The 1153433-nt window shown below is 40.0% G+C and overlaps 1 protein-coding gene across 3 annotated transcripts; it reads right to left on the bottom strand.

The window, feature by feature from the left end:
- Positions 1-567032: 567032 nt before the first annotated feature.
- On the bottom strand, positions 567033-1047186 carry SORCS1 (sortilin related VPS10 domain containing receptor 1). Of its 3 annotated transcripts, none has more exons than XM_053922501.1 (27): positions 1046540-1047186; positions 872664-872731; positions 793059-793158; positions 744667-744825; positions 727179-727252; positions 700022-700086; positions 685493-685611; positions 682752-682841; positions 676078-676257; positions 666651-666797; positions 659141-659243; positions 658843-658919; positions 656838-656929; positions 655456-655563; positions 653870-653987; positions 652267-652397; positions 649027-649140; positions 635906-636077; positions 617555-617741; positions 609881-610014; positions 607556-607679; positions 601491-601603; positions 597226-597357; positions 588518-588617; positions 572355-572460; positions 572081-572241; positions 567033-567248 (listed from the first exon to the last, which is right to left on the bottom strand). In XM_053922501.1, exons 1-27 carry the CDS (start codon positions 1047095-1047097, stop codon positions 567169-567171), a joined length of 3612 nt encoding a protein of 1203 aa, XP_053778476.1. In that variant the 5' UTR covers positions 1047098-1047186; the 3' UTR covers positions 567033-567168. The 3 variants fall into 3 exon arrangements, with proteins under 3 accessions (XP_053778476.1, XP_053778475.1, XP_053778477.1); XM_053922500.1 differs by lacking the exon at positions 567033-567248 and adding an exon at positions 568888-570304; XM_053922502.2 differs by lacking the exons at positions 567033-567248; positions 572081-572241 and adding an exon at positions 568888-570576.
- Between the last annotated feature and the right edge of the window lie 106247 nt (positions 1047187-1153433).

Raw genomic sequence — 1153433 nt, 5'->3', positions numbered from 1 at the left:
AGAGAACATCAAACCCAAAGGGATGTGGTTACAAAGTACATTACTACAGAGAGGCCACCCAGTCTTTTACCTGCAGGAAATAGAAAAAGGCAATAAGTGACTAAAGACCATTCCTGGGTGACTAAATTAAAATTCCTTTTCAATGGCCTTCTAGGGTTTTTGTGCTGATTAAACGAACGATGTGGATAAGAAATTCCTGCACAGGGCAAAGCATTTAGCAATAGCATAAATGCTATTTCCCTTCCAGGCATGTAAAGTCAAAACCTAAAATGTAAGTGAAACTCAAACTTGGTTCAGAATTTTCAACGGCATCAACCTGACCAACAAGAAGTAAAATACACAGCGTGTTGTTTTCGTTCAAGACCTAAGTGAGCACAGGGACTAAGAGGGCTCTGAATCCAATCAACTTTTGGCTTTATCTCTGTTGCCTGGTGCAGAAATGGCTGATCAAATTAAGTTGCAGCATTTTGACAGAAAAATAATGACTTATTGACCAAGATTACTAAAATGTGAAGACAAGTGAAAACCCCACAGTGAACGTCTGGTGGAACACTGAGCTCCGCCGCTTGTCTCCGTAGCTGTGGCTCATCACACATAATCCACATTCCAAAAAAGAGTAAAACTCGATCCCGAGGTGGGTGGAAGGGTCGGGTAAAAGAGGATTGATTCTGAAGTGATCCCTTTAAAGGTAGCCTTCGCTTCTTCCTTTCTCTCTATGGACTTTATTTTCACTCCTAATATTGGAATATTTTGCTTCTATTTAACAACTGAACAACACTTAGACATCATGACCATTCCTGAATTATTACGAATTTCAGTTACTTGAGAAATAATGTTTAATATATGTATATATATGTATATATATAATCCTTCTAATTAGTGTCCACTATTTAGAATGTTAGGGAAGTATTTTCTAAAGTGCTAGGATTCAGCCTCAAGATGCTCTCTGCAAACCTGAGTCCTTTATCACAAATGTCTGGGATTGTTTTTCTCTTTGGAGCTTCGCAAAGCAGGCATAGCAAAGCTGCCTTTCATTTCATCCATCACATTCCAAATTATTTGACCACACAACCTTTTCTTTGCCAAGTAACTATGGACATATTATGATGTGCCCTGCAGAGCATGCTTTTGGAAATGCTTATTTAGGTATCAGATCGAGATGGATTACAATTCTCCTGTAAGTTATGAGAGCTGCATGAATCAGGATATTATCCTCATTTCACTGTACTATTGTTCCAATATCTAAACAGAGAAGATTGTAACAGAAGTCAAGAGAGAGTATTCTATTTTCATTAAACTTTCAGTATTGCTCTTGAAAGCCCGGTGGAATTCCCCAGTATTATAAACTGTGTAATGCTATGCTTTCCTTGCATGTGTGTGTGTGACCTTGAGAGTTTAGAGGATCACTGAAAAATATTTCATAGAATGACCTTTATTTGGCATTTGTCTGATGTTTTTCTTATTGTTAGACTGAGGTATTCTTTAAAATACCACAGAAGTAAAGTGCTACTTTCATCATATCATATCATATCATGTCATGGATTTATGCCGTGAACATGACTCATTATTGCTTATGTTAACCTTGGTCACCTAGCTAGGTTTTAGTGCTTCTCAGGTTTGTCCACTGTAATGTTACTTTATTTTTTCCCCCTTTTCATACTGTACTTTGTGGAATAAAGCCACTGTGCTCAGTCCATGCTTAAGGACTGGGAGTGATGTTCTGCCTCCTTAAGCATGAGTATCTGCATAAATTAGTATTTCCAATTCTTCTGCATGGAAGATTTGTCTATTCTCCCACATTTATTTATTTAATAATTTATATATAAATATGAATTCATGTGTATTTATTTTATACATTGGATTATAATGCAACATTCTTCTTTGTTCTTTAGAACATTGGCCATTGGGAGCTTTTTATTTTATTTTTTTAATTTAATATTTATTGTATTTTTCCCATTACCATTTAGTCCCCTTAGCAATCACCCCACTGTTGGTTGTCCATGAGTCCTTTTTCCTTTTTCTTCAGTCCCTCCATTCTGTTACCCCTGCCCCACAATTAGCTGTCATCTGCTCTCCATCTATGAGTCTGTCTCTGTTTTGCTTGTTAGTTCAGTTTGTTCATTAGATTCCACATATGAGTGAAATCACATGGTATTTGTCTTTCTCTGACTGGCTGAGTTAACTTAGCATAATGTTTTCCAGGTCCATCCATACTGTCACAGAGGGTAAACTTTTCTTCTTTTTTATGTTTAAGTAGTATTTTATTGTGTAAATGTCCCATAGTTGTTTTATCCATTCATCTATTGATGGAGACTTGGGCTGCTTCCATATCTTGGTGATTGTAAATAACACTGCAACGAACATAGGGGTGCTTATGTTCTTTCAAATTAGTGTTTTGCATTCCTTAGGATATATTCCCAGAAGTGGAATTGCTGGGTCAAAAGGCAGGTACATTTTTAATTTTTTGAGATATCTCTATAGTGCTTTCTGTAGTGGCTGCACTAATCTGCATTCCCACCAAAGTGCAGAAGTGGTCCTCTCTCTCCACATCCTCTCCAGCATTTTTTTAATTTGTTTACTGATGGTAGCCATAGGTGTGAGATGGTATCTCACTGTGTGGTTTTAATTTGCATTTCTCTGATGGTTAGTGATGGTGAGCATCTATTCATATGTCTATGGGCCATCTGTATGTCCTTTTTGGAGAAGTGTCTATTCAGGTCCATGACTCATTTTTTAATTGGGTTGTTGGGTTTTATTTTATTTTGGTGTTGAATTTTGTAATTACTTTATAAATTTTGGATATTAAACCCTTATCAGACTTATTGACAAGTACGTTCTCCCATTCTGTTGGTTGTCTTTATTTTGTTGATGATTTCCATTGCTATGCAAAAATTCTTTAGCTTGATGTAGTCCCATTTGTTTTCTTTCTTTCTTTCTTTCTTTCTTTCTTTCTTTCTTTCTTTCTTTCTTTCTTTCTTTCTTTCTTTCTTTCTTTCTTTCTTTCTTTCTTTCTTTTTTTTTTTTTGTTTCTCTTGCCTGGGAGATATATCCAATAAAAAACCTCTATAAGCAATGTGTGAGATTTTGCTACCTATGTTTTCTTCTAGGATTTTTATGGTGTTGTGCCTAAAATTTAAGTCTTTGATCCTTTTTGAATTTATTCTTCTGTGTGGTAAACGAAGGTGGTCTAGTTTCATTTTTCTACACATATCTGTCCAATTTTCCCAATACCATTTATTGAATAAACTATCTTTATCCCATTGTATGTGCTTGCTTCCTGTGACAAAGATTAATTGTCTATAAAGGTGTGGGTTTATTTCCCAGTTCAGAATAGTGATTCTGTTCCATTGATCTGTGTCTGTTTTCACATCAGTACCATGCTGTTTTGATTACTATGGCCTTGTAGTATAGTTTTATATTAGGTAGTGTGATTCCTCCAACTTCATTTTCTTTCTCAGTATCACTGTTGTTATGTGGGGCCTTTGGTGGTTGCATAAATTTTTTTGAAATGCTTGTTCTAGTTCTGTGAAATTATTCATTGGAACCTTGATAGGAATTCCACTGAATCTATAGATTGCTTTTGGTAGTATGGACATTTTAATGATGTTAAGTCTTCCTATTCATGAACATAGTATGTATTTCCACTTATTTGTATCTTCTTCAATTTCTTTCTTCAGTGTCTCATAATTTTTTACATATAGGTCTTTTATATTCTTTGTTAGATTTATTCCTAGTATTTTATTCTATTTGAAGCAACTGTGAATGGGATTGTTTTCTTAATTTCCCTTTCTGTTAGTTTGTTATTAGCATATAAAAATGCAATTGATTTTTGGAAATTAATTTTGTATCCTGCTACTTTGCTGAATTCATTTATAAGTTCTAGTAGTTTCTTTGTGGGATCTTTGGGGTTCTCTATGTACAGCATCATGTCATCTGCAAATAAAGACAGTTTTACTTCTTTCTTTTCAATTTGGATGCCTTTTATTTCTTCTTCTTGTCTGATTGCTGTGGCTAGGATTTCCTGTACTATGTTGAATAAGAGAAGTTAAAGCAGACATCCCTGTCTTGTTCTTGATCTTAGGGAGAACACTTGTAGTTTTTGCCCATTGATTATGATGCTGGCAGTGGGTTTGTCATATGTGACCTTTCTTATGTTTAGCTATGTTCCCTCTATTGCTACTTTGCTGAGAATTTTTATCATAAATGGGTGCTGCATTTTGTCAAATCCTTTTTCTGCATTTATTGATATGATCATGTGTTTTTACCCTTCATTATGTTTAGGTGTTGAATCATATTTATTGATTTTCAGATGTTATACCAACCTTACATTTCTTGAATAATTCGCACTAGATCATGGTTGTATGATCTATCTGACGCGTTGCTGTATTTGGCTTGCTCATATTTTGTTGAGGTTTTAGTATCTCTGTCCATCAGATATATTGGCCTATACTTTTCTTTTATTGTAGTGTCTTTATCTGTTTTTGGAGTTGGTATAATGCCAGCCTCATAAAATGAGTTTGGGAGCTGTCCCTCCTCTGGAATTCTATGAAATAGTTTGAGAAGGAGAGGTGTTAGTTCTTCTCAGAATGTTTGATAAAATTCCCTGGTGAAGCCATCCGGTCCAGGGCTTTTGTTTGTTGTGAGTTTTTTTTATTACTGCTACAATTTCATTGGGTGTAATCTATTTATTCAGATTCTCTGATTCTTCCTGATTTAATTTTGGAAGGTTGTATGTTTCTAGGAATGTATCCATTTCATCCAGGTTGTCCAGTTTGTTGGCCTATAGTTGTTCATAATATTTTCTTACAGTCCTTTGTATTTCTTTGGTGTCCATTGTTATTTCTCCTCTTTCATTTCTGACTTTATTTATTTGGGTCCTTTCTCTTTTTTTCTTGGTGAGTCTTAACGGTTTGGCAATCTTGTTTATGTTTCAAAGAACAAGCTATTGGATTCATTGATCTTTTGTATCATTTTTTAAGACTTGATTTTGCTTATTTCTGCTCTGATCTTTATTATTTCCTTCCTTCCACTCAGTTTGGGTTTTGTTTGTTGTTCTTTTTCAAGTTCCTTTTGGTGTGAAATTAGATTGTTTGTTTATGCTTTTCTTGTTTTTTTTTTTTTTATATAGGCCAGTAACGCTCTGACTTTCCCTCTTAGGACCGCGTTCCCTGTGTCCCACAGAGTTTGGATTGTTGTGTCCTCATTTTCATATTTTCATTTGTTTCTTGGTATCTTTTGATGTCTTCCTTGATCGTGTCATTGACCCATCCATTGTTTAATAACATGTTAATAGCAGAAACCTTTTCTTTGCATGTTTTTCAGTGTTCTTCTAGTGATTGATTTCTAGTTTGTTAGTATTATGGTAAGAGATAATGCTTGATATTATTTTAATCTTAAATTTATTGAGAATTCTTTTGTGCCCTACCTATCAAGTGGTCTATCCTAGAGAATGTTCCAAGTGCACTTGAAAAGTATGTACATTCTGCTGCTTTGGGGTGAAACACTCTGAAGATGTCGATCCAATCCACGTGATCTAGTGTGTTGTTTAAGGGCACTGTCTCCTTGTTGACTTTCTGTCTGGAAGGTTTATCCATTGAACTCAGTGGGGTGTTAAATTCCCAACTATAACTGTGTTTCTGTTGATCTCTCCCTTTATTTCCATCAAGATTTGCTTTACATATTTAGGTGCTCTGATGTTTAGATGCAAAAATGTTTACTAGGGTTATATCCTCTTGTTGGATTATTCCCTTTATAATTATGTAGTGTCCTTCTTTGTCTTTTACTATAGACTTGGTTTTAAATTCTATTTTATCAGATACAAGTATTGCTACCCCAGAACTTTTCTTTCTTTTCCATTTGCATGAAGTGTCTTTTTCCACTCCTTTACTTTTAATCTGTGTGTATCTTTCAATCAGAGATGGGTTTTCGGAGGCAGCATATATATGGGTCTTGTTTTCTTATCCATTCAGCTACACTATGTCTTTTGGTCAGAGCATTTAAGCCACTTATATTTAAGGCGATTATTAATTAGATACATATGTAGTGCCATTTTATTATTAGAGTGTTTTCCTCTGTTTTTTTTTTTCCCCTCTTTCTCTTTTCATTCTTCTTAAATCAAGCCTTTTAACTTTTGCTGTAGTAATAGTTTGGTGTTAACAAACTCCTTTAGCTTTTTCTTGTCTGGGAAGCTCCTTATTTCTCCTTCGATTTTAAATGAAAGCCTTGCTGGGTAAAATAGCCTTGGTTGTAGGACCTTGCTTTTCATCACCTTGAATATTTCATGTCACTCCCTTCTGGCCTGAAATGTTTCTGTTGAGTAATGAGATGCCAGTCTAATTGGTACTCCCATGTATGTAAGTATTTGCTTTTCTCTTGTAGCTTTTAGGATTCTCTCCTTGTTTAAGCCTTGTCATTTTAATTATGATGTGTCTTGGTGTAGGCCTCTTTGGGTCCAAATGTTTGGGACCCTGAGTTTCCTGGACTTTTATGTCTTTTTCCTTCACCAAATTAGGGAAGGTTTTGGTCATTATTTCTTCAAATAGGTTCTTGATTCCTTGTTTGCTCTCTTCTCCTTCTCGTATTCCAGTGATGTGGATGTTGCTACTCTCCATGTTATCCAAAATTTTTCTTGAGCTCAACTCATTTTTTTAATTTTTTGCAGCTCTGCCTGGGTGTATTTTTCTACCTTGTCTTTCAATCACTGATTTGATCCTCTGTTTCATCTAACCTACTGTTTATTCCTTCCAGTATATTATTTATTACAGATATCACATTCTTTATTTCTGACTGGTCCTATTTTATGGTTTCTATGTCTTTTTTCTTGCTGTTGAGTATACTTATGATCATTACTCTAAACTCTCTATCTGATATATTGCTTGCCTCCATTTTATCTAGTTTTCCTGGAGAATTCTCCTGTTCTTTCATTTGGAGCCTGTTTCTTTGTCTTCCCATTTTTGCTGCTTCTTTGTATTTTCTACCTTAGTTGTTAAATTAACCAGCTATTAGAATGATTGGTTGTTAATCTTATCATGCTGTAACAAGCAGTCAGGCTTAACCACCACAGGATGGGGCAGAGTAATTCCTGCAGGTGGGGCTATTGCTTCCCCTCAGCTTGATGCTCCTTGGAGGGTAGTGTTCTGTCTGAGAAAGACGGCTTCTGCAGTATGGGGAATGAGTCAGCACAGGAATTCTGATAGCTGTTCCTTCCATTCTCTCCCCAAGCCGCTAATCCCAGACTCCCCTCAAACATCTCTAGTCCACTCTGCCCTCCCTCTGCTGAGCCCAAGATAAGTGCCTGCAGATGAAAATTTGTACATTGGCTCTTTAAGATGATTTCTGTGTCTCTAGCCATCTTTCCCTGGCAGATAGAAGAAACCATACTGCTTTTTACAGCTAGATGTTATCTGGATTTCTTTCCAGTTCTGGTGCTATGGGCTGGGGATCCCAGCTTGGTGTTTAGACACCACACTTCTCAGGGGGAACCGCCCCCCCAGCTGCTGAAATGTCCCTCCAGAACTTCAGCTGCCACCCATGGGAGCCCAGCCAGCCTTCTCGTGCTTCTACCACACTGCCTAGGAGTCTTTTTTGGTGAAGTGTTTTTTTCTGTCTGGCTTTGGTTATAAGGATTCTCTCCAGCTAGTGTTTGTTTGGCTGTTCTGGATGATTTCTCTACGATTTATTTGTAATTCTAGATTGGCCCAGGGAGGAGGTTAATGTAGCTTCCACTTACTCCTCTGCCATCTTGGATCCTCTGGGAGCTTTTTCAGTTGGCCCTTGTATCCCTTTGACATACCCTCATCATTTTATGTGTGTGTGTGTATATGTGTGAACACTACATGACTTTCTGGCACTATGTGATGCTCCAGGCTCATCTTATATATTTCTGGCCCAAGACCTAGAATCATCTGTTTCTCCAGGGTGCTTTGGTTGCTTTTATTCAAACCGAATTCCTTAACTTAGGAATATGCATTTAAGATTCATCCATATCTTCTCACGGCTGACAGCTCATTTGTCTTTTTTAATTACTGAACAATGTTGCACTGTATGAATATGTGACATTTTGCATATCCATTCTCTTAAGTGCATTGTGGCTGCTTCTGTTTAGGTCCTTTGCAAATAAAGCTATAATAAACATTCACAGAAAGATTTTAATGTGGAAATATATCCTCATATCATCTGGGTAAAGCTAGGCGCACAATTGTGGATCATATGGTAAGACTGTCTAATTTTGTAAGAATGTGACAAACTGCGTAAGTGGCTATATCATCTGTATTTCCATCAAAAGTGAACAAGAGTCTCTGTTGTTCCAAGTCTTACCAACATTGGGTGATGTTAGTGTTTTGGATTTTCAATATTCTAATAGATGTTTGGTGGCATCTCATTACTGTTTTAATTTGCAGTTCCCTAATGACAAATGATATTGAGCATTTCTTCTTGTGATTTTTTGCCATATGTAAATCTTCTGCCAGGTGTCTCTTTTGAGCTTATGTTCATTTTTCAATTGGCTTATGTGTTTAATTATTGTTCAATTATAACCATTTGTATATATTTTGGATACAAATTCTTCATGAAATATATATTTTGCAAATACTTCTAGCCGTCTGTGGCTTGCATTTTCATTCTATTAACTGTGTCTTTCATAGAACAGACTTTTTTAGTTTTTGTAAAATCCAACTTTCAAGTTCTTCTTTCATAGATTGTGCTGTTGGTATTATATTTGAAACCTCATCACCAAACCCAAGATGTTTTACATTTAGATCTATTTTTTGTAATTTTGTAAGATGTAATTTCTATTTTTAGGTTTCTGGGTTGTTTTTGTTGTTGTTGTTGTTGTTGCCTATATATTGTTTCAGCACTTTTGTTGAAAAAGCTATCTTTTCTCCATTGAATTGACAATGCTTCTCTGTCAGAGAACAGTTGACTATATTGGTACAGGTCTATTTCTGGACTATTGACACTGTTCCATTAATGTATGTTTCTATTTTTTCCCACACTATGCTCTCTTGATTACTGGATTATAATAAATATTGAAATTAGATAGTTTGGGTCCTTCAACTTTATTCTTCTTCAGTATTCTGTTGGCTTTTCCTCATCTTTTGCCTCTCCACTGAACTGTAGAATCGGTTTGTCTGTATCTATGAAATAGCTTGCTGGGATATTAAGTCAGATTGTGGTTAATATTTAGGTTAAATTAGGAAAAATTGACATCTTAAAATATTAAGTTTTATAATCCATGAATATAGAATAGCTCTCCATTTATTCTTCTTTAATTTTATTAGAGTTTTATAGTTTTTTTACATATAGATTTGTTAGATTTATACTTATATTTTATCCACTTAATATATCTCGTTTTTCATGGTTTTGGTACAATTATATATGGTATTGCTTTTTAAATCTAAAATTACAACATTCCCTTACTAGTAATTTTAGAAAGCAACCTACTTTTGTATATTAGCCTTACATTCTGTGACCTGGCTGTATTTACATATTAATTCCATGGATATTTTTTCATCAATTACTTAGGATACTTTACACCTAAGAGATCATTTTATTTCTTTCTTCCCAATGTTGGTACACTTTATTTCATTTTCTTGTCTTATCATATTACCTAGAATGTCCAGTATAACACTGAGTAGAAGAGATGAGAGAAGACATCATTTCCTTGCTCCTAATCTTAGGCAGAGAGTGACCAGTATCTTACCATTAAGTGTGAGGTAAGATGTAGGTTTTATGTAGATATACATAGTCAAGTAGACGTCCCTCTATCTTCCTACTTTGCTATGAGTTTTTATGATAAATGAGTGTTTCTGTTCAATGTATTTTTGCATTCAGTTGGTATAACCATGTAATTTTAGTTCTTTAATCTGTTGGTGTAGAGGATTGCATTGATTACTTTTCTAATATTGAACTATCCTTGTGTACTTGGAATTAATTTCACTTTGTGGTGGTGAATAACTCTTTTTCAAAATATTAGAAAATTGTTTGATACAATTTTCTAATATTTTGTTCAGAATATTTTTGTTTATGTTCGTCTGTTTTTTCCTTATAATATCTTTGTCTGGTTGTGGTCTTAGAAGAAAGTAATCTCATAGAATATGTCACAAAAATGTATCCTTCGCTTCTATTTTCTGGAAAAGATTGTGGATCATTGGTATTATTCCTTTCTTAAGTGATTGCAGAATTCACCAAACACTCCTGAAATATTGACCTTGCATTTTCTTTTTTGGTAAGTTATTCATTATTGATTCAATTTCTTTAATCGATAAAGGGCTATCCAGACTATCTGTTTCTCCTTGCATGAGTTTTAGTAGTTTGCCTTACAAGGAATTGGCCCAATTTATATACATTATTAATTTTATCACTATATAGTTATTTGTAGTATTTATTATTATTTCAATATTCAAAGGATGAGTAGTGATGACTCCTTTTCCATCCTCAAAATTAATTTTACTGACAATAAAAGAGCTAGCTTTGTTTTAGGTGACTTTCTCAACAGTTTTATTCTTTTCAGTGTCACTAATATCTGCTCTCATTTTCATTAGTTCTTGTCTTCTGTTTGCTTTAAGCCAAGATTTTTCCTCTTTATCTGTTGATAGTTTCCTACAGTAAAAGGTTAGGTTATTGCTTTTATATATTTTTCTTTTTAAATTATATATTTTCATGTAAGCATTGCTTTCTCTACATTCTTAAAATTTTGATGAGTTGTGTTTTCATTTTTTTAGCTGAAAATGGTTTTTAGTTCTCTCAACATTTATTTAACTAATGCATTATTTAGAAGTGTATTAGTTAAACAAATTTACTTTCCAGATATTTTCCTGTTATTATTTTCAGTTTATTTCTACAATGGTCTGAAGATATACTTTATATAATTTCTGTTCTTTTAAATATGTTAAAATGAGCTTTATGTCCCAGAATATGGTCCATCTAGATGAATGTCCCATGTGAGCTTGGACTTCCTTAATTATTGTTTCTCAGGGAGAATTTAGTTTTATAGCTCTTTTAGCTGTAATCCATTATTATTTTTAAGAGCCCTGTTAGTGTAGTGGTAGGTACAGGAGAAGGGAAGTGTTTTATAGTTCTCTACTTAGATCCCAGTCTTTTAGAGGGCCTATGTCTCTGGTCTGTGACCTTTATAAGTGTTTCTCCTTGTACAGCTTTTCTACTTCTTTTTTAGTTAAAACAGGAAGGTTGAGAGAGTTGGGATGAAAGGAATCTTTTTCCGCAGCTTCGGATAAGCACTGGTAAAATTCTGTGCGCCCTGGAGAGCTGGCTTTTGGTATAAAGAAAACCATGGACATATTTCACAAGGACTATTCTTCCCCTTCCCCTGCCAAGGCTGTAGTCTTGATCAAATCTTCACCAGTCACACGAAGCTGGTGATGTTCTTAAGGATAAAGGCCATGAAAATAGGGGTTCTGTTTAAGATTGAGGCTTCCAAGAGCTTCTGATTCACAGGCAAGTCCACATTCAGGCTCAAGCAATTTATTAATATTACTTTATAAGTATACCTACCAATTTATCCTTCCAATAGCTTCTGGTCTATGTGGATTTGTCTGTCTCTACAAATATCAGAGTCTAAGTAACCATGCAAACTCAGTTTTTGCTGGGGCTAATTTTTCAGTTTGTTCAGCTTTTTTCTTGACATAAGGTTGGAATGATGACTTCCAAACTCTGGAGCTACAGTGAAAAGGGACACTTTTCATTCTGAAAAATAATGCCCATTAGTTCCAAGAATTTTCACATAGTTGATGAAAATGATACCTTCTATTTCTGTTATCCTGGAATTTCTGTTAGAGTTCAGCCCCTTAAATTTATCTTCCAACTTTCCTATACTTTTTTCTCCTGTGTCTTTTTCTCCCTGTGATGGGTTGAATGCTGGGCCCCCAAAAGATCTGTCCTTATCACAGCACCTAGAACCTGTGCATATGACCTTATTTTTAAAAAAGCTCTTTATAGATGTAATTATGTTAAAGGTTTCAAATCACAGACATCCTGGATTATCCAGGTAGGCCCTAATTTAAATGTGTCCTTATAAAAGACTCAGAAAGGAGAGCCACAGGGTGAAAGGAGACCATGTGAAAATGGAGGAAGATATTGGAGCTTAGTCACAGTCACCGAATGCCTGCAGCCCCCAGAAGCTGGAGGATGCAAGGAAGGATTTGCCCTTAGGCCCTTTAGAGAGACTGGGACTCTGCCAGCACACTGATTTCTGCCCTTCAGAACTGTGGCAGAATAGATTTGTGTTATTTCAAGCCTCCAAGTGTGTGGTCCATTGTCATGTCGTCCTAGGAAACTAATACACTGCAATTGTTCCATTCCTAGTAATATTTACCCAAGTTTATCTTTCAACCCCTTTGTTGCCTTTTAGGTTTCTGCTATCCTGTATTTGACATATATGATATTAGTATCTTTAATTTGTCCTTTTTATGTATCATTTGGTTTGTTTTGCTTGTGGTAATTATCTTATTTTGGGGGTTCTATTCTATTCTTTTCATTGGCACTATTCTTATCATTTCACTTCTTTTTGATTGGTGAATCTATGTCTTTCTTTTCCTTTTTTTTACTACTAAAACAATGATTATAATTTAATATCATACAGCACACATCTTTCTTATTAAAACTCTATTCAAGCATCTGGTATAATCTGGCTATATTCCTAGCTTATGATTTGTTACTAAAAAGTTGACTGAAAGCTCCATGGTTATTGATGACGGGTCCAGTTTTGGGATAATGAGGAGGCCAGTTCATTGGAGAAAACTAAATGTCAGTGTGCGGGATGATTTTTGTTTTGTTTTGTTTTGTTTTTTCTTTTCTTTTCTTTTGGACTAATCAGTTTCTGAAGAGGAGAATTCTGAATTTCTTTGCCTAGACATGTGAACCTCAGGCCAGTGTTCTGTGAGCTGAACAACAACAGCAAGGGTTCGGAGGTCACCCTGTTCAGAAACTGAGTGTTAGTCAATTCCTGAACGTCAGTGAACCTTGTGTAAAATGTCGGGGAACGTTGTGTCGTCCTGTCCTCCAATGCCTCATTTCCGTATGTCTTCAAGGACTTTCTAGTTACTGTTCTCCAGGGCATGAAACATCCTTCGCTGGTATGCAGTGAGGAGGTGTGTTTCTCCGACTGAAGCGAAGGAGGACATCTCTCAAAACTTGATAGATGTCTGGTAGCTTTATACTGTCTTTCAGGGATTTCTTTTGCTCGTGGCGCACTCCTCACACATGCCTTAGGAGTTTCGAAACGTTCCCCTGTCTGAGACCTTTCCAGTGTCCTGAGCGTGATTAGAACTCTTATTTGTTGGTACCGTGCCGCTGCCAGCACCTATAGCTCCACTGTCTCCTTTCTGCTGAATTACTTTGCACTCCTCCACCTGCTTCCACCAACCCAAAACTGTTTCAATTGCTCAGTTACTATTGTCTGTGCTCCCATTCTATTAGTCATTTATGATTTATAGCTTTTATTAAAATTTTTGGTGCAATGTAACTGTGGTAGACAGGATAAGGCTCATGCCTCCAAAGAAGTCCCTGCCCTAATCTCCAGAAACTATGACTATGTTACCTTAAATGAAAAATGGAAATGCTCGGATGTGATCAACTTAACATTCTTAAGGTGGGAAGATTAAATCTGAAAGATATAAAATTTACCCTGGCTTGTACGGCTCAGTGGATTGAGTGCCAGCCTGCAAGCCAAAAGGTCACTGGTTTGATTCCCAGTCAGGGCACATGCCTGGGTTGCAGGCCAGGTCCCCATTGGGGAGTGCATGAGAGGCAACCACACATTGATGTTTCTCTCTCTTTCTCCCTCCCTTTCCCTCTCTCTAAAAATAAATTTAAAAATTCTAAAACAATAAAAATAAATAAAAGGAACATTCCTTAAAAAACAAGCAAAAAAATAAATAGAATATTAAGGGTCCTTATAAGAGGGAGGTAGGAGTATGAGGGTCAGAGGAGATGTGATGGTGGGAGCAGGGGTGTGTGTGTGTGTTTGTGTGTGTGTGTGTGTGTGTGTGTGTGTGAAACAGAGATACTGTTGATGGCTTTGCAGTTGGAGAAAGGAATCACAGACAAGGAATGTAGGTAGGCTCTGGAGGCAGGCAAATGCAAAGAAAGAGGTTCTCTCTTAATCCTCCAGAAGAAATGTAGCTCTTTCATCACTTTTATTTTAACCCCATAAGATCCACTTCCAACTGCTGACTTCCATAACTACAGGATATTAAATTTGTGTTGTTTTAACCTACCAGGTCTCTGGTAATCTGTGTATGGCAGAAATAAGAAACTGCTATATTAAGTTTTTTAAAAGGTGTCATTAAAAGGGGTGTGCAGCAACTAATCCTCTTTTGTTTAAACATCTATACATGCCCAAATATACACATGTGTCCATAAATACACACACATACATATGTACATACACACATGTAAAATGGGAAAGATAAGATTACATTCACCAAAATATTCATAACGGACCAAAATGAGTTTATGAAGGGTTGTGCAGGATTTTAACTTTATTATACTTAATTCTTTGGTGTTTTTAAGTAGCCCAAAAAAGAATTAGCTTTATAATTAAAATTAATATTTATATTTTATTTATATTTATTTGAGAGAGAGAAAGGAAGAGGGGAGAGAGAGAAATACTAATTTGTTGCACTCATTTATGCATTCATTGGTTGATTCTTTTTAATAAGAGAGTTTTAATTATTTTTAGAGAGAGAGGAAGGGAGGAAGAGAGGGAGAGAAACAATATATTAGAGAAACATTGATCAGTTGCCTCTTGCACACCCCCAACAAGGGACCTGGCCCACAGTCCAGGCAGGTGCCCTGACTGAGAATTGAATGGGTGGTCTTTCATTTCACAGGAACATTCCCAACCTACTGAGCCACACCAGTCAGAGCTAAAATTAATTTTTAAAAAGTTAAGATTTTTTTTACCTTAAAGTATTATGATGTTCCTTGCTATGGAGGAAGGGACATTCATGGGAATCCTTAATTATTGTACAGTCTGGAGAACACTAACAGTTACTTGGAACAAATATTTTGAACATAAAACACTCAAGAACTCATACAAAGAGAATACATTTAAGGAAGTCCAGTCCATATACATTTGGCATAAAACCACTAATGTCCACATGAAGTCAATGCATAATAAAATCCCTAAACAATGGCTATAATGCTAAGAAAAACTGACAAATAATGTGCCTCAGTGACTCCATTTTCCCACCGTGTTCTCATAGCATCCATATGATCCTTGACGTCAGTAATGAATCTTGGTGCTGATTAGTCCAGAATATACATTAGAATATTTCTCAACATATTGCTCTTGGCAACCATTGACATCTCTTTAGAATTTGCAAATAAAATAACATCTATTTGTAATATCACTTCTAGAACAAAAGTCTTAAAAGTCCCTGGGGTCAAATCTGGCTAAAGTTCTTTTCAGTGTCCTGACTCAGCAGCCGGGTCCTACAGAAATTTCCTCTATGCATCCTCTGACCCCAAAAAGTACTTTGAACTGGGAAGTATTTCCATCTCTTATAAATTCACTGGTTCTTACTACTTCAATATATATCTGTCCAGAACTTTGTAACTGTTGTAAAAATATTCACATATGATAAGGTGGTATGTTATGTATGCCCTGCTCCCATGCCCCAAACTTTCCATTTTAAGTAAGGATTGAAGTTCACTGAGGTTAAGTAACTTGTGAGAGGTAATATAACTAATGAAAGGTCAGCTTAATATTTGAATCCAGGCAGTTAAACTTTAAAGCTTGTAGGAAAAAAAGAAAGATTTCATGACTTATATTTAAATATTTTATTCACCTTGAGTTTATTTTTGTGTATGGTGTAAGTTGGTGATCAAGTTTCTTTTTTTTTCCATGTAGCTGTCCAGATCTCCCAACATCATTTGTTAAAGAGGCTATTTTTACTCCATTTTATGCTTCTGTCCCCTTTGTTGAATATTGACTGACCATAGAGACTTGGGTTTATTTCTGGGTTCTCTATTTTATTCCATTTATCTGTGTGTCTGTTCTTATGCCAGTACCAGACTGTTTTGATTACCATGGCCTTGTAACATAGCTTGATATCAGGTTGTGATCCCTCCTACTTTGTTCTTCTTTCTCAAAATTGCTGCAGCCATTTGGTGTCATTTGTGGTTCCATATAAATTTTTGAAATGTTTGTTCTATACCATAGAAGTCCTAGAGGAGAACACAGGAAGGAAAATCTCAGATATTCCATGCAGCATTATTTTCACTGATATATCCCTAGAGCAAGGAACATAAAGGAAAGAATAAACAAATGGGACTTCATCAAAATAAAATACTTTTGCATGGCTAAAGAAAACATCAGCAAATTGAAAAGGGAACCAACTATATGGAAAAATATATTTGCCAATAACACCTCGGACAAGGGTCTGATCTCCAAAATATATAAAGAACTCACATGACTCCACTGCAGGAAGACAAACAACCCAATTAAAAATGGGTAACGGACCTGAACAGGTACTTCTCCAATAAGAACATATGGAGGGCCCAGAGACATGTGAAAGGATGCTCAGCATCACTAGTCAGCAGAGAGATGCAAATTAAAACCACAATGAGATACTACTTCACACAGGTCAGAATGGCCACCGTAAACAAATCAACAAACAAGTGCTGGCAAGGTTGTGGAGAAAAAGGATCCTTAGTACACTGCTGATGGGAATGCAGACTGGTGCAGCCACTGTGGAAAACAGTATAGAATTCCCTCAAAAAACTAAAAATGGAATTGCCTTTGACCTGCAATTCCATTGCTAAGATTATTCCCTAAGCATCCCGAAACACCAATTCAAAAGAATCTATGCACCCCAATGTTCATAGCAGCACAATTTACAATAGTCAAGTGTTGAAAGCAACCTAAATGCCCATCACTAAATGAGTGGATCAAAAAACCATGGTACATTTACCCAATGGAATACTACACAGCAGAAAGAAAGAAGGAGCTCCTACTCTTTGCAACAGCCTGGATGGATCTGGAGAGCATTATGTTAATTGAAGTAAGCCAGGTGGTGAAACTGATCAACAAAACAAACAAGCAACAAAATGCAACCAGAGACATTGAAATAAAGAACAAACTGACAGTGACTTGAGGGGAGGGGGGAGAAGGATCATGGGGGGAATTAGGGGAAGGGTCATCAAGGAACATGTATAAAGGACACATAGACAAAGCCAAAGGGGGTAGGATTAAGGATGGGGGTGGGGATGGGTGGGGCAGGGGAGAGTAGTGGGGGTAAAATGGAAACAACTCTACTTGAACAACAATAAAAAGAAGAAGAAGGAGGAGGAGGAGGAGGAGGAGGAGGAAAGAAAACAAAAGATTAGGAGAGTGGATGCAAATTGTGGACAAGTTTCTGAAAATTAATCCCCAAGGGATAGAGCTTTGAGATAAAAGTAGAACATCTTATTGAGACCAGTTTTTTCTTTTAATTATTTTATTGTTGTTTAGTTACAGTTGTCTGCATTTTCTCCCCACCACTCCTCCCCACCCCAGCCAAACCCACCTCCCTCCCTTGATTCTACCCTCCCCCTTGGTTTTGTCCTTGTATCCTTTATAGCAGTTCCTGAAAACCCTTCCCCCATTGTCCCCTCCCCCCTCCCCTCTGGTTTCTGTTAGATCGTTCTTAATTTCAATGTTATTGAGACCAGTTTTGTGTGGGTTTCTGAGGCCACAGGTCATACAGCCATTGATAGTGCCACCACTATTTGAAAATGAATGAATTATAAAACTATGATTCTGTAGAGCTGGACTCAGTATAGCTGGACATTCAACTCTGCCCTAGCACACATGACTTTACTACAATATTAGAATGATTTGAGAGGAGTATCTGGCTAAATCAGTCATGGTCTCCCCTTCATAGAAAATTTTTCTTCCAATTAAAAATTTAAGAGTCACAAGAATAATGATAAAATCTGTTCTTTGTTGCCTGGCCATTCCTAGAAAAGTGTAATTCTGCAGCACAGAGGTTTCTTCACTGACAGAATAACTTGAAAACAAAAGAAAGGTTTCCTGGCTTTTTTTTTTCTATGTCTGTGTGTGTGGTAGATTTTTATTTTTTATTTTTTAGCTGGAACTGAGCAATGACAGTATCACTGCCAGATTTTCTTCTGATGAGCATTTCTCTGGTAGTGAAAGAAATCCAAATCCCGATGTGCCTTGTGCCATTAAATTTGGCATTTCCATTTCTAAAGTGTTTATTACAGAGATTCAAACTTAAACATTGTGTTAGGATTTCAAGCACACTAGGAAGAAAGAAACAAAATCAACCTTGCTCTGAAACAAATTTGTATGAATAACAAATTGATAACGCAGTAGAAATTGGATGAAAAAATATGTCCCCAGTGTCCCAACACAAAGGTCTAAACCAAAGAAAAGAGTCTTACAAAATCTACAGACTAGGTAGGGTGATGTTGGATACCAAGACTACACCCAGGTTGAAGGCCTCATGATATTCCAATCTTTACCCAAATTCTTGGTATGCAACATGCTTAGAGTAGCTCATGCACAAATCGATTAACTTTTTGACACCTCTTTCTCACGTATCCACATCTAATGCAGTGGTATATCCTGTTGGCCCTAACTAAAATATATTCAGACTTTGATCGCTTCTTACCAATTCTATTCATATTTTGCATCAAATCATATTACTACTCAAAACCCTCCAAGACTTTGGCTCTTACTCAGCCCAAAATACAAAGCTCTCCCATAGCTTGCAGGGTCCTACGTGGTTTCTCCCTTGACTGTCTCTCTGACCTCATCTCTTACTTTTTCACTAGGCAATACTCTTCAGTCATTATAATGCAAATCTTTGCTTTTTCTAAATACTCCAGGTATTGTCCTGCCCCAGGGCCTTTGTACTTGCTGTTTCCTCTGCTCACTCATTTAATTCATCTCTGCTCAAATGTTATGCTTGAGAAAGACCTTCCAGACAAACCACAAAAACCACCACAAACACAGCCTTGGCTCCTTATTCTCTATCCCTATAGTGATTTACATTTCTCCGTGGTGTTCTTTGCTGCCCAACATAGAATTGTTTCTTTATTTTTGTACCCCACCCACTGAAATAGAAGCAACTTCTGGGTAGGGCCTTGTTTTCTCCAGTGCTCTAGTCTAAGACTTTGGGAGGCATGTAAAATAGCTATTTAAGAAAGGAAGGACCGAAAAAAAGGAGGGAAAGAAAGAAATAGGCTTTTGAAAATTCTAATTTGACAGATGAAAGGACACTTATCAGTTCCCAGTGATTATGTCAGCTGCTTTTCTCCAGTCTTGAAAATTATGTTTATGTAAGTGCATAGGGATATTTGGTTTCAAATCTTGCTTGCTAGCCCTCAGTTACATGATCACGATTAAATAACTTTATTTCACAGAGGCATCTTTGCCCTTTTGTAAAAAGACTGATAGTAATTTATGCTTGTTTTTGGGATTAATGTATCCGATGGTGCCTGGAAGAGTTCCCCACACATAGCAGGCATTCCAAAGATTAGTGACCTCTCTTTTTATGTTTTAAAAGTTGTTATTTATCTGTTTCTAGAGAGAGGGAAATTGAGGGATAAAGAGAGGCAGAGAAACATTACTGTGAGAGAGAAACAAACACTAATCAGTTGCCTCTTGTAAATGCCCCAATCTGGGGCCGAATCAGCAACCCAGGCATGTACCCTGACTGAGAATCAGACCAGCGACCCTTAAGCTTTGCAAGATGATGCCCAACCAACTGAGCCACACCAGTCAAGGCAGTACCCTCTTTTTAAAATGTGACACTTCTCTTTCAGTTTTAAGGGGTGAAGGAAGTGGTCACCATTTTCTCAAACTTTCAGGTTTACTTGGCAAGAATAAAAACACTGCATTTACAAAGGCAGGAACTCGAGAAAAGAAAAAACAAACAAAAATAAAAAGGTAAAGGAAAAGTAATCTCTACCTTCCCTCCCACTTTTAATAAGACCAGTGTTCGTCACATGGTATTTAAATGGATCGAATTTCTTGGGCACCTTTCTAATTCTACCACCACTTGCATGATCTACTGCCATCAGAGGACAATCTTGGGTGTTATTCTTCTATGAGATCCTACTTACCTTTCAACAGAAGACTCTTGAGCTTAGCGATGGATACGTCTTCAAACTTTAAGAGAAAGCAACTGAGATGGATCAGTATTACACTGCTTTTTCCTCTTTGGGTCTCCACCAGGCATTGTCTGGGAGCAGAGCTGTGGTGTCCTTCAGTTTTTACCGTGGAGATGCTCACCCAGGAAAGAGGAAATTTTCTCCTCTGTAAGACAAATATTGCATTTTTGTCTGTGTCCCTGAAAGAGCATCAATTCTCATTATAATAAGCAGCTCACCCTGGAATGATGAGGGGCAGGCGGATTTGTAGCACTGGTGTTACGTGATCAGGTGGGTATCACATTCTCTGTTTCATTTTCCCCCATGTGGCCTCATCAGTAGAGGTGACTCTACTGGCCTTCCTACCTGTATTTGCTCTGGGGCCTCTGAAGCCACATCATGTATCCCTAATTGTAAACCTCACTCATGCTAACGTAAGTCCTTCAGAGACTCCCTCCTGTTCTTGCTTCATGTTTGACATTCTCTCCTGTTCTTTGTTTTATGCTTGACTGTTTCTTAGAGAATAAGGCTTGGAACATTCTGAGAGATATGTTATAAATAATTAAAGTTCACAGAGCCCTCTTTCCCCTCCTTGGTGTGTACTTTTTTTCCCTAAAAAGCTTAGGATCTAATGTTGCCACCGAATGCCTTCAATCTTAATGGTGCTTTGTTTCCCCTGCCATTGGATGATTTCCTTATAATTATTATTTTGGAAAGTAGGTAATCTTTCTTTGTAAGAAAAGAAAGAAAGAAAGCCAAATCAAATCACACAGAAACCTCTGGGCTCTATTATGGCATTAGGCTTTATGTCTCAGAGCAGGTCAGAGCATACCTTTGATATATGAAAATTTGTCATTCCCGGGTACATTTCATTTACTGAAATGCAGTTTGAGAGCAACTTTATTAAAGATGCAAGGCCCTGGTACAATGCCACTTTATTTTGTGTCACTGCTTTTATATAATATCCTTTCTCCAAACACTTTGGAGAATTAAATAATACAAGACAGCAGCGAGTGTTCTGTATAAATTATACAACACTATGCCATAAGGAGTAATTTAAAGAATCGGAAAGCCAATAGCTAAGGCGCAGAGAAATTGAAAAAATAGAAAAGAGTTTTCAGAGTTTTTGTTGTTGTTTTGTGTGTGTGTGTGTGTGTTTAAATCCAAAGGAGAGTTTCTGCTGTGGAGCGTGGTTGGAGTAGTCAGGCAAAATGCAATCCCTGATGGAACATGCAGTCGATGTTTTATGATGCAAAAAATGCAACCTTCTCTTCTACTATATCACTTTCTAAGTTGTCCCCAGCACTTTTATTTTGTGAAGAAGCTATAACTAATACTAACAGGTGTTAATTACCTGTTTTAATTTAATTTAATTTTCTTGAATATCATAAAGTTCAAGGTTATTATCACATAAAAAAGTGAGACTTACAGAAGTAAAATGGCCTATACCTGTGGCCGAACAGCTGCCAAGTAGTAAATCCTTGAGTCAAACCCAGGTACAATTGAATTCAAGGCCTGATCCTTGCTACAAGCCCAGTGAATTTGGCATGAACTGGAATTAATGAGTCACATCTCTCACTGAGCATATTTCTACGGTTTTCCAATAATGCTATGCAGTCAAGCACTCTCAGTCTTTGTTGTAATATGACTCAAGAGCCTTAATTCATAAAAAATAAAAGTAGCTAGACTAGCATGAACCTCTAGAAAAGGGTCCTATAAACAATTTTCCTCGGTGTAAAGAGTTTTCTATTTCCATACCATTTGTCAGGTGTCCTGAGGTGACATCATCTTCCATCTTGTGACCTGAAACAAATGTGAATAGATGGTATAACAAATACTGTACTTATTCTCTTCTTTCTTGCTAGCAAAAAGTCTGATTTTGTTCTGGAAGAGAATATGCTTACTTTCAAGTGATGGATTAGTTTAAGCCAATCATGAAAATCTTGTGCACAGTTTCTCAGCATCTCTTGCCCTGAGGAGTGGCCATAAGTCACTGTCTTGACCAATGAGACTGAAGGAAAGTATGTCAGTGCTGTTCCCCTTTCTTCCCCCCTTTCTACACACTCTAAATGGGGCTGTGATGACTGGAGCTGCAGCATCCATTTTGCAACCATAGGGCACAAGCATAAAATGAAGGAGAACATGATTAGAATTGAGGGAAGAAAGGACCTAGACTTCAGAAACATCATGCAGTAGCTACCAACCTCAAAATATTTGATATGCATGGGAAAACAAAACCTTACATTTGTTTAAGTCACTTTTATTTTGTTGGTGGTTGTTATTTCCAGCTGAGCTCAATCATAACAGATAAATATAGACAATCTCAGAAGACACATAGATTTATATGGGGAAGGAGGTTAGGGTTGAATTATAGAGAGAGATAAATGCAAAGCTAAAGAGCAACATGATAATTTCATCTGTGATCATAATTCTGGGCAAGGTTACATTTCTCCACGACAGCAGGCTGACAGCTGTCTGGGGTGGGGGGGCTGGGTTGGGGGGAGTAGAGAGATTGAGTAAAAAGGAAAAAAAAAGAAAGAAAGAACTCATGGGCATGGACAACAGTGTGGTGATTGACTGAGGGAGGAGGGAGGTAAAGAGGGATAAATGGTGATGGGAGGAGACTTGACTTGTGGTGGTGAACACACAATACAGTGATATGTTGTAGAATCGTACACCTGAAACCTGTATAATTCTGTTAACCAGTATCACCCCAATAAATTCAATAAAAATGAAAACATAGATTGTAGCCATGACTACAAAATTTCAAAGAAGCCATATACATCACTGATCTAGAACATGTAATTACTGCTGTATTTCCTTGACCACCTGTGATGGGGCACATGTGCCGGTAAGCGCCTTTGCATATAGCTCTATATCGTAGGCCAAGAACTAGGCTTGCTTGTAGTAAGTATTTGGTTCTATCACTGGAAATTCTACTTACCAGATGAATATATCGATCAGCATAACTTAGGTAGTGCTGCCATTAAAAAAGGATATACAACACAATAAATAATCCTTGAGTTTATGTGGCTTAAAAGCATGAAAGACTTCTTATAGGCTCATACCACCTTGTCCATCATAGGTCAGCTACAAGACTTTGTTCCAAGTTGTTCTCACTCAGGAATGTAGGCAGAGGAAGCCCCATCTCCCTGCTTCCACATTTTCCCTAATGGGAAAGTGGAGAAGTCAATTTACTTATGATTCTTAACACTTCTAACAGAAAGTAACATACATTATTTTGCTCAACTTTTCATGCTATAAAACAAGTTACATGACCTTACCCATCATCCTGAAAACAGACACATAAAATCCTAACATAAAAACATAAGAACAAAAAACATGAGGCAAAAAGTGCTAAACACATAGCAACTCTAAATATGTCATTTCCCATTTCCACAATCACTTCCTGCATCCTTAGCAAAAATCAATTTCAGATCTTTCCTTGACTGCTCTAAACATACATAACCCTGAAAATGGATTTGTTTGACTTTCACCCCTCTTTCGCTAAGCTTGGGCTAACCTAAGCAGCTGTTTGCCCACAAGGAGACAAAGCCTGAGTTACTCATTTCACCCTCAGGTCTCAGTAATTTAAAAGAGCTTGGGCAGCGTGGGCAGAGACCAGAGGAGCACGAGGTTGGAACACCTGTGCCTTCTCTGCCTCAACAAAGTGGTGAGATGTGACATTTCTGCTTAAACTCAGTGTCTCTGGCTTGCAAATATATGAAGGCAACAAAACAATGATTTCTGTGGGTTCCTAGTGAACCCTCTGCAGAACAGTCGTTGGCAAATTGTGCTGTTTAACCCCGCTGGGGAAATAGCATGGTGGGATGGATGGGAGCAAGGAAGAGTGTCTCTGCTCTAAATTCAGTGAGAAGGCCGGATTTGCCCGGGAGGCACAGACTCCATGGGTACCTTTTCTATAAAGCTCAGTGGAAACTGTGTTTCCTAATGACTGCCTGTAGCTGCCATCATCTTTGCCTAAAATTCTGCACTTTGTAAGGAGAGAAAGCCCATGTCTCATGTTGATAGAGCTTGTCACAATTCATCACAGAATCTAGAAATAACTTCTAAGCTTTTTATACTTTCGTGTGGTTCTTTAGAAGCTTCTGTGGACTTCTCACAGAAAATCTTACTGCTCTTCCAGCTCAAATATGACTTGCCTGAGGTGAGTGTACGAGTCACTTTGTCACTCAAGTTTACATTGAGGAGACACGTCACAGACTTGAGACCAACATTTCATTTGCCAAGACTAAGGCAAGAAGAGTTCTGAAGCAGCAAGTTCAGCGAGACCAAACTTTATTGCCAGTGTTACCTGATATTGTCTATTTTTTGCCTCAAGGAAAATAAAAATCATTACCCACATGTTTACAGGGCATGAGATAAAAACTTGGCCTTGAAAATTTTATAGTCAGAATTATTCAATTGTTTTGTTTTATGTCCAAGGTTAAGCAAAGCCCAGAATGATTCCACCTCTACACGTTTATTTTTCAGAGCTCATCCTTGCCTTTTTTCCTCAGTTAAACATAAGGACTGATTCTAAATGTGAGTGACAATATGCCAAACAGTGACAAATTTTTCTTTTAATGCTGATAAAACAATCTCTCCATATCATCATCCGACCAATCACTGCAGACTCTGAATGTAATTTACATTATGTGGAGTTTTATTTGTTTCAATTTACAATGAATGGAGTTTTTTGAATGGAAAATGAAAGCAACAATTGATTTATTCTAAGAGCACCAAGCCAGGAATAAGAAGGAAAAGAGTCTCACGCAATCTGTGGTCTTTGCTGTGTGCTCCTTGGAGAATGCCAGTTCTTCCTTCACTTGTTCCTAAGCAGGTGAGTGTTATAGATTAAGAATGGAAGGGAGGAACTTTGATGAGTAACGCCCCAGGAAAGCAGTGCGGATACAGTAGCACATACTGTATGTTGCTGTGTGTAATGCACACCCACATTTTTATTTGCATCATACATGGGATAATTGTACCCATCATTATACCCATGGTATGTATACCCAAACATATATAATGCACATCCTTATTTTTCCCTCAAAAATTTGGGCAAAAATGTATGCATTATGCACAGCAAAATATACTAAGTTTTAATCTAATGTTAGCCAATAATTCCTCTTGCTCTACTTTTTGTGTTACTTCCAATCAAATAGTTCTCCTTTACTTTGTTGTTTTCTTGCTCATTACATAGCATTCTTCTTCCTAGGATTCCATGTTAAGCCTCTCTATTTCCCATGTAATGTACTATTCCTGGTTGATAACATGTTTTCTTCTATTTTGAGATTCTTAAAGGGCACACAAATAAACAGTTTAAGTTTAACAGGTTCAAAACTGAATGGACCTTATTTTGCATATCCCTACCCTATTTCCTGTTTTCCTGTTTTCACATGTTCAAAACTGAATGGATCTTATTTTGCATATCCTTACTCTATTTCCAAACAGGAAAAATGTTACCATCATCTTTTCAAAAGTGCAAGTCATAAACCCAAAGAAATATCTTTGATTAAATATAAAGAATGAGGAAAAAAGTAGATGCATATATGACTCTAAATGTTTTATTTTTAATCTCCTTTTTTCTCTCTCTTCCCATCTCCTTATTAGCAATTCCCCACCATAGCTCAATCTTCATTTACTTGTTTATTAAGGAAAAATATATAAGATTGTGTTCGTTCTATTTCCTGTATTACTGAAAGAATCTCCCAATTGATCTTAACTCTAGTCATCACCATTTAAAAGCCATAGTCCATTGGTCCATGTCACATAGGAACACTAGGAAACACGAATCTGTTCATATCACCTTCCTCCATAAAAGTGCTTTTGTCTACCCAGTGCTTTCAGGATCAAGTTTAAATGTATTAGCTTCTTATTTAAGAGCAATTTAGAGCAAATAAAAACATGGCCCATTCCTTTATAGGGAGTAGAGTGCAGTGGGAGGAAAAACAAACAAGTAAATCAACGGATACATCCTAGTGTGGTGAATATGCTGAGAAAGGCGTGCTTTCATGTTATCAGAGCATAGCAAAGGGACTGCTAAATCAGACTGGAGGTCAGGAAGGGGTCCTGGAAGAGGGAAGGCTCGAGTTTAGTTTTATCAAGTAAGTAGGGACTAACTAGACAGAGAATAGGCAAAAGGCATTCAGTAACTGGTACATAGTAGGTGTTTGCCAAAAACAACAACAAAATGAAAAAACTATTTAGGCTAAAATATGTTTGTATTATGTATGTATGAATAATTACACAATATCTTATGGGCATTTATCTTGATTAATTAGGTCATTTTCCAAACACTTATGAGACGTGGTTATTCTAGACATCTTCTTTAAGAAGCTGAAGTTATCCCTGGCTGGTGTAGCTCAGTGGATTGAGTGCAGGCCTGCAAATCAAAGGGTCGCTGGTTCGATTCCCAGCCAGGGCACATGCCTGGGTTGTGGGCCAGGTTCCTGGTGGGGGTGTGCGAGAGGCAACCACACATTGATGTTTCTCTCCCTGTCTTTCTTCCTCCCTTCCCCTCTGTCTAAAAATAAATAAATAAAAATCTTAAAAAAAAAAGAAGCTAGAGTTAGATTCAATGATCTTTCTATCATTCAAATGTTAGAATCCAAGGAGAAATATTAACAAGGACAAGACATTTATTTTCAGGTAGAGATGAGCAAAGGACATGTGGGTAATTGAAACAATCAGTAAGGATTCTAATGATGTGGTTGGGGATCCCCTCATAAGGAATGGAAATCTGGAGTCAGTAGTTCCAAACCATATATCAACTCCCTGTCATTTTTGTAGAAAGTAATTTCAGAGTTCTCCAGCCTGTGTCTCATTATTTATCAAGCACAGTCCAGTATGACAGGCTTCTCTTTTGCTGTCTTAGAATATGTCATCATTCTTCTGGTGGAGGTGTGTTACCCATGGCATTCTGAATATTTGATTTCTCAACTAGAATCTTCAGTGTTTACGTGCAGATTGTGAAGAATATGGAGTCAAAAATTTATATGGATTTCCCAGAAGTAAAAGTTGGTTTTTGTATAAGATATGAAATACACAGACCTGATAATATCGTATTCATCTTTCCATTTCTACCACCTAGGGATGCTACGTCTAGAGGTAGAGGTAGATTTTTTTGGGGGGTGGGGTGGGGTAAGGGGCTGAAATGAGAGGAAATTGAGAACTGCTGGACAGGGAGAAGATATTTCTTGTGAGCTCCATAAATATCAGACAAAAGTGAACCTCTGTGGCTGTTATCTAACTCATTGTTTGCATAGGTGAAAATAAAAATTCCCAAGTATCTAATCAGAGTGTATAAATCACCCTATGACTCTAATGGGCCAGACTACTTAAAAGGGAGTCAGTAATATAAGATTCAGTTTGATCTATTGAAAGAAGGATGTTTTGCGTCTTTATTAATATATCTGCCTCCTGTTAGGGGTCTTTCTAGAACTAATTGAAGCTGAGGCAATAGTACACTCAGCGCTGGTATTCCCTGGTACGGGAGATTCCCCCATATTTCCCCAAATTGATTATTATCTACCAAGTGAATCTCTGGAGTGATCACATGACTTGAGAAATATGCTCCATACTAAATGAAGCAAAACCTAAGAAACAGACTTAAGTAGTCTATATCTGCTCTTCTCTTTTGCCTGGTGACTGGTGACAATGTCTTGGTTTATCAATTTACTTGTCAATTTATAAACCAGTCTCTCTAGAAGACAGTAAGGTTTGACTAGCTAATATTTGTAAAGGGCATCAAAGAAAAAAAGTAAGGTTATTATTCAAGATTTTGATGAAGACACAAAGAGAAAAATATTCTATATCTGTAACTGTTAAAAACAATGACAGCCATAAAAATGTTGAGTAATATTTCCTAGTCATATACCCCTTTCCCCCCAAAGGAAACCAAAGGACTTGGGAGGTATACCAAAATGAAATATTGCATATATGGGAGAGAAGGATAAAAAAGAACCCTAGTGATATTGACTGGCTTTATCATTTTTGTTTTTCTTTTATAATCCAGGAAAATGACATTTCTCATTAAACTGCCGTGTTTCATTTTGTTAGACATAAAGTGAACTAAGTACTTTCAGTATAATTTTTAAAAAATGCATGAGAACTTGACGTAATGCCAACTTGCTTTGATTTTTCAATCTTTCAAGATATATCCATAATGTTATTTACTTTACCACAGTCAGAAATACAGCTTTCTGCTTCCCTTACAGATGGAGCTAGGAAAGAAAGCACATCACCCTTTCTATTGAAGTCTAGAAGGAGCTTTAAAATCAATTCTCCATGCTTCTTTTCTTTTCTATCTAACATTCCTTGTCATTTATGGAGCTTCATAACGTGGAGGGCCATGCACATACTTATTTTCTGTAACTGAGCTCAGGCCGTTTTGTTGATAAAAGAGAGCCTGCGTCCTACATAGGCCAAGACCTCTCGGGGCGTCGTGGCATGACATAAAGCAGATGGGGAGCCACCTCCCGTGCTACACTTCTCACTCAGTGAAAAGCCCAAATCCTGCCATCTTCAAAGCGGTTCATGCTCTGGCCCCATTTTATCTGTCTTATCTTTTTTTTTCCTATTACTCTCCCCTTTTTGTCACTCTAAACATAAAAAGGTGATGTTTATTTAGGGTGTTAAAGGTCCACACAATAGGCATACTGCAGGATAAACCCAGTTAGGATAAGGTGAAAGTTCCTGAATCTCTGATAATAAGCAGAAGAAATAATTCTAGGACCAAAATGCTATACTTCTTCTGGTACCCACTTCACTTTTTCCTGAATCTCTGGTTTCTGTTCTCTAACACTGTTTTGTTAACAAGTCACTTTTGATCTCGTTTAACCTGTGATTGTAGCAATGTCTATGATATGGGTTACCTATGAATATACTGGGTCCGGCAGAAGTAACGCCTGCTTGAGTGTGCTTGGCAGGGTATTAATATGGGTGTCATAATGTATAGTTTTAATGTGAACATTTCACCCAAAATTCATATGCTGTGATTGAGTGTGATATTGTTATGTTACAGAATTGCATGCTTATGATTTTGCAATAAAAGATTTTGCAATAAAAAAGGGGTGTTCTTTGTGCCAGACCCTGTATTAGAAGTTTAATTGGAGTTTCTCATGCAGAGACACGTCTATATAAAGAAAAATGAGGTAAGCACACTGCTCAGTAATCCTTGGACCTATTTCTCTCATATCACTTATCACAGGAGCCATCCGAAACTCTTCACCGGTGACATGAAGCTGTTCATACTGCCAACCTCATAGGGTTTCTGTGAAAATTGCACGATATATTAAAAGTAAAATACCTGAAATAATGCCTGGCGTGTTATACAACAGATGTTAATTATTATTAGTCTTACTGTTATTACTGTAATCATTGATATAATTGGACTTAGTTTATTAGATTCTGAAGTCCTTGAGAGCAAAATGCATGGTCATTGCGTGGCTCACCAAAAGCACTCTGGGATTCTACTGAGCAAATGATCACTTTTTAAATTCAGGGGGATGCAAATTTATTCAACAGGTCTTTGTTTACATTTTGCTTTGGTTTTTACACTTGTACAAAAGCAAGGATGATGCTCTTTATTCTTAAGACATGACATGCTGTATAGATAAGATCTAGAATTTTAAACTTGATAGCTGATTAAAACAATACAAAGCCCTCTTCAAAGAGAGCTTAGAGAACATTCATGGTAAATATAAGAGGCAGCCCATTTGTTCTTTGAAGTGGGCATGTGGTACTCAAGAAATTCTCAGGGTTACCATTGCATCCATGGTTGGACCCAATATGTAATGATAGCAATAACAAAATTAGTAATAATATCTCCTCGCTATATTTCTATAGTGCTTTATAACTTTAAAATGTAATTTACATTTATCAGCCACGAATCTCATAGGTTTGGGGGGAAGATTTAATTAAAAAAATTTAATCTTCTCCAAAGAGCTTGTTAACAATAAATATCACTTTCCTTTTGCTTATTTGAACCCTATTAAAAGTATAGGAAGAATCTAGAGTCAAGTGTAGTAGGTACTGTTTCCTCATCACCTCCAATGATACCACCATAGTCCAGGCCAGCACCACAACTTGCCTGGACCATGCAGTAGCTCCCTATTTTATCCTTCTGCTTCCTTTCTGGACACCCTAAAAACCTTCATCATACAGCAGCAACCTGTTAGAAACATGTAAAGATGAGCCTTTGTTGGCTGGAACCATTTAATGCCTATTCATTGAACGTATTGTTTTGGCCAAAATGTTCGTTCTGTTTTGAGTAAAAAATAAAAGACACATTTTTCATCTTCACCAGTAACTTTATTGAGCAATGCATTCACCATTGTGTTCTACTACCTTCTGCCATTTTTCAAGCAACTTCATAATTTCATCTTTTCAAAACTTTTTATCTTTTTTGAACAAAGAACTATTACAGGTATCTTTTGCAATCTTCATGGAATTGAATTTTTTTCCATTTAGAGAATTTTGTAAAGACTGAAATACAAGAATTCCAAATGTGCACTGTCTGGTGAATACGGTGGATGAATCGGAACTTACCAGCCAACCTGTAAAAGTTTTTGCCTGGTCATCAAAGAAACGTGTGGTCTTGCCTTATCCTGAGAGAAGATTATATGTTTTCTGTTGACTAATTGTGGACAACTTTTTTTGAGTGCTACTTTCATTTAGTCTAATTGGGAGCAGTACTTGTTGGAATTAATCATTCAGTTTTCCAGAAGGAGCTCATAAGAGAGGACTCCCTTCCAATCCCACCATTTACACAACATCACCCTCTTTGGATGAAGACCGGCCTTTGATGTGATTGGTGGCGGTTCATTTTGCTTGCCCCATGGCCTCTTCCATTCCACATTATTGTAAAGTATCTACTTTTCATTGCATGTTACAATTTGTTTTAAAAAATAGAACATTTTCATTATGTTTAAAAAGATAACCACATGCAGAAATACAGTCAAGAAGGTTTTTTTCACTTATGTGGAACCCAAACATCAAATCAATTAACATAACCAAGTTGGTGCAAATGATTTTCAGTGCTTGATTTGGATCTTTTGAGTATGTCTGCTATCTTTTACATGGTATAACATTGATTGTTCTGTTACTGTCTGGATTTGATCACTGTCAACTTCAACTGGTCTACCTGCCTGTGGAGCATCATCCAGCAAGAAATCTCCAGCATGAAACTTTGCAAACCACTTTTGACACATTTGATCAGTCACAGCACCTTCTCCATGCACTGCACAAATCTTTTTATGCATTTCAGCTGCATCATTACCTTTCTTGAAATAAAGCAAAATATGATGAAAATGTTGCTTATTTTCTTCCATCTTCGAGATTAAAATGGCCACACAAAAATTCACCAATTTTGGTATTTTTAAAAAATGCACACTGATGTGACAGCTGTCACAATACAATCTAGCAAAATTGTTTCAAATACAGTTAAAGTCACATAAATGCTACTAGAGCCAGCTTATGGAAAAACCAGACAAACAAATTTTGTGGCCAATGCACAATGTCTTACAAGGCCCTACATGATCTAGCCCTTGACTTCTTCTTAGGTCTCTTCTCATAATCCCTCTCCCCCTGCTCAGTCTGCTCCAGCCTCTTCAGGTTTCTTTCTGTCCCTCAGCACAGCAAGTCTGGTCCAGCCTTATGGTCTGTCCAGGGGCTTACCCCCTCCACCTAGAAGGCTCTATGCCCAGATTTTTATTGCCTGCCTCTTTTGCAACATACAGGTTTTAGCTCAAACATCACATCCTCAAGCACACCTTGACCACATAATCTCAAGTAGCTCACTGTACCCCATTGCTATCACAGTACCCTGTTTACATGGAGGACTCTCAGCAAATATTTGATTTTTCTTTTGTACACGTAAGAAAAAAATTGCCCAGAGAGATTGAATGGCTTGGCGAAGCTTCTCAGAGGTGTGTGCTTGCATAGAAGCAAGGTCTCAAAAGCCCTAGTAAAGAGTTCTCTTTGTACATGCACATCATAATACATTACCTTTCCTCTAATTCAGCTTCAAGTGCCTAAACTATCAGAGAAAATTTTCAGTGCAACTCTCCAACGATGCCCATTTTTCTTCCATTGCTCAGGAGACTTCCTTTAAACTTGATACAAGAATAACAATGGCCAAACTTTGGCCAGTGAGGACTCCCCATGAGAAATGGTACCAACACTCCCAAAAGATAACCTGGATTTTTTTGTGTTAGAAAAATACTTTGCAGTTTGCAAAAAGTTAGAAAAAACACATCCAGGATTAAATAGTGTTGATTGTCGCACACTCTGTGACTATACTACAAAGCACTGAATTGTATTCTTTAAAGGAATGACTGTTATGGTATGTGTATTAGATCTCAATAAAGCTATTATTAAAAATAATCATAAAATGTGTTATCCTTATAATCCTACCCTTTAAATTAAATTCGATAACATATTAAATTTATTTGGGGTACTGAAAACCCATTAAGCTGTGTCTCCATTATAAAGTTGATTCTATTCATTACTGGTAGGTCTCAGGGCTGGGAAAGCTTCTCCTCATGCAGTCTTTGCTGGATAGTTCTTTCTGGATTTTTTCATTATAACCCACTATCACACACATTCTATCCTTTGGGGAAAGCTTTGTGTATTTTGTATATAGTGTCTATTGTTATGTTACTTTGTTAGGCAGCTGCAGAAATATAATTGATTGTTTTCAGATCCCCAAAGAGAGGAGCAGATACTTATTTACCAAACAACAGTGTTAAGCTTGGGGCTATTTGAGGACAACACTCATTAATTGTCTAAAACAAGCCACTTATCCTCACCTGGGGTGTTTCATCTTGGGTGGCACCAGCATGCCAGATTCTGAGTGGCAGTGGGTGACTCGGCCATAAAATCCAGACCCTGACCCCTTCCTGTTTCTGAGGTCCATACATCTCCGTGCTTTGTATGCCTGTTATTGTCTGCCAAGGACGAAACCAAGACCCTCCTGAGCACTGGACTTGGTCCAAGAAATCCCACCATGACCTGGGCATCTTTCCGAATTAGCCATGACTCCAATGGGAGATCTGTAGAGCCGCTGCACAGTCACTCCCTGCTAGATCGTCAGTCACTATGGTTTCTCTGCATCCGTTTTGCTATAAACACCTACTTCCCTTTGTTACTTATAAACTTGGAAATGGTATCTTCACGTAGTAGGCCAAGAGACTAAAATGCTTCCTTTCTTAAGAAAGAGGCAGATTAACTCAGGTTTGTGAATTACTTCCAAAAACAACAGCTTCAATAACTAGAAAAGGAGTGCTAATTTTAAATGAGGTCTTGGTTGCCATGGAGAAAGCTGAACAATAATAGTAAAGCCATCTACCTACACTTCGTGACATTTTCAGGACTAAGCAAACCCTCCAACACCAACCACGTACACGCACTTGCAAACACATTGCAGGTCACATGTTACCAAACACTGTAATTTTGTATCCTATGTCTGGATTGGAACCCCTTACCTGGGCCAGCCAGAATCCCTGTTGCCTGCCGAATGCAGGTGTCAGGGTTTCAGGATGTAAACATACCACCTCACACGCCAAGGTTTTACGTGTGAGTGTGATGGCAGGAATGTGGGAGCTGCCTTCAAACATGCCAGCGCTGAGTGTTTTGGTCTTTGTCAAGTACTTACTACTTTTAGCTTCGTGGTCTGTATCGTTTTCTTAGGTGAGGGCTCTTCCGCCCAAGAATTGGGTGGTTCTATTATATCAGTTACCACGTAGTCTCCAGATATGGGCCCAGTTTTACGACACCAGTGTCGTGTCGTATTCAAAGAGCCCTGTAAGACTGATTCCCCAAGGTTTGCATTTTGTATGGAAAGCTTCAGAAAGAAGGTTACTTAAATATTCTAGTAATGTCATATAGGGAAAGAAATGCAGTCATGTTGTGAGTTTTGCAGTAAGTATCGTTTTACTCAAAATTAAGTTATTGTATTAAGCAGTTAGCCCAGAATAAATATCTGTATGATGTATAATGATGAATACATGACCCTACCTTTGTATAAAACCCCGTTGAACTGCACGCCACAAAGAGTGAGCCCTAGTGTAAGCCATGGACCTTAATCAATAATAGTGTGTCGATGCTGGCCCATCAGTCCTACTAAGTGCACCGCACCAATGCAACACGGTAAGACCAGGGGGAACTGTGTGTGTTGGGGGGAAAGGGAGATGAGGAACCTGTACTTTCTGCTCAGTTTTTTCTGTAAACCTAAAAATGCTCTAAAAAATAAAATCTATTATATGTATTAAAAAAAAGAATACGTATCTGCTGGGAAGGGAATGAATCAACTGCTGGCCTTTCTGAAACAAAAACCATAGGCACGTTTTTCTGAGCCACAGAAAATCTCCTTAGATGTAGGTTTCTTCTTGGTAAGACGGTGACTTTTACTTTTAGTTTTCCTGTGCTGTATTTTGAAGTCTCTCAGCTTACGCACCAATAAATTTCTCTAATTTCATTCACTGATTTCCTTTCTTGCAAAATTAACCTTTTGCATTTAAGCATCCTCTTCCTACTCTTCTCTCCCGTTCTTAGCTGCAGCCCACCTGGGGTGTCTAAAATAACACCCACCCTATTAACACTCCTCTGCGGAGATTTTGATAACAGACACCTGTGTAGTCCAAGTAACTCTTGACTTATTTCTTTGAGAATGTGTTCATACTTGAGGCCACATTTATTTTTTCTCCAGAGTTGTATTTAAAGCAAAGCAAGGGCCAATTTCAGTGAAAACTCCAAAGAAGATTATGCTGCTCTTTGCCCTTTACTCTCCCCAACACCTTTTGCCATCTTTCTGGTGCAGCACACAGCACCTCCATCAATCAGAGAGCTGCTGGGCATTCTGGGAGCAAACCGCAGGTGGCGAGCTTTACCACACATGTCTTAAAGTTCATCCTCACCTAACTGTTTGTGTCAATAAACATTTTGCTACTTAATCAGCTACCATTGCCACTTGCAAATATAACAATGTCAACTTGACTCAAGTATTCAAATTGATCCCCAAAGTAGGCCTCAAAAACTAACAAGGCAACCCCATTCTGCGGTTTTCATCCTTTGGAAACATTTTAAACCAACATTTGCAGCCTTACCAATATTTACCTTTATCTAGGTTAATATTTAAAATAGCTAGTCTGTGTTAACTTGTGAGGCAGTGAAGCTGTCATTAAAATACGTTACTCTCTGTTTCCTCTAAATTTCTTTGATGTAGCCCAACCCTAACCATTGGGTTTGGCTCTGTATTAAACATTTCTTTTAAGGGTACTTCCCCCGCTTGGAAGCAGCTTTGCAGTGTTCTACCCATGTGAGACCAGATCTCCTTTTGTTGGTTAGCTCACAGCCACAGCCTCTATTGATTCTAAAAGCTCATAAGGGAAGAAATACAGAGAAACAGCTGGGTACTTAAATCAAGACTCTTCCCTCTTGGTTGTGTTGTTAAATCAACTTCAAGAACTGCTGTCCTCATGCATTCATCCATTTACTAACATGGCCATATCACACGTACCTCCTCACACCTCCCCACCACACACACACACACACACACACACACACACACACACGGACCCCTAAATATTAAAAAGCTGTACACGGCCATAGGAACTGAAAACTAAGCCATATAACACTGTCAGGCAGGCACTGGAGCGGTCAGTTAAAAAAAGCAATAATAATAGATTAAGACAATGAAATGCTCGCTCTTTCAAAGGTCTTTACCCCTTTTAGTGCAGCAGGGTTCTATTTAGTAAATGACCTCCTTCTAGAAAGGAAGAAAAATAATGTCCAGGGCCCAGAATGATAAATTACATCTTTCGCTCAAGAAAAGCTAAGAACTCTGCTTGCCTTGTGCCATACATATAAGAGAAGTAGACACACGACACTCTATTTTTACAACCTTCCTTATGGTTATGATAACGTAGCGATTTTTATAATTTGCTATTCCATCCTCACCCTGGGGAAGAAGAGGTCTGAGCTCCAAGAGCTAAATTCATAAAAGAAACTTCATTAATGTAACTATTGGATGTTCCATTCTGCAGGTTTTCTGCAGAGCTGACCATTGAAAGAAAATCCTTTCCCCATGAACGAGAAGCACCCTCTGATAAAGATTATTCAGCTACATTTATGAGAACTGGCTACAAGGAGTTCTAAGGTAAGTAAGGTTAAAATGAGTTTGTGACACAATATTCAATGGTGCTAAGTGCAGAATATATATTGGATTAGTGTTGGTTGACTTTTTAAAATACCTTTGTTCTGTTAAAAAGTTTGTACTCCAGGTCAGCCATTTGGGACACTTAGGCCATCCCTCCTGGGCCATAGTCATCTTCGAGGAATTACTTGGAATGGCAGCCTCCTCAATGGACCCCTTTAATCCAGACTTCACTCTCTTTGATTTCATCTGCATGCTGCAGGCAGGGTAATGCTTCCAAGATACTCAACTGATCTTGTCGATCTTGAGTTAAAAACCCACCAGAGATTCACAAAAGGCCAAGGTTACCATTCAGATTCCTCATCACATTACACCCATGGCTTTCTAACCTATTTTTCTAATTTTACCTTTTCCCTTTGAGGAAGAATAAAAGGACCAGGTGGTGAAGCATCCAATAGGCTGAAAGATCCTTCCCTGTATATTTGTCCTGGTGGTTACCCATTCATCCTTCAGATCTCATGTTAAAATCAGAACTTATGGGACGGTTGTCCTGATGCTCTGAAATCAGACGGGGTTTGTCTCATGTGTGCACCCCAGCCCATTGCACACCTATCATTGTTCCTATGGCATTTTAGCCTTATTGTCCTTTTTTAAAAATATTCTTTCTTTACCTTCTTTCCTGACCGTAAGTTCCCTTGGGGTAAAATACATGTTCCCCTGTATCTGTTCTGCTCAAGAATTATATTGTACTATTTTGTATATTCTCAGTGCCTGGCACAGATGGTAATTGAACAAAGGAATGAATGAATGAGTAGATGGATGAACGAATGGAGCTAGTGGCAGAAAAATTGAGAGGGAAAAGTAGGCGGAGATACATGAGACTGTTGCAGCCTGGAAGGACTGACTTTGTAGAAAATTTAATATATCCCTACATGGAATCACTTCAGGCATCACAGAGGGCATCCCGCCCAAATATTCAGGCTTTATTTTCCCCATTGAATAATTTTCCTATAAGATTTCTGACATTTGAAGTTTTACAAATAGAGATTCATTGTGGGATTTAAGATTCTGTCTTCTGTAAAACATCCCTAGGAAATAACATTCAAGCAGCCAAAGGTTCCTGGGAGCAGCTTGGAGAAATCAGGGGAAATTATTTTAATTTGTGTGTGAGGGCAGCAGGAAGACTGAGAGGGTCCTGCTTTTTAAGAGCCATACACAAAAGCTGCAGATAAGAGCAAATTAGCCCAAACTCTGAACACTATTGCTTTCTCTACCTGCCTGGGAGAGAATCATCAAGCTTTAAAAGGAACAGACATTTCAGAAGTTTATTTCTGACTTCTTTCATCACATTTTTTCTACTCCAAGGTCCATATTCCATGCAGAGAGACTTCAGGAAATGAGTCTCACTCACTCGATTCTATCAATATTCCACGTTGTGAAAAGTCCAGCACCCCTTCCTTGGATTCCCAGTTCATTCCTTCAGCAAATACTTAGTGAAGACATGCTGGGTGCCAGGCACTCTTTTAGTCTGGGAATTGAACGGTAAAAATGCTTGCCTCTCCTAGCTCATGATGCTTATATTCTCGTAGAATTCTCCCTGGATATGAAGTAGAGGCTGGTTGAAAGCTTATTAAATAAATGCCTTAAAAGAAGTTTGAATAAAATAAGCGGCTATTATTAAGGAACAAAAAATAAAATGTACTTCCTTTATCTCCTGGCTTTCCACAAATACAGTATAAAATCATGGTTAAGAACTTGCTCCTGGAGTTACAGACAAACCTGGGTTTCAATTCTCGTCTCACCATTTACTAGCTGGGTGAACTTGGGCAAGTTACTTGATTTTTCTAGACCTGAGTTTTCCCGCTGTAACATGGGGCAATTGTATAGGACTTTGCTCTTATACAATTGTAGTAGGAGTTAAAAGAGAATAAATAAGAAATCACCTGGCAAATGAGATGTCAGCACAATGTCTGGCAATCAGCAGAGATTTTAACAACGGTAGCTATTATTTCTTTTCTTCAAAGTTTCTAACCTGTGTCAGTAAGAGGAATGTTGATTATTATCAGCGTCTTTTGCTTTTTATAAAAAGAAATTTATGTAGTCCTCAGGGTGAGATTTTCATATTCCCAATTGTTAGATCTGATTCTCAAGGCAAAGCACACTAACTCCCCCTGCCTTCCTGTTGAAAGCCACCCTGTTGGACAGAGGAGCACACATCAGGGAATATGAGGCAAATCAACCCAGTTTCAGAAGGATGCCACTTCCACAGCATGACGTACGGGGAGGCAGCATGCCCTCAGAATAGCAGGCAGTGCAGAATGCTCTTTGAAAACTACTGTGTAGGCAGCAGTGCTGTGCGCTCACAGAGCAGTACTGTGCCGACCGCCCTGTCAGAAAAGGACAAAGGCATGTCCGATACAAGCATCCCAGTCACTCCAAGTAAGTGAGTGTTTATCTTAAGCCACGCTTACCCCTTCCTGTCAAGGGGTACTGGTTTTTCTTTACTAATTTTACCTGGGTAATGCACACATACACCCGCAAATACAAACATGTATAAGCATTTTTCTCCCCCCCAAAAATGGTCTTAGAAGAGAAAGAAACCATATTCCTCAGAATAAAAAGGGCTCAGAGAAGTTGATTCCATTTGCGATGCATGACATTTGAATTTAGAATAGCTCTCTGATCCCGACCAAGACTTTTCACGAACGTTCATGTTCTTAGAATCGCTTGTCTTCTCAAAAAGTGGGAAGACCAGCAGAGGACATCTCCACTTTTAAGTATGATTTACTTGTGGTTCTTATTGGACCATTGTATTCATTTCATTGCTCTTCATTAAAATATCCTCTTACTATATTCTATGCATCATATATATGTATATATGCATGTTTCTTATCTTTCTTATGTGTACTCACACACATACATACATATATACACACATATACATGTGTATACATATATATGTGTGTGTGTGTATAAGTACATATAAGAAAGAGAAGAGAGAATGTTACTGAATTTAAGAACCTAAAGTTCTCTACTCTTATCAGCCAAGAATCTTACTGGAAAAGTTGTATAAAACTCTATAGTTAGTGTAATTTAATCTCTAAGAGAGAGACACAAAGACAACTTTTGTTTAACAAGTGAAATGAAAGATGAGATGAAAGACATACTAAATTTCTTTAATGAGTAGACTTGAATTTTTTAAAAATGAGCAGTGAATCCATGATTGTTCTTTCTCTAAGCCTGCATCACGAAAAGTTAGGTATTTTATAGAACTTAACTTGTTGGTAGAATTTTAGTTATTTGAAAATTATTTTACTATATAACAATGGTCTTAAAATGATTAAATGCTATGTAAGCTTTAATTCTACCACATTTTAGCAGAATGCTTCTTGCCAAAGCTTCTTTTCAAAAGAATTAACATAGAGATCTCGCTTCATGAGGACTTCTAAGGATTTCTCTATATGGCTCTGCCAGGCCAGCCAACCCACTTCCCAGTTTGTTACATGAGCAGAAGGTGACGGCTGGTCAGCTTTCAAGTGTGCTTCCAGCTATTAAAATTCAACAGCTTCAAAGATTTTCTTTTGAGGCTTCCTGGATATTATTCTGTAGTTTTTTTTATTTTATCATAAAGCAACATTAACATCAATCACATTAATTTTTTGGTCCACATAATAAGCATAAATGAAAGAAAAAATACTTGGCAAAAAGGTACTATTAAAAGATTTATAACTGACTCTGTTATAGTCTTAGGATGTAGACCATTCCAAAACACTCAAGGGTAATAATCAATGAGATAAACTCAAGGGTTTGAATCCATTCGAAATACAACCAGGAGTGTACAAGGGTAAAAATAAAATTAAAGGCTCAGAATTTTATTTTACACTTAAAGATTCTTAAATATTTTATTTGTACCTAAGTCCTAAATAAGATAACCAGGTTTTTGAACTAGAGTTACAGTGAGCTGGAATTGATTTATACTAATAAGTATTACCATTTTACTACTAAATGTATTGAGCCGAGCCCCAGAAAGATCAAGATTTATATCTTTTCTAGTACATCATTGCTAGTACTTGCAGGGCTTTGGTTTTTTATGACTGTCTCCCAAACTGGTATTATACAGCACACTGCTTTGGATGATGTTAATAAAAACACCCAGAGAAAAATATTTTTAAGTGATCCAAGGTCAGATACATTTGGGAAACATGGCATTCTCAGCTTCCCTTGGAGACATAATTCCTATTGACACAGTAAATGCTCTGAGTAGCCCTGAAGAAAGGAGGCTTGCTCAAATTGTTGAATCTGATGTTTTTGAAATTATTTTATTCCTAAACATGTTTTTCTTGACATACTCCTTAATACTTAATGGAATAATTTTCTTTAAAAATAGTTTGGATTATACCAGAGGAAAATATGGCTAAGAATGTTTATAGTCTTTCTTAACCCGGCACATAAAATGACAAGCTACCCAAACAAAATACAACCAGAGACATTGAAGTTGGGAACAGTCTAGCAGTAGCCAGGGAGGAGTGGGGTGGGGACAGTGGGAAGAGGGGATTGCAGGAACTATTATAAAGGACACATGGACAAAATCGGGGGGGAGGGTGGAGGTGGGGGAGGGAGGTGGGTTCAGCTGGGGTGGGGTGGAGGGATGGGGAGAAAAGGCATACAACTGTAATTGAATAACAATAAAAATTTTAAAAAAATGACAAGCTACCTAGGTTTTACCTCATGAATGAAGATAAAGTTTGAAGATGTATGATTAATTTGAAAAGCCATCTGCAATGCTGTGGTAGACAAAAGGCTAATATCACTAAAACACAGAGGTCTTACGAATCAGTTAAAAACAAAATACTGAACACTTTAATAGACTCTATAGCCAAGCATCTGAAGGAAATTGGAAAAGTATAATAGTCAATGGACCATATGAAAAAGATGTTTACTCTCATGAATAAACAAAGCTAGACAATGTCTGATATTAGAAAGACTGACAGAGCTCACTGTTACTGAAGATGATGTAAACTGGGCACATTTATTCACTTTGAGTGACTGTATAAATTGTGGAAACGTTTCTGTTGAATGATAGAATATTTATTTTAAAATATGAATACACACTGATCCAGCAACGTAATCTAAGAAAAGTGCAAAGAAATATACCAAAATATGTCACGGCACTAATATCTATAATAATAAATAACTGGAAGCAGTCTAAGTGTCCGTCAATAGGAGAATCAAACAAATTGATTGTAACACGCACCTGCTAGAACATCATGTACTGCTGACAGTTACAGAGATTTTTCATTCAGAAATTGTAGTCTTCCTTTCTTCCTGGTTCTTGTTTATAGTTTCTATTTCCTTTTTCACGCTGTTGTAGTTCTCACTCAGTTCCTTGTAGCTGTCTGTGAGTTCCTTGAGCATCCTTATAACCATTCGTTTGAATTCTATATCTGATAGTTGACTTACCCCCATTTCATTAAGCTGTTTTAGTGGGGAGTCTTCATTCCTTTTGAGTGCAGGTTCTTTTTTGCCTCCCCATTTTAGGTGACTCCTTGTTTCTGCACTTCCTGATGTTCTGCTTTGCTAGCTGTCTCTGTAGGGTGAACTGCTATGGTAGGAGTTCTATGGGGCTCAGTGGTGTGGTGTCTCTGATGGCCTTGTCTGGGTGCTCCAGGGTTGCCCCTTCTTCCGTTTGGGTGGGCTCTCTTGTTGTACTTGGGTTTTCGCCTGTTGGTGGCTCCTTTGTTGGTGGGTTCTCTTCCAGCAGGTATATTGGTGTTCGCAGCTCCCACCTAATCTTGTTGAAAATTACAGAGATATTTTTTATTCAAATGGATGACTAAGGCATACATTTTGAGCAAGCTAATACAAATCTATCCTAGAAAAACAAGGCTAAATGCATTTATTAATAGAAGACCAGAAGGAAGTTTATCCGAATTTTGACTGTGGTTTTCTGTGAACGGTGGACGGGGGTCTTAGCAGATGCTGTCAATGCTCCTATTGTGCCCCTTGGCTTTCATTTTCCTGTGGAAGTTTGACAGTGTTCTGCAAATTTCAGGAACACTGCCTCTGGTCTTTCTCTAACCATATCTATGCAGCATCTGGAAGTAATCTCAAAGCAGATTTGAACGCACTCCTTAAGACTGTAATCAATGGTAGCACAGTGCATGACACATAGACAGTGCTTATAGTTGGTACCTATATAAAATAATGAATGAATGATGCCAAAGCTAAATACCGCAGCCTCTAAACTCCCACCCCTGGAATCTCCTACATCCTGGAAGTAATGAAATTATGCTGTGGGTAAGATACCTTTCATCAAGATGGCATTCATCATATATCTGACTGAGCAGCTGGTTGTTACGTGTAGATTGGCCTCTGTCCTGGGAAAGCTATTTAAACTCTACAAGGTGCATTTTCTTCTCCTTTACAACGAGGTAGTGTTAACAGGGAAATTACAGGAGATCATTTGCATAAAGCGCTTAGAATACATAGTAGGAGCTTGAACAATGGTAACTCCTACAGGAGAGAGATTTATGAATATGTCCAGTTCTTCAGAGGTGTATCATGACATATTTAGCCTTTGAAAACTGGCCAATTCTATATTGTACTGTGATGTAGTCTTTTGTTAGGAAAGTTTGATGGCAAGGCAACAAATTGAAACTTATAATCACAGATAATCTGAGAACTGCCTCCGTATTCTCACTCCTAACCTATAAATCTAATGGCTTTTTGCCCTTTGTTAATGCTACAGAATGGATTCCCCAGATTTAGAAGTTCTACACTCCCCATTTCTGCAGGCTTCTTACTGTTCTGAGCTTTGGTTTTTAAAAGCTGATTTTTTCTTCTTTTTTTTTTAATGTTGGAATGTTCCCTTTGCCTTAGACTATAAGGAATCAAACTTTCAATTATTTTAAAATCTTCTTAAGGAGAAATAAATAAATAAATAAATGTCGTATACTTTCAGAAAACTTCTGAATACATGTTTGTTTACAATTAGAAAGGGCAGAAGCATCTTTCTTCAACTATATAAAATTACCACTAAATAACAGTTATTAAGTACTGTCTTTGTCCCTACAGTGTATGTAAATGGGCAGATATGTCCTCCATAATTTGAAAGGCATCTTTAACTAGCTTGTCTAGAAACTGATGTTATGTAAGAAACCCCATTGAGAGAGAGAGGTCTGGTTACATAAAGAGAAATCTTGGCTCCTAAATATGCTTTCTGGGTGCCAATAGGCTTTGCCTCACCTGCCTTTGTGAGTCAGGCGCTCTCTCTCTCTCTCCCTCTCCCTCTCTCTCTCTCTCTCTCTCCCCCCTTCTTTCATTTCCCTCTCCCTTATTTGTTTGGCATCTATCTCTGTGCCTGTCTTTCTGCTCCCTCCTATTTTGACCTTTCTGTTTGGAAATGAAAACATCACATTTGTCACCGGCAGATGTGTGACCTTTAGAGTTAGTGCACCCAGGTTTTTTTGTTTGCACTTGAACTACATTTTCAATATTCTTTTCTCCATTGTCTCAATTTCTGTGGAATACACACAAATGTATACATACCTGAAAATGCTATGTGCATTTCAGGGAATATTGATTTGTACATAGACTTAATTATTTTTTAAGGAAGAACAGAAAAATTGAAATCGTGTGGAAGACACCTTTTAAAGCACTGTTCCATAGGTCTACACACTGATAAAGGGATTTTTACTTCAGACTTTCAAAACATTCCTCCATTTCCCAATTAATTCCATATCAGAGTCCCCAAAATTTGGGGGGTGGGCACAAAAGGTTTGGAAAGGATTCAGAGGAGATTATTCAAATGAGCTAAATCTGCAGAAAAGGAGCTGGATGGCTCATCTAATATTGGCGCTGTGTGTATAGAGCATGCTGAATGATGGGGACAGGGTCACCTCATCTACAGATTCACTTCTGACACAGGGGAGACATTTTTCTGGAATGCTGGGAAAAAAGCAAAACTATTATATTGGTCATTCCAAACTCTCAAATTTCATTTATTTTAAATTGTAAAGTTTATTTTATTAGAAAGGTAGTATGTTTAGGTTTGATGAAAGGCACAGGGATGGTTAGTTAACCCCTTAGCAGACGTGCCCGTTTTTGAACTTTCAGCTGGTTTATTAAAGCCTCGAGACAGTATGAATAAATACCTGTAAACAGGTGGCCAATATACAGGAAAGCCACAGGGCCTGAGATATATTATATTTTGCATTTTGGGGGAGTAAATAAATGTCTTCTCTTCTTTCCCTTCTCTCTTTACCTACTGAGCCCCTGGGAAGACACACGTATTTTGGTCCAACTTAGAAAAGAAATACAATCCGTGAGTATAAGGCTATTTCATGATCCTTAAATGCCGAAGAAATGTCTGAGTCCATGTTGTCAAGCTAAAGGCAGACAGACCCCTGTGGTCTGCAAATGACATTCAAAACTCATCCGCCTGATTCTGCCTTCATCTGTGGCTGCGACAAATTAAGCAGCAATTGTACGAGGCAGTCCTTTGTCTTCATGAAGAACTCAGATGTCTTTTATACATGAACTGATGTTTCATTATCTTGTGTTCTCGCACTTTAATTTAATGGCCTAGTTAATTATGGTTGAATTCAAGTCAAACATTACATAAAGTGCTACTGAGTGGCATCCATATTAATACCAAAGAGTTCATCAGGATTTGTGTTCTGAGAGTAAATACCAAGAAAATTAACTATGATTGGACTATTATCTTAAAGTGTCCTAATTTCAGCATTTTTTCTCTTCTACACAGTTGTGTTTTTTAAGAATTGAGTAATTTGGATATATTAGATAGGATCTTGCAATCATGAATTAATGAAATGCTGAGAGAGGGCATGGAGATTTCCAAAGGGGAAGATAATCCAAGACACATGTTTTAGGAATAGTTGAAGTATGGTGATTACCAGAGGGAAATGGGGATGGGGGGAAGCTGGTGAGTGTAAAGCAGAGATAAATGGTGATGGAAAGAGATGTGACTTGGCGTGGTGAACACAATACAATATATAGGTAGAATTGTACACCTTAACCCTATGTGATTTTATTAACCAATACATTCAATAAAAAAGGAACCACCTAAAATCCCTGAGACTGAATGTGCAATAAACATTCAGTTTATGTATAATCACAAAAATGATTATACATAAAGAAAAATACGGGAATGGTTGAGATGTGAAGAACATTAGGTCGCTTTTGTTGAAACGTTCATGGATTAAAAACACTCTTTAATGGAATTCTATCCCACCCAAATTAGTATTATTGTTGGTTGGGGTAAAGGTAATGGGCATGCGGAAGAGGATTTAAAACACAGTGTGATTGCTACAGGTCCCCCAGGGCTAACTTGGAATCAGGTTGCTAAACTTGGCCTTTCCTCCATAGAACATGTGGAGACACCACCCTTTACTACAGTGCAAGGGGTCACTCAGGATGACGCCTTCACTAGTACTTTTGTGAAGACTGCCTGGGAGCACCCACCAGTCAGGCGTGCACTCCAGGTTGAGCTTATGTGCATAAGCAACACTGGCGATAACTTGAATTCAGCTTTCAGTGACATGAGGGTCATCTCTTAATGCTCTTTACCACTCCTCATTTTTTTTACACTCTTCCCACTGGGGACAGCAGACACCACAAGGCATGTCCACACTGTGACAGGAGGTGGGACGGATGCCAAAGTGTGAAGTTCTGGGCCTCGTTCCCCACCGTACACAGAACAGTTCCACTTATCTATTTTATGCATCACCACTCTGTGTAAAGTTGCATTTAGACTGCTCTTAACTTCAGTGTCTCTGGTTATATTTTGTTTGCTTTTTTCTTTTGTTGATTATGTTCCAGTTAAAGGTGAGATCATATGGTATTTGTCCCTCACTGCCTGGCTTATTTCACTTAGCATAATGCTCTCCAGTTCCATCCATGCTATAAGGGGAGTGGGGAGGGGATAGTGGGGAGAGGGGTTTTCAGGAACTACTATAAAGGACACAACCATGGGGGAGGGTGGAGGCGGGGGAGGGAGGTGGGTTTGGCTAGGGTGGGGTGGAGGGGTGGGGAGAAAATGAAGACAACTGTAATTGAACAACAATAAAATAATAATAATAATTCAAAAAATAAATAAAATTATATTTTGTTGATTATGATAAAAAATTGCATTTAGAAAAACATCCAACACTAAATCTAATGGTATTTCATGTATAATAGTTATAATCGTTATGTTAATTATAATAATAATAATATATAGTCTAAATATAGGACATATTTAAATGCAGTTGGTGAATTTTAAATAAAATATAGTATATAATATAGTATACAAATATTACATATCACTATATATGATTTTATTATTTCAAATTACATATATTTCAATTAAGATGGGGATTGGCAGACTTAGCACATATAGTTTCATTTCTCCAACTCACTTTACTTAATGTAGCAAGAAAAAATATTTAGAAAAAATTAAGCCACAACATTATAGGTGGGCAGGGGTCCAGTATAGGATCACAGAGCAGAAATTATGGGAAGTATTTGTAAGATGGAAGGCAAATTGGTAAATTTATCCCACTAGTAATTTACTTTAATTCTTACTACTCTAGTGCATTTTTTCTCTTTTTGTTTTGGCTCATAAGAGTATGAATTTTGTGTCCATCAGTGATTTTTGACCTTTGTGTGTCTTGTTTGTTTGTATGGGGTTTTTTGCAGTTATTTCTCAATTTTCAGCTTGTTTTTAAAGTTCAGTTGGGGGATTTGTGTTTTTAATTGGTAAAATGGGAGAGACAGTTTTGGACATTTATTGGGCTTAGTGCCATGGTTTTAAAAACACTGAACAAAATAAAAGTAGCATAAAGCATTCACAACTCCATGGTGGGAAGTTATATTCCAAATTCATGGTGCATGTAGTTATTGTATCAATAACTTTGGTGAATTCCAAGAATACTTATTATACCCGATTCCTAAATTGTATAGAGAGGTTAAATTGATCATCCTCTCTCTCAACATTTTTAATTACATGTTACTATCCAGATTTTGGACATCTCATCTATCATGGAAAAATAAATGTAATACTTTAGATTTTCCAAGCCTTCAATTTGACAGTATCTTTCATTTTTTTAAGTGAATGTAATTATCTTTGGTTATGAAGTGTGATAATGCACTCATACTGTACTTTAAAATTAAAGGCATGGCAAGACAGTTGTGGGCAGCTCATTGGTTATAAGAGGGATGCTGAGGTGAGAACTAAATCTAATCATTATTGTTTGAATTACTGCACATAGATTGTATTAGTCTTCTGTGAAAGGAGCTCTAAAATGCTTTTGGTTTTTAAGGAAGTTCTGAATGGACTGTAAAAAGCACATTTTTATGTTAAGAAATACTTTATACGTGTTTAGAAATAGTATATAATATTACTGAGCTTTGCAGTTATAGCCAAAATTAACAACCAATAATTTGAGTTCCATTTATGCTAGAATCCACCTAACATCTATTTATTATTATTATTATTATTATTATTATTATTATTATTATTATTATCAGCAACAGCAGCAGATTTTGAAGAACAATCTTCCAGATAAATGAGTACTATTGTTTGGCCATAAAATTAGCTATTATGAAGCTTTGGATAAATCAATTAAGCAAATTTTTGCATCTCAAATCTTTATTTATAAGTGAGATTGAATAATGCCATGTGCATTTTATTTTTTGTAGGATTCTAATCCTATTAGAAATTATTTTTATTTACATTTCTATTTTCTTTAAGTATATTAGTTAAATTAGGTGTCTTCCACTTGTAGCTAAAATAACTCAGGATATCTTACAAGCAAGATAAGTGGAATTAATTAATTTACAAATTACATTCAGATTCTCATTCAATGTCATCAGAGGGTATTCTTTTTTTATCGCTTCACTGTATTTTTCTGGGTTCCGGTTCTCTTCTCAGACAACCTAGGTGGCCAAAATAGCCCCAAACTTAGGGTTGACCTTCTAAGCAATCCAGTGGAAAGAGAGCACCTCTCTTTTTGAGAAAACATCATAGGAGTGGCTTTGAACCAAATGCTGTCCTTAAAACAGTCACCGTGGCCAAGAAGTTGTGGTAGTTCGGCCAAACCTACACCTCTGTCCACTTCTGAAGACAAGGGATGATTTTACGTGAAGAGAGAGTGAGTTCCCTAAAGGAAGATTGAGGTGCTGATATCAAAAGGGTAATAGATAATGAGCAGGCAAAAGCACCAAATATTCTCAATAATCAATCAGGTAGCTCCTGATGGGTACCATAGGACAGCCCTTGACTATTTAAAATAAATAAAAACCATAACTAAATAAGTTCACCATTTATTCCTTTAACATACATATATTCAGCAATGACTCATAATTTATACCATGACATTTAACCTGTGAGATCTCTACTTGATTTTTAATAAGTACCCAACACGCTCATTTGAAAGAACATAAGCACCCCTATGTTCATTGCAGCATTAATTACAATTGCCAAGATATGGAAGCAGCCCAAGTGTCCATCAATAGATGAGTGGATAAAACGACTATGGAACATTTACACAATGGAAAACAACTTGGCTGTAAAAAAATATGAAAATTTTACCATTTGCGACAGTATGGATGGACCAGGAGAACATTATGCTAAGTGAAATAAGCCAGTCAGAGAAAGACAAATATCACACAATTTCACTCATATATGGAATCTAATGAACAAACTGAATTAACAAGGAAAATGGGGACAGACTCATAGATAGAGAGCAGGATGGCAGTTATTTGGGGGTAGTTAGAGGGTGGAGGGATTGAGCCAAAAGGAAAAAGGACTCATGGACATGGACAGCAGGGTGGTGATTGTGGGGGGCAAATAAAGGGGGTAAGTGGTAATGGAAAATATAATAAATGAATTAATTGCTAAATTAATGGGTAGTAAATAAAGAGAAGTATTTATGAATCTTTAAGTGTAACATAAACTCTCTTTTGAAGGTGATAGTCTAAAACAAAACATTTTTTATGAGACTGAACAATGGCTTCCTCTCTACCCCAGATCTCACCCCAAATTATAGTCACCCATCTATTGCCAGCCACAAAGTAATCTGCTCAATGGGAAATGTAAGTAAATTGCCTAAAATTCTGCTTGGAAGACAGTAAATTGTAACAAATATTAGTTATTATTTAATGTTAATTATTGTTTTTTGCCATATTTTGTTGGCAGTTGGGGAGAGACTCCAGTTAATCCCAACCAAATAAATTCTGCATCTTAAAGTCCCCCATGTTTTCCCTGTTCACACCATTACAAATACATAAGGCTTCCAAGGTGTGTGTTGTACTCCATGTGACCAGCAGAGGGTGTAAGGAGTTCTTTATAAAAGTTTTTCTTTCTTCCTTTCTCTCTCTCTCTCTCTCTCTCTCTCTCTCTCTCTGTCGCTCTCGCTCTTTCTTTTATTTTGGTTAAGATTGGTTTAATAAAGCATAATTAGTAACATCAGCAGAAAAATGTGCATATAATTAAATCACTTTAATCTTTTTTTATTGTTATTCTACTATAGTTGTCTCAATTTTCCCCCTTTGCCTTCTTCTGCCCCTTCTACCCCCCAACTCCCCTCAATTCCCACACTGTTGTCCACGTCCATGAGCCATTTGTACATGTTCTTTGTCTAGTCCCTTCCCCTTCTTTCCACCACTGTCCCCCTCTGTCCTCCCCTCTGGTCACTGTCAGTCTGCTCCATGTTTCCATGACTGTGGTTGCATTTTGTTCGTTAGTTTATACTCATTAGATTCCACTTATAGGTGAGATCATATGGCATTTGTTGTTCCCTGACTGGCTTATTTCACTTAACATAATGCTCTCCAGTTCCATCCATGCTGTCATGAAGGGTAGGAGCTCCTTCTTTCTCTCTGCTGTGTAGTATTCCATTGTTATTAATGTACCACAGTTTTTTGATCCACTCATTTACTGGTGGGCATTTAGGCTGTTTCCAACCCTTAGCTATTGTAAATAGTGCTGCTATGAACATTGGGGTGCATAGGTTCTTTTGAATTGGTGACTCAGGATTCTTAGGATATATTCCCAGCAGTGGAGTCATTGGGTCAAAAGGAAGTTCCATCTTTAATATCTTGAGGAAATTCCATACTGTTTCCCACAGTGGCTGCACCAGTCTGCATTCTCACCAACAGTGCACTAGGGTTCCCTTTTCTCCACATCCTCGCCAGCACTTGTTGTTTGTTGATTTGTTAATGATGGCCATTCTGAGAGGTCTTTCTGCCTCAGATTGGCAGAATGGAGGTAAAATGCTCACCTTTGGGGCCATCACCATCTCACAGAATAGCTTCACAGAGAACCCGTGTTTTTTATTTCCAACTATGGAATTAGAAAAAAACGATTGTGTCTCCTCTTGTATCACAATTTTATGGACCAATGCCTTCTCTCCATAGAATTTATTTTGAAAAGTTAGTTCACCACAAACTGTTCATTGCTTCAATAGCCAACTCATTTAGCTTACAGATAATTTATCTACACATCTATTTATTCATTCATACAGATATATATTTTGCATAGACTCATAATATTCTAACCCTATGTTTGCAAATGTGAGTCAGGTTTGGAAGGGTAAAAGGACACTTAAGCCAAATAATAAAAAAGAACAGAAATTAGAGGTTTAGGTATATTTTTGGATGCCAGTGTGAAGCCAGCCCCAATATGATGCTAACAAGTTATTTAATGATCTGACCTCTAATTAGTGGTAATTATTATCATGTTCATATTATGCATATCTGTTAATCACCTCCTGGATATGGCTCCCTATGGAGGACCACAAATGAGATTTTTAGTTTTTTTAAATAGCTTTCGCTCTTTTCCTCTTGAATTTGCTTAATACATTATGCTTGTCAAAGTGGGTTGGCAAACATAATCCCATTTGATACTTACAATGGACCTGAGAGGCTTGAAGAGTCATTATTATTAAGTTTCCATAGATACGGGTCCTCTGTTGTCCATTGAGTAGGGGGAAGGTAAGTACAGTAGTTAAACTGGAATTTAGGGTCCTGATTTTGAACCCCATTTGCTAGTCATAGTAAAACTATTCATAGTAGTTGTTCAGTAAATATTTGCTGGATGAATATCTTGTGGTATTCTGCCTTCCTTTGTTTTATCGGTAATCTCTGATACGTGCTGATCAATTAGCGAGGGAGAGACAGAGAGAGAGAGAGAGAGCATACAGGCAAATCTGGCTTGCAAATGAGATGACTACATTTTTCTGGAAGTCAATAGTGCTAATGGTATACAACATTATGAATGCATTTCAGTACTTAATGGCACTGAATTATACACTTTAAAATAGTTACAATGGTAAATTTTATGTTCGGTGTATTTTATCACAGTGTTAAAAGTGGTATCAACAGAGGGGTCGTTTGCAGTCTGGAGGCCACAAAGGCTGCCAAAGAAAGGGAAAGAGGTGCAGGTACCCAGGAAGTCACTGTGAAGAGGATTCGCCCATACTCTGATGGCAAGGTGGCTTAGATGATATCTCAGAGTCCCTTCCAAAGCTTAAATTCTGGGCCTCTGATATCCCAATTGACCAGTATGTTGATTTAGAGTTGCATTCTTTTTTTTACTGAGAGAAAATTTCTTTTAGTTCTATGCCACTGCTTTTCGCCAAAAATAACTATTAAAATGGGAACTTATTTCTCAAAGAGGTCATAGTCCTTTAGGACGCAATGTATTTCTGTATAATGAGTGCTTAAGTAAAAACAATAGAGCCCATCAGGAGTGAAGTATTTGTTCAGTAAACACTTCAAGGAGTTATCTTTAAACTGCTTGTGATTGGTGAGAGAAGTTTCCATATTGGCCTCAAACTCCTGACAGCCACATCAGAAATCACCACATTGGGGCTGGAACAATGTTCCTTCAGATGTTCACACATTTGGAATATTTTCCTGTAGCCATTTAAGAACACCTCTCATTTTCCTCATCACACTTTAATCATAAGCTTTCTTCTGCTCTCTTTTGCCATGATATATTATAGGCTACGGGCTTCTCAAATTGTAATCAACTTTCTCTGGAATGAAAAAATAAATAAAAAACATGCTATAAGATAAGGAATTGAACCTGTGCTCTTACATTTAATTTTCCTCATTAATAGGACTTCTTACTGTAATGATGTAAAGGCCTCAGAGCAACTTCCCTATAGGGTGTTTGAAATGTTCAGTTTTTCAGGTGGGTAGCCATCCGTGCACTGCTCTTACGGTGCGGTCTGTCCATATGCCCAGCAAGACCCTCTCCTGAAGTCCTCTCTTGATCTGGGCTTCTGATTCTTAGACTCATCCATGACTTTAACCATGAGAAATGAGCCGGAATGAATTAAACAGAAATTAACTGGTTTAACTTTATTTCTTTTGTAATCTGTTTAAGTTGCAGACTTTCCTGTAATACTTTGCAGGGAAAATTATTGCTATTTTGCATATTGTATATTTAGAGTAAAACATAAACTTAATATTGCATAATATTAAAATCCTCCCAATCTCCAATGATAGCCAATTTGTCAGTTTATTAAAAAGGAGCCAAAGTGTACACCTATGAGGGAAGATATTCAAATCCATCATTTGCATCTCAACCTTTTGTGCCAACAAATGTTTATTTCCTAGGATGCATGGGTGTTGAGCTACTCAGCAACAGATGGCATCTACCCATGCACTTCAGGTTGCTGGCTGGGTTTGCCACGGCACCTCCAGTTCAACTGTCACTCTTAGCCCGGTTAAAGGCAATCATTGGTATCTCCTAATGGGATGGCAGCCTCATGATCCCACCATAGGCCCAGAACCTCAGTGGCCATGTGAAACTGCCTTTCTTCTTCCCTTTCACCATTTACTTACAGCCTTCCCACTTGATTACCTCACAGGAGAGAAAAGGACTGAGTAGAAGATAATAAACCCTGGCAAACTTCCAGGTGAACTAACCAGCATGAACTGAAAGGGGATGGGTCAGGAGAAGTTGGAGTGAACACGCCATAAACATGTGTGTTTATGACATATCCATGCTCTGAGCTGCATCGCAGTATCATGCAGGTACTGGCTAGCATTTATTCCGATTGGTTATTGTCTCTGCCACAGATTGGTTAAATGCTTTTTCTATTTCCTTTCCTTTATTTTTTCCAGTTTTATTGAGGTATAATTGACATAAAGCACTGTGTACATTTAACATAATAATTAAATGTATGTATATTTTGCAAAATGATAACCACAATAAATTTTGTTAGCATCTGGCACCTCACATAATTATAGTTTTTTTTCCCCTTGGGATAAGAATTTTAAGATCTACTCCCACCTCAACTCTTAAATATACAATACAGTATTGTTAGCTATAGACACCATGATGCGTATTAACTTCCTAGAAATTATCTGTCTTATAATTAGAAGTTTGTACCTTTTGGCCACTTTTATCCACTTACCTACCCCCAACCCATCTTCCTGCCTCTAGTAACTACCAATATGTTTCTATTCTGTTTCTTTCTATGAGGGTTTTTTTTTTTTTTGATTCCACATAAAAGTGAAATTGTACGGCACTTGTCCTTCTTCATCTGACTTATTTCACTTACAGTGCCCTCAAGGTTAATCCATGTGGTTGCAAATGGCAACATTTCCTTGTGGTTTTGGGGTTTTTTTTTGTGGTTGAATGATATTTCATCGTGTGTGTGTTGCAGGGGGCATAGTAATACCACGTCATTCAAATATACCCCCAAATGTGAAATTGCTAGATTTCATAGTGGCTGTACCAATTTACATTTCCACCAACAGTGTACAAGAATTCCCTTTTCTCCATATTGGAAAAAAACATCAACCAAAATATTATGTCTGGCAAAGCCATCCTTCTGAATGAGGGAGAAATAAGGCTTTCGAATAGCAAAAGCTGAAGGAGTTCATTACTACTGGACCTGCCTTACTAGAAACGTTAAATGATTTCTTGAAGCAGAAAGCAATGAATGCTGATTAACATTATAAAAACATGAACATATTTGTAAAATTCACTGGTAATAATAAAAATATGTAGACAAAATCAGGTTATCCAATATTGTAATATAGTGCATAATTCACTTACCACTATAGTATAAACATTAAAAACAAATCTATTAAGTAATAATTGTAACCACAATAATTTGCTTCCAGTTAAATATTGTTAGTGTCACCTGAGCTATGATGGCTTTGGTTGAAATGTCCATTTTTCCACCATTTGCAACAGCCACAGGAAACCCTGTCTGAGCAAAGTTTCACAACCTGTGAGCAAACTGGTCATTAATGAGTTACGAAGCTTAGGACAAGTCACTGTCTCTCTGGTCTACTTTCCTAAACTGAGATATGAGGGGTAGCATTAGATAACATTAGAAGTTTAGTGCAGATCTAAAGCTGTGTTTCTCTGGTTATGTGTTTGCTAAATACAAGAACATGAGGTTCAGTTTATTATGGCCACTCATTGTGGAGATTCCCTGCCCCTTCAAGAGACATCTCATACATACAGAAGCAATCATTCACTGGAAAGCTATTTATTGAAGGTCTCCTAAATGTCAGGCACTGCATTGGGACAGTGAGAAAAAGCACCCATGCACCTCATTTACATGAATTCAGAAGGTATCAGGCAGAACGAGACCACGGGCTTTCAGTCAAACAGATTTGGCTTTGAATCCTAGGCCTGCTCCTCACTGTCATTAGATCTTGGCACCATACAAGGTTTACATGAGACTATTCAGGGTTTTGAGGGAATAAGGTTGTGTACATCTGGCTGTAATAAGACATCTGCATCTTGCAAAGAAACTCTTCGAGCTAAGGAACTTTCATTACTAGTCTCTTCCTCAAGGGAAAAATCACCCATTGGCACAAGTAAGTTGGTACTTATGTTATGCCTATTAGCAGGGATAAGTTAAATGTATTCCTGATGTATGTATTTATTAATATTTCATCCCTGGTTACTTTGAACAGCTTTTAAATCTCTTAATAGAAGAGCAAAGGAAAAACAGGAGAAGAAATGGTGCCTGTTTGTAAGCAGGTGGTAGGAGTAGGTAGGAAGTAGCGTGGAACTGAATCTGTAACAAATACTCCTCTTAATCGTACAACAACCGGACACCTTTATTTTTTGTGAAATAAGTTGCTCATATTTACTTTTCACTTCTGGTATTGAATAACTGAACTCTTCATTGCTTCAGTGGTAAAGTGTATCAGAAAATTGATGTCCCACAATTTCAGGAGCCCATGATTGAAGGGGTTAGTATACTCCAGAATAGGGACCCCACATTCTAGCCCATGTCTCAGCAGGGATTTCTCCCTAGCAAATACAGACAAACATCAGCAGAGGAATGGAGGACAAGAGAAGAAAAAAAAACCACACAACCAACATTTGATGTTCCAAGATATCAACACATAGAAATTTATGGTTGAGAAAGAGGAGAGACAGACAGACTGACAGACAGACTAGTCTAACAGTCAAAGATAAATCAGAATAATAAAAATACAGCTTGGGTTCTAAAGAAGGCCAGGGATTTTTATTTTATTTTATTGTGGTGAGCACATTTTAATAGGAGATCTAGCTCCTTAACAAAGTATACATTATTTTTGACTCAAGTTACATTGTTGTATAGCAAATGTCTAGAGCTTGTACATCTTACTTAATTCAAATATTATGCCTATTGATCAGTAACCTTCCTTTTTCCCCTACCCAGCCCATAGCAATCAGCATCCCATTCTTTGTTTTTATAAATTTGACTATGGACTACCTCATATAAGTGGAATTATACAGTATTTGCCTTTCAGCACCTGGCCTATTTCACTTAGCATGCATTCCTCAGGGTTCATCTGTGTTGTTGCGTATTGCAGAATTGCCTTTGTTCTTAAGACTGAATAATGTTCCATTGTGTCTATATACATTTTCCTTTTACATTCATCTTGATGGACACTTATGTTGTCTCCAGAACTTGCCTATTGTGAATAGTGCCACAATAAATATAGAAGTGCTACTATCACTTCAAGATTCTGATTGTCTTTATTATGGCTGAAAACCTGGAACTGAGATTGCTGGATTATATGATAGCTCTCTCTGTTTTTTGGCGAGCTATCATACTGTTTAATAGCAACTCTACCATTTTGCATTTCTACCAGCAGCGTGCAAGGGTTCCGGTTTCTTCACATCCTTGCCAATACTTCTTGTCTTTAGTGTGAGTGTGTGCTGTTTTCTTGTTGTCATTTGGATATTCACTTTCCTGACAATTAATGACACTTAGCATTTTTCATAAACTGTCAACTATATATATGTCTTCTTCAGATACATGACTATTTAAGTCCTTAGCTTGTTTTTAAATGTTTACATTATTAGATATTTTTATTTGACTGTAGTAGTTTCTTATATACTTTGGAAATTAATGCCCTATCATATAGATGGTGTTCAAATGTTTTCTCTGATTCTGTAGGTTGCCTTTTCATGCTGCTGACTGTATCCTTTGCTGTGTAGAAGCTGTTTAGTTCGATGCAGTCCCAACTTGTTTATTTTTGTTTGTCAGTGCTTCTATCGTATCCAGGAAATCATTGCCAAGACCAATATCATCAAGCTTTCCCCTTTGTTTCCTTCTAAATCTTTTATGATTTCAGGTCCTACATTTAAATCTTTTTTGAGTTAATTGTTGTGTATGGCATAATATAGGGGTTCAATTCTTTTGTATGTGCATGTTTTGTTTACCCAGCATCATGTTTTTAAAGAGATGATCCTTTCCCCATTGTGTGTTTTTAACGCCCTTGTCTAAAATCAGTTGATTATATTTTTCTGGGTTTTCTATTTTGTTTCATTAGTCTACATGTCTTGTTTTGTTACTGTTGTCGTTGTTTTTACTTTAGAGAGAGTGGAAGTGAGGAAGAGGGAGGAGAGAAACATACATGTGACAGAGAAACATCAGTTGGTTGCCTCTTGTATGTGCCCTGACTAGGGCACTGAACCTACAACCCAGGCATGTGCACAGACCAAGAACTGCACAGGCAACATTTCAGTCTATGGGATGATGCCCAACCAACTGAGCCACACAGGTCAGGACGTTATGTCTGTTTTTATGCCAGTACCATACTGCTTTGATTACTATTGCTTTATAATATAGTTTCAAATCGGGAAGTGTGATGCCTCCAGCTTTGTTCTTTCTTCTCATGAATGATTCAACATTTGTGGTCTTTTGTGGTTCCATGCAAATTTTAAAATTGTTTTTTCTACTTCTGTAAGAATTGCCAGTGGATTTTGATAAGAATTGCATTGAATATGTAGATTTCTTTGCATAAAATGAACATTCTAACAATATTAATTCTTCTAATATATACACATAAAATGCCTTTCCATTTATTTGTATCTTATTTTATTTCTTTCATCAATGTTTTATAATTTTTGTTATACAGATATTTTACTTTCTTGGTTAACTTTATTCCTAAGCATTTTGTTGATGCTATTGTAAAGGGGGTTGTTTACCTAATTTTTTAGATAATTTATTATTGTTAGGTAGAAAAGCAATTGATTTGTGTACGTTGATTTTATATCCTTCAACTTCACTGAAAACTTAGTAGTTTTAACAGTTTTTGTTCAAATTTTTAGGGTTTTCTATATTATATAAGATCTTATTGTCTGGGAGTAAAGAATTTGATTTTTTCCTTTCCAATTTTGATGCCTTGTCTTTTCTTGCCTAATAGCTTTGTCTAGGACATCCAGTACTATGATGAATAGAAATGGTGAGACTGGGCTTCTCTGCCTCAGTCATGCTCTTAGAGAAAAAATATTCATTTAAAAAAAGTTTTATTAGCTATTAATGATGTTAGCTTTGGCTTTTCACATACAGCCTTTATTATTTTGAGGTAATTTACTTCTGTTCCTAGTTTGTTGGCAGTTTATTTACTGATAAGTTGTTGAATTTTGTCAAATACTTTCTGCATTTATTGAGTCAATCATGTGATTTTTATCCTTTATTCTGTTAATGGGGTATATCACATTAATTGGAATTTTTGCATTTGTCAGGAATATTGGTCTGTAGTTTTCTTTCCTTGAGATGTTTTTGTCTGGCTTTTGTATTAAGGTAATACTGGCCTCATCAATTGAATTGGAAAATGTTCCCTCCTCTTCAGTTATTCTCAAGAGTTTGGGAAGGATTGCTATTAATTCTTATTTAAATGTTTGGTAGAATTCACCAGTGAAGCCATCTGCTTTTGTGGGGGTTGAGGCTTGGCAATTAATTTAATCAGTATTGTTTTGGGTTTTTTTTACTCAATTACTATGGAATAGAACCTGAGGATATGTAAGTGTGTGTCAAAATGAAATCCCCATGGCTACATTAAAGAGGAATTTTAGAGTTAAATATTGGTATATGATCAGAAAAATGGCTAATGGATAATTTAGTACTGCCCTCCACCCCCCCTCCACCACACATACATGTGTTCTTGCTCTCTTTTTAACATAATAAGAGGAAACTTTGCTGACACTCCTGGGCTGTCTTTTCCAGTTAATCATCCAAGCACGTAAACGCCTACTACAAGACCCCTGTCATCTCCCATTCCCAGATCACTCACTGACTCAACATGATAAATTAGGATATACAGTCCTAGGGAATGTTCGAGGGCTGGAGAATTCTGCACCCACTCCACCTGGGAACATTTATTTTTGCTTCCATTAGAGAAGATATGAGAGCATGCTCACCCTATGTGGAAGGGATCTTCATGGTTTTCTTCAAAAAGACAGAGAACAGGGTGCTACCAAGGTAGGCACAAGTGATCTAAAAATCTAGAAGATGCTCTTTGTTCTACACCACTATTGGTAGAAAAGATAAAAGTAAAGCAGAAAGATTAAGCTATTTATTTGCTCAAGGCCACAGAGGAAGCAAGTAGAACTGGAATTAGTCCTTTTGATGCCAAACCCTGTTTTGGTGTTTCAACTATGCCATTCTCAAAGCCACCAGAGAAACAGATGATGTAGACCCAAGACCTTAATCTGCCTGTGTGTGAAGAACTTCAACTCTAAAATGTATACGCATGCCCAGGGTCAGCTTAAGTATGCACCCTTCACATGCAAAGATCCCATTATTGATCACTGGCATATAGGAGTGCCATATAAGCTACCATATAATGCTGGTAACATCACTGCATAAAGTGGTCCATATGTGTTTAATCAGCCTCTAGGGTGGTCACAGATGCTGGCAGTAGATCAGTCAGCTAGAGCAAAGGATGCTTCCTCCTGCCACGACACTCAACATTTAGAAGAGCTCTATAATGAGCTCAGGGCCTCAGCTGGGAGTAGTAACATCCTGCCCCTCCCCCCTGTTTTGGGGACAGGTTTTGGAAATTATTGCACTGTGAGCACTGCCAGAGAAAAAAAAATAAAATACATCTAATATACCACTAAACATCAAAAAGAAATGTCCCAGAGAGGCTTGTTAGGTCAACATTGAGGGAAAAATGGGGAGAGAGAAGAGATTTAGCTGGCTACTCAGGGGGCAGTTGGCCTAGGCTCCAGATTTAGATGCTCTGGGCTACCGTTGTGCTTCTGCCACTGTTTTAGGTAGATTGCCTGGGAATCAGACTCTGACACAGGACATCAGTGCACTAGTCAATCAAAACGTGAAGAAGAATGAAGCAGTAGCATAAAGCAGAGGGAACCGGTTGCTCTGAAGTTAGAATGAACTATTGGAGTCACTCCATAAAGCGGGGGTACAAAACGTTTCTATCCCTATACTGACTAGTCATTTGACACAAACAGTTTCTGGAAATCAGCATACCTTTGGGCTGGGTGTTTTCTTTCCAGCTGAGAAAATTCCCAACAGGGTCTCAGCTCACAGCTGTCATCTGGCAACACTTCTAGCAGCTGGGACAGTGAGTACCTCAGTCCTAAAGGAGGAATCTTGGTCATGCACAGTGTTTTCTGTGGTCCACCACTCGTACCACTCTGAATCATTTCATGCATGTTTTGGGGATAACACCATTAGAATTCCGTTGCTTTCTTTTACTAGGGAAACTTAGGAGAGCCAGCTACTCAGGAAGAGAAAAGTTTAGTGGAATAAACTACTGTCCTGGTTGCTGCAGCTGAACTTGAAGCTGTAACTGAGACTCATTCCTGTCCATTCTCAGTTTTCTATACCCTCAGTGAACACTCCTCTTGGTAACAGGAGGTGATTCGGTGGGATGGTGAATACCCTCATCAGATTGGAGAGATCTGAGTCCTTGGTCAACATGCTTTCCTTATGCCATGGCTGCTGCTCTCGCATCAAAATTAGCAAGAGGCACTCCAGTGGATGGTATGGGTGCCAAACATATTAAATCCTGTCCAATGTGTGACAGCTGTCCTACTTCATGTACATGATCCAGATAAGTTACTTCCCCCACCCCCTTTCCTACTCATCACTTGAGATGAAGAGACCAAAGTAACATGCAGCAACCATGAGTCAGTGTTTATTAAGACCTTTTTCTCTGACCCATGGTGAAAGTGTTTCCCTTTGGGAAGAAGGATCTCTAAAACAGCAAAGCCCATGGTTGTGAAGTTGAGAAGCGTATGTTCTCCAAAAGCATCACCTAGAATAATGGGAAGCAGCACCTCTTCAATTTCGCTCCTTGATTCCTGAACATTAGTTCAGGAACATTTACCTACTGGAGACAAATAATTATAAAAAGATTGTTGATCTTGTATGTATTTCACATCTTTGATAATGTGCTTTTTCTCCAAGTTGGCACCTCAGTTGTGGCTTTAAAAATCATCCCAGATGCTTCTGGGTGGTATGGTATGTGCTAGGGCCAATGGGTCCCATTATGTGCCAACTACCACATCTTCTTTGATGTAAAGTGGGATTGTTGGCCTGATGTGATGTTATGTAGCAACCTGTGGCAATGGGTGAATGTTCTGTAATTCCTAAGATTGTGGTGTGTATTGATTTTCTGAGGACAGAAAAGGCAAATCAATGATACTCAATGATTCCTTTCTCCAGCACATTCCTTACCACTTTGTTACATGGAATATATCTTGGGCCCTCCTGCTGAACTTCTCAGCTTGTATATTTTTCAGCCTTAAACATATACCCATTTTAGAATACACACTCTCTATGTCTTGATTCTTTCTTCTACCACCTACCCATACAGTTATGAAAATTCTCCATTGCTTCACTAAAAATTCCAGGCATCATAGTAGCACATGTTAGTGACGTCTCTTGAAACCCTTACCAAGTATTAAACTCTGCGTCATTCGAGAGTGCTCCCACATCCATAAACTTCATTGACCAGCTCTACAATCTGCCCTCGTCAGTCTAGCTTCAGAGTCCTGTCCTGTACATAATCTTCTGGCTTCTGCCACTACATATTGGATATCCTGCGGTTCCTTCAGGATATATTCCCCCTTCTCCCTTAGAATACCCAGCACTTCCCTGGCCAAGTTATGTGGTGATTTATATCTGGTGGGCAGCTGGTACAGGAGATGGAGGTAGATCCTGCAAGGCAGTGGTTTCTAAATTTTTATCAAGCAATGGGAGAGCTCTGTCTTCTAATAAGGAGGAATGGGCAACTTCTGCACGTAAAGGGAATTCAAAGGGACCTGTGTTTTAAAGTTTTTTGGGTGCACATACCCAGATATCCCTATGTCAAGTCTCAGGGTCCCAGTCCTTCCCAGTGAGGTCCCTTGCACAGCGGATTAGCTAATGCCCAAAACTCAACCATCTCTGGAGTTATGCTATGCTTACAATTAAATCCAAAAAGTGAGCCCCAGTTTTCTCACTCTCAGATTCATCAGGGAAGTCTCTATATGCTGCCAATGAGGCACCTCAACTTTCACACTTTCCTTCTGATTGGTGGTGAATAGCCTTGAATCTCAGGTTGTCTTTCTGCAACACCTCATTCACACTGACTCACTGAACTCTAAAGTCCATTTTAGAGTTTTCCTCCTTGGGCCACTTCTGAGACCAGCTGTCTTGGATTGAGTTCTCAGAAATAAACCTTGAGAAGGAGACTCGAGTACAAGATGCTTATTAGGAATACCCCTAGGAGAGGTGCCTAGAGGATGTGAAGATACTAGAATTGGACAGAGGGAGGAGTTGGGCTGTGATGGATTTGCAACAAAGGCCTGAGTCAATCCCACTGGGAGATCTGGGGCTGGAACAGATTTTTCAAATTACATCTTTTAAGATAAGGGGGGGCAGATGTTTATGGGCTCTCATCAGTAAGATTTTGGCTATAGGCCACCCCCGAGGAGGAGACATGACTTGGGGCTTGGTGTTTTCTCTGCTGAGAAAAATGCTCAAGATGAACTCAGCTGTGAGTGGTCAGTCGCCAATGTTCCCAACAGCCGGGGAAAAGAATTTTATTCCTGAAAGTGTTCACTACAAGCTGGCTTTGTCTTTGTGTCTCACATCCTTAGCTATAAATTTAAGAAGATAATAGGATCAATCTCAGAAGGTTATAAAAAAGATTAGATAATTTAATTCATGTAAAGGGCTCAGTGGTGTAGTAAGCATTCAATAAAATGTTAAGTTCCAATAAAATATCATAGTGTTTTAGTGATAAATCTAACTATGATGTACCTGAGTTAAAATTGTGCAGACTTAAAGAGAGACATGGTACTCCATGGTGCATTACATAATCCTCAGTAAGTTGTCTTAAATAATTCAACTTGTTACCAAAAATAAAATTCCTAAGTGGATAGAAGTGACAGTGGTGAGGACCAGTTTCAGAAGGTTCCTTTAAGAAACTTCTTGCTATCATCTTGTCAGATTAGCTGGTAGTCATTAACAGAAGAGTATAAACGTATTTGATAGTCTAGGACTACCATTTTACAGGACCTTTAGAAGCCATAAGTTACGATTAAGGATGCTTGTTCTGGGTTCTAGGAGGAGTGAGAAAACTGAGGGAAAAATGAAAGAGTTGAGTCAGCAAGAAATAATCAGGAGTTCTGGGAAACCAGGGTGAACACTGGCAATCAGAGAGAAAAATATTTATTGAATATTATATAATAAATGGAAGCAAAACATAGAAATTTCTGGAGTCACATAGGTTTCTAAATCCTTAGATATAGAGGTCATCTAAATTGATATGATCTTATAAAGCAACTCTTTCTTATGAATTGTTAAAGGAACATCATAACCCTGCCTAATTTGTAGTTTTGTGGTGAGAACTAAATGAGACAAAGTATTTAAAATCTAGCACAGTGCATGGTACATGATGAAAATAAATGTTTACTGGTTATTAGAATTATTATGAAGTATCTATCAAAATTGAGGCAATTGATTTGGGCAATTAATGGCAGTGATAATGATATTGTAATAAGTAATAGAGCATCTAATCAAGAACTACTTAGTCTAAACTTTGACCTCAAGGAACTTATCTCCAATATCTTCTTGTGCTTAAAACAGTTTCTCTGGACTTACTGAGAAAAGGTCACAGTCCAACTCTGTACTTGAAACCTAGGAGAAAAGGAAATGGTACATTTTTCAGTTGTGAAAAAATGTTTTAATAATTGATCATTTAACCAATCCTTTCTAGCACCTATGTTTCGTCTCTTATTTGCTTCCTCACTTAGGAAAGTGTTAAAACCTTTTTTTTTCTCTTTTAAATGACAGGCAGTAAAAAGATCGCTGTTTCTGCAGAGCCCGGCTGAGGTTTGTTGACACTGAGCTGAATTTGGATAATCCATTCATTATTTATAGACCTGTTCACATAATGGAAGATGTGTCTTTTTCTTTTCCTTTTTTTTTTTCAGGCAAGCCACAGAATTAAAAAAAAATGTTTAATTAATGGCATGTGCAAGTCTTAAGCAAAGATTTACTTGTTTTATGGGTTTAGTAAATTCTTTCAGCCGTTTCCTCCCAGATGCTGACAAGCCTGTTTATATTTATTGGCTCTTCTAAAAACCAACCAAGTATTAGGAGCATATGTTAAGTAGCTCAGGTAATCTCTGAGGTAGGGGATGGATATCTTCAGCACCTCACCCATCACACATAGAGCCTTTATAGAGCATCTCCAGGTCCTCAGAGGAAGGGTTACCTGAACCAGTCCCAGCTTGCGGAATAAAGAGAGCAATTCTCCATTGGGTCGAAATAACTTATTATTACAACTTACTTATACACACATGAAAAATGTTTTTAAAAAATATTCCATAGTGTCTTTTTACATTAAAAATCCTTCGTCTTGATCAAAAGCAAGACCTGTCATTATTTTTAGGTATCTCTGTTTACATCATTAATGTTTTCTATCTACCAAATGATTCTCATTGTCTCCATAACTAGAGACTTAACACTTCCATGGTGAGCAACATAAAGCCAGCTGGTTATCCAGACATGATTACCAAACATTTTGTATCATGGAAGGAAGGGAAAGGACACCATCGGGGAAACAGGATCCTGGAGACAATCATTTGTTTATAGGTGGGCCTCAGATAAGAAATACAAAATCCTACTAGAGCTCACTTTTGCTCCTTTTTCCCTGAATGTAGGTGAGGATGTTCTCATAACCTTTCTGTGTGTGTCTGAATTGACATTCTTTGAAATCTGTACCATCCCAGCTCAGCATGTTAGCAACCAGGCTAACTTCATGGCTCAGCTGGTGCACACAGCACACTTACAAGCCAGAACAGAGACTTTTAAATTCATTTTCTTCTCTCATTCAACAACATATTTGTTTGTAGTAATAATCACAAAATGAAAAGATTAGCCAGAAATGATAACTGGGAATAAACAGAAACTGCAAATTTAAATTTTATTTTATTGATGTTTATATATGTAATCATGCCAGTTAACAAAACAAAAATGTATGAAAATGGAAAAAGTGATAATTAGAGATTTTAAGTACATTAGTTTATGGTTTTATTAAAAGGGGGAAATGTGTACCTACATAATGACAGTTTCTGTTTGTACACATTATCTTCTGCAAATTAGTAAATGGTCTCATCAAAAATTGATCATTTTTACATTTTCTTGTTCAGCAGCCAGATTTGTTCATCTTAATCTGTCATCACTGATAGTTAAAGAACATATTTTATTAATTTTAAATTTAAAAGTTTATTTCACATAAAGCAATAGACATACAAATAATTAAGAACAGTCTTAAACTTTGAGATAAATTTCCCAGACTCATAAAAATTTATTTTCTTAATAAATCCCAGAAATTAATGTCCTTTTCTTTCAAATTGATTCTGTCAGCTTTTACGTGTTTATTCAGTAGGAAAACATTAAATACAAATGAAAAACTCCAAGAATGACAACATTAACTCAAGTTCTGTATCTCAGTCTTTATTATCACTGTTACTATTTCGCCTCTACTTTTTCAATGTAGGAATTTTCAGTGCCAGATGGCTTAGGGAGGGACTGCACCTGAAGCAAGCTGAACAACTCTGAACATTGAAAACACAGACACGAGTTTAGGTTAGATTACCTTCCGTGTAGAACACAATGTTTATTAAAAAATAAGTAATAAACTTGTACTATGTATTTTTAAATGCCACCATAATGGGAACAACTGTTCAGAACTTAGACCAATACAATGTTTTCTTCTGGGGAGAGGTATTTTATCACTGACATTAGTTAGAATTATTGACTCAGAGTGACAGTACAAAGGAACCCTACGACTACACACCCATCAGAATGGCCAATGTCCAGAGGATTAATGCCACCAAAAGTCGGTGAGGATGTGAAGCAAAAGGAACTCTTTTTTCATTGCTTTGGAGATGCAAAATGGAACACTTCGGAAGTTTGACAGTTTCTTACAAAACAGCATGCTCTTGTCATACAATCCAGCAGTCATGCTCCCTGGTATTCAGCCAAAGGAGGTGAAAACTAGGTTCACACAAAAACTTGCACGTGAGTATTTACAGCAGCTTTACTCACAATTGCTCAAACTTGGAAGCAACCAGGGTGCCCTTCAGTGAGTCAGTGGGTAGATAAATTACAGCACATTCCAGACGATGGAATATGATTCAGAGCTGAAGCCAAATGAGCTATCAAGTCACGAAAAGACATGGTGGAATGTTAAATTTATGTTATTAAGTGAAAGAGGCCAATCTAAAAGGGCTACATACTATATGACTCCAATTGTATGTTATGCTGGAAAACACAAAGCTATGGAGACAGTAAGAAGATCCTTGGTTACCAGGATTGGGGTATGGGGAGAACAAATAGGCAGAACACGGAGTTTTCAGGACCGTTAAAATATTTCTATAATAGCATAACTATGGATACATATCATTAGACATGTTTTTAAACTAAAAACACAAGTGTGGAACTATACAGTGTGCAACACTAAGGGTGAATCGTAATATAAATTATGGACTTCCGGTTGACAATGATGGGTCAGTGTAACTTCATCAACTGTAACAAATGTCCCACTCGGCTGAGGGGATGCTAAGAAAAGGGGAAGCCTTGAGTCTGTGGAGACCCAGGGTATATGGTAAATCTCTATACCTCAATTTAGCCGTGAACCTAAAACTGCACTATAAACTAACTCTATTAAAAAAGAAAAAGTAGACTGGCCCTGGCCAGTGAGGCTCAGTTGGTTGGAGTATCGTTCCATCAACTGAAGGGTCACAGGTTTGATTCCCAGTCAGGGCACATACCTGGGTTGCGGGTTTGATCCCTGGTTGGGGACATGCAAGAGACAAACCCATCGATGTATCTCTCTCACATTGATGTTTCTCTCCCTCTCTTTCTCCCTCCGCCTTCCCCTCTCTCTAAGCATGTCCTCAGGTGAGGATAAAAAGATAAAACAATAACATAAATGTAGACTGACATTATTTAGTTTAATTATTGTTTTAAAATTCATAGACAACATTCTCCACCCCCATTTTTCCTTACACTTGGATGGACCATGCCAGCACCTGGCTTGGTACCCAGACACTGTTCTGCTTCCTTCTGGGGCTTCATCTCTCATCACCTCATAACAATGCCCATAAATGTGATGGCCTTGTCTCACAAAGATACCAGGGCTAACATGATCTGCTCTAAGTCATTCTCTACATTTTCTGATAAATTTGTCAAACCAAGTAACCAAGGAGGAGGACTGTGAGCAATTTTAATTCTGTACAGGAATAAAATTTAAAAATATTCCTGAAAGCAATGGAAAGTGGATGAGACTCAAAAATAAATCAGAGAGACTAAACTGTCCCAGCTAATTTTACCAGAAAGGAGTAAACAACGCAGAGGCTTGATTCAAATTATTATCTTTAATGCATTAGGAGAAAGAAACAGAAGAGGGAAAAGTGACTAAGTAGCACATGTCACACTTCACGGTGACACTTAGCATAGCTTCTGCCTTGTTCCTATCATCCTCCTCTGACACAACATCGGCCACTGAGAGAGGCAGGAATAATGAGGTGCTTTTTGGATAAATTAATTTAATGAGACATAAGTACACTCTTCAGAGAGATTCAAAAGCAAAATATGTTAAAAAGAAATACTGCCCAGACTGGTGTGGCTCCGTGGTTTGGGCATCGTCTCGCAGATGGAAAGGTTGCCGGTTTAACGCTGGCACATGCCTGGGTTGCTGGCCAGTTCTCCAGTTGATGTGGAGGAAGTCCAGTTTTCTCAAGGATACCTCTGCCTCTAGACTTCATTGGGATGAAGTGATCATGTGGACTGTCTGCTCTCATGAAGCCTGTTTTCCTGGAGGATTGGGCAAAGATCAGATCATAAGTACTCTTCATGCTGTGCAAAGGAGACTGGAAATCGTAGGTTATGGGGAGCCACTGAAGGATTTTAACCCGGAGCAGTGACACACACAGAGATTTATGTCGCTTTAGGAAGGTAACACTGGGACATTGGGTAGAATGGTGACTCCCCAAAAGGTAAGTCCACATCAGATTCTTAGAATGTGTGACTGTGATCTTATTTGGAAAAAAGAGTCTTTTTGCAGATGTAAGTAGGTGTTTGGGGATTAGTTTATTCTGGGTTGTCTGGGTGGCAGCTAAATCCAATGACAAGTGTCTTTATAAGAGACTGGCAGAGGAGAACCGGCCATACAAGAGAAGTCCGTGTGAAGCTGTAGCAGGGAAATGTGGCTACAAGCCATGACAGCCAGCAGCCACAGGAAACTGGAAAAAAGGAAAGAATTCTCCCCTAGATTCCCCGAGGGAGGGCAACAGTACCACACCCTGACTTCCTGCTTCTGGCTGCCAGGACTGGGAGGTAACATATTTCTGTTGTTTTAAGGCACCAGTTAAAGATAATTTGTTAGGGCAACCACAGGATGCTAATACAACCGGTGACAACATTAAGACTGTTTGATATAGGAGTATGATTAGGGATGGGACATAATAGAAGAAAATACTGCCATAGAACATATCTAGAAAACCTAAACGTTACCTTTGGATTGTAGGACTCTATGTAATTTTTATCTTCCTTTATATTTTTATTTATGTTTTCCAGTTTGTATAGACCTATATGCACATATTACTGTATGATGCTAATTGCAGGAAAAATAAGACAAGTGAGATAATAAAGACTTGAACTGAGGCAGTAGAAGGGAGTATTCAGAGAGAATGTCCATCTATCCTCTATCTATCCATCTATCTGTCAAATGTTTTCTGAGTGCTCATTATATTCTGCTCCAGGCATTGTAGAGACAACATGGAACATTACAAAGAAAAATTAATAAGTCTTTGCCTTCTGGATTTTACATTCAAATAGAGAAAGTCATAGAGTCTCTGGATTCTTGGTGTGCCACTGTTAAGAATAACATGAAAGCAGGAAAAACAGGAAGCTACTCCAATCATCCAGGTAAAATGATGGAGGCATGTGCTAGGGTACGACCTGAGAGACTAGGGTTCCTGAGAGGGAACTGACTTGAACAGAGCCAAAGGGACTAAGGCAATTAATTACCTTGGTTCTTTCAAGGCATACAGTCACAGTGAGGCTATGTGTACCAAGTTAAGGAGAGCTCTGAACCAGAGGCCCAGCTCTCCTCTGGAACACATAGAAGCTTGGGGGCTAGGAGTGGTATTCTGAAGACACAGGTTCTCTTCTGAATCCTGCTGATGAAGTAGGCATGCTGCTCAGAATGAAGTGTGCAGAATGCAGCTGGAATGGGGAGGCAGACCTCACCGGTAGGTTATAAGTCTCTGGATCTGGCCTTACTCTTCCTTTCTATTTCTGACAATTATGTCCAAGGCACATAACTTGCAAAAACTATTCCCATTCAATGGCATCTCTTTTCACCCAGGAATATGTCATAATAAATTAGGCAGTTAAGAGAAATTGTTTTATGTGTGTAGTTCTCTAAGGTTGGAGAATATTCCCAGTCACTCCTTGGCAAAACGAACACAAAAGAATCACTGATGAGAGTTTTGTGGTTGATTATCAAGATGGATTGGGTTGGCCAAAAAGTTTATTTAGTTTTTTCCTTACAATGGCTCTAGTAGCACTCAGTTGTCTAATGTCATTGGAAACAATTTTGTTAGATTGTATTTTGACAGTTGTCATATCAGTGTGCATTAAAAAACATCAAAATTGGTGAATTTTCATGCAGCTATTTTTAATATTAATGATGAAAGAATATATGCAACATTTTCAGCATATTTTGTTTTATTTATTTCAAGAGAGGCAAAACAGCAACTGAAATGCATAAAACAGATTTGTGCAGTGTATGGAGAAGGTGCTGTGACTGATTAAATGTGTCAAGAGTAGTTTGTGAAGTTTCTTGGTACTATTGACATTTTGGGCAAATAATTCTTTGCTGTGGGGCTGTCTTAGGCATCGGAAGATGTTCAGCAGCACCCCTGGCCTCTGCCTACTGGAAGCCAAAAGTGGGAGATAGCCAACACACTCAAAATACCCAAATCAATAAAGTTATTGGTGAAAATGAAAAATGTGTCTTTTATTTTATGGAAAAAACTAAACGGACCTTTTGGCTAACCCAATACTTGTGAAACAATTTTAATTACTGGATCTTGTCCAGCCCGCTGACAGTGCTAGTCAATGAGTCAGCTAATGAAAATCACTTGTTCTCTTTTCTCAGCAATAATGATGTAAATGAGAAGGAGACTGGTTCCATACAACTTTCCGTCTGTAGAAAGCTTTTTACCTCATTCAAAAAAGATCTGCCATTGACTAAAGTTTAGTGCAAGTTTTTAAATAGTGCCAGAAAATTAAAATTCTATGTAGAATGTTAAGAAGTGGGACTGATTTAATCATTTTTTAAAATAATAATAAAAGTGAGACCTGAGAACAGAATTCACTGATCAAGTAGCTAATGTGAATGCCTCAAGCAGCAAGGACAGAAGGTTTGGACTTAGAATGTCAGAGGTCATTTGGGTAGCCCGTGCTGGAAGGATAGATAGATAAATGTTACCACCTTCTCAGCATCTAGAAACCACCAGCCTATTTTACACATAAACCTATTTGCTTATGCACATATCCACACCCCAACTTGTTTTCAAACTATCTCAAATGCCACCAAGAATTTGACATCTTTTTCAAATCCCAGCTCCCTGAACACCCAGTTACAAAGTGTGCTGGAGGAATTTCTTGCATCCTTGATCACTGTCTTTTCAGGATTCCGATCATCTCAAATATAAGGGGACTCCAGTTGTCTCCTAACATTTGCATTTAGAATTGCACATTTTAGTCTTTATGAACAAGCAATTGAACAAAAATTTTATTGTTGGGAGAACAAAGTCTATAGTTTGTCTTTCAAAGGAGATGTCCTGTAACGGAGGAGGAGAAAAGCAGTAAGGAGATTCTGCATCAACAATAGCATGACAAAAATGGTAAGTGCATAAACAGAGAGCTCAAGTACCTGGATTAAGGGACTAGATTAGAGTGTAATGGGCTGTAGGCAGAAAGGGTGGACTAAGAGATTAGGGTGCCTGTGCGAATTGAAGTTCATGGGGACTAATTTTAAGGAGGAGGGTCTACAGTCTTCTATTTTTGAATCTCAGGCCTACCCGGTTCTCCCGGTAATCATGGAGTCAATATGGAAAACCCATCATCATTCATTAATGGATTCTAGTCTCATCGAACCTCTTTGTGGCTCAGGGTGATTCTCTCAATGGAGGATATTTTTTATCTTGTAAGAAGAAAGCATGATCACACTCCCCAGATAATATCTTGTGCATCTCTTTCCGCGTGTTGGTGGCATTATACTACACTGCATAATTTGATAGGCACTATAGTCTCTTATTGGAGAGTAGAGGCTTACACGATCTACTGATTTCTGTATCGAACGACAGATCTGGTGTGCTCCTCTGCACGGATAAGATTGCAACTGCACAGGCTGTATCTGTACAATTGAAAGAAGAAAGGGATGACAAGGATGAGGAAATAAAGCTCACCTCCCACAAAGACTACACAATGAAAGTATCTTTTTCCAAATCACCTGAGTGTCAAATAAAAATGCAACAGCAAAGCTCTCTTCAGGAACAAGTGCACGCTGTGTGTCCTTTAGCCATCAGTCCATAAATCTCTCCTTAATATGTACCCCATTTCCATTTACAATAGTTTGATAATCAAGCTATGATTACATATGCCTAACATCAGTTCCTCTCTGACATGTGTGATCCATTCCAATCCTAACTCCTTGTGCAGATGTTTCTAAACTATTCCATTTTTCTTAATTGCACAGTCTGAAAGGGCTACACCTGTGGGGGGAAGCCATCCACAAATCTGCAGAGGTAGAAGAGAACTGTCTATCTCTGGGGCCTGCTCCCCAAATGTTAGGACATGCAACTGATTATTTTAACAAGGCGAATTTCTTCCCCCTCAAGTCATGACCTGGTTTTATCAGATAAATGTGAAACTTCTGGGTAAGCACCTCCAGGCTCTTTTTTTTTCTCTCTCTCTCATAAGTTTTTGGCTGTTGGCCTTCAAACTGCAAGCTGGCAGCTTTCATCCTTTAAAAGCTTAATAGCCTGAAACCCACTGGGCACCCAGAATACCTGTATTCTTCAGGCCTAGATCTTGAGGACAGATGGAACAGAAATCAAGGCACTTGACCTTACTTCCTGCTCATAGTCTGTGTCTCCTGTTATACCCACTGAAATCCTCGCTGAGGCCAGAAATACAGAGGACATTTCCAGATGGACATCTCTAGAATAGCTACTCTTCATCTCATGGGCAGTTGGCCCTCTAGGCCAGAGGTCTTCAAAGTGCGATCCCCACACCTACATGCCGCAGGAGCAGCAGAGGCAGCAGCATCACCTGGGACTCCGTGAGAACTGAAATTCTTGGGCCCTAGTCTTTTTAATCCTCAGCTCTCGGGTTGACATCCAGCCATCTGTGCTTAAACAAGCCCTCCAGGCGATTCTGATGCTTGCTAAAGTTTGGGGGCCACTGCTCAGGGTAATTGAGTCAATAACATTCAGCTGTTAGTCATGGAGAAGTTTCCTTCACCTAAGAAACCACCATTAACGTCAGCCCCAGGAATTGTGGGAGTTGATGAACTTGTTTCAAAGGAACACTACTGAACTTTGAAGGTGCTTGGATAGCTGGTTGTGTGTGTTTGGACATAGCCAAGCTTCTCCCCTGTGTGGTCCAAGGAAACTGAAAAATATCAGAGGACTCTAAATGTGAGTTGATAAAACCTGGGGTTGGCAATGGATGGACTGGTATCATAGAAGTGACTTCATCCTTTTTGATTGGACTGTTCATGCTCAGCTACTATTTTCTTCCTTTCATTTTATGACATAGATTTTGCTTTTTAGTGTTTCTCTCATTATGATTGATTGAAAACAAGAATTTATGAAGTACTATTGTATGTGAAGTGCTCAACAAAAACTGGTATCTCAATAAAAGGGGGAAAACACAAGCCTAATTTTAAGAAACCTAAAGAAAAAGTTACCTACCAGGTGCAAATATAGTTCAGGGAAAGCTTCTTTGGAATTTAACCTCATGAGCAAGAATGAATATTTCCCTGGGTGCCTTCCTCTGCTGCAAAAGTGACACAGTCCTGGCATAGTTATCTTTCTACAATGCAGAATGTTCACTCACAAAACATTTTACTTTTCTTTTATCCAAGCATTTAAGCTCAGTGGAGACACTCGTTCTGTAAAGAAAATTTTCAGAGAGTCTTTTTGAAATGCACTTAATGGTGTATGTTTTATTTCATTTTAACAAATCTAATCTTTCATATAACCAAGTTTGCATAAAGTAGGATCAATTGAGTTAACATTGAATAGGAAAGAGGCAGAAGTGGACGCATGCTTTGGGGTTTATAGAAATATTTTCCGGGAGGGTATAGATTGGGAAGGCAGACCATAATTCTGTAGTTCCAATACTCTTCTCTCTCTTTCTCTTTGACCCCTTCTCTCCTTCTCCCTCCCTCTCCCATACCCACCTCTCCCTCTCCCTCTTTCTTCCTCTCCTTCACCTTCATTTCATTCTTCCCCTCTCCCTCCCTCACTGTCTCTGTCATGTATATATAATTTTTAGTTCTAATAACTAAAAATACATGCTTTTCTCTGAGATTTGTTTCACTGATAAATTAGATATGATTTAATGCCAACTTCAATTGTTATTAGGATGACCTGTCAACACAAACTATTTGATCACTATAAAACATTGTGCCAAAGTAAAGAATTACTAGAGCTGGAGGAAACCCGCAGGTATTCTTAAACCACGGATATTTAACATTGTCCGTTGTGACCCATTGCAGGCCATCTCTCTCATCCCATATCACTTCTCTGCTTGCTCGGCTCCACCCCACCCCTCTCTCCCAGGCTGAAATGCTTTTAAGGAGAGGAGATACAACTGCCAGCAGCTGAAACGGTGGCTGTGGGGTCTGGGACCAGGGACTGTTAGATCATGGGCACAGACCCAGCAGTGGTTCTTTGATTTTTCATTATTTACTCCTATTAAGGTATACTTGACATGTAACATTGTATTAGCTTCTGGAGTACCACATAATGATTCAATAATTGTATAGACTGTGAAATGATTCCCATAATGTCTAGTTAACATCCATCATCATTCATAGTTGCCATGGTCTCTTTTCTCAAAAACTGTTGAGATCTACTCTCTTAGCAACGTTCAAATACGTGGTACAGGGTTATTACGCACAGTCTCACTGCACAGTACAGTCCCATGACATTTATTTTATACCTGGGTGTTTGTACCTTTTGGCTCCCTTTACACATTTTTTTCTAGCCCCTTCCCCAATCTATTCTCAGTATCTGCAAGTTTAGGTTTGGGGTTTTTTGTTTTTGTTTTTGTTTTTTTAGGGTCTACATATAAGTGAGACTCTGTGGTATTCATCTTTCTCGGTCCGGTTTATTTTACTTAGCCTAATGCCTTCAAGGCCCATCAATGTTGTTGCAAATTTTCTTATTTTTTATAGCTCTATAAAACACATAATAGCCCTGGCTGGTGTGGGTCAGTGGATTAAACACTGGCCTGTGAACTGAAAGGTTGCTGGTTTGATTCCCAGTCAGGGCACATGCCTGGGTTGCAGGCCAGGTCTCCATCTGGGGTCGATGCATCTCTTGCACATCGACATTCCTCACCCTCTCTCTCTCCATCTCTTCCCATCTCTCTGAAACTAGCTAAATAAAATCTTTTTAAAAACTTTAAAAACATATAATATACATAAATTCATATGTATAATGGCTGAATAATATTTCATCATTTCAATACATATAAAACATGATGTACATAAATATACATTTTATATGCTGGCTAAACAATATTGCACCATTTTTATATATAAATCATATATATGAACATATCTTCTGTATTGATTGCTTGATGGACACTTAGGTGTTTCTGTCATTCGGCTGTTGTAAATAATGCTGCAATGAACATAGGGGGCATATGCCTTTTCCTGTCAGTGCTTCTATTTACTTAGAACATGTACCCAGAAGTGGTGTTGCTGGATCAGATGGTAGTTCTTTTTCTAATTTTTTGATGAACTCCATACTGTTTTTCATAATGGCTATACCAATTTACATTTCTCCCAGTAGTGTACAGGATTCTTTTCCTCCACTTCCTCACCAACACGGGTTAATTGCTTGTCTTTTTTATGACAATCGTTCTAACAGACATGAGATGATATCTCATTGTGGTTTTGATTTGTGTTTCTCTTGTGTTTAGTGATGGTGAGCACCTTTTCATGTCTGTTGGCCCGCAGTATGTCATCTTCGGAAAAACATCTATTAAGATTCTTGGCCCATTTTTAAAATCAGATTGGTTGTTTGTTTGTTTTTTGCTATTGAGTTTTATGAGTTCTTTGTAGATCTTGGATATTAACCCTTATCAGACATGTGGTTTGCAAATATTTTCTCTCCTTCTGTAGGTTGCCTTTTTATTTTGTTGATGGTTTCCTTTGCTGGGCAGAAGCTTTGTAGTTTGATGTAGTCCCACTTGTTATTTTTGCTTTTTGTCTGTTGTTTATGGTATCAAAACAAAAAACTCATCACTAAGACAGATGTCAGGGAGTTTACCGCCTATGTTTTCTTCCAGGGATTTTATGGTTTCAGGTCTTGTATTCGGTCACTTCACAAATTCACATGTCATCTCTGCACAGGTCCATGCCAGTCCTCTGTGCACCATTTCAGCTTTAGCATACGTGTTGCTACAGACAGCACAGCTATCTCCTTTTTGCATCTCCTTGTGTGTGCACTTGTTAACATACGTACATGGGGGGCAATGGAGTTTAGTTAATCTGAGATGCAAACTAACCCACCCAACGAATTGCTAAACAAGAAGTATTATACCCTGTTGGGGTAAACAGCTATCAACTAGCAAACTCTCCTAATCCGTGGATTGTTATGTTCACAGCATAAGCAATGGTATTCTGTGCTTTTCCCAAATGTATTCATTCCCCCAAAGGCAGATTTAAATGGACCTCATCCCCTGCTAGTCCAACTCGAGGAACATTGAGAGTTGTAATCTCTTTCAGTTTCCTCTCTCTCACCTCAGGGCTGAGGTTTAGAATCATTTTTTCAAAGAGAATGTTTCTCTCAAGCACACTTTGTAGTATTCTCTGCAGAAGAATGTGTGGGACTTTGTTCCTGAGAGTACCGGGGATCGGCTGGCAGTCAAAGTACTGTTGATGAGGTTGGCCTCCGGACCTGGCCTCCCAGGGGTCCGAGGCCCTCACTCCCAGTCCAGACAAGAGAACAAACCACTGCACACATTTACTGTGGAGACGGCAGCAAAACTGAGAAAATGGCCCCGCCAACACAGGATGTGACTCCAGCTGTTTTCATCTTACGAGCTAGTTCTGAGCCAACCCAGGCAAACATAGAATGAGGCTGAGCTCAGGCTCAATTATACTTTCAAATTGCCTGTATTTAAAAACTCCTAAAAACTGTAATGGCTTAATTAAGCTGGTAACATTATGGCATCCTTCTCCTCACAGCCTAACTGGAAGGCCTTTCTCTTTCCCTGAGAAGTCAGTAACAAGTTTGCCTTTCTGGGCTGGCTGGCTGCCAGAAGGAGGAGGGGCCCCAGGATGGGGAAATAAAGAAAGTAGATCTTGGTGGAAGCGAAGTTCCCCTTGTGGCAGATGGCCTACAAATCTTCAGTCCTTTGGAGTCCATAAAACAGAGCTCTGGGGAAAGAGTAGGCATTCATTTAGGTTTCGGAAAGAGCAGGGCACGTTTTCACATGGTGAAGTCGCCTCTGGAATCCATTAACTAGAACACTGTTTCAAAGGAGAGAAGAATACAGGTTATGGCTTGATGTTACCTGAAAGGAAAAGAACACCCTCCTTTAAGAAAGCAGTGTAGTCCCACCCCCTTGGGCCCACCCCCTATTCCTCTCCAAATGGCTTCATTCTTACTCTTTTTTTTTTCATTAAAGGTTTAATTTGTTTATAGAGAGAAGGGAAGGAAAGGGAAAGAGAAAGAGAGGGAGAGAAACATCAATGTGTGGTTGCCTCTCCCACACCACCTACTGGGGACCTGGCTTGCAACCAAAGCATGCGCCCTAAGTGGGGGTCAACCAGCCACCCTTTGGTTCACAAGCCAGTGCTCAATCCACTGAGCGACACCAGCCAGGGATTCATTCTTACTTTCCATGACCATGATATGGATAGGCTGGGGGGAGCATTCTAATGTCGTTGAATGGACTTTGAACCTTCACCTAGAGGTAGTCCATGGCTGGGAGGTGGGCCGCTCTGAGTCACCACGAGCTGCTTCACTGAAAGGGCTGGTAAGGCTGCAGCAGCTTTGCTTACCAAAACACTCAGGGCTCTTGATCTTGTTTGAGAAATCCTTTATTGAGAGATATGTTGAAACCTTTATCGAATGAAAGCCTTAAACAAATTCATTACTGATCACCTTTATTTTTTAAAGTGCAGTGAAAGATGTGGCAAAAGAATCAGACTATTTTTCCTGTAATACTACTCTCTCAGTCACTAATAATGGAGACTTAAATTAGCAAGTTACTTTTATTTATCTTTAAAATAATAATACTAATTCCTACTTCACAAGCTAGGTAGGACTTAACAAATAATACCTATAAGATGCTCAGCACAGGTCCTGGTTTTTAATCGCTCAGTGTTAGTGCATGGTATCACTATCATTGCTATCATTTTCACCAAGGTGCCATTCTTCAGGGGTTTTACTCAATGGCAACACCCAGCAATTATATATTTATCGTGGCTCAGATAAAGAGTGAAAGAGACTTATGGTCACACTGGCTCCTCAGGTTTGCAGAGAAGTGATTGGCAAACCAATATCCCCAAATTTTACTTCTTTGGTATTCCGGTCGGTGCCTGGCCTTTTATTATTTCTTCAACAGCTGCTTGTTTTAGGTTTTTGGGAATTAAGTAAAAGTGTTTCATTTTTAGGAAGCCACATGATATCTGCCCTTAAATCAGAGGTGAGAGGCAGCATGCCATGGCAGCAATCCGAAGTTTGGAGGCCACACAGACCTTCTGCTTTAAACTCATTTTATGTGAAGTCAAAATTCATCCTTCGCTTTTGAAAGCCATGAAGGCGATTGACTGAGACAGCAGTGGACAAACCTGAGAAGGAGGCCCCTCCTGGCAGAGAGGAGGCTCCTCCCCTCAGCTTTTTAATGGCACGTGAAAGGCATCATCCATACTTTCCTTTCCTGTTAGCCAAATAGAAATGTCTTCAGATAACGCGAATACCTTATGGCCTAAGTGCCTTTCTGATGTATTTTATTAGAACTTCTCATACATATAAATTAGGCATCATTGGGGCTTGACGGCCATGAACATACTTCTTAAAAAACTTCCACAGGGCAAGGCAACTCTAGCCTTTAAGAAAAGGCTGTCGTGTCATGTGCACTTGGCATTTTTGTGTGGCAGCTTTGCCCAGACATGAAGTCGGACTTCCCAAAAGCCTGCCAGCAGCCACTAGGAGAAAATCCTGCTGTCCCAGACGGAGGCTGGGAGATTACTGCACAAAGCAAACAGAGAAGCTCCATCCTCCAAGGGTGTGGTTCACTGTGCTTTTGAGAATGATGCTCCGGGTTTCCGAAGCACTGTTTTTGAAAAGGAAGTTTATAGACAATCCAGGCTGCTCTGCTGATTTTTTTTTTAAATCACAGGATGTAACTGCTCTTAGCACCCCAATTTATTCATGCTAAATAACATAGAAACTGACTTTAAAAAATAAAAATTGTATACAATAGAAGCTTGCTAAGCTGCTTATTTTGACATATTGTTTTAGTAAAAGCTAAATACTTTAATATCTTGGATATGTATTTTATGCTTCTAAAATAATGTCAAAGAAGCTAAAGTAAATATGTGTTACAGAAAATTCAAAACAAAATACGCAACCCTTTTCTCCCAAATTCAATCAAGCAAAACACATCCCTCTGAAATCTTTCTGTTCAGAATAGAAGATTGTCTTGTCTGAAGAAAGTGGCTTACCTGAGGATATGCGAGGAAGGATGGGGACTTTATATTGCCCAGTTCCAATCTCTACTTCTTTCTACTCCGCTTGCCCCGCTCAGCACCCCCGGGGTTGTATAATATTAATCTTTAACACTAAACCTCCTACTGTTCTGCTCAGATTTACTTGAAATGCAAAGTCATTTTCTTCATTTCCCAAGGGGACTCTGCTGGAAGCCCGCAGTGTCCATTACCTGCATTGTTTTCTTTGCCCCACAGGAAGTTTCTACTTATAGGAAGGCCTCTAGTAAACTTGTATTCGCTAATATAACAGACACTATCTCCTTTGAAAATGGGTTTATTCATTTCATGAAGAGTCACTGGCCTCTACTGTAAAGATTAGTATCCTTCCATCACAAACACAAACTTTGTACATTCAGATTTTTTGTAGGTGTTTTGGGGGCATCCAAGATTTATGATTCAAGCTTGTTTTCCTGAAATGCAAGTGCATTTGATTTTTTAAAATGTGGCCATTTATCTTCCTACATAAATCAATTTTTTCTACTTTTCTCTTCATCAATACTGTCACTTTTCAATTCCTCCAACACATTTCAGGTAAATGGCTAAATCAGTGTGGCCACAGGTGAAGACACATTAGATTTCTCCTGTGGAGGGAGAGAAGATGAGCACAGTTAATGAGTAAATGATAGGCCAACATCGAGGTCAATATTTATCCCACACTACAATAAATCTTGATAACTGGGTATCAAAACAAGATGGCATTAATCAGCATGGTGTGCTATAGCCTTTCAGAATAGTTTCATTGGAAAGGTGTGAAAATTCTGGGAATAAAGATTGCAATAATTTTGTGGTATGCTTGTGTTCCTGAAAGGAAATGACCCTTTAAGTCAAGGTAGAGATTCAGATTCTCATTGATTTTTAAACTTTTATGTGCATTAGAGTCATTTAGGGTGCTTTTAGATGAATACAGATTCCTAGATTTCACCCATATTCTTATCAAGTGGAAGTAGTCGTGTGCCCACCTACTGTTTCAAAAAATTCTAGGTAAATCTGATGCAGACAAGTGAAGGAATGTAGTTTGAGAAACACTGACTTAAATTCCACTACTGTTGTGCCTGGGAGGTAAGTAATGACTTAAATAACCTACCCATAAGCAACATTTATTTAGAAACAAATATGTTCAAAACAAAATATGCACATAGCCATTATGAAGTACTCACGTGTAGTTTTTCTTTGTTCTGCTCTATCAGATAAAACGGTAATTTTTAGTTCTCATATATGAGATGGAAGACAAGAAGAGCCAGGTTTATCCTCATAATTTATGAATGAGGCTTGCTAAAAGAATCTCTTAAAAAAGCTACTGTTCACACGTGAAGACCCAGCCTTCTCTGAAATCTAAATGCCAAAAAAGTTATTACATCACCAGTTCATAAACTTAATGAAGTCGTTAAGCATTGGCCAACTTGTGGGGGAAGACTGAGAAAAATGCTATCTAATCAGTGAATGTAGAATTGTGTGCTAAGTGTATCATTATCAGTATAACAGTTTTTAATATGGACCTGTCAACAATGTAGGTTTATTATAGACTATATAAGCATAACATTTTAGCAATAGTATGTACCTTATTCAATAGGAACAATAATATAAATTTAAAACATAATAAAATAAAACATTAAAGTAAGTAGAGTTCCAGTATTTTCTTCCTGTGTACCAAAACACATGTGTTATGTTCTCAGCTATCCTAGTAGCTTTCTTCCTGTAACCTGGCTTTGTGTGTTTTGAATGACTCCCTCTTTGATGTAAATTAAAGTACTTAGTTGGAACAAAATTAAAGAATAAATAATTTTAAAAAGAGAAGGACAAGAACTTTCTTTTTCAGCCTTGGCCTAAGCTAGTGTATCTCAAATAATAATCTTTGGTTGGTTATTTCCAGGTACTATAGAATAGTGTTTAGGCTATTTCCCCCCCAAAAGGCAGGGGGAAATGCATTAATGGGTACACTGTCTTCAATTTTAGTTTGTCCATAATTTGTACTTAAACTGTTGGTCCTTTGCTCATATATATGATGGTCTCTAAGGTGTGGGGCACACCTCAGGATCCTGCTTGGGCTTCGCTGGAGTCTGGTGTTAGTGCCTGATTCCTTACAACTCATGCTGACATTCCTTGGTACACCCAGGCTCTTCTGAGCTTCTTTAACCTTCCTGGCTTCATGCAGCATTCCCTCCAATGAATAATCTTGACCTATATTTAAAAGTACTTTCAAACTGTACGTGCAAGGATCACTTACAGATCTTGATAGAAGCAGATTCTTACTAATGAATCTGCATCAGGGGCCATGTTTCTGTATTTCTAACAAGCTCCCAGGCATAGGTCTGATGCTGCCAGTCTGTGAAGCAGAAGGTCTACACTGTACCTTCAGCTCCCTTCCAGTGCTGCTGTTCACCCTTGATCACTTTTCTACAGGTACCTACAGTCTCCACTGTGCACATGCATGAACATCTCCTCAGCAAATTCTCATGGGCAATGATAACCTTCTTGACATCAACTCTGTAGTCGCTAAAATACTTTCTGTCTCTAAAATCTACGCCCAAGAAAGCATCTTATAGTCATGAATTGATCTTGGTAGTGTCAGAACAATAAATATGCCAAACTTCGGTCATTCTTCAAAGATTTTTAAAGACTACCTGAGACTTTATTGTTGTTGTTATTTACTTTTGAAAACATTCAACAGCATGGGTGGAAACAAAGACAGCATGAGGTCCAAGAGACTGAGATGATATCCACCAAGTGTTGAAACTGAGTATTTCTGGGGGATGCTATAACAACAATTTTTAAATCTGTTTCTCTAAAAGTTTTTGTAGTTCATATGTATTCATTTTATAATAATATAATTGTATGAACTTTCAAAAACCCAGAAGAACTTTATATGTCTTTTTTTAACCTCATAGAAAATACCCACAACTTGACTATTGGCCATTTTTTCTTATTCCTGTTTCCTTCTTACTTGTCCCATTTTGCTTGTTTCTCTAGCAGTACTCACTGGAGAGACATTTTTATAACCATATTTCGTAGCCTTCTGTTAAGGACATGAAGGATACTCAGGGTCTAGCTGTTGATTTAAAATTTTCTGATTTCGTTGAGTTTTCATGCAGATCACATAGAAGGAAGTTTAGCACACAGCCTACTGTATTTGTTGAATATCACCATGTCTGATTTTTCTCATACAGGTTTTTACTAATACTGGCATTTACGTCCAAAGCAACAGCATGGTCCTATGGCTTTGTACATGCCGAGAGGAAATGCTCGGCAAAACATCAATGGAAGCCCAAATAGAAAAAACGTAGTGGCTATTTCTCAATACTTCTCATCTCTTAACTCACCTGTCGTGAACACAGAAACAACCACAGTTCTGTCTTGTCTAGGGTATTGATGGTCTGTCACAGAGCAGCTTTTGGGATGACAAATTAAATGGTGTTCCCACTCTGGAGAAGACCCTTGAGGAAAGATGGACATTATGTAGGGTCACTGAAAATCACACTAAATATCACTTCTTTTGTTTCTGCCAAAATGTTGCCAGTATGTTCAGCCTGATTTAAAGGACATACGATGAAAATGAAGATGTGTTTCTCATCCAGGCTATTAATTACCAAAGACTAAATTCAAAGAGATCTCCTAATTAAAATTTTGAAGTCTCCTAAATATAATGTAAGACTTGAATGATGAGGTAACACAGGAGATGTCTCTATAACAGCCTAGAAGGGAGCAAGAAAGGAGGAAGATACCCAAGTGTCCTTTTAAAAAATTTCTCAGAGAATCTCCGTCTACTAGAATAAGCCATTCTTTTTTTTTTTTCCAAGGTTTTATTTATTCACTTTTGAGAGAGGGGAAGGGAGGGAGAAAGAGAGGGAGAGAAACATCAACATGTGGTTGCCTCTCATGTGTCCCCCACTAGGGACCTGGCCCACAACCCAGGCATGTTCCCTGACTGGGAATCAAACCAGCAACTCTTTGGTTCACAGGCCAGCACTTAATTCACTGAGCCACACCAGTCAGGGCAGAATAAGCCATTCTTATCCTAGTTGTATCTGACCAAGTCAAACTTTGGAATTGCTGTGAGTGATCCACGAAACTGGGAGAGACCCATGTGCCGTGCATAAGGGTCCATGATATCCATGAATAACCAATAGGAGTAAGTAACTAAACTACAATGGTTTTTTCATTCAGCAAACATTTCCTAGCTGCCTATTATTCAGGTACACTTCCAGGGACTTGGCTTTGTGGAGTTTATATACATATACAAACAGAGAAAAACAGTATGTTATATCACATAGATAAGTACATTCTATTATTTGTAGGTGAAAAGATGAGATGTAAGTAGAGTAGGGGGATGGAAAGTGCTGGTTATGAGATGGGATGGGAGTGAGGTGTGTTGCAATTTGACACAAAGCTGTTAGAGTAAGCTCATTAAAAAGGGAAATTTCAACAAAGGCTTAGAGAAGGTGAAGGAACGAGCCACACAGTGTTTGGGGGAGGAGCTTCCTCTTCTCTAGTGCAAAGCCCAGATGCTCCTGGGCTTTGGAGGGACTGCAAGACAGCCTGTGTGTCTAGCATGGAGTGGGCAGCTGGTAAGTAAAGTCATCGGACATGGGTTTATCAATGTAAAGGAGGCTTAGATCAGCTGAGTCATTCTAGGCTCATTTCACCAGCAACTGTAGTCTCTAGCATCTCTATAGTTCCTTCTATCATTTCTTTGAACATGATTTAAAATCTCCCAGTCCTATTCCTGTTTTGTTCTTTCTTAGTACCTGTATACCTTCAATAAACTACCTGATTTATATCCTTGCTCATTCCAATTCATACTGATGCTATGGGTAAATTTGTTTTCCTAAGGTACAGGGAGTTTTTCTTTATAAAAGCAACCTCTTGCTTTTTGAATTAAGTCAAAACTTAATCACTTTCTCTCTTCAACTTAGTAGTTTCCTGGACACTATTAAATTGTTCTCTCCAGTTTCCATGTGCTATTCTCTGAACAGGAAATGTTTCCCATTTTATCTTGTCAACATCTTTTTCTTTCTTCATATCTTTCCAGGTTCTGTAGTCATCTTTATCATCACCTTTAAGCTAAGGGCCAAGTAAGTGGCTTCTCACTTTTACAAAAATCCCCAGCACTTTACTTTTACTTCTTCTATAGATCCTATGTTTAAATAATAATTGAAAGTGTACTCAACACACAATGGGAGTCACATCTGTGTCTCACTCATGATTCCATTCCCACAGATCTTAGAAATACTAGTGCACAGATACAGACAGAATAAGTTTCAGCACTCCATCCATAAGCATAGGCAGGGAGCTTTGGCGTTATTGACACAGGCTCATTCTGAACACAACGGTCAGTCCTTCATCATGACCCACGGGCATTTAACTTTGTGATTACAGATACCTCCGTACTTCTTATGGCTGCTCATGTTTCAAGCCCAAGACAAGGAATATGGGATTAATTTAAGAATCCATCATATTTTTAAAGCTGTGACAACTAGCTGTATCATAAATATAGCCGATCACCCAGCCACATAAATAATGGAAACACTGCCTAGAGGGCAATAAAAGTGATTGATGCTCTGAGTTTCTGTTAACCCTGGTTATCCATGTTCCACGAGGATCTCTGTAGCCTTTCTTTGTGCCTGTGATTGGCACTTTACAAGCAGTGTCTGTGAAAAAATTCGATGTCAGACATCCACTGTACTTTGCTAGTCAGAATTTGCAAATGAGGGGGAAGGTATGTAATCCAGAAAAAACTAGGTCCACATATACAGGTCCTTAGCATATCCAAAACCTTAAGGTGTGGGATGAGGAAAATTGGGCCACCTTGGTGTTACATTTATTCATTATTCACGTAAATTTATTTTTTATTAAAGTATAATTGAAACACAATATTATATTAGTTTCTGGTGTAGAAGATAATGACTTGGCATTTATATATTTTATGATGTGATCACCATGAGAAGTCTAATAACCATATGTTGCCATACAAAGTTATTGTGATATCATTGCTTATATTCTCTATGCTATCCATTACATTCCCATGACTTCTCATTCCCCTTCACCATTTTTACCCACCCCCCAGTCCAGGCAACCTTCAGTGTGTTCTCTGTATCTATGAGTGTTTCTATTTTGTGTATTTCTGTTCACTAGTTTCAGGTCTTTTTTTTTTTTTTTTTTTAGATTCCACATTTAAGAGAAATCATACAGTATTCATTTTCCTCTGACTTATTTCACTTAGCTTAACATCATCCTCCAGGTGCATCCATGTTGTTGCAAATGGGAAGATTTTATGCATTTTTATTCTTGGGTCAATATCTCATTGTATATACATACGTGTGTGTGTGTGTCACATCTTCTTTGTGCATTCTTCTGTTGATGGACACCCCGATTGCTGTCATATTTTAGCTATTGTAGATAATGCTGCAATGCAATGGATATGGGGGGGCATATATCTTTTTGAATTATTGTTTTCATTTTCTGTAGATAAAAACCCAGAAATGGAATTGCTGGGTTGTATGGTAGTTCTATTTTTTAATTTTTTTGAGGAAGCTACATACTATTTTCCACAAAATTATAATTCCCCCAGCAGTGCACGAGTTCTTTTTCCTTCACATCCCCACCATCACTTATTATTTGCTGACTTTTTGATAATAGCCTTTCTGACAGATGTGAGGTGATATCTCATTTTTGTTTTGATTTGCATTTCTCTGACGGTTAGTGATGTTGAATATTTTTCCATACGTCTCCTGACCATCTGTACATCTTCTTTAGAGAAATGTGTATTCAGATTCTCTGCCATTTTTAAATCAGACTGCTTATGTTGATTTTTGTAAGCTATTTCTATATTTTGGATATTTTAAATAATAAAAAGCTTGTAAAGAACTGGTCCTTCACTCAGGTATCAGAGATAAGGGCTATGTCACACTAAAAAGGAAAATTTTGTAAAAGTTTTGGCCATAGAAGCATTACATTTGAAAGGAGAGAGTGCCATTTCAGGACTAGAAAACCTACTAGCATTCTACTTGTGTTACTAATTAGTTTCCTTGGCTGGTGTGAGTTGTTCAACCTTGTTCACCTTGTCTCTTGCTCCTTTACCAATGTAATGATGGACAGAAAGAGTACAAGCTTACTATGAATTAAGTGCCTATTTTATGCAATTTTTCCTCAACTTCTCTGCTACTGTTATTATAATGATATGTTATTATGTCCATTCATAGAAAAGAAGATTGGGTTTTAGAGAGGTTATGAAATTTTTCCAAGTTAGTGTGAAATGTGTGAAATCTGATCCCCAAAATTATATTATGATAACTGCATATGTGGAAGGTTAAGAAGCAGATGGTATCTTAGAGCTTCTTGCTGTTCTGACCCGCTGTAGTTGGGTCACCTGAAAGCACTGTGGAGTCTCCATACCATGGTGAATGTTCGGTCCAGGTGGTGGTTTTACTCACTCCTAATCCCTGTTCAATCTCCGGTACCTTCATGGGGCAGGACAAATCAGCTTTTAACATCCATTCCAAATCAGGCCACACTAGAAGGGATAATTATTGGCTGGTCAAGGAGAACACTTCCATTCTGAGTTTTAAAAAAATGAGCATTTTAGAATAATACTTATTTTTGTCAACGTGGGTTTATTTACACCAGGTCTTCTGCAGCTTAGTGTTCTGATTTCGACAAACTTCTCACTCTAGCACAGTGGGGATCTTGCACTGTGTCCTTATTATTTTTTTTGGAAGTATTTTCAAATTATATCTGCCTGAAGTGTCATACTTTACCCTTCTTCTATATCTAAAATCTCTTAAGGTCTTGTTCACTTCATCTTTTCTAGGTTTCTGCAGACATCAAGTCTATTTTGCCATTGTCACCCCATCAATTATGTTTTCCTTTAGAGTTATCTATGAGTCTTTCCTATAACACGTCCTTCTATAAACACAAGGGCCTCGTGCAGTATTTTATGAAGAGTAGTATTTGAATATAAATATGTTTTAGAAATAAATCAGTTCATGAGGCAGGCCTGGGATGGGGCTTTTCTTCTACAGTTTTCCCCTTTACAACCCCATTTCACCCAGGATAGTTTTAAACAGGTGAGGGAACTTGGGGAAGTAGCTGGATTTCCGAATCCATCCATTCAACTCAGGATGGGACTAAAATTGGTCCTTAAGAATGAGGCTATAGGATAAAAGATTAGGTTTCCAGGGAAACAGTCTCTGAGATAGAGATTTGGATGTTACAGTTTATTGAAGAGTGCTTTCAGCAACATCTCCTGGGGTTGGGGGTGGGGGGTGGTCAAAAGTAAGATAAGCAGTGATGAGCAAGGGAAGAAGTTTTACAGGACAGTTGCAATGAAGGCCTCGGTTGATCCCACCAGAAATCCTACTGTTACCGAACAGACCCGTGGGGGGAGATGATATACTATTACCCTTTTCTCCTGGGGTCCCCTGTACTAGGTTTGCTTTGCCCACCTCCAGGGAATTATAGTTCTCAATACCAGAAATGGGTGAAAAGGAACTATTTATTCAAACGTTACACAGACTTAGAGTAATGACTTAACGTCTGCATTAAAATCCCAAAGTCCTTTAAAACACCCACAAACACATAGAGTCCTTCCTTCCCCCCTTTGCCCAGTCCAGGGTACCATATCTCAGGAAAAGAAATAGAAGTCCATGGCTCAGAAAGTCCCCAGTTCTTCCCAGTAATCTGAGCTCTGCTGGCCAGCCTCCCGAGGTTTAGTTTCCAGCACCATCAGCTGTGTTGCCAGCATCTCCAGTTCTGAATCCAAACCCGTGTGGCACCTTCTTCTGGCCTACCAGCAAGAGTTCTTTCACCCCTTTCCTTCCCACAGCATCTATCCTGCATTCTTCCAAACTGCTGAGAGAGCTCTGCATCGCTGCTACATCTTGCTTTCCAGCTTCCTAAGCTGCCTGGCAAAGGGAGCCCCAAAGCTGTGTGGTTCTGTCCTCGCCAAAGCTACATGGGTTCCCCCTGCATGGTTGCCGTGCCTGGGTTTAAATCCCACTGCCTCTGCAGCCCCATTTCTGAATCCTCCCACAATCAGCAACACCTGCCAGCATTCCCTTATTTCTCCAGCTTTTATGGGCTGCCATAGTAGGTCTGGGCAGGCATAGCCCCATGGCATAGAGCCAATCATCTCCAAACTCTTATGCAGGTGGTGTAACCAGGGGGAGTTGCCTCCCAGTTAGTCCTAGGTGGAAGTCACTCCCAATGCCCTGGTTCAACTCAGGGTCACAGCTATTTAACATATCTATGAAACCATTTAAAAGTTATAGATATGTTAAATGACCATGCCTGAGGTTATTTGCGTAACTGTTGCTATGCAGAACAACTCTCTAAGGCCTTGCTCCGTGTGTCCCAGCCCCCAGTTCAGACTTGTGGGGGTGGGGACATCCTATATTTTTAATATTTCCTGGACACCCTGAGTTCTGGATCCCATTACAAATCTCTCTTTGTGGGGGGCCTCTGACTGCACCCTGTTACACTACAGCCTAGCTTTCACACAACTTCACAACTCAGAAGATCTAAAGTGGGGTAGAAGAACACTTGCAAATTTAACCTAGCATCAGGAATGAGCTTCCCCTGACCATGGCCATGGTTTTCCTTCCTCTTGGTAGAGGGCATTTTGGTCTCAGTCTGCCTTGTGCAGGAGATCAATCCAGAAACCCAGTGTGCTTCATCAGTGTGTTACAGCTCAGAAATCAAGAAGTGGGCTCCAATTCCTGCGGCACTCGGTAAGCACAGAAGGACCTTGTTTTAGGACCCTTCCTCGCTCCCCTCCCCAGTGATGGCCAGAGGGGCAGTTTGCAGAGAAGGAAACAGGTTTACAGAAGCAGCAAGTGGCTGTTTGAATAGATGTTTGTGGCCTTGGGACTAACCAAGGCTCCTGTGGTCGGGGAGGAATTTGGGGTTAAACTCCTGTCCTTTAGCCACCGTCTTAATGGTCCTGAAAGTTCTTTACACAGACAAAAGCCAGGCGAAGGGGAATCTCCTTGTTTGTACCTATAATAGGGAGAGGTTGTATTAAAGGGGAAGACTGCCAGTCAAGCGGTCATGAGCGGCTTAAAAAGATCTGTGCCTGTGTGGACCAATCAGGGCAGGATTCTAAAATGTCTTTAAATTTGTGAGATATGTATTTTTTTAATCTCATTTTGGAAGTTCCCATTTAGTGCTCAGCACAGAACTAGGCCACAGTCACCAAGATTAAACCCGCCTGCTAATCCCGATTTTCTGGCCCTCCCAATTTGTAAGGTCTAATTAGAAGCAATAACCTTCTTCTCCAGAGGGATTTTCTCTACAGGCGGGAGACTGAGTTGAACAACTTGCTTGACTGGCTTTGTAACTTTACAAGAGTCTGGGGAGTTAAGTTTTCCCAAAACATGCTGTGCTATTGTGTGATTAAAGAGTTTCCGGGCTTGCTCACACTCCGAGCCAGTAACAGAAACGGGCTTCCACTGCCCTCTCTAGCCTCGAGCAGGGATCCCTTTGCATTGCTAGACTGTGGGGGAAAATCAGCATTCCTTGATGAGAAGGATTTAAAGCATATTCCTGAAACACAAATACACAAAAACACTAACCTTCACAGAAGCACACCTTATTTAAGATTATATATGAGCAGCCTAAATTCACCATCAAAAGGACATATTCTGTAAGAGAAAAGGAAAAATATTAACTAATGGAAACAGATCTATAAATTCAGAGATTATAACCGAAGTTGTTGGATAAGCTCTTACTGTAGAAGATGGACAAGGGAAATAGCAGGATTTCCTTCCCCTTTTTATCAGTACAGGAGGCTATTTGGAGATGAGCAAATCAAGTAGGATCTCTAATGAATAGACAGTTGCAAAGGTCTTTTTTTGTCTTCCTTTGCTCTTACTGAGCGTGACTCTTAGTTTATTTGGAGGATCTGGCTGCTTGCTCATGCATTCCATGACCCATTCCTTGCTCTGTGACCCTGAGCATTTATTTCATGTCTTGGAGCATCTACTTCTCATTATAAAATAATAGCATAGACCAAAGTGATCATTCTGTTTCCTGATACCAGTGTCCCTTAAAATGATGGCATTGTTAAACTCTCTTATAGCTATGTAGGACATGTACTATATTTGCTTACTGTTTATATATTTTTTAAACCAGCTCACTTAAATGAATCTAAACTATTTAAACTTCACTGTAAATAATATATATGAAAGTATGGATTTGGTAAGCTGATTTACCTTTAAGGAAAATATACACATTAAAGTAAATACTTTAAAAGTGTGTTTATCCCTCAGATTATCTCATGTGTCACGTCAGTCTGCCTCACAGCTATTAAAAATAAAAACAACTAAATCCTATAATCAGAATGTTAATTTTACAGAAGATTTTTGACATTTCTCATAGTGTTTTTAAAGCAAACATGCAAGTGTTTTTAATTACAACACAGAGAGTGAAAAGAAATGATTCAGCATGAAGTTGCTTTCTTCCAGTGGACCAAGAAACCCATGCAGCCATAGACTCTGGCTTTTGATGCCAAGGTTAGAATCTCTGTGCTCTAGGACACAGGCTCTGATGAATCACGGGAACTTAACCTATGCTTTCCACTGCTCTTCCATGGGAGCACTTGAAAGGAGAATGGCCAACTTATAGCTCCAGACTTAAAACAAAACAAAATGCGATGTTTCAGATTAAAGTATTACTAAAACGTTAAGAAAGAAGAATGACAAATACATACCCTGATAGTGAGGGACATATAATGGCACTGCTCCCTCAATCACAGCTTTAGCAGAGCTCAGGAGCTACTATAATAAATCCTTTATTTGGAAGGGTCCACCCGTAATTATCTGGAGTAATAAGAACTTTTACTATGATAACGAGAGCCAACTATTTTTACTTCACTATCCAAAACAAACATTATCTGTGCTTACATATTCTAATATCCATGAAATGCAAATCAAAACAATGGGAAACAGCACTCGATGCCCCAATAAAATCTATAAAAGAGGATATCTGATCCAATAGAAAAAATGGTAAATATCTATCAGTCCTTGTCTCATTAACAAATCACTTTAAAACCTTGATGACTTACAAGAATAAATGTTTCTTTCTCACTCATGTGTCTATGGACCAGCCGGGGCAATGCTGTACCAGGTGTTTCTTGCTAGAGCCCAAGCTCGGAAGTGGTAAACAATAGCCACCTGTAGCTGTCACTCCTGTCATGGTTGAATGCTGAAGTGCACCAGCCAACACATGTTAAGTGCATTGCAGGTCATTATCCCATTACTGTAATTCATGTCACAGCGACCAAAACCAAATGACCAAGCTCACAGTCGAGAAGCAGCAAAACACAGCCCTTCTACCAAGGGGCTGTAAGGATGTAAATATACAAGACTATTATGCGGGAGTGAAAAACTGAAGCAAAAAATCAGTCAACTACATACATGACTAGAAATTGTACAAAGTAATGAATGATGAGTAAATACACAAATATTTGTTCAACATCAATAGCATAAGAAAAAAATGAACTCAAAATCAAAATAAGATAGCAAATTACATATATCAATTTGGCAAAAAAAAAAAGGAGAGTTAACCACTAAGTGTTGGTAAGGATGAAAAACAATGGAAATTCTTATACATTATTTATTGGCATGCAAAGTTTCTCAGTGGTTGGGGAAAGAGTGGCATTATATACTAACGTTGAGGGTACAGATATTTTACATTCCAACAGGACACTCTGGGTGTATATGCTAGAAAAAGTCTTGGCATGTATTTCTAGAAACATATATGAAAAATTTCACAGTAGTTGTATTGATAAGAGACACACAAATGTAATACAAAAGTACTAGAAAAAAACCAGGTGTTCGTCATGGGAAATAGGTAAACAGATGAATACACTATGGCAAATTCCTATTCCGACAGTGAGAATGCAAAACTACTACACTTATCAGTGTGTGTGTGACTCGCCGTCATAATGCTGAGTAATAAAGTCTTAAAATAAGATAATTCCATCTAAGTTTAAAAAATGAAAAATCTATTATTTAGGAATATATAAAATTACATATATACATATGCAGAGAGTAAGACATAATAAAATGTATATATATTGAATATATAAAACAGTTCTTAAAATAGAGAATAACAAACACAAAAGTCATTGGGAAAAAATCAGGGAGAAACACATGGTAGACAATTTGGCGATGTTTACTTTCATTAATTGGGTGGAAAATATGGGCTTATTCTTAATATAATTAATTATATATAAATTTTCATTTGTATATATGTTATAATTTCAAATATATAGGTAATAGGAGGTGGCAATTAAAGATTTCTAATTCATTTATCCCTTTAAAGGAACTCTAAAATTTATTTTTAAAGCTTTCTTTTGGCCCTGGCTGGTGTAGCTCAGTGGAGTGAGTGCTGGCCTGTGAATCAAAGGGTTGCAGGTTTGATTCCCAGTCACGGCACATGCCTGGGTTTCAGGCCGGGTTCCCATTGTGGGGTGTGTGAAAGGCAATCACACATTGATGTTTCTTTCCCTCTTTCTCCCTCCCTTCCAGTCTCTAAAAATAAATAAATAAAATCTTTTAAAAAACCCATTATTTTGGATTTGTTTACATTTTCATAGATTATTCTATATAAGATCAAATAAAAGCTGGATGAAAGATAATGATATATCTAGTGTATTCATCAGGGAGTTAGAATCTCCACTTCTATTAAAAATGATCAAATATCAACTCAGGTCGTTACTTGTTTCAAGTGATACACAGCAATTCTTTAATTTAAGGAGTCCGAGTCACTCCTCTGTGCCCCATCGCCATAGCTACCTCTTTCCTTTCTTTACGGTCTTTGAGATTTTAGTTCAAATATGCCCTTCTGTCATTTCCCGGCAGCTCCATCAGCCCCACGCCTGAGTTGTTTCCACTGTGTGAACTACCTGTTCAGGGGCCTCCATGCTCCTTAATGGGCTGCAGGACCGGCCATTTCGGAAGAGGGCACCAAGCTCATTAGAGAAGGTGAACTGTTCCTCCCGAGGTATTGACGGCCCAGATTTATAGAGTCTGCTTTGCAGGTCACAGATCCATCATCCCTGTACACACTAGCCTCTCTCCCAGAGGCGTATTACCCTCTAGGGCATTTTGCTGATGGCGTCATTCTTCCAGAGTGTGCTTGTCACATCAGGTCTTGATGGTGGAGTGCAACTTCCCAACAATATATAATGTGAGATTTATCTGGAGTCCCCTTTTTATGCTTATTGTGTCATCACCATAAATAAACTTTCCTGTGGAAAAGAAAACAACGGTGTAGTGTCATCGCTAAGGCAGAAACAAAAATCTTCCAACAACATATGTGAGATGAGCTTATAGACGAAAGCCAGTTGAACCAGACAGAGACCAAATGAAACACGCTTCCAGAAAATATTTTTCAGCAGAGCTTTATTTATAATGAAAAATGGTTCACAACACAGGAATACATCTCGCTTTGCTAGCTTGAACTTTCTTATTTTAGAGATTTACTATTTTATAAATGAGCTAGACGTTCTGAATATGTAACACTGCGTGAAAACATATTAACAAACATACACACAAATATTTTTAAAAAGAAAGTCACATTATGAATTTCTAATGTGATGCTCTAGGCTAACATTTTCATTGAACCAGTGACTGGATCTTGGAACTTGGCTGAAAGACTAGCAGAGGAATGAAGGTAATTCTTTATCCTAACAGAGACAGGTGCTCACCTATTAGGAATATTCTTTGTGAGTGACCAGTAGGCACAGCAGCCTGCCTTGCCATATCTGTGTTGTTTGTGAAGGACGGATCACAGCCAAAGCATCTCCAGGGGGGTTTTATCTAACCAGTGAAAGTGACTATCCTTTCCGAAGCACGTTCTAGGAAAGTCAATTGGCATTTTTCTCTGGGGATTCAGTCAAGCAGGAAAAAGGCTCCATGCCCTACCAAGTACAGTCATGAGTGTGTTGGTTAGTTACACAGTGTTTTCTGGTTCTATAAACCACAGCGAAGTCAGAGTGCCACAGAAGCACTGACCTCGAACGTGTAGATCATTTGTCAGAGGTCTGGGCTCAAGCCCGGGCTCGTGTTTCAGCCACGAGACTCAGACAGTACGCCGCACCTCTGCAGGCTCCTGCTTTTTCACCTTCACAAAGAAGTTACATGGATTAAAGGATGTCTGAAGTGCCTTCCAGCAATAAACATGTAAAATCCTAGCTAACTAAAAGGTACCAGTTCTGGTCAATGGAAATCTCCCCACTGTTTGTAACATCCCTCCACATCTAGTCATGAAATAATTACTTAAAAATTCATTTTCTGCAAAATATTCCTTTCTTTTTAGAACAGCTGGAGCCTCTACCTCAAATAAACATAATACTCACACATCTACCTTTACAAGAAGTATGTGATATAACAGATTTTTCTAGCAACTGTCTGTATGTTTCTTCCTGGGTATACAGAGTAGTTCTATGCATGCTGCTCTGTCTGTTCACTCACAAAAAATACACCCTTTCAAAGCTGTAACAATCTTATATCTTGCTTTCATGTAGCAAGTGGAGCCATGCATTCAACATAAATTACCTTTTGGACATTCACCATCCTTGCTAAAATCAGTTACAAAATTCTCACCATTTTTTAAAGCTCCAAATAGGCAGATTAAACTCAACATGCCAGGTTACTTAAATTGAAACCAAGGATTATGTTTTCAAGTTAAAAAATATTGTCACCAATCTGTTACTCTCCTCACTCAGAATTCTATGTATTTCCTCTGAAAAAAAGTGTGAATTAATAATAGAGAGACAAGGAACAATTCTTCTTACCCACCTCATGAAGTTAGACTCTCCAGCCCACCGTGAGGCAAGTTCTAGTGCTTTTGAGCAAGGCAGCCACCTAAGATCCAGCTGCAGCCTGATTGAATTTCCTTCTGCTCTGTGTGGTGTAGCCCTGAGCCCAGCAATTACTATGGCTTGTGTGTGTGTGTGTTTTGTTGTCTGTTGCTATCAGTATGCTTTGATTTCTCTTTAGCATGTTCTTTGGTATAATTAATACAGGTTTTTCCCTTGTGATTACCATGAGGCTTACCTAAAATACCTTAAAACAATAACAGCCTATTTTACACTGATAATTTCAATCAAATTCCTAAACTTTATATTTTTACTTCTTCACATTTTAGGTTAGTATGTTACAGTTTACATATATTTACATTGTGTAATTTATAACAAGTGATTGTATATTTCTGGTTATTTTTACTATATTTGTTTTAAACTTTTAAACTAGAGTTTTAATGAAAAGCAAATTACACAGTACAATTACCGTATTAGAGAATCTAACTTTCCCTATATACTGACCATTACCAGTAAGTTTTATGTTATCTTCTTATGTTTATATGATGTTAATTAGTACTCTCTTACTTGCACTATAAAACTCCCTTTAGTATTTCTTGTAAGTCAGGTCTGTTGGTAAAACTCCCTCAGTTTTTGTTTGTTCAGGAAAGTGCTTATCTGCCCTTCATTTTTGAAGGACAGTATTGCAGGTATAGAATTTTTGGTTGATAGTTTTTTCCCCATAATTAAATATATTATTCTATTCTTGCCTGGCCTGAAACATTTCTATCAAAAAATTCACTGATACTCTGGTTTCTCTTCAGATCGTATAAATCTTTCGCCTTTTAAAAAATTCACTGAATGTCTTTGTATGTAATTTCTCTTTATTCTCTTGCTGCTTTAAAAGCCCTATTTTCACCCTTTAATTTTCATGATTCAGTTACAATGTGTCTTCATGTAGCCCTGTTTTAATTCAAGCTATTTCAGATCAGTTTCACCTCGTGGATCAGGACATCCACTTCTCTCCCCAGGTTTCAGGTGTTTTTAGCCATTACTGCCTTTATATACTCTTTCTGTGCCTTTCTCTTTTCTTTGTCTAGAATTTCCACAACATAAATTTTGTTACTTTAATTGTGTGCCGTAAGTCCCATAGGCTGTCTTCACGTTCTTTCATTCTTTCGTGTTCGTTTTGTTTTGTTGTTCTGCTCACCTGACTGGACACTTTCAGACATCCTGTTCTCTAGGACACTGGTGTTTTCTCCTGCATGGTTGAGCCTGCTTTTGAAGTTTTCTATAGAATTCTTCCATTCATTCATTGTATTTTTTCAGTGTTAGGTTTACTAGGGATTTTTATGGCTTCTATTCATTCATTGAACATTTCATTTTGTTCATTTATTGTTTTCCTAATTTCGTTTAGTCGCCATTGTGTTCTTGTATTTCAGTACACTTCTTTAAGAGGAGAGTTATCCTGAATTCTTTGTCTGCCAGGCCACAAATCTCCATTTCTTTATGGTCAGTTAATAGAGCTTTATTAGTTTCCTTCAGTGTGGTGGTCATCTCTACCCTATTTTAGTGATCAATTTCTTACATCGGCATCTGCACATTTGAGTAAGCAGTCTCTTCTTCTATACTATACTGGTTTGCTTCAGCAGTGACAGTTTTTTACCAGTCAGCTAAGTTTGATTCTCTGGACATGTCTGCCGATAACATCCTTGGGAAGGTAGGTCTTGCTATCAGGGTCTTTTTGGGGTCAAGGGCACTGCCCGAGCTCTGAGGTTGAGGTGGTGAGATCGTATGGCTGAGAACAATTGAATAGGACTGCTGGCTTTGTCTGATGCCTAGCGAGACTGGAGGATGGACTCTGTGGTTGCCTGGACTCTCTCGGAAGTTAATATGATATAATGTATTGATCTTTCCTTTTTTTCATTGTTTGTCATACACTCATGTGTATTTATGTCTACCTTAAATGAGAAATCACTCCCTACTCCGAGTTTATGGGGACACTATCTCACCTTTCATTCTACAAGTTGTATGGTTTCCCTCCTATATTGATGTTTTTAATTAACTTGTTACTAAATTGAATGTGTGCTGCAAAGTAGGGATCCGTTTATTTTTCATATCTGGATAAACACTTGTTCTGACATCACTTGTTGAATAGAGAATTCCCTCCTCACTTCCCTGTAGTGATGCTCTGAAGTACGTCTAGTTTGTTCGTGTGCTCTATCTGGTTACCCCTGTGATAAAGGGGGTCTTGATACTATATATTTATTTCTGGCTATTTAATAAAACAAATGATCATACCTTACTTGCCTTCATCAGGATGATCTTGGTTATTTTTGGACATTTTATTTTCTAAAGTAAATTTTGATTATAAGTTACTCATTTCTCTATTGTTTATGTGATTGAAATACTACTTTAATTTATAGTCTGCTAGACTACAAATCTGCTGTAAGTAATGGAATTAAACCAATCAGGGTAGTTCTCATTCCAGGTGGCTATGTATTATGACTTAAGGGCTGTCATAGGATATATCCTTACTAATAGAAGTGTTCAAGTTCATCTGGGGAAAGAATTATGGTTTCTGGCCATTACTTAATTACCTGCTTCAAAATGATTCACTTATACTTTTATCTCTTTATCACTTGATCCATTTTTCTGTTTCAAATATCTTGCTAGGGTCTAAAGATTCCTAACAAAGAAACCATGTTGCATTACCTGAAGAAGCTCACAGTTCTCTAAGATTTGATAAGCCAATATCCAGGGTTTGGCACAAATAACGCCTTTTTTTATTACAAAATCTTTTACTACAAAATCATAAGCATGCAATTCTGTAGCCTAACAATATCACACTCAAGAATATCACATGACATTTTAGATTAAATGTTCAAATTAAAACTATAAATTATTACACCCATATCATTACCCTACCAACCACAATCAAGCAAGCCTTACTTCTTCTGGACCCTGCATGATACCATAGTGAGAGGCCCTGAAAGACATTGAACTTGATGCCATTGTCATGTTTTTACTTTTTACTGTAGGAAGACTGTTACCACAAATTTGCCTTATTGTTTAAGAAACACAGTATAGCCCCCAACTTTATCACTGAGTGGGGGTCTTGATGTCATGAGGCTGTTGGAAAGCAGTGAGGGTATTTGTTTACAGGCATGTAGGCATATAACTCTATTGTCCATAAAATGAAGTCTGACCATCCTTTACTTTGAAGTGTTAGAAAGGGAAACTTCCAGATTGAACTTACAAAGCAAATGTCCTTAGTATGTAAGAGTCCAAAGAGAAAAGATCCCAGGACTCTAAGAAAAGTGGAAAAAAGGGCAGGTGTTTGGGCTTCTGCTAACACATAGGCTTACTCAGACGTCACATCTGCATTCTATTCCCAATACGGCAATAAGTTGTCTTGTGAATGAAGGATGAACTGTTTTAAATAGGTATTGAACAAGTATGTCAACATAGGAGTAGGAGTAGATAAGCCAAGATAACCTTCCTATATGTGGCTTTGATCAGCTGCCGTATCTGTCAATAAAGATCCCACTTATAGTCACAGCTACTTGTGAGGCACTGAGTGAGATGATGTCTTCCCTGTGGTCCTTGGATGTAGCTTGTCCAAGCCCACTGTGACTCAGCCAACACCATTCCCTAATTCCTGTATTCCAGAATAAACCATTTAGTGGTACTCCTAGACACCATTTGTACTGAGCACTGAGGATGAGTCATGGAAACAGAGTAGCTAATGTTCCCTGGGAAGAATCACAGAAAGCTTTATGAAAAAGGTAAACATCGGGCTAAGAATTAAAAAAAAAAAAGTAGATATATTTGGGGTGGTAAGAGAGGAGGGGATTCTTGGTTTAAAAAAAAAGGCAGCCTATGAAAAATTTAGTGGTAGAAGAGAATGAAAATAGAAGCAAAATTGGCTTATTAACAGTGGCAGAATATGAAAGTGGCCAAGTAGACACAGGCCACATTTTGAAGCACCTTGTATGTGATGCACACGTAAGTGAGTTACCATAGGTTTTTACACATGAACATGAATGTTCCTATAGGCATTTGAGGCAGTCTGCTGTCGTTACAGTTTGGATGTGAATAGGAATGAGTGTAGACCAGAGTAATGGTCTCCCAAAGATGTTTACATCATAGTTTTCTGGATCTGTGAACATGTTACCATACAAGGCAAAAGGGACTTTGCAGATGTTAAGGACCTTAATATGTGAAAATTATCCAGGTGGGCAGAGGAGGATATCAGAATGATGCAATGTGAGAAGAATTTAACTCACTGTTGCTGGATTCTATGATGGAGCCAGTGAGTCGTGAGCCAAAGAATGCGTATGGCCCTAGACACTGAGAAAGGCAAGGAGACATATTTTCCTCTATAGAGTCTCCCAGGAATGAACAGCCCTGCTGGGAGCTCGGCTTTGGCTCAGGGAGACCCTTGTTGGATGTTTAACCCAAGCAAGCAAGCAAACAAACAAACAAAAACATAATAAAATAAATGTGTGTTGTTTTCAGCACTTAGTTTGTGATAATGTGTTTCAGCAGCCAGAGACAAGTAATTTAGATGGCGAAACTGCTGGCAGAGAGATTAATGAGGAAGCTACTACAATTTATACCAAAGAAACTAGTTCATGAAAAGTGGTCATTCATTTTGACAAATGTAAGGTTTCCCTAGAAAGAGTAAATAGAGGCAGAATTTGGCCCAGTGATTAATTTTTCCAGAAGGGCATGCAATATAACTTACTTTGAACAAAGATAAATTGCCCATTTGCAGTCAATATCCTTCAATGAAAAGCAGTAACTCCTTTAGATCTAGAATGAATGGGGCATCAGGAAAAAAAATGACAAGTTGTCCAGGCCTTTGAGAACTAGAAAAAAATGCATTTTAATTAAATTAGTGGGCAATTTACCTGATCTTTTAAAAATATATCTTTTAATTAGTGATTAAGCAATGATATGACATTGTCAGTTAATAATCAGTCTCTAAAAGATACTGTTTTCCCATGGCTTGACTTTAACGGAGCTTCAATACATCTTTTCATGTCATGGACCTTAGATCATGGATCACCAATAAAAGGACTATTTTATCGATTCAGCTTACAAATTTTAAAGAAAGAAGTATAATAAAGGTTAGGAATTCTCACAACCCGAACTCAAGTCCTGGCTTTACTAAGTAGTAGTTGTGTGGTCTTGGATCAGTAGCTGAGTCTTCTTAGGCTATTTTCTAATCTGGAAAAGAAGAATAATGTTAGCATCAATTTTGTGTCGGGGTTATGCAGACTAAATAAACTGTTCGAGGGGTTGGGTATGATGTCTAGCACATGTAACAAGCATTCAGTAAACTGTAAGTATTATCGCCATCGCTGTTTAGTACATGCACCAGCAGTGGTGAGGAGCTACGAAGTGGGTGGGGGATGCAGCACATAGCCCATTCGGAGCGGTGGTTTCTAGTTGTGTGTGGCGTGGAGGCCCTCCCTGGTGAATTTGATGTTTCTTTGTAGCAGAAAGGGACTCTGGCACTACAAGGTTTGCTAGATAGCCCAGAAAGGTAACGATGTTCTATCTCACAAATGTGAGATAGAAGAAGAAAAACTTCCGAAAGGGTTTGAACTGTAGTTTACAAAACAGTGAAGATTTCAGAGACTGAAGAGAGTAAGATAAAGAGAAGAGTTTGGAGGCAAAATCATAGTGTTAAATGTAAGGATAGCGTTTAGTATGATTAAAATGGAGAAAGTTTTTATGAGGGGGAAGTGATGGGATATCAAATTGCTATATTTCAGATGCCACAAAATGCTTTTAATTTTTTAGGACTTATAATTGGAAGTGTGTAAGTTTTGACTACCTTCACCCACTTTGCCCAACCCCCTGTTAGAGAGCTCTGACTCTAGCAATCACCAATTTGTTTTCTGTGTCTGTAAATACTTTTTTAATTGATTCCACATTTAATGAGGTTATAAATCATTTGTCTTTCTCTGACATATTTCACTTAGCATAATAACCTTAAAGTTCATCCATGTTGTCGCAAATGGTAGAATTTTCTTCTTTTTTATGGCTGAATGATATTCCATTCAGTGTATGTATATACCATATAGGAGACCGTTCTGCATGGCATGGGACCAGCTCCCACTCAGAAAGGCCAGTGGGGAGCGAGGTCCAGCACACAGGACCCACACCCACAGACAGGTTCTCCCATGGGGAATCAGGCCCGCATTGTACCTAGGCCACTTTGAGACTTGCTTGTGCTAAACCTCCCTCACCCTGAATTGAGGCAGCAACTGTTTACTGAGTATCTTTAAAGTAGCTTCCTAAAATCTATGCTAAACCTTCCAAGGACAGAGTGTAACCAACTTAACCACTTTTCCCTTTACATTTGCAAATATCCTTCCTCTTTTATGTAATTAGCAACACCCTCTCCTTTGTTTTCTGTAACCGCCTATAGCAAACCTGAGCATAGTAAATGAGGATCATCCTCAATGTAATGTGCCCAGAAAAGCAATAAAAGCCTGTCAAGGCAAGGGTTGAGGTGCTCTTCTCTTGAGACAGTGGCCTGCAGTCCCTTTTTCTCCACAGGACTTGGTAGTCTGTATGAATTTGTCCGTTGCAGCCACAACACACGGGATCCGCCGAGGTCCGGGATGCACATCAGTACCACCTTTTCTTTATCCACTTATCTATCAGTGGATGCTTAGGCTGTGTCCATGTCTTTGTTATTGTAAGTAATGATGCAATTCAAATGAGAGTGCTGATATCTTTTGAGTTAGTGCTTTTGTTTTCTTCTGATGTATACCCAGAAGTGGAATTGCTAGATCCTATGGTGGCTTTATTTTAAATTTTGAGGGACCTCCATAGTGGTTTCCATAATGGCTGCATCAATTTTTATTCCCACCAACAGTACCCAGAGTTCCATTTGTTCTACATCTTCGCCAATATTTGTTATCTCTTGTCTTCTTGAAAACAACTCTTCTAATGGGTGTAAGGGGTTATCTCATTATAGTTTTGATTTGAAATTTATTGATCGTAAATGTTGTCGATCACCTTTTTATGTACCTCTTTGCCATCTATATGTCTTCTTTGGAGAAAATATCTGTTTAGTTCCTTTTCCAAAGTTTTAATCAGATTGTGTGTTTTTTTCCATTGACTTGTGCGAGTTCAGAAGGTACTGCATTTAGTTCATTTTTCACTAACTGAACGGTATGCACTTCACTTGGTGGCAAGTGAGAAGTCATGGATTAGCCTGGCACTTTAATATGGTCCTTTTGATAGCACTGTGCAGGTATGATGGCAGATAAGGTGTCAGAGGTCAGTAGATAAGCAGAAAACACTGCAGTCCATACACATTTGAGATAAACTATTCTTGAAGTAGTGTGGGCCCGGACTAGGGAATAAGTGTAGGAAATTCATTCTAGAGATGTGAAAATGTGAAAAAAAAAGTCTATTAATAAGGAAGTTGGAAAATACATGTAGTTATTCTCATAGAAAGAAACACTATTTAGTTATTAAAAATAGCAAGATAATTCCATCTAAATTTACTGATATGTAAAGAAATTTATCATTTAGTACTAAGAGAGGAAAACCAAGATACAAAATGTTATATATCATGATATCAGATAAAGACAATTATATGACTATTTTAATAAAGATGACTTATTGGAATAGAGATAAAGCAAAGGCTGTTATTCTTAATTATATAATAACATACTACTTGAATTTTTACAACAAGCATATATTACTTTAACTATAACATTTAAGTATAAAACCACAATAAGTTTTGCAAATTAAACTCTCAGTAAGATCATAAATATCCAACTTCCCCGGAAGGCAAAGTAATTTACACATAGCAAGATCTCAATAATTACTTGCTTGACTGAATGAGTGACTAAAATGGGAAGGAATACACCCATAGAGTTTGAAGTACTAGATCAAATTTTGGAATTACTCTGGATCACAGGAAGTGAGCCTTGACCTTCTAACTGTGACTTGGTGTAAGTTATCAAAACAGACTTCAGTCAACACCTCAGATTTCACACCCATAAAATGGGAATTGCTGATTCCCTAGATGCACTATATGTCGAAGAGATGTTAGAGGAGAATGCTATTCATTTCAGGACGAAATCCTATTGAAATTTACCTACTCCGAAATTGTCATCGATAAACGTTTAAGGTACAGAAGTTAAGAACGAGTGTTTTGGTGTTCCATTTTCTGTTTCACGGTGTGACTTAGGTCATATAAACCCAGGGTTCCTGTGGCCAATGCCCTTCTCTGGAGTGCAGTACTCAGGCGGGGGCTTGTTACACTGCGGTGTACCTGCGTCCCTCACAGGCACGCATGCAGATGTTCTGCCAGCCAGGGGCCTCTTTGCTTTTCACACATCCCCGTTAAAACAGCAACACGACTGCCATTGCAATTCTTCCAGTAAATTCTACTTTACTGAACACCAATCCCTCTGAAACTACAGCCATACTAATACACAACACAGTACTTACAGATGCAGTTTTGTGGTTCCTGTTCCTTGCAGACCTGTGCCCATGCAGACAGACATGGTCTGCCTCCCCAGAGATGAAGTTCTCCAAACACACTCTTGCCACCCAAGCTCTAATAAGGTACATCACGTCTGTTGCCAAGGACACTTCGGATATGTTCTTTAAAATGAACCCTCTGCTCGCTGCCCACCACATTTACAGAAAGTCAGTCAGTGTTTGTCAAGATACAGAGTGATAGCTATTCCCAGACCTTATCAGATAATCTCCTTAAACTGTCTGGAGGGCAATGCTACTGTAGCAAAAACCAAGTTGAAAAATCCTTTAAAAGAACACCAGAATAAATCTGTCTCAGAAATGTAAAAGAAAACCATTCCCTCCCCGCCATAAGAATTTTTTTAAAAAATCAACGGAAAAGAAATCAGAAGCAGCTAGCTAAATTAAATGTGGTGTTTTCCCTATCGGTCCCCTGCAGGAAGAAGTGAAATGGCCTCTTGCAGAAAGCAGATTGCTTTCTTATCTGCTGTAATGCATGCAAGTACTTGTGAGTTACTGCAGTCCATTCAGTCGCCAGTTAGCACAGAATGAGTCCAGAAGTAGAGAGGACCCTGTGCTTGAACTTTACAGTCAAGTGGGACAGGAGAGCCACTGGCACACATGAAAAGTGTTATCTCTGAGCACTCTTTAAAAATTCAAGAGAGAAGGCTTTTCATCCTCCTCACTGTCTTCCTCATTGTTGTCATTCTTATTCTCCTCTTCATCTCCCCCATCCCTGTTGTTGTTAACTTTATCATCACTGCCATTGTTGTTTTCCTCCTCCTCCTTTCCTTCCTCCCCCTCTTCAAAGACATGATCCTTGAAATCTCAGCGAGTAGTTGAGGTTATTACCATTTTAAATTTGAAGTGATGAAACTGCGTCGGAAACAGTTTCAGTAACTTGCCTACGTCCACACAGAAAATTAAATAACTGAGCCAGGCGTTGTAACTACAAAATGTCATGTTCTTCCTTCAAATCCTTTGAAGAGCTCCTGATTGGAAGGAGCCCTTCAGAACCAGGAAGACTGCAGAACACAGTGTATCTTTCTGTCAGGCAGGCCAGGGAGGAAGAGCCACCTTGAAAACATTCTCTGCTTGCGTGTCTTGCTTCTTCCCTCTGACCTGCCGCCCCCCTCCATGACTTTTAAGTGGAAATTAAATCCCGATTCACACCTTCTGACACCTCCTGCAGTTTCTTTGGTCCTGTCTACGTAGCAACTGGCTGCAGCACGGGGTCCCTTATTGAGAAGTTTCTAACCAAAACTACTTTGGTTCTGCAGGAAGAGTCCAGAATGCTGGCAGTCATAGTTCCACTCTGCCATAACATCTGTGACTCAGGGAATACGTCCTTGTTGGGGGCTTTTAATTATCTATGAGTAATTGATATATATGGGACCATTGGGCCACTGTGATCATTTTAAATTTTGTTCTGGGTTAAGATCCTGCCTGTAAAAAGTAAACTCACTTAAAGTATTTCACAAATAAATTAATTGTTTAAAGAAATATTTAAGTTCCACACCTCCCCCTTCCCCCAACACACAATAATTATAATAGCGCTGAAGTGGAAAGACATCATTCATAGTATCATCTTCCAAAGGAAATTGCTAAGGTTTCAGAATATTCTTTCTAGCTAGCTTTTCATCTGCATACATTTTTTATAGTAATGAATATGCTAGGTATACACTTTTGTACTTTTTACACTCAAAACAGTGAAACAATTACTGTGATTTTACAATCTCTGTAGCAATGCAAGTTCCTGGCAGCATAATAAGAATCGCATGTAAATTACAGTACTGTTTGTTTATATATATATATAAGTGATCCCTAGCCACAGCTATTTAGGCCATTTCTAATTTTTCACTGAAATGCTGTAGTAAACATCTTAATATATAGGTGCTGCTGGAAATACATCATAGTCAAAAGTATAGAAACTGCCCAGAGGATTTCCAAAGCACATTTGCATTTCATTGGATGTTTTAAGTAACTGAGTTGTCAGGAAGAGGACTACTGTTGACTTCGTCTATGAAAAATGGGAGGCCAAGTCCACAGAGCTAGTTAATAGCAGAACCCCGCAGTCAAATCTCTGCTTGCTGATGCAGTTCATACTGACCGTGTTCTTTCTCTTCCTGCTCTCCCTGGGGAACCTCATTCCCTGGACTGGGCCCCTGTAAACCAATAACATAAATTCAGTGACTCCAAGTCCCAGCCTTCTCTGGAGTTCTACATCCAAATTTCTAACTGCCTGGAATATATTATTTCTGTCGATAGTCCTAGAGCATTTCAAACAAAATCTTTCTGCAACTGAACTATCTTTCATCCATTTCCCCTCTGGTTTCTCCCTATCATTATTCCCAGCCTCAAATAGATTTCCCTTTCTACCTTTCTCACAATAAATCAGAGTGTAAGCCTAGCAGATTAATTTCCTGAATATTTTCTTAAAAATATGGTCCTCCCCTCTCTTTTCCCACTGCTAGGATTCAGTCCCCCATCTTTTCTAGCCTGGATAACTGAAACGATTTCCACTTATTACCCTGGCATTTTTCTTCTATAATCTACTCTGCACATTATATTCAACATTATATCTGTAAAATCATTTTTAAATGTCTTCTTTCTAGACAGAAATCTCCCATAACTTGCTACCAGACTCCTAATCATCATATATGTGAGCAGCTCTTCAAAACCCATTCCTGAGCTGACATCCCAGCTTCATCAACCATAGAGAGTTACTGAAGGAGACCCCCAAAGTATGTGAATGTTCAAGCTTCCGGGATTCTTTTTAGACTGTTTACAAGCCCTATTGTCCTTTTTTTCTTGGTGAAACGTTTACTTCTCTTTTAATATTAGTTATCACTTCCTTGTGAAATCTTGCCTTTTCCAAGGCAGAGTTGTTATAACTTCGTGTATGTTTGTGTCTGTTTATACGTCTGTATATTAAACCACAAATTGCATTTTTTTTTCCTTCACCTATTTCTTTACTCTCCTTTCTCTTCCTTTGGATTCTACTTTCTTTAATGACAAGGCATATTTCATTCATCCACATGACCATAGCAGGCGGCATTTTCCCCAACACATGAAAGTTAGTATATTGATAACTATATCTACTGCTTTTCTATGCTACCACATTGTCTATAATACAAAGTTTTGCACCCCCCAAACAAGTCCATCATAAAGTGGATTCCCTGGCATCCTGCAGAAATTGTGTTGCCCACATTGATATGTGATATAGACACCTTGTCAGAGAGAGCTCAGCGTGGCTCAGAACCAGAGAGCTAAAGGCGAAATGGTGTCATTAAGTAACCCAAACTTTATTCTTGCCCTCCTTGTTTTTAAAGGAGTCAAGTCACAGATTAGCCATAGTAATTAAGCTATTTCTGATATGAGCAGAAGGCATGATTTGAGCTAAAAAGACAATGAGAACAGATTCTAATGTCTGTTAAATCCTCTACCGACCAGCGTTATGTATGTTTTTATAATGTTCACTTGATTGCTTCTCTCTGAAGACTGTATCAAATATATTGTGTGGGGTTGCCCTCTTCATGTAAAGTTTTCCTTTTACTCGATATATCTAAATGAAGCTTCGTAAGCAGCACCTAACTTAAAGTAAGGAGACACCAGGGAATTTGTGGACAGGATATCATTTTTTTAATCTATAATTTATAGGTTTTGATATCTCCATTTAAAGACTGGAAGGAGAAAATAAGTGTGAATTAATTTTACATTACATAGAGTTTCTATGTAAACAAGTAAATAAATAAATAAAAAGAATACATTTGTGCTATCAATTTTATTTCCATATACTCTAATAGAAGTTGAACATAAGCTCTTATTCATTATAATAGTTAAATATATTAAAATATTGAAGTAGATAATTTTTAAAATGAAAAATATATTAAAAATTAATCAACAGCTCTGGTCCCTGTGGCTCAGTTGTTTGGAGTGTCATCCCATAAGGTGACAGGTGGCGTGTTCAGCTCCAGGTCAGGGCACATACCTGGGTTGTGGGTTCAGTTCCAGCTCAGGGCACGTACCTGGGTTATGGGTTCAGTTCTAGGTCAGAGCACATACCTGGGTTGGGGGTTCACTCTGTAGTCCAGGTGCATGCAAGAGGCAATCAATCAGTGTCTCTCTCTCACACTGATGTTTTTCCCCCCTTCTTTCTCCCTCTCTCTAAATCAATAAACATGCTGTTGTGTGAGGATTAAAAAAATTAATCAACATACTACAGATTTTAAGTGTTTTATTTGAGGTCTTTCGGGGGCCAGTCCTGAGTTAAATTTATTGTATTAACTAAAGGCAAAATATTGATTAAAACTGCAAGAAGAACCATAGGGATAAGAGTTATGCAATGTTTAGATTAATTTAATTATTATAAAAGCATAGTTTTTAGAAAATCTTGGTATATAAGAAATTTTAATACATTAAAGGATGAATTATCTTGAACAATTTCAAAAGCAAATTCTTTCTTAACTGGATTCTGGATAAAGTCCTCGGTGCAGCTACTAACTAAATCCATCTGTAACAGTTGGGATCGGGTTCCAAAGGACAAAACTACTTAGGACAGCTTTCTGCTTCTAGGAGCATTTCAAAGGTTAAGAGAATTCTGGAAGTTATCTGTCCAGGGTTTAGCTTCCTTGCTTTTGATGAGAAACCAATTCGATTATGAATGAGGAATGCATTCTTATATATCTATACTTGCAAAAATTCTCTAAGACCATGATTTTTTATTCTATAGGAAAAACATGACTGAATGTTATCAGTGCAATCTTTACCCTTAAGATCCACAAGCATAAACATGTAAAGGTCCATATGCAAATCACACTTTATTCCAGGGTTGCAGCCATCATGATGGTTTCCACTTCTTAAAGTTATAATATGTGAATGAAAACGCAACCTAGTGTCTGGGATATCCATAGAAGCACTGAAATTTGGGAAGACTATTAAATACAAACTAACAAAATTAATAACTAGATAGAAATATGGTAAATAAATTATGATAGTTGACTCTTCATTTTTCTTAAAACTCATATACTATTCAGAAAGGTTAAAAAGTTAATTTTAAAAATCAAATGATAAGATCTAATAAAATACAGGACAGTCTATGTATTACAGTTAATAGAGGAATAAAAATATTTGAAACAAAAGAGAAAACCCAAAGAGAAGATTGGAAAATTCTAATATATAACATTATAAAACCTCCTTAGCTGAAAACCATCAAACTAAAGAAAAACAAGGACAATGACAATTTAAGAATAATATTTCCACTGAAATATAGAAAATAGTTAATGTGTACAGCCTATAGAGACATGTCCAAGTTGCATAGGAGGGCATTAAGATAGAAGTAAATTAATGGTTCATACTAATAGTCAAGTTATATGAGGGGAAATACAGGTAGTAAATGCCCACTTAGAATGCGGTCTTGATTGCTACACTGTATCCTGTTCACTAATGCAGCGCAGGTGTCAAAACATGGTCTACAAAGATCTGCACTGAAGTCGTGATAGTGGTTACATCTGGGGAAGAAGATGAGAATTAAACTGGAAAAACATTGAGATTTCACATTTAGCTTGACTAAATCAGTATACTCACAATAGCCGTTATTTATGACAGACCAGGCCCCATTCTAAGTACTTGTCCATACTCTCTTATTCAGTTCTCCCAACATCCCTGTTAAAGAATTATTAAAGCTGTCTTCGTACTACATGTGAAATAACTGAGTGGCAGAAAAGTTACTGTATTTTGCTGTGTAATGTGCACTTTTTGGACCAAATTTTTGAGGGAAAGATAAGGATGTGAATTATACATGGGTAATACCTGAAATACCTTGTGTCTGTTCTTGTGTTTTATAATCAGATGTTACATAAAATGTATTGTACTATAATATGTTCAAAAATAAATGCTAAAATTCCTTTGTAATACAAAATGAAACCAAGTATCTAAATATAAATAAATAGAAATTGAATTAAAAAATTAAAACAAAAGTGTTGTTTTTTTCCCTGAAAGTTTGGGCCAAAATCATGGGTGTGCATTATAAATGAGAGTATAGATGTGGCAAAATACAGTACTTGCCCAGAGCCATACAAGTAGTGAATAGTCAAGCCATAATATCAACGAGTACAAATAGAACCAGAGACAGGGAAATAAGGAACAAACTGATAGTGACCAGAGGGGAAGGTGATGAGGGATAACGGGGGAAATAAGGGGAAGGGTCTATTCATGGAACATGTATAAAGGACCCATGGTAATGAACAACAGGGTGAGGAGCGACTGAGGGAGTGGGGGGTGGGGTTGGTGGGGCAGGGGAGAGCAACAGGGGAAAATTGGGACAACTGTAAATGAACAACAATTAAAAAAACATTTATTTTTATTAATTGTCCTTTTAGAAGATAAAACTCAACACTGGAAGTTTTTGGTGAAATTTCTATACATTTTCAATATTAATAATCTTGAAAATTAATACCAAGTGTTTAGAAAACAAGTATATCAATACATAGCAAAAGCTATTAAGATGCACTATACCTTGATCCAGAATTTTCCCTTCTATGGAAACAATTTAACAGAGCAAAACCACATTAACTATAGTATTTATTGAGGTAGCACCTATAAAACTCTGTATTTAATCAAAGTTTCAATAACTGAGATTCATCAACATTAAAGTCATAGTATTAAAGATTCTTGAAGCATGAGGATAGGTTATAATATTTCCAGAATAAAGACATATTTAGTACACAAATTAAAATAAAGTACAGTTTTAGAATTGTGGGTTTGTGTTATTTAAGACTTTCCTATGTATGTTACATACTTATTAAAATACATCTAATGTAGCCATTTAAAAATATTTAAATGCTTTTTGAATTGTAGAGCAAAATACAGAAAAGTTGCCAGGACAGTACAAAGAGTTCCTGAATACCCAGTATCCACTTTCTTCCAGTTACTTCTTACGTTACTACAGCATATTGTTACAACCAAGAAATCAGTATGGATTACTGTTATTAACCAAACTCCATACTTCATAAAAATCTCATTGCTTTCCCACTAATATCCGTTTTCTATTCCATAATCCCATATGGAAAGTTTTATTTGTCCTCTGAGGCTTCTCTGGCCTGTGATAGCTTCTTTGAACTTCCATAGTTTTGATAATCTTGGTATTTCTGAGAGCAATGGTCAAATATTTTCTGTAATGCCCCTCAGTTTGGGTCTGTCTGATAGTTTTCTCATGGGTAGACTAGAGTTACCAGGGGGAGAAAAAACTACCAGGTTAAATGCTGTTCTACTCTCATCATATCAAAAGTACATACTATCAACGTGACTCATCCCTGACGATCATTGGCGACGGTAGTGTTTGGCAGGTTTCTTCACTGTAACTGACTTTCTACCTTTCCTTCCTTTCCTACTGTGCTGTTTGGAAGCAGATTACTAAACCTGGCCCCCACTGCAATGATGAGGAATCGTGCTCCTTGCAAGGAAAGGCTCTACATAAACTATGTGAAATACTTCTGTGTGATTTTTCTCTTGTCTCCCATTTTTAAAGTTATTTGATTATTTGTTTACATCAGTATAAACACATAGATATATACTTTATACCATGGGTGTTTATAATACATTACTACGTTTCCTACTTTGTTGCTCAGTTTGTTCCAACTTCAGTAATTGGGAGCTCTTTCAGTGGTTTCTGTGTCCCTTTGCCTTAACCCCATGATTTTGTTTTTCGAGCACTTTCCTTACTTTCTGGCACAGTAAGAGCCTTCAAGCTCTTCCCGTATATTCCCTAGCACAACCCTAGAATCAGCCCCAGTTCCTTTTACTGGAAAATAATCATGGAAACCAACTGAGCACCGGGCGCTGGATGTAGCCACTTTTTAAATGAATGATTTGCTCAAGAGCTAAGAGTCAGTGACGGAATAAGGATCATAACTCAAGTCAAATCTCCTGAGCCTCTCTTCTCTAGTATTGTGTCAACACAGCCACCTTCTGTTCATACACGTAACTGGAGGAATTGGTTTATAGATACATGGATTTATATCCTCTGGAGAACTTTCAAATGAATCTACTCTACCACTTTTAAATTATGCCTTAAGTCATGCTTTTATACTTTTAAATCACATATAATGACAAAAATGACTTTTGGTCATTACATATGTCTTTTTCAGCTTTATAGTTCCACAATTACCCTCGCGCTAACTCTTAAAGAGCAAACACGTCTTTCTCCTTTAAATTCCTTGGTCATTGCTTTGCAACGATCCCATTCCTGGGCACGATAATCCGTGAAGGACCTTCACATCAGGTATGACTCCTGACCCTCTCTATGTTCCATGTCCATTCAGGAGAAACGCTTGGCCGATGTTCTCCACTATTAATTTTATGGTCTTACATTTTTGCATAGAAAATATTCTGACCAATTTTCACGTTTCAAGTACAATAAGTTGGTTCTGATTGTATCCTTGAATAAAAGACCGGGGAGACCAATTTAATAATAGCCATAGTAAAAACTTGTGTTCTATTTTTGTTTACTAAGATGTTTCTGTTTGTTCTAAGAAAATGTACCCACCCTCCAAAATAAAGAACAAACACACAAAAAAAACTTGGTTATTTTTCTACTTTAATTGATTTTTTAAAAATGAGGATAAATAAAATTATACAGAAAACGAGGTAAAATGCTCTCAGCAACTCTATTGTCACACTGAATTGTCTCTGCTAGTTGCTGTTCTTAGAGACCAGCTCATCACTTCCTATTAAAGGTTAAGAAGTAATTGTTCGGTCACTGAATAAAGTGATAAAAAAACACACAAGTAAGAGAGAAAGAAAAAAGATTGATATGTCTAAATCTTATGTTATTTCTAAAGGTTAGGGAAGAATGCATATTTTCTTGCTAAATGTCAATTTAATCTGAATGGCAGTGAACCTCGAATAACATTTAATGTAGAACTTTTTAAAATGAAGCAATTGCCTAGCTAACTGCCTGTTTTGCTTTTGGGTGAACTTCATGTTTGGCTTTCAAGTGATGGATATCTGAAGTATCATTTCCATTCGGAAGTATAAACATAATAGTTGAGTGGTACTAGAAAGGAAAAGGAAGCTTTAGTTGCTGTCCATTGACCAATTGGAGATTTCTGCGGCTCAAAGGGCTGGATAATGAATAGAGTTATACAGATAATTTGACTGGATACCTAATTAGGATTAGAAGGGATTAAGCATTATACTGGACATTCAGGACTTTAAAATGCCAGTTTTATTTTCTCCAAGCAGAAATGATTTTCTCAAGTCAAGTTTTACTGCGGAGCTAAGTATATTTCAGAATTTTTCATAGGCCGTCTGTAAGTGGGAAGGTTTTGGTAAGCCTGGGGAGACAAGTGGCCAGTAGACTTTAACTTCCTGTTAATCCTACGGATCAATTGAACAATTTTGTTTCAACTCTTTGAATCTGACCAAACTATCAACTGAAGGGATCCGGCTTCAGTATTATGCAAATTTTGCTCTGGAAAGAGTTAATGGTCAAAAAACATTGGAAGTGCCTGGGGTCATAGCTGAGAGATGGAGCCAAGGAGGCAGGATTCCAGATAGAGGGTGATGGCCAGCAGGACTTGGTAGTCCCTTAATTCCATGTCCCCACGTTCTGCCCTATCACCCACCAAGGGAGAAAAATATCCTGGGGTTCAGTTCAGTCCTCTCGTTGGGACAGCTGATTTTCCCAGTCTGATTGCAGTAGGAAGGGGTCTGTGGATTCTGATTCGAATGACAGCCAAGCAGCTGCTAGCTTCTCCACCTTGAACTTCAGTTTCCTGTCATCTAGTTGGCACACATCTGCTTGCCATGGTTACTTTTTTTAGTAAGCCTGATGGCAAGAAGCTGTTGTTGGCCATCTCCTCTGAATAAAGGAACATAGCCTCAGAATAAAGGTTGGGATCATAGTGGGTCTTCATTCTCTAGCATCCTGTTCCCTGGTATTCGAATTGACTTAGTGTTCAAGGGTTTTACTTGAGGTAGTGCTGGCAGAAAGCCATCTATGTTTTTTTCCTCCTCCCCAGATTCTGCTTAGTCATATATGACATTCCCAAGATTGCTGGTTAGCTTAGTCCATCAGAATCCTTGAAAATAATTTTTAGCAGATCATCCAAATCTTGCTTGTTCTGGAATGCAACTCTGTCTTCATTGCTTGTCCAGCTACCAAAATTTTCATGGTCTTTAGCAGTTTCATGAGCTAGAATGTCACCATCCTATTTTTAAGGCTATGTCCCTAGTGAAGATAATCCAATGGCAGAGGTATTTTTCTTGGGGCCATGGCTCTGACTGAATTGATATACCAGTCTTTTAAGATTAACAATCCATTTGAAATCCTTCAACCTCTAGATGTAATTGACATGTTTTTAACTTTGTCCTCTCCATATTACGAGGTACATTGGCACCTCAGTACTCATCGTTAATTTGTTCTGGGACTTGTGACGAGTGCCAAAGCCAATGAGTATCGAGCAAGCAATGAGTGATGAAGCCTTTCTTCTAGCAGGGCAGTGTTGTGACTTATACAAGTTCTAGCAAGTGTGATGGGTCTCAAGCAAGCGCTGAATGCAGAAACATTTTTTTTTCTCATCAAACTGCAATAAGTACAGGGTTTGACAAGTTCTGACGCTGATGAGTACTGCAGTGTGATTCTACTATTCAAACAAGAAACTGATGCAATGGGATGAAAATGGTTTCAATTGATATTTAAAACACTACTCCTCTTAAGGCCATCCAGGTAGACCGATGCATAGAAAAACACCGTGCTGACAATTTCAGGGCATCTGAGTCTTAGTCCAGTTCTCTCTCTAATTCGCTTCACAAAAGTTCTTCAGAAAAGGGACTAACGACCCAGAGAATTAACCCTTCCCCTAGTATCAGTAAGGATGTGGGCAATACAGGGAATAATCAGCATGGTGGTCTGGAAAGAGCACAACCCTTAAAACCTGTCGCAAGCATCTATCTGCTCCTGTTCTGTTAGGTCTCTGTGCCTTTAGAACAGAAGTAAAGCCTGCCACTCTCTCTGCTTTGCCCCGCCTCTTGGACAGCAGCTTCAGCTCCTGCCCTGCCTTCTGTAGTTCACTCCTGCAGTCAGTCGCCTGAGTATAACACTGCCTCCTACATTTGTCCCTTCACCCTGGGAGTGGCAATGGCTTCCTGATAACGCTCATCTCTGGACTGCCTCACTATCCCCTTACTGTCTGTCCTTTTGCTGCCTATGTGATCCATTCTTTGTTATCTTAATGTCTGTTTTCCTAGTGGAACCACGTCTGATACACTAACTGCCTGATATGGGGGTTGTGGCTCAGTATTTTTTCCCTCACTTTACAAATGGAAGTAATGAGTTGCCTAAGAAAGTACTGTGAAGATGAAAGATAAATTTCTCTGCTGTATAATTGGGATTTAATAACTCATAACTGTTAGATGACTGGTATGAAGGGTGTTTTTGTTCATTACATAGTCTGTTGTTTTTACTAGAATGAAAAATAACACTGAAGTCTCTATGTGATATTCCCTCCCCCAGCCCCATCACTGTTGGGTCCAAAGAAGCAAAACTAATATCTGAATCATTTTATCATTTGAAAGCTCAGTGAAAAATGATGACAGGAGATATGCTTGTTTTATCTGACCAATGAGGCCATCTGTGAACCTTAAATATTTGTGGATATTACTTGTGGGTAATGTAGAACACAAGAAAAAAATCTAAATCTCGTCAACGACGTGCACAGAAAAGCCTAGTAGAAATCTGTTGCCTTGGGGATGAATACAGAATTTTGTAAGAAGACATAACATTTCTTTTCATTCTATTTCAATTTTGGTTCTATTTCTACAAAACAGTATTATATTATATATTATAACATTTTTTCAAATGAATTTTCCCCAGTTTGCTCTGTTTACTGCATCAAAGGACCAACTCACCACTTTCCCCTGAAGGATTTAAGTTGTTAAATGTCAGTATCTAAGGTGGATGAAAAAACCAGGTCACACGGTGTCAAACACTTATTTCCTATTTCTAAGAGTCTAAGATAGTAAAAGTCCACACAACTCAGCCATGGGAAGGAAACCTCTCTCACACTGAGAGCTGAACACATATCCATTTTCCAAGTTAATGTGAGTAGGCACTAGCATCGTGGAGTGAAAAGATCAAAGATGTTGAAGCAGAAAAGCTTGGATTCCGAAGTCTGTTAGGCCACTTCCTCCCCGTGTGACTCTGAGCAGTTCATCCAGCCTCTCTAGGCATCACTCCCCGCGTTTGTCAAAAGAGACGAGTAATAGCTGCTGTAGGAAGCACAGGAGGGCAGCGAAGGCATGTCCTCAAGACTGTAGAAATGAACATAAACTCTCCCTCCAAGAGCCAAGTCATGAAATCAGCTCATGAGCATCTACATGTTAAGTGCCTGGGCTCTGAAGACACATGGAGCTTGTTCTTCCTGCCCCCCTGACATTCGAACGTAATGCTTTGTGTCCTTGATAAGGTTATTTGAAATGTTTAAGACTCAGTTTCCTGAATTTGTAAAGCAAGGATAAACAAAAATTACCTATTGCGAGGGTTGTTGTGAAAATTAAATTTAAAAAGTATTTGGTACAGTTCCTGGTTATAACTAAAATACATATCAACTCACTTTTACTGTAGTTGTTTACAGTACAGGCAGTCAAAATTGACTGTCTTAAGGACACTTCTAGCCAGCAAACTGTGAGGGTAACCTGACTGTTACCCTCACCCAGACAAAGATATGAGCCCACCCAGGTAAGAGCACACCCAGACAAAGACTGTGCCCATCCTAAGGAGAATAGATCATCAATGCCGGGATAAATAGAGAAACAGTAAATAAATACAGAAGAGTGAAAAAGGCTAACAGGAGAGGATGTCCTATCAGACTGAAGTTAATATCTGGGCGGCCAGGAATGCATTTACTATTATGAAAAAAAGTAAATAAAAGACAGGAACACAAAGTAACATTTGAACTGTGTATCAAGGCTGACGTGCAGCCACGGGTAGAAGGAATAATCTAGAGAAAGGAAGGGGCAGAGGAAGTAGCATACACCTGGGCACAGAGTTCTGTAAGGGCACCAAATGTTTGTGATGAATCATACATTCGGCATTTTCAGGCAAAAATATTAGGTGAGAGTAGAGACATAGGTCAGAGTAAGATTTATGTGGGCTTTACATGGGCTGTGCCTGTTAAAAAGCTCAACCTTTATCTCACAGGTAGTGGTATACTAGAAAAAATTTTAAAAATACTGCCTAGAACACTTTGTCTTATTATGCTTATATATTACAGCTCACTATGCAGAGGCATACACAGGACAGGAAACAGACATTTGGGTTGGCTATATTTCTCTTTGTATTACCTAAAAGGAAATACTATTGATAAGTTGAACCGCCACCATTCTTTAAACAAATTATACTAGCCAAAATTGTGGTGACATGGGTATGTTAACACGGCACTATTTCTTACTATCTTACCACTTAATGTCAGCTAAATTTTTTATTTCAAACAAGAAGGAGCAAATTGCAGTGAAATATTATGAAAATAGCCAGGAAAAGTCAATTGGATTTGTCACAGTCAATGTAGTGGTGTCAGGGAAAAAAAAACAGATTAGATATAAATTAATGAACCTTTGAGCTAATGGAAAAATAACACTAGACATAATCTGTCTGGATAATTTATGTAATATTAACATTTACTCCCTAATTAGGAAGTTAAGTAGCCAAAATATTCCTTTTATACCAGTCTATTTGAAAACTTTGGATAATACAAGAAAGATTTTTTCCAAGGATATCTTGTCACCATCTTTTGCAAAAGCCACACTGCACCCTGCCGTCATTAATCTTGGCTTTCGACCCTTTAGCACAGTGGAGATGAACAGATTACATGAACTGAGAAGCAATGATTGATTAGACTAGCACCCTTGACAGGAAGACCTCCAACTGTATTGTGTATAGATCATTTTTTCCGATATAACATTTCTAAATTATCCACATACACTGTTCTGCCTGACTGACTTCTTTTGCCACACAAAGAATAAGCCATTAACATGTACAATTTGGAAAACCTCAGACATGCTCCAGGGGATTACCTGTCACAGTGACTCATCTGGCAGTTCCCCACTCTCAGGCAGTGTAGGGTCAAATTAAGCAAAGGAGTTCTCCAAGTGAAATTTAAGAATGATGTCCATCCAGACTTGAGAACAGTTGTTTCAGGGAATTATGAAAGTAGAAATAGGGGAGAATAAAAAAGCAGGTGTTTACTACTAACCATAATATAGAAAGAGAAATGTCTGTTTGGTCCAAATAGGTAGAATCTTTATATTTCTTAAATCTGAAATGTCATTCAATGTACTTTCCAAAGGACTTAAAAGTAGAATGAACTGAATGAAGAGTTATTGGAATTAAAAAATGTGTACTATGATGTGGAGTCCATTGCCATTAATAAATTCTTACTTCTTAGTAAAATAACAGGAAAATGTACAGAGCCCAGGATCTCATACTAATATCATTTGCGATCTCATATCCTGGGAGAGAGGGAAATAAACTCTCCTGCACAAGACTTATCACAGATACAAGGCAGAGTTTAGCTTTCTGCTGTGGGACAGGGGGCAAGAATGAGAGAACACCATGTCAAAGCACCAGGAACACCAGGTATACCTAATTCTGAGGCTGGACCAGGACAGAAATGTCCCCTCTCCCTCCATCAGCCTGGCAAGCATTGAATATCAAGCATTAGAAGTTTGCTGTTCAAAGGTTAAGAACATATAAAAACACACCCTCTGAAGCAGAGATGCATAGTAATGGCTAAGACGCAAAGGTGAAGTAAAAACATTGAGAAAAAGTCTTAAAAAATCAGAGCCTTATTTATGAACACCAGGCATACTTAAAGGAATTTTATGTTTGTGGTACATTGAAGGTAAACTAAACAAGGAAACCTACCCAGCTACTTTAGTGATGAGCTAGACTCAATCCTCTACACCTGTTCATTGAAAAGAGATAGTTATATTTTTTATGTATAAATGCTATGTAACTTAGTCTCTAATATACCTCACAGGATGTTAAAATATCTCAGTTTAAATAAAAGTAAAAAAAAGAAAAGAAAAAGCACAACAAAAAAAAGAAGAAAAAAATAATCTTTTGTCACGAGAAAATGCACTCAAATAAAGGTTCTGATTTAGAGGTGATTTGGTACTTGGGACCATCACACAGAGCCTTTCAAATTGCTATGATTAATTTTTGAATATCTAGTGAAAAAGGTTGACAACATACAACACACTTGGAGATGTTGTAATTTCATCAAAGAAATGAGAACTAAAAGAGTCAAATGAAAATTCTAACAAGATAGAAGAGAGACAGAGAGAGACAGACCATGTCCAAAAACTGAAAGGCAATATGAGAGTTTAAATGTGTAATTAGAATTCCAGGCAGAATAGGAGAGAAAAACTGGAGCAGAACAAATTTAGAAGAGATAAAAAAAAGAAGAAAAAGTAAATCCATCCAAGGCAAATGGAAGTAATAAAAAAGGTAAGAACAAAAGTAAGAGCAAAACCAATAAAATGTAAAACAAATAAAGAAAATCAATGAAACTAAAAACCGGTTCTTTGAAAAGGTCAATATCATTAATAAGCCTTTTGTCATACTGGTAAGAGTAAGAGAAAGGGGATGTAACTACAAATTTTACTGAATTAATAGAACAAGTTGGGAAGAACTTACATCCTTAAATATTGAGAATTTTTATATATAAATGTGACATATCTCAATTTCTTCATATCTTTTTAAAATTTGTTTCATCTGAGCTTTGAATTTTGTTTCATATAGCTCTGTGCATACTTTGTAAAATTCATACCTAAAATACATAAATATATTTTGTTTGGAATAATGTAAAGGGTTCAGTGTTTTAAATGTCAAATTCTAACTGTTCACTGTTGGTATGTAGGACAGAAATTGACTTTTGCATATTAATCTTGTGTCCTACAACCTTAACACAATCACTAGTTGCAGGAGGTGTATTTTTGTTGCTGTCAGTTCTTTGGAATTGTTTACATAGACAGGCATGCCATCTGTGAACAAAGAGTGCTTCATTTCTTTCTTCCCATTGTGTATACCTTTTACTTACTTTTCTTATTGATTAGCTAGGACTTCCAGTACAATATTGATAGGAGTAGTAGGTGTGGGCATCCTTGTTTAGTTCCTGATCTTAATGAGAACACAAATGGCTTCTTACCATTAAGTATAATTTTACTGTAGATTTCTTGTAGATTTAAAAGATCAAGTTGGAGATGTTTCCTGTATTTCCAATTTACTGATAGTTTTTAATATAAATGGGCATTGGATTTTTTCTAATGATTTTTTTGCATTTTTATATGATTATATATTTTTTCTTTAGCTTGTAGATATGATAGATTTCATTAATTGATTTTGCAATGCTGAACCAGTTTTGTATAATGGGATAAATCACACTTTGATGTGGTATACAATTCTTTTGCTAATATTTTTTTGAAATCAGGTTATTGAGTAGGTCCTGATGTTCATAAGATATATTGACCTGTAGGTTGTTTTTATTGTAATGTTTTTGTCTTTTTTTTGATGCTAAGGTAATGCTGTTCTCATAGATTAAATTAAAAAGTGTTCCCTTGTTTGTATTTTCTGAAGCAGTTTGTAGAGAATTGGTGTCAGTTTTACAATAAATATTTTGTAGAACTCACCAGTAAACCAGTATATCTGGGCTTGATGCATTCTTTTTGGGTGATTACTAATTATTGATTTGATTTCTTTAATAGATGCAAGTCTGTTCAGATTACATAATTCTCTTTGCATGAGTTTTGGTAGATTGTACCTTTCAAGATATTGGTCCCTTTTATCTACATTATCAAAATTTGGAACTTGCTCATCATGTTTCTTTATTCCCCTTTCAGTGTCCGTGGAATCCATAGTGATGGCTCCTCTCTATTCCAATATCAATAATTTGTATTTCTCTCTGATTTTTGAGTGTAAAAGAGTTAACTAGAGGCTTCTCAATTTTATTGATACTTTCAAAAAATCAGTTTTGAGTTCATTAATTTTTTCCTACTGATTTCCTATTTTTAGTTTCATTGATTTCTGCTCTGTTATTATTTCTTGTCACCTTACATTGGATTTAATGTCCTGTTTTCTAGTTTTCTGAGGTAAAACTTAGATTTACTTTTTAAGATTTTAGTTATTTATTTTTAGAGAGGGGAAATTATTGCCTAATTTCTCTGGCTAGAATTTCCAGTACTGTGTTGGAGAGAAGGTGAGAGACATTGATTAGATGCTTATCTTGGAGGGAAAATTTTCAGCTTTTCATGATTGACTGTGACATTAGTTGTTGGCATTTCACACATGGCCTTTATTTTGTTGAGATACATTCTTTCTTCACCTAATTTGTTGAGAGATTTTATCATGAAGAGATGTTAATTTTCAAAATATTTCTGCATCTTTGAGATAATCATAGTCTTAGCCTTCAGTGTGTTTGTGATACATCACAATTATTAACCTGCATATAGGAAACCATCCTTGCATCCCACTTGATCATGCTATATGATCCTTTTAATATGCTGTTGGCTAGTATTTTGTTGAGGATTTTGCATCTGTGTTCATCAGGAATACTAGCTTGTAACTTTGTTTTCTTAGAGTGTTCTTTTCTGGCTTTGCATTAGGCTAATGCTGACCTCATAAAATGAACTTGTAAGTGTTCTCTCCTCAACTAAAGGGAAAATAGACAGCAATACAATAACATTAGGAGACTTCAATAATCCACGTTTATTATTGGATAGAACATCCAGACAGCAAATCAATAATAAAACATCAGTCCTGAACAACACTATAGACCAAATAAACCTAAAATATCTATAAAGGATATCTCATCCTGTACTAGCAGAATTCACATTCTTCACAAATACACATGGAATATTTTGGGCCACAAAACAAATCATAACAAATTTAATAAGATTTAAATCATTTCAAGTACCTTTTCTTGCCATAATGGTATAAAACTAGAATTCAATAACAGAAGGATAATTGGAAAATTTACAACCATGTGGTAAGTAAACAATACACATGGATGATTCTCAAATGCATTAGAGAACTGAAAGAAGTTGGATTTAAAGATTTATATACTCTATAATTCCATGTATATGACATTTGGAAAAGCAAAACTGTAGGTACATAAAACAGATGAGTCATTGCTGGTGCTGGAGCTGGAGGTAGAAGATTATATAGAAAAATGCAAGAACTTTTAGGGCTAATAGGAATATTTTAGGTCTTGCTGTTGGTCACATTTATAAGCCTATGCTGTTTGTCAGAATTAATAGAATTATAAGTTTAAAAAGCATGAATTTTACTCCATGTAGTCTTTATATTAATAAACCTTATTAAAATACATGCAAACATATACATAATTACACAGCCATTGGTCACTGTACCTAGGATTTCTGATTTAATCAATCTGAGGTGGAGCTCAAATGTTTTATTTATAGTTAGTTCCTTGGTGATACTGGCACTCTTGGTTTGGGGCTACACTTTGAGAACCATGGCCTTACACCAGTGCTTCTGAGACTTAAATGTGCACGGAATCACCAAAAGCAGTGTTAAAATATGTTCTTTGATTTAGTATTGGATGGCAGACTGACATTCTGTGTGTCCAACAAGCTCTACTGCTGTCAGTCTACGGACCACAGGTTATACATAAGGTCTTAGACGTTATGTGTTCCTCACAGAGAGAAACCGGGCTCAGAGAATGTTAAGTAACAACCATTGCATGAGAATTCAAAGAATGGAGCTTTAAGTTTTTGACTCCTATTTTTGACATATTTGGCTAATAGAATGACAAATACAAATTAATAGTAAGAGGCTAAATTCTCTCTGTTGAAAATGAAGGAAGAGATATCACCCTTCTCTTGGAGCATTCACTTTAGAAAAATCATTATTGCAAGTTTTTTCCTCTCTTTGAAATGTACATAAACCTTTTAAAAGCTAAATATGCCTCTCGCCAGTTTTGGGTCCAGGAATGTCTTTCTCAAGAACCTGGGAACCATGTTTTTAAAATTTAACCATCAAGGAAGAGAGCACCCCTTCCTCCTGGTTGCTGGGTGAGGGCAATAGACAACCTTTAGTGGACAGACAACTTGCTCCAAAAAGACATGAGAAGTTATTATTTCCTTTGGAGAAATCCATTTAGCTAACATGGATGGCCACCCCAATTACCAAGTGGATCAAGAATAAACTATGTGTGACAAATGATGCTGTCGAGTCCTGTTTCTTGGAATTAGTTATTGTTTATCTTGAGAGCATGTATGGAATGGGTCATAGCTGCTTGGCTGTACAAAAGGGTGGGATTTTTTTCTATTTTTGCAATCCCTTTAGTGGATTGCCTGTGATGAGCATCTGTCTTAATGCTTATTCAATAATAACATTGTTTTCTTTCTTTTGGAAACCTCTGTCTGGAGTAGTACTCAGGGTTGGAAGATATATCATTTTAAATTATATTTTCACAGTGCTGATTACATTTGTTTGTCGAAAAATGCCCTGCTAGTCTTGGAAGGACAGGCTGAATGCTAAAGGAGAAAAGAGGAAAAAGGAGAGAGAGAGAGGGAGAAAACAGAAGAGAAGAGATATCAGAGAATGTACCTCAGTCATCTTTACTAGAAAATATAAATATATAAATACACAAATAAAAAACAAGTAGACACCCTGACTGGTGGAGCTGAGTGGATTGAGCGTGGGGCTGTGAAACAAAGGGTCGCCGGTTGGATTCCCAGTCAGGGAACATGCCTGGGTTGTGGGCCAGGTCCCCGGTAAGGGGTGTGTGAGAGGCAACAACACACTGATGTCTCTCTCCCTCTCTTTCTCTTTCCCTTTTCCTCTCCCTAAAAATAAATAAATAAAATCTTTTTAAAATCAAGTAGACAAATAAATACATATGTACATATAAGAGAAAACCAGTGTGGGAAGAGAAAACAAAATAGCTCTCATATTTCATAAAGCACAATCAACAAAATAGGTCTCTTTGAAGTATTCTTTCCTTAAGAACTTTTATATTTTTAGTTCCTACAGGGGTTATTGGATGGAGATGTGGGAGGGAAGAATAATTTACAGATTGCTGTAAGAGTTATCAAATGATTCCTAAAATGGTAGCTAAAATATGCTGAAAAATAAACACATGGATTTTAAACACCATCTGTTTGGAAAAGCAGGTGTTTCCTCTTTAAAAGGGATCTCTCAATATATTTGATTTTATTTTATCTTTATTGTCATATCTCAGGAACTGTAAAGAGAATCTCATTTATGCACATTATTCCATCATTGGGATTGTGACTTTTTCCCCTAGTTGTTACCTTTTTATTTTTTTAAATTATTTTATTGTTGTTCAATTATAGTTGTTAGCATTTACCCCCAACCACTCCTCTCACACAAGCCACCCCCACCTCCCTCCCTTTCTTCCACCCACTCTTAGTTTTGTTCAGGTGTCCTTTATAGTTGTTCCTGAAATCCCTTTCCCCCCAAAGGGGGCAACAGTATAAAATGGAGTAAAAATAGCCTCTTCAACAAATGGTGTTGGGAGAACTGGACAGCTACATGCAGAAAAATGAAACTTGATCACCAACTTATACCATACACAAAAACAAATTCAAGGATGTGTGACTTTGACTAGTGCATACCAAAAATGTGAATTGGACTACCAAGTAAAAATTCCAATAAAAAGCTAACAAAGTTCATGTGGCTATTTCCTAGATGATGTCCATTTAAAAACTTCTTTAAAAATTCATTTCTGAAGAAGAAAACAGGATGGGCCAATCCAAACTGCAAAGGAATGCAGCCCATGGTGAAATGTAGGCAAGTAAGATTATACTTAAATAAAAATGCTCTTTTGTTATTTCAAGGACAAAAATATGAGATGACTTCTCCAAAATGTGCAAGCTAGTGTTTTCCTGTTTACAGTGGCTTCAGTCCCAGTATGAAGCATGTTCTGAACACACCCACTTACTTTCTTAAGACGTCCTAAAACTGGCACTCCTTGCTTTTTCCTCCCTGCGTCTTCAGTGTGATCATCTTCAGTCCCTTTTATTTGAGATTTTATCTTCCTTTTAGTTGATGTAAAAGTTCTGTCCAAGTTTGCTATTTCTCTTATATTTATTGATTCTCTTCTTGGAAGAGGACATTAGCAATATCCTTGTGGTCAAGATATTGATTAAAGCTTGAATCCTTAAGTTTTAGGCAAATGTTGAATGTCACAATAGTTCAAGAATTTCCAACAAAATAAAGAGAGGCCTGAATATTGGACCAGGTTCTCAACAGCTGATTGTCTATATGTACTTAGCTGATAAGACCTTTAATTGTCCTGGGGGTGGGACAGGAAGACTGGGCCTGAAGGTTTCACTGACTTTTAGAGATATGTTTAATCATTCAACAAACTCAACTGATATTCCTAAGCTCCTAGGCTATGCTAGGCTTTGTTCCAGGTTATGGACCTACATCAGTAAACAACAACAAGAAATAATCTCTGCTTATCATGGAGTTTACAGATAATGAGCTTTGGTCACGTATACATCCTTTGTACTGGAGAGAAACCCTTCTCATCCTTTTTTTTTTGTTAATGATTCTGAAGACATCGTGACATCAATTAAATATTTCTTACATTACCCCCAAACTGGTCACAATTTCTGAAGAGTGGGTCCTGATAACAGAAATGATTTGTCATAGTTGATAGATTTATAGATGCCCTAAACCTTCACTGCTGGCATTCTTTCTATCCATCCTAACTCCTTTTGAGAGAGCCTCCTCCCTCTCAAATGGGAACGTAACACAGGGTAATAGATCAAGGCAGCAGATGGATGATCACAAGCATAGTCTTGTCCTGGCAGTTCCTGTCTTGATTCAATGGCAATTAATTGGATAAAGTGTATTCACAAACTCCTGATGTAATTACATTGACTTCATCTAGGCTCTGGGTAATATTAGAGGCCTTTAGTCCCTCTAATCTCCTGAGCTCACAAGCTCAGTAAAATCACTTTGACTTATAATACAGGACCTTGTCACTGCAATCTTATTCCATTATACAGTGACCTCCCCCAGCTCATCAAAGGAGAAATAACTCGATCAGCGCTGCTCAAACGTTAATGCATATGAGTCTTGGGTTATTTGGTAAAGTACAGATTCTGAGTCAGTAATTCCTAGGTTAGAGTCCAAGATTTTGAATTTCTAACTTCCAAATTATGCCCTTTATTGCTGGCTTGCAGGCAATGTTTTGAGTAGCATGTTCTTCTTCTTCTTTTTTAATTGTTGTTCAAGGACAGTTGTCTCCATTTTCCCTCTACCAACCCTCTTACCCCACCCCTCCCTGCCTCACACCCTCAATCCTATCCTCTTTGGCTTTGCCTACGTGTCCTTTATACATGTTCCTTGACAACCCTAGTCCTGTTTTCCCCCCATTATCCCTCTGGTTACTGTCAGTTTGTTCTTTATTTCAATGTCTCAGATTATATTTCGCTTGCTTGTTTGTTTTGCTGATTTAGGTTCCACTCATAGGTGAGAAGTGTGTTCTACATTATGTTATTCCTCCCTAATTTTAAGTTAGTTCATTTCTTTGTTGGGTATGTCCTTCCACTTGTTATAATTTCATTTATGCTCAACTCTCCTTTCTCTGGTAGTGATGGAGTATGAACACCTCCCATTCTACCTATTTTGCTTGGTCTGTGGCTATATAGAGACATGCATCACATGACCATGTTTTGGTCAACAGCAGAACACATATACAGCTGTGGTCTCATAGATTACAATGGAACTAAAAACTCCTTATCACCTGGTGACAGAGTAACAATCATTATGTCATAGCACGAGGTATTACTCACATGCTTGTGGTGATGCTGGTGTAAACAAATCTGTCCAGCCAGTCGCATGAAAGTCCAGCACATACGATTATGTCTAGCACATGGTCCTTAAGATAATAAATAACTGTAATTGGTTTACATACATATATATGTACACTATAATTTTATTCATTGTTTTAGACTGTACTCTACTTATAAAAAAAGTTGTCTTGTACATCTTGTGTTGTCTTGTACATTAATATACTGTATAGGCGTGTAGCCTAGGAGCCATAGGCTATATATACCATATAGCCCAGGTTAGTGTAGTAGGCTGTACCATATAGGCTTGTTTAAATGCATCCTACGATGTTTCTACAAGGACACAGTCACCTAATGACTTATTTCTTAGAAAGCATCCCTGTCGTTAAGTGGTACACAACTGTACATCAGTGACCAAAATTGCTGTATTTTTAACATCTCTACTTTATACTTTACCTTTTTCATCATAAAACTCTTATTATCTAATCAGTTCTAGCATTCCTGTAGAAATAAATATTTACCTGGATTTTCCTTTATCTTTTTTTTCCCCTCTAAGAAGTTCCCCTAATCCATGGGAAGGGTGTCTTCCATTTGTCCCTCCAGATTCATTCTCCCATCTTCTTTGTATTGCTCTGTGCCCCGGACTTTGCCTATATGGACTTTCTCAACATGCTTCCTTGACCTCAAACTTTAATTGAAGGGGGAGTAAAAGAGAGGGGAATTAAGGAGTAGGGCTAGAAGAAACTGAATTCAGGGTATCAATTTTTCAGCTCTTTTTCTGCCCAGTTGTTGTTAAACAGCACTTACATATAGCTAAGCAGTCAGAGATTATTTTTCCCCTTTTACCTGCACTGTCAAGTGTAGGGAAGTTAATCTTTCCCAGGGACATCAGCCCTAGGGTGATGCACTACCCCTTGTTAGCATCCTCAAACTCTCCTCAGGACTTTATAAATAGTCTCCTTATTAAGCTCTTCCCAAAGTACTCCATTGAAAATTTTCATCAGTTTTTTGCTACAATACTAACCATTATAATCAATAACATGTTTTCCTTGCATTGTTAGATAATATATTATGGACAAAAGTTACCAAGTGCTATGGAGTAGGGAGGCAAACTTCACAGTATATCTTGTATCACAGGGAAAGCTCTAAACTCTTCTATGGTTAAAAAGAAACCTTACATATCATCTGGTGCCAGATAAGTAAGGCTCTGGCATACGGGTGATCAATTACACCCTTATTATGGAGCCAATAGAGTCCCTGATGTCTCAGCATTTGACACAATAGAGTTGACTATGGAAACACTGATCTTTGGAGCCAACATATAAAAACACTAAGTCCTGCTGGTGACATACATATAAGGATTTAAGTTTTCAGTTAGCACTTATTTATTAAAATTTTTTAAAAATTTTTATTCAGTTACAATTGTCTGCATTTTCTCCCCATTCCTCCACCCCACCCCAGCCAATCCCACCTCCCTCCCCCACCTCTACCCTCCCCCTTGATTTTGTCCTTGTGTCCTTTATAGTAGCTCCTGTAGACTCCTCTCCCCTTTAAGGTATCAGAGGTTCCTATTAGTTCTAAGTTCAGACAAACCTCACACCCTACCCCTCCCCAATTTGGGCAGAAGGGTGAGGACCTTCCATCGCTAACTTCTTCCATTTCTTCTGATCAAGCTTTCAAACAAGTCTGTAATTTACTACTCAATTATGAACTTATCTTTACTATCATAGTCTGTGATTTTTAAGAATCAATTACTACTCCATAAAATGGAAAAAATAAGTAATCCCATAAATGTGATATTGTGAATAGACAAAAGTTAAATTAAAAAAGTTCAAGCTTAAAAGGAACAGATAAGAAATAAAAGGATGAGATGTCAAGGGAAATTTTGTGGAGAGGGAGCATTTTATAATAATACACTTTAAAAGCAGAGCTGTGACTTAATTCCAGTCCAACTCCTGCTTTTAGTCTGAGATTTTCTGTGAGCGTTCATGAATTTTACTAGGTACACACCCAGCACTTGGCTTGATACTTTGCAGGATCTCAATACATGACATTCCTCTCTTCCTAAGTATCTTAGCATATACATTACACAGAAGATTGCATGATTACATATTATGTAGTCTGATTTTTAATAACTGAGGAATGCCAAGATCAAGGTAAATAAAGCATCCATCACATCATACATATAGTTAATTTTTTGCGTGAGTGGTAAGAAAATTGAGAAAATTTCAAGTAAAAACTCTCTATCCTTAACTATAATTACTATGCTGTATATTAGATTCCCTAGAACTTATGATTCCTAAAATTGAACATTTGCAACCTTTGACATACATGTCCCCATTTCCCCCACAGCCCCAGGGAACTAACATTCATGTCTGTGAGTCTGACTTTTTTTAAGATTCCACATATAAGTGATACCATACAGCATTTGTCTTTAGCTTAATTCACTTGGTACAAAGTCCTCCAGGTTAATACATGCTGTCACAAATGGCAGGATATCCTTCTTTTTATGACTGACTAATATTCCATTATATATACGTCCACCATGTTTTCTTCATCCATTTATGTATCAAAGGACATTTAGGTGGTTTTCATGTCTTGGCCACTATGCATAATGCTGCAATAGACATGGAACACAGATATGATTTCATTTCCTTTGGACATACTCATATATCCAGTAGATGGTTTGCTGAATCACAAGACAGTTCTATTTTTAATTTTTTGAGGAACTCCATGCTGTTTTTCATAGTGGCTATACCAATTTGCATTTCCACCAACAGTGCTATAATGGTTCCACATCCTCATGAACATTTGTCATTAGCTACTTAATTCTGCGTGAAAAACAACCACTACTTATTAGTACCAAAATGATAGTCATTTGTTTCTTACTGTGGTATCTGTGAATCAATTGAGTTGCAACTGATCTAGGCTTGGCTCAGCTTAGCTTGGCTCCAGATTCTGGGTTGGTCCAGGCCCCATCCCTATGCCTTCATCATCTTTGAATGGACAAACATTCAAGACATGTTCTTCTTATGTGGGAAGGCAAGGGAAAAGAGAGGGATAGAAGAAACATGTGATGTCTCTTAAGGCCCCAGTTAAAAACTATAAACTATCATTTTGACCTATATTCCATTGCCCCAAATCAGTTATATGGCCAAATGCAACATTTTGAGATGAGGCAGCACACCCCTCCTTTGATGGTTGAAGAGAAGAGTGAATTTTTGCTCATTAAAAATCCAATATTTTAGTCTCTACTATTTTCAGTACTGCTCTACCAGCTTGCCACCTCTCCAATGTTGCCACCCTTGCTTCGCTGCTCTTGTCAAATAAATGAGTAAATGTATTCAATGGTTTTAATTCACCAGTAATACAAATAATCACTTAGTTCTTTCCACTTGATAAGTATCTATCTCTCTATCTCTCTATCTATCTATCTATTTCTATTTATCATATATATATCACCACCAAAGTGTCATAGGTATTAGTGTCATAGATATATCACCACCAAAGTGTCACAGGAAAGCAAATTGAGCCATTTCAATAGTAAAGAACAGAACTAGTAATTGGGAATTACAAAACGCTAAATATTTTAAAATAAAGAGATTATACTTAATGAATACTGGAGAGGAAGAAACTAGAGAACAGAGTTTAAGCCAGTTATTCAAGGTCCCCAGCTAATTAATGTCATACCCGATTTATCATCCTTTCCTCTTAATTACATTTTCATGGTTTTTATGAACTTAGCAACTTTTTATTTAGTTTTGCCAGGTGTGCACACACATATACACACAAAACAAGGAAAGCCATAAAGACAGAATTGCTTCTGAATTATAATGATATTTATTGGGATTCTGTGTCTTCTATGGGTAACCTCTGGCTTCTGCATTAGTTTGGATTAAATGGAAACATAGATGGACGTGTCTGGAAAATGGAAGTTGAAACATTCTTATGACAGATAACAGCTGGTTGGGAAATGTGGATTAGGTCTGAGAGCCAAACCAGCTTTCTGAAGCTTTCTCCTCCCTTAACAGACCACTAGCCTCACCTACGGCCCAATCTAGCTTTGGGGCAGCCCACATGAGGAAAGATGCCAGTTCTATAGAGCAGATTCTGAATCAAGTCATTACCCTTCAATGGTCCAGGGAGGAGGGAAGAAAAAAGACCGAATCTTCCCTGCTCACTGCCTTATAAGAAATTAGCTCATTCGAGTTGAAGTGTCCCCATATTCCCCCACAGAAGGTGCTTATATGTGGGGAAAAGAAATAGAAGTGAAGTGCTAGGCCATCTGGTTTGCCCTTGGGAAGTTCCTGCATGTGAACACATTAGTTTAAGAACAAGAACACCCTCCCAACATTAGTTGAGAATTGTCCATGCCACCAATGCCTATGTTTGAAGCATTTCAATAAAACATGTGGCTGTCAGTGTTGAGACTACAATAAAAACCACTTGGCACCACGTAGGTCATAGTAGCACCGTGACTCTCATGCCGTTTTGATTAGTCACGCGTAGTGATCTCTGGGACTGGGCCGAACAGGGATCCCGTGACATATGCACAATAGCACATGATGTACTCATTTAGCAACAAATAGCCTTTACAAACTCCCTTTATGTTTATTCTCCTCATTCTGGTTCCATTTGATGTTTCCTTTCTTTGCCTCTCTTTTCATCATTGCAGGCAACAAAGCCCCAGGGAGAGTTCTAAAGAGCTTCATCAGGAAAGGAAAGTTTTCTCAGAGTAAGGAAATTGGAGCTATACATCAGAAGTTGTGGGTTCTCTGGATCAACCTGCCAGTAAATGGAGGTTTTACATTTGTCATCAATGTGCATTTAATGCAGAAACAGCGTTCAAGGGGAAACAGAATCACTTGGCAGAGCTCGTGTATTCGCTTACAAACTTTCATTTTTTCTCTCACCTACCTCTTCTAGGGAAATCCGCTCACGTACTCTCTTCTCCCAAACACTAGAGTTAGGTCCTAGGCACAAACTTGCAAGTGCTAGAATATTTTTACTGTCTTTCATTTTTAAATTAAATAAGCTTATATGTGATTAATGTCAGTGTTTGTTGCTTTAAGACAACTATTTTACTCCCCTGAATGGGGCCAACTGCTTATTTGTTTCCCTAATGCCAAAGCTGGTATTGGTCAGGGGGGAAGTTTAGGACTTAAAAGCCTATTCCTGCCTCAGTGAAGTTTCTCTCTTTTAATCAAGAGTAAAAACACAGCAATTTTCTGGTTTATTCCTGAATTTGGGGGAGTCTAAGGCTGTAGTGAAAAGAGACTTCATAGGTTGTATGAGGAAAACATCTAATTTTAGGAGCATACTTAGCAGGTGAGGTGTTATTTGTAACATCATCTGGCATCTCATAAAACAGTCCAAATTTCTTGGTGTGAAATTCAGTGCCTAACATAACTGGGTTTATTCCTTCCTTTTTATCCTGACTCTTTTGTCTCATCTATTTTTAGTGGATGGACACACTCACCATCCCCCAAACCCAGAAGTTCATTTGACTTCCCGTGTACTTGTCCCTATACTATTTTACCTCGGAATAATCTGGATCCCCTGTTCCGTCTCTCACATCCATCTGGGCAACTCTGACATAATCTTCATGCCCACTTCAGCGTTAGCTTCTGTTTTTCTTATATGAAATATCCTGTTGTTTCTCCTCTTTGGGCAAACTTGATTTATTTTACTTTAGTTAATTTTCCTGGAATTGATTATTTATTTCTATTGTATCTTTGCTTCTATGATAGGAGTTTGCACACCTCTGATTCTTTCATTAGATTGTGAGCTCTGTATGGACCGGTACAGTGTTTCCTTAATCTCTTCCCCCAGAGCAAAGCATAGTTCCGGGTGCACAGAGGTGTTCCACATAGGTTTGTTGAATTCAGTCAAACAAAAGACCAATAATATCATATGAAAGGATGCATAGACAGATGTTTTATCACTGTGGAGCTGCATGGATTTTTAAGTCACAAGAGGGTCTTAGCCTTCATGGAAGCTACTTGGCGAAGTACTATAAGAATCAGGGGCCTATTTTCAATTAGATGGTAACAGGTTTTCTTTCTGGCTATGAGGATATGAAATATGCTGCATGCATAATTTATTGTGTTTCATTACAAACTGAAGCCCACATCTTGACAACAAAAGGTACATTCACAGAGCATCAAATGCAATAATATGAAGGGTGCTTACTATGAAAGAGTTTTAATGCAGATACTGTTATTGGGAAGCTTTTGTCAGTTGAAATATTCCAAAACTAACATAAATATACTTTTTGGTTTTTCCAAACTTTTCGAAGAGAGGAAATGTGTTGCAATTTAGATTGGACAGAGTAACAGTTGTGCTGTCCACCAAGAAAATAAAACTAAAGTTTCCCTATGGGGCACTCAATACGTCAAAATTCCTACATAGTCTATAGGAGAATATTAGTATATGATCTTTTTATCTCAAAGAACTATAATGAGGGAACTTCATTTATACCTACCCTCCATGATTTTCTATCTTCCCAATATAATAATATCTTCTGTACCTCGCTCATGCTCCATGGTGTCAAACCTCCCCCTCCCCCTCCCACCAACTAAAAGAAGAAAATACTTGTGTGCACATCTTTGCCTCAGGCCTCACTTTAGCGGAGCCCAGGGTAAGATACACATATGTAACAGCTGATGTTACAAATATATATAGTTCTTCTTTTAAATTTCCTTTCTACATCTTGTCAGGTGCTTCACTTGAACCTGTTCAGAGAAACTCATCCTCCCTCCCTCTCTCTCTCTCTTTCTTTCTTTTCTTCTCCAACAGAGGTCTTACATACTGGTACATTTGTTCATGGTTATGTCCAATACTGAGGTAACACAACCATCCTTTCTTCCCATAAATTGAACTCTATTCAGGTTGCCATAGGGTGCTGAGATTAGAGTCTATTGCAGGATGAGTAATAGAAAATTTCAATTTAGATTGGAAATTGTTATCCACAGAAAGGTCTTTCTAGGTATTGAGGCATCAGAAAGCGTTTTCTATTGATCGGCCTCAAAACACTTTAATACAGTTATGAGCTGCTATGTGAAGGAGATTCTTTCTAAAGAAGGTGTCATTAGGCAATTTCATCATTGTCCAAACATCAAAAAGTGTACTTAAACCTAGATTGTATAGTCAACTATTATAATTGTACATGCTTAAAGAGGTGAGGGGATGAAGAAGTACAAAGAGGTACTTACAGAATATCCATGGGGATGTAAAGTACAGTAGAGGAAGTGGAGCAGCCAAAGACCTTATACATATGATCTATGGACATGACCAATGGTGGGGGGTTGCCTGAGGGAGTGCAGGGTGCTGGGTGGAGGTGGGGCGAAGGGGAAAAATCAGGACAATGTAATAGCATAATCAATAAAATATAATTCAAAAATAATTGTGCTATAGTTTTATACAACTGGCAGTGCAGTGGATTTGTTTACACAGCATCACCATAAACATAAGAGTAATGTCTTGCAATATGACATTATGGCAGGTATGACATCACTAGAAGATAGAAATTTTTCAGCTCCATCATAATCTTATGGAACCACAGTCATATATGTGACTTGTCATTGACCAAAATGTCATAACAGTACATGACTATAATTGGAATCTAAATTAGGACTCTTGCATTTGAAATAAATATACCAGCCATCTAGTGAATTTCCTTTATTCTTCACAAGACTCTGTTAAAGCATATCAGATACCTGAGTGTAAGGTGAAATAGATCTCCAAAAATGATGCTTTAAACCTTCCTTATTAAATTGTGTTTAAAGGAAGTCACATTTATTTTAAATGTTAATATGTTTTAAGTAGCTTTCATGGCAGCCACAAAACAAAAACCTGTAGTAGATTCACAAGAGAAAAATGCAAGGAAATCAGCCTATGACCACAGTATTTCACCAATTCACAAAGGAGGGCTTCAAGAGAGGGAAAAGCCAATGAGGGAACTATAAAACAGCCAGAGAACAATTAATTAATAAGGTAGCATTAGCAAGTCTTTACATATCAAAAATTATACTAAATAATTTAGTATAATTTTTCAATCAAAAATTTTGATTAAATTTTTCAATTTGAAATTTTCAATCAAATTGAAAATTTTCAATCAAAAGTTTAAAGTTTTCAATCAAAAGGTACAGAGTGGCAGGCTAGATTTAGATAGAAAATTATATGCTGCCAAGTGACTCATTCAGCTTTAAGAACTATTAACATACATGCAAAGTAAAGGGGTGAATAAAGATATCCTGTATAAGTGGAAACCAAAAGATGGCAGCGGTTGCCATGATCATATTAGACAAATAAAATGTAAGTCAAAATGATAATGAGACAAAAGGGTTATTATATAACTATAAAAAATAAACTCACTAAGAAGATATAGTAGTAAATATATATGCACCTAAAATACATATATTAAGCAATAATATGGAACTTTAATACCCCACATTCAAAATTGAATTGATCATCCAGACAAAAAAATCAATAAGACAATGTTAGACTCGAACCATACTTTAGACCAACTGTACCTAATAGATGTATAGAACATTCTATTCAAACAGCAGTGCAATAAACATTCTTCTCAACTGTACATGGAAAATCTGCTGGAAAGATCATGTTAGGTCGCACAGTGAATCTTAGGAAATTTAAGATTGAAATCACACTAAATGTCTTCTCCAACCATGATGGTATGGAAATAGAAATTAAGATAAAACTGAAAAAAATTATAAATATATGGAAATTAAACAACACACTTCAGAACAACCAATAGGTCAAAGAGGAAATAAAATGGAAATTAAAAATATCTTGAAACAAATGGAAATAAAAACACAACTTACCAAAACCTATGAGATGCAGCAAAGCACCTCAAAGAGGTACATTTTTTTACAGCAATAAATGTCTATATTAAGAAGGAAAGGATAAATCTCAGATAAGTGACCTAACTTGGCACCTCTCCAGACACCAGAGAAAGAAAACACTAAGCCCAGAGTTAGTAGAAAAAGGGGAACAACAAAGATCAAAGCAGAAATAAATAAAATAAATGTAGTCAAGTCAAATGCATTGGGATTTCTGTCAATTTGGGTAAGAAAAGCCAAACATCTTAATATTTTAAATTGTGTTTAGCCCTCTCTTCTGAGCTGTAGCCCATTCCATAAGATTCAAAAACATGTGATCTTTGTTTCAAGTGGAGTGCCAACTACCTGATCCAGTTAGCCAGTTAGTGCTGTTAGTTGCAGCCAATGGATTTACAGATATTAAAGCTCCTCCCATGTCCCGGGCAGCAACATCTTTCATTCTAGTTACAAATTTCCCAAACTAGGTTTAATATGACAAACAAAAGAAATGAGAATCAATGTTCAACTTCTGTGTCCTAACATTACCCATCAGTTCACGCACACACACAGTTTTCATGGGCTCCTTTCTGTCTCTAGAGGGAAGCTGCTGCCTTATAAACTGTGGGGTTTCACCAGTTGCATTTTCCTCTATATTTGAGTTAATTTTCATAATTCTTTTGAATCCTTATAAAAAATACGATTAAGTACTCAGATTTCTCTGCTGTGTTCATAGGTACATTGAAACTTCCTTGAATACTCAATTTATTCCTGACAGGAGATTTATTCAGTGTCATCAGCTAAAACTGAACATATTTTGCCAGCCCTACCCGATTACATCAGTAATAATCCACTCCACGCACTGAACAAATTTAGTTTCTGATTTTGCAGAAAAGCATATGTCACTTAGAAACAAAAATTCATAAAACATTCAACTTTCTGATTCCAATGCAGCATCTCTCTAAATTGCATTTTGAGCAGTCTCATGGGGAACGCGTAAGTGCAAAAGCAGAGTTGGAAATAGGCAGAGATTTCTATGGGCTCTTCCTATCAGTATGTTTTCTCTGTAATTATTTTCTTAGGTTTTTCCTCATTTCTATTCCCCACATAAAGTCTCCTGATATGGAATTTCATGTGAATACGTGTATCTAGTAGGTGACTCTCAGAAGTGCCGTCTGTAAAAATAGACCATGTCATAGATTGTTAGAGTTAGATGGGGCCCTGGAGACTAATTGGCCAATCCCAGCCATTTCTGAGAAGGGAAACAGATCTGGAGAATTAGGGAGTCTCATCTAACCAGTATTACAAACATAAAAGCAGAGCTGATATAAAAATCAGAGTAGCACCCTAATAAAAACGATGATGTTAAGGATCATAATATTTGACAGGGACCGTGATAACCATGTTAAATATATAATAATTAAGTACTATAGTGTAATTTTATTATTATTATTGTTATTTCATTTTATGTTTCACCATAATCATATGAAAAAAAGATACCATAAATATGCTAAGTATATCGATGGAAAATAAAATCCTGGAACTTAAAAGAGTTATGGGATGCGCTCAAACCAAATGAATAGAAGCAGGCAATAAAGCTCAGGATTCATTCCTCCAAAGTCTAAGCTCTTAATCACGCCACCAGTTTCCTTCTTTGCCCTCATATTTCTTCCCTGTTTTCCCACCCAAACCTTTGAAAATCGTTCCTGAGCAGTACCAAAGCCAAGACTGATTTCCTTCCCTACGTCAATCCCCTCTCCCACTTTGCTCTCTACTTGGGTTAAGTGACCTTTCAAAATGCAGTGTTTTTTTCTGAATGAAATGCTCAGAGAACACTATCCTGTGGGGTGCAGGACTCTATCACCTTTCTCTAGTGGCTCACACAGTGCTATGTTTCCTTAGGGACTAATACAGACTTGATTCCAAGACCCTGAGAAATCCCTTAAAGCCCTAATCACAACATTACAATAAACACTTAAGGATGAACCAAGAAATGGAGCTTGGTGGCATTATGGCAAACTTTCCTTCATGCCTACAAAATAATCAGTCAGTTGTGGGGGGGGCCTCTGCCTGCAGAGCCCCCCCATCTGCCACGGATGATTATGAGTCTACCAATACATGATCTGCTTGGGAAGGAGAGGTGGCCAGTCTCTCAGAGAAGAAGGGCCATGAGCCCGTTCTTCAATGGGCTTTTATTGGGTTCAGTTTGCACAGGAATACAGGTAAAGCTCATCAGTCATTTTAAGGCAGTAATGATCAAACAATAGATAAAATTCAAAGAACTGTGAGGGTTTATTCTGAGTCAGGGTCAGTTAGCTAAAGGGCTATAAAACTTTGGAAAACAAACTCATTTTATGCTTGGACCCTTATAAGAAAACTGAGGGCATTCTCAGCAAAGCAGGTTTCACAGGATTTTATGTATACTTTTTTAGGCCTGATTGCCCCAGGGAACCACCTGTTCCTGCTGAGGGCTGCACCGCCCTCTGTCATTGTTTCAGGTTTAAGTCAGCTAGGGGAAGTAAGGCAACCAAGAGATTAGGAGACTTCTTGCAGACAGAATGAGGACTCAGGCTATGTTAAAGCCGAGGGGTGAGGGTCCATCACCCCCTTTTTCTATAGCCCCTTAATTCCTTCCCTGAGGGCCCCTTCATGACTGTGCCTGTCTCTTAGGTCACTACTCTCTTGAGGAATCTTACCCATCATTGGCTAACCTGTCATCTGCCCAGGGCCAAGCAGGGTGAAGTAAAGTGGGCAGAGGTGGAGCCCCTGCCAGGGAGATAAGCTTTGTCTCCTTATGGTCCCAAAGTCTTTTACTCAGCCTTAGCCATGGGGGGTTACAGCTTCTGAAACCAGGCAGGGTGGTTCCCAACAGTCAGTATTGGAGTTACTATGAGAATAAATTTTATTGATGGGAATTGAGCTCAAGTTCCTATGTCATAGCCTATTCTTTCCCCTGTCTTCGCTGACTCATAGTCCCTGGGGACACATGGGACACTGAGATGCTGAGATGAATGCAACATTGTTCTGCTGTTCCAGGAGTCCATCCAAGTGGGACTTCAACTGGTTTACATTTTGAGATAGTTTGCAATGTGGAAGGTAATATTACAGAGAAGCTACTGAATTGGCACATTTTATGAATAAAACCTGAATTGTTTATATTTCCCATATCTTTTTTTTGAAGAAGGGAATTGTTTATTTAAAAGTTATACAGATTTAAAATAATGGTGGAATTCTGCCATTAAGTCTCCCTTTTTTTTCCATTTTTTAATTTTATTTTTGTTCAAGTAGAGTTGTCTGCCTTTTCTCCTCACCTCTCCCTACCACCATATATTTGTGAGAACAGAAATGCACATCTATGTATCTACCTATATGTTTCTATATCTATAGCTGTATCTATTTTTTTAAAAAAGGTATTTATCTTAAAAAATTTGTATATCAAATCAGATAACTTAAGTTTTCAAGATTTTTTCTCCTGTTTATATGAAAAGAAATATCCTTCTTTTTCACCTCTTTCAAATTATAGGGGATAATCTCCTCTCTGTCAGTGTGAATCATGCACAAGCTCTGTGCTGTTCTCTTAGAAGTAATTAATCTTTGATGTTCACTTTTCAAAATTCACAATATTTCAGACTTATGGTTCCTCATGGGTCTCTACAGTAGGTTACAGGAAAAAATCCTATTTTTATGTTTGACACCAAAAAATTCATCTGCCCAACAAATGTTAACTTCTACATTATTGAGATGATGCTGAATGTGCTAATTTCTGTTCCTGGGAGACTTTCAACCCCATAATGCTGAATCAAATAGTTCACATTAGCTTCTGATAAAATATTCAAACTTGTTCCAACCTCCCCAAATTCCCAACTTCTGCCCATCACTAGTTGTAAAGCACCCATCACTTCTGATGAGTTGAGTTCATTTAAAGGCTAAATGCATTTGTCATCTCGCACACTTCACCCTATAAAGTCAGAGGGGAGTTTTACTTCAAATATGAGTGAAGGCAGTATGTTTTCAATAATCATTATGTGAACTGTGAAAGAAATAAAATATGCAGGACCCACAGACATGGTGTATTAATATTCCCTGGTTTTATTCATGTTAAGTGTTACCTTAGGGGATTTTAGGGGATTTTTTTTTCCTGCCTAATGTAGGACATCAATCAGCTTCATCATAAGTCATTTAAAACTACTGTAAAAAACTTTATTTTTATGTCTTTTTAAATGAAGCTTGATCCAAATGCTAATACTAAAGTCATTTTGATGCTTACAAATTTCTTATCAGCTAAAAGCCACTGATTTTTCTCAACTTCCATGTAGGTAATCTAGACTGTGAAAGAAATGTGATTCTGTCACTTTTGTCCTGATCATGACTGAATCAACTCCTTAAGTTTCTATAATGGTTCTTTTATACTTTTAGAAGTAAACAGAGAAAGCTCTGAAACATAAATTATGAATACTGTAAAAATTATTGCTTGATATAAAACAGCTCTTCTTGTCTCTACCTCCCAAAAGAGAACTTAAAATGAAAAATACATATAATTTAAATATGGATCTATAAGGCAGTGAATGGAGATAAATTACTTGAATGTGTTTTTCATATCTTTTCTTTTAAAAGCCTGTCTGAAGCAGTGAGCCTTTGCTCTCCTGATTTTCTAGAAATGCTGTTCTGTGTCTTCATTATACCTTCCTCAAGCCCCTGTGCATAAGTACCTCTGTCTCAGCCATCAACACAACACATAGTAGTAGCTCATGAACTTGTCTGTCATCCCAGGCAGACTCCTTCAGAGATGAAAGTTTATTCATCTCTGGATCTCCAGAGACCATTGTAATATTTGACATAGACTTTGTAACTATTGGAAGAAGGGAAGGGAAAAATGGGGGGAGAAATGAAAGAAGAAAGAGATAGGAGGATAGAGATCATTAGTTGACAATGTTTCTAGAAAATGGAATTCTAACATTTAAGAATAAAATAACAAACACTAAAGCACTGCTGAAATAAACTGGTTAGAGAATGATTATTTAATATGTAAACACACACATTCATGATTATAAAATAAAGATTTCAGGTTATTCTAACACCTTCTAATATCTAATGGGTACTGCCAGATTTGCTGACTTTAACTCCAATTATTAACTTTTAATAGTGAATGAGATCACTGGGTGAATATAAATTAACCATAAAAACAAAATTCTTAATTTGATTTTTGTTAGTCTTAAATCAACATAAAACTATTACAAATGTGAATTGACATAGCAGCATTGTTTTTATTAACACTTCTTTTTCCCAACTCATTCTGTTCACTTTTCAAACAATACAATATTACATATTAATGTCAGAAGACATAAAAATGTGATGAACAAATAGAAAAAAGCAAAATACAAGCTCACCGCTGTAAAGCAACTACCCAATATTTTGCTAAAAAGCATTACTGATTTTATTTTTATACATTTATAGATATATTTTTCAGAAACTTTGTTATTATACACTGAACAGAGTTTTGAAACATCATGTTTTAAATTAAAGGTAATGTATTGCTATCAAGAAATAGGTCTCTGATTTCTGATAATGGTAAAATGGCATCATTAAACTACAGATAAATGTGTTATCCAACAAAAAATGCACAGCACACAATTTGAACATAGAAACTGTAGTGGAGACTACCTGTCTTAGCCTGTTCAGGATGCCAAAACAAAATACAGGATACATTAAATGGGATGGCTAAGCACTAGAAATTTAAGGTGAGACAAGCATAGGATAGACATTCCCATTTCAACCAGGAGAAATAAGAAAAAAGAGGTGACAGATCCCAAGGCCAAAATTTGGCAAGGCAAATTCTGTTAGACCTTAAGGCTCAGGAATAACCTTCTTTGGTTCAATGTATTGCCCTATAGGCTTGCCTGGTGGGAATGTCGCTCTTAAGGTTTGGCAGGACAGACCTGCCCCTTTGGCTGCATGGGTTGCCACCCTTATGGCTCTGCCAGGCTTTGCCCAAGTGACTCTGTCTCCTTTAGTCCCAGCTGGCAGTGTTTCTGCTGATATATTCCCATCTCTATCCCTGACTTTTTCTGTGAAGGCTGATTAACTTCGTAAGTCACATACGTGATCTCTTTATAAAGTGATAGTCCAGCTACACCTTTCATGTCCTCTTCCAAACATTCTGTCTCATTTTTTGACATATGGACAGGTTAAGAACATTCCAAATCTTTAAGTCTGGTTCCTTCTGGGTTAACAATTCTTTCTTCATCTCTCTCTTCTTGCATTTTACTATAAGCAGTCAGGAGGAACCAAGCCTCTTCTTCAGCCACTTTTCTCAGAAACCTCCTCAACTAAATACTTATTTTTATTGCTCACAATTCCTTCTCACAAAATATTAAAACATAGTTTAATCAACTCCCACAATGGAGTTAAGCCTACATTTTTTAATTCTCTGTTTCCTCATTGATAAAACAGGGATAATAATGTCGGTGCTAACTAACTCATAAGGTGGCTGTGAAAATGAGCCACATTTTCAATCACCAAGCCTGCTTTTCAAAGCATGTTTCCAATTACACTGTCACATACCTTCTATTTACAAAGGACTACTCATTCCCATTGCCTACATGAACGGGACTCTCCTTGCTTCATGCCTTTTACATGCCAAGACATGAGACATGGCATTCCAATGGGGTCGGGGGACCCGAGCATGAGCTCTCCATTATTTAAGGTCCAGCTTAAATACAAAACCTTTCATAAACATTTCCTCGGATGCTTCTTGGTCATACTCGATCTTTTTTCCCTTATAACAGCCTTGTACTCTTGACAGAACTTCAAATTAATTTTTTTCACATAACATCAATCACCATAAAGAACCTGAACTGATCTGACTTTACTACTAGGTTGTATGTTGCATGAAGACGAGAACTTGCTTTAATTCCCATTGTTTTGTTCAGTACAGTACAGGGCCCTGTATCTTCACAATCACTGGCACTCCAGAAGCGTGGAAGTGTTCCTTGCCTTGAACTGGGCTATTATATCCACAGAATTATTCTGAATGTATGAAACAACCCAAAGAGCCATAATTCTACTTTGATGTTATTACCTCATTTTTAGCTGTGCCAGTTATGCAGGAGTTATTAAGGATGTGATTTTTTAAAAAAGATTCCCAAAGTAATTGTTATTCCAAATAGAGTTGGGGGTTACCCAAATACTAATTCTTTAAAAATTTTTGCTCAACATTGAAAATTGTGGATATTAATATTACGATAAGGAAAGTATATGGAAATGGTTAGACAAAGGGCTACCTTTTATGTAGACATTTGCAAAAACTTTATTTTCTTTGATTTTCTGATAGACAACTTTAATTATAGATACATGAATTGTTCAAACTGAATTCTTGACCACCCAACACATTTTCTTTTAATAAGAAATGGACAGATACTCTCATCCTGCCTGAGTTTTATTATTTTTTAAAATAATTTACTTATTTTTAGAGAGGGAAAGGGAGGAAGAATGAGAGGGAGAGAAACATCAATGTGTAGTTGCTTCGTGAGTGCCCCCTACTGGGGACCTGGTCCACAACCCAGGCATATGCCCTTACTGGGAATCGAACCAGAAACCTTTTGGTTCACAGGCTAGCACTCAATCCACTGAGCCATACCAGCCAGGGCCTGAGTTTTATTATTGCTTCCATCTGCAGGAACCCAAGAAATAGTCAGTCTGTATTCTCTCTCATTCATGTCAGTAGAATCATGACTTGAGATACATGTATGTGTTTGTGTGTGTGATATTAAGCATGCATTACATCACTCAGTTCCTGTCAGGGTTTTGATGTTGACAGATTGATCTATATTCTTTGGGTATAAAAATAGCAATAAGGCACCTAGCATTGCTCTTTTCCTCCCCATAGGGAGTTATGTCAAATACTATAATTTATAAAACACTGATAGTGATGAAAGTTGAAGTGAAGATGTATCCTCATTCACTATGTTTTGCTCAGGCCACTGATGTCGATAATGCACTCAACAAAAATTTGAGGATACACAAATTTGGGGTCTACGGCCTCTCCTGAAACCTGAAAAAAATCTCTCTCTCTCTCTATCTGTCATTGCCTCCCTCCTCAATTTGGTCCCAGATCTATTGAAGTAATTCATTTACTGTAATTTATTGCACTTTTAATGCACAAATATGAAAGGCAAGACAATTACATTTCTGCAACTCTAGACACTAATGATCTCCCATTCCCTTCCTCTTTTGGAATATAACTACAACTTTAAGATGCAGCCTTTTTCCCATTTCTTGCTTAGGCTGAGTTTACTTCATCAGTGAGTTTAACTATTCTGTTTCCTCTTAGAGTAGATTTACTATGATACAACTGGAAACAACTACTTTGATTTCAGCAGATCCCTCAAAAGAGTAAATCCTACCATGTGAGTATCCTTTTGACGCCACCTTAAACACCTCATCATGAGAGACATGATAATAACCCTCCTAAGGAGAATTCTTTTTATTGTTGACACTGTTACAGTTATCCCCTATTTTCCCCCATTTCCCCCTTCCACCCAACCCCCACCCCCCCTTCACCACATTGTTGTCTGTGCCCGTGGGCTATACACATATGCTTAAGTGTTCTTTGGCTAAACCAAGGAGGATTCCTTTTGGGATAGTGAGCATATGAAGAGGCCTGGAGAAAAGAAAAAAAGCAAAGCTTTGAATCAAAGAGAACTGAGTAAACTATTGGGGGCAATGTATACTAAAAGCAACTTAAAACAAGAATTTTAACTGAATTGTACAGAAGCAAATTGAATAAAGCAGTTAGAAAAATGGATCTGGCATTAGGGAGGAAAGAAAGTACATTGGCTTAGATAAATTAGGCTTGTCACGTGTGGTTTTAATTTTTGATCTCTTACTTAAATAGATAAGCTGCAACTTTTTCTTTTATTCTCCACCTCCCTGCAGGAATAGCAGACCAGTGCCTTGACTTTATTTGACTAAATAGTGTGGTCATTAAAGGAAGTGGGTGCCTTTTAAATTCATCTGCATTATGATATTTCAGCATATTGTATGACCTCCAAATTTTAGTCCAAGTAGAGCTTCTCTCTAGCCCTCAGTCCCAGCACAACCATCAACACTGTTCCCAATAAGCAACGACCAGATGGGCACAGCTTGTGTTTTAATGGTGAGTTAAATCAACAGGAGGCCAATTTTGATTTTGACTTTGGGAATGAAATGTGGAATTGGTAGGTTTCCTCTCAAATGGCCAAGAAACTTCATCCATCAATGATGTGTTCATTTTATGCATATTTTATTCCTTTGAATTTTCTTCTAGTTGTTGCAATTTACATGCTCAGGAGTTAGGTATGATCAGGTCTTATACAGCTATTGAACACACATGTGCAAGTGCATTTATGGGAGAGAGGGAGATGTTGACTTTTAATAATGTGGGGATACTCTCCACTCTTCCACCTAATGAGTATGAGTGGGAGTATTAAGTCCTAAGGGTAGTATGTTGGCCAGCAGTATTAGCATTCACTCAGGATGGGTTGGGGATGCAATTCTCAGGACCCACCCTACACCCACTGAATTTGAAACTCTGGAGGTGGGGCCCACAATCTAGGGTGTAACACCTTCTCCAGAATCGAGACACCCTGACTTAGAGTCCCTATGCAAATGGAAAGATGTAAAGCTACGGCTGCCTCCATCTAGGTTGCTTTGTCCTCCCACTGTGTGAGTGGAATGATACTCTGCATTCAAAGGTCAAGTTTATATTTTCCATACAGCATGGCTGTTACACACAAGTCAACCATTATGAATAGTATTCAAACAAAATAAGAACAATGTGTTAAATGTTGGAGAAGAAAATAACCATACATAATTCCTGAGAAAAGGTGGTGTTTACTATGCTGGGCAAAATTAAGATGATTTCCAAGGGAAATTCTATATGCAATTTTTGCCATTGAAACTCACGTTAAATTTTACCACCATCATGCACACAAAAGGTAATTTCCTGTAACTATTTCCTATGCTTTTCTAAAAGAATTCTTGACAGGTTAGGAAGATGGAGAAAATGGAAATCAATGAAAAGATTTGGGGCATTTTTATTTGTGTGATACTCTATAGAGTCATGATTTCACTTGGTAGAACTCACTTAATTCTCCCAACAAGGATACACAATTGTTACAGGGGAACACTGAAAGTTTAGAGGGCTTTAACACAGGTTTTAGAGATTTTTTTGGGTATTTTTATTGTATTAAAAATCATATAACATAAAATGTAGCATCTTAACCATTTTAAATGTACAGCTCAGGACTGTTAAGTATATTCGCAATGTTGTGAAACAGAACTCTTTCATTTTACAAACCTGAAACCCTACAACCACCAAACAACAGCTCCTTTATTCTTCCTCCACCCTGCCCTTGGCAACCACCATTCAGTTTCTATGAATTTCAATACTCGAGAAATGTACATTATTTAATCAGGATGTGAATCCAAATCTTTTTTGGTTCCAAAATCTGTATTCTTTTCCCTTCATAACATATTATATGTCAAACTAAATGAAAACAATATGCTTGGCATTTAAATCTTATTGCTTTCTTACCAAACTGAATATGCACATATATTTAACTCTCTCAGGGCTGCTCTTTTGATAATTTCTCATAGAAACAGGCTATTTTTTTCCCATTTCTTTCTCACTGGTTTTTAGAATGGCCGCCCTGTTTCTTGTCATCTATAAAAATTTCCATTTAAGTTCCAGTCCTCCCAAGTGCTTTGCAGTGGTTCCTCCATTTCTTTGTCCTGAATTTCCCATAGATACTACTGTTCATTACACATCTCGACAATAAGAATAACGGTCTCTCTGTGTTTGTAAGGACTGCAAATTCCGACTAAGTCAACAATTGATCTGGTGCTTGAATCCCCTCAACAATGGAGCATAGGCTTGTTCACCCCTAGAAATGGCTGGAGCCCATTCTAGTTTTGCACCTCTTTATTTCAAATCTATTTCTTATTTTGAGTTCAATATTTTTGCCATTAGAGCTTCTACCCACTCTTTCTGGTTCTCTCTCTCGGTGCCATATGGGGTCAGTCTCATGGCTTTTCCACATTAAATCCTATAAGATATTAACATTATCATGAATAGTTTCTTCTGCAAGTTAAATACTTTTCATCTTTAATAATATTTAAGGGTTTTCTCCACTCTGAGCACTAGCTTAAAAACATGACCAAAACTTGATCTCTTTTTAAAAAAATGACATCGAAACTAAGTCAGTTCTGGATGTTCTACCTGGTAGAGTTGAAAAAAAAAGAATATTACTTTCTTAATAGTTGCATTTTAAAAAGGCTAGGGTATTATTATTATTCACAGCCACTCTTCTTTGATGGCATCTGCTATGTCCTCTTTCCTATAAACTCATTGTTAATAGAATCTCTTAAAAAGACTCAAATATGCCATTAAGGCAGATGAGGCCAGTCCTGATTCTAGACCCCTCTGCACAGTTTTTAATCCATTTGATACGTGTGTCTTCCTTGTGTGCTTGTTTTCAATGAAATAAATGTGTTGAACATAATAAACATGTGCGGAGGAAACTATGCACAGGTTTCATTTTATTGTTTTCAGTTGCCCTCAGCCCACCACAAAGTTTCTAAGTCTCAAAATTGACACCAAGTTCCCAAACTTTTTATTAAAACATGCCCAACTTGGAAGTTTCTATCTTGCTCTGAAACTGGGTAGTTTTTTTTTTAATTACACTGATTAACAGTTCTAGGAACTATGTCATTAAATGATGTGTAAGTAGAAAGCTCTTTCTCACGTTGTGAATCAGGATGGGAAGAGAGACGAAGCCTTGGAGTCTATTTCTGGCTCTGTCACTGCAGTGAAAAGCCAATTAACTCCCCCAGTTTCCCCATGTTTGAAATAAAAATAGTAAATCCCTAGGAATTTGAAAAACTAGAGGTTATGGAAATTTTCAATATGTGTAGATAAAAAGTGCTGTATTGATATAAAGTCTAAGTTTTAAATGAAGGAAGTACAGTGAATTTGAGCAGGAATTATGGTTAACCGTCTAAGACATTTTTAGCAGAGAGAACTTGATATTTGTTTGTACTTCTGATGAATGTTTATACTGAAAATCTCCAAACATTTTGTATTCATATATGGTGATGCTTCTTAACTCTTTCATGAAACGAGGTAAAATTTATTTTAAATGCCTGAGAGATGCTTTAATAGCATAATGCTTGAAACTTGGAGAAATTCAGTTATAGGGATGACTAGTGCAGTATTCCCATCTCCTAAATTCAGGATCTTGAGAGTTCTGAAAATGAACTTGCAGATCAATTCGACTGACCTAGATGAAGAAACTATTATGACCAAAATGTCATTGGGAGAGATGGGCAGAGCCGGCTGTGTAGCAAAATCTGCTCAAATGCCTGTGTATTTCATTTTTTACTAAAGAGTTATTTTCAAGTTGCCTGAACAGTCTTGGACCAATTCATGTGGGTTCTTTAATACCACTTCATTTTATTATTTTAGATATTTCAATGGTCTATAAGATTTAATAGATAGATTTAATAATATAAACTAACTGGTCATGGGTCCTCATCGAGATTATTCTCCTTCTGAATGTTATTCACCTTTTCAAAAATAAGCTAAAATCTATAATCCCTGGATCTCAGGTGAGAATATAACTTTACAACACCAAACAACTAGTAAAAATGTTCATTTACCTTTAAGTTGAAAAAAAATAAAATTATATTCTACTAGTAGATAAAATGAAAATTGATAAAAACTAGAAGATTCATATAGGAACATTTATATGGTGATGTTTAAAAATATTGAGTCATTTAAGTTCTACGGATTTGTATAGTGTCACATAAGAGTTTGAGTAAGTTGAATAACATCAGATTAGCCAATGCCTAGAGGAAAATTACTGGACAATTATAAGAGCTGTGTTATTGAAAACAAATTTAAAAAAGAGACACAACAAATAGCATCTGATTAAATAAATCCCTCTTGGGTCAGCATCTCTTCCCCAACAACGCCCCCACTCTCTCTTTCACACACACACACACACACACACAGTCTCTCTCTCTCTCTCTCTCTCTCTCTCTCTCTCTCTCTCACAGCCCCAATGGAAAGGTCTGACAAAATCACAACACCATTTAAATCCAAGGCATAACTAATTAGAAATACACACTGCTTAATTCTTTGTCCTGAGTAACCTGAATCATAATGAATCAGAATAGTTTAGGGGAATAGATACAAATGGTCTAGGGAAATTTCCAGTTCAGGGAAATCCTCCATCAGCCTTGTCTCTTTGAATATTCACATAATAAAATGCCAGCTCCAGGAACATTTTCTTGATTCATTTATAAAACGAATTTAGTTCACATCATATTAACTCATCAGTACCACTACTTCAAAACACTGTAAGACAACTTATTTGGATATCAAGAAGTCATTGTTTCTGAATGCTTATGCAGTTTTACTTATATATGTCTTTCAGGAGAAGTATAGAATGGTGCTTTTTTTTTTTTTTTTTTTTTTTTTTTTTTTTTTTTTTTTTTTTTTTATTGTTATGCAATTACAGTTGTATGCCTTTTCTCCCCATCCCTCTACCCCACCCCAGGTGAACCCACCTCCCTCCCCCCTCTCCACCCTCCCCCTTGGTTTTGTCCATGTGTCCTTTATAGTAGTTCCTGTAATACCCTCTTCCCACTATCCCCGCCCCCACCCCCCACCCCCGCCCTGGCTATTGTTAGATTGTTCTTAACTTCAATGTCTCTGGTTATATTTTGTTTGCTTTTTTCTTCTATTGCTTAGGTTCCAGTTAAAGGTGAGATCATATGGTACTTGTCCCTCACTTCCTGGCTTATTTCACTTAGCATAATGCTCTCCAGTTTCATCCATGCTGTTGCAAAGGGTATAAGCTCCTTCTTTCTCTCTGCTGCGTAGAATTCCATTGTGTAAATATACCATAGTTTTTGGATCCACTCGTTTGCTGATGGGCACTTCGGTTGCTTCCAGTACTTGGCTATTGTAAATTGTGCTGCTATGAACATTGGGGTGCACAGATTCTTTTGGATTGGTGTTTCAGTGTTCTTAGGGTATAATCCCAGCAGCGGAATTACTGGGTCAAAGGGCAGTTCCATTTTTAGTTTTCTGAGGAAATTCCATATTGTTTTCCACAGTGGCCTCACCAGTCTGCATTCCCACCAACAGTGCACAAGGGTTCCCTTTTCTCCACATCCTCTCCAACATTTGTTTGTGGATTTGTTTATGTTGGCCATTCTGACTGGTGTGAGATGATACCTCATTGTGGTTTTAATTTGCATCTCTCTGATGGCTAGTGATGCTGAGCATCTTTTCATATGTCTCTGGGCCCTCTGTATGTCTTCCTTGGAGAAGTGTCTGTTCAAGTCCTTTGCCCATTTTTTAATTGGGTTGTTTGTCTTCCTGGAGTGGAGTCGAGTGAGTTCTTTATATATTTTGGAGATCAGGCCCTTGTCTGAGGTATCGTTGGCAAATATGTTTTCCCATACTGTTGGTACTCTTTGTAATTTGGTGCTGTTTTCTTTAGCCATGCAGAAGCTTTTTATTCTGATGAGGTCCCATTTGTTTATTCTTTCCTTTATGTCCCTTGCTTTAGGGGATGTGTCTGTGAGGATGTTGCTGCGTGGAATGTCTGAGATTTTCCTGCCAATGTTTTCCTCAAGGACTTTTATGGTGTTACGGCTTATATTTAAGTCTTTTATCCATCTTGAGTTTATTTTCGTGTATGGCGTAAGTTGGTGATCGAGTTTCATTTTTTTGCACGTAGCTGTCCAGATCTCCCAACACCATCTGTTGAAGAGGCTGTTTTTGCTCCATTTTATGCTCCTGCCTCCTTTGTCAAATATTAATTGATCGTATAGACTTGAGTTTATTTCTGGGCTCTCTGTTCTGTTCCATTGGTCTATGTGCCTGTTTTTATGCCAGTACCAGGCTGTTTTGATTACCGTGGCCTTGTAATACAGTTTGATATCAGGTATTGTGATCCCTCCTGCTTTGTTTTTCTTTCTCAAAATTGCTGCAGCTATTCGAGGTCGTTTATGGTTCCATATGAATTTCTGCAATGTTTGTTCTATATCTGTGAAATATGTCATGGGTACTCTAATAGGGATTGCATTGAATCTATAAATTGCTTTGGGTAGTATGGCCATTTTGATAATGTTGATTCTTCCAATCCATGAACATGGTACATGCTTCCATTTGTTTGTATCTTCCTTAATTTCTTTCTTCAGTGTTGTGTAGTTTTCTGAGTACAGGTCTTTTACCTCCTTGGTTAGGTTTATTCCTAGGTACTTTATTTTTCTTGTTGCTATATCGAATGGGATTTTTTCCCTGATTTCTGTTTCTGCAGTTTCGTTGCTGGTGTACAGGAATGCCTTTGATTTCTGGGTATTGACTCTGTATCCAGCTGTTTTGCCAAATTCATTTATTAGGTCTAGTAGTTTTTGAGTGGAGTCTATAGGGTTTTCCATGTACACTATCATGTCGTCTGCAAACAGTGACAGTTTCATTTCCTCCTTTCCAATTTGGATGCCTTTTATTGCTTTTTCTTGTCTGATTGCTGTGGCTAGGACTTCCAATACTATGTTGAATAGGAGTGGTGAGAGAGGGCATCCTTGTCTAGTTCCTGATCTTAGTGGGAAAGCTCTAAGTTTTTGTCCATTGAGTGTGATGTTGGCTGTAGGTCTCTCATATATGGCCTTAATTATGTTGAGGACTGCTCCCTTTATTCCCACTTTGCTGAGTGTTTTTATCAGAAATGGGTGCTGTATCTTATCAAATGCTTTTTCCGCATCTATTGATATGATCATGTGATTTTTGTCTTTGCTGTTGTTGATGTGATGTATTATGTTTATTGATTTGCGAATATTGTACCATCCTTGCATCCCTGGGATGAATCCCACTTGGTCATGGTGGATGATCTTTTTAATATATTGCTGGATGCGGTTTGCTAATATTTTGTTGAGAATTTTAGCGTCTATGTTCATCAGCGATATTGGCCTGAAGTTTTCTTTCTTCGTTGTGTCTTTATCTGGTTTTGGGATTAGGATGAATAGCATGCTATTAAACAATGAATGGGTCAAGAATGAGATTAGGGAAGAAATCAAAAACTTCCTGGAAACAAATGAAAACGAACTCACAACAACCCAAAACCTATGGGACACAGCAAAGGCAGTCCTGAGAGGGAAGTTCATAGCAATACAGGCCTACCTTAAGAAGTTAGAAACAGTTCACACAAACAACCTAACCCTACGCCTACAAGAACTGGAGGAACAACAACAAAGACAGCCCAGAGCAAGCAGAAGGAAGGAAATAACCAAGATCAGAGCAGAACTAAATGACATAGAGACTAAAAGCACAATTGTAAGGATCAATGAATCCAGGAGCTGGTTCTTTGAAAAGATAAACAAAATCGACAAGCCTTTAAGTAGGCTCATCAAGAAAAAAAGAGAGAGGATCCAAATAAACAGAATTAGAAATGAAAGTGGAGAGATTACAACTGATACCACAGAAATACAAAGGATTGTAAGAAATTACTATGAAGACCTGTATGCTAAGAAATTTGAAAACCTAGATGAAATGGACACATTTCTAGAAAAATATAATCTTCCAAAACTGAATGAAGAAGAAGCAGAAAACCTGAACAGACCAATATCAGCAAAGGAAATTGAAGAAGTCATCAAGAAACTCCCATCACACAAAAGCCCTGGACCAGATGGTTTCACAGGAGATTTCTACAAAGCATTTAAGGAAGAACTAACCCCTATCCTTCACAGACTATTCGAAAAAATCCAAACTGATGGAAGACTCCCAAACTCTTTTTATGAAGCCAACATCATCCTAGAATGGTGCTTTATACATTGTAGAAACTTTATACATGTGTATTTTTTTTAGTATAAAATTTTCATGTTTAGAATTAGCCAGCTGGATTCAGTTTAAATGATCCCAATTTTGTTCACAACATCCAAAGCATCATAGTCTGGAGCGAGTCAAACACTTCTCCCCATCAGGCCTGATCAGGGTGTTGACCTTGGCTATGTCAATGTCATAGAGCTTCTTCACAGCCTCTTTAATCTGGTGCTTGTTGGCCTTAACATCCACAATGAACACAACTGTATTGTTGTCTTCTATCTTCTTCATGGCTGACTCGGGAGTCAGGGGGAACTTGGTTAAGGACTAATAATGGTCAAGCTTGTTTCTCCTGGGGGTGCTCTTCCAAGGACATCTAGGCTGCCTTCGGAGCTGCAGTGTCTTAGGCCTCTGTGTGTGTGACATGTGGATCTTCTTTTTTGTGTGTGACCGAGGATGCCTTTTAGAACTGCTTTCTTTGCCTTCAAAGCCTTTGCCTTGGCTTCAGATTTGGGAGGGGCAGGGGTTCCTTCTTCACTTTGGGCACCATCTTCGTGAAAAAGCAGTTTCTTACCATAACTGATTTAAACTTTGTATTTAACTTTGGAGAGTCGTAGAAATTCTACTCACACTCTAGATAAGCAATACATAGGTGAGCACAGTTAGGTGAGGTCAGACGCGTGACAGTATGTATCCTGTTTTGGAGGGTGTGCGCAGCAGTGATTGGAGGGTCAAATGGAAAGGGTATTGAAAGGAAACAGGTGAAGCCATGAATCATTCAAGGTTTGTGTCGAATATGGAATTATGTGAAGCTGGACCTGAGATATTAGAATTATATCTGGAAAAAAATGAAAATTTAGGAGGAGAGTCTAGATTAAGTTAAAAAACAAGGGAATAGTAGTTGGAGGGTAGGAGAGAGTTAAAGACCCTCATTTTTGCTGAGTCTGGACCAAACTTAAACTTCTTCCCCAAAGTATACTCCAGGCAGCCTCTATTGACTGATACAAGTGTGCCTCTGAGACGAAAAACTACTTGGTTTCCATTTTTGGATTTAGACACTTGTGTGGCTAAATCTTCTGCATTTGATGACAATAACGTGAATGAATCATTTCCAAGCAATAGCTGTCAAGTAATGGCATTTAAGAACTTGAGTGATTATATCTGCACCACTCACTGCCTTATATTGGAGAAAACAATACCACTCTGAGAGCGGGGAAAATCAAGACTGTGGCATTTAGGAAACAGCAGGAATGTACTACTTTGTGACAACATTTCATTTTACTGACAAGAACATGTTCTGTTGTGTGTCTTAGGCACTGAAATACCAGCCTCTCTAAAGTTCTAAAGAAAAAAATCCTTTAGGCTGATGATTTTAGGTGACGCCTACATTCCTGTATCTCACCACACTCGTATCAGCTCAAATGACATTATTTGCTAGAACACAGCATGGGTCACCATCAAGCCCACCAACTACAAAGAGTATGCCAAGGTTAATTAGAAACAGGTGTTGTTGCCATAGTGGGCAGAACCTTGTATTGGCAGGGCTGCCAGGCATGCTCTCATTTTGGGCCACCCCTCACAGTGCTCATCTGAAATGATAGTCTTTAGAGTGATAGGCTATGTACCGGGGCAATACATAGCTGCCTGTATCAAATAAATAATTTTTTAAATTTATTTTTCAATTACAGTTTACATTCAGTATAATTTTGTACTAGTTTCAGGTGTAGAGCATACTGGTTAGACCACCATATACTTTCAAAGGGGACCCCTGACACTTCAAGTACCCCCCGGGCACCATACGTATTTACATATATTATTGACTATATGCCTTATGCTGTACTTTACATCCCTGTTAACTATTTTGTACCTGCCAATTTGTAGTTCTTTTTAAAAAAGATTTTATTTGTTTATTTTTAGAGTAGGGAAGGAAGGGAGAGAGGGAGAGAAACATCAGTGTGTGGTTGCCTGTCAAGCACCCCCTACTGGGACAGGTCCCTAGGCATGTGCCTTGACTGGGAATCAAACTGGTGACCCTTTGCTTCACAGTCCAGCGCTCAATCCATTGAGCCACACCAGCCAGGGCCCTACAAAAAGAATTTGTAGTTCTTTATCCCTTCACCTTTATTACCCAGTCCCCCAAACCCCCTCCCCTTCTGCCAACCACAATCTGTTCTCTGTATCTATGAGTCTGTTTCTATTGTGTTTGTTAATAAATACTTCTTATTGAACATGTGAAAACAGAGCTGGTAACTACAGGAAATGAAAACCAAAGCATTTAAAGTCTTTTGCCTGCACAAATTCAAAGTCCATCAGTGGAAATAGTTATATTTATTCGTCCTTCATGTCTCAACACAAATATAGTTTCTTTAGTTTTCTTATTAGTTCTTGGATGTCCTTATTCTTTACAGAATTCTCGACAGTTGCAATGTCTTTCTCTCACTGGTGTGTGAACTTTATGTGGCTGCATTCTGAGCCTGTTTGCTTGACCGTTTGTAACTGTAGCATTGTCTGACACATAGCAGGTGCGCAATAACTAATTTTTAATAAACAGATAAAATTATTGAAAGCATAAGCAATAACATGTCTTGTGTTGGCATAAATTCAAAGTTCCATTGAACTTCAGAGGAGAAGGGAGTTGCCTCTCTCTAAATCAGGAAAATGTTCCTGAAGCATTTTAACTGACTTGGATTTGTAGAGAGAAGACGAGGTAACAGAAAATGGGGAAAATGGGGTACAGCGTCAAAAGGAAGGCAAAAAGTAATAATCCATTCTATCTATCAATCTCTATCTATGTATTATCAATCTACTCAATATAGGTTGAATAATAGAAGTAGGAACCTAGAAATGGGAATTAAGTCCACAGCATAGAGATAGGTTATAGAATGGTGGTCAAAGAAAAATTTTGAACCCAGAGAAAAACATGGCCAGAGTTATGCTTCAGTTGTATTAAGCTATTAATATTGTATAAAAGGTGAAGAGACGGAAGACCTTGGAGTCAGGTAGGTATCACAGTAAAGACAGTGAGGCTCTGGCTAGAAATAGGGAGGAAAAACAGTTCAAAAGATGTGAAGAGACTTGGAAACACTTGGAAATTAACTGACTGTGGAAATGGAGGTGCCAGGAAAAGAGAGGAGTATAAAATTAATCATTTTATTAAAGAGTTTTGTTTTTTAATGAGAACTTACTATGTGCTAGAAAAATAGAGATGTTAAGCTAAAGGGATAATGAGTATGGTAGAGCATTTTTTAATGTTTTCCCTTCAGTTTATTGAGATAATTATCACCATAAATTTAGTTAATATTCATCATCTCATGTAGATACAAAACAGAAAAAGAAACAATATTTTTCTGTGTAATGAGAACTGTCAGGGTTTACCCTCTTAATAATTTTCATATATGCCATGTGGCAGTGTTAACTACAGTTATCATGTTTTACATTATATCTCTAATATTTATTTATTCTAAAACTGGAAGCTTGCAACTTTTGACCACTGGCATCCAATTTCCCTGCCCCCACTCCCCACCTCTGGCAACTACAAATCTAATCTCTTTTAGAATTAGTTTTTGTTGTTGTTGTTGTTGTTGTTTAGTTACACTGGGTTCATATAGTATCTGTCTTTCTATGTTTGACTTACTTCATTCAGCATAATGTCTATAAGGTCCATTCATGTTGTCAAAAAAGGAAAGATTTCTTCCTTTTTATGGATGGAAATATATATGTATTAACATTTTATCCATTCATCTGTTGATAGAAACTTAGGGGTTTTTGTTTTGATGTCTATTGTAAACAATTCTGCTATGAACATGAGGGTGTGAATACCTCTTCAACATAGTGTTTTAATTTTTTTGACTATGCAAATTATAGATTTATTTTTTATTATTGTCCAATTAAAGTCGTCCTTATTTTCTCCCCATTACTCTCCCCCTGCCCTACCCACCCCCACCTCCCACATTCAATCTCCCCACCCCCCACCATTGTCTTTGTCCAGGGGTCCTTTATACATCATGTTCCCTGATGACCCTTCCCCTTCTTTATCCTGTTATCCCCCACCCCATCCCTCTGATTACTATTGGTTTGTTCTTTATTTCCATGTCTCAGTTATATTTTGCTCACTTGTTTGTGTTCTTGTTTAGGTTTCAGTTACAGGTGAGATCACATGGTATTTGTCTTTTACCACCTGGCTTATTTCACTTCTTTCTTTGGATATATTTCCAGAAGTGGAATTGTTGATCATATGGTAGTTCTACTTTTAATTATCTGAGAAACCCCCATACCATTTTGCAATCCCACCAACGGTGCACAAAGGTCCCCTTTCTCCACATCCTTGTCAGCATTTCTTATCTCTTGTCTTTATGATGCTAGTCATTCCAACAGGTGCAATGCAACACCTCATTGTGGCTGTCACTTGCATTTTCTTAATGGTTAATGACATCGAGAATCTTTTTTGCATGCTTTTTGGCAATTCAGATACCTTCTTTGGGGGAAAAAACTATTTAGGTCCCTAGTCCATTTTTTATTGGATTGCTTTTTCTTTTTGCTATCGAGTTGTATGTGTTCTTTTACAAATTTTGGATATTAACCCCTTTTGAGATATATAGTTTGCAAATTTTTTTTTTGATTGGGTAAGTTCTTTACATTTTGTTGATCATTTCTTTGGCTGTGCAGAAGTTTTTAGTTTGATATAGTCACATATATTTCTTTTCTTGCTGTTGTAATCAAAAAAAAAAGTCAAGACTCATGTCAAGGAATTTTTTCCTCTAATATCATTTAGGAGTTATAGTTTCTGGTCTTACATTTAAGTCTTTAATGCATTTTGAATTAAATTTGTGAGAGGTGAAAGAGAAGGCTCTAGTTTGTTGTTTTACACCAGGCTATTCAACTTTTCAGCACCATTTGTGGAAGACACTGTCTTTCTGCATTGAGTATGCTTGGTTCCCTAGTCAAATGCTAGTTGACTGTATACACATGGTTTTATTTCTGGGCTCTGTTATTTATTTTAGGGGAATCATAAGCTTATTAACAGTTTAGGATTACATCACTTCTGTGCTATTTCAAATATTAAAGACATTCATTTCTACACATCATCTGTGTTCTTCCTATTAGCTCTTCTAACATTATAGGTACTAATCCTATCTACTCTTGAATATATGTGAATATATATAAAATGTATATGAATATAATATACATATATATATATATATATATATATATATTTCCTTCAGCATCCTAACCATTTTAATCTGTCTTCTGTGGAATCAACTCCATTCCTTTGAATATCTATCAATTCTCCTCTAGATATGGAAATTAATATTAGATTATTTTGCAGTTGCAAGAGTTTGAGTTGTCTTCTTTCAGATCCTATTCATAAAAGTAAGTTTCTAAAAATGAGTGGGAACTCATATCTAAATTGTGTATGATACAGTTCTATTGTTTCCTGGGGTGTTTTCATGTCAAGTAAAATTATAATGGGATAGACTTTACATTTGATGAGAGCTATATAGTTTCAACTCTCTTCTCATTTAGATATTTAAGCACAGCCTATTAAGTATATTATAGATGGAAAAGATCTAACAGAGCATTTTTTTTTCTCATTGTGTTTTTCTACTTTGTCTTACAAATCACTGATTCAATTATCTGCTTCATCTACTCTATTGTTTATTTCTTCCAGTGCATTTTTTATTTGATATTGCCATCTTTATTTCTGACTGGTCCATCATTGTGGTTTTTATGTTTTTTATAATGCTGTTGAGTATCCCTATAATCATTACTCTCAACTCTGTATCTGATAAATTGCTTGCCCCCATTTCATTTAGTTTTTCTTCTGGAAAATTCTCTTGTTATTTCATCTGAGGCATGTTTCTTTGTCTTCACATTTTGACATCCTCTTTGTGTTTGTTTCTATGTTTCTATGTGTTAAGTAAATCTGCAAAGACTCTGCTTCAGACCTAGGTCAGGTGCTGCATGTGACTAGCCCTGGGCAACCTGTTTGGAGCGATCAGCGATCCACAGCTTGTGGCTCCCTCTGCTGGGCCTATTTGTGTACTAAGTTGTGTGCTAACTCTCACCAGCAGCAGGCCCAGGGAAGGGTCAACTAACATCTCAGAGCCCCCAAAGATCTGTCTTGGCTGTTAGACTCAGTCACTGAGATAACCTCTGGCTGTACTCAGCAGCCAGGCTTAAACTACACAGGGTGGGGTAAGAGGATTCCTGTGGATGAGGCTATTGTTTCCCTCAGGCTGATGCCACTTGCAGGGGAGTGCTCTGCCTCAGAAAGGTGGCTCCTGCAGTATGGGGAATGACTCTGCACAGGGATCCTGCTGCCTGTTCCTTCAGCTCTCTCCCTAGAGCCACCAAACCCCACTCTCCTCACACATCTCTATTCCACTCTGCACTCCCTCTGCCAGAACCCAGGGTATGTGACTGCAAACAAAATTTTGTGTTGGCCCTTTAAGAGGCTCTCTGCCTTTCAAGCCTTCTCTCCCTGGTGGAGGGAAACCCTGCTGCTTTTCACAGCTGGATATTATTTCCATTTCTTTCCTGGTTCTGGTGCTCTAGGCTGGGGAACCCAGCTTGGAGTTTAGACTCCAAGCTTCTCAGGGGAACCTCCCACCCCAGCCGCTGAAATATCCCTTCAGAACTTTAGCTGCCACCCATGGGAGCCCAGCCAGCCCTCTTGCACCTCCTCCACACTCCCTACCAGTCAAGCTATGGTGAAGTGGTTGTTTACATGTGTCCTTGATTATCAGGCTTCTCTCCAGCTAGTGTTCAGTTGGTTACTCAGAATGATTTTTCTTTATGTTGTTTGTAATTCCCAGTTTGGTCCTGGGAGGAGATTAGTATATCTTCTGCTTACTCCTCTGCCATCTTGGGCTCTCCCAGTGTTTTTTAAAAACATTTTCAATAGGACACTTTTTATATCAAAAGAAACATTCATGGAATCTCAACAAGTAAATCAAAACAATTACACTTTCATATATTTTAAGTGTGGGTCACAGCACTTCTTTTTCAGTTTTCCCTTAATCATATTTCCATGAGGAACACTAGATATTTCTGCAGAACTCCAGATCTAAGTGACATACTTTGAAATCTGATTTGTTTAACCTTTACATTTTTTTCTTACACAGTACTTGTTTATTTTTTTTATTGTTGTTCAATTACAGTTGTCCCCATTTTCCCCCATATTACTGGGGGAAGTGGGGGAGAAAATGCAGACAACTATAATTGAACAACAATAAAGTAATTTATGAAACAAAAAAGAAGTTTTTCTCAAGCACTTACTGAGCCAACTGTATTTTTATCTTTCATTAACCAGTGATTAATGTATAACAAGTAAATCACTTTATTTGCTCAAGTACTAATTTTGAGGTGGACAGCTTCCCATGTCCATGCACTTTTGCTAGTAGACTCCAAAGCAAAAATAATTTAGCAATAATGAAGATTAACTGGAAGTAGTTGCCTCACAACTGACTAAATAAGGCTAAAAGAAGAAAAATGATTCATTTTTAACTTATTTATCTGGTAGTGACTTCCTGTTCTAACTAATCATGCATGGGCATATTGTTATGAATATTCAAAAGGTTTGTTTAATGGCTTAATAATTTTTCTTCCTTTGTTTCTAGTAACAGAGATCATAACACACATTGAAATAGAGGATCACACTTGTCAAAGTAATATATCATTTGATGCTTTCACTATCTTTCGAAGCACCAACAAAGGCAGACCAGCCATCAAAGGAAGGCACCACTCCCATCTGGATTTCAATGCAGAAATAACAGAGCTGGCTTAGTCTGGACTGCCTTGATTAAAGTTAAAATATCCAAAGTAAAAGTTTCACTTACCAAGAGTCATCACTATCAAAAGCATGTCACAGATCTGTTGGAAGTAGGTGACATGTTAGCTCCAGGTTTTCTCAGTGTGATGTTTCTGGTCACTGCACTCTACAGAGAATATAGAGAAATTGGTAGTTGGCAAAGTCACCTGGAGGAAAGAGGAAGAATCAGATTTTGCTCATTTTGTTTTTGCTTCCCATTTAAGAAAGTAATGCTTTCAGTTACTCTCCCTTTTCTTCTCAGACCTGCTTGGCCCTTCTTTACTTTCTTTGTGCCCTGGGATACTGACCTCCCTGCACTGGGTCACTCAGGCTTCCTTGCCCTCAGGCTTCCGGCTTCCTTGGGCCTCTGGGAGGCACTGTCAGGAAGTGGAGGGTAGGAGGAGACTGACATTGGAGTGTTGATTTCCTCTCCTCCTTCACTGTTTGTAGGCTTTTGTACTTGCACTCAGTATTTAACTGGTCCTATGGGGAAAATCTCTCTCCCGTGGCTCACTTGGTTGCTGCTCCCTTGGTGCTCCTCCATTTGTTGCGGTCTAATTAGTCATACCCCAAACTCTGTAAAAGTTATTTTAATAGTTCCTTTTAGAATCAGTATACCAGTTAGGATGCCAGAAGGAAGCATATAGTAATCTCAAAAGCTGCTTGATTTTTGTGTATTTTGGGGGGACAGTGTATAATTTCTCAGGAAAGAACATTACCCAAGTTTTGTCACTAAACTACTTTTCTCTTCCGCCTTTGCAGAATGCAAAAAACATAATTTACAGGCAAGTGATTTGCAACCTTCTTTTCAATCATGCCACGTAATATTCACATGTTCAATGCAGACCCAGGCACCAGATAAATCTAACGCTTGCATGAGTTAAGAATTTTCTTTCCTATGTAAGAAGGTGTATTATAAAGTGTGTAAGAATAAGGTTGTCACAGATGACCATAAAATTGTGCACTCTTGTTTTTAAAGAAATGTATTTCAAACGTCATTAGCATCAACACATTGTACAACATACCACAGTTTCTCTTGTGGATCATCACCTCTGCCACAGCCAAGAACTGCTTTGCCTGAGACACAGGGGAAAGCTACCTCTCTTTCAGGAGTTCCTATAGGAGGTGAGTGGCAAATTGTCTCATTCCATTGTTCATGGTAGCCCAAGACCATAATGACAAGTCAAAAACACATCAATTAATATTGACACAAATGCAAAATAGATATTTTAAAAACTCTTTGAAATGTGTTGAGATTTAGCTATCTAGAATGAAACCAAACTTCAGAAACCACGCATATTGTTAGATATTTAATAAAACTAAAATAAAGAAGAGAAAGAAGGTATGTCTTCTTGACCAGTCACCCCACCCCTAGATTTCTATATATAGAAATATAGATTTCTATTATAACATCCTTTAACTTCAAAACGTTCATTGAGCATATATTACACCAACTTCAGTGTGAACTCAGCAAAAAGAATTAATACCCACACAGAAAGAGACTGACACCAAATAATCCAGGGAATTGCCTCAATTATTTAAACATGGTTTCTGGTTCTCAGTTAAGAATAAATCAAATTCCATTAGCATTCTCTTTGTTAGTGAATACACTCATAAATATTTTGTAAGTTATATATTTCACTCTTACAATTTTTTTTACTTTTCTTGAAATTACAATATACTGACATACAGGGTGGGACAAAGTAGGTTTAAAGTTGTGAGTACATGAAACAGTTGATTTTTATATTATTTTCCATACAATCAACTGTAAATCTAACTTTTGCCAAACCCTGTATAAATAAATGCACCTGGGCTTATATGTTAAGATCATGAAAATGTTCATATATAGTTCAAGGTAACCATGCAGATTTACACACATACTTTCCTCACAAATCCAAATTACACCACCTGTTAACTGGATTATGACTAATAAGTAAAATCATTGCATACTACATCTTCAACAACAGGGGGCACTATGGAGACATTCAGAGCTATCTGATAGAACAGGCTGGACAAGTCAGTCTCCACTACGAAAGGGAGTGCCATCATCACACAGCTTTGCACAGTACTCCTACTTCTCAATATTTCTTTTCCCTTGCTCCACTTTAGAGAAAAGTACAGATACTAAGAAAGAGTAAGTTGAATTAAACATTTGTTTTTCCCTATATGGTTTTTTTTTTTTTTTTAACTATTGCATGTAAGAGGTTTCAGGGACATCCCAGAGCATCCAAAATGCCATGGTATAGCTACTTTAAATGAAAGGCACTGTTATTAACCCCATTTTCACACTGGCAGCTGAGATGTGCATAGTTTTAGTATCTGGCTTGTTCACTTACTGAGCTAGTATGGATAAAGTCAGATTAAACTCAGGTTAATATGCCGATTTCTTCACCCTACTGCTAAGATTCTGATAAAATGGACCTGGAATACAGTCCAGGAATCTGGATTTTTAGCAATCACACTACATGAAACAAATTAAGGGTCCACAAGCTATACTTTCAGAAATGTTGCTATCGAGAATTAAAAGAGTAAACTTCAGATTTTCTACTGGTCAACTAAAAAGTTAAAAAAAGTATTGTCAATGTCAAAAAATCAGATGGGCACAATTGTTTACCACTATATTTCTTATTAAACCTAATTCTAAAATTATTGAATTAAAAAGTCATATTTAAGAAAGATTTGAGGGCTGAATAACCTGCTTTTTTGGAACTAAAGAACTTAAATGTGTTGCTAACTGATGCTTATTACCAGTGAATACCGTCAACCTGATAAGGCAGCATCAGTATCCAGCAGAGTGATTGATCCCTTATACGGAGAAAGACATTTTTTTTTAGTCCAACAAATTAGATATATACTCAAAACTAATCTCTCACTTGAGGAACGTGGATAAAGGAACCCCAAAGAGGTTGGAAAAAGTTATCTGGAACATTTGTTCCTTATGTGCTAGAGTTATACATTTTATTAAGAAAAGTTTCAGACCCAAGGAGCAACTCCAAAGTGAAAACGGTGACATTTCAATCATCTCTCCTACTCCATACACACATGTCCCCAGGAACCATCCAGATGCAGCTTTGCTAAGGGCAGAGTTCCTCCAGGTTGTCCTTAACTGGATGTGACTATTAGCATAAGTGAGAGAAACTGATTTCATGAATGTCACACTTTACCTGGTAGTTTCTTACACAACTAAAGTGGCCACAAACACACAGTTTGAAGCAGTATGTTCTCTTGGCTTTAAGTACAGTCCATGAATTTCAGGTTATTATAGGATGTGGAAGATAAAGCATAGAATTAAACAACTTCTAACAAAAAACCCTCATTTAACAGAGTTGTATAGTCTCTGCGAATGTATGTACATATGTGTTACCATGGTGGGAAGCAGCAGCTGGTACCTGCAGCTGATTTTCATACTTAAAAATGAAGCCCAAAGCATTGAAAGTCATCAGTGGGTAGGTTTGGTCTGAACAACATGTTTGAGCTTCACGGGTCATGAAGAGCAGGATGAATAAAGCAAAACTAGAGGTCCCAGAAATAAGCTTAAAAATCTGTGCAGTTACCCAGAGACCTTTGTCTTTGGGTTTGAACTGCGTTTAATAACTCATTGAAATGTGCCTGGAAGAGGACATTTACAATTGAGTATTATCTTCTACTGAAAATGCATTTCCAGCCCTTATTATAATCATCAGATAGCCTAAAAGCTTTTAATTTATAGTTTATAGTATTCTTTTTTTTTTGGCCTAAGGCTCCATTTTAATAAATGCAAAAGGAAATTGGGAAAGGAACAAATGTATTTCAAAGAGACCTTGGGATGTTGGTACTTTCTATTCACAGCTAAACAAAGACTGGACAGCCCCATATTGAGAGACTGTTTCATCAAAACCACATTAATAAAATGTAATGTTATTTTTTTTCAAACAGGGATCAAACCTAGGTTGTTCATTTCCCCTCAATAAAGAAATTAAAATACAGAGAGAGATTTCACCTACACTTGGCCTCAGAAAGTTAAAAGCCCAGCATCCTATCAGCTTCTTCTTTCTGACAATGTTATTCAGGCTCAGGCAAAGGAAATTAAAAAACTAAAATAAAAACTTTGCCTAAGTAATCAGTGTCTTCATGATGCACATTTTATCTGTTATATCTGCAGGTAATATTTAACTTCCTGTTCAAAAATAAAACCACATGTGGATGGCTGGCCCTCAGTATAAGGTGAAGATGCCTTATTTTGCAGTTATGTAAAGAAAATGAAGTGGCTTTACCTCCAGCCTGTCTCAGTGCCATGAGATCCCACCAGTTCTTACAGGTGAGGCATTTTCTCCAAAGTTACAGCATACAAAGTCAGATGTGAAAGGGAACTTACCATCCTGTGAGCACCCAATTTTCCCCGCTGTGAGTAAGCATTAAACGAATACAACAAAGGTGATCCTAATTGACAGACTAGCAGGAGAAAGAATAATGGAAATACTAAGGTTCACAGGCTGGAGGAGGGTGGCCAAGGGCAATAGCTGTGCTGCGGAACGAGCACCATGAGATCAGTGACGATGAGGTGCAGGGTGCATGGAGAAAGGCGTCAAGGAAGAACAGAAAGTAGGAGGTGGACAAAATTGAATGTATGTATAATACAGAATTTTGTAGGCAACAAAATCATATATTAAGCACAAAAAGGTGATATAAGTGATCCTGTATTTGTGAAAAAGAATTATAATACACAATGTCAGGAGACCTTTGATCAATTAAAATAATAAAAACCTTGTATAAATATGTACCTTTTAAACTTGTGGTTGAACTAGGTGTATATAAAAGTTGAGCACTTAGCTTTCCTGAATATCTCTTTGGTTTTGAGCTCACTATTAGGAATTACAAGAATGGACAGTCCCCGCTGGTGGAGACTGATTTACTGTTGCTGTAGTGGGCCCCATTCTGAATGATCAGCCAGGTCCCAAGAGGTTTTCCAGGCTGTTGGAGACCTCTGATCACTGTTTTCTCTGCCATTGAAGAATTTTCTGTATTCCTGTATGGCCTGATCACGGTGCTCAGTGTTTTTAACTTTACATAAACCCTCAAATGCCTCTTTCCCTTTCCTCCCAATTTTTTATATTTCCTGAGTTAATTTCTATTTCATACACCAAGAATTGAAACATAGGTGTGGAGTCAATTACTAAGTCCCTCTCAACACATAGATGCTATAGCTATAGATGTGTGTATAGATGTCAGATATTTAAATAATGCCACATATTAATAAGGACATGATACAATGATAAGTACTATGGGGTAAATGTGAATTGTAACAAAGAATTTGGAAAATAATTTGGTATTATTTTGTAAAGTTGAGAATGCGCATATTTTACCACTTGTTATTTCTACTTTTAGGGATTTTTACTCTGAAGTAACTCTTGCATCAGTGCACCAGAAGACACAGAAAAAAACAAACATTTGCAGCCACATTGCTTAAAAGAGCAAAACCTAAAAACAACCCAATATCCACTGAAAAGAGAATGTATAATAAATTTCAGTATATTCTGATACAGCACCAGCATTGAATGAACTACACGGACATAAATCCAGATGAATAAATTGTAACAAGAGTGTTGCTTAATAAAGACTAAAGTTTATTTCATATGGATATACTTGTCGCTATTTTATAACTATATTTTTAACTAAGAGACTGATAAAGAACATATGCTCAAAATAGTGGTTATCCCTGTGGGGAAGGGTGGCAGAGGATATGAGCAGGTAAAACCATGATGATCTGACACTGTCCTGTTTTCACACTGTGAGTGAATACACATGCAGTTATGAGATTATACAAATGTTTTCCTATATATTCATTGAGCATTTCAAAATAAACCTTTTCTTATAGCAAAAGAAAACAATTTTAAGTTGTATCTGAAGTGACTGTTCCCTGAAATGAAAAAATACTGTATATTAATATAATAATACACATGGTATTGGACGAGGGGAAAAATGGTACTAGTGACAGAGAAAATACTGAATATTCCATATGTCTCATGAGAGTATACATAAAGTTATGATTCTGACACATGGTAAACACTTAATCTATGTGAACTCTTAACCTTCTCCTGGTTGTTATTACAAAATAAGCATTTGACTTTGAAGTCACACTTCCGAGGCGCTGGAGCCCAGTGATGACAGCTGTGAGAAGGTGTGCACGTGCAGGCACACGTCACTGACTTAAACCCATTTACCTCCCAGCTCTGAGTCAATACACATATGAGCTGCCTCGCTGCCACTCCACGCCAAAGTCTCTTTGTTTTTAAAACTAATGATAATACTTATCAGTGTCACTGTGAGGACTAAATGGGATAAAATCAGACAAAGAACTAGTGTTTGTCTGATAACTTCCCTGTGCTAGGCACTGTGTTGAGTGCTTTATATAAATTAATAAAAATAGCAACATGACAGCGGTACTAGTTTCTTGGACGATTCTGCTCACCTATCCATGCTTCCATCCATCTTTGTTAATTAATTTAAGGTGTTAATAGGAAAGCTCGAGGTCCATAGTATCATCTATAATCACCTGATTTAAATGCCTCTTTTCTCATTTCTAAGCTCAAATTGTTTTTACTGAGAAAAAATATCAAATCTCTGTTCTAATGATTAAAAAAATGGAAGGAAAACATAAGACAGTGAAGAAACATCTGATAGATAACATGAATATTCCTGAAATTAAACAAGTTGATTAAATGCCTGTATGAATTTGACTTGCAATATGTTAGAATAAGGAAAGATTATTGTAAGACCAGCTTAAGGTCTAAATATTCACTGCATAGAAAATAGAAGTCTTCATCTCAGACAGAACTCAGGTATGGAACAAACCTAATGTCAAGTTCAAACAGACCTGGACATACATAAAAATTCCCACAAAGCATGATTTTGTTTCCTCAAGTAAGTAGACTGCCAGGTACAACCTTTATTTAGCTTGGCCCTTGACAAACATTTCAATATGACTTTCTGGAGGCTTCAGGTTGAGCAAACTATACTTTTAAGAAGCACATATAATTGTATTGTCATTACAGTATAGTTGTCTTAAGTTCCTAGCTCAGATGCAATATATCTTGCCACCTATTAATAAAAAATAAAAGCGACAAAGGTGGAGGCATGACTCAACCTGAATTTGTCTTACTATAAAGCTACAGTAATGAGCCCAGTGTGATATTGGTTAAAGGAACAGACAAAAGAACAGAAATATATCCCCATAAATATATTCCACTGACCTTTGTCAAAGAAGCAGATGAAATACAATGAATGGAAAGACTGTCTCTTCAGCCAACGACACTGGACATCTGTGTGCCAAAGGTAAAAGAGTCTGGACACAGAACTTATCCCCAACACAAAAGTTAACTCAGAATAGATCACAGACGTAACTATAAAATGAAAAAAAACCCACTATAAAATTCCTAGAAGATAATCTAAAAGAAAACCTAGATGCCTTGTGTATGGTAATGCCTTTTTAGATACAGTCTCCAAAACAATCCATTAAAGAAACCATTGATAACCTGGACTTTATTAAAATGTTTAAAATCTGGTTTGTGAAAGACAATGTCAAGAGTCTTAAAAGACAAGTCACAGAATGGGAAAACATATTTGCAAAAGATACATCTCTTAAATGACTATGTCTAAAATATATGGGAAAACACCTCTTAAAACTCTACAGTTAGAAAACAAACAACTCAATTTAAAAACGGGCCAAAAACCTCCACAGACACAAAGGAACACTTACAGATGGCAATAAGCATATGAAAAGATGTTCCATGTTACATATCAACAATGAGATACTAATACATGATTAGAATGACCAAAATCTGGAACACTGACAATATCCCCTCTGTGGCTACACACCTAGGCTAAGAACAGAAGGGACAGGCAAAACATCCATCTCCTAGTTTCTGCCTGGAAGGTGCTTAACTACACAGTTTCCCAGGTACAGCCTTATGGCCTATTTTCTAATCAGCCTGCATTAAGGTGATGACCTTGGTTCTCCCCTCTAGGACACTTTAGGCAGGCCTCCCCTTTAGGCAGGTCTTGGCACACCCTCAAATACTGGAGCTAGTAAGAAAAAGGAGGTTGCTTGGATGATAACATTTTGAAAGAAAGTCAGTAGCTTGGGCAAGGCTGATTGATGAGGTTCACCTCCTACCCAACTGGAAGAGGTGACTTTTTAGATGCAGAAACCTACACAGACAGTCAAGGAAAGTGAAGAAACATAATTTTTTTAAAGAGAAATCTCCAGAAACAATGTAATGAAACAGATATAAGTGATTTACCTGATAGTTCAAAATAAGATTCATAAAGATGATCACTGAGGTCAGGAGCGCAATGCATGAACAAAATGAGAATTTCACAAAGAGAAAATAAAGTTTCAAGTGCATCAGATGAAAGAAAGTGTCAAAGTATTAAATCATAGAGCTGGAGATATACAATATCTGCACTGATAACTTCAATAGATGGGTTAAACAGCAGACTAGATCAAGCAGAAGAGTGTATCGGAGAACAAAAAGACACTGGATGTAGAGCTGATACAATCAGAGAAGTGAAAAGAAAGAGAATGAAAAGATGGGATGATAGCTTACAAAACTTATTGGACACTCTAAAACAAACAATATTCACATTTAAAAAGGTCTGGAAGAGGGAGAGAGAAAGTAAGCTTACTTAAATAAATAATGGCCGATAACTTCCCTAACCTGGAGAAAGAAATGGAAATGTACATCCAGGATACCCAAAGGAGGACTGAATAAGGTAAAATTAAAGAGACCTATACAAAAATGTGTTATAATCAAACTGTCAAAAGTTAAAGACAAGAAGAGAATTTAAAAGGGCAAAAGAAAAGCAACTTGGTATACTCAAGATAACCTCCATATGATTATCAGCAGGTTTTTCAGTAGAAGCTTTTCAGACCAGAACAGCTGAATGGCATAACATTCAAATACTGAAAGAAGAAAAAAACTGCCAACCAAGCACATTCTACCCAGCAAAGTTTTTCTTCAAAATTATAAAAGAGATTAGTTTTCTAAACAAGCAAAAGGTAAAGGAACTTTTTAATCACTACTCAAGCCTTAAAAGAAATATATTAAAGGGAGTTCTTTAAGATGAAATGAAAGGAGGCTAATTAGTGTAGGAAATCTTATGGAAGTATAAAATCACAGATAAAGATAAGTGCACATTTATAATGCTCTCCCATGTATAGTGTGCACCCATGTTTTTGGCCAAAACTTCCAGGAAAAAATATTTCATTTTAATTTTTTAATTCAATTATTTATGTATTTATATTTAGAAAACCAGTTATCATATTCCAGAGTATTATTTTGCATATGGATATTGCTATTTCTTTCTTGAATCACACTTTTAATGAATAAACATAAAGAATTAAAAACATTTATATAAATATGGAATTAGTACTACCCATGTATGATGCACATTCTTGTTTTTCCCTCAAAATTTGTGCAAAGAAAGTGTGCATTATACATGGCAAAATATAGTAGTTAAATTCAGAATACTTTAAGGTTACAATGATCGAGGATAAATCACTTAGCTTGAGCAGAAATAAAAGTATTGAAATTAGTATATAACAAATTGTTAATAGATATACAATTTTTAAAAGATGTAAATTGTGGCATCAAGAACATAAAATGTGGAAGAGAAGTATAAATGTAGAGTTTTTATATGCATTTGAAGGTAAAATAGACTTAAAATAGACTGTTAGGTTTTATGTTAAGCCTCATGTTAAGCACCAAGGAAGCCTATAGTAAATACCAAAATAGAAAGGAATCAAAGCATGCCAGAACAAAACATCATCAAATTATAAAGGAATCAAAAAGGGAGGAAGAGAGTAATAAAGGACTTACAAAACAACTATTAGCCAAAAGCTAATAGTAAGTCCACATCTATCAATAATTACTTTAAATGTAAAGGAACTACGTTTTCCAGTCAAAAGACATAGAAAGGATGAATGGATTTAAGAGAGAGAAAAAAAAAACAAGTGTATACAGCTGACAAGAAGTTCACTCCATTTTAAGAACACACTGAGAGTGAAGGGAAGGGAAGAGATATTCCCTGCAAACGGAACAACAAAAGCAGGGGAGCTATTCTTACATCAGACAGAGTGGACATTTTAAGCCCGACTGTAATAAGAGAAAACAAACATCACTATGTAATAATAAAGGAGTCAATCCAGCAAGATTAGATAACATTTTTACATATTTATGCATACAACACAGACGTACCAACGTACATAAACCAAATATCGACATGCCGAAAGGGAAAATAGACAGGAACGCAATAGTACTAGGGAATTCAATATCCAACTTGCCACATGGATAGGTCATAGTGCGAGAAAATCAATAAGGAAACATTGTACTTAAAAGACACATTAGATCAGATTGCACTAGCAGATATTTACAGAATGTTCCACTGGACAGTAGCAGAATACACATCCTTCTCAGATGCTCATAAATCATTCTCCAGGATAGGTCAAAGGTTAGGCTACACACAAGTCTTAAATAATTTAATAATATTGAAACAATAAGTAATGCCTTTTCTGACAAGGATATGAAACTAGAAAATAATTACAAGAAGAAAAGTGTTAAATTCACAAATATGTGGAGATTAAACAAGAAACTTTTTAACAACCAATGAGTCAAAAAAGATATCAATAGGGAAATAAAAAATCATTTTTATTCCACTTTTTTATTGTTGTTCATTACAGTTGTCCCCATTCTGCCCCCATTACTCTACCCCTGACCTACCCACTCCCACCTCCCACATTCAATCCTCCCCCCACCATTGTCTTTGTCCCTGGGTCCTTTATACATGTTTCTTGATGACCTTTCCCCTTCTACCCATTGCTGTCACCCTCCCTCCTCCCCTCTGGTCACTGTCAGTTTGTTCTTCACTTTCCTGTCTCGGTTCTATTTCGCTCGCTTGTTTGTTTTGTTGATTAGAGATGAATGAAAATTGAAACACAACATTTTAAATCTTACAGGGTGTCAATAAAAGTAGTTTAACAGGATTTTTTGTGATAAATGTCTACATTAAGACAAAATAGAGATCTCAAAATAAATAAACAACCTAAATTTTCACCTCAAAGAACTAGAAAAAAAAGAGATCAAACTAAGCCCAAACTTGGCATAATGAAGGAAATAACAAGGATTAGAATGTATAAGTAAAAGAGAGAGTAATAGGACAATGTAAATAGATCAATGAAACAGAGCTAGTTTTTGAAGTAAATTAGAGAAATCTTTAGGTAAACTTACCACCAAACAAAGAAAGAGGACTCGGATGAAATTATGAACGAAAGAAGAGAAAACTACAATTGACGCCACACAAATACAAAGAATCGTATGAAATGTTTCACAACTGTGAAACATTTTATGCCAACAAATTGAATAACCTAGAAAAAAAAGGATAAATATCTACAAACATACAACCTGCAAACACGTAATAATGAAGAAATGGAAAATCTGAAAAGATCAGTTACTAGTAAGAAGATTGAATCAGTTATCAAAAAGCTTCCAACAAAAAGTCCAGGACCAGATGGTCTCACTGGTAAATTCTACCAAATATTTAAAGATCTAATGCCAACTCCTCTCAAACTCTTCCAAAAAAATTGAAAATGAAGGAACCTTTCAATTCAAAACTCATTTTATAAGATCAATATTATGCTGATATTAAAACCAAATAAGGACACTAGATGAAAATAAAATTACATGCCAATTACTGACAAACATAGGTATAAAAATCAAAATATTAGTAAATTAAATTCAACAGTACATTATGATGATAAAACACCACAATCAAGTGGGATTTACTTCAGAGATATAAGGGTGGTTCAACTTTCACAAAATTAATAACTGTAATATACCATATTAACAAAATGAGAGAGAAAAATTACAGTCATCTAAATACTTAAAGAATCATTTTATGAAAATAAACTTTGTTTTATGATAAAAACTGCCAACAAGCTGAGAACAGAGGGAATGTTCCTCAACATGCTAAAGCCTGTCTATGACAAGCTCTGAGCTAACACAATACACATTGATAAAACAGTGAAATTTTTTTTCTAAGATCAGGAACAAAAATGTATACACTCTCTCCCTTTTTTCAACATAGTACTTTTTATTCCTTAGTCAAGAAAAAAAATAAAAAGTATAAAAATTGTAAAAGTAGTAAAATTTTCTCTATTGGCATATGAAATATTATATTAAAAAATTAAATACTCCACCATAAAACTGTAGGACCACAACAAATTTGGTAGTTGCAAAATGCATAATCAATATGCAAACATCATTTGTACTTCTGTACATTATTGATGAATTATAAGAGAGTTGAGAAAACAATTTTAAAATAGCATAAAAAATAACATAGTTAGAAAACTTTTAACTAAGGAGGTGTAAGATTAATACACTGAAAACTATAAGGCATTGATGAGAAAAATTGAAAAGGATGCAAATAAATGGAAAATATTTTGTGTTCATTAATTGGAAAAATAATATTTATATATATACTATTCAAGAGATTTACAGATTCAATATAATTTCTATCAAAATTCCAATGGCATTTTTCACAGAAATATAAAACAATTAAAATTTGCATGAAACTACAATCGACCCCAAATAGCAAAATTAATATTAAAAAAGAAGAGACATCATACTTTTTGATCAAATTATTGCAGTGTGATAGGATCAAAACAGTATGGTATCAGTATAACAGCAAACATACAGATGAATGAAACAGAGCAGAAAGCCCAGAAATAAACCCATGCATATGTGTTAAATTATTTTATAACGAACGAGCCAAGAATATGCAATGGGGAAAGGGTAGTCTCCTCAAGACACGATGCTGGGAAAATTGGACAGCCACATCCAAAAGAATAAACCTGAACACCTAGCACCTACCATAAACAAAATCAACTCAAAATGGATTGAATACTCCAGTGTAACATCTGAAACTAGAAAACTCCTATAAGAAATCATAGGGCTGGGGTGGGGGGCAGTGGTGAGGGGAAAAGGCAGACAACTGTACTTGAACAACAATAACATTTTTAAATGAGGAGAAAAAAGAAAACATAGGGGATAAGCACCTTGATATTGATCTTGACAGTGACTTTCTTGGATTTGCCACCAAAACAAAGGCAACAAATGCAAAGTTAAATCAGCAAGACTACATCAAATTAATAAGCTCATGCACAGCAAAGGAAAACATCAAAGAAATGAATAGACAACCTGAGAAATGGGAGGCATATTTGCAAACTGTATATCTAATAATGGGATTACATGTAAAATATACTAGGACCTCATACGACTCAATAGTAAAAGAAGAATAACACAACTTAAGAATAGACAAACGAAGGGGAGTCCTGGGAAGATGGGGGGTAAAGGGAAAAAATTGGGGCAACTGTAACAGCATAATCAATAAAATATACTTAAAAAGAAGAATGGACAAAGGACCTGAATATACATTTTTCCAAAGAAGTCACACAAGTGGCCAGCAGGTACATGAAAATGTATTCAGTGTCACTAAATCACCAGGGAAACTCACATCAAAACCACAACGAGGTATCACTTCTTACCTGTTAGGATGTCTATTACAAAAAGGACAAGAGATGAAAAGTGATGGTAGAGAAGAAGGAACTTCTGGTCACTGTTACATTCTGTTCAATGTAAACTGCTACAGCCACTGTGGAAACCAGTATGGACGTTCCTTAAGAAATTAGAAACGGAGCTACCATATGACCCAGCAGTCCCACATCTGGGTATATATTCAAAGGAAACAAAGTTATTATCTCAAACATACATTTGCATTGCCGTGTTTATTCACAACATCCACAACTGTTCCCAATAGCAAAGGAATGAAAACAACCTAAGGGCCCCTTGGCAGATGAAGGATGAAGTAAATGGGGTACATACGCACAGTGGGGTATTATTCAGCATTAAAAAATGAAGGCAATCCTGTCACGTGTGACAACTTAGATCAACCTGGAGGGCATTATGCTAAGTGAAGAAGGCCAGACAGAAAACGACAATTCCTGCACGACAGAACATCGTGTATGTGGAATATTCTTTATGAAGTCAAACTCATTAAAGCAGAGAGTGGAAGTTTGGGAGGTGGGGGAAGCAAGGAGAGGTTGGTAAAAGTAGAAATTTTCAATTATAAGAATGAGGCCTGAGGATCTAATGCATAAAATAGTGACTACAGTTGATAACACTGTATTGTGTAATGGAAATTTGCTAAGAGAGTCAACTGAAGTGTTCTCACCAAAAAATTAAAAAGAATAAAGTAAGTACATATGTGAGGTAATGGACTTGTTAATTAACTTGGTGGGCGAGGAATCCTTTTTCAATATGTGTGTATATCAAATCATCACGTTGCACACATTATATATCTTGCAATTTCATTTGTAAATTACTCAGTAGAGCTAAAAAGCATAAAAAGACCAGTGGCTGGGAGTGCAGGGGGTGGGAGAGATAAATAGGCAGAGAGCACAGGCCTTTTAAAGCAGTGAAAATGCTCTGTATGATGATAGTGTATACATGTCCGTGTCATTAATTGTACGTTTGTCCAAAACCACAGAAAGTGCAACGCCAAGAGTGAATCCTAATGGGCTTTGAGTGATTGTAATTTGTTAATGTAGGCTTATTGTTGGTAAAAAGAAAAAAAATACCCTTTTGGTGAGCGATGTCAATAATGGGGGAGACTAGTTAAGTGCTGGAACAGCTGTACGTGTGAAATCACTGTACCTCCCTCTCAATGTTGTTGTAAACCGAAAACTGCTCTGAGAAAAAAAGTGAGCAGGGAGCAATAAAAATTCTATGAATCTCCAAATTGAAAACAGTTCCATTGTTGAGTAAGTTATATCCTGTGGCTGCCACATTGACTAAGATATTGCCTGAGGAAGATGGAGCACGTCTTTAAAAGAATAACTTCACAAAAGCTCTGTTTTGACAGGGCATAGCTCAGGTGACCATGTATGTCTTAAAGCAGCCTTGTTATAGATCGACTTATCAAGGCTGTAATTTTAAACCTTTCCTTATGTCAATAGCCATAAAGACCCAGAAAAAAAGGCTCAACACATAATAATAAAAGCTCTACCAGTTTTATTTTGTTTCAACTCTTGCATTTGCTCCTTTAAGGGAGAACAGAATTCCTATCAGACTGTAAATTAAATAACTTGTGGTCTGTGAGTGACATGCATGCGTTGACAGCGTCAATAAAATAGACCAGAGTTGAAGCAATCTACACCCATCCCTCCCTTTACCCAATATAACCTGGGTCCCAGGCCCTGCTTACACAGCAAACCACTGTCACATTACCTAACACCCACTGCTGGTTTGGCCCCTCGAACTGAAAGTTCACTTCTGGCATGGTTTTCATTATGTCCATTGTTGTGGGAACCAAGGCAGCATTAGTAATGATGCCTGAATGAACCACACCCATGGAGGCAACTGTTCTGCCCAATTATAGATGAAGAAAGCAATTAAGTATAATGTCCAAAGTGGCCTGCTGACACACCTGGAAATGCAGAAAATCAAAGCCTTCTGGTCATTATACTTCACAATATTGTATTGTATACTTGCAAGTTGCTAAGAAAGTAAATCTTAAATGTTCTCATTACAAAAACGACAACAAATGGTAATTATATAACTAACCTTATGTGATAATCATTTCGCAGTATACAGTAGTAAAAAATCATCATACTGCACACCTTAAACTTACATAACGTTATACTTCAATTACATCTCAATAAAGCGTGTGAAAAAAAAGACAAATTGTAAAAGTAGCCAAACAAATATCACGTATAGAAGAATAGTAAATATGAAGACTGATTTATTACTAGAAAAAAATGGAGACCTGAAGGAAATGGGGATGAGATATTTAAAGCATAGAAAGAAAGCAAAAAAAAACCCTCTCAACCTAGAATTCTGTATCTTTCTAAAAGAAAGATGAACTCAAAGGAACTGAAAGTAGAGACTCAGACACAGCTGCGCCGGTGTTCACTGCGGCATCACTCACAATAGCGCAAGGTGGAAACAACCCAAGTATCTGTAGTTGAAGAACCAAATAACCAAAAGGTGGTATATCCTTACAATGGGATATTATTCAGCCTTAAAAAAAGAACAAAATACTGATACTTGTAATCTGAATTAACTTTGAAAAATACGGTTAAGTGAAACAAAGTGGACACAAGAGGAAACATATTGTATGATTCCACTAACATGAGGTACCTAAAAGGCAACTTCGGAGAGACAGAAAGGAGATTACAGGGCTAGGGGAAGAGGAGAAGATGGGGAGTTATTGCTTGATACTTGCAGTTTCTGTTTGAGGTGAAAACAATGTGTTGAAAACAGTGGTGATGGTCTTCCAACATTGTGAGTGTAACCAATGTCACAGAACTATACACATAAAAAATGTGAAAACAGCAAATTTGATGTTAAAAACATTTTCCCACATTTTAAAACATTAATAATGTAATATACACAAAACTATTGAACTGTACATCTTAAATGGGGGAATCTTATCGTATGTGAATAGCATTTTAATAAAGCTGTTTAAAAAAGATGTTTTTATTTTTTTAATGAAAAAAGAAAAAAAGAAGAATAAAAAACCCCCGTGGACAATATTGCTCAGAAAAGAGACAGGACAGAAACTGAAAAACCATGTAGAAATTAGAAATACTATTTAAAAAGAACTGGCAATAACATGAAAAAATGCTTTTGCTGTGATGTCTTTTAAAAAATGTTATAAACTTGTATATGTCAGGTATTAGTCTTGTAGCCGTGAGTAAATCAACGTCTATAAATCTTGTTTCATTCATATGTAAATGCAGCTATTAGAGCTCTTTCCTTGGACTGTTATAGGAAAAAAACAACAGCTTGGCCTATTGTGCTCTTAGTTCAATGCCTAAATTTATAAGATGATCAAGAAATAGTAGCCATTTTTTAAATGGACTTTTTTCTGCAACACTCATCACTGACATATTATATATTCATTTTTTAAATATTGTTTATTCTCCTTCTAGTTGTCATACAGTGGGATCTGGCTCAATGATGTATTCCTAGTATCCAGACAAAAATTAGAATTAAGTATCTTTATGAGACTTTATGAGACTTTATGAGACTCATATCTTTATGAGACTTTAGCACCCTTGGCATTGTGTTGTTCGTTCAGTAGAAGAGATGTGTGTGCCTGACTCACTGTCTACCTTAACCGAAGGCATTTACCACATCCCGAATAGTGCAAGTAACGTCTACGTGTTTAACTCCCCCCTCCTGTTTCTGGCCATCACCTGATGTTCTTTTACGTATTATGCAGGATGCTGTTATTGTTACTTGTGCAGGTAGTGCTCTTTCATATTTATCCGATCTTCATCTTTTCTATGATCCTTCATTCTTTTATGTATCTCAAAGCTTCCATCTGAGACTATGTATAGTCAGCCTAAAAAACTGTCTTTAGATTTGCCTATAGTGTGAACCTTCTGCTAATAAATTCTCTCAGCTTTTGTTTGTCTGAACAACTCCTCATTTTGTCTTCACTTTTGAAAAGTATTTTCACTAGTTTAAGGCTGGAATCCACTATTTTTTTTATTATTGTTCAAGTACAGTTGTCTCCATTTTCCTCCCACCACTCCCCCCCACCCCAGCCATCCCCACCTCCCACCCTCGATCCTACCCTCTTTGGCTTTGTCCAGGTGTCCTTTATCCACTATTTTTTCTAATGCTTTAAACAGTGTCATTTTATTATTTTCTGGGCTCCACAGATACTGGTTAAGAGTCAGACATCAGTTTTATTGTTGCACCTTAGAAAGTAATAGATCTATTTTCTCTAGCTGCTCTAAGTTTTTTTTTTCTTTACCTTTGATTTCCAGCATTTTGATTATGAGGTGTCTAGCTGTGATTTTCTTTGAATTTTCCCTATTTAAGCTTCACAGATCTTCTTGAATGTGTGAGTTAAGATCTTTTATCAACTTGGGACGATTTTCAGTCATCATCTCTTTAAATGTTTCTTCTTCCCCATTTGCACTCTCCTCTCCTTATCGGTTTCCACTTACATGTATTTGAGTTGGCCATGCCTCTCACATCTTCCGTCTCTACTCTATTTTCTGTGTCATTCCTCTCTGGGCTTCAGTTTAAATGTTTACCTATTGATCAGTCACTTCATGCGCTCCTCCTGTTTTCGGTTGTGCCCAAAATTCTATATTAACTTAATGGGTTTTTAATGATGTACAGTATATTTAGTCATAAAATAGGTCTTTTTAAATTTTATAGGTACTAATTGGAATTCTACAGGTTTCCATTCATTTCAACTATCTTTCCCTGTATTTTAACATTTTTAATAGTCATTTAAAAATTTTGTCTCAACTCTGATATCTGACTAAGTGTGATTAAGTTACTTTTATCTGTTTTTTATAGATTCCTATCAAATAAATCTTTTTTTTAAAATAATAATCCTGATTTAGGATTTTTGACTGGATGCCAGTCATGTGGAAAGTCTGTAGAATCCCTGTTTTTTTAAAAAATAGATTTCCAACCAGGCAGCTGAATCTTAAATAGGGTGTTTTTTTGGTAAGAACTGGTAAGAAAACTGGTAAGAAAATACTTTGTAAGAACTGGTCTATTTTAGTTTTGCCCTTACTTCTTGGGTGTATCCCTTTGAGAGCTGTAATTAAAAAACCACAATGTTTATAAGCCCCCCTAAATTGGCAGAACTTAACCTAACCTTGTCTCCTTAGCTGCAGGAATCGATTTAAATCTCTATTTAACTTCAGACCCTTCCAGTTGTTGCCTCCACGGGTCTCTCGATGTCTTGGCCTGCGTGGTATAATTAGTAGTCAGCCAACGATTTTAGAGGGACTCTCATGCAGATTTACAATCCTCTTCTTTTTGATTTCCTGTTCCGTAAGATGTCCCCACCCCCAGTTCCCAGCTCCTAGCATAGCTCCACATCTCTGTGCTCCCAGACTGTGACTTCTTCCTTGCCCCTGATTCTCCATGCCGGTGAACTGAGGAGCTCCCTCAGAGTGCCCTCAGAGGAGGGGCCAAGTGAATGTGGAGTTCACCTATGGCATTTGTTTTGCAAGGATGGTGTTCCTCAGATTCCTTCCTGCTTTGCCTCTAGTGTCTTCAAAAAATTGTAATACATTGTCAATATTGGGAGGAATATAATTAGAACTGATTTATTTAGCAGCGGTGAGAATCCTCACATGAGTTCCTGTTTCTTGACAGAAAGAGAAATCTGAAGCATTATAGCAACCCACAATCCAGTTCAGGGATTAATGCCATCCTCTTCAAGCTTTTAACATATACAACTCTTACAAAAACGAGAGTATTGTTCTGTATAACCAACGACTAAGTGGGGTGCGATTGAGGGTGGGAGGTGGGGATTGCTGGGATGAGAAGGAGTGGTGTTGGGGGGGAAATAGAGACACCTGTATTTGAACATTTAAAATAAAATATTAAAAAACTAAAAATGGCTACTAAGAACTTAACTGATATCTATAATCATAGCTGTTCTAATAGATGAGTATCATTTCTTGGACTAGGTCAACACAGCCTCTGTAACTTACTATGCCACTATTTATCTGACTAAATTGTCCTTTTCAAACCCCAGCAATAATGAAGATACAATTCAGTTTGTTTTTATATGGAAAATATAGCAGTATGCATTCACTGTCTGAACCAAGAGTTAACTCTCCTGATTTCGGTCATGATGTTAAATCATCTTCATATTCTGTAGAACACCGTTAGAAAGCTTCATGAATGACATCATGCTAGTCAGCGTCAAGCTAGGATGTGATGGAAAGGATACATTCAGAATCAGTCCCAAGCGGGTGCAGAGTACCACTCAGTTTTGTGAACACACAGACCAGATAGCCGTGCTCCTCACCTATGCTGCACCAGTGGTCAAGGTTAGTCTTGCATGACATTCCCTACAACCAGATGGATGAGAAGTACAGATGCCTTGTCCAGCTATATCAGGGCAAGCTCCATAGTCCAATCTGCCACTCTACAGTTTGTCTCAGGAGTGACCCCAATGGACAGTGGTGAGAGGGAACTAGAAATATAATCTGTCTGTTTTGTTTAGAAAGAGAAATGGTCTGAAGTAAGGATACACATGGACCCATTAAAAATTGCAAATACCTTGGTAGACTGGTCAGAGGACTAGAAGGAAATTTGCATATCAAATCCAAGAAGCTCTGGGGTAGACACATGGGCCTGCGTCTATGCTGGTCGACACCAAGTATGTGGATATGTGTGCATCATATCAGTGAACATCACAGAGGACCCACTGCAGAGGAGGTGCTCCAAAGCAGGTGGACAGAATGACTGACTTGTCCAGCATGTGTTGGCCAACTTCTATACCCTGTCACTCTTCTGTTTGTGCAATAGGTTCACAAATGTATATCCATGTTGGATAACACCCATGCATCGTCCCGACAGAAAGGCCACCTCTGAGTAAAACAGACTTAGCTACTGAAACTGAACAGCACACATATCGACAGGACTCGCTTCTGACACCTCCATTAAGTACAATCCTTCAAGGAGACTAGCCGGCCGTTTTTTGTCAAGTTGAAGACATTGGATCACTTCCAGCCTGTCTGTAGGGGGCACTTATGAGTCCTTATTAGATTTGAAATCTATCCTAGATATAAGATTCCTTCCTCTTCTCAAAGAGCTTCTTATACTAGCACTATTAGAGTAATTATAGAATATTTGATATACTGGTATAGACTTAATATAACAACACTTCAGACAAATTGGCCAAGTTTAAAATGAAGGAGGAGTAATAATTGTCACATTACTACATAACTTTCTCATCTTACCATATGCTGCCTCATGGAGAGTTAGTCTAATAGAATTTTAGAGTGATCCATTAAAGGCTCCACTAAGGTTCAAGAAAAACACTGCAAGTTTGGGGTTCTATCCTCCAGGGTGTACTATATGCAATAAACCAATAGATCAATACACGGTGTCAACTCCCCAGTAAATGGAAGTCAAGTCATGGAAGAAGGATTGGTTTCTTTCACCATCCCTCCTAGTGAGCCACTTGTAAAATGTGTGCTTCTCACACTCATAGATTAGAGGTCTTTGGTTACAGGTGGGGGGAGGCATGCTTCTGTCAGGGGACATAGTAAATCTCCCCCTAAATCTAAAATGACAGCTGTGCTCTGAACACTTTGGACTATTTACTTACACTGTTGTTTTACCTTAATTATAATGACTAGGGTTACTGCTACAACATGCCAAGGAGAAAATATCTGGAACTCAGGGCTTCACTGGGGTTTTCTTGGTGCTTTGTGTCAGCAACTAGAGCCTAACGGGGCAAGGCAACACAGTGCTCAGACCCCTCAGGAGCAAGAGTTGACTCACCTCAATGGGCAAGAACTTACAACAGCTGAAGGGCTTGCAAAAGATAAAGGAGAGTCGGTGGGGAGGAGAGCAATGGTTTGACATGGTCTCAGTGTGGTTGCAGCCAGCCGTAGCACATGTGGCATGTTCCATGAACTCTTCCACAGCTTTTTTGTAGAGACTTTATCTGACCCCCATCAACAAAAATCAGTGAGAGATGAACGTGATGTTGGGCAAAGTGGACCTGAGGCATGCAAGGGAAGGACTTTGCCAAGTGCTTATCATGTCTCTTGGACCAAACCTGAATGTTGATGTAGCAGGAGTGGACACTTCCGTGCTGACAGCACCCACGACCTAAATGCATGCCAGGAGACTTGCTGCTTTTCTGCTTCTGGGCCTTCACCAAAGTCATGGGATTCCACTCAGCCCAAGTAAAAATGTAGCAGAGACATGGGAGAATTAATGTTCTTGGAAGACACCCTCAGCCAGTGGGGGATAGGAGCCAGGGCTCAATTCTGGAGGCTCTGGCCATGCTTCTCAGAGATCCTGGAAGATCAAGCCCTATAGCCTACAGCAGCCACTTCAGTAACACACTTTATAGTGTTTGTTCCTCCTTTTCTGTCTCCTGTTCCTTTCTCCCTCATTCTGGCTTCTTGGGATGACTTCCCAAACACACATCTGGAAACATGTCTTATCTCAGACTTCTTAGATGGGAAGCCAATCTGACAAATGCATCATCTGAGAATAGAGCCCACAAAATCCACAATCAGCAGTGTATAATCTCAAGCATGTACACACACGCGCACGCACACACACATGTGCATTTTACTGAACTCTACAATAACAAAATTATTTCACAATTGCCTCCATCTACTGGGATTGGGAAAATAGGGGTTGATAGGAAAATTGAACCATAGTCATTTTAGAGTTCTGCTACTGTTATGTCAAGTTCATGGAAGGGATACATAGGGCTAAGACATTGGCAAATGGAAGTTTCAACTTTTCTAGTCATTGGTCTTCACAGACTGACAATATCTTCATTGACAATACTTCTCTTCATGGTCCTATAATGTCTACCAGTTCTTTCTAATGTTTCCCTGCCAATGTTGGGTTCAGAGAATTATCTCTAGTGCTACTCTATCCCCATTGCTGTGGTCCTGTATACCTTATATCACTGGACAAACTTTGCAAGGGCTTTATATGAGAAAAGGAAAGAGCTCCTTTTTCTTCAACACACCAGTATATTTTCTTTCATTACTCCTCTCCACCTGCTTGAAAGGCTGAGGAAACCTATTTCTTCTCTAAGATGACAAGATTAATTTACGAAGTTTCTCCATGATTTTACTGAGGTTCTGAAGGCTCTGTGTTTCCACAAGGGTTCCGTTTACAGAAACCAAAGCCAAGAGAGCTCTGTAGACTTTCTAACTCCCTTCCTTCTTCTGAGGCAATAGATACAGAATAGTAGGAAGGTGGGAAATGGAAGGAGGAGAAATTCTAAGACAGGAAAAATACACACAAACATAGATTAAATCTTAAATAATCTATAGGAAAGACTCATTGGTGTTTTTATTTGTTGTGTTGTCATTGGGACCTAATCATAGAGAAAGTAAAAATGTAACTAATTGTTATTTCCCCAAACTCTTTAAGACACTCTTCTAAATACAAATTATATTCTGGTTAGAAAGAGCTTTGTGTGTGTGTGTGTGTGTAGCAACAACTCTGTATCTTTGTTGGGAGGAAGTGAGGCATGCATTTCACTTATAAATTACTCAGGCTAGGTCCACATAATCCCAGAGCAACCTGTTCACTTAGAAAAGCGATCAAGCGATTTTGTGTTCAACATGGTAAGTGTTCTATAACAGCCACACACCTTTATTTCTACTTTTCAAACTTGCCGTATAATGGTATAGATAAAGATTCTGTCCCCTACTTCTAGGTTCTACGTACCACCTGCTTTCTTCCCTGCCCAGGTTTCTTTGCACAGGACAAATTGATATTCGTCACAGGATGAATCCTGCCAGATGCTTGGAAAATAATCCCACCTTATGCTCAGAATTCCAGTATTCTCTGTGCTTCTCTTTTGTGGGATTGTAGACTTATTCTCAATGACTTGCTTCACTTTGCATTCATCTCTGCATGTCTTTGAGGTGGCTGAACATCTGACTTAGGGCATTATGACAATATCTATACCTATATCTATATATCTACCTATATGTACGACATTTTCAATATGTTTTGGTGAGAAAATAAACGGCACAAATCTTAACACTTATCTGAAGGAAAAAAGTCCCCAAGAGGAAATTTCACTTCACGATACACCCATACTCCTGTACTGAAGACCCAATTAAGAGTGCAGAAGAGACAAAAAGAAATAGTACACAATAAATGTTAACACAAATATTTCATTACCTATGGGACCTTAACAGCCAGAATTGGAAGAAACTATGAGAAAGATCCACGTAATTATGACTGACTACAAAATGTTTTAAACCATTAACTGCACCCTGAGAAGCACTGATACAATTACGTGAAAACCAGTAGTGTTTTGATATGCCCTTTAACACCTATTTCAACCTTAGGCAGTAGGTGTTCACAGCATGAGATGTTTTTGGTTTCTGCATTTGCAGCTTTTTTTTTTTTTCTAAATGGAAGCAAACAGTTTGCTGCACAGAACAGAAAATGAAAGTATCTGAATTGCAAATTTCTGATGCAGCTATTTGTTTCCCCTGATATTTTCCAGGGTAACTTAAAATTTGGACTATTTAAGCATGTCCAGGTGAAATGCATTGCCCTTTGTCATAAGCACCTTGAAACAGTTACCAAGATCATTATAGTTGAAGTAACCACACGTGGACAAAGCATTAGAAAATGATGGCTAGTTTTTATTACTGAGTGCCCTTTTGTCACTGTCTACCATGTCTCTCCTTAATATGTTTATTTAGATACAGAGCAAATCTGACAATTTGCCATTATGCTTTTCCCACCACGCTGGAATCTCTGAAGGAGAACAGGATCCAGTGTCCCCGGTAAGCCTGGCACTTTCCCAAACACATTTTTCAAAAGGCACTGCATTCTTTTTACTAAGTGAACAAATGGAGGTGGGCTGTATCAATTTTATCCATATGATAAGCCATTTACTATGTTACCCAATTTAAGTGTTTGGCCATCAGAAACAGCAAAGTTTTCTTTTGTCTGGAATGGTAAAACAGAAATAAAATGGAAATGAATTGAAATCCGACGAACGGTTAATGAAAGCAACCTGCATCCAGTTACTTTGAGGTTATCCATCCATGGGCTGACTCACTGTATGAAATATTGGACTACCTTTAATTATTAAAAGAATTTCCCTCATGCTCTGAGAAAAGCAGCTGCTTGAGTAAAGAATGAACAGCTTTTTAATTACATGGTAATTTAATAGAGCTCCCAGGTACACACTCAGTAAATACATTGTAACTATACATTCCTGCTGACAGAAATGGCCTGCTCTCGAATGGCATTGCGTTCCGTAAGCTGGATGGTAGCATGGAGCATATTGAACAGAGTGTCAAAGAACATGTTCGTTTATACACAGCCACTCAGGGAAATCTATTGACTCCTGCAATAATATAACATCCAGTGCACAAATATTTAAGTTTTCCCTACACCGACTTTGCTGTTTCAAAGGAGAGTTTTCTCTTTGTGGCTGGTAGAAGGGAAAGGGCACCACTATGTTTCGAAAAATGATCTGAATTCTAGAATACCTCTCCAGTAACTTGGATTATTTTCATTTACAATAACAAGGAAGGTAATCACTTATAGATTTCTTTTTAGGTGGAAATTTCAAAAAACACTCACAGGCACTGTCCCATTCTTGCAGTCTGGCTGTCAGGGGTAAGGGACCAGGGAGAGCATCCACCTGCATCGTCTCTATATGGTGCGTCACCTGGGGTAGGACACAATAGGCCAGACCTTGACAGGCACAGCCTTTTCACCACTGTTGAATCAACCAGGTGGTGTAGGGATTTTTTAATGCTTATTTTTGGATCAACATTTCAGTAGCTCCATTCAAGTCACTGAAAACAGAATAATAAAGCATCCGTCCAAACTGACGTGGAGTTTTATTTTTATGGGACTCACAAAGAACCCTGGAGCTGCCAGCGTGAACTCTAGACACTTGAGAAGCATGTAAGTGTTTTTGGAAAAACACTTGTTTATCAACTTTTTGAAAATAAAATATTAATACAAAATAAAATCCGCACCATTGTGACAAACAAAAGAACTTACTCTTAGGGTCTCTAAGCAACTTGGAAAAAACAGTGACACGTAAAGGAGTCAAAAGAAAAAGTTTTCCAGTGAGAAGAAATGAGATGTTTTTGGAGAAGTAGTTATTTATATACAATTTTGTATACTTTTCAACATGACCTATGTTAATTTGAAAGAGCCAAGATTATCCAGTTCCTACCAGATCAGATAAGCACATTCAGCATTTGAAAGTAATAGGTGCTAAAGCACTATATCCATTCTAAAGAAATATCAGTCCCCGATATGACACTAGGACCTCATGCAAAAGGAGCCACCTTGAAGAATAGCTATTGTTTCCACAGTGCTTTGCCGCAAGTATTGCATCCTCCGTGTGCAAATTAAGCAATATAGACATACTCATTATGAAAACTGTGATAAACGATCAAGAGCTTGGATGTAAATAGCCATGAAAGTAATAACACACATTAGGGTCATTGAAAAGGCATGCAATTAATTAATTAATTTAAAAATGTGGTTTTCACTGTCACGGTTCATTGGTCATTGACCCCATTTTGCTACATCAAGTAAAGTGCTGGCTGGCTTTCCTATTTTATACCACATTACTGATGGACTATCTACCGTTTCCACTAAGAACACACAATTTATAGGCACCGAGTTGATCAATGAGATACTATGGCAAACTTATTAAAACTCTGCCTGCTGGTGGACCTAAATCTTCCATTCACATCTACTTATTTGTTCCACCATGTCTTCACTTCTAATTATCTCATTTTTAATTCAAAATTTCTTCTCTCAGATTAACACTTTTATTTATCTATGCAGGTCAGCCCTGGACAATCTTTTTCAAAGCTTCTTAATCCTTCAGTATTTAAGACGCAGATACAGTCATGGAAAATGAGAAGATGTAGACTCTTTCCACATGCATGCATAGACAGACTTCGGTTAGGTCTTAAAGACCTTCTGCCATGCACACGTCCGACTGGAATTTACTGGACTTTCCAATCACATAAATATCTGGGCCATTTTGGATTGGGGAGGAAGGCATTTGGATGAAGTTTGGAATTATATTCACCAGGCTTCCAGTACTGAAAATTGGATAAATGGGTTGTGAGTGCCCACGTCACTGGCATTTGATTCATCCTCTTTGGACACTAGTACATCAGTGCAGATAAATTCTACCTAATGATCAGAAATAGATGTCAATGAACAGAGATAACCTAACAATTTTTCAAGAACTTAGAATCTACTGGGGCATTGACTAAGCCCTAAATGTGGGAGAACAGGCCACCTTTCATGCCCCAGCTCCTTTCCTTGGCTATGACAACTGTCACTAAGAGGCCAGTTGGAGTAAATGCCAGTGGTCCTTATAATTATTGACTTTAGAAGTCTTATATAATGGTGAGATACCAACATGGGTTGCTGTCCAAAGGCAGAGATGTGGAAATCTAGGGAACTAAGAAAGTCCATAAGAATCCAAATACTTAAAGGGAATCTAAGACATGAGGGGTCATGAAAAATAATGTGAAGTGTGCAAGAGATCAAATACAGTGCTCATCCACTTCTCAGAACTGTGTGAGGGTTGAAAGGAACGTAAGATTACTTAATATAATTCATATAAAAAAGTGAAAGTGAGATTAAAAAAATATGGGTGGTGAGAGAGGGAAGATTTGGAATACCAGCCTGGACTGCGCAAGAACTGGGCTTTTATATAAATAAGGTTCACTTTAAGGTCTCATCTGTAGATTTTTGCATTTTTTTATGTCCTGGGTTCATCCTTCCCTCTATAATCCCATATTTCAGAGGGTTTATTGACCAGCCCTGCTCAGCCTGGACTCACCTAAACTGGGAGATATCCTGGGCACCAGAGAACACTTTGACAACCACCAAAAGTCTGTAGTTCACATCAGGAATGGTACTAGTTCCTCCCCGTCATCCACACAAGCATGAGGTGCTTGGCCATTAGTGTTGTTATTTCTGCTGTGGTTTTCATTGTTCTTGTGTTTGCAGGCCCATGCAAACTTCTACCACCTTATGATGGAGACAGAGCTGGCTGGGGCTCCCAACCTGAGCAGCAAAGACTCCAGCATTGATACTTAATCAATGGTAGCAGCTTGCTTTCTGGAATTCTTGATAGCTGCAAAAACAAGGTTCACCGTGGTTGAAATATGATGTCATCTTGCCTTGCAAAGAAGCAGCATCATTTCTGACAGCATTTTGTCACTGAGAGTCAAGTTCAAAAGGCTGGTATTGTCTTCTGTGTCCATTGCAGCCCTTTGGGTTGCTAGGGAGTCAGTTGGGTGATATTTGGGGATATTTACTATTCAGTACTTATGTATCTCTTATGCAAGATCATTGACATTTCTTTAAAGTTTTAGAATTTGTGAAGTAATTCCAAATATCTTCTTTATATTCACAAAATCTCTTTAAAAAGTTAGACTAGGCACAACTGTTATGTTTCAAAATCCAAGTTCTTGTCATTACAACAAACTGTATTAAAAATATCTGATTCTTCTGGCTGCTGTGGCTCAGTGGATTGAGCACTGGTCTGCAAACTGCAGGGCTGCTGGTTTGATTCCCAGTCAGGGCACATGCCTGGGTTTCTGGCCAGGTTCCCAGTAGGGGTTGTGTGAGAGGCAACCACACATTGATATTCATCTCCCTCTCTTTCTCCCTCCCTTCCCCTCTCTCTAAAAATAAATAATATATTTTTAAAAATTACAAATCTGATCTTGCAAAATAGATGCTCTCACTCTCCAGCTAGACTGTAAGCATCATCAAAATAATAATTATACTTTTTTTTCTTACAATTGTCCCTCTATATCATCCCATCAAACGGATGTCTAAACAATTATTATGGCTGATTTCTAGCCTTTATAAATTATATTTTTGCAAGTTTTATCCTTTTCAAAAAATATATATGGATATATGGTCTGTCCAGACAATATCAAGCCAGATACTACAAAAAAAAAAAGAGAGAGAGAGACACACACATTGAAGAAGATACAAGCTGCAAGAAACATTATACATAGGACAATGATGCCTCAGTTCCCTTCAAAGTAGGCACCTTGGGACCTCAAGTTCTCCCAATTGTCATCAGTTGCCCCATAGTATCTTCCTGAATCTCATTGATGATCTGAAATCTCTTCCCTTTCAAAGGTGATTTTAATTTTGGGAAGAGCCAGAAGTTGCAGGGCGCCAAATCTTGGCTGTAGTGGGGCTGAGTCACCTGGGTGATTTGATGTTTCACCCAAAACACTCTGCACAAGTTGATGCATGAGTGAGCATATTGTCATGATGAAGCTGCCAATCACCAGTTGCCCATAGCTGTGGCCTTCTGAATCATCCGAATAGTTTCTGCGGGAGGAGTGGTCAAGCTCAAAACTTGATGCAGATTTGTTGCTCTACCGGCACAGTCATTTTGGATGCAACACCACACAGTACACATGCTCGCTCAATGGCATCTACCACTCCCACTGACTAGTACAGTGAGGTCGTCATTGTTCACGCATGTGCGTTCCAGTCCACATTCCTTGGCTACCAGGTTACATCGATGTCACATTGTTGGACTTTTTCTGACAATACATATCTCAAGATGTTATTTTACCTGGAGAGCCCTTTCATATAAGACCTAAATCTTACATTTGCTCATACCCCACCTTACTTTATTTGTCTTGCCATCAACTTCACTCAGAATTTTCAACTCTCTCCTCCTAGTCCTGTAATATATTGGTTGGAAATCAGATCACTTACCCATTTCTGCCATCTAGCAGCACTATTTATATGACTTTCTCTGTCCTTCACTAGATTATGAGCATCTAGAGGCCAGGGCATTAATTTTTGTATCCCAGAGTCTAGCCAGTAGCTGACACATAGTAGATAATAAATGTTAGATCAAATTTACACCATTTTGTCATTTTAGGAAATAGTGTCACATACCAAAGAATCATATACTATATCATGATCACCTCGATGCCAAGGACCATTTTTTTGTGGTTTTAATAAGACAATGGCTTAGTGCTGTGCCTATAGGCAGGTGTCAATACATGTGTTAATTATAAAACTACACATGCAATATAATTTTTCATGATGTTTAAATTACTATATGTCTAGGTGGGCATATGTGTTCATTTTTTTATAATATTGATATTATGTACTAAGACAAAGTGACAGGGTTAAGGAGTTCTCACCCAAGAAGAACAGCTTCAGGGAAGAAAAATGCCACCATTTTTTAAAATGCCCTTTCTTATATTCTGCCCAGCAGTGCACTGAAAGAGCATCATTGATCACATTGCCCTTTATGGCTTTGCCTTCATAATAAATCACATGGCTCACTGCATCTGTTGTTAGTCAACAATGCACACCTCCACACCCACCGGGGGAACTGGTAATTGTTTGAGCAGTAGCCAGTTTAGCTAATACCGAGGGAGCCATAAACAGGAATTAGAGGTTTCTATAAAAGCTTTTTAATTTGTTACTCCACAGCTCGTTTACATGGTATGCTATATGTCACTGAAAATGCACCTTCTACGATTCAGGGACCAGAGAGAAAACACTATGTGCATCACGATATGTGTTATAAAAATGTACTTTTTAAATCCTCACTAAGGTGGCTGTAGAAAGCAAGAAAGTAGTAACTAAGGACTTCAAGGCCACAGTGCGTAATTCAGAAGGATGAGTGTCTGTTTCAGGCTGCGTGGGGTGGTTATGTGCGTTTTACACAGTTGGCAGGAACACGGGGGCTATGCTTTGCTGACTAACTGAAGAAATTCTATAGGCTCCAGGTACATGTGAAAAGCTGCCCTACTCTCACTGAAAAAGAGTCTGACTTTCTCCAAACCCTAATGAGAAATTAATTAACTTTTCTATTTTTTAAAATTTTATTTATTTTTTAGACAGAGAGAAAGGGAGGAAGGAAAAGAGGGCAACAAACATCAATCAATCAGTTGCCTCTCACACACTCCTGATGTGCCCTGAGCGGGAGTCAAACCTGTGACCAGGCCATGGAGCCACACCAGTCAGAGGGAGGATAATTAGTTTTTGCAGTCTTAAAATCATGTTTTCCTTAGAGAACCACCCATGTTCCAGCTTCCAGAGTGGGAAAATAGAACTTTTAAATATGAGAAAACAAAAAAAATCTCTTTATAATATCCTTGCAAATCATTGGGACTTTTTTTTTTTAATAGTGGATCTATAGTTTTCTGGATGCTTTTATTTTGCAAACCTGCAGAGGTTAAAAATGACTGTGCATTCTTAAGCCAAGACCCTTTTTTGTCCATTTTTAAGGAAGATATTAGAGGATTTTCAAATCCTTGAATTTTGAGATTCTAAAAAATTGCCATATTCTTTCCATTAATACTTCATCTAACATGTAAGTCTTACAATGGTTCGGTCTTAACTCTCTTGCTCATAATCTAGACTTGTGCCTTCTGCACTAGTAGCTAATTATTGCCGTGCTTCCTTGATTGTTTCATAAATCATTATTCTTTAAAATTAATGTCTACGTGCCTCCTGAATAAGGACTCAAGTCCATGGCATATTTAAGTGTTTATTTTAATTCCACTGAAACATGTCCTTGGTCATTTTTCTCTAAAAATTCATGCTTGTTACCGTATACTTAATACTTGCATCAGAATTTTGCATATTTCTTAACATTGCCAATGATAGCCTGATTTACAACTCTTTCCCTTTTCAATCTACAATAGTTACATAACTAATTTTTGGTAAAAGATATTTTAGAATATGTGTCAATTATATGCAAGAATGTGATTAAAAAGTAATGAGTAAACTATTAAAAGTTGCAATTGTGTGCCATACTTCAACTAGCTTATTCTTTAAGCATGTTAATTTACCTCAGTAAATTAATTTTTCAAGCTTATAAGATTTCAGGCATGACTCAAGAGATTTCACCAAGTTTGGAGAGAAGCTTATATTGTTCTAACAGAAGACGGACTGGAAAAATGCCACATCGGTGGCTTAATTTTTTCCTAGAAGATAATAGGAAACAGCTATTTAAGAATGTTTTTTTTAGTCAATATATCCTTTCAAGTGCAGCTCTAAAAATTAGGGTTCACATCTTGGAAGTCTGTTTACTATTCCCCAATTAAAGTAAATATAGGAGCTACTATAAAGGACACAAGGACAAAATCAAGGGGGAGGGTAGAGGTGGGGGAGGGAGGTGGGACTGGCTGGGGTGGGGTGGAGGGAAGGGGAGAAAATGCAGACAATTGTAACTGAATAAAAATAAATAAATTAATTAAAAAATAAAGTAAATATACATCATTATGCATTTTAATAAGAATTCTTATATTTTAATTAAAACTGACAACTCTAAAATATTAAAAACATTATTTTTGGTGTTAATAAACTGGATGCCCTAAGTGAAACTCCTTAAACCATGGGCCTAGTAAACTTTGCACTGAATATTTTTCCTTTTTTCCTAGCGAAGATTCCTTTAGTAAGCATTCTTCAATAGTTGAAGGCAGAAAGCAGCATCAAAAGGCCTGCAGGCCAAATCTGGCCATCCACCTGTTTTTGTTGATAGTTTATTGGAACACGGCCATGCCCTTTATTCACACATAGTCTACAGACACTTTTGCCCCAGAATGGCAGTATTGCATAGTTGCAACAGAAACCATATGGCCCACGCAGCCTAAAATGTTTACTATCTTGCTCTTTCCAAAAGAAGTTGTCAACCCCTGGTTTAACTAATTTCATTCAAAGTAGGTACATCTGCCTCCAATAGCACCATTGTCTTTCAAATATCTATAAATGTCTCTAAAGTCTTCAGAGTACTTCTCCCTCTTATTGTGCTCCCTACTTCTCAGTATAGAGAGAAAGGAAGAGCAAGGGATCTCTCATCCAGTTAGAGGTGGTAGAGGAGGAAGAGGAGAGGAAGAGGAGAGGAAGAGTAGAGGAAGAGGAGAAGAGGAGAGGAAGAGGAGAGGAGGAAGAGGAGAGGAATTTTTAACGAATTAAAAGCTTTTATAGAAACCTCTAATTCCTGTTTATGGCTTCCTCGGTATTAGCTAAACTGGCTACTGCTCCAAGAATTACCAGTTCCCCCGGTGGGTGTGGAGGTGTGCATTGTTGACTAACAACAGATGCAGTGAGCCATATTGTCCTCAACTTCCTTAAAATCAGATATTTTTCTTTTCTTTTTTGGTAATGTACACTTCCAGAAGGGTCCTTCTCACACTTACTGTAGAAAACATGGTTTTCCTTTATAATTATTTTAATGACTTTTATGGGAATTGTTTTACACTGTCACTTTCAATTGACCCCTGTCCTCAAAAGTTTTAAGAACAAAGTCTCTTCCTGAGTCATGCGATATTTCTCAGAAACACTTCCACTGCTTTCCACTCTGGACTTGTTAACCTCCAAAAGACCGACATTGTCTTTACCAGATTTCATTCTTGACTCAGAGATATAATTCCACATATGCCAAAGATTTTCTTACGAGGAATTCAATTATATGAAATTGCTTCATTTCAAACCTTTCTATTTTTTCAAGATTAAAAATTATGTGTAGAGTAAAAATTTTGATTTAAAGACTAAGTCACTTTCATTCAGGAATTTTGTTCACTCAAAGTATTTTACTTTATTTACAAAGATTCTATAAATCATTGTTTCATTTTGTTACATAGAGTAAACCAAGTTCTAAGTTTGAAAAAATATACACAAAACTAAAAGGGTTGTGATAAAGATGTTTCTCCTGATTTCATGTGCACACTGAATCGGTCATGTTACCTTTGACCTCACCCTTCTGTGAGGGTTGTCAGTGGGACTGGGGCTATGGAAGTCAGTTTTCATCTGTTCATAATAAAATATACAGCTATAAAAGTCCTACAGGAGAACAGAGGCAAGAAAATCCCAGATATTCCACGCAGCAACATCCTCACAGACACATCCCCTAAAGCAAGGGCCATAAAGGAAAGAATAAACAAATGGGACCTCATCAAAATAAAAAACTTCTGCATGGCTAAAGAAAATGACATTAAAATGAAAAGAGAACCAACAGTAGGGGAAAACATTTTTGCCAATGATGCCTCAGACAAGGGTTTGATCTCCAAAACATATAAAGAACTCACATGACTGCACTCCAGGAAGACAAACAACCCAATTAAAAAATGGGCAAAGGACTTGAACAGACACTTCTCCAAGGAAGATATACAGAGGGCCCAGAGACATATGAAAAGATGCTCAGCATCACTAGCCATCGAAGAGATGCAAATTAAAACCACAATGAGGTACCATTTCACACCAGTCAGAATGGCCATCAAAAACAAATCAACAAATAACAAGTGTTGGTAAGGTTGTGGAGAAAAGGGATCCCTAATGCACTGTTGGTGGGAATGCAGACTGGTGCAGCCACTGTGGAAAACAGTATGGAAGTACCTCAAAACACTAAAAATGAAACTGCCTTTTGACCCAGTGATTCCACTGCTGGGATTGTACCCTAAGAATCCTGAAACAGCAATTCAAAAGAACCTATGCACCCCAATGTCCATAGCAGCACTATTTCCAACGGCCTAGTACTGGAAGCAACCTAAGTGTCCCTCAGTAAATGAGTGGATCAAAAAACTGTGGTACATTTGCACAGTGGAATACTACACAGTAGAAAGAAAGAAGCAGCTCCTACCGTTTGTGACAGCATGGATGGAACTGGAGAGCATTATGCTAAGTGAAATAAGCCAGGAAGTGAGGGACAAATACCATATGATCTCATCTGTAAGTGGAACCTAAATAACAAAACAAACAAATGAGAAAAATAGAACCAGAGACATGTAAATAAAGAACAAACTGAAGATAACAAGAGGGGAGGGGAAAGGGGGATAATGGGGCAAAGAAGGGTAAGAGCATAAAAAGGAACATGTATAAAAGACCCATGGACAAAGGCAATGGTGGAATAGGGGCTTGAATGTGGGAGGTGGGGGTGGGTTAGGTGAGGGATAGAAATGGGGGGGGAAATGGGGACAACTGTAATTGAACAACAATGAAAAATAATGGTAGTAGTCTTAAAATGGAAAGAATTCAGAGAGGAATGTTGTAAGTCAAAACATTTAAGTCTGGACATTTGCTTTTATTTTTTTTAACCATTACATTTGACATAACTTATTGGAATATCATCTTTTATGCAAGGTCCCATCATTAAACATGTAATATAAAAGTGTAGTACCAATTAATAATCCAGATGCCTTCTTGGTTATGTGTTAAAGACAGTAAGATTGTATCTAAGGAGATTTAAAAAAATGGGCCTAATATGTAAAAAAACATACATTCAGTCTCTTTCTAATATTATCCTATAGAAAACTTATAGTCTGGTCAAAATTAATTCTCAGTGTTTTCTATCTAAGATATAGGTAGGAATTAAGAACAAATACCTGTGTTTTAAAGTGAAAATTAGTGTGGATATGACTCATTTACTGAGGTAGGGAAGGGAGAAGGACATTTCTGTGGAAAGTTGGGAGACATACAAATTTGAGATATTTAACTGTATATCTTAGCACTTTAGTCTCTACTTTGACGTCTAAATCCAAAGCTCAAGATAAAGTGTGTGACTATTGATTCTCCCTGAGAGTCATCAGAAGAACAGTTTTCAAGCTTTGGAACTGAATGAGGCACTTAGAGATATACACAGTATACATGTAGAAGAAGTCTAAACTTTCCAGTATCCAAAAGACAGGTAGAGAAGGAAGAGATGTCTAGGTGAGTGTGTTCTCCCACAATCCAGGAGAGATTTGTGATGAGAGAGGGGGGAAAAAACATGTCAAAACCAAAGAGAACTGTGTGAAATGATGATAGGTAAAGAAAGAAAATACACAGAAATGGCCATTAGATTTGACCAATGAAAAGAGTATGTTCATTGGTGTGGGAAGAGAATGGAGAAAACTAAAGAGTTTCTGTCTACCTTTATGGAAAATAAAGATAGTACAGAAAGAGAAGAGACTTGTCAGATGATATCTACTCTTTATGAATCATTTTCACAGTATCTATCAACAAGATGAGTTCACATCCCCTCTCCCTATTAAAAAAATCAGGAAGCAAGTTAAAACACAATCCAAAATGTTGAAGCTATTTATTTATTTTTAAATATATTATATTTATTATGCTTTTACAGTTGTCCCATTTTTTTCTACCCTTTATTCCCCTCCACAATATAAGCCCCCTCCCACCATCATTCCCCCACCTTAGTTCATGTCCATGGGTCATACATATAACTTCTATGGCTTCTCCATTTCCCATACTATTCTTAACCTCTCCCTGTCTATTTTGTACCTACCACTTATGCTTCTTATTCCCTGTATCTTTTCCCCCATTCTCCCTCCTCCCTGTCCCCGATGATAACCCTCCATGTGATCTCTATTTCTGTGAATCTGTTCCTGGTCTAGTTGCTTCCTTAGTTCATTTTTGTTTTTGTTTTTGTTTTTTTCAGGTTCAGTTGTTGATAGTTGTGAGTTTGTTGTCATTTTACTGTCCGTATTTTTTATCATCTTTTTTTCTTAGATAATTCCCTTTAACATTTCATATAATAAGGGCTTGGTGATGATAAACTGCTTTAACTTTCCCTTATCTGCCCTTCCATTCTAAATGATAGCTTTGCTGGATAGAGTAATCTTGGATGTAGGTCCTTGCTTTTCATGACTTTGAATACTTCTTTCCAGCCCCTTCTTGCCTGCAGGGTTTCTTTTGAGAAAGCAGCTGACAATCCTATGGGAACTCCTTTGTAGGTAACTGTCTCCTTTTCTCTTGCTGCTTTTAAGATTCTTTCTTTGTCTTTAATCTTGGCTAATGTAATTATGATGTGCCTTGGTGTGTGCTTGCTTGGGTCCAACTTCTTTGGGACCCTCTGAGCTTCCTGGACTTCCCGGAAGTATATTTCCTTTGCCAGGTTAGGGGAGTTCTCCTTCATTTTATTTTCAAATAAGTTTTCAATTTCTTGCTCTTCCTCTTCTCCTTCTGGCACCTCTATTATTCAGATATTAGAACGTTTAAAGCTGTCTTGTAGGTTCCTAAGCCTTTCCTAATTTTTTTGAATTCTTGTTTATTCATTCTATTCTGGTTGAATGTTTATTTCTTCCTGCTAGTCCAAACTGCTGAGTCCCAGTTTCCTTCCCTTCACTGTTAGCTTCCTGTATATTTTCTTTTATTTCACTTTTCATAGTCTTCACTTTTTCCTCTATTTTGAGACCATAGTCACCATTTCTGTGAGCATCCTGATTACCAGTGTTTTGAACTCTGCATCTGATAGGTTGGTTATTTCTTCAACATTTCGTTGTATTTTTTTTTCTGGAGCTTTGATCTGTTCTTTCATTTGGGTCATATTTCTTTGTCTTGGTGCCTGTTATGTAGTAAGGGGCAGAGACTTGGGTATTCACCAGAGTGGGGCAACCCAAGTCACTGTATGTGGGGGAGGGGTCTGAGAGGGAACAATGCTATTTGCTCAGCTGGAGGCCGGCTTTCAGTCACTTCCCCTATTACCCACAAGTGAATTGGGCCCTTCTGGTGCTGATTCCCAGGTGGGTGGTTTTGTGTATGTTCTAGGACCCTGTGGGTCTCTTCAAAGAACTCGCCTGTGAGGCCGGGAGTGTCTCTTGCCACCTCAACTCCCACAGGTTTTTTCAGTCAGAGGTTTTGAGGCTTTATTTCCCCCATGCTGGAACCCTGGGTTGTGTGGTCTGTCTCATTCGCCAGTTGTTCCTCCCTGTTTATCTGCACACAAATGTGGGACCACTTGGACCTCCAGCTGTCTCCCTGCTGCATGTCCTCTCCGCCCCAGCTGCCCGTCTCTGCCCCTAGTACCAGTTTGGATGAATCTTTGTTCTTTAATTCCTTGGTTGTCAGACTTCCATACAATTTTCTGGTAGTTCTGGTTATTTTTTGTTTTTAAACACTTGTTGGCCTACTTTTGGTTGTGCAAGGGGGCAAAGTGTATCTTCCTATGCCTCCTTCTTGGCTGGAATTCTGTTGTAGCTATTTATAAATTAATGTTTTTAAGGTATTTGGGTGGTATCTGGAGCCACCAACACTATCTTGGCTAGTGGCTAAAGAGAGAACAGTATGTTAGAGTAATATAGTATGTACAGTATAATGTAATAATATATGAATTTTTTTACCTTGGAATGATTGAAGTATCTCATTGATAATTCACTTTAAGAAGTCTGGCCATTTCCATTCATGGAGAGCTACTTATGACTGTATGATCAATGGTGAATACATGGTAATATCCTAGCACATTGCACTCAACAGAAAAATTGTGGAGGGCAAAATTAATTTACTAGAGGAATATTTTAAAAAATATTTGCCCAAAAGAACAACATAGGATACATAAGATAAGGTGGTAAATTTCCAAATTAACTTTTCAATCTTTGTTTGCATTGTTTTGTTGAAGCAACTGAGGACAGCTTGACTTGAGAAAGCCTCTGAAGCCAGACTTTCGATCAGTGGAAGCAGGACAATTTACCTTTATAAAGCAAAGTCCTTTTTCTTGGTACATAATGATACACAGACCAGGGCCACAGACCTTCAGAGTGAGGGTCACAGGAAGGCAATTGAAAAAGAGGATACACACTGATGGATTCAGGTACTGCAGGAAAGTACTGGAGAGTAAAAGGAATTATGGGCAATGACTGTAGACTGCAGCAATATATTTTACTCTCCTGGATTCTGCCAAGGGAGATTCACGTGTGAACCAACAAATGATGCCCAGAATGCAGCAATTTGGGATAAACTTTTAATTCAACACTAAATCTGAATATTAGGGAGAAAAGTCAGTTCATTTACTTTAAAAAGTACCTGGACCACCAAAAAAATATGTGGAAAAAGAACTGAATTATGGATTGGTTTAGAGGGGAAGGTCATATCTCATGCAACAGGTACAACAAACAATTTTAAACTTCAGGAATATTCATCTGCCCCATTCATTAGGGCAGATGATGCGGACACTGGCCCACAGTGTCTGCAGCATTGTGGCTGAGATGAGACAAATTCACATGGACTACCAAGTCCTCTGGAGGAATAGGGATGGCATGGCCACTCTCTCAAGGGGAGAGCGCCCTGACCCTTCCCTTGACAGGCTTTTATTGCTTTTCTGGGCACATTACTTTGAGGATGGTCCTCATTTACTATGCATAGGTTCACTTTAGGTGGTTACATTTTATAGAAAACAAAGGAGAGGATGTTGCTAATTATATCAAAAAGGAAGGATATTTGCAAATGTAAAGGGAAAAGTGGTTGAACTGGTTACACTGGTCCTTGGAAGGTTTAGCATAGATTTTAGGAAGTTACTTTAAAGATATGCACTAAACATTTGCCGCCTCAATTCAGGGTGAGGGAGTTTTAGCAAAAAGCAAGTCTCAAAGCGGCCTAGGTACAATGCAGGCCTGATTCCCCATGGGAGAACCCATCCGTGGGTGTGGGTCCCGTGTACCTCGCTTTCCACTGGCCTCTCTGAGTGGGAGCTGGGCCCACACAACACAGAATGGTTTCCTATAGGCAGAGGTGCTATGTCTTTGCTGATTGGAATACACATTTTAAAACATTTTTATGCCTTTATTGATTATGAATCAGATAGTTGATGATGAAGTTTATAGTGATGATATTCAACTGCTATCCTTTTTAAAAAAGATTAATTCAAGATTGATTTAAAATAATGTGTTCTTGCAGGAAATTGTATTTGTGGCTTGAAAGACACTAAACTTTTACCGTATTGCTACATTTTTTTTCTCCAGATAAGCCTTTGATAGAACTTTCATTAGGGAAACCGACAGATTTATTCCCAACATAATCAAAATAATAGTGGTAGGTGTCAGAGTAACAAGTAACGACTACTGCTTGTTTACTTTGCTCCACTGTGCATATGCATAAACATCTTTAATCTTTAGAAATATCCTATAAAATGAGTACTTCCTTATCCTTAGCTTACAGATGAGGACATTGCGGTTTAAACTGAACAATTTGTTCCAGGTCAAAAAACTAGTGTAGAATAGAGCCTGGAATTTGGATACTTTTTTACTTCAGAGCCTATAGTTTTAAACTCACCTGTATACTGCATAGCCATAATTGGACATTCAGGTTCTGCACAAAGGCTCTGTGGATTTGAATTCCAAATTGGCCCTTTATTACTTGTTTTCTTGGACAAAGTAATATATTTTCTTGTCATGTAAGTCATTTGATGGATAGAAGATAATAAAGGGGATAATATTTCTATTGACGTCACAGAACAGTGGTGATGATTCAATGAAACAACATGTGTAAACTATTTAGAAGTATTCCTGGTAAGTGCCTAGTATATAATATGTTTTAAACACAAGTTGAACGTAATAATATGCTGTATAATTTGAGAACTTTTCTTAATCTTTGAAAAATGGAAGTCAGTTGGCAGAAAGAAAAACAAAACATTTTAAAATTGGGGAATTAATGAATGATAGGAATTATGAAGCTCAAATTAGAACATTTTGGCATCTGCCCACTATCCTGCTGAATTAATAATTTTGAGAGGACAGATGAGTTTTCTAAACTCAGTGTTGTCTCTGTGCCGTGGGCTTTCCTAGCTTATGAGCGATTTCAGCCAAACCCTTCCAAAAAGGATTACACCCGTCGAGAGTAAACCACGGAGTGACAATGGTTCATTCTCTGAATACATTTCAAAGTGGACAGAACATTAGAATTCTAGGAGAGATAACAAAGCCTACACCCAGAATGCAGCTTTAATCCAAATTAGCCAATTTGTTCGATCATGAAGCCAAATAAAAGTCCAACCCATTCCTTCTCTGCAACCACCATTTTGACTTCATAACGAATGATTTCATTTTCAACCATCATTGAAAAGGTATAGAAAAAAATTCAGGTTGCCTTCTCTTCTTTCATTCTTATCAGAAGTTTGAAGGCAACTTCTACCTGTCAAACTGATTTTGACTCATGTGCACAACAAGTTAACACATTGAGTCATTGGCTAGTAACAAGAGGTGACAAATTCTTCACAGAAGCCTTATAAGCTCACTTGGGAGACTAGAGGAGAATTGGGTTGGGTGCCAATTCAATAGGCTGGATTTCATGGTCAGGGGTTTTCTTTACATGACTATCCTTAAAATTTCATACTAGACAAACAACTGAACTCTCTGTAGATGTGTCTAGTACAAAGAAATTGCCTATGTGTTTATCTAGTGATTATATATTATCTAATATGTGAATCAATCACAGTAAGGGGGTTTTAAAGGTAAAAATAGATTATTTGTCAAACAAGGTATGAAATATAACAAAATATAATAGCCCACACTATGAAATACTCGCTTGAAGTAACGCTTAGAGGAAAACCATTGCAATTTTAAAAGGAGCTCTGAGGGTAAACGGGTTGAATCTCTGCACGCAGAACCCTCTTGGAGATTTACAATGCACATTAGCAAATAAAATGCTCTCCATAGATCTGCAATTAAATTAATCTACGTAATTTTTTTCTAAACACAGTCATCCCGAAATTTAGTTACCATGAAATCTTACCACAGGTTGTCTTTCCAGATGAAAAGAATAGCACATGTAGCTGGAAGCTAGAGGAGTAAGCACAGAGCATCACATGGAACCTACCGATTTCCAATTATGTTGTGCATGAAGGTGTTTGTTCATGAATACCAAACAACTGGGCTTAGAAAAACAGGTCGTCCGAGGAACGGATAGAAACCGAGAGAGGCTTTGAATGCTAAGCAGTTCTTTGTTGCTAAACTTAACAACACAACATTAACAGTGAAACTATTATTCTACTTAGAAAAATAAAATGTGTTCAAATAACTTTTTGTTTAATCTCTATTATATTTTTTGCATCACCATTTAGTTCCCTGATACCCTACTCCTCCCAGCAATCACCACATTGTTCAAGTAAGTTTTGAGAAATAAAACACAGTAAGAAAAAATCACTTATAATTTAACTGAAGTAATTTATAAATTATAAACAGTAGAGAATAGAGAATTATGAAATATGCACTTTTTATTCAGACTTACATAATTCATACGCGTATAATTTACAAATATTTCGAGTGCCTGTTAAGTAACGCACACTTTTTCCAGATATTGGGACTACAGCAGTGACTAAGACAGCTTTTCAAACCCTCGTGGGCCTTATATTCTAATGAGGGAGAAAAAATAAACAAATATTTTAACAAATAACTATGTAATGTGAGGTAGCAACATGAATAATAGTCCACATTCTTGTGGAAATCAAATGCAAAAGACCAACAGGAGGCAAACCAAGAGTGCAATATAGTCTTAGATAATAATAAGAATTGTTAAATAAGACAGACTTAGGAAATAGAGGGAGATGAGCTATTTTAATATAGTGATCAAGGAAGATCTTCTTGAAGAGACTACTTTAGATCAGAGACACCCATGAGGTAAGAAAGGAAACTATTCACTTTCCTGTTGATGGAAATTGAGGTTAATTTTAATTTTTCTTTTTTTCTTTATTTTATCTTATTATTGTTCAATTATAGTTGTCCCAATTAATTTTTCTAATATAAAATTAATAAAGTGATTAACTGTTTTTCTCTCCTTTTGTACACATTAAAGAGTTTCTTTAGGTTATACAAGTAAAAAATTACAGAGCTATTCTTCTTCAAGTTTTCTAGATACAATCTTGCATGTTTCCCTCCAAAATGAATGTACAAATATACATCCGCCCAGGAACAAATAAACTTAGAGACTTGAGAATATTCCTCTATGATTGAAGTATCTGTGGGCCCAAGAAGGTCAAGAAAATCCTAGTTATGTTTTTTCTCTGTCCACCCACTGTCCAGAAAGCTGACTCTTTAGTCATCCTCTTCTGATATGCCCCTAATGTTGACACAGTCAAGGGAAGTTCATGGCAGCCAGAGGACCTAAGTCTCAACTTTTCTGGCCACAGGTCAGAAAAGGAGAAAACCAGGAAACTAAAAAGTACCAGGAAAATTTTGGAGAGGGAGGAGCTCAGAAATGCAGGACCATAGAGTTGTTTATGAATTAATGAGCTCTATATAACACAAAGAGAGAAAGATTGACAAAATAGGTTTCAAAAAATGACTCAGCTGCATGCTGTCTATAAGAAATTCATCTCAAATGCAATGATATAGTTAGGCTAAAATTAAATGGATGGAAAAATATTTACCAGACAAACACTAATCAACAGAAAGCTGGAGTGGTTTAGTAGACTTCAGAGCAAAGAAAATTCCCAGGAATATTTAATTGGAGAATTTCAGAATAACAAAAGGGTAAATCTACCAAGAAGCCATAACAACCCTAAGTGTATATGAACATAAGGAGAGATCTTCACATGAAACAAAAACTGAAAGAAATGAGAAGAAAAAAAGAAATTCTCAATTATAGCTGTGGGTTTTCTTATCAATTATAATTAGAACTAATAGACAGAAAATCAGCAGAGATACAAAAAAATCTGAACAATATCATCAACCAATGGATTCTGACACTTACAGAACACTCTACTCCCAAACAGCATGTATATAGTTTTCAAATGTGGGTACAACATTAACCAAAACAACCATATCCTGGTTCATGGGGAAAAAAGCTTAACAATATGAAATAATTGAAATTATACAAAACATGCTCTCTGATAATAACGGAATTAAAGTATAAATTAATAATGGGAAGATAACATAAATCTTTAAACAGTTGGAAATTAAACAAGACACTTCTAAATGATACATGGATCAAAGAGAAAATTTCAAAAAAAATTAGAAAATAGTTTCAACAGAATAAAAATAAAAAGACATGTCAAAACTTGTGGGATGCTGCTAATGCAGTCTTTAATGGAAGATGAATAGGACAAAATGTTTATTTTTGAAAAAGAAAAATTCTCAAATAAAACTGATATGGCCGTTTTGGAAAAAGACTTTCTCAGTTCCCTACAAAGTTAAATAGGCACTATGCTATCCGGCAGTTTGGCTCCTAGATATTCACCGAAGTTAAATAAAATATTTTCACACAATGACTACTTGAAAATGTATAGAAGAGCTATATTTATAACAGTAAAATACTGGAAACAATCCAAATGTCAATCAACTTTGAGTGTATAATCTAGTTATGCCATAGCAACACAATGAACTAACATTTACCAGTAAAAGCAATAAACTGACACTTATCAGTAAAAGCAATAAGCTATTGATATACAAAAAATGTGCATGAACCTCAAAAGCATTATGCTAAATGAATGAAGCTAGGCTGCTGAGAGTGCATATCTTTGTCTTTCTCCCAGTCTTGGGGGACAGAGTTCAATATCTATTTATTTACAAAGAATCACGTTATCTGAGTCCTTTGCACTTGACCCTTTATCGTATCAAGTTTCCTTCTACTCCAGCTGTAGTGAGAGTGTTTATCATGTGTGTTTGTTTAGTTCTAGTAAATGCTTTTCTCTTAAAACATTGTGAAAAATCTTTTTCTTCTTAGTAACATTTTTAATATTAAGGGAAATTCTCTTAACTAGGGTCAACCCCGCTTGTTCATGTCATACATATATAACAACATTCAACTTGCTGATATTTTAACATTTTTGTGTTGATGCTTATGAGAGATAATTTTTTCTTACTATGTATTGTTTAGGTTGTATTATGATAAGTTATGATAGCCTTATAAAATTAGAAAAGTTTACTTTTTCCCTTTACCCTGGTAGCAACTTTAACTGCTTTAAATGTTTTGTTCACCAAAAGCCATTCAGCTTGAAGTTTTTAGTGAGATGTTTTTAAATTATGGGTTCATTATTTTTATCAGATATAGGTCAATTTGTTTTCTATTTCTTTTTCTGTAACTTTCATTAAGTTCCTTCTCACAAAACAAAATATCAGTTTCAAGGTCGTTACATTTATTGACATGAAGTTGTACATATCTTCATAGTTTATTTTAATCCTCATCTGATATATTTTTATCAGTTTTAGAGAGAGAGAAAGGGGGAGAGGGAGAGGAAGAGAGGGAGAGAGGGAGGCACTCCACCAACTGAGACAACTGGCCAAAATTTTACAGTTGTGGGTGTGAGTATTTTTTTGTTTTTGCAAGATTTCCTTTTTTTTTATTTTTAATGGCTGAATGATATACACCTGCAACCCTTAAACAACATGGGTTTCAACTGTGCAGGTCCATGCATATGGGTATTTTTTTTTGAATAAATGCTGTAAATGTATTTTCTTCGTATGATTTTCTTTAAAAAATTTTTTTTATTGTTGTTCAAGTTCAGTTGTCTCCATTCCCCCACCACTCCCCGCCACCATGAAGGTAGGATATGGAGTGACATTCCTAGTTCCCTACACTGTCCAACATTCAGCATAAAGCTCTTAGAAAGAATCAAATCAGCAGGCAGGAAAGTTAGCTCTGTTCTAGTTTTCCTTATGTCCATTCTGCAGGATAGTCTATGAGCAGCCGAGAAAGCATCTGCTCCTTCTTCTATGCCCCAACAAAACACTTTGCCATTCATGCCATAGAGACAGAAAGCTGTATGCTTCTTCTCTTACCTAGGAGGAGCTAGTACCCCTTTGGAATTGGGACATTTTAGATTTTTTTTTTTTTGCATCCCTTGTTCTCTAATGGAAAACAAAAACAAAAACAAAAGACAAACAAACAAAAACACCTAGTGTCCAGACTTTGGTCTCAAACACCATGCTCTTATAAAAGGAACAAGTGCTTTTTGGAGATGTGGCTAATTCTTGTGCTGGAGTAGGAAATGTGCAGGATGAGCTGGAGCATCTATAGTAACAAAAAGTAAAGACATGCTAACAAGGAAACAAAACCCACTTTGATGGGGCTGTGTCAAAGGGACACATAGGATAACTGAAAGATCTCCTAAAGGACAAAACTAGAGCAATTTCAACAAAAAAAAACCCCAATAAAATAGTATTAGATAACTACCCAAAGTATAAAATAAGTATTCTTGAGTTCATAGTACAATAATATAAATAAGTGACTTAATAAGTAAGTGGGGGAAGTGACAAATTCATGTAGATACTCCACCCTCAAGGGGCGGGGGGGGGGGGTGGGGGACAGCTCTCCGACTCCTCAATCATAGGCTATGTGTAGTGATGTCCTTCTAAAGCGGTCAGTATAGAAAAGGGGGTAAAAGGAGAGACTTACAGTGGAGAAATCTAAAATTACTACTCTATTCAGGTGATCACCATTAACAGTGATGTTGATAGTATGTACCCTTGATATAATTACAAAATGGCACTTAACCTCTGTGGTTTTCCTCAAAAAAGTACCTGTAACCACAGTCTAAGCATGAGAAAAAAAAATCAGAGAAATTCTAACAGTGGGTCCTTCTACCAAATACCTGAACTGCACTGTTCAAAATCATTAAAGTCATCAATAAACAAGGAAAATCTGAGACGCTGTCACAGCCAGGAGGAGACTGAAATATGGCAACTAAAAGTAATGTAGGATCCAGGATGGAATACTGGAACAGAAAAAAAGGCCATTGGATAAAAACTAAAGAAATATAAATAATTTATGAATGCTAAATACTAATAATATATTAATTGGTCCATTAGTTGTAACAAATGTACCACCCTAATATCAGTTAAACATAGGGGAAGCTGGGTGCAGAAATATATGGGAACTTTATTTACTAATTTCTCATATTTTCTATAAATCTAAAACTGTTCTAAAAATAAAGTCCATTAGAAAACCAAAAGATAACAAAAATAAATGATGTAGTTTACTTTTTCTTTTCTTTTTTTAAAGCCAGAGGTGTTAAGGAATCTCTCTAAATCATTTGGGAGTGTGTTTATGTTCATTTGTTGTGTTGCTTTACTGTTTGCTTTTTAATATTTCACCAGTTTTCTTCTATTATTACTTTCCTTTTATACTCTTTTTTAATCATACATTAAATTCTTCTATAATTAAATCAATCAAACAGGACTTGGAGTGATTGTTAAGGGACCTCTCTAGCTACCCACCCTGGGACTTTTATTGGCCCCTTAACTTTTCATTTCAAGATATCTTATAAGAAAACATATATTTTTCTCCCATTCACACAACTCTTAACCCAAGATACTAAATCTACTATCCCCAAATCCAAATCTCTTTAATGTTCTTCATTACAGAAATGCATTGTTTCCAAAGCCCACTGGCTCACAGAAGATTTCATTTTTATTTTAAGCCACATCTCAGGCTAGGTGTTCAACAGAACAGCTAATCGTAAATCACTAACATAAATAAATTTAATTAAAACTCAGAGTTTTTATGTGTGTTCTATACTCAGCTAATAATTATTAATTATTTTAATCTTTACATATTTATGAATGACTTCTAACAGTTTGAAAAACACACAAGAGAAAAGCACAAAAGCATGATTTCAAGGAATGGCTACAGTTTCAAGTGAGAACAACCTGCACATAAACCTCAAGATACTCTTTGCCACAAATTGATGTAATGGTTGCTGCAAATGGTTCACTCTTTGGATGGTAGACTCACCGGGAAGCTCTTATGACTATATATTGATTCCTTAATGCTTTTATTTCCTTTAAATCTACTTACTTACCTTGATTTGGCTTTTTACAGTAAAGACTTAATCACAGTTGTTCATTGGTTTACCAGTTTGTGGTCTCTTACATATTACAAAATTTTTTGATTACTATTAAGATTAAATATGGTGACCATGGACCGTGGGAGGAAGGTGGAAGAATACCGGACATCCTAGCTTCCATAAACATTTTTTTTCTTTTCTTTCTTGAGAGGGAGAGAAACATCAATGTGTGAGAGAAACATACATTGGTAGAGAAACATAGATTGGTTGCTTCCTGCACACTCCCAAATGGGGACCTGGCCTGCAACCCAGGCATGTGCCCTGACTGGGAATCCAACCGACAACCCTTCCATTCAGTCTGTTGCCCAATCCACTGAGCCACACCAGCCAGGGACATAAACATTTTTTTTAATTTGGAGACTTTTTGTTCTGTAGTTGTAACTTTGTTCTTCCAAGGATGCTAATTAACATTGTTCTGTGAAGATACTTGTCTTGTGTTATATCTAAGGAGTATATTTTACATAACATTGTGAGACTAGAGAATACCTTTCCCAGCCTTCACATCTCTACATCAGTATTTACATGTTTCATTCTTCCTACCTGTAATTTTGGGTGTGTATTGACCCGTGTAGAATGAAGGTAGTGAGTTCATCCTTTTGTCTCTAGCAGGGTGGTGATAAACACAAGAGTGAGTGTCACAACATTACAATAGAAGACAGAAGGGCCTTTGAAATACCACATTCTCAACAAAATTAATTTACTCGTGTTTGCGAGTTATCTAAATCCTGCCACCTTCCTGCAGAGGTAGGAAGCCATGCTTGATGAAGTAGCTACAAGATATCATTGCACTTTGACATATGAATATGATCATTTTTGCATTCTCTGTAATCAAGTCACAGGGGACGACTGGACCTTCCAGTACTTAATGGTATAAATCAGCATGGAATTCTGAATTCTGAGGGTATAGAGATAAGCTTAACATCCCTTCACACAAAGTTCCCAAGAAATGCATGTGTGTCAAATGGGATAAAAATAAATTTTTAAAGCTAGGCTTGGATTTCAAATACCAAAGAAAAAATGCTTTTTTAAACTGGACTAGGCCATCTAGTGAATTCGTTTTTTTGGTAAGGTAGCTTAGTTTAAGAGTTTAAGTGAAATAGAACAGGCTTGAGAGTCCGTTTTGGTCTGAGACTATTCAAACCTATGATTTAAACCTTATGTTACAATATAGAGGCCAGTCAAACTCACACCTACTCAGACTAGCACAAAGGCAAGAATCCCAGAAATAGAGGCTGAGATAGCATTTGGTGAGGGTATGTCAAAGGGACACAAAAGCCTACTAAAAGAGCTCCCAGTCGCCAAAGCTGAAGCAATTTGGTGACTAAAACCAATAAAGTACTATCAGATTACTACCTGAAGTTAAAAAAAAAATCCATGATTCCATAGTGATATAAGGAAATTAAGAATTATCCATACAAAAAATATATATTGTGTCTTCATTCAACAGAAATCTAGAATTTTCCAGAGTGCCTACAATTCAGATTAACACCATATTTTAATATTTTCCCAGTTATTATCATATATTCCAATGGCTCAAGAATGTGGACTGGGTTCCAGTTGGACTTGAAGTAGGATTCTGATCGTTCCACTTTGATCCTATTTTCTGGAGGAACAAAGAAAACACTGCCCTGGGACATAAAACCACAAACCTTACTGCTGTTACTATGGCTATGCCAATTCTATTCCTGTTCTTTCCAGGGGGCTCCTTGCTCAAGTGGACCCTCCTGATTTTGGTTACTGTGTTATATATCATCACTTAGAACTTAGCAGATATGAGAAAGCAATTGAGATGACCCTTGTTTCCCTCCTGCCAGGGTTAGTTAATCTGTTGTTTTCCTGTGCTTCAGTTCTCCACCGTGGTATGTAAACTTGGAGCTGTCTGGGATGTTCCTGAGCTCTATGAGCAGACACAGAGATCATTTGTAGAAAGATCATCCAGATAACAAAGTATTACTTTCCATTTTTGGCAGTATTTTCTCAAGACTAAACCCAGCAACTAGGTTTTCTATTTAAAATTGTATTCCAAGTGGATGCCACTCAATTCCAATGAATTCTATAGCAAACTCAATGATAAAATGATAATAACATGGAAGGAGAATGTTTGTGCCTTCTGATCAAAATCGTTGCAAATTTTGATGAACACAGGGACAAATAATTTTACGTAGTCCTGGGGAAAAGATCAAGGTCAGTGGGACGGGCTTTACAAAATGGTGGTGGTGGGACTGGTACCAGGGCTCAGGTCAAGAAAAATAAATCAATTTACCTTAAATTTGCTGATTATGTCATTGAGGTGGCACTACTGTCACCACTTGTTGATTATTGGCCATATGTTCCTGGATTGATTAGGTCTTGAAAGTCTAAGTATGCCTTTGGGAAAAACTGCCAACCTTTCCAATGAGATATCTAGTACTAGGATCCAAGGTAAAATGCAGGTGACTGGAGAAAGTCACAGCTTTTAACAGCACAGTTATACATTTGTTTGATGAGGGAAGGCAGCCTCAAGACAAAGGACAAACTACTAACGATTTTTAAACAGGAAAAACTGACAGAAATGTAATCAATCAAGTCTTTAAACTTAGCACAGAAAACATTAAAATTGAGTCAAAATTCTAGTTTAGAGAAAGCCACAGGCTGCCCCCACAGTCTCTGTGGCTGATTTACCCTCAAAACTAGGATTAAATCTGCAAATCACTGGACACTCTGCCCACTCCCTCCTTTCCTTCCTGCCTCTGTGCAGCCATGAAAGAAGTGAGAACAGTCCTGTTCTGCTTCTCTTTGTGAGCCACGGTCCTCTGCGAGCAAACATGTCCTGAATTCCCTGGGTAGTAGGGTCTATAGTTATGGGCTGTGGCACCAGCGAAGGTTCTAACAGCAACCAAAGAAAAGATGGGAGAGCTGAGGGGGACATAAAGAGAGCTAACACTGGACTGGGAAAGGAACGCTTCTCGTGGCATGTTTGGAAGTTCTGTGGCACCTTCAGAGTACGGAAATAAGCAATGCTGAATGTTTGCAAATACTAGATTGCTTAAACCTATACATACATTGAAAAGGAAATCTGCCTCCATAATCAACACAACTCCAAAATAAGCTCATAGTCTGATAAAAACTCAATTCACAAGAAAATTCTTAAGGTTTTACCCCCTTAAAACAAAGAAAGAAAGAAAAAAAACATTGTAGTCCCTTAATAGATGGTGAATATTTCACATCTATAAACACAATTCTTTTTCCTGGACTCCCGTTATGACCCTTTAAGGTGTATAATTAGTACCATTTTCCTGATGGCTAATTTCTTACAAGAAAGTGTACTTACCCTCCACTGCTGAGTGCCATATTTTCTTATGTCCTAAGAGTCAAGAGGATCCTATAGCTCACAAATTAAAAGGCAGTTCTTGGAGGAGGTGTCAGATTGTACACATGCATGCGTTTCTTCTAATGTAGCTCTTAGCATTGGCAATGTGGTCATTTTGAGTTTTGGGCCCCTAGCCTTCGTTGCACAACAAAATTCAGGGGACCCCAGGTAAATATAGAGACATATATAATAGAATGTGCTTATTTAATCTAAGCACCCATATGAATAACACAGGGAACAAGATTTCTTACTTGCATGCCTGAGTTATTGGCCTAGGTTTGATGAAGTTGGCTCTGAGAAATAAGAATTTTCAGAACATTTTCCACGGGGACAGCAAAAGTCTTGGAATTCAAGTTGATAAGTTAAAAAGATGGTTGTAGAGATGTCTACAGTGATGTCTACAGTGAGACAGAAGCAAGCCAAAGGGCTATAGCTGCTCATTTTTACCCCTTCAACCTTAGACAAGGTTAAGTCAGGACTCTAGTGAGCACAGCCAATTGAAATTTTGGAGTTAGGTAAAAAGGGCATGACTTAGTACACTAGGAGATCCAAAAGGCACACAAATCACTGTTCAAATATTGCCTAGCCCAGCAAGGGTGTCCATCCTTTTGGCGTCTCTGGCCACAGTGGAAGATGAAGAGTTCTCTTGGGCCACACATTAAATACACAAACACTAACAAAAACTGATTCGCAAAAAAAAAAAAAGGTTTTTAGAAAACTTACAATTTTGTGTTGGGCTGCAATCATGGCCGTGGTCCACAGGCTGCAGGTTAGACACCCTGGCTATAGATTGGTCACAGAATATCTTCAAAATATTCCCGAATAGACTTGATAGCTGCTAATGTTCATTCAGAGTCATTCTTTACTAAGAGAGACTAGATCTCTCTATGGTTGCTGACATATTCTGTAATGACCAATCCTTGTAAATGTTAGTAGAATTATATCTGTATTTGCCAAGGCATTCTCCATTGCCTCACTCATGTTGAAGTGACTGCTCTTTATAATACATAAAAATGCCTTCTCTTAAATCTGTAGTAACATTGGTTAACTAAAATAAACAACTGAGTATATAAATGAATGCATAGAAAATAAATCAATTAATCAAGCAAGCAAGCAGACAAAGAGTATATGTACTACTTGGGTAGGGAGTGTTCATTATTTGATAGGGAGTTCAGAGAAAGTGTCTCTGAAAAAGTCGCATAAATAAAGCAAAATATGGCAAAGGAGCTGAGAAGGTAAACCACCTGGATTCCTTGAAAGAGAATGCTTCAGGCAGAAGAAACAACCACCACAAAGAAATTCAGAGGCAGAAGCAAACTTGAGGTGACTAAAGAACAAAGAGAATAATGCGGCTGGAGTAGAATGAATGAGGAAAGAAGCAGGGCCTCTGTCTCACTTCCGGAGGCTCCTGTTCCATGGACCCATACAGCCACTGTAAAGACCTTGGCCTTTAGATTCAATACATATTTCACTCTTTAAAAGAAATCCAGAAAACTTATGCTCATTCTTTCTTCAGCACTCACTGTAGTTAACTTGCTAGGTATCGTTTTTCTAGTAGTGGGTGAGTGTCTATAAACTGTTTTTCATACATCATCTTTATTGACACTAGTCTTACTTATTGGAATTAGAACCCTATGCCTGTGAAACAAAATTTACTACAATTCTCACTAATTTAGTATGAAATATTAATGCTTGTCATTAATTCATTCTTTTGATGAAAATTCCTAAGCAATAGAAATTTCATCAGTTCTATGTGCTCAGTTCTGTGTGCTCAGTTCTGTTCTAGAAATTAAAGTGCAAACTCTGGGAGGATTTGGAGATGAATGTTTCACATTGTTCTCTAGGATGAGCACAGTTTTGTTTTTAAATTTTTTAATTTTGTTATTGTTGTTCAAGTACAGTTGTCCCCATTTTCACCCCACCATGCCCCTGTCCCAACTGTCTGCTTCCCCATCTTGAACTCACCCCCTTTGGCTTTGTCCATGTGTCCTTTATACATGTTCCCTGATGGCCCTTCCCCTATTTCTCCCATTATCTCTCTTCCCCTCCCCTCTGGTTACTGTCAGTATGTATGTTCTTAATTTCAATGTCTCTGGTTACATTTTGCTTGCTTGCTTGTTTTATTGATTAGCTCCACTTATAAGTGAGTCATATGACATTTGTCTTTAATTGCCTGGCTTATTTTTCACTTAGCCTAATGCTTTCCAGATCCATCCATGCTGTCACGAATGGAAGGAGCTCCTTCTTTCTTTCTGCCACATAGTATTACATTGTGTAAGTGTACAACAGTTTTTTGATTTACTCACTTACATGTGGGCACTTAGGTTGCTTCCAGAACTTGGCTGTAAATTGTGCTATGAACATTGGGGTACACAAGTTCTTTTGAATTGGTGTTTTGGGATTCTTAGGGTATAGTCCCAGCAGTGGTACTGCTGAGTCAAAAGGCAGTTTTATTTTTAGTTTTCTGAGGAAATTCCATACTGTTTTCCACAGTGGCTGCACCAGTCTGCATTCCCACCAACAGTGCACTAGGGTTCCCTTTTCTCCACAATCTTGCCAACATTTGTTGTTTGTTGATTTGGTTATGATGGCCACTCTGACCAGTGTGAAGTGATATCTCACCGTGGTTTTAATTTGCATCTCTCTGATGGCTAGTGATGCTGAACATCCTTTCATAGGTCTCTGGACCACCTGTATGTCCTTCTTAGATTAGTGTCTCTACAGAGATCAAACCTTTGTCTGAGGTTTCATTTGCAAGTATATGCTGCCATTCAGTTGATTCACTTTTCATTTTACTGTTGTTTTCTTTAGCCGCGCAGAAGCTTTTAATTTTGATGAGGTCCCATTTGTTTATTCTTTCCTTTATGTCTCTTGCTCTAGGGGGATATATCAGTGAAAATATTGCTGTGTGGAATATCTGAGATTTTCCTGCCTATGTTCTCTTCTGGGACTTTTATGGTGTCATGACTTATATTTAAGTCTTTTATGCACCTTGAATTTATTTTTGTGTATGGTGTAAGTTGGTGATTGAATTTCATTTTTTGCATGTAACTGTCCGGATCTCCCAACACCATCTGTTGAAGAGGCTATTTTTGCTCCTTTTTATGCTTCTGCCCCTTTGTCAAATACTAATTGACCATAGAGACTTGGGTTTATTTCTGGGCTCTCTATTCTCTTCCATTGTTCTATGTGTCTGTTCTCATGCGGGTACCATACTTTTACAGTGGCCTTGTAGTATAGTTTGATATAAGGTATTGTGATCCCTCCTACTTTGTTCTTCTTTCTCAAAATTGCTGCAGTTATTTGGGCTCACTCATGGTTTCATATAAATTTTTGAAATGTTTGTTCTGTATCTGTGAAATGTGTCATTGGTATTTTAATAGAGATTGCATTGAATCTGTAAATTAATTTATGTAACATGGACATTTTGATGATGTTAATTCTTCCAATCCATGAACATGGTACATGTTTCCATTTGTTTGTGTCTTCCTTAATTTCTTTTTTCAGTGTTGTATAGTTTTCTGAGTAAAGGTCTTGTACTTCCTTGGAAGGTTTATTCCAAATACTTTATTTTTCTTGTTGCTATTGCAAATGTGATTTTTTCCCTATTTCTGATTCTGATATTTTGTTGTTGGTGTAAAAAACACACTCAATTTCTGAATATTGACTTTGAATCCACTGTTTTGCCAAATTCACTTACTAGGTTGAATACTTTTTTGGTAGAGTCTATAGGGTTTTCTATGTATAGTATCATATCATCTGGAAACAGTGATAGTTTTACTTCCTCCTTTCCAATTTGAATGCCTTTTATTTCTTTTTCTTATCTGATTGCTGTGACTAGGACTTCCAATACCATGTCGAATAGAATTTCTGATTGTGTTTATTTGTGTCCTCTCTCTTTTTTTCTTAATGAGTCTGCTTAAAGGTTTGTCAATTCTGTTTATCTTTTCAAAGAGCCAGATCCTGGAATTATTGATCCTTTGGATTGTTCTTTTAGTCTCTGTGTCATTTAATTCTGCTCTGATCTTGGTTATTTCTTTCCTTCTGCTCACTTTGGGCTTTGTTTGTTGTTGTTGTTCCTCAAGTTCTTGCAGTTGTAGGCTTAGGTTGTTTATTTGAAATGTTCTATCTTTTTTAGATAGGCCTGTATCACTATGAACTTCTTTCTCAGAACCACCTTTGCTGTATCTCATGAGTTTTGGAGTGTTGTGTGTTCATTGCCATTTGTTTCCAGAAACTTTAGGATTTCTTCCTTGATCTCATTATTAACCCATTCATTGTTTAATAGCATGCTATTCAATCTCCATGAATTTGAGTGTTTTTGAGTTTTCTCCTTGAGGATGGTTTCTAGTTCAATCCCTTGTAGTCTGTGAAAATGATTGATATGATTTCAATTTTCTTGAATTTGTTGAGGCTTGTTTTGTGTCTTACTATGTGTGGTCTATCTTTGAAAATGTTCCATGTGCATTTGAAAAGAATGTGTATTTTTCTTCTTTGGGATGAAAGGTTCTCTCTCTCTCTCTCTCTCTCTCTCTCTCTCTCTCTATATATATATATATATATATATATATATATATATATATATATAGTTCTACATATATATAGATATCTATATATCTATATAAGGTGTTATATATATATATATACACACACATACACATTAAGTCCTTTTGATCTAGGGCACCATTCAATGCTGCAGTATACTTATTGATATTCTGTTTGGAAGATCTATCCATTTTTGACAGTGGGGTGTTAAAATCTCCTAGTATAAGTGTGTTGCTGTATATATCTTTCTTGAAGTCCTCCAAGATTTTCTTTATACATTTGGGTGTTCCTGTGTTTGGTGCATGTATGTTTACAGTGCTTACATCTTCTCATGGATTCTTCCCTTGAGTATTATGAAGTGTCCTTCCATGTCTCTTTTTTGGCTTTTGTTTTGAAGTCATTTTGTCTGATATAAGTGTTGATACCCCAGCTTTTTTTTTTCCTGTCAATTTGCTTGGAATATTTTTTCCAACCCTGCACTTTCAGTCTGTGTAGGTATTTAGTTCTGAAGGGTCTCTTGTAGGCAGCATAGGTACGGGTCATGTTTTCTTATCCTTTCAGCTACTTTATGTCTTTTGATTGGAGCATTTAATCCATTAACATTTAAGGTTATTACTAATAGGTACTTACTCATTCCTCCCCTTTGTACCTGTATTCCTCTCTGTCACTCTTTTTCTTCCTCTTTTTAGCAGTCTCTTTTGCATATCTTGCAGTGCTGGATTGGTGGAGGTATATTCTTTCAATCTTCTTTTTTTTTTCTGGAAAACTCCTTATTTCACCTTCCATTTTAATTGAGAGCCTCACTGGGTAGCATATTCTTGGTTGCAGGCCTTTACTTTTCATTACTTGGAATATTATTTATCATTCTCTCCTAGCCTGTAGTGTTTCTGTTGAGAAATCAGCCACTAGTCTTATTGGAGCTCCCTTGTATGTTACTTTTGGTTTCTTCCTTGCTGCCTTCAACATTCTCTGTCTTTAAAACTTGGCATTGTAATTACGATGTGTCTTGGAGTAGGCCTCTTTGGGTTCATCTTGATTGGGATCCTCTGTGCTTCCTAAACTTGTGTGGTTTTTCTCCTCTCCAAGGTTGGAAAGTTTTCTGTCATTATTTTTTCAAGCAGGAATTCTACTCTTTCTTCCTTTTCTTCTCCTTCTAGTATTTCTATGATTCAAATGTTGTGTTTCATGTTTTCTTGGAGTTACCTTAAGTTATCTCCATATTTTTTTACTATTTTTTCATGAAGCTGCTCTATCTGGGTGTTTCTTTCCACCTTGTCTTCCAGCTCACTAATTCAGTCCTCTGCTTCAACTAGCCTCCTTGCAATTCCTTCCAGTGTGTTTTTTATTTCTGAAATTGTATTCTTCATTTTTTCCTGGTTCTTGTTTATAGTTTCTATTTCCTTTTTCATGCTGTTATATTTCCCACTCAGTTCCTTGTAGTTCTCTGAGTTCCTTGAGCATCCTTATAACCATTCTTTTGAATTCTATATCTGATAGTTTGCTTGCCTCCATTTCCTTTAGTTCTTTTAGTGGGTAGTATGCCATTCCTTTTGACTGCAGATTCTTTCTTTATCTCCCCATTTTAAGTGACTCTTTTTGCTCCTGTGATTCCCAATGCTCAGCTTTGCTAGCTGTCTTTGTAGGGTGAAATTCTATGGTAGGAGTTCTGTGGGACTCAGTGGTGTGGTCACTTTGATCTCCTTGTCTGGGTGCTCTAGGGTTGCCCTTTCTTCTCTTTGTGTGGGTTCTTTTATTGTACTTGGGTCTTACCTGTTGGTTGCTCCTTGTTGGTGAGCTCTCTCCTCCAGCAGGTTTACTGGTATTCACAACTCCCACCTTATCTTGTATGTGATCAGGGGCTGGGTAATAACCGTAATATTTTACCCAACTAGCCACTTTTTGTAAAAAGTGAAAAAGAGGTACAACTCTTATTACAGGGGGAAAAGATTGTGAGCTGGCTCCAGAAAGCAGAGTGCTTATGTGAGGTTAGGTGGTGAGATATAGTGAGAGTAAGAGATAGAAACTTGGTGCAGTATGTGAGAGAATAAAGTTAACCACAATAGTAATAAAGCTCAGGAAGATAGTGACATGGACCAAGACCAGGGAATGGTGCTGTGTAGGATTTGGAAAAACAATAATATGACAAGAAATATATGATAGGAATAAAAAGAATAAAAAGTAAAGGACCAAGAGTAGTGTGTTATTAGAATGCAAGTGGAGTGAAGGAAGAGAAATTAAAATGCAATATGAAAGGGAGAACAAAGAAAACAAGTCAAACAATGAAATGAAACAAAGAAAAGTAAATGGAAGGAAGAAATATAATAACTAGTAATAACAAAAAATAAAGTAAAGAATAAACTTCAAGTTCTGTAGGATAGCAAAGTGAATTTTGTCTTAGTTGTTGGCATTAGTCTTCTGATCTCTCTCTGGACATGCCTTTGGTCCTTTCACAGCTCTAGATCTTATTTTCTTACACGTGGAAGAAAAAAAAAAAGCATCCTGCTGACTCTAAACCCACCAAGTGGGTTCTGCTGGTCTCCCTGGATGCTGCAGGCACAGTGGGGCTGGGCTCCCCCCCCCTCACTTTCCTGTGGTTCTGCTTTGGGGGCTCAGTGTGGGCTACAATATTCACAGGTGTCCAGCCTCCAGCCCAAGCCCTCAGAGCTCTGCAAGGCCCCCACTGTCCATAAGCACCAGGATGGTGCCTTTAATTCACCTTGTGCCACCTGTTGATTAGGTCGCAAGGTGCACAGAATGGGGGCAACTTGCACCCCTCCTCCCTCTTTGCTGGCCTGAGTGCTTCACGTGCAAATCCATTAAGGGCAGTTTAGTTCCCCTATTAAATTAAATCTCTCTGGGGACTGCTACCCCTCTGAGTCCTTGCTGCCCCACCCCGATCAGTCCTTGAGGCACCCTGATTGGGAGCAAATTGTGCCCCTACTCCTCCCTCTTCACTGGCGACAGTGCATGAGAGTTCCTTGCACAGCAGCTGATAGCTTTTTTTTTTTTTTAATGCATTCCCCTTGATTCCCGCTGCAGTCATTCATAACAAGTACCCAGCTTTTCACATGGCCCAACTTTCTGAACAGTCCCAAGACTATCTGGGTTAGGGTCAGTCACGGCCCAACCCTTCTCCCAACTCTAGGTATTACCCGGCTCCCCAATTTCAATGTTACTGTCCCAGATGGCGACCATGGTCCCAGGTGGGGAACACTGCCTCAGTGGATCTCCCACTACATTTCCCCCGCTTCCCCAGCAACTTCAAGCATCCAGGTCTCTCCTGGTGTGGGACTGGCTTCCCTGCTCTGGGAGGGGAGGAAGCTGCGAAGTTACAATCACTGATCTGAATCTCCTCCAAAGCTCCTGTGGCAGCCGCAGTCCCTGGCACCCAGCCCAGGGACCGCAACATCTGTGGTCCTGGTGCAAGTCTCAGGGACCTTCTTGTCAGCCTACACAATCTCCTTACTGTCTGTTTTTAAATGTCCTTTGCAATCTTTGGTTTCCAAACTTCATATAAGCTGGGATTCCACTGGCTGTTCACTCTGGTCTTCAGAAGATCAGCAAGGTGTCCCAGTTGTATGCATGAGCAAGTGGGTTCAGCCCCCACCTACCCTGCCACCATCTCCTGCCCCCGGATTAGCATAGTTTATGTGGTGAGCAGCCACATAGTAATATATGCTGAATAGATAATTAATATGGGGTTACAATGGTAAAGAGTATATTCTTGGTGCCTAATTTTGTGGAACTTACTGTATTTTTTGTACTATAAGATGCACTCCCCACCCCCAAATTTGGGAGGAAAATGGGGGTGTGTCTTATAGTCTGAATGTAGCTTACATTTACATTGGTGAAACATTATGTCATTTATGTTATTAAATATTTTACCACATTTTTTGCTTCAAAACTTTTCTTTCCTATTTTCCTCCTCTAAAACCTAGATGTGTCTTATGGTCTGAAAAATATGGTACAGTCAAGTAAAGAAATACTTTTAAATATATGGCTATATTAAGTAGTCATAAGTGTGATGAACAATTGTTTCGTAGTGACAGTAATGAATTTGTGCAGAAATTTGTAACCTGATGACTACCATCTAACAAAATAACAATAACAAAAGTCATTAAAATACTGATCAGTGTTCCTAGAGAAAACTAGAAGGAATGGACTATGAGAACAATTTTCAGATGTTCCTTGTTTGGAACATGATTAAACCAAGTGTTGAAATGCACCTAGTAAAATTAAGTCAACTTTATAAATTGTGCCAGGATTTTTATTGGACTTGTTTAGAGATTTCTCAAAAAATAATCTAAGACTTTGCCAGTTTACTACAAAGCAAATTCTATGACTATACCCATAGAAAACAAATTAACAAATCTATGGCCTCAGTATATTCACTAAGGAAAAGAGTAGGCACAAAACTTCAAGAGCAATTCCAAAGTAGATGTTGATTTCTCCCATATTCTTCTCATAGATAATTTATTAAAGGCTTACAAGTGTCAATTCACATATCAAAGACATTTGTATTCTCAGGTTCTTGTATTTAAAAGGAGAAACACATCCACATGTATGTGGGAAATGTCATTTCAATTTATAATTACCTGTTAGCTTTCTGGAAAAATGAATATTCAAGGACATAAGAAGAATCAGCCATAAATAAAAACACCATTGATTGCCCTGGAAGGAATTGAATAAGCTACCCATTTACAAACCATATTGTTAATCTAAAATGATCTAAACTTGTTTTGTTTTTCTCATAGACCATAAAAAAATAAAATTTCACCAACAGAATCTCAGTTATAAGACATTATGTTTTAGAGTTTCTAGAGCAATCATTGTCAAACTTCTTCTGTAAAGGCTTAAACTAAGGATTTTAAGCTGCGCAGACCCATCATTCTGTTCCAGCTACTCAATCCCCCCCTCGCCGTGGGGATGCAGTGTACACAAGCAAGTTTGTGTGGCTGATAGTACTTTTCTTAAAGCAGGCAGCACAGCAGATTTGTCCGTGGAGCTTGAGTTTTCAGATTCTAATCTAAAAGATACTCAGATTAAAAAAGATCAGGGGCTGCTCCATATTTGAAGGACCACAGGCAGGTGCACTCCAAATCTTGAATGCCATAGTGTCTCACACAATACCTAGCCCGGTGAATAAGTCCAGGTTGTGTGAAGCTATCAAATACCGAAATGTAAACCTCACCTGAACTTGCATGAAGTCGATACCTTTGGGAAACATGCAAAAAAAAATTTAATGTCATAAATTAACCCATAAGAAAGGTGTTTAAGCAAGATGGATGCACGACTCACGTACTTAAATCTTTACTAGAGGAATAGCATGAAATTCACGAAAGCTGATTAAACTAGAAGTCACTATGTTTGGATTTTATTACTGGCTTTGCTTCTAAGAGCTCATATAACCTCTAATTTGCCTCCTAACTCTAAAAAAAGTGTTAAGTCAATAAACTTTGAAATTATTCCAAATTTAAAAAAATGTGCTAGCATTATGAATGAAATGGATTCTTCAATGATGTCACCAATAGTAGGGATCACTGCAGGGAGAGCCAAAGACAGCTAAGGACAAAAGCTCCAGCAGGCAGCTCTGCCTCAGCATTGAAGATTGAGTTGCTAGGGACTTTTTAATGACAATTACAGCAAGATGATGTAATGCCTTATCGCATGCATATCATGCATTGCAGGCAAAGTCTGTTCTGCATCCCTCAAAACACACAATTGTGCTGCCGGTCAGCTAAAACATTTAATTGCTTACAAAGGAGAAGCAAATGTGGGTTACTTCAGAGAATATGGGTACAGCCTTCTACACCAATGTATTCATACACTTACATTTTATTTTAAAAAGTCAATTTGTACTTTATTCTGTTTAATTATTAAAAAGATGTTGCATTTAACTGTAAATCTATAATAGCCTCAATACAAGTAGTTTTCAAGAAATAATAACTCAAGCTTTCAGAAACTCAGTTCTCACAACTCAACAGAGAGAACATATTGATTGAAGGCTGCCTGAAGGATATATTGCCAGTGAATAGACATAATATTTTTAAAAATCTACCTTTCCATTAAGTCAGGCCAACAGAGAAACAACGTTCCCAGGTCCACCCTGTCTGCTCAGCATAGAATTTATTTTACTGAATTATACTTGGCGGTGATGCTGTAAACATAAATTGATGATCCTCGCATACAGGATGGTTCTGTGCTCTGGTTTGCTTGGGACAATCCTGGTCCAGCATGATGACTAGTATAATGCCTTCCTAGGCACCATTTTCAAGAAGACTTAAATAAAATAAAAAAGGCTTGAACAATTGATACTTTTTCCCCCAAAAAAATCACAGGGGAAAAAGAATACTTGAATTTGCTCTCCTATTTTCCCTAAATCAAGTAGGAAGAAAGAGAAAGACCCTCCACCAATAGAATTTCACAATTCTAGTACAGGTTTGGCAAATGTTGACCTTGAAGGAAAATGACTATTGGCCTTCCGGCTTCTTGGTCAACACAGAAGCTGAGTTCTTGATGTGCAACCACGAGAGGAAGAACAGGATTCAGCAGATGTATGGCAGTTGCTTAGACCAGGCATGTGCCTATCCTGCTACCTCAGGTTGCTCTGGGGAGATAATCAGAGGGACCCTCACTTTTTAAGGACGGGCTTTCTTTGTAAGCAGCCAATCCTCTAGGGCTTAGGATCTCTAGTCAAATAAAACTCACCAATCCTCTAAAAACACATCACTTCTCTTTAAAGGACTTCTACTCTTTCTTTCTCTATAGGTCAGTGATTATGAGAGTAGCCCCTGGAGCATGACTGCCTGGGTTTACCATCACACCACTTAAAATCTGCAAGTTGGTAAGTTATTTCATCTTCCTTAGCCTCATTTCACTACCTGTATAATAGACCTAAAATAATGCCTAACTCAAATTTTTGTTCTGAGGGTTAAATTTGGAAGTAGAAACTCATAGCAGTGACTGGCATAGTTTAAGCATTTAATAAATACCAGATTAAAGCATAGTAATAATCAAACTGTACCCTACCTTTTCCTTTCTCTGTCCTACCATATACCACCCCCTCAGTCTCTTCCCGATCCCCTTACACAAACATACTCTGAACACATGTCTGATTTTATGATCCTGCATTTCCATGAAGGGTGTGGACATGGAGGATCCCCATGGCACCAGAACCCATGTGCAGATACTGCAGCTCCAGGGGTGTCCAACCCACAGCCCACGAGCTGCATGCAGCTCAGGATGGCTACAAATGCAGCCCAACACAAAATTGTAAATTTATGTAAAACCCTTTTCTCGCTCATCAGCTTTCATTAGTGTTCGTGTATTTAATATGTGCCCCAAGGCAACTCTTCTTCCAGTGTAGCTCAGAGGTGCCAAAACTCTGGACACCCCTGCATGTGTCCATCTGTGATTGTATTTCTGAGTCTCAGGACCAGTCGATTCTTGCAAAGGATTTCTCTGTGTCTGTTGGTGGTGATGGTGCAAGAGTTTAAGCCTCAGGATTTAAGGAGAAGATAGAAGTTTAAAGCTGGAATTGATATATTAGGTGAAGACATTTATTTAGTTCATAAATACAAGGAAGCTAGAGAAGTGATACACCTGATTCAAGTCTGAATTCACTGAAATCCTTGAGTTCTGCATCTCTCTGTGTCCCTACTTCTGTCCCCATCCCTATTTCCCGAGAAATATTTAATCAAGACAGCCAGAAGGCAGCAGAGAGTCACTGACTATGAGACACACTTGGGGGGAGGCGGATGATTCTGCATCACTAATTGATTAAATGAAACCAATCTCAATGTACCATTTCCTTTCTCTCTGCCACCCCTTGGAGAAAAATTTGAGGAAGAAAAGCTAAACTACCAGTCACTTAAATGTTAACATTCCAATAAGCTATCTTAACAGATTATTTAAGTATTTTAAGAAAAAATTTGAGTGTTTTAAAATGAGGAGCTAGTTTTCCTTCATTATTTGACCTTTTGATTAGTTATACTAAAACATTATTCTAGCTATTATTAATTTGAATCCATCCAGGGCATACAGAGAGATGTTGTAGGCTTTCCATGGTATGGGAAAGAGATGATCTCACAAGGAAAGGGGTTTTCATGCCTTCGGATGTGCAGAAGTATTTACTGTTAATCACCGAGTGACACCCAGGTGGGGAATCATTTAACACATGTGTATTCAGTAAGATATGTGCCAGGTACCACATCAGCTATCAGGAATATGAAAACAAAACTTGAATCCTTTTTTAAAATATTTTATTTATTTATTTTTAGAGAGGGGAAGAGAGGGAGGAAAACATCAATGTGCCGTTGCCTCTCATACTCCCCTGGTTGGGGACCTGGTCTGCAACCCAGGCATATGCCCTGACTGGGAATCGAACCAGTGACCCTTTGTTTCACAGGCTAGTGCTCAATCCACTGAGCCACACCCACCAGGACTAAGACTTGAATCTTGTTCTCAAGGATCTCATAGTCTAGTAGAAAACCCTAACATGTTAATTACTAGAATAAGTGACAGAAAATACAACCCCATAGGCATGTCCTGTGTACTATACTAATCTTAGAAGTCTCTAAATCACACCAGAGCTAAAACTAAATTAATTAATTAATTAATTAACCCCAAGGGCTGACTATTGATGAACAAATTAGTTGGGAAAGAGAAGCTCTTTGAATTAAAACAAAAACAAAAACAAAAACAAAAACAAAAAACCCAGGGATCTAGAAGCTTTGATTTTTAACTTAAAAGATAGCTGGCAAAATCTGATCCTGGGTCACCTCACTTTCAATTTAATAGCTTATTAAAATGATACAAATAATTGCACACTGGGGATACTCATTAAAATCCTATAAGATACTATGGAGAAGTTTTATTAATCTAAGACCAGATGTGGCCTTATGGCCTAGTATGTGGAGATCACTGGAAGGAGGCTGATTGTTTCTTACATCAGCTGCCTGCTCCTATCCCAGCAGCAAGATCTCTAAAGGCAGGAACATTGGATATGTGTGTGGTTCTCAGTGGATCTTAATGATTGTCATTTTCCTGTCTCCTGCTCAGGTCATGGTCTTTGTAATTAGCAAATTAACCAACCTCTGTCTGTGAGTACACCTACCCACTTCATGGGTTTGTAAAACCAACTCTAACTACTTACCACTTAAATAATGGGATATTTATTATTCTTACTATAAAGGGCACTTCTTTCATTATAAAGATCAATAAATCTCAGCAAAAAATAGTTTGAGCTGTGGTGGGTTTCACAAATAGCCATGGTCTAACAGAGCAACCCCTATCCTTGCCTTTGCCTCACATTCAAAGGAGATTTAAAGTTAATCTCCAAAGTTCCATTAGGAAAGTGAACTCAGGGGCTAGGGCTCTGATTGGGAATTGATATATAGAATTTCAGCTTTTGATTAGAGAGACCTCAACCAATTCCTTGCATTAGGTGGATTAACAGTTGCGTGTAGTCATTCAACAACCATTTACTGACAGTCACACTACCCCAGGCACCACGTGCTATAAGATACCAGTGAATAAGACAACTGGGACTGTGTACACACTGCAATCGTTTCTGTGGAACTGGAAAACTGGAAAACTGTCCATCAAAATGACATCAGAACACTTACTTGTCAGTGCAATTGCTTGTCAGTTCCATTGCTCCTTAGAAAAAACCCAGTGAATTCACCTCCTATTTGGTCTTCAGAAAATAAGAAAAGTTTGAAATTGGTCATTTCCATTGCAACAATGATTGGTGTAGCAAATGGACAAGGAAAGGAGGAATTTGTTGAAACAGGCCCAGGCTTATTAAACTTTTTAAGTTCTTGGCAAAAATTAAACTCCAGATTCCACCAATTATACACTATAACCCAGCATGAAAAAAACTCTCATGAGCAAATAATTCCTGCCAGAGATAATCTCACATAAGAAAATTACCAAATAGATGAAGTTATACTACCTAAAGGAGGGTCTATGAGCACAACATAGAAGAATGAGTGTCAGAGAATTTATAAAGTGGAGCAATCTGACAAAATTCTAAAGTAAAATCAAGCCTAAAATTATAATTATAAGTAAATATGCACCTAACAACAGAACTCCAAAATTCATTAAGCAAAATATGACAGAATTGAAAGGAGAAATGGGCAATTCAACAATATAATTAGATACTGGAAACAGCCTAAGTGCCCATCAGTAAATGAATGTATCAAAACACTGTGGTATATTTACACAATGGAATACTACACAGAAGAAAGAAAGAAGGAGCCCCTACCCTTCATGGCAGCATGGATGGAACTGGAGAGTATTATGCTAAGTGATATAAGCCAAATACCATATGATCTCATCTATAACAGAAATCTAATGAACAACATAAACTAATGAACAAAACAGAACTACAGGCAAGGAAACATGGAGCAGACTAAAAGTAACCAGAGCGGGGGAGGGAGGAGATAATGGTGGAAGGAAGGGGAAGGGATTAAACAAAGAACGTGTACCCACACGTTCTTTGTGACCCACAGACACAGACAACAGTGTGGAAATTGACTGTGGGAGCGGAGAGTGGGGTGGGCAGAGGATGACAAAGGGGGGAAAGTTGAGACAACTGTAATAAAATAACAATAAAAAATGATAAAAAATAAAGTATTTTTCTGACAAAAAACAATATAGTTGGATATGCTAATACATTGGTTTCAATAATGGATACAACTAGACAGCATAAACACATAGAGGACTTGCACCCTCTAGAGAGTAAGTCCACTGGCCCTGGCGGATACCCACACAACACTCCACCCACCAGAAAAAGAACACAAAGCTTTTCCAAGGTAAACTATATGCCAGAATGTACAACAGGTCTCAAAAAAGTATAAAGTATATTCTCTAGCCACGATAGCATTAAATTTAAAATATGTAACAGAAAAAAATTGTGAAATTCACAAATGTATGGAAATGAAATGACACATCGCTAAGTAACCAGAGTCAAGAAAGAAAACACAAGAGGGATTAGGAAATTATTTAATATTAATGAAAACAAAAATACAACATATTAAAACATATGAGATGTAACTAAAATAGGGCTCATAAGGAAATTTAGAGCTGGAAACATCTATTTTTAAAATGAATGATAAACTGATAATCTACTACCTTAAGAAATTAAAAAAAGAGAAAACTAAACTTGAAGCAACCATAAGAAATACTTTAAATGAGCAGAAGTGAATGAAATAATAAAGAGAATCAATAAAAACAAACGTTTTTTTGAAAATGTCATATATTTGTTGAATCTTTAAAGAATCCAAGAACAAAGATAAAAAATTCGAATTTCTAAATCAGGAATAAATGAGAGAACATGGTTACCAACCTCACAGAAATAAAAAGAGTTCAAAGGAAAGAGTATAACAACTGTATATCAATAAATTAAATAAATTGGATAAAATGGGCAAATACCTAAAAATATACAAATTACTTAAGAACATATAGAAAAAAATAAGTGGATTTTTTACTAATAAAGATATGAAATTAGAGATTTAAAAACTATTATGAATAAAAACCTAAGAGTACATGGTCTCATTTTACCAAACATTAAAAAAAAAAAAGCAAGCATAGTCACCAGCTCCCTCTATGAGACTGGTGTCACCCTGAGACAAAAACCAGACAATGACATCACAGGGAAAAAAAAAAGAATGAAAAGCAGGCCACCCAATACCTCTAATAAATTTAAACATCACAATGCTCAAGATAATATTAACAAACTGAATCCAGCAATACGTAAAGTAGAGATTACACCATCATCAAGTGGGATTTATCACCAGGTTGTAAGGTTGATTTAATAGGCAAAAAAAATCAGTTAATGCACAACTCTTAATATAGAATAAAGGAAAATATGATCATTTCAACATATGCCGAAAAGGTATTTGAAAAGAATCAAACACCATTTCATGATTAAAATACATTTGGCTAGATAGAAATAGAAGGAAACATTTCCAGTCTCATAAAGAACCTATAGTGAACATTGTATTTAATGATAAAAGAATGAATGCTTTCCCCTGAGACCAGGAATAAATGAGAAAATAACTGAAAATGTAGCAAATGGAAACAAAGACATATGCATAACTTCAAAACTGTGTGACTTACTCTAGAAGCGTGAGAAAACTCTTTAGAAACTATTAACTTTTATAGTGAAATAACTTTAACTTTAAAACTTTTATAACTATTAAGAGATCATAAATGGTGAGAAGATAAAAATATACATAAAGGTATTCACTATTAGCTTTATGAATTGATAATGAGTTCCTTCTAGTCTAAAACAAGTGTAGAACCCAAATTAATAAACTATGAAACCTCACCAGTAAACATTAAGCAAGCTAAAAAAAAATGGGAAAAAATTCGACTTTGATTATTTCCTAAATAATGTATGCATTGAACAAAAATTAATTAAAACTAGTAACATTTTTTGAAAATTATATTTTATGGTTTATTAAAACAGAAAACCCCACAAAACTGAATTTTTGAAGATATTTTTAAACAGTGACTGAGGGGATATTTGTCTTATCATATATTTACAATACCATAGGCTTCTGTCCTACTAGAAATGTGTGTCACTAGAGATAAGTTGACTCACCTTCTCTTCAGTGACTAGGGCTACTCAAGTCCCAGTACAGGTTAAGACTGAAAGATGACCTTGAATCCACAGTAACCTTCCTTGGTTGTTGCAAAGTACTAGCCCTGAGTATCCAAAAAAAAAAAAAAAAAAGTGTATAAGAAAATACCTGTGTTTGGGGATTAAAAAGTGCAGGGAGAGTAGGGAGTGCTTCTTGGCTTGTGTCAGGCTTGTTGCCAAATCCAACAAATCCAAGGCTGGTTTGCACCTGAGGTGGCTCTGTAATGACTGCGTCAGGTTAGGGCTTCTCGGATTTTGAGTCCAGTGGTTAAGCAAGATACTGAGGCATTTTTCCCCCCATAAAAGACCTCTCTGACCTTTACCAGCACCAAAGGTAGCAGGCACAACATGAACTTAAAATCTGCCACTTCATTGCAGGCCTAGGTCTCGAGATAGCTTCCCCAGCCAAGTCCCCTTGAGGCTCAAGTCTTCTAAGGGTAAGACTCCTCTATATCTTATGTTTGAGAAGTTCTCATTTTCTTTCTAGGGAGTCCCAAAGACACCAGATTTTCAGAGTATAGCTCACTGGGCTATACTTTTATATCCATCAGAACCACAGCACCACAGCCAGAGGTCTGCCATCTTATTCTCATGAGGTAATAGAGACTGTGACACTGTGTTTGGAAAAGTCTCGCATCACGGGTCAATAAACTCATTGAACTTTCATGTAAAGAAACCTAGCCTTCATCTAAAGCTAATATAATATGAATGTGAAATGTAATTAAAAATTTTAAAAGAAGGGAGGAAAAGAAAGAGAGAGAGAGAAATGAAGGAAAGAAGGAAGGAAGGAAGGGAGGGAGGGAGGGAGGGAGGGAGGAAATGAAAGGGAAGGAAAGAAAAGAGAAAATGAAAAGAAAAGAAAAGGAAAGAAAGGCAAACTAGCCTTTGTGGCTGGGTGCCTTAGCTACTATCGGGGATGCTAGCATTCTAGTATCTATGGCTGGGACATAACCAGAACTTGGTTCATCCTCTGTATTTTGGACCGAACATGCCAAGGCTTTTTTCAACTCAGCCACAATTCACTTACTAATATAGGGAAGAATCAACTTGGGCATTCCTACTCTCAAGCATATGATACCCTGAATAGCAGGAGGAGATTATAACCTTGGGATGGATGGGTTTCTTTACTCCAAGCTTATTACTATCACGTTAGAAGACTTAAGAATCTGTACTCTCCTACCACCTACTTCATAAGAGAATGTCTTCTGACTTTTCCACGGTAAGCTGGGAGCCAGTGCTTATATGCCACACCTTTAATGCGTGCCCTCTATTTAAGCTCACATTTCTATAGTATCAATTAAGCTTTGTTACCTTTCTCTCCTTGCATGTTAGATCCTTTGCTCCTCCCTCAGTCTCACTCCTAATGGCCACACGCTTCTCGTGTTAGAGCAAATCTACTTTCAAATTAATCAAAGCCATTAAATCTGTCAGTTCAAAAATTCTGAGAATCTCAATGAAATTTATCTTGCTTTCAGGTCTCCCATATCAAATGTTTTCCCAGTGATCTAGAAAATTCCTCCTCACTTCCAAAAGTTCAAAAAAATAAAAATATTTGCAATAGCTAGGAAATAAAATATGCCCCTTCTCCAGAGCCTTTGAATCCTTACCTAGTTTTTTAGTTCAACTCTGAACTTGATCTTCAGTAACATCCTGGGGGGTGGGGTTTCTGTTTGAACATGCGCATTGACAAGGCTCTGATTACACCGTCCACTCTTGGATTGGTTTTCACCAGGAGGAAATTTTCCTCTCTATTGTACTGAAATCAACTGCCTTGTCACTTCTCTGCATGTTTCTGAACATGCCCTCTGAAACCATAGAAAATAAGCTAGTCCATCCTTTGTACGAGCTCTTCACCCCAATCCCACACATTATATGAAGGTCTGTCCAGAAAATATCCAGCCATGTATTATAAAACATAGAAACATTTACTGAAGAAAATACAAGACACAAGAAACATTGTACATAGGACAATGACACCTCAGTATCCTTCAAAGTAAGCACCTTGGCACCTCACACAGTTCTCCTAGTGTCTCATCCACTGTTCAAAACACTCTGCAAAATCCTTTGTTGGAATCACCAACAGCTGCCCTGTCATATTTTCCTTAATCTCATTAACTATCTGAAATGATTTTTAGTTATGGGAAAAGCTAGAAGTTGCAGGGCGCCAAATCTGGGCAGTAAGGGGGACCTGAGTGATTTGATGTTTGGCCAAAAATACTCTGTACAAGACATGCTGCATGAGGGGGCACATTGTGGTGATGAAGCTGCCAATCACCAGCTGCCCATAGCTGTGGCCCTTGGTGATATTGCACCTCTCAATCAATGGCGAACATTGAGGTAACACTCCTTATTAATTGTTTGGCCTGGAGGTGTGTACTCTCATGATGGACAACACCTTCCCAATCAAAAAACACAGCTAACATGGTCTTGATCTTGCTGTGACTTTGCTGCACCTTCTTCAGGAGTGGAGAACTTTGCGAGGACTGGGCTTTCATTTCCAAATCATAGCCATAGACCCATGATTCATCTCCAGTGATGACCTTCTTGAGGAAATCTGGTTCATTGGTAGCATTTTGAATCAAGTCATTAGCAACTGCAGCACGATGTTCCTTCTGCTCTGGTAGCAGAAACCATGGAATGAATTTTGCCACAACATATTCATTTCATGCCAAGATCCTGCATCAACATATCAGACACAGTAGCTTTTGGAATCCCCAGATCAGCCTCTAGCTTTCCTACTATCAGTAGCCTATCTTAGTTGATTGCAGCCTGTACTTGTTCGTACCTGTTCAACATTCTCAGGTGTTCTGCAAAACCCTTGTTGCAGGGCTTCTATAATGTGGACCACTTTGAAAAGATTCTCAACCATCTTTGAAGCATTTTTGCCACATTTTTATCTGTGCTACATTCTTTGCATCATCCCCCAAAGCCTGAATCATCTGAATAGCTTTGCAAAGGAATGATCAAGGTTAACACAAAATTTGATGCAGATTTGTTGCTCTACTTGCTCATTTTGAATGTGATGGCCACACTGTACACATGCTCACTCAAGGGCATCTACAGCCCCCAGAACCAGTACATTGAAGTCATCATTGTTCATGCATGTGCATTTCAGTCCACTCTCCTTGGCTGTCAGGTCACATCAATGTCATGAAAACGGTTCTCGTTACATTAACAATGGCTGGACTTTTCCTGGACAGACTTTGTCGTATATCTTTTATTTTGTAGTACTTTGAACCTCTCCCTGCAATGTTTTTCCCTTACTATTGACCCAGATTTTGTCATGCTGTTAAGCAATATTTGGGCTATTAGGTGATACCACAAACTCATGAAACCAGGGGGTACTTTGAGGATTTTCATATTGGTACCACCAAGAAAAGACATTGCCAACAGCCAATTCAAGCTGTTTCCCACTTCTTCACTTTTCCTGCCTTGTGTACTTAATTGACCACCAGAACCTGAAATACTTTTGACTTCTTACTCATAGAGCCAACACACGTGATTTTCTGCAAAGGTGGGCAGAATCAGAGAAGCAGCTTGTTGTCAAATGTTTTCAGAGTAAAGACCATTTTTCTAGCCATTTTACAAAACCGTAAGTTATTGCCATGGTTTCCTAATCCTCACTTTGTGCTCACGTTTCAGTATGAGTTACTGTGAGTCTGGCTTTCTGCAAGGTGGTGATATGTTCTCAATTGCTAGTTATTTTCCAGTAATATCACTTCTTGTCATGTATTGAATTAGTCACTTTAAAAAACATATTTATCTCCATAAAGCAAGGCTAGAATTCATGCTGACCTATTTGTTTTTCCTGGATTCATTCATTTTTTCCTCCCATTTATGCCGTAGCAAATGAACCCTAGGTTCTTTTATTAAGGGAAAAAGAAAAATGTTTATCTTGGCCAACTGCACTGTCTTTTGTTCAATGCCGTTTATTCCAGAAATTCTGTCTGTTCTCCGACCAACACAGTTCACATCCGCAAGGGCCGTCACATTATTTAGTGAGTCATTTTCTACTCCACTGGCGATCTTCTTGATGTAAGCACATCACATATTAAAAAACTGATTTCATTCATTAATTTATTTAATGCTGGCACTCACATTTTGAAACAGTATTCTCAAACAAATTGTAGTTGATGGTCAAAAACGCAAAGTTCCTTCCCAAATTACTCATATTTTAGGGCTTTAAGATAAGAGAACAGGGCACATGTGTTTAGGGTAGACTATGTTATATCCTGTGGAATTGATTTATTTCTATCCTCTTGTGAGGATGAAAACTGAACAGGTTCATAGACGGCAGAATGGTCCAGGAGTGGTATGTCCTATCATTAAATAAAAATTGCTTTAGCCTATGCTAACAGTATCCTATTCACTCTAACCTATGTGGAGCAACTGAGAGGTAACAGCTGTTTCAGTGAGCCTTAAACCTTGCCCAGAGGAGCACATGCATTGTATATATGTATATACTCATGAGTATATATATATATACTCATGCCCACGTGGCAGGTTGTCATGGCTCACAAAGGTGTCCACAACTCTTGCTAACACCAAGATGAAGTAGAAGAAGCCTTGGGACTATTTTGAATAAAAAGCCCCTGCTCTGGGTTAAAGACAAAGAGACAGACCTCATGAAATGCTTCTGCCAAGAAAAATCAGATGCTAATAACAGTCACTGACATTTACACAGCACCTTAGAGGCTCTTGAGAGGATATTCAAAGATATCATCTCATCTTCCTTTTCAACATAATAGTGTGGGGTAAAACAGTAGGCATTTTTTGTTACCTCTTCAGCATTTACCTAGCTATTTACCCTTCCCAACAGCTGATTTCTATTGGGGAAATTATGTGGGTTCCAAGAAGACACACCCTTTCCCAGTTCCAAGGTGAAACCCATGACTAAATCCAAGCCAACCAGCATATTTACTTTCCTTGATCACATAGTGATTAGTACTGGTATGAACATAGAATCTATGCTGATCCAATCATGGTGAATTTCAGGAGATTTTCTAAGCATCCTAGGGTAAAGGTACAGCCTCTTTCATATCACAGGTAAATGACAATGTATCAGACTCTGCAGGCCACTGAAAGTCACCTGGAGACGGTGAAGAAAAACTGACCATAGGATGAAGTGGATATAGCAGAAGCCCAGGCAGAATGATGGAGAGAAATCAGATTGTTGGGATACGGTAAAGTTGTAGGGAGAAAGAGTCACATGAAATAAATCCTTCCTCTGGGAGTTTTACTTGAGTGAATCAATAAAGCCCCTTCATTGCTTCGATCAGTATAAATTTGGCTTTTGGTTAATTACAATCACAGAGTTACCTGATAAAGAGGGCTACCTTTGATGACCTCCCCTATGAATAGGGCTTGGGTACTAACGGTGTGTTTAAGATAATGTTTTAAATAAGATAATGTGAAAAAGAAAGAGCTTGAGAGAGAGAGAGAGAGAGAGAGAGAGAGAGAGAGAGAGGAGAAGGAAAGTCAGGAAAGAATAGAAGTCAGTAAATGCAATGTTATTGAGTTGATTGATGGCTGTGGGCAACTGTGGATAAAACCCTGGGGACTCTGACAGACCATGGAGAATATGCCTGAGAACTGTCCCTCTGAAGGACAGGAGGCTGCACATGTATCTACCAGTTCCCACAGCCATTAATTAGCAGTAAGTGTCATCATTCTGTACTTCCAGGTTGCACTTGAGGTCAGGTTGACTGGCTCCCAGGTGCAGGGGAGCCCTGGGGCAGAAAAGAGGGGGCTATGCATTGCCCTTCGGGTAACGTATCAAGTGCCTGACGCGTCCACAGCAGCAGTGCTGAAGTCAGAAGTGAGTGGAAGGGATGGAGGTAAAGGGTGGGGGGAGGGAAATGAAGAAAGGAGGGAAGAAAGAAAGAAGGGGAGAAAACCCACATGTTATAGTAGGCAGATCAGGAATTGTTACCATGAGAGTCTCAATCTGATAAGCACTGGCTGTGACAGAATAGTGCTGAAAACTGATACTTACTGAACTTTTACTACAAACAGACTCTGCTAGGTCCTTTTCATGCATTATCTCACTTAATCTTTAAAATGATCCCTTGAGATAGTTATTATAATATCTAACTTATTGAAAATGAAACATTGATAGAGACAACTGTGGAATCTACCCCAAGCCACACGTTGAACATGCCAGAGGTAGATCCCAAGTTCAGGTCTTTCTGACTTCAGGACCACGCATAACACTGCCTCATACCACAGGAAAGAAAGAGAGGGAAGAAGCAGACAGCAACATAAAGGAACACTTTTATTATTGAAAGAAATGTTTAGGTAAATCCTCTGAATTTCTTGGTAAGTTTTAAAATATTATTTAATTTTAAATAAGGATGTCCTAACTTCTCAAAGGTTTTATTTTACTCTTTGGTGAGATGAAAGAGTTGGACCATATTATTTCTGTGGGCCCTAGTAACTCTTAGATTATACAATTGTATAACACAATGCTAAAAATGTTTGTGTATAAGTGAGTTTTAAAATACTGTCCATAACAGAATGCTTTAAACTAGTAATACTTTAATGTTTTTTAAAATATAGCTTCTGTGTACATTGGAGTTTTCATGGATCTGAGGGTAAACCAGTGATACACATAGAACCATCAGACATAATTACAGAGTCATAGCATTCAGTCTTCCAAGAATATATATTGAATACCTGCTTTGGGTCAAACACTATGTAGCCACTAAGATATCAGTAATAAAAAGACAAAAGGGAACAAAAGATGTTCAAGAGTTGATGGCAACAAATTGGAACCACCGAACAAATTTTGTTTTCTTTCCTGGAGCAGGACGCATGTAGTGACGGTTGAGATAAGGAAAGAGAAATGAGTAATCCAACTCTAATATGCATCTCGGGTTTTGACACATGTTGCAGCTGACTACAGACACATCTAAGGCATCAAAAATGTTGCATACGCCTGTGTATGCATGCACATGCATGCGCACACATCTGTAATGTGACAACTTCCCCATATGGTTCTCTCTAGGCGGGGAGCATATTTTGGTGGAAAGAATGATGATTGGGGAACCAGGTGGATTTGGGAGTGATCATCACCTAGCCATTTTATAATGCATAGCAAGTCGCTTTACCTCTCTGAGCTTCAGTGCTCTGGTCTTCTGCGTTATTTGTTACAATGGCAAATGGGTCATCTGGGGGTGATGTGTACCTACCATGTCAGATCTAGGTACCCGAAGAGAGGAATAATAACTACAGTACTGATAATAGCAATGACAATTATTCATTAAGCAGACATTTTAGAAACCACTTAAAGTATGGATTTTGAGAAACTGTTTCTTTGAAAAACAAAATTTATTCAGCCTATATCAATTGAATTAGAGTTTTTTAACTTTTTAAATGTCATGAATGATTGTACATAATTAATGACCACATACAGGATTAAAAAAACAAAACAAAACAAAACAAAACTCTAATGAGTGATTTTCCCTAGGTTCCAAAGTTAATTTTAAATTCTGGTACTCAAACTCAATTCATTTAAGAGTAGGAATTGTTTTTCTATCTTAGCAGCCTTCTCCTGAGTTTTAATCAAATACATGTTGAAAGGTAAAGGACTTAGAAAGTTTATTCTTCTGAGCTACCAAATATGGCTGTTATAATTTTAAATCCCCGAGATCAAAGACTAAAGCCTAAATTTTGGAAAATCATAGATCTTGAAACAAAGTCATCCATATGTCTATATTAGTTTATCTGAGACTGTGTTAAATAAATTCTAATTATCAGAATTCAAATAGTTGTATTAAAAGCCTGGTCAAGAAATGAATTTGAACTGCCTACTTTTTCCCTTTAATGTTGGTAAAGATCTTCAAACGTAGCCATCTGATTTATCTGTTATTCTTCATGTATTATGTGTGACATTTTTGTTACATTGTCTTTTCTTGTTAATATTTGTATTAGAATCTGAATTTTTCATGGGCTTACATCTTTTCTCCCAAATAGGATAATAAGATTCTTGGTTGAAGAAAGAGGGGGGGGGGCATGTCTTACGCTGTTCCAGCGGAGGTTAGCGTCTGCTCTTCATGCACAGCAGGGGCCTGTGCAAAACACAGTTAGTGTTGGGCTGATTATTTCACTCATCTCCGCACTCATCTCCATCTCTTTATGCTGATTTGTTTCTGCTCTGTTAACCCCTGTTCTCCAATTTGACCTCTCCATCATAGTCTCTGTTTTATCAAATTTCCTCCTCATTTTAAATCAAATCAAGTCCTTCTGTTTACTCTCTGCTTACATTCCTGCCTGCAAATGTCTATCAGGTGTACTTATACCTCGATTATTTATGCTGGGGCTGTAATGCATTTCACAATACCATATGCATCAAAGATGCTTCTCAGAGCAAAACTCTTCCCCAGTTTATTACATCTCCGGCATGTGCCAGCCCATAACTCCTCCAAGTTGTCATTTCCATAATAATGCCAGGGAAGACATTGTATGAAAATTTTACAGGATTTTTCTCTGTCTAGTTTATTTATTTTTTTAGTTAATCGTATTTTTTTTCCTGCTAGTCCCTTGTAATCATCATCTGCTCCAGACACTTTCATATTTGAGGATTTCTAGAGACTCAAACTCTTCCTCCTTTAATTTAAATTCAGCTCAATTCAGACATGAGCTTCTCCTCATGGACATTTTAGTCAATTGCTCCATGTGCCAGAAAATGTTTTGGAGCACAAGCAGGCCACATCACCCCCAGTAATAGAATGTGGAATTTGTTGCTGATTTTTCTGTACCTAAGTAAAGAGCAAAGATCAAAGGTGCATTATGACTAACCTGTTACATGACCTCATCTGTAGGTTACACTAACCTGTCACAGTGACAACCAGCTACAGTGTAACTTTCAGCAAATCACTGGTTCTCACTGGCCCTGTTGCCTTTTACACAGAAGAGAGTGGGGGTAGGGCTGGAGGACCTCTAACATCCTTATTTGTAGGCACCCCCCAGACAGTGTCCACCTTGTCTGTTGCACGATGTAGAAAATCTATAGTTTCCTCTACTGAAAATCTGCCCGTTTCAAGGTGATTCAATAGTAAGAGAAGAGACCATAAAATTCTGACTGGGACAACCAGAACACAGAGCTAGGGGACTATTTTTGGTGGGTTCTCTCTCTGATTTGTGAGAGTTTGATTTCAAAGAATGTATCTCCATCCAAGAGTTAGGACAGAACTCTTTCCAACACAGGTACAAAAGAGGCAGGAAATCTGATAGGGAGGATTTGCTCCTAAGATCCACATCTTTGTACCACACTCTGGCCTATGAATAAACAGCTCCCCGGGCAAATACTAAACTAAAAAAGAGACTGAGCATCTGTTTTCATGCTGTTGACAGATGCCATGTATCATTGGTTGGAAAGCAAATCAAGACTGTCTTTCCTTAAAGGAAACTGTTTACAAAGCCAAGAATTGGACCGTGAACTCTAAATACAGGAATATCTACCTGGGGCTACTTCTGATCAGGACAGTTTGGGATGTATGGCCGCTGGAGTCATAGTGCACGAGCCCCTTCCCTTTTCACAAACACTGTCCTCTGGGATGTGCCTGTGGACCTCCTAAGAAGCAACCCTACATATATGAACTTTGGGATTAATCGGATTTGGTGGGGGCCATCTGCTTTTGTGTTCCTGCCTGGGAACAGAATCAGACCTGTATGGACTGGTCCAGAATTAGGCTTTTCACGTTTACAGTACAAACTTCGACACCCTGATGGTGATCCACACAGCACATTTAACCATGCTATTTTCTTAAATTGCATTAGTGACTTCATTTGGCCTTTAGGGAAGGCTTGAACAATGGAGGCTGGTCCTGAGGATTTCTATTGTGATGCATCTTCATTAAAAAGACTTGAATTTAGACATATCTAGAGAGTGCCACCTCGTGGACAAAAGGCAGTAGAGGTAGGTGGAGGGAAGCTGCATATGACATGTAAGTCCTTACTATTTGTACTGGATCGCCTTCGTCATATTAACCTTGACAATTCAAATATTTCTCTGATCACATGCATAGATCACAGTCTAAAAGAAAGTGGTTCACATTGACCTAAAGGTTACAGGGAAACCATTTTTTCTTGTTTAAGTATCATTATGCAAGGGAAAATATAGTGCATTACATAAAAGAGGAAACGTGTGTAAAAAATGTCACTTTGGTGGGGTTCATAAAACACACTAAGACAAAAAAAAGCCAGTATACTTTAAGATGTTAATAATGCATTTATCTTCAACCTTCACATTTTGGTTATGAATCCTTACCTTCAATCCCACATAATTATTAATTCTCAGGGACAGGGATTTCAGAACTCAGCATAAACAGTACATTATTTTTACTGAAGAAAAATGTGGTTGTGACAAAATAAGAGTGTTGTAGGGGCTTTAGTTGGTGGCAACCTCTCGTTCAATACATCACATTAACATATGCACGTTTAACGCTAAAGAGATGTATTCAATTCTGCAGATAACTGATTTAATTCAGATATTTATAATCTATAAAAAATGTACTGTCTTCGATTTCAGAATGACAAATTTGGAAAGAAATTATATAAAACCAAATCTTCCCAAATAAATATGTTCTTGTTCATAGCTGTAGCTGTTTATATTTGTCTTATCCTAATATCTTAAGTTCACCTCTTCAGAAGATAAAGATTTTTAGATACCAGGACATTTTAGTAATTATTATATAGAAATTAATTTCTTCCTGGTTTGCCAACCATTTTACAGATTCTGAGGAAAAGGATGGTTAATTAAGTCAGCTGAATACTATTACAATTTCAGATAAAAATATCTGTAGATGTATTGAGTTAACCTGCCTTATTTAAAAAAAAAAAAACTGTGTTATTTTATTGTCTTGAAAAGTTGACAGTTATACCCTACCAGATACATTGTTACTGACCACTATATATCCACATGTCCACCTGTCCTGGCCAAGTCCCAGAGACCCCCTTTACAAGGGAAGGAGTCAGAGAAGGTGACTTTGTTATAAAACCCTTTTTGATGCCCCTGCTATTTCCCCTGTGTTTCTTTTCATCTCTTCCATAAAGTCGCCCTTGATTTTTTCAGCACTCATCAATCTCTCTCCCCTTAAATCTCCTATAAATCTCCAACACACAATTAAACCCTTAATTATATAAGGTCATGTTTCAAACTCTAATTATTTTACAAGTGTTCATCTGGATTCCTTACAATGTGGATTATATATTCTCTTTTTTGTGAGTACCACACAGCATCCATCACAGGACTGAGCCCAGACGATGCTCCACTAATATTTTACATATATAAATAGAATGAATTTGGAATGTGCCAGGGCCTTGCCTTGTCCTGTTTAATGGTGGGGTGGTGGGGGAGGGGGTGTGTGCAGGCGGCAGGAATGACTCAGAAGACACAGAAGAAATGCCTTTCAAGTTTGCAGATACCTCAGGTCAGGAGTGAGAGCTCACAGTCAGGTGGGGAGACAGATATACAGTCAATTAAGTCAGCATGCAGAGTCAAATATTAGAGGAATGAAGAAATATTGTGAAGAACTTTAATACGGAGAAACTAACTGCCTGGGAGGAGTCAGCAAATCCGAGAGAGGACATCTGAGCTGGAAGAGTAGGGCTCTCCGTAGACAGGTGGCATATTTAAAGCAACAGAAGAGAATTATCCGGAATTATTTGAAGGCTTGTGTAGTTGGATAGCAGAAATATGTGTGGGTAGGAGGGACCTGAAATATGCTACTGAGGAAGACGTAAATTAGATACAGGTTGTAAAGAACCTTATTTATCTTGCAAAATGGCTGGAATTCAATGCATGGATTCTATTTCAGTCTCCCTCTCCTTTCTATTTCCAATGCCACTACACTCAAGTCTCTCTCTCTGTCTTGAATGAAATATTGCAATAGCTACCTAATTGGTCTCCTCATCCCCATGTTTTTCTATATAAATCAAACCTCTGCTAGGTGAATAATATCAAGTCACTTGTGGTTTTCTAGTTCCTATCAAATTGAGAATAACCTTTCTGGCAGTAAGTGCTCTCTGCAATAGGACCATGACCTAAATATCCTGTGTCATCTCCACTATTCTTTATGAGACAGTCAAATCCAATTTCCCCCGACTCCCGAAGATATTTCCATTTTTGGAAATTATTCATTCTTTCCAATTACTCATGTTTTTCATTTTGCTTGAAGTGCCCTCCTCTCCACTTACCAAGTTCAGTCTCTTTCAAGTCCCACCTTGAGTGATAAATCCCATATCGATTATCCCCAGAAAGCCACTTAACCATATGACTTCTACCTCTTTTGAATCTTCCATGCCTCTGTTTATAAGTATGACAAATTGGCCTACATCTTCCGTCCTATATATCGTTATCTGCGTTCTTGTCATCACATGCTCCATCTCACCTTGTTCTCTCCTTAAGGGAGAGTGTGTGGACTACAGTCATCTTTGCAGGCCCTAAAGCAGTCGCCATAGCAGCTGGCCATTACCACTTTTTAGCACTGTACACTGCTTTTCGCCTGCTTGCTTGTCTTTGCTCTTGCTAACAGTATGATGTGCACTGGGCTGGCACTAAGGACATGGTGCAGGATCAGACACCATGTCCTCCACAGAGCACACAATCTAGAGAAAGAGAGGGGGGCTTTTTATGTAGCCAGGTAATAAAAGAAAGTGAAAACATTGGGGAGGCTGCTGAATTGCTAGGTCTGAGTTCATGGTGGAAGTAGCAAGATTCAATCACCCAAGGTGGGGAAAAAAATGTGATCTGGTGTAGACTGTGAGCCTTATCTCAGAGGTCTGGTTAGAGGAAGGAAGTGATTTCCTAGGGAATCAAATGGAGGGGAGTATTTTGATAAAAGGGGATGAGGGCCGTTCTAGACTCCCAGGAATGTGCGGTTCACGTTATACTTCTTACCAGGATCTACAGGCTGGATTACAAGTCCAAGGGAGCGTCTTTAACACCAGAGCTGCCATTGATTTCCTTTATGTTTATGAAAAAGCACATACTTCTTGCAGAAAATTGGGAGAATAAAGAACCATATCAATAAAGAATTTTTAAATTTCTTTTTAAAGAGAGAGACATCAACGCATGGTTCCTTCTCACACTGCCCCTCCCCCCAACCTGGGGACCCAGCCTGCAACCCAGGCATGCACCCCAACTGGGAACTGAACCAGCGACCCCCTGGTTCACAGGCCAATGCTCAATCCACTGAGCCACACCAGCCAGGCTCAATACAGAGTTAAAAAAAAACTTTATGATTTTGTTATTTGAGAGCATATTGCATATGTTGTTTGATTCCTGGTTGCTTGTCCCTAGCAGTATGATGGTAAAGTTCCTCCATGCCCTTATAGTCCTTAATTAATGGCTGCATAGTACTATGTCTGTGTGCCATAGCTTATTGAACCAATTGAGTGAGACCATTTTTAAAAACTTCCATGTTTGTAGTGACGGGTAAACAATCAGCTATATTTTCAAAACTGGGTTAAGTGGACAATAGCTGTTAGGGAAAAGCTATCACAATCCTGTTACTTAGTTTCATCCCAAATTCACTTCAAGATATTTTAACAATAATGGAGAATATTTCTGTGCAATTTTTCTCCTCCTGTATTCTGGAAAAATCAGCAAAGTAAACATAAAATGAGAAACGGGATTGATGTGTGGTACTTCCCTGTAGTGAAGTGTTAATTCAATTACCCTCAAAGGCAAATAGCTTAGGGCAGAGAGACCACCTTATTTCTGTATTAAGCACCAGCTACTTTTCCGAGATGGACCAAAGGAATAATTGCCAAGGAAGACAAAGGAATAATTGCCAAGGAAGTCACTGGAAATGTAAAACATTTGTTCTTATTGACATCAACACGGTCTGGGAAGTCTGTGGGAACCAGGAAGAAGCCAAGGTGGTCCATGCAGCTGAGGAAACTAGGGGGCTCAGGACCTGGCTATTTACCCAACAGTATGAGGATAGTTCTGTCTATTAAAAAACCAGAAGTGGGGTCATTCCGGTACACAAGGGCTGAGAATCAGACCTGGATGGAAGGTGATCTTTGAAGTTACAGTTGCAAAGGGAACCTAGTAAAACATGCCAGACAGGAAAAACAGCAAATCTGCTTCTACAGTGGTTTCCAGTGCCCACAGGGAGATAAAAGATTTTCCTCCATTGCTTTCCATGCCAGTGGGGACCAGATAGGGGGCAATGTGGTAGGTCTCCCCAGCCCTTTAAACATCATGATTTTGCTCTCTACTTAGTGAAATAATTCATAATGGAATGCCATCTCTGGGCTGAAACCAAAGGGGAAAAAGTCTGGACAAAAGAAAGAAAAAGCCAGGGATGCAGACAATGACCAGAAGCATAGCTGCTCTGCCAGCTGACAAGTCTGTGTCCCTACTTGCCTGTGGCAAATGTCTCTGCAGTCAAAGAGGTTGGGGCTTCGGAAGTCTGCTGCCTCCAGCCAGGAAGGACCCAAAGCCCCGCCTGAGATGTCTGCCTCCTGGGCTGAACTTGCAGTTAAGGAAGAGGCTGTTAAGGTTGTGCTGAAGCTCAGGCTCTCCCTCCCAGAGGCCAGTTTCCCCCCAAGGCTTTGTGTTGTAAAGAAACGACACTTTGCTTTCTGTTTGAACTCTGCATCCACGGCGAGACACATACCCTTTTGTGCTGCACTGATGCCTGCTTAAATAGACTATGTTTCCATGTGTCTGTCTTTTGGGTACATACATTTTGAATAATACAAGGTGCATCCAATGTCCACATGGAAGGCTTGGTGCAGGCTGAAGCTCCCCAAGCCTCATTAGGATGCCTGCTTAATAAAATGTGTGCACAGTTCTTGCTTGAAACAGAAAAGGCAGGCTCATTGTTTTTCTCTCACTTTTCCTCACTCACTCATTCCTCTCTTGGAAATAACAAGTAGCTTGTTCTTCCAGGAGACTCTGCATGAGTTGCCACTATTCTATGTGATTTGTTCCATAAAACTGTTAACTGGAATCAGAAACTAAAGCAGATGAACTGGACCTGAGGGGATAGAACACAATGCACTGTGCTCCCAGACAACTCCATTAATTTAATTACCTAAGAAAATATAAATAGTTTGGCAGAGTAGGAAGCTCATTCCTCAGCCCACACCACAATAATGGCTGAGTGGGATGTTCCAAATCCTGCTACTTAATTGCCCTAATTTTTTTTTCTGGGAACAGACCCATTGACTTTTACGAGTGCATATGCTGTATGTCCTTGAAAGTGGTGGAGGGGGCTGGTCTTCAGACACTCAGGGAATTGGAAAAGCAAGCAGAATGAATGTTTGTTACAGACCTCCTATGGGCCATTATTCCGGTCTGGGAATCGCTATCATGTACCTAGCTACTGCCTGTCAAGCACCCTTCTAGGCTTGTAACAGTGTAACGACAGCAGAAGTCCTTGCTTTCTTGAAGCCGATGTTCCAGATGGGTTAGAAGGAACACGAGAAAGTAGGAGGAGAAGGAGGAGGAGGAGGAGGAGGAGTAATAGTAAATATACAGGCACACTCTTCCTAAATGTTGAAAAAGAGAAAAGTGAAGATATGGAGACTGACCATTCCAGAAAGATAAAAGAATGTGAAAAAGCCCTAAAGCAGCAGCCGGCTTGGCACATTGAAGGCTAGCAAATGAGATAGGCTGTGCAGATGGAATTAACGCCAGGTCTGGGAGCTTTGCTCTGCCACTTACTAGCAGTGTAGACTTAGAAGAATCACTTTACACTCCTCCCTGTCAGTCTCTGCGTCATTACATGTGGTTAATAATGCTTCCCTTACAATGTTTTGTAAAGTTAACTTACAGAACATATATTTACCCCTTAATACTAGACAAATATAAAAGTCAAAGTAAGTGGTATTAGTTGTCTGTCATTGTTATTGATCTCTAATATCTTTCCTTGTTTTCTACAATATCCTACACTCCAAATACCATTAGTCTCTACATGCACTATTTTTCTGAAACGCTATCCCTCACCCTGAACGCCATACACAGAACACTCCTCATGACCACCCTGCCATCAGCCTGCCCTAAAGATTCACGGTTCTTGGTATCTCTTGAGTCACTCCCATTTGACCATGTCAGCAAATGTATATATATATTATACACACATATATATTTATGTATATATTTATACAGGTCTCAACTTATATTTTTTCCCAGGGTTAGACATGTCAGGGTAGATCTCCTAAGTTTTATAGGTTTCATGACCCTAAGATTTGGGGGGATTTTTCATTTTGTTTTGCTAGAGACTATGTCAAGAATATAACTCCCATTCCAGGTAAAGAGTAGGATTTTAGTATAGAACACTAGTCACAAAGACGAAGGAGGAGATGAAATACCAAACAGTAGGGAACTCAGAAATTAGGGAAGGCAGTGAGTGGCCATCGCCCTTTTTCTAGAGTCCAAGAGATTGGCCACCTTGATGGGACAGAAATAGCAGGAGATGGGCAAAAAGAAAGGAGATATCCAGCAAGGGTAGGAGGCAGTTTTTGCTAGGAACAGTTCCAAAATCACAGACAGAGAACGAAGAAATAATTCAAGTTCTCCTTTTCTCTCTCCTGCCCAGCTCTTGTCCGTGGTTGCCGTCAGTCAAACCCAGCTGGAGGCCAGGCGTGACGGGAATCTCTGAAATGCAGTCTGCAGACATCCACCCCCTGTGACATGGAGGGGTGCAGGGGATGGGCAGGAAACACACCTGAGCACAAACGAACCAAATGAACAGCGTGAAAACAGACACCAGGCTGCCACACCACACACTGCACACCACAACCTGAGTATTCAGTTGTGACATTTATGCAGTACATATAGGCACCTTGGGAATTAAACTGATAGCTAAGAAATAACTAATCCTCAAACTAGAGTCAGATATCCATACCTGCCCAAGGAGAGGGATAATCAGTGAGGACCACACACTGCTAATAAGTCAGCTTTTCCTTCTCACCTAAGCTAAGCCCTAGTCAAGGGTGTCAAACTCATTTTCACTGGGGGCCACATCAGCCTCGCGGTTGCCTTCAAAGGGCCTAATGTAATTTTAGGACTGTATACATGTAACTACACCTTAACTAGGGGCAAGGAGCTTGGCACCGCCGCTGGGTAGAAACGAGGTGCTGGGCCGGATAAAACAGGGTGGAGGGCCGGATTCGGCCCATGGGTCTTGTGTTTGCCACCTGTGGTGTAAGAGATTGTCCCTGGAACCCAGTAATTAATCAGTGTATATAGGTATAAGCAGAATGAGATGCCAATTGGAGGGTTAAACCTTTTGTTAATTAAACTGAGGAAGTTGCAAAAGGGGGGGATGTTTCATACATTTTTCACTAGCTAAAATGATAAAATATTGATTCAGAACTCACAATTAATCCTTATAAGCAGACCAGGCTTTTAATAATTCAGTCACATCTCTCAGTGGTCTTGTTTGTTCCCTCCCCATGGCTGAGCAGAAACTGCTTTCTGAAAAGGCGGGGACCATTTTTACCCAAGAACGTCAGCTCCAATTCTTGTAATTACACACCATGGTAAATATTAACTCGCGCGAAGTGCTCTGCCTCATTCCCCAAACACTTTCTAAAGCAGAAACCCAGGCCATTCTTTTCCCCCCATGCCCACTTGAAATCTGTTTTCCTTTGTATTATCATTGGATGCTCTCTTGTTTTGACTTTTAATTATCTCGAAGCTCTTTGGGCTACAAAACCCAGTGTAGCTTTGAGAATGTAAATATAAAATGACATGAAGACGGGCTCTCAAAGAGAGGAAAAGAAGGGTAAGTGGGGACCTCAAGCCCTGGCTCTGCCTTCAACCTGCTTTGAGAACAAATATCTCCCTTGTTGGCCTCAGTTTCCTTATTTGGAAAATGGAGAATCCCCTCAAGGCTTCCTTTGACTTAAATAAATAACTTGCTTGAGCCTACGTCCTATTATTCTATGAGTTCAGGCACTTATGGTTCAAACAATTTTTGGAGAGTTCACACAAAGTAATAGAAGCAGCACCTTAGTCAACAGAAATAATTTTTATTTCTAATTTCTTAAGCCAGATGATAGGTCCTTCAGTTCCTAAGAACTCAAGGGTTTCTGTAATCTGGAGTTTGGCCTACCTCCAAAGTAAACTCTCACTTAAACTACGGGCTTGGTATGTTCTGATGATATATCATAATCATTTCAACTTGTATGTGTTAAAGCTTTCTTTTTCTACTCTACATGCATTAGTTGGCTGACTCATCTTAGATTCATAGGGTAAGAACACAAATCATCACATAATCTTTGATGTTTACAATCCCTATCCAAATGTGCCAATTGTATAGATACAGCCTTGGAAGGGAGAGGAGGTATAAAATACAAATGAGAACTTCAGCTTACATGAGTTAAAAATATTTTAGATCAAGCAGATACGATTCTCAGACGCTGTCCCCTAACCTTCTCTGAACTTCTGCAGTTTCTTCTCTTCTGCTGCCTAATAATATTATTGGGTCGGCCAAAAAGTTTATTTAGCTTTTTCCATATGATGACTCTAGTAGCGCTTAGTTGTCTTCAACTGCATTCAAAACAATTTGGTTAGATTATATTGAGACAATTATCATATCAGCATGCATTTTTAAAAATTATCAAAATTGATGAATCTTTGTGCAGCTATTTTAATATTGAAGATGGAATACACACCATTTTCAGTGTATTATGCTTTATTATTTCAAGAAAGGTAAAAATGCAACTGAAACTCAGAAAAAATTTTGTGCAGTGTATGGAGAAAGTGCTGTGACTGATCGAACCTGTCAGAAGTGGTTTGCAAAGTTTCTTGGTACTATTGACATTTTTGCCAAATAAGTCTTTGCTGTGGGGCTGTCTTAAGCATTGAAAGATGTTTAGCATCACCCCTGGCCTCTACCCACTAAAAGCCAATAGCAGGAGATAGCTGACATACTCACAATATCCAAATCAATAAAGTTATTGGTGAAAATGAAAAATGTGTCTTTTATTGTATGGAAAAAACTAAACAAACTCTTTGGCCAACCCAATAACTCAATTAGTAATTGTTGTTATTGTTACTATTTTCATTATTTTTATCCATCTGCTGCTGGACTCAGACAAAAGGATGTGCTTATGTCGGTATTTCTGCCCTCTACTGAAATTAGAGCCTGTTTTGCCTCCTATGATGAATGGTCATTGATCTTTTCATAAAACCTCTCAAATTCTTATCAGCCCTCATTCAGTACTGTCCTTCTCAGCAGCTGATACATTGACCTTGCAAATGGTAAGAGATGGATAATTAGCCATGCTCTTAAGTCATCCAGATCATCATACTAGTCACTTTAATGCGGGGTGATAAAATTTGTGAATTTTATGAGGCTTACCATGCAGATCCTAACTATAAAATATGCTGAGGAAAGACAGTGGAGAGCAGAGGAAGTGCTACCTGCAATTCAAAATATGACCCTAGCAAACCTAGCTCAACCCCACCAGCGATGCTTAGAAAAATAAGAATAAGTACCTGCAACAACAAAAACATTTACAGAAGGATTTCTCCTTTTCCCTCGCCCTCTTCTCTCCCTTACTTATGGCTTAACACGCTCCCAAAGCAGTCCTACACAATTACCATTGAGGAATACCACTGCATATTGGAAAAAAAACAGAATACATATCTAAAGATTTAATTGTTGAAGTCATTTTCTCCTATTAATAATGTAGATTCCATCATCAGCTCAAATCAGTTTTTATGAGCGTGGGCGAAAGCAGAGGCCTGAGGCGTTCAGCCCTTCCTTGAATTTCCCTGGTATTTTCACCCTTCCCCACCCGCAAGTGGCTTTCTTCATGGGTCTGCTCTCTGTCAACAATCACCAGATTAATATGTCCTTATTGATTCTCTATCATGATAATCATCCCTATAAACTAACATATTCATTCAGGACACAGAAGCAGTTACTAATAAGCAAAACACATTGGCATAGTTAAATACTATAGAAGAGTTGGAAAAAAGTAACTAATGGGCTAACCCAAATTCTGTCCTTTCAGCAGGAAGAAAGTAGTTTTTCTTACCTTTTCTTCTGAGAACCAAGTGTGTAGGTGTCTGTGGCTGTAAGAGGATTAAACTCCCGTGACTTCTGCTACAAACACACCGTGACTTGAAACTGGTAGTAAAAGATTTTCATGATTTCAGATTCTTTATCAGGGTAGACAAAACAAACCAACTGTTTGTACTTGAGTTGATCCCTCAACTATTAAGACTCTCTGAAGCCGAGTTCTCCTTTGTGTGGGCGAACACAAAGGAGCTCGGGATAATTTCTAAAAACCCAAAGTGACAAGATACCTCCACTACCAACCCGACCAGCTCAATCACCCACCTTCCAGCAAAGATTTTTCTCTCCGGAAGAAATCCTCTTACTTCTGTATTGCCTTTTAACTCCAGGGTCTTGCCCAAAGCAATGATTCACAGCTAAGTGCACCTTAGAAACACCTGAATTTTCCCCAGATTAATTCAACCAGGACCTAGATGTTTGTTGTTCAAACTTAGGTCCACACACCACGAGCCTCAGCATCACCTGAGAGTTTATCAGAAAAGCAGAATTTCAAGCCCCACCCCAGACCTACCAAATCAAAATCTGCATTTTAACAAGATTCCCAGTAATTTGTATGCTCATAAAAAATACAGATTCCTGGGACCCCCGTCATCAGATATTCTTATTTAATTGTTTTCTTTTGTGGCCTGAGTAGTGGTTCTGCAATTGTGGTCCCTGCACCAGCACTACCATCATCACCTGGGGAGGTGTTAGAAATACAAATTACTAATTCCCAGACCTACTGAATCAGAAACTTGAAAGAGGGGCCCGGTAATCTGTGTTGTAACAAGGAATACAGTGATTCAAGGGCACGATGAAGATGAAAAACCCTTGCTCAGGGGGCTATGCGATGGTTCACAGTATACTCATCGTCCATTTTTCAGACTATGGGTTAAACATGGGTTTATAACAAAGGCCTACACAATTAGAACAATCAAAGGATATGTATCAAACCAAACATGTGCACTTAATAAGAGCTAAAGTTTCTCTGGCCTAAATAAAACCCAGGATGTATGTTACTGAAGATCCATGCCAATCCACAGCCAACATCAGTGAGGCCAGACTGGAAAATGAAACTGTTCCTCTGGTGACCGCGCTACATGAATTCCTGGGTCTAGCCATGTCTGGCGTGTGTCCTATCTCCTGACTGTCATGCATATAAGCTAATGAGTTCCCTTAAAAGTTAAGCTGCTTTGAGCCAGCTTTCTCTTCTCGGCAACATAGAAGATCCTAGTATGAAGGCATTTCATACACCCAATGAAAACACGAGGAAAGGACAATGCAGACCTCTGATGGGAGGTTGTGCAACGTTCTCTTCATACCACTGGTGATCAGAGAAATTCACCGACTTGGCAGGACAATCCATCCCAGCTTAGAAGATGATTATTAGAAATGCCCATTTTAATTGAGCTGCACTCTTAAAAAGTTTTATTTTACATTAGCCCCAAACACCTGATTTCCCCTACCAGGTAACAAACATTTAAGCTCTTGAAGATCCATCCGATGTTCCCCACCAATCTTCTCTCCTTTAAATAATCATCCACATTTATTTTCCATCATCAAATAATTTTGAGTGCCCCCACCATCCTAATTATTTGACCCTGTGTATCAATTTCTTGAATTTTGATCATTGTAAAGTACTACCACTTAGTCCATAGAAAGTACAGCACAATGCATAACAAGGTTATGTGGTAGAATAGAAATGTATGTGAAAAAAAATGACTGCGGTATTATCGTTAAGTGTGTACTAAGGATTGCAGAGAAAATATGCAAGGTACCTGGCAAATGGGTACAATATTGACCTGACCTGTGCACAGAACATGCCGCATGGTAGATTGAACCATGATTGGTTGAATGAGAATATGACTAAAGCATAATGAGATTCTACTCTTCGTGTTGCTGACAACCCATAATTCGTGAGGCACTGGCCCTCAGTTGGGTAGGAGAGAGGTCACCAAAATCCCATGCAAAAAATTGTTCCCCACCAAATTTCATGCACCTTCCCCAGCCCTCACAATTACTATTCTTTGATTGAAAACCAGAGAAGCTGCCATCTGTTTTACAACCTAGATCTGACACTATCATCCTTCTATTCAATCACTTCACTAAATCATTTTCCTGTGGTTATTTGCAACTTCCTAGCATGTTAATTTAAACTTCCCTTCTTTATGTATCCTTAGCTATTCTAATTTCCTAAGGCTGAGCTGGTGCATTTATAATATATGGATAGCAATCCCCTTTCCTTAGGATAGTGCAACGATTAAATGAGATATATTACATGTGAACTGATTGGTTTCAATGCCTGGCATATATTCAGTGCTCAATAAGTGTTGGCTTTAAAAATAATGTCATGTAGGGCTTTCAGGAGCTGATTTTAGCTCTTCTATTCTGAATTCAGGCCATCCTCAGTGATGCATAATTTTCACAACATGCATATTTTCTCTTTAAAGCTGCATTGTACACTCAAACACAATACTGAAACCATAGCGTATCCCAGTTATGCACTGTAACGTACTTTTTGTGGACTAAATGGTAGTACTTTAAAATGATCAAAGTTCTATTTTGTCTCATCTAATAAGATCCATGATTCCAGCATTATTTTCTATCCAAACTTCCATATATTAATTACATGTTTTCTGCCACATTCTTCAAGCCCTAAGTAAATACAACTATGAAAAAATAAAGTTTCTGATATTTAGAAGCTTATATCCTAAGAAAGACAATATCCAATCTAAGAATTTTGGCAAAATAACACACTAACAAGTTAGAACATATATAATAGAATAGTATATTATAGTATTTAGATATGTACTGAATGAAAATCTGGATAAAAGAATTATCAAGAGTAGGAAATTCTTGGAAGGTAACTTGGAGAAAACTCGTTTTGAGATAGAACTTAAAGTAGCAGAGAAGGGAGGTGTGTGTGGGAATGGTCAAAGGCGGGGATGAGCAAGTTCTATATTATGAAATATAAATTTATATAAGTACTTCAAACTTGATTTTCCTAAGGTAAGTAAATGCTCCCATTTGGATTCTCTACCTGTGTTTGCCTGAAATTATTAGGCAATAATGTGTACCACAAATTCATAGGTGAACCTTTAGCATAGGTTGACCATTTTACAGGTGTTTGGCCTAAAATAATATGTGATTGGTCCACACCAGGAATTTACATTTCAAAGAAAAATACTGCCATTGTGGGAAAATATTTTACCCCAAACTTTGGAGGTAAAGAAAGGAGAGAATTAAAATTATGATTAAAAGAGACATTTACATGCTTTGCTGGTTTGATTAATCTTCTTTGTATTGTATGAATGCCCACAATATGCAGTGTGCCATCTGGAAAACGAAACACAGGGACGCTGCAGGGCTAATGTTTTATAAATCTCTTGATTGCAACATTCTCTGGTCTCCAAAGCCTCATAAAATAGACACAGAACCCACAGACTGTCTTTTCTTTTCTAACTTGCAGACACACAGTAACTCATTTCTGTTTTGAAACTTGGATGGTACCTGTAGTTCCCCCAAACATCCCGAATGAACTAGTTTAAGCAGTGATATAATGTGGTTTAAACATAATAGCAAATCTTTCCATATCCAACATTCTTCTTATTCAAAATTATATTGGGTAGCTAATTTGTACAAATCTTTATGAAGTGCCACTGGAAATTTCTAATGCATTAAAGGTGCTAAAGCCAGTACACCATTATCAAATATACTTGTCAGGATTGGATAAGAGATAAGAAATTCAATTTGTAATCACTGTTGTTAAGAAAACCATTAAGACAGAGGTGAAATGTGAACTAGGACCGGGTAGAAAATATAGTCAGTGTGACTGAAGTTGGGGAAGCCTTGCCAGGCAGTAAAAATGGCAGGAGTAAAATGATATCTTATTAACTAAGGAAAATTTTTATGAATTCCTAGCAAAATAAATACAGGTCAACTAGGTAGGCGCTCAAATATCAACCATACAAAACTGCTAGTTATACTCTGGATTTACATGTAGAAGGTAAGTTTTGTTAGAGCCCTTTGCTTATTTATCATTTAAGTGATATTTATGTTAGAATAACAGAAACTTACAGGATTTTTTTCTTTACCCAGTAAATACCAATTATGCTGGAAAATTAAGTTAAATATATAAACACCTAAAATAAATTAAAAAATGTATTATTACTTACAATACAATGGTGAAACAGTCACTCAAGAATCGAAAAACAAGAGCAGGGATTAAATATTAAAAATTCTGATGATAACTTGTAACAGTTAACGATCTTATTTACCTTTCACTTTTGCTACCTAACCATTTTAGATTGTGATATATAAGACTCAATACAGCCATGTACTCCTAATGAAGAAGCAATTCCTGGAAATAGAGCCCAGGGAAAGCCCAATTCACAATTCAGAAAAATTTTACTCTTTTCTAAATTAAACTTGGACATATCTATTACCGAAACTGTTGATGGAGTTCTTTAAACAATTGTATCATTTAATGACTATACACACACACACACACACACACACAGATCAGAAGACTCTACAATGATCATTGATCTTAGTGCCCAGAAGAAGGTGTGGCAATCAGACGCTTTCGCAGGAAGTGAGAGAACCCTGTGCAGGTGAAAATCCTCCTTTTGCAAGTTTCAGGTTTTCAGATTGTTCTCAAAATTTGACTCTGGAAGCGAACAAACAGAAGTTGATATGTTTTGTGTAGGTTTCTGTTTTTTTTCCCCTTTATTCTTACTTTAAAGTGTTTGCTTTTTTTAAACGAATCGTTAAACTTTTATGCCTGTATAATTCTGTAATATATCCTTTTTCCTCTTTAATTCCTAACACATTAATATAATTAACATTGTTAGTGCTCACCCGCCCATAATGATTTTCTATATACACATAAAGGTATGTGTGTGCTTTTTCTCCTTTTTTCTTCTGTCTTTTAACAAAATAGGATTGTACTATATATTCTCCTTGCTAACAATATTATGGCCCTCCTACCATATCACTATTAAACATAAACCTGCTCTTATTAGTTGCATATAGTTTCATAAAATGAATGCATATAACCTGTTTAAACATTTCCCCTACAATGAACTTTTTTTCTCTGAAGTATTTGCTGACACGGTGCAGTAATAAACATTCTTGTATACTTATCCTTAGATACAGTTTTACCTTTAGTTTTATTTCATTATGATAGATGACTAAGTATGGAACTGTAGAATCAAAGCAAAGACATATTTTGATTTTAAGATACAAATAAAAGCCATTTTACTATTCAACAAGGTAGAAATCTACCCTCACACCAATAATCTATAATGGTGCCTCATTTCCTGTACTTTTGTCATCACTGAATGAAATCAATCTTTTCTATTTTGTCAATGGGGATAAGAAAGCACAGTATCATTTTAATTTGTGAATGCTCAGCTACTAGTCAATTTGGACATCTTTTCGCATCCTTGACATTTACGTTTAATTTATTTTGAATTTTCTGTTCCGGTTTATTGTTCATTTTTCTATTAGATTATTCTTTTTAAGAAATCTGTAGATCCTTGTATAATAAAGAAATTAACACTTTGTCTTTTATGTAATATCAATATTTTCTTCCCTAAAAATAATCTTTACTACTTTTGATTAACTTAGCTATATGAACACACTAACTATAACAGATGATAAGTAATAATTTTACATTCTTTAAATAACTACATCAGTTAGGATCCTGGCATGAAAAAGTTGGCACATTCAAACAGGGTGAATTAGAAGGTGAAATAAAGCAACTATTTGTAAAGATGAGGCAAAGTTGAAGAAAAACAAGAAATAGTGAAGTATCCTTTTCCTTCCCCCCCTACTTGGAGGGGAAGGAATGGCAGAAAAGGTGAGAGAGCGGTTATCAGAACTCTGCAAGACAGGGCCACCCAGAAGAAATCATGGCCTTTAGAAGAGAATGGTTGAAACCGCCTCAGAGCCCGGCAGGAAGGTATATACAGAATAAATACACCAACCTTACTGTCCTTTTATTCTACATTTCTTTCATTGGTGCTTTTCTATGGCTGAACTCTACAAGAAACCATAGAACAAGGGGGCCTAATGACGCCATTTAAATCACTGGTCTTATCAAATGGTGAAGGGTGGAGAGAGGATCCAATATGACAGCCAGTGCTTACATTCTGCTCTTAAGTATTGAAATGTGCTCGTCTGAATTGATACGTATTGTCTGTGTAAAACAGATGCAGGCTATCAAAGAATTAGTCGGAAAAACAAATAACAAATGCAAGTAAGATATATCTGATTAATAATTGTTTACATTCATTGAATATCAAAATGATATATTGTGTTAAATTTCCATTGAGTTAAATGAAATACACTAAAGTTAATTTCATGTGTCTTTACACTTAAATGTTGCTACTAGTATGAAATTATATATGTGCCTGGCAGCAGTGACATAGAAGGATAAACAGAAATTATCCAATTATTTTGATTAAATAGCTTCTTTCCCACTAAATTCGAGTGTCATCCTTTGCATATATATTAAATTTTTCTATAAAATAAAATTTGTTTCTAAATGCTCTATTGTGTTCTGCTTATCCCTTTTCCACATGTCCATCCCCACTATAACATACCACTAAGATTAAAGAAACTTTCTAGAGAGTTCTAATGTGAAGAAGCTACAAAAGCTTTCTCACTGTTATCTTTCTGTTCTTTTTCTTAACAATTTCCATATATTATTTTACGTGAAATTAAAAATTGGCCTATTATTCCCTTCTCCTAAAAATGCCAATTTGTTATTTGAATCAAAGTATATTTTAATAAAATTTGTATCAAAATATGTATGTGTATTTGGAAGGAAATGTCAGTTTTATGTCATTAATTCACACCGTCTAGTGAAATGCTCCATGACTCCATGTACTAAGATCTTCTTTAACGTTCTCCTATAAGATTTTATAGTTTACTTATGATAGATACTATGTATTTCTTGTTAAGTTCACTTTTAGGTATTTTATAATTTTTGGTCATCATTATAAATTACTATTTTTATTTCCATTCTTGATGTTTGAATAAAGAAAACTCTTGGGGTTTATAGATTTATTTTGTAATGAAACATCAAATGACTTACTAACGCCTGTATATTAGGTTCACTTCAGTATTTTAAAAGCACAGGTATGTTATTTGCATTCTAAGTTGATTTTGCTTTACTCACTTGATGACCTATTTTAGTTATATTAACTAGATAAAACATCTACTACATTAATTAGTAGTGGTGATAGCAGTCATCCTGTTCTCATTCAGATTTTAATGAGAATGGCTTTACTCTTCCACTTATTAAGATAATGTTTGCTACTGGTCTAGGCGAAATACATTGGATCAGGTGTAGGTAGTTTTTTTATTTCTATTTCACTCAGATTGAATTTTACTTACAATGAATTTTTGTTCTTTAACTTACTGATATATGCCTTACTTAATATGTTTTAGATGCTATTTTTACATTAATTTAAACATATTGTTCATATAGATTACCTAAAGTTGAAAAAATTGGCATGCCTAGAATAATCCCAACTATCTCATGGAAACCTGTTCCTTTTGTAAAATATACATTTTATTGATTATGCTATTACAGTTGTCCCATTTTTTTCTCCCCTTTATTTCCCTCTGCCCTGCACCCCCCTCCCCCAGCATACCTCTCCCCCTTCCTTGGGTCATACATATAAGTTCTTTGGCTTCTCCATTTCCCATACTATTCCTAACTCCCCCACCCCATCTATTTTGTACCTACAATTTAGGCTTCTTATTCCCTGTACTCCCCCCCTAACTCTCCTACCTCACCCTCCCCACTGATAACCCTCCTTGTGATCTCCATTTCTGTGATACTGATCCTGTGGTAGTTGTTCACTTAGGTGGTTTTGTTTTTGTTTTTAGGTTCAATTGTTGATAGTTGTGATTTTGTTGTCATTTACTGTTCATATTTTTCACCTTCTTCTTTTGCTCAGATCAGTCCCTTTAACATTCATATAATAAGGGCTTGGTGATGATGAACTCCTTTAACTTGACCTTATCTGGAAAACACTTTATCTGCCCTTCCATTCTAAATGATAGCTTTGCTGGATAGAGTCATCTTGGATGTAGGTCCTTGCCTCTCATGACTTGGAATACTTCTTTCTGGCCCCTTATTGCCTGTAAGGTTTCTATGGAGAAGTCAGCTGATAGTCTGATGGGAGCTCCTTTGTGGGTAACTGTCTCCTTTTCTCCTGCTGCTTTTAAGATTCTTTCTTTGTCTTTAATCTTGGCTAATGTAATTATGATGTGCCTTGGTGTGTGCTTCCTTGGGTCCAACTTCTCTGGGACTCTCTGAGCTTCCTGGACATCCTGGAAGTCTATTTTCTTTGCCAGATTGGGGAAGTTCTCCTTCATTATGTTTTCAAATAAGTCTTCAATTTCTTGCTCTTCCTCTTCTCCTTCTGGCACCTCTATGATCCAGATGTTGGAGCGTTTGAAGTTGTCCTGGAGGTTCCTAATCCTCTCCTCATGTTTTGAATTCTTGTTTCTTCATTGTGTTCTGGTTGAATGTTTATTTCTTCCTTTTGCTCCAAATCATTGATTTGAGTCCTGGTTTCCTTCCCTTCATTGTTGGTTCCCTGTATATTTTTCTTTATTTCACTTTTCATAGTCTTCTTCCTCTATTTTGCAACCATACTCAACCATTTCTGTGAGCATCCTGATTACCAGTGTTTTGAACTCTGCATATGATAGTTTGTCTATCTCTTCATTGCTTAGTTCTAGTTTTGGAGCTTTGATCTGTTCTTTCATTTGGGCCACATATATATTTTTTTTTATCTTGGTGGCCTGTTACGTTCTAAGGAGCACAGCCTTACGTACTCACCAGGGCAGGGAAACTCACATCGCTGAGCCTGGCTCTCAGCTAGCTTTCACTAACTTCCCATACTTCCCACAAGCAAATTGGGCCTTTCTGGTGCTGATTCCCAGGTGGGTGGGTGGGTTTGTGTACGTTCTAGGACCCCACGGGTCTCTCCAACGAACTCTTCTGTGAAGGTCAGAGTTTCTCCTACTGCCACAACCCCCACAGGTGTTTTCAGTCAGAGGTTTTGAGGCTTTATTTCCCTGTGCTAGAACTCTGGGTTGTGCTGTCTGTCTCTCCCCAGTTGTTCCTCTCAGTTTATCTGAACATGAATGTGGGACGACCTGCTCCACCAGCTGCTGCCTCACCTGCCCAGGTCTTCCAGTGGCCACCATGCCTCAAGTTCTCTCTGCCGGGCTGTCCATCTCCACCACTCTACAAGTCTGAATGAATGTTTCTCCTTTAATTCCTTGGTTGTCGAACTTCCTTAAAGTTCAATTTTCTGGCAGTTCTGGTTGTTTTTTTGTTTTTAAATTTATAGTTGTCCTTCTTTGGTTGTGTGAGGAGGCAAAATGTATCTACCTATGCCTACATCTTTGCCAGAAGTCCACCTAATTGGTATCCTATTCCTATATTATATAATTTAATGCATCTTTTATTTAGAATTTTCAGCCTGTATTTATAAATACATTTTGTCTATAGTTTTGTGCTATGTTTTTCAAGTTTGAGTAAGAAAATTTGTCTTAACCTGTAAAATTACCTGGAGAAATTTTGAGATTTTTCTTTTGCCTGGGATTATTAGAATAATAATTCAGTTTTAAGCTCAATTCTTAAGTAATCTCAAGAAACCTATCATTTCTAACTCCATGTCTATTTGGCACCTTTTTAAAATTTGTAATTACTTAAAAAGCTTTTACAATTTCCCTATGATTATTTGTCTGTTATCATTTTATAGCTCTACCTCTATCAAAGATATGTTTATCTTCTGTTACAAAAGCATCCATTTTCCTACAGTTAAAAAATATTGTCAAAGAGTTATTCACAAAAATATCCTGTAACTTTCTATTTTCTAATTTTACATAAATCAAGTTAAAACTTCATGCTTAATGTAGTATGTATTTACTTCCCTTCTCCGTTTCCTTAATAAAACCAACCAGCATTTCCAAGAATAGTTATTCATTGGATATAAACTTTTCACTTTTTAATTCTATTTGTGTCTTTATTAAAAATATTCCTTTCATTTTTGTTTATTTTTTCTTTTATTTTAGTAGTTTCTTAAAAGTAATAATATATTCACAAGTTTCTTTTCTTACTATTAATTTTTAAAAATTGATAGCTACAAATATTGCCCTCCATCTAGCTTTAGCTTAAACTAATATTCTCTATGATTTGTAACTTTCATTAATTACTAGATAATTTTTAATCCCGGGTTTAAAATTATTTTGATTGGGAAATAACTTGTTTCTTAGTTGTTAAGAAGTAAAAATTTTTCCCTTTTATTGATATTTTGAATTTGTGTATTTTTTGTTTTATAGTCTGTATTTTATTTTATAGTCTTGTACTATCATCAAAGAATTCGTCTTATACAGTATTTAATAGTTGAAAATTTATACTTTATTTATTGCCAATGATATTACTGAATTTTTATGTAAATATTCCATGAGTTTAATAAATATATGTATATGTGATCTCTTTGGAAATGATTATATTATTCAAATTTTTATTTGATTTTTGCCTACTGGATTTATTAAATTTTGGGAAAGACACATAAATAATTCTATTTATGTATATATTTTGCTGCTGTAATATTTGGTACAATACTGTAATGACTAGTATTATTATAGCTTTTTAGGATATAAGTATATTCCTTTTCTTTAACCTAATTAAGTTATTATTGAGTAAAACTTTGATGTTAATAAAGCCAATTTCTTTTTTTGCATTTACATTGCATCGACATAAGTATAAAATATATGTGATAATTATAAACTTTCCAACAACTTGAGGTATGATTGAAAAACAAAGAACTGCATATATTTAGCACATAATTTGATGGCTCTGGACATATGCAAACAGTTATGTTAACGTCACCACAGTGAGAGAAGAGACATATCCGACACTTGCCAAATTTCCTTGTGTCTCTTTTGGATTTTGGTTTTGTTTTATTTGTGGCAATAAAACTTAAATGAGATCTACTCTCTAATAAATTTTGAAGTGCATAATACCGTATTGTTATCTATGGGTACGATGTCGTACAGCAAATCTCTAGAATCTTTCCATCTAGCATGACTGAAAATGTATACAGTTTGAATTACAACTTTCCAACTCCTCCACGCCACAGCTCCGGGCAACCACTACAGTATTCTCTACTCCTATGAGTTTGATTTGTTTTCGATAACATGAGTGGCAAAGGACTTGACAGCTGTTTTTCCATAGAAAACATATCAAATGACCAACAGACACATAAAAAGATGCTCCACATCAATATTTTAAGTAAAGTTTTATTCAGAACATTCACAAAGGCCAAGAACTTAAGTGTACAGGTTGCTAAATTATTATGAAGTGACTATATTTCTGTAGCCAATAATGAGATTAAAAAATACGGTATTCCCAGTATTAAAGAAACTAACTTTGTTTCTGGTTTCGGTAATTTCCTTCGTGCATCTTTTTATGTGTACCCACAGACAGACTTGAAGGTTGTTTGCCCACTCCTCTACCCCTGCCTACTAAGCACTGCCTTCTTGTGCTCATGCCTTTGTATAATCCCATCCTATGGAGTGTGGGTGAGACCTGTGACTTGCTTCTAACCAAGAAAATACAGTGAAGGTCACGATTTGTCACTGTGCTTAAGTTGTGTTACATACGAATTCATCTTGCCAGTGAATTGGCTCTGGAGGCTCTTATTCTTGTCTGGGCAAAGGAAGCGACTACCCTGGGAAATTCTGCATTGCCAGAGCTGAGGGTAGCTGCTAGGAGCTGCAGGAAGCCTCGAGGACTTGAAAGCAGCGTTCAGTTGCTGGCTGGAGAAAAGTCAGGCATCACATTCTTATAGCCAAAAAGAAATACATACCAACAGTGCAAATAGATTTGAAAGCAGCTTCTTTCCCAGCCTAGCCTCCAGGTGACAGTGCCCCTGAGCAGATACCTTGACTGTTTCTTTATGATACCCTGAGCCAAGTTGCAATTCCAAGCAAGTGACAAGTGCGGATGAGAAGCACTTGGCCATCTTCCTTCATTCCCCTCCATTTTATTTATTACTAAATTATACCAAATAACCAATTACACTTTTTATTTCTAAATTTTTAAGTTTGAAATTATGCAAACACATTTATCTGTAATTCAACTCACAATTTTAATAGTTTTCTAAGTTACTTTTGGTGAATGCTACATAGAAAATCCTGTTTATAAAATGAAATTTATTTTGCCACTGGCGTATATAGTGTTCTCATTGAGCTGTAAATGAGCTCAGGATTCATTATGCAAATGAACAGAACCAGACAAAATTAAATGGGTTCAGCTTTGCGGCATCATTTCAGGGATCTAATGTGGGGGCTTCAGGCCTCTAGGCTAAGAGAGCTATGGAAAGTCACATTAAGTTGTTCTTGATAAATAATACTACATTTTAAATAGAAATTTCACTGAGAGGGGGTAACCTAAAAGGGACAAGGGTTATAGGGCAAGGGTACTAGGAACTGATGACTCCATCATACATGACTTCATGCCTGAGAGTGATTTTAACGTTTTATCCTCCTTTATTCAGTTCTGTGATCAACTCTCAGCCTCCAGGTTTAGGAACCAATCATCTACTTTTACCCATTTCTTCCTGGTAAACTAGAAGAGACAATATGCTCATCTATTTAACTTTTTGAGAAATGGGTCGGAGTTAAACAAGGAAAATTTTCTATTGTGTTCAGCTCAAACCTACATCTAGATGCTATTTTTGACTCTGCCACCAAAAAAACTATACAGATTTGAGTAGAGAACTTTATCTTTTAGAGTCTTGATATCCTCCTGATTAAAATAACAACAACAATAACAATAATAATAATAATATAGGTGACATGGATGGACTAGATGATCTGACAGACAACTAAAACCTTAGATATTGAGGTAGAAAAAATATTAAAGACAATCTAATTTACAGTCCTTATGTGCAAAAGGGTAAAACTAGGTAAAGGAAATATCTCGTGAGATATGGTTTTCTTTAAATCAATGTGATTTTTTTTAGTATGATGTTATTTTAAGTGTATTCATGCATTTATTTAAGTTTCAAAAATGTATACATGATTCCACATTATTTTATATGCAATAAAATAATATTCAAAAAGATCTTCAAGATAAATTGGCAGCTATATTGAAAAATACATATGGGACTATTTTGGTGAGTAAAATGAATTAATCAAAAATAAGCATTTCTGTTTTATGGACACTATGTGGGAATGCTAGATATTCTACTTCTCATTCAACAATATTGAACCACTAAAAGTGACGTTGACTCTCCCCCAAAGGAAATACGTGGGGATAAACTGTAACAGTATGACATTAAATGTAGTTTAACAAAACTGAAAGTTTTCACAATGAGGAGTCAATCTTGGCCAAATTCAGACAAAGAAACAAACTGATAATTTTAACAAACCATTTTTCTCACTGAAGAAACAAGTGAATGAATACAAATAATAATAAAATTCAATGTTATTTTATGGCTAAGAAAATGCTTTATATATGTAATATAATTTGAGTTTCTACCATTCAATCAATGAGAGGTAGATGATGATGATGATGATGATGGTTATCATTATGCCATATATAAAGTTCACCGGCATTTATCAGGTAGTAATTTTGCCTCTATTTTTGTAGCATCACCAAGAAAATGTGGGGCCTCCTATAACATCTAACTAAGGCTAACTCTTTAAAGAGAGCTGTATTACTTTGATGAGGTTGTCTAAACACTGAGCCATTCCTTCTTTGCAGGATTAGATGCAAATGAAGCAGTCATTTCTCTAATGCTTTTTACTAATCTCAAGGAAGTGGTTTCAAATGGGAAGAAAATGTTCATTATTTATCTTAAAAGCTATTTTAAAAGTATTATCAAAATTATCACAATTCTAAACTAATCAAAGCCCTAGCAAATGCTCAAGGCTAGCATTTCATCATGGCATTCAGACAATTTTGTATGCTCTTCACACATTCCGTCCCTGCCTCACGGACCTAATCCCCCCAAATCCTCTGGAAAAATCTCCCTTTTGCTGCTGGTTGTTGAGACCTTGAGATAAAACCAAACTAAGTCAGCTTCTGGCCTAAGCCACCAGCAGTTCCCTGAGAAAGTCAGCATCTGTCAGACGAAGCCTGATCTCACTTCCCCACATCTTACTCCTGGTATTATTTGAACAAAGAGCCATTTTCACTACGCCATGCCTTGTTGGACATCTTCAGCAGTGTTCATGCGTGTTGGAACCAGTATGTCACTTCCATAAGGCAGCAGTATCATTTTAATGAGACATTTTCCCCAAGCCTTAGTGACTATCTTCAGGTATCTTTTATAAGGATTATATAGGCAGTTTTTTGAAGATTGCATCAGAGAAAATACCTATTATAAATCAGGAAAGATATTGATGGGACATTAGGAAGACTGTCTTATTTACCTGGGATAAAAAAAAAAAAAAAGAAACCAGGGACAGATGAAGGCTGAAAATCTTCAATAATAAAAGAGACAGCATTCATTCCAGAGTAAGCCTAAAGGCAGGGCTTGTATTAAATGGTCTCTTCAAATTTTAATCCAAGAATATAGAATTCACTTCAGGTATTAATTCTCAGCCTTTAGGCAAAGAAATAGGCTCCAAGAAGAATGTAATTGGAGAATTGTTCGTTTAGTAAACTGGAAAGCCACATTCACTGCTTTTATAGATTTTATAATCTTGGTCAAATGCATCCCCCCAATTTATCCTTTTCCATATGTTGAAAATATGTTAGTTGAATAACGTAATAAAGAATCAACAATTGTCCTTTATGGTCAAGGTAGCTCAATTCTAAAAATAAAAATGATTCATCCAAGGCCCCAAAGAAATCTTCGAAGCTTACTTCTATTTAAAAGGAAAAAAAATCTGTGTGGGAAGTAATAAATTCATTCTATGCTAATGTATATTTGCGAGCTGTTTGAATTAACTTAGCATGTGTTATTGTTATAATAAAAAATACAGATATTTACTTTGGGGGAAAAAATCATGCTGGAGTTGAATAAGGAGCTGTTCAGCTCCCAGCTGTGCAAGGAGCTGAGAACCAATCACCAAGTCTCCAAGTCAGATCTCCTAAAACTCAGGCCTGGTGCCTACAGATCAACTCCTCTTCCTGTACTCTTTGCTCAGTGACTTTCTAATGTAGCAATGCAGCAAAACCTGGTATCAGCAAATTCCTTCCCGAATCCTCCTTTATTGAGGCCCAGCACATCATTAGTCTATCAGGTTGGTTGCTCACCTTCACTGATTAAGGTTATTTTTTCTTTTACCCTAAAGAAATAATAAACAACTTCTTATTTGCAGTTCTTTGGAAAGCTTTTGCTTAAACATCAGCTTGCTGTATGTGAAGTGCATGTATTTTTGAACTTGAGAGTTAATCATCACCCAATTATCATCTTAGGCATCACTTGAGAATGTTGTTTTTCTTGTTTTCCATGCACCTGATGTATCAAGAAGAACAGGTTTGTGTGAGGGAATCATGTCATCATATATTTATTGAGAAAATTAATAATATTATCCAAATGGTCTTAAGGGATGGATACAAAACAGGCAGATACTAAACAGATTAAGAGAATAGATGAGTCTTTAGACTACTTGCGTCACTCAGTTTCAGGATGAAAAAGACTAAATGTCATCTCATCCCTCTGTAACATCCCCAGTTACTGGGTCATGCCGTTTATGCTTGAAAAGGCCAATGTCCAGTCTCTACCATCCACTCTAGGTTTCCCTCACCGTTAGTTAGCTTTTCAACTGGTCCTAATGGGTTATGTGGCAAGATGGCCAGGCACTTATCCCTGATATATCTCTGCCCTTCATTGTTTTCATGTTTAAAATTCGGGTTTTCCAGGTGCCCATTCACTTTTATTACTGGGCACAGAAGCACAGGATGCCACAGTGAACCTCCCAGATTCAAGATATTCCTCCTATCACCAATCCTACCTCATCATGGTAGTCAGAGTCTACTGCTCCCATCAGTAGAGTAACTTTTTTAAAATGCTTATTCCTGTAGCATAAAATCCCCAGAACAACTAGAAAGAAATTATAGCTTAAAATTCAACAGAACTCTTAGTGTCTCTGAGAGAATCAGTCATGCTCCCAATACTTATGGCCACTATCTTAGCACATCCTAAAAGTCAGGGTGGCAGAAAACACCAATTCCACAAGCAGCTAATTGGGAGTAAGTTGAGAAGAGCCAGCCCTACTTCCATTGCTTAGTTTCCACACCCGTAATGTACTAGCTATTATGGAGACTGGTGGTTCATCAAACAGATTTCTTCCTGGTGGTCAGGGCCCCAAACCCCAGATGTTCCCAAACTCTCTTCAGCTGAACGTTTAACAATACAGCCTACTGTCTGGATGATGGAGTTTATGGTAAGGCCATCGTATCTGTTATCATGCAATTTTTGTTACAGTCCCTTTGCTGTAAAAGAGTCCCTCGATCTGAAACAAAGCTGGGTAGGCTACCCTGGCAACGGATCAGGCATTTTGGAAGTTTTTAACTGGTACTGGTGGATGGACTTCTGGTAGGGTAGGAAAACTCATACATGTGGTAGGTGTCAATTCTCTTCCTTTCCAGGTGGAAGGAATCCAATTTAATTCACCTGCCACCAAATGGTATCTGGTCTTCTGGAGCAATTAGATCATATGGAGGGATCATCCTTACGATGGGCCTACTTTTCAGTGAAGTCTGTGCTGTGGCTTCAGAAGATGAAAATCTCCTTAACAGTTTCCCCACTGGCTCGCTGGCTTTTCAGTGTGCATTGAGTTAGCAGTTGGCTGCCCTAAATTTATTCTTATTATTATTTCAAGTTTTCCAATGAAGAAAAGACAAATTCACATTCCTTGTAGTTATCATCTCCCCACATCATTAAAGCCTTCAGGTACGTCATAGCCAATGCCTCGCCTTCTACTTGCACTTCATTCTGATTTTCTACCATTGAAAGCCTCAATGGTAATGACCACCCCACAGTCACCAACAATTAGAACTTTCCTGTCATCAGATTAAAGATTCATCTAGCTCCAAATTCCCATTTCCTTCTAGAGTGACCCCTGATTCCAGTGTCTTAGTCTGCCTTTCTGCACAATGCAGGGGCTAATGTAATGAGGTCTAAGCTATTGCTTTATCAGAGTACAAGACCAAGGATCCGAATCAAGGGAAAGAAAATTGAGATAGGAAGCAAGAGGCAATATGAGGATGCTATAGAACTACAGCCATGAAGTGGATCGCATTCAATTGTCCTCCAAAATTCATATTAACTCTATACCTTAATAGACCAACTAAGAGGGTATAGAAGGAGAATTTATCCATTGAATTTTATCTCTCATTGATCAAAGTTTTGCATCTCAGTCTATGAATTCCTAAATTTTTCTGGGTTTCACAAATGTGACCACAACGTGCAGATGATGGCATCCAATGACCTGTGTCAATAGAGAAGACTCAGAATGGGAAGCGAGATGTTCATGGCACAAACATGAGGCGGAGCACTGGCAGGCTGAGCTAAGGTGAAGCTGGTTTGAGTCCCTTCTGACTATGGATGTGGGCTTCTCTGCAACCTCTACAAAAATGAGTCTTAGGTAAGATCACTATCACCCCAATAAATTCAATAAAAAAGGAATTAAAAAAATTAAGTTCTGAAGTTGCATATAAACAGAGCCTGATGCAATGAATAAGAAGGTTAGAAAGAGGTGAATGCATTTATGACATATTATGGCTTCACTGGTTTCTCTGAAATCATTCATGTTAGAGAATCACCCACCTGACTTTATAATACTGTCCTTATTCAAAGGATCGACATTTCCCCAAACTTCCTGGCATATGAGAAAGGTCATGAGGTTAGTTGAAAGCTATTAATACCTAGGTGGGGTTTCTTCTCTAATCTGCTTTGTATATATAGGCAGCCCTCCTATCTCTGCCTGAATGGAAGTGAAAACAAAGCAGAGAAACATAACAAACATCTTCTTTTGATCGTCTCAGCTGAGGGTAATGAAAAAGGCAAACTGATAGAAATGAGGAAATATAAATCCAATTTACAAAACTCTTCCAGGGTTAATAAAACAAGGTGTAGCATTAGCTGCACAACCCGAAGACTGCCAGTACATTGGCATTTTTACTGCATGCAAATTTGACACCGACAGCATTCTTTTTAATGTGCTGCTTATATGAACATTCTATTCATTGTTTAAACTTAAAAAGCTGTAGAAATAATGCAAAAATCATAGCTCTTAATGGCTAGCAAACTAAGGGACTCTAAACTATATTATACAGTACATATGCAAATATCATAAAACAAAGACTTTCAGAGGCCGTAGAATTACATGACACTGCAACTCAAACACCCTCCTTTTGAATTTACCTGTGCCTTCTACTCCCATCTGGCATCCCTTTCACACTCCAGGAATACGCCTGCCGCGCATTGCTAGAAGAGAAAGGCCCAATAGAATTTTCCATAAGCCTCACTCCATCCAAATAAAATAATTCAAAAAATGTTAATCTAAAATAATCAATTATTTTTTTTAAAATTAAATACACTCATAAATGCATGCACGCATACACAAATACAGAGTGGCTTCTATGTGCCAAGCTCTAGGCATTGGTAACATCACATTGCAAAAAGACAAAAATGTCCACCCACATTGGGCTTATTTCTAAAGGTGGAAATATATACTACACATGTGACTAAGTAAACAGTATATTTGGTATGCTAGTTGATGATAAATGCTGTGGACAAAATAAAGTAGGAAAGGCCACTAGAAATGAATAGAAAGACTATTACAATTTTAAAAAATAGTGGTCAAGATACTACTAAGAAAGTAACATTTTAAAAAGCATGAAAAGCACAGGCAACAAAAGAAAAAATTGACAAGTGAGATTACATCAATCTTAAAAATTTCATAGCATAGCAAATAATACAATCAACAGAGTGAAAGGCCTGCAGAATGGACGAAAATATTTGCAAGCCATATATCTAATAAGGGGTTAACATAAAATATATAAGAAACTCCTACAACTCAATAACAAAAACCAAGAACCTGATTTTAGTGTGGGTGAAACTTAAATAGATATTTCTTTAAAGAAAACATACAAATGGCCAACAGATGCATGAAAAGGTGTTCGGCATCATTAATCGTTATGGAAATGAAAACAAAACCACAGTAAGACATCACCTCATACCCGTTAGGATGGCTATTATTCAAAAAGACAAAATGTAAGTATTGGTGAGGACATGAAGAAATTGGAACACTAGGACACTGTTGATAGGAATGTAAATGGGTACAACTACTATGATGCTCAGGCTGGAGATTCCTCAAAAATCTAAAAGTGGAACTAACCTATGACCCATAATCCCACTTCTGGGCACACATCCAAGGTACTGAAATCAAGATCACGGGCAGATGTCTGCACTCCCATCTTTACTGCAACATGACTCACAATAGCTGAGATATGGCAACCGCCTGAATGTCCCCCAGTGGGCAAATGGATAAAGAAATTGTTGTCTAAACATGTCGTAGAGTATTACTCAGGCTTAAAAAGAAGAGAATCCTGCCCTTTGTGACAACATGAATCTGGAGGACATTATGCTAAGGGAGAAAACCAGGTACACAAGGGAAATTCTGCTTGTACGAGCTATCAAAAATGGTAAAATTCACAAAAGACAGAAAAGGATGGTAGTTCCCAGGGTTGGAGGGAGTGGGAAATGGTGAACTGTTATTCAGTGGGTATAAAGTTTCAGTTAAGTAGGATGAATAAGTTCCAGGGGTCTGTACAGCCATGTGACTTTAGGTAACAGTACTGTGGTATGAAATTTGCTGTGAGGGTAAATCTTAAGTACACTCATAAATAAATAAATAAATACGTACATACATAAATACATAAACACATAAATGCCACGTGAAGTGATCAATTCATTATCTTGATTGTGTGCTTACTTCTAAATGTATGTGTATATCAAAACATCACAATGTACATCTTAAATATATGTAATTTTTATTTATACCTCGATAAGTCAAAAAATAGTTATTTAGGGTGGGAGATTGGAAATAGGGAGAGCGCAGGACTTTTTATCTATCCGAAGGGAGACCTTTCCAAGGAGAGGACGGAGCACAAGCAAAGGCCCTGAGGTACAAGTTGCCTGGTGGGTCAGGTCCAGCAGGGAAGCAGAGTGAGTGGCAGAAAAAGTAGCTGGAGAAGAGGTCGGGGAAGAAAGAGCGACCCCGCTTGATCTGTAAACCGCAACGTGGCCCATCGAGTGAACGTTGGCCTTCCTTACAAATAAAATTGAAAATCTTTGGAAGGCTTTAAGCAGGGGTATAAAGTGCCAACCTAATGCCACTGAAAGGCAGAAGAGATTAAATTTGTCATTAACTGAATCTGTAAATGTACAAAGAATAATGCTAAGATTCCAATTCTCCAGTATGTTATAGACTCGAGGACATGAACAATACATATTCTGAGGCCTAGCTCATCGGATTGATAGATAAGCAGATAGATAGATAGATGATAGATAGATAGATGATAGATACAATAGGTATTCAGAGTCATTACATAATGCAGAGAGGACCCCAACTCTGCCATCTACCACTTTTCTAGAAGAGTCTTTCTCTTTTCTCCATGTCCATCTACAATACTGTGAGACAGGTGTAGCCAGGTTTATATAACATAACTCTGCCCTGTGGCTATGCTTGTATTATTCATAGCTGAATTCTTCACCCCTAGTGCACCAGTCTCCAATTTCTCAAAACCTCTCTTCCATCCCAACCATTTTGTACATACGTTGTAATACAAAAAGAAAAGTTGGTCTATAGTTAGAATACAGAGGAAGTTCAGAACAAAACAAAGACAAAAGACGGGGATAGAGAATTGCAGCTTTCTTACGACTATTAGATCTCTGATTCCAAACCGTACATAAGATCCAGGACCTAGGAGCGAGCCAGTTTGCTGTCAATAATGTTTTTTTTTTTTTTAATTTATTGCTTAAGCTAGTTTTAGTGAGACTCTGATTCAAGTGAAAAAAAAAAAGTACTAAGTGGCTATTCAAGGCTGAGTGCTGTAGTTTGTCCCTCAGAAAACTCCAGAGCTTGGCCTTCGAAAGGATCCTGGTGAATGAAGAGAAGCGAAAGTGTTATGTGTTTAAAACTATTTTATCCAGCTTTTCAGAGTCACTTGTTCCCACTTCACAGAGAGCAGGATAGACTTGAAGTTGATCTCCATGATCCCTGGCTTCTTGGATTTGTGCCCTGGTGAAAGCCCCTCGCCTAGAATGGCAGTGAGACCTGGAACTTGCTTCCAACCACTGGACAGTGGCAGAGGTTAGGGCGAACACTAAGCATCTAGTTCCTGTCTTACTCAAGTATCTACCTCTCCTTTGTTGACCTTGAAAAAGCATGTTGATATGTCTTAGGAGGGCCACTTGACAAAGACCCGCAGTTGGCCTCTAGGAGCTGAAAGCAGGCCCAGGCTGAAAGTCAGCAAGAAGCCGGGGCCATACATCCTTCACTGGCAAGGAAATGAATTCTGCAACCCCGAGTAGGCTTGGAGGTCATTTCTTTTCCAGTCTAGCCTCCGGCTGGGAATGCAAGCTTAAGTTCACATTGATTACAGACTTGTGAGACTCTGAGAACTTAGCTCCTTAGTCCAGACTCCAAATCCCAGAACTGTGAGGTAATTAATATGTGTTCTGTTAAGCTTCTAAGTTTTTGATAATTTGTTTCACAGCAATAAAAAACTATAATATTCGCAGGAATAGACTAACCATTCAAACCAAAATATTAGAATATGACTGTGACCTGGGTCATTGCAAAGCCATGTGAGAAAGAGTATTAGGGTCAAGGCACTGACTTATTTTCTTGAGTCACTTCTAATGGTTAACTTCAGGTGTCATCTATTTAAGGCGGAGATTTGCAGCCACAATGACGGTTTTAAGGCAGAAGGTATTTGCTCATTTTGGCCCTGACGCTTTTCAGCTTTTCTTCTGTGGTTTCCCTTGAACAAGTGAAAGTTTACAAAACAAAAACAAACAAACAAACAGAAAATAAACAACTTGCTCTTCCTAGAGTGTGGATCAATAACTAATTTGAAAACTAAGCCACCGGGCCTTTTAAATGGTTTGTAAATAACTGCAGTGATGATGGACACGAAAGCAATGAACCGTTCAGGGAAGTGTCCACTCACTCAGTTTATTCCAGTGGTGTCACTTCTGATTTGGCATAAGTGGAAGTGTCCAGGAGATGTGACTTAAGCCTTTATGACTTCTTAAACTGAGTCAGTGGAAATCACAGTTCATTGTTTCTAGGGGACTTCATTGTATCGGAAGATGAAATTACACAGTTGCAGCTTTTGTGTTTCTTACCACAAGTGGCTCTGGAGTTCCAGGATGCGCGTTCCGATTCCAGCTTTGTCCTTTATTCACTGTGAGAAACTGGGTGAGCCACACAATTTCTTTAAACACTTCACACAACTATGTAGTGCTAATAATTCTTAAATCATGATCTTGTGACAAAACCGGAAAGCAAGTGTATATATAGATTAGGACCAGGACTTCGGACATCAGACAGTCCTGTGTTTGATTTAAAACTATCACTTTAGTGAGTCTGTATCTGTGAATGTCCGCCCTAACCACAGCAACCCTCAAGTTGTCACGTATAAGATGGGCGTTCTTGTTCTTACCCCATTCAATTGTTATGAAGATTAAATGGCATCGTGCACAAAAGCACATGGCCGAGGATCTTATATATAGTAAATATTTGATAAATGTTATCTAGCATACCTAGATAATATAACACCTAGCACTCGATATTTAGTTTCTTTTTCTATATACTTTTATTATCCTTTCCAATGTCTGACATCTGCCCTAATGTTGAGATAATTCTTCCAGAAGGTCGGGGATACTATAATGTTATAAGAAATTAAATAGAAAAAGAAAAGTAGAAAAAAGATGTTCAACCCAATATTCCCTGGAAACATAACTCTACTAAAGTCTAAATGAAAGGTGTATTCAAAATTTCAAGCTGTTTGGAGAAATGTAGTATTTAAATTTCTTCTTAGACTTTATTTGAATAATATAACTACCTATATTCTACCCCATAATAAGTACCTATGGTGTGTAAGCTACTCTCCTAAAGTCCCATGTGTGTTGTGTAATCCACTCTCTTAAGTGCCATGTGTAATTAAAAATATGCAGACAACTGTATTTGAACAACAATAAAATAACTAATTAAAAAAGATGGAAGTTGGTTCTTTCCATTATTTTATTTGCAAGTTACTTGAAGAATATTTAATTACTATCACAAGAAAATTTATAAATGCCTAATGAAATTATATATGGAGACAATAAACATTCTATTTAGGGTTTTGTTCACTTGTTTACCATAAAAATTTCAGAGCTCTGAAAAAAAGAAAAACAAACTTGACAACATGAATACATGTGGGCCTCTTACTATTTCACAGAGGTCTGGAAAAAATGGATGATAGGGAAAAACTAACGTGATATTAATGTGGAAATTGAAAAATTGCAATAGATTTTTAAAGATTGATTGTGGGGATAATGGAAACAGCCTTTACTGTATTGACTGAGAATAGAAAAAAATGCCAATATTATAGATAGATAAGATAGTGAATTGTGAACATTTGATTAAGAAATATATTACCAGCAACCTCCTACTCTTATCCAAGAAGAAAAATAATATGAAACCTGTAGCAAAGGCAAGTTTCGAAAGCCTTATGGATCTGTGACTAAGCATTTTTCATGTTCTTCATCAAGATGTAAGATAAACAAAAGTATTATTGAATAAGAATTTTAATTAGAAAAATCTCAAATGGTTTCATATATGAAATTTATGGCACTTCACAGTAAAGTAGCAAATTAAATTGAAAGTCTTTATTTCTTGGATGACTAAAGAATAAGAATGTAAAGGAAGGAGGCAAACAAACAGTTATCCCATCATTACGTAGCTGTCGGGCTCTATTAGAGCAGGGTAACAGACCCTCATTTTCCCCCTTGTCCAATATGTTTTTCTATCTCTGTTTTTCTGGTAAGTTTACCATATTTTTCCATGAGTAATGCGCACTTCTTTGCGCAAATTTTTGAGGGGAAAATAAGGATGCACTTTATACATGGGTAGTGCTAATTCTGTTATCTATAGAAAAGTTTTTAATTCTTTTACTTATGATTATGTGTTAAAAGTATAACTAAAAATATATAAGTATAACTCTAGAAAGCAATAATGATATCTATATGCAAAATAAAATATTACCCTGGAATATGAAAATTGATTTTGTTTCTAAGTATAAATAAAAATTTAAAAATTAAAATGATTTTTTTTCCTGAAAGTTTGGGCCAAAAATGTAGATGTGCATTATACATGGCGAAATACGATAATTTTGATCCTTTGGATGCCAGTCTCTGAAACCATAGGATCCCATCATCTTGGTAACAGTGATTAGGATATGGGATAGTCATTCAAATCTAGTTTGACCCAATGTACAAACTTCACTTTCCTCTTGTCGCCCCAACTCCTGCACCTGTGTCTTGTACTTGACTTTTATTAGGAGCCAGAGGAGGAGGCTAGCTGCTTCAGAATTGTGCACTAAAGTTTAGACACTTATCAGAAAAGTTTTCCTTAAAAATTTGAATTTCTTTTATGTCAGAAATCACATTTAGGTTGGGTTTTGCTAGTCTGTAGTACAGCAATTCTTCTATGTCAGAAAGCTTAGTAGAATGTATTTTTAAACTACATTCATGTAGCAGTCAAGGCTTTTTTCTGGTGCAAGGAACAGACACCCAATTCATACTAGCTTAAAAAAGAAAAGGCTTCATTGTCTCCTGAGCTCGGAAAGATCCTGGGGAATTGGCAGAACAAAGAAGATTCTGTAAGAATGAGGGTCAAAAGGACTGCCATCTGAGATGCCACTTGAGGAAGGATCTCTGACTCTGACCCACCCATGCTTTATCTCTGCTTTTTTCCAGTTTCCCTATGTGCGGGTGTCATTTCCTTTTACTTTAGAGAAACACTTTCTTCACACGATGGGATGGGTGACCATTTCCAGTTCCAATTTAGCAAGTCCACAAAAGGAGCTTCTTTTCCTTAGGGTGCATATGTCAATCCGGAAAAGCGAAGTCTGGACACTCCTTCCCAGCTCCCTGTCAGGCCTGTCCCTGATGCAGTCCTCTACCAAAAGCCACGTGGGAACTGAGTTTTGCCACAGCCATAGGTGTGCCAAGTTCTGCGAACCTCTCTCACCTCTTGCTCTTTCCAGCTTAGGAGTAGTAGCAGCTTCTGTCTGTTGCTAACTCTGGACAGCTTCACCTTCCCCTGTTGTTTTCCCTTAATTTATATGTGTGTGTGTGTGTATTTGTAGAAGTATCTTAGTTAAACTCTCTAAATAATTTTAACTATGCCATCGCTTTCCTGCTGGGTCCCTGAACAACACACACTTAGAAAAGTGTCCATCGTACAGAAAATAGTGAATAAATGTTATCTATCATTAGAGAAATTGCAGGGGTAAAAGTAGTGTCTTTTCTGATAAGTATATAAATCATCATAAGAATAAACACACGTGAACTCTTCTAGAGCAAGATTATGATTCAAAGACTTGAGGACCAGGACCACTCATTTATTCTAGAAAGTGTACCCAGGAAAATTGCTGCTGATTGCAAGCAAGACATGCCCAAAGATGAAGACACACTGTAAATGAGAATACAGTTAGAGTTTTTAAATACATGAGAACAATTAGAAACAAATCAAGAATTGACTTGAGAAAACAATACACCACATTATTTAACCCTAGAGTAGGGTTACTCTAAATCTACCTGTAACTGCAGTAATCTTAGGGGAAATACACAAACACCAAGTTTGTTTGAAATAAAGGTCTGACCACATGGCGACAATATTATGCATATTTAACTTAGCCCATCAAGAGAAAAGATTATGGAAGTAAGTGTTTGCAAAGTTTGGCATCTTCCTTATTGAAGTGGAGGGAAGTGAGCACAAAGAATTATAACAGCTATTTGTAAAAGAAAAAACAAGTGATCACAAAAAATACAGATAACATGGATTCCTGCATTCATCTTATACCCCATATATTTAAAAGGGTAAATCATAACATAGGAATATATAAATATAGAATTTTAATGTATTAGGATTTTTATTTTCTTACATGCCCAAAAGAACGTATAAGTCCTTTACAAGTCTCACACCCTGTTTAAAAAAGTTGGATTAAATGTTAACCACACCTTACTTTAGGGAGAGCCCCTAGAAACAGAAATAAATGCCAGAGAAGACATCACTGCTGGTGTGTTCCTGTAAGTCTGCCAAAAGGATTACTTATCTACAATTAAAATGTAATCTATTATTAGGTTTCTTTTAGTATTACTGTGAACTGCAGTGATTTTTCATTTAATAGGAAAAAAAAAACAACCTTCTCATCACTACAGAATTGTTTCTTTAGGATAAAACAGAGAGAGAGAAAAAGAGGGGAAGAGAGACGGAGAGAGAGGGAGAGGATGTTCCTCTTAGCAGAAATCATTGCTAAGGTAATGTGTTTTTATCTCCCAGGTTATTATAATTTCAAAGGTTTTATTTTATTTTGTTTCTTTTGCTTCTCTTTCCAGGTGCCCATTGTCTCTCCAGCCCCTCTGCGTTGATCAGGTGTCATTGTTTTTATTCTTTCCTGCTAAAGGTGAGCGGTGTTTCTAGGATATTTGCCTTTTCTCTGTATGTTTTGGCAAAGAAAACACAAGCAGCTTCTCTTTAATCAAATGTAACGTAACACAGCAACAAGTTTTACATGCATAGGCAATCGAGATGAACAGCATGGGATGGGCGAAAGGTAGCATTTAAGCGTACAGAGAAGGGTTCGATTAGGTACTCAATGAACTGGTAAGCTATCTGCGTGCTAAGCGCTCTGTGAACTACAGGAGCTTTTCCTATTATGTACAAGTCGGAAAAAATAACTACACATTCAAGGCTAAGTATGTAAAACGACCTAGTAGAATCTTCCTCACAAAGCAGTACTAAAATTAAGTATTGGGTGCTGATGGAAAAAGGAACTCTAAAACTATTCCAAGTTACCAGGCTGTTTTAATAAAATAGGAGAACGAAGCTGTTAAGAATATTGGTTGAGAAACGACGTTTGCTCACAGGTGCCTGGCTAATTCTTCTCTGTGACCAATCGCTACTTTATTAGATTCAGATCATTCTCTTTGTGTTTGATGTTGAAACTGAGCTTAGGTTCAGGTAATGAACTTTAGAAACAGATAAAATTCAAGTTTTCCTCCATAAAAGCTGGACAGTGTGTCCTATGTAAACTCTTGCAATGAAAAGTGACAAGTGACGTCATGTTGGCATTGGAATCAGCTGGCTTTAGTTGGTACAACTCAGAGGAACAGAGGGAGAGAAAGGTTGGATACTAGATTAGATTAGGGGCATCCTGAAGCAGGGAACCCAGTGATTAGAAACTCTATTTGGCGCCTGCCTTCCCTGCTTTGTCAACACGTGAGGTGGGGTTGTGGATTACACCTGCAGCGGTTCAGTGGTTTACACCATTCGAGACTGAATTTCAATGTCATTGGGCTGTGGAGCCTTTCCTGGACTTGTGGCCACCTCATCTCACATTATCTCCCTCTCCGACCTTCAGGAAAGATGTAATTTTCTTTTATTGAATCCTCAGTGCAATAAAAATCCTGGAAAATTAGTCATGTTTTGTCTAAGGTCACTTTTTTATAAATGTATCATTTTTTTAATAAACACCGATCCTTCCTTGTTAGTTTGAAAATAGTCAAAGCCTGGAAGCACGTAGATCAAGTGTAATTAAAGGTTATTGAGGGTGATTTCAATTTAAGGGAATTGGGCTGGCCATGCTATCCCTCAATATTTGCCCTTTTAACTAAAATTTCAACCTAGACAGTCTCATTCTAAAGGAAACACAACTGCCTCTGTGAGGAGAATTATCTTAATTTTTAAGAGCCTTTAATTAATTGGAAAAGATATCTCCAAGCATGAAGCCTGGGGCATGAGCTAGGGGGCGGGCAATGGGTGGAGGGTTGGTGGAGAGCGGAATGGGAAGTAGGAAACAGAAAGAAGAGAAATATGTGTTCATTCAACATTCAGTATACACATATGTACTGAACAGCTCCTAGTGTCAGGAGCTGTTCCTGACACTGGATAGAGAATGAACACTCAGCAACACGGGCCCCTCCCTCACGGAGATTTTGCTTTAGCGAGAAAGACAAACGGTAAATAAAGGAGATGATGTCAGGCAGTGATAAATGCTGAGGTGGAAATAAAAGGATAATCTAACAGAAAGTACTAGGGGTGGGGAGTATGGGGGTACTATAGATGGAATAATCAGGCATAATGTCCCTGATAAGGGGGCATTTGAACTGAGACTTGAAGGAAGAGAAAGCCAGTCTTAAAACCTACCAGGGAATAAGAGTGTCGCACATACCAACTTCAAGTGTAAAAAGCTTGACGGCTTTTTTTTTCCTACAAACTTGGAATATCCAAAGAATACAAGTCAGTGTGTGTGGAGTGGACTGGGGAGAAACACAAGAGGCATGGGCAGGTGGACGAGGCTGAATCAGGGTTCCGGAAGTCATGTTAAAAATATTGAACTTTATTCTGAACTCAAGGGGGAGTGATTGGAGACACATTTAAGCACGCGTATTAGTCTGACAAGGCCGCTGTAACAGAACACCACACACGGGGTAGCTTAAACAACAGAAATTTATTTTCCCACACTTTTAGAGGCTCAAAGTCCAAGATCAAGGTACCAGGCAGTTGGTTTCTGGTGAAACCTCCCTTCCAGGCTTACAGACGACCACGTCCTTACTGCCTGCCTCGTCACACGTCCTTTCTTCTGTGGGCAAGCAATTCCTTTTCTTATAAAGATCAGTGCTATTGGGTTAGGGCCTCATTTAACTCTACCTCCTTAAAGGTTATTTATTTAATTACTTATATATTTATTTATTTCATCCTCACCCGAGGATATGTTTATTGAGTTTAGACAGAGAGAGAGAGAGAGAGGCATCATTGTGAGAGAGAAACAATGATTGGTTGCCTCCCATACACACTCCGACCAGGGATCGAATCCACAAACCTGGGTATGTGCCCTGACCAGGAATCAAACCAGCAACCCTTTGGTGTATGAACGACATGCCAACCAACTGAACCACCCAGCCAGGGCAAGGATCTTTCTTTAAATACAGTCATTTTGAGGGTTAGAATTTCAACATATGAATTTTGTGGGGACGCAGGTTCATAACTCAGGGGCTGGGTGACGTAATCTTACACTTTTAAGCTACCCCTCTGGCTGCCATGTAGAGCTTGGATAGAGAAGAGGTCATAGCAATGCAGAGTCAAAGCCAATCTTCCCGTTTTGTAATTTATGCTGACGTTTCACCCACCCACCAAACCTCACCATGGTTAGAAGCAGGTAAACGAACAGAAAAAAATTATTAGCTTTTCATGTTTGACATGAAGGTCAGAGTTCAATCCAAAGAAAAGAATCTTGGATGTACTGAAACAAAACCACAAAATTCTTGCATCGTTTTACTTTTTTTCTGTCTTAAGGATTACAAGGTCACGATGTTTTTTAGGTTTTTTTTTCCCCATAATTGTCAAGCAAGGCACTGTTGGATCAGCAGCAGCAACATCAGCACTGTAAAAGCCTAGTAGACCAGACAGGCCCTGCCTCCTGCGCACGGCCGCGTTCCATTGTCATTACAGTAGCCCAGACGCAGCGACTCACTGCCTGTGCCCCACTTACCATGGTGCAGTCAGAGCTGGGCTGATGGCTCCTAGACATATTGGCACGGGGAATTCTTCGTCCCCAGTCACACCCCCCTGCAGCAGAAAGTGAGAGGAATGGGGTAGTAATACAGCTATAATTTCTGAGCCTTTAATATATACCAGCTAAGTGCTTTAAAACATCATCTCCTTGGGTCCTGAGAATAAACCTCTGAGGTGGGTATTATGAACCCAATTTTAGAAATACAGAAAATGAGACTCAGAGGGATGAAGCATCTTGTCCAAAAGCACAAAATGAGTGCAGAGCCAAGTTCTGACCCTGATATGCCTCAAAAGCCTTGATTCTAAGCTCAGCGTGAGGTGCATACCTCTGCGCACCATCGGGTTTCACTTTTGAACTTACCCAACACAGCCAATATTAGCAAAGGTCCCCGAGATCTGAAATGATCAAAACCACATATCCAGACAGGAAGTGTGAAACAAGTTCCCGCCCATCCTGATAAAAAGTGTAATCATGTGTTTGTACCTATGCTTTTATAGATTATGGAGTCCTGTAACACATAGCATCTCATTTAACTCTCAAAATAACTCTGTGCATGTTAAATACTGCTTGTCCTGATTAACCTGAAGAGACGAGAGGTGTTATGAGTCTGTGTGAGAACCATGGTCATGTGCCTAGCAAATGAGAAATTCTGTGTCAGCGGGGCCGGCATCGTCTCTTACTTCTAGGCCAATGCACTTTCCACTAATGATACTGTCCATCCTACAGAATCTCATCTCTCCCTAATCAGCTATAGTCCTCCCTTCACTCCTGCTAAGCGTGGACCACATACCATTTGCTAAAATGGAACACCAGAGACGAGAGAGGGCTATAAGACAGCGTTGTTTGAATTCCTGCTGCCTCAATGACCTTTTTTATGACAGTCAATCAAACTAAATGTAAAAGTTTCACACATCAGAAAAGTTCTGCCTTCCATATAACACGGTTTCTCATTTTTGTTAATAGACCAGAAGAAGTCATTTGCCAGCTGGGCCCATTTACCTGGCTCCTAGTGATGTGCTGGACAAGGAAGTTCAGGTTGTGTAAATGAAGATGTCAGTAGCCCTTACCTGGTAGCTGCCTGAGCATTCACATGGAAGTCTGTGCATGGTACACTGAGAATAGGAGACATGACATGTTCCAAATTTTGTTTTTTTAAAGAATGTGCATGCATGTAATCTCATTCACTGATTGAATGGAACTCTGGGTGCAATAAGAATATTGCATTCCTCTCCCCCTCTCAGCCGCTGAAACTCTGCTTGTAAAACTGGTTGTAACTCTACTTGGAGAATGGAGCAGGCTCCATATCTTACTCAGTTCCTCTCAGAGAAGATGATATTTTCCTATTGGCAGAAAAATCTCATTCAAGTAACTAAGAGTTTCATTCCATGCAGTGATCAAAACTTTGATAAGTGAAATTTATTTCACTTATTATTCATTTAGGTTGGTATAAATTCATCAAAGTTGATACCTTTCCCTATAAAAATGGAACTACTTTAGGGAGGAAGAATGCATGGGAAACGCTAGCATAGGCATTACCTTCTCGTGTTACAAGAAGCCTCTCTCTGGTCCTACCTCCACTTCTAGAAGGATGGATGAAAGCAGGAGGGTAGGTAGGACCAGCAAAGGTCTCACTAACCATATTAATGCAGGTTACCATTTCTTTCCTCTGAGCCAGGTACACATCTAAAGCTACCACTTCTCTCTCTGGGGTCCTATGTAGGCTCTGAAATAAAACCTACCACTCAAGATAGGTCACCTACAGCTCTGTTGACTCACATAAATGTAAGCCCACTAGTGAAGTTGTGGCATTTGTGACACTCCCGCCCCCACTCTTTCAGCTGAGGGTTCCTGGCTCCTCTAGGTGACTCTCAGTCATTGCCAGGCCTGCTCTCTCTCCTACATGGTTCATATCTGATCAAGTAAACACTTGCACATTGGTCCTGTCATTTCCAAGAATGTGCTTGCTTCTTAAACACAGCCCCATCCTCTGCCGCTCCAGAAATCTTCACAGGGGACGAATCTGACGCTCTCCGGGAGAGGAGGCCTGAGATGACATGAGTGGATAGAAGGAAGTCACAGAGCCAACAATTCTCCCCACAGAAAAATTTTCTCTAAAGTCAAGTATCTCCTTTCTTGGCTTTTTCCCAGTCTTAGAGGATGGAGATGGGTAGCTAGCTGTAGAAACTTCATAAAGAGCCAGGTGTTAATCAGCTCTTCCAAGTTCTCCACTGTTGGTCTAGAGACTCACTTCAAAATGGGGAGTTATTACTCTTTGGGCCACAGATAAAACTGAGTCAAAATATATATGGCCATATCATATATCTGTAAGGATACATATAGCAGGATGGGAACAGAGGTTATATCTGGGGAGTGGATTTAGATTAGAGGAGATTTTTCGTACTATTTGCATTTCTGCTATTAAGCAATTATTTTATCATTATAAAATAAGACATAGTTATAAAAATAGCTTCTACCTCACGAGTTGTGAGTGCTTGTATAAGCACTTGGCACAGACTAAATCTTGGTTAACTGGCAGCTGTTATTACTGTACTTATTAGCATTATAATTTATGCATTCAACAAATGTCATCGAGCAATTCTACACAAGGCACTGAGTACATTTCTGGGAATATACTAATACGTAAGACAAATGTATTTCCTTCTGTTAAGGGAGACCAAGTAAAGTCAAACTAAAAACATTATTACAAATTTTAATTAGTTCTATGAAAAAAACAACAGTGATGGACTCAGCGATTGAAAAGATCAGGGTGTTCACCTGCTTTACCTAGGATGGTCATGGAAGCAAGCCCTCTCTGGGCACACAGATTTAAACTAATACCAAAAAGATCCTAAACATACCTCTGAACTGAGTACCACTCTTGCCTCCCCCTCACCTCAGCCCCGCTTTACCTGACATACATTAAATACTAATTATTATGCATTATTTTTGTTACTGTTGTTACAGCTATTACATTACTAGCTTTCACCCACCCAGTCTTGATCTCTCTCTTTCTTTCTTGGTATTTCGTTCTCTAAATTTCTGTTTTACTCTCTCCTCCTAACATACACTCCAAAAAGCTACTACCACCGCTACACATTTGTTGATATAGTGCTTGCTTTCATAAAAATAAAAATATATGTAGAATATTCATCAAAGACAGCCTTTTCATTGGTAAATGTGTCTGGGTGAGAAAAGTGAAGGGGTCAAGCAAAATTAAACAAACGAAAACTTAAAAAAGTCACAGGCACAGACAACATTGTGATAATTACTGGTGGGAAAGGGGAGTAGAGGAAGAAAGAAGACAGCATGGGGGTGGGGATAAATGGTGATGGCAGGAGAGCTGACTTGGGGTGGTGAACACACTACACAATATACAGAATTTGTATGGTAGAACTGTACACCTGAACCCCATATATTTTATTAACCAATGTCACCCCTATGAATTCAATAGAACAGTTAAAAATACATATAAAGCATTTATTATAGAGAGCCTTTTTCCATTTTACTCCCTACTACATACACAGTACATGTTATTTTATAAAGGGTTCAATGCTGGAATTGCTGTGTGATGAGGCTTTATCTGTCCCTACCATGTGCCATTGCTGTAAGGAACATTTCCATCTGTTGAGAGCGGTCATCAAGAAGACATCAATGCAGGTTCGACCCAACAGCTGGACCCAGACAATTGGAGGCTCCTCACCCCCTCGCATCTTTGGGATGTGTCTTCTCCACTCCCAGAAGCTTCTCAAGCACATCCCTTGATCTAGTAATACAGGGATAAGCCTATCTGGACGGGGTAGAAGACTAAATCCTGTCACAGTCCCCTGTGTGCATTACTGAACCTGGTCAGCAGCTCCTGTGTACCTAATTGAACCCAGTTAGGATCTCTAGATAAAGATTTGGCAGAATTGTGCAGGAAAAACTACTTATCTTGCAGCCACCCAAGATAAGGCTCAGTAAACTCCCTTGCTCATTAAACCTGCCACCTACTGACCTGGAGTGTCCTGTCTTTTTCTTCAGTACTCCTCTGCCCTCCATATAGGGGTCCAGTTACAGGTTTCACCTAAGAAGCTCCCCTAAATGGTGTGCACACCATTTAATCTGCAAGAGTTTCAACAATTCTGGGATTGTGACTCAGGAAACAGGCACAGGTTCAGAGCTCAGCATGACCTCTTAGAATGTCCAGCATGAGAACATATCTAAGGGAAGACTTCCTGATCTCTGTTGCTATCCGTGAAGTAGGACAGTGACCAGATGAGGGGGAAGTAATTTAGGAAGGAAGTTGTAAACAACCTCCCTATGTATTAAAGAAACTGTGCAGACAGTTAAAAAAATGGCCATTTATTACCATGGATTTTACTAATTTTCCTACATATTTTTAAAGATATCAATAATTAACAGCCATATGTTATTTCAGCAGCTATGAGGTTTAACCTTCATTCTCAATTACAATTGCATGTTAATGTTTTTGGCATGTGCCATGCCTAATCTTTGGTAATGATGGTTAATTCAAAAACAAGGGATGAGAGGACAGGAGGAAATACAAGACGTTAAGGAAAGAGAGAGGAATTGGGAAACAGAAGGTGCTTATAAATAACAGAGCATTTGAAAATCAATTTCGGCCATACAGAGAAAAAACCTAGGCATGAAATAAATATGGGAGCATTACGGTCAACCCTGTAACAAAGGTGAAATGTGAAACCCACACTCCAATGCAAGTGACAGTCCCTGAATTTTCATACCTCCTGCCAACAAAGGGGTTGTACGCTGATTGATCACAGAATCAGAACACTGGCTGAGATCTAATTTTTAAAAAAAGTCTGGGAAAAATTAGGATCAAGGCAAACAAAAGGCACATAGATTCACTTTCACTTAAATGACCTTCTAAAGAGCAAGAATCAAGAGTTGTGTAAATGCTGGCAAAACACCCTAATCATCTTAAACTGGGTGCTGTCTTGAGAGTGGATAGAATTTATGAAGTCTCTCACTGGATGCTGTAAAAATACATCTTTGTATTATCAGGTTCTATGGAATTGGAGAGTACCAGTGGGAAGAGGAGCTTTCATGAATGATTAAATAATCAAAGGGAATAAAATGAAGATTAGCTGCCAGCAAACCCAGGAGGGTCATATTATGGGCATCATAAAAGTGACTGGATATAAAGTCCTTGGGAGTAGTTGCCATTTCGGTTTACAGATAAGCAGGGTGAAGAATTAATGCAATTCTTGTAGTAAATGACTTTCACTGGACTTTGCATATAGATAGTCTCTCTTAGGACCATTCTCTCTTTGTGTGTATGTAGTCCATTCAGAATGGATCCCTCTCTTTTAGGGTATTCTGAGTCTCTCTAAATGAATGAGATTTCAGATTGCACTAGTGCAGAAAATATTTTAAGTTTCCTTAAAGGAAATACTAAGCACCAGGTTGATTTTAAAGTATAGGAGAGGAACCAAGGGAGATTTTGTTCTCAAGGAGCTGTTTTTACTTTATATGTACCATCCATAATTTGCATCTGTATTCCCTGACCCCAAAGTGACATACTGCACACACTATTTACAGGCTAATAATGAGCCTATAACAGGCATTACAGGCCCAGATACTATAAGACAATGAGGAACTGGTAGCATAGGCAGCTAGATATTAATAAAGGAAAGGAGCAAAGGGAATTGACATTAGGAAATCTAATAAACTAGGGAGCTGAATCAGACAATAAGCCTGATTAAATGTGGAAGTTACAGCTTCAGATACCCCCAAGGGATCACAGTATTGCCCTGCCAAGGGGATTAACACCTCTCCACCCCCCCGTTTCAGGGAGGAAGGACCAGTTTTTCAATCTCCCTGGGGTACAACTGGACATTATCCCATATTGCTGAGGGAAAAATAAACAATAAAGAGAAAATTCCTCTCCTGAGTGCATGTCCAGTGGAAGCTGAGATGCAGAGGGGAAGGTTCTTCTACTCTGAGGCAATGTCAAGCAGGAGCCAAGATGGTGACCACAACGGGGAGGAGCCTAGCCTCCGGAAAGGCTTGAGTTGGATAAGGAACACAGAAACCTGGGAAGATCTAGGAAATGGGTGGATTAGGGGCAGGACCATTCAATGCAACCTCATGAAGGAATGGGAAAGTAATTATTTTGAAAGAGTACCTTGTCCATCCCAAACCCAAGAGAATATAATCCAAGTTTAAGAAAGTTCTCTCTCTGTCTTGCTCCCATTCGCTCTGGCCCCATGTGCTCATTCACTCCTATGTTCTCTCTCTGTAGCAGCCATGTGGGTCTAGCAGCCCCTTGGGCCCCAAGCATGGGATCCAAGTGGGGACTCCAAGTAGAGACTCTAAGCACAGGCTCCATGCAAAAGCCTGGGTACAGCGCCTGCCAGAGCGTACCTCGGACCAGAGATATGCTAGCCGGATGGGGACGAGGACTGAACTGGACTAAGTTTTGTGACGGCACAGGTTTTTGGACACTGGCCTTTGTTCTGTGCCTGAAAACGACAAGGCTGGATTTTTCCACAGTGGGACAGATGGAGATGAGGCACCAGAAACCTGGGGGTAGCCTTCTATTTCTATCCCAATAAATACTGCCGCAATACCTCAACCTCGCATGCGTGGGTCACCAGAAATACTTTTGTCACCGCCTTGTGAAAGGGCCCCATTTCCACCAACAACGGAAACACCTTCATATTTGCTTCATAATTAAGAAAGAAAAAACACCCTTTCTCATGTTCATGTTTTTTTTCTTTGTTTGGTTTTGAGTGAATCCACAGAGCCCTATTTAGTAGTACCTTCATGGAAGATATAAGTTGATTTTTTGTAAATAGTTGCACAAAACAAGCAGTGCTGGGACAATACAGGCTTCAGGATCAGGAGGAAAATGCGGACCTGATATCAGGAGGTAAGTCATTTGGGGAGGGACCGATTCGGAGACCCATCGTGAACTTTATCATTCTACTGTTTGCAGAAATACACACTCATTGTAGAGCAGTATCGCTTCCTCTGGGTTCACAAACATGTTCTTGGGGATCAAAGGCATTGTTTCCCTTTTAAAAGCTCTCTGGGATCCTTGGCATTTGCACACCACTCTGATGCATTTGTATATCACTGTCATGTATTTGTATATATATTACTGTGACACCAAAAATGAGAAGCTTTATTATTTCTCCCTGCTTCTTTTTTTCTGAGACCTTCAGATGAAAAGTGAAAATGGATGGGTAAAACAATATCCCCACATCTACTCCTGGAGCCATTTGCTCAGAGGATTTTTGTATAACAAAAGAGAGTCTGTATTTTGCTGCAATAGGCTTGAGGGTGGAAAGAAAGGCAGAATGCAAGAAGTTTAAAGAGTATTCTCTCACATTTAACAGGCTGTGCCTGAACTACTCAGCTCCACAGACACACATTTATCAAAGTGATACACAGGGAGCTATTCAGTAACATGGGGAGCAATGTTTATCAGCACTTACTGATACTCAGAGCTGGGTGCTGTGGCTTAACTAAAGGGAATGGAGAAGATTGAAACTCTGTAGAACATCTTAGGATGCTGGGTCTAACATATCTTAGTTGATGTGGGATTGAGGGGAAGGAGCAAAAAATAATCCATTAGGATTAGCCTAGAAAAGTCAACCTTGACAACAAGCCAGGAACCACCATTAAAATTTTCTTCCTACGAATTTAAAGGGCCTCTGGTGATACCAATCAACCAAGAACTGCAGTTGGTCTGAAAATGCTGGAAAATTAAATTTTCCAAAGTACAAGTCAGAGCACATCACCGCTTTGCTGCAAAGCCTTCAGTGCTGGACTCTCTGTCATTGGCTACTAGTCTGTAATACTTGTTCTGGCATTGAAAGCCTCGAACAAACTGTCCCAAACTGCATTTCTACTCTTAGTTTTCTTCTCTTTACTACACTATAAGCTGCAGCCTTCCTATTCATTCTATAGTCTTCAATTTTTCACTTTATTTCTTTATTCATATTGCATTTTTGCCTATAATGTCCAAGTCTGCCCTTCCTTGCCCTGTATACTAATTTCCACAAAATTTTCCACAAGATTTCCCTCAGCAGGGAGTGCTTTTTCCTCCTCTGTTGTCTCTCTGTTTTTCATACTCTCAAGGAGAGCCTATATGATGAAAAAAGGGACTTCTTAGAGTGCTAAGAGTGTGATCTTCGACATTTTAATCTCAAGTCATTTTGATGTTCTCATCTCTGCAGCGGGAATAAGAGGAACCTCCAACCTCGGAGTGATCATGAGGAGTGCGTTGCAATGCACGGTTTGCACGCTAGCCTAGTGCTCCCTTGCTTTCAACATCACTCCCCCTTCCCATGTCAACCCTCCTTCTGGAAGAGAGCTGATGAAGCTGTACCACTGTGAATGACTCTACCCCATGTTAAATCTGTCTCCAGCTCCAGCTCTAAGCCAGGATCCCCCCAGTGCCCGATGGACCTCGCACTCATAATGTCTACAATCATATTACCTCTCCATTGCCTTCCACCCAAACTATATCACCTTGCATGTGCTATTTCTCAGGGTTGTGACAAAAACAGCATCGCAGATTATCAGTCAACTGACAGATAAGGACAGTGAGGCCCAGAGAAGAAAAGTAAGCTATGAAGGATAATGCAGTGAGTCAAAGCAGAACCGATTGAATACCCAGTCATTGAAATCAAGGACCTCATTTTTCTTGTCGAGGGCTGGAGCTCTCAGAGCCGGCACAGCACCTAGCACCTTTCAGGTGCTCAGTAAATGTTCTTAAATACATACATGGAGGGAGGAAGGACCCAGATCCCTTGGATCATTATCTATTACATCCTTCCATTAAATTTCTCAGTAGTTATTCCCTGGTTACATTCTGTTCTCTAAACTTCTCTGAAGAGATGGGGGCAGGCGTGGGCACTGCCCTTAAGCCACCCTTTCCGTCTGAGGTATGCCCTCTCAGAGTGCTTTCTTGCAACACCAGCTTTCTGACACGCTCACCTTTTTACCGGTCATACATCAGTGGATTTAATTAACTTTTTTAAAAATGGCACTAAATTTTGCTTCCCCGGGACAGAGTTGGGCTCCGGTGGTCCACCGCAAAATCAATGTCTGTGTCTGGATCTTTTACAAAATATATAGGCCCTCACTTTGTCTCTCAGTGACTGATGCAAATGACTTCCTCTAGGTCTTTAATCATCTCAGGATGGTAGCACCTCTTAATCTAGCCATCGTTGGAGCTCTGCTCCCTGAAGAAACTGGTTGTGCAAAGAACGTTTCCCCTGCGAGGAAGAGGCAAAAATCTTCTTTATGTCAGAAAGACAAAATACAGTAGCTCTGCATGGATAGCATACATGCCAACTACGTTGGAAATGACATACCAAATTATTTGTTACCAATGTTTTAAATCTATAATATAAATATGTGTTATCTTGACGGCCCCTGTTCTCCCAAACGAGGTGGGGAATCCCAAAAAGCATTTGTTAGCCACAATTGGGGGTCCACAATGGGATGCTTTCACTGTGGGCTACAGTCACCAGGGGGAATCTGCCCCACCCTTCCCCCCGTTTGAAAATTAGAGTTGCTCCTATGGCTGCTTACACAGGTCTCACAGGTCCTCCTACTAATCATGAAAAAACCAACATCTGTGCCAACAGAGCTATATTTTTATGTCCCCAGAGTTTGCAAGCCCAAAGGCACTAGGTCAATACTAGGTCCTTTGCAAGTGATGAAAATACGTGCCCCATTATGCATGACCATAATCAACACCATACTCAGGAAATCCTTTTTAATAGCTCTCATATTAACCTCACTTTACAGATGATGGAACCAGAGCCCAGAGAAGTAAAGAAACTTTCCCAATTGATAAAGTTAATAAAGTGTTCAAACATACATAATAAACCCTGATGATTGATACTTTGTAAATGGTATCATTTAAATAGTATTACTGTTACAGAACAGGTGGGGGGTGGTTCACGATATATTATTACAGAAAGGATTCCCCCTTTCTCTCTCTGGAGGTTTCCCCCCACACACACACCTACTAGTTTCAAAATGCCCGCCGCCAGAGGAAAGACGTCTCTCAATGTCAGAGACTGATGAAAAGGAAAGAAATTATTTATTTAAAAGTTACACAGACTCAGAGTAATGACTTAATGTCTTCATTAAAATACTAAAGTCCTCTAGAATGCCCACAGACGGACAGTCCTTCCTTCTCCTTCTGCCCAGTCGGGGATACTATATCTCAGGAAAAGGAGTAGAAGTCCGTGTTTCAGGCTCCCAGAACCATCAGCTGTGTGACTGACTCAATCTCCAGTTAATCCAAAGCCGTGTGGCACCTTCTCATGTTCCACCAACGAGAGTCCTTTCTTCCCTTTTCTTCCCAGCAAAGTCTCTCTTGCTGCCTAAGCCGTGTGGCAAAAAGGAGCACCCCAAAACCACATGGTCCTCTTTCCGCTCCTCCAAAACCGCATGGTCTTCTCTCTATTCACTTCGCCAAAGCTGCATGATCCTCTTCCTTCTCCCCCAAAACCTCCTGGTCCTCTCTCTTCTCCTTCAGAACCGTGTGGTCCTCTCTCTCCATGGCTCCCACACCTAGGTTTAAATCCCAGCGCCCATTTTCCTCTGCAGCCCCATTTCCGACTCCTCCTACAATGAGTTACACCTGCCAGCATTCCCTATTTTTCCAGCTTTATTGGGCTGCCATAGTAAGTCTGGGCAGGTGTGGCCCCATGGCATGGAGCCAATCATCTCCAAGCTCTCACGCAGGTGCTGTAACCAGGGGGAGTTGCTTCCTAGTTACATTTTGGGTAGAATTCACTCCCATCCCCCTGGCTCAAAGCATGCCCACAGCTATTTAACATATCTATGAAACTAGTTAAAGGTTATAGACATGTTAAATGACCTTGCAAGGGGTTAGCTACAAAGCTGCTGCTACACAAAACAGCTCTGAATGGCCCTGCTGCACGTGTCCCATCCCCCAAGCTCAGACTTGTGGGGGTGAGGACATCCTATATATATTTTTCTATTATTTCCTGGACATCTTGAGTTCTGGACCCCATTACAAATCTCTTCTTGGGGCCTTCCTCTTGGCTGCACCCCGTTTCATTACTGGGTTAAAATCATCCTCAAATGTATGCCATAGTTATGATGACTCGTCCCATGTGCAGGTACACTCACATTGTTACATATAAAACATAATTTTGCACTATAATTATAAATATAATATTTGAGCTTTAATTCATTGGACTCCGGGTCAATTGGTAGGAGAAAAAAATACAAGATGAAAGAGATTGACACGAGAAACAGAGAGAATAGAGCACAGAAATTAGCAGTGATTTTAACTAAGTCGATAGAGTATCTTTTTGAAACATTTGGAAGCAGAGTCTCATAATAAAAAGAGCCCTGAACATGTGGCCAAAACACCTGGGTGGCAGCCCTGGCTCTCGGTCCTTGTTCTTAAAATCTGGACAAGCCAAAACTTCTTTGGACTTCTGTTCTTTCATCTGTAATTGAAAGATGGGGACAAGCATAGAATTCTCAGGTGTCTTATTTCTATGGCATCGTATGGCGTTATAGGTAATATGCACCTACTTATGGGTATATGTATAGGTAATAAATACATACCTGTACAGACACAAATGTTTCTTAGTTACTATTTTTTCTTTATCAGCACTTCAAACTGCCCCTTGGTGAGGCATGGGGAGATAGAAAATTTCTTGCAAAACTCATGTATTGAAAAGGCAGAATCAGGTGCTTACATTACAGACAGAAGGAGCAGAGTGGTGCTGGTCAGGAAGGCTTCACTGGCTTGTTAAATTTAAGAACATTGTGTTGGAGCTACAATCCTGAGCTTAGCAAGTTGCAGCTGCAGCAAAGTCTTCATGACCTTCTACAGAGAACTCCTGAAACCTGACACCCAGCTACTGCGAACAGTTCCAGCGGTTCCCACAGGATGATGACCTCCGTCTGAACAACTCACATCTGGATTCTGGATTTGCACATGTTCTTCGAACGGCAGAGTCTGATTTGTATCCAGACCCACTTGCAAAGGGATTTCAAATTTTCCAGGCCCTCTGGAAAAGATAAAACAGATAGAGAAAAGGCTGAGAGACCTGATACAAATTATCTACTCTCCATGGTAACCAGGTTCAGCAATTAGAGCATAATATGAACATTGCTTATAATCAACAGTCCCTTGAGTATGCTATCAGTTTCCCCAAAAGAGCAACATTATATTCTCTCTCCCTAACTTCGATGCAGTCAATTTTATTGCTCTGGTTGCAGGACATGGTTGTATTCTAGTTTTGCATTTGGTATATGCTTAGGATCAAGGATTTTTCAATCATTAGAATGACAGTCAGGGGCCCAGAATGTAGAGGTCCTCAGGGAACTGAGATCAAATAAGCCCCAATGCCCAAGGGAAATGGCAGCTTAGGTGGCCTCAGTCTATGTGTATCTTTATTTCTTCCTCAGCCTGTATAGTTGCACTTGGCATATGCTAAATACTCACGCAGCGCAATTCCAGTGAATTTATTAAACTTACCTTATGTGCGTCTGGCACTATGCTCGGCACCGGGAGTGTTAGGGATGTGCAGCAGGAGGGGACTCTAACTTCCCCGGAGCCTGCATATGGTTTGGAGAAAAAGCATGTACACACATGGACAAGCCAGAAGGAGCTAAGCAAAGGAGACACACAGATGGTCCCTTTTAACTGGGAGAAGTTAGCATCTACGATAAGCAAATGTGATGATGTAGCGACACAAGTACATGCCATATAGGCCTTTTCCGTCTCTGGATGCAATCAGATTCCTGTCCCTATGACAAAACAGTGCTCTTCTTCCCCTTATGAGTCAGTTGCAATAGGCTTTGCATTTTTATTTGGCCACACATTTAATCAATTGTAATTTGCCTGGTTGCAGCAAGATAATATTTAAAACATTCATTTGGTTTGATTTAGGGTCTTTTCCCCTTCTTCCCTACCCTGTCCCCCTCTTCCGGGCCACACAGGTTTTAGTGTTTCATTGTTTCTGGGATTTCTTATGTGTAGAGCAAAAGTTTCAGTGTGAAATGTTTCCTTTCATTCTTCAGTAAATGTTTAAACGGGGGAAAGACAACATTCTAGGTGTACTACAGGGGAAGAAGTAATCGGGGACTCAAGAGTTGGAAAATTTTAGCTTAAGGTACAAAGTTGTAAGTCTAGCAAGTAAAGTGTATCTTAAAGCTCTTGTTTCAGAAACTACAGATAAGGCCTGTCCTGGCTCCTGAGAAAACAGCGGACCTCCTGGGGCACTGCTAAAGATTGCCGCCTGGGGACAACTGGAGGCATCTGGGCCTTTGTGTTCCAGGGAGGGACACAACTAACTGCCCAGGACAGGAATGTTGCAGTTTCTTCTCCCCGACCCTCCTTGAAGCTCAAAGCCCTCACCGCACCGTGTTTATTCCCTGCTATAAAAACGTTGGCCTGGAGAGAAAAGAGAAGATGGTCTGTTAGGGTATGAACACACCATCTTCTCAGATCGCCGGCCATCTGAATAAAGCGCCCATACAGATTCGATGGCTGTCATTGTTTACTGGGTCTGGTAGTGACAGGCAGCCCGAACACCAGTGTCTTTTCTGGTTTCAGAAAGAGAGCTTCTACCTTTGCAGGTTGGCAGAAGGGCAAGGGAGAGATTTTCCCAGGCCAGATAGGTGTGAGAGATCCCTGGGTCTCACAGGCTCTAGACACAGCATGTTCTCCAAATCTGAACCTCACTCTAAGGGCTGTCTAACCTTTTGGCTTCTCTGGGCCACACTGGAAGAAGAAGAGTTGTCCTGGGCCACACATTAAATACATTGTGATATATAATCACAAAAAAAGTCTAATATGTTAAGTAAATTTATGGTTTTGTGTTGGGCTACATTCATAGCCATCTTGGGCCACATGTATCCCATGGGCCACGGGTTGGACACCCCTGCTCTAGAGGATGAAATTTGGCAAACTGAGGGAGATCGTGCCCTGGCCTCTGGCCCCTAGTTCTTCCCAGCTTGGTAAAGAATCACATGCCAGCATATGGCATCACATCCAAGAGCCAACATTCTTCCAGGAGTCCTGAGGACGTGCACAGTAAGGCCAGACGCAACACCCTTGACTGACTAGAATGTGCTAGATTTTCCCTGAGGCACATACACCTTCCACGGATGGGTGAGAGAATTCCCCACCTGTCTTCTCCTGCTCACTTGAGTTGGGGAGCTAAGTCACATCCATCACATGCATTTCCCCAACAAAAGGAAGTATTGTTTTACACCTCCGTGAAAAAGGAAAAGAAACATATTTGCAAAGAGAGGCGAATGGACTTAGAGACAAGGAAAATAAAACCCTGCTGACAGATCTCTCTCTGGCTGTTGCAGGGAAGTATCTACAGGGCCAGGCCCCTTCAGGAAGCAGGGGCCTTCTCATTTTATCATTGACGCTGACGAGTTGTCGGACTTCATTCATTTCCATAAAAGCAGGTAGACTCTTGTCTGCTACTATACAGTTTCCCAGCAGCCATTCTGCTTTAATCAGGACCGTAGAAGAGAGTGAGGGGTCAGAGATGACTGAGACCCTGTGGCCCAGCCAGTCCCGTGCACAGAGGTGTGATCTCAAGCAACAATCCAATTTGGAATGTGCGAAGGGATCTGAATCACTGACGTGACACCTTTAAGAGTCTTGGATGTTTGGCATTTTCTCTAAAGTAAAGATACTTTACTTTACCCCACAAGCATAATACCGTATTTCTTGGACTATAAGACACACTCCCTGCCCCCAATTTGGGAGGAAATGGGGGGATGTCTTATGGTCTTGCACATCTTATAGTCTGAAAAATACGGTATATGCCCTTACTGAACCCTCAGGAAAAAAAGCCACCTGACAGGACCCCATAATAGGAGGTGGTTTCTGAATTCATTTCCTGCACTAGAGGACCATCTGGGAATGCATATTAGATTGAAAAGATCGCAAACAATGCTATTTTTGAAAGCTGAAACTTGCTGTGACAAAATCAACTTTAAAGGAGACAAATGAATTTAAAAGAGATTATGAATCGTTATTTTTAATTGTGAGTGTTGAATATTTTTTAATAAGCAAATCTGCTGAAAAACATTTTTAAAACAATATAGTAAATAGATCCATCTTTTGGCTAACATTTTCTATTTAAATTCAGATGAATTAGAAAAAAGAAAATTGTCCTGACTTCCCATGACTTAGTACCATGTATCAGAATAAAAATTTTAAAGGCAGCCTCAGAGATAGATTCCAAAGCACTATATCTCACATAATTTAGAGAGAAATAAAGATGCTATAAGATGACTCAAAAGGGGACTGTAATAACAATGAAAAAGGAATGACAAAGATGATTTAAAAATTCACAAATTGTTGCTTTGTGGAATGTACGAAAAATGTCATTATATCATGTTATTTTGAACATGTACTAATAACTGAATTAATAAGTAGACATCTACTTCATGTATAATTATAAAACTTTAAATATTAGAACTTGGAAATGAAAGGAATTTTTTTAAAATTATATGTTCAATTGGAGAAAACCTTTGATTTGATGTGATTTTACATATATACATATATCCTGTACATATATGTGTATGTATTATATTTCTTTATATTTATGTACAAGTACAAATAAAATAAAATTATAGCATTTCTATATGTGTCATGGTGTTCTTATAAACATAACATCATAGAGTTAAATAGTGGCTATCATCATTGAAATTCTTGCCCTTTTCCAGGTTTTTCTGTTTTAAAAAATTTTAGACAAAGAAAATCTTGTACTGCACAAAATAATACAGAATGTCCCAATTCTCTTCACATAGCTTCTCCTAATATTAACATCTAACAATAATAATAAAATTATAGAAGCCAGGAAATTAACATTTACATAAAATTATTCACAAATAATCTTCAGCCCTTTTTATTAAATCTCAGTTTTTCCATAATATCCTATTCCTGGTCTAGGGGGAATAGGATCCCACATCTCATTTAATCATCAGATCTCCTTAGGCTCCTCCAGTTCGTGAAATTCTCACTTTGTCTTTCAAGATCTTGATACTTTTCACAGTGACCACTTTCTGTCCATTAAAATATCCTTCAGCTGTGTTTGATGTCTTCTCACGATTACGTGGAGGTTGCACAGTTTTAACACAAGGCACCCAGAAGTGATGTTTTGCTCGTCTTAGTGCAACTTGACAGGGCAGTAATGATACTCATGCGTTTTGCTGTGAGTAATGCTAACCTCCATCCCTCAGCTGAAGCGGCAGCTCAAAGGTCTCCCCGTCGCTGGCCTCCCCCTTGTTATCTTTAAGTATCTGTGGGGAGACACTTTGAGATCGTCCACGTCCCCTGCTTCTCTTTGCACCGACCTCACCAATTCTGCCATTCATCAACGACCTTCGTGTAACAATCATTAGTGTGGCCCTAATGGGGACTTCACTTATCAGTTCCGTTCAACTGTACTGATTTTCTTCATTAGGGATTCTGCGAAAACTGTCATTTCTTCTTTGCCTGTGTTCTATTTCTACTACTTTTTCTGACTATTTTCAGTGGTTTTCGTATCACATCTACTTTCTCTTGGTTGATTCCCTGCCTTTCTTTAAAACCACTTATTAAATTTTCATTTCAATCTATTTTGCCTTGGATACCTTGTTATTTTTTAGTTCTTAGATAAGTTTGTCTTTTTCTTCCCTGTCTTTCTTGAGTCCAGTCAAGTCTCTTTCCATTTCTTTGGATTTTTGACCATTTCTTTCGTTATATTTCAAAGTATTGAGAAATGGCTAAGTGGCCCTCATCTTCCACTACCTAGGTGGCTTTCTTTCCAACCCCTTTCATTCAGCTATATGATTAAAGTATGTTATAATTTTCATGATCCAACCATTTATGCTTTGATTCTTCTTTTTAAAATAGACAAACAAAAACAATCATTCTCTGAGAGAGAGAAGTGTTTTTTCTAAGCCATGAGGCCTTCACTTTTGACCCTCCAGATAGAAAAGAGTAGGAATGTTGGGAACCGCCCTGCCTGGTTTCAGAAGCTGTAACCCCCCCATGGCTAAGGCTGAGTGAGAGACCTTGGGACCATAAGCCACTAAGGAGACAAAGCTTATCTCCCTGGCAGGGGTGCCGGCTCTGCCCCCTTTACTTTAACCTGCTTGGCCCTGAGCCTGACCAGTTAGCCAATGATGCGTAAGATTCCTCAAGGGAGGAATGACCTAAGACAGGCATGGTCACAAAGAGGCCCACAGGGAAGGACTTGGGGGGCTATAGAAAAAGGGGGTGATGGGCCCTCACCCCTCGACTTTGACAGAGCCTGAGTCCTCATTCTCTCTGCAAGAAGTCTCCTAATCTCTTGGCTGCCTTACTTCCCCTGCCTGACTTAAGCCTGAAACAATGACAGAGGGTGGTGCAGTCCTGTGCTGGAAAGGGCGGATTCCCCGGGGCAATCTGGCCTAAGAAAGAATGCAGAAACCCCTGTGAAACCTGCTTTGCTAAAAATGTCCTCAGTTTTCTGATAAGGGTCCAAGCATGAAATGAGTTTGTTCCCCAAAGTTTTATAGCCCTTTAGCTAACTGACCCTGACTCAGAATAAGCCCTCAGAGTTCTTTGTATGTTATCTATTGTTTGATCCTTACTGCCTGACAACGATTAATGAGCTTCATCTGTATTCCTGTGCAAATTGAACCCAATAAAAGCCCATTGAGGAACAGGCTCTTGGCCCTTCTCCTTTGAAAGATCAGCCACCTTTCCTCCCCAAGCAGATCGTGTCTTGGTAGACTTATTCTCATTTGCGGCAGATGGGGGGGCTCTGCAGGCAGATCCCCCCACACACAGGAATCAGCCTGATTTTTATAATTTAATTTTTTTAATGAAGAAAGAATGTCATGACAATCATTCTTTTTTTTATAATGGTTCAATCTACAATATTGATTATAAGGTTGGCAATTATTCTTATTTAAATTCTTATGTAGAAGTATGCATTTCATTGTGTACTTTAAATCAAATAATCTAGGGCAACCAGATATTTTGTATTATTACATTCATTTTTACTTGTTCAGATCATTTGCATTAATGAGCCAAAACATCAAACCATTTAATGTAATTATTTTTCTCACCTTATTTTAATATGTGGTGCATCTCTTTAGCGTGTTTCTCTTAAGTATTTCATATATCTCTAGTCCTAAATTTAAAAAAAAAATATTTACCTAGTTTACACAATATCAAAGTTCACATGCATGATCTGTTTCACTGCGTGGTGCCCTCCTAGCCAGTGGTGCCTGTGTTGTGTTTCTCTGCCACTCTCGTCTGACACACCATACAGCTAACTGTCGAAATCAGGCTGTGACTGGGCACCACTGGACCACTGGAGTCAGCAGGGTGGCATTGGCTCTAAGGAGCCTGCCCAAAGAAGAGTGCAGGCAGCAGCCTCAGCAAACTGCTGCTCAGCATCCCAGAGCGATCCAGCTAGAGGGAAGGCACACACAGACAAAGAGCAAGTCAGGACAAGGGGACAGACAGACAGACAGGAGAGCTGGTGGGAGGCAACAACAGTCAGAATCTCTCAAAGAGATCCTAAAGCCACATCCACTTTCAGTCCAGCCCAATCCTTCTTTTGTTTCTATTTATGTCAGGACCTTACTATTAGACAAGCTTGGCAAATATGTTTCGGTTGGCATGCTAGCTCTAATCAGTTGGCAGTGAATTATGGAATTTTGAGAAGTAGAGAAACAATATATCTATTTTGCCTAGGATATTCCCATTTCTTACTTCTTATTCAAGCATTTGTTACTAGCTCTCACTTTGACTCTCAGAGGAGTCCTAGTTTCAACAATCAATGATGCTGTCACCTTACCTATGAGAAAGAGCCTAAGCCTTCCTAAAGCTCGGTAAGGGTATTTTTGACTGATTTGGGGTGTCTCCCCAGGGTCAAGAGTATTTAAAAAAGCTGGGAGAGTTGTCAGCATGGCACATGTACCCTGTGTTTGCCACGTCCACATTAATAGATTAGCCTGATGCAAGTACGTTGTTTAGCTGGAAGAATAAGAAGAATAAAGGAACTTGAAAAATAGAAGTGTACAAGTCGACTACATATTTGTTATTGGCACATATGAAAATATTAAAGAGTATGGTGATGATAGTAAGATTAAGTGCTTAATGAAAGTTTAATATTTTCTGATTTCATTGACGATGAGATGCACATTTTTCACACTGTATCATCGCTGAAATCAGGAAACATCTTACAACTGATGAAGTGTTATGGTTTCATATTCGTTCTTAATGCTACACAAAATAGTATCTGCCCGAATTCAGTTTTTCTTTCAACAGCTACTGCCATCTCCTTAGGAGGTCTGTTGTCAGCTTCAAGTGCCCAAGAATTTACTTCTCACTACAAAGACCCTTAAGGAATAATTGAGAAGTGAATTTACACTCCCTGGTTTCCCAGCAGGACTTTTTCTGAGATCACATTCTTGTTCGACTTCTTTTCTGTGTGAGGCAGAATAGTGACCCCCACCCTCGCCCCCTGCAAAATATCTGGATATTAATCCCAGAATTTGTAAATAAATTACGCAAGATGGAAAAAGGGAAGATAAAGTTGTAGATGGGATTAATTACTAAAATCTTCGGCTGGCTTAGCACCGCACGTAGGTGAAGACTGACGTTTCCAGCTCAGCTTACAAAGCTCCCCAGGATTTAAGCTGTACCTGTGCCCGGTCAGTAGCACTTTTCTGCCTATGCTCTGGCCTTCTAGAAGTAAATGCTCAGGAAAACCAAACTCCTTTCTGTTCACAAGCTTGCGTATGCTTTTTTTACTTTTCCTGCAACACTTTTTCCTCTTCTTTTCTCTTGGCCAACTTCTACTCATCTTTCGAGTTCTAATTTGCGTTTTTTCCTTAAGGAAGACTATCATGATTTTCAAACTTGTAAGCATTTCACTAAACATGGTGAACATTTACGTAAATAATAATTACATTTGATTTAATGTTTTATGTCTCTCTCCCCTGCTATAGGGTAAACTCCATGATAGCACAAACAGGTTCATTTTGTTCATTGTGAACCAACCTGATGCAAACCCTGGCACAAAAACATCTGATTGAGTGATAAATTCTATGAGATCAACTTGTGGATCAAGAAAAATAATAACTTGCCCCAAGAACACAGAGCTAGTAAGAGGCAGATCAAGGATTCAAATTGGTTTTGATGGTGGTAGTGTCAGAATGTGAATGCTAACCATAAACCCCCCCATTATCTTGCCTCTCAAAGACTTTCATAAATTAACTTCTGAGTATGATAAATATAGGTTCAGAAGAATATAAAGTACGAGGTAGAAACAGGTAGAGAGAAGACACTTAAGATGCAAGCAGTAATTGCACACACACACACAAATACTGGGGAAGCACATATACAAATAGAGAAAATAAATCAGTGGACAACAGCACTATCATGAGAAAATGGCACTGTGTCCTCATCAGAAATGCCAGAATTTTAACCAAGTGGGAGGAACTGTTGACTAAACTTCTGTTTTCTCTGATTTCAAGATGGCTTCTCACTATGAACAGTTAACATCAACAGGGCATTGACCTGGTTTTGCAGGCCCCATGCTCTACTGTGGTTCTATTAAATGCTACTGGAAAAGTTAATTTCCCTGACTGATTCAAGTTCAACTCCAGTCCCTGAAAACAAAGTTATCCTGCCTAACCATTAATAAATTGGTTGAATGTTAAATAGCACTTTAATTTTGTTTCATTAATGTTCATTACACAACCGAAAAAGGAAGGAAGTTGATTATGTCAAGCTCACAATTTTTAATTAAAATGGAAAGAAGCAGCAGCTCCTAATTTGCAAACACAGAGCTTCAGACAGCAAACAGATAAAGTTTACTGTGCATACCTTGGAAAGAAAAAAATTAGCAGCTAATTAAAACTTTAGTCATTTAAATGTCTCTATGTCAAACACAAATTGCTATTTTACATCTTCCCATAAACCTCCAAATGCTATGGAATCTCTCATATGCAGAACGTTAAATATTGATGATGCATTTTGTTACTGTGTTATGAACCGTATGTACTTGAATACTTTATAGTAGAAACAGTCCTGGCTGGGAATCAGAAAACGTGGTTCCAGTTCTGACTTGTGTTTTATCTGATCCATGGTGTGATTTAGAATATATGTCATTCAATCTTCCTGGGCCTCTGTTTCCTTCACCAGGAAAGTGAAATAATACTTGCTCTTGAAAAAGCTGCTGTGTGTTTTATTTATTTGATTTACCTCCATCTGCTTGTTTGTACGTTTAGCGCTGGGACGGCAGTAGAGCTCCTTCGAGGCAACCCAACATCAGGAAAGGATGCTCATAGACTAGCTCACCTTGTCATCCAGACCCTTGCAGAATTTGATTCAGATTCAAGGTGGCCACCTATCAATCCAAAGGCTGTATGAAAACCACAGGCTTCCTTTTCTCCTCACTGTCTGAACAAAGGAAATAGGCCACTTTTCAATCCTGCTTCCTACAACCAAGAAAAGACACAAAAGTCAGGATTCCCTGCCAAGTTACCATTTTTTAGAGCACGACAGGTGGAAACCACATTATGTTACAGATGTGTTCATGGGGAAAAACGGTATATAATTTGAATCTTATTTCAAATGGACTTGGAGAACTTGCTCTATAAGAAAGCCTTGCAAGGAACACATAAAAATACAAACTTTTTCGTACATGTATCATATAGTCAATTTTACTTTTATCTTTTAATTTTATCTGCACCTCAGGTGCACAGAATTGAGTTAAATTATTCATGCCCACTCTCACCAGCTGCCCTTGCAGCATCTCTCGTTTATTTCCATGTATTATTTTTTTCCTTTAGTTCTCATCCCTACTGCTGTTCTTCTCCTGAGTGGTACTCGCACTAGTGTTTTTAATATATAACTTTCCTATTTCCCTTCTGTGTACCTATTTAGACATATAAGTATCCTTGAAAAATATATGGAGTTGTTTAGCGTGTGTTTTGAATTTGAATAAATGGTGCTATAAATCTTATCCCTGCTCCCTTCTCTTATTAACGTGTTTGTGAGGTGTAGCCTAATTGCAATAAATCTGATTCTTTGCTTTCAACTCTGCATCATATTTTATTTTATGCACATACCATATTTTATTAATCATTTCTCTGAAATGAGCATTTAGGTTACCTAAATATTGGCTACTATCATCAAAATGAAAGTTGCTCTAAAAAAATCCTGGTTTTAATGCAATGATGTGAACATATATCCCAGGCACTGGGATTCTCTTATCCACGAAGAATAGACTTGTAACCACTCACCAGTAATGCAGAAGCATTTATAATGGTCTCAGCAGTACGTCAATATTTGTCACCTTTGTTTTATTGCCATTTTAACATTTAAAGAAATGATCTTTTATTTTAAATTATCTCTTTTGTATAAAGTTATATAGAGCATTATGATAATTCTGCATATTTTGAGACATTTATATGCTTCTCTCTCCTATCATCCATTATTATCTAGAGTTATATTATTTTAATGTTTAAACATGATTATATTTCTAGAATAAACTCATGGTTTATGAGGTATTATTTTTAATACACAATTGCATTTATGTACTTTGGAATTTTTACATGTTTATGTATCATGAAATTGGCCTATAATTTCTCTTCTTACACTACCTTTAACTTGTTTGGGTATCAAGGTTATAATGAACTTCATTAAAAGAATTTAGTAAGTTCCCTTTTTGTTTGATTTAATTTTACTTTTGATAACTTCTTATGTAATACTGGAATTATCTGTTTATTAAAAAAATTGGCAGAATTTACCTTTAAACCAGACTTGGGCTTTTTGGTGGGAATGGACTAAGAGATTTCATTACTAATTAAATTTTCTGTTTTTATTGTGTTATTCACATTTTTGTTTCATATTTTGCCAACTTGGGCATTTTATGTTGCTAGAAACATTAAATTCATCTAGATTATCATGCTTATTGATATGTAAGGTGATAAAAAGTATTCTTTTATTTTTTAAATCTAATATACATAATTCTTTAAGAACAGGAGAAAAATGGAAATAAACAAATTGAAAAGAAAGTGGCAAATAAGGAGGTAATGTATATTCCATGTTGGTTGACTACAAAGTTTTATCTAGTATATGTTTTCCAAATGTCTCACCTATTTATTAATGTTTGCCTAAGCTGTTATTTTCCGAAAAGGGTATTTTAAATTATTGAACTACAATTGCTCATTTTTCTTATATAGTTCTGTCAACTAGTAACTATAGATTTAAAAGGCATAATTTCAACACTTACATTAATCACCATTTTTATCTTTCTGATGAATTTTTTAATCTACGCATATAAAATTTAACTGGATATTAAAATTCCTAACCTGGATTTCCTTTGGCATAGAGTATCGTGATTTTTTACAATATTATTGTGTCCTGATTTCTCAATCTGACAGTCTGTCAATTGATCAGTTAGTTTGGCCTATTTACATGTATTGTAGTTACTGATGTATTTAGATTTACTTCTGAATCTTATTTTGTATTTTCTACTTGCCATTTGTCTTTTGGCATCTTTCCACTTCTGCCCCTGTCCTGTCTTTAAAAATATATGTAAATTTTTTCCTGCGGATGTAAAAGTTACTCTTTAATTTTTATTCTTCAAATAGTTCCTCTTACATAGGGAATCATAGTAAAAATATTCCCTATTAACATCCTAAACTCAAGAATATGTCTGCCTCCAAATCACACTCTCAAACCTGAACTGAACACATTCTCTCCTATGGTCTTTTCATCTCTAATAGCCTCTCCGCACAACACCAGGTATAGACCTTCAGTAGAGACATGCCTGCTTTGGGTTGAATTATGTTCCCACCATTAGGCTCAGATCTACCAATTATTAATCACGTGAATTTGGACAGGAAAATGAAATGCTCCAGATGAGTGTCCTCATTTGTAAAGTGTAATGTTTTACTGAGACGCCAATCTCACAAGGCTTTCTGGTGAATCACACGATGCCGAAGAAGGGAAGGCATTCATTCACAGTGATACACCATATGCACGTAAGGTTTGATGCCCAGGGCCATATGTTAGCTGGTAATAGGAATTGATTGACTAGATTCTGAAAGAAGAGCAGGCACTGGCCACATGCAGCAGAGATGTACTTGCTAAGTGTACTTGATGCTTTCACCCAAGAGTGCTGCTTAGGAAGGGAAGGGTCACAGGGGCCTGTCACAGTTGTAGAAGGCAATTTGGCACTTTGAGTTTCGTCAGCACCAAAAAAATTTCACCTTTTTCATGATTTTCCATAATCAACATACTAATTTTATCATTATACTTTAAATACACAATCAAAGCAAAAACACGATATCTGAGAAACTCTAAGCCATTGTAGACTTCCCACACTTTTTAATATCAAATAGCTCCTGATATTTGGGGGGAAGGGGAGGAACAAGAGTGAATTTCTCTCACCCCTCCAACCACCAGGCCTGGCTGACATGCGCAGGGGCACCCCTCTACACGCCCAGGTTCTCCCATGCCCCCCTAGGGCTAGCAGTTCTGCTCAGTGAAGGGGCAGTATGTCCACAACAGATCAGCTCAGGAAGAAAGTCCTCACAAACCCAGAAGCAGACTAGAGACAGGTAGAGGAGGGAAATTTCTGGGTCCCAGGTACCCAGAACATGGTCTAGAAAAGAACATATATGCATACACCATTCATGGATATATTCCATTAGCTCTATGGACATCTTGTCCCAGAAAAGGCTAGGAGCACAGCTGGAGAAGGGCAAGAGCAGACCCTATAAAGCATGCCATCCATGGAAGGGACTCCATGACCTCAGCTATAGGGCATCACTAACCCTTGGTTTCTTCCTTATCAAATTAGTCAGATCCCCAAGAGGCATGTTCTCTGAAATTATTCTGTTTTTTTCCTTTTTTTTTAATTGTAAAGTATCTTAGTGAAGTAGCTCCTATGTGTAATGTAACAGAATTACCTAAGGTGTTTTTTTTCTCTCTTTTTTAAAATTGGTCTTCAATTATATTTGTCTCCATTTTACCCCTGCCAGTCCCCCCTACACCAGGTACCCCCACCTCCCACCCTCGATCCTACTCTCTTTGGCTTTGTCCATGTGTTCTTTATACATGTTCCTTAATGACCCTTACCCCATTTCCCTGTTATCCCCTCCCACCACCCCTCTGGTTACTGTCACTTTGGTTTTTTTTTTTAAAGAGTTTATTCATTTATTTTTAGAGAGAGGGGAAGGGAAGGAGAAAGAGGAGAGAAACATCAATGTGTGTTGACTCTCGTGTGCCCCCTACTGGGGACCTGGGGACCCAGGCATGTGCCCTGATTGAAAATCAAACCAGGGACCCTTTGGTTCACAGCCAGTGCTCAATCCACTGAGCTACACCAGACAGGGCACTTTGTTCTTTATTTCAATGTCTCTAGTTATATTTTGCTCACCTGTTTGTTTTGTTGACTAGGTTCCACTTATAGGCGAGATCATATGGTATTTGCCTTTCATCACCTGGCTTATTTCACTTAGCGCAATGCTCTCCAGATCCATCCACGCTGTAGCAAAGGGTAGGAGCTCCTTCTTTCTTTCTGCTGCATAGTATTCCATGGTGTAAATGCACCATAGTTTTTTTGATCCACTCATTTACTGACGGGCACCTAGGTTGCTTTCGGCACTTGGCTATTGTAGATTGTGCCACTAAGGTGTTTTGTTTATTTGTTCTTCTTTTTAGACATCATGTCAGGAAATTCTGATTCAATGAATTCTGATTCATTCATTCTGATTCTAAAATAGAGTTGGGAAAAAAACCTCATAGGTCTTTCTTCTGTCTTTCTTTTTATAAAAAACACTTTATTGAGGCATGATTAACACACAAAAAGCAGTGCACATTTAGGGTGCACAACTTAATGAACTTGGAAATAAGCGTACACCATGAAAGCATTACCACGGACTATGCCATAAATATATCCATCACCTGTAAAGGTTTCCTCCATCCCTATTTATGTATTTATGTATGTAGCTATGTATGTATTTGTTTGAGTGATAAGAGCACTTAACGTATGGTCTACTCTTAGTGTTTATATAAATGGTACATATTGCTAACTATATGCTCTACTTTCCAGTAGATCTTTCTAAAGGAGATGCTAGTTGGACAGTTAAAACGTAAGAGAATAGGTCTCATAAGAAGTGTTCTTTTCACACACAAACACATGCAAAAGCAAATGGACTCAAGCAATCTTCTTGGAGGTGATAAATATGTTTATTACCATGAAAGTGGTGGCGGTATCACAGGCACAGGCACATGTACAAACTCATCAAAATATATCCATTAAATCTGTGCAAATTTGCAGTTTAAGTATACCTCAACAAAGCTGAAAAAAAGAAAATGATAAAAACAGAGCATATGACTAAACTTGACCAGACATCAACAATTTTAAAAATGATTGCAAATAGTCAGAAATGTAGTACACTTCATGGAATTTACCACCTCATCCAAATATGAAATTAAAAGCTGTAAGTTGTGAGGAACTACACAGTGTCATGCAGGTTTAAGAAATGCCATGGAAAGCCATTGAGTCCAAAGAGTCAAACTATCTAGATTTTAGTGAAATAAGGAAGGAAGGAAGGGAGGAAGGAAGGAAGGAAGGAAGGAAAGAAGGAAGGAAGGAAGGAAGGAAGGAAAGACACCAATAGCTAACCATTGTCTTTTCTAGGGAGCCCAATTCACTTTTTTAAATTTCCAGACCAAGCTCCCTTTGTGAAACAAAGGATTTCAATTAGATAGTAATTGAGTTTTTCTTTTATCCCTAAAATCTTCATGATGAATTTACAAAAGTCTGCAATTCCAAATTAAACCAATGTCCAGTGCCCTTACTTAAGGCAACCTGCCTATTCCCAGAATCTCTGTGGGTTATAGAAAAAAAAAAATGGCCTTCAGTTTTGGATAGTCTACCTGCAGGGACTGAAAAGGATGATTGCTTGGTTTTTCTCAACCAATTAGCCTCAACTGTGGGATTCTGCCAGGGAGAAAGTCAAATAATGTTTTAATTACTCTGTCAACCAGCTCAATTATGTATGTTTTAAGTCCATGGATACTATGAAGCACAGATGTAGGAATCTTAGCATGGTCTCCAACTCTAGCGTCTTCTAGGTATAATTAGGTTAGAATTTTGAATTGAACTTTGGATTTCACAACAAAAGATGGAGTCGTGAAAGAAACACCTGTATACCAGGAAGTTTAACTTCCATCTTGCTATTTGCTGCTTGGTGGACAAAGCAAATTATTTTGCCTGGGCTTCTGTGTCCTCATATGTTGAATGAAATAACAGTCATCATATTTATAAGAACAATTGTGTTCAGGAAAGACATAGTGAGAAATAAATATTAAAGATTTTAAACTGTTTTTAAAAGATGGAGACATTTATGCACTAATGATGGATAGTATTTTGAAACCTGGGAAGAGTGGCACTTTATCCCTCCCTGTGCTCTCCGGGCTAGCTTAGACTTACACATATATCTGTAGAGAAAGGGAGTGGAAAAGAAGACAAATCAGCAATGGAACAGTGCTCATTACAGTCATCAGGCTGATAATAGAAATAAGGAGTCACTGTGATAAAAGAATAAAGGAATGAGATCCAAAACTGGCTGTTTTTTAAGTTTTTCTAAGATATCCGTGTTTTTTTTCAATCATTCATCATGATGCTTGCTGTTCTATTATTTCTATGAAGCCAATACTCAGTAGAGCATGATTGCATGTGCAAAGCAAAGGGATTCATGTTCCTATGCATTTCTAGATAATACTCACCAGATTTATACATGGAATATATTTATATGTAATTATATATTTTAATATAAGTATTTATTATATATTAACATGCAATTAAATACACACACATGTCATAATGCACAGCATGTAAAATTGAAGTTGAATTTGGATCACATGAAAGTAGGATTTTCACAAGCAAGAGCAAAATTAGAGGTATAGAAGAGGCATGTGTTTCAAATATAAAGGTGATGCTAAAAATGAGAGAAAAGAATTTGATAATCACTAAGTCACTATGCCTGACTTTTTCAATGCATGATTTTATTTTTTCCTGCCAAAAATGTATATTTATAGATGATGATTTTGAGACATGCCTAAGGCCACAGAAAGAACTGTGCTAATAAATGATGCTAGAACTGAGACTTGAACCTAGATCCACCTGAAGTTGAGGATCAGACTTTCTCCATCCAACAATGCTACATCCCAAAAGGTATGTCAGGTATGTTCAGCTGTTTATGTCCACATGGCCTTCCTTCGCCTTTCCCAACATCTCTTAGGAGAAGAAAAGACTATTGAAGCAGGGTGCTGTCTATTCAAGTTAACTCCCTTCACATGTATTTTGACTCACACATTACCCTTTATATCATCATGATATTTATCATCACAGACAAGTGATTTGCCCATGTACCTGTTTCTTGTCATCCTAAGTAGAAAATGTTTGTGACAATTAGAACGTTTAGCCACTGAACTCCCATCCCCTGGTGAATCACACATTAATTAGTGCCACACTGGATACAGATTGTCAAAATACCCAGATGAACCGCACTGATACCAAAGCTAATCAACACCTTATTTTACTTTCAATCTATTAAATAATGAGGTTAATCACGTTCCATCAAAACTTACCAGAATGAGAAATGAACCAATTTAAGGCAGCAATGGAACCTGTCATCATGAGCTCCAAATAAAGGCGTCCTTACTTCTTCATTGTTTTCAAAAACGTTTACCTCAATAAAACTAGAAATAGGGTCACCCCCTCTTTCCCTTTCATATCAGACATAATTCATACAGTTATCTTTTATTGTTATGGGTATTTTATTACAGGACTTTCCTGATCCTCCATTCATGAGTAGATGTACCATCTGCTCTTGATTCTATTATATACCAGGACCATTAAGTAGAAGAATTATTCCTGGAATTATGAAAACAGTAAAAAAATACACTTCACTAACAGAAAACAATCTTTTTTACAAAAGTATAAAATAGTACAATTCTTGAAACATGTTCTCCTTTTTCTCAATAACCTAACAAATACAATATGAATAATTGATTTTTAAGTCTACATTTCCCTGGGCGATGATGCACTTTACTCACATGTAGGACTCTAAGCTAAGGTTACATAGTAGAGATGGATAAAAGGGATTTTACCTGGAAGTGATGGAACAGAGCCAGCTTGCATTAGGAAGGATGTCTTATAAGGCAGACATAGAGAGAAATGTTCTACTTTGTCACCTGTCAAAAGAGAATGGCAGTCCCAGATAGGCCCTTCGCACATTTTCCCACATGGGGTGGCAGCTGATATCATGTACACTTCCTTCGTGTGTGAAGTCATCGGCCACTCCAGCCAGAAGGGAGGCACCGGATATTTCTTCCACTAGCATCTAATGCTGACTTTTCATATGCTGCAGGAAAGAATTCACAGACTTTCTTCACGTGGCTCCATGCCTCTCACACCCTGTGATGGGAAGGAAGGTCAGCAGCTGACACTGTCCCCACACAAATTTGATGTTATCACAAAAAGTCCTGGCAATGGAAGATTAGGGGGAGCCAATGGCATCACTAAAGGCATAAGGTAACAAGAGCTATCTTTTTTTTTCCTTACTCACCCATTCCCTACATCAACATTTGTCAAAAGCTGTTTTATGGAACAATAGTTCCAGGGGATACTCACTTTGAAAACAAAAATGCTCGCTGAGTTATGGAGGTTTGGGAAAAACTCAAAATGTATAGCTCTCCTGTAACTTTCATGGCACTCGAGCCTAGTAAAGGTTCTGAGAATTCCAGAGCCTTAAAAAGAAATCTAACTTTTGCTAGCATTGCTAAGTGTATTTGAACACTTTTTTAAAAAGGCTTATAGAATTAATTTCCACCAAAGATACTTGACAAAATATTGCTCGATACAACCCAATTAAGTATTATAAATTATTTATACACAAGTCTCAAGTTATTCATGCAAGGATATTTGATCCTTCCTTCCCTTTAATTCTATAAAAATATACCATGCTTACAGATAAGATCCATGAGGGTTTTTTTGTTTTGTTTTGTTTTTTCCTGCTCTTTATTTTATCTCCAATGCCTAGTGGAGTTACCAACACAAAGTAGGCACATCACAAATATTCATTGAATGAGTTGTAGGGTTTTCTACTGCCATTGGTTTCTTACCTACTCTCACCCCTTTTAGATTTCCCTTCAACATCCAGAGCTCTCTTAGTCAGTGTCCACTCACCTGGCTCTTAGCTCTCCCTCTTTGCCTGAGTTTGATTTTGGGTCTTCTGTGTTGCAAGCTGTCTGAGTCCCGACTCCCTGCTTGTGCTGACTCTATTCTGAGTCTGCCTTACTGCCTCATGTTCTCCTCTGACCTCTGAACCCTGTGTGACCTCTGCATTCTGCTCCTTGTTTCCCAGTGCTGTCTTCTGTCCAGATACCCCCCGTCAATTGTGAACACACATAACAACGGGGGAGTCAGTACGAGAATCCAAAGAAGAGAGGCCATTTGGACTTGGGACACGCCCGGGAGTGCTGCGAATCAGAGGTTCTCTGAACAGTCGGCGCACAGCAGGCAGTGGATCGCGCTCCAGGAGCAAGCCAGCGCCTATGTGCAGGGCAAGGACGCTGGACACAGGGTAAGACCAAAACCGGTAAGTCAGCACATCCGGAGGAAAGTAACTGATGTCAGTTCAAACAGAAATTACCTTTTACCTGCCTTGTGCAAAACTGTCAGGAGAGCCTACATGAGAAACAAAGGGGCCTTGGCACTGAGATAAATTATGGTTTATGCTTGAAAGACGCGTGAATGCACGCTCCCTTCGTGAACAGGCTAAGTCTCTTAGCGTGCAGCAATTTGCCGGCCTATTGCTGCAACACCCTAACTCAAACACTGGAGCTTGACAGTTACGCCTCTGTGCCCTTCTAATTTCTCCATTTTCTTTTCACAATAAGAAAACCCATGTACCAGAAATCCAGAGAGGCCGTACTTCTCTCCCAGCGCACCCTAGACTCGCAGTGCCAGCCACTGCCGACTGACTGCTCCCGCAGACCGCAGCCAGCGCGCAGGACAACGCCAGGGCGCTGCTCTCTGCGCGGGACTGTGGTCACGGCGGAACGGAACCTCGGAAGCCTTTCTGTTTTTCTATAATTCAGGCAAACTAGATGATGAAACGTAATTAAGGTTCAGCCTCATTTCTGTTCCCTTACAGAATTAAGCTACAACGAGAGACGAGAGACGTAGAAGCAAGAATAGAAGGGATGATTGCTACCCTGAGGTGGCATGAATATAATGAATTAATTTCCTCACAGTATTCTTATGACTGCACGTGCGGCGCTGAATGTGGTGAGTCTGCGAACCAACGCCAGTCAGAGCCTGGGAGCCCCAGCTCTGCCATTTGCTTAAAATAGAGTCTCTGCCCTGTGCACAAAGACATGTGCAAGGATGTTTATTGCTTCGTTGGTTTTAGTAGCAAGAGGTTACAAGCCACCTAAGTGTATACCAGTAGGACACAGGGTAAACAAGCAATGGTACATTAAGGAAGTACTCTGCAATCTTAACAGTCATTGAATCTGTGATACACGGTTATCGGGAGTAAAAAAGGGGGCATAGAACAACAGTCTGCAATATGTGCAAGAATTTTTAGCATATATGTATGTGTATAGGTATATTATGTATGTGTGTGTATATTATATATGAAATATGTTTAGGTAAGCAGAGTCTGTCTCTTGGCAGACACAACAGAAACTGACAATAGCTGAAATCTGAAAGAGAAAACAATTTTCACTGTATAACCTTTTGTACCACTAGTCATTTTGGTCTCCTGCTTGTATTAAGAAAAATACCCATCCTATCTGGACACCAACCCCTCTCTTCAAACAAAGAGGAGAAAGGAGGAAGAGACCATACGTGATACTTTCATTCTAGAATGTGTAACACGTGCCATCGTTATGATTAATGCATTTTAAAATCTAAATAGTAGGAGCTCTCAGCCTGGAGTCCAGGCCTGCAGAGGATTCATGAAAATTGAAAAAAAAGAAAATTGAATGTATCTGCTTATATTTGTTTTTCCCTCGAGAGAGGGCTTAGAACTTTCATCACATCCTTAAAAGAATCTAAGAGCTAAAAATTGTTCAGGAATGCTGTTCAGCTTAGGCAGACTTTATGGAAGGCTTTTGTCGATTTGTGTCAAATTTTGTCAGTTCTTGTGATTACATATGATATTAGATGAAATCGCCATGTGACATGTTTGCTTGTCAGTGTAATAAATATTCATCTCCTTTTAGTAAATACTGTGGATTCTGATCTAATCCCGCAGTCCTGTGGTGTGAATTTGTAACAATGATATCTTGCTCTGTGCTTTTCAAATGAGAAACCACAAACCCCTATCGTACCTGCCAGCTGGCTAGAGATTGCTTGAGGCCACAAAGCAAATAGAACACACCTTTGGCAACATCCATTTCACTCTCGAATTGCAACATTTTATTTTATAGTACAACAAAGTTCGATTGATTATGTCATATTTAAACTTATTTTTGGAATAACATGAGATCAAAAATGTTTTGTGCCCCCGAGAGAGACACAGTTTGCAGCTATAGCCTCAACACCCCCAGAATCTGCATTCCTGTCTGCGGTAGGTTGATAGGAGTATTTAAAAGTGTCTGTTTTACATTTATTAATGCTTTACAGTTTATAGTGAATTTATAGTCCTTTATTATTTTCTTTCATCATTCAACTCTTCAGCAGATGACAGGCACAAACATACGGAGTTCTTGACCTCTCAGTGCTAATATTCTAGGCCAGATAACATCGTTTACGTAAAACAATCACACAAAGTATGTTATAGTGAGTCTTTAGTTAAATGATCTACCTCGCTGAAGAGTAATTAATAATAATATTGTAATAACTATGTACGGTGCCAGGCGGTCACTGGAAATATTGGAGGGCCCACTTTGTGAAGCATGTGATTATCTAACGACTGTGCCATCCACCTGAAGCTAATACAAAATGATAATGAATGTAAACTTTAATTGTCAGGAACGTGTATAAAGGACACATGGACAAAGTGAAAGAGCATCAGGATCGAGGGTGGGAGGTGGGGATGGCTGGGATGGGGATGGGGTGGAGGGGGCAAAGTGGAGACAACTGTACTTGAACAACAATAAAAAAAGAGAGAGAAAATAAGTGAAATTTTTTTAAAAATAAAATATTCAAAAAACTAAACCTGGTCAATTTTTACTGGCTTTAGCGTAATAAGCCCTGGGGTGTGCTATTTGTTGTAATCACTGGAATTTATCAATTCTTAATTTGTACCCCTTTGGTTGTCCATTCCTTTGCCCTCATAAAGCAAAACAGATTTGATATTAAAAAGAAATAAAGGGTTTTCAGTCCAGCATGTAAGAAGCTTGGAGGTCACCATTTCATCCTAACAAGTAAAAAGGTAAACAAATTGAAGAACCAACAGCTCTTCTTAAATCTGCCAGAGGAGGTGAGGTCACAGGGCAAACCACTGCCCCCAAATTGGGGGAGGGGGAGAAAGAAGTGGATACAAAGAATCACAACTTAACTGAGCAAAAATCCACAGGCAAAAACCAGTGATGAGGTAGGAAAACCTGAACAGTAACTGACAAATTGCTGGAGGCTCACTGCTCACAAGTCTGAGAGGTAAAAACTCCGGGAGACCCCAGTCTTGGGGGCCCCACCCACTTTCATGAGTTTTACTTCCTGAAGCTCTACCAGCTCCTTACAGTGAAAGATCAGTCAGAGACCCCCGGATGCTCTGGGAAGGGAGGGGAACAGAAACCATTTGTAATTCACCTAGAGCAGTTGGTTCTACTAACAAGGCCTGTCCTCAGGCAAAACTCTCAGCAGAGACTAATCTTCTGGGGTTTTATCAGAGCCTAACCTACCTGGGGAGGGGTGAGCAGCGAATGCAGGCATAGCTGATTTTATTAAGCTTTGCAGACACCACATTTTTTTTTTTTACATTTTGACTTGCAGCTCTTTGTTGAGCAAATCTGACAGCATCACTTTTCCACCTGCATTTCCTCACTTCGTGTCTCTGTATCACATTTTGGTAATTCTCCCAATATTTTCAATAGATTTGTTACAGTGATCTGTGATAAGCAATCTTTGGTGTTACTACTGTAACTGTTTTTAGGGTGCCACAAACTGTGTGTACATAAGAATGCAAGTTTAATCTCACTGCCCTACCGACCAGCCATTCCCCCATCTCTCTCACTCTCCCCAGGCTTCTGGATTCCCTGAGACACCAATATTGAAATTAGGTCAATGAATAACCTACAGTGGCCTCTGTTTTGAGTGGGAGAATGGCACTTCTCTCACTTCAAATCAAAAGCTAGAAATACATATGCTCACCAAGGAAAGCACACTAAAGCTGGAATAGGCCAGAATCTAGGCCCCTTGTCTCAAACACTTGGCCAACTTGTGCATGCGAAGGAAAAATTCTTGAAGAAAATTAAAAGTGCTACTTGCAGTGAACGCTTGAAGGATAAGAGTGCAGCACAGCCTTATTGCTGGCGTGGATGAAGTTTAAATGGTTTGAATAGAAGATCAAACCAGCCACCAGTTCCTTAAGCTAAAGCCTGACCCAAAGCAAGGTCCTAACTCTTCAATTCTATGAATCTAGCACAGGTTGGTCCATTAGGCTTAAGGAAAGAAGCTACCTCTATTACCTAAAAGTGCAAGGGGAAACACGAGGGCTGATGTGCAGGCTTCAGCAAGTTATCTAGAAACTGTAGCTAAGATAATTAATGAAGGTGGCTACAAATTGGCAACGTAGATGAAATAGCCTAATACTGGAAAAAGACGCCATCTGGGACTATCACAGCAACAGAGACATCAATGGCTGGCTTCAAAGGACAAGCTAATGCAGCTACTGACTTTAAGATGAAGACAAGTTCCATTTACCGTTCTAGAAATCAGGCTAAATCTACTCCGCCTGTGCTCTATAAATCAAACAACAAAGCCCGGATGACAGCATTTCTGTTTACAATATGTTTTACTAAATATTTTAAGCCTACAACTATTGCGAATTCCTGGTCAGAAGAAAAAACAATTTTTTCTTTCAAAATATTACCACTTACTGGGAATGCTCCTTGTCACCCAGGAACTCTAATGAAGATGTACAATGAGATTAAGGTTGTTTATATTCCTGTTAACACAACATCCTTTCTATGGCCCATAAATCAAGGAGTAAACTTGACTTTCAAGTCTTATTTTTAAGAAATACATTCTATCAAGCTATAGCTGCCATAGTTAATGATTTCTCTAATGCATATGGACAAAATAAGTAGAAAATCTTCTGGAAAAACTCACCATTCTAGATGTCATTAAGAACAATTATGAGTCATGGAAATAAGTCAAAATATCAACATAAACAGGAGTTTAAAAGAAGTTGATTCCAACCCTCATGGATGACTTTGAAGGGTTCAAGGCTTCAGTGAAGGGGGTAACTGCAGATGTGGTAGAAATAGCAAGAGAACTAGAATTGCAAGTGGAGCCTGAAGATGTAATTCTATCACAATTTCATACTAAAACTTTAATGGATGAGGAGTAGCTTCATATTGATGAGCAAACAAAGTGACTTCTTGAGGCGGAATACACTTGTAGTAAGGATTCTGTGAAGACCGTTGAAATGACAACAGATGATTTAGGGTGTTACATAAATTCAGCTGGTAAAACAACAGCAGGGGTTGAGAGACTGACTACAATTTTGAGAGAATGTCTACCTTAGGAGAAAGGTGATCCAACAACATCACGTGTTACAGAGGAATTATTCATGAAAGGAAGACTCAATTGATGCAGCACAATCCATTGTTGCTTTACTTTAAGAAATTACCACAGCCGCCCCGGACTTCAACAACCACCACCCTGATCAGCCAGCAGCCTTGGACACTGAGTCAAGACTCCACCAGCAAAAAGATTACAATTTGCTGAAGGCTCAGATGATGGTTAGTGTTTTTTAGCAATAAAGTATTTCATTAAGGTCTGGTGTTAATTTTTTAGATGTAATCTTATTGCACACTTAATAGACTGCAGTATAATGTAAACATGATTTTATATGTACTGAGAGACACCCCCCCCCAAAAAAAATTTGACTTTCTTTATTGCAATATTCACTTTATTGAGGTGGTCTGGAACCAAACCTGCAGACAGATACCTAATCATAGTTCTATAGAAGGCACTCCCCCTCCCGTACCTTACCACGACATTATTAAAGGTCTATTTGCCTCAGTTCCTTTTTCCAGTACATTACATTCACTATTCAAGAAAAAAAATATGAGTCTTACTAAAAAACAAAAACATCTCAGTTTGAAGAGACTAAATAAGCAACAGAACAATAGTCAGATATGGCAGGAAATGTTGAAATTATCACACCAGAAAATCTAAATATAATTAATATACTAATATATTTAATGGAAACATAGACAACATCTAAAAACAGATGGGTAATATAAGCAAAAATATAAATTATAAGAAATAATAAAGTGGAAATGCTAGACATAAGAACACTGTAACAGAAATGAGCAATACTTTCAATGGGCTGGATTCTTAATAGCCTAGGTGTAGCTGAGGAAAGAATCTCTGAGCTGGAGACTATGACAGTTAAAGCTGTCAAACTGAAAAGCAAAGAAAAAACAGACTTGAAAAAAAAGAACAGAATATCCAAGAATTATGCAATGTAAACATTATGGGAATAAAAGAAGAAGAAGAAAGGGAGGAAATCAAAAGAAATATTTGAAGCAATAATGACTGTAAAGGTTCCCAAATTAATATCAGACATCACTCCACAGATCCAGGAGGCTCATAGTAATTTCCTCCCTAAAAAAATGTATACCTTCACATATCATGTGCAAATTGCAAAAATCTGTGAAGGAATCCAGAGAGGAAGAGAACACCTTACGTATCAAGAGAAAACAAAAGAATTACATTTGACTTCTGTTCAGGAACCATGGAAAAAAGAAGAGAGTGAAGTGAAATATTTAAAGTATTGAGGGTAACAAAAACCTCTCACTAACTTATAATTCTATACCTTGAAACCTTATACTTCAAAAAAAAAAGAGAGAGAATTTCTCCAACAAACAATGATAGAATTTGTTGTCCTTAGATCTCTGTTGCCTGAAACCTTAAAAGAAGTTCTTCAGAGAAAAGAAGAATTATATAGGCAAGAAACTCAGATCCACATAAAGGAAAAAAAGAGAATGAGTATGTGAAGGTGAAATAAAATTTTTATTTTTAATTAATCGAACAGTTTATTCAAAATACTAATGTAAACAATGTTGTCAGTGATTGTAGCTTATGGGTAGATGAATGTATGGAAGACTTACAATAAGGAATAGGAGAAAAAAAGGGAAATATGTACTCTCTTACCAGTTACCTGCACTACCCATGAAGTAATACAGTATATTTGTAAGTAGATTTGAATTAGTTATAAGTGTAAATTGCAAATGCTAGGGCAAGCACTGAAAAAAGTTATTTTTAAAGAAATATAATTGATATGCTAAGAAAGAATAGAAAATAGAATCAAACAGAATACTTTCACTGCCTTAACACCCGGCCTGTTTCCTCTGCCTATTCATCCCTCCCTCACTCCCCCAATCCCTAAGCAACTCCTGAGTCTCTTTATATTAAAATTTTATTTTATAATAAAATTTTATTTTAATTTTATTTTATATTAAATTTTATTTTATATTAAAATTTTATTTTAATATAAAATGCTCAATTAAACCTACAAAACACACAAAAAGTGTAGAATACAAAAATATACACAAAAAACAAGGGCAACAAATAGATAACAGCAGCAAATATGGTCAATATTAAATGGGCTACCTATGAAAATCTTAAATGATAATGGTCTAAATATATCAATTAAAAGACAGAAATCATCAAAGTCGATAAAAAAAAGACACAACTATATGTTTTCTATAGAAGCTCACTTTAAATATAAATAGACCTGAACAGACACCTCATCAAGTGAGATATATAGACGGCAAATAAGCTTATGAAAAGATGTTCCACATCACATGTAAATTAAAATGAGATACCACTACACACCTATGAGAATGGCCAGAATCTAAAACACTGACAACCTCAAACGCGGACAAGGATGTGGGGCCACAGGAACTCTCATTCATTGCTGCTGAAAATGCAAAATGCTGCAGCCCTTTGGAAGACAGTTTGGCAGTTTCTTACGACACTAAGCATGCGCATGCAATATGATCCAGCAATGACTCCTTGATATTTATGCAAACAAATTAAAAACGTATGTTTATACAAAAACCTGCACGTGGATATTTATAGCAGTTTCAGCATATTTGCCAAAACGCAGAGGCAACCAGCTTTTTTTTTTAAGCAGGTAAATCGATAAATAAACGGTGCATCCAGATAACGAAATATTATTTTGTACTAAAAATAAATGAGGTATCAAACCATGAAAAGACATGGGGGGCATTTAAAATGCATATTATTAAGTGAAATAAGACAATCTGAAGAGGGTACAAACTGCATGATTCCAACTATATGCGTTCCAGAAAGGGTAAAATTATGGACACAATAAGAGACTCAGGAGTTGCTTAGGGATTGGGGGAGTGAGGGAGGGATGAATAGGCAGAGGAAACAGGCTGGGTGTTAAGGCAGTGAAAGTATTCTGTTTGATACTACCATGGTGATTACATGTTGCTTTACATGGTCTAATCCCATAGAATGCACACCACCAAAAGTGAGCTCTAATTAAAACTATAGCCTTTGGGCGATGATAATGCATTGAGGTAGCTCCCTCAATTATAGCGAAAGTACCACTTGGGTGTGGGATGCTGATAGTGAAGAGGTTGTGCTTGTGGAGAAAAAGACGGTATGTGGCAATTCCATAACTTTTATTCAATTTTGCTTTGAACCTAAAACTACTCTCCAAAAAGTTTATTAATTTAAAAAGGAGAAATATGAAAATTGCTCTCACGAAAGAATCCAATCAATTTTTAAATGTGTATATCAGATTTTAATTGATAGAAAAATAAGCCCTTCTAATCAAAAAGATTCTAATGGAACAAAAACCTTTGGTTAATCATGTAGAACTTGGTGGAAAGTACATCCATTGGTACAAAGTTTTTACTGCTTGCTATAAACACAGAGAATCTAGTTAATTATATGCAAATAAGCCTCACTAACAAACACCTAAATAACTCAGCCTTGTCTTCATTAAGCTAGAAGATATAGTACATTTCTCAGGGAATTAGACAAGGAATATTAATCAAAGATGCTTGTAAGTCCTAATGAGTTTATTGATTGTTGACCTTGGTGCTACTACCAGAGGCAGAAACCCGAATGACAAGAGTATTTTGAGTAAGCAAATGCTGATCTTCAAAATTTAGAATAAAATTGATTGTTCATTTCTGTGATATCCTACCCAAAGCTTTTGCACAAACTTTTTTTGTGTAGAGATAAAACCTGTATTTAGTATTGTCTCTATTGTCGGCTGCGCACCAAGAATTATACGTAATTTCTTTCTTTCTTTCTTTTTCATTGTATTTTTTCCATTACCATGTATCCCCGTTATAAGGAACAACATCTTGCAGAAATCTGGAGAGCATTTGTGGCCGGGAGAGCTGGAAGTTACTCTGTGAGCTAAGGGCGGAGAGAAGGGCAAGCCAACAACTGAATGGCAAACGATTGAGAAGCAAAACTGAATTTCTTCATTACCAGCAGTTGACCTGGAAGCTGATTTTTGCCCTTACATATTCTCAGATTTCAGTAGCTTCTTTTCCCTTCCCCTTGGCTAACGTGGCTGGAGGTATATCCTGTCACTAATTGGGTTCAATGTTACCTGAATGCTTTCAACACCAGCAGCGATTCCTGAAACATGGCTGCCTTTCTGTACAGTAGTTGCTTGGTTACTTTTCTGTAATAAAACACTCCGTTCTCTACCGGCTGATGACTCAATCGAAAGTTCTAAAGTGTAATTTAGTCCTTGTTATTTTCCATTTTAAACCTCCCTGCGTGGGCCTTTATCCCATTCCTTGATACCATTGATTTATTTCAATTAAGATTCCCCATGTTCAAGCACCACAATTAGCTACTGTCACTATTGATTCCCCACCCCGGGCATTTGTACATAGTTTCAGAGTTGACCACTGACAGCTCAGCACTAGTCCATTAGGGCTGAATGAAAGTGGAGGCCGCAGGAATCTCCTAGCAAAGAACTTCCTCATGTTATTAATAAAAAAAAGACAACTATGTTTGAAGTGCTTATTCTGTAGTAGATATTATTCTATAAACTTTATATAAGTTAACAGTTTTAAATGTCACGACAATCCAATTAGCTGGTAATTTTATTATGCTTATTTTGCCAGTGAGGAAACTGTGAGGCAGGGAAGCTAACTGCCCAGCTCTCTGAGTGATGGGACTAGCATCCAAACCAAGGCAATCTGAATTTAAAATCTACGATCTTTCACCACTGCAACCTACAGCCCCCTAGAGTTGATATTGAACGAGTGACAACACTACTATGAACAATGGCTGTCTGTTCGATAAAATAAGTTTCTTTCATCAGTATCTCCTGATTAGGTAATTCTGTGGTTCTCTTTGTCCCAAGTGTTGAGATTGAACTGCCTGATAGTGCTCATAGATCCAGCCAGTGGGAGAGTTAGAACCAGAACTCAGGTTCTCATTGTGCTTTACTCAATGTATGAGTAAGAGGAAGTTTACTGTTACTGTGTACGTATAGATGGAATTATTGTGATATTTGGCCAGTTTTTATCTGCATGACGGCAATTTTACTATGGTTCACCCTAATGCATGGGAATGACAGTAGTTCGTTCTGTCCTCCCTACAAAGAGATAGCATGTTTTGTCAGTCAAATGAGGAACAAGTCATCAATGTGCTTTTGTTGGAAGAATTAACATTTTGGGCAAAACAAAACTCCTCATTGCCTAACTTCTTACAAAATATACCACATTCAGTATGTAAATGCCGGAAATTTTGTGTCTAATTCTGCTTGCACAGTTCCAACCTGGAGCATACCTGTTCAGAGATAGGTAACTTGAGCTCTTATCTTTTGAATTCTTGATTTTTTCAAATACTGTACTCTTCAGGGGACTGCCAGCTAGGTGCATGGAGTTCATTCTTACAATTGCCAACACATATTCTGCATCTACGTAATGTGTACTCTAGTGCCACAGCTCAGGCAACTCTTTAAGGTGGATACAGGATGCAACGTACTGTAGGCAGCCCTCACTTTCTCCTTCACTTCCAACTAGTTCTTCCTCTGATTTCTCTTCATCTCATTTTTACCACCACCACCTCCCGCCACATACTTTCCAAATTCTACCTACGCAGTGTTCTGTCACCCTCATAACTTCTCTGTGGAGCTCTTGCAGTCGCCTTTCGGCTGCTCTTTGTGCTTCTCCCTCTTCGATTCGCCCATCACATTGTTGCCATAGTTAGTTTCCTGACATATGCTCTGTTCACATTATTTTACTTTTAAATTCAGAAAGCAATCAATGATTCTCCACTGATTACCAGTGAAAAGGCATTGCCTGTCATTGAAGGTCACCTATTCTTCACTTACAACACACTTCCCACTTGCATTTCCCCTACTCCCCTGCGTGGGCCCGATTTCTCACTCTACCCCAGGTATGCCTACACTTTCTTACCTCTATACTTTCATTTAAGCTCCTGCCTTACCTTATGTGGATGAAACAAAAAGGGGTTCTACACAAAATCACCTCAAAGGGTATTCTGTTCATAAATTCCTAACTGGGCAGGTCATGGTGGGCAGTCACACCCCAGGCCTGTAACTTCTTCCGTGAAAGGTTTTAAGCCAGCCCTGTCCATTGTTCTTGGGCACCTAGGTTAACACACTTTTGAAATGCCAGAAGTAATACCCCTCGAAGGGGTATTAACCCTCAAGAGGGCACATAACCTTGTAAATATCCTGTAATCCAACCCCCAACTTGCTTTCTCCAGTCTTTCTTATGTTCCCTCTTAACTTCAAATGCATAAAAGAAACCGCAGAACTGTTATTCCCAGGAGGATTTGCTGTCTTGCTCCCCAGCATATGCCATCACTCTGGTTCAGATAAACTCATAAAAATTCTCGACAGGTTTGGATGTTTCTCACGTCGACACTTAATGTATCAACATTATATCTGCTTTATGAGGCGGCAGTAGAGTGCCATTTAATAAAGCATAAAGGAGCCTATCTACTTGACCTCTTACTTGGGAATAATGATCCCATATTCTGAAATTTGTGCCTTCTACACTGTCTGTAAGGAACTTCCCACATTTTCTTTTTACATCCTCAACATGTCTGAAAGTTTCTTGAAAGGAGTGGCTCTGCCATTAACTGTTAAATCTCCACATGTATCTCACACACAGTCACACACTAGGGTTAGCAACAATGACTAGTGCAAAAACGAGGATGAATAATATATTCACCTCAATGACTTTTCAAGCCTCTTTTAAGAATCCCTATGCTATGGGCCTTTCTGAATTTCCAAACGTTCTCACCCTAACACGTGGTGAGATACCATAACACATGGGATTCAGCTGTGCTCACTCTATTGCAAAGGGAACCCATGGTAATAAAATATTCCCGACAGAGACCGGGGCACTAACACAGAGTAACTATTTTCAGTTTATACTCTAATATATTTGGCCGGCATTTATTTTAGATGATATCTACTTGTCATCCTCTGAAAAATCAGACGAGTCCTTCTGGCCTGTGTGCACCGTATCGGAGCTCCCCAGCGTGCCTTCACTCTACCCGACTTCCTGAGCAGGCTCAACACACAGCTGAGCTTCTCTTCTGTGAACTCATTCCTTGACCTGCCCCACCCCGAGAAGAACTGACCTCTGCGTCCATTGCGGTTTTACATGCACTGATCCGTTCATCCCTGCTCACATCGCGTGGTATTATAACAGAACTGCTTTAATGTCTTTCTTTTGCATCATACTGTGACTTTGTTTTTTGAGAGTAAAGAACAGGTCTGATTAGTTTGTGTCTCTAGTACCAACTCCCAAAAAGTTTTGCAGAAATACACATAATGCTGAATGAAAACCAAATGAAAACTGTCTAGTACTAGAGTGAAAACGCAAAGTCAAGGTGGAGGGTCAGTAAAAGACTGACCAGTCTTGTCGCTAGAGAAGTCCCTGAGCCAAGACAAGAGAAGGGCTTTAATTTGAAAAGGCATTACATTTCTACTTGAATGAAATGCAACTAGACTTTTCCATAACCAAACATGACAGGAGAGCCATGGAATCTGTCCAAAATGTTGAATGGAAATTCTGACAGAACACGGCTAAGGCAAATGCTGGGAGTAAAATTGCTTTAAGTTTGTTCTTAAGTTCCAATCTTTTCATATGTTACTATACTAAGACCCTGTGATCAAACGTGGCATAACATTTGCACACAATTTCTGACAAACATTAATATGCTTAGTCTGTGAAACAACATACTACTAGCTGGTATTCGCAGTCTTGAGAACAATGTGAGAATCTTTCTCACAGGACAAGCACAGGATCCCTTTCTGACTTCCTGATTCATACTTTAACTTGTGAAGGAGGACTAGAAACATAATTGCTCCTTGCAAGTGGCAGAAGTGTTACAGGATAGATTTTATAAAAGCTATTTTTAAAACCATGCTCACTTTTTTGAGATTTTTAGCTCTCCACGTAAAATATCGGCAATTACTTCACAAACCTTTGGTCATCTGTTTGCAACATAAGTTGTTGCTCTTGAGAAGTTCAAAACCACAACGGCATTTGAAACTGTTTTCTAAAATAACATCCTTTAGCTATATGAGAGTGTTTTGTTTTTATTCATTTTACTCATTTTTTTAATGCTCCTTACGTCCATAAAAAAAAAAAATCTTCCAAATTTAGACCAAAGGCCCTTGTTCTGTGCAGGCCTGGGAGGGAGCGGAGACAGCTACCTGTATGCTGGTTCTTCAAAAGACTGAGTAACAACTGCCTTAATAGCCCCTTACCTGGTCATCCTCTGCCAACGTGAGCCATGGGGCTAAGAGATCGCAGGTGCAGACTTGCTATTATGACCTCTTCATAATAAGGCTCAGGCTATGTTTACTATTCTTTAAACCAAAATGCTTAGAAATTTATACAGAAACCCAGAATTTTCTACTTTTTTGAATTTGGCTATAAGTTTTATGAACTTTATAAATTACACACAGGAGAAATTAAGAGGTCAAAACCGTGAGAACAAAAACCAGGATTGTTGCTGATGTTTTGGGACAGAGAGTATGGAGTAATGGTTAGGAGGATGGGCACTGGGGTCTGATCAAACCTGGGTTCAAGTCCTAGTCATAGGACTTAATTAAAGAAACTTTGAGCAGATTCCCAAGTCTCTTAAACCTCTGTGAAATGAAGACAATCATAGTATCTAACTCAAGGTGGCCATAAGGTTCCGAAGATGTAAACCCTGCAAGGGGCTTATTAGCACAGAGTCCAGTGCAAAGTAAACCATCAACAGATGCTAACAGCTGTTCTGCTCTCTTCCTGGTGCTAGGTAGGTGGGTGCACACACATCAAGCCAGATATAATGGCATTCACATTATTCTTTAAAATCACAGGGGAGAAAGAAAATAATGTCTATCACAGCTCATCCTTCAGTCCTAGGGGCCAATTTGCCCAACCCAGCTCCAAGTTCTCCTCAGATGAGCCAACATTCAAAATGCCTTTGCTGCAAGTGATGCTCAGGGGTGGGAGGCTGACTCCTCAACACTGTGCTGGCTCATGCCCAGATCACAGCTACGATAACCAAGCACTGCCTGCTTACTATGTGTTCTGTATAATGTTTACATTTTCATACATATAATTCCATTTAACCTTAAAGACAGCATTTTGGGGAAAAAGGAATATTAATCTCACTTTATAGATGAGAAAAATTGATGTTTAAAGATGTTTAGGTGCTTGCCTCAGCTTGCATAGCAAGTAAGCGGACACTTCCTAATACAGTTTTAGGTTGTAAAGGCACTGTCTTACAAACCGCTATCTTTGAGTTCAGCTTCTTTGGAAATGCTACTCAAGTTTATTGGAAAATTCTCATTTCATCTGCTAATCAGTGTGTAAAATCAACAAGCACTTAAACATTGTAAAGGCAGAGTAGTTAAAGATCTAAATTCAATGAAGACTGTATCTCTATCCTCAAGAAACACTTATTCTTTTGTATTCATAATATAATATACATGCAATTTTTAAAGATTTTATTTATTTTTAGAAAGGAGAAGGGAAGGAGAAAGGAGAGGAACATCAATGTGTGGTTGCCCCTCTCACGCCCTCTGCTGGGGACCAGACATGTGCCCTGACTGGGAATCGAAACAGCAATTCTTCGGTCTGGGCCAGCACTCAATCCACTGAGCCACACCAGCCACACCAGCCACGGCCATACATGTAATTTTAAAAATTAAATGAGAAAATAATACATATTCTGTATATATATTATATTATTATAGTGATATATAATCATATATATTATTATGTTATGATAATAATAATCATTGGGATTATCATAACCCCAATGATATAGATATAGATCATTGAGATTATGATTAATAACAGCCAAACTTGCAACACTTTTTATATAAGGGACACCCCAAAACTGGAATTTATTTAGAAAACATTATGTATTTATTCTTATATGTTTGAACTTCAGTCACCTTCAAAGCACCCACCATTTGATGCAATACACCAGTCGAGATGTTTTTTCCACCGCTCAAGAGGTTTGAGCTCATCAGTTTTGATGGCTGTTAGTGCTTCTGCTGTTTTTTGTTTCGCCTCTTCCATATCTGCAAAATGTTTCCCTTTGAGGACTTTTTCATCAGGTAAACAAAGAAAAAGTTGCTGAGGGTGAGATTGGGTGAATAGGGAGGGTGGGGACCCCTGCTGTTTTTGATCAAAAACTGCTGAACACTCAGCACCGTGTGGGCAGGTGCTTTTGTAAATCTCCCATCATGAAATGGGCAAATGTGTTGAAAGAATCCTCAAAAAAATTCACTGAAGCCGAATGCAGACTCTCACAACAGATGGGCTCCTAGAACACTCACCCAGTGGGAGAAGTCTGTCCTACAAGTGGCCGGTCCTCCAGAACAGAATCCTGGTTTTCTTTGGTCTCTTCTCATATATTTGGTTCTTCACAAAAATCACTCCACACGATAATTATCCCACCAAACCTATGCAGTGATAGCTATTATTATCCCTTTTTTATAATTTAAAAAATCATGGTGCTAAACTATGCTAAGGAATTGTTCCGCTAACAGGTGGCAAAGTCAAGATTTCAGGGTGATACTTGAATTTTTCATAACAACCTCATATGACATTCAGTGAAAATCCTACTGGAATTTAAACCCTGTAAGACCCAGATCATGCTGTATTGTCATTTGTGGTTCCACCTCCCCTAGTGCTCTGTGTATTATAAATGTCCAACAAGTATTTGTTGAAGGAATGATGAGTAACTGTGAACTGACCTCTGATGACCCCATGGGGAATTATAGAAAAACTAAACCTCCTTGTATCACTGAAAAAGAATTTACTTGAAAACTAATCAGTGATGAAATGGGCAAGAGAAGATAACGTAGTAATTCCTATCCTCAATCATCAACCCATCCATTTCCTTCTTGGAGTCAAATCTCTATCTCTTTCACTTACCCAGAAACATCAGTAGCTACGAGCTGTCAATTATCCCAAGGAGCATGGTCTTGCTTTATGTGTACTTAGCATTTGCCCTGGAGAAAGGGATATTCTTCTCCGGAAAAGGTGAGCACAGACCATCCAAGCGCAGGATTGCAAGGCTTACTTCCAGCACAGGCCAGCACAGCCCAGCGCCCTTGAGGACGACATAGCGAACCCCAGCTGAGGCGATCACAGCCCCTCCCAGTGCAGACAGGTGCAGCCCGGTGCAGCCCACCTCAGTCCCAGGACTGCAGGTCCCCTTCTCACTTCATCCAGTTTAGAATGTCGGTAATGCTAATAACATCAAAGTACCCCTGATCCCCATTAGGAGTGTAGCCAAACCCAGAGAAAGAAACTAAATTAAATCAAGAGCCATTCAGCTAAAAGACATGCCATGTGAAATTTGGGCTTCTGAAATCTAAAATTGTGAACTAATATGAAATCGAATCATTATAAGATTAGGTCATGTAACAGATTCTACCTCCACCACATCCCATGTGACGTTAAATAGCAAAAACCTGACACCCTCTCCTTGTGATAATTATGGGGGTGGGGGAGATCAGCCTGAAATTCTGAGCAAACCTGCCTTTCTTATCCACATAAAAACGTCTCTGGGAGCTGCTATATCAAAGCCGCCAGCCCGTCTCCTGCGTTCTAACAGTGCTCCTCAGTAACAAGGAGGGAGCCCGCAGACATATGTCCTCTTGGGTTTGCAATGACCTCGTTAAAAGTTTTAAAAAAACAAAGGCTTAGATAACTTTACATAAAACAATCCATTTTCAGGTGACTACTCATTAATCTTGAGTAACTCAGGGAGCTGAGTCTGACACTGGGTTGAAAGCACTGTCTTGTTAGGAAAACACAGCTATTTTATGAAAAAAACGATATTTCTTTACCAGTGTTGTGATGAGGTGCATTTTGCAGGTAGCAGATTAGAAGACTGGTTGTCAGCCCACCTGTAACCTGGAGTAACGAGTAAAAAGTCTTACTTGGTGGCGGGAGTTCTGACGAGCTTTTGCAGGGGAATACTGCTGGTAGATATTACTGGTGAGGGACTGACGCCCTCTGCTGGCAATGCAAGTAGTTCTCCTACAGGGCTCCAGTGTTTACGTGCTAACGTTCCCTCCTCCTGACTCTGTGATGGGCCTTTCTGCGTGGGAGGGGCGGGGGTGGGGTGGATAAAGTGGGTCTCATCTGAAGACGAGAGATCACTCCTGAGTTCTCAACCTGGAAGACAGAGCCTAAGGGGCCAGGGCTATTGGAACCCGGTCTCCTTTCGGCCTGGGACCAGTGAGTGGGGCCTGGTGTGGGGAACCTCCTCTGCTCTGGTGTGAAATAGGATGCAGAAGCCCTTCACGGAGCTACCTGACAGGCTGAGGAAGAGGGGTCCAGGATGATGGCAGAGACTTGGTATCAGCCGTTCGGCAGCAACCATGGTGTGGTGGAGGACAAGGGGGTCGGGCTGAGCCCCATGCCAAGCAGTCCCCCTCATTTTCAGTCTTATTTTCATAAGAAGTTATACATCGAACCATTGGAAACTTATACAAGGTGTCCGTCCTGTACATGGAAATTTTGTTAAATGAAACCTTTAAAGTGCCAACGTAGTAAATGGGAAGGTTTTAAAATCTTCAATTTGAAAAAAAAAATGTTTCTCATTTGATAATGTGACAGGAGACTCAGAAAATGGAAGGCCGCACTTCAGATTCTCTTCGTCACAAAAGAAGCTGATTGTAGGATAAGAAGATGTCCTTTAAGAACGTGCTTCAGTTCTGTGTGCTTTCTGTCAGTGCTTTTCTCCATTGTTAATAAGACCACTCGCTAATGCCAGTGTCTCAGCGTTTCCAAAGCCTGGCTAACGGATTCCACGCGGGCGGAGGTCAGGGAGGCAGCTGTAGCGCTGGGGAGGAGGAGAGCGCACGACATGAAAGGCAGGCAAAGGTTACACAGCGGGTGTCAGTCGTGGGGATCAAGTGTGGGGACACTCTCAACGGTGCTGCTGTAGACTCAAGTTTAGGTGGCTCTGCCTTTCAGTTTTCGAGAGGAACCGCTACCGTACACAGCACACTTCATCCCCCGAGGGTCCTGCTGGGACAGGAGCAAGTCTAGCCTTTACGTTTGGCCAAGATGTGAGTGGGTCTCAGCCCTTCTCTGCGTCTGAGTGACCACAGGGAGCTCCAATTGGAGTGACATCCTGCTCCTGTGTTTCTCTAGCAGCCTTGAAATGGGCCAACATTAGAATTGTCTCCCTAAACCCACAGGCAAGCAGGAGCAGCGTTTTCTGTTTTCCTTCTTTTAACCTGTCACACAATCACGACATGAGAAGAGACCAGATCCGCATCATATTACCCAGATAATTTGGTTCTTCCAAAGAACGTGTGGAAGTAGCAATGGAGACCATTGCTAGTTCTATTGCAACAAGTGTTTCTTTGAGAGGACCGCTAAAAGGTCTCTGCTCATTGAACACTTGAGGATGGGGGTTGGACATCGGTAAAGAGATGCGCCCTGGTTTTGGAGAGGCCTTTGTCATAGACAACATCCATGGAAGGAAGCTTCTGTGCTGAGCTTCTGCGCTGATCCTGGAACAGGCTGAGCAAGGAGAAGGTCCCTAGCACCATGCATATGTAGCCGCAGACTGGCTTTGCAGACTACAGCACCGAGCTGCTGCTGCAGCAGGATAAAGCAGACCGGATGCTAACACTTCTCACCTGTGTACAATGTCTCAGAACATCGCCCATGAAAGGGAGGTTGGTTTCAGCTCAGAAAACCCAGCTTGATCTGCTTGGCTGCCGAGTGTCAGCAAATAAGCACCCTTGTGGAGGGTACAGAGGAGGGAGGGTGAGGAGAGGACGTAGGGACACATGCAAACTGATGAATAAAACTGAGCTTTCAGACTCAGTACACACCTGCCTAAGGTCAGGCGAGGCTTTAAAAGTAGGTAGGATAGGCAGCTGTCCACTGGGGGAAAACACACGGTAGCATTTACCTCTTCACCCCCAAACCATCGGTGACAGTGAAAAGCCCCTCAGGCACATATAAGAAACTCCTTAGTGTGTTTTGAGGGACTACAGAGGGTCCTCAATTCTGTTGTCTTTCAAACTGGATATCTGCAATGCATGCCTCTAAATGAGTATCTCCACCAGAATCCTTTGGACCACAATTCAGCTCTACTAAATCACAATCTCTGGGGTGGAACCCACCAGTAAAGCCTCCTCCCAGGCCGCCAGGCCCAGGTGAGTAGGAGACCTGAGGATGTTTGAGATCCATTGCCCTAGAACTTCCGGGGGAGATTTGTCACTAGAAAATAATCAGGACTGCCCTTCCTCTGAATCTGCTCATTCACACATACCCTGTGTATTTTTTCCAGTCCTTTCTTATTAGCTGGTGGTGTTTTCATAATTTTTTATCTGGGGATTGTTTGCTTGTATATGGGTATGTTCTTTTTCCTAATGTTTTCCCCCCTATGACTCCAGTTGTGTCTCTATCTCCAAGGTTAGTCCAGGAGTTTCAGGACGATTTCCTCAGTGCCCAGGCCGTGCTCCACAGAAGCCTTTAACAGGAGCATCTTTGCCGCCTGCCCTATTATTTCTTTAAGTCTTAAAAGACTTTTCATTATTAAAGCGTACCTCTACCCCACTGGAAAGACAGTCTCATCAATGGTGAACAATTCAGCAATGTTTATTAAATAAGATTTTTAACTGCATTTATTTACCTACCGAATAGATAATCAATGATATACACTAAGATAGATAGATAGATAGACACATAAATGGAAAGAAAGGAAGAAAGAGAAAAAGAAATTACGAGACATCATATTCAATCTACAATGGTAAAAATTGGGGAGCAACTTAAATGTCTATTAAATAACATTTTATACTCCTAATGAAGGGATGCTATTAATGAAGGGATATATAATATTAAGGAATATATACACATATATCATTCAATTTGGGCTCTACAACTTTTGTCCCCAAAAGTACCTGTGCCATTAAACAATGAGAGAGAGAGAAAGAAAGAAAAAAAGAAAGAAAGAAAGAAAGAAAGAAAGAGAAAGAAAATAAAGAAGAAAGAAAGAAAGAAAGAAAGAAAGAAAGAAAGAAAGAAAGAAAGAAAGAAAGAAAGAAAGAAAGAAAGAAAGAAAGGAAGAAAGAAAGAAAAAGATAGATTGGAGGGGAGAGAGGGGGTATTAAAATTTAGAATGGGCTGGAGGAGAAAGAAAAGAGAGCAAGGGAATAAACAAACAAGTTGGTAAAGGATAAAGCAGGTAGAAAACAATTCCAAAGGGTTCATCAAATAGGCTGTAGCCCCATCCCAGCCAACTGACCCCATAATGTCGTCACCAAGGTGTAATTCATTAGGGACACAGTGAAGTCACTGGCTTAGCTGCTGGACATGACAGAGCTCTAAATCTGTGAGTACTGCCAAGGACAGGGGGACTTTAGAAAAGGAACCCCCATAAATAAGGAAAAAGGTGAGGAAAAAATCCAGTGCTTTAGTCCTTGCTATGTACAAGGATCCTTTCCCCTGTTCTAACACTCTCATATGATCATGGATGTAAATTAGATTAATGAGTAGAAAATTCTAAAATGAGGATGAATCTCAAACCACAAATTGAGAGATCCAAAATCAGAATGTTTTAAAATCTGTATTGTAACTATATATTTTTTATTTCAAGTCCCTCCTCTGCCAAGGTGTAGGAATACTGGATCTATTTAAATGTCTCTGTTTGCCCTGGCTGGTGTGGCTCAGTGGACTGAGGGCTGGCCAGCGAATCAAAGGGTCTCTGGTTTGATTCCCAGTCAGGGCACATGCATGGGGTGTGGGCCAGGTCCCCAGTAGGGGGCACACAAGAGGCAACCACATATTGATATTTCTCTCCCTCTCTTTCTCCCTCCCTTCCCCTCTCTCTAAAAATTAAATAAATACAATCTTTAAAAATAAATAAATAAATAAATGTCCCTGCCCTTCACAGCTTTTTCTTTTACATTGACTATGAATGCCATGCTGTTAGTTCAGCGTGTCATTGTTAAATCATCCTTTGTGCCCCTCCACAGAACCCTTCTGTACTAACCAGCTCTTTCTACTAACTCTGTGTCATTCACGGGTTTCACCTTTGTACCTTGCCGAAGTCCTGGAAATAGCCACAAGGCTGCCTAAGGCCACATTTGTCTAGGCACATATCATATAGTTATCTCTCTTTTATGGGTCCTTTCTGCACATTCTTTCACTTTCTGTATCCCTGAATTTGCAGTGTGATGTTTCATTTCAGTCCCTTGAAACTGGTCTCTTTACTTGTTCTAGGCAATACACAAGCAGAAACTCTCTCTCTTCCCCATACAAACACACACACACACACACACATACATATAACAGGAGATATATATATATATGCTTTATATATAAAATATGATATATACACATATACTACATATTCATATATATTCTACTGTGTGCATACATAGTGTGTATATGTGTATATGAAACAGATAATATACAGATGATATATGGGGGGGCAAAAGTATGTTTACAATTGTTCATAGGGAAAATAATACAATAATAATTGTATAACAACACAAGAATAAACTGTGTTTCATAACCTCACAACTGTGAACCTACTTTGCCCCACCCAGTAGGTGAAAACTAAAGAACAAAATAAACAAATAAAATTGAAACAGACTCATAGATACAGAGAACTGACTGATGGTTGCCAGAGGGCACGGGTTTGATAGGCTGGGTGAGAAAGGAGAAGGGATTGAGAAGCACAGATCGGTAGTTACAGTACAGTCACAGGCACGTAAAGTACGGCACAGGGAATGCAGTCAGTGATGCTGTAATAACTGTGTATGGTCCCAGGTGGGTAGTGGAAATATCAGGGGGGGTCACTTGGTAAAGTATATGACTGTCTAACCACTGTGTGGTCCACCTGAAACAAATATAAAACAACAGTTAATATAAACTGTAACTGAAAAATAAAAATTAAAAAATTCAGAAACAGACAAGATAATCCTTAAATTCATATAGAAATAAAAATGATCCAAAATTGTTTTGTTTTAATCTTATAAAAGAAAAATAAAGTTGATGGGACTCACACATTCCAATTTCAAAACTTACGACAAAACTACAGTAGTGAAGACAGTGTGGTACTGGCATCGGGACAGATCCATCATCAGTGGTGTGGAACTGAGAGGCTGCAACTTAACCCATACATTGATCCGCAAGGGTTCCGAAATCTTTTCATGTTGAGCAACATTTAAAGAACAAGTAATAAAATTAAAAAATAGAGAAAACGGACTTTATTGAAAGGGAAAAACTTGTGGGCTTTTTAAGAACACAGCAAGAAAATGAAAAGACAATCCATAGAATGGGAAAAGTTTTTCTTCCCAAATAACATAACTAAAAAGTGTCTAGTATCTAGAATATGCTATACAATTCAACAATGGAAACATAAATGCTGACCCAGCAGTTTTACACCTAATTACATGTTGAAATTGAAATATATTCACAGGCAAAATAATACACAGACATTTATAGCAGCGTTATTCATAATAGCAAACAAAAACAAAAACTTGAAACAACCCTAATACTATGAATTTGGAAAAAAGTCATTAGTCTACCCATACAATGAAATATGATTCAGCCATAAAAGAATGAAGGGCTACTATTCATGGTACAGTATTAACAAATGTTGAAACATGAAGTGAATAAGCCAGACACAAAAGACCATATAGTGTGTGATCCCATTTGTATGAAATGTTCAAAATGGACAAGTGCATTGAATCACACAACCAATTAGTGGTTGGCTGGGTGGGGCTATGGGGCAATGGGAAGTGATTGCTATTGGGTGTGGGAGTTTTTTGGAAGAGTAAAAAAATATTCCAGAATGAGATCCGGGTGATAGTTGTCCAACCTTGGGAATATAGTACAGTTCATTGATTTTTTTACATTTAAATATTATTTTATAGCATGTGATTTATATCCCAATTAAAAAACAGCATGAGTAGGAATGGCCATTGTGATAGGAGAAAAATCAAAAGAGGGGCTGTATTGGAACCTTAGCGACAAACCAAAAGAGTATTGTGAATAGGAAGAGGTGATCGGTTGACACTGATTCTATTGCAGACTGAAGGTTAATCATTGGACTCAGCAGAAATGGAGTTTGTTGATCAGGACAAAGCTTTCACTGGAGTGGTGGTGGTTGGTGGAAGGAGTTAGGGAGTGAACAGGAGATAGGGACTGGACAAGAAAGAGTAAAAATTTCTTCCAAGGTTTTTTGTTACAATGCTTAATGGAAGTATAAGGTTGTACCTGAAGAGGTTTATTAAGGCTAGTGAGTTGCTTTTCCTTTTTTGTTTATTTTTGGTGGGTTGTAAAGTACAGCACAACTGTATATTGACTGACAAAGACTTAGGGGATGTGGGAAAAAAAGCGATGAAGCCAGCAAGACTGGGGACAGTAGCAGGAATGAAGTGCATGAGGACAAGAAACAGTGGAGCTTAGAGCCTGGATGGAGGAGCTGGGGAGTGACAGGAGCAGGAGCAGGCCACACCTCGCCAGCAATGTGGAGAAGTGCCGAGAGTGTGAGCGTGCTTGGTAGATCCAATGGTGGAAGGTAATGTCTCTCGTTCTCCACAAATTCTTCACGGAGAGGGGGGTGTGAAGAAAAGGTATGGAAACAACTAGTTTCATACTCTGTGTTATATTACAGCCAGCAGGAACATGTGGAAACCTTACGGTTCTCTATAAATTCAGAATCTATTGATTTTTAATAAAGCACCCAGTATTGGCTTTTCCGAAATGAGTCTATGGCCACTGTAGCTTAAACTGCCTTGAATTTTGCAGCAGAGCTCTGAGTTTTGATGATCTAGATCAGCAGTTCTTTAATTGGAAAATAATGAGCTTTATGTTTTTCTCCATTTTTTTTTTGTTGAGTCTTTTCCTTGCACGTGGGAAATGCAACAGGAACAAATCGAGCATTAACAGGGCTTTTCCATCTGATGAGCTTTGTGCAGTCTATGAAATTTAAGGAGGACCTAGGTAATTGGACTGTGGAGTTCTTACATCTCCTCTACCTCTCCTCCCTAACACATTCATTTTCAATTGTCAATGTTAATACTTTCCCACCTGAACTTGCTTAAAATGGTGCAGAAGGATTATAACCTTATCAATAAAGTCAGAATGAAAAAAAGTGCACTGCAAGATATAATTTTCAGATCTCATGAATTTCTATTGATTTGGGAGTACACAGCCAGGAGTAGTGAGAAAGTAATCTGCAATTTGTATCAAGGATGCCTATTTCAAATGCCTTTCTGTTCCAAAGCTGTTACATTGCAGAGAAACAGGTAACACTGGCGAAAGGGAAAACTCACGAGAATCTTCCTAGATAATTTATGTTCCTAAAATCAGTTTTAAATGTGAGAATAAGGGGTAACCTAGCAAATCTGTGAATGTCTATACTTTTTAAAATTGTAAGTGAAGCTAGGAAAAGAAAAAAAAAGAGAGCGATCATGTTCAAACTAACCTTACAAGATAACTTACATCAGGGAGAAAGAATTTCTTGTAATCATAGAATTTGCACATTGGGCTTTAAAATGTCTAATTACTACAATTAAATCATAATAAAAGAAAACTATTGAAAAAATAATTTTGCCTACGGATATGGTGTTGAATATTCACATGTATATCTGCCTTTTCAAGTTAATCTAGAATAAAAGTAGATGAGTAAACTTAGAGAATCAAACAAATAAGGAATATACAAATAGTTTATTTAAACATGGTATTATTTATTTGGTATTGTCAACGATATCTAACCTGGACACTTTGGTGTCTAAATCAGGAGTAAGTGGAATTAAGAGTGGAAGCAAATAAATAGGGATGTTTTCTTACTCCCCAGATTCACACAACTGGAAGAATACACAGGAGGCAAAAACATGATCTCTCTATGGTCTTTGCCAATAGAGACATAGCCCGCTCTTCCAGAGAGAACATATATAGAACGTGTGTAGAAGTCTAAAAGTTGCTCATAAAAGTAGCTATAGATCGACATTGCCCAATTTGAGAAGGCTACGGGAGGTTGCCTTAAGTAACTGGTGTAGAAGGGAGGTGATTTTGAGTGCAGGAATTCGGACCAAGCAGAACCAGAACATAAAAACCCCAAGGACACAAGATATTTGACTGTTTTTGCCCAAGCAGTGGGTTTGCCACAAATTGTACATTGGTAGGCTTGGATCTGACAGCGTGGGAACCTTTTTCTCACTCACAAGGTGAGTCATTGTGAAAACACATTTTTCCATTGCAGTTGCCATATCATACCAAGAATATCAACATTTCTGTGTCGTCTTTTTTTTTAAAAGGAATAATGTCTATGAATTGTTTGTACTCACAGTCTTTTGTTTTATGGTCTTTTGAACTTCTAAATGCAAAAAGATACACATTCAAAATTAAATTTGATACAGTTCTGGGTAGTTATGAATTTTCTGAATCACTCTTGAATTGATATACCAGGATAAAGATACCCATATCGCTACTCTGTAGTGCACATTTTCATTTAAAAATATCCACAAAATTACCCGTCTGAGAATTAAAATTCTAGGTTTATAAAGGAAGGTTAGCATTAAGTAATATAGTGTATTTCCCTCTAGTAGATTTTTTCTGAAAAGTGGGAAGCCAATAGAAAAAGAGTAGTATACATAAACTCCCATACACCCATCACCCAGCTTCAGCAGTTGTGAACCTGTAGTGAATCACCTTGAATCTCTGCCCCATCTACCATCTCCTCTCCCACATTTTTTGAAGCATACATCACCCGCCATATAATGTTATTCATAAGTATTTTAGTGTGCATCTCCAAAAGGTAAGAACCATTTTAGATATAAGAATTATACCATTACACCAAAAATAATGTAACAACTATTTATTAATATAATTAAATTTACAACTAGTGTTCAAATTTTCTACTGTGTCTCATTTATTTTTACTATTTATTGTACAGGTGGCAAACACAAGGCCCACGGGCCAAATCCAGCCCTCCACCCTGTTTTATCAGGCCCGGCACCTTGTTTCTACCCGGTAGCAGCACCGAGCTCCTTGCCCCTAGTTCAGGCGTAGTTACATTTATACAGTCCTAAAATTATATTCAGCCCTTTGAAGGCAACCTCAAGGCTGATGTGGCCCCTGGTGAAATGAGTTTGACACCCCTGATGTATTGAAATTAGGATTCAAATAATGCCCACATGTTGGGATTGGTTGGTATGGGTTTTCAGTCTCCTTCTCTCTCTGTCTACCTTTCCTCTGTCCCTCTCCTATAATATATCAAATAAAGTGGGTTATATTCCTTGTGAAGTATTATAAAACCAAGATTTTGTTGCCTCCACTCCTAACATGCTCTTCTGTCCTCTGTATTTCCTGTAAGTTGTAATTTGGATGTAGAAGCTTTTCAGATTTTAAGTCTTTTTAAAAATAAATTCATAAGGGATATATCTTTTTCATGTAAGCAGTCTTTGATGTTGAATGCCTATTTTCATTTATTGATTAGAGATTAAAATGGAGGTAATTTTAACATTAATATTATTTTTTATTCATTATGTCTCCCCTTCTACTTGGTTACCCAATGAAATAATCAGTACAGAAAAAGTAGGGCAAATACTAGATTCTGTCCTTTTACTTAGTGATTTCTACTAAGTAAATCACTAAGTGATTTATTACTGCTGTTGATTTTGGGTGTCCAAACTTTTAGTATCTCTGGGCCACACTGGAAGAAGAGTTGTCTGGGGCCACACATTAAATACACAAACACTAACAAAAACTGATGAGCAAAATAAAGGTTTTAATAAATGTATAATTTTGTGTTGAGCCACACTCATAGCCATCCTGGACCACATGTGGCCCACAGGCCGTGTGTTGGACACCCCTGTTAGATGGTCAAATTTCCATGTCATATACCAGTGGGGGCCTCTTCAAGTTGACTCCTGGGTGACAGTGACTTTAGTCTTGCTATTTTAGTATAACAAGATCCCTCACAGTATTTTTTATATAATAAGAACCTAACAAATAAACAAAAAAAGGAAAGCTAGTCATCAATTGTTACTAATCAAGCACCTGCTACTGGTAAGTTTGAATTTAAAGATCAGAGAAGACAAAGACATATTCTTGCCCTTTAAATTGAAAATAATTGTGAAAACAAGACATACTTTTGTAGACCATATAAAAGATGATGCTCATTGAACTGAAGATCAGAGCCCAATGAGAGGCACAGGTTATGAATACCATGAATTCAAATGAAGAGAAAATCTCCAAAGTACTAGAGCGGTAAGTTGCTGCTGATGTATTTTAAATTATATCAAAAAACCGAAAAAACAAGGAGCTCCATTGACATGGTGCTAAATGTGAGGTTCAGCTTTGGTGAGAATTTCTGTTCTACTTAGTCAAACTCGAACCCTACTCTGAGGAAGGGAAATGTTTTAATTTTGAATGAGTTAGAGTTGTTATGTCACATTATTAATCACTAAACAGGGATGAAATTGTGTTCATTGTCTAAGAATGAGTGGGATAACCAAGTAGCCTACCTGAAATTGATCCAGGTTCTGCGGAAATGGATCCATGAGGCAAATTTTGTGGGAAAAGACAAGAAAGAATAATGCTGCTTTCATGGCTATACCCTCCTAAGTTCATCTCTTTCTGAAACCTAGATGTGTTCAAGTATTGTGTCAAAGGGTATAAGATAAATAATGGGCCTAGAGAGAAAGTATAATCCCTACCTGGTGGCTTTAAGTCTTCCTAGGCAGAGTATGTGGCAGAGTCTAGGCCGCTTATGGACATGATACTATGGTTTATTTCATTAGACACATAATCATTCAAATGTTGATCATCTGCTATATGCCAGACACTGCTTTGAGTTCTGGGGAATATAACCATAAATAAGATATGCAGGTCTCCGTTTTAGTAAAATTTACCATACTTTTGGACTATAAGTCACACCCCCCCAAATTTGGGAGGAAATGGGGGTACATCTTATAGTTGAATGTAGCTTACCTGGCTCACTGCAGGGAGGTGGGCAGCGGTGGAGCAGTTTTTTTTCTTATTTTCCTCCTGTAAAACCTAGGTGCATCTTATGATCCAGTGTGTCTTATAGTCCAAAAAATACGGTAAATTCTAGCAGTTGAAGATTGCTCATAACTAAGAAAATTAAAAATTAGAAATGTTACAAATAATAAACCTGGCGAATGTGACAGAGAGTGCTGGTGTTGGGGGCAGGGGCAGAGAGGAGGCTGAATAGAGTTAATCGTGAAAAATCTTTCTGAGGAGGTGATACATGAGCTGAAATTTGAGTGTTGAAAAGGACTCTGACATGAAAAATCTGAAGGGTGGATGCTGTAGGTAGAAAGAATGTCACGTGTAAAAGAGCCTGAGACAGAGAAAAGATGACGTGTTCCAGAAGTGAAGAGAAACCAATACAGCTGGAGCAGAGGAAGTTGGAGGGATAGGGAAACAAAGTAAGGAAAACAAAAGACACAACACCTTGGAAACCACCATGATGCTGTGCCAAGTACTTCTGGCTTGGCAGAGTGAGGGGTCATTGTTCAGACCACTCATGGGCTTTCACAGGCATCACTACTTCAGTTCACGGGATGGCCCCACACACGGGCAACCTTTCAAATTAGAACACAGCATGAAGTATGACCTGGGGAATCTGTGGTTAAGGGAAGCAACTGCTTGCTGCACTAGGCACCGTGTGACTCTTCAAATGCTCCAATTTTTATGCTCCAATTACCGTTGAACACAACTCAAAGCCTATTACCGTGCATCAATGTGTCATGGGCCTGTTGAAGCATGAACTCCAGCTAGAAAGAGAACCATCTATCTTAGATGTACTCCCCCTCATATCAAACAAGTTACTTCTTGACCTTAGCAGTAAAGAGAGGAGTTCACAAGAGCTACTAGATATAGTTGTCTACAGCCTGCACAGTGATGGCTGATGCATTCTGGAAGCATGCAAAGCAGCCTTTCTGTCTCAACAAGATGACTTCTTTGTTTAAAAACACTGCCTCCCTCCCAGAGCTTGTCGGTCGGGCTATGATGAAATATTAGTGTCCATTCCATAACCCCAGATTCTATGCATCTTCATTAGAAAGTAAATAATTTAAAAAACTATCTATAATGAATATGCTAAATCTGTTTTTCATATATATAATTTTATATATCTATATTCTTTCATAAAATTTCTTATAATTTTGTGACTGGCATGCACCTTCTGAGAAAAAAATTAATACTTAAAAGAAACTACCACCAAGAAGTAAGCAATATTTTCCTAAAGCCCAGACTAGTGCCTCACAGGGCTAGTGGTTAGAAGTCTTTGGCCTTATTCTATTATTGTACTTCCCTTAGATTTAGCCTGTAGAGATCTAGCAAGCTCTGTTGTAACTTCTAAGCCCCCTTGCAATTGTTTTATCTTAACCCCCCTTCTTCACCAAAATCCCAGAAAATTTCCCAGGGCAGTCAGCCAGAAAATATCTCCTAGAATGCAGACCTCCTTACCACAGCCCCCCTCCCCAAACTTCTCAAGTCCTAAGCCTATGGGTCCAGAATAGCTCCAGGGATATACAGAACCTAATGCTGTGAATCCCTCTACTGGGGACAAGCCAGGGTTCATTTCAAGTTCACTGTGTTTGAAGTCTGTGTGGATGAATTCACTTTTTAAAAATCTTGATCATACTTCTTTGTGGCATTCACTAAAATCCTGTCAGTGCTGGAAACTGTGTCAGCATCTGCATGCCCAAGAGGTCATCAGCAAATGTTTTCCAATAGCCCATGAGGTGTCTTCTACTCTAGGTTTTCAACTAAGGTAACTGAGCCCTGAGCCCTCTAGGGCCAGGATCATGTCTGAGTGTGTTCTGAGTCATGCTGGTTCTGTCCCTCATATATGTCCTCTATGACTTTATCCTCGGTTTCCTTTTCTGTAAAACAAGGTATGAACAGAATAGATGCTCGTTAAACGTTAAGTCTCCTCGCCCCATTCGTAATCAAGACCTTTCTTCTTGGAGTCTCTAATGGGAGTGCTGAGAAGTGCCGGAGTGAGGAACCAGTGCTGATGGCTGCCTCAGAGCCAGAGTACATGGTGCTGCTCTGCACCTTGCCTGCTCCATGGTAGTTGTATGGCCATTACCCATCAGGAAAACACATGAATGAATCTTTTATCCTGTTTGCCCCTCTTAATATATATTTTCTTAGCCAGTGTGGCTCAATTAGTTGGGGCATCGTCCTGTAAAACAAAATGTTGCAGGTTCGATTCCCAGTCAGGGCACATACCTAGGTGGTGGGTTCTGTCCCTAGTGGGGGCACGTATGAGAGGCAACTGATCAGTGTTTCTCTCTCACATCAGTGTTTCTCCCCTCTCTTTCCCTCTCTCTAAAATCAATAAACATGTCCTTACCAGAGTACATGTTTTTATACATACATATATACACATACACACATACACACACATACACTTTCTAGAAAAATAGATAATCCACAGGATATATGTTTCTAAATTAAAATTACACAGAAATATTTTCCTTCCCTACCCTCTTCACCCATAGTTACCCATGCCCCAGACACAAAAACAATTTGCAATTCCCAGAGACTGCCCAATATTGATATTTTTGTTCATATCTGCCTCAAAATTCTACCCTTGTTGTTTGGAAAGCTTCTTCTACACCACCTCCTTTCCTGCCCACCTAATTTTTAGTAAATTCAGCTCAATAAGAATTTATTGAATGAGGACAGGTTTGATGAGGCACAGAGATACTTGATTATAACTCTCAAGAATTTGCAGCTACGTCAGGGAAACAGACATATAAACAAAACACGTAATGTGGGATGATGACTACCAATCTAGAGAGTGTACAACACTAGAATGAAGAGGAAAATTTCAGCCTCTGAGACTCAAGGAAAGTTTCTTAGAAGAGGAGTAAGTATTCATTCGCCAGGTGGATCAATATTGGCCAATGGCATTGTAGCCATCGGAGCAACATGTAAAGAAAGGCACAGACATCTGGCATAGCACAGCACAGTTAAGATTTTTAAGTAGTTCCAATAGCTGAAGAAGTAAGAGACATATTTGTGTACCTGTCTGTGTTTAATGTATACAAACAGATGGTTCACGGCCAGGATGTGGAGAACCTCACGTATCATACTGAAGTGTGTGAAATTTATCCTAGAGAAAGTGAGGGGCCATTGAAGGGCTTTTTAAAGTTGGAGTATGACATTACTAAATTTGGTTTTTAGAAAGATCATTTGGTGACAATACAGATCGTAATTAGATGTGGGTTGGACAGGAGTTTGAGAAGTTAGTTGGAAAACTATAGGGAGATGATTCATTTAGGGCAACATCATCCAAAATGCTTTTCCTCATCTCCCAATATAGGCTGCTGTATAATTTATAATCCCAACAGGATGCTTTCCAGGGTGAAATTGGGTGCCATGAATAATTATCCAGGAACAGCAGAGGTGAGCCAGAGTTGCCCCAGCAAGTCAGGACAGAAGATGATCTTAAATTGAATGCCTTTAAAGTGCTACAGTGACACAGTTTGCTTAATACTCTATATTCCCATGGTTTGGACTTTGTGCTTTTCTTGCCTATCTTCCTCCACTAAACTCTATGGTTGCCAAAGACAGAGCTGTCCATCGCTTCATTTCTAGTCCCTAACATTGTACCAGCCAATGGGAGTCTTCCAATATTTTTTTTCTTTTCTTTTCTTTTTTACATCCTCTCCATCCAAGTACGGTGATCTCTCCATCCAAGTATGGAGGTCCCCATGACCCCACCTCTTGGTGTTCCTGCCCTTGTAACTCCCTCCCCTTGAGTACATGCTGGACCTGAAGATTCACTTCAAACAACTAGAAGACAGAGAAGTGATGGGATGTCACCTGCTGATCAGGTTACTAAAAGACCACGGCTTCTATCTTGCTCTGCTCTCTTTCTTTTCTTTTGAAATCACTAAAAATATTTTTTCTAAAACACTTAATGATGTGGAAAAAAGTCCATAAACTGTAATGATTTTTATTTATTTATTTTTATTTATTTTCTTTTTAAATTGAATTTGTGGGGGTAACATTTGGTTAATAAACTATATAGGTTTCAGGAGTATAATTCTGTGACACACCATCTATAGATGGTACTGTGTGTTCACCATCCCAAGTAAAGTCTCCTTTCATCATCATTTTTCCCCCCTCCACTTTTTCCTACCTCCCTCTACCCGCTTTTCCCTTTGGTAATCACCATACTATTGTCTGACTATGAAGGGGTTTTTGTTTGTTTGTTTGTTTGTTGCTTAATTCCTTTACCTTTTTAATTCAGTGCCTCGAACCCCTCCCCTGTGACAGCTGTCCATCTTCTCTCTGTGTCTATGAGTCTGTTCCTATTTCATTTATGTAAGTGAAATCATGTACTTGTCTTCTTATTACTGGCTTATCTCACTTAGCATAATACTCTCCAGGTCCATTAATGATGTTGCAAAAGGGAAGATTTCCTTCCTTTGTGGCCAAGTAGTATTCCACTGTGTAAATGTACCACTTCTTTTTTATCCACTCATCTACTGATGGACCCTCAGGCTGCTTCCAAATCTTGACTATTTACATAAAGCTGCAATGACCACAGGGGAGCATATATTCTTTTGAATTAGTGTTTTGGGCTACTTCAGATATATTCTCAGAAGTGGAGTTGCTCCAACAAATTTATTGATTGAATTTGACTGACAACAAATAAATTAGAATTCAATTTTAATTGGAGTTATAATAGAAGGGTTGGTGTTGGATCGTGTCAAACTGAAAGAGTTTCATATTAGAAAATTTATTCTTGCCCTTGGCTACCACATTCCTTTAATAAATGGCCTTAACTTCTCTGAGGCCTTAGTTGCCAGTTTGTGACAGGCATTGCTGGCTTTCCATATAATACAGAATATCAGGTGGGACAATCAAAGGGAGAGTGCTGTGTACACATAAACCCACGATTCCCTTTCTCCATCTACTATGTTCCTGGAACTTTGTTTCTTTGTTTTATTCTCCGTAGTCATTTGTGCAAATTTTGCAATGACTTATGAATATAAACATCAGGAAAGCCTTGGGAAAAATTATTTTTTCCTCAGTTTTGTCCTGAAGCTCTCTATAAATTTTGTGCTTTACTAGTACAGTCAGAATGCCTTAGATTTTCTTACAGTTTGAAAAAAAAATTCTAAAAACCCCAGCAGCTGAGTTTTCCTTCCATCAATATCTATTTAACCCAAACTACAAACTAGTAGTCATTACTGTTTTGTCTCACCAGAGTTCTGCACAGGGCTTTTCTTCACAAATAAGCTATTTGATTTGCAAGGAAGACTAAACATGCTGATCCTTGCTGCTTTCTTAGACTTTAGGAAACAAGGGTCCCTTGCCAAGCCAACTAGTTATTTTTGCTTTTGGAAAACAAACTTTTTATTGTATTTTTTCCATTACCATTCACCCCCCCATTATATGCTCTTCCACCTCCAATCAGCCCCTCCTCCTGCATCACACACTGTTGTCCATGTCCACAAGCCCTTTTTTGGTTTTGTTCAATCCCTCTACCACCTACTCCCTTCCCCCAATAGGTGTCAGCCTGGTCTCTATCCCTGAGTCCATCTCTATTTTGCTTGTTGGCTCAGTTTGTTCATGAGATTCCACATATGAATGAAATCACATGGTATTTTTCTTTCTCCAACTTGCTTACTTCACTTAGCATAAGGTTTTCCAGGTTTATTCATGCTGTCACAAAGGGTAAAATTTCCCCCACCTCACACTGGTCAGAATGGTATCATCAATACATTAACAAACAATAAGTGCTGGCGAGGATGTGGAGAAAGGAGAACGCTTTTGTACTGTTGGTGGGAATATAGATTGGGGTAGCCACAGTGGAAAGCAGTATAGAGATACCTCAAAAAATTAAAAACAGGTCTGCCTTTCGACCCAGTGATTCCACTTCTGGGAATTTATCCAAAGAAACCCAAAACACTAATTCAAAAGAATATAAGCACCCCTATGTTCACTGCAGTGTTATTTACAATCTCCAACATTTGGAAGCAGCCCAAGTGTCCACCAGTACATGAGTGAATAAAACAACTATGGGACATTTACTCAATGGAATACCAGCCGTAAAAGAAAACACATTTTTTAATGTTAGTTTTGTGCTGTAACAAGATTCATAAAACCCTGATGCAGCTTGAATCAATGGGTTTGATGAAATTAGTTTTACTGTTAAGACTATTTTAAACAGAACTGGGGGGAAAGTGTGTAGGTACCACAGCAATATAGAAATTAGATCTACCTTTTAAAATATCCTCATTTGACTTTTTAGCATGACCTTAAATTATTTTAGCGAATAGTTTTTACTATCATATTTCAGAACCTTCAGCTATGGTTCCTTTGTTTATCTTTGGTGATTAAATTTACTTAGATGGCCAGCCATACATTCACATTTCATGAGTCAGTGAGGGATGATACAGAAACCATAGAAACAACCACAATTTACACCTTCTATAGTGTTATTTTGTTTATTTCAATCATAGCTCTTCTCATTTGCTTAGACTTTGGCCTCTCTTCACCTGTTGGGAACAACCACCTTTTTAACCTAGTTTGGCCAGCTGAAAATGATGCCCCAACAATATTCTAGCTCTACATCTATCTTCTTTCAAATGATCACTCCTGCCTGGGAATAATAATTATCAAGTATTCTCTGGAATCATGGAAGAATTGGTCAGGTACCCATAGTAGACAAAAATTATTATTTAGTAGGAAAGAGGCCAGATGGATGATCCTGTCCAATCTTTTTAAGAAATGAGAAACCTAAGAATAAAGCCACTATATGACCCAGCAATCCCTCTTCTTGGTATCTGTAATAAAAACTATAAAAACATTTATTTATGAAGATATATGTACCCCTATGTTCCCTGCATCATTATTCACCATGGCCAGTACGTGGGAACAACTTAAGAGTCCTTCTAGGGATGGATGGATAAAGAAGATATGATACATATATACAATGGAAAACTACTCAGCCATAAGAAAAGATGAAATACTGTCATTTGTGACAACAGGGATGGATCATGAGATTATCATGCTAAGTGAAATAAGTTAGACAGAAAAAGTCAAGAACCATATGATTTCACTCACATGTGGGATGTAAAACTGAAAACAAATGAACACACAAGACAACAAATAAAAACTCATAGACACAGACAACAGTATGGTGATTACTACAGGGAAAGAGGGATGGGGGAGGTAGTAAAGGGAAAAGGGGGCCAAATATATGGTAACAGAAGGAGACTTGACTTTGCGTGGTGAACACACAGTGAAGTATATAGATGATATACTACAGAATTGTACACATGATTAATCTTATTAACCAATGTCACACCAATGAATTTAATACTTTTTTTAAATGGCAGCAAAATTGTCCTAAGATTTTTGCCAAGTAGGTAACTAGCTCCAAGCACCTCAGGATGGTTGTCCCACAGAACTGTTACTAACTAAAGACAAAAGATGCTGGCTCAGACAAGGAATCCTTATAAACTTCAAAAACAAGATCAATCCTTGCCTGGTAGGTTTTGGGGCACTGCAGGTGAAGGTCAGGTCCTCAAACTCTTCTCCCTCTCAGAGAACCAAAACGTGTAAACTCTCCAAAATCTTCCATGGTGTTTCACAGCAGGGATGGGGAGGGAAACAGAAGCAAAAGAAAGAAAAACAATTTTAAGTGCATCCTTTCAAAAGTAGATTTAAGCTCCACCACTCAGATATTCTATGTCAAGCACTGTAATTTATTTCACATTTTTTAATGGGCGGGGCTATGGAGAAGGGTGGTAGATCCTTCCGTCTTTATGAACTGACAAGTTTTGGCTGGGTGCTTACATTGAAGACAGACTTGCACCATCTGGGAAGAATGACAGGAAATGAAAGGCTCTCACTGACCTCAGAAAGTGTATGATAATTTGGAGAATATATATATATATATATATACACACACACACATATATTATTTCACTATATATATATATACAGTGATAAAGGCAAAAAACACTTTGTGGTCAAGTTGTTATGTATATATTTGCATTAAATTGGAAGGCAGGTCAGAAAAATCACTACATTTTCAGACATTTTAACTACATTTTAACTATAATAGATGCTAATTCCAAACTTTTGTATGCAAACTGACTTTGAGTTACATTGACAAAATAATATGGAAGTCCCTAAGATCATGGTTCTAGCCTTGGTTTCGTTCCAAAATAGCTGTATGACCTTAAACCAAGCCTCTTCCTCCCCTTTGGCCTCAGAATGTCACATATGGAGACACAGATGATGTTTTTTACCTTCTCTGAATTCTGAAAGTGAATTCATGGTGCCAGAAGACAACGAGTATTGGTCAATATCCAGGGTACCACATTCCCCTGAAGTCTTTTCATGTCAATGATTTAGTAGTTTCCCAAATTGGGACTGCTTGTTGGAGGAGGACAATTCCTTCACAGTTTAGATGCAGATTAGGATCCCCTTGTGTTCCACAACATCCAAGGTGATTAAATTTTGAATAATGTTAATGGGTACAGTTCAGGATTTCAGAATGAATAGACACCTAATGAGAATTTAGTCCTCGTTATTTTTTTTGTTTATCATTTCATTTATTTTATTTATTTGTTTTTATTGTTTATTCTACTACAGTTGTCCCAATTTTCCCTTTTGCCCTCCCTCCACTCAGGCCACGCCTGTCGCCCACTGTCAATCCCCTTTCCACTGTCCATGTCCATGAGTCATTCATACATGTTCATTGACTAGTCCCTTCCTCTTCCTTCCACAACTCCACCTTCCCTCCTCCCCTCTTATAGCTGTCTGTCTGTTCCATGTTTCTAGGTCTCTGGTTCTATTTTCCTCATGAGTTTATTTGGTTCATCAGATTCCAGTTATAAGTGAGGTTATATAGTATTTGTCTTTCACTGACTGGCTTATTTCACCAAGTGTATTAGTCTCCATCCCTGTTGTCATGAGAGGTAGAACTAGGGCAAGCACTGATATGGGTTCTCAAAGGGAGAGCTAACTTCAACATCTCTGCATAGACAACATTTTAATATTTTGAATAGATCAAAAGCAGGTGGAAAGAGTATTTTCATCTTCTATTGCCATGCGTAAAATAAGACAGCCCTTTAAATAGAAAAACTGCTTTGAAATTCTGTTTGCTGGCTGTGGATACTGATGAGCTCTCTGTAGAACAATTTTTGTTTCAAGCATAAGAAAAAAAATGCTTATAGTCACTAATGAGTAATCCCACATGGGATTGAGAGATCCCTGTTACATTTGGTAAACAGGCTCCCCAGACAACAGGCTGTGTCCTCTGAAGTCTGAGTTTCAGATTCCAGGCTGAAGCTTGCAATAATTTAGACAAAGCATTGGAAAGGATCTCCGCTGCACTAATACAAATGAGTTTAATTGAAACATTTGGTTGTAGGGCAAAAAGCAAATCAAATGTTTTGATAACATTTCAATTATAGCGATTAGTTCTCTTGAAAGAAAGGTTTCACAAGCAATAATTTCATCCTATGTTTCATTTGCTTCTCTGAGCTCTTAGGAAAGCCAAATCAATGTCAGGTTTCTTTGCTATAAATAAAGGGTACCATATTTTTCAGACTATAAGATATACTTCCCCCCCAAAATTTGGGAGGAAAATGGGGGTGCGTCTTATAGTCCTAATGTAGCTTACCTGGCTCGCTTGTAGGGGGGTGTCATTTGTTATTAAATATTTTACCACATTTTTTGCTTCAATTTTTTTTCCTATTTTCCTCCTCTAAGTCCTAGGTGCATCTTATGGTCTGAAAAATATGGTCATTAAATTTCACAGTGGTATAGATGGCATGCGCCAGTTTACTGCAGCAAATGTTTACCTGAGTCATGAATGGGAGCAATGGCTCTGACTTGGGTTCTGAGCAGTAGTCCTCAACCTGAGCTGTGCAAGATAATCCGCAGGGATAAAGACTCAAAATATTAGAAATAATGTATTTGTATTTATTTCTATCAAAAAAACAAGAAGTAAGATTTAACTAATATTTGTGATGTTCCTGTGATTGCTCTTGTGGTTGTCGTTATAGGGGACCGTTCGGCATGGCAGTGGGAAATGTAGCCCAGCTCCCACTCGGAAAAGCCAGTGGGAGGTCTGGCACACAGCACCCACGCCCACGGATACGTTCTCCTGTGGGGAATCAGGCCTGCATTGTACCTAGGCCGCTATGAGACTTGCTTTTGCTAAAACTCCCCCACCCTGAATTGAGACACCAAGTGCTCACTGCATAGTTTTAAAGGAACTTCCTAAAATCTGAGCTAAACCTCCCAAGTATGGAGTGTAACCAGTTCAACCACTTTTCCCTTTACATTTGCAAATAGCCTTCCTTTTTGGTGTAATTAGCAACATCCTCTCCTTTGATTTCTGTAAAAGGTAACCACCCAAAGCGAACCTGTGCATAGTAAATGAGGATCATCCTTGATGTAATGTGCCCAGAAAAACAATAAAAGCCTGTCCAGGCGGGAGTCCTTGCCCTCTCTCTCACTTAGAGAGTGGCCATGCCATCCCTTTTCTCCACAGGATTTCTGTAGTCCGTGTGAATTTGTCCATTGCTGCTACAACACACAGATCCCGCCGGCCAGGATCCGCATCCGTTGTTGTAGCTAAAAGGAGTCCTGACAGAAGCAGTGGCTTTCAAAGTCACAGGGTTTCATAAAAGCCTCCTAAAATCCTTATTTATGTTCAGCGTCTTGCAACATAATGCATTCCTGTTTGTACAGTTAAGACAGTTGGCAGAAAATTAACTAATTTTACTAACCCTCACAAAATATCTATACGGCTCAAAAAATTCATAGAAATTCATTGTGGATTGAAAAACTATTTATAACATAAGCACATGCAGACAACAAGAAAATGGCAAATGCACTCCCTTATATTTAGTGTGAGTCTCCTCTTTTTACCCTTGGTCCTGCAGTGGGAAAACTTCACCTTATTCTCCACTCTTCATTGTTCTCATCCCCTTGGCAATTAAATATGCATGACCTTGTGATAGCTCTCCTACTATTACCTAACTTCAAGTAATTGTGTCTTCTTTCTCCAGTTACATTATAGAAGATCTGAGTTTGGTGTTCTCCAATAGCGAACTTTCTGTCTAGTAGAGCTCTCTGCAATAAGGAAACGTTTTAAATCTCGACTGTCCTACATAGTGACCATTGGACACAGATGGTGTAATAGGCACTTGAAAAATTACTAGTGCAATTTAGCTTTAATTGTATTTATTTTTAAATAATTTAAATAAGAATAGGTTCATGTGCCTAGCAGTTATCATATTAGATAGAGAAGCTTTAAAACATCTGACATGGTCTCCTGAATATAGCAGGTGATCATTTTCTCTCCTTTGTTCCAAAGACTTGGAAAGACTCATCAAGATACTTCCCCTATCGCAATGGTCCCCTAATTGAAAGTCTGATATCACTTTTCTTAATTCATTTTCTTACTTGAATGCCGCTTTGCTGCCAAGTCATTGAGCAGTCTTACCTTGTCTGCTTTGTCACCAAATAGGGAGTCTTACTTTGTCAACAAATCTGTCACATTCAGCTCTAGATTTTTCACACTATAGTTGATTGGGGCTGGAGGGGCAAGGATAAATAGTTACTTTAATATTCCCATACAAATGTACTATTCTCAAAATAAGTTCACAGCTTAGTAAAATTAGACAGTAAAGAGAAAGGGCCCCAAGCAATAGAGGATTTAAAAGAAGTATTTTATCATTTTATTTTTCAAAAGCAAGAGTATATGTGCATACACAAAGGCAAACTGTGGATGTATATAAATATGTACGTTAACAGTAGTTTTATCTAGAATGTAGAATTTCTAGAGTTTCTTTTGAGCATGGCCCTGTGAACTGAGAAGTTTTCAGTGCTGTTATGGGCCCTCTGAGCATCCTCTGACGTATTTAGGAGCAATGGTAATGGCACTTTCTGTTAATAGCCTCATAAATATTTTTTAATACCTTCCCTTTAAATCCTGGACACTGTTGGGTCAACAGAAAAAAAAGACGGGGAAGTACCACATGCTCTTTGACATCTGGCTAGGAAAATGGCCAATGATGCCTAAAAAAGGGACCACTTACTGAGTATTGGTGTTGTGCAAACATCCTGTGTTCCAGAGCACAACAGCTTCACTTCCACACATAGAAATCTATACCTGTGTGTCTTTTGTTCACACACGTAGATGCTACCTTCAAAGTTTTATGGCTCAGAATGCCCGTGTGACTAAACGTACAATATCCACACAGTCATCAAATGAATTTCTCCTTGTGGGGGCATCATGCAACAGACCTAGACTGCTTGTGTTGCTGTGTAGAGTTCATGGTCATATTCGCGTATCTCAGGGGATAAGGTTAATGGTCTGAGACACTATGATGCTGAGCAAGGTGGGGAATGAGGGATAGAATCACAAAAGATAGGAGAACGATTGCGAGGTCAGGTGATCTACTTCCATTAAAAAGAAACTATAGTAAGTATACAATCATGAGATTTAAAAGGAAATACAGTGAGAATTATCTTCCCGTGACTCACCCACGATTAACTGGTGCTATGTTCAGGCAATGGTCAAGGTGTTAGGGGACCTGCCACCTCTAAGAAGAGTGGTAAGAGAAGCCTGTGTGCAGACTGGGAACTTTAGTTAGAGTTGTGTCTTACAAGGCAGCTGTTTCTCAGTGGACATTATTTTGATGTGATTACTTCATAAAGAGAGTTTTTTTCAAGACACTTTACTTTCAGCTATGTTGTATAAATTCCTTTCGATGCCCCCTTAAAAAAATCTTCAGTAAAGATGTACATATTTTCGAACCTTTTGGACTTGTTACGTGGCCATTTATTTGTATCACTGTGACGTTACCACACCATTTCTACGGTCAGAACCAAACGAACCGGTTTTATTTAGATTACCCACTGACGTTGGTGAGGTGGAACAATGAAGTAGAAATTGCAGTATTGACTTTTAAGTGTAATGTGCAAAACTTACAAAGTATCTTTCCTATTGCCCTCAGAACAGTAATGAGTTCTGATCCCAAATTATACGCAGCCAATTCAGAAGACTGATTTTATCATTGCCATCTGTTCCTGGGGTATGTTGGAGACTCCTCAGGTGCCCCAAATTCAATGATTTCACATTATTCTTGACCAGTTTATAGCTCTCTCCCCACCCATGAGGGTCAAAGTACTTATTATCATCATCATTATTAATTTTACTAACATGAAATTAAATAATGTGAAAGGATACTAATTAAGAACGTTTAATTTCATGGGAAAATAAATCTGACTGTATTTTAATTCTGGTAAAATAGTTTAAGCATTTCATGCTATCCCACCTGTTCAGAGGATCCCAAATATATCTCACCACTTGGCTACTTCGGACTCTCCTTCTCTATTAAGTACATCATTATTTTGGCAGCCTTATAGTTGGCTAAATGAAAATGGATTTTTGATTATTTTTGGAAGGGACTTGCTCTAATGTCCTTTTCATCATTTTTTTTTCATTTCATCAGAAATCTGGAAAATTCTGTCAGACTCTCCACTAAAGTTTTCTCTCAGAACATATGACGCAGTGCGAAGAGGTTTTTGGAGTTTTATAGACCTGAGTTCAAATTCTGATGTTACCTTTTATGTCAGTCCATTTTTTGAACTGTAAGAATTGAGACATGATGCATAACTACTGAGTCCTACTTTCCTTACCTATTTATCTATATTTCTAAGGTCAAATTTTTAAAATTCCAAGTACTTCTTTCTGTTAGCAGAAAATAAAATGTTGATTCATTTTTATATGATTTTTTGACAGTGTCCCTTCAATAACATTATCTCCTTTACAATGTGGGTAATATCTTTCTTTGAGTTAAGAAGAATTTGAGGGAGCTGTTCCCTCATTAAAAATATTCTCTTCGCACAAAGGCATTCATGCAGATGTCTGATGATCCTGTACTTTATGTTAGTCAATATCCTCTATTCTGAACTAGCAGCTGAGCTACAATTTTTATTTAGCTAACATTGAAGTTGCCTGCAGATTTGTGGGACCACTTTCCACAACAAAATAAAAATATGTATTTACTAACTGTATGCACTTGAATCTCCACACATGTGCTGAATCTTCCATGGGGTGTTTTATAATTTGTAACTTAACCGATTCAGGGACAACATCTACTGTGGTCAGTAAATGAGGTGATGGTACAAATGCCTGTTTCCTGTTTTTATACAGTGTGAAGGTTCCTTGTCAGGAATAATCTGGATCTGAGAAAATAATCATCCAAGTCAGTATGGGGAGTGGGAAGAAGACAAGAGGTAAGTGTTGAGGGTGAGGAAATGAAGCTAACTGATAGGACACTAGAAGGTAAGGAGCAGGCAGTTGGAAAGCAAGAATGAGAAAAAAAAAAGAATTGAACACATTTTCTGAGGCCAACAATTTTGTATTTATGATGGCTTTTGTTTCATAGACGTCTCTAATCTTGGAGTAAGACTTGTGGGAATAAAGAACCTTCATAAACATATGCAGGCCCTGCTTAATTCACATGGACACAGATCTCTGCTCTTATCAAACCAGACCCAATTAACGGAGACAGTTTCCTAACAATTTCACCCATATATGCAGGGAAACCATTCCAGCGTTGAAGAAGAAGCCACACCACAGTCCACCTGAGGTTTTGATGATATGCTTTCCCTTCAAAATGCAAGGTGTAAAAGATAACTATTGTGGGAGTGGGGGTGGGGTGGGGGGCAATGGGGAATGGGACAGGGCAACTGTAATTGAACAACAATAAATAAAAAAAGATTACTCGGTGATTGAGTTTTGTTCCACATAACTCTGAGATAAGATAGGTTCCCTACGCCTTTTAAGTAAAGATGGCAAATGAAGTGGCGCAGGGATAGGACAGGCAGTAGGGATGGCCCCTGTCATTCCAGGGTGGAATCTTCAAGTCACACCCATCTTCAATCCTGGCTTGCCTAGAAACAACCTGATCAGTACCTTCTTTTTCTTTAGGAGCCTCAAACTGCCTCCTCTACTGTTTTTCAACATAATATCAGCAATAAAAAAAAAAATCCTACATATTTTCCAAAACTGCTGGGTCTATACAAACTCATCATGTGTAGCAATTATTTCCCTTGCTTCTGGAGGGATTTAGGAAGAGAGTTTTAGAAGCAAATAATTAAACATAAAAGTATAATTTTAGATCTGAATAAAAAAGACAACGGTGTTCATTTCACAAATTATAGAAAGTAACATTTAACAAAATCTGTGTAGCTGAGGGGAGAAGTAAATTGTAGTTTTTTCCCAGGACATGGTGGATGGTTATATTATAATCTGGGGGAAGTAGCATTCTTCCTAGGGTTGAGATACACCGAAGTAGTAAAATAATCCTGCTACAAGGTGAAGAGCAGGGAGGGAATGTTTACTTGCAGATTAGTAATTTGGTGATAAATGTGCAAGCCTCAAGAAAGTACAAATGTGCCCAGGACAGGTGGCTCAGTTAGCTGGAGCATCATCCCATACACCAAAAGGTTACAGGTTCCATTCTAGGGCGGGTGTGTGTAGGAGGCAGCCAAGTGATGCTTTCTCTTTCTCTCTCTCCTTCCCTCTCTCTCTAAAATCAATAAACATATCTTTGGGTGAGGATTTTTAAAAAAGGACAAATGTTTGGCTTGTGGAGATAGAGCTTCAGGGCCCTACCATTAAATTAAAACTACCTTCAGGGCATCACTTAAGCTGCTGTCTTTTTGTGATTTTTAGGTAAAGGGTTGAGAGTTCTTTGTCCCCTAGGTGAACCACCTCTGATAAGAAAGAAGAGTCAAAGATAATTTTTAGGCTCCTAAAGAGTGATTTCACAGTGACTACTGTAGATGTTTTGCTTTGGAATTTAAGAACTCCTCCCTCACTTTGTTGATGTATTGATACCTGGGCTTGTCAGAATCAAAAATGTTGATGGACAGCCCATGTGTTATGGGATCACCTACACCTAGTTTACTAGTTACACCTTTCTGTTACTCCAGCCATTACCAGGTAACCAATGGCTGTACCCTGAGAGCTGTGCTGAAACTTCTAGTACTTTATTGGGTTGTGGTAAAATGAAGATAACAATGCCTTCCCAAAATACTTTCATTGCGCATGCAATGACAAATGTCACATGGTCCATCTAGAAAATGGTCTCATTCCAGCAGCTCAGTCATTTATTCCTTAGTATTGCATTTTCCACTGCTCTAACAGCCTAAAACTATTTTCATTGGTTTTAAGAATACCGATTTGTATTAGGGACACTGATGAATGAAGATATGGGGAAAAAGTTTACATGAAAAAAACCAAGGATCACAATTTTTATTATTGTTGTCTCTGACCTTTCTAAGATCCCAGAAAAAGGAATACAATAAAAGCTTTCTTGGAGTTTTATAACAAAGATGGTAAGTTTTGAAAAGATTTTATTTCTGAGACGTTTTGGAGAAAGAGAATTTATTTGAGGAATGGCCAGAACTGCAGTAGAAATTACAAAAAAGAAGAAGAAAAATCAACAGTGAACAATGTCATTTTTTTTAAAGTTAGAAGGAGAAAATAATTAACAGAATAACCATAAAAGGCATAGCTAACAATTAGTTTTTATCAAGATTTAAAAGATGATCTGTGAGTTAAAACAATAACAAATACTCATTAAATTTCTGGGTACTTTTCCAAGCTACTCTAAACTTATGGAATTTAACTAATGATACTTTTTTTACAAGATGTTAGTAATGAAAATAATTTTTTATTTTTTAATCTAAAAATGAACCATTTAGAATGAGTTCTCCAAAATTATGGTCTACTGCCTCATAATTGAATAAGCTATTAGCAGTTATTGTTTTGAGAACTTACATACATGCCCTGTGCTAACTGTTCTGTTCTAGAAAAAATGCTTAGGTTTAGGATATAAAATTAAGTTTTGGTCTCTTTTTATTTGGCAGCAAGTGGCTTCTAGTATAAAAATGAAGCCAGTGTCCACTGGTGCTTTGAGAATTACAGAAGAGAGTCAAGGGTATTAATTCACAAGGGATCTGGGCCGCCTGTGTTGTGCAGATAGGTCACTGATGCCCCAAAGAGAAAATCGTCTTCCAGTACCGGTGCTCAGGATAAAAAAGAGAGTAGCGAAGCAATTACTAATCAAGTTCAAGAAAACAAATCTGAATCAAAGACAAAACTGAGAATAAAAGGGAAACATCAGAATTATTAACACAATCATCTTTTAGAAGTGAGAACCATATCTATGCAAATATGTATCTGAGGAGGGGCGGTGGGTATTACAGATTGAGTAGAAACATTAGCTTCTCTGCATGGGTCTGAGCAGCAATAAAAGAAACAGATTTCTCTCCATCAGTGTAGAAAATGTTTGACTAATCTCTGATTGTTACTTTGCCCCCGTGGTCTTGCCTATTATTAGGTTTCCTGGTAAATCAGATTCTTTCATTTGCAGGGACTATAATCATATGAATTATAGGTTTCATTCTGACTCATCTCACCTCTCCCAGCAGGAAGTATCCCTCTGTCATTTTCACTAGACAAAAATAACATTTACCAATATCAATGAGGAATCAGAGGCTCAGTTACACAGCTGATCTCTGCTACCTAAGGACATCCGAGAACCTCGTGCCTTGTCTAGAGCTGTGACTTCGTGGAAAGGCACATGGTAAACACTTGATTTCCAGACTGTCCTCTTTGGCAACCTGCACACTGATAGTTATCAATACCTCTTATAAGGTGCATTTTGTCTGTCATCAGAAAGTACACCTCGTCTCCCATCTTCGTGAGACCACACAATTTCTGAGGAGTATTCAAACTTGAAAGGATTGTTGGTTTTGTAAGAAGTTTCATTTCTAATTTATTTTGACATTCCTATTTCAGTCCTCCATTCTAAACATCTACACAGGAAGCTTAAGGAATACAATTTTCCAATCTAGCCAAAACGGAGGGCACAACTGTGGAGATATGGGCTGTGCCTTTTAAACTGCTGTGAGAATGGAAGGGAGAGAGTGAAATGAACATTGCTCTGTAGCATATGTGGCCAGGTGGGACTCATTAACCCCATTTTCATATGTGAAGAACTGGATTAAGTAGCTTGTTTGAGGGCCTATAAATTAGAGTCCAACCTAAGCACCGTTCTTCCAAAACGTGTTCCAAGATGCTTTACGCCCCCACGCTGCAGACAAGTGTCAGTGCTTCTGCGGTTATCTGCTCTTTCCTAACAACGATAGCAACAAATAGGAAAATGGAGAGGAAAAAAATTGTCTTTCAGGACTGACTCTATGAGCTTCATAATGAGTAAATTTCATCTATCATCTTACTTGTTCCTCAAAACGCTATAATACTTGAGTCGTTGTCATTCATTTACAGATGAGGAAGCTGAGGTGTTGTTGAGAAGATAAAAAATAGCTTCAAAATTACGAAACTAGTAACTGTCTGAACTTGGACTTCAAACTCCCTCAATTTTTGTCCAGAACACACTTTCCTGTCTTGCACTCTCTGATCACTGGGTTACATATCATGTAAAAGCAGACCCTCCTCCTATCTATTTCCATGTTATTCAGAGCCTGCAAAATGACTGGCTTATATCATGTGCTTGGTAAATATTTGTTTTCCACACCATCCACCTCCTAAAACAGGTTTTACACTTTACCTTCAAAGGGATGAAATTCTATTTAAATACAGGAAATAAGTATTAGGAGCTAGAACACTCAGGGAAAGGGATATTCCTGAGTTTTGTTATATTTGAATGTTTTCCTTACTGCATCACATTAGAGAGTACTTTAAGAAGGTGAGTTATTTGGAAAGGGACAGAAATCCAAGGATGGCTGTTCCGAATGCAGGAGTTCAGATACACACACACACAAAGATTTAGGGAAAGGTAGTGATGGAAGGAAAAGAGTATTTTAGAAACTATGAATGAGGTAGCTTCATTTGCTTCTGTAACCTATTTCTTGTTTTCTTAAATACTGTATGTGTGTTCTACAATATGAAGGAGCTGACAATAGTTTTTAAATAGCCCAAGGATTGAAACATTAAATGATAGAGAATTGTTAGCCTCAGCCATAATCTAAAACCGAAGGGAATGTTTTCTTTCACATCTAAGAACTTGGAAGCTGTGAGAGCTGAACCCTACAGGAAAGTAATGAGGTTCACCTTTTGTGCATGTATTTTTACAGATATCCTCAAGGCATTAGAATTTATCCTTTCACCAGAGACTATAATTATATTTCAAGCTGAATTAGATCTGCTCACCAAAGATGGAATAGAACACCCCAAGGAAAACATTGTCAAGAGATGGATGTATAAGAAGACAAGAGACTGTCTGAAAATGTATCATTAAAAAAATGTAGAAAGCTTCAACTAGAAAGGAAAACGCTGCCAACTTTTTTCCTGAGAAAATGTAATTGAGTTTTCTGTCCATATCCCTTCTGCCTAGGGTGAATATTTAAAATCTAGATAGGATATATTCCTTTTGGAAATATACTACCAAATTGCTTGAAAGTCTTTGAATATAAAACACAGGACCAAACAAATCCAAAGAATAATTTAAAAAGCAATGTCTTCTCCTCCAGCCCAAAGTTAGTCTTCACAGATCTCCAACTTAACTTATTCCCCAGTCCATAAAAAACAAATCAGATACTGAAATACTGATTCACAAGGAGAAAATCAACTGCTCCCCACCAACTCGACCCTGTAGATAGTTGGCTCCTGAATGGAGTTCTTATATTTAATAACTGTTTCAGAAATAGCTTCAGATGCAGAAAAGTCCAATTAGAACCCTAGTCTGTAAGAATAAGGATAACACCCTCATTTAAAATTGATTATACTGAAACATAATTCTTATTTAAGCCCTTTTTACTGACATCAATGTGTTTCTCTATCCGGCATTGGCAAACTATGACTCAAGGACCACATCTGACCTGCGGACTACTTTTGTGTGATCCATAAACTAAGAATGATTTCTTAGTTTATGATGTTTTTGATGGTTGAAAATCATTCACAAGAACATTTTACATGCAATTCTAATTTGAACGTACCTAAAGGAAGTCTTATTGTAACAGAGCTTTGCTCACTAATTCATGCATCGCCCATGGCTGCTTTCACCCTACAGCAACCGAGCCTGAATTATTTACTATCTGACTTTACGGTGAAAGTTAACTGATCCTCAACCTACTACAGTTCTCAGTTTCAAGGGCAAAACGAATTTCAAACATTACGTTCCGTTGTGAATATATGCATCTTAATTATTTGATAAAGTGCTAGCTAGGAATCACCATTTGAATAGTATAAAATATTTGACTCTCAAAATGATCAAGGTTATGGTACGGAACAGACACTTGGAACATAGATTTGTTATTCCCTGAGTCCTTGTTCCTCGTGCACAGCCTAGAAAATAGTCCACAATTTACCCCATATTTATCCAATGCAAAATGGCCACAGGGCCGTAGAAAAACACCCTTAAAGGTGACATGGGAGTCACTGCATTCAGTAACTACACCTGGGGTAAGCCAGCAGTCGTACGTAGGAAGTTATCCAGGTTCTCATGGGCATGGCTTTGGCAATGCAAAAGAGAAGGGTATAATCTCTACCCTCAGAAAACGTTCAACATACAGAGGGTAAAAATGATATTTTGAGAATAAACTGGTTCCGTGGTTTCTATCCTATTATGCAAGTTCATTACAAGTTGTGAAAAGTGAGGAAAATAAAAGATGCTCAATTTCACTAGCTATTAGGAAAATGCAAATCAAAACTACAATAAGATACAATTTCACACCTGCCAAAATGGCTATTATCAATAAGACAAGTAATAACACGTGTTGGAGAGGTAGTGGAGAGAAAGGAACCCTCATTTACTGCTGATGGGAATGTGAACTGATACAGCTACTATGGAAAACAGTAGGGAGGTTCCGCAAAAAATTAAGAATAGAGTTACTATATGATGCAGCAGCCCCTCTTCTGGGTATTTACCCCCCAAAATTGAAAACATTTATTTGTAAAGATATATGTACCCTTTATGTCCTCTGCAGCATTATTTACAGTGGCCAAGACATGGACACAACTAAGTGTCCTTTGATAGAGGATTGAATAAAGAAGATGTAGCACATATATATGATGGAATACTACTCAGCCATGAGAAAAAATGAAATACTGCCATTATGACAACAGGGATGGATCTTGAGAATATCATGGTAAGTGAAACAAGCAGACAGAAAAAGTCAGGATGCATATGATTTCACTCATCTATGGCATATGAAGCTGAAAGCAACACATCAGTTAAGAAGACACACACACACACACACACACACACACAATATAGACCCAGACAACAGTAGAGTGGTTCTCACAGGGAAAGAGAAGTGGGGACAGGATAGACGTCAAATATATGGTGACAGAAGGGGAGTTGGTTTCGTTTGGGTGCTAAATACACAATGCAATGTACAGATAATGTCTCACAGAACTGTACACTTGAAACATATAATCTTATTAGCCAATGTCACCCCAGTAACTTTAATTTATTTAAGGGAGGAAAATGAGTATATAATTATGAATGTTTTATAAAGGAAGACAAGTTATTTCACTTTGAAAACAATGATTTATTTCAAATTTGAAATCATTCTATTTTTAAGTTAAACCAGTCATTATTTTATAAAATACTGTCATGCAAATATAATAGATGGCATTTTTGTATTTTTTATTTTTACATTAATCGTATATATTATAATCTTATATTTAAGGTATGTCCAAAGGCCAATATTAATATAATTAATGAGAAGAAGAAATAAGAAATGAATTCCAAAGTCTGGCATCTACTGATCTGGTTGGTAAGATCATAGGGTTCACATAGCAGAACAGCAGTGATTGACAAGGTTCAAAAGTTAATTTGGTACGTTCAAGTTACCCAGCATCATGATGGCCAAGTGGAAAACTTTACATTTAATTTATAAGTCCAAGGGGAGCCATCGAAAGTGTTTGAGCTAGAGAGTGACATAATCAGAGCTGTGCTTCAGGAAGGTTCATTTTGCAGCAGGACGGACGGTCTGAGGAAAAGACCAGAAGCAGAGAGATCATTCAGGAGAAGGTTGTTTTTGTCCGGATGAGATGAAATAAAGTCCTGAAACCGATGGTGACCGTGGGAGTAGGGAGAAAAGAACAGACGGGGAACCGATGTGCAGTCAGGCTGGAGAGGAACCTGTGGCTAACTGAATGGAAGCGATGAGAGACCAGGACGAATCGAAGAAGGTGCCGTGGTTTAGTGCTGGGCAACCACATCCACTCAGGCGCCATCGACAGAAACAGCAAACAGTAAAGGAGACTCAGATTTGGGGGTGTTTGCAAATGACATAGTAATTCTAAATGAAGGACAACAGCTATTCTAGAATTAAGGCACAGGGTATGGCCACTGAAAAGATACATTTGACCGAGTAAATGCTATAATGCTGCCGAGACCTATTATAATTTTTAGAGACATTGACGAACAAAAATCTATGGAGCTCTATTTCCTGAGGACCATGGCATGTTACAAATTGGAAGCAAACAAATACAGCGAGAGCTATCCTTCCTTAACTGAAAAAGTACTTCAGAAGAAACTCAGGTCATTAGAAAAGTAACCCCCTAACAGACTCGTTTGTTTCTCAACACGATAAATGCCCCGGAGAAGCTAGCGTTTCCTGTGTCCGTGCTGCCTGGACCCATCCCGCTCCAGCAAACAGACAGTGTGCTGCAGCGGGAAATTATCATTCCGACTGCCTTAGTTACCAGCGCCGAGGACCACGGGTCATAAATAATCCTAACAATTCTAAACTTCCAGAATGTGGTGAGTTATGAGCTTTTCATCAGGAGACGTGAGGATCAATAGAAGTACGAAGTTTTCTAGATAAGCACACTCCATAATTACTGCTTAAGACTGAATAAATCAATTTAATAACATACTTCAGAAAAGTTTTCAAAATGCAATTTCCCCCAGATTTATTAGAGTAGTGGTGTGTTGGTGCATGGTTCCATCCCATCTCCTTCTTAATATAACCTTTTAAGGAAATTTAATTTCTACTTCAAAAGGAGTTACATAAAACATCAATTCTCTATAACTGGATTTGACACATTTATGTTTTATTTTTTTCCCCAGAGGAGATGAATCAATCATTCAGTTACTTCTCAATGTATCTAATTTTTTTAGTGTGCCAGTAGCTTAAATTTATCAGACTTCTTTAGCAATTAGTTAATAAATAGGTATTTAAATACTCTTTACTTGCAATTTAATAGGCCAGGTAATGAGGCTGAAATGGACTTCATGATGCTTGTCAAAATGGCCACTTCTTTCACATTTAATAAATCTTTTGTCGAATAATTACAAATGCACACATGCTGATTACCTAAACGGTTCACAAAACCGTAAATAATTGAACCCTTTAATGCTCAGTGCCAATAACAGTAAAAATATCATTCAGGTTACTTCCATGGTAAGAAGCACCTTAAAGATTAACATGGCCCATAATACAACTGCATATATTTGGCTTGTGGTATATGTGTGTTCAAGGTATAATACACATATATAATAAAAAATTGGTGCCCTGGCTCATGTGGCTCAGTGGTTGAGTGCCAGCCTGCGAACCGAAAGGTCACTGGTTTGATTCCCAATCTAGAGCAAGTGCTTGGATTGTGGGCCAGGTCCCCAGTAGAGGGCATGCAAGAAGCAAACACAGATTGATGTTTCTCTCCCTCTCTTTCTCTCTCCCTTCCCCTCTCTAAAAATAAATAAATTAAATCTTTAAAAAAAATTTGCTGTTCATCTAAAAAATTGCTTGCAGTACACACACAAAACGGACTGTTTAACAGCTCAACACTGCAAAGGCAACAAAGATTAAATAACTGATGATGTTTTTGAAAGTGGAAAAAGATTCTTCGTAAAACTAATGTCATCTAAATCTCTAAGATTTTCTTACTTTTTTGTCAACTGAGTAATGTATGCATGAGTTTTGAGCATGTTGAATATTCTATATAAAAATAAAATGAGAGATTTATGAGTGCACAAAGGAAAAAAGCCAGAGTAAATATCAGGAAGCTATTGCAGAAGAAGAGATATTAGATGTTAAAGCAAATTACCAAATAATGCTCACAGAAATTCTATTGAATTAGGAATTAAAGATTGACTAGCCAAAGGAGGTCAAGAACTCTGGGTGAAAAGGAAAATAACAGACCTCGGTTCATACAAACTTCTCAGCCAAAGCCTTGAAAAGACTTTATCCTTTGTGAAATGTTTCTATTGAAATATAAAATTTTATATCAAGAATAGTTCCTTAGACAAATGAATATAAAGAATGAGAATTTGATCTAATCTTGGGAGTATTAGCCAACTTTGCGAATTTTAGCTTGATGTGAAAAGACAGGCTGATCCACCAAAGCACTTCAATCTGGCTTCAGAAATTAAGAACGTGCATTAAAGTACTAGTGACTTATAGAGGTTCTAACCACAAAGTGTCATATTCACACACACACACATATATACATTCCAGTCCGATTCATTCTCTCTCTTCACTATTGAACATTGGATGTGATGATTGTGTTAAATTCTGAGAATGGCACTTAGCAAAGCAACTGAAGCCAACCAAGTTGAGAAAGATGGCTTTGAGTTCTCAATGTCCCAGTGAGTATGGTTACACCTGAAGTTAACAACGAATTCCTTACTAAACACTTCAGGAAGTGTTCAGTAAACCCCTAAATCATTTGCTTGTCTTAAAAATGCTTCTAAGCATAAATTGTAACTGGAGGTATCCTTTTCAAATACTCAGTTGAAAAACTGAGCTTTCCTCCCACGGTAAGGGCCCTTCTACTAAGCGCACAGGCATTTCAGGGCCACTTTTCAGCCAATGTTGCAAGTGCAGCTAATCCTACCAAAGGGAAGATTTGTGTTAAACCCTTTTATTAAAACAAGTTTCTCTGCCAACGTCCTCCCTCTCTGCTATAGCAAAGAATCATCCCAGGGAGAGAAAGGCAGAGACAGAAACAAAGAAGAAGATTTAAACAGATGTTTCCTGTACTCCAGACCCACCGATCCTCCTCATATGGCTTCTTTCAGCTGTGCCCTTTATTTTATGCCCTCTGGAGAAGCCAGGGGGATGCAAGCATCTAGTTTAGAACACAACCCAGACAGGTCAGTAAACTGAAGCTTTGTAAGTCATAAACTTAAAAGGCTTTGTAAAGAGTAAACATAGAAAGAGACAAACAGGAAGATGATAAATTCTGAATTTCAAAAGAACAACATTCTGAATTTCAGATACTGCAGATAAATTTCCTTTAGATGGTATAGGGCCCTAAAGCTCAGGGGTTAGAGCACTGGTCTTGTAAATTTCCTTTAGATCAAGAATAGAACCACACCCCTTTGTTACCAGATTGACCATCATTGGTAAGATACATCTATAGTAGCCCTGGCTAGGGAAGGAAGGGAGGAAGGAAGTATGGGAGGAAGGAAGGAAGGAAGGGAGGAAGGAAAAGGACTTTTTACAACCGGATAAACAATGTAGTGATTAACACACAGAACATCATTTTTCAATGGGCTTTAGGGTGCTCTGATTGGAAAATTCCAATCTGGCCATAATAACACCAAAATGCATTTTGTTTTGTGCTCAGTTTGTAATTGTATCTCAGGATCTGCAAAAATAAATTAAAATGAGTTCAAATTGTTCTAATTATCTCATAGAGAAAAGTATTATTCATATAATATTTTGCGTCACCTTTATTTGTATAATATGTCACCCATGATTTCCTATACATAGTAAAGATATCCCACATATAGTAATATGTTTTTGTTCCATTTCTACATAGTGTTACCTCTAGTTCAGTGAGGAAGAAGAATTTCCTGCAGTAATTAAAAGTATTGGCTTGAAAGTCTGAAGAGCATCAGTTTGATGCCCAAATCACTTATTTCTAGCTATGTGAACTTAGGAAGACAATATGGCTTCTTTATGCTTTAGTTTTCTCATCTGTACAATAATGAAAATAATATCTATTTAAAAATGGTTGTGATGTTGTGGCTGGTGTGGCTCAGTTGGGTGGAGCATCCTCGTGTAAGCTGGAAGGTCAAAGGTTCTATTCCTGGTCAGGGCACATGACGAGGTTGCAGCTTCAGTGCCCTAAGAAAGGCAATGGATGGATGTTTCTCTCTCACATCACTCTCTCTCACGCGTGCGCTCTCTCTCTCTCTAAAAATCAATAAGCATGTCCTTGGGTAAGAGTACGAAGGTAGGAACGAAGGCAGGCAGGCAGGAAGGAAGGAAGGGGAAGGAAGGAAAAATAAATGAAAGGGCTCTGTCCAATGTTACTTGTAATTATTGCGATTATGGTATTGATAGTAGCATATTTGTCATTACTGAAAGTGGTTTACATTACCCACAAGAAGTTCACTTTGCTTTCTAGTTAAGTATATTGAAGTATTTAAAGAAAATAGGGAGGTCCTTAGCTTCAAGCTCACACACTACAACTACTTTAATATTTTCCTTTCCCATGTTGATTTTTTTAAAAAAAGAAAATACTCACTTTGGGGAAGGAAGTTTCTGTACTGTTGCTGCCGTCCCTTATCTGCATTAGAGCTCTTTTAATTATCTCTTGCAGTGAAATGGAAGAATAAAATGAGAAATATACAAATCAAATTCATCAGAGACAGGATTAGCGAAGAACACTCAGACCAAGCAATATAAACTACAAACACGTGGGTGGCAGCTAATTTCCTGAAATAGGGAACATTAAAAGGGAAACAAAAGGATCTTTTCTAAAAAGTATTATAAGATCTTAGTAAGCAGTCTCTTTAGACACTTGGTGAATTTTTGCCAGTACTCCAAAAATATATATTATTCAAATGTGAAGGTGTCATGAAAATCAAAAGTCCTGGAACTTGAGAAGATCTTTGTCCAACTTGGAAAGGACATTCAGAATAAATCAATGCCTGCTCCTGCAATTTTATTTAAATTGCAAATGCAACTCTCTCTTCCCTATTGTGTTTTTCTTCTATTTGTTAATGTTATCCTTGCCCCAGCAAGAGAATTCATGAGTCAAAAATACTTTACCTGACAGGTAGACAGACCTCCCTAGAGGTTACTTGCCACAGAGCCAGAGCAGAACAACTCTGAGAGCAATCCACTTGTGGAAAAGATCTGGAGAAACATCTAAAGATTTAGTGTTTGCATGTTCAGGTTCAGGTCATTTCTGTTTCACAACTTGTCCTTGATTGGCAGTGGGGCCACCTCTGAACATTTTTATCTCAGGAAAATATAAGTCAGCATAAGGAACCCATCCAGGCAGCAGGTACTATTAATGCTTCAGAACTGGAGACCTGAATCAGGTCTAAGCAGTAAATTCTAAGTGTTATGGTCAAGGCTCATATACCACTCTTCAGTTCAGCCAGTTAAGTCCATGCTGCGGAGACAAAAGAATCTGGAGCCCATCACAGACCCCGAGAGCTTTAATTTCTCACCAATCTGATTTGATAGATTAGGTAACAGCAGAGAGAAATGGACCACAAAGGACTTCTTAATGATATACAGCGAGAGTAATTGAAATGCAATCATTCAGTCATTCTTCAAGCCATCTGGCATTTACTGAAGGCAATCAGCACACGAGTATATGGCACCCACAGTCTATAATTTACTAGAGTATAGACTGGTAAACATCTAATGATAATGTCAAAAAGATTGTTGGAAGTGTGGTTATGGCTTCTTAAAAAAAAAAAAAGACCACATACACAGTAACACCAAAAGCAATGAAAATAAGGTATCAAGGAACAAACCTAAGAAAAAAATACACAAGCCTGTACAGAGATAATTGCAAAATATTAGTTACTGGTGCCTTTCCTAATTGCATTATTGTGTGAAACCATGGTAAATTGTATTAAAATCCAAGCAGAGTATTTAATGAAACTTGATATGTCCATCTATTTATCTACTTATCTGTCTACTTGTCTGGCTCACTCTCTAAACCAAGGATAAAAAGACAAATTTGATGAATAAGGGTAAGATAGAGAAATGCTACCATACAATATACCAGAATTTATCATCATTGTAATTAAAATAGAATGGTCGCATCGCACAGATAGACAAAATGACCAGTAACCAGACTAGCAATCACAGAAAAAAGACCCATGAATACATGACAACTTAATATTATTTAATAAATAATAGTAAGTTATTTATTATTTAGAGGTAGTGCTTTTTAATAAATAATGCTTAAATGATTAGTTATTCAAATGAATCTGTACTTTTTATTTTTTAAAGTCAACAACTTTTATTATCCTTCATCCTTTATTTCATAGAAATATTTCATGAAATATTCTCTATATTTCATAGAAAAGGGAGTGTAGCAAATGGGCAAGGGTGTAAAAAATGCAGGTAAATCTGTACTTTAAATAATGCACAAAAATAATTTCCAAACATGTTAAACATCTAAATGTAAAAAGCCAAGTTTTAAAAAAATTTTCAAAAGAAAATATAGGAACACATTTAATAACCCAAACACTAAGAGTGAATTAGAAAGGAAGAAAAAATATAAGTTATAAGAGTAAAATTTGATGCATTAAAATGATTACGTAAAAGTAAACCATCTACATAATAGATAAATAAATAAGAGACTGAAACAATGTTAAAAGAAACAATTTAGCAATGCACAGAATTGACAGTTTTCTGTTCAGAACATACAGATCTCTCTTTTTCCCTCATATCTTATAAATCAATAAGGAACATAAAGACACAATGTATATGAATAGACACTTCACAGAAAACACAAATAGCCAATGAAAATAGACAAATGCTCAATTTCACAAGATGTCCACAAAATGAAAATATAAACAATAATATGTTATATCATAACCATGGTCTTTCAATTCTCTTGAAGGCTGGAAATACCCAGTGTTAGCAAAATCTCATAATAATTGAAATTCTCATGCCTGTTGGAGGGAGTGTAAATTTCTGGCGATACCATATAGAGCAGAAGATGTACATACCCCTTCTACCAAGCACTCTCTTAAGTATTTACCTCTGAAAAACTCCAAGGAATACTCAGCGAGCCATATGAAATAACATATTTCACATAATTTTTTGTAAGAGTGGAAAATTAGAAGCAACCCAAATATCCATCGTAGGAGAATGAATAAGTATATTGTGATAAACCATACAATTCAAATGACCTGGAGTTATACCTCTATCCATTCCTATATCACTACCTATTGGTCTAGATAAATCTCAGAAAAGCAATGTTAGGTAAAGTTACAAACTGAAAAAATATTGTGATACTACTCATATAAAATGTAACAATATGGAGAATATATTGCTATACTCTGTGTATTATACAATGTATATTTAAATGTTTGTATATATACATTTTGCTTTCAGGTGCATATGTATTATTGATTAATGATAAAATATTTATGAGGATGATAAACAACAAATCCAAATAATTGTTACCTTTGGAGTAAGAAAAAATAATATTGGAAAAACAGACAAAGGCAGAATCAACTGTAGCTGTAAAGACGGCAAAAGTACCAGTTAAATTTAAAATAGAAAAATGTAAGATTTCTAAAAATTCGGTGGTTGGTACAGGTGTTAGTAATATTACTTCTTCTTCTACTTGAAACAATTCACTAAAATTAATAGTTGGCTCAAAATCATCAAAATTTTCTAGGATAAAATGTTTGAACTTGAACCATGAAATAGGAAGGTTTTTAAATCATAGAGTAGCCAAATAGTCTTTACTTTTCTAAGCTCAGCAGCAGAAAGACCTCAGTTACCACAAATAAATTTGAGTGTGATCAACCCTGATCTAGTTTTCGAACGTACATATGGGGCTGTCTTCTCTACATCTGCACTTGAATGTGTTACTCTGAATGTCTGGGTTCCTGAACTTCTCTTCCCCTCAAGCATGCTGTTCCCGTAGTCCTCGCACTTTCAGATAACAGTAACGCCACCTTTTGAGTTGCTTTATTAGCTTTGGAGTCAGTCATAACACTCTGCTCACTTGCCCTGTCTTCAGATCCTACCAGCTCTACATTAAAATATACACAGGCTCTTACCATTCCTTACCACTTCTATTACTAGTCTGTTCATCCAAACCACCACCACTCTTGCCTTGATTATTGGAAGGGCCTCTAAAGGGTATCTCCCTATTTCTACTTTTGATACCTTTTATATGAATACAGATCCAGAATGAGATTATGAGACTGTAAGAAAACTTCAATACTTTGCTCAAAAATCCCCAGTACCTCCCTAAATGTCATGAGTCGTCCCTCCGATACATATCTTCTGCTGTGAAAGGATGCTCATTCCCCCAGCTGCTGGGAGTGTGAGAATGTGAATAAATATTAACTTATAACTGAGTCTCTGCCCAGCAATTGCTCTTGGAAGCAATTGCTCAAAGGAAGTAGCCTCACCCAAGGATGGCATCACTTCCCAATGGTACCTGGGGAATGCAGGAGTAAAAAGGTCCAGTCTCCCTGCCTCAGTGTGAAACAACTCCTGGAAGCACCAACCTAGCTCTGGAGCTCCTTCTGTGATTTTCTGAGGTTCTGTTGCAATTACATCATAGTTCAACTTCTCCCTTTGCTAAATCCCACTTCCCTCACTTTCTTACAGATTTCATTACTGAGAGAGGCTGTCCTCCCCAAATCAACTTCCTGCAAATCTTTGCCTACACTTCCCTATACAATTTGCTTTCTTTTAGCCCTGGCTGCTGTGGCTCAGTGGATTGAGTGCTGGCCTGCAAACCAAAAGGTCACCGGTTGGATTCCCAGTCAGGGCACATGCCTGGGTTGTGGACCAGGTCCCCAATAGGGGGGCATGTGAGAGGCAACCACACGTTGATGTTTCTCTCCCTGTCTTTATGCCTCCTTTCCCCTCTCTCTAAAAATAAATAAACAAAATCTGTAAAAAATTTTTTGCTTTCTTTCTACCCCTTTCACCTCTTCCTTTATTCTTCCCCTCACATCCTTTGCTCCAGCCCACAGGTCTCCTGGCCCTTTCTAGGGGAGACCAGGCACACATCCACTCTTGGCCATCCCTTCTCACTTCTACCTTTACCAGGAATACTACAGAAATACACCACTCTGCATATTCTTCAGTTCTACATGTTCAACATCTACTCTTTTCTAACTGCCTGACTTAAAGTCCCAACCCTCCCTGCCCTGCCCCACTCCCGCATTCTGTGTCCTCTAATTGGCCTATTTTTTGACGAACCACAAATACTCCTGAAAAAGTACAAACTGGCATCCACCTAGGCAAATATAAGTAAATTTTCATTAAAGGTAGATCCCTAAATAAAAATTTCTATTTAGGGAAGTTGAAGTTTTATAATAAATAAAATGTATTCCCCTTACCTGTCCAGATATGAAAGTAAGAGTTGCAGAGTAGGGGGAGGGTTAATTTTGGAAAAGATCCCAGATTACAGCCTTGGGGACAAGGACTGAAGCAGAGGATGGCAACTGTTTCAAGGCTGGAGAAGTATAATGGAAGCAAAGACCCAATCACTGAACAGAATCTCAGTACTAATGTATTGCTTATATGTCACAAGGTCATCAAAACTTACACTGCTTACTCAGCATTGATTTATATATTCCTTACAAGGAAAAAAGTAAAGAAAGAACGTCCTCAGAGTCACTTTGATGAGCTACTACTAATACTCTGCATTTTGAATACATTTAATACATGTCTAAACTGACTTTATTTTTCATGGGGTCCTTACTAGTGAAATCAGTAGTGTCAGCCTTATTCCCATATGCGTAAAAGGACAATCAAACATAAAAGCTTTGTTAAATGCCTAAGGTCACACTAAATTCCTCAAGGACTTTGAAGCTCTCTGCTAAACATATCACTCTTTACTGTCGCATGTAAGAAACTGCTGTGCTGTAAAAAAAGAACTAAGAGGTTTTGATGGATGATTATGAACCTGAGATTAAAAGGTATTTTCAAGTTTCTATCAGAAAAAAAATTGTTAAGAAAACACAAAGTGTAAAGACATTAAAGTACCACATGGGAAAAACCATAAACTCATAGTGGAAGGAAAAAAAACTACCTTGAAAGGAGATAATTTAATACAAGTAAAATTATAGCTTATTGCACATTGAAAAAGCATATTCCCTTTGTTTCCCTTCTAAATTGCAAGGAACATCAATCACTCAGGAGAAAGGAAGTGGGGCGGAATAGTTTAAATCCCTTAAGTTCAATAAAATCCTTAATTGGTATAATTTAAAGTAACCTCCCTTTAGATTTCTTAAAATCTTGTTTTATTATAATTGAAATTTAATCAATACACAGCTCTGATTACTTATACCCATGAACAAGTTATTAAGACTGTGCATTCAGGATGCCTTAACTACCAGTTCATTAAGTAAAGAGAGGCAAAAAGGCAAACTCGCTGTTACGGCGTTAGAAAAGAAATAACAGTGCATTGACTCAGAATTTAATTTTCAATGATTTCGTAGGTAGAGTTTATTTCTCAATTATATTCACTCATCTGCTTAAGATCCAGAAAGCTATAATCTGCCATAAATGTTCTCTACCAAGTATGCGTGCAAAATACACAGCATGAGCCAAGTCAACAATAAAGGAAACTCGGGGCTCCCTCATCGAATTAAGTAATGAATTAATTAATGAGAAAAATTAAGGAACACTGCTCACAGTCTACCTTAGTTTTATGTGTGTGTGTGTATGTGCACATATATATATATACGCATCCTGTATAAAGATAAAATAAACACTATAAAGAGAGAAGAGAAACCTAGAATGGACAAAACAGGGTAGAGTTTAGCTGTGCTACTGTGGTGTTTAAGCAGGTCTGGTGTTTTAAGGATACTGCATTCTTAGCCAGTTTCAAAATTAGCATGCAGATGAGTCCCTAATTTCCTTCGCTAGTCAAACCAGCATTTGCCAAACCATTTATGGTAAAATAAGTTCCTTTTTCCCCCTTTTCAAATCTACTGAAGATGGATAGTTTTTATAAAATACAGTAAATAGGGATTAGAAAAATGAAACAAAATATCAAAAGCCTATAAGACATAGCTCCTTCTTATTATAGAGTCAATAGGTATAACATTACTCCATTAAATTGCTATAAAATATATAAATGCTTAGTCTCACTTTTAGTATTTATCTCCTCATGGCCCGGAAACAGTGTGCAGACTGACAACCACATGAGAACACTTACCATGTAGCACTAATATATTGCTTATAGGTCACGATGAGGATGTTGATGGTTAAGGGTTATGGAATGCTTATTATAGGTGAGGTATTGTTTTAAATTATTTATATACACAATTTTAATTCTCACAATATTTTTATGAAGTCTTTATACATGTCAGTGCCATTTTACAGATAAAGAAACTGAGAACCAGTCTTAGCAAGAATCCCCCTCACTACCGATATCTTTTCACCCTTAATCACTGATCAAGTTCCTCCTCCCCAACCTTGGCCTACTTTTAGTAAGTAGGTCAGTTTAGCAAGAATCCCTCTACCTTTCATGTGTCCTCTTAGGAGTTTTCACTTGCTGACCCTCTCACTCTGCTCCTCCTGTATTAATCTCCAGCTTCTTTGCTGTATTTGAAGTTGAACCTGATTTTTTGCCCATATTATAACAGTCTGGAATAAAGTCTTTCTTGCTGTTTTAGCAAATGTAAAAATGATTTTTTTATCTTTAATAAAGGCAATTCCTCTTGAAACAAAAAAACTGAACAGACTTGCTAAGAAGAAGAAACGTAGAATGTTTATTTTAAGTAAACAACAGAAGAGACCATTTAGAATCAGGGCTATCTAGTCTTTTGGCATCTTGGCGCCACACTGGAAAGACTTGTCTTGGGCCACACATTAAATACATTGTGATGCATCCAATGTTACTTCCATATATGATTTTCAAGTAAAATTTTGAGGTCAGATTATCATGCTCTATTACTAAACCCATGTCATCTTAATCATCAATCTCAGTTTCAAGATTCTAATCCATCAAAATACTCAAGAATATAGATAGATAGATAGATAGATAGATAGATAGATAGATATTACTCAAGAACATATATATTTTGATAATAAGTGAAGGAAATGATCAAATAAACAACATCATTTACTATGGTACACTGCGCAGGCACTAAAAAGATATGTTAGATTCATATGTACTGACATGACATATTCTGAAGTTAAAAAATGGTAACTAAAATGTAAAATATAATGCTCAATTTTGTAAATTACAAGTGTATATGTACAATGTGAATGAATGAATAAGTAAATACATACACACATACATTGCGACATATAATCACAAAAGAAATCTCATAATGTTTTAAGTAAATTTACGATTTTGTGTTGGCTGCACTCATAGCCATCTTGGGAGGCATGTGGCTGTGGGCTTCAGGTTGGACACCCCTGAATCTACACAGTTGTTTTGCACTGACAATCAGGGATTTTTAAAAATTCTTTTCCAAGCAGTATGTCGTAGTGGTTAAGAGCATGTGCACTGGAGACAAAGTGTCTTCATCTGAACCCTGGATTTGCCACATACTAGCTGTGTGGGTCTTTGAGCAATTATAAAGCACCCTATTCCTCATTTATCAGTAAAATAGAAGTATAATGCCCCATGAGATTGTAGTACATATCAGATGTTAATACGTATAAAGCAGGTACTAAATTGCCTGTCACAGAGTAAATGTTTATTTTCGTTATTTTTAATTTTTATCATATTCCTACTTCAGTAGGGTTTCAGATATGAGATAGGAAATCTGGTAGTCTTGAAAATATTTTTTTATTGCTGTGTAAAGTCCTGATCAATCCCATGTGGATTGGTTTAACATCTAGGTTAACCCAATCGGATTGGAATAAAATAGAAACAACGCTTTGGGGACAGGTGCCCAACACCCCATGCTTGGTATGGAGCAAGAAATAAGCTCTTAGATTCTCAGGATGACAGAACGGTGTGACTAACACCATCAAGACCTCTAAAAGTAGCTCAGATCTCTCCTCTCTATTTCTCACTATCCATAAATATTACTGACATATTCTCAGGTGCTATAGAGATCATCGATGATGTTTTATCCCTCGGCTAGGTCATTTATTTCAGGGCTCGGCTGAGAAAATTGTATTTTAGCCAAATTCTTGATTTTTATTTAGGATAAACACAGACGTTTTCCACTTTACAGTGAGTATTCCCATAAAGAAAATCAAGTTACTGAAAAGAAAGCTTGTTTCAAATCATTATATTAATATAATGGGCCTTCAAACATTTCATAGCATATTTTAGCTTTTAGTAACATTGCTTAATTTTCTAACCAGAGCTGTAATTTGCAAACTTCAAAATCCCTGTCAATTGTGGGTGAGAGTAAAATACGCTATGTAATTACCAATGACCAAAAAAATAACTTAATTCACACAAACAGGTGTCTTTAATGTATTTTTCTTCCTTGGCGTTACATAGTCACATGAGTAATAAAGTTCTAAAAGTCAAGAAAAAAATTGTCTGTACCCTCCAATCTCTCAGGTGTCATCTGAGATTGTACAACACGGGGTGGGCAAAGTAGGTTGTTGACAGCTGTGAGCATGCAAAACAGTTTATTCTCCTATTATTGTTCTTCATTATTTGATTACTGTTCCATATGGACAACTGTAAGCCTGTTTGGCCCTCCCGGGTTTGTTCTACCTACCTTCTTAAGGGAACAAGAGGGTGTCACTAGTATATCAAGCTTCTGTGGCCACTAGACCAGATGGACATGTGGTACTGTCTGTTGTTTTGGTGGCCAGAGTCATCTCATGATGCTCGGATGTAAAGACAGGTATTTCAGCCACACTTGGTACCTTCTGTGAGCAGCAAATAAAGCCCTATTTCTCATGCGATCTGTTCCTACTTATCTGAAGAGATTTTTGACAAAGGGAAAAAATTGGTTTCACTTTTAAAATTCTTTATGCAAGCCGTACCACATATTCATGTAGGTAGCACTATGCTCTTGGATTCATGTTCCAATATACAGATGCATTTTTTAACCTCTACTAAAAATTGATAAGGGCAGAACTTTTTAGAATTATGTCTTTGCTATTTTCCAACCTGATACTTATCTCCTAAATGGCAGAAACTACCTTTCCTTTATCTCTGCCTCACCTACATTGTCAAAGTGTGATGCTTTGTACCCGGAGGCATTCAATATTCTGTTTATTTAGTTGGTTATTGTTCATTTCTAAAACCAGAAATAGTGTGCTCATCAAGAGGAAAAGGGGCTTTAACGACTTGAAATCTTTAGGTAAAATGTCAGTTATTTCGCCATCCTAATCACCACAGATCTGAGAATGCAGCCACAACAAAATGACTTTAGCATAATTAAGGACAAGAAATCATTGTTTTCTCAGTCCACAATGCCAACATTTTGCAAATTATGTCACAAAATTCACCATAGAAACATGTCCACCCCCCCAAGATCAATTTAAAGGAGGGAGAACACTGTTTAGTTTCAGTAGTAAAAGTGGGTACAATTTGTCCTCAAAAGTCATGTTGAAGTTGTTTTCAAGGTTTGCATGACTGTAATTACCCAGAGGCTGAATGCTGTAAAAGCAGTCTAAAAACAAAAATGGAAATGAAATTAGACTCACTCCTTAAATGATTATTCCTCCTAACAGTAGGGGGGGAAAGATTATTTTAAAAAATCACATTACTCTTTGTATTGCTGACAGAATAGCTCATGAGGATCCCTCCTAAAAAGAATTATGGAAATCTTCTGATGATTTAAATTTTAAAAAAAATTGAAAATAAATAGTTCAATAGAAGTTTTTCATGTCAATTAGAGAAGGAGAATTAAAATATCTAGTTTTTTAAATTATGTTTTCTGTGATATTTAAGATTTAACTCATACCCAAATGATTTCCTTTGGCTAAGGTTTTATGCATATGCATATATATGTACCTTAAACCATCAACAATAAAGCTTGTGCTACAGTCATATTACGTAATAAAAACCACAGACTCTTCTGAGTTAGCCAAATGCCCTACCAGTTCCCAATCTTTTCTTTTATAAGACCATCTTCGTGAGTCTGAGTAACTCAGCCCCACTCAAAACTGTCCTGATTGCTGGTTATGCTACTGTAGCACACAAGTAGGCTAAGTCACATATACCTATGGAAACAAAGAGGCCTTTGTCCTCTTCCATACGGAGAGGACAGATGAGACGCTATAATGCCAGCAGTGAATGTAGGTGATCCAGCCCTATTTCACTCAAAGATCAAATGTCAGTACATGCTGGTGAGAATTAGGGCAGAATTTACTAGCACAGAACTGATAAAGGAAATGGAGTTTACGTTTTGATTATCTCTGTGTATGCAGCTAAGAAGGTGATATTGCTCTTTACTACCAAGTCTTGACTTCCTTAGCAATGAGCTTGTTCCTTGAACTAATCTTCACCAAATCAGTAGTATACAAAGTATTAAAATATGTCGTGCCAGTGTTCTAAAATCTACTAAGGCAACTCAGCCAAAACTTGTACTCCTTCTACCCTCCTACTCCTGTAGAATAATGTATCCAAACCCTCCTAATTATATTCGATCATCATTTTGTAAACATTTATTAAACGCCTATTCTATAGCAGACACTAGGTAAAACACAGAGAATAAAATGACCTTTACCTCCTAGTTGTTCAGAATCTCCCAGTAGCACATCTAAGAAAAATAACTACCTATAGTGATAGAAAACTGTTACAACAGAGAAACACACAAAAAAGTAGTCTGTTCTTGGTTAGAAATCCATGGAAGACTTCAACAGCAGGAAGCTGCTATAAGACTACAAAAAAAATTAATAAGTTGAAGAAGAAAAGAAAAGAGGACCCAGGAAGCTTAATAGTTTAATTATCCAGCCTAATGCCATGCATGGCTCCCTATTGCTCTCAAGATAAACTTTGAAGTCCTTATTAATAAGGTCTTCACAGTCTACTTGATTTGACTTTTGATGAACTATCTAACATCTTCATTGGATTTTATCCAGTAGATTATTTATGTGGGCATTTATCAATTATTTATTATGCTTCTTGCATGAACCAGGCATTGTATTAGGCCCTGCAAGCACAATTATAAGTCAAAAAGACACACTCACTGTCTTCATGGCATTTAAAAGCTAGTGGGGGAGAAAAATAATAAGTCAACTAATAACTAAATAAAATTGACATATGGACAGTGATGAAATAAAGGTAGTATGGTAACAAAATAATGAAGTGTGAGTTTGCCCAGGGATAGAGGCATAGGACTCATGAAGGAAGCAATATTTAAGCAGATACCTGAAGTTTAAGAAGGAACTTGCCTTGCTAAGAGCCTGAAAAAAATCTTTTTTTCCCACGCTTAGGGACCTGCTAATGTAAAGGTCATGAGGTGGAAGTTAGTTTAGGGTATCCAGAAAAAGAACAGTGTCAGTTAGTATGGAGGGAAGGGCTCGATGACACAGCTTTGTATGCCCCTACTAAGGACGTGGATTGTATTCAAGGTGTAAGTAATATGCTCTGTACTCTTTCTCACGCCAACATTTTGCACTTGTAGTCCCCTCTCCTTGACCTGCTCTCCTTCCACCTGGATGATTATTAGTCACCGGTGTCAGAGACAGGGCCTGAACTCACTTTTGCATTTTCAGGGATGGCTTATGTTAGTTGTTTAATGAATGAAGAAAATAATGGAAACATGCAGACCACCCTTGTGCTTAATAAGACTTCTGATACATTGTGACATCATCTCTTTTTAAAGTCAATGAGAACAGAGCAAGTAATATTAAGATCTGACATAACAGGAGAGAATTAACTCAAGTTTGAGGAAGGACTCTTACTTGCCTCCTTTGAAAAATATATACAAGTATATATCCTTCACCTGTAAAACTGTCGAGGTCTAATCCTTTACCTTCTGACTCAGTATTTAAAATCAATATTTTGGTCTTAACCCACCCCATCCTCTTTGCAAGTATATATCTTTTTAGTTTCATAATGTGAAAAAATTTTTTTCAGTAGATCACTAAGGATACTGAAGGACAATGCCAATGAAGATACAATAATATGGTGTATCACATGTATTGATTTGTGGATGTTGCACCAAACTTGCTTTCCCAGAATAATTCCCACTTGATCATAGTGTATGGTCTTCTTGATGTATTGCTGTATTTGGTTGGCTAATATTTTGTTGAGGATTTTGGCATCTACATTCATCAGGGATATTAGTGTATAATTTTCTTTTTTTGTAGTGTCTTTATCTGGTTTTAGAATGAGGATTATGCCGGACTTGTAAAATGAGCTTGGGAGTCTTCCCTCCTCTTGGATTTTTTGAAATAGTTTGAAAATGAGAGGTGTTAGTTCTTCTCAGAACATTTGGTAAAATTCAGCCGTGAAGCCATCTAGTCCAGGGCTTTTGTTTGTTGGAAGTTTTTGAATTACTGCTTCAATTTCACTACATGTAATGTGTCTGTTCAGATTCTCTGATTCTTCCTGATTTAGTTTTGGAAGATTGTATGTTTCTAGGAATTTATCCATTTCATCCAGGTTGCTCCATTTGTTGGCATACAGTCATGCACAGTATTTTCTTCAAATCCTTTGTATTTCTTTAGTGTCAGTTGTTATTTTTCATCTTTCATTTCTGATTTTATTTATTTGGGTCCTCTCTCTTTTTTTCTTGATTAATCTGGTTAAAGTTTTGTCAAGGTGGCCAATAGACAAATGAACACATGTTCAACATCACTAATCATCAGAGAAATGCAAATTAAAACCACAGTGAGATCACCTTACACCTGTCAGATAACTATCATCAATAAATCAACAAAAAAAAAACAAGTGCTGGTGAGGATGTGGAGAAAGAGGAATCATTTTGCACCGTTGGTAGGAATGCAGATTGGTGAAGCCACCATCGAAAGCAGTAAGGAGTTACCTCAAAAAATTAAAAATGGATCTGCCTTTTGACCCAGTAATCCCACTTCTAGGAATATAACCAAAGAAACCCAAAACACTAATTTGAAAGAACATAAGAACCCCTATGTTAACTGCAGCCTTATTTACAATCACCAAGATATGGAAGCAGCCCAAGTGTCCCTCAGTAGATGAGTGGATAAAACAACTATGGGACATTTACACAACGGAATACTACTCTGTTGTAAAAAAGAGAAAATTTTACCCTTTGCAACAGCATGGATGGACGTGGAGAACATTACGCTAAGTGAAATAAGCCAGTCAGAGAAAGACAAATACTATATGACTTCCCTCATATGTTGAATCTAATGAACCAACTGAACTAACAAGCAAAATAGAGACAGACTCAGAGAATAGGATGACAGCTATTGGGGGAGAGAATTAGGGGGTGGAGGAATCCAGCAAAAAGGAAATGGACTCATGGACATGGACAACAGTGTGGTGATGGCAGGGGGAGCAGGTTATAAGGGGGATAAATGATAATTGAAAAAAATACAATAAAATATATAAATAAATAAACCTTTAGATAAGGAAAAAATATACAATTGTAGTGAACATTCAACCCCTGCCTCCCTTATGAAGATGACTTTTTAAACTATAAGTGAGGTCATTGATATATAGAGTATAGTCCTAGGATGCATGTTACCATCTAATGCTATACTTTTTTTTTAATTTTAAAATTGATCATCGATCTTTTAATAAGCCAAAGTTTAACAAGTTTGATATTTATGAAGAAAAGTTGACAGTGGAGAGTACATAATGGAACTTATTCTTGATAGAAAGTTCACCAGTCATATATCTCAGTAAGTGTTTATTTTTACAGAAATCAAATCATACCATACATAGTGTTCCATGACTTGCGTCATTCATTTAACACTGTAGACATCTACCCATATAAATAAATGCAGAGCTGTATGTTTAAATAGTTGCAAAATATTCCATTGAACAGGTACACCTAATGTATTTATAGAACCCCCTTCCACTGGACATTTAGTTAATTTCTAAAGGGAACATATAAACAATACTGAAAAGAACTTCCTTATACCTACAACTTTGAGCATTTGTCCTTTTAGCCTCAGTTTGTTCATCTGTAAAATGAGAATATCTCCAACCCCTCCTACAGAATTTTAAAAATGAATGATATATACAGCAAAGTCTTCATGTACATTATCTCTTTAATTTCTAAAAATTTTGTGTTTTCTTACAATTGAAGTATGACTGACATACAAAGAACCGTATATATTTAATATACACATGCCTACTTGGGTGAGAAAGGTGAAGGGATTAAGCACTACAAATTGGTGGTTCCAGAATAGCCACAGAGATGTGGGTTACAGCATAAGGAGTGTGGTCAGTGATACCTGGGTGAGTATGTGTGAGGCCAGGTGGGTATTTGAAGCAGTGGGGGACCACTCTGTAATCAGTACATGATTTTCTAACAACTTTGCTAATGCTATACTTCTAATGATGCTGTTATGGCACTTACTAGCGTGGGTTTGTGGCTATCACCACTGTCATTGTCAAGGATATGCTTGACACATTCCACCAAGAATTTTGGGGCTACAAGAAGAATCTTCATAAGGCCAGTTTCCAATAACTATTGGGGAGCAGAAGCATCATCCTCTCTAAATGCACATAGCCCCAGTTGTGCAAAGGAAAAATGAGCCAGTTGCCATGAGTAATGACTAATTAGGAACATTTTGACAAGGGTATAATTTCAATTGGTGATTCTCAGCACTGAGATAATTTCATGCTCTGTGAAAACCATTGGGTGAAAAGTTAATTCAAATCAAAACTTTATTTTGTAGGAATCCAGTGAAATTGATTTGACATTGGCTAATGGTTTTATAACAAGCAGTGAAGATGAGAGGCCTTCAGGGAAAATTTTTAGTTTCTCTTTTTTGCTATGTGATATCTAGGTAGCATCAGAAAAACTTGAGCAACTGTCAACATATAGAAAAATATATAATTCAATCTCACCTAGGTGGGTGTGTGGGCAGGGGGGTGGGTAAATCCTGTACATTTATGTAACCACATTCATTGTTCCATAAGCAGAACACCCTTAAACATCCACTGGACTTAATTCATGTATTTTAACATTTCAATTTGCCACATTTAACACAGCCTTTGAAATTGGTAAATGTAAGATAGATGGGCCTCTTTATAGAATTTGGCATTCAAAAGTAACATCCAGTTCTATACAGATTCTGTACTTTTTGAGATCTTTGAAAGTAATTGCATTTTCCAAGTTAATCTTGCTAATATAATTCTTTCCTTTCTCAGTGGTAAGCATATGTTTTTAAATCCTTTAATATAATGAAAATTTTGATGAGCATTACAAATTCATAATTCCACAATGTGATTCATATTCTATGCTGTAAAATATCCAGTCGAGAGGGTTCTAATCAACTAAATTAATGAATATTGTAAGATCAGTTTCTGCAGTAATAGAGCAGAAATTGACAAACACTCTCTTTAAAGGGCCAGATAGTAAATATTTTAGACTCAGCGGGCCACACAGTGTGCATTATAATTATTCGACACTCTGTTATGGCTCAAATCCAGCCATAGACAAGATGTAAAAATAAAGGGGTATATCTGTGTTCTAATAAGACTTTATTTATAAAAACAGACCATGAACTGAATTCGGCCCAAGGCCATAGTTTGCCAACCTGTACTATACTGGAATAAGAAGTGGTTCATATTAAATATGTTTTAAAGACAATTTTTATCATCTTATGAAAACTATAAGCTTTTATTCAGAAAGAGCCAGATATTATTAAGTGATATTTCATAGTAACATTTCATGTATATGAAAGCAAGTATGAAAAATTAATGATGCTTCATAGCCATTTGTACTAACATTTAATAAAAGTATCGCTCTAAAATTATTTCATTCTTAAGAAACTTAATAATTTATATTATTTCTTATGCACAATAACCCAAATGAACAGCCCAGTCCCATTCTTTCTACTTCCTGTCTTTAAAATGTGTTTAATCCTCTTTATCCCACACCTGGTCATGTCCTCAGCATCATCTCCTTGAATTACATTCCTGAAGTCAACTTGCCACCTTGTCCCACAAGCCCCCATCCAAATCTCCATTCAGTTGCCAAAATGGCCTGTAGTAAATAAAAACCTAATTCTATATCTTTCTTTCTAGTATTTAAAGCTTCCAAAGATTCACAATATGTTTAGGATAAAACCTAAAGTTAATGTAGCCTGCAAAGTCTTGGTTTGATTTTGCCTGTCCAGTGCAGTACCACTATTCTACCTGTCAACAGTCATCACGTTCTTTTTGCTTAAGGACAGTGGCACATACTGTTATATTTGCCTGGAATTCTTTGGTTAATAATTATCTCCCCAACAGGTTCCATGAAGGGAGGAGAGATAATGTATATTACAATTCTTGACTCAGGGTTCACATATAGTAGATAACATATAATGAGTATGCAATAAATATGTGTAAGGCATGAATGCTTTAAGGAATAATGAATAACTTAATGAATGAATGTATGAATGATATTTTAGAAGGTAAATTTAGAAAGTAAATCTGTGGAAAATACAGTGTATTTCTGTGATAGAAATGGGGCAAAACCATTCATATTGCTCTTATCAATGGTTAACTCTATGTATATTATTGCTTCCTAGTCCGCAAATTATTCTATCCAAACTTCTAAGAGCCTTTGTCCTTCTGCTGCCCGTGTGGTATTGCAATCAGCGTTTATAACATGCAAATACTTGGGTAACATTATTTTAGATCACTAATACTAATGACCAAGTAGGAGCTTTCACTCTCCTTAAAGCATGACTATTCAGAGATCTTGAATAATGGAAAGCTGGAAACATTCCCAGGTCTCAGATTCAACCTGCTGACAGCTTGTGGTTAGAAACTATTCAGAGGAACAAAGCTGTTGTATCAGATTCGTCTTGTAGAAGTTCTAAGACACTTTGCTCATGCACACTTTCTGTCTGATATGTTCAGCAGTCTACAGCTCTTTCGCTGAGCTGACGAGAGACAAAACTTCCAGATGTTAAAACAGCTGTCATGTTCACCCCTAAGAGCACAGCACTTGCTAAAGTTTTTGTTTTTTTCCTTCTGGATAAAATTTGCAAAATGCTTGAAACTTAGTCTTGTGAGAGCTGATCTTCAGCACTTAATGTTGCTACAAAGGCTACTGTATATTGATGAGTTGAGTTGATGTGGGTTAATGTAGAGCAAGGGTAGAAAGATCATAAATGTACCCAGGATAGAATTTGTAGGGGAGAATGTTGTTTCCTGGTTTAGTGGACTAAATAGTATTTTCATTTCAAAACTCAGTTAAGAGGCCCAGTATTTAAAGAACGCCCACCAGAAAGAAACTTGAAAGTACCAGAAAGACACTAAGATCTACCAGGAACAAAATGTATCCCTAAATCCGTAAGAGTGTCTGAATACATACCATCATAAAATAAATGTTCTTGATGAGGAATCTAAGTGGCTTCAATAAGTTTTAGTGGTTTCTGATAGCATTTTTAATGGTAATAGGAGAGGAACATCAAAGATGTATACTAAAGGGGTGGGCAAAAATAGGCTTACAGTTATTCATATGGAGAAAGACATGCAGGTTATGATTATTACTGTAGCTTTAGTAACTCAAAGGAATGTCACACTGGCATGGTACACTTAGGTGCAACCCCGTAAGTGCTCAGATTGTAGGTCTTCGTTATTTACACATTCTTGTTGTCTACTTGCTATACTCAAGCACATTTTGGCACAGAGTTCTTTATAAACCTTTTCCCCACCCCAAATATGTGTGTGTGTGTGTGTGTGTAAAATACTATGTATTCCCAAATCTCTTGGGAGGTAATAGATATAATGCTATAGATACCTTATTTTTCAGATAAGGAAACAACAAGAAGTGTTAAATAATTTGCCCAATATCACAGAAACAGTGGCATATTTTGAACCAGCATTCAGATATAGATGACTCATATTTAAAGACATTTTTCATTATATCACACGGATAGTTGTATTAAAAGCAAAAAGAACCCTCAACTTTATCTGTCATTCTACAAATAAATTTCCTTTAATTAAGATACATGATGATTATTTTTAACTGTGCTATAAATTTACAACGTTAAAATTCATGTAAATAAGACTTTTCCCTTCTTGACTTAAAAAATGAAATAAGATACACATATCAACTTACACTAATTAGGGGCATTTGACATCGAAAGGAATAGAAGCTTTCAAGAGATTAAAAAACAAACAAGAAAAATAATTCCACATTTTTTTTCAGAAAGAAAGATTTTTGTGATAAACCAGAGTTAATAAATACCAAAATAAAAGTCCTGGGACTATTTGCTCCAATTAATATTTTATCTTCAAATGCAGTTTAAGCCATTCCTGTGTCTGTCCCCCTGAAAGTAGGACAGCTCCCTTACAGTACACCACCAGGGCATTTCCTAAAGCCCACCCCCTTATACACATGTCTAAAGCCAGCATAAATCCCCCCTTGGATGTTGAACAAGGAACACTATCTCCTTGCAAAGATACAGAGTGACATAAATGTACATCAGCAAGTCTCATTTACATAAAGCTTTTATTATAAGGGGAGGTAATTGATATAATTCCAACTTTAATAACTCTAATACTACCAGTAATAGTAACTACAATTTTTCCATCTTCACCCTAAACCAAACCTTTGTTATACCTACTTGTTATACATCTCCTTTACAATGAAGCAGCTGAGGAATTTCCTTGGCCTAAAGGATAAATATTTTATACTTTGTTATACAGATAATGCAGTTACCTACTGATTCAAATCCTTAGCCAAAGGAAGTCATCTACAGATAGCACATTAATGTATGAGCTCTCCTGGGATAAGAACTCAGCCCCAAAGGACATTCTGTGCTGCTTATTGAACATTTAACCCAGCCCCACCAGAAGTTCTTGGGGAACTTGAAGACAAGATTACATAGCTTCACACAAAGTGCAGGACACAGGGACTATTAATAAACTAGTGTTAGGAGGGTCTGTAGGTGCAGTTTCAGTAGCACAGAGGCAAAGACAAGCTAGTTGATGAGAAAGACACATCGTGAGAGCTGCTTTTGGGTCACAGGGATACCCTAAGGAATCACTAGGGAGTTACTGAGATAGGTTCCTGAGCATCCTTATATTCTTACATTTGCTCAAACTTAACATCACCCTTAGTCAATCTCTGTCCTCACTACCTGAAAGAGTCTAGCACTGTCAGTGTGGCACGAATCGGGCTCCTGGAATATCTTATCTTATGTAGTGGGGATTTAATATTCTGGGCAGAGGAAATAGTGTCACAATGTCCACTCTCAGTCCCTTAACCTTGTTTAATGACTATGTTCATCAGTGATAGAACAGAAGCAAATGGATCTATTTTAATAAATTTCTAATATTCAGAAGTATATCTTATTTAAAGAGCTAATATAACCACTCTTCCAAAATGTCTGAATCACCAAAGAATATTTTGAGAGAAAACTCAAGACTTAACAAAAGACTTATGAAAACTCAGAATGTAAGAATTGACTGGTCTTTTAAGAATGTACTAAGAACAATCTGACAGTAACCAGAGGAGAGGTGGGAAGGGATAATGGGGGGAAGAGAGGTGAGGGTTTTCAGGAAAAACAATAAAGGACACATGGACAAAACCAAGGTGGGGTGGAAGCAAGGGAGGGAAGTGGGGATGGCTTGCGAGGGGAGGGGGGAGTGGTGGGGAGTAAATGCAGACAACTTTAATTGAAAAACAATAAAATAAGTTTTTTTTTAAAAAAAGAATGTACTTAGAAATGACTGTTGCATTGTTTCCTCTTTCTTTTACTATTTGTGGACAAAGCTGAAAGCAACAACTACTTATGGTCAATGCATCAACACATGCCAATAGTTCCTATAAATGAGAAAGCAGGACAATGCCATTTGTATTATAACATGAATCGAAACTGCAGAATGTCATAGCAGCACGAGGTAAGAGCATCACAGTAATTCTGACCTCTGATAACCATGATGGAGACAAGAGCACATCTTCCTTCTTTTACTTTAAAAAAGTGAGAGCTTGACCAGAAAAGATCCAGGAAAATAAAGCAACCCATAAATCTGTATAAACCACTTACAATGAAGGGGTTTCAAATAGAAATTCTAAGGGGAGAGACAATCTACTACAGATTTAAGTGATTTAAACTTGGGGCGGGCATACCCTAAAATGGTCTCTGTATGTGCTCCCGCTCCATCTCTGTGCTCCATCTCTTTCCATGATTCTACAGAAACATGAGCAAAAAAATTACTTTCTATAATTAAAGTCCTAACATTCAGGGACATTGAAATGAAGACTTGCTGTAAGCAACCAATAATTCAGTGTTGCTTTCAGTCGATGACCTTAGGAATAGGGTGGCTATTTGGTGAGTACTTCCTGATTTGTAGTGCTCAATTTCAGAAACTGGAGGGAATTTAGATAATTATCACTTATTGAGCACATATGATGAACCTGGCATTCATTTAAATGATCATGTTTTACCCTCACATTAACCTTATGTAGGGATTATTATTATCTGTATTTTAAAAATAAGATAAATAAGGCCTGGCAAGGTCAAGTGACTTACACAAAGAAAGACCTATCTACAATTAGGCTTGAAGTGTGTGTGTGAGCCTTTGTCTTTGGGTATTGCTTATTCTAACCCCCATTTTGTCCACAGGAAAAAAAGAAAGTGAAAATAAGAGGATTTGTGTGTGTGTGTGTGTGTGTGTGTTCTCTTTCATTTTCTAAAGTGTGACAAATCGATGTATTTGTGTCCTATGGGCTATTACTAATCTATTTAGTATACAACTAAGCTACAATACCAACTTTTTAATTGAACGTATCGGGTTGGCATTGGTGAATAAAACCATGCAGGTTTAAAGTATACAACACAACAAAACACTCCGTGCATACTGCATTGTGCGCTCACCAATACCACATGATCTCACTTATATGTAGAATTTCATAACAAAATTATTTAAGAAACAAAATAGAAACAGAAGCATAGATACACAGAATGGACTGACAGCTGTCAGAGGGAAAGGGGGTTGGGGGAGACTGGGTGAAAAATGCAAAAGGATTACACACACACACACACACACACACACACACACACACCCCTGTCCAGAAAGAATCCAGCCATTGTTATTATAATGGGAATGGTTTGAGCAACATCATTGTAACCTGGCAGTGGAGGAGAGTGGACTGGAATGCACATGCATGAATAATAACAACTTCACTGTACTACTCAGTGGGGGCAGTAGACATATTGAGCAAGAATGTGTACTGTGTGGCCATTGCATTCAAAATGACCAAGCAAGTAAAACAATGGATCTGCACCAATTTTGCCCTAAGCTTGAGCAATCCTCCATAGAAACTATTCAGATGATGCAGAAAGCTGCAGCTATGGGCAGCTGGTGACTGGCTGCTTCAGGACAACACACTCGCTCACGAATCATGTCTTATGCAGAGTTTTTTTGTGAAACATCAAATCACCCAGGCAACTCAGCCCTGACACAGCCCAGAGTTAGTACTCTAGCACTTCTGGCTTTTCCCAAAATTAAAATTGAAAGGGAAGAGATTTCAGACCCTGGATGAGATTCAGGAAAATACAATGGGGCAGCTGATAGCAACTGGGAGAACTGTGTGAGGTCCCAAGGTACCTACTTTGAAGGTGACAGAGGCATCACCATCCTATGTACAATGTTTGTTGTATCTTGTATCTTTTTCAATAAATGTCTCTTTTTCATAGTACATGGCTGGATACCTCTGGACAGAACTCATATAGATGACACATAGACACAGACAACAGTATGGGGATAGCCAGAGGGAAAGTGGGGTGGGGAGGAGGTGGAAGTGTACAAAGGGGGAACAAAAGGGGACAAAAAAGAGACTTGACTTTGGGTAGGGAGCATACAATTCCAACTTTTGATCTAGAAGATCAAAATATTATGATTTCTAGACCATGGTATAAAGTCAGAAAACCTAGGCTCAAAACCTAGTACCCTTTTCTAGTGTTTAAATCATGTATAAATACTCTAAAATAATGTGGTAAAAAGATTATTACCATTGGGTTTGTGGGCTCAAACAGCACTCCCCTTGGCCCCAGGAGAGATAGCTCCATCCTCACACTTCAAAATGTCTCCAATTGTTTGACATTAAGCAAGTTATTTCACTTAGACCTCACTTTCTCTTTCTGGACAATGTAAAATAAATATTTCCCTCGAAGGGTTATCATGATGATTAAACGGGGAAATGAACGTGGAGTGCCTGTGTCAGCGCTTGGCACCTCATTGCCCACAAACGACTACAACGCCTCACAATCCAACATTCTCTTCTGTCTCTGCTAACGTCTGCAGAAAGAAGATAGAAGCCTCTTGGCCAACAAATTGTTGCTGAATTCAACCTTCCCTCGGGTCTCTAGTACCTCTCGGCACTCCTTTCCCACTGTAATCTGTTCAGAGTTCTGCAAAAGATCATAACCATTACGATGACACCACGTAATCGAAGAATTACTACCTAATTTCACATAGCCAGGACAAATGCCTTCCCAAGAAACAAATAGTGAGTTGAATTATGATCCTGAAGCAAAGAACTGTTTACCAGAGTGCTTGTCTGCAGGCATAGGAGCAGGACAGTTTGTCTGCACAGAGTGATCTCAAGGCACAGTCATCCTCGTCAGTACCGGTGCCCTTCTCCAATGACGTGGCTTTGAACGGCTCTGGATGAAAAATGTCCCTTCTATTACCTGTGCACTTAAATCTCACAGTGCTCCCTCATCATTTCTGCCAGGCTAATTCTACAGCTCCTTATCTCCTGACAAAACAAAAGAGCAGGATCGACTTGGAGGAAACACTGGGAATCTAAGTCGTGCATCTGAGAAAATGCTGAGATCTGGGGGTTGTTGTCTCTCCATGTCTGCAAGTGTCTGTCTGATCTGAGAAGGTGCAAGCTGAATTGTAAACTCCTCGCCGGAAAGGACAGTGCTACTTAATCAGGAACTGTAATAACTATTTTGCCAGGCCAGAGGCAAAACATTTTTCCCATGGCTGATTATCATGGGTTCTATCAGAGATTCTGACACATTAGGCATTTGATAAGTGGGTAACTAAACAAATAACTACTATGGACTTCTCATCTGGATCTTGTTTTCTGAAGAAGGTACATAACAATTGGGTTGGCCAAAAAGTTCGTTTGGTTTTTTCCATACGATGGCTCTAGTAGCGTGTAGTTGTCTTTAACTTCATTCAAAACAATTTTGTTAGATTGTATTGTGATAGCTGTCACATCAGCATACATTTAAAAAAAACTTATCAAAATTGGTGAATTTTTATGTAGCCATTTTAATATTGAAGATGGAAGAAAATACATAACATTTTCGGCATAGTATGCTTTATTACTGCAAAAAAGGGAGTGGTCAAGGGGAAATGGAGACAACTGTACTTGCACAGCAATAAAAAATGTGGGAAAAAAATCAACTTAACCCCACAATGAAATGTCAGTACTATCCTGCACATTGGAAAAAAAAATAAACCCAGTAACAATGGCTTCTACAAAAATAAATAAATATTTCAAGTTGTCTAAGAAATAACCCCACAACTCAAATGCAAAAAAAAAAAAAAAAATTTGTGCAGCATATGGAGAGGGTGCTGAGACTGATCGAACGTGCCAAAAGTGGTTTGCAAAGTTTTGTGCTAGAGATTTCTCACTGGACAATGTTCCACAGTCTGATAGACCAGTTGAAGTTGATAGGGATCAAATAGAGACATTGATTGAGAACAATCAAAGTTATACCATATGGGAGATAGCTGACACACTCAAAATATCCAAATCAATAGTTATTGGTGAAAATAAAAAAATGTGTCTTTTATTTTACAGAAAAAAACACATGAACTTTTTGTCCAAGCCAGTATCACAAACTATCTGCTTTATTAAATGTCTGAGTAGGTATTTTTAAATCTGCAATTTCTATCTTACTGGCAGTGAGGCTGGGTGTGTGGGTGCTGCTGAGAAAGGATAAAAGGAGTGCAGAACCCGTCACAGTTAAAAAAATGAGAATTAAATAATCATTTTCAGCAACTGAATATTAATAGCTATAACATATTGCTTATTATAGATAAGGCATTTTACTTATTATTTCATTTAGTCTTCCCAACACAGTTGTATGACATTCATTACTATTGCTTTCAGGTTGTGGATGATGGAACAGTTTTTTGTCATTGCTAAATAAACTACCCCCAAGTTCAGTGGCATAAAACTAAAGTTATTGTATTATTCATTTTATATTTTATTATTTATGGGGATGGCTTTTCATGGCTCCACAAGATCTGGAATCAATTCTGGGGAGGCTTGAAGTCTGGGAAAACTCAAGGATTGGAAGACGGAATGAGCTGGGGTCTCCTTCACTCTTGTGCCAGGCTCCACAATGAAAACCAAGATGACTGAGTGGCTGGGCTTCCTCACAGCATGTCGACCTCAGTGTTGGCAGACTGGCTCAGGGTTCCAGGAGCAAGTGCTTTAACTGCCAAGGCAGAAGCTGGGTCATCCTTTATGACTGAGCCTTGAGAGTCACCAGAGCCACCTTTTTCAGTGGAAGAGTCATAAGCCATCCAGATGCAAAAGGTGCATTGTCCTACCACTCAACTGATTGGAAGGGGGTCAGAGAATTTGGGGACTATGCGACTGAGAGGGATTTATGCCTCATGACAAAGTTCCAGGCCCGGAGTTGGGCCATAGGTCTTGAGTACCAGTAAGGGACTGTCTTGCTTTTGGGAGACATTTTGCATGAAAAACATGCTTCTCTAAAAACTATAATCCTCCAGGGTTTCATATAATGTTTTTGCTATGAAAGAATGACCAAGGAAACAAAATCCCCATCTTCCAGCTCATGCTCACTCCTGGGCGTGTGTTTAACTAATGGAATAGTCACGGGAATGTTCCACACATTTTACGTGTTTCATTCCTCTCCACTCTGAGAAAAGCACATACTTTACAATGGAATTGGCATGAATTAACAATGTCTACCTCGAGATACACCTGGGTTTTGTGCATGTGTAGCTTTCCAAATTATCACTGACTCTTTAAGTAAAATAAGAAAGCTCCAGCCCCTTGCAAACAAAAGAATTTGACAGAAAGGGAAAACCATGTATGTTACCACTTTATCTTCTCATAGAGAAACACAATAAAAATATCTAAAATTAGCTCTGTTCAAGAATCATCAAGGAGAATGACAGAGCGTGTAGTCTACAAAAATGTTACATGCCCAAGACAAAAAATCAATAAGCTAGCTCACGGTTTTATTAAAAATAATCCCTTCTTTCCATGATGGATTTGCCCATTATTGGATAGTCATCTCTCTTTTGTTTCACTTAACACTCTATTGAAAACACCATGTGCTCCCCTCTCATGTATTCCAACCACTCCTGCAGCAACCAGCCTCATATAGCTGTAGCTGCAGAGTGTCTCACCCCATGGCTTTGCAATGGTGGCGTTATTGGATAGTTGCTGGAAACCTAGCAGCCTTCCGCATGCGCAAACTGGAAGTGAGAAGGGGTTAACATGCAGCTGGGTGAGGTACAGGAAAGTGCCAAAAGGTACATTCTCCTTTCTCCTCTTCCTCTGGTGAGTAAGGAAGGGAAGCAACGTTTTGCCACCCTGACGATGCTTTTGGGAATATTGATTTTAAATGGTCTATTAAGAAATAACATCAGAGAGAGCCTTTGACTGTTCCCCTTTCTGGCCAAGAGATTCAGACAGAAAACGCTATTTCAGTAAGGAGATCTCAGTATGGCACCTTAGCTGAATCTGAAATAAGTATAGTAAGTAGAAAGGCTTCAAGCAGGGGCCTGTTAGCTAGAAACTCACTGTGTCCCAGTGTTTCTGACTTGCCGAGCCAGAATCTGCCTGCCAGGTATGTTCTACACTTCCCCAGCTATCTGAAAATCACCTGACTTCATTCTGAAATCGAGCGCCCCATTCTCCTCCTTTCTTCTTTGTTCAAAATATCTCATATACCCAATGTTGCCTCACTGTCTTTGGGATTTTTATGCCTATGCAAATTCCCCATGCTCATGTATTAAAATTTGATTTTCTCCTATCAATCTATTTCTTTTTTTAAAAAAAAGATTCTATTTGTTTGTTTTTAGAGAGTAGAAGGGAAGGAAAAAGAGAGGGTGAGAAACATCAATGTGTGAGAACATCCATTGGTTGCCTTTCGTATGTGCCCCAACTGGGGACTAAACCCACAACCCAGGCATGCGCCCTGAGCAGGAACGGAATCGGCAACCTTTCACTTTGCAGGATGATGACCAACCCCACTGAGCCACACTGGTTAGGGCTGTCTCTGTTAATCTCATTATTAGCCTAGCTAGAAGAACTTAGAAGGTGAGAGGAAAAGTGTTAGTATTTTTTCAGCCCCCACAGTAATCCTGAGGCACATTCAATAAGCTACTCAGACCATATATACCTGGCCACTCTGAAAACACATCCTGGAACACTTCTGCATAAAAACTTTCTCTCTTTCCTGGATTCCCTCCCTCCAGCCCCCACTGCAGTTTCCTGAGATTGCTTTCCAAAATAAACTACCTCATGCAAGTTCTGGGTGATGCTCTGTTATCCAAGAATACTCAGATTAAGGCATACACCAAGTATGGTCATTATCTGAATGACCAAATCATAAGCTTGCGAACGGAGTCTCCCTGTTATGTAAATGAGCCAAGGTTGTCCTCACATGTTGGCTCTATATAAAAATAATATAAATGGAGTTGATAGAGTAGGTACTCAGACAGACATGAGTTCAGTAGGAAACATAGGCTAGGTATGGATGTCACCAGAGCGGAAAGTCTTGGGTGCCTAGCAACTGACAAAACTGGGAAAATAAGTATTATAGGCTAAGACCTTATCCCCAGCGTGACCTTTCCACCCCATCATGTAGCTACTCATGAAGTTTAGATCCCCTGTCCTTTCTTGTCACTAGTATTGTGGTTTAGACCCCCTTAGAGGAGGAACAAGGGGGCTGGAGAATAGTCTCCTACAATCCCATACAAGCCCTTATGTGACCACTCCTTTTAGCATTCAGCCCTTAGTACAGCAAGGTTCTGACCCACATCAAGTAATCTCAGGTACAAAGTCTTGGGTCTGTTGACCACAGAGACAGAGTTTTGGTCAAAATGGAGATAACATGGAGGTGTCAGTTGTGTTTCAGATCCAGGCCCAGAAAAGTAGCAAAGCCAGACGAAGTGACACCATGGCTGATAACATGACCAGATGCAATGACCAATGACTCCCTACCCTGCTGCTGACCAATCAGTAAAGACAATGACCATGAGAGGGCACATCTGGAAAGCTGATGGATATCTATTGAGATCCTCCCCTGAGACCTCCCCTAAAATCCCCACCTTTAAGAAACAGATAAAACCCTTTAAGACAGGGGTGTCCAAAGTTTTGGCATCTCTGGGCCACACTGGAAGAAGAGTTATCTTGGGCCACACATTAAATACATTGTAACATAATTACACACAAAAAATCTCATAATGTTTTAAGTAACTTTATGATTTTGTATTGGGCTGCATTCAGAGCCATCCTGGACCGAATGTGGCCAGTGGACCTCAGGTTGGACACCCCTGCTAAGACAAAGGACCCAGTGCTTGTGGTCACTGTCTCTCTCTCTCTCTCTCTCTCTCTCTCTCTCTCCCCCCCCCCACCAAGCCTTTTCCTCACCCTTCCCTCAGGCACATTATCTTGGCTTTCTTTCTCCTAAGTTCCAAAGACCCTTCTTTTGCTTCTGTAACTTGTTTCCTGAGTCCATGCAGCCCAGCTGCCTTGCTTCTTCTACCTCTGTGACTGTCAAAATACATTTCTTATGCAAAAGGTCTTGCCTCTGAATTCTCTCTTAGTTGAACTCGAGGACTGAGGTCTAACTCTGCTGTTAACAGAGCCACTTCAAAATGGAATCAGAGCTGCCATCCCAAAGAAGTTACCTCATTGCATCACTTTTCAAACATTTGGAATGTTAAAATTGATCAAAATAACCTTCCAACTGGGCCTACGGCAACACTGAATTCCAAACAACTGTTTGCTAACATAATAGGAAAGCAGACATTATGACAAATGGACTGAAAATTAAAGACATTCTTTAGAATTAGCACTTTATGTTAGCTTATCTGTACCTATAAAAATTCCTTTCCTTTATTCCTGTAATTATTCCTTTTCCTTTCTCATAAATACCTTGTCTTCACCAACTAACCAGAATGCTGTTTGTGTTTTTTCCTGAATCAGTGCTTTTGAAATAGCTATTCTTTTGGATCTCAGATAAACTCTTGTGACCTCTTCACAAGTGAGACTTCAGCCATTTATTTTTAGCTTGTTTATTTCTTCAGAGTGGACTGAGACCAATGGCTAAAAAGCCTGCTGACACCAAAGTCAATTTTTTTTACACATCTAGTTGTTTTAAATAGCATAAACCAAATAAGCAGATGTTTAGCCTTTTAAAGCCAGTGTATTTTGTATGCCCCCTGGAACTTGGTATCTGGATGGTGTCCTCCCATCGCGTAACCTCTAGATGGTCTCATGCTGTGAGGGGTTTCTCCACATGCAAACCTCTAAGAGGGTCACCCAAATAAACCTTGTGTGTGCCACTGCCACCTACTGGTCCTATCTTTTTCTTTTATGGGTCCCCAAATCCTTTGAAGCCCCTACACTCCTATTGTAGTTTGACTACTTTTTAATTGCTTGCCTGGCTAGTATGATGAAGGTTCTCCTTTAAAAAAAAAAAACAAAAAACAGAGAGTAAAGAGTGAAATCATGAACTAATAAAACAAGACCTGTTACAGAGAACAAGAAATAAATCTATAAAATGTACTACCATAACAGGTGATGCAAAATATATATTGATGCCAAGAGAATTCAAATCAATTCAAAGATGACAAGGCCATACTGGTTTATTATGACTTTGATTATCAATATACCCTTAACCTTTCAGATGAGAGTCAAGGTGTTTTTAAAGTCAAAAGGAAGGACTTCTTTTTATTGTACAGGTGTCCTCCATATCTACCTAGCATCATTCTTAGTAACAAGCAAAAACATAATGGATGCTTACTAAAAGGAAGGCAATGACTTTTCATAGCCCATCCTTCAGAGCTACAGTCAGAGAGAGCTGTTGAAGCTGACAAGTACATGAGGCAGAACCAGATGGATGATCTTACGAGTTTTTTGGCCAGTTTTGGACAAAATCGAAAGGATTTGACTTTATTGTATATGATACATTGTATTAATTTTTATACAGCTCATGTGCTATCCAAGATAAAATCCATTTGCTTCAAGGCCATGAGCTGTACAAATTTAATCTCTGTGCCTTACTGATCTTAAACACTTTCACTGCTGTCAATTACAATTTCTAAAATACTCTGAAATGTTTCAAAATTTTACAACATGATGAGTCAGATTAATCCTCAAATTATAATAAGTGAGAATGATTAATGTATGGACTTAGAATAAGGGGGCACTAAGGTAACCTGGAATATGTTTGGGTTATCGCAATAAATTCAGGGTATGACTGGAATGTATTGTAGTAGTTGGGTACCAGGGATGGTACATTCCCTGCAATGCATGACAGTTTCACTCAGTAGTTCTTCCACATCTTGCCTGCCTTTTGGATATATCTTATTTGCAAAAAAAATGTACACTTCCTCATTTCTCCACTTTTCGATATTTCAATTTATCCTGTCCTGTTTCCTTATTTCATACAAACATTATCGCTCCTCTTTTTCCCGTACTCAAATAAGTTTCATTAACTAACACTTAATCTGACATTAGTTTTTATATTGCAGAGTCTACTTATATAAATTCTCTTTTAATTCTCCAAGAGTCTTGTATGGAAAGTCTTTTGATCTTTTACACCTAAATTTATTAATTATAAGTGGGTGCTACTACCGGTATTAGTATTATAATGTAATATAATTATATACCTGTATTTACATATATAAACATATTGTCTTCTTCCTCTTGCTTTTTCTCCATATTACAAGCTTTTATATTATTTTATCATGTAGTTAGGTTGGTTATATTATTTATAAATACCATTCTGAGATATAAACATATTTATAACAAAAAAGGACCTGTTCGTTCTGATAGGTCTGTAAACCACCTTTTAGACCACATTAGAAAAAGGCCATAACACCTCTTATTGGTTGTGTGGTTTTGAATCATTAGCTTTAATCTCTTACCCTTACATATTTCATGTGTTTTAAAAACTATCATAATATGTGTCTTATAGGAAGAGATTCCGGCTGAAACGAAATAATGCATGCCAGAATGCCCAGTCCATATATACCCTTCCAACCTCATAGTTTGGCATTATACATTAAAACAGATATTCACTCCAAAATAAAAACACAAAAATCCCAGTTTTTAATATGGGTAAGAGTTGGAAACATCTCGCCAAGGAAGATACATCAATGGGAAGTAAACATATGAGAAGATGCTAGACATCACTTGTCCTTAGTGACATAAAAACCAAATCAACAATTCGATGTCACTGTACACCTATTAAAATGGCTCAAATCCGCAAAAAAGGGACAGTACTGATGAAGATGCCGAGCAACAGGAACTCCCGTTCACTGTCGAGGGGAAGACAAAATAGTACGTCCAGTTTGGAGGAGAGTTAGCCCTTTCTTACCGAGCTAAATACAGCCTTACCATATGATCTGGCAATTGTACTTCGAGTTACTTCCCTAACTAATGTGAAAGTTGTGTTAACACAAAAACTTGCATATGAATGTTTACAGCAGCTTTCCACAAATCCACCTAAAACTGGAAGCAGCTGGTATGTCCTTCAAAAGGTGAGTGGATAAACAAATGGTAGTATGTCTAGCCAATCAAATAACTCAAGCCACCAAACAGTCGGATGAATTTCAAATGTCTATTGCTAAGTAGAAAAAGCCCGTCTGAAAGTGCTACATTGAGATGACATTCTGGAAACGGCAAAACTGTGGAGACGGTAAACAGAGCAGTGACTGGCAGAGGTCGGGTGGGAACAGGTGAAAGAGGTGAAGCACGGGTTACTTTTGAAGGCAGTGAAACCATTCTGGGCGATACAGCAATGGTGGATACGTGACATTATGCATTCAACAAGACCCATACAATTTTAAAGAACAAATAATGAACTTTAATATATGTAAATGTTAAAAAACAATTTAAGAGATCAAGGGAGGTAAGTATAGAATGCTGAATATGGAGGCATAATTCAATTGTACTGAAAATGTATGAAACAACTTTATTGAAGACCACTGAGGAAGAGTGCGGATCTAATTAAGGAAATGAGTGACATCTGTAAGACGAAAGGCAAAAGAAACTTTACATGAAAGCTGTACTCGAACAAGTTGTTTCCCTTGGAGACAGGGATTAACAATTCTGAAACCATGATACTTCTTCTACAGTTTTAATTGTGCTCCTCCAAAAAATTTAAATGAACCCCTGGTCCCAGATACCTGTGATTGTGTTTTTATTTATAAATAGGTCTTTTGCAGATGTAATTAAGTTAAAATGAGGTCATTAGGACAGGCCCTAATCAATACAACTGGTGTCCTTATGAGAAGAGAAGAGACCCAGAGAGATAGACAGAGGGAAGGACAGACTCATGAAGACAGAGGCAGAGATTAGAGTTACCCTGCCACAAACCAGGGAACACCTGGGGTTCTTAGAAGCTGATGAGGCAAGAAAGCATCCTCTTCTAGAGGGGGGTGCTTTGGGGGAAACATGGTCTTGTCGACATGTGGATTTCAGGTTTGTGGCAATAAAATAAAAGATATATCCAACATATATATAATACATATTCATGAGTACATATTGATATAAGTTAATGGGGGAAACAAACGTGAGAGAAGAGACAAATCTCTCATGCAGAAGAATTCCAAATAATATATGCAGATAATAGATTATTCAAAACTTGATAGATAATTTATACCAATAATTTATCTATCTTTAAGGAGGTAGACCATAACTCCCCACTCCTTGAGTGTGGGCTGTCATAGTGACATTAAATAAAACCTTAGCTACCTGGAAAAATATGGAATTAACAATGTTTCAACATTGGTTTCAACAGTGCCAAATGAACAAACTAATGTAAGATGTTAATAATAGGGATTATGGGTATAGGGCATATGAAAAATCTATTATCTTTTACTGTAAAATAAAGAGTTTTGTTAAAAAAATAAACCAGATAGTTAAATCTGTCTGAGTTTGAACTATGTCCCATCACTTCTTTGTACGTGAAGGGCAAGAGTTCAGTTTCTTATCTTTAAAATGGGGTTGATCCCTTGTCTATAAGACTGTTGCAAAGATTAAATTAACATATATATGAAGGATCTACTGCTAGATTCTATCATAATGCCCTGGAGAATTCTGGAACTTAATACAAATTTCTGAAATTCTTTTGTCTCTGTGAATATTTGAGTTTTGGTCTACAGAAGCTAATTCATTACTATATTGTATAAAGGGGATAATATAAAATAAAATAATTACGGAAGGCTGAACTTTGAAACCTGGGCTTCCCAAATTGTGGTTCAGTTTTATGTGGGTTCGATCAAATATAAAATTCTTGTTAGTGAGAGTGGTAGGTGGGTTGGAAGTTGACTTCTCTTTGGTAAAGCACAAGAGCAAGCTGTCTTTTGTACCTTGGCTTCTGGCTGCCCCTTCTCAATGTATGTGGCTTAAAGTGACAATATCATGAAACATACAGTTAAAATGAAACTGTCCACTCCTGAATGTTCATTTCAGTCATTTAAGAGTAACACTGGAATTGTACTTCACTTCCAAATTTAATGAACTGCTATTATCCAGTAAAATGGTATTAATATTTCTCACAAAGAACCATTTACAAGCTACATATAAACCTCAATACAATAGACCAGCATTCCTGTTTCAACCAACTAGTCATCTTTACAATTGGGCAGGTAACTGTCAACTAATCTCTTAGAAATCTTGTCCTGATTTATCTTCATCTCTGCCTACACACATGGGTAATTATAACATTACTACAGTTCATTCTGAAGGGATTAGATAACATGGGGGGGGAAGGCACAAAACCATTATGAGCTTGTGTGTTTCTGTGTTCAGTACCAGCTGGCCAGCCTCTAACATCTGACATGTTCAAACTCTGGAGTCTCCAAATATATTTCATCAATGCCTTTAAACCCATGTCAATAATGTTGTAACTGAACAAAAGCTAGTAATGTAAATAACCACAAACTATATCTCTCCCTCTGCTCATTAAGACTTTTGGCTTGGCCCTCTTCAATACCCCTCTCCCTCTCCCAATCTCTTGCATTTCAAGAATGAGGGCAGGGAAAAAGACAGGAGATTCCTTGGAGACGTTTCAGAAAATTATTCGTTCATTATATCCACTCTTCTTGTGGTGTTCTAAAACCCAAGGAAAGAACTTGAGTCGTGTTCATGTTATAATTGCAGATTGTTTCATTTTAAAATGCACTGTCTCACTCAGAAGGGGCTAAGTGGTGAAGATAAGACCTTTCCTGGGTGGCAGAATCAGGTCTCTGTTTCGCTTCTCACTGGTTACAAAGCCTGCCCTGCCTCCACTGCATCAAAGATACCCGGTTGGCTCCGGTTGTCATTGACCTGCCTGTATTTGATTCCCAGCTCCTTCGTTGTCTGGATTCTGATCCCAATGTTCTGGCCCTTGGCTAAACTGCTTCATCTCTCATTGTCTCACATCCCTCATCTGTAAAATGGAGACAGTACGAGTACACACCTGATAGGATTAGTAATAAGAAATAAAATGTATAACCTGTGTAGAAACAACAGAATAGAGACTGCCACATAGTGAGTAGCCAATAAATGTTAGCCAAGATTACATTTTCCTTTGAATTACTTTTCAATACCTATCTGAGCTGTGGTGTTTTGTTAAACCTTTTAATCTTAAGGAAATAAGATATTTTCATTAAATAAGTACATATTTTCTTTGATTAATTCCCATTTACCTTGTGGCAGCTAAGTCTTAAAACTATAGATAAGATGTTTAACCCAGCAATTTTGTGATTATGTTCACGTCTTCTCCAGAATTGCTACATCAGATGCTATAGTTTGTACTCAATGAAAGTGAAACCTGAAAGAACTGATTTTCTGAGGACCACGATTTTAAGGGATACATCTTAACTTAAGTAGGGTGATTTGTGATTTCCCTGGCTTTAATGAAATGATGAGACCCATCAAGATGAACTTTTGTCTGCAATGTTTAGTCCTCCCCCATATGGGTTGCCACTGACACACATACACACCACAAATCGGCCATAATGGAGATGTCACCAATGAGTCACCCAGATAGTAAGGATACTTTCTGAGCTGAAAAATCAGTCAATAGGGAAAACACACAAGAAAAAGCATCTCTCACAATTCAGATTTTCTTTTTAAAACTGTTATTAGAAACTTTAGAGGAGCAGCTAAACCACATTTTCCACCCAGTTGCTAACATGTGTTTTCTAACCATACTGAGATTCCTTCTCTCTATTCTCTACTTTTGCATCCTAATGCTTTTGGGAACCAGTGGACTAAAAACAACATTATTTATGTTAATTGTGCTGTGAACTACATTAACAAAAGAGTTTTAAAAACATTTGTGATACTATGCATTTAAATTCTTTCTATGTCTTCACCCTTCAGTGACAATGGTATTTGCACAAATGGTAAAAAATTGAAAATAAATTCATTTTTTGTGATAAGCTTGCAAATGTGAAGGCAAATATTGATGGCAAAGCATGAACATAGGAAAGCACTGAATTTTTACAAAACAAAAGAATTTCAAGTAGCCATGTATCCAACACAATTTAAGGGTAAGCGGTAACTCACCCAGATGAATTCTTGTAACTTCGACCTGAAATAACACACCTGCCCTTGCCGAAGTGACGGGCTACACTGTGAGTGCTTTTAAAATATTAACAACCGATCTCTTCCTAAATCAAAGAGTAAACCAGGAACTCTAAGAACCTTTTAAGTTGGATATATAATTAATGGTAGGTTTCAGAGAGTGAAGGAAAACTCACTAACACTATGTTAATGCTTCCACTTAAATAGCTAGCATTTTACACTTATCATCGGGTTCTATTATATATGAAAGTATTATTCAAGTACAAACCTACTAATTATTTAATTTAAATGATCTCAACTTAATCTTACAATAATCCCTCCTGTAAAAGGGCAAATATTATCTTTCTAGAGATGAGAAAACGAACACTGAAGAAGTTGTAATTTTCCCCAGGTAATATGCAACCATTATTCTACATTGATACAATTGACTTTTTGAGAACGAACTCTTGAGAAATGCATAGATGCTCCTAAATCAAGTTTCCCAGGTTGAATTCAGTCTTCCATGCATATACTGACCAGTAACATTGTGTCTGTTGAGTGGTGAGACTTTCTGCCACACACAGTACCGTGGTGGCACCATCAGTGTATTAGTTACTTTTTGCTACATAACAATATTATCACAAATTTAGAAGCTGAAACAAGACACATTCAATAACCCACACTGTCTGTAGGTCAAGAATCTAAACATGGGTAAAATGGATCCTCTGTTAGGGTCTCACAAGGACGCAATAAAAGCTAATTTGGGGTTGTAGTCTCATCTGAAGTTCAGTGGGACGTTTCTGCTTTCCAAGCTCACTCATATTGTGGTCAACATTCAGCTTCTTACAGTTACAGGAGTAAAGGTTTCAGTTTCTGGCTATTAGCTGGAGGCCACTTTCAACTGCTAGAGGCCACCCACAGTTCCTTGCAATGTGGAGTTCCCCACATGGCCCCTAATTTCCTCAAAGTTAGAGAGGTAGAGAGAGGCTCCAGCAAGAGCATCACTGCAGGCTCATGTAAGCTAATCATATAAGTACACACAGATAATCACATATAGCCTGTCACTTTTGCTATATGCTATTAGTTGGGAAAAAAAAATCACAGGTGTTGTCCAAACTCAGGGATAAGGGGCCACACCACAGCATGAATACCAGGAAAAAGAGATCTTTTGACCTACTAAGGAGTCCATTTCCTATAATTACTACAAACTAAAATAATAATATGAATAATCCATTGTATTTCGCACTTCTTATGAAAAGGTTAAAAACTTAAAAATATGCTGATATTACTGATAGCTATTAGGTTTGTTTATTCAAAACAAAACTGACAATTGTTACATACTTAGTTTCTGTCATTTGCTGTTATTATTTAAGATGAAATGAAGAAAAAGAATGCACAAAATTCTACATATATATTGACAAAGACAGTATCTAAATAAAATTGGGGACTTGATAATTCATTGTAGCTCTCTTAGAACTCTTCTCAAAAACTAAGGGCACAGTTCAATTTCTACACACACAAATTTCAAACAAGATCACACACATTCACTGGGTACGAAAGAAAGCATTGCCTCCAGGCAATGGCCAAGAGCTCCAAAGTAGATTCTGTAATACCTATTGGAGTTTTTGTCTTCAAGTTGAACTGTCAATGCTTAGATATAATTATGGCAATGCAGGTTTAAAATGCTCCAAAAGTTTTCCATTGCAGATAAAATGAAGTAAACCCTTAACACGGCCTTCAAAGCAGAGTAATCTGGTTACTACTCACTGTTCCCAACACTTTCCTCACACGCTCATCGCAACCATTGTTAGCTTGTCATACAACCCACTCTCCTTTGTATGTGCTGCTCTGGAAGCAAGCTATGCTTCTTCCTCACTCTCCTCCTTATTTATTTACCGCTTACTAATATTGCAAGTATCCCTTTCTCAGGAAAGCCAAACTCTTTTGAAAATACCACGTTGAAGAGTGGTGTTCCCCTCCTTCATAGGATTTATCTCAGTTTATTATTATGTGCTCATTTTAAAGTACATTATTGTTTGATGAATGTCATTTCATCCATTTGACCAGAAGCTGGTCTAGACCTGCCAGGGCATGTCTAATAATATGCCATAGTTATTATTCATTCTTGTCACCATGTTCGGGGCACAGATGATCAATAAATATGTTCAAAGAAGAATCCATTAACCAATTGACCCATCAGTCAATGATCACCAGTGTTTTTACACAACGGCCTTCACCTCCGACCTCCTAATTCAAACTCTGTGTTTTGTCCTTTTTAACTCATTAACTGTTGTTTGTACTTTTAGAATTAAACCGTAATCCATTTTAATAGGTAGAATTAAATAAGATGTTTTTTTTAACTTGGAGAATAAAGGGACATAACTAGAAACTTTGAGAATACATAAAAGTAATTTAGAAAGTTTTAGGGATTCCTTTTTCTGTATTTGCAATGAAAATGATGGCATTAAGCTTCTGGAAAGAGTGAAGGCCTTTAGTATCAATTTCATCTTAGGCAAGTGGGGCTCAATTGCTTCTCTTCTGTAGCCTGCACAAAATACAATTGTGGGAATCAGAGATTGGGTATTGTTAAATTCTTTATAATTCTTTATATTCTTTTGAACGTTTTGAATTGCCATGAAGTAGCAAAATAATTTTTTAAGGAATTATAGACATTTCCTGAAAAGTAAATGTAGGAATCAGACCTTATAGAAGTTAGATAGCCAAAAAGCATCAATTCTTACATTAAAAAAAATGGAAAAGCTAAAAGAAAACTAAAACGTTTTTGTCACAGCCTCAAATGAAATCAACAACTACATTTAAAATCAGAGAGAAGGGAAAAAAATCACAGTGACTCTGAGATGGGTCTGCATGATTTATCCATTGTTATTTCATGCCAATCCACACAAGGAGTTACACCTCTGGAATTCTGTTAGAATTAATAAATGCTGATTGTAACTAGATCTCAGGTGGCCTCTCCCTCCCTCCTCCATCCTCTAACTAAAGTTCAGCTAAGAGGGCTTCCATTTGCTGGCTCTGTAAGTGAACTCTAAGGGCCCTGCTATCCCATGCTGTTTTGTTGATCAGACTTAAGCAAATAAGTATTAATATCAAACGAGGATACCACATGAGTCTTTTCAAATACTGTTTTTCATTCTAAGGAACTTCCGCAGAAAAAAATTGGTTGGGCTATCTCCATTAACCCCAGGGTGGGTGTCAAAATCTACTTCACAGAGTAAGCACAACTGCTGTATAAAAGGAAGCAGTAGTATCTAGAGTGAGCTACTCTTTTTCTACATCTGCACAGAAAACTAGAGCAAAGCGCACACTTCCTGCACCCCCCCCCGCCAAAACATTAATGGTTACTGCTTAATCCAAAGAAAAAAGGCTCTTAAAACTTCAAGTCAAATCTATTGTAACATTATTTCCTCTACCCATAGCATCTCTGCTAATTTTTCCCTATTGTGACATTTGAGTCCACAAACCATACCTTGTGTAATTGTTCAAATCTTAGATTATCAGCATTATTGGAAGTGACTGCCCAGATTTTAATGGGGAATGTTGCAATTATGGCTGAGGTTTATAATCCCTCTGTAAGTAGGTTGAGCTTTAAAGCAACCTGGACACTTTTTTTAAGGAGAACATAGGCTTTATTTTCGGGAACATCAATAGGACAGAGACTTCCAGCTGCCTCGACTCATGTAAGGAAAGCAGTGTGAGGGTCGTGTATCCAGAGCACTCATTCCATGCTGAGTCAACCAAGCCCCAACACCTTCTTTTCTTCATTAGTACACCCATGGCCTGAATTACCCTGATTATTGTCTCCATTCTCTTTTACCTTGCCTGTGGGGACAGTCTGCCCACATTCAGGCCTCCAACCAAGAGTGACAAGAACCCACAGGAGGCCCCATTTGGCTGTTGCCAGCCAAGGAAAGAACTGGAGCAGAAATACAAGCAACTCATTAGACTTTCCCGGATGACTTTAGCCTTTATCTGTTCTTCTAAAAGTACCTGTAAGTAGTTTTCTTAGGTACAATTTAGATCAAATCACATCATTCACTTCAACTGCCCTCCAAAGCTGCTATTTCTAATGACACCCAGATTCCCAAGCACGTGAGGATTGGCTGAATCAAAATCCCAAATTCTGTCAATGGGGTACTACTGTCAGTTTCAGGAGGGAAAGGATTGCTTGAGCCTTAAGGAGACATGAATCATTGATCAACTGTGCTAGATTAAAAAGAAAATGAGTTAATCGAGAAATGTGAGGACTAAAAACTATGCAGTTCAACAACATCTCTTCCATTTATTTAAAAAAAATGTCTAAAGAGAGCCCACTCCATCCAAGGCATAGAGCAAGGCACTGTTGGATTTAAGGACAGGCTATGAAGACATAAATGATTTATCTCTGCTTCTGTCCCTGCCCCTCTCACCACCCTCAGAAGAATACAAATTAATGAAGAAAGGACAGCCTCACATATAGTTACTAAATAAAAGATTAAGTTAAAAAATTTCCTTAAGTTAAAAGGAAATCAAAGAAAGGAGTTTATGTATCAAATGAGGATGAGAAAGTACTGTATTTCTGCCAGTGTCAAGGCACAAAGTAAGAAATGAGGAAGATGTGAGAGGGATAAGTATGTATTTGAAGAATACATCAGAAAGGAAAGGAAAGGGGACAAGTCATCAGCTAGGTCTTCAAAAATCTTAAACCCAGTCTTCTTTGTTCAGTCATAGCAAATCAAATAAGGAAAAAATTTAAAAATTGCTAAACAAATACAGCGAAATTTGGCATCCCCGAGGATGTTATCCAAGCCAACACAAGGGTCTCTGTACAAGCGTAGAATGATTACCAGACCATAAAATCCGTGGGAAATATTAAGGATGAGAGTGACAAAACAAAAAAGAATAAAGGTTTAAACTCCAAAGAACGGATATAGTAATTTCCTTATGCTATGCAATAAGTTATCACAGACCCGGTAGCTTCAAACAACACATGTTTATGTGCTCGTAGTTTTAGGAGTCTGGGGTGTAGGTTTCTGTGCCTAGGGTCTTCCAAGCCTGCAGTTAGGATGTCAGGCAGTCTGGGATCTTTTTCGGGGCTGGAGATCATTTTCTAAGCTCCTGTGGTTATTGGCAAAGTTGAGTTCCTTGTGGTCGTAGGACTGAGGCCCTCCTAAGGGCTTACCCAGATTCTTGCCATGTGATCCTCTACACGGGCAGTTCACAACATAGTAGTTGCTCTTTCAAGACTCTAGCAGGAGTGTCTCTCTCCAGCCTCCCAAGACTGAGTCTCATGTAAGCATTCTATCACCTTTGCCGTGCAATATAACTAGTGACATCCATTCACCTTTGTAATGTTCTGTTGGTTAGTTGTAACCCCATCCATATCAAGGAGAGGGTACTATCCAAAAGTAGGGGCCATTTGGGGTCACCTTTGGGTGTGCCCTCCAAAATAAAATTATGAAAATGGACTTATGGGACTGGTATGCTATTGATAAAAAGTTCAAACTGGGCTCTTGTTTTTTGTACAAGTACAAATTATCATAATTCATTTTCCTTGTATTTACAAAGGAATAAGATTTACACATGGTAACAGCCTTAGAAGCAACTGGACTGCTGTCCTGGACCTTTTGCTGTAGGTCCCTGTTTGAGTTGTGTCCCCTCATATAGGACAAGGGGTCTGCAGAGCCAAAGAAATAAGCCCAAGTGGAGCCCACATACGTCTACTTTTCTGCTGCCCTCTGGGTGCTTTAGTCTTCAGCACTCCCTCCCAAAGAGCCTCATGCCAGCTTCTTGCAACATGCAAGTCTGTCCCTCAGTCTGTCTTCCTAAGGGCAAAGCATGCTGCTGGTGTACGTGCCTTTCAGTGCTAGGAGAGGGGTTCAAGGGGAGAAGTTTGCAAGGAGGCTTTGGCCGACAGAACTGGGACTTACGACCTGAGGTGTCCACGTACATGGTCTCTGCAGGACAGAGTGGAACCCACAAGGGAACTGGAGAGGTGCGCGTCAGATGCAGGACTCCCCATTTGCCCTTTGTCCCTGGGTCCTGTGGTGCAGGAGGTGCAGAGCCTATTTACATACTGAAAATAAAAATTCCACTTTGAGCAAATAACACGCCCATGGTGTCAAGGGGCATCCCACTCAAATATTTTCTCTCTGTGAAATAAGGAACAGCTTCTAGAGAAGTTAGAATACAAAATGCTACCTCATCAATAAGAGCAAGTACATGATAAAAAACTCACAATTCTTCAGGGGAAAAAAGGTTCTCTGTAGGGTTACTGGGACTAAGATACCTGATACACTTAAATGTTTTAAATTATACATTTTTACAGGGGGTTAAATATGTGTGGAAATTTGTTTGAATTTATATCTTATAAGAGATGAGAGAGACAATAAAATTGTTGTGCAAAACTCCAAAGAGACACTGGGGGAAAAGAAAAGAAAATTTTCACAGAAACATGGTCATCGGAAATAGTGTTCGGAGATACAAAAAATAAAAAGACATGTCTGACTTGAGGTTTCATGGCTGAGCACAGCACTACTGAGCATCACCTATTACGAGAAGATTGTAAGAGAATCAGGTATTAACGCCACCCCTCAGAGGCCGCCCTGCCTGTTTACAATATGGCATTGGAGAGGTTCTGAAGCTCAATTGCTTTCTTCCAAGTTTTCATTTCCCAAATTTTTGACCATTGCAGATAAACATCTGTGCTTCATATCGTGTGCTGGGCGCACGGCTACTGATCTAATATTGAATGGCTTTTCCTCCATCTGTTGCCTGCTGAGGTAACACTTGATTAAATTTTTACAGCAGTTCAACCAAATCTCAACTTCCACCAGGTTTGACCCTGAAAAAGAGAGAAAAGCTGGGCAAGGATTCGTTTAACATTAACAGCAAAATGAGTTTGCATAAATTGGACTTTTTGCAAGTTATAATTTAAGTCTCCTGGGAGGTACGGAGCTTAAGTGGCCACAAGTTTCACTCAGTGCATGCAGATTCGTGGCTGAAAACGTAGTGGAAGAAAATGCGTTTGATAGAGAGGCAAATGTGTGTGTGGATAATGTTACACGCATTATTATTCACTCTCTGGCCCAGAGCCCCTGCCTCTACCCTCCCAGGCCCTCTGGAGCGTCTTCTCATGTATTGCCCCATCACACATAACGTATAAGGAGGGTCAAGAAGATAAAGCCAAATGAGGTTGAACTGTCCATGTGAGTCCCATCAGCACTGACTTAACTGCCAATTCAGTTTGCCAAGCAGGTGCTTTTTAATAATAAAATAAAAAATGACAGTAATTTCTCTCATGAGACTCGTGTTTTGAAAGATTGTGTCAATCAACAAAATGGCATCTATTAATTCTTAATATGACTGTTGTTTATTACAAAGGCATATGTAATTGCCAATCAATATGATTCATCTGTATGAAACCATCACTGGTTCCTGGAATAAATTCATCTATGTCAAGTCAAAGTAAGAGCAAAATAATTGGTCTTCCAATTATCTGTATTTCAGGTTTTGAAATACGTGAGAGTCTATCAACACTTATTAATCTTGGACCAAAGACTAGGAAGAGCTCACTCTTGTAAGAGTTGAAGTTTTTCACAGATCACTATGAAATAAAACAGTAAAACATGAAGTGAGGTTTTTTATTGTATCGAGTGTGTTAATTTTAAAGTGTCTTATTGTGAGATTGCATTCTTCCCACTTATTTTTGTGAATACCTTTTTTTTTGCCTACAAAATAATGTTGATAGCAAGTCTTTCTTCTCCCCTTCATCCTCCTTCCCCTCTCCATTCTTCTTCCCCTTACCCCTCTTCTCCTTTTTATCCTTGTCCCCTCCCCTTCCCCTCTCCCATCTTCCTCTTCCCCTTCTCCTTCTCCTCCCCCTTCTTTTCCTCCTCCTTCTTCTTTTTCTTTCTTCCCCTATCCCTCCTCCTTCTCCTCCAATACTGCCTGACTCTGGTCTCTTAGCACACATTCTCAATAGGTAATTTAATTAACCAACCTACGAATGAATGACAACCATTCATGGTCTAATTACTACTGGCCACTGAGGATAGGATCATGTATTACAGGTATGTCCCTTGTGATTACAATTTTAAAGCAAGTTTCAAACCACGTGTTTAGAATGAAAACCAGATTGTATACAATGGCCACTGGTGTGTAAACGAATAAAATTATAGAATGCATGAGACAGACAGGGGCCCCACACCCCACCCTCCCACAAAAGGGAGAGGCTTCAATACTTCTTGGTTCAAGAGGTGTCGTGCAGTTAGAAAGGTAAAAGTTGATGAACACTTGGAAATCTCAGTACCATGGCAGACACTGCTCTTGTCACGTGGCATAAGACAGAGTCAGTCCTCCGGTATTCCGACACTACTCGTTTCTCATGGTTTGGGCTCTGCAGAAGCAGGAGTGGTGAAGGAGTCGACAGGGGAACTCAAGCATGAGAAAGACCAAAAGGACAACAATATTGAATGTCTAAGTGTTTGGAAGGCAAAATGCATAAGCTGAGTTGTATAAGAAATAGCTTTAGGTTAATTCATCATCAAAAAAATGATCAGTCAGATATCCAGAAATAATCAATTAAACATAAGATATTATAAATATAAAATATGTAATCAATTGTCTGGAACAAAAAGTATATCATGTTCTCAACATGGGCACTATTGTGTCCAAGAGGATTATAATTGGTTTTTGAGGGGCAAAAGAAATCTAGAAATCACAGTGAACTATGACCCTCCAGAATGTCAGCATATATAATCATCTATATATTTTATCTCTTGTATTAAAACTTCATACTGGGGGCTTCCCAATTAAGAAAACATCTAAAAATGCTTCTTAGAGTGGAATGATAGTTAAGAAAGGCTGAGAGGCACTGGATTATTTCCAACATACAGTAATTGTGGTGGTAGTGATGATGGACATGAGAGTAGTTACAACCACCGCTGCACAGCTAGACAAAGAGAAGGAACCTAGCAAACACATTCTCCAAGTCCATGTAATAGGCTAAATGCTTGCGTGCTTGTGGAAGTATTAGGACGACATGTTGAAAACACAGGGTGTTTAGTTATTTAATATGAGAGCAGTGAAAGAGATAGAGAAGATAACCTCCAAGAAAGTAAAGATTAGATGTCAGCTTTCGCATAGGCCTCCACATGACCATTCCCTGTGCCATCAACTTAGAATTAAAAAGAAGAATTTATTCACACGGAGTTGCAACAAGATCAAAGGAAGATATCAAGTGTAGTCACATGTAGTCTTTCTGGAAAGTCGTCCACAGCGGGTACATTCTATAGAAAGGGGTGAGACAAAACCCACCAATACACTCCAACTTCGAGGGGAGAGGCAATAGGGCAGGCTGGTTGGGGATGAGTTGGGGCACATGTGCAGGAGCCCACTGACCGTGGCCGCGTACTGAATGTTTCTTACAAGAGGCTACAGTGAGAACATGGAGAGTATTGAAGCCACCTAAGTAAAAAGCCAGCAGTGTCTAGATGTACCCTCATGGAGAAGAAATCTTGACTAGAATATGGTAAGAGAGACAAGACAGTGTCACATAATATGCAAAGAGTAAGCACCAGATACATCGAGTCAAACCTATGATTTAGTGTGGTCTCGGGATGTGAGTGCCCACGCAGCAGCTTCCTTCCCCTCTTCAGCACCTGGGCCTTTAGATGACTGAGCCCCATTGCCTTCGACACCACCAGTTTGGACAAGGAAGGAAATCAAGGAAAATACTCAAAATTTTACTTTGTGCAAATTAAAGGACCGCATAGACCTGGATTCAAACAAGGATGAATAATCAGTGGGAAACATGTGAGGCAGTGTATGAATCATTCTGCAACATAAAAACGACAATAAAATGTAGCACTTAGACTCCAAAGAAAGATATTTAGAAATAAAGATGTATCACTAGAGTCAAAACCAGTTAACAGGAAAGTCATATTAGAATAAGTGAGAGTGCTTTAAGGTGATTGTTACATGAGAATTTTATGGCAATGGTTTTTCTATCTCCTTTTAGTAACTTATTAAAAATGTATACACACATACTGGAAAAATATCATTTATTAATTCACCTATATAACATAACTAGGAACAAATTTTAAAGGTAAATGCCTAGGGCCTCTCAAATCACATATTTATCAAAATCTATATGGAAAATTAAATATTTAGACTAAACAAGGTTGTTTTGAAATAAGGGTTATAAAAAGCTTATTGTGCTTTCATATATTAAAAAATAGTAATATCAGTGGTAAACAAATTAATGAAAGATTATTGAAATGTCCCAGAGAGGAATTTAGCATATGAAAAAATGGTAATTTTAAATGTATAGGAAGGAAGGATTTATAAATTTTTGTAAGTTATTTAAAAAGTTTTTGTAGGACAGTTTGTTAATTTGAGAAAAAATTAAAGTTGTTTCCTTTTGAGAAAAAATAAATTTGTTTCCTTTACTTCACAGCATATAAAGATGGATTAAAAATACTAAATGTAAACCAAGAAAGTGATGTTAGCTTTATTTTTAATGTTTTGAGGAACCACCATACTTGTTTTCTGTAACGGCTGTACCAATTCACTTTCCCACCAAGTGTGTTCCAGCGTTCCCTTTCTCCACATCCTGGCCAACGCTTCGCATCTTTCATTTTATTAGTAAAAGCTATCCTAACAGTGTAAGATAACATCTCACTGTGGTTTTGATTTGCATTTCTTTGTTGATTAGTGATGTTAGGCACATTTTCACATACCATTTGGCCATTTGTATGTCTTCTTTGGAGAAATGTCTATTCAAGTCCTTTGTCCATTTTTTAATTAGGTTATTTGTATTTTTGCTATTGAGTTGTATGGTTTGCTTATACATTTTGAATATCCATCCCTTATCACATATATGGTTTGCAAATGTTTTTTTGGTTTTTTACCATTTTATAGGTTGCATTTTCATTTTTCCAGTCATTTCTTTTGCTTTGCTGAAGATTTGTAGTGTGACATGATCCCACTTGTTTATTTCTTTATTTTGGTTACTGTGCTTTTGGTGTCATATCCAGAAAACCCTTGCCAAGTGCAATGTCAAGCAGATTTCTTTCCCCTAGGTTTTCTCCTAGTATCGTTACAATGTTGGGTTTTATGCTTGTCATTTTGAATTTATTTTTGTGTATATAGTAAGATGAGTATAATTTTATTGTTTTGCATGTGAATTTACGGTTTTACTGACATCATTTCTTGAAGAGACTATCTTTTTACTCTTTGGTATTCTTGGCACCCTGTTGATGGTTGGCTGTATGTACGGGTTCATTTCTGAGATCCCTATTCTTTCCCATTGGTTTATGTGTCTGTATGGTTTTGATTACTAGAGCTTTGTAATATAGTTTGAAAGCAGGAAGTGTGATACCTTCTCTTTGTTTATCTTGATCAAGATTGTTTTGATTATTCAGAGTCTTTGTAGTTCCATGTGAATTATTGGGTTGCTTTTTTTTTTGATGGACTCTTTAGGATTTTTTTATATATAAAATCATGCCATCTATGGAGATGATGTTACTTCTTCCTTTCTGATATGGATGCCTTTTATTGATTTTTATTGCCTAATTGCTTTAGCTAGAACTTTTAGCACTATGTTAAACAGAAGTGCCAGGAGTAGATATACTTGTCTTTTTTCTGATCTCAAAGGAAATATTCTCAGCTTTTCATCACTGAGCATGATTAGGTCTGGGCTCATCATTTATGGCATTTATTATGTTGATGTACATTCTTTATTTTTTGTGAGATTAATTTATTTCAAGATTAACACTTTATTTTCAGAAAGTAAAAACAATGGAGCTACTTACCTGCGTATAGAGAACCAATCCTCCAATAAGTAATAATTGCAAAATTAAGCAATTAGAGATACATAATTTTCTGTATTCAAATATACTCTATTACACATTTACTTGTAAAAATATTACATATACTAGTGGGCAAAAGTAGAGTAATAATAACCGATAGTATAATAATTAATAAATAAAAATACAAGAGGAATCTCTGTGTTTTGCATAATCACGACTATAAACCAACTTTAGTTGTTAATGTTAGTTATTGTTTAAAAAACAGCTCACTTTGCACTAATGATGTTGAGGCATGACCAATCTGTCTTTATCAAATTCCAGAGCAATCTTGAAAGCTGTGCTATTGAGGTCAACGGACTCTATGTTACATCTGACAAAAACATTTTTTCTCTTGAGGAAACCAGCAAGACACTCCTGGCAGCCACTGCATCTCCAGTATGTAACAAATACTCATGTTGTTGGCAGAATTCAGTTCCGTGCAGTTGCAAGAAAATGGACTTCAGTCTCTTGCTGGCTGTTGGCTGGAAGCCACTCTCAGTTCTAGGGATCTGCCCACGGTTCCTTGCCATGTAAAATTCTCCAAGGTGGTCACTCGCTTCCTCACAGTCAGAGTGAGGGAGAGTCCAGCGAGATGAACACCACCATGTAATCGTATATGCAACCACATACATTTCATCACCTTTGCCATAACCTATTGGTTAGAAGCAGGTCGCAGGTTCTGCCCACATTCACGCACAGGTAATCATGTGAGGGCATGAACATCAGGATGTGAAGATCGCGGGGCTACCTGAAAGTCTGTCTGCCACATGGGGTAGAGTAAATATTTACTGAAGCAGTGAGTCAGTGCTGCCCCCCAGAAAACTCTGGCATTACCAATTATTCTTCAAATGCAAAACCAAACTGGGGTGAGAAGTGTTCTAGCCGTTATACGCAAAGTTAGGCGAGAGGGGAGAGGATGGAGACACTAAACAAAACATGTAATTAGAACTTAGGTTCAATGGATTTAAAAACCATGATTCCTTATCTATTTATCTGCATTACTTACATTGTTTAATCCAAAAAAAAAGAAAAGTAAAATATTGAATAACTGAGGTAGTTTATAAGCCAGCTTTCTACAGATCTTCTTCAATTTCTGTTATCTCTGAGCACATCTATCAGCGTTCCCAGTTTCTTTCAGATGAGGCAGAAAGACCTCTGATATTTCAAAGGCATCACCCTAATCAAGTCCCCATCCTCCAGAATGATTTCAGAGAATGTATCGCAGGCCCAGGGAAAGGTGTGAATGCCGTTTAAGCCCAGGGGCCGACTTGGTGAAAGAGGTGGGGAGAAAACCAGAGGCCAGGGGCTTCAGATCGGGTGCCTGTACCTTCCCCATGAAGGAGCCAAGCAATTGTCCACACATAGTTTAGAGCAGATGAAATCTGCGTGGGCACGGAATATGAATCCTTTCAGGGTCACACTTAGGTCTACTTGTAAAGCCGAGACCCAAACTGTCTGGGGCAAAGGAGAAGCATTGTGCAGGAAACTTTTATCAGCCAGAAGATACACGCGGCAGGCATTTCTGGACTCCTAACTGTCACATCCCGGTGACGGGACTGCAGACATTTGGGCTGAAGACTTCTGGTGCATTAAATGTGACTTTGGTAAAAATATTGTAACTCCTTTAGAGCCCGATGTAACTCTGTGAAATGAGGTTACATGCCTGTCATTTCCATAGTCAGCCCGCTTATCTGTGCCAGGCTATTTTTAAAGATGTTGTTGGGGGATCTTATTTAAGAATACAGATCCCCTGATCTCTGCCCCCTGGAAGTTCTGATATCTCAGGCTGGTCTGAGAATATATATTGAAAATATTTCCCCCCAGGAGACTAGAATGCAGGGTTGAAAACTGCTGATCATTAAATATACTCTGTAGCCAATATTCTATGATTCTCCTCTCAGCAGAGTTCCAGGTCTTGCAGGTCTTAAGGAGAAATGATAATCACAAGAGTTTGAGCCTTAGGTTAACTTGATTTGGGAAAGTAAATTACTGGCTCTTACTGCAAGGAGGAGAGTTTGAGAGGATATCTGGCTGAAGCAGACTTTGCCTCAATTTTATTTATTTTTTGAAGAATTTATTTATTTTAGAGGGGAAGGGAGGGAGAAAGAGAGGCACAGAGAAATAGCAATGTATGGTTGCCTCTCGCACACCCCCTAGTGGGGACCTGGCCCACAGCCCAGGCATGTGCCCTGATCTGGGAATCAAACCAGTGTCCCTCTGGTTTGCAGGCCAGCACTAAATCCAGTGAACCACACCAGCCAGGGCAGCCTCAATTTTAAACTCTTGTTACTTAGTGCATTGTGATTGCTCTACTTTTTTTTTTTTAACCATGCTATAGACTAAATGTTTGCGTCCCCCCTAAAATGTTGAAATCTAATCCACATTGTGATACTATTTGGAGGTGTGGCCTATGGGAAGTGCTTAGGTCATAAGGGCAGAGACCTTATGAACGGGATTAGATTAGTTCATTTGTGAAAGAACCCAGGAGAGCTCCCTCACTCCTCCCTCCAGATGAGGACACAGTGTTATTATTGAAGGGAGTGGGCTCTCAACAGACACCAAATCTGCTGGCTCCTTGATCTTGAACTTAGCATCCTCCAGAACTGTGAGAAATAAAGGCCCATTGTTTAATAAGCCACTCAGTCTATGATACACTGTTATCGCAGCCCAAACCCATTTCGCTGCTCTACCCTTGGCTAACATGTTCCGGGTGATATAGAGCTAGTAATTTTGTTTCAGGCCTCCCTTGAGTAGTCTAGCCCTGGCTGACTTGCTTTCTACCTTGACTCCCAGCACAAAAACGAGGAGGATGTGAAAACTTCCAGTACATAACTTGGCACGTGTGGGATCTTGGTTGTGTTATAACTGGAAGTATAGGTGTTAAATGCTAGTCCCAAGTGCTGGAGGGTCAAGTAAATGACACAGAAATGTTAGAACTAAAGGCAAAATAGAAATAAACTCGAAACCTACCAAAGTGATGAAAACGTACTTTCTTGTGTGTGATGCTGATTTGAGCTTCTTTATGAAACGTGATCTCATTCAATGGCTCCTCCTTCTCTATACACTTAAGAAAATCCCTTTGAATAAATATTTAAGGTTTACTGAATTTAGCTAATTTATCTGGAGTAGGTAGGATAATGCCCCTCCTCCAAAGTGCCTTTGTAATCCTACAACCTACAAAGATGTTACTTCATATGGCAAAAGAGACTTTGTAGGTGTGATTAAGAACCCTGGACTAGGAAGATTGTTCCTGATTACCTGGGTATGTCCAGTTAGTCATGTGGGTCCATAAAACTGGAGTGCTTTCCCAGGAAAGAGAGAACCAAGAGACAGCAGCATAAACAGGACTTCACCCCCTGCTATTGGGTCTGAAAATGAAGGGGAGGGGGCCACATGCCAAGCAGTGCAACTGACCGATAGAAGCTGGAAGAGGCAAGGAGGCAGAGTCCTCCCTAGAGCCCCTGGGAAAAATACAGTCCTCTCAATGGCTTTATTTTAGTCCAACAAGGACTTTTAACCTAAAGAATTATAAAAACATAAATTTGTGTTACTTTAAACCTCTAAGCTTGTGGCCCTGGCTAGTGTGACTCAGTGGATTGAGCATGGCCTGCGAACCAAGGGTTGCCAGTTCAATTCCCAGTCAGGGAACATGCCTGTATTGTGGGCCAGCTCTCCCATAGGGGGCACTTGAGAGGCAACCACACATTGACGTTTCTTTCTCTTTCTTCCTCCTTTCCCTTCTCTCTAAATATAAATGAATACAGTCTTTAAAAAAAGTAAACCTCTAAGCTTGTGGTAATTTGTTATAGCAGCTAAAGAAAACCACTACACCACCCAGGGACATGTTCACCATGTTCCCTTAAACCTTTTCTCCAGCTCGATGGGTAAGTTTTGTATACCTCCACAAAATATTCTGCTTTCTAGAGTTTTATGCTTTTGCTCGTGTTTTATCATATGTGACTTTCCCATTCCCTTGGCCTCTCCATTTGATCCTACATTTCCTCCAGAATCCAGTCAAAGTTCTACTTTCTCCATTCGCCTTGTGCATGTCACACCAAAGGTTGTGGATACGTTATTCAAACTCCCACAGCAGTGTACTCACCATTCATTTCACCTTTACTTGTAAGCTTATATTGTTAGTAATTTCTTCAGTATGTAACTCTTCCAAAAGATACATTTTGAAAAGCAAATACTACTTCATAACCATTTAAAATCCAAAGTATTCCCTGAAAGGATGTAGAGTAGCTCTGTATTTAAATAATATATACATTTGCTACAAAACCCATTCACCTGAGGGCAGAGCTTTAATTTTAAAAATCAGGTATTTAAAGAGTAAAAAATTAGGAAAAATATCTTATTACAGCTACTTGACCAGAAAGAGAAAAGGGTGGTAAATTACTTATAACAGTGCGTTATGCTCTAGTTGCAGAGGAGGAGTGGGGTGGCTTGATGACTTGTTAGGAAAGAGTAAAGAGAATGAAAGGATTTTGACTGAATATTTCATCTCCTAAGAAAAGAACCTGGTGGGGGAGTAATTTTCAATGAGGGTAATTTAACTACTAATAGGACATTTGCCAATGTTGGAGACATTATCATAACTGGGGGAAGGTGCTAGTAGATAGGAACCAAGGATGATGTTAAACACCCTATAACAATGCACAGGACAGAGTCGACAACAAAGAATCATGCAGCCCCCAACTTGTTAATGTCGACATTGAAGAACTTTAATATTGAGAAACTGTAACTCCAGCCTAAAAAAAAAAAAAAGGAATGCTGATTGGTAAAATCATAGTGGTAGAATTGTGGACAGACTTTGAAATGACAATTAATTAGATAAAATGAACAACTTGACTTACTAAGTTCTAGTATAAATGGATGTAAAGACTGACTGTCAAATGACTAGCATGGATTTTTAAGTAGGCAAGTTTGTTGTTTTTTTGTTTATTTCTTTGTTTGTTTTGTATCCAGGTGATAGGAGTGATTTCATGGCATTTCACTCTGGAAGGAAGATCACTTGAGAGGGTTGTAAGTTTCAAAGAAATAGAATTCCGACCATGTCATTGTAAAGTATCAGTGAGGTAGAAAACAGAAATTAAGGCAATTGTGTGACAAGATCTGTGATGAACTCAAGTGAGTGACGTAACAAAGGATATAGTGATACACCATGGCAATCATTTTGTCAGCAAAACTAAAGCTACTTTGTAGAAAGTGTTAAGGGAATGAGAGTTCCAGAAAGAAGTAATTGTTTTAATGTTGGTGGCCGACAAAAGTAAACTTGAACTATTCAAATCCTATGTTATGTTTGCCTTCTCTGATGAAGAAAATGATTTGCAAGTAATTATGGTAAATGGTTACAGAAGTCTAGGGAGCAGAAGAGCAACAATTCCAGGCTTGGCGTTTCAAAGTCTGCATCCTCACCTGCTGAGGGGGAATAAGTGAGTCTATCTGAGCTACATTTGGGTTCTTGGAAGGATCAGACAGAACGGGAATGATACAAAGAAACTGGAGATGGGTTAATATCTTTGCAAGACTCAAAATGAAATAGGCATACTTCATAAACTTCTGACTGGCGAGCTTTCTGTAATTTCCAGGAAGACTTCTAGAATGATGTTGTAATGAAGTAGTTTGTGGGTATTTAGAGGCAAAATTGGGGTTTGTTAAAGACAGGAGTAACTGAAAATGAACAATATCAAACTAATCACATCCCATTTTTTGTGGAGTTGAAAGATGGCTAATTCAGACATTAAGGTACATATTGTAGAGCTGGATTGCAGTAAAACATTTGAAATTCTTTCTTAATATCTATGTATAAAGTATAAAATAAGTTTAAAATTAGTAAGATTTAGTAGATTAATAGTTGATTGAAGTAACATGCCTGAAGAGTAACAACTAATGTATCCATGCCCTGCAGGACCTGGTCCCCTGCCTATCTTGACCAACATTTTTGTCTGCAAAATTAGTATTTTGCTGAAGTTTTTAGGGGACATATTTATCAAATTTGCAGTGATGTAAATAAATCTGAGGGTGTTGTTAATACAACACACAAGTGAATCAATATTTTAAATTAACTATTTGGGATTATTTTTAAAAAGTATTCATAGATTCATAGTATATTTGAGTTGGAGAAAATTGTAGACAAAATCTTTACTTTTTAGGCCAGAATTTAGGGCACAAGAGGGTAACTTTATATAGCTCACATATAGGTTTGCAGGAAGGTACCAAGTCTATGGGTTTGCAGAATGATAAATAGGAAGGGCTGATTTATTTTTTGGAAAAAAAAAAAGCAGAGCTGATTGTGTCGAGCAATTATAACTTCATTAAACTGTAGCACTAGCAAATACAGCAGAAACAAAGAAATCAAATTACCAAAATGAAAAAGTCTCACTGCCATTCCATCCTGCATGAATACAACTGTAGTTGTTGATGACAAAGAGGTGACCAGTTCCAGATTTCTTCCCCTCACCTTTACTATTTAAAAAGTACCATATAGCTATTTATAGACACCAAAAAGAGAAATACATTTCCCTGCAGGCTGAGGTTTCTTCCTCTGAAAAAACAATGACGCACGTGGAACTGACTGAACATAAAGAATGCCCTCAGAATGTAAGCGGATGTGCTACAGAATGCACACCCGCAGGAAGCAAACTTTGCCGCTAGCAATGCTGGCTGTAGAAATGACAATATGCTGGATTCCTGGGTAATGTCAGTACACCTGTGCACGGGAGTAAGAACTTGCTGTCACCGCCAACGTCGGTCAGACCCCATGAATCTGTTAATTGACTCCATGTCTGTCACTGAAATACAAAACACAAATGTCATATATTTCCATAATAATAGGGGAAAGTATTGGTGATAGCCTTATTCAAAGGAAATGACTGACATTTTGGTGGCCATGCCAGAGACTCTCAAACAAAAGAAAACTCAATCTGTGTACTCAATAAGGGTTGGAAAAGAAAGTGCCTATTATCAGTCCATAGGACTAGGATTGAATGTTAAAGAAAGCACTGATTATCTGTGCTGATATAATTAAATATTTATTATAATTACATGAGCATCAAACTTGATAAAATTAATTAAATCACTCATTTATCTCTTCGTGTCCTCATTCAACAAATTTCAGTGAATATTTACCACATGTCCGGCACAGTGATAAGTACTAAAGATACAAGGATAAATGGAATTCAGCCCTCACACCTAAGGATTTATTGTCATTTAGGAGACATAATCTCCACAGAAGTTTTGCAGTGAAGCATGATATATCCTATGAGAATTATCTATTAGGTAAATGGTGATCTAGGAGAGGAAGAGAAAAACAGATTAATAGAGTAAGAAAAGGGTTTACTAAGGGAAATTCAGCACAATGCTAGTCATTAATAATCTCAGAAACTTCTGAGCTTTATAGAAATCTCTGCTTAGAACAAAAGAGCTGAGGTGACATTTCTCCTGATACTTGGGTATTTTTCTTAATTGTTCTTGAGCTCTTATTAGGAGGAACCATAGACAGAAAAATCTAGAAACACCCAAGTTCTACCCTAGAATATATCTGTACTTCCAATTTTCTCAAGCTAGTTATATAAACAAGAAACAGTGGTATCATGAAGTAGAACAGCAATGTATTGTGTTGGCCAAAAAAGTTGTTTTAGTTTTTTCCGTAAAATGAAAGACACATTTTTCATTTTCACCAGTAACTTTATTGATTTGGATATTTTGAGTATGTCATCTATCTCCCATGTGATATAACATTGATTGTTCTCAATGTCTTGATTTGATCGCTATTAACCTGACCATCCAGCAAGAAATCTCCAGCACAAAACTTTGCAAACCACTTTTGATACATTTGATCAGTCACGGCACCTTCTCCATGCACTGCACAAATCTTTTCTTGCATTCCTGTTGGTGTTTGCCTTATTGAAATAATAAAGTAGAATATGCCGAAAATGATGTGTATTTTCTTCCATCTTCAATATTAAATGGCTACACAAAAATTCACCAACTTTGATGTTTTTTAATACACTTTGATATGGCAGCTGTCATAATACAGGTTAACAAAATTGTTTTGAATGACGTTAAAGACAACTAAGTGCTACTAGAGCCATCTCATGGAGAAAACCAAACAAACTTTTTGGCCAACCCGATGTTACGATACCAAATCTAAGTCTAGCTCCAACCCCACATAAGAGTCCTCCCTGCCCCCACTGAACTGAAACGGAAATCCCAAACATTGCTGTACTCTAGCTAAACACTTGAATAGATAACCTCAGAAGGGAAGAGATGAAAGAATGAAGGCCAGATCCACACCTGGGCTGGATCCGCTTAGTACTCAGGCCACACGGAATTCAGAACCAGCTCCCTTTATGCACAAGAATCACAGCCATGCAAATATCAGACCAAGTCATAGAAACCCCTCTTTGGGCAGTGTCAGTGAGGATGAGGGTAAGTGTGAAATAAAAGGGGATATCCTGGAAACCTTCCCCTTAAGGGAACATTGACCAACGGAAGGATGGTCCTCTACCTGCTGTCAGTTGCCAATGAGACACAGAAGTTCACTTCACTGACCTTTTGTCCTACCATGTACTTCCCTATTACAATGTACAGAGTGGAAAGATAACGAATTCCCCAACCGTATTTATATTTCTGATTACCTAGAACAACATCCTGTGAAAGGGCAGTTTTCAGGCTTTTGCCATTTATGGAACAGACTTTTTTTTTTTAATTTGCATGTCCCCCAAGAAAGTCATCTGCTTTTAAAAAGTTTTTAAGTAAGGACATTAATAAACAAAAAAACTTCAATAATAACAACCCCTACCAAGGACTATCATGATATGCCATAACAGAAATAATAATTTTAAAACCAAAATAATAGAAAAGAAAAATATTAAAGAACCTGTTATAGTTAATAATAATAACGTTAAGAAAAATTGATAACGTCCTCACTTCACTAAAGACCAGTGAAAGTAGAACCATGGATTTACAATGAGCCAAGAGTAGGTACCTCGGGAAAATTCCTCTATAAACATCATTCTCTCCTACTCATAATCACACTGCCTAGAGCAAGCATCTTAAGAAAGCTGGAAACTGTCATATCCAAATGTATAGTAGACCTCAGTCCCCCATCCTCTCTTTGACAGACGGAACTGTTCATTACAAGTCACTACTGCCACTCAAATTGTACGTATTTGAAACAATTCTTGAATTGATGGATTTAACTCCCCTCTCGCACATCTTGTAAATCTCTTCCACCCTTACCTCCCCAGTCCTCAATGTGAGCGACACAGTTGGCAGGCAAGAACATTGACTTCGTGTCCGAGGGAGATTTGTGAGAGTACGTCTGCCTTCAACGTCCCTGCGAACCTTCTCAGCCGTTAGAGATGTTTTGTTTTTGTCAAGGCAGAAATATTTTCCATAGTGAGAGAAAGCTGAATGTCACATTAACTACAAAATTAGGGGTTTGCCTGGGAAAATAAACCTCAATACAGTTTTAAAGTCAGAAGAGGTATGTTTTGTGTTATAAGTGTGACATAAAAGCACAAAGCTGTGGAATTAAGAAAAATTTCTGAATAAAAAAAATAGTTGCTTTAAGAAAGATTTATAGCAAATTGCATCATTCAAAGCTCAGCTCCAAAGATCACAGCTGCCAGTGAAAATATTAGCTGAATTAATTTCCCAGTCAGAGGGAGCATCAGTTGGGATTTCTCTTCATCAGCAGGACTTTTTGTGTGATTAGAACAAGACAGATTATGAAGCACCATTTACACGAAAGGGACTGGTGATGTTTTGCTACACTAAGGAGCTCTACCAGGAAGGAATTGCCGATGCCCATCCAGTTTTAATGACCGTGCCGGGCTGGTATTGATGCAGAATCCTGGAGACAGAGCAGATCTCATTTCATAGATATCCCTCTCTTTAAAAATATAGGTGTCTCCCCAGAGAAGTCCCTGTCACACACCATTCTCTTCAAGCTAAGTTCTAAACATATTTGCTATCTGCAAAAAAGGGCCTAACTAGATTTTCACCACTGAGCAGGACATTACGGCCCCACTTACACAGCACTGACTTGATAAAAAATAAAAGAGTCAGCTAAGTCTCATTTGGATTTTAAACTTGAAATTACTGTCCATCACCTGAAATTAAATAAGGCTTTATTGAATTAAACACGATAATCTCATTCTCCATGTACAGCCTGTGTGTGCTAATGAATCATCTTTCCTTACTGTAGGCCTTCCGTATCCTACGCCACATTTTTAACATACAGGTGGATTCGAGAATCTGTTAAGGTCTAAATATCTACCACGTATCCCTTAAAATTGCTATCCCAGGTGGACATTTATGTGGCACCTTTTGTTTCCCTCAAACATCACATTTACTGCATCATTCATTCATTCATTCATTGGAGTCATTAATGAGTCATCATCAACCCCACACCTTGTACTCAAATCACTTAAATGGCCTGTCCTCACCACTAAACAGAAAATTCCTCAGGACCTCTGGCCCAGCAATGAAGAAGAGACGATGCCTCTCTTCTGCAAGTAAAGGTCTTTTCAAGCATGTATAATACCTCTGCCATCAGCACGGCTCTTTTCATATGCATCCTACCCCGCCTGCCAGAATGAGCTGTTCCTCATGTACCATTCTAATCTATCATTCTGATCCATCTTATCTTCAGAGACGTCAGCATAGAGTTCTTTGAATCCCTGGTATAGGCTCCACTGTAGTTGACGTGAAGGCAGAAGAAACAACATCAGTTCTGCCAGGAGATGTCTACGACGACTTTTAGACAAGTCGCTGTCTAACTGCTGTAAGATTGCAGAACGGGAACTCTGTTTCAGTTAAGATCCCAGACATGCAGTGGCTCTGTCCTTGAAAGGATCCAGATCAAAGCCCTCCCACTGGTAAGTGTTGGCATCACAGGTGGGCCAATGGGAGTACTGCTCCGGCTTCTATTTCCTCAGAACCTGGACAGACACCTTCATGAAATGGATTCTATTGCAGGAAAAGAAGAACGACACAAGAGGACATCAAGTGTATGATTCTAGGTTTATGAAGTTAAAAAACAAATTTATCTGTGGTGTCGGAAGCAGGAGGGTTGGTGGTTGCCTTTGAGGGGAGCTAGGAAGTGATGATGGGGAGAGGGTCTCAGAATGCCGACAATGTCCTGTCTCTCGATCTGCATCATGAGCGTGTCATTTTGTGATCACTCATTGAGTCTCACACTTACAATTTGTGAACTCCCTTTTGTGCAGTTTAGATTTCCTTTTAAAACTTCGAGAAGTACACACAAGTGCCTAAGCCTTGTAACGAATTCTATCCGAATCTCCAGAGATGCAACCCAAGCAGCTGCAGTTTTTCAAAGGTCTGAGTGCTAATTACACTTTTTTTTTTTAACCTCCCCACTCCCTGCCATTCTCCGATTTGTACTACGGGAGGCTGATGACTAAGGGCCACATCGCCCCCAGCTTCCTCACCCTCTGCCCTCCCACTGGATTCAGACAATGGGATTGGGAAGAAGTAGCAGGAGAAGGAAGAGGATGTTGGAGGATTTGCTCCTCCCACCTTGCTCTCTCTCCAGCTGCCATTTTAAGTGGGGGTCCTGTTTTCTCCAGCGACCATAGCAACGACTTGCACTGGGCTCAAAGTGCACTGTTTTCATCTTTTGCCTCCTTTGGTCTGGAGTAGTAATGGCATCTGAGGAATCTGGTTCCTGGCTGAAAACCTCTGTGTGATTTCTCTGACAGTAGGCAGTTACAAAGGCTTTACCTGCCGGGCCTCATGGAGGGAAGCAGCCTTCCCCACACTAGACCTAGTGTACAGCCATTGCATCGCTGTCTCCAAAGGGAGTTGCAGCCCAGGACTCAGGCCCCCCTGGAAGCCTTTCACTTACACATTTGCATTCCTAGCCCCGGAGCACTTCATTCCTAGGTCTCTTAATCTGAGGCCTCAGGCAGAGGTCCTCCTCAGGTGTCTCTGCCAAGACCTCTTTCTGGGAAGGACAGAGAAACCTTGAAGGCACTGTCACCTCTCCATAGCCAACACAGTTTCCCTCCTAGCCCTACTCCCTCACCACACTTCCCCCAACTCCCAATTAGGGCCCGTTAAACAGCCAGAGCTTTTGGTTCGGAGCTCCCTGGACAGTGAGATAACCGCCACATCTGTGCTGACCCACCTGACCCCTGACCGGCTCATCACTTCAGGGAAACAAACAGAACAGTGGGAGTCTGCGCTTTCTCCAGCTTTAGATTCTCACTTGCTTTAACCTTTACAGCAAGTGATTTAACGGCTTCACTCTCTCAGGTTTGGCTTGCTGCTTTAGTTGGCTCCTCCAACACCTGGCAGCTCAGCGGAGTTTCTGGCAGCATCTTGCTGCTGCTGCTGCTGCTGCTGCTGCTTCTGGATACTTCACCAGCCACCCTTTGGTGGTTCCCATCACCCTGCCCGCGCTTTTCTAAATAGTAACTTCATCAAATTCTCTTCAGCTATTCCTGGTGAGCCTGCCATGTGTCCTGAGAATGTGAATGATATACTACCTAACTGGGTCTTATAAGCATGCAGTGTTGAAAAGTACTGACATAAAACTTATATGCCATTAGAAGGAATAAGCACTTGACCTTTGTATTAGTTTCCCAAGTCTGCCATAACAAAGTGCCACAGCTGGATGGCTTAAACAACATAAATTTAGCGTGTCACAATTCTACAGGCTACGAGTCCAAAACCAAGCTACTGGTAGGGCCGTGCTCCCTCTGGTGGTACAAGGGAAAGACCAAATCCAGGCCTCTCTCTTAGCTTCTGGGACCTCCTTGGCTTATGCCTAACATCAATTTTCATAACTCCACAGTGTATGTGTTTGTGTCGAACTTACTTCTCTTATAAGGCCACAAGTCACATTGGATTAGGGGTGTACCCTACTCCAGTAAGGCCTTGGCTACAGTAACCATATCAACAATGACACTATTTCCAAATAAGTTCACCTTCTGGGGTAAGGAGTGGTGGGGTTAGGACTTTGACATATGTGGGGAGGACGTGATTCAACTCACAACATCCTTAAAGGGGTATGATTTCCTGTTCCTTTTTTGTTGTTATTGCTGGTAGCTTATATTTCTTCCTTTGGGAAAATAATTTTAGTAGATTTCATTCAGGTAGTGCTGATGCCACTCACAGGCTCTGGGTAGAGCATAGGAATCAAATCCGGTTCATCAGGATGCTCCCTCCAATGGGCTACATTGGTTATTAGATCAGGGATGGGTAAGTGACCCAGGAGAGGCCAAGGAAAGTATGCTTCCTAGTACTTTGACTGAAGCTATTAGGAAAAAGGTCCATGAAATTTGCATAAGCTGAGAGCTACCACTGTCTCTCTTTACATAGAAAGAATCTGCAAGTGCTAGAGAGAAACGATCTACAATAACCACAAGTGACCTTTAGCACAGCTTTTGGCTCCCTAGGCACCGGAGTCAATAAAAATCCTCCTGGTTTAATCTAATTTGAGTTGAGTTCCTGACATGTGTGAATGGCATGGCCCTGATATACACCCCCACTAGGACACACAGCTTTAGATTTTAGGGTGCAGGTTCTCAAACTTCAGTGTGCACTAGCATCCTCTGGAAGGCTTGATGAAACACGAATTCCTGGCCACCAAAGTTTAATGGATGTAAGGTGCATGTTGAGAATCTGATTTCTAACAAGTTCTTAGGTGAGGCTACAATACCTGAGGCTGATGTTCTGGGAACTGCACTTTGAAACTACTGTTTTAGAGAGATCATTTAGGCAGCAGTTTGGCGGATGGAATAATTTTACCCAGCCGAACAGAGAATTATATTAGTTTCACTGTTCTTGTCAGTTTTAGAATTACAACTGAGTCAATAAAAGTGTTATTTGGTATCTGGCATCTTCGAAGTTTTCTCTTGTCTGATGACGTCCAAAGCAAAACCATGCGCTAAGCTCCAGACTTCATCTTACTTCAGTGCAAATGGCTAGATCTGGGGGTTGTTTTCTCAGTCTCAGAAATCATTCAAACACCTTTTTCACAGTAGTACTTCATTGCTCCTTGACTGATAAAATGTTCCACGGCTGAACTCAAGCTGCAATAAATCCCTTCAGGCTAAAGGAATATTTTTAATTTTAGTTTTATTGTTTATGTTGCTACAGTTGTTCCCACTATTTATTGTTATCTAGCATCAACAACAACCCCCAAATGTAATCACCTGCTGTTCCTTCATGTATGGTGGATTAATTTTGACACAAGCACTCACCTACAACCTCTTCGATGTGAACTCATTCCGGCAGAGCTATTCACTGGGATGAAACCTGTCTTGAGCCTTAATGAGGTCCAAGTGTTTGGTCACTAAGGGAATGCATTTCTGGATTTGAAGCATACAGCCTGTCAGGGAAGATGGGAGAGAATACAAATGGTAAAGACTCCAAATTCTTACAGCCTGTCCACTCAGTAGTGTTCTCCGAAGGGTCTAAGATCTCTGAGTACTGGCCCAGGAGTCCAGAGACTGGCAGCACTGAGAGGAATTGCCTTGGTGAATTCTCTGAGCTAATCTGAAAAGATAATTCACCTACTTTCATTCTACATTTTCTTTTTTCTCTGTGTCTACTGCCCATGTCTAGTTCTGATTCCAACTGGAGAGGTGACATTCTGACTTGGGCTTCCATTAGATAAAAGGAAAGCAGGTGAGTTCAGAGAAAACCAAACCAGCTTCGGCATCAGACACAACTGGCTCTGAATCCTGACTCTGCCACACCGTAACTGTTGTATAAGCCCAGATAGATTTACTAAAACACTCTGAGTTAAAATTCCTCATCAGTAACAGTGAAGTAAAAATACTCACCTTGAGGGTCCTTAGGAGGATTAGAGATAATATATGCAAAGCACCATGCATCAGTTTTCAATCAAAGGTGGTATAAATCACTTGGGGTCTTACAGAATCTCGAAGTAGAAGCTTGAATGTGGAATGGGTGAAAATAAGCAGTAAAGATAAAATTCAGCTGCATCAGGGCCCAGCCTAGCAGAGTTCTGCCACGGTGCTCTTTATTTGCTCCTGATGAAACATCTGATGAGTGCTGGGTGTTGACCCATATTGATGTTCTAGCTTCTGCTTCTCCCTGATTACTCTTACTCTTCAGCCCTGATGTGCCCTTCGCTTTGTTCCTACTTCCTGTCATGGCTATCACCTGGCCGGCTCTACGCTTCCGTCTGGATTTGGACTTCTACAAATGAGTACAGCCATATCTCATGTCATTGTTTCACTTTATTGTGCTTCACAGGTGTTGTGTTTTATACAAAATGCAGACAAAACCCTCCACAAGCAAAAACGATTACACCTTGCCTTATTGTGGTGGTCTGGAATGAAACCTGCAATATTTCAAGTATGCCTGCATTTTGATGCATGCTTCTGGCTTATGACACGTTTGCATATCTCTGGAGTCTGCCTCTGCCTAATTCTAGTATGTTTACACTGATACAGGTTTATGTAGCCATTTTCCCTAATAAAACTGAACTAAACGAAACACTGTTTCCAGTTTACTGACTCCTCAGTACCACTATGAATGTAAAAGAGCAGAAGGGATGCTCTGACAGCAGCGACAGATGATGGAAAGAATCAGAAACGTCAAAGCGAGCCTCAGAGGGAGTGTTAAAGGCCGAAGCACTGGTATCAACACAAGACGATTCTGCACTGCTAAATTTAACGGTGGGAGAGACATAGATCTCAGGGGGAAAGATTATCTCCTATAATAAGAAAAAACTGGCATTCCCACACCCTGGTGAGTAAGACAAGGACAGATTCTGCAAAACGACTCGAAAGTTGGTGAGACTTTGAACATCTGAATGTAGAAGTCACTCTGGAATCGCCAAACCTAATGTTGCATTTCTGATAGCTATAAACAAATTCTATTTATTCAGCAGGGCAGTCTGAAATCGGCCTAGAGGTAGGAGCATGATCTTAATGATGTATGACAAGACTTGGATTACAAAATAATTTCAATTACCAGACACGTTAAAAAGCTACTTTGCAGCTGTTCAAAAATGTACAAATAGACTTTAAATATGTCTAAGAAAAACAGGCTTTAACCTTCCTGGTCCGATGATCATTTTACTCTTACCTGTGGAAACAAGGAGGGGAACAGATCCAGGAATGCAACTGGGATGAAATGAAGCAAAGAAGCCTTCTTCCAACTTAAAAGACCTATTTCCTTAATAGAGTAGCATCATGGACCCAAATGAAGATGGTTTAGTGCTTACGGTATTTCAAACTGCACCAAAATTCTGATTCAACTCAAAGCCATATAGGGCAACTAGAAAATTCCTTGAAGACCCTTCCAGAGAATTCTGACCAGACTCCTCAGCCTGGTGTTGGTGGCTCTCTGTGAACTGGCTCCACGTTGCCAGGGCAACCTTCAAGGCACAGCCTCCGCAGGACAGGTGGTAAGGTTTACTTCTCACATTACCACCTGTAAGCTGATTGATTGGGGCAAGTCACACAACTGTGAAAAGCCTCAGTTCCCAGGGACACAGACAGGAAGTAAGTCCTTCTCCTGCAGATTTGTGTCTAGATTTGACCAGACCACATTGGTTGACTAACTTGGCACTTCTTCTAAGTGTATCTCATTATTATTAAAGAACATTCTGTTCTTCGATTGCATTGGCTTCATTGTTCTCCAATGGCACCAAGGTTTTGTTATTTGCCCCTCACCAAAAAAAGGCTTTTAAAACTTCCCCAAACACACACAGCCTACCTAACATTCAAGATGTAACTTAAGTCTCCAGTCTTCCTCTAATCCTTCCCTGCATACCCCAAACCAGATTCATCTATCCTTCTTCTAACTATCAAACTCAATAGCACCTCTCATTCTGACAACCACAGAACACTGTTTCCCGCAGTCCACTGTTTCCCATAAACCCATCTTCTCTTCCCAATCAGAAATGAAAGCCTGGGATGAGAAGACCTGTTTTGTTTTGTTTTTTATACTGTATTGATTAATAACATTATGTAAAGTATAGTGTACAACATTATGATTGGACATCTGTATGTCCAGTTACATGCTCACCACCAAAAGTCCAGTTTCCTTCCATTACCACACACTTGAATGGCTTTATCTAATTTATCCCGCCCCACCCTCCTTCCCTTCTGGTAACCACTGTTCTATTTTCAGTACCTATGAGTCTGCATGTATTTGTTTTATCAGTTGTTTGCTACTTCTTTGTTTTATATTCCACATATGAGTGAGACCGTACGGTTTTAGTCCTTTTCCATCTGACGTATTTCACTTACCATGATATCCTCAAGATCCATTCATGTTATCACAAATGGCAAGATTCCATCTTTTTTATGTGGTACTCTCTTCCAAACCAAATGCCATGATATCCACAAAGTAGTGTAAAGAGATAATCCTCTGTAATAGAACCATATGTGTTATTTTCTCTATGCTCGGTGCTTTCAAAAATATCATATGACATGGCCACACTACAACAAAGACGACCACAAACACAACTTAGAAATCAATGCTAGTGAGCATATATTGTGGCATCAAAATGAGCAGAATATGGAAAGTTTTCCTTGAGTCCAATTTACAAGGGAAGGTAGAAAGGAGGACAACAAAATATCAGGGAACAGGTAAGAGAACTGTAAGATGAATATTTCAAGAGAAGCACTTTCAATACCAGAAATGAGAAAACATGAATCAAAATAAAAACTTACTAGTTCCCACATGAAGAGGACCCGGAAGGGGGCTGGCTGGCTATCCCCTGCTGACCTCTCCCTCTTTGTCCCTGGGCCGTCCAGCTGCAGCCTCGCTCTCTTTGGGGCAGCAATACCACACATCAGATCCAGGCCTCCATTCTATCATGATAGATGTTGGAAAAATAGAAGAGTGCTTTTCTGTCAGCAATTCTAATAATTATCTCACTTCGTTTTATTGAGTCCGATGATCTACCTCTCAATGAACCGGTTACTATAGCCAAGTGTGTGTGGTATTCTGATTGGTCAGGCTAAGAAACATATGGACTTCTCAAGCTCACAGCTTAGCCTACTCCACAGAAAACCTGTAACCGGAAAGTGGGACAGCAGGTGGCTCCCCAGGGGAAAGCCCAAATGATACCAGAAGAAGAGGGAACAGCTGCTGGGCAAGATAAACAACACATGTCTCTGCTACAGGTGAAAAATGACTAGTTGGTTGATGTTTAAATCTACAGATATGGAAATCATTGAATTATCCCATCATACATATCCCTTGAATTCCTGAAGGAAAGACAAGCATATTGTGTACGATTAAGAACAACTCTTTGGATACCATAGTTCACTGAGTTTCCCCATTAAGTGGCCTGTTGACTTCCCCAAATCATTCGACAATATGACTGGAATTTCCAAAGTTCATCTTCCTGGGCTGGTAGTAGGGACAGACATGAGATAAAAGGGCAAACGACCAGTCTGGTTTCGTGCTTTCTACAAACAAGATACCACAGAGCTTTAAAAGTTCATGTAAAAATTAAAGATAATGTTGCATTGTAAACATTTTCTTTTCAATACGATGTGGAAACAGGATCCTAGAACTACAGTCATTACGGAGTCTCACCCCCACCTCATTTTCTTAAAAGCAGGTTTATTCCATTTTGGTTAGTTACATGCTCCTTCCAAAAATATTCAATTTAGTGTTCAGTTTTCTCCTTGCTTTATTTTAAGTTGCACTCTGTATTATGTGTTAATTGCTATAATTCAAATCAAATTAGATGTTGCCTTTTATTTCAGTAAAAAAACAAGCGAATTCATGCCCTACCAAATGCCAATAGCATTGTGCCAAAAGAGCAACAACAGATATTTACTGAGCATGTACCATAAAACAAATACTGTCTCAGCCTGAAAAGATAAGTGCTCTGTAGTTGATGCCATTGGGGCAACATGTTAAAAAGGAACTGGATGGTCAGAGGAGACTTTTTTTAGAAAGCAATAGTAATGTTGAGTCTGAATGACGAGAAAGGTAGCCAAGCACCAATAAAAGGAAAGAGCATTCCACAACACCTGGTGCAAAAACCTGCTACGGCCTGGGTCCATGTGAGGGTGAAAAAGGAAGCCCGTCGTCTACAAACCAGGAAGCGGGCCCTTGCCAGATGCCACCTCTCCTATCACCACGATCCTGGACTTTCTCGCTTCTGTCACTGTAAAAAATAGGTGTTATTTGAACTACCACGTCTCTGGTACTTTGGGGTTCTTTTTTGTTTTGTTTTGTTTTTTTCATTTTTATTGTTATGCAGTTACAGTTGTATGCCTTTTCTCCCCATCCCTCCACCCCACCCCAGCCGAACGTCTCTGGCACTTTGTTCTAGCAGTGGAACTAACTAAGATCCTGAAATGTGAATAAGGTTGGTATGGTAAGAACAGAAAGAAAATATTGTGTGTGTGTGTATTTTGTTTTGTTTTTCTTGATTACAGAAACTCAGGGAAGCCTGATATGAAATGAGTTAGGAAAGCGGGTCAGAGGCCTGGTCACGCAAAGCGTTGTGAGTCAGAGTAAGGGGTTAGATTGAAACGCGAAGTTCCACTAGAGCGTTTTATTTCAGCAGGGGGAATCGATTCTTTGTAATTTTTAAAAAACACTTAACCTGGAAGGTATAGAGACAAAGGATAGTCTTGCAAAAGAAAAGCAGAAAGAAAGTCAGGTATTTATGAAAGAAGTCCAGCCCGAGTAGGACGGTGATTTGGGTAAGAATTATAGCAGGAGAGAGTCAGAGAAGGGGGTGTATACCTAATATATTTTGAAAGAAGACTCAAAAATTGGGAGTGGATTTAGGAGTGAAATATTAGGCTAAATATTGCTTTTAGACGGCTGGCATAAGAGCCTGAATGGGTGGTTTTAATAGTTACTTGAGAGGCACAGAATACAGGATGAGTAGAGTGAGAATGGGTAGTAATCTAGAATTCTAGTTCATGTCTCTGAAGTTTGAGATGTCTGTTAGAAGGGTCACCGTGGACCATGTACAAAGGACCCATGAACAAAGCCAAAGACAGTAGGATTGAGGGCGGGAGGTGGCAGGGCAGGTGGTGGTGGTGGTGGAAAGTGGTGGTGGGAAAACAGAGACAACTGTACTTGAACAACAGTAAAAATAAACAAATAAACAATAAATAAATAGATGGATGGACGGATGAATGAAAATAAGTAAATAAATCCCTGGCTGGCATGACTCAGTGGACTGAGCACCAATATAGGAGACTGTTCTGAGTGGCGTGGGCCCAGCTCCCACTCAGAGAGGCCAGTGGAAAGTGAGGTCCGGCACATGGAACCCACGCCCACAGATAGGTTCTCTCATGGGGAATCAGGCCTGCATTTTTCCTAGGCCACTTTGAGACTTGCTTTTTGCTAAAACTCCCTCACCCTGAATTGAGGCAGCAAACATTTACCATGTATCTTTAAAGAAACTTCCTAAAATCTATGCTAAACCTTCCAAGGACAAGTGTAACCAGTTCAACCACTTTTCCCTTTACATTTGCAAATAGCCTTCCTTTTTGATGTAATTAGCAACATCCTCTCTTTTGTTTTCTGTAAAAGGTAACCACCTAAAGCGAACCTGTGCATAGTTAATGAGGACCATCCTCAATGTAATGTGCCCAGAAAAGCAATACAAGCCTGTCAAGGCAAGGATCAGGGCGCTCTTCTCTTGAGAGGGTGGCCAGCGGTGCTGTCCCTTTCCCTCTACAGGACTGGGGTCAGGGCACAGGCCTAGATGGCTGGCCAGACCCCCAGTAGGGGGCACGTGAGAGGCAACCACACATTGATGTTTCTTTTTCTCCCTCCCTGCCCCTCTAAGAATAAATAAATAGAATTTTTTTTAAAAAGAAAGAAAGAAAAGAAGTAAATAAATAAATGAAAATTGTTTAAAAAAGAACCATCCATCCAAGTCCAGCCCAAATTGCTGGCCCACAGAATCATGAGATACATAGTGATTATTTTAAGCCACTAGGTTTTAGGACGGCGTGTTATACCACTAAAGCTAAACAATAAACTTATCTAAATTTATAACAAAAAAGAAATCCAAATAATATGGTAAGTAGTTACATGTACTGGTGTAGGGTTGTGGGAAGAGGTCATTCTATGAGTATTGAATTTGAAGCTGAAGGGTATATAGGCAATATTTATAGGCAGAAGGCTGACTGAGTTCGCCTGGGAAGAGGGAATAATTAGGGAAGAGAGGGGTCCAGGCCTGACCCATAGGCCTACGCAGCAGAAGAGGAGCAGTGAGCAAAGCAAGACAAGGACAAGCGGCCACCAGGCAGGTAGAATCCAGGCCAGTGCTCTGTACCAAAGCCAAGAGAAGGGATGTTTGAACAGTCATGAAATAATTAGCCACGTTTACTACATAACGAGTTTAAGCAAAGACAGAGAAGTAATCATTGGGTTAGCAAAATGGATGCCATTGATAACATTGACAATATTGTCTTAGCTTAGTAGCAGGAACTGAAGGGCAGTTATAGTGGTTGGTAGAAGAATACAAAACGATAAAGTAGAAATGGCAATCATACATCATACTTGTATGAATCTCATTAAACAGGTGGATAGAAATATAAGGTATTGGCAAGGAGGAGTCCCATGGAGTCAACAGAATGCAGTTTTGAATAGGAAATATTTGGACATGCTTTTATTGTGGGAGGGGACTTACCAATAGCAACAGAAAACCAGATGATGCCTGAGAGAGTGTACATAAAGCAGGAGTGAAGCTCTTGAGTAGGAGAGGGTAGTTTCAGCAGTCCAAATGGAAGGGGCAGCCTTGTCTAGGAGTAAGAACACATCCGCACATTGTAAGATAAGGGCAGTCAGCATGAGTAGGAATGCAGGTGGGTTGATAAATATAATGTTGAAAAGATGAACAAGTACCCATTTGTTGTTTGTATTACCTCAGTAAATTACGGAGTTATCACCTGAAGGTAAGAGACGGGTGAAACAGAGGACTCTTGAGGAGAGTCAGTTTGAAGAGTGGGGAAAGACAGATTACTGATATGTGTTGCTGGGGAGTACTCTGCCTATATTTGAGAGAGGAAATAAATATAAACTAAACAAAATCACTGTGTTTGATTTGTCTTCATCATTGGCATTTACCTGTACACAGAGGAAAAAACTGGTATTTTGAGTTATCTCTATGTTACTTCTATAACATAGAGATTTAGCCATGAACCAAACAAGAACCGTTTGCTCCATAAAGGACACAAAAGGTGTCAGTATTGACCACAAGAGCCAGAAGATACTGATAAGGGAACGTGGAACATTCAGGGCAGAGACAAAGGCAGGAAGCTGAATCATACGCCCAATGCAGAGACTTCCCCCAGTAAGTAACTCACAACCAGCAGGACTAAATGTTAACGTATTGGAGGATAACATATCCTTCTTGAAAATCTACTGACACATGACATTGTACCAGCACCGAGCGTCTTTTGCAGTGTCTGCCACACCCACAAATTTTCCCCTGTGATGTTTTCACCTGCTCAACCCAAGGAATGGGCTTCTGCAGCCTATTTGCCCGAAGGGTCTTTTCTCCACGATCATTGCTGATTCATGCAGAGAAGGATAGAAATCTATCTCATCCAAGGTGGTGAATCCACTTTGTCTGGGTTATTTGAATCAGGATTGATTGCTGCTAATCTTTCTCCACTGGTCATGTGAGCGTGATCTGTAAACCCAGGCACTGGAGGATAAAAAGAAAATTCTGTAAAAAGCAGTGATGAAATTGTGTGCCTAGAAAGGGAGATTTTTTAAAAAATCTGCTTTGAGTCTTGTGAGCTCTACAGCCCCAGGTTTCACCCTCTCTGAGACTTGCCACAGATTTCAACCTCTCTGAGACTTGCCAATTCTAGTTGCCACATGGGGGTTTCTGAAGAAAATCCTATGTTCTTACACTAACGTGTGTTCTGTGGTCTCAGTGTTTGGAGAGGGACTTTTTGCAATTTGTAAACAAAGAGATTCCGAGAGCTGAAGATGATCTTTGAATAAGAATATAAGCAATGGCAAGACACTCCGGAAAAACCTAAGATGACACGAAGAAGTAGGAGCTCAGTATGGACTGCCATGCGTTTAGTCACAGGACATGCGGAAAAAATTAACTAGAAATTCGGGGTCTCTGAAAGCAGAGACTCTTTCCTCAGCTATCCCCAGCCGAGAGAGTTCACCAGCTACTCAGTTTGGAAGAATGAAAATGCAGTATCCCTCTGTATAACATTCAGAGTTACTAGATTTACTCATGCTAAACAATGTAGCACAGTATGTATATATATATATGAAGATAAATAACTCAATGGAACTGACACATGCTACCTGACAATTTTAAACATGATTCTTGTGGTCAGAGAAGGTAAAACATGATGAGCAATTTATCTGAAAAAAAATGTTGATTTAACCCACCCCCTGTATCGAGCTGGGTGCTTTATAAGTTGCATTACAATTAAACATTATGGCGAGCCCTGGCACCTTGGAAAGAAACATGGCAGGGGGAGGAAAAAGCCATTGCCATGGCCACCAAGATCTACTAGGCACTGAAACTTGCTCTTTGATGTCCACGTGGCTGCCTTGAGGAAAGCATGAAGGTCCACAGCGTTTCTTCCCCCGACTATGCCATCCTCCCCAGGAAGAACAAAAGACCAGACAGACTCATGGAAAAACTCCAAAAGATGTATCAGGGAAACAAAATTCTTTTTTTTTTTAACAAAATTCTTTATTCCAACATTACCCATACTTCGTTTTTTGGCTTTTAGTCCACTAAGAGTCTACAAGAATTTGGGGAATTCTGTTAGCTTTTCTTAGCTGCAGTGTGCTGTTCTCTAAGCGAGTTTAGCTCATCTCTAGCACATCACTGTGCTTTCACAGTCTGTGATGTTAAAATCAATGTACATGTTACCCCTTCTCCACGTCCTCATCAGCACTTGTTTGTTCATTTACGGATGACAGCCATTCTGATGGGTGTGAGGTGATAACCTCATTGTGGTTTTAATTTGCATTTCTCTGATGATTCGTGATTTTGAGCATCTTTTCATACGTCTGTTGACCCTCTGTATGTTCTCTTTGGAGAAGTGTCTATTCAGGTCCCTTGCCCAGTTTTTAATTGGGTTGTTTTTTGTTGTGGTGTTGAGTTTTGTACATTCTTTATATATTCTGGATACTAAACCATTGTCAGATGCATCAGCCCATATGTTCTCCCATTCAGTGTGCTGTCTTTTTTTTTTTTTTGATGGTTTTCTTTGTTGTGAAAAACCTTTTTAGCTTGATATAGTCTCATTTGCTTATTTTTTTTTTATTTCCCTTGCCCAAGGGGAGATATCAGAAAAAATATTGCTACAAGTAATGGGGCAACAGAGTGGTGATGGGGGGAGGGTAATATAAAGGAGATAAAAGGTAATGGAAAATATACAAGAAAAAATAAATAAATTCAATCTAGGTTTTCAATTTTCTTAACTCGAAGTTGGCAACGCAGTATTTACTCAGTATCAGCCTCGAAGTGCTGCTGTACAGGTAAGCTGCCACAACGAATCTTCTAAGCAAGGATTATCATTGAACCTAAAACATAGAGATGAACCTATGATTTCTATTTTAACTATCTTAATGTTTTGTATGAACCTTCAAAAATGTATTGTTGGACCTTTTAGTTAATTTAAAATTTTATACAAGAAAATGATTAATAAATATGAAGGGCATTATATCTATTCAATTTAATTTATTGAATAATTATTATATGCTGACCCCTGCAATAGGTAGAGGCAGTGATATGGTCCCAGATCTTGAGGTGTTCACAATCTTGAGAGGAGATATCATTTAATCGGAAAAATATACTAAGAAAATATCCAGAGTAATTCAAATAAATTAATGTATGGATTTGTGTTTACATGGATGGGTATATGCTATATAATTTCAGGTGAAGATAAAGAATGGTAACTAGCAGATGAGTAATGGGCAGAGGAGGTAGATATTCTAGCTACGTTAATCAGATAAGGTACTATATTAAAGGTAACCTTAGGAGGTAACATTGTAGGAAGAGGAAGTAATATTTTTAAAACATATAAATGAAGTGCAGAGGCAAGCCCCGGGAAGGTGGAGTGGACTAGAGTTCCAGGCAGCAGAGTAGCATGCTGCTGAGGGAGCCACAAGCTTGGCGTGCTTAGGAAATTATGACACAGCCAGAGTGGCTGAGCAAGGAGAACGGCAGAGTGGTGGGAGGTGAGGTCAAGGAGGTAATCCGTGACCAGTAACGGAGCCTTGTTACACAAAAGGCCCGGAGGTTCCCCACAATGGCCACTGTGATACGTTATAAGATGGATGGATTTCAGAATCAAATCGTCCTTAATTGAAATACCAGATACTAAGCCTCTCTGAGCCTCTCATGGCTCATGTGTAAAAATTGCAATAATACTTTGTTTCTTTCACGACTATTATGAGGTTTAACTGAGAAAATGTATGCGAAGTCACAAAGTATTATATCTGGCATTACTGGGTTCCAATCTTCTTCAAAATATGTGTGTATTTACAGTCCCAGCTCCTAGTTTTGTGTCTGTGGGAAAGCTAAATGCATGTATGTGGGACGAATAGCCCCTAGTAGACAACCTGGGGATCAGCAAAACAGTCCATGGATTATCCCTTTACACTGGATAAAAAAGGGCACTAAGAAGTCAGTGGGGGAGGTTAGGGGGCAGAGGGCCTGAGCAAAAAGAAAAAAGGACTCATGGACATGGACAGCAGTGTGGTGATTACTGGGGGCAGAGGGGCATAAAGGGACTAAAAGGTAATGGAAAAAATATATAATAAAGAGAAAAAAAGAAAGGTAGGTAAGAGAGTTCACTACTTTGACTCTGAAAGGACAGCCTTTTAGAAGATAGTTTGCTTCAAACCCATATCATGGGGTGCTTCCTGAGTAGGGGGGCGGGGCAGGAGGGGGGGTCACAGTGTCCCAGGATAGTGAAGATCGGCCTCTTTTAGGCTGATTTTCCAGGCAGATTAACGTCCTTGGCACAGAGCCTCTAACCTTGCTTACAGTATGCTGCCTTTATGAGGGGAAATTATATAGCGCTCTCCCGAGAGTACTATTTTAGATGAGGATACCCCAGAGCCATGAGGATACTTAACCCCACGGTGCTGCCACTAACGGATGTCATCCCATGTTGATAACAGTCTTTTTCTCTCTTTTTTAAAGTAACCCAGAGTAGAAATACTCTGTGTGTTTGTGTGTGTGATACAGTCCAAAAGAATGAGATTTCAGAATAGCCAAAACACTCAAATCTGACAACAAAATAATGGAGTCACAGGGTCACTCACTGAGTAGAGCCGTAAACAATGAATTAGGACACTAATGAGCATAACGAAAGGGACTCGTCATACGTCACATATATTGGGAGAGGTGTTATACACAGAGGAAATAATACAAAGAGCCCAGCAAGAGCAGAGCAGATAGAAGCCCATATTTTCAGCTGAGACTTTGTGATTTAGAGCATGAGAGTCAGACAGACTTGCGTTTGAGCCCAGCTCTTTCATTTACTAGTTGAGTGACCTTGGACAAGCAGTTTCTGTTCTGAGTTTCAGTTTGGTCATCTCTAAGGGGAGCAGTAATGTTACCAAGTTCATGGATCTGTTAGAAGGTTTACAGTGAGAATACGAGCACAATGCCTGGCATTTATTAGAAACCCAGTACATATTGGTGGAATTGCTGGTAGTAGCCGATGCTCAGTAACTGTTAGTTGTATTATGGTCTAGGAACTGGGTTAAACACATGGACTCTGCCCAGCACCTTACGATGTGAGTGCAATTACTTTCCTCTCATTACAAATGAAAAGACGGAGGTGCAGATGACTGAGTACATGGACTGTGAATATACAGCTGATTCGTGGTGGAGCGAGAACTGAAATTAAGGCTAGATGGCCCAATGGCTGGACTCTTAAGAGCTAGGGCTGCAGGGAAGTTGGTGGTAGAAGACTTGTAGAAATGTAGTAGTTTATTAAAAGGCATTAACGTCATCCTACTTTAGTAAGGTATTTCATATTTTGTTTATTTATTCTAAAATGTGAAGTGGGTATTTGCTTTTGGCCAGGCAGTCAGTGAGATTTACAAAGCTGAGACTCGCTTCATGGGAACCAGAGACAATGTGTGGATAACACCCACTCTCTGGGGTTGGATTCAAACCCTGCTAGTGTTGTGTGACGTGGGGAATGCTGCTCATCTCCCCCAGCTCCAAATGCCTCTGGTGAAACTTCACCGCACTGCCATCAACATTACATTAAGGAGGACATTCACATAATGCACCCCTAGAGTAGTTGATAAATGTTAATTAAACTCACTGTTGGCTCCATTTTCTTCAATCTAATTGGGTAGATTTTTCTTTATATATTAAAAGCTAAGCCCAAAAAGTGGAAGTTCAGTGACACCTTAACATAATGCAGGTAACATCAAATTCCTTTCTTCTTTCTGACTTTCCTTCTGCTCAGCTTCTTTCCTTCCTACCTCCCTTCCTTCCATCCTACGCCCTATATGGCATAGCCAGTACCTGCCACGCTGTGTGATAGCACTGGAGTATAATCAAAACCAGACAATAAGTATATGATTAAGTGCCACAGTTAACGTTCCAGAGGCAGAGATAGCTCTGTGCTGAAGTGATCAGGGACACCCTTGCACAAAGGATGAAACTTGAGTTCGCCCTTGAGGACGGAGGATCTGCACAGGTAATAAAAATCTCAGAAGAGGAAAAAGGAGAAAAGCAAAATGTAAGAAACCAGAATATGTCAGATGTTTGCTTGTCAGTAAGCGTTAAATAAACAGTTCATAGAGAACAGCTATTCATATGAATTCCCCCCAAGCCCTTATGGAAATTCTCCTTAACAATAATCTTGAAATGAAATCCAAGGCATAAACCAGACGACATTGGGGTGTTTGGGTTGAAGCTGGGGAAAGAAGACCAGAGATTTTTCCACAAGCATACCTTTTGCTCCAGGGCATGTGCAGAGATCCCTTAGTGGTTTTTGGAATAAAATGTAAACTAAAGAAAAACAAAGCCTTCCTTAAGAGAGTGGGGAAAGTTTAAACTTCCAGCTGAGACTAGTGTAAGGAGAATTTTGAACACAAGTGTGAGTCAGCCTGTACACAACAGACATTGAGTGAAGAATTTGAGTAGGAAAATAATATAATGAAAGTCATGTTGAGGAACAATCACCTGACTTAGATAATCAGTTTGATTCAGGGGACTAAAATACGGCCTGTAAGGTGACTGACTAAATATTATGACAGTCTAGGTTAATTGCAGTCCGAAGCTTCTCGTAGAGAAATCAAGATGGTCTGAGTTACAATAAAAATCTAGCCACAAATTTGCATATAGCTCTGAGTGTTTCCTTCAAAAGAGAATGAAATGGAGTCCTGTTTCCTATCACTTTTAGAAGGGGAACACTTTGGTGTATGAAATCAAATGCATGCAACTATTCTTCCACAGCAATTTCCTCAGATCCAGGACAATGCAAATGTACACTAGTACTTGATAGCTTTATCTATAATCCAGAATCCCAAGCACAGGCAAAAATAAACTCAGTAAATTAGCATTTGATTTTACTCAAGACATGTCTCATCGAACAATCTTAATATCATGTTTCTTTGGATAAACAGTATTGATCTTTTTACTTCTTAGAGAATGTCAAATCAAACCTCTGAGACATTTTTTCAACTTCTTTGTGTTCTCTATATAGACGACTAGTAGGTAGAATAATGACCCCCAAATATGTTCAAGTTTTGATCCCTGGAACCTGCAATTAAGGGACATTTCAGTTGTTATGAAGCCAAAGATCTTGAGATAGGAGATCACCCTGGGTTATCTAAGTGGGCCCGATGCATGCAAGATGGGGGAAGAAGAGTCAGAGGAAGAGATGTGATCACAAAAGCTAGAGTCAGAGCGGTGCCATGAGCGAGACACAACTGGCTGTTACTGGTTTTGAAGATGGAAGGCAAGTCGTAAACCAAAAAATGTGGGTGGTTTGTAGACACTGGGAAACACAAGGCAAACAGATTCTCTTAGGGGGTCTCCAGAGGGAACGAAGTCCGGTTGACACACATTTAGCCTAGTGAAACTCATTTTGTTCTTCCGACCTTCGGGACTGTGAGGTAACAGGTTCTTGTTGCTTTAAGTGTATTTGTTAGAGCAGCGAGAGGAGACTAATCCAGAGTGATCTCAGTAGCTTGACAGAGAATTACAGAGAGCATCTGCAAGGTCAAAGAGGCTCATTGACCCATGTTTAGAGAGAATTTTTAGAACATTTTTTCTGGCCACTTCACTTTATTAAAAGTTACCAGTAACTATCTATGCTTTCAAGTTTATAAATGTCTTCAAAATAATATTCTAAGTCAACTAATCAGGTACGGATTCATGGAAAGTTAATTATCTTCTCTAGGTCTCCATTTCTTTAAAGCAAGGTCCATAAAAACACCTATTTCACAGATACATTTAGGAGTTAAGGGAAATTGAAACTTAAGAATTATACAGCTTAATATGCTCATTCATTAAAAAAAACTATTTGTGGGAAACATATACATTCCCACATACAGCATACAGGCCTAGCAAAAAGGCATATAGGCATTGGGTTAAACTCTCAGGATAAACAATACAAAAAAGATAAACAGTACAGGCATGGATGTATTCCCTACCTTCAAAGTGTTTATAGTCTTACACTCTGCACGTTCTCTGTTAATTTTGATCCTACAATACTGGCATATACAGTGTCTGCTCCTAATGATGACATTTAGTCACGTCTTACGATGCTGGTGCACAGTAAATATCATTAAATATTTACCAGCATGGCTAATAAAGACAAGGTGGGACACTCAATACTTACAAACAGTACTAAGTATCTTAGACATATGCAAGGATGATATACAAACATACAAATATTTTCTCCATAAGTATCCACAACTCTCCTGAATGATTATTGGAAATTTGCAACAACAGATCCTGTGTCATGTATCAATTGATAGGAAATCCCGCCATGATAGTTTCGCTCTGGTTATTCCCCTTTGGAAGAACTCATTTGTAGTTGTGGTATACTATGAATTGTCTTTTCAGGTCCATGATGTTACAAGGAGGTATAAATGTATAATCAATGTACAAATGCTCAAACTATGCACAAATGATCAAATTGACATGAGGCCTTTAGCAAATGCAAGGATGTTTCCAAGCAAAGGCAGATACCCTTTGCACTACTCACTCCCTTTGGAATCTTTCCAATGTTCATATCTCCCCAGCAATAGCAACATGCATTCGTTAGAGGCTGCCAGACAAAAAAAGGGATACAAATAGAGTGCTCTGCTGTCACTTAAGTAAATCACACCAGCCTTGAAGCCTGGGGAACAGAGCTGGGCAAGTTGGACTTTGTTGGAGACAAGATTAAAGTGCAGTTCAGGGAAAAGTCACTGAAATGGACACTTGATATGTGAAGGCAACATATATTTACAGAAAATGAAATCTTGGATAAAACATTTTTGAGTCATGTCTAAGTGTTCACTATAAACTAGAAAGATTTTGCTTGATTTACTTGGTTCAATTTCTAGGCATTTCCCCCCTCTGTGCTAATGGCAAGTAATCAATCATCAAAGTGGTAATCAGATTTCGCAGAAGGCCATCGGCATCATTTTCAATCATTTAAACTTTGCCAGCCTGCCTCTCTTCTTTATCAATCACAGAGATGAATGTGAACGGATTTTTTTAATGCATTTTAGAAAAATTAACAAATTATGATTGTTCTTTAACTCACAGTTTACCATTTCACCAGGCATTATGCATAGTCTGTATTATAGCTTCTAACAGCTTTGTTTCTCAGAGGAAGAAAAATAGTGAAGGCATCCTATACTTAACAAGGGGATGCTCTTTAAACAGGTAATGTATATATTCAAAATAGAATGTATATATTCAAAATAAAAGTGCTTTGTGTTATATTTTTCCCCAAGTTTTTTTCCAGAAAAAAAAATCTCTCTCAAAGTAGACTATGGTTCAAATAGAAATAGAAAAAAAATTACATGGATTTTTGTCTTCAGACTGGTCATCTTTTGAAATTCTTCACAGTCTCTTCAGGTGCAAGATTTGTGTGTCAAGTTGGAAACAGCCACTATTAGATTTTTAACCATAACATTTTCTTTTAAAAATTCTCTCTAATCCATTAAACTCAGATTTATTATGTTTTCCTGTTTATGTAAACATTGCATGCTCATTTTAAAATAGCAAATGAAAGGATACAGTATAGAGAATCAATGAAAAATGACTTAAAATCCCATCATCCTGATAGAGCATTAATTTTAAGACAATTCTTACATATACATAAATATGTTCTAATACTTTTGTTCTTCCTTATTCTTTCACTTTCTCTAGTTCTTTTAATTTCCCATCTTATTTTTTCTCTCTGCACAATGTAATACCTTAAATCTCTCTGTTCTTTCTCCTCAAAAACCGCAGCCCTATATGTAAAATGCAAACTTATAAAACTCCCAGGAAATAACATGGGAGAAAACCTAGATGACCTTGGGTATGGTGATGACAATTTAGATACACCAAAGTCACAATCCTAAAAGAAACCACTGACAAGTTGGATTGCATTAAAATTAATAACTTTTGCTCTGCAAAACAATGTCAAGAGAATAAGTACATATGCCACAGAGCAGGAAAGATGTTCGCAAAAGACACATCTAGTAAACAATTATTATCTCTAATACACAGAAACTTCTTAAAACTCAACAATAAGAAAACAACCAACCAGATTTAAAAATGGGCCAAAAAGCTTAAAAGACACCTTCAAAGATACACAAATGACAAGTAAGCATGTGAAAAGATGCTCAACATCATCTATCCTCAGGAAAAGGCAAAATAAAATAAGAATGAGATACCTATTAGAATGGCCAAAATACGTAACACTGATGACACCAAATGCTAACAAGGATGGGGAGCAACAGGAACCCTCGTTCACTGCTGGTGAGAGTGCAAAATGGTACAGCCCCTTTGGAAGAGAGTTTGACAGTTTCCCACAAAACTAAATATACTCTTACTATATCATCCAGCAATTACACTCCTTGATATTTACTCAAAGGAGCTGATAACTTACATCCGTGCAAAACCCTGCATACCAATGTTTATATCTATAATTTTTATTTTCAAACTTGGAAGAAATCAAGATGTCCTTCAGCAGGTAAATGGAAAAATAAATAGCGGTACATTCAGGAAGTGGAATATTATTGAGTACCAAAAATAAATGAGCTATCAAACCATAAAAAGACATGGAAGAAACTTAAATGCATATTATTAAGTGGAAGAAGCCAATCTGAAAATGATACATACCATAAATCCAGCTGTATGACATCTGGAAAAGCAAAACTATGGAGACAGTGGAAAGGCCAATAGATGCCAGAGACTAGAATAGTAAGGGAAGGATGATTAGGAAGAGCACAGGGGAATTTTAGGGCAGTGAAAATACTCCTTATGATACTATAATGATTAATACATGTCCCTATATATTGGTACGCGCCCACCGAAGGTACAACATCCAGAGTGAACCAGATGGAAATCGCGGGCTTTGGAAGATCATAATTTGTCAATGTAGGTTCATCAACAGTAACAAAGGTACCACTCTGGTGGAGGGTGATGATAATGGGAAAGGCTACGCATGTGTAAGGGCAGGTGTATACGGGAAGTCTCTCGACATTCCCCTTAGTTTTTCTATATACATAAAAATGCTATAAAAACAAAGTTTTTACAAGTTCTTAAGAAGGATAATTGTGAGTCTCAGGACAAGAGAATTTCATTTGCTTTAGGATATGTAGCTAGGCCAGGGGCCCATTATGTTAATTCAATCTGTGTTTAGAATTATTCAAAGCTCTGCTTCAGTCCCTGAGAGGGCTTTTGAGTTTCAGTTTACTTTTGTTCTTAGGATGGAGCATACTGTGGTTCCAAGCTCAGGTTGTTTATTGGGGCCATGAATTGAAATGCTTTGTTCTCCTGGATATTGCGAGATTATTTGAAGCACTGCTCAGTTTTCCAGTCATGACATTCGTTTTCAGTAATGGCAGAAATAACCAACATTTAGTTACCAGAGAAAAGGCAGTACCAAACGTCAACCCTGCTTTTTTGAATTCCCTTGCTTTCTAAATATTGGCCCAGCAAAGTATGAATGCCTTTAGTAACACTCTCATTCCTTCAGAGATGAATTTTTAATATTTTATTTAGTTAACATTCTTGTTCTTAGTGAAAGAGTTTGTCTGAAACAAAATAATCAGCTGGAAGCCCAATACTTTTGTAAATTTCTGATTCATTTCCTTGTCCATTTTTTATTGGATCATTTGCCTTTTAAAATAAATTATAAAGGCTCTTCCATATTATGATTTTAATAAATTAGTATAAATAACTGTACCTTGCAAATCAAGGAAATTTTGCTTTCCTCTTATTTCATTTTATAACAAAAAAAAGTAATGGTTGCCTATCTGTGAAAAACTACACCAGGTGCCAGGGATGCAATGAACAAGACAGCCACAGCTCCGGAGATAATGGGACTTGCTCTCTAGTGGAAGAGACAGAAAATGCACAAATAATCTCCTAAACATTAAAATAGAATTGTAACGCTATGAAGAAATCGTGTGTTGTATACACAAGGGAATCTCGTTTCATCAGAGGAGTTAAGGAATGTTCTGAAGAAGTTGCTTTGAAGAGAAGTGGAAGTAGAGTTCTCTGGGCGACTGAAGAAGGGAACTGTATCTTCGAAGGCTTTGACTCAGCAAGGAGCACGGTGCACTCCAGGAACCAAACAAAGAACAGTATGGCGGAAGTTTTGTGTGTCAAGAGGAGAGTGGTACAAGATGAACCCAAAGTGGGAGGTACAAAAAAGACTATTTCAGCTCTTGTAAGACATGGATGCCCTTCATCTACCACAGAATAACAAATTACCACAAAATTTAGCAGCTGAAAACTATAAGCACTTTATTATCTCATACATTTTTGTCGGTCACAAATCTAGGTTAGCTCGGTGGTCTGTCTCATGGTTGGTCCCTGGATTGCAAGCCCTCATCAGGGCTGTCGGCACCTGAAAGATTGACTGAGGTTAGAGGCTCCACTAATGTGGGGCTCGCGACGTGCTTGGACAGTAAGTACTGCTCGTTGGCAGGAGTCCTTCCCTCCTCACCACATGTACCATATAAGCTGCTCAAATGCCCTCAGTGTGTGAAAGCTGGCTTCTTCCAGAGTAAGTGATCCAAGAGGGAATAAGGTCAAAGTCATCAATGCATTTTATCACTGAGGCTCAGAAGTTGTACCTGTCATTGCCACAAAACCCTATTAGTAACACAGACCAACCCCTTTCAGAGTGTGAAGACTAAACAAATGGGAGTATCAGGAGATAATCTTGGGGACTGGAGACAACACCCGGATGGATTTTGGTCTCTAAGACTGATCTGAAACTAGTCACAGATTTTTGCTAGAGGACGGCCACATAAAATTTAAATTCTATGAAGACGATTTTGACTGCAGTGTGAACAAAAGCTTTGAGAGGGAGCAAAAGTGAAATCAAGATACTTATTGGAAAGCATCTTCTGTGGTTCCAGTTAAAGATACTGGTGGCTTGGGTCAGTGCAAGGGCGGGAGAGATGGACAGAGGTAGAGAGGGAGACTTGGGATACAATTCATTTGAAGTTGTTGTTTCTAAAAATCCTAATGGGTTCAACTTAAGAAAAAAAAAAGACACCTCATTCCTAATTTCTCTCTTTTTACTTTTCTGGGTATTTGTTCAATAGTCTTATCCATATAACTCTGCTTCAAAAGGAAGTGGCCAGATTTCAAGATGACACACCCCTTCATCCATCCAAAAGGACAGGTGCTTGAAATCAGAAAGCAATATTGTTTTACTGAGCTATTGACACCAACGTAAACTATATTTTTTTCTCAAGAATTAGTAAAAATTGTTATTACAAAGAATTGCATAAAGGAGGAAAAATGTAAAGCTGGCCAGAATAAAAGTCAGTGGATTGGAGGTTCTCATAAGTCAAAATGCCCTGCAGCTGAATTCTGGTGGAATTTCAGCCTCCATCCCCAAATTAGTTGATTTTTATGCTTAACATCCATAAAGTTAGGTTCAAAACCACATGATAATTTCTATTTTGAGTTGCCTGGATTCAAGCCGTTAGTTCCCAACCATATGGAATAACCAAACTTGATCCATGCCTGAATATTTCACGTGTGAGTCTTATTTGTGCTTTTGATGGAGCAAATTCTCAGTATGTGTTTATGGACTTAAAGTTATTAGATGGTAAATAGTCATTATATATTTATTCATGAATTCAACATCTATTAAGCAGGAATTATGTGCAAATCACTGTGTTAAACCATGTAACATAAAGCTAAATTAGACCCAGTGAGTCTCCACCCTTATGGATGTTATTGTATTCTTGTCAAATTATTAAGGACATTGCTACTCTTATCTGCTCTCCTCTCATTCCTATTAGATCCTGGTAAAAACTTCCCTGGAGCTTTCTACATGTTCTAATTGACATTGATTTTAAGTTTTCTTTTATTTTTATGTACTGGTTAATTTACACAGAAAAATATTTTTAAAAAACGATACCATAATAGTTAACTTGGCGAAACTTTGCCAACTGGCTCTCACTGTAAGACAGACAATTTATCCATCTGTGTTACTTAATCTAGGAGTTTGCCCGTCATCAGCACCAAGGATTGTGGTTCTCTTCCTCCAGTCCTACTTCTAGACTAGGGGTGTCAAACTCATTTTCACCGGGGCCACATCAGCCTTGCAGTTGCTTTTAAAGGGCTGAATGTAATTTCAACTCCTTAACAGTTAAAGAGTAGTTACATTTATACAGCCCTAAAATTATTTTGGACCTTTGAAAGCAACTGCAAGGCTGAGGTGGCCCCCAGTGAAAATGAGTTTGACACCCCTGGTCTAGCCTGTGTGTGTGTATATGGTATTTGTTCATCTAGTGACTCTTATCTGCTCATAATGATGGTAGTGGTGAAGAAATAGCAAATTGTTCTACTTTTTTTTTTAAGGATCTTCATTTCAGGAACAAAGAGAGGGCTTACTTCATAAAATAAAGGCAAAAATATTTGCCTTGCTAAGTCCCATGGATTGCGCCTTGACTCTGTCCTATGCATTTCTCCATCCTAGGAACCTTCTCGACTCCCTCTCCCTATGTATCTTGTCCTCCCAAGCCTAGGCTACATCCCACCTACTTCGAGAAACATATGTTGTGTTACATATTCTCCCCGATGGTCATCTCGTTCAGCACCATACCTTCCAGCATTCCATGTCATTGCGCTGGTTTTCCCTTTGTCTTCCTACCAGGGGTTCTGTTCCTTGAGGTCGGGAATCATGCAGCATAGTTGTCACAGGAAAACCATCATGCCGAACATAAAGCAAGAAACTGAGGGATCCTAAGTGAATTTATATTTATTCACACATTCGTTCACTCATTCATTCATTCAGATAGTAGTCATTGAGCACCTATTGTATCACAGAGGTTGTATGAGGCATATAGCTGTCAACAAAACTCCCATAATATAGGAGAGAAGGCAAATGTTCAACAAATAATTATTTGAAAAAATATTATCATATATGTAAGGAAGAAGAAATAAAATTTATGGGTGGCTAAAACTGGAGAAATTATCCCAGTCTTCTGGGAGCAGGGATACTGTAGTGTTTGAAGCAAATCTGGAGACCAGGAGATGAAGAGTCCTCTGTGTTAAGGGAGTCTGGTGAGAGAGGCCATCCTAATTGGCTATAGCAATGAAATTGTCCCAGAGCATGGCACCTGTTCAGTGGTCACAGCTCTTTGAAGGCAACAAACTAAACAGGGCCAGTACCTATTCCAGATTTGCATCCTAGTGGTTTCTTGGTGTGGCCTATTGAAGGTAGTCTGAAAAAGTCTATAGTTCTTCAGCATTCCTAACTGAATCTCAAGCTTAGGTAGTTATCTCCTTTTGAGTGCTCATTTTTAAAAAATCAACATTTTTCACCTCTTGTGCAGTATTATGGGCTGAACTGTGCCTTTAGCACCAAGTTCAGATGTTGAAACCCTAAGCCCCAGTACTTCAGAATGTGACTACATTTGGAAATAGGGTCTTTAAAGAAGTAATTAATTTAAAATGACATCATTGGGATGGGTTCTAATCCAAAATGACTAGGATTCTTATAAGAAGACTATCAGTCGAACTGAATGCTCTTTACATTGAACATGAATCCAGGCACAGATGACATTGTAGACCCAGAAAAATGATTCATTGTTGCCAACACTTTGCTCTTCCCCTTGTTAAGATACTCAGCCATCCCTATGTTGCCAGATACAGAACTCCTTTCCTCAGACAATACCTCTCTTTAGAGAAGCTTACATGAAGAAGAAAATGCATTATACTTATTCATGTTTAGCCAGATAGTTCCTGGCTCATACCTGCCTTTTGATGATTTATATTCTCTGCAGATTTGCACAGCTTCTTTCTAAAATATTATTATTTGAGCATCATGAATTAACTTGCAGGCAAAATTTCTGCAGAACAGCCTGACAAACCTTATGTACTTGAGGGTCTTTGAGCTGTTATTTTTCTAATATCAAGGGGTTTCTCAAAGGGCATTTTAAATTTGGTACTTGAATTAGGTGTGCTTTTGTAAAAGTCACTTTCATACACAGATGTATCTTTTGTCCTTGTTCTGAAGCCATATTGTATAAGCATGTGCTAGTCTTCACTGAATTCTCTTAAATCATGTAACATTCTGGACAACTGAAAACCCCTCTCCTGGAGTTAGAGATGGAAAATTGCAGAACATTCCTGGCTCTTAGATTTCCAGGGCACATTATGTGGTTGGCCAACACTCTCATGGCTCAAGAAATTCATGGTCACAATAAAAATTTAAAAAAAAAAGAAATTGATGATTTGAATTATCTGGATTTCAGAAAGCTGTTTACATATTGCAGAGAAGAAATAAATTGTAGGCAAAATGTGGTGTAAATGTTAGTATGCAGGAGCTTATGTTAGAAAATGATAGTCTCCAATGCTCATTTGTTTTGAAGCTACATCTAATAGATTACAAATAAAAATCCAATACTTTTAACAGAGTAGATGCAGACAATCTAAAAGAAAGTGGAACAAATCACCTCCAATAAATTCATCAGCCAATGATCACTATTTTTCCATTTTATCATCATATTCCCAGAAATATAGTTGAGTTTAAGGCATAAAACTTGAGGAATCTGCTATTAGCAGAAAAAGAAGAGCAAGAACCTGATCTTCCAGGGTCCGTTATTCATTGTTACAAAACGACGAGTTATTTAACACACAAACTCTTAACTTCACCTCAAAACTAGGCACTTGATGAAATTAAGAAGAAAAATAGTCTGTTCATATATTTATTACTTTGCTAAAATAAAGAAGAGGAAATATTGACCAATAATTTTATAATGCAGTTTCAGGTAGATTTTTTAGTGGGGGAGTATATTGTGAAGGCTGGGATTTAGTTAGTTAAAACTTTGGAGTTATAAAGAATTTTTTCCTACAGGAACTACTATAAAGGACACATGGACAAAATCAAGGGGGAGGATGGGGGTGGGGGAGGGAGGTGGGTTCAGCTGGGGTGGGGTGGAGGGATGGGGAGAAAAGGCATACAACTGCAACTGAACAGCAATAAAAATTAAAAAGTAAAAAAATAAATAAAAAATAAATAAAAATACAAGAATTTTTTCCTTTTCTTAATCTGGAAATGGTGCCCCAAAAGGAAATGATTTTAGGTGGGCTTTAAAGGTCACATATGGTAGAACCAGTTTTTTTTAATTTTTTTCTTAGTATATCCACTTTGGTACATTGCCACTTTTTTTTTTTTTTTTGTACTATTGCTAATGATAAAATAGTAACCACAGATTGGCTGGGTACCTTCTTAGTCATCAACACTCCCTCCATGAATTAAAGTTAATCCCAACGACATGATTTTTTTGAAAATATAAGTTAATCAAAAGGCCCCGAATGGGCCTTCAATGTCATTCACCTAACCCCGCTGTTTTGCTCATAAAGAACCCGGATCCCACAGCTGCTGATCTAACTGGAATGGAACACTGGGTTCCCTTATTCTTAGACCAGACTCCTCCCACCCAGCACACGTGCTTGCCAGCTCGAGCTAAACAAAACAGGCCAGGCTGAGCCTTCCATGACACATGGCCTGGACGGGCAATTGGATCTGGTTGTGAGAATCTATGATGTGTACAGTCACTGTCATAGGCAAACAAAGGTAGGAACAGATTAAGTAATTTTGCCTTAAAGTTACATGCTGCATTTCTCCCAAAATTTATCCTCTATATTTATATCACCATTCAATTCAAATAACAATGAGAAATAATTTCCAGAAATTAAACATTTGAAGATACCCTGAATACCCAATGCATTGATTGGGATTCTGAGGACTCAGGAGGAATTGTCCATTTTAGGGAGAGACTTTCCTCATAGCATATTTAATTATATGATGTACAGCATGAATACATTGAAAAAAAAAGAATCATTATGAATTTTCCAATATATCAAAAATAACCAAGTTATCTGTGTGACATCAGCATATTTTGGGGGCTAATGAAACAGTATCAGATATATCATAACATTTAAATGTATCACACAGACTTATGTGATATTCTTGAGAAAAAAATTGTACTCTAACATCCCTATTCATTTTTATGCAATGCTTAATCATACTACTGGAGGCAAAGGAAGTATAATCTGAGAGAAAGGGAATCAGCCTTACAGTACCCTTTAGAGAATGAAACCTATGGAAGGTTTTTAAAGATAAAATGGAATAAACATTCCTACTGTAAAAACCAACAGAACTCTTTTCTCTGTGGCCTCACAGCTAAAAACTACCAGAAGTTCTGAAGTTAAAGTAGAATTTTATAATTTGATGTTTCCTTTGTGCTTCATAGAAGACTACTACCTAAATATTGAATCCAAAGCCACAGTTTGAATTATATAGATATGGCCCTTATTTTAAGTTAACAGGAAAATATTTAATTCCAATACAGAGGCATCCCAAGTGACTGCACTTCATTCTTCAATATTAAAGAGTAGACATATTCTCACTATTCTACTACAGTTCTTTTGACTGTGGCTAATTAATTCATTAAAATCAACTAATGTGTATTGAGTTCCTGTCATTCCCCAGGCATGGTTCTTTCCATATTCTAGAGGGAAGAGACAAAAAATAATGGAATAAATATATCATATGTCAGGTGGTAGCAAATGAGAAGAAAAATGAAGCAGGGGAAGAAGGGGAAGGGGACATGGAGAGTGAGGCATAGCATGGGTACTATTTCATATATAGCAATAGAAGATAATCCTCTAATAAAGTAATATCTAAGCAGAGATTAGCAGGAAATGAGGGAGTGAGTCAAGCATATGTTTGGAAGAAACACCATCTAGGGCAGGGGTGTCCAACCTTTTGGCATCTCTGGGACAGATTGGAAGAAGAAGAGTTGTCTTGGGCCACACATTAAATACACAAACACTAACCAAAAACAAAAACAAAAACTACCTCATAATGTTTCAGTAAATATATGATATTGTATTGGGCTGTATTCATTGCCATCCTGTGCCACCTGCAGACTGTGAGCTGCAGGTTGGACACCCCTGATCCAGGAGGGGAGAGGCAAATATAAAGGCCCTGAGTTGTGAGTGTGCTTTGCACGTTAGAGGACAAAGGAGACTATGGCAGCTGAAGAGACTTGGTGGAGAGAAGTGGTGAGGAGATGAGGTAAGAGAGATAGTAGGAGCTACGTGACATAAGATGTTGACACTCATTCTGACTGAGATGGAAAACCATCTCACTGCTTTTGGAGGGTTCTGAACGAGGGTTAACAAATGTTGGCTGCTGTATGGAGACTAAATCATAAGGGTATACAAATAGAAACAGGAAAACAAGTTATGAGTCTACTATAATGATGATATGAGAAATATGGTGGTTCAGATGAAGTAATAGCTGGTCTCTTCTTCCTCAACTCTTGAACCTACTCACTGGGCCTTCTGTTACCTAGTAGACCCTACCTGTTCAAGTCGCCTTCCTTCTGCTGAATCTTCCCTCAGGAACTCTGGAGCCTGCCATGTTCTGTTAGTGGCTAACCTAGGCTGTCACATCTCATGTGAGGAGGGTGATGAGCATCGAGGCAGATCTTCTGGCTCTCAACCTTGTATTCAAATACATGAAGGCCTAGGGAGGCCCATCAGTGCAAACTACTAAATCCATCCGCTTCTCTGTGACCCCTGTCCTCACTCAGCTTACTCGGTCTCTCAGAGTATTGGGGAGGGCAGGATCTATGCAGAAGGGTTTCTACCGGAGTGTGGAACAAAGTTCCTGTGCTCCTGGACTTCCCTCCACCCATACCTGGAGAGGTAGACAAGGGTACAAGTGGGAATCCTGCTCTTTCTACTTCCTCATTCTCCCTTCCTTCCTTTTAATTCTTTTTGGGGATGAAAAGGGTTAACTTTTGAATGGGCTTTGTGGCATATTATTCATATATTTGCTAGCAAGACTGCCTAGCTATCATAGGTAAAGGAATACTTTTTCACTAAGAGGAGAAATAGGAGATTCTGAGTCTGCACTTTGTTCTTTTTTTTTTTTAGAAAAGTCATTCTGGTTGTCTTTTTAAATACAACGGATTCTTTTTCTAAAGAAGTACCTACTTTTCCTTTGGCAGGGGAGGGGGATGCAGGGGGAGGGGGGAAGTAATAGTGACACTTCTGAGATGGAAAGTTACAAGGCAGCATGATTTGAGATTAAAATATGCCACTTTGTCCTTTACTAAATATTGTACCTGGAAGAACCATGATAAATGTTAGATATCAAATCAGTGAGTAAAACGATAAATTATTCAATAAATGGTGTATATTGGTTTCCTATTGCTTCTGTAACAAGTTACCATAAATTTAGTGGCTTAAAAGAACACAAATTTATTATCTTATAATTTTGTAAGTCAGAAGCACACACTCAACCTTAGCAGGCTAAAATCCAGGTGCCTGAAGGGTGGGGTGCCTCCTGGAGGCTCTAGGAGTCCATTTCCTTGCCTTTTCCAGCTTCTAAAAGATCCCTGCCCTCCTTGGCTCATGGCCTATTTTTCATCATCAGAGTAGGTGACTCCATTCTCTGCTTCTGTAATCCCATGGCCTTCTCTGACTTTGACCGGCTTGCCTCCCTTTTGTGAGGACTTTTGTGATTACATTTTGTCTATTCAAATAATCCAAATAGTATCCCATCTCCAGATCCTTAAACTAATCATATCTGCAACATTTCTTTTACTGTGTAAGGTAACATAACCACATGTTCAGGAGATTAGTATGTGAATATTTTGGGGGTGGTATTTATTCTGTTTGCCACATGATGCTAGGGAAATTGCCTTAACCACTTAAAAAAGTAAAATTGTATCTAAACCTCACATTATCCACCTCAGTAAATCACACATAGATTACAAATTTAAGTGAGAGCAGTATGTATAAAATCTTTGTCCGAGGAAGGAACTTTACCAGGCATGACAGAAAAGTCAAAAGCAATATAGAAATCCATGAAACTTAATTTTATGTGTCAACTTCACTGGGAATGGCGCCCAGATATGTGGTCAGACAGTATTCTTCATGTTTCTGTGATTTTGATGAAACACTTAAATCAGTGCACTCTGAGTAAAGCAGATTGCCATCCAGAATGTGGGTGAGTCTTATCCAAATAGGTGAAGATCTGAAAAGAGCAAAAGACTATTGGTTCTGTTTTTCTGGACAACCCCAAATCAATGCACAACTTTAATGACCAAACCAACTATAGCCTATAGAACAAGAACACTAAATATCCTAAACATAAAAATAAGAATTGTTGCAAAGCATTTGAGAAAAAAAGAATATGAACAGGAAAATATTTGAGGGAAAACAAAAGGTAATATAAAAAAAAACAGATAAAAACAAGTTCAAGGGGTCTGTTTTTTTCAAACTGATGCTATTTAAAATAGTAGAACAGAAAGATTGGCAAAGATCAAAGTTAATGGTAAGATCCAATATTGTTTGGTATGTTAAAATCAGTACAGATGGCTCTGGCTGGTGTGGTTCAGGGGATTGAGCATCAGACTGTGAAGCAAAGGGTTGCAAGTTCAATTTCCAGTCAGGACACATGCCTGGGTTGTGGGCCAGGTGCCCAGTAGGGGGCGTGTGAGAATGCAACCACACATTGATGTTTCTCTCCCTCTCTTTCCCTCTCCCTTACCCTCTCTCTAAAAATAAATAAATAGAATCTTAAAAAAAAAACACAGTACATTTGTTTCACAACCTACAATATGGTTACATCCCAATAAATGCATCATAAGTTGAAAATATGTTGAAAAAGCATTTAATACACCTCACCTACAAATCTCATAGCTTAGCTTTACCTACCTTAAATGTGCTCAGAACAAAATACCCAAAATTCACTGGCAACATGGAACACTGTGGAGTATCAGTTGTTTACCCTCACGATCACATGCCTGACTGGTACCTGGGGCTTGCTGCTACTGCCAGCACCATGAGAGAATGTTGTACCACACACTGGCAGCCTGGGGAAAGATCAAGTTCAAGATTTGATGTTCAGTGTCTATTGAATGCATATTGCTTTTTCACCATCTTAAAGTATAGAAATAGTAAGTCAAAGGATCATCAGTCAGGGATCATCTGTAGGCAAAATCTACTTTTAGAATACAAATTGCTATGCTACATACTGGAAATTTAGTTGTATGTATCAAAAGCCTAATAGAAGGCATTCAACCCATCAATTCCAACTCAGTAAATTTGTCATTAAAAATAAATGATCAAGTATGCAAAGTTATATTCAAGCTCTTTTCTTGTCATGATGCTAATGATAGGGATTAATGTAGACAGCTTAACATCCAATAGTTGTGATTCTTTAAATCACAGTAGAGTCTAAATTAATAATAAACAACCATTAAAATGCAAATGGACATCTCATACAGAGAATATACTCTACATTAGAAAGTAACAAATGAGGGATAATATATTTCAATGAGTACATTCTACATAAATGTTAATATGCTTAACATGTCTACATATGTATGTAAGTTGGAAAGTCTGGAAATATTTAATAATATATTAGAAGTGATTATCTCTCGGTGGTAGAATCAGTTAGTTTAATTTTTTTCCTTTCATATGTTGTTTTTTATCCTATCAATTTTTACTTTAAATTTTAAAATATCAGTTGGTATTAGGTTGGTTGATTAATTTTTTGAATCAGTAGCTAATAAGTAAATAATTGATAGGGACCATTGGAGTAACGTGGAAGTTATTGCTTTAGCAGAAGCAGTTACATTGATGATGCTCTCTGAGACAAGATATCCTTTGTAGTTAATACTTTCTTTCTTATTGTATAAATAAAAGGATGGCAACCAAGCTTTCATTTTCAGTTCAAACGTCTTGGGTAAGTAGGTTCATCTCTTTCTAAGTCATCGTTTAACCAAATACTGAGATATAGACAGTCCAGAGAAGTTTCAGGATTGTCATAAACTTAAATAAAGAGCATGCAAATGTCACTCAAGGGTTTAGTGAAAGCTAATATACATTTACACAGCTCTCTGTTCTGTGTCTCCATCTCTCAAAATTATCATCTCTAAAATATACTATAATTATTTAGTATAATTTGTGGAAAATTCATATTATGTTTGTGGAAGCTTATACAAGAGCTTCATTCACTGATGCAGAAGCCAGCAAAAGTGATAAAGCAAAAACTGAATTAAAACCCAATCATCTCCTTTATTAAAGCAACATGAACATTAGCAAATACAGAATCAAAACTTTCTTAGAACTCTTTAAATTTATCAAAGATTTGCAGCAATTTGGAGAATGCTTATTTAAGAAAAACAATGGAGAGTAAGAACTCTAAGATCTATGGCAACTTAACTTTCACTTTTCCCAGGTTTCTCGCCTCACATCTGCAGTGTCCTTGAAAATGGACAGTCCACAGGCACATTGATAAACAACCTGAAGGAAGCAGAAAGGGGCAAGTGCTTCTTTGGAACCCAATTTCCAGGGAATTCTCATTACCTGATCTGTCTGTTGGCTTTCTGAAATATCACATTGGCAGGGCTGACTTTATTAAACCTGACTCAGCACACACAGTACAAAAAGCTGAGCTCTGAGGCACTTATTGATAAGTAGAAACAATTGTTAAACATTGTGGCAGCCTGAAGTGCCATATAACAGGGCAAACTCTTGGCCTCGAAAAAGGTTAATAGGAAAAGCTAAGAAAAAATGATTCATGGACATGGACAACAGTGTGGTGATTGCTGGGGAGAAGGGATCATAAGGAGACTAAACAGTAATGGATAAAAAATACATTAAAGATTAAGTTGGGATAGAAAAAAAAAGAAAGAAAGAAAACCTGGGGAATGGGGTGTCCATAAGTAGATTTGAAAAGCTCAAAAATATATGACAAACTCACTGCCAGCATCATACTCAATGGGCAGTAACTGCAAGCATTCCCCTTAAGATCAGAAACAATACAGGGATGTCTGCTTTCACCTCTCTTAGTCAACATAGGACTGGAGTTCCTAGCAATAGCAATCAGACAAGAAAAAGAAATAAAAGGCATCCAAATTGGAAAGGAAGAAGTAAAACTGTCATTATATGCAGATGACATGATATTGTACATAGAGAACCCCAAAGATTCCACCAATAAACTACTAGAACTGAAAAATGAATTCAGCAAAGTAGCAGGATACAAAATTAACATCCAGAAATCTGTTGAATTTTTATATGCCAATAACTAACAGAATGAAAAATTAAGGAAACAATCCCATCCAAAATTGCTTCAAAAAGAATAAAATACCTAGGAATATACCTAACCAAGGATGTAAAAGACCTGAACTCAGAAAATTATAAGCCATTGCAGAAAGAAATTGAAGAAGATACAAATAAGTGGAAGCACATATCATGTTCATGGGTAGGATGAATTAACATCTTTAAAATGTCCATACCACCCAAAGCAATCTATATATTCAATAATCCCTATTAAGATTCCAATGATGTATTTCACAGAATTAGTGAAAATATTCCAAAAATTTATATGGAACCATAAAAGGCCCCACATAGCAACAGCGATCCTGGGAAAGAAGAACAAAGTTGGAGGAATCATACTACCTAATATCAAACTATACTACAAGGCCATAGCAATCAAAAGTTCCTGGTACTGGCATAATAACAGACAAGTAGATCATGGAACAGAATAGAGAACCCAGAAGTAAACCTGTACCTTTTTAGCCAATTAATATTTGACAGAGGATGCACACACATAGAATGGGCTAAAGATAGTTTATTCAATAAATGGTGTTGGGAAAATTGGACAGATATGTGGAGAAAAATGAAAGTAGACCACCTTATTTCACCACACACAAGAATAAACTCAAAATGGATCAAAGACTTAAATGTTAGGCCTGAAACCAAAAAAAAATCCTAAAAGAAAACATGGCCATAAAATTCTTGAATATTGCTTGTAGAAATTTTTTATCAGATATATCTCCCCAGGTAAGGGAAACAAAAGAAAAAATAAACAAATGGGACTACATCAAACTAAAAACTTTTTGCACAGCAAAGGAAATTATCAACAAAATGAAAAGACAACCCACAGAATGGGAGAACATATTTGCTGACAATTATGATAAGGTGTTAATATCCAATATTTGTAAAGTACTTACAAAACTCAACACCAAAAAAACCAACAGCCCAACTAAAAAATGGGCAAAGGACCTGAATAGACACTTCTCCAAAGAAGACATACAGATGGCCAATAGACATATGAAAAGATGCTCAACATCACTAATCATCAGAGAAATGCAAATAAAACCCACAATGAGATCCTATCTCACACCTGTCATAATGGCTATCATCAATAAATTAAAAAAAGCAACTGCTGACAAGAATGTGGAGAAAGGGGAACACTTTTGCACTATTGGTAGGAATGCAGACTGGTGCAGCCACTGTGGAAAGCAGTATGGAGATATCTCAAAAAATTAAACAATGGATCTGCTTTTTGACCCAGCAATCCCACTTCTGGGAATATTTTCAAAGGAACCCAAAACACTGATTCAAAAGAACATAAGCACCCTATGCTCATTGCAGCATTATTTACAATCGCAAAGATATGGAAGCAACCCAAGGGTCCGTCAGTAGATGAGTGGATAAAACAACTATGGAACATTTACGCAATGGAATACTACTTGTCCATAAAAAAGAAGAATATTTTACCCTTTGCCACAGTATGGGTGGACCTGGAGGACATTATGCTAAGTGAAACAAGCCAGTCAGAGAAAGGCAAACACTATGTGATTTCACTCATAAGTGGAATCTAACAAACAAACTGAGCTAACAAGCAAAACAGACATAGACTCATAGACGGAGAACAAGATGACAGCTAGTTGAGGGGTTAAGGTTAGAGGGAGGAGGGAATGAGCAAAAAGGAAAAAGGACTCATGGGCATGGACCATAGTGTGGTGATTGCTGGGGAGAGGGGGGTTTAGGGGGACTAAATGGAAATGGAAAACTATAATAAAGATTTTATATTAAAAAATATTTCTGGGAAAGTGGTAAGCTATGCACATGTATCGGGCAGTGCATGTGCTCAGGAAAGACCTGAGAAGGCCCTAACCTCTCACTTCTGATCAACCTTGAACCTCTACTGGAAGCAGAAGTTGAAAGTTAACATAGAGTTATAAACTGTCCTGCTGAGGGCTCAACACACCCAACCCACACGCAGAGCCCTCAACAGAGACAGGCAGACTTACTGGTTCCAAGCATCACAGAAAATACCCATCTAACCAAGTGACTGCTAAGCTAACTAAGCAGAGACTTTAATGGCCACATAGGAGAGAGAGTACAGACTTTACATAATTAATTCAGAAAATTCACTAAACAAACAATAACAGCAAGAAACACAGGCAAATGGCAAGATTCTAAATTCTAGAGCTGTTATATTATATTATTTAAAATGTCCACTTTTCAACAAAAAAATTGCAAGTCATGCAAAGGAAGAAAAAGGTATGCTCCATAGAGAAATAAAGCAGTCAATAGAAACGGGACTTGAGGAAGTCCAGAGATTGGATTTTTCTGGACAAAGACTTTAAATCAGGTATATTAAACAAGTTTAAAGCCCTAAAGAAAACCATGCCTAAAGAAATAAAGGAAAACATTAAAGTCATATCTAATCAAATAAAGGATATGAAGAAGTAGAAAGAAATTACTTTTAAAAGAATCAAATATAGCCCTGGCTGGTGTGGCTCTGTGACTGATTGAGTGCCAGACTGCAAACGAAGGGTTGCGAGTTCAATTCCCACTCAGGGCACATGCCTGGGTTGTGGGCCAGGTCCCCCATGGATTAAATAGATTGTTCTAGTATACCATTTTAATTCCCTTTCATTTAGTTTACTACATCATTAGAATTACTTTTTAATGGTTGCTCTGGGGATTATAATTAACATCAAAATTTATAACAATCTATTCTGAATTATTACCAAATAATTACACTAGTTAGACAAATAATTATAATTATTGAGAGGCAACTACACATTGATGTTTCTCTCCCTCTCTTTCTCCCTCCCTTCCCCTCTCTAAAAATAAATAAATAAACTCTTAAAAAAAAGAATTAAAGAGTACCACTAAAGATAATTTATAGGTAAATATAAAAGACAAATGAAAAATATATTTTTGATTATAACAAGTTTTTACCAATTTGACTAAAAGAAAGGTGGATAAAGTATGAACCATAAATCTGGAATGATGTATATTCAATGAATAAATAGGTAATTTGTAATACAATAACACATAAAGAAGGGAGGAGAGAATGGGGTTCTAAAAGTAGTTTAGACATATTTGTCCAATTAGTATAATTATTTGTCTAATTGGTGTAATTATTTGGTAATAATTCAGAATAGATTGTTATAAATTTTGATGTTAATTGTAATCCCCAGAGCAACCATTAAAAAGTAATTTTAATGATATAGTAAACTAAATGAAAGGGAATTAAAATGGTATACTAGAACAATCTATTTAATACAAAATAAGGGAATAATGCAACAATGGACTAATAACATGCACATAACACATAGAAAATAAATAACCAATGACAGATGCAAATTTTTCTTTATAAGCAATTAAATTAAATTTAAATGGATTAAATGTTACAATTATAATGAAGAGATTATTATAAGGAATTTTTAAAAATCATTCAACTATAGACTCCTTCAAAGATGCAGATAGGTAGCATGTGAAAAGATGAAAAATAGACACACCATGAAACAAAAACAAAGGATCCTCAAGTGGGTATACTAATATTTGACAAACAGACTTTAAGACAAAGTTGTTTAGTGGAGAAAAAGAAAGACATTTAGTAATGATAAATCCAGCTGCCTATCAAGAGATATAACAAATATAAACCTAGAAGCCTCTAACAAGAGAGTCCCAAACACACGAAGCAAAAACTGACAGAATTGGAGAAGTAAAGGGGAACATGAATAATTCAATTCATCATAGTTGGAGATTTCAGTACTACCATTCAATGATGTACTGAAAAACAGCACTGAAGGTCAGCAAGAAAACACTTCAGGAGTAACAGAAACCATGGTGATCTAACAGACATCTATAGAATACTCCACTCAACAGCAGCAGAATACGCATCGCTCTCGCGAGTACACGTAGCATTCTCCAGCACAGGGCAGATGGTCATCCACAAAACAAGTCTCAGCATATTTAAAAAATTTGAAATCATGCAGTTTGTTCCCTGACCACAGCGGAATGACACAGAAATGAGTAAAAAAAGGAAATGTCGGATATTTATAAACGTGGAAGTTAAACAGTACACTCATACACAACCAATAGTTTAAAGAAGAAATCACAACAAATTAGAAAATACTGTGAGATGAAGGAAACCAAAACCACAAAACACTGAACCGTACTAATGCAGTAAAAGCAGTCTTTAAAGGAAAATTATAATAACAAATATCACATCAGAACCAAAGAAGGTTCTCAAATCAATCCACCTTAGTAGGCTAGCCAAAGAAGAGCAGACTAACAATAAAGCAAGCAGAGGTGGCAATTAATAAATACCAGAGAACAATTTAGTGAAAAAGAAAATAGAAAATAAAACTAGAGAACATCAGTAGAACAAAAAGATGTTTTTAAAAAATAATCAACAAAATTGACAAACCTTTAGACAGACTGACCAAATGAAAAGAGAGAAAGAGAAATTCAAATTACTAAAATCAGATATAAAAACATACCTTAGAGAAATGCAAATGATTTTATTGATTTACTATGACCAACTGCATGTCAATAATTAACTTAGGTGAAAAATAACTTAGACAAAATAAACAAATTTCTAGAAACACAAAACTATTAAACAGGATTCATAAAAATTAAAATTCTGGCTAGACATATGAAAAAGATTGAGTTAGTAATTAAAAAAAACAACAACTCCAAAAGGAAAAGTACCAGATAGCTTCACTGGTAAATTCTATCATATATTTAAAGGTACAATTAGCATCAATTCTTTACAAACTCTGCCAAAAATTAGACAAGGAGAAAACAATTCCTAATTCATGCCGTAGGACCAGCGTTACCCTGGTAACAATACTAGACAAAGACTTTTAAACAAAAACAAAAAAAACCCCTAAAAAGCAACATTCCTCTTGAATATTGCCACAAAATCTTCAACAAAATAATAATAAATTAGCCCAGAAACCTATGAAAAACATTATATATCATGGCCATGCAGAATTTATCTGAGGAATCCCAGAATGATTCAACAATGGACTAGCAATCAGTAGAACACACCCTATTAACAGAGGGGAAAAACCTCCATGATTAATAAAGTAAAGGACAAAACCCAGTCTCAATAGACATAGAAAAATCACTTGAGAAAGTCCAACACGCTTTCAGGAGAAAGCCACTCACCAAACTAGGAATAGAAGAGACTTTGCCAACACAACGAAGTCATTTGTGAAAGCCCACAGTAACTGCAGACTGCATGGTGAAAACTTCCCATCTGAAATCAGGAACAAGGCATGGGTGTCCATTCTCTCCTCTTCTACTTAATATTGTCCTGTAGGTCAGGAAATTAGGGGGGGAAATAACTATTTCAACAAGAAATAGAAAATTATCTCTATTTGCGAACAACATGAATTTGTATATAGAAAATACTAAGGAACCCATCAAACACTAGTAAAGCGGATCACCAAGTTCAGCAAGTCGAAGGACCAAAGATGCATGCATACAATCGATTGTCACTAGCAGTGAACAATCTGAAAATGAAGTTAAACTAACGCCTTCTAAAACGGCATTGGTAATAATAAAAGGCTTTATAAATAAATCTATAAGTTTATTTTGGCAACAGATGAGAAGTGCAAGATTTATGCACTGAAAACCCCAAAACATTGTTGGAAGAAAGTAATGAAAGCCTAGATGAATGGAAAGATATTCTGCTCATGAATTCGAAGACTTAATTTTGTTAAAATGGCAAAATTCCTCAAATTGATTGTCAAAATTACAACTGCCTTTTCTGTAGAGACTGGCTAGATCATTCTAAAATTCATTTGAAAGTGCAATGGCCCCAGAATAGCCAAAACTTTGAAAAGACAGAAAGTTATAGGATTCACTCTTCCTAATTTCAAAAGTTATTACAAAGCTACAGTGATTCATAGAGCTGCGGTATTGGAATAAGGAGAAATGTATAGATCAAGGGAATTAAATTGAGAGTTCACAGGTAGCTAGGTGGGTAGATAGATATCCACACATCCATTATTTCACACGTGTGTGTGTGCTAGTAAGGTGGAACACTGTCGGTTTTTTAATATACTGTGTTATTGTTTTTGAAATGCAGATTTAGTCTACGACTGAAAAACAAGGGCCACCTGGTAGAAGTATGTCTAAATATCAGCATTTGTTATTTTATTTAAAAGGAAAGCAGCCCTGCCAAAGGCTGTAAGTGCTTCTATGTACTTGGTAAAAATAAACCTCAATGTTGGTCCGGCTACAATCATTTATATAATCACATTTTTTTTTCCTGTCTGGGTATCATGTGATGGTTTAAATTATGTTTTATTAATTTTTCTGCAATTACAGCTGAGAGGAATATAGAAAATAAAATTAGTAGTATACTAGTAATTATACAAAGAAAGATAATTAGATTTTTAAGGTAGGCAAAACAAAGAGAAAAATATGACTGCACAGAGAAGGCAATGAAGTGGTATCTTTCTAAGAACCTGTAACCTACAGGTGTGTGCAACAATGCCGGCCTCCTTCCCAAACCAGCGTGCCTAATTAATTTCTGCATTGTGTGGGCTGGAACCTTCCTTCTAGCCTCTGATCGGAAATATATTATATGACTGTCCTAAAGACTGGGACACCTGCCTTGAGCTATAACAGCTGAACAGTGAATAACAGAGTGAACAAATTATCCATTCCCAGAAGCCCAGCTTCTGCAATGAAGTCCTTTGTTACTTTTCAAAAGAGATCCTTTGAAAATGCAGAATGGGAAACAATACCTTCATTGATGAGAAATGGACATTATTCTCACTTCCCTATGATGAAAATTTATGAGAACAAGTACCGAAAAAAGGAATCACATGAAGCCAATGTGCTATAGTGAGAACAGGTAAGAACATAAAAGTTTATGTTTTCCCCCAAAGTTTGGTGTTTGGTAGAAATGCATGAAAGTTCTCCAAAATAACAAAGCCCACTGCCAACTTAGAAGGTTATGATATTTTGCAGATTTAAATTGTCATTTCTCAATTACATTGCTTAGGTAAGCAAATGCCACCTAGCATAATTTATTTATCCCAGTTTTAAAGACTCCAGGAAGTCTCTTATATTATTTTGTTATGTTATATCATATTACATTACATTATATTACATTACACTATATTATCTTGTTTTGCTGCATAATTATTGTAAATTTGGTGGCTTCAAACACTTTTTTTCACAGATGCTAAAGGTCACAATTTTGGATATGGCTTAGCTTGGTCCTATGCTTTGGTCTCACAGAGCTACAGTCAACAATTCAGATGGGCTGCACGCTAATCTGAAGGCTTCACTGGAAAGAATCAGCTTTAAACTCATTCAGTTTGTCGGCAAATTTATTTCTTTGAGGTCATATGACTGATGGGTCCAAGATTTTTGATGACTGCCAGCTGGAAGCCACCCTCAACTCCAAGGGTCACTAACAGTTTCTAAAAGCTCATTGTAGTTCCTTGCAGCCTGGGCTTCTCCAACATGAAACTTCATGAAGCCCACGAAGAGAGTGTCCATCTGCCAAGATGAAGCCTCCCATGACGTAATGTAGAGTTGGAGTAACACCCCACAGTCTTTGCCACATAACGTAAACTGGCCAGGGGACCTACACCCCATGACTTTGTGATGTGTATTGGTCACAGAAAACCACAGGTCCTTCCCATACTCAGAGCGAGGGGATCACACAAGCGTGAGGTCACCAGATAGATAGTAGGGATGGTTGGGTGTGACCCACGGGTCTGTCCACCACACTGCTGTTTGGCTATTTCCAAACTCAAAAACTCATGCCAGAGGCCTAAAATTTAAAAACCTATCCACAAAATAAAGGGGACACATTCTGGGGCCCATTTTGTGCTGCTGTACCCATCAGGCATCGCTTCCTTCAGGAATATCACTGAAATAACAACCAATGGATTGATGCTGACATGCCAAAACTGACCAACGCCCCGTTGGTTATATCCAAAAGCCCCTGCAATAGGAATACGAACGCAAGCCCTACATACAGGCTAACGTAAAAGATAACAACCACGAAGTGTACTACGGTCTCCCATGGAAGGAGGTTGTGTGCACCCGTAGACCTTTGTCTTCTGGGGACTCCATTCTTCTGCTTCTAAAACTAGGAGGCTCAGTCCTTGGTGCCTTGAGGACCCAATTAATTGAAGACCAAAATGGAACATTTCTCACTTGGGTTTTTTCCACTGCAATTATCTGAGACTGCAGTGCATGTTCCGGCTACATCCCAGGGATGAGTGGGTCCATACCTGCCACCTGTACACATCTGTGAGGAGGCAAAAGGCCAGATGTTCGCTTGCTTTAAAAAAATAGATACACGTTTTGTTCTCTTTCATTTGGAGATGATAAATTACGTATCAGAATCAGGTCTCAAACTGATGATAGAATGATTCAAAAGCAAGCATTTGTTGCAGCTTTTGACCTAGCATTGAAATATTTCCAAAGCTAAATCTCAACACTGGCAAAAGTGATAAATTCTTAGGAAAGAGAGCATGAAATTTTCAGATTAAAAAAAAAGGCAATCATGGATTGAGGGGACAAGACAATTTAGGTTGCCAGGAGATGAGCAATCTGATACATATTTGTTTTCCTTTTTGATTTCTGAAACTATCTCCTCTGCTGCCCTATTTGAGACATGAGCAAACAATTAGTTCCCACTAACATTAAACCACAGGCAGTTTGTTATCTAGGTATATAAAGCATTTTTAAAAGAATCTTTTGGCTCCTTTGCTCATTAAGAAGATAAACACGATGGTGGGATTGTGCAAGGAAAACCTCAACACCCACTCCCCTCCCCCTGCAGGCCACATTCAGGGTGAAATCATTCCACTAGCCATTTTCATCAAATACAAATTCTTAAAAACTAGGTTGGGGCAGGGGAATTGCTCCAGCAAGGAAGAAAGTATCTCCTGGGTTGGATAGGAGGTGGAGTGCACTAAGAGAAGGAAAAGAAAAAGCATGAGAAATGGCTTAAATTGTAGGTCAGAGTCATGCATTTCAAGTGGTTTGGACAGACTGAATTTTAAAAGAATGTCTATTCAGTGGTTCCAGACCTTGTCTGCACATCAGAACTACCTGGGAGCTTTTAAAAATGCTACTACCGGGGCCTAACATAGACTAATTATACCAGCATCTCTAGAGGTGAGGCCCTGGCATGGGCTTGATTTGAAAGCATCCCAGGTGATTGCAATGCACAACTATGGTGGAAATTCTCTGCCTGAAGCTAGAAAATTTCAATTTTATATGAACACAAATGCCTTTCTCAGTGCTGTCTGTCTGTGGCTACATTTGTGGATTCTGAGGCACATCCACAAATCAGCATCACACCTGCTGGGGTAGTGCTCTGAATAATTTTTTAAGCTCCCCAAGTGATTATGATGCAACACTTTAGGCTGATCCATGATTCATAAGCTTTTAGAAAACACTGCTCTAGGCTGATGATTTTGCTTCTTTTTTTCTTGTTAACCACTAACCATTTTGGGGCTCGGGTGGCAACACTGTGTCTTGGAAAACTGTCTATTATTTACTGGACTCACATTTATGTCATATCTACTTTTGGCTTTCACATACAAAGATACATAATACTCGCTTTTGTGCACGTACCGCCAGCAATCTGGAGGTCCTTATATTTATTGGTATGAATTACTGTTGCAGGTAATCAGGAAAAAAGAAGTCGTGGGGGCTTTTGAAGGCAGAAAATTCCGCCATAAGGGACCTGCATAAGGGGTGGCTAGGATTAGACTAGTGATGAAAACAGTGATGGTGGAGGGAGGTACTCATCGAAGTGACATGAACAGGAATGAAAGGTTAAGACATTTAAGAGTAAACGTGGTCTATACTGAGGAATCGTATTCGGTAATACTGACAATGGAGGACGAGAGAGAATTGAATGTCAACATTTTGTGTTTTATCCTACAGGCAGCAGATCGTGGCATTAGATAACGAATTTATGAAGATGTTGTCATGTGTATTAAGGTGGACAACAATTCTAACCACAAATAGGCACATTTTGAGATCAATTACTGAGGAAGGAATTAGCCCAAAGTGAGATAACTATGTATAGACTCCGTGTGAAAAAAACCTGATATTTATTCAGGGCCCAGGCTTTGTCTATACACAAGCATTTTTCCATCTGCCTGTCCTGACACATTTTTGCAAAGCAAATCCATACACATACACACACATGAGAAAAGAAACAGACTTGATGTGAAGTGAAATAAAATTCCTTCCTATATGTAGATTTTTTTTTCTCCAAAGGGGATCATGCTAAGAGAGTGAAATAAAAATATTCAAAGCTCAGTAGAGACATTAAGATTTGGTGGAAAGATGCCTTGGATTTTAGTTTATTTTTGCTACTAATCAACAGTGACCTTGGGAAAATTGCTTCCAACTCAACTAGTAAATTTTTACAGAGATAGAGACAGAAAAAGGAAGAGACATAATGAACCAGAAAGGGAGGGAGAAAAGACCTTAATATTCACAGAATTACATAGCATAAGCAATGGTTTTATACGTTAGTACATGTAGTTGGACATTTTTCAATAAATAAACCTCACCTTAAGCCAACGGTAAGGTAATAAAATATTATTTTCAAGTGAGCTCCTAGAATACGTTTGAAATCATCTGGCTGACATGATCATATGAGTTTGCCAAAAATTCAGCCTCTGCTCTCAATGTGGCCATATTCTCCCCAACACTGTACAAAACATTACAATTACCAAAAATATGACAAAGAACAAAGCAAACACCAACTAGTCATAATCGGTTGTTATACATTCCCGTATGACAGTCACACCATTACCAAATTAAGACAGAAGTATTTTTACAACATAAGGGTCATCTATGGATTTACCTTGTTTTAAGCAGCAGAAACTAATATCTTTCAAACTTCCATATACAGTGCTTTATATGATTGTTTATCACATGGAAATTTTCAAAGAAAAATACTTTCATTCCACATAAAGGCAGATATACACATAAAGATATTTAAGCACAAGGTGAACAAAAAAGAGCAAGTTTAAAAAACGAAAACTAAAAGGATTAATGTCTGTTTTTGAAGAAATAACTTAAGGCTCACTGATAGAACAAAAACTTTTATGGCAACCACTTCAGTAAAATTATTCAAGGGCTTATGAATTGCTTGATAGGCCAGTGCTATGGACGAGTTTGAGACAAAAATGCTTTTGATGAAATGGTTCAGCACTAGTCAAATCAAACATTTTCCAGAGACTAACCTTCTCTTTGCCCTCAGAAATCATTCTAAGTGTGAGCTGTATGTTTCTTTCTAGACGTCTAAAACCATTTAGGACATAAGCACCTTCAAAATTGGATAGTGTTGGAAATAAAACTCAAACCATATTTGCACCGCACTCCCTGTAACCCACAACAGTGGTTTTTCAGGACTCCCCAATTCTTCTTTCATTTTCTTGCACATACATGTAAAAAAGTTTGATTATCAAACATTGGAAATATAAACAGTAATAGAGAGACTAGTATAACAAACTCCCCAAACCCAGAACCTCCTTTTAATAATTATCAATACATTGCCAATCTTGCCTTATGCAAACTTCCTACTTCCCCTTTCCTCCTTCCAAACTGGGTTATGATGTCATTTCCTCTGTGAATACTTCCTCATGCAACTCTAAAAAAAAAAAAAAATCAGGATTTTTTTTCACTAACAAAATCATAATACCATTATGATACCTGAAACAACCAACATAACTCTGTAATATCATCAAACACTCAGTCACTATACAAACTTCTTTGTTTTATTTCTGTCTTGCAGAGTTGGTTTATTTAAATCACTATCCAGAGAGGTACCATGGATTTAGTATAAACATCTTAAACTGTCTTTAAATTTAAAAAAAAATGTTTTTGAGTTTTATCTTTAGAGTTTTACATGTACAAAAATTTGAGAAAATAACACTGTTAACATAGGTAACTAGTTAGTTATTAATAAAGGAAGGAAGCAAATAGAACCAGACATTAAGCCTGACTAAGAAGCTGCAGCTTCACAAACTCCCCAGGGGACAGCTTCATCCTCTGCTGAAGGAACTTAATCCCGCAGTGGGAATGAAGAACTGGCTTTCCAGTCTCCCAGGGGGACAACAGGCCCATTAGCTCTGATTATGGGAGGAGGGAGAAACAATAAAGGGAAAATTCCTTTGCTGAACCCAGGAATATTCAGGAAAGAGATTGGTTAAAGGGAGGACCCAGCACAAGCCCTCGAAGAATAGGAAGATTTGTTAGCTTGAAAGAAAGCTTACCCCTTTCCAAGCCCAATGTAATATAATCAAAGCTTCACAAAGGCCAAAGAAGGGTCCCAAGCATGGAGGCCACCAGGCTGGAGCGCAGCCAGGAGCAGAGACTATGCTGGATGACCAAAGCCCAGGACGGTGGCATTACAGTTCTGGATTCTGACCCTCCTGGTGTGCACTTGGGCTCACCAGGCTTAGGACAAAGCCAAGTCACCTTGTTGTGGATGAGACATAGGGCACCTGCAGGTAATTCTTTGCTTTTCCGATAAATATTACTATTATGCTTTAAATCTTCCCATGCTTGAGTCCCCAACATGCATTTCCTATGACTTGGCAAAAGGATCCTATTCCCACCAGCCACAGTGCAAAATTTCCCAGGTGTCACACCATGTTTTCCTATTATTAGCATCTTCTATTACTATGATACATCTGTTAGAATTAATGAACCAATGTTGATATAATATTAGGCAGAGTCCATACTTCACTCATATTTCCTTAGTTTTTTCCAGAATGTTTTGTTCTGTTCCAGAATCTTATCCAAAATACCACCTCACATTTAGTCTTCATGTCCCCTTTGACTCTCTGGGTTGTGACAGTTTTTCACTTTTCTTTTTTTAAATTTAAATATCATATTGTTTATGCTATTATAATTGTCCCAATTTCCCCCTTTTGCCCCCTCCCACCCAGCCACCCCTGCGCCCCCAGTCAATCCCTGCACTGTTGTCCACGTCCAGGGGTCATTCATACATGATCTTTGACTAACCCCTTCCCCTTCTATCAACCAGCCCCTACCTCCCCCTCCCCTCCTAGAGCTGTCAGTCTGTTCCATATTTCTTTGCCTCTGTTCTATTTTGCTCATTAGTTCATTTTGTTCATTAGATTCCATTTATAAGTGAGATGATGTGGTATTTGTCTTTCACTGACTGGCTTATCCTACTTAGCATAATAGTCTCCAGTTCCATCCATGTTGTCACAAAAGGTAAGAATTCCTTCTTCTTCATTGCTGCATAGTATTCCATCATGTAAAGTACCACAGTATTTTCATCCACTCATCTATTGATGGGCATTTATGCTGTTTCCAAATCTTGGCTATTATTAGTAGTACTGCTGTGAACATAGGGGTGCATGTATTCTTTTGAATTGGTGTTTTGGATTCTTAGGATATATTCCCAACAGTGGAATGGCTGGGTCAAAAGGCAGTTCCATTTTAATTTTTGCAAAAATTCCATTCTATTTTTTTACAGTGGCCATACCAGTCTGCATTCCCACCAGCAGTGCACTAGGGTTTGCTTTTCTCCACATTCTTGCCAGGACTGTGGTTTGTTGATTTATTAATGATGGTCATTTTGGCACATGTAAAATGTTATCTCATTGTAGTTTTAATTTGCATCTCTCTGATGATTAGTGATATTGAGCATTCATTCATATGTCTATGGGACATCTTTATGTCCTCTTTGGAGAAGTGTCTATTCAGGTCCTTTGCCCATTTTTTTGATTGGATTGTTTGTCTTCCTGATGTTGAATCATATGAATTCTTTATATGTTTTGGAGATTAAACCCTTGCCTCATGTATCATTGGCAAATATGTTCTCCCATATAGTGAGTTTCCTTTTCATTTTGGCATTTTTATACACTGATTATGAACTATCAAAAAGGGAAACTAAGAAAACAATCCAATTTATTATTGCAACAACAACAAAAAGTAACCAGGAATAAATTTAAGCAAGATGGCAAAAGACCTACACTCAGAAAACTATAGGACACTGAGGAAAAAAAATTGAGGAAGATAAAAATGAGTAGAAGTATACACCATGGTCTTGGGTTGGAAGAATTAACATCATTAAAATGTCCATACTGCCCAAAACAATATATTCAATGCAATGCCCATTAAAATACCAATGGCATATTTCACAGATCTAGAACAAGTATTCCAAAGATGTTTGTAGAACCAAAATAGATCACGAATAGCCTCAGTAATTTTGGGAAAGAAGAACAAAATTGGAGGGATCACAATACCTGATATCAAACTATTCTATAAAGCCGCTGTAATCAAAACAGTCAGATACTGGCATAAGAACAGACACTTAGGTCAATGGAACAGAATAGACAGCCCAGAAATAAACCCACATATTTATGGTCAATTAATATTTGAAATAGGAGACAAGATAATACAACAGGGTAAAGACAGACTTTTCAACCAATAGTGTTGGGAGAATTGGATAGACACATGCAAAAAAAAAAAAAAAAAAAAAGAAAGAAAGAAACTAGACCACCATCTTACACCATACACCAGAATAGACTTAAAATGGATAAAAGACTTAAATATAAATCATGATACCATAAAAAATCCTAAAGGAATACTTAGGCAGTAAAATTTCAGATATCTCATGTAGCAATATTTTTGCTGACATATCTCCTAGGGTAAGGGAAACAAAGGAAAAAATAAACAAATGGGGCTACATCAAATTAAAAAGCTTCTGTGCAGCTAAAGAAACCATCATCAAAATTTCACTTTTCTTTTAGTTCATGGTTTTAACAGTTTTGAAGAACACTAATCAGGCATTTTGTAGAATGTCCCTCTACTGGGATTTTTCTGATATTTTCATATGATTAAAATGAGTTGTGGATTTGGGGGAGAAGAGCACAGAGATATGTGCCATTTTAATCACATTGACTTGAAAGTATATCCAGTCTACATGGCTTATCACTGTTAATGTTGACCTTGAGCACCTTGCTGGGGTAGTGTTTGTCCTTTTCCACCTCCCCTTCTTCCATGCAGCAGCACTTCTTAGGAGGAAGTCACTACATGCAGCCCACCCTGAAGGAGTGGTAATTACGCTCCACCTTCTGAGGGTAGAGTATCTACATAAGTATTTAAAAATCTTTCATGTGGACCATTTTTTTACTTCTCCATGTATGTATTTGTTTAATTATTTATATCAATATGGACTCCTGAATTTTTATATGTCAGGTTACACCGCAAAATACTTTGTATTTATAATTCAGTACTACTTTATTTATTTTGTTGCTGAAAGTGTTCTAGGAATAGTGTTTGGGAGTTCTCTCAGTAGACTTCTATGTCCCTTTGACACACCCATATCATTGTATTTTTGTCATTGTTTTTAAGGACTTCCTTACTTTCAGGCAATATAAGATGCTTGTATGCTTCTCCTGTAGTTGTAGAATCAGCCATTTCTTTATGGGTGCTGGTTCCTTCTATGAGAGAGAGGGGTAAGAAACCAAGATCTGGCTACTATGTGTGCTCATTGTTATGAGGGTATCATTTATTTTATGCTTCTCAGATGGCAGAGCAAAGAAACATGTATATCAACCTGTGTATATACACTTCTATAAGTTTCTATGTAACCATCAATATCTATATTAAGCTAAGCATAAATTTTTCCTGATGTCTCTAACACTAACGCATTAACACATAAATTTTTCTAGCCACTTTTCCACTTGTCTATAAACTCCCACTGCAGCAGTAAGAAACCTGGTTTACATCATCTGCCATCTGCTTATTTAAGTGGTCAAATCCAGGGTACAAGTATTGTACTTTCACATTTGTTAACCTGTATCCCTATGGAAAACAACTTTACCAGCTGGAATATAGTACTTGTATATAGTCGTTTTCTTTGTTTTTCCAACTCGACTCATTTCTAAATTTACTTATGATATTACCCTTTTCCCCCATTTCCTTCAGTGAGTTGGTTTATATATTTGTAATAGAATTAGATGTTTTGTTACATTTTGCATTTTTCCATGGAATTCCTCCACTTCCTAAATGAGTTTTTAACTTTGTATATATGAAGGTTCATTTTTTGTGACATAAAGTTCAATGAGTTTTGACAAATGCTTACTGTCACATACCCATATATGGTGTAATGCAGGATAGTTTAACCACCCTAAAAAGTCCTCTGTTTCATCTATTCAACTTCTTTGTCCCAAATTTCTCCTCCTCTCCTGACAACCACTGATTCTTTTACTGTTTCCACAGTTGCCTTTTCCAGGATGTCAAATAATTAGAATCATATGGTAGGCAACCTTTTAAGACCTTCTTCTTCATTTAGAAATATGCACCTAATACTCACCCATGTCATTTCATGACTTGATAGATCACTTATTTAAGTGAATAATACCCCATTGCATGGAGGTACCACAGTTCAATTATGCATTCACCTATTGAAGGACGTTTTGATTGCTTTCAGTTTGGTGCGATTATAAATTAAGCTGTTATTAAAGATTGCATGCAGGCTTATGTGTGCACATAATTTGAAATCAGTTGGGTAAATAAATACCTAGGGGCACATTCACTGCATCATCTAGTAAGACCTTATTTAGCTTTGTAAGAAATCGACAAACTCTTCCCAAATGAATGTAGTAACACTTTGAATTCCACCAACAAGGAATAAGAGATCCTTTTGCTGCACATTCTTACCAGTAATTGGCATTTTTCCTCCTAATTGTCTTTGAGTCAATGCATTCTTCCTGCTTTTTCTTTCCTTGCAATGAATATGTTAAACTGGATTTTTGTTCTGTGTTATTTGTGGATTTCCTTTGTCCCCTCTATTGCTTGGAACTGCATGTTAAATCTAGAGGCGTGATCAGACTTAGATTTTTTTTTTCCATGAACACTTTAAAAGTGGTTTAGTATGTTATTGCATCCCAACCAGTGACATAATTTTGGTTGGCTCTCGTTGTGACCTTGATCCTGATAAATAGGCTGTAGTCAGTCTGATACATCATCTATAATCATCCGTATTAGTTTATCTTCTAATAGATTTAGCATTCACTGCCTTGATCCATTATCAAGGGTTATCTCCCAATTTTAACTAGTGTCGCCATGGAAATTGCTCTGACTTCTGTATTTCCACATGTGTTCTTAGGATACATTCAGGTTCTCTTGCTAGTACAGAGCAAAAGCTTTACTGATAAGTATTAATATTAAATATTAAAATACCAAGTATTTGTTTTCAAACTATAGGCTTCTCGGTAGATTTAAATAGAAATCCCTGATGGGATTTTTTTTAATGCCCCACTATCTCATGAAAATTCAGTACCTTCCACCAATTTTACCTGCTCTCTGCTCTTTAAATAATTGTGTCACAGTATGTCCTTATTTTATCTCTTTTTGACCATGTTTATGCCTGACAGAACTCTCTATATACTGTCTCATCATAAAATGGTACCCAAAGCTCTTTAATCATTCTCTTTTCTGGTGTCTCCAATGTATTCATTTGACTTTTTCTGATCAATGTATTATCCAAAACCCAAAGTCATGTTGCAAAGGGACAATTAGAATTGACATCTATCTCAAAAGATAGGTTTAAAGATGAAAGGAAATAAGGTACATAGAGAACCACTTCTGGCCAAGATGGAGGCATAGGTAGACACACTGTGCTTCCTCGCACAACCAAAAAAAGGACAACAACAAATTTAAAAACAAAAAAACAACCAGAATTGACAGAAAATTTAACTGAATGGAAGTTGGACAATCAAGGAGTTAAAGAAGAAACATTCATCCAGACCAATAGGAGGGGCAAAGACAGGCAGTGGGTGGAGAGGACTCCTGGCAAGGCAACAGCTGGAGGACCAGCAAAGCAGCAGATTGCAGACTGGGTGGTCCCACATTCCTGTACAGATAAACTGGGAGGAACAACTGAGGAGTGAGACAGACCATGCAACCCAGAGTTTCAGCCTGGGGAAATAAAGCCTCAAACCCCAGACTGAAAAATCCTGTGGGGGTTGAGGTGGCAGCGGGAGAAACTCTCAGCCTCACAGGAGAGTTTGTTGGAGAGATCCACAGGGTTCTAGAATGTATACAAGCCCACTCACCCGGGAATCAGCACCAAAGGGCCCAATTTGCTTGTGGGTAGTGAGGGAAGTGACTGAAAGCCAGGAGAGAGCTCAGCAAATGCCATTGTTCCCTCTCGAACCCCTCCCCCCCACACAGCACCATAACACAGCCACATGGGTTACCCCGCCCTGATGAACACCTAAGGCTCCTCCCCTTACTACATAACAGGCATGCCAAGACAAAAAAAAAAAAAATGGCCCAAATGAAAGAACAGATCAGAGCTCCAGAAAAAATACAACTAAGTGATGAAGAGATAGCCAACCTATCAGATGCATAGTTCAAAACACTGGTAATCAGGATGCTCACAGAATTGCTTGAATATGGTCACATATTAGATGAAAAAATGAAGGCTATGCTAAGTGAAATAAAGGAAAATGTACAGGGACAGGAAAGAAACCGGGACTCAAATCAATGATGTGGACCAGAAGGAAGAAATAAACACACAACCAGAACAGAATGAAGAAACAAGAATTCAAAAATATGAGGAGAGGCTTAGGAACCTCCAGGAGATCTTGAAACATTCTAACATCCAAATCATAGGGGTGCCAGAAGGAAAAGAGGAAGAGCAAGAAATTGAAAACGTATTTCAACAAATAATGAAGGAGAACTTCCTCAATCTGGCAAACGAAATAGACTTCCAGGAAGTCCAGGAAGCTCAGAGAGTCCCAAAGAAGTTGGACCCAAGGAGGAACACACCAAGGCACACCAGAATTACATTAGCCAATATAAAAGATAAGGAGAGAATCTTAAAAGCAGCAAGAGAAAAGGAGACAGTTACTTACAAAGGAGTGCCCATAAGACTGTCAGCTGATTTCTCAAAAGAGACCTTACAGACAAGAAGGGGCTGGAAAGAAGTATTCCAAGTCATGAAAGGCAAGGACCTACATCCAAGATGACTGTATCCAGCAAAGCTCTCAGTTAGAATGGAAGGGCAGATGAAGTGCTTCCCAGATAAGGTCAAGTTAAAGGAGTTTGTCATCACCAATCCCTTATTATATGAAATGTTAAAGGGACTTATCTAAGAAAAAGAAGATAAAAAATAGGAACAGTAAAATGACAACAAACTTAGGTTTGGTTGTTAATAACAAAAACAAAAACAAACTAAGCAAACAACTAGAACAGGAACAGAATGACAGAAATGGAGATCACATGGAGGGTTAGCAGTGGGAGAGTGGGTGAGGAGAGAGGGGGGAAAGTTACAGAGAATAAGAAGCATAAATGGTGGGTAGAAGATAGACAGAGGGACATTAAGAATAATAGAGGAAATGGAGAAGCCAAAGAACTTATATATATGAGCCATAGACATGAACTAAATGGGGGGGGGGGGATGGGGGTGGGAGGGGGTGTGCAGGGTGGACGGGAATAAAGGGGGGAAAATGGGACAACTGTAATAGCATAATCAATAAAATATATTTAAAAAGATGATATAGATATTTTAAGGAAAAATTAATCTACATTTGAAAACTAGGTCCTTGAAAAGAAAAATATTTAAAAAATAAGGTACATAGAGATTCTATTACATTTTTAACACAAAATAAATACTTATAAAATGCTTGCCGTTAACTGCCGCGATTTTATGTCCTATCCCAAGGCAACTTCATTGATACATATAAAAACTGCAGTTTTTCAGAAGGTTGATTATTCTTGTATTGCATTTTCATTACAGAAAATTTTTTAAAGTCAGCATAAAGCAGAAAATAAAGATCATTCATAATTATGACATACAATAATAATACACAGTGGTTACGATTTCAAGATATCTCCTCCAATTTTTTTCTGCATGCTATGAAGCATGTGCTATATATAAAATTTGGTATTTTCATTTTTTTTATCATTATACAATGTCTTTTAAAATCTTGGTGGTCCTGGCTGGGTGGTTCAGTTGGTTGGAGCACTGTCCTGTACACCCAAAGGACGTGGGTTCAATCCCCTGTCAGAGCACATACCTAAGTTGTATTTGATCCCCTGTCTGAGCACATATGGGGGGCAATCCATCAGTGTCTCTCTCTCTTTCTTTCTCTCTCTCCCTCCTTTCCTCCCAAAATCAATAAACATAGACTCAGATGAACATTAAAAAATAAAATAAAAATAAATAAAATCTTGGTGAATCTCATGCTTAATGCTATATCTTTCATGCAATACTTTTGACACAAGTATTTTCCCAATTGCAATTCTCAGACTGATAATCCTATTTCTCCATTTTTCCTATCCAAACTCCAAACTCCCACTAATGTGATTTCATATTCTTTCAAACTTAAAATTCTCTTTTCTCTCTATTGGGTCAAGTATTCCCTGGAAACTTCTCTTAAGAATCAAACATATCCTAAAACAAGGAAATATCTTTTAAAATATCTCCTTTGAAAAATAAAAAAAAGAACCCAAAATATCAGAAAGCCTATTAAACCTGACAGTATTCACAGTTAAGTTAAATCCAGGTTCAAATTCTTTATCTTACTTTAGCTACCAAACACCTTATTTCCAGATTCTATTACCTTCCTATTTCTCTTTAAATTTAAATTTTAAAAAAAAGTAAGGGGGGAATGGCCATCGTTTGCTGGTTGTATTAGCATGCATTAAAGTGCTCAATTTTTCATTTTTCTAAATTGATAAAAGTTTCTACAATAAAGTTATCTCTTTGAGATCTCAGATGAGTTATTAAAATGCAGCTTCACTTTAAACCCAAATGGGTCACAATAGCCTACTCTTCCCCTCACTGCGTCCTTTGCTGTTGGTTTTTCATTGTTTGAGACCTTAAGTAGTTTTCAACCCACCAGGCTCTGCTCATTTTCCAGGAAATTTGAATTGATGTGAATTTCAGAAGACACTATCACATATAATAAAATAAAAACATATTATAATCACTTCCTTTCCATAGTCAATTAATTTGGTAATCCTATCAAAAAGCTATTAAATTCCATCTGTCATAATTTTTTATAAAGCAATTCTATTTATTGTTCATGACTGTGTTACCTCTGAGAGGTTTTTACATGCTCCTCCTGTTAATAGTTGTATCATTATTGAAGAGTTTAAGTTACATTTACTGAACCATAATTATTATGATAGCAATTCATTCTGTCCTGGAAAATTGATACAGTGTTGGCATTCAATTCTGTCATTTCCCAGTTTTCAGTAAATTTTCATAAATAACCATCAGCAGTGGTTCAGTAAGTATTTCAACAAAATCCATTAATACCTTGATGGTAGATCATTGAGACCTTGCATGCTTATTTTCCCCAAGTGTACCTTTACCTGTTTTTAATCAAAGATATTTTTGAAAGTATTATGTTACCTGGAAATCCTAGAGTGAAAATGATGTTTTGTGTGAAACAATTTCTTTGCATAGAATATAATTCCCATATTTGCACTATGCAGCAAAAATGATGATATTCTGAGAAGATCACATACATACGGGCCGGTAACTCCTTGTATTTAGAGAGCACTTCCTCCCTCCTGTGAGTGCTCCTGCGTACACCTTTCCTCCTTGGTTGTATGGAAGACATCCTATTTGCATCCCAAGGTGTGGTCTATAGCTACTGAATGTGAAAACAAATTGCATTTACTTAAACGTGTGATGACCATTGTAATGAGTTGAGTAAGTGATGCCCAAGATAAAATACTCATGTCCTAACCTCCAAATCCTGCGAATGTGACCTGGTTTGGAAAAGGTATCTTTTCAGATGTTAGTGCGTTAAGGATCTCAGGATGAGATTGTATTAGTTTAGGTGTTCTTACAATAGAAAGGCACAGGGAGACTTGAGACACAAGGATACACAGAGGGCAAAGTCATGTGAAGACAAAGGCAGAGATTAGAGTTGGGTTGCTGCCAGCCAAGGATTGTGGCCCCCAGAAGCTGGGAGAGAGGTGTGGAGTGAATAGTCCCTTGGAGCCTGCAGAAGAAACCAGTTCTGCTGATACACTGGTCCTGAACTGCTGGCCTAACAAGCTTTGAGAGAACTAACTTCTGTTGCTTTTAAGCTATCCAGTTTGGTGAATTCTTACAGCAGCCATAGAAAACTAATACAGACCCTTTGAGGGGAAATGGTAAAATGTGGTCAATAATATTTAAATATACAACCCCCCTTTTTTTTATCCATTTGTATTCAAGTAAAATAAAAGCATGAAGTTATCTTTTAACTAGACTCTTTATAAAACTAGCATTATTTGTGATGATAGCTTTTAATGTTGAATGTCTTTCAGAGTCCTAGTCTTCTATCTATAATCCAAAAAGTTTACCTAGGGGGTTAGCTGGAAAGGTGGATTTTTTCCCCCTAGAACTGGATAATATTTTTGGTGCTGAGAGCCAATTACTTTAACCCCTGAAGAGGAGGATTAGTGAGGGATTTATGTCCTTGGCTATTTGTTCCCCTCAGTAGATATTGGCATAATTCTGACCCCTAGCCCATAGACTTTAGTAGGGGTTGACTACACTGGTGGAATTTTAAAAGTGATTTGATCAAGAAAAAAAATGAATGCCTCAGTTAAATGTAACTACCCTATGAAGAAATGAAAACATTCATAGGCCAGGAGTTGCATGTGTTTTACTGCAAAATAATAAAGAAACTCATCCAAAACTGTTCTTCTAGGTCTTTAAAACATGGTACATACAATTCCTTCTAAGCAATGCCCTTGATTTATCACAGTTCATTTGGGGCCGCATAACAGGTGAAGTCATCAAACTGGCTTCAGTGTTGAGGGACTTCCTCTGAGCAAACTCTTCCTCTTCTCACTTATGGGTGAGGAACCTAGGAAACCATGTTAAACTAGTATAGAATATAAAATAAACCTAAAATGGTAACGTTCAGTGATGGCAAAAGCACAAGGAAACAGAGAATGGAGGAGAATAAAAGGGAGCTGGCAGAGCTAAATGAAAGAACAAGAAATATAACTAAAATGATCTGTGATAAAGAGCTAATTGTTATGGACAAGACATCATCCTACTATTTATAAAAAGGGTAAGTGAAGGAAATAGAAGAAAATATCTACAGATACCCAATAAAAATTGCAGACATAAATTCATAAAATTATTAATGTTGGTGATGCCTATGACATATAATAACTATATAGAAAAACAAAATAGTATAAGGATGCTGTAGGAATTAGGTCTGGGTAGGTAAAAGGAAACCTAAAACAACAGTGCTTTAAAGCAAAATAAGTCTCTATTATATATGAAAAATATATAAATAGTTGGTCAATCCAGGCCTGGTTTTGACTTTGTTTCACAAAGTTTTCAGGAACCAACATTTCCTCTATTTTTCTATTCCACTATGACAAAGAAGTGAACCCCTCATTCTTGTGACCCAAGACGGAATTCCAGCAGTAATATTTATATTCCAAGCTGTAGCAGGAAATAACTGAGAAAAGCAGGCTAGCAATGTCTAACATCTGTCTTTTAAAGAGGTTCCTAGAAGTTGATAGGTAGTATGCTTATATTCCATTGGCCAGATATTCATCATCTTGTGGCATGGAGGCTGAACATATCATCTTTATTCTAAGAAGCCATGCACCCAACAGAAAGTTATATTATAGAATGAAAGAATAGATAAATAGTCATTTCTGCCATGTATATATGATGTGTTATATAGATATGGCAGAAGTGACTATAATATATGATATAAATGAATATAATATGTTATATATATGGCAGAAGTATATACATATTCCAAATTAAAAGAAAATATTGTTTCAAATATCTATGGAATATGTATTAAAATTGACTAAACAGTTACTAAAAAGAACACATTAATAGTTTATCTAAAATGGAAATAATAGAAATGGCATTCTCAAAAGAACATTCAATAAAAATAAAACTAAATATCAAATGATAGAAATCAACAAAATCTTCTCTGTTGTTGAGAGTAAATAACTGTAGTTGCAATAAAGAAACCGCAATGTCTCTGATCAGCTAAAGGGGAGAGCAGCGAAAAAAATCATAGTCTTACATATTTACATTATAAACAGTAAATAATAAGAAAAAATAAATAGTAAAATTTAAAGCAAGCATATAACTGGAGTGGCTGTATTAGTATCAGACAAAGGAGATTTTAAAACAAAAAATATATATATGGGATAAAGAGAAACATTCCATAATGATAAAATTGTCAATTCTGCAAAAAGACATAACAATGTCAAATATGGATCCAGCTGAAAACAGGGTTTCCAACTACATGAAGCAGAAATTGAAAGAACTGGAGGAGGAAGCAGACAAATCTATTAGAGTTGGAAAATTCCACATGTGTCTCTAAACACTTAATGAAAGTAGTAGATAGAAAATCAGCAAAGATATGGAAGAACTGAGCAACAACAACAAACAACGGGATGTAACGACACTCACAGAGCGCTCCAAGCAACAGCAGCAGCACGCACATGTTCTTCCCAGGGCACATGAAGCGCCCACCAACACAGACCATAGTATGGGCCATAAAACAAACCTCAACACGTGGGAAACTCTTGACATCAATCAAAATATGTTTTCTGACTATAATGGAATTTATCTACAAATCAAGTGCAAAAAGATAAAAGGAAAATCTGAACACACTTGGAAATGGAGCAACATATATTTAAATAACTCATGGTTAATGTAAAAGTCTTGAGGGAGATTAGAAAACATTTTTAGCTAAACAAATATGAAAATATAACATCAAATGTTGTGAGATGTCACTAAAGCAGTGCATGGGGAATTCATAGTAATAAAGCTTATATTAGAAAAAAGCAGTTAGGGGAAATAGGAATACGTCTATTTGAAGTGGTAGATACGTTAACTAGCTTAATTGTGGTGATCATTTCACACTGTGACCATACATCAAAACATCAGGTTGTACAACTTAAACATACATAATTTCTATGTGTTAATTGTACCCCCAAAATCTGGGGAAAGGAATAGAAAATAAGTTTTCAAAGCAATAATATCACATTCCACATTTAAAAAGTAAGAAAAAGAAGAGCAAAATAAACTTAAAGAAAATATAAAATAGAAACTTAAAAAAAATTTTAAAAACAATAGCGATTCTTGAAAAGGCAATAAAGCTAATAAAATCTCAAGCAAAACTGACTAAAGAAAAAAGAGAATCCGCCAATTACTCGTATGAGGATTTGAAGAGAGCCTATTACTACAGACCCTGCAAATATTAAAGCCGTAATGAGGAAGTGCTACAATAACTATGCATGTATATTCGACCATTTAGATGAAATGGTCCTGTGCCTTAAAAGTCAAAAATTGCTCAAACTCACTCAAGAAAAAAAAAATAGATAATCCAAATGGTCCTATAACTATTAATTATATTGAATTAGTCATTAAAATCCTTCTGAAATCTAAATCTTCAGCCCAGACAGTTTCACTGGTAAATTCTACCAATCAGTAAATAAAAGATAAAATGAATTCTCCTAAAGTCTTCCAGAAAAATCTAAAAGAATGGAATATTTCTTATGTAATGAGACCAATAATACCAAAACCAGACAAAATAATGTGAGAAAATAATACCATGGAAGAATATATCTTATAAAAGTAGATATCAAATTTCTTAACCAAATATAAATGAATCAAATTTAGCAACACATAAAAATAATATTACATGTGATCAAGTAAGGTTTATCTGAGAACGCAAGACTGGTTCCCCATCCAGTGCGGTCCACCATGTTCATAGACTAAAGGAGAAAAACTACATGATCATATCAATTGAGTCACAAAAAGCACTGGATAAAGTCGACATTCATAATAAATGTTTTCAGCAAACCATAAATAAAATTTCTGAAAAATGATAAAGAACATCTATGTATAAACAAAACCTACAACTAAAAATGTATTGATTATGAAAGATAATGTTTTTCCTCTAATATTAGTATCAAAGAAAAGTGTCCACTCTCATTCTTCCTAATCAACTTTGAATTAGAAATCCTAGTCTAATGATACATCAAGAAGAAAGAAAGAAAAGCAATACATATTGTAAAGGAAGAAATAGATACCCCTAGTCACAGATGACATTATTATCTACCTACAAATCCAACAAATCACCAAAAAGAAATTCCTAGCCCTACCAAGTATGATTAGCAAGGTCACAAAATGCAAGGTCAGCATACAAAGTTATCATATCTCTGTATAATACCAATGTATGATTGTGTACTCCTATTTGATAAATAATGCCATTTAAAATAATTTCAAAGTAAAGTATTTTATTATAAATCTAAGTAAACATGTACAGGATCTATATGCTGAAAACCACAAAGTGCTGATAAAATATACCAAAGGTAATCAAAATCAATAAAAGGATATACTGTTCAAGGATTTGCAGATTTGAAATAGTCCAAATGTTAATTCTCCCCAAACTCATGTCTAAGTTCAATGCAATTCCTATCAAAATCCTAGCATTTTTTATAGATGAAGATAAACTCACTCTAAAATTCATAGGAAAAAGCACAAATCCTAAAATATCTTAATGATCTTGAAAAATTAAGAGAGAGAGAATAAAGTGATAGGAATTAGAATTAATCTACCTGATTTTAACACTACTATATATCCACTGTAATCAAGATCAGGGGTATTGGTTAATGGATAGACATAGATCAATAGAACAGAATACGTAGTCCAGGAATGGACCCACAAAATATACACCTTTATTTTTAACAAAGTTGCAAAGATAATTCAATAGAAAAGGATAGTCTTTTCATCAGATAGTAGTGGAATAATTGGCAAAGAAAATGAAACTTAACCTAAACTACATACCTTATACAACAAGAAATTCAACAACATTAAAAGTAAAACTATGAAACTTTGAGAACAAAATCTAGGGAAAAAATCTTTGCCACCTGTGGATTAGGCAAAAAGTATTTAGATGTGACTCCAAAAGCAGATATATTAAATTAAATATTGATAAACTACACTTCAAAAGAATTAAAAACTTTTGATCTGCAGAAAAACACTGCTAAGAGAATGAAATAACAGACAAATGACTGGGAAAGAATTTTCAATCACTCAACAACAACAACAAAAAATTAAATCCAATTTTTAAAAAATGAGCAAAATCCATTACTCCAGTAATTGTCCACACTCTCTCCTGAATCAGTTCCTCCCTTTTTACTATATCCTTCCCCATCACAAACAGATGTACTGAAATGCCTCCAGTCTTGAAAGGAACAAAGGAAGGAGGGGAGGGGAGAAAAAAGAAAAGCCCTCTCGATTTCACTTTAAAAGTGGAATTCCTCAAAATATTTTTAATGAGAAAAAACACTTAAACATTTCACCAAAAAGGATGGCAAATAAACATGGAAAAGGATGTTCAATACTTCCTATCAAGAAAATAAAAATTTAAATGTTAATAATGTCACTAAAATCCTATTAGAATGGCTAAAATAAAAAAGTATTGACAAGACCAAGCACTGACAGTATGTGTGTATGTGTGTGTGTGTGTGTGTGTATAGTAACAAGAATTCTCATAGATTGCTGGTGGGAATCAGCCCCTTAGCTTTCCAGTTTCTTATGAAGTTAAACATACACTTACTATACACTGTTATAATCCCACTGCCAAGTATTGAACCTAAAGAAACCAAAAGTCCACACAAATACCTCTGCAAAAAGTGTTTCTAGCAGGTGTATGAATAATCACATGAAACTGGAAATAAATTGCCTTCCGCTGGTGAATGGATGCACAAGCAGTGGTACCCATACAGTGAAATACTGCTCAGGAATGAAAAGGAACTAACTGGCCATACATCCAGTAACTTGTATAAATCTCAAAGACATTACGCTCAGTAAAAGAAGTGTCTGCGTGTTGCCTTTCAGCATGATTTCATGTAGATGACTTCCTGGAAAAGACAAAACAATAGTAATGTTTAGGCCAATGGTTACCAGTAATTAGAAGGGAGCACTTAGGGGTGATACTGGACAGGGAAGGGATAGTATGAAGGAGTTATTTGGGGTGATGAAATTTTCCTTTCTCTGGCTTTGGTGGTGTTTACGCAAAACTACCACATGCTAAAAATGTATAAAACTATGCAACAACAAAAATGGATTTTATTTTATATTTATTTGAAAAAAAAGTTTCATACAGAAGCAAGATACCATATACACGTTCATATATGCATGTCATACATGAATAATACACACATTTATATAAGCATGTCAATGTTAACTCACTAAACTGAGTTCTTTGGATAGGGTTAAAGTTTACTTCCTATTGTATATACTGTTCAATTATTGTCATATATCAGCATGTTTGTTATCATTTAAATTAAGAATAAACAGGTAATATTTGGGATTGGTTCAAATGATAAAATAAGAGGAATCACAAAATCTTGCAGAAATCTACAAATAAAAGGTTCTAGATATATGAAACTCAGTTTTTCATGGTCTCCTTTCTGCCTTCTGTCCATGAAGTCCTTATCTTGCAAAAAAGGCAGGGGGAAAAAAGTAGTCAGGCTGAGTAAACCGTTCTGAAACAGTACATGATTACTGACAAATGCAAAAGGGTTGCCCTTGGCTGGAAAAGGTCAAGTTACAAGCTTTTGGAAGAGTTTGTGAAACAAGAAAATCAATAGCTTTGCATGTTTAAAGTCTTCTCTTCAAGCAAAGTCAAAGAAGAAAAACAATGCCACTTGTACATAGTGTTCTACAAGAGATAAATCCTTTCAGATGATGTGAGTTGGGGATGTACATTAACTGAGAATTGGCAATTTAGCACGAGCTGATAAATCACTTCACTTGACCTGAAAACATGTAGAGAGGATGTGATAAAATGTCACCCAACGCACACTCTCTTGATGTGAATATTTTACATGGATGACTGATAGCTTTTTCACTCCTTCTCTGTAACATAAATTTAATGTACTATTTCAGATATGGGAAACAGATGTTTTTTATTCACGATTCAACCACATTGAAAATCTTAAATGTCAACAAGTTTTGTTGTTTGTTTTCTTTTTATATCTAATAACAGGAATGCAATTCTGATGTGGTTGTCTCACATCCAAGTCAAATGTTCATGCACATTTCCACTCCAAAAATTACTTTAACATGCAAGGATAGATCTAAAGTATTTCTGCAAATAAGTATAATTTACAAACTCCTATTAGTCTCCTATTACAATACAACTCACATTCATTATGCCCTTTCTATCCCAGCCCTCACTATATCAACTCAGGTCCTAGATGCTTCTGTCTTAGCATAATACTACTTCCTTAGGGGATGTCCCTAGCCCATTCTTTCCCAGCTCCAGGGTAATGCATATGTAGTGCCAGAATTGTCTTCTTAAAGCCTATTCTATTAAGTTTTTGTTTTTCAAAAATTAATTAATAGTTCTCTATTATTTTTTATTCAATCATAAACAGCACTGCATCACATTCAAAACCCTCTTTACTCTGGCCCACGCCTTTCCCATACATACACGTACCCTAAATCCAGCCACACTGCCCTGTTTATCATTTCCTGAACGTATTTGGAAATGTTTAATACCAGTGACTTTCCTAGCAACATTGAAATGAGCGGCGCAATCTGATGTTCTTTCTGGCCCAGAGATGATATCAAGAGAAACAAGAACCAGTTAAACAAACATTTACACTTATTTATTCCTAAAGAACAACATTTTAAAAATTATGGACATCTAGAGAAATTCACAATAGAGGCAAAATTTTATTTATCTTACATACACACTTAAAAACTACTTGTCTACAAAACTCATTATGAGAATTTATTATTATAAGCACTATCAATCAGTATATTTTAAGTGCTGAGCACTGTACAAGACTTAAAATACAAAGTTTGTCCAGAAAATGTCCAGCCATTTTTAATGTAATGAGACCGGTTTGTGTGACATTGATGTCAGCTGGCAGATGAGGCAAGTGGACTGGAATGCATGTGCAAGAACCACCACACCTTCACTGTACTAGTAAGCAGGGTGGTAGATACCATTGAGTAAGCATGTGCACTGTGTGGCCATCACATTTAAAATGACCGAGTGAGTAGAACAATGAATCTGCATCAAATTTTGTGTTAAGCTGAAACATTTCTGCATGGAAACTATTTGGATGATTCAGCAGGCTGCAGCTATGGGCAACTGGCGATCGGCAGCTTCAACATAACAATGTGCCTGCTCATGCATCAGAACTTGTATAGAGTTTTTTGGCGAAACACCAAATCACCCAGGTGACTCAGCCCCCCTACAAACCAGATATGGTGCCTTGCAACTTCTGACTTTTCCTGAAACTAAAATCACCTTTGAAAGAGAAGAGACTTCAGACCATCAATGAAATTTAGGAAAATATGACAGGGCAGCTGATGGGGATTGGGAGAACTGTGTGAGGTACCGAGGTGCCTACTTTGAAGGGGACGGAGGTGACATTGTCCTATATACAATATTTCTTGTATCTTCTTCAATAAATGTCTCAATTTTTCTTATTACATGGCTGGATACCTTCTGGACTGACCTCATATATCATCCCTAATAAAATGGACTAAGTCTGCTCACAAAATTTGCCCCTCCCTGTTTACCAAATCACCAGGGTTCATTTGACAGATGTTCCCTTTCTCTCCAGTTTATTTGTTTACATCTTTTTCCAAACCCTCGCAATTGAAGAAGAGCACCTTCCCAAATAGGGGATAGTTCTTTGATCAAAAGTACATGCTCTTCATGGAAAATTCCCATGTCCGGTCTTCAAGTCCATTGTCAGAAATCAAACAAGCACCCCCATGGCAGCCTATACAGGTACTTGAACCCAATAAGGTACTATGTCTAAATAGTCATTGGGCAAGTACAGAATATATAGCAGTTAACAACTGGGCCAATCACTTAACTAATCAGTCTCATTTTCATGTTTCTTTCCTTTGGAGTTTATATCATATTTAGCCATTCACATTGTTTCAAATATTTCATTGGGCTCCTAGTTCTCTCAGAACATCTAAAGCATTCCTGGTCTAGCACCCTCCTGCCTCTCCCACCTTATCTTCGCCATTCTCCCCATCACTCATGCTGTCCTCATTTTGTTCAGTCCAAGCTGCCATCTGTACCACTCTATTATCTTCACTTCTTATTCTCTTTGCCTAGAATACTCTCTCCTCACTGCGTCTCAGGGCTGGCTGCCCTTGTCCTTTTAGGTCTCAGATCAAATGACACCAGCCCTGCCTAACAATTTCCTTCTACCTCATCACCATGCTTATTGCCTTCAGAAACTATGATAACCTTGGTTTTATTGCTAGTTCATTACATTTCTCAAATACTAACATACTGTATTTCTCTCTCAATAGATGTTTTCTCTCTCAATAGATTTCTCTCTCAATTGTATTTCCTCTGTTTATTACATCATTAAATGTTTATTAAGCACCTATTATGTAACAGGCTATGTTCTAAGCATTACATATACAAGGGTAAACACCAAGTCCTTCCTTTCATAAGTTTGTGTTTTATTGGGGATGATTAAGACATAAAAAATGCAATAAATTATTATTTGTAAGAGTTATGTTCTATAAAGTTATTGCAAACACTGAATTGGTGAGTACCGAACCATTGCTCTTAAAGGAAAGAGAGGTTAGGTACAAACAAGCATATAATCACAACATTTTCATCAAGTAATCAATACACAACCTCACTGTGTGTTCTGTTTAAATCCACCTACTTAATACACATTGATTATTCATTAACATTGATCTCATGGCCAACACTTTAACTCATAATTAAATGAAGCTTATCTAACACATGTATTTTCTCAGCAAGAAATGTTACCTCTTGCACTGAGGAACATCAGATCCACTTAGGAATATGAGATCCACTGTTTTAAACTGTGAAATCATGGACAAAACACATGAAGATGAGAAAGATGTGGTACTAAAAGAGGTAGGTGTTTGTAGTATGAGAGCTGAAATAAGGCAGGGTGTTGCCTTGTGTGACCTTAACTAGCTGGTTGAATTTTTCACCACTTTGAACATGTTGGCGAATGGCCACAGGAGTGCTATGAGTATTTATTTGGGGGGTTACAAATAAACTTTAGCAAGGAACAGAAGTCACAAATATGGAATACATGAGTAATGGCCAACTATAATTACAGATGATTAGAAGTATAAGAAATCCCATAGAGTTAAAGGCAAAGTAAGGAGGATAAATGCCTTATTTTAGATGGTTTAGAAGTCCACTGTAATAAAGCAAATTTAAACAGAGTGAAATAAAATAAATGAAGAGGAATTGCAGGTATTTGTGGGGAAAAACATACCAAGCAAAGCAAAGACCAAGTACAAAATCTGGAAGAGAAAATGTGCTTGGAGTGAAAAGAGATGAACAGAGAACTAGCAGGTGATATAGAATTGTGGGGGGAGGGTGAAAGGGGAGACCAGGTCAGAGATCATTACTGGAGCTTTGATTTTTACCTAAGAATGAGATGGGAAATTGCCAGATGGTTTTGAGTAAGAAAGGATCAGATCTAAAAATTTCACAACATCCCTTCTCACTGCTCTTTGGAAAACAGAATGTAAGAGTCAACATTTGAAGCTGAGAGGAATTACAATATTCCAGATAAGAAAAAGTGATGGCTTATTGTAACTTAAAATAAATAATATCTAGAAGCCATTGACTGGCAGAGCCATGGGTAGTGAGAGAAAAACAAGAGTTCCATTTTAGGCAGTAAAGTTGAGGTACCAAATAATCATCCCAGTGGAGATGACAAGCAGGCAGTTAGATATATGAATTTGAAGTTCAAGGGGGAGGCCCAGACTAAAGATAATTTGGGAATGAGCAGTTACACTTGATGTCAAGGCCATGACACTGATGATATTGACTAGGGAGTAACTAAAGGTAGAGATGCAAAGAGATCTGAGGACAACAGAATGTATGTTTCAAGGGGGCATAGACCATCTCTATCTTATTGACCCTTATAAACCAAATACCATTTTCAGTGTCTACACAGAATATCCTGGGCAATTAATGTTAAGTTATAGTTGAGATTACATTAATATTTAAATGATTGTGCCATGGGTTTTTCCAGTTTTAGTGAGAAATAATAGCCATGCATCACTGGGTAAGTTTCAGGTATGCGGCATGTTGCACATAGATTGTGAAATGATGACAATAGGTTTAGTTGACATCCATCATCTCAAAAAAGTTCTTGAGATGAGCACTCTTAGGATCTACTAGATATAACAACTTTCTTACAGCGGTGACAACTACAGTCATCACGTTGTACATTCTGCTCCTAGTACTTATTTACCTTTAATTGGAAGTTTGCACCATGGATTTGTAATCTGCTTCTGTAATTAAATTTTAAACATGTGTTCCATGTGTCTATGGAGGCAGCAAGGATAACTTTGCAATAGCTAAGTACTCTGGATTAGGTTTGCTTTTTCCTTTACTTCATTTTATTTTAACAGAATACATATATTCGTGGACTTTGTTTATGAGTTTTCAGAGATTGTTTCTATAAGCCTCTGGCTGGTGATTAGATTGAAAAAGAATTGCCTCCAAAAATGTCAATCAAAGGAATGTTATTCTCCTGTGTGACCTTCCACACCCAATCTGAGACTAACGGTGTTTTGAAGTAACAATAATTGCCGTTGTTAGCAATGTTGTGAGGTGATACAGAGGTGATTTTTCAATGTTAATTCCTAGGTTGGCTCATCAATATTTCATCTTCCTTTTTCAAAGGTTATCATATCTTCCTAATTGAGCAACCTTCCAAGGAGAAAGGAGCCCGGCTGATTCATCATTAGAATACAGCCTCAGAGACATCAAAAGGAAAACTGAAAACGCAAAGGCAGCACCTGGCCCCTGTTGCACGGTACCGTATCAGAGATCTAAATTCTGAGAAATAAGAGGTATTGTTGTGAAGATTTTGAACCCAAAATGAAATGATAAGTCTCCCTGCCCTGGCTTCTGAGTTTGGTTGGGTAGCTGGGGACTTTTCAGTATAATCCAGACTTTCACTTAATAACTGCATTTCTAATTCAGATCTCCTGAAATCACTGAATTACTTCTCCAGACCCATTCACCTGGAACAAAAAGTCCCCATGTAATGCCTGAGACTTAAAGATCTGCTAGTTCATATGTGACAGTAGAAATGCAGGCTCCTTTTTTTATAAAAATCAAGTGTGGCCCTGGCTGGTGTGCCTCAGTGGATTGAATGTCAGCTTGTGAACTGAAAGGTCGCTGGTTCAATTCCTGGTCAGGGCACATGCCTGAGTTGCGGGCCAGGTCCCCAGTTGGGGGCATGTGAGAGGCAACCATTGGATATTTCTCTCCCTCTCTTTTTCTTTCCCTTCCCCTCTCTCTAAAAAGAAAAATAAATAAAATCTTTTAAAATTAAAAAAAAATAAAAATCAAGTGTGGCTATTGTTATATTCTGTGAATTTGATGCATTCATAAGCTCTTAGTCAACAATATTTTACTCTCCTATCCCTAAACCTCACAGCAGAGCACTGCTAAAGTATTTGTCTAATGAAAGTATCTTCAAACCACCTATATCATAATTTTACTTTAACTCTTCTGATTTCTGATAGTATCAGGAGAGTGACCATTGTCCAATAATTCTTAGTTACTCAACCATCTCTGAAGAGATCACAAAAGTGAAATAACAACTTGAAATTAGGTGGGCATGAAGATTTTTTCTTATTTCAATGAGTTCCTGTAATAGAGCCTTCACAAAGTGACTTCTCCTGATGTCATATAGAAGATCCAGAGTAAGATATCACATTTGTCTTCTTTGATATCAGTATCCTGAGACACGGGGGCCTCTATTGACTCATCGTCGCTGTATATCTTCATTCATTTTTCAACAAACATCAATTAAGCACCATGCATTTGCCTGGGATGGTATACATGCAAACATTTTGTCACAGGCATTATTCATTCACTGCAAAGTTATCTCTAACCTGTGGCAGTATCGTTAGGAAGGAGTCAACAGAAGCCCCGCACTGTGTAGGGTGAATGGAGTGTCAGCTGAACAAGATATTAATGCTTTATTTACAATCAGCTAAGGTGAGGATGTTCTTTGGAGTAGAAAACCCAAACAGAGCTGAAGGACTTCAGGTAGGCAGGTAGTAGAGTTGAAAGTAAATGTTTATGGTCATATGAGTTACAGGTAAAATGAACAACTGACAGACTTTTGGTGCAGGAACTGAGCTATGTCACCAAGAAATATGCTGGGAGGAAAACAAATCCAAAAATGGCCTCGAAAAGCTGTTCTAAGTCTAAAGCCTAGAATGTGCTTACAGTAGCAACAGCGTCTTGTGCTGCATAAGTTTAACTAATTGTATGCCTCTCATGTCCTTTCTGTCGTTGTTCAGTGTTGAAAAGAATTATTTTTAAAAACAGCAGACTCCTGCAGATGTGCTGGTAGAAGCATGGAACAGAGGCTGGGTAAGGTGATGGGAACCAAGACTAAGATGAGGGGAACGCTGCACCTATCTGGGTGGTCTCTTCCAAATCAATATTCCTAGGTCTTTCCCCAGACGTACTAAATCAGAATTCACGGAAAAGAAAACCAATCAATCATTACTTTGAGAAAGCATTCCAAATGATTCTTCAGGCCACTAAAATTTGATCCTTATGCCCCAGGGGAAGTTAAAAATCAGGTGTGTTGCCTTCATCTTCCCTTCCTATCCAGAGTCTCATTACAGATGCTCCTCTGTCAAATACTCTAGGTCCAATGCTTTCTTTACATATTCTTTTCTTGTACAACTTTTTCCGATGGATTGTATCTCACTAATTTCCCTTAAGCTGTAAGAAGAGGTCATTCTAAGCCTCAAAAAGTAAATATGAGTGTCTGTTTTCCTAGCCAAAATCTACTTATCATTTAAGGTGTACTTTGGATGTCGATTTTTCCTGGAATTTTTCCCTCATCCCTCACCCTACCCCTGTCTAAATTAGGTGCCCCTCCCCTGTGTTCCTAGAACACCCTGCATTTATTGCTGAGACACTGTGGAAAAATCATTTATTTATTTGTTTTCTAAAACACAGATCTTCATATCAGATTTTTATATTGTCATTCATATTTTTACCTTCAGCTTCCCAATCAACACCTGGAATGTGATAAATATTCAATAAATGTTGGCGGAAAACAAACTTGCATGCATGAAGAGGTGCATGAAAATCTAATTCAGAAAGGAGCAGTGAACTAAGCAAGCCTGAAGCTGCAATTTGAGAAACTAGAGTTTCATTTTCAAGTTGACAGTTAAGGACATAGACTGATCTAGGGAACAGTGCAGATTACCCAAGTCGCAGGACCTTGAGAAAATAAAACCTAATAGTTATCTCGCCACGGCATCTATTTCTGAAAGCAACTGAACAGAACAGCCAAACCCATTATTCTTTCCTTCCATTCCAAGGTAATGAATATTTTGAGTGTTTTACTAACAACAAATAATAGATGTTTTCACACTAAATGGGTTTCCTATTGCCATGCACGGTGCAGACCAGAAAATATAATTAACCAACTAAAAATTATAAAATAATGAAAGAAGAACCCATGACACCAGGGAAGGACACTTAGAATTACGACTTGTCCTCAGGCCATTGTACTCTTAGAGTAAGCTTAGAGTGTGCAGTCTTACCACAATGGAGACAGGTTTCCCACCAAGGTGAAACAGATGTCAGGGCCACATACACACCTACTGCAATGGTACATTTCATTGCACACAGCACAGCAATGTGAGAAAAACCGAGCACTTTCCCCAGTGTTTGGTTTTACATGGCATGATGCTAGATTGTACTTTGAGAGAAAGTATTCAATGGAGGGAAACTTTCTCAGCTCATTTCCAGTGGATGGCCTCAGAGTCACCAGCTCAGACACTAATGAGCTCTAGTCTAGTTGCTTTCCCAAAAATGAACAGTTAAAGGTAGTCTCTTGTTGGTCTAGGTACAGCAGAAGAGAACAAAACAGGTTTGCAGCACCTGTCTGCTGAAATTAAGTGGGCCATGGATTGACTCATGGTGGATCCTTGAATAAATCCATAAATAAAGGATGTTGGCAAAGGGCCACAAGGAGAAGAATGGCCTGAGTTGGCCACCTAGCAAAGGATTGCCCCTTCCAGACTCTAAATTTTCTGCTCCAATCTGACACAAGAGAAAGAAATAGAACTTAGCCAGTACGTAATTTAATTTTCAAACTATCCATAATGGTCTTATTTTCACTAGATGATTACTTAATGGCAACAAAGCAAGGCTGAAGGGATTCTGCCTTTTTTTGTCATTGACATTCTAATTGGAAAGACCCAAATTACTTTGTAAACTATTAGCTCCAAAGCATGCATTCTTCTGGGATTTCCCCCTTAAACTGAACACTTTTACTAACACATGGAATGGGATCCAAGCTCTCCACAGGAGACGTTCTGTAAAGCGTGAGGCCAAGAAACCTCCAGTTAGTGGAGAATCTCAGGACCACATGGAGATGCATCCCCTAAACTCTTTCTAGCCAAACAACATGAAAATGGATGCTCTGGCAGAATTGTACAACTCATTCAGACAACGATTCTCACCCAGCGTGCCTTGACACACTGGTATGCTGGAAGAGGCAGACTGATGTGCCACTGGGATTTTTAAAACATGTAATAGCTGACTAGTTAGTCAGGGGCACTGACCTCATTTCCCTTAGATTGTCAAATTAAAAAATGACAACAGCCAACACAACAACAGCCATCTGGTGTGAACGAATCAAAATCATGCCTTTTTTTTTTTGGCTCTTCAGCAAAAAAAAAAAATTGGGGGTGTGCTGCAGAATTTTAGTAATTAGTTTATGTGTGCCATGAGATGAAAAAGGTTGAGAATTGCTGTATTAGTAGATGAGGAAGCCATAGGGATAAGCCAACATTCAGTAGGCATGTAAACCACACCATACAAAATGTGGTTAATCTTCCCCTAAAAGGGAGGCTGCTAGGCAACACAGCATCATTCATAAGTCCAATGCGCCAACCTCCCATAATTATTCATTTTTCATCCATTCTGTAATTACACTGAAAGCCAAAGGAAACTTCCTTTATTAGTAATAGTATTAATCACTGTCAATGTTTTGGAGGTCTTTTTAATTGCCAGGCACATGTTAACTTTTTATATATATATGTGTGTGTGTGTATTTATGTATAGTTTACATATAGTTTATATATATATATATAATATAATATATAAATAATATGTTTAATTGGTGATTCTTGGGAAAGCAGCTAGACTAGAGCTCATTAGTGTCTGAGCTGGTGACTCTGAGGCCATCCACTGGAAATGAGCCGAGAAAGTTTCCCTCCATTGAATACTTTCTCTCAAAGTACAATCTAGCATCATGCCATGTAAAACCAAACACTGGAGAAAGTGCTCGGTTTTTCTCACATTGCTGTGCTGTGTACAGTGAAATGTACCATTGTAGTTTATATATATATATAAACTTTATATACAAAGTTTATTAACTTTATATACATATACGTATATAAAATAAAACCTCATTTAATCTTCTCAACCTATGAGACAGAAGCTATTCTCACTCTTTATTTCATTTATTATTTTCAAATTTAAAAAGTAATATATGCAAATAATTTCAAGTGGAAAAAAGAAGAATATAATAAAATGTGACTCTGCTTACTTATGATCTAAGGTGCCCCAGACAACTTCCATGAGAAATGAATATAACCAATTTCTTGGTCATTCTTTCAGAAATAGTCTCTCTCTCTCTCTCTCTCTGTCTGTATATATATATATATATACACACACATATACATACACACACAAATATTAATTTTCCATACAAATTTTCATAGTGTCTTCCACTATCTTTTACAGTTTGCTTTGTGTACATAACTGTGCCTTAAGGGCACATGAAGTTCTAAATCAGATGTACCATAATTTATTTAATCACCTTATTTTTGATAGGTGCTCAGCACAATAATAATACTAGAATAAAAACAGTGTGTTTCACATATTAGCTAATTTAATTCTCATAAAAACTCAGTAAGATAGGTGTTAGTATTATTTTCATTTCACTGATGAGGAAGTGGTATCTTCAGAAAAGTTAGTTATTTGTCCAAAGTCACAAAGTTAGTACCTAAATCTGAAAACTAAACCATGACACCTGCCTATCCCTTTTTTTCTACTTATTTTTACTCTCTCTCTCCCCTCCTTTCTTTTTTCATCACTCCCTTCCCACTTCCCCACCACAATATGATCCCAGTATTTTTTTTTCTCCCTTCTCCCTTGTTGATGGGTTGGCAACCTTGTCCCTAAATGGCAAACTAATTTGATGGACAAAAATTTCCACCACCTGAGCCATGGCCAGTGTGGCTCAGAGGGTTGGAACCACACTGGCCATGTAAGCCAAAGGTCACAGGCTTGTTTCCTGTCAGGGCCCATACCTAGGTTGCAGGGAGTATATAGAGGCAACCAATCAAGGCAACCAATCAATATTTCTCTCCTTCTCTCTCTCCCTCCCTTCCCCTTTCTCTAAAATCAATAAGCATGTCCTCAGGTGAGGATTTCAGCAACAACAAAAAGCTCACCACTTGATACCATTTTGTGGCAATTGTGTGCCCTCTCTGACCCGGGTATGTCTAACAAAAAGCCGCTTGCCAACCTTGTTTTCAGGGCAAAGTCTAAAATCCTGAACGTGAAAAGATTTGTCATGTGCAACAATGTGGATGAACTTGGAAGACATTATGCTAAGTTAAATAAGCCAAGCAGAGGAACAAATACTGTGTGGATATCTCACTTACATAAGGAATCTAAAAATAAATAAGTAAATAACGTCAAACTCATAGAAACAGAGTAAAATGGTGGTGAAACTGGAGCACCTTCCACTATAACATGAATCAGTTCTGGGGATCCAACAAAGAGCAGAGTAACTATAGTTAATACTGGACTGTATACTTGAACTTTTCAAAGTGATTAAGGGAGTAAATCATAAGCATCCTTATCACACACACACACACACACACACACACACGGCAACTGTGAGGTAATGCATGTGCTGACTAACCTGATTGTGGGGATCATTTCATAAGGTAGACATATATCAAAGCATCATATTGTTATGATTTAAATATACACAAGTGTAGCTGTCAAAAGCTCAAGGTGACTAGGGAAGACAGAAGTTGGGTGTGAGGAGTCCAGCTAGAGATGTAGCAAAGGAGATTGGTTGACAGCCAAAAATGGGGGACATGGGAAGACTACTTTATGCCGACTCGCCTCCACCCTCATTATGCATAAGACTCAGACTCCTTATCTAGTAGTTGTTAGGTGGGACAAAGAAATCTGCTGTTGCAGTAGGCCAGGAATGACTCGTATGAACACTAAAACCTGAGAATAATTGCTGCGGGGCTTACCACGGGATCAATAACATAAACAAGCATAGCTAGTTTTCAACTCCCCTTCAAGGCATAATGTTATTGTTTAAAACGAGAGCAGTTTCATGAGTCATTCTATCTACCTGATTTCCTTCTTGCCACACGTCTTAAACTTTTCTTTGTATAAAGGCTGGTGAAGTCACTTCTCCTACCTCTAATTCAACACAAAGCCTTTCTTAAAAACCGGAACTTCATTACTTAATTACATTTCATGAAAGCTATGATGGAGAAATTCATCCACGGAGAGTTTATTGTCTTCTTGACAATAAAAAATAAAAAAAGAGCTATAGCTAAAGACATGGAACTTGTGAAAAATAAGATAATTAGTACCGGATAATACCTCCCCTTTCTAACTAGCTATATAAAAGTATTTTTCTTGAAGAGGATTGCACTCAGAATTTTTTAAGGTAAATTTATTCTCAACCTCAATAGAAAAGAACCAGAAACTAAGATAAAAGAGCCTTTGTTCAAATAGTACCGCCTCCAAAAAGGAAATCTGACCTTGTGTTGGTCCAAGTATCCACAGTGTCCGTCTCTCAAATACTCAACAAAATCTCCATCTTTACAGCGTTCTAAAGTAACCAAATCTATTTCCTGGAAGAAGGATACTGCCATAAAGTGAAAGTGCTGTGAGAAATCACAGGCCCCAGAGGGCTATCCTGTCTCCCGTGGTTGATTAGTTTTATCGTGTTAACAAATCACTTAGTACTTCTCCAGGTCAGTGATATTATCTAAAAGGCATTCATATCCAGAGAATTTACAAGAATTAGGAGCTGTCACAAGCTCCCTGGGTCTATGTCCAAAGAAAAATGAGTAATCTTTCAGGAACTGAAAATATCTTTAGAAATAAATGTAACCCTGATGGAAGATTAAATCCCATCATAAGCACATCTTGGCTCCATACTCAAAGACCTCACACTATTTGAAGAACTATTTGTTCTTCAAACAAGCAGTGTTTGAAGTTGTAATAGTGTTTATTACAACTAACTTCAAATAGTGTTTATAATAGTGTTTATGTTGTAATAGTGAAGAACAGTATTTGAAGAACTATTTGAAGAACTTTTGCCAAACTATCCCATGGCAAGCTGGCTCTTCTCACCCTCCCCAAGAGGTGTATTTATCTCTTAATATAGAATGCTGGAGAGCTCTCCAGAGAGTGTGTATGGGCTCCAATGCACTTCAGACTGAAATGTCATCAAGATTGTTGATATCTGAGTAGTTCTAAAAACGGGAATGTTGCCTATTCAAACACACACACACACACAGACACAAATAAAAATTAAAACATGGACTAGCTGAGTATACCAAGCAAAGGAACTTTTTAGCAATAAACTAAGTTAAATGAGCCTTTAACATTATCGAATATTTATTATGTGTCAGGGATTGTTTTTAACCGTTGTAATAACTCTAAGAGATGGCATTATCACCAGTCTCATCTTGCTTCACGGTGCACAGGGGTTGAGCAACATGCCCAGGATCATTCTACCAGTAGCAACAGAACAGGAATTCAACAGTGGCTTTTTTTAAAGCCTAAATACTAAATTACTGACTATAATCAGTGGTCCCCTCTCCCTGTCTACTTCACAGTAAAAAGAATAATGAAAAATTAACCTTGATAATGACAAGATTATTAATAAAAGTTGCAAACTGTCTATTTTATTCACAGAAGACTCTAATAGGCTTAAGTTAGGAATAAAAATTAAAAAAAAAAACTTGTGGCAAAGTCAATGTGTGCTATTTTGAGTTTTAAAATCGTTTTCACTCTTGAAGCTTTCCCTCGTCTCCTATCTTCAGAGCAGTATTTGTAGTTCTGAGTTTTGACAGAAACCCAAGGAGCCAAAATTCTGTTGGAACAGCTGTTCTTGAGGCATTTCTAGATTGACTGGAACCATGAGAAACTGAACATACCTAATTTATAAGGAGTGAAAAGGGAGGCAGTATGTTTTTAAGATCACCAGCAGTAATTTATAAAAAATTACTAGTGTAATACACATGGATAATATATTCCTAGGCTTTTAAATTTGTGGCCTTGAATTAAAATTCACCTAGAGGCCATCCTAAATGATAATAGTAGCTAATGAATTTATAAACATGCAAGAAATACAATACTAAAATATAGTGAACATTTGTCATCGTCATCATCATGTGAGCCAAAAAAAATGCTGTTGCCTCTATATTCCAGATAGCTACCAAGAGATGGATATATTACTCTGTCTCATTTGAAAATCAGGTATGGGGACTGTAACCAGAGAGTAAAAAGGGTTTTCTGGCCATTCTGTCAATGGGCAAAGATGGAATCCCAAGGTTACTGATATTGTATCAGTTTTTCAAATTATAATCTTAGCTTCAGATATCTTAAATTTATCTTGAATATTTATTTCATTTTATAATTATTTGAATAGACAACTTTTTGCATCATAATTTTGGTAAATCCTTTGCTCACTAACATTAAAGTGCTATAAATTAATATTTAGCCTACTATTTTGGCCAAATATGTCTTCCTTTATACCAGAACTTCTCAGAACTAAACCATTTAAGAACTGAAGTTTTGTTCATAAGGTGTTCTGAGGGAGATTCCAGATGTAAAGGCATATGAGGAAAGTATAGGCAGTAAACTCTTCAACATTACTCTTAATAATATTTTTTTGATATATCTCCTCCAGCAGGGGAAAGAAAGATCAACAAATGGAAATACATCAAACTGCAGTTTTTGTTCAACAAAGGAAACCATCAACAAAACAAAAAGACAACCTAATGAATGGAAGAAAATATTCGCCAATTATACATCTATGATAAAAGGTCAATACCCCCCAAAACATAAGGAACTCATACAACTTAACACCAAAAACCAAACAAGACTATTAAAAAAATGAGCAAAGAACCTGAATAGACATTTCTCTAAAGAGGCCAGTAGACATATGAAAAGATGCTCAATGTCACTAATCATCAGAGAAATGCCAGTTAAAACCATGATGAGATATTACCTCACACCTGTTAGAGTGACTACCATCAATAAATCAACAAACAACAACTGTTGTTTGGGATTGGAAATTGGTGCAGCCACTGTGGAAACAGTATGGAGGTTACTCAAAATGTTAAAAATAGAACTACCATATGACTCAGCAATTTCACTTCAGGGTATTTACCCAAAGAAATCCAAAACAATGATACAAACCGATATTTGAATTCCTATGTTCATTGCAGTATTATTCACAATAGCCAGATGTGAAAGCAGCCTAAGAGCCCATCAATAGACAATTGGATGCAGAAGGTATGATACATATGCACAATGGAATATTGCGTGGCCATAAAAAAAAGAGTGAAATCTTACCATTTGAAACAACATGAATGGACCTGGAGGACAGAGAAAAACAAATACCATATGCTTTCACTTATATGTGGAATCTAAAAACAATATAAATGAGCAAACAAAACAAAAACAAATGAATGGTTGCCAGATGGGAGTGGAGTTGGGTGGATAGGTGAAGAGGGGGAAGCAATTAAAATGTACTTATTGCCAGTTACAGAAACAGTCCCAGGGATGTGAGGTAGAGTATGCTGCCTGGTGGATACAAGACTTATTGGAGGATCACTTTGTAAGTTATAAAAATGTCTAACTACTATATTAATATACCTGAAACTAATGTAATGTTGAACGTCAACTGTAATTGAAAAAAAAAAAAAAGAATATTATTCAAGGAACTTCTGTCCCCTGAAAGTCCAAAAAATGAATCTGTAATTTCTGTTTCCTCACCATTTCCTGAGTTATCTACATATTTCTGAAACCAGGAGACTTTTGTTTATCAGGGATTCTTAGTGGACAATATTTAGGAGTTTTCTGCAAATGAAGGGCACAGTTAAAAACACAGCTATTTGTGTTTCCACAATGTTGAGATCATAGTGAATTTACTTTAAATCTTTTTTCTGTTAGGGCAAATCGGATTCTGGCCAATTTTTAATTCTTGCCAAAGATATAAATAAGCTAATTTTTCTTCAGTTTACGCTGCTGTTCGTCACTTCCTTCTTAAAAAGTCTACCCTTTTCACACTTTGTGGCACTGATATTTCCTTATAGATTTTCCATAACTTTCATTAATGTTCCCTTTACTACACACTGTTCTTATTCCTATTCATAAGATAAACATTCTTCAAAGTTTTGTTCTTAAACTCTCATTTTTAAAATATTTTATTTATTTATTTTTGAGAGGGGAATGCAGGGAGAAAGAGAGGGAGGGAAACATCAATGTGTGGTTGCCTCTCACATGCCCCCTACTGGGGACCTGGCCTGCAACCCAGGCATGTGCCCCGACTGGGAATGGAACCACCCACCCTTTGGTTCACAGGTTGGTGCTCAATCCACTGAGCCACAACAGCCAAGGCTCATTTTGCTCTCATTTATCCTCCCAAACTTCTCTTACTGGTCTTAGGGGCTTCCAAACATTTGCACGCATCTTTCTACATATACCTGCCAAAATCAGTATTGCTAGCCCAGAGTACCATATTTCCAGCTGCCTGATGGGTAACTCTCCTCCGAAACCATCCAAAAGAACTTTAACTTTCTTCTCGTGCCTTTTATTCCCTAATCGGTTAATAGCACTGCCTTCTTTCTAATCACTGATGCTTGAAACCATAGTTCTCTCTGACCCCTCTTCCCTTAATTTCCATTCTAATTACTCACAGATCTTTTAGATCTGACACTGGGAGGCTTACATGTCTGTCCCTCTTGCTATATTTACTACTAAAAACAAAGTTAATCTTATTAAAATGACCATAGACAATAGCAAGAACCTATAAACTGGAATTTGTTTCCTGAAACTTCTCCCTAAACAAAATTCACTGCTAATGTTATGTGGCGAATTCTGATGTATAATTCAGAATCCATGACAGCTGTGCACAAGAATCGTACCTTGCTCTCCGTCACCTTTGTCCTGGCATATAAAGCATTCCAATTTCAAACCCTAATCTATCTGTCCGGGTTTCTCTCTCTATAATCCCTTACCTGTTAACTCCATTTTATTCAAATAGGACTAATTTTCTTAAGTACCACCTGTGGTAGGTAAAATTCTAAAGAAGTCTCCCACATCCCACCCCAGATTTCTGTCCTCTGGTTATTCAATCAAATAGTAATCTACAAACTGCTGTGAAAAGATTTTGCAGATAGAATTAAAATTACTAATCAGCTGATTTTAAAATAGGGAGATTATCTTTGATTACCCAGATGCAGACAGTGTAATCATATGAGGCCTTAAAAGCAGAATGGGAAGGAAAAGAGTTAGAGATACTGCAGGAGAGGAAAAAGGAGAGTTCAAAAGCATGAGAGACTCCACCCACAGCTCCACCTGATGCTGGAGGGAGGGCACACTGAAAGCATGAGAGGAAGGCAGACTGCCACTGAAAGCCAAGATCAGCCCCGGTGACACACGGTGCAGAAATGGGGACCTCAGTCCAACGGCTGTTAAGGACTTGAAGCTGGCCAACAAGCTGAGTGAGCCTGGAAGTAGATGCGTGCCCAGAGCCTCCAGAAAGGAGCGCAGACCTGCCAATACCTTGTTATTGGCCTCTGAGACTCCAAGCAAAGTTCCTAAGTGATGCTCTACCCAGACTTCTTACCTACATAACCATGAGATGATAGAAAGGGATCGTTTTAACCCACTAAATTTGTGGTAACTTGTTATAGCAGCAACAGAAACCAAACACCCCACCCCATTTGCACAGTTTCCTTCCTCAGTGTATTCCACTTTGTAAACTGGGACCCTGTTTTGTGCTATCGACACCACAGGCCAGAAGACTTGGGGACATTTACTTACCTGGGCTCCCAGAGAGACCCCACAGACAGTTCCCCTTGCAGAGCCGATCTTGTGGCTGTACCAGCCCTAGTGGTTCTTATTCTGCCTGAACAATAAACCTCAGCAATAGCCATCAGTAAACTTTGAAAGGAAAAAAAAAAACAAGGTGTATTACTCACAAGTCCTGGAGGGTACCTGCATGCCCAAGTCCACACAGCGAGGCTGCTGGTGGGGAGAGGAAGAGAGAGCTCAGGGCTGAGGTTTTGCTCTTATCAGGGTTGAGGTGGGAGGCCTCGGGTTTCGCATGTTCACACTTGATTGGTGAATTTGAAACAGATGAGCAGGAATTATTGTGGGAAAGGAAAAACAATCTGTAAAACAGTCAGGTATCTAAGCCAGCCAGAGGTCTCTGAAACTGAAGAAACTTCAGGAGTGGGCGGCCAAGCTCCTTACGGACGCATGAGGCTGGCAGCGTGTTTCTTCCAGACAGCTGTCTCTGAAATGGATGTCTGGGCAATCAAAAGCTGTGTCAGACACCTGCATTATAAACCTGTCATGTGCTTACACCACAGGTACCTTCTCTCCATCCTTCTGTTGCCTCTCCACACTCTGCTCAAATCCTACCCTTCCTTCGGGACACATTTATTGCTGTCACTTTGTAAACCTGAGGCCTCTCGCCTCCTCGGTGACCCCTCTTCCCCAGAATACTTCTCTCAAAATACATATCCTGCTTACTGAATAGTATATTTTTTAAACATAAACCATCACTTCCCCTCTACATTAAAACCTATACAAGGACAACCTTAATCTCTATATCAGTCAGATTTTGTTGTGTAGCAAAAAACCCTCCAATATCTTAGTGGCTTATAACAAAAGCCTGTTTTTCTCCTGCTCTTGATCTTCAGGGTTAAAACTAATTAACTGGTCTAGTCTGAACTCTGCTGAGTGGTGTGTTTCAGGACAACAGGGTCCAGCTGTACTTGGGTATAACCTGCTGTTGGGCTTGGTTCTGACCGATGCATGTTCCTTATTAGGTTTGGGCAGGAGGAGTAGCACTTAAACAAACTGCTTTACATGGCAGATCAAAGAAATTGCATATTGTTAACCACTATTATCCTAATAAACATATTATGAAAAAAAGACACAAGAGCAATTCCACCCACACAGTGCATGTCAAGCTTCTGTCCCCATCATGCCCACTGACAGCTCATTTGCCAAAGGAAGTCACATGGCCAAGACCAAAGTTAAGGGAAGGTCTGACCATAATCATACAGTCTGGTATGCGTGTAGATGTATAACTCCGATAGGAAAGTGAACAATTGGGACCTTTTATCCACTGACCTCAGTATTCCTTGTGGTCTCCTTTCCCCATCCAAAACAAACAAAGTGTTGAAAGCATATCCTTCCATAAGTTAGGTGCTTAGGAGAAAATGGATTCATTTTTCCTCTTCAGCATAGTTCATTCCTCCAGAAAGGAGGCCTTCCTAGTCATTCAAGACACTCACTCCCTTTATCATACACATATATACACAGACTCTCTTGCCTATGTTCAATTTAGCATTCAGTGCACTTGTGATTTTTGAAAATTATTTTCAACATCTACATTTTACCTCCCCAGAGAACTCGTGGATTCCTAAAGAACAAGACTGACTCCTTTAATTACCCTGAGACTCCCACCCAGTGTCAAGTTGAGGGCTGAATAAAGTGCGTTCCCAATCAGTATCCAGTGACTGCCGTTTCCCATTAAAAATGATGGGTCTTCTTCTCTGGGAATTTTTAGAATGTGTTCCCTGTCTTACTGTACAGGAAACATCAATGGTGTTCATCTCATTACAAACCTGAGTGTCAGCTTTAGCTGTATTTCATTTAAAGGTGAATAACGATCCATAAAAGCTTTCCTAGAGCCTCGAGAAGCTGGTAGGTGATGTGTCCTGTCAATCTGAGTTTGTTCTGGCAGGGTTACTGACACCGTTCTTGAAATTCCTGCTGATAGAGAGCACACCTGTGCTGTTGAGGGACTTAAAGCAACCCTTCATTTCTTGGAACAAGTTCCTGCTGATCATCTAATGCTACTGTTTGTTTGGTTGTTGGGCCCTGGGGCTGAGGTGCTGAGACAATGCAAGGCAGGAAACTTGCATGAAAAAAGAGTGCTACTGCCGTATTTGATTACATCCTGTAGGATGAAACTGAGGGCAGGGAAAACTCTCCAACACTCTTTTAGCTGCAAGGTAACACTGTCTTCTTGACCTCATCATTATTCACCAATATGCCTCTGACAGGTTAATAAACCATTGCAAAAGGCTTTGGCGTTGTAGTTCATGCTAATGAGAAGAACCATGACTTTAGAGAGTAAGCAGAACAAGTTTCTTGAAGATCTCCAGTTGGTTTTATTCCACAGCAATTACAAGTGCTCTGGCTTCATCACAAGATCTGTTGACACCACAGGTATTGGCAAAATAATCACTATAGTATGTATATGAAAATGAGTGGCTCTCCATAACCAGAGGAGCAGAATCGAATGGGCATAATGCTCTCAATACATCAAGGTCTTGTGTTCAAATTGATTTAAGGAGACTAACGTCACATGGCATAGTCCTGCAGCTACTATGGAAACAGGGAGAGAGACAGACAGAGACATTTAATGAGTGACTGCCTGCCCAGCAAATTCATGCTGGTTCAACAAGACTGAAACTCTATGAAGATCTTTATGTTTGGGGAGATTCTAAAAATCATGGTTGAACATGTATGGGACTTTATGCCACAAATATTACATTGAAGTCATGGCAATCCAATGACTATATGCAAGTCAATTCACCACTCTGGGCCTCTGTTGTCTCATCTATGAAGTGGAAAACAATTTTAGCTGCCTTTTCTATATCCTTGGGTTGTTAGGGTGGCAATGATATCATATGTTGAAATGGTCCTGTAAACTAGAAATAATCACTGCGATCAATGGTTAAGTTTTTAACTTGTACAGAAGAGGCAACTGAGAAACTGACTTTCCCAAAGCAAACATGGGATAATAATAATAATAATAGCTACCATTTAAGGGGAATTTACTATGTGACAGACATTCTTAAGCATTCTATGATATATTAATACAGTCAATACCTTGGCACACATCAGCTTCAGAACTCGTCAAACCCTGTATTTCTCATATTTTGATGGGAAAAAAATGTTTCAGCACTGAGCGCTAGTTTGGGACACATACTTGCTAGAATTTGTATGAGTCACAATGCTGCCCCGCGAGAGAAAATGCTTTGTTGTTGGGTACCGTTGGCTTCAGCACTAGCCAGGAGTTCCAGAATGAATTAACAATGAATACCGAGGTACCACTTACATTTCATCTTCTCAGAGGCAAACAATGAGGCAGCTACTGTTATTATCTCCATTTTCCAGGTGCAGAATCTCAGAGATTTTAAGTAACTTTTCAAAGGTTATACAATTAGCAAATGGTAGAGCCAATATTTGAACCAAGAACCAATTATAGTCATATTGTTTTTGCAGATATGCAAGATCTGTTTCAATCAATTCATAAGGCTTTATTGAGTCTCTAAATGAATGTTAGGGTAGTACTTCCTGCTTTCTAGAAGCCCCATAAGAAAGTGTGACCATTTTCTAACCCTAGACTAATTAATTTTTTACCTCTAGGTTTTCCCATGGAGATCTGGCAGGGGTGGTAGTGTGTTCTGTTGTCTTATTTTGTTTGGTTTTATTTTCCTCGGGGCTTTGTCAAGCAATTTGATGAGTATTACATCTGAGCAATTAATGAGCTGATTCATGACCCAGCTGAATTCAGATCAGCTGAATCTGAGCTGATTCATATGGTCTGTGAATCAGCCTAACTGAACCCTAACTTTTCATGCCCTAATGCACCTTAGAAAGGGACACTCACCTTGCCACTTTCATTTCAGTCCTAATTTGAAATTAACTAGCCTGCTCAGCTCAGCAACAGCTCCAAAAACTGCTCTGCATTAAAAAAAGCTGTGATGTCCAAGCAACTCAGTGACAATTTGCCCCTGGTAAAAATTATTGTTATTCCTTTTTTAAATGAAAAACGAATAAGTGATACCTACCCCTCTCTCTTTACACACACATACACACACACACACACGCGCGCGCGCGCGCGAGCACGTGATAACATTTCTTGGAAGTGTCTTGTTTTTTGACTAAAACAATTAGGCTTAATCCTGCAGACCAAACTCTAGCTTAGTTATTACACATTTGAAATATAACATGCCTTTGGGTAGGGAAAAGCTGCCATAATTTAGCCCATGCCTGTACATTGCCAAAATAAATGAGAGAATGGTAAGCCACAGTTAGTTTTGCACAGTTGCTTATAAAGCTGAGGACTGTCAGGAAATCTTAGAGAACTTAGTATCTATTTTATGCGCCTCAAACATGGGGTACTCACGGGATAAGAAGAGTCAGCTGTGTAGTGATGACTCCCTTTAATACTGAATCTCGGGCTGAGCTCCTAAAACACGTATATATATACAGACAGTGCGTATATACACACACATATACAGACAGAATTATGTTTCATAACTATAACGATGAATATTTTATTTCTGTTTGAGAATAAAAATGTATATATCAAAGTGACACCAAGTGGCCACTTTACAATCAGCTGTCAGAATTCCCCGTGCACAGCCACTTGTGTAGGACACCCCCATCTGTAATCCCCTCATAGAGCACCTACATGTGCCGAGCTTCCTGGGTTAGCGTCACACTCCAGTAAAACCACTGTTGCCATTACCTGCCCAGCATTTTTCCTCGTAAGAGGAATAATACTAGGGCAGGACATGGATAGGGCTGAGCAGTCCCCTACAGTGAATATTGAAGCCAACTCTCCACTGAGTCTGATTATCTCCACTGAGGCTTTGTCCTTTCTAAGACCCATTTACTCAGTAAACTAGCTTATGGCCTTGAGCTAATCCATATATTCTTTTGACTTTATCTACACTGTTTTTGTCAAATTAAAATAATCTGTACTTACTAAAGAGGGTTTTTCAGAAGTATTACTGCAAAGGAGAGGGAGGTACAGAAAGGGATAATGCATTAGGGAGAGGTGAACTCAGACCATGAGAGAGGCAAGTGCTCTCAAAGGTTAGACAAAGGGACCTTCTTTTATAAGAAGTAAACAAGTTTAGAAAACCAGGGTGTAGAAAAGTTGGGGTCCAAGGGTGACTTGATGAAGAGTAGTTCAGACAATGATTTGCCCCAAGACCAGCCTATTCTCAGAGGGCTGTCAGGGAGATGTTTGCCAGCTCGGGCTGAGGGGTGGATCGAAGTTCAGGGACCTGGGGGAAGAAAAGAAACTTAACAGAGTTTGGTTAGGGAGCATTTTGTTTCATTTTGTCAGTGGGGAACAAGTATTCCAGCCCAACAGTTAGAAAGGAAAAAAAAAAAAAAAACAGCGGATAATTTGGAGGGTCTGGATCCGGCCTTGCCATCTGGCTCTTGCCCATAGACAAGAGGGCATGCCTGAGTCTAAGACATAAGGGGGAGGGTGGTTCTTTCTAGTAAGCTGTTTCCCAGAACACAAAATCGATGGAGGTTTTCTTAGGCTTCTCTGTTTCCCAGGATCTCAGGGCTCCAGTAAAGTTCAATGTCATTCATTCAATTGCCTGAAGCAAAAGAACACAAAATAATGTACTATCTCTAGCCCCTGATTATTTGATCTAGAGTTGTCTTTAATATATGTCATCTGATGGCTGATGGAGGGACCGAGAGAGGGAGGAAGGGACGGGAGGGAAAGAGGAAGAAAGGGGGCAGGGAAGCAAGCTAACTCTAACCACATGGTAAAAGCTAGAGAGAATGATTGATTATTCCACCCTGGACTCTTATAAGACCATGCTCTCCATAACCTAAAAGGATGCAAACCTGCAAGGCAAACTGAGCCCCAGATTACTGCTCTCTGTGTTTGATCTAGCCTGTGAAATATTTGGAGGCACTCTGACCATCTTGTTTGTGCATCACAGAGAAAGCTGCCAGAAGCTGGCCTTGCACATTCATCCCGTGCAAGAACTGCATTCACACGATGCCGTGAATTTTCCCAAGGGCCTCATCCTCCAGAATAAGAAAAGAAAGGACATGGAGTGTGAAATAATTTGATGATCAAAAGAAGAAAAACTTTCTCTTGATTTTTTTTTCCTAGTCTCTGCTGCCAAGACTCACACAGAGGCTACTATAAAATTTTCAGCATTGTTCCAAACATGATCGCATGCTAAGATAACCCCTAAGAAGACCTAATGGGCCCACCCCATAACAATCCAGAATCACGCTACGAGCAACATAAATGCCATTTAACACATTCCCTTTCTTGGAATAAAGTATATTACAATTTATCTTCCTTGAAAATGACAGGAGTATGAAAATCTTATCCCCTCCCCTTTGACCATCACTGGAAATTGATCAGCAAAGAGAAAACTTGATAAGAATAGTCAAAGAACCACATGAATTCAATAGGTTTTTAAAGAAAGATAAGCATATTTGGCTTATTGTGCAAATTGATTAGTAGAGAGAATGCTTGGTAAAAATATTCAAAGAATCACACTACAAAAATATGCTTTTAAAGGAAAATAGTCACCATTGCCTTGAAATAACTATAAATTCCTTACTAAGATCTCAAAAATACATCATGAATTCTCATTTTCCCCCAGGACGTGACTCAGTTGTTTTTGGCTCATAATTGGTCATCACCTCTTCCTTCCTTTTTTAACCTCTTTCTGCCCACTTCATGGTGGCTGCCTCTCTCAGTAGCACCTCCTTTATAGAGCCCACCAGTTTCATTTACCTGCTCTTGGATGTGTGTTAAATCCAGCTAACTCACTGTTAACCAGCCCTTTCTTCAACAGTGAGGGGCAATTAGCACCCAGTGACATCACCCAGATTCCAGTAATTGTGAAGCAAATGTCTTCCATCTCTCCACACAGGTTTTAAAATTCTGACACCCTGACATTGTGAACGATCCATTCACAGATGGAATTTAATTTGTCATTTTTAAGTTGCATTTTCCCTAAGTCGTCTGAGTCGTACAAGGAAAGGAAATATCCTGACACCCAGAGAAGTATCTATGAAATACCTTGGCGTTGATAACACTCCTGCTCTGGAAGCATCCTCTGTTAAGGATGGGGGCCAATTCTAAGAAACATGGCGTCCGATTGACAGGAATATTCTCCGCTTTCTTTCACAGTGTGCCCTGATCTGTCCTCCCTCAGTGAAGAATCATTCAATGCTCTCTTTTCAGGTTCCTGGTTCCTTAACGCTGGTCTCATTACATTATGCGAATCCTCATCCTGCTGAATCTGGTGCCTCTGAGACCATATGCCGGCACAATCAAACCCCTCTGTGTTTCAGTGTCACGGCTCTTTTCGTCCTCATCTTGATTGAATCCCTTCATTGTCATTTCAGGCCACAGAGCTCTCCAATGACTGGAATTCTCCCTTCCCATCCCAGCCTCTCCTGTAGCAAATGTTGTGAGAATGACAGTGAGTTCTTTGAATACGTGATGCCTTTGATCATTTAGAAGAGACCTTCCACATAGTTCCCTTTATTTTGAAAAGGAGACAAAGCTGGTTTCAATTTGTGAACGGAATTCAAGTCATCTCAAGGCTACATCTGGTGGAAACAGACCAGGTTATAAAAGCAGAGCCCTGTGTCTTTACATATTTCCCTTGGAAGCTTCCCTCATTTAACATAGATAAATTCATCAACCACGACTTTCTATGTTTAAGAGGAGAACAAAAACCATGCTTTCTTTTCTTTGCAACACAATAGAAAAATATTTTTAATGTATTGACCCTTATGAGAGAAGTAGAGAAAAATGCATGAGCCATTTAAAGATTGTTGGATATTGAACACTATTGTCAGGGTAAGACTAGAAGATGGAGGGCAGAAGGGTGAAGAAACACACAGATGGTTGAACATTGTCCCAAGTTCAATGGTACTAATAGTTCAAGAAGAGAAAGAAAAAGAGAATTTTACAAATAACATAGAGATCCTCTTGAAAAACCTTAGAATTTTTAGAGATTCTTTGGGTGAAGTAATGAAAGGCAAGGGCACCTAGCTTGTGAACAGTCTCCTGAGAAAGGAGGTCTGGTTAGGCCTCCAAGACTTAAAATATCTTCCTCCATACTACCTGAATTTGGTCAGTTATTCTTAAATCATCTGAAATTCCTTTCATCGTCTACGATGAAAAGGATTATTTACACAAAAATCTCTGAATTTTGTGTAAAATAGTTCAGTTTACTTCTTTTTTTCCATCTAGATTACACCAGACGGTACCAAGAAGATGGAACCTGTGGGGATATATACTCCTGGAGCATAAAATAACTTGGAGTGAGTGGGAGGCAAGGGTGCAGCATTACAGTGGGAGGTTTGGGGAACATAGAGAAAATGGCTTGGGAACCAGCGAGTGTCTTGAATGGAGCACCAGCTGAATGATTGCTTGGTTCCCCAAGTCTCCACGTAGGAGAAACACAGCTACAGGCACACCAGGCTTCACAAAGGGAGCTACATCCAAGTCACAGGCTTTTGCTCAATGACATCAGTAGCTTTCTCTCTAGTCCCACCACCTCCACCCTTGCCCCTTACAATATTTTCCTCCAACAACCAGGGTGTACTTCCTAAAATGCAGATCTAATCCTATATGCCCTCCTTTAAAGCTCTCAATGGCTTCTGATTTCTCTCTGGATAAAGACGCAAGTCCTGACTGTAACCTACACAATCCTGTCTTCCTAGGCTTTTGCTTACCTTTATCTCCATTTTTGACTCTCAATATACAATAACCACACTATTCAGGTTCTCCATTCTTCCAGCCTCTGGGCCTTTTCATATGCTGTTCTGCCCACCTGGACCACTCTTCCCTACTCACTTAGAAATCTTCTTATAAATGAGGGTATTAAAGTATAAATGCAGCTAAAAAATGGTAGAATAAGATTCGAGCCCAAACAGTATAGTTTCAGACTCCAAATTTCTAGCCTCACTATTTTAATAAAATTGAACTGTTATTGATAAGGTTAAATATATGCCAGCTCCATTGCAAAATGCTTATAGCAGAAAAGCACTTTAAGTAAAGCTAACATTCAAATATGATGTTTGTCTTGAAATCACTTAATTAGCAATTTAAACTTATGGGACACGAATTGGATTGCAATAGATCTCAATGGGAAGTCTTGCTTTCCTTCTTCAAAGACAGTAATTATAGTCACCGATAAAATGGCGCCCAACGAGAAATGCAGAGGCACGGATCTCTACTGATGACTGCTGTAGCGGAATGACTGCTCTATTTAGTGTCAGGCATCTGGATTCCACTGGAGCTCCAACACTCACTACCTGAATGAACTCCAAATGCCTACTTTTCCAATATTCCATGTCCTCCTGGTGCTGGAAACTACCGTTTGGCTGCATGTCTGCTATATGCCAGGCTCTTTGCTCAGGCTATAGGTACATTACTTCCTTTAATTGTCAGCTTTGTTGAGTGTTTAATATTATCTGCATTAAATAAGTTGGGAACCAAAGGTCAAAGACATTAAAGCAATTTGACCAGAAACCACAGCTATTCAATAGCATAGCTAGAATTTAAATCTAGTTTTGCTTGACTTCCAAACTCTCTGATTTCAGTGCCCCACACTGGCTGGTAGACATAATGCATGAGGGCTGCCTCACAGAATGTTGAGTTGTGAATACAGACTTACAGAGGAAAAGTCACTGGTGTTAAAACTGATGCCAGGTGAGCAGTCAATGGGGGCTAAATAACGATAGCAGCTTGACTGTATAAACAGTTCTCCACATTTTGTACGTTGGTTCTTTAAAGCATAGACTTGGTCTATTCAATTAAAACGTATCAGTCACATCGGCAAATGACTTTCAGGGGATCTCAATATCAGAACTATTGATACCCTGTTATACTGAAGAGATTGAATACCCACCACACAATGGACCCTCATAAAGCCTTCATGTCCAGCTCTAGAACAGACTCTGCTGAGCCCCACACTTATCACTGCACCCTTTTCTATTTCAGTGCATGTGGGCTGAACTGTCAACTGTCAGCGCACACATGTCTTTGCTATGCATCTCTCTGTGGCACCAGAGCCTCTCTGCCATGGGTGCTACAGGACCAAGGGTCAGGGGAATAGTGCCCATTAGGAGAAGCTATGAAATCATGACGGATAGATACTGGTGGATGAGTAGTCCAAGTCCTTCCCCTCTGGGTGGGGTGACTCTGCAGCTATGTTCCATACTGTTTCCAGGGATCCTCAGCTGGATAAACCTCCAGCTGATCATCATGGAAACTGGCTCAATAAGATGCTTAAAAACCAAAAATTACTGTACTTTTCCCCTCATTACTTTTTAGTCCCCATTTGCTCCTCTTCCCCCCAGCAATCACAACACTGTTGTCCATGTCCATGAGTCTTTTTTCCCTTTTGCTCAATCCCTCCACCCCCAAACCTCCCACCCACCCCTACTAGCTGTCATCCTGCTCTCCATCTATGAGTCTGTCCCCATTTTTCTTGTTGGGTTAGTTTCTTCATTAGAATCCACATATGACTGAAATCATATGGTATTTGTCTTTCTCTGATTGGCTTATTTCATATTATTTTAATATAACAATAATTTTAATATAATGATATATTCTTTTCATATAATAACTTACATTTATAAAGAGTAGCTGCATATAGAAACAGTCACACTATAAAGAACAAAATAAGCTCAGAAAAACATTAATCAGAGTATTACTTCTTACACATGAGGAAACTTATACCCTAATATCTCAAATCTTTTACAAAAAGAAAATCCCTTATTAAATTCTAGTTCAGGGATTTTTATGCATACTACAATTTTTTCTCTTTTTCTTTTGATCTGCTTCTACTTTAAGCTTAACTTCTTCAGCTGTAAGGGCCCCGGGTTCTTATTCTTTGCTTCTGGGTCTTTTCCTTGATGGCAGCCACATCAGTTTTAGTTTCAGGGGAAGCTTCCCCTGGTTTCACAACCTATCCTTTAGGTGGAATAAAATCTTTGTTTCTTTTCCCTTATCTCTTAGTAAGAGCTTCTGCTTGTTTAGACTTTTTTATTGCTTTCATTTTCTGTCATTTTTTAAAAAATATTTCTTTCAGAAATTATTCACCATTAGCCAGCTCTTTATTAATATGACTTTCTGGCTTAGAGAGATGCAAATTAAAACCACAATGAGATACCACTTCACACCAGTCAGAATGGCCATCATAAACAAATCAACAAACAACAACTGCTGGAGAGGATGCAGAGAAAAGGGAACCCTAGTGCACTGTTGGTGGGAATGCAGATTGGTGCAGCCACTGTGGAAAACAATATGGAATTTCCTCAGAAAGCTAAAAATGGAACTGCCCTTTGACCCAGTGATTCCTCTGCTGGGATTATACCCTAAGAATCCTGAAATACCAATTCAAAAGAACCTATGCACCCCAATGTTTATAGCAGCACAATTTACAATAGCCAAGTGTTGGAAGCAACCTAAGTGCCCATCAGTAAATGAGTGGATCAAAAAACTGTGGTACATTTACACAATGGAATACAACACAGAAGAAAGAAAGAAGGAGCTCCTACCCTTCATGACAGCATGGGTAGAACTGGAGAGCATTATGCTAAGTGAAATAAGCCAGGTGGTGAAAAGCAAATACCATATGATTTCACCTGTAAGTGGAATCTAATCAACAAAATAAACAAGCAAGCAAAATATAACCAGAGACATTGAAATAAGGAACAAACTGACAGTAACCAGAGGGGAAGGAGGAGGGAGAACAGGGGAAAGAAAGGGAAGGATCCTGAAGGAACATGCATAAAGGACCCATGGACAAAGCCAAAGGCAGGTAGGATTGAGGATGAGAGGTGGGAAAAGTGGTGGCAGGAGCATGGAGACAACTGTACTTGAACAACAATTATATACATATATAACTTTCTGTCTGTGGTGGTGGGAATGACGTATACTCTTCTTTAACTCTTTTTCCTTTGGTTCCTTGCATTTTTTCCACATTTTTGTGCTTGAAGTCTTTTAAGCCACTAAAAGTTCCTTGGCTGAAACTGCATTTTCCTGGACGATAAATGTAACAGTTACAAGTTGGGATGCTTGTTCACTCAAGACTTTCTGCACCCATGACCAGCACTCTTTCATGTAAGCCTTTCTACATTTGGGGAGCAAAGTTGCAAAACTGCCCTCCTTCAAGAGTCCTCTGGGATAGTCCTCTTTGGAAGTAGCTGGCTCCTTCCTATCTCAGGAACAATGTTCTGATTGATCTCAATTCTCTTGCTTCAATTTGTTACAAAATTCACTTTCCTCAGTCTCTCCAATGGCCCTTTTGGTTCGGAGGATGCCGTCTTCGAAGTGCTCTGGGTGTTACCGGGAGTGGAGGGGTTCTTATTCACCTCCTTCTCTTTCTTTCTCACTTCCCTCATTTACCTACTAACCTCCTTCCTCCATAACCTTGACCTTAGGATCTGCCTCTTTGAAATTATAAAATGAGACAGATCTTTTTAGTCAATCCCATTGAAGTTTGAGGAGAGCAAATAAAAAACTCCCCTGTTTTGCCAGAGTTCTGAACCAATTAAAAGTTGTTTTAAGAGGTAAATCATGTAGGCCCATAAATAAATGCATTACTGATGAATCTGATCACACTCTGTGGGCAAGTAGCCCTATCTGTCTGTGGACAAAGGGCTCTCAGCTACTCACTCCAAGACAGGTAGCACTGGACAAGGCATCTCCAGCTCCTCCCAGGTCAGAGCCTGACCCCTAGAGGAATATGTCAAGGAGAACAGAAGAGAAGAGAAAGCGTGGTCCTCTGGTTACATTACCCTGATAGATGAGAGAAGGGCTAGGGAAAACATACCAAGGTTTTGTTGTTGTTGTTGTTGTTTGGGGAGGCGGAGCTTACCCATCAGATATTCAAATGTCATTCCTCCTTCTGGGGGCAGAGTGAGTATAGAGCAAAGTGAAATGGGACATTGCTTTGACACCCATCTGACACCCATCAACACCAAAGGACATGTTAAGCATAGGGAAACATGTTTCTAATACATGGGCTCAAAAAGGTGACAGCCCATTAATATGCACAACACTTTAAACCTTCATCCCAACATTCCTTTTAGAAAAATTAGAACTTTCAATGCAGTATCACTCATAAAGAACAATTGAGTTAAAGCACTTTTTCATTATTAACACGCCTATATTTCTTTAACCACATCAAGAAAATGATTAAGAACAAAGAAAGATTGTTTATACTGTTATGTAATCTCTTTTTGGCCTTAGAATCTACTGATGCCAACTAAAAAAAAAAATGTATAATCTTAGTACAAATCTTATCCCAGAAATGTGTCTCAAGGGTCTTCCTATTACAAACATCAGAGTCAGAAATGAATAACACATTTATTTCCATGTTACATTACAATACAAAATGTCCCTCTGTGTCTTAAATGCTGACCCCTATATTTAGAATTATATTTAAACAACTTGAGGTAATAGTTAAATTATTTAATAGTATTTTTGTCTGCTGTAACATGTAAAATTTAATGATGATTTGTGGTTTTTATCATCATAAACTTAGGAAGTTTCAAAATACTTTAAGACATTGGATTCATTGATATATTTTAGTGCAACAGGAGACTTCCACATGTTGAATTAAAATAAAATTGGTTTGGTTACGTAGGCATTCTCCAAAAGTCAAATAACCAATGTAAAATACTTTTAATTTCACTTCGTTTACTATGTTATTCTAACTGCCCCACACCATGCTAATACAGGTAGAGCGCAGTGTAGAGTTTCCAACAGCAGATATTCTACTGGAAAGCATACGGCTCCCCTTGCATGTCCTCCACCCTCCCTTTGCCCTCTGGGAGACTCTCACAGGTTCCTTTGACCTAACTCAGCTGTCTACTGAATCAGGTGTCTACACAGCCACCAGAGTCTCTTGAACCCACTGTTTTACTGCATATGACGAACTCTATTCTATAAATTTCTTCTACATATTTTTGGTCTCTGATTATAGTCACTGTGTGTTACTCATCACCTGTTCCAAGCATCCCGCTCAGAACCAGACAACCAGTAATTTTTTTCAATGATTATACAAGACTTTAGAGACACTCATGTCTCTTTGATCCAAATTCAAGAGTATAGGGCACTTAAGACACTTATCAGATATGTATTTCCTAAACTGTGATCCTTTTTTTTTTAGGGCTTCTATTTCTCCATTGGGTTATAATGAAATGTTTTAAGGTAATCACTGTATTATTTAAAGGCTATCCCTTATCTTTGAAGAGTTATAAGCAAAGATATTGTTGCCTATTGAATTTTGTATTATAATTAATACAATAGTAAATCCAAGAGTACAAAGTCATTATTAATTTAAAACACTACTAATTCAGAATTTGAAATACCTATGACCAGAAGTTGATTTGCAGTTAGTGTCTACAAATCTTATATAATTACACACACCCCAACATAACTGATAATGTCAAAATTACAATATTAGAGTAAATATGAATAACATAAAACCAAATTAACCCTTTTGGACATTTTTTGGAAAATGTCCATTTTTTCCCCTTTTGGGAAAAAACTGTGTTTTTTTCTAACTACATATATAAGACATATCTTGGTAGAAAATTAGGAAATGAAGAAATGTCACCTATATTCACCTATAGACAGATTTGACTACTGGTACTTTAATTTATATCACTAACACATATTTAGCTGAAGCCTTTTCAGCAATTCCAAACTTCATGATATACTTTATTTCCTTTTACTTCCTGCTTCTTATGCTTTTCAATGTGCCGTATGTTATCAACACAGTCACGTAATGGCTCTAACAGTTCAGGAGAATATGAGGTAAACTAAGGCATTTCAATATAGTTGACTAAACATAATATAAAAACACAATGGTGCAGAAATAGCAAAATTATATTATTAATTAACATATTTAATAAATGAGCAATGCTCTATAAAAATCATGGTGCCTAAAAAATACTTCATGGAGGATATCTCTATTCTATAAATTTCACCCATGAAGTTTTAAGGAGCAATTTAGTTGTCGAAAACAGAAAGTAGAAGTAAAAACCATCAGCGCAGTCTTCTCAGGGGAAGAAAATCCTAGACTCTGAAAGAAAATGAAATGTCAACCGAAGTCCAATGGTCTGAATATATGAAAACCAACCATGTAATCATTTCTGTCATAAACATTTATTGAGACTCTACTACGGGAGCACTGTTGAAGTTTGTCCAAGAGGGAAAAGAAAGGTAATTTTTTTCTGTCTTCGTGGAGAGAACGATGTCTAAGGAAGTAGCAGTGTGACAGTGTAATAAAAGCTATGGCCAAAACACATCTGAGTGCTATGAAAATGCCAGGTGATGAGGGATTTCCTCTGCCCACAAACCGAAAGGGGCTTTCTTCACAAAGGAAGTCAAGAAAAGCCACTGCTTAAAACATTTCAAAGACTGCTGGATTGTTAACATTCGTTTCTGTGTGTTTGGCATCTATTCACCCATATACCAATAACTGCAGTCTGCTTTTCCTCTGGAAAAGCATCTTTCTCCTACTTTCATCTCAAGTTTTGATAAATGGCCTGTGCCTGGTCAACTAGATGTACACCAGGCAATTCAGTTCGAGCAACTGTTTCCGAAATGGGCCCGGGACCCAGGCCAATGAAACGCAGGTGGGAGAATTACTGGTTGTGCTCAGCTGATAAGATAAAATATTTGGGGCTGCACATACCATCTTAGAATACAGCCCAAGAGGAGGACAGGGCTGACAGATAGAGGGCAAGAAATTAAGCTCTAATGACATCACTTGAGGTTCCGAACGCAGCTATTAATAAGGCAAACTCCAGTACTGGGCTTTTGATGAACTATTTGAGTGACGTATTTGAGAAGGGCGCTATGCAAGAAATTCTCTTTTGCTTAAGCCCCTTTGAGTTGGGCTGGATTCACATAAGACTAGCAAATGCTGAGTGTTATGAGTAGTAGATGAGCATGTTAATCTCAATGAAGAGGCAAAATATAAGAAGGTAACATTAGCCTCCAATGAAAAAAAGAGTTTTTTCTGTCTAAGAAAAAATCTATATTTTTAAAGCACTGTCACCAGCAACACCTGGCATGGGGCTGTATATTCTGCTTTTATGACATACAGACCAAAAACAAAGAACAGGAAGCTCTTTGTTCCTAATTCTGTGAGCTAAACTGATAGTTTGTCCTGATAAAAACCCTCTTAGGGACCCTGTCTGCTTTGTTTGTTTTGTTTCAGCTGCAGGATTTTTTCCCCTGCAATTTCACTCATTTTCATTGGCATCCCTCTGACGGTGTTGGAGATGGATTGGTGTGATTCCATTTGCTGGTACCTTCTGAAATGAAAACTGCAACATAATAATTGGCTGGTGACAAGGTGACTGGTTGTAGAGTCACTGGGTGCAACAAATAGAGATGAGTTTTCCTTAATCTCCTTCTTCAGGTGGCTATTTGTTTCCTCAAAGAACCTGGAAGCTTTTTTTTTTTTTTTTTTTTTTAAGAGAAAAGCATAAAGACACAGCAAAATAAAGATCTGCATGTTTTGAGTGCTAGTGGAGCTGGGGATTGTTCCTGAGCTGGGAAACCTTCCAGAAACTAATAATACAGGTAAAAAATGAGTGGAGAAAATAACAGAAGGTATTTGTTACTATGAAATGGAGTGGTTTTCTTTAACCTGATAATAAATCCTACTTGGGAAGTATAAAAGTGCCTTTAGCTATCAGCACAATCTGATTAGTTCAAGTAAGCAATTGGTTATTTTAAAAGTAACTACATCAACAGATGCTTTTAAAAGGGGGCACAGGTACAGATGGTTGTTGCATTACATTGTAGGGATAAAAATTCTGACGTTATTCACTTGAAGGATGATTTTTCAAAAGAGCTAGAAAACAAAGTCAAACAGAGAATAACTAAAGAAAAAAATTATCAGTATCAGCTTCATTGGCATAATTCATAAATGTGCTCACTGTACAAAGGGCTATGAAATAAATTATAGACCAAAATTTCTAAGTGACCATACCAGTTGAATGTATTACAACAACTGATTACTAATTAGTTTTGTAAAACTGGATATATAGGAATTAATCAGTTTAACTGATTTCTTGTGTTTTTGCTTTGTTTTGGAGTAGGTCTTTCTTTTGGGGGGGAAACGGGGGTTGTAGCCACAGAACAATGGAGGATTTAATTCAGTCACCCAAAATATAAAGGTCATAATAAGTAGCACCATCCTACAATTAATGTAACCACAATCTATTGTCAGAAGCCATTATATTTGCTAGGTTACTTGTGGGTGTAGGACAAAGCTTAGCAAAAACAAAACAAAACAAAACAAAAAAATAAACAGCTTTCTCATTTTTCAATGAAATAGGAAGGTAGAATGCAGAGGGTTGGTCCTTACAGATATTTTGAGAGGAGAGCAAAGCCTGCACTTTTCTTGAACTACTACAGTGAATTAGCAGATATTTGTTTGGGGGGAAAAAATGGCAAGCATCTTGTGGCAGTTTTGAACTGTCTAAAAATAAAAATCAAAACAAAATTGACTTTTAAATAAGTAGCACTCCAACAATATTAGAAGACAGTATACGAGTATGCATTGTATAAAGAGCCCACGGTTTTCTAGTAGCTTCCCACTCCTTGCATGTCCATACTTCCTGGCCTTGCCATCGGTGACCTGGAGGCAGTGACCCATCAGATATGTACATGGTGTTTCCACTGGGACAAGGGCTCATCACAGATGCTCTGTCTCTTGCAATGACACTTCCTAGAAGTTGGACTCAGGAAACTTTCTTATTATATGAGAGTTTGGAGCCCACCAGTGGCTCAGATAACTATTGTGTCAGCAAAAGAAAGACATCCTTCTTCTGTTCAAATCGAATCCAAAGAGGCACCCAAGGCTTCCTCCTTATCCTAGTCTTTACCTCATAATCATCTCCTTGTCCATAAATGTACTTAGCAGGTAATCTAACTATCATGTTCAAAAGCCTCCCTGCTCAGGAACAAAGAACAAAATTTCATCTTCTCCTGCCAGCTTTTCTGACATGTGGAATCGTACCACCATTCTTCAGCCACCCAGGCTTCAAATTATGCAGGAGCCTTTGATTCGTGTCTCTCACTATTCCTTCCTTTTATCTAAAATTTTGTTAAACGTTATCAATTCTACTTCGGCATATCTTTCATGTATTTTTTTTAATAGTCACGAGCTCACAGCCCACTTTCAGAGCTTCCTATCTCACCTGTCCCTTTTTAGTCTTGTCTACTGTAGAAGGGTATACATCACATACTTAAAAGAATCCAGTGGTGCAAATATTCATCTCAGAAACTTTTCCTGATCCCCAATGACCTCCAAACACTTCTCCCAGGCCCTTCAGACTCCTCCCACCCATAGTGTTTCTTAGGGGACCTTCAGCCAACACTAAGTGTTGGACGCTATCACGGATAATTCCCCAGGAAAAAAGAACAGAGAGCTCTGTTGGCTTTTTACACATTTTCCCATTTTAATATTTTATAACTGATTGTTTTAACTTCAGATTTTTTTGGTGATTGTTCTTCTCGAGTAAATAAAAGAAGTGTTTCAAATGTATCAACCATAAAATGAGAAAACAGGAAAATTAATGAGCTCATTATGAAATGTAGATCAGATCTAAAAGGTAGTGAGCAAAAAAAGTCTACCCTAAATGAAAACAGGTTGGAAAACACCATACCCTAGGCATAAGTTAGCACGGATTAGTGATTTGCTGGAGAGAATGAGGTTTCTTGCAAATTCAAGTATAGTCTATATGAGATATATGTGTATATGTGTGTGTATATATACATATATTTTTCCCCCTGACCAAATTTTGAACTATCAGAAAAGGAAGAAATGGTAGGGAATCTCTGCATGGAAAATTGTTCATGGATTTCACTTATCTCACTTGTGGAATTACGAGGTTCCTACTTGATTTGAATATTTCCCACATTTCCAAGTGAACAAGATAGCTCTACTCTCAATACCTCCAACTGAACACAGTCGAATGGAACCCACCACGACTCAACCACAACTTCACCATAACTCATCTCCTTCTGGAAACCTCCTTAGATTTGTTAATGACTCTTATTTAGAAAACATTGATCTAGACTTCTTCCTTATTGCTTCTCACTCAATCACCCACTACTTGTTAATGGCACTAAACATATCAAGACTCTTAAATGCATGTTCTCCTCTACATGGCTGCTGCCAACATGATCTTCAAGATTCTCGTAACTTCTTAGCTGGAAAGCTTCACTGAACTCCAGGTTCCTCTCTCCTGTTCAATGAATATTGAACATTCCATTGCTGTATTTCTGGGCACACAGGTTCCCCTTTGCTCAAAGCCTCCTATGGCTCCATTTGTAAATGTATCAGGTCTAAGTTCAATAATCTGTGGGCAGGCTTATTAATTCGCCTCAATGACATTGACAGTCTTGTCACCATCTTCTTTGCCTTATTTCTGAGGTTTAGAATTGTTTTCTTAAAATCAGTAAAGAATGTTAGATGTACATACATCTATAAGTTTTTCTAAAACCTTGTTAAACTAGACAAATGAAAAGAGAAAAATAAGAAAAAGGCTAGATAATGATTCCATATAATTTATGGAACAATAATAATGCCTGAGAGTTACATAGTACTTACTCTTTGCCAGACAATGCTCTAGGACCTTCACCTGCATTAAGTTGTTAAATCATTACAATTCTATGTAATGTGTGAAATAAAGAAATAATATCGCAATTTCTTCCATCCACTGTTAGATAAATCTTTCAAATCACCACTCAAAGCATAGCACTCACCTCTAAAAACCTTTACAGTTTTTCTATTGATTTATAATAAGTTGAACTGCCAAACCTGGAAATCAGAGTGCTGCATATTTTGAGCCTAAGCTAACTTTCCTAAATAACTGCATTTTACCCCACTAGTACCACTCCATACCCCAGACCACCACCCCTAAATACATCCCATAGTTTTCCACTTCCACACCTATTTTTTCCCATACTCTTCTTTCTACTTCTCCCAGATCTGCAAAATAAAATTATACCCAGCCTTTAACTACAATTTGTTTTTCTGAAAAATTTAATTAACCCACATATATGTGATCTCTTCATTCTCAATATCGAATAGACCATTGCAAATCTTTTGGCATTCACCACTTAACCATATTTCCTCTTGAAATGTAGCAATTGTGGTAATAATTCACTGATGGCAAGTCTGTGCCATTTTTATCTTTTTCAGAGAGAATGAAATAGCATGATGAATAAGAAATGATGATAACAGTGCCTGCTGTATGGTAAATACTCAATAAATGTGGGGTATTATTAGCTAGAAAAACTACTGCATTTTCATGAGAAATCTAGTGGCAAGCCAGCCCTTTGACTTAAGAATCATTAGTACCATTTTAAGAGTGAAGAAGCTGCGTCTCACAGAGACTAAGTAACATTCCTCTATTTTTACATAGCATCAGCGGCAGTGCAAGCAAGGTTTTGAACCCAGCTGTTTTTTACTACAAAACTAACGCTTTCTTTAGTGTATTCTGCTGTTTGTCAACACATAGTGGGGGGGTGCTCATTTACTAAATTAATACTGCATTTTGAGGCTGAAGTCAGGATTAATGGATTGCTAGTCCAAATCCATAGTAGCAGGCCAAATACGGCTTGCTGCTGTAGGTTATTGAAAGGGTTCTGGAAACCAGTTACAATGTGTGTGGGAGGAGGGAGCTTCCTACACAAAGCAATTCTCTGTAACATCAGCTGCATGTCCTAGAATTGAACTCAATTCTGACACTATCTACCCATAGACAGAAAAATATTCCATCGATCGAGGGCACAGTAACACAAGAGCCCCCACCCCCCCACCCCGCCCCGCTAAGGCACATACACTTCAGATGCTGGTCCCTACACCAAGTTGTTACCTGTGCTTTTGACCCACCTGCTGCAGACTGGAGGTTCCAATAACCCCCTCTTCAGGTTCAATTAATTTACTAGAACAGCTCAGAACTCCAAAAAATGTGTTAGTTACCCAATCACTGGTTTATTATTAAAAGATACAACTCAGGAACAGCTAGATGGAAGACATGCACAGGAAAGGTATTTGAGGAAAGGCCAAGGAAATTCCATACCCCACTGAGCACACCATTCTCCCCAAATCTCCACATGTTCACCAATTGGAAAGTTCCCTGAACCTTGTTTATGAGGGCTTCATTTCATAGGTATGATTGATTAAATCACTGGCCAATGGCCTTTGGCCCCTCTTCCTTACCCAGAGGTCTGAAGGGTGGGAACTTTTTAAGTTCCAACCCTCTAGTCCCAGGAATGGTTCTCCAGGCAACCAACCCCCATCCATAGGTGTGTTCCAAAAGCCACCTCATTAACATAACAGAAGACCCTTTATGTTCAAATCACTTTGGAAATCTCAAGGGTTTTAGGAGCTCTGTGCCAGAAATGGGGAAGAAGATGAAACATATATTTCGTATTATAAATGACTATGTCACAGTTATAAATAAAGTGTTAATTGGCAGGCAGCCATACCCATTCCCTTACCTATTGTTTAAGCTGCTTTCATGGCAGAGTTGAACAGCTGTCATACAACCTAATATACAGGGCTCAGCAGAAGCAACGCCTCCTTGAGTGTGGTTGGTAAGGTAATAATATGGGTGTAATAATTTATAGTTTTAATTTGAACATTTCACCTAAAATGTCATAGTGTGTGCTTGAGTGCGATATTGTTATGTTACAGAATTACATGCTTATGATTTTGTAATAAAAGACTGTGTAATAAAAAGAGGGTGTTATTTGTGCCGGACCCTGTATTTCCCAACGGGCCCTTTACAGAAAGAAACAGCCATCCTTTTGTCTGTGTGTTAGTGATTCTCAACTCTGGTGCAGATTAGAATCACCTCCGGGGTGGGGAGGGAGGGGGAGGGTCTTACCTCTAGAGATCCTGATTATTGGACATTGCTCTGGAATGGGAACGTGGGCATTGGGTGTTAAAACCCTCTTGGTTGATTCTAATGTTCAGTCAGGCTTAAGAATCACTGGCTAGGGATTGCGAGGGATTGCTTTTACAAATGACAGTCAAAGCCCCTGGATAAAAAATTAGAAATTATGGCCAAGTCACAATTCCCAATTTTGTAATATGCCTCGCTGGTAAGGACACCGGCATGATTTTCTCCACGATGGCATGAGGCTCGCGATGTATCAGCGCTGCGTTTCTGGACGAAGTCCACAAACTGCGTTATGAGGCTAAAGCCATTGGGAAAAGGGCAGAGAGGCCTCATGGGAAAAGCTGGGATGGTTCTCACACCTACTTGATTTCCCAAAACAAAACTGCATTTTATGCTGGAGGAGAGACAAAGGCGGTTAATTAGAAGATTATCTGTGCCTTGATTAGAAGGCTCCCTGTGAAAACTACAGAATGCCACTTACATGAAACACAATTGAAACAAGTGGAACACAACTTTAGTGCACTTGTGTTGTCAATTACACCTTAAGGGATTTATAATTGCCGCTGCTCATGTCAAGGGGATCCATAAAAAACAATGATTCTTCAATGCCCTGCCTCCCCGCACACAGCTCCAATCCACATTTACATGGAAAAGTTTATAAATCATGCTTTTTGGGGCTGTGGGTGTGTGTAAGAGAGAGATTACCTAAACAATACAAGATTAAAGTCTGTAGCCATGTGTCCTTTACGTAATGGTCTTTGTAAATTATGAAAAGAGATCCAAAGAGATAACAATCTGTGCAAGGATCTCTCCAGATTTTTGTAGCATACAACTTCTCAAAGACACTTTCACCCAATCCTTTCCACAGGGTCTGGGGGTTCCTGGGGAGGCAGGAGACTGGAAAGACGACCTGAAGAGGGAACAACCAGGCTCTAGAGTTTACCGTCTGGAGTGATTAGAATGGGTTACGGAGCCAGAAAGGAATCACCCTGTCAGCTGCCACTACTGCTCCCTCCTCACTGCGGAAATGCCCACGGTCCTCCTGCTCACTCAGCCTTTGCCCAGAAGATCCTCCCAAAGAGTTGAATCCTGTGTCACTAAAAAGAGAAGAGAGGCCACAGTGATGACTGGGAAAATAATGTTAATAGACACTATTTCCCTCCCTCTAATTCCTGTCAACCTGTACATGAGGAACTTTTATTGTTCGGACATAATGGGGACAAAGAATCTACTCCCTTCTTCCCCTTCTTAACAGCTTCTCCTTGTGGAGGGGGAATAGTGTATCTGATTAGTGAGACTCAAATACTCCGGCCATTGGTCCTTATTTCTCCCTTAGGCAAGCCTCATATAGGAAAGGCTGAATGTGCCCCAGGGATCTCAGAATCTCGGCCTTTCTGTGCTTCATAAGGTGCAGGTTGGCCACTATCTTCCACGTCACCAGCTACGCACGTAACTGTGTGCTCTGCCGTTGTAGTCTCCGGCCTGAACTTTGGACTGGGAGAGGAGAGAGAATCTATCAGGAAACCCATTCTGAGTTCACATTCCTGCCACGTTCTTAAGTCAAAGTAGGCAGAAACAAAGCTAGCCCCATTGACTTGGAATTTGGGGGGGAAGTGCCTGTGAGTAACTGGCAACTTTGAACCCCCAACCATCCGTTTGGCATATTTACTATTATTCATATGATTCAAAGCCTGCATTCTTGATAATAACCCTGTGAGGTCACTGAAATAAGTATTTGTTTCAATTTTTTTTTGAAAGTTTCTGGCCATCCCTTCCTTATTGTGCTCATGTCTGTTAAAAAATCTATTACAATTTATTTTTGCCTCTACCCTTCCACCCCACGTCCACCAAATTTGCCTATTTTGATATATGCAGAATTACCCCAAACATTGTTGTAACTTTCCCAAAAGCTCCACCAAGCAGTCTTATGACTCCTAAGTTTTCAGTCCCTTAGCTAAGCATAAGGAGCCATAAACAGTTATTATGAGTATAACTAAATACAGAGAGTGAAAGAGAGTAGGCCCGCCACGTTCATTTCCTAAATAAAAGTTACTGCTAGGTTCTGTGGACACAAAAGCAAAACGTCAGTGGTCTCTGCTCTCAGGTCAGTTTAATGGATAAAGTTCAATGGGATGTTACCTTGATCAACCACCAGACCCTATGCAAGCCCCATTTTGTACTTTTCTTCCCCAATGTCTGGTGCTGCCCCAAGGATGGCACAGGTGGTGCCCCGGAGAGAAGGTTACGCTCATAATAATACCACAGCTACAGAGAAAAAATGGAAGAGCAAAAGCCATTTGGGCAACCGTCCTCACGGGGTCTATTTTTCACTCCTATTCTTCTTGGCCCTATTTCAAGCAAGGACATTAATGGGATTTTTGTGAAATCTGATCTTTTCCTTCCCTAAATCACCGAACCAGAAACCTATCATCATATGGAACAAAGCAGCTACTTCCTACATCCTCATGGCAACTAATGATAAAAACAGAAAATAACATCTACCTTCCAGTAGGAATGGAGTGGCAGAGATAGATGAACTTTTAAAAGCAAAAATGACGTCTCCATTCTGACTCTCCTATAAAAGAATGACCCCCCAAATATGAAGAATATGAACAAGACTAGATGTGGTACATAGCCAGAATTGGTTTCAAGTTCTATTGAACAGTTATTTTAGAGATGGCCCTGAAGCATTAAAGGCTCTTTAGGATGTAGCAATGAAATAAACATAATTTGCCCAGCACTCGGCATTATCATTATTTCAGGAACGAGGAATGTTTTTCAGAGATTGGTTCCACATTAAACATACTGGTCATCATTATTTTAAGAACATTGTGTTAATTTTGGTCTTGGCATCCTTCAGACATTACAAATCACACAACTTTAAAATCTGCCAGTTTAAGTGCACATGGTATCTCGTATGCTTCTTTCAAAAAAAAAATGTAAGCCTCAAAATATTCTTCTTGAAAAAAATGTATCAAGCGTTCAAGGTTTGTGGAGGTAGCATGAAGTCTGAAAGAAGTCTGCTCAGTTTGGGTTTTAGAGCATTGCAATGAATATTGCTATCTTCACGGGCATAACTAGTGCTCGGATTTTGAAGTGAACTAGAAGACAAACGTTGATTAAATAGGCCTATAATATGTTGGCATGTTAACAATATATTAGTGCAGATTTTATACTCTTATACTCAGGGTGGTTGTTTCCATTTATATTTTATATCTATCTATCTATTTATCCATCTATCTATCTATATCCACCTATATCTATAGATAGATCTATAGATGGAGATATATATACATATACATATATATACATATACATATATATATATATGGTCTGGCACGAATAATGCCCCTTTTTATTATAAAATCTTTTATTACAAAATCATAAGCATATAATTGTAACATAAAGCAATACCACACTCAAGCACACCATATGACATTTTAGGTGAAATATTCAAATTAAAGCTATAAATTATTACACCCATATTATTATCCTACCAACCAAAATCAAGCAGGCTTTACTTCTGCCAGAACCTTTACATAAAACTTTTACAATGATAATCATATAGCTTTTAGGATTTCAAGTTCTGAAATCACCGATGCTCCTTCTCTAAAAGTATGCAAAAAGGGGAATCCATTTTGAAATCCTAATCAGTTGAATGTCTTTGAAAATGTTACTTAACTTCTCTGAAGATTTGCCATCTATAAAATAAGGATAATTACACCTAGCTTAAAGAGTAGCATAAAAGAGTGAAGAAATTTTGCAATATTTGTTCTCGCTTCTCCAAACAATCCACACCAACCTAGTACTAGCAATGATTCACGTGTTTTTCATTCTCCCAATTATTCTACTCTGACATGTGCATGAGTCCTTATCAAAAAAAAAAAAAAAGATAATTTTGCTGAAAGGTATCTGGACCCTGAAAACAAATGTTAGAAACAAAATTATATGTGGTTCTCCTCTGAGTTCAGGTTTTAGACCAGAGACGTGCATTTTGGCACTGGTGTGGGAATGGTTAATAGCTGCCAAAAAAATCCTGCTGGCCTCTAAAATTATTCTCGTTCCCCTATGTGAATAATCTCCCCATGTTTGTTGAGAGAACAGTGCCTACCTGAAATGCTGCAGTATCATAAAATCATTCTCCAATAATACATTCTGGGTGAAGGGCAGATATATCAGTCAGACAAGGTCCTCGGGCCATAAGGTTTAAGTAATCAAGTCAAGTATCAATGGGTTTTATAGCTCATAATGGATGAATTCATCTTTCACTTAAATAACCTGAGTAGCTAAAAGCTTTCGGTAATTTTCTCATTATAAAATTCAGTTGTTTAAAGACAAACTGTTTTCTAAAATTGACCAACCATTTTCTGTAAATCACAGTTCTGGCGCCTTGCTCTTACAACCCCATATAAATATCTTCCTTTCTGAAGGAGATTGGGATTCATAGAATATTCATTTGTGTGCCTGGACACTCCATCAAAAAAAATTCTGCATGATTAAACAGAATATATCATTCTGCCTCTTTATTTGCATGATAAATTAGACCTAAACTGCTGGTCATTGAGGGCCATTTACAGCATCTAATAAGTTGTGCCTTCAACCTTGTCCTCAGTTTTCAAATTAAAATAATTATAAAGGAATACAAAGTTTCCACAATTATTAAATTGCAAATGTCAAGAATATGTGGATTAATTTAATATGAACATTGCTGCTATATGGTAGTCAGGCTAATAATTCTATCAATTATACAGTTCATGGGATGGACCTACTATACAACAGCTGATACATCTACTTTTGAGATTGAATACTGTAGTAGGATTATAAATGCAAACTTCTTTCATAGTCCGGGCTCATGTGTCAGTATGGGATGTCTCTACTTATAGAAACCTTTGTGTTCTCCCTAAAAGGAAAAGGACTCATGGACACAGACAACAGTATGGTGATTGTGGTAGGGAGGAGGTGGGTGGAGGTGGAAGTGTGCATAAGGGGGATAAATGGTAATAGAAAAAAATACAGAAAAAAGTTGTACCAAAAAAAAAAACCCTATAATATCCTCAGTGTAAGTATATACAAGACAACTAGGTTCAAGTCATAAAAACACTCACTATTAAATGTTTGAATTACTAAAATATTAAAATTGAAAGGAAGAATGAGTTAAACTTGATCTTCATTCTTTTCATAATTAACCATTGATTGCATAATACATGAAAACATATTTTTAGGGCCTTTGTGGTAATATTGCAATTAAGATATTATTCTATATGTGGACACTGTACACAATAAAAATATATCAAATGTAAAATAATATTAGTGCACTTATATATTAAAGTGGGGGCTTCCAAGTTGGAAACTGAATTATATTCCTTCAAGGTTCCAGATTTATCTGATTGTGACTGAAGATGGGGGAGGCAGGTCCTCCAGGAGCCCCCACATGTAATGAACCCAGTAGCCTTTTTGTAACAAGGTACAGCTAAGGGGGGTCCCCAAATAGGGATTTGTAATGGAGTCTAGAACTCAGGATGTTCAGGAAACATTAGAGAAAAATATATATATGATGTCCTCACCCCTACCAGTCTGAGCTGGGGGATGGGACACATGGAACAGGGCCATTCGGAGCTGTTTTGTGTAGCAACAGCTGTTCAGCTAACCTCTGGCATGGTCATTTAACATGCCCATAACCTTTAACTAGTTTCATGGATATGTTAAATAGCTGTGGCCATGCTTTGAGCCAGGGGGATTGGAGTGACTTCAACCCAGGATGTAACTGGGAAGCAACTCCCCTTGGTTATAGAGCCTTTGTGAGAGCTTAGAGATGATTGCCTCCCTGCCATGGGGCCACACCTGACCAGACTTACTGTGGCCTCCCAGTAAAGCTGGAAGAACACAGGAATGCTGTCAGGTGTTAACTGATTGTAGGTGGAATTGGAAATGGGGCTGCAGAGGAAGATTGGCGCGGGAATTTAAACCCAGGCATGGCAGCCATACCAGAGAGGACCACTATGGCTTTGGCAGAGGTTGGGACCATGAGGTTTGGGTGAGAGTTAGGACCATGTGGCTTTGGGGTACTCCCTTTTGCCACTGGCTTAGGCAGCAGGAGAGACTTTGCCTGGAAGAAATGGGGAGAAAGGACTTGCTGGTGGGCCACGAGAAGATGCTGCATGGCTCTGGATTAACTGCAGATCGCAGCTGATGGTGCCAGAACTGAGGGGCTGCCTGAACCATGGACTCCTACTTCTTTTCCTGAGATATGGTACCCCGGACTGGGCAAAGGGGAGTGAAAGGACTGTGTGCGTTTGTGGGTATTCTAAAGAACTTTCGTATTTTAATGAAGACATTAAGTCATTACTCTAAGTCTGTATAACTCTTTGAATAAAGAATTCCTTTTCTTTTCACCAATCTCTGGCATTGAGATATGTCTTTCCTCTGGCAGTGGGCAAAGCAAACCTAGTATGTGGGGGAGAACCCCCAGAGGAAAAGGGGGTGGTCCTTTTGGTAGTAGTATATCGTTTACCCACCCCCGGGTCTGTTCTGTAACATTTTGAGAACTAATTTCATGAGAAAAGAGAGTTGAGGAGCACTAAGTTCTTCCAAGAAGAATAGAATAATGCTGAAGAGAAAGAATGGTCTTGAGAAGAGAAGATTATTAATCACTGACAACTTTATAATCCATCTTTCATGAATTTATATCTGATAGTTGAATAGACTGGTTAGAATTTTTAAAATCAGTAAAAAGAAAGGAACTGTCCTGTTGAACTTTGTGAAAGCATTGAGGAAATGAGGTAGTTCTACTTTGTAACATGGGTAACAGAATAAATCAAAAATAAGGGGGTGAAATATCATCTCTCTTGGTCTTATGTATTGGGGAATGAGAAATATGGATGTAAGGGTGAGCAAAGATATGGACAGAGAAAGAAGATGACAGAGTGTATCAACATATTTTTGATGGCCCCCACAGAAGATCGTGGAACAGAGGAAAAATAAAAACAAAATAAATAAAAACAAACATGAATTTATGAGCAAACTTAGGATGCCTTCTGGAGACTCTGATAACTACTTGGATTGTATTGCATTTTTATAACTTCCCTCCTCCACCTGATTGTATAAAGGCTGCAGAAATAAAATACAAGAGGCACAAATTATAGCAAAGATAATTCACGTGTAACCTTATCAAAATCAGGAAGAATCAGAGGAAAGTGAAATTTTGCAGTTGAATACAACCAACAACAATAACCACAAAAAATTCTATTACTCTTACTGTGATTTCATGTCTACTCTTAATGGGATCGTCTTGCTAATTTTCATATATTCACATTACCACACTACAGTTATCCTATGTCTTATGACTCATTTTTGAAGTAAGTCATTGTCCCCTAATGCTTACAAGTCAATTTTTCCTGGCATGTCTATATTTACAAATCTAGGCAACAGCATCCCTGGAAACATGGAGTCACGAAGCCAACAAAATAGCAGATGTATTTGTTCTTCACTTAATTAAGTGCTAATGATCTTGGTTTACCTTCTTTTTCCTTGAAGTCCTTTAGTACATAGCACAGCAGTCTACCTCCTCCAGAAGAAATCAACATCGTGATTAATACTGGCCTTTGGAATATAATTTCGTGTCATCGGCAGAGTGAAACAAACAGCAATAGCAAAATGATGCATATTTTATGCTTCTCCACTCAACCCCATTTCTGTGGTTTTTAATATGCTATTACTACTGGAGTTCTGTTAATTTCTCAGAAAACTGGACCATGACATTATGATGCAACTGAGTTTGGCACTGTAATATAAAAGACACAATCCCACAGCATGATAAAAGGAAGAGTTCCCTGTTCAAACTTTTATAGAAAGATTTAGAGATTGAGGTGCACATTTTGAGGCAGAGGACTTCAGCTTCATATCTTTAATCATTCTCTGAACATCTGAATCCCCACAAATTGCATATTCCCTGACACGTGAATGATGTTCAAAATGTGTATTGAATAAAGAAGTGAAGGAATCTTTAAATGTTGAGAGTGCAATAGAGTTGCAAATATCTATTTTTATTAGACTTAACAGCTTCTGTAGGATGGACCATGGATGGGAAGTGCGATTACTAGATACCATATTATCCCTGCTCTACTGCTGAAACCAGTCACATGTGTGTGTCTAGTCTAGTTGGTCTTTCTGCTTGTTCTGCATGTCTCTGCCCAACCCCCATGCTTGGTCATTGTTGCCACAATCTCACTTCTCTGCCCAACACTCTCATTCTCTATTGCAATAGCCGTGAATTTCAGTGTCTTGTCCTGACTTCTAAGGATTTCCATGGTCTGTGGCCTCCTGAACCCCATTTTCCATCATTACCTTTCCCATGATTTTATTCTCTCCTTGCTTTAGTGCTTATGCCTTACTGACCCATGGCCATTCAATGATCATTCCTATGTCTGTGATTTATGTCATCAATTTTTTTCCATGCAAAAAATATATAGAGTCTTTGCTCCCTTCTGTCCTTTCAAATCTTACTCAGTCTTCAATACCTAGAGGCAGGTTCTCTGTGAAGTATTTTCAAACTATTGATATCTTATTGATATCTCATTAATTCGCTGCTAACATAGTATGTGCTGAGATGCGAAGTTACTGGCTGCCAGATATGCAAATAGATATAAAGTTACTGGCTGCCAGATACGAAAATAGTAGTAGAGTGTAGGTCCAAGTTTTTAAATTCGTATATTCTAGTGGAAAAGATCAACATGTGGGCAAATAATTATAATATAAGGAGAGAAGCACAAACCTGAATGTATACGAATGGCTCTGGGAGTACATTTATAACTCTTAGACTATCTTTCACACATTTGAGAACACATTGCGTATTTATTGCCTCATTGATTCTTGACATTATGTAAGTATCCAGTTTGTCTTTCGGGTTGAGGATACACATACCGAGGACAAGAACAATGTCTGAACACCTTGTGTTCACGTGTTCTCCCCACTCCCTGGCACAGGGATTGTTATTAGATTTCCCCTTTCTCCCTGTGGATGCCCAGATTTATAGAAAAATATGCACATTAAAACTACTTTTATTATTCCTCAACAAGTTCTTTTGAAGTCCAGAAACAATTTGACGTACACAAAAGGAATAAGTAGATAATGCATAAAAGGAGACTACAAGTAGAAACTACAAGCATGGAAATACATTTCACCTTGCAAATTGTTAAACCTGTGAAAATAAACCAACAGGACACCATTTTATACAAAATTCTATAGGTTTAGAATAATCTGGGTTATATATCATATAAATTAAAAATCTATTTGTAAGTAACAAAACACCTGGGTAAAGCCGTTAAAATAATAAGGGTCTATAAGAAATCTGGAGGCAGGTACAACAACTCAACAGTGTTGTCAAAGAGGACAGTAAGTTAGTTATTCATCCCACTGGGGATTCGGCAGTGAACAAAATAATGTCGCTCTTGCTCTTTTATTCTAGTTGTGTTTGGGTTTGGAAGTCAGAGGCAAATGGAAATTAGAGAGATGGAGTGATAGATAGATGATAGATATAAATAAATGAATATAGATATGTTTCATATGCATGTTAGAGCAGGTAGCAATAACTATGAAGAACAATAAAGCAAGGTAATATAGATAAATAGTTCAGGGTTTCTAATGTATCTGGTCTCCCATATTGATTAGCAATATCTCCATTCACGTTCACGGGATGGCTACAGCAATGTCATATGCTCCTATGGCAGCCTTTAGCCTACGAAGAGTAAGAATAAAGGGGAAAACTCTTTCTCCTCCCGAATTTTCTGTTTTCATTGGGATGGAAACTATTTCCTAGAATTCACTCAGCCAACATCCCCCTACTTCTCGTTGGCGGCAGGAGGTCACATGTCCTCCCCTGAAGCAATGGCCGAGAGTGGAGAGGGGACTACCACGCCTGGCATGAATAAAATGATTCAACTTCTGATGCTAGAAAAGTAGATTATACTCCCTCAGGCACGTTGCCCGGCTTGATGCCTGAACCAAACCAGTGTTCTTTTAGCAGGGAGAAGGGGAAGAAAATGGCTTTAGGGGAAGTCAACAGACAGTGCCTGTCATAATGTCGACTTAGAAAGTTTAAGCTGGTTGCTCACAGTCACATGGCTATTAACTGGCAGGGCCCTGACTTCAACCCAAGTCTTTCAACTTAACTCCCAGGGCTTTTTCACTACTGAGCAGACTCTAAGCTCCATGCTGTTTTGTTTTATTATATATATGTACACACTTTTAGCACAGAATCATAGAATAAATGTGTGTGGAAGGAATAGATGAATGAATAGAATGAACTATGTAGAAATACTAAAAAAAAAAATAATGCACACCCCAGTTTTTCACCTCCCCTCCTAAAACATGTCCACAGAATTGAACAAACAACTTAATTTCAGTTACTGCTTATAAAACAAATGGTTAAGCCTCACTTCAGCGATCTCTCAGGTTTGTGTCCTAACTGCAGATATATGCTCACTTCACCCAGTGAAGAAGTTCACGTTCCTAAGCCACAGACCTCCAGGAGCCTGAAGATTTATGAAAAAAATGCATCATTTCGGTATCCATTTAAACAAATTGCTAAATGTTTTTGAAGGGGGTGAAACATTACAGTAGCTTGTGCCCTACAACAGGCACATGTATTGATAGAATGCCCATCTCCTCCAAGGATATTTTTTCAGCTAATCTCATCCCATCCCGGTTTCCTCTTGGCCTTGATATAACGTTGTCTATGTGTAAAAGATTGTCTATAATGGTGGATAGACCTTGGGCATTAGTTACAGTCTTATCTCTGCCATAAACTTGTCAAGTGGTCTTAACAAGCCATGTGATCATTTACAGTCTCTTTCTTCCCTGTGAAAAGAAACAATTGCAGTTGCAATACCTTGTTGAATTTTGGTGAAGACCATATGTGATTTTTATATGTGATGATGAATACATGGTGTGTGCCACATAAGTGTCATTATTAAGTGATAACTATTGTTTTTAATAATACATTGTACTTAGTTTTACTTGTTAGTCATATCTCTCTGAATCATCTCTAAGAGCTTAGAGGGCAAGAAAAAAAACAAGTTATTTATTAGTTTTACTCTTACTGTGCAGATTCCTGGATGCATACAAATCCATACTAAATATATGTTAATTTAGTGAATAGTTATAAAATATATATTATTATTAATAAATATAGTGCTTGCTGTGGATCCCACATAAAGAGATGATAAACAGGTAACATTGAAATTAAAATATCTTAGGAGTTGATGGTCCCAAAACCGTAGGTTTTTACTTAAGTATGAATCTGATAAATTGTACAAAAAGTCATAAGAAAATAATTCATATTTTCTGTTAAAACTAAAATGGAAATACATAAGCAAACTAATATGAAAGATTTACTCAATTTTCAAAGACTGAGGATTTCTTGATATGAGATTCAAAGAGGTTAGCCAGTGTGACCACTCATGAAATACTGGATAAAAACTATCAGATTTAGCCAAGGTGTCTGAAATGAAATCTGTTGTGGAAATAAGAGGAAGCAGAGAAACCTGGTTAAGTCTTCTCTCATTTTATACTGGAAGAATACAAATTATATTTTTCAAAAATATCTTTTGATGTAGAATGTCAGTTTAATTGCCCTTTCAAAGCAGAAGTTTAGTGCAGAGGCCCAGAAGTTCATGTTTCCCATTTAATTATCTTCAAGGAAGACACAAGAGTGTGAGTCTGAAGACCAGCCTACGGGAAGAAACGGAAGTCTCTCTGCTTGTGAACAATGGGTTTCATTTCATGCTTTGTTCTAGTGGCAATGAACTTTATTCAATCACCGAAGGACACTGACTAATTTGTCTTTCTAGTCCCGAGGGCTTACTTGGTATTAGATGAAAACAGTAGAGTGGCATATAGACAGCATTCAATAAATGGCGGATAAACATCTTGTCTGAACTTTGGATGCACCCTGCTGCTATAGGTTTTACTGTTCTCATTTTGCTGGTGATGAAAAGAAGGCTTAGGTACATCACATAAATTTGGCTGCCCCCAGGACTGGATTTGAATCATGGCTTTGCCACTTTCTTACCATGTATTCCTGGGCAAATATGTCCATTTTTCCTTCAATAGACAGTCCGCTCCAGTGGGACTGAGCTTTTGTGGACCTTTCTCATCCGCTCCCCAGTCTTTGCTTTGGACTGGACACACTGGACGCAGACAACACGGAGCCCTTTACACACAGGCGCCCCTATCACAGGGCAGGCCCTCTTGCTCTGACCCTGTTAGTGTCAGCAAAGTTCAGAGGTTAATGTGTTGCTTATTGAAAGCTTGAATTATGAGCCAGCAAAAGTGGTCCAACTCTTCATAAATGATTTGTCTTTTTGATAAAATTTCATCTTATCATGCATTAAAAAAAATGAGGAAAAGCTCTCATCACAGGGCACCTTGGGTAGACCAGAGCCCAACAGCACAGAAAATTTTTCTCAGTCTTTTCAGATCATCAAGGCAAATAATTAATCTGAAATTTCCTGATGTCTTTCCTGCCATGAAGTTTAAATTAGATATGGTCTCCCCTGGGTACCACTCAAAAGAGTCCTAATGACAGTATAAAAATATTGAAAGAAGCTAAATGAGATTCTTTTATTTAAATATATCTATAACTATAATGTGTATGTAGTTCATAATGTATATGAACTTCATCAAATGGAAAGAGAAGAGCTAACTTCAATGTTAATATTATTCCCTCATTTTTTGACTTTATATATATTTTTTGACTTTATTTATTATTTATATATATATATTTTTTGACTTTATATTCTGAGGTTTTGCAAGATAGATATTTATAATTATGGCAGATTTCATTAGCTAAAAAACCAGCATTAGAAGGTAAAAATTAGATTTTAATGAACAATTCTTTGGAAGTATGTCATGAATTGATATCTGGAGGATATAGTCATAACTTCAAAATCAAGCAGATTAAATGAGTCCAGGGAAGAACTAGAGAGAATAAAGATGAAAATAACTTCAAAGACAGGCCCCTCTGAACCACTTTCCCACCCCCCGGGGAAAATGATATAGTAAGAAAAAATAAGAAAGTAAGAAATGTGTGCTTTTAAAAATGTAATTTGTGTTTTAATGCTTTACGTTTGATGGAGAAAATTTGAGTTGACAATTTTTACTGTTGTGATTTAACACAGCAAATTAAAGGCTTTGGCAGCAAATACATAGATTCCCAGTAACTGGAGTAAAATTCAATGGACTTGCACAGGATATTGTCCAAAGTCTGCCTTGTCAGCCTTCATGGATCCAGCACTGCCTCAGAAGAGGTTCAGGACCAAGACAGGCTTGGGGGGGGTGTTTCCAATGCAGCCTGGGAGAGCTGATGATGATCTAAATAATATGTAACGTTGTGGTGACAGCAAGTGCACAGAGCCATTTCCTGTGCTGTGTTGTAGTGAACACTTTATATCCATATAACGTGTTTTAACAAGGAGATCTAGGAGCCAGAAAATGATAGCCTTGCCTCACAGCCTTAGTTTATTCCTATTAAGTATTGTGTATTGGATTGTAAGAGTGTCAGATTAGTTAGGCTTGAAATTGCATTTATATTTTTTAAACTAATAAATAGTCTTTCAAACAAGAAAATATAAAAGAACCACTTCTACCTACTTAGTGGTGATCAGAAAGCATGAAGATTTTACTCTAGAAGCGAACAAGGATGAGCCTTTCTGAAGGCCCTGTGACCTCCTTACACTATAGTATTAGCAACAGATTACGGGGAGCTTGCAGGGCGTGAGAATTGCGGTTCAGCGTGGGTACTGGTCTAGTAATCCTCAGCTCACGTTCATGGCCATCTGTAATCCCCTCCCCCTTCTATAGCCTCATCCAGAAAACTCTCTATCTCCTATGATTTTTATTGCATAAATGAAGCAAGGAAAGAAGATTCTTTTATGGCTCTCTTCGATTGTTCAAAATCCTGTTAGGGCAGGGAGGAGGGGGGTGGACACCAACATCAAAAACTGACCAGGTTGAATTGTTTGAGGTATTCTGGCCCTTCTGGAAGGTTCACGTTAGTTCGGTGGTGCCACTGTGTGTGTGTGTGTGTGTGTGTGTGTGTTGTGTGGAGTGTGTGGTGATTAGGGAATGGACTCAATTAATTACAGCAGAGCGAAAACACAATACTTGAGCAGCCATCTCTCGGGCCTCGTGTAACTTTCCACCTTCCTCCTCTGTTCTCCCACAAATCTTAATTAGAGAGTAACTGGACGATGCTTTGTATGTACTAGAATGTAGTCTCTTCTGCCACTAAATATTTAATTCCACTGACCCCTAGTTCTTTCATCTCTGTCCACTGAGATGTAACCTGTTTTTCAGGATGTAAGTAAAAGGCAACATGTCTGGCAAGCCCTCCATTAACTGCTAATCAAATGTCCTCTTTTAATAACACAAACCTTCGGAAATTTCCCTTGGAAGCCTGCTGTATACTGTGAAACAGTCAGCCATGCACTTCCTCTCTTCTTAGTAAATTGTTCTCTTGCTTTGACTGAACTTATATATCTTATCCTCATTGCTGTTCCTTATTCGGGGCTCTGATTTTTGAACATATTCAATACACGTTGATGTATATCTAAAATAAAGTTTAAGTTCTATACAATTTTGTCCTTTAAAATCACATTGGCTAAATGGTTCCTATAAATAAGAGGAATGCCTTCCTTGGGTCTGTACACCCCAGGGTCTAATGCAAGACCTTTGCAGTCACATTGCCTAGGTTCAAATTTCAGTTCTGTTACTCTGTAACAGAGGTCTTGCGCACGTTTTGACTTCTCTTTTCATTGTGTTTTCATCTGTGAAATGGATGTCATCATTTTACTGACCATGAATACCTACTTTCCAGGGTCATCCAAAGACTTAAATGTGTTAATATATGTTGAGTACTTAGAAGTGCGCCCACCAGCATATGGCATATGTAAAATTAGTATTAACCATATTCCTCTCCTTTACGTCGACGAGACATTCCAAACGGGCATTGACAGGCTGGACCCGTTTTGCAATCACGCTCGTTCCACCTGACATGGCTGTTACACACAGTGGCCTGGCTGGGAGTAAGTGGTGCCTGCCCCAGCAGACAGGGCCTGTGTTCTCTGGCGTTTGAGGTACCAGAGCTGCTTGCTACCTCCCCGACCAGAATGTCACACGCCATTCTTCACATCACTTTTCTGAGACACGTCCAAGCTATCCAGCTGGCCCATGTCGGCACTGGGTTTAAAAGACTCAGCAATTTTAAAAAACAATAAGTTGCTTTTCAACTTCTTGTTCACTGATGATCATGTTAGCAAAAGAACACGACCTGGATGTCAAGGTTGCTGTTGCTACTATGACCTTGACTTCCTCTATTGCTACTTACTAGCCAGCATTTATTGAATATATATTATTTTCCAGGCACTGTGATAGACACTTTACATAATTTATCTCTATTGCTTATGAGACACTTGCAGAGTACGTACTGTTACTTTACTTACTGTCCAAGTGAGGAGGTGGAGAATCAGTGAAACACAGCCACTTGCCCAAAGTCAGTGGTGGTGTCAGCAAGAAAACAGGAGTATCTGGCTCCAAACCCAGTGCTCTCCCACCAGACTGTGCTCTCTTCCCTTTGCCAGCCTTTCTGATTTCTTTCGTGTAGCATTTATCCATACACTGAGGAAGACTGAAAGAGGATGATTTTAGCTCCGTGGTACATAAGATGAAACAAAGCATAGGCAAAACCCCAAAGGAAGAAGGTGACAGAAATGCATGAGCCCGGTGCTGGGACAAAGGTAGACATGGTTTCTCTATTAGAAATATTATGGAAATTAACCATAAAAAATATTTCCCTCATCAATACTAGAGCCTCCTCCATCTGAATACCCGAAGTGAGACAAAAGCCTTTAAAGATAATTTTCCAGTTGCTGAATCTCAGCCTTATTTTAGAAAATATACAACCTTTGAATGCATAACAACCCCTTTCTAATGAGGCAGCGAAACAATGCATTTCCATTACCATTACAAACTGGGTATTTCAAGCAAAGGAAACTCACTATATTTGTTTAAATAGTGAATTAAGTATCTATTATTCATTCTCATTAAGATACATAACAAACATATTCATAATTTTACTAAGAATAATGTGTAGTTGCTTGTTAATTTTTGTTTATAGTTTCATTAAATTCCTTGGAGTTCAAACTACTATCGTTTAGCTGGATCATTTGTAATATTACAAGGAATTACACTTTATGATATCTGTTGGAGAGAGAGGACATATTTTTGCAAACCCTGGCTATCTTTCCTGATTCTCCAAGAAGCAAAGTATTCAAATAAATGACCTAGGATGCACTAAAGTTTTAGCTTCTCTCTGAAAAAAAAAGGGGAAGCAAGCTATAAATTGCCATAATAATTGTATGGCAGCTCTAATAACTAGTTATCAAATTATATTTTTCTGGATTAATCGACAATATTTTTCAAGGAACAACATTAAATGTAGATGAGCTGGAAAATGCTTAAGAAAAAAGAAACAACAACAACAAAAAAACATTGAAATATTGTTGCAGGGAAATCACTTAGAGACCAGTTCCTTCAAACCACCCAAATAATTAAATCCAGATTGTTCCTGAGCTCTTGAATGTTGAAGGGCATTCCATCATGGCCATCACTAAACAGCTTCACCGAAATTATTTACAACAAATGAGCTGCTGCTTCAGAAAAAGGTCAAAATACATCTCAAAATCCTTTATGTGTGTTCTAATTTCAATGCTTGCTATGCTCCACGCAAACATAGAAGGGGGAGGGAGATTATAATAAGTAAGATAGGGAAGAGGACTCCCTTGATTTCCATTTAAATTACAAGAGACTTGATAGCTATAAGCAAAATACACAAATAACCAAGCCCTGGGCTGTACTGGAATTCACCTTAATCTTATTCAGATTTTACCAACCCATTCTATAGTAATTGAAAATGTCACCAAAACAATGCCTCCCTTAATGCAGTGTGAAATTAGCAACTACTGTGAATGAGGAATAATCAAGTTCATCTATTTTAAACAGTAAGCCATCACCATGTTTTTAATCTATATGTACAAAATAATTGATCATTTATATAGCACCCACTCCCCTCAATATGTCAACACATCAATCTAGGGTTCTGTCTCCTGCAAGTTCTCCATCAACTCTACATGAGCAAACAGTTACACTCTAAGGGAAGCAAACATTCTAATATATTCATGCTATTATTGCTCCTTGGAAAAGATCCAGAGCTTCAATAAGGCAGTGATTGGAAATGCACAAAGTATTTTAATATCCTAATTATTTTGATTTAACTTCCTCTAATAGTTTAAATTGATACTGAATTTATTTAGAACCCATTAAAGGTGTTTTTTTTTTCCTTCAATAGATCATAAACACAGACTGAACTTAATCTCAAGATAAAATTAATTATTCATGCTTCAAATTGCCGATACACGTTTCCAAAAACCTGCCACCCCCTTCTACATTCAGGCTTTTATTTTAATTCCTTTTCCATTTTAGGAAGGTAATTACTGGCAATGTATATGTCATTCTGAAGAGCCGTGAGGCCTCCGCTCACTGATTCGAACATAAAACAAGCACTCAGAGTTACAAGGAGAGAAGTTGGTCGGTATCATCAAAATTACCAACAAAGCCCACCAGCAGCACAAGCTGAGCTACCGAGATGAAAAGGACAAAAAGTCTCAAAAACCATCTCTCCTGGATTAATAAAGGAGAGTCAATCATTAAATGATCCCTCACACAGTACAGAGAACTCAAGGCTGTGTTTTCAATGAACACAGTGTACTTCTTTGTAAATTAACATCTTGCAGAGTTCAAATGGTTGTTTTTAAAGGATATTTGTGACACCTTACTGAGTTCAAATGGATGTCTGGACACAATGAAAACATTACATATTTAAATGTGTCAGTAACCAACTATGGCAATGCAAGACCTTTTGACACTTGTTTTTACCAAACATAAGAAGGATTAAATAATAATGGCTACAATTAATCCAAAACCTTCTAACGCCACAAATGGTGCTAAGCACCTCACATGCATTAATTCTTCCCAATTCAATTGTCACTCTTATCAGATTAAGTTCTATTAGTATCTCCATTTTACAAAAAAAAAAAGAAGAATGAAAAGAAAAAAACACTAAAAATTAGAAAGTTGAAGAAACTTGCTATAAATAGTACAAATGATAAATAACAGAGACAGACCTGTTTACCTCTTAACCCTAATGTGATTAACCAGCAGCATGCAACCTCTCTGCTTCAGTGGCCTATGTACAAGTAGTCATTCACCCTGCTCACAGAGCAGAGCGTCCGTGCCCAGGACCCTGGTGTGTGTGGAGGCTGTGAACAATAGCAAGAGTTTAAGACATGGTTCCAATGCTCAGGAAAACAATGTAAGGGGACAGAAATACTTAGCAAATATATATATATATATATTTGAGGACATATATGTATATGTATATGTATGTACATATATATATATTTCTTGTAAGAAATGAAAGTGACAATTTTGAAGAAAAATGGAAAATTTCTTTTTCCTTAAAATGAGAGTCACCCAGTTATGTGCATGGAAGAAAATGAATGGCAAAGGCATTCACTGTCTAGTTCGACCAGGCAGAATCTAGACGGCCTGCACCCCTGCTTAGTTCTGTCACTAACATCGGCATCCTCTTAGCAAAATCCTTGACTCTCCGACCCTATGGTGAGTCGTACGGTGAGTTTCCTCACCTATGAGGGGTGAAATGGGATACCAGATCGAATTTTAAAAATAGAATATATCAAAAACCACCTGGAAAAAGAATAAAGCACTACTCAAGTGTAAAATGATATTATCTCTAGTTTCAGCTAGAAACATTTCATCTCGTCTCTGAGTGTACAGTGCAAGACCTACTGTTAAAAAGCTGCGGAGCTGATCTGTGTTGCATCTTTATTAGAGGAGAGGTCTATTTTTTTCTTAATCTTGTTCTTCAGGCTGATGTTTCTTAGGTGGAGAGGGTCTGGTTAGTGGTATCTCCCACACCTAGGGCAGAGGACATTATGGAATAAAGGAGAAATGACAGGGTGATTCAAAAGGCTTGTCTTGCTTTTGTTCTAGTGGCAGTAGCAAAAGGGAAGTGACTTCATACATCATCTGTCTTGATAAGGGATATAACCTATGTCTGTGCCTCCAGTTCATAACATTCCAAGCAACCGCCATGTCAGGCACCCGCTACAACATACACCAGCATGCCAACTCTATGACCCCAACTGACATGATCTTGGCATAAATTACAAGCTTCCTAAACCATTAAATTCTTTGCCTCTTCTTATTCAGTCTAGTGATTTGTCCTTCTTTTTCATCTTCGTCTACTCAAATCACAAACAATTTTGGGGTCACTGCCATTCCTTCCTTGGTCAGCGTTTGCTGTTAATTAAAATCCCTGAACTTGACTCCTCACTCCAATACCTCAAAGCTGTGTGAGTTGGGACTAGATATTTAAAAGTTACCGAGCTTGAGTACCTTCATCCTTAAAAGGGAAAATATATCATCCACTGTAAGAATTTAAATAAGCCAATGTATGTAAATATATTTAGCACAGTGCTTGGCACATAATAAGTGAACAAGAAATGTCAATTAATGTTGCAATTTATAATATCCAAAGCCCTAAAAAGCTTTTACCCTGTATGGAAATTATGCAACGTTGTTTTTTGCCTGTGTCTTTCATTTGGTTGCTGGAGCTAACTTTTTCTATTTTTGACAGCTCCTCTTCCAGAATTTTTTTTCAGGTGTGGCTTTCTAATTTAATTTTGAGCATAAGAATACATGAGCTATTTTTCTGCATTTTCCTTAGCATCGAATACAATGCATTCACATGAGTGTTATGTGAATGCATGAATACATGGAAACTTACTTGGCTCCTGGAGTGTGGCCTCTGGCTAAGCTTCCCCTGAATATTTTACTTGTTGTGTCCTCTGCTCCCACAGGAGACTGATATTTATATTTATCTCCCAGCCTGTGGAAAGTTTCTTCCCTTTTCAAATTCTGCCAGTGTTCAGCTCTCACTCGATTGTGGCCCGTGAAGAAAGGACCGAACTCACAATGGCAATGCTGAAGGCACTTAGACTCCAGGGCACAGGAGCAGAACAGGAGTCTGGACATTGACTGGATTGAAAAGAAAACATGTTAAAATTTCAGAAGTGGCATTGAGGCCAAGTGTATAAAAATGTGCTCACCCAACATTCAAGATATTCTTTCTATAGGGACAAAGCCGAATCTTTTCTTGAATACAGACCCTGACCCCACTATAAAAAACAGAAGGATGTCGTGGAAATATTCTGGCCTGAGAGTGAAAGCAGGAAGGACCAGAGTTCCTACCAATCACTTTCCGTGTGAGCTTCAATAAGCCACTTCTCTGTGGGTCTCAGCTTCCGCTGTGCAAAGGAGAGCAAACCAGTTGTCCTCTTAGATTCTTTCAAGAAGGACCCTTATATGAACACAAAATGGGTAATACGTATAAGAAAGTGTAGCATAATAAACCAGACCAGCATGAAAAAGGGGGTAGTTAAAAATAGGAGAGGTATTATAATGTCCACTTTAGGAAAAAGAAGTCCCATTTTGATAGATCAAAGTTTATGTAATTTGGTCAAGATTTGGCATTATCAAAGAGTCACTTGATAGTGAGTTGGAATATGGGAACAAAGGAAAAGAGGCCAGGTTCCAGGTGACACCAATCACAGCCTATTCCCAGCAGTGCGCAACATAAACAACAAACAAACATGAACTTACTTCTTGATTTTTGTAAAAGTTGAATAAGTTAAAAACAGATTTTTTTTTAACAGGGAGAAAGATTGTGTAATGTTGTTCTTACAGGTTCTTGGACAGAGCAGGTCATGAAGACAGCCTGAGTTTTTCATCTTTTCTGACCCAAGAATGTGAATTCAAGTACAGGAATCTGAATTTAAGTGGTTCCTATTGTTTAAAATCTGGGAACTGAAAGTTCTTCATATAAAATGCAGATTGGAAATAATCTAAAAATTTCCTGTAGTCGTTGAGGTCCCTTTGATATCTACCACCCTCCCCCCACCCCCAATGCACAGAGATCCAGAAGAGAGGGGAGGAGACCAGGAGGTGGTGGAGGAAGCTGTTTGCCATTTGTAATGATTTCCCAACAACCTGCAAAAGTTCCAAGTTGCTTGGCAGCTTGCTACAGATAAAATTAAATCTAGAGTGCTAATTTGGCACAATTTTTTTATTCATAAATCAATTCTCAACATTAATTTTGACATGTCCTTTTTTTCAGATTTCCAACCGAAAATGAAAAATCACTTGGCAAAAGTAGTGTTTGGTGAGAAATAGAATGGAATCCCTGCTTTTGGCTATGGGTGAGCTGTGGTCCCTGCTTCTTCCAGGTAGGTGGGAGTTATTTCCTTATTAGGCCCAGGGGTCTGTTCTTAACTCCAACTCCAAGCCATTGACTCTGGAAAGCTGATAAATGGCATTTATTTCCTACTCATGGCCTAGTTTGCTGGAACTGACTCTTGATGAACCACAGAGTACGGTACCAGCCAGAGGTCAGGGGATCAGCTCAGAGATCTGGGCTTCACTCCTACAGCCACCAGGTTCACGATGAAATCACTCTGATCATTCCAACATTGGTCAGCTGGAATGTTCACATTGTGTGTGTGTGGTTGTGTCAGGCAGGGAGGAATGGGGGTACAGCAGGTGGCTATGTAATACGGCACTAAAAATCACAGTGCTTACATTTAGGTTATCAGTCATTCCAGTGTGTGTCTCAAAGTAGTCATTACCCCCAATCCACAAAATCCAAACCTTCCCGCATCACCTTTATGATTTTTGCCACATTCGTCTTCCCCACGTATCAATTAAAATTTTCACTTACTTCTTCATTTTTGGCTCAATATCTACTGTAAGCCTTGTGTTTCAAAATATCATCTGTGAAAGTATAGGATGTATGTTCTGCTTATGTATTGTATAATGCACACTAAAATAAATATAGAAAGCTTAACAGATTTTTTGTTGTTTTAAATACCCATGTAGCATCTGAAATTATGTATTTACCATCAGTAAGTTGTATACCCCACCCTGGTAAGCTGCTCTAGAAGACTCACCATCTGTGACATTCAAGGTCATTGTACCAGCACAACAAAACCTACCGTTAAGTTCTTGATGAGAATGTTTTTGTCGGTTGTACATCTAAGACTGAACAGAACACTGCTAAGGGATATGCTGAGGAATTCAGACTTGTTAGGGGCTTCTTGCAAGTTAAAATCCCGCTGGACCTCAACTCTACCATATGGGACAACTAGAGCACTTTAGTTAAAAAGAAAATGCCTTACGGTTGGAAAGGCAGTATACCAACACAGAGCACTGTTGTCAGTACATGGACTTAGTCTATCGAGAGGACTTTCCCTTCGGGGAAAAGAGAAAGACCTAATGTTATCAACAGTACTGTAAACAACTCTATTTGCAGTAATGATGAGGATCAGTTTGTCGGTATCTGCAAGGTAACTTGCTGAGATTTTGATTGCGATTACTTTGAATGTACAGATACCAGTTGGGAAGAACCTACATCTTGAGGATACTGAGTCTTCTTATCCATGGATTTGAACCACCTCTCCATTTCTTTCTTTCTTTCCTAAGGGGTCTGCTTTAAATGACTGATACTTTTCCTGCTTATGGAATGATTTACCTGCTTTTTGGCATGTGTGGTAATAGCTCTATCTGGTGAATATTAATTACATTGTTGATGTCTACATTTTGTCTTCTATTAAAGAGCCCTGAAGTTTATTCTGTCTGCCAGTTACATTACATGTAGCTCCATATGATCACTCCACGTGTGACTTAAACTTGTTTTAAGGTGGGTCTAGAGCTAGAGTGTCCTTTATTCTAGGATAGTGCAGCCTCAGTCTTACAGTATGAAATTGCTGGGAAATTCACTCATTGTTCTGGGATATTACAAAGGACTCTCAGTTCTGATTGGTTAAAGCTTCACCTCTTTAACTATTGTGAGATTCGAGTCCTGTTCACCTTAGTGCTCTGTGACCCTTGTTTGTTCATCCTTACAGTTTTACCCTATAGAAGAGTTATCACTCAGCAATCCTCTCGGAGAACCCTTACACAGACATCTAGAATTTTCTTTCCAAATTTTACCAACATTTTTAGAGTTCTACCTACATTTCCACATACCCGAGTCTCCTTAAATTTTGATCTCTATCTTTTCCATTCAGCAAGATCAGCAGGCCCTGGTGTTTGCCCTCCCTCGCCCTTTTTTTTTTTTGCACCCATAGGTCAAAACCTGCCCCAAGGCATTTATCCAGGGAAATTTTAGCACGCACTTCATTTGGTTCCCACCTCCCAGGCGTCATATTCCAGTACTTTCTAGTGACCGTATAAATGCAGTAAGTTAATGCATTTCCCCATTTTTATAGTAGTTTATGATGGTTCTTTATAGTATATTATGGCCAGGAATGGAAGGAAGCCCTTTACCTCCCATATGTATTTTAAATTTTGATAAAGTATGCTGTGTTTGAGTATATTCACAAGACAGTTTCAATTTCCAACTTTCTGGATATCAAATAAAACACTGAATTTTGTACTTAAGTCATGCCAAACATCTAATAAACCATTGCTTTTTCTTTTCCAAAGCCATAGAGAAATTTCACCGTTAGAAGAGAATAAAGGGAACATTTTAGTTAAGTTTTGCATGATGTTTGGATGACAACAGAATCCTTGTGTTGTATTAGCAGCTTACACTGAACCTCTGGAATGGTATGAACTCCTGCATCCCAGGGAATCTTAGCTCATGATAAGATAGTTCTATTATATAGTATCTTCTTAAATTGACATAATTTTTTTTCTATGTACTTACCAATATCGGATTCTGATGCTGACCACTTCAAATCAACCAGTTTTTTTTTAAGTAATAATAATTCACATCCTACTTGCTTCCAAAGCAGACTTAAAGCATTCTCTTCAGAAGATATGCCTGGCAGGTATTTGATCCATGTGAACAGCTATAAATTCCCTGAGCATACTCTATTTTAAATTAAGAATTCTTGGTCCCTCCATTATTTCTCATGTGATTAGGGATTATAGCCCTTATAAGAAGAGACACCAGAAAGTAGACCAGTGGTTGCCAGAGGCTGGGGGGAGGGGAAAAAAGAAAGTTGTTCAGTGAGTACAGTGTTTTTGTTTTGCAAGATAAAAAAGTTATTGAGATCTGTTCCACTCCTATACTGTACACTTAATATCAGTTAGGGTGATAAATATTATGTTATGCATTTTTTAAACCAAAATGGCAATGGACATCTGCAGTAAAGGCCGTGGAATCAGGCAGCAAAAATGAAGCTCTCTTTCAGAGCTTGTGACGATACTTTCATTTGGTGGCTTCAATGCTAGATCTTCTCATCAATGAATATGTCATAGAAAATTTTGTTTCAGAAGTCTGTTGAATGGAAGACAGAAAAAGAAAGGAGTTAAGACCACAGTCATAGCTCCCAAAATGAGGCTATAATTTAGCCATCAGTCTGAGGCAGCTAAATCTGCAAAACTGAAAACGCAAACTCTGCCGTTGCTACTACAGTGGCCAGGGATTTAGAGGTTTTTACATTGGATTAAAGTCAACACCTTGACTTCAACTTGGAAGCTGACTGAGAGCCAGCGTAAATTAAAAAGTAAATGTCCTGGGCTGGAAGTCATCCAAGTGGCTCTGGGAAAAGCTGTGCAGTAGACTCAGGCCAAAGAAAGCCTCCTCGTTATCTGCAAAGGGAGCCTACGTTGGGAAGCTGATGTTACTGTGACCGGCCTGAATGTCACTCGGTAGAGCCATATGACGCTCCACACCATGGTTCTGTAATTTTGTAGTCCTATGGGAGTATTCTGTTGTTGTGCCATGCAGCATGCATCGCTCACCCATCTTGTTAGAGTAGCTGCTTTTCATTTGGGGAACTCTCACTTTTAGTCCACTTGGAGGATGCTGACTCACTTCAGCCCTGGGGTATAAAACCAACCTGGCCCTTGTCAATCAGAGAATATCTACTGGCCACAAACATGGATTCAAAAATTGCACGTGACCCCAGCTAGGTTTACTAGACTAAAATTTTCCAGAATTACTGGGAAAGGTGTCTTCCTTTAGCTGGACTGTCTGAGCTGAAAGAAGATGGTGTTCTACAGATCATTCTAGATTCACAGAGTGAAAACCAAGAGACAGGTCATTGCCAGATGACACATTTTGAACCCCTGGATTCAGTAGCTCAAATTCTCCTCTGTGTCTAAGTCAATTTGAAGTGGTTTTCTGCCATTTACAACATAAGATGATTTGAAAATAATACTATACCAAGTGAAATAATTCCATAGATCTTTCTCCTTATTCCATATCACCATATCTTAGGCCCCACATGGTTTGGAAGTTCCTAGAGGTCTCTCAGGAGGACTGGGTCTTCTTTGTGATTCATCATAATGCATAGCACGTCCCTGAAATGTGAGATGCTCAATAAATACATGATGATTGAGCTCGTTCTTTCTCAGTCATCCCCCGGTCAATTGCATCATTTCTGAGTTGGGAAGTTCAAGGTTCCAAATGAGTACCTACCAGTGGTACTGCTGGGTGTTTAGTTTGTTTTTTTGTTTGCTTTCTTTCTCACAAAGTGAAACTCTGAAGGTGTGTTTTTAGAAAGATGTATTATGTTTCTTTTATGACAAAACCTACTCACCCCTCAAACATGCACACACACTCGTACACAAAATAATCAATCTCTTTAGACATCTCGGTATCTCAGTACCCACTCTGTTCCATGAAACTCGGGTCCCACACTCCAGACCTTCTAGCAGGGGTGTCCAACCTGAGACTCACGGGCCGCATGCAACCCAGGATGGCTACGAACGCAGCCCAACACAAAACTATAAATTTATGTAAAATATTATGTGATTTTTTCTTTTGTGATTACATGTCTCAATGTATTTAATGTGTGGCCCAAGACAACTCTTCTTCTAGCGTGGCCCAGAGACACAAAAGGTTGGACACCCCCTTTCTACTGCATGACCTACACACTGCCTTTCACGTCAAAGATTTGAGCCATCTTGACCTGAGTACTGTGTACCAAGTTCAGGACTCCCTTTTTAAATGCACTGGGTGTTTTCTGTTTAATGTTTTAAATATTTAAGATTACCATTCTTTACTTTCGTATATCTCTGGGAATGAGGAGGTAGTGATACACCTACATTTTCAGGTCCAGAGGAAAGTGGGCCATGAGCAGATTGATTGCTTGAAACAACTTGAGTTTACCTCCCGGCTCCATTAGGCTTGTCTCATAAAAATAAATAAATAAATAAAGGCAGAATAAAAGACCTGGCAGTTTTCTTAGGTCACGATTTAAGCAGTATCACTGTGGTGGGGTGGGGGTGGGGGTTGTCTGGTCTTTCTCTAGTCTGGTGATGGGATTAAGGGTGAAATTGCAAGTTGCTGGGTTTGAATCATCACTTATTAGCTGTTTAACTGTGAGTACATGTTACCTCCCTGTGGCTCTGTTCCCTCATATGGAAAATGAATTCCTCATAGAACCAACTTCCTTGGGTTGTTTTGAGGATCAAGTGATCCAATACACATTAAGCACCTGAGACAGTGCAGAGTAGGTTCTCAGTTAATCTCACCTGTGCATTGAAGGGGCATGTAAGGATGAGCAAAGGCTCTTTCCATAGCGGAATAAAATCCTCCTAAATAAAAGATGAATAAAGCAGCAAAAGTCAAAAACATTCTCTCATCTTCTCTTAAGTGTTTTTTCCTTCGTTACCTCACAGGATGGAGAAAAAACAAGGCGGTTCTGAAAATAAATAGACAAGTGATGTGTCCCTGTGGGTAACTCCTGCACACATCTTCCCCAGCTGCTAAAACCCTCAGTGCTGATGTCACAGGTTGTGGGATACCATTTCATGTCTCCCCTGAGCTGCTGTTTATTTCCTCTGCTGAGATCTTGAAAGAACAGCAAAAGTCATTATTGATGAAAACTGAATACATATATCTTATTCTCAGGTAATATAATACTATTCAGTACAGGCTAGAGGAAGTCACAGATTCTTCTCCTTTTGTTTGAGTACCAGAAACTGGTGGGACTGGTAAGAAAATGGCAGCCCATTTTTGTAGGACAGCTTCCTTTTTTAAAATATAAGATATTTTATTTATTTTTAGATAGAGGGGAAGGGAGGGAGAAAGAGAGAGAAGCATCAGTGTGTGGTTGCCTCTTGCATGCCCCCTACTGGGGACCTGGCCTGCAACCCAGGCATGTGCCCTGATTGGGAATTGAACTGGGAACCCTTTGGTTCGCAGGTCCGTGCTCAATTCACATAGCCACACCAGCCAGGGCAGGACAGCTTCCTTATTATTAACAGCCCCATGGTTGCCTGCAGAGCAGGAAAGAGCCTGTGACATTCTGGGACTTAACTTAGCACCAACTAGTAATTTATTGAAGAGGAGCTTTGCTACTGAAAAGAATCTATTTCACCCTCTCTAAGAATCAATCCCATCAGCATCACTGATTCTTCTCATTTATCCTCAAACTTTCATTTTTCTCTTTGCTGCCCCACTACTTATTTTCAATGGCAATGCCTTCCATTGCTCCATTGTTCCTTTTTCTATTGTACTGGGGGGAGGTGGGGAACCATAAGAAAATAATGGTGGCAAAATAACTTAAGGTTTTTCTAAGAGAAACCTTAGTGAAAAGCAGTAGTAATCACATTTAAGTTTAAAACAGGCCACTTTTTTAAAATAAAAGAAATGCAAAAATACATTTCTTCCAAGTCACTGAGAAGATATCTCATATCCTACCATGAGAAATATCAGTTTGGAAGGGAGAAGTTTGGAAGGGACACAGAAGTTTGCTACTTCAAAATCAATAGCTCTGATCCAATTCACCATGAAGCCAGGGGAGACTGAATTAGCTTCCTTGAGCCTCAAACTCCTGATTTGTAAATCAAGATATAATGAAGATCACGTGAGAGGACGGTTGTGGTGACCAAAGGTGTTCACCTGGGAAGGACCGGTGATTTACCAGGTAAGCAACTGTGTTTTCCTCTCTGGCACCGCCTATTTTCTCATTAGTAAAAAGACGATAATTTACCTGAGAATTAATTTAATTCACTTCACATTCTAAATTCCAGCCTAGGAGTTTCCTGAACTCCTACATGATTTTTTTAAAAATTTGCATACATTAAGGGTTCAGTTTTTGTACAGTAAAGTACAATGGTTTTGGAAAATGCATAATGTTTTGCAGTGTCATACAGAAGAGTTTCACTACCCTATTTAACCCCCATCCCTGAGGATCCCTTGCCACCAATTTGTATGATGATGAATAAAGCCATTATCAACATTTCTGTGCAGGCTTTTTTCATGTGGACATAAGTTTTCAACTCATTTGGGTAAAAACCTGGGAGCGTGATTGTTGGACATATGGTAAGACTGGGTTGAGCTTTGTAAAAACCTGACAAACTGTCTTCCAAACGGCTGCACTGTTTTGCATTCCCACCAGTATCAAGTGAGAGAGCCTGTTGCTTTTCATCCTCACCAGCGTTTGGTGTTGACATTGGAATTCATGCATTCGAATAGGTATGAAGTCCTATCGTGTAATTTAATTTACATTTCCCTAATGACCTACAATGTTGAACATCTTTTCATATGCTTCTTTCCCACTTGAATATATTCTTTGGTGAGGTGTCTCTTCAGATCTAGTGTCCTTGTTTTGGTGTTTCTGTTCTCTTCAGTCTTTCTTAAGAACTCTCCCTTTGACAGGGTGTTATTTCCAGCTCTCTTAGCTGTAATCTGCTATTATTAAACTGAAGCCTTGCTGGGGTGGTGATGAAGTGGGGGGAATGGGACAAATTCTATAATCTTATAATCGTATAATCTTTCCTCTCAGTCGTTTAGTGAACCTGTGTCCCTGGGCTGTGACCTTTGCAAGTACTGCTTAGCATTTTTCCCCTTACGTGAAAGAAAAGCTAGAGATGCCTGGAGAAGGAAAATCTCCAAATCCAGGTCACTCAAGCAAGGTTCTGGTAAAGCATTTTCATTTGGAGAGCAGATCTTTGTTACGGAGAAGGTTCTGGGTGTTTTCACAAGGATTGCTTTCCCCTACTCCTGGCAGAGCCATGACACGTATCTTCCTTGGTTCTTCACCGTGAAAACGTGGTGTATTTCCTGGAAGTACAATTCACAAAAGTTTGGGGCCCCCAAAACTGAGTTTCTCATTCTCATGCAAATTCACATTCTCTTCGACAATCCATTGAAATGACAATCGAATTGTTCCTGCAAGTTCATGGTTCCAGTAGATTCTACTCCAAGTAAGTGTACTTCAGCTGTGACTTTTGGGATTCACCTGTCTCTTCAGTATGTTGGGTGGTAGTTTCGATTACCTCAGTTCTCTGATGGGTTCAAGAAAAGTCATTGTTTTTTCAGTTTTTTTTTCTTGACAACTTACACGCTCTTTACATGTCAGCGCTAAAACTAGATATCTCAGTTTCATTTACTTCATTCTTACAAAAGCTCTGTTACGTAGTTTTTCCCATTCTTACTTCTATTTGTAGTAATAAGTTTAAGAGCAATTCTCACACCCAATTTTCAGGACTGTAAGCCAGTGTTTTTTTAGTGCAGATCATCTTCCTTGGTACCCCTTACAAAATAGGATGAAATATTCATTTGTTCCTTCCACAAATACCATTGCATACACTTAGCATCCACCAGTGTTCTAGATGCTGTGCCACAGCCGTGAACAAAGTAGACAAAAACCTCTGCCCTCGTGGGACTCACATTCTAGTGAAGAAGAAGACATGTGATGTACTTGCTTTTTATTATCTTACCTTTGTTGTTTTGAGAGTTAGAGGTCCTATAAAAATGAAGCAGGAAAGAATTTTAGGAAATTTTGTAGATTTTGAAGTGAGCAAATACATGGCTGGGTATCTTTCCAATGGAATGCTGGGTTTTATCTAATGGGCTTTCTGGGGGTCCTATGATTCTACGGAGTTCTTGTTAGGTAGAAGTTAGAAAATGTAGAGGAAGGAGAGGTGGGAAGGGGTCCATAGCGCTTACAGAAACAGCTCATAAATAACTTAGACTAACTGCCTCTGGCCATGTATCTGTTTTTTACAACGGAGGACCAGACAGCCTCAGGAGTAAGATAAGGATCGGAGTTAAGAGACCTTCACCCATACCTAAGCTTAGGAGGTCACACCTCCCATGGAACAGTATGCACCACCTTTTCAGGCCAGATGGAAATGTAATCCCACCGCACAAACTATGGAAGTCCTCAGGGCAAAGGGACCCAGTGCCCAGAGGTGGACCTCTTGCCCACCTCGGTTTGGCCCATTCTCTTCCCTGAGAATGTATTACTAATAAACTCTGCCTATACGCTAATCAGCTTGATCTTTAATTCTTTGCTGTGTTGGCAAGAAGAACCGAGCCTCCCACAACATTCTGAGCCTTTGATTGAACTTGATTGTGTGGGAGACAGACTCCAAGGTGCACCCCAGGGGTCCACTCTTCTGTTATAAATGACCTTGTGTAACTCCACCCCTTGAGTGTGCCCAGGATGTGTAACAAGGTGTCCGAGGTCAATTCCATGACTACTTCATGTTCTGTAAGTCTTTGTCTTGCTAGCAGACTTGCTCTCGAGGCTCTCCTTGATGGCCAGTGAAGTAAGTGGACATATTATTGAAATGCACCTGACAGGGAACTGCGGTCACTCTCTGGGAACCGTGCACGGCCTCTAGCAGCTGAGGACTGCCTCTAGTGGACGTCAAACAAGAACTCAGGGTTCTCGGTTCCACCACCACAGGAACGAACCCTGCCAGCCATCTGAGTGAGTTGGAAATGTATTCTTCCTCAGCTGATACTCCATATGATCACCTAGCCCCGGCCAACATGTTGATTGTAGCCTGGTTAGACAGTAAACAGAGATGAAGCCATAACCGGATTCCTGACTCACAGATCCTGAAGGAGCATTTTCATTAGAAGCTGTTTTATCTTACTGGTTTGCTCGCCAATGAGCAAGTTATGTAAAATATTTGACACTTGTAATTTTATGTTGTATTAGTTAAGGTTCTCCAAAGAAACAGTATCAATAGAGCTACGTCTGTATCTCTCCATCTATCTAGAGATGTTTATTATAAGGAATCGGCTCATGCATTTATGAAGGCTGCCAAGACCAAAATCTGCAAACTGAGGACCCAGGGGAGGAGACGGTGCAATTCTGTTCTGAAGGCCAGCAGCCTGGGGGTCTAAGGGAGCTGATGCTTCAACTCTAGTCTGGAAGAAAGCATTTGGAGACCTGGAAGAGCAGGTGGTATAGTTCTTGTCTAAACACAGTCTTCTGGAGTATTCTTTTTTGCTCAGTCTTTTTATTCTACGCAGTCCTTCAAATGATTAGATAAGGCCCACCCACACTATGGAGGGCAATCTGCTTACTCAAAGTTCACCAACTGAAATGTTAATCTCCTCAAAAAACACCCACCAAGTTAGCACCTATATTTAACCATCACAGATGTTTATACGAGAATTAAGAATTTTTTTTGTGTATAAAGTATCTTTTAACAAAAGGGACAGATACAGTTAACAATAGTGAAATGATGACATTTTAGAGGACTCCACTGAGATTTAAGTGAAAAGGCAAGTCCCATAGAAAACGAGGGGAAGCCTATTCAAAGAAAATGCACCAGTGGGTATAGAGGACTAGGGTAGGAGTGTATCTCTGTAAGAAACAAGGAAGAGACCAGCGTGGCTGCAGCAGCCAGAGCCAGGGATAAGCATCAGGAGCTGAGGTCAGAGTGGCACTGCAGAGTCGATCACAGGCCACTGAAAGGACACTGGGCTTTTATCTGAGTGAAATAGCAAGCCATTCCATGGTGTGAGCAGGGAAATTAGTTCATTGTGCAATACGCTTCTATTGATATGATTTCAATTAAAACAGGCCTACGGGGTGGAAAGGCAGGCACTATTTCAGACCTGTCTCAGATGTCATTTGAACTGAAATTCAAAGCATTTAAGTAATTTATTGAAATTCGTAAAGCCAGCGAGGGACAGAGCCAGATCCGATTACCTTTTCTCTTGCACAATATACTGTCATCCAGGGCGCTCTGCCCCTTTCTCTAACCTGTGGAGTCTCTAGGTTATTATTTGGCGATTTAGAGTTTTGCTTAGTAGAGGCGTTATTCGAAATTCTCAGAAAAGAGAGTCCAATTAGTCTAAATATTAAAAGACCCACCTCCTCTTTTCTTTTTGGTGAGCTCAGGACCAGGATTTGTATGCAGCGAAGGAAGCCATTTCAGCCTTCTGCTAATGCTCCTTTGCTTAAAAACGTCAGCTTGTTCATTCTCCCAGATTTCAATCTACTTGGTGATTTAAAGAGACATGATTTTTGATTTGCCTTTCCCCCAGTCAAAAGGGGAAGAAATATTTTCCTGGATGATGTTATTACAATATTCAGTAGCAGCTCACTGGGGAGAAAAGATAATTCAAAATCTTAAATAAGATATTCATTTTGAGATTAGTTAAGTGGTTCTTTGGCTGAAAGGGATTTGACAAACAAGAAACACTTCTACATCTTTAGGTAAAGAAAATATTCAGTTGGATTTAATTAGCAGTGGGATTTTTCTGGCACCTCTCCATGATGAACCTTCGAGCACTGAAAGGATAATTAAAATTTCTGCAGGTTAATAGTCACAATAAAGTTTCATTTAAAGAAAGTGAGGATTCACAGCTCAAGTGCAAAACACTGGTAAGGGATTCCCAAGTGCATTTCCTCTGAGATCCTAGTTAATATACAGACTGTAGTCATGCATTTTATTAACAGTTGTGGTCTTGATCAATTTGCTTTAAAATCACACAGCTTTAAAGTCCGGTAATTTTAGGCTTGGAAGAACATACATCATGAATAAATGTTGGCACAGAGTCTCTTCAAAACTCCCCAGTAAGCACATCATCTCCTGGCCCAGAAGGAATGCTTACAGGTTAGAAGAGAGCCCCTGCCTTTGTCTTGCCTTTGTTGAGATTTCTTTGTGAAGGTGTGGTGGCTCACGACCAAGTATACTGCTGATAAAATCACAACCACGGTGAGAAATATGAGCCTTTTGGTAGAGGGAGGTAGTGAGCAGCTAGTCTTTCCTGTGAAGTCTCATTTTACATAGTCTAAGTGTGGGAGGACATGATTCTCCTCACTCCTTGGTCCCTTTATTCATCACTGTTCTTATCCCTGGTGTGGGAGAAGGCTTGAAGCATAACATATCACAGATCTACTGTGAGAGATGACAGGTATTGGAAAACAAGAAGTTTGCTTATTTTTTAGGTACTTCATCCATAAAGAATTTCAGTATTTTAGACAAAAGATTCATACTGGAAAAAGCATGGGTGCTGTGAGGTCAAGTCAGCCCCTAGGGGAGGAGTAATGACGGAAAGGAAAAAGAGAGAAATTTAAAGAGAGTGCCACCAGGTGGTCACACAAACGCCAGGTGCCCAGGTAACACTGATAGAAAGGGACACAGTTGTGGAGAGTGGAGAAAAAAAAAATGCCCTCTCTCTTCTAATACTGTGAGGATTGCCGGAGGCTTTCTAAGAGGACCCTACGCCTTCTTACATTTACAGAGCACAATGTAAGTTATCATGTTTGTTTCTACCACGTTCAAAAGACCCATTTCTCTTCCAGTTCTTCCAGTGATGCACAACCACCTCGAACGGCTCATGAGAACCAGTTGTTATGTTTTGGGGAATCTTGTGAGGCATTGATAGCTTGACACTGGCCATGATAGAAGTATTTACACCATGAAATCCGGGAAACGCCACAAATCCACACCCACCTCCTGTACCCAGAGAACCCATTGTTCACCCTTATTCAGCGCACCACTGAAATTTGCCACCCACTACTCACCTCCAGGCCATGTGGTTTTTGCCTCACTTTTCATCCTACTTGCAACCCTCCCTTAGATGTCACAAATGGCATGGTCTCCAAATCCTGCAGGGACAGTCAACATTCTTCCTGATCTCTCAGCGCTTGGCAGTGTAAACTGGTTCCATCTTCTCTTTCCTCCCACAGTCCTGTTATCTCTTGGGCCTCCTGTAATTTCAAACTCTCTTCTTGATCAGTTTCTTTCCTCCTTCCCTTAAGGGTAGCTATTTCTCATGAGTCTGAACTGAGCCTTATCCATGTTTTCTCCCTCCGCCAACCCATTCATTGCCTGGTTTGTATTACCGTTCAGGGCAGGTCAGCCCCACAGTTCAGTTGCAGGTTAGTATACAGGCAGCCTGCTAGTGTTTTCACATGGTGGGCCTAATGGTATTGCAGACTCAACCTTTCCAAAAGCAAACACCCCATCTTTCCTCAGATTATCTAGTGACATCATCACAGGACCAGTCCCATCCACCATATCTGATAATCACAGGTGATTTAAAAATAAGAAATATTTGAATAGTCTTTTTTTTCTTCCTATTTATATCTAATTACCATTTTCCTAAAATCTGCCTTCACAATGTATCTCTCATATGTCACTTTGCTATTTATCTTGTCACCACGTTACTGTAGCTCAGATCTGCTTGTTTGGTCCTTTTACCATGGCACGGGACTGCTAATAAGTTTTCTGGTGCCAAATACCTGTTGAAATGGGAGGCACCAGATATGAAGTAGAAAATCCCTAGAACAGTCTAATATTAAACTATCTATTCTGGTTTTAATCTGCATCCTTAAAATATTTTGCTGTCTTTCCCTTAAAAGGTGGAGCCTAAGAAAATAGAGCAGAAGTGACAATATAGGACTTCAGAGACACCGATCCCGATCTTACCCCAAAATTCACACTGACACCAGTGCACTGATCTTAGGTATAGGAAAACCCATTCGTAACTCGTGAACTCAGCCTCTGGTATTAGTGATTCCAACCACACTGACAGAAACCTAGCTTTGTAAGTCTGTTCACTAGCATTGCTAGGGCAATTCCTAAGTATCTGGCCCTGGTGAGAAATGGGTTAAAACTGAACTGGAAAACTAAGGACAATCAGTCATTACCAGAAGCAATCTACAAATCAAACCTCCAGATTTGCTAGTTTCTTGAGAATAGTGTAACTATTGAAGGTCCATCCCTCCCTGGGGCATTACTGATACAGAGAGATCTGATCAGATTACAGGGGTGGAGTGGGTTGGGGTAGGGAGGGGCTGTAGGAGGAGGTTGCCCAAGGCAAACAGTCTAAGAGGCCAATGGCCCAGAAGTTGAGTGCCTCCAGAGCCCCTGGAAGATTTAAAGAAGATTTAAGAAAAAATAGGGCAGAGACTGGCTCAGGGATGCCTGAATGATTGTGCTGCAGCTGCCTGTGGACAGAATTTTGGATGGTAGAAGGAACTCTGGGCACAGCCTGGGGTCAAGCTGGCCTGGCGGAGGGTGGCAAGGTTATTCTTCTTTGGGTGTTCTTTGAGGTAGAAGCCTGCCATTCTTCCAAAATTGTGTAGCTTCTGTATCTTATGTTGCTTCAGTTTATAAACTAACCCTATAGAAATAAATTAATTAAAAACTGGCAGGGGGAATGATAGGGTAACTCAGGAATTAAAGATCTTTGCCTTAATTGATAAGCTTAAGCAATTACAGCTTTAACTAAAGAGTTAAAGAGTTTAGCCTTAATTGATAGGCTTAAGTGACTATCACCCATGGAAAGCTGTTATTCCAGAATTGAGTAGCTTTCAGTTAAAGACTCCTTTCTTTTATCAAAAAAGCATTGTCTCGGGAATGTTGTCTAGAGGGTGGTGGTGGGTAGCAGGACCCTGCTTCCTGTTTGGTAACATTAAGGACTTTTACATCAGGGAGGTTTTCTTATTTTCATTTAAAATAACTGAACTATACGACTTTAAATGGCAAAGCATTTGTTAATCATTGTTGATGGGGTTTTCTAAAATATACTACACTTCCACCTTCTCCTCCCCAAAAGATAATAATAGTTCCAAGGCATCTTTCCGACCCAGGATCACCATTATGACTATAACCCTTTGTTCACAGAGCCGCCTTCCAGAACTAATGATGTATTTAGGATGTTTTTTCCAGCACTACAGACCCCTGAATGTCTGAGATTTTATATTTTTGTCTACGTCTTCTATGGTCTGCAGGTACTGCTCACCACAGCTACAGCTCTAAGTTGGTCCTTATTGCCTCTTGTAAGCCAGTTATCTAAATCCGAAAGCACTGTCTGCCAAGATCCTCCTTTTCACAGTGTTGTTACTCTCCAAGGCTCCAAGTTTCTTTTTACTATTTAATTCCTTTCTCTCTCGTTTTTTTATGTTTAACATATTGCCAAACTGCACTGAATCTTCTTCCTCCTGTTAACTCTTGCATGATTTATTAATACATATAATTCTCAGCTAGGACTTAAGTGTGTTTTCCTGCCTCCCTCTCATCCACTTGTCTAAAAGAGGTCTTTCTGGAAAACAGAATCCAGTGAGTGGGTAGTGACCTAGCCAGAGAGTGGATTTCAGCAGCAGTTGGCATTGATTTATACAAGAAAGAAGCCGGGAGGAGGGTGCATGCCAGGGTAGAAAGTAAAGAAAAAGTTCGAGTTCAGGGTTGACTGTGACAGACTCCAGAACAATTGTGGAAAGGAGAAAATTGGGACATGTACAAAGTGCTCTTGAAAATTGCTGCTAGAGTTATGAATCACATCCCAATTATGTCCCTTGACAAATGCAGGTAAAGGTTAGAATTTTTCTTAATTACTAGTTGATGGCTAGACTGCTTTCTAAAAAGTTACACACCCCCAATACTGTCTTGTAATTCAGTAGTTATTCAGATTGTGTTTGCTGAATAAATGAATAAACAAATGCTTTATTGTTCATGAATTGAGGGCCATTATTCCACACCCTCCGAGCCTGGATTTTGTGGCACTTTCCTCACTTCTCCTGGGTCCTTTCTTTTTTTGTTTCTTTCTTTCTATTTCTTCCTTCCTTCCTTCCTCCCTTCCTTCCTTCCTCCCTTCCTTCCTTCCTTCCTTCCTTCCTTCCTTCCTTCCTTCCTTCCTTCCTTCCTTCCTCCCTTCCTTCCTTCCTTCCTTCCTTTCTCTCTCTCCCCCACCCTCTCCCCCCACTTTCTTTCTAAGGATTTTGGCTGTGTTCTGCATAGATGAGGATAGAAGAAGGTATCACAAAGGAAGAACAGAGACTAACAATGTGGTGTAGGAAAGAGGGGATACATGAGTCTTTGCTACTAAGTTGTTATGTGTCCATGAGAGAACAGCTGACCTCAGCCAAATGAGGTGATTGGCCAAGTCTATAGCATGATACACAACACCCAATTAGTACTTAAGAAATATTCAAAGAATGATTTCTAATTTCCCTTGCAGCTGTAGAAATTTTAGTCTAGGATTCTAGCAAGGCAGTTTTGACAGGCTGGTTCTTAACACCAATGTCCCTGTGCTCTGACAATTTGGACTCAGGCTGTTACTTTCTGCTTCCCATGAGTAGACGGATGGCAGACCCATTTGTAAGGCCTCTGAAATGATGCAGAGTGGGCCACTGTAAAATGCTTAATAAAACATCCTGGCATGCTTTTCTGTTGTTTCCAGAAAGTGCATAACACACATTATACCCCCAAAGAGCATATCTGCATATACACAGATTCCACAAATCTGCTTGTTCAGTAAAAAGTTTTTTCCTAAAAAAGAGTTCAGGGTAAGTTGGTGGGCTCTTTAGTGTTGTCCCCTTACACTACAGAGTTAGGACACAGGTCAGTGCTGATAGCAAAGAAAGAGGAATAGAGTGGAGAGCTGGGCAGGGAAGAAAGTACAGATGACATCTATTTGGGTCCAATAGCAAATGGGCTGTCGCTCTTATTTATTTCGCTTATCATGTCATTTCTGAAAGATAGTCAGAGTAGTTTGGAAATGACCAATTCCCAGAGGGTTTGGTCAAAGTGGAATCTACCTGTCCCAGAACCAACCCCACCAGGATAGAAGAGTCTATTAGGAGTCACCAGCTCATGTCTTCAGTCTGGGAGAGGTTGGGACACTTTCAGCAGTGGGTCTGGTGTACCTGGGAGTAGCTCTGGATGCTTGTGATTTGACTGAATCTCAGCTATACTCTTGTCTCCAACACATGGCTCACACCTAGGTACTGGCCTTCATCTCAGTTTTTTTTCTTAGACTCCAGACCACTCACAGGGTGCTGAAATGGAAGCTGATGCCCTGATTTGTATCTGCCATTCCCTGTCCTGCAGGGTCAGACCTCACCTACTTCCCAAGACCTGGTGCTTCAGTAGAGTCTTATTCATAAGACTGATACCGATGATTGAGGACACCCAGGTACCACCTGGGTTATGGCCACCAGCCTGACCTCTGGGATAATCAATAAGGTGCTTGGAACCTTCAGGTAACGTGATCCACATTGGGGAGTATGCCTCATACAAATAAATGTTTTACATCATTTTGGATACCACATTAAATTCAAGAAGCAGCCACTCACCTGGGCTAGTCCTGCCTCTCCAGTCCTTCCAATCTTAATTTCTTACTTTCCATTTAAAGTCTCATGATGCATCATGGCTGAGTAGGACATCCCAAACCAACCCTATTTTTCTTATTTGCAATAATACTGTGGATTCTCATCAGTTATAAAACAAAACCAATTCTTGGTCAAATGTGCTCATATTCATTAGAGGCACAGAGTTTCATTCTGAGTCACTGCAAAACCTCTTTTCACTCCATGGGCCAAAGTGGGGAAGGAAGGTCTTGCTCTGCAATTAGGCCACAGAAAGGAACCTCATGCAGAGGCATGAGAATTGCACTAAGGAATCCAGTCCTTAATGGCCTGGGCCAGGGCTGTGTCTGTGGTTTGCACACAGCTCTCTGGCTGGATGAGCAGCTGGGTCTCAGATCACTCAGTGTTGGTATTTGGAAAATACTCCCTCCACATCCATTGTTTACTGAAGTTAGTAGCAAATGTCAGTTCTTTCCTCTGGGAGGGCTTAGATGGCCTACCTCCCTGTGTACCACACACAGTAAGGTCAAAAGGAATGTCTTCATTTGTGTAATTCAGTAGTAAGGATTTGGGATTTGGGATTTGGTCTGTGCTTTCAAAAGAAAGATAACTGTTTTCCTTGTGCAAACGCTTTCCCACAACCATATTTGGAACAGGCAACTGCGTGAACACACACTTTTCTTGTTTTGAACCTTCACCAATGTGTGGCTTACCTGTAGGAGTGGAGGGGAGGGTGGTAGAATAGAGACAGGAGCGCGTGTATTCATTAGGAGTTTTGGGTTGGGCGAGGTGACCTTGGACAGGCTGAACCAGTGTTCATTGAATACCTGGGGGCAGGATATTCTCATTGGCCAAGGTGAGGGCACAGAGGGAACACTGGCAGCCAGAGCTGTAAGATAACCGAAATCCTCGTGTGAAGTCCAGGTCCCAGGATGGGTGTGAGAATATAAACACTAAATCCAAAGGGCCAAAGGCTGTCAGGATTTTGTGTCCAAAACCAAGAGTTCAGGATTACATAAAAATATGAATGAAACACATATATAAAATGAGGAAGTGTGAATGCAAAATACATTAATGATCAAAATAATAAAGCAGCTATCAATTTTGAACATTATGTGTCATTATCTAATGCGCCTTATACCCATTATCTCATTTAATCAACTCAAGTTACCCAAGTTAGAATGTCTTTCTTCTTTTAGATTTGGTGAAAGCAGGGCTCAGTAAAGTGAGATGACTCTCTCATGATCGCGGGGTAGCAGGTCTGCATGACACCAAAACATTGACTTTTTCTTGTGGGGTGTGTTTCTTCCTAAAAGATGAGTAATGTGTCCCACTCATCTGTATGGTTAGTAGGTATCTGGCTAATTGATGGTCTGGGCTGATTCAATGGGTTGGTTGATTCAAAGGCTGTGCTGATTCAAAGGGTCAAGACTCAAATACTAGACAGGCCTGGAGCTTGGGCAGCTTAGAAACACCACTGGATCGGTTGCAAAACAAATCATCTCATGTGCTGGATTAAATAAGAGAAATATGCAATGAGTACTGTTTTCTGAAGTCTTCAGTGTGTTGCATTTCAGATGGCTCACAACACGGGAGACCGGTCGTCCTCAGTGACATGCCTGACCAGAGAAGGTTCAATTCTTCCTTCTTGCTCTACAGAAATTTTCTCCTGGTTGGGGCCGAACTGGTGTTTCTGGAGATTTATAAAATAAGATTTCTGGGCATCCATAAGGGAGGGTGGACGTGCTTGGCAAAACAGATTTCTCTTAAATACAGGCACATGTTTGTGGATGAAATGCTAGCTTAGTAAGAATAAGGGAAATAATTATTACATGAGATGAGATCTTTTTTTATCCTATAGAAATAATCTGAGAATGCTCCCAGGAAATCTAGAAGGGCGGGTAACTATTGATTTCATTCTTAATATAGCAGATAAACAAATCAGAAAATTATTTGGTCTGCCTAGTATATCATTCCCAATTCCTTAGATGCATTTCCAAATGTGCTATGAATGTTATTTCTTCTTTTTCATATGCAACATATTACAATGGTGTTGTGGCTATGGGCCAGAAGAACATGAAGCGTTTGATTTAAGTACGGGGTCAATGCGCTATCAGAGGAGAGAAAAAAAGGTGGTGGTGATGCGTGGTACATTTCCTGTGTCATAAAGACTAAATGCAAATGCTTTAAGGTAGGAATATTCAGTTAATACTGCAGAGCCCTTGGTGTGGAAAGTTCACAATGTGTGTGTCTTCAAATGGCTGGTTTCTTTTTAGCTTTCGGACCTCAGAGAAGCCACGCACCCACACCGCCTCTCCCATCCCCGTCCCGGGTCACTCCGCTCCGTCCTACGTTTTACTGTATTTTTACCTATCGACATCTTCTTACCTTACATGTATGATAACATTGTATCTGTTACATTACCTTTTATTTTTCATTCACTGTTCCTGTCAGAATATAGGCTTGTGAAGGCAGATATCATATCTGCCTTGTTCACCTAAAGAAGTCTGCACCACATATTGATTAATAAATATTTGTATTGTGTAAGCCACAGCTCCCTTTTCACGTCTTTAAAATAAAGACTGTAACAGCTTTCCCCTTGTACGTGTCCATCTGGAATTATTGTGGGATTCCCCCACTGGGAAAGCACTAGCCCGACATGCATTTTCAAAATATGATTAAATCCTAAGAAATAGAGACACAGGGTACGTAATAATTCTGAAACCAAACTCAGTCTTCTGTTTTTTGTGCTACCTTCTAGCCAGTTTTTTTTCTATTTCTAAACTGCAGTTATTTTACTTAAATTAATATCTAAAGACAGCTTCCCAATTTCAGCAGCTTGAGTGGTACCAGCCAGGGAGGGCAAGGATGTCTTGACTCTTGACAAACAGCAACTGGCCACGTGATTAGAAGTGCCAGCTGGGTACGGAGTCAGACCCAGGATGACACCTCGGAGCTCGATGCTAAATAAAATGGACTTGCTCAGGACACCTGAAACTGAGAAATCCAGGGCTGAGTTTCAGCAAACATTTATCTAGTGCCCTCTAATGGCAATGTCCAGTGCTAAAGGCTGAAGGAGGGAAATGAAAAATAGCGTAAAAATCTTCCCCTACATGAGCATAGAACCTGGTGACTAAGGGTGTCACGTGGCACAGAAACACAGTGCCAAGTTTTAAACATGCGTTGCTTAAAGGGAAGCATGAAAGCATGTCACAGAGAAAGGAACATCTACACAGTTTAATGAGTGCCTTTGGGTTGGGGGACGTTGGTTGGCTTTGATGTGGGCGGAATTGGAAAGAGCTGCTGTGCCAGGCACCTGCCTGTGTTCTGTCCATCCCACTTCCCACTGCTCCCTGCTCCGCTTTGTATTTCAGGAAACTGCTTCCCAGGCTCCACTGTACTCCGCCCCCGGCTGTTGGCTGGGGGTGCTCAGTGGGAAGCATAGGCCGGAGGTGGGAGAAGCAGAGCAAGGGAAAGGCATGCTCCCTCTTTCTCTCCTCAGCGGGGGCAGCATTGCTGGCTATGGCTGTGTCCCCTCCACGTCTCCTTTGTGGCTGCCACAACTGCCAGACACATGCTCAGTGACTTCAGCTTCAATCTGGTCGTCCTGGACCCTGGGCTCTGTGCATCCTGTGTCCTTCCAGCCCAGAGAAGGGAGAGGCTTCCTATTGATGTTAACCTTGGGGTCGCCTTCCCTTCCCCTATTTGGCATCTTGGCTCCTCAGTAACTCAGGAAAGAAATTTCCCTGCAGAACATCCCCTCAGTCTGAAATCTCTAGTGAGGATTTTGCTCAACTGCCTGGACCCTCAGTGACACAGGAGACAACTGCTCCTGAAGGGGAACAGCCGCATAGGCTCTGGTATGGAAAAGAATGAAGGTTCAGTAGGCAGATTTAACCTGTGGGAAAGGAAGTTAAAGGCCACAGGAAAACACCAGGAATTCTCCTGCATGCGGAGCCTCGAAGGTCTTAGGGAAGGTGAAAGAGGGGTCTGTGTCTGCACGCACATTTCAATCAAATATAAGGGCAAAACATTGCACAAGGAGAGATGTCTCTTACATAGGTGAGCCACGAGGCTGAACTGATTGGGATCCAGTCCACCTGTTTGCTTTCCACCAAGTACAAACTGGCTCGTTGGGACTCTCTGAAATAACTCACCCACTCAGGATGCCAAAGCGGGGAGGTGTCTTGGTCCTTCAAATTACATGCTGTATGTTAAAGTGCTTTGCTCATCAAGTTCACACAGCTGGCACAGCCAGAAGAACTCCACTCCCTTCACTTCAGGTTTAGAGACAATTTTATGCTATCATTGGAAACTTTACCACTCCCCAAGTTCATGTCATGCAGGTTTGGTCCTTTGGTAACTCCAAGATTATGAACAAATTTGAATGGGTTTGTTCCATAATAGTCACTTCTAATTTTGATAATGACCATATTACCTATTTTAAAGAAAACAGTTTATAGTAATTTTTAAATGGAATACAGCATCAGACATTATATAATCAACTGAAATGTAGGTAGAATTCAGGTAGTATATTCTGCTTCATTGGCAAAACAAAACAAGACAAAAAACCCCCCATAAAATATCACCCTTTGAGCCTGTGGTGTTTACCATATTCTCATGCGGTGAACCTTTATGGACTCCTACAGATGCATCCCTTCTATATCAAGGCTGAATGCTAAGGTCTGGGATTAAAGAAAACACCTTGAAGCCAAGACTTTAGAGACATTATCTGTTTAATAAATATGATTGTAAAAGCAATAAACAAGAGCAATTATACATTACACTACATAGTATTTAACAAAAAATACATCAAAAAAGTCATTTGAAAATTAGAAGTAGTTCCGATACTATAAGAAAACTTTCTCTCTCTCTTTTTTTTTTTAAATTGGCTTCCTATAAAAATAAGTTGGCAAATGAGGGATTTCAATGCTCAGTTGGAATCCTGGAAAACACAGAACAGCTGCCAAGCACCTCATTGCTCTCAAAGTTGCTGTTTGGAACTTCTGAAAAAAGCAAAGCAAACCTCTGCATTTTGGACAGTGAACCCAATTAGGAATAAGGCAAAGGAGAAAATGTGGGTTGGGTAGTTCTAGGTAGAACATGCACAGTTGGCCTTCTGGGATTTTGGAAAACATTGCAGTATCAGATGTTTATCTTGCCCTGAATCTTACTCTTGACATCTGTCCCTCCCACCCACTCTTGTGGCCTCAAGCCCACCAAACTGTGCCTCAAGTTTGGACCTGCTGTTAGTGAGTAGGTAGGCACTTGGGTCCCTCCCATTCGTAGGTTGCTATTCCTAACTTCTCTTTGGGACTAAGCTGAAATGGCCTAGCACAGTGGGTCTCAAACTTTAGTATACGTCACAACAACCTGAGGGGCTTGTAAAAGCAGATTGCTGGGCTCCACCCCTGGCGTTTCTGATTCCTAGAGTAGATGTGGGGTGGGGACCCAACATGAACATTTCTAACAAGTCCAAGATGATGCTAATACTGCTGGTACCGGTACGGCACTTTGAGAAACATGGAGCAAGACTATAAGAACAATGAGGTCTCCACTGGGCAGTGTGTTACCTCATGAATCTCCTACAGGTGGGAGGAAGCTTGGAGAAGAGGCACATGAGTACCCTGGAGATGCTGAATCAAGACCTGGTCGCTCTGATCACTTTCCAAAATGCTAGGCATCTCGTGTTCCCCTCTATTGTTAGTTAAGCCTCATGAGCCCCTTCTTCCCTTTGTCTTCTCATATATCCATTCATTTATTCCTTTCACAAATGATTTTCTTGATTTTTACTCAAGGCAAGGCACTGTGCTAGATTTGAGGGCTATTCCCTTTTTTGTGACTTTCCAATTAAAATGATTTGAACTGCAACTCTGAGGACTTTCCTGTGCTGTTTCGAGTGAGCCTCTTTTGGTTCCCAAACATTTTGTCTTCCAGATTAAATTTGGGAGGCTCCAACTGAAGAGGATCAATAAGGATGTTTCCTATGGGATAGGAAGCCTGGCAGGTCGGGGATCAATTGAGTTCTACATAGAGATGGCCACTCAGGCATAAATCCATTTCCCAGATTCACACTGGGCATCTTGAACCATACCATCTTCTGCTTGATTGACTTCTAACATCAGCCTTGCTACTCTTCCTCTGCCTGGGCTACATAAGGGCAGGGATCGTCGGGATCTTTAGGACACCCAGGGTCCTGTTGTATCGCCAGGGCCCTCTTATACCCTGTTGTTGGCTGGGGGACATGACCAAGAAAGAGGCTGTGCTCTCTGAGTGGTTTTTCGAAACTGTTTTCTCCTATAGTTTAGGGTGGGCTTGCCCAATCCAGAATACTCTGATGGCTTCTGCTGGACATACTTTTGTCACCTTCTTTCTCTGGGCCTTCTTTTCTGATTGCCCTGGGAAAACTGGAATTTCTTCATGCTTTGAGCCAATTCACTTTAGTAGTGAGCTAACTCCTCCCTTTTATGCTACTGATTTTGTCTTTGCTGATACTATGATACTCAGAGATCAGAGAGCACGCAGGTGAGGTGTCTGGGATGATCCTGTATCATCAAAATCTCATCCTAATGTAAGACAAGACCTCTGTCTACTTTTAGACTTTTTGACCCTTTTGAACATTAAATCCATTAACCTGCTTCTTCGTCCGGTTAAAACAGTTTTATTTTACAAATATTCTCACTCTACTGTGAGAGGAAATATTGAGTACAGCAACCATCACAGAAGGAAATTGCCCTGCCATTCAGTAACACGGTCAAACCATTTCTCACAGGAATCTTCTAAAATTGGCCTGCATGAGATGTTTGTGATGGTGTGAGGATACCACCATTCATCTGAATGCTTTCTTTTCCAGTGCACATGGCCAGGTTTGAATTGCTTTGCATACAAACCGACTCTTTCACACACATGATATGTTTCCAGGGGGGACAGGACAAGGATATTGGAAGAGGCAGGTTCTACAGGAGGAGACGGAGGGCACATGAAGCTGAACCCTGCAGGGCAGGATGCAGCTGGGTCAGTGAGTGTGGAAGCTGGCATGCCTGGGAGTGTACAAAACGGACAGACCAGAAACTTGCGGGTGGTGGAGGCAGGGTTGGCAGAGGCTAGGCCAGTATTTAGGGGACATCAGGGTTAATGTCCAGAATCTAGCAACATGTTTGGGAAGAAAAGGTAGGCGCAGATGAGGGGTAACTTGGGGACTGGAAGGAAGAGATACGAGGACATCAACAGATCATGACCACAAACCGAGAGCAAACAAATGGGAAGGCCAGTCAATGGGTAACTGGGATTCTGTTTTCCATATAAACGGGGGGAGGAGCAGAGAAAGCTGCAAAGGAAGCAGTCATGACTAGACCGGGCGAACGGAAAACACAGGTTCATTTCTGACATGCTTTCCCCTGCCTTCCTTCCTTCCCTCCCTACTCTGCCTGCATGAATGGAACTCCAACTCCTGTCTTTACCCCTGTGGCCACACCGAAGGCAGAAAGCACCCTCGGGGTCAACGGAGCTACCAGATAACTTGGAAGCGGAAATGGCAATAAGGAAAATGGAACAGAGAAACAGCTCAGGGATTCAAACTCCTGTGCATGTCTTTGTGTCTTGGGAAAGGGGCTGGGGTGGCTACCCCACCCATCAGCCAGTAGAGCTAAAATCGCTGTTAAATCTAGAGCCAAGAATATTTCCAAAAATACATGCAGATTTCCTTGGCCTATATATGTTAGGAAGTTTCTACAAACACGACCAATCAGAAAAAGAGAGCGGAGGGAGGGGGAGGGGAGTGTTTTTCCATTAAAATAGAGCACCTATACACCGCCCCTCGGAGCAGGTTCTCAAGGTACAGTCCACATGCACAGGCTTAAAGCTAAAAACCCTTGTTGTCTGTGTCTGAAGAATTAAAAAGTCCCGATGCAGTGCGTGTTTGTTTGTTTGTTTGGATTTTGATTGTTTTTATTTTGTTTATTTGTTTGTTTATTTTTGTTTTTACTGGCGTCCTCCATTCAAACATTTACATAGGTAGGGGTTTCTTTTGTGCTTTGATTCTCAGCAACTATGGAAATACTTCCTGGCAAAATAGGAAACAGAACAACAGAGGAAAGAAAGAAAACATAAAGTTAGTGGTCATGAAGCATGATGCACTTGACAAGAGCGAAATTCTTTCCTGATCACAGCTGGTCGCCTGTAGCCTTTGGGGGTTTTCCTTAAATTGCAAATTGCGCCCCAGCAGATCCCCGCTTTGGTGTTGAAGGCGGAGTGGCTTGTCTTGCTCTTTGCAATCGGAGAGTTGAGTCACCAGGTTGAGTAGAAGGGGAGGGAGGGGAGGGTAAAGCTACTCTCCTAAGAGAAAACGTGTAACACTTACTCATTTAATGACATTGGAAATGGAAAGGTGTCAGAGACTTTGCAATGTGCTGCGAGACATTTCTGGCGGAGGAGGCCTGGCTACTCTGATAAAGTCAATAGCGCCTGCGCTTCATACCCGGTGGAAATGGGATTGCAAACCAAATGACCCACAGAAATGCACTTAGAAGCTTTAGCAGTGAATCGACAAGGTGAACGCTTCTCTGGACTCGAAGACAGAAAAGCCTTTTTCTTTTAAACCCAAAGCAATTACGCATTTATTGCCCTGTCTCCCCAAATAAGAGAAAGTGCACTGTGCAAACTGGACACCATGTGTGGCTGCAGTAGTCGTCATTACCTCCTATACGAGCCAGTCATTGCATTTAAATTTCCCCTGAATACAGCCAGGGAACTTTCCCCTATCCATTTAAAGAGAGGGTTATGTTTTCATTTAGGTACTCATTTTTTCCTCCCAAGTAACAATCTTATAAGGGCCTTCTAGGTGGTCTGGCATTATTACATTAGAGTGAAGCATGAATGGTTATACAGTAATTTATCCATCGTAGTCAGCAATGCAGGGTCTAGATGGGAACAGTTACAGCTTCAACTCCTGTTGCCAACAGACAGGAGGAAACAAGAAGAGAAATGGATCACAATCGTGGCTTCATGTGTTTGTCTAACTTCTTGGAAAATTTTCCCTGCGATAAATAACAGGACTCAGCAGTCCTGCTGGAGCCACTCTATTCCAAGCTGTTGGGTTAGCATGCTGATTTCACAGGCAGGGTAAGCTCTATTGATATAGATGAGGCCCATTTGAACACTCCTGGTAGAGACCAGGTGAAAAGAAGGAATATGCCAATGTGCTCTGTCATCACCTAACCCTCCAGTGGTCTTCCACAGGAAACCCCACTCCTGGGATGTCCTACAAGCTTTATGCCTCTTGTCCTTAAAGTTCTCAGGTTCTATATTTTCTGGGGGACAACTTTTAGATTACAGCTACTTTAACAATAAAAAAATCCCAGGGTGATCGGGCTATCACTCCCCTACCAGCTTCAGTATGTCACTCCCCTTCAAGCGTACCCGAGCTGTGTGCCCTTCTGGAAGCTGTCTCAAAGTAACTTGTTCTGTTCGTTACATACCCTGCCCCCGAAACCCTGCCTGGCCCTCCAGACCACCAGACCCAGCCTCTGAAGCCTGCCCTTCTTGAATATTGTCAGAGCAAATGCTTTGCTCTTCACCCAAGAACACCCAACGTTTTAGCAAGGGTTTTTGGAAAAGGAGGAACTCATGAGAGAGAGAGAGAGGAAAAAAGTAGACAGGAGCAAGAAGGCATTTTTCCTCATTCCAAAGGGAAGAAGCAGGGAAAGAGGCATCTTAGCTGTTCCTCTCAGGGATGTTAGAGTGGAAAACAGTGGTTATGTCAAGCCAGAAAGGGGTTAGCGACAGACTCAGCCATTGACTACTCAGGCTGAACAGCTGACAGCTACTGGGAATCATTTACCTATGAGCTGGGATTCCACCTTCTCATCTATCAGCTGGCCAGGCCTCCTTAGTTCAGTCTGAGAGAAATGGGGCCTGCTTTCAGTGGGACTGACTCGACTGACCATCTCTCGTTCTTTCTCATTTTGCATCTGGGCATAAACATTAATCCCCGGGATCTTCCTAAAACATCAACAGAAACCATCACTGCTATGCGCAGGACACATACATCACATGTTCTGAACCTGTCACGGAGAAGACAGAGGGCCGGGAAACATGGACAGAGGGACACGTACCTCTTAAACTTATAGATGACGAACATGGCCAGCCCCACAAACACCACGGAGAGCAGCATCAGCATGGCGGATCCACTGTGGGTCGGAGTGAGGTCCACCAATGGGGCTGTGGGAGAAAGCAAGGAGTGGTCATGAGCAGAGACATGGGTGGGTGGGTGGGGACTCTGTGAGAAGCTCACACAGTTCACCTACAGGGCAAGTCACAGAAAACCACGTGGGGCTTACACACAATATGCATGCCACACAGCTGCCATGTGGGTGCGCTAGAGCCAGTCTCAGCCCCAGCATGGTCCAGCTGGCCTGTCCAAGAAGGACAGTGCAGCCAGACTACTTGGATTGAAGGCCGGCTGCCCCACGGGCTAGGTGTGCGATCCTGGGCAAATTACTTCAGCTTAATGCGCCTCATGGGCTGAGATGAGAGTAACGGCACATATCCCATCGGGTTTTGTCAGGATCAAATGAGTCAATGCATGTAAACCACTGATAACAGCGCTAGGCACGTATTAAGGCTCCTACAAATATTCGCTTTTATGGCTACTGCTGCTGCTGTCTTTCTAATTGATATTTGTAATAATATAATTACTAAATTTTCCTATACTCTGAATGCAAGCTTTGCCTACTAAGCAATGCAGAGAATCAAAAAAAAGCACCAAAGGAATATGTTTATGAATTATCCATTTTCTCTCATTCCTATCCCAGCTGTTGTCATAGGAAAGAAAGAGCTGAAAAGTAGTAATAGCATGCTAATGTTTTTTATACACAGAAAACTGATAGCCTAGTGAATATTTCAGAAGGGCTGGAGGAGGGGTGTACACTTGGGTGTTGTCGCTACAACTTTCCAAAGCCCCAACAGCTCATGCCAGGAAGCACCAGCCACTCAGATGCGTTGAGTTCACCTCTCAGACTAAACCGATGTCTTTGCATCCATAAAAGATTCTCCCTCCCTGAGTTTGCCCTTAGATTGCAGCTCTTGAGGACATCTCTCTCCACCTCCAAACCTCCTCCATCTCAGGGTCAAAGCCGTTGTGCTTTAAGACTTTGTTTGCAATTAATTTTCGCCCTCTTGAAAACTGACATTTTGCAAAAACAGCATAACTCAAGCATAAAAGGCAAGCAACATGTACCCCTTAGAAGCCTGAATGCTGACCTTTTAACTTCCACCAATTTAAGCAAAGCCTGATACTCAGAAATATGGGTGACCTTTAAGCACCACTTTCTGTGGCTTTTCTCTGTTGAGAGCCAAAAGTGCAATGTTCTGGTCACCCAGGAACAAAAGTTCAAGAACAGAGACTGTAATACTGATGGTCTCAGACAAGACTCAAGGCTGCTTCTGGTCTCTCTGGTTATTGCAGGGAAACAGCCCAGCCACTCAATAACCACTATATACTGAGACGTGTATTCTATATGCCAAATCATCTTGGTGAAAAACAAAGTCAAACCATCTCTCTGAAGACAGGCTTAGTTGTTTTAGTAGAAGCAGCTTTTTGGAAGCACTAAGATTCTCCCTCTGCTGTAAGTCAAGGAGCATTTCAGCTGTGAAGTTTGAGTGTGCAGGTCTGTGTGTGAGAAGATGTGGTAGAACACCCAAGGCACATGTGCTTTTAGCTCAAAATCAGAAAATAGAGGGCTCTTTCATTTTATTAAGCAAGCACAGTGGCATCGGCTCAGGAGTCCAGGGATACTTCAGAGTTCACATCAAAACTGGTAGGATGTCATCAGGGAAGAGAGTGCCTCCATCTGTCATGGACACTATTGCCACTGACTCTCACAACTGGAAGGCAGGTAGGTCCATGGCCTCCACTGAACAGATAAGAACAATGAGATCCTCATAGGTTGAGATTGCTCCACGGGACTCAGAACTAGTAAATGGAAGAACTAAGACTTGAAACCAAGTATCACACACCCAAACACACACACACTTTGTACACAAGGTCTGACCAGAAAAAGTCCAGCCGTCGTTAATATAACGAAAATGGTTTGTGTGACAGTGATGTAACCTGGCAGCCAAGGAGAGTGGACTGGAATGTGCATGCGTAAACAATGATGACTTCGCTGTACTAGTCAGTGGGGGTGTAGATGCTGTTGAGTGAGCATGTGTACTGTGTGGCCATCATACTCAAAATGACTGAGTAGAGCAGCAAATCTGCATCAAATTTTGCATTAAGCTTGAACATTCCTCTATGGAAACTATTCAGATAATTCAGAAGGATTTCAGGGACGATGCAATAAGTGCAGCACAGGTAAAAGTGTGGCAGAAATGCTTCAAAGATGGTCAGTAATCTGTTGAAAGTTCTCCACGTTCTGGAAGGCCTGCAACAAATGGAACATCTGAGAATGTTGAACGTGTTCAGGCTGCAATCAACAAAGATCGGCGACTGACAGTGAGAGACCTAGAAGCTGATCTGGGGGTTCCAAACACTACTGTGTCCAAGATTTTGATACAAGATCTTGGCATGGAATGTGTTGTGGCAAAATCCGTTCCATGACTTCTGCTACCAAAGCAGAAGGAACATTGTGCTTCAGTTGCTACTGACTTGATTCAAATGGCTACCAATGAACCAGCTTTCTTCAAGAAGATCATAACCAGAGATGAATCATGTGTCTATGGCTAATATCTGGACACAAAGGGCTAGTCACCCAACAGAAGTGCCTGGTTCTCCATGACAAAAGAAGGTGTGGCAAAATTATAGCAAGATCAAGACCAGGTTAACTGTGGTTCTTGACTGGGAAGGTGTTGTCCATCACAAGTACACCCCTCCAGGCCACATAATTAATAAGGAGTACTACCTCAATGTTCTTCATCGGTTGAGAGATGGAATATGATGAAAATGGCTGCAGCCATGGGCAACTGGTGACTGGCAGCTTCATCACCACAACATACTCACTCATCACGTCTCATGCAGAGTTTTTTGGCAAAACATCAAATCACTGAGGAGACTCAGTCCCCCTACAGTCCAGATTTTGTGTCCTGTGACTTCTGGCTTTTCCTAAAACTAAAATCACCTTTGAAAGGGAAGAGATTTCAGACTGTCAATGAGATTCAGGAAAATATGACAGGGCAGCTGATGGTGATTGGCAGAACTGTGTAGGGGCCCAAGGTGCCCACTTTGAAGGGGACTGAGGCATCATTGTCCTTTGTACAATGTTTCTTGTATCTTCTTCAATAAATGTCTCTATTTTTTCATAGTACATGGTTGGATGCCTTCTAGACAGACCTTGTCAACCCTGGGCTCATTTCAGTGAGGAATATCAAAATTTCAAAAGGTATTTCTGAGTATGGGAATTAAGAGAAAACCATAGCACAAGAAGCAATTTAACAAGTGACATAAGTTAAAATGTTATTAAGTTTTAAAATCACAGCTTATAGACTTTTAAACTCAGATGACATGTGTACATTACATACATCTGTACATATTATATATATGTGTTGTATGTCGGAATAGAGACATGAAGCCTCATGTACCCACCACCCAGCTTCCATAACCATCAAGACACAAACAACAGTATTTTTTTATTTCTAACCCCATCCAGTCCCCATAACCCCAATCACTGGCTTATTTTGAAGCAAATCTCAGTTATTTTATGAATTCATAAAAGATAAGGTTGCTTGCTTTCTCCACATTATCCCAATACCATCTTAAGGAAATGACAATAGGAAGCTATTTGAAAAATAATCTTCTACATGCAAACCCTTGTTTTGACTGGGAACAAACGGAGCCCCACAGAGGAGCCAAAGATGGCTAGGGTGGTTAGAGGCAGGTTAACTTTATTTACTAAACTTCTAATTCTCAGCTGAATGCTTTCAGAATAGGCAGGATATCAGTGTTATGGAGCAACCAGGAAGAATTTTAAGCCTGCTTGAAAGGGTTGGCATCTGAAATAAATGGAAAACTGAAGAGAGGAAATTGCTCTGGCCAGGCTCTCACTAAGACAAAGCAAACGCCTGCACACACATCCGTGTGTGCACACATACACCCGTCTCTTTTCCCTTCCTCTTCTCTCTCTCTGCTCCTCACTAGGTTAAATCTCCCAATTCAAAATCACTCCCAAATCCTCATTCCTAAACAAGCTGCATTAACACTGTGTAGTTATTAGCACGTTGCTTCGGGAAAACGGGCTCCTGTGTCCCAAGTTCTAAAACCTGTGCTCTCCACACCCTCCCCATCTCTGCATCCCCGCTGCACTTGTCAGAGCCAGGCAGCAGGCCGGCAGGAAGCAGCAGGCGGTGGCAGGGAGAGACTGAAAACCATTGCCCTCTGTGTTCTGTGGGTGGCTTCTGCTTGCTGATCTGGCCCTGAATATAAACAGGCCATTATTGCTCCACACAACAGCAGCTGCATGCCTTCGTTTGCCCAACACTCAGGTGCATTTGTGGGTTTTGCTGAGGAATGGAAACTTGTGATAAGTGGGCTTTAGCTTGTTGTGTGGAATTAGCATAACTTAATCCCTCTCCAACTGCAGCGTAAACAAGGTGGAAGTAGGGGGGGAAAGTGCTGAGCAAATATTTGCCATTATTCGTGCACAGAGCAGAGCACGGGGCGGACAGTACTGCAAGTCACTCGAAGTCTCTCATTCTGGGTGCTGGTGACCACAGTTCTGAAGTCCTGCGAGAGACTCAACTTCATGTTTAGGGTGAAATAATTGATATGGTCCCTTTTTTGGAATTAGATTCTGACTCTGCCCCTTCTGGGCTAAGTGACTTAAGCTGAACCTCAGTTTCCTCATTGGCATAATGAAGATAAACTTGTGTTTATTTTAGAAAGTTGTAAAAAAAATAAGAGGGGGTTTTTAAAGCCGTGGCATAGTGCATGGTACGTACCCAATATTTTGAATATTATCATATAATTACTATCATATCCCTGAAAGTATATTCTATAGAAAACCAGCCCTGAAAAATGATGAGCGTTCCATGGTCAAATAATTTTCAGAAGTATTCGATGGGCATTTCCCATCTTGGAGATTCCTGATGCTCATCAGTATATTATATTAAAAGCTCATAGCAATCTCGCAGGAATGAACTTCATTTACCTTTACCATAGAGTTTCACAAAGTCTTTAGGCCACAGACCCTTTGCAGACCTTGTCCCACACAACACACATGAGGGAATGCCTCACCACGAGCACCACTACTTCCCCCTTTGCTGCAGCCAAGGCTCTTTATTTCCAAGTTTAAAGTCAACACTAAGTGGCATCACGTGGTAAAGTGGTGCAGGAAACCTCTGCTGCTGCCTGCAGTCACTCTTTCTGTCAAAGGGACTCTCTTGGAGAATGCCTATCTGCACTATGACCCTGCAACTTTGAACTCTATTTCTAACCCAGAAGTTTGTGCTATCAAAAAGTTGCCAAAGCAAGTTCACCCTACCTTAATTTTCTTTTTTCCTCTCCAACAAAGAGACTCAAGCCAGGCTTTTTGTTACATGCCTAGAATGTCATAAAATCCACGTGGTCTGAAATCTCTTTTTCAGAGATTAAGGTGATAGGAGCAAAGCAGAGAGAAAGTTTACCTAGAGTGCAGGAAGGCTCATGTGCACAGAGCACCCTCACCTGCCCACCAGGCTTCTCCCTAGTTCCAATTCAAACCCAGTCAGGGGAGTCTTACGGATTGCTATGCCCTACTGAGATGACGCCATGAGCTTGGAGGCCAGGTGGCATGGGCATTCCTGGGCAAGCTCTAATGACTCATGAAGCAGTGCTGCTAATTTGAAACTTGGGTTAAGTCTCTAGGAACATCCAGCCACCAACAGTTGAGGTCACTTGGCCAACTATGACACCCATGGGTACCACAAAGACTAAGCTTCTCACCACAATCGACAGACAGGAAAAAAAAAGATGCCTTTTGGTTTTCCAGGATTGAAAGTCAAGGAAGAACCCTACTCACTATGTAAAGTACTTCTCAAAGTGTAGTACACCTGGAGCACCTGTGAAGATGCAGTTTCCAAGGCTTTGCTTGAGAAAAAATATATCGGTTTCTGAGAGTAGGTCCCAGAATTTTTAACCAGCTACCCAGGTCATAATCATGCATACCAGTTTGACAGTACTGCATGGTAGGCCCCACCTACTGCCACTCATAAAACCTCCAGTCCTTACCTTTAGAGTGTGCCTGAACTTCATATTCTCTAGGTCAATGAAACAAAACAAAATGGAAAAACACACCTCTTTATTGCTGAGTGGCTTAATCTGGCTATGAATTAATTGCCAGGCCCCTCTCTGTGTCAAGCCTTGTGCAATTTGAGTTTGAAGCTTCTCCCGCCAAGAGGTGAAATCTGTTTCCTCACCCCCTGAATCTGAGCTAACACTGAAACATGATTTGGCAATGGAATAAATTAGAAATGACAGGGTGCCACTTGCGAGTTTCTAGGCCTTGTGCACTTGCGTTCCCTCTCTTGCTCTCTCTCAGAATCCTATCACTGTCATGTGGGAGCAAGCCTGCTGAAGGATGAGAGATTACGTGGAGGAGAGCTTAATTATCCCAACTGAGGCCATTCTAGAGCAGCCTCCAGCCAACTGACCCCCAACATGGGGGCAGCCCAGCAAAGACCAGTAGAGCTCCCTGTCCTGCAATCCGTAGCTGACTGTAGACACTCAATGAACACAGGCAAAACCAGAAGAGCCACCGAGCTGATCTGCAGTCTCATAAGTAATAATAAATGCTTATTGTTAAGCCAATGAATGTCTCCGTGGTTTGTTACACAGCAATAGCTTACTCATACCTTCTCTCCTCAAAACTCTTTCAACTAGTTAAATGTCCAAGTAAATTTTCACCTTTGGGCTCTACATTATCCAATTCTTCTGTTTCCACTGGTAGGGTAGCTGGGTATAAGTATGATGACCATAAATGTTCACTCCCAAACCAGGACACTTTAAGAAGGAAAGTGGGTGCTATTAAAGCATATGCAGACATGACAGATAATAACCCAACAGTCCTGGCCACTCTAGGTATAAGGAACTTAAATCTAGTGTCTAAAAGGTAGCTTTCCCTAGGTTCTGTATCTTCTCTATATTTTATGTTCTTCTGCCTTCTTTTTTTCACTGCTAGTTTTTCTTGGCTATCCACCTTGCCTTCCCCTTGGGGAAAAGTTTCACCTAACTACCATTTATTTCTGACCTGAAGCATGTTTGTGCCCTGCTCATCGATTGTTCATCTGATCACTCCCTCCCCGTTGACCATTCTCCGCCCAAAAGTTTCTAAGTGCATCCTTAGGCCTAGCCAACTCAGGCCAGTTACTCTGTGGTCATTTCAGGCCCTGTTATGGGCTCAGGGATTTAGAAAATGGTAAAGACAGACTCTGTTAGAGGCTGAAGAGCAACCTCGTTGCTGGTCCCTGGCACATTTATGAAAGTACCACATTCACTGCACAATCATGAAAGTACCTACATTGGGTGTAGGGATTTGTTTAGATATCTGGACACCTGTTATTACTTATCATACCATAACAACTCAACAATAGGCAAAAGCCAGTGGGCCCATGTGTCTGTGAAACAGCCTAATTACTTATTGAAGAAAAACAATATTTACTTTGGGGGAAAATATGATTAGCATTGCTTTACTCACAAAAGACTTATAAATGATAACTCTGTAGATAATAAGAAATCCAGAGACTAAATAGACAGATCAATTTACTGGCTGTGGAAGTTTCACTGGTACTAATTGCATCCTTAAATGGACAATGTTATTACAACAATTTATTTCACTTTACAGTTCAGAGCTCCACAAGTCCGCGAACCGGCATCTGCAGCTACAACAATGTGGCTTAGATTATACTGCACTTTCTGAAGCTTCTTAACTAATGTTAAGTATGCTTTCCAGTGGAAAGGGTCTTTCTCCGCGTGAACCTCTTACGCAGGATTCATAACGTATCCCGACCTAGGCTGAAATTCTGACTTCCTTCTCTCTTCCCACACTTGCTCATAACATATCCAGTGACAGTAACCGAAGCCTGGAAATATTAATTTTCTAATCTCTCTGTGATAACATCTTTTTATTACACCTGAAAAAGAAATTAAACCAGTCAGCAGCAATGATGGAGGCCAAGATAACACAAGATAACAGTTTTATTAAAAACCCACATATACCCTTGACAAAGGACAATTTTTCCAGAACATAACAGCTTACACAAGGCAATCGCTTGACAGACAGGGGAGGGTGGGAGCCATTACTGTGTATTACATTTTTCTTTAATTCAACCTGGGATTTGATGTTCTTCCTTTGAGAAATATTCACCTTTCACTTTTAAAATCATATCTCTCTGCAACCCCAGAAGAGCAGTGACCCCTGGGAAGTTAAGGGTTGATGAGCATGCTCATTCTGTGAGACATGCAGAAATATAGCGAGATGTGGGTGAATCATTTTCAGCTCATACTATCACATTAACGGCATCTAGATAATCCCATTTGTTTAACTTGCATAAAAGTCATGGCTCCAAGCACAGCTGCCACTAAGATTCTAGCGCACACTTGACTCATTTTTCAGCGGCTTCATGGGCACAGTGCTTGGCTGGCCTTTGTCATTCATCTACATTATGGATGTGGTACATGGCAGATTCAGAGACTTGCTTCATTCTTTCCCCCCTCACTCCCACTGTCATCTACCCAGGCTGCTGATTAGGTTGGCTCCGCATATGCCCAGAAATTAGATTTGAATGTTTATGACAAATGTCCTCCTACACTTAATATCACAGTCCCCAGCTCCCCTTGTGAAAGCATGCCTCTGTTCTCACGGATGCCCTGAGTTGTAAATCAGATTTATTGCTGGAGATAGATGCGCCCCTTTCCTTGTTATGCAGATGAATTTCTGTCCCTGGAATGCTATGTAAAGGTAGTTGCTGAGACTGGTGAAAGGCGGGCTGCCTCAGCATCATTTGGGGAATTTGTTAAAAATGCAGATTTCCAGATATCCCTCCCTGGGATTCTGATTCCGGATGTGTGCAGCGAGCCTGAAAAATCTCTGCTTTTGTAATGCTTCCTAGGCAACAGCGATGTAGAGAGGTAGAGTCAGCCTCAAGAACGCGTCTTTATAGCAGGGTTACGAAGAGTTTTCCCAGCCACGAACAGCATCTCCTTTATCCCACATGTTTTGAGGAAATCAGTGGGCTCCACCTCTTCTCATCCCTCTGTGTAGAAGTCCCACTCCCCAAGTTTCAGATTATTTGCCCTATAAATAAATCCTGTGAAATGCAAATGATCCCAAAAGTGCTATTGTTTGTAATTCAGTATGAATCGCTCCAGACAGGTTTTGTGTTCTCAGATAAAACGCTAGCCCATTCTCTAACTTCTGCTCTCATGAAGAATCTCATCTATTTTACCACAGGAGAATCAACAAGGTTTTAAGCTTCTTTGCCCCTACCCCCTGCCTCACTGCCAAGTACAACAACTGAATTATTCGTGATCATGGGTCCCCGTAGAAACAAAGATACAGAGTTGATGTAGCCTGAAAGACGTGGCCAGTAATTACGGCTTTAATTTATCACCAGTCGGCAAGTCCCCCTCACTTGGCAATCTACAGAAATGTGGAAAGTTAGAGCTTTTTTTATAGTCTGGTCCAGGTCTCCTCATATGAGTTTCAAGCTCCCTATTTCCAAATCCTGATGGGATTTTTCACTTATATGTTTTATGACATCAAACTCAACATGAACCATGAAACTTACCTCCTTTGGCAACCCCCCCCCCAAAAAAAAGCTCCTACTCCTAGGTCTCCATCTCTATCAAATCAATTACCATCTCTTGCCACTTGGGTTGAAAACTCCTTGTAAAATGTGTGAGTAACTTATTAAAAAGAGAAAGGATTATCAACTGTAGCCCAAACCTATTATTTTAAAAAAAAGTATCTTCATTTGCCCCTTCTTCCCTTTTCCATGTTTATCACACTTTATTAATCCCAAACCTTCACTAACAAAAGTCTTCTCACTAGCATGCATGGCTATTGAACAACAAAGTTTATAATATAGGGCATATTTATTTTCCCTGAATTTTACTCCCCTCTCTTTCCTCTGCTCATCATTTTACCTTCAGTAGAAATATTTTGATTCCTACTGAGTATTTGGAATGTTTGGAATATTCGGTAGGAACAGGAATATTTGAGGGTAAGTGTGTAGGTGTTCAAAACCATGTCAAGCTCCGCCTCATTGGATACGTACACCATACAATGCGTACACCATACAACGTCACCTCTCTGTGCCTCTGTTCGACACGGTGCTTCGACCTGGTGTGTTCCCTTTTCCTTCTTTTGGAGAGTTCCTACTCAAGAGTAAGTCTCATCTTTGTTGAACCTTCTACATGGAATGTTTTCCATCCTTTTCACTTAGAGTTAGTAAAGCTTCGTGCAGTTAGTATTTGGTCCTCAGGTCTAGCCAGTGTGGAGTGAGGGAGGGTCCTAATTCATCTCATCACCCTGGATGAATCACAGATTTAAAAGAACAGTGACAAAGCGAAGCACAGAGTTGTGTGAGGACTAAGGCAATAAATCTAACATGGGTCTTATCCTTGAGTAAATTCCAGGTTACCAGGGGCAATAAGAAAACCATTGGCATTTTAGGGATATTTTCTTAACAGCTCAGGTTTCTTCTGCCATAAGTACCAGCAGAGATGAAATGTTCTGCATCAGATTCAGAGCCTACCTGTGAGTCTCACTGGGGGAAAAAAGAAAAAAGATAAACTCTCCCTAAGATGACAGTATAGCCCTCCAAAACAAAGTGAATAATCGAAGGCCAGGGTGAAAGTGTGGATGAGAGAGACCTCACGGGGGATGCCGCAAAGGAAGTGAAGAAGGTCCCACTCGTTTGATCAAATGAGGATGGCGCAACCTAAGGTGTGTGATCCTGAGCTCCGTCATGAAGTGAGGCTGCTCTCTGATACTGGAAACACTCCTGCCAGGGACCAGAGCAGTAAAACAAGGGCCAGTAAGTTATCCCTGCTTCAGTCCCTTTAGGAGCAGCCCTCACGCCAGCCCCACTCCCGTTGTCTCTGGGACCTCCTGTTCAGAACCAGAGAACTCTCATTCTCCTTCAGCCTACACATTCCTCACAAGGTGCAGATAAATGATTATAATGTATGTGGAAGGAATACCTGACATGAAAAAAACACAGAGATGGATTTTTCATGGATGCTTATTGGATAAATGAATGCAAGGCTCCACTCACCAGTTATTTGGTAAGAAGTAGCGAGTCACGGGACAAGGTCACAACTAAATAAACCGACTCTGCGGGTTAACTGGGGAAAAGGAATTTTGAATATATATCTACCCCTTATAAACTGACTATATCTCTAATTATTTATAAAAGCAATATTTATTGAGCACCTGACATGTTGCAAGTTCTCTGCTGGGTACCACGGTGGAGACAATATTAAGATATGCTAAACTGTATCCTTAATACATTAAATAAGAGTGGTGGTGGTGGTGATGATGATGATGATGATGATATAGATTTTTAAAAATCCAGGTGAGTTCAGACAAGGGATAAATGACATCCAGGTATAGGTCTCTAGAAAGACATCATGCACAGCCTGGCAATGAGTTGAGCCTGAAAATACAAATAGACTCAGGAGATGCAGGCAGGTGGAGAAGAGATGAGAAACATTCCAGTCAGGAACAGAATGAGCAAAGGCATACTTCGGTCAAAACACCAGTGTGTCCAGCCCAATACCCAGCTTGACTGATTTCTACTCTTTTTGCCAACTCTCTGGGTTGTTTGGCAACATCTCCTTAGCCCTCATCTGCTAACATCGATGCCGGCCGCCAGCGGGTTCTAAAAGCCAAACAGAGCCACGCTGGCCACGGCCCTTCCTCCACCTTCTTGACAACAGTTTCTCATTCTCTCCCTGTTGTCATACAATGTCACATCTCTCCTTTCTGCAAAGAGAAGTTCAGCAGCTTATCTGTCAGGAGTGGTTAAAGTCTCAAGAGAAACTGCACGGAAAGCGAGCAGCACAGGAATGGCTGAGAACAAAGCAAGGGCTGTGTTCAAAGTTGAGCTCAGCTTAGATACCGAAGTTAATGAACTCTCCAGCAGAACGCGAGGGTGTTTGTTCTCACATCCAGTCCCTAATGGCACCCAGGTATCCGGCAGTGCTTACCTTGTGTTCCCATAAAAGCTAACAGGGAGCTGAATTTGAAAGACAAAATAAGGCTAGTAAATTCCTGAAAGGAGACAGTTCTTTTTCCTTGGAGACAAACCAAATTATGCATTGCCTCTCTCGCCAGCAACATATTCTGGCTCAAACATTTTTAAAAGAAGGCTGCTGAACATCTGCTGGGCAATTAATGGAATGCAGCAGTGTGCTCTAGTGGTCCCTGGGAAGGAATTAGCAATCCTGCTTATGAGACATGAAATGTTGCAGACAGTGGTCCTTTTCCCCTTTTTTTAAAAAAAAATGTGAATATTCTCCTGCCTGCGGGGGGTGGGGGAACAGAGGAACAGAAAAGCAGTGGAGATGGAAGTTCTTCATCAAATACTCTTCTTCACTATTTCTTCTTTTCCCCATGTTACTTCTTCCTTCTCTTCCTAACCATGGATAGAAGTGTGTTCATTTCAACTTTACAAAAGAAATTGGGGCAAGTGTCTAATGCAATCATTCCCCCACCTAACATGCCAAGTTTTCTACGTGTGAAGGAATTCCCTCCGCTGTTCTAGTAGACACAGTCTACCACCCCGTTCAAATCGTTTTTAAAAAATCATGTAGTTGCAACTAACGTAGGACCAATCCCCAACAGACAACTTGGCCCTCATATCTTTTACTTCCTGATCACAATCGCTGAAGTGCTGGCCTTCACATAAATATTCTTTTCTGTATAAGAGCCTGGCTCAGTGCCTGTGCACCTGTGGGTACCGCCCGTTCTAATCTGATTATGACGAGCATGGCGAAAGTCAACATAACACATTTCCAAGACTCAGTGAGTGAGTCAGTCCTTGGCATTCTCTTCCTTACTCTTCAAACTGGAGTTGATCATTGACGTATTACGTCTGCATCTACTCCAGTCCCTGAGCCAGTCCTAACAGGAAGCTCAATAGTGCCAGCTGATTGGGTTTGGAATTACAACGCCAAACTATCAAATCTATCAGGGAAGAGCTGGGAACAGCCACAATGGTTGGAAGTCAAAGAATTGTCTCACTCTATCCAAACTGGCCCAGCTTAAGATTGGGCTTTTGCCTTGGACTGAGTTGTTGTTGTTGTTGTTCCATTCTTTGGCAACCTCACATCGTACACATCTAGACTGCGGGGGGCTCTCCTTCAAATCTCCGTGTGCTTACCTGAGCTGCCAGGAACACCCCTCCCTCTTGCCCATCCTTCTCCCCAGGGATCTCAGTTCCATTCCTCAAAATCTCTACTATGAAATGAACTATGAACATTAATTAGAAGAGTTTTCCAGACCTTCCAAGTTTTGCATTATTCCTTGCCATCTGGAGCTTAAACAAGGAATGATAAATGCTCCATGGCTACGGGGAACGGGCTTGCTTTCCCACATGGATTCATGGATGACTTTGCTGTATCTGTTTCCCTGGCCAAACCGGTTTCGGTTAAATACCCACTTTTTTGATCCCTATTTTTCAGCTTCATCCCAGCTCTACACCAGATGTCATTACAGGAAGGTACGTTTAAAAAGAAGCATTTGAAATAAGTTTTCAAATTCAGAAAACAATGATCTGACCATCTTTGGAATGTGATACAACAATCAGGCAAGTAAAAAGCAGGCACATAAAATGACTGATGGAAGAGAGGCAGGGGAGGGAGAAACAGGTATGAAATGCAAGTGGCCTCCAGAATTGGAGAACTGGAGAAGTAGGTCAGGCCTCCATCTTGACCTGTGATGCCCCCCTTTCTAACAGAGGGCCCTGGTAAATACCAAGGGAGTGTTTCCTAATAAATAAAGGTACTGGATAGCCAAATATACTGCCTGAAGACAGTGCTCATTTAGAAGGTGAGTGTGTTGTAAAGCAAATTTTGTATCATTACCGAAGAAGAAGAGGTTCAGTCTTCCCCCTAAACAGGCTGTGCCACCTAAGTGGATTGAAGACATCAGTACAACTGTTTAAACCAATTTCAAAGCAGTTACTTTGGACTCAGTTGACAAAATATGTCAGTGGCTTATCTATCACAATGACTACAACAGATGCTTCTGGACATTGTTTGTTCTCCACTTCAACCGGCTACGTGTTAACAGTCACATGTCAGATGCCACCACTCACCAAGAACCAACGGTCAACCTGCCGAGTAGGACATGGCCAATCCGGATCACCAAATGCCCTGAGATACGTTGGCGACTTTGGCCTAGGGGTTGTTCTTATGGGCGTGGTTTAATCGTTCTGTTTTCACACACTTCCTTAATTTCTTCAGGGCATTTTCACCAGCAATATTACTCGGAAAGTGGCATTTGTTCATCTGCTTGCTGCCCGGCTTTCCCTGGTGAAGAAAGCTTTCACGAAGGCCGAGACTATTCCATTCAGAGAACTCTGCTTGGCTCGGAGCAGGCAGGCGCTCCATAAATGTCTGCTCAGTGGGTGAGTGAGTTAGGATGGCAAGCTGTAGAATACCAGATTGATCTCACTCAATCCTCCTTCCTCTGAAGGGTCATCTTCCTTAGGCGACCCTCCGAATGGGTCACAGCTCTGCTCAGAGGTCCCCCTGGCTTCCCAGAGCCCCGCCAAGCAGGCACAGACTGCCCAGCCTGGCGTATTCCTACCCTACTTCCATATCCCATGCTCAGGAATAGTGACCTTTCAATATTCCTTCTTTTCAGGCCGTGATAGTTTTTTAAAACAAAATGTGTGAAACCCTAATACAGAAAAAAGATAGAATATAAGCAGAAAAGGGATTAACACGCTTGGCCTTCCTGTCAGCCTAGGCCACCTCCAGAACCTCCGGGAAGCCGGAGAACGGTGCTGGAAACTGTTGCTCTTGGCCCCCATGTACTCAGCATTCCCAAAGCCCTTGAGGTTCCCATGTCCTTCCTTGGTGCTTTGGTGTTGCAAATGTCTCCAGCATTTAATCCTATCCATCCATCCACCTCCTCCAAGACACTTTCCTGTATCATTTTGACAGAGCACAATTTATCTCTACTTTAAATTTCCTACACAATTTTGTTAATAATACAAGGAGCAAAAAGGAACAAACAGACCAACACAAATCTGCCAGGCACTACTGCAGGTGCACAACCTGAATTAACTTATTTTCTCACACAATCCGTCGGACAGGTGCTATAGCCATCTCTAAGGCACAGGGAAGTTAAGTCTCTTCTCAAGGTCTCTACAGTGAGGGAGTGATGGGGCTACGGTTGAAACCAATGGTATGGCTGCAAGACTGCAAAATCTGAGTGCTTAAGTATGCTCTGTTGCCTCTCTGCGAGCATTTATGCATTTACACACTGCGATACCCCACCACGGCCCATTTCCCACAACCCAGAGCGCCGCCACCACTGCCACCTCAAATGCTGCCACACCACACCCGGATCACGCATATTTGAGGACAAAGATCATTTCCTACTGCCCCTTATACTCTATGCAGTGCCAGCGCAGTATTCGGTAAAAATAAGTACTTCAATAAACATTGTTAATTCAATTTAGTATTAATATAACACAATGCTATCTATTTCTACACCCTTGGGACTATGTGAATTATCACTGAGATTTCTAGATGGCCTTAGGAGGAGGATCCCCCCCCCCACATTTTATGGGTGAAGAGGCAGAAACTCAATGACATTAGTTAATTGTAAGATCATGACCAACTCAGGGTTCGATTCCTGTCTATGTGCCTGTACAACTCCTAGGCCTCAGGTCTTTCCACTGCCCTACTTTGTCCCCAAATTCAAGAAAAACAAGTATTTGTAACACGAACAATTTGAAAATAAGGTTGTACAGAAAAACCAGGAAAACGTTATTTGTAGAATGAACACTGTGTTCCAGATTTCTGTTCAGATGAAGCTTGCTGTCATCTGAGTAGGACGCGTTTCGCTGAGTCACTGGTGGTTTTTGCCAAGGATGAAGACAAGTCACTTTATTCTGTTGCCTTGTGGGTTCCCATTAAGGCAACAATGCCAAGCAAGGGAACCTCCAAAGAACGACGCCCTACTGCTGACAAGGGGAGGCACCCTCTAGTCTTGTTGTGCTAAAACGACAGGTTGGGACCCCGCTTTGCTAGCGCCTCTGGTGAGGACCCAGCGACGTGAAAACTGACCTGCTGTTAAGTGGGCTGCGTGGACGAGGACTTGAATCCCGGGTTTCAGCTCGAAGTGCACCGCGTTCTGGTTGAGCTTATGGATCAGAAGTTCCGATATCTGAAAGAAATGTCACGGTGAGTGCCACCAACATTGTCATACCGATTATAAGCAAATGTGCTGAGCAATATGTATTGTATTTACCAAGGCATTCCCAATAGTATGCCTATGAATTATATAAATGAGTGTTAATATGATTTTGAGTTTTCCCAGAATATGCAGAAATAATTATTTTTAAGTATGACCTGACTTTATATCCTAAATGCTACATAAGGATAAACTATTAGTAAATCAAGTAATTTGTATTATTAAACATTATCTTGTGTTAGCTTAGAAAAGTCACCCCCAGTTTTTTGAGTTTGTTATACAGAGAGCTTAAAAGAAGTGGAAACAAACAATTTATACACTGTGGTGAGATTCACGTACATTTATCCTATTTCCTGATAGCACCCCCTTTCCCCGCCCAGTGCCTCCCATCCCTTCCCTAACCCATGCCCTGTGGCTTCCACAGAATATATACTTTATGAATATTCATTGAATGGCAGATACAGTTCTTCTAAAGTAATAAATTACGCAACTGAAACAAAGTGCAACCACAACTTAAGTAATGATTGGCCGACCCTTGTTTCCCGCTTACAGACATCAGCTGACCCACCACAGGGGCTGACATGTGTACTAGACAGACACAGGGAACTCTAGGCCACAGCATCTTAACCCCAACATGGGCCAAAGAGCCTTGCTGGAGTAGGAGCTGTATAAAGTAAGATTTTAAAAACAAGGTAAAACTGTTGACTTAAAGTAGAAACCCCAGCTCAATTTGCTCATTTTTATTTATTTATTTAGCAGCAAATTCTGAAAAGCTATCCCTACAATCCTACTATTTTTATCTGGTCTCCTTGCTTTATTTTAAATATTCTAATCATCACCTTAGTATTTCATTATCTTACTTGTAAGTCTAATTAGACGCTTCCTGGCCATGATTCTGCTAAATTCTTTTTTTTTTCTCCTTGTATATTTGTTGAGTTCCATTTAGTCCACTGAATTGCAGAAATGACATCTTTGATCCTTTTATCAGTTAAGCAGGGTCAGATAGCTTCCGTTTTGATGCAGAGTCCCTTCCAGAAGCCCTTGCTTGGTAACAGAACCTAACTGCCCTGCAGGTGAACTTTGTTTAATAGCAGGGACTTGCGATGCCTGTCAGTGACCTGCGGTTGAGCATCTGGGATCCAGTGCAAGCTCAGCCTCTCTAACGTCTTCATTTGGCAAGCCATGCAGAAACACAAGGTTGTAAGAAAACTCTATTATAAACAACTTCATTCTCGGTATTATGCTATTCTTTTTTCTGGGCACTGGAAATCTTTCATAAAGCTCCAGGTTTACAGGAAGGGGAGATTCTAACATAGACTGTAGAACACATTTCCTCTGTGTTCTCTACATTGTTGCAATATGCTAGTCCCCATTCTACCTTATTCTGTTCATTGGATGATAAGGTCTTGAAAGGAATCTGACCCTGGATTTTTAGTGGAGGTCAATCAGTAACGTTTCGTTTGTGAAGTACACACATGCACACATATAGAAATGTGTAAACATATAATCATAGATGTATATGTTTAGCTATGTATTATGGATGTATATGTATATATACACACTTGTATTTGCAGAAAAAATGTTTTAACTCAAATAGGAAGGAGTGGTAAGAAGTAATAAAGGAATTGCCCTGTGTTGCAGGGACCATCATGTAGACAAAGGGGAATATGTAATTGCCAGAGAAAGACTTTCTTTTTCAACCAGTTGAACTGATACATGTTTCATCTTTGGAGAATATTTTTTCCTCAAGTGAGAGATGTAAATAACTAAATCAGAACACAGAGTTCATCAGAACAACATATTTCTAATTTATAATCGCCAAGAGAGCCCCTTGTGAATATAATTAACATCCCAGGTATATTTTCATTTATAACATTGCTTCATTGGCTTTGTCTGTATCATTTACAAAATTAAGCAGGCTATGAAAAACTAACCCAGTGGCAGAAAGCATGTTTCATGTAATTAACTTGTATCAAAGGACATACAATAAAGACACATAGTTTGGGGGAAAGAAGTTATGCAGAGAAATAAAACCAAATAAAATTTATATTGTATACAAGAATACTCTCAATTAGAACCATGTACTCCTCTACTCAAATAAATGAGTGTGAAACTGTTGACAGATTTTGACAATATTTTAAATGTTTTCCATGCCACTTGCAGAACTGTTTATTCTGTATTGTTTCTGTCAGATCAGTTGATATGTATATGTTTTAAATATATTTCTATGCACCGAACACTCCATACTGGTAAAGTCGCATATTTCTTACTATTTTTTCTAACTCAGAACGTGTTAGGTGTCAGTGCTGGCATCTCTCTGGAAAAGTAGCATGGCGCTTAAAGGGTGCACCTACGTTTACCCAGCTAAGCTTTGAAGAGTTGATGCTACACTGCAACATGGTTTGACTCCTGGTCCTAGAGTATTTCCATCAAAAACATTTTCCTTTAAACAGGTGACAAAGGAAGAAAGCAAAAGCAATTCAGAAAGAGGCTGGGCAAAGTGGGTTTAGGAGGTTTAAAGACTGCATTTCTAATTATGGTGCCATATTCATCTACAAAGCCCACAACTTGTAACGCCAGTCCCATGTCAGCTGACCAATATGAGCTACGGGAATAGGCACCCGCTAATGCTTTCCTCAGGATTGCCACCGTCTGTTCACCAAGCAGTAAGACGTGTAACGTTCGGGAGAGTCTCTGGCTATGAAAGAAGTAGAATAAACTGGAAGCTGTAGAAAAGTGTGGAGACAGCCTGAATGAGGAGAACAAAACCCTGCATGACAAAGAATCAAGTGAGACAATGTGGGCTTGCTTGGAGATTGGACCCGCTGAAGCAAGCTGCATTTATTTTTCTTTTTCTGCCCAGTGAAAGTATATTGTCTGAGCAAATTTCATTTATCCTTTGTACTGCCAACCCTCTTCTGCTGCTCTCCTACACAACCCATTTTCTGTCCTCCCTCAGCTAAATCATCATGACCAAAAAAACAACATATTATTTTTGGCATCTGCCAAATGGTGCAATATGTCTGTGATTCAGAGATAACTCACACTTCACTTAAAGTACCACTTAAAAAGACAGTGGGGACTCAATAAAAAATACTTGGAAAGCAAACATCGAAAAGATGCAGTGGGAAGGACCCGCTAAAGGGAAAGCACCATTTCGCTTCCTTATCTTTTTCACAAAGTATGAAATTTAAGTGTAGCAATGAGTGTAAACTAGATGAGGCTGAAGCCACAGCGTTAAAATTTGTAGGCAGGTTTCTTGCTCAAACTGCAGGCAGGCAGCGGTGCTGTGCACAGTGATACAGGCTGGTGAAGCAGCGCCCTCGAATGTTTCATTCACAACACCCTAGGAGGGCAAAGGACCTCCAGGGTTTGCAGATGGCATTTGGATACTTCAGCGTGGAGGGGACACATATCACTTCTGCTCCCAAGTCATTGGCCAGACTTAGTCACATGGATCTGCCCACAGAAGAGAATTATGGGTACAACCCGACCATGTATCCAGAAGGGGTTAAGCTGAAAATATGTAGGCAACCTGTGCCAGTTACTACACAAAGAGCACAGGCAACATCTAAACAATTTTTAATAAAACAAATAGGGGGAAAACACAGGCTCAGATTATGAGAATGGTAGTGTCAAACATCAGAACAGGAGAAAAGGACAACAGAGCAGCTGATAAATTTATGAAACATGTAATGCAAAGAAGTGGTACAACGTGAAACTATAGATTCAGAATGGGCTCTGGCAGATTTATCAATGGCAAAGCTACCTTAGGCTAAAAGACTAGAGCATGTCTCTGAAGTTGGGAGAAGGAATGCAAACCCTACTGAATATAAACAGCATGCTGGTGCCACCTTTAGAGGGAGACTTGCCTGTGTTGACCTTGGAGCTGACCTAGTCAATCAATCCAGATCATGTTACATTCTTAAGGTCCCTGCAAAGAGCAGTGGAAGAGTCCTCCTTTGGATTTGACAGAGGAAGATCTTCCCCAATTCGTACAATCTGTAGGGGGAGCAATGGAACCAAATACTAATTCAAATGAACACTAGCTCACCTAATTCCATTCTTCCTTAGTCCCAAAGAATCATCTTGATTAATGTGCCTAGGAATTTTCCTGGGTGACATAACGGATAAACACAGGGGCCACACATACTTCCTCCTCTTGTCTTCCCTATTCCCAGCTCTAAGCTGTCTCCTTCTGTTACATTACTTTTGGTCCAACTCTTACCTACTCTATTTTTAGTTATAGTTTCTTGCTTTAGTGACCTTCCTGTGAACTCCAGAGTGTTTCTATGGTTCAACTCCTCATGTTAACAAATCTAGACAGAGTAGACTATGTGGGCAAATAAAAACTAGTCTGAGACTATCAATTACATTCCAGAGTAAATATTTACTTCCTTAAAATGCTGCCAACAGGCTGTTCCATTTTCAGAGGCGCCTTTCCTCTCCCTGAATCTTGGACTCTGCATCTGTCATTAGGTGTGTGTGTGAACACAAACAACAGAGGAGGAAATGCATTGTTGGGAGTTGACCCAGTGAGTCTAGGTCTTTGCTTCCTCCAGGGAAGCCAGATACACATCTGCTTACCTCTGGTGACTCAGTGAGAAGAAGGGAGTGCTGTGACTTGGGGGAGGGGCCACTCCATATGGGAGCACCTGGCCGCAGGGGAGCAGGAGGTGCTGTCCCTGAGGAGGCTGGCAAAGGGCAAGGCAGCCTCTTCTCCCTCCCTGGAATTCTAACATAAAGACTGATGGAACCCTCCCAGACAGAGGTCACTTGATTAACCCAGCCCACTTTACTTGATAACAAGGTCAAGTACTTCTCACTGTGAGGGATTTTCAATTTATTTCACAGACAAGATAGCTAGCTCTGAGCCAGCATCCCTGTCCCCTGGGAATGCCATTAGAGGAAGCGAAAGGAGGAGTGTCAAGAGCCTGTTGCTGGGGCTGTGCCCTCACAGCCTTCAGGGTCCATCCAGAAGGGTCCCACTTCTCCCCTACTTTGTATCTTTATAAGAAAGGGTGGCCAGGGCATTAAGAGAGGGAATAAGATCAGCCCTTCCCAAGTTCCATCTGTGATTCAGATGCAGCCTTCAAACAAGGGAGCGGGGGTGGTTCTGTTGTTTGGTTTTGCTTTGAATTCATTGGAAATTTCTGTGTAACTTATTGCAAAGGCAGTCAGCTGCTTTTGCCTGCGCAGTGCTCCTTCTCTCTTTCGAATGTTTTCTTTAAAGAACCATGTCCTATTGCTTAAATCTCAGTACATTTCACTTAGAAGGGGCCCCCTACGCCCCAGACCCAGGAGGGCATAACACATCAGAGCTGACACACTCTCTCCCTCTGACTATGGGGCTAGTTAAGAGATGCCCACTTTATCCAAGTCTGGCAGGTGGGAACTGACAGCTTGGGGCTCTTGTGATGCTGTCAGGGGGAGACATTGTCTTTTGGGTGGGATTGGCAGGCTGACTCAATAGCAGCTGGGACTTCCTGTGGCCGTTGTTGCTTTCCTACGTGTTGGCTTCACTCTCAGGCAGACGTCCCATGTGGCAGGCAGCAAAGAAATGGGCAAGGAAAGGAGGGTGAGAAGAAGAGAGGGGAGTCGTTTGATGACACTTCTGAGTGGCCATGAACTCATCCAGCCTGAACTATATCCTTAGATTTCTCAACTAAATAAGCTCGTGACTTCACTTTTTTCCTTTAAGGTGCCTGAATTGGATGGCTGTTCATTGCAACAGAAACACGCACACTAACACAAAACAAAGCAAAGCCTCTCTCATTCATTTCCTGGTAAACAGCCTTATTTTTGGGGTCCACGGAAGTAAAAGGAAGTAAAGGGGTATCCCAATCCCTGTCTGCAGCGTGGCGGGGGGCGGGGAGGTTGGAAGGAGAGCACTAGGCTGAGAGTTCGTTGCAGAAACAGAACTAGAATCTCATTCTCCTCAAAGATTTGTTTCACCTCAGGCGAGTGACATCTTGACTTTGGGGCCTGAATGCCTTCATTTTAAAGTGACTGAGTCAAGGACACCAATCAAAAGACCCCTTTTTGGAGGAAAACTACAGGTTTCTGAGGGGCAGCCCATGTGTCCCAGGTGCTTGACACAGGGCTCAGATTTATATGTTGACTTCATCGCTGCATTTTTAAGTCAGGTGAGGCTATTCTCCCCAACTAGCATACTGGTCTTACGTGCTTGGTTCGGCATTTGTTTGGTCCCTGTATTTAGTTTAGTTTGAGCCCTGAATAAGGCAGGTACGCTGGCAAATCCCTTAAACAGAGTTACAATCTTCAGCGTGGTACTTAGTGGCCCTTTAATGCCATCAATCTGCATGATGACTTAGATGTATCATCCTCACTCCAGGAGAGTCATTCATACATGTTCTTTCTGCTTCTTACTGACCTTGTTCTTTCACATAATTTCACTCATCGATCTTTTCCCCCTACTCCCACCATCCTCTTTCTGCGAATCCATGCCCTTGACTACATCAAAGTCTTACGTTATTCTCGCATTTTCCATATTTTTCTCCTCCTAAATGGCCATAAATTTAACCATCATCCATTTACCATTTATTGGGCATCCACTATAGGACAAGTACTTTGCTGTATCATTTCTTGGAGATATCTCAAACACCCTATAAGACAGGTATTATAGATTATGGGCCTTTGGCTGAATTATTTAACTTTTCTGGTCCATTTTCTTCATCTATAATAAGACACAATGAATATCAGAGTTGAAACTAGAAATCTGGTTTATATTTCTCCATACATGTAGTCTTTCTAATAAAATAGCTAGACTTCCTATCTAGGTACCAAATGCTAAGTTAACACAGCCTTTGAAGAAGCCAGCTACCATCAGGTCTCTGATTAATGGTTTATCAGTTCCTGCTACCATGATACCACAGGCAACCGGTCAGCTCTCTGAGACTGCCTTTGTAGGAGGCATTCAGGCAAGACAGAGAATTAAGGAAACAAGGACAGAGAAAACAGACAGTCGAAGCAGGACACATTCCTACACATGCAAAAGAAGTTTCACAGAGCAATACCCCTCTTCTTTCTACATTTCCCTTGAAGGAAACACCTAGAACGTCTTACACTTACAGAGAAAAACGGACAGTATGAGACATAGAGGCACACAGACGGTATGGTGGCTGGCCAATTCGCTGGCCCTATGTCTGGACAGTTCTGTTCTTGCAGAGATTATGATCTGGGGTTCACGGACCATCAGTAAGATTGCCAGAGGAGGGCCTACAGGCTTTGGATAGTGAGCCACTCTCCCTCTGGGTTCTCATCGGCAATGGTGTACTAAGAAATAATCCGTTTTTCTCCTACTAAATTGCAAGTGCAGATAATACTCTGTCGAATATCATAGGATGCTGAATGGCCGTACTGAGCAAGCTCAGATGCAAATCTGACGGGTTACCTGTGATGATTCACTAGGAGGCGGAGTTCAATGGGCTTTCCATGGCAGCTCTGTTGTTTATTACTTGCACATGGAGAAAAGTACGGAGGTGAGTCTTCTGCCAAGTGAGAAAGCAGCCGCTGAAAGAAGGGTGTGTGCCAGGAGGTAGGCCATGCTCTCGTTAGGGCTTGTTGTTAATCAGGCTGATAGAGGAGGTTCTCGAGCCCTCTTGGAAGACCACAGACCATTGGACTAGACAATTGGTTTATTCTAAGTGAACTGAAAAGCTCCACATACTGGAGGGGAAACAGCCAATATTTTTAGTGCCCCAGATAATCCTATTTTTAATCTACTTGCCAGAAAGGATTAAGAAACTGGAATCATATAGTTTCTAACAGGTAACAAGACCAAGACTGATCATTTGAATTCACTGGATGGAGAACTAGAAAAACAACAACATATAATCATCCTCACGACAGAGACTAGCGAGAGTTTTGCAGTAAAAGGGCAGGGGGGATCAAAGAGGGCAGGTGGGAGGGAGATACACACACACACACAGATGTTCTAATACTCCAGAGGTGGCAGAAACGAGGAGGAAGTGGACCCCAAAGAGCCAGTGGAGGTTCCCTGGTGCCGATACTACTCATGTGTTATGACCACACATTAGGTCATCTTCACATGTGGTGATAAAGAGGATTCATGATTTGCACAAAAGCTGTACTTTTTATAAAAGGAATCATGCCTATCATGCCATTTAATTTTCATGACACACTTGTGACGAAATTGAGTACAGTAAGATGTGATGCAGCCTCTACATTTTGCTCCCCCACTTGCTTTTCTCCCACTTAATATCTTGGACAGTTCATCGTGCCAATATGCCCAGATTTGTCTAATTCGTTGTAAACACATAGAATATTCCACAGTGTGGACATACTCCGAGTAACGTAGCCACTCCCTACAGCACTCTTGAACGTGGTGTTTTTGTTTTTGTTTTTTTATGAAGCTGTAGTTAGGATTGCCATATTACAAAAACGAAACGGAAGACCAGAAAGTCAAAGGCTCCACAAACAGCTGGTGTCCTCGCTCGCACGCTGAGATCCCTTACAGCTGCTGTCCTGGTGGTTGGGTCCCAGCAGGACTGTGGCTCAGACCTCTGGGAGAAGCTGAGATGTCACCTGGGAGACTCACCTGCTCCAGATCCTCAGCTGACCTTTTGTGTTCTCCTGCTGGATCCTGATAGGGCAAGACAAAGAGCTCAGCAGCCGTGGGTAAGCCAGGGAGCACCGCCACCAAGATGTGGGGGCCTGGGACCCCGGTGGCCTGAGGGAGAGACACAGAAGAGCTTGTAAGTCCTGAAGGAAAGAGGATGCGCAGGGGCAGGTATTTAGCCCTTAGGAGACCCTTACTTACTAAACATTATCGTCTGCCCCTCATGCCTGAACCCTTTTCCACCTGGCCTCCTCCTTTGTGGTAGCACTAGAGTTACTCCTTCAAACTGACCAGTCACGTCTTACTGACTCAACCTAATACAGCTCCCCACAGCACAACCCTCAGCCCCTGCTGACTTCTCCACATCACCAGCACCCGATGAACAGCCCGTGTCATGAAGCACGCTGAGCCCTTCACTTTGCCTTGCTGAATCATCTCTTAAAACTAGTTATCACTGAAGGACTTCCTCTCTGTGTCGGTTCATCTGCTCTCTTTTGAGCTTATATCCCAGGGTTTCCCCTAAGTCCACTACCTAAATGGCTCTAGAATCAACAGCTACAATCCCAGCTTTTCTTGTCAGTGGCCAGTCAGAACATCATTCATTAGGTTGCTTTACTAAGACTTCCAACAAACATGTCAAAAAAGGACCTTCTCATTTTCTGCCGTAAAATATTAATTCTACATTTGGATGACCCAAGGGGATCCTTTCCCAGATACCCTGGCTTGAAGCCTTCCATTTGCTTCTGACACGAGGCTCCCCTTCCCATCTTGTACCTGATTGGTCTAACAGATCTTGACAAGCCCACCTCCACATCAGTGATCCTGACGGTTCCTTCCTGTTCAAACACCCACTGTTCCTGCCCCAAGTCAGCACTTACATATTCTCCCCTCAGCGTTTACAATAGTCTCCCCATTTCCAGGAGTTAGGCCACTACTTTGAGATATAGTTTCCTTTAGTCCAACTAAGATTGTGTTTTCCTGTCCAAATTGTTGCAATAATTCCCACTACCAACCAACCAAATATACCACCCAAAGCCTTCTCCAGTATGGTCCCACCCTTCCTCTCCAAACGAATCACTCACTACTCGTGCCGTCATCTTATTCTCCAGCCCAATGGAATCGTATCCAAGTTCTCAATATCCCAGCCTTTTCCTGAAAATATTTTTGTGTGTTCCATTTCCCCCAGAATGTCTTTTCTCTGTATTTGCTGCTAAAAGCCGACTTTCCTTTGTGAGTTTTCCTTCTTAACGTCCACTGGTTTCAATATATTTTTCATGACTTCCCAAATGGGTAATTTTTTTTGTTTCTGAACCCCACCTTTATGCCTCTTTCACAGTTGTAAGACGTTCCATTTATTGAGTCTTTGCATAAGCACTTATTAATATTTTGTAACGCACCCTCCCACAATTACTTGATGTGATTATCACTATGTCCCTCTTTGCTGGTGAAGATATATCATAGGTTGGGGTCCGCAGGAAGCAGACCTGAGTTTAGCATTCAGGGTGTTTCTTAAGGGTGCTCTGGGATCAACAGCTAAGGGAGTGAAGAGAAGGAAGCAAAAATGAGTAGACGGAGAAGCTGAGCTGTGATGAAGGTCAACGGCAGCCTCAGGAGACCTTCCAGGGGGTGAAAACAGTGCTTCAGATGTGTCTGAGGTTATGCTGAGACAGCCAGGCCCTTGTATAACTGCATCAGTTAATCACTGGATGGGAGCACCCTGGAAAGGGATGTGACCTGGGGCAAGGCAGCAGAAGCCTCTACCCACAACACTCGCAGCAGCGAAGAGAACAGTCTTTCCCTGCGTGGGGATAGGGGCAATGCCTCTCTATTTCACAGGACAGGTGGTAGAGGGAGGAAAGTTAAACAATGGCTCAAGGCCATGCAAGTGAGGAGGTGCCGCTTAGTGTGGGGCTCTGGTCGGACCACGAAGCCTCTGTTCCCAGTGCCCCCTGCCTCCCTTCTCTTGACAGTGATCCTCCCACGGCTCCTGCCACAGCCGATCTCATGCTGTTTCACAGTCCTGCTAGATCTTTACTCAGAGATCACGTCTAAACCATCCTTATCATTAAAAAAAAAGCTTAATGAATGACATTCAGTGAAAGATTCCATGGTGAAATGTCACCAGAAAAACCATATTTGGTGAGGAAAAAACCCTGATTTTTTAAATCTAATTTTGTCACATAATGAATAGGAAAAGTACAACTATGTTGACCCCATGTTGTACCTCTTTTAGGGTTTATTAAGGTGAACTCGGCAATGTGGCAGTTCAGGACTTAAGAAAATGGCCAAAGACAGGGTTGGGCACAGAACTAGGGCCAACAGCTGCCTCTTAGGACTGGGAAACCAAGGAGTTCTGAGAACTCCTTGTGTGCAGCACAGCCTGACCTGAGGGATGTTCAGCCTGCTTATTCTGCGTGGAGCTGAGTGTGCTATACACCAGCCTAGAAATATTGAAGAGCAGTCATTTCTAGCCCACTGGACAGCTGGTAGAAAGGTGTCAGGCCCAGGGCAACTGGTCCTTGGACAATCAGCCTGGAAAGCTGGTCACTGCTGAGCTAATGCCTGCTTGATAAATCATGTGGGGGGCATTGGACAGCTGCCTGGGGGGGACATGTTTTCCTAGAATGCTGCAGACTGAAGGAGGTGGGCAGTGGGGTCATTGAAGGATGTAAGTCATCTCTTTTGGACAGCAGGGAAGAGAAACCAGTTACCACAGTAGAGCCAAACGGCTCCAAGAGCAGAAGGGCCTATGCCAGTGGGCACGTCTAGTAGCTGCGCCCCCTGGTGGCCATAATGTTTAGCCACCCATAACGTCAGGGATGCTGAGAATCCTGAAGATTATGATGAGAGGGCAAGTACCCAGAGGTGCATGAAAATACCTCTTCTCCATCCCCTGTTCCACTTATCCCTGTTTCTCCGTATAACACAGCGAAGGATGGCAGGACAGTGGGGTGGTTATGAAACCATGACATCAAGACTCAAACCTTGATGGTCTGACTCCCGAGCCTGAATTTTAACGGTATGACCTTGAACAAGTTATCTGTCTTTAAGTTCGGTTTCCTCACCTGTATGTAACATGGGAATAATCATACTATCTACATCATAAGCTAGTTTTTAGAGTCATTAAATGTGTTAAAAATGCAAATAAAGCACTGAGAAGAGTTTCTGGAATATTATAAGTGCTAAATAAATACAAACAAAAATAATGGTATGACTGTGGGGAAAGCCAGCTCTTTGCTACCAGGGTGGATATAAAATCTGTCTTCTGAGCAGGGGCTATCTGAATGCCTTGACCCCAAAGCTCTTTGTGCCACAAGGCAACGTGTAGTGGGCGCAGGAAAGAATGTACCAAAAAACAGAAACAAAAAACCTACATTGACTCTCCTTTGGGGCTAAGAACACACCCTCAGGGAAAGTCTCTCACCTCTGATTTTCTGGGTTTGTGCAATAAATCCTTGTAGCTCCTTGAGCAGACGTCCGTACTCTGATCACTCATGAAAGCGGAGTGTGTGCAGGGCAGTGTGTCTAAAAGAAGGTGTCTACTCAAAATGTCAGCGACATTTGCTCAGAGAGGGATAAATCACATCAACTTGCTATTTTCCCAGTCACCCCAGGGAGCTGTGTTTCCTATGTAAAAACCCAGACATTGGACTCAGAACCTTCAATTCAATTGTGTGCCTTTACCACTGATTAGCTTCGAGGCATCAGGCAGGTTATTGCACCTCTCTGAACCTCAGGTGCTCCATCTGCAAAATGAGGACAATAATACCACCCTGTCTGCTGCTGTAGGCGACAAACGCCTTTAAAAGACCTGGACATGGAAGGATGACAAACCATCATGTTCCAAGTGCTCTCTGTGCAGTCACGCTCACCGTGTGCAGAGCTGGACCCCAGGGCCGCTCGGACTAACTGGACTCACCCTCTGTCTTCCAGTGTTATGCACAATAGCTGACTTTGTACTTCCTAATGGCTCATCATAAACTCTGCTGTGTGACTGTCACAAACTTCCATGTTCTTCTCTACGCAGAGTGAAGAACCACAGGTTTGTGTACTGCTTTACTGCCCCCAAAGCCTCCACGATGTGTCTGCAAGCCTGGAGCTCAGCTGGGCAGATGCCAGACAGATCTCCCACAGGCTCCAGCTCTTCCCTGTCATTGCCTCGCTCAAGGATCCCCTCACCACGGAGCTCTCTGAGGACAGAGAAGAAATGCGCCTGGGCAAGAGAAGGAGCCGTCTGCACTCACTTCCACCAGGGACTTTTTGATGACACGGCTGATGTCCCTCCTCCACTCGGGGATGTCCGGGTTGTAGTCATCCAGGTTTGGAGAAAAGGACAGGCGAAGAGATCGGAATTCCTCTGGGAATATAACAGTAGGGTGATTACTACAAGTCAAATAGATTTCTCAAGAAGTCAGTCATACTTGGTATTTTATGCAAAGCCCTAATAGAGGATCCTTTCCCCCCATATTCACCTGAAAGACCCTACTAGAAAGATTCAATATCCCACCCCTGTTATCTTCCAGCTCCTCATTTTCCAGACCAAAGCCCTAGCTTTGGCCCCTGCCTAGCTCCACAGCCTTTGCCCATTGTCCCCAGTTCTAGACTCGGCACTCCTGACGCTAAATGACCTGGAATGCCCTGAACGCATCTCAAGTTTACAACCCTGGGCCTTTGCACACACTATCCCTTGCCTAGAATGCCCAATCCTTCCCACCTTCCCTGCATCCAATTTTCAAGCTCTAGTTGGAGCATTTATTAATTGAATACCTTCTCTCACTATGTTTTGATTTTCTTTTTTTAATGGTGTAACTGTATTTTGCACATACTTTCATTATTATTGTATGATTGTATAATAATTATATCATTACATAATTATAATTATTACTATAGTCATTCTGTTGCTATTTTGTGCTTGCGTGAAGGGTTTATTAGTGGAATTTAAAGCTCCTTAGTTCAAGGGTTTTGTTAGTTGTGTCCGTGGTCCCTGAGTTAGTCCCGGTCCTGCAGGAAGTAGGTGGAATTCCCAAAGCAAGGATTTTATGAGGAGAGTCATTCACAGGAGAACTGGGGAGAAAGCTGAGGAGCTTGGAGCACACCAGACTGTGACGTATACAAGATGTTGGAGTGGAAGAGGGGAGGGAGGATGGGGGTGCTTGGCAGTCTGAGGGAGGTTCAGAAAGACTGCTGGGGTGTCTTCTAGCCGAAGGCAGACAGAAGAGTCCCCTGTGACCCAGGGATGGGTCTCCCTTAGCATTCCTGTCTCACTCAGTTCTTGGCTGCCATCAGCCTGAGGAAGGCGTGGCATCGGCTCTAGCTGGTGCTGGGTGTCAGAGCACAGCCCTGGGGATCATAGCTCAGCACTTCTTATACGGCTCCACGTTGCATTTAGAATAAAATTCAGATTCGCCCCAGTACTGACTTTCTCCACTGCCTCGTGTCCTGTGGGCTTCCCCACCCCAGGACCCTGTCCTCCCCCTGGCTCCTCAACCTGCCATGCGCCTCCCCACATTAGTGTGCTCTTACTTCCCCCAGATTACAGCACCCTCAACTCATTCTCCTCAAGCAGTCTCCCCAGGGGGGGCCCCTCCCCACCAGCAATGCAGGTAACCTCCCTTTCACCACCTCAAACTTCCTTCATCACATGACCCTACTTGTCTTTTTTGCATTTCTTGCTGCTTAAATTATTTTGTTTCTATTGTCTGTCTCCCACTGGAATATAAGCTCAGTGGGGGCAGGGGCATTGTGTTTCTGGCCCTATGAAATAGTTCCCGGTTCATGGTAGCTTTTCAATTCCTTTCTATAAGCCATTTAATTAGTAACTTTTTCTGCTGTGGCCCTGGCCAGGTAACTCAGTTTGGTTAGAGCGTCACCCCAATACGCCAAGGTTGCAGGTTCAATCCCCGGTCAGGGCACATACAAGAATCAGCCAATGAATGCATAAATAAGTAGAACAACAAATGGATGTAGTGAAGGCTCTCTGCAGTTTCTGCATTTACTATTTTACAAACATTTCTTTCTTGTCTTAAGCAGGTCCTTGTGCTTCAACTGTAGAAACTTCCTCTAAAAGGGAAGACATTTATCTTAATAAAAGGACACAAATGAGAAAAATGATGAGGCCCCCTGTACAATTACTTATATGTAAAGCAGTAAAGCAGGGAGGGAAGACGGCTGAGAAGTGTTACACTGAGTTTATTCAACAAATGGGTGGGGGTGTGTGTGGCAGGACTGGAAAGGGTAACTGCCAATGATACACACACACACACACACATAGTAGCTGCTGAGAGAGAGGCGTTCTACACATTCACATTTTCTTTTCTGTATTAAAAAAGTAAGTCTGTGCCCTGAAGAAAATTAAGGGAAACGATGCAAATGAGATTTTCTTTCCTCTGCTCCATTGTGTGGCTTTGGAGAAGTCACCTGTCCTCTGTCAGCTTCCCAAACGTGAGGCCTCCTTCAGTCTGACCAGGACGGCCTTCCGGTCCCCCTCAACTGGACGACATTTTAGACGGTTTCTTCCTGACGATTTACGGGTCTCGCACCACAGCACCTCCCTTTTCTTAGAAGTTTAAGTTGTTTCTTTTGTCACTTTGAGATGCAAATCTTCTATCAACCAGAAAAGGCTTTCTGGAGGACCTGTCAGCTATCGCTTTGAAGTGTAATCATCAAAAAAAACAAAAAACAAAAAAAGGAACCCTTATCTCTGGGAGGGTAGGAACTTTACTTCCCTCAGCAGCCTTTAGCAAACACGGATGGCCGGAATACAATGCCTTGATATTGCCCGCACCCGCAAAGTCCTCCAGTACTTTTCCAATAGCTCACCCTGGAGTTTAAAATCTTCCTGCATTTTGTTTTACCTGAGTTCAATCTTGCCTAACTTGCTGGGCTACGATTTGCCTCTAATATGTCATCAAGGTCATTAAAATCTTCTAGTCATATAGATGCAACTCTGGACAACTCATCCGACTAAAGACAAATTAAGGGTGTTCGATGGTTCAGGAATTTGGTCGGAGGAGGGGGACTTCTTCCCCTGCTCAAGCTCTTCAGTAAAGAGGCCTTTTGAAATGAAGGTAACCCATTTGGGGGAGTGACTCTCTTTTGGATGATACCTTTCAGGAGACTTTAGGAAAAGGAAATGAAGCCTTTTCCATTAAAATTAAAAACGTCTGCTCTGCCAAAGGCACTGTTAAGAGAATGAAAAGATAAGCCACAGACTGGAAGAAAATGTGTAAAACACATCTGATAAAGGACTGTATCCAAAATATACCAAAAAAAAATTCTTAAAGCTTAACAATACGGATACAATCCAGTTAAGAAGTAAACAGAAAATCTGAACATATACCTCACCAAAGACCTACAGATGGCAGATAAGTACATGGAAGGTTCAAAATAATATGTCATTAGAGATTAAACATTAAAACAACAAGGAGATAACCACTACACATCTATTCGAATGGCTAAAATCCAGAACACTGGCAACACCAAAAGCCAGCAAGGATGCGGAGTGACAGGAACTCTCATTCATTGCTGGTGGTAAAGCAAAATGGCACAGCCACTTTGGAAGACATTTGGCAGTTTCTTTCAAAGCTAAACATAGTCCTACTACATGATCCAACAATTATACTTGCCCAAGTGAGTTGACAACTTAAGTCTCCACAAACAAACAAACAAACAAACTGTAAGCAGATGTTTATAGGAGCTTTATTCATAATTACCAAAAATCAAACACAATCAAGATGTCCCTCAATAGGTGAACAGATCAACAAATTGGTACACCTATACGATAGAATATTATTTATTGATCAAAAGAAATAAACTTCAAGCCACAAAAGGACATAAAGGAGACTTAAATGCATATTGCTAAGTAAAGAAGTCAGCCTGGAAAGGCTACATACTGTATGATTGCAACTATATGACATCCTGGAAGAAGCAAACCTAGAGAGAGAGGTAAAAGATCAGTGGTGGCGGGGGGTGTGGAGAGGGAAGGAGGGATGACAGTGGGGCACAGGGAGCTTTTGGGCAGTGGAACTGTTCGGACTGACACCATAATGGTGAATATGTGACATTATGCATTTGGCAAAACTCATGGAATTGTATAATGCAAAAAGTGAGCCTTAATGTAAACTATAGGCTTACAAAATTAATGATAACATTATAGGATAATCAATGGTAAAAATATGTATCTTACCAATGCAAGATGTTAATAATGGGGTGAAGGAGAGAGGAATATATGGGGTCTGTCTGTATTTTCTGCTCAGTGTTTCTGTAAACCTAAAACTGTTCTATGGTAAAAAAAAAAAAAGAGAGAGATTTTAGGAAAAGGAAAAACTAAGAGCTGCAAGGAGGTGGAAAGTGGAAAGAAACATTGTCTCTGGATTCAGAGTCTTAGGCTCGGTTTATTATACTTACCTCGTATTTTCTCACTTTCCTGGATAATCACAGCACATATCTCATAAGTCTGTCTCATAACTCTGTTCAATAGAACAGATCATGTGTATCGAGTGCTTAGAACAGATGCTGGGAAGGGTTTCATCAATGTTGATTACCACCTCTACCATCACCATTATTGTTATTGGGGCTGTCACCGAACAGCACAATAACATTAAGTCAGGAAGTTCCCATTTCTGGTCCCCAGTTTCCTACCTGTAAGATGACTAGTTGGACCATATACACCAAAGACCACCTAGGTTTAAAGTTCTCTCTGTTGATCTAATGAGAAGACCACTGTTACGCTTCACCAAGGGGACATCTGTGGGACGAATGGGTCAGTGCCCAGTAGTGACATCCAGGAAGCAGAGAGAGGAAAAAGGGCATCAGATGGAAAAGACATGAGCAGAGCTAAGAAGGGTAATCTCAGAGCATGGGTATAGGTGGCCTGTGTTGGACACCCAGTTCCACCACTTCCTAATTAGGGCAAGTTACCTACCTCTCTGAAAAGGTGAAAGTGATAATACTAGGGTTGTTATGAGGATTCAAAGCATCCCACGGCATAGGAAGTAGAGAAAGAAAGAGAAACAAAAGTTTTCCTCCTTTTGGGTCCCCTGGCTGGGAGGTTGCCTCCCTGATGGGACCTTGTGAGGGACCCATAGCCTCGGTTTACTTTCACTTACTGTTTGGGCTTATCAAGCCTCTTCGGTGAGGGGAGGGATGGAGCAGGGAGAACACATTATGAAATCTACCACCCAGCTAGGCAAGGGATATCATCCTTAGACATGTTCAAAGTTGCTTACAAATTACTTTCTGAATTTGAAGGTCAAGTTGTCTAGGTGAGAAATGAAAAACAGAACAGGCATCAGAATCCATTAAATCTGGAACTGGGGCAATGGATATTATCTGAAGCACCAGTTGGTATCTGCCTGTCTGTCTGTCTGTCTGTCTATCTATCTATCTCATTCTCCCTCCTCCTTTTCTCCCTCCCTTCTGTACCCTCTGTCTCTGCACAGCATTTACCTTCTTTATCTATATTCTTTTGAATTCTTTTTTAATTCTAATTTTCCATGATGCACATGTACCACTTCCATATTAACAATAATAGTTTACATTTTTACCATCCACTAATAACATTGAGTGCGTCCATCTGAATATATTTGTATGCAGAAAAAGTTTCTCCAAATGAGATCAATTTGTATAAAACTCCCATTTGCAATCAATAATTCCACCTTTCCATTTAAGTACATTTTCATTCCAATACTTTGAGCATATTCAGCTTCCCCAATGGATTAAAAATTGTTCTGTACTGTGACTTATTCCAACCAATGTCCAGTCGATGACAATGCATGACACCTGTGATGGCCCTTCCCTGTCTTTTAACCTACTCGAAGTTGTTTATGACACAGACTTGTGGAAAAGATGTTCAGAGTATTTAGTCATTGCTAGGTATAGACTCCTTTTAATAATCAAGATTTTTAAACTTGAACTTTATAAAATGCCTCAATGTTAACCATTTTCTTTTATAATTGGTTTTAGCTATTCAAACACCACTAAAATACCAAGTGGAATGGAAAAGCCTACATGGAATGAGGCTCACTCTGCCCTACATAAGGTGAGTGAGCGAACAGACACTCTATGTGCCCAGGGCCACGGAGAGAAAACAAAACAACAAACCCAGCGGGTTCGTGACTACTAGTTTGATGGTGAACCACATGTTCCCCAAAGGAGGGGACCAGACCTAACTCAGCTCTTTCTCAACTGCTGTCCTCTGTGCTCTGGGTAGAGGTCAGGAGCGGGATGACCTCGGGTTGGGCAGTGTGGTGCCGAGTAACCACACTGGAGCAGGAGGGCAGCAATGAATCGATGAGGACGGAGCACTCACCGTACACCGCGATGGTCTTGGTGTCTTGCAGGATGGCGCTCCCTGCTGAGACCTGCACTGTGATGGTGTTCATCCCTTCGGCAGTAAACTTGAATGATATGCTTCCCTCCAAGGTGATCAAGGGCTAAAATGGACAAGGGCTCAGAGTGAGGGTCAAGTTCTTCCCTTACAGATAAGACAGTGACCAACAAGCTACTTGACTCAGTGGAGGTTCTTTCTGGGGCCAGCTGACTCCATCTATACCTCCCCATCATCTCAAGTCCAGGCCACAAAGGGACTATTAGAGCCCTGACCCCAAGTGGCTCTGCCCACTCCTTGCGAATTTGAGGTTTCTCTTCTGGCACCCTGTGCCGGTTGAGAGCTGGCAGGATTGACAGGTCTTGCTTACTGGTGGGATATGTCTCTCTTTATGGAGAACCTACTCACATCAAGCAGATCTTTTAATCCAAGGATATATCCAACTCAGACCAAAGCAGAGGGATCCTATTAAACCAGATTTAAGCAATAGTCACTGAAAATCTACAAGCTGCCAGATGTTTACCTCCAGGGTATACCGTCCATAATAAATTACAATGGCACACAGCAACCACGGACACCAGAACGGCGGGAGGTAGACAGCTGTGGTCTGGTGTGGCTTAGTTTCCTCTGAGAAGCCCTATCAGCAGTTTTCTGGAAGCAGCTGCTATGGAAACAAGTACTAATTGGATAGTGGTTTGAGGACTCAGGAAAAAAAAAAAAAGATTTGGAGCAGCGCCTGTAATACAATTGGATGCCGGGGTCCTGGAGGGGAAGATTATTAGCTTACTGACCTCTCTCAACTCACTACCTGCAATCATTTCCTTCCTGCCTTAATTAATTTTAAAATCAAAATTCATTTAATTCCCTCTGTGGCAGAGGAAGACTAAAGCCAGCCTAAGAAGTTTGCTCAACATGATCTGTTGGAAATTGGTTTTCTGCTAAAAGGTAAATAATAGGAGACAGAATACAGTTGTTTAGGAATTTCACCTTCCAGTACTCACTTTCAGGCAAACAACAGAGATTTCTGCTCTTCCCCTGTGGGTCATGGACCCAGTTTGGCTGAATTTACATGGTTTCAGAAGTAATAAAAAGGAGGTTCTTTTCAGCTTAGTTATGTTAACCATAGAGGTGAGAGATTCCTTCCACTGTCAGGCTTGTGGCGGATCTAGGGTCGGGGGTTTCCTCGCTGGCCTGTGCAAAATTGTGTCCTAAGCCAAAATTCAGCTCTGGGGTAGAACAGTATTTGCATTAAAATGCATTGCATTGGAACAGGTAAGTCATCGAGTGAAAGCACTTCTGCTGGAAGAAGATGAACATTTTCCAGTCCAGGGCAGTCTGTCCCGGTGCCCTGTGCAGGGGGCGGGATGCTCAGGGGTCTTAGCCCTCCTGCCGAAATTCGGAAGGAAATTTTAATTTCTGAGAATGGAGTGAGTTCAAAACTGGAACAGAGCATGCAGCCCCACGTGAGGAGGATAAAAATGCATGCAGGCTTCAGAAGGCCTCAGCTCCAGCCTCTGCATCAAACAGCTGGATGAGGTTGGAACCTGCCACTTTGCCCGCCTCATCCTCAATTTTGTCATCTGCAAAATGAAGGACTCGGCGTAAATGAGGTCCAGGTCCTACTGGTTTTAAAATGCCTGCTGACTTTTGATCACAAGGAATGATTTGGGAAAACAGAAAGGGAAAAGCTGACCGAAAGACGTGGTCGTGTCTGATGCAGGGGGAGGAGGCCATTTCGGGGGACTAGGTGGTAAAGAGCACCTGTTGCTTTTGCCTGGCCTGTATCCATTTGCCTCTCTTCCCTTTGGGGACCATTCCCTCCCTGGTCGTGCTTGGTCCATGTTGTTCTCAGGAGGCTGACTTCAACACCTCTCTCTCTTCCCCAGCACTGAGACCAAGGCCTGGCGACCATACGCCACTCCAGGACCACTGTTAGAACTTTGGGGAAAGAGTTTATTTTCCCTGCTACGCTGTGAGGGTATCGGGCTCGGACTGCTGCTAAGGAAGGGTCACTGCAAGGGAAAGCCCATGTAGGGAAGGACAGTATCACAGAGGCAAGAAGTGGGGGGTGAAGTGGTGAGAGAGAGAAGCAGACACAGGCAGAGCAACTGAGAGGACAGCGAGACGGAGAACACACTGATGGGAATACTGGTGCACTGAGAGCCTGCTGGCCCCGAGGCTAGGGTGCCACCCCACCCCCGCCCCACACTCTTGAGTTCCATAAGCCGTCTTGTTCCATTCTTGCTTCAGCCACTTCGCGTGAAGCTGCCCCAGGACCCCACGCGTGCTGTCTCCAACACGACCCACCTCCGTGTTGTTCCCGTACCACCACACGTAGGTGAGAGTGCCCACTTGGCTGGGCCACAGCACTGCAGTCGCGTTGACCTCTTTGTTCTTTGTGGTCACAAAGGGAAGGGACAGGTGCACGTGCTCCAGGGGACCTGAGGCACAAGAGAAGAGAGGACACATAGAGCAGGAAGAGCTTTTTCGGTTCCACCTTCTCTGCCCTGAAGAGAACACACAATCCATTCTGGAAGCCCCCGAAACATAAGTCCTATTTCCTGAGAAAAGTGCTCAGGCGCTTTCTCTACTTTAGAGAAAAGGATATACTGTGAATAATTATGTCTCAACATTATCCATTTACTGACTCTCTTCCAGGCCTAAAATCTGAGTCATGTACGTGTAAAAGTTTAAAAATCTGTAAGTAATTTATGAAGTGCTTAAGTGAACAGGCCTACCAGGAGATTTCACAGGGAAATGCAAAGTGTTTCCAAAAGGGTATAGCCTTGGGGTAGACCAGGATTATGAAAATCTCATAGAATCCATGTTGGGTGGTGAGGGCAGGAGGGATAATTATTCTTTATTATTTACTGGACTTAAAGATCTCTGTGTGTAATTATGTGTGTTTATGTGTGTGTGAGGGTGGGTGGGTCTGTGTGTGCATGTGCTTGTCAGTAAAGCCACCTGGGTAGGTCAGTATGGAACAGACTGTGTTCGGTCTTGACTTAGGCTTGTCTAGGACAAAGGCATGTGTGAGTGGGTAGAGGGCTCTGTGGTTCTCGGTATCTCAGGATGTGCTTAATTAAGAAAAGGATAATTCTATCTATGGAGGCCGATTAGACCACAAACCTTAGTCAGATGAACAAGCCCGCAAAGATACAAACATCCTCCACGTAGAGAACCACCAGGACCTTTCCTGCGACCCGTGACCTTCTTGAGTCACTGTTCCCAAGAAAAAATGCCTTTTCCTCTGAGGTGAACATGACAGAAATCTATCATTACCACCATCGTTCCATCAGGTGGAGAGGGAAGTGGTACCCCGGGCCTTCCCGCCTGCTAAGTCACTGCCTCTTCTGCTCGACCTTTACGTGTGTTTCCCAGGATGCTGCCTCTGGCCCCAACTCCCTCCATATGCTCTTCCACCGAGTACTACCATCCACACTCTGACCTTCAGCTATCAGCTACACACTAAGGGTTCCAAAAACACCGTCCTGACTCCAGATTGTTAAAAATCCGATTCCCCCCCTGTGGGCTCCACATATTGATGAATAAAACCAAGGTTTACCCAGGGGAGCAACCCAGAAGCAGGAAGTCAATCTAGATTGCTTATTTCTTACCACCTACACCCATTTAGGAAACCACTGATTTGGTTTCACAAATATCTCTCAGAGCTCTCCTCATACACCCCGATCCTGCGCTGGTTCATACACTCTACTCGCCCTCACCTGGACCATTACGACTCTGTTACCGATTTCCCTGCCTCTAACCTACCCCTACTCTGACCCGCCTGCTGCTCCACGTGTCCAGTGCCTGTCTCCCCCAAAATACATAAGCTGCTTCGAGTGCCAGCTGTCCCAGCACCTGGAATAAAATGTGTGCTCCAGGGTGAGGGTATGGTGAGCACACGGGCCTCGATGGGGAAGTGGCTCTCTATGTTTGAACAATGGTAAGAAAACCCAAACGGCTGCTGTGCAGAGATGGGGGCAGGAGAGGATGCTCGTGAAATGTAAGAGGCATTCAGGACACGCAGCTTGTTGGCCTTGCAGGCCCTGAAATATGTATGTGTGTTTGTAGAACTTCATTCTTGTAGGTATATACATTATATGTTCCCACAGTGAATGGCCGTGACTATACACCTTCTCACCATCCAGACTGTTGCAAGACTGTCCCAGAAAGCCAAGTTCATTATGCTATTCACTAGGTCAAAATTAAAATCCCTGTTACTTAATTATAATAACAATGATAGCCGAGCATGTATTAATCAAAAATTTGTGAAACAGAGAACACAGGCTGCAGACTCTTGGAGGATAAAAGCCCCTCATGTTTTCCTTTACCGATAAGGCCGGCCTAGCTTCTAAGAAACGGCAGATACTCGCACAAGAGCTGGGTAACAAATGAACTACCTTCCTGTCTCTGCCTTTGTGCTTGCTTCTCTCTCTTTATGGAATCTGAGTCTTCGCGACCAGCACACAGAACAGAACTGACTTTCTGGCTTGGAAGCCATATGCTAAAAAGGAGTTGGTGATAAGTCGGAGTGGTTCAATGAGGCAGTGGAAGGTCAACATTACTGAGTGATGACTGTGTACCACGCATCCTGCTAACGACTTTTTATTCTCATTCAGTCCTCACAACAACCTCATGAAGCGGGCACTGCTATCCTCCCAATCTAGACGTGAACAAACAGAGAAAGCTGACCTTCCTCACTTGCAGGACGTGAGCTAAAGCAGTCTGATTCCAGAGCCCAAGTGCTGGCCAGGGGACAACTCAATAAGATGTTCCCATTTTAACAAAAGAGCTAGCAAGAGTCACTACTTACTGATGACTTAAATATGATCCAGACACTGCAAAATGAATGTCACACATTCTGTCACATACTGCATGGCTCCTGCTCTTCCCGTTTGCTCCGGCAGGCCATGCCTCGTCCCACCGCAAGGCCTTGGCTTTGACCACCTTTCTTATTGCACCTGGAAGACTTCAAGTCTCAGTTCCATGGTCCCCTCTTGTGTGACAGTTTTCCTGACTCCCCAAATCTGAGTTAAATCCATTAGAATGCAAGAACTAGATCACCGCTCTTAGTTCCATTCTCAAAGGGGTCATTTTCTTGGTCTCTGTCACTTATGATCATTTAACATTAAAAAAAATCACAACATCAAAGTAAGGACGATGCCTATGTATCCTGTTAATGACAAAAATTGAATCTTGAGACTGAAGTATGGACATTCACTCATGTCACTAGTTTTTGAGTGCTACTACATGTCGGGCATTATTCTAGGTGCTGGGGACACCTGGCACCAGGTGGAGCATATGTATTACTGAGGGAGGCAGGTGTGGGGTAGGGGAGAGAGTGCTGTTTTCTTTCAGAAGAAGTGACCTTTGAGCAGTGACCTGCATAAAGTACAGGAGAACACCAAGTGTCTGCAGTGACGCTCCAGGGTGAGGGCAGAGCAAGTGCACAGACCATGAGCAGAGGGTTTGCTCTCCATGTCTGAGAAACAGGAAGAAAGGGCTGCAGCAGAGAGACACAGGGAAGGACCAGAAGCCCAGGAGATCTAAGAGGCATTCGGGACACACAGCAGGTCAGCCTGTGGGCCCTGAAGTACGCACGTGTGTTTGCATGAATTCATCCCTGCATGTGCATTCATTACACATTCACACAAACGTGTGGAATTTATCCTTCAGATTCCCAGATCCTCTTCTGTTCACTTACTTAGATGTTTAATATACCTGCTTTCCCCTGCCCCCAACCCTACCACTTAAGCATCTCTCTTCTGCACGGAGGGTGTGGTCTGCCCTAAGAGAGCCATGGAAGTGAACCTCCAGCCCCTGGAGGCCCCAGCTGGCTGGCTGCACCAAGCTCAGAGCTGAACAAGCTGGCAGGTGCTTCTCCATCAGAGAGGTGCCTGCAATGCCCAAAAGGATCGGGAGGTGGCACTGCATCACTCCATATGAGTCTTCCTGGCAAGGTGGCTGCAGGGACTGCAGAATTCCTCCGCTTAATGAGCTTTCCCTGCTCTCTTCCTGTTTGGCCCCTACTGTGCCACAGGAAACAGCTGGCTGACCATCGTGTGCATGTGTGTCTGTGTGCACGCGTGCACTGACTGCTCTGGCCTGCTCCTAGACCTCCTCTGACCACCAAATTAACTACTGTGTGTGCACCATATTGCTGTTTGTCTGAAATGTTTAACCACCTACTAGAAGAAACAGGCACATCAAGTATAAAGACCAGATCCTACGATAGAGCTCCTTAAACTTCCGTGTGCATGAGGATCATCCTAACCCGTGCAAAGCAGACTATACATCCAGGAGTTCTAACTCAGCAGGTCGGGGAGGGTGCCCAGGACACCACATTTTGTCATGTAATTTTGGGGCAGGTGAGTCATTAAACCACACTTTACAAAACCCATAGGGCATTTGCTGGCCAATATAATGATCCTGTGAAAAGTTGCAAAGCTACCCAGGACCTTAGGAAACAGATCATTTTATCCTAAGATGGAGACAGAAAGACATCTGCAAACATCGAAGGAAGGATGATGCCTATGTATCACGTTAATGCTAAAAACTGTAAGGGGGCAGCTGAACAGAGCGGTTTGGGAAGGACTAGAAAATCCACTTCATTTTTTTTTTTTACCTTCCATTCTGCTAATTTGCAGTTTTCAGTGATTTTTTTTTCTGCAAGATTGGTTTAGACAGGGCAGCTTTCTAAGCATAAATCTGCAGGTCCTCTAAATTCTCTGTCCCAGGCAAGGCAACAATGGCGGCACCATGGGGGGTCCCATTAGTTTGAAACCAGCAGAGCAGAGTGAATAATTTCCCCAAGGAGTTTCCAACCGACAGGCTACAACAGGTTGTCCAGCCACCTGGTGAGAGCTGCCGGCCCTGTCCTAGAAACCTTACAGCAGGAATATCATCTCCACTTGTTTCTGATGACCTTTGCAAACCGGTGTGAAAAGCCTCTGATTTGGAATCAAATCACCTTTCTGAACTGGAGAGTGGAGGGACTGTGTTCAAGACAGGTAACAGGGGGAGAGTCCCAGGCAGAGGGGACGGTGTTGGGTGGAAGGGGCAGAGGGCAGGCCTGGCAAACTGAGCTCAGAGTTGCTGCCCGAAGTGCAAGTGTATGTGCTACTTTGTGATAAATGACAATCAAGCTTTACTAGTTGACAGGGCACAGCATTTTATGCTCCGCAGAACCTTTCAGAAACGCAATGTGCATTCCTCACTGTGACAGAGAAAAATCTAGGCTCAGAGAAATGGCGTGACTGGGCCAGGATTTAAGGCCAGTATCTGGATCTTCCAACTCCCAACTCAGTCCAGCACTCAGTTTTTGTTTTGGTTTTTTCTAAATGCCACTCCCCCACCCCCGTACCCCATCCTGGCGCTGTGGCACTGAAAACGGCCAGGATACTACTCTTCAGGTCTGAGATTTTGGGAAGTGCGAATCAATTACGGTCTTGCTCTGACTTCCTATTAGTTTAAAAGGTGCCAAAATCATAGTTCTCCTTCTACCCTTGCTTTCTCTGTCTGCATTGCCTGCCACGGTAGACCGGCGCCCGGGTGAGCGAGGGGGTCCGTGTGAGCAGCGGCACGCCATGGCTCCTTCAGGAGAGAGGCGCTACCGAACACGCTGACACTGCGCATGGGTTTTGGATGTATGTGAATTAATGAAAGCTTTAAAATAATCCTCTTTAATACAGTTAGTACAAAAAAGTCAATTCTTGTCCCCAGGGCCAGGGGTTCCATTATAGGAGGCATGCTTAGCCAACCACCTAACCCACGATGAGTCAACAAAATTAAAATCAGAATGCAACACTTCCCATTGTGAATCATTTTCCACTAAGGTTAAGATTAAGGTTCAGGTTAGATCCTTTTGCCTGTAAACTAGGCTAACTGAGACCAAAAGAAAAAGAAAAGAAAAAAAGTAAGTGAACAAAGAAGCTCTTTTCTTTCATTTCTTTTACATGTTGTGACTCCAGCAACCTTCACTCTTGAGCAGGCAAGCCCTGTGCTGCTTTTCCTTCCCAGGATTCAGTAAACCCGGGAGAGGGCTGGGGCAGGGAGGGACCCCATAGGGACATGATCACTTTTAAGGATGAGAAAGGATCTCATAGGAGAGACCCTGGGAAATGGAGACAAGAAGCTCCTGCTGAATTTTAAATTGGTCTTTAGGCATAGAGTATGGTAGATGTTTAATAGTGGTACATGGGATATGGAATAAAATTACTGTAATTCTTAAGCAGAGAATTCTCGAACAGAAATCTCCCTTACAGAACTGGAGAAAATGATAGCCATTCTCAGCAAAAGCACTGTCGTCCGGTTGCGAGTTATTTTACTAACGAATATTTGTGACATAGTTTTGAAAGCTGCACGATCATTCCCATGATGTCACCACTGGAGATCATTGTTTAGTAAGAGACAACTCCAGGAAGTCTATGTATGACAGCTGAGGGGTGGCGGCCGCAGGAAGTGAATCTAAGAAACGGGTCCTGAACCTGCGCAGTTGTGTAGCGAGTGCACCGCTTCTAACGTACATATTCATGTTCCTTCGGGATGATCTGAGAAAATGTGGGGGGATAGGATGAGGGCTGTGGGAGACTTAGTGCCTCTAATCCCAAGCCAGTGTTGGCAGTGACAATGACCCTAGCGGTCAGGGGCTGGGGTTGGAGACAGGCAGGCCTGAGCCTGAAACCTGGCTCGGCCATGTAGTAGGTACGCAGCTTTGCATGGGTGATCTGAGCTCTTGGGACCTCCCTGTGTTACAAGTAGCGTTTCTAATGTTGCCTACTTCACAGGGTTGCTTTGAGGACTGAGATTATACACATAGAGAATCTGTTTAGCACAAAACCTGGCACACAGGGAGAACTTAAAAAATTAACTGAAAAGAGGGGCGTGGAGTTGGCAGACTGGGAATCTTGTAAAACTTTGTTTAAACCCAAAGAAGCCGGTAGAATGGTTCTTCAAGCATCTCTGTCATGAGAGTACAGGAGATAAAGATCAAGAGTTGCTGACACAGCAGGATTATTTAGGAGCCAAAGGGTCTCTTGGGGATCCCTAAATAGTGTGTCCTCCCCCTGGACCGCAGCCACTTAAAAAATATTTTAATGAGTACATTCTGCGCCCAGTTGGGTTCAATGGCAGGGGGCAGGTGAGTGGCATGGACTGATGCCCAGCCTTAGTACTCTTGGCCTAGAACTCAGAATTAATTTGAAAAAGGCCCTTCATAGAAAGGAGCTACATTCATTTTAAAGTAAACTGTTTCTCTACCAACTTAAACAAGTCCTATGTCTATTTGGGGACACTCACAAACCTACTATAAAAGGCATTATCAGTCAACATAACTTAGCACACCTATACATTCCTTAATGAGGAAAAGCTTTAACATTTCTTGGAACTGTTTCCTGGTGCAGCTTCCTTAACATGGTTTACACTTTCCCCCTCTATACCACCTTCTCTCTAACAACAAATCATCTCCAGATAAATCCCAGGAAACACACTTTTTTAAAAAAGAACATAAATCTAAAAAATATTACTAGGAGACATAGTGTGGGAGAAGAATAATCAAATGAGGAGAAATCCCTTTACTGATGCTAATTCTCCATACATTAGATTGGGTCATACATATGGCTTGTTTTCAAGCATTTCCAACCCCCCCCCCAAAAGGGACAAATTCATATTCAATCAAATAGCTTAGCAGGATGCTCAGGCCTGGCCTCCAGACACAGGTGTTGTATCTCAGGTGCTCAGGCACCAAGAAGAGGCACAGTAAACGCAATGAAAACATTTGAAGCAAACCAGAGTGCAAGATTATTCAAATTCTACTCCCCGACTTTCTTCTTACTTTCTCCTCACTTGGCTCTCTTATTCTCCTTCCTGTCCTGCTAAAAAGTAACTAGTAAGCTTCTTCTAGATAGCAAACTTGGGATTACATTTTAAAAGGACACAATATTTCAATTATGTCATAAATCAACAATAGTAATAACATACAAGTTACATGTAAGTACAGGACGGCGCTGTCAGACCCGAGACTGTTGTCCACCTGCACGGTCACTCGGAAAATGCCCACATTGTGATAGACATGTTTGATCCCATCTTCCATGGAGCTGAGGTTGACGTAAGACACGGCGATGCCATCACCGAAGTCCACTTGGATGAATGTCCTCTGCACGTCACCCTGCAAAACAGCCCAGCATCAGAGGAGAGGGAGTCTGGGCCTGGCGGCTCTGCTCTGGGGGCCAGGGCTTGTCCTGGCTGCTGGCTCAGGGATCATGGCATCTCTGGCTCCCTCCTGCCGCCGGGAGGATCTGTCTGTGTCTGACAGAATCCCCATGACATCCCCTGGCAGACAGGCATTTACTAAGATGGATGCTCTCCAGATCTGAAGGGCACCGACTACCAAAAGTTTCCAGGTTGGAAAAATTAAGTGTTTGATTATGAGCTTCAAGTTGATATTCGATTCCTCTGATGGCTTTGCTTAGAGTCTTACCATCCATGTGAATAAAATTAGGTGTATACAGTTTTAAATACTCTCCCTACCCGACATGGTCCTGGACCACTTCCCCGGGGTTCAGAGCCTCTGAGGCCCCTTTTTGTTATGGTTCCCTGCCCATGCTGGAAAAGGGATAGGAGACGCCTTGCTGTACACCTACCTATATGCCATTAGGCTCAGCTACTATTATTTAAGGTAATAATGGTTAATTCTTTTATAATTCAGCATTTTTTTTTACTATGAAAATCATCTCATTTTATCCTTCACAGCATATTAGCTTGGTGAGAAAAGTAGGCATTGTTCATCCGTCTTATAGAGGAAGATGCTTCAGTCAAGAAAGGTTTAATCATCTGCTCACGGTTAACAAAGCCAGTTAGCAGCAGCCCTGGGGTTTGAATCTATCCCTCTGGATTCCATTTCATTTATTATATGTGCATAAAAAATCAATAGCTCCTCCAGGCCTGAGACTTAGTATGTATGCCATTCACAAGCTAGATGATTCCATGCATGTCATTCAGCCTCCTTTGGTCCAGCAAATGGTCATAATACTCCTTGTCTTAAGTCAAAGGGTTATTATAAAAGACACATGAGTAAGAGATAATCTGCAAAATCCTACACTCAGACAAAAGGCTGTAAAACAATGTAACTGCAGAAGACTAGCAATACCCCTTTCTAAAGCTTGTTTAGAATCACAGGATTCTAAATTTCCTGCACGTAGGTAGGAGAAGGTAAAATCTGATTTAAAAAATTCCAGACCTGTTAAAAAAAAAAGGCCTTTGGAATTATAGTCATGATTCCTAAGGAACAAAGTCTCTTAGACCCAATTGACAAACACCAGCTTCCTCTACACACAGCCTAAACTTTAATACACTTGTATTTGTTTTTTTGTTAGCGTTTCCCATGTTGGGGTAAAAAAAACCCCAACTTTGAACTAGAAATGTATTTTTGATTAACTAAGGTTTATATGGTAGCATATCTTGAAAAGGCCAGGTTTAAAATGCTGACATTTAAGATTAATCCACAGGGAAAAGGAAAGCAGTTCAAATCCTATGGATCTACATGACCTAATCTTCTGACCTATGCCCGGCCATGCACTGTGAGGGGGGAGCACAGCAGCTCACTCTCGGTGAGGACAAGGGCAAAAATTCTTCCCTAGGGTGGGAGAAAGAAACTCCATTCCAAACTACTGAACAAATACCCACACATCTAGACGTTGTGCAATTACTTGAATTCCCTTCGCTAATAAATATAAATGTCAGCCTTTCTTGCTGACTTGTCCTTCACTTGGACAACCAACTTGGACTGATCAGTTTCTGATTGTCTTTCTGGTAAGTTTCCATTCCCATGTTTTCTGAATTTTCAACAGAGTGGCTGCCAGCTGACCTTAGTAGAAAAGCCTGCCTTTTAATCTCCTCACATTATTTGGGACAAGTGTCTTAAGGAGTAGCTAAGAATTGTTTTTTAAAGATTTTATTTCTTTTTTAGAGAAAGGGGAAGGGAGAGAGAGAGGGATGAAAACATCAGTCAGCTGCCTCTCATGCGCCCACAGCTGAGAACCTGGCCCACAGCCCTAGGCATGTGTCCTCATGGGGAATCAAACCTGCGATCTTTTGGTTTGCAGGCCAGCACTCAATCCACCAAGCCACACCAGCCAGGACAGGAGCGAACTGTAAATAAACAATCTCACAAATAACATTCTGGGGGGTGGTAGGAAGGAGTATGCACGGCATTACACGCGTGTACAATAGGGAGAGGTGGCATGCTGAAGTTCTGATCTGATTGAGAACATCAAGGAAGGCTTCCCAGAAGAAGTGATATCTGAGCTGAGAAGGCCCAAAGCAAAGAAATAAATTACCAAACAAAGGACATGAGTGAGTGCAAGGGAGGTGAGGAGTCCATGCAACGAGGACAGAGGAAACAGATGTGCAAGGGCCCTGTGGCAGAAGTGGGTGGTAAGGTTGAAGGAGGCTGAGGATACAGACACAGTAGGACCACATTATGAAATGAGACCGGAGGGGAGAAAGTAACATGCTAGGAGCTGTGGGGCATGTTTCTGATTCTGATCTTCCTCCTAAGAGAAATGGGAACCCCTTAAAAGTGTTTGAAGCAGGGGTTTGGTGGATAATGGCATGATGATATTTTTAGTTCAGAAAGATTACTCTGGTCCCAATACTGAGGATGAATTAAGTAAGAGGCCAGTATTCTGGGGATCCAGTTAAGGAGGCTCAGGGCAGATGATGGTGTACTGAAATATGAGTTGCAACAGGAAATTACATGCACCTTATCAAAATTAATCCCCATAGTTTATTAGTTTTGAAATCAGTGTATCTCAGCCTCTGATATCAGTATCTCTTATAGAAATTAAAAGGAAAAATGCTGATGTCCAGCTACCATCTGAAACCACCTCCTGGCTCAGGGCTTTTGGGGAAGATGTTTGGCCCTACTGTGGTCTGAGAAGGTCCATAGCTGATGCTGGGCTGCACCAGGGGGAGAGGCCCTCAGGCTCAGATGCTTCAACATTAGGTTTCCTTGTCATTGAATTCATCTCAAGGGGAACATAGTCTGGGACAAGCTGATGTACCCTCATTTCATTTGGGTATGATGGTAAAGTTTTCCCAGGGTGTTTCAGCATGCCCAGTGTTAAGGGTCCATTAATACAGCCAGGAATGGACACCTGAACCCATTGTCAGCGACTGATACACAGTCACAAACAGAAGTTCCATAATCCAGCTCACTTCCCTAGGAACAAGAGCTGCTGGATGAGATGAGGGTAGTCTGCATAAGCATCTAAGGGCTGAGAAGTGTCCTCAGGGACTGTATCCTCTGTACCTAATACAGCGCCCACAGATGATTCTTTTTCACTCAATAAATTTGGAAGGTTGTGTACTTCTAACGCATTTGTTCATTGAAGTGTCTTCTTGTGTATTACCTCATTTGGCTGTTAGGAATCCTGGGAGACAGCAGGGCAGATGCTATTTCTGTTTGACATACCAGAAGGACTGGGTCACTGTCAAGTTAAATCAGATGCCTACAGCCCCCCAGCTAGAGGGACCTCAGAGAGGGTTTAAGATGATCTGTGGTTTAACTCTACCCATGCAGCCCAGTCCTTGCTGAGCTTCTTTAATTGAAGGTCACCTGGGATCCCTTTCAGAGGGAGAGAAAGGTGATGGCAAAGGCAGGGCACCACTTTCTTTTCTTGTTAGACTCTATTCCTGGCCTCGACTTTTTTCCCTCTGACCACGGTTTTGTTTACAAGTGGGAAGATGGGCTGAAAGGAACTCCATGTACCATGCTTTTTAAAAATTTCTCTTTTGAGAATTTTTAAAAGAGTTTATTTAAGTCAAACTGATAACAATTGCTAAGAAGCAAGGTCTCAGATGCTCCCTCCATGCACATTCTTGTGTCTTCCCTCTGGTGAAGGAGTATCATGTTCAAGGCATAAGAAGATAGAGAATAGGGGCAACAACAGGTATTCAGAATCAGGAGTCGGGGAAAATCTTGGCTATAACTGAGAGTAGCTTCAATCTGATAAATCACAAGTCATCATCCCTGATATAGAACTTAGGCTGGCAAATGGCTAGACTGTTGTATAAAAGCCTTTAGACCTAATACCGTTTAGTCCCATGCCCCAATATAGATACAGAACTAAGAACATTCCTAGCTCAAAAGAAGTGCCCGAGAAAGGCACAAAAGCCAAATGAAACCCATATGGGGATTCTCCAAGGGCATCACATCACTGATGCTGTAATAGTAAAACAAATATATCAAATGGCCACAACAAAGCCAAGATTAACCTGAGGAATGAAAGGAGTGTGAACCTATCAGTTCCTGTCACATGGCTTCAGAGAAAAATGGGAAAACAAATGATGTAGTAACTCAACACGGACAGCTTCAGACTGAAATGTGACTCCCAGACGCTCCTGTTGGCATTAGGGACCCACTGCAGGAAGACGCTGGTTTGTACACCAGAGCCTAGTCCCAGCAGAGCTCCAGAAAGGGCCTGGCTCAGGAGCCACTCAAATCCAGTCTTGGGAGAGACCTTCAAGTTCATGCAGAAATAACTACATGTAGGGAAATGGCTATAGTAATACCTATTTTTGTGAATGAAAAAAAGCAATGACTATCACAATATGTATACTATAAACCTGTGTGGGTTTGTATGGAGAAAGGTGCCTGTAAACACACCCAGCCTGTCCATACTGCCTGAGTGTGAGGTGAGGGGCAAGGGGAGTTGCAGGATTAAGAGAAAGGGAACAAATGAGGGAAAAATAAAAATTCCACCAAATTAAAAAATGGGGTGGGATATGGTACAGCACAACAAACAGTAAAAAACCAAAACACTATTCTAGCTCTACTATTACTGTAAATATTGAAATATTGGTGAAGGACATGGGAACTAACCAGAAGGTAATACTGATACTGGTTAGACTGATGATGGGATCCAGTCAACTTTGTTCTTGGATTTTTGTTGCTATTGAACCCCTTTTTCATTAAGCGGCATTAAACAACAAACCAAAACCAGTCCTTTCTTCTCAGGGCTAAAGATATGGGGGCAGGGTGGAGAGCGTTAAGGCAGAGTGGCCCACTGTTGCCTTGCAAACCCCTCTCGCGGTAGGTTTAGACTCAGGTTAACAAGGCCTTGACAAAAAGCAAGGAAGGAGACAAGTGAGGCACGACGTGCCCCGGCCTTCAAACAAGAGAGTCAACGTCGACCTGAGCGTAGGGAGAGAAGTGCCATCTATCTGCCTTGTGACTTCTTACGTAACGTGTGCAAGGAACATTGTTCTAGAACATCCTCTGATGGTCACTAAGGGAGAAGAGAGGGAACATTTCTTGAAACTCTAACTGTGCAAGAAATAATTCTTGCTGTTTCCATAGTATCTCATTGAATCTTCAACCCTAAAGCCTCAGACTTAAAAGACTTAAAATTCATGTAGCATCACAAGACTAGGTAGAACCAAGCTCTTCTTACCTCCCAGTTCATCACTCCTCCTGCTTGTTCACAGAAGACACTCACACTATCTTATTATGCTCATTCCCAGGTGGGTGCTAAAGAACAGAGTCACTCCCATGTGAAACCAGAGAGCTGTTGTGAGCTTCAGTAACTAAAACCCTTTAGAGGAATGCCAACATACATCCGGTTCTCCATTACATAGTGATGCAAGAGGAGCCAGTGGAATAACCAGGCTCTACATACAAAGGACCATGGGTGTGTAAGACGCACCTGGAAAGATCCTGTTGATGTGAGTATTTGACAGAGAGCAAGATGACTCTAGACAGGAATCAACCGCTGTACGTACATTGGGGCTGCTGTTTTATGAGGGCGAATGGCACCCTTCCAGCACAGAGTGCAGCAATCTATGAGAAAAGGATGGTGTGTATGCATCTTCTCTTCCCAAGTAAGTTCTGGTCCTCGTTGGTATCCCCTGCACCAGATGCTACTGTTGCTGAAAGCTGAGGCTTCCTCACTAGATCGGTTGGGAGAGAGTCTTTCCTGGATGCCTGGTTCAAATTGTGCCCTATGAGCTTCTTTTCTGTTTAAAACTGAGCTCTGGAAAACAGTCTCAAGATATCTAGGTGTCAGCATAATTTCCGAATACAGACCCAGCTTCCTCCTTATGCCTATTCAGAGATGGCTTTCTACAGCACAAGTGTCTCTCCAAATGCACCAGTCTGCAAGCAAAGGCAACCGAGAACTTGGGTGCCTTGACCTGGAGGGAGAACATTCACGACAGTGAGGAGGGCAGAGCATAGGGTTTTATGATCTCACCAGAGAACTCAGGTGTGACAAAGGCAAGGAGACCAGACTACGGACGCACCAAATCATGTGACCAGATATATGATATTTCACCTTTTCGCTGATGAAATGCAGATGACTGGGCCCCTCTTTGAGAACTCTGGTCCTTGGGACTTGCCTAGCTATCTGTGCACTTCTGGATCTAATGCTAAACCAAGAACTTACACTTGGAGCATCAAAATGCTTTAAATCTTCACTTGCAAATAAGCCATAGCACCATGTGCTTGAATGCACAGCAAACTTCCAAAGTTCCTTTTTATGTCTTCTGTACTTGGTGTCCGGCTTAGAAAGGAACAGATTACCTACCGTAAGGTGGGAGGAACTCTTGGCTTGTATGAACAGATAAATGACTATAAGGCAAAGCCTCTTTACTCCACCTAGACACTGGTACAGCAAAGTCAGGACCTTGACCCACTGTGCTTTGGAAACACTTTCTAGGTGATAAAGGCCATTGTTAATACCGATACCATCGCAGGGTGGCTTCAAGAATTACCTCAGTGGGCTTTAGCAGGAAAACAATGGGGCTGCCAAATCACTTAAATCCTACAAATGCATTTTATGACTTAACAAACACTCTGAACATTCAGATATGTAATAAAAACAAACTTTTCATTATTTAAAAAATAGTAGAAAGAAGATTTCTTTATAAATACACCTACATAATGAATTTTTCCTAGCAGTAAAATATGTAATAGAAATGTTAGCCTTATTAAAAAATAAAAATGGAGATGAAAAACATAATGTATCATTGAGAAAATTTAAACAATCCCTACAATGAGGGGGGAAATCAACTCACCCATAATCTTGCCATCCAGAGATTACACTGTTAGCAGACTGCTGAACACCATATTAACCAACGGGAATGTACCACCACCACGACGACAACAACGACGACAACAACAACAACAATAACAACACTGGAATCATCATACTGTTTTATGTTACGCTGTCAACATAACATAAAATAGCTTTCAAAAATTTTATATATAGCATTATCACTCGGCGGACTTAAATTAACCAAGCCGTAAGATCCCATCTATGACATTGATATGATTTCTTATTCTGGATGTCACTTCATCACCTCCCCAAATTATTAGGATGCTGTGAGATCTGAGTGACTCTACAGAGGTCTACAGAGGTACCCTATGTGGAAGAGGTGTCCTCTGAAGTCAGGTGATAACCTGAGTGTTAGCAGACTCAGTTACATGCCTTTCGAAATGTTATTTTACATTTGGACCTCAATTTCTTTACCTGTCATTAAAGATGGGCAGAATGGTGATGATCCTAATTCTCATTTCTAGCCCACATCAAGTATAATTTTTTATCATTTTATTATTCTTGTTATTGGCATTATTGGACAGCCACATATATTCCAGCATCCCTTGAGGATGCTGAAACAATCTCAGCTCTACATTGAAGTTGCAGAATTTATTCCAGCGCTGTTGCCACACAGTGGAGAATCTTTACTGCACATTGATAGTAGATGCTGCCGAGGACTGAACTGGCCAGGCAGAACAGTCATGGAATAATGAGTGGCCGGGCAAGTACAAAGCTAGAAACCTGAGAAAGTTACACCCTTGAGCAAGGATTGTGTGGTTCGGGAAAGCCCTGATTCAGGACCTGTGGCCACCCATGTGCATGAAGTGGAACGTCAGTGTTGCAGGGCCTAAGGCAGACAGGCTGAGAGACTGAAAACCCAAACTGAAGACTCTTTCATCACTCTGGCCCTCGGGATGTTCACCGAGCTAAAGCTCTCAGTAACGAAACAGGTTTTCTTTACCTCTGCTTACGAAGGCAGACTAAAGTTCTTTGCCAACATCTACTCCCTGCAGCCCTGAAGTACAGCAGTTCACCAATCTATGTGGCCCAGTATTAAGGGGAGAGAAAAGTGGAGCCTTAGAAAGAGTTGTGAACCAATCCAACCTGAACTTCAGACACCAGGCCTCTGGCTGAAGACAACCTATACTGCCCGCTTCCTTTCCTTCTTTCCTTTTTAAACAAGGGAGGAGAAATGGAGTGGCTCAATTACCTTGCTAGAGGCAAAGAGAATAAAGCTGAATGGAGTAAGGAATAATACACGAGAAAGCCTCTTAAATCCACCATCGCCCATTCAGATAAGCTCTGGCTCCTTTGTGTGGAAGGAGAGAACAGCTGAGGTTTCTCACTCAGATCTGGGCTGGCTTAGAAACAAACACCTGCCTAGAGGAACCACTGCCTGCGAACTCTTAGCATGTCTATTAGCCCCGACTTTTCACTAGATGAAAAAGTAGGTCAAATTCTTTCAGGAAGTCAACAAGAGAATGTCTCACAGAAAATTTCAGCAGGAGTCATCTTCTCTACCACTGGATGGCTGGTGGCGTCCTGCAATATTTATAAAGTGTTCTCACATTATGGTCACTTCTGGCTGCCGTAAGTCTCACAATGTTATTGGGAAATTACAGATCATTGAAATCCATCTAATGAGGATACAACCTTCACATCTTGAAGTTAAATCTCACGGAAGAAGTGATACTCAAGAATCTTCCTTATTAAGTTCCAGTCTTTGTATGTAAATGAAAGTATTAAAACAATGAGATACAGATCAAAGTTTTCATTTTAGTCTCTTGCCTCAGATTTAATTTAAAAGTCTTAAATTATGCAGTGAATTACATCTCTTTATTCTCACGGCTATTTAAAACGTTTTTAATTATCTTCCCTAACATGCAGGGACTCCTTCTGTCTAGCAGTCCGCTCCTACAAATGCCTTCCCAATCAGTTCTGTTCTTAAGAATAATTAGAGCCTTCACCATCCATTCTGTGCCTTCAGGGTCTTGCATTGGATTTCTATGGGAAGCTGAGTTATCGCCTTGACAGTCTATAGGCTCATTAGGTGCTCGTTAGTGGTCCTGCGGACATTCATCTTCAGCAAGTCTCCAGACAGGGAGGCCCCCTCTCATACTTGGGTCTCAGAAAACACCTTTAGTCAGCTTCTTCAGATTCAAGTGTAATTGGAAAAGGGCTTCTCAGACACAATTTATGGACTCCTCCTCTCCCCTCTAGGTGGGTCCCTTGATCAACAATTTTTTTTCCCTTAAGGAAACAAGGATGCATGAATGCACTGTGGTGCGTGTGTTTCCTTTTGAGTCTAGACTGGAAGCAAGACTGGCTCCTTTACCTTGTTGTCCCCGACGAAGGTGCTCTCAGTAGAGTATACTGGAGAGAACCCTAAAAAGAGTAGGGGTGGGGCTCCTGAGAAGGGGCTTTTCATCAATGTCAACAGTTATGTGGTTCTTTTAGTGATACATCAGGTGAGGAGCCAAGCTGTGGGATTTGAAGGAGATGTGTTATGGTGTCACTTTTCACCGAGATGTGGAGGGTGGGCGCACACGCTACCTGCAGGAAGGGCTTCTATTTCCGGCACACATCAAACCCTGCAAAATTCTGACTCGGGTACATACTATTGCACGTGGACTTACACGCTACCCTCTGTGCCCCTAGCCTTTGATTATCTGTTGTCAGTAAGAAGTTTTCATCTTTGCTCTGGTTTTAGCAAGATTTTCATTGATATTCTTATTAGAATTAGGACATACACTAGTACAGAGTAAAGGAAGGGGTTTAGGTTTCAGAGGAAGACTTTAATAGGTTTTGGATGTTATTCAAATTTTAAGAGTCTTTTCCTTTTAAGTGTGAGCTTTGTGACCCCTGGGGATGCCTACCCAAATGCACACACAGTTCCTGAGTTCCCAGCAATCTGTTAGGCACAGTGAGTAGCGATGGCACAGCTGCAACCTGGAATGGCATGATTCCTGCCCCAATAATTCCTCATAATTTGTTGGGGGATGCTAAAAATTATTACAGAATAATGTAGTAAATTAGTTTTTCTTTTTCTTTTATATGGCTACACAGGATCTAAACCTTGCCGTGGCAGAGGTCCTACTTAACCCAGAACATATAGCTCCACAAACTGAACTATGTCTACTCAGGAATGAAAAGTACATGAGTTGAAATGGAAACTTAGCAAAATATTTGTTGAAGAACAAATAAACACACATGGAAGTCTAGCTACTTGGTGGGCCAGGTGGTTCCTCAGGTCTCAAATGCTGTGATTGACAGGCATAGGAGAGGAAACCCACATGGAGGGGCTTGTTTGAATGCATGTAACTGGGGGGCAAAGACGGGAGGGTTGCATTGGCTTCTGGGCCAGCCAAGCCCCACAGACAGAAGACACACCTGTAGGAGAAAGCTAAACCACGAGTAAAACAAGACACAAAGGCACCATCATTGGTGCCAAAATGAAAAATATTATACTAACTTGGAGAGGTGGGTATGCTGCCCACTTCTGCATAAATCACGCTGTAGTGTCAAATCAGAGTAGAGCAGAGGCCTCTTGGTCCCTTTGGCCCCTTGAGGACCTGCTACTTTAGGGGCATCAGAAACATGACATTAATATCCCCATTGTTATGCAGAATTGGCACTGGGTATGAGGGTATAAATCAGACACATATTCAAAGTAAACTTAAATGCATCAGAATGAAATGAGAAATGGACTGTCAGAGATTTTGAGAATATAGAGACTCCATGTATTGTCCGTGATATAAGTCAAGGCTTGTTTGTTTTTGTTCTAACTTAAATTTAAAAGATGGTGTAGCCTGAAGAAGCTCAGTATACATGGATGGGAAACTCCTTGAGTGGGGCATTCATATCCTGTGTTTTCCAACAGTCTTTGGAGTGCATAAAGCGGTGTCAGGTAACACTAGCCATTCAATAAAGGCACGGTTTTGCACAGAGAGGGAAACTCAAGAGAGAATTTGACATCTCTTTGCTGAAATGGTTCTCAACAAATTGACCCCAATCCATGAATATTCTCAGACAATCAGGGCGATATCTTGGTTTATATGTTGACTAGTGTCTAAGAATATAGAAGCAGCCATAGGCCAGCCTGGCTGGGTCACAGATAATTTTGCCTATTCTTTCTACTCCTTGATCTCTGTCACTACCTGCCCAGAACTGAGCGTTTCTAGGGAGCCTTAGCAACCACACAGAGTTTTTTCCCAGAAAATGGTTCTTCCCACCATAGAAAAACAATAAAAAGGCTAGATACCATCGAGCCTGGATTTGACTCTCAGCTCTACTATTTAGGCATTTCTGTGGTCTTATGTGAGTCACTTTGTCTCTCTGTGTCTCAGCTGGGCCATCTACAAAATGACAATGATGATAAGCCCTACTCGCAGAGGGTTGCTGTGAAGTCTAAATGAGACAATCCATGAAAGCACCCACAAACGACCACTGTCAGTGTTCAATAACAACTGTGGCATTTCTGAGCTGTTGTCACAGTGTCATATTTCAATACTCCCCAGCTACTCAGGCATTCTGCTCTTCTTTATTCTGTCCAACTCATCACGTGCACCATCCATGCCTACATACATAACCCAGAGATTAGGAGAGAAACTGAGGTGGTTTCTGCAAGAGGAGCTTGTGAATCACTAGCACAGAATCCTACGGTCAAGTGTGAGGTCCCCAGGGCCTTGGGATGTGGGTGTGGGCCTCTAGGCTTGGTACTCTGAACCAGGAGATGAGAGCATCAAGGCACCAAGCCTGACAGCTGAAGGCAGCAGATTTCATCCCTGCCATTGTAGCTTTGCCCACTCAAGTGGAATGAACTGACGTGTTACTTTTTCTCCCCCTTCTTGTACCCAGAGGCATGAATTTACACATCATGGAACCAGAGTCCCCAGTCTGCTCCCGAATCACTCAGCCAAGCTGGAGGTGCACGCTGATCTTACACAGAGAGCAAAGCTGAGCAGATGAGAGCCTGGCCTTCTCCCCTGCAGGGCACACTCCACTGAGCAAAATCAGGGTGGACCAGGATGGAGCTCTTGTTTCTGATCTGGCTCTCCTGTGTTTTTAGAAATAAAACAAAAGTCTGAATTCTGAAGCCTGCTGCAGCATAAAGAGCTGCTGCTTCAAAAAATGGTGTTCTTCTGAGTATCACATCGGGTTCCCCGTGTCTCTGGGAAAGGGGTCTCTATGTTCACCATGCAGGTGAATGCCGGGTCTGGGATTGGCCCCCAAAATGAATCCTTCCCTAAGAGCCCCCCAAAAGCTCTCTTTCTTTTTTCCTTTTCTTCCCTAAAAACCTAAGTATAAGCACTATATTTTGTGTGAATTTCCAAACTGATTTCTAAGTAAGCTTTTTGTTGAGCATAATACACATAAAAATATGCAAAATTTGAATATATAACAAATTTTAAAAAGCAAATGAATCCATTAAAGACCATAAGAAATTAACAATTGCCAGTACCTCTCAAATTCTACCCCATTACTTTCCTTCCAAAGCTAACAATTACTATAATTTCTATATCACCATAATTTAGCTTTGCCTATTTTTGCAATTTAATTAAACCGAGTCATGCAATATGATTTTTTTCCCTTTGATTTCTTTAGTTCAGTATGGGATATGGAATTCATCCACGTTTCTGTATATAGCAGTGGCCTGTTCTTTTTTATTGCTGTATGATACTTCATTTTATAATTATACTGTATTTATTTCTCCATTCTACTGCTGATGACTATTTGTTTCCAGTTTTGAGGTCTTATAAATAACTATGCTGTGCATGATTTTACATATATCCTGGTGCATATTTGTATGCATTTCTCATATGTATATTATATACTTAGGAGGGGAAATGTTGAGTCATAGGTTGTACATATGTTCAGTTAGTTTTATGAAAATATGCAAGCAGGTCTCCAAAGAGAGGGTGCCAATCTACACTCAAAACAGCACTGTATGAATGACCAGTTGCCCCACATTCTCAATAACTCTTGATATTTGTATTAATATTTTTAAATATAAATCTTCTGATAGGAGCACAGTAATATCTGATTAGTGTTAAGTTACATTCCCTTGTTGAGTAGTGATGTTGAGAAATTTTTCATATACTTATTGGCTATTTGGTTACCATCTTTGAAAAAAAAACTGCTTAAGTCACTTGTGCATTTTTGATTGTTTTGGCAGAATTTTTCTTATTAATTTGTAAGGTTTATTTATATTTTTCTGGGTATGAGCCCTTTATTAAAATTATGTATTACAAATACCTTCTTACCCTCTAGAGCTTACCTTTTTATTTTCTGAACAGTGTCTTTTGGAGAAAAGAAATTGAAAATTTTAATGTAGTCTAATTAATCCATATTCTCCTTTAAACTTGGTGGGTTTTGTTTCCTGCTTAAAAAAATCTCTGCCCAACCCAAGGTCATGAAGGTACTCTTTTCTCCTTTCCTTTGACCACTTTAGTTTTATCTTTCAAAATCAGAGTGACAATCAGGTTAGAATCATTTGTGTGTGTGTGTGTGTGTGTGACCAGAGGTCAAGCTTCATGTATTCCCACATGGACACTAAATGTTGTAGCACCATTTACTGAAAATATTATCATTTATTTACTGCATTGCAATGTCTCATTTGTCATAAATAAGTAGGTGTGTATGTATAGATATGTTTCTTGACTCTCTATTGCCTTTCCCGGTCAGCTTGTTTGTGTAGGAGATACACACACACACACACACGTATGTATATGTACACACATACATGTATATGTGCACATATGTATATGTATACACACACATACATCTGCTACACTTTCTTAATTACAGCTTTATAACAAACCTTGATATATGGGGAAGTAAGTCATCCTATCATGTTAGTCACCTTCCAGATTGTCTTTGCTATTCTTGAGCCCTTGAATGTTCGTATAAGTTTAATAATCATCTTGTCAATTATAACCTACAAAAAATGCTGAAGACTTTTATTGGAGCTGAATTTAATCTAAGAGCCACATGGAAAAAACTGACATCTCATAATATTGCATCTTTTAATTCATGATTATTGTATATCCCTCCATTCACGTACAGTTGCCCGTTTCTTTCCAACTGAGTTGTAGTTTTCTGAGTAGAGCTATTGAAAATATGTTGTTAGGTTTGTCTGTAGGTAGGAGATGTGTTTTGATGCTATTATAAGTTATATGTATGAGTGTGTATATATGTGTATATATATGTGTGTGTGTGTGTGTATGTATACACACACACATTTATCTGTCTGTGTTTTGGAAGGCTTATACGCCCAAATATCAAGATTTACTCTAAATCTAGGAAAATTAAACTGTGTTTGAAATGAGCAATTAACACAGGTTTGAAAATCACACCAATGGAACAAAGTGTCTAGAAAGAGATCTACACATATATGGTCAATTCAATTATGACAGAAGCTCATAGCAATTAAGTGTGAAAATAATTGTCTTTCACTGGTGCTGGGTCAATTAGATATGCATATGGAAATACGTAAACATTGGCCCCTACTTGAAACAATCTTTTCAGGCTGAATCATAGCTTTGAACGAACTTACGGTGTAGCTTCATGATCTTGGGTTAGGTTAGGCACAGAAGTTTTAAGCAAGCTGCAGAAATCCTTAATTGTTTATTTCATATAGTTACTGATCATATTTGGGTTTCTATCTACATTTCAGTATTTGTTTTCTTTGTTTCAACTGTATTACATTCCATTTTCTCTCTTCCTTGGCTTATTTTGGATGAGGCACTTTTAATATTATTCCAATTTCTCTGTCAAAACTTGATAGTTAAATATGTCCTTACTATTCTTTTAGTTGTTACTCTAGATATTAAAACAGGCATTCTGGACATGTTGGTGTCTAATGTAAATTACTACTTTTACCTCTTCACAGATATTTCTTGGACCTGAACATATTTTAACTCCAAGTAATTCCATTTACAGGCTATATCATGTATTAATTTTATATATATTTTAAATCCCATAGCTGATTATCATTATTGGTCTGCAATGTCATTATGAATTTCAATTTACCTGCATATATACACTCTTTCTTGTTCTTCATTCTTTCCATTATTTTAATGCTTTTGTCTGGGGTCATTTTCTTTATGTTGAAAAATTACCTTGAGTATTTTATTTTATTTTATTTTTCAATTAAAGTTTACATTCAATATTATTTTATATTAGTGTCAGGTGTAGAGCATTGTGGTTAGACATACTTTACAAAGTGTTCCTTTAGTATTTTTTGACAGAAATCAGTGTATATGGCTCCTGTCAGTTTTTGTTCATCTGAAAAATATCTTTATTTTACTGTCACATTTGATTTTTGATCCAGCACCTCAAAATGCCCTTCCATTTTCTTTAAGGTTACTTTAAAAACTTTCACTTTCTTTTTAGATTTCAGTCATTTGAATGTGATACCTGAGCGTGGTTCTTTGTATTTAGCCTGGTTGGAGTTTGGGGATTCTCTTGCATCTATGTGTTTGGTAGACTACTATCTTTTATCAGTTTTGGAAAATTCTCAGACATTATCTCTTCAAAATTATTCTGGCTCCTTATCTCTCTCTTTCCCTTCTGGGACCCCAGTTACCTCTGTTAGCCTTTTTTTTTTAAACCATTTTCTACTTGAGTCTTATACTTCTTTTCTCTATTTTTCTATCCATTTTCTCATATGTTACAAATGGCATTATTTCCTACTGTCGTTTCTTCCAGCTACCTGATCCTCTACTCATCTTCAATTTTCTGGAAACCCATTGAAGTTCTTAGTATCAGTTCTGTTCTCTTTACTTTTACAGTTTTCCTTTGATTACTGATTCTTACTGACTATAGCTGCAGGGCAAATTTTCTATCTTGCCCCATACTCACAAACACATTAGTCACCTTTCAGAAAACTGTTCTTTCAAGGGTCAATCATACATCAGCAAATTTGTTCCTTTTCTGTTGCTTCCCCCCATCCTTGATCCTATTTCTTGATACAGCCATAATTTTTTCCAAAAAAGAAATGCCCAACATTTTATATAAAAAATAGATAAGGTCTCTGATTTGTGATATTTTCCTTTAAAGAGGATTTTTTTTTTAAGCTTCTGGCAGGCATTTAGGGTAGGTGAAAAATCACTTGAAACTATTTGGACACTGAAATAACTTCAGGTTGGATTTCAGGGTTTAGAGAGCCTGGTCTAATTCTGGTTTGTCTGTACTGCTAGGGCAGAGCTTTGTAGGAGTCTCAGGAGCATAACCTGGTCTTGGACTGTTTACCAGGGCTCTTGAGAGTGTCCGAACTCAAATTTTTATCTCCTGAAAATGCAATACCTGTACAATCTAAGCTTACCTTCTAATCCTCTTGGTGACTACTTTCTTCTTTGCTGAAGTCACTTGGATATTGTCAACTAACTCAAGGAGGAAAAAGGCACAGAATACTGTGCTGCTACACTGTGCTTCCTTTCTCTCTGAAATGTGACCTCATCCATCGCAGCTGTCTTGGTAGGCCCCCAAACCAACGGTCATCTTCCCAGCTTTGAGTGCTGTCTAGCCAACACTTTGTTTGGACTTGCACAGGGAATCTGAAACATGACCTCTTATACAGTGTGATGTATGAACTGGCAAAGTTCTTGAGGGAAATAGAGCTCAAAATGTTGGACTCACTGCTATGAAACTCCCATCGTTCAAGAAAAATGTTTCAGCTTCTCAGATCCACCTGACGGTTCTCCCGTACTTGTCTTCCTCCTTCAGTCTGTGTCTCTCTGACTCTGACTTTCACTCTCCCTCTTGCTCTCTATACACACGTGTTTGGTTTGCTGCAAGCCAATCTGTCATAGCCTCAGGCAGAAGTCCCCAGAGAGTTTACTTCTGGGAAACTGAACAACTCCAATTGGCCTAAACTGGCCTCTATCCTTCTAGTTCCAACTGAAGAATTTGCAGGGGCCCTAGCATTTAGAAGACTGGGTACAGCTGAAAGGCGCTTGTTAAGGAGGTAACAGAAAGCAGTATCCAGTTAGAGTGGTGATTCTCTAAGTGGTCCCTGGATCAGAAATGCCAATATCACTTGTGCCAGAGTTTCAAACTTATTTCACAATTTTTTTTTCCTACAGGAATTAAAATGCTAACAATTTTAATGAAACCTAACACTATAATTCTAATGACTTAATCTTTTCCCCTTCAAGTCACACTCCAGAGCTTCTCAGACTACTTAATTCCCCTTGACTTTGCCCTATTTTTTCCCCTTGAAGCACAATGTATAACCTATGACCTTTTTAAAAGAAGGCATATTTTGGGGCCTCTCCCCAACCTAGTGAATCAGAATCTTTGGAGATGGGGCCCAGGGAACTGTTTTAAGATGCTCCCTGGCTGATTCTTATGCATGTTAAAGACTGAACACCACTGGCCTCTCAGAAGAGAAAGCCGGAAGTCGCTGTCGTAAATCTGAATCCTAGTGTCGTCAATAATTTTTAAAACCCCTTGGTATTCATGGGCCTCACACAGTGCTGGCCGCATTTTAGGTGCTCAGAAAACAGCTGGAAGTAGGGCTGTCTGATTTAATAACCGAGATCATTTAACGGAAGTGTGTATCCTTCAGAGACCATCCTCCTCATTGACGAGATGACAAAAATGCCTGTGTCTACCCAAAAACACATAGTACAAATCTCATCTTATCTGTCATCTACATATTCAGAAAATTCAGATAACCACAACTTGACAAAAAAAAAAGATGCTCATAATAATATGTCCGAGATCCTACAAAAAGACATAAGCTCAATTGCCAAAGAAAGTCTGTTTGATCATGTTGAGATTGGCCTCTGGTATATGTATGACCCAGCAGGCTGCCTGTGGAAAAGAAAGCCCAAGACTTCGGGTTGGGAGAGGAAAATGGCATTGGTATTTTTTTAGGTTGGTTGAGTATGTGTGTATGTGAAATTATTTTCAAAAAATCTATTAATGTATTCTGGAAAACACATTTTTCTAGAAGGCATGGTTAAATCCAAAAAGAACCCCAAAGAAGCGAGATAGTAAGTGGAAATGAAGAACACTTGCAGTGAAATAAAAATAATCGAAAAATTGCATCAGAGGAGGGGACATGATAACAACAACAAGAAGCTAAAAGTGGAAGGAAATAAAAATTTAAATAAGCAAGTTAAAGATAGGTCAACAAACCCCCAAAAGATATATAAACCAAACCATGATTTCTTAGGAAAAAATCACTGGCTCCAGAAGGTAGAGGGGAGATGGGAATCGGTCCTACCTCCTCCAGTTGCACCATGAGAGTAACATTGTGCCCTTGTTCCGCTGTCAACTTTCCGTCTGCAGTGACGATCCGGAGTCCCCGCGGGGCCTTCCCCGGACACTTCTGGGGTTTGGCAGTGTACTGTTCTCTCACTCCATCAGTGCAGTTATTGGAAACCACCTTCCTATACCTACATGGAGAAAAGGTCAAGTTGTAATCGAGCTCATTATAATTTGGATTGCTCCTAATTTTTTAAGTTAAACCTACTGCTGAGTCCTGATGGCTATCAATAACTACATTTCATGTAGCTCTGAGGATGACAGCTGAGTCATATAAAGCACCCAACAGAAATACAAATCATCATAAGAACATGGTGTTCCTGTTACTGGCACTTTAGTATGCTCTTTCATTCACCTAGTCAATCAATGAACTGTTTCACTTCAGAGCTGTGGGAAATGCACAGCAGTAGAAGACATGGTCCTTGCCCTCACCCAGTTTATAATGCAGTTGAAGAGATCTATGTGGATAATCTAGAATACTTCAAGGGCCATATAATTAAGGGTTAGAATGAGTAGCAATATATATTTATTGCAAAGGGATTTGCAATTCAGAGAAAGAAAAGATTATTATGGGATGACATGGTTTAACATTCCATCTCATAGAGCATGCTCTAGTAATGGCATAATGCAGAAAGTTGGCTAAATTTTGTAGTGTTCATCCAATATTTCATGAGGGGTTATACTGTCTAAAACCATTGAAATCTCATGTTAAGGAGACTTCCGTCTGCTGATTGAGTGAATCCTTCCTATCATTTTGCTTATTTCTTCTTGTTTTAGCAGCCAAAGAGGAGTAGGATGGAGGGTGGGAGATGGGGGTGGATGGGGTGGGGGGAAGTGGTGGTGGGAAAATGGAGGCAACTGTACTTGAACAATAAAAAACATAAAAAATTTAAAAAATGAAGTATCCTAAAAATGTACCCTGTACAATTGATCAGATTCATAATAAATTAAATCTGTGGTTTTAGGATGACTAACCTTCAAGGCTTTGCAGGTTCAGTGTTGCCTATTCATCATCTTTTTGTGTGTGGTCCACAGTAACTACTTCATGGATTCATATATTTGCTTTCCCCAAACTACTGTCTGTAATTAGTGGTAGAGCTCAAACTGGAAGCAAAGCCCAAGATCTTTCCACTAAAAGTGGTAGGGATTGACAAGCTTTTTATATAAGGGACCAGGTAGTAAATGTTTAAGCTTCGTGGTCTATATGGTATTTGTGGCAAGGTTTCAACTCTGTAGAGAGAAAGTGGACATAGGCAATGTGCAAAGAATGAATGCAGCTGCATTCCAATAAAACTTTATTTACAAAAACTGGCAGTGGCCTAGATTTGGCTTGCAGACTGTTGTTTTCCAATCCCTTCAAATCTAATGAAGGTCCTCTCCTCTGTTCTTGAGTCTCAGAATTGACTAGCTCAATGCATGGTTGAAAAAGTCAAATTAAATACTGTCGGAGAAAGTGCTGTGAACACTATGAATCATTACAAGGTCAATTTTTAATCTTTAACTCACCTTGTAGCGTAGTTGTATGGATTAAATGGATTAATGTACACAGAGTACTTAAAAACCACTCTGACAATTAGCAAGTGCTTATGAAATGTTGCCAATTATTTTTATTTAATACTATCATTACTTATCCTACCTATTAACAACTTTCACATCTTCCAGATGTCCTTAGGATAAGTGGCAAATCCAGTTACCTTGTGCAGAAAGCCCTTGATGAGCTAACTTCACTCTGTTTTTCTGGACTCTTTTTCTCCAATAAGCACTTTCTGCTCTAGCCCCACTTCTCTGCTCTTTTTGCCTCTATGTTGTCCTGCATGCTCCATAGCGGCCCATGCTATCAGTTGCAGCTTATCACCTGTCTTTTCCTGACTGCGGCAGTAAAATAGTAAGACAGTAAGAAGTTCACAGAGAGTTCATATTGTGCTTTAGTTTAGTCATTGTGCAAAGTTCTTAACAAGACTTTTCTCATTCACCTTCAAAATATCCCTAATAAGGACGGTATTCTTATTCTTAATGTACAGATGAATAAATTAAGGTTCCAAAAAGTTAACTCATTTTCTCAAGATTACACAGCCAGGACCCGAGACAATTTATCTCTAGAACATATCTGCTTTTTACCGCTACGCTGTACAGATTCTTCAAATGGAGAAATATCATCCCTCTTTTAAACTCTTACAGGAACCCTTATGACTGACTTGATGGGGATCAATTTATGCCTTGTCGACTGCCTTCCTGTGTATGACTGTAAACTTTAAGCTCCTTGAAGGTATCCTTGAGCCCTGAATACACTAGACTGATAATCATGAGGTCCACACTGGGGTGGTTGTACCATTTTAAAAGATGAAATATCTGCACAGCAGTTGGCTATTACCACTTCCCCAATCCCTTCAAACACCTCACCCACCAACCTGGCGGTATTGATCCCTATCTTCGGAATCCCTGCTTCTCCTTACAGTCCAGCAACTAAAGGGTTAACACCTAGCACAAGCAGACAGCCTCCAAACCCCTGCTCCTGCACTAAGATCCCTACCCATTCTGATTGGGCATTGTCATATTCAAGCATTTCTAACAGCCCCTCACTGGATATTTTTAAAAAATCCATAGCATGTGCTTGTGAGTATATGCTGATTAAAACAGACAGTAATGGCAGGTGGGAGAAAAAAAAAGGAATGCCACTGACATGGGCAATGGTGGCATTCTGGTTCCAGCAGTGGTAGCAAGAAAATGGCCATCGATGTCACACAGTAATTACGGCATCTCAGTGAATTGAACTGTGCGTCAGAAACTCCCTGTGTGCTTCTGAGGCAAGGCACCAGGCAAAGGAAAGACAGATTATGATTTTTAATCACTTAGCACCCAAGCACACCTGTGCCTCTGTCTTGGCTAGCAGCTGTAGAGGCATTAGCTCACCATCACCATTGTCATCACCAGCAAGGGAGCATCCCTCTTGTTTGTCTCTGCTCTGACCAATCATTGCCTCAGGCTTTCCTGAATCCTGTAGCAACAGGAGTTCTGCTTAAATCCAAAGCACGGAACCATCCCCCTGGGATTCTGCCACAGAGAGCCTATTGGTAATTTTTTAAAACGTTCATTAAAAACCATTCTGAAACCATTTTACTTCCTCGATGAAAATGGCATCACATTAGCCCTACCAGACCTGTCCCTTAAATTTAGAAGAAAATTGTGCAGAAATACAGAGTTAATTTACTCAAGTAAGCACGCACCTGCTTTTTGCATTACTGAATGCTCCTATTTTCATACCAGCAGCTGTCCCTGGGTCTGAGTTACATAAATGAATAATGCATTTAATATGTTATTAAATGGGGCTGCTACCACCACAATAACACGGCAACTTGTGATTATGTTGGACTGAAGCTCTGCATATTACTGGGATGCATTCAGTGGGTAAAGCATTCTTCAGTCTACCAAGACGAAATGTGATCTGTAATGGCAAGGGAGTCTTTGTACAATTACTGGAAAGGAAACATTCTGCAAATGTGCCTCTGATATTATCAACCACTCATCAGCAGATAGTGTCTTGTTACTTCAGTAACCCCAATTTCAACTACTCTCTTCCTTCCCGTCTTGATACCTCTCTGTTACATTTCCTTTTTATCTCCATTTTCTTTGATTTTGCTTCTCTGTTGCCTGCCAGTCTTAAAAAGGATAAGGCCATATTTTTTCTTTGTGAGAGTAAAACCGGTATTTTACTACTTAGTAGTTTTCTTTATCTTGTGATTTTGGGTGGAATACAGATGTTTATGACTATGCAGCCTGCGCTCAGCAGATCAAAACCCTCTCTGCTCTTTAGGATCACTGCAAGGTACTTTTAAAATTAAATGGATGTCAAAAACCCAACACCAGGAATCATGATTTCATCAAGACTTCTGGGCATCCCTGTGTTTTGTTTCTGCTTTTCAGCTCCCTGGAGATTCTAGTGTGTGTACGGGGTCAGAGACCACTGCGCTGGTGGTTTAAATGAATGTAGGATCTAACGACCCAGGTGTAAATTCAGGCTCTTACATACTATACGAACTTGGGCAATTTACTCAACCTATCTCTAATATCTGGGTTTTCTGCCTGCAAAATAGGGAAAATTACAGAATCTTTTCATAAAGCTCCTGGGAGGACTCAGTGCGATAATGAATTCAAAAGGGCTTAGACCAGAGTCTGGTGCATGGTAAGAACCTACCAAGTATTAAAATATCAAAAGTTAGTGAAAATAGTAGTATTGAAATAATTAAACATTAACTTGCTATTACCCAGCAAATTCCATGAAGATAGAAGGTATACTCTTATTGACGAGATCATCCTAAGATCAAATCTGTCCCTGTGAATTCCTTCCTTAAAATCATTCGAAACTTACTGTGGGCTTATTCATAAGCGGTGTGATTCGGGTTTCAAGTAGAGTCCGGGATCTGGCCTCAGTGTATTTGTCTAGCTTCAGCTCGATCCATTGTCCAACAAAATTCCCCAGTCAGGCCACCCTGGCGTCTACAAGATTCTGCTGCCTGTGCTACAAGATTCATTCTCCTGGAATGCTCTTCCCTCCTGCCTGGCTCCTACGCATTCTTTAAAAATCACCTTAGAAATTGTGTTTTTCTGTCACGTTATCTGTTCCCTTTTTTCACAGTAGTCATCACATGCAACAACCATGGTGGAGCTGGATGAAACTCCAGGTCTTCCTGTAGCCAAGGTCAGTCTTCTTGACCCTGAGCTGCGGAGCCCCTCATCTGAGTGCGCAAAACAGTGTGGTGATTGCTGGGGGCAGGGGGTATAAGGGGACTAAGTGGTAACGGGGAAAAAAATACAATAAAGATTAAATTAAAAAAAGAATTTATATAGTTTAATATTTTCAATTGTACTACCTGCCTTTGCTTCCAAAAAAAAAAAACCCCCAAAAAAACCCAGCTTTGTTATAACGACATTCGACTTAATGAAACAAGAAATGCAACAAGCCTTGGGAAGATAGAAGGGGGCTAGTTCTGACTACACTGTAGGGCTAAGACTTAAAACCTTCCTAGGCTCGGTGTGCCCCTGCTTAACAACGATCTTATGCAGTAGACGTGACATCAACATTTGGAAAGAACTGGGTTCCATGGTGGACTAAGCAGGTTTTCCAGTTTCTCTCCTCAAGGCAACAGTTCTCAGGATTTTCCCCTTGAACTGAGTAAGCAGACCTTGGAATTAGGGGACTGTCCAGAGGGGGTCCTAAATGGAGGCACGAAAACGTTTCTTGCAGGAAGCAGCATGGAAGCACAAGTCATTTAATTTCCACAGCAAGTGGAATGTGACGTTGTTTTACATGCCAACCTGATGAGATGGGACACACAGCGACGCTAAACAAAACCACTTAAAATCGAGAATCATGAGAATGACTCATGCAATCCATTATCTGCGTCAACTAGTTGTATAACTAATTTATGTAAGAAATTTTCCCTTCTTTTGAGCACCTGGGGTCCTAGGACCCTAATAATCATTTCAATTTAGATCCGGACATGCCAGAGCCTGAAGGGATCTCAAAGATCACCCAATACAATCCCTTCACTTTGCACAAAAGGGAAAGGAGAGACAGTTTAGAGAGTTTCCCAAGGTCACACAGGGGACTAGTAGCAGTTCTGCACCTCTGGATGGAGTTTAGTGTCCTCTTGCCACTATGCCATACCGCTTGGTTGAGAATTGGTAATGCCAACACCATTCACGTGGGCAAGAACCGCTACGTGAGAACAAGATCTCCAGATATGGCGACATTCACCTTCTTTATTACCCAACCCTAACACCATCCATGAAAACATGCAAGACCACATCTAAGAAAGATCTTCTGAAGAGTCAGCTTTGTAGCAACAATTGCGGAGTCCCTGCCGTGAGCTGGCACTGTGCTTTGCTAGAAAGCAGGTAGGTGAGCCCCTGCAGTGTGGCGTCTGTAAATAATGCGAGGGATGCCCCTCCTGTGGGCTTGAAACACATGCACCGCTTTCAGGACCAGTTACCCTCCATGAGACACACATTGATAAATCTCGCTGAGGTGATCAGACCGAACGTCAAAATCCCCACCGCGGGCAGAAATGAAATAGGTGGGAGAAAACCAGAGCCCCCAAAGACCCTGGAAATAGTAACGCCAGTACAGTGGCAGGTTAGCCAGGGTCTCAGCGTTTTCATAGCAGATGCAGGGAGGAATGTGTTTATAGAAAGCATCTAAAATATTCCAAATGTGTGCTGACTGCATGAAGATTACTATTTTGCTAGAATTTATATACCTATACATATCTATTTATATATAGAAATACATATAAATAAATAAATAAATATATATATATTTTTTTCTTGGACCCACTAAATGTTATTGTGGGTATATATACACTGTACATATACACAGTGTACAATACATATGTACATATGTATTGTATATACACATACATACATACAATAAATTAATGCTATTTTAAAATCATGTTGAAGCTTCTTGAGTAAATATCCCTGTTGTATATTGAGAAACTAACCCTGAGGAGCAATCAACTCTATCATTTACATTCGTCCAGGAAGAATTAATGACTCTTCTAAAGAAACTCCACAGGCAGAAATTTCTGTACATGCTTTTCTTTTTAAACACATTTGGAAATAGCTCTAGCTTAATAGGAAGAAAAAAATCTTTCCCCTGAGAAGATTATCTTGGTTTCTTAGAATAAACCAGCCCAATGCCCACTTTATTTATATTGACAGAATTTTTTATGGTTGGCATAAAACAGGCAACGTCCTTGTTAATTTGGCAGCTTAACTTTGCAGCATGTTCCCTGGATCCCAAACAGTATAAACAAGTTATAACAACATATAAGTACAACTAAATGAGCTCGTGCTTGTGTGTCTGCAAACTGAGATATACACAGACACCGGTGGAGAAAACAGTGAGAAGTGGTGTGGGTGTTTTCAGCACTAACATGTAAGAATACAAACAAATGAACACTGATTCCACTGTATTTGAACAAAAGGAACCTGCTCACTGATCAGGTAAAGGTGTTCTCTGCTTTAAGTGGTATCGAGCGCCAGGCATGAGTTTTGCTGTACAGTGGTTTCTAATTACGTGGCTTTCTAAGCCCGTGCAGGTTATTATTTGTTTCACAGATGAGACAACAGAGGCTTAGGCCGCATATGTCCTAGATCGCAGTATTGCAGCAGCTACTAAGTATTAATAAATGCCTGGAGTATATACACATGATGAAAAGAATGTCTCCCCCTCTTTTTTCCTTTATTCCAGAGGAGCTCTTAGTTGATGACTACTGGTGACGGTATGCGCATTTTGTAAAGTGACTACTGTTTGCTAGGTATGCTAGGTACTTTGCTGTATATTTTATATATAGTATTATATTTACCCCGAAAGCAAACAGCAACATTTTCTAGATTAGAAAACTAAGGTTCAAAGAAAGGAAGTCACTTGCTAAAGAATAGTAAATGGCAGAGATTGGATTCAAACAGTTATTCCAAAGTAACTGTTTTTCACCAAAAACATCCCCCTTTACAATGTTTCATTCTCCATCCATAAGCACCAGCCTTCTTGCTTTTCATGGAGGGGCTTATGGAAGGTGTGAGGACAAAGGGTGAACAGAGGCAGGGAGCGTACAGTGGAGAACACAGCAGAACCCTGCTCACATGCTTCTCCATGGACCAAGGACTAAGGACTAGTGGCCACAGCTACCTGGAGGGACATTTTGTGCCCACTCCAGCTCTTATTCCAACTAGCATTTCTGAGTGCTCGCCAAGAACTGAAACAAAAATTGCACAGCCATTTTGCACAGTGAAGCTGATAAATGTTTTGCCATCCCCTTAAAATAGCATTTCTACTGGGCATACTATTGACCTATGCTACAATGTTTCCACCATGGCCGAGTGAGTGAACTTGAGAACTCTGCTCTGTATACAGGGTAATAAGCTCACTGTCAAAGCAAGCAAAACCATTTATAAAGTGAGGTATTGAAAAAAAAAAAAGAAGACAAGGAAAAGGAAGGTTTACCTGCATGCTTTCAGCTAAACTCTCAGAAAGGTGATGTTGGAAGATTTGCTTGTTTGGCCTGACTGACAAGAAATGCTTGTTTCCTACACGCCCTTCCATTCAAATTCTGACTGCATGTCCACACGCGTGCTCTGCTGTGAGGCGAGTGAGGTGTCCGGGGAGTAACATTTATGGAGGGACTGCTCTCAGGCTGACCTTGCACTTGGGATGCCTCTGCACTTCATCCCAGCCTGCAGCTAATAGATTCTGTATGGACTGAGCAGGCGATGCCCATGGATGGGCTGAAACTGGCATTGGAGAGACTCAGGGTACCCGGTGGCTCCTCAATTCTAGAGGCTTCCAGGCACTAACACCAAGGCTTGTTCTTGAGAAAAACGCACTGGTGGCCCTTTCACCCAGGTCATCTCTTGTTTCTTTTGACTAAAATCACCTTCCTCACCTTGTCAATTTGGGAAATGCTGCTTACTCTTCCTCTCAGCTTTGCCTTGTAAAATCCACTGACATTTGTATTTTAACGGAGACATGAGTCTCTAATGTGTAGGACTTGAAGGAGGTGTGCTAGCAGGGAGCTAGCGTTTAACCCTGGTGGGCAGAGATCTGGCAAAGCCTGGATCCACAGGTCTGAGGGGTAACCAGAGAGCTGGGGCGAATTTGCTTCACACATCCGCAGAAACACCTCCAGTTGCCAAAAGAGACTAATTACCGTATTTTTCAGACTATGAGACGCACCAGACTGTAAGATGTACCTAGGTTTTAGAGGAGGAAAATAGGAAAAAAATCCCCACTCCACTGCTGCCACCCCTGTTCCCTTGAGCCAGGTAAGCTACATTCAGACTATAAGACGCACACCCATTTTCCTCCCGAATTTGGGGGGGAATGTGCGTCTTATAGTCCAAAAAATACGGTATTGCTGCATGCTTTTAACAGCAATAATTATGGTGTGAGAATGTTAATTGCAGCATTGTTTATAGTGGCAGAAAATAGGACAGCAGCAAAATGTCCATAGAAAGGGGTGATTGAAAACCAGGGTGCTTGCTTTTTTCTTCTATTGGTTATGTTCCAGTTAAAGGTGAAATACCATAGAAGAAAAAAGCAAACAAAATATAGCCAGAGACACTGAAGTTAAGAACAATCTAACAATAGCAGGGGGCGGGCAGTGGGAAGAGGGGATTACAGGAACTACTATAAAGGACACATGGACAAAACCAAGGGGGAGGGTGGAGATGGGGGAGGGAGGGGCGTTCGGCTGGGGTGGGGTGGAGGGACGGGGAGAAAAGGCATACAACTGTAATTGAATAACAATAAAAATTTAAAAGAAAACCGGGGTGCTTTAGTCGCATTGGAATGAAAAGTAATTGGGTAGAAGGTAACCTCATATAATCTGACGTGGAAGGATGCAGAAGATATGTTTTTGAATGAAAAAGAAAAAAAAAAGAACAACATATCTAGTAGAGAATCACATATAAAAATAACCTCCCCGATTAATTCTGTGCATTTTTTTCCTGGCGTAATTATTCACTGGGAGATGAAAAGTGTTGGATAACACACATATCAGCCAGATCACAGTTGTGTGGAAAAGGAGGCAGGACTGGGGTGACGATCTAAATGGACTTTTAAACTATAGAAAAACTATGTCTACATTTCTTGTGCAAGGGAATATTTTTAAGTGAAAAGCTAAGTGCTTACTGGCAGCACCGTAGTGGCTATAATATTAAATACTGAATCTGTGTTTACGTGACGATAAATCAACACAGAGCTAAGTGGCATTGGGGGTCTGGGACTGGAGTGACATGAAGAACGGCGAAAGTTCTCTTTTAATTCCATGCACATTTTACCTCTCAGCAACTCCTGAAGTGGCTACAGACACTGTAAATGAGAAATCTATGGTATGAGGCCTTTTTTGAAGATAATTTCAGACCCGTGTCCCAGCTAAGGGTCCTCTCGTTCCTAGTGCAAATGCAGTGTGTTTAGACAACACACTGACCAGTGAGGTTACTATTGTCACCCCCCACACACACACACTAGCCCATCGGTCCCTATGTGGGTGGTCACTCCTTTACCTGGGAGCACCTTATACTTAAGAGCAGGGCATTTGCCACACCCACTGTGGCTGGTATTTACCACATGCTCTCTTTACAGAAGCTCATTCACTGATGCTGAGGCTTTTTTGCAAAATTTTGCATGGAATAGATGAAATCAGGAGCTATGGTTACTTAACAACTCTTTAGGGTCAGATGCTATCATGTAAAACCCACTCACATGAACAAACCTCTCAGAGTGAAGGTTGAGCCCTAGGAAGTGACGCTTGTGACTTTGTGATTAATAAACTCAACCACACTGACAAACATGTATATCCCTGGACACTGATCACCCATCGAATAGAACACCATAATGTAAGCATCTCTGATTCTCTGTTTTATGTACATCAGGATGTATTTGGATTTCGCACACTGAGTTTGCCTAAAGACTGGTGAAACCTATTTAGAGGCACCTTAAAAATGTTGGTGTGCCTGCACGAGTATGTATATATGTGTGTGTGTTCACTCTGCCCATCCTAGTGATTTGAGTAGCATCTGAAACAATTCAACAGACTCCTCTGTACTTCAGCCTCTTCTCTCCGATACCAAAGAGAGAGTAATATAACTTCCTTGACTGATTGAGGTAGTGAAACAAAAATCAATTTTGAAATTAGCTGTAGAGGTTTCCGATGCTGTTTACAAGGCCGGAACATTCTGGTACATGCAAGTAATAAAAGTTTAAGTTGTTTAAGCTATAACCTAGTTATAAAATTAAGTTTATATTACATCAGCCCCTTCAATTTTTTCCCCCATGGCATTAGATGCTGGAGACCCCAGTGACTCAATGTACAAATGTTCTGGGGTTTTTTTTTTTTGGTACTTTTCCTTGATTTTGCATTATGGATCAAAGAAATCACAACTTATTCCTTCATTCAAAGGTTCTAGGGATCCATAACATCAGAGAAAATGATATTTGAGGTACTTGTCTGTGCGTTTTCCCCCTTCCTTTTGAAGAGCAGCATATACAAGGTCTGGCAGAAGTAACGCCTGCCTGAGTGGGGTTGGCAGGCTAATAATATGGGTGTCATAATTTATAGTTTTAATTTGAACATTTCCACTAAAATTTCATAGGCTGTGCTTGAGTGTGATATTGTTGTGTTACAGAATTACAGGCTTATGATTTTGTAATAAAAGATTTTATAATAAAAACAGGTGTTATTTGTGCTGGACCCTGAATATTACTTTGGTAATCTTTTATTTAATTAAAAAAAAACCCCTTAATTTCTTTCCAGTACAGGGAAGCACATACTTGAAGCCCTGGCAGTCCTCAGCCCTGTACTGCAGATGGCATGAGAAATGAGAGGAGAAACTGTCAAGTATGACCAGCTTGCTGCTGAGATGCCTATCGCTCGCTCCCTCCTCCCACCCTCCCTCCCTCCCTCTCTCTCCTCCTGCCTTTCCCTCTCTTTTTAACTTTTTAATATTGAATTTCCAAATATACACAAATGTCATAAAATAATATAATACATCTCCATGACTCCATTAACATCTTCAAATATTACCGATACCTTTCCCCTTTTTACCATTTTAAAGAAAATCTCACACATTATGTATCTCTAAAAGATAAGGTTTATTTTTTCTTTGGCCTAACCAAACTACAATGATCATCCCTATGTATATAACTATATTTTGTTAATATAATATCATCAATGTAATATACTACTTAGATTTAGATGTAACCTAATGTCATCTGTGATGGTTAATTTCATTAACCATCAACTTGTCAACTTGAAAAGGCCATGGGATGTCCAGATATTTGGTCAGACATTATTTTGAGTGTTTCTGTGAGGGTGGTTTTGGGTGAGATTAACATTTAAATCAGTGGACTGAGGAAAGCAAATAGCTCACCCCAATGTGGATGGGCCTTATCCAATTTGGTGAAGGTCTGAATAGAGCAAAAAAGCTGATCTTCCCCAGAGTAAGAGAGAATTCTCCGTTCTGAAGGCCTTCAACTGAACACCCACTTCGTTTGCCTTCATGGGCAGGTGGAAGCATCAGCTCTTCCTGGGTTTTGAGCTTGCTGGCCTTCAGCCAGAAACCACAAGGTCAGCTCTCCTGGTTCTCTTGCCTTCGGACCAGGACTGGAAGCACACCATCGGTTCTCCTGGTTCTCTTGCTTGCCACTTACCCTGAACATCTTGGCGTGTGGACTTGCCCGCTGCCATAATTACGTGATCCAACTCCTCATAAAAAATAAATGAGTTATCTCTCTATGCATCTAATCTACCAGATATAAAAACATATCTCTCTGGAAAACCCTAATACATCACCTAATCACCAGTCCACATTTAATGTTCCCAAATGGCTAAAAAAAATGTCTTTTTGCAGATTGAATTAGAATCCAAATAAGTCACATGGGCTGTTTTCTAAGTCCATAAACATCGATCACACTTGCAGAGAAGTGATGGAATGTTTTCCCTTTTTTGTTAAATAATATTGGATAAACTCTACAACACATAACATTAAACCCAAAACTTTAGAATCTGATTCCAGGTTTATAAAGATCAGAATGCATGCCTTAGATGTGTCAAAATTGGACACAGAAAAGGAAACACATTCCTACTAAGACGAGTATACTGCGGTAAAGTCAGTGAGCTCCCTTTCTGACTCCAGGTTCCACACCAATAACCCAGGAAACGCGGACATGAAACATTTATTTGACCAGCCCCTCAAGGATGCAGTTAACGGTTCCCTTTAACCATTAGGTACCAGAAAAAAGACTTCTGAAATAGAGTACCAAACAATGAGACAATTTATATATTATCATTGTCATCTTCAAACCAACTTTATTTCTTTATTTACCACTGGGGTTTTATTCTCAGATGAAATTTGCACTATTAATGCAACTCTGTGCTTCATTACTAAAAAGAACAAAAGCAAATAAATTGCGCTGTAACAAGACAGGTCTGACCTTTGATCAGTGTAATTCCGTAAGTGTAACACATGCTGAAAAGCAGCAAGGGATGACCGGTCAAGGTCACTGCTTCAGACACTCACCCAGTACTGTTGAGGTAACTCTGTCCCAAGCTGCAATCTTTCGACAGAGAAGATGGATTGAACCAAAACGCTGGCAGGCACCGGCCATTGCTGTGTCGCTCATAACCATAGTCACTGTTGGGGAAAGAGCCAAGGGAAACCTTTCAGTAAGTGGCATCATTACTGAGCACAATTTCATCTTAGTCCACAGCCAACTTTGACTCTAGTCAATTAGTCAAAAAAGAGGTATTCACTGAATGGCTGCCTGTCCAAGAATGGATTTTTTCCCCATGCAATATCTAGTCACCCATGAAAATATCCCACAGAACCCATTTTCACAGATGCTAACTTGGAGGCCACGAGGATGCCTGTGTAGAGATGAAGGCTCCATGTCCAATTATTCCAAGTAAACATCCTGAAGCTGGGAGAATAGCTTATGTTCCCATGAGGAGGGTACACGATACTGAGTGTGGTTGGTCCAGACAAAGCTATATAATTAGTGCGCAGGCTACAGTGGAAGCTCAGCTGCCAGTGTAAAGTTTCACTGAAGAGTTTAGCAGACATGTGACATGGTCCTCATTACTGTTGATGTCTTTGGGGTGCTCTTCCAAGACATCTGGATCTCCCATGTACAGCCGAGCCCGGTCTGTCTGTGCACAAGCCATATGCTTCAAAGTCACAGAGGGAAAGGAAATGTCCTTCGGGGTGTCGTGAGCACTCCCCCAAGGAAAAATTCTGTCCTTGTCAGTTAGCGCTGCAAGTTAGGACTAAGTGCTTTAAATCTCCTCTCTAGTTCGGAAATAGTCAGAGCCTTTTCTCTCAGCCTCCTCTCATTCTTGTCTCCAGGGCCTCCCAGTAGCCTGCTCTTCTAGGCTTTTGGAAGACGAACGTGGGCACGGAGGATGACAGTGAATTGCACCTTGGCATCCCCCGCACAAAGTGCAGGCAGTGATCAGCAGACATTAGGATGCACGGGCCCATCTGTGTGTTGCAGGTGAGATGCTGGCACCCGAGGGTCCAGAAGGGAGAAATAGGCTCAGCTAAGGGGCCTGTCACCAGGCAGCTGGCACTTAAAATTCTGCACATACCAGCTGGATTTGGTGCTGGTTCAACACAGCATGGGTAGGAAGACTTCAGAGTTGATGTCTACAGGACCCCTAGTGTTCCTTTCACGGAATTACTTTACACATGCTGGAGAATGACAGGTAAGGTCACCTGGGGGACAGTCCAAGGGAGAGTCAAGGAAAGAGGGAACACTCAGTGACAGCCACTTTTCACTATACTACAGTCCAGTGGAATCAGTGAAGCTCTAGCTACTGGTAGAAGCTCAAAGAGGTCATGGTAAGCCTTCCAAAATATTTTCAGAAATTACGCAGTTGCAAAAATCCCCTTGGGGCAGAAAAGCATACAATGGCCTCCTTCACAATTCATTTCCCACTTCTCAGAATGCACTGTCGTTAATGGTAAGAGTAGCAGGCTCCGATCTCCAGTGAATACAAGAACTGGGCCAAGACTGAGCGTGTGAGAAGTGAGGGAGAGGAGAACCCTTACTGCTTTTCTCACCCCATGTTCCTTTCACTCTAAAGTAGCTTAAGATTGAAAAAGAAAAACAAAAGCGACAACAAAAGTCTAGCTTGTTTTGGAACCTCACAGAAAAAGATTCCCAAAGGGAGAAATATTTTCAGGTGAAATCAGGGAATTGGAACATCTCACCTCACTTTCCCCCCCTGGTTTTCTATAAGAGGATACATTTGCTCTCTGCACGAGAACGACTGTTTGGTAAGCTAACAGTTAAATCACAAAGATAAAATGTTGACTTCCTTTACAAACTCTCCTTGAACACAGTGGAGGAAGGAGAAGCATTCGGGCTTCAGAAAGAGGGATGTGATGGATGGGTTAAAAATCCCATGGACATTTCCCCTGTAAATGTATTTCAGGGTGTCAGTCCTACAGGGTAGGACAGGGATAAAGTATTTTTGTCAGTGTAATAATGTTGCACTAAGTAAAACATAAGTCATGGTTGGGGAGCTCCTGTAGAATCCCCTGTGAGCTCCAAGGTAATAAGCCCTGCTGCCCTCTGGCTGAGCCCAGGGGTCCAGCACTGGCTCTTGACAACCTGTCTGCTGACAAGATGGGGTTAGCCTTGGGTTATCAGTCTGAGCGCTGATGGTCAATTTTGCAAGGCCTGCCCAGCACTACTTGCTCAGACAACATCTTCAGAGGTGTCCCATGAGAGAAGATGTACTTTTTCTAAGATATGTGATGTGTGTGTACATAGTACCTCTCAGCCCAATCATTGATAATCTAATGATCAGAGATGTGACCAGTGATGGCTACACAGCTCAAAATAAATTGTTAAAGGAATGCCTTCAACGTTCGTGAAGGTAAGTTTCAATCATTTAACCCTGACCTACATATTTGGCAATTGCATTCTCTAAACTAAAAACCCATAAAGGACTATAAAAGAAAAAAATATGAGGGGCAAAAGGGAGCAGAAAATGAAACAGACATGATCAAGGGAATTCCCACCCTCAGTAATTTTCAACCTCACCTGAATCCTAAACACTGACCTAGACCAAAGCAAGGGCCTCATTGGCCCCATCAGTTAGCTTTCTGCTTACCAAATGCCCCAGGAAGCTCTCAATGGCATTTTGAGTTTATTTAACATCTAAACGCCTCAGTACTTTTCCAGTTAAACTAGCCTACTTCTGGTAAATAGGGGAGTCTTCTTTAACACGGGGATCACAGAGCCAAAGATTGGCAAGGCCACTGAATCCTTCCTTGCATCAAATTCAGAAATACCTTCTACAGCTCACAGAAGCAATAGTCAGCTAACCCCTGATTGGAAACTTCCGGAGATAGAAAATTTACTGACTAAGAAGGCCATTGTTCCACACCTGGGAACCAAAGATTCTAGAAAGTTTAACCTTGAGCACGAATGTGTTTGCTCTCTAAAACTTCCACTTATAGTTTTCATTGTTGCCATCTGAAGCCACTCAGGGTGGACCTGGTCTCCGTTTCTGTCCTGAGATCTACCACATAGATGAAGATAATTACCAACCATCTTCTAAACCCTCTTTAAGCCTAAAGAAACTCCTGGTTTTTCCATATGCATGTGTACAAGTACGCCATAATGTCTCCAATACGTGGCTTGTCACTTTGCCCTGTGTTTGTCACTATTATTCCAAATCTCAGCTTTTGTTAAGGCCCCCGTGGGCTTAATGCACTGAAGGGCTCCGTGGGGAAAGGGCACAAGCTCACCAGTCAAAATCGGCCTCTGTGCAGACACAGGGCTCAGATTCCATTGCTCCTGCATATTTTCCTTGCATACATTTCCGCTCGGATTTTCGCTTCTTGTATATCCTTTTTGCTCCCATGATGCATGCTTCCCCCTGGAAGGAGACAAGAATCTCATGCACTTGGGTACAACACTGGGAGCTTCACTGCTCCACCATCAGGCAGTTCATGGAGACGTCCCCAAACCTTAGTGTCATCTGGACTTTGGTGACCCTCCCTGTGCCTGACGGCTTTTGGGTTGATGCGTCTATGGACCTAGTATAGAACGGGACCCCTCAGGCAATCTGAAGAAGCACTGAGGGTGTGTCTAAACACGCCCTTAGCTCCTCAGGGGTCCAGCAAAGCTTTCCTTGGCAAGGTCGTAGGCACAGGTCTGTGAGGGACCTATAGATAACTAAGACTCAGCCCTAAAACAAGTGTATTGCCAACAAATCTGTGATAATTAAGTTCAATTCTCCTATAAGACAAGATTCAGATACTTGGTCATTTATGAGCATGTGGAAGGAAAGCATTGCTAAGAAATATAAAGATCCATTTTGCCCCAATTTATGATGCTTCTGCCCACACAACTTTAAACACTGATTTTATATCCATCTATCAGACAAGCAAGATAACTAAATTCAGTGTTTCTCTGCAAACTAAATAAAAGCTTTGAACATCACAATGCTTCTGCCTCCCAAAGGGAAAAATATCAGCCATGTAAATGAGGGATAATTGGCTGAGTCTCTGAACAGAGTGGGTGATTCAGCTGATGCAGCCCCCACTGTCAAACGGAGCTCTCTTTCCATGTCAGAACTGAGTTTCGTCTAAGACCCTGACCTGTCTTTCTTGAGCAAGCTCACTTTCAGCAGCTCCGTCCCACATCTGCCTGTATGTGTTTCACTTAGGCTAGGTTTGGGACAAACGATGTGCTGCTGTCTGAATACAGTGATGGCCCTGCAGCCAGAACCTCTGCCATGTAACTTGAGAGACCTGCAGGATGGCTTCTGGCTTGGGGATATCTAAGGAGCTAGGCTTTCACGCAATCATTTGGTTATGAGATGAGCAGCTGAGGGGCCAGGAGGAAGGGAAGTTTCCTACTGATAATTCTGCATTCTTGTACCAAGAGTATCTCGGAAGAGGTGAGAAGCACTACTTAATCCCAGGGAGTCACAGCAGTGGGAGAAAGGGCATTCTCAGCACTGCTCACAGAGCATCGTTTTGTTGTTTTAAGTCTCCGTTTGCATTGCCGGATCCTTTGCTCACCCCTGCCTCCACTCTGCCTCCGTACGATGTGCTCAGATAAATTATGTTTAGATCCCCGTGCTGAGTTGCTATTTCATTTTAAGTTGTTCGTCTAAGCCAAGCACATTTGAATTTTATCTCATTATATCTTAGTACAATAAAAACAGAAATTACTTCACAAGAAGCTGTAAAATGTGGAGTTTGTTCACTGCTGTGGAACACAGAACACTAGACAAGCATGTGGGCTGAGAGAGCCCCAATTCCCACACTTGAATGACTCGCTCTCCCCCGACACACCCCGTGCCTCTTGCTCAGCACTCAGCCTCTGCTCTCTTCCTCCTACCTGGCTGTGCAGCTGCCAAGGTCTGTAGTCCTCCTCCGCACACCGTCTATCGAAAATGGACTTGTAGTCCACTTTCACCAGCTGCCATTCCGAGCGGTGGCTGAAGTGTCCGAACACTCTACAGAGTCCATAAGGATAAAAATAATCGCAATAATAACAATGCCAGTGGTTGTAACAGCAGCTAGCACTTGCTGAGTTTTTACTATACGCTTAGCATAATGCTAAGCACATCAATGCATTGATCATATCATTTAATCCTCAAAACACATTTATGAAGAGGATTCCTGTTATTGGCCCCACGTTACATATGGGCAACTTGAGGCTCAAAGAATTCTGTTAATTGCAAAAACCAATGTCAAATCACTAAAGAATGGGTAGAGTCAGAACCCAGGGTGTTTGACTTAAAAGCCTACTTCTATATATTGTACCACTGAATGGTTAACAAAAAAAATCAGTCATCGATAATGGAGAACACAATCACAAATACTGCATTCTGCATGGTCCAACATTATACTTCTAGGTTCTCTAGCTACTGTGCATGGTTTCCATGGTTTCCATGCTATTTTATTTTCCCACCAGTCACCAAGGAAAGTGGGCAGCAGGGCCAAGTGGTTATGACTGTTTCCTACACTCTGCGTTCTACTCTCCTTACTGAAAAAGACTCAGATATTTAATGAGGTGTCCAAATCCCTAACTGTAGATAAGGATAAAAACCACAAAGCAGCCTTTTCAGTCAGCTTTTTTTATTTGTGTTTTGTAAATATAAAAATTAAATGCAGACAAATTATGAAATCAACTGCTAATCTAGCTGTGCTTACCATGGCCCAAATTGTAGCTATTAGGCATATTAAACATCTGTTGATCTTTTCTATCATTAAGAAAAGAAAAAACACAGGAGGGAAGACAAATTTTGAAAATGTACCAACTATTCACTTTGATTTTTTAGATTTCCATGGATGACAGGATTAACTACTTTAATACCTTCCCTCCGTTTTCCATGTCTAATTGTCTAGGGGAAGGAAAAAGCACAATTTCATATTTTGCATTCAAAGCCGATGTTTCGAACCCCATAGGCAGGCAAGTCATTAATCAAGTCTTTCACAAATTAATGATCATCTCTTTCCAGACAAGAATGAGAGCAAATGCAATTTCACAAGAACAGATTGTTCTCAGGGTTTCCCTAATTTGCCTCACAATTGGGTTAGGGAAAGAGCCAGGGAAAAGCAAGAGCCTGTGTGGGGTTTTGCGCAAGCTCTGTGTTCTGCCTTAAAGTGAAACCCTTCTTACATGCCTGTGATTTTCTACATATTGAGTTTGCTTCTTATTAAAGTTTTAAATGTATAGCTTTATTTTCTATGGAAATAATCTCTTCTAATTTCCCCCAGGCCATTCGGTAGAGGAAGAAAGAAGCCAAGAAAAATGGCCACTGATATTTTTCTTTCCTCTTTGCTGGGGAATCGTGAAATCAGATGTAGTGGCTTTGCTGGAAACTCCAAACCGAACAGTAGCAGAGTGAACACACTTAGCCATGAAACATGTTTCTGGATGAATAATAACACTAGAAGGCATCATTGATTTCCACTTACGTCATGATTAGAGTCTCTTCCCCAGGCTCACCCAGAACCCCATCCACAAAAAGTGGAATAGATGTGAAACTGTATTTGCTCCAAGATCTCCCTTCATCAAAACTCAACCTAATGACAGAAAAAAATAACAGTCATCACATCACAGAAGGAAAAAATAATCCTTTCAAAGGAAAGATACCATCAACCAGGAGAGCATACATTTTAAAAGTACCTAAGGCACTGTCAAAATAAGCCTTGAATAAATGTTCTTAATTTCATCAGAAGATAGAAATACAGTTAGCCACACAATTTGGGACCCAGGTGTGTTATAACATTGATAAGGGGAAAGCTGCATGAAATGAGAATAATAATGAGCCTTTAACAGAATTTGGTTTGAAAGTTTGATATTTTATTAGATCTTAGATCTCAGTGTGACTCTCTCCAAAATCACACTCTAGCAGCAAGCCTTACAGGTGATTCTGAAGAGCAATGACTTCAGGGGACCTACTTAGATGGACTTGAACTAGCCACCTCCAAGTGATTAGAGACTTAGCAGAATCCCACTTACACTCTCATAAATCCTGGTTGACTCGCGGAGTGAAGGGATGGGTACAGAAGGACAGACTCTAGAGCGCAAGAAGAGAGAAGCCTGCAACTCCGAGGGTCACAGGGGATGTCTCCTCTGCTCTACCCTTCTCTGTGGATGCATTTACCCAGGCTAGCCTCAGTTTCTCTTATTTCTGCAGCTTTCCTTCTGGTCACCAAAGTAACTAACAGTGGAGGGAAAAGCAGGCTTTTGATTTTGAATAAGCTTGCATGTGGAGAGAATAATTTTCAAAAACACACATGAAGGGAGTCTATTAGAAACCCATCCGGAAGTTAGGCCTTGCATGTCTATCTGTGGAAGATCGACAGGTAGAGTTGCTTAATGACATCCCCAAAGCAGGAAACTAAGGAAGTACGATCAGGAGCAGAAGTGTCGCGATCTCTGTGCAGAACACATACACTCCAGGGGTGTTATCTGGGAAAGTTGACTGTAAGAAGTTAAGCCACTCAGAGATTACACCATTCTACCCACCAGATGGTTCTGCAAGAACAAGGCTCTGGGGCAGACATCGTCACGTTTAAAAACTATAATGCAATTCCTCTTTCAGGGGCAGAATTTATTCTCATTTTCTCTCTCTCCCTTCCCCTCCACCCCTCCCTCCCTCCCTCCTTCTCTCACAATCCCCTTTCCTCCTCATGTAGGTAACAATCTTATTTTAATACAGCAAAGGTATAAACGATGCTCTAGCAGACCTTGACATTTTACAGCAAATGTGGCCAAATCTGATTGCCTGACTGCTAGTCTTAGCAGTGAGGAACCATCGGGTGCGTGATGCGCGGGCAACAGGTGCCTTTACCAGAGATGCCGGATTGGGAGAGACGTGTGCTTCATAGCAACCAGGACTCCGCCTTGATCCAGATACAGCACGCTGTGCTCTTCTTCAAAGATCTGGAAGTGGAGACAACATCCACATGGACACACATCCACGGCCCCGCACACCCAGAGTTCAGAGAATTCGTCTTCCGATGAGGAGAAAAAAAATCCCTCCTGTGCCTGACTGAGGTTTCCCCAAATCCTTGGGAAGACACAGTTGTGATCAATGCCTCCCAAGGTGGGCTACAGGTACCACTGGAGTTGCAGAAAAATTTCAGTGCAGCACAAACCAAATTTAAAGAATTAATAGTATTTATGTTTGTATTCCTGTCTTTTTTGTGGCATGTTCTATTGATTCCCATTTATAATGATGTCAGAATACTGGAGAACCGTCATATTGGGTAACATTTGAAGACAAAAGAAACCTTAAAGATACTTTACTCCCATGTTCTCATGGTTACAGATGAGGCCACTAACGTTTAGAGATGTGGGGACTTGCCTGAGGCCATGTATGTAGTGACTGATGGAGCTGTGGCTTGCAGCGGTCCAGGGACCCTTCCAGATACAGTGATTTCAAAATGTCTAAGTACTCTAGAAAAAGGTGTTTTTGTTCAATGAAACGATTCTCTAGCAAGTCATAGAGAAGCTCTGATCCAAATGGAACCATCCTCTTTGAGTATATGCATCATTCATTGGATCTTTCTCCAAATGTGGAGAAACAACATGAAATTAAGTGGAGACAGGATGGAAACAGTTTCTAAGTCGCCTGTGTATACGATGCACACTGCTTTCTCATGGTCACATTGTCAGTGCAGCCTCCTCTGTGGTTACACTATAGGCCTGTGTAATGCCTTTTCCCCTTGTTTACTTCTTATACTCAAGATATATCCTATCCCCGGACTATAGAAGCAGAGACTTCTTTTGCTTTGTTTGGGGTGGTGGAAGGAAAAAACAAACAAACAAACAAACAGAATTCTGGCTCTCTAACTATTCTCCAGAGGAAGCTTCCATAATCCATGTTCTTAAATACCTCTGAGCTCAATAGCCCTGAGGCTTTTTGGCAAATTTCTTCCTTGCCCTGCCCTTCTCGATACACATGTATCCCACTGAGGACTTACGGGGGGTCTGGGACTAGGAAATAGCAATTGGACCAGAGCATGGAGATCTCTGTCTAAAATGTAGAGCAGACTATTCTCATTGCTGGGTGATTACCTGCACATTAGATTTCAATTTACGTGCACGTTATTGTATGATAATTAAATGTCAGTGGGTTATTAAAACATATTTATTGAAGGGTAACAACCATGCATTAGGCACATATCGTGTTATGATTGCTAAACCTCATTAAATGCCTGTTTTATAAGCTATGGGTCTCTAATTTTCATTCAGAAGAAAGAGAGGAAGCATTTAAGCTAAACACATTCATTTAAAGTGATTCCATTTCTACTCTCCCCAGCATATGCACCGTGATGGTTATTACTCTGTCATTTGCACATGAGATTTAAACATCTCAGAACACCACCTGGGTAATGGCTATTCCTATATCGCTGCATTGCTCTCTCTTCTGACTTGAAGGCAAGGGGAATTTATGGAGATAACTCAGCATTAGGTACATAATCTACCCCTCAGGTGCCATGTTCCCTGTGTGATAAACTCTTCGGGATTCTGTTTTTCTTTTATGGTAAAAATTCAGTCAGATCTCTTTTGGTTTCATTGTCATTTATAAACTTTATTACATATAGGCTCTGAATATGGGTCATTTTTATTGAACGGCAAAAGAAAAAAATCAAATTGCAGAAAGATTTGCTCACCCCAAAGACTTATTTCAGATTAGATAAATGCATGGGTAAGCTTTAGGATTTATATGTAGTTAAATAAGTGATTATGTGTAGTAGAGTAAGTTCCCAGAATTGAATCCAGTTCAATTCTGAGTGGGCCATTTTAATGTCATTTAAACTTTGGCAACTTGACCCGGAATACTTTCTTACCTGCCTCCAAGTGTTCCCTGCGTCTGAAGAGACAAACATGCTGATGTCGCTGTCGGACAATTCAGCACCTATGTTCCCTAGAAAGAGCACATCGCCATTAGTGAAAGGGACCTTCTGCACATGCTGACCACGAGCTATGCTGGCAGTTGGCATTGCTTGGGATTGCTTTAGACTGCAGACATGTCTGAGCAGAGTTTTTCAGCATACTTGCTTCAGGGTCAATGGTTCCAGGGCCATTCAAAATTATCTCTAGGTTAAAGATTATCTTGTTGACTTCCAAGCAGAGACACCAGCTTACCTGATGCCACTATGATGCTGGGGGCTGTATCTCGACTGGCAATGATCCCTGATGTGTAGGGGTTCTCAGAGACCTTCAGGTGAAGGTGTAGTGAGCAATAAGGCTGAGAAGAGGAAAAATAAGTGTCACAAAGCACACAATCTAAACAGTCGTTTCAATCTCATGTTCTGAGCATCTATCCAATCATCAAACCATCCCATCTATCCTTGTCTTCACGGACGCTTCCATTCACCCATCTTTGATGTCATAAATATCTGGTCTGGTGTAAACTAAGCGTAAGACAGCTGCCAAGCTGGTGAAGGAGGGCATCTTCATTGTCTGCCTAACTGACTGCCTGAATTGCATTTGGGCACTCACCAAACATGTTAGCAACTTTATCTGCAGAAGAGTAGGTGTAGCTTATGAAAGAGTTCCATCAACTCAAATTTGGTTTGACTCTCATGGAGTATAGAATTTAAGATCTTTCTAATGATTAACACACAGAGAAGTATTTTAACAGCCATAAGATCAGTATGGACAAAATATGAGATTCTAGAGGGTGACCAGATGATGTCCAACTTTGGATCAGGGAAGGCTTCAAGGAGAAAACGGTGCCTTAGGCAAAGATGGGTAGGTTATGAACCGTAGATGAGATGTCGAGGAGGGTAAAGGACATTTCAGGCCTGAGTAATACAAATAAGAAAGACAAAAAGCAGAAGAGTTCAGTTATGATACAGTATGTAGTCAATAAGACTGAGGAGGACAAATGGGATATGAAGTCAGGAAAGAAGGTTTGGTGAGCCTGAGGAGCTTCAAAGAAGTCAGCTGGCTTCTCTTAGCCCCTTTGTATTTGAGACCTTGGTCTCAGTTGTCCAGAAGAAGCTGTATGACATGTGACACTGTCCAAACATCCACCAAATAATTGACAATGCCTGTGTCAGGTTATTACCAGGATCAGTATTATTCAATAGAAAAAGTCATACTTGTAGGCAAAATGTACTAGTAATAGCAATTTCAATGAAATTTTAAGGGATTTGTTTATTTGTGTGTGAAATCTTGATCAAATTTTCTGATGAATATATCAACAGTTTTCAAAAACATGATAAATCTTATACGAGTTCCATTTAAAATGTTCTTGTACCAAGTTGTCAAAAACTACACATTTGTGTCTGAACCCACATTTCTTTTCATTGCTCAGAAGATTGCTTTCTAATCTTATCGACTTGAGTTTTTGGAATCACCAATGTATCTCCGTTATTACTTTTAGTCTGCTCTGTAAGTCTCAACCAACAGATATTCAGAGAGCTAGAGATGCAGTGATTAAATTTATATAAGAGAGAGTAAAATGACAAACTAAAAATGAAGCTCAGGAATAAAAGCAGCCCAAATACTGGCAAAATAAAACGGTGAATCCCAATAGGGTCTTTTCCTCACTGCCACCAGAGAGAGCAACCTCTCAAGGAATAATGATGGCAAATATATTATTGCTTTTCCATGAACATTTCATATAAAGCTTTCAAAAAAGGAATTTTTACTTTATAATGTTCCAAAAGGGTAAAGAAGACTGCCCTCTATAAGAAGAAACAGACCCAAACACTCGGCTTCCTTTCATGCGAGAAGACGACTAGAATGGGTACGCTATGCTGTAGAGGTCCCAGGACAGCCCTGCATGGTTCTCAGAGGCTAACACAGGACAAAGCAGGGGGTCAAACCGTTTCTGCATGGAGGTCTTCCTGACAGCTGCACCTGATTAGGGTCTCCCCTTCTGTGATCTACAACAGCTTATTTCACTATGCACGGTCCTGTATTACCTACCCAAGGTATGTGTGGTTTCATTCCCTAAAAGATGTGCTCTACAAATAAAGAGAAAATCTCAAGTACTACTTTGCATCTTCTGTATAACTTAGCCTCGAATCCAAAAAGACAGCCGATCAAAGTTTGAAATAACAAGCAATGCTTTCATGTTAGGAAATGAAAGACAGGGCTGTTTCACTCAGAACAATGCCAGCAGTACATGGGCTTATTTGCAAGCCACAGAGTAATGTGAGTATCTCTGTGGCATTGGAATTGTATCACTCCTTGGGAATTATGTGTAGACATATGGGTTGAATGGAGGACCTTTGTACCACCAAAACGCCAGGGCATTCTTGGACAAGGGAGCAACCCAGCTTGCAATTTTGACCTGCCACTTGCCACAAACTTCATCTCTCAACAGTCTGGAAGACTGTGAAACTCAGTTGCCACCTGACTCAAGGGTTATTTGATATGGGAACACGCCGTTACAAAGGTAAGAGGCATTTCCAATTGACTATCTCAGCACTGCTTGGTTGCTATGGCTTTCAAAGCCCAGGATAAGTTAATCTGAGAAGAAAAGACACCAGTTCATGCAATAGCAGGAACATTAGAAATGATCTTTTTGGTACACTTTTTCCTCCATGCTCACATTCATAGTACTGGATTGCCCCCAGCTGGTACAAGGAGAATATTCTGTGGCTTGACATTTTTTTTTCAAGGAAGTTATATAATCTATCTACATCAATGTTTGATGAAAAACAATGTTAAGTGATTCATCTTCACTTTTTCTCACTTAAACTTTTGTACCTGACCAGTTTTAAACATTTATCAAGGTTCAGTCACCAAAACTTAGTAGAGAGGTTTATTATAACAGCGGTCAAGCCACAGCAAAGTCCTGAAGGACAGAACACAAGCTTTGCAATTCTTCTCTCTTTTTTGCCCAGGAAGGGGGCACTCTGTCCACTTCTCTCTTCCTTCCTGTCTGCCTTCCAGCCTTCTTTTCTTCCATTACCAACCATGTACTGACTGAGCATCTTTCTAGACTTATCTCCAGTTCAGTACAAAGTCCTGCTTGTCCCAAAGGCACTTCTCTATTTTATTCTTATTTTTCCACAGTTGGAAAATATAGAACTGTACACTGGAACCATCATGACCGATGAGGGACCAGCATACCTGTTTGGAAGCTGGCCTTTATATGTCCTTATATAGTCACAAGGGATGGAATATCATCAATCAGTCAATTATAGAAGCAACTGCATCCTTAGCCTTCACTCTTTTCAGGGTTGGACACAGAGTTTGAGGACCTGATGCAAAAGAAGGACTCTACCCAGAAACAGTGCGCGAAGGCCAAGCGCACATAGGCTTTCGTATCAATTCCAGGGAGGACACAGATCCCTGCAGTCTATGGTGGACTTCCAGGTCCCAATGTCCTTTCTTTTGCCTTATTCTTTTATTTCTTTTTTTAACCAATAAAATCCTTTGGCCATTGAAAGCATTCAGTTTTATTGATCCATTTACAAGCCACAGTCTTCCCAGCACTGTGAATGGCCAATAGAGAATTACTAAATGATAGAAGACATTTCCCCACCTTGGTATAAATGAACTAAAAAACTGTTAGACTGCTTGAGGGTCAACCAACTTCTCATTTCACTTCCTCTCCCCGCCCCCCCCCCCCGACCTCTGTGTGAATAGCCAGCCTTTAGCTCTCATCTTCATGGTACCATTACACATAGGAATCCCAATCTGAGTATTGTCCTAAAAGCACAGATCAGAGGTTTCAGAAATGATAAAGTAGCAGGTAAATTCCCAAGTAATAGCCCCCAAACGCACCCCCTCTGCACACGTTTTGTCTGACCCTGAGCTGGAGCTCTGAATCCACAGATCTTCGGCGAAGGGTCAATGGCAGAGAAGAGGGTGGCCCCTGGACCGACTGGCTGGGTATGGGGCATTCAGCCCCACTCTGGTCCAGCACAGAGTGCATAGCCAAGTGTGCAAAGGAGTGGAAAACAGAGTCAAGAATTTCCCGGGGTAACTGGCTGCTTAGCTCCAGCAGAAAAAGGCCAACTGAATCCATAAAGAAATCACAGCCTCTCTCCATGAAACACTGCACTTCCCCTAAGGGCCCAAGGATTTGTCACAGGCTCAGCTCACATCTTGCTTCTTGACAGCCCAAGCCTAAGTCTTTGGAGGCAGGTGGACTGGGACCTGTAATGCCCCATCTAATTGTACAATGCTGTCTTCAGAGGAAAGAAATTCCAGTTATACTCCAGGCAATCAGTATGAAAGTCCTAAAAATACGGTCCCAAATTACCCTGGATGTCTTATTTCTACAGAATACATTTACCAGGAACATTCCTTTTGGGGCCATAATTCTGAACTTGTCCCACATTTGTAACAGCCCTGCTGGAAAATCTCTTTTCTAATCACTAGGCTGTGCTTTTGGTGACAGTGTCACTTTCCAAGTACTCACCATTTAAAATCACTTTTTATCTCCTCTCTGCCACCAGCTCCCAAGCCGAGAGAAGATTTTTAACAGAAATCTGGGTCTCCTGTAGCTCAAAGATTTTCTTTCTTATTTTTTTGCTTTTGGCAGATTTTTATACAGTGGTTTTGGGCTCTCCTTCCTACTCCCTTTGTCATTTCCCCTCCTCACCTTGCTCCCTGTTTTGTAAAACTCAGATTGAAACCCCATTAAACAACAGGGTTAATGAGGTAGGTAGGCCCAAAGACTCCCAGGTATTGTACATCCACATCCTATTAATTCATCTTTGTCTTAATGAGCTCACTGATATGGTTGACTTCAGGGTCCACTTGAGCCCAGGTGCTTCAGGAGGTGGCTATTATGACAAACCCTTCAGTATGACTGTCAGTGGCAAGGAAAGGCTTCCACTGACGTCCGACTGTAAAACTCAAACAACCCCTGTCAATGGAGTGCCTGCTTCAAATGAACGGAACACCCGCAACGACAACACCTGTGTCCAGCAACTTCACTGTGACAAGTACGATTCTTGAGCTGATTGTTTGGAGTGGCCACAAAGGGAGCCACAGTTCCTCTGCCTAGGAAGCTCTCGTGTTATGTTAGCAGGGGACACGGACAAATGCATGGGCTGATTTCAAAGGATGAAAAGGGTCACGAATAAAAAGGAGCTGGGACCACCACAACTTCAGAAACAGTTCCAGTGAGCTCTCTGAATTAAGGTAATTGGTCAAGGATCTGAATTTTAGGAAGCAGCCAGACTAGGAAAAGGGCATTCATGTCAAATGCAAAGAGCCTAAGACAGAAGTGAGCACGGTAACTTAATGGTTTGGAAACACCATCCTCCCCCTCTGTGGTTTATATGTAAAAAAAGGGCGAGAGGTTGAAGACCAGGCAGAAGAAGTACACAGAGGCCAGACCACATGGGACCTTGCAGACTATGGTAGAGCATTTGGAGTTTATTTGACCCAAATTAGTCATGGAAGGTTTAAGTAAGAGAGAGGCGTGATCTGAATTTTTCAAGCTCAAGTTGATGCCATTCATACAAAATTTTAGAAAAAGGAACCTGATAGTAAAGGGAAGCAAGTTAGTGTTGTCTAGGATCAGAGGTTTGGATAGTGATTGCAAAGTGGATTGAAGAACATTTTGGACATGATGAAAAATTTTTTTTGACTGTGGTAGTGGTTACATGAATATAGACATTTGTCAAGATTCATCAAACTACACTGTTCAAATGGGCACGTTTTATGTTTGTATGTTTTACCTCAATAATGTTGGGTTTAAACAAAACAAAGGTCGCACTGGCTGCTGTGTGGAGAAGACACTGCCAGGTCTTCTCCAGGAGGAGCAGTTGGGAGCCTGTCACTGCAGGGAAAGTGAGAAATGGTGGTGGCTTGTACAGGATGGTCCCAGGATTTAGACTTTGGAGGCACCACACTAAGCCCTCCTAACACTGGGCTGGTGTTGGAGCAGGGAAAACCTGGCCAAGTGCTCTGTGAAGAGGCATTTCTAGGGGCTTATTTATGGTGCTGAGAGAACCCAGGGAAGTCTCTTTACAGGATATGGCTAATTCTCTCATGACATTTAACCTCCAAAGCGCACAAAAGGATGGAGGACCATGCTAAGGCAATGGTGCATGCCAGATACCTAGGGAAAAATATCATGGTGTGCTCCAACTCCAAGTAAACTAGGAAGATAAACTAGATAAACTAGGAAGGTGGCCAAGTTTTTTTTAAAAAAGGCTACAGAACGATACGTTGCATAGAGAAGGTATTCGGTAATAACATACATTTCCTTTCTCTGCCATTGGCTTTGTGCACTCACTCTAACAACTGGCTTTCCCCGGTGAGTTGCCAGTAATAAGGATAGAAGCTGAGTGGGAGGCTGAATTGCAGACAGTTTCCCTGATGCACTGTGACAACTGTGATATCCTCTGCAACTAATAAGGTCAAGCTATGGCTGCTGGCATCGTCTCGGGTAGGAGGGTGACCCGCTCATAGCTGTTTGAGATGAACCTGCAAAGTGACTGTTCAGACTTCATGGGACAGAAGCAAGCGAGCTGAGTATGGATAATATTCAAGTCAGAATTTCATGATGACTGTGAATCCTGATATAGATACACACACTCCAAGCCCTTCCTAAAACCATGTGGTCTTTCTTCCATCCTAACATACTGGCCTATCCCTTTTGTGAATATAAATACACCTGCTGCATTGTTTTTAAAGAAATCAGCATTTAATTATACTTTGTTTTGCAATTAAATCTCTTCCTCCCCTCCTCTTCATTCACTCCATATCCATTCATGTGTGAAGTATAGGGCAGATACCAGAACCACTGGGAAGAATAAGATGTAACCCTATAATCTTTCATTTATTAATCTACTCTCTTTCAAGTACACTGCAAACTCCTTGAAGGCAAAACCCATTTTTAAGCCCTCTCTCAGACACAAACATATAATTGAGTATATAAATAAGTTCATGCTGATCTACTTATTCCCCAGATGTTAGATAATTAAAAGACAGCCGTACTTTAAAGCAGGGGTCAACAAACATTTTTTAGAAGAACCAGATAATAAATTATCTTAGGCTTGGTGGACCATATGGTCCCTGACATGACTATGCGGTTCAGCCAAAGAAGCCACAGACAATATACGAATGAATAATCATGACTGTTTTGCAGTAGTTGTAGTTAGAAAAGCAAGTGGCGGGCCATAGTTGCTCCACAGGCCACTGTTCACCCACACTGGCTTTATATAATGGGACATATGGATAAAACATACCATAAAGAGTACCAACCAAAGTTTCAACCAGTAGTTCTTACCCTTGTTTGAGGCATGAAGTCCTCTGAAAATATGGATAAACATCTACTTTAGAAAACACAACTACACAGTTCAATTCTACAGCTGGATGTGTGAGTCATTTGATCTGCAACAGGTTATTCATAGGAAGTTAAAGACGTATCTGCCCGCCATGATGGAAACTGTTCTAGTCTCCCTTAAACTACACTGTGAGGTCCTCCTCAGAATTTGGGTCACAGCTGAACGTCCTTGGACGTGAGCAAGAAACTCTGCGTTTCTCTTCTCTGGTCCATGACAAAAGGCGGTACTGTGACTCTTTGACACGCTGCCTCAATGCCCTTCCCTGTCCCCTTTTGTTCAGCCACTAAGTGAGGGGCCCTGGAAGCATTTCCATCTGCCTGTTTTGACACCGGGTTCTCCAGCCCTCGCTGTCCGGGGCATTCTGTCCCAGTCTGAGGACTCACCAGTAAGCAGTGCACGGGATCCCCTCTCAAGTCCGTGTCTGGTGCCTGTAGCAAACGCCAGTCTCTGCCTTTGTTATAGGTGATGAATGTCTTCACTTGGTTGTCAATCTTCTTGTTAGCCAAGAACATTCCCTTTATCCCTGCTACCTGGGAAAAATGGACATGGCTGAAAAATACATCAATTTGAGAAGGGATATATTTGTTTACTTAAAAACAAAAGCAGATTGTTAAATTCAGCTGTAAGCACTTGTCTTAGAGGAAAGAGAGGGTGAGAGGATGGGGCGGGGGGATGATGATTAAGTATAATGACTCTCTGGGGGGTGGGAAAGCAGTAGATCTGTGCCCGTATGGTATGGGGGGGAATAATGCAAGTTTGATAGACAATTCTTAGTTCCCTTAAGGTAGGCTGGTAGTAGTTTGCTGTTGCCTAGAGATAAACTTTGGTGCTTTCAATTTTGTTGGTTGGTAAATTATTAACACATAGAGGCTACTTTTATTTTATGTTAGGTATGGCACCCACAGTCTTAAATACTTTATTTCATTTAACCCTGGTAACAGTCCTCTTGGATAAGTACCAATTATTCTCTTTTACAGATGAGGAAACTGAGGCTCACCCAGGTTAACCGACTTGCCTAACTAAGGTCACACAGCCGAGGGAAACACTGGGCACACACCACAGTAAGTGGCTGACCTGGGATTTGAACACTCAACTCTGTCTTCACAGCTCAATAATTCAGGGTTGTCCAACCATTCAGCAACTCTGCACCATACTGGAAGAAGAAGAGTTGTCTTGGGCTACATGTTAAATACACTGTGACACATAATCATGAAAAAATCTCATGATGTTTTAAGTAAATTTATGATTTTGTGTTGGGCTGCATTCACAGCCGCCCTGGGCACACGTGGCCCATGGGTGCAGGTGGGACACCCTTTAAATCACAGTGCTATCTAGATTCCTGGGCATTGAAAGAGGTCAGTTAAAGCTTCTGATCCAATTACTACCAATTTTTCTTTCTTTCTTTCTTTTTTCTGTAAAAGATTGGTCTATTAAGCCACCAAAATACACTGAACAAAAGAGAACTGTTTTTAAACTGAAAGAAGCAGTGATTTCCCTAAGTTGTTGAATAATTCCCTCCTCCATTCCCACAACACTGTTCTCCCCGCTATCAACAGTTCTTATTAATTACTTGGCTCTGAAAATATGACTGCCTTCTTTCTACTGTATGTTACGAAAGAGTAACAATTGGTAAGTAGCCCAAACTGTGCTATAATAAATAAATAATTATGCATTATATTTTGGGGGGATTTGAGTTTATTAAACACATTCATACATAATTTTACTCTGCTTGAAATTAGGACAGCCCACGAAAACTGGAGGGCGATGAGGAAAGGGTCTGAACACGTCAAACTGCACATTCCAATGCTCTGCATGCCTTACGCATCAGATACTTATCATTACCCACATCTGAGGATGAGGAAACAGAAGCTTAGATCAGGCGCCTTTCTGGAGCACAGGCAGGGAAAAGCGAGTAAGCTGGCAGGCACATTTGAACGATTGAATTGACTGAATTTAACTCAGGCCCTTTCTATTATCATACAACGTTTTTTAGGCAGAAGAGTAGAACCATTGCGTGGGTCCTTGCCTTGATGGGCCAAGCACTATGCCCAGCACCCTGCACTTAAACCTTCAATATTCACTGCAAACCTGCGTGACAGCTGTTACACCAACCCTATGGATGAGGAAGCTGAGGTGTAAACGAAAGGTAATTGCTTAAGATAATAGAGAGCTAGGGTTCACACCCAAATTGCCTGACTTCCTGTGTTCTTTCAGCAATGACAGCTCTGGATCTATTTAAAGAGTCTGGGCTTCAATCAATTGAAGACACAGGGTGTGCCTCTGCTTTGGACACATTCGAACCTCATTAGTTTGTACCTGCTGATTTGGCATCTGGGATAATTTAGAGTTGGGCCAACTTCATACACTTTTGGAAGACAAGTTTGTTAAGCCAATAAATGGCATAAATGAGGTACTGGGAAGAATGCTTTCAATTGCTTAGGAAAACAAGCCTCATTTAGGGCAATCACCAGAAGCCAGAAGAGCTTCTTATGCATTGTCGACCCTCAACAAAGGTGGGAGACTTAAATTCTGGGGGCACTCGACCTCCCAACAATGGCATGTTAATTACAGATAATTTTAGTTATTCACTCACTATACCAGGGAAACTCATATTGGTTTTGCATATGCTCGAAAGGCTGTTACATATTTAATACGACTAAACAGCCAGTTCCTTAAACGTTACATTTCATAAATCAGAATTTTCCCAAAGTCACATACTTGTCTTCCCTGCACAGCACACTCTTTCATGAGAAACGGCGTGGTCTTGCCCACTGGACACTCTAGGAGGTTACAGTGGGTACAGGGGGAAGGAAAATATTACCTCTTCCCATAGTTTCATTGCCCATTTCCCTCTCTGCTCTCCCCCTCTTTGGGGCAGGGTGGCGGAGAAGGGTTCTGTGTGTTTAGCAGTTGATTCATTTGATTTGCAGGAGCGGTGACTTTATTGGCTCCCGACTGCTTGGCCTTATCAAAAGCCACTTGAGCAGAGAGCTGCACTTTGTAATTCATCTCTCGCAGCTTGGCCTTCAGGTTTATCGGGAAGCATAAAAACTTGGCAGGATGGAGGGATTGTGTGACAAGAGGGGATAGAGCTGGAGAGGGTCTGCTTAGTTTCCTCTTGCAGCCAAGGCACTTAGTCTGTGAAAACCCCGTTTATTGTTTGCTTCTTTCGACTTGTCTGCAAAGATAGTCACCCTGGCTCATAAGGGTTTTTTGGGGGGGGGTTGTTTTTGGTTTTTTCCCCACCTTTTCTTGTTCCTTTTACTCTGAGCCTGAGAAGTTCATCTTTTGGTGTGTCTTGGTGCACCCACATGCATGAGACACTTTCCTCCAGGGCTCTTCTGTGAGGTCTCATCAGATATTTCCCGGGTTCTCCCCCTCTTACTGTAGGACTTTGGCTATCAAAGGAGCAGTATTAGTGGCCAAAATATGGGATACGTGTAATTGTGTGCATGTGTGTTTATGCATGCACGGGAGGTCTGGGCTTCCCCCCAGGACGAGAGGACACGTTTGTGTTGTTAGACAACCTCCCTCTGTATCCCAGCCTGTGCCTAATATGGAACGGAGTGGGGCTGAGGGATGGGACGAGGTGGGGAAAGTACCACTCCCCATGGAAGACACACCGTCATGTAGACACTCTTTCCAAGGCAGATAGATATTCCTATGGGAATGACATGTCTCACTGCTGGGAGTCTCTTCCTTTGGGGAAAGACCTGTGACCTGCTCCGTGTTTCTGAATTCTGTGCAGAGACACCGAATGTGTTGAGGGGCCACTTTTCTTCCTTTGCCTCTCATACGGGGAATTTTAAACCAGAAGTCTCAAAGGTGATTAGTGATTGTTTCTTCTTCTCTGATATCACATAAGCCATTTGGATCAGACTTTAAATGTGAAGTGTTATAGCTCAAACCTCAAGCCATCACAAAGCACATCGACACATACACTGTGCCCCAGGATGATATCTTGCTCTCTTTGATCACATAGGCTGCTCCCCAGTCCCTTGGATCACACACCCTGACACTCTCTACCTATCCATCCCTCAAGGCCCAGCTCAATAAACCTTTTTCCAAAAAACGGGCATCTCTTTCTTTCCTGAATGGTCCCAAACTCTTTCTCTGTCCTCCAATTTGTCTCTCACATAGATGGTACCTATGTCTTGGCTCTTAACAAGTCCATAAACTTCTTAAGGGCACCAGTCCTCCCCCAAACTTCCCTAGGACTCCTCACACTCCTTGAAACAAGTTAATTCATCGTGACATCACCTGTCCTCTCTCCATCATAATCTCCCACTGTAGTATAACTTGTGGATTGTCATGCAAATCCCCATACTCCTTCATTAACATTAATAATAGAAAAGTCACTTTGTACAAGAAGTCCTGGTTTTGTGTTTAATAAAATAGGCAGAAGACCTCTGCATTAGAAGACATAACCACAATAACAGTACCCCAGATTTACTAGGCACTTATGAAGTGTTAGGCATTAAATGGAAGGCTTTGTAAGCCTGAGCTCATCAGTCAGTCCATGTGCTCTAAGTGGTAGAGTCGGTGTTATCCTCACGTGACAGATGAGAAAACCAAAGGTCACCCCCTAGAGAACTGTGCAACTGGACGTCCCGTCAGTCTGCCTAACTCTAGGAGCCACACACTTAACTGTACTATTTCCTCAAACTTCTCTCTCCCCCTAGAGCTTTCTGAGAGAAGTACCATATATGGATACCACATTTACAGGAAGCTGCTTTTTATCCATTCAGTAGTACATTTACTCCATAGTTTTTCAATAAATATTTTTGAGCTTCTACTATTTATCATATATTCTTACAAGCACTGGAGATAGAGCATCTAGTATGTCTAAAAAATAATACATTCATTCTACAGACCTTTTTTTGAGAGTTAGAATATGCTAGGTGCTGGGACTTGGATTTCTTTGGTGATTTAAGGGAAGAGTCCAGTTATCTCCTTCGCCTTTTGATATTTACCGTGAGAGGGTCCTTTCCTCTCCCATCTTTCCCATGTCCTGTGTGGAGGCTAAGTTGGGAAGACCCCAGTACAGAGTTCTGCTCATTTCTGCCTCTCATGCTGACTGGGAGATGATCCTGCCCACCCTCTGTGACTCAGCCTGTCATGACAAACCCAAGCTGTCAACACTGGAAGAAAATGAAAGCGATGAATCAAAAACTGTGGCAAGAAAGAGAGCACACTCCTGAGCATGATTTCTTTGGGCTTCAGGGGGTAGGATATTTTTCTGTTCTAAAGAGAGGATCCCAGCCAGGAGAGACACATCCTCAGCAGGTGACAGGACTACCTCTGCAGTCACGGAACCCATTGTCAAAACAGCCTCCCTGCTGCCTAGATCATGCAGCACTCTCCTCCGAGGCAGACAAGAGTCTTCAGTAATTCGATGAGACATTCTATGTCCTGTAATAAACATATCCTGGATGGGAGAGGGTTTTTTTTCTTCCCTACCCCCTCCATACTGGATTGTAAGAGGCCATCTTTCCCTAAGACATCAAGGTATTAGCTCCATCATCATAACAGGTGAGCTTTCTCTTTTAAAGAGAGCATACTTATAACATGGAGAGGACACTATGTGTCTAACAAAACACGCACCACGTCTTTTTGACACCTGCTGTGGCTCACTCGTGTAGGCACGCATTCTGGGCGTTCTGAATTCGTTGGCCAGGTGGCTTCACTCCCAACACAAACCTTTCCACTTGGCTGGGTGAACTGTCATTGTCCATTAAGCCAAAGTGCTCTTCATCATTATTAATTAATATTCACTTCCCAGAGGAGGAAAGATCTTGTCTAAAGCTGTCAGGCTCCCTCTCATCATCCACACCAGATGCATGGGCGAGGAATCACACGTCTCAGACACAGTCGTCACATCTCTTTTGATCCGGCCACCATCAGGCACGCTGGCTTCTGTGACCCATTGCATGTGGTGCCACTGGAGCACCATGCTCTTTAGGAATGACAGAATTTTAAGACATTTGTTTCTAGGCTCCTTTTACACAAACACAACACTCCACAAAATTGGGAGCCATATAACAGCACTGAATTTAGCATGATTGCTGGCTCAGGACTTGGTTCAGAAGGTAGGGAACAGGTCCAGAGCAATCATTTGTTCATTCTGCTTAGGTTGGCTTTCCCAGACCATTTTCTGTTTCCAGTTTAACTTCTGCTACTGCTAAGTAAAGTCTAATACTAGTTACCCTGCCCTTCAATGTTCCTTTATCTTATAGCTGTTACTCAGCGACAATCGCTACTGGTTCTTCCAGAGACACAAAACAGTGTGCAGTTATGAGTTTGCATACTCTAGGCTTCAGATGCCAAATCTGCCACTTTCTAGCTTTGTAATCTTGCAGAAATGATCCTATTCTCTCTGCCTGCCTTTACTGACGTGGGAAACGGGAGTGACTGCAGTCCACGTCAGAAAGTGAACGTGTGAATTGAATTAGATGGTCATCGATGGGTTTTTACACAGTGCTTGACACACGATGACACCCAAACTAGTTGCTGTCATCATGATGCTCTTTCATTAACAAACATCAGTTTCCAGTACTTTTGCTCCGTCTCCAACTTCCCCGGCTCCCATTTCTTGATTCTCCTGAATGGGGCCTATGTTCAATGAACAACTCATACCAAGGGAAATTTCGGGTGTTTCCAGAAGTTTACCATATAATATGGCTCCCCAACACTTTGTTCCCAACATTTCCCTGACTTGTCATATACACATACTCGCTCTACTGAGAGAGAACTGCATTTGTCACAGGGGGCCAATGTGTGTGAGCCAAGTGATTGATTTTAATGAGAACGGTGCTTCTTTCTGCATTTTCCCACAAAGACTCATCACAGTACACATCCCCGATAAACTGACGCATCATACATACACTTAACACATTGTGTAGTTTCCCTCTGCTAAACTAGCTTAAAGAGTACACACATCCAGGGCTGGCAGGTGACTGGCAGGCAGAGGCATACAGAAAGCACCCCGAAGGTCACCTCAGTCACCCCCAAAGGTGAGCAGATGTGTACTCCACGTATTCTCTGTCATCTCCACCTCCTAGATTGCTCATCTCTGCTTCTTATTACTTCATTTATGGATTTTCTTGCTTTTCATTTATTTCTAAGCGCTCATCATTCATTGCGATTCTACTGGGAAATTCATGCTAGATGGCTCCCAGCGTCCTGCTAGCCAGAACAATCAGATTTAAGGCCCATTTGTGCCAGGTTCCTCGCCAGCCAATATTCTTTCTATCTAGGTAATCAGCAGATAAGGCACTGCCAGTCTGATCACATCAATTTCAATTCCAGTTGCTGTGAACTATCAGGCTAACAAAACAAAGATCTTCTTCCCAGGCCCCAGGATGCAGAACACCTTTACATAACGCAGTCACCCCACTGCTCTTACTGTGATGATAATGAGAGCCAGCAGATTTCTTACAGACAGTCGTGGTGGACTGCAAGAGAAATGCAAGAGGAAACACAAGGAATAAGCGAAAAATGGTTGCCGTGGCCAGAGGTCACCCAGCTTCGTCTTCTCATTCTTTACCTGTTAGTGGTGTTTAAATTCAGAAAACCATTTGAGAAAACAGTTGCAAATAACAGGACATTGCAAAGTCATTCCTGTCCAAATCTGTCATCTCTTCTATCATCAAGGGACCAATTAAAATGTTCTCTAGTTTGGCAGAAAACAAAATTTATCCGGAGACATTATTCCACATTGACTGGAGAAGAGGGGAGGGAGTAATCAGGAAGGGGGAAATGCATGCTGAAAGTCAGAAAATATTTTTGAGAGAACAAGGACAGAGCCAAGAGCAGGGAAGCAAACTGGGTGATTAATCTGGAACAACTGCTTTGACTTCATATCCGCCAGACACTTGAGGCAAGATCTTCCCATTGTAAGCGCTGGATCAAGGCAAGATAACACATGGCATTTCAACAAGACACCCTTAAAGTTTAAATGTTTATAAGACATTTACAAATGAGGAAAGAAATGTAGCAATTTACACTTGTTTATGAGGAGACAACTAGTTGGTGTTAAAGAATGTCATATGGCCATGCTAATTGCAATATGGGAAGGAGCAGAGATCTGAAATAGTGGAAATATGTTAGACATTTAAGCAATGTGAAAAGATTTTTAAGACTACAAGAACAGAATATTGCACTGGGGCTTAAACTCTTTGGAACATAATGTGCATTAAGCTACCCGTAATTTGTTGTGTATTATAGACAGTGTTCACGTACTTCAAGGACATTGACTTGTAAGTCCCCAGAGAAATTCTATCAACTAGGTACCCTGTTTATCTCCATATTTTCAGTGAGAAAACTGAGGCTCAGAAGTTACAGTATGTATCTCAAGAATATGTATAGATGCCATCATTAGGATCTCAACCCAGGCAACCCGACTCCAAAATTTATACTCTCAATCACAACTTTATCCAACACAAAACTGAAACTAAATCACCATAATGGGTAAACGTTTTCCAGAATAAATGTTTAGTTTGAGGCTGAGATATCTGATACCATATTTATCTAGAACATGAGCAGGAAAGAAAGTGGAAGAAACTTGTGAATATATTAAAAAGATTGCAGAGCGTTTTTCTAAATGTAAACACACACTATTCCTTTGCTATTCTACCATAATTCCCATGACAAATCTCTGGGCTCTGAATTGGCATATAGTTTGTTAACACGCCTTTATACATACTGAGAAGTTTAAATAGTGGAAGAAAATCCCTAAGAATTTTTAAAGGAGAAGAAGCATAGATAGCATTAAAGAAATTTAAATGATAGATTGAAATTTCTTCAGTGAAATTGGTTTCTTTCCTTGGCATACTAGATACATGCTTCTCTTTATACAATAACCTCTCAACTGTCTGAACTTGAACTCAACCAAATGATAGACTCATTATGATTGCATATACTTGAACCAGTTTTAGAGTATTTTCCAGATAGAATATAGGTATATGATTACACATCCCAAATTCTGAATGTGTTCTTTAATGGGTCATTATAAACCATTATCAATCCTTCCTAGCTCAAGATATGACTGACAAATAGCTGAAAAAAGACTGACAAATGGCTACAATCCATCTCAAAATAGCAGCTTTCTTTCTACCCAATGTGTCTTAAATGGAAATTACAGCATCAGCATTCATCAAGAAGAATAACTGATCCAACCTATAAGATTTTATCTTTAATCTTGGTCATTTTGAGAAACAAAGGACTACAGTTCCCTTAGGGCAGACTGGTAAACTGCTTTATCGCTCTCCCCCAACACTCCTCATTTAGGAAAAAGGAAGACCTAGTAATCTTTTCTCACTCATTATCCCTCAGAGACTGGCGATTAGCGAGTGGAGGTTATCTGGTTAGAATGGTGTTCAAGTCCAAAGGAATACCTTATGAAGCCATGCAAAGATGTTCCCTTCACTCTTTTCCTCCAACATAAGGGTCCACTGTCCCCTTTGCTACACATCCTGATACCCTGCCGGCCCCTCAGACTATTTTCAAATTTCACACTCCATCCTTCTCATTGAAACCCTTTCATTGCTTCACAGCTTCCCCAGAAACGCTCCAGGCCCCCGGGGCTTCCTGGCCTGTGGACTTGGTGGAAAAAGGATCCCTCCAGGAGCTATCCTGTGGATTGCAAATTAACCAATACAGATGTTCAACAACTCACTCCCTCTCACAAAAGGAATGAGGCCACATAATTCCCTCACATTTAACGTGGTAGAGGAAACAGCCAATATTGGGCCTTCATCACCCAGACCAGGCACTGGAATGGCTTAGGGCCACCCGTGTCTTGTGACATACCTCATAGAGGTCGATCATGACATTGCCCTCAGGGCCTCTGCTGCTCTGGACATTCTCCAAGGCCAGGGTGAAGTAGATGCCACGGGTGTCTGAGATGTAGAGGTTGTAGGTGTCATTCTGGTTCCATTCTTGGACCGCTGCAAACACTTGGTTCTCATCTGTGCTAATGACGTGCATGTCCTAAAGCAAGATGCAGGGAAGTGAGGAAGAGTTTTATAAATTAACCTGACAGGCACCCAAAGAGCGTGGAATTTAATGAGAAATACTGGAATAGGCACTTAGGCAACTGTAACGGAACATAGAGATTTTCCTTTCACATATTTGTGAAGTAATAATTAATTAGTTGAGTGTTATTAACATATTTCCTTCCTTGCTGATGGGGTTAGGCAGCAAGGTCATGAGAAAATAGGATAGGGAGATGCTTGGTAGCTCAGATATAATTTAATTGCCTCATTACATAATTTGAAGGATACTTTCTCAAATATGTATGACTTCGGAAAATCAGTCATCCTGATGTATTTGCCAACTACGACATGGTATATGCTCAGGATTATTTGGGGCATATTCCTTCACAAAAAGCTGGAGCAACAGAGAGAAAATGGACAAGCTCTGCATCTCTCAGTGTGGTCCGAGGCACAGTGCGGGCATCCAGAACCTTAAGCCTCACCTATTGAATCAAAATCTGCATTTTAATAAGATCCATGGGTGATTAATATGTGCATTAAAGTTTGATAAGCACTGTCCAAAGGCTCAGCAACCGCCGGAAGCCCTTGAGGAATAATGTTCACCTGAGAAACCAAAGCACTAATCTTCACGTTAATGAGCTTTTAAGAGCTTAGCTGCTTATCTAAACCTTTACTCTGAGAAGTTCAGCAGGAAACCTTATGCAAAAGAGGAAAAAAAATAATCTGCATAACTGATGATGTTTTCAAGACCCTGGTGGTCCCGGAGGTAGAAACAAGGCAAAGGTGATGTGGGAGCAGCGAGCAGATGTTCCTGGGGTGGGAATTTCAAATCCTCCTTCCCCATCAGAACACCAGCAAAGTGGGTGTTCGGACAGAAGCTGACACAGGCCAAGGCTTCGTGTCTCCCTTGGCAGAGGCCTTTCCGTGTGCCCTCGGCCGGCTTCACCCTTTGCCCGAGGTGGGAGGCATTGGTATAACTTGTAAAAAACAGAAATCAAAACCAAACAACAAAATTATACATAAGCATAAAGAAAGTACAACAACATGGAAAGATTCTTGGCCTTTGCAAACTTAGCACTCAAATGTTCCCAGACAAACCATCCTTTCTACCTGTGAAAAGCTTCAGGAGATCTGTCCATCTTTCTTGGTTGAAATTCCAGTATGGCAAAATTCTACCTACCTCCTCATCTGACTTTCTTCTTGTAATATATGTCCATGTTCAATCAATCAATCAATCAGCAATTCAGCTCTGACTGTGCTTTAGACATAAAGGAACAAGTTTCTCCCTTCTTCGGCCATGATCAAAATGAACTCGAATGATCCCAGAAAGCAGAAGTCCTCTTCTACAGCAGGGGTGTCAAACTCATTTTCACCGGGGGCCACATCAGCCTCACGGTGGCCTTCAAAGAGCTGACTGTAACTACTCCTTAACTAGGGGCAAGGAGCTTGGTGCTGCTGGGCCCTTAACGGGGTGCAGGCCTGATAAAACAAGGCGGAGGGCTGATTAGGGCCACGGGCCTTGTGTTTGCCACCTGTGATCTAAAGGGTTTGGTATTCCTCAGCCATAGGGTTTGGTCACACTTTGATAGAGAGAATCCAGAGTGAGGAGGTCAGAAAGGAATCCTTCCCATTAATTCAATGTGGTCAATACTGCAAACTAAGTTTTAGAGTGAAAGTTGGCGGTGGCTGTATCAGCCCAATGTCTATTGACATTTCTTCTGATAATTTTATCTGGATCGTCATTGAAAAACATCCTTATCCCTTGCAGACAAGTTTCTTCCTTATACCCAGTCTCTGTTACTTCCTTCCACTTTCAACACCACAAGTAGAACTGTAGGCCTAGCATTCAGAATATCCGATATCCCTGATGATATCCATTAGGTCTATGATGGATATATGACCCAAGCAAAGTCACTGACCAGGATTTGGGAATGAAGCTGGAATTATTAGAGGAGTGAAATGCATCTCTTATGACTAAAAGTCTAAATCTGATAGAAACATAGCGTGGAGGGAGAAGATAAAGCCAATCCTGAAGAAAACAGGCTCCAAAGGCAGAGAAGGGAGGCCAAATTCTGTGGCGTGGAGTTTTTGAATGCGAACAACTTCAAAGTCTGCCCCCGACCCCGCTCTGCACCCCGTACACTTTTTGGTGCAAGAGGACAGTAGAGCAAAATAGTTTTAGAAAATGGACTTTGAAATAAAAGTACTTGAGTCCAAATCCTGGCTCTGTAACTTAGCTGTGTGAACTAAACTCTGTGCCTCAGGATTTCTGTCTGCAAAATAGAGATAATCGTGTGCCCTCTGTGGAGCTGGGAGGATTAAATGAGCCAGACAGTGGGGACCACTTTTGATGGGGCGGGCACTGAGCATCTGCTCCACCTGCTAGAGATGTTCAGGGAAGCAAGCCCTTCACACCCCTTTATTAACTCAGCAAGGCTGGTGTGGCTGTGTGGCCTTTCTGTTGACTGCAAATGTTAGGTGCTAACTAATCTACTCCACAAAAATCAGTTCACCCAAGGTTTTTTTTTTTCTTTTTCTGTATCTTTTTCCCTTTACAGTGGAGGAAATTAGCCGTAGAAATTGTGCAAGGGCTACTCAACCATGGAGGGCAAACCTTCTATGGCTTCCCATTTCCTATAGGATAAAGGCCTTAACCTGGCACTTAGAATCTTTAAATAACTACCCCCAATTCATGGGCCATTGCTTGTCAGCAGGTTACAGGGGCATCCCTCAATTCCAATGAAAGTATTTCAGCAATAACCTGGCCCCTACAAAATAGATCTTGGTGCCTTTGGAGTAAGGGTGTGCATTGGTGAACCTCTGCAGTCTGGGTCACAATACATATCCCATTAAATAGTTCTCGAGGCTAGAGTGCGTCACGGATGTTATGCCACTCGCTCGAACCTTTAGTTTTGGGATGTGGAACTGAAAACATAGGCATATCCAGTGCTTATGGCAGGTAGGAAACCAGTCATATAACAACAATGGCCACCGCTAGGTAAGGGCAAATCCATATAGTTTAATTACATATATTGAACACTTTTTAAAAAAAGTGTTGGTCTTACATATTTTAATGGAATGCTTTGACATATTTAAATGACACTTGTTTTTTCTTCTTGCCTACACCCTCCTCTATCAGGAAAACGTGCTCTTTCTCCTAAGTAGCACTTTATGGTGAACGCTTCTCCTGAGCCACAGGATTTTAGACCAAGGAGTGATCTTCGAGACCTTCTGCTACAGTCTTAGCCCGAAGTCTGTTCTGTAGAACATCAGCATTCTAAGATTTTAATAGATGTAAAAAAAAAAAGGTCCTTTGGTACAATGGTCTGATTAAAGCTGCGTTATATAACTCTCTTGTCCACAACACATCCTAGAGCCTTCAAGGTACCAGCTAGCTACCGTTACTCTCTAGTGAAGGAACATAAGTTTTTGTTTGGGTTTTTTTTTTTTTTACATTTTTTGATTGTTGTTCAAACACAGTTGTTTCCATTTTATCCCCACCACTCCCCCCTATTCCACCCCATAAGTTTTCTTTTTGAAAACTTATTTGATCATAGAACCAAATTTTCATGAAGCATCTCTAAGGACATTTTATTCTGAGTATCACATGTGAGAAAATATTGTAGTGAAGCCTAAGCTCCCCATTTTGAAACTGTACGCAAGAATACAAACAGAACAGGGAAAGAGAATTGATAAACCAGCCCAAGGTTTCCAAGCAGGTTAGTGGCAGATTTAGGTCCAGAATTCGAGTTTCCTGCTGTGAATCAAGCAGCCTTTGCCCAACCTACACCCCGGTTCGCATCGATCTTCCACCACACAGACAACTAGATCCATACTAATAATAATATTACCTTGCTTTTATAGAGTATCTGTCCTCCAAAATGCTCAAAGCACTTTCATATGTATTGCCTCATTTATCTCACTTGAGTGGCTCAGAATGAGCTCCAAGTAAGTTAAGGGAAGGAAACTGTCACCGTCTCCCTGTCGGCCGGCCTCATGCTCTTCATGGGAACAGCGATACTAAACTCTCCCCATCCCCTTCTCTGGCCATCTTTACCGTTACATTAATTTTTTTTTTTCTACACAGCTCAGTGTAACCATGGTCATTGAAGAGCTGATATAATGGCAACGGATGATGAAAGAAAATTTAAGCAAGAAAGGGCTGGTCTGTCTTGTTTCCTTTAGCGGCAGGAAGCTTTGTTCATTTCCAGCCACAGCAGCCCAGGCTTTGATAGAGGGCGGTGCAGTACAGGCGCCTTCACTGAGGATCCCTCCACCAAGCAGGGCTTCTCTTTGAAGGTGTAATGGGGCTGCAATGAGGCATCTCATTGCCTTAAGTAGTACACTCCCCCTTGGACCAAATAACACATTCATTAGCTGTACGGGCTCCTATTTTTCTAAGGACAGGCTAAATTAATCATGGCCATGTTCTCTCAGACCTCAGATGAGGCTGAGTAATGGAGCTCGTTCATCTGGGAGAGTGGGGGGTGGGAGGAGACAGACAGCCGACTCGGGTGTAGAGTCAAGCTTGTCCTTCTCGACTGGCGCCATGCCTCCGGGCCCGACTGTCAACGGTGATCTGGTGGCGCCCACAAGATGTCTCTAAAGAAAAAATGTGGAGTGTGTGTTTCCTAACACCCCAGCAACGGGTCCACGGATGTTTCCTTGATCTTTAAACTACCATTTCTGGGGTTCCTTAGGTCAATGGAAATATGTTTCTGGGTGCTCCTCCACTTATTAAAATTTGGAGGGATACTGCTCTCTTCTAATAATAGAACCTATGGATTTATCTCAAGGGAAGAAAGGTATAATATAAAGAATGTTAGTTTGGGAATCCGAAGGCTTAAGCTCTAGCCTCAGTACTGCTGCAAATAGCATTTGGGTTGGCCGAGACCTATTCCACTCAAGACGTATATACCTAAGAGTGAGCGGGACTGGAGTGACTTGAGTCCACCATTTACTAATTTGGTCTCGTTCCTACATGCTTCTTGAACAAGAGCATTTCACCTCATTGAGTGTAGTTCTTCTCTTTGAAGGTGCTAAGTCTTGCAAGTCAACTGCTTTATTTGTTGGTCAAAGAAACAGAAATTCATTTCAGTGCTCAAGAGCAAGAGAAACCAGGTCTGTTGGTCTTACTGAGGTAAGTAAGGTGTTCGTGTCTCTCCTGGGCCTTCCTAAGAGATTACAAAGACTAATTTTAACAACACTCAGTTTTCCTTTACACACTGACTTTATCCCATTCTTCTCTAAGGCACAACCCCAAAGTTGTAAGCCTTTGTCTTATTGGTAATCATTTGAAGCCAAATCAAATGCAAGGAGGATTTAAACGTACACAGGTAGAGAGGCGTATAGTTCTGGGCAATTACAACTGTCACGATTCCCCTAGCCACTGAAGTAATAACTACTAACATAAATATAGTTCTTTGGAGTTAATAGTGCAATTTAATGTGTCATTATCTCTAATGTGCCGAGGTTTACAGCTCACCTTTCACTATGCTCTGGTTACGGGGAATTCTTCCTGGAGTGGCCAGAGCAACTAGCTACCATTGGCTCTCCGAGAGGAGGAGACCTGCAGTGCTCTTGAGTTATATCTGCCATCTGATTTCCTGGGCAGCTAGCTGGTGCTGGTTCCAGACAGCATACTATGAAGTTATGGATTAAAAATACAGGACTCAATAAAAAAAAAAGTTCTTTAAGTACTTTGTTTAATGCAAAGGTTTCAAAGCTGAGCTATACCTAGATTTAAACCTACACAGTCTCTTCGTACTGTCACACAAATCTCTGTTGCTCTAAGATCAAGATATGGCCCTTGAAATACACACAATGGCTCAAGACCTCAGATGCACAGCTTTGAGCTCCCGTTAGCTTGACCTCCACTAGGTGGCGCTCCATATTAACGCAGTTTTTCAGTGTTTCCAGGCAGAGCCCTGGACTTCGGCAGTTGAGTCTCTAACTTTTGTCTGCCACTGTTTTCAAAGGAGTGTATGTCTTCGGGGCAATCTAAAAAATTACCTGTGTCTCAGAACTCTAAAGACAACCTGTCTCATAAGTTCCATTGAAAGAGAGAGCGAAGGTTGGATGCCATATAGCTGCATCACCTCTCAATAACAACAACAAAAAATATTAGGATGGAAACACATCATACCCATTGCACAGAGACACAGGACCCAAAGTGTATTTTTTGTCTTGCTAGAAAACCAATGCACACTGCTTGAAAATATTTACTACTGAAAAGCAAAAGCAAATCAGTTATCAATTCATACAGATATTCCTATTGCAACAATTCGAGAGAGAGAAGGCTGATAAAGGACAGTGATGAGACTGGGGGAAAAAAGTGAGGCAAAGTGAATTTGAGACACAGAGATCAAAGATGGAGGATGAAAGTAAATCCATGACAAGGAGAGACTGGAGCGGTGTTGGGAAAGAGGGGGGAGACAGGCATATGTGAATCAGAGGAAACACTACAGCGAAGAAGGATTCTGACCATACCTTGGGTAGAGCATACTTGGGCAGCTTCATCTGGGCGAAGGCATTCCTTCGGTAGGACACGTAGTAGTGCGGCCGTCCTCCCGACGTCAGCTGGGTCAGAAACACACAGGTTGTAAGAAGAGCTACTGTACCAGCTGCAGATCCTAGAGGAACAGCCACTGAATGGAAGGGGGTAGCTGCCCACACTCGGTGTGAGTGACTACTGCGGACAAGGGAATGGCATTGGCATTCAGTTCAACAACAACTTAAACAGTGTGTATGAGCTGGTCAGAGGCCCAGACTGAACCCACTGGACCAAAACACACTTCTTCAATTTTCACTGTGGTTCAGAAGCCAGGAAACATTTTCAGTTTTTACTAACTTTTAAAGATACAAGCCTCGAGGTAACTGGGATCCATGTCCATCAAGCAGCCCAGCTGTCTAGCCCCAAGACTAAGGCCAGGGGAACGGGTCCCCAGGCCATCTCAGAAGGAAGGGGTCTGGCTGGCACAGTGGCAGAAGTGGAGCCTCACATCTCGGGGCTGGATTCCAGTTTGCTGCTGTGATGCTGACGGCTGCCAGCATGTCCAACACACAGCAGCGCTGTTGACACCTTAGGTGGCAAGTCAAGCCAGGCCCAGAGTCATTCTAGATCTCTGTCTCCCAGAAAAGATCTGTGGGCTGCCTCGTCAAGCCCAAGTTTGCCGTGCACACACAGTCCAATGAACCCCATGGGTGTGAGGAGGGCAAGGTGGGGTGTGGTGTCTACCTCGGCATGTGCACCTTCCAGGGAACTGCCAATCTCTCTCTCCTTTGTAGCCATGCTTTTCCCTCAGCTTTACTGAGACATTACTGACATACACCAGCAATTTTCAACCTGTGTCCTGCAAGAATTTTTATAGCATGCAGCACCTGATGCTATGTATTCAGGGGCACTGACCTCTTTTCCCTCAGACTGTCAAATAAAAAAATGACAACAGCCAACACAATAGCCATCCAATGTGAAATGAAAGAAAATTATACTTATTTTTTGTGACATCAGCAAAAAGAATAATATACTTTTTGGTGTGCCATAGAATTTCAGTAATTAGTTTATGTGTTCCATGAGACAAAAAGGTTGAAAACTGCTGACATATACATATATAAATTTGAGGTGTAAAATGTGATGATTTGATATACATGTGTAGTATAAAATCATTACCACAAATAAAGTTAATTAACATCTCCATCCCTTCACTTAAGATTATTGTGTGTATGTGTGCGGTGATACCATTTAAGATCTATTTGCTTAACAAATTCCAAGTATATAATGTGGCCTTGTTATGTATAGCGGCCACACTGTATATTACATCCCCAGGACTTACCCATTTTACAGTTGGAAGTTTGTAACCTTGACCGACATCTCCCCATTCCCCACCTCCCAGCACCTGGAAGCCACTATCGTACACTGTACGTTATGAGCTTCTGTGGCCACTCTTAACCCAGGCAAGTTCCTGGAGTTTGGATGTCAGCTGCAGTTTGCACACTCAGAATGTCAACATGCACTTTGGGTGACTGTTCGTCAGACACATAAAAATATGGCTAGAAAATGATCGTATTCACCAACGTGTGAGCAGATCACCTCTTAGTCCTGGCAATCAGCTGCAGGACCGTGTTCCTAGCGGCATGGATAGACATGATCTGAAACTCTAAGTGCAGAGTGGATTCTCATATTTAAGTCATATATGTGGATGATAAGTGGTCATTAGACAACAGAAAAGGTTCCTAGAAGCAAAACTGATAGAGAGATGAATGAGAGCGAGCACCAGTGTGGTAACCATCTCAGTGCCACTGGATGACTGATGGGAGGCCATCAGAGTACTCATTGCTCATTTCTCAGAAGGGAAAGGAAGTGTGTGTGTGTGTGTGTGTGTGTGTGTGATCGTTTGTGAAACATTTACAAAGTAGACAGGCTGATGATGGGCATTTTGAACATTCGCTTCCTCAAACCATGGGATTAAATATTTTAACTTATGATTTCTTTCTGAATAAATATAATAGTGTGCCTCAATCCATGTGTGTTTATACATACACATGTGTATACATACATATATACACATATGTATACATATACACATATGTGTGTGTATGAGAGAGAGAGAGAGAGAGAGATTCCTTAAATCCTTAAATGCTGAAAAGAAATAAAGCATGCAATCACGCACACGAAACCTGGGCTTCTCGAACTGTTTCCCACTCTCTTAGGAGGAGAAAACCCTGCTGAACACATCTCATCTAAGTTCTTTCTCCGAATCACAGTCAGGGTATGACAATAACGGCTGATTACTCACTGCCTTTTCTCTGCCTCCCACCACCTCCAGCCACCCCACAGCTTCCTGTTCCCACCTGTTTCTCTATTTTTAAGGTGGATGTTGGGGAGGAGGCTGATTGGCTGACTGTTCTCCTGCTAGGAAGAGACTGATATTTCTGCTCCGCCCACCTGACGACTGATGGGGGTCCTCGGGAATGCAGACGAGGGAATGAATGGAACTGTGCACCCTTCGGGAGATGCTCGAAGCAGTGCCCCCAGACCCCCTACAGCCCAAAGGAACTAATTAATATTCTCTTAGTATAGGTGCTTTGATACTTGGTAATACTCTTTTTGTTGAAAAGATAATGCTTTTTTTTTTTCTCTTACGAGAGAGGAAGCAGGCAAAAGGGGCTGCCTTAGGGACAGAAATGGGAACATTTCTTTGAGACAATCAGTAGAAGTGGACTTTTCATACCTGAACAAACACATAATCATCCTGGACAATCAAGGAGTCTGGGTCAATGTAGCCTGGGAAAGGCTTATTCCTGTTGGCTTCTGTGCAGTTCTGCATTCGGCAAGTCAGGTATTGTGAATCTGGAAAGAACGGGGCAGGGTGGGGGGGGTTCCACACACACAGTATTAGAATCACAGGGGACATTTTCTACTTCCCCTGCTAACTCCAAGGCTGTAAACAAACTTCACGTTCTTTGTTAACCACATTATCATCATGATTATCTGTATACCTGTTGTCATGAATTGACTCACTGTCAACACCATCACTGCTCTCTGCCTCTACCAACTCCTGCCATCCAAGAACACTAATTCCCGCCAATTCATTTTTTCCCTTCTAAACCAAATGAACGTATTTTCAATAACTGGCAATGAGACTTGTGCTTTCATACTTTTTTTCTCAATAGGCTTCACCTCCGCACTATGACCCTGGAGTAACAAAGAGGGAAACACACGCTACATGCAATCATCAGATGCTAGAAGTGATGCTGCTATAAATAATCAGGGTCTCTGTCAAGAGAAAGGTTTTTCTTCTACTACTAATTAGAAGTAAAATGGAATAGAGAAGGGATTCTCAAGTAAAAAACTTTGTTCTTATTTTATAGATGAGTACATTAAGACCTAGGTTCTCACCTGAGATTCTACAGCAGATGATAAACATATCATAGTAACTCTTAAGCAAACGTGAACTCTGTTGGACGTATACTGTATCAGGGAGGCTGTCCCTGTTTTTCAACCACAACTATTCTGGCCTCTCTACTATTCAGACGTTACTACCTTACTTAAAACTCCTTCTGCCTCCTTGGCTTTAGACCCTCCACTGCCCACCAACCCAACCTCCCCTTATGCTAAACTCATCTCTCCCTGGGATTCTTCTAATCTGTTCTACTTTATGTTCAGAAAGTTGCCAAATTTTCTACCACTTCAGGGACTTTTCATTTGTATTTTTTTTTACTTAAAATGCTTCTCTTCAGGTTATTCCAAAAGATGGTTCTAGATTTCAGCTCACTGTTATTTCTGAGGATCTTCCATTATTACTTACTATCTTACACTAGTTTGTGAATTCTCTTTGTGAAATTTATCACATACCCTTCGCTCTGTTCATTATTTGTTTCTCACTCCCCGCATGAGAACATGACCCACGTGAAGACAGAGACCTACCTCTTTTTTGTTGTTATTCACTGCTGTACTACTAGGTTCTGACACTTTTCCTGACACATAGTAGACAATGCATAAATATTCATTGAAACATGCCTCTTTATTGTAATGCATTTTTTAGAATGAAAAAGGAAGTTATTTTACATTTTTTGATGCTTCATGAATGGTGAGTTTATTTATGTATTTTTAGAAAGAGGGAAAGGGAGAGAAAAAAAGAGGAAGTGAATCATTGAAGTGAGAGTGTGAGAGAGAAACATTGATCCATTGCCTCTCGGGGATGGAACCCATAATGCAGGCATGTGCCCTGAGAAGGCAACCTTTAGCTCTGAGCATGACGCCCAGCCAACTGAGCCACGCTGGTTAGGGCTGAGTGGTGAGTTTGATCTGAGGACATCAGAGATACATGCAGAAATCTTTTCTTTCAAATGAAATCAATCAGTAGATAGTTATTTGCATGAAATAAGGATAGGCAATACCATATAGAGTTGAATATAAGAATTCACTAATTTCCCTTAAGGAAATTCCCATGACCATCTTTACTTAAGGAAGCTGGGTATCCCTGTATTCCACCAGGAGAGTCAGTAGGGGCAGCCAGCACATTTGCTCCATCTGAACAATCCCTGATGTGCTTGCTGATAAGCTCTTAGGAGACTGATGGAGGAAGGCTTTACCCACAGCCTCCTACATCTGGCTGCCATATGTAGAAATGACAAATGGGAATAGCTCCCAAGTCCTTTAACCCACCTAGGCCTGCGAAAATCACTGCCAATGATAAACTAAAGAAGAGCCCTCTACTCACCCTTCCCTGTCTCCTTTTTCAGACATTCTAACAGTTCCATTTTAGGGAATAACTCAAGATCTTTGTCCTTGAATACAATTTCTGGGACTAAACCCTTGCCAGAATGGTCCTCCCCACAGCACACAAAAACTCCAACTCACAATTTCACACTCCACCAGACCTTTTTACAACTTCCAGCTGACTTCTGTTTTCTTTTTTTTTTAAGGTAACTTAGGGTTATAGAAACAATGAAAACTGGCAACTTTGAGACCTGGGCTTGAGTTCTGGTGTGGTCACTTATTAGCTGCATAGTTCAAAGGAAATCGCTTAGTCTTCCTGAGTCTTGCCACCTTCATTCATACTGGGGATGGCAGTGTCAACTATCTGGTAGTTTGGCTGTAAGAACTAATGAAGACAAATGATACATATGCTAAGTGTTTTGAAACTCAAACTTTTACAAATGTCATTTATCATCAACATTGATAAAACTCCTATTTTCTCTTTTGTTCTTTTTCACAATGATTAGATCAGTCTGGTACACATAGTAGGTCCTTAAAAAGACTGGTTGAACTGAATTTGAGTCCTCCAGCTGTATATCTGTATCAGCTAGTGTTAGTGACCTGCCCAATACTCATTCCTCCCTTCCTCTCCAAATCTATTGCGCATCCTTTCTCCATATGGTAGAAGCTCCTGTGCTCAAGGATCAGTCCTCCCGGGTCTATGCCCATTCAAGGTCCTCCTACTTCCTCACCACAGAATGGTTTAGGAAAGGGCATTTAAGCCCAGTTCTAGTACATAAAGAGTGAGGGAGCTCTTTTAAGGAGCTGCTATAAAAAAAAAATCTTGCTTCTAAAGAGTATATAAGGATTTATAGAGAAATGCTTAATATACTTTATATTACACAAAGAGATGACCAATTAATAATGTTTCATCAGTGTGCATTTCTGAGTTTTGAAAAATAGACCATGGCTGTATAAGACATTGATATGGGGGAAGCTGGGTAAAGCTGTGCTGTCTTGGTAACTTTTCAGTTTATCTAAATTTATTCCAAAATAAAAGTTTCTTAAAAGTAGGTTACCAAAATATGTGCATATGGACCCAATTTTGTGCCAGATGTATATATAGCTATCTGTGTGTGTTTGCACAGGAAAAAATGAATAAAAGATGGATTATATATGAGATGTCAACAATAGTATAGAGGCAGCGATGTGAAAGAGATGGACAATCTGCCTGCAAATCTCTGGTCAGCACCTCTCAACTGGGTCAGGTCGGGGACCCCGGTGGGCTTGCGAGACCCGTCTCACAAGGTTGGAAAACCATCTCAAACTCCTCTCTCCCTCCACTGCCCATAGTGAGGAGGGGCTGTACAATGAGCCTGTCCCTGGGCTGTCTGTACAAAATGTACAACTGGATGATGCGGAAAAAGCCCCAGGAAGAGGCCTAGAACACAGTTCTTGCTCAGAGCGACTCCACGTGAACTTGGAGTGGGAGGGAAAGGCTCAGGTTTGCGCTGCCTGCCCTTGGTGAAGTGCTCCTGGTTTGTTCCCTTTCTCCTCCTAATGGCAACAGAAGGAAGCGGGCTGCGCTTCTTAGCCAGGGACCAATCGCTTTCACTCCCTCCGGGGCTGGTCTGTAATAGCATTAAGTATGATGAACTTTTCCATATTTAATTCCGAGGAGTGTGTGATGTGATGCCATAGGAAGTATCTTGTAATTTGGCATTAATTAACATGAATTAATGTATGCAACTGCTAGACTTGAGAATTAATTGCATTACTTTCCCCACACAGATGTTTTTCTTGCCATAGGTAATTAGGACACAGGGCTGTTCTTTTCCAGTTTTCTCACTCTGCAACAGCTGCTGTTTGGAATAAAGGAATCCCCATCCTCCCAAATCTGTGATGATCGGAGAGAAAGGAAGCTGCCTTGAAAAGGCCAGGCTTTGAGCAGAGGAATGGGGTGGCGGGAGGGGGCGGTCAATGCAAGCTTGAAGCCTGCTTGCTCAGTAAACCCAAGCAATCACTTGACCTCTTTAAATCTGGACAAGTAAAGTGGGAATAAAGAAGAGCCCTCTTGCCGGGGGCTGTGATGGCTGAAGAGCTGAGGCATGAAGGTATTCGGTCCAGTGCCTGGCTGGACTGTGCTCCCATATGGTGCCCGTGGTTGTTACTGAAATCCTCCCTTCTCAATCACCAGTACTGCTCCCTGTGTGTCAGGGGAGCTGGCTGTAACTTGTATTACAGATATTTCTACTGAGACAGGATCTTTCTTAATAGTTGATGTTTGACTTGGGTTAAAGTTTTCTTAAGGTGATATTTAAGAAGACCATGAAAAATATGCACCTTGTATAATTACTAGATAGCAAATATCCCGGGCAGGGCAGAACTAGAAAACAATCAGGGCTGCGAGGAGGACACGAAGTCACCTTCGAGCCCAGAACTCAGGGCCAGCCAGCCCGTAGCCGTGTTGTCCTGCAAGCTCTCCCTCCTGCTGCAGTGACGGTCTAGGTCCTACCTCCATCTCCGACATGCTGCGTGACTCTCAGAAGGTCACTTACCAAGCTGGCTTCAGACTGTTTTTCTATATAATGAAGGTTATTAGACTTTCCCAACTATAAAAAAAGGATGTTAAAAACCAAACGATCACTTTAACACCTGACAGGTCTTCACCATACTTGGCCCTTTGAAACCTGTTTCCTCCCCTTCCTGCCCACATAAACAAAGCTCTCTGATGTTCTGGCAAGACCGTGTCTTCAGGGCTTCTGCTTTGTCCAAACAGCGTAGAGACCATGTGTGCATTTAGAGAGGTCCTCCGGTTTGAACTGCCTGCTCTTGTCCTGTTACCCTGTCCAGATACTTCCTGGGCCTCCTGCGAAGTTCTTCCTGAGACTCCGGCAGACCTCTCCCTCCCTGCACTTCTCCTCTGATATCATCAACAGCAACGGTAGCAATAACCTTCAAAATGGCCCAAGCACCTCTTCTCTGGGTCAGGAACTATGCTAAATGGATCACATGCTTTTTCTTTTTTAACTTTGCCAAAACACTGAGAAAGAGGTACTTTTCACAGGTGAGGAAACCCAGACATAGGGATGAGATTTGTAGAAACCCATATGTTGGTAAGTGACAGAGCAAATACTATGCATCACAGACCTCCAGGACTCTATCCATTCATTGATGCTATCATTCAACAAATAGTTAGCGTCCAGTCCTTTAACATGCCTTGATGTTGTAAAAGGTTAATTGGAAATGAAACCATAAGCCACATAGGCAAGCATAAGTACTTTCAAGCTTCCCTCATCTCCCATTAATTGTCAACCGACAAGAACTTACCTCCACAGATAAATCTTCTTTTTGTTCTTCTATTGTTCTAGCATTTATTTTAGAACCCTCTTATTAAATGTTCCCACGCAACACACACCCACACACTCACATGTGTGGAGACGTGTGTCAACATGCTTGTGCTCATGTAAACTTCATTCCCATCAAGGTTCCAGAGCCTTCTGTGGAAGGTACCAGTTAGAAACTGAGATCTTCAAAAGTGAGGCTCTAGCCTCAGCCCCGGAAAAAGTACATAAAGGGCAAGAAATTTCTGGAAAAAATACACACTCAGATCAAATATTCTCCTTTGGCATGAGGCGATGCTTCCTTCTAGGAAATCTCTTGATTTTGGTTTAGTGTAACTTTCTAAATGTTGTCTTTTATTGGTAGCCTTTGGATATTCAGGAGGCCAGGATTACTAGAGAGAAAATTCTGAGGTCATATATTTTTTTTTTGCCAACCACAGGGCTAGGACTTGGGGATGTGCAAAAGAACAAAAGGGCATAAGAATTTAACAGAAAGAAAAGTCACTCGCCAGTCCCCATGCAGCGTGGTGAGTGTGTCCCAGGAGAGGCGTGTGTGCAGGTGTCGGGGCCACACTAGAAAACCAGTTTAAATGAAGAAAAGATACAAAGTGTCCTGGCTGGAGTGGCTCACTGGATTGAGTGCTGGCCTGTGAACCAAAAGGTCACAGGTTCAATTCCCAGTCAGGGCACATGCCTGGGTTGCAGGCCAGGTCCCCATTTTGTGGCATGAGAGAGGTAACCACACATTGATGTTTCTCTCCCTCACTTTCTCCCTCCTTCCTCCTCTCTAAAAAAAATAAAATAAAATATTTTTTAAAAACCCACAAAATGTTCTTTATTAAAAAAAAAGGAAAAGATATGAAGTGATCCATCAGGTCACACCCAGCCATGAAAAACTGAGAAGTGCATTTGTCCAATAACTTTCCAAACTAAGTTTACAAAGGAAAAGAGGTGAGAGGACAGAGACACAAGGGGAGAGAGAAGGACGAGCAGTAACAAAGAAGGAAGGAAAGCATGAATGAGTACCAGTGGAAAGGAGAGAAGGGGGGAAGAAGGGAGGAAGATTTTGAAAGCAGTTTAGTGCACTGGCAAGAAAATACACAGAATTCCTTGTCCAGGGTTTTTTGAGGGAGGGATGAGCAACATTTACTTAGATGTGTTCACGTATCATATGATTGATTCCAGGACAAAGAGTCAGTTCCAGGGACTGCCTCTGAGAAATGTGAGTAGGTTCGTTTCACTATTTATTAACTCCATAACTTTCTCTTTCTATTGCCCTCAACACTGAGTAGCATACTTAGACTGTGGTAGTTGTTCAGCAAAGATCAATAAGGCGCAATCCTTGCCTTCCACAGTGGAATAAACAGACAAATGCCACATTTCCCTGCCCTCTCTATATCGTAGCCACCCGGCTTGCCTGCTACACCTCAACCATGCCAAGCGTGCCCATACTCCATATCCTTTGCATGTGCTGTTCCACCTGTCTGGAATGTTCTTCCACCAGGCAGACACAGAGTGCTCTCCCTTCCTTCCATAAGGACCTGAGCAAAATATCAAATTTCACCTTATTGGAGATTCCTCTGCTTTGTTTTTCTTTCTAGAACTTATTACCACCTGACATTATGCATTTGTTTACAATCTGTACCCCCTTAGAAAAGGGTAAACTATGAGAGCAAGGGCTTTGTAACGACCTCTACTGTCCATCACTCATGCCTAGAAGAGCTCCTACCACAGCATGTATGTCTAACGATATTTATTGAATGAATGAATAATAGGTCTAGAGTGAGCCAGACCTGGCTTCAAATCCTAGCCCCAAAGCAATGGCAAAAACAATTCATCATTGTAGGCCACATTTTCCTCATAGTTAAAATGAGCACAATAATAATAGGGCCTACTTCCAAGAGTTGGCGGTGTAAGTCATATAACTGAAAAGTATCCCTTGCAGCATCTCCAGGCCAATAATAGGAATATAATGCATAGTAATAGCATCACTGGTGCCTGGGAGCATGCAGGGCAAAGGGAGGACATGCCTGAGTGCCACAAGCTTCATGAGGCTACTCTTGTTTTCACGTTTTTCTTTTTAAAGCAGAAGTTAGAAGCATTAGGCATTAATGAATACCTGGATGCTGCCACACACACATGTTGTATGGACTGGTGCTGCTGTGTCCCGGGGCTCCTGAGGACCCAACAGAAACCTAGACCTCCATCCTGGAGTTACGTCCAGGGGATGACAAGTTTCTCTTGTGCACCTCTATCCTCTACCCTCAGGGTGGGACGCAAGGGCACAGACCTCCACACACATGGTGGACACACAGGATGTGGGGGAGAGAGCACAGACTGGGGCAAAGACCTGGCCTTGAGTGCTGCCCCGCTGAGCCCGTGCTTGCACTGTCACTCTCTGGTTTTCCATTGCTGGGTGTGGAGGCCGGTGTTACCTTTTTCACGCCTTTCCGGTTGGTTTTCAGAGTTGTATCTAGGCTACTAAATCAGAGAGGCCAAGTGGAAATCAGGAGTAGCTAAAACCTAGAGACTTTCACAGTATGAAAACAGGGTCAAAATGGCATTGCTAGAGAGAAAAGCCAAGTGCCAGGTGTCCCCGAACTAGCTCGCCCTTGGTGCTTGATTTGAGGACCAGAGGGGAGAGGCGAGAATGTATTTGCTCAGTGTGTTGGCAAGTGCTGAGGAGCCATCTGAGTCTGAAGTTGGGCAGAAACTTAGAACCTCTTCCCTAGAAGCTATGAATAAATTAACTGACTGAAAAAGAAAGTAAATGCTGGCTCTGAAATGTGGAGTCTAATATTGTCATTTTGCACCTACCGATGGCTGTGGTGGGGATGGCAGCTTTGGCATTTTTTTGATTTTTACATAAATGCCAAGGTGTCAATCTTATCCAGAACAATAAAGAGATTTGATATCTTTTGAAGATTTGTTGGAGAGGAGATACAAATAGCCAATAAAAAAAAATTCTTAACCTTAGTCCGAATTCAGTACATGCAAATTAAAACAATAAGGATAAGGCCATGTATTTTGCTCAGTAGATGGATTACATTTAAAAACATCTGTCCTGATGTCCCGGGTGATGGAGGGCTTGCAAGCACCCACATTCCCATCTTGAGAGAGCTCACCTTGACGCAACTATTTCAGAAGGCAACGTGACAACACCCACGGAGCTTTAGAACACACACTCTCTGAAACCCAGGGTTTGGGCAATTTCTTTTTCTGCAGTGCTTGCTGCTTGTGTACATTTGAATGCTCACTAACCAAATAAGGAGCCTGTGTGTCTGTGTAGCATGTCAGCACTGTCTGAAGCAGCCCAACGTCTATATATCTACTAACAAGATAGCGACTGACTAACCCTTAGTTGCCTGTATCGTGAGGATCTACGTAGGGACTCCCCATGAAGTGGCTAAATGGACACGTGCTGACTTGACAAGGCCGTTAACTTGCTACTGTATTCAGTCGTACTGCATTTGGCGTAACAGTTTTACGACGTGGACATTTGTGAGTGTGCACGTACGTGTACACACATATGCATTTATCTGTGTCAGCCCTGGATACACTTGAGGATGCTTCTCCTTTTTACTGTTGTTGCTACTCCTGTGGCTATAAAAGCAATCTATGCTTAGAGTAAAAACTGAAAACTTCCCATTGCTCATCTGTTGAGGACTGGTGAGAAGGGAGGGGCCTATCGCCTCCCCACAGTGTTCCTTTCAGCCGTGCTCCCCTGTCCAGGTCCTGATATCCCTGCTGCTCCTGCATGTGGAGATCAGCCGGGAGGGCTGGAAAACGGGAAGTAGACACCAGGTGTCCGGTTCTCACCCAAGACCAGGGTTAGTGGAATGATGGTTACATGAAGGTGCGAGTGTCCTTTGATTCCAGCTTGTGAAATTCTCTTTTGATATTCCTTTCAGGAAGAGTTTTGGGCAGTCATTTTCACAGTTGGTGGAAAGGCCATGGCCGTTTTCCCCAGTGAAAGAGATGGAGGCCTTGGGCCAGTTGTTACAGGGTTGCTTACTCATGTAAATAGGCCCAGAGGCCCATGACTGTCCTCTATCTTTTGTCCCTGCTCACACGGAACACCACCAGTATGGAAGCAGTCAGGGCAGCAGCCTGACCTTTCCTTTCGAGAAGGGGGAAAGGTCCGACTTGGTGTTACAGGTCCTCTCACAAGGTGCCGTTTGCAGATGAGCATAAATACAGAACTAGACATCCATATGTGATTGCCATGGGGAGAATTCTGGCGGAAGTTGTTCTTTTTCTCCAAAGTCAGACACACACACACACATTATGTGGCATGCAATTTCAGGGAGTTAGTGAATTTTTTACGCTTATCCACTAGTCCCACCTGTCTCCCCAGACCCTATGGTGAAAGGCCCTGCTTTATAAAAAAGCCCGTGCCTATACAGTGACACACAAATGCAGTTATTTGATCAATAAACATTAAATGTGTCAGGCTCTGAGCTATGGCTTCTACACAGAACCAACGTCAACTACGATACGATTTTTTTACAAAGCTTTTAATCAAACAGTTTGATCACCATTTGCTCTGTAACTGTCTATGTACATTACATGCATGTCCACAAAGGTGCCTAGATTAGGTAAATCAATGGAATGTAAGTTTCCTTTTTAGTGTTTTGATGTACTGGGTAGCAGTTTTACTGTGCAATGGGTGGGTGTGTACACATTCACACACATTCACCCACACACATGATTTGTAACCATTAAAACTTTGTTTCCTGGATGAGGACCTGTCGATCTGGCCTCAGTTCCATGTCGGGGCCGATAACAAGTGCTACATTCAATAAATATGTTTAAAATTTCCCAATAATGCCTCCAGTGATTGATTGTAATTGCGGTTGCTCTCTTTAGCTTGCCTCCCAAAGCAGAGTTACTACGGAAAGAATAGCATCCTTGTCATGATTACACACTACAATACATCCAGCTTTCACAGCACACTCGGCAAGAGACGTCTATGCCAGTCATAGACCTTCAAAGAGCTAAAGCTTCCCAGAGCTCACCTCCCCTCAATATGAGATTTCAAATGAAACAGGCGGTAATTAGAAAATGTAATCTAGGGAGATTTGATATGAGACCAAAACTAAACTTGGAATAACAAATCCAGATAAGCATTTGCAACCCATTCCACAGGGATGAGCCAAATAAGTTAGTGAGGGATTTTTCCTCTGTCAAATGTCTCAGTGCCCTGGATACAAATTTCCTAAACCCATAAAAATCAGAAAGAAAAAACTGTTCATATTAATTTATATTTGCATATTTTCTACAAGATGTATAACCTAGAATATAAACAACGGATTCCATATAGTTAACGTCTATACTAAATAATTATGAAGAGTTAGAGAAACAAGAGAGATTTTAATCAGGGGATGGAGACAGAGATAACATATAAATATTGAAACTCTTGGAGCAACTGAACAGCCTGGAGTCTAACTTTGAAATACTTGTACATTCTCACCTACATTTGCTAACCCTTTTCTATACACTCTGAGCTCTCTGAATTCATTCCTTTCCTCCTCCTCCTCTCTGTTTCTTTTACTTGGAGCCATGGTTACTGTGTTGGAGAGACAGATCGAGAGAAAGAGAGGGAGGGACAGAGAGAAGAAGGGAGAAGGAAGGAGGACATGATACCGAGGAAAATCTCAATTTTTTACACTCAGGTCAGGCGTTATGTCTAGATCCTTTACTTCAATTGGTAGGTGATTTCTTTTCTGCTTTGTTTTGACAGGGATAACTTTTCAAATTAAATCCCTTTATTGAATTTTCACTCTTGGATAGTTTCTGAAGATGCTGCCTTTGCAAAAAAGTAAAATAAAATAAATAAAATTAGAACTGATATATTTCATGCCTTGTATAACCTAAGCCTGGGATGACAGTTGGGCATGATCAACCTCCATGCCTGCAGGGAACCCAGGAATATTGACGGGTGGGGGAAAGTGCAGCTCAGGGAAAGAGACGGCCTTGCTGTTTTCAGGACGTGGGGCTATGTGCATTACATGCCACAGGCCAGAAAGCAGCAGCAGCCCCAAAAGCTCAAAATGAAAGCAATCTAGGTTGTTACCAAGTCCATCCAGAGCTTTTCAAACAGGAGGTGTAGTCAAGGGAGACAGACCCTAAAGCTCTTTTATTAGTTTTTATTATGAGACTTTTTGATCCTAAGCATATTCTTCAAGCCAGCATCATCGGCTTCACCTTGGAGCTTGTTAGGAATGCAGACTCTTGGGTCCCTCCTGAATCAGTATTTACATTTTAACAAGGGTGCCAGGTGGGCCCTATGCATGTTAAAGTTTGAGATGCAGCACCCTATAAGTTTCAGGCCACCTTGTGAGTGAGGTTAGGCAGCCAGCTGGTAACCCTGACACTTGGTCAACTATGCGTTCACTCATTGAACAAATATGCATTACGCTCCATCTCCAATACATGTGGACACTGTGGCAGGTGCTGCAGGCAGACTATCGAACAAAGGTACACATGGCCCCTGCAGCCACAGCACTGACTGGTGGAGAGAAAACGCTGTGATCAAATAATCATGTAAATGGAATGTGTAATTTCAAACTGAGATGAGCACAAAAAAGAAAATAATAGAATTGGATGAAAGCAAAGAGATTGAGAAACTGGTTTACAATGGGAGTTCAAGAAAGACTTCCCCTAAGAAATGATACTTACACCTGGATTTTGTTATAATTCTATGGTTTTATTGGATGCTATCTTTGGGGAAAGCTGGGTGAAAAGTACAGGGGAGCTCTACTATTTTTTGCTACTTCTATGTGAGTCTAAAATTATTTCAAAATACCAAGTAAAAAAAAAATAGAATTGCCCTGGCTGGTGTAGCTCAGTGGATTGAGCACAGGCTGCGAACCAAAGGGTCGCTGGTTAGATTCCCAGTCAGGGCACAGGCCTGGGTTGTGGGCCAGGTCCCCAGTACGGGGTGAATGAGAGGCAACCGCACATTGATATTTCTCTCTTCTCTCTCCTTCTCTTCCCCTCTCCCTAAAAATGAATAAATCTTAAAAATAATAGAATTGGATGCTTAATCTGAAATTTGAACCACTCACAGTGATTAATTACACTGAATTAATTGGAGAAGAGGAAGGGAGTATTCCAGGCAAAGGAAACAACAGGTATCCAAGCCTTAAACCAAGTCCTAGAACCCTCTATGTTCCAATAATTAAAAGCAAACTCAAGGGCCTGCAGGCGGGAACGAGGAGAAGACAGAGTGAGACGAGCCTGAGGAAATGGACAGGCACCTGCTTCTGCTGTAGCTGTAGGTCAAGGTGAGAACTTTGCTCTTTATCCCCAGAACAATGGCAAGGAAATCAAAGCTCTAAACAGACGACATGGTTGTTTTTACCTTAAGAAAAGACTGTGCTGGCTATTGTGTAGTAAGAAGCAAACCTTGGGATCCAAGATGACATAACCAGCTGCAGGGCAGTGGAGGTATGTCTGTCCACACCATTGGAGAGGTGGGAAAGAAGCTCCGCTGTTGAGCTCATTCTGCACGGTGCACAGTGCGGGGCATGCACCATGACATACAGCAGCCCTGCCTAAATTCATAAAGGAGGAAGGCGATGGCCAGCTTGGACCCTGACCTATCCTTCCTTTGATTCTGCCGAAGAATACATTCATTCTCCAAACAGGAAGCAAAACCTCTAGAGATGAAAGGTGTCATGGTGTGTGCACAGTAGCAAAGCACCTGCCATTTCTGAAGGGTCTGGGCTACAGGGTCCCTGGTGACCTTCTGCGGGCTGTCAGCTGGTGAAGTGCATGTATGGCAGGCTTTGTGCTCAGAAGAGCTGAGGACAAGTTGACAGGCACAAGTGCTAGTGACGATGAAGCTTTTGAGTTGTGAGGGATATTTTGGATATTGAAACAGAACTTATCTCAATAATTAGATTATCATTCTCTGGCTCAGTGCTGGACAACCTCTAACAGTGACTGCTCTGTGGTAACTGGGGATAGTCCATTCTCTCTCTCTCCTCTACACTTGGGACCTCTTTCTTCCCCCATCTTTTCTCTGCTCATCCCTTTTTCTTATGCACATTCCCTTTGCCTTTGTCGTTTTCACCTGTAGTGCCCACTCTTAGGTCTGGTGGGTCCTGGTCAACTCTTAGACCTTGTGGAGATCCTCAGGACCAAAGAAGGAGAGGAAAACTTCTGTTATTGCTGTTTATATATGTTGTTTAAACTTTCTGCCCTGGCTGGTGTAGCTCAGTGGATTGAGTGTGAGCCTGAGAACCAAAGGGTCACCGGTTCAGTTCCCAGTCAGGATGCATGCCTGGGTTGTGGGCCAGGTCCCCAGTATGGGGCGCGCGAGAGGCAACCACACATTGATGTTTCTCTCCTTCTCTTTCTCCCCGTCTCTTTCTCCTTCCCTTCCCCTCTCTAAAAATAAATGAAATCTTAAAAAAACCCTTTCTATAACTTGGTTTCCTCATCTGCAAAAGGGGAGTGACAACCTGCAGATTGTGAGGATTCCTTGTGCTAAAGTATATAAAGTGCTCAGCATAGTTCTGGGTGCAGGATAAGTGCTCAGTAGATGTCAGTTACTACAGGTCACATTATTGTTAACTTATTTAATCTGAAGTGAAGACACCTAGGCATAACGAGCCTAAGTAGATTTTTCAAGGTCACACGATTAGTGAACAGACTTTTGCTTTTTTCAGACATGGTTGAAATTCTGAATTTTCACCTTCCTTTCCTCTATATCATGTAGCTAGTGCTCCAATCTCCATATGAACTGTAGTCCTTTCCTGTGGATGGCCCAACTAAGGTTGTTCTGAACACGGAAGGTGAGCAACTGACTCAGCAGACTGTCCCCTCTGCTTATCGTGGGGACACACAGGATGCTTCTCTCCTCATCTGTGCTTCCTGAGTGCTTTGTGTTTCTCCAAACAAGACAGGGAGGCATTGCCTGGATGCCATCTGATAAAATAAGGACACTGGAAAAACCAATCAAAACAAAACAGCAGCAGCAACAACAAAACACAGTAGAAATAAGGAATTTTCAATGTTCTCATTACCTGGAGACAAAACCACCTTGACTGAATGATTGTTGTCAAAAACCATTAAGACAATGCTGAATTACTAAGAAAAGGAAAAGTCCTCATGTCCAAATGACTCGGATTATTGCCTTCCTGAACACAGGCGTGGTTGTGAAACTAACACTACTGTGAACATCATGGAAAACTGGATGTACTTACGACCGTCCACCGTTCTGGCCTCGAGATGCACAAGATCTGGTTCCTTGTTTGATCCCATCATAGACCTGAAAAAGGTGAAGAAACATGAAGAGGAACATCAGCCTCAGCGACTTCGCATGTGCCTCAGAGGAACGCAGCTGAGTCCACACACTGTTCATGTCCACAGGCTTCGAAAGCCACCCTCCTGGAAACATATCTATTGCATTTATTTATAAAGCCTGACAGCAAAATTTCCACTTCACATAAAAACAATAATGAAACCTTTATTTGGTGAAGGCCAGGCTCAATTCTAGCAAAGATACTGTGTGTTATTAGCTCAGCCTTTCAAATAAGTCCACACACAGCGTGTGCTGTCTGTCCTGCAACAATCTCCCTGACATTATATTACACTTTCCAGACTTATCGGGCAGATGCAAGGCAGGTGGTTTTACTGGGGTGACCTGAATAGTGATTACATAGCCAACTGATCTAATTAATTCTCTCATTTAAAATTTGTAGAACTATCTACTGCTACCCTCTGCACTATGGGGATTCAAGTGGCCCAACCAATATGTGTGCAGTGGCCAGGACAGCAAGAATGATCATTCTCTGTGTTGTTGAACCAGTGTGAGGGGGAAATACAGCGATATCTGAAACTGTATGTGTAAATAGAATAAAAGCCTATTTAAAATGCCTTGGAGGCATGTATTATGTAGTGTATTCTTGCAGAGAGCCATGTTAAATAGAAAATAATAATTTTGTCACATAAATAATGTGGGTGATCATACTCTCTCTCTAAGACTTCTATACAGGAAGGTGAATTAAACTTGGGAATGTCGATAGTTTGCTTTCATTGGGATTTGCAGAACTTTCCTTTCATTTGCTTCTTTTCTTCATGGAAATAATCACATGCCTCAAAGGCAGTGCCTCTGCCTGCCCTGAGCCACTCAGCACAGGCATCAAATCCAGGTGAGAAAATACAAATATCTAAAAACACTCCCCACAGTCAGGGCTCAGGCTGGCACCCAAGGCCTATCTGGTGGGCCCCATCTCACTTTTGCTGCCCCACCTCCTGACAACTGAAAGATGAGTGATTCCCCAAAAGTGCCCATTTGCTTCCTACCCCTCAGTAAGCCTCAGGAAGTTTCTGTCTTCAGCTTGAAATGTTCTTCTCCAGTTTCACCCAATTTTTCTTTGATTCTTACTTGATGAGCCAACTGAAAGGCACTTCCCCCACTGCTTATTTCCCAGTTACTCCAGGAAAATCGTCCTCCTCCTACCAGCAAATATTTATTTTTTATAAACCCTGTAACAGTTTGTTAAAATGACTTTTGTGTCTTTCCCCAGATAAAAGTAGCCCCTTCCCCACCATGCACACACATGCACACACAGCCACCCAAACTGAAGGCTACTGGAGATGTTCCTCTATACACAGTGCTTGAGCTATAATAGTTACATGTTGAAGGAAAGAAGGAAGGAATAAATGAATGAAGGGATGAAGAAGAAAGGGAAGAGGGAGAGTAGGAATAATGAAAGGAATAGAGGGAGGAAGGGCGAGTATATAAATGGTCTGTTAGCTCTTTGAGATAAATAAATTAATCATTGTCCTAAGGGCATTCTCAAAACTCTTCTTACTTGAACTCATTTTCCCAGCTCAAAGATGGGAACCTAGATAGCTTAGTTTCTCTTCATTTTTTTTTTAAAAAAAACGAGTCTCCTTAAGGCCTTATTATCATTTGTCAGTAAGTTTTGTCTGATTGATAGATGGCCTGGAATTCAGGCTATGCTCAAACATTAAACCCTGCTTTCTTCTCTCAGGAAGCAGAAATGTCCTAATAAGGGTTTATAATTTCCCGCAAAGAGACAGGGGCATGCACTTGGATATTTCACACCATCGGAATCGGAACACAGGCAGAAAGTAACACTTTCACCACCAATTTTGGTTAATACTGCAGCAGCTGCTTGCCCAGGGACAGGGGCTCCCCACTTCCCATGTGGAAGCACTGTGGAATCATAGATGACCTCTTGTGGCAAGGTCAGAGTCAAGAGCATTAAAAAGCAAACAAGCTCCTCTACAACCCTAAAACTAGAAACCTCAAGAGTTAACTGCTTTTTGCAAATAACCACGGGGTAGTTACATGTTGTTCACTTTCTACTTTGCCTGCTGTTTGAGTTTCTCCCTTGAAATGAATAGCAGCTATTATTCCCAGGAGAAGACTGGCATCCCAGAAAGGGGATGTTGAAACTAGCATGCAGACCTATCTGCTTGGTTTATGGTTAGTGTCCATGAGAGGCCAAATAATTACTCTGCATCCAGTTGCATCATTTCAAGTGCTCATGGCCCCAAATCAATTGAAAGCAGTAGCCTCTTAAGACCTTTTGTTATCTCTAAAGTCAGGAGCTATTGTTCAAGGGACTTTTCCCTCTTTCTAACTAACAAAAAGAGACAGGGACAGAACAGAGTCCTTTGTTTCTGCTGTGCCTAACCAACTCCCTTAACCTGCCTGAACTTTTGTCCATCTGTAGTAAAACAACTGCAACAGCAAAATAAAACTTTAAAGTCAAACCACAGGGTTTCCAACCACTTTTATTTGCTGATGCGCTCACCCCTTTCTTGCAGTCTGGGCGTACCTCCAGATCCGCAGTCACAGGCTATAAAGAATTATTGCTGCTTGTACTTTGTGGCACCGGTGCATTGTCAAGAGCAGACACCAGACAGTGCGAAATGTCTGCATAGGTGCTGGTTTCAACAGTCCTGTCATTGATCAGACATCTTGCAGAAGCACTTTGCTACAGCGGAACCACAGCCTGTCGTTCTCTAGCCCATTTATACATATCGGTTGGAACTGTGATGTTCGGTGGTTTTCTGTGCGTTTTAAGACCGCTTGTTATACTCAGCGATGATGATGATGATGGTGACAGATGGTGGCCAGGGGCTAGGGGAAGGGGAAAATGGGCAGAGGATGGTAAAAGGGCATAAACTTTCTTTTATAAAATGAGTAAGATCTGAGAATCTAATATATAGTAACATGGTGACTACAGCTCATAATACTATGTTTTTTAATTGCAATTTGCTGAGAGTAGACGTTATGAGTTCTCAGGCACACCCCAAAAAGTAAATACGTGAGGTGAGGGATGTGTTAACTCAGTTGTGAAAACCCTTTCACAATATACGTGTGTACATCAAATTATCACATTGCACACTTTCAGTGTAATTCTACTTGTCCATTATAGTTTAATAATGCTCAAAAATGATAATAAATCAAAGAAAGGCAACATAAACATCAAGTTTAATCCAAAATGTTCTGCTCATCTTATTTTCAGACTGAGATTTCAAACACAGTTTCAGGTATCTCTCGCCAGGAAGTCTGACTTCCTGTAGGGAGCTCCAAGTGCTGGGCACCTTTGCTCTGTGCTTCTAGATTGCCCTGGAACAAGCACGTCCCTGTCAACATGTCCCTGTCATGGTTCATAATGGTTTGCTGGGCCGCTTTGCATAAATGCTTCTCTTTTTTTCTCTGGGCTCTGAAAAGGCAGTGCTCATTTTTATCAGTAAAATATTTATGCTTACCAGAGCATAGAGAAAAAGATTTCCTCAATAAACATATAGATAACATCTTTAGACTGGCCAATATTTTATATATATAAACACACACACACACACATATATGATAGATTGAGTTGGTCTTCTGGGACTCAGAAAGAACCTATCCATAAATACAAGAAGAAAAAAATTAGTACAGAGTCCTTTAATTATATAAGAAAGGAATAGGGTGGCTGTATCTTGTTTATCTTTAATTGCCCTTATGTGTATTTGGGAGAATAAATTCCCTTCTTGAACTGAATTTCGCAGAGGGGAAGGGAGGTCTTCAGGCCTGTGCACATACTTGGGTCTGTGTCTGGAAAGCCCTCTCACCCTCTTCTGCCTTGTTAACACTCATGGTCTGTGGCTCAGCTGCAGATAAGTGAAGTTGAAAACAGGCCTCCCAGTAGGGGTGCCACTTAAGTTGGTTCACTTTTGACACTTCCAGAACTATGAGCATAGATTTGCATAGCATAAATGAGGCCGTGTTTCAATCAGTGTACATTCACAGACAAGCTGAAACCTTTCTGAATTTCCATGCATGCCAGGTACAGATATTCACCACATGTTTCCTGAATGTTTCCGGATAAAGGACAGGTGTGCACCCAGCCACATCAGCTTTTATCGATTTATCTGTATGTGGGACATTTGGTAAGTTACTTAACATCTCTGTACTTTGATATGTTTTAATGTATCAAATGAGGCTAAAATAAATTGTCCTAGAATATACATCTTACAGCACTTAGCAGATTCCTGGCACAGAGCAAAGGCTCAGGAATGCATCTGATTTCTTTCTTCTCTTCTTTCCCTTTCTTACTTCAGGAGATAGATGGAGAATATTAATACTCATCTCAAAATTAAAATTAATGTTGGTAATAAAAGCTTCTTGGGATATCATGGTACCCCATTAGCAGAAATGATTAATTATCATAAATCAATAGACAAAAAGAGTCAACAGCCCAAGATCAAGTACATGAATAAATAGAAACACTTATTTATTCAGTGAAACATCTCAATGCCCTATTGTGTGATCGGAACAAGGGCTACAGATTCCCTGCCCCTAGGAGCTTTAGAGCTATGACAGAGACAGTAATCCAGTGAGACAGGGCTCTGATATTCAAGGTGCCATTTGTAGACAGAGGACTGCTGTTCTTTCACTTGCAGATAAGAGACCTGGGGGAGAAGAAAGGCAGAGCAAGCCTTTAGCGTAAATGGACAGAATCTTCAAGGCGATGCAGCAATATGATACAGCGATGGAGGGGGTGGAATAGCATTCTAGTAGGGAAAAAGGTCCTAGGTTAGAGAGATGATGACCCATACAGACATCTAGTAGTCAACTCAATAGGGTGGATCTAATGTTTTCAGAGGAGAGCAACAGAAGATAAAATAAAAGGTCAGGCAGGGGCATTGTGGGCATCACATTAAGGTTTCCTACTTGGTGCTAAAAGCCACAGGCGCCAGTGAAGAAAGTTGTGTGCCAGTTTACCAACAGCTGAAAAGAAGAACTGTGTCCCCATCTGTCTATGTGTAGGCCTCCTGTCCAAATGAAGTGTGAGGTGAAGGCTCCCTGGCCGTGCTAGCACCAGCTCTGTTGATGAAAACAAGACAAAGCCAGTCTCTTGCATCCACACTTCCAGCATCTTCAGCTGGTATTCACACGTAGGAGCCGTTATTGCATAAAATCTAAGGATTACCAAAGTCAAGAGCGCAAATAAGACACCCCCTCCCTGAAAGAGTCCGCTGTGATGTCAGCAATGCTACATCAGCCTTCTGACATGCGGTCATCCACAGGCAGCCTTTGTGGACATTTTCTACAGAGAAACTCAGAAATGTCACTAGTTCATCATTCTCCTGGCATTTTGTCTGAGTTTATACCAGTTTAATATAGTGCTTAATAAATGCTGCGGAGCCACACAATGTCCTGATACAGATAACCGCAGCATGAGTATTAAAAAATAAACACAGTGATGTAACAACACCTATTTTATTCCGGCTTGGGTTTGCGGTAAATGGCATAGGGAGGAATGAGCAGGAATCTGCAGAGGAACAAAGGCTGGGCGTTGGAAACACCTGCCCTCCCCATTTCCGTCTAGATGGGGCGTTCCTGTTTCCGGAGGCTCTCTCCGTAAAGAAAGCACCTAGAAGCAAGGAGCCCTGCGTGCTACAGAGGGAAGAAACAAAGTGCCCACAGGTATTAGTGGTGGAGACCCTGATTTCCTCTCCGGTAGTCAAGGGGTTCCCCTTCACCTGCCTCTCCACTTAGGTTCCCAAGACAAACATCATCAGGGAACTCCTGCTAACGCTGCCACTTTTATTCTTGAGCAAAGCAGCTTAGCTGAGGCCTCGTCTCCTGTCCATCTACAGGAAACGGGCTAGAAAATAAAACAAAACACAGCCTGGAAATGTCACTTTAACCGTGACCTTAAGCTTAAGAAGCATGCTTTCTTCTGGTCTCCATTCTGCCCCCCTGGTTGCCCAGAAACAAATGTAACTATTACAAATAACAAATAGGCAAATAAAAAGGATGCTTAGTTTCTTGAATGCACGCAGTGGTTACTGAGAATCCACAATGGCCAACAACTTTAAGCTCAGCAAATTATGCTTTTGGTTATTTATCCTTTCACCCCACACCAGAAGCCTCACTGTTCGCTAATTGAGGTCTGCAACAAAGCGCGTGAGAATGAAGGGATAATAAAGCTTAGGAGGGTTGTGGTTGGCAAGGTTGTTTGCTGCACAAAGTGCTTGAGAGAAATAAAGATGAGAGTTTAAGAGCAATGCTTAGACACAAGCAATATGTCTCTCCAGACATCAAAGTGACCAGGTCTAAATGGGTCAAGACAAGCCATTCTGTAGCCGCGCTCCTCTCCCCTTCCCCACTTTCCCTTTCTCTAAAGGAATGGTTTTGCTTCTTACACCATTGTCTGCATTGCTGGTTTCCTTCTTAACTCCCCACTTTTATGGCTCCCCCCCATGTCTGTCTTTGCTGATTTTTCCTGAATGGACATGAAGGGACCCAGGGAGACATCAGGGAGTGAGATCTCCAAACAGGCACTCTGATCCCCAAACAGAAACAACAGTGCTGATGAGATACAGAGAAACATATTTAAAATGATCAAAGAGTTTGGGATTGAGATAAAGGAGGAGCTCATAATATTTTTAAATAAGATTTCTTCTTCTCTTTTTAAAACCTTAGTGGTATTATACCCTATGTATTTTTAGCAACTTGTTATTTTATTCAAAATTTATCGTGGAGACTATGCCATGCCAGAACATGAAATTAATGAGGTAGATCTCTAACTACTTTATTGCAATCTACTACATGAAAACACCCAATTTATCTAAATACTGTCTATTGAATAATCGTGAGGAAAAATGCATACACATGGAGAAATGCTACTGGAGATACATGTCCCAAATGACAATGGTAGCCGCCTCTGGGAGGCTGTCGAGTTGGGATGATAGTCAAAGGGACCATTATCCTCATCAGTGATTTTAAAACCTTGCACAAGGAAGATATATTTATTCATACTCTTCACTATTAATAAAAACAAGACTACTTCTTCAGTCTGGAAAACAAAGTTTAAGAGAAGAGGTAATCACCATGTGCAAATCACAAAGAGAGAAAGAGAAGAGTGAAACTTCTATGAGAAGAAGATCTGGAATTTTCTCAAATCTCAGAATACTTCACACCCTGACACCGCCTTACTAAGAGTGCAAAGAGAGCTAGAGCTGGTAAAGCGTTGTGACAGCGAAACCAATGTGAAGGAGAGCAAGAGGTGTGTGTCTGCATTGATCTTAAGTTCAGGCTGAGAGGAGGAAGCTGTGGCATCTTGCTTGGGACTTCAGGGGCCACATTAACCGAAGACCAGGAGCGGAGAGAATCTTCCCTCTTCCCCTTTCTTTCCATCTCTGTTAAGGACAAAGGAGTTCAGAATAGAGGGTAGAACAAATATGAGTGTAAATAAATTGAAACCTGAGCATTTTGCTGTTGGAAACTATCTGACCCAGAGGATTTATATTCCGTAAAAGAATTCCAAGGATGACAGTCTTCAAATCTTTTGTTTGAACACATCGCACGAGGAAAAAAGATAGCAGATGTTCAACCTATGAGGTTAGTTATAAGTTGTGGGAATGCACGAGAGTACGCATATACTAACTTTAGAAAATATACACGAAATAGAAACTAAAAAATAGAATCAAAACTTTCCCTATCTCGGTGAACCATCCTGCACACTCCTTGGGGAGCTGTTGTAGGTAACTCCCTATGGAGACTGAAGGTTCCTGGGGCATCTTTCCCACTTCACACCAGCGCGGGAGACAGTGAAACCTTAATTACATTTTTAAGGAATGAGTAAATGAAGGAATTGAATGAGTATCTAGTGAACACCAACAATGTGGCAAAGGTAGTTCTAGGTGCTAAGGGCTTAGCAGTGTTCAGAGCACAGTCCCCTCCCCTTACGCAGCTTGTATTTTAATAAAGACGCACACACACACACACACATAAAATATCAGATGGAGACATTTCTTGAAAGTTGTGTAGAAAAAAAATATGTATGTGAACTGTAAGTGGCTTTAACCACATAAAAAAAACTATTGTCACTTTCATACGATGTTGGTCTGTGGCTGGCATGCACGTTTTAAGTATGGGACTGATGTCACATATGCCCTGTAAGACTGTGCCTTTGTTGATGACCTGCTCATTAATTGACAACAACCTGGAAAAGGACGCATGTTGTGTGTCTAGAAAATTTACACATGATATAAATCAGGGGAAGATGATGGGAAGATGAGAGAAAGGCAGTGTCAGCTCTGGACGCAGTTGACCTGCCCCGGAGCGTACAGTGAAATGACAGAATCACATTGGAAGCTAGGCTTTCTAACGTCTCTACAGCTCCACGTACCATCTGTGACAAACACTTAATGATAAGGTCGTTGTGAAGACTTAAGGGGTCCTTTTGAGATGAAAAGTCTACTGGAGACTAACTCGTCCAAAGCCCTCATGCCTTTATTTACTTAAAGAAATAAAATCTTCAGGAGAACAAATACCTTGAAGCTTCGAACTACTAATCCAGGTTCTGGACTCATTCCACTGATCCTTCCTATGGAAAAAACAAACAAACAACCCCCCCCTCCAAATCCTTTTTGTTTTTATCGCTTTGTATCTCAGGAAAGATAATGTTAACTCAGAAGGCAATGCGTGTGTCTTATACTAAAATGATAGAAAAACTAATGGGGAAACTTCAGACACCTCGACTTCTTGCAAAGCTTATGTGTTGCTATGGTGTGAATGTCTGTCTCCCCAAAATTCAAATGCAGACACCTGTCTCCCAAGGTGATGGCATCAGGAGGGGGGACCTATGGGGGACGACTAGGTTATGTGGGTGAAACCCTGATGAGTGGGATGCATGCCCTTATAAGAAAGGCCAGAGAGATTCCTCTCCCCTTCTACCTCGGGAGGACTCAGTGAGAGGACAGCTGCCTAAATACAGGCGAAGACCTTCATCAGGCCCTACCATGCTGGCACCCTGGTCTCAGGCTCCTCGCCTGCACGATTGTGAGACATAAATGTCTCTTGTTTATATGCCATCCAGTGGGCGGTACTTTGCTGCAGCAGGACCAGACTAAGATGTGTGTTGGTGATGAGGGTAGCACAGGCCTAGGAACATTTGAGAGTTCGATTGGGAACAGATTGGATATTACATTTAGTTTAGACCCTCACATATCAGGGCTTCTCTGTAACTACTTGCAAAATGACTAAATAAACCCTGACCCTCCTTAGACACACAGTGTTGGTCTCTGCATTGGACTGCCAAGTCCCTGGCTCTCACATAAAGCTGGGTTAAGCATTCTTGAATCGCTCTTCTATACTTATTTTGGCCTGTTATGATACAAAAACATGCTTTATTGCTGGGTGTTGGTACTTCTGGAAAAAATATACCCTGAGAGGCTATTGCCTTTACAAACTCTTCAGTGGAGAAGGGGAAGTGATCCAGTTATTAAAGCTTGAAGGGCAGTAAGGACAGAGTTGGGTTAGATATACAAGGGGATTAAATCCACCTTCTCAGCAGAGACGAAAATTCCTGGGGAGCCAAAAGGCAGCTCGTCTCCTTGGTACTCTGCTTATTTACAAAGCACTTGTGGACCTTTGAGTGCAGGTTTGAAGGGATCTGGGATGGGCAAACCCAGAGATGATATCCTGAAGGCTGTGCCCGTTTGCCTTTGAACTCTTATTAACTGCTTGGCCAAGGAAACCAGTTTATCTTTAAAAAAGAAATTAGTACTCTGCTATGGATATAAATTCCTAAAGCTAAGTTGAAAAAAATCTCAGAATGATAGAAAGAGAAGAGAGATGAGGAGAGGCAGGAGGAGAGGGGGGGATAGGAAGGAGGGTAAATGGGTGGAGGATGGGGCAGGCAGAAGAAGGAGTGAAACAGAAGATGGGGAAGAAAAGATAGGGAGAAAGAGAGGGTGAAAGGGTTGGAGACATGATAGGGATGACAAAGGGGAGAAGAGGAGAGGAGGAGGAAGAGGAGGGAGAGGGGGAGGAGAGAAGAGATTCCATTCTCTGTGGCTATTCCTCAGAGGTCACAGAGCATTCCTGTTAGTTGTCTTCCAATAACCCCCTCCCTCTTTTGGAAATATGCATGATTTCTTTATTATTGTTATAAATGGTACAGTTTATGTAATAACACTGTTTTAAAATATCCAATACTAAAAATAGTATGTGTTCATTTAAAATATAATGGAAAGTGTATCAACGTTAAAAACAAAAACAGTCACATGATCCTTCTATCTAGAAATAACCACCTTTAATGTTTTGTTGTTGATTCTTTAGTACCTTTTCTATGTTTGTGTAGGCATTCCTTTTCTTGAAATAATTTTGCATCATATCACTAACACAACACAGCACAATGTAATATACTATTGAAATGTACTATTTTGCTTGCAGCATGATATTCTACGATTTACTGAATTTCTGCCCATGGGTATTGGAATTGTCTATAAATGATATTGCACTAGTTATCTTTGTAAGTAAATATTTGCATGTGTCTCTGAACTCTTGGTTTTTCACTAGGAAGGATTATTAAAAGAGGGAATTTCACTGGCTCAAAGAGAATTAATATTTGTTTAAGACTCCTGATGTACTGTCCAACTCCCTTCCAGAAATTTCACATAAATTACACTCCCAGGAACAGCATATGAGTGTCCATTTCTCATGCTCTCACCAAGGTTAAGCATTATCTCCTCAAAAATTCTATCTATTTGGTGGATTAATAAAAGACACGCCATTTTTGTTTTGATTTTTTTTCTAGAGGGGAGATTAAATATTTTATTTAATTGCCATTTTATTCTTTTATAAACTGCCTGTTCATGTTTTGGTCCTTATATCTATAGAAATGTTATCATGCAAGTTTTTCGTTTGTCAAAGTGCATATCTGTTTATGGTATTTGCCCATTTTCTGTACTGTATTTTCCATACATTCTACAATTGGTCAACTTAAAATCTGCATTCTTTGCTTAAGAAATTAAAATCACTGTTAAACAACAAAGGTCAGCACCCCTCAATAGGTTGGCGTTGTTTGTGGGGAGCAGCAAGCCTTGCATTTTTCCTTGGCTAGGGCAGAGAGAGGGAAAGGGCGAATAGTGTGTGTGTGAGATGGTGAGCACCTGCACATCCCCCTCCTAATGGTGAAGATGCTGTGAGATGCCCAACTAAACAAAGGGCAGAGTGCAGAACCACCGGGGGGAATCCCTAACTCCGCAGCCAATAAAGGGGCCGTGCCACTGGAAAAATGCATGTGCGTCTCCGGTCTTCATCCAGTACAGAGGTGTCCAACACACGTGGCCCAGGATGGCTATGAATGCAGCCCAACACAAAATCATTAATTTACTTAAAACCTCTTTTTCTGCTCATCAGTTTTCATTACCGTTCGTGTACTTGATGTGTGGTCCAAGACAAGTCTTCTTCCAGCATGGCCCAGCGATGCCAAAAGGTTGGATACCCCTTTGGAAGAATTTTATTAGATAGAGAGGTCTTGCCCTTACTTAGCAAGTGCCATCTTAAAGGCACATTAATGTCTATCAGGGATTATTTGGCTATTTGCTCCAAGCAAGTGAGACAAAGGAGAAGCAGCAAACCACGATCCAGTATTGGGCTTATTCACCAAATTTTTTCCAGTCACCTTGTTGGTTGGGCAACTAAGCAATGGTATTAATAGGTAAGCAGCCAAGAAGGGGCAATTATTACTTAGAAGAATTCTAATATATAAGAAAAGATCAAAGCAGAAAATTTCCATTAGAACACCACAGTGATAGTTGCTACAAACAAGATCGACAGATGAGTACTAAAATTAGTGGGTGAAATTCATAGTCTCCAAGTATCTCTCCCAAAATATTTACTAATTATTGTGGCAATCTTAACATATGTTCACATAATTTTTGATACTCCTCCTGCCAGGAGTTGGAGCTAATTCTCCTTCCCTTATGAACTTCTAAGAAATAGAGCATATAAAAAACAAAGAAGACAGCGACTGCGATGGAGAAACCTGGAAGATACCACTCAGGCACGTGATCAAGGTGATAAGCAATAAGACATATTGACACTTGTACTTCTTGATATGATGTCATAAGAAGGGTACATCATTTCTGCGATATACTTCCTGACAAGCTACAACCATGTAATCGTGAAAAAAAATACTAGACTAACTCAATTTGAGGGACATTCTATAAAATTATTGACTAGTCAATAATATTGTAATAACTCTGTATGGACCAGGTGGGTACTGGAAATATCGGGGAGAACACTTTGTAAAGCATGTGGCTGTCTAACCACTATTGTGTAAACCTCAGACTAATACAAAATAATATTAAATGTAAACTGTAATTAAAAAAATAACTCCCTGGTAAGTTCCGAAATTGTTCAAGTCATCAAAGGTAAGGAAAGACTGAGAGAATGCCATGGATTTGAGGAGGTATGAGATTGAAGAGATATGATAAATTAATGCAATGCACGATTCTGGGTTTGATCTTGAATTGGAAAATAGGACATTAGCCGAAAATCTGAAGAAATGCAAATAAAATCTCCAGTTTAGTTGACATTCCTAGTGCTGTTTTCTTAGTTGTGGACATTATACCATGATTACATATGATGTTAACCTAAGGGGAAGTTGAGTGAAGAGTATGTGGGAAATCTGTTTTATCTTTCCAATTCCTCTGTAATTCTGAAATTATTTCAGAAAAAAAGTTAAGGGAGAAAACTATACCAAATCTAATAAGAATGTATTGAATTATATCAAAGCTACTATAAATAGGCAAGTGGTCAGTTTTTACTACATCATTGTTATCATCCGGAGTGGACTGATAGCGTCATTCCACCATGCAGAGCAGGTAAACTCCCGCAGCATTTCGGCTGTCATAAGTGTATGATTCATAGATTTCGGCAATCATAAAAATATTTTATTTTTTTCAAAAATAGTAAGATTGGAAAGGGGCTCCTATTACTGAAATGTTCTTACTACTTGTGCAGAAGTAGAGAACAAGGTGCACAGCCAGAGTTTTTCTTTATTCCAGGGCTGTCCTGGTTATCACGGGAAGAGCCTGGTTTCAGCTGCCAGTGCAAACGCATTGGGTGCAGGAGCTGTTGAGACGTGAGGTCGAATGTGAGGTTCGTGCTGCTGTGGCTATGTGCTATGTCTAGTTTGGATTCCACCTCTCAGGCGTCGTGTTTTCCTTGGCTGCTGAGTTACTCAGGAAGGCTAGCTGCTCCTGGGAGGTGCGTGAAACAGGCGGTGTGTTCTCTGGGTTGGGGATGTAGAAGGGATCCCAGGCCCATAAATATTCTAACAAGTTCCATCTCGTCACAATAGAGTCATAAAGCTGCTCTGTTCAGCACGTGATAATGGCATTGTAATTCAATTATCGGTGGTATTTGTCTTCTGGGATTTATCTGCCTTAAACTTCAGCCCTCATGTAAATCCCTTTACCATAAATCTCATAAATGCTGCAGCAGGTTCTGCCCCCCGCCCAGGGCACATCTTACCATGCCTGTGAAAACCTTGACAGCTTTCTCTAAATTGTGGGATTGCTGTTTTCAGAGGCATTGATGTTTAAAGTGCCAGAACCAACAATAAAAAAGCAGTGGGGCAGGTCCATCTCCTCTGGTTATTCTCTTTAGAGATAGATTCTGAAGGACAGATAGACAAAGCTCCAATTCAATTCAAAAGGCTGTGGTTTTCAGCTGCTGATCCAGAATTTTGTAGAAGGGATTCCTGCAATTCATAGGAAGCCAGATGCAATGGCTCCTAAGTTCTCTAAGAATCCCAAGACTCTGATGCATAAACACATCAGGGCTAGGCATCTACATGGATTCATTCATCTTAGAGTTGTTTTTAGGATCTTTCTCAGTCTGCTCTACCTTTCATTCCTACCCAGTCAAGTGAGCAAGTTTCTGGGTCTTCTCTACCCTCCTGTCTAGAATTTACCCTCCCACATCTTGATTTGAAAAATAAGTATCTTTGCTTGCCTCATCCCCAATATCCATTCCTCATTTTTCACTCATCTAGCAGATATTTATTGTGCATCCATTTCATCAATTCAAAGATGCACATTCTTTTCATTTTAACATCTCTTAAGTCAGTAGATATTTGTCAGTCATTGAAATGATAAAGTTTGTCAGAAAAATTTTGACAGATACCTAATAAAAGGGTGCATCTTCATTCAATGAAATTTTAGATTCGGTGATATATGGCATGTGCCAGGCACTGTTTAGGCACTTACATATCCTAGCTCTGTGGTCAATTTCTTCTTGTCTTCGGCCCATCAGAAGACAAATCCTTTTCCTTAGGAACAATTCCTTAGAGACTTCCACCGAATCATAAATTAATATGAAGATATTTGTGCATGCGTGTACATCGTTTCCCTCCTTTCCCCTCTCTCCCATTCCTGTTACAACATAAGGTGTTAGCAGTAGTTGACCTTACATCTCAGTATTTTGGTTACATAATACAAGGGTAAGCAAAAGTAGGTTTATAGTTGTTTGTATGGAAAATAACAAATAATACAAATAAATGACACTATAATTAATAAATAATAATACAAGAATAAGCTGTGTTCCTCATACTCACAACTATAAACCTACTTTCCCCCACCCTGTATAGAAGGTGGAGATATGACTCAGAAGAGAAATATCATCCAAAGATAGATAATGTGGCACGGATGTGGGAAAGAAGTTAAGTGTCATTATTTTAAGTTGTATGGAGAAAATCCATCAGGCTAGGTAAAAACATACTTTTGTTTTTATTATTACTTGAAAGTTATATGTGGTTTAAAAAGATGTGCACAGGTACCAAGTTTTCAAGGGGCAGATTGTGTGATGCTTTTGTACTGAATCAACTTGGCCAACCTATGACTGTATTTCCCAGAATCTATGTATGGTTTCAAGTTAGAGGTGAGCAAAAGGAAATGTGAATGGAACTTGGAAGACAGGAAAGAAGTAGCAGCTATTGCATTCTGAAGGTTGTTTTGGTTAGAGGTGATGAGAGACAGTGCAGAAGTTCTGGTAGTTTTGAATTTGTCCTTGCTCTTCCCTTCCCAAGTTCATGTCCAGCCTTGTGACCTCAGGCCCCCAGCCAGATGCTTGGCTGCAAACTCTCAGAGGGCAGCTATGCAGGGGCAAGACCCTTCATACAATTCAGTAGAGGCTCCCTTGTGGTCCCACCTCAAGCTGCAAGACCCTCAAGGGCAAGTTTCCATTACAGCGAAACCTTGATTCTTGAACTTAATTTGTTCTAGAAACCTGTTCAAGAAGTGATTTGTTCAAAAACCAAATCTCCTTTGTTTGTTGCCTGAGAGATGCATGATCATATAGGTATCAGCATGTGAGTGTTGTCAGGTAGAGAATTGAGACCCAAAGTTCTGTTAGACAGCCAAGACATTTTTTTCCATGAACAACTTGGCTGAGAACTGAACTGTTTGAGAACCAAGACATTTGAGAACCAAGGTTTGACTGTATCTTCATGGCCAAGAGTTAGCTCTGAAAACTACTCAACTGATGCAAATTAAATGAACTGAGTAATAAAAGTTTTCAAATAACTAAGAAGCTACAAAATAGATCAGTAAGTTGATTTTCTATCCATTAGTCCTGATTCTGGGGCAACAACAAGAACAACAACAACAAAATATATATAATTTCCATCGAAAACAAATTAGGTTGAATATCAGAATGAGATTGCCCCATTTCAAAAACTTATTAATACCCAACTCTTCTCTCTTTCTCTTTGAAATAAGTTAATATTTATTTATTCATCATGTATTATATCTGCTTAGAGTTTAACCTGAGATCTAATTTTAAACCTGACAAGCATATGAGGAAGATGCTACTGTGATCATATAGGTGAAGACTGTAAGGCTTAAAGAAGTTAATTAAATAGCTCATCTGTCAACCCCTTGAAAACAGGGCTCTAGCAAAGGCATTCTATCTCCAGAGCTCTCACTTTGAAACACTAAACACTGCCTTTTATTGACTGGAGGCAACATGCACAGGTGGCCAATGATTGAATGAGCAAGAGAAACCACCTACACAGACACGGTACAAAACCAGACGCTCTTGATCTTGAATCTAAGTGAGGTCTGACCACTGGGGCAGAAGTCAATTTCTTTTAATATTATTCTAAATTAGTAAGTCATGATTATGATTTTTGCCCTCTCTTCCACTCTCATTCATTGCCATCTCTTACCCTCTGTCATCATAAGAGTTCATAGGGAAAATCTAGGGGAGTGGCCAAATCTCAGTTGTTGAGACAGAGGAGCTGCAGTCCAGGAAAACAGGAAATCATCAAGATTAGGAGGACAGGAATCAGTGATGGCCATCACTGAATGAAGATGACGAGGAAAGTGATGGGTTCCCAGGGAAGCAGGGGACATTTAATTTGTAAGGAAAATTTGCTAGTCATAGAAAGAGATTAAGAAATGGAGGAAGGCGCAAGAGGGTTGGAAAATAGCACTTGTGGAAATCGGTAACAGAAAAAAAAAAAAAAAAGACAAAACACCAGGCTTCTCAAGGATAATGAAAATCCTCTTATCTAGCACTCCCAAGACAGGTGCCAGAAATGCCCCACTGCAGCTCCTGGGGGGTCGGGATGCCAGATCTCTGGAGTGGTTGGCTGCCACTTTTCTCTGCCTCTTATCCAAACCACACACATGGTTCAACTCAAAGGGTAGGGGGCTCAGAATCGGAAGAGACTGTCAGGGAGGATGAGGGAAAGTATGAGAAGAGAATAGCATCTTTACTCTAAAGAAAGGGGGTTCTGAGTTCTGAATTCCATATGCGGAAGCGTGTAAAGGATCTGACAATATCAGCTGCCTAGGGCAGAACTCACTGAGAGCAGTCTAGGATGCAGTCACCCCATCTTTGCTTAAATTCTCTGCCAACATGGATCTCATTATTCTTTAAGACAGCCTGTTGAGTTAATGAATAGCTTACTGCATGGGAAAGTGTTGCCTTTATTGATCTAGAATTCTCTGCCCCCTCTTCAATATATACTTTGATGGCTTAGAGGTCTGACCTTCCAGCCTATTGCTGGAAGACCACCTATATGGCTGCCTAATTTAACAACTAGGTCCATTCAAGACGTGTTCCAACCTGTATGTGTTTGTGGGTGTATGTGTGTGTACATGCATGTAGGTATTCAATGAATTCAATGAATGCACACACACAAGTGTCTGCTCTCCCATCTGTTGTCATACACATGACAGACAGAAACAATATGAAGACAGTTTGAGTCCTTAAATAACTGTGTTCTAACAGGATGGGGATATAAAGGATGGAAAAGACAAATATAGAGAACATGCTAAGCACTAAGTTACTTAATAATTATTATGACAACATATCATTTTTTATTCTCAAAATAAGCCTTGGAAGAAAGAAATTGAAGCACAGAGAGAAGTACTTCTCAGGATCACACAGTTGGTAAATAGTGAAGCTGGGATTTGAACTTGGAAATGCTGACTTTAAACCTGTGCTCTTTCTACCAATCACATATATAGACCTGTAATGCAATACATATTATGATGCATTATGTTTTATTTGTGACATAATCACATTAACTTCAAAGAAAGAGATTCTTCTTGCGTAGGAAAACCAGAAGTAAGAATCAAAGAAGGCTCCATAGTAGAGGTAGGCATAAGTAAAAGGACATAAAGGTCCAATATCGTGATCCGAATAATGACAAAGATTCTGACATATCTTCAAAGACCAAAACTGTCCCAACACAGAGTAGGTGTCACTACTAAAACAAATAAGGACAATTTATCCCCTGGAAGTGACAGGTATAAAGCCACAGAGATGAGAAGTGTAGACTGGTCCATAAACTAATCACTTCTTAGAATTGTTTACCTGGCCTTTTGAAATTCAGCACACAAAATTAAGAATATGGGATGTGGGTAAGAAAATATACATTTGAGCCCAGGTTGGCAAGAACCTAGCTATGTTCTTACATTAACCCTTTTCAATTCTATGTTTAAGCAATGAGGAACTAGGTAAACACTTGATCGGGGAAATGCTTAAAAGTTTCATTAGGCTGTATATGATATAAGGAGATGAAGAGAGAGGGCTTTTTCACTATTCCTAGTGAGAGGGAAGGGATGCAGAACCAATGCAATGCTAAGGAAGATGGAAGAGACAGTAGGCAGGTGTCATTTTATGGAGAAAGAACGATGGGACTTGGAAGCCCACAGATTTAAGAAGAGTTGAGTATGAGAACAAAGCTGAATGAAACTCTAAGTGCTAAGGCCAGGATACAAGGAATGCAGAAATATGAAAGCCTAGAAGAAAAGCTGATTTGAAGGGTAAGACATTCTACAACACTCCCAGCTTGACATAAAATTGAAAATAAGTGATGGTGTTCTTTCGGAAGTTCTCTACAGATGCTAAACTGCTTCACAGGTTTAATTGAAGGATGGGACAGAGTAGCTTCGAAAAATATGAGGGCAGACCTTGAAAAACTGCAATTTATTTATAAAAAATTGTGTATTTATTCTTACATGTTTAAATGCCAGTCACTTTAACTGCATTCAAAGCTCTCTCCATTTGATGCAATACACCTATTGAGGCTTTTTCCACTGGTCAAAATAGTTTTTGAACATGTTGATTTTGATGCTGCTTAGTGTTTCTGCTGTTTTTTGTTTCACCTCATCCACATCATCAAAACGTTTCCCTTTGAGGACTTTTTTTTTTTTTTATCCAGGGGAACAAAATAAAAAATCACTCAGGGAGAGATCAAGTGAATAGGGAGGGTGGGCATGGGGGTCATGCCGTTTTTGGTCAAAAACGGCTGAACACTCAGTGCAGTGTGGGCGGGTGAGTTTGTAAATCACCCATCATGAAATGGGCCAACATACTGAAAGTCTTCAAAAAAATTTCACTGAAGCTAAATGCAGCCTCTCACAACAATGCCAGCTGGTCCACTGATACAGATAGGTTTCTAGAACACTCGCCTAGTGAGGGAAGCCTGTACTACAAGGGGCCCACCTCCCAGAAGATAATTCTGGTTTTTTGAGGGGTCTCCCCTTGTAGCTATGCTCCCTTCAGAATATAGTACCAAATTATCTAGTTATTTTGATAGAATAGAGTTTTACTATTTTTTGTAGCATCATTAGATTCCATCCCATTTCCAGTTTGCAGAGTCTGGAAAAGAAAAAGTGCAGAGGATTCTTTTGCTATTGAATACATTCACCCCATCTGTGGAAAAAGAAAAGATTACAGTCATCTGATGCCCCACCCTCCAAGTCCCTTTGGCATGAGTGGCTTAGAAGTCTTGAAGATGCTGTGTTCAATGACTGGAATATCTGCAGGAGCACGAGAAAGGGTCATGGCGGCCTGGGGAACATAAAACAAACTGCCTATCAAACACACATAATAAGAAAAGAAAAATCTGAAATTGGCTCAGCAGCAATATTCAATAAGAACTGGAGGATGAGTGGTATGGCATGGGTTGGAATAAGAAAGAGAAACTGGTTTTAAGTTTGGATGAAAGGACCCTGGTTAAGTATGTTAGGCCAGGTATATAGACACAAGCGACTTTAATAACTAGATGTAGACCCCAATAGATAGGAGGCCGACAGGAAATATGGGCCAATGAAGCAGTTCTAAGAAGAAAGCTCTGTGGAGTGGGGTTCATAAAGAAGCTTCAAGGGGAGCTGGAGCTCAAGTGAGGCTTCATTAGTCCCTACACTAGTGGGGGTCACTGGAGAGAGAATAAAACAGCAGAGGCTCTGTATCCAGTCAAACCTGGGGTTAAATTCCATGACCGTAACTTAATAACATGTAACACATTTCTATGTTTATCCTAGTTATTTCTCATCTTAAAAATAAAATTAAAACACTTCCCATTAATGGACACCTCTTGCTGATACCCTCCCATTGACATTCTCCCTTCCTTTGGTAAAAGTTCCCCAGTCTTTTTGGGGGCATCGCCATTCCTTATTTTCTGTCTGTGTTCCTTATTGGAATGGATTGTACCCCTGGGTCTAAATGTGAGCATGTTACCTATTCAGGGCCCATGAGATTTACGTTTTCTTTTCCACCAAAGTTAACCTGGGAGGAAGGGAAATGGTAGGGGCCGTAGGAGGAGAGAGTCTGGCTGACAGCAAAGCTAACGCAGAGGACGTCGCAGAGGCTGAGCGATGGGGTGAGAGCAAGATCCGATGATGTTAGTGAGAGTCTGTGTCTAGTGAAGCCTGGGTAAAGTTAGACCTTCTGACTTCCAGAACCAAAGGCCGGTATCTCTTATTTAATGTTTTCCCCAAAATAGGTTGGATTCTTTTTCACATCTTGAAATAAGTTTTGATCAATAAATTATTGCACATTATTAATCTGACTGTAAAAATATATATGAAAACAGGTTGGCACACAAGGGATTAACAAATGCGACTTGTTGCCAAAGATACGAGGGAAGTCATTCGCATTAATGGCATTGACCAAGGGGAAAGAATGAGAGTGTGTACACCTGCTCAAACATCTTAGGAATGGAGTTGTCTCGCTGCTATATAATACCACTGTCATACGCCCCCTTAGGGGACATCATTGTAACAAGACTGGTATTCTAGAAGGTTCATTGTTGAGCCAACTCTTAATTTTCCATGTGTGAATTAGTCACAGAAACTATGTACCGTGTTTTTCGGACTATAAGATGCACCCCAACCCCGCCCCCCAAATTTGAGAGGAAAATGGGGGTGTGTCTTATAGTTGGAATGTAGCTTACCTGGCTCACAAGGTGGGGGGTGGTGTGGCGATGGAGCAGGGTTTTTTTCCCCTATTTCCCTCCTCTAAAACCTAGGTGCATCTCATAGTCCGAAAAATACGGTAATCAACTTTCATCTGCCCTATTTCCAGCCAGCCCCCTGTACGTCATAAAAACATAACCAATAAGGTCTGAACCTATTTTTAATTGAGTGAAGCAGCCCTAAGATGGCCTTGTCTTTTACATAGATTAATACATTGCTGAGTGGGCTGTAACTGAACCTTTCAATGGCATTGACCTAAACTTGAATCAGATCCCAGCAAATCACATTTATCAACCTATAATAGTAAATTTGACATTTGGTAGGAGTTTCACTTATTTGGGTACCACTGTTCCTCCAATATCATGTTCCTCTTCAATGTCAAATTCAACACTTCAGTTCTTAACCACGGAACTGTTAAACTAGCAGTTACTACTAGAAGATGTTGGGGGTGGGGGTAAGTCTTGAATGTGCGGCTGATCTTTACTACTATAAACAAGGGCCATGAACCCAGACAGACCAAGTTTCGAAATGTGGCTATATTACATATTATGTATTATATTGGATACATTACCTAGCTCTTCATTTTATCAAATGAGGGTAAGGATCCATACCTCCCAACCTTGTTATGAGAATCGGATGGCATGGTTTATCACGTGTTTGAACCACTGTAGTTACTTAACAATACAAATCCCTACTAATGAACTTTATCTTGCTGATGCTCAGTTTGCCCATCTGTATTTTTTCCCTTAATGAGAAATCCATTTTTTTCCTTTTTGGGAATCACCTCTCCCTCATCCTTGAACCGTGCAGCATGACCGGGTGTCCACTCCACCTCCTATTTTAGTTCCCAGCGTAGCTATGTGTCTCACCTGCACGAGTAATGCATCACCTGATCCAAGCCAGGCCAGTCAGACTCAGTCCCTGGAGATAGAGGGAAGGAGGCAGACTGGTTTGATGGGGAGTCAAAGCTGTTAGAACGTAAGGCTAAGCTGATAATGTCCCTCGCTGCCACAAACTGGGGAAAGCCAACCTGAGAATGAAGTCAACACAGGGGAAATCAAAGCTAACGGATGTGGAAAGTCAGCCACTATTAATAATATCATTACTGTTAGTCAGTGGGTACTCGAGACAATTCTTAGCTGCCAGGCATAAAACCAACTTACAGGAAACATCTCATTGAATGAAGTAGGTATTATCCTCATTTTACTGAGGACAAAACCGAGGCACGTAAAGGTTAAGTAACTTCCTCACACTCCCTCGCTTAGTAAAAGGTAGATCTGGAACTCACACCTCACTATCTCTAAGCCCTTTGACTTCTAGTCTGTACTGCCTCCCAAGAGAACTGATTTCTGAAGAGCAATATTGTGGTAGGATGTGTTTGAAAATATGCACTAAACATGTAAATTGGTTTCGAAAGCAATTTGAACTCCTTGGAGGAATACTTACATTTATGTTAGTTATTGTAGTGCTAACAGCAACCACTGAGATAGTGTAAGCTTTTACATTCCGTAATTGTTTTACAATTGCCAATGACTACTTCCAGGCAATAGGAACCCACACCCCCAAAAAGATACTCCTCAAGTGTACTAGTAGATGAGGAAAAGATATAAATTCATCCTCATTTTTCTGTATGGGAAATGCTAAGTTACTCAGGGTAACTTAACAATTCAATTTAGTACTAGAAAAGGCCCCTTGAGTCCCTTCCGCACCCCCACAGCCAGGCTCTGAGCAGAAATGATTAAAGGGCCTTCTTTTAATTACGCCTGCTGTATAATCCTAGACAGCCCCATAGTTCCTATGAATTTGAATTAACTGGTTTCCAGCAGTAAGTCTAACACATGGCTTTGATTGACACCTTGTCTGCCAGCCTCAGAAAGTTGTACAGAGACAGAAAATACAGACCACGTTGAAGAGACCAAGAGGTTTTCATTAACAGTCACATGCACCATGCAACTCACAAGGTCTCATGCCCTCTCCGGAAAACCCCACTGACCTTAAAGAACCCATGGGGCCTTTTGGCAAGCCCAGCTGGAGAGATACACATGTAGGCATGGTGGCCAAAAGAGCCTTGGGCTTTCTCTACTCATCTGCCTGAATGGGCTGAATTTCGGGGGCTCTCTGTCCCAGCCCCGAAAAGAAGGCCAACAGGCATAGGCAACAGAGTCATTGATTTGGTAGAGCATAGATGTCGGAGCAAGACAGCCTACATTTAAATCCTGGCTCAGCCACTTTCTGGCTCTGTGACCTTGGCTACATCATTTAACCTCTTCATTTTGTAGGTTCCCCGTCTGTTAATGATGATAATGCAAAGCCTTACATCATAAAATTGCTATGAGGATTAAAAATAGCTTTGAATACTGCTTATCACACTGTTAGGGCTTGAATGGGGAAGATGTGCCTCTCTGTTCCCAAAGTCAGAGGAACGGGCTACTCTTTAATTTACTTCACAGAGAGATTGATTAGAATTCACACACAATTGTGTGTGGAGTTTTTATAAGGATGATCATATTATGACATTTGTTACAAGGGCTTAGATAATCAGGCTTTCAGATAGAAGGCCCTCATTCAAAGAATAGATAAGAAGGGATTGCAATTAGCACCCGCTGACGCAGTGATGGGGGCCCATTCACCTCACAATGCTGTGTGTAAACAAGACCTTCAGTGAGGTGAGCCATAAAACATTGTACACCATGTGCCACTTGTGGGAAATAGTTTCATCTCAGTTCTATTTCCTTGCCTGTCTTTTGTAGTCAATGTTTTTCTTTGTTCCTGTGGGTGGGAATAAACTTCCATCCAGTCCTCTGTGAATTGTAACTCCCTGCCTCCTAGTGCTGGGTTCATGTGCAGATATTTTCAGTCACTTGGAGCAGGACTTGAGCAAAGATTTGTCTCTTACATGTTCTCATGGGCAAAGCATCACCTCCATTTCCAGCTTAAATTAGGAAAACCACATGAATTTAGTCCTTCATTATTTACTTTCCAAGACCATTCTGTGCATCTATAACACCGAGGGAAAAGAGAGAATAAAAAAAATAAAATAAAACATAGACCGTCTTTCCCCAAGTGACTTTACAATTTCTACGCAGAACACACAGAGGTGTAGGGTGTCTCCCGAATAAAGAAAAAGGGACACTGAGTAAGAGAGAAAGAGAAGAAATGCTGGTCAGAGAAGGGAGACTCCACGATATCTAGAGCTGAGTTCCTGGAGAAGGGAGCAGCCGCTGGGGACGCTGAAAGCAGCGCTGGAACCATTCCTGAGCAAGAGCCACGTGGGAAGGAGGTGAACAGCTTCTATACGCAAACACCTCATGTAGTTATAAATGTCTCTTCACGGCGGGGGAGAAAAAGATATTCCACATGGAAGTCTCTATGTGTTATCTTTGACCAGTGTGTTTGCGAATGGCTTGTCTTTCACTTTTCCAGGCAGCTTCACTTGCATTTTAAGAGATTTCTCTAATGCAGGTCTCCGGCTTTCAACTCCCATGGGGGTTTCAGGGCAGAGTGTGAAAATGGGAAATATAAAAATGCATTTCTTTTAGAAGTACATGCAAGTCCAAAGGCGGATGAGAGGCAGTGTGATTTCAGGAGGAGTAAAGGGGAGACGCCTTTCACCGTCCTATCTGAAGAGGTCATTGCCCCAATGATCATGGATGATGTGAACCAGGCACAGTGAAACTCTTGTCGGAGCTAGTTCTTCATAGCACTGTTTACACTAGCAAAAGTCTGCAAACAACCGCAGTGGCGTTTCCACCGGCAGAGCAGAGACATTAGGGTAAGCGGTCACATCTTTTGGCAGGTTTAGGTTCTAAATGCAAAGGGATTGTCAAGTAATGTCGTAACTACACTAGAATATCCATACTGTGTTCTCTCTTCGCCAGGGTCTAGGCCCTAGGAGACACAAAAGCCACAGGGAACTTGTGTCATTTCCTTCTTTTCAATCGTTGTCTCCCATTCCCATGGAGTGAGGCCATGTTTAGTTTAATCAGGAAGATGGGCTCAGGCAGATCTCAGGGGGAGGGGCGTGGGGGGACTGGAAGAGCTTAGCTGAAGAACACATACGCATCGCCCATGGACACAGACAAAACGTGGCGAAGGCTGGGGGTGGGGGCTGAGCGGAAGGGGGCAAAGAAGGGGAAAGTGGGGGACATCTGTGATAATGTTAAAAAATACATACATATATACACACATATACATATATGTATTACTTTCTCTGCGTCTTTTTCTTTTGCTGTCTGTTCCCTCCCTTCTTCCCTCTCCTCCCTTTCTCTACTGTTCTCTTCTCTCTCTCTCTCTCTCCCCCTACATTTCTCTTTCCTCTCACACACATCCCACCAACACATACAATTTATTTTTGTGCATTAAATAAGTCTAGGATTCACCTCCAATCTATATTTTTAGAGTACAATGATACTCAGCTATGTGAAAGACTGATGGCATGTATTGTTAACTGCATCCTCTCAGTCAAACAAACAAACAAACAAACAAGGCGCAGAGCAGTGTGCATACGCTAACATTTATGTAAATGCAGGTCTGTGGGCTGAGTATTTTTGCCCCTCTCAAACACATAGGATGAAGCCCTAACCACCAAAGTGATAGTCCCTGGAGATGCGGTCTTTGGGGGATAATTAGGTTTAGATGAGGTTATGACAGTGGACTCCCAGGTTGGGATTAGTGTCTGAATAAGAAGAGAAACAGACCAGAGTTCACTCTCTTTCTACCATCTGGCGGGTGCTCAGCACTGTCACCGCTTTCTTCCTTCGCCCTTTTGTAATGGGAATGCCTATCTTATGCCTAGCCCGCTATTTTACTTTGGATGTTCATGGTTACTCTGGTTTCACAAGTTCACAGAGCAGAGAAATTTTGCATCAGTATGAATCATACCTTGATTCTCATCCATATCTGATTTAAATTATACTTGATGAGACATTGGACTTTAGACTTCAGAGCTGATGCTGGAACAAGTTAATACTTTGGGGGCTCTTGGGATGGAATGTTTTCTGCATGTGAGAAAAATAGGAATTTTGGGAGGTCAGGGATGGGAATGTTATGGTCTGATTTATGTCCCCCAACTCACATGTTGAAGTACTAATCCCCAGTGACATGTTTAGAGGTGGGGCCTTTGGGAGGGAATTAGGGTTAGACTAGCCCGAGGTCGTGAGTGTGAAGTCCCCCTGATGGGATTAGTACCTGATGAAAGAGGAAGAGAGACCGGAGCTCTCGTTCTTTCCATCACGTGAGGACACAGAAATAAGGAAGTCCTCTGGAATTCTCTGCAATATTTTTTGAAATCCTCTGGCCTTTACCAGAAGGTAAATATGCCAGCCCTTTGAACTTGAACTTCCCAGCCTTCAGAACTACGCGAAATAAATGTGTTGATTAAGCAACCCAGCCTATGTCTTTTTGTTAAAGTAGCCTAAGCCGACTCAGAATATATTTGGCAATTCATAGAACATTTCTGGAAGGTTAAGTAAGAAATTATGAATATTGGTTGCATCCCATGTGATGAAGAGAAGGTCTAGGAAACTTGAAATCAGAAGTGAGAGGAAGATCTACTTTTAGACTAAGTAAGACCTACTTATTTACAATGAAAACCTTTATTTGAACACGGAACAAATGTGTGCATAATACTTTTAGTAATAAAAGTCACCATTAAAATTTTAAGTGTCTGTCACACAAGTCACATCAAAATATAATGAAACAACAGTTGCAAAGTCCCTGCTGTTCAGTAATCTCAATAATCTATTTTGGGTTGTTAAGTAATTTATGACACAGCTTTAATATTCTCTTAAAATGTTTACTACTCCAAGGCCACTTCCTGCCCTCGGGGGATGTGGGCGTATCTCAATAAGAACAGACCTCCTCTGAGAGCACTGGGCGAGAAAAGGAATCCAGTGCTTATTTACTAGGTGATATCTTAACACTGCAGAAAAAGAAAGTGGGGCTTTTTTAACAGCCAGTAGTATCCCAGAAGAAAATTTTAACCTTTGTGACAGCATGGATGGACCTGGAGAACATTATGCTAAGTAAAATAAATCAGTCAGAGAACATCAAATACCATATGATTTCAGTCACATGTGGAATCAAATGAACAAACTGAGCTAACATGCAAAATAGAGACAGACTTATTGATAGAGAGCAGGGCGAGAACTATGAGGCTTGTGGGGGAGGTTAGGGGGTGGAGGGACTGAGCAAAAAGGAAAAAGGACTCATGGGCATGGACAACAGTGTGGTGATTATAGGGGAGGGGGGTATAAGGGAACTAAATGGTAATGGAAAAAATACAATAAAACTTTTTTTTTTAAAAAAGAGACTTACCAGTAGAACCTGTTTGGTACAACCCCTTCCTGGATAAGCTGCCACCTTCTCCCAAATTCAGCAGAGCTGTATAACTACAGAGAAAAGAAATTACTTAGCACCATGACCCTATGGTACATTGAACACACAAATATCAGTTCATCAGATCAGTAATAATAATAATAGTACCTGCCACTTATTGAGCACCTGCTACATGCCAGGTGAACACTCCACACATCATCTCTACTCCTCACATACATTTTGCAAGGCAGGTGTTAATATCCCCATCTCACAGGTGAGGAAACTGAGGCTCAGGAAGATTAATTGTTGGAAATCAGATGTCCTCTACATATTGGACTGGACTGTGATTCATACCCCATTCTGTTTGGTGACAAAGTCAGCTAACCCACCTGACCTAGCATGTCCAGGTCATTGTGTGGGACACACAGAAGTGCTAAGTCTAGGCCTGGCTCTCAAAGAGCAGACAAAATGCCTCAGATCTCACTAAAATAATGAGAAATGCGTGAGGCCGCCAGGTGCAGAGGGATGCTGTGGGAATAGACTCAGCAGTTGATCGGGGAGGCTTCACAGACGTTGCGAAGATTTAGTTGGGATCTGAAGGAAAGACAGCGTTCAAACCGACAAAAATAGGACAAGACAGGCCCAAGGTGTGAATAAGGTTGGCTTATCTCAATAAGTTTTGGTGAAAGTGTCAAGGGAAAGGCTTTGGATGGCAAGTTAGGGAGACCAGCATATATCCTGCTGGCAAGAGGAGCCGGTATTGGTCTTTTTAACAGTAACCAGAACTTCAGGCTATAAAAGGAGCCAGCATTAAGTTCTTCCTTAGTCATCCAAGGGCTTCTTATGTACTATTTCATGTAATCCATACACCATCCCTGTGATACATGAAGTTATTAAGACCATTTTACAGTTGGTTATATAGCTGGTAAGAGTTCAAGTCCATTTGTTACACTGTTAGTACTCCCGAAGGGCAACTGCATAGAAACACTGCCCGTGAGACAGGATCTAACCTTCCACTACTTCGTCTTCTCTTACATCCAGTTCTTCCTTGCTCACATGACACCCCTGGGACCCTCCTATGCCTCCAGAAGTGTCCCCTGATGGCAGCCCAGAGACTCCTGTTGCTGTCAGCATTCTGGTGCCCACTGGTCACTTGGCTATTGTCTTGAAAATACCATTTGGAACATCTTTCTGCTATGTGCCCGGCCTGTAACCCACTCACAAACCCCAAACTTCCACCACTGTATGTGGCCGATCCCAGAGGGATCGAATGGTGAGTCACTGTGTACCGAGTATGTTGATTGCTGGGTCTTGTCCTCTCCCCAGCCTCAGCACTCAGTGAAGAGTCAAATGGCTCACCCAGTGAGTGAGTCACCAAGGCTACAGATGCACCATGCGTGTCCAAGGAGCAAGGCAGCTCATGTAAGTGAGTACTGACCCTTGAAAAGGCTTTCTATACCATTGTGCTCACTGGATCAGAACACATCCTGAAGCTCCCCCCCCCCCCCCCCCCCCCCCGGCAAATAGCTGAAATATCTGGCTCCTAAAGCACACAGTTCAACCGGCTCCAACTGCACAGTGTTTGGGCATCGAGACAAGGAGAATCTGTGGCTCTTTTCTTTCAACTCTTATTATTCTTTTCTGCCCCATCATGTCTGGGGAAGAAAGTTTTCCTGGGTACGTTTCATGCTTGATTCATTTTAAAAGTGCTAAGCAGAGAAGCAGACACAGCTCCCTTTATAAAGATAATAGAAGATGGGACAACTCACTCTTAATTCAACCCCAAGCAGCCAGAGTGCCCATGTCCTGCTTCTTAATCCCCAGCGTGTCCTGAAAACCTTGCATTTTAATACGCAGACTGGTATATCAATGACAGTATACCAGGGACTGTATGCCTCTCCCTCTCCCCTTACTCTATCTTTTTTTAAAAACCCAGAACCACACTGTTTTGCATGAACTTAAAGGGAAAAGAGTTTACATCATTGTGTGTGCCTCTGTTTATATGTAAATGTATATTAATTTCTGTATTTATATACAAAGATTAATGCCATTGCAACAGCATCAGGACAATTTAAAATAATAATGTTGTGTGACGGCTGATACACATATATGCTGCTGATCATAAATAAACTCTGAGAGCTCACAGGGCTACACCAAGTAACAGCTCTCCCTGCTCCCACATGGAATTCATCTCTGTGAGGAATTCTTGGGTGTCAACATCTCTGTGTGCATGTATTTCTCTCCTTCTATGTCTTTTTAAATTGATCCCCTCAGGCTTGGATTCAACCCTGTGCACCAGTCTGGTATGTTCCATACTCTTTGTTTTTCTCTTCTTCAACGGGCTGCTTTGTTATTTGTGAGCACCCAGAGGCCTCTTGAGCAGTGGGTGTACTGAATAGCCCAACGAAACAAGCTCCTCTTGTGCAGCTCAGTGACATCCTCTCCAGGCTCCCCTCCCCAAAGATGCCCTCTGCCTTCCCTCCTTCCCACTCACACCTGGGCGTATTCCCCCTGCCATGCCTCCATTGGTGCCACCCACTCTGGCGGAGGTGGCTCAGAATGTGCCCACCTCAGTGACTACCAGTCTTCTGTTTAGGCCCAGATGAAGGCCACCTTCTCTGTAAACCCTCTGCTACAATTAAAATTCCCAGTGGCCTCATTTCTGAAGAATTATGGCACAATAGCAGTTGCTATCACATTACAGGACACATATTTATATTTAACTTCCTTAGTTGCCTTTCAAGAGAGCCTTCTATGGATGCAAGGCAGAAACTCCATCCTATCTGAAAATCATCCTGAAATATCTGAGACCATACAATCGCAAAGCTTTTATGTCAGGAATCCCATCCCTCCCTGTGTCCACAGAGAAGATGATCGAGGGGGAAAATGACAGATATTGCACCATGCAAATCCCTTAGTGATGAGTGTACCTAGTACAGTCCCCGGGTTTCTCAATGGATGGACAAGGGTAATTTATCAGAGGAATATGCTGTGCTTCCATAGGCCACGATAGAGGCCTGCACCTGAACAAACAAACAAACACTGAACAAATAAGAACTACCTTTAAACTCTCAAGGATTTGCAGCAAGCAGTTCTTGCATATTCATTCACCCTTAGACAAAGCTCTCTATCTTCCACCTACCACTTCAAAGATTTGCCCCCTAAGAAGTTAATCGTCCAGCCTGGTGTTCTACCGAGAAGAGGAGAAAATGACTCACAGCCATTGAAGTTAATGTGTTAATTAAACCTGCAGAGTCTGACAGGAAAGTTCTCCACAGAGCAGGGAATGGTATCAAAGCCGACTGTCTCGGCAGCAGTGGGAGGCTTCCCATTAAAAGAGTCAATGTCCTTTCAATATCCTTTAATAATATTCATGGAGTCGGCAGCACCTGAGGAAGATTCCGTCCCTCCCCGCATCTCTGGCTCCCGTTTCTATGACTGTCTGAACGCAGAAGCGAGAACTATCACCACTGTGCCTCACGTCCTGAGCCTACAGAGGACTGCGGAGAGGACAAGGGAATACCTGAACCAGTTTTAGGAGAACAAGGTCTGCCTGCGAACCTCTGTCATTCGTGGAGGGGTTTGCGTTTTGTTTTTGTTTTGCTAACACTGGTACAAACTATTGAGGGAAAGATCAAAGGAGTAGAAAGCTTATAAAGGGAGGGGGGAAAGATTCAAGGCAGAACATCCTTTCTGCCTAAGATCACTCTAAACTTTCTGGGGCCACTTCCCTGCCTCTGTGAGTGGGGCTTAGTGAGCTCAGACTGGATGCTCAAGACCTATTAGCAGCCTCAGGGCCCAACCCTTCACTCTGCCATCATGCTGGCCGGGGGCTGTCAACTCTTCTCCCTGCCATGCTTCTCTCCTGAAGAGTTTTTCTTTGTTCTTTCTGTCTTTTTTTTTTTTTTTTTTGACATCTTTCACATTGGCTTGTTTTCTTGTCATCTGTCTTTATCTGCTATAAGAAGAATATAGATAAAAAATACAGTTAACTGCAAAGGTTAGTTTTGTTATAAGCTTTTTAAAAAAAATCCTCACCTGAGAATATATTTCTTGATTTTAGAGAGGAAGAGGGGGAGACAGACAGACACATCAATGTGAGAGGGAAACACCAATTGGTTGCCTCCTGCACATTCCCCGATTGGGGATTGGACCCACAGCTTAGGTATGTGCCCTGACTGGGCATCGAACCTATTCTTGGTGTACGGGACAACACTCCAACCAACTGAGCCTCATGGCCAGGGGGCTGTTATGAGCTTTTAATCAATTGTTCAATCATCTCTGGGGCCACCCTTATGAGGGTGAGGGTCACAGGGTCCAAAGAAGCAAAAAGACGAATGCCACCTGGGGCTGGGAAAGAGACTCACCAGCTTGGCTCAGGATTTCTAACCTGCAGCAGAACAAGATGGAGTGCAAGAAGGGGGGATGAAACCAGCTGTTTCCAGCTTGCATCTTCCATCTTCATACCATTCGCATTTGGTTGAATCCCTAGAAGAGTACTCTCCTTCTCTGAGGAGAAATTCCACTTCCGAATATTGATGCGAAAGCTGGCTGCTGTCACAGTCCCTGGAAAGTCTCAATATTCCTAAGTGGGATCAATGCAGCCCCTCTTTTCATATGGGTACACAGGTACCCATTAGGCATTTTCTTTTGGAGCTAGGAAATCAGTCCAAGGACACAATTCCGTAGAAGGTAAAAATGATAACATGTTTTAAGTCTTCGGTTGATGGGATTGGAAGCGATTCACCATGAAGTTCCCCGTGGCGACTTCCTCGGTGAGGAGGCAGGTCCCCAGGTCTCCTCTGCACAGGCAGCTTGAGAGGCTTCCACCTGGAGGAACACTTCCTGATGTCGGCTCTTTTCAAGGTTGCCTGCTCCATCCTCTTTGCTTCTCTGCCCTTAACACTGCAGAGGCAGGGGGCCTGCAAATTGCACTTCTTGAAAAGGCTGACAGAAAACCCTGCCAGTGCTGTTTTATTTGCCTCATCCTAACACGGCCCTGGGGGTGGCCTGGGTACAGAGCTCTCATCCACCTCATGATTCTCCACCGCTCACTGAAGTTACTGAATTCTTTTTAGCCAGGAAGAGATGGTACCTTCAGGACTTCAAATGAATCCCTAATGCCAGGCCTGAGGCAAGGCAAATATCAAGCTTTTTCTTCCACAGGAAGAAAGAGAATCTGCCCAGAGAAACCCATGATCTTCAGAAGGATGCTCTGGTCCACAGCACAGGAAAAGGCCAGAGCTCACTCCAAGGGGAAACCACATTCTGTGGTACCTACAGTAATCTCACGAGACTTCACTAAATGCTGACATGAGTCTTTCCTTGGCTGGTGGGTACAGGGATAGATAAGGAAAAAAACTATGGTGACCATTCCAAACCAACACCCCTACCCTCACCAGGTGTAAGTTCCTCAAAGAAAAAGCTAGCTCATCAGGACATATCACAGACAATGCCAGATGTAGTAACATGAACTATTATGTTCAGATGCCAGAGAGGAAAAGTTTGGAACCTGTCAAGACTTTCCAGGTGGGCATAGGGAGTACAGTTAAAGTTTCTCAATGTGAAGATATGGAGGAACAGTGTTCCAGGGCAAACGGGGCAATCTGAGAAATTTAACAGAGCAGCAAAGCGCAGAGTGGTGTTTCTGTTGGCTGGGATGCGTAAGGAAAAGTGAAGTGGGGACAGAGGCTACAAACAGAGCCTGGGAGCAGGCTGGAGAGACGCAATCCTACGTGAACTTGTGGGAGCAGATATAGACTGCACCCAAATATCACAAGGGTCGGAAGACAAGAGTGAGCAGGAATGAGGACACGTCCCTGGCTCCATCAACCTGCCCCCCAGCTGGGTTTATCAGATGTGTCACCAGCCATTCCCCAGCTGTCACTGAAGTCTGTCACATGCCCCACAGTTGGGTTTGGCACTATGAGGTAGGCTTGGAGCATTGGGAGTATGGAACTGGGGTTAGCTGGGGAAGGAAGGGTCAGTATGTGCCTGACCGTGGTCCACTTCCATTTATGGACACTTCCTGTGCACTCTGGTCTGGAAGTATATAGGACAGATAATCATGAGATGGAATCTTGGCCTTAAATGTTCTCTAATATAGATGGAGAATATAAACACAAGATAAATAGAATAATTAGTAGCTAAGGTAAGAATCCATGTCATAAACCCCATATGATCATACCATTATTTAAAGGCATAGATGAAGCAGCTCAGCAGTTTTCAGAGACAAAATAAGCAGAAGGAGAAACCGTCTGCTGGAGCAGAGCTGGAACCGTGTCTTGGTGAGACCTGCTTTAGCAGGGTGAGGATGGAACGGAGGAAAGGTAACAGTGAGAAGGTGACCGCAGAAGGCCGGGGAAGAAAGGAGTGTCTGGACTAGTCAGGTCCCCTGGGTGTGAGAAGAAGAAAAGGGAATAATATTTTAAAAATAAACCAATGAGCAAAACTAAACTAAACTTTAAAAAATCTGGTCCGATGTAGAGCATGAGAGTGTCCGTCCTGAAGGCCCTGCCCGTTTGCCTGGGGCGGGGGGGGAGAATTTACATGCAGACCCCTGGGGCCAGAGCTGGGACAGAGTTGGGGGGGCAGGTGCACGGGGTCACAGTGCTTGGGTCCCTCTAGGTGTCCCGAGCTGGTGTGATGAGTCACAGGGGGCTGCTGGGAGCCTGGCACCCAGCCAGGGGCCATTTCCCTCTTGCTGGAAGGCCCTCCCTCTCCCTTCCTCTCTGGCCTTGATTGTGATCATCAGACAATAGCTCTTCTGCTGTGGAACTCAGCTCTTTATTTTTTATTTATTTGTTTATTATTATTATTTTTTACTGAAAGTTGAACTTTATTAATAACAACAGCTTATCATGGGAGTGTGCTTTTGCAGGTCAGGTTTTTTGAGAATATAGCAAGTTTATATAAATATAACAACAGCTATTATACGGGAAGTACATATTATAATCAGAAACCTTGTTTTAAGACACCTTCTTATAATAAGATATTTTACATCATTATCTTATCTGGTTCTTATGACAACATCATGGGTGACAGAGGCCCAGAGAACTTAGTAACTTGTCCACGGTGACATGAGTGGTAAGTGGAAGACCTGGGATTTATAATTTTCTCCATTACTATTTAGTCCCCTTATCCACACCCCCCAGCAATCACCAGGTCTATGTTCATGAATCCTTTTTCCACTTTTCTTTTTGTTTATTCCCTCCATCCCCTCACCCCCCTCCAGTGTCATCCTGCTCTCCATCTATGAGTCTGTCCGCTTCTCCTTCTTAGTTTAGTTTGTTCATTAGATTCCACATATGAGTGAAATCATATGGTCTTTATCTTTCTCTGACTGGCTTATTTCACTTAGCATAATGTTCTCCATGTCCATCCATACTGTCCTAAAGGGTAAACTTTTCTTCTTTTTTATGGCTGAGTAGTATTCCATCGTGTAAATGTCCCATCGTTGTTTTATCCACTCATCTATTGATGGACACTTGGGCTGCTTCCAGATCTTGGTGATTGTAAATAATGCTGCAATAAACATAGGGGTGCTTATATTCTTTCAAATTAGTGTTTTGGGTTTCTTCAGATCTATTCCTGGAAGTGGGATTGCTGGGTCAAAAGGCAGACCCATTTTTAATTTTTTGAGGTATCTCCATACTGCTTTCCACAGTGGCTACACCAGTCTATATCCCCGCCAACAGTACAAAAGTGTTCCCCTTTCTCCACATCCTCACCAGCTCTTATTGTTTGTTGATTTATTGATGATAGCCATTCTAACACGTATGAGGTGATACCTTGTTTTGGTTTTAATTTGCATTTCTCTGATGGCTAGCGGTGTTGAGCATTTTTTCATATGTGTATTGGCCATCTGTTTTTTCTTCTTTCTTTTCTTTTCTTTTCTTTTCTTTCTTTCTTTCTTTTTAAATTGCTTTATTGTTGCAAGGGAGGGAAGTGGGTTTGGCTGGGGTGGGGGAAGTGGTGGGGAGAAAATGCAGACAACTGTAACTGAACAACATTAAAGTAATTAAAAAAGAAAAAAGAAAAAAAAAACTCAGCTCTTTAAATGGGCACTATAGCATCTGTCACAGGGGATGGGTCTCCTGGTAGGTCAGGAAGGAGACGGTTACATAAAAATAGGAAAAAGAGGGCAATTAAAGAAAAGAAAAGCTGCATCTCAACGGCTTTTCTAGGGAGGCTGGTGTGTTGAGCCAGTAAGGACCAGGTGTGAAGACACTCAAACCTGGATGAGAGCCCTGGCTCTGCCATGGCTTGGCATGCTACCGGGAGAAATTTCCTCAACCCCTCACAACCTCGGACTCCCTGAATGCTAAGCAGGCATAATGATACATCTTATGTTCAGTATAAGAATACAGTTGACTGACCCGTGTGAGAAGTCCAAGCACAGTGCTTGCCACAGAGTAAACAGTCAGAGCTAGTTCTTCCCCCTCTTCCCCCACCCCTATCCCCTCCTTCCACAACCAATTACTGCCTCAGGCACTGGGGAAGGGAGGAACTGAATGGCAGGGAAAAGCAGGTGTGGTTGCTTTTTCCCTCTAGACATCCAGGAAGCAAGGGAGGATTAAACAAAGATTCTGTATCTGAGACTCTGAGGTGGATGATTGCTCAGCGCAGCCTTTCCCTGAGCAGCTGAGGCTCTTTGGCTCTGGACCACAACTCTTCTTGTTCTGGGATATTTTCTCCTCACATCTGTAAGCGAGATCAGCCAGAGAGGCATCGGAGTTAAGTGAGTCAGGAGAGTGAGCGCCTTGGAGATCCCTATTTGTGCCTTTTCATCAGATACTATTTTATACTAATAGTGGCTCAGTTATACTCATGTGGCTCAGTTAAGGGGCTTGGCAATTTTAGGAGGGTACCTGACTTTGGGGTTCTCTTCCTCTTGCCAGCTTTGAGATCCTGGCTGGGGCTCTGAACCTCTTAGAACACTGTGCTGTGTAATCTGTACTTACAACATCGTCAAGATATTTAATTTTTTAAAAAGGTAAAAACAATAGTGTCAAATTTACAAAATGTGTCTATTTTTCCTTCTCTCAAAACCATTTCCCTCCTTGACACCATCCTTGGCTGTGACCACTCTTGGCAAGAAAACCTCAGCATTTCTGGATTTCTAAAGGGCCACTCTTAGAGGTAGGCCTTTGTCTGGGTATTCCTTAAACTCATTTAAGAAAGAGATCCATGCTCTCTTATGAGGTCTAATGGCCTTACACCTTCCCACTGGTACCTGGATTAGAGGCATCTTAATCCATCCAGAGGAATATTGGTGGACAGACAGGATCGAAAGAGCTGGCTAAACAGTTGTGCAAGCAAAAATGCAACTTTAGTTCAAAGCTTCGATGGCTACCAAATAGCATAGTTGTGTCTGTTCAAACCTGAATCCCAGTCACGCCTTTAAAAGTGTCCATTTTTCCTTGTTTTTGCAACCCATTTTACTCAAATCATTAGGAATAGGTAGATCAAACTGTTCAAGGTAGCAGCTGAGAAGTAACAATGCAAACTGGTTAAACAAGATATCCAAGGTGAACACAGGCCTTCCTTGTTTGCATATGGGGGCATTTCAGCTTGAAAACTTGTTTTATAAACAAGCACTGGGGTTGATATTTAGCAAGCTCCCAGATTTCCACTCTCATTGCCGGTTTTGTACTTGGCTACTTAAATTATGTAAACATTCATGAGATTAGAAATCAGCTCTGACACTGGGAAATTTCAAGCCCGCAGAAACCCTGCCAAACCAACATGGTATGCAATGCTCAGCCTACTCCTTGTAAATCACTGAGTGCCTTTTTACCTAAGGCGGTGCCCTGGGCAGACATGATGGCATTAGGTAGATATCAGCTTCCTAAGTGTTTGTGCTTATGCAGAAATCATTTGAATATCTCCGGGGGTTTGAATTTCAAGGATCCATTTATCTTTTATTTCAACTTGCCCTTTGACATTAAGGGGCTGCTAGGTCTATTTAAAAAGCAAACGGAGTTACCATGAAGACAAATAATGAGTGCTTTAATATTTAATGGATTACTGTTATTATAATCAATAATATTTTGTGAGCCTTGCCTATCTTCTTTGTTCCATTCATTCTGGTTCCAGGGTACCTTTTAGTGACTGACTAAGAAGGCATTCAATACTGGCTAAAGTGCCTCCGTTACAACTGCAGGTGCTGAAAAGACACTGAACCACTGCTAAGGCAGCCTGTGACGAAATCCAGGGATGCCACACCAGGTGGTCTGTCTCTCAGGCCTTTGAATAATACATTGGGCAGAATCTATGCTTGCTGTGTGCCAGAGTCAGTATTAAGTATTTTGCATATGTTATCTCAGCATCCTCAAATAGACCTGTGAGGTGGGTGCTGTTATTGTTCCTTCCACTTTACAGTTGGAGAAACTATAAAATCAAGTGACCTGCTGAGGGTCACGTAGCCATTAGTAGGACCTGAGAGAGTAGAGAGCTGATGCTCTTTCTTAGCTTGCCCTATTGACTATCAGTGGTGAGAAACCGGCATGACTGAATTTTGGAAAATACTGACATCTATTCCCTTATCGATTAGTCACTGTTTCCCAGGATATGCCCGCATTCCAAGCAGCTGTGATAAGAAATGCCCCTCTGTTAAGGTCCAGGTCAGGGTAGGGGAGAAAGAAAGATTAAAAAGGAAAAAAGAGCCCTGGCTGGTATGGCTCAGTGGATAGAGCACTGGCCTACAAACCAAAGAGTCACTGGTTTGATTCCCAGTCAGAGCACACGCCTGAGTTGCGGGCCAGATTCTTGGAGGGAGGCACATGAGAGGCAACCACACATTAATGTTTCTCTCACTCTCTTTCTCCCTCCCTTCCCCTCTAAAAATAAATAAATAAACCTTTTAAATAAATACAAAGGAAAAAAGAGAAGATACATATTTTTAAAGAATGGATATGAAACTATTTAAATAAAATTTAGCACTGGTAGAGAGAAGGCAAGAACTAAAAGTAGTTCTTTTTTTAAATACTTTTATGCACATTACTGAAATTCTACTACATTTTCTATCAAAACATTGGCAGTGCAATTTTCCTTTTCTAACAACATATGATTGAAATTCAAAGTCAGCCTTCGCTTATACAGAGAATGCTTACTGCTAATATTCAGGGTTTCAATTATGTGTGCAAAGAGATCCTTTATCAAAACATGTTTCCCCCCTTAGAATCATGTTCTAGTTTTACGTGTACTTTACCCATATATACAAAAACACTGAAGGTGAGGCCAACAAGCAAGCATTTAGATTTCTTTCTTTCACTAACTGTGTTTCTTTGGGCTGCAGAGGAGATGAGGAATCATGCAGGTCCCTGTGTGGTGCCCTGTGTACTGCCGACTCCTAGAGCTCCGAAATCACTCAGGATAAAACTTGTGGCTACTCCAGAACTGCCACAAAATCCAGGGGGGCCCACCGAACTGTCTTAGAAGTTCTGTACTCCCTGGACAGAATCAATCACTCATTTGGATGTATATTTGTTTTTGTTTTTTTTTTCTAAATCACAAAACAATTTAACATCTCCTGAAATAAAGAAGACAGACCCATGAACAGGAGAAAAAGATGATGGTGAAAGACTGAAGGAAAAGACAAAAAGGATTTAGGGACTAATACAAGGCAGCAGATGAGCTTTATTTGTCCTGCACCATTTCTGTTTTAAAACACTTAAAAATAAGAAAATGCCACATTTCAAACAAAGTGGGGTTACTTTCCTCAAAAAAATCTGCAGGACTGACAACAGTGGAGGAGCATCCTCAGTGGCAAGAACGGCAGTCTGGGGCTCACCAACACGCCCCTTGTCCACAGGAACACCTGCTGTCCAGGGTCCCACAGCCCAGACCCAGCCACTGTGCTCAGTGTCCTGATCGCCTGTGTAGGCACTGAGGCCATGGCCCAGGGGGACCTCCACATCCATAAATGTGGGGGGAAGCAGCACACTGCATAGGACTGGAGCAGAGTGGTCCTTCCCGCTTACAGCCAGGGGCATAGGCCCTTCTGCTGAGCCACCCAAGAGGATTTGCCACCCTGGATATGCAGATCACGGGGCCTCTCCTCCCAAGCTACTCACTAGCCTGAGTCCCCAGCAGTGTCCGGGTTGGTTTCACAATATTGCAGACCCCTCCCCACTTCCTTTACAAATCACTCCTCCAGGACAACCAAACCCTGACAGAGCAGCCAGGAGCCAGGGCCCCAGGATGGCCAGCAAAGCTGAAGTACATGGATGTTGTCGCACTTTTCTCCTATTTTGTTTCCTTTCAGAAGCATCTGCGTTTTGTTTCAAATGTTCCCCAACACATCACGTTTAGTGAGGTGTTTAAGACAGACTGAGAGATGCCGTTGGAGGCGACGTTTTAGAGCACAGTTTGTACACAACTTCACTGCCAAATGGAAATAAAGATGTGATCTGGTAGTCTCAGCCTGCTGCGAAGCCTGCCCGGGGTGGTTTTCCGTGTTAGGCAAGAAAGCGGGGGATGCTGGCAACGAGGTGGAGAACTGTACCTCCTCCTCTTACTTTCTCAGTTTCCCAATGCAAAGAGGACATAAATAAATAAAGGAGAGCAAGGTTTTGGTGCCCCTATAATGCATACATGCTATAGAATTCTTCACAGTGTCCACAGTGACTGTTTTCCTTTTCTTTCTTTTCTTTCTTTCCTTTCTTTGGTAAGAAATGTAAGTGGTGTGACTTCATGTGATCATCATCCCTCTTCCCAGGGAATGGATATAAACTTTCCATTATGTCTGTATTGTTTATTTTTCTGGAGATTCCAGGGCTTTCCAAAGGCGCAGCCTCACACAGAACCTGCAGAGGCCAAGGACTCCAGTTCCTATTTCTATACTAAGTCCCCAGCCGGGCATCCCAGGCGGTCAGGCTGCTGCTTTGAGAACTTCAAAGGGAACAAAGGCCTGGAGAGCCACGTGCCAATTCAAGATAATGTTTACCTCTTGGCAACCTCCTAGACACTGAATACCACGGAGAGGTTTCTCTCTCTAAAGAAAAAGACTACAACATCAAAATATCCTGATTTCATAGATTCTGAGGGCATTTGGCCATACATGTTTCTCCCTGATACAAAAAAAAGGTTTTTTTGAAACCTGGCTTCCTACAGAAGTGATGGCCAACAAAACTCTATCCTGGGCCAGAAAGGGTAATCTGTTCAACTGAACGCTTTGAGTATCTTACAATGCTCACGCCAAAAAGCCCCCACAGGGTGGGTGTGCAGGCATCTGAGATGCAGCCTGAGCAGAACACTGCCTTCCATAGGGGCTCCGTCCCAGAAGCCAGAGATCCAGGCTCTGTCTTCAGGGCCTTATAGGTCTCATTCGCTGGAGGAGAGAAAAGCAATGGCAGGAAAATAAGGGGGAAATGGAGGTGGCTGTGCATTCCGAAGGGGGAGAATATGCCTGAAAAGACACCAAGGACTGCACACAAGGGAAGGGAAGAGAGGGGGATTCTGTTCACAGGTGAGTTCTGAAGGAGTTGCCACCTAAACGCAACACTTTCTGAGACAGTACTTGTTGCCTGAAAATTCTGTTCACCGCAGGTTGGTGTGAAACAGCATCCAGCAGAGCCAACTAGCACCGAGACTAAGCTCATAGCTGGGAGTTCTGCAGCAGCAGAACAGCAGCTGTCGCAGAAAAACTGATGAGCAATACTATCATGAAAGAATAAATGTACCTTTTCCTGGGCAAATATAGTCATTGGTCTGCCAACACCAGCACGGGGCCCTCCTTGGTGCTCATACCGGCATCTCATTAGTGTGAAAAGCTCCATGATTCATGGGTAATTGCCAGCTATTATTTCCATATCACCGATCCACCTGAGTGGCCACAGACCCTCTCAACTTGACTTCCAGCCAACCCCATTAGCTAATGTCTCATCTGATGGCTGCAGCCCCACTCCTCATTCTGTGATTCAAGCCCTGTGACATGGAGGTAATCCATACTTTTTCTTTCAGCCTGATTTCGCCTTCATCCTCTCCTTGGAGAAACAGAGAGGTTAGCAGAAATCTGCCCACCTGCTCATCACAAGATAGCACCCTCAAGAATGAGAACCCTACCAAATTCATGCAAGGCTTTATTCCATTCACTGAACTTTAACATGATGCCAATGGGTGTGTTTTCCCTTTGGGAAGGTTCATGAACTTCTGCAGAGCAAAGACTGTTAAGGCTTCGTCCAGCTCCTAAATGATAGGATTCATTTGGTCACACGAGATACTTTTTGGTCCAGAACAGGACAACCGTGACATCATCCTCACTGGTCTTCTTGCTTTTAACCTTATATTACCACACTTCATCATTCTGTTCCCACCAGATTAATTTTTGTAATCTATAGCTCTGAACACATCATTCCACGGGCCAAAATTTTCAAAAGGTGCCTCATTAGAAAAAAAAAAAAGATTTTGCCTAACAACCAAAAAGTCAAGAGAGTCAAAAGTAATCAAGATTCTGTTCCATAAGTATGTAATCAATTAGCTTTACAAAATTTTGGTTTCAGTCAAAGAGATAAATTCATATCCTGTAAACATGATTTTTCTAACTTTGTGTTATTACTTATGGCATTACTCTTATGTAAATGTGTTCCCCCCAAAGAAATATGACATATTCATTAAGGTCCAGGTGAAATAATTTCATAAGATCATCATCTCCTGAACTTTGGGCTGCCAATTTCATGTAATCGATGCAGCTGTATTGATTGGGCATCTACTATATGTGAACAAGGACACGGTGTTTTTGGCCTCTTAGACTATTGGTGAACTCATATGCATTTAATCTTCTCTCCCCAGATGGATTAAATGCTTCCCAGCTATAGTGATATTACATCATCCACACTATACCATGCAGAGCACCTAAAATGGATGTAGAGCCTAATTTTTTCCCAATGTTTTAGGAAGTGCACTACAATTATATTTCCCCCAATGAACCTATTTCACAGCAAAGGAAGCCAACACTAAGTACTGCTCACTGTAAGTGGCTGAGTTGGGGCCACAGACCGGAGGTCCCACCTCTTCCAGGGCCACCCGCTCTGGCACAGTGATCATGGGAGGTACCATTTAAAGTGCTGGGGCACAAAGGGTTACATTTTGGGGGCATCTCCTCCAGCACAATTGCAAAGATGCACAGCGTGCACTTAGCCAGGTAAATCTGGCCTTCACTGTGCCCCTAGCATCAGGAGCAGAATTAACCAACTGTCGAATAAAACACAGTAACCCAGCAGATTAAATGACTAATATTCTGTGTCTTGAGCTTCTCAGCCTCGTCTGTAGCAAATGCCCCTTCCTGGACCAGATGCACTGTGGCTTGACTCCAGGAATGGAATTGTACATTCTGCTGAAAGGGCAGGCAGGCTGCTCAGAGAAAAAAAAAAAATACTAATTGTAAATCTTTTCTATTTTTAGACTTAATGTGCATTTTATTTGGCAGTAAGGGCAGCATGAATAAAACTCTAATCCTAAGTATTTTAATTTGCTTCCTTCAACTGCTTGTGGCAGTAGAGACCTTGGAAAGTTGCTTCCGCCTTTGTACTCCCTTCAGGGAGAAGCACATACATCTCTACCATCTCTAGATAAAACACTAGAATATCCCCCTCATTTGGGTAAGTCCAGTATGTCTTCAAATATGTATAATGTCTAACACAGGAGCCCACTAAGGAGAACTGTAAGAATGATTTCACTGAATCATGCATTTCACAAACAGCATTCCAATATCTTTTTTTTTTTCCTTTTGGCTTCCATGGCTCGAGTCTATCTCACATTTGCATATGTGTGTGTGTGTATGTGTGTATATTATACTTGTAATTATACTTTTATAATGAAAGTAACTGTATATATATAGTTAATTATACATATATAATTAAATTGTATTTTTTGTTGGTAGCCTTATATTCTATCTGGGAATGTAAGCTCCTTAAAAGCACAAGTTATATGTAATTTATAGTGTATCTATAGCATAGAATAATGATATAATTTATAGTATGTATCCCATAGCATATATATACATATCACACACATGCACACACAAGCAGAGACATGAATAGCAAAAGCTCATTCAGTGCTTTCTTTGAAAAGTAGGATTCCTGCCGTGGCTGGTGTGGCTCAGTGGATTGAGTGCTGCCTGTGAACCGAAAGGTCATAGGTTTAATTCCCAATCAGGGCACACGCCTGGGTTGTGGGTCAGGTCCCCATTTGGGGGTGTGTGAGAGGCAACCAATCAATATTTCTCTTGCACGTGTATATTTCTCTCCCCCTCTTTCTCCTTCTCTTCTCCTCTCTCTAAATATAAATAAATAAAATCTAAAAAAAAAAATAAAAGAGTAGGGCTCCCTTTCAATCCAACCAGCGAGAGCAGAAAAGTCCTGCGCTAACCTGGCTCTGACTATTGTTATCTGTGCACATGATCACTGTGCCTCTGGCCATTTCTCTCACTGTTTTAGAAAACGCCTAGTCAGTGTTGTTAACTTTTGAGGGGTCATCCTTCCTTTTAAGAGTCTTAGAAAAGCTACTCTGGTTCTTTATCTAGAAAAATGATCACCTCTCCATCTACAAAAAACACTGTCTCGAATCCCATGGGGATGGGGACTCCTAACAGCCTGAAATATCCACATTAAAAACCACTTCCCCTGCTGGGATTATACCCTAAGAACCCTGAAACACCAATTCAAAAGAACCTATACACCCCAATGTTCATAGCACAATTTATAATAGCCAAGTATTGGAAGCAACCTAAGTGCCCATTAGTAAATGAATAGATCAAAAAACTATGGTACATTTACATGATGGAATACTATACAGCAGAAAGAAAGAAGGAGCTCCTACCATCTGTGACAGCATGGATGGATGTGGAGAGAATTATGCTAAGTGAAATAAGCCGGACGGTGAAAGACAAATACCATATGATCTCACCTATAAGTAGAACCTAATCAACAAAAAAACAAGCAGGCAAAATATAACCAGAAACATTAAAATAAGGAACAAACTGACAGTAACCAGAGAGGAGGTAGGAGGGAATAATGGGGGCGGGGGAAGGAGGAAGGGTTTTCGGGAACATCTAAAAAGGACACATGGACAAAACCAAAGGGGGTAGGATCAAGGGGGGGAAGTGGGGATGGCTGGGTGGGGGGAGTTATGGGGGGGTATGGAGACAATTGTACTTGAACAACAATAAAAAAACGTCAAAAAGAAAAAAGAAATAACATATAATAATAAAACCAAAAAAAAAACAAAAAACAAACCAAAACCACCCCTGCTTCTCCACAGGGAATTCCTCAGTGTCTAGCTTTTCCTGTGGGTGCTGTGTCAGATGTTAACATGGCTCAAGACAGCAACCTGAGGTCCTCCTTGCTGCCTCTCACCCCCTCAGCACCCAGTTCAGGCTACAGCACAGGACAAAGCTGATCATGGAGAAGAAACACGGAGATGATTGACGGCAGACTCCCCCGGGAGAACGGGGCATCATTGTCTCAGACAAGGTACTCGTGCTCACCTTTTGGTCTTGGCTGTACGCCAGAATCCAGTCTTCCCGCTTGGGGTGGAAAAGCAAGCTCTGGATGTAGAAATTCAGCCGGTACTTCTGATAGGTCGCTCCTTCATCTGAGCTGATCAATAAACTGCTCTCGATCTCAGGGTCTGTGAGTAACATAATCTGCAGCAAAAAAATGTTGGGGAAAGACAACAATGGAAGTTACATTTACATATTTCCAAGCCTTAAAAATGAGCTGCAGTTTTGACACGGGAGGAAAAAGGGGCATGCAAGTGACACCGGTCCAAGCAGGGGACCTCGAGTCTGTCAGGGTTGTCAGGGTCTCCTACCTTGACCCAAGGCCATAAAAAGACTTTCACTAAGGAATGAAGGCGGCAGGACAAGTTGGAAGGGAGGAGAAACAGAAGACTGCATTTTCTTTTCTTCTAGAGTACTTCTGGTTTTTCTTTTTTTCTCTAAATGTATGTCCTTAATCTGGAATATTTCCCACTGTTCCCCTGGCCTCAACCCTCCTTCCTACTGTGCCTTGTTGACTTTACATTTGCGGAGGGTGCGGGGGCGGGGGCACAGGGGGTGAGGGAAGGGGGATTAAAGAGCAAGACTTGTCACAGTCTGTTGTGGGTAAGGTGGAAAGAAATGAAAAGAAGATGGATTTCTCGGGATTTTCTCGCTGACCATAGCCCTCTTGCTGATGTCAACAATATCCCAGGCCATTCTACCTTGAGCCTGATTTTCTGAGTCTAGTGTCAAAGGCTGGGCTTTCTTAAGCCTTCTCTGCAAACTGTACAAAGGCCACTTTATCCCCTTCTCACCCGCTGTATAATTTACTTACTTATTTTGTCTACATACCCTCTACTAGAACATAAACTCTATGAGAATAAAGATAGTTGATATTTCTTTATTTTTCTCCCCCACAAGTATGTTCCCAGAAGCTAGAGTAAGGCCCAACATCAAATATATACTCAGTAAATACTTGTCAAATGGATGAATGAATGGAAAGAGTTTTCAGAACAGTCATGTGGACCTAGAAAGATGCCCAGAACAGTGACAGCAAGGATGAATGACAGTTCCATGGAAAGAGCAGCTGGGCTCCTCTCCCTTCTTTAGCCTGTCCACCAGAGAATACACTCTACATGTGTAAAATTTCACAGCTGCGGATGCTGCGTGCTCCCTCGCTGGGCTGGTTCATCTTGGTCAGGGCAATAACGAACAGTCCCCAGTAGGAACACAGTGGAGAAGCTGCCCCGAATGCTGATTTTTATTCTCTCATTTTAGGCCTCTAGGAATGTGTGATAAAGCACCTCCTTCCCGACTCTCTGCAGGTCTCCTTTCACTCAGTCAAATGCCTCCAGACAGGTGGCTTTAATGCTACCCACTGACTTCTTCCCTATCAACTTATTAATTGGCACTTTCTGAGTTTGGTTCGAAGAAGCCTGAAAGATGTGCTTAATGTGTGGCTTTATGCTGAGAAATCACTGCAGCCTGGGGTCTTTAAAGACTCCCAGCCGAGGACGCAGCAGTTCTAGGGAAAGGAGGGGGAGAGAGAGAAAGGAAAAATAAAACCGAGCCATGTCACGGAAGAGTCAAGTGCCAGGCAAACCCACAGAGATTTCGCAAGCATTTGGAGGCAATCGTATTAAAACCTTGGGAAAGTTAGTGTCATCTTCCAAAGCAGTGCCCTGTCACTGCAAACAGCACGGGAGGATGGCACGCCAGACCCACTCAGTCTGACAGTGTTTATGTTATCCAGGGTGAATTTAAGGCTCCTTGCTGTTCTTTCTTTCAACTCTCTGTGAAGAGGAGAGAAGGGACGTGGTGCAGGGAGGGGAATGCTTCGGCTGCGGGCTGCACTCAGGACGAGACGGAAAACACACACAAAATGGGGAGACTAACTGCTTCTCACTCCATGTTCCGGTGGAGCCACTGTCCCCAGCCAGAAACAGTTTGCTTGCCTCGCATTCACCAAGCAGATACAGTTCCCTCATTGGATGGCTGACATGGGGCCACCAGGTAATCTGCTAAATACAGATTCAGGGCTTCATTAAAATCTCTTGCGTGTATTAGGCAAGGACGTTCAGATGGCTCCTGAATTCACAAGAATATTTCCAGGTGATTTCATAAGTACTGGCCCCGAAAAGTTATTGTTTTCCACATCACAAATAAGTCATCAAAATGATCTTACTGCTTTGGGTCTCCAACCACAATCAACAATAATATATAACAAGTGTTTTGCACTACTGCCAAAAGTAATTTCCATAACAATATGAAGAGGCCCAATTTTAGAGCATCTACTGTCTCAGGCAAGGTGATGTCGGGCCTCTGGTATTCCATCTCCCTGTTAACCAGAATAAGCTTTCCTCTCTGTCCTGGGGTGCAGGCCTTACAACCCGCCTCTCCTGGCAGACCACCTCAGCCAAACAAAAACACTGTGCTGACAGAATATCCTCAAGTCACACAGATTTTTATTTGTCATCTACTTAAAATATTTTTGCTACTCATTTATGATCTGAGTCGTGATACTGTATAAGATAATTCTGCACCCAGGTAATGTTGAATAAGGATGGGGGGTAGAACGATGCAAATATTTTTCAAACACATGGCTACTTAAGACTGAATAAATGAAACTCCTGGCTTCTGTGGCTGTTTTTTTTTTTTTTTTTTCTGGGTAGGAAAATTATGTAGACTAAAATCTCACCTCATTTTTATAGCCCTCACCTGAAACTCTCTAGTTGGGAATTTCACATTTTCGAAGTGACAGAAGCTGCTAGGAAATCCGCCCTGTAAGATCTATAAGTCTTTATTACACAAACCTTGCAGTGGTTCTTTTTTCAAACCTCCCCTCAAAGTCACTCAAAACAAACAGGTCAACCTGGATCCACTTTTGTTTAGCCACTTTTTATTGCACAAACAATTTTGTAAGATCAACAGTAGAATTGAAAATAAAAGAAAATTAAACTGCTCGTGACCCTGTGCCTTCAACACGTTAAACAATGTTTATGCTCCCTTCTACTTAATCCACATCTATATACCTTATCATAGATTGAGCTTTTTATTCTGATTTTTTAATTTAATAATGTTGCTTATATTCAATTCCAGCTGAATGATAAACACACAAATGCATGCACAGATTAGTACACACCACTGCATACAATGTATCATTTAATCACAACCTTCAACGTAATGACGTTACAACTGGTGCAGTGGTTGAACCACAGAAAGTATTTAATAAATTATTGTTAACTGATTAAGTCTCCAAATTAAAATTCTGTAGTCATTTTATTTCAAGTGGGTTGAGGTTTATTCTGTCCTTTTGTAGGTTACTAAAAATAAATAAGTTAATAAGTAAATAAAGTATTTAAGCAAAATATGTATATAGAAAATGTTTAATGTATTTGAAAGAGACCATGTAAATAATACATGTAATCCAATCTATAGTCATAAATGATGTCATTTATAAGCAAATATGTTCTATCTTCTCAAGAAGGTATTCTACTGGGAAATATCAAAATGGCAACCTCAAGTCCATGGACACTCCTGAAAATGAAGAGAGTCCACTCCTTAAACGTGTCCAATGGTCACTGTCTTTGCTGCTTTGCCCTGGCTCTCTACCGCCCTCTGGCTCTTCATGTGACTTTGAATAAATGGTGTTTTGTTGTGTTGAATCCTCTGCATTCTGGACTATGATCTGCAGGACAGAATTTTAGGAGGATTTTGTAAAAGGCATGACTCCAAACTTGGCACAAACCCTGACATGAGCTCTCTAAAAAGAGGGGTCATATATATATATATAATATATATATTATATATATATATAATATATAATATATATATAAAATATATATATATTATATATATTTATATATAATATATATATATTATATAATATATTATATTATAATATAATATATAATATATTATATAATATATAATATATATTATATTATAAAATATAATATATATAATATATATATATATATATATATATATAAATATATATATATATATATATAAATATATATATATATATATATTTTGCCTAGCTAGAGCTTGGTCTTTCGTAGAGGTCCCTGTACTTTGTCAATGGACACACAAATGAAGGAGTTCATAGTTGACCCCTCTTCATCCCTGTGATACTGGGAGTCTAAGTCCTCTTAAATAAATCCCTGCTGTTCAAGTTGGAGACAAGGAGGGTAGAAACAAGGAGGAGAGTCTGTCTTCAACAGAAAAGTAATTGTTCTCTGTTCAGGTCAGCCCATGAGTGATCAGAACCAGTCCGCCTATGTCTGGCGGGGGGTGCGGACAGACTTTGCTTTGATGGCACCTGCAGATGAGCTGTTTCCTATAGAAAGTCAATAATGGTGACACAGGCTCCCTGCCACCCAACTCTAAGCAATCATTCATCATCCACTTTGAGAGAAGGAAGAAACTTTATTTGCTTTTCCTAAAGGTACACATGACATGAAATGCAGTTTATAGATTTCAAATATGTCACTTCTCACTTTTTTTGGCATTAGTCCTTCTAACAGCTTAGTGTCACCGAAAGTTAAGAGCATCTTCACTCTGACTTGATTCAGATTCAACATATGGCTACATGATGTAATTCTACAAAAGGTTGGCTGGGAGACTTCTGACCCTTTAAGTGGGCCGCTAGGGACATTCCTCCTAGAGAAAAGTCGCTAACATTTAGTTTTCCAGATTCTTTTCCTAGGTGTGTTGTTCTTGGAATTCCATCCTTAATCTGGGGAAGTTAATAAGGGGAGGCTTTACTACCTATAGGCATCTACTTTTCCCCGCCACTTATTTACTACTTAAACAAAGACTATTTATTTAATGTTTTGCTCATTACTTGTTTTGCCCATCTGTTTTCTCCTTGTTATCTGTGGACTGGAATCAAGAGGAGGTAATGTACTGGGGACATCTCTCTTGATTAGCTGAAGGCTTAACTCAAATCCAGATGACAATATCACAGGTGCATAACAAATACTTCTCATAATGACAATGGAAATAGCAAAGACAAATCGCAATAGCAGTAATTGGGCACTCCGGTTATCTACCCACTTTATCCAAACACATATCTATCGATAAACAGTATAAGAGGTATCTGCAGGCCTCTGGCGTCAATATGAAAAACAAATGAAGCAAAATGTAATCGGAGCAATCGTGTAACTTGCTGAGCACTGTGGGTGAAAAGGTGCCTATTCCCAAAGTGAGCCGAATGTTTATCCTCCCAGAGGAGCTGAGGGTGAGAGCAATAGGTGCTTATCTGGTGGCAACTGGTTAGAGGACAGTATTAGGGGAAGTTACACAGGATCCAGGATGATCCATGAAAAGAAAATCACTCAAGTACAAACAATAGTGAGAAAAGGAGGGGAGAGTGAATACACAGAATAAAGTTCAAGTAAGTAGACATTGATAAAAAAATTTGTAAGAAGAGCACCCTTGCGCTAAAGGCTACTCCCACCCCCTCACACTCAGTACAGCTCACCTAATGTACCCTCCATGGTCATTAACACCAAGTGGGGGAATTTGATACTAGAACACCAAGACAATGTTTGCGCAACAGAACAACTACTTTTGACCTGAACACTGATTCAATGAAACTGCTAGGAAAACCTTGCATTACATTCTAAAGTGTTTATTCTGTGAGTTTACTTTAAAAAAAAATTAAATGAAGGCCAACAGACTCTTTTTTTTTAAATTGTTTGAACTTTTTTTTAATTGTTCTTCAAGTATAGCTGTCTCCATTTACCCTCCACCTCTCCCCCTCACCCCAGCCATCCCCACCTCCCACCTTTGATCCTACCCGTTTTGGTTTTGTCCATGTGTCCTTTATAGATGGTAGACTTTGTGTTTTTTTAGTTGTCATTACATGTATAATACTATTATACATGTATAATACTTGTATAATACTTGTATAAGTACATGTATAATACTATTTCAGTTCTTCACATGCCTCTTACTAGCCTTGTCAGAAGACCCTACTTATTATTTTGTGACATTTATGGCAATTCATTCAATAGTCCTTTAGCCCAACCTCACAGAGTACACAGGAGAAGAGTAGGGTTCATCAGTACTCCCCAGGCTACACTCCTGGGGAGACAAAAAAAGAAAGGTTTTAGAAGATTTCTTCTAATTTTTCTTGGAATTACTCAATTCTTGGAACACAACCCTTTCCTGAGTCAACTTAGAGAATCTTAAACTAAAAACCCCATTTCACTGTGAGACTCTGCTTCCACAAGGGAACATGTGCACGTGTGCATGTGGGCTGATCTTCAGAACTGCCCCTGTAGCTCAGGAACCACTGACTTACGTTCCACAAGAAGAGCCACGACCAAATCCCAAACCTGACCTCAGTCCCAGTCACCCTGAGTGTGCACACTTCCTCAGAAAAGAGTGTGTTTGGTGAAGGTTTCTTACCATTAGAAGAAGGAGGATAAACAACCCTAAACATACACTACAGTCACAGGAATATCATGGGGCTTGACTTCAAAGATGGGTCAGAGTATCATCCCTGCCGTATATTGGTTATGCCGCTTTGAAGAGCTCACAGCTCGCGTAATTTTTCATGAGCCTCAGTTTTCTCACTGGGAGTAGTGATACTCTAACTTCATTTATTGAGCATCTGTTAACATATTATTTCATTAAATTGTTAAATATTCTTCAGATAGATATTGGGTCCATTGGTCAGTTGAGGAAACAAGGCTTAGAGTAAGGTCATTTGCTCAAGGTCATGCTTCTGATCAGTGATAAAGTTATCTGTGGCATCTGCTACCTACATCTGTGTGAAGGTCAGATCACCGTGAGAGAGTAATGCTAATTTTGAGCAACTATTATGACCTCACAAAGGATGGTGGATTTAGCACACACCTTCTGCTAGAATGTGGTAGTTGAATTCTGAGAAAGAGAGAGAGAGGGAGAGAGAGCTTGTATTTTAAATATCTCATGAAAGTACTGACTAAGATCTAAGATGGTAAAGAGGAGGGCAATAAAAGGCTAGAAGCTAGATAACGGAGACTCTCCATAACAAGATAAATGATAAAGAATTCTTGAAGAAATAAATGTTTTTTGGCTTTAAATACTAATGTACAGAATCCAAATACTTAGTTAGTTCTGGTTCACACTAGGATTGTTCACAATGGCCCTGGCCTCCTTTTCCTTATCTGTCTAGCATCATTCCTCCAGAAGACTGGTTTTTGTGCTTTATTATGAAGATCGATATGGACTGGGCATAAAGCTCTGATCTAATGATATTGTAGGGAGAGAAACAAACACTTCCTCATCAGCTAGTTATCAAGGAACTTTATGTTAAAACCAATCAGCTGTGGCTGATGTGGCTCAGTGGACTGAGCACCGGACTGTGAACCAAAGGGCCACCGGTTCGATTCCCAGTCGGGCACCTGCCTGGGTTGCAGGCCAGGTCCCCAGTGGGGAGTGTAAGAGGCAATTATGCAGAGATGTTTCTCTCCCTCTCTTTCTCCCTCCCTTCCTCTCTCTAAGAATAAATAAATAAAATCTTTAAAAAAAATCATACTCAATACAATGTATCTCTTTGTCTAATAAAGTGATCCTATGTATAACTGGCATCTAAAATATGAACTCATTTTGCTAGAGTAGTTGACATCAAAAAACAAGGAGTATTTATTAATGCTTAGCATTGTCATCTGGTTTTTGAAAATGGCATTTTAGAGGAAAAGGATGACATACAAATATGAGAGATATTTTTATTATTGCAGTTACTATGGAGACTGATGAAATACCTAAAGACTATTTGAGCTGTCTTAAAAATCTCTGCATTATTCCATAGCCTCTGCTCAAACTCAGTCAGAGCACACTTCCATGGTCATTATATGTCCCAAAGTAAATTCGCTCTTAAATTCCCAAAGATCTGTAAATGCCAAAAGGTTACATCATTTTTAAATGTTAGATGCTATCAGAAGGAGCTGAGATACTGCAAGAAACAGACATTCATCTTCTTCACTCATGGGAAACTTTACAAGAAATGATGTTCATTTAATGATAAGAAATCTCTTTATTCTACAAGAAATGATAAAGGAGAGGATGTAGGGAGATAGAGGAGCAAAAAAAGAGAAGCTATCAGTGTATTTTAACATTGATTTAGGTGAGGGACACAGCATTTTTGGTAAAATCTCTAAGTTGTGCATTTGATTAGAGAGTTTGAATAAATGTCAAGTTGAAAGTCAGGAAAATGAATAGAAGAGCCCATAGGACTGAATTCATTCTAAACGCCAGTGAACAGACCGCACTCACATTCTTCATTCCTTGCTGCACTTGTGGCATCCTGACAATTATGTTTCAGTTTTACTTATATTAATGCTTCATGGTGAACGGGCAAATACAGCAGGGTATGTAGGGGAAGATTAATGAAGCCTCAGTCGCAGGAGACCTTGCTAATGTATTTGGCCATTAAAGTTTTCCTAAGAAGATGATGGAGGCCACCAGGGGTTTCTCTCAAACAGCATATGCAGGTTAGTGAAGTGAGAATTACTGAAGTGATTTCCATAGTGGTTGCACCAGTCTGCAATCCCACCAACGGTGCACTAGGCTAGGGTTCCCTTTTCTCCACAACCTCTCCAACGCTTGCTTGTTGCTTTGTTTATGACGGCCATTCTGACCGGTGTGAGCGGGTATCTCATTGTGGCTTTAATTTGCATCTCTCTGACAGCTCGAGATACTGAGCATCTTTTCATATGTCTCTGGACCCTCTGCAGAAGTGGAAGTCCAGACACTTCCTTGGAGAAGTGTCTGTTCAAGTCCTTTGCCCAGTTTTTAACTGGGTTGCTTGTACTTGAACAACAATAAAATTAAAAAAAAAAAAATTAGTGAAGTGAGAATTGCCCCTGCCCATCACCGCAGAGCTCTCGGGAAGACAGGGCTGGAGTGGATCCTCCAGGAAGAAGTGCCCCCTGCTGGCAAGGAGATCTGTTTCAAGCAAAAACTTCCTTCATCCTTCAAGTATTTAATGACAGGCATTGGTCATCTCAAGTTGTGCCTGAGAGGCAGAAAAGGGTGAAGGTGCTTCATAGACGTGCCCCAAGTGTAATTACGTTCGCTGCTGCCTTTCCTCTGTTTTCCTCTTTTCCTTTGGTCAGAGCAGGCACTATTGTGCTGCAGTGTTTTTAAGATGACCTTTTTTTCAAGATTTTGTTTTCTAGGCAGTTCCATATATTGGCTAATTCCACCTCAAAATGTGCATCTCAGAAGCAGCCAAATTGGCGTACTGTTTGAAAGAGGAAAGGACCTCTGCTCGCTTATTTATTGCCATGTCAAACTACCCCAGAACAGTGGCTTAAGACAAGCATCTATTTTACTCATGGTTCTGTGGGTCAGGAACTGGGGAAGAGCACACCTGGGTAGTTAGTTTCAAATCCTCATGACGTCACTGTGGTGGCTGGAGCTGCAGGTTCCACCTAGAAGATGACTTCTTCATTCAAGTAGTTGGCCCTGGTGTCTCTCTCTCTCTCTCTCTCTCTCTCTCTCTCTCTCTCTCCATGGAATCCTGTTCTGCAGGCCCTCTCCATGTGACTTGAGCTTCACGTAGCATTGTGATTTCATGGTAGTTGGATTCCTTGATTGGTTATTGGTTTATTCCAGTGGGAGCGCCCTAAGAGTAGGGATTCCTGGGCACTCAAGTGGAAGCTAACAGGCTTTTGTGACCTGTCCTCAGAAGCCCCAGGGGATCCATTTGACATATTCTATTGATAAAATAAGTCACCAGTTCTGGGCTAGACTGAAAGGGAGGAGAAAACTAGACTCCATCGCTGAAGGACACACATGTACGCTCACACGGACGGCAACACTGATGGCGGCTGTCGATTCTGTGGAGCTGACGACCACAGCAATTTCCTGTGCAATTTGTCACTTCTAATTAAAAGAAGGGGGATATGATTTTTAAAAAGTTGTTATTTTATATTCAGGATGAATAACAACCTATCTGAAGTACAGATAACTTGAGGTTATCAGGTTTCTAATGGGGCTACGGCCATGAAATACTTGTTACCTTAAACATTTGGAAGCTATAAATTCCTATTCTGATATCAATTCAAGGTGAACAGAATATTTATCAAAGACCAAACTGATTTTATTTTTAGTCAGTCTCAGAGACATCAAAAGACCCAAAGTCAAGAAAGTCCTGTCTATGGATTTTCAGGATGTATATAAATTACCCAGGTTAAATCATAGAAGGGCAGATCTGTTAACTGTCCATTAAAGTGTACATAACTAGCTCTTCATAAAAAGAGCCCATTGTTTAATTTAGGATGTGACGTCATAAAAAATGGGGTTTTTAAGAGCGAAAAAGTCCTTGTCCTTTTATGTTCATAACAAAAGCACCAATATCAATTACAACATAACCCAGCCGTTCCAACCAGAATACGTACTGTTCTCATGGATCTTAAAATGAATCGACTGATAGGTAGGCCGCCTTGGCCCAACAAAAACATCAAAAGGTCGTTGGGGTCTGAGGGTGAATGGTGACTGTTCAATGTGCCCCAGCAACAGGTACCAAGTTTGACTGATACGCGCAGGACTGTATAAAGCCACCCAATTTTTTATTTTACGTCTTTTATTTTACATGTATCTTGCTATTATGCCCTCTAAAACTCCCACCTGTTCCAAGGTACTACCAACAGGGAATCCCCATCATGTGGGAAAGTAATTGCAAACTCAGAGTTCTTGACTTCGGTGGTATTTCTCAGCACCCTGAACTGAAAGGAACAAAGGACCCACGCCAGAAAAATGCTTCAAAAAGAACCAAACATCGCCTTCATAGAACACTTGCAAACAACATGATCTTTTACATATTCGGGTTAGTATCTTTTATTTATCTAGACACAATTTCTCCGTAGTTAGCATCCTTCATCAGAATGACTCCCAATTAAGGTGCTATCGTGAAATCCAGCTATAAAAGTGTCATTTATTTGGGGACTGTACAAAAGCCTTCTGGAACCTAGATTCATATTCACTATGGGTTAAGTATGCCCATAAAGATACTATCACTTACAAAGACGCTGTCACGTACAGAGTTGGCTGACCTGGATGTGGAAGCTGCTTTGACCATATCAGAGACAGTTCAAAGACATCTTGGCCTTCTCTGAATGGACCACAGGCAGGGTGAACACATGTCATATTTTGTCATGGGAAGTCCTGGTTTATTCCTACTGCAGCAACATAAATATTATTACTGACACAAATAGGTATGCCTTGGAGGATAAATTGTATGGCCATGCCAGTGAGGGGAAGATTTCTGAATCTTGTGCCCTTAGAGAATCTCTCTCAGAAGTGAATTTGCCAGGTAACTGCGTCAATTTTTGAAAATACTGACCATATTTAATGACAGAAAAAAAAAATCCTCAAACTGCTGGAGAGACTGACATCTTCCTTAACAGAACATACCAGATGATCATTTACCTTTCTCTGAAACTAGGGGTCATGACCTTATAACTCAATTAATTCATTTTACTACAGTAGAGAATGCTTTCTGGAATTACCAAGGTGTGCAGAGCTCTCCCCTGAAAAAGTGAATCGCTTGCATTGTCGGAATCATTCCTCTTACCCCAGACTCCTCACGGCAATCCTTCAATGGAAGGGTCCTCACCTCCACACCTTTCCTCTGTCAGAAAGGCTCCTATTAATATAATAGAAACCTTTCTCCCACAATCAATCTAAATACTTTCTACCGACATATTTTATTAAATTAAAAAGGCATTCCCAAAGTAAGCCCTATCCTGTAACAAATGTGTGCTTCTCTAGAAAAGCATCTTGAGCACCGAGTGAAGTCTCCCCTGGAAAACACTGAGTAGCTTCCCAGTTCTTAGGCATTTCAGACTTTCACTTGTGCGGGCCGGCCCGTAACACTGGCAGGTTCTCCTTTAGAGCCCCAGTGAGTCATGACTTTGTCCTCCAAAGGCCATACTTTGTGTTAGGCAACAACTTAGTCTTAGCACTGGGGAGCCCCTCAAACCTGGTCTCTCCTCAGGTCACAAAGAGCTGGTACCAGACCTAATTTCCTCAATTTAGAATAAAAGGATGAAGGTTGCCCCTGGTGTGCAAGTTTTTTTTTTTTTCCTTTCCTCACTCGAGTGCGTGTTGTTACTGACTTTAGAGAGAGAAGGAGGAGAGGAAGGGGGAGGGAGGGGCAGAGAGAGAGAGAGAAGAGAACATAACAGAACAGAAGAGAACAGAAGAGAACAGAAGAGACAGACAACAATGCGAGAGAGAAACATTGATTGGCTGCCTCCAGTATGTGCCCCGACTGGGGGTTGAACCTGCAACCTAGGGATGTGCCCTGATGGGGAATCAAAACTTGTAACCTTTTGGTGTGTGGGATGACGCTCCAACCAAGCTGCTGCTCGGGAATGATGTGCAAGCTTTTAAGCTACATGGCAGGTTTACGAATGTCTATGCCAATGATACAACAATTTTGTTTCTTTTAAATTACTCATCTCAATCGGTAAGCAACATATAACCAGAGATATTGCAATTAAGAACAAACTGGCAGTAACCAGAGGGGAGGTGGGAGGGGATAATGGGGGGGTCAGAGGGGAGGGTTGTCAGGAACAACTATTAAGGACACATGGACGAAACCAAAGCGGGGGAGGATCAAGGGTGGGAAGTGGGGATGGCTGGGGTTGGGGGTAGTGATGGGGGAGAAATGGAGACAACTGTACTTGAACAACAATAAAAAAATGTGAAAAATACACTATTCATCTTTGTTTAAAATTTAGTATTTTTTCAAATATGAGCAAGAATTAACACGCATTCACTACAGAAAAACTTGGAAAAATGTTCCCCAGAAAGTTAAAGTACTTACAAAAGAGAGAGAGAACAATAAATAGGAAACCTATTTGAAAAAATACCAGAAAAGCTTCCCTAGTTTGGTGAGGGAAATAGACATACAGGAAGCACAGAGAAACCCAGACAAGATGAACCCAAAGAGGCCCACACCAGGACACATCATAATTAAAATGCCAAAGGTTAAAGATAAAGAGAGAATTTTAAAGGAGGAAGAGAAAAGTAGTTAGTTACCTACAAAGGAGTTCCCATATGTCAGTTGATTTCTCAAAAGAAACTTTGCAGGCCAGAAGGGACGGGCAAGACATATTCAAAGCGAAAAAAAGCGAGGACCTATTACCCAGCAAAGTTCTCATTTAGAACTGAAAGACAGATAAAGGGCTTCCCAGACAAGAAAAAGCTAAAGGAGTGCACCACCACCAAACCAATATTATTTTATAAAATGTAAAAGGGGAGGAGGAGGGGGTTGGAGAAGGATGACGGGGAGGGGAGGAGAAGAATATGAAAATAAAATGTCAATAAATACATATCTATCAACAATTGATTCTAAAAAATAAAAAAACACAAAGAACAGAAACAGAATCATAGATACAGAGAATGTTTTGATGGTTGCCAGATGGGAGCAGGGTCAGAGGGATGGGCAAGAAAGGTGAAGGGATCAAGAAGTACAAATTTGTAGTTACAGAATAGTCACGCAGATGTAAAGTACAGCATAGGGAATAGAATAGCCAAAGAACATATATATGCAGGACCCGTGGACATGGGCATCAGTGTGGGGGCTGTTGGGGGGAGTGGAGGGGCTGGGTGGAGGGTGGCAAAGGGGGAAATACTGGGACAACTATAATAACATAAACGATAAAAAATAAAAATCTCTCAAACATCACAGTGCAGAGATAATTATCACTAACATTTTGAAGTTTGCTTTCCCAATCTTTGTTTCTATGAAGATATTGGTACACATATATACATAAATGTTTGTGGGGGGGGAGGAAGGAGGGAAGAGAGGGACAGAGAGAGATTGAGATTGATTTATAGAGCAAGAGAGAGTACCATGTGATATTTTGTTTTTTAACCTGCTCTCCCCACTTTAAAATTATACTGCAAGCATTATCCAGGCTATTAAATATTCTTCTATTGGGTACATTTAATTTGATTGTATGAATAAGCCACTGTGTAATTCATCACTTATTAGATTTCCAAATTTCACTAATATAATCTTATGACCTAATGTAGATTAATATTCCTGTACATCAATTATTATTTCTTCAAGTAATTTCTTGAAGTGAATTTATGGATCAAAGCTTATATATTTTGTAACCCCATTTGATACATGTGACCAAATGTCTTTCAGAAAAAGAGAGTACTACTACAGAGTTCCTTGGCAAGGGACTTGGGAAGTACCTATTATCAACACTAGGTTTTATTTTCATAACCTTTTCCAAGGTGACTGGGGAAATAGGTATATTTTGTGTCAATATGCCTTATTAACAACAGTGAATTTTGCTTTCCTTCCTCCCTTCCTTCCTTTTGTCATTTGTGTTTAGTCATTTAAACATCCTCATTTGGTAGATTGCCAGCTCATGGTTTTTCTTCATTTTAAATTATGATCATTTCTTTTTTCTTCCTCATTTTTATAAATTGCCATTCCTACATCACATAGTCTATTTGTAATAGTTTGTTTATGTACTTTTTCTACCTTCATTTAGAAAAGCAATAAAGTAGTCTGTACATATTATGTACACAAACACCTAAGTGACCCCCAGTATTTCAGTTTTAAAGATAATACAAATAGCAGAAACACCAAACTTTATAAAACTTCAGTAACTGTGTTCCCTGAATAAAGGAGCTGAAGGAAAAAACATTATTTCTCCATTTTTGACTGTCATCAACTCCTAGCCAGATCTTTCATGTCACCCATCTATCACACATTGTAAGCTGTGAAAAATAGTCCACTGGACAAAAAAAAACCCTCAAATTTGTTAAACTAGTAGTTAAGATTTTATATATACATGACATTTTCATTTGGGAATTATACAGCACTATAAAAATGTTAATTAAGATATTCCAACTGGAAATTGAAGCAAACCTCCAGGGAGAGAAATTAGACAGGAAGGGGTATCCTGATTTCTCTGAGATACCATATTATGCTGTGTAAATGCGCACCCACATTTTTGTGTGCATCATACATGGGATCACAGCCAGTATTATACCCATGGTATGTAATCATTATACCCATGTATAATGTGCATCCTATTTTTCCCTAAAAAATTTGGGCAAAAGAGTACACATTATACACAGCAAAATATGGGAATTCAAGAACATTTTTGACATTTCTATGTCTTATGACCTACTTTCCAGGTTTGCATTACATTGGGTTGGCCAAAAGTCCGTTTAGTTTTTTCTGTAAAGTAAAAGACACATTTTTTATTTTCACCAATAACTTTATTGATTTGGATATTTTGAGTATGTTGGCTCTCTCCCACATGGCAGAATGTCAATTGTTCTCAATTAGTGTCTCGATTTGATCACTATCCATGTCAAATGCTCTACCTGCCCGTGGAGCATCGTCCAGCGAGAATCTCCAGCACGAAACTTCGCAAACCACTTTTGACATGTTTGATCAGACACAGCACCTTCTCCATACACTGCAGAGTTTTGTTGTATTTCAGCTGTGTTTTTACCTTTCTTGAAATAAAGCATAATATGCCAAAAATGTTATGTATTTTCTTCCATCTTCAATATTAAAGTGGCTACACAAAAATTCACCAGTTTTGGTAATTAATGCCTGCTGATATGACAGCTGTCACAATATATTCTAACAAAATTGTTTCAAATGAAGTTAAAGACAACTAAGCAGTATTAGAGCTATCTTATGGGAAAAAACAAAACAAAACAAGTGAACTTTTTGGCCAACTCAACAAAAATCAGACATGATAAGCAGGTCTTCTAACCATTGACCATTGGCTTAGAGTGGTTATTAACTAACACATTTAAATTTGTCTAAAACACAAAAGACAATGTAAACGAAATAGAATTTTCCCTCTTTGACACAATTGCACTAAATGCAATTTTATAATCTGTCTTATCTACAGGATATTTAAAAAATTATACAAATACCCTCAAAATTAAAATTTTTACAATCCTTTTCTTTAGTCATTCTAAGAACAAATAGAAAAGAGGTAGGGGAGAAAGGGGCTTTTAGAGCAATTTTTCACTCCTTATGGGTTGGCCAGATGTTCACCATTTTACCATTTGTTTCTCCTTTTCTTCCTCTAATTTATTGAAGTAGTTTTAGGCATTAACGGATAGCTACTGTGCTTCAGATGGAATGTTAAATGATGAATGAGGCACTGAAAGCCTTACTAGCCTGTGAATCCTTCTACCAGCAGCTCCTACACAGAGGAGAGAAAATTCAGTGGGAAAAGTACAGCTATACAGGTGATGACACGTGCAAAATATCACAAGAATGCTACTCCTGTTGTTGGAATGAGGGAAGACAGCCACAGAACACCGAATACGAAACTGAGTTTTGAAGCATGTGGAAGTGTTTGACAGAGGGGCAGGGAGGGTCCCATGGTGGAGAAGTCAGTATGTGCAAGGACAGAGAAGTGTGAACATGTGTGACATATTCAGGTAACAGCAAGTTCCTCAGAATAGCAGGAGTTAGGCAAAGGCGTCTACTAGTGAAAGAACTTCACTAGACATGCAAAGAGCTTTTGACTATAAGCAGCAAGAGAACCTATTTATTCTGAGCCATATATACAGATTCACAATTTTAAAGCAGAGAGTAGAAAGGCTATAGCTCGCTTAGAATAATCAATTTTCACTTTGGAGATAACATAGAATATGGGATAAAGAGAAGAGAATATGGAGCTGGGGGGCTCCTTAAGACATTATTGCAGTTCTTCAGCTAAGAGAAGTGTGTCAGAAAAACACAGTCTTAGACCTAATAAAATATCCCTAAGATGGACAGTTAAGCATTACCCGAAGAATTCCAGTCCACTGGGATTCCAAACAGATAGTTATTTCCAGCCAAATTTATAAGTACTGGAGATTCTCGAAAAAGATTGTTCAGAAGCACACCACTCAGGAAATTACAGCTGAGTCTGACAATCGACAACTCTTCAAGAGTCTAACAGGCGGGGAGAATAAAGACAACATATGTCTCCCCAATTTAACACTTGCCAATGTAAATAAGCATATGTGCTTCTTCGGAGTTCAACAAATTCCTCAAGTCACAGAATATGGGACTGCCTCAGAAGAAACCACCAGGTTAAAAAGAACCAATTCAGTCGGAGACTTTTTTCCTTGGACAATAGCACAGTGAATCATTGTAGTTAAAACCCCGTGGTCCACAGGCTGACTTTGACCAGCACCCAAGTTCTGCTTGAGGTAGAAAGTAGTGGCCCATCGAGCCACTGTTGGTTTTCCAATAATGTCCAGATTTACTGGGACCATATTCCCATAGAGTCATAATCAACAAGAACTAGAACTGCTCTCCTCTCTAGAGAGAGGTCCCATGTTTTCCCGTTCACCGCAATGCACACATCCTCCGTTGTCTTCTCAACACTGAAAGCTGGCTTCTGTTGGCATGTGTCATTAACATAAGAAGAAAAACCAGCATCAATGCAAAACTAAAATAAAAGATAAGTATTAATCTTTGTCACTGTTGGAAATGGGACAGATTGAGAGGACAGACAGCATCTTATTAGACAGTGGAGTCATTCTTCATGTCTCTCAATTCGTATGTCCTCTCTCTCTCTCTCTTTTTTCCCCTTGAAATAAAGTGCCTGTGCCCAAAGAATCCCTAGTCACATCTATAATCACCTGTGAGCCAACATGTATTTGAATTGAGACTCATATAGGAGATAAGGATACAGACTTTGAGTCTTAGTTCAGCATATTACTAGTCATGTGACCTTGGGTAATCACATATTATGCCTGGTCCTTTATTTCCACGGTTATGAACTGGGGCTTAAAATGCCCACTTCCCAGAGTATGTATTTGTGATGGTTAAATGGGGCCGAATCACTGAACACAGAATTCCTACGTGAAGTTAATAGTTATAACGTTATAAAAATTCAAAAGTCAAGGAAATTTCAAGAATATTAGAATAAAGAAATGTTTACAGTTTCCTTTACTTCATTAAAGTCTCTGAAAAGCATATTCTGAAGCAAAAAGAGGGAGATACACTTGCATCAGTTGCCACATGAATCCGAAGACAAAATTTGTCTTTGTTCTTGGACCTTCTAAAGAACTAGGGCTTCGAGGAACGTACTTTGGGGACTATCGATGGACGATCTACGTTGCTGGCTCATAAAAGAAATGCAGCATCTGTTAGCCCACTCATACCTGGCTCTAAACATTTCGTGGCTTTAGACCAATCCCATTACTTTCAAATTTACATGTGAGAACCAAGTAGAAAATAGTAAGAATGGAAACAGTAGGGACAGACCAGGTGATGTTGTCGCTGGCTACATGTATGAAGCAAACTCTGGCCCTGATGATGCTCCGTGTTTGGAGAGGTGACCAAATCTGCATCTATCCTGAACTGGTTTTTTTCTGTTATCTTGGGCATTTATGGGAAACACGATGTTTGCTACAACCGTAGGACTAGGAAAAAGTTCTGGTGCTTGAAATGTGATGGTTCTGTGGAGGTTGGGGAAGTGCTTGAGGGGCACTTGGGGGAAGGCAGTGGGCAATGGAATAGGAAAATGGGTCCATTTCTGCCACTAATTTGGGGACATTGGGAAAGTGACTTAACCTGTCTGAGCCTGAATTTCAACATCTTAAAATGTTCACTTGGAATAAAAATGTAGTTTCTAGTATTTCTTTCCATTCAAACATTATATGATTTTTCCAGGGCAAAATGTAAATTCTAGGGAGGTTATAGGTAGATGAAATGTTAGTGAATCGAATCCTATATACCTATACCACGATTCTTCACCTTTAATTGACCACAGCACACGACTCTGGCATTTGAGTCTTAACTTTTGCCCTAACTTAGCAGGATGTACAAGGGACACTGGTCATGCAGAAGTCTGTGCTGTTTATTTCTGTCAAGCGATGAATTTCTTAATTTACATGTTGGCAGTTCAGATTTTCCAAAATCAAGGTAAGCCTGTGATAACAAGGACAACAGAAAGAACATTTGTGCTAAATGGAAGCTTTAAGTTACAGAAACGTCAACATGCTTCAAATTCTAAGATCGCAAATTTTCAAGAAGATGTAGATCTTCTTGGTACACTACATTTTTCAATAGTCCCTTTATCAAATCCATTTTTTCCCTGAAGGTAAATTCTTCTAGTGCTGCTTTACACCCATACGCCCGTCCCAGTACAGCGCAGCTGCCAGTGATACTTCTAATACTGTATTTACTTCTCTGAGCGAAAATGTAAAAGTCACTTTGTTTAAAGCTAGCCTTGGGGCTAAATATCTTTCTTCACTTTGCCTGGAGAAAAGGGAAGAGGGAGGGAGGGCGGAAGGGAGGAAGGGAAGGAGGGAGGGAGGAAGAGGTGGTGAGAGAGAGAGACAGAGAGAGAAGAGCTTGGGAAATGGCCACTTTTACTGATAAATTCATCTGAAACTGAGTTCCCTGCATCCTAACGAAATTTAAATTGATTCATCTACAGCTGAATCAGAGTTTTCACTTCGAACCAAGAACAAATCTTACACAGAAGAGAGAACACCTTTCTCTGATTGGAAAACCACTGTTTTCCTCACTGATCTGTCATCTTTATGCTAGGAGATTCGGTATGATTATCTGTCGGGAAAAACAGTGCCATTGTGCTCTGGTTCTTTTTGTCTGCATCTAGTTCATCAAACACCTCTGAGAATTTTGAATAGAATCCAGCCCAAATTTCCATTTTTCTAATACATCACTGGGCTAAAGGATGTTTTGCTCGAAGATTGAAAAGTAAACTGCATGATGCCACTAACCCTTGGGAATCTTGACCTGAAAAACGCCTCATCTTTTCGGTTCACAGCCCCTATACTTAGGCAATTTTCATGAAACCTGCACAATTTTTTTTCTAAGCTCTGAGTACAACCCTTTCCAATGTAGTCTCTTGCTGAGGAGGTTTTAGGCTGTGGCGGAATATGGGAAAAAACAAAAGAAAGAAACAACCAGCCAGGTGCATCTATGAATTTTTAAAGCAGGTCTGCTGAAAAAACATGCAAAACAAACCCCCTCCAGCCACCCTTGGGGTAAAACATCAATGTGAATGTTATGCAGTATCATCTCTATGATGTGTCTCCATCAGCCCCAGACAGATGGCCAATTTGCTTTTACCATATACAAGTCCATGCAGCCAAGTGCTCTCAGCTGATGGCTTCTGCAGGCTGGGGCTCTGGCTGAGCTGTCAGGGCACCCAGGAAATGGTTCATCGCTAGATTGGTACATGGATGTAGGAAGTAAAGGTAAGCACACAAGACTCCAAAACACATGTTTAAAAAACAAACATACAAACAAATAAGAGCAGTAGGAAAAGATCAGCCAAAAAAGTAAAGCTATCTGAAACAAAAAGTTCACTGGACCATTCTTTGAAATAGGAGGTACCATTTCCTAGGGTTCTGAGAGGTGAATTGCCTCTCTCTATTCTTCCATTTCCCGTAAGAAAGCCTTGGATTCTTAGATTCGGGCAAAAGTCTACATGACTGAAGGCAGAACTGTTGTATGTATTTCCACAAACATAGCATTGGGCTAAAGGGATTGAGTAGGGCCTGGTGCAGCAAATCAGAATCGTCTGCCCATCCTGTTTGCTGCAACTTAGACAAGTCTTCCGATTGATGCAGTATCGCAAATGTCGTCTCATTTGTAGTAAGGCTGCAGTTCAGCTCTAAGCTATGGCTCTGATCTCTCGAGCCAGAAATGGCGGTCTATTGGTAAATAATTAAGTGCACAAGTAGATCTCACCTACTGTATTAGGTCAACACTCACCCCAACGAAACACTTTGAAAACCACAAAAGTATTCCCTAAGCAATACTTACATAAAGCCAACACACACAAGACTTCCTAAAGGTTGGTATCTCTGTCTTCCACAACATTTGTAGGAGTGGAAACAAAACCATACACAAGGGCTTACAATGTCTACATACTGAAAGTCACTAGTGAACTACCAAAACCACAGACAGGAGACCAAAAAGTACCTAGGCTGTAGGTCAGGCTTGAGAAGAAACAGGAAGTTTCCCATGCCCTCGGCAGGCTGGGTTAGAGGACATTTCTCTGTCCTTCAAAAGCGCACTGTGTAATGTTATCCCCAAATCAGTGACTCAGTGTTGCTGCCCATTTGCGTGTCTCCGCTATAGGACTGTAGGTGCCGAATCTTTCATCTGCCTCTAGTGCCTTCTGCTTTGTAAGTTGTTAATCAATATTTGGTGACAGAATGAATAGACAGGTTTTTAAAAATATATTTTAGGATTATTTATTCAGAAATTAAGTCATTAGGTATTTAGAGGAGCACTTGATATTCACATATTATTAGATCATATATACGCCATTATTTATCACTTTAAGGAGAACAGTTGAGACTAAGAAAGAAAGGAGAAGGGGAAGATAAGTAGAATAGGGAAGAAAGAAAAGAGAAGGAAGGAAGGAGAAAGTCTCCAAATAACACTGTCTGGGGCATTAAACAAAATCCCTATGTGTGCTTTATATATTAATCATAGTTTATAATTGATTTTTTTACTAATCCATAAAACATCATCTGAAGAACACACATTTAATAGCTCTTACTATGTGCTAGGATCTGTTCTAAGGACTTTACCTACATTAATTCATGTGTGCCTGTAATCCTATCCGTCAGCTACTATTATCATTATCACTTTATGAATTAATACGCTGAGGAACAGAGAGGCTGAGTGACCAGCCCGCAATCACACAGCTGCTACTAATATCAGCATTTTACAAATTCGCACACTGAGGTCCAGCGAGGTTAAGTGGCCAGCCCAAGACCACCACACAGGTAATAACATAAACAGTTTAGCTGCAGCATCCGTATGCTACCCACTGTGCTATGCAGCCTCATCATGCATTTGTAGGCATCTGAGGAGCACATTGGAAGTCCAGGTCACGTGGTAGGCACATGACAGGGACACACGTCTCAGTCACTGCCTCATCATGTAAGTTGTTCCTTTACTAAGTACAGGTCATACCTCCGAAAATAATAAGCCAGTGCCGTGACCGTAGACACAAGTCCCACATGGGCCGGGCGAAGGTGCTGCAGAAGTACAGAGTTAGACGATATGTTTGGACACTTACAGGAAGTGCAGCGAGGGAGATAGGGTGAGCGTGGCTTCAGGGGGGGTTGCCTATAGAGAAAAACATGTACACTGAAATAGATGCTTAGTAAAATTGACTTTATACAATTTTTTTGTAATTGCAGGAAAACTCTGGTTTTGTTTGTTTGCAGATAGGAACCATTTTATTATTTTATTTTATTTTTTATCTTATCTTATCTTATCTTATCTTATCTTATTTTATTTTATTTTATTTTATTTTATTTTTGGTGGAGAAATTGGATTTCTTTTCCGGTTGTGTTGAGAAACAACTGGCATACATCACTGTGTAATGTTAAGGCATACAGCACGGTGGTTTAATTTACCACAATGGGCTCAGTCAAAAGCCATCTATTTGTACAGATACAATAAAAAGAAAAGAACGAAAAAATGTCCTTGTGATAAGAACTCAGGATTTACTCTCTTACCTTCCCTACAGATCATTGTACATTACACAATGTGCTTATTTATATTTTAACTGGAAGTTTTTGCTTTCTTTAAAAAAAGAAGATTGTATTTATTTTTAGAGAGAGGGAAGGGTAGGAGAAAGAGAAGAAGAGAAACATCGTTTGCTGGCCTGTCGCATGTCCCCGACACGGACTTGGCCCACGCCCCAGGGACTTGTGGCCTGATCAGGAATTGGACCAGTGACCTTTCAGTCTGTGGGAAGATGACCAACCAACTGAGCCCACCAGCCAGGGCCTGGGAGTCTGATCCTGTTGACTTCCTTTCCTCCAATCCCCTCCCTCTGCCTCTGGTGCCACAGGTCTGATCTTTTACAGAATTTTCTGTTTCTGTTTTTAAGATTCCACACATAAGTCAGATCATACAATATTCATCTTTCTTTGTCTGATTTACTTCATGTAGCATAATGCCTGCAAAGCCCATCCGTGTTGTCACAATGGTAAGATTTCCTCAATGTCTATGACTGAATAATATTCCATTGTACATATAGACCATCTTTATCCATCCATCCATTGATGGACACTTTGCTTCTTTCCATACCTTGACTATTGTAAATAATGCTGCTATGAACATGGGGGAGCAGGTATCTTTCTGAGTTAGTATTTTTATTTCCTTGGGATACATACCCAGAAGTGTAATTGCCTGATTATATGTTCATTCTATTTTTAATTTTTGAGGATCCTCAGTACTGTTTTCTATCATGTCTATACCAGTTGACAATCCCCCCAACAGTGCATGAGGGTTCCTTTTTCTCTACATTCTTACCAGTTTTTGTTATTTCTTGTCTTTTAAATAACGGCCATTGTAACCGGTGTGAAGTGGTATCTCACTGCGTCCTGGACTTGCATTTCCCTAATAAGTAGCGATGTCAAACATTTTTTTCATGGACCTGTTGGGCTTTCATATGTCTTCTTTGCACATTTTTAAATTGAGTTAACTGTTTTTTTTCTTGAGTTGTAGATGTTCTTTATATAATGTAGATATGTAGTTAACCCCTTAACAGATAAATGGATTGTAAATTTTTTTCCATTCTGTATGTTGTCTTTTCACTTTGTTGATGGTTGCTTTTGCTGTGCAGAAGCTTTTTAGTTTGATGTGATCCCACTTACTTCTTTTTGATTTTGTTGCCTGTGCTTCAGGTGTCAAGTCAAAGAAAAGTCATTACTAAGACACTTGTCAAGGAGCTTTATTCCTATGTTTTGTCTAGAAGTATCATGTTTTCAGGTGGAAAATGTTGGTTTAATTGCCCATGACACATGGAGTAATCTGGGATGATCTTGTCCCTTCTGATTAGGAAGATTGAGACATTTCTCTTTTCACTGGCTCACACGTAATAGCCTCGCTGTCTGAAACATAAGTAAAATAAATCTTGAGCGTGGACCGTGGGCCAAGAACTGTTCACCAAAGCAAAGTCTCCCTGCTTGCAAGATTTAAAAGGAGACACTTCACCAACGGGTCCACAGATGAAAACCATGGTTTGAGAATGAGGGTCGTTTTCTTGATAAGACAGATTTATGACAGCACAACCGTTCTTCTCATTACCCGTGTCTTTACAACGATGTGTATTTTACATTATAAAAAGAGCACATCATTATTTGGAAAATACTGAAGAGTGGAGGACTATGCAAACTTGGGGCACTTGACTACACGTATGACTGTGTGAACTATGAGCAACTGTGATTAATCACTCACTGACACGTGTACACAAAGAAACATACACAGTCTTGACGCCTGCCAGAGGTTTACCTCTCACAATACTTGGCACTTGTGAGCGATTAGATTAGTCCTCTTGATAGTGTGGCTGAAGGTTGTTAGAACCCAGGCTGTTCTGGGTCCTGGAATTGCTCAGTATCTGTTCCCCAACATCCATCAGCTCTTTAGGCCTCGTTATCTCCGTGACTCATCTTGGCCTCTCTGCAGCTAGTATATTGTTTATTGATGGATGTGAATAAGGTAGAGGGAGTAGAGCATTCTCGGAAAGTTATAAACAGCTGATAAAAAAGGTTCTGAATGTAGTACCTGTCGGAATCATAACAGCCAAGGAACTCAATGAGATGGATTATTGTGCACATCTCCTCAGCTCCCCATCTAGGCTTCTGGCAAAGCATCGCTGGAGAGAGTTTCCTATTGCAGTTGCTTTCTACAAGGACGTTTTTCATATCAAAGCCTCCGAATATCTAGTGTACAGATGACTCCTGGGGGTGAACCTGACGTGCAACCATTAAGCGGTCAGCCTATCTAACAGGTTAAACTGAGGACAGTGTGGCGCCAATCGGCAGGGCTAGCATAAAAGAAGGAAGGCATTTAGAAACCCGATATTTCATTAGGAAGACAAAGTCGGCTGGGCAGGGACAGGTTGTTCATACAAACTGATGGGAGAGAAAATGAAAAGTACATGCCGTAATTGTTCCATCAAAGAAAAGCCCTTCTTATTCAAAAAAGAGGACCGTGTGCCCAGGGACTATTTCGGCAAGTTTCCATATCAGTTGCAGTTTGGAAACACAATTAACCACTGTGCGTATGGAAATAATTAAATCTCATGCTCTGGGGGGAAAGCTATACTGAAATGTTGTTTCACGGAGGCAATGAGGATTATACTTTGAAATCTGAACATCTGGAAACAATGCCTAAGAAGGAGAAACTTCTAGGACAGTGATGTCTTGGATGTCACCTGAGATCAGGGATGAGGAAAGGTACGCTAGGTACATATGCCCTCTAAAACCCTAAAACAACTGCTCTAGGAAAGCAAAACATCTACAGATGCCCCTGAGATCATTCTGAAATTACAGGACAGGGAATATGTTCTCATAATCAGAGGGCTTTGTGTGTAAACCCCCAAAGAAAAATCCTTCCTCAGAGTCTCTGGGGTAAATGCAGATGCAGACAACGGTAACTGAACAACAATAAAATAATTAAATTAAAAAAAAAGTAAAAAAATAAATAAAAGGTATAGGATACCTTTTTAGTCATTAAACAATAAAAATCTCTATAATTAAAAAAAAGTAGTCTCTGAGTAAACGTTAGATTGTTAAAGAGGTTTTTTTGTTTGTTGTTTGTTTGTTTTCAGTGGGGAAAGGAATTTTCATCTCAGAATCTAGGAAGAGCAAGGTTTGAATGTGAAAATTCTTGAAATTCTTCAAGGGTCAGTTTCCAACTGTCCCTTCACCAGGGCTTTACAGAACATAATGGTAATTTTATTCCTGGTTTTCCCAAATCCCAACTTTTCAGATCTCAGTAAGCTTGGACTTAAACTCTCGGATCAGCTGCCTGGTTCCGGTCTATTACAGGTACTCCCTTCTGTCCCATCCACGGTGGATAATACAGACCTGATGTTACCACCAGGTGGGAGGTTACACTTGCTCATGACCTTGCCTCCCAGGCAGTTAGCTCCTGGGGGACGGAAATGTATGCGGTCCTTCAGAGGTTGCTGCCCTAATCCTTACACTGCCTCCACTCCTGCCCCTCTCATACTCTCCGAAAGAAACACCTAATCATGTCTGTTCTCTAACAGAAATTTCCAAGGCATGTCTCTTCCTTTCAGCACAATACTTAAACTCTTCATCATGGTAGACAAAACGTTTTATGGTTGGACCCCTGCCTCCTCCTTCAGCCTCATATAAATCTGTTTCCTCATCCACAACTCTAACTCTCACGAGCATCTGTGAGCCTATAAATGCTTTCTCACTGCTGTTTGCTCAGCAGACATACTTTCTCATCCTTCGCACTAAAAATAAAGCAATTCTTCTCTATTTTCTTGATTCCATTTAGACATCACTTCCCTTGGAATGCCTTTTCTAACCCTTTGCCTACCTTAAATCTGGGCAAAGTGCTACTCTCGTGGGCTTTTATTTAAAGAACCCTGCCTTCTATGTGGAATAACAATTCGAAATTAAGTATCACTATAAAATACCCATTTTTCACTAGATCGCAAACGATGGAGAAGATGTATCCCACCCATCTCATCCCATACCTAGCCTAGAGCCTCATATCCTATCAGGGGTGTCCACCCATCTCATCCCATACCTAGCCTAGAGCCTCACATCCTATCAGGGGTGTCCACCCATCTCATCCCATACCTAGCCTAGAGCCTCCCATCCTATCAGGGGTGTCCGACCTTTCAGGTCTCTGGGACACACTGGAAGAGTTGTTTTGGGCCACGTATTAAATACATCGTGACATGTAATCACACAGAAAATCTCATAATGTTTTAAGTGAGTTTACGATTGTGTGTTGGGCTGCAGGTTGGACACCCCTGTGTGGAGATGTTCAGCAAGTGTTGGTTAAATCAGTGACAGAGTACGGTCCTGTGTGTGACCGGGCTGGGAGTGTGGCTCGGGACCATAAAACCTTGACAGATACAGTTGAGAGGCCTGAAAGCAATTTAAAAATCTGTGGCAGGGTCTGTCTCTGCCTCCCTCCTTCAGATATATCTTATGTTGCCCGTTCAAGACCATCATTAACACCCCTATCCTGGAGTGTGAACCGCATGACGTCATCTAGGCCAGTGTCACTAGTGGAGGGACACAGTGTGACTCTGCGCCGTGTTCCATCTTTAACAGAATGCTCCTACCCAACTTAGGAATGCCACACTGATAGAAAGCCCAGCCCTGGGGGGCTCTGTTATCCATTTTGGAGGTGAAAGGGAGGATGGAAGTAGGTATGGAAATATGGTTCACTGTTTTAAAAATTTAAAAAAAAATTTTCACTCAGAAAGTACCCACTGCTTCTCTGCTTTAGGTATGCTGGCGACTCCACCCTGAAGATCCTAGATGGAACTTCAAGGATAAATGTCACTCAAGCAAAGCTGCATCCTAGAAGTTCGGGTGAATCAAGCTGGAGTTTCACTGGTGACGCACCAGTGTTAAGCAAATAACACTCCCTGAAAGTGCTTTGAGATGGGAATGGAAAGCCAGGCAGGGGAAAATAAAGGCATTTCCAAAGAGTGAGACTCCTTGCTAGAGAGATGCACAGGTTAGCATGGGAGCGACTAGTGAAGGGGTCTACAGAGGTCCTTCCCTTTGATAAGAGGCTAATCAAAATACAATTGTTTCAAATTCAGTCTTTGTAAACTTTCCATTTTTCTCACTTCAGATTTGAAAATACCTTTGTAAGAGCAGCAGAATGAGAACTTTAAAAATGTAGCTATAAGAAAGTATTTATCCAGGACAAATTCTTCCATATGTAAACAGAATTCAGAAAAGCAGCTTATCCACACTGACAATTTTCTGAAAAATTTTTTCATTCAATCAATATAGAAATATTTATCCCTTACACACTACAATCATTACAAAGAATAATAACCAATTTAAAGTGCATATAATGAAGGAAATAACAAATACAGAATACTTTGTTTAATAAGGAAGTTGAAAATATAATTTTGAAATATTTTTTAAGTAATGTAAAAGAAAGAAAGGCACTATGGCCTTCTAAAGATATGCTTCAGTTATCTAGAAAATTCAGTTAAATAGAACACTGAAATCCCCCAGCATGGTGCACCCACAAGGGACATTGAAACATGTGGATTTTTTAACAAAGATATCATATTACAGCGACCCCCTAGCCTCCCCACTCACAGAGGCGTACTCAGAATTAAATCATGGGTTTTGAGAAATCTCCTTGTTTCTAAAGATAGATAACCCATGGGATACAAGTGCTCCAAGAAAAGGGTATTCATTTATGTTTACTTTCGCAAAGCAGCTCTTGGTCATTCAGTATTCCCAGAATGACCTTTCATTAATGCCCTAAGGTTATGTGCAAACTATAAATATAAGAAATTAAATTTCAAAACCATTTGTATCAACCTCAGGATCCAATTGTCATAACCTTTTAAGCTTTCCTGAGCATTACAGATTAATGGCTCCCCAGGCCTTCCAAAGGGCTTGAAAAGGTATTTTATTTCAATATATAGCACTTAAGTTCATTCACTGTAATCACTTGCTAATGGACATCATAGCTGCAAATTAGACTAAAATGGTGTTTAGAGATAACGAATCATTTGATGAAAGGATATTATCAAACAAGTATCAGAAAGCCTGAGAAAGATGGTATAGAACTGTGGAGATTTCAAAGGATTAACTTATTCCTTGATGAAGTGTATGCCTCAGTCTTATCAGGTTTGAAATCTATTACCTTCAGGGCCCCCATGCAGAAAGCCAGCAGCTGGAAATTATGACTTCGTTTTACAAAGTAAAGGTCAAGTAAAGAGAACAGATTGTAGTAGACATCAAAGAACTAGAATATATTAAGTAGAAAGGACCCACATAGCATTTATATGAGATCTTAAGGTTACTATCCACTTAGTGCATTTAAAAAAGTAATCCTACGATGCTCAGTATTTTATTCCCACAAGCCAGGAAGATCAGAGAAGTTGCCCAAGGCCACTCATCCTCGAGATTGGCTTGTCATTCAGATAGTGTACTTATTTATATAGTCATGTGCCATCTGGGTAGGGCATTTATTAATTTTTTTCTGGACATACACACATGTATACATCCAGAAAAACTGTCTATGTTTCACGTTTCACAATAATCTAAAGGAAATAAAGAAAGTAGCGCTTCGTGGAGTAACCTCTCCACTTGTGTATTCAGAACAATAGTGAAACTACAAATTATACAGCAAGCGAAGTCCTGTGGGACTAGAGTTCGTCCGATGGGAAAGGAGGCCTTTAAAATAAGGAAGAAAACTCCACCTTCCTTATTACTCATGACAAAAGCATAATCGCTTGGCTCTTTTCAACATCCTGTCCCCTTCACTTACTATCATGCTATAAGTGGAGATGCGACACTGTATTTTAATTTTCATAGTCCTGAATGGAATATCTATAAAGGCATGGGAGAAAAGCACATATGTTTACCATCCTACCTCTCTTGGAAATTCAGCACAATGAGATTAACTCAGGGGAACCCAACGCATTTTCCCTTTCTTTCTCATCTTTCTTCAGATTACTTCTGTAGCTGCTTGGCTTGTTCTGTAATGTAGGTCAACGACACTATAAAAAGGTTTCCTGCTAACATGATGATCTGCTTTGGAGCAAGAAGTAAGGAAAGAAGCAAGGGAGCGAGGATCCCATCAGTTATGAAGATGCAGGGCTGGATATAAAAAATGCTCTCCTAATGTTTGTGCCTGGATAGAGACCAAATCGCAACATTGAATGGGAAGCTGCCCCTTTTGAAAATGTAAACTTCAGTTTAAATGGCACCTAAGACATGACATAATAAAGTGTTTCACTGACTAAGCATTGGGACTCTGGTTTACATCTCTCCCCAAAAGCCGGAAGGTCCTACTGTCTCCTGGCGCTCCCCACCCTCCCCCGCTTTGGTCTCAGATGTTGTGAGCTTGCAGATCTATGCAAGAACAGCGATTTCTTTTGGCTGATGGTTTCTGCTTGTGGTTTTGCAGGCTTTTCACTGACATGTAAAACTGAGGTCCTGACCACTCAGAGTCATTAAGGCTCCCTGGAAACTTTCTGCAAGACTAGTGATATTAACAGCAATCGCCCTGGCCAGATTCCATCCCAAGTAATTGCATTTCACCAGGCAGCGTGACACCAAAGCCTCTTCCCAGGCTGTCTTCTTGGGCTCCTCTGACAATAATAATATACCAACTGCTGAGCTCCAACTCCTTTTGGGTCAAAACAGAGTTTCTGGAGCTCAGTCATTCCGAGAACATGTACAGTGAGCCTCCGCTGTCATCTGCAGTGCATCCACCTTTAGCTTGCAATGTCAAAGTGTTCTCTAAGTCTTTTCATTTTCCAAGATCTAGCTCAAAACTTTTCTCTTCCACTGGGTTTTTAAAGGCCTGTCCTGCAGGGGTTAATCACACCCTCTGCCAAGCTTCCTCCCCAGAAATGCAGTATTAAAATACTGAATTCAGCTCAATAAATATGCAACCTTCTGTATTGTGATTTCCTGGTCCTCACCCCCATTGCAATGAGCTAACGAGGTACACGTTACCTTGATACATGTTACATCTCCTCTTCGGAGATGGAGAAATAGTGGCACCCATAACTGTGTGGCTTTGAAGGGACCTCAGAGAAGAGCATTTTAAGGCAAAGTGATGAATGGATGCCTTGATGGCTTTTCTTAGCTAGTAACGAAAATCAGAAGACTCTGTTGCCTTTATCCCATTAGCGACCTTAGCTCTATTTCTGAAATTCCCTCTGTTCTGTAGGAGGCACTTTGCACATTTTGCAAAAGCCAAGCACATAAATAAATGACTGCAAGGTGTAATCCTAGAGGAATCTCCTTCCTACTCCCACCCCACCCCCATACACACATTTCTCCATATCTCAACTAACACCTCCTCCATGTAGAGCCTACCCTCTTTCCCTATAGTGGCATTTTCCCAAAAAGTTTTCTTGAAAATAACTATAAATAATATGGATCTTGTACATGTGAAACTTATTTTTCAAATATTGATGCATCTGTCCGTATACGGTTGCATTGTACTCTCCCAGGTGTCCTGAGAGGCAGAATAATGAGTACTTTCCCCATTTTCCAGATGAAATAAGATGTTCAAGATTCAAACCGGTTCTTAAATGAAACAATCTCCTGTGACTCAGAACAAATGGTTCAGATCCCTCTGGGCTTTAGTTTTTCTAAGACCAGTCCCTGTAGCCCATACTTGTCTTAAAGAGGACCATCTGCCCCTTCCCTGAAACAGCAGGTGTAAACCACCTTCATGTGGGGAAAAATTCCTCCCTCTCTGCAATTGGACATAGAGGTGTTTTTTCCCCCTACAAAAGGCATTTGAGAATGAAATGTCCAATGGATTTTGAGTTCACAAGAGACAAACAAACTTCATACTCTGGAAGAGAACCTGTGTCTGGTACGTAATCAGGACTCAAAGGTGTCCGAGAGGTGCCTCGTGTGTGTTCCACTTCACGTTCACCGCACCGCTCGTCCACATGATCACCGCCATTGCTCTGAGAGGTACATCCTTACACATGCACACCAGTGTCCCTACGACCGAGATTTGAGCAGACACTGGCTGCCTCAACCACATTTTGGCATCACCTAAATCCAGGTAGGATGGAGTTACCATGTCCCTTGATTCATCTTGCCCCTTCCCACTGCCACCTAGAGAAATCCCACTGCTTCTTCTTGTTTCCCCACAAAATTTTAGAGCTAAACCAGAAGAGCACAATAAGTAAGTAAGTAAGTAAGTAAATAAATAAATAAGATATTGAACTTATTCGGAGAAAAGCTGAGAGGGTTCCGAAGCAGTTGTCCCTTTCATTGCCAGCTGTAAAGAACACAAGATGTGGGCTTGCAGCCAAGTCATCAGACTCAGACTCAGTCCCTGCATACTTTCTTTCTAGCCAAGGAGCATTTCCTCCCTCCCTCCCTCCTTCCTTTCCTTCCTTCCGTCCTTCCTTCCTTCCTTTTTTCCTTCCTTTTTTTGATGGGAAAGGAAGGAGCTATGTAGGGAAACAATTTTTTAAAAAGGCCTCCCAGACTAAAAGTCTCCTCCAAGTTCCAGGATATCAGAAATGAAGCTTGCCCTTGGCTTGGCACAGGGACAGAGGTGCTGGGCATGAAGGAACTCACTCTCCTCTTGGCCGAGAGGCTCTGCAACCCGGATGCCCTTTGGAGAAGGCAGCAGGATCCGATCCTCACTGGTCTCCCAGGAAGGGCCTCTCTTCGTGCCAGAATCCCCCTGTCCAGTGCCACTTGTCACTGCAGGAACTTGAAAGACTTGACAGCTACACTGCAGAATGCAGTCGAGTGGCAGCCAGGCTTTGGCAGTGCTGGGCAGAGGAAGGCTGAGCTGCCGAGAACAAAAGAAGGGACTGGAAAGGGGCATCTGATGTATCCAAACCATGCATTCTTCCGTGTGCTCTCCAGCCTTCACAGACTCCCTGTCATTCTGATCAAAATCTCCATTCTGTTTTGTAGGCTGACACGGGCACCTGCCCCTCTGTGCATTCATGTCTGTCTCTTTCCAAATGGCATCCTTTCTGCCTTTGCTTTTATTTCACTCATCGAGAGTTTGTCGGTGGGGGAAAGAAGGCATCACAGTCATGAAATACAATGTATTCATTTTAAGTACCACCTTTCTTTGGGGAGATGGGGAAGAGTTCAAGCTCAGTGATAAAGTGAGACCTCACATGTCCATGCCTCCTTAAAACTATCCTCTCATTGCTGTAAACTCAAAGCAGTGAGTTCACTCACTCCCTTCACTCATCTTTCAGACAAAGACACATGTTAGAATGTATCCCCCAATCTGGTTTTCAAAAAAAAAATACTGCATTTGTTTCATGTTTCTCTCTCATAGAGTCTTTGAATAGCACTTTGTATCTAATAAACCTGTGTGGGCTGCCTGTGTTCCATACTGCGACAGAGCCACTTGCTGGGAAAAGAAATGAAGTTAGAACCCTGGAATAATGGAGTGAAACACTCAAAAAAATATTTTTCAAGAAGCACCCCTCCCTGAGCTTAATAAATGTCTTTGAAAAGTTTGTAACAGTAGCCTCCCACCACTCTGCAAAGTTAAATTGCTAGTAAGCACCTCTATACCCTGAAGTAACTGAGAATTACTTATTCCAGCCCCTACTTACTTCACTCCTAGGTAGAAGAGCAGAAGGGGATGGGGCATGCTGCCTGCACCCTGAGCTTTCCTGATTCACTCTGAAAGGCTGTGGCTACCCCACGTCCTTTCATCTTAAAGATACCCTGAGCACGTCTACATGCCCTTGAACTTTTCCCTACTCGGCGGTCAAATACATAATACAGTTGTCCTTCTGTGAGAGGAATAGTGAACCCTATATTAATGTCAGTCAGAGACAAATGGAGAAGTTTCAATCAAAGTTCCCACTGTCCAGCAGAGGGCAGCCGCTTCCAAACACATAACAATATTTTATACTTGCATCACCAACACCAAAAGATGGACTGACTTACTTTATTTTTATAAAGAAAAATGAAACCAAGAGGTTCACTGAAAAAATGATACCTACTGTTAGTATAGCTCACCTCTGCTCAGTGAAGCGTAATCTTAGGTCTACCTGCGGCAGAACTATGGGGAGATGGAGGGGTGGTATCTGCTGTTAAAATGCAGATTCTCAGGGCTTCTTGATATGACTCTCACATAGACTGAGGTTTAGGGTTAGGAACCTCAGGACTAATTTGGACACTTCATTCCACCAATCTCTGAAAGGCAGGTAAACATATCTTTCAGGATATTCGTACATATCAGGGAAATCCAAAGATATAAAAACATTCAAGCTATGACACTCCTCTATAAAAGGCTAACGGACAGAACTACCCTTACTGCTCACTTCATTGAGTGGATGCTACTATCTCTCACGGCCTTGGGGGAGATAACTGTGGCCCTGGAGAGACTCTGCTGGTTAACCAGGAAGCGGGGAAATCCCATGTTGCCCTGTCCTTGTGCAGTTAGCAGCTGCACGGCCTGGACCACCCACTCTGAGCCTTAGTTTTCTCAACATTAAAATGGAGTTTACGGTACTCACATGGCTGATTTCAGGTTTTGTTCTGTTCGGTTTCTGCATCAACTACCATCACGCAGGGTAATGCTCTCAGTACATTTCTCATATGTGTATCTTCCAGCTTCCACTTTGCTATAATCACTGACCTGAGCAGCAAGGCGCATGCTGCTCTATTTCTTCTTTCAGAAGTGTGAGTCTGGGATACTTCAAGCAGCACGGAGCCCAAGAGGCAAAGAGAGATTACTAGTTCCAATTTAGATCTAGTTTAAGCAATTTCCTTTCTGCTACTTCTCTTTACATCTCTCCCTCTCATAGTTTTAATAGTTTCCTTTATGCATCTGATGTGGAGAGAAAAACAAAAACAAGAGGGCGGGGAGGAGTTTATTCACTGGGGTCCACATGTGCCATCTGAACAGATGAACGCAATGTCTTTATTTTTAGTTGTAGTATTTTTCTGCTGATGCCACAGAGAAGAGGATCTGCTTCCTAGGAAACTGAGAAGGACTAATAACTCCTCCAGAAAAGTGGGTGCCTAGAGATGTGGTGATGGGATGGTCCAGGACTAAAGGCTATGACAGTCACAGGTGTAATCAGAACCCACGAATGAAAGTCGGCAAGGAGAAGAACAGGACCCGCCCAGCATGTCCGTGCAATGATGGGAGAACCACTGCTCAGCTGGCATTCCTCCAACGAGCATGATTTGGACCGAGGAATCTACCTCCAAGCCGATCCTCGCACCAAACGTTGGCCAAGCTGTCTTGCTCACGTCACTGGCCACTGGTGGACGAGCAGCTAGATGCATGTCTGACGTGCGTGCCCTACGGTGGGAAAGAATGCCCCAGAGTGCACGAATACACACTGTGAATAATCAGAGGGGGCCCCCTGGGCCACCAGGGCAGCTCAGAGTCGTGACAGGAACAGGGCCAGTCAGGGGAATGATAATATAGACCTGAAAAGTACTATGAGGGTCATTTTGTCCAATCTGTGCTGAGTATTTCTGGCACTCTAATCTTTGAAATATTGAGGAAGAAAAACTATTCCCAAACTTCCTGTGATTTACTCACTTGCCCATTCATTCATGTTTTTCACTCATTTTTTAAATAAGTAATTGTTGGGTTCCCACTGGGAGCCAGCACGGAGGCCGGGGGTTAAGATGAAGGGGTTTTTTTAGACCCGCTCTATGGAATCCTCTTCAGATTTGGAGAAGCATCAGGCTTAGCCTGTACAGGTGCCGAGGCTCTTCTCCCGAAATGACACGCGGGAGGCTGAATGATTTTACACAAGCTGACTTAAAAGGCGGCATATGGTTTGCCTTTACATTTCCTTGGTGCTTTGCATTTTATCTGAGATTATGTGAGCCACATTTGAAACATGAACTTTATTAAAGGTTTACAAAGAAATCAGCCCTTGGCCTCAAGAATGCTAGTAAAAAGTAACCCTCCCAGACGAGAAAACTGGAGTGACGTTTGGAAAATGGTTAACTGTGAAAGTGGGGACATAGGCCAGAACGCGAAGATCTGAGCCCTCCCCACCTCGCGGGGTTTTTATAAAATGAGACGGTTACATACATACACACTTTTGCAAGCATTTTGAAAATATATTCTGCTTTAAATATATAAGGTGGTACTCTCTCTTTCATATAAATGAACTTTGGGAGAGAAAGAAGAAAGAAAGGAAAAGGGGAGGGAAGGAAGGAAGGGAAGGGAGGGAATAAGGAAAGAAAATCAAAGAAGAAACAAACTAAGTAGTTGTAGCCAGGTAATATTCAATTTCAACACCATTCTCTCCCACATCTTTCTTTGTTATTCCCCTGAGTTGGGTTTCTGTGGGAGGAACATAATGAAACATAGGCGAAACTTTATATGTCACCAATCAGACCCAAATGGTTTGGGTTCAATAATCTTCTGGGTCTTAGCATATGAGTGTAACCAGTTCCCACTGGTTGCTGGCTAATGGGTCTCCAGGGAGCCAGACAACTTCCCACTCACTGCCTTACATTCCCAGGCTGAACCAAGAGTTGTGGGTGGGAAATGTGAAATGTTGTGGCCCTTGGGAAATTTGAATCCCTCATACAAGCGTTATCTTCAGAAATCTATAAAATTTCAAATAGTAAAGAGGGATAACAGGGGGAGGAGGGTAATGCAACTGCAGGGACCATTTTCTCTGCAGACCAAAGAATGAGCTGCGTTCCATCAGCCCTGCTGTTCGCAATAGCGGTGCAGGGGGAAGGTGGGAGGATGAGGCTATTTCTACAAGAGGACCGTGCTTCCTATCGAGCTTTAACCTGCTTAGATCTGGAATTTTAAACTAAACAGGGAAAGGCAAATTTCAAGCTCCATTGCCTTTTAGCAAATCGGGACTTCTCTTCTCAATCTGAGTATAGCCGACCTTCTTCCTGGTCCATTGTGCTCACACTATGGTCATTTCTGCTAAAATTACTGGGTCAGTAGAATTTGGCTTCAAATTCCATTAAAATGTCAGCAGCAGCATACCCCCAGCACAACAAAAGATGACAACAGAAGCCAGGAGTAAAAAGAGCTACAGAGGAGATGATACATCTCAATACACTCCGGCGTTCCTTCCCCTGAATTAGCACATCTTCAGGCTACAGGTCTGCCAAATGAAAACAGTAATCATGTTAGGGTGAACATCTGTGATCACAGACAAACTACTTCCAGCTCTAGATGTCCTGATCTCAAATTCCATTATAAAAAGAAACTTTTGTTTACCTAACAGCTACCATCTAGCACTGTGCTAGTACCTCATATGACTTGGCATGCAGAGGGCTGCATGTCTGACTTCCATTCTTAGGGACTTTGGTCTCTATCAGCTTGCTGCTCAGCAGGCCAGCTACGCACAGGGCAGAATGGCCGTGCACTTAGCAACGAATCACCATCATGTAACTGGAGCGCTCTGCTAATATGTGAATCTGGGATAAACCTGCAGGCGATGTCCCAAATTTTGCCTAATTATTTTATTTATGTAGTGTCTTCATTTGTGTAGCTACATAAGGTGATTTAACTGAAAACCATTGTTAACTCCAGTCGTCTGCCCCTTTTTCTTCTAGAGAAAGCATGCATTTCCATTTGCAAGTCACTCTCTTCTTGTTTTGAAAAGAAAAATAAGAAGACTAGGACAAAGAAGAATGAATCCCACCAGTTTTACTGGGCATTGCGCCAGAATTACAGCAAGCACTGCAGGCATAAAAAGCAATAGATTTTAATTGGTGCCTAGGGGTGAAGGTCAGCTCTCTGGAAACAATGGGCATCTATGGTGGTAATTGACTGATTCCTTGGTGGGAGTTGGTAAATGTCAGCAGTATACTTCCAAATGGAATCACAGAGGCCTTGGGCCCAAGAAACAAAGACAGTATTAGCTAGTCAAAAAAATATGTAAATCTGCTGGTTAAATAATGCATTAATAAAACATAAGGGCTGGACACACACACAAACACACCACATAATGTACATTCAGAAGAAAGTAGACTTTCCAGTATCAGACAAGTGCCTTCCTAAGACCCAACATCTTTTTCCCGAGCACTAGTTCGGCTCTCTTCCTGGACAGGCTCTGGAATTTAAACAGGGTAATTCTTTGAGTCAAGCCAGATGGGTGGTTTGGCTCCCGAAGCTACAATCAGCCTAGTAAAATTGGGGTTTGCTGAAAGAGAAGGCATCAGTATTTAATAAGTTCTAGCTATTCGATCTTTCAAGGGAATTTGGGCCACTTTTAGGAAGTAGGGGTGGGGGAAGATGAGCTACTAGTCACGGAAACACAAGGAGCCCCTCCCCTCCTGATCCCCCACAAATGCTTGACTGTTTCTCTCATCACCTTCTTTGGCCCCGTGCTTCTCCCGTCCTCATGATCCCCAATGTTTACCTACTGCCCTGATGTGGCCCTCTCCTAGCACTCAGTAAGTTCAATGGGACTATATTTTCTAAATTAACCATTAGAATAAACTGTCTGTCAAAGGAGAAGTTTTAGGATGCCAAAGAGCAGGACATGTAATATATGTTATCAAATTATTAAAATTTCAGGAAACGAAAGGCACAGTACCTGTACCAACGTGCACCCCAAGCTCACTTCCACTTACACACCTCTCCCTTCCGTCTCCCCATCTTCGAACACAGGGCCCTGTTTTATGCACATTTGTGTCTCTATCGCCGAGCACTCAATAGTGTTGGTTCACCTAAATTACATCCTTCTGTTGGGAATGTCGTCCCGGCCTGCTACGTTGGGCACTCTAAGCCCTTGCCGTGCTGATTCCTGACTATCCCAGCCTCCAGTCCTCTCCAAACCCTGGCATGTCATCTGATGATACTGTGTCAGTACCAAACGGCAGGTATTAAAGGAGTCAAAACAAGCCAAGAACAGTGCCTGACTCAGAGCCAGCATTCGAAAAATGTTGATTTCGTTGTTGTCATTATCTGTTTCAAATGATACGGTCATGTTATTGACACAAATCACTCAGCATCTTCTGTCTTATGTTGTTCTTCAATTGCATCCCTGCAGCAGCTAGTAGGCTATATAAGGGCGAGACAAGGTTCATGCTTTTTAAGAAATATTCACCAATGTGCTTGCAAAGAACTGGGCACAGATAAGATCTTCAATAAAATGTGTTGATTGAGTTCTTCTTAAAGTTCACCTCCAAATCTCATCAATACTTCTAATTGACCAATAATTACTTAAGATAAATGTTGAATACCTCAAGCCATAAGGCAAGTTTTAGTTTTACTAATTTAATCTTAATAATGTTACCACTGCTCATTTATTGATTTTATAAGCAACACAGGAAAAAAAATTTATAGCAATTGAAAAGAAATTGTGCTATTATGTTAGAATTATAACATAATTGGATCATGGAGACTGGATTTTTTTTAAGTCTAATTAGTCAGTATAGTCATATGAATGGAAATTAGCATAGTTTAACAGTCAAAATAGGCACATGATTATTATTGGCAAATCAATCAAGGCTACATCATGCACTGTAGTCTGTGAACACTGGTTTCTCACCACACATGCACTGAAAAATAGTTTTCATTTCTTTCTCCTCAAGTTGATAAATACCTGCTTCTCTGTGAAGGCTTCCTTGAGTCCCCAAAGACAGAGTTCTGTGTACACACCTATTATGATGCATACAGTCTGTCCTGAAGCTGACTGTTTCCCCATCCATCTCCTCTACCAAATTGCACATCCTTAAAAGAGAAGACGCTGTCTTATATTTCTATGCCGCTTCCTAATTCTTAACAAGGATCTGCCACAATATACACATTTAACAAATTTGGTTGATTTGACGAATGATGGCACAAGGCATGACCATATAATTTGAAACGGATGATAATGATGATAATGAGACTAACATTTTTCGAACGCTGGCTATGAGTTCCGCACTGTTCTTGGCTTGTTTTGACTCCTTTCATAGCTACCTTCTGATGTTGAAACAATCATTGTATTTTATTTTACAGATAAGAAAACTATCATGGAGAGGTTAATAACAGAAAAAGCAACAAATAAAACTTTGTCTAAAGACTTACAACTAGTATGTGGCTTAGCTGGAATGTAAAGTGAGGCGGACTGGCTCCAGGGTCCATTCTATTAACCGTGACGCCAGAACTAATGACTCCGCCAGGCTGAAATTCACAATGACTACCTTCCAAAGACAAAGTGTAGCTCCACAGTGACTGCAAATAGGTGCTGAGCTGGTACGCCTAACACATGCAGAAAGTACACATCAGTAGGAGAGGCCATTCCCCAGAGGGATGGGGGAGAGAACCTTACAAGACAGACGTTCATTAATCACAGGCAGAGGCAATGATACTTAATTCTGGGGAGCTGGGGAGCCCAGGTCTAGGCCTGCCACTCCCCCACACTTGAGTCATAATTGTGCTTTCCTTCCTGGCAAAACTAATCTCAGCCACGGCCATCAACATCTTTTACCCCTTTGAAAGCCCTCAGGAAGAACAGAGAGATAAGGGCAAATAGTACTCCTTCTGAAAGTCTTAATAAGTTCCTGGTAAATCGGACTTCCTCTCTCTGCAGGATCTCGGGAGATTCTAAACCTACTGCTGAAAATATTTATGATTTCATTATTTCTTTTTCTTCTACCTACGTCTTCATTGTACTCTTTGTATTAGCTTTCTGTCATCACTGTTTTGTTACTTCCCATGCTTTGCAGTATCTCTGCCATCTTCCCTCTTGGCTTAACATCTGTGCCTTTCCTCCCATACATCTCTTTTCTTATCTGTGAGAGGTTGTGTGTTCGGGGTGTTTTATTTTCCCCACTCTTTATGTTTTGGATTCATTGTCCTTTTCTCCTGTACAGGCATGCTCATTTCTTGGTGGCAGATGCTTTCAATCACAGCAATGCTTAGGATTCTAGTCCCCAAACAAACACACACAGCCCCAAGCAGTCAGAGAAGAGATGGCTCTTCCCCATCATCAAACCGCCTATCACACCGCAGGTCTTTACACCTAGAGGATCCAAGCCCATCCTGTTGCCTACAAGCTATAGTATTTTGTTCCGTGAAAGTCATCTGAAGCAGTTGACTTGGAGGGACACGGAATAAAAAGCATGGAGTTAGCGACCCAGTGCAACAGGAGGAGGATGCCTAGCAGAGCAGAGGGACAAAAGCCCCGAAAGAAGATTTGGTCAAGAGAAAGTCAGGCCAGAAAAAAGTATGTACACACGGAAGCAACTTAACCTCCCAGGCTGGTGGTACTCTCTTAACTTCTCCAGGGAAGAAAATTAAAAAGTCGTTTTATTAAAGATGCATCGACCTTAACTTTGTTTTTCAGGACAGCACCAAGAGAAAGCATGGGGCAGGTCTGATACTGCAGTAGAACATCCCCACCCTAGTGAATATGGCGAGTTTCCTGGAGCGGCCGGTATCCATCTCCATCAATCATGAGAGCTGCATGGGCTATTCGCCAGAAACAAATGTTCTAGATACAGTATGTCAAACACCGGATGATGGAAACCTCTGAGAAACCACAGGGAGTATGCTGGAAGCAAACAGACCAGAATGTTGAAAAGACCTCTGACCATTTTCGACAGCAGAGCGTAACTTGGAACCAACCTGAGATAATGCATTTGACCTTCATAAAAGGGTAATGGATGGGCATTTAACATCAGGCCAGCCAGGCTGCGGAGAATACCAGTTCTAACAAAGACAGATGATGAGGCAAAAATAAATACGTATGTAGGGAACAGATAACTAAATTTGTAAGCCTGCTCCCCAGAGAAGGTTAAGTAAGGCAGGGAGTCTATTATGATGCATAGCTGAAGAAGAATCAGCCTCTTCCCAGGCTGCCTTTCCTCTGGGAGAACGTCTGCTCCCCAGGCCGCAGGGGTAACCCACCCCTGATTACTCCATCAGTAGTAGGAGTCACACGCAGCTTCCAGCTCAGCCAGGCTTCACAAATATTTGGAGACCAATATGGGCTATCTCTATACTGAGTAACTTCATTTGTTAAAAAGGAATATATCCAAAACACAAGGTTTTATGTATTTTTTCCTACCACTTGGTAAAGAAGAAATACCATCTGAAGCCAACCAAAAGGCATTATCTAAACTTAAAAAGAAATGTTGATCTGAGGATTCATCTGACATCTTTGTAATATCTATCTATTTATCCAGCCACTACCTATATTTTTTAAACATAAATGTGGCTAATGAAATTCTGAGTTATAATATCAAATCATATAAACTTGATCCTCATATGAATATGACTTAGTTTTTTAAGATCAGCAGCTCATGATTAATATTTAACATATGGATGTTTATTATATGTGATAGATATAATATCATACAAATAAGGAATACAAATATGTGATATTAATTATGCAAGAGGCTTCTTTCCAGCATAAAAGTATTCAGTATTACTTAAAGCTACATGAAATAAAACAGTAAACTACTAGTTAACCTGATCAGTTCTGAGACACCAGGCATATTGTGAGCTGCCTTTTCTGTTTTTATTTTTTTAACATAGTGTTAGCCACAATACAATTCAGTAAAGGTACCTACTGTGTAATGTACTATGCTGAAATCAAAAGGACTGTGCTTTTTTATTTGTGAATGTTATCATAGGTGCTTCGGCTGTATAAAATAGTATCAGGTACCTGGCCAATTGAGGCGTTGTACAGTATACAGAGGAGGAACGGACTGGATCAGCGTTTCCTCCCAACTGTGTTCTATGGAGCCTAGGAGTTCCTGGGGGGCTCCCCACGGCCACCACGGGGCTCAGAGGGAGCTCGCTAGCGGGCGTGGCTCCTGGCACTCTGCCCCGGTTTCAAACAGCGCACTTCGCACTGATTATTCCGTAACTTGTTTGAAACCCGGGGCTTGAGTGACTGTTAGAAAGTCACCCAAAGAAAAACATGTCGATGTGGCACACTTTCTTGGATTTCATGTTACTTCAGAATGCTTGAGAATGGAACAATGCTTCCTGGACTGAAACAGTCTAAACACTCAGCTGCACCCAGGAAGGATCAAAGGAGATAATCTCTTCCCTCACCCATCCTTGCCCAGGTTAAGTACAGGGAAGTTGTAAGCACTCACTTGCTAAAGAAGTCCCTTGCTCTGAAGTTTGGAAAATGCCATCACCGCTATGTCTCTGAGTTCATGCATCACGCTTCTTTATGAATGAAACATACATTATCTTTAAGAGATTAGAGGCAAAGGCATGATCTTGTGTACCAAGGGACAGATAAAAGAGTTGGGGTGGAGTGAGCAAGTGCTGGGTGCCCGCAAGGGAGACGTCAGGCACCCTCTTTGATGTATTATACAATATGCTGGCTCCCTGTGGCCTCGGCAGATAATGTCGGATGAGTGCTATGCAAAGGCCTGGCCCTTTAAATATTAATCATGTTCTCCTGGGCTGGAAAAGATAACATTCTACATCATGGCCTAGAAATGACTAAAACCTACAGGGATATATATTTTTTAATATCTTTGTTTATTCACTTGAAATAATTAATTTTATAATTAGAGAAAATAAATGAGTTAAAGCTGCTTTCACAAGGTACTCTTCCTTTTTGAGGCCCAGCCTAGGAGCCCCAAACCCAGCCTGAGTTCAATTCGAATCCTCAGCTATGATGCCTACTGTATACCAGCACCCTGTGCCTGTTAGTGGCTACACAGCTGATGAAAGTGCTTAATAACATCTAGGACTTTGCATTCTAAAGGGCTGGGGGTTAGGTGGCCAAAAATAACTATAATCAGAAGAGAAGGGAGAGGGGTGTGGGGGAATGGGTAAAAATGCGAGGGGATTAAGAAGTACAAATAGGTGGTTAAAGAATAGCCATGGGGATGTGAAGTGCACTATAGGAAAGGGAGTAGCCACAGAACTTATGTGAATGTCCCATGGACATGAACACTAGTGGGGGTACTGCTTGAGGGAGTGGGAGGTGCTGGGTGGAGGGGGGGAAGGGGGGGAAATTGGGACAACTGTAATAGCATAGTCAATAAAAAGAAGCAAGAGAAAAGCGCCAGAATAGAAAAACAGATACCTTGGAGGTAAGAGGGTGTGAGAAAATCTCATTAGTGGAATTGATTAGATTTTATGGAATAGGTGGCATCTGAGGTTTACCTTAAAGGTCTAATGATATTAGCTTTTCATTCTCCAGCTGCACGCAACCTCTCAGGCAAGTCACTAAACTCTCTTGAACTTGGTTTCCAGGCCTATGAAGTGGAAAAGCAGAATCGGAATACGCCCAACATCTCTTAGGTTCTGATTCGGTGATTCCATAATTTTCCCTAAGAGATGCTGGCAGACTCTATTGCCCACTTCTTTCTTGCTCCTAAAAGTCACACACATGATATAGACCACCCAAGCAAATGAGAAGAAGAATTAAGCAAGCCCAGGATATAAAGAGAGGAGGCAAGGGATCAATAATTAAATGTTAATTTAGAAAGCGCCACATACAGTATGGTAATTAAAACCTAAACATCTGGAGAAAATACAGTGTTTAATATTGGCACGTACCAAGAGACCCAAAAGAATGATCAATGTGTTCTGGGGACGAGGGTCCTATTTATAGGATGCAAGTCTTGAAAGGTTCTCTCTGCAGGAATAGCACTAATGAAGTGGTGACAACACAGGAGAAGCAACAGGAGTTGGAGGGGCACGGGAAATAGAAAGAACAAATATTCTCTAGGTTTTTTTTTTTTTTCCTTTGCTGGAAACACCGTATGCCGAGAATACAAGGGTCTAACAACTAAGTGATGAGCTGCTCCAGTCTTTAAAGAAAACCCTTTCTCGTTTCTTCTCTCTTCCAATAAATTCCACCTGGGATTTTGTCTTCTTCAAACCTTGAAGATGTTAACAACATCTCATGAAGGGAGAACAACTAAGGATGGTTGGGGGTAATGGGAAAGGTACTGCTGATAGATACACACAGAGTATAAAGAAGTTTTCCTTTCAGGCAGGATATAATTATAAACTCAGTGAGAATGAGACTGAAATTTCAGCATTTTTTTTTCTTTGCTACACATGTGTTGTTCTTCTCATCACCGTCTACATCTCAGCTGTTTGTTTCTGGCATAGTTTAAATCATCTTTTCTCTCAGAAGATTATATATATATATATATATATACACATCCAATAAACCACTGACGACACCAACAGGCACTGGGATCTGCCATGAACTGGGGGTCGGGGAGCGCTCTCCCTTGGAGACACAGTGACAGATAGCTAAGTCTGCTTCTGCCACTAGGATCCACCCCACCCTTGTTCTTTTGAGCCCGCCTCATATATCAGAGGCCAGGGGCAGGGTCTTCCTGCAAGAGAGTATTCAGGAGCTAGGATAATACCTGGGAGCTAGGATATACCTAGGATAATTCTATGTCTCCTAGTCCAGATGATCTATCCTGACCTGTGAGCGCATTACAGTTTTACTGTAACAGACCTATCCAAGAAAAGCTGCTGTAACCTACAGCAGACAGCCAATGGGCGATCATCAATTTAAACTGTAAATAAGGGCCTGCTTTGTTCTGGACTCTGATCCCAGTAATGTCCCTAACAAGCTGCCTGCAAAGCCAGGGCACGATGCCCACTGCCGGGGTTGTGCTGATTGAGGATCTGCTCTGGTCCTCACGAGCAGCTAAAAATAGCAATGAAAACAGGAAGGAAAACAGGTTTCTGGGACTGCATGACAGTTACCCTGATGCCTGTTTCATGCCATTTGCTCTCACAGATGTGAAAAGCAAATAGAAGTATCTGGTACAAAAGATGTTAACTTGTTCGATAGCACCCTGGAGAACTGAGAGAAATAACGCAACCCTTTAAAGGAGCCTGCCTTTCCACTGGAGGGTGCGGAAGTCCTGGGAGAACCGGAAGGAACTTCAGTGTCTTTGTCCTGCATAATTAGCAGAGCCTGACCCTCCTCTGCTGCTTCTCCTCTTTCTCCTCCTGCTTCCCCCCTCCCCTCTTTTTTAAACATAAATTCTCACTGATTGGGGAAATATATTCACACTTTCATATGTTGTGCAGGTAGTATCTCTTTGGTCCAACTGTGTCCCTTTGGGGGGAAGAAATACATTTCTCATGGTGATAAATTCATCTCATAAGTAGAAAAACTGCACACAAATTCACTGTTATGGCAACTTTATTGATTTTTTGCACCATTGTAAAGACCTTCATCGTCCTCCAATATTTCTTAAATCTATCAACATCGCAGAAAGTGACCCTGGAGGCCTCGTTCATCTGCAGAGGAAAAGCTCCCTTCTCTGCGGTTCTCCCACAAACGTTGTGGTTGAAACAGCTCAGGCCTGACTCTGCTTCTGGAACGTGCCTGACCCAGAGGAGGCTGTTCTCTGGCAGTCATGGGCAACGCCTTCTCTTTCTCAAGTCTTGATTTCGGCACACTGCCCACAGCCAAACGCCCTCTTTCAGGCCCTCAGATAACTGCAGAGGAAGTGAGCACGCAGCCCGGCGGTCACTGGTCCAGTGACGAGAGCGGGCTCATCGGCAGGGCTCCTTGCTGTATTCCGTCTACGCTTTCCTTCCACTCTTAAGAGCTACATCAGGACGCCACAGTCCCACTCTTCAAGTCCTGCTCCTGCAAACAACCTTGGAATCACTAGGTCATGACCTTTTCTGCTGCTAATGCAAAGGCTGTGCTTATATGCAATAGTTGACATCCTATGTTTTAAAATCACATTCCTCTCTAATGGTGTCATTGAAGCAGATTGTCACTAGATGAGAACGATTCCCAGGTCTCCTCACTAAATGTCTTTGTTTTGGCCTGTGTCACCCTACGAATGGGAACATGTAAGTGACTCACCCAAAGTCACCGGTGAGGCGGAAACTCTCTCAAGGCAGCTCTCGGTTACGAGAATTCATACCGCATTTATTACGGGAACACAGGACCTCTGAGGGTAGAGTGCTGGCTTACTTCCCTTTGTATCCTGTGGTGCCTACAGCGCGCTGATTGCTAAACAAAATTTACTAAAAATGTGAACTAGAGGAAAAATCCATAGGGATTACAAGAATTGATGCAAGGCCAACAAACATAGCTAAAGCTCATTGTAAAAATAAAGGATAGAGGTTCAGCTCCTCCATTTAGGAGATTTATATACAGCAGATCAAAACTGTTTACATGTCATTGTTGACAATGGACCAACAACCAGCCAGTAAGGGGACAACAGGAAAGTTCAGGGAATATTTCTAAACATACGAGGATGACATGACTGAACTGTGCTGTGTGATACTGCGGCCATCAATCAAATATGGTATTTACATTTAAATTACTTGAAATTAAATAATGTAAAATCCAGTTCCTCAGTCATACCTGCCACATTTCACATACTCAGTTGCCCCAAGTAGTTCGTGTCTACAGTATTGGACAGTTTAGAAAAACTTTTCTATCGCTGTAGAAAGTTCTAATGAACACTATTTATAGAGGATAATCACTACTATTACCTCCAATAATTATATGAAGAAGGAGGGGGAGGAAGGTGAGAAAAGGAGAATAAAATGAAGAGAAAACACTGATTAAGCTTAACTACTCTGTGCTAAACACTTGAAGTGACTTATTTCATATAATCCTCACAACCTCCCTCATGAGGTAGGAACTATAATTATCCCCTATTTTAAATTTGATGACACCGCACTTGGAGAGATTAGGTAAATTACCATAGTTGTACACTTGTTAATTGGCTTAGATGGGTTTATACTCAAGCCATCAGAACAGAATCTATGGGCAACTGATATATTATGCTGCTTCTATTGAAGAACTTGAAATGTTTAGAGCCGGAGGGAACATTATACGTGTATGAGTGGTTCTCATCCTAGACACACACCAGAAGTCCAGAGCAACAGGGTGGGACCAAGGCTTGCACATTCGGGGACCACCCAGTGCCTTGAATGTGCAGCCAGTGTTGAAAACAACTGTTTAGAGATGTTCTCGTCACCTTTCACAGTCCGAATAAGAAAATGCAGACCCTACACAAAGCCACTAACCGTAACTACTGACAGATCTGAAATGAGAACCTAGGTATCAGTGCAGATTCCTAATAGAATGTGGCTTCAGACATATTAATGAATAGCACTTTCCTATTTCCTGATGAACACTACTATTTCATGTAATTCATGTAACACTTAGAAATTGTGTCAGAATTTAGAATTTGACAATGCAAGTCTTTAAGACCAAACAACTCTCCTCCTGAGACCAATAGATCTTTCTTATTTAAATGCAAACATTTTCTTCCTAAGAAAATAACATCTCTCTCAGAAGAGTAATAATAGGAGCAGTATAAAGTACTATGACCGCCCACCAAGAAACCTGATTTCTAGTCCCAGTTGCACCCCTAACTCTGCAATGGGAACAAACCATTCCTTCTTTTAAACCTTAGTTTTGTCCTCTGTAAAACTAGGGAGTGGTATTTGCTGATCTACAAGGCTCTTTCTCACAGTAACTTCATCCTGGCATTTGTATGTAGGTTGAATAAACTTTAGAAATGAAATTTCCAACCTTCTGTAAGACAATGCATTTGTTTCAATTCTAGGTAATCTATCTATACCATGTTAGGGGAAAACAGGGGACAACAAATGAAAATCTCTCCTTTTTTTCTATTTTGTCAAGGCCTGTTCTGATTCTTGTCACTGCTTGGCCATTGATTGGTCTGACCAGAGCACCAGCAGCATCCACCTAACGAGACTCATTTCCTGTAGTCGCCTTTGGGAAATGGTAATGATATACCTCCCCTTGCCCTCCTGCAGTCACAGCTGCTGACCTGCAAATTATGATGTGTCAGACATTTTACCACCTTATCATCCATCAGCTCATCTATGCATCTCTTCAAGCTGACCCATAATGGATTTTTAGGTGGCTAGAGAGGTTAGCAAATCACGACAGAAGTCACATCACGAATAAGTCACATGCTGGATACACATTTCTTACCTTACGTTTGTTGGTAGGACACACGTAGAGATAGCTTAAAATTGTTTTCAACCCAACTTTATCATTCAGCTTCTCATAGGTTGTCCCATAATCGGTTGACCTATAATACAAAAGGAACATTAATGAGGACAGCAGTATACGTCATTTGGCTGCTTGTCAGGATAATGTATGTTTTACATAGTCGATCAGCTCTTGGAAGGTTGCTAAATGATTCATGTAGTATATAATGACGCTTAATTATGTACACAGTAGCATCATGTGAGTGGTTAACATTTGCATTTAAATTGAATTGGTAAAAATGAAAACTCCATCTCTCTACTATTCCTTAGCGTATGCACATCGCATAAAGGATGTGGTTAATTTTAAAAGATTAAGAGATGAGCACGTCCCTTGAATTGACCAAAGAAATAAAGAGATTTTACTTAGAGTTGACATTTCCAAACTGATGCTTTATCTTTGACATAGCGGAAAAGCAGGTTCTCCTGATTTATCTACAAATTGTGTTTTCTTCCGTGAGTCATAGAATATATGGTGGGTCAGTCCCTTCAAAGGTCACTCCGTCTTTTCCTATTATCTAACAGAAAGAAAATGTCTTAATACGTGAAGCTTCACATTACTGGGCGGCCGTTTGCAGTGTTAAGCAAGCTGGAGTTGAGCGACATTACTTCTTGGCACTGACCCTACCTTTGTGGAGATTCTCTCATCTTTGTCTACCCATCGGTCAATAACACTAATTCAGACTAATAAATAGGCCTTAATCACCTCCTCTGTGCAAGTCTATTACATATTTCAGAATTATAATCTTGTTAGATCATTATTACCGTGATGGGCAGTAAAGAATATTATCTGTACTTGGAGAAAGTGGATGAAAGAACTTAAGTGGCCCATTCAGAGAAGACAGCTGATAAGTGGCCAGTTAGAATGTGAAACGAGGTGTTCTGCCCCTAAGTCCTGTGTTATTAATATTATTATGCCACAGCTTTTTTTTTTTTAATTTAAAGAAAACGGATATAGATGAAAGTTCCTTTCAGCCTTCTTTTTACATATAGGAGATTCCCAATGCAATTCATTCATTTATTCACTCGTATTCGTAGCGTGCCTAAAAATGTAACAGGTCCTATGCTAAATACCAGGATACAACGCATTGTCCCTGCTCTCAAGAATCCCACAGCTTTACTTGAGAGGCAGGTATATAAAGTTATAACGTGTTAAGGGCAATGATACAGATGAAAATTAACAAGGCTTAGAAAATAAAGTTGGTTTAATTAGGAAAACACAGAAATGTAATCATTTTAACTCATCGCTACTACTGATAGAAGTGCAAATTCCTACGGGCCAGAAAGAGGAAAGAGGACATTCATGCTAACAATCTCGTCACCACGAGGTGGCACTTGCAGCCGTCTCCCGACCAGGCACCGGAGTACAAAAGCGGTGTAACATGTGATCCTGGAACTAAGAAATTAAGAATTTATTCTGGCTGGAAATCCTGGGTAGTTTTACCCTAAAATTTATATATATTATCTATAAGTATTATAGATAATATTGTAGTCTCACAATTATATATTGTCATATGCCTACCTATATGCATTACAAATAGTCAATACTTCATAGAATTTAGATGGTACTTCAAACCACCAAAGATTGGAGTATTATGCAAAGATTTTTGGAAAAACCATAGATCTTGGAAATGAAAAATGGGTAGGACTTTAGAAAAGGGAAGCGGTAGGGGCACGATAAACTAGAAGGCACCGTGGGTAACCTGCTTTCTTCAGGACCATTTGAAGAGGAGTCCGAAGCCCTTCCATAGACCTTATCTATGGACCACATTCATCTTTTCTCTACTTAAACTCATGCTGATGTGAAATTTCCCCTTTTCTCCAAGAAATATCTGAGACTCATTTCCTAACTCAGTGCAATCTTGGTGTTTAGCATTTTTACTCCCATTCTTAACCTGGTGTAACTGGGGCAAGTGAGAAGTTTGAAGTATAAGTAACAGGGGAACTTTTTCTTCTTAGTAAGACTTTTTTGTCTCAAAAATTTTACTAGCCTTTCTCTAGCTCCTTTTCTTGGATAGCTTTTTATATTCATTATTCTGAACAATACTTGTAAGTTCAAGAACAAAGAAACAGATGCAAAATCTACATGGGGGTGGTGATGTGAGAAGGACGAAACAAGAAAATATTGTTACATTAATAATGTTTGCCTAGTGGTAGGGGGAGATCAGTAGGACTATGCTGGGGATGAGAAAATGGTTCACTTTTCCTATGGGGTTAATAGGAAGGCTAGAGAAGTAGGGACCAGTCCCTAGAGAGGTAATGATTAGTTTTTTAAATAATTTTTATCAACTTGTCCCTGAGATATTCAGTGAATATTTTTACACTAAAAAATACTTTACAAGGACATATAAGGATTATTCTATAAGGATTCTGTATGAACTCATCTTCATTTATGTGTGTGTTTGTGTGTGTGTTGAACTGAAATCCCAATGTAACAATATGATAATGGAGGAACTAGCTCAGATTTCAATTAGTGACTTTTTTCCAGAGAACTTACACTACATTACTGGATGCTTTCCTTGTATTAAAACATCACCAGTCTAGACCCTCTAAAATACTTGCCATGACTTTTTGTGCTATCTCTTGTCCCTTGATTTTTCAAACCTCAAAAACTAAAATAAAATTTGTTAATTCTCAATTCTGGCAAAGCTACATGTTTAAACATTATGGTATTGTAATAATCAATAGATGGTAAGAAAAAAATGATGTATTTGCACAAACCCTAAATGGCAGAGACTAACAGTTGCCAAAGGTTGTCCCATACCACTAGCCTCAGAGTGTTGACATGTGCCCTGGATAAAACTGACAATGAGCTGGCACACATCGGTACAAAGGTAAAGAAATGGAAACAATCCAACACTTGCAGAGCAGTTGGGAAATATTTACTGAACCAAGTTCTCTGAGCAGCACTTGTGCCAACCTCACCACATGGCCTCTCCCCTGGAAGCCTCCTAGGTCTCCTTACAGTCCAGCAATCAGAAGATTATGGGCTGGCACAACAGAGGTCCTCAAGGAACTTGCTCCAACATTAAGAGGAGCCCCTGTTCTCATTGGTCAGTGCCTCAGCCAATCCCAGGGAAGGAGGAAGTGACCTTGGAGAAGGCACTGCACCCTGGAAGGCAATTCCTAGTGCCCATCTGCAAACCCTCTTCACAGCAACAGATGCTTCCAGTTACCTCTGCATGGTCAACTCTGAGAACTGCAGTCTCCTAGGGATGTGGGCTCTGAAGGAGCAGAGGAGAGACAGACAGTTGAGCAGCAGGCTGGCTGGTGAGCCAATGCACTGGCTCTTCACTGTTTTAAGTCTCATCCCTAGGGATGGGGGACAGAAATATTATATTATCCAAGATTTAAAAAAAGTTAGGAAATGCTTGATTAAACAATTTAATGTTTCCTTACTTCAGAACTTATACATTTCATTATTCTATACTTCCATAAATTTTATTACTGTAATAAATACTGTGAACCGCTTAATGGTCATAGGTCATATAGCATTTTCCAAATATTTTTGATTATAACATCCATACTTGAGTGATATGGAAGGAGCTGAGTGTTCTAAACAACATACTTGGTGAACATACCAACAAATATTTTAAAGGAAAAGAATAATTATGGATCTTGGCTTTATAAGAAAAGGGAAATAATAAAAATATTTAAAACAAATCAAATTTGTAAATAGAAAGGCCAGCCTATGCTAACCATAAAGTGATTATTGTTGTTAAGGCAAAAAAAATGAGGAAACAGTCTTTAAAAATTATGTGTCATACAAAGATGTAGACATATTTAAGATGCCATATAAGTAGCTTTGAATTCTCAGTTTGTACCATTTTTTAAGACATTCCAAAGCAAGCATTCTTTTTCAGGTGTTGTTTACAGGTTGGCTTATCTACAGATGAAAAACAGAGCTCCTGTCAGTACCTCTGCTATACCAGAAAAAGCTAAGAGCTTAAAAAAATAAGCATTCCAGGAACATAAATATGCAAGTGATTAAATAAGAGCTGGAATGTTTTTGCCTTTGAGGCTTAATCCCCACTTTACCCTTTTCACAAACATATCTTAAATTGTGACTCTGAGAACATCTGGAAGCATTTCTTCTATTTATCTACCACACGCGTAGAGCTACTGTTCGTTGCTTCGAGGGATGGAGGAACCATGTTGAAGGTATGCCACCTGCTTTCCAAGAACGTGTGATCTCTTCAAGATGGCAAACTGTCCCTCATATTTGAAGGGATCAACACAAAACCACTAGTTTCCACAAAGAAATAAAATGTATGATTTCCTCTACTATAATCTTATATCATCCAGTGAAATAAATAAGCACAGGATCACTTGTAAATTGCATTAGACCATGAAAAGTGCCAACACAATGGCTGGCATAAAACAATCTACAAATGATAGCTTTTGTTATTCACGTCATCACTCTTTTTTTTCTTGATTTTTTTTTTTTTGTAATCTTTGCCTAACGCATACTAAAATCCGTAACATGAACCCTCAAGGAAAGTCTCAACCACTAAAAATGACCGAGATTTAATTTGCAGAAAACAGAAGACATTTGTGGAGCTATCACCATTTTTAAACGCAACCGAATTTAGACTATCATACTTTAAAAGATGTGTGTTAGTTTTGTGTGGGACTTGGGTTAGAGAGGTAAGGGTAAGAGCTGAAATTTAAGAGTTAAAGATTTCGCACACTATTTCTACAGTACACGTGCCAGGATTCCATTGCTTAAACAGACTATTATGCTTAAAAAACCTAACAGATAATAAAATTTAATATAATCTGAACACTCCATATGCAGATTATTATGAAATGAACATTGATATTAACCACGTGTTACTGATAAGGAAGACCCAGCAGTACCACCAGCCCACTCAAGGGCACCAAACTTGGAAGGTACTGCCACTTAACCCTATGGTGCATGGCCGCTCTCAAAAGCTACCAGAGACACATTGCATTATCCTTCTAATACGTTGCTGAATTTGGTTTTCTGAAAATTTCTGTATCAAAATACATAAAAATATTGCTCTGTGGTTTAAAAAAAAAAAGCTACCAGAGAATGTATTTACACAATCTAGTTTTGCATCTCTTAGTAAAAGAAATATGAACTAAAACAGTTCAAAGTCCTACATGTGTAGATCAAAACCTGGCTGTTCTTTGTATCGGGTAAAAGGACAGAGGGCCTGTCAGGGAGAATCAACTTTAAGAAAAGTATAAGCAGAGACTCTTCACAACGATCAAAGAGGAAAAGAAAGTACTATGTCATTGATCTGGTCCACCCTGGCTCCTGGGAAGGCTAGAAATATTGTCACGATGAATGGGTCTGCCTCTTAATGATTTGATGATTGTCTCTTGAGGATTACCAATACACACAGCCTAAGAGAGCTGGAAGTCCTACGGCACCAGACTCAGGCACTTGCTAACTAAGGAACCAGTCAGGCACTCGCTACCTGAGTGACCAGTCAGTGCCCTGGTTCCCGCAACCAATAAACTCCAGATCTGCTATTCCCACATTTACCTTTTTACCTAATAGATTTGCAATAAAACTGTGAGATGCCCAACCCTAATCCCTCCCCTTTTCACCTGAGCCCTACCCCTGCCCACCCTTGTCTTGCTCTTCCTTATACTCTGTAAGCTCTTTCTCCAGTTACCCCAACAGACGGTCCCGTACTTCTTTCTGCACAAAGGTCATGCTGTATGACACAGCAACCACTCCCCATTCTCTAGCACGCTTGACCCCCTTTAGCCTTTTTCATTTCTCTTTGTGTCCTTTACCCCATGGATCCACTTATTTTTTGTTATCTATCTTCCCCCACCGGACTGTAAGCTCCATGAGGGCAGGACAGGTGTCTATTGCATTCACTGTGGGCTTCCTAGCTCTCAGAACAGCACCCGGACAAAGCAGGCACTGACAATTTGGTTCTGAACCCCTCACTGACTTGAGGGATGCTTGCTTTTCTTGTGTGGCCCACTGGATTTCTACTAAGTCAATAAGAAGCTCATATAGTCTGCCAAGGACCCCTGCAGTCCCTGCTATTAGCAGACACAAACAGCTGTGCGGGTGGGATGAGGCTGGTGGCATGTTCCATGCTCCTCTACTTTCTCATCAAGAAACCTCTGCCTGACATCCATTTCCTGATTACTCTAAGTACCACAAGGCCAGTGACTCTATCCTTGTTCACCCCCAAATCCTCAGTTCCCAGGACAGTGCTGGCACATAGCAGGTGGCTTTTGCACAGGAGGGTGAGTGAATGCGCAATGCCTAATGGGCATACTCTTTGAACCAAGGATGAGGCAGGCTGCTTCTTCAAAAGGCTTTAGAAATTATCCACATAACCTGAGCAGCTTCTTCTCTACCTGCAGACCCCAGAAAGCAGAGATGCCCTATCCCATACACACCAAGCCCTATTGCCAAGGTCACAAAACAGTGACTCCAGGTATAGGGGGAAGCTCGGGGACAGGAAGCTCCAGGGCGTTACTCAAATCAGCACCAAGGAGACATCCTGAAAGCAGAGCAGCCTTCACCTCTAAATCATGCAGCTGTGGCTTCTGTGTTTTGATTCTTTCCTAAAATCACTAAGAGCAGCCACTTTCATTGCTCCTAGTGCATTTGGAGGCATAAAAATAGCTTCCAAAGCCAAAGGCACATGGGCTGCACGGCCAATTCCGCTCCTTAATAACACAGGATGCATGAGGTTAAAGCAGTGAGAATAATTTAGGGTTTGGAAAATGTTTGTGAGTGAGTCGACATTTAAATAACTTCATTATCATTCATTGACAGATTTTTTTAACCTGTCAGCACAATTGATATTTCTATTACCATTGTTATAACAAACCCCTGCACATTTTAAATACAGTCACCAGATTCCATTAGTCTACCCACTGTCAAGCAAATATCTCCAAATCCATTTTTCATAATATCTCAAGAATGTAATAGGCAATCTACATGAAACGGTGACGTGGAGCTGAAGGAAACTGTCTCCTGCTTTCGAAGGATTCTGCCCTGAAATACGTTCGCCTGTCAGCCTAAACACATAATTCAAACATGCTGATGAGATGTTATGGTGCAACCCGGGCTGCATAAGCTTCCCTCTGTTTCTTGGATTCTCTGAGCTTTTCAGGTTAACTTGCAGAATCAGAGGGAAGGAGGTTAAACAAGGGGGCTGGGGGGTGTGCATGTCAATGGGATACCAAGGTATTTCCACTCTGCCATATGTCACAGAATTTGGAATTCAATTTGTAATAAAAAGATTTTATTTTTTAACTGTGCAGAACGGGTGGGTACTTATGCGTTCCCAGGTTGTGAAAATTCTCCCTCACTTTGCTGGGCTTTCTGAGCTGTTGCCCTTCTGTCCTTGCATCGTCACGCAGCGGCGTTGGTGTTCCAGGTACATGGGGCAGCTGAGATAAGAAACTGAGTGTAGTTCAACGTCACCGTATGCATATCACTCCACGGAAAGGAGGCAATCTAGTGTACAACACATCACCACACACGCGTGCCATGTATCTCGGCTGCAGATAAAACGGAAACTCTATAACAGCTATAACATTAAAGATAGGGGCTACCTTTACCTTGAAATACCTTCCAGTTCAGTTTGAGTATAAAAATAACCAAACTTGGATCTGGCCAGGGGACTAGGTTGAAATGTTGTCCTGTACACCGCAATGTTGTGGGTTCAATTCCCAGTCAGGACACGTACCTAGGTTCAATTCCCGGTCTGGGCACATATAGGAGGCGACCAATTGATGTTTCCCTCACATCGCTATTTCTCGCCTTCTCTCCTTCTTTCCTTCTCTCTCTCTCTCTCTCTCTTGCTCTCATTCTTCACCCCCTTCCTCTTTCTCTAAGATCAATAAGCATTCTCTGGTAAGGATTAAAAATATAATAACAACCAAAATTGGTCAGCACTAGTAACTGAATATCAGAATTCTTTGCTTAAGAAAGAGAAGGCACATTAAGTAGAGTTCTCCTGTTAAGCTTTTTCGGGAACAGATAGTGGAAGAATATTCTCCTCAACCTCCCCTCCCCTGCCACACGCACACATACAGAGGACTGTCTCCAGTGCCTCTCATTTGAACCGTCCACTTCGGTTCCAGTTCCATACTGGGGCAGGCTCCTACCATCTCTGCAGTGTCTGGGACTTAGCTGTGTTACAGTAGCACACTAAAGCGACTACTTGTTCTTTCTCACAGACACAGCCTCTCTCATGCCTCCATGCTTGTGCACATGCAAAGTCCCCCGCTAACCAGACACACTGGTAAGGTGGCCCGGGCGCATGTTCCTTCTTTTGATATCCCACGCCACAGCCCCCTTCCCTGGGATGCCTGACAATGCCAGTTGACTAAGGGTCTTTATTCTTTCTTCTATGATACCCCAGACCCCTCGACTTTGAAACTGTCGATGTTCACAGTTTTCTGTACTATGTTCTCTAAAGGCAGGGTGAGTTCACATTTATCTTTTCAGCATTCTTTCTGCCCATAAAATTTCATTTGTCTACTTTAAGGCTGGACTTAGGCATCCCTCCCTTCACTGAGCTTACCCGCGTCCCTCTGCTAAATGGAAAGACTCTCCTTTAAAGCCTAAGTAATGCCCTTGAACGTCTCCTGCATGGTTTTCATATTCTGCCATGTAGGACCCTTGCATGGATCCGATGTGCCCTACTGGACGGTCATCTATGAGAGAGCAGGATGCGTTTCCGCCCCCTCTTCCGTCTCTCTTTCCACCACTGCAGCTTCTCCTTATGAGCCAAAAAGTGCTCCAACAGTGCTACTGACAGGACACACGACCCCGAAATGCCCTCGTCTATTACCAGGAGATATCACTTGAGAAATTTCACATTTTGTTTTTGCACTTCTTTTTGGAGGGGGGAGCAAAAAAAAAAAAAAACCTTAGGGTTCCCTGGTGAGTTTATGTCAGGCAGGGGCAATTATGACACAAATATAAGAGAAATTAGGGGCTTACTGAGGAAGAACTCACAAATGTTTATGTAAAATGTATTATACTTTAATTTTTAAAATACTATATTCATATATGGAAAACATAATATGAGGTCTGTCTACAAGGCATCCAACCATGTAATATGAAAAATAGAGACATTTATTGAAGAAGATACAAGAAACACTGTACACAGGATAGTGATGCCTCAGTCCCCTTCAAAGTAGGCACCTTAGGACCTCACATGGTTCTCCCAATCGCCATCAGCTGCCCCATCATATTTTCCTCAATCTCATCTGCTGTCTGAAATCTCTTCCCTTTCAAAGGTGATTTTAGTTTTGAGAAAAGCCAGAAGTTGTAGGGCACCACATCTGGGCTGTAGCGCGGCTGGGTCACCTGGGTGATTTGATGTTTCACCAAAAACTCTGCACGAGACGTGATTCATGAACAGGTACAGTGAAGCTGCCAATTATCAGTTGCCCATAGCTACAGTCTTCTGAATCATCTGAATAGTTTCTGCAGTGGAAAGTTCGAGCTTAACGCAAAATTTCATGCAGATTTGTTGCTCTACTCACTCAGTCATTTTAAATGTGACGGCCACACAGTACACATGCTCACTCAATGGAGTCTACCTCCCCCACTGACTAGTCCAGTGAAGGCATGATGATTCACGCATGTGCGTTCGAGTCCACTCTCCTTGGCTGCCAGGTTCCATCCATGTTGTGCACACCATTCTCGTTATATTAACAACAGCTGGACTTTTCCCAGACAGACCTTGTATTCATTGATCAGTTACACAGGTAAACATAAATTTAGAGGGGGTGGGGAATGTCTGTTAGGCTTATAAAGGGTTCTATCTTTTGACCTGCCCCTAATCCCGAGATATTTCTGGTCCGACACCCCTGTCTTCATACTGAGGTCACCTATGAATAGACTGCATTACCCTGCACCCATAATGAACTGTGCCAAGCAGTTTATGAATACTAATAGTGACAATTCATTGAATGTTCAAAGGATATTGTACTCTGGGCTAACAAGCACTTTACAAGTGTTACCTCACTTAATTCTCATAATACCCTACGGGTTAAGTATTGGTATAATCCACATTTTACAGATGTAGAGACCAAGCCTTAATGAGGATAATGAATGTGTCCAGTGCCACATAACAATAATAGTAGGACCTGCATTCAAACCCAGGCAGTTGGTTTCTGATGCCAGCACGCTTAGTACACAGACAAGACGGCTCAGCCATTTAAGTGTTGTGCTCTTCATAGAAAAATAGGATAGTCTGACTGGAAAGAAATTAAAAATTTTAATGGAGCACCCAGAAGTTAGATCACCTGCCTCCCAAACAAAGGAACCACCACTCTTCATAATACCTACCAGTTATCATCCTAAAGCCGATTTTCCACTTGAAATAGAATCCCTAGCCCAAGCATCTAACAAACCGAGACTCCAAAGGTACTGATGGTACTAGGGACTAGTTCTTCAAAGCCAGGCATAATGTGTAGCCTCTACGAAGCAAATATAATTATTAGGAATACAGTGTGGCAGTTCAGTGTGATGGTCCATTGGCTCTTTCGTGCAACAATTATTTATGTTGTGTCTCCCAAGTTGCAGGCCCAGTTGTGAAGAATGCACTGTCCCAGAGATGAATGGTACATATACATCTCCCTTGCTTTAGAATCCCTATCAGAAAATTAATTTAAGCTGGGACTGCCCATTGTCCTGTGCTATTTCTCCTTTCACCCGGCACTCTGGTTGGCTAAAAGAGCACTGTGACTGCCTTGCCTGGGAATACGCAAAAAGAAATAAAACATTTATCAAATGAAGCGGCTGTTACCTGGTCCTCCTGGCCCTTCAATCAGAACATACAAATAAAAATTATAAAATATGTATTCTGGAAGCATAAGCAACTAAACATTTAGTGGTGACAGTAGAATTTACTTGATTCCCTGATGCTAAAATGATCCAATTACCCTAAATTGTAGGAATAGTTCCCTGGGAGTCATTTCAGCTTGTTAGGTGTGATCCCACAGACAGTGGAAGCCTCAGTTTAACATGCTGGTGCATAACTGAGCTTGTGCTGTCTTTAGTTCACTAAAAGGTAAGTGAAGGAGAAATGAGGGAATTCTTTCCTCATATCTAATCACAAAGGACTGGACCAACTGATCTCTATCCAGCCTTGAGTGTGACATTCAAGAATTCCCATGGCAGGAAGAGTTTTGGGCAACTTTACGGTGATAGGCCTACAACATACTTCTGAGATGCTGGGTTTAGAGATAAGTCTCATCCTGAAATTACAGGATACAGCTGGGAGTTGGAGCGTCAGAAGGGAGGTATATATACTGTCTACCTGTTATATCCTGTCTGTTCTCTCCTTAGCTTCTTCGTGGGTGAAATGTTTCAGCCCCATCAGAAAATACAGTATATGCATTATTGCATATCATTACAATGACTTATAATACCACCTTGAAAAAATTTGGTCCCTACCCATTACTTTCAAGAAGGCTAAAAATTCTAGAATATTAGAGCTTCAATAAGGCTTAGATGATTTCATCTTGGTTCAATTAAAAAATAAAAAAGCAGTGGGAGAGTTTAAGCCCTAGTCTAATTATATAGGATCCGGCACAAATAACACCCCCTTTTTATTACAAAATCATAAACATGCAATTCTGTAACATAACAATATCACACTCAAGCAGCACACCATATGACATTTTAGGTGAAATGCCCAAATTGCTGTCCATCTCGTGTGAGACATTCACGTATCCTACCAACCACACTCAAGCAAGCCTCACTTCTCTGCCAGAACCTGCGTACCAAACAGATATGGGTCTACCCTCATTGAAACATCTGTTGTCCACTCCGACCCACCCATACCCACATCCTAGTTTCCCTGTTTTAGCAACTCTTTAAAACTTTCACACGACTTCTTTTAATCAATAAAGTATGGTTTCCACAGACTAGAATAAATCTAATCACACGATTCTGCAGACGAAGAAGCTGAAATGCAGAGTAAAGAAAGTCGAGTATCAGTTAGTACCCAAGTGAAAAGAGAACCCATTCACAGCACATTCTTGTGCTATGACATTTCTTGGAATTACAGGTTGTCAAATATGAAAGGAACCTTCACCTTATCAGAGAAACTTAAAACCTAGCTATCTCATAATATTCTAAGAAAGAAATACAATACCATACATGAAAAAATTTGCTTCTCCTCCAAAAACACTAGAGGCTTAGATGTGTTAAAAATTGCATACAACTACACTTTAGAGTCACATTAACCAAACTAGAAATTATGGGTACATTTGGGAATGGGACCAGGACTAGGGATGACTGTCAGGCAAAGAGGATATTAACAATTAAAAAAACACGTAGAACGCTTACAGTCCATGTATCCGGGCATTCCTCACGGAATAGAGACTTAAAAGAAGAGGCCAGGAACACTTTAGTCATAATCTTTATCCCTTCCAGTCTGCATGCAGCGATAGCCAACCAACCCAAAGGTAACACTATCTGTTTCATAAAACCTGGAGAGTACAGCTGACTGGGGATGGAGTTCTAACCTACACCGTACTCCAGACCATACAACATCCATCTACAAGTAACCAGGGAAATGGTCAGGTCGCAGTGCCCTCCGCTTTTCCAATTTTATTTAAAGAGCAAAGTAATCCAGGAAAAACTGGCAGTCCCCTTCACAATCTTAGCTTACTCCCTGATCTTAAATGCTTCAAGATGAGCACAGTATAAAATAAAACACTTAGATCCTTCTTGACTTTCACCTTTCCATGGCACTGGTGGCACCTGAATACTTGGTAAAAGGTGGAACAAAACATTCACCAAAAGGCCAAGACTGATTCTTTAAAACTGGACATAATGTGTAGTTACCACAAAGCTAATTATTTGAAATACAGTATAGCAATATAGAATGACGGTCTATTCATTCATTCAACAATTCTTTATGCTGCATTTCCCATGTTCCAGGCCTTGTTCTGGGCACTGGCAGTAAAACAGAGGAAGGAGAAAAATAACACAAAATTGCTGTTTTTGTGAAGCTTAAATGCTAGTGGGAAGAGGAAGATTGTAAACACATATGCAGAATATTTCAGGCGTGGTAAATACCATGAAGGAAAAGGAAAGAGTGAGGATAGATAGTAAAGATGAGATGCTATTCTATATGGCATAGTTAGAGAAGGCCTCTGGGATAAAGCATTTGAGAGTAAATCTGAACGATTTGCTTGGGAGTTGCATATGTCCAGAGAAAGCAAGAGTGCCCCAGGCAGAGGGGACAGAAAGTGCAAGGACACCATGCCAGGCCCATACTCAGGGTGTTTGACTACGGCAAGGAGGGTAGTACACCAGGAACAAAGGCCATACACAAAGAGGAACTTGGTATCAAAGTTAGTCACTCAACATAACAGCATCCAAACCACACAGAGCCCTGCACACCCTGTTAAGTTGTTGGAAGGATGCTGAGAAGGAGAAGATCTCACTAAGGTTTGTAAAGAATCAAGGTTTTGGATTTACACCTCGGAGTTTTGTCTCCCTGTCTGTAAAATGGGGACAACAGTGGTAGTGGTCTCATAAGATTGTTGGAAGGGTTAAATAAATGAAGTGCTCCCCAGAAAGTTCTTAGCACATAGCAAGTCTTCATCAATGGAAGCAGTTATTACTGTGGTTAGTTTACAAGAGTTCACTTCCAAGGAACAAGAGTTAGGGAATATAAACTGAAGGTCCGAAGGACCAAAGTTATCTAGGACTTAATAGAGCACAGACTCAGAACTACTTATCTTAAATTCTGAAGGAATTAAAATCAAAAAAATATGAAGCAAGTTTTCTTAAAACTGAGATCGCTTTCCTTGATATATATTCCACATCAATTGGTTGCCTCTAGTATATGCCCTGACCAGGAACCTAACCTTCAACTCAGGCATGTACCTTGCCTGGAAATTAAACTGGTGGCCTTTCGCTTTGCGGGACAATACCCAATCAACTGAGCCACACCAGTCAGGGCAGAGTGGCCTTTTCAATTTTCAATAGCTGGCTGCATTTTCTAATTGCACCTATAACTCCTTTACCCTAAGGCCTTCACAGTTCTCTGTCATCGGGACATTTAGTGTTTATATGCCTACCTTACAAGAAAAGTGATTAAGGGGTCACCCTTCCAAGAGGAGTCAATGCCAGGGCTTGTCACGGTAAAGAGCCGGAAGTTGCCAATGCAGGCTTCACCAGTGACCTGCTGAGTGACCCTGGGCAAATTGCCTAACCTCTCTGGGCTGTTCTTTAACAATGCTGATTGACCTCCCAAGGTTGCTGGGAGGAATCACTAATTAATCTGATTGAGAAACATTTAGTCAACATAGAGTGCTTTATAAATATTTACTACTACACAATGAGCCCACTGCATCTGAGATTTGCATAATCACAGAGAACCCCGTCTGGACCCCAGAGTAAGGGTCAACATTATGCCTAAAATGGCTCTTTTCTCTTAACATTTACGAATACCATCATTCTGGGATGCTTTAGTTTTCTCATCCTAAGTGAGGGGAATTAATCAGATCAGTGAAGGTTTAGTTACCTACTAGAGCCTGCATTTTAGCATGAGAGGAAATCAATCCCACCAATAAGACTATTTGATATCTTCAGATGAGAACAGAGGAGGTTGTTGCTGTAAAAAGTGACATTGTGGTGGCTACTTAAGGCCTTAGAAGGCAGCTCTGAGTGATGACAAAGGCTGAGAAGGGGTGGGTGTGTCTTGGAGGCAGAGAAAAGTACAAGTGAAAAGGTCTATTTAAGGAGCCTCATGAAAGTCACGTGCTTATAGCTTAGGGGGTGATGAATAGACAAAATCGGGCAGGGGCCAGATGGGGTAAAGCTTTCCCTGGAGTAGAGGGTAAGAAGTTTGGATTTTCTCGCATATGAGATGGGTAAGGCACGGCAGGGATTTGATCAAAGGCACGTCAACAACTGACACCATTTTTAGAGGATAATTGTGGATGCCGAGTGGAGAATAAACTGGGGAATGGCAGAAGTAGGAAAAGCAGGAAGTCCAGTTCAGTGATAAGGTTGGCTTGGACTAGGGTCTTAAGCCAACAGTCATTTATTCCGGGCTTGTCAGTGAGGAACACTTGCAGGCTATAGTCACGTTATCATTTGCACTGAAGCATTGTACTCTAGAATCGTTTCTGTTAACAATTTATAATAATTTCTATTTATCATTTATGTCATTTCTTGTTATAGTTTCTTCAATTTGTGCTCTTCTGTAGCATAATCTTTTTCAAAATCTTCCTCTAATTTTTTTTTAAATTTTATGTTTCAATTATAGTTTCTATTGAACATTCTTTTGCCTTAGTTTCAGGTATACAGCATGGTGGCAAGAGGATCATCCACTTTACAAAGGGATTCCCCCTGACATTCCCAGTCCCCACCTGGCACCATTCATAGTTATTACAATGTTATGGACCATATTTCCTATCCTGTACTCGTATCCCTAGGACTGTTTTATGACTACCAATTTGTACTTCTTAGCATGATCTTGATTCCATGCCTGGTCCTCCTTGTTCACTTTGGACTAGGCGATTCCTGAGACACTCTGGTTACAGATACATTGTAAGGAGTGAGGCTTCTTTGACATTGAGGATGTGGCTTTTATAATCAACATAAATAATTCAGCAGTGTATTCGCTGTGCTTTATTATTATCATTTACTTCAATTTGAACTATAGTTTGGGAGTTAGGGACTTTTTTTTTTAAATTAACAGCAGCTCATCCATCAGTTGGCATCCATGGGATCTACCAGGTTAGAAAGTTTGCTATTCATAGCAACAATCATGATTCAAAATGAGAGTCAGTATTTTGTCCCCGTGACATCTACCGTTAGGTCAAGCACAGGAACTGCAGATGGATTCTCACAGGAAGTGATCTTAAAGCTGGAGATGAACGCCAGCACGAGGGCTCGAGGCAATGCATTCTCTGGCTGCTGCCCAGAAGAAAAACGGTCGGTCGGTAATGTAGATTGTGTGTCAGAGCCGCACAGAGGCCTGGCAGGGGAATGACAGACAGAATGCCCCAGCATTTCCACTTCAGGGTGCACGATCGTAATTCTCTCAAAATAAAGTATGATCTCCCCAAATCCTGTTCAGAGATTGCCTTCGGAAAGGAGTCTCCAGAACTCATTAACTCACTCAATCTTCATCTCCTTATTGAGCATCATTTATGTCGTTGGCTGTGAGCTGAACTTCTCTCCCACATCACAATGTAATTTCTTGTGTCTCTCGCAGATGCCATCATCCTGAACAGCAAGTGAATCAGTCTTTCCATCCTGATGCCTGAAGGCATGGCATTTTCATATCATTAAGAGGTTTTTCCAGAGTGGCTTCCTGTGGACAGAGACCAGTCCAGTACACTCTCCTTTGTCTAGTGCCTGGCGTAAGGCCTTAAGTAATCAGGCATTTACCAAATGTTTCTGATAATAATGTGGCTACTGAGAATCAATTAATATTTGCATACCTCCAAAGGCATTTCAACCCTTTTTGCTTAAAATATTTCTGAACATCTTGAGACAGAAAACCTTTTCTTTTTGCCACAGCTGGGATTTGATATAAATTATGAATAATATCCAATCTTAAAATTCAGGGAACAAATCTCAGACTGCTTAATGGGCTTTAAGAGAAAATTCAAGCATCAATGTACTTTTGAAGAGGTAGAACTTTATTCAAAAAACAGGCATAACCCTCAGCAAAAAACATGGGCAAAGTATGGTAACCAGTGGAAAATAACACAAATATTTGATGTATTCAGCATGACAAACTTCTAGGACCTGTTGGTAGTATTCTGGAGAAGGACCTGGTAATTTGTAGATTCTGGAAGAGTACAGTCCTTCTGGGAACCTGACCTCACTGTGCAGATTCAATAAAAACCTTCCCCCTAAAGGTGAGTCAACTTCAATATGCAGATCACTGCGCTGGCGCTGGGGTGTGAAGAAGAGAAGCAATGGGAGAGGGCATGCTTGAAAAAAAGCAGAAGATTTTCCCCTAGCACCAGGCAAGTTATTCTTGCAGACATACTTCCCTCTTCTACAGTTGGCGAAAACAAGGCTCCAAGAATGCAGGAAACTTGCTCATGCTCACTCAGCTAATAACAGCCAGAACCTGATTTCACTGCCAGGCTCCCAACCCCAACGTCTGTATCTATGACCTTCACCTTATACTAGCTCCCCAAGAAGCTATCCAGTAATGAACTGAATATTGTGATTATTCCCCACCCTTACTCCTGACCAACCCATCTTCTTCCAGTATAAATGTCCCAGTCATATGTGAACTAGGGAATTTGTTTTTAGCAACCTTTCTGAGGAGGCCAAGAAAAGACAGGGCTTCTTTTTATTTTTTTCAGTGTTTTTCCTCCCCCGAGGATACGTTTATTGATTCTAGAGACAGAGACAGAGACAGAGAATATTAAACATCAGTGTGAGAGAGAAACATCGATCAGTGGCCATCCGTATGTGCCCTGACTGGGGATCAAATCTACAACCTTTTGGAGTACGGGATGACACTCCAACCAATGGGACCACTTGGCCAGGGCCAAACAGGGCTTTTTTTTTTTTTTTTTTTTTTTTAAGATCCAGATAGAAACCACCAATATTTCCAAGCTTAAAAATTTGCCTCAAGTGTCTAACATTTCAGCCATATTGCAGTTAAAATATTAGTAACTAGAGTAGCTTTGGGACTAAAGAACTAGAAAATAATATTTTTGTACTAAAAGAAGGAAACATGTCTAAACACATAATTAGGGAAACATTTCTGTGTTGATAAATTCCTAAATCTCAGGTCATCGAAGGGCATGAAAGGGCCAACTCTCTAAAGGACAGTCTCCCTGACATTGATGTTGGGGCAGAGTGGAGGGAGGAAGAAGGCTTGTTATAAATCCAGGTTCCTTGGTCTCTTCTTCAGAGCTTAATGCAACAGGCCCTAGATGTGCTCAGGAGTCCACAACTTCATAAACTTCCTAGACTTGGTGCAATCCATTTTGAGAAAAGATTTACTGTCTAAAACCCTATTGGATAGACAAGAAATAGGCTAACAAACAAATGAGTAGAAGAAAGTAAGTCTGTAACCTTCTTCCTCTGTGTTAGAAGAAAGATAATAGAGCCCAAATATCAGAATTCCTCTCAGTACGAGTATGCAGAATCAGGTGCTACCCTAAGAACCAAGCAATACCCCCTCTTTCGATAGCACTGTAACTCCCTTTAAAGGGGCCAAAGAGGAAGAATGATTTCCAAAGGAATAGCTACAATGTACCAGTGGAAAGACCTTGACTTTGGAGATAGCTAGACCTTCAATCGTGTCTGCCTGGTTCATTCCCAAGGTGGTTACAAGTGGTTTCTGCACTTTCTCTATTTTTTAGTGTCTTTTTAGTACCTAACACTTTGAGTTGTAGAGCAGATTAAAATAACTATTATGATGCTGGCATACTATTGATGTTCAATAAATACTAATTCTTCTGTGCTCCCTGATAGAAAGAAAAGTTCCAAGGGTGATAAATATATTCTATGTAAATTGACTAATCCTGCCCCTGGTCTTTAACCTTTTCAGAGAGAAGAGCTTGCATCCCATTACTTTTTAAAGGCCAGAAAAGGAAATTCATTAACATCTCTTAGTCATTTGCTCCAGTAACATCATTTATATCAGGAATGCCTTCTTCAAATTCCAACTAATAAAGCTCAGCCTATTACCTATCCATAACATGTACTTATGGAGAAGAGAAAAAATTAAAATGAGACAGTTAAGGTGGTTAAAGACCAATGGGCTTAACAGCAAGAGAGGAGAAACTGTAACTGTCCTGCTATCCTGACTCACTATCCTTAGAATAGATTTCTCACCTGGTGTTCTATCAATCGCCAGTGGACTGCTAATGATTATGGTGCCAATTGCCCTTTGATAGCCTTGTATTTATTCAGCCAACACGTATTTAACATTTTTGATTGTGTGCCAGGGGCCCTGTAAATATCTCGGATACTGAAATGAATATGAATTGGTCCAATTCCCTCTGGGACCCGTGAGGACAAGGTCATCTAAAGTGAAATCTAAGTTACTCTCTGGTTCAAAGCTCCATGGAGGCAGTCGATACCTAAATCTCTGCCTCTGGATTTACTGTGGCTGCTCTCGGGCTGTCTACATATCATCCTTATCTTCAACAAGATATCTGCAGAATGGTGTGTGATTCACCTGCATCCTTCTAACTGATGCTGGGAATGCTGTTGGGAATATGATCTAGATCAGGCTTTGGCGAAGTTTTCTATAAATGGTCAGGCACTAACTATGTGCCGTAGTGTCTGTCGTGCAATTATTCAACGCTGCCATCACAGCAGCAAAGCGGTCATACACTATCGTAGACGACATGTAAACAGATGGGCGTGGTTGTGCTCCAACCAGACTTTATGAAAACAGATGGTAGGCGGATTTTGATTATAGCTCGCTGACCCTGTTCTAGATTCTAGATTCCTTAGGCCAGCATTCCTCGTTGCTGGCCTTACGTCCTTCTCCTGAGATTACACACACACACTCACATACACATACACATACACATACAATCTAGGGTGGGGAGGGGAATGGCAAAACAAAAAGCTGTGGTTCTCCAGATAAAGGGCTTTCCTGAAGACTTTCAATAAGATTAGGACAAAAGATAACAAACCACATTGTCTGGAGATATAGTCCACGCCTAGTGTTGGTGCTCTGTGTTAAATGAAACAAAAACAAACAAAAAAAGAAATCTTTCCATTCTGATTATACTGAACAACTATCACCGCATATACATTAAAATGTATATCTCTCTGCCCACCAAAGCCAGGTGATATGTAGAAGTAATTGCTGAAAGCTGCAGAAGAGGTGTGAAATAAGCTGTTCCAGGCATGCTTGGGAGATATCCACTTAGTCTCTTCCTCCTTGCCATTTGTAGAAAGTCACTGAAATTTCAGAGCAAGCAGATGTCTTTCAATGTGATTTGATTTTAGAAGAGCCACTTGCCACGAACCTGAGATATGTGTCTGATCTACATAAGCATATTATGAGCCTCAAGAGTATCTGTGAATGGCAGTGAGGTTCATGAGTGTAGAATATATTATCAGAAATGTCAGTAACACCTTCATATCTTTCCCCTTTGAAAGTGCTTCATTTCTTTTTCATCTTATAGACTCCATGCCTTGTTCAAAGATTGAATGGGAAATACAGGAGCCAATGTGCACAGTCATAAAAAAAATAATGAGCAAATCTACGAACCAAAGGTTCAGGCTGTATCTCTACTGATCTTTACTCATTTCTTTGACTTAAGCTTCTCTGACTCTCCAAGGCAAAGAAGATAAGAAAATAAGGACGCTTCTGACCTTGAACAGGTAAGCTGACCCTTCACTCTGTGTCACAGGAGAGAGAACCAGGCTTGTTCAGTTTTTATATGTTGGCATCTTTAAACAAGGCACAATGTCATGCTTAAACTTGATAATACACCCATAGCTAGAACTCTGAGACAATCGATTGTTATTTTCCCTGCTGAAAACTTCAGTCATTTCTCAGGCCACACCTTTATAACACTGTTTCCTCTCTTTAATTCTGTGAGCTAAGAAAGTTGTGAAAATTTATTCCTTTCTCCCTCAATCCTCCCTTTTTCTCTCCTTCCTTCCTTCTTTCTCTCATTCTACACACACTTACGGCATTCCTACTACATGGTATGAGACAGGGGCTCTTGGAATCCAGTAAATATGAAAAACTCAACATTCTACACCTTTATAGATTCTGAATAATCTAGCCACAGCCTACTGTGGAATGAACAATTTTCTTTCTCTCAATGCTGAGATTCTGAGATAAGAGTATCCACTTGGCGGATGAGGCACCTTAACCTTCACATCCTTTTTTTTTTTTTTTTCCCTGCCTTCTCTTTGAAATTTATGGACACCATTTAGGGAGATTTCAATTCCCATTAACAATATGTGCAATTGATCTACATTTAAGAGAATTTAATCATGTCTTGGTGACAAATTTAGCTTAAAGCAGAACTTCACTTAGGACTTCCAAGTAAATTTCTGTTGAAAAGGTCAATTTCTAACATTTGTCAGTTAAAGCCTGTACCAGACAAATTAAATTTTCCTCCACTCGTCTGGAGCACAAACACTTCCAATGCCTGAATATCACCAGTGGTTGTCAATTAGGAAAACCACCCAAAACAATAACAGAAACCAAAAACATCTTTTTTTTAAGACTTGAAAATGTATGTATTTAAGGGTTAGAATTTTATTCATAGTAAAAAGCTAAAATGGTAATGGAAAAGCAAAACATTATCTTACTGGATAATTAAAATCAATTCAATGCCACAAGCATTTAAACATCTATTGTAGAGGCAGGAAGTGAGGGGAGGCTTTCGGCCCTCCCTGAAGCTTGTGAATCTCTCTGGGGAAACAAAAGCACCTGAACAATTGGAAATTAGCATGTCATCTTCCTCAAGGACGAAGTTGGAAAAAAAAAAAAAAGCCTGGTGTCTATGTTATGTTGAATACAGTATGTGTTTTGGAGAGGTGAAAGGCCATATTGTTTTGAATTTGGGGGGAACGTTTCAGGGACGGCTTATCATAAATAGTCAATTCAGACAAACAGTAAGTACTATAGTGATCAGTCACATTATGGGTGTTTTTCTTTTGCTTCTCTATGTTTTCTGATCTTCTATGTTCTACATGAATTATGTTATTAAAAAGATAATTAAAAATGTTTAAAGAGAGAGCTTGGAGAAAAGAGAAAATAAAAAGAATTCTTCAGTTTCCTCAGGTCAGTCTCTGATCCAACAAGACTGGATATCTTGGTTTCTCTGCTTGTTGGCCCTCAGTTATTAAATGGCTCCTAATTTACTCTGAAGAAAAGGACTCCTGGCCAAAACTCTAAAGGTGATTTTTGCCCATGGGGTCAGCAGCAAAGGACTGAGATTCGGCAGGTCTTGCAGAAAGACTGCATCTGTTGTCCAGCATATCAGCAGGCAATCAGGCTATCTCCAAGCACCGCTGGGGGAAGAAGCAAAGAACACCTTCAGAAGACAGAGAGCCAGCATGCCCATTGCCTCCGTCACATGCCCATATTATAATAAAGAGGAACACTAGGTAGTGGTAGCCATGGGGATTTTTTTTACAGAAATCCTTAAAATAAAATATACACACGCATGCACACACACACACACACCCTCATCTTGGTTGAGTGGCAACCCTTACTAAGCTGTCCCAAGATGAAAGAGAAGGCTGTCTCTTCTAAGTACGCTGTGATCGCTATCGATCTGTTCAGCTTGTTGCAACTCAATTTCACCAGGCTGGTCCTGAAAGAAGCATGGATGTTATTAAAAATCCTGAGTAGCTGCTCTGCAGGCACATTAGAAGTAAACTAAATATACCGACTTCAAGCATACAGACAGATTATGGAGCAGATCCATTCCCTTTCCAGAACCCAGAACCTCTAATGTCCAAAAGTACAGACAGGTGTAAGGGGAAAAAGCACCTCCTCTCAAAGTGTGATACAGAAGCTCAATTTTATCAGACAATACAAATAACCGAGCAAAGCCAGGACTGCAGCAATTGGACTCAATAGCCAACAATTATTTATTAAGCTATCCTGTACCCAGGGCTATGCCAGCCACTAAACCGAGACTGTTCAGGAAGAGATGACAAGGGACACAGGAGAGGCCCATGACTTCGAAAACACAGTGGTCTTTGGAGACCAAAGGGTTAAAGTCTTCTGAAATATCAGTTACGGAAGATTTACAAACACCAGTGAAGTACCAGTGGATACATATCATTATACAAGAGAGTATTAATGTATCAATGGCAATTAACATTAATATAAACTAACAGTTGATCATAATTACAATACCCAATAAACTGAATAACATTCAATAAGTTATTAAAACTATGGAAATGTTGCTAAGGTAAAATGAAATAAAAATGTGTTGATTTATACAATTTTGATATAACTTCTCTATTTGATCTCAGCAATAATTCATACTATCTTCCTTACAGTATTTTGGGTTTAAAAGAATAGAGATTCAGATGGCAAAGTCACACATGACATTCAATAATCTTAGATGAATTAAAGGGTTATTGGAAAATGAAAAATGTTATTACTGTGTCACAGAGTCAAAAGACTAAATTTAAATGTAACCTCCCAATAAAAAAGCAGATAAAAAGTGCTTGGCACATAGTAGGCTTCCAAAAAATGGCAACTATTACTAGAAAGACAAATAATTAGCCTACAAAACACTGAGTGGCAGTTACAGAATCACCCCAGAGAAGAAACAGGATCTAATTTCAGAGATTCACTTTCTTAAGCTACATTCTCTAATGTTTAATGACTATAATTTTCATTACAAAGGCATTGTTTCCTGAAGTGTGGGCGATTTATTGGACATCCTGTATTTGTGTTTCCTTTCTCTTGCATACAGATACACTATGGCTGAAAATGAAGTAGGTATGTAGAAAAATTCACAAAACTCTGTGCTCACTGGGTCAGTTGTCTACTTTTTCCTCTATCACTGACTTATGGGGTGACATGAAGCAAATCCCCAACCTTTTGGGCCTTGCTTTTATCAATTGTAAATGGGGACAGGGCTGGCTTGTCCCTGCTTTCCATGGTATCACAGAAGATTCTATAAGGTAAACAGAATCTGAGGATGTTCCTTGGACTCCTAGAAGAAAAAACTTTTCCTTTCTTCAGGGACTAAGACAGTATATATTTTATAAACTGAATGAAAATAATAAAATTATTAGGGGACTAATAGAGATAAAGCCTCTGGCCTTCTAATTTCTTAGCCTCTTTAATAAGATGAGGGGGATTGAGGTCTGCTTGAAAATTAGAAGGTATCTGAGGCTAGCCTGTTTATTCAGGAGGTTACAGCCTTGTCTTTATTTTGTTATTATTTTTTATGAAATATACTGGGATGGCATCAGTTAATAAGATTATATATGTGTCAAGCGTACATTTTCATGATACATGATCTGTATATTGAATTGTGTGCCTCTCGACGATAGAAATAGCACCGAAAGGAAGTCAAAAGATGAAGGCCCAGGAAGCACAGGGGAGTCATCGAGACTTCCGGGTTTACCATGGCTGTGGTGTCAGGGTTTGCTGAGTACCTGGGAATGGTAGATAACCAATCTACCTTGAATGAAAGCTCCTAAACCTACTTTTACTCTTGGGAAATCAATGAGCCTTGGTTACATCACATAAAATGAGGGTCATGCTATTTTGTTTTGTTTTTGCCTCATAGGTTTTTATTCCATGACAAGTCAAGTGTCACTTCAATGGCCACCTGAGAGAGCATAACCTACCCACCACTGGACTGCACATCCTATTTGCATCCAAAAAGAAATACAGAGCCAACCACAGGAAGCATGAAATGATGTCCTCTTTCCTCAATTAGGTTTAAGTTCTTAAGGTTCTGTAGAAGAACTCATTCCCTAGCCCTCGCTGCAAGCATTGCATCAGGCACCAGAGGGATGGAACAGAACTCATACTCAATCAATTAATTAACCACAGATGCAAAAGAATCTGGAAAATTTGGAAGTGTTTCAAACTGCAAGGTGCTGTTTTCAGGGAGAAGCCTACGTGACACAAGAACTGCTGGAGAGTAATTATTTGCAAAACATCAAGGTCATAAACCCTTTCTTTCAATGGGAGGTAGTTTAAAAAGAAAAGAGTGCCCAACTTGGTGTTATGTGTTCAGAAAATAGGTTGAATTCTTCTACAGCTTCAGCGAATGGTAGAAAAGTCAAGAAGCTACTTTCGGAGCCAGTAGGCTGCGGCATCCTGGGACTCATCCCCATTCTCTGGTTGCCCAGGTGGCCTGGACATTGGAAGAGCACTGGACCTCCTTGCCCTATGACTTCTAGTAGCTCTAGTGGGCAGACAACCTGACCACTGCCCCTGCTAACTTTCCTGTGGGCAAAGCACCGGGGAGCCAACATTCAAGATTCAAGTGCAATCTACCGCCCAACAGCTATGGCATCACCTGTGAGCTTGTTAGGAGCACAGTCTCACACCACACATACACCTAGTGACAGAGAGCCCTAGGGAAGTGTGTGCAGAGTAAAGCATGAGAAGCACTAGCCTGGGCTTAAGTTGAATTAAGAAACCCTGTTTTTCTAATATCTTTACACTAATATTCTTCAAAATGTACTGTACAAAGGACCACTGTCTTGGGTGAATCATCTGGGGTGTTTATAGAAACACAGATTCCTGGGCTCTATCAAATACATACCAAATTGACTCGGGTGGGGAGAAGCAATGTGAATTTTTCAATTGATTTTATAGAGAGGCAGGAAGAGAGAGAGAGAAAAATCGATTTGCTCTTCTACTTATTCATGCATTCATTGGTTGATTCTTGTATGTGATCTGACTGGGGATCAAACCCTCAACCATGGTATATGGGGTGGTGATACTCTAACCAACTGAACTGCCGGCCAGGGTGCAATGTGAATTTTTAAATAATCAGTCCCCGTGATTCTGATGCACCCTCAGAGGGAACACTGCATTATTCCACCAAGGAGGCTGCCTCTGAAGACCCTGCGTATGTATTTCTCTCCTCTCTCCCTCTCTCATTCAGAACTGTGACGTTTCAGGTTGACTTTCTTTCCCCCGCTATTTATAAGATTGAACTTTTTTCTCTATCTTTAAACCATCTGAGGATTGTTTTCTTCCAATAAACTGGCTACCCTCCTGACTAAGGAATGTGATAAACCTATTGTCAATTACCTAATTGATCTGACAACCTGATTAGACCCAGAAAGGGGAAGATTTCCTCAGTGGAGCCTTATTAAAAAGGAGAAAACAAAACAAGAGCCCATGTAATTAAAATGTGATCGCTGGTGATTAGTATGTAAAATCAGCCCTGAGAGGCGTTAGAGATGGAAAAACTTTTCTCAATGACATCTTAGGGAAGACACAGGAACCCAAGATGGTCAAATAAATCAGTGCACTTCTAGGGGAGAAGCACAGGGCACTTTCCTTAATTTAGAATGAATGAAACACACTCCTGGTTTTTGGTAGGCAGAGCTTAGTTACTGGCCCTACCTGTGGCACTATGAACTCCAGTAGAAAGCCAGTTACTGGCGTCACTTACAAGAATTGCTTTTTTCCTATGTAACTGTGCTGAAAGTAATATCTTGGGTGCGTATTTCAACAGGAATTGGATATTGGATGGGGCAGGGTTCGGAGCACTGATGCATGTCTTCATAGCAACCACGCTTGTTCCAGCGACAAGGCCTGCACTCAACCTGTGTTCCGGTTCCAAGAATTATTCCTTCAGCATTATTTATTATCTATTTTCTTCTCTAATTCCCTTTCTATGGAACACATCTTCTGAACTTATTCCTCACTCAGGTAGCCCTCCAGTCTTCAAGAGTAGAAAGGCAATATGGCGACTGTGTTATTTTGCACAACGCAAAATCTAGGTCTCAAGAGTGCTGAGGAATAGAATATTATTAGCTGATTAAGATAAACTGTCACACTGCAGTGTTTGATTAAATTAATTAATCAAGATGATGATTGGTCCGGAGGGAGTAGGAGACTGTTTTTATAGTGCACCTGGTAAATTGTGCTATTAACCAGTGGCCCCTTGGAAATGTAAAGAAAAGGTATTTTTTTCTGAGAGATAAACAAGTGAGCATATAGTTGATAGGGTGACAAGAATGAATGACAATGCCTGTGTAGAATGATGCCAAATACATGAATAAGCAGACAGATTTGACTTTACAGTTCCTTCCACCCGTATCAATCCACTCAAGTAATCAGAAGTGTCTACTCACATCTTCTTTAAATTGAATGCAATGATTTCCTCTTTGACAATTACACAGAATATCAGATTGAAACAGACCAAAAAAGAATTAACATTACAGACTTTCTTTTTAATTTAAGGCTCAACTGAACCAGTCCACCCATCCATTCTTCTTTTTTTTTTTTTTTTATGTAAAGGGGAATGAAAAGACCTCTAGCTTAATTTGTCAATATATTCCCATGTACAACTAATTTCGAAGATTACATAGTTCTTTCATTTCCTTTCGTGCGGGTGCTAAACCCCTCCTCCCACTAAACCTTTCACAATTTAGTAAGTGTTAACACTGCCTTAATCCTGACCAATTCACTCCAAACCTAGCATTCTATGCCAAACTGCATTTACATGTGACTCTGACTATGCAGGACACAGATCCTTCTCCATATCTGTGAGCAAAGGATCCTGGCATTTCATACCCTATGTACATTTGCTAGTAGACTAATCTACAAATGTCAAATTAAATGGAATAGACCAAGATTTTCCCAGTGCTCAAATCAACTGTGATACCTGTCAACAGGTCACCACCCTCCTTGATCACCCTAGAATTAAGCAACAGTTCAAACATGGTTACAGCTGCATGTTTTTTCTCTGGTTCAAAAACAACTTTCTATGCTAGTTCACCTGGGGTTTGACTTATTTTAAATAGATGCGCCTGCTTACCCATTTCAAATAGTCCCCAGACGATGCCCTCAATCACGGCGGAATATTCGCCTGGAAAGCGCAGGGACTGTGTCATTCCTGTGCTCTGTGGAGCACCTGACACATTTCCCTATTGCGCGCAAGCATTTCCCAAAGCCTCACCTTTAAACTCAAGTAACACAGGCCGTAGGCACATGCGCCGGGACTTTATCAAGGTCCACAGTGCATCCATCCACTCACTCATCCATGTATGCACCCATTTCAATCACTCCACAATTTTTCAAGGGATCTTCAGACCAGATAGAAATGTAAATAAGGAGAGTTCCTACCCTTCTATGGTTCAGTGTGTATGTTAACATTATAAAGGACTTTAAATAAAATGAATCCCATACATTATCTACAGAACTCCAGGTTTCAAATAAAAAAAAAAAAAACTATGGTCTTCTTTTATAGTTCCTAAAGCTCCCTCAATAAATCACAGGGAAACAAAAGACTCATTTGAGAATTTTATCAACTGTATCCTTCTACTCTCACCAAAGGACAGAGGGTTTGTTTGTTTGTTTGTTTGTTTTCCCTGGAGCCTGGTTCAAAGGATAAACTTTTGTTACCAGATACTAAAACTGGTCACCATTTAAAAAAGGATGAAGTCAACAAAATAATTGTGAAGCCCTTCTTTTGATATATATTTAGTTTAGCCTAAAATTTATAATGACCCCTTTATCATAAAGTTACCTATGTTGTCTTTCCCTGTTTGCCTGAAAGCTCCATGAGGACAGGGGCCGTGTGTACTTCTTATCACGAAGTTATTATCATCTTCACCTCGCAAATGCCTGGCACACACTACACCCAATGATTATTTATGAGATGAACAAAATACATTAATGAATCAAATTAATGTAATACAATCTTGCACACAAAGAGTTGTGAATCACCCCAAGCAGCCTTAAAATTAAAAGATGCTGTTGCCACATGCTTCATCTTGTCTAGTATAAAATAAGTAGAATGTTACTACAGATAATTTTAAAGGCTCAGGACAGGTAATCTCCTTTGTGTATCTTTTTTCCTCTATAAGATTCATAGAAAAAAAATGTGAGTGGAAAATAATAGGGGAAGAAGAGTAAAGGGAGAGTTTAGCTCAAATGACAAAATAAACATTTTTATTCAATACTTCTTGGTCTTCAAAAATGAATAATTATCTCCCCAGCTTTTCAGGCCAGCGGCCTGAGGTTGAATACATCATCAGTTCTGCTATAAAACATGAGTTTGCAAGTAAACAGGAAGTTTGTCTTATAAAATGAAGCTTTTTGCTTGCATAGATGTTCTTCATTAGAGATGGACTTTCAACTACTCACTACAGCTGTGCTGCCTCCCTTACACAGGGAGCTCCTTAAAAGAAAAGAAGAACACAAGTCTGGGGATTTCTTAGCAAGTTCAACTCATTTTATTTTCCGGAGGGGTGACAATGAAGCAGCAGGTGGCAAATTCATTTTCATCTAATAACTTTTGATCATGTGACATATTTTACTTCTAGTTAAGTTACCTCAATGAACGGCAAAGGGGGAAAATCTGTAAGCCTGTGTGAGTTAGTGAGGCCGTGTGTGTGTGAGTGTGTGTGTGTGGTGTACACAACAACAGGAAGGTGTGGTAAAGGTGAGGGAAGGAGAAGGTTGCCGTTACATGGCCCATGTAGGAAAACTTTTAAGACACAAGTTCCAGTCCGCAAGGGGGGCAGTCTAAAGCAACTGCGTAGGCTGTAGAGACCACCTGTATTCAATGAAGTGTGGTGATGTCAGGCCAGGTCCTTCAAAGAATGAACTTAGAAAAATAACCCCAAAACTCACAGCAGCAAAGCTGGAGACCTCCAAAGGTGGTTACAAAGGTCGTGTGTTATAAACCTGTGAAGCTGTGAAGCCTATGAAGGAAGAACAGGAAGTAAGGGAGCCAGCCATCAGTCCACCAGAAAAGCAGTTGCTCGTGAGTTTCAAACAAAGCTATACCTAGTTTTAGTTTTAAACAGGTAAAACAAGAAGTGACTTGTTATTTTCTAACATGATTGATATTGCCAAGAATCCCAAACTCTGGAAGAAGAGCCAGGAGCTCTTCTTGGATTCGGAAACACTCTTGCTTTAGGTGTTTTCCCATAAGCCTCAAACATACTAGCTTGTAATAATAAAAGTCATTCAGATGTCAGCTGGCAGAATTCCTGAGCAGGTTACCAGTTGAACTTGGCCTAGTCAAGCTTTAGACTTGGTACACTCTCCCCTTAGTTCACTAGTTCCCTTCAGTTCCATTCCCTAAGTTAGATGGTTTCCTGCTAACAGTTCTGGCTAACCTTACTCAAGTCCATTTCGGGCTTTCTCTGTCACATCCCTTCAGAGCAAGGGCTTTAAAACCTAGCAGGGGTGTTGAAACTTTTGGTATCTCTGGGCCACAGAAGAAGAAGATGAGTTGAAGAGTTGTCTTGGGCCACACATGAAATACATTGCAACATGCAATCACAAAAAATCTCATAATGTTTAAATTTATGATTTTGTGTTGGGCTGTGCTCCTAGCCCTCCTGAGCTGCAAGTTGGACACCCCTGCTAGAGGCTCCCAGGAAATTACAGAAAACAGAACTTTCAGGATCTCAATCTACTCTAGAACTCACTAATTCTTCAATATATGGTCAATGAATTTTAGGTAGAGTAGGTTTTGCTTAAAAGATAAAAATAGAGTGGGCAAAGAAATCATACCCTTGTGCACTGTTGGTGGGATTACAAAATGGTACAATTGCTATGGAAAATAGTGTGAATGTTCCTCAGAAAAATTAAGAACAGGATTCTATACGACCCATCAATCCCACTTCTGGGTATGTATCCAAAATAATTGAAAGCAGAACCTCATCGCAGCAGTATTCCCAATAGTCAAGAGGTAGAAGCAGTCCAAATGTCCATCAAATGATGAGTGGAGAAACATGATATCTATAAAACTGGATATTTTTCAGCTTTAAAAAGGAAGGACATTCTATCACAAGCTACAACATGGATGAACCCTGAAAACATATTTCTATGTGAAATAAGCAAGTCACAAAATGACAAATCTGGATGATTCCACTTACCTGAGGAACCTAAAGTAGTCACATTCATAGAAATAGAAAGTTCAGTGGTTGGTACCAGGGGTTGGGGGGAGGGTAAAAAGGGTAACTCTGTCCCCTTTGTTCAGTGGGTATAGAGTTTCAGATGTACAAGATGCAAAAGTTCTGGAGATGCATTTCACAATAATGTGAATATACTTAATACTACAGAACTGTATACTTACAATGACTAAGGTGGTAAATTTCATGTTTATCACGATTATAAAAAAGATAAGAATGAAATTTGCAGACATACGGGACCTATGTTCAAGTTTCTACATAACACACACTTTTCCCAACTAAAGCACCAACCCATAACAGATATTAGAGCTGGACCTCACTGTCCTTGGAGGTGACGTAAGTCCAGGTAACTGGCTCAGGTATTCCGACCCATTCTATTTCCACTGTTCATGCCACATGCCAAATACTACTTTATTTATTTGTCCTGACTCAGAAACGTTAGAAGGTTTGGAGGATATTTCGTTGCCCATGATGGATTTGCTGTTGCCTTTCATAACATTTTTTCTATTTTTTAGTTTATCCTAAAATATATCCTGCAGAAAAAGGAATGTACCTTTTCTATCGATTCCCCCTTGGTCTGAAATCTTAATATTTGAAAACTCCACTATAAAAATTTAATTTTTGTGGTTAGACTTTTCTATCACCTCTATATTACTTCCACAATGAAAAATAGCCTGTGTGCATGACTCAAAATTCATTCTTCCTTCCCAACATCCAAATTCCTTATAGGGAATTACCTCTCCACCTGTAATAAGGTCTTCAGTGAGACAGTTAAAAACAGGTGTCTACTTCTTGCTGTGGAAGTCTAAGGGGTCAGAATCCTCCTCCCTCTGTTTTTAGAGTTACAGTGATCCAATGCCCAAAGCTTAGCCAATGGGGCGCCCTAGCCCAGGATTTTGAACTTTATGTGAGAAACATAAGCATGGAAGACACATGTAGAGTTTGGACATTTGCTATCAACATCCTGGCCTGATGGTTACTGAAGTCCCTGTTTAACAATTTTCTTATGCAGGTTTGGCTACCACCCATCCCTAAGTGGGACTTCACCCCTATTGACTATGTTAACCTTCAAGTAAACTTCCCTTCGATTAAATTAGCCACACTTAGGCCCTGAGGCTTCGCAATAGAAACACTGCCTGACAATGTCTGTTTGCACAGATAACTTCACAAAAACAATGCTGTGGCCACCATCTCAACAAGCTCCTAGAGCAGCACGAACACCTCTCATCCTCCTGGTTCTTGTATAAAAAGGTTTTTTAAATGTCTTCATGTTTCTACTTTCCAGTCCTGTCACTTTGCTCTTCATATTTCTTTAAATCCAGGCTGATCGGCTGCTACTTTCCCCACTGATGTCCCAAACACTATTGAAATAAATCCACCTACAGCCCTGAGCCTGCTAATCATCCTCCCACCTAATTAGATGTTTGACAGCCAACTTCTTCAGCAGGATTTCTGCCCTTCTGTTGGGCTTTCTGTGCAGGAGTTTTATAGGTAGATGAGGAACTAGTTAACCACCCACATCCATAATCTTTGTCCTCCGCTGTTTATTCATTAAAGAACAACCATTCCAAAACCCACATGGCACAGGGAGCCGCAATCCCAGTGTCAAACAAATGGCCATTGCCCCGATCAGAAGATGCATTTTTGCATGGGGAGGGGGGGGCAGGAGATAGATCTCAGGATGCAGATCTAGGTCGCCCTGCTGAGATGTAGGTGGTAGGGCTGACAGGAGCCAGAGCCAGCCTTGTGGGGGAGTGCAAAAGAGTGGAGCTGCTAGACTGATTACATCATTCTCCTCATCATCTTTTTTTACCCTTCCCTTTCCCCCCAAGGAAATGGCTCATGATTTTGATTATTATTCTGATGGTTTCTTTCTCTATTCTAAGCCACCCACTTCTGCCTTTATCTTTATCTTTATTGTTGCCTCTGCCCACAAACCTTAAAGGACCACCAATTATGTATTGTATACTCTGTCCCCAGTTCATAAGTAAGGCACCCACTGAATGGCCTTGAGTTCTTTTATGAGAGTAGTGCTGGCTTTTCTTCATCTCTTCCCTTAATTTATTGATTAATTGTTTTTCTAGTTATATATTTCTTAAGGGTTTACCAGGCAGATTTTTACTCCCATGTAATTCATTTCTCACATCAATCTTTCTGGGTGGGGAAGGACACAGTCCAGTATCTTACTAGTAGGTAACGGTACTCCTGGGATGAGGAACCAGGAGCAAATCATGATGTGTTTTTACTTTTTGCTTTTTGGTTTTTTTTCTGTAGTAGTTAAAAACTAACCCACCCCAACCCTTTTGCTCTTCCTTTCAGTCTCCGCGTGAACCCAAGTGGCAGCCATGCAGTCCCCCACTGATCCCTCGGCACTTAACAATAAGGGGTTGGCAATAAAAGTGAAATGTGCTCTACTGTGGCTGAGGATTTGACCAGGCACTAAGGAAAAGAAGAAGGGAAGGATAATGAATACCAAAGAAATATAAGAAAGCAACATCCTGCTCTATCACCTCATCCAGTCCTCCCTCCCTCCCTAAATTGTCACTCCCTCTTTCCAGTGTCCACAAGATGAGTGGCATACCTCTGCTGTCAGTCTCCTCGTCTGAAATCCCAAATATCATCCAGGGCTATTCCATCTCACTCATGTAATTCCTCAATTCTCATGGCCGGCCTCACATGCTTTTGACTCTACGTCTTTACCTTTACTAAAATCCATTCTGCCGCCAGGGAGTACTACATTTTTCCTAAAACTTCTAGGGTTGTTCCTGAATGGGTCTCCTTGCTTCCAAGGTCCCATTTCTACAAAGTGTCTTCCAAACAGTATATTCAAATAGTTCTCTCTGTACAGCTTTTCCATGAGTCCCAAGGCTTCCAAAAGGTCATCACAACTTACTTCACTAGGCCTTCCGACACCAACCTAGCTCTCTAGACTCAATAATTACCACTTGACCAAATGAACACTTCCCACTAGGCATCTGGAAGGACTTGTCGATCCCAGGCTAAGCTATTTTATTTCACTAGTTTATGCTTTCGTTCATTATACCACACAGATCTTCTCCCTGGGATGTCCCTTCCTTCTCTGAACGGCATCACTTACCCATACCTTAAAGGAAAGCTCAAGGATCACTTCTATCGGGACTCCCCTGACCGCAACCACACAGTAAACAATGTGGCTTCCCCTCCTGAGTCTTCATGGTGTTGTCTCTCTTAGGAATTGAAACTCGTTTTTTTTTTTCATCTGAAACTGGGTGAAACTGGCATTTATCACCCTGTTTTTGTAATTACTCCTCTGTTTGTAATAATATGGTGAGCTACTTGAGTTCAGAAACCATGTGTTGGCCAATACCGCCCTAGTGGCTTTCACAGTATCTGGCAACAATGTGCATTGAATAGAACTGAAGTCAGAAGTTACAGTGCTTATTTGAGGTCAGGCACGGCAATCATAGCAATGTTCAGGTATGGCCTTCCCAGGGATCTTTAGTCTCTAGTATTGGAATAGTAGCGAAGCTGTCAGTCATTTACCCATCTCTCCTCAGCCTCACCACTTTAAGGTATTAATAATAGCTTTGCTTCCAACTGCCCGTGGCTTTTCTCTAGTTGCAGGCCCCCTTCTTTCCCTCCAGTGACTGCAGAGACAGGCAGTAGGTGCCAGAGAATTAACACCCTCTGCAGCAGCCCTCAATCAATGACTGATAAGGTCTGGTGTATAAGTAATTTAATTGCTTCACCACTGATATCCAGGAACAGAGGGGTGTAAATTCTACACTGACTCCCAGACTTCCCCAAGTGAGATTAAGCTCCACTCACCTGCAGTGCTGACTAGCTTGATTCCTTGCTCTTCAGGAGCTGGCTCCCTATGCCTGTCTCACTTCTTCTCTCTCCAAATGCTGTTTCCAGGGACCATCTCATGAATAAATGACTTGTACCAGAATCCAACTCTTAGTATCTCTTTCTTGGGAACTCAACTAAGACAGTGCACACTACTATATTTTTAAGTTTAAAAACAGTTATATGAGCCCCGGCTGGTGTGGCTCAGTGGACTGAGTGAGGGCCTGCGAACCAAAGGGTCGCTGGTTCGATTCCCAGTCAGGACACATGCCTGGGTTGCGGGCCAGGTCCCCAGTGATGGGTGTGTGAGAGGCAACCACACATTGATGTTTCTCTCCCTCTCTTTCTCCTTCCCTTTGCCTCTCTCTAAAAATAAATAAATAAAATCTTTAAAAAAAATAAAAAAAAACAGTTATATGACTCTGTGAAGTAGGAACTAATATGGCCCTAATTACACATATGAAGAAACTGAGGTACAGAGAGAGGTTAAAGACCCATTAAGCTGAGGCTGTGTAATTGAAGGAACAAGCTACCCCAAGTAAGGCTGTATGAGTTTTTTTCTCTACCAGCTCTGTTCTTCCACCAGGCCTTTCAACATCTTTGATTAAAAAGTTCACATACCAGTGCTAATGGTGCCCTCCATCCAAAAGGCTGCCCTCTGAGGAAGGTTCATTGCCGGATACCTAAAATAGCTGAGCCTGACAACTCAGGAGAGTTGCAAGCTAAACTCCCTCCCTAAGAGAACATTAGGGCCAAACACAGAGATCATTCCAGACCCTTGGTGGTCACCCAGGATGTGAGGGACTCATTAACAATAACTAAAAAGCACACCAACACAATGCATAAAACAAAAATACATTTCAATGTTTTTCTAATGCAAACCAGACAAGTTAGAAAGATATGTAGGAGACAAATTTATCTATGACATGAAGAGAAGGAGAACACATTAAAATGCTCAACTTCCTAAGCAATCAAAAAGAAATCAACTTTTAAAAATAAGATTTTTTTCTATTCTATTACAAAATTAGCAGATTAATATGAAATAATGTGTAATTCTTGTGTAACTTTAGGAAAACAGGCACTTGGTATACTGTCAGTGGGAATATTTATAGGTAGAAAAAATTAAAAATTAATTTGAAATCTTGTAATAGAAGGCTTAATATAGATCCTACAATTTCACCCAGTAAGTTTAAAAACAGTCCCTAACTTTTAATCCAGTATTTTTCCCTATAGATTTACCTTAAAAATATAACTCATACATACATATATGTACATACAATGAAAATATTTTGTGAAAATCACATTTTTATAAAAGCCAATGAAAACAAATCAACTAAATGTCAAACATGAGAAAAAAATTATGCAACTATATTTCAGAATATTTAAACATTAAAATTTGAGTTTCAGAACGTGACAAAATGTCATGGAAATTAATATATGATGCCACAAAAGTTGTAGGGTTTGTAATTTTATATATGGTACAAACTTACTTTTTTGATGGTTATAAACACAGAAAAAAATGACAAGAAAAAAGCATCAAGTGACTCATAATTATTATAATTGGTAATGGGCTTATGGTGACTTATTTTCCTATTTACATTTCTGAAATTTCCAAACTTTCTGCAACACGTAAGTTTTACATTCCGGGGAAGTTATTTTAAAATATATATTGGCTCTGCCTGGGAAGTGAATCTGCAGGTGGTTATTGGGGCATAACGGGGTACCAGGCATTGGATCAAGAATAAACACAAGCAGGTGAAGTAAACAAAATAAAGAACGAAGTGTTCCCTCTGTGTAATGCACCCTCCGAATCTAGATGGCACACTCTCCTCTCCCCTTCCATTGTAATGTCTTCAGTCATAATGGCCACCACTGGGGAGTCTAGTGGTGGTTAATGGATATATGCTAATTCTAAGGGCTCATGGACCATATGAAGGCATTTGTTTCCACAGTTTCAATTAGGGTGGCAATTGACAAGCATAAAAAGCAGCAAAGCCAAGGCCATACATCTGGTAATGAACTACTTTCCAGAATGGAGATAAATGAGCTTGACTGTGAGTGCCAGTTGCTGCTTGTCATCTCCAAGATTTGCAGCAGAACAGCTCATATTAAAAAAAAAGAAAGAAAGAAAGAAAGAAAAAAAAAAGCAAGCCAAGTAACTCCTGTTCTGTGTTGGCCCTGTTTGCATTTACCACACCACCATTTCTTAATCATTTTCTCTAAACTTTTGTCAATTAATGAACATTGTTCATTTTGGAAGCTCAAACTGACTCAGCATGACTTTCTCAGAGACAAGAAAGAGTGAAGATTTCAAAAGGAAAGCAACAACTAAACCAAATGTATTTTTAATCACCTTTAAATTACATCAATAACAACATTTCTCAGTGGGACAAGGAAATCAAATCCTACTTACTATGAGACATCTCATTAGCTTGGTTAAAGGTTTCCTTTCTTCATTTGTTTGCTTTTGTTTTTAGGGACGTGACTGCAGATATCTGCAAATCTCATAATTTATGTCCACGGCTGTATGCTTAGGGCTTGGTAGTTGTTTGAGTTTTTGGCTTTTGCCTCTTTACTGTGGTCTCTCTAAGACAAACGATGGGTTTTTCACCATTGCCATTGTTTGCCTTGTAATAACACACAAATCATCCTTCTTCCCCCTGCCCTGGGGGGAACTAAAAGAAGTCAGGACTCTTAGTTCTAGGAAGACATGATTTCTTTTTGCTTGTAGATGAAGTAAGGTGAAGTTAATTGACATTGCCTAAATTCACATATTTGCTATTGGAATCATAGATACTATGCAGCTCCTTTAAATCTCTCCCCAGAACACTGTCAATGTCAACACCAGGGGAAACCCTCTGCACTGTGAAGACGCAGCTCCGCCTATTCCCACCACTCTCACAGGCAGCCACGAAATTTGATACATCACACAGATTACATTATTTCCAATTTAAACTTGGTCTCAACATTTATTTAAAAAAGAAACTTTTATTAAGTGCGTAAGTGCATGGTATATGCTCAGGACTATATCAAGATACATAAGAACCAAAAATGGCCTTCTAGGAGCTTCTCTTCTAACGGGAAAGAGGAGCTCTGTCCATCAATGTCTCAGCCCCCAAAAGGAGAAAAGCAAAAAGTGCCACTGCAAAGAATGCATCTGAGGAGTATATGCATCAAGAAAGTATAGTGGTGAGAAAAGATAAATCACACCCCTGGGCTCGATGAGAGTGAAGGACGAGTACCATGGATGCTTATTATGTAAGACGTCAAATAGATCATCAGCCGTTTTGATAGAACCTCAGGGTTTTCATGGCATCCGGATCTCCTTCCTCTCCTTGGACAAACCCGTAAGATCACAGAAAGATGCGCAGAAATAGAGGTGAGAAAGTGAAAATCACGACTAAACTATGCCAAGTTTGGAAAAAGGCCTACCTAGTTATACCACAGATGGGTCCAAGGGATAAGCCCCCTGTTGGCCAACTCATATTTAGACACCTGGTCTAGAAGAAGGGGTGAAAGGGTCAGGACAGCTTTCTGACCCGCCTGACTTCTCATGACTCAGTTATCCCGACTTGCTTGATAGCTTGTGGCTTAATCGAAACTCTCCCCATCTTGCACAATAGACATCTGGCTCAAGTCACAATGGCGGGTGGTCAGACTGGCCTTCCTGCAGCTGGGAACAGCCCGGCCCTTCACCTGACCCATTGTCCTGACTCACGTCCTGAAACCCTGAGGCAACTGCCTAGAAGAACAAGAGACTAACCCCTCCCTTATTCCCCGACTAACCCCAAGCTTTTTCTTTTAAAAACCCCATTCCTGCCTCCCTCCGCTGTGGCAGTCTGCCCAGACTCAGCCTGCCTGTAGGGTAGCTTCAAATAAAGACACTTGGATCAGATCAGCTGGCTGATCCTGTCTCTATCTCTCTATCAAGGGTGAAAAGTTGGGACCCATGACTCTGTACTGAGCCACATGATTTGCTAACTTCAAGAAGTAAAATTAGATCATTAAACAATGTTTTTAGATAAAAGCAATGTTATACAAAGACATCAAAAACATTCTCCACAAAGTATTGAAGGAGGAAATGAAAACTATAATTATAGGATAATTAGAAAATAATGAAAATACAGACACAATCAAAACATGGGGTATAGCACACCTCCACCAAGAAGATAAAATAAATGTTTAACCTCAAAAGCTTTATTAACTCAATGGTTAAAATAAAAGTAAAAAAGGCAATTATTAGATTAAAGAAAGTAGAAAAGGAACCACAATCCTTACAAAGCCAGGAGAGACAAATTAATAAAAATAAAGACAGAAGAGAATGACTTAAGAGAAAAAAAGAAAAACATTAAAATTGCACAATAAATCCATGAATTCCTTCTTAGGGAAGCATAATTAGTATATTAATAGTTAGCATTAATATGAGAATCTGGTGAATTTATTAAAAGAAAATAAATAAGTTGGAAAAGGAAAAGATAAGTGCACTGTGTTCAAACAATATATAAATTCCTGTATTTAACTTGATGTTATATATTTCAAAATCTATAAAATATTTATAGAATTATAAATATTTATAGATGAAATATATACATTTCTAGGAAAACAGATATTAAATCAAAATATAATAAAGGAGAACTCGAAAAACTTACCAGAATAAAAGGGAAAGATTATTAAAAGTTAACCATTAGTCCTTCTTCTCTACCTCCTCCTCCACCGAAAAGGCTCTAGTGCCAGGCTGTTTTGGCAGCGATTTAAATACAAGCTTGGTGTGTGTGCGTGTGTGTGTGAAAAGTGAGTTATAGTGAATGTCGGTCAATTCTATGAACCACAGAAACACTGATGTATAGAGTCCGGAAGCTCTGGAATGCTTTAAAACAATCTCACAATGTTTCACCAGTTCCTTCCATAACTTGTTGTGAACTCCTTGGATTATTTCTGATGTTATAACTTAGTCCATTTCTATCGTTTTATAATCCCACTCATATCTATCTCATATCAACACGTTTCTCTCCTTTGGGGAAACTGTTAGGTTCGACAAGTTTAAGTTATAATAATAGGGGAGTCTGGTTTAAATACAAACCTGGAGCCCAGAGCATAGAAGTTCAATGTTCTGCTTGGATCCCAAAACATCCCCGGCGTGGAAGGTTCAGTTGTAACACCCTGGGGAAGGGGCCGTGTGTGTGATTAGGGAATGTGCCAAGCAACCAATTTGCCTCCAGACACGAAGGTCACATGGACCAAAAAGTGCTATGTCACCATGCCTTCTTTCCAAGCTAGCAGATGGACACAGATTGCAAAAGAATGATTATGCCTATTTCTGCCAAGTGTGTAAGAACCCAGGGACTTGAACAACTTTGCCAGTAGGAATAAATTCAGTGTAACTAGTCTAGAGAGCAACAATTTGCAATACTTTGCATGAACCTTTGGGAGATTCCTCACTATTTCAAAGCAATGAAATCGCTAGGTCAAAGGATTTTATCCCAGTTATTACATACAATAATAACACATCAGAAAGAACCCAATGTCCAACAATGGGGGCATTGAAAACATTTGTTAATATATGCATTAAATAAATATTGTCACATATTAAAGTAATGAAGTAGATTGATATTTAATGACATGGAAGTATGATTAGTATACACTGATATTAGAAAAAAATAGAGATCAAATGTATTATGATTAAACCAGCTATCTATTTACATCTATACATATAGAAGTAAAGAAGCAAACTCATATACAAATTGTCTTAGGGTGCTAGCATTACAGTGGATATAAATATGCTTTCTTTTTTCTAGTATTTAGAATGCAAATGTTACTCCAAAAATCAGAAAACTGTTTTAAAAAGGCACTCCCATTTTAATAACAACAATAAAAGTATCCATGAATAAGATAAAAAACATTGTGCCACACATATGGAAATGCTACTCCTACCGTAAGTCCAAATTCCCTAAGAAGGCTAAATTAACAGCCACACACCATTGTCGTTCCTCTGAATTCTGAAGCATAACCATATTTGACTCTTAGCACATGCTGCCTTGAGTTCTTCTTCCACCACTTCCTCTGGGTAGAGGTCTCTCTGTAGTGGTGAGGAATCTCTGGTTTATATGAACATATTTATAAGCCTCTTTATGTATCTGCACCTCTGCCCCCACATCCCATTCCATACCCAGCATGGTTGCTCATACATTGCTACACCCAAGTATTTGCATTTTCCTCTAATATTGCCAGGTAGTAAGCATTTCCACAGCCCATGGCCTTGGGCATATGCCACTTCCCATTACCCTAACTTCCCAACAGGCTTGGATACATATAACACGTGGGGTAGATGTTTTTACCACCGAGTTGCCCTAAGCTGTTTCCTTAGATGTTCAACCTGAAGCTAATGTAACTTGCCTATCAATTCTGAGGGCTTCTACAAGCTCATAGCATTGATCCCCTCTTATTCCAGTGATCAGTTCTGCCCATTCTCTGGGCTGGAATGGTTGATGTGAGGAGTGCTTCTCTGCTTTGGCTGCACAGCTGAAGGAGTTCATTGCGTGGATGTGTTTGTTCCCTTAAAGCCCCAGGCTGGATGCATCACCAGTGCCCTTACACACAGCACATTCTAAACATTGTTGGAACCCTGCAACAGAATTTCTCCCTTTCAGGCAATGGATGCCCTCCTGGGTAGGCAGGCAGCATTACTCTGGGTCTCTGTTGGCTCCTGGGTGGGTCCTACGTGACTTCAGGAACTACCCCACCTGCATCTATGGAAACTATTCAAGTCCACTCTACGAATTGTCTGGCTCCACCACCCAGCTCCTGTCCCTCCATCTTTAAATATTCTATTTACTTCATTTTTTGTCTCTATGGTACATTTATCCTATATGCCTTTCTTGTTCCTTTAGACACTTTGGAAGAACTGCATGCCTGTCTTCCAGGGTCAGCTTTTCCCTGAGATGTGGTCCTCAGCTAACCATACAACAGCCAGCAGAATAGTATCTTGCTCTCTCCATCCCTTCCTTCCCAGTGTGTAGGATGCCAGCCCCCTGGGTGTTTGGGAGGGAGGCTGTGACACAGCCTTTTGGAAATCACTGAACCCAGGGTCTTTGGGGACTGCATTCAATTTTATGCTGGCTGCCTGGCTGCCTTGCTTGCCCTTAGTCCATCCGTCTCACGCTGAGGACCCTTGCAGATTTCAGTGGGGTGAAAAGAATGTATTTCCTGTTGTCAGAAGTCACCACCCTTTCCTTGCACAGTGGCTAGAGCTATTGAGTAGGAGAACACAAAAGGACAGCAAGATAAAGACCATATACTCAGGAATAGAAACTGAAATAGGGAAATGCAGACTCAGGCACATACACACAGTTACATAGAGATTCTTTAACCCCAAGCCATGGGATCGTATCAGTGCTGAAATTCTCATTTCCCTACTTCCCCTCTGCCAAATAGCACAGTGGTAGACTTGTCTACTAACTAGGCAACTGTACAGGTTGGGGGGAGGGCAGGGGCAGGGCCAGTGTATGCTTATCTGTCCCCATTAGCAGCTTAATCTCCTTATCACACATCCTTCCCAGGACTTTTATGCATTCTAAGAATGTTTAATTTTCAAAATTACTTCAATTCCAAGCTGGTTTCTCCATCTCTCCTACATATTACCTCTAATGTGTGTTCCTTTTCCTCTGATCTATGGAATTTAGCCCCTTTCCTAAGTATCTCTACACACACACACACACACAGCAATACTTATGTGCACAATATATCTGCAGGTATTGCTGTGATGTGGTTGCTGATTTGGAGGAAGAGTTGTCCCCAGAGCTTGGCACATTACAGAGGAATCCGTGTTATACATCAGAGCAGGAAAATGACTTTAAACATTCTCTAGCAATTTTCAGTCACTCCCACCTACTTCTTGGCTTGTTTCCCTCTAGCCACACCATTTGGCTTCAGCAAAGCAAAACAACTTCCCTAAATACATTATGTGGAACAATTCTGTTCTCCATGGCCCCTACCTCTAAACTTAGATGAGATTCTCCTCCCCTTTGCATGTGCAAAAATTCTTTTATATGGTTGAAGTGGGGAAAAGCAGTTGAAAATTGGGCTCTGGATATCAGGAGGCTGATTTTCTACTAGTGCAAAATTTGGGATAAGCTCCCTCACAGCTCTATGTTTCAATTTCTTTATATATAAGATGTGGCTAATGACACTATTGAATCATGGGGTTTCATGAACTGTAGCTGAGGTAATTCAGAAAAGGTGGTCGCCAGGTGCCTGGCACAGAGTGAACTCTCTAGTGTTGGCCTGAGGCAGAAGGTCACACAGGAGTTTTCATCCCTTCTCCACCATCAGCCACTGGAAGAAGCATATAGTGGGTGGGTATATCATTGCCAGTGATATTAGTTGATGCCAGTGTCTCCTATGGAACAAAAATGAAGCTCGAGTGAATTGTTTTCTCTCTACTTGACCTGGCCAGCTGATTACTATCCATTGAGCATCTATGCACACACAGTGATGGTATTTACCTAACTCTGGTCATTTGTGTGTTGTCACCCCCCCACCCCCCCGCTGGGTCCCACCTGATCCCTGTACCATGCCACGTGCTGTTATTCCTGTCATTTGATCTAAGATAATAACCATGACTTCATTGGTCTGATGTGCTGTTTATCATGGCTTAATGTGCACAAAATACGTGGCATAAACTAATAGTTTAAATGTGTCTACTCATGTCTCAATTATGAAAATTACCTGCATTTAAAGCAGAATCACAAGACTTGAATTATTGTCCCACAATATTGCCCAATATACTCTTTTTGTAATTTTTAATTATAGTTGACATTCAGTATGATTTTATATTAGTTTCAGGTGTACAGTTTAGTGGTTAGGTAAGTATATAATTTATGAAGTGTTCTCCCCAATAAATCTGGTACCCACCTGGCACCATGAAGTTATTATAATACTATTGACTATATTTCCTATGTTGTATTTTATGTACCCATACTATTTGTAAATGCTGATCTGTGCTTCTTAATTCTTTCACCTTTCTTCACCCAGCCTCCCAAAGCCCTCTCCTGTCTTTGGCCAATATATGGGTATCCTTGACGTTTGCCCTTGAGTAAGTCATTTAAACACTAACCCCCATCTGCCTCATTTGGTCCACTTTGCAGGCCTCTTGTAAAAAGTGAAGGGAGAATGTGTATGAAAGCATTTGGTAAACTGTGAAGCACTGCACAGTGGATGGTGTTAATTTTCAGTATGTCCTATAACTATTTGCTGCTGATGATGGTATGTATGTGTAGATTGAGCTCCAACAACCAGGAAGCTGGCTTTTCAAAGGGAAGAGAGCTTCCTCCATCCATAAGCTCCCTGGTGGATGAGTCACTCAGGCCTCCACAGGGGAGTGCACCCCCAGCCAGTGGCACACTGGCATCCTTATCGTAGTGGCGCAGACTACCAACGTCACCCACAGAGTCCAGGAAAGAGAACGAAACCTGCAAATGTTCTTTTTTGCTTCTCTTGACATTTTTTTTTTTCAGTCACATAGCCTCAGCTCTATTTTTCCCTACAGATTATCTCCATGCCATCAGTATCAGGAAGACAGGATCCCGAACTCAGTATGGGGCAGTGAGGTCCCCACAGATGAAAAACCTGACCCCACTCACATGGGCTGTGCCTGCGGTCACAGCACAGCCCTTGCATTCCCTGCCAATCTAAGGACTGCCGTGGCTTTGCACAGTTCTCTAGGCCGCTGTTCTCAATCCTGGTTGCACATTAGAATCACATGGGGGAAATGTTTAAAAACACTGACCTGGACTCCGTCCCAAATCAATTTAATTAGGAACTCTGGGTGGACGTGGGGGCTCAGACATCAGTTTATGTTAAAAGCTCCTTAAATAGGAAGGCTGCCCTGGGAACCACTGCTTTAGGTTAACCATGGCCAGATGGTAAGACTGCACCTACCGAGCATGGAGAGAAGTAGGAATAAAATCTAATTAATAAGCTTCACTTGGCTAAGTCCTATAAGGCAGAAACCAAACCAGACATGAAACAAAAACAAGCAAAGCACAATATCAACAACCTCAGGAAGTGGTCTTTTTGTTTCTTTTACAAGATTTTGTTAAATTGTAGATACATGGTCCTCACCCTGGAACCTATAGGAATCCGTCTCTTGGGACCATGAAATTTGCATTTCAGCACGCTCCCTAGAGTATCTAAGTCCACACAGCTTCAGGACCACTGCTGCTCTATGCGAGTACATTAACTAGAGAAATGTACAATTTTTTTGAAAGTATAATCCTTTTGGGGTTCTCCACTCTAGTTGTACAAGAAGAACTGAACTATGTGAGCTTTAAAAATATAAGCACCCAAATTCTACCCCAGGCATCCAGGTGTGGGGCCTGCATTGCTGATTTTTTTAAAGCTTCATATAGGCCCTGGCCGGTGTGGCTCCGTGGATTGAGCACAGGCTGTGAACCATAGGGTCGCTGGTTCAATTCCCATTCAGGGCACATGCCTGGGTTGGGGGTTAGGTCCCCAATGGGGGCATATGAGAGGCAACCACACATTGATATTTCTCTCCCTCTCTTTCTCCTTTCCTTCCCCTCTCTTTAAAAATAAATAAATAAAATCTTAAAAAAGAAAAGCTTCATACAGGAATTGTGGACGAAAAGGGGGCCACATATTAAACCTGACAAGCTCAGCGGGGACTTGCCTGGGGGGGGGCCTTACAAACCCAGAGAACTAAAGTAATGACACAGGATGGTCTGAAATTAAAACTTTCTAGCTAAAGGTGAGCCATGGTGGGTAGTCATGTCCTAGGCTGATATCTTCCTTGAGAAAGGTCAATCTTTACGATAACTGAGCCTGTCTATTGTCTTTTTGCATCTATGATAACACACCTGTGGAATGTCGGAGGAATCCCCCTTTCCAGACCCCTCAGGGCACAATCTCCCACCACAGCACGAGAGGGGACCACAGAAGCCCTCATTGTCATCGTGCTCTCCTGAATGCCATCTCTATGTGCTGTAAACGTTCACTGGTAGCAATCCTGCACCCCCCAATGGAAAAGAAGTACCTATCTGCTTTACTTTCTACGCCATCCCAGAGGCCTCCCTGCTGTGTTTTCTGCCACTTCCCTAATTTCTCACCAATGGATTTCATGCCCCCCCTTACAACTTCCCCTTTGATTCTGATCTATAAAATAAGTGGGAACACTGCCCCTCTCCAGAGCATTTTCTCATTTCATTGAGATTTTGCTTCCTGGCAATTTTCATCAGTTTGGCTCAAACAAACTCATAAAAATTCTTACATGTTTGGACATTTCTTACATCAACACAATGAACAGCAGGACAGTGAGCCTCTACTACAATAGCAATGCCACTGGGCAGTAAAAAGAAAAAAGAAATGCAAAGACTATATTGCTGTAATATCTTTTCTTTGGCCGAGCCTAATAACCCCTCTTGGATGGCCCAAACACACATCAAAATCAGCTTCGCTGAAACTGAATTTGTGATCTTCCCCCAAACGGGTCCTGTTAGAGAGTGTCCTCTTCTCTACGTCAATTCTCTTTAGACTGAGGAAAAAAGAAAGTCTCCTTTTCATAAACTGGCCTTTTGCATGGAAGGGAACACAGATTTAGAAAGTGTTTAAAGCGGAGAGTACTAGAATGTTCATTATTCAAAGCTGGAACCAAAGACTCTGGGGCGTTATTAAACAAATTGATGAACACTGTGGCTGGATTCAGAGTAAAGAAAATGCTGTGGGAACTGAAATTCACTGATTCTTCATCTAAAGGTCTTATAAGTAAAGACCCAGGAAGGGACTTCATGGGTTTTCATGTAAAGGCGATAGTATTTACATCTCAAAAGCCCAAGACTATAGCCTTCTTAGTTATGCTGGCCATTGGGGATTCAGAGAATGACCACAGGATGAAATGCAACTTCATTCTGTCTATTAAGAAGAGAGGGGCTCACCCTGCTGGGTGCTATGTGTGGTGAGGCAGTTATTACAGCCTGAACAAATGGAAACCCAAGCCAATTACCACCTCAACTGCCTGGTTTGCTTTTCAGTGGGACTTCGAGGCACCCGGATGGAGAGCTATGATTTAACATAGAAAAGTAAGTTTTCCTGTAAGTGTTAAAGGCAGGATAAAGCCCCCAGGTCAGGCTACTCTATTCCTCTATTCCCACTCTGGGGGGGGGGGGGGGAGGCTACTGGAACTGAGCATTTGGGGGACAGGAGCCTAAGAAGTGTCCTTGTGTCAAGACCACATTCTTTTAGGTGACAAAAGGGAAAAGTAAAAGCCACCTGCCACTCACAGAGGAAAAGCAATCAGGTCTCTTCCTTGCTTTCCTTTTATTTTCTTAATTTTATTTAAATTAAATTAAATAACATTTAATTTTTTGCCATCACTATTTATCCTCCCTACACCCTCTTCTACTTTCACCCACCCACCTAACCCACCCCCGCTTCGAGATCACCATACTATTGTCCAGGTCCATGAGTTCTTTTTTTTGAAGTCCTCCCCAAACCCAAACAATCAACACACACATCCAGTCAGAAGGAAGACAACAATGAATTCCCATCTCTCCCAAGTCTGTGATTGGCTTCAAAACACTGTCATCAGTCATCCTAATAAGCACTTCAAAAGTAAGTCAAAGGCTATTAAAACAATTTTGACATTGAGCTTGCTCCCACAAGCAAATCATACACTACCAGAATTTACAGCGTTTCCTGGGGCGGGGGGAGATACTGGATTTTAAAATCAAATTTATCAACTTGTTTCTTATACTGTTTTTTGTCCCCCCTTCCTCCCCTTGGGACAGTGATAAACTAAAATTTCCGGATACTGTAATAAACTGCTAAATTCCTAGTTAAGATTCGTATCATTATCCAAGCTGTTTTGAATTCAGTAGGGTGATTTATAAGTGTGTGCTAGCAAAAGCCATAGAACACTTCTCCTAAGGGGTCTAGGGCTACTTGATCAACATTTATACGCACGGTGCAGGAGAGTGAAATAAAGCTGTATGCCACTCCCTCCACAATCAGAATTCTGAGGAATTGAACCAAGTAGGACAGTGACATAGATGGGGACAGATGGCAGCCACACTGCCATTAATAAGTGGAGTAAGCTTGGATGAGGCACTTACCCTGTCCGGACCTCCATTTCCTCAACTGTAAAAGGTGTAGGTTGATCTAGACAACTTCCAGGATCCCTTCCTAAAATATCATCCTACCACGCAATTAGCTCATTGGCCAGCAAAGTTTTAATCAGCTTCTCCAAGGCTTATATGAATGGTTAACGTAGGACCCAATTCTCTTCCCTCCAAGTTATGTGGGACAGGAGTGTTCTCCCCTCTGGCTGGCCAAGCCATATAGGATCCTGTAGTTTCTCCCCTCAACACATGCTCGCGAATGATCTTGGGTTTCAGCTTTCTTTGGCTCTTTGCTTAGTTTCAGTTTAGTGGGGATGTCAGCTGGCAGTGGTGGGCTGCACCCATTTGCAAGCTCACAGATTAACAGAGTGGGACTGTGATGGGGGCAAGATGCCAGCCTCTGCACAGGGAAGTGTCAGCTTTTAATTAAGCAGGAACCCGGTGGCTGCTTATCGGCAGCCCAGACCTGCATCTGACAAGTCCTTTTGGACATCTCAAACACAGCTCAAAGTCAACCTTTCTGAAACTGAACTTGTGAACTCCCCTAAAATGTGTCCTTTTCCAGAGTTTGCTCTCTCAGCAAATTATCTATCCTGTTAGGCACTCCGGCACCTAGCCTATACCCTTGACACCCCCATTTCATTTATCTGGTTGATCCCCAAGTCTTACCTTTGACCCCCTGAGCCTTTCTTAAATAGGAACACACCAAAGCAATTCCCACCAATAAGACCTTAAACTTCCGATTTGCTGCACTAGTTTCCGACATGATTTGGCAGCATTTTATCTTGGACTTTTGGAAATGTATATTTGCCCACTTCTTCCCCTCCCCACCAGACTCAACTTCCATCCTTCCTCCCTCCCTCCTTGTCTTCCCCACCGGCAAGGCCTCATTCACACCCCTCTCCATTCCAATCCCACTGGAGGTCCCAGTTCTTCCTTCTCTCCATGATACTTCCCTCCACGCACCAACACCTCTGCCAGAGTCCCTGCCCCCTTCCTTCCCACCCCAGCTCACCTGGTCAATTTCTACAGGCTTCCTCTTCATCATTTTTTTGGAAAATCTTCCCGGGCCCTCCTGTCTAGGTAGAATCCTCTAATTATGTGTCTTTGTAAGTACAAATATTCATACACCTCAGTACTTAACTGTGAATACTTAAAAAACATTAGTGGTTTCTCTCCTAACTTCACGTGAGCTGACACCATTTTTGAGTTTGCTCACCAGTTTGTTTCCGGGGTCTGGTACCTCAAAGGCACTCACACAGGTTTACGGAGTGAGTGAAGTGGACGGTTCCTGATGGCAACAGACTTTATTTATTTGTTTGTTTGTTTGTTTATTATTTTCTCATCACACCATCAGTCATTCCAGGCCCAACTCTTTGCTTCTAACCTTATGATTCTCCCCGCGAGAGCTCTCTGGAACACAAAGTTGCCTGCACCCATCCCTTTACAAAGAAGTGTCTAGTTTTCCAAAATGTTCATGCTTTCCATCACTTGTACATGGTGCCACTGAGGAAAGGACCCCATTAAAAAGCACTCTGGGGAACACTGAAGTTTATTTCTCTCACATCCTGCCTTGGACCAGGAAGCTGAGATTCTTCTCTTTCTCTTTATAAACCAGACCTGCTCATCTCTCTCTCTGAATTGGTACCTGTTCATCTCCTCTCAGTCCCTAGCTCCCTACTCCCCCTCTAGATATTCCCTGGGACTCTCACCTGTATTGATTTCTGCTTTCTCTGAATTCTTACCAGGTTTATTGGCTTGATTATACCCCACCTGTGTACACTGGTATATCCACCCCATCACTCAAACTGCACCCTATTTCCTGTCTCAGAGCCTGGAGCCACAGGGCTACCTCTGCTTGCCTGTGTCTCCCTTCACTTCTCACCTGGCCAACATTTCTCAGTTTAATATCATGTTCTCAGAAAGATTTCCTCTGACCATTCAACATAAAGAAGTCTTCCTGTTACTCCCTCCCAGGGCCTCACTGGTTTTCCCTTCTGAATACACCTGAGCCCACTGGGCAGTGAACTTTGTGTTTTCCTCTTTCACACGTGTCCTCCTTGGTAAATTTGAAGCCTCTTGAGGATAGGTGTTATCACAATGACAAACAGTACTAAAGCCTTGCAGAGTCCCTAGTGCATAGTAAGTACTCAGTAAGTATTACTGGATGTGGAATTATTTCAGCTAATGAATAGGTGCAGTTTTAGTCTCTGAATTATAACTCTAAATACCTTGAAGGCAGGGATCATATATCTTGGTTGTTTTGTATCCAGCATAGTGCTAAATCAGCAGTTAGATTAGGCCAAGCTTTGTCAGTTCTGACACTATTTACACTTAGGTACAATAATTCTTTGTTTTCCAGAATTGCCCTATGCATTGGTGACTTCCAGCACCAAGCCTGGCCTCCACCTAGTAGATGTCAGTAGCAACCCCACCCTCAGTCAAAATTACCATAAATGTCTTGAGACATTGCCAAATATCTCCTGGGGGGAAATCCACCCTCGATACCCCACCGAGACCACTGGCTTAGATGCTGAACTCCATCAATGTTGATGAATGAATTGCAAACTGGCTTGGTAATGTCTGGGTTCTATAGGGTCTCCAAACTCTTAGAGGAATGGCTCCACTGAGGTCGAGGAAGAGAGCAAATACTTTAAAACACCTGACAGCTCCTGTGAGTATTGCCTAGTTCAAGTGCTAGAAACTGAAGCCAACCTGGCTGGGAGCCTATGCTAACTTCTTCCCCAGTAATTGTCTTCCAAATAGCTGCAGCTCATTTAAACATTCTTGGAACACTGGGCGAATGTCTATCTTGTTTTCTATTCCCTGAATTCACCAATTACGTTTTCATCACCATAACTATTTTTTTTTTGTCTTCCTGTCCACTACATCCTCCTGTGGGGGAAGAACCTGCACCTGTTTTAGTGCAGCGCTTTCTGCCAGACACAAGAGCACCTGAGCAAGGTGGCTTCTTAGTAATAAATATCTGGCTGGACTCTGCCATTGACTGTGCACTTCCCATACATTACCTCACCAGCCAGGATTGATAGGAGAGACGGGGGGTGGGGAGGAGAGAGGGAGAGAGGGAGAGAGAGAGAGTGAACAGTGTGTGCGGCAGTCTAAAATCGGGCCAGAGTGAAAAACAAATACAAATTACCTCCTTACCAGATGGTTCAACATCTACACTGAGATTCAGGGAGATGTCAGGCTGAAAAAAGTTGGCTACTTAATCTTAGTGGTGAGTAAAAATTATAATGAATATGTATGGTGTCAGACGGGTACTAGACTTACCAGGGGATCATGTCATAAGATACATAAATGTCTAATCACTATGTTGTACACCTGAAACTAAACGAAATGTAATCTTTAAAACAAGAACTAAAAGGAGCTTTCACAATGACTTCCTCGGACATTGTATAACATAGACTGAATTTTAATGTCCCTGATAACAATGACCTCTTACACACCTCTTTGTAAAGAGGGCACGGTGTCATAGCAACGTCCTTTCCACTGGGGGGACTTAAATATTTGCTAAATCTCATGAAGTACTGGTGTAACGTACTTAAATCCAGGTCTTCCGATTTTAAATCTGACATACTTTCCACCCTGGCCCCACTGACCCTTAAAAGGAACCAACCTAATTCGGATCCCCCATCTTCTATGCTGTCAGTTGTGGTCATTTTTTCTCTCTTACTCTTGAATGTGGTTTGCCTAGGACAAGAGTATTTTCTGGGGTCTCTAACCAGGAGGAGCATGTGAGGATTCCTGGGGAAATATGCATACATTGCTTCATTAAGCGCTTGGCTGGCTTCTGGTAGAGGTGTGTGTGACCCACAAAGCCATCAGGCATGACGTGAATAAGCAGTAAATTCCCTGAGCTACTTGGTTCAGGGGATGCATAACGGTGTTACACAGCCAATGTCATGAAACTGCACAAAAGCAGGGTGGGATTTTATCTGTCACGTCTAGCAAATAAAATAAACTAAAATTCCATGGAGTAGAAGCAGCAGACTATGAGTTGAATGACCATATTTGTCCTGCTTTGCTCAGGACAATCCCACTGTATTCCTATTGTCTCAACATGATTGTTCTCAACGTCCCCTCTCAAAGGAGTCCTAAGCTGGCCTGCAACGCAGGCATGTGCCCGGACTGGGAATTGAAGGGTCAACCTTTGGGTCACAGGCCGGCACTCCATCCACTGAGCCACACCAGCCAGGGCCCGTGTAAAAGCTACATGCTATGTTCGTGCCAAACAGGGCCCCAGGTTCATGATGGGCATGACTGGTTTAGTGTATTATTCAGTTTCAAGTATAGTCACATTTAAGATGATTATGTTTCTTCCCATAGATTGCTCATGACTTTAGATAGAGTTCAGGGAGTGGGTGACACATTCTTCCACCTTCTTCAGAAGCTACAATATTACATTCCAAAAAAGGGGGCGTATGCACCCATCACTATGTCCCCCACTGCCACAGTGTACCAGCACAAGGATCACGGCAAAGGGAAGCGGACACGGAGAACCGTGAGCTGCAGGGGCCAGGGCCCACCTGCTGGATGCAGGGCCAACATCCGCATTCGCACCTGTGTCTGTAGCCAGATGTTTAACAAACACAACTAGTGACTTAAAACACGGTTCCCTTAAATTTCAGTCTTTCAGAGCAATCTTCCCCTACTCCTAGAGGAAATCTCTGGCAGGTCTCAGGCTCTTTTGTTTATTTTACTCTACTAGATAGCCCCCGAGTCACTTTAAAGCACACACGTACTGTCTTAATTCCATAAATGAAATGTCCAGTGGAAGACAAAAATCAAAAGGCTATATTTGGATATATTAAATAATCCCCCTTATCCCTCCCACACTCTTACCTTCTTACCCTGAACCCTTCCCTTTCAGGTAGACACCTGCCCCGTGGAAAGGGGTGGGGTCTTCTGCTCTCTGAATAGTCTAATCTACTCTATCTGCTGCCTGGCTCCAGGATTGCGGGCGCTGTGGGTAAAGAGTAAGGACCACTCCAGTGGCTGACTACTTTCCAGCAGAGACTCTGGGTGTGGCAGATGGTGAAAGTGACTCATTCTTTGGTGGCGTCTTGAGAGCCCACTGCTGAGCTGCCTCCTCTCTGCTCCTGGATGGCTGCATCTTTAGTCCAAGCTCCAAGTGCAGACCCTCTGCCCAGCTGCTAGTCAGTCACCTGGTCTCCCAGCTCCAACCCTCTTCACTGTTTGGCCTCCTCACCCCTTCAGACAGACCTGCTGAGCACAGCGGAGCACAGCTGATACGCTCTTTTCATATAGTCCTCACGGATGGCTCTCTCTGCTCAGTGCCACTACACCAAAGCTGCAGCACCCGCTGGGACCCAGCCTCCGGTGCTCACCTACTCCTCTCCCTCTGGGTTTCCTAGGCAGAGGTCAGATGCCAACCCACCAACCACTGTGTCTCAGTGAAGAGTCGAGTGCCAGTCTTTGTATCACCAAATCTGCGGGGATACAGGTGAAACTATCCTGAAGCCCATTCCTTCACCACCATGTGACAGGAACAGGAAGTAGCCCAGCCCTCTGGCGAATCCTTCTCAGGAAACCTTCACCCATTTCCTCCCACACAATCCTGCTGAATGCCTCTGCCTCCTGGGTCCTTACAGGGCTCAACTGATATGACAGGCACCAATCTCCTGAAATAAGGAAGATGGGAGTGAGTGTGACTTTTTCTGGATCTCTTGGTAAAGATACTAACCGAGAAAATTCTCTCATCTTCCTGGCCTATTTGTATGTCCTTTGTCCAACTCCTCTACTTGACTGAAGGGTGTCCATAGATGTCCTGACAGGTTACAGCGATCATTTGCCTTGCAAATCAGTACACTGGGGGCCAGGTTGAGGAGGGATGGGAACCTCCATCTCACACTGAACTTTAGAATTGTGACATCTATAGCATTGGTACTTCAGTAGAAACTATACAGATTCAGGAGAAACTATAAGAAACTCTAAACCCTCTGTCTGGTGCTCAGGGAGACAAAACCAGGTAATCAGGCTGACATCCCTCCTCTGCCCATTGCAAATTCAATCTGAGACATGCTTCTTTCTTTCTATGCTGGCTGGCTTTCCAGAAACACTCTCTCAAGGGTCCTGCCTCATACAATCCAAGCACCTTACTCCCACGAGGCAAATCTAAGAAATTGCTTTCCTGTGTGCTATATCTTACACAGAGTTGAGAAATCCCCTCTGATCTGCTGAACTTTTGAAGTCCCAGAAGTAGAAAACACTACGAAATATATAAAAAGGTCAAGAATCTGGAAATGCCACTGGTAAATGGGCAGTCTTATTGAGCAGACAGCTCTCCTCAGGTGGTGAGCATTAGAGCTTAAGAAAGAATGAAAGGGATAAGTTATTTTGGGCACTTTAATTTTGAGTCAAGGACAAGTTTTGATTTCCTTGGAGCATTTTCCAAGTCCTGTGCTCAACAAATAGCTACCACTGAGCACTAATGTAGAACCTCAACCCAGTAAGAAATTATAGGGTCACCTTGCTAGGGATGGGGACAGAGGGGTGAGACTCTGTAGCTTCAGCTCAATATGAAGTCTCCAGCAGACCTGGCTACCTGGACAAATCCCCTGTTCACCGTTGTAGGACTTGTAAGAGTAAATGAACAACATACACAGGGAAAACTGTTGAACAGAAAGTCAAAGCACAGAGATGATCAAAAATAGAATTATTCAAAGACTTTTTTATAGGCTTTGTTTCTTAGAGCAGTTTCAGATTCTTAGCAAAAACAAGTGGGAATGTAGAGTTTCTATATCCCTCTGGCCCCCAAACATGCACAGTGTTCCCCACTACCAACATACGTACCAGCGTGGTAAATGTGTGATAATGGATGCACATGCATTGGCACATCAGCCATCACTTGAAGTCCCCAGTTCACATTAGGGCCCATGCTCGGTGTTGCACATTCTCTAGGCTTTGATAAATGTATATAAAGGCATGTATTCACCATTAGAGTATCTTACAGAACAGTTTCACTGCCCTAAATACCCGCAGTGTTCTCCCTATTCATCACTCCCTCACCCCGCCAACCCAAACCCTGGAGACTACTGATTCCTTTATAGTCTTCATAGTTTCACCCTTTTGAGAATCTCATGTAGTTGGAATCATGTAGCCTTTTCAGATTGGCTTCTTTCACTTAGTAATATGCATCTAAGACTTCCCCACATGTTTTTATGGTTTGATACCTCATTTCTTTTCAGTGCTAAATACTATTTCATTGTCTGGATATACCACAGTTTATTTATCTATTCACTCACTGAAGGACACCTTGGTTGAACCAATAATTTTACAGTTTTAAATGAATGTTAATATAAACATCCATGTGTAGATTTTCTGTGTGGACATGTTTTCAATTTATCTGGGCAAATACCAAGGAGTGAGATTGCTGGATCCTATGGTAAGACTATGTTTAGTTTTATAAGAACCGGCCAAACCTTCTTCCCCATAGCTGCACTCCCCCCTGCGATGCATGAGAGTTCCAGTTATTCCACACACCCTTCCTTAGTGTTGTGTTTTGTCAGCGTTTGGGACTTTAGCCATTCTAAAAAGTGTGGAGTGTAATGTTATTGTTTTAATTTGCATGTCCCTTATATGCTGTTGCACATCTTTTTATATGCTTATTTCCCATCTATCTTCTTTGATGAGGTGTTCGGTCATACCTCTTGTTCATTTTTTTAAAGCGAGTTATTTCCTTACTGTTGGGTTTGAAGCATGATTTGTGTGTTTTGGATCACAATCCTCTATCAGGTGAGTCTTTTAATAATATTTTCTCTCTATCTGTGTCTTGTGTTCTCACTCTTTTGAAAAGGGCTTTTTAAATGATCATCTGCTTTTTCATTTTAAACAACTTGTTCGAGTGAGAAATGTATGGTGACACAGGCGTATGATCGATTGCTCAATGACTGAAAGAAATCTTCTAGCCCAACAGATATAATAAGAATGACCACTGTGGTTAAAAAAAAAAAAAAAGCAAAACAAAGTCAACAGACAAAATCTCCATGAAATACTGCTGCTAGATATCCCCTGAGCGACTGAGGAGTAGGAACCCTGTGCTCAGCTTTTAAAATTTTCACATTCAACTAAACTTTGTTTTGGTTTTGCGTATTAAGGTAACATGATTATAATGTGAATTCACTGGTTGACCTACAAGAACAGACAAGCAAAATGCATTCCTTGTGTAACTTTCATAAGTACCCAGGGCTTTATAAATCCCTGTTCTGCTTTCAACCAATGTCAGACATTCTCACCTATGCAATGTAATAATTCTTTTACTCATTCAGAAGAGAAATTTGTACTAAAGAAATGCATACTTTCTAAAGCATAGCTACTTCAAAAATTATTGTTAAAATTACAGTTTTACTCTTTGAGCCTATCTTATATAATATACAGAGTGGGGCAACAGTAGGCTCACAGTTGTGAGTACATGAAACAGTTTATTCTTGTGTTATTATTTATTAATTATTATATTATTTTCCATGTGAGCAACTGTAAACCTAGTTTTGCCCCACCTTGTATGCACTCAAAATATCCTTTTGCAATCATTGAGTCCTCATATATTAAGATACCCAACTCTGGCAGTGTTGTTCATTTGAAGTAGGCAAAGCCTCACAATTCTGGACACAGACTTGTCTTCTATATTGCCTTCTGTTTGGTACCACAAAGGTCCTTTCCCCTATCCTGTACTCCTCTGCAGCCAGAGGCGCTTCAGATATTTCCCAGGGTTCACTGCTGGCCAGCCAGGACTCACATCGCCCCCTCTGCGTGGTCAGTTTTCCCCACGGCAGACCATTCACACTCTGCTTTGGGCTCCTGGATGGGACCACCATCACACTGAAATGGCTGTCCCGACAGCAGAAACTGAACACCCTTGTTACACTGGGTCCCTGCTTAGCATGCAATTGGTGTGAAATGCAGATGCTAACAAGCACCCTGTCTTAATGATCTCAAGCCCCCTTACTGACAGGCGACCTCCTGAGACCCCAGGCAAGAGCCTGAGTTTCTCCGATCCTGAAGAGTGACCTCCTCGGCCCATCCTTCCCTCTGTTTTAGAATTGTTTCAGAGAAGTAAGAATGTTTCAGGCTAGACAACTAGTTTTTCCTTGGATGTCTAGAAAACCTGAAATGTTTATGCAGCATTTCAAACATAATTGCTTCAAGTCTGTTTCTGTTTGATAAAATTGTCCCTTCCCATTACAACAACACAACAGAAAACCACTGTCCTGTATCTGAGGGGGTAATACTAGAGCGCAAGGGAGAGCAGGTTCCATGGGGAAGTGAAGCCAATGCTTTTGTTAAGATTTTCTTAATGAAAAGGAGCTGCAGTTACAGGTGTATCAGGCTCTCCTAACAGCTGGGTACCTGGAAATTTGGGCACAAATGGAATGTTTTGTAAAAACACACTACCAGGTCTCTGCCATGAAATAGGATCTAAAATAAAACACTCTGAAAGTGAAAAGTGACTTTAAAAAAACCCAAAAACCAACAGTAACCTCATCGCTGGCAAGTCTCAAGGCTCACGTTACACATTTATGGAGAGCACAACAGACAGCAAATGCACTTAAACCCAGCTACAGCATCCAGTCGTAAGTAAACTAAGAGTGATGGTGATCACAGCATTCTTCATAGTAATGAAAAAATAAAATCAATGAATTTTAATCAGGGAATTGAATGTTTCTAAGATAAAAATACCAAAGTAGATCCACTCAATATGCCATTGAAAACATTAGGTAGCCATTAATAATAGGTATTAGAAAAAATAATTTGTGCCCCTTGAATAGAAAACTCTACAGAGTCAAAGAGAACTGACTTTTAAGACTGGCTTCCTCCTTCCCGGCCATTTAATACTAAACAAAGTCACTACCTTTTTGAGCTTTGAGTGTCTCACCTGAAAAGTGGGGATTTACAAAAGTAATTATCAGAGAGGGATTTTCTGAGAATTCAATGAGATGATCTGGGTGACATGTTGAGCAAATGAGAGTCACCTTTCACTGAGCACTCACTATTAACATTAGACTGAGCCATTCTGTAGTTCAAAAATGGTCCAAAATTAGAACCTCATCTGGTTAAAATTAACATAATAAAACATTAGGGAAGAAGACCGGATATACAAGTAGGCTGTAAAATCTCCCCCAGAAGCATACACAGGCACAAATCTAACAGTTCAGTTTGAAGAAAGAGAATTATTAAATAACTTTAGTAGCATTAAGATATTAGATCAAAGGTCTTAAACCGTAACCATTCCTCCACAAATGTCTATGGGCAGCGCTATTCCTCTCTCCTGGGGGAGGCAAAGCGGAGTAAGGGAAGGGAAGGCTGCCCCACACACGGGAGGCAAGTGGGCAGCTTTCTCCTACCCACCCCTCATGGCTACTTTTTCTCATTTTTGCCTTTTTTTCTGAGTAAATAAACTTCCTCTATTTGTCAAATGTTTTTCTGCAGTGAGTATGTGTTTGTGTGTATATGTCATTTTATGGGAAAAGGGAACATTTTTTTTACTTGCAGTTACATGCAGTTAAAGGATACTATTAAAGGATGTATACATAAAGCATATACTGATGATGAGACACATTAAACATCCCGAGGAAAGGCACCAACCCCCACAGGTGAGAACCCAATGGCACCTCCTGTGTCATCCTGTCTCCCAGAATCTGCTTCAGTGGTGAAGAGCTGCTTCGTGTTCAAGGGTGGCTTACTCTTAGAAGAGGGACTTGAGAGCGGATTATGTGGAAGACCAGAAGAGAATACACTTTTCCAGAACAAAAGATTCTAAAATCGTCTCAATTGTTCACCCTTTTTCCATCTGCTTTCCATTATCCATTATATGCACATCTCTCTGTAATTGTTAATGAAAAAATTCAAACAATAAAAAAAGTACAAGAAAAGCCTGGGCTATTAAATAGAATAGAAAAAGATGTGAATTGGCCCATTCATGACAACTGAGATCCACAGGGACAGGGCTTGTGTTGACTTTTCCTCCCGAGGAAAATGGCCTTATTACAGAAGAAAAGGCGCTGTCTCTTTCTCCTTTCCCTGTCTCTGATAATGAAGCCCCCCTGAGACATATCATTGCCCTAATCAGCTTCAGAAAAAGCAGATCACCCAAGAAAGGCTGTACCGCAGGCTTTCTGGTTCATTTTCCTTCCATTGTTTCAGCATCCTGAGTATATGGAAAGTCAAACGTTGTCACTTAAGCTGCTGTTCTTAGCTGAATTTTAGAACAGTCAGCAAGGTTTCTGTAACAAACACATGACCTCCCATACTTGCAAGAGTATATACCTCCACACGTGCACACACACAGGGAAATGAGAACACTCAGCTGCTGAGACGCCAACCAGAAGAACAGAAATAAATGATGTACACTCACTAACACTCCTGAACTCATAACTTGGAGTATGGTGTAAGTGAGTCCTTGCTCAGAGAGAAGAAATGGGAAAGCCCCCTTTTGCTTAAGAAAATTAATTAATTAAAGAGTTAAGACTGACTGGTGAGAAAATCACTAGGAAAGGTCACTCCTAACAGAGTTATTAAGCTTTGGGTAAACAGTCATCAGCTTACCCTGCAAAGTGGCAGGACTGCGGTGTCTCTGAATACAAATTATTCACAGAACCCTCTGCTAGCCTGACCTCATTTTGCGACTGGGAATATGTGCAGAAGCTGGCATGTGTAGGTGTACACATGTGTGTGTGCATTAGTGCGCCTCATTATAAATTACTGTCTTTCTATTAAAGAAAACAGCCAGCTCACACGCATGGTGCCCATACCGGAGAGATCCGCCTATGTTGAATGTGCTGGAATCAGGTATATCTTGTTTTATGCTTTGTTTTTTCTTAATAGAATCTGGGGACACATAGTAGTTCTTAAGAGTCAGGACTCTTTTTCCGTGGGTTTTTTAAATTAAATTTATTAGGGTGACATTGGTTAATAAAATTATATAGGTTTCATGTATAAAATTCTATGACATATCAACTGTATAATGTATTGGGTGTTCACCACCCAAAGTTGAATCTCCTTGTCAACCACATATACAGGGTTTGGCAGAAGTAACACCTGCTTGAGTGTGGTTGGTAGGTTACCAATATAGGTGTAATAATTTATAGATTTAACTTGAACATTTTACCTAAAATGTCACGTGGTGTGCTTGAGTGTGATATTGTTATGTTACAGAATTACATGCTTATGATTTTGTAATAAAAGGGGTGTTACTTGTGCTGGACCCTGTATATCTGATCCCCCTTTGCCTCTGGTAACCACCCCACTGCTGTCTGTGTCTGTGAGGTTTTGTTTGTTTGTCTTGGTTTTCATTTGCCGCTTTCAGTTTTAGATCCCACATATGGTTCTTGACTTTTGTGGGGTTTCTTTTATAAATCACACTGATAATCAGGTAAGGCTCCTAAGTGAAATTTCTGTCAAAAGTCCAGAAAGCCTATGTCCTCTGCTTCCAATGACCTCTGCTCAACTGACATCTGCTCCAAAGCTTCAGCACCCAAGGACAGGTTGTGATGAAACCTGCCTTTCAAAGAGAGACTGACCATAGCAGAGTTCAATGCAGCTTTGCAATCAGAATTTCCTAGAGCCACACTGTGGTGGCCGTCTATGAGGTATATTAATGCAGATACTGTGGCCTTACAACCCCCACAAACTATGGGCATGTGATTCTGGAAAAGCCACATGTTGTGGAGTAGAATCCTGAGAAAACAAATACTGTCTGATTTCTTTCCTAATTTTGAGAAGGCTTGAAAACCCTTGCCCTGCTCTTCCTCCCCTGCCTGGCACACCCTAAGGCTTCAATAATATCCTGGAGGAGGATTCACTTAGATTCTACCTAGAGAATCCCAGAAATATCCTTTTCGATCTTTATTCACCTGGCCACTCAGTCATTCCTTTAATTAATTTTAATGAGCCTATTTAATGGGCCACGCACTCCAGTAGGCAAGGGACACACAAAAAAATGTTGTCCTATCATCAAAGGGTTTACAGCAGAGGCAAGACAGAAAAGTGATGAAATATATTCAACGTGATGAGGCTAGCAGTAGCTGCAAGAGCAGAGTCTCAGAACTCATTGGGGAGAGCCTGGAAGGGGCGCCAAGAAAAATTCTCAGTAATAAGGGCAGAAAACTGTCTCACGGTGCTGGACTCCCGCGTAAAATCCTCTCTCTGAAAGCTGGCAGTCTCCCCAAGGGAACAAATACAGATGTTTGCCTGTTTCTGACTTCTGAACCGGAGACCCACCCGCTCAGAGGCATCATCACAGGACAGCCTCCTGCAGTTTTCTTGGCTCAGGCCTTATGAATAATGGAAACTTTCAAACATGATTTTTTGGTTTAGCATCATGGATACGTCCTCCTTGTGGGGCTGTGCGTGCCAGCCCTTGGCCCTGGTAAATTATCTGCAGACAGCATAGTCTATCAAAATGAGCACAGCACTGTTCATTTTGTCCTGCCTGCCATGGTGTGTATGAACTACCATCCGTTATTTTTAAAACACTTCTGGAATCAAAGGTAAGAGTAAAAAGGAAACAAAAGGGTAGTAGGAGATAAATTCACCACAAATCTGGGTACCAGGTGCAAATGAGAGGAAAAATGTCTGGTGGGGAAAAAACACACAGATTCTTCCAGAGCAGTAGGAATAGTCACAGACATGCATGGGTCCAGGCAGCTCATCAAGCAAGGCCTGGGGACATCGATGGTTATGCTCTGGGGGTGTTCGCGTGGGGAAATGCTGTGTCAGGCAGGCCAGCTCTCCATTTAATCCCTCATTTCTGGAGCAGTGACCTGCTGTGAATTTTCACGCACCTCCACGCTCAGTGCTAAAAGCACACTACGGTATTAATATACTCTACAAGGATATTATTTTGGAGAATTGTATGACATTTTTTGATACACCTGGAGATACCCTAAGGTTTTCAAAAACAGTGTAGAAATCACTGCCTTGAGTAAAAATAACTTCACATTTGGCTGCTGATAGCTCCCCGGATAGCATTCATTTCGGCATCTAATCACCCCTCCTTGAAGCAGCTCACAGCACTCCTGTCACCTGTGTCATTACGGGGATCTCGAGTCGTTATTTAACTGTGTCACTGGGTGACAAGGCAAAGGTGCACATTGTCTTCCAGTGATAGTGATGTCTCCCCCAGTCCTCACCACGTGCGTGCATGACTGCTTACAGTGGGACTCTGCTCCCCGCACAAAATCACACATTAGTGGGACCTGAGTGAAAGGGTTAACCATCTGAAAAAGAAAAAGTGGCATAATTCCGAAGAAGCCAGACAGGTTTTGCTCTAAGGACATCCTCAACAAACACGCAGTGTGAGCCTGTCCGTTCCGCCCTCCTTAGAATCAGAAGTACCTCCAAGGTAAAACACCACCAACCCCAGTGGCAATTTTGAGCTGGTTTGTGCCAAAAGAGTTGCAAACTGACTTCAGTAGGAATTCGCCTCCATTTCCCACCACCTTGCAGGCACTGCCTCCTCATTTCATGAAGTTATGGAGTAATTACTTGTAGTCGTGATTCTGAAACCAGTCGGAGACCCAGGCCTCGGCAATTTACAGCATATCAGGGAATCTTTGTCATCATTAATTCTCTCCATCCTGATTTGCATGTTTTCCTTCCCATCACAAACGGATCTAAGTTTATGATTTACATGGACGTCATGACTGTGTTTCAGAAACGAGATGCAGAAGCGATTACCCCATTAATGTGGACGATAAATTTGCATCCTCGTTAATGTAGAATACTTTAGCCATGACAAATGGCAAGATGGGAGAACATGTTCACGGAAAGCTGGACGCCCAGAAGTAAGTAACTGGCAACAACAGCAAGCCGCCTACTCAAGCAAACCCCAGGAAAACAGAGGATCAGGAGTTCATTGATTCTATGTCTCTCACACATTCAAATTGCTTGGGTAGCTTTTAAACTACCTATGTCCTGGGCTCAGTCCCAGAGACTCTGATTCAATCTGTTTTTGGTGAGGCCACATACATACTACTACTTAAAGCTCCCTGGGAGATTCTAATGGGCCCAGGATTAAGAGCCACTGAGTATGAAATATGCTTAGTATGTTGCCAGGCATATGACCAATAGAATGGAAACTAAAATAAAATCAGGGCTTTATTAGTTCAGTATTTCATTAAAGAGATGCTTATTGAGTACTCACTATGTGACACATCTCTGTTCCAGTGCTACAAAGCAAAAAAAAAAAAAAAAAAAAAAAGTTGCTAAACACTCTCCAGGAGTCCTATATGCAGGGAGTTACAATGATATTCGGACAGTTGCATCAAGCGTATCCCCTGCCATAGAAGAAAGCACAAAGGTCAAGTTTCAACTCCCGACTAAAGATATCTAACATCCACAGAGCACCTTCTAAAGTTCAGAGCAGGTGGGCCATCAAAATATCTGGTTATCAGATATCTGTAGCAGTCTTAGGTAAAGAAGGAATTTCTGGAATACCATCTACAAATGAGGAAACTGAGGTTCACACAGGCCTTTCAGTAAACAATAGCCAGCTCTTTTCCTTTCTTTCCTTTACAGTCAGAAGATCTGAGTTTCAGTGTGTTTGTATCTCTTATATAATTTAAAATGTGCCAAAGAACTGTACTTGAACAATTTAAAAAGATTAAAAAAGAAAAATTTTAAAAAATAGAATAAAATGTGCCAGATAAGTTGTTTTAAAATTTTATTTACTCTTTATAGTAACCTGCTTAATAGAGTTATTATTATTCCCAGTATATGAAATGGAAATTAAAGTTCAAATATGGAAGGTAACTTAGTCAAGGTAATTCTCTAGTTTCCATTATTTCAACTTATATGAGACTCTACTATGTGTCTGGAGCTTCAAATACAGTTTTACTCAAAGTATAGGAGTCATACTTGTGGGGAATTAGGTTTTCATGGATGCTGGGCAGCTGGAAACAAGGCTATTGTTCAGGATTCACTGAACTCTGATTTCTTCCACAGATCAAATGTGGCCTTGAGGATGACAAGTTTCACGTAAGCCCCAGAGGAAAATTATAACTCCATTCCCTTAAAGGAAAGTATCAACTAAAAATATTGTTCTTGGATACACTGCAAGCCTCACCTCTAATGGTACTGTGGAAAATCAAACCAACAGACTTCTAAGATGTGGCAGGGCACTAACACACCAACAAAATCACTAGTGGTTCTGTGGGACCACCTGGTTTTTTAATCAATGTCTGCCCTTGGTTAAAAACAATGAACACTCAATGTAATCTTAAATTAGTGCATGTGCATTCCCTTGAGTCTGAAATGCTGAATTATTATTGGTCCAATTTATGAGATGACGAAGATGAGACCAGAGAGGGTAACGTTAACTAAGCTTTGAATAGATTAAGCAATTAACTCAACAATATTTTCTCCATAAAGGTAAAGAATCCACAAGAAAAGGAAAGTCAGTTTAATTTCCAGTGCGTGGGTATAGGGGCCACAGAGTAGTAGTGTTACAGAGTCGGGGGGGGGGGGTTCACGATAAATTACTACAGAAAGGACTCCCCCCTTTCTGTCTCTGGAGGTTCCTCCCCCCCACGCCCACCTGCTAGGTTCGCAACGCCCACTGCCAGAGGAAAGACGTCTCTCAATGCCAGAGACTGGTGAAAAGGAAAGGAATTGTTTATTTAAAAGTTACACAGACTTAGAGTAATGGCTTAATGTCTTCAATAAGATACTAAAGTCCTTTAGAATAGCCACAGATGCACAGTCCTTCCCTCTCCCTGTGCCCAGTCCAGGGTACCGTATCTCAAAAAAAGAAGTAGAAGTCCGTGGTTCAGGCTCCCGGCACCATCAGCTGTGCAGCTGCTGCAATCTCCAGTTAATCCAAAGTCATGTGGCACCTTCTCATGGCCCACCAGCAAGAGTCCTCTCTCCCCTTTTCTTCCCAGCAAAGTCTCTCCTGCTACCTAAGCCGCGTGGCAAAAAGAAGCACTCCAAAACCTCGTGGTCCTCTTCCTTTCCCTTCAGAACCGCATGGTCCTCTCTTCACTTCACCAAAGCTGCCTGATCCTCTTTTACTTCAGAACCACATGGCCCTCTTCCTTTTCCCTCAGAACCTCATGGTTCTCTCCTTTCTATGGCTGCCGGGCCTAGGTTTAAATCCCAGTGCCCATCTTCCTTTGCAGCCCCATTTCTGACTCCTCCTACAGTCAGTTACACCTGCCAGCATCCCTGTATTCTTCCAGCTTTACTGGGATGCCATAGTAAGTCTGGGCAGGTGTGGCCCCATGGTGTGGAGCCAATCATCTCCACGCTCTCACGCAGGCCCTGTAACCAGGGGGAGTTGCTTCCCAGACCCATCTTGGGTGGAAGTCACTCCCATCTCTCTGGCTCAAAGCATGGCCACAGCTATTTAACACATCTATGAAACCAGTTAAAGGTTATAGATATGTTAAATGACCATGCCAGGGGTTAGCTGCAAAGCTCTTGCTACCCAAAACAGCCCTGAATGGCCCTGTTCCATGGGTCCCATCCCCCCTGGCTCAGGCTTGTGGGGGTGAGGACATCCTACATATATTTTCTAATATTTCCTGGACACCTTGAGCTCTGGACCCCATTACAAATCCCTTCTTGGGGCCCTCCTCTTGGCTGCACCCTGCTTCAGTAGCAAGTGTTAAATCAACGAAGAAAACAGCCCTAGGAAGTGGAGGGAAGAGGAACCGAAATCCACAAGCTTGATCTGCTGCTCTCTGCTTTTCTACAAGACCTATCTCAGGGGCTTAACACACCACACACCACTCAGTTTAATGTTTGCCATTATAAATTAGATTGATACTGGCACCTTGACCTTTGCCCAGCAACAGTGGGTCTTTGGAATGAGAGGAATGGCCCTAATTTTCGGTCTGAATATATCCTGCAGAGTTATATCTGGAAAAGATGAGGAACACGAATGAATTCACACCTAAGAGCAAAGGTGGTGATTTGATGTACCTCAGGCTGCCACGCTGCCCAGTGACTCAGCTAATCAGGGCCCTCGTAAAAGCAGCCATTCTCAGCCGCTCCCTGCTGCCTGGAGTACAGACAGTGGCTGACTTCATCGCCCACCACCCGCACCCTACATGCTCCCTAGTGATTGCAGGAGCAATTGTATCCTGTGCTTGGGCTGCCCAGTGAGTAAGTAAGCAGGGTCCTTTTAAACAAGAGTCTTACATTTTTATAGATACTCTAAAACTGACCCAAACTTAAAAAGTGATGGGCATAGGCAGAGTCCACCGATTCATAGGTCATCTCAGCATCAGAGCATGCGCCTCTGACTTCTGCAGAGCTGCCGAGGAGGGGAACACCGAGGCCAGACTTATCAAGAAGGCAGCACTTGGTGACAGAAACGTCTGATGGCCAAGGCTACTATGGCCGGGACCCACTGCACCCTGGTAAAAGGATAGTCTCTGTGTTACAACATTTGTTTGTTAAGTTTTTAAGAGACAGGTTGTTGGGATTGCTTTCTGCAACCCCAAAAGAGGAGATTTCCCAGGCAATGTAGGAGGAGGAGGAGAGTTTAAATGCTGACACTCCTTGGAGGTTAGAAGTGGTAGATTTCCAACGGGGAGACTGACAATAACAGATCGAGAAGGGTGATCCCGAAAGTCGGGGGATGATGGCACAAAATACAGTCATCAAGTTCTGAGGATTTTCAGACCAAAAATCCCCTGGTCCCACCAAAGAACAGAACTTATTTATCACCCTGTAGCCATGGCTAATTGAACCCCCCCATTATTTCAAAGGGTATGTGTTTGGCATATTTCAATGAGTGTAAACTTCCCAATTAATTTGGTTTACAGCTGGGGATGGGAAAGATAGATTTTTTGTGAAGTCATCAATTTCTTTCAAACTCAAAGAGTTAAAGCTAAGTTCACATTGGACTGAGACAATGTTCTTATTTGAAAGGTGTGATGAAGCAGGACATTCAAAGATAAATTCTTTTCAAAAAGCTCTTTTAAGTCTAAATCCCCAGAAATGCTGGCAGAAATAAATATACATTTTTTTTAAAAGAAAAAAAAAATAAGTCCTGTGCCTTTCACGAACAGATTGCATCCCAGGCTTCTGCAAGCTAAGAAGTCATAATCCTCCGCAATCACAGACTGTTTGAAGCCAATAAACCAAAGGTGAGGACCTTGCTAATACACCCCAGCGGGGGGAGGAAATAAAGCTGTGCTGAGGAATAACTCTTCAGCACACCATGCCCCTTCGGAAAGAGGAGAACAGAGCTGAAAGTGCCCTCGCTTGATTTATGGCTGGACAGTGTTTTGGAAACTTCACTTGAAATAAGAAAAAGCATTTTCAGAAACTCTCTACTAATGCTACTTGCATTCTTCTTGTCCTCTGACACAAAGGGCGAAGCCCCCTGCCCTAATAGCCAGCTTCATTGACATGCATAGCCCCCTGGCCACACTACCCACCACTCTGCCCAGTCAGTAAAGGTGTCCCATTTCCCCACAGCCAAAGTTAATTCTCTAGGGTCAGCACAGTGTGCCATGCTCAGGGTTCATTCAAATGGACTCAACATTGCATTTGTTTTTAAACAACACTCTAATGCAAACAGAAGGGAAAAAACTACAAGGCACTAAGAAAAAATAAACTCATCTCCACTTCACCATCACTCATGGAGGCAGCACTGCAGGCATGCAGCACAACGCGGTGACTTACATGCAGACATCAAATTAATATCCGTCACCTCCTTGATGGGTAATGACAATAAATGAGGGCAAGAACCTGGCATTTGCGTAAACCCCTTTCTGTTAACCTTTGATTACCTGGGATATATAGCATGGAACAAGCTTCACATCAATTAATTAAATCCACAGATGACACAGATAATTTTTTTAAAAAATCTTCTTTCCCCAATATATTTGTCCTGGTGTTCCTTTTTACGGAACACCTACGATAAGCCAAGAATTGTATTTGCTTCTGGGTATACAAAGGTGAACAAGATAACAAGCAACCTTCAGAATAGTCCTGGTAAGGATAATAAATACAGTGGTACCTCCGTATCATCATTCATTTGTGCCGGAACTTGTGACCAGTGCCAAAACTGATGAGTGGTGAGCAAGCGACGGTGTGATGAAGCACTTGCTCTTGCAGGGCGGCGGCGTGACTCAAACAAGTCTGAGCAAGCGCAACGAGTCCTGAGCAAGCACCGAGTGCTGAAACATTTTTTTCTCATCAAAATGCAGCGAGTACCGGGTTTAACGAGGTCTGAAGCCGCCGAGTCCCGAGGTATGACTGTATGCAGAAAGTGCGTGTAATTCAAAGTAATACATTCAAAAAGGAAAATATGGCAAAAGTAACAGCACATGAGCAGAACAGCGTGGTCAGGAAAGGGATCATACAAGAGAAGGTCCGAGTGGATTTCGAGGCCTGGGCTCTGCAGCCGGACTGCCTGGACTCGGACCTCCTCTCCACTGCTCAGCGCTCTTGTGAGTGACCTTGTGCAAAAGTTCGCTCACCTAAAAAACGAGTATAATGATGGTACGAAACTCACAGGGTTATTGTGAGGATTGATTTAATTCATATATATAATAAAGCACTCACAGGAGTGCCTCGTATGTCAGTAAATCATCAAAATCTGTGGCTATCATTATGTATTAGGCAAAAAGAATAAAAGGGGAAGGGTTTTCAAACAAAGACTAGAGAAGTACACGATCCAAGGTTTTTGTTTGTTTTGTATCATGAAGTAGGCGACGCCTAGTAAACCTAAGCGTCACCATAACCCTATGAGATTAATGCCATTGCAGCCTGTTTTGCTGATGAGGAATGAGGCAGGGAGATAAGGAAACCTCCCCACCCTCTCAGAGTAAGTGGACAGAGCCTAGATTCGTGCCCGGCAGTCCAACACCCCAGTCCAGATGCTGACCTGTTTGTGGAATGGCCTTCCAAGAGCTCATGCAGTTTGGCAGAACCTACAAGTGGTTCACCATCGCTGGAACATATGATGATCTTCTCTTATTGAGAATCCTAGTAAGTGGCATGATCCAGGCTGGGGAAGAGAAATACCCAATAGAAGAGGAATAGGAGAAGCCAAAGGAGAGGTCAATTAAAGTCCAAAAATTAACCAAAAAAAAAAAAAAAAGGACTTTTTAATTTTGGGCATGGGCTGCAGAGCAAATTGTAGGAAGAAAAAAAAAAGTTTAAAAAACAGTGACTAGCCCTGGCTGGTGTGGCTCAGTGGATTGAGTACAGGCTTGCAAACCAAAGGGTCGCTGGTTCGATTTCCAACTGGGGCACATGCCTGTTTTGTAAGCCAGGTCCCCAGTAGGGGGCATGCTAGAGGCAACCACACATTGATGTTTCTTTTCCTCTCTTTCTACCTCCCTTCTCCCGCTCTAAAAATAGGTAAATAAAATACTAAAAAACAAACACACAAACAAACAAATGGTGACCAGAAAAGACACTGATGTCCCTTTAATGTGGTATGTGGGCTGGCCCCTCTTTTAACAAAGGTTCCTCAGTGACTACCACATGTGGTTAATACACAGTTCTTCAGTCTCGGGGTTAGGAGCTGCCTGGAGAAAGTCTACCCTCACTGGGAGGGAGGAGGCTGCTTACTGTTCCCAAAGATGCAGAGGTGAGATGTCACTTACCTCTCTCAAACGTGGGGGACCTGACAGTAGATTTGGCTGTCCCACACACATGCAGAAAAACGGCAGGTCCTTTTACAGAGCTGTGTGGATTTCTTAACAGCAGTTTTAATCAAAGGCTTTTCTAATGAACTCCACCTGCCCGGACCAGTTCCCTTTCACAGAGTCCCCTGGGGGCCACGTATGTTCTAAATGTAATATAAAAACCCATGCTCCTCTGGATATTATTTCTTAAATGTTCTCAGGCTTTTAAACATGCTCCAGTTGAACATGCTCCTGCTGTTTCACTGTTCGCCCTCCTCCCACCCACGGTTTCACTTTGTTCTCTCTTGAGCCCCGACCCCCTCATCTAGCACTCCAAACCACTCAGTCCCTTTGCCCTCTCATGCTTTCTCAATGCCTCCCCCAAACTACATAACCAACTGCCTTCTTGAGTATCACTCAAGGGTCCCTGGGGCAACGCACAACCCTCAGCTGGGATCCAAGCATCACCATCACAGCACCAGCGCATCCTTGAGGAGTCAGTTCCTTTCCATATCCCCTCAGCAGCTCTTCCGATCTGCAGAGCCTCTTCTGAAGTCCATTTGCCATTGACCTTACACCCACATGGCAGGCGCTCCCTCAGCTCCGGGTCTCTCAGAAAGGCTACCCTACATGTGTCCCACTCTGGCTTCCCTGCTTGGTGAGAGAGAGGCCTCCCTTCTCCCCCCACCCCAGTTCTACAATGGCTGGATAATTACACATAGACCCTCCAAATTCATATCCTCTCTGCCACTCAATTCTCTACCAATGTTTTTGCCTCCTGATTTTCCTACATTTTCAATCTCTTCCCACTGATTTCCACCCCCATAAAACATGGTCAGTGTTATCCTCACTTAAAGAAAAGGAGCCATCCCTTTAGTCTGTGACCTCTGTTATGCAAAGTCCTACTTCTTCCTTTATTTCATTTTACAGCTTTTTCCATCAAGGGGCTGTCTCCATACCCCTTTCTCATTCACTAGTTGTAGGTGTTCAGTGGAACAGATGTATGCATTAAATAACTTCACTGTCAGCTATACTATTTGTGACAAAGGCAGGAAAGTCGCTATAGATCTGTCTCTTCCTCTCACCTTCCCACACATCCAATCGGTCCCGTTCATTGTCACTTTGTAAGATCAGCCGGAATGAGCACCACCCCCACACCCCCACTACATTCCTTCGAGCCCTGAAAAGTCAGCTCCTTTTCACCTCTTGCTTCTTACATCACTGAGGACTCTTCTCATGGTCAGCAGTTTTGCTCTTTACAGGTCAATTCCCCGCATGGGAGCAAGATCATTTTCCCCCTAAAATCCACATTTCATCAAGTGTTTCCCTTGCCCCAAGTCGTTCCACGATGTATTACTTCCTCTGGGAATACGTAGTACAGAAAACTATGCATTTCTATGTAAAACTGGCCATTTCTATTCCTCCAAAATCATCCCCAAATACTCTGTCCATACACACTCTTGTGCAGTTTTCTCAATATGCCACGCTGTCGGCACCTAAAGGTGCCCAGAATCCAGTAGGCACTCGATAAATAAATAATCAGCCTCCTTTACTAATGTGATTCCTACTTGTTTTTCAAGATTCAGAGCAGGTATCCTTTCATCCAGAAAGCTTTCCCTTCAGCCCAGAGCGTATCTTGGTACCTCCATTATGGCACTAGGCACACTAATGTAATCTCTCATTATTTATCTGTCTCCCCGACAGACTGTGAATTCCTGAAGGACAACTACCAGGTCGTATTCATGTCTGGATTCGTACCTTGAGAATGACTCTAGGTATGTATTTATTTATACATTCAATTAATGTAACAAATCTCTTTTGAACTTCTATGTGCCAGACACTTTCCTGAGCATTTAAGATACAATGGAAAGAAGCCGGACAGATCCCTGCCTTCAGAGAGCTTACACATTCTGGTGGTGGCATCAGCCAATAGACGAGCAATAAGTAAAATCATTACGGGCTATGGCACATGCAATGAATAACATAAAGAGGAACTGAAGAACAAAACAAAGGACCTCTTTTTAATAAGGTGGAGATAAATGGCTTTTTAAAAATAAGGTGGTATTCACACTGACACCTAAAAAAATGAGGACGAGCTAGTCATGTTGATTGGATACTGAGACTGGAGGTTGCTGGAAGGTAAGGATTAAATTGTGTCTGGGGGATCTTTGGACCGTCTGGGTGCCTATACTTCAAGAAATTTAATCCCCACTGTTTGAGTTCTTATTAATAATAAGCTCCAGTGTTGACATCAAAGGACAAACCAAATCCCCAAGTGAGCAGAAAAGCTCTCCGAGGGCGATGAGGATATGGAAACATTGGGCTCCTGTCAAACACTTGGATGGTGGTGATCTATATCTCTGGGGGCTCCATAGGTATAAGACTCCTGCACGTGGCGTTCAAAGGCAATGTTGCAAAATGGGACTTAACATTCTAAATACTTTCTGAATCTGTAACCAGGTTTGATATTTCTGCATTGGTTTCCTGGACTCATATTGATAAAGTTACTAGAACATCAAGGCAGTGATTGCTTCCGTGTGTATCTCATCCATTACTTGCTAAAATGAGAAATGAAGAACTCAGCAGAGACCCCGTCACAGGGGTCTCAGGGAGCCCTGCAGCATCTCTGGGCAGAACGCAGCCAGAACACAGCCGGACCCTTGTAGAAACATCCTTCGTGAACCTACACGTGGGTGTGCAGGAACATTTTTGTTCTTACTTTCAGTGAAACGCAGTGGCATTTCTCAAGATCCTCCTCGGTTTAGCACATTATCCCAAACAACATCATGGAAGGCATGAGGTCAAAAACTGAGGCTATAAAAAAGTATAAGACACAGGACTGACTTTCAGAGACCCTAAAACATTTTTTTCCCTTCAAGGGTTTTTCTTTCCTTAAGACTTTTTTAAAATTTATTTTTAGAGAGAGGGGAAGGGAGGGGGAAAGAGAGGGAGAGAAACATCAATGTGTGGTTGCCTCTCATACGCCCCGATCTGGGGACCTGGCCTGCAACCCAGGCATGTGCCTGACTAGGAATCGAGCCAGCAACCCTTTGGTTCACAGGCCGGCACTCAGTCCTTTGAGCCACACCAGCCAGGGCAAACATTTCCTAATACACTACAGAAATAAACAATTTTTCTAAGCAAAAAAAATTAATGATACTTAATATGTGTCAAGTTCTATTTTGGGTGCCAAGCAAACAAAAATAACTAAGAAAAAGTGACAGTCTTTGATTTTCCAGGCCAGTATGAAAATAGATGAACATCAACAGTAATTGGCACCTAACTTTCACACTGCATTTGCCATACTTCTGTAATCATCCACTGAGTGTCTGCCAGTCACTAGATTTTGAGTCTTTGAAGCAAAGTCTTTTTAGAGACTTATTTATTTATATATTTATTAGAGATTTCAGAGACTTTTTAAGAGATTTTAAAAGAAATTTTAGAGATTTTATTTATTTATTTATATTTAGATAGAGGGGAAGGGGGGAGGAGAAAGAGAGGGAGAGAAACATTAATCGACTGATTCTTTGCACACCCCCAGAGGTGGACCTGGCCTGCAATGCAGGCATGTGCCCTGACCAGGAATTGAACCAGCAGCCTTTTGGTTCACAGGCAAGCACCCAATCCACTGAGCCACACCAGCCAGGGCGGGAGAGGAACAATTTCCCATTCATACCTTTATTTCCAGTACAGTGCCAGGCACAGGATATGGGGGTAGTAGATGTTTTTAAACTGAACCAAATAAATATTGGATAACTATTGTAAAACAAAGTTACACAATACGCGACAGGATTACTGAGGAAGGAACAGTTAATTACCTTTGACTGGGGGGAGGTCAACAGTGCCACAGACCAATGAACTATCAGTCAATATCACTAATAGTCAGAGAAATACCCCTTAAAACACTGAAATCAAGATGCATTTTCACTCAAGAGACTAGCAAAATTTTAAGTATTAACAACCGCAGTGCTAGTGAAATTATTGGGAAATGTACAATCTGTCATTGATTGTGGTGCGTGAACTGTCCCAACCTCCTTGGAAAGTGATTGTAAGGATCTATCAACATTATAAATGCGTTTATTTTTGAGACAGCAATATCACCTTTAGCACTCTAGAGTAAATCGCAGAGGGAAAATTACCAAAATTATAAGCAAGGACCTGCTTATAAATATGTTTATTGAAGCACTGTAAGTGGTAGCAAATATTGTGGACATTGGCGAAAGATCCATTTAAGAGGCAGTAGAGTACACGCATTAGGAGAACGTACCCAGGGGTCAGCTCTGCCAGTTACCAGCTGTATGACCGTTGGGCGTATCACTTAATTTTTCTCTGCCTCATCTCTCTAATCTGTAAACCTAAGCTACTAGTCCTGCCTGGTTTATAGGGTTGTTAGGAGGATAAGAAAGCCCTGAGAACGCTTGAAGTGCTACATGAGTTAATTAAGCGCGCAGTTGTTTAATTCAGCATACCACAGCATCCTGTCTGATGCCTACAAACCTGACCCATTTTTTTAACTCATTCCTCTGGACAGGCACCCGTGACTCATTAAGTGAAATAAACAGTTTGTCAGGGTCCCATGAATAGTTACTCCTATTTTCTTACATAAAAATATCATCACGTCATACGTTTATCTGTTGGCATTTTCAAGTTGGGTGATAACGGTATGAACAGAATCACCCAAAACTCTTAGCACCACACACGCCAGGGAAGCTGGATCAGAGTGACAAGTAAGACAGTAATGACATGGTTTTGGGGGTTTTTTTGTCTTTTCATTGTTTGGCTCACTTTAATGGGCATTCGTTCTTTTTGTAATTAAAAAAATAACAGTAAAGTTTAATAAACTAAACGTGTAAGTGCAGGAACCACAAGCTGCTCCATGTGACACAGTTGTGGGGATGGGAGTGAGAGTTAGAAAGCTCGACAGGACCCAGCATCCGAAGGGCCAGATCCGAAGCACCTCCGGACCCCGCTGGGGACGTGGCTCTCCTGGGGCCCCTGTGGTGGCACTGAACATGTACGAGCACAGGGATGAATAACGTCCTCTGTCTTGGGTAACACAGATGGTCCTCTTGCAGGGAAATTACCCCACTCGAGCCTTAGTCTCTTTTTTTTTAGGGTGGGTATCCCTCCTATATCCTTGTTTTCACACTTGACAGAAAGCTGGCCTTTGTAGCAAAACATCCTTCAGGGCAGAGACCAGCAATCTGTCGCAAGCTGCCCTTTACTTTTTGCCCTGGGTGAGGAGGACGGGAAAAGAGACCTCCAGCTAATGAGAATCACCACGGGGTTGGCGGAGTCACTGGCTTCGGGTTGAACCCTGGTGATCTCCAGAGAGCACTAGCCACAGCCGACTCCACAGACGCTGCCTCAAGGTCCTCCACGGCCACTGCCACCGCAGACACTCCACTGGGACACGCCCCGCCCCAACTTCTGCATGTGCCACCAAAGAAGATTTGCAGGAGTGCCTGGGATCAGGACACAGGGCTGGCTGCCAGTGCGGAATCGAACAGACAGCTAGCCCACTCTCTCAATTTGAACTGTACCTCCCGTTGTCCCCCCGAAGCGGGTGCTGCTGTTTGACACGTGCACGATTGTGGATAGATGTTCAGAAGATTGTTGGTGTGAAGTGTGGGTCTGAAAATAAGACACTACTGAAATTGAAAAGAAGTCAGCTACACCAGGCAAGCTCTGTCCCAGAGAGGCACCGAAGGTGGGTGTGTCCCTTTAAGACAGTGCCTTGCCTTCCTTCCAGAATTGCCCTGGGCTTCCTCACCAGCTAAGCCTCTGTCAGCAGAGTGCCGGTTACCCTGGCAGGAGAGGGGAAAAAGAAGAATATAGTTCTACACAGAAATACTGTATCTAGATTGTGACATTTTATTTATCTCAGCCCTTAAGCTTATCTCGCTTCAATATAGTAAAACCACCAGCTTTCCCAAATCTCAAAGCTTAATCCACTGCAAGGTGGAGAAGCTTCTGAGGTGGAGTTAATTGTTCTGGGTCAGCTCATCCTTCTTCCCTCGCAGGCCGGCTCCCTGAGAGACCAACAGCACAACACAAAACCACAGCAGCAACTTGCTCCAGGATTAAGGTGTAATCAGTGACGAGACGGGCGGCTGGGAGCGAAAGCTCATTAGTCTGGGACAGCAGCATCTCACTCTGTCATCCAGGTCAGCTACCTCATGGCCTCTCTCCTCTTTGAACACACCAAGGGCACCAAAGGCATTTGCTACTTGCCTCCTGTGACCCAGTCAGCTGGTCAAGGTCGCCAAGAATAAGGGCTCAGTTGAGAACTGCATATATCTATTTGTAGGCAAAATGCTGCTCAGAATGTCACAGTGCTCTGAAAACCAGATACGTGTGACATTAAAGTTGTATTTGCTTATTTGCTTACGTATAGAAAGATCAACCACAAGGCAGATGGGACTCGAGAAGATGGAGAAGCAGTGAAATGATTCAAGTTTATTAACTAGCATTCCTGTATGTGTGTGGGTTGTTATTTACTAATTGAGTGACACGGAACACACTGTAAATATAAATTGAGAGCATGCAACAATGCATGTCTAGCATTCAGCATCGTGCCCAGTTCATAGTGAGTATTCAGTAAAAACTAGTTTTTATCATTGTTGTCAATATCCCCATTGTTACCAGCTTCATTGCCATTATCATTAAACCAGCAAGTGCTGGGTTTAAGGACTTAAGCCTAGTTGAGAAGAGAAAATATACACCTGAGCAAAGTAAAGAAGCAACACTTATATCTTTATTATGACTCTTTTGGTTGTATGACAGTGTGTCTATTTACATTAGGTTTTTCTTCTGGGATCTAGCAGTTTGGGTGGCTGCGTAAAGATCTAATTCAATACAATTACACAGGGCAGGTTACACACCTCTTTCACTTTAATTGTCCATGCACAGACCTTTGCCCCCCTAAACAATGAACACCTGGAAGACAGAGCCTATATGCTATTCACCTGTGTATGTACCCACCTCCCCTCCCCTGGACCAGAACAAGAAGAGGGATTAAAGGCATTAATTGATTCACCTATGTTGACAAATGAATGAGAAGTAGGATTATATGTTGACGACCAAGCAGTAGAGATGAAGACTGTAGTACCCACTGGCCTTTTCAAAAACAGATACTTACTGAGCATCATCTCTGTGCTATGCCCTGCACCCAGGGCTGTGGGTGCCTTGAGACTCTCTAAACACTGTCCTGAGTCCCAGGTTTGGGGCACAGGCAGGTGTTCTGAGAAGAAAGTACAAGCTGGTGTAGGAGCAAATGAGTCAACACTTTAGTATCCTGCTTTTTTTTAAGCAAGGCCAAACTAGATGACTTGAACCGTGAGGAGCTCTCTTCCTGGTCCCAGCCCTGACCCACCCAGGCCTGTCCCACATCTCCTCCATATTAACACCCTCAAAGAGGTTCCCTAAGGACCAAAGACAGGCATCCTGAGCTGATCAGAAACGCCAGCTCTACCAAAGCACTTGTGAAGCATTCTAAATATTGTTCCTTCTCCTTCCCTTCTTTCTTTTCTAAATTGTATTTTCACTGAGGCGTGTGTTCATCTATCAAAGTATCAAAATAATTAGTTCTAATGGCATACAATACCCACAGTAGTCATTTGTCACATGATATGTGCAACATATGACCTATATGGCAAATGACTACTGTATGTTAGGAAAGTAAATATGTGTGGGTATACTGTGTTTGTGTATGTGTGTGTGTGTATATATATATACTTATATATTAAGATTGGAAAGTCAGAGGGTCACTGTTGGCACACTGGACCCAGCTTAAGACCCTGGGGTTGCTCCCTCAGAAAGGAGGCCTGATACTACTGAAATACGATGTCATTTTCATTTCAATAACCTCTTCCCTTAAGATCAGAAAAGTACATTCTTCCCAGACTGGGGCACGAGTAACAACGCCCATCACAGGGAAAGGGGCACGTTGAACATGAGCTTCAGCCGTCTAGGACAAGCTGCACCTCCTGTCCCTCCAGTGTGCCCTTCCTGCAGCTCAGGTTGACAGTAATGGCTGCTAAAAGCCTGTCCCACTGAGACAGAATTGCATACCTTTTAATTTTCTAATAGGCCGACTCCATCTTATACGGCAGGTGCACTGCAGAATAAAAGCTGGCTTTTACTTTCATATGTGTAAATACATTACAGAAATTTATCAACAAAGCATAAGCTTATTCAGTCACTGAGATTCTGATAAGCAGGAACTGAATTTAAACAATACAGCAGATGTCAGGCCCTGAATGCATTAAAGAACTCCATTGTTTGAAGTGCTACAAAACTTGCCACACTTTGATCCAGTTACAAAATTTCCTTGTGATATAAACTCTGCATAGTTGACCTCCTAGCTGGGGGAGGAGTTTAATAACCTAAATGCCTGACAACAAATGAAAGAACAGACTCTATCCTTGTCCTTGGTCTATTGGAGTCTGCCTAAAGCGCAGAGCAACTAATCTGGGGCTTCCTGTACATAACATCAAGACTAATGGAAAATAGATATCAGGTAAAAAAGGAATTTAATAAACAACCCTCTGCAGGGTTTGGCAAATTCCTTCCGGTGTCTATCTGATCCAGGATGTTCCTCATCTATGACACCAGCATTCCCCTACGGGGGCAAGCCCTGCAATCAAATTGCTACTATGTAAATCAACCGTCCCTTGGCAGGTATCTTTGACTGTCTTGGGGTGGAACCTAACACAAATGGGGCGCCTGGAGTCTTTTTCCCTAGAGTCTAGTGCTGAGACTGAGAGCTGGTAGCCAGTCTTCCTGGTCATCTGATTGGACAGGGGATAGAATGCCCATTGATCTTAAGTAGTGGACACCCAATAGTTTTTGTCTGCTCAAAGACCACTCCCCCCTTCCTGTTATTAGTGTAGCCACTCCCACTTAGTCATCGTGTGTGTGCGCATGTGTGTTGGGGATGAACAATCAGAAGTGATGTTCCCTGTGCCTGGCCACTGTAATGACAGTGGCAGTGATGAATTAGAACACTGTAAGCGAGGGGCATGAGAACTATATGAATTAACTGAAGTCAGAGTTAAGTCAGGGGTCTGCTACGTGCTGCCTGACAGGGAAGTCAGATGACCGGAGATGCGTGAAGACCACGAAGAGCCTCGGGAACACAGAAAATCCCTACAAGATCAGTAGCTACTCACCCATTTATAGTAGCTACTATACCCATTATGGTATGGGTATACCTAACCATTTACCCATACCATAAAGGAAAAACAGACCACAAATATTTCTGGTGAAGGTTAAAGTTAGCCCCAACATTTTTTCCACTCTATTTCCCCATAATAGTCATTTTCCACAGAAACTACAAACAGATACAAGTTCAACCTCTAGAGATGGTTGGGGTGGCTCCTCCTTCTCTGGTGAGAACAGCCCACCCCTCTCTCTCTGGAGTGGCTTTTCCTGCGTAACCTCCCTGTTCAGTATACTCGCTTCTGCTTTAACCTCTCGTCTGGCTCCCATAGGGAATTCTTTCCTACACAAAGCCAAGAACCCTCTTGGCTCGGGGCTCGAGTCTCCCTTAGGGACTCCCTTAGGAGCTTGACACCAAGCTAGTGATCACTGAATTTTATTTCTCAGGTTGCCTTCTTCAACCTCTCCCAGGTTCAGAGATTACCATGTGACCCAGGCCCAACCAATCAGAGGCAGTGCTCTGGGCTTCAGCGATTGGTTCAGGTGTGGGCACATGACACAGGCTGGTGGAAGAGACCCAATCAGGACTGAGATAGATTTTTAAAAACAGAAACAACAAATTACAGTCTCCCCTCCCCCCCAAAAAAGGCAGAGATAATAGCTCCCTGGGTTCCTAAGAACTTTCTGTTGTGCTGGTATTCAAAAACAGTCTACTCCTAAAGCATTCATATCATTCATTTGAGATGTATTTATTGCACACTCTATAAGTGTGAGGCGATACAGTGTGAGTCCCAGAGATAAAGGTGTGGGTATAAGAGTGTGTGCACACCTGCAGGCTGCTATCGAGCTGCAGAATCACAGAAAGTAAGCTGAGAGAGTGTGGCACCTGGAGCTTGCTCCAGTTCTGCAGACCTAAAAGTTGTTTTGATCCCCTCTGTAAAGATACCCCATTGTTTCGCTTCTGCTCCATTAAGCTCACAGATCAGTGAGAACTGTGGGAGCCAAAACACATAACAACAGCCTACTGCACAGTTTAGCAAAAGATCTCACTGTGAACAAAGAAGGAGACTGTGAAGAAGTAAGGATCTGGCCTGGACTCCCACCAACCACGGCTAAGGGGAACAGAGAGCAAAGAGAGGAAGGAAGGGTACAAATAACCAGAAACCTGGGAACAAAGGGGGTGGAGCAGAGCAATTGTGAGCAAGTTTAAATAACAGAGCAATCATTAGCTCCATTTATCTGCTTACCTCCAAAGTGAGCTCTCAGTGATGCTCCCCAGGTTATAGTCATAGAGCTTCGTCAAAATGAGAATCACCTGAAGGCAAAAGCAGAAATCATGGTTAGTCTCAAACAATTACAACCTCATGGAAGTGAAATGGCCCAAGAGAGGGCTTAGGATTCCTTTAATGTGTGCTTAACGTAATTGAATGAATTGTTACTGCGTTCACTTACACTGACTGGGGAAGGGCTTGCCGTGCCTTCCATTGAACTGCTCAAGCCTGATCCCTTCCCCAGTGTTCTCCCTGACATGCCAACAGCAAGAGTTACCTGCCATTCCAGGCATTTCTTACCCTAATGGGCCTAAGCTTTCAGGGGAGACTTGCAAAGCTGTCAAATATGCGCCCTGCAAGGTAGCCACTGAGCACATGGTTTGGCGAGTCAGTGACAGAGTCCCCAGCCCTAGAAGCTGCACCACACTGGGAAGGTTACTGAGCTTCTCTGAACCTCAATATGCTATCTCCCAGAAGGGGTGGCTGTGAGGAATTAAATTAGGTAAGAAATGCAAATTATCCTGATTTAGCTTGGGGTTCCCTCCCTCCCTTCTCTTCTGTAGGCTGGGCTTTATCAGTTTCTTCTGATCTCCCAAATTTGGGAAAAGCCACTGGGTGGAAGAAGCTACAAGGGCTCAGCAACAGCATTTAACAGGCTCAAATCTATATTTTATGGGGTCCTGAAGTCTATGGAATTTGAGGAGTCCTCTATAAGAAACAGAATATAGGATTATGATTTCAAAATAGGAGCAGGTCCAGGGAAGGGACCCGTACAACTGAGGTGCCCTGAAATTTAAGCTTTGTTAACATCAAAGCAAATCTTCCTCTTACGTAAACCTATTTATTGCTCACTCAGAGGAACCCAAGCTATTCCGTTCATTCTTTCAGAATTCAACAAATAGTTATTAAGCATTTATTATGAGCCCAGGATTTTGCCTAATGCAGAGGAAAATACAAATACAGGTGAGGCCTAGGAGTCTACGGTCCAGTTAGGACAGAATGCACTCATCAGATAAAACTAGGCTGATAGAGAGCAGGTCTACCTCTCCTCAGTCCCACCGAAACTCACGCCCATCGTGGCAGCTTTAGAAGGCTGACAGACACCTGCAGCAATGACCAGGGTCCACCTGGCTACGTGAAGTCCATGAGCACCCGATACCTGGGGGCACTGAGCAGAGCAGTGCACTCCGAGCCCCCTGATGCCCTCCCTCCTTGTTTTTCTTACATAAGGAAAAGGACTGGATGGGGCTGCCCCGTTTTCTGTTGAGGTTCATATTCCTCTCTTGATACTCATAACCTAGAACATTTGGCCCAAAGCTGCTGTTTCCAGCTCAGCAGAAAAATGTTGACATTGATTTCCAGGATGCTGTCGGAAGGCCAAGGGATCAGTTCTAGCCACAGTGAGTACAGAACATTCTCATCTTGCTTTCCAGGGCAGCGAGCTGCCAAGGAATGCTGAATCCTTCCAAGTCCCACTCTGCTAGCAGTGGGCTTGATTTACTGATGGCACAAGCATCAGTGAGCAGATTCCGAAGACTTCTTTCACAAAAAGCACACTGGAACTCCATCACCTTAGGTTTGCTCCAAGTTCAAGGCAACACAAAAGATCTGGGCACCTGTGTTCTAAGGCCACCCCTCTCCTAAATCACTGTACAGGCTTCCTTCAAGGATCTGTTCAAAACTTGCCTCTTTAGCAAAATGTGAGCATGTGTGAGGTGCTGGGCACCCTGTGGGTACATCAGATGGCATGCCTATGGTGGTGGCATATGCTCGACAGATCCGTGTGTCAATTAAGTTGCTCGAAGTGCTAAATTTCAATCACCGCCATCCCAGGAACACTGATCAGCAGCAGCAGGGTGGCTGTTTGTTTGAAGACACAGAGGGATATTGCTGCTCCACCTCGCCGAATAGGCCTATAAAACCCCCACGGAGAAAATGGGAGTAGTGTGGGTGTAAAGCATTTCTAGGTAGTTGCTCAGTAGATACAATAGGCCCACAAACTAAATAAAGAAGTTCAGCTGGTCACAGGCTGGGTCTCCCATCGATCTGATGAGGGAATTCAGAGGAACTGCAGAAAAGGAACCCTTTCCCTAGCATTCAGTGGTACGGGGCACCCCACGCACGTGCACAGCAATTGGTTAAGCACTTCACAGGCAGATGGGTAGCGAGGTACTAATGACTCCTCTTGCTGGGCTAGTAAAACGAAAACGCCGGTGGCACACTCAGGCACTCATCAATACTGCACCGGAAGAGGTGTCTTTTCTGGCATCTCAAAGCCCATCTGCTTGAGCCGATCTAATTCTTCTGTTTTCAGAATGATCACGGCAAGAAAGGAGAACTGCTAACTTTTAGTTATGGTTTCAATCAAATATTTGAACTCTCACCCCCTCTTTGTCCCTTTCACTGTCCATGTGCGTTGTTTAGGTGTTTAGTGCAATAACTTACTCCTGGACAGTGACGTGTCATTACAGTCCATCCGCTTTGCTGTTGTTTGTTTTTCTGTCCTGGTTTTCTAGTAATGCTATTTAACAGAACCAGCACCCGTTAAAGTGGTCACATTAAAAACCACCACCCTTAGATAAGAAAAAAAGGATAATGCAATTACTGTCTATTCTGGTCCTATTGCCTACCATGTTTTGTGACTTTCCAAACTTAAAACAAACAAACGAACAAAAAAAACAAACAAACCCTGGCTGGGTTGTTCAGTTGGTTGGAGCATCAGACCGTACATCAAAAGGTTGCAGGTTTGACCCCCGGTTAGAGTGCATCCAGAGGGCAACCGATCGATGCTTCTCTCTCACATAAATGTCTCCCTCTCTCTTTCTCTCTCTCTCTCTCCCCTCTCCCCTTCTCTAAAAGCAATACATATATGCTCAGCGGAGTATCAAAAGAAATCAATGGAATGTTTTAACTAAGTGAAATGTTATATGTCCTTAAATAATATATAAATGACAATTTATTTGTATTCATTCAGCAAACAATTTTCATGTACAGAGTTAATTCTATGAGTCCACGTGCACAGCATCTAATTACAAACCCAGTCAGTGAGAACAGGCTGTTTGCCTGAACACACACTCACGCAAAATGGAATTTCCATCAGCCTCTCACTTCTCTGTGTCCTGTTTGCACGCTATAGTACCACAACAGCCCTGATTCAAAATAGTAACTGGTCCATATGCTAATAGCTTTTGGGGGTCTGTTTCTAAATCCTGGGATACTTTCTTTAAATGGCTATCATCCAAATATCTATGACTTGACAACTTCTACCTACATTGTGCCAGACTTCGGTGCCCAGTTATTTCTAGGACTTTCCATAGTTGCACATCCAAGTAATCCCCGACCTGTCCAGGAGCCTCTGTCCTCACACGCCTCATGTGCTGTACTTTTGCCGTGGCTCCTTCCTGCTGCGTCCATTGCTTACAAAACTTCTAGGGGAAACTTCACTTTGTCCACACTTACTAAGAACACACTTGCCCACAAAGCTGCTAGTCAAAGCTTGCATTCCTTAAAGAGCAGGAGGGGGCCAGAGCAGCGTGGGATAAGGACCTTTTCAGGGGAGTGATCCCAGGCATCCTCCCCAGCGTGGAGTCCGGTTTCACCACCTTTGCTCACCAAACCATTATCCCTTTGCCTAAGGTCTTCCAAAGTTCCTCCTGAAGAATTCTTCCAACTCCAGCCTCTCACCCTCCCCCTCTGCACCTGGGTGTTAATAAACCATCCCATAGAGAAAGTGTGGCATTACATTTAATATACAATGGAATCCTATTATTCAGACATAAAAAGAAGGAAATCCTTCTTAAAATGGAGGGGGCGTTTTACTAAGTGAAGTCAGATAAAAACAAATACTGTAAGGCACCCCTTATATGTGGAATCTTGAAACGAACAAATAAACAAACAAAAATGAAAAACAAAGATTCTGTAGAAACAGAACGGGATGGTGGTTGCTAGGACTGGGGGAAGGATGAATGGGGTGAAGTCAGCTAAAGGGTGCACACTGCATTTACACAAAGAATTAGTTCTAAGGATCAAATGCACAGCACGGTGACTCCAGTTCATAATACAATACTGTACCCTTGAAAAATATCAAGGGTGGTCTTCAGCATTTTATATTAAAGACCTCAAAACAAGAAACCAAAGACTACACATCGCATTAACCACGTGACATGATGGATGTGCTCATTCATCTCGATCATGGCAATCACTCCACAACGCACACGTACATCAAATCATCCCATTGTACTCTTTCAGTATTGACAGTTATATTTGTCACGCAGTCCTTAATAAAGCTTTCAGAAGCAGGGAAATAAACCATCAGAGAGAACTCTGGAGAAGAGGGGGAAATGCCAATCTGCCCCTCCCCTTTTCTAACCCAAACTTCCATCTGTGCTTGGTTACAAAACAAAAGCATTCACAAAGAAAAAGACACTAGTAAGTAGAAGACTAATAAGAGTGTTCTAGCGTAAACAACAAAAGCCAGTGAAAAATGTTCTTTCCTATCGAGCAGCAAGGCAGGCCTATTTCCAGGGTTGTGTTAGAATGAATCAACACGGCAGCAGACTAAGCCCAGGGCTCGATTATGCCAAGTATTTAGACATGTGACACCTTTGAATGCAACAGTAGTATTTTTTTAATTAACATAACAATATAATTTAGGAACAAAACCCATACATTTAAAGAACCCCTAAAACACATTCCTGGTAACCTGATTCTACACAGTATACTTTTCAAAACATACATATTAATTACTAGATTGTAGGGAACCAAACTTTATTCCACATTTCAAAAATATCAGCATACAAATTCCCCATTTATTTTCTCAAGGAGAAAACATAGTGTCTTGGCTCTTTCTTTTGATAACTTAAAGGATGTACCTCCAAGGAGGGGGCGTGTGGAAGGATGAGGGAGAAGTAAATGTATTTCGTATCCCCATACCCTCCTGAAGGAATGTTCATATGCCTTTATGAATGTTCTTTTCTTTTCTTTTGAATCCTCACCCAAGGATATGTTTTTATTGATTTTTATTGACACTGATATATCAAGGGGGTGGGGGGGTGGGAAACATCAATTGGTTGACTCCTGTAAGCACTCCAACTGGGAATCAAACCTGCAACCTTCTGGTGTACAAGACAACGCTCCAACCAACTTAACCACCTGGCCAGGGCTCTCCTAATTCTTTCGCTTAGGAGTAGCAATATTGTTGGAAACAAAGGGTTAATGAGAATCTTTCTTGGAGGAGGAGTTTGCCTAACAAACTGTTCTTCTTAAGCTACAGATTTAGGGTAGCTCTGGGAGAGCTATGGACATTTAGGGGGATTTGAGTCCCTCCAGGACACTTGGCCTGGCCACTGCCCTTCACCTCATCTCACCTCCATCTAGGAGAAATCCTGAAAAAGTAGGACATGTCTCCTCATTTCTCCACTGTTAATAATTTGCAGTCTTTTTTTGGTTCCCTTTCTGTGTCCAGCTGTGTAGGTGGAACCTACTCACAAGGGAAACAAAAGTGTGACTTTAAGCTTCTTGACAGTGCACACTTGGGGCCACAAGATTCTGAAGTGTCTCCATTCCTGACAGTCTGTAGTTCCAAATCCTAAATAATGAACAGCGTGAAGGGCTGTTAGTGTATAAAACAAGACACATTCTTTTGCATTGCTCTCAGTCATTAGTGAGTGGGGGCTGGCTTGGGCAGGTGTTTATGTCATTGTAACACATGGGGAGACTCCACGGAGCTCAACCATTATGGTTCGTAATTCCACCCCCAGGGGTGCACCACGGTCTGGCTTGAAAATGGCAGCAGGCTGGGAAAGGGGATGAAGCTGCCCACCTGCATCCTTCCCCCACCAGCTTCCAGCAGCCCCTGAGGTTTCCTCTTGGCCTGGGGCGCCTTTCTGCTGACTGCGGCAGCTTGCCAGAGTCCATTCAGATGGATGTTTACTGATGTGATAGAAGTGAATACAGGCACAGAGAACTATAAGGGGCCTGAAAAGGTCTAGAACAATCATTCAGGGGAACTGAGGAGTTGGAGAAAATGTAAGGAGGTTGTTTAACAACCAGAAATTTGCTTTGTTTTCAATTGTCTTCTTTGCACTCCAGGTTGAGGGAAAAGAAGCAAACCCACAACAGTGGTTTTCCTAAAAATATGCACGTTCCAGATTGTGTCTTTGGCTCAGTAAGCATCTGCTCAACTTTCCAGCTTAAACAGAGGGTCCCATCCTTTTGAGAAGCCATATATTCTTTAAAAGCCTGATTTAGTGAAAGCTATGAACATAAAACAATGAATATAACTTTAATGATATATCACTGATCTCCTGAATCCTAGTGGGGTCATGAATCCAAGAATAAGAACTTTCTATAATTCCCAGAAAATGAGAGCTTTGTTCAGAAGAAAGATTTTTCAGCTCTAAAATTCTACACACTTACTTCCATAAACATTTATTAAGAATTCTTAAGAGTCAGGAATAAAAAAAAAAAAGTGCTGCAACACAAAGGGAGAAAGGTGGGTATGATGGTGCACACGCAGCCACACTCAGACTTGAGGTCCTCAGGGAGAGGTCGTCCAGAAGTGCAAACACAATTCAAAATGGAAAACCAGTAGAAAGAATGGAATAAACTGGGAGTGTAGAGCCAGCCAGAAAGCAGTTAGATTTTTGTCTCTGGAAAGTCCTTAATCCCGAAACGACCTTCTGGTTTTGCGACAGCCCACGCATAATTTAATGTAACATTAATTTATGTAATATCCTCTGTGTGTCACTGAAATGGTGTGAGCTAGGCATCCGCTGCACCACCCCTGGAGAACTTAGAAGAGACAGCCTACAGCGATGATGCAGACAGAAGCAGAGGCAAACAGACAGCCTCATCAATGCTGGGCACAGAGCAAACTGTGGCATATGAAAGAGCCCTTGTGGAAAGCAGTACATTTTTGAGTAAAATGTGCCGTGTCCTCCTTCTGAGTCTGCTTGCCTGTATAGGTCATTCGCTGCTAAGATGTAAGGCCACGGCCGGCACACGAGCTTCGGAGCACTGTCTCAGGAGCCTCCACATGAGAAACACTGCAGCTCTCATTCAAGGCAACTCACATCTCCTACCCCTGTCTTCTGAAAGTCAAGTTCCTTCCTATTAGTAACAAGTAAAGAAATGCTTGTAATTAAAGGCTATTATATTCTAATCCTAGAGCTAGGCTATTGTACTTAGCAAATAAATCCAAGAAATGCAACAGATGTACTAGACCACCTGTCTTCAACCAGTACGCCACAACAACTTTTAAAAGGTGCAATACCGGACTAGTCAGTCAAGTTAGCCAGGGGTACTGTCCTCTGTTCCTTTAGACTGTCAAATAGAAACAGCCCACATGACAATAGCTGTCTGTTGTGAATGCCCTGCCTTGAACCATAATATATAGATCAAATAATAAATAGCACTGCATCTTATTGGTCACACTGCAAAATAAGGCTGTGTCTGATTGGTTAATTCTTGGCACCAGAAATCTTTATATACAAGTATAGACATTAAAAAAAAAAAAAACACAACTCACTTTGGAGCAAAAAGGGGAGGTAAATACTATTATTTTTGTAAAATATATCTTTTGGTGCGCCTCAGAGTTTTAGTAGTTACTTGATGTGTGCCATGAGATGAAAAAGGTTGAAAATCACTGCACTAGACCTAAGTTGCTTTCTGATGCAGATCTTTTAAAGTAGAAGTTGCTTTTCCATTCCCTAAGGTGTGAGGCACAGAAATAAGATCCTATTAATCTCACAATGCTAAACCATACAGTGTAATGACACTTCATTCCTATCTTTCTCTAGTCCCCCTCCTCTTTTTTGAATAATAAAAAAGAGGATAATTTCGGAACTATATATGTGTATCTGTTAGATAACGTTGGCCATTTCATAGTCTTTTTCCTCTGTTTAGGTGACTCTGCCCTAAATTACACTCTATTTTAATCTTCTGCCTTACACCAAGGGAAGTAGGGAAATCCTAGATTAAATTATATATTTTTTTCTAGCCCTGGCTGGTGTGGCTCAGTGGATTGAGAACCGGCCTGCAGACCAAAGGGTTACCAGTTCGACTCCCAGTCACGGCACATGCCTGGGTTGCAGGCCAGGTTCCCAGTAGGGGGTGCATAAGAGGCAACCACACATTGATGTTCTCTCCCTCTCTTTCGCTTTCCCTTCCCCTCTCTAAAAATAAATAAATAAAATCTTTTAAAAAGTATTTAATTTTTTTCTAGAAAAGACCCAGATATTAGCACCAATGTAGTTCTAAAAGAGCACCGAGATAAAATAATTATACAAAACATGAGGAAAATGTATATTCAAGACAAGGCCTCTCTGTATAGGGATGGTAAAATAGAAAATCAAACAGACCTGGAGATTGAAAGCTTCAAGGAATGAAAGCATCTGAGGCTAGGGAGTGGGGAAGAGAAGCGGGAGACCCAAGGGGTTGTTTGGAGAGCTCAAGTTCAAGGAAACCATGTAATGTACCTGTGCAAGTCCATTGTTTCACAGCGATGAAACAAAGAAACAAGCGATATGCCATGTTTCCCTTATTCTCCTTCATAGTGCTTAGAAGGGAATGGAGATAAGACCCAAACCATACTCCTTCAAGTTTGTCCCGGTTCAAATTAGGACACCTGGTATTCTCAGTTACAGAAACACAGGCGATGCAGAGAATTGTTAATTCAGAGTTGTAAAACAATAAGAGACTATTTCTTGCATTATCTCCTCTCAGGAAATCTAGAAAACAAAGGGAGGAAAGCTTCCATATGTTTAAGTAAAAGGGGTACAACTTGAGTTTGGTAGGAGAGAGAGGGCTGGGATGTGAGGAAGGGAGTCATTCCCTTTCGACTCCCTCGATGCACTGGTCAGAGAAAGGGAAGTCGCCAAGCTCCCAAATCACTATCTGTCTGTCTGAATTGTAGACATTATCTCAATATTAACACTCTTCCTATGTGGGGACCTGCACACAAAGGGAACACACCATTAAGCAGCAAACTGCCTGCTAACAATAAGGGGTCCTTCTGATCTTTGCTTCCTTATATTAAGCTTCAGTACAAAGAAACGAACCAAGTATTTCCCTTTTCTACTTCTCCATCTTGGATTTTATGCTGTTATTCATAGGTCTGAAGAGGTTAACTCAATTTTTAAAAATACTATTTTTCAAGGTTAACGCACCATACTTACAGGAAGCTAATAAAGACATATCTGCATAGTATGGTGATCCCAGTGCCAGAACATGAGCCTCAATAAGACACTGGAATAAAAAGTGAAAAGAGTGTAAGCTTTTATAAAAAATTTTTTCATTTTCTCTTCTCATTTACTACACAGCACAACTATCAAAAGTAACGAGAATAAAACAACAGAGATAGTCAACATGCTTAGTTTAAATTTTTTTCTTCTCTATGGAAAAGTCTTAATGCAGATTAGGGAGGAGGGGAAACAATTTACTGTCTTAAAAAATAAGGAAATAAGCAATAGCAGACTTGTTTGTTTGCCTTGTCTGAGTGTGAAGGTTCGATGGAGCACAATTTGCCACAAAGAAATTTCAAAGCTTAAAAAAGCTGGCTTGAAAGTGAAACTTAAATAGCATCTTGAAATCCCAAGTGAAATGTATTAGTAAATAATAGCCATTTCTGTTGGAGAAAAAAAAAAAAACCCTACAGCAGTTACGTGATTCTTATACATCCTGTGTCATTTAGTCACAGAACCAAAACGCTTCTACATGATTCCAGTTCTAAGCCTTTACAACGGCATCTAGAAGGCTGCTGGGCGGCTATAAAAAATTAGCATTTTGCCATTCTTTTAAAAGAAACTTAAGACAAAATTGGAAGGCACTGGAAAGATCACCTAACTCCAGCCACCTACCTCATTTGATAAATGGTGTGGCTTATACTTTTAGAGGAATCAGTTCTTGAATAAGGAGCTTCTGAGAGCACAGAATCATCTTAACGCGCCATATGTTGATTTGGTGCGCGAAGCAGAAGCTCCCGTGTACCAAGAGGACTGGATTGGGCCAGTTCTGAGACGGGAGATTTGGAAGAGGGAGATTGAGGGCTGCGACCAGTAGGATCAGGCAGAGATCCAGGTCTTGAGAGGGTGAGAGTCACACAACTTGAGGGCTTCTCTTTAAGGAAAGTCATACAAAAATATAAACAAAATGAGGTTTAAAAGTGGATATTTATTAGAATGAGAAAATGGATCACAATAAATTACCAGTGCTATAAAAATATGTATATTTTTCTCTGGAGATACCGTTAGGCAATTTGGAAGGAGTGAGGGAACAGAAATGTTTTCCGATTTCAACCTGGCTTCCTCTCTCCACCAGGACCAATCAATCACTCCCCCACACTCCCAGAAGTCACAGGAACCCATGTTTATAAAGCCTTCGAATCTTAAGCTTCATTAGCTTCACTGGAAATCTGCCTTTGAGTGGGATTCCACTTTAGATGGTTATTAAATCTTTTCAATGGAACTATCCCTGTCTGCAGACCCGGGCTATGAGTCACGAGATGTGTACTTCAGCCTGAGCTATGCTGCTAACCCACTGTGACACTGAGGAGGCCAATGTACCTCTTTGGGCTTCAGTTTGCCCCGTGGTTACCCTACATGTTTGCAGGTTTCTTCCCATAAGAACACCACTCAATGCTGAATACTTCCACTGCTCCATCTTTAGTGTTGCCACGCTTAGTGAATGCTATTTCTATTCCTCAAGCAAGAGCTCTGAGTCTTCCTTGACCCTGTCCCACTCATTCCCCCCCCCCCCCAATCTAATCAGTTACTAACTCCTATATACCTCTCCCATCTAACCTCACCTCAGCCTGGCCTGGCCCACACCAATTCTCACCTAGAAGAACGCAATGCCTCTGACACCAGTCAGCATCTCATCTGATTTCCCCTCAAGTCATCCTCTACCCTGCTACCCCTGTAATCTTCTTCTAAATAGCAATCATATCCTCTATTACCACTCTATAAAAACATTTCTGTGGCCTCATATTGATCTTAAAATAAAGTTTAAACTTCATTATGTGATCTACGAGGTCAAGGATGATATGGCCCCTGCATTCACATTCAAGTCAGTGTCATATAAATGCCCCCTTTATTCTCGAAACTCCACGTAACTTACCCATAACGTTCTGCTGCCGACCTAAAGAACATCGCTATCTGTTGATGGCCTGACTCGGTCTAGTTATATTGGTGATGGGCTTTTCTAGGCATAAATAACATGTTCTAGTTACATGAGCAATTATTGTAGCAAGCCTCTAGAGTAGAGCAGGACCCCAATATCCCAATCAACACAAGAGTACTGCCGTTTCATCAAATTCCAATGCTAAGAATGATATTCCAAACACTTTGAATTCCTTCTGGAAAGTTGAGGCTCATTAAAGGATTAAATGCTACAGATAATTTAATGCCATGTATCTCTTTGGGGGAGGGCTGCGTAGATGTAAAACATGGCTACGATCCAATCCAACTGTTTATTGATTTTTCTGTCCTTTCATTCAGGAGTTTTAGCTTTCCTGTACAGTTCTGTGAGACCCCTGGGGGTGGCCAGGGCTCTGTGGAGATCCACTTCCCACTCCGTGAGCTGCTTCTGTCTAGAAGTGGACGGCCCTGGGAAAATGAAAATATATCAGGGGGCTGCTCTGAAATCAAAGCCTGAAATTCTGGACATCCACCTATTTTTTTTTTTAATGAGACCCTCAAAATCACTTCCACTGAACAATGGGGACAAACCCAAAGAGCGGTTGTATGGGAGGCAGTGGGGGGAGTGGGGGCGGCTAAAGCTAGAAGTTAAAGCTGGTTCTAGTTACAGACCAATTTTTATTCTTTGTATGACCTTAGTCGATTTGTTCGATTTTTTTTTCCCTTTTCCTATTAAATTGGATTAATAAAACTAGGATTCCCTTTTTCTAACTGGATTGTTATCACCAATTTACTTCACTGGGCACTTTTAAAATTGTGTCATGATGCTAAACATTTTGAGTAACAAAATCTATATATATTTTTAACTATCCTATAAAACCAATACTCATTTCCTCCTTCCTTCCTTCCTTCCTTCCTTCCTTCCTTCCTTCCTTCCTTCCTTCCTTCTTTTCTTTCCCTTTTTTTCCTGCATGTTTCAGATGGCAGATTAGACAGTTTAAGGAATTTGCCCAAGATCAGCCAGTGCTTACGTAGAAAGGTTGCCACTTGGACCCAAATAAATGGAATTCAGAGCTCAGGCATTTAGCCACCATGGTGCATGGCCTTTTTGGAGAAGGAAAGATAAGAGCTTCAAAGAGTTTCAAAGATGACACTTCTTGCGTTCAATCAGTCTGATGCTAGGCACTGTCTATCTGTCTTACTCTGTCTGTCTGTCTGTCTATCATCTATCCAATTGACCACAGTGTACAAGATCTGTCTGGAAAAAGTTCCTCCATTGTTATTCCAATGAGAATCGTTTGTGTGACATCAACGTAACCTGGCAGCCAAGGAGAATGGACTGGATTGCTCATGTGTGAATAGTGATGACTCCACTGGACTAGTCAGTGGGTGTGGTAGACTCCCTTGAGTGAGCATGTGCACTGTGTGGCCGTCTCATTCGAAATGGCTGAGTGAGTAGAGCAATGGAATTTTGTGTTAAGTTTTGAACATTCTTCCGTGGAAACTCTTCGGGTGATTCAGAAGGCCGCAGCTATGGGCAACTGGTGATGGGCAGCTTCATCACAACAACACACCCACGCATGCACCATGTCTCATGCAGTTTTTTGGTGAAACATCAAATCACCCAGGTGACTCAGCCCCTCTATAGCCCAGATTTGATGCCCAGCAACTTCTGTTTTTTCTCAAAACTAAAATTACCTTTGAAAGAGAAAAGATTTCAAACGGTGGATGAGATTCAGGAAAACATGATGGGGCAACTGATGGCAATTGGGAGAACTGTGTGAGGTTCCAAGGTGCCTACTTTGAAGGGGACTGTGGCATCACTGTCCTATGTACAATGTTTCTTGTCTCTTCTTCCATAAATGTCTATATTTTTCATAGTAAATGGTGGGATACTTTCTGGATAGATCTTGTATATTTGTTCTTCTAGGTGCTACTGAGGATGCAAAAGGAAAGTGGCCCTCATTACACATTAGATGGGAAGAGATTCATTGAACTGACAGGTTAGAACCAAATGCTTTAGAAACTAAGTGCCATGGGAATAAGGAGAAAGGATCAAGCCCTTACTACATGTAAATGGGACCTTTTCAAGTTCTTACAATAAGCCAGGTGCTTTACAGTACGCCATTTAATTCAATTCCTAATCCTGGTGAAGATGGGTTGTGTTATTCTCATAAAGGAGATGAGACGGACTGGGGTGCAGGTCACATGTATTTAAGCCTAGATTTTCTCAGCTTCTGGCCTAGAACTGAGGCCTTGAAGGATGGGCTGAGTTACCTCTCCCACCATCCTGAGCTGAGGGGTCATGTTCACATCTCACTCGCTGAGACCTCTGTGGATTCCAGGTGACAGAGCCACGTCTACCCCCTTGCCCACCAGCAGGTATAAACACAGAGGAGTCAACTTCAGAACAGAGGAGAGAAACTTCCCAAGAATCTACAAGACCACCCATCTGCTAATGAAGGACTCATAAACTGAAAGTCACTCAAATTTTCCTAACTCAAACACAGGAAATGAGACTTCAGTAAAAGAAGGATGAAGAAGGCTAGAAAAGAACGATATCTCTATTGCACATGGGAAATCAGGTAGAGACTGGATAAGTATGTCACTGCTGCTTCTCTCACTTCTTAATCCTCTAATCCTAAATCAAGACACCAGTGAAATTTAGAAACCCGACGCCCTCTAAGCCTATAAAATACAAATCTCCCAGGAAAGAACCGAATGCCTGGCCTTGTGACAGGGACTGGGCATCACGAATCTCTCTCTGCAGAGAAAAGGAGCTACACTGTTCCCCAGGTTGGACAGGAGTGTGTGTGTGTGTGGGGGGGGCGGTCCCTGAGCCTAGCCAGGGGGCTTCCATAAGTGACACAGAGTGAGTGGAGGAAGGGGAAGTGCATGGGCCAGAAGTCGCTCTCTGGCTGCTGCCGGAGACGGAAGGAAAAAAAAGAAATCTATTTTCTTGAAAATGGAACCTCTTCTTTAGATTTCCTCCTATTTTTTTCTTTAAATTGTCCAAGATTAATGTTAGGGAAAAAAGGCCCCACTGTCTGCTCACTTTGTTGCTTACTAAAGCACATAAAAGTGAAGAATTAGCATGGACTACATAATGTATTTAGACCTTTACTGTTGTTTTAGACAAATCACTTCCATGAAAGCAATGCGCACCCAAGCAATAAATCATTGTTTAGCATTCTGTCTTGAGAAAAAGATACCACTTGATACCATTCAAAGAATTATTGAATGGCAGCGCCTGGCAGGGAACCAGGCAAAATAAAGATAAAGGTGATGTCCTTGCATAACCAGATTTTCATGGGAGCTGGAGGAGGCTAGATTTGAGTGAGATTCGGTGTTGAGACCCTTCCCTTTCTTTATTCACCAGGTTTAAATGAGCACCTACTTGTCCTAATGTATCAGATATTATGGTTAGGCCAGTATAATTTATGATTATGTCATAACTATTACTGTTATTATAGTATCGCAATGACTACTGGCCAAGCGCAAAGCCTAAGTGACACCTGATGGAAACAGAACAATGAGTTCTATGCCCTTGAGTCGACCACTATGTAATGTGATGCATATTGTGACAGTGGTGCATAAAAAACGCTTCCAGGACCTACCCAGTAGGACAGGAATCTGGAAAGATTTCACAGAGGCAGTGTCATTGCACCCAGACCTTAATTTAGCCAAAGGGCTAGGAAAAAAAGAAGAACATTCACTACAGAAGCCTGTGTGGGCACATAAGAATGCAAATATGATGCTGATGTGATGTTTGGGTGGAGAGGGAGTGTGTAGATGTACAACTCATTGAGGGTGGAGAAGAAAATGAGCGAGGGGAGACGGGAGAAGAGGTTTAAAAGAAAACCAGCAGAGAGGAAGGATGACCTTTGTGGGCCCTAAACACTGTGCCTCCTAGATAAATTGGCCCTAGAGACCAGAAACCCAAACCAGTTTCTGTCTGCAGGGCAGGGCTGTTGATGCGGTTCATTCCCGGTCTTGCTAATTACCAATTCTGTCTGCATCAGAACCACAGTAAAGTGTTTCAGGTCAAAAGACAGAATGACCCTGGGACTCTCGTTAGAGTCAAATCGAACGTGTCACTGCTCTATTGACCTGCTTGGCGAAATTCTCAGAATGAAACCATGATCCTACTTTTTACTGGGGAAAGAAACAAAGCAGTTCCCACAGGGCTCGAGTATCTCAGATTTCAAATTTTGAAGTGTCTTTTCTTCTCTCTTAGAAGCCCATGCCACACACCTAACCTGAGGTCTGACACTCCAAGCCGTGATGCCCCCAGCCCTCCATGACCCCTGGCAACTGGTGACCAATTAGTGCAGGCTAATGACACCCGTCCCTTCCAGCACAGAAGGCTGAGCGCTGGGTGTCTACACTTCTGGAGGAAGAGCAAAACCTTTCCATTCTATCAACTGCATCAAAGGTTCCCGAATTATCTCCTTTTCCTCTGGCTTAAATAACAATAAATAAGAGCATGGCGTCCTCAAGGAGTGTAGAGAACCAGAATTTCCCAACCCTACTTTAGTAAGTGGTTTAAGCAAGAAGGAGCTTTCAGCCTCTACTAGAGAGTTTCAACTTTGCCAACATTTGCGAAAAGCTGAAAACACCACTTCTGACTACTTGAGTGAAGGTGACAGGCACTGCAAAATGTCATGAACTTGATGCTTATCACCTTAACAATATTTGCTGCCTTAAAAAAATTAACTATCTTGGTGTCAGCATTTTATCAAGCTCAGAGAAAACTCAACATGCTGTTGGCTACCAGCCAGCCAGAAATGATTCACCCCCAGGAAGAAATTAATCAATAAAGAACTCTCTATTGAATGCTCACCATGTTTGAGGCAGAGCTGGTAGACCCTTTGGGAAACGAAGAGAAACAAACAATGTAATTTCTGCCATCCAGGAATTCACAATCTGGGTGGAATCTGATTGTCACTCATTTGTTCAGAAACACTCAAGTTTCCCTTGCCCTGATAGGATTAACTCCCGGTTCCTCAAGATACCCAAGGTCATTCTATGTAGCACACGTCTCCTTTCTAGTTTTAACTGTTGCCACTTCCTGCATTCCTCACTTCCCTGCTATTCTTTGAACCACCATGAATTTTCAGGCCTCTGGGGCTCTCTCAATTTCCGGTATCCAGCTCCAATGTCACCTCCTCCATGAAGCCATCCCAACCTCTCTGGGCAGAGTTAATTGCTTCATCTTTGCTTCTTTACTATTTTAGGTTTCTATTACAGCCTAAGCATATAATTTTATCACTTGTCCATCTCTCTTCTTCATTATATTGTAATCTAGTTGTTGAGTTATTTTTATGTGGTTTCTTTCAAGCATGACATGAAAGAACCTCCAGTATACGTTTAAAAATATAAGTTAGTATGGGACGAATAAAAGTATTTGTATGTGCAAGTCTACTGCCATCCTTGATACACAGTAGGTTCTCAATAATAATTAGCTTTATTAGGATCATAAACACCCATTAAATATCATAATTCAAGGAATGATGGACTGCAAATTATACTGCAGAATTATACTAGCGCATTTTCAAAAGTTCAGCGTTAGGGTGAGCATGGTATGTTTGCGGCTCATCAGTTAAGCCAGCCTGATCAGAGATCACAGTGACGGTAAACATATGTAGCTGGAGAGATAGACTAGGGTCATTCTGTGGATGGTGTCTGGGGCCAGGCTGAGCATCTCTAGGAGTCCGTGTACGTGGGGAGCAGCTAGGGTTTGAGCACAGAACTGATCATACAATCCTGGGAATACAAAGTTAAACCCACCAGCTATGTAAAAAGTGACTAGCAGATATCATCAAACCTTTTCTTAAAGGACAAGGGAGTGAATATTCTAGGCTTGTGGACCCCAAAATGCTTGTCACAGCTACTCAGTTCCACAGTTGTACCACAAAAGCAGCCACAGACACTATGTCTGCTAATGGGTGTGGCTGTGTTCCATAAAGCCTATACTCACAAAAACAAGCAACAAGCCATATTTGACCCTCAGCTTGCAGTTTGCCAGCTCCTGAATTAGAGCTATAATTGTGAACTTTAAGAAGACATTTAAGAATCTATTTAAATGTGCTGTTGTAAAAGTTTGGAGGCTTATACCAGTGTAGTGGGGTAGAAATCGGAAAAAAAGGAAAACGGATTACAGGGAAAAGAGGAAGCTAATTGGATACTGTAGGGGAAATGAGGAAGAATCACAGATAACATTTGAAGGTTTTGAAAAAGAGGATCAGGATAACAGAGGCCCAGTCAACAGGACAGGGTCTTCTTTGTTAAATATCTGGGGGCAATTCTCCTAAAAATTTTGAAAGAAAGCATTTGAAATGATGCACGTATGGAAACCAGAAACTTGAGATAATCAAAGAATTGTAGAGAATTATGGTGCTGAGGGGACAGAGATAATTTAGTGCAAACTTGCCTTTTTATAGCGTAGCAGGGTGGATGGTGTTTAAGTCAGAGACCATCAAGCAGATAGATGACTGTCAAACCACAGGGGTCCCAAATCATGTTTTGTTGGAGGAACACAGTATTGGCCTTCACCGTGTTGAAAAACAAAGTGGATCCGTTGCCCGCATTGAAAATTCAAGAGCTGAAATATGAAGTTGGAATTCTCACTCCTTTTGAAAAAAACATGGGAAGATCTGGCAATACTAGGCTTACATTCCCACACAGCAAAGTCAGCTGGATAGATCAGCGGCTCCTGCTCACAGGACATGGGCTCTGTCTCCACGGGAGTGAACCCCACACCGTCAGTCACTGGCATGGCTCGTGTGCCCCGAGCAGGCACTGGAGTTCATGAGCCCTGATTTCAAGGTCTGCGCTCTGAAGTCATACGGCCAGGCTGCCAGTCTGGCTCTGCCACCTTCTTGGGGGAGGTAACTTCACTTTGTAGGTTTGAGTTTCCTCCTCATGTCGGTGTGGAATAAGGTGAGCTCCTACTTCATAAGATTATGACGAAATATTATAAGCAAAGCACTGGCATATAGTTCCTCAGATGTGAGATATTGTGATCATTATCGTTATGGGAATTTGAAGCCCAGAAGTTACATGAATGCCGAGGTCCACACTGACAGTTGGTGGCAGAACCAGTAACTCATTTTTCATGAGTCCAGGGCCATTGCCATTACTCCAAGTGTATCCCACTACGAAAGCAATGGGGGTGTTTGAAAACCTAACAAAGGTGCACCCTGAACCGGGAAGAGAAAGTAAAAAGTCAGATATGACGTTGGGCCAGTATGTCAAACCACTTCCGTGTGTTCTACCCAACTCTGGTACAGTGACACAAACATACGATAATCGTGTGCCTGTGACTCACTATTTTTGCCCAAGCCACATAATGGAATATAAACATTTATTTTACCATCTGTGGCAGAGAACCAAAACCAAGCCACATCTCAAATCAGAGTATGGTGACTTTTAGCTGCACTCTGTCCTGGAGAAAAATCGTAGGTAGAAAGACTGGCAAAAATGTCCTGGAGTTACTTCCTCCTATTTACAAATTCTAAGTTTCTCCTTGTTTCAAAAGTGGATGAGAAAAAGCGCTAAGTCAACCAACTGTGGCTAATTAGTCTTTTTTTTTTCTTTTTCTTTTTCTACTTGGTGACTGTAAATCAATGACACACAAACTTCTAATACTTTCATCCTGGCTGAGAAATTTGCTGCCCCTCACCATCCATCACTTCTTCCTGTAAGTGGCCTTGCTCAGCTCTGTATAAAAAGCAGCCAGCTCTCCAGTTATGTGCATTCCCTCTTTTTTTGCAGCCTATAGGACAATATGCTGGTGGCAGCTTTTTATAATAAGTGGAATGCTGTGTGAGACTAATTGTAATGCAAAGGTCATATTTTCTAAACTGTTTACAGATTTTAATTTGTAAGGTTACAATGCCACATACTGTCAATAATTCAAGATGGAGAATTACAGCTGTTAATGGATAAATTCTTCATTCTTCGTCAACACTCATTCCCCTAAGAGCTTTAATTTATTTCATTGCAGTGTGCTTCCTTGAAGTTGGAACTAAAGGTTTCATTTATTTATGGGAGAAAGAAAACAGGGTGGAACATCGTAAGTAGTTCCTCCACAAGTTCCAAAGGATTTGAACCAATCAAAGACCATGGTTTAGAAAAGAGAGATTATCAAGAACTCCATTGACCTAAACCGTGTTTATGTTGTCAGTATACAAGAGGCTTAGGACTCTTCACATCCCCTCCCCCCCAAAAATTAAATAAAATGGGAGGCAAATGTTGCTGAAATACACCAAATACTGGAAGCTAAAGGAATCTCAGCCTGGTTGTAAGAATGCACTTGCTATAATTGTGTACTGCCAAGAGTCTGTCCAAATGTTTTTTGGGGAGAATTAACTAAATCTGAAATCTAGTGGGACTGTGATTGCTGAACTCATGTCTGGGCTTTTCAGAAGGTTATAAACTTCTTTTGAGTATTTGATGACAGCTGTGCGCACCACATACACTTCTTGTAAACAATGGCTCTACACGAAATTCCGGGGCAATCTTCTGAAGCTCATCTATAACTCTGGGTAAAGAACTTGAGTTACAGAAAGGCAGATGATCTTTCTCATACAACCAAGGTGCTTCTTTTTTTTTTTTTTTCAAAACAGAGGATAGAGGCAGACAATGTGATCGCTTCTTTTGGGTACTAGTAATCTCAGAGAATTCAAAAGACTAACTGACTTTTCATCTTTGAGAATCCTTTCCCTGTCTCCAAGTTTAGACTCAGGCCTAATGGCAGTGCTCAGAAAAGTAACTAGTTATCCAAAGAGAAGACAGGTAGGACAGGGCTCCTCATCACAGTCCCAGGGGGCATTTAAGAGACTACGTGTTTGGTTCTTTGTTCTTCCTGTCACCTCCTTTCCTGTAAATGTGCTCCCAACTACTTCATTCTTCCATGTCCATTAGGGTTTGAAACTCTCATGGATCTCCTGGGAGAAGCTCAAAAAATGTGATAAGTACCAAACACTCACAGACGGCTCCTGAGTTTCAGAAGGAAGACCCATTGAAACTTACTGGCTTCCATTATTTTTGTAGAGTTCCAAATCCCAGGCCACCAAGAACTGGACATCAATATATTAACCAAAACATGGTAATTATTTATGTAAGGGTTTTAGTACCTGGAAGTGGTCAGGTATAATTAAGAGAGTTACAATACACTCTTGGATTAGATTGTGTGAGAGGCTGAGCTGCATTCTTTAACCACAAGAAAGGCCATTACTGAAATCTGATCAGGGAAAATACAATCTTAGGCCCGTCCATGACTTAACGCCTATGATTCTCCCTGCGCTAACTTATATATATATACGTATATATATATACGTATATCCCCCAAATATATATATATATATATATTTGGGGGATATACGTATAACCAGAATGAAATAAATTTTGATACAGAGAAATTACTAACAAAATTAGACATTGTCCTTCTGCCTGCAAGGTGAGGATCATGCTTTTTCAACATACTGTACATACATTAGCCAAGACAGCTAAGCTTGCGGTTTCCCCGTGCTACGTCCCTGCGGGAAATGCGGCAATATGACGAAGAACTGTGCCCGGTTTCAAGGGTGAGTAAACTAGATTTTAGGGGCATTCTTCTCTTTCATCAAACAATTATCATTTTCAGAAACCTGTCTGAACTCAACAGTTAAGAAAAATACAGACAAAATCAAGGGGGAGGGTGGAGGCGGGGGAGGGAGGTGGGTTTGGCTGGGGTGGGGTGGAGGGATGGCGAGAAAATGCAGACAACTTAATTGAATAACAATAAAAATAGAAAAGAAAAGAAAAAATGAAAAATAACTTTTCAAATACTCAATTAGTTACACATGCTCTTGTTTGCCTTTTCTTTCTTAATGGGTTTGGTTTTGCTATCAGTTCCTTAAAGGGATCAGTATCACAGGTAAAAGCTACAACCAGGACAATTAAACATTCTAAAAAAGACACGGGTCTGGCTTGCTAATCCTAGCTCACTAGAATTACATTTTAACATTGTTAAAACATCACAGTTTGGTAAAAAGTCACCCATTGTTTTTCTCCCCATTGTTATATTTTTAAAGAATAGGAAATAACCACTCCTGGCTGGTGTGGCTCAGTGGATTTAATTCTGGCCTGGGAACCAAAGGGTCATTAGTTGGATTCCTGGGCAGGGCACATACCTGGGTAACAACCAGGTCCTCAGTTGGGGGTGCATGAGAGGCAACCACACATTGATGTTTTTCTCCCACTCCTTCTCCCTCCTTTCCCTTCTCTTTAAAAATAAATAAATAAAATATTTTTTTAAAAAAGAATAGGACATAACCAAATAAAAAACATTCAATTAGTCAGAAGGCTCTCTGATATCAGAGACTTTATTACATCCATCTTATATCACGCGTCCCTAGCTTTCCTGGCATGGGGTATTTTAACTGATGGTCTGATTAATGAAATACTAAAGCTGCTAAAAAAGGACATTCAATCTAGTGCTAACATTTAAATATTCATTTTGGCAACGACATGCCATTTATGACCTCACCAACTTAGAATCATCATGTATACAGTTGCATTCTGATACTATTTTCTTACATAATCTATGTTACAGGCCGTGGACAATCCAATGTATAGAATTCCAAAACCAGAGACAGTGGTTCTTCTCTTTCCCTAAGACAACAGGGACCCCGCCAAAAGCAACACGTGCTTTTTTTTTATTTTTTCTGTAATGTAATTAAATGGCATTTAAGTAAAAAGTGCTTTCTGCCTCCCAAGGATTTATCTGCCTCCTGTCCCTTCCAGAGTTCCCATAAGCAACACTCTGAAACCACATTGTGCCCATATGAAGAGCCATTCTTATGAATAGTCACCACTGGCAAATATTTGTTAAAGTTCTGACAGCGCATTGCCATCTTTGTGTTGGACTTTCCCACGAACCTGCACACAGACGAACTGACTACAAAACAGCAGCAACAGCCAAACAGAAGCCTGATCACCTAAACAACAGTAATTGCAAGGCACTTTCCAGCAGGGAACCAATGGCACCACTCTGTTGCCTCTCAGGTGTCCAGGGACCCATTGGCAACCTATGAGGTCACATCTAACTTGGTATTTGAAAGCAGGGTGATAATAAGAAAGCTGACAAAATATATTTTTGTTTAAAAGGCAAGTTAAGAAGTTTAAATGCAAGAGCAAATGACTTTTACTACTTTCTGGGTTAATGGAAATTACCAATGCACTTTAACAAACACAGGAACTGAAGTGTAATAAGGGACCAAATGTTTAAACAGGCTGATACATTTTAATCCAATATAAAAGAGAATCATAAAACTTCTTTCAATGGGAAAAAAAAGTCCCACTGAAGTATTATTTCCATAATCAAAAGGTGAGATTCAAAGAGGATAGAAGGGTAATTTATAGGGAAGAGTTATTAGTTTATCTCTTTAACCAATTTAGAAATATTTCCAGTGACACATGCTTATTTGCTAAACATATAAATCGCCTCACCAATGTCTCAAGTATTTCTCAAATTTCCCCAGAAAGCTCTCGGTGTAGCTAAACCAATGAAGTTTTTCAGAAATAACGGTCACCATCCCTAATTGTAAGAATCACCCTTCTCACATCATTCACGCAGTACTAAAGACATGGAAGGGAATTTTCTCTCTACAGTCACACACTTACAGACATGTTTCAAAGACGTGTTCATTCCAAAACGTCACAGACACACGGATACAATGAAAACATCAGCAAACATGAATTATCTTCTCATTAACTTGCTTAAAAATACAGAGGAGCAAATTTTCAGAGTTCTGTGTTTTCCAGGCATGTCCTTCAAAGACAATTGGAGACAATACACAAAATATTTTGAAAATCAAGTTAAAATTACCAATGGCCTTTGACTTAGAATTAGAAAGTGGATTTTTCTCTCTCATACAATAGACTTTGTGTCTTATATCAGGGAGTAACTGTAATCATTTCTATTCAAAGGCACTCTAACTGCCCCGGAAGAAGAGAGGAAAGAGGAGAGGAAGTGAGCACAATGCTCTTATGTGGCATTAATGAAGTCTGTGTCTGTACTGTTCTCATTCAAGCTTCACAACAGCCCTCGGGGGTACCTAGGTTCCTGGCAACCTTACACGTGATGCAATGTGAATAGCTAGCCCCTTTCCCAAGGGTTCAATCATGGAGCATCAGAGCAAGAACCCAAACAGGGGTCTATTTGTCCATAGATCTAGCACGTTCCTTCTATAACCTTGTATTTTACTGGTGATTATGATGAAACAATTAAAATTTTTTTTAAGAGTCTACTCTGTATCAGGTAACAGCATTGTCTAAAATAAATTTTGAAACACAATGTTTTTTGTGTGTGGTTATTTTTTAGCAGCTTGACTATAATATGGCAAAGTATGGTTTTCTCTGTTATCTATCCTACTTTGGGTTTGCTGAGCTTCTTAGATTTTTAATATTTTAAATAAAATTTTGGAATTTTTAGGATAGGAAAACATTTTTTTTTTTTTACCTCATCTCTCTCCTCTCTGTTGTTTTCTAGGTACACAGATTTTAAATTTCTTGATATTTTCTCACAGGTCACTATGTATTTTATTTTATTTTATTATTTTATTATTTTATTTTATTTTATTTTATTTTATTTTATTTTATTTTATTTTATTTTATTTTATTTTATTTTATTTATTTTATGAAAGGGGAGATTTTCCCCTCTTTTTTCTTCAGATTGGGTAATTTTTATTGACCTATCTTTAAGTGCATTGATCCTTCTTTATATTCTGCACAATCTCCTCATCCAATAAATATTTTCATTTCATGTAGTATTTTTCACTTCAAGGGTGTCCACTTGGCTCTTTTTTTTTTGTCATTTCTCTTCTTAGAGCCCTACCTATGCTCTCAGTGTAACCTTTTTTTGCTTCGAGTGCTTGAACATATTGGTAAGAGCTACTTTAAAGTCTCTGTTAGTAACTCAGACATCTGGGTCATCCTCAAGTTGCTTTCTCTTGACCACTTTTTCCCGTGACCATAGGTGACATTTTCCACTTTCTTTGTATTTCTAGAAATCTTTTATTGATCACTGAGCATTGTAGATATGTTGCAAAGAATGGGATTTGTCATCATTTTATGTACATTTTTTTCCCTCCTACTAGGCTGTTAGAAAATCATTGTGTGTTCTCTGTGTCTATGAGTCTGTTTCTGTTTTGTTAGTTTAATTGGTTCATTAGATTCCACATAGAAGTGAAATCATATGGTACAATATTTGTCTTCCTCTGGCTGGCTTACTTGGGGTAGTGAACACACAATATACACATGGTGTACTGTAGAACTGTATACCTGAAACCTATATAATTTTATTAACCAATGTCACCCCAATCAATTCAATAAAAAGAAGTAACTTACTGTCTGACCACCTGGCTCTTGCGGAGCCTTAGCTTCACAGTGTATCAGGGTGAGACAGTTTGGATTTACACCTAGGCATCTGGAAAATTCCTTAGTTCTGGTACATGGTCTCTCTTCCTACCGTATGTCCCTTCCGTGTATTAATGGAAGGATCATGGTATTTACTAAGCCTCTCTTGGCTGGGCAGAATTCAAACTCTAAACTCTTGTTTCCCTTGCAGTAAGAAGCAGGTAAAACCCTTCTGAGTCCTTTTAGCCTGAAAGCTGTTTCTGTCTGCTGCTTCCTTAGAATTCAGGGATCAGCAGGTATTAGGCACAGATTTCGATTCTCCCACCTCTGTGGCTTCTTCATTTTTGAGATATCTCCAAAATCACTAGCTTCTTTGAACACTTCATATTCCATCCACTGACAGCTTAAAGGGAGCAGCCCTCTGAGGTCTGTGTGCCTTGCCGCACGGTTGGAAACACGCCCTCAGGGGAAACTGTATAAACCTAGGCCTCGCCCCTTCAGTTTCTTTCTTTCATGAGTTAAACCCCCTTCAGATCTGCCTCTGGTTGATCCCTCCCCAATGTCTCCAAGAACTTGTATATTTCCTTCTGAGTTTATAATTATTATCTACGGGAGGTTAATCCAATACCAGCCAGTCCTCTAACGCCCTACAGCTTTTTCTTAAAAACAAAACAAAAATCTTTGCTCTTCACGTGTGCTATATACTTTTTAAAAATTCTGTTTGAAACAACCTTTGCAAGATGATGATGATGATTACAAAATCACTTGCCTACTTATGTTCTATAATGCTTTTAATTTATTTTCATTTTGTCTGATTTTGTCCAAGGTTGATTCCTTCAGGGCCAACTACAACAAAAAAGTGATAAAAACAGAAACATACTGACAATTGTGAGAGTAAGGCCATTTCACCAGACTCACCCTCCTTTTCTCTCCCTGTATTGCAGCAGAATATGGGAAGCAATCCATCTGCCTTATCTCTCCATGTCAGGTGAATTTCCTGAATCATGACCAATTAAGTCATCAAAAGAAGTAATGAGAAAAGCGGAAGTGAACTCCATCTTACCTGTCAACACTGTAAAGCCCCTTTAGTCCATAAAACAAGAGCCACAGGATACCCACGTTAACAAGGGGGAGGATACGTATCTGCATATGCCCAAAATCTAACAAAGGAGGGTGGCGGATGAAAAATGTATTATCTCTGCTTACCACTGGCTAAGGGAAGGCGGCTTAGTATAGCTTGGAGCTGGAGGGTGAGAATTGGTGTCAATCCTTCAGTCAGACTTCTCTATATCCAAGAAAATCAGTCTAGTCCTAGAGAGAAACCCATTTCTAGGGAGCCACTTGGTCGAAAAGTGGGTAACCATTTTAATTTGTTTTAGAATTCTCTGAAAGAGGGCAGCCTTTTAAGAGTAAAGTAGGGCAACTCCTAGGAAGCTTTTCACTGCTTTTCCAGAATTATACACTTGTGTGATGCCTGGGCATCAGTAGAGTAGGGAAAAACACATTAATATTTAGCACTCATATAGCAGTATAAATGCTTACAATGCTCTACAATAAATAAATCCAGGCCTCAAAATGTGCCTTTTTAACACCACTGTAACAGAAATGTCTTTAGGCTTTGTAATAAGTTCCCAGGGGAAACAGCCCGAAGTCCCATCACGTGAAACTACAGTGCACTGAGCAAAGTGGAGGAGACTACTCTATAAAACACACTGTTGTACCGATGAGACAAGGATCGAATGTCCCTAGGAGGGGCTTTTTTCCTATAATTTAAATGATGTTAGAATATTGCAAGTGTCTTCCCTAAAATTCCCCTCCAGGCTGTCTGTCTCCCTTGGCAGTACCCTCATTCTGTCAAGTTCACTAATAGTGAGCAGTAACCTGGATGTGTGGGGAGTTAACTCTCTTGTACTCTTTCTCTCTACCGTCCATCTTCAGGTTAGGTCTATTCCTTGCCCCCATTCAGCAGGACATTGCTGATAACTTAAAGCTCATGATTCATTTTACCAGCAGGGCCTTTTCCCATTATCCACCATCACTGATCTCTCTCCATTACCACATGAACCTCCAAGTTGAAGCAATAGGTACTGGGTGTGCCTTCAATGATAATAATCCATCCTAAAGTACATCTTCTCTTTACATGAACCCACTTCCTTAACTCAGCTTCATCCACATTGCTGTGAATGGTAAGGGCTATTTACTGAACGCACACAAAAAGGGCACTATGTCAAAAATACTCCTACAGTGAAGATCATCTGCTCAGAAACAAATATTTCAATGTAAGAGAAGACTGTTTCTGTAGATCCCTTCAAACCTAACGCATGTTAACCTAGTCAAGCAAGCTTCCCTTCTACTCTGAAAACTCAAATCCTTCTCCTACACTAAACAGCTTTGGAACAGATTTCAAATTGCTTTCTTCTGAATGAATGCTGTTATCAATGTCACAGTGTAGGACAGTACACACCACAAGGGCAAATAGGGATCAAATGGTTGCAATTAAGAATAACAGGATTTAGACCTGGCTGGTGTGGCTCAGTAGACTGAGTGCTGGCCTATGAAACGAGGGATTGCTGGTTCGACTCCCGGGTGGGGCACATGCCTGGGTTGTGGCTGGATCCCCAGTGAGGGGTACAAGAGGCCACCACACATTGATGTTTCTCTCCTTCTCTCTCTCCCTCCCTTCCTCTCTCTAAAAAAATAAATAAATAAAATCTTTTAAAAAATAGAATAACAGGATTTAAGGAGATGGGAGAGAGCCTAAGCCTTCTTTTTCCATTTTCCATTTTTACTTATATCTTACTAATTTTGCATGCACACATACAGTTAATGCAATAGGTTTACATTTAAAAGACAGTGAACAAATTAATTCCTAAAATAAAATAGACAAATACAACCAATTAAAATATAGGAGTGATTATAATGCCATTGAAAGAGTTCATAATTTAAAGATATTCATAGGCACTTCTTTTAATTGAGGCAAATTATCCTTTTGCAAAGTGAATAATAACCTTTTAATTTGTACTTTTCACAGTTATAACTGTTGACAAAATAGGTTTTCTTACAGGGAGTCTCATCCATAGCCACTGGTTACTGAGCTCAGTTGTTGCACATCACATTGCAGTAAAGCTGCCACCTTTTCACCTGTTCAGTACTCCTTGAGCCTAACTAATCTGACTCGTGCTCACGCTCAGCCATTTGTCAAACAGCAACTACAGCACAGAACTTTATGTCCCACTGCCTTTGACTTACATTCTATATTTGACAAGTGAGGCCCTTGGGATACAAGAGAGCTTTCCCCCAAACCAGTGCCTACTCAGCATGTGTTCTAGAAGTCGGCGTGTTATTTTAGCTTTCCCGTTTCCTGCTTGCAGAAGTCAAATGGCTCGATAATTCTCACCACAGTGATGTGTCTGACAAGCTGGATGGAGAAATGACTTACTCATCCCGGCCTTTTCTGTCCTCCAATACATGAAACCCAAACCTGAAACAGTGAGAAGACGGGTTTAGCCGGATTTAACTGGTGAGTTGGGCTGAAATGTTTGAAAGTGCACGGATCTTATTTGTAGTGGGCAATTTCAACTTGAAAATTGATTTTCTCTGAATAGATCTTCTCCGTGCGAGTTCTCAACTTATACCTTCCAGCTCTACTGACAAAAGTAGTTATGCCTTTCAGAACAAAGTCAACAGATCCAGAGAAAGGTGAATCCATGATTTTCAGCCTTGAACATTATTAATAATTATCAGTCTTTGATTAAAAAACCATTACCCTTGGAGCAGAGCTTTATTTGAACTCTGTCGTGTTACTGAAAACACTAGAACAGGTAGAGGAAAAAGAGTACACAAGGAGAAAGAAAACAGAAGAAGAGGAGAAACATGGAGGGAAAGAGAGGAGACAAGAAAGAGAAAGCGTGGAGTCGAGGTTGCATAAAGTCATTTTCGCATTTTCCTCTGTAGCTTCATTTCAGAGCTATGCAAACGTCTCATTAATTTCTACACTTAGAATCTGATTCTGATGGTAAAAGTAAATTACTCTTTTGGGTCTTGTTATCTCCACTTCTACCAGTGACAGACCTGAAAGAGATGAAATATTTTATGCAATTAAATAGTGTATGTCTTAATGTGACTCACTGTGTACTCTGTCTCAATAGCTCAGAGTGAGGAGAGGCACAGGAGATAAAAAGGGGAGGACAGAGCAATCATTGCAGGACCACAATGCACGGGCTGTTGGATGCTTGTCTGTAACCTGCTTCTAGGAGTGTCTCTGAAGAACAAGAGGCTGCGGGGGCTGAAAAGCACAGGCACTGACAAAGGAGCCCCTGGCCTCCACGCACACTCACCACGTTCAGATTTCCTCTCCTCCTCACCGTAATGAGGAACTGGAGTGGTCTTCTGTATAGACTCAAGCCAGGAAAATAGAGGCCAATTTTAGACTTAGCAGAAATGGAGTGTAACAGAGTGAAAAATATACATTTTCTGTAGCTTTTTCCAAGCTGGGAAAACTATAGAGGTTTCTAACGATGTGCATTGCAGGGCTTTCTTATCAAAGCTAAGATCTGGTTAATTTCTTACAGACCTTTCACATCGGGTCGAAATACTATTCCCTGGGCTGAGATTCTAAGCAACTCTTCAGCTTCCCAATGGGGCTGACAGCTCTCTCCACGCACCTCTTCCCGGAAGAGCTCCATCCTTGGGCTCTGATAGTACCCTGCTCACTGGCTCCGGTTTGTGACACCAACTTCGCATGAAGTTCCACTGGTAATTTTGTTGACAGTTGAGTGCAAACTACACTCACAGTTTAATACAACCTCAAAGCCTCCCTGTAACTATTTATCATTTCCATTTCTAAGTCAGGAAATTGAGGCTCCAATAAATAAAGGATTTAACTACCAAAGATGTAAAGCAAATACGAGGGCTGAGCTTTGCATTAAAATCTTTGACATCTGGAGGAGTCAAGGGATCCTTTAAAAAAAATCGTTTCTTAAAGCTAAAAACTAGAAAATACTTTCGTCCATTCTGAAAAAAATATAAGCACCAACACGGCATGGTATCATTCAGTGTTCACAGTTGAAACTATCGGTACTATATTTGAATGTATATATGAGAACAATGTTTTTAGAGGGTAGTAATCAACAAAGTAAATTTAATTCACCTATGAATGTGACATGAAAAGGGGGAAATAAGATATAGAAAAGGGAAAATTAGAAACAAAAAGATTTATACTTATGATCCTGATAACAAAAATAAACCTAAACTTGCTATTAATATAAGCTGATTAAAACTCTAATTAAATCTAGGCCCAAGAAGTATCAGAGAACCTGTGTGATACTGAAATCCCCCGACCTACAGAGCTGGTTTTATTGAGGTTAGCTCTTTATGATGGCACATGACAAATAGCCTTAAGAAATATGCAGAATGTCTTAAAAACCAGGAGTCAAAGAAAAATAATATAATGAGCTATCTGTTTCTCCATCAGTATGTTACTATAAGTAATCAGGGGATTAAAAATAGGATTATATCATATAAATAGCAAATAAAGATTACAGAGATGCAATTGTAGTAATTGACCCATATTTAAGTTAGCACACACTTCGGGAAAAGAGTCTAAAACCATTTGTCTGGGAAATTCTATCAATTTAAATGGTGATTTTGATTTTAGCAGCTGATCCAAACTACTTTGGACAGAACTATATACCACCAAGCTATTTTTTGCCCTGAGGTAAAAGTAATAGTTCAGATTCAATTTAAAGTTTGCTGGCAAATAGGCTCTTTAGCATCACCTGAATATGAAAATACCGGTGCAGGTTTAACCAGTCCCAGCCGGGACAGAACATTCTCACACAGCACCAGTTTCGAGGAGGAGGGTGAAAGGAAGGCACAGTCACTCAGTGAGAGCAAAGTGGCTGAGAGCTGACAGCTACCCTAGAGGCAGGCACCAAAACGGTGTTGCCTCCTCTGCACACTTTGTGCAGAGAAAGCAAAGTGAACCCACCAGTCTATCTCATAAAAATCCAGTGGAAATACCGTCAGTAGAATGGTTATTCATTATTGCTGACGTTAGGGGTAAAACACATGGGATGGTGGAGATTAAGAATTAAAGAGTGAAGTCAGAGTAACAGAGAGAAGAGCAGTCTTAGGAAGGAATGAGGAATTTAAATCCTGGGGTTACACACCGTCTGGGTGGGCAGGAAAAGGAATGGGATCCACTTATTAAGTTGTGTTGCTATCTTCTGGTGAAAATTACCACAAATGGAGCAAATGCCAGGCTGTCCTACAAGTTGGAAAGGGCCAGGGGACCAACGCCTTGCAGCCTTGGAATTCCATCTTTGCTTTGCCCGGTGAAGCATGTTAGTACAAGCTCTCTGAAGTGTTGTTCTTCTGGAGAGTTGTAGTGCTCTCTCTAAGCCAGTGATGCCTGGGAATTGGGCACTAACACTGTCCCCAAAATATCGGTCGTGGTGGAAGTAGTAGTCAGACCAGCAATGGTACTCACAACAGCATCAACAGGGATAATAACACAGTATTAAAGGTAATTTTATTTTTTGAAAGATTAATTTTGTATATTTTTAGAGAAAGGGGAAGGGAGGAAGAAAGAGAGGGAGATAAACATCGATCCACGTCTCTTGCACATCCCCAACTCGGCACCTGATGCACAACCCAAGCATGTGCTCTGACTGGGAATTGAACCTGCAACCTTTCAGCGCACAGCCTGCCGCTCAATCCACTGAGCCACAGAAGCCAGGGCAAGGGTAATTGTTTTTAAAAAGTAAAATCATGACTCTCATACAGATATAAAATGAACACAGGTTAAAGATTTTTTTTTTTTACTCGGAACGAGGGAACCTGGAAAACGTTATCACTGGTCAAGAGAAGTCCAAATCAGAACCAGTTTATATGGGTTAAAAGTATGTTGAAATGAATGTGCAAATGGAGGCAAAACCGCCTTCAGAGGACTGGGGGGGTCAACGCAGAATTTGCCTGTCTATAGACAAAACATATATTCATCGCTATCATTCGTCTGCAATGTAAGGAATTATACAGCAACGCTCATGGGATCGGAATCAGATAACTACCAGAAGGGTGTGCTAGGGACAATGTTTGTCATCGAAGCACAGCTTTTTCCCTAAAACAGTAAATGACATGCGCTGAAACTGGACATCCAGGAACCTTCGACATCACAACTTCCCACTGAATCTCAGGCATAACTTCTCTCAGGAATCGCCCCAACTACTGCCCGCCTACCTTTGCACCAATAAACCAGAAACACATTGTTTGCAGAGCTCCCATTTCCCCTGTGCAGATGAGGTACACCGATGATGTAACAGCACAGAAGCGATGAGGGGTAAATAGAGGCATGATATGACCAGAGCCTGTCACCTACACAATGTGATCCGTGCTGAAGCTCTTGGGAAAATGGTAAAGTCCAATTTACAAGGAACTTACACTCTGTGTCTCTAACACTCAGGGAACCTCGCCCAGGGCCCATATGTCTGTTATAAAGGAAGATCCATGATGTTTTCTAAAAATGAGAGGAAACATGTTTAACATCACAGAAGAAGCATATGGGTCTCCATTTCCATTGCTATTTTTTTCTTGGATTTTCTTTTCATTTAGGAAAAAGGAAGGAGTAGGAGGAATGCATAAAATTTTTTTACATCTTTTTTTTTTATAAAGCTGTACCAGAATAGCCCAATGCCTTTAAATTGGTGGGTATAATATTGCCACCACAAACCTGGTACCACATAAAATAGTCGTATGGTATTCTTCCTCCCAGTAACTTTAACTACCCTGTGGGCAAGAACTGTGCGTTATTTATCTTTATTTATGAGTGTCTGGCACACAGTAGGTGTGTTGTGAATGGTTATTGAACTCCACCTTCACCATGCTCTCAGTCTTCATCCTGAGTCACCCACTGTCTGCCCGCCCTCCCCATTTCCCAGGCCTGCTCCTGCTTCTGGATTTCTGACTCGTGCCCCATGCCTGCAACTGGGCCACGCCCCTAAATGCTCTGAACCTGACCCATGGCTTTCCTCTGTGGCTACAGCTGACTACACTAGTGCGGGTGTGCTGCCAACATACACCCCTCCTTCCCCAGCTCAGCCGCAGTGAAATAACTGTCCCAGCTCATCTCATTCCCCAGCACTTTACACTCGTGCAAACGGGGGGGCATGTTCCATGTTACCTGAAGAAAAATTATAACCAAGACAGGGAGATTTTCCTTATTCAGGAAACCTCGCAAAGGACATCGAACGTCAGACGGAGCATGCTATTGTCCTAAGGGCTTTTCCTAAATGCCTTCATGAGCACTGTGGCTTAAAGGGCGAGAATATGACTTCACCACTTTGGCAGCAAAAACCTGTAAGTTTAAAGCTGTGCTTCCGTTTACTGAACTACTTCTCCCCATCACACTTAAGGGCACTCTTTCTCCTCTGACACCCAAGACTCCCTTCTCAGCTGCAAGGGTGGGGAGAGGAAAGAGAAAGAACTTGGCATTGGCCACCATTTATTCTGGCTACTCCTCAGAGGTTCAGCAGATACCTTCACTGTCTGCTTTTAATTTAGGAGAAGACATCACTTACACGCGACAGATGAGCAGCCTCACACATAAAAGTAAGATTAAAAAACAGTTGCCAGAGACAATCTGCATGAAAGGAAAAAAAACCTTGCAAATGGCTATTAAGTTGGAAGTATTGTTTTTAATATCTAAGAGACATTCAGAATGCTCACAGTGAAAAATACCTCAACTTTTTTAAGTATAGGAAACCACATTGACTGGCACCTAGATTTCTAATGAAGAAAGATGATACATTTTGGTTAAGAATCTTGGACTGGTTTTAACCAGTGCTTTGTGCTGATCTACCGAAGCATCTGTCCAGCTTGGTACCCTGTGGAAGTGTGTGATTTTCCAGTTAGACATCCTTAGAGAGTATCATCTTTACAATCGGGTTGCCTTTTCTATATTGAAGGCACTTTTAGGTTTTCTAATTTAAAAATCAATATTTTCTTATAGATATTGTGCAATAAAACTGAGGTAGGATGTGTGGTTTTCGCAAATGCTTTAACAACGGATGAAATTTTACATGTGTAAAATTAATATAGTGTACTGGTACAAAATAGTTTTAAAGTATATATTAAAAAGCTCTCCCCAAAATAAAAGTAAGAACAGAAGCCTCCCTGCATCGATGATGTTAGGAACCGCAATTTCAGAAGCACATGCTAACACACACAGTCACACATGTTCACACCCACTGCCTGTATATGACTTGTCAGCCTTTTAATGAACACGTGCTTGAATTCAGCGGTGTAGAAGGTGCTGTGCAGAACGTCAGCTCCAAGCAGCAGCCCGGCTTCGGAAAGCCCATGCCTGCGCGGGGCCCACACAGCAGGGCTGCCAGGCTGGCGGGCCTACCTGAGCTCCTGGACTCACTCACAGCGTCCTTTCTGGTCACCAGGATTCCCAGCCTCTGGCTTCTTCCATGTCTTTAATGGCCAGTTCAGAAACACATTTTGTTTTTGCTAAGGGACCTGCCTCGGGGTGGGGTGAAGGAGCAACTGAGCACAATTTCATCTCGGACTCCTTTTCTTTTTAAAAGTGCACTTTAATGTGACAGCCAGTCTTCAACTAGTTTGAAAGGCTGATGAATTGAGTTGGGATAAAAATACGCTGTATTAGATGCTTTCAGATACACTGTTACAGTGAAACAGCTATTATCTTTTGTACATTAAGAGAAGGGCAGCCTGCCATCCTCGTTCACTTCTCCAGTGGATCAAATTGAATTATTCATTAGCACGAAATGTTTCCAAACTCCCTCCTCCCCCACCATTACCTCATTTTAAACAATGAGCTGTTTCATCTCTTCTAAAAATAACCTCTCTGATACATTGAGCTCCTAAAGTTTTGGACTTCCCCAAAATTAATTCCTGTGGTTAGTAAAGCTAACAGTCTCTAGAGTAGAATCAGACAGTAAAGACAATAAACGAGCAATTAAAAAGCAGCTGCTTCTACGGCTTTTCAGTTCTCCCATTTGTCACTGACTGTGGACCCTCAGTGCTGAGTAACTGGGGACCTGAGGTTGGCGAGGAATGAATCAAGTAAACTCTTAAGACATAACTATAACACAACTTGTAAAGTTCTATGTTTGGTCAAATGAAGGCAGGTCCTCAAATGACTCCCAAGAGCCTGTGTCAACTGACAGCTTTAGATATACATTGTTCAGGTTTAATGGAAACACAGTGATGCCCGGCACCGTCAGACTAGTAATATGCATATATACACACACACCTCATCACACACACACACACACACACACACACCATCATACACACGTACACACTCACAAGCACAACACTGGCACAGACACACACACATAAACACACACACATCCCATTATACACACAGGCTTTTCCCAGCATGTACACATATACTTCCAAACCTGCACAGACACCACTCCACACAGACACTGATACACACACACACAGTGCCAAACACACAAACCATCCCATAAAACACACATGCACACATACTTACGCATTCAAACACACACACACACCACACCAAACCCGCACACCAATACGCACGTACTTACAGGCAAACCTAGTTTTCCTCCTCTCGGTTCAGATCTGCAGGCACCAGGGCCTGCATTTCAGAGGGAGCCTCGTCTCCTGTCTTCCACGATCACTCTGCACCTGCCGCGTCCTGTGTCTTTAACAGGAGCTCATCAGGGCCACATCAGAACGGGGAAAATGCACTGTTTCTATTACCATTTATAGCACCATTTGTTTCACTTAAGAAAATGTGTTCTGTCCCCAGCCTTCAATTACTCCGCACACACAGGAATCCGGAGTTCGGGGTCCATATATTTTCTCCCATCCCTGCATTTGTCAGAAGAAAAATCGCCTTGAGTTGGCTTCTAAGACAAACTGTTTCCATTTGCAGCAGCGGCAGTTCAGCACTTGCAAACAATAACTTAGCTCCGGAGACCCTCAGCCCTTCCGTTTCCAGATCAGGCAGTAGTAGCCTCGAGGCTGTACCTCTTTAATTGAGGCCTGACAAACTCGGCCAAGGGCGGAGCTCAAATTTTACTTCTGCATGATGGGAATGGGATTCCTCAAGTATAACAAGATAGGGGAAACTGTATCATCTTAACAATTGACACCCAACTGCACCTCAGAGGAAAACGGTCATTGTTTGGAACTGGACAAAGATCCTAATTGTTGTTTTGTTTTCTATTTGTTTGTTTTGGAGAAAGATCTCAGAGGATGCCTGCTGGGCTACAGGACAGAAAGTTTGAAGTTTCTGGGAATAATTTAGAAAGGGGAAGGTGAGGAAGAGAGAAGGGTAGAGGAGGGAGAAGAGAGAGACCACACCAGAGGCACTGCAGAATCTGTGCTCCCTCCTGTGTCACTCCTGTCTCCCTGCACCCTGCCACATCTTCAATGAAGCTGACAAAGTTAACAAAGATTTGAAATGAGTGGTTTTTTAAAAGTTACAGGAGGCGGAGAAAAATTTGTATTTTGTGTTTTGCACACTCAGGAATCGGATGCCAAAGCGGTCCTCAGTACATTCTCCCCCCCTCCCCCAAGAACAGACAGAAACCTCGGGAAGGTCCTCACCTGTAAAACTCAATTTTACCTCAAGCCTGAACTTCAGTAAGCCTTGAGCTTAACACCTGGCTTACCCAAAGTGAGCATGTGAATTAGATCGTGGAGGCCACTTTGAGAAATAAATACAAACGAATAAATGGTGCTCATATACTTTTAACGCACTATTCTAGGTGCTGTGCCAGCTCCCAAGGAGCCACCGCATGACGGACAGATTCCCATCCTCAAAGAGTTCACAATCCACTGGGGGGAATAAGACCTGGACACAAACGATTATAACATGAGGCAGAATAGGAACTGTGGGAACACAAACCAGGAATAAGGGTTGATTCCGATCGCGGAAAGGTAGAAAAGGAAGATTAGTGCTCATTCTGAGGGATTCTAGAAAAGAATGATACCTTCACAAACAAAAATAGTGGCGGGTGAGGAAAAGGTTATTTTATTACACTTCTTGTATAATTATCTCAACATCCCCCATGTTTGACTGAGGACAGTTAGAAAGTCTTGCCCTCTGTAATGTCTTAAATGCAGTCGTTCCTTAAAATTAATGTTTAATTGAATCTCTGGCTGAGGGACAGCATACACAGAAGCAGAGAATCAGGACATTTCAAAAGTTTGGTTTGGCTGGAAGTCAAGACGTGTAAGGCAGAAAACGGCATAAAAATGTGGTTATGTCTGATGCGAATGTGTCGACATGGCCAGATGGGGAGGGCTCCAAAGTGAAGCTCCACTGGATTCTTTAGGCAACGACGGGGAGATGGGAGACTCCTGGTCAAGAAAACACAGCACAGGGCACATTTCTGACCAGTTACTGCAATGTCACATGCAGAGCAGAGTAGGGGCAAGTTGGCTGATGGGAAGCCCAGAGAAGCCACTTCACAGTCTAGTGAACAGCAAAGCCGTGGAGCGTCCAGCTGGGGTTGCACTGAGGGAAATGAAAACAAGTGCGACACTGTGAGAGACAGAATTGGGATGTTTGGAAGCAGGGGCTTTCTTGAGATCAGTTTATTGAGCCTCTACTGCGTGCTCTGGCTAAGGGAGTTACACTTAGGTCTGAACGGATTCATGCCGAACTGCTACCCGTTGGTTATAATTGACATTTGAGTTGGGAAAAATAAAATAAAGTCGCTCGAATCTTTTCCACCTATAATTTCTCTTGATGTATCACTTTTGTGACTTTGAAGGAATAAATGCCAAGACACGCAATGTTTGGAAATGTGTTATACAGAAAACGAACACAGGAAAGACCACTGGATCTGTATGCCAGATCGGGGGTGGGGGGGAATAGCCCTGAGAGGATTAAAAATCACCTTCTCATTAAAGCAGGCCCAGGGGCATCTCCACAAAAGGTGCTAAGCTATTAGCTGGTGCTTTTGAATATAGCCCCAAGTACTAAAGCCAAGTTTCCATTTAAAATGTTACATTTTTTTTCATGCTTCTCATTAAGCCAAACTCTTATCTCTCCCAGTAATTCTAAATTAGTAAAGTCAGATTATCTTGGAACTAAAAAAATAATTATGGAGTGAGTGAATCTTCCCAGTGTCCTTTAATTACTCCGTGAGACCCAGGCCCTGGGAAAGCTCCTACCTGAGCTAATTTAGGAAGCTTTGAGGAAGTCACTCTTTGGGGCTATTTGATGCTGTCTGTCTCCCAGTGTGTAACTCCTTCCAGCCCACATACGGAAGCAGAAACTGTAGCTAATGAGTCCTCATTCCCACAGCTGCAAACACCTGGGAGAATTTAACAAAACACAGTGTAACTTTCCTGAATATGCTATAGCACAGAAACTGTGTGTATAGGGGAGTTGCCTACACACAGACTGAGATAATTATCTCAACAAATCCAGGCTGCACTGTGTACAGGGAACTCATCTGTATCTGTCCGGAGTTCGACCAGTAGTTTCCACCACTGTCTGTTCATCACTTAACACGTCCAATTTTTAAGCCTAGCAAAAGGAATACAGGTTATGTTTAAACAGAAGCATTATGGTGCCACACGACCTTTGTCCCACTATGGACTGATGTGCATCATTCAGCATGAGGGGGCTGCCACTCTGACAGAAATCAGCTTAGGACTTTATCACTCACCCACTTTTTACTATACAAAGTTGTTCTAACAAGGTGGCTAGCTGCGTAAGTAAAATATTTGCACCTTGCATTCCTCCAGTGGAGTAACGATACACTTATATAAACATATATGTTTATGTAAAACTAAAGTATATATAAATATATATACAGATATATATGTATAAACATACCTATTGATCGATCACCTGATCAATAGATCCATCTCCTAGAGACCTGCTCCCTGCTACTCATCATTTAAATAAATAAATGCCCTCGGGAGAATATTAGCTCTGATGCTTTCTCGGTGTTTCTTCCAGACCTGTAATTCTAGCCATAGAAATGTGCATTAACTGCACTGTGATCCTCGGGTAACAATGTTACACTGAGGAGAGAAAGGGGAGGAAGAACCCGTCCTACAGGCAGTGGCTTCTGGTGTTTCCGTAGTCAAACATCACTAAGTGGGAGTTGTGGAGGGAGAAGGCGGGACATTCTGCTGTGTGCTCTCTTGTATCTCTTGGGTTATCTGACAAATCTCTGAACACTTCAAAGGATCAGGTTTTTAAGAGGTAGGGACTTGTCAAGATCTCCAGAGAATCGGTTTTTCAAGAGGTGGTGGCTAGCTGCAAGGTAAACCCTGTGCTTAGAAAGATGGGTTGAGAGTCCACACAGCATCTGAAGGGGCGACCTGCAGACTGCTTGCCGGGCAGAAGCAAGGCCATGGCATTTGAGGGAGAAACTGGGAAGCAGGTAGGTAGGTGCAGAGACAGCAAGGGGGCAATTGCAACTGTCTGAGGCTGGCAGCAATGGTGAAGGAGACAAGAACATGCTCTTCTCTCTTGCATGGCAACGGTCTTGTTTCTTGTCATCTGCTCCTGCTGAGTTCCGTCTCTTTGTTGCCTCTCAGACTTCCTTCCAGTGAGCACGTTCTTCCTGCAGGGGCATCATTTGAATAAGGAGTGAAAGTGGTTTGAGAAACAGAACTGGAATGTGTTCCTCATCTTGGGTGGTTTTCTGTAGGAGAGAGAATGGAACTAAAACAGCTCTCAAAAGGGGACTTCATTGTGTCCATGGCCAAAAAATGTGGAGAGGTCAATAAAAGGAGCTGCTATTCCTTGGGAGCCAGTTCGCATTACTTGGCGATTAGAACAGAATTATTTTTTCTTCCCTCCCAAGATTCCTCTGCTCAGCTCATGTGTGGGAATTGCCCCTGTCACTCTAGGCAGATCTTACAGTGTGTCACAGAACAGCAAGTCTCGGCTCCATATGGCTCAGTGGACTCATGCATTATCGGGTTGGGGGGGTGTGCACCTTACAACGTGGCACCCATATCACAAGTGGTGTGGGTGTCAGTGAACGGGGGTCCCAGCCTCCTGTGAGGGAAGATGAGTGGGATGGAAGTGCTACCTCAGAGAAGGTCCCACCTCTGGCGCAGGACAGCTGAGCTTCTCATTATTAAATCAATATGGCCCTGGATATTTGGGAGGAAGGAAGGAGGGTAAGAAGGGAGAGAGGCAGGAAGGAAGAGGTAGGAGGAAGGGGGAGGAAGGGAGGAAAAAGGGAGAGGAAGGGAAGTATTATGACTAGAAATTCATGACTTAAAAGCAATCCACATTAGTGGAGTTAATAATTGGAATTGTATACTACTTGCCAGTTGGTGACAAGAGATCTTAAGCCTTCTCATCATATACATAGAAAGAGTGTTCAAGGTTTGTTTGGTATACATGTATAATTTTAGTGAACCCTGCTGTATCCAACTGTTGTGATTAACCATTTAACTCATCCCGATTCTGTTGGAGAAGGAAGTTGTTACTTGAAATGCTGTGCTTTGGGTGCATGTGATGTGCCAAGACATCTGCAAAATTCTTAATGTATAATCATCTCACTTAATTCATGCAAGAACCTTCTGGGGTATTTTTTCATCCAGCAAAAATGTGTTTATCCTCTATTTCGTGCCAAACACTGTTCCCGGGGCTGGAGGTCTGGGTGAGCAAGACGGGCCAGGCCCCTGCTCTCAGGAAGCTTTCCTGTGGTGTCTGTGTTGGGAGAGGGGAGGCAAGACATAAACAATAAACAAGCAAGCACTGATTTCCTGTTTGGTTCAATTATTTTATATTTCCACAACATAAACTCCTTAGGGCCTCCGTCAGTTTTTTAATATATACAAAGCACAGCAAAGGAGTAGTTACCCGGGAGTAGATGTTGAGAAAACAATATAGGGAAAATTGTACAATGCCATGGCCTTTGTCAAAGCCACTTCCCAAATGTGTCCAAGAAGCCTCCGTATCTTGCATGGAGAGGCATCACGTTTTAAGATGCCATCTTCTACTAAAACTGTGTTGGATGGAGCCTTGCACACTGTGCACCGGATTCCAGGCATTTTTGAATCATTTGGGCAGTGAGTTTCAGTTTTTTTCACTGAAGTTCTTCAGCTTTTCCGATCGATGCAAGGTACAAGCATGACGGTTGCAAATGAGACAAGAAATCGCCGTTTTTATGTGTGTTTCTCTCTAAAAGAGCACACAGTGGCAACAAGATGCTTATGAATCTGTTGAAGTTTTTAGTAAGCAGAACACGCTCAATTGGGCAATGCGGGGAACAATGTTATTAAGCTTAGAACTACAGGCAAAGTAACTGGAATTAAATGGAAATTAAAGTTTGTAGTCAAGATGCAAAGCAAAATAAGATTTCCCATTCTGAAACGTTAATTGAGTTACTGAGAAAAGTACCAAAATATACTGCACTTAAAAAAATGATTGAAAATATCACAATCTCATCATATATTTTTTCTAACAAACAAAAATTTAAACTTACTGAACAAACTATTACTTCCTTTAATTTGGAAGTTTACCTATTGAGAAATACAAATACATTATTAAATGATGGTTGTGATTTAACTCCTTCAATGGATTCAACTAGAAAGGGACACCAGTAGGAAAATCAAAGTATATCGTGAAATTGAGATGTGAGCTGTGGAAAAATTATCACAATGTATAACTACTTAACTATTTGAGCCAGCATATTCTCATTTCTGAAAAACTAAACTAACAGAAACATATTTCTAAAAGTAATAATAGTCATCCATAACACCCAGTTTCACATTGTTGTTCATCAAAATACCGCCACGTTTGAAGTTACGGATTTTGTAGGTACATGTGAATCTGAACTTATAAATTAGTTAAATGAAACGCTTTTTAAATCTTTTTGGAAGGGAAGACTAAGGGAGATTTCACAAAAGGTCGCACTTATAAAATAGGTTCCCAGCTAAACATGTTTGGAAACCCACTGAGCCAGAAACATGTCCACACAGTTGCTCTGCAGGAGAGAAGAGGAAATAAACCCCCAGCACCCTTGATCGCGCACCACTGATCAGAGGCCTGGCTGCTTACGACCAGGCAGAGCTCTCCTCCCACCCCGCCCAGTTTTCTCTTAGTGACTCTTGAAAAGAAAATGCCACTCAAACATCCTGCGTCGGTGAACATTTGTCACTCGGCTCATCTCTCCTGCAGATGTGTTCATCCACAGCTCTGTGATGTCAAGTGCAGTGGCTCCTAGCAGGCTCTTCCCTTAGCCATCATGCACAAAAAACGCACAAAACTCAGAAAATGAGCCGAGCTCCAGAAAGCTGAGTAAGGACAGATGGCGTAATGAAGCTAACCTTAGGGCTGTGGTGGTTTACGGAGGGCTCACACCTCTGAACAAGTCAGCCCTCTCTTCTCTTTGCCAAGGATGAGTTCAAAGCTCTGATGGTCACGGCAGGCTTGGGAGGTCTATGGGCAGAGCAGTACCACAACTGTTCTTTCCCCCGCTGTAGCTTGCTTGCAGATAATTTTAGCTTCTCTCACAGGGGAGCTTTCAAACCGGATATTCCCAGCAGACACAGGAACACAATGAGTTTTCACACACGCCACCCCATGATGCATAAGTCCACTGAGCCATATGGAGCCGAGACTTGCTGTTCTGTGACACACTGTAAGATCTGCCTAGAGTGACAGGGGCAATTCCCACACGTGGGCTGAGCAGAAGAATCTTGGGAGGGAAGAAAAAATAATTCCGTTCTAATCGCCAAGTAATGCGAACTGGCTCCCAAGGAATAGCAGCTTTTTACTGACCTCTCCACGTTTTTTGGCCATGGACACAATGAAGTCCCCTTTTGAGAGCTGTTTTAGTTCCATTCTCTCTCCTACAGAGCACCACCCAAGATGAGGAACACATTCCAGTTCTGTTTCTCAAACCACTTTTCACTCCTTATTCAAATGATGCCCCTGCAGGAAGAACGTGCTCACTGGAAGGAAGTCCGAGAGGCAACAAAGAGATGGAACTCAGCAGGAGCAGATGACAAGAAACAAGACCGTTGCCATGCAAGAGAGAAGAGCATGTTCTTGTCTCCTTCACCATCGCTGCCAGCCTCAGACAGTTGCAACTGCCCCCTTGCTGTCTCTGCACCTACCTACCTGCTTCCCAGTTTCTCCCTCAAATGCCGTGGCCTTGCTTCTGCCCTGCAAGCAGTCTGCGGGTCGCCCCTTCAGATGCTGTGTGGACTCTCAACCCATCTTTCTAAGCACAGGGTTTACCTTGCAGCTAGCCACCACCTCTTGAGAAACCGATTCTCTGGAGATCTTGACAAGTCCCTCCCTCTTAAAAACCTGATCCATTGAAGTGTTCAGAGATTTGTCAGATTACCCAAGAGATACAAGAGAGCACACAGCAGAATGTCCCGCCTTCTCCCTCCACAACTCCCACTTAGTGATCTTTGGCTTCCAAAACACCAGAAGGCCCTGCCTGTAGGATGGGTTCTTCCTCCCCAGCCTCTTGGAGGGGATGCCACAGAGAAGCCATTAATTGACCATTCCTGGAGCAGTTTAGGTTGGAAGACACTGAATTGAAAAAGCAAATCTGTTCAAACATTGTGATGTCACTATTTTATCTTTACAATGACCAGGGAGGTAAGAAATCCTTATTTTAAAAAGGAAAAATAAAATCATAAAATGTATCGAATGTTTCATCTTTTTTTTTTTTTTTTTTTTGCTAATGTTTAACATCAGGAGCAGCTGCCTGAGGACAACATGCCCACCATGTGGATTTGGCCAGGCAACAGACCACTAAGAACTTGTCCCTGCCCCTCCCAGGCTGAGTTCCTTATTCCTCTCCCATAATTCCTGAATACCTTTTTTTTTCATGTCTCTGCCATCAGCTGTCAATGTGTTTAATTTCCTCCCATGATTGATCAGGGAAATAGCATTCAATTCCACATACTCAGGAGCTTGCAGAGTACCTAGTACACAGTAGGTAGCTAATTAATGTTCCATTAAAGAACAACAACAACAACAACAAATGACTAGGTACTGCCCCATAGCACCTGGTAGGCTCCCTTCACAAAATACAACTACTTCTACTTCTGCCTTAAGTAGGTTTGGAGGAGAGCAAGAGATCAAACTTGGGTGGCATTTAACCCAAAGCCCAGACCTCATTGAAATTCAACAAGAAGCCTTCCAGAAGTTAAAGTAAATGGCATGAAAAGGTTTCAGATCTAGCCAGGGACTCCACAGAGCCTGGGACGAACCTGCCACCAGGAGGAAGGTAATTAGTTATGAGGTAACTGCAAATCACAGGTAACCAGCAGGAGACTCACTCTTGCTTTGGATGAGCTAATAAGGTCATTACCTATCCATACTTTATTTCATTGCTATCCTCTCCCTTCCTGCATTAGCACTAGGGTAACATTAATAACGGGCTGTCTGCATATTTACACACTGTAATTAAGCCTAGGTGAAACCTAAAGAGCTCTTTAGGGATATTTATTAGAATGCAGAATCATCTCAGCTTGTGGTCTACCTGTGGCCAGCGGTTGAAAGATAGGATTAAATAAAACATCAACTATAATGAATGACACTATGAATTCCCTCCGAAGGCTCCTGCCAGTGTGCCTGCCCTCCTCATGCTACAAGGATGGAGGTCCAGGCTGCTGAAGATTTTTGTTTCTAATGAGCTTATTGGGGTTACAAGTCTGTACAAATGTGTATCCTGTTTAACTCTTGAGTACTGCTCCTGCTGATTCAGCATCTCTAGATTCCCACAAAGAAGGCCTGCTCAGTTATATCCAGTCATCCTTCACGGTGGTGGGGAGGGAGTGGAGCTCCAATGTACTCATTAATAGGAAGGAAAGGAGGGAGGGAGGGAGGGAGGGAGGAAGGAAGGAAGGAAGGAAGGGAAAGGAAGGAGGGAGGGAGTAAAAGAAAGAGGGAGGAAGGAAAGGGAGGGAATAAGGAAGGCAGAAAGGGGGAAGGGAGAAGGAAAGGAAGAAAACCATAAAGAGAAAAAAAGGGAGGGAAGAAACATCTTCCATCACATGCTATCCATCATTTCCTTCCACTCTTTCTCTGGCCTTTGCTTAGTGATACAGGACACCCACCTCTTACAGGCACCACTGTCCATTCCAGTGGACACTTCAGAGATGTTAAAATGCTTCAGAGTGTCCAAGTTGGAAGGTTTTCTGTGGAAAAGTGAAGGACAAGGGAATGCCAAAATGCTTTCTTCTTCCTTAAAGTCACACCCCAGGGTATACGAAAGCCCAGCTCCGCTGCTTTCTGATACCGGTTAACAATGGCACTCAAAAGTGCAGGGCCTGGACCAGCAGCATCCACATTAAGGACTTGTTAGAAATACCAGATATCCGGCCTTGTGCCAAAATTTAATTTTAAAAAATGCATTGGAGCCTAGCTGTCTGTGATTTAACAAGGCCTCACAACGACTCTGGTGCACAGGAAAGTGTGAGAACCTCTGTTTTACACAAGTTTTGTGGGAAAAAATGTTTCATTTACTTGCTAACCTGCATCTTCCTTCACTCTAGGACGCAGACGTGGATTCCGGAAGGAACAAACAGCCAGGCCGGGAGTGTGGTCAGAATTAGCCTTCTCCTGAAAGCACTAAGACAAGGTGTCACTGTACGAAATGTCCTGTTTAAGATGAGGGTCAGTTCTTCCCGAGAGGGCCCAGGCCCTCACTGACCAGCTTCTCTGGGACAGCCGCACCTTTCACTAGACCACCCCCTGAACCTCCAAGTTACAGGTAGAAATGAGTCAGGCTTAAGAAGGAATCCTTTCAGCCCTGGCTGGTGTGGCTCAGTGGGTTGTGAACTAAAGGGTCTCCAGCTCGATTCCCAGTCAGAGTACCTGCCTGCGTTGTGAGCCAGGTCCCCAGTAGGGAGCATGTGAGAGGCAACCACACATGGATGTTTCTCTCCCTCTCCTTCTCCCTCCTTTCCCCTCTCTCTAAAATTAAATTTTAAAAAAATGTTTAAAAAAAACCCTTTCATTCATTCGATTCATTCTATAGATATTGTTGAGCACCTACTATGTGCAAGGTACTGTTATTCCCCTATAAAATATTAGCCAACACAGCCAAGACCTCTCCTGCTTTTTAAACACGGACAACAGATGGACCCTTATCGGAGTGTACATTAGATGCTATGTCCAGGAAGTGACAAGTTTACAGCAATCACAGGGCAGGGGGTGAGAAGCTACAACTTTACCTAGACTTAGTTAAATTAGGTTTCATTGAGAAGGTGGTGTTTAAACCAGGTCTAGGAAAAGGTGAGGGAGTTAGGCATGCAGGTAACCAGGGGGAAAAGCTGAAGCACCCTTGGGTGGGACAGCATACAGAGAATGGATACGTTATATTTGAAAGTAATGCATAGACTTTGAAATGATTTAAAAATAACAACTAGGAAACTACAGTAACATGTAACACGTGACTCCCTGACTCTCTAAGTGAACTCTGGTCTTAACAATGAGGGGAGATGTTTAGTCTGCAACCTTCCCCATGAGCTTCTTGCGATCATGTGCACGAGTTAGGAGTAAGGGTTTGATTTCTGTCATTTCTGACTGCAAGTGACAAACTTGTAAAGGTCTCAAAGAAGCAACTTTGGACCAGAAAACGCATAACTCAAAAATAGACTACTACTAGTTGATTATAAATGAGTAGGGAAATGCGATGGGCCAAGAAGATCCAAGAATATCATAATCAAAAAGGAAATTTAGAGGACTTACACTGCCAGATATTAGGATTTTCTATAAATCCACAATAAGTAAGACAGTATGAAAGGATAAACCAACGATAAAGAACAGAAAATTCAGAAAGAGGCTCATAGTGATAGGAACATGTGATTTACGATGAAGTTGCACTGCAGAACTGTGGGAAAAAACAGTAATATCAATAAGTTGCTGTGGGTCAATGGGATGTGGCCATATAGAAAAATATAAATACTGGCCCTTGCACCACACACAGAAATCAGTTCCAGGGGGACTGTAGGTCTAAATGTGAAAGGCAACATAAAAAAGTTTCTGGAAGATGATATAAGAGAACATTTTTGTGACCTTGGACTAGATAAGGGATTTTAAAATAGAACATAAAGCACAATCCAGAAAGGCAAAGAATGGTAAATTGGCTATTTAAAAAAGGAGAAACCTCTACTTATCAAAAGAAATGATTAACAGAGCAAACGGAGAAGGCCTCTCGAGGGAAAAGGTATCTGCAATACATGTCAGTGGCAAAGGACTCAGTCAACATATATAAAGAATCTTTCAATCTAAAGAAACAGTTATCTAACAAAATAAGAAGTCATGAACAAGGAATTTAAAAAAGAGGAGAGCCAAGTGGCTATTAAGTATTTGAAACAATTCTGAATTTCATTATTCGTTAGGGAAATGCACATGAAAGCCATAACGATATACCTGGACCTGCTCCCTAGAAGAGTTAGGACTGGAAAGACGTGAAAATGTGATGTTGGTGAAACATGGAGCCACTGGAACTCTCACATACTGCTGGTGGGCGTCTGATGAGTGGTGGAAATAGCTTGGAAAGCTCTTTGGCTGCTGCGTCTATTAAAAGTGAACAGTGCTTACTCACTAACCCAGAAACCCACTTCTGGATATACCCAACTGAACTACACATAGGTGGGCAGTAAGAGGCAAGTGCGAGAAGGTTCCCTGCAGCATTATTTGTAGCAATCCAAAACTGGAAACAATTTTTATGTCCATAAACTGTAAAACTGATCATTTAAGGGTGGGATATTTATACAATTGACTACTATAGAGCAGTGAAATGAGCAAATACTGCTACAATAAATAAAAAACACAGATAAACCTCAGAATCTCAATTCTGAGCCAAAGAACCCAGACAAGACATAATACAGAGTATATAATTCTATTTACAAGGAGAACGAAAACAGGGAAAAACTGAAACACTCAGACTAGTGGGTTAGAAATCAGGAGCATGGTTACCTTGGAAGGTGGAAAGTGTGGCTTTGCCAGGGGTTCCTGGGATGCTGGCAATGTGCCTCTGCATCGGGGTGTTAGTTTTATTGGCACTTTCCATTTGTGATAATTCATTCGGCAGTGAACTTGTGATGTTTGTATCTTTTGTACACGAGCTATACTATGATAAGAAAACATATTTTAAAGACTGAAAAAAAAATGTAGCCTTGGGACAAAGCAGTTTGGTGGAAAAAACACCCATCTAAAAAACTGGGAGTTCCAGTTTCTAGTTCCAGCTCTGTTATTTAAAGTCTTAAAACTTTGGGTAACTCTTCATCAATCTGAAGCTCAGATTTTGCATCAGTGAAGAGGATCCCTGCGCATTCCACAGAGCAGTCCTAAATATTAAATGAGATCACTGTGAACTGTTTCATACACTCTTAAGTACCCTATAAATATATGATGCAGACTAGCAGGTAAATTGTAGATTCAGAATGTACATATAGATTGCAAATATTGACTTTCTATCAATAAATAGGTTTTTCAAATGAGGAAATTTGCCATTTTATAAATACTGGTTTCAGATTATTATTATTTTGAATGCAGGAAGATCTTGCAATCTTCGGCTCAAATCCCTGACAGCGACATGGGTGAACCTGAGTAGTACCTGCTCCTCTGTCACTGGCCCATATTTTGTTCACCACTCTCCCCCCTGCATTCTCCCTGCTAGACTGGTTCTTATAGGGTAGAAGTTTGGGATCCATAAAAAGTATTATTTAAAATAATTAAACTCGTCTAAATCAGAAAAGGCAATCAGATTGCAGAGTTTCGGACTGAGCCAAAGAGGTCAGGGTCTGCAAGACAGGGAGCCTGTTCCCTGTGCCACTCCCTCGCCTGCAGAGTCCTAGAAGGCATCCCTTTTAAAGCCCTGAGAGCTGAAGTGGGGAAAGTGACATTGAGTCAAAATGTATCACTGAAATGTCTCAAATGCCAATGGCAAGTACAGATGGACCGTGTATTTGGTTCAACAGCAGGTATCTGCCAGACATGCACAGAATGGGGTACACTGTACCCCATTGGTGCAACAGCAGAGCCCAGCAGGGGGTGACTCTGCCCTTTGGGAAGTTAGGATCTACTTAGAGAGGCAGCTCGGATGCAGGAATCTGTTGGCCTGAAAAGGAAAGTAAATGCCAGAATAAGAGCTGCAAACAGAGTGACTACTCTGGGGTTCCCAGAAGGAGCAATCACTGACCTGCAGAAAATCCAAGAAGGCTTTTTAGAAAGAATGAAGTCATTGAGATATGGACCTAAAATTCAATAAGCCAAGGCCATTCTACCCCCTCTTCCTAGGGAGAGTCCCCTAGGTAATGGCCATGTCCCCTGTGGTAATGGCCAATGAGTTGGAGTCAATTTGGGATGAGTGCTTTTACCCCACATTATCCAAGTCACTCTGCCCAGACAAGAATGGCTAAGAGGAGATAGGAATAGGACAGATGCCTTTACCTTCCATCCTAACTAAATGTACAACCTCCAATCTGAGGATTTCACTAATGGGCTTTTAAAAAAAAGTCCTTTTGTTAGAATTATATGTAGTAAATGGACTGCAGTATGGAATTAGAACAAACCCTAAATGACGTGGCCTATAGTATTGTGTTCAAAACTCATGCCTTGACATGTTCCCTGGATTACCAGCCCTCTGCAATGCTGGGGGAGGGGAGTGGCAGAGGGGAGGGGTTGGTGACAGAGAGGGAAAATGTCTGGTGTCAATATATTCGAGGAATTCAACTTTTGCTTCTATAGACATTAGCATATTAAAGACCCAAAACAATTCTTCAAGGAGGAATCCTGTTTAAAATCTGACATTGCTAAATATTGTTGTGATTAACATCTTCTATGAACACTGACGGAATCAACGTTCTTCAGGGACTTCTGTTCCAGGGCTTGTTTTGTAGTGTCTGAGCCCTCAGACAGTGTGGAAAACGAGTGTCCTGAATTTGGGTGTCATGTGCCTCTTCCCAACACATGTAGAGACAGATCTTTCCCATGCATGTTGGAGGCCATGCAACATGTCACCCTTTTGATTGGGAGGTTGATTCAGAGAAAGCAATTTTAGGAAATTTCAGACTACACAGAACAGAAATCCCTAAACTTTCCAGGCAAATACCGCCCCCCCAAACTAAATTATCGACTAAATCTACCTTTACCCTCCCCGCTTAACTCTTTCTACACACAGACTGCGCACACAAGTCAGAGTATAGAGCTTTCACAGGGTAACTAAGCTTTCTCCATTTAAAAATAATGATGCAATTACTAAAAGAAAAAAATCCCTTTAAAAATATGTATGAGTGCCTACAGTGTATCTGACATTTTACATACAAAATCTCAACTAAACCTCACAACAATTAAAGAAAGTAGAGACATGAAAACAGACCCAGAGGGGGCATGTCTACAAAAAAGCCTATAGTAGTGGTTCAAACTTTAGGGTGCCCAAATCAACCTGAATAACTTGTTAAAATGCAAATGTCTAAGTGCCACCCCCAACATTCTGATTCAGGGTGTGGGTAGGCAGGAGCCGAAACCCCCTAGGGAGTCCTCCTGTGTGTTCAGCAGGCCACCGATGAGACATTTTGGAATAGAATGAGATCCTAATAATAAAGGCTTGGGCTCCAGAGTCAGAAGTCTGGGTTTGCGTGCTGGTGTGGCACGCATTCAGAGAGATTAAGTGGTCTTTCCAGGTCCACAGTGAATGAAGTATGAAGTATTCACAGGAAAACAAAGGTAATATTGACTACCTGCAGCGTTACTGTGGGAGCTGTATCAGATTGTGCATGTAAATCACTGAGTCTAGAACATGGCATTTAATTCTAGCCACCACCTACTGAGCTTTAACATTAGCTTCAGGCCACACAGCTCACAGGCCCCCCCACCCCACCCATATCTCCTAAGTGTCCTTCCTGTGCTCTTTCACCCCATACAGCGGCTTCCAGGAAATGCTACCCTTCCTACTGAAGAGGTTCAAAGCAGGTCTCCCCAAGATGTACAACTTTGGCATGTGTATTTTTTTGAGCGAAAGACAATTGAGACCCTCCAGGCTCACAAGAGACTTCTACCCTTCCCTTAACTACCTAAAAGAATCTAAATTGTGGGCCTTGCCCATAAGAAGAGTTCTTACCAGTAATAACTTTGGTATGACCTATCTGTAAGGGAGGCCAAACATCTGATTACTAAATATCTGCTCTTCGTAGCTTCCCCTCTGAAGCCCAAGGCTCATACATCATTCCTTAGCTCAGGATGCCGTGCATACCTCATTTTACCTTTCCATCTTGGAACCTCTCAGGTATGTGGGTTCTCTGACTCACTCAAGCATGTATGGGGTTCCTGTACCTGTGTATGGAGTTAAATTTGGTTATTTTTCTCTTGTAAATCTGTCTCATGTCAATGGAAATATTACAGCAGCCAGAAGAACTTAGAAGGGTAGAGGAAAATCCTCATCCCTTTCTGATACGATCTCAAAGGAAAATGATCAAGGGCCCCCCCTCTCAGGCTAATAACTGTTATTTCACTTTCTGCCAGCCTCTGTCCCCAGCTTTGCCTTTCTAGGGGTTTAAATGGACAGTATTCATTTTAGCATTTCAGAATTAAGCAATATCTACCTTTTTGATATTTTTTGTGGATCAACTCTACCAAATAAACATGTGTTAGAGGATATAAGGGTACAAGCAACATAAGCCATACCTTTTGACCTTAGAATTTTGGCAGTCTCAAAAAAAAATAACACACACACATTTAAATAATTCAAGAAGGCATATGAGTATGTGTCAATATACAATAGAGACTAGACGGCCTAGTAAAGCTCAAAACACAGAGAAATAAATTTGTCCTGAAGTGAGGATAAAAAACCTGAAGGAAGCCATAGAACCTGAGATAGACAAAGAAGGCGGGAAGAATCTTTGTGTTTGTTTTAGAGAATTCTGAGTACAGGCATACCTTGTTTTATTGTACTTAGCTTCATTGTACTCAGCAGATGCTGTGTTTTTGACAAACTGAAGGTAAGACCCTCCCCCAGCAAGAAGATCATGACTCGCTTTATCGTGGTGGTCTGCAAACGCAGGCCCTCCAAGGTTTTCCTTTACGTACAAATGAAAAGGGAATATTATAATACCTTGCTTCTGAAAGCTTTCAAAAGTGTGGTCAGAGGATCAGCCACATCAGTGTTACCTGGATATCAGAAATGAAGAAGTCCATGCCCAACCCCAGATTTCCCTAATACAGACTTTCCAGACTCTTCGTTTTAACAAAATCTTTAAGTGATTCATGTTCATTGAAGTTTGAGAGGTAGGAGTAAAATAAGTACACAAGTACCTACCACTCAGTTTCAACTGTTACCAACACGCGGTCATCTTGTTTCATTTGTACCTCTGCCCGCTTTCTTACTTCCCTTTTGTATTATTTGAAAGGAAACCCAATATGCCCTATGATTTCATTGGCAATTGCTTCACAAGGTACATCTTTAAAAGACATGGTCTCTTAAAAAGAATAATAACTACAAGATAGTTACTGTATCTAAAAATATAATAGTTCCTGAATATCATTAAATATCATGGAAGGATTTGAATAGGTAAGGAAGAAGAATATTCTGTTCTGGAAGAATCTTCAGAGGTTTAACTAGCCTGCTTGGAGCTGTTAGTCTTCTCAGGATTAGGAAATGATAAAGCTGAGTGACGCCCACAAAATTACCAGACGTAAAGCACAGTATGTTATTAATAATAATGTCAAATGCCTTTTGTCAGGTGTTGTATATAGGGGGAATCACAAAACTGAAATCAAAAAAAGCAAGGAGGGGTGCACTGTTGATAAATGGCTTACCAGGAAGTAAAAAGGACTAAATATGTTAAAACAAAACAAATGAACCAAAAAAAAAAATCTGAATACCTAGGCTGTTAAAAAACTAAATCTACAACACCCCTGCTGAAAATTCCCGTTAAAACACAGAGATTTAGAACCATCATTACAACAACATCTGTCTGAAAGAAGTGATCAAACCCAAGAAACGCCAGCTTGGGTATAAATAGTTGTTAATGGCTGAAGCAGATCCCAGATATGTGGCTAAAACTTATGGAAAGATCTATAATCTCAGGGAGCTTTGCAGGATCATGCCCCCGTTGAATCGGGTGACTTACAAGACAACAGAAGCCTAACCATAAAATGAACTCTTCTAAGCTGTTTGGGGGGTTTAGGTGAGAGAGAGGGGTGTGATAGTATTCCGACTTATAATGTTTTGTATGGATGAATGCAGAAAAGATGGAGAAAATCAGATACATTGGAAACAAGACCACAAACAAAACCGAATGATTACAAGAGCATGACAAAATGGTTCATTTCTGTGTCTCAAGGGTACTCCAAGAGGAATCTAAAAATCATGGTGCATTGTAGGAAGATAAATTTGGTCTGAAGAAGGTTAATTTCTAAGGACCCTAGATGTCAGACTGAAGAGCTGGAACTTAATTCCACCGGCAGAAGGAAGCCCCAAGAGTCTTTGATGGGATAAAAATAGCTCTTCAGGAAAGTGTATCTCACAACAGCAGTAAGCAAGAGCAGGAGCCTGGAAGTGGGAGGACCAGGGAGGGGACTGCCGAAATAATCCTGGCACCAAGAGATAAGCCCTGGGGTGGTTCAAGAAGGTCAACTGAATGTTGGCCTTGAGGGTTACATCAGCTTCTCTTCACACAACTTAAACTTCCCCTCTGTCCCACTCAGGACTTGATGATTACCAACTAAACATCCACCGTCTGCCCCAGGAATGTGGCCGCCCACATCAGGAGGGAATCTTGAGCATCGTGGTAGGGAATCCATGACTCCAGATCTCCATCAAATGAGCTTCAGTGAAACTTCATTTACATACTGAAATGTTTCTGAAAAGTTTGCTAAGATGGAGAAAAATGTTATTCACCTGAGTTTCTTTAACAATGTGAATGTCTTCTGTTGAACAGAGTGATGGATTTATTTTGACAGGATGGGGTGATTAAAGCTTGAAGCAGAGGCTACCTCTATTTCTTCTTCCCCAGAGAGAGACAGACAGAGCGACAGAGGAGAGGGACCCAGGAAAAACGAGCAGAGAGAAGTGCAAGTCTGACCATGGGAGACAGCGCCAGTGTGATGGGACATCTCCCCGTGACCCTTTACATTGGCAGTGCAGCCACCAAACACGCAAGATAAGTGCTGCGAGTGGACCTATCGGTCTCCAGGAATAAACCAATTAAAGAGTGGAGTGTCAGTAAACCTGAAATGCAGCTTATATGAGCAATTAAACTTCTGCAAGTCAGATGTGAGAGCATCTCTTAAAGGAACTCTCTCATGAGCCCTTTAACACAATGAAGAACTCACGCCCCAGTTTCTCTGGCTGGCAATTAAGGTGCTTGACTCTCAGATGTCCTTATGCTGGAGTGGTCCTGTAACTCCTCCCTGAAGGCATGACAAGCAAGAAAAAGCTGGGTTACATGATTTGTAAACTATTTACTGTTTGAAAGAGGGCTGGGGGTGGGGATGCGGAAGGCGGGTTTGGACGCCTTCCCAGGATCTGGCTGAGCGATGTGCCTCCTCTCACCTGGATAATGATGTTGTCAGGGGCTGACTGAGAGATGAGCAGGGTCATGGTGGCTCTCTATTCCTCACTAATGTCCCCATCCGAGCATCCATTTTCTCATTTACGATCTCCTTGACACCGACTCTATTTGCACGGCATCGGGATTAATCAGCCAGGAGTTTTTAGCAGCAGGAGCCCGGCAATCCGTGTAACTCAGCATGGCAGCATGACATTAGCACCAGCTAAGCAACCTTCGTTCTGTATGATCACCGTCTCCAGGGAACGTGCTGCGTGATAGGACTTCAGGTGCTGGAGTCATAAACCAGCACGCTCATCCCCGAGTGACTGTGTGACACCTTTCTCAAGGACAGCGCAGAAAGCCACACAGTTGATCCAGCCTGACTTATTAGCAGGATCGGCAAGGGCATCGCGGAAGTTTCAATCACTGGCTGCTGCAGGGAAAAGTACCCATTTCAACCCCTCTGGCAGGTCCTTATGTACTGAATTACCTGAGTCCCAAACACAACCCACCAGCTCCATGGCAAACAGATTTCTGTCATGGTACCCATATCACTGCATCACAGTCATTTGTCAGCCTGCCCATCGCCCCCAGTGAGGGTGTGAACATCCCAAAGGCAAGAACAGAGATGCCTCTATTCACTTACATCTTCAGTATCTTCAGTATCTTCATAGTTCTCCAAACTATGTTTGGTGAGTGAATAAAAGAATGAATAAATTAGTTTTGGTGAATAAAATAATAGTTGCTTTACCAAAGAAAATAGGAAATGGGGGTTGGATTTGCTTTTTTAAAAAACATTTTATCCCTCACAAATTGAACCAATGAACCAGTTTTTGATGGGGAGGGAAGTGCTTTCTAGATGAATCGACTCCTGTCAAGTGAATGAGGGGTCGCTGCATTATTACCTGGTGAACCCACTCAGACTGTTCAAAAGGAATTTCCAGGTTTAGTCTACAACGTATCAGAAAGCAGCACTACACAATTTCTCATTGAACTATCCTTACATGTTGAATTTCCCATTCTTCCCTAGTGTGAAACAGCAGACAGGGAACAGAAAGTGCTTCATATTCAGACAGATCTGAGTGTGCCTCCCATTTGCCCCACTTCCTATTTCTGTGATTTTAGCAATGTGTTGGTTCCCTTGTAGCCTCCGTCTCCTCACTGCAAAATCAGCCTCGGCTGCATGCGATGGGAGCGACTGCTACCATTCAAGTGAAATACTGAGTGTAAGGTTCTATTACCTGGGACATAGCGGTGCTCATGAAGTGGCAAGCACCATTGTGAATCAATCCAGTCTCTTGAGGGAGATTAGCAATATTTGATGTGTGTGAGTGGCTGCCTACAGTGACTGAATCTTTAGGAAACCCTGTACAACTCAACTAAGCACTATTATGGAAAACCACCACCAAACACCCAGCAAACCATGAGAAAGAAACAGGAGCACGAACTCTGGCAATCCCGTGCCATGCTAGCCGGTGTGCCCCCAAGGTTCTTAACTCCAGGAAATTCGCACCCTTTCTCTCTCCTTTCCTTGTCACTACAGGAGCATAACTGATGACATATGCTCACTTCTAAGTCAAAGAATCAGATGTGTGACCTTTGCCAAGTCCCTTAGCCTCTCTTGGCTTCTCTTCGCTCGTAGTTAAAATGAATCAGAGGGACTCTGATAATCTCTAAAGACTTTCCAACTCAACGATCCATGATGCTAGGAAATGAATACTCATAGTTCCTAGATAACAAATCAAGCAGCAGCCCAGTTTAAGATATGAAGCCTAGAGAAGCCCTATAATTTTCTTAACTTTGCTCTAATGGAAAAAAGATTAATACATATTAAGCCCCTAGGATACACAGACACTGTGCTAGATGCTCTCATATGGGATTTCAATCAATAGCTATACCTCATTAAAGCAAATCTCCTGAGGCAAGTCTGACTTTACGTTTGTGTTTATGAGGATGCTTGGGTCATTTATTGGCAAATTGGCATCTTTCTGCAATGCTGGGAGAGTGCCTTAGAGGCATCTGCATTATAGCCACCATCTCCTTCTGCAGTCGGGAGGGTGGGTTTATGGATTTGGGAGCACCTTAGTCAGAAAAAGGCACACTGCATCTACATAGTCACAGAGGAGTCACAGCCTCCTGACCATTCAAGCATTCGGCTGCAGAAATCCTCTTCCTGCATTTCCCTAAACCACACTACGCAGTAAACATGCAGTCAATGTCAGCTGACTCACTCCCAACAGAACCCCAAGAATGAAAGGAAAGCCTCTCCATTCTACTTCTATTGCCTACATTCTCAATGGGTCACTCAATTAATCCAATAATATATACTAAACTCATATTTTGTGTCACGTCAAAACTAGGGACTCAGGATATGGTAGGAGGTAAAGGAAGCAGGCCCCCGATTTCACAGACATTAAAATTCATTGTAGGGAAGAGACATTAATCAAATACAGGCACACACAGTTGTGATGTATACGTAAACACCCATGTCTCCACCTTACTCTTAGCCAAGTTCTATGTTGGTGGGTAGGCCCTTGCTATTCTTGACTTCCTTGTATTGAAAATTTATGCTGTATTCTAGGTAGAACAAACACATTGTGGGACATCTCTGAGGCAGAAAGGAACACTGTGGCAATGGAAGGGTTGTAGAAGGAAGGTGTGCTTAGGGTGTAGTGAGTGAAAAAGACAGGTGTCTAAGATTCAACCATCTTTTAACCAGTATGTCACTTGAAGAAATTAAAGGCATCATGAACAGTTACTCTATGTTGTTTCCTTTAGTCATAAGACCATCTCTTTTGTTGGTCAAGTGCTAGTTCCCACAGTCAATATTTATGTACCAGGTGACCTCAGATGAGCCTAATAATAGCATTATTAACAATAACGACAATCATTTACTGAGAATGCCTAAAGCCCTGGCTAACAACTCTACCTACATCTCACAGTACTTCACCCTCCAATCCATACCATGAGGAAGGTATTATTTTTATCCCGAAGGGCCAGATAAGAAAAATGAGGTTAAATATCTTGCTTGAGGTCACACTAAGTAACTGAACCACAACTAAATCCAAAGCTGTACTATTCAAAAACCCTCTGTGCTTAAACCTATGTCCTATTTTTTGTGTCTCAGTTCTCCAAACCAACACCCTGCTATGCAAACAAAGGGAAATCACAAATTTGACAAGTGTAGACACATATTAATAAGATGCTTTTAAATCTAATTTCACAGATGTAAAATAGCAACTTTACTCAGTGTTTTTCTTTGTTTGCAGGAATAGTAAAAGTTGAGATAAAAGCACATGCATGGCCAAAACCACTTGATTTTAAACAGAAAGAAAACTTTGCCCAATTAATACAATACTCATTTTAATGGCAAAATTCATCTTTGCATCATACCGAAAACATTTGGCAGTATAGGAAAAGGGGAATGCCTATAAGAGGGGAAGATGATACAAGAGAGAAGAAAGACTGGCTGATGAAGAACCAAGGAAAAGCTCACAAAATCACAAATGGGAAAACGGGACTGGAGAAACGCCAGTAGAAGGAGTGACAAGGGCCACAACGTGGAGACACAGAAGGCACTGAGTCTTCTTAATATTCGTGCAGTTCTCCTGAATCTATCTCAGAATCTCGTCCCTCTCATGGCTGTCCTTAGAGAAACAATTAGAGGTGTTAACTATTGCTTCTATCTCTCAAACTGTTCTTCACCCAGAAACTGGTTTGTTTTCCAAGAGACAGCTGAGCTTACCTGGGAGGCATTATCACCTAAGCTGAATCGTATGTCTAAGCTGCTGAAATCACACAAAAGTCAGAAATTTCGCACCTCTATTTGAAATATTGACATAACAAACTTTCCTTCCCCTAACCCTTGAAATAATTGGAGATCATGAGAACTATCAGGCATGTGAATAGTTTCTTCTTTCACTTATGGTTAGGCTACATTTGGTTTCATTAAAAAGCAGCTTTCTACTGATCTTTTCCAACACCTGCCAGATTTTTTCCCCCATTTCTAATGCAATTTTTCTAGCCATGGCTCATAATACTCATCAAATTAGCAATCTGAAAGCGATTGATCACATTCATAGTCATTTTAGGAATCAATGCCTAGGGCTGGAGGCACAGAGTAACATCATTTGGCAAACTGCCTCAAATGACTTTATTTCCATTCTCATTGAAAGTGACTCATTTTGTAGAAGGTTTCTGTGATGTTGACTGGAAAGAAGAACTTTGCACTAAAAGCCCCAAAATGTGAATGACACCCAAACGGCATTTAGCCCTGGCTTTCCGGTCATTTTTCACTACTCAGCAACCACCCCGTCGGGCCGCCCTCTGACACTTCAAACCACGTTTGTGTTTCCACTAAACTCAGCCTCTCCTCTGCTTCCCTCTGGTTCCCTTTCCCAGCTTTCTCACACTGTGTTTCTGCTTTCCAAAGTCAGAAATCTGGACTAACTGATGTATTATTCTTCCCATATGTTAACTTATCATGCTCAGAGTCTCAGGCACATACACGATCCGGGGGTGCCAACAGAGAGAAAGGAGAGCCAGTTGGAGTCTGTGGCAGTATTTGTTTCCTTTCCACGGTCAGACCCAGGAGCAGAGCCTCGCTGCTTCTCTGTGGGACTGAGACTCTGAGGGAAGACATCTTGAATCAGATCTGTTACCCAGAGCTGCACTCCAAACACATAAATACACATAAGGCACATAGAGACACATCTATTAGTAAGGACTCCTGTGGTTGCACCAATTAACAGAGAAGCCAGCTGCAACTAGTTGAAGCAAGAAAGAGAAAATAGAGGGAACATTAATACACACATAAAGACTGAAATCAGGCACAAAAGACAGGAAGATCCCAGGAGTGCTCCTTGTCCATATCTCTTGTTGATCTTCATCAGCTAATCTGCATTTTTTGCCCCTTTCCAGCTCCTCAGTCCACAAGCTGGGTGGAAAATACCCTTCCCAGAATTTGCAGGGTTTCCACCAGTTACAGAACAGCTGCTTGCTCTCAGTCCCAATTCTGGTTTCCTGGGTTGGGCAATAGGATTGTTGTCAACTGGCCGTAATAAGTCAGGAGAGATAGGTCACTTACTATAAATGAGCCTGCTGGGGACCTCCCTTGTTTGCCCCAGACGTGTGGAAATGGCCCCAGGAGCAAAGGGGTCTTTCAGGTTGGGTCATTGTCACAGTGTCCAATGACAAAGGGGTATGACCACAGAGCTGGAATAACACACTTAAGTCTCCCTCCTCAGCCCCCTCACTCAGTGCACCTCAGACAACACTACCCCCTCAAACTCACTGCTGCAGCTATCAATCCAGGAACAAAACTGACCACTGGAAGGGTTTTTGCCACTACCAAATCTGTCCACCCCACAACCTGTCAGCAGAACAAGCTCGTCATCTTCCTTTTTTAAAAACAGATATGGTTCCAAGAACCAATGTAATGCATTATCTCCTTCCACTTTTTTCCCCGTTGAGCCCTACTCTCACTGCTACAGAGGGGAAATGATTTATTTGATTCTCATCTAGGGCACAGCACAGGCTGTGTGAAGTGTCTGGTCGCTACAGCCAACAGGTGGTGATGACGACCTTGACCCAAAACACTGACATATCTAAAAATGGACACGGATCTCTGTGTGCCAGGAACTATGCAAAGCTCTTAATTAATTAGAAATGACCATGTAACAATTCAATCAGATAGGGAATCCCTCATTTTACAGATAGAAAACCTATAGGTAAGAGAAATTAAATATTCCCATTAACAATATTAAAAAAGCTTCAGAAATTCAGCTGGTTTGGTTGTTTTTCCCTCCTGGAGGTTTATGGAGATTTTGCTGCTTTTCTTAAATCCTCACCCCCATTCCCCTATTTACTCAGTTCTGTTCTCTACCATATAGGTGGCTTTTCTGCTTCCAAGAGAACTTTTCAGCCCTGTGAAATTAGGGTGCGGGGAGCTGGTGAGCTTACCAGATACGGACATAGAGTTGGGGCACAGGGCTCACTGATTGGTTCATTGCAAACATCACCTGTAATGTGGGCTTTTATTTCTTTAGCTTGTTTTTGCCTGTCATTGGTAAACCTCATATCTCAATTCAAAGGCATTTCCATTTGAGGACCTTTAAATCTCTAATGTGTTTTGAAACAGACTGATAGTTAAAGGAACTTTAAGACTTTGAGACTTCTGACCCTCTGACTGCTTTACCTGGAGGGTCTCATTTAATCCTCACAAACTTAGTATGAAATTGACATAATCACTATCCCCATTTAATATCTCAAGGTGATATTTATTGTAAGTGGCCAAATAAGGATTTTAACCGAGACAGTGATTCCTGAGCCTACATGTTTATACTGGGCCATAATGTTACACATGCTAGGGATAAAGGCACATTAAAGCCCACCCTGGATGTATATTTTGTTTAATTTAGCCAGTATGAAGGAAATGTGTTTGATATTTGGTAATAAATGTTGAGTATTAGGTCCTTTCATTTTAGACACCAATTAGACCGTCTGTGAAGTACAAATAAGGAACTGGAATCAATGCTAGTGTATTTCATGTTCTCTCTCTCATACACACACACACACACACACACACACACATGATATGTTACATAAGTGAACTTAAATTCTCTGGCCTACCACGCCTGTAGGTGACCTCATCAAGCTATTTAGGTTGCTTGGCCCAGTGACTCATTGTATCCCTCTGAGCTGCTGCCATATGACTGTTCACCGTGGTGATTTCAACAGAAGTGAGAACTATAGCTGTTAGAATCAGCCATAGCTCCAGATCCAAGACTCAGGACCTCGTAGGTGGTGCTTCCTCCTTTTCTGCATCTCCGGAGTATTTCCTGTTAAAATATCTAGACTCAGACCACCCGGCTCTTACTTGGGTGAAGGAAATCACTGGGTTAAGAAAATGTCAAGTTCTAAAATATTTAATTGGGTGCTGGAATCACCTTCCTTTAATATTTGGGGGAGAGGGGATGGGGCAACTGTAATAGCATAATCAATAAATATATTTTTAAAATTTAAAAAATAAAAAAAAGAGAGAAAAAAATATTCAGGGTTCCACTTAAGGAGAAGAAGGCTTCGTTTTTGCTCATTTTCTATCCGGTTAGTTATGTTTTAAATTAGGAACCAAAGAAATGGAGCTGGTCTTCCAACAGGTTCAGTGACTGGAACATGCCCCCGCGGTGACATGAGTTGCCTGACTGACTAGGAAGTGCATGAGGACACGCTAGTGTGCACCCTCCTCGGGAGGAGGGAGAGGTTCCTGGGCTGGGTTCAGGGCCGCAAACAGCCCTGCTGGTAGCTCAACGAGAATTAAGCGACTATAATACGTTTGCATCTCTATCTGGCTTCTAGATCCAAAGAGGCTTGAATAAATATTGGCATATTTTATAAATAAGCTGTGGGAGTAAGGGAAGCCCAATGCCTTTTTCAGATAAAATCATTTCCAGGCAAAATCATTGGGAAAGCTGGTGCAATTCTCAAAATATTGACTATTATTTTGTTATGCTTATAAATGATGCATCCAATTCTTATAACATCCCTTTGAGGTAAACACTAGAAAAGGTTCATTAGTCCTAATTGCTTCATTTGGAGAGGCTAACAGAAGCAACTTGCTCATCGAGTCCCAAACCACATTTTTTAAAAAGGAACTTACTATATGCTCTGTTTTGAAGACATTTTATTTGTTCATTCCTGTGTTTAGTTATTTAAGGCCAGGTGTCACCAAACAAAGGTACACAGGAAAAAAGAACATTCATTAAAGAGTACCAAATTAAGACTTCACAAGTTTCTCTACATGAAAAAACAGAACAGTAAAAAAAAAAAAATGGCTCCTAAAGGTATAGAAGATGTGTAGAGGAAATAAAAAGAACCAGAGAAAGGAAAACAAACACACAGCAAGGTAATGTACACATGTCCTAGAATCAGAGGGGTTGGGTTCTAGTTCTGCACTGGCTGCTTAATAACTATGGTCTCAGGCAAGGTGCTTAAATTCTCTTTGCTTTTAACTGGTAAAATGGGGATGAGGGTGCCAAGTAGACCCTCCTGGGGGCAGGGAGGGTGAAAATTAAATGAGACAATGTGCATTTAACATTGCCCGGTGCACGATACACATTTCAAGTGCAATCAGAGCTCGAAATATTAGTACTTCGGCTAAAAATGGGACTTAAACCTGCATGGCATTGCCACTAACATGCTCCAACTAAAGACTCACCATCTGCGGGAGGAGAGTTGGGAATCAATCCAGAGATTTGTAATAGTCAATACTCTGCTCTCCCTTCTAATCCAAGTCAACAGCACGGCAGCAAGCAGTTCTTATTTTGAAGAGAGCAGAAAACAAATACCAAAGTTTAGGCTTTAGGTCCAGAACGCTAAAGGGAAAACTACAGCAATGCCACAAGAGCATGTGCCAAAGTAAAGGACTCATTTGCAAGAGCAAAACGTAGATAAACTATCCAACACAAGTAAGCTCAGTAATATGAAAGTAATCCAAAAAAATGTAAAATAAAAAGTTTACCACTCCCCTCTGTAAGTTGATGGAAAATCCTTGCCCTATATAATGCTGTTTCCTTGTTTGTTCTATAGAAACTTCTAAAATTTAAATGTGCCTAGAATATTCTCTAGTGTGACCCAAAGTATCTGAAATTTATCTGGTCTGATTATTTCCTGATTCTCAGAATAACTGAGCTCCGCTGCAGATCTTCCTGGAATGGGGGAGAGCAGCCTCCTTTCCTCATTGGCTCTCCTTGGGGTTCAGCACGGGGTGCCTTTTCCACTCAGCAGCTACCAATTAACCACCTCCTAAGAGCTCAGCGGCTGATGAATTTTTCAAAGAGACTAGATGATCTTCCACCACTGCCATCAATGTTCAATAGAGCTACACACCTGATCACAATAACTGAAAATTAAGTAAACACATTTCCTTACAAGATTAAGTAAAATAAGGCTACTTAATAGCAACAGACTCCTGGAAGCCAGGAGCAAAGCGGTAACACATCCTTCAAGGATTCCTAAGTCACTGTCAACGCAGTAACCAACAATAGCCACAGGCAAACACTCCCTACTCTAGGAAATGCATGTGTTGCTTTAACTAATGGCTCAATTTTTATGTTTTTACAGTTTCCTCCTTGCCATGTTAATTTTCTCTGGGTTGCTAATGCTCACATCGGTAGCAATTTTTGCTTATTGACTTTGTGTTTCAATCCACATTTAATTACGCCAGATAATAACTGCAGAAATACTGTATGGAATCCAAAACACATACAAGAAACACAGGGAAAGAATATTTGCAAATTCACCCATTAACGAATTTGGCCCTAGACTCAGAGACAAATTTCTTCTCTGATCAGCTGGGATGGCCCAAGTATTGCACTCTCTAACTTTAGAATATAAAGATCATTTTTAGTTTCTCTAGACAAGACAGACAAACACCATTCTACATTTAGGCAAACAACTACAATGGCCAAGCCTCAACATACTCTTCTGCAAAATGATAATGATAATATTAGCATGTGTCTCATAGGGTAACCCTATTAGGGTTGTTGTAAGAATTAACGGAGAACACTTGGCATAGTACCTGGTGAGAGTGGGTATTTAATAAGGATTTGCTCTTAGCAACAGCAGCAACACTATTATAACCTGAAACAATAAGGAGACTGGTGAAATTTTCTGAAGGTCAACTGGCACTTATCAAAGTTGGAAAGCTTACAGCTTTTAACCCAGCAGATCCAACTCCGGTGTCCATCCTAGAGAAATAATTTCACATGCAGCCCAAGGGGTATGTAAAAGGCTGATGATATGATGTATTGCTTGCTATAATAAAAACAAGTAACAAATGTTCAGTATTGGTAAAATTGTTAAATAATCAATATTATATTTAAACAGTGTAAACAATGCAACAGCTGGAAAGATTTGGAGCTATATGTATTGACATTCACAAAAATATCTGCAAGTTGTATGGTTAAGTGGGATGAAAAAAATCCAAGTTCAGAACAAATGTGTAGTATGATGTAATTTGTATGTAGGGGGGAAAATGGAAATACATATATTTGTACGTGGCAATTTCTCCAGGAGAGCATGTGGCCCTGTCTAACACAATGAGAGGTAGCCACAGTCCTCGGGTGAACGCCCTTGGAAAACTAGGTCTTTCCTTCTGTAGGTCAAGCATTTCACGACTGTTGACTATCTCTGCTACCTTCTGAAAGGGCCTGGACAAGAAGAAAAAAAAATAGAACTACATGGGGATGAATGCTAGAAAAGGAGATATCTCATGACTAAAGCACCAGGACCCAAAGGGGCCCGAGGCTAAGGGCCCTCCCTGGGCACTGCAGTTCCAGGAGCAGTAACACCCCTCCGCTATGAAGTCAGTTTGAGTCCCACTGGTGTTTTCAACTTGCAGGCGAAGTACACTCAAACTCCCAGGTCATTTCTCCTGTCTTTAAACCAATGATATTACACAGGTTAGTCCTACATTCAAATAGAATTTTGTCATAGAAGCCCCGTATGTAAATCCAGCTCTGCAGGGAAAAGTGAGGAGGGAGGAAATCCAGACCTCAGAACCCAAGCCAGCGGGCTGGGACGCTGCGTTTCAAACAGGGCTTTCAGAATATGTATGGGTGCCGCCCTAGACACAGCAGCCCGCCCGTCAGTGCCTTGATGTCTTTATCACCAATGGGCCGAATACTGTGTTCCCTGTCTGCCTTTCTAGTTGTGATGAAACAGAAGGGAAAGAAAAAGCTCTTCAGGCATGTGGGGAAAATGTAAAGCTTTTTAAAATCCTTGGTCCAGTTTCGAATCTGAGTCCATAATAAAGATTCATTAACCTTAAAATGCACTGTTTCAAGCAAAGAGATGAAAGTCCTCAAGACTTCACGGTGCTATCCACCCTAAAGTACAGCAAAATCTTACGTACCTCCTTGTCGTTATGCTTGAACAACCACATTAAATAAAAAGTCCTAACCAGTCAGACAGCCACAGATCTCCCAAGGTGATTTAGAACTTGGGCCTATAGATTTCACTGTCTTGAGTCTGCTATCATCACTCCTGGCCTTGGTGTTGGAAAAGTCATCCAGTAACTCAACAAAAACAAGAACTCTGAACAGGAATAATAGTAATGAATAAGTCTAACCTGGCAGGAAGGGGCCTGCCATTTAGAAAAAAAAAAAACAAAAACAAAACTGAAGACCTCTGGCAGAATGGGAGGAGGCAGGAACTCCCCCTGGGTTCTCTCTTTGGATGCTGCTTTGATGTTGGCTGAGGCTGATGTAAGCCAATGTCAGGTGCTGGCCATGTGTAGCTCCCATTTACTATTGCAAGAACAACAACAAATAAGTAAAGTACCTAGGGATAAATTTAATCAAGGGGGTAAAAGAGCTATACTCAGAAAACTATTACACACTGAAGAAAGACACTGAGAAAGAGATACAACTAAGTGGAAATATATACCATTTTCATGGATTGAAAGAATTAACATCATTAAAATGTCCATACTACCCAAAGCAATCTATAGATTCGATGCAGTGCCTATTAAGATACCAATGGCATATTTCACAGATCTAGAACAAATATTCTGAAAACTTATATGGAACCCAAAAATACCCTGAATAGCCTTAGCAATCTTGAGAAGAAAGAACAAAGTTGTAGGGATCACAATTCCTGACATCAAACTATATTACAAGGCCACTGTAATCAAAACAGTGTGCTACTGGCATAAGAACAGACACATGGATCAATGGAACAGAATAGAGATCCCAGAAAAAAATTCATGTCTTTATGGTCAATGAATATTTGACAAAGGAGGCAAGAGCATCCTATGGAGTAAAGACAGTCTCGTCAATAAATGGTGTTGAGAGACCTGCCCTGGTACATGCACAAAAAATGAAACTAGACCACTATCTTACACTATACACCAGAATAAACTGAAAATGGATAAAAGACTTAGGTATAATTTGTGATACCGTAAAAAAAAACTAGAGGAAAAGATAGGCAGTGAAATTTCAGATATCTCAGGTAACTATATGTTTACCTACATATGTCCTGGGGCAAGAGAAATAAAGAAAAAATAAACAAATGGGACTACATCAAATTAAAAAGCTTCTGCACAGCCTAAGAAACCATCATCAAAATGAAAAGGGAACCAACCGTATGGGAGAACATATTTGCCGATGATACATCGGATAAGGGTTTAATCTATAAAGTATATAGAGAATTTCTATGACAACACCAGGAAGACAAACAATCTAATTTAAAAATGGGCAAAGGACCTGTATAGACACTTCTCCAAGGAAGAGGTAAAGAGGGCCCAGAGACATATGAAAAAATGCTCAACACCACTAGCCATCAGAGAGATGAAAATTAAAACCAAAATGGGATGTCACCTCACACCTGTCAGAATGGCTATCATTAATAAATCAAGAAATAACAAGTGCTCGTGAGGATGTGGAGAAAAGGGAACCCTAGTGCACTGTTGGTGGGAATGCAGACCAGTGCAGCCACTGTGGAAAACAGTATGGAATTTCCTCAAAACACTAAAAATAGAACTGCCTTTTGACCTGAAACACCAATTCAATAGAATTTATGCACCCCTGTGTTCATAGCAGCACTATTTACAATAGCCAAGATTTGGAAACAGCCTAAGTGCCCATCAGTAGATAAGTGGATCAAAAAACAGTGGTATATTTATACAGGGGAATACTACACAGCAGGAAAAAAGCAATTCCTACCTGTTGTGACAGCATGGATGGAACTAGAGACTATGCTAAGTGAAATAAGCCAGCCAGTGAAAGACAAATACAGTGTGATCTCACCTATAAGAGGGACCTAATGAACAAAATAAACTAATGAGCAAAATAGAACCAGAAGCATAGAATCATGGAATAGAATGACAGCTGTAAGAAGGGAGGGGGGTGGGGACTGAACGAAGAAGGTGAAGGGATTAGTCAAAGGACATATATAAAGGACTGGGGGACATAAACAACCGTGTGGGGACTGCCTATGGACGTGGGGGCAGGCTGGATGGAGAGGGGCAAAGGGAGAAAAAGTGGGACAACTATAATAGCATAAATAATAAAATATTTAAAAATAAAAATAAAATTAATAAAAACAAAAACCTCAAGGGGATTCATATTATTCGGAGTTATAAAGAAACTTGTAGATGATTGGGAACCAGGATGGCAAATAAATTTTGTCACTTATACTAATTCGACTTTGTTGCCGGTAAATTCTTTTTTTGTCCAATTACGGTTTACATTCAGTATTATTTTGTATTAGTTTCAGGTGTGGCACTCATACCTTTACAAACTGTTCTCCTGATATTTCCAGTACTCACCTGGCCCCACAGATAGTTATTAAAATATTGTTGGCTGTAGTTCCTATGCTGTATTTTACACTCCCAGGACTATTTCGTACCACCAATCTGGAGAGTTCCAATCTCTGCATCTTGCCGAGGTCATTACAGGACAGTGTGAATGTGTCGCCACAGACCCACAACACCTGCTTCTGGCACAGGAAGGTAGGGTTGCCCCGCCATGCTGTGATCTGCTGTGATCGGGAAATCCCTGGCTTAGCTCCGACTCCCCTTTTCCCAGCGGGAAAGTGATGACCGACCACCACACACTGACACAGCCGTGGTGGGCAAGGATGAAATGTTCCAGGTGCTTCAGATATCCCCAAATAAAACCTATTTGTTAAAACATTTGAGCCAGATTTTCCAAGTTATGTTATCCCAAAGATCCCAGGCTTCTCATTCATTCCTCTTTAACTCCTGCCACCCTTCAAATATAGATTAAACAAAGAAACCTTTGCCAGGAGAAAAGAAAAATATCCCAAGAGAAGTCGATTGAATAGCCAGAAAATAGTTCCAGGAAAACACTGAAATTTCTCGATCCTCAGTTATTAAAATCTAGTCCAGGTAAAGAGCTGAACAGCAACTAAGGAGAAGAAAAACTGCTTTGTGCACTTGTTCAGGAAGACTTAGGAATGAGCCGTGTAACAGGTCCTTTCTGTCACAGGTTTCTTCAACCTGTGGGTTTCCTATTGGGAAGTAAGTCTTGTAGACATTGATTTTGCCATTTGAATGGTTCATGTTCTCCCTTGCCAGATAAAACGATTCTCTTTCTGTGAGAACATAAGGAAACAGGAATAGCTGCACTGAGTTTATAGGAACAACAGCTCTCCAAACTCATAAAACAATATTTCTTATTTCCTTTAAAATTATTAACAAATTAATGAGACCTTCTTAGCTTTGGTGGGCTCCTTCCCTTCCTTCCGTGTCCCAGAAGACTGCTAAGTGTCTATTTTCTCCATTGCCTTAAAGTGTTCTAAGTTATCATGGTCTCTGGGCCTTTGATAATAGAGTCTGCCTATGAGTTTTATGAGTTCTATAAAAGTAGGGATTACGTAGCTTGTCTAATTCTATATTCTCCCAACTGGGCATTCACACCTTTCCTGCATCAGCTTCCCCACTCTTGCTCACACCAACAAAGACTACCTCCAACCACATTCTCCCTCTTGCTGAAAAAAAAAAAAAAATGAAAGACCTGTGATGGAGAACTATTTGTAATGGAGTCAGGGGGTCCTGCACTTTTAACTGTTTGTATTCACTATTTTTCTGGTGATTTTCACCTTGCTTCTGAATCTCAGTCTTAGCTAATCGAATACATGCCTGGCTATTTCCTCATTTTAAAAAAAGCAGAAGAAATAAATAAAAATACCCTATGCTGCATTCCTAACATTAGCTAGAGTATTTGCTTAGCCTGAAGGATTAAAAACATAAACAAACTTAAATAAATAAACAAGCAAACAAATACACACACCCATACACACATATATATACACAAGTACACAAAAAGCAATGAAACATAAATAAGAAGTGTACTTTGCCTTTAAGTAACGAGCAAGGTAATGTGTAAAATAAACATAAATAAGAATAGGCTCTGGTTTTAAAAAAACAAATATTCTAACTTGTAAGGGAAAAGTCACAGCGAAACAAACGCAGTAACATATCGCAGGGGGTATATCAGGTAACTGGCAGGGCACAAAGAGGCCCGGGGCCAGTTTTACACCAAAGGGTCCACATAAGCTTCGGAACAGGGGTGTCACGTGTTATGAATCTTTAGAAATGCATATGAAACTGACAGGTTTGTGAATGAAGGGGATTTTAGGCCTCACAAGAAGACTGAGCATTTACGTGACTTCAGGCACTTCAGCTTGGCGGGAGAACCAGACCCCAGGCTTTGAGGGGTGTGGGACCATGTTATGAAGGGCAGTCAATATGAGGTTACAGAGGTGGACTTTAACCTACAATGGAGAACTATGAGAGGACAGCAGCTGAAATAGATTTTTGTTTCGGGACACTGGCTACATGATATTTATATTTTATATTTTTTTGGAGAGAAAAACAGGCTGACAGACAGACATTGAGTCATTGATCTCTTGCTCCACTTATTTATGCATTCATTTGTTGTTTCCTGTATGTGCCCTGACCGGGGATCGAACCCACAACCTTGGCGTATCAGGACGATGGTCTCACCAACTGAGCTACCCAGCCAGGGGCAAGTGTGCATGATATTTACATGCATCAAATACTGAGATGCTCATCCAAAATGCCTGACTCCATTGAACCAGACCAAGGAAACTGAAATTCCATGAAAGGGGCCTAGGTAACTGTGGTGGTTCTCACGTTGAGTACAACAAGGCCCATTATTTTACCTAAATTCACTGCAGATAGGAGATTGCAGCTGCCACTGCTGACCAGAATGAAAAGGTCAGTCAAATGAACCTGACCTTTCCCCATGTTCCTAGCACACAACGAGGAGATATTTTCAAAGCATGCAATATCTGACTTGAAGTCCATCCTTTTAGAGTTGTACGAGGCATGAACAACTTTGGGCCCAGCCATGCATACTGGTTTTCAATTCAGTTTATCATCAGCTCTCCACAGAAAGAAAGAAGAACCAAACTACTTGGTAGGCACAGTATGCAGCATTCCTAAGGCTTATGTTAGTTTTAGGGAACCAGGGCAGTGTTTTAAAATCAGAAGAAAAAAAATACAATGTAGCTCAAAGAAAATGTTTAAATAACAATATCTATTTGTCTTTGTATCAATGCAGTCATAAAATGTAATTTCAATATATTTTTTATAAAAGGGTCCCAAAGGCAAAATAAAAAAAGCCCGTAAAAGTCAACATACAGCCCAGAAAGAGTGTGAGAAAATGCAAAAGCATTAAAAACCCTTTTAACTGAGTACTGACACATGTCATGTACATCAGGGAGAGTGAAAGGAAGCATATCTATTATTGCAACAGGAAGAAAAGAATCTGAAAAAAGGAAGGAGTTTGATTCCAGAGAAAAGATCAATTTATAAATTCCTGTACTAACTACTAGGATTGAAAATCCCTCCAGAATAGGAGAGGCAAAAGCGGACATCTGCTCTCATGATTGCTTCAAAAAGAATAAAATATCTAGGAATAAATCTAACCAGGATGTAAAAGTACCATACTCAGAAAATGATAAGACAATGAAAAAAGAAATTGAAGAAGATATTGTATAAATAAGTGGAAGCACATACCGTGTTCATGGACAGGAAGAGTTAACATCATTAAAATGTCCATACTACCCAAAGCAATCTATAGATTCATCACAATTCTTACCAAGATTCCAATGACATATTTCACAGAACTAGAATATTTGAAAAATGTATATGGAACCACAAAAGGCCCTGCATAGCAACAGCAATCCTGAGAAAGAAGAACAAAGTTAGAGAAATCACTGCCTAATATCAAACTATACTGTAAGGCCATAGTAATCAAAATGGCATGGTACTGGCATAAAAATAGACACATAGACCAATGGAACAGAATAGAAAGTCCAGAAATAAACCCACACCTTCATAGTCAATATTCAACAGAGGAAGCAAGCACACACAATGGGCTAAAGACAGTTTATTCAATAAGTGGTGTTTGGAAAATTGGACAGATATATGCAGAAAAATGAAATTAGACTACCTTCTTCAATACATATAAGAATAAATTCAAAATGGATTGAAGACTTAAATGTTACATCCAAAACCATGAAAATCCTAGAAGAAAACATAGGCAGTAAAATTTTGGACATTGCTTGTAGCAATATTTTATGTATATATCACCTCAGGCAAGGGAAACAAAAGAAAAGATAAATAAATGGGATTCCATCAAACTACAAAGTTCTTGCATAGCAAAGGAAATCATCTATAAATAAAAAGACAACCCCCAGAATGGGAGAACATATTCACTGATACATCTGTTAAGGGGTTAATATCCAAAATTTATAAAGAACTTATAAAACTCAACACCAAAAACCAAACAACCTGGTTAAAAAATGGGCAAAGGACCTGAACAGACACTTCTCCAAAGAGGACATACAGATGGCCAATAGGCATATGAAAAGATACTCAACATCACTAATCATCAGAGAAATGCAAATTAAAATCACAATGAGATGTCACCTCACACCGGTCAGAATGGTATCATCAATAAATCAACAAACAACAAGTGCTGGTGAGGATGTGGAGAAAGGGGAACCTTTCAGCACAGTTGGTGGGAATGCAGACAGGTGCAGCCACTGTGGAAAGCAGTATGAAGATACCTCAAAAAATTTAAAATGGATCTGCCTTTTGACCCAGCAATCCCACTTCTGGGAATATATCCAGAGAAATTCAAAACACTAATTTGAAAGAACATAAGTACCTCTATGTTCATTGCAGTGTTAATTACAATCACCAAGATATGGAAGCAGCCCAAGTGTCCATCAGTAGATGAGTGGATAAAACAACTATGGGACATTTACACAATGAAATACTACTTGGCCATAAAAAAGAAGAAAATTTTACCTCTTGCGACAGTATGGATGGACCTGAAGAACATTATGCTAAGTGAAATAAGCCAGTCAGAGAAAGACAAATACCATGTGATTTCACTCATATGTGGAATTTAATGAACAAACTGCACGAACAAGCAAAATAGACACAGACTCATTGATGGAGAGCAGGATGACAGCTCTGGGGGAGGGGGTGGTTTGAGGGTGGAGGTATCAAGCAAAAATGGAAAAGGATTCATGGACATGGACAACAGGGTGGTGATTGGGGGGGCGGGAGTATAAAGAGGATAAATAATAAAGAAAATAATACAATAAAAAATGGGGAAAAAATCCCTCCATAAAGTGCCATCTTTTGTTAGGATCGGTCTCCTATTGAGGACCCACATCAGTCTGGAAAACTACTTAAAGGAGAAGGTACAAAATAAAGCGTAAGGCAAAGAAGCCTCAGGGTATCTCAAACAGTCCCTAAACCATGGAGGCGTCAACGTATTTGAATTGCATAAGGTTTCTGGCAAAGGCCCATCAGGCATTCCATTTCACTTTAGATAGAACCCAGACACCAGCAGAACAAGTACTTAAAAACATACTACCTTGGGTGACATCAGTAAACTACATGACATTTGGCAGCCCTTTTCACTCTAAGACTGTCTGTGCATCACTGATAGGTTATTATTTTGTTTCTGTAGCTCTGATTAACTCACCTCACATCCTGAAACTTTATTAAATGTGTTATTCTGATAATCAGAAAACATGTTTTAAATATATATGCATGTGTGTGTTTATATGTACACACACACATATATGTACACACACACACACACGGCTCTTATATTCAAATTTCTCCCTTTGGTCCTTAAAGCCCTTTAGAATTTGGCTACGGGCAACCTTTACACAGTTCTCTCAACAGAATCCGACTCATTCACTGTATCCTCGCCAGAATGTTCCGACCAGTTGTTACTTCCGTGAATTCACTGCCAAAGTTTTCCAACTTTATGTCCTTGCTCAGGCTGTTCCCTGCAAATGCAGCCGCATCCTCACCTGGGCCTCTGTTCCCTGGTGCAGGACGCCTTAACCGTTCTGCTACCCAGACGGGCCCTTTCTCTTTTTAAAAGCCCGTTGATACAATTCTGTAACTCTCTTATTGGCTCCATTATTTTTAACATTATGTTTTAGCTGTTTTTATGCATTCCCTATCTCCGTCATTAAACTGAAAGTGCATTACAGGGAATGGGTTTTTAGCACAAAGCATTGCATATAATTGGTGCTCAGTAATGCCCAGTAAGCTCCTTAGTAAAACACAAATGACCTTAGTTATCATCTTGCTGTCTGTCCACTTACTCTGCCTTACTTTTCCCTTTATAGCACTTGACACCACTTAAAATAGGATACCTGACAATTTTTGTTGTTGATTTCTTTTTCAACTAGGACGTAAGATCCACAAAAGCAGGGACCTGTTGTTTTATTGACTGGTGTTATTTCCAGGGTTGGACCTTGTCTGGGATGTAATATTTGCAGAGTAAATATTTTTGAATGGATGAATAGCTGATACTTATAAATAAATATTGATTTTTTTGAAATTATTTTTAAAAGATTTTATGTATTTATCTTTAGAGAGAGGGGAAGGGAGGGAGAAAGAGAGGAAGAGAAATAGCAATGTGTGATTGCCTCTTGCACACCCCCCACCAGGGACCTGGCCTGCAACCCAGGCAAGTGCCCTGGCTGAGAATCAAACCAGCGACCCTTTAGTTTGCAGGCCTGTGCTCAATCCAGCCAGGGCTAAATAAATATCTTAGGTGAAGATGAAAAATGTCTCATGATCTTCAGAGTTGAGTCATCGCTTCTATATTAGCTTAGCTAAGTGCAGCTTTTCATACTCATTCAGACTGTGAGAGAATTCTTTTGGATGGAGTAGCAAGCAAAGTCACCTCTCTGAGACCTCATGGAAAAACCATGGATGGGACACCAGTAGCAAAGAGAAGGATGGCTTTTATGGAGGAGGAATTTTGACAAAGCCACCCAAGACTATATTCAATGGCAGCAACAGGGACTTTGTGTTTGACAACCTATGTGAAGGGCTCTTAGAAAGAAAGAAAAAGCACAGCAAAGGGATTCCCATTCATGCACAGAACAAAGAGCTACCAGTGTCTATTGGTGTCGGGGACTCCGCTGGGCACTGGGCGCACAAGAGAATGAAACAGGTAAAGTTCACACAGAATTGACAATCTGGACTTGCTCTGAAATGTTTTCTCCTTCAGTCTTTCTCTGCACAGAGTCAGTGGCAACAGGATGTATAACATGCAAGACAAAGGCATCTAAGGCCTGAGGGAGTGGCTGAGAGAGAGAGGAACGGGAACCAAGCTCTGCTGGTGGAATCTCACACTCAGCCACTTAAGGAAGATACCTGCCTGTTATTTCACTTTGGACTTTGGACCGCTGGTGAGTAAGTGCTAAAACCTACTCATTTTTACATTTCAATTAGCAGGAAACTCCATCTTTTATAACATAAGAAAAAGTTCCCTTTTGTTTTTGTACCAAGCATTGAAGTTTATCTTTAATGTATTATTCAGGTTGGAGCAATGATTAATTAATCAAAACCCTTTTATACCAGGAGAACAGAACTAGGCTCTTGGCTAAATAACACCAGAGGCTCCAAGTTAGATTCTGTCAAGAGGATAACATGTCAAACATTATCGTTAATTATGCAGTTAAAAATTACAATAGTTGGCCCTGGCTGGTGTGGCTCAGTGGATTGAGCGCCCACCTGCAAACCAAAGGGTCGCTGGTTGGATTCCCAGTCAGGGCACATGCCTGGGTTGCTGGCCTGGTCCCCAGTAGGGGGTGTGCAAGAAGCAACCACACATTGATGTTTCTCTCCCTCCCTCTCTCTCCCTCCCTTCCCCTCTCTCTAAAAATAAATAAATAAAATCTTTTAAAAAATTACAATAGTCTAAAAATAAATCTGGATTTTGTTCACTTTTAGCATGTGCATACATATATGTATGTGTGTGTACACATACACACACACACATACTGCTAAAATTTCAACTCTGGCTAACGGCTTGTATGAAACAAGAATAATCAGTAAAGAAATGCAATATGCCTCAGTTTATGATTTTGGCTTCAAGCCCCTTTAATAAGGGATCTTAGTATATGAAATGAAAACAGGACAAGCGCACATACCCCAAGGGTTTCAAGGCACCCTGCCCATTAACACATGATCCCATGGGAAGAGATCTAACCAACCAGAAATCTTAAATTTTAAAAACTAGCCTCAGGGAGAGACTTAGTCAAAACAAATATATTTGTTAGTTAGTTAATCTTTCTGAATCTTAGATATTGTTAGATTTGGCTCAGTAGCTGGTGATTACATATAAAGGTCAGATATTTTCTTTCACTCTGAAACTCACCATTCAGAACAGACAGGCTTTCAGAGAAAATGGTCACTTTTAAACACTTGACAGAGAAAATCAGATGTGAGATACGAATCAATCAAATAAGAACAGGAGTATAGGCTTCAGCCATAAGGAAAATTCCTTTTTCACAATCAGACGAGGTTGATTCCTGTGAGGAGAAGAATCTAAGACATTGCTTTCTGATTTTCAAGGATGTATTTTGATTGTAGAGCAGTTCAATAGAAACCCCAGTGATAAAAATTGCCATTCCATTTAAGCTTTATTTCTGGAAACTTCGAGTCCTGCTAAATAAAAGTAGGCACAAAAAGCTTTCAGTGGAACCTCTCTTCCAAACTGAATTCTGAGAGAATTTCATTTGCCAAGAGTCCAGCTTGTCAGCAGTTGCTCCACAGCTCCACCCCTGCGTATATATGAGAAATGGACCAACGGACTGTTCAGTCCATTCTTAGAATCTAGAGGGATTGTGTCGGGGGGTGTTTCTGAAACCAAAAGCACCACCCAGAGCTACTTAGGGTAATGCAAAAGGTTTTGCAGGGTAAACAGAAAACACTATTGGGTCATAGGAGAACAGGGTGAATTTCCCCATTGCTCAGGTATCACCCTTCCCTCCCGATTGTTACAGTGATCTCCAGGAGTCACATTTATTCACTCATTCACCCTTTAAGACTTTCATTCATTAAGTCATTTAACATTATGATGTGACAGTTTTTGTGTGAAATAAAATTCCTTTCTCTACTTCCTTCTTTCCTTCCTCCCTTCCCTTCCTTTCCTCCAGAGGGAAGTCCCTCCCTCCCTGCCACAAATAACCACTGAGCACCTAATATAAATCAAACATTGTTTTACATATTAGGCTTCTGTCAATGAGCAAGAAAATCAAGGACACCATTCTCAAGGAACCTGTGGTTTAATGGATGGCAGCACACAAGTAAATCAAAATAATAAACAAGAAAATTGCACATTTTGGCTAGTCTGGTGTTAAGAGGATAGCAAAATAAGACACAGTGATAGAGAGCGCCTGAAAACTGGGTACGTTTAAGACTTTCCGAGGCACCACTGAAATTTTACCAGCCATGAAAATGTCTGGGTCCTCACAGAGCTAACAGCAATGACCCAGGCTCTGAACTGAGAGCCACTTTGGCACATTGAAGGTACAGGAAACGTAGTGTGTGGCTAGAGTATTGAAAAGGAACTTACAAGAAGCTCACAGTCCACTGCAGAGCTTCTTAAAGTGTTCCTAGTTGTCACCACCATCAAATATATGATAAAACTATAGCCATTTTCCCCAGGAAAACCCCCAGCCGTGCTCACAGGCACACACTAAATATCTGATGTATCATCTCACAGGTGTTGTGCATCCCATGAAGCCCATCTACATATTTACTGGAGACTCATGCACTCTTGATGTAGTGGAAGAAAGAGTGATTTTTGGTGTGATGATGCTGCTCTTAAAATCTGATTTAATCCATCTGTACTGAGTTGCATATTCATGCTGAGTATTTTCAGGCATATTATTAATATAAATTTATAAGAACAGTTGCAAATCTCAAAGATGCAGTGAGTTGACCGAAACATGCTAAACCATGAAAGGGCTGGAATTTGAACCCAGTCCTCTTCATGTTAATCCTATGTCTTGCCACTAAGCTCTCCCTTTTCTCAGAGACTACATGAATTGTCACCATAGGCTTTTCAGTGACATAATCATCTCTGCGCCCTGGCCCGCCTTCATCTTAGGAACTACTGAGGTTGCAAAGAATTGCTTTCCTAAGTCACCCTAACCAGATTTTTATATTCTAGCCCCTGCTTGGGCTTGGATACTTTTTTATTCATGCTTCAATTGTTGCTTCCAACACCTACAGATTTAGTGTCATCTGTGAGTTTCATTAGCAAGCTGCTTATCACAGCTCTTCCAGGTCATTAATGGAGCTGTTCGATATCTCTGGTCCTGACCCGCCCCTGTGGAGGCCTGCAGGTTACAGGACAGACTCATTCATCATTTCTCAGCCGCTGGGAATCTATGGATAATCTCAGATGGCATTTTGGTCCAAATCAAGAATCATTTTCAAATTTCGAGATTCATCCAATTAGATGAATGTCAATTAATCAAGCCCAAGAGGTAGGACTCATTGATTCTCAGGAAAGTAGCCATATAAATGATCAGTTACCCAGAATGTTTTTAAAATGGGCACTGTGAGTAATTACCCAGGACGGCAGACATAAACTGAAATCCTGCAGGGTGAGCAAGCATGTCTCAGGCAGGACCTTAGTTTTCTGCATCCGCAGATTCAGGTGAACATTTACTGAGCGCTCCATATGCGGCAGGTAAAAACATATGAGATGGATGCATGGACAGATGGATAGATCTTACCTCCTTGTAGAATAATGCAAAGACCTAAGTTGAATTCCAGTTTCCACAGTCACTGAAGCACTTTTCAGAATAACAATTAGAGAAACCCTAAGTCTGCTCCTAGCCTCCCACGAATTTGTTTCTGTTTTCGTTTAACCTGTCCCTATGAATTCTTTCTTCTGCTACTTGTCAACTTCCATCCTATAGTGGGAATTTTATTTCATCAGACTTTGTGAACTACAGCCCAGTAGAATAGACCCTTTTTAGAACCCTAATGATAGGAAACAGCCTGAAATCAATAGTCACAGAAAATATTTCTTTTTCCTCGTTGAATTTCAGAAAACTCATAGCAAACATTCTTTACTGAAAGCCCTGTGTCTCACTATTGTATTAAGGACACAGTCAGGACAAAGCAGGAATCAACTACTTTCTAGGTGTGACACAGTCATGAGGAAGTGACATATCTAACTTGGGAGAACATTTCCTATGTGTAAGTTAAAACCCTACAGCCAAAAAACCAGTTCTTTTTCCCTCACTTAAAGCCACTCATTCATGAATTCAATGGCCTAAGAAACCATCTCTCAAGCCAAATTCATCTACTTAAGCTCTTTAATTGTGATTTCCTCTAACAGAGTAATGATGCATTAGTCTTTCCAAATATGTACCAACCACTTAAATTTTAAAATGCATACTTCCTGATAAATCCACTTTATACATTTCTAATTTATTATACCGAAATAGGGACAGCTTTTAGCAGGTTTTTGCCATTACTGGAAGCCTTTAAAATTTTTATTCCTAAAAAAATGAAATCACAGGTCACATTTTGCCACAGGTAAATGAAGTTGGACAGGCAAACATCAAGTAAGTAGTTGACTATGAACTGCAGAGTGAGACAAATAAGAACATTTATTCTTCTCTAATTGTGTATTTTTCTCTTGGATCAGAAAAACATTCTTAGTCAATTGAAAAAGTGACTCCGACTGTAAAAGAAGGTTGACTTGCAACTTTGTGGAGCTACAATATTTGAAACACACGTGGACAGAAATGCAAAGTCCTTATACAGAATTCATTGAAAGTGCTTGCAAAAACACGCCTAGGACAAAGAAGAGGCAACTGGGTTCCATTAAAAAACCCCAATAAGCAGAAAGTCTCGTGTCTCATGAAGATTTTGGTTTCTTATCATCACTCCTAGTAGTTTGCATGAGTTCCTACAATCACGAGTTCACCTCCTGCTGCGTGTAACTTGTCTGCATTTATGAAATGCACACACCTATTTGGCAAAGAGCATTTCTATACAGAGTCCCTGTTGGAGTCAACTACCATTCAAATCAGTAGTTCTCAACACTGGTTGCACTTTGGAATCCCCTAAGTGAATAAAAAATGCCAATACCTGGAAACTGCCCCAAACATTCCATTTCAACTCATCAGGAGTGGGACAAACCGCCAAAACTTTTTAAAGCTCTCTCGGTGCTGTGATACGCATCAAGTGTTGAAGGCCTCTGCTTTAGAGGATACTCATCTTGAAACGCCTCAAAAACAAATGGTTGCAGAAGAATATGGGATATGGCACACAAAGGGGAGACAGGAAATGAAAATGCAAACACCTTAATATATGTGTGTGTGTGTATATATATATATATAGAGAGAGAGAGAGAGAGAGAAAGAGAGAGAGAGAGAGAATACTATTGAAAGGTCCTTATAGTCTAAGAACATGCTTCTTTCAAAAATTATTTTTCAATTAGAGTTAACATTAAATATTTTTATTTTTGTTGCTTTTTTACTTATTGGGATGGCATTGGGTAATAAAATTATATAGGTTTCACATGTACAATTCCATGATACATCATCTGTATATTGCTTTGTGTGCCCACCCTCCAAAGTTTAATCATCTTCTGTCACCATATATTTGACCCCCTTAAGGGAGGTCATACTTAATTTATTTTTCATCCTCATCCAGGGACATTTTTTCATTGCTTTTAGAGAGAGAGGAAGAGAGAGAGAGAAACATCCATCGGTTCCCTTCTCCTATGCGCCCTGACCTGGGATCTAACCCACAAGCTGGGTGTGTGTGCCCTGACCAAGAATCAAACTTGCGACCTTTTGGTCTACGAGACAACACTTTAACCAACTGAAACTTAAATATTTTTAACTTTAATATATTCACTGTGATAAGTGATGATGACACAGTGTTGAGCATATGTAGCCATGAGCCCTGAAATGATATAGAATTCTAAGAGTAATCACTTCTGTAAAAGAAAAGGTTCATCCCTGGCTGGGGTGGCTCAATGGATTGAGTGGCGACCTGGGAACCAAAGGGTCGCTGGTTCAATTCCCAGTCAGGGCACAGGCCTAGGTTGCGGGACAGGTCCCCAGTAGAGAGCATACTGGTGGCTACCACACACTGATGTTTCTCTCCCTCTCTTTCTCCCTTTTTTCTCTAAAAATAAATAAATATTTAAAAATCCAAAAACAAAAAGAAAGAAAGAAAAGGTTCATAGTCTTGTGAAAGCTTGTAACTGGGGGTTTCAGTGGAGAATTTCCTGAGGAAGTTTCAGCTGAGATCTAAACGAGGAGAAGAACTAAACCAGGTAAAGAGGCGGGGCGATGAGCAAGTACACATGGCTCATGCAACAGAACAGCAGTGGACAAGAGGAAGGGAAGTCTGGCTGGAACTGAGTGCAAATGGGAGAGATTTTAAATGGGAGTCAGGGGTAAGCAGGGAAATGTCTCATTCAGAGCTTTGGGGAAAGACTCGCATGAAAGCTCAGGGCAGGGAATGAAATGGGTCAGCTAAGTGCTGAGAACTCTATGCTCTCAGATATTTATCAATAGCCAAGTGGCAACCAAAGGGCAGGAACTACACACTAACCATAGTGGGTTCTGGGTTGTCAAACTGAGTCCCAACACTTATTTCCTTTCTGAATTGGGCAAATTATTCACCATCTCTTCGCTTTATCTGTAAAACGCAATAGTGGACTCTCCTCGTTGGGCCTACTAGGTAATGATTCAGTAAGATCAGCCTTGTTGAGGCCAAGCCACTAGGACATGCCTGGTAAGTGTTAGCTACTCTGATGAGGACTCACAAGAGCCTACCACATAGTTAGAAACCAGAAACCAATAGTTACCATCTCGGATTCAACAGAGAGTGCACCTGAGGACCATGAAGAGCTAAAATAGCATGTTGTAAGAACACAGAGTGAAAGGGGATTGATTTTGAATCATGAGACTCGGGAAGACTTTGGCGGGAGGAGGGGTGGGGGGGAAGATGTCAAAGAGAAACCTTGAAGAACAAGTAGCATCATTACCCGGGTTGCCTTTCCTGTTAAGCCAGAATGCAGGGGGGAAACAGAGACCGGGCTCAGGAGGGGGGCACTGACATAAAGGCGCAGTTGGTAAGTTCAGTCCATGCTGACAGGATTTAAGAAAGAAGAGTGCTTAACCCACGTCCAAAGATTTCCTGTTACTTGCAAAGAAGATGACTTTCTTTGGTACATTTTTATAACTTATGGAACAATAATTTTTTTAATCCTTTAAAATCAATGTCTGCGTCACATTTCAATACTTCATCCGTGAGCAGGGGCTACTGCTGTGAGCATCAGTGCTATTGTAAGTGAGCCCTGCAGGATCCGACTCAGTGCAGAGCTCGTCCATTAATGCACAAAGTTCTGTGCTTTCCTCCGACCAGACAGCAGCGAAGGCAGTTCTTTTCAGAGAAGACAGAGGCCCATTCGGGTGGTAGGAGACAGGGAAAATAATGCAGCTACACATTTTCAATTAACACCTGGAGTTGCCTCGAGTTGCCTCAGAAATAAATACCAGGATATACCCAGCGTCAGTCTGCGGAAAGCCCAGCCTGCCTCGGCACGGACAGCACCAGGAGAGAAACAAGAGAGAAACTCCTTCCGCTCTGAGGAGTTGCTCTCAGACTCACCCCATAATCCCTTTTCCATTCTGAAAGCTGACATCGGCTGTGAGGGGTTACTTGGAGAGATTACCCTTCTTTGGACACCCTCCTTCGACTGTTTGACCTCTAGCTGTGGAGAAACAAAGCTATTTGATTTCTGAAACCAGTAGATTCTTTATAACATTTGGCAGAAAAGGATGTGAGAAGTCATGGAACTTGCTCCTTGTAGACACTGATGGTTACAGAGTGCAGATGTCTGGGGGGCTTTAATCACGATAAACATCCCATCAACCATTGTAACAAATGTGCTCAGGAATGGGAAAGAACCTCATAAGAGAGCCTAGATGAAGCGATGTACTTGTACGGTTCAGTGAGCTGAGCAATGGGCCAGGACTCAAGAGATTCCAACCTGCCACCATGTCCTAGAAGAACAAGTCACTTAGGACACTCCGCTCTCTTGCCTCATTGGGAAAGCAGGCGGCACAGCCACCACCCCACCTTGCTGGTGGCAGGGAGAACTATGGGTCATCAGTCAGTGAGGCACAGATATAACGTCCTTCCTCTGCCACTGAGCTTTTATTTTAATTATCATTGTTCTCTGCCAATTACTGGGAAAGAGAATGATGTGCCATGTATTCTAATGACACAAAAACTGGAGTTTGCCAAAGGAAACGGCCCATAAGGACAGGAGAAAACTGTCTTGAATCATATAATCAGCACATAACTACTGAGAGCTAACTCAGAGATGTATAGAAAGCAAAATATTCTTTTTCAGTTGTAAGTGACAAAGGGCAAGAGGGCAAGAAAAAAGGGGGGAAAGTTGATCCGATTGGCTGATGATACAACAGTGAAGTTTTTACTGCCTGCTCAGCCAGACTTCTTCCAGAGCAGAGAGAGAAAGCGGACTCCCCATGGCCCAGTCACGCAGGGGCGATTCACATCCCTAAGCAGCCGCAGTTGACTGATACACCCACAAATGAGGCAGTTCTAAGTTCAGTTTATATCTATCTTCTATTTCTATCTTTCCTGTCTAACCCCCTCACCATGCCCTGTCTGGCTTTCTTATCACCGCATACTCAAAAACTGTTTTTTTAATACATATATTTTTAATTGTCTTTAATGATTCTTGTAAGGTTCCACAAGATGCTTTTATAAGGCACAAATTAAAATTTTAACTAGCAGGAATTTTTATTTTTTAATCTCTTAAGTATTTTTATTTATTTATTTTTCTTTTTTTATTGTTATTCAAGTACAGTTGTCTCCATTTCCCCCTACCACTCCCTCTGACCCTAGCCATCCCCACCTCCCCGCCTCGATCCTACCCCACTTAGGCTTTGTCCACGTGTCTTTTCCAACTCCAGCATCAATTCACCTCCCAAATCCTCAACTGCTGACCTCCGACCTCTCTCTGTTCTAAATGTCATCATTCAAACTCCGAAGACATGACTGGGACACACGGAGAAGGGAAAAACCCACCACGAGCGCTCAGAAGACAAGAAATGGTAAAATCACTATTGTTTATTCTCAGATAATCAGTGCATAACCACCATCTGGGACAGATATACCCCCTCACCCCCCGGGTACAAAAACTGCCCAGAAAATGAGTTTCTTGAACACAAATCTCAACTGCAAGTGATCATTATTATAAAGCAAGCAAATGTATTCTCTCTTTTTTTAAGATTTTATTTTTAGAGCGAGGGGAAAGTGGGGAGAAAGAGAGGGAGAGAAACATCAGTGTGTGGTTACCTCTCATGCGCCCCCAACTGGGAATCAAACCAGGGAACCTTTGGTTCTCAGGCCAGTCCTCAATCCACTGAGCCACACCAGCCAGAGTCAAATGTATTCTTTCTTACATACATGCAAACATAACTCAATGAATAAGTTGAATTGTTACAAAAAGAAATCAATTAAGATAATGGCCTAACTTTTACAGAGCAGGCATTATAAAACACGATCAATCTCTGCCTCTTGGGAGTTATGGCCCCAAATCATGGGCACGACTTTCCCAATTTTTACCTCCTCCAACGAGGGCCCAACTGCACTCAATCCCTGAATCCGAGCAAAGAACTAGAGTCACATAAAGAACTTCTACATGTGAATTGTGGCTGTTTCTCCTACCCTACCTTCTTCCCCCACTCTCTAAATCCAGGTTCTACAATGTCCAACAGGACTGAGCTTCAGTATCTTATTTTACCCATAGATTCTACCATTTAATAAAGGGCAATAACAAAAACATTGCATTTTAAGTGATTTATTTTCAATTTGGACGTCGAAATGCTATATAGATAGTTCACTTTAAAATTACTACTTAATACATGAAAATAGAAGTATATTACGATCAAGACATTACTAATAATTCTCCTGCCCATGTCCTCGTTCATAAACAGCTGTTTCCTCACTAGGTAAAAGGCCTCTTTAATAAGGCACTAGCCCGCTCACGAGGGCTCCACCCAGCCTCACCTCCAAACACCATCACACTGGGGATTAGCTTTCAATAAATGAATTTGAGGAGACAAAAGTATTCCATCTAGGGAGCCTTAACTAAAAGGGACGCATTTGATTTGCAGAGCATTTTTTCTGCTGTTGATAGTGAAAAAGCACACAGAACCTTTTAGGATGCAACTATGCTAGGACAGGAATGACGGCCTTCCGGTAGTGGAAGCACATCCCTTGGCACTATTTCCAAGATATTTGGGACACCTAAGGTCAACTTTCATTCAACATGACAGAGAAATATAAATGTCTAGTTAATAAATATTCTGACTAAGAAAGGATTTTTATTTAAGTAGTCCACATGGATTGCCATTCAAAAATTTGAAATGTTAGATTACTAACAATAAAATGATCTTGACTGTACTTCTCGTTGGTGACTCAGAAGGCATTCTGGGCTGTCTGCTGTACTGTCGCAGACAGCAAGGACTCCTGATTATTCAGAATTTGAGGTTGAATCCCAGCCTTATTATGTGTCTTATCTGTTTCGTCTAGAGCCATTTGCTCCCAATCTGTATGCTTCAGGTTCCTTATGCATAAAATGGGGATGATAATAATACTTACATCATAGGGTGATGGATTTGTGCGTATGGAACCGTGTCTGGCACATGGGAACCAGAAAATAAATGTTAGCGATCACAAATATTGCAAATATTAGATGTTATTACAATACAGTATTGGTTGACGCCAAATTGAGGTTTATAATCCAAATTTTCTAAAATTTTATTTTCAAGTAGCACAACTTAAAGCATTCCAAAACTGAAGCTGTTTGATGTCAAATGGCTGAAAATAAACACACTTCTTTGACTTTTCCGAGTAAACTAGAGAAATCACCCACTACAAAAGCACACCGCTAATAGTGAGGCCCTGTGTTTTCTTTCCCCGCCCGCCCCCCCCCCATGTGCTGAAACTTTTCTCTATAATGCATCTTGTGACAGGAAACCAATAAGCCATTTTTATGTTTTCATTGATCTGAATTTGTTTCCTATGACTAATGTCTGTATAAAAATTCCTTAGCATAATCTAAATCATCTCTAACACAGAACATAAAACCTGTCTTTGTTGTTCTCTCACCAGAGCCTCGGGTTACAGGCAGGCCAGCCAGTAAGGACTTCACTCCACAGAGCTAGCTCCTACAATGAGGCCGGGAGCGGCTCCCCACACACACGTCATAAAGACAGTCTTTCAGCAAGAGCAGCACATGCAAACAGCCTAGTTTCACTGAAACCGTGACACTATGTGGCTGTAAGTTCCCCACGCCATCTTATTTTCCAATGTTTGCTATTTCAAGATAAGAGCCTGAAAACACAAGCAATTACTTCGCTATGTTTTGTCTTTAAAGACATCATCTCTGGTTGAGACAAAGGCCCTTTGCTGGCTGGCAGAGGAGATGTTCAAAATCCCAGTAAAACAAGAAGCCCGCATTGCCAGCGAGGTCTGAGCTGGGAGCGGAAGAAAAAGATGCAGAAACGCTGTGGATGTCAGTTTCAAGGACCTGCAGTCCTGCCGTTGTAAAGGATCCAGGGGATTCTGCATAAAAGACGGGCCTGTTTAGGGCTTTGAGGATGAGCTTTATAGTGAAAAGGACCTTTGGAGCAATAGGAGATGAGACAATAACGAGTTCTGTGAAATGAAAAGGGACCTCAGAAGTCCATCTGGCCCGTCTTCCTGCCATCAAGCAGGCTTATGCTCCACAAGCCCGCACAGTGGAGATCCTACTTTATTTTATGGTTTTGGATGTCAAAAAAGAAATTAAACTCAGTAATCTACTCACAGGCTTGAGAGTAGATGTTCTACCCGACGAAATAAAATTCAATTACAAAGTACATCAGGATGCCAGAGATTTGATTATTATGAGGGTCAGAGAATGCTTCTGACAGACACAGTGATCTTTAATGTATCATCTGCCCTCATACACGGAATCCTCCTCAGTGACAGCACGCAGCTCTCCTGCACCCAACAACCCCCCGCCAGACCTCGTCACACACACCTACACACCCAATCACACATGCATGCATGCACACTGCAGTGTTAAAATGTGGAGAGAAGGATGGAAATGGCAATAAGGATTTAGAAAGTCAGGTTCTACCTGTCTTCAGTGCTCTTTATCTGTCAGATTGTAAATAATTTATATCCCATCCAACCACTGTTTTCCTCATCTCTAAAACTGGGATGATGGGACTGCAAAGGATTCTTGCCGGGCTCAAATTAATTAATAGATGTGAAAGCCTTCGAGGATAATAGAGTGTACACCGAAGTAAGCTTCTTGGAGGTAATTTTTATTGTCGTGTCCTTAGTGAGGTCTCAGATGTCCCACACCTGCAAAGGGAGACTGACCAACCTACTCTGCCCTCTGCTCACACAGGGTCATTAGGTCCCAATACGCCCCCCAACAAGCCTTCAGAGCTGGAGCAGCCTCTTTTGATCAAAGGCACCCCCTTGAGGTCATGACAAGGAGCTGCCCAGTCTAGCATCTTTGCCAAGGACCCTTTTCCTTTTCATTGTCACACCTGTGACCACAAGCCCCCAGGTAACATTGCCTCCTCGTCTCTCTTTTGACACTTGCAATTATAGTTACTCTAACTTAGACCATATCTTTTTTACATTAAATTAATGAATGCACCTTACATCAAGTTTAGCTGTCTTTCTTTTCCACTAGATTTTAAAGGAGCTTTAAAAATTGTATTAGTTAATTTTATATGATCTCCAGTGCCTAAACCAATGCATTAAAAACATTCAATACATGTATACTGAGTTGAATACTCAAAGTTGCAAACATACCTTCTCTTCCCAAGTTAGCTCAAGAAGGTTTGCCTTCTGTCTGTATTCTACCCAGATACATCTATGAGTGAAAAATAACAGTCATCTTGCCAGATGAATTTAAGAGCTATGCTACTGATGATTTGTTCCATCAAGAAAAAGGAAAGACAACATTAAGGAAGATTAAAAGTAAAAATGAACCAGTTCAGACCCTCTACCAATTAATCTAATGGTACTCAACATGAATTTTTAACTCTTATTATAATCTGTCTCAGTGAAGAATGTATACAAATGAAAAAATAATTTGTTTAAAAACATCCATAATGGATACTTGTCACATGAAAAATAAATTGAATGAGTAAATTCCCAAGCAAATAGCACCATGACATCATAGCAAAATACTACACATCTAACTAAAGTGATTATTTCCAGCTTATAAAAGGCCAAGGAAAGAACATGGCTCTAAGACTATTCATGATTATTTTTTTCATAGTAAAATTGCTTATGAAGACCCTATCCATCAGGTTAGTCAACATCCCTTAAAGACCAATGCAAAACATTCCATTTAGACTTAATATGAAAGAAAAAAATCTATGTTTGGAAAAAAAACAGGCTTTCCATTGCAATACAGTAAAAGCTCCATAATTCACTATTTTCTTTTGTGCCTTTTTGTGAGCAGTTCAGAGCAAAATGCAGGACTCCAGCTTTTTAAATCTAGGTTCTGATATAATTATTTTAAATATGTTTTATTGATTATGCTATTATAGTTGTCCCATCTCCCCTCTTTATCCCCCTCTGCCCGGCACACCCCCTCCTACCTGCATTCCCCACCCCCCTTAGTTCATGCCCATGGGTCATACATATAAGTTCTTTGGCTTCTACTTTTCCTGTACTATTCTTAACCTCCCCTGTCTATTTTGTACCTCCCATTTATGCTACTTATTCTCTGTACCTTTTCCCCATTCTCTGCTCCCCTTCCCTGCTGATCATCACTTTAATAATTTGATTGTTTTATTTCAGTCATATAACCTATGTTTTCATTTTATCTGTATCATCTAATGTAAGATATATTTAAATTATGGTGGAAATAAGTAGGGTATAACAAATATATGACTTAATCATTAAAATTTGCAACTATGCAATAGAGAAATGCATTATCAAAATAAGGGTAAGATAATAAATGTGAAACAAATATTAGAAGCTAAAATCTAAATGGATAATAATATTAGTAGCTAACCTTTGTTGACTTTTTACTGTGTATAAGACTCTGTTGAATGCAGCTCACACTTAATTATTTCAATGAATCCTCACAGCAACCCTGTAAGATAGATATCAATAGCTCCCAGTTCCTTACCTATTGATGAGGCCATTGAGGCACAGAGAACTTAAGTAATCTGTCCAAAACCACACAGCTTGCAGGCTACGTGTATAATTTTGAAGGCAGGGTTATTAACTTTAAAAAGCATATATTCGTAACTTAAAGAAATGACTTTTGAATTTCATGTCTTCTAAAGTTGATGGAAAAATCCAAAGTCATTCCTTTCATCTTCACCATATTTTTAATACTACATTTTATATGAATGCTTCAATAGTATTGTCTTCTATCATTTTAATTACAGTATTACTGATGAATGAGGTAAGTGAAATCAATTTGGAATGGGGACACACTTAGATTATAACTACCTAAAGGCATTTTTTTTTCATTAAAAAACTTATGAAAACAGAAGGAGATGTAATGTTAAAACACCTCAGGAAGCTAAAACTAATAATAGCCTATCTGTTATAGCTCAGAATAATGAACCCAGCCTTAGATAAAATGTCTGAATTTCAGGGTCAAGAAAATACAAGTTAATTGTGCAAACACCCCTGACATACTGCCGCTCGCTCGAAAGGTGTGGCCACTCCATCAGGGTGAGGGAGCTGGATTTACGTCTTGCCTCTATCACTTCCTTTCCCCTAATGTTAGTCCCTCTTCTCGCTCCAGTTCCCATAAATTCAACAAGGTCAGAAGTAGCACATCTTGAAGTGTGAAGTCAGTGGTAAGGATGTATGAAGATGAGTTGTTTTGTTTTGTTTTGTTTTTTTACTGTGGTGCAGTGTGGCATTTTGTTTTTGCTTTTTCTAGTAACTTTTCTTTTTGCCAAGGTGGAAAGTCCATACTGCTTGCTTCAAATTTATACAGAAATAAATATTATTCCATAAAACCAGACAATCAGACAGTAGAAGTGGATGACTTTTCTTTGAACCATAAGCAGCTTACCAGGTAAATGACTGCTAGACCCTGGAATGTTGGATAGAAGGGGTGTGTCTGTTTGTGTGTGGGGGGTGCAACTTTTTGTACATAGGTTATGTACATATGTTTATGTACATAGGTTATATATACACATATGGTAAATATACATATTTTTGTAAGTGTATATGCATATGAAAGAAAATATACCATCATGTTACTTCTCATTAGTGGAAAATGAGAACTTTTGTGTTCTTCTTCATATGATTCTCTATTTTCATATTTTCTAAAATGAGTAGGTAGTGGTTTTGTCATAAAACTGTATGAAAAACTTTTGGAGAAAATCAGGATACTTAAACACTTATATTATATCTATGAGAAGAGAACATGGCAACATTACAATCGGCTGACAAAGCTCTGTAGAACAAACCAAGTAAGACCATTAAAAGCTTGTGTATGTCTATGAGGTTATTTCTTTTTTGCTTAATCCCTTTACCTTTGTCACCCAGCCTCCTAATCCCCTCTCCTCTGACAGCTGTCAGTCTGTTCTCTGTATCTGAGTCTGTTTCTATTTTGTTTGTTAGTTTATTTTGTTAGATTACACAGACAAGGGGGCACTCTCCCACAAAACCAGAATTATCCTCTGGAAGACAGGCCCCTTGTAGTACAGGCTTCCCCGGTAGGTGAGTGTTCCAGGAACCCATCTGTTTCAATGTACCAGCTGGTGGTGGTGTGAGAGGCTGCGTTCAACTTTAGTAGATTTTTTTTTGAAGACTCTTTCAAGGTGTCTGCCCATTTCATGATGGGTGATTTATGAGTGCACCTGCCCACACAGCACTGAGTGTTCAGTAGTTTTTGACCAAAAACAGCATCAACCCTGTGCCCCACCCTCGCTATATACCCGACCTCACCCAGAGTAAATTTTTTTTGTTTCTCTGGATGAAAAAAGTCCTGAAAGGGAAACATTTTGCCAATGTGGAAGAGCTGAAACAAAAAATGGCAGAAGCACTAAAAGGCATCAAAATTGACAAGTGCAAAAACTAATTTGAGCAGTAGAAAAAAAAGTCTCAATAGGTGTACTACATCAAACGAAGAACACTTTGAAGGTGGCTGAAGTTTAAACATGTAAGAATAAACACACAAATTTCTGTAAATAAATTCCAGAGTCCTTTTGGGGTCCCCCTCCCATATGTAAAATCGTATGGTACTTGTCCACAGTATGGCAGTTAGTAGAATGAAAGGGAGGTGGGAGGTGGGGGGAGGTAGAAGAGGCAAAGGAGGGAACAAATGGTAACAGAAGGAGACTTGACCTTAGATGGTGAACCTACAACACAATATACACAAGATGTATAATAGAACTATACACCTGAAACCTATAGAATTATATTAACCAATGTCACCCCAATCGATTCCATTTAAAAAAAGAAAAAATAAATAAAGCTCCTGGCTTTTTGGGTTCTGGTTAATGAAAAGTAACCATGTGTACCATATCCAGGAAATTAATTCTCAAACACTAGGCCATGTGGCAATCAAAGATGTCTAGCATGATTAAATATCCCTTTGATAATTGGAAAGACAATTCAAAATTTCATGGTGCCTCAAGGTCATAATAATAATCATAAATTCTCACTGACTGTGAGTCTAAAGCAAATATGGTTATTTGAGTTTTCATTTTTGCATTTTTAACAAAAAGACCTTGGAGCTTTATGTGTTTATTGAGTCACATACTATAAACATAGGAATACAGATAAGATTTTGATATTAATCTTCACTGTTCTCACATTACAGTAGGATTCCTGAATGAATGTGCAACTTTTTCCTCAGTTCTCCACACTCCCAATTAAAAGTAGAAATTCACTGCGGTCCTGTATAAGTTCATGGCAGGAACTCTTTAGTTGCTGTCATGAGATCTGAGTGCATTTTTTAAATACTTGAAATAAACCAAGAGTGGGCAGAACAGTAAAGATACTACACCTCAATTGTTCAGTACAAGTTCAAATCGTGCTAAAACCACATTAAGTTGAAAGACATTGACCGGCTAGCTTCAGTCCATTCTAGTCCACCTGCACTCCCTCCACTCACAATTTTTGTTCACAAGCGTTTAAAATTCCTTTAGGCTTTAAATTCTGCTTTTCCCAAGTATTTCAACTTATTTTTATTTTCCCATTTCACCAGTATTCTCAGCTAAGAATAGAAAAGACTGAATGAGGTATCCTCAGCTGGGCCAACCATCTGAGAATCCTACACTCTGAACTGGAAGGGACAGACATTATTGAGACTTATCTGTCCTATCCCATCGCCCCTGAAATCCACAATCAATTGACACATGGGGCTTGGTTAAGTCTAGGTCTTCAAAGCCTGCCATTCAAAGCTATACTTTTTCTACCTGAGGGAGAGAAACAGTGAGGAGAAGCAAATCCCCTCTGGCTCACAGTTGCCAGCTGTTCCCAAGGAAACAGTGCTTAGGGCAAGAAGCCCTAGCCAGTAATGTGACTCTTCTCTGAATCCTGCCCTCTGGCCAGCCTCTGATCCAGCTCAAATTTATGTTAGCAGCCTGCTGTACATTCACCTGCACTTCATATGCTGGACTTTTATCTATAACCCCTTGAAGGTGTGTTTGTTGACAGTCTACCCAGAAGTGGGGTCTACCTTCCTGGTCCTACCCATCCCTCAGCAGACAGTTTCCTGCTGACAGCGATCTGTTTCATTGTTGATGTGCCCTTACGTGTTCATGTAGTTACACCATCGCTGCAAGCTCTGTCCACGAGATTTTATTGTGCGTCCACCGTGGTCTTGGTGCAGATTAAAGGAAGTAGTATTTCTATCATGCCATTTTTGCAAACAGCTTCTATCCCAATGAACTCCATCCATCTGTGAGACAACCCTGAAGTGTCCTTTACTGTGACCCCAATTTCATAGAAGAAAGTGAGTTTCAGGGTTCGTGCCCAAGGACATAATCTAAAGAGTGGCAGAGTACAGAATCCAAATAAAAGCAACATCACTTCCTTTTGAAATCCTAAAAATGTCTGTAACTTGAAAGAGCATTCATCCTCTTCCCCTACCAATACCACAAATCCTACACTGAGCATTCCTAACCTGAATTTTTTGACTAAGCCCAGAGAACATGGCCAAAGACAGTAGTAAAAGGATCAATGGTTGACACTTAGTGAGTGCTTCAAGCTTCGACTTCTATGCTGAACATTCTCATACATGATCTCATTTCATCTTGTGAGAAGTTCTAAGGATGGATGCTATTATTTCCCTTATTTTGCAAATTAAAAAAAAAATCAAAAACAACAACAACAAAAAAACGGAGGCTCAAGCTCCCAAACCTAATAAGTTGCAGAGATAGGATTCAAACCCAACCTCTTTGATTCCAGGAACAGGAACTTAACCATTCTCTCCTCATTACAGTGAAAACATGTTTCTCAACCTTTATAAAGGAAGTTCTCAGTCCCTAGGGAGACTGTAAGTGAAAATGTTAACAGTCATTAATATTTTTAGAACTTTTCCACCAAGTCTTAATGTTGCATCAAATGAATGTAGATGGCTTCTTTCCTCATTTTATCTGAAACTAAGAAGACATTTGTAGCTCTGAGTCCACCCCTGGGTTTCCAAGCTTCACGAGCTTTTTCTGCTGCCATTTAGCCATGAGGTAACTCCCACATTTCACTCTGGAACTGTCTCTGGCACTCTGTTCCAAGAGCCTCAAAACCCTTCAGGTAGAAAACCACTGTGAGTTGCTACTACGTTCATTACCCTTCAATTACTTTACTACATAAAAATGTTTTGAGTGAAATGCAAACGTGTTATGCAAAACATAATGAGATCTGGAAATATGTGTACTACTTAGCATCTTAGTCTTCCTTTCCAGTGATACTAGCTACCGGAAAGCGAAAAGCCAGCAGCCACTTGCTACAAGGCTCCACAAGTGAATCTATTGCCCTAGACATTGGAGACCCAAGGCTAAAGAGAAGTGAAGTTCAATCATCAAGAGTCATCTAGGTAATGCTGATTAAGCCTTGACTCTTATAAGATTCAAAATGCCTACTATGTTATAATAATCGAATCATTTCTATTATTATTTTCTAAATACTGTTGACCTTTTTCTAGGGGAGAAACTTAAAACAGGAGGGAGAATAAGTATTGTGTCGCCAACCACATAAGGGGAGGGAAAGGAAGAGTGACAGATGTTGACTTGTCACAACTGGGATATGAAAAACCCTGTTTGGGGCCATAGTTGGGCCCTCTGTACTATAATCGTGCTTACCTAGTTAGCCAACACTGATACCAGAAAGGTGGGGTTAACACAAAAAAGTTCTGTACTGCATTAGACACAGTCCTTTGCTAGGCTGAGAAAATCAATCCAAAGACTGAAAAACTGGGGACTGTGGGTAGGATGCGGTAATGCTACAGAGTTGACGGGGTGGCATGGTTTCACAGGAGTTGGGCTGGATCCAAAATCATTCTGGAGACGAGGCAGTCCTGAGGATTTCAGCTGTCGGATTTTGAGGTCATTTCTCCTAGGTTCTGCCAGTCATGCACTTGTCTGCTTTCTAAATGTAGCCTGCCTTCTCTCCGACTACTACCTGACATGATTTTCCTGGATCCAAATCTAGATCCTGGGGAGAAAAGTGGCTAGTTTAACTTTTTCCCCAGGCAACAAGTTGCTGGCCAGTCTCTGGATGCCCATCAGGATGACTATGTTCTCTGATCCTTGCCCAGCGATCTGGGAGGTCACATCAGCCTCTCAGGCTGTCCCTTCTGCAAGGCTCCTCTGGAATGACGTCTAGCTCTCCAAAACACCTCAGTATAGTGCTTGTGTGCATATAACTGTATTAGTAAGATTTATGAAACGCCATGGCTTTTCAGCAGACAAAACAGATGTGAAATTTGGTCCGTAAATCTAGCTTTTAAAGAACTATTAGTTGCCTCATTTTATACAAGATTTGATATGTCAGTAAGAGGCATGTAACATGGTCCCTAAAAGCAACTGGAATCAGACTGTCTGCATTCAAAGGCCTGTTCTCTCCATTACTAGCTGACGACTCTCTCCACTTCTGTGATCCTTTCTCAGTTCCCTCATTAGTAGAGTGGAGCAGCTACTCCACATAGTCGTCGTGAGGACTACCTAAAGCAATATGTATGACGTGCTTAGAAAATGCCTGGCACATTAAGAGCACTATCTTAAGTTTTAGTGATGATGATAATGATTCCAAGTCCCTATCCCACAAAGCCGTCGAGAGCAAAAGAAAAAATAACAGGAAAGGGAAGCTGGCTCTTTGCTACCTCCACGGCAGGCTCACGGTACAGAACCATTTTGCTAGCCCGCAACGACCCCATCTCTCGCTCCCTCTCAAGGCCTCATCCCTATCACAATGATGTTGCTGGGAAACAAGGCCAGGACTTTTGGAAACTGTAATTCTCCCCACCTCTCTAGCTTGCAGGAATCTCTAATCTGCTCTGGGGAAGCCTGTCACCACAAATCTTCAGGCCACTCCGGGCTGGGGCTTTCGGAAAGTCCTGGGAGATGTCTAAACCACATCCGTCATTTTTTCTACCAATGTCCTCACTGAGGCCATTGAACAGTACGCCTGTTTGAATTCGGTGAGGCAGCAGACAGTAGTGACAAGGAGGGACAATAGATTAATTCCTCCAAGTGTCATCAAGCCGCACATGCATTATGCCTGTTAAATCTGATGGCAAGCCAGGAAGAACTGGGTACTAACGTGGTCAGTGCTTTTCTAAAGCTTACGGGACTAGTACTTGACCGAGCATTACTTTAGGCATAATCAGCATGGCTCTAAAACTGGAGGGTTTTTTCCCCTTAGAGAGCTCACTATAATCTTGGGGGTGGGGCATCATCCAGGTACAACAATAATTAAATGTATTGTAACCTAGCTAGTGAGAGAACACAGTGCTCGCAGATTCCCAACAGTCCCCAAGACACGCACTTACAATTTTGTTTTTATTGTTGTCTATTTCATTTGTCTTTCTGACTAGAAACTGAGTTCTCAATCCAGAAAGTGTCTTGAATTTGGTTGGACGTTGTAAGTGTAGCTACTGATAGAGTAACAATTCTGCACAGGCCAGCTTTCTCTAGCTGAGGGGACCCTCTTGGTGTGAGCAAGGAGGGATCTGACCCGGGGGAGGGGATGTGGTCCCAAAGCTGTAACAACGTCCATGCTGACCCACTGCATCTCTACCATTTTCATGTTTCCAGAATCCCACTGTTGATTAAATTTTGAAACTCATGTGCCTGTACATAAAAATCTCTTTTGAATTAGATAAATAAACCAGTCTTCGTTTGAAAGAGGACAGAATTCAAACAATGTCTTATACAATGATGCTCTCCTCCAATGCAAAAGGTGAATTTTTATCAACTGCCTCTTTTAAAATGTTTTTAAATGAGATGTAATTCACATACTAGGGTATGTGAATTCACTATTATAAAGCATGAAATTGAATGGATTATAGCATAGTCACAGGATTTTTGCAGCATTATCACTAACCCCACAGCACTTTTATCACTTCAAAACCAAAAAATAAATATCCCTTATCAGTCACTCCCCGGTCTTCCCTCCCCTAAGCCACTAATTTGTCTTCTGTCTCTACTCTCTATGGAGTTGCCTATTCTAGAGATTTCATATAAGTGAAATTGTACATTGTGTTACCTTTGGTGTCTAGCTTCTTTCACTTAGCATAATGTTTCTGTAAAGATTTTATTTATGTAATTTTTAGAGAGAGGAAAGGAGGGAGAGAGGGAGAGAAACATCAATATGCAGTTGCCTCTCATGCGCCCCACTCTGGGGAACCTGGCCTTCCCAGGCACGTGCCCTGACTGGGAATTGAACCTGTGACCCTTTGGTTCATAGGCCAGCACTCAATCCCAGTGAGCCACACCCGCCAGGGCGCATTTAGCATAATGTTTTAAGGTTCATCTATGCTGTAGCATGTATTAGTACCTCATTCATTTTATGGCTGAATAATATTCCAAAGAATGAATAGACTACATTTTGTCTATCCATTTCTAAGTTGATTGACACGTGGGTTCTTTCCACATTTTGGCTAGCAGTAATAAGGGTGCTATGAACATTCACATGCAATTTTTGTGTGTGAATGTATGTTTTCAATTTTGGGGTATATACCTAGGAAAAGAATTGCTGGGTCACATGGTAACTGGGTCACATGGTTTTTGAGGAACAGCCAGACTGTTTTCTACAGCAGCTGAACTATTTTGGGTTTTTACCTAACTGTCTCTTTCCTCACTCTGAGAAAATAAGAGTTAATGAAAAATAACAGAGTAGAATTGTAGAGTTAAAAATTCAGTTTTGAGCACTTCTCGATTTAAAGCATCTTTTCCCAGGCTTCCTGCTGTGTTCAGATTTGGTGGCTGCAAAAGTAGAGTCTCAAGAAAGACAAACAATTTCCTTTCCTCTCATCGTGTTTTAAAATCTCTTTTTTTAATCCAAAAATGTAATACCAAAAAACAGTACACTGTCTGTGTTGATGGTATGGCTTGTTGCGTAATTCTCAAAACAAAAATTATCATTATTACCTAATTCAAGATGATATTACTAAATATTTGGAGAATCTAATTAATATCTAAACTTATCATAAACACATAGTTATAAATATGTGTTTATATAAATGCACATATTTATAAATTATTTAATATATATTTACCCTGTGAACAGATAAGCCATATAAGGACAGTGACATAAACCTTCCAATGGTCATTTTAAGAGAAAGTAAGACATCTCAAAGCAACCACAAAAATGTCCCATAAATGAGGCTTGTTATTGACCTAAGTCAAGTGACCGGGAACTTTTCAGTTGGCATCTACTAAGTGTTAACACTAAATAATGCAAAGATGCAAAATGTAAACGTTTGCTTTGGCTCTGTCCAGTCCGAGTTCGGGCAAGCACGCGTCAGAATCACAGCCCATCTGGCTCTGGACCATGTTGCCAAAAGAGGATGCAGGGACCCTGGCAGGGAAGAGGTGTTCTTCCCAATATCTGCCTCAAGGGCAGGAGATATGGTAGATTTTTTTTATATTGTTATTTGTATTTATGTTCATTCCCAAAATAATTCTCAGTTTTCTTTTTATATTTTTTAATCCAACTATATTTTCTTTCCAAATAGCCTCTTAAGATTTTTATGGGTCAGGACGGCTCCATAAAAACCTACTGGAAGGAAAAGCCTGTCCTCAACGTTGCACACACTTGCAAGAGATTATGTAAACCACGTGGAAGCAAACTGTGACCTCTTTGGGACACCTGCCTTAGGAAAGACACTCTACTTCCCCCTCCTCATTTCAACCTGCCTTAGGGAGAATCGTTTCACCTCTATGGCACTTGCTATGTGGAAGAGTATGTCCTCTGTAACTGTTACGGTTTGATGATAAATATAATCTCTTTGTTTAAGTAGCACTGAGGGCTGTATCTCCTTGGAAAACCACCTCTCCGGATTAATCCACTTCCTTGGATCTAAGAAATGTACTCAGCAAACCACCCCCAATTGGCACTGAGCCACCGGCACTCACTCGGCACAGAAGACTGGTCCTAAAACTCATCTCAGTCAGTCCAGTCACCTGTCACGAACCCACACCCCTCATTCTGGCAGGGCAGAATTGAAAATGAAGAATTGTTAGCTAGGTATAAAATTGTTAACTAGGTAACCGACAATGTCAAAAAGGTACTTAAAGGCACTAACTGCAGAAAGCTGAGAAGAAAAGGGGAAGAGGCTGAAATACCAAAATTTAGAAACAGACCTGTGAGGACTGGGTGCTGCTAGGCTCACGTGGCATCTCTGCGAGTCAGGATGAGGTAGGTTGGTTCTTCCAGTGCTGGAAAAACTGCATACTGAATTCAGCTTCAGCTACAGGAAAGCACTCCTGCTGCCTAGGTGATGAAGCTGTGCTAGGGCGATGCACCTGGTAACAGGAAGGCAGGGAGCCCAACGGATGCAAAAAAGAAGTGAGTCTTCCTTCCCCTCCAACCTTGCAGTTTCTCTCTAGCGCCCTCTAGGGGCAGAGCCTAACATGGAGCCCCAGGGAAAGCAGAAAGGCCATTGGTTAGCAGAAGCCCAGCTTGAGCTCCCGGAAGCCAAGTATAAAGGGGCCGGTTTGGAGCTTATAACAACTGGCAAGCCATATCCTCTCAATCAGATGCACTATGATTTTTTTAATTTTCAAATCAGCAATTAAACAATTTCTAACTACCTAACTCATACACAAGACTTAGAACACCCAATCAAACTAACAGCATCCATTGAACACCTGCTACATGCTGAAGAGTGTGATGATTTAGTTCATTAAATCTGTACTATTTCATTTACTCTTGGATGGTAACACAAATTTCCCTCCCTTTCTGTTTCTTTTTTCCTTTCCCTTTCTCTCTCTCACTCCTGCTCTGTATGTATATAGTATATACATATATACATACATATACATTTGTAGATGTATATATGAGAAAGAAAAAGAGCACTTAATATTGCATAAGAGAGAGGAAAAAGTGAAAGCACATTTCATTTATTTGTATAAACTCTAGAGACTTAGTAGAAACGAAACACTCATTTCTAAACAACAAAATAAAAGAAACTAGCAAGACTAGGAGAGTTTGAATAATTACCCCAGAAGCCACATGCAAATATGACCTTTAACCCTGTGCTCTTAGCTACACTCTCTATGCTACTACCCAGAGCCAGCAAGGGACACACCAGATCTCTGTCTAAAAGGCCACTTCCCCAGTAGGGTGCTCAGTGACATTCGGGGACACTGACACAAAGGCCTGTTGTGCCCGGTGCTGCTAGAGGACAGTTACCAGCGGTCAGTGGGCTAGGAAAGCACCAGGACACTCTGTATAGTGGAGGCTGCTGTGCTCCCACTAGAACCCATTCACTGTGCATGGTCTCAATTACTTTTAATTACAATGAGCTAGTGCTCCAATTACATGTAACACAGAGATTCTTGTGTAATTCTTCCCTAAGGATACCACTTTAAATGGCGAAAAAGATTTGGAGATATGGGATCAGCCAAGGTGGAAAGGCCATGTATAAAACGCTAAAGAGATGCAACAAATTTTCTAAGCAGCATTTGCTTAACGTTTGTACTTCTTTAAAAATGAATGAGAAATACAGCAAAAAACCTGCATAGGCATTCATTCAGTACATTTATTCAATAAAAATAAGTATCTCGTGTCTACAATTTGCCAGACATAGGTGGAGCAGGTGTAGCTGTTGTCCTCAAGCAGCTTTCAATCCAGCAAGCGTAGGGGCATGAATTCAGAACTTTATTGAGTCCTAATACGTACCAGTCACTTTCCAAGTGCCTAACGTGTACGAACTCACTAACTACTCACAACAACTTATACAGCTGGAGATGCTTGCTTAGCATCTCCATTTACAGGTAAGGAAACTGGAGCACAGAGAATTTATTTTGCCCATGTCGCACAGCTAATAAACAGTGAAGACAGCATTTGATTGCAGGCATTCTGACTCTGACTCCTCTGTGCCTACCGAGGCCAAACTGACTCTGAAGGACAACAAAGAAATGCTCGATGTCAGGTGGCACTATGGACACTTAGGGCCTGGAGAGAGGTGTTCTAAATGAAGGGACCAGAGAAGGGTACATAGAGAAGAAAACACTTCATCTGGGCTTGGCTATCTTTTAAGACAGACACATTTTATGACAGTTTTGACGGATAATGATAACTCACATTTCCTGAGTGTATACCGTTTGTTAGGCAGTAGATAGTCAAGGCATAACTATAAAAAATGAGATATAAATTTATCTCATTTATCTCATTTATCTATATAAATCAGTCTCTTAAATACACTCACCTAGAAACAACCTTCAAAATAATCACTGGGGATTTTGGAAACTAGGCCGTTCGGTTTTACAACTAATCCGAATATTAAATCGTATATGTTAAAATAGAGGGCTTGGGGTTCTGATACCACGAGACAGAAATGGTGACTCCTCAAATAATCCTAGTTTGAGAAATTTAATTGTGAGAAAGCAGCACGGCGCCATGGAGAGAGCGCAGAAGCAGGCTCTGCTTTGAATCCCCAGTCTTGGGTGATGAAGTGTAAGCGCCTTGATCTCTCTGAAGCTGTTTCCTCATCAGCAAAGCAAAGTCAGTGCATTCTTTAGAGTAAATGTCCTTGGCCTAAAAGACGGCACAGAGACCTGCATAAACATTATTGCCCTACAGAAGTGAGGCTGGGTATACCTTCACATGACAAGGCATGGAGACTGTCAGAAACCCCCAAATTCACCAATACCGAACACTTCTCCGGGCTCCTGACATTATCTATTCAGGTCTCTAAAGTCATGCGCTGCCTACGTATAGCTGTACACACAGAGTAGCCACCTTTTTACCTTTAAGTAAAGTTCTTTTGTTATATGAAGAGGAACTTTTGCACTAGTAGGAGAACTGCGTCAAACCTGTTCTTGAATCATTCTTGTTTCCACATAAATCACATGTTGATTGTGTTCCTATCAAGAAAATCTACAGCTGAATTCAATTTTTCACTTCTTAATTGCTCTACGATTTCTGTTTTCTGGCTAAGATTTCCTTACAGGGCTTCACATTCACTTAATTATTGCCACCAGTCATATCAGCTGACTTTCTTCTGATAACCTTTTTTTTTTTTTTTTACCCCATTAAGAAACAAAGCTCTATTACTTTAAAAAAGTAACACCACCAGGAAGGAAAATTGAGAGTGTGGGAGAGTGTGGCACTACCTTTCAGTGTAGTGCCTGCCACACAAGTACTAACTTGCACAAAATTACAAATCATCTCAGATCACAGGCTTTTGCATTCCTACCTCCCTCAGAACAAAAGCCACGTGCCGTATGATGACAAGCTAGGTTTTACACGAGTTAGTGGTATGGTGAATATCAAGTTCTCCTGCTAGGTTTTAGGGGACTAGCTAGCAGAATACCAGGACTGGGAAATAACTCTCCGAAAACCTTAGGCAGTAGTGAAATGAGCTTGGCAATACAGTCTTCTCGGTGATTCACAGCGCACACTAGCATATTTGAGTTTCTGGAACCCTACAGTCAATATATCTATTTTATATTGCATAAGCCAACACACCCCAAACGTGTATGATTATGGAAGCCTTTTCAACAGTTCTGCTAACACCCATTCATACTCTGCAGCGCTGATACTCCTCATGCCCACTTCTTCTACACAATCAGCACTGAACCCCAACAAGCACAAAACTAGCTGTACCCAGCACGACTGCAGTGTTTGAATAGGGTCTAATTCATTCATCCAGCTAATGTTTACTAATAATTAATCACATGTAAAGGCAATTTGTTTAGTTTCTTGGTTCAGTCTAAGCATAATTCACTGTCCTAGTCTCAGAGTCGACCCTTGATGAGCCCAGTGATAGAGCTTGTGAGAAAGCAAGATGCAGCTGTTGCTGAGGAAACACAGGTAAACGGTTTCATTTTGGCTCCCACTGCGGTGGGCAGCACGGGAGGGGAGCTCTTCTAGGTGTCCCCTGCAGTTTATTTTCCTGAATGTTCGAATGGTGGCTGGAATTCCACTCATACCCCTGAAGCCATTTCTCACAGTAGTGTAGGGTCTGGGACATTGGGCTGAATGAAATATTTTCATCATGACAATAGTTGGGGTGTTAATTCCATGCATTTAACTCCTTGAAGAAACATCTTATTCTCATATTTAACATGCATCCTTCACCTATGAGGCTTTTTCAAGGTGAAAGCAGCTTGTTGATTACGTACATGTTACTTCTAATGAGTCTGCCTCAGAGGGATTTGCCCTATTTTATTTTTGTTTCATTTCCAATCATGTGTCTCTTCCTTCACACTTTCTATCTTCACTGACTGAGTTTCATGTGTTCCTGCTTCCTCTTCCCCTCTGACGTTCTATTTGTTTTTCTCCAATGGCATCTCTGGGGTCTTGGATGTGGTTTGGCTATGTTTCCAGTGTCCAAAATACTTAAACATTAATAATATTAGGTAATCAAATTCTCAAAATGGAATACCATGTTACAAAGTGTTTAGCTCAAATTAGGTGGCATAGTGAATGTTACCTGTTGTATAAATTCTAGCTCAGTCTCAAAATATTTGAAAAATACATACTGTAAAATTATACCATTTTATAAACCATTACTACTTATGTACCACTAGTTATTGTCAAATTTATAAATTAATAGGCACTCTGTTAGTGTGGTATTTTCTGGATTTACAAAAAACAAACAAACATGCAGTATGAACCTTAGGAAAACATAAAATAAAAATCACTGTAAAATATAAAACAAACTAACTATACCCAGCATAGCATGAACTTCTTAATAATGGCTGTCATTTAAGTAATATTTGTTATAAGTATTGTTGTAAGCATGTCGTATATCATATCTCATTTAACCCTCACAACAATCTGTTAATGTAGCTGTCAGTATTAAATCCATTCTACAGTTGAGAGACTTGAACCACAGCAAAGTTAAATGACTAGATCAAAGCCACACTGCTGCAAATCGCTGAGCCAGGGCTGGAACTTGGAGCTCTCGGTCCCTCCCAACCACTGTGATTTGCTGCCTCTAGGCAATGACAACCTACTCTAAAGGTACTACATATACTAAGAGGAAAGAAAGAGACTTAAGATGAGAATATGGCAATCAAGGGAGAAGGGAACATTTAGGAAGAGAATTAGGGAAATCACAGAAGTTCTTTTCACTGATTTTTTGCAACTCCAAACCTTCATTTAATGTCCGGGAAACTGATCGTTCCCATCTGTTAAATGGAACTGCTGTTCCTTGATCACTTAAAATCAATAGAGAGTGTTATATCAGTAAAGGGGAATTAGAAAATTTAGAGGAAGCTCAATACCCCCACTATCAGTTTTGAAGTGCCCTTCCCATGTGATACACAACATTCAACGCTATCGGAAAATGTCTTGGGACAGTGGTTCTATTTTCATTATGCACCAACACAATCTTCCACTGTAACAATTTTAATTTTTTATGGAAGAAGGCCACAGTGTTAACTAACTTACAGCCAGAAAAAGGGTGTTCTTCCCTGGAGTAGTAGAAGTGTTTGGGATAAAAAACACTCATTCAATTAAGCCCAGTTCTAGCTCAGCTTGCAGAGAATTCAAAACAAGATTAGAAAGAGGAGGTAATTTATCACCCAAGGGAGGAGAGCCTGTCTTTGACATTGAATTATGGGGTAAGGACTTTGCATACCAGCCTTGTGCAGATCCCAGTCTGAAGTGTTCCCTGGCAAGAAAAAAAAAATTCCAAAAATAATGAATGCTTTTGGTGCAGCCGCACCTCTCCCGTTCAACCCAGATCCTCAGCCCCCGATCTTTGATCTTTTTGCATAAGCTCTTCTCGCATTTTCTCCCCATTCTGTATTTAGGGAACTCCTCACATTTTAAATTACCTAAAACTTTACACTTTATAGTTCTTCCAGGACCACCACTGAGTTTGACTAACCGACACCCCTCTCTTCCTAGCTTCCAAAACAACAACATCCCATATTCGATAACATCCCTTAACAACAATTGACTCGTTTATTGTTTCATGGCAGTTATATTTATGCAAAGTACTCTCTGCAGCTAGCCTGAAATTCTCTGAGCCCCGTTGCCACATTTTACTCTATCCCTCACGAAATACATGAAAGGCACTGAGAAAGTCAATTGATTTAAAATGAATTTTACCATTCTTTGGAAGAGGTTCACAGGTGAGCTAACACAGACTCTACCTGGAATTGGGCCACTGCGTTACACAGCTAAGTACACTTCTTCTAAACAGCCACGTTCTAGAACGCTGGTTAGAGTGCACGGTAGGCTTTGGTGCTTCATCTGACCCGAGCGTATTCCTCCTGAAGGCGCTGTCGTGGACGTGAGCCGTCCGTGCTTGTTCCAGTAACCGCCATTAGCAAAGATTTTAGCCACATCAGTGTAAGGCCAAGAGTGAGGACAGAGAAAATTTGCTAGATGCCGAGATGTCAGGTAACTAACTCTCCAGAAACACTCTGGCCCCCAATTCTGGAAAATGAAAATTTGAGGCAAAAGATTTTCCAGAAAGAAACCAGGAAGGTCGTGTGTGAGAAACCCGTTCCATTGGCCTAGCATCTTTGGTGAAGAGTCGACCCTCCGGAAGTCAGCACAGGTGCCTCGCAAACAGTGCCTAAGGGACAACTCAGAGGTGACACCAGATCTGGATTTACTGGCCAATAATGAAGGCATCTTGGGCAGACCCTGGCTGCTGCCTTTGGCCGGCTTTACAATTTTCCTCATAAGCTGCTTCCATCTAAAAGATTAATAAAATAAAAGGTATGATAAAAACAAAGAGAGATTTAGCTCTTAAATCGTAACATAATTACGCTCATGCAATCTAAATAATTCTCACCAGCCCGAAATTCCTCAGAGACCCAACTGAATATATTACAAATCCTCTGGTCGTAAAGCCCATGTTTCCTGGCAATAAAATTGCTGCAATAAACATTTAGATCCTTTTCCATTTTTAGAACCATGTTGAACAACCTGCTTCTGATGTATTTTATGAACACCCTCAAAGTCTTCCAGAGAATGTCAAAACCCCCAGTGCTGTTTCTGAGTGGCTGACACTAAACAATGTCATTTGCCAGTGTGTAGCCTTCCCACTGCCAAGTACGAGTTTTCAGTTAGGTTCCTCGGGTCTAAATCTCTCCCTGAGACACCGTCTGCAACCTGCAGGCAACTAGTAAAATGATCTCCCTTAATCCCATGTCATTCCAGTATTAGCCAGAAGGGATTCTGAACACCAATAATTCCCTCAATTAAAAGACAACTTACTTCCTTACATTAAAACAAAATCACATACTTTTTGAACAACCACCCATAATCCCTTCTCCAAGTCCCCGTGTCTCATAATAACATACTTATAGATAAGATTGTCTTCAAAATCAAACACTGTATCATGTTATAAAGAGCTTGGCACATGAGGGATCTTCGGTAGTTCTGAAATCAAAACACCAAGCAAGTGTTGCGCTTACATAGAAGCCCTCTGCAAGCAAGAGCTAAAAGATTACCCCACTGCTTTGATAATTAGAAAAGCAAATTTTAACATGTTATGTTCTTTACTCATCCTTAATACTCCATGATTAAAACAATGAAAAGCATACACAGTCTTCTGAATTCATTGTAACCTGATGATACTGACTGATCTCAATGGCTTTAAAAAGTAGTATTTCAAACAAAATCTTATCAAAATGTACAAAGTCACCACTGGTCCCCCGGGTGCCATTCTATATCTAAAGCCTTCTCTCTCTTCCTGGTTTCTGCTTTCATGATTATAGCTAATTCACGCCTGAAGAGACAGCGTGTTAACCTGTCTACGCACTGTGTGATAACCACAGTGTGCATTGTGGTTATCATCTACGTCGCCCAATTGCATCGAGAAGTGTTATTGGTGTTCTCCTTCCACCAGAGGTTCAGAGAGGTCGTCTACTTGGTCAACCAGCTGGTAAGGACTGTAGACATAATTCAATTTCAGGTCCGTCTGATTGTAGAACCTGACCCCTAACCACTCTACTAGACCACCTCTTTGATTTTTCCTCTTTGTTCCACAGGAGTGCAATTTTATCAAAATTTCATAACTCCGTGGTCCGTGCTAACGTAAAGAATATAAGCAGCTCCTAAAAATCTTCCTGAAACAAGACTCAAGCCACAGAATGACGCCAAATAAAGTTACCAAAGAGGAAATCACCATGCATTCCTCCCAGGACAATTTTCTGTCATTCACTGAAACTCAGTTGACTTCACTGATTTTTCTGTATGATGGGAGCACTGTGTAAATTCAGGGACACGTCTATCACTATAGTAGACCATTGTAGCGTTGATCCACAAGACCTGACATTTTGAAAATTTCTCTCAACAACCCCCCCCCCAAGTCTGCCTCCCGTGGGTGAAAGACTTGAGAACCTAGTCCCTTCAGTTCTTCTTTCTCTCTTTGCATTCTATAACAACTGAATCCTGCTGTATTCAGACAAAGTTCATCCACACTTTAGGTATTGCCTGCTCATGGCTACCGCTTAGCCTCGTTCTATATGTACCAGATTTTTAGAGCTAGTAAATGCAGAAAATACAAAGAGTAAAACAAGAACAGAACGTGTGATGATAAGAAAACAGAGTAAGAAAGAACACAAATTGCATTCACAAGCAAAAATCCAGGAGCTCAGTGATCATCAGCCCTGTGTGTGGTTACCCAGCTCATGGGTTACCAACGTGACCCAGAAGGTGTGACCGGGAAAGAACTCACAAAGTAAAACATGGCTGTGTGCTACCTGGACTAACAGGAAAGGGCTGGGAAAATCTGTTGTCGTTCAACTCACAACAAAGAAAATATACCTGGTTGTATTTCTGTGTCTGTAAAGGAAAAATCAGTGTCACTCTGATGAAAAGAGACCCCACGAAAAGGCAGCAGCACTTCCCCATTGCTTGTCTGAAGCAACAGTGTGCCTTTCCTAAATTGTGCAATTTGTTGTGCACTTGCACAGGTTTCCGTTGCTTTAATTTCAGGGCTTGTTTGTTTTTTAACCACACCTGCACTTACAGAAACTCTCAGAGCAAAGATTTCGCTGTTGTCAAAGCCTGGTGTCCCAGCTGTCAGCGCAGGGCTTCGTCTGCCCTTGGTGGCCGCTGGGTGGAAATGAAATGGCTCCAGATGTTGGCAACTCTATTTTACTAGGCTTTCGAATGAGCTTATACTAATTTATTTTACTTTTTAAGGCATTTTTAGGTATACATTTATTTTTTTTCATTTTAGACACAGTTTATCATCTGTATATTGTAAAGAGTTTGTATGCCACACGAAGAAGTAGGATTTTTTTTTTTAAAGAAATAAGGTCCTTAAAATCCCAGATGTGGATTTCCTGATGTGAGAAGAGATCGAGAGGAATCAGATGCTTCCATATTCGTAAGGGTTTCATACTGTCAAAGGGAAGGTAACGGCACAGAGGTACAGAGTCTCTCTTCTGGCTCACGCCCACTATCGCTACGGAGAACTGGGAATTTTGGTGAGCATATTTGAAGAGGAGAATATTTCATTCTAAAGCAACAACCTATGATATGAAAGCTTGGAGGACTATCAAATTGTATACCTCACATAATTCAATATAAACGTCTGGCTTTGTTTTGTTTGTTTTTCCATTATACTTTCAAGCAATTTTATTTCAATTGTTGGTTTGTATTTTCTCTCATATTATTATCCCAGTCCCATTTTACATGCATTTTTTAAAATATTATTTATTTTTTAAATTTATTATTGTTCAGTTACAGTTGCCCCACCTTTTTCCACATTGCTCTCCCCTACCCCATTTCTTCAATCCCACAGTCCACCCCGCCCCCCCCCACTGCCCATGCCCAGGAGTCCTCTATTCATGTTCCTTTGCTTGCCCCCTCTCCTTCTTTCCCACGTTATCCCCCTCCGCCTCCACTCTGGTCACTGTCAGTTTGTTCTTGATGTCCAAGTCTCTGGTCTATTTTGCTCATTTGTTCTGTTGATTAGGTTCCACTTTTAGGTGAGATCATATGGTATTTGTCTTTCACTGCCTAGCTTATTTCACTTAGCATAATGCTCTCCAGATCCATCCCACCTTTAGGCCAAAGACATGGCCACTTAAGATTTGAGTGCCATGGATCATAACATTTTTATCCATATCTTTAGAAGGCTTAACCATGTTCATAACCATTTGGTGAACACAAGTAATCCTTCAAACTAATTCCCTCCCTGAATCTAGGAAACAGGAGGCATCTTTAGAAGATCCCTAACCTATACCTGGTCTTCAAAATGAGTCAGAAGTATTCTAACTGAAGTCTTTCTCCTTCAGAAGGAGTCTACACCTTTCAAAAAAAGAGGCTACATGGAATAGAGTTGCATATGGTCGCTCTAACAGGAAACATTTGTGGGACACCAGGTGCTGACCCATGGCCTTCTGTTTAGTTTCTGACCACAGAGCGGTCACATACAGGGTTCGGACATGACACTAGGGCCACAGCATGTGGTCTTTGCCCTGACTTCAAGGGTATAATATAAGAAAGGTGTTAAATCCTCATCCAGGATTGCATGAATATCATATGTCCTCCCATATTCTAGCTAAGAGAATGTTTTAAAGTATATATACATCTGAAACTGTACAAAATAATGCCTAAATGTCTACAGTAGGGGGAGGCAGAGTTGTAAATGAACCAGGAATAAACCACTTATTATTAGTAGAAGTTAAATCTTCATTTAAGTCATAGTTGGTGTGTGTATGGATATTTATGGAGGAAGAAGGGGAGAAAGAGGAGAGGAAAGAGAAAAGAAAAAGTAGAGAGAAGAGAAAAGAGGGAGGTAAGGGGAAAGAGAGGGAATGAAAATACTGAATTAAATTTTCTGTATAAATAAAGGACTTAGAGAATTGAACTGCAATTTCATCCAAATAATAGTGTACAATAGAGTTACAGATACCAGCTAATCAAATATGCTATTGGACTTCTTCATCTGAAAGGTAAGTAGAAGTACACTAATGCATTCTTTGATGTTTTTCTCAATGAACTTCCTGCTCTATAATGAGACTAAGTAAATGGGGCAAAACCACAACTATACTTTATTCAAAAGATACTGTGAATTTATCTAAAAAGAATACAGAGTCCAAATTATTTGGGCCTCTACTCCTTTTCCTGAGAAACACTGGGAAACATTGGGATCCGGACATCCCGACTGCAAGCTTATGAAAACACTGACGGTCACCCTGATGTGAACACAAGGGCATGCTGATCTGCAAGAGCTCAGCTGCCAACACTGTACACTCAGCTCTCAGTACCAATACTGGGTCTTGATGAGAGGCTGGAGCAGCATGAAGTCCTCAAAGCCTCTGTTTTATTGGAGACACTCCAGTTCCAGATACTTCAAATCTTAGAGATACAAGAAGCAAGTTCTTTAGACCATGTACGTTTGATGAGAGGGGGAGACAGATACAGAAACAGGGAAACAGGGAGAGAGAGACAGACAGACAAAGATGTCATTCAAGTTCGCTTCTGATGTTGGGGTTTCCTAAATCATATCTCAAAGAACTCTGAAAAGGACTTTGATTCTTAAGGAAGCTTGATAATCCCATTTAGACACAATGACCAATAAAGCCTGGCTAAAACATCAATACACAGTATCTGAACTCACTCAACATGGATCTCCCCAAATTGCAGTGACTTATTATAGAGAGTTACTTAGCCTTCTGCAAATAAATGTGAAATTTACTTTCAAAACCCAGAAACATGATTAAAGCTCATTTAACAGTTCGTTCTTTAAAGACAACTCACACCATTCTTTATTTTATTAAACTCTTAAATAATTCATTTACTATCAAATAGCATCCTAATTAGAGACTACAATAAGGGAGACACAACGTGACCACCGGGAAACGTGGGAGAGAAAAATGCCAGGGGCTCTTTTGAAGGGAAATAGGGCAAGTAAATCAAGTTCCCGTGAGCATTTGCTCCACTTCCCAGCTCAGAAAATAGAGAAATTTAGTGACACCCAAACATATGTCACACACTGAAGATGCATCTTAAAGATCCGACTTGGCTGAACCTTGCAGAAGTACAAGCCGAATTCTAATTTGTAACAGCTATACAGTGTTTTTCTCAGGCTTCCTCGACAATGAGCATTTTGTATTATGCCGAGGCAATTGCATTACAGTCACTAGCTCTACATTTTACAATCACTCACAAAGCAATTGGAATCTGACAATAAAACAAACCAAGGCCTTTTCCCCATTACCAAACAAATTTCTAAGCGGGGTATTGTTCAAAAGAAGAATGTGACTAAATAAAGAAATCCAAAGCCTGGAAGTGACTTGGCGTTTTAAGCACTTCCACAGATGATGTCAAAATAAGGATTTCAAAGCTTGCTTTCACAGTGAAGAGAATTCAGGCCCTGCAGAAGCATCTGGGTAATCTCGTAGAAGCACAACTCCCGGAGGGCTCATTGCTTTCTAGAGACACATAATCATTTGACAGTTTCACAATTTACACCGGAGTCCTAAGCCTTTGTATATTACAGTGAAACACAGGCAGGACCACAAAAAGTCCAAGATGCGAATATCCAGATGCAAAAGTAATCCATCCTCAAACCTCCAAAGTGACAGATGGTGCACTTAACGACACAGACGCATTATTTTTGGAGGAATGAGTGGGGGATGTCTAAACTCATTAAGAGATTACAGTTTTTAATAACTGAGAGAATATAAAACAGCTTCAACTGTTGAGATATTCTGAAAATTTTACCCTAGATTGTTTAGCTCTTCAAATAGTAGATGTATCAAACTCTAAATAATATGTCAGAGTGGGAAGATCATGAATTAGGCATCAGGTAGGTCTAGATTGAATATTTTTGTCGTTGTCGCATATTGCTACGTGACTTTAGGCAACCTAAGCAATCTCTTGGGTTTCTACGTTGTTGCTGTTGTTTCTCACTGGAAAAAAGAGATACTGAAATAAGGTGTATATTACAGTGGCGGGATGAATTCAGTGACCTATCAGCACGGCTAAAAAAAGAGTGCTCTGTGAGACACTCCTTTAATTCCATTTGGAAAATATTACAAGTAATAGAAATAGCACTAGATTGAGAGTAACAAAATTTGGGGTTGATTTTTATTCCTCTGTGGCTTCCTCTCTTGTACTTCAGCTTGGTCTTGGTCTTGTTCTTGGTAAGGACAAATAATTGTTTGCTATAAAATTCAAGAAGCCTACTGCATTTTACTTGCCACCGTGTGTCCGGCTGGCCTCTTAAATTTGGAGCATTAGTGGCTGCTTAGGACAGGCCAATTTTTTTTCCTGGAAATCATGGCACTCCATAGTGGCACTAGCCAGTCTGGTTTTATTAAGCAGCTTTATCTTTGGTCCATATGTTCAAGTTTCCTGGAAAAACATATTTTCAATTCATGAATAAAGGATGATATAGTATAATAGAATTACACTATAGTGAATGACCTAAGATTGGTTCTAGTACTTCCTAGCTGTAATATTAGGCAAATTTTTAGTGTTTCTAAATAGCCTACTCTTCTTTCTAGAGTAATGATCTCTTGAATTGTAAAGATGATGAAATGTAACATGGATTAAATGGAAGATTACTTGAACCTTATATAGATGGGGCCACCAAGGAATCAAATGTTTATAGAATAAACATCCATCATGAAGACATGAAAAAAAGATGGAATGAAGAGTACAGGAGGAAGAAAATAAATATTACCAAAGGACGTCTGCCTGCAGAAACCTTCCTTATAGCCTCTAGATGTTTCTTTTTGGGTTCCTAGTAGCTGTGGGTTGGGCAATTATTTCACCAACTTAATTGTTTTATTTTTCTTAATAGTTTGATTTTGCTTCCCCCCCCCAACTTTTCCCCAAATACTGTATCCAGTTGCACCAATGACAGTTAAATGGGCCATTTCATCTAGAGATCTCATAGCTGGGAGACAAAGTTGAGATAACATTAGGGAGGCAAACTCATCACCTAGCAAACTCAGTGACTGATGAACAGCTTTCATACTGGCTCATTGTACTCCATCTGGATGCAGCGTCTGGTGGGAACTTTGGTTTTTTTCCTGGTTGGGTAAAGGATGACTGGCACCCTGGCTGGCTGTGTGACAGCTGTCTTGAAGTTAGCTAGGGTTATCTTTGACACATTAGGAAAGTGGTGTAAATGGACATGGCGGACCCAAAGGTACAGTGAGGCAAGCACATTGGTCAATCGTCTGACTCCCCTTTCCTCGCCACATCAGCTCCTACAGCCACTCCTGGCCGCCGTGCAGCATTCTGCCCCCGTCCCTCTGGAGAGAGTTCATAGACAGTCGAACCGAACTGGGATAACTGCAGTGTCTCTCCTCGTCATTTGTACTTTCGAGGCAGAGTTTAAGTTGCACCAATGGTAGGGCCTTCGTATACAAGTTCATGACCTTTTCTACTGCACCCCTTATTTTCTTGGAACTTTCTGTTTAGCTTTGCCTTAGGTGATAGGAGGGAGATCTGTATTTTTCCCATTAGTGCTCTTTTTATCTAAGCTAATTTGAGAAAGTTACTAATAATGTTACTATAATTTGTTACTAGACTCATATTATTGCTGTTAGTAGCGGAACTCCAACTGCAATAAGACTCTGACTTAGAAGCTCATAATATGCAAAAGCCATTCCTGGAAAACAGTCCGTACTAATCAGTGACTAAGCACTAAAACATCAATAGGTACAGTTACCCAAATCCAAATTCCTATATTTTTATAAAGTATATGAAAAAATTGTCACTTTTGGAGCATTTTACTTGTTAGTTTTATTTTGTTGGCATCTTTGCTAAAATAAAAGGGAACCTAAAGCCAAAGTTCTCATAGAATAAACCAATAAATTGTAAAACTGATGTTACTTGACATGAACTAAGGAGGCTTATTGGAGTAAATAAAAAATAGCATAGATTTTTCTAGTTTGTATGTGTTTTCCACCAAAACAATACTAATAATGTATGCAGTCTATTCCTCTGAGCTTCAGGAAAGACCAGGCTAAATTAATCCAGACACATGAAAATCCATCTTATCCCCAAAAATCTGCAGAAACTAAAACATACAGTCGTGTGCTTTAATAGCACCCGAAACACACTGCCCATCTGTCTGTGATGAGTCAGAAAAGGTGTATCCTTCTCACCGCTATGTCCCCAGCGCTAAGTACAGAGTTAAAGCTTGAGCAGGGGCTCAAATGGGTTATTATATAATAAATTAATGCAACAAAAAATGAATAAAGTAGAGAAGAAAAATAATCCAACAAAGAGACAGCAGATTCAAGTCTGATGCATGTGGGCAAAGGCAAACCAATTCACCCACGTGTAAAATGAGTACAATGCCACCTCTCACCCCTCCACCCCGCAAACCCCATCTATCTCCACCTAAAGCACTGAACTCATAAAACCAGCACAAAACTAGACTCAAGTTACTGTAAATTCTTAGTCTTAAAATAAATGCACCAAAGTCTAGCAATACTTATGCCAGCCATCTTTATAATTTTGGAAAGGATTTAAGAATGCTGAAGCTCTTTTCAGACTTAAAATACTAAACAGAAAACTAGGAAACAAGAATTATCCATAGACCCACCAAATCCCTTAAGTCTGTATTTACTTCACTTCGTAACTTGGCCAACAACGACAGAACAGCATTCTAGAGTGAAAAGAGGTGGATCATCTAGATGGGATCCACACAGCAGGGCTCGGGCCTCTCTCTGGGATGGATACGCCTTCTTGGTATGTTTCCCTCTTATCCATGATTCTTTGTAAGGAGAGGAGAAGCAGCATCAAGAATACTTTTCCACTAGTGGCTTGTCACAGTCTATCCAGCTTTAGAGAGGACCCTATGGAAGCACAAGCTTAACTGGACACTATAAGGCAGGGAATAGAATAGGGAGAAAATGGAATGGGAAGTCTCAGTCTCCAGTTACCATAAGCTAGAGAGAAAGTGTTTCCCTGGTGTGACAATTTTTTTTTTAGCATCATCTTCATAAGAAGGGAGCATAGAGTGCTTTGGATTTGTGTTATGGGCCTGAGATCACCAACCTTCTGTTTCTCAGACATAAAACGATGATTGTAATAATGATATGATGATGATGATGATGGTGGCAACTGATAAGCAATAAAAATACTTTCTATCTTCAAATACTTTTGAGGCTATTAAATGAGTATGTGATTGCTTTAGAAACTTTAAAGCTGTAGGTAGCTGTTAGTTGTTGTTTTCTGACTCTGGGGAACCAACATTAAACCTGGATGCTTATTTAGGGTTGGGAGATTCTGGGCACGGGAGAAATGGTAAAAGGATAAGGCACCATAGCCTCACTGACCATATTCTTCATTTGGACCAATGTCTATGTTTGGACGAAGCAGGATTCTGGAAAGGCTGGCCAGGAAACTGCTGAGCTGGGATGCAGAACCCAAATGCGCTGGACACACAGGCCAGGCTCTTCATTCAGTGCTTTTCTGCCTCTGCTACAGCAAGAACTCACAGATGAAATGATACAGAGAAACTGTGTCAGGAGAAACCCCAGTTCTAGGATGGATAGGGCAAACAGCATGGACAGAAATGGATTGTAATGTATGTGTGTGCACACATACACACGTGAGTGAAATAAAAGGAGACACAGCCAGTGACCTAAAAGAGAGCCATCATATGGGAAAACTACCCTTTGCGTTGGGTGCCTGGGGGAAAGAGCAAGAGACCCCACAACCCTCAAGTATGGTGCAGCTTAGGAAAACACCACCCAAAGTAGTTAATACAGATGTCCTTTAGCAAGGTGGTCACATATCTTGTCCTGAGGCTGCTGCTGACATAACTGTTTCTAATCCCTTCCTGCCTATGTAATGGGGTTGGTGAGTAGCCCATTTGAGCCTTCTCTGATAAACACCATCACCGCCGCCTGCTGTGTGTGTGAGTCCCCAGCATCCGTGAGGATGGATGCCTGAGGATTTGAAGTGAGCACTACTCCTGCTCCTTTTTTTTTTTTTTTTTTTTTTTTTTTTTTTTTTTTTTTTTTTACAGAATCAACCTTCTAACGATGGATGGAAATCCACTGTTTCATCATACAGGGGGTCACATAAGGGGGTCATATAAGCAGGAGGTGCATATCTGAAGCTAAAGATAGGGCATTAATTCCCTTTTCCAGAAGGATGCCTCTTCTAATATTTCTAAACCTGTGTCTCCAGCCTTCTGACAGTCCTCTGAACTCAGAAAGATGAATGGGTGTCTCTTTTAATGTCATCTTAACATTTATGCATGAGCATGGGCATGGGCTTGAAATTCCAGAGACTGACCAAATTCATCTGCTGCTGCATTTAGGTGCCAGGTGGAGAATAAGTCCCCGAGAGTCGATCACCATCTGCAATAGTGCTCACTGCAGAGCCCCTCAGATGCTGAAGCTACAGTAACCACTGGAGACCCCCACCTGCCTTGAACAGCTGGACTCACTCCCTCAAAGCCTAAATAGTCCATATGGTTGCATTTTAACTTCTTCAAATCACTTTACTTTTTTTGAATGGTGAAATGAAAAAAAATCTTAGTATCCCCCAATAGCTAAGGAGGTGCTATACAGTTCTGTGAGCCATCACTCACTCCCTGATGGTCCTGTCTTTGAGTATAAGTGCACCCCTCAGAAATACCATCAGAATGCACCACACTCTGCACCTCCGTACACACAGGAGCACCTTACAGGGCCAGAAAAATGTCAGTAAATCCAAGAGGATTCCAAGAAGAGCTACAAACATGATGTAAGGGTATTAAAAATTGACTTATGAAGGAAGATGATCTCTCACTTAAGATAACTATAGAAATATGGTAAAGAGAGCAATGCAGGCACCTGAAGTTCAGACATACTCCCACGTGCAATGATCGGAAGGCATGCTAAGGGCAACCGAACATGTGAACTCAGAAAAGAGGGAGTTCACTGACTATTAGACACATCCTCTGTTAGACTGCAGGATGCCAAGAACACTTCAGGAGCTGATGTTGCCCAAGACTGAAGTGAGTTACCCAAGCAGTGGAAAGCCAGGATGTGAGACAAGGATTCTGCAGGAGATGGCTGTTTACATCTATGGAAACTGAGTAGTGTTGAGCCTCACTCATCTAGAAAGTAGAAATGATGTCATTTGCATTGCAGAGATGAGAGTTAATGGACAAAACACAGGGCTGGGCACACACTACATGTTGAATGCATGCCATTTATTCATGTTGACTCTTAAGATGCTGCATTCTTTCTACTGAGTCTCCACACAGTAACGAAACATTACTATATATCAGCAAAGAACTGGCTTCAGAACTCAGTAATTTGATGTAAGAGACACATCACAATTTTGTTTTTATACCTTCTTTCCTGAGTGACCACAGGATGCTAACTACATCTTTTTGTGGCTTTCAACCTGAGAAACAATGCAAGACTTGAGAAACAGAAGGCTCTATATATTATGTCTAAGCGCCTATATCAGACAAACCCTGAAAGCTTTGAAAGCTTTTTGGAAAATACTCTCAGATTCATGAGCTGAAAGCAAACCATGAAAAACAAAACAAAACAAACCCAGAGCTTCCTGATTCTACCTCTGCTTTGCTCAAGCTGAATGAAAAAAGGAACCATAATAATAGTCCCAGGTAATGGTTTGGGTTTTATGAGCTAGGCGATGTTTTTGTTGCTTTTCATGTCATTTCTCATTTAATCCTTATAAAAGCCCCCATGTGGCTTAGGCATTCGTGGAATTCTCCAAGAGTCCATAGTTAGTAAGTTTGAGCTACAATTTCAACCCAAGCAGTCCCATGTTTTTTAGCCATAGTGCAGTACTGGTTCCCAAAATGTATGGGTGATTTCCACATATACGTGAATCATGTGTGAACTTCCCTCAACCGAGAATGCCGATTCCCTGGTCTGAACCAGTTCTATTACTTGATTCAATTTCTAAAACAGTCTCCTGAATAGAACCTCTTTGTTCTGCCTTTCATTTTAGTATATTCTCAACTACAGCAATTTCCTGTCACTTCTTGCTTAAAAACATCCACTGGATCCCCATCTCTCTCAGAACAAAGTCACATGGCCCAAGATGACCAGCTTGGCTTCACACAATCTGCCAGTTGCTACCTCTTCCTCCAGCAACTCTCTGACCTCCTCACTTTCAATTCTCTCCTGCATTAACTCTGTCCAGCTACTGTGCCTCCTTACCCTTTCCTGAACCCAGCAGGGTCATTTCTGCCTCAGAAACTTTCCAGTCCCCACTCTCTTGGCCGAGACCACTGTCCACCCAGATGTACATGAGGCTCGCATCCTTACCTTTTCCAGATGCTTCAGTTTTCACCACTCCATTTGAGTCTGCAAAAAGCCTGCTTCTCCCAGACTTCCTACCATTCTTCCTTACTCTACGTCCTACATATTAATAATGACAACAATGTAAGGTCCTTCCTATTTTGCTTATGCATCCATTTCTATTTTTTCTCTAGAATATCAACTCTGTGAGGGTAGGTGTTTTTGTATTCCTTGCTATATTCCTAGCACTCCCAATATTGGCAGGTGGTAAATATTTGTTGTATGATTGTATAGCACACAGCTTAATATTCTAAGGGACACCTGTCAATCACAAAGAGAATCCAAACTCCCTGGGAAATCCTTTCCATTAAGTATTCTTCAAGGTTGATATTAAATCGCTGTAATCTATTACTAAAGTTGGATCATATTTTTAAGTATTTCCCAGATTATATTCCTTCTTGGTAATTTTTATTTGTTTGTTACAGGAGACCTTTCTCATTAAGAATTAGCAAGGAGGGTGAGGCATGTAGTTTCAAAAGTGGACAACAGATATAGAGACATAAATTCATCATTCAACTTATAATTTCAAAAGAATAATTGCATTTTTTCAAAGCCACAGCCTGTACAAGAGATTTAAAGTCTGAGACCTTTAGATTGAGACTCATTAGGTACCAGAAATAAAGAAGTGGCTTTTGCTTGGAAATTTTTTTTGAAAAGCCCCCATATACACTGTAGGGTAAAAGTAGGTTTTTAGTTGTTCATATGGAAAATAATATAATAATTAAGACATAATAACACAAGAATAAATGTATTTTCATACTCACAACTGTAAACCTACTTTTGCCCCACCCCGTATAGGTGGAATCAGAGAATAGGATGATTACTGAATAGGAGAGGATACAGGAGCAGACTAACAGCCCCCTTTCCCACACACATACGAGAGAAGAGAGAGAGAGAGAGAGATTTTTTGACCTGGAGGGAGGAACCGTGAGTGAAGAAGCGACATGCTTAGATGTAAGTATGGTCCCTGACACAGCCTACCTTGAACGCTTTGGAGAAAAAATCAATAGCTGGGGAAGAGTAAAAGTCTCTTAGATAGGTTTGACGACCTGTGAGCAGGAGGGACTGATATCTTTCTGGAACATGGGAGAAAGCAGTCTCTCAGAGTGTCTCATGTCACCATGGGGCAGCCCGCGGTGTGAAGAAGATGTGGAAATCCCCCCTTGCCGACTGTAGGGCACAGGCATCTCCTAAGAGCACTGGCTGGTTGGTAGGCGAATGGTGAACTGACTGTAGAGAAGGAGTTAGGGTAGATGGTCCACGCGAGGGAATCAAGCCAGTCTTGGGGGGAAATGTCGCACAAGTCAGCCCAGTCTACTAGGGGAAAGATCTCATGTACAACACACGGAAGGAAAGAGGTCATTTATCCCACCTGCAACTGCATCAGGGTGAATGCAGAAAGAAGACCCACAGGTGGCATTTCCCAGTGGAAATCTGTAAGAATCAGAGGTTGCACACTGACCTGATGCCTCTTTTCCACGTCATCATGCTCTGCGTGGCCCTTGACCTCACAGTCCTACTGAACCAAGGTGGAAAGAGAAGGAGCGAGGGGAAAACACTGAAATAGTAAGTATCTTCCCTAGAGAGTTGCATTTAACCTAAAAGCAATAGACTTAAAATACAGGTGAGTGAGATAAATTCAGGTGGCATATGAGTATTCCTTCCTTAAACAGAAACGGGTTCTGGTGAGCAGGCAATATTCAGTCATGAAAAAATAAAGTTATATTTCTACTCACCTGAGTCACAGTGCATAAATTTTAAATCCACTCTATATGCAAGACCAAGGATTTATCAATACTGAGTTTTACAGTAAAATAAAATTTTAGAAAGTTGCCAAATGGCTAAGTATAGGACAGAAATCATGAGGAAAAAAAAATTACCTCTCATCCAAGGAAGCATGGCAAAAGTGATTCAGCTAAAATATTATAAAGCCAAATATGAAAAAAGTATGTGCCCTGCTTACAATAAACCACCTAAACCCAACATAGTTATTTCCAAATGCCGTGTGGGATTCAATTTGCATAAAAGCCCAAGAAGAAAGACACATTTCATAATGTGCCCAGGAATTTTCCTCCTGTACTTATGAAACCCTCATGGCCTGTTCCCGATTTCTATCTAACTAGAAAGAATCATCTCCATTATAAAATAAATGAAATTAGCACAATTACTCATATTTGCTAATAGATGGATTACATCTTATCCAGTGTTTGCAATCACCTTAAATGCAAACAATGAATGGCTAAGTTAGAGTTGTGCTGCAAAGCAAAATATAGGTGAAGCTATTTTTCAACCACATATAAGGAGAAGACTGAGAAGGCTGTGTGCTTTGCTTCAGTAAGTGTTAAAAGGCCAAAAGGACCTAGGAAGTAAGCCAGACAAGTAGGTTCATTCACTTCATGTTTACCACATAGTATTGCTAAGACTTCCGACTTCTTAATGCCTCCACTCTATCACCTGTGCATGGGTGAAGAGCTAACTACAGGGAACAGAAATTACGTACATAAAGATTGGCCCTGGCTGGTGTGGCTCAGTGGATTGAGTGTTGGCCTGCGAACCATAGGGTCACTGGTTGATTCCCAGTCAGGGCACATGCCTGGGTTGAGGGCCAGGTCCACAGTTGGGGGCGCACAAGAGGCAACCACGCATTGATGTTTCTCTACCTCTCTTTCTCCTTTCCTTCCCCTCTCTCTAAAAATAAATTTTAAAAATCTTTTAAAAAAATAAAAGACTGAGCTTTAGAATATAGCTTGCCATATAATATGCACTCAGTAAAGGTTGCTAAACTTATCAATATTTTTAAGGACCAAATTGTTAACATAACCAATCAGAAATTCACTCTTAACACAAGATCTTCTGTCCATGAACTTTTTTCCCTCAATTTCCCATTATCACTTTCCCTGTTCACTTTCCCATGCTATCACATTAATTTGCCCTAAACCCAATTAATGTACTTTTAAAACAATAACCTCTCTTTGCATTGACATTTTTGCTCAAAGACTCAGAAACACATTCACTCCTATTAGATCCGCTTGTGATGAGTGTGAAGTTCTGGAAAATGACTGGACAGTGTTAGGACTTAGTCTTCAATCAAAAAACTCAATAAAATCCTTCGTGCTTAGGGGATGAATACAGAAACTTTATAGCGTGTACTTTATTTTAAACAAGTGATCCAAAAATGGAGAACTTACCAAATTTCTGGAATCACAAGTGTTTGGTTTGATTTTTCTGTTGAGTGCTACGAAGCAAATCATTTGCTTATTCTAGGCTTCAATTTCCCTAGTTGGAAAATAAAAGCAAAGAAATGACTGGATAATTTCCCTTTGCCCCTCCGGATCATTCCCGCAATGTGTGCCGTAGGACGCTGACCCTAAGGGCTATACCGGCTGGGCGACCTTGCCCAGCGGAGGTACTGGCAGGAGTTCCGAGGCTAGATAGAGGGAGAGACCAAAATTTCTCTCTCTTTTCCCTGCCCATCTATCTGCCTCTCTCCCAGGCCACACTAGCAGCGGCCACGTTCCTCTATCTGTCCCCACAACTCTCCTCCTCTGCCTTCCCCACGACTATGGCTCCCTCTTGATTCTGGTCACCACGTTCTCTCATGGCCCCTTCAGGACTAGAGTGGATAGTTGCATAGTTACTAGTGCTTGTGTGCTTCCTCTCTGCTTAGTGTTTTCCTTGAACTCTGACAACGACCCTTGGAAAGGCCCTTCATTAAACTCTCCTTTATTTCCAATTGAGTGTGCCATGTCCACTTCCAGGAGCAGCTCATCCAAAAGCCTACATCACTGACACGGCAGAAATGGCATGAAATAAAGGAATCGAAAACGTCCCACTCTGTGCCTGTTCCATAGTAAGGTGGTCAATCGGCACACTCCTCCACCGGAAACAGCGTTTCTGCACAGCGCTTTACTGACAGAATCCTTCGCTGTGCGTGTCAGGGCTTAGCTGTATGTAGCGAGACAATCACTAGATAGGTTGCAGAGTGGCTGATTTTTGTAGTACCTGCCTCTCTTAATTTTCTGGCATACAATCCAGGTTGTTCTTTATATCAGAATATGACTGGCCGGTGGTTATAATATTTCTCATTAGATATTCCTTTGCCAACTTGCCTATATTTAATTCTTTTCATTTTTGCTCCCAAGTCAATTCATCCCAGTCCTTAAATCCTAAGGCTGTTCTCTCAGGGGTGTCCAACCTATGGCCCGTGCCAGAATGCCTATGAATGTTGTCCGACAGAAAATTGTAAATTTACTTAAAACTTTTTTTTTTTTTTTGCTCATCAGTTTTTGTTAGTGTTTGTGTATTTAATGTGTGGCCCTAGACAGCTGTTCTTATTCCAGTGTGGCCCAGAGATGCCAAAAGTTTGGACACCCCCCGCTAGAGAGCCATGCAGCAGACAAAGAGGGGCCCAGAAACATCCACTGTTTTCCAGTGGCTGCTGCCACATTAAAAACCTAATCAGTTTTCCTAATGCAGTTTGGTGAGCTGTCCCTATGGTCTCCATCAATAATTGTACGTTTTGTTTTGTTTTTCCCCCATGAGGTATTTAAGCTATCTTTACCTGTTAAAAAAATAAAGAACCTGATATACAAGTGTGTGCCATGTGGCAAGGAGATATGTCAAATTAGGCAATTTACTGTTCTCTGCTGGGGCTTACCTGACATCTCCATCTTAGAGATGACACCAGTTTATAGGGAACAAGGGAATGGAATTGATGCCTTGTGGCATAACTCCCAACACTTCAGGAATGGCTCTTTCCTGGAAGTGAAATCAGTTCCTTGAAGATATCAATTCCAAATTCCATATTAATGACAATTAGATACACTTTTGATAACCTTTGCACATGCACGCTTTCTCTTCTGTGATCTTCATGAATTACCCTTGAAATGCGTGTATTAATATTCCTGTTTTAAAAGTAAGAAATCTGAAACTTAAAGGTGTTAAGTGTGCGACCCAAGATAACATGGCAGAGGCAAGATGGAGTCAGATTTTTGACCCCCAATTTCATTCTTCTTCACTCTACTTCATTCTTCTTCACTTCGCTATTCATGAAAGATGTGCAAGGTACTGAAGGAGGCCTGGGATGAGCTTTTGCACACACACACAAAATAAGATAAAGTGTCCATTCCATTAAAGGAGTTTTAGTTGCTCTGAAAATAATCTATAGCAAAGGTACATATGGGGTTAGAAATAGTAACAAAGTTCTATGGAATTCCAAAGTAAAGATGACTTCCCTGAGGAGTCATGGCTGAGGTCAGTCTTGATTGGCAGATACAAGTTCTTCAGAGGCAACTTGATAAGTGATTTTCCTTCATCTATTAACTACATGCTACATATGAGAAGGGGAACCCAAAGAATGGAATTTATTTATTAAAAAAAACTGTGCATTTATTCTTACACGTTTGAACTTCAGTCACCTTCAAAGTACTCTCCATTTGATTCAGTAAAACTATCAAGACATTTTTTTCACTGCTTGAAACAGTTTTTGAACTCATTGATTTTGATGCCTTTTACTGCTTCTGCCTTTTTTTTGTTTCACCTCTTTCACATAGGCAAAATGTTTCCCTTTGAGGACTTTTTTCATCTGGGGAAACAAAAAAAGTCGCTCAGGGTGAGATCAGGTGAATAGGGAGGGTGGGGCATGGTGGTCGTGCCCTTTTTGGTCAAAAACTGCTGAACACTAACTGTGATGTGGGCAGGTGTGCTCGTAAACGACCCATCATGAAATGGGCAAATGCGTTGAAAGTCTTCAAAAAACCCCAAAAATTGCTGAAGATGAACACAGCCTCTCCAAACACCAGCTGCTACACTGATACAGATGGGTACCTAGAGCACTCGCCTAGTGGGGAAAGCCCATACTGCAAAGAGAAAATAAGCCTGGGTTTTTTGGGTCCCCCCTTGTAACATACCTCTCTATATTTTAACTCAGGCTCGAATCCCATCTACCTATGATTGAGAATTTTTGAGGAAGGGACTACTAGAAAATACAAGAATTCTAATTACTGTGAACACACATTTCCATTTCCTAAAATGGGACCTGCCCCATAAGCATGCCCAAACAGTGAGTCTCGAATCAGTGATTAGACTTTATTCCCTAAAGAGATGGTCTATTTGCTCTGCAATATGGCAGCCACTTGTCATATGTGGCTACTTAAATTTAAATTAGGTAAAACTAAAATTAAATCAAATTAAAAAGTCAATTTCTCAGTCACACTAGTCACATCTAAACTGCTGATAGCCACATTTGGCGAGTGGGTACCAAATTGTACAGAGCAGGTACGGAATATTTCCATCACTGTGTGAAGTTCTACTGTATATGTCTGAAGTGCATTTTGCCTAAAATTGTTGGACCAAGGAAACAGAGGTTCAAACAATAAAATTAGAAAATAGAAAACCATTAAGATATCGTAGCTGACATTACTCTAGTTTCACTCATTTGTTTTTCCGTGTGGATTTAACTAATACATATTAAGTGCCTACCATATGCCAGGCATTGTACTTGTAGTGGTAGATACAATAAACAAAAGAGACATAATTCTGACCTCGTTCATCTTAAGACATAGAGGGAATACTGACAATGAAATATGTAAGTTCAACAGAATATGATTGAGTACCCCTTCCTTGGATTTTGTTGCAGCCGTAACAACAGGTGACAACTCTCTTGCATTTGCACGTGCAAAGAGGAGCAGACATTTCTGTGTCCTGAGTGGTTCCTGTTTTTCTGATTCTCATAAACCACTGCTAACTAAAGTTTTCTGAATTTATATAGGTTTAGAGGGTGTGAGTTTATTAACAAGCACTTAAGTGTCTTTTACCTCACATAGATTCAAATGTGAGGTTTTCCAACATGGGTGCATTCTGTAAAATGTAATAGTAGGTAAATAAATAGTCTTTCTGGTAAGATTTATGATAGAGTCAAAGCTATTTTGTATCTAGGGACACAAGAGAAAACAGCAGTCAATGAGACTCTCAAAAAAAAAATGAGCCTGAAAATCAGCCTTTGACTGGGTTGGTTGAAATCATCCTACCTGGTGAAGGAACCGTTCTTATCTTCAGCTATTGATGCTGAACATTACTCAGAGGAGCAAGCACTAGTTCTAACCCACAACTTTCACGGTTAGTGAGCTGGATCTGATTACTGTCTCCTGACAATGCTTTAATTCCTGCAAAGGATTCAGGAGAAAGGACAAGGGAATACCCATATAAAAGCAAAAGTTTATTTGTCAAATTTCTTAAGAAAATACTAATTCTGAGAAACAGTGAATACATATTCTTGCACAAAAAAACAACCACCTCAAATTTAAGAATGTTAAATAAAATGATTCCAGAAACAATTCTTCCAGGGACTGTGCATGTGCATGTGTGTGTGTGTTAGGGAAAAGCTGACTCAATATTATTTAAAATAAAAATAACCTGAATATCTTTAAGCATGACATTCTCCAAACTGCAGGCTGCATCACGCTCTATCAACTCTCAGTTGACCTGGTTTGTGTACATCTATGGATCCCACCTATTCCCTTTGGTCTTCCAAGTATGGGATTCTTGATTTATAATGACTCTACCTATTAGTCTTTTGATATGTGTCAACATGGATTGGACAAAACAGAAAGGGAGTTTTCCTATCTAGACCTTAAGATACAGGATTTTATAAATATATAAAGATATATATGTATATAAGATACATACCTCTTTATATAAGATATAAAATATATAAGATATATATAAAAATATATAAGATATATAATAAGATATATAAGCATATATATCTTATTCACCATTTCCCCCTAATGACTAGTAAAATGCATTATATAATATGTATTTGTTAATAAGTTAATTATGCATGAATAAATGAATGGATGAATGAATGTTTAATAATAATCATTGCATTTCAGGCACATGTCATTATTGAGACTTCATTATTTCATTTTATTATTCACTCAAACACTGTGTATAGAGGGGAAAAAACTTAAGGACCTTCTCTCACAAAGCTGTAAGCCTCACCTTCTTGGAGCTGGATTTGAGGAGACCCCTGAATTCAGGGAATTCAAGGGTTAGGTTTCTGGTCCAGAAGGAGGAATAGGCCAGCGCTGCCCAGTGAAGGCTGGTTTCCCGCATCAGCACTGTACTGAATGGCAAGTGGTGCATACTTCAGTGGAATCACCTCTTTTGAGTTACACATGAAAAAGGAAATCTAACTGGCATTTGTTAAAGGTATTTTATTTTGTTTCCTATATCCCAGGGTCCATTTCATTAGGGTTTTACTTCAGCACTAAAGAGAAAGAAAAAGCCTTGCAAAACCAGAGGAGTCTGAGCATCCATCTATTAGATTCAGAGCTATGAATTGTGATTCTTTCTCCTAACTCAGCCTTTTCTACTCTGACAACTGAATAGGCTAAAAATGCACACACAATTAGAGTGAAACGCATTTTAAAGAGCATATATATATATCATATACACATATATCATATATACATATTATATATATATACATAGTGAAATCTTTATATTTTTGAGCAGAAAGATGGCCTGTGATGTTTTAGCAGCACTTACCTACCTATTGAGGAGTCAGAAAAATTGCCGTAATATTGCCTCCAGTGCTTGCTATCAATCCTACCTCTTCAGTGAGCCAACACCAAAATGGTGCAGAAGCATTTTCTGCCTATCTGATTCTTTCTATCCCTATACCTCTCTCTTTTCCGAACTCACAATCAGCTCAGGAGAATGTGCAGAGAATGATTGGGAATTATCGTGTAATTTTCATAATTCTTTAATCACTATACCTTGACATAGTCCCCATAGTTTCATAATTTAAATTTGGGCATTTGACTTCCCCTGATCCCAAGCAGTAAGAGACCTGGGTCTGCTGGGCAATTAATCATTTTTCTGCATTACATTTTGCACAAAACAATATCGGAAACAAAGGAACAAGAGCCATCCTAACCCAGCTCCTGTGTGCAAATAATTGGCCTGCCTCAGCTTTTGTTACTGTGGAAGATAGTGGTCCCGACTCAGGTTCATTGATACATGCTCTTTTTTGTTTTAAGACAAACATAGAACAGTGGACATCCTTCCCCTCCTGAGGCCCTAAGAAATAACAGAACATGTCTTACTTTTCCTGTTCATTTCTTTTCACCACAGCGTCTTGTGCATAAACACCCTTTGTCCAAAAATTCTGATTTTGATCTTCCCACTTTTAAATACCAAAGACTGCCTAAGGCTTGAAAATGCCACGTTTCTTTGCTCTGTGTTCAATATGCTCAGTGGGAGAGATTTGTCATTGGAATTGTTGCTGTTGGAGAAATATGGAGATCTCCTCTCCCCTCAGTCCCTGAAGCATCTGTTGCCTGGACTTCTGTTTGTATTAATGAAACATGCCATCTGCATTGTGTAGGCTTTTACATTTCAGGAGGAAGCGGAGGAGGGAATCCCAAAGAGGAATCCATTAGCCACATAATGACCCTTTGTGCTTGCTCATGTGTGACTCAAAGACCAAATCCTTCTGACCACCTGTGGCACAATTTTAGAGCAGGCCCAACTCAAGTTCTAAGCAGGCCACATTTCACTGGGAGTTCACTCCGTGGCCCACTCCTCTATTTGGAAAATATATTGCAGACGTGGTTTTTCCTCTGCCTTAATGGAGGGTGGGTGAGTCAGAACCCTTTTAGACATGAAGGACAGAAATCCAAGTCTATCAAGCTTAAACGATATAGAGGATATATAGCCCCTGCAATGAGAAGTTCAAGGAGTGAACCCTCATCTATGACTGCCTCCAGGGCCTGAAATGTCAGAAATCAGCGACTCCCCAACTCTCGGCTCAGGCTTCCTTGCTGTTGGATTACACTCAAGCAATTTTCCGTAGGTTGCCAACTTCCTGCACTTGGTTCATACCTCACCTGCTTAGCAGCCCTAATTTGAATCCTCCAACTAGCTGAATCTGTTAGTAGAGAAAGTGAAAGAAGGCGGCAATCCCACTTTCATTGTGGATTTTGAAGTATGCTTTCAAAATGGTGCAGACGAATGAGGAAGGGCTCAGAGATAAATGAAAAAAGCAACTAGGAAGGACACAGATACAGAAACAGGAAAGAGATATTAAAAGCATTGTTATTGTTTAGCTCCAGAATCATGCTGCCGTGTACATTTCATGCACTCATCCGAGGTATACAGTTGTTGTTGTTTTTAAAGAAAACGGTTTATATGAGTTTTGCATTTCAAGTGTTCTTAGCCACAATCCAATTTAACCCTTCAAGGGAATTATAAAGCATGAGATGTGGAATCAGAAATACTTTACTGTGGCAAAATTAGCCTTGCTTGGCCTTGATTTTTATTTTACTAATAAAATGTAGAGCAGTGTACCTGTTTTGTGGCATTGTTGAGGAAGTCAAATAAAATAATCCAGATAAATCCTTGGCCAAGAAACAAAGCTCAGTAATTGTTAGAAGTCTCTTCAAACATTTTTCCTTTTACAAATGAAATGTCTAGTCCCCAGAGAGGTTAACCCAGTTCTCTGTGACCCAGAGCTGGTCAGTAGAGCTAAGACAAAAAGTCTTATGATTCCTCATAGATGCTGAGTAGTTTGTGTATTTCCTGAGAACCAAACATGTAGATCTGTAAGAAATTAAGTCAAAATAATTTGAAGATGGATAAAATAATATGTGAACTGATTATCAAGACAATGCAGGGGCGAAAGATGAAGGTAGGCTGAAAAGTCGCCATGTATGGAGTAATCCATTTAGCGCTAAAGAAGACCCTGGCTATCCAAAATCTACCACTCACTCAGCAAAGCCTCCCATCGTCTCTTTCACTCCCTCCTAATGTCTACCTTTTCAGAGCACAAAGCACATGTCATCCAGAATCCAGGTGTTTAATCACGGCCTTACTTTGTAACACATCTCCTATGTTATCAGTGTTATTAATTCTACTTCTATTGGCATTATCTTTGCAAGCGAATATATTTAGTGTCAAAAATAATTAGAAGCCAAATCCTTTGCAGGTAGGTAGGTACTGGATATCAACTGCCTTGTATCATCATACATCATAAAACACACCATACACTGATAGACCATAAAGTATCTCTTAGAGTGTAATACACGTAGCAGGCCCTGGGGTTGCACTTGTTTTAAGTGAATAAATAAATGCATGAATAAAGAAACAGACTAATAAAAGAAATCCACCTGCCTATAGCCCAGTGCTTAGGAGAGACGACTGTATAGTACTATATTATTCTATTTGAAGGTAAAAGTCTGATTTATACTGGCAGATTCAAAATATGTAAAAGGACAACCAGACTAAACAAATCACCACAGTGGTCCTTATTAATTTACAGAAAGAGCCCAAAGAGTTGTAACATGGATCAGTTGAAATAGGTATAAAGCAAATAACCAGCAAATTTGCAGCGGTAGCAATCTCATAATGTATAGGATAACCTAATAGATCTTTTCCACCTGTTATTTCTCTAAGGCAGGATTCTTTCCTTGAAACCAGAGGTGAATAACTTGAGAGGCAAAGCACGGCTGTGTAAACCAGCCATGCATCCCAGGTGCCAAATTGCTACAACTGCAAAGACAGAAAGCAGGCTAACCACATTCAAGAAAACCCATTTAATTTCCATAGAACATGTCTTCTTACAGCGTGCTCCTTGTAGAGACCACAGTGAGTAAATCCCTAAGTTCCAGGTTTCAAGCCTCAAGTACAAATAGCAACAAGCATAGATCTACATGGAGAAGTAGTGGGAGATGGGGGTGTAATAGCTTTGCTCAGGGCCTGTATGGAGCAATGAAAAGGACAAAGAGCAAAATTACCAGCACTTTTGAAAATGAAGTTCAAGCTAGGAGGTCCCATGGCATAGTAGAAATCACAAATGTCTCTGGAGCAAGTATTTAAATTTATAATGTACCACAGACTGAGCCCGTTTAATCTCAGACAGGTTCATTTCTCTGAGCCTCAGTTCCGCTTGAGGACAGAATCCCCTATCTCTCAAAGTTGCCATAAGGTGGCACGAGGTCATTCATAAGTGTATCTGGCATATAGTAGCAGCTTCTTAAATACAAGTCCTTTCTGGCTCTGAATGTGCAATGTTGAGAAGATCCATAAAATGCACAGATGGAAACACATCAGGAGTTTAGAGCTGAGCTGACCATAAAAACACAAGCCCTCTCCTTGCCCCCCAGGAAGCAGGCTTTCCAGGGCACTATTCACAGGATGGTGGGTTTGGGACCACCCCGGATAGCTTCTAACTGTTTCAAGAAAAGCCCAGCAGAGAAGGCTAGATGGTGCCTCTAATCACCTTATTGTTAAATACATTAATAATGAGATGACCCCCTGTGATGTAACCACATCATAAAACACCATTCTATAGTAAAAAGCACGCAGTATTCTTCAAGTAACACTGTGGTACTTGCCCAAGAAACATCATTTAGAGAAAAGACAAAACTTGCATGACAGTAGGTTCAGTATAACACTAGCTGTTTAAGAAACAACAACAAAAATGGCTTTATTTCCTTGTTCATGCACCTCCGTGCATAACAAATCTAAAATATCTGGGGAAAAAAGCATAGTGTTTTCCTTTGGCAAAAGAACTATGGTTTGGGCACAGGGAGAGGGGACAAGAGGAACCCAGGGCTTTTTTAACAGTTGTTATCTTTTACAACCAAATTTTGCTCATGTATTAATTTTATTACAATAAAAAGGAGAAAAGTAAATGAGGGCAAGCAATCTATATGCAGACTTTGGCTGGTATAGGGGGCACGCCCCAAGGGGAGGGGATCAGCACCTGAGGCCTCCATAAATGTGGATGCACCAGTCTGCACTGAGTGCCGGGCTTGAGAAGGGCTGTGGAGGCTGGTTTTGGCCTCGTCTATCCTGGAAGACACATCAGTCACCTTCTAAGGGAAATATCTCATTTCTATTTCTCGTACCCCTAAGCCCAATATAACCAAGTGCCTGCCTTTCCCGACTTCGGGCAACCTAGATATTTCTTCTATGTGTTTTTTTTCTTCAAGTAAAACCATCAGAAGTCTTTTTCATTTCCTTCTCCTTTTTCCCCATTCAGAAAGAGAACTGCTGAGCAGAGAGTAGCAGGAGTTCTGCTGTGATGTCAGGGTTCTGCTTCCTGATTGCTACGCCAGAAAAGGTGAGGGAGAAGCTACTCAAATTAATTAAAAATAAAAATGGGCCATTTGACTGTGTGTGGGTTTGAATCTGAAGAACAAAAGAACACAAGACCCTAATCTTAACTAATTCATACATGAATAGCTGTAGTATTTAGTTATTTTTATTGAATAAAAAGCTTTTAAGTTCATTTTCTTTAGCTTTGGTATTGGTTGTACAACAGCATGATGGCAGCTTCAGGAAAACCTGTGTCATTAAGAAATGTCTGTCAGCGCTTTATGGACCAAAAACAAAAGGGGAGGGACATTTCCTTGTTCCTTCATCCAAAGTGAGGCACGGATTTGACAGGCACTTTTCTTACAGGCTGAATTTGCAGCTGGGGATAAGCTGATTTGGGCATGAAGAGGAGCAGGAAAGAAAAGGCAAATTGGAATAACAAGTAACTCCTCAGTGTTGTTGATGTCGTCCTAGACATTGTCAGCGATGCACAGACAGTATCAGTCACGTTGACAAGCCCCTGCTGTTCACTGTTACTGCGTTCTCAGGGACGGCTTCAATCTCATTCGAGACGAGAAAATAGATTCCTTTATATCCCTTTATATCCAAAAGTTCTCCTCTCTCTTTTTCGCTTTCTCCTAACGTCTAAAAATTATGGAGAAGAGACAAACTGGTAAAAAAAAATAAAATAAAAGGGAAGAATAAAGCAACTAACTGAATGAGGCCCAAAGCATTTAAATTAAAGACCCAAAGCAACCCCAACTTAGAAGTGAGTATATGGTAAAAGATTCTAAATGACGTGGCATCTCCCCACGAAGAAAGGACATAATTGGTCTTTGAACTCAAGTTTTGCCCCCAAATGATGTTGAATACTTAGAATACATGCTATGTTCATAGAGTAATGAGGCAGATGACTGGTTCAATAACCAGCAAAACAGAAACTAAAATTGACCAGAACTATTTGAGGGTTAATTGTTGAAAATAGGCTCAAATAAGAGAAACTGGAAATGAATAGAGGGGAAGCCACAAGGCAGAGAAAGTGAAATGTGTCTAAACTCATTCTATACACCAGCAACTGCCCAGAACCTAGCCCATGAAATACACTTAATAAAAACAGTGTGTAGTAAATTAATATCAATATTATATCAGTATGAATATCAATATAGACCCAGACAATCTCAGACCTGTCCAGAGTTGAAGATGATATTATCACCGGATAATTTTTAGAATATTTAATTCAACCCAAAATATAGGATAGAGCTTCATGTTTAAATTTGGGGGACACAGAGACAGCAAATAAGGGTTCATCAGCTCGATTTCTTGAGCACGTTATCCTGTGTAAGCCTCAGTTTCCTCTTCTGCAAAGTGCAGACAAAGCTAAAACTTGACCTATGGAGGTCAGAGTGAGGGTTAAATAATAAAGTGTATGAAACCTGTGCACTGTGATTTAGTGTCAGTGTGCTTACAGAATCCTGAGCACAGAGATGGTCAATGTCAAGGGGAGGAGATGCGTGCAGCTGGCCTCAACATGTACATGTTCCCACACTGGGGTTCCTAGTGTTGACCGCTGTTTGCAGTGCAGACAAAGCTCAATTAAACGTACCTAAGTCTCCTTCCCTCTGCACGTCTGATTCCAATGTCAGCATCAGGTAGGTAATTGGAAAAGACAGCGGATATGAAACAGAATCAAGGCTGATCAATTTTGAAATTTATGTTTTTCTCCCTAACTGGTGAGTTTAAGCCAGGGGTGTCAAACTCATTTTCACCGGGGGGCCACATCAGCCTTGCAGTTGCCTGCAAAGAGTCAAATGTAATTTTAGGACTGTATACATGTAACTACTCCTTAACAGTTAAGCGAGAGTTCAGCGCTGCTGCCAGGTAGAAATAAGGTGCCAGGCCGGATAAAACAAGGTGGAGGGCCGGATTCAGCCCCTGGGCCTTGTGTTTGCCACCTGTGCGTTAAGCTGTCTCCAAAGTGTTCATACTGGAGTACGGAAAACAGAAAAGGAAGGGAAGCACACCATTAATTCTCTTCCTGGGAAGGGGGAGCCACTTGGATCTCAGCACTGGTCTAGTTACTAATGTGAGCAGCACCAAAACCACATACAGAAAAAAAGTAAGGTGGTTTATGAGTCAGTGATCCAGCGACTTGAAGAGTTATGTTATAGCAAAACCAAAAGAGAGAGAGAGAGAAGAAAAACATCCAAACAGCCCAAACTGGTAAGTAACCAGCCAGACTGTGCAGAGAATATGTATTTTTCCCCACACAAACTCACAGGGCAGACAGCGCTTCTCCACCCTGATAAAGGGAACTGCCAGCCTTTTTGGTCAGCTAAATGCAATCGTGGAGAGCTGAATTCTCCCTACTGCCCACACTCCTCCCAGTTTTCTCAAAACAAAAATGCCTATTTTTCTTATTTCCAGAAAGCCTTGGAAGCTTCACCAATTTGCTCAGCCAGAAATTTGCATGGATGAGGGTGATATCGGGTCAGTTCAACATGAAAATTGCCTCGGTCACGCTACTGGAAATGGGGAATAACCGGAAGCATCCCACCTGGTGGCGCCTACTCTCACTACAAGGGTTTCCTTAGAAATCGCAGACCCGAGGGCCTGCCTCTCTGGATTTCCCTGTAATTACACAGACAACAACTGACACTGAGCTTCATTCAAGCTTGCTGGATCAGCCAGATTTTATGTTACCGATGTAGTATTATTCAATCATAAACTCATAACTACCCAGAGGAAATCCATTCACCCAGCATCCCGGAGTATCACAGCACGGTTAAAATCAAGTATGCTTGCCTCCAAAGTTAATAATTGAAGGACTTATAGACGTACACTTAATGACGTGAGATTCAATATAAAAATTATCAGTAGGAGAAAATCCACTGGTATCTAATATGCCAAGGCTAAGGTTTTTGTGGAGCATTTTTTGTTGCTGTCGTTTATTTTGGTCTTTCCTGACCAAAATATAGCCATTTCACAAAATCATGTCACAGAGTTGCTAGAAGAATCCTTAGAAATCATTTAGAACCCTCTCTTCAATTTATGGAAGGGAAAAAAAAGGTACTTTCAAGGGTTAAGCACATTATTCACCACTAACACTTGCAAAGCTGGACCTGAAACTCTTGGGGGTGATTTCCTCTCATTCCCAACAAATGCTGTGGCTTATTTTACAAAGTGATTGAAGATACACATGATTTCTTTGGTTCTGGGGAAATGCTCGTGAACTCCACACAAATGTGCCCTACACGTAAGTCAGGTAGTTTCATCCAGTTCCCTAGACCCAAGAAGCAGGGTCTCCAACTCCAGTGAGACTTCCCCCACCTGTACATACTCTGGAAACAAACTCAGCCAACTGCTCACCTGTCTTCCTGGCAGTGGCGATGCCCTTTTTGTTTTTTGTGGGGGGTTTGTTTTGTTTTGTTTTTATATTCTTTTGTATACAAAAAAACCCTGCTTAATGTTTTTGAATAAGGGCTAAATCTCTGAAAATTTGGCAATTGAGATAGCATCAGAAGTATGGGAAGCTCATCACAATGGCAAATAAGGGGGACGATAGGTGTTTAGGCCACTTGAAATTCAGTATTTCTTGGTCATAACAAGAAAACTAATTCAGTGCCAGAGAATTCTGGTAACCTTTACTTAATTGAATCACTCAGTTGTTTTTTTTTTTTTTTTTCCTCTTTCTTTCCTCTGCTAATAACTGAGATGTAATGGGATTTTGACATTTCCAGCAAGGTGGCACACATCCCCAGCTCTTGCAGAAAGGTAATTGACCAAGATTGTATTTAGCCATCATTATGGGAAATGCTTCAGGTCCCAGAAGAAAGGCAACCAACGCTTCTCAGTTGGAATGTTCTTCCTTCCTTTGTCCCTAAGGTGGTCTCCCAATAAGCTCACATGTTGGCAAATGTCTGTAACGCATGATTAAACATGAGTCAATCTGATTAAATACCTACTTAAGGTCACATTTATCTCTGCTTGACTTTATTATCTTCTCGCTGACCTCCTTGTCCTTTCCTACTTGTCCTTTTCTTCCCTTCTGAGATTTATATGTAGATTAAATATTATATATATATGAAGATTATATATGTATATAATCTTTGCTTTGGAAGAGCCCCCTTGGTCGGTGCATTCCTTTCCATTTGAAGCTCACTTTAAGCCCGACCTCCCCTGAGGAAGCCAAACATCACTTCACCCTGTCTAAAACACAAACCAACAAACCAACAAACAATGACAACACCTCCAAGGCCTGCTCCTAAATTCAGAAAGTGCAATTAAATAAAACTTAGCTCATCAGCCTAGAAAAAGCTGACTTCCTAGGACTTCTAGGACATAGGGTTAGCATCTTTGGAAATGTTCCTGTACCACTCAGAATACTGAGGTTCATAAACAAGAAGAGTCTTAGACAGACAGATATCCCCTTTATTAAAATTCCTGGATTCTAGATTGTAATCACATTTTAATGAGAAAGAAAAAATCCGCCCCGCTGTTGACCTTTAAGAGAGAAGAAGCCCTGTGATCTTTTGCATTCCAATAATTTGCTCCACGCCGTTTTCAGCTTCTAGAATGAAGTCAGAAATCTTTCTTAGGACCCTTTCCCTGAACATGGAGATCCTGCCTCCAGCCTCATTATGAAGCACCAAGGACAGGGGACTCGCTAGTTCTGCTCATTGCTGGGGCACTTTTTTTGATGGATGTGGATTTTATCTCCTCTAATTGTGGGCATTTCCCTGTATCACAGTTATGAGGGAGGATCTGTGACCTCAACATAATTGTATTAATGAATCAATTCCAAGCAGAAGGGACACAGTCTGTCCATGACAGATAAAAGAGTCTAAAAAATTTGTTAGGAACTAATGAGCAAATTGGGAGAATTCTGTAAGCACTCAGCTTGCCATAAATAGCAACAGCAAGGGAACAGTGTACCACGTAGTGCCATGGGCAAGCCGTCTTTCCTCCCCCCACCCGCTCACTTGAGCCAGAGGTGGTTAACATGATTTACAGATCTTTGGTGGCTTCGGCAGCAAAGAAGATGCCATCCTCAATCCTGTTCATGACAGGATAATTATTCAGAGGAGATGTGTAATTGCAAAAAATGCCCATGGTACATTGGCTCTTCAAGGAAGGTGGCTGATAATGAGCCACACCTTACCAGGTGACGAGAAATTAACTGCTCCAGGATTCTATGTTACCATTTAGGACATTTTATTTTCCTTATGCCTCCTGGACCAATGAATGCATTTTCACTTGCATACAACTCCCCTTGTTTCCAGAGTCATACTTTAAATTCTAATTCTCCAGGATATATCTGCTCGACCCTGCATAGATTCTGATCCCAGCATTACTTTGATTTCCTTAGCAGACATGCTGTTTGTAGGCATTTCTTTGTAACTGGCATGCCTTTTAGTTCATTAGCTTAAGTGTCTGTGTGTCCTTTTTGAGTATTTTTCCCATGTGGCATACCCTTGTCTAGTATCTGGTTAGTTTTCAAGATAGTAAGAAAATGGAATCACTTTCCTGAAGATAGCAGAGGAGCTTAAACAATGAACAAGCTCCAGTCTGGCCTTTGAATACACACCATGACTTCTGGACTCTATATGACCTCGCTTATGCTTCCTGCCTGCGTGGACTGCTCTCCCCCTCTGCCCTCATGCTCAAATTCTGCCTTCCCATGTGGCTTTGCTCAAAGTCAGACCCTCCTACTTTCTTCCAACCAGTAGGCAAAACCCACTTCCACCTCTGAATTGGATGGCCCACTGTTTTATATAAAAGAAGTTGAGTAAATAGGGCAAGAAAGCCTGGCTTTGGACTCAGGCACATCTGGGTTTAAACCTTGCCTCTCTCATTTACCAGTTCTGTGAGCTCAAGTCAGTAAGGAATCACCTTGGAACCTTGTCTTACTGTAAACTGGGGACACTAAGTGCCTTCAGCTGTTTCAGGATAGAATAAAGCTACTTCTGCAAAGTAGCTTTAAAAGTGACTGGAATTCAGGAGATTCTCCATACCCATTACTTTATTTTTCTTCCAATGTCTCCACTAGATTATAAACTCTTCCGAGGTGAGCATAAAGTCTTATAAATCCTTACAGACATGAAAGAAATTCACAACACTTACATCTCTGCTCAGGAGTGTTAATCCCTTCTTCCAGATAAAGATAACCTTAGCCTAAATCATGCCCCTACATGAGAAAGAATTTACACAAAAGCACCAAGCTAAAGGACCAACTAAAGTGTCCTTTGGGAGAACAGGAAACAGGATATAGGGCTGACACTACACTCCATTCTCCTTTCCCATTTAGGGAAGCCTGCAGGAAGCACGAGTGAACTTCCCTCGGCACAGACAGGAGGAAAGGCAGAATGGGCGGTGCAGTCAAGATTTTGGAATCATCGGCCTGCGTTTGACTTCATCCCTGCCGTCTACCAGCTGTTTGGCTTTAGACAAATTTCTGAGCCTCAGTTTTCTGTAAAATAAAAGTAACAGTTCCTCATGAGGATTAAATCTAATGAAGAAATGTATATGCTTACCAAAAACAGATAAGCAAATCAACAAAAAACCCTAACTATTATATAGAAGAATCCTAAATAATTGGGAGTGTTATGTTCCTAGGACACATTTTCCTACCTGAAACTTCATTAATTCTAATATCCCTTTAGCTCAGGAGTATTCCCCACAGTCTTCCCTTTGTTTCATAATGCTGATGCACACTTGATTAACATTAGTTCCCTGGCATTTCTCCTCATTGCCCTTTAGCTACGATCCCAGTATCTGATAAGGTGTCCCGGATTTTACTCCCAGGTGGTCACTATCTCTAGTGCCCAGGCTTTGAGGAGGAGGAACACATTTCATTTCTGCAAACTTGTTTGTAAGATGGTTACCGAAAAACCCGAAATACACATTTCAAACTTCTTTAAACCAATAAATTATTTCCAAATAAGGATGATCTTTCCTAACACCAGTCTCTGAGCGTGAACTTGTACAAATATCAAAGCAATATTGAAGGTTTCATTTCAGAATCCAGATGCCAAGTACAAGTCTGGCTGGAGCTGGGGCTCCTTCGGCTGGTTGCTACTGACAGCAGACTGGATGGAATTGTTCTGAAGTACCACATGCATGATAATAGCTGTCTAGATACAACAAATAGATATAAGCAAATGAATGGTCTTGGAGCTGTCTGCTGTCATTCATTTAAAAGAGAAACTCTCAGAAGCCGACTACCTTTGTTCAAAAATAAATTTAACTAGAATTTAGTTGCTGTGGGACGAAAGAACACGGAATAAATCAGTCAGGCTCAAGTGAGAGCTGCCATTTCTTTCAACATTGAGAGAAATACAATGACTGGGCTCGATTGCACACTGGTGTGAAGAGGAGGGAGGAAAGAAAGTGTACAAATAACTCCGTTGTTATCAAGGCTCCACACCAGCCTGAATACTATGCAACTGCCTTTGTTCATTAGGGAGAAACCAGGTAAAGATGAATGAACTTATTAATCAGGAAAATGTCTCACATGAGCACGATTTGTTTTTATATTTTATCCACGTTTTCCAACTTGCCATTTATTTTGAAAATGGGAGTGTGGCCTTGTCATTGCACGTTCAAGAGGTTTCTCCTAATAGAGACCCCTGCAAAAGGAGATCTTTAAGACCCTTTACAACTGTTCCTACAATTCTCCTTTCTCACTAGCCCTAATAGCCTCTTTGATGATGCCTTGGCTGAAACCTCTTTTCTTTATTGATTTTATATAGTTCCCCCGTCACTAGCACGGCAGCTATTGTTGGGTTCTACACATGAGACCATTGATCATTTTCTGAAGTTCGTAAAAGCTCAAGCGGGAGTTGCTGTGGGTGTCAATGTCAGTTTATTTATTGGAGATGGAGTTATGTTGTTGTACATTACAGAGAAGATTGCATATTCCATAACCACAGCGCTCTTAATAATGTCTTCAGATATGTCCAAGTGTTCTATATATCCTAGAGAAAAAAGACCAAACTATCAGGGAAGAGAGATGAGCTTCACACGCAATAAAGGGCTGTCCAACCGGAAGGTAGCATTGTTTTACAATCCTGAACTCAAGACTTCATTGTGAGTTAAGAACCCCAACGCTCTCAGTAAAATGACCAATAGTGAGAAAATCTGGAAAACCTAGCCACTCAATGGCGTTTGGGGGCAGAGTAAGTTTTTCAAAAAAGTGAGAATTTTCGTCCTCTGGCTACCTTTATTTGTAGAAGGAATAAGTTGACTCTGCTATAGAAGTATAGACTGCAGAGCAACAAATGAATCAGCATTGCATGAAATCAAGCCCAATATTTCAAATGTCTCTAAAATGGAAAATATTCTCCAAGCAGTGACAGTTAAATACTTTTGAGGTAAACTGTATTTTAAATGATTTCCAAAAACCTTCCAAAATCTACCCACTCATTTAGAGTTGCAAGAGTCATTCAACATCACAACGGTGGTCCCGCATGGCTGAGAAGAGCTTCTGAGCAGCTTGCAGTCAATGAGAGAGCCCCAAAACCCAAAGATCTCAGGAGGCGCCTCGTGTCTGCTTCTGCTCTCACTTGTGGCTCTCGGACAACTGGAAGTCGAACAGATTTCCTTACGGACACTGCGCCCTACAGGTCCGTATGAACAGTTAGTTATGTTGTTAACACTGACGGGGCTAGATTATTTTTTATTTAGTAAAATGTACCTAACATAAAATGTACCATTTTAAGCATTTTCAAGGGTGAAATTCAATGGTATTGAGTATATTCACCGTGTTGTATAACCATTGACACTATCTGTTTCCAGAATATTATTGTCATCCCAAATAGGAACTCTGGATCCACAAAACAACAGTTCCCCATTCCTCCCTTCCCTGACCCCAGTAACCTCTGTTTTACTTTCTTTGTGAATTTGCCTAATTTAGGTATCTCCTGTAAGTGCAAAAAGTTCGAAGTTGAACTCACTTTTCAATGCTTCCTTGTTGGCCAAGAGCACATGTAGGTCACTAGGCCCTGCACATTCTCTCCTGTTCCTTGCCCTGCCTATGCTAATTCTGAGCTATCTTGAATTTGGGATCCTTTTTTTCCTTTCTACTGGATTTATTGGGGTGATACTGGTTAAAAATTTATACAGGTTTCAGGTGCACAATTCCACATCATCTGTACATTGTATGGTCTGCTCACCACCCCAAGTCAAGTCTCCTGCCATCACCATTTACCCCCGCCCCTTTACCTTCCTCTACCTCCCCTTTCCCCCTCCCTCAGGCAATCAGCAATAAATCAACAAACAACAGGTGTAGGTCTCTTTTTTTAATGGCTGTCTACTGGTGTTGGCAGAGCCCTTATTATTGGCCTGGCTCCTTGCCTCCTACTGAGAGTTTTCAGCCACATGTCTGCCTTTTGCTCCCACCAAATTCCAGCTCTTCCTAGTCTCACCTGCTCCTACGACTGATGTACCAACTGCAGAGCTTCTTTGAAAACTCTTGCTCCCTGTGGTCTGGCTTCGCCCCTCTCTTGGGTGTTGTAGAAAAGGTACCTTAGTCTTCTAGCAGTAGGAATATTTCTAGGCAGGGGCTATACTACACAAAGGACAGGGCCATGGCAAATCTTCATGACGAAGTTACCTACCATTCATTTTATAGACTGGGCAGCAGAGGCACAGTCACAGAGGAGAAAATCCCTATCATCCTTGTCCAGTGCCTTCTTGCCCCGTTTCCAGCCTCCTTCCAACAGGAATAACTGCTAACGATCAAAACCAGAAAATTTGTTTTTCACCAGTATTTCTTTCTTTTAAAAGAAAGGGGTAAAATAAAACCTCAACAATTAACCCTCTCAGATGCAATAAGTTGAAATTTATGATCAGTCTCATTTAAGGCTTTCAATACTGGTCAGTCTCTCCTCTCCTCCTCCTCCTCCCTCTCTCTGTTCCCTTTCTCTGTCTCCCCTCTCCTCTCATTCCTACCCTTAACCACAGTTCCTCACCAAAGAGCCACGTTTCTATAATCTCCAGGGAAGCTGGATCATCTATTCCTATAGCCCAACCTTTACCCATTTATGGAAAACTTCACTTTTTTTCTACCCAAACCTACCTAGCCTTAAATAACCAATGAGAACCCATCTTTGCTCTCCAAAGCACTATACCACCCTTCCTGCTCTCATTTCCTATGCTATGTGTTCACTTACACAAGGTAGCACTTAATTTTTATTTCTTAAAATACGTATTTATTGATGAGAAAGAGAGGGAGAGAAACAACCATTTGTTGTTCCACTTACTTATACATCCATTGACTGATTCTTGCATGTGCCCAGACCGAGGATCAAACCCACAGCCTTGGCATATTGGGACAATACTCTAACCAACTGAGCAACCCAACCGTGGAACTTAATTTTTGAATTAGTTAAAAGTCTCCTTAATCCCAGACTCAATCTCCTTCAACACCGGAGATATTATATATTATTTATAACATGTGTCCCATCATGGTGCCTAGCAACCTTGAACACACAGACAGTAGACAACAAATACTTGTTGCTTGATTGAAAATTCAGTCACAGCTGGGCTGAAGCTTTATCTCCTGACTGTCAATAAAATAAACGGCTTGCTTAGCAAATTAATATTGTAAACAGAGAGTTTGGCCTACTTTAATGTGAAAATCAACACACTATTTTAAGCGGCACTTCCGAGGCTGCTTCCATTCAGAGAATCAATGTGGTGATTGTGATCATTGTGTGTCTGTTAAAGCGTTAACAAGACCCACCGAGACTACCCCCCTCAGCAGCCCTGCTGTCACTCCACGTGTGCAACCACATTCCAGCCTGATTCCTTCTCTCCCACATATTTTAAGAATAAAATCGAGACGACAAGTCCTTGCACAGCTTTCCTGAGCGTGCGCACACAGGCTTTTGCTAGACTTTGGGGGGGAAAGGTCACATTGTGGGAAGAGTCTCAGAGAAGTTCTGTTGGTCCCTTGTCAGGAATATGAGCTCTCTTGAAAGGAGTCAGAAATCTAGAGGGCAGAAAGGACTTTTGTGGGGAGAGCCCCTCACTCAGCCCCACTGCTTTTCTTACTCCCTTCTATGTGTGCCTCTTTCAAGACTCCTGACTACAAATACAACTTTTAAAAATCTCTAAAAATCAGAGCTCCAGGAATTTGCAAAACAATCTGGGGTCTAGCCACACCCTCAAAAGGCATGCAAATGCTAAAGGGATCCCCATATTTCAATTCCAGTTAATACTTTCCGCCCCATCTGTTTCTGCCTCACTAACACATCACTCGCACTGAGTGAAAGAAGAAGTACTCAGAACTATGGATTCCAACAACCTTTGCCCCAAGTTGTGAAAATCTCTATGTGAGTCACTGAAATCCTGCTCCCTAGCTCCTGCTGCTGCCGCCGCCGCCACACTAAAAATAATAAAGGGGTCAGAGGGTATTACGTCTTTGGGCAAAGTAGCTGACACACTTGCACTCTATCAGGAGTGAGGGGCGGGGTGGGAAGCAAATGTGAGGAGGGAAGAAATTAGGAAGGTACAATTCATTTCACAAAGAAAAAGGGTTTTGTACCTTCCTTCTCCCATTAAACTTTACATTATTATGCCCTGACTGGTGTGGCTCAGTGGATTGAACTCTGGCCTGTGAACCAAAGGATCGATGCCAGTTTGATTCCCAGTCTAGGGCACAAGCCTGGGTTGCGGGGCAGGTCCCCGGGTGGAGGGAAGGGCCAGGGCCAGGGCCATGCAAGAGGCAACAACACATTGATGCTTCCTTCCCTCTCTTTCTCCCTTCCTTACCCTCTCCCTAAAAATAAATAACACCTTAAAAGAAAAGAAAAAGAACTGCCCTGGCTGGTGTGGCTCAGTAGATTGAGCACGGGCCTGCAAACCAAAGGGTCACCAGTTTGATTCCCACTCAGGGCACATGCCTGGGTCGCGGGCCAGGTCCCCAGTTGGGGGAGCATGAGAGGCAACCACACACTGATGTTTCTCTCCCTCTCTTTCTCCTTCCCTTCCCCTCTCTTTGAAAATAAATAAAATCTTTTTTAAAAAACTGACTTTAAAAAAAGTTAACAAATACACTTTACATTATTATCTCCGACCCACCAGTGCTCCCTCCCTCCACCTCCCACTGGACTGCATCATTTAATAGTCGCATTCCATCATTCCACAGTAGCTTAATGTCCTGGACAACCATGTGGGGAGTGGGCGGAGGCGGCCACAGAAAGGTCAACAGAGGACAGATGGATATTGTTCTCGGATACATAACAAGGAGCCTTGCAGGATTTCAAGGGGAGGAAGATAATCAAGTTGATCTTTAAATTTCTGGCTCTGGCTACTCCAGTGTATGTCTCAGGCCCCTAGTCTGGATGGCTGGGGCTCTGACTAAAACAAGCAACACGTGACATAACAGAAATCGGGAAAGAAGGAGAAGTTGCTTTGAAGATCACACACATGTTATGTCACGTGTAAATATGTGCAAATACATCTTTGAGTGAGGGTGCTGTCCTGTTTACCACTGTAAACACTGGGCTGAACAGAGAACCTAACACACAGTAGGTGCTCCTGAGTATTTATGAATTGAATTCAAACAGCCATACAAAAGGGGATGTAAGGAAGAACTGTTATACAATGACAGGTAAGTGTTCATTGAGGTAAGTTTATTCTGAAGAAAGTAAGGTCTTCAGCTTCCTTTAATCATTGGATATCTCCTCTACGACTTACCACAATTGCAAGATTATTTGCATTGTTCAGGCATGACTCCCTCCCCTATTGGAATAAGAATTACAGAAGGCAGAAAAATATACCTATTCACCCCACAGGGCACTAAGCACAGTGCTTTGCACACAATAGGTACAAAATTGGATGCACTGAAGTACAACCATGGTCTATATTCTCTTCTAACGAAGTGCGCAGGATGTAATAAACACAGGCATCCACACCAACCAGGATCCCCTTCAACAAAGGAGAAAGATACCCAGACAATTACATGACCAAACACAACTTTAATTGCATAAAATGAATAAAAGTCAATGGAAAAATCATGAAAGGATGTTGCTCAAACTATCCTCCCCACCCAACACCTGCCATGCATAAAGATGCTAATTCTAGAAGCTTGGAACATGCATGCGTGTTTCCTAATGACTCTGGCTATCACTGTATCAGATGAACATTGTATTGTCCAGAAAGCAATGTATCCTTTATGGTGGTCTAGAAAAAAGACAAAGATATGATGAAATGACATACAGGGGTGGACAAAAATAGGTTTACAGTTGTGCATATGTGAAATAAAGTTTATTCTTATATTGTTATTTATTAATCATATTATTTATGTGGTGCTTTTGCCCACCCCATATAACACCCAGTCAAGTGCCTGGCAGGGAGGAGACCCCCATACTTGACAGCCATCATTGCATTTGTGTTTCTTTTTCAAATATTGTTAAAATTCACATGGCCTTTCATAAAATGATCCCAGGGGATTGTTAGAATCCGAAACCAGAAGATAGCTTAAAAATAAGGTAGTAAAAGCAAAGGGGAAAGAAAATACAGATGTTGCATATGGTTGTTATAGCAACTGAAAGCATATCCTGATCTCCCTCTCATTTTTTTCCTACCCTTCGCCATGATCCTGCTTTCAGATAAATAGCCACTGGTTTTTCTTTTAAGTTGTGCATCAGGATGAAAGTAAACGGTGGCCCCTGCTTAGTAGTAAAGACCCTGATGTTCTAGTGAAAAATAAAAAAGAAGCAGAAAAGAACTGAAAGGGAAAGATGACTTGAAGTCAAAAAGGCAGAAGCCAACAATGTTTATGCAAAACTTAGGGGCCATTTTTCATCAAATCTTTTCATGGGAGTGGCTGTGACCCCATATGACCTCATATGAAAGGGAGAAGGGCAAAGAATTGTGGCTTTTCCTCATGCAAATGATCTGTTGAAATCTTACAAACCAAAGGATATAACAGAAGAGAAAACAGACAATTAATATTTTTTCTGACCCAAACAGGGGTTCCACACAGCCTGCAATTAAAACAAAAAGCATCAAGTTCGGATTGCGTGCCATCACAGCGTGAAAGCAATAGGTTTTTCCTGACAAATTTGGGGCTATAACTGTCAATACCAGCAACACGCAAAACATGCTCCCTGGGTGGGTGATCATACTAGTTTAGCTTTGGAGAATCACAACTGTTACCATCAGAAGGAGCCTTGCAGACCTGACAGTTTGAGCGCAGATGAAGAAACTGAGGCTCAAGGAGAGGGGATGTGATTTGTTCAAAGTCGCAGCTGGTAAGTGACAAACCCAATGAATAGTAACATCTAACAGAAGATGATGGGATGTAACAGAAGTTGTCCTAAATGCCTTCTATATAATCATTTAACCTATTACTATGTCCATATTCAATACGATGCAGTGGAGACGTGGGGGAGTTTAGCATCATGGTCAAGATTGCCCAGCTACTAAACAGGGGTATCAGGACTCAAGTGCAGGCTATCCGGTCTCAGGTTCATTTACTTAGGCTCTTCGCAACACTTCCTCTCCTCCACAACTGGTGTCTGCTGACTAAGCCACTCAGCAATTTGTCTGTCCTCATCCAGCACCCAAGTAGAAAAAAGTAAAGGGTCAAGTTTCTAATAAAATACTATTATTCTTTTGACTTTTCCAGATATCCTCCAATATGATATACATTCATTGCCCCCCCACAGTCCATAGGAGCTCCCCTACTTGCCTTTCTCCCATTTGCAAAACAAACTTGGAAGAAGCAATCAGTTCCATCTAACTCCATCAGGGAACAAAGTCCCTACACATCACCCCACCAGACAGGTTGTGGACCATGCTCTAGCCACCTCTCCTAATGAAAAACCATGCCCAATGGTCTGCTGCGGAAAGAAAGTGTTTCACCAGTAGAAGAGTCTGGGGCTTTGTGTTCCTGGCTCCCCAGGTTCCTGGCTCCCCAGAGGACCCCTGCATTCTGTAGTTACCATCCTGGAGCCTCAGTTATCATTTTGCCAACCTGGAAGCCAGATACAGGAGGAGGGGCATGAAGGTGGGAATGGCAAAGAGGATGGGGTAGACCTCGGGTGTTGCACAGACAGCAGGCTCTGGGGACACCTGGAGTAAGACCCACTGCACTGAGCCCACTCAGTCCTAGCCATTCTTGGCCTAGAGAATCTCTTTAATCAAATCCCTTCCTTTCTGGGTCTCTTCTGGCTGGACTGCATTTCCTCCAATTCAAATTCCACTTTCCCCTGCCCCGCCAGACTGGACAAACCCTCTGATACGTACTCTCACAGGATGCATCACAATTGCTACAATACCTGTCTTTACAAGGTTGTTCATAGCAACAATGTTTGACCTCAAACTGGAAACTACTCAAGTACACGTCATCGGAAGAATGGGTAGATGGACTGTGGTATATTCACATCACATTATGGAATACTATATAGCAACAAAAATGAACAAACGACTACTGTAGGAGCAGTGTGGATGAGTGAGTCACACAGGAAGCCAAACGAGTTCATCCAGTCTGGTCCCTTTTATATAAAGTTCAAACATAGGCAACATTATTATTTTTTTTTGCCTTTAAAAGCAAGAAAGTGATTGTCTGTGGTGGGTAGTGTCTGGGAGAGAGCACAAAGGTATTTTTGAGTACCCACAGTGTTCTATTTCCTGACGTAGGTGCTGGTTGCACAGTGGAACTCTATGAAAATGTACCATTTATGATTTGTGTTATGTTACACTTCAAAAGTTCTTACCAAAAGAAAAAACAATACTGTTCTGCATTTGATAACTTACTCGAACTACTACACTCATGTTCACAAGGACATGGGCCACGTGTATGCTGTTCATCACCTGACCTCTGTTTCTTACCATCAGGTTCCTAGAATACAAGCTCTCTACATGTGCCTGTTGAGTAAGGTGTTGAATAGATGGATGGACAGTTTCCTTTCTAACCCCATTATCACCAAAATAATCAAAGCTATAGTCATCTCCCCCAGGTCTAAAATTTTTCAGGGCAAAACTCATATTTGCTTTGTTACTGTTGGATCTCCCCTTCCTGGTATGGTGCCTAGCACATAGCAGGTGCTCAATTTTTATTCTGAAAAATCAGTGAGTGTTCCATTGTGTAAATATGTCACACCTATTTATCCTCTATCTACTGATGGGCATTTGGGCAGTTTCTGGATCTTGGCTATTGTAAATAATGCTGCTATGAATATAGGGGTGCACATATTCTTTCTGATTGCTGTTTCAGGATTCTTAGGATATATTCCCAGAAGTGGATGGAGATTATTGTGCTACGTGAAATAAGCCAGTGAGAGAAAGACAAATAGCATATGATCTCACTGACATGTAGAATCTAATGAACAAAATAAACTGATGAAACAAATAGGACCAGAGGCATGGATACATGGAACAGACAGACAGATCTCAGAGGGGAGGGACGTGGGGGGGACTGGAAGATATTAGCCAAAGAACGTATACGCATATATGCACAGCCCACGGACACACACGACAATGTGAAGGCTGGGCGGAGGGGGCTAGGTGAGGGGGGCCAAGGGGAAGAAATGGTGAACATAGGTAATAGTGCCAAAAAGTATAAACAAACAAACAAATGAACGAGTGAATGCTTTACCTCCTAAATGATCTTTCTACCCCTCCAACCTATTTTTAGCACATTTTTTAGGTTTTATTTTTTTAATCATTTTTATTATTGTTCAAATACAGTTATCTCCATTTTCCCCCCACCACTTTCCCCCTTCCCACGTACCCACCCCCACCCTCAATCCTACCCTCCAATCTTCTCTGAACTTCATGACTGACCATTCTTATTTTAATTTAGGTCACTTTTTACTTACAGTATTTACTAGCTTCCTAATTGCCATAAGAGAAAGGCAACCCTTAGGGTCCAGGACCCAAACTGTGTTTGCAAGTTTATAGTTTATTCTTCTTGAGGATCCACCTGCCTAAAGAGAATGTCTCCTCCCTCCATACCTGCCTCGACCCTCAATAATCCTCTTTGCCTACAAACTCCTTCCGAGGTTGAAGGTCTACAACATTTACCACGCTTTCCCAGTCCTCCTTTTGAGATGATCAGCCAGAAACCCCCATTCATATTTACATTTTACGCCTCATGTAGACTCTCCGCCCTTTGAGAACTAGGTATTTTATTTAAATCTTAAAAATTCTTTTTAAGAGTAAAGATCCCCAGGGCTACTTGATTGGTTGTTCATGGGTGCACTTTAGCGTGAGCAGAACACACCTTAAAATTTTAGACGATTTTTCACTTAAGCCAACGAACACGGTTTTGAACAACACATATGTGCCAGGTCCTGGAAAGCAGAAACCTCAGTGCCTCCATTTGGTCCGTGCTTTCTGCTGTCCTTCACTCCAGACTGACCCCCATGAAGAGGCTGGACAAGATTTCATTGCTGCAAACTGAAGCCCTGGGGACAAAGGTGTTCCTTTCCTTCACTTTCAGCTTTTTTCTCCTGCTCTAGCCACACGAGATGTAGCTTTGTGTGAGAGAGAAATTCCTCTGGTACCAAACACATCAGGGTAAACAAAATCCATCTCCCCTGGCAAAATTTCTCCAATCTAATTTGTGTAATTACCTATCTCCCTAATGATGTGCTTGTTTACAGATTAAAGCTATGAATCTCAGCACAGGAGTAAGATTAAATCCGATGAATTAAATTCCCATTTGCTTAAATCATCTGGATATTCTTTCCTTCAAGAAAAATAATTCCAAGTAAAAGGAAGACATTTAAGTCACTAGTTTTAGAAAGACATATACAAACACAATTTTTAAAATCAGAAACCAAGCTGGTAACAAGTAGAGGTATACACTTATTTTTAGCCTTACTGATGGAAGATTAGCTTATTTGAAAAGTCTGTGGGGGGAAAAGCCAAAACAAAACACAATTTTCATCATTGTTTATCCTTCTAAAATCTTTCCAAATGAAATAAGGACACTTCAATCAATTGGTGACTTAGCAGTGAACGCCTAGCACATCCTGGGGGACACAAAGGTGGGGGGGAAGGAAGAGAGAGAGTGAGAGAGAGAGAAAGGGAAAGATAGAGGAATAAAACAGAAAGTAGATCCTTAAAGGTAGAATCAGACCCTGATACTGTTACACCAAGATTTAGACATTAATGGAGACTTTATACACGTACATTAGGCCATTCCATCACAAATGATTGCTTTGAGGCAATCCATACCCCACAAGGCAAAATGTAACCAATTCTTATAGACTAGTCTTTTAACAGGCTGTTCTTTGAACATTTTTCTAATGATTGTGGTCCTTTCTGAGAAACCTGGAGGTAACAAGATGTAATAATAACAGCCCAGACATGAAGCTAATAATAATACCTGGCAGGTATTCGATCTTCCCCGCCCCTAACAGAACACAAAGCCTTACGTATGTTCTCTCATGTGCCTCTCACAACACTCCTGCGGAGTCATCATATGGACCCCGCTTTGGATTTGAAGAAAGTGAGGTCTAGGGTGTTCAACTTGTTCAAGGTCGCCTGGCTGGTAAAAGGTGGAGACAAGATGCAGACCCAAGTCTGTGGGTCTCTAGTGATTCTCTTAACCACTACATTTCACTCCTCCATATAAAAAAGAAAATGCCAAACCAGCATTCAAATTCAATTCAGCAATAAAACAACCTTCAAGTTGATCTCACAATCATGTCATTTTCGTATGTCTAGCATTCAAAAAATAAGTTATGGCTACATTTATCTGAACATACACTAAATACATCAAGTTCAGGCAACCACAATTTCTTTGCAAAATCTATGAAATAAGGTTTACCTAACTTTTACCATCACAATTCCCTCATACATATGAATTCCAGAAACACTGGGTTTCCAAGAAGCCTTTAAAAATGGCACAATGTTAGAAGTTGTGAAAATGTAAGCTTCCCATTCATGGCATGTGCTGTTTTGATTTCACACTATCATTTTTGTGGTTTCTTTGTGGTTGATTTTTAAGTGGTGACTTTTCAAATAAATGAACACACATTTGTTATTATTGGACCATGTTGTCACAGCTGACTATACCCAGTGAATGCCTAGAATGTTGCTTTTTAGGTGAAATGCATTCCGTAATCTGTTTTTAGTAAAAAATTCTTGGTATGAAAGGAAACACACAGACATACACACATATCCCTGTAATTAACTGCTTTCAAGACATTCTCTCAAAAGGTCCTTCAGTATCCCGACATCTAACATACGTAGATTGGACATTGGGTAAAATGCGTTACATACGTGATCTCTTGTAATACTCAGGTTAACCCTGTTAGGTGGATGCAATGTTAGCTTCATCTGATGGGTGAAGAAATGAAGTGACCTATCCAACGGTTTCCAACAAGTAAATGGCAGAACCAATCATTTAAATCAAGGTTTCGCCCATCCCATTGCACTGTTGCACTGTCCACGTTCTCAACCCTTCCTAAAAATCAACAGCCCCCACACCCTGAAATCCTTCACAACACATTTAGTTCAATCCATGTAGTCCTCGATTTCTCGTCTGTAAAGTGAGGGCACTGGAGGCAATGACCGCAGAGATTTCTCTGTTTTGTCAAGGACGCGAGAGTTAGTAAGGCTCAGTTACCAAAATCAGACTGGTGGAAAAGCAAGAAATGGAAGTGTCCAGCAAATTCCCATGCCCACTCAAACTGAGCATGTCCGAATCTGTCCTGAGCGGCCCCAGGGCAGGGTTTTATCTGACCACTTTTCCAAGGATGGACAACATGAAGGAGAGAGGCACACACACATTATTCAACATGAGAACAAATAAAACTATTACTGTCTCTTCCAGGTAATAAATTTCAACATTTCGTCCCCAGGCCGATTGTTAGCACTGTTACTCTTCTCCCAAGCGGGCACAACCTGAGCAAGTCTGCAGTGTGCCCAGGGGGCTCTAGTGGTCTTTCTTTCAATGAGGTGGTGGTTGCGTAACACAGACTTGTGTTGGGCAGCGCTCAGTTCATCGACCCCAAATTGTTACCAGTCCGTGTGCATGCGCAAGTCCTAGGTGGTGTGGAGTGGTGACGAGCAGAGGGCTTCCTCGGGTTCCTAAGTTAACAGCCTAATGGGGTCTATTTTATTTATTTATTTATTTATTCACTTATTTAATTTTTTAAATTCTTAGTTTTCATAAACAAATGCAATGTTTTGCTTTAGTGGCATCGTTTCTTAAAAACTATGTTATTGTTATTCTATTGCTTTGTCCCAATTTGTCCCCCTTTGCCCTCCTCTGCCCAGCACCGAGTCTCCCCACGCCCACAGTAATTGGGGCTATCTGGAAGGCCGGTTATAGCTAACAGGAGTTTTTGCCTTTGATCATGACTCCCCAAGTGCCCGGCGTCACGCTGAACACAGGAGTCTTGCCCCCAGAGCCCCAGTGGTCCTGAACTGAGGGATCTCCGCTGAGGCGGCACTGCCACTGTCTTGGGCTTTGTCCCTCATCTTCCCTGAACAGCGCACAATCGAAAAACAAAAACAGAACAAAACAAAAAAACCGAACACACACACACACACACACACACACACACACAAAAGCAGTGCACAGTGTTCATCTTATAAAATAGCCTCGTCCATTCCTCCTGCCTGCAACACTGGTGAAAACCATTCCTGAAGACTTAAAATACCAAAAACTCCTCTTTCGAAGGCGTGGGGAAAGATGGTGGAGGAGGAAAGAGACTGAGCAAGTGGTGTTATCTGCCCCAACCAACTCGATTGCTTTAGTGTTCTAAAGCACTCCCATCCAGTTCTGGGGAAGTGGCTCCCGGGTTAGTCCTCTCCCTTGCTGCATCCAGGGGCCATTCCTCATTGTGTTGTGGTGTCCAAATGCAGCAGAGGTCTGGGAGGAGGGAAGATATTAAAATGGGAGCCCTAGAGATAAAGATACCAGGAAAGTTCCTACAGGGGACTGATTTTATGAACCCTCCTAGGGATTGTGGTGAGAGCTTAGATTTTGCGGCCTACAGAATCCGCACTGCAAGGAGTGGCTGAAACCACAAGAGCTGTTTTTGCATAAATATTCAACCATGCTCAGAAGGATACATTTTAAATCATCTTCATAACTGACGTTTCTCAAGCACTAGGAGAAGGGCACTGCATGGTGACCAGAGGAAAATAGATATCACCTGCTCCTTAAAGCTGCTTAAAATTAATTTGAATATTAAACACCAGCTGTATGCTCAGCCGATTTACCCATAGCCTATACTTCCATGCTATTTGTGCAGTGATCTACAGTAAAATGTCTCAGCGTGGCTCCAATCCATACTTTCCATCCCTGTGAAGTCCTCTTAGTCTTGGACACTTCCATCCAGCTGCTCTTCTTACATGCCATTCCAAGCCCTTCTCATCACTAGATCACAGGTAAGGTCACATTTACAGGTTTATAGAGAGGACAAACACTTCGCTATTGTCCAGTCTGGCATTTTTACTCTGGAAGGGAGGCAATGAGCCCAGGGAACATGAAATGCACAGTGGGAATGGGGCCTGCACCCAGACACACTGACTCGGAGCGCAGCCCTCCCACTGGCCGGCTTCTGGCATTGCTGAGATAATGTGTGTTATGCTTCCCAAGGCAAAGGCTGACATATATAACAGACAAAAGGCATTCCGTGACAACTGTGTGCGGTGGCCCTGCCCTCTGCAGTGTTATTTTAAAAGAGAATGTGTGAAATCACAAAGCACTGTCAGCCTCCACAGTCAGGCACTCAGCTATTCACACAGCACCTCGCAAATTGGCTCAATGGATAAATGACTTCTACAAGTCTCGGTCTCTTCTGCTCCAACATCTTGCCCACACAAGTTACTGGTGCCCTATTGTTTCTTCCGAACTGAAATGCTGGGCACATCACTCCCTCCTACCCTCAGAATGAGGCCCAGACTCTTTAGTGGGCCTGGCTAGGTCCTGCACAAGATGCTCCCCACCCTTCGACTGCTTCCCTTTGCTTTCATAGCTGACCCCTTCTGCGCCTCTGAGCTACCACATGCGCCAGTGCCTCCACCCGGAGCATGTTCTCTTCACTTCTTCACCTGGGAAGGCCTACTGACCATTTGCTTACTGGGGACATCACCTGTAACCTCTTCCTGGAAGTCTCTGCTGATATCACCTCACCCCATGCCCATCTGGCCAGATTCTCCTCCACTAAAATACCTGCATATTACACTTGCCAAGTTCTATTTTAACTATTTGTTGTTTGCCCCCCTTAGACCATGAACCACTGGAGAGGACTGTTTTGTTTTGTTTTGTTTTGTTTTGTAAGAAAATGAACACTTACTGGATATCTTTCGGAGACACTATCTCCTTTGATCTTCAGGACCACTCTGTAACGAAAGCTATCATTGTCCACATTGTAATAATACTAACATTAAGCTTAAGTAATTGAAAAAATATCACACAGGAACAGTTGACATTTGCATCCATTTCTGCCTGATTGCCAAGCTCAGGCTCTTTCTCAACTACATGTATTACCTGTTGTGAGAGTGAGTCAGAGAAGGTTTGATGGAGAAAGTGGCATATGAGCAAGTGTCTTGAGAGGTAGGTAGGTTTGAGGTGGGAGTAAGAATCACAAATCCACACCTACTATTTTTCTCCACCGAGGGACTGGTGAATATTAAATCTACTGTCAAAAATCGTTTTTGTTTGTTTGGAAACTCAGCTCTCAGGAGGTAGCTACGCCAGATTACGGGGGAAACTGCAGGCAGCCTTGTTCTTCAGTTTCCAGGCAGTGTTGGTCTTGGGTAACCGCCTCCTTCCTCACTGCCCCTTTGCCCACCCACAGGGGAGTAAGTCCTGAGAGGACTGTGTCTACATTCTCAGCCCTACTAGTAGGTAAGCAAGTGGCAGGGTTTTACTGATGCTACGGCAGGGGGAACTGTTAGTGAACAGTAAACAAAAGCACAGCCCATACTTTTAACTGCTACCCTCTTCTTCCTGGATATCAGAATGGCCAGCCACAGAGCTAGGTATAAGTTGACCCCGTGTCATCGTATAAAAGGACATACCCATGTGGAACACTGTCTGAGTTTAAAGCAGGGCAGGACCCCTCAGCTAGCTAGCCTCTGCCAAACAAACAAAAGCCCATGGCCTTGTCCCAGTCTGCACTCTGCAGTGAGTGGCTGAGGCCCGAGGCAGAAGCCAGGTTCAGCACCATCTCACAGAGAACAGCTCCACCTGCTGAATTCCTGGATGCCCTCTCTCTCCTTCAGCACACTTCCCTTCTAACCTGTGTAGGCGTGGTCACAATTTTTGCGGAATGACAGCGTCCCGGAAGAGGTAGGGAGGCATTTTGCATCCAGTCCCTTGACTGCATTTTGTATAGAGCTATAAGGATATCTGTGTGACAAATATCCACGCCACCACTTCAAGAGGAACAAAAAGGAACGGTTACATCAGTAAGTATACCATGGCTTTCTGTAGTGCCTCTTTTAACAAATTTAGCCATCAAGGTGCATGGTGTTACTTATCTCCCTCTTAAGCAAGGCGGCAATGCTCTCTGTCTTTCTGTGGCTGAAGGGGGAGGTATGAAGACATTCTGATTCTCTGCTCATATCCATCAGCAACGTGGTAAACACCAGTGTGGGCAGTAGGTGGTGTTGGAATTGGGGCAAGCAATGAATAAAGCAAACTGTTTGGAAGGAAAATCTTGGGCAAACCTATTAGGCATTTCCTGATGGTACAATATATTGGAACTACCAGGAATAGTGAAGTGAAAGTCACTGAATTGAATCACCTAAAGAAGAAAATGAGGACACTGGAGAAAGGCCAGCAACCAGCAACTTCTGGGAAGAAAACATTAGGCCAGTCATCCCAGATGGGAAGATTATAAAAATGGTCTCATGTAAAGGATGCAAAACCCATTTACTATCCTGGTTTTCTGCCTCCATTGCAGTCCAAATATTGAATTTTAAGAAATTGTTCAACATTAAATCACTGTGCAGGAAAATTAACCAGCATGCACCAAGTGTTTTAACAAAGAAAAGAATAGGTCTTAATTCAAAATCCATGATTTTGCAAGCAATTTAGCATAATTAAAACTTAAGCAGGCCTAAAAATATGAAAGTCCATTAAAAACAATGTGGCTATATGGTAGTTTTAATAATAACTCAAGGTCAGAGGATTCAAATGTGTTTTGATTGAATTAAAACAGCTTAGCTGTTAGGCTGAAATATAGCAGGTTGCACACAATACAATCTAGCATAAACAGTCCTTGATTTGGAAAGAGAAACCCAAAACTCCTTCTGAACTAGAAAGGATCATTTTCTAAGTAAGAGAAGGAACTATTGCAAGAGGGAAGGACCCCAAATTCCTTGATAAACAACTGTCATTTGGCTCTATTTTTAATTCAATGCTACACCTACTATTGGATTTAAAATAATTTTACCATTTTTTATCTACACATAAAATATTTGCTTAGCCACACAACTGAGACAAGCATTTTGGTTTTCATAGAAAAGCAGTCCTACAGTTTTACAATCTCCTTATATATTAGAATTTGCCTCAAAATTTGAAAACAAAGCAGAGACATTGAATGAAACTTCCAGCTATAGGTTTCAATATGGCTGACGATACAGTTATGAAGGCAGGAGATAATACGTGTATGTATAAATGTCCTTCACACCCACACACACACAAACATTAATTTGCCAAATATCCATGGAAATTTAAACCCCAAGTATTTGTATCTTTTTAGATGTGGATTTCGGTGAAAATGTGGATACATTTTGCATTGTTTTAATCATGACAACCTGCACTCTACCTGTTGCGTAACAATGCTCATCTCATTAAATAATGTTTCCCCCATGTTTTTCAATTAATCCCTAAGAAATGAGAAAGTATTTTAGTTTCTGAAAAGTTTCTTTCTCTCAAAATAAAGCCCCGATCACAACCTTTCAAACCCTACATAGAATCGGTGGATGGACCACTAAGCTCTAAGCTCATGGAGAGTTAGGACAATTAGTGATTTTGATCATGAAAAGAGTCTCCACTGTCTGGCATTCACCCAAATGTATTGCACACTTAGTAAGTCATGGCTGGACACATGAACAACCTGAGGCTATTTGAAGATGAAATGTCATAGTGTTCTACATGCAGTTGAATACGATAGCCAAGAGCCGAGCTTTTTAGATCTCAGCTCAGCAACTGTCTGGATTTAAATCCCAATTCTACCATCTTCTGTCACTGTGGCCTTGGGTGAGTTACTTAACCATCATTTTTTTTTAATTTTAACTATTTTCTATTTTTCAACTACAGTTAACAAACAATATTATATTAGTTTCAGGTGTAAAACATAGTGATTAGACATTTATATAGCTTATGAAGTGATCACCCCAGTAAGTCTAGGACCCATTTGATACCATATGTAGTTATTACAATGCTACCAATTTTATTCTCTACGATGTATTTTACAACCCTGTGACCATTTTTGTAACTTTCAATACATACATCTCAATGCCTTCCTCTTTTTTAACCTATCCACCCATCCTGCCTCCCATCTGAGAAGCATCAAAAAGTTCTTTGTGTCTATCAGCTTTCATTTTGTTTGTTTGTTTATTTTGTTGCTTAGATAATACATATAAGTTAATCATATGTTATTTGTCTTTCTTTGTCTGACTTATTTTTCTTAGCACAATACCCTCTACATTCATCCACATTTTCTCAAATGGTGAGAGTCCACTCTTTTTTTTTTAACAATTAAATCATTTTTTAAAGATTTTATTTATTTTTTAGAGAGAGGGGAAGAAAAGAAGAAAGAGAGGGCGAGAAACATTAATGTGTGGTTGCCTCTCACACTCCCCCCACTGGGGACCTGGCCTGCAACCCAAGCATGTGCACTGACTGGGAATCAAACCAGCAACCCTTTGCTTTGCAGGCCTGTGCTACACCAGCCAGGGCCAGATTCCATTCTTTTTTATGGCTGAGTAACATTGATTATATAACAGGGTCTGCCACAAATAACACCCCTTTTTTATTATAAAATCTTTTCGTACAAAATCATAAGCATGTAATTCTGTAACATAAAAATATCACACTCAAACACACCATATGACATTTTAGGTGGACTGTTCAAATTAAAACTATAAATTATTACATCCATATTATTACCCTACCAACCACACTCAAGCAGACATTACTTCTGCCAGACCCTGTGTACCACATCCTATTTATCCATCACCCACAGATGGACACTTAGTTTGCATTCGTATTTTGGCAATTACAAATAATGGTCTAATAAACATTGGAGTGCATATGTATTTCCAAACTAGTGTTTTGGGTCTCTTTGTATAAATATCCAGAAGTGGAGTTGCTGGGTCACATGCTAGTTCTATTTTCCATGTTTTGAGGAACCTCCATACTGTTTTCCACAGTGGCTGCATGAATTCGCAAGCCCACAAACAGTGCACAAAGATCCCTTTTTCTCCACATCTTTCCCAACACTTGCAGTTTGCTGCTTTTATTACTATGGTATATTTACACAATGGAATTCTACGCAGCAGAGAGAAAGAAGGAGCTTATACCCTTTGCAACAGCATGGATGAAACTGGAGAGCATTATGCTAAGTGAAATAAGCCAGGAAGTGAGGGACAAGTACCATATGATCTCACCTTTAACTGGAACATAAGCAATAGAAGAAAAAAGCAAACAAAATATAACCAGAGACATTGAAGTTAAGAACAATCTAACAATAGCCAGGGCGGGGGTGGGGGGTGGGGGCGGGGATAGTGGGAAGAGGGTATTACAGGAACTACTATAAAGGACACATGGACAAAACCAAGGGGGAGGGTGGAGAGGGGGGAGGGAGGTGGGTTCACCTGGGGTGGGGTAGAGGGATGGGGAGAAAAGGCATACAACTGTAATTGCATAACAATAAAAAAAAAAATGACAGCCATTCGGAAAGGTGTGAGGTGATATCACACTGTGGTTTAATTTGCATTTCCTTAATGATTAGTGATGTTAACATCTTTTCATATGTCTATTGGCCATTTGTATATTGGAGATATCCCACTACCTGATATCAAACTATCCTACAAGAATATAATAATAAAAACAGCATGGTACTGGCATAAAAAAGGCACAAAATTAATGGAACAAAATGGAGAACTCAAAAATAAATCCACACCTATATGGTCAATAAACCTATGACAAAGGAGTTAAGAACATACAATGGGGTAAAGACCATTTCCTCAATCAATAGTGTTGGGAATGCTAGACAGATACGTGCCAAAGAATAAAACTGGATCACTTCATCACATCATATACAAGAATAAACTAAAATAGATTAAAGATTTAAATGTAAGACCCCAGTCATGAAACTAGTAGAAGAAAACAAAACCAACAAACTCTTTAACATTGGTCTTAGTAATATTTCTTGGATATGTTTCCTTTGGCAAGGAGAACAAAATTAAAAAATAAAAAATGGGACTAAAGCAAACTAAGGAGGTTTTACACAGCAAAGGAAACCATCAACAAAACAAAATGGCATCCTACTGAATGAAAGAAGATATTCCGCAATGATGCATCTGATAAGGTGTTAATATCCAAAATATACAAGGAACTCAAGAAACTGAACACCAAAAAGAGAATCCAATTAAAAAATGGGCAGAGGACCTTAGTAGACATTTAACCTCCCAATTTTAGTTCCTTATTTCTAAAATGGGAATAAAGGCAGTACCTACTTCCTATTGTTGCAAATGTGTATATTAACAAAACATATTACCTGGCACATTGTAAACACCAAATAAGTGTTAGTTATTATTATATTAACTTTCACCTGAGCCTTCAGTAAATAGCGGTCCCTTCCCACCACTAATTGAAACCCTATTATGTCCAAATGCACTTGGAAAACCCAGCAACTCTCAAGTTACCCTTTCAGTTAAACACGCCTAAAGGAACATGTAGGTTTAAGCCACAGATTTCCTATTGTTATGGTACTACTCTCAGTTCAGTCCCTTATCACAAATGCAATTTTCTCTCTCAAATTGCAACATGCCCTCACTGTTTCTCAAATGTTCTGGCCCTACAGGGACTTTTGTATCATGGAGCCTGGTTCTCAGTCCAGCTCCAAAAGTGCAGACCATGAAGTAATTCTCCCCTCGGACCTGAGGCAATGCTAGTCCCCACCAACCATCAGCTCATCCCATCCTGGCAGCTGGAACATCAGACAGCATCCCTCCCCCTTCTGCTATGAGGAAGCTGTGACTCCAACACAGTTTGAGTTATTTTTATTTGGTTTGAATCCCATCTCTGTCTCTATCTCTATCTCTATCTATCTCTATCTCTATTTCTATCTCTCTCTGTCACCATTTCACCTGAGGCAATCTAGATCCAGACAGTTTATATTTACTTCCTGTCTCAGGACAGTGAAAAATACATAGGCAGCCCATTGTTATGGTGTCTCAGTGCTAACCATTTCCCTTCCCTACCAAAAAGGGCCAATAGCATGACCCTGTACAACTTCAGTGTTCTGATTTTTTTAAGTATGCTTATCAAGCACTTCCTAAGTACCAAAAACTGGTACATCAAAATCAATGAAATGGAGCCCTGTCCTCCAGGAGCCCACCGTTCATTGGAAGGCCAGACAATGGTAGTGCCTGGAGAGAGGTATAAAGAGAGTGTGACCTGGCACATCAGATCTCTCCGCCTTAGACTAAGGTATCTCTTCTTCTTGGAAGTATTGGAGAAATCCTCTGAAAGGAGGTGATACCCAAGTGGGGACTTACAGAATTAAACTGATTTAACTAAGTAGAGATGTGGCTGATTAAGTCTCCGAGCAGAGGAAGTAGCATGAGCAAAGGGACAGGAACAGGGAATGAAAGGTCCACACTGTGCCTGGGAGTTGGCAATGGCTAGGAGTATGTACACCTACGATGCAAGAAAACCAAGCTCAAAGGCCCACCCTCAAGTTAGCATACAGATGACAACAGTGATATCTTCATGGTGCCTCACCACTTTCATACTCCAATTCCCAAAGTCAGGGTTAGGCAAGCTTTTCCTGTACAGAACCAGAGGATGAATTTTTTTTTTTAATATTTTATGACCTGTTCAGTCTCGGTCACAACTACTCAACTTTGTCGTTTTTACAGGAAATCAGCCACAGACAATATGGAAATGAATGAGTGTGTCTGCGTCCCAATAAAACTTTATATCAAATAATATGTTCAGGTGTCACAACATATCAGTCTTCTTTTACTTTTTCTCAGCCCTCTGAAAAGGTAAAAGCCATTCTTTGCTTGTGGGCCACACAAAAACAGGTGGTCAGCCAGGTCTGGCCCATGGGCTGCAGTTTGCCAACCCCTGCCTCAAAAAACTACCTCCAACCCCAACTTGCAAGAGAAATGTAAGTGAATGTCTTTTCCATAGTGGGAAATGTAACTATTGTTTCTTTACAGATATTTTCAAGACCTACATGTAAGGTGAGTAGGAAGTACTAGGAAACTTCAAAAGTTGGTGAGCTTTAAAGGCAGATAGATATACATTTCTCTCTTTTCCCTAAGATTTTAATCTAAGTGACCCAAATAGCAAGCAGAGGTTTATACAGAAAATCAAACCAGGGCTTAGGTAACTTGAAGAGAGCTTGCCTTAGTCCATTCATGCCGCTATAAGAAAATACCATAGACTGGATGCCTTACACACAACAGACACTTCCTTCTCACCGTCCTGGAGTCTAAGAAAATCTAAGCTTAAGATACCGTAAGAGCCAGTGTCCTGTGAGGACCCACTCCCCCGGTTCACAGATGATGTCTGGCTGTGTCCTCACATAGTGGAATGAGTAAGGGAGTTTCTTGGGGCACTTGTCATCCCTCGCATAAGGGCTCCATCACCCCTATGATCGCCTCCTAAAATTCCTACCGCCTAACACCATCACCGTGGGGAAGATTTCAACATGTGAACTGTGCTGTGGGACACAAACACTCAGACAACAGTGGAGCTCAGCCTATGCTTTGCAGTAGTCATTTATACCTGTCATGCATATTTATGATCAGCCGAACAGTTCATTCTTACGTCATTTTTGTCTCAAAATGATAAAATTCCTGAGTCATCTAATTTACTAAAGTAGCATAAAATGCGAAGCAAAAAACCCTAAGTCACAATACCTAAAAAGCCAGACCTGGACTTTGTGACATCATGTCACAGCACAGTCTGAGAGTCACGTGTTCTTCAGCCACTCACTGGCTGGTGCTCTGGTTCTGAGAGCACATGCTTTCTCTGCCTTGGGCCGTGTCTCTCCTCGGGGCATGACTACGTATGTATCTATGACACTGGTGTGGAATACCTTATTCTGTTACTGCCTTTAGTAATCGTGCTGCAATCCTAAGTGTGACCACCCAACCCACCCTAATGCACCCAGTCCTCCACATTGATTTGGGAAGCGTGTCCAAGAAAGTGACATGAACACCAACTTTTACATCTAAAAGCAGAAATATACAGAAGAACCAAGGAAAAAGTCCATCGTTATTTAATCAAATTCTACTGTGAAAGGAGAAGATAGCAATGTGTTAAAGTTGTTCTGTACATCTGTGTTGTGCGTGTAAAGATTCAGGGGAACAACTGTTCCCTTTGGAAAAACCAGAAACCTTTGGCCAGTTCAAGGCCACATACTTAATGGGACATTGAAACTGGGGAGTCTAATCCAATATTAAACACACTGTGAGACTTGGTTCCAAATATATTGGGCACTCAGATGATAAAGACAGTGTCAACCTAGTCACAGTTTGTGGACTGTGCTAACAACCTAACATGAACCCAAGACCCAAGATTTGAGGAGTTTAAGATGGGCGAGAGTAGCCAGTCCTTCTGTCCAGCTCTATTCTGTTATAAAACTCCTAATCTTATACACAGACCCAATTTAAATATCACTTTCATTTAAAGAGTTGCCTCCCACTCTCAGGAAAAATTAGTTTTCCCCACTCCCATAGCACTTTGCTGAAAACTCTATTACAGCTATTATGCACTTATCTCACTAAATTGCAATTATCTGTTTTTGTGTCTGTCTATTTCCACCAGAATATGCACCCTCAGGGGTAAAGATCAGGTCTAACTCATCTTTATATTCTCAGAGCTCAGCACAGTGCTGACACAACAGCCACTTAAAACATGTTTTAGTATTTTTATTATTAAAGAAATGCACGCCCGTGTTAAAAAATTCAAAACACTTCAAACGAGTATAAAAGGAAAGGTTAAAAGTTGCTTTTCCACCATTCAGACCATCAGTCCCATTTCCCAAAGGAAATCACTCTGAGGAGATTCTTAAAAATGCATACATACAATACGCCTCCCTTCCACCCAACGCCCAGTTAACCAACATGTAGGGCTCTCAAAGCTGTCATACACATTAGATCAGCTGACTCATATAGCGACATGATATGCTTGGGAGTAGAAGGCCAGAGGAGTACCATAGCTACAGGAGAAAGGTCACAGTCGGACCAGAAATCACTTTCACTGGGCACTTTTTATGAGTCGATAACCAAAGACTTCTCTCCACTCACTGACGCTTTTTCTCTCGTTTGCCTCTCTCACTACCTTTCTGTGATTCATTTTGTCTCTCCACGTCTTTCTTCGTCTCTCCATCTGCCTTTCTCTATGGTCATTCTGCCTCATTGTCTCTCATCTTCTCTTTATTTTCCTCTCTCTTAATCCACTTTTGTTATCTGTCTCAGCCTGTGTCTTCAAGCATCTTCTCTCTCTCCTCCCTCTCCCTTTCCCTCTCTCCCTATTATCCATTCTCTCTTTCCATCTCTGTGCTTTCATTGTCTCTCTGTCTCCTTCTCTTGATTTGTTTCTCTGTCTACTTGTTCTCAAACTTATCTTCCACTCAGCTTTCACAATCTGTACACATCCCTACCGTGGCCTTACAACACTATCTACTATTTCACTTTTAGCGGTGGAGACTTAAATGTTGTACACAAGTGCTTAAGTTGTGGTGAATGTATAGAGATGTACAAGAATGCATGTATATATTACCAGTTCTATTGAGAATTATTATCATTATGCACATATTGTCACGTACATATATGACGTAGACATAAACTGTGAGATCAAGACAGAGCCTGAGATTTAAATTGAAATACCTGCTCCTTTATTGGGAACTGAAAACTACTAGAATTTCCAGAAGGTGTACTCAGGTTGGTCAAACTACCTCCAGCTCCCTCTCTGGAATCAAGGGGATGATAAGCAAAAGGCCTGGTAGCCCCTGCTGCTGCTGCAGACCCTGAAGAGAGACCGAGAGATCTTGCTGCTTTGCGAAACCCCACGGGCAGGCTCCCTCCAACAACAGTGATTAGAAGCAAGTCAGGCAACCTGAATGTGGGCTCTTTGTTTAGTGTCTGCAATTCAGTTCTAATGAGGCCAAGTTCACAAACTTGCTTGCTCTCTCGGTTTGCTTTTCTCATTTTTCAAATAACTTTTTAAAAAAACCTCGAGCAATGTATATTTATTGAGAAATAACAACCACAAATCTATGAACAAAAAATATCACCTACAATCCCAACATTCATCATAATCACGGGCAACCATTTTGTACTTTTTTTGCAAAAGTGGAATTTTATAGCGTATAATAAAAATTTTTAAGTATTTAACCCCTACCGTGTCCAGTCTTATGGTTATATTTGCAGGGACTTGGAATATACAAGAAAGCAATACAGACCAAAAAAAAAAAAACCTCCTGACTTCATGGGGCTTACATTTGTACTATTTCTTCATCTGTTTTCCCCACTCTAATATTCCTAAGAAGTTTCCCAAATTCAACATATATATTTACATAAGCAATCTTTTAATGGCTAAATATTCTACAACACTCACGTGCAACGTAATGGGTTATTTGTACTACGTGAAAATCCAGTTTCCCCTCATGGAAATAATAAATAAAAGAGGAAATATTTAATAAGCAAGTTATGATGCACAATAAGAAATATATATTTGGTCTTCGTCCCTATTTCTGGCACAGAGCTCCTAAAGCCCTTGGTATTTCCAATGACAAAAGTGATAGGGTTTCTTTTGTTATGTTAATAAAGTGACTTTGGGAATGTACCAGGAGAACCAACCATGTGATTGGAGGGTTGAGATTTTCGGTCCTGCCTCCAGGACCTCCAGAGAGGAGAGAGGGGCTAGAAGTTAAATTGATTGCCAGTGCTCAATGATTTAATCAATTGTGACTGTGTGATAATGCCTCTAGAAAAATCCAAATAAACAGGATGGAGAGCTCCAGGGTTGGTGAACCTGTGGAGATTTGTGAGGACTGTCACCCATGGAAAGCATGGAAGCTCCTCACCTCTTCTCCATACCCTGCCCTAGGCATCTCTTCCGTCTAGCCATTCCTGAGTTATAGCCTTTTCAAATAAACTAATAATCTACTAAGTAAAATGTTTCTCTGAGTTCTGGGAGCAGCTCTAGTAAATTAATTAAACCCGATGAGCAGGTTGCAGGTGGGAACCTCCCCTCTATAGCCAACCTGTCAGAAGCACAGGTGATAACCTGGGTTTGCCACTGGCCTCGAAAGGAGGGTGGGTGCCATCTTGTGGCACTGAGTCCTTAACCTGTGAGAGCTGATGCTCTCTCTGGGCAGATAGTGTCAGAATTGAGTTAAATTGCAGGGCACCAGCTGGTGTCTGAGAATTGCTTGTTGTTGTGAAGAAACCACACACACACACACACACACAGGAAACTGAGTTGAGAACCCTATGACAATTACTATGTGCAAATAGCTGGAGATGTTGGGAGGGATGCCAAAAAGAGCAGGACGGGGTCCCAGCCCTCTTCATAAGAAAAGGAAACGGGAATGAAAGAACATGAAGCAAAAATAGAAGCACTATCATGAGTAACACATTATAAATATCTTTCAGTAGGCCACACTTGAGTATTATTAGACTAATATTAATATTAAAATAATAATAATAGCTAACTCTATTGATTGCTTCCTATATGCTAGATGCCACTTTAAGCATTGTTATATTTGTCTTCTTGAGACATCAAGATGCCATATAAAAATATACCATTATTATTTCTGTTTTACAGATGAGGAAACTAAGGCAGAGATATAAAGTTAATTGCCCAAGTTCACATATTCAGTAGATTCTGGAGTGGGAGTTCAAACCAAGCACTAAACATTATGTTGTAGGTAAAATAATGTACTGTTTGACCCACTTAAGACATCCTTTCCCACGCTGGTATGGATAGTCAGGAAAAATAATTACCTAGAACATTTGCAGCGATGGACCATCGCCATCTGGGAGAAAGGCATCATCTTCCCTTCCCTGGGGGGCTGTGCACTGCTCCATGAATCATCTTTCCTCTTCCCACCCAGCCTTCCATGGATCTTCACCACTGAGGTCAAAGCTTCTTTGAGAAACTGGTAAGAGCTGTGGGCATCAGCTCTTATCAAGGGGAAATCAGGCCTATTGACATGACGTTGTGTCTACAATGGAAGGGGTCTGTAGACACCAAAACTCACACAGGAATCTTAGGGGGAAGATTTTCAAACTCTTGTGGCCCTAATAATCTCCTAGGGAGTTTATAAAGCGTAAAGATTCCTAGTCCCCATCAGCAGACTCAAAAGCAGGTCCCATGAGGACAAACCGTGAGAGATGCCGCCCTAAGCGCCCAATGAGAGACCCCCTGGCTACCCAGATAAGAATTCCTGCAACAACTCAGCAAAATGCAAGTCAGGGTAAGTAGGGTTGCAGACCGGTCACAAGCAGGACGACACCAGGCCAAAAATAGCCTTTCTCCCCTTTAATGATTCGAATGGAGAGTGCATGTTGGAAGTGCTGAATAAGAGGAAGACCTTTCACTTTTAAGCAGATGCCCACAGGCCCTGGAGCGGAAGGATGATGGCCCACAGTTTTGTGCCTCAACAGCCTGTGCTGGACCAGTGACAGGAGGACAACTGGAGGCGTCAGTCCACTGGCTCCAGGGCACAGCATGATTACTTGGTTGTCTGTTAATATGACTCTTGTTAGCACTTTCTTTAAAAAGTGCCCAAGGTGTCCACACTGTCACTCTAGGTCATTAGCCAGCAGGGAGAAACCAAACAGCACATCCCACACATCCTCCTGGAATAACAACACAAGACAACACACTTGAATACCCCCCGAAGTGCCCCTCATGGGGACAGACAAAGGCTGGGGCTCAGATCAAGCTGCACGATGGAGCAGCTTATTACCAAGTAAAGTGTGCCAGGTCAGTGACCAGCGATCGCAGCGGCGTGAAAGGGGGCTCCCCGAGATGGGGTGCTCATGCCAAGTTCCTGTACTATCCCTCCGCACTGACATATGGAGTTCTCTCTAAAGAAACCAAGAAAAAACCCTTACAAAGGGACAACATGATGAAAAAGAAAAATCTTTGGAGCCACAAAGGGCAAAAATTAAGTTTCAGCTCTGCCACCTTCTACCGGGGTGGCCTTGGGTAAGTTCCTAAGCCTTGACCTCCATAGCTTTAGAATAAGACTAGTGATACCTGGTGCACAAGTGTGGTGTGAGGATGAAGTGAAATGATGTGGGGATGCTCTAGAATGTACTTCCAGGGCTGCTGTTTACTACATTGGTGCTTATTTATGTTACTATTGTTAAGAAGAATTTCTGTTATAATCACTATATCTTATCAGGCTACAGAGAGCTATCCCTAGCATTCAGCAAACTCTCCTTTGCTCCCTTCCCCCACTCCACCTGCAAAAGTTACAATAAGTAGACAAAGCAATCGCTCCATGGCTGGAAACGCAATTATAATCCTTGAGCAAATTAAACCCCTTAGTATCAACAGGTATCCTTTTAGTTTGACTACTACAGCTGTCAAACACTGACACTCTAGGTTCCTTGACTGAGACCATATTTAAAATTATTTTAAACTAGGTTTTATCTGTGTAAGACAATTAAAGAGGTAAAGAGGTGGCTTTCCTCCTTTTCTCCTCACCCAACCCCCTGCTGCAATAAGCTCCAGTGGTAAGTAATCTTATCTCCGAAGTCCATTAGCAGGGAAACACATATGGTGGATAGGTTCTTGCTGGAGACCTTACTTGCAGAAAGTCCCATTATCTCTTTTTAGGGTCACTTTTTTAAACGTTTAAACAATGCCAAGAGCATGACTTTTGGCAAGGCCACTTGCTCTGAAGGCCAGGACAAATAACTTGAACAGCTGAACCTAGAGCTCAGGAGCTCCCTGGCCAATACCCATACTTGCTGCATGGCAAACATACATGCAGGTGCACAGCATACAGCCGTGTTCAAGCCCTTGCCTTTGGAAAGCCAGCAGGGGGCCAAACCGGGAACCACCCATCCAGTGGGACCCTCTTCTTCCACTAACTGACCCGCTTCATAGCAACAGCTTAATTTCCCTGTTTGAGAAATGTACATATTTGTCTTACCTATCTCGTAGGACTGTGGTGAGGAGACAACTGAGGGAATGGAAGTAATGCTCCAATCTTTGAAAACTGACACATTTTGCAAGGAAAAGGGGCTACAAGTGATCTAAAGTGGTATAACCACGTTTAAAAGTGCTATAGATGGGAGAGGATAATGGGAGGGAGCGGGGAAGGGTTTTCCGGAACAACTATAAAGGACACATGGACAAAACCAGATGGGGGAGGAAGCAGGGGAGGGAGGTGGGGGTGGCTGGGGTGGGGCGGGGGAGTGGAGGGGGGTAAATGCAGACAACTGTAATTGAACAACAATTATTTTTTTAAGTGCTATAGAAATAGACTCAGTATCTTTTAAACAGTTGTAAAATTTCATGTCGGATTTCCTACAGAGCATTCACATGTTCCCCTCCCCCATTTACCTTAATTTTAGAATAGGCTCTGTTCTTTCCTTATAACTTATGCACGGTAAGATTCCATCTTTTTTATTATTATTTTTTTAATTTTATTTTTTATTGAATTTATAGGGTGACATTGGTTAATTAAATGATATTGGCTTCAGATGTACAATTTTATAATACATCCTCTGTATATTGTATTGTGTGCTCACCACCCCAAGTCAAATCTCTTTCCATCACCATTTATCACCCCGTAACCTTTCCTACTGCCACCCCCCTTCCCCTCTGGTAATCACCATGCTGTTGTCTGTGTCAGATTTCACTGTTGTTTCTTGCCAAAGGCTGGAGGCACTTCTCAAAAGTCACCACGACACCCCCACGAAGCCTGGCTTCACCTCATGCCGACCACGCCTGTTCTCCGCCATCCTGGCCACATCATTGGGATAGCTTCCCTCTGAGACACGCAGACACGGGCCCCACGCTTTCTAGTCCGAGAGTTCGGACAGCACGTTGAGACCTACACAAGACAGGACGGCTAGTTTACAGACGGGTGGTGGCGTCACATAGGCTGGCAGGGAACCAAATTACTTTACTCTCCGAGCAGCCTGGCCAGTAACATTCCTCAGCGAGAACTTAAACAAAAGAAAGCCCCCTTTTGTGAAAACCGTGTGTGGAAAATGCCGTCGGTAAACATGAAACAATGATGATTCCAGCTGGGATTTCACGTGCAAGTAAGGACAGCCATGTCTTCAAGGGACCATACAAGTTTTCATTTGCTTTTTCGGCTTGGAATATACCCAAACTCACTAGAAGATGGGCGTATATACTTTTTGCTTGAAACATTTTTAAAACCATTTCTAAGATTAAAATTTCAGTCAAACATAGTTTACGTCTAATGTAGATTGATTTCCTGGATATAGATAAGAATGTTTACGTCTCTACTCTCCACCTTTACACACACCATTCCTTCAGATCAAAATAGCCTTCTAATAATCTCCGTCCCTTATTTAAATTTTTCTTTACATTTCAAGGTTCAGTTAAAGCACCAGCTCTGCAATAAAGCCTGAAGGCCAGACCAGCCAGAAGACGCCCATCCTTCCCTTGACCTCCTACAGCACGTTATACCTTCGGAATACACTTCTCTTCTGCTGCCTCATCAGAGGATGCTTTGGGCCCAAGACTGAAAGCCCTTTGAGGGCAGGCACTATTTCTTTCCATCTTTGTGCATCGCTCCACCTATAATATGCCTATTGCCATTGCTGACAAGCATCAGACCTCAATACATAATTGTAAAATTGAAACGCAGTAACTTCTGTAAGCTTCTTAGCATAATGCTGCCACATGGTCATCTCTCCTTAAATGTAAGCAATTATTAGTCTCATCAATAATAAAATTCCATTAGCATTTACACCGTCATCTATGAGTCTCTGGGTCCCTCCTGAAAAGGACATGGATGAAGTTCCCAGAGTCAACATTCATGCCAATTTACTCTAGAAAATCCCATTAAATACCATAATAGAAGTTTACTTCCTAATTTCACATTAAGCCATTTTTTTGTCCAAAGATAGCAAGTCCTTCAACATAAAGATACAATATAATAAACCCCATAAACTATGGTTTGCTGCAAATTCACAGTGAAATGAATGCCTGTTTGGATCTCAAATGGCTAGATTTCCTATAAATAGATATACATATGAACAATAGGAAAGGGAAGAGTTATGTGGAAAAAAAGGCTTGCTCACTTACAGGTCAAGGGTACAGGTCATTGTGTCATTTCCGCATCCCCAGCACTCCCGGTGCACCTCACTTGAATGTGGTGGGTATACCATACCTACAAGCTGAACACACTATTAAATTAATTTTAACCTGAAGGGATTTCAGTGGTGCTGTAGTCTATTGGTGTCATTTTACAAAAGATGAAATTGAGGCCACAAAATTTTCACTGGCTGCAACTACGTAAGTCATCTCTGCTACGGGCAGGACTATAACCCAGGGTTCTTCATTCCCGGTAAAGAATTATTTCTTCAACCGAAATAAGAACTAGCATTTCTTGAGCACTTACTATGTACCAGCCGCTTCATACACAAGTCAAATCTTCAGGAACAGGCCTGCAAAAAGATGTACTACCCCGTGTTTTAGTTCAGGAGACTGAAGCTCAAAGAATGTAAGTGTCCTGCTCTAGGCAGAGGGCTGGGAAGCAGGAGGTCTGACATTCAATGCAGATCTGCTTCCCAGCCCACTGCTGTCTGTGTGGCAATATATTCACGTTCATTAATAGCATGAAGCACTGACCAGAGAAGGAATTGAGTGCCCTTCTGGAGAAAGCTAAAGTCTTTTATCATTTTACTTTTAAAAACAGCTCCACTTCACACCTGTCAGAATAGCCACCGTTAATAAATCAACAAACAACAAGTGCTGGCGAGGTCGTGGTGAAAAGGGAACCCTAGTGCCCTGTTGGTGGGGATGCAGACGGGTGCAGCCTCTGTGGGGAACAGTATGGAATTTCCTCAAGACATTAAAGATGGACCTGCCTTTCAATCCAGCGATCCTGTTGCTGGGACTATTCCCTGAGAATCCTGAATCAACAATTCAAAAGAACCTACGCAGCCCAAGCTTCATAGCAGCACAATTTACAATAGCCAGGTGCTGGAAATAGCCCAAGTGCCCATCAGTAACTGAGTGGATCAAAAAACTGGTACATTTATACAATGGAATACTATGCAGCAGAAAGAAAGAAGGACCTCCTATCCTTTGCAACAACACGGATGGGACTAGATAGCATTATGCTAAGTGAAATAAGCCAGGCGGTGAAACACAAATACCATATGATCTCACCTATAAGTGGAACCTAATCAGCAAAACAAACAAATGAGCAAAATAGAACCAGAGACATGGAAATAAAGAACAAACTGACAGTGACCAGAGGGGAGAGGGGATGGGGATAACAGGGAAAGAAAGGGAAGGGGCAAGCAAAGGAACATGAATAGAGGACTCCTGGGCATCAACAATGGGGGAGGATTGACTGCAGGAGTGGGGGAGGGCGCGGTAGAGGTGAGCAATGGGGAAAAAGGTGGGACATCTATAACTGAACAACAATAAAAAAAAACAGCTCAAAAAAACCTATGTCAAAATGTGTAGCCAAATCAAGTGTTCATAACCAACCTCTCTATAAAATCAGCTATGTGATGAACTTAGAAAAGGAATCTATTCCTGAAGAACACCAGATCTGAAGGCTGAATGATGGCAGGTTACCTCGTGCTCAATGAATCACCAGTTGCAGACTCCATGTCTCACTAAAGATGAAGAGGTGGGTGGATAAGAGAACAACCAAATCACTACTTAAGGTAAAGAGTGTACGTGACAGGCACATTTTACAGTCTCTGCTTTTCTACCAGTCCTTGGAGCTTCCAGCTCAGACTATGCCTCCTCCACCATCACCTGAAATCCACCCAAGACAGGGCTGTTTAAACACAGACTCTAAAAGGTCTGAGTTTTTCTGTCCTGCCCTAAGGTCTTTAAGACAAACCACTCAGTGGGATTTTGGAGTCACCCCTGGGGCCAGTCCCTGGCTTTGCCACTGACCTTTTAGACCCTCTTGGCAAGTCCTAACAAAGCCTCAGTTTCCTCCTCCATGCAACAACATGTTTTTTGAGGAAAATTAAGTGAGGTGATGGGATGCAAAGCCAAATGCCTGGCCCAAGATGGGACTCAACTCAGCTTATTCACTAAGGGTGGGTGGTAAATTTCCAGTCCCAGAAGAAGTGAAGGCAAATAGGCACATGAGAACCAGCCAGACTGCCATGCTCGATGGTAAGTGCAGCATTAAAGATTTAGTAACGGCCAAGATGTCAAGCAAAAGCCTCTGTTAACAAATATTATAACACTATTTCTAGCAGAAGGGGACATGGTGGTGGTGAATTGAAATATTCAAACTGACTCTAGCACAAAAATATGAAAGAGGTATTAACACTAGCCGCCCACCTATTACCTAACGAGGATCTTATAAGGATTAATAAGTGTGGCAGTTTGAAATTCTTTGGAAATAAGAAATAAACACATGCCCCATCACACATACACACACAGACAAATATATTTTTTAACAAACTAAGGATACCGTATAAATTTATATCAGGGCACAGCATGCCTTGGATGAGTAGGGTAGGAACAATATGTTCTTGCTTATGACACCAAGCTCAAGACAAATGATTCATACCCAGTACCTTTCATGCCAAAAGATCCCCCCAGGTGTTCCACCAACTCTAGCAACAGTTTCCAATGAGCTAGAATGCAGTAAGTACAGAGGAACCCCATCACATCCACGCATGAGGCAAAACAGTCCTGTTTTTACCCAACTGCACAAGCCCAACAGCTGGAGAGGGCAGGAGAAGGGAAAAGAGGTGAGAGAACCACCTGGCATTGTCCACAAGTTTGACAGGCAGCCTAGAATTACCATACATTTACACCTTTAATGCGGGTATTACTGTCATGAGAAACAGCCCTCCTTACAAAGGCTTTCAGCTAAATATAAGGTGAGTTCCTAGGATGTGTATTGTCTGTAGCCCTGAATGCATCAGGGAATGTATAAAGAAAGACAACTAAAAGTGAAAAAAAATGAGCGCCACTGGTACCCCCCCCCATGCTGTCTTCGGGTTTAGGTTAGTGGATTTCTAATTCTGGGGGGGATGAGAGTTCCAAATAGGTCTCCTGCACCTTACGATTCCCTGTTTTGTAAAACACAAATCCAAATGAGCAGCCCTTGAACTCCGGCCTCTGCTCTACTTTGCATGTCATAAAGTTGGGCAAAAGAAAAAGAAGTTTCTTTCTACCTTTCTGCCCTGTAAAAAATATTTGAAACTTTGTCTCACCTATGAATCTGGGTCAGCTTTGTTTTGGAGGACCTGTATACAGACTATTTCTCTTCCTCTACCATCTGTACATATACACTTAAAAAAAATTGTGTTAGCAGGCAGGGCCAGGGGCACGGGAAGAGAGAGGTGTCCTTACAAAAATAAGTGACTTAGTAGAGTAGAAATCTCATTAGTTAACATGCCTTGAGTGCCCAAACCTTTAGCACACACCACTTAGATGATTTCCTACGTTATCTCAGACTTCCCTGCATGTTTTCCCTCCAAGTGCTGGCCCTAATAAGCCCTACTGGGCTTATAAGCACATTAAAAAAAAAAAAATCTGGCAGTGCTTGGCGCCATTTCTTAAATGGAGTATAAAATTTGCCAAATATGTACTCTCCTTTTCTCGCTCTTTCCAAGATCTTTCAAGAGATGAACTAAAGGAGAGGTCTAATGGGTGAGTGATATTTTACAGCTTGAATTACATTAAAAGCCAGAAATAGTTTGAGTCCAAAGTCCTTTACTCCTTGATACCATGGATCTAATATGTTTGATGTGTTTAAAATCTCCCCTTAAATCCAGAAGCTTTGAGCTAATCACTTAAGCAATGCAAAAGTTATTCAATTAGTTTAAGAAAATTCAAGTTCAAACTGGGTGATTAATTTTAGTAGTTATGATATGAAAAATATAATAGTTAAGGTTATAATATGAAAAATATAATAGTTAAGGAATGAGGGCTAGGGTCTCTAGAACTTGAATGAAATAGAGTCAGCTTCAACTATTCGATTAAACCAGTCCTAAGAACCACAGACAGACCACAGCATGCGTCACGAAAGCTCAATCGTAGGGAACACCCCGCTGATGCTCTCAGAACAGAGACATAAATATAAAATACTACTTATCAGGATTTGCCTTAATACACTTTATACGAATGTACCCAAGGACTCCATAATGACAGACTATTATTTTAAAACGTTCCCAACTTTCATTAAAAAGCTGACAAGGAGCACAACTTACTAAACTGGCACTTCCCTGGGGAGGTTTCTGGCAATTACACCACAACTGAAAACATTGTGAAAGGTATCAAGTTGCACAGAAGGCGCATGTTAGAAACACTACAGTCTCACAACCTGACGGAAGCTGAAACTTTGACTTATTTCCTTTCATTTTACCCACCCTTAGTTTTTTTGATCTTCTTAAAGATCGTGTCTGCTTAAATGACAGGTTTCCACACTTGTAAATCCCCTCCCGTTGTTGCCATCAAAGCTGGCTCTTTCCTCTTTCAGCTCATTGAAGTTTCCAGGTGCAGTTTGGACTGGAATCGCTCGCTACCTGAGGTTCTAGAGAGTCAGGCTTTTCCCTGACCTGGCCAACGCTCACGGACTTTCACTCTCCCCAGGGTCAGCCTCCTGGAAGCAGGACAACCCTCTGCTCCCTTCATAAAGGGAAGCTAAGTCTTTATTTGTGCTCTTCACCAGAGGAGGTCGGGCAACCGAGAAGAACAGGGAGTTGTTTTCCCTGGGATATATCTGATCTTCCTGGGGCCGATCACGCCAGAGAACAACCACTCATTCACAGGCTGAAAAGCCCGGCTCTCAGAACACACTGGCTGGTGCTGGGAGGAGGTGCTGGAGAGTTCCCATGCCGAAACTTGCAGGCACTGGGTCGGTCTCCAGAAACGGAGACAACAGTAAGGGATACCCTTATCCACTGCATTCGTCTTCTTGTAGGGAAGAGGGGGCTAGTAGCTCTGCGTAAAAATAAAAGACAAATCCTCAAATAAAGTCTTCCTGATTTTACTTGCACTCATCCATAAGTCCAGCAAGTAAAGAGGAAGTCACTTGGGGGAATGTCAGCCTCCCTAGAAATTTAACCCTGTCACCCCCACATTCAGAATACTTTATTTAACCCCCTCCGACCGGTCTTCAGATCCATACACTACACCAATGCGACCCTAGAGGCAGGAAACAGGGATTTGTCTGCTGTTTAAATCTTTGTTTGGGTTTTGGAGAGGACTCTAATGTTTTTTGTTTCTTTTCTTTTCTCTCTCTCTCTCTCTCTCTCTCTCTCTCTCTTTTTTGCGGGGGAGTCTCCTACCTAGTAGATAGGTATCATTAACTCCTGCGCGGGGAGGGGGAGGTAACAGGCAAGACTTGACTCTGCAGCACCTTTCCCTTCCAGAAAACCCCTTTCTCCAAATTCTCTATCGGATCACACCTTTCACTCCTTTGCCCTCAGTCCCATTCTACTCACGCTGCTGTTGTGGCCAGACCAGTGCACCATAGCTTGGTTGTGTGCTGAGTCGCCCGTCAGCGCGAACGTGGTGCTGGTCAGTTTCAGCTCCTCCGTCCGGAAGCGAGTGGCTTTGTCCGGGTCCCGCTCCAGAGTCCCAGGCTGCTGCAGACCTCCGTCCCTGAGCACTCCCCGGGGGCTTCTGCTCGAGCCCTCTCCTTGTTCCGCCTTCTCCGGATCGGCTCCACTCCGTCTCCTCCGGCCAGAGCGTGTAGCGACCGCCGCGGACGCCCCGGTGCTCGGGGCCCGCTCCAGGGCCAGCGCTCGGTCTCCCGGGGCCACTGCGAACAGTGGGCGACCGAGGAGGGGCGGGGGCGTGGCAGGAGGCTTGCCTCGCGGCCCCTGGTGAAAAAAGGCCCCTGGGGTCGGAGCCCAGTGCGGGCCGGAGCTCGGGTGCAGGTGGGGGCAGCAGGAGCCGCCACCGCAGGCGCCCGAGGCGCAGAAGAGCAAGAGCCCCGCGCCGGCGAAGAGCGCGCTCAGCCTGGCTGGGGAGCCGCCGCCGGCACCAACTTTTCCCATCGCGGAGCGGAGAGCAGCGGGGAGGGCGTCCCGAACCGGAGGTGGCGGCGCGGGGCTCTCCGCTGGCCGGCTGTGGAGGACAGGCGCTCAGGACCGCAACTCCATCCAAGTTGGGCGGCGGTGGGGCGGGCGGAGGCGGCGCCGGGCAGGTGGCCGCCGCTCGCCCCGGCCGGGCTGGTGCGGAGCGCGGGTTCGGACCGAGAGAGCCGCCGCCACGCGGGGGTGGAGCAGAACTGAAGTCACGGGCGGAGCGGGCGCTGGCACGCTGGCAAGCGACGCGGTAAGGAGGGCGGGCGCTGCCGGGGCTCTCCGCACCGCGTCCCGCTCGCGAGCTGCTCTGTGCGCGGGTGGCTGCGGGGACTGGATGCGCTGCCGACCCTCCCCGTGGGCCCGCCGGCGCCGTCGCCGCCCGCTCCTCTCCGCCTCCCGCTCTGCGCCCGCGCGGCCGCCCGCTGGGCTCCTCTGTGAGCCCGCGCGCGCCTCCGGTGGGGGCGGCCAGCCCGGCGCACGAGGAGTGGTCCCTGCGTTGGGGACTTCCTATTCCAGTTTAGTGGTTTCTGGCAGTCTCTGTGGCTGTTCTATCCCCGGCACTCACCCAGGTCTTTTCCAGTTTAGAAAACAGGGATGGCTGGGCTCCGGATTTTTCCCTTAGTCTCCGTGAGTTGGCCTCGTGACCTTACCTTGAGCAGAATCTGCGTCCAGGCCTGGGGGAGATCCCGGAAAGGCCTCCGCAGAGAATGATGTAATTAAATGATGGGCGGGGGTGGGGGGGGGGAGGATTTCCATCAATTATCACGCTTAGATTCCTTTCCTGACCTCGCAAAGCATTCACAGTGTTGGAACCCAATCTTCCCTGCATTTTGTGGGCGTGTATCTTGGCTTTCCTAAGAGATTGCAAACTCACTGAGGACAGTAAGACCGAATTGTGTGCAACTTGGAAGAAGTGACCAGTTTATTTTGTTCATCATTTTATCCTCAGTGCTTGGCACTGTGCCCTACGGGGTAAGAAAGGTGTGTCATTAATCCAATAAGTATTTATTGGGAATCTGTGATCTATCTGTATGTAAATGAATACAAGGAAGGAGGCGTGGTGCTCGGCTTCTCCGAGTAGTCTGTGCCTAGCGCAGAGCTTCTCACACAGGGCTTCGGATTGTCATTAGCAAACTTGCTCTGTCTAGATGCTCTGCCACTAGTTTGCTGTGGGGCCTCAATCTCTCTGGCTTTCCTGCGCTTTAAAGTTAAGTGGTTGCATCAGATGACCTTTAAAATTTCTTCCATTCCTAAAATTCTGTAATTGTATGATTATAATGTCTGCCCAACCCAGTTCCCCTGCTACCGTTCAAAAGTTCAGATGAAGATTTATAGTAGGTGAATGGGCTTTGAAAATTACAAAGAACTTCTCAATATCCAAGCCTTTTTGAAATAGAAAGTTTGCTTCCAAGGGATGAAATACCTTCATATTTCTTTGTAGTCTTCAAGTGTCTGATAACATTTCCTTTCACGCGGTAACGATTAAGTTAGTCAATGAATATTTACTGATTGAATAAATGAATGCCACAGCAAAATCGTGCAATTTCCAAAATTACAGCTTTGCCCATTTTTGCACTTGCAAAGGTAACCTGACTGAAAAATCTGAATTCTGAGTTTGCGATGGGACCAACTGGAAAGTAACAGAGTGATAACTATTCTTCAATTAATGATAACCTTTTTTGATGCTGTCCAAGAGGAATTTCTATTGTATCAATCCAAGCCTGAGTTGTGTCACAAAAAATTAAATTATTGTTCTTATGATCAAGGAGGTCAGGCTTAAAAGGACAAAGGAGTTCAGTTCCTCTTTGTCATTAAAGGAGACACAGACTGTCCATCCAAAAGTGCCTTTACTGCCCACACCTGCACCCTCGTGTAAAAGGAACATGCCTGGGAGGCTGTGGCTGCTGGATGGAGGAGAGGGGAACGAGAGGCCCTCCCTCCTTCCAAAATTGTGAGTGCTATTTGGCAAAGCCCAGGCCAGCTGTTTTCCTCTCCTCAGAAAGATTTTTAGAGCTTTGCAGGACCATTTGTTTAATGCTTTCTTTCCATGCCCTGCTAACCTCCTTTCCAGCCTGGGTAAGTGCGTGAGAATTCCTCCTCGAGAGGAAAACCAGATTCACGAGTCAGAACCCAAATAAGTTCCTATTCAAATAGACGATTGGAAAAAGTGAAATGGAAACAAAATAAGAAATCAGAAGATTCTAATTTTCTGGTCTCAATGTAGTATTGCAAAATGAAGATTGTTTGGTTTCAAAAATTTTTCTTCCCCAAAAGTTTACAACTCCCATTAAAAATGCATCTATTACAATGATCCCTTTAAAGTGAAAGCATTTGCAGCCCATTCCCTGAGAATTCATAGAGGGCAGGCATTTTTTTTACTGCCCGATTTAATTATTCATTTGATGGAAATGGCTCCAAGTATTGTTGTATTCTTTTATAAATTCATTTTGTATCTCATAGTTCTCATCCCCATGACTTTGGTCAACGGAAAGGGAAAGTGCCAGAAATTCCATAAACCATCCTCTTTTCCTATAAAACTTGAAGAAACAGGCTAATCAATCATGAGGAGAAGTGGGTTAATCTATTTCAAGGGGTTTTCATTCTTACAATCCACTAAGCACCCTAATACATTTTATTAGTACAACGCATTAAGAATGGGTCATTTATTAGAAAAATAGTTGATCTCCAAGGCCAGTAGAGAACATGGATCTGTAATTCCAATAAGGAGTCTTCTCGTTGTGTATATGAAAACTATGCAACCCCCTCAGTCTAGTCACCATCCTTCCTCACCTGGACTAGCACAACAGCCTTCTGACAGCTCTGCCTGCTCCCCAACTGCTCTCCTCCAACTTATCTCTGCACTACGCTGGTCATCGTCAAAACGGAAATCGGGTACCCAGATGGTACCACAGAGAATTCATTGTCTGCAGGAAGAAAACAGTGGCCTTGTTAATGTTTGATTACTGATAAACATATATATGGGTGTGTGTGTGTGTGTGTGTGTGTGTGTGTGTGTGTGTGTGTGTGTGGAGAGAGAGAGAGAGAGGGAGGGCATTGTGTTTAGGAACATCTGGAGCCACATGCTGATCTGTGTGCTTGGTCAATAAAGTTCAGGTGCCTTGACCTCCAGAGCAACAAAACTGGTCTTTCCAGAGCATATGAAATATCATTTTCTTGCCGCTATCGAAAACCCTTCCCTGACTTATGACTGCAAACAGAATCAAACCTATACTCCTCACCACGGCCAATCAGGCCTGCGTGAGTTGGGTCCTGCCTGTTCCTCTGTCACATCTGGCAGCTCTCTCTCCTCACCCAGACGTTTCACACCTCTGGGCAAGGCCTTGCCACTCATGACCTTTGCATATACTAGTCCACTTTCCTGGAATGCCTGCCATCACCCCAAATTGTCATAGCTGACCTCTTTTCTTTGAGATCTTCACTTGAAATGTACTGCCTTAGACTTTCTTGACTGCCTAACCAAGAAGAAATTCCTTTTATTATTTTGTGTCAGTTTTTATTAGTTACTTCTTAGCATACATTGCAGGCTTCAATTATTTTATTTTACTTATTCCATTTTTTTTGCTAATACTCTCCCCAAAGGCTACATGTAGATAAAGACTTTCCCTTGTGTTCCCTTGTTCTTTCTCCAATGCCACCTTCACTGCCTGGCTCAATGCAAGTGCTCAGTAAACAGGGGCGGGCTGGCTGAGCAACATGGCGTAGCTGCTCTGCCTGCACAACTTCAAGGAGTCACCACTTTGTATATCAGACATGTGCACAGGCCAGAAACCAAGCTAAGCATTTACAGGTTATCAGCTCATTTGTTTGTTTTTTTCTTTTTTACAAAATTCATCTCAGCTGAGTGCTATCTATCCTAACGTGCCACTTTACACATCACACTAAACCACGCAGAGTCACGAGGCAAGTTAGTGCACGAGACAAGGCTTCAAACCTGGTGTCTTATTCCTACCATGTCCTTGACTTTATGCAACACTATTTCTACTCCAAATCCCACTCGTAACAGACAACGTTTATTGGTGATTTACTATGTTCCAGGCACTATAATTAGAATCATTTTCAGTAATGTTGAACAAGCAATTTTGGAAACAAGTAAGCAAGTTTGTTTAGGCTGAAGGGAAAATGTGTATTTTTCAGTTTGTATTTGCTTTGACTTGGTGGAGGGTAATGTTAAAGACAGTGGTGTATTTACTGCATATATAACTTTATTTTACAAACTACAGTATCTGCCACAGTGGTTTCCCTTCTTCCCATTTCCTTATTCTCTCCCCATCTGATGGATACCTTGGCCTTGGCTGCACTAAATCGCAATATTTGTCTCATTGTTGGAACAATGTCTTCTAACACTCTCAAAATACTTGGCTCCTCTTGGATACCATTGAGACCAGGTGTCTTGCATGTCAGATAAATTTCATGAAGAAACACAGAAAGAAAATTAGAGAGAATGATATGCAGACTCTTCTAATTGCCTGCCAAACGGGTGATGAGATTGTTTTAAAAACTTCCCTTGAAAGTACTTTCAGGTATCAACAAATACCAGCCTAGGTCGGAATCCAGTAATTGTACCTCCTCTCATACACCCGCTCTCTGTGGCTTTAGTGAAGGGCTTAAGCCCTCTCATCTGTAAAAATAAGTCCAAGATTATCAACCTGTCTCATAAGGATGTTGTAAAAGTTCATTCAACTTCATGCACCTCTTAGAGATAACAATACTGACTTGTATTTATGTAACTCTTATTTCATCAGACCTCTAAACAGTTTTTTCCCCCTTGTTTAATAAATCTTGCAGCAGCTCCAAAAGATAGGTAGGGGGCAGATTTTGCCTGCATCTTACAGAACAAAAAACAAATTTATTGCAGGTCATAGAGTTAGAGAAAAAAAAAACTTGGAACTGAATTTTATGGTCCTTTTTACCTCCATTTAGCCCAAACCTACCTCCCAATTTGTATAGCTATGAATTAATCAAAACTCCACATTATTTTTTGTTTAGCTAGTATGCATTGCTTACACAATCATTACAGATTTCAAAACTAATTTGTGTAATTAAATAGGAAGAGAGAAGCATGAAATAATATCACCATCATATGAACTCATACATGCATATATTTTCCCATTTAAATAGTCATAATGTGAAGATAAAATGTGCACTATGACTTTATTTAGAGAAGTGTTATTAGATTGTGAAAAATACACCTTTACCAAAGGTCTTAGACTTCATTTAAAATTTCATTTTAGTATTAAAATGTTCTAGACACTGTAAAAAAATAACTTTTATTGTCTGTCTCCTGTCCTCCTCTGGTCTGTTAGTCCAACAGATAAAGGCTTTCAGGTAGTAAATCAGAAAACCAGCTTCATCATACTTCTTTGATTCCGTTCTCCTTGAAAGTGCAAATGGGAAGAAACAAACTCAGCGGTAGCACATGCCATTTCCGTTTCTCTGGGACCACTGACCAGAGCAGAGAAGACAAGTGGAACAGCAAGCCAGCCTCCCAACGCTCGGAGGGCCCCTGAGATGACAACCAAAAGCACCCCTATCACAAGAAACCTTGGTGACTTCTGTCTCTTTTCCAAAGAACGAGTCCAAAAATGAATGAGGTTAATACTGAAACCAAATTCTGTAGATTTCTAGGGAATAAAACTCCAGCTGAATACAACTCTCGCATAAATATACAGCAGCCATTAAGAAGTAAGATCCTGAGGACTTCTCTGTCAGAGCACAAGAGGAACTTGTGAAGAATAGCGTAATTGGGCAGATTTTAACTACCTGTGCTGCTTCCCATTGCTCTGTTTGTTCTGGACGAAGCGTAGATATACTCCAGCCCCCACGAGTGCAGATATTCCCGACAGTATGTTCATCTCTGGTAGCACCACAGAAGTGCACTGAGGAGGAAGGGAAGGGACAAGATCAAAGCCTGGAGCTGATTGTGTCTATCTGCCTCTGGCGCTTGGAGGCAGTCCCGTGTGCCGCAGAAAGTCCTGAACTTTGAAGCCGGAATCCTGGTGTTAAATTCTCCGTATGCTGCTCACTAGGTGGATGATATCATTGGGCTTTCTGAAGCTCCATTGTCTAAAATATAAAATGGAAATTGTGAGGCTGTTCTGCACGGCACAGGGCAAACCAACATACGTGTCAGCTGTTGCAGTTATTTCACGCTTCACATGCCAACTCAGTGTGACACTGTTCTCCAACATGCTTCCCTAGGTGACAGACAAGCCATTAAAATGCAGTCAATTTGTTTAAAAAATAAGTTTATTTCCTGCTAGATACAAAACAAAATTTAAAGACCACTGTACGCCATAAGATATAGTAAGAGGCATAGAGAACAAGGATTGGAACTGAGAAGCGTTGCTTTGGAAACGAATGGAAGGAATGGAACAAAGTACTACTTTCTTAGTTCTTGTCAAGCCAGTCTTCCATGTGCATCATTGTACAAGGGATCTGCATTTGAGCCTCGCAAGCTTCTGTATGTCAATAGCAGATTGAGTTTCAAATATGTACTTGAATCGTTTTTTGCAGGTTAAAAAAATAACTTTAGCAAAGGTCAAAAGGAGTCCCTTATTTAATACATCAAGAAGTGAATACTTGCAGTTTATAATATAGAGATCTTATGGAGTGTGAAGACGTAAATAACCTTAGACAAATGCCTGGGTGTAGATCCATGTTTGACTGCCATGAAAAACCATTATTAGGAAGAGCTCAGCTACCTTTCCCTGCTCAGTCCTCAGCGCCGGGTATGACTATTTGAGTCATGCTGTGGGTGGAGGCCCATCTATTGTATTTTGTGACGCCAGCTGTCATCCCAGCAGCAGTAATCTAGTGAGCCCCTGTCTGCCACACTTGGCTCATTGCTGAACTAGTGACCTCTGTCTGATACCCAAAACAGGTAACCATCGTCTCTTCTCTGTTTCCCTTGGTACCCTGCATCTGTTCTGACAAGGTACTTTTATTATTATAATCATCTGCTCTACTCATCTATTTTCTCCATTAAACTGCGATCTCTTGTAGGTTAGGGAGTCCTGACTGTATTACACAGGGTAAGGCAAAAGTAGGTATACAGTTGTTCATCTGGAAAATAATACAATAATTAATAAATAATAATATGGGAATAAACTCTGTATTTCACGTACTCACAACCGTAAACCTACTTTCGCTCCACCCAGCACAGTCATCCCTTAGCCTTAGTACCTAACCCAATGCAGACAGAGAAAACTTCAGTTGTTTGTTGAATGACTGAATGAACGACAAAGCTGGTGCTCTGATATCTGTGACGGCCTTTCTTGATACCATCAGGTAATTGTATTTAGGATGAAGCACAGAGACACACCCCAAGGGTCACACAATGCTAAATTTACACCTAAGACAAAGTTAAATCATCGAATAAAGCAATTTGAAGCAAAACATCATCATCTGAAAATGCTCATGTCTGTCAGCCTGTTGCTACCAGCTGCAGCTTGTTTGAACAGAACCCTATCTAATAACAATGACAATGCTTTTTAGCATTTAAAAATATTTTTACAAGTCACTTTGAACTTTAACCTATACCATAAGACTGTCTAAATCCTAACTATATCACTCAAGCATTTTATTTTTATACACACACACACACACACACACAACCACAAAGGCGAAGACAGGATTCTTTCTCAGAATCCCGAAGGCTGCTTCTCGTTCTCTGCCCCTCAGCATCACTGTATACAGACTCTGACGAGGGATGCCTATTCTGACTTCTAAAGCCTACATTAATCTGCTCTGCTTGAACATAATTAATAGAATCAGGTTGTGAACTCTTGTGTCCAGCTTTTATCATTCAATATCGTGTTTGTGACGTTTCCTATGTCTGTTTTGTGTAACAGTGACCGAAGATCTGTTTCATTGCTGCTCCATTCATTCCAAAATATGAACACACAAACATTTGTTTTCTCATTCTCCTGTTGGTAGACGTTCAGATAATTCCCACTTTTCAGCTAATAAGAGCATAGCTGCCACGGGCATCGGTGTATATGTCGTTTGGTAGACACCAGCACTCATTCTCCAGGTAACAATGTTAGGCCTGAATCGATGAGTCCTAAAAAAGGCTTGTGTAAACGCCTTTTACTGTATGGTGCCAGCTTTTCAGTATTTGCTCCAAGTAGCAATGCCTGAAAGTTCTAGTTATTCCACTGACATTATGTATATGTATGTGTGTATATATATGTGTGTGTATGTGTACATATATATGTATATATATATACACACCCCATTCTGGTGAGAGTGTACAGGCGTCCCACACTTGTTTCATTTGCATTTATCTGAAGGATAATGATACTGAGTACTTTTTAAAGTATTTATTAGCCATGTGAATATTCTATTTTCTGGAGTGCATTCCAGGTTTTGGTCAGCTTTAAAAATACTGGGTAGTAAGTCTTTTCCTTATTAATTTGTAGGAATTCTTTATGTAATCTAAATACAAACACTTTTCCATATATAATTTACAGACAATAGTAATAATATATATAAACATCCCAGTATGTGCTTTGCTTTTCCTGTATGCTACTTTTGATAACTATGAATTCTTAATATTTATGTAACCCAATTTATCAATTACTTGAAAACACTTCTTTATGGATAATGCTTTTTATTTTCAGTTTAAAAAACCTTTTCTTAGCCCACACCAATGAACATATTCTCCAATATTCTTTGTGTGCTATAGTGTTTTACTTATCATATTTGTCTATAACTCATCTGTAATTAAGTCTTGTTTATGGTATGTTAAGGGTAAATGTTCATATTGTTTCATTTGGATAGCAATTATCCCAGTACCATTAATTAAAAAGACCATCCTTTCCTCACTTCGCTGCTGTGACATAATTATTAAAAATCAGGCGACTAACTGTGTGTGTCTGTTTCTGCATTTTCTAGCTTATTTGATCAATTTGTTAAACTCAGGACTTGTAAAACACTTCTTAGTCACTGTAGCTTTACAGCAGACCTTGATATCTGGTATGAAGTCCCCTGCTTAGTTCTTCCAGATTGTGTTAGAATTACCTTGTTAATTTTTTTTAAAAAAGAGAGAAATGCTGTTGTTTTTAATGGGATTGTGTTGTATACATACATCAAGTAGAAAAAAAGCAACATGTTAAAACTACTGAGTCCTCTAAATCATGAATCTATTATTTTCTTCGTTTATGTAGACCTTCTCTGAGTTCTCTCAGCGGTATTTACCAGTTTCCAGTGTAAAAGTCCTGCACGTCTCTCAAAACCTGCTTCTAGGTATTGGAGGTGTTTGGCGGCGTTGTGAAATGATCCCCTTATTTCAATTTTCAATTAAACTTTGATTGAAAAATGTAACTGAAAATTTTATTTTAATTTTTCAATATATATATTGAAAAATATATCGAAAAATTCTCACATTAATTTTGTATCTAGTGACAGTACTAATTTTACTTATTAAATTTAATTTTTTAGGTTACTTTAGAATTTCTATGTACTTGATTATATCACGTGCAAATTGAACATCTATATTTTCACTTCAAATGTGGGAAAATGACTCCATAAGCTACATAAATGGCTAATCATTATGCTTTACACCTGAAACTAATATAATACTGTGTGCCAACTCTAACTAGGAAATTATATATATATATGAAAAAAAATAACAAAATAAAATAAAAGGTAGAAATGACTATAATCTATTACTACAGCTATGTCTGTTTTTTAAATAATGTCGCACTGTATTTATCTTCCATCTTTTCACTTTCAATCTTCTGTATAATTTGTGTGTCTTTAAAAACAACATGGAGTTATTTTCCTGCCTGTCACTATTATTTTGTCATTTCAAATTAATCGTTTTATTTTGAGATAATGTAGATTCACTGCAGTGGTAAAAAATAATTTAGAGAAGTTCCAGGTACTGTGGGGACACCTTACTGAATTACAGTATAATAGGACAAACAGGATATTGACATTGATAAGTTCAGGATACAGAACACTTCAATCACCCTAAAGATCTCTGGTGGCCCTTTATAGTCACATCCATTTCTCTCCAAATCTAGGGCCCTGGCATCTCCTAATCTGTTCTCCTATTTATAATTTTACCATCCCAAGGATGTTCTATGTATGGAAACATACAGTATGCGACCTGCTGGGACTGTCTTCTGCACTCAGCAGAATTCTCTTGAACTTCATTAAAACTGTGCGTTTTAAGAGGTCATTCTTTTTTATTGCTCAGTGGTATTCCATGGTATAGATGTACCACCATATGTATAACCTGATTGATTGAAAGGCATGGGGTTGTTTCCAGGGTGGACTATAACAAAGACAGCCTCAGTAGTATTCATGCACAGGTTTTTCTGTGGATGTAGTCCACCAGCCCTGTATTGAATAGTCCAATTTCTCCACATCCTTTCCAGGGGTTGGGTATTGTCATCATTTTAAATTTTGGTCATTCCAATAAATGTGTAGTGACATCATTCTGTAGTTTTCATTTGCGTTTACCTAATGGCTAATGACATTTAACATTTTAAAAAATCAGTACCCCTTAGCGAAATGTCTCTTCACGTCTCTTGCATTTATTCCACTTGGTTTGTTGGATTTTCTCCTTACTGCTGAGTTTTGAGAATTCTTTACATAGTTTGGAGACTAGACTTTTTTCAGATTTATGATTTGTACATATTGTCTCCCACTCTATAGCTCCGTTTCTTATCCTGTTAATAGAGTCACCTGCAGAACACAAGTTCTTAATTTTGTCCAATTTATCAATTTTTTTCTTTTATGTATTGTGCTGTTGGTATCAAGACTAAGTAAGAGGTGTTTCTTAGCCCTAGATTCTAGATTCCTAAGTATTTTTTAAGTGTTATAGTTTTACATTTTATGTTTAAGTCCATAATATATTTTAAGTTAATTTTGCCTAAGATTTAGGTTATGTTATGTTATTCATTTATTTTTATGGATGTTCAGTTGCTTCAATACTACTGTTAGAAAAGTCATTCTTTACTCCGTTGAATTGTTTTTGTGCCTTTGTCAAAAATTAAATAAGCATCTTTCTGAGCTTTGCTCTGTTTCGCTGATCTGTGAGCCTATTCCTCCAACAATACCACACAGTCGTGATTACTGTACCTGTATAAGTCTTGAGTTTGAGTAGACTGATTCCTCCAACTTTTTCTTCTTTCTCTTTTACTCTGTTGATGAGATGAGTTACATTAAACAACAACACATGATCATATGAATAGAAGTGGAAAGAGCAAATGACAAAATCCAATTTCCAAGCATGATAAAAAGCTCTCAAAAACTGAAACTAGGAGGGAGTTTTATCAACTCGATGAAGTCTATCTACAAACCCCTCCAGCTAACATACTTAATGGTGAGAAGTGCAAAGCTTCCCCACTATTGATGAGATACAAGGGAAGAGTGTCCCTCTCATCACCCCTGTCCAACAATATAGGAGAAGTCCTTGCTAAGACACTAAGGCAAGAAAAGGAAACGAGACGTATACAGGTTGGAAGAGAGGACATAAATCTGTCGTTCACCAATGACGTTGTGACGTGAAGAAAATACCAAAGAATCAATAACGACAACAACAAAACCTTCCTGGAACTAATATGCAACTATCTATAGCAAGTTGTAGGGCACAAGGTTAATAACAGAAGGCAAGGATTTTCCTATATATTAAAAATGAACAAATGGCAAGGGAAATATAAAATATAATATACTGTTTGTCTGTTCCCAACCTCAATGTCTCTGGTTGTATTTTGTTTGCTTTTTTCTTCTATTGATTATGTTCCAGTTAAGGGTGAGACCATATGGTATTTGTCCCTCACCGTCTGGCTTATTTCACTTAGCATAATGCTCTCCAGTTCCATCCATGCTGTTGCAAAGGGTATAAGCTCCTTCTTTCTCTCTGCTGCGTAGAATTCCATTGAGGGGGGAGTGGGTTGGGGACAGTGGGAAGAGGGGATTGCAGGAACTATTATAAAGGACACATGGACAAAATTGGGGGGGAGGGTGGGGGTGGAGGAGGGAGGTGGGTTCAGCTGGGGTGGGGGGGAGGGAAGGGGAGAAAAGGCATACAACTGTAATTGAATAACAATAAAAATTTAAAAAAAATAAAATAATATACTGTTTGTATTATCATCCCCCCAAATAAAACCTCCTTTTAGCTCTCTCAGTTCTTAAATTTGCAAGTCTTTTGCCAGATTTGAAAAGTTTGCAGCCATTTCTTTGAACACATTTTCAGGCCTTTTCTCCTCCAGATCTCCTTTCGGGACCCCAATGACATGTTTGTTACTCCTTTCATTACAGTCCCACAGGTTTCTGAATCTCTCTTCATTTTTTTTTTAACTGTTTTTCCTCTTTGTTGTTCAGACTGTTAATTTTAACTGCTTTCTCTTCCTGTTTACTGATTTTTTTTAATCTGTCCTCTCCATTCTTCTCTTAAACCCATTCATTGAGTTTTGCATGCTAGTTATTGTATTTTTCATTTTTCATTTTTATTTGTTTTTTCTTTGTATGTTTATTTCTTTACTGTGCCTTTCTATGTATTTGTTGCAATTTTCTCTTTTTTACATCTGTTTCAGATTTCTTCATAATTTGTTCATTGAAATATTTTTGATAGTGCTTTGAAAGTGTTACATAATCCTAACATTTTTGTCATTTTCATGTTTGTATCTAATACTTGATCTAATACTTCTTTTTTTAAATTCAGATTCAGATCTTTCTGATTCTTGGTATGATGAGAGATTTTTTTTTTATTGAAACCTAGCCATTTGTGTTATTATGTTATGAGATTCTAGCTCTTATTTAAATCTGTGGTTTAGCTGCTTCTTCCAAACAGGAAAAGCGACATGCTGTCTCATAACTGCCAGATGGGAGAAAAATTCCGGTTTCCCTGCATCTCTTACACTCATAGGGTATCATCTCTGTCACTGGTGGGTGGAGTGGAAGTTCTGGCTCCTCACTTTCCCCACACTGACAGCTCACTGGCTGGGAGGGTAGGGGTTCCTACTGCAGCTCTGCATAGCTTCCAATGACTTCCGGTGAGGGTGGCCTTGTCGCCACTAGACAGTGGTGAAAGTCTTAACTCTCCACTTGACCTTCTCACTGTCACCTCAGCAGGCAAAGGGAGGGACTCATCATTTCAGTAGAGCAAGTCCAGGTACCTACAAGGTCTTTACTGCAGGGGGAGGAGTGCCTCACCCCTGGCTGGTGGGATGAAAACTTTGGCTCCCTCTTTTGGCTTCTCCGATACCACCTTGGCCATGGAAGCTTGGTGAACTTCACTGTAGCCTGGCAAGAGTGCACATCTAGGCTCCCCACTTGGCCTTTGCTATTCTGAATGGAGACAGAGCTACATTATTTTTTCTGTGAATTTAAATAGTTCACAGTTTTCAATAATTTTCTTTTATTGAAAATTATTTCAATAAATAATAGTTTATTGAAATAATTTTCTTTTTTAGAAAGTTTTCTTTTAATCAGAGAATTTAGTACTTTATATCATTTATTGTTTGCTACATAGTCCTGTATAAGGAATCATCCTTTAAACCATTAAGCTTATACCTTGAATCATAAACACTAATTTCTTTCTTTCTTTTTCTTTCTTTTTCTTTCTTTCTCTTTCTTTCTTTCTTTCTTTCTTTCTTTTTCTTTCTTTCTTTCATTTTTTCCTCCCTCCCTCCCTTCCTTCTTTCCTTCCTTCCTTCCTTCCCTCCATCCCTCCCTCCCTCCCTTCCTCCTTCCCTCCCTTCCTTCCTTCTAGGATAAATCAAGACAGGGGCTTCTGGAAAAGATTTTTTATGCTTAAGATGGAAAAAATACAGAAAATGCAGCCCTTTTTATTCCTCTGGACGTTGTCACATGTAGATGTTACACTGAAATTGTGGCAGCCATCTTGCTATCAGCTTGAGACTGAAGCCAATGCTAAGAGATGGCGGAGCAGAGATATGGAAAGAACCCAGGTGCCAGATGACATCACAGAGTTAATGAATCAACTCTCTGGAACCCCTGCATCTGGATTTTCTGATTCCTTATTGCTTAAGCCAGTTTCTGTTTCTTCCAGGCAACATAATTTTATTTTTTATGTAGAAAACGCAGTTGGCTGCCTTATAACAATAGTCTTTATTTCCTAGTCTTCCATCTGCAGGTAGGTTGGGGATTGGTGATCTTTGGTGAATTCAGCTGCACCTGCCTAAAGGAAGCATATTACTTGCATAAGTGTTCCAGGTATGTGCCACCCTCCTTGGACAAGGAGGCTGTCTGAGGAACATTCTTCCATGGCTATAGCAACAGAACCAGAAAAGCTCAAGTGCGAAAGTGTGTATTTCAAAGTCTCTTCTATGTCTTACATGCTATTATCTCAGTAGCCTAAGCAAGTCACATTCTGAGCCCAAAATCAAGAATCAAAGAAGCTCAGTCTGCTCTCTATAAGATAAAAGCAAGTCACACAACCAATCTAAGACGTCTGAGATTCTAATTAAGGGATGACATCAGATTAGGAGCTCATGATTACATGATCTGTAGTTGTGCTTGATGTTATCGTTTACTCTTTTGCCAACTTTGGATAATTATTGACAAGTATTTTCTCAAATACTGCTTATGAATCTTTCCTCGCCTCTGAGTTGCAATTAAAAGTGTGTTAAAACTGTTATGCTCTTTTCTGAGTTTTCATCCTTTTTCTCTCTGAGCATCAAGCTGCTTATATTATTCTGACACAATTTCCAATTAAATTGTATTTTGTTCTTTTATTATACTCCTTCATTTAATTCTTAGGTTCAAAATTACATTTTCTTTTCAGTTTTAGAATTTTTAATTGACTACTTTTTATAGCCCACAGGATTTTTCTGGGTTATTCATGTTGTCCTCTATTTTTAGAGCATATTAATTATAATTATTCTCAGTGTCTGTCTTTATGAATCACCTGTGGGTCTGTTACTATTGTCTATCTCTCTGTCTCTTTCTCTCTCTCATTCCAATTTGGTTCCATGCTTTGCACTTCTATATGGATCCTGAACAAAATTAAAATATTTAGACACTCTGAACAATATTATCTTTATTATAATCACATACCATGTCTTCTGAATTATGGATATAGAAACTTTATCTGGGTAAGATTGAGCTTTAAAGTTTGTTAGAACTGCTCTATGTCAATTTTGCCATTATTACTATGACCTATAGTTCTGGGGTCATAAACAAAACAATGAAAAGGACTATGCCACCTCGATGGGCCTTGAACTTCAACTTTTGCTCCCCATAACTATAGGGCAGTTGAAATCACTGCACAACTCAGCTCTTTAATCTCCAAGCGGCTGCTACCTTTTGCTGTTTGGGGGAAGTTTTACCCTACAATAAGCAAATTGTGAATTTCATAAGGGAAGATGGCATGAATATTCTTTTTCTCACTTTCTGTGTTTCTATTGTCTATAGTATCTCCCCCTAAAGTCCTGGCTGATTTGTCTGTCTTAAACGCAAGCTTCTGTCTCCTTTGTCCAATGTGACTGCTACTTTTTTTTTTTTTAAGGAAAATCCCCCAAGGCGTGAATTGACAAATGGACTCATGAATAGAACTGTGGGAACAAGGAGCTCAACTCAGTGTGTACATTGTAGCCCCTGAGTCCTCTGCATAGTTAATTTCCAAGGCTTTTAAAGTCAGTTATCTTGTCATTGCCTAAGATTTGCAGTTGCTTTCAACAGAGGATTAGTCTGATTCAGGCACTTACACACACTGACTCCAACCAGAAGTCTAAACACCCTAGTGCTTGTTTGCTTTTGTGTGTCCACCGGACCCTTTTAACTCCATTGCTGGAGTTTAGTCATTGCCAACGAGAGTATGATGTTCTTATGCTGGATATTTACTTTTATTGACAAGACGATAAAACATTATTGTCTGTCACTGTCACCTATGGCCCTTAACTTGATTTTGAAAGAGCTAATGAGAGGAAAGAGAATAATGAGAAAAAGAGGATTGCAAATATACTGATCTGTGAACTGTATTTGTAGCTTTTTATTATTAAAGATGGCATGTCCTGTGCTGCTAAAAATAAGCCTTTTTTCCTCCACTTGGCAAATAATTTAAAAATGACTTAGATGGAGACTTACATTGTTTAAAGAAAAACATTGTTTCTATTACTTAAAAATATTGGAATTATTGAACATAAATGCGTAACACTTCAAGACAGTTTAGAAATCTCTACTGACATACTTTCCTGCAACAACTGGGGCCTTGTTGTAGCTGTAAATTCTATGCTTCACCTGGGACCTCCTAGATTAGAAACTTTGGGGTCCAGGCATCTTTGTTTAACAAGCCCTACAACTGATTTTGATTCATGCCAAAGAAGTGCAGCTCAGGCTGGGGGGGGGGCAGGGACTACACTTTGAGAAACACTGTCCCAGGGAAACAATAGTATATACGGGAGATCAGCAGGTGTTTACTGAACAGCTGAATAAATGGGTGGATTGACAAAATTTAATCATGCTGCTTTTGGTAACAAAGTTTCTAAGTAAATGTAACTACTAGGATCAGAGAGGATGGAAGGAAAGGTTACGTTTATTAATATATGAGAATTTCAAACATGAATGTTCTATATTTTGTAAATGGGAGCTCCAAGACAGCACCGGAGCAGAGGCACTCTGCCGGCCTGGTGTGGTTCTCACTGTGTGGTCCCCCAACCAGCAGCATTAGCATCACCAGGGGACTTGTCGGAAATTTAAGTTATTTGTCCTTACCTGAGACTCACTGAATCAGAAAAGGGAAGTTTACTCGTACGAACTTTCCACGGGATCGCAATGCACATGAAACTTTGAGAACCACTGCTCTAAAATACGGATTTTAATAAGTTGGCACTGAATCACATGAAAAAGTTAATTAAAGGTCATATCTCAACGAGGCACCAAGGTACAATAGTTGAAAAATTCCCAAGGAACTTTCCAAATAAATACACGCAAATGCTCAAAGGAAAGTCTGTAAACTAGTTGTACAACTCTGGGAACTTCCTGTATATAAGTGTGTGTGCGTGTGTATGTGCATACATGAGATTATAAAAAACTTAATATGTGATTCCTGGGATCAAAGATTACAGTTCAACTCACATTGATGCAATATAGTTAGTGCTGGAAGGGCTGTTTTGCAATAAACCTGCACTCCAAGAATTGGTCAATACAAAGGATGTCTATTGGACCAGATGAAGGTCATGGAGAGAATATTAGCCAGTCCAGAATTATCTTGGGTCCAGTCTTGTAGTGCCACCAAGAAATTTCAGAAATAAGAACTTCAGATCTCAGCAGCAAAAAAAAAAAAAAAAAAAAAAAAAACAAAACAAAAAAAAAACTAAGGAGGGACCCTCGATATCTAGGGGTTGCTGAAGTTAAGCCAAACCACCAACCACAAAATAATATCCAGGCAATGATAGATGGGCCTAGGAAAGAAACTCCAGAATCTGTGACAGCATCCAGGGAGGAAGGATCAGCTCTGAACAGTTGCCAAGCCCAGGAAGCAGAAAACTGGGTGACGAGACTACCAGTTAAACAAACAATTCCACTTCTCTATTCCACTCCCCCCTCACTCTGCTCCAGCTACCTGCCGAGGTGGATGAAAGCAATGAAAGCACAGGGAAGGACGTAAAAAGTCAGCTGCGCCCCTCTCCACTGCAGATTTCCCGGAGGCCCAACTTCTGTAGGCTCAGAAGGTGAGAGCCTTTATTGCTAAGTCAAATCCGAAGTTTGCGTTAATGTCTTGACCTGAACATTCTAATTTCTGAAGTAGAGCCAGTTTCTTATGTATAATGGCTTCAGGATATTCCAACTAAAAGAAGTGAGCAGAAGTATCACGGACTTGAAGTTTTCAACCAGGGGGCACAGAACCATTAGCAAAATTAAATCCGTTTTAGGAGGATGCCGAGAGAAAAGTAAAGCTGCGTCTGGAGTATGTATGTCAGGAGTCGTGCTTGCTCAACATACTGTTTACACACAGACTGAGCCTTAAACAATTTGGTTCAAGTCCAGAATTTCTTAAAAAACCAACCGAGCCAGCTTTGTCCATGCGAGGAGTATTCTACAGCAAGTCCACAGGTGGACACATGCCTAGATGCCAAAAAAACCATTGACTGCAAATACTAGGTTTAACATTATAAAGATATGGGGCAACATTGTAGGGACAAAGTGATGTAGTAAGCATAGATTTTCCTGCTTTTGTTTTTCCGGTACTCTCTGGAAGTAGAGTCTTTACTCCCTGGCATGTACACAGAGTAAGGCACTAATTCTTTAGACTTCAGTTTCCTCATCTGTGTAACAAAAGACTGGGCTGGGTAATTTTAAATGTTGGCAGTTAGGATTCCATGGCATCTTTATAAAATAAATTAATGTGTGAAATGTACTTTTAGTTCAGGTTCTTGCCATTCGCTTGAAGAACGATCTTTAGCACGTTTCCTTATTTCTCTATGTTACAATTGCCTTACCCATAAAATTCTTCCCTTATATTCCTATAAGGTGTCTGTGCAGCTCAAAAAGTAAGTGTTTTGGTAGAATAATGGCCTCCATAGATATCTGCATTCTGTCCCAAATCTTGGAAACATACTAACATACTTGGGAAGAGGGACTTTGCATTTGGGATTAAGTTGAGGAACTAGAAATGAGTAGATTATCCAGGTCTGCCCAATCCCCTGGGTCCTTGACGTTAAAAAACCATTCCCAGTTGTGGTCGAAGGGATGCAGAGTGGCTGACTTTAAAGACAGAGAATGAGAGCCATGAGCCAAGGAAGGTGGGTGGTCTCTAGAGCTAAAAATAGCAAGGAAACTTCCTTTTCCCCTGGAGGCCCCAGAAAGGAACACAGCCAGGCCAATGTCCTGATTTTAGTCTGGTGAGAGCCATCCAGACTTGATCTTCAGGTAACAAATTTGCATGGCTTTACGAACCATTACATTTGTCGTAATTTGCTATGGCAGCCACAGAAAACTATTACAAATGTGAACAACACTCTATGCAAATACAGGCTCTGGTGATGATAAAGATAGATACTCTAAAAGGATGTAAAATGAACATTGATTTTTTAAAAAACATACAAAAATGCCACCAAGAGGGGGGAAGAAATTCTAAAGGTTATCCAGAGAACCTACTCCTTCCTCCAGAGCTCATCCTCCTTCCATACATATCCAGATGGTATATTCTTTTCTTAAATATCTCATGCACAGAAATTCAGTAAATACTCTTAGTCTCCAGTTCCAGAATCTCACCACTTTTATTACGGCAAAATTCATTTCATCTTAATTAGGACAGGTTTTTAAAAGTGCATAATTATTTTATTCTCAGTTGTGCTACCAGGAAGAAAAGCAAAGCCTCCTCGACACATTAATATGGGAAGTTATTCCCACATTAAGTTTTGAGCCAATGCCAAAATATATCTTTTAACTCTTGTTTTTAGGTAACATCTGGGGTTTGTTTTGATATCGGGATTATTCAGATCATTCAGCGTGTGGTGATCATCAAGTGTCTCTTGTTTTAAAACCCATCCCTTTATACTCTGTGATGCTGGGCCTTGGCACTGTGCAAATTCCATTTCTCTTTTGCCTTCTGGCTTCCCGCTAAGCTCTACCACCAGGGGGAGCTAGATGGAGTCTGTAAGGCGAGAATGACAAATAAACTATTTGCTTTGTGTCACCACAGAAACTGTTCAGCTGGACTGTTGTAGCTTGTTTCAATATTAAAGGTTAGATTCAGTTTGCTGTCATTTTTTCCCCACACCGCAAAACTAGCCTTCCTAGGGCCCCCTCAGGAATACCAGCACACCATCCTTGGAGGTTTGAGTTCCACCTTGACGGGAGTGCTTACCTCCAGGCTGGGAGACACCAGCTCCTGGCCACCCCTGTCCCCTCCTCAGAGGGCAGAGCCTGAGCTCTGCGGGGCTCCTTCTCTCCCATCTTCTTCCTTTTGTCCTCCCAGCTCCTAGGGGTGCTGTTTCCTCAGTCGCTGCTTCTGCTATACCTTGCAAGTATGGTTTTGTTTGGTTTGGTTCTCTAATACCTGGGTAGCTATATACTATATTAATTCTTTCTGTTAAAATAGGAGGCCTGGTTTTTGCCTTCCAACTGGAAGTTGACTGTGATTTAAATGAAAATATGTTGGTGAAGTTGACTTTGCTAATAGCTCCCTGACCATTTCCTACTCAGAAACCAAAGTAGGAAAATATTTCCAAAGAACAACATGGAATGATTCACTCACTCTTCATAGTGTTTTAAAAACTCCAGACCAACAAATGATGGTATTGCAGGTACAAAATTCTGTCACCTAACATCTCCGATGCTGTATACATGTATAAAATTTCACACCCCACAGTGGCTCAGCCAGCTCATTGACATGATCATTTGATCCTGTGTTTTTCTATAAAATCCCTATAAACTATTCCTAATCTGAACATTTGTTCTCTAGAATTTTGACACAATTGGGTCTACTTCCTCCCTTGTATCTGTGGCTTAAAATTTTTGAGCCAATGAACAATAATATTTTCATCATCCGAATTGTCCCCCTGTAGTTTCCAGGCTAGAAAAATAAAATATAATGGTGAATGCATTTGTTTTTATGGCTTTGATCATCTCTCAGAAGGTCTTAAGTTTTATGTGATTGCAGGATATTCCAAATTTGGGGGTTGATAATGATGATTGCTAATTGGTTAAAAAAAAACCTTAAAAATTATTTCCAGGTGGGGTACTGGCATATCCATGTGGTGTAATATTGCTAGAATTATCATTTGTTTACTGCTCTCAATACTAAATCAATAAAATATGAGGCTATACCGGGTTTTGTAGCTTTCAGTTTGTCTTTTTCCCTGCCTAAAATTCTGTTGCCTGGTTCTTATGGATGCTGCCTAGTGAAAAGAGTAGCTTTCTCAAGATCTTCCTTACCGACCTGGGCCTGCCTCCAGGATGAGGAGGTCAGTGTGTTCACCTCTCTTCCCCTCCACCACTAAAGGTTCTGACAGTTTTTTCTAAGACTGCACTAAAAAAATTCTGGAAATGTAATTACGACATTGGGGAACGTCTGCTTCGTGGAGTTACCATCTTAAAGAGGACAGTGTGAAGTGAGACACACAATTTCCTAAAAAGAAAGAAAAAATCTCAGATACTAAAACACCCCCCTGCCCCAATTTGCACTTAAAGGAATAAGGAAAATAATTTTATAAAGTATGCAAATGTTACTTTCAAAGGTGGGGGGCGGGTACAGAAGAATTCAGATGGAGACAAATAACTAAGTAGTCTGGCAGATCATTTCATACACTTACACACACTCTTTAGTTTTTCATTCGATGTGTTGGAAGTGTGTCTCTGACTGAGGAGCTTCGATTGCTTTAGCAAAACAAAGAAGAGCAAAAGGAGCTACGTCTGAACTTGGACTGAGTTACTTAAACTCGGAATCGTGCATCTTCTCTGACATGTGGGAGGGCACACAAAGCGAGCGACGACAGCAAATGCTCTCCACAGCGTATCATTCGGGATAGAGGAGTTCGTGAGTTAAATATTTTTAAGCTTGAGAGCCAGATAAGGATCATAATTTCAGTAAAAAAATCTCTTTAAATGGTCCCTGTTTAATGATGTTCAAGGTCATATTTTATTATGATGACTGTTTAAGATGTTGATAAAAGATGTTAGAGGAAGCCCCCTCTGCCCCAGGACTAGGCAACTCCCCTCATGGAAGAACTTGTTTTCCTTCTTACGATTATTGTTTGCATCATCATTTAAAAAAATTTAACCTTTATTGTATTTCTTTCCTATTACCATTTAGTCCCCTTATCCCCCTCCCCCCAGCAATCACCACACTATTGTCCATGTCCATGAGTCCAACTTCCTTTTATTGCACAAGCCAACTGTGGTCATATGTTCTGTGCTAAAGAAAGTGGTTAATTTAACTTTCTGCTCCTGAGACCCAAAAGGAAAATGTAATCCTCTTGTTGTAACTCTGATTTACTTATCTGGAATGTGAGGATTATAATAATGGATAGGTCAGCTTCCATTTAGCATAAGGCACTTAAAACAGTTCCCTCTGTAGAGTTATCCACATTGTAGAGAAGAACACAGGACCCGATATAGGAAAGAGGTATTTATTCCATCCTTGTTAATACTTTGATTGATTTAGATAGTCTTTATTTCTCTGTCATGTAAATTTTTAAAGTCTATATCATAACTCCTGTATATTATCTATTCTTAGCAACTAGTCTACTATTAAAGATTTTCTTATACAGGTAGTAAGAGAAACAAATAAACCAATAACCAACCAACAAATAAAAACAAGCCTTGCTCCTCTCAGTCTCTTTCTTTTAGAAGAACAAAATAATTGCTAAAAAATGAAAAAAAAATCCCTTATCCACGATAATTGATATTTATTGTTATTTTTGGCCACTTCCACACATTTTAACACTTGGGATTGAAATCATTTCAGCCAAAAAGCTTCTCAGTTGGGAAGCTTGGATTCACATTTATTATTAGCTTGGCAAGAAGGCCTGGACCAGCTTTAACAGGAGCAGCTCGTTTTCCCAGAGTCAAGGCAACGCGGGAGGCACTGCCCCCAGGCAGGGATCTCAGGGCCTCTCCCGAAATCTGTGAAAGGGAAAATCAATAAATCAAGTATATGCCAGGTGCTGTACGCACTCCTTATTGGGGGACATCTCTGCCTTTAAGTAATATAACACAATATGTGTGGATGCACATGTGTGCAGTATGTCATACTAGACACACAGAAAGATCTGAGGACTCAGAGGAGCCCACCATCAGAGCCACCTGAGGAGCAGGACTCAGTGAAGACTCAGTGAGTGTGGCGTTATTAGAAGAATAACCTTGACGTCTGGGCAGGATTTCAACAGAAGAAAAGGGTATGAAAAAGCTATGGAGTAGTGTTTGTTCACTAATATGGCATGGCTGGCAGACAAAGAGGCTCCATTCTCAGGAGAGAGTTTGTTTACTTTAATTAGGAAGGCAGAAATTAATAGTAATAGACTCAACTATTTAATTAGAATGCCTTTGGCACACCAAGAGCACTCATAACTAAATTATGATTCAAACATTCATCCTATAAACCATGAAAAGGTGATTAAAACCATGACTGGGTAAGATCCTTATTTATTAAGCTATCTACCATAGTTCCGTAGTATGAACTAGAAGTTCACAACTCTACTGGGTATCATTGGCATTCACGTCCTGGATGATAAGCAAATGAGCAATTCACTCATTATAAAAATAATTCCATTGACCTATATGCTCAATAAGTCACATGCTCTGAGATTCTGTGGAGATAGTGGCACTACGCCAGCTGGTGCTCTTGTAACAAAGACCCACATTCACATAAGGGCCATCAGAGTAGGAAGTCTGGAATTTAGTGACAATGTGAAACTGGTCAGTCCATGAGGCCAGGGGACTGCTTTCCAGATGGCCTCTGCGCTCCAGTCCCCAGCTCATGCTGAACGAAATAATTAATTACTGATGACATAAGCATAGTACTTTCAAATGTCTGGTCACATAATAATGACCTTTCCTCCATTGTTTTTTCTTTGTTATTTTCATGGAAATGATAAGACCTCTGAAGACCAAAAGGCCAATAAGATAATAGGCTGCCAAGGATAAACTTGGAATTTATTTGAAATGGACTTTTTTTTTAGGATCAGATATGGCAATTTAATGAAATGTCTGTCACACAGCCAGAGAGAAATAATGAGACTGTAGGAATATCGTTATTATTCTTCACTTAATATTTCCCTCTTCTGACCATGAAGTTCGTTGCCTTCCTTCCTTGTACCATGATCTTCAAAATTTCCACATTGGGTTTGAAATTTAAACTGATGGTGTTCCCTCTCCGCTTAGAATCCTTCAATGGCTTCCCATAGCTCTTAGAATAAAGACACGGTACATGGAGTTAAGAGGCTGCATCATCTGATGTTGCCCTTCCTCTGTAGACTTATCTCTCATCACATTGACCTTAAACCTCTTCACTTCCGTTCCACAACCCTTCTCTCAGCTGTCGGTAGCTTTCCGCACAGGCCTTTGCACATGCCATTGCTTAGCTCCTCCCTTCTTCACATGGCCACAGCCCACCCCATCTGTCCATCAGGTCTCAGCTAAGGTACATTTTCTCAGGGAAGCTCACCCTGATTTTCCTGACTAGCTATCATATCATCATATCGTACTCTCATGCCTCTCCCTCTTAAGCACTTATCACAACTGTCTCCGTTTCTGTGATAATTTCACTTGGTCACATTTTTTAATCTAATGTCTGTCTTTCTTACTAAACTGTCAGGTCCACAAGGACAGGGGCAGTGTCACTTTTTCAATATTGTATCCCAGAATATGGTACAATACTTGGTACCCAGTGGGTTCCATAAATGATGCTCTATTCATTCAATAAATATTCAGTGAGTACCAGGTAACTAAATTGACGCCAAGCTGCTTGATGAAAAAAGAAAAGAAATAATAATGGTTATGAAACCAAAAAGTAGAATCAATATAATGAAAAAGGTAAATGTATATAAGATAAAAGTTATAAAACAGTTTCAATGTTCTGCAAAAAATTTTCCTTGTGTAACTCAGCCTTTTTGTGTCTATTGTCATAAAATTCTGGCTTCCCAGGGACCACAAACTCATTTATGTAGCCAGAATTACTTTTGAGTTGCCAAAACAGTAGTGGAGACTTGTTTAGAGTTCTAGGAATATCAGCTTTGGGAAAATAATTACATCTACACCTGTGTATAAATAAATATATATATAATTCTATAAATTCTCTGTAAATATATATAAATATATAACAAATATAAAATAAATATAAATATAAAATAAATATATATAAAGCTGTAAATATATATACAGCTATATATATATATATATATATATATATATATATATATATATTTGAAAATACACTTAAAGGTATGTACTGAAATTATGGTATAGTTATGGTATAACCATACCATAGCTGGTAAAAACTGCTGAATCATCTTATCTGTACCGAGATAATACAGCCAAAAGATAGAATGTTAGCTGAAAAAGAATTTTACAAGCTAGGTTTATTTATGTCATTTTAGAAGTATCTAGAAAACAGTCTGTTTTAGAATGAAAAATAAAAATTTCCAAATAAAAAACCCCCAACTTTCAGGGAAAGGTTTGTTTTCACTAACATGCTTGAAGATGCCAGTTTGAGTGCTGGTGTCGGTCATTTGAGGAACTTTGCAACCAATATGCTATCTGACATCTGCCTCAGGTATTGGACCGTAAATACTTCATGGCTTCATAGATGTACTATAATTAAGTATGTTTTAGTAGTCAGCTGAACAATGGTTTACAGCATCAGAAGGGAGAAGTTGCTTTACCTGGGAGCTTTAAAAATACATCACACATTTCATTTTATTTCCTGTATATTAGGACAAATCCAAAGTTCTGGTGATACCAAGAGAGAGGAAAAGAGTCTTGCATTGTTTTTCACATTTGTTCCTTATTCTAGGAGGAAATACTGTAAAAATTCTGATTATAAATCCTCAGGTAGGCCAGAGATTTGTGCTGATACTTATTGCAGGCAGCATAATATCCCCCAAAGATGTCCACACCCGAATCCTTGGACTTCTGTTTAGCTACCTTACATGGCAAAAGAGACTTCGCAGCTGTGATTAAAGAATCTTGAGATGGCACTTGATGAAGGAAGCAGGGGTCATAATCAGAGAGAGAAGTCGGAAGATGATAGGCTTGAAAATGGGGGAAGATGCCAAAGCTAATGAATGAAGGCTGTCTCTAGAAGCCAGAAAAGGCAAGGCAAGGGATCCTCTTCTACAGCCTCCAGAAGGAATGCAGTTCTTCTAGCACCTTGGTTTTAGTCCATGCAGACTCATTCCAGTCTTCCGACCACTAGAACTATTAAACGTTTGTTTGGCTTTAAGCCCCTCTTTGTGGTACTTAATAATAGGACATATCTGGTCCTATAATAACGGGACATAATAATAGGACTTTATATATATGTGGTACTAAGATTTAATTAACATATGAATGCAGGAAAATAGCTTCAATGTTAATGTGGCCTCAAAAATCAGTCGAACAAGAAAAACTCAACAAATGTTTTTGAATATATTCACTTACAAATATTTTAGTAGTTGAATATCCCTATTTAATTGGCATTTCATTTGGTCTTTTGGGAGTGTGTAAATATAAATAAATGTGCCTTATAATTCTAATTATCTGTTTTGTAGAAGTCCACTTCCTTCTGGCTCTAAAGGAATATACATTTAATAGAGGTGATAAGGAAGTTTTGGAAATGATTATAATACAGGAGAGAAGTAATGTGGCTACAAATATTTGTGACAGGATGACAGAGAGAGAGAGAGAGAGAGAGAGAGAGAGAGAGAGAGAAAGAGAGAGAGAGAGAGAGGAGTTGGGAGAACCAGGAACTGCCTCTTGGAAAGATGGCAATTGTAAAGGTGAAAACCATTAGAGACAAAGGAAATAGTGTGAGTGAAATGTGATACTACTTGTAGCTTTGAGGATAAGACAAGAAAGCAAGAAAAACAAAAAAGAAAAACCAGCCAATTGAAACCCTGACAGCCAAGCACAGAATTTTTTTTTTCCTAATTCTTTGGGCAATGGAGAAATCCATCAGTCACGTAACACAAAGTCCTTTTCTTCTCCACTTAACCAATGTTAAAACAAGCGGTTCTGATTTTTGAGGGAGCTGTAAAGCAAAGAAAACTCACCAGTTTCTAAATGCTCCCCAATATCTCCCATTCTGGAAGAGTCTATTGAAGCAGTGAAGGATTATCAGCTCGAAAAGAGTGAGTAGTTACTCCCATGCTTGAAGCTGTAAGACACAAATTTCTTTCTTTGTAAAAATGAAAACCTAAAGAGATAGAGATATTTCTTCCCTCTTTCCTATCTTAGTCCATCCTTGACAGGATGTAGAAGACCATGGTGAAGAAGAGTGTGGGCTTGTGTGAGTGTGACACATATTTTGACATGAGATGAAGCCAAAGCCTGAGTTCTGGTCATGGAAGTGAACACAGTGGTCCAGCCATTTGCAGAAACAGCACAGACAGGAAACGCTCAGACAACTCCTGCATGGTCTTTATGCTCCCTCTGGCTGGATGGGATCCACAAAACCACCACGAGACCTTGAAAGACACATGCCAAATATGGCGAAGCATCCACCTTGTCTGTGTCAGGAAGGAGATGTGAACTTGTACTTGGTAATCACTTGGCAGCCTGTGACACAGGGAATAAAGTATGAGTTGACATTTCCAACTAGAACTTGCTTGTATCTTCTGCTAAGCAAGAGATTTGAGATAGCAGAAGCTGGGGTTAAATTAGTTACAGTGGGTGCCCTGAGACAATTATTTTCATCTTTTTCAGCTATATCCTCATATCTAAAGTAGGGGTGATATTATGAACAAAATTGTGAAAATTAAGGGAAACGTGAAGTGCTGAGATGGTGCCTCATATGTAGTAGATATTTACTTCAAGTCCCAGGAAGAATCCCTTCTGTTGAAGAATCCCTGACGGCCACACATCTATTTGTCACCTGCATCTTAAAACTAATTGCTCTTTTTAAAGACTAGCCCTGGACTATATTACACTTGGCATCTGCTATCTGGCTACTGCTAAGTTTGTCCTGTTTTATAAAGGAAAAATCAAGGTGCTCGTGAGAGTAGGAGCTCTTGCCCTCCAATCTACTAGTTCCACCTCCTCCATGGAGCCCTCAATGATAGCTTTTCTTCATACAGGTACCCCTGCTTCCTGATTCCCCAAAGCAATCATTGCTTGAGTTACCTATTTTACATGGTAATTACTTTTTATGTATATACTGTATCTGGTTTCAACTTCTGTTGATGAAGGTAAAGTTTAAGTTGTTATATAATGTATTTTGAAGTGTCTCCTATAAACATACATATATACATTCCTTTCTCCCACAATGTAATCACATCACTCTTTGCTTAGAATGCTTTGATGATTCCCTGTGGCTGAATTTTGGTTGACCCCTAATTGCCCATTCTCTCCTTCTCAGATAAAAATAGAGCTTTAGTCCAACATGGAGCCATTTCACTAAACTTCATTTCCCTTCCACTCTTGAACTTGGGTATTGCCAAGAGACTAAGTGAACTATTTTCCAGTGTTATTTGCATGTTCAATTAAAACAGGACTTGTGTTTTTGTTGTTGTAGTTGTTGAATAGCAGTGTGGGAGAGTAGAAAAGACACATGATTAGAATCATGAAGTTTAGAATCAGATTCAACAAATTTCAGCCAGTTGGGAGTCATTTGCCTAGGATAGCTTCAGCTTCCGGAATTGTAAAATTGGGATGATATTATCTCGTCTTAATTCCTCCCCATTAAGGTTGTAAGTGATCAGCTGGTTTGTTCAGGTATTTCACAAGTATTAAGCATTACAAATATAGGTTCATAAAAATATTAAGCCAGAAAGGGACTTTAGAATTTATTTATTCAGTACTGTTACTTCATAAAATAGGAAAAAAAAAACTGAATGGAACCAAACCAAACCAAAAATCCTGAGTCTCAGCGAATTAATTGTCATGCCCAAAGTCCCCAGACCCTTAAAGGCTAGGTCACAAAATCCTCCAGATCTCCTGATTTGGGGCCTGGGCACTTTCAACTATGCGTCTCTCAGTTTATATCCTAAGGCTCAATCAAATCCTTTGTCCTTTCTCCTCCTACTCAGAAACAAATACCAGTGAAAACTCTAGCTCCGAGTCTTTCATTGAGTCAGTTGAGCTCAGCTTTATCTCCAAAGTCTGTCTACTCTGTGACCTTTCCTGAATTCTGTTCTGCAGGAGTGGGAGAGAAGTCAGCCCTTCCCCAGCCCCACTGGTTGGTGTGACAGGGAATTTTTCCCCTTGTATTTCTTTCTGTCAATGTCACTTTAAATGCAACAAAGCCTGCATTTAGGGTAATAACCAGTCACAAGTTTATGAAACAAAAGATTGATATCAGCTTCATAAAACTCAGGCAAAAGCAATATCTTTTTTACATTTTGTCTGCCTTCAATTCTAGGAACCTTTATATTTGGTGACTACCTAAAATAGTTATAATTATTATCAAGGCAAAAATAAAAATAATAATTGAAAATATCTTCTAAAACCCAGGATTTTTGTTAATGTTCTTAATGTATTTATTGATTAGTGACAGGGAAGGGTATGCTTACTGCTTTCTCTAGGTTACAAGTACATTTATTTCTTTTATAAAGAAAGTGAAAGCTTCTGAGTATGTGACTTAAATGTCAACATGTTGTTTAAAAATCACCTAGCTTGTTTATGCACTGGAGACTTGGAAAGCTAAAATGCATAGCCACAGCTAACCCATTCCTCAAAAATCAGGAGTGATTTTGTGAGAGAGACATAATTTCTGTGAAATACAAACTTCCAGAAAGTAAGTCAGCTATGCAACTTGGTAGAAGTCCATCCCACATCATCTATTGGGGTATTTTTTCCTCTCAAAAAGGCAAAGAGCCTATGATTTGGTACCACTCAACCTTGGCTTTTTCTCTCACTTCCCTACATCACAAACATGATGTATTAATCAAATTGAACAGGTTATTATTTCCTACACACTTACTTTCACATTTTTTATTTTAAAGATATTTATTTATTTTCTCCCACTTTTCTGAGACACAATTAACATGCCATTGTGTAAGTACAAGGTATACGATGTATCGATTTGATACACTTACATACTGAAGAACGATTTACCACCATAACGTTACAATGAGGATGCTGCAAGCAGGATTTACTTTTCTTGTGTGGAAAAATAATGAGAGTCTCCTATTTGTAAAGCTCGATTTTATGCTTCTAAATTGGGAAGGGACTTCATTCAATTTCTCTTTGTTAAGTTACAATCCAGATTAACAAAAATTTATTGATATCCTGTGGTGATAGGCATGTGGCAGGCACTGGGAACAAATCAATGGAGGAATACCTACTTCTTGGTCCTTGCCTTTGAAGAGCTCACAATTTAGATGAGGATTTGACATGATACATATGGTGGTGGTCAGCAGTGATGGGTTGGGAGGCAGACTAAAAAGAGGTGGTTTCCCAGAGGAGGTAAACCTCAGATAACTCTTAAAGAATGAGAAGATTTAAAAAGATGTCGAAGGAGAATGTTCTGGAGAGTTGAAACAAACTGAAGGGGGTGCAGAACCAATCAGACCTCAGTGCTGCTGGGTGGAATGATAGGGGGTGCTTCCAGAATTTCTTTTGTCTCAAATGTTCTTCAGCCTTCAGTCCTGAGTTACCCATGTGCATATTCTTTGCTTTTTTTTTATTAAAATACTTAATGAAAACACTGCCTACTCCAAGAAGCATCTTCTGGTGCCCACAGGAAAAATGTATTGGTGTCTCTATTGTGGATCTAATTGTCCATAAATACACTGGAAGGATTTTTCCAGTATTATCCATATCCATTTTATATCTTTTCACTATATTTCATAATTTTCAAATAGCCAACAAATCTTCCATTCCCAACTCAATTTGCTGTATCTGAACTCAGCCATTTCTTCTGGTTTGGTTCAGCCTCACAAACCTTTTCCCAGATTTATTAGGTTGCCATAGCTTTTATTTGCTACATACGTTGATCACTGACCACCTGCCGGTTAATCAGGGCATAACTTCCATTTATTCACACGCTAATACTTATTACCTTGTACCTAGAATGTCAGACCTGGAAGCTTAACATTCATCTCTATCATCAGTTCACAGCTCTGGCTGCACAGTAAAATAGAAAGGGTGTCAGTGAAACGCAGTGGGCAAACAATGTTTTATTGTATGTACATGTAAACAGAGCTCATTCAATTAGATTTCCATATTGAAAAAAGGAACCTTGACTCTTGCCTCATACAGTGTACACAAAAATTAGATATATGGCCTAAATATGAAAGATAAATTTAAAAGCTTCAAGAAGAAAACATGGGCGAAAAGCTTCATAATATCGAATTAGACAAAAGTTTCTTAAACGTCACACAAAAAGCACTAACTATAAAATACAACGTTTATGATTTGGACATTGGAGTAGACAGAGATGTGGCACCCAGATTCCCCTTCAAGGGAGCTGACTTGTTGCCCCAGGTGCCGGGACGGCTGTCGGTAGACAGCGTGCATCCTGCTTTAGGGATTGCCTCCAGTGCGGAGAGCCACCTGCCCAAGGCCATATTCTTCCAGGGTCAGGTTCAGTCAGTGGCCGATCCAGACAGTGGTATAATAGTTTGCTGTTTTTGCCCAATGCAGGACAGCTTTGAGAGGATGTGTGTGTGTGTGCGTGTGTATCCCCTCGTTGACTGATACGGTTGGTCATGTATCACTGCCAGACATCCGCCTTTCTCCTACACTTCCCATGGGTGTTTGTCCAAAAACCAGTCTATAAACATCTTGAACACGAGACTACCTCATAGCCTGCTGTCTGGAGGACCCACACTGTGTTAGAAGTCACTCATCAATAAGAACTTCTATTTATTCAAAGATGCCTTTAAGAGAGTATAAAGGGAAGCCACTGCCTGGGAGAACATATTTGCAACATATTTGAAAACTGTCTTGTGTCTAGAATACACAAAGAACTACAAATCCATAAGAAGATAATAATTATATTAAAAATGGGAAACGGTATTTCAAAATAAGCTATCCATATGGCCTATAAGCATAGATAAAAGTATTCAGTTCTTCAGGCACCAGTGAGACTGAAAAACAAAACAAAATAAAAACAAAGCAAAAACTAACAAGCAACAAAACAATGTAATACCACTAGAAGCCCCAAGATTGCAATGATGGACAAATATTGATAAGGGTATAGGATGACTGGATAACTCACACGTTGCTGCCAGGAGTTGAATTCTTCCTTTGGAAAAAAGTGTTTTGTTAGGATCCACTAAAGGTAAATACAGAGTTACGCTGCTCTCCGGCAGTGCGCCTGCTGAAGAGGAGCATGTTCATCTTCCAAATGACTTGCACGGGAATGTCCATGACAGTACTGCTTAGAACATGTGTGAAGTTTTGGAAACAACTTAGGTATCTGCCAAGTGTAATATGGATGAAAGACTTGTGTTGTATTCATATACTGGAATATAGTAAAGCAATAGTACATGAGCAAACTACACAAAGTATCATAGATAAATTGTACATGCTTAATACTGAGTGAAATAAACCACACACAAAAGAAGAAATACTATGTGATTCTAGTTTAATAAGTTCAAAAACTAGCAAAATTGATCTGTGGTGTTACAAATCAGCACGGTGGTTGTTTGGGGGGCGGGGTGGGGTACTAATTGGGAGAAAACCTGAGGGAGTGTTCTGAAGTGGTGGAGTTGTTTTACTGTATCTTCGATCCAGCGGGTAATTACCTAGTGTACACATGGTTAAAATTCATTGACCTGTACCCTCAAGATTTTTGCACTTTATGGCATGTAAGTCATACCTCAACAAAAACAAGAATCACGTGATGACATATATGGATGTGTGTGTGTGTGTCGTGTAACAATGTTTCAGTAAACAATGGACTGTATATATGACGGTGGTCCCATAACATTATAATGAAGCTGAAAAATTCTCATCACTTCGAGACATTGTAGCTGTCTTAACGTCACAGTGCAACACATTACTCCCATGTTTGTGACGTTGTTTTGTACAGTAACACACTCTACAGGCTTGTCACCTAGAAGCAATACGGCCTAGGCGTGTAATAAACTATGCCATGTAGGTTTCTGGAAGTAACTCCATGATGTTCATGAAACAACAAAATCACCTAACGATGCCTTGCTTAGAACACGCCTGCCATTAACAGGGGCGTGACTGTGTACATCTCCAGACTCCACCTTTAGAAAACAATGTAATGGGGCTGCCTGCCTTGGCCTGGCGCTATTTCACTCTGGCAAGCTCCCCTGAGGATTCTAATCTGTAGCTTGAGTTAAGAACAACAGATGTCAACCTTGAGAGTCAAGGGACTGACCCAAGGGGACATACAATAAATCTTATCATTGCCAAAGCTGTCCCTGGACCCACTCATGGTTTATGTTACACTCTGGGCCATGACCATTTTGTGCTGCCTTTTCCCTCATGTTACTGAGTGAAGACATCCTCAGTGAGCCCTCCCTGCTCCCCCCCCAAATCCCACTGCACGTGAGAGCAAGCATCTTCCTGGGCCTCTCACCTTTGTTTCATTAAGTCCATCCTGATGTGCTTAGGTTGGAGGGACAGAATTTGTTCTGAGGCAGAACCGAAGTACATTCCACAATAGAGATGCTTTCGCTTGTCCAGATTCAATAAGCAGCTGGCTGTAATCCCAGAGATATCCGCACTGGGAAATCTTTACAAGGACAAACCTCTGCCGCACTGCCTCCCGCCCTGGGTTTCGGGAGGATTCAGGAAGACAACACAAGCAAAGCTTTTAGCCCAGTGGGTGTTCAATCAGTGGTAATGACCATGATAGGAGTAATTATATTACTACTGATGATAATTATAATTTTTAACATAACCACAATGCAATTATCAGTGTTAGTAAATTTAACATTAGCACCATATTTTCAGCTAATACTGTTTGTGTTCCAGTTGCATCAGCTGACCCGATATGTGGTCATTTAGAGCATCATTGTCCCTCCACTCAAATATCACATTTATTTGTCATGAGTTTTCTTATGCATGCACACCTGTGGTACTATCGAACATTATAAATTAGGCACAGCAAGAGGTCAACAGAAATAATTAATGATAGAATAAAACAATTATAACAGTAACTGTAATCGAAGTTACGTGATATGGTCTCTCTCTGTCTTAAAATATCTTATTGTACTGTACTCACCTTTCTTCTCTCTTGTGAGGATGTGAGGTGACACAGTGCCTACCTGATGAGGGGAACTCAGGTGCTGAGGGTGGTGTCCAATTTAAAATGTGTAAATTGTTTACTTCTGGAATCTTCGTTTTAATATTTTGGGCTGCTGTTGACCACGGGTAACTGCAACCATGAAAAGCAAAACCACTGATAAGAGGGACTGCTGTACTGCCAGAAAGATCTGGTATTTTAGGAGCAAGTATTTGGTGGTTCCACTGAGGAACTTCCACTTTTTGGGAAACATCTTTTCTAGTCTCTTTCTCACAGATTTTCAGCACCATTTCTGTAACTGAAACAACCTGTACGGGTAACGTGTGTGTGTGCGTGCAAGCATCCACGCCATTGATCGTCGGTCAGTCACAATCTCAGATCCTATTAAAAATCATTTAAAATGTTGTTAGATGTTTAATTCTGATACCAGTTGACTAATTTTGATATATATGACTTGAGCAGAAACTTCTTATCAATTTCATTGTGCATTTGCTGAGAATGTCTCTTAACATTGTTCTTTTTATTATCTTAATTTTTATGCAAGAAACAGCTGTTTTTGTTCCATCTCAGAAAAATTATAATCGCCAGTTAGTACGAAATTTATGATGTACTTTCTTCCAGTTCTCTCTGTCTCTCTTTTTTAAGATAACTACAGGTTGTAGTTCTGTGCCTACCCCCCACCCTGCCACTGTAGTCTCCACTAATATGTCTGCATTTTTAATGTAAAATTTTGCTCATACTTACTTTTTCAACATAAAAAATAATTATATTGTCATAAAAATAGTAGGTACTTAATTTAGTTACTAATTATAATTCACATAGACCTCACTTAATTTATGCTCTCTGTATAACATATTCAAATAAGCACATTACAATGTTACATCAATGCATGGAAACAATCCTTCTAATTAAATTAATCTACTGATACAACCTAAATTGGTAATGTGTTTATGTATAATACTGGAAATTACACACAAACCTTAAATAAGCACTACAACAAAAACAATGATGTCATCTTACGTGTTTCACTCTTAAAATGAAACGCTACAATAACCCTGTGCTTCACACACACACACACAGTTTATCCTGTTTTAGGTTTTAAATTTAACGTTCAATTAAAATCAACTAAAATTGTACATTCTGTTCCTCAGCGGCACTAACCATATTTCCAGTGCTTACAGGCACATGTGACATTGGACAGAGTAGGAGAGGTCCTCATTCCTGAGCAGGGAATCCGCGCACCAGGAGACATACCACGCGTCTCACAGATCTTGTCTGATCAGTTTGGTCTTCCGATGACAATGGACCAGAAAGCAAAGAAGGGAGGAGCCATCCTGACGTGTATAATTGTCCCTCATCATTGTGAGGACTTAGGGGTGCGGTTACAAGATGGTGGGAGGGGAAACAGGTTACTCGGTGATCCATGTAGGGTTTCTTGTGACTTCTTTGACCAGGTTTCCCTCTCAGTGAATAATTGCAGTAGACACAGCCTTAAATGTGCAAAGCAGCCTGGAGTGTAGATGCCTCAGTTGTTAACCTCGGCATGACGTCGTCTGATAAGTCAGCTAGACCGACAGAAGTACGAGTAAGTGGAATGTGGAATGGCTCAGTTAACATTTTGGACCAGGGACTATGAATATTATTTACACCCGGGAGATAACTGCAGCAACAGGAGCTGTAGCTCATCTTCCTAAACTTCCTCTTGCATTTTCCCTCAGAAATAGTGATCAACCATAATCATGAAGATGCATGGCCAGATAGAATAAATGTAAGAAGCAAGTGGATTTTAGTGGCGTAAGCAGTAGACTGCAGTGGGTGACTGTGGCTCTGGTTCCTAACCCCTTGCTCCCCTCTTAGTCTTGTGTGTCCCCGCCCCTGCGCGCTTTCCTTCCAATGGCGCCCCCTTGTGGTCTGTCCGAGGACTGACCTTGGGCTATCACAGCCTCTTCACTAGCAGCTCCTGGTCATTGACTGCCAGGAGTGTAAAATCGTGACTTCCTTGCCTAGAAATGCGACAAATTCTGAGTTACAAAATTACGTTCCTGAGCTGTCTATGGGATCACACTGATGCCGGGCCTTTGCCAATAATCATCGCTTTTCCCAGCTTTCCCCCGGCCCCGCCCCGTCCTTCCCTTGGTGTTATCTCCCACTCTCTCCATGATTTCTCCAGTGAGCTTGTCCTTTATGAATCACTTGCACACAATTCTTCATCTCAGGAACTGTTTCGGGGAACCCAGTCTGAGAAACACGCACGCACACTCACACACAGTCTCTACTTTCAATTTTCACACCTCTTCAATTAACACTGTGGGTGAGATGTGTACAATGTGTGTATTATCTGTCTGAAAAAGCCAATTTAGTTAGAAACACTCAAGGGCAGTCAGTTCCTCTTCCCTTGTCTCTTTCTAGTCCTCTGTTGGAATAAATTATAACTAGAGAGAGAGAGTGCAGAGAGAAAGGTCAGTATTAATTTATTTTTGTCTGAAGAGACTAAAAGTGTGTGTGTGTGTTTTTGTGTGTGTGTACATAGACGGGCGAGACATAGAGGGAGATGAGGAACAGAGAAGGAAGGGGAAAAGAGAGGGAGAGGGATCACATCTATTATTTGAATGCATTTTAACGGGCAAGAGAGACACAAAAAACTGGAATTTATTTATATAAAAATTGTGTATTTATTCTTACATGTTTAAACTTCAGCCACCTTCAAAGTACTCTCCACTAGATGCAACACGACTATGAAAACATTTTTCCACTGTCAGAACAGTTTTCTAATTCATCAATTTTGATGCCTTTTAGTGCTTCTGCCATTTTTTGTTTCACTTCCTCCGTGTGGGCAAAATGTTTTCCTTTGAGGATTTTTTCATTCTGAGAAGCAAAAAAAAAAAAAAAAAAATCTCTTGGGGCAAGGTAGGATTTGACACCGGGGCCATTCCATTTTTGGTCAAAAACTGTGGAACACCCAGTGTGGTATGGGAGGGTGCACTCATAAATCACCCCTCATGAAATGGGCAAACACACCAAAAAAGTCTTTAAAAAAAAAAATCACTGAAGCTGAACGCAGCCTCTCACAACACCACCAGCTGGTACACTGGTACTGATGGGTTCCTAGAACACTCACCTAGGGAGGAAAGTCTGTACTATAGGGATCTGCCCTCCAGAATATAATTTGAGTTTTCTTGGGTCCCCTTCATATATATATTGATCTTTAACATATACTGAGGACAAAGAAAAATGAGTCGCTTTGTCTCTGAGAACTCATTATCTAGTGGAGAAAAGCTACATAACTTTAGGTTTTTCTAATCCCCACAGCTCTGTGTAAAGATCTCTCATGCAGGTGAAAAGTTCTGTGCACTGTGAGGATAGGGAAACAATAGTCAGTATGGGCTACCTAGAGGATCCTCGGGAATATGGAATCCCATATGGGCCTTGAATATCAAAGCATTTTTTCCCAAGGGCAAGGCTAGCGAAGGCCTGGAGAGCTATGTACTACTGCACACTCATCATGTCAAGTAAAAAATTTATTAAGTTCTTATTTGCACCTGATATTTCATAGTAGCTGGTGTGAAGTTTTGTCAAGGTTTTTGAGTCATTTCCTGAGTTCGCAGTGTGACTATAAAATAATGGCACTGATTTATTTTAAAACATAGACCATGATTCCTATATAAATGCCTATATCCTGTGCATAAAAATTATTAATCTATTGAATTGTCTCTGCCTCCTCTGTAAAACAGGGACTATAAGACCTGTTTTGCAAATATTGGAGCTTGTGTTTTACTAAAGTCTGTAGCTCAATCGCTTGTATGAAAATACATTTTTGCTTTGATTTTATTATGTACACCATTCCCAGGGTTGATAAACAGTTGGTTATATTTTAAGTAATTATTATCAACAAATAACAAACCAAAACCTATCATATGTATCCATGCTGCGCCCAGCTATATTAGAGCCTGAGGCAAAAGGAAAAACTATTATACTGATCCTGTTTTTATTTTAAAATTTGATATCTTGTCCATCATTGTTTTTGCATTAATTTTGGTTTAAAAATTAGATTAGAACATTATTTATTTTGATTGACTTCTTGGTGCCCCTTTAAATATTGCTCTTTAAGGTCTCACTGGCCTCTCCCTAGTTCCAGCACCAAACATATTCTTATTATCTTATTGATGTTTCTGTAAATTGGATGCTGTGCTGTGTCCAGGTTCAGGATTAGAGCAACCATTCCCTCAGGCTGAGAGTGACTGACAGCTCGTCACTGGATCCCCTCCAGAGACCATCCTTCACTAATTGTAGATGTCATGTCCAGATCAGATCGCCCTTCCCAGAGATATCCACTTACAATGACTGATAGACGTGGGAGGTAAGACTCCAGTTCCCTTGCCCCAGTTTGGGAGAACTCTGAAGGACCATCAGCATTCCCTGGAGCATTATCTTGGGCTTTTTTTTTGAGACCGCCTCACAGCCCAACTCTCTCTCTACCCAGTCTTACTTTCTTCACTTCCCCCAAGGGGGTTGATTCCAAGAGCATTCCCCAATACAATCTCTGCACCCCCAATCTCCATCTCAGAACTGGACTCCCAGGAACAAAACTTGTGACAGTTGTGTCCAAGAGTGGTCTGAGAGAGCAAGTCGTCCTATGAGATTTTGGAGCCAAGGCACCCATTGGCAAGGTGATGATGAGAACCTCATCACTGGTGCTACATGGACAATGGATAGACCCAGGCTCAAGAAAGCAGTCCCAGAGACGGACTGAGAGGGCACTGTGAAAGGAAGTGCACAGCAATGCACTACATCAGGTATTTGAGGTCATTGTTCTGGACGTATAGATGCTTTGAAGAAAGATTGTAGAAGCCTAGACCCGAGGGCCAATTAATCGGTCATTAAAATCTATGAATGAAGGCCAGAGGACCTCCTTGCTCAAGGTCATTCAGCTAGCTACTGACAACACTGAGGAAATATGCTCTATTCTAGCGCATATTTCATGGTGCCATCTGACATAATATAAGAAAAGAAGAACCCACAAGCATCTCTGATTATTTTCCTGCGAATGTTTTACCTGAGATCACATCAAAATAAGTAACGGTAATAATAAGATAGAAAAGGTCTATTTCTCTAACTTCTTAGCTCTAGATTATATGTGTATTTATTAAATCTGCAGTTTCACAAACAGGACAAAGAACACAAATACCTGGGTGGATTTCAGAAATCTGTGTGCACTAAGCAAGTTCATGGAGCCCAAATATCGCTAAAGACCAATAATCTTTGAAGGGCTCACCACAGGATCCAATACAGGAATTGAAGAGCCCTCCCAGAACCCCCACAAAGCGTAGGATCCAGGAACACCCAGCAGGGAACCCAGCGAATGACACAACAATAAGCTTCATTAAAGCACACAGCAGTGTATAAAGCAGGACCACCTGCACCGCTGAGACCTGGACTTCATTCAGAACACACAGAACGAGAAAAGAAATTTTCAATAATTTAGTGAGTCCCAAGAGAGAGGGTGTCGCATAAAGTAGCCAGGCCTGAAAATTCACAGCTGTGCAGTTGGGAGGGGTGTGACTCGTGCTAGAGAGCTGAGCAGTGTGCACAGGAGGCAGGGGAGATGGCCAGAGACGGAGCAAGACAAAGAAAGGAAGGCCAGATCAGGCAGGGTCTGGTGCATGGTGATTATGATCATGCATTTTATTCCAAGTCACTGGGCTGGAGCTCAGAGGGAGGTTAATAGAAGAGGGATAAAATTAGAGGTGCCCTGAGGGCCTCAACACCACGGAATTAAGTGTTTGTCACAGGGGATAGGGCTTGATTCCATTTAAAGCATTTCTGCCCTGGGGCGTAGAAGGAAATACTTCTTTGAACAACACTCCCATTTCTGAGTATCTTTTTACAAATGAACCCTAGGACTGTCATCAGAGGCTTTTATCTTCGTGGCACCCACCTGGAAATGATGCTCTAGGTTACCCTGACAGGTGGGTGGGGAAAATCTGGCGTCTCTGTCTCCAGGGACAATTCAGACTTCTTCACTGCTACCTACCAGTCTCTGTGGTCAGCTGCTGAAATGCAGTACTTTGAAAACAGGTGGTTTCAAATCCAGTGGACAGGAAGATGTCGTCTGGGGGTAGCTGGAGTGAGGGGGCAGTGGAGTGGCTGTCTGTGGGAAATGCAGCAGAGATGTCACAGTTTCAGAATTTGGAGGAGAGGTCAGGGAGCTCCTCACCAGATTCCCCACACTGTCCAGCAAAATGTTCAGACTTTGTTGTGCAGTTTACATTGAGTAGAAATGGATGTTTAAATGGTTAAATATCAGTTTGAAGTTGACAACCTGAGATTTAACCAAATCCATAGAAATGACCGAAATCAGCACCTTGGGGTTCATTTTGCACCGAGAGTGAGAGAAATTGGACAGGGTATTTGCTACTGATTCTTGGTGGTTGCTGCCTCCTCAGATCCGTTCTGAGGGACACGTTTATGTTTGTCTGTCCTCCACTCATGCTTTCTTTACTGTGTCCCGGTACTACCAGCGCCCCCTCATCTAAACAAAATAAAACAGACACACAGACAAACAAAAAACACTCCCTTGCTTCAGTCAATCTCATGACCACTTTCTTGTTTTCTAATTATTATTCTTACTGATTTCTCTTATTCTTATTGAGTAAAATAAAATTTCTCCAGAATTCAACACGATGCTATCATGTCATGAACTCCCTAACAGTCTGCTCCATTATATGGTGGAATTAGATCCCCGGAGAAATAGGAAGGAGGCCATCATCTGAGTTATTTACAACTCAGCTGGACGAAGTCGTGAGAGACGTGCTGCCGTTACTGCACAGGGGCCTGGCCTTGAATGGGCCTCCCAAGGGCCGGCCAGCAGTGTGCGGTTTCTTGACTTCGTGTAGGAAACCTTTCACAACACGTGTCCAGGTGACTGTGAGGGTATGTTTATTAACGCTGCAGACAGTGAAACAAGGAGGGGCTTAGCATAGAAGCAGCAACAGGAGAGCCTGGGCTGGGCTGCCTGAGCCCAATGGGAAGTCAGAGAAAAGCTGGGCTTTGGGGACAGGTTCTGGGGATCAGCCTGGGACAAGCTGCCAGCTGACCATTGCCTTAGAGTTTAGAAGCCCTGTGCCTGTGGGAATGGCGCTGGCTGCTCCCCAGAGGGTCCTTTGTCTTCAGGTTTTTATATTTCTCTTTCTGGTGGGATTCTTAGGGGAGGTCTCATGGGCAGGGTTCAGTAGAATATTCATCGGTTCTCCAGGTGTGCCCTTTCAGGGTCATGGTCTCCCCTGATTGGCCAGTGCCAGGGCAGGGGGCAATTAGTCGTTGCAGCTGATCCTAGCATCCCTGGCCTGGTTTTGCTGCATTTCTGGGCCCAGAGAAAAGAACCCAGGCCTAGATGTCATCTCTAGAGAGGTGAAATTGTACAGCCAGTTTCTTGGGCTACCTATCTCAGTTTCCCTATTACCCTTGCCAAGGAATTTTCCTAGCTTTGCACTATCCTGTCTCACTACAAGCACTAGCCAAATAAAAATGAAGAAAGTGAACATAAAAGATTTATTTCCCTCAGTTCAGTTTCTCTCCAGACTGAACTGTGCAGGTCCTGCTCACATCCTCAGACAAAAGCATCCCTTATTTCTCTGCTACCACGTTCCTAAGACTAGGGGAAAAAAGATCTCTCCTTCAATTATGAAGAAGCAAGATAGACTCACAGGTAAAAATTTTAGCATGCAGGTTCCGATTCCAGGCCTGTTCTCGATTTTATAACAATTCTATAGAAACTACACGGGAAAAGGTAAGTATGTAACTTTCCAACGAATGGTGTGCAGTCATACATCACTTCCTGCAATGTCTAGCTGGCATTGTATCCACACATGAGCAGTGCTGTCATGCTGCCCCAAAGCACCTAGGTGCTGCTGGCAAGGTATGACAGCAATTACACTCAGGTCATTGGTAGATTTCTATGTTTGTTTGTTTTTAAATATATGCCAGCTGAGGAGTGTGGCTCCAGACCCCAGTCCTGCTTGATCTTTCAGGCTGACCACAGGCAGACAAGACTTGGCTGGCTGGGCCTTGTGGGGAGAGCGGACCCCCACACCAGACCAGGTGCACTGTCGGCCATGCAGTTACTGCAGGAAGCTGGGATCAAGGACTCAGGCCTGGGTTCCTCCATTCACAGGGTCCTGGCAGAGGCCTCAGCACTTCCCAGGATTTTCTGCCAGGACCGATCACCTCACCAGGGCCCTGGGCTGAGCCACCTTTCCTCTCTCTGACTCAGTTTTGCTCCACTCCTAGCTCTTCCCCCTCCCTCCAACTGGGCCCAGGGTCCATAAAAAGTCAGGGCCCTTTTCTGCAGGCTCCTCCAGAAAGCTGGGTCCCTCCCCTGGGTTACCTGTCCTCTGATCTGAGCCTGGGGCCGTCCTGCGTGGAGAAATGGGAACCTGCAGAGTTGCAACATTCTGTTTGGTCTCCTGACTGATCTGCCTCAGGGAGGGAATAAAAGCTCGGCTGTGAACTTCAGTTTGGCCCATTGTGTCCCCACCAGGCAGCTAGAAACCAGGACTCCACAATGTGACAGAGAACTCTTCTGACCCCAAATATGCAAAATAGATGCATCGAGGCATTGAGGTAAATCAATGTCCCTCTCACCGAGCACTCTGGGTCCAAGGAAGGGTGAAGTGGCTTTCTGTGAGAATGGTGCAGGTCGTACAAATATAGCCCTCATCACTCCCAAATTTCACTAAAAACACCACAATCTGACACACAGATGGTGCTGTGTGCACAGCTGGGGCTCCATGGTAGACAGAATAATGTCTGCTCCCACCAAGACTCCTACCCCTATCTCTGCCCGCTGTGGACAGGTTACACTACGTGGCAAATGGACTCTGTGGATGCAATCATGTTAGGACCCTGAGATGGGGAGCTTATTCTGGATTATCCAGGAGGGTAATAATTACCTACAACTCTTGATGTAAGTAATGTTCTTATTATTATTATGTCAATTTGGAAAAGTATTTATTTCTATGGTATACATTGACCATTTTACCTGAAGCTTAGATGGGGGAAATAATTTGCTCAGTGTTACAGAGCTAGTGAGACACAGAGCTGGAAGTCAAACATATACAGGATTCAAAGCCATGTACCTCTTCTATTCTATGCTCTGCCCTTCTCGAGTTTCTGGGACCACAGCCTGCAGTGAAATTCAGATACGTTTTATCTCTACATACTCACTGACTGCCTCTTACCCCAATCCTCTATAGATGCCTGGCCAAAAAACCACACACATAAATACAATGTTTTCATCAGTTCCCCAGGAGCAATTACTGTTTGTCTACTTGCAATCAATTTTAATGCACAGGGAAAGTCTCATGCAGACTCTCTTGGATTTCATGCTTCTGGGAGAAGAAATTAACCCTGCCCCGATCATCACTGTGATGCCTTTGCAGGACACTGTGCTCCGTGGCTCCCAAACCAACTCCCCCTCCACTACCACCAGCCACAGCATCACAGGCCTCTCCATGTGCTCTGGGAGCAGCTCCTGTGAGCAGCAACCAGGTACTGCTGATTACAGTTAACAGAGCAGCCAAACAATGTTTACCTCCCACCGTCACACCCAAGCATGTGCTGTGTCCCATAGCTGACTGGCTCCCTCCACCATGTGCAGATAACCAACAAGGTCCCCACAGCCTGGCCTACAGGTGGGGACGAGTGTAAAGCATCAAGCTGGTGGACTTGGAATGAATACTCTGAATGCTGGGAATGCTGCTCAGGAAGAAAATGGGCCTCAATTAGCAAGTAATCAGACCACCACTCAGTTGTCCTTCCAGGATGAACTGCTCTCCATCCACTCTCTATTAACCCCCCCAGAAAAGGCTCTGTCACTGTCACCTGCCCACATAGCTGTGTGTCTCTAATCCACTGTTTATCTCTTTTTTCCATTTAACAAATCCTGTACTAATAAGAACCACCTTCTGATTTTTAATGAAAGTTCATCTCAGAAAAAAATACATAATTACATCTTTCAATTTTGACTTTGGTTCCTTGCTGTCATAGTCCCCAAGGGGAGGCTTGCCTGTGTGGGAAACAGCTGTCTGCACTGACAGCCCACAGAGCTGAGGCCCCGATGCCAGGGCAGGTGAGTCAGCAGGCAACAAGCTTGGCTTCTCTAGAAGCTGCCAAGGAATGGAGGATTTGGAGTTGGTCTACTTACTCGCGCCCATTGTAAATATTGGTAGTGGTATAGTAACGCGTATTGTAATGACATTAACATAATTGCAATAATGACATAATATTGCATTTTTCCTGTGCTAGGAAGAATAAGATCATTAATTCATAATTTCAATCATCAAACACACCACAGCAGGTATATATTAATATTACTTGGTTTTAGGTGAGACAAGTGAGCTTGAATAAGTATATCCCTGAAGATCACATACACGCATACATGTGTTTGATTCATAAGCAAACCCTCTGCTCACCGCCACTGGGCAGCATGAAGCACCTGTGACAGGCTTTCACAGCCGGTGACTTCTTTGGGCCGCGCATGTCTGATTCTCGCCCATCTCGCAGCCACTCTCTGTCGAGCAATGACAGGGCTCAGGGAAAGAGGGTGAAGACCCTGTTCAAAGTGGCAAGGAGTCCCAGGAAAAAGCCAGGCTGACTGCTAATCTGCGTCATCAGTCTAAATGGGTTAGGTGGAATGAGAGCATCTGGATTCCAAACTAATGGTATAGAAATGAGCCCAAAGAGGTAAGAGCCAAGGCTGGTGCAGAAGGTAAGTGGCAGAGCTGGAGTAACTCCCCAAGCTGACTGGCACCAGGATGGTATCTGGTTATAGTGATATCATGTGTCTAGGGCTTCAGAAAGTGGGCTAAAATAAACGCTATATGATAAAAATAAAACAAATAAGACTGGCCTAATGTCCCCACGGTCAGTGTAGGCTGGTGACTCACAGGAGAATGTGGGTGGTGCAGACAGACTTTTTAAAATGTTCATGGATATCAGGAAAAGATAAAACTTTGCTAGTGCCTTTAATTTATAATTTCATATTGGTGATGAGGCTAAGTTTAAATAGATATAAAGATTTATAGATGGATAGGTAGATGATAGAAGAAAGAATTTAAACCCAATTTAAGGAGCAAATTAAGGAGCACCCATTAAGCAAATGAAATGGGTGATAAAGTTATGGCAAATTGGATAAGACAAACATTATTAAGGTCTAATGAAACTGTTGTTTAAAATATGAAAAATCCTTTGTTAATCCATATAATTGCAGTATTTCCAACCAAAACATACAGATGACTACTTATTTAATTGATCAATATTTCTTGTTATTCCTTTATAACCTCACCAATACGCTGATTTCTTTAGAATTCAGTAAAACAGAGAAAAGATTAAGTACCTACTATCTTGCCCTCCAAACATATAGTCTATTGTGAGGAGAAGATAAAACCCACAGGAAAAAGTGGCAGGAACACATTGAATGTACGGATCTGAGAGGACCTGACAATATATCGAAGGCAGGATGAAAAAGGGAGGCATGCAGAGACGTTTAAGGGAATACAGGAGGCAGAGTTTGGATCTTCAAAGACATGTTACATTTGCCTGAGACTGGAGGAAAGGAACGACATAGGAGGCTAAATGGTATTCTTCCAGGTAGATCAAACATGTTGCATATTTATAAAGATGTACGAGTGACATGGGTAGAATGTGAGCATTAATGCAGTTTCCTGTCTCATAACCAAAACTAATATCACTTAAGACATGTGGCAGAATGCTTACCACACTTCTGGACTTACTCGATGTTGTCGAGTCTCCTAGCATACTATGCCTACCTCCTTCTCAATAGCCCCACAAAGAGGTTCCTTTGAGCCTCTCAGTGGCTCTGATTGAGTCATGGGCCAATTTCTGAACCAGTCATTGTGGGCTGGGGCTCTGATAGGTTTAACAGATGTGCTCACTGGTGGAGCAGAGAACGGAGTTCTCTCCATGTGAATTGCACAGACTGAGCGTCTAGGAGCTTTGCCAAAGGGCAAACAGCAAGTGTCCACAATACTTCCCAAGCCAGATTCCTTTCCCTTAATTTTATGATTTTTATCAAAGATGTGACCATTCTTCTAGGCTCATAACATTTCATATATAACCCATTACTTCTTGACATGGTCTCTTGTGCTTGATGTGGTCTCTTTTTTAACATCTCTCAGGAAATAAAAACAAAGAGACAGATGCAGGAGACATTCCTATTCAATAGCGATGTTTGGAGGGTTGGTAAATGATGTGTATGTGCCCACGATTTTCTCAGAAAAATATTGTAATAACTTCTGTAACCACAACAGTTAAAAGTATACAAATCAACAAAGTAACTTACCAGTATTCCCCAAAGTGCCAAGGTGATGAAGGACAAGAAGCCTGAGTCACTGTCATAGGTGAGACGAGACTAGGGGGTAGGATGACGGTGGAGCCCACGGTGGCTGTCAGGCCCCCAGGCCCTGGTGATCACACTTTTGTTTCTAGTCAGTAAAACATGGGAAAGGTGGTGGGATGGCATTCTGCAGCTATGTCACATCATACAGACTCGACATTGCTCTCAGACTCACTCAAGAGATCTCTATTCCTACCTGCCTTTGAAGAAGTTAGTGGCCATTTTGGGAGGCCCACTGGGCAAGGAACTGAGAGTCGCTTCCAGCCAACAGCCAGCCAGAAGCCAGGGCCCTCAGTCCCATGTACACATACCTTGTTTCATTGTGCTTTTGCTTTATTGCACTTCACTGGTGTTGCTTTTTTTAAAATAAAAATAATAATAAATTGAAGGCAAGACCATCTGCCAGCAAAAGGATTACAGCTAGCTTTATTGTGGTGGTCTGGAACCAGACTCCCAATATCTTTGAGGTGTGCCCATAGTCTCAAGGGAATGAGTTCTGCCAACACCTGAGTGAGCTTGGAAGTGGATTCTTCTCCGTCTGGCCTCTGAATGAGACCAGTCCAGCTGACATCTTGATTTCCGGCCTTGTGAGACCCTCAGTGGAGGATCCAGTGAAGCTGTGCCCAAACTCCTAACTTAGAGAAACTATGAGATAATTAGCATGCTGTTGTAAGCTGCTAAGTTTGTGGCAATTTGTTATGTGGTAATAGAGAACTGTCTTAATCAGCTCGAGCAGCTGTAACAAAATACCGTGAACTGGGCAGCTTATCAACAACAGAAATTTACTGCTGCTCGCGCTGGCAGCTAGAAGCCCCAGATCACGGTGCCAGAGTGGTCGGGTTCCGGGTGGAGTCCTTCTCCAGGTTGCAGATGGCTAACTTCTAACTGTTTCCTCACGTGGTGGAAAGTGAGCAAGCTGGCTCCTTGGCCTCTTCTTCTAACTCCTTTCAGAAGGTCTCCACCCTTGTGATCTAATTACCTCCCAAAGGCCCAGCCACAAATACCATCACACTGGGGTTTATATTTCAATATATGCATGTGGGGTGGGAGGCACAAATATTCAGTCCATATAATGCCTAATTCACCAACTAAGTGCAATGTGGTAACCTGAAACAGAAAAACGACATTAATGAAAAAAATGGTGAAATTCTAATAAAGTCTATAGTTCGTAGTTGAGTACCAATATTAGATATTTCGTTTTAATCATTGCACTATGGTTATGAAAGACGGTCACATCAGGGTAAGTTCAGTAAGGCATATACGGGAACTCTCTGATACACATCTACATTCTTCAAATCAAAAGTTGAAAAAATAAATACAAATAAACTTGAAAGTCCACAAATCATCTATAACATTTGTGGAAAATAAGCCTTGACTCCGCTGATGAGTGATTATATGAAAATAACAAAATGTCCATCAAGGTGGAAAAGAGAACTATGGACAACTTGATTCCACGTACAGCTGTGTGTGGCCCAGCTCTCCCTCTTGCCCAAGCTGGTCCGCCCACATCAACACCTAAGCAGCGTGTCTGCCCTTGGCGCACAAATTTCTTATTTTCGGTCATTTGATATCTCGTAGCTGTGGTTAGTTGTAGTTTTATTCTTAGTCACTCTGGTTATTTGAAAACAATTTTATTTCTTCTCCTTAGAAACCTCTCTTGCTTCGGTCTCTCCTACAGTTTCTCCTGTAGTTACATCACTTTCTTTCCCTTCCCTACCTCTTTCCTTTCCCTGTACCATCTCTTCCTCCCACGGTTCAGACTTTCTAAGGAAGGTGAAACAGGAACTACCAACATGACAAAAACAAGGGGGCCTGGTGTGTTATTGGTTTTTATACTGCAGACAGCAGCCCACAAAACCAACGCTCACCCCTTCAAAATTTTAGTAGTGCTGGGCTTAGACTGGCCAGAATTCACTTCCCCCTAACATTTTACAATAGCATCTTAGCCCAGCGTAAAATGTGCCCCAAATGTTGTTTCTGCTTGACCTCAAGCAGGTTTTATAAGTTCAAAGGAAGTTTGTGACCCCTTCATAAGATGAAGATTGGGCAGGTATACACGTTGGAAAAGGAAAGGAGTGTGGAGGAGTGGAGAGATCCAGAGACAGTTACTGAAAAGCCACGTTCATCCGTACAGGCTATCGTTGGGAAATAGACAGCTCAATCTGGGCCCCAAACAAGCTAGATTTAAAAATGTGGTTGAAAGGATCATAAATATTAATTGAATACATTTCTTACTTTTATTTGGGTCTGTAGAATTAAAAACCTCTTAAACTTATTGAGAGCTCTCGGGGCTACTTCTTGCTACTGACCCTGCACTTTATGAATTGTGAGTAGATCTTAATATCAAAGATGTTTGGTCAGTGTCTACTATGTAATCTGTACTTGCATGCTCTGCCTCCAGGATGCCTGACTATTGCTCTGAAACTATAAAGCCTTCTTTGAAGTGGAGGTGGGACAAGGGAATCCCTAGTATTAAAGCAGAGGCACAAAACCATTATTACACATAGGGTATAAAATAAATCTCTCTTATGTAAAGGACACAAAGATAAGTAGGGAAAAAATAGAGGAATACTAAATTAAGGCCCTTGTAGAAGTTACTATTTGCTGTTCAGTTATTTGTTAAATAATGTACATCAAAAGAAATTTGAATTCCTTATTTCAGAATTACTTACCTTTTTAAAGTAAATTTTAAAGAACACTCAGAGCCTTGAGGATTTTTGTTCTCTGTGTGACATTGTAAGCTTGTGGATACGTGGACTTAACGAGAGCTCTCAATGCAAAGGAACAGACACTTGAATGCAACCAGAAATCAATTTAATACTGCAGGTTTGCTGGTACGCCTGATAAGATTTTATTCTCACCAGTGTTTGGTTGGGTTGTCAGGCTTTAAAGGAAAGGGAGAAGTGTGGGCCCAGGAGATGCTGGTAAATGGGAGAAGGCTGCCCTGGCACATTGGGCAAATGGCAGGGAAGAGCTGCACACACTCTCGGTCTCCACCTGGTGATCACCTACCCTTAGGCTTTCCACCCTGCACCTCTGGGACCACCCCCTCTGTGTGCAGGGACGTGTCAGATGTCCAGAATATTAAAGGCAGAGGGCCTGTGAGGCTCTTTCAGCCCATAGGGAAATTCGGGGACACCAGGGAATGGACTTCCCGATGTCCACCACTGTGTGTGGCGGCGGAGACACTGCCGGGTACCAGGGGAGGACTGCCTGGGAGCAGGTATGCTGAGGTGTGTGCATGCACACATGTGAGCCCTTAGCTTCCCCCGGACAGGAAACATGTAAGGGGCAGTGTGGGTTCTCCTTAGAGCCAGCCACCTCAGCAGCCCCAGGGAGGAGGGGCTTTGCAGGCCCCAGCATGAGGGACCAGCTCTCGAAAGTGTTTGGCAATTGCCACGTTCACCAAAGGGGTCACTGGTCAGTGAGCCAGGACGTGGGAGGTGGGAATCAGACCAGCAGTCACCCGTGGTCACCCACGGTAGGGTGGACCACTGCTGACAGTTTGGTACTTTTCCTTACAAATGTTTTGCTACACACTGATAGAGTAAATATAACATAAATAAATAAATATTGGGTTAGAAACCAATTAGGCTTTTTCCGTTTGAGATCGTATTGCATTTTTGCTCCTTACTGATATTACCTCCATGGGCATGGCCGTGTAGCTGCCTGTCCTCACACTGTCTGACCCTGTAGCTGCCTGTGGCCGCATGGCCTACCTGCATCGTTGCCTGTTGTGACCGTGGTCAGCCCCTACCTGCCTGTCCCGATATTAGCCAGGCCCCAGCTACCTGCTGAGATATTAGCAGGGATGTTGTGATATCAGCAGAACTGTCGCGATATTGTCCAGCCTGCTGTGAAATTGCCTGGCCCCTTGCTGCCTTCAGTTATTCCGGTGGTCTCCTAGCTGTCTGTGGTGACATTGCCCACCCCACAGCTGCCTTTCATGATACCATAGCTACTTGTTACAATATATTTCTAGGTTTTACTTCTTGATTCATGAATATACACGGCCATGTCTCAATATATTATGTTATGTACGGATTACAGGAGGAGGGACTGTTGGAACTGAATTTACTTTGTGGACTGCCAAACATCTCACCACTCTACGTTTTGGAACTGGCACACAGTTAAGGTGCACACGTGCTTGCTTTGGCCAATCAAGACCCCTCCGCTCAACCACTTTCAGCTGCACATGACCTTTGCGCTTTTCCAATAGTGGTTGAGGTTTATGCCGTCACTCCCTCTCACATAGTTGCCTTTATGACCCAGTTTCCAAAATTTCTGGCTGAAGTTACAGTTTGCAGCTGAGAAAGTTTCTCTCAGTGATAAGCTAAGTGGCTTGGTAATAATAATTATAAGATTTATTGAGCACTCACCATATTAAGCACTGTGTTCATGCTTTATTTCATTGAACTCATTTAACTTCGATAACCCTGTTATATAGACCCTATTATTAATGTCACTATTATTCACTTTAACCTATGGACAAAACTGAGATGCAGAGAGGTAGAAAAACTCACCCAAGAGCACACAGGAAGTAAACAGAGCCAGGATGTAAACTGAGCAAGTCTGGTTCTGAGGCCTGAACTCTTAACTACTAAACTGTTACCATAGCGTTGTTTTCTACATTTTGTATATGGGAAATCTTTAATAATTGGTATTTTAAAACAATGAAATAAAAGGTAGCTGGCCAGACAAATGACTAGCTAGACCCAAAAGAAATTGGGGTCTAATGGACAGAATACTTACTTTACACTCAGCCCAAAGATCTGGGATTGTCTCTGCAGTATTGACATTTTCTACTCACTGGATATCCAAGTGCTTTCCTATGTTTTCAGGCCCCTGGTGATAGTTAAGGCCGTATAACCAGATCTGACCATTGGATGTGAGTGGAAGTCATGCAGGCCACTTCCAGAATGAAAAATGTAATTCTTCAGTCCCCCGTGTGACTCCCCAGGTCTCTGTTCTGAACACCTGTCATGGTGAGGGAGAAGGCCACTTGGTCCAGGTGCTGCCACTATATGATGGTAAAGCCTCAGTCAGCCTGGGACTAGAGGAGTCCTATGGGACAAAGACCCTTATAAATCTACTCGGTTGTGTACCATGTGTAAGAAATAATCTTCGCTGTGGTAAGTCACTGAGAGTGAAAGACTGCTCTGTTTCTGATATTGCATGGCTAATATAGTCTACAAGTTTTACCAGGTTTTCTGCGTATCCATGAAAAAGGTGTTTGACCTATGCACCCCAATGTTCATAGCAGCACAATTTACAATAGCCAAGTACTGGAAGCAACCTAAGTGCCCATCAGCATCAGCAAATGAGTTGATACAAAAACTATGGTACATTTACACAATGGAATTCTACATGGCAGAGAGAAAGAAGGAGCTTATACTCTTTGCAACAGCATGGACGGAACTGGAGAGCATTATGCTAAGTGAAATAAGCCAGGCAATGAGGGACAAATACCATATGATCTCACCCTTAACTGGAACATAATCGACAAAAGAAAAAGCAAACAAAATATAACCAGATACATTGAAGTTAAGAACAATCTAACAATAGCCAGAGGGGAGTGGGGAGGGGACTGTTGGCAGAGGGGTTTACAGGAACTACTATAAAGGACACATGGACAAAACCAAATGGGAGGTGGGGGAGGGAGGTGGGTTTGGCTGGGGTGGAGTGGGGGGAGGGGAGAAAATGCAGACAACTGTAATTGAATAGCAATAAAGAAAAAAAGAAAAAAAAAGATGTTTGACTTGTCTGAGCCTCATTTTCTTATTTTTAAAATACGAGTAGCAATGCTTTCTTGGCAAAGTTGATGAGAGGATCAAATGAGAGCTCTTGGTGTGTTCAGCAAATAGGAGATGCTCGACAAATGGTAACTACTATAATTATTCAGTATTACTCTACATAAAAGTATCAGAAAAGCTCAAGTAACATAGTGCATAAATAAAATGAAGGACTTTTTTTTAGTGGCACTTATTACTGGGTTCCTATGCGTGGTTTATAACTATATTTCCAATACAATGCCTGAACAGGGTTATAATCTGCACCCACTTTATAAATATCTTTTGCTTTAGCACCCAGCAGCCATACTCCTGTCTTTTGCTAACTGTAACCCAATTTGCCATGGGAAACCTTCTCTTCCTTCCTTCTCAACCAGCATGAGCTTCAGGAAAGGGATGGAATCCCACTTAGACTCATGCTATCTAAATTTTAACCTCATCTACTTAGAATTGAGCACTTTCCTTTTGAGCTTCCCAAACATCATTTCTGACTAAAACTTCATTTTAACTGGATTAAGATAAAAGATAACCTATTAACTCACTAAATTGAAAATCCCAGGGTCTGTTTCGTTTTCCGGATCTCGGCTATTGAAAATAACACTGCTATGAACATAAGGCTGCATATACTCTTTTCTGATTAGTGTCTCCTCAATGGGTACCACCCTTCAGGGTCACGTCAGTCTCGAGGTTCCCCATACGGCCAGCCGAGTCCTTCATTATGACTGCATCATGACTCACTTTCTGCCTGAAAATTCTGCTTCCTTCATTTCTTTCACAGGTGTTAGCCTAAGGGTGCTCCTTCAAACAAGGAATCTGCTCCCTGGGTACCCCAACCTTTGACAGATCCTCTGCTCGCACCACCGCTACCTTAAAACTCTTCTAACTGGCCTCCTGTTTACTCACATACAAGTGACATTTTCTGAAATTCCCATTTTTATCATTGCCTCCCCACTGTGTGGAGTCTCCTTGTTTTATCTGCAGCGCTGGTCCAGCTTTCTCAGAGGGCAATTAATTCCAAGGTTACAGTTCTTGTCTCCAAGTAAACATAAGAACCTGGTAGGTATTATTTGCTTATTTCAACAATGTCAAACCTCTTGCACTAGACACGTTTGACGGATTCTAAATTGAGAAGCCCTTGGATGGAGAAGCCCTAAGCCATGTAAATTCACCTGTCACTGCTGAAGCATCATCCTCAAAGGTTGTACGAGTGGAGGATGCACAGAGGGCACACCGCCTGAACAAGAGGAACATGAAAAGGTGATTCATTAATAAATAAATCCAAGTCATCCTTTGTGGCCAACTTAAGTAAGGAGGAGAGAGGCAAAATACCACTTCAGGTTCTCACCCAGCAGAGTCACTCTCAGGGTTTTATGCGTAAAATCTTGAAAATATTAAAAAAAAAACCAAATAATTTTCTCTAGCATAGTCTATCCCTGTCATTCAGGGCAGGCTCACCAGCCACCATGGATGACATCTTTTCTCTTACAGTATTTAGTGAAATTAAACTGTCAGTCTTCATTTCTCTTGATGGTTCTAGTACTGTACCCATTTATGACTAAGAGTTTGTGCTTTTTTTACACATTGATTTTAAGGACATTGGATTCAAAATCCCTTGTTTTCGGATGGGTGTCTTTAGATGACACCCAGGATACTGGAGACAAAGATATCAAGAAAAATGAAGGTTGACAATATAGAAGCAGAAGAAAGCCTGTTCCCCTTTTACTGACTTGAATTTCTCTAATTCAGAAGCTTGGGAGAGTTCCAGGCCTAGAAATGGTCTCACTGATGCTGAGAGGTAGGGAGCAAGACAGGCCTGTGACTGTGCCCCAAGGTAATATCTAATAGACCAGAGAGGCAGAGGAGCCTGCAACATAAGATCATTCACGAGATGACCACCTCCTCAAACTGCTTTCCAAAGGCATCCTTGGTGTTGACATTGTGGCACTCTCTTTGTTTCAACTGCCTGAGCTACATCACAGAATGTGTTTCATAGATTCAGGACCTAACACTGTCTTTTAATAACTGAAGCCTATGAATATAGCAACGCAGACTAGAAATACTCGAAATTGTCATTGCACTCACTCACCTGCTCACCAAATCTCCCATCCCACTGGATTTTGATTAAATCGCCCAGCAGGCAAGTTTGCTCTTGAGGGCTTCTTGATTCCACGCACTGATCTTCCCTTATCTCTCACTGTCACACAAACAGTCCAGTGCTCCAGCTGCTTTCCATAAGCCCAGCTCTCAGGCATGACCAGTTAGTTCTTCCTCTAATATTGCAACATTCCTTAGCTCAAAACCATATCCCTTTACCCTCCTAGCAGCCAAATTTACGTTCTCTAAGTATATTCAGAAAGTGCTAAAGCGTATCAATCACACGTCCATTGAAACCAGTTTATTTAGCTAAGGGATAGAGGAAAGCCAATTAATGAAGGAGATTCAGGTGGAGGTGAGAATGAAGTTTTAATGTTCATGGAGTATCTGCTTTTTAAAGGGGGGCACACTCTGACCAAAACTTAGTTTCCTAAAGCCCTATCTGTCTCTCAGTCATGTTCTCATAGTTTTCAGTATTTACCACAGTGACCCGAATAAGTGGGAGTTCAAATAAATATTGGATTCACTGTGAGCAAGTACATTTAAAGTCACCAAATGGAACTCTGTGGAATATACTCCATGTGGCCGTTTAGCGTTGTCGTTGAAATCATAAGCTTTGTGTCAGAAAGGCTTAGACTCTGGCTTTTGGCTGCAATGTCCTGGAGAAAGTACATTTTGTGGGCTGAGCTTCAATTTTCTCATCCATAAAATGGGCATAACACCATTACCTATTTCATAGGGTTGCTATGGAGATGACATATTTGTAAGGTGTTCTGCGTAGTGACATTTACACAGGTAATGCATGTTAGTAATAATAACAGTAATAGTAATTCTAATATAAATAATTGTTTCTTATGACTATAGACTCAGGATTACTTTAGCGGCTGACTCTATTTCTTGATTTGAACTGCAAGAAAAGTAAAATTTCTAATGCTTAAATTCCCATTATGATTTTATTTCTGTAAAACATGCAAGGGAGTGAGATCATCCTGCCTGAAGCTTATTGGAAGAGAACAGGAGTTGGAAAGGACTAGATAGTAAACATTTTAGGTTTTGCAGACAACATATGGCCTCTGTCATAACTGCTCAACTCTTCTGTGAAGCCATCAAAGAATGAGCATGACTGTGTTTTAATGAAAAGTTATTTACAAAAATAGGCAATGAACTGAAGGAGGTTAAAAACCAGAGGAAAACATTGAGCTCATGAAATTTACCACTGAGAGATGCTTCATTTAAGTGACTTTTAAAGGTTCATCTTCCATCCATGAGACACCCCTGTATCTTTATAAATCCTACATATGTGCTTAAAAACAATTAGACAAACACCACACGCAGGCAAAATAGAAGTGCTTGGCTGGATATGGTTTCCAGTCTTACTTTGCAAAAAGCACCTGAGGTCACAGTAGAAAAGGTGAATCCAAGTGAGTTCACTATTATTTTAATCAGGAACATATGAAGTTCTAGAGAAGACCATTCCCTTTCCAACACAGAGGCAACCGCTAGGTATACCAGGGCATACATGCTCAGCACGGAGGCTAATAAGACATACCTTGCAAGGTATCCTAGGACAGGGAGCCAAGGTAGAAGAATTCAATAAATAACTTCAGCAGCTTGTCGGTCTAGTGTTTTCAGGTTGTACTTCTTTGTTTTCCCAAAATGGTTGGTTAGGAAATCAAATACTGCAGCAAGCTTTCAATTTTAGTCCAATTTGAGAAAGCAGAAGGGTTTCGCTGGTTTTTCCTGTGCAGACAAATAGTGAGAGAGAAGCCAGTGAGGGAGATGTTAAGTCTTTGTTTGCTGATATGAGCTGTCCCACAGCTTCAGTGTCCTCTTTCATTGGATTTTTTAAAGAATATGCCCCACAGCAGACTTAACTACAATACAACAGCCATTGGGAGACACCCCATTTACAGTGGGCCAGAGGGAAACCTGAATGCCACTGATGGCGCTGAGGAGTGACCCAGGAGACCTCTCATATCAGTTTTAAAATAAGCTTCAAACCATGTGTGGTAGCCCCCACTCCCAGCCAGATCCCACCCCCTTCCCTCTTTAAAAATGGAAAATCAATGGCATAAACTATCACCAGGCAAAAATTAAAGTGCCCAGAGCAGCCAAAATGTGATCACAACCCTGGGCAAGATTCCATAATCTCTGACAGCCTCCGAAAAGTAATAAATGGACCAAGTTTTGAGCAAATTGCTTCTCAAAGGTTTTTTTACCCATAAACTTACACTAGCTTAATCTGATCCTGATGATGATAATAGATGGAACTTGAATATAAATTACCTGACCTTGACTTTATCCTAGTCCTAGCTTACTTTGTATATGACCAGATGACAAAATGTGGGTGGGTTTCCCTTCTTAAAAATTTGAGGATGAGGTTGGGAACATAAATTTCCCAACACAACCAAATTGCAGAAGCCAGTCTATCATAGTTTCTGGAAAATCATAAAGGACGTTAAACTTGAATGAGTATTAGAAAAGCTGAAACCCAGCTTGAATAGATGCATTTTTATTTCAATAGCATTTGATTATTCTCGTCATGTTATTACTATGCTCACAACTGTTGCGATTTGTCAGTACTGAGTGATTATTTCCCAAAAGTAATATGGCATGAAATCAAGAATGCCAGTTTGGTGCTTTGCTCTGAGCACCCATTTTAGAGGCAATTGGTCAGGCAGTGTTTCACTCAAGAAGCTGAAAACAGTGTGTTGGTTTGCATTTGAACACATAATTGTGGAGAAATGTCCTGTAGAAGGAGCACTGAATTTGTCCCTAAGCTTTGTCTTTCAATAGTTGCATGACCTTGGACTGATGCTGCTACCTACATAATGCTAACTACATAACTTCTGTTGAAAATGCCTCCCTTCCTATTCCCTAAAGTCCTCGTGGTGAGTTCTCCCCCTCCCTTCAAGTTTCACCTCCATACACATTCCCTTTGATTTCCCCATTATAAAAATTCCATGAATAACAATAATGATGATATAACATAACACATTATTTTCATGTATGTAAAATGGCATGGCGTTATTAGAGTCCTGTACCACTTTCCATTTAATTGTCTATTTATATGTCTATCTTCTGCACAGGCTATTAATGCATCGATGGGGGTATGCTTTGCTCACTTTTATATTGCGACATTTAGAACAGAGATGACATGGAGTAGAGATTTAATAAATATTAATTTAATAAGCTTCTACATCTGTAAAGTGGGGATAATAGTATCTGTGCTTTCCATCTTATAGAGTCGTTGCAAGACTCACATGTGTAGGAAAATTCTGTGTCAACTAAAATGTACTCTACACCTATCAGACATTGTGATGCTCTCCCAAAGAGACAAATATAATCTGTATGAGGAATCACAAAGATGCTCACTAACACAAGTGTGATCTAGATGCAGCGGGAACCCAAGCTCATCCCTCCTAACTTATCCTGTGTTAAAAAAGGGGAAGAAGTGCCCGTATGTGGTTTTTCTAAGGACGATTAGAGTGTGGAGACATGTAGGTGTGGCAAGATGGTGAGGTATTTTGAATTCCCATTAAATATTTATTTACATATATTTTTGCTCAACTTACTCTTTGCTAAACAGATTGGACTCTGAAATACAGAGTCTTTCCCCTCTTCTGATGGACTCAGTAGGAAAGAGAATGGTCACGTGGCCCTTGTTCTTCACCATGATGAATCTTCATTACGATGAGAACGTGTATCAGCTTAAATGTCCACCCACAATGAATGAAAAGGTACATTATAATATATAGATGCAATGAAAAGCTTTGGAGGAAAAAGTGAACAATTACTAATGCAATGTGTGTGCCTCACATTCGTGTAATATTAAACAAAGAAGTCAGTGCCTTAAATGAAAACAAACTACATGATTCTACATAAAGAAGTTAAAGAATAGGCAAAAGTAATACATGGTGTTGGAAGTTAAAATAGTGGCTAATTCTGGGTGTGTTTTGGGTGGGAAGGGGAATGAGAAGGCCTTAGAATCCTATAAATGTCATACATAGATAGGAAAGATTATAGACCCTCCCATTCAAGATTTGTGCACCTTACTCCATGTGTGTAATTCCTCAGTGGAAAGTGCAGCAAAACAAAGGGCGGTGTCTTAAAGGATGAATATGTGAAGTGACAGATTCGCTCTACTCTGTTGCTGGATTCAACTACATGTTCCCAGAGGGCAGAGATGATGGCCGGCTCACCTAGCTCTGTATCTCCATCAACATGTTTTTTTTTGTTGCTGTTGATAGACATTTTTGGGTGCTTTCAGTTTGAACTATAATTTATATGTCTTTCATGTGGTCATTTGTACTATCATTGGGTATATACTTGGTATGTACTATACTTGTCATTGGGTAAATTATATGTTACATTCCACTCACATATGTAACACATGATTTATGAATAACTATTTGTTGAGTAAAAATAAATGAATATTTTAATAACAATCCATGCAGCCCTGGCTGGATGCCTGTTGGTTGGAGCATCATCCCATGCACTAAAATGTTGGGGGTTCGACCCCTGTTAGGACACACACCTAGGTTGTGGGTTCAGTCCACAGTTGGGGCACATACAGGAGGCAACCAATCAATGTATCTTTCTCACATCGATGTTTCCCTCTTTCCCTTGCTCTCCCTCTAAAATCAATAAACATCCTCAAAAAAAAAAAAACAACAACACTAAAACAAAATTAACAGCAATAAACAATCCATGCAGAGAGAAGGGAACCTGGCTCTATATTAGAGGGAGAGTGTGGCAGGAAGGTGGAGACAGGAGACAGGAGGAATGAAACTTTCCTCTGACAGAGAAAGAGGCACCAAGAGCCCAAGGACTGATCTCTCCCCTGAAAGAACATCCAGTAAAGTAAATCTGTCTTTCCCCAGAGACCCAGGCTGGAGCAAATGAGGACAGAAGGAATCAGCTAGCCTAGATCTTCCCAGCACCCAGGGGTGCTGTCTCTCCACTGCAGTGTGTATCAGTGGAAGGGTCCTGCAGGAGGAGAAAGGGGGACCCAGCTTCAGCTCTGCTGTGTGGTCTGGATACCTCACTCTGGTTTTCTGAGACAACTTTTCACCATCTCATAACTGGTGGCAAAGGCAACTTCATCCTGTTTCTCTGTCGTTTCCTGATGGCAGAGGGAAGGGAAGGCGAATGCCTGGGGGGTGGGCACACCTACATAACTCACAACAGTTAGTAAAAGCCCTTGCAGTATTAACTTATATTTTTCAAATTCCCACAAATTTCTCATTTGAATGTACAGAACATCTATGTGTTTTAATATAAAATATGTTTACTTAAAAAGTCTTCTCAGGACATAGAACTGACCTCAGGAGCTGTCACGCCCTCTGCACCATCCTCACATAACTGAATGTTGGTGAATTCAGAGCAAGACTATCTCCAAGGCCTCAAGTTGGAACAGAGCATCCTTCCCACCATGGCTCTCCCCACCCCCAAAACAAACCAGTTATTATATTAGTTCTGTTCTGTCCCATGATATTTCAGCCTGGAAATTGTTTTCTTTTTTTAATTAGTAACTTATGGGCCAGAAACTTACATATGTTTCTTCAGTGTATTTTTGGTTCAAATTTATGCCTGTCTGGTCATCCTCCATGTCAAAATCTGCAATCAAGTTAAGGTGAACATCATTCTCAGGGAAGACTTTCTCCAGCTTCTAAAATCTCATGCCACGGTCATTCCTCTGTCTATGACAGGCCACTGTGTGCTGACAATAAGCTATTGAAAAGCCTCATTTAGAATTTTTATTCATTATTTTCATGCATTTTTTTCTCTTAGTAAGTAGATTTATAATTGCAAGCCTGGCTCCAGCTGTGGTAAACACATGTTTTCCATTTAAGGAAAATGTCTGAGAGTCGGAAGATTAATAAATGATACCAAGTGTCAGGATTGTGTAGCAAAACAATACCTTCTATTTCTAAAGTTACTGGAAATGCTTGGCCAATTTCCCTCCTTCTTTCTGCTCACACTCAGCAAAAGCCTGCTGGGGGCCAGCAAGAACTGCTCCCTAGGTTGCAGCCCTTGGAAGAACACTTCAAAAATGAGAAGAAAGATCATAGAGGCCTTAAATCAGGACACTGTCTTAAATCAGAAGGCTGTTTCCACGCTGTGGGACAGGAAGGGAGGAGACCCACTGCCATGCAGGTGAATTTGCTTAGAAATTATTAAAAGCAAGAACGCCATCCCCAATTTGAAGGGCCATCTCAAGGAGACATCTCTTAGTCATCACAGGGGACAACGGCATGCCACAGAAAATAATTTTTCAGCTCCAGAACACCCAATCAGTAGTATGTTGTCTTCTGAGAGAAACAATTCCACGTGAGAAATTGGAATTAATCTCAAGGGGAAAATATAATGCTATCCTTTCATTTACATTTATATATGCTGATTATTGAAACCAATCCCCAAAGCGAACTTGTTCAGGCTGCTATAACAAAATACTATAAATTGGGCGACTGATAAACAATGGAATTTCATTTCTTACATTTCGGAGGCTAGGAAATCCAAGGTCAAAGCGCCCGCAGATTCAGTGTCTGGTGCGAACCTGTTTCCTTGTTCACAGCGAGCGCTCTTGCTGAGTCCTCACAAGGCAAAGGGGGTTAGGGCAGCCTCTGTGACCTCTTCTGTAAGTGCCCTGCTCTCAGTCATGGCCTAGTGACCTAATAGTTCCCCAAAGCCCCATCTCCAAATACCATCACATTGGGGGCTAGCTTTCAACATATGGATTTTGGAGGGACACAAACATTTTAGTTTGTAACAGTTATCATATTTTTGCATCATCACTAGAACAGGTTTGAACTGCGCAGGCCCATTAGAGACAGATTCCCCCCCCCCCCCCCCCCCAGTAAGTACAGTTGGCCCTTCCTCTGGGTTTTGCATCTGGGAATTCAACTCAGGGGACAGGAAAACTACTTTTGCATCCCCAACCACATATTCCCTACCAAGCATTACAGCCCATGGAAGTGAAGATACTAGCTTCCATCTGCTCTTGGCTGAATCTGCGGATGTGAAATTCCGGCTGCAGTTAACTTTTTCAGGAGTCAAAAGTTACCTGCAGAATTTCGGATTTTCACCTGTGCCAAATTCAAGCATCAGCTAAGCTTCAGCAGTAGTGCTTCCAGCTGCGTGGATACCAGACTTCTTGGAATCGACATGATTCTTTTTTGCCTGAGCCAACTGCAAGTAAGTGAAACCCAAATAGGCACCAATAATTTCTGGCTTTCTATAAATGTAGGACACTGTGTATAAACCTGAACATAAGCCTTGGAGGGTGTGGCACAGTTGGTTGGCACAGCGGCTGTTTACCAAAAGGCCGCAGGTTTGATTCCCAGTCAGGGCCTACACCTAGGTTGCAGGTTTGATCCCTGGTCGGGCTCGTTTGTTTGCCAACCAGCTGATGTTTCTTTCTCTCTGTCAAAAGTCAAAAAACGTATTTAGAGAACCAAGATGGCAGCGTAGGTAGACACAGTGCGCCTCCTCGCACAACCAGAACTGACAGAGAATCGAACGGCAAGGGGGTCCGACACCAAGGAAATAAAAAACATTCATCCAGACTGGTAGGAGGGGTGGAGACGGGCACTGGGGTGGACTTGTGTGGCTGTGGCGGGAACGAGACTGGAGGAGTGTGGGATGAACAGCGCAGGCAGTCCGAGCACTAGCAGACCCTGCAGCCCCAGATAAACCGAGAGGGCTGGACTCAGAGTGGCGAAGAGCAGGGCAGGCAGAGCAGCGGGTAGCACCCCAGGGCCCCACATTCGCACACAGATAAACCGGACGAACGGCTGCAACCCAGGGCTCCAGCTTGGGGAAATAAAGCCTCAAACCTCTGATTGAAAGCGCCCATGGGGGTTGGGGCGGCAGCAGGAGAGACTCCCAGCCTCTCAGGAGAGGTCGTTGGAGAGACCCACAGGGGCCTAGAGTGTGCACAGGCCCATTTACTCGGGAACCAGCACCAGAGTGGCCCAGTTTGATTGTGGGTAGTGGAGTGAAAGATTGAGATCCGGAGGAGAGTGGAGCAGGCGCCATTGCTCCCTCTCAGCCCCTCCCCCACGTACAGCATCACAGGGCAGCCACCAGCATTACCCCGCCCTGGTGAACACCTAAGGCTCCGCCCCTTAAAGTAACAGAGGCACCGAGGCAAAAAAAAAAAAAAAAAAAAAAAAAAAAAAAAAAAAAGGCCCAAATGACAGAACACTTCAAAGCTCCAGAAAAAATACAACTAAGTGAGGAAGAGATAGCCAACCTATCGGATGCACAGTTCAAAACACTGGTTATCAAGACGCTCACAGAACTGGTTGAATCTGTTCGAAAACCAGATGAAAAAATGAAGCCTATGTTAAGAGAAACAAAGGAAAATGTACAGGGAACCAATAGTGATGCGAAGGAAATTGGGACTCAAATCAACGGTGTGGACCAGAAGGAAGAAACAAACATCTAACCAGAAAAGAATGAAGAAACACGAACTTGGAAAAATGAGGAGAGGCTTAGGAACCTCCAGGACATCTTGAAACGTTCCAACATCCGAATTATAGGGGTGCCAGAAGGAGAAGAGGAAGAACAAAAATTAAAAACTTATTTGAACAAATAATGAAGGAGAACTTCCCTAATCTGGCAAAGAAAATAGACTTCTGGGAAGTCCAGGAAGCTCAGAGAGTCCCAAAGAAGCTGGACCCAAGGAGGAACACACCAAGGCACATCATAATTACATTATCCAAGATTAAATGCAAGGACCTCATCCAAGATTACTGTATCCAGCAAAGCTATCATTTAGAATGGAAGGGCAGATAAAGTGCTTCTCAGATAAGGTCAAGTTAAAGAAGTTCATCATCACCAAGCCCTTATTATATGGAATGTTAAAGGGAGTTACCTAAGAAAAAGAAGATCAAAACTATGAACAATAAAAATGACAGCAAACTCACAGTTATTAACGACCACACCTAAAACAAAAACGAGAGCAAACTAGGCAAACAACTAGAACAGGAACAGAACCATAGAGATGGAGATCACATGGAGGGTTGTCAATAGGGGAGTGGGAGGGGGAGAGGGGGAGAAAGGTACAGAGAATAAGTAGCATAGATGATAGGTGGAAAATAGACAGGGGGAGGGTAAGAATAGTGTAGGAAATGTAGAAGCCAAAGAACTTATAAGTATGACCCATGGACATGAACTATAGGGGGGAATGTGGGAGGGAGGGGGTGGGCAGGATGGAGTGGAGTGACGGGGGGGAATGGGACAACTGTAATAGCATAATCAATAAATATATTTTAAAAAAACAAAAAATGTATTTAAAAAAATTTTAAGCTGGACTTAGGATAATGACAATTTCTCATTTCTATTAAAAATAGGAATTTTAATTTTATTTAGAGATTTGAATCAGAAATTAATTCTTTAATGGTAAAGACCATGAAGGTTAGGACGAAGATGGGAGTTACTTGCCTGCAATTGCAGTGCGGTGGTTACCGGAAGGAAAGGCGGTGGGGAGGGTGGAAGGGGGCGGAGGGGGGATAAATGGCGACTGGACTTGAGGTGATGAACGAACAATACAGTGTACAGATGACGTGCTGTGGAGTTGCACACCTGAAACATACATACCTTTATTAGCCATTGTCACCCCAATCAATACATTCAATAAAATTAAAACAAAAGGAAAAAAGGACAGCAGCCCTATAAGATCAGGTCTCTATGATTATACATTCATCTAATCTTAATTACTTAATTACATCATATCTACTTGGGAATATAAATAAAGCAACTCAACTGAATTTACAAATTGTTTCATATAAGAGCATACTTATTGTTATAAATGATAATTATAAAAAGCAGGATGAAAATTGTAGATAGAGCCTGATCCCAACTGCATATATATGACTCTATAAAGATAATTCTGAAAGATTACACATGAGGATAATAACAGTGATTATCTCCAAGTTATGGGAAAGTCTTTCTTTTTCTTTTTGGATAATTTCTTTTTTTTCCCTAAAACTTCTATGATGAATATGAGTTGCTCTTGTAATAGAAAATTCACAGTGTACTTTATATGTACAACAAACAAACAACAAAGCTATGAACTTTTGAAAAGTCACATTTCCTGAAAATAGTCCCATTCTGGATAGGGTTCAACATACTACTTTTGAGGGGCAAGACATTCATTACATAACACCTATGAATTGTAAGAGATTGTTCTAAATCTAATTATTGTCATTGATAAACCCTGGGAATGTAGTGAAAAAAACCCCAAATAACAATATTGAATTGTGCACTACACAAGGATGAATTGTATGGTATGTGAAATAGTCCTCCTTAAATCTGTTACTTAAGTGGGAATATAAATGAATATTATGAAGAAAGCTATGCCAATAAATTTAACTAGAGTATAAGTGTAAATATTTCATAAAGGTAGGAAATGACAAAAACTAGGACAACAAGAAGAGAAAATTCAAATAGCCTAATATATAGTAAATGCATTGAATAAATAATATATTAATTTTCAAAAAAAAACCCGTAGGTGAAGATGACTTCCTGGATGAATTCATACTACATGCAAAAATTTGCTCAAAATGGATCATATACTTCAACGAAAACCATCCACCATACAACATGAAATAATTGCTGGAGAAAAATGTTCATGGCTGTGGGGAAATCAGAGCTTTCTGAGGTAGGACCTAGTAAGGAAAAACTGTAAAAGAAAACATTGATTAAATAGACTTTATGAAACTTAAGGACTTTTATATTATATAAAAAGTTTAGAATGAGTATAAACTATCCTCTTAGAAGTGAGGCTAGCAGCTGCGGAGAGGGGTGTTGGACCATCAGGGAGCACAAGGCAGGGGCGTCTGCAGAGCTATGAATGTTCCCTGTGGCTGTAGGATATATTTCAATGGAGACAAACACAGTTTGGCTCCCATTTCCCCATCGTGCCCTTTGCCTGTATGGCGTTGATGAATTGAAGCATTAGTGTGCATTTATTTTACTGTATGTGTAGGAGCTGGGGGCTTAGAACTCACTATTTTCATGGCCCTGTCAATGAGGCTTAGTAGTCAAAGTGGGAGAAGGAGCATTTTTCCTACTCTTCATCAAGATGGGTATTATTTACCTGATTCTGACTTTGCAAATATGGTTATATTCAAACACTGAGGAGAGCGGCAAAGTACATTAATGGTTAATATGTTTAGGCACTGTGCTATGTGACTTATAAGTATTAAATCATGTGATCTTATGGAAACTTTACAAGGTAGGTAATATTCCTAATTTATAGAAAGGAAGCAGAGATTTAATTAAGGCCACTCAGATATTTACATGACTCTCCTGATATTTGACCCCACATCACCCACTTTTAATGCTTCTTTATTATACCACATTCATGAAATTAGCTGGCTGAATAAACACACTTCTATTCGTGAATCATTAATCATATCTAATCAAATAGATGCCATGTGGCAGAAATGGTAGCAATGAATCTGGCCTATCTCATCCTTAGAAAGTTCAGGATCATGAAAGATATTTATTTTCCTTTGGCAAATCTTTGACAAATTAAAATCCCTGAACTATTTTTGAATGTGGAATCACAAAATGATTTAGCTGAAAAGGAAAATCGATACTATTTCAATCCTCTTTCTTTTAGAAATGAGGGCCTGAGGTCCCAAGGTGTGGTGCCTTGCCCAAAGTGAGGTTGAAAGAGGAGAGCCTTAGGTTACCAGGTTCCAAATGCTGCCCTCATGCTGTATATTCCAACTATGTCTAGTAATATGCTAGACACAAACCCAGGGAGGATGGGAATGCACGGAGAACTGGAGGAAAGCAAGCCATCCTGGAGACATGCCTGACTTTCTTCACCACAGACCAAGAAGAACAGCAAGGATGTGATAGAAGTTGGCAGCAAGGCAGCGGGAGCCTGAAATGTGCAGGCAGTGGGTGAACCAGAAGGCAAATATCATTAGCATCAGAGGCTGAACAGACAGCTTATTGATTTTCCTTTCCCTTTAGTCACGGTGCACATCAGTAAATAGCAGGCCATGTCGTGGGAGCCATGGTGGAACCCGGCAACACTGGGGGAAAATGAAGCCTTGAAGGGGAGGCTGACCGTTGTGGCAAACATCTCACGTCCATAGGTCCCTCACACTCAGCTCTTTAGCTGAGAGTAGGTGACTTATTCTGACATTCTTCCAAGCACTGCAAAGTCCCACAGCTTCCTGCCTGTATGTAGTCCTATAGTTCTTTCTAATTTTCACAGATAGATGAGAGGAAGGAGGGAGCATGGTTATTTCCTGCCCAGGAGGAGGCGGGAGCAGGTGGCAGATGGAGGATGATTCTGGTGAGTCTGAGTCCTAAGGTGCTTGCTTCAATCTCAGCTCCGCAAGGGCTAGTGCCTGCTAGGAAAAGCCTGTCCTGGGCTATGCAAGTTCAGAGGTCTTGACTTCCAGACAACAGCAGCACTACTCAATTGCACTTGACAACTGCCACCCCATCTTTTTGAGCTCCTAAAGCCATCAGTGGAGTAAAGGAGTCACCATCATGGCTGGTGTCATGGGCTCTGGTGATTAGAAAGAGCTAAGGCTACTGCTACGCTTTGATGGCAAATGAACAAACATGGAGACCTGATCCAGAATGAGCCCTGCTAACTGAGCCAGGAATGGGGGTCTGTCACCCCACCAGGAATTCAGCTACAGCAGCAGAGGCATTAGCGTGAGAGGAACCCAACATTAATAGTGGGTAAAGAAGATGATGGGTGTCAGTTTTGGTGCAGCCACTAGGTGAGGGAGTTAGGGCTGTAATTATTAGCATAAATATTCTCCTTATATGATTCATCCAGGAAAAAAGTAAAAAGCCTACCAGAGTTTTGAAGAAGCTGCTTCGAGAACTTACAAGATACAAGTAGGTCCAAGTGCCCGAGAGGTGGACTGTCACAGACATGGTGTGGCATGGCCCAGATCTAACTTCTGTGGTTTGGAAACACTCATTCACTCAGCTGCTGATGGTGTTAACAGCCAACAGCCTAAAACTTGGTTTCTCCTCATAGCATTTGCCCTTGGTTGAAGAGAGCCATCTTGTCCATGAAAACATCCACTTCCTGGGGCAGACCTCCCTTCAGTGGACGGAAGATAAAAGGGTAGAAGGGCCTGGGGGATCAGCTGAGGCCTTTGTCATTACTGTGTTGTGGCCAAATTCCTTCGCTCAGCCAAGCTTCTGAGAACACTCCCTGGTGAACTTCCTGTGTACTTCCTACAAAAGCTAACCTGTGATAGCCTCATCTTTCCCTTTCCTATGTTCTTCATTTTCATTTTTTGGCTGCAGTTCTGTATTTATATCTGGGATAAATAATTTTTCAGCTTTTAGTGTATTTTATAGATTGTATATAGACAATGAATTTTTTCAGACTCATTAATTTGAAAATGTCTAAATGTTTATAAATTGCTGTCAATTGTGGGACATGTTCACCCTGATGTAGAATTGTAGGATGTACATTTCTTTCTTTTTTTTTTTTATTTTGGTACATTAGATACATTATTCAATTGGCTTCTGTTTTTAATCATTCACATGATTAAAATAGCCATCAGTTGAGTATTGTTTTCTTCAAGGTAAATCATCTTTTTGTCTTTCCCTCTGAATACTCTTAACTTACCATCATTACCTTTGTTTTTTAATTGTGTATTATTTGTTTAGATGGACCCTTTCTGTATTTCCCCATTTAGGGTTCTTGAAGTTTCTTGAATTTTTTTCAGGTTAAAAAAATGACTGGTATTTTTCTGCATTTTTCTTCACTTGAGATACTGATTCCATGTTTTGTGTATCTTTTAATGTCTACCACGTATTTTTATAGTCTTTTTTCCTATTTTCTATTATTTTTTTAATCTCTGCCTTCAATTTACATATATTATATAGACCTTCAGCTATTTCTAATGTGCTATAATATCCAGCAGTTACTTTTAGTGATTGAATTTTTCATTTTTATAATTTTTGGTTTGACATATATTTATGTTTTCAGTCCTTTTTAAATTTTTTTCACATTTTTTTTATTGTTGTTCAAGTACAGTTGTCTCCATTTTCCCCCACCACCCCCCTCACCGCAGCCATCCCCACTTCCCACCCTTAATCATACCCACCTTTGGTTTTGTCCATGTGTCCTCTATACGTGTTCCTGAAAACTCTTCTCCTCTTTTTTATGACTGTATTAATTACAGTTATTTTAAAGTTCTTTTCTGAAAATCTAGTTCCTTTTGGTCTTTTTCTTTTGTGCTATTGATTTGATGTCACTTAGTCTTTTTTTGTCATGTATTGTAATTTATTGATTAGAGGCTGGATTTAAGAAGCTAAAAAAGAAGGGGGACCTTGACGTTTTCTTTTTGCAAGGACACATTTTCTTGCCGTGCAGGTAAGTAGGGTGGCAGCATATAAGCTTTGTCCTTTCCAGAATTATATAAGGCTGTCTTGATCTATTCCAGTTTTGTGTTTAATCCTAGGAAACAGCCCCTGTTCTTAAGGCCAAGTCCCTCAGGTGTCCAGGTGGAAAGCTGCAGGTGCTTACCAAGGCTCCTCTTGGTAGTGTTCGAATCCAGCCTCAACCTCCCCAGCTCTGAGCAACAGCAGAAATCTCTGCACTGGTCTTTCACTTACTAGCTCATGTTTTGTGCTCACTTCTGTGGACTTTCCATGATGCATAGAATTTTGGGAGTTATTCAATGACTTTTTGGATATTCGTTTGCAGATTTTGAGACTTGGGTCTCTGTGATTCCCATTGCTCCAAAACTTTGACCCTCAGGTACATGTTATTTGATGGCCTGGAGTTTGGTCTCTGACTCTTTTGTTGAGACACCAGTCCACCAAAATGGATATTTAGCAGTCAGGGCTCTATTCCTAGCACTGCCAACCAGAAAATGCTCTCAGAAAAGAACTCAACAACAATGTGTCCTTTACTTTTTGTGTTTTCTTTATGTCAAGTATTGTGGCCCTCAGGTCTGGCTTCTGAAGCCCTTAGACACATGATATCACTATAATCAGATACCATCCTGGTGCCAGTCAGCTTGGGGAGTTACTCCAGCTCTGCCACTTACCTTCTGCACCAACCTTGGCTCTTACCTCTTTGGGCTCATATCTATACCATTAGTTTGGAAGCCAGATGCTCTCATTCCACCTAACCCATTTAGACTGATGACGCAGATTAGCAGTCAGCCTGGCTTTTTCCTGGGACTCCTTGCCACTTTGAACAGGGTCTTCACCCTCTTTCCCTGAGCCCTGTCATTGCTCGACAGAGAGTGGCTGCGAGATGGGCGAGAATCAGCCACGCACGGCCCAAAGAAGTCACCGGCTGTGAAAGCCTGTCACAGGTGCTTCATGCTGCCCAGTGGCGGTGAGCAGAGGGTTTGCTTATGAATCAAACACATGTATGCATGTATGTGATCTTCAGGGATATATTTATTCAAGCTCACTTGTCTCACCTAAAACCAAGTAATATTAATATATACCTGCTGTGGTGTGTTTGATGATTGAAATTATGAATTAATGTTCTTATTCTTCCTAGCACAGGAAAAATGCAATATTATGTCGTTATTGCAATTATGTTAATGTCATTACAATACGCGTTACTATACCACTACCAATATTTACAATGGGCGCGAGTAAGTAGACCAACTCCAAATCCTCCATTCCTTGGCAGCTTCTAGAGAAGCCAAGCTTGTTGCCTGCTGACTCACCTGCCCTGGCATCGGGCCTCAGCTCTGTGGGCTGTCAGTGCAGACAGCTGTTTCCCACACAGGCAAGCCTCCCCTTGGGGACTATGACAGCAAGGAACCAAAGTCAAAAATTGAAAGATGTAATTATGTTTTTTTTTTCTGAGATGAATTTTCATTAAAAATCAGAAGGCGGTTCTTATTAGTACAGGACTTGTTAAATGGAAAAAAGAGATAAACAGTGGATTAGAGACACACAGGTATGTGGGCAGGTGGCAGTGACAGAGCCTTTTCTGGGGGGGTTAATGGAGAGTGGATGGAGAGCAGTTCATCCTGGAAGGACAACTGAGTGGTGGTCTGATTACTTGCTAATTGAGGCCCATTTTCTTCCTGAGCAGCATTCCCAGCATTCAGAGTATTCATTCCAAATCCACCAGCTTGATGCTTTACCCTTGTCCCCACCTGTAGGCCAGGCTGTGGGGACTTTGTTGGTTATCTGCACATGGTGGAGGGAGCCAGTCAGCTATGGGACACAGCACATGCTTGGGTGTGACGGTGGGAGGTAAACATTGTTTGGCTGCTCTGTTAACTGTAATCAGCAGTACCTGGTTGCTGCTCACAGGAGCTGGTCCCAGAGCACATGGAGAGGCCTGTGATGCTGTGGCTGGCGGTAGTGGAGGGGGAGTTGGTTTGGGAGCCACGGAGCACAGTGTCCTGCAAAGGCATCACAGTGATGATCGGGGCAGGGTTAATTTCTTCTCCCAGAAGCATGAAATCCAAGAGAGTCTGCATGAGACTTCCCTGTGCATTAAAATTGATTGCAAGTAGACAAACAGTAATTGCTCCTGGGGAACTGATTAAAACATTGTACTTATGTGTGTGGTTTTTTGGCCAGGCATCTATAGAGGATTGGGGTAAGAGGCAGTCAGTGAGTATGCAGAGATAAAACTCATCTGAATTTTACTGCAGGCTGTGGTCCCAGAAAACTCGAGAAAGGCAGAGCATAGAATAGAAGAGGGACATGGCTTTGAATCCTGTATATGTTTGACTTCCAGCTCTGTGTCTCACTAGCTCTGTAACACTGAGCAAATTATTTCCCCCATCTAACCTTCAGGTAAAATGAACAATCCAAGGCTTAGAAATAGAAGCAAATTTTGAAATAGAGATAATAGTAATTACTTCATGAGGTGTTTTGAGGATCAAATGACAGACTCTTATGAAAGAGCCTGTATTAGTTTACTCTTGCTTCTGTAAATAATTATTCTACTGAGCAGCTTAAAACAACACAAATTCATTATATTGCAGTCTGTGGGATAGGAGTCCACCCCATGTCTCAGTGGGATAAAAGGAAGGAGTTAGCAAGGCTCCATATCTTTCTGAAGGGTCTAGGAAAGAATTTGTTTTGTTGCCCTTCTTAGCTCCTAGAAGCCTTGTGCATTCCTGGGCTCACGGCCCCTTCTTCCACCTTCAAATTCAGGAGTTGTAGGGGCCAGTCTTTCTTTGTTGCATGGTTTTAACTTCCTCCTCTGCCTCCCTCTTCCAATTTTAAGAACTCTTATGACTAAACCAGGCCTCCTGGATAATCTGGGATAAGCTCTCCATCTCAGGGCCCTAACATGATCTCACCCACAGAGTCCTTTTGCCACATAGTGTAACCTGTCCACAGGGGGCAGAGATGAGGGGGTGGGCGTCTCGGTGGGAGCGGACATTATTCTGTCTACCATGGAGCCCCAGCTGTGCACACAGCACCATCTGTGTGTCAGATTGTGGTGTTTTAGTGAAATTTGGGAGTGATGAGGGCTATATTTGTACAACCTGCACCATTCTCACAGAAAGCCACTTCACCCTTCCTTGGACCCAGAGTGCTCGGTGAGAGGGACATTGATTTACCTCAATGCCTCGATGCATCTATTTTGCATATTTGGGGTCAGAAGAGTTCTCTGTCACATTGTGGAGTCCTGGTTTCTAGCCGCCTGGTGGGGACACAATGGGCCAAACTGAAGTTCACAGCCGAGCCTTTATTCCCTCCCTGAGGCAGATCAGTCAGGAGACCAAACAGAATGTTGCAACTCTGCAGGCTCCCATTTCTCCCCGCAGGACGGCCCCAGGCTCAGATCAGAGGACAGGTAACCCAGGGGAGGGACCCAACTTTTTGAAAAGGAGCCTGCAGAAAAGGGCCCTGACTTTTTATGGACCCTGGGCCCAGTTGGAGGGAGGGGGAAGAGCTGGGAGTAGAGTAAAACTGAGTCAGAGAGAGGAAAGGTGGCTCAGCCCAGGGCCCTGGTGAGGTGGTCGGACCTGGCAGAAGATCCTGGGAAGTGCTGAGGCCTCTGCCAGGACCCTGTGAATGGAGGAACCCAGGCCTGAGTCCTTGATCCCAGCTTCCTCCAGTAACTACATGGCCGACAGTGTACCTCATCTGGTGTGGGGGTCCGCTCTTCCCACAAGGCCTGGCCAGTGAAGTCTTGTCTGCCTGTGGTCAGCCTGAAAGATCAAGCAGGACTGGGGTCTGGAGCCACACTCCTCAGCTGGCATATATTAAAAAACAAACAAATGTAGAAATCTACCAATGACCTCAGTGTAATTGCTGTCATACCTTGCCAGCAGCACCTAGGTGCTTTGGGGCAGCATGAAAGCGCTGCTCATGTGTGGATACAATGCCAGCTAGACATTGCAGGAAGTGATGTACGACTGCACACCATTCGTTGGAATCTTTCATACTCACCTTTTCCCATGTAGTTTCCATAGAATTGTTATAAAATCGAGAACAGGCCTAGAATCGGAACCTGCATGCTAAAATTTTTACCTGTGAGCCTGTGTTGCTTCTTGATGATTGAAGGAGGGATTTCCCCCCTTAGTTTAAGGAGCATGTTTGTCTGAGGACACAGCCGATGTGAGCCAGGGCTACAGAGCTCTGTCTAGAGAGAAGCTGAACTGAGGGGAAGTAAATCTTTTATGTTCGCTTTCTTCATTCCCTTTTGGCCAAAGCTGGTAGCACACATACCACGCCCTTGCTCAGTTTAGTTTTAAATAACTTGGATGATTGCCCTTTGACTATTTTGGGGGGGATCCAATTCCATTGTGTAATGGAGCTAACTGTTAGAGTGCTTATTCATATGATATTTTCATGTTGAATTCTGGAAAAAATATTTTTACTCAATTTTACCTCCATAAAGAAATCAATAAAAATCAAAATTATAAAGCACAAAAAGAAAGTTGTTGTGAGATTGACTAAGGCAATGGAGTGTTTTTTGTCTGTCTGTTTTATTTTGTTTGGATGAGGAGGTGCTGATAGTACCAGGACACAGTAAAGAAAGCATGAATGCAGGAGAGACAAACATAAAACATGTCCCTCAGAACGGATCTGAGGAGGCGGCAACCACCAAGAATCAGTAGCAAGTACCCTGTCCAATTTCTCTCACTCTCGGTGCAAAATGAACCCCAAGGTGCTGATTTTGGTCATTTCTATGGATTTGGTTAAATCTCAGGTTGTTAAGTTCAAGCTGATATTTAACCATTTAAACATCCATTTCTATTCAATGTAAACTGCACAACAAAGTCTGAACATTTTGCTGGACAGTGTGGGGAATCTGGTGAGGAGCTCCCTGACCTCTCCTCCAAATTCTGAAACTGTGACATCTCTGCTGCTTTTCCCACAGACAGCCACTCCACTGCCCCCTCACCCCAGCCACCCCCAGAAGACATCTTCCTGTTCACCGGATTTGAAACCACCTGTTTTCAAAGTACTGCATTTCAGCAGCTGACCACAGAGACTGGTAGGTAGCAGTGAAGAAGTCTGAATTGTCCCTGGAGACAGAGACGCCAGATTTCCCCCACCCACCTGTCAGGGTAACCTAGAGCATCGTTTCCAGGTGGGTGCCACGAAGATAAAAGCCTCTGATGACAGTCTTAGGGTTCATTTGTAAAAAGATGCTCAGAAATGGGAGTGATGTTCAAAGAAGTATTTCCTTCTACGCCCCAGAGCAGAAATGCTTTAAATGGAATCAAGCCCTGCTCCATGTTACAAACACTTAATACCACAGTTTTGAGGCCCTCAGGGCCCCTCTAATCACATCACTATGGCATTAGTCTTGCCTGGAACTGCACCCCAATGACTATCCTAGTTCTTGGATAAAATTCACAATCACAATTACCATCGCCAGACCCTGCCTGATCTGGCCTTTCTTTGTTCCTCCAGCTCCGTCTCTGGCCATCTTCCCTGCCTCCTGTGCACACTACTCAGCTCTCTGAAATGAGTCACACCCGTGCATGCCTTGGAGGTCTCCACATGCCGCAGTTCTCTGGTCTCTTCCTGTACCTTCCAGTACCTTCCTCTTTCTGTAACTGAACTCCACTCACTTTTCATGTCATTGTTTAACTGTCACATCCTCTAAGAAAAGTTTTCAGACCACCCCTATTCCCATACTGGATCAATTTCCCTGTCATGAGCTCCCACACTACCATGCATCCCTCTCATAGTAGGTATAATTAATCACACAACTGCACAGGTAAATATGCAGGTGCATGTATTTTCCCCCACTGGATGGCAAGCTCTGTGAGGACAGAGACCTTATTTATTTCATTCCCTATTGCACCATGCCCTAGAGTCGTGTCTGGCACAGAGTACATAACATACAGCTTTTTGTTGGGTAAATAACTTTGCATGTTACAACCCCAATTCATAATGAACAGAAAGTGACCACCTAAGTTCATAAACCTGTGGGTGGCTGTTCAAAATACAGATGTCCCTCAACTTATGATGGGGTTGTGTCCCAATAAACCCATCTTGAGTTGAAAACATCACAAGTAGAAAATGCATTTAGTATACCTAAATACCTATCCTACTCTAAACATCGTAGCTGAGCTCTGCCTACCTGAAATGTGCTTAGAGCACTTCATTTAGCTTATAGATGGGTAAAATCATCTCATGGCCACCGCCCAGCATCCTGAGAGAGTATGGTAACATGTATGCATGTAACGAGCCTGGGAAAAGATCAAAATTCAATGTAGAGTTTCTAGTGGAGGCACAAATGTTTTGCACCCCCATAAATTGGAAAAATCTAAGTCAACCTTTTGTGAGCAACAGCCTATATGTGAACTTAGTTAAAGAAAAAGTGTTGTCCATGTGGAAAGTTGTTTGCTGCCTTTTTAAATCATCAAAGAGCAATGTTCTAAGCATGTGCCGGGGTCACGTAACAGATTCTAAGGTTTTCTTATGCACCATGATAACACACCCTACTCTGCATGCCCTTAAATATCTGCATTAATAGTCACCCTTCCACTGTGGATTCTGAAAATATTTCCCTTATGCTTTGCACCTTATTAGGATATGTGTGTAGATGCATGCTTGTGAGAGAGTGCATATTTTTCCGTATTCAAACAGTAGAGCCAGTGGAAAATGGTGACATCTGTATGTTGTTACAGCAGAACATGCACTTCTCTTCCTGATTGTGTGTTCAGTCATGTCAAATATGTAGCTTGAAATCAGATATGGTGGGACTATTAACACCATGGAAATTAACAAAAAATAGAAATCAGAGCTGTTTTCCCTGGAGAGCTAGTTGTTAAATATTACCAGCAAAACAAACAAACAAACAAACAAAACTGCTTTTAATACCATTTATGGATAAATACACCTTTTCTCCTATATCTTGAGAAACTCAGAGGCTCTAAGAGCAGTCTATGGTTAGTGGAATACTCACTGTAATGTAGTGAGTGAACTGTGGATATTCAAATCCACGGGATGGAAAGACTGGCTTAGAGGGGCGAAGAGATTCTCTACTACGAGTAGGCAAAATTCTTCATTCAGAAGCTGAATCATTCAGAGTTATGAATGAAGAAAACTAGTAAACTTAAAATCCAGCATCTGCAGGTGTCAATGTAAAAAAAAACCCAACCAAACAAAAACAATGTTAGTAAGTTTGGGAGAAGAAATCTTTCCCAGAGTTATTGCTGGGGTAAAAGGACATGGATACGCATCGGAATAGCAGTGAATAAGTGGTGTTTGAGAGCCTTTGTTAGGAAGACACAGGGGCTTTGTTGGAAATCATGTAAGTGGAAGCATAAAAATAATCAGTGCACTCTATTGGTAAGATGCATTTCACATAAACCGGATACTCACAATTGAAAACATCATGGAGCAACCTCAGAAACAGGGTCTATGGTCACAATTTTTAGAGAGTTTCTGAATTGGAAGTAAAAGATTTGCAAAGGATAATATTACAGTAGCCTAGATTGAAACACCATGGTAAGGACCGAAGGACCCAATAAATAAGACCAGAAAGAGTGTACATAGCTAATCATGAATCTGGGGGCCTAGGTGAGCTGAGCCCCGCCTCCCTTCCAACGTGAAGTCCTCCTTCACCCCTCGACCTCAGCGGTCTCTTTTCACTGAGATGACTTTACTCATTGCCTGGTTTGCTCACAAGGAATTGAGGTTTTGATGCTTCTGGTGGTCATTATCTTCAAATGTAGCGTCTTCAACCATTCTCTCTGCTACCTCTGTGCGTGGCACAAAACATTGTACCTCCAGGTGTCTCCAGTTTGAAAACAGCCATTGTCGGCATCTGAGCCACAGGCATCATTCCCACCTCCAGCATTAGCAACCACCAGGGACAGCCTACCAACTCTTCCATGTATTTCAGTTCTCAGGCTAAGCTCCCAACTGAACAGCTGTAAATTTTCAGGCCTGATTACTTTATGCGACACCCTCTCATGGGACATTAGAGCAACCACAGCATATCTGTCTTGGAGCTCACTAATATATTGAAAATTTCTTTTCTCGTTCTATGTATTCTGAATGAACTCCAGGTCTCAGTGGTGCAGGTGGTCCTGCTTTATACACTGCTGTGTGCTTTAATGAAGCTTATTGTTGCATCATCCAGTGGGTTCCCTGCTGGGTGTTCCTGGATCCTACGCTTTGTGGGGGTTCTGGGAGGGCTCTTCAATTCCTGTATTGGATCCTGTGGTGAGCCCTTCAAAGATTATTGGTCTTTAGCAATATTTGGGCTCCATGAACTTGCTTAGTGCACACAGATTTCTGAAATCCACCCAATTATTTGTGTTCTTTGTGCTAAGCAGTTAGAAAAATAGACCTTTTCTATTTTATTATTATCCTTGTGATTTATTTTGTTGTGGTTTCAACTAGAGCATTAGCAGGAAACTAACCAGAGAAATTGGAGGTTCTTCATTTTCAGACACTAGGTTGCAAGGCACAGTGAAACGTGCAGTAGAATACAGTCTATACTCAGCACTGCCTCCACCTAGCTGCGTGACCTTGAGCAAGCCACCTCACCTTTCAGTTGTCTGCTCCTTCATCTGCAAAATGAATGACTCCAAGACTCTGGTTCTAATACTCTAAGAAGACATTGCACAAAAGCCAGAAGCTCTGTAGAGGGATAGAATTACTTTAGTGTAGTGAATACTTGGATAAGACTAAAGTAAAGATCAATAGATGTTAAGGTATCAAGAGGTACTGCCTTTATTTTATCCTAAAAATGTGTATCATTTATAATGTATCCACATACATGTTGCTGCAATAAGGCAAGAGAAAATAGCAGGGGAGGTCAAAACAAATTTCACTATTTTCCAGACACTGTGCTGAGTTCTTGCATTCATCATTATCTTATAATTCAGCAGCTCTATGAGGTAGGCATTCTCTCTCCACCTCACCCACAAGCCTTAAGGAGATTAAGTGATTTGCTTAATGTTAAGTCACTAGCAAATTGTGTATATCATATTCCAATCCAGATCTTTTTTTAAGTGAATAACATAGCCAACCAAGAGGGAAGGAGACCAGTGCCCCACCTATTCTTCACCAAGTTGCTGGGTTTGATATTTGGATGTGCCCTGGGGACCCCTCAGTCCCACTGTCTCGGGAAAGATTGTATGAGGTTTTGTTCTCAGAATGTGAAAAAATCTGGAACTCACATGTTTTTGCCAGCAGTGTAGCTTTATCTAAGTAAGATAAAAAGTAAGAAAAAGTCTTGCTCGTGTCAGGCAGATGCAGGACAGAGCAACTGCTCTGCTTGTCCCTTCCCAGGAGGCAGCACCTGCTGTGCTCACCAATGATAGCACCGGTAATGTCATTCTTCAACTCCCCGTTCAGTTTCCTGAGGAAGTGGACAGCAGGTTGACTGCACGAATGGTCCTGTGCCCAGGGAAAAAAAAAGGCAGTTTTACCCTCAAACAGTGTTGTACATACAGTTCCATAGCATCTGTGAATATTACCATCCAGAAACTCATTTAGCTTCCTGTTCATTCTTTGGCTTGTCATTCTTTTTGTTCACACTCACACTTAAAAAGGAAATAGTGATTGAGTTAATGTGCTTTTTCTGGGTGTTGGAAGGAGGTGCACAGTGGAGCTGAGATCACTGTTAGGCTCCACCAGGGGAATGTGAACACTTCGAATCATTTGTGTAGTGCTGGAGTTTGCTGAGCTACCCACCCACTTGTGCGTGGTCTTCACTGACACTGGTAATGCATGCGAGTGAGAACAGGGTGTACATTTTCCATGATGGCTGGACCCCTCAAAGGCTGCCTCTACAGCTTCTAAGCTGGAAGTGACCCAAGGGACAATCTAGTCTACTTCCCTTTTGGCTAGGGGTGAGATGCTAAACCCAATGGAGACCTAATATAGTATTTTGTCCTCATTAACATCTGTCTGTGTTCAAGGGAAACACTTAGTTTCAAATTATAGGAAGGCATCTTGATCTACTTTACAAATAAAATTAAACTATATTTTAAGGATTAGGGATGAGTCTTGAAAAAGCAGAAGAAAGCTCCTGAGGCTTGGGAAGGAACTGGAATGAGGAAAGGAAAGGAATCAAGAAAGTCCCCTGTGCCTCTTACATTTCTGCTTTCTGTGGCCATTCTGCTTCACGGATCTCTTTCTCTGCAGACTAGCTTTCCCCCATCCCCACATTCAATTACATGGTACAAAGGGCTGTGCTTTAGCTCTTTAAATCAAAAGTAACTGATGTAAATAGAAGTTTTCTGATTGGCCCAGCATGTGTTGGATGCTGTGGTAGATTAAATTGTTGGTTTTAATTTGTCATTTCTTTATTTCTTGCAATGTCTTCATGGTAGATAGACAGTGCTCTTTGGGCTTTGGCATGTGGTGTGCTATGGCTGATGGAATTTAAATACGATAGAATTTCAACTGTGATAGAGCTGATAGAGCTCTATCACAGTTGATAGAGCCTCAACTGTGCTCAGAAGGTTGTCCTTCTCTGCTCTGGTGATCTGCCACTAGAAGAGTGGGCTCTGAGTAGCTACTATTCCTATAACACGGTCCTCAGTATAAGTATTGAGTGTGTGTGGAACAAACATAAATCAAGCCTGCATCCTAGAGCTGAGCCGGTCTACATAAGCCAAGCCACAGCTGATGGAAAGACCCATAAAATAAGACTATGTACTAGTTGTCGTGAACTGTTGACATTTGGGGTTATATATCAGTGTTATGCAACATTATCGTGCAATTGCTGACTGATATAGAAATCGCCCTTGAAACAGAAATCTAAAATATTGTCTTTGAGATGGGGATGGAGCAGTGAGAACAGTTAAAGGATGCTGAAAAACTAGTAACCTATGTCGTGTGGTGGCAGAATATTTGGTAAATCTATTGTGATAATTTGGAATACAGAGGATATTATTAATAAACTTAAGCCTTCAGGTAGGTAGTTTTGAGTCATAATGTTGAAAATGGTGGCTGGTGGTACCAGGTGAATTTGATAAGTTATTATGACAAAGAAAAAGAGTCCCCTCAAAAGATTTGCAAATGTAATTAAGAGGGAATGTACACAGCCCACACCTCCTAAGATTTGCAAGAATAAAAAATGAAACATTTTAATCATGTCAAATGATTGACCATGCACAAGTCCCAAACTGAACTCTGCCATTAAGACACACCTAAGGGCAACGGAAGTCCAGGATGTGGTTTTCACATCGTTTATTAAAGAACCTGTGGGAAGTCTAAGGTGATATAACTATCCTCTCAGCTGGACAAAAGGATTTTCAGAAGTATTAATGGGCATGACCCAATAAACCCAAGCTTCCTTAATAAAGTTTGGATTCTAAAGACAGCATGAGAAAATGTCAGAAAATAATTGTGAATGTGGCTTTTATTGTTGTTCAAGTACAGCTGTCTGTGTTTCCCCCCACCCAGGACTCCCCCCGCCCATCTGCACCTCCCACCCTGGATCCTACCCTCTTGTGGCTCTGTGCATGTGTCCTTTATTCATGTTCCTTGATGACTCTGCCCCTTTTTCTCTTCATTACCCCCCTCCCCCTTCCTCTCTGGTTACTGTCAGTTTGTTCTTTATTTCAATGTCTCTGGTTCTATTTTGCTTGCTTGTTTGTTTTGTTGATTAGGTTCCACTTATAAGTGAGATCATATGGCATTTGTCTTTCACCACCTGGCTTATTTCACTTAGCATAATGCTCTCCAGTTCCATCCATGCTGTTGTAAAGGGTATAAGCTCATTCTTTCTTTCTGCTATGTAGTATTGCATTCTGTAAATGTACCACAGTTTTTTTACCCACTCATTTACTGATGGGCACTTAGGTTGCTTCCAGCACTTGGCTATTGTAAATTGTGCTGCTATGAACATTGGGGTGCATAGGTTCTTTCGAATTGACGTTTCAGTCTTCTTTGGGTATAATTCCAGCAGTGGAATTTCTGGGTAAAAAGGCAGTTCTGTTTTAGTTTTCTGGGGAAATTCCATACTGTTTTCCACAGTGGCTGCACCAGTCTGCATTCCCACCAACAGTGCACTAGGGTTAGATCAATGGAACAGAATAGAGAGCCCAGAAATAAACCCAAGTCTCTATGGTCAATTAATATTCGACAAAGGGGGCAGAAGCACAAACTGAGTAAAAATAGCCTGGTTGACAAATGGTGTTGGGAAATCTTGAAGCTATGTGCAAAAAAATGAAACTTGACCACCAACTTACACCATACAGAAAAATAAACTCAAGATGGATAAAAATATTAACTATAAGTCACGACACCATAAAAGTCCTAGGGGAGAACATTGGTAGGAAAATCTCAGATATTCCGTGCAGCAATATATTCACCGATATATTCCCTAGAGCAAGGGACATAAAGGAAAGAATAAACAAATAGGACATCATCAAAATAAAAAGCTTCTGCACAGCTAAAGAAAATAGCAAAATGAAAAGGGAACCAATAAAGGGGAAAATATATTTGCAAATGATACCTCAGACAAGAGTTTGGTTCCAAAATATATAAAGAACTCGGACGCCCTGGCTGATGTGGCTTAGTGGATTGAGTGCCGGCCTGTGAACTAAAGGGTCACCAGTTTGATTCCCAGTCAATGCACATGCATGGGTTGCAGGCCAGGCCCCCAGTAGGGGGTGCTCAAGAGGCAACCACACACTGATGTTTCTCTCCTTCTCTTTCTCTCTCCCCTCTGCTCTCTAAAATAAATAAATAAATAAATAAAATCTTTAGAAAGAAAAAAGAACTCACACGACTCCACTCCAGGAAGACAAACAACCCAATTAAAAAATAGGCAAAGTACCTGAACAGACACTTCTCCAAGGAGGACTTACAGAGGGCCCAGAGATATATGAAAGGATGCTCAGCATCACTTGCTGTCAAAGACATGCGAATTAAAGCCATAGTGAGATACCAGTTCACACCAGTCAGAATGACCATCATAAACAAATCAACAAACAAGTGTTGGCAAAGTTGTGAATGTGGCCTTTTGGCATTCTGTGTATTCTGTAATTAACAGTACATATTAAAAATAACTGCAGACTTATTTTTTATATATGGATAGAAAATGAACATCTCAAAATTGCATTGTCCAAAGGGTTTCAGGGGAGGTTGACTAGTGTTTTATCCATCACTTTTTCTTATCCCTACTTCCATCTCTACATTTGACTTGGGCCTCCCCATCCCAGGAAGCTGACAGACACAGTTGGATTTCTTGTCTGAGGACACGCTGCACAGTCAGATATCGTACCTTGTGTGATGTGTCTTTCTCTTAGGCCTGAGCAGATCACAACACAGGGAGACAGAGAACAGCTGGGGTGAGTTACCTATACGCTGCTGAGCAGGGGATGGCTCCAAAACAGAGGGGACAGAATTCTCAGCATTTTATCGTGTTCATGAACATTATCAGAATATCTAGAGAGACCTTTAAATAACCATGAGTTCTGGTCAACAACACAAAAAGCAAAGGAAGTGTGACCTTTTTTCCTCCCTTTTTATTTAAACATTAAACTTGAAACATAGAGCATTATTGAGAAGGGTTTCATCAATGCTTAATGCTTCCATGTTGATTTCCCACTTGGCAAAAGCCTGCCTTGAAGACCACAAGGAATCTGTGTATAAAGAATAGGCAGCAGGGGGTTCTCAGGTCTTCACACCAAGGCTCCACTGATTTGACCTGCAGGCTGTGAGCGTACCATGCTCTGGGGTTTCTGCTGCCTCTGCCTAAGATACCCAGTAGATGTCAATGCTCAGATCTTGGTGCAGGTTATTAATATTCCTTTTATTTCTAAGAGGAAAGAAAAGGGATTAGCTGAGTCAGTCAAAGTAAGAGGGGCTTAGTCCACATACAGAAAGCTAGACCTGGGATCAAAGGACTTGTGCCCTGGGATGAACATGATCTCGTCTGTACAAAGCTCACAGTCTCTTAGGTTTGTGTTTTCTTTCTCCAACTTTACAATGGGAGGCAAAGCAAAATGTGCCTGCATTAAGCTAACACAAAGAAGAATTTCTTTGCCCTTATTCCTTCATTCCTACCATGACCCTCATACTTATTCTCGTTGTAAAGTATCAGATGTAGCTGTGCTTGGCTGTGTCTGTTGATGATGGTGTTCTGGATACAAAACACCGTACTTCCTTTACTTTTCCTGTAGTACGTTAGTGAGCAAAAGGCCTACCAGGGGTGTCCAACCTTTTGGAGTCTCTGGGTAACACTGGAAAAAGAATTGTCTTGGGCCACACATTAAATACACAAACACTAACGAAAACTGATGAGCAAAAAAAGGTCTGTGCATAATTTTCATGATATCCACCACCGCAGATAAGTCAAAAAGCTCTCACATGTGGCCTCTGGGCCGCAGGTTGGACACACTGAACTGAGGACTTCATGAGGGATGTGAGGATGGGCTGAGAGCGGGGGGCGGGGGGCATTATGTTGTGCATTTTTCAACCATATAACCTAAAACCCACCTATGAGAAGTCGCGTTCTCCTAAACATATTTTTTGACCACTGTACCACCAAAGGGAACACTAGAATATTCTAGTATGCCTCTTCATTTCTTCTTCTTTTTATTTAATCTCTTTTATCATCTGTTAGTAGTCACAGGTTTCTCTTCCCTGACTAAGCAGTTCGGTGACTATATCTGATTACTTGAGTTTGCACTTGAGGGTCTTACCTTCTTGTCCAATATATGCCCCTAAGAAAACTTTTTGTGAATAGTATTTTCCTTATCCCCCATTCCAGGAGTTACCTATGTCTGTGAGACTCAGGACTTTGCTAAATTCACATTAAGACAAAGCTCCCTATTTTCTTATTCGAATAAATAATTGCTATAGTATCTGGTGGTTATTGACATTTGGTTTATTTTTTAGAAAAGAGTTCACAAAATTTTGTTAGTGTAGGCCCCATAAAGTCTGAATTCAACTCTTTCCTCCTTCTGCATATATAATCGTCCCCGTAATGATGGACGGGAAGTCTGGAAATGCAGTGAGGATGTTCCCTCTGCTTTCCCCTCTGTTGCCAGGCCGTCCTATGCCAGGCAGCCCTATGCCCAGCAGCCCTAGCTTTCCCCAAGGCCCTGCAGCAGTATCACAGGGGGAAAAGAGCTGGCTGACTGCTGTCAGCATCCCCAAGTCTCACAGGTTGAATTATATATAGCTTCGCTCATTGGATATGAGAGATGGTTGAAGGCACAGAAGATAGAATTCTGGGCAAAGGGGATTATTTTGGAACTAGCAGAAAATAAAATAGGGCTATTACACCCTAAACATGTGGGGAGTTAATAGTAAAATTACTTGATGGAGAAATGCTGAAACCCATAAAAGAGAAAACTGATAATTTACTATGTAGAGACACTGTGTAGGGACACTGGAGACATTTTAAATGGGCAGCAGAGAAGCACACACTATCCAAATGACTCAATTCGTCTCTCCTACCAGTTATTGCAAACTAAAATAGGATGCTTTCTGGATTTAAAAGAAAAATGCATTTCATAGGGAATCACTAACAAAGTGTTTAACACAAAGTACTCCAAGAGAGCTATCTGAAGGTGAAAACTATCAATTTTAACTGAAGGGATGAATCAAAAGAGGAACGCCTTTCTGATGCACAGTGAGATGTTATGATTATTAATAATAGAGCAGAGTCTTTTCAAAATGCTTCCGTAGGCCAGATATTGTGGCAAGTTTATAACATAAATACATTCAAAACAAACATACGTTGCTTTTGGAAGCTCACTGCCCATCACCTAACCTCAATCATACTCTTCCTCCTATCAACCCTGATGCAGCGGTGTGCACTTGCTTCCCAAATAATAAGTTAAACTACCAAAAATACCCAAAGAAAGAATAGTCTACTCCCCGACCCTTCCCAACACTTGCACTTTGCATTACTGTGTAATTTTTGTTGTTCTTTCTAAATGTTCTAGAGTGTTTTCAGTGCTTGTTTTTGCTACTTTCCCATAAAATTAAAGATCTTTAAAAAGAATGAAAATGGGAATTCTATTCTCATATTGCCTTCAAAAATGGAATTCAGGTAAATAAATCTTATCATTTCTGAATTATTACATTGTATCTTTATAATGTTGTTAACATTATTCAGATTATTTTTGCTTTGTCTTCCCAGCACAATGATTATTATAACAAAAATATATTAAGCCACAGACACTTTAGAGATGCAGAGTTGATTAGGCTCCAGACAATGCTCTCACAAGGTTTCAGGTAAAGGGAAATAACACAGGAGAAAATTATTTGTAAGATACATCAAGTTATTTATTTCATCTGAAGCTGCTCATAATATCCAGTCATATATGCCTGTTTACCTCTCATCGGTCCTACACCTTTGTGCGCTCACTAAGAGCCAGTTTAGCATTTTCATCATCTCTGTAGTTTCCAACATCAAAAACAGTGCTTGGCACGGAGTAGATGTCCAGTTACGTCCGTGTTCCTTGGAACTGTCGTACAGACCTATATACTAACAAAATGTAGCTGGGCGTGTAAACATGCATAGGACACAATGAGTCACTCACCTCATTGGAGGTGGTGAGATGACATATAATTCCGAACAATGTAAATGTTTTAAAAAATAGGTCCTTAAAATATTGCTGACTAACCATGTCCTTGAAGTTGATGGGGTCCCTTGATCTACATCACATTATCCAGGGTTTTTGCACAAGTACTTCTTACACATCCCAATCAGAGAGGCTGAAGTTTAAATAGAAACATAAGACTTTTTAATAGATTAACACTAAGGGACAGTGGAGTGTGAAACCCTGGCTTTAATTTATATATTCTTTTAATTTAAATTTCAGTGATGCTGAATATTCACTGTCTTTTTTAAAAAAAATAGATTTTTATTGTATTTTTCCATCACCTTTTACAGAGATACAAGCATTTCGACATCCTTACTCATTTGATTGCACATAAAAATATTTGAGTCATAGGCATTTTCTTTTTCACTGTTTTCCCTGATGCGTTTGCTTTGTTGAATAAGGATGAAGAAAATACCGGATGTTACAGTGTATTAAGAGGCATTACAAAACCAACTCACAAAGTCTCAGTGGCAGTCATAAAAGATAGCTAATATAAAAAGCAAGGAAGTGAAGTCATTGCCACAGTATTTTTACAAGTACGTATTATGGATCTTCTGACGCAAGTTTCTGAAAACTATAAAAGATAATGTGCCTTTTAAAAGAATGCGCTTTCTATTTCAGACTAAGGCTGGCGTTCTCTTCAATTTCTGATTATGCAACATGGTAGCATGGTCTCCATGACAACTCTTTGTTCAAAAGCAATTGAGGTGATGGCAAAGCCATCATTCCCATAATCCTTTGATCAAGGATTGCCCTCACCTGGTCCAGCTTATTTCATGTGGCCTTTCCCCACACAGGGTACCAATTTAACTATGGGTTTGGGTAATAGTCCACTGATCCATGCCTGGTCTACATGTGTCCCATCCTCAATGCTTGTAGATTTCCAGTCTCTGAATGATTCAAAGCCCAAGATACCTGATACTTAACCTATTCTTCTAAGCATTCGTGCTCCCTTGAACACATGTTAAAATTTCTTGAGGGCCTCTCATAAGATCCAGTCTTGGCTATGTTCTACACTGTTCTGAATCATATATACCTATTTACCTCTCATCTGTCTTACACTGAATGAACTTCTTTCAATTTCTCAAAAACTAACATCAGGGCTTTGGGCAATTCTATTCTCTCCACATGGAACTAGCACAAGCTTCTCTCTGTTCTCCACATGTTCACTTCCTACTCATCCTTCTCTTGTCCACTTGGGTTACACTTCGAAGAAGCCTACAGGGTGTTTAATAGGTTGTACTCTTTAAAAAAAATTACAAATTAATGTCTGAATTCTTTCTCTTATTAAAGGTTTGACCTTAAATAAATCTGCCTAATACCTAAAGCTAGCCTCCGTCTCCTAATAATAATAACAATAACAATATTGTTATTGAGGATTGTGAAAAATAATAAATAAGCTAACCCAAGGAATTTCTTTAAAGTGGAAATGATACTATAATTTAAAACTCTTTCTAATGTTCCATGAAATAGGTAGAGTAGCTGTATAGCAACAAAGATACAAACAAACAATATAGCAAATTTGAATATGTCTACATTAATACGTTTAACATATTTTTTCAATATGAATTGCACAATGCAAGCATGTGGGGATAAAACACCATCAATCACAATAAATATGTTGTAAAAACTTCAGTCTGGAGCAAAGAGATATAAATAGGCATCTACAGAACCTGACAACCCGCAAAACACACACAAAAAGCACACAATTAAATGTGTGCTCACTGTAAACCTGAGGCAACCATGAAGACAGCTGATAAAACTGATGGGCTTCGATATCTTCAGAAGGGAGTGAGTGCAGGGGTCTGATAAAGCTCTGAAGAGGCTGAGCAGCCTGAGTCACACAGACTCTCAAAATCAGTCACCAAAAGCTCTTTTTCAGGCAAATTTCTACACTAAGGAGAGGTGCTACATAAACAAAAGAAAGTCCAGATAAAAGTGGAGAAGGAGCCAACAAGAAAGTAAGAAAACATATTTTGAACATCACACCAGAACAGCAGAAGAGGGTACTCTAGAGCAGGGGTCCTCCCCTTCCCTCCTCTCACCTGTGGCTCCGCAGGCATCACCCGCCTGAGCTCCGCCTCCTGTCTCCCCACCCCCTCCACCCTGGTCCGTGGAAAAATTGTCTTCCAGAAGCCAGTCCTGGGTGCCAAAAGTGCTGGAGATCGTTGCTTTAGAGACACCATATGAGGGGGTTCGGAACTTAATTCTTATATAATGAATAATGAGAAAATTAATAAAATTTTATACGAATTCTTTTAAGAAGAGAATAAGTAGCAGGAGGATGTTTCCACATCAAGGATAGCATGCCGGAAGATTTGATCATAAGTAGATGAGGATTATAACATATTTCAAAGTAAGATAACTACAAAAAGATCATGGCATAGAGATTAAATATAACAAATCATAATTTAAAACACTTGGATATGTACTAGATCTTAATAAACAGTTATAAATAAAACTTTAAAATAATCAATTTAGAAATTAACTAGGAATGAATAGATGACTAAATGAAAAAGCAAACAAGAAGGAGAAGAACAAGAAGAGGAAGAAAAAGAAGAGACATAAAAATGCTTTGTGAAGAAGTGGTAATTTAAACATATGCAAGAAGATACAACTTGATATAATAGGTGTCTCCAAGGAAGAATAACAAAGTATAGAAAATGAGTGAATATTAAAAATTATAATTTTAAGCAGCTTTTCTGGAAAAAAAGGTTTAAAATTACATGTTAAAAAGATTCATTACTTACTTAAGAAATATTCTCAGAATATCCAAAACTGAGATATAATTAGGAAAATTTCTCAACTTCAGAGAAAAAACAGAACTAGCATCCCATCAAAATTACCACAACACTTATAAGGGAAAGAAAATCAGTTTACCATCAGCCTTATAGATAGCAACACTTTAAGAAAAAAAAATTAAGTGACATTTTTAATATTTCTAAGGAAAGAAAATGGAATCCAAAGATTTTACGCCAGCCAAATAGATTTCCAAGCATAAAGATGGCAGATAAATTGTTATTACCTACTCTAACTCAGAGACTATCATTCCCAAGAATTCAACTAGAAAACAAATTTCAGATCAAAAATAAGTGTCTAAAGAGACATTACCATAAATACATGGAAACAGAAAAGAAAAAAGTCATCATTTTTATAAACAGTCACTATAATATTTTCTAATATAACTGTGATGGATTCTTTTTTATTGAGGTAGAATTGAAATATAAAAACTTTATATATTTAAGGCATGTGTGATGTTTTGATAAACTATGAAATAATTATCAAAATTGAGCTATTTAACACATGCATCAACTCACAGTTACTTTTTCTGTGTGAGATGATATAAGATCTACTTACTTAGGAAATTTCAAATATACAATATATTATTTTTAACTGCAGTCACCCTGGTGTACACTCAATCTTCAGAATGTATTTGTCTTATCACTGAAAGTCTGTACCCATGACCAACACCTCCTCACCCTCCAGCTTCTGGCAACCACGATTCTATACTCTTACGAGTTTGCCTCATTTAGATTCTTCGTGAAAGGGAGACCATGCCATACTTGTCCTTCTGTGATTGGCTATTTCACTCAACATACTGTGCTCCAGTTTCATCTATGTTGTCACAAATGGAAGGATTCCCTTCTTGGCTATGGCTGATTATTATTCCATTATGTATTTACATACCGCATTTTCTTTACCCATCAATGGATGCTTTCATATCTTGGCTACCATGAATAATGCTGCAATAAACATGGAAGTGCCACTGTCTCTTCAAGACTGTGATTTTATTTTCTTTGGATATATACTCAAAAGTGAGATTTCTGAATCATATGGTAATTTCATTTAAAAAATTTTGAGTAACCACCATACTGTTTTCCATAGTAACTACACCAATTTATCTTCCTACCAACAGAGTACAAGGGTTCCTTTTTCCCACACAGTTGCCAACACTCATTATTTTTTGACTTGCTAATAATACCTATTCTAATAGGTATGAAGTTATATCTCATTGTGGTATTGATTTACCTTTTCCTGATGTTTTGTGATGTTGAGTATCTTTTCATATACCCATTGTCCATTTGTATTTCTTCTTTGTGAAAATGTCTATGTAGGTTCATTGCATTCTTTAATCAGGTTATTTATTTTTTGACAATTGAGTTTTATGTGTTTCTTCTATATTTTGGATATTAACCCCATACGGTTTGCCAATATATTCTCCTGGTCTAGAGGCTGCCTTTTTATTTTGTTGATTGTTTACCTTGCTTTTCAGAAGCTTTTAGTTTAATGTAGCCCCATTTGTTTGTTTTTCCTTTGGTTGCCTATATTTTGCTGTCAAATCCAATAAATCATTGCTATGATCAATATAATGGAACATTTCTCTTATGACTTTTTCTAGGACTTTCACAGTTGCAGATCTTGTGTCAAAGTCTGTAATTTATCTTGAGTTGACTTTTGAGTATGGTGTAACATAACTATCCAATTTCATCATTTTGCATGTGGGTGTCCAGATTCCCCAACACCATTTACTGAAGAGACTGTTATTTCCCCATTGTGTGTTTTTGGCATCTTTTTTGAAGATAAGTTAACCATACATTTGTGGGTTTACTTCTGTGGTCCTGATGCTGTCCCATTGGTCTATATCTGTTTTTATGCCAGCACTATATTGTTTTGATTACAATATCTTTGTAATATAATTTAAAATTAGAATTTGTAATACTTTCTTCTTATTGTTCAAGCTTACTTTAGCTACTCTCAGTTTTTTGTTGTTTTATGTAGATTTTAGAAATTTTTTCTATTTCTGTGAAAATGCTATTGGAATTCTGATAGGGATTTCACTGAGTCTTAGATCAATTTGCATAGTATAGACATTTAAAAATATTAAATCTTTCAATACATAAACACAATATAGTTTTTCATTTTATTGTGTCTTCAATTTCTTTCATCAGTGTTTTATACTCTTCATTGTACAGATCTTTTACCTCCCTGATTAAATATATTTCTTGGTATTTTATTCCTTTTGATGCTATTGTAAAGGGAATTGTATTTTTAAAAATTTTTATTGTTACTGCATAAAAACACCACTAATTTTTGTAGGTTGATTTTGTATCCTGCAGATTCAATGAATCCATTTATTAGTTGTAAAAAACATTTTTTTTGACGGAGTCCTTAAGGTTTTCTTTTCTTCCTGTATCATTTAGATGCCTTTTATTTGTTTTTCTTGCCTAATTTCCCTGGCTAGGACTTCAAGTACTATATTTAATAGAAATGACAAGAGTGGGCATCTTTGTCTTGTTCTTGATTATAAAGGAAAATCTTTCAGTTTTTCATCATTGAGTATGATGTTGCATATGGGCTTGTCATATATAGCCTTTATTATGTTGAGGCTCATTACCTGAGATGATCGTAAGAATTTTATATTTTGCTTTCTTAATACAGTGTCACATTTATAGATATACACTTGTTGAACCATCCTTCTATTTCAGAAATAAATCTCACTTGATCATGGTGTATTACCCTTACAATGTCTGTTGAATTTGGCTTGCCAGTATTTTGTTGACGATCCTTGCATCTCTGTTAATCACGAGTGTTGGCCTGCAAGTTGCTTTCTTTGTAGTGCCCTTTTCTAGCTTTGGTATCAGGGCAATGATGGCTTTGTAAATTGAATTTGGAACTGAGCCTAATCTTCAATTTTTTTGGAAGAGTTTGGGAAATATCATCACTAATTAAATATCTGGTAGAATTCACCAGTGAAGCCATCTGGTCTTGAGCTTTAGTTTGTTTGAGATTTTAATTACTGATTCAAGATTATAAGTACTGATTCAGATTATAGATTTATAATCTATAATAAATAATAACTGACATGTTCAGATTTTCAACTTCTTCCTGATTGAGTCTTGGATAGGGAATATGTTTCTAAGAATTTATCAATTCCTTCTAAGTTATCTGATTTTTTGATACATATTATTAATAGCAATTTCTTTCTTTTTTTTTTTTACTTTTTTTTTATTGATGTTCGAGTACAGTTGTCTCCATTTTCCCACCACCACTTTCCCCCACCCTACCTAAGCCCACCTCCCACCCTCAATTCCACCCCGCCTTGGCTCCATCCATGGGTCCCTCATACATGTTCATTTTTATCCCATTCCCTTCTTTCCCATGTTATTTCTTATGGCCTTTAGTATTCCCGTGTTGTTAGTTGTAATGTCTTATCTTTTATTTCAGATTTTGTTTGCTTGAATCCTCTCCCTTTTTGTTTTAGTTAGCATACTAAAGGGTTGTCAATTTTAACTACCTTTTCAAAAAAACTGCTCTTACAGCCATTGCTCTTTTCATTGTCTTCCTACTCTCTCTGTCATTCATCTTTGTTAGTTTCTTTTTTCATTTTAGTGATGTAAATTTTATTATCTTTTTAAAACATATTTTATTGAGTATGCTATTACAGTTGTCCTATTTTTTCTCTCCTTTATTCCCCTCTGTCCTCACCCCCCATCCCACCAGCATCCCCCCCACTCCTTAGTTCATGTCCATGGGTCATGCATATAAGTTCTTTGGCTTCTCCATTTCCTGTACTATTCTTAACCTCCCCCTGTTTATTTTTTACCTACCATTTATGCTTCTTATTCCCTGTACCTTTCCCCCATTCTTCTCCCTCCCCCTCCCTGTTGATAACCCTCCATGTGATCTACATTTCTGTGATTCTGTTCCTGTTCTAGTTGTTTGCTTAGTTTGTTTGTTTGTTTGTTTACTAATTTTGAGCTTAATTTATTCTGGTTTTTAGTTCCTTGAAGTATAAAGTTATGTTGTTTGATATAATTTTAATGTAGCAACTTAATGCTACATACTTCCCTCTTAGAAATGTGTTGCTACCTCTCATCACAGCATCTTAGATCATGACAACAACACCTTCGTCAAGGCTTAAGATGGGAAGTACATGGGACAGAGGAGCTGTGAAGAGAAGGTCCCTGACTCCTGAATTGCCTTCTAAGACCACTGCCTCCTGTCCTTCCAGATCACTTACCTGCCATCTACATTGTACCAATTACACAACTCATTGCAATCTTCAACCTTTGATGTAATTATTTGTTACTGTCCATACATTTTCATGTCCTTCCCATCCCATTTACCCTGATTCTATCATCCATTTCATTCTCTCCTACAAATACTATGAACTAGTCTGTCTTACCCTTTCCATTATTCTCAAATGAAAGGCTCAAACCTGGTGGAACCTTTTTTCTTTCAATTACTGCCAAATCTTTATTTCTAGCACTGACCTTTACTAACCATTTCACATGGCTCCTTAGCATTTTCATTTAGAAAAAGGGCACTATAAATTTCAAATGACCAAAATATAATCATTGACTTCTTCCATAACTGCTCCTCTCCTATTTTAATCATGTCAGTAAACAAAGGCACAATTTTCTACCCAATTTCCCTAGTTAAAAATCTTGATTTTTAATTTCTCTTTTCCCCTAAACAAACACACATCACAAAATTTGTACTTTCAGGGAGAGCTAGGAGCTTCTTTCTTTTAGTAGCCTATGGAATATAAACCTCATCTTCCCCTTATATCTCATCCCACATACCAACTTTCAAAAGCCCAGCTCATGTATAAGCTTTGGGGCCTTTGATGAAATGACAAAACCCATAGCTGTCTCCTGAAAACCAATGGCAGGGAGAAGCGACCCATGTGATCTTGGCCCAGACCCTCCAGTTCAGGGGGATGAGCTGGCAGGAGGACGATACCTCACTTTAATGAGAAGGATGTGATTGATCACTTCTATACATTAAGGCAAAGCACCCTCCCTGAGGCCAATGACTGATCAGGAGCTCTTTAAAGCAGTAGCTATTCTCTTTCACCATTCTCAAGGCAGTAATGGCATTGCTTAAGACACAGAGAAATCCAGGGCCACCCTTTGTGGAGGTAACACCTTCCTTAAAAGCAAAATTTTACTTGAGAAGCCATAGTAGGGAGGCCCTTGGGTGGGATCAACAACCTCAATCAGCAGCCAGATCTCCTCCCTCAGTTCTCATTTCGCAGGGATTCTTGAGGTACCTGAAAAGAGATCCAGACTTGGGCTATTTGAAAAACCAAACTATAGGACTTCGTAGGGCACCCACTTGCATATGCCAAAATGCATAGGTTTTGTTACGTTAGGTTTTGACTTTGCCAGGAGGTATATTTGATTAAAGACTGATGCAGGAGGGGTGGAGAAAGACAGGAGAGAGCAGAGAGAAATGAATGTGCATACTTTTGCCCAGTTACTTGGTGCAGTTTTGGGTTAAAACTCTGAGGAAATAATGGTTAAGGGTGACAGTGATGAGACTCTCTGGTTGGGAGCTCTGCGAGTCAGTTGCCCAGGGAGTGTCAGTTTGGGGACTAGAGCACAGAGCACTGTGTGCAGCTGGTAGAGGGCCCCTTTCCCCAGTGCTGTCGGGAACCTCATCAGGACTGATGGTCTTGGGAGCGCGGGCGCTGGCCCTCCGGACACAGGTACTGGTGTACTCATGAGCCCAGGAGTGACCCGGGGCAGAAGAGAAGGATCCAGACAGATGTGCTGGCTGACAGAGGGGGGAATCCTTGGAGGCTCCTAAAGATTCTCAGTACTTCTCATGAGGCACTTTGCCTGCTTCATTTCCCTGTCATTAAGAAATATTGAGGATGTTGGAGATATCAAGCAGAGTTTGAGGTCCTCGTATACGAAGAACATAGACCCATAGACCAAAGTTCCACATTCAGTTCCTGCTTCTATTGGTAACAGCATGTAAGATTTTGAATAAATGATTTATTTTGGGGGAACACAGTTTTTATTTTCTCAAAATGGGGAGTTTAACACTTAAGATCTCTAAACCCCACTTGAGCTTCAGATGTCTATGTCTTTCTCCAGTTCTCAGTCAAAGGCATCATTGATGACATTGTTTCTCTGGATAAACTTGTCAGTGACTTCCCACTGCATATGGTGTGAAACCCAAGCATGACTTGCAAACTCAGGATTTGCTTGATCTGGCTCTTGCCTGCGTGTCTCCCACTCCTCTGTGAGGTCCCTGGGCCGCAGCTGCAGTGGCCTTCTTTCTGTTTCTTAAATCCTCTAAGCTCATTCTCACCTCAAGGCTTTGAACTTACTGTGTCCTCTGCCTGGAAAGCTCTTCCAAGAGATTCTCTCAAAGCTGGATTCCTATCATTTAGAAGTTTAGAGCTCAAATATTTATCAAAGAAACTCATCACTGTAGTTGTATCTCCTACCCAGACTGCATCTCCCACAGTTTCCTGTTTTAGTGTTCAGCATTTTTGAATTTCTGTAATTGTTTTCCTTGTTTGTTTATTCATTCTGACTCTCCATTGTTAGAATGTAAGCCCTTTGAGAGCTGGGACCTCATCTCAGTACTTTGAACAGTCTCTAGTCCACAGCAGGAGTTAAAATTTCTTTATTTAATACTTTAAATGAATGAATAATAACTTGGTGTCCTGACTGCTGACCAGGTACAGGGCATCTCACAAGCAGTAGTTTCTGTAAAGACTTGAAAAGGGAGCTTTGTGAACTTAAGCTCAGATTTGGAGATACTGTTTCCTAGTTCTGTGTTTGAGTACGAATAGGAAAGAGGTGACTTCTTCACCCATACTCCAGCAAAAGTAAAATCTGGAAACAGGGGACATTTTAAAGTCAGATGGATAAAAGTAATATTTATTGATTATGTAAGGATGATCCAGGCTTTGCACAAGGCACATTAGAAACATTTACCTCCTTTATTCCTCATAGCAAACCTGTCATATAGATGTTTCCATTCCCATTTTTCAAATGAGGAAACTGGGATTCTGAAGCAGTAAGCCACTTGTCCAAGGGAGACCTTTGGATCTCTACCACCTGGCCTCCCACACACCTTATATGTTGCTGCTAGCCCTGAAAAGAATTAGTGTTGTGACATTTTAGGTCCATGTAATCTCTGTTAAGAGCCTGTATTTGCCTCTGTCTGGCAGACAACTAAGAGGAGGAAGGTATTGTCATTTAGAGGACATATAAAATCAAGGTCTTTGCCACTTACAGTCAATAAAATCTTCACGATGAATTTTCCATGGCTGTTCTGGATAAATTCCAGTTGGAGCAATTAATTAGCTTTAAACACCTTTAAATGCCCCCAATACTTTAAGTTGCTTAGTATATTCCAAGTGTCCTGCTAAATTTCAGTGCATTACTGATGGTGAACTGTGAATGTCAAATTCCTCCAAATCCCAGAAGAGAACACATTCCAAGGTGAAAGAAGTAGTGTAATCAATATATTGCAGTATTCACGAAGGATAGAAACTCATCAGGACAGAGGAAAGGAGGGAGAGACAGAACGAGATACGATGAAAGGTGTGAGAGCTAAAGAAGAAATAAAACATAATCGTCACCATAATAGAAACAAATGGTTATTGAATTTGAGTGCTTATTATGTTCTAATTATAATTCTATGAATTTTTAAGCATTATACTTCACTCCTCAATACAAGCCTATGAGTTTCATAACATTATCCCCAGTTTGCAGATGAGCAAACTGAGGCATAGAACATTAAGTAACATGCCCAGGGTCGCTGATCTCTTAGGAAGGTGAGCAGGGTTCATAAGCCAGATACACTGATTCCAGAGTCTGCATTTTTAACCGAAAGGATATGAAATCTGATGGCATCATCAATTTAAAATATGTATCTTTGGGGTGGACAGATGGGAAGACAATTGTTTGCCTGTGTCTGTGGTGCATAAAGAAGTGTCTTTGCCAAGTGTCTTTCACACCGGTTTGTCGATAATAAATACAGTTTCTTTAAGGTGTTTTTCTTTCTGATAACAAAGGTATAACATCCTGTTGCAGTGTAAACACTGTATCGTTTGCTGTGCATAATGAAGAGCTCTGAGCATCTGTCTTTACCTCTGGGCCCTGCAATGCAATGAGGAAAAGGGAGAGGCACCATTAATAGTAAACCTTATTTTTTAAATTAAATTTATTGGGGCAACAATGGTTAATAAGATTACATAGGTTTAAAGTGTACATTTCTATGATACATGATATCTATATATTGCAGTGTGTGCCCACCACCCAAAGTCAGATCATCTTCCACCACCATAAATTTAGCCCCCTTAACCCTTTACTATCCCCACCCCCATCCCTCTGGTAACCACCATACTGTTGAATATGTCTATGAGTTTCCGTTTTATATTCCACATATAAGTGAAATCCCATGGTTCTTAGTTTTTTTCTGACTGAGTTACTTTGCTTAGTGTGATATTTTCAAGGTTCGTCTCTGTTGTGACAAATGGCAGTATTTAATCTTTTCTTAGGGCTGAGCAGTATCCCATTGTGTGGATGGACCACATCTTCTTTATCCAATCATCTACCAAAGGACACGTTGGTTGTTTCCATATCTTCCCACTGTAAATATTGCTGCAGTGAACATAAGGGTGCATATATATTTGTGAATAAATGTCTTCAAATTTTCCAGTAGCTACCCAGTAGAAGGATCGCTGGGTCATATTGTACCTCTATTCTTAATTTTTTAGGGACCTCCATACTTTTTTTTTTCCATGGTGGCTGTACCAGTTTACATTCCCACCAGCAGTGAATGAAGGTTCCTTTTTCTCCACAACCCCTCCAACACTTTTATTACTTGTCTTGTTGGCAATAGCCACCTAACATGTGTGAGTGGGTGTCTCATTGAAATTTTGATTTGCACTTTCCTAACAGATAGTGAAGAGGAGCATCTTTTCATACCTGTTTTCTGTTTGTGTGTCTTGCTGGGAGAAGTGTCTGTTTAGGCCCTTGGCCCATTTTTTAAATTGGATTGTTTGTTTTGTATTGAGTTGCATGACTTCTTTACATATTTTGGATATTAACCCCTTGATGGAGCTGTTGTTTGCAAATATCTCCTCCCATTTGGTTGGATGCCTTTTTGTTTTGTTGGTGGTTTCTGCGCAGGAGTTTTTCAGTGTGATACAGTCCCATTTATGTATTTTTGCCTTTACTTCCCTTGCCTTTGGGGTCAAATTCATAAAATCTTCTCCAAGACTGAGGTCCATAAGTTTAGTACCTATGTTTTCTTCTATGTAATTTATTGTTTCAGGTCTATATTTAAGTCTTTGATCTATTTGGAATTAATTTTTGTACATGGGGACAAACTGTAGTCTAGTTCCACTGTCTTGCATGTGGCTTTTCAAATTTCTGAGAACCAGTTCTTGAAGAGACTTTCTCTTTTTCCATTGAGTGTTTATTTTTGGCTCCTTTGTCAAAAATTATTTGTCCATGTACATGTGGTTTTATTTTGGGGACTCTCAATTATGTTCCATTGGTCCATACATCTGTTTTTTCTCCATTAATAGTAAGCTTGAAATGGAGAATTCAGCTCTAGGTTGAGATGGGCTTTCTATTTCTTTCCCTGTTGAAACATACTCAACCCTCATCCAGTGACACACTGAGAACCTGGAAGGATGGTGCATTGACTCATTTAGGTCTAGCCTGGTCTGCTCACCAAATTGGAGACATAGCTAACGAAGATCCCCAAGGCTTTCTGCTCCAGAGAGCATGCAGCACAGGCAGGAACTTAAAGGCCAGGGAATTAGATTTACCCAATCAGGTAAGTCACTTCCTTTTGTAGGGGGAAAAAAAAAAGTGAAGTGTAGAGCCAAGGAGGATGGGAAGCATATTTTCAATACCTTTTTCTCATTTCTGGAAATAGAAGAGGAGGGTAACTAGCACTCCCCAAGAAATCCACTAGTTTTTTTGAGTTGACACCAATGTAACAGAAGACACCAATGAGCGGACAGAGAACTAAAAGTCAGAATGAGTCTGTGTGGAGGAACCGGAGCAGTTCTGCATGTGGGTATCAGCTGTAGGGTCCTGGACTCTGCCTGGACCCTCTCTGGGCATCCAGAACACACAATGAAGGCAAGATTGGACTGTGATGTATCTGCATGTGATATTATGTGGACATTGAAGGTTTGAAAGGAGGACTGAGAAAATGCTGAAAGTAACCTTCTCTCCTTCATAATGTTTCCTATTGGCACGTGACTCTAGGTTAAAAAGTAGAGCAAAAGAATCACATCATATTATGAAAAATAACAATTCAGCTGCTATGAATTTTGTATTTTGTAAGCATCAACCAGCATTTAGTTACTTCATATCTGGATACTAAGTACATGCCATAAAATCCAATGGGTAGTTGATATAATTATTAATAATTCTCAAGGTATGCATCATAATATTGTTAATATATTGGCTACCTTCTGTAGCAGGATACCCAGGGTATAGCATATTACTCTTTAACATGCTATTGCCAATTGGTGATGATTACAACTGAGTACAAGACTTAAAATGAAATATTCCAAGATTGTTTATGGTATGAATGAAAACAAGCTAAGGTCAGTATTGTAGATATCATTAAACATTACTTAAACAAGAAAACATTATGAATTTAGAAGGGCCAACTTGCCTCATTGAAAACATATTGAGTTTTCAAAGATTTTACAATCTCAAGTGGTAAATCATTTCACTAAATATTTTTGAATATCAGGTGCTGCTGAGAGATTTTTCTTATAGGAATTTATATGCATTGCATATTTTGAGATTATCCATGCAAGTAAGGCCAATTGGCACATTTTTATCCCAGATTAACCTTGTCACACATTTATTCAAAGACATTATTATCCCTATCTTGATGAATTCTTTGGCAGAAATAATAATTTCAGATGGCAATGTATCGATGGATTAATGTGGCCACTCCATGAAATTATAATAGTGTATTCTTGTTTTATAAGCTAACAACTATTGAGACATTAGCTTTTCTTTTCCTTTTCCTTTGTTTACGTGGGCAACATAAATTAATTTCTTGCTTGGCTTCCCTGTTAATCCTCTATATGCTCAGTTTCAGAAAGAAGGTGAGATGAGTGCATTTTTTTTTTCTAAAAATGACTGCTGGAAGTTCATGTAATAAAAAGATACTGGTTTGAACTGTTTGGGTTTTTTTGGAGCTACTTTATTTCATTTTTAAAAATATTTTATTTATTTATTTTTAGGGAGAGCAGAAAAGAAGGAGAGAGAGTGAAGAAGAGAAACATCAATGTGAGAGAGGAACATTGATTGGTTGCCTCTTGTATACACCCCAACCCTTGTACCTAACTTGCAACCCAGGCATATGCCCTCACTAGGAATTGAACTGACAACCTTTTACTTTTCAGGACAACACCCACCCAACCGAACTACATTGGTCAGGGCTGAACCATTTTACTTTTTTAGACTCTCTTCATTAGTAAATTTTGACTCTTTTAATCTTATTTTCTCTTTGATTCACCTAAGAACTGACACAGACTAAATAGAAGTTGGCAAATAAACAGAACCACAGAATATCAGATTTTTAGGGACCTTGAAGACCTGCTGGTTTGTTCTTCAGTTTGCAAAACCCACAAAGTTAACCAAGATTACATTTGAAGCTAGAGGTCAGGTCTTAGTTCTCTGGACTGCAAAGTATTTTTGTTATACGGTCTTTTTAGAAATGTTTATAAAAAGGCAAACTAGATGAACATGCATTTATTTTTATCAGTGACCCCTACTCTGCCTCAGAAACTGTGCTGTGGCTCTGAGGACACAGCCGTGAGCAAGATAGACACAGTGCCCGGCGTTGGAGTAGGAGGTAAGACATTAAGACATCAAACTATGTTACAAATATGGTTGGAATCCACTGAAGGGGCTGAGCAAGCACTGTGATCAGAGTTACATAGTATTAGACGCCTGCTAGCTTCAGTGTGGAGAAGGGAATAGGCAGACAAGACTGCAAGTCAGAGATCATGGCGAATGATGACCTGAGTTACGGTGTTTGAGACGGGGAAATACCTGGGGAATATTTTGGAGGGTGAAACCCTAATTTGGTGTTGGCCTGGAAATGGGAGATAAATCAAGGGAAAAGTCAAAGGTAATTTTGTTTTTGAATTGAGCAGCTTTGTTGATGGTGTTGGTTTTCACCGTGTGGGAAAAGAATGGATTCAGTTGTAGTGACACACCCAAAGAGAGATGACCTCTTAGCAGTGGGAGGTTGTAGATTTGGCCTAAGATGTAGCATCGTTCCATTGTGGAGAGAGAGCTGGTGAAGCCGTGAGGGAAGCCATCTTACTGGGTCAGCTAGGGAATGAAAAAGAAAGCAGCTTCAGGGAACAACTTTTGATGAGTAAGGGGTAAACAAAGGGGGGGAAGGAGGAAATCCTGCAGTGGAGAGTGTGGAATGATCAGAGACTTAGGAGGGACAAACAATAATAATAATTAGTGTAAGAAAGAGAGAATAGTCAACAGTGTTAAATACTGCTAGAATTTAAAAAAGATAACAGCTGGAAAATCCGTTGACTTTTAGCAAAAAGGTCTTTTTGAGCTAGGAGTGTGAAGTTTCTATAACGTGGGGAAAGGAGCTGTAACAGCATAAACTAATATACTCCTTTTTTGTGTGAACACAGACAGGGCTATAAGATCCTGCAAAGGTATTTTAATTACTTAAAAATTATTTAGATGAGGGATGGGGAGAAAATGCAGATGATTGTAACTGAATAAAAAAAATAATAAATAAATAAAAGGAAAAAAATTATTTAGATGAGTGGGAGAAGGTAAAATAGTGAGGAGATACCCAAGAGAACAAGGTCCCTGAAAAGCAGGAGCGGAGGAAGATTTTAAACACATAGTGGGATTACTAGCCATTGAGGAAAATGGGCACATTTCTCACAGAAGAAGCAGAGGAGTGGGAGATGAGTGCCGGTAGAGGACATAGCATGGGTCTTGTGCCAGTGTGCTGACATTTTTCTAAAGGCTTCTATTTTCCTCTGGGATTTAGGACTAAGTGGTGCTTTGGAGATGGGCTATAACTTGCACAGGGTGGGGGGGGGGCATGGGTTGTGGAAGCCACAGTTCCACTTCCTTTATTCCTCAGTGTGTACTTTCACACAACCAACCAAAATCAATTCTGCGAAAAGTAACCTGGGAGACATGTTTCACAGTCAGCAGTGAGTGCCACACCTACCACTAAGGAATCTTTCTGATGGGTCATTGAAAGTTTTCAGAAATGCAAGCCCAGTACAGACACCTGGTCTCCTGCCCCACGTGGTCTTATGCACAAGACCAGACTAAAGGGGGCAGGTCTTCTACTCAGTAGCTATGTGACCATATGCTCTTCACTTAAACTTTCTGATTCGGAGTTTCTGTAAATAAAATATGACAAATAATTTATGTCTTAAACAGATATTGTGATGATGAAAGTAGGAAATATTTGAAGTATTCTAGGAAGAACACTTTTGATTACAAGGAAATGAAACCTGATACTATCTTAAATAAAAAAGGAAAATATCATTAAAACTTGCTCCTTTAATTAAAATATGAGTTAAAAACATGAAGTATAATTCAGAATAAGTAAAAATAAATTATAAAGCATTTATTTTGCATACATGGTCTTAACTAAACTATTGTTTCTTAGATCTAGTAAGCTTATTCCTTTCTCAAATTTATGATATTTGTGTTGACTTCATTTGGAATACCCTCTCCAGGAAACTTAGCACAGCCACCTCCCTCCTGCCTTCAGGGTTCTGTTCCAACGTCACCTCCTGAAAGAGACAGTTATTTTGAAGTTGAAGACTCCCCTTTGACCTTGCCTGTCTCCTTGATTCTTTATGGGACCAACCCCACTAGAACGTATGTTCCATGAAGGAAATGTCTGTTTACTGCCATGCGCCTGCAACACTTAGAGCAACTGCTGGCACCTAGGAGCATTCAAAACATTTTAATGAATGAATATCTAAAGGAAGAAATGAGTCTGAGCCTTTCTGAAACAATGCTGAGAAGAAAATAGGGATTAAATCCTGATTTTATAGTGGAGTGACCTAAATTGAAAGAGATTGTGGAATAGACCCATATCAAACCACGGATGAAGATGGGACAGATGAGAACAGCCAGTGATTATCTGCTGTGTTTCTTTTATTCAGCACATTATGTAAATGCTAGTTCAGTGAAGCATCAATTAACTCTCCAGTAGGCATGTGGGAGAAATTGGATTAGTGTGGGCCTTTAAGTCACAGAGACCTGATTCCAGTCTGGCCATGACCAGAAAACTAAAATGATACAACTTCTCATGTTTCTCCAAGACAGAAATCCCTTCTGATCAAGTATTAGCCAGAAAAATCACCTCTTTGCAGTCATTTACAGTGTGCCCATGTGGGGCCTTTGGTCCAAATTAGAAAAGGTAACTTCTCCCAGGAAAACAGAAAACCTTGCCCATGGGTGTCCACCTTGGGGAGTAAGAAGGCAGAAGAGTGAGGATGGGCTAAATCTTAGCCCTGCTCTCTGTGCCCAGGGAGGCTTTGGGCAACATTCTAATTCTGAAGCAGGTGCCCAGCCTGCTTCGTGTGACCCAGCAGGTCACAGCACCACATTTAAGGGAGCCACCCTAACCAGTGTTTCTGAAAGATTAGATTACGGCAGGGAAGGGTGAAGACGAGGATTGTGAGGTTGTCCTGCTGAGTCTGAAACATCAGTTTCCTCTTAGGCAGAGGCTCTGGGGATTTGGCAGGGAGAGACTGACACTTGGCCTCCGCAGACATTTCTGTTCCGACAAACACCTGCAGGAAACAAAGCCATTCTCCCTCCCAGATTAAGTGGACCCTTATTTATATGGTTTTATTATTGCTTTTCCACACACAAAGAAATGAAGGCTTTTAGGGATATGGTGTTTGCCTCCTGAATGCTTCTTTTCATCTTTCTGTAAACATTGCTGTCTCTAATTTTGTACCTGAAGGTCAAAGAAATGACTTGGGAGCAGAGAAAACAGAGTTCTGTTTTACCTATTCTGCCAGGAAGTCATAAACAAATTGGGACAAGAAGAGCTCTGGCTCCTAAATACATACTACCATTTTCTGACATTGTTGGGGAATTTGGCAAAGATCTTGTCTGATTTTCTGCACTTTAACTGAAGTTGGCTCAATGGGTAATGTTTCTGTCCCTTCTCAAGAAACTTTGTGACTGTCATTGCCAGTTCTATCCAGTTTAAGCCCCTCTGGCTGGATTTTTAGGATTGATCTCTCTTTTTCTCTCTCTCTTTTGATTTAATTGTTTATTCTCTTCAGTCCACCCTAAGTTTTTTCTCTTCTTTAGAATACTCTCTTTTCTTGTGGGAAGCCTAGTCTTTTCATCACCAGATCTCTTTGTCAAAATTATTTAATCCCCCCTTTATTTTAAGAATTTAGCTATAGCAAATAATACATGAATATTTGCTATGAAAAACATGAAGACATTACTGAACCTATGTGACCGAGACTGGCTGGTTGCTTACCAAGTCTGTTTTGTCTGCATGGCCCACCGCCTTGCATCTCATTCGGTTCACATGATGAGTCTTCCAGGCACTGGCAGTGAGGATCACCTGTGCTTTCACGTCATCTCTCTGTTCCCCCATCTGCCAGCTGGAAGGTGACAACATAATTTCAAAATCATATGTTGAACATGGTGAACCATAACCTGGATATCTGTGACCTCTGAGCCACTCAGGACAGTTACACTGTCAGGGGCATCTGACTTTTCATGTAGCAAGTAAGAGAAATAAACTTTTAGTGCCATTGGACTCTGAGACTGGGGACCACTTACTATAGAGATAGCCTATTCTGCAAAATGTAGGTAATTTCAAAATTGAGAGAGTCAACTGATATTGTGTCTCAGACTCTTACTCTTCATTGACTAGAAAAAATTAACCTCACCCCCTAAAAAGTAATTAATTACTAGTAGCAGTTAAGCAAGAGGAGAAGCTGAGATTAATGCAGTAGTTCTCAGATTTGTCTGCTTATTAGAATTTCCTAGGTAATTAAAAAAATAAAGATACCTGGATTGCTCCCCAAAGCCATTACAGAAGATTTTCTGAGAGATATGACATAGGTATTTGCATTAAAAAATAAATTCTCAAATAAGTCCAATATGCATCTAGGATTTAGAACTGAAATTGATAGTCTTCAAAAACAGGCAACTCATGAAAGACACAGAAGATTCTAGAACAAAGCAAGGAGCTACAGCGAGACTTTGATTCTTACATGGATCCCCACCACCCAAAACAGTCCTAGTGTGTCAACAAAATTCTGAGAATTCTTAATAGAACACCCAATAGCAAAAAAAAGTATAATTCATATTTATAAGTTTTACTATTTTTTGACTTAAGAGAACTGCAAGCTGGTGCAACAGGGAACAAACAGGCTGCCTCTGACAGATGTTAAACTTCAGGGTTACACACTGAATTCAGAACAAGTGTAATTTCCAAGGGTTCTCGCTATCGAGGTCGTCTAAGTTATGAGAAATAAAAAGAAAGACAGAAAGGAAGAAAGGAAGGCAGGAAGGAAGAAAGAAAAGAAAGAAATCACACAAAATAAAAACAATTAGGTCTAAATGTATTTCAAGGAACCTAGAAAAGTATTCACAATTTCTTTATTTATATGAGTACATAAAATAATTTTAATTCAATAAGCAAGACTTGAAAGACCAGAGGAAAGGAAAGCAGAAGGTGATGGGACAGCAGACGGCAGATTTGGGCAGCAAACTCAGAACCACAGTAAAATGGTAATAAAGGGATGGGAACGAAAAGGCACACAGTGGAAACTTCTTTACAGAAAGACATATTTAAACAAATCAAAAAATATATATATATAAAGAAAGAAAAATAGCTTGATACATGTAGCGCAAATTAAGGATACCTGGGATATTTGAGTTAATACTAAAAAAATTGAAAAATAAAAAGAGCATTTACAAGATAAAAATCAAAAATCAGTTGGGCTCCAGACTTTTTTGCAGCAGCAATATTCTGTAGATAAGAAAGTGAATCGAAAATATTCAAATGCGAAGACAACAGGCAGACCACCTCAAACATGAAATGTCTCAGGGAACAAAACACTCATGCATCCTTCCTTCCTGAATTAAAAGTTCTGATAATCATATCCTGTGATTTAAGATAGTTTTAAAAAATCCCTCAGGAATAGGTAAACTATGCAAAAGGACTGAGGGTGAGCTGTTAATACATTTATGTATAAAGCTATATCAAATTATGCTTACAGTACAGACTGTTAAAAGAAAATTGACAATGTACAATTATAGAGCAACTTAAAACATCTGGAGGTGAAAAGTAAGGGTGAGTCGTCCATTTTCCTCATCTTTCACAGATGGACTGATGTTACCTTAAACTGAAACACAAGGTTAAAGAAACTCATTATGCTTTCTCTTTCATCTTTTTCCTTATCTTTTTATTCCTTAACTTTTCAACTCTAATTCAGGAAGTAATATCTCTGTGGTAATGCATTATATATGGTAAATTCAAGAATCACTTTAATTTTCTCTGTTAATTTAAATAACATTAAAATTAATACTTTTTATTTCAAACGCATCTACTATATTAAGTCATGCTTACAAAATAGTCTTATATCTAGCTATCTCTCCATATATACTCTTAAGAAAGTTTTTTGCACTGTTGGTGGGAATGCAGACTGGTGCAGCCACTGTGGAAAGCAGTATGGAGATACCTCAAAAAATTAAAAATGGATCTGCCTTTTGACCCAGTAATCCCACTTCTGGGAATTTAGCCGAAGGAACCCAAAACACTAATTTGAAAGAACATAAGCACCCCTATGTTCATTGCAACATCATTTACAATCACCAAGATACAGAAACGACCCAAGTGTCCATCAGGAGATGAGTGGATAAAACAACTATGGGACATTTACACAGTGGAATTCTACTCGACCATAAAACAGAAGGAACTTTTATCTTTTGCAACACTATGGATAGACCTAGAGAACATTATGCTCAGTGAACTCAGCCAGTCAGAGAAAGAAAATTACCATATGGTTTCACTCACATGTGGAATCTAAGGAACAAACTGAAGTAACAAGGAAAATGGGGACAGACTCACAGATGGAGAGCAGGATGGCAGCTAGGGGTGGGGGGCATGAGGTTAGAGGCGGAGGGCTCAAGCAAAAAGGAAAAAAGGACTCATGGACATGGACAACAGTGTGGTGATTACTGGGGGAAGGAGAGTATAAGGGGACTAAAGGGTAATGGAAAAATTCAATCAAGATTTAATTAAAAAGAAATAGATGAAAAAATAAATAAAATGACACTTAAAAAGTAGGTATAAGGGGTTCCATGTAACAATGTGAAGTGTTTAGGGGAAGTATTTCATGTTGGGGTCA

The sequence above is a fragment of the Desmodus rotundus genome, chromosome 4 (genome assembly GCF_022682495.2).
Source record: "Desmodus rotundus isolate HL8 chromosome 4, HLdesRot8A.1, whole genome shotgun sequence".
NCBI lineage: Eukaryota > Metazoa > Chordata > Mammalia > Chiroptera > Phyllostomidae > Desmodus > Desmodus rotundus.
This window is presented reverse-complemented; position numbering and strand designations above follow the sequence as displayed.

What these genes read in the sequence shown, in the direction of transcription:
- SORCS1 (XM_053922501.1), bottom strand. Translation starts at nt 1,047,097, where the DNA reads ATGGGAAAAGTTGGTGCCGGCGGCGGCTCCCCAGCCAGGCTGAGCGCG. An exon ending in CAGGGAACACTTGGAGGCAG is followed by an intron (nt 656,930 to 658,842) that starts GTAAGAAAGTAT and finishes CTCCACTTCCAG; the next exon opens with ATCTTTGAAGAAGAGCACAG. An exon ending in TCAAAAAGTCCCTGGTGGAA is followed by an intron (nt 597,358 to 601,490) that starts GTGAGTGCAGAC and finishes TCTCTCCCTCAG; the next exon opens with GCCACCGGGGTCCCAGGCCC.